General features: G+C 41.7%; 5 protein-coding genes and 2 pseudogenes across 10 annotated transcripts; 2 read left to right on the forward strand and 5 right to left on the reverse strand.

Moving 5' to 3' along the window:
- Nucleotides 1–95,783: 95,783 nt before the first annotated feature.
- On the reverse strand, nucleotides 95,784–596,209 carry FGF13 (fibroblast growth factor 13; the record flags this gene model as incomplete). 3 transcript variants are annotated; one of them, XM_082865071.1, is made up of 6 exons in its annotated part: nucleotides 95,784–95,920; nucleotides 97,124–97,322; nucleotides 153,914–154,017; nucleotides 159,640–159,750; nucleotides 295,090–295,257; nucleotides 596,161–596,209. In XM_082865071.1, 6 exons carry the CDS (start codon nucleotides 596,207–596,209, stop codon nucleotides 95,784–95,786), a joined length of 768 nt encoding a protein of 255 aa, XP_082721197.1. The 3 variants fall into 3 exon arrangements, with proteins under 3 accessions (XP_082721197.1, XP_082721199.1, XP_082721198.1); XM_082865073.1 differs by lacking the exon at nucleotides 295,090–295,257; XM_082865072.1 differs by lacking the exons at nucleotides 295,090–295,257; nucleotides 596,161–596,209 and adding an exon at nucleotides 161,658–161,844.
- Nucleotides 233,961–234,944, forward strand: LOC309978138 (large ribosomal subunit protein uL22-like; annotated as a pseudogene). The gene has a single exon. The product of its transcript is annotated as a large ribosomal subunit protein uL22-like (transcript).
- A 102,020-nt stretch (nucleotides 596,210–698,229) lies between the features above and the next one.
- LOC309978324 (heat shock cognate 71 kDa protein-like) lies at nucleotides 698,230–700,162 on the reverse strand (annotated as a pseudogene). The gene has a single exon. The product of its transcript is annotated as a heat shock cognate 71 kDa protein-like (transcript).
- A 47,064-nt stretch (nucleotides 700,163–747,226) lies between these two features.
- Nucleotides 747,227–747,481, reverse strand: LOC309978189 (small ribosomal subunit protein eS27-like; the record flags this gene model as incomplete). Its single annotated transcript, XM_082864549.1, has 1 exon — nucleotides 747,227–747,481. The coding sequence occupies one exon, from the start codon at nucleotides 747,479–747,481 to the stop codon at nucleotides 747,227–747,229; it is 255 nt and encodes an 84-aa protein (XP_082720675.1).
- A 77,588-nt stretch (nucleotides 747,482–825,069) lies between these two features.
- LOC309978745 (small ribosomal subunit protein uS12-like) lies at nucleotides 825,070–825,609 on the reverse strand. Its single transcript, XM_082865321.1, has one exon. The coding sequence runs from the start codon at nucleotides 825,555–825,557 to the stop codon at nucleotides 825,126–825,128; it is 432 nt and encodes a 143-aa protein (XP_082721447.1). The 5' UTR covers nucleotides 825,558–825,609; the 3' UTR covers nucleotides 825,070–825,125.
- Nucleotides 825,610–888,855: 63,246 nt separating this feature from the next.
- F9 (coagulation factor IX) lies at nucleotides 888,856–918,612 on the forward strand. Its single transcript, XM_082865066.1, has 8 exons — nucleotides 888,856–888,986; nucleotides 893,951–894,114; nucleotides 894,316–894,340; nucleotides 898,979–899,092; nucleotides 905,423–905,551; nucleotides 908,020–908,225; nucleotides 915,779–915,893; nucleotides 916,560–918,612. The coding sequence occupies exons 1-8, from the start codon at nucleotides 888,899–888,901 to the stop codon at nucleotides 917,105–917,107; spliced, it is 1,389 nt and encodes a 462-aa protein (XP_082721192.1). The 5' UTR covers nucleotides 888,856–888,898; the 3' UTR covers nucleotides 917,108–918,612.
- An 11,230-nt stretch (nucleotides 918,613–929,842) lies between these two features.
- MCF2 (MCF.2 cell line derived transforming sequence) lies at nucleotides 929,843–1,034,485 on the reverse strand (the record flags this gene model as incomplete). 2 transcript variants are annotated; one of them, XM_082865070.1, is made up of 32 exons in its annotated part: nucleotides 931,031–931,074; nucleotides 934,695–934,744; nucleotides 935,086–935,145; nucleotides 936,050–936,162; nucleotides 939,039–939,148; nucleotides 940,728–940,837; nucleotides 943,748–943,808; nucleotides 944,369–944,447; nucleotides 945,935–946,027; nucleotides 952,714–952,935; nucleotides 953,589–953,714; nucleotides 954,475–954,567; nucleotides 958,839–958,931; nucleotides 960,745–960,814; nucleotides 960,930–961,045; nucleotides 961,689–961,755; nucleotides 962,982–963,070; nucleotides 964,335–964,372; nucleotides 967,195–967,242; nucleotides 968,737–968,908; nucleotides 970,204–970,395; nucleotides 971,994–972,185; nucleotides 973,938–974,057; nucleotides 977,019–977,133; nucleotides 977,440–977,573; nucleotides 980,253–980,402; nucleotides 981,872–981,988; nucleotides 982,789–982,908; nucleotides 995,261–995,351; nucleotides 996,682–996,796; nucleotides 1,001,077–1,001,145; nucleotides 1,034,368–1,034,485. In XM_082865070.1, the coding sequence occupies 32 exons, from the start codon at nucleotides 1,034,450–1,034,452 to the stop codon at nucleotides 931,031–931,033; spliced, it is 3,354 nt and encodes a 1,117-aa protein (XP_082721196.1). The 2 variants fall into 2 exon arrangements, with proteins under 2 accessions (XP_082721195.1, XP_082721196.1); XM_082865069.1 differs by lacking the exons at nucleotides 931,031–931,074; nucleotides 967,195–967,242; nucleotides 995,261–995,351; ... (1 more) ...; nucleotides 1,001,077–1,001,145; nucleotides 1,034,368–1,034,485 and adding exons at nucleotides 929,843–929,883; nucleotides 991,906–991,956 and having other exon boundaries at nucleotides 934,695–934,737; nucleotides 935,088–935,145.
- Between the last annotated feature and the right edge of the window lie 19,044 nt (nucleotides 1,034,486–1,053,529).

Here is a 1,053,529-nt window from a genome sequence, read left to right on the forward strand (position 1 = left end):
ATGACTGTCATTTTCATCCACCTTATTTCCCTTCTCTATGCCCATTTCCAAATATTTATCCCCTCACCCTTGGATTATTGCAACAGCCTCCTAGCCTAGCCCTCAGGTTCCAAGTTCTCCCTCACCCCAAATTATCTCCATTGTCCTCCCTCTCTGCTATACCTCCTTACAGCATTTCTAATTTGCATCTCTCAGTTTAGCACTGAATTCCATAATTTTGCACTGGTGTTTGTTGCTGTGTGGAAAGCTCGTTTCCCCAATGTATTATAAACCCCTTAAAGGCAGGCATAGTATCTTAAACTGCTCTGTATTTCCTACAGCCCTGAGCACAGAGTGGCCACTCAAAAAAATAAGAAAAACATATGAGTAAAAAATAAACAGAAGGCAGAATAATAGGAAGCAGACAAGAAGAGGAGAAAATAATCAAAGAGGAAATGAAAGGGGGTTTTCTATGCAAAAATGCCTTTATGGAGTGAGATCTCCCAATCCTGTCCCAGTCTGCCTCTGTTCCACTCGCCCTGTGGAGCAGCTACCAGGCTTCTATTCCATTTGTTACTTAGCATGAAAATAGGACCCACTACAGAGCTGATACCTTGGCTGGAGTACTGAATTTTGAGATGGTTTGGAAAGACAATGGGAAATGAAGAGTCTTTGCTAGGACTTCCCTGGTGACCAGTGGTTAAGAATCCACCTGCCAATGCAGGGGACGTGGGTTCGAGCCCTGGTCCGGGAAGATGCCACATGCCGCGGAGCAACTAAGCCCGTGCACCACAACTACTGTGCCTGTGCTCTAGAGCCCGCGCGCCACAACTACTGAAGCCCGTGCGCCTAGAGCCCGTGCTCTGCAACAAGAGAAGCCACCACAATGACAAGCCCACGCACCACAACGAAGAGTAGCCCCCGCTCGCCACAACTAGAGAAAGCCTGCGCGCAGCAGCAAAGACCCAACGCAGCCAAAAAATAAATAAATAAATTTATTTTTTAAAAAAGAGTCTTTGCTAAAGAAACAATAAACAGAAAATCTCGAGTAACCATGCCTTATGCTTGTGACACTGTTCACCAGAAGAGGCTTAGATATGTTTCAGTAACACATAACCCCCAAATCTCAGAGACTAAAGACACAAAAATTTATTTCTCACTCACACAAAGTCACTTGGGGGTCATTTAGGAGGCGGAGTTTTCAGCCATTTAGTGACTCAGAGATTGATGCTCCTTCTGTCCTTACAATGTATCCTCTTCCTGGTTACTAAAGAAGGGGAAGAGACAGCTTGGAGATGGCCTAGGAACTCTTAATGCTTTGAATTAGCAGTTACTTGTGTCACACCCACTCACAGCCCATTAGCCAGAGTTTTCACATGGTTCCAACATAAGTAAAAAGATACTAGGCTATATATGGGAACACGTGGAAAACTGGGAGAGCACTAGTGTCTTCCACAAGCACCTTTATGTTATCCAAGGATTTTACATCTATTGATCACTTGGTTCCCACAATTCTGTGAGGTGTCTGGGACAGACAGCAGCTCCTTTGTAAAGAAGTAGCAACCAAGGCCCGGAGGGCAAAAGTGACTTTTCTCGGTTACAGGTTTAACTAGTGGCAGAGGTAGAATTAGAAACACGACGCCTCTTTTCACTCCTGAGTTCTTTATGCTTTAAAATATTTCCTGCTGAAAAGAAAAAACTCGACAGCCAAGAGCAAGCCAAGAAGATGAAGATGGTTGACTCACTTCATACTCAGCCACTTTCAGGCACTTCCAGATTAAATGAAAATATCTCTCTTCAGATTGTAATAATAATAAATAAATAAAATTATCCAGAAACTTTTCGAAGATATTATCAGATGTTTGACGACTTTTAACTAGACCCATGGATTTCTTTCACTGGCAAAAAAGAAAAAAAAAATCTCTGTTGACCTGAAAGTGGTTACCACCGCAAAGCAGTTTAAAAGAATTAGTAAAGAACATCTTGCTTAACAGTCAAAAGAGATGCTGAAAGGAAATCCAATCAGAGGAAGCTTAATATTAAATAGGTAGTCTTATGTTGGTCATGTGACATTACACACATACCCATGAATATACTATGCCATACAGATAATTGGTCAACTAGACTTCAAAATAACGGATGTGTCCCATGCATTACTATGCTTCTCCTTATACTCATCTCTCCTGCATGAATATACCCCTGATGTAATACTTGTCACATTGTGTTGCAATCATTGATGTGCTTGTCCCTCCCCTTTCTCCAACCTTTGAAGACAAAGATCGTGTGTTATTGGTTGTTATAGTCACAACACATAGTGAAATGGTCCTACCTCTCTTGTTCCCCCTTTGAAGGTTCCTCAGCTTTAGTTGATCACTTCCATGTTCCTCAGTGCTCTGCCCCAGGTCCTATACTCTTCTCAACGTATACTAACCTCTTGGGTGGTTTCATCTACTCCCATGGATTTAAGTACCATTAATATTGTGGTTATGCCTAATCTCTGACTCTGATTGAACTTTAGACCCACCAGTCATTGTCTACAGGACCTGTCCATTGGTCCTGAAAGTCAATACAATGCTGGCTGACCCAATTCTCTCCCTCACCACCCCCAAACTGCTACTGTTCCTTTGCTCCCTGACTCTTTCAGTGGCACCACTATCCAACCAGTGACTCAAGCCAGATATTTGGGAGTCATTCTCCTACTCCCTATTCATTTTCCACCATGATCAATCAGTCACCAAATCCTGACCTTTCTATTTCCTAAAACATCTCTCAAATCTGTAAAATTTCTCCCCATCTCCACTTTCACTGCATTAATCATGACACTATCACCTCCCAACTGGAATACTCCAATCTTTCCTCTTCTACCCCATTTTCTTTACATCAGAGAGAGTGATCTTTCTAAAATGCCAGTATGATCTTGTCACTGCCATATGTAAAAGTAATCAATTATCTGTTATTACTAGGTGCTTTGAGTACACAAAGATAAAAATCTAGATGAGGGTGGTGTTATGGACTGAATGTTTGTGCCCCCCTCCAAATTCATATGTAGAAACCCCAATCCCAATGTGATGGTATTAATTAGGTGGGGTCTTTGGGAGGTAATTAGGTTTAGATGAAGTCCTGCGGGTGGAATTCTCATGAATGGGATTAGTGCCCATATAAAAAGAGGCCAGAGATCTGGTTAACTCTCTTTCCAACCTGTGAGGATACAAGGAGATGTCAGCAATCTATAGGCTGGAAGAGCATTCTCATCAGAACCTGACCATGCTGGCACCCTGACATTGAACTTCCAGTCTCCAGAAATGTGAGAAATAAATTTCTGTTGTGTTTATAAGCTACCCATTCTATGGTACTTTGTTATAGGAGCCTGAATTGACTAAGACAGGTGAAGGTGGAAGGAAAAGATAGTCTATAATCAGTTAAGGTTTTTGGATACAAATAATAGAAACTAACTCTGGCTAACTGAAGGGGAAAAGTTTATTGAAAAGATATTGGATAGTTCACAGAATCAACAGGAAATCTGTCAAAGTAGGTTCAAAATAGTCAAGAACCAAAGGTAACTAGGCAGCAAGAAATACAGCCAGTCACTCCACAGGAACAGCTGGTGTTGGCAACACTGCCACAGGTCACTTGACTACTGCCTCAGTGAATAATCTCTAACTTTCCCTATTCCTTTTCATCTCTCTCAGAATTCCAAGTCCCAAGATGGAGCATTCAATTGGTGAAACCTAGGTTATACATCCATGACCAAATACCAGGGAAGAAGAGGTTGAAATACCAGGTAACTTCAAAGTCCATGATGGAGATGGAGCCCTAATTCCCACCAAGACTTACACAATGGCAGATTCTCTCGGAATAGAATGGTGGTCTAGGTATTAGGTAGCCAAAAAAAAAAAAAAAAAGACAACTGTATATAATCAAGTTTAAAATCCCTATCCAAGAACCTTGGAAACAGATATATTTCAAGATTCATACATTTTCAGAGTTAGAACAGTAATAAGACCCACATACTGCATATGAAATAACACAATGAGAGTAGCCCATTATCAAACACATTTATATTTCTGAACTGAAATAAATGCTTATTAACACTAAACTGAGATAAATAAAGATTAGAGAGAGTCTCACATCACTTCAGATTAAATTTTACTACCAAATAAGTTCAGATCAGATCTGATTTTTTTAATGATTTTGAAAACTTTTCTATTTTCATAGCTTTGGGGGTTTGAGAATTGCAAGAAAGAGATGGTCAACCTATCTGTGTTAGCACCATAAAGACTCATCAGAGATTCTGGAGAAAGGAGAATGTGATTATTCTGAAAGAATCAAGGATGACTTACTGAAGAAAGTAACATTTGAACCCAGTCTAACATAAAGAATGGATAAAATCTGAATGGACCTGAATGTGAGGGAGGACATACACATTAGAAGGCATAGCAGGAGGGAAAATCCCTGGATGGAAAGACAAGGAAACATGTGAAGAATAGCTGCGGTCAAGTTTCAGCGTCTGTGAAGGAGAACAGGATATAACCTTGAAACGTAGACTAAATCATAGAGCGCCAGATTAAAGGATTCATTTCATTCTCCAGCCAATGGGGAGCCGTCGAAGTTTTTTGAGTATGGAATTATAAAATCAGAGCTATGCTTTTGGAAGTTTAATCTGGCTATATTGTGTCAGTTTCAAATAATCCATATAGATAAATTTTATCTGATATCACAGGAGATGTTTAATTTATACAATTGAAATCCATTTTCTCTTGCCCTTGTCTCAGTAAAGATAGCTGCTTGACACCGCCCAGTCACTATTCCTATCCTTTCAGAACACTCCTACTCAATTGCCTACTAAGAAGTGTTGAAGAATTGTCGGAAGACTTGTGAGGAACTAAGTTATTGGTGTAAGATAAACCACAAATACACAATGTAATGCAGAATAATGGACTTAAAGGTTAATATTTAACAACTTCTTCAGTTGCTTCAGTTGTTTCATTTAATGGTCTGGTATCAGTACGCCAGATACTGATCAGAATAATGAGTTAATTATAATTATTCCAAGTGAGGGAAAGAGTTAAAGAGAAGATCAACCCCAACCAACATTTACTGAACATTCAGTGAGAACCAGACATTATCCTAGACAATTTCTGTACATGATACTCATGTCAGGAATGAACTATTTCTTGGCCATGCACCAGGAAAACAATTTCTCTCCCTTCCATTCTCACCCCAAATTCACCCTCCTTTCTTGGATACAAAACAAAACTTCCATCTTCGGCATACTTTGTCCTTAGGAACAGGAACTGGTAATTTTCTTCATTACAAAGTATCTGTAGTCACAGCTACCACAGAGACCTATGTATTAAAGACCATTGGCTGCCCCAGCTGATTAGCAGCCAAAGGCACAAACGAAGTGCATTCTCAGCACTTTTTTCTGACATTAGCCCATTACTTCCCACTAAGTGTGAGTTATAAAAGCATCTTCCCTGCCCCCACCCTAACTACTGCATTTGACTCAGTGTCCTCCCTACGAGCTGTTATCTGCAGACTCTGCCATGACACATATTGGCCAGTTATGGATGAGATCAAACTGCAGAATATTTTTGTTCTATGGGCTAGAATATTTCCAGTAATTAAAGGGACTTAAGAATAAGTTGGTTTTTAAAATTATATTATTTAATATAATTAATTCAAAATATTAACCAATCAATACAGAATCAGTTTAAAATATTAATGACATAGCTTACAAGGAAAAAGTTGTTTTAAAACCATTTATTTTTCATGTGTTTCACCAATGTCATTAAAATACTATATACTCCATCCCTTTAAATCCCATAATCCCTCCCACCAACAACTCATCCTCCAAAGTTACTCCTCCTTAGCTTGGAGAAAACATTTTTACCTCAATAGTCAGTAGTCTTGAAATTTCCTGGCTATAGTTAAAGAGATTTTTTTTAAAAAACTTCATATGTATCTGGCTACTGAAAGATAGTATGACTCAATGCAACAATTCTTGACTTGCTTCTCCCATGGCACGTGGAATGGAAAGCCTGAATATGCTTACCCCATTCCTCTGAGCAAGTCCCAGTACGCTCGTCATAACTGCATCCCTTTTCTTCTCATTCAAGAAAGCAAATCAGAATATAAGGGACTGAGAGTGACCCCACGTTGTTCTGTTTTTTCCCTACTCAGTGTTCTTTCTTGGCCCTTCCTCCACAACCTGATTTCAAGCTAATGGTTCAGTCATAGGGACATCTCTTTTTATACTATATTCTTTTTTAGGGACTTCCCTTGATATCTAAAGATCTATTTGATGTCTATATATTGACAACTCCAAAAATTTATATTTCCAAGGCAAATCTCTCTTCTGAACCCCGGAAACCCATCTGTTCCTCTGTCTACTTGATATTCAATTTTTCAGAGGCATTTCAAACTCAATTTTTCCTTGTAATCTTCCCCCACCAGCTAGATCCTCTCTCACTACGCCATGCCTCAGTGAAGCGTTTCCATTCAGTTCAGTAAGTCAGAATCCTAGGTGTCAGCTATAATACCTCCTTCTCCCTCAACATCTGTATCTAATCTAAGTCCAAGTCCTGTCAATATCCCCAGCTAAAGATTTCTTGAATCTGTCCATATTTCTCCTTTCCTACAGCTTTTCCCCTAGTCTAAGCCATCACCCAATTTCACCTGGACCACTGTAGTTTACTTTCTACACAGCATATATGGAATATAATGTTAATGGTGCCCTAAGGAGTTGCTCAACTCAGCAGTTCTCAAGCCACTGGAGAGGAGTAAAATCAGGGGATCATGGCCAGAAGTCAGTTTCTGGAATTGTGGAAGAAGAGATGCTCATCTTTAAGCAGATTATTGTGAAAGACACCCATCTCTCTGTGGAACAGTCTAAGATCACAGTTGATAGGAAAAGATTAGTAGAGTCTACAGGAGGTAAGATTCAGGAGCTGAGAAGCCTGGATCCATTTTCTGGGGAGAAATTAGCACGCACCCATAACTCTTATGACAATCCTAAACCTGCCTTTGAGGATGCAACGTGGCCACCTTAAAAGCTCAGTACTCTGAACTGGCATTTATTTTCCACAAATGTCTGCTTTAGCTTCTGGATTTATTCAGCTATATCTGATAAATTCAATTTTCTGGAAGAGGAGAGAGAATGAACAGAGAGATGTGGATGAAGACAGGGATAAAAGGAACAGAGGGTCAATACTGGAAAAGAAAGGGACACATAAGATGATCTAAAACCATGAGAAAATGTTTCACCCATAGCCTCCTCTGTCCTCTTGCAAAATCACACAATCAATCTCACCATACATTTCTAATTAGACAGGAGCCATGGTAATGGTAGTGTTCCTCATCTCTTACCACTCCCACTGCATTATTCCCCTCCAGCCACATTGTTTCTTTCCTATTCCTGGAGTATACTAGGCTTGCCCCAGCCTTAGGGATTTATACTTACTGTTGCCTCTGCCTGGACCCATCTTCTCCCAGGTATTCTCATCACCTTCTCCCTCACGTCCTTCATGCCTCTGCTCAGACAATTTTCTATCAGAGAGGATTCCCTAGCCTCCCTCACCTGCACTTACTATCCCTCTTGTCTTTATACCCCCAGTAAAGGGCTTACCCTCAGAGGAGTAAGATCTTCTCTCTCTTTTTCTTTTTCTTTTCCTTTTCTTCCCTGTGGTATCTACAGCATTTTTTCTAATTGATATAATTGACATACAACATTGCATTAGCTTCAGGTTTACAACATAATGATTCAATACTTGTATACATTGCAAAATGATCACCACGATAAACATTTAGTTAACATCCATCACCCATACATGGTTACATTTTTTTTCTTGCAGTGAGAACTTTTAAAATCTACTCTCTTAACAACTTTCAAATATGCAATACAGTATTTTTAATTAGAGTCATTATGCTGTACATTACATCTGCATGACAGTTATTTTATAACTGGAAGATCGTACCTTTTGACCCCATCACCCATTTCACTCCCCCTCCCACCCCCTGCCTCTGGCAGCCATCAATCTGTTCTCTGTATCTATGAGCTTGGTTTTTTTTTAGATTCCACATATAAGTGTGATCATATGGTGTTTGTCATTCTCACTACAACATTTTAGAACAATACCAGACTTATAGTAGGTATTCAATAAATATTTGTTATATGGAAAAAAGAATAAATAATCCAATGCAACCTAGTGATGAAATACCCTAGTGAAAATTTTTCCTATTAATTACTAACAAGTGCTAACAAAGAAAGTCTTACATATTTAAGCAGCATCAATTTGGTTGGATAGAATCCAGGAACTATGACAATCCTTGCCGACACCCACTCAAAACCCCTTTTGCCCCATCCATCTGCTAAATGTTTCTATTCATATATTTGCCTTGTGGCTTTGTTTTCAGTCCCATCCAAACTTTTTCTTGTCCAAAGGAAGAAACACAATCTCAGTGTCTGGTACATATTTAGCCTTTTCCCATTCGAGATTTGGTGTTCTATCTTTTCCCAGGCATTCTGAACCACAGCCTCATCTTCTCAATCGTTATTATACAGCCACGCCACCTGCTTTGCTCACCACATTGCGGATCTGAAACAGGTTCAGATCCTGTACAGACTGAGTTAAGTACCTACCTCCTATTGGGAATGTATAGGCAAGCTGAGCTGTGTGTAGGCGCTACAACCGTGGGAACGGGTTTTCAAGCAGCTTTTAGGAGCTGTTTGAGTTGTTATGCTTATGACAGTATGCAGCAGAAGATTGTATTAATGCTCACTAAACTCTAGAAAAAAATACTAAGAACTGAGTTTTTCAGAATTTAAAAATAGAAATGTATACATATTTATACAGAACCAAAATAAAACACTAATTATTCTACTGAAATTATATTGGGCCTTTTGCCTGTGAAGGTTTTACATGGAGCATTTTATAAATGTGGCTAAATCAGTCTAGCAGAGAGAATAAGAGGAAATGCAACTCTTATGCAATGGTTAAATGGCTATGGAAAGTCCATGAAATTTATACTAGAGTCATACCCAGAATCCCAACTCTTAATTTCTTCAGGGTGATTTTTCCAACAGATGATACTAATTTAGGACACAAGGAATAAAAATATTTCCTGGTTTATTTTACATTTTAGTTATAGTTAAGATATTTTTCATGCCCAATCTCAGAGCATGGTACAGCTAAAAGAGAATGGAAATGAGAACCAGGGTTTAGTCATAGTTCTGTTAAAAAAAAATTGGTGTTCAACTTTAAGCCAGTTACCTATCCTCTCTGAATCTCAGTTTCTCCATCTGGACAATGCAGTCATGTAGTAATAATGGTTCTTTTAAAAACAATTTTATTGGAGTGTAGTTGACTTACAACGTTGTGTTAGTTTCAGGTGTACAGCAAAGTGAATCAGTTACACATGTACATATATCCACTCTTTTTTGGATTCTTTTCCCATATAGGTCATTACAGAGCAATGGTTCTTAACTGAGGGTTGTATAATACTCCCAGTTGGGACTTTGGAAATGTATGGTGGCATTTTTTGGCAGTTAGCAGGCAAGTGTATGAGCAAGAATTGTCTCCCTCAAAATACCAGTAGTGTTCCTCTGAGGAAACACTGGACTGGATTTTTAATATTCCTTCCAGCTCTGACATTCTATGATCCTGTGATACTGCCTCTCTTAGATTCACTATGTTAAAATGTAAAATACTAACAATTGGAACCTATAAAATCCCTTTTCAAATGATTTTGAAATGGTTTTTCTTTAGGATGTGATATAAATTTTCAACTTTTCTTACAGATGATAAGTTGTCTTGGGTAGAAATACACACTGAATATGACAAAAATAGCATAAAGGATGAGAAAAGGAGAAAATGGACCTATACAGCTCAAGGTTTCTACATATTCTATGAAGCAATAAAATATCAACTCTAAGTAGACTGTTAAAATTTAAGGACGTATACTGTAATCTCTAGAGGAAACACTAAAATAAAAATATAAAAGAGATATAGCTACAAAGCCAAAAGATAAAATAAAAATAGATTTTTAGAAATAAATATTCAATTAATCCAATAGGGGAAAGGGAAGGAGGATTAGTAGAATAAACGACAATGGAGACCTCAGAAAATAAATAGTAAAATGGTAGACCTAACTCTATCAAATTTTACAGTAAATGCTGATGGCACAAAAACACTCCAATTAAAATGCAGGAGTTGTTAGAATGGATAAAAACCGAGACCAAGTATGTGCTATCAACTAGAGATACGCTTTAAATTTACAGACACAAATCGATGGAAATAATATGGATGGGAAAAAGATACATGCTATATAGAAGTATGCATAGGTTAATTGCAGTAAAAAAAGTATGCATAGGAAATTAGGGGTCACAATATTAATATCAGATAAGATAGACTTCAATAAAAGTATTACAAAAAATAAAACAGAAAATCTAAATTACACAATAAATTTTAAGGAATTTGAATTTGTTATATTTTTAAAATTACCCCAAAAGAAAACTTCAGGCAATTATAGATTCAATGATAAGTCTTATCAAGCATTTAAGGAGGAAATAGCATGAATCTTAAAGTCTTTCAGAAATAGAGGAAGAGGAATTGATTCACAACTTATTTCATAAGGCAAAGCACAAACCTCATTTTAAAATCTGAGACAGTCATTACAAAAGAAGAAACTAATAGACCAGTATCCCTCATGAATATAGGCACAAAACACTTAGCACAATTTGAGCAAATAAAATTCAAAAACATAGAAAGATATAATATATCATAATCATGGAACATTTATCCCAGGAATATAGGATTGATTTATTTCAAAAATCAATCGATGTAATTTGCCATATTTATTGAATAAAGGAAAACACCACATATGGCAAAATTCAACACCCACCCAGTGTAAGAACCTGCAGTAAACTAGATATAGAAGGGAAATTCTTATTCCAATAAAAGACATTTACGAAATACCTAGAGTCAGCATCACATTTAATAGTGAAATATTGAATGCTTTTCCCCTTAGAACAAGGGATGAATAGCCACTTTCACCACCTATTCAGCACTTTCCTGGAGGTACTATCCACTGCAATAAAGCAAGAAAAAAAAAGAAAGAAAGAAAGGTATAAAGATCAGCAAGGAGGAAACAAAAATCTTCTTAGGTTTAGATCTCATGAAGGTATATATAAAATATCACAAAGAATGTATAATTAAAATTACCAGAACTAATTTATATCATTTAGCAAGGTTGTAGGATACAAGGTTAACATATAAAATCAATTATATTTTCATATGAAACAGTTCCAATTGCAAATTAAAATTAAAGCAATGCAGTTTACAACAGCAACAAAAAGCATTATATTCCTAAGAGTAAATCTAACAACAGATGTACAAGACCTCTATACTGAAAACTACAAACCATTGCTGAGAGAAATTAAGAACTAAATGGAGACATTTGTTATGTTCATGAATTGGAAGATGTAATATTTTAAAGATATCAGTAATCTCCAAATGGATCTACAGATTCAGTGCAATCTCAAACATAATTCCACCATGCTTTTTGTTGTAGAAACTGATAACCTAATTCCCTAAATGTATAAGGCATTAAAAGGATCTAGAACAGTGAAAGCAGTTAGAAAAAGAACAACAAATTTGGAGACGTACACTACCTTATTTCAAAGATTATTGAAAAGTTACATTACTCAAGGCAGTATAGTACTGTCATAAAGACTAATGAAACGGAGTCCAGAAAAAGACCCACACTTATAACAGTTATTTAATTTTTGAAAAAGTCACTAAAGCAATCCAATGTTGAAAGGAACATCTTTTCAACAAACGGTAGTGGGAAAATTAGGTATCTGTATGGAAAAACAATGAAACTCAATCCCTGCCTCACATTGTAAACAAAAGTTTGTTTGAGATAGGTCATTGACATAAATGTAAAATAATGTATATTGCATATTTATACAATGGAATACAACTTAGCAAGAAAAGGGAACATACTACTGATACACACAATGTGAGTGAAACTCAAAAATATTATGCTGAATAAAGAGAAGCCTTACACAAGAGAGTACATTACACACCATATGATTCCACTTACATGAAGTTCTAGAACAGGCCAAACTAATCTACTGTGAAAAAAATCAGAATATTGCCTCTGGGGGGGGTGTGGGTGGGATGTGACAGGAAATGAAGCATTAGGGAAATTTTTGGAGTGATGGTAATATTTCTATATTTTGATAGAATTTTGGATTACATGGTGTATTCCTTTATCAACACTCATTGAATTTCTGCATTTCATTTTATGTAAATTTCACCTTAAGAAAAGAGCTATAAACAAACATTTAACTGTGGTTGATGATATGCATTCTGTAGTGTTTCCTGATGAAGTGAACTGATGTCTGTGACTTATTTTGAAGTGCATTAAAGAAAATAAGACGAATTGATTGGTGTATATGTGATACGTGATGAAACAGGTATTGTAAACTGTTAATTCTAATATCTACATAATGTGTATATTCATACTCACTGTATAATTCTTTCAGTTTTCTGTGTTGTGCTTCAAAGATTTAATTGTAAAATGTTGGTAAAAATCAAACAAACAGATGGGGTAAATATGTATATTTATAATGATAAGGAATTGTCTCCAGGATAAATCATTGAGTGAAAAAACATCAAAGTACAGATACTTCCATTTGTGGAACACATATGTAATACGTGTGTGTGTGTGTAGTTTCTTGTGTTCTATGCATAAACTGTTTTGGAAAGATAGACAAGAAAGCATTAATGGTGGTTGTGTTGTGGCTACCTCAAGGGGTAGGGACTGGATTAGAGGAAGACTTACATTTCATTGTATAACACTCTACACTGTAGGAAATTTTATCCTTATGATAATGTATTACTTTTTCAAAAAGACCTACATAAAAACCTAAAAATAAGGAAAATAATAAAATTAAAATCTCCTTATCATCTCTATTTAATGAGCTAGCAATGAGCAAAGCTTAGGAGACTAGGACTTGGAATCCAACAAGGTCATGCCTGTGCTACTCATCTGAGCAGGCAAGTAATCGATTTCAGGAAGATCAGTCAGTATACACATACTCACACACCTATGTGGACTTTAGGCAAGTTAAATTTCCTGAGCCTTTGCTCATCTGTCAAAATAGAGATAATCATATAAGGCTGCAACTTTTAATTACATGGCATATTCAGATGCATGGGTGGAGCAAGGTCTACTTTTAAGGTCTTAGCCCACACGATAATAGACCAAAATAGAGTGTAAAAAAAAAAATTGATTGACGATCATTTGAATTGCTGGATTTCAATGAAGCAAGGTACATTTCTTCAGAAGAACCACCATAAGAGCCCAAATGCTCAGGAAATCATTGATAAACTGCCAGGATAAATTTATTAACTCGAGGGACTGTAGCATTCTACACGTGCAGATAAAGGGGCTTCAGTTCATCCTTAATGAATCCCTGATGTCTGAATGCCTGGGAATCTTTACTCAGGTGAACCAAAGTCATATGGCTGGTTCCCTGCCCTTAATACATTTATTAAGGCCAAGAAGTACTCTTCTGGTGTTCTAAGACTCAATTTCCAATGTGGGGGGGGGGCGGGGCAGGTGGAGGGAGTTTCCCCCCACACCAACGAAGGGACACCACCACGGTGCCTGAGAATTTAACTTCTGACACAGTTTCTACCAGAGATGGCATTAGATGCCACAGGTTAAGGGCTCAGTCCTGCAAGACTGCCCTCCACCCCCTCCCTGCCCCAACTTCAGACACCAGTCACAAGTCCAGGTTATCACCTGCATTTCTGACCAACTGACTACAAACTGGGGGTTCCAACAACCCCCCAACCTGGGTTTCAGACACCAGCCTCAAGGCCAGGTTGTTACCTGTACTTCTGACTGACTGGCTTTAAATCAGAGGTTCCCACAACCTCCTCCTTGGGGTTGATTATTTGCTAGAGCAGCTCACAGAACTCACAGAAACATTTTACAATACTTACTAGATCACCAGTTTATTATAAAACGATATACCTCAGGAACAACCAAACAGAGGAGATGTATAGGGCAAAGTATGAGGAAAGAGCGCAGAGCTTCCATGCCCTTTCCATGTAAACCCCCGCCCCCAAATCTCCAAGTGTTCACCAACCTGGAAGCTCTCCAAACCCTTTCCTCTGGGGTTTTATGGAGGCTTCATTACATAGGCATGATTGACTAACCCATTGGCCATTGGTGATTGAACTCAACCTCCAGCCCCTCTTCCCTCCTTGGAGGTCTTGGGGGTGGGACTGAAATTTCCAACCTTCTAATCACGTGATTGGCTGCTCTGGCAACCAGCCCCCATCCTTAGGTGCTTTACAAAAGTCATCTCATTAATATAACAAAAGACCTTTAAACTCTTATCACTTAGGAAATTTCTAGGGTTTTGGGAGCTGTGAGCCAGGAAGTATGGGCAATGACCAAATATATATGATAAGTATATTTTGGTCATCTGAATGACCAAATATAGATTTCTTATAAATTATAATATCACAAATACATTAAAAATTATAAAAAAATTCCAGTAAACTATTAATACTTTTCTGGCACTGAAGGGTTAATCTTCACCTATCTAGAAAAAGTGTTCATTCAAACAACTACTTCTTTAAAGATTTCAATTTTATAAGGCTTATTCAACTGCTGGAAGGTTGTAGGAATATGACACAACCATTGTGGCATATTCAAAATGCACATACCTATCTGCTTCAGATTTAATTTTATATATTCCCACATCTGGCTTTATACAAAGGAGAAAGGAAGGTGTTGAGTAGGCAGGAGAAGGCAAACAGCTCCTCTGTTCTCACTGATCTAATATACCGTGGCATTCCGGTATCTGAGTGTTTCCACTAGATCAGTGTTTAATTCAGCAAATATTTATTGAGTATCTACCTATTCTGTGTCAGGCACTATCATAGGCACAGGAAGAAAGATCAGAGTGTTGCTTTTGTGGAGTTTGCATTCTCACTGGGGAAGATAGACAATACACAAGTAAAGATATATACAGGAAGATAATTTTACATAGTGTTAACTGCTGTGAAGAAAATAAAAGAGGATGATATGAGAATGATTTAAAGGGGAGGCAGGGCATCTTTCTCTAGAGTGGCCTGGGAAACCCTCTATGAAATGGTGACGTATCATCTGAGACCTGAATGATGAGAAAAAGTAAGCTATACATGAACTTGGGGGAAGGAATAGCAAGGAATAGCAAGCAACAAGGACTGGTTCTTAAATATTCAGGCAGGTGAAAATCTCCCAGAGGACTGATTTAAATGACGATTTCTGGGCTCCAACTTCCCTATTCTGGTTCGGTAGATCTGAGCTGAGCCCCCAGATCTGCATTTTAGCAAGCTTCATGCCCACCCCAAGGCATTTCTGATTCTCATGATCTGTGAACCACATTTGGAGAAACACAAGTCTCGGGCCTGCTTATTGGTTTGTGGGATGAATTTTCATACTGAAGCCCAAGAAATGTTGGGGAATCCAGAGCTTTGGGCCTAGAGAAAGGATCCCTAGAATCTTGTGACCCTAGAGGCACAGACAGTGGAATAGACAAGCCAGGTGGAACCTCGAAGGCTTGTTATTCAAGGCTGGAAAGGGGATGAAGGTATGGAGATCAACTAAGGTAGGGAGATCAACATTGACGGGTTTAGTCAATGTTCCAACTAGCAGAAATCAGGAAATCGGTGAGATCCGCAAGAGTTGAAGGCTTTTCCTAAGGCAGGCTGGCTCTCTGCCGTGCTTCACACTTCCTGCCGTGTGGAGGTAGCCCTGAGCTCATAGGTGTTGATTGAAGACAGAAGGACCTCAGGAGCCTGCAGGTGTCTCTAAGGGAGAAAAGGGTCCATTTTACCTCTTGCATTGTTTTATCTCACCAGTAGAAATATCTCAATGTTGACTGAGAGCAAATTGAGTAAGGAGGAGATGCAATCTTCTTATTTCCAACCCAGATGATGATAACGAGCTTCACCACATTCTAATTACTGATTTCTGCCTCGAGGAACATCTTGGCTTTTCCAATTAACAATAATTTAATATGTTATTTCTTATCCTTTGTTCTTTTTCTTTGAGCTCATCCAATTACTGCATACTGCTTTTGTTTTCGTAGTCCTAAACACTAACTTTATTATTTTTTCTTATGAGATTTTTTTCTTAGATCTTGTCCTAATTATAAAGTATTTCCAGTTGTATTTAAAATCATGGTTAAATGCTTCATTTGGGGGGTATATAACAAAAGAGTGGATGAAGTATCAGCTTTTTGTTACTGGGGAAATAATGCAAGTAACAAAAAAAAGTTTTGAAATTTTTAAACAGCCCATTTTTATCTATTTAAACTATTATCAGCTCAAGGTATATGCAATTTAAACTAAATTGCATCTTCTTTGCAAATCAATGTCTTCGGAAGCAACCCCCTTGTTTGATTGTATAATCAGTCCAGGAGTCATTCTGCACTTTCCAGCCTTTCACACAGTGTGGGGCTCAAACCATCCTAGGAACACAGTGGTTTTACGGTATTCCTAAAATATTTTAGAAAGAAACCAACCACGGGCACAAGATTTCCCCAGATGCTACTCTACCAATTTTTATTGAGTAGTAACTATCTGCTAGGCATTGTAATTAGTGTCTTCCAAACAGTGCTTGCAGGCTATACCTCATAATTAACTGTGTCACAGTGTTTTACAGTTCAACTGTAAAACATTGAACTGCTTTACAGTTCAATGCAACTATAAACTTCCTGAAGACAGAAAACATATCATGCCTTTGTTTGCCCCCATAATAACACGCAAAAAAAAAAAATAGGGTCAGTGTGGGTTTCCAAAAGTAAACGGATTGATATGTTTCAGTGACATTTCTCATTCAATGCACTGGCTGCATTTGTGCTATATGAATCTGTCCAAGTACAAAATCCAATAAAATTAATCTTTTTAACCCAGTCGATCATCTACAACTGCACTGAGACCATGCTTTGTCCCTTCTGTGGGCTCTTAGATAGGCTTACTGATCTGTTGATGGGAGAAAAAAAGAAGTGTAAATTAGACACATTTCTAACAGTTTTTCCAGCCTCTATTAAAACATTCCATAGCCTTGTGGCCAAAGGACAATTTTCATGACCACTCTATTAAGAGAACTCATCAGCTTTATTTCACTGACTTCATTTATAGCATTTCTAGTCTAATAGAAGAAATGCTGTGACTTCTGAACCATTTATTAGTAGAAGAATACACTTTTAATCAGATTGTATACTTTGAAAAATGTTAAACATATTGGAATATCCCAATTACGCTTCCCAAGGGATTGGGCAGTTTGCCCCACTGCAATAAATCATTGCCTTGTACAAATAAATTATTAGCAGTGTGGCTGTGAGCACTGTCATCCCATTCAAATATGCTAAAAAGCTCTTCGGTTGATTTGTGCTTCTGTAAGAGAATGTGTTGTAAATGTTGATCTAACTTCAGCTGTGAGAATGTGGAATAGACAGAGGGTAGTAGAATAAATTTTGAACTTAAAATAGGAAGAACCGGTTCTAGGCCTAACCCCATCATTACTGGGTAACATTGGGCAAGTCATTGTACCTCTCTCAGGCTTTGACTTGTCCCCTGTAAAATGAGGATAATGCTGCCTGCCCTCCCACCTCTCAAGGCTGTGAGGATTTACAAGCTGTGTAAGCAGCGGAGCACAGTACAAATTTAAGGGTGATAGCCGTGGCACCACAAACAAATTCCTTTACCTTGAGCTTTTCTTTATGAACAGAGCATAAATTTTCCTGGGAGAAATTCTAGTTTCTAAATGAATAAAACTTACAGCTCTACTGACCAAAATGTGTTCTTCTTTTCTTTTTTCTTTTTATTGAAGAAGTGTTGATTTACAATGTTGTGTTGTTAGTTTCAGGTGTACAGAAAGTGATTCCGTTATATATATGTATTATTTTTCAGATTCTTTTCCATTATAGGTTATTACAGAATACTGAGTATAGTTCCCTGTGCTATACAGTAGGTCCTTGTTGGTTATCTATTTTATATACAGTAGTGTATATATGTTAATCCCAAACTCCTAATTTATCTCTCCCCTGCCCTTTCCCCTTTGGTAACCATAAGTTTGTTTTCTATGTCAGTGGGTCTTTTTCTGAAAAATGTGTTCTTTGCATGGAAACATTGTCCAGCTGTCTCTAGAAATGTGTCTCTACCCCCTTTCTCTGACTTAGCTACCTTATTTCCAACTACTGCTCTCACCATGCAAATCCTCTCCATTCTTTCAGGCCCATTTAAAGCCTAGGTCTTCAGTATTGATTCCATGCCACATTGATTTCTTCCTACAGTGAGCTCCCAGAGACCTTATTATGGTCTAAACCATGTGATTAATGCCAGGTCCTCTAGCAATCCTTCCCTGACCACCTCTACCAGGTCTAGGTTATGGGCCCTTTCTCTGTGTTCCCAGAGGCCCCTGGGCAAACCTCTTTTCTAGCACCTGTCACACTTCACGTTTTAAAGAGCATTATGCAATATATCTGACATGAAATTGAACAAAATGATATTTTGATTATTTATTTACTCATCATGCAGCTTAAGAAATAATGACATCATCAATATACTGAAGCCTCCTAGGCACCCCTCCCAAACTGCGTCACCCCCCCTAACTCTCAGAGGTGGCTACTTCTTTGAACTGATGTCCATTATTCCATGCAATTCTATATCACTTAACGACAGCTAGATGTAAAACTATACACCATATAGTATTATTTGGCATATTTTAAAAACCTTATATGGAATTATACTGGAATGATCTTTCTGTGATGTTTGCTTCTGCTCAATATTGTTTTGAGATTGCTCCATGTTGTATCCTTGAGTAGACAACAACATAGTCATCAGTTCTTCTAATTGGTAGACTATTTTTTCAAAAAATATTTTAAGATAATTATGCTATGAACTTTCTTGTACTTGTTTTTTGCTGCATGTGTATATATTTTTCTGTAGAGCATATACATAGAAGTGAAACTGTTGAGTCATAAGGTATATATGAGGTAAGCTTTAATAAATATTGCCAAATCACCCTCGAAAGTGGTTGTGTGAATTCACACTCCCATCGGAATTGTATGGGATTTGCCCTTGGTCTACATACTCTCAAACACTTCGTACGGTTAGACTTGTAAAATCTGATGGATCTCGTGCCCCTCCAGATCCACACTTCATTCTTTTCTGTCCTGCGACGTGATCCAGGGGGTTGAACTCTATGCGTGACCGCAAAGGGTTCCCTTGTCTTTGACTTCTATTTGGTTTCACATGGGGAACATCAGAAGGAAATTGAATGGAAGGTAGAATTTTAATTCCTTCAGTCCTCTCTCTGGGAGTCATCACATCATGACCTAGAATTATACCTTCATAGCTTCTATTGAAGTGACATTTTCCTTACTGATTTGTAGGATTTCTTTACATATTCTGGATACTAATCCTGCTTTCAGTTATGTACACTGCAAATATTTTCTCCCAATGTGTGGTATGTCTTTTTACTTAAAAAATATTTTTGTGCTAATTTTTTTTACAGTGGTTCTATTTATCAAGTTGTTCCCTTTATAGTGTATGTTTTCCTTGTCTTCTTAAAAAATGATTTCTCTACTCTAAAGTCATTAAGATATTGTCCTAAATTTTCTTCTAGAAGATTAATAAAAGTTTTACTTTTCACATTAGACTTTTAAGCCACCTAGAACTGAGTTTTGTATATACTATGGAACAGAAATCCACATTTACTTAATTTTCATGTGGGTAGCCTATTTTTCTAGAACAAAGTATTGAACTGCTATTCTTTCCCTACTATGAAACATTTCATGTTTCTGTTTCATGCTACCTTTCTCTTTATCACTCCAGGTTTAGTATATGTGCTGACAAAGTGAGCACTCCCATTTCACTTTATTATCTGGTTCTGTGACTATCTCCCTGTAATAATTTGCTGCTATAACAAATTACCACAAACTTGCAGCTTTAAAACAACACAGATGTATTCTCTGAACTGTATGTTCTGGAAGCCAGAAGAAGTCTAAAATCAATTTCACTAGGCTGAAACCAAGGTGTCAGCAGGGCCAAGCTCCCTCTGGAGGCTCTAGGGGACAATCCATTTCCTTTCCTTTTCCAGCCTTTAGAGGCCTTCTGAATTCCATAAATTCATTGGCTCATGACCCCTTCCTTCATGTTTCAAAGCCCAATAACTTCAAATATCTCTCTCTCTGCTGAGCTTGTCACATCGTCTTCTCTGTTCTGTAGTAGAATCTGCCTCTGCCTCCCTCTTGTAAGGACGTTTGTAGTTATATTCAGGGTCCATCTGGACAAACCAGGATAGTCTCCCCATCTCAAGATTCTTAATCACATCTGCAAAGCCCCTGTTACTATATAAGGTAACATTCACAGGTTCCAGGGATTAGGACCTGGATATCTTTGGGGGCCATTATTCAGCCAATCACACTTTCCATGAATCTTATGAGCTCCTTGAAGGCCTATACCCTTATTGGTCTTTAAACTCCTAGTGCATCAAAAGTAGCAAACGTTCAGCACACATTTTCTGAATAAAATTTTGTTTCATCTCCGTACTATTATTGTAAACTCCTTCAAGGAAGCCTTTGTATCTTTAGCTTCTTTCATACCTTCCAATGTGTCTACAATAGCACAGATCCCTAATAAATTCAATACTCTTTTGAGGCAATATGGTAGAGTAGAAACAGATCTAGAATCCGGTCCTGGTTGTATCACTTATAAACAAGGAATTTTAAGGCAAATTCATTTTTCCTTCTCTGGAATTCTCTTTCTTCATTGATAAAATAAGAGGAGGAAAGAGTAAGCCTAGATGGTGAGGGCCCAAGCCCCCTACTTCTAATTCATTCAGAGCATTTCTGCTTTTATCTGTTTTATATAACTACTGAACATTTTTATACAAAATTTTGTTTGAAAAAATAAAAGGTTCTCTTCCTTTAAACCCTTTTGAAAATTACTGTCCTCATCACAGTCTACCATGGGAATACTGAAACTCAGGTGTACTCTTTGCCTTCTGAATTTATTTTCTGAAACCACTGCCTTGAAATTATTCTGTTGAAACCACTGCCTTGAAACCATTGTGTTGAAAAGACCACTAGGACAACTTGTGCCCTCGTCCTGGTGGTTGCTACTGTCGTCTCTTGTCTTAACATACAAATCCAACTGTGTAAGCTCTAAGATACCAAATGAATATGTGATCAGACACATATTTCCTACAGGAAAATCAAGATCTAAATCTGCTACACAGACTGATCAAATTGCAAACCACAGTGATCGCTTGGGGAGAAGGGATAGAGGAACACCGAGTCAATCAATAAGCCAGGGAATTTACTGTATTCAGTGTAGAGGGGTATACAAAATGCTCCTTGAAAGTGAGAATGGTGTCTTATTCATATTCATCTGCACACATTTATACCGAACAGATGACACAGTATCTGCCCCCAAGGGGCTTATATCTTAGTATTTTGCATCGTATGCACAACTTTAATCTACCTCCATCAGTAAGACTGCTAAGCTGATTAGATTGACTGTAGGCCAATATTTGCAGTTACTCAGATATGACTTACATTGTTTCTCTCTAAACTTCATCACGGAGCCCCTAGAACACACTGCCATATATCCCAGAGATGGTCAATAAAATTACTGATAAGGAAGATCTTAGTTTTGTTGTTTTGGGTTTTTTTTTTTTTTTGCGGTACACGGGCCTCTCATTGTTGTGGCCTCTCCCTTTGCGGAGCACAGGCTCCGGACGCGCAGGCTCAGCGGCCATGGCTCACGGGCCCAGCTGCTCCGCGGCATGTGGGATCTTCCCGGACCGGGGCACGAACCCGTATCCCCTGCATCGGCAGGTGGACTCTCAACCACTGTGCCACCAGGGAAGCCCGATCTTAGTTTTTTTTTCATGTATTTCCATAGCTTTTCTGAAAAATAAAATAAAATCCCAGCCTCATTTTGTTATATGAGAAAGGATCATGTTTATGTATTCTGATAACTTACTATCTGTGTGACATTAATCAGTCCCTTTCTACCCCTGTGCATCATTTTTTCCCATCTGAAAAAATGAAATGAGAATATTCAGACTAAATGATCTCTGAATTCCTCTTCAGACTCAAGGCTTTACTATCTATTATTACAGGAGTAAATGTATCATTTTAACCCACTGAATTGGTTTTCTTAGCTGTCTGCGCCATTCAATAACTATTTATTTAATGTTTACTAGGTGCAAGAATTTCACTCAGAAAGAAAAAAAGAGCAGCAGGAAAGTGTTGATTCTGTTAGTGATTGATAATATTATTCATTGGCACAAATTGCAGTTTCTGAATTTTGTTTTCAAGTCAACCAAGAGTAACCATGGCGAAATAGGTTAAGTTGACTATTGCCCTATGTTGAAGTGTCAAGGTCTTAAATTCCTCCTCTGCAGCAAAGGTAGGGAAATAAGAAACATGCCACTCTTTTCTGAAGCTCAATTAGTTAAAATTAATGCAGGAAGCTGGGTTATTTCAATCGACGTTTCAGAAATTCTGTGACAGATCATTTAAGGGTGAAAGTGCGATCCAACTACTACTGACAAAATTAGATTACTATTTTTTAATGCCCCGTTACAGCCATACAACTTAAAATCAATAGTCTGGGTTCTCGAGGAATGTGGTAATCAAGAAGAGATTAATATTGTAAGTTTTGTTATAAAAGTGAAGTCTGGTCAATTTTTTAAATGATTAAAATCAGGAAAGAATTTATATTTTAATTGCATCATAAATAGTATAAGAAAAGATGGATGGAAAAATCACATGATGTGTGAAAAAAAATGAAAAATAAACCAGGCATCATAAAAAAGAATTTTTTTAAAGGTAGAAAAATTGAGAAACACCACTCAAAAAAATCACTTGACATGTAAGTGAAATTAGTTACATTTGAACTGGTTATTTTTTTTTTCTCTTGATTCTATCATTGTGTTATAGTGACTTTTTTCATTAGAAGATATATATTGGCAGTGTTTGTTAACAAGTTGCTTCCTAGATAAAGCTATTTGAATATTTCTTATCAGTTTCTTAGTATGACATGTTAGGAGTGATGACACTGCATGCTTTTCATGCAAAGAATTTTCTGAACATTTCCTACACAGGTCAAGTCCCTAATCCTTCTTTAGCTCTTCTTACTCTCAATTCAAACTTTACAGAGAAGACTCAAGAAGATCAAAGTCATCTTTTGTGAGTTTCCTCGAGGTCCTTCCCTTCTACCTCTGAAGTCCTCTCTCTGTTCACTTACTCCCTCATTTTCTTTTTGTATTTTAGAGAAAGAAACATCTCCCCACTATTTTAAGTCAAATTCATCCCTACAGTGACTTTGATTCCATTACTCTCCGCTGGTTCTTTCCTCCAAACATACTCATCTCTGCTCTTCTGTATTCACTTCCTGTACTTTCATCTCTAGCACTCATCTTTCATCTAGGCTCCAGATCTAACCTTACCAGCTGCTGGGTGGATATTTTCAGGTAAATGTTCCTTAGACTCTGTAAACTCAATGTTATTTTATTTTATTTTATTTTCTGCTAATACTGGCTTAGAATTTGTGCTTTTTTTAAAAAATTGGAGTGTAGTTGCTTTACACTGCTGTGTACAGTTTCAGGTGTACAGCAAAGTGAATCAGTTATACATATACATATATCCCCTCTTTTTTGGATTTCCTTCCTGTTTAGGTCACCACAGAGCACTGAGTAGAGTTCCCTGTGCTATACAGTAGGTTCTTATTAGTTATCTACTTTATACATAATATGAATAGTTACTATAATTGCTCTCATTTTGCAAATTGGTTAAAAATACCTGAGGTCACACCACCTAGAGGGGTGGGATAGGGAGGGTGGGAGGGAGACACAAGAGGGAGGGGATATGGGGATATATGTATACATATAGTTGATTCACTTTGTTATACAGCAGAAACTAACACAACATTGTAAAGCAATTATACTCCAATAAAGATGTTAAAAAAAAAAAAACTCAAGGCCAGTTCAACTCCTCCATGAAGACTTTTTCATCCTTCTGTTTGAAATCACTCCTTCTTGCTTTGCGTTCCCTTCAAGTTCCACTTGTTCTTACGAGGTTTTCCTTCTAGTTGCTATGTTCCTACAGATCCTGGCATAGCATAGGCGCTTGTTTGAAGTGAATTGAATCAATACATAATTGATACAATACACTGAGCTATGATTATGGTAATATGTTATACCATGAGAAATCAGTTTCTCTTAGTAAAAAATGATTACCAGTTGGTTATTCCATATGGTTTAACCTAATACTCAGCTCTCTAATTGAATTTTCTACTATTAGTTCTTTTTTCTGGAAATGAATTTTTACAGTATAGATGGGTCGTGATTCAGTCTGAGTCCATGGTTCTCATAGTTAGAACAGAAAATGTCAGTTAGATCTTCTTATTTGTATTCCTGCCTTTTCAGCAGTCTCATTTTATTCCCTAGATCATGTCACCTAAATCACAGCACTAAGGTCATGTACACTCAAGCCTAACAGCTAAACACAGTGTATGGCTGGAAAAAGGTCAGCACAGGCACTTAATGGAAAGCAGTCATTCTGGCCAAAAATAGTATTGGCCAAACACCCTGAGTCATTGGAAAAGTTTAATTTTGCTTCAGCTGATCTTGTTCCACCAAGGAGATCCTACCACATTTTTGCTGCACTTTACAAATGAACTGAATTCAAATTCCCTTCTTTAAATTCATGATGATCTGTTCATAGGAATTACTAAACCCTTTTCACACATGCAAATTGAATACACTAGTAACCTCTCTATAATTCCCTCTACTCTGCGGAGCCCACCGAGGTAAATGATTTCCCGGAAATAGGTGGCTTCTCAGGATGCCAGGCCGTACATCTGAGTTACACTTTGCATTTCCCCAACTATCAAATATGTTCTTTGGAAGTCAACAATCAGTGGAAAGGATATAGTTTTATTCTCCTATATTTAAAGTATTCTATTTTTATTATTCTGGTCAATTAATCTCTTTGATGGTTATAATCCATTTTTAACTATATCTCAGATGTTACATTGTTCTGGTCATTTTACATAGTAGCAAATTATGGGGGTTTTTTGTTTTGTTTTGTTTTGTTTTTTTTGCGGTACGCGGGCCTCTCACTGTTGTGGCCTCTCCCGTTGCGGAGCACAGGCTCCGGACGCGCAGGCTCAGCGGCCATGGCTCACGGGCCCAGCCGCTCCGCGGCATGTGGGATATTCCCAGACCGGGGCACGAACCCGTGTCCCCTGCATCAGCAGGCGGACTCTCAACCACTGCGCCACCAGGGAAGCCCGGTAGCAAATTATGGAAAGGATAGAATGATTCTTTAAACTTGACTGGTTAATGTCCAATTAATTCTATACAAATGTTCAATACATTATAATTTGGAAATATATCGAGTTTTATGTCATATATCCTTAAATACAATCAGGCATCTAATCATTGCCCCTTTGGAATCAATAAGGAAAGAAGTAGGTGCCTTGCCAGCTCGAATTCTGAAATAATTTCTAGGTTTACCCTATGTATCTGAGCCATCATGACACCCTTAAAAACTCTCTTCTCATTCATTGCCAAAGCTACCCGTGCACTGAAAAGAGGCTTAGTAAATTTCCCTAAGTTCTTCCTTCTACTCTCCATCCTCCATTTTGCTCTGGTGCTACATTGCAGGTCCCTATCCCACTTCTTCACTCCTGGATTCTACCCATCTGCCTTACTCTCTTGTTTAGAATCCTTGTTTGAATTGTATGTTTTCCTGGCTTCAATTTGGATACTGTCATGCAGCACCCTATACACCACCGGCCAGATCCCTATGCCCTTGGGATTACAGCCCAGGTACAACACCCCAGGCTTCAGCTTGTCCAAGAACAAAGTTCAGACACTCTGCCTGATCTAATATTGACCATTCTGCTGCCACAAAACCAAACCCACATACCAAATGCTTTTGAAAGTTTTCAAAATCCAGGAGTCAAGGCCAATGAATTTTGATAACTATATTAAAGATGTTTAAAAAAAAAAGAACAAGGGAGAAAGGAGCCAATTAACAAACTGATGTGGAGTCAGTGGATGTAAGTTTGAGTCCCTGCTCAGCCATATACTATAGCTGATGACACTGGACAAGTTCGTAGTTTCTAGGGGCTTCCCTTCCTCATCTGTAAAATAGGGTAACAGCTTTCTTGCCAATTTCTTAGGGCTGTCATAAGGACTAAACAAGGTAACAGAAGCAGAAATGCTTTTCAAGCAAAGGAAAATTATCCTTATTGAAATAATAAGGACAAATAAGTAACATTTTGAAAGGCATAAAGCCTTTGACACTTTACAAAGTGGCTAAGAAAATAATTATCTAAAACATAAAGGTATCCCAGCAAATTCTAGTTTCCTGTGGCTCCTGGAGCGTCCTAGAAAAGTTAATTATTCATGCTAACTGGCTCTTGCCATTTTTTTACTTACAATTTCTCCCATTACTCCATCACTCTTGTTTATTACACGCAGAAATGGCTGCCTTTATATTTCATGTATTCTTTTCAATATCAAGACGAATACAGCACGGTGACATGAATAATAGCCAATCTGCCACAGCATACGCTACAGCTCATAACATGATTCATCGTTGCAGTTTTGGTCGTGCAATGTTCCTTGATTTGAAGTTCTGGAGGTCTATGGTTTCCCTCTATATTAACTTTGAGCATGTCCTGTCGGTATTCTAAAGCACAGTGGCTTTGGACTGAAGGGATGCTCTATTTTAAGGGACAAGGGCTCTTAACACGTAGTACAGAACGTTTAGTCCGTAGACTAATTCAATCCTTTTCTTAGTTTTCATGCCCTTGTTTATATCAGAAATAGCTGCCACACCACAGTTTACATAAATATTGGCTTCACAGAATCTTCCATTGCTTTTCCTTAATTTTCTTTTCCTAAAGAGTAAGGCTCAGTTAATAGAGCTGCCACCAAAAGCGTTTTAATTGAATGAGCAGTCTATAAAGTAATCAGTGGTCATGCTGAGGGCAGTCCCATTTATGGCTGGTCTGCTTGCTTGTAATTTAAAAAAAAAAAACAGCACTTTCTGGGAGATTCTTTCTTCAAGTCTCTGAGATATTCTCTTTGTTCTAGGACATCAACCATTTTCACATCCCCATACCTGTAAAGTCACGTATCTATAGAAGAGTCAATTCTCTATTTTTAGCGGTGCTAATGGTCAATTTTCACACAATAGAGCAACCTGACCAAACAGTGACCTGAAACAGCATGTTGAGACAGATGACATGCAGACTTTCTGTTACAATCCAAAATACTGGCTGTTAAAAGCTATATGTGGTAACAGTCAAATCCGGGCTGTTTAAAGATGGCAACCACAGCACAACTTTGCGAGAGTTATTTTCAGCTCAGCTTCAGAGAGACATTGAATTCTTGCTCTGGGACAATGGAGCGAGCTCTTTTATGAGCCAAGGTTGACATTTCAACTGATTGATACATATTTCTTGAGCCCTTGCCATGGCTGTCAAAGTGACTGAATTGTTTGATTGAGTCAGAAGGCAAAAGCCAGGTTTTAAAGCACAAATTAAATTTATGAAGTGAAAAACTAAAATGAAAATGCCTGGGCGAACAAAGCTGAGATACCTTAAAAATTCCCCCAAACAGTGTGTCCAAAGAGCAGGCTGAAGGACAGCCAGCCACAGCAAGGGGCAGCGAGAGTCGTGGTGCATATGGTCTCCAAAAGGGATGGGGAGATGTGGGCAGATCGCCAGGCATTCTGTCTGTTTTCTCCCGTAGCCACTGGCTCTCTTAGAGGGGAAAAATGGATACCTCTATTCTCTTTGGCAGGCAGGCATTAATCAACTGGTAAATATGAAATGCCTACCGTGTATAGTATTCTCTAGGTGCTGTAAGAAGGGGATACAAAGAAATATGTACTACGAGCTCCAGGCTCTAGCTGCTTAGTTAGGGAGTGAAGATACCTCTGCATAACAATCCTACACTAAAAGTTTGTGCCATGTGCCAACTGAGAGGTATACCTTATGAAGGTTATGGAAGTTTGTAGTTCTCCATCTGTTTGGACCATTTCCACCTTCCTTCCCTGACTTCACAAGCTAAGGCAAGTCCTTTCAGTGTAGGCTCTCCCAGAACCTCCACTTTCCTTCCTAGTCCTTTTTTGGAGTAACTCTGTGATTATTTTGTTTCTTGCCACCTCCTTCTATAACTGTAATTAACATGAAAGACCAGGGCATTTTGCTGCTCAACATTTTCCTGTATCTTCAGTATTTAGCACATTGCTTAGTTTCCCTCTCATGTAACGTAGCATGTTTTTTGATATTTATTTTTAGTTAATTTTAATTGAATATGATTTACATACAATAAGCTAAATTCATTCAACGTACAGGTTTTGATAGATGCATACAGGCACAACCAAGACACAGGCCATTTGCATCACCTCCAAAAGTTCTCTTGAGCCTCTTTGCAATCCACCACTACCTCTGATCCTGGCTGCAGGCAACCACTAATGCTTTTGTCCACACTTTTTAGAATTTCTACAAAATTTCATTTTCTAGAATTTCGAGAGTTTCATATACATGGAATTATACAGCATGTACCCTTGTATCAAGCTTCTTTCATTCAGCATAATGATTTTTAAAATAAATTTATTTATTTATTTCTGGCTGCGTTGGGTGTTTGTTGCTGCGTGAGGGCTTTCTCTAGTTGCGGCGAGCGGGGGCTACTCTTCGTTGCGGTGCGCGGGCTTCTCATTGCGGTGGCTTCTCTTGTTGTGGAGCACAGGCTCTAGGTGCGTGGGCCTCAGTAGTTGCAGCACACAGGCTCAGTAGTTGCAGCTCACGGGCTCTAGAACGCAGGCTCAGTAGTTGTGGCACACGGGCTTAGTTGCTCCGCAGCATGTGGGATCTTCCCGGACCAGGGATTGAACCTGTGTTCCCTGCATTGGCAGGCGGATTCTTAACCACTGTGCCAACAGGGAAGTCCCCAGCATAATGATTTTGAGAATCCTTCATGTTATTGTGTTGCCACAATAATTTTTATGCATCTTACAACAGTATTTTCTGACAAAGAATGCATTTCTGTTTTATTATCATGTTTCCCTCATATATTATTTCAGTCATTTTATCATGGCAAATGAACAAGTGTGTTCCAAGTAGTGTGTGAAATTTTGTAGTTTGTTAATAAGTGAGAATCCTCAACAAAGGCTGCACATTTTCATCATTGTTAAATGAACTTGGGTAAAGTATTGGAACGAGGATCACATGATTTTATACATTTGAAACTCTGGAGTTAACTATTTTTTTTGGCTCTTTGTCATGTCTATGAGATGGTCATTGTTTTCACCTTGTAATATAGCTAAGCGCTTGTACCAGGACTAGGAAATGTGTCAGATCTGCCAATTATTTGTCATTCATTTCTGCTTATGTTATTTATATAAGCCCCAAAGCTGAGTTTCCTTGAAGGAATATTTTTAAGTGACTTATCAATTTTTCAAAAAGTTTCTTTATTTCCAGCTAGATTTTTGAAAATCCACAAGTTGGCTTTTCCAGGCTCACAGAAACTGTAATTAGTTGGAATCAGGAGAAAGTGAAAGGATGAGCAAGGGCATCACCTTAAGGCCCTTTGTGGGGTGGAACGCCCCGCTTTCCTTGGGACACCTTGCCTCCCTTATGCAATAGATGGTCATGTAAACACCAAGGGAGGGTGCCAGTATATATGCATGTATTCAATGTCAATAGTTTTTTCTTTCTTACTATTTGAGCTAAATATATATAAATAGAACATCCCTCATTTTGAAGACCATTGCTAGGCAGTGGAGAGTTATTGAGACTTGGTGAGCAGAGGAGTGACATAATAAAAACGGGTATTATCATTATATTAACTCAGTGCTACTATACAGAATGTGTTGCAAAGAGTAGTGACTGGTGGCAAGAGGAATAGTTAGAGGTTGTGTTTGTTTTTACTTCCATTTATTTATTTATTTTGGCTGCATAGGGTCTTTGTTGCTGTGCAGTCTTTCTCTAATTGCAGCGAGCAGGGGCTACTCTTCGTTGCGGTGCACGGGCTTCTCATTGCGGTGGCTTCTCTTGTTGCCGAGCACGGGCTCTAGGGCGCATAGGCTTCAGTCGTTGTGGCATGCAGGCTCAGTAGTTGTGGCTCCTAGGCTCTAGAATGCAGGCTCAGTAGTTGTGGCTCGCAGGCTCAGTAGTTGTGGCGCACAGGCTTAGTTGCTCCACGGCATGTGGGATCTTCCCGGACCAGGGCTCAAACCCATGTCCCCTGTAATAGCAGGCAGATTCTTAACCACTGCACTACCAGGGAAGTCCCTTCCATTTATTTTTTAGTTAATATATTTAAGTAATATACACTCAAAGGACAATATATAAAGGAATAAAGAGGATAAAGTCCTCTTCCTCTCAACTTTCAGACCAACTCCTTAGCTAACTGTTAATAGTTTCTTGTGCATCCTGCTGGATGGCTTCTATGTGGATGCAACATATGCACGCGTGCCTAGACTTGTCTATTTGCGTAAATGTGATTAACTGTTCACGCTATTGTGAACATTGTTTTTTCATTTAACAATATACCTTAGACATCTTCCCACACGTGTAAATAGAGAACCACCTGATTCCTTTTCAGGGCTACTGAGTATTCCACCACATGGATATGCCATGATTTGTAAACCAGCTCTCTTGTTTTCCCCTATTTTTATCCTTATTAGAAAAAACTCCGGTGGCCATATGTGTACATATGTCTTGCATAGGGTTATTTTTAGAAGCAAAATTTGCTGAGTAGAAGCACATATCGGTTCCTATTGTTGCATAACACACTGCTCAGTCAAACACTAGCTGTTTGTTCGTTCATGATTTCCTGGGTTGGCAACTTGGACAGGGCTCAGGGGGCGTGGCTCATCTCTGCTCCCCACGATGCCAGATGGACCCACTCCCGCATTTTCAGTCTGTTTGTGGGTTGTCTGCTCCTAGATGTCCCCCTCCCCTGTCAGGGGCCCCAGCATTAAGGACTGGGATGCCTGGACCCCTCTTTCTCACCTCATGATCTCCCTCTCCGTGTGGTGTCTCATCGTCAGAATTCGCCCGGGATGATTCACAAGGTTGTAGTGATACAAGCGAGTGAGAACAGAAGCTGAAAAGCTTCTTAAGGCCTAGAGTTGGAAGTCACACAATAGTTTTTTTATACATTTATTTATTTATTTATTTGTTTGTTTGTTTTTGGCTGCATTGGGTCTTCGTTGCTGTGCGCGGGCATTCTCTAGTTGCAGCGAGCAGGGGCTACTCTTCGTTGCGGTGCACGGGCTTCTCATTGCGGTGGCTTCTCTTATTGTGGAGCACGGGTTCTAGGTGCGTGGGCTTCAGTAGTTGTGGCACGCGGGCTCTAGAGCACAGGCTCAGTAGTTGCGGTGCACGGGCTTAGTTGCTCCGCGGCATGTGGGATCTTCCTGGACCAGGGCTCAAACCCATGTCCCCTGCTTTGGCAGGCAGATTCTTAACCACTGCACCACTAGGGAAGTCCGGAAGTCACACAATATTAATTCTACCACATTCTATTGGTCAGAGAAAACTCATAGCATCCCAGACTAAAGGAGTGGGAAGATAAGTCACCTTTTGGTGGAAGTTGCAACAATGTTACACGACAAAGACACCTGTGTACAGAGATGGAAGAAGATGTTTAACCATCATTGTAAACAATTTTTGTAAACAATGCTCCCCAAAGAATGTGAACATTTTAATTTTGATATATCTTTGCAATTAGGAGAATATTGTAATATTCAGATCACTGTAGAATAATAATGCAAGAATGATACAAGACACATTGTAAAGGAACTCATTAACTGATTAGATATGAGGTGCTAGGCAAGAAAAGAAGATTCTTTTAATGTTGTTCAGAACTAGGTCTCTAACGTCATTGACCAAGTTTAGAATATTAGGACTGGGGGAGACCATAGGACTAATTTGTTCCAACCCCATCTAATGTTGAGATCCCCTCTTCAAACACATTCCTAACGTACTTGAGCACCTCCATTTGTAGGCACATCTCTGTCTCCTAGGATAGCCCATTCCTTTTTTGAAGAGTCCTGCTAAATGGGTCTCTCCTGATTTGAGCCAAATATTGCTTCCCTCCTCAGTCCTGCTGTTAATCTGTAGAGGCCAGAGAATGATTGCCTTCATCCTTTGCCATAAGGGCTTCAACAACTGAAGTTCACTACTGTGTCCTCCTTTAGTCTTTTCTTCTCTTGATTAAACTTGCCCAGGTCCTTCTCCCATTCCCCATATCACGTAACTTTTAGAATTGTCATCCTCTCTAAGGATAGCAGAATTTGGATATGTTCCTCATCGTCAATCTCTCTCAAACTACAGTGTCCAGAACAGAACACAGTTCACAAGGATGGCCTGACTAGCACATAACAAAGCAGAGCCATTAACTCTTTTTCTTGGACGTGTCATTTTGGTTAATAAAACCAAGGCTGCACTAGCTTTTTGGGAAGCTACATTTTATTCTTTACTCATTTCTACTTTCAGTACTTTCAGTTTCTTTTTTTCCAAGTATACTCCTTTCAGTACTGTGCCAGGAGTCACTTGAAAAATCCTATCCTTCCAAGCCAGGAGCTTTTTGCTAATTTTCCATGCGACAATCCTTTATTTTTTAAAAAATAGGTTTAATAAACTCTCATTCGTATTCCTACAGAGTGGTATTACCAGTACTTGGCCATTCTTTCCCAAATGATAATTTATGCATTGCACGCTTTACAAGGGAAGGGAACAAAACATGAGGTGCTCTGCAAAAAATGCTATATCTTGCTTTCTGTCCTGAGGCAATACGTATGTTGGCTATTTTGTAATTTTTAAGTATAGAGGAAGCCCACTTCTCGCTGTCCCAAATGAGAAAGGAAAACTCCGATTAGACGTTAAGACTAAGATGAAATAAACAGGTGATGCCAACGGAGCTTGGTTCTCCTGAGAGAGTGAAGAAGGGTGGGGTTTATACTTTTCAGCAAGAAACATTATAAATAGGATTGAAAAACCATTACAGGTAAAAACTAATTGCTCTTTAATATTATCTCTATTATCTTTTGTTGAAAAATTCTTTTTTTTTTTTTAGTTCAAAATCGTTCACTTGCTCCCTTATGAAAATAATCAGTTGATCAATTTAGAGCCTGGAAAGGAGACGTATTCCCTCATCTTTGACTAAGAATTCCCCTAAAATAAGAACAGGCTTTTTCTCAACATAAATATAAAGTTTTATATTTATTTATATATCTGTATACATATAGCTGACTCACTTTGTTACACAGCAGAAACTAACACGCCATTGTAAAGCAATTATACTCCAGTAAAGATGTTAAAAAATATATATTTATTTATATCAGTCAAGGTTCAGCTTTTAGATTCAGAGGAAGTGTCTAGCTTGGAAAGATCTTTAAGGCTCCTGATTATGTCACAAAAATACATTCACTGTCCTTACCAAGTTCTTGTGATGAGCAGATTTTATACATATGCTATGGATGTCCTCCTCCAAGTCATTAAAAAATTGTTGAACAGGTCAAGACCAAATTTCCAGCTCTGATGTATGACACTAGAAAGTTCCCTCCAGGATTGCAATGAGCCATAATCAGCATCTTTTGGCTACAGTAGATCGACCACGGCTGAATCCACCAAGCTCTACTGGGCATCCAGCCCATGCTTCTGTAACTCATCCAAAAGGACAACATGAAACACACTGATATCTGCTTTCCCAGTGCGATGCCATCTTTTTTCTTTCTCCCTGAATTCCTAGTTTTGAACTCAGCAAGTTTAAAGTTGTTCCACAGATTGGTGTTTATTTAACCTTCATAAGGAGAGGCATACCTAATGCAGAGATGTGTTTTTAAATGTCTGTAAAGTTCTCTAATTTAAAAATGCCAAATTCATCTATGCACCAAATAAAGTGAAGTAGCCCAATGCACACTATTCTTAGCTCAATCTGCCAGAGGACATTTGCATAATATCACAATGTACTGATTTCAGCTGTTTGTAATATCAGGCCCAGACGGAGTAAGGCTAAGAAACAGAGTGGAAGTGGTGATAGATGCTACAATACTGCTTTTCATTAATGAGAAGTTTAAAGAATGGCCTCTAAAAAAATAACACTTGTCAGAGCCTTAAATGGGTACTGTCTAAGGAGTATTGATTGATCTCGACTAGCCAGGAAATTAGAAAGAGGAGAGTCATAGTGGAACAATTCATCTTTGTCAATAAAAGGAATTTCTGTTTCTATTGGAAACCATCTCTCTCCTGGTTCATAGCATGCAGTCTTTAAGAACGGTATATTCTGTAGCAATTTTCATGTGTTACCTTGGAAAGTCCTCCAATTGCCATAATTATGTGTGCTTATACTTGTCCCCTTAAACCACTCTTAATCACATTCACCGACCAACGTGAAGTGCTATAGAAGTGAAATGTTGACCCAATGCACCCAAGAGTTGTTTAGTATGGTAACATTGAAAATGGGGAAAAGTTGTCATTTATGTCAATGAAAAGTAAAAATTACATTCTGTTATGTTGTCTAGATGGTATTGTTTTCATTAGAATGTAAGTCCCATGAGAGCAGGGATGTTACTTTGCTCAATGACATGTCCTCAGCACCTGGCAGAGTGCCTGGCACATAGCAGACACTCAATAATATTCGTGAGATGAATAAATGGATTAATGGATAACTTCTTCAATACACATATCTACTGAATGTCTACTATGGGCAAGGCACCAGAAAACATGCTGTTGGAAGTAGTCGTTCATTTATTCAGCAAATATTGAATGCCGACTATGTCTCAGGTACTGAACTAGGTTCTAAGGGTATAACTGTGGAGAAGATGGAGTGTGCCTTCTTCGGAGCTTATAGCCCAATGACAAGTAGCCAGGAGTAAAAGATAGATTCTCTGCTCTTGGGAGCTAGCTATTTAAAAAATCAAGTTGGGGAGGCAAGACATAAACATAAGAAAGTTAAATAATGAAGAATTTAACCTATATAACACAAAGACTATCATCCTTCTTTAATGTATGGTCCCAAGGCTTAAAGACTCCACCTGCAACTAAGTTCATGTCCAGTTTTTTTCTTTTCCTTTACGAGGGCTTCACACTACTTTATTTTCATTTATCATTTTTTCTTTCCTGCATACTATAAACCCCCGACCAAACAGGAAGCAAAATAAAGTGTGATACATCTTGTTTACTTTAAAACATCACAACCTTTCTGCCTACACCACCAAAAGCAATCATACTTCAAAGTCCGTTGGCTGTATCATCTCAGCACTTTTAATTTAGATGTAGTTACATTTGCATAACAGTTTAGCTGTGAATTTGGCAGGAAATCTCTGAAGAGTTATTTTGGTTCTACAGAGAGCGTGCCCAATGTCTAATAAGCAGATCTCCTGTGCAGTATTGCATTTTTATCTTCACAAAAAAAGTACCCTGGAGGCTCATACCTTGGCAAAAGCTTTTTTTGCTAACCAATAATATGATTAGCAGCATTGTTTTCCCTGGGAGTGATAATGTGGTAAAGCCTGTTGAATTTTTGAAACCATAGTAACTATACAGGAGAAACTCAATGAAAGTGATATTTTAAAATTTTTGTACGGTTTACTTTTCTGATTATAAAAGAAATGCATATTCATAGTTATATATTTGGAAGATACAGAAAAATAGAGAGAGGATAAAAATCACTCATAATCCTACCACCTGAAGCTAAACAGTTTAATATATTGGAGTAAGTTGTTCTAGTTATTTTTTTTCGCTCTGTGTGTGTGTGTCTGTGTGTGTGTGTGTGTGACAAACTCAGAAGTGTATGCTACAGGCCAAGGGCAAAAAAACACGTTATGTCACATGTGCTTCTGACTGATTATTAGAGACTACTCATGGACTAAAACGGATTCTAAGGCAAGGACACCGTGAGGATTAATAATGGCTGCCTTCTTTCCTTCATTCTTTCATCCTTTGTTTCTTTTTAAAAAAATTTTTTTTAATTACAGAAAATTTCAAACATAAAACAGAATAAGCAAAATAATGGGAAACTCCATGTACCCATTACCTAGCTTCCACAACTATCAACATTCTGCCATTTTTGTTTCATCTATATCTCCCGCCCAATTCCCAAGCTACTTGATTATTACATTTGTACACTTCTTTTATTGGTAAGAATGGCATATGTTAAAATGTACGTATTTCAACTGCACAATTTTGAAAAATTGATACATCCATGTAATCTACACCCACGTCCAGAGTTCCCTTTGCAATCAATCCTGCCCCTCCTCCATGGGCAACCAGAATTCTGACTCATCTAGAACTTCATATACATATCCAAATACATATACATAAACTTATACACAGACATAAACATATACATGTACATAAACATATACATATACAGTATGTTCTCTTTTGTGTCTGGGTTCTTCATTCAGCATAGTACCTGTGAGATCCATCCGTGTGATTGTGTGTTTCAGAAGTTCGTTTTGGGTTTTGCTGAATGTATGAAGATACAATGGTTTGTTTATCCATTTTTCTGAGCTATTTCCAGTTTGGGCTCTTATGAATAAAAGTGATGTAAACATTCTGCTGCACATTGTGTGTGTGCTTGTGTGTGTGTGGGGGGTAGATATAATTTTATTTTTCTTGAATAAATACCCAGAAGAAGAATGGCTGGGTCACAAAGCAGGAGTATGTTAGTTTTATAAGAAACGGTCAGACTTTTTTCCAAAGTGGTTGTAACCTTTTCCCACATCACCAACAATGTAGGAAAGTTCTAGTTGTTCTACATTCTCACACACATTACGTATTATCAACCATTCCAGAGAGTATGTTAGTGTTACATGCTGGTCCAGTCATTAGGATGACCTGACACCCACACTTCTAGGTTAAGGTCGCAATGTCTATGGTGTCGCGAGGGCTGCTTCCTGACCAGCTAGCGGCTGCGTTATGGAGACAAAGTTGGCGGGAATAAGCACCGGTGACGGTGTCTTGAAAGTCTCAGGCCAGCTGAACGATCAAGCTAGGTGTACAGAGCAAACCATCATGCTGGAAATAGAAGCTGTCAGAACTCTTGTGGGCTTAGGAAGCATACACCCTCCTGCCGCACGGAAACCAAGCCACACTTCCCTGAGAGCCACGTGGACCACCGCGCGCACGAAAAGCGCTCTGCCCAGTGCCTGAGCTTGTCCACGCAGGTTCTCCTCTCTGCCATTCTCTAATACATGAGCTCCAGCCACCAGCAACGGCAGGATTTGGAGGGCAGTGGCCGACAACTCGCAGCTCAGTCACCTCTTTGAAGATGACACCAATTCTCAGGTTCGTGAAATGTTGTATCGCAGGAAGGACAGCTGGTGCCTGGGCCCCAGCGCCCGGAAGGAGCCCCACATGGCCTCATCCAGCGCCAAAACCTCTCACGGCAGAAGAAGCCCTGTGCTGCTAACACCTGTCCAGGTTATTCAAGAATTTAAATCCGTGGGCGTGCTTGTGGCTCCTGTCACCTGTAATCCTACTAACTTGAAGGTGTTTGTGAGGCATCCAAGAGAAGATGATTCCACAGAGAGTTGGAAGGATAGAGGATGTGGTCAGTGGGGTGGGGGGGCTTGAATCAGGGGTTCCAGAGGAGCGGTTTCCAATGGTAACGATGAGGGGAGTGACCCCGGCGGGGGGACTACCGGGTTGAGGTGGTGGGCAAAGAGAACTCCCTCACTGGCTCTGAGGAAGTAAGGGCTTGACACCAGGAAGTCGGCTGCGTGCGTTGCAGGCACAGTTGACTTCCCAGAGTGATGGTGGTAGCTGAGGCGGAGCTGAACATGATGACTAGGCTACAGAAGGCTCCATTCATAGTGGGCAAATGTCTACAGGTCAGAAGGGGACAGCAATGGGGACGGGGAGCAGAGGGCTGCACAGCAATTGGCATGAACTTGGGGCAGAGACTTTCACAGGAAGATTGAGGAGTGATGGAAGAAATATTGGTTTGGCCAAAAAGTTTGTTTGGGTTTTTCTGTAACATCTTATGGTCATGCTGATTTCATTGATTATTTATACCCTGCCTCATTCCCAAAAAAGGACTCGAAGCAGGGATTATTGGTTAGATAGTGCCATGATTCTTTCTGTGGACTATATCCTTCTGTCCTCTCTTGTGAAAACATAAATAGGAATATTACATATAAGCCACTCTCTGGCCTTAAGGCATGCAATTCAAGCAGTTCTTAATGATTATTACCTATTAATGAATGGATTTATTTCTTTTTCAAACTTTTTGCGTGCTGTCTGTCTTGCGGGATCTTGGTTCCCTGACCAGGGATTGAACCTGGGTCATGGTGGTGAAAGAGCCGAGTACTAACCACTGGACCGCCAGGGAACTCCCCATGAATAGATTTATTTGTTAATGTATTCCATTGTAAATACAATGATTAATCTCATTCTCAGATGAAACACCAATAAGTCTAATGATCTCATATTTGATAGAGCACCATAGAATTATCAGTAGTTGAATAACTGTTTTAAAAAGTATAAGTATATTCTACGTAAATTCTGTTCCAAGTGGTGAACTCAAAAGAAAATGCATAGGAGGGGTGGGGGAAGGAAGGATTGGGAGTTTGGGGTTAGCAGATGCCAACTATTATATAGAGACTGCATAAACAACGAGGTCCTACTGTATAGCCCAGGGAACTATATACAATATCTTGTGATAAACCGTAATGGAAAAGAATATAAAAAAGAATGCATGTATATGTATAACTGAATCACTTTGCTGTACAGCAGAAATTAACACAACATTGTAAATCAACTATACTTCAATTAAAAAAAAAGAAAATACAATTCTTAGAAACACTTTCATGCACTGTATTAAGTTAAAAATAGCTGTCACATTACATGGTGTGGAAATCTGAGATTCATTTTTATGAACAGTAACTATTCACCCTCCCCTGTGAGTGTCAACATTTGAGGTTTTCACTTGACCATCGGATGCTCAAAGACAACCCTCTGCTGCTTCTGGGCCTTTTCATACAGGGCTGGTAAGAGGCTGTCCAGATAACCTGAATAACAGAATTAGATGGGCTGGGTTCAAGACAGCAGTTCACCACTTACTGGCCATGTGATCTTGGACATCCATTTATTCCCTCTAAACATGTTTCCTCATCTGTAAAATGGGAATAATAAGAGTTCCTTCATCTTTGGGTTTTCACAAGGATTAAGACAATGTTTGCCTGTAAACTGCAGTTTAGCACAGTGCCTAGCACAGAGCACTCTTAACGAGTAGCTACATGCAGCTTCTTCCATAAATACTAGATGTTTAGGCATGCTTCCCTAAGGTGCAGCTGGGTCCAGTTCTCACATGATGACTGGATGCTTGGGCCACTGGCTCTGAAAACCATACCCTGCTAAACGTCGTGGAGAGACAAAGGAGTGCAATGAAGGTAAGTCAGAGTTAGAACAGAGAACTAGACGGTCCAGACACAGGTTTCCTCTTGTCTCCCCACTGCCTGGTGATCTACTCTCTCTCTCTGCTTTCCACCACGTGTCCAAGCAGAAGGACCCATCTTGGCCTTTGCCTGCTACACAGCAGTCTCCTGAGAATAAAAGAAATAGTATTAGGATTGGCTTTACAGCTCTTTGCAATATGTGCTTGTTATAGAGCCAAGAAACCTTTCTTGCCACATAATTTCATTAAACACCATACTCATAGATCACTCATTGTCCAAATGTTCACACCACAGACTTGTGATTCGTTATAGGCACACATGAAGCCCTCCTAGCGTTAGCCAAGCCCAACCCTTACTCTGCTCTTCGTTGCAGTTGACAAGCAGGCCTGTGCCCAATAACTGCCTGTGGAGATTCACCTTCAAGACTGCTACCACCACCCCATCCCAAAATGAAGTATCTGTTTGTCCAGGGCATTGGTTTCTCATATTATGGTGCCCTTCAGCCTACAGTGAATGCCTCTATGGTGGGTAATGCCAGGAAATTAATCATTATACTAAGAACATAGCATGTTGGCTAAATAGCTAATTTTTTAAAACTGCTTCTTTGACCTATAGTTGTTGCTTGTAGCACAAAACATAATCTCCTGGATATGTCACTGAGCAACACAACAAAGGATATTAATGGTGTCAAGAAGCCATAGCTGGTGGGTAAACCACGTCAAGGTTAGCAATTCTCTGTGGCCAGGTCATCAGTCCTTACAGTCCATGAAGCGGCCAAGAAGTACTCCTGTAAGGAAGCAGGCTTCTGAGGTCTTTCAGACACCCTTTGATTTCTGTGGTGAAGCTTGGAAGCTGAGCATTTAGGAGCTCATGTTGGAAAGCCCTCTGGGGAGTCACATAGGTGTGGGAGAACCAGCAATACTACGATGCCTTTAAAGAATTATGTTTCAGCTATGCTTGTGATTTTTACAGGAAACCTGGGGACCATGACAAACATAGCATCTGGCCTAGAGCCTGCTTATTCATTTCCTAAATGGTATCTTGTGAGGAGGAGAAATTTTTAATTTTTATGAAATATAATTTTTCAATATTTAATCTTACTTTCTGTTAATATGGTGAGTTATGTAGAATATTTTTACCTTATATTGCTAGGATAATTCCACTCAGTCATGAAGTATTTTATATTTTACATATTGCTAGATACAATTGCTAATACTTGATACAATATTTTTGGATTTGTGCTTCCCTTATTGGAATGCCTTTGACAAGTTTTAGTATCAGGGTTATTCTATTTTCTGAAAGACCTTGTGTAAAATTGTTATTATTTCTTTTTGAGATGTTCAATAGAATTTACCAGTGAAATAATTTGAGCCTGGGGTTTTGTTTGCATAGATGTTTCTAATAATAATTTCAATTACTTTGACACATATAAGGCTATTCAGATTTTCTATTTCATCTTGTATCAGTTTGGACTGTTTTGTTTTTCAAGTGCATTTTATCTCGTTTGTCTAACGTATTGGCATAATATTTCCCTTTTGACATCTGTAGAATCTATAGGGATATCTGCTCCTTCATTCCTAATACTGGTTGTTTGGTTTTATTCTCTCTCTTTTTTTTTTTTTTTTTTGGTCTGTCTTGCTAGGGTTTCATCAATTTTATTAACCTCTTAAAAAAAACAACGTTTGACTTAGTACAATTTTTATGTTGTTTTTATATTTTTCATTTCATTGATGTCTGCTCTTATATTTATAATTTCCTTTCTACTAACTTTGGATTCAGTTTGGTATTATTTTTTCTAGGATCATAAGATAGAAATGTAACAATTATTTTTACCCATTCTTTTTCTGTAATATAAGCATTTATTATGAATTAATTCCAAGCATGCTTTAGCTGCCAATAACAAAGTTTGCTATTTTGTATTTCCATTTTCTTTCCATTTGAAATATTATCTACCTTCCCTTTTGATTTATTTGTGCCATGAGTTATTTAGAAATATGTTGTTTTATTTCCAAATACTTAGGGCTTTTCTAGCTTCATTATTGTAATTGATATCAAATGTAATTTCATTGCAATCAGAAAAGTAAACTCTCAAAACAAACTTCTGAAATGTATTAAAACTTGATTTATGTCCTTGTATATGGTCTATGTTGGTGTACATTCCATACGTATGTAAAAAGAAAGGAGGATGTATATTCTGCAGTTGTTTGGTGTTGTATTTTATAAATGCCAATTTGGTTAAAGTGGTTGATAGTGTTCTACAAATCTTCTGTATGTTTACTTATTTTCTGTCTAGCTCTATCAGTTATTGAGATGGGGTGTTTATTTCTGATTACGTTTGTGTGTTTATCTTTTTCTCTCTTTAATATAGACAAATTTGTTTCACTGACATTTTTGGCTGTTTTAGGCACACGTAGAGTTAGAATTTTTATGTCCTCCTAATGTATTGTTTATTATCATTAAGAAATGCCCCTCTTTCTCTCTAATAAAACTATTTATTTTGAACTGTATTTAGTATAGTCACTCTGGATTTCTTATAGTATTATTTATATATTATTTTCCATCTTTTAGCTTTCAACCTATTTGTGAATGTTCATTTAAAGTTCATTTTTTGTAGATATAGGTAGGTCCACCTGTTGTTTTGTCTGTTTAAACTATATTTTTTACATTTCGCCCCAGCTTTATTGATATATTATTGTCATATTATGTACATAAGTTCAAGATTTACAACATGATTTGATACACATATATATTACAAAATTATTACCACCATAAGGTAACACCTCCATCCCCTCATATAACTACCACTTCTTTTCTGTGGGGAGAATATTTAAGATCTACTCTCTTAACAATTTTCAAATATATAATACAGTATTGTTAATTATAGTCACCATGCTGTATATCAGATCTCCAGAACTTAGTCATATTTTATTTAGTTGGGAGTTTGTACATTTGACCAACATCTCTCCATTTTCCCTACCCCCCAGCCCCTGCAAACACCACTCTACTCTCTATGAGTTCAGCTTTTTCAGATTCTGCATATAAGTAAGAATATACAGTATTTGTCTTTCTCTGTCTGACTTATTTAATGTAGCATAATGCCCTCAAGGTTCATCCATGTTGTCGCAAAGAGCAGGATTTCCTTCTTTTTCGTGGCCGGATAATATTCTAGTGTGTGTGTGTGTGTGTGTTATATATATCTCACATTTTCCTTATCAATTCATCCATCAGTGGACATTTAGGTTGTTTCCATGTCTTAGCTATTGTGAATAATGCTGCAATGAATGTGGTATGGATATTTCTTTGAGACAGTGTTTTCATTTCCTTCAGATGTACACCCAGAAGTGTGATTGCTGAATCACATCGTATTTCTATTTTTAGTTTTCTGAGGAACCTCCATACCATACCAATTTCCATTCCCACCAACAGTGCAAGAGGGTTCCCTTTCCTCCACACCCTCATCAGCACTTATCTCTTGTCTTTTTGACAACAGCCATTCTGACTGGTGTGAGGTGACATCTCACTGTGGTTTTGATTTGCATTTCCCTGATGATTAGTGATGTTGAGAAACTTTTCTTGTACCAGTTGGCCATTCATATATCTTCTTTAGAAAAACATCTATTCAAGTCCTTTGCCCGTTTTTGAATCAGATTGGTTAGGTTTTTGGTTTTTGGTTTTTGCTTTTTTGTTGCTATTGAATTGTATGAGTCTGTTGCATATTTTAGATATTAACCCCCTATCAGAGAGATGGCTTGCAAATATTTTCTCCCATTCTATAGGTTGCCTTTTTATTTTTCTGATTTCTTTTGTTGTACAGAGCTCTTTAGTTTGATGTTATCCCACTTGTTCATTTTTGCATTTGTTGCTTGCACTTTTGGTGTCATATCTAAAAAATCTTTGCCAAGACCAATGTTAAGGAGGCTTTAAGCCTTATTAGAGTGTCCTTTACTCAAGATTTAATATATCTCCTCTGCTATGGTGCTATCTTCCTGACAACTCTACCGTATGCCCTTTGTGAGATGAAGTTTTTCACTCTGGCTGGTGAGAACACAGAATATTCCCATCCCTATGGGAGCTTTGGAAATTGTTCAGCCTAATGGTTTACAGTGATTCTATTTCCTGTGCCTGGTAGTTTCCTCTCATGCATGCACAGGAGTAATAAGCCTAAGACTCAAGGGAACACTTCTGCAGACCTCTGGAGTTTTCTCTCTGCAGCTTTCTCCTCTCTGGTACTCTGTCCCATGACTACCAGCTGCTTAGGCCTCCCTGAATCTTGTTCTTTGACTTTTCAAATTCAGGTTGTGTTTGGGTCCCCCCTCACTCTGCGCTGTAGCTTGAAAACACCTCCCAGCAATAAGTTGGGGCAATTGGGGGGAGCACCTCATTTATTTCTTTTCTCTTTATGATAATAGTCCTGTGCTTCCTGTTGTCCAGCCTGAAAACAATTGATTCATTTATTTATCCAGTTTTATAGTTGCCTAAGCCAGGAGAGTAAATCTGACCCTGATCACTCTACTGTGGATGACTAGAACTCTGTGACAAATTTCATGGCTTCTTATTTCGTGTTGATCTTTTTTTTTAAATTTTTGTTGTTGTTGTTGTTGTTGTTTTTTGCGGTACACAGACCTCTCACTGTTGTGGCCTCTCCCGCTGCGGAGCACAGGCTCCGGACGCACAGGCTCAGCGGCCATGGCTCACGGGCCCAGCCGCTCCGCGGCACGTGGGATCCTCCCGGACTGGGGCACGAACCTGTGTCCCCTGCATCGGCAGGCGGACTCTCAACCACTGCACCACCAGGGTAGCCCTCGTGTTGATCTTTTAAAGCTTTTCTTTTCTTTCTTTAAGTACAGCAAGCGTAGCTCTTTTATAGTTGATTACACATTGTTCCAATTTCCCAGGTCTTTGTGGATTATGATTTTTCTATTGTTGTATAACAAGTTAACTACAAATTTAGTCACTTAAATCAACAACCACTTACCAGCTCACAGCTCTGCCTGTCAGAAATTCAGGCAGAATTCTTTGCTTGGGGTTTCACAAACCTAAAATCCAGGATTTGGGCTGGTGCATGTTCATGTGTAGCTGAGAGTCTTCTTCCAAGCTGACATTGTTGTGACAGAGTTAAATTTCTTGCAGTTGTAGGACTGAGCTCACAGTTTCCGTGTTGACTGTCAGCTGGGGGGCGCTCTTGTTCCCAGATACTGTCTGCATCCCTTGCCGCGTGGCCTTCTCCATCTTCAGAGCCAGCAGCAGAGATTCTCCCTTGTGCCAAATTCCTCTCATGCTTCAAATCTCTTCATCAGAAAGAGTCCAGTAAATTATCCTCTGTAGGCCTGATTAAGTCAGGCCCACTGAGAATAATCTCCTTATCTTAAAGTCAGCTGATTTGAGACCTTAATTATGTCTGCAAAATCCCACTACAGCAGCACCTAGATTAACGTTTGATTGAATAACTAGGGCAGGAATCTTGGGGACTTAGAATTTTGCCTACCGCGTTTGGTATGTTTCTATTGCCTATAGTTTCGCGTGGTTCTTGCTCATGGTGTCCTGTTTCCTAGTGTATCTAGTTCTAGTTGCCTGTTTTCTTGATATTTTATTAGAAGCTTTATTAACAGGAATTATATGAGGCCTAGGATGATAGCTTCCTCCTCCAGAGGACTTTTTGTTTGCTTACAGGAGGGGCCTGTGGGCATTCCTTTTCCAGGAACACCTTAATACAAATTTAAGGTGTCTGTTTGTCCAGACCTCCCAAGACCATTCGTGGTCTGGTTTACTTCTGGTTCACCTCTACCCTGAGGATATAACCCTTTGGTGTGGCAACTTAAGAGTGGCTGGTAATTTATTCAGTCTTTTCCCCGCTACGAGGACCCTGGGATTTTATCACTGTCCTCCTCATGCCAGGATGTTGCCCAAAATGCAGGGCTGTTTTTTCAGGTCAGTTTCACAGTTGTTTCTCTCACAGTGGAAAATACGCTCAGAGCCAAAGTGGCTCTGAGTGTTGGGATTCCCTCTTCGTTCTCCTCTTCTCCTAGATTTTGGTCATTTCTCTAGTTCTTTTGTGCTTTAATAATATGTTTTATATTGCATCTAACTTGTTTTAGATGTGCTCTATAGAAGATTATTCTGATTGTCTAGCTGCCAGTTTTAGAAGTGGATGCTATCTCCATTGTTTTCTAGTTTTAATGTTATTTTTAAGGAACTTGATGCCATTTTGATTCCTGTTCCCTTGTATGTGACCAGTTATTTTTTTCTCCATGCAACATTTTAGGACCCAGCTCTGGTTTTGTATAATTTCATGATGATGTGCCGAGTATGGGTAATTTTTCCCATTGTGCTGAGCACTTAGTGGGTTCTTTTGATCTGGAAACTCATATCCTTCAGTTCCAGGAAGTTGTCTAATATACTTTGTAATTTCCTTGTCTATGATTTTACTATTCTCCCTTTCTAAAACTTTAAGTAATGGGATGTTTGGCTTCTTGTAATGATCCTCTAATTTTCTTGTCTTTATTCCCTTGTATTCCCTTTATTCCCCTTTTCTCTTTTTCTTCTATTTCACTGAGATTTGCTCAAATTTATCTTCCAATCTTTCATTAAAATTTCACATCAGCAATTACATATTTAATTTCTGAGAGCTCTACCTTGTTTTCAGAATATTCCTTTAAAATACCATCCTGTTTGGGACTTCCCTGTTGGCGCAGTGGTTGAGAGTCCGCCTGCCTATGCAGAGCCCCGGTCTGCGAAGATCCCACGTGCCGTGGAGCGGCTGGGCCCGTGAGCCATGGCTGCTGAGCCTGCGCGTCCGGAGCCTGTGCTCCGCAACGAGAGAGGCCACTACAGTGAGAGGCCGCAAAAACAAACAAACAAACAAACAAACAAAACCATCCTGTTCATGTTCAGTGATGGGATTTTCTCTGATTATCAGGGGATTTAAATTACAATGTCATTTAAAGTTTTCTTTTATTCACTGCATTATCTCTATTTCTTCCAAGTTCTTTACTTTTGTTCATTCTGAACTCTGTTGTTAATATTAGAGTCTTTGCTTGAATGTGTAGTGATTATTTGCTATCCATTCATATTTATTAGTGAGTTACTAAAAATCTCACTGGAATTTCTACATTTGGGGAACAGGACTTTCTGTATGTGAAATGACCATGAATCAGGAACCTGACTCTTGGTGGGAGACAGCTAAGTGTGTGTGTGTGTGTGTGTGTGTGTGTGTGTGTGTGTGTGTGTGTAGCATTTTGTTTAGGGCCAGTTTTCACAAAGAGGATTTCTCTGATCTCTAATCTTTGGGGCCCCTGTTTTGGGAGCCAACAGAGAAAACGGGGCTATGGACTCTCAATGTTCAATATGAAAACTTGTAACTAATTCCCTTATTTTCAGTATAGAACCTTATTTCAGGCCTCATCAGTTCAATCTGGTATCCTCCAGTCCAAAATCCCTCCTGTCATTTCACTCTTTTGTCTTTTCTTTATATATTTGCTTCATTCTTGTAGTGACAAAGTGACTTTCTCTGAAATCTCTTAGATTTCCCTCTTCCATATCATTTACTTGCATGAGGCTGTGGTATATCATGGCAGCAACTCCCAGCCAGCATTCTATTATATTTTTTTCAATCATATAAGTGTTCCAGTGTATCGATGTTTCAAATTCAAGTTCTTAGGAAAAAGAATCAAATTAACCCAACTTAGACCAGGGGTTCCATTTTGGTCATATCAGCTGCAAGGGGGGAAAGCAGGTCATCTACAGTTTATAGAAACCTTTTAAAACTTCTATATAGCAGAAAAACGTCATAAACAAAATTAAAAGGCAAAGTACAAACTAGGGAAAAAATTTGCAATCCATATAAGAGACAAAGGGTTAATAGATGCATAGATGAGGAGACAATACATACAAATAGAACTAAAATAAACACCTGATAGCAGAAAAATGGGTAAAGGGCTTGAAAATGCCATTCACACTAGTGACAAGTAAATATATGGGAAAACATTCAACACCAAACAGTAATAAAAGCAATAAAATTTAAACAGAAAAGTTTTTACCTATGACATAAAAAGGAATAATGATATTCAGGATTAATGGTAGCCCATGTAAGTAGTTACCCTCAGACACTGCTGATAAATTTGTAAATTGAAATTGGTATAATCTTTCTTGCGGCTTTTTGGTATCATATCTAAAAGGAATTAAAAGGAAGCATTCCTGGAGCGCTTGGTGTGCTGGGCACTTGGGCAGAGGCTGGGGGTTGGCTTCAGGGAGCTGGGGGCGTGGGATGCTGACAGTATGCAGCTCTGAGGCCCGGTATGGGGCCCCAGGGACCTGAGGTGAGGTACCCAACCAACCACGATGGGGCACCAGTGCCGAGGCTCTCAGTGGGCTTTAGACCACCCTTCCCTTTGCTGAGAGTGCTCCTGGGGAGTCTGAGGACCTCACAGTCAAGGCCTTGCCCTTAGGATCTGCAAAGCCAAAGGTCCCATTGACTGCATCAATCGTCATGGCGGCCACTTCACCTGGATTCTCACATTTAACCCTCACACATCCATGGAGTGAGTGCTACTACTATCCTGGGCCTTGCAAAAGATGTCAAGATTACTTTTGAAGATCAACAAGAGATAATTTTGCACGGACTGACTAGAAGAACAGAGCTAAAGGAAGAAATAGAAGTGATAAAGCAACAATTCCAAAAGCTAGAAGATGCTTGTGATGACATCACGCTGCCAGATGACTACTTAATGACACCTTATCCAACTGGTGATGCTTCCACTAGCCATTTTCAAGAAGAAACACCATAAATGGTAGAAGAAAAATTTGCAAGAGGAAAATGACATCTTAGAATTCATAGTGGAATCAAATCAGCAAGTGTGAGCAGATTGGAAAGTTCAATTACATGCCAAAATTAGGATCAACATAAACCTCAAAACTGATGAGCATTAAAAGTTCTATACCTTTTTTTTTGGCCATGCCACGTGGCATGCAGGATCTTACTTCCCCAACCAGGGCCCGAATCCGGGCCCCTTGCAGTGGAAGCATAGAGTCCTAACCACTGGACCACCAGGGAATTCCCAATATACTTTAAAATTTTTATTTAATACATCCAAATATTGTTTAAAATGAAAAAATAAGCATTTCTTTTGACCCAGCAATTTCACTTCTAAAAACTGCATCCTAAGAAAAATAAACATAGATGTATATTAAAAGCGACACGTGTTCAACAGAATATTACTGACAATAGAGAAAAACAGTAAACAACCTTAATGTCCAACAATAGGAGACTGGTTAAAGATATGTATGACACAAGCGTGCAATGGAATAATGGAATATAATATGTATACTGTATATAATAATGGAATATATTTATTCACTATGTACATACATATTTATTAACATTCATGTTCTGAACATATTTAATGACATGAATTATGTCATTTTAAATCTAAAAGCAAGTTACAAAATTTTATATATCTAACATGCTCTTATTTTTGTAAAAAATAGAATAATGCATAAAAACGAAAGGCTATACATTCTCAAGCTAATAATAGTTATCTCTGGGTAGTGACGTTAGGAGTCATTTTATTTTTTTCTTTGTAGTTTTTTTAATTTTCAGAAATTCCACAGTGAACACATATCCCTTCTGTAAATATGAAAAACAAGTAAATGTTATTTTATGTATTAAATAAAGAGATCTTGTATTGTGGAACAATTTATTGGTTACTTCAAAGCACAGGGGTCTTATAATAGGCAAACGCTTGTCCAATTTTCAGGTCTGTACAGACCTGGAATTTCTGTGCTAAAGGGCAAGTAGAAAATAAGAGATAATATGCCTTCCTGTCTTCTTGCGGGAAGGCCAGGCTACCCTGTTACATGGGGAAATGGGGAGGCGGCTGCTGATGGGGAACTGATCATTTTTTCAGTGCTCAATCGGTCTCTCTCTCTCTTTTTTTTTTTTTTTTTTTTTTTGGCCACGCCACATGGCATGCAGGATCTTAGTTCCCCCACCAGGGACTGAACCCGTGCCCCCTACATTGGGAGAGTGGAGTCTTAACCACTGGACCAACAGGGAAGTCACTCAATCAGTCTTATAATTGGTAGAAATTCTTTCCAGAGTCTGTCAGTAGGTTGTCTCTCAATCTTACTTTTCACTGCTGCTGAGTTTTCATCTTTTTATGTGCATTTTAGAGGGAAATTGTATGAGACTGCAATAGATATGCTAGCCTGAAATCCTTTTAAAACTGAATGTATAGGAAGAATTCTCTCTCTTGATCTACAACTTTCTTGTCATATATGTGATGGTACCTTAAGTGGGCCTTTTTTCTTTTATAATATTGCTTCACAGAGACCAGTAACTCCTCCCACTTCATCATCACTCTAGGAAGCTGGGCATGGATTCCTGACATACTGGGGGGAATTGTCTTGTTTTTTGTATTTATCCCAGATCTCTGAAACAGAGGACCTGTAACCCACTCCCAGATGCAGAAGAAAGGAATGCGACAGGCAGGGACTGGGTTCTGGGAACAACGAGCTTTGTCATTTCCAAAGATCACCTCTGGGGGCCGAGGCTGCTTTGGCTCTGGTTTTCTGAATCGTGACTCTGAGATCTTTTCTGAAACGGGAACATTATTAGGAGCCCAAGTTGAAGGCCCTGGAATCAGTTCTGCTCTCTTGGTCTGCAGGAAATCCAGACACCTTGTAGTTGTTAATGTGTTTGGGGTAAAATCACCCTGAAAGTTTGGTCACACCTATATAGAAATTAAAGTGGCTGCAAGAAAAAAAATAACTGTACATAGATCCCACTTCTGGCATATCATGTGTTGATAAAACCACTCTTCGAAATTTTTTGCTAAAGTGGTAATAAAATGGATGGACAAAATGGCTAGTTACATGTGGCTTTTATAGAGATTGGGAAGCGAGGCTTTCTTAGAAGGTCACTGCAATTTTCTCCTAATATAATTTGCTTTGACCTGTCAAAATAAAACTTCTTTTGAATTACATATTTGCTTTTAATCCTAATACCTTATGTGTGCTCTCCTGCAAATGTATCATTAAGTTATACAGTTTTAAGCTTGAAATGGAGCGAATTGAAAAAGTGTAAAAAATATCTTTCGAAAATAATGATGTAGCTCTAGAGAGGAGTTGTGATTCAGTTTTGTGTGTGTCTTTGATTTATTCTCACCCAAATTCACAAACCTGAAAAATCCTGAAAGCCAGTCTCAGATTTTTTTTTTTTAGCTTGAAGAAAGTTTGGATATCATCTAAACCTAATTCCTAATTTTATAGAAGAGAAAACTAGGATTCTCTAAGATTAAATATGTAAACCTAGGATCATACAGCAGAGTCTTAAAATCACTCTTTCCAGCATATTTATGAGATGATGAAATGAACGATATGCAGCCTGCAGAGGACGCCACTGCAAAATCCCATGATAACGAAGTCCTGTACTCATTTGTGGAGCAAATATTTTCTTTCTGCGAAGAAAGAAGAATCAGAGCATCTACTGCTTCTGCTATCCCTTAGCTATAAATTGAGCTCAGAATTTTTTTTCAAAAGCCTATTTGGTAATTGCATAAAATCACAATTAGGGATGAGTCACTCTATACTCAAGCAAATTTTTATTGAGATTAATTTATGCTAATCAAGGTGAATGGGCTGACCATAAGCAATGGTATTAGCTAATGTAAATGCATGGTCAAATTATCAGAGTGGTGGTGCTTTTATTAATAAGACAGTTTTTAATGAAACAGGCTCCCTCAACCCCTGCGCTACCGCTATAGACCTGTCAGTCCTTTACACCCCCTAAGGCCTATTCTTCCTAAGCTTTGACGTTAGCTAGCAGAAACTAAAAACGATTTCATAATTCTTTCACAAAAATCTTTCTGGCATTTAGTGTCTCTTTAGGCACCTAAGCAGTAGATAAATCTCAGCTTCATGGAATCCAACTGCCTCTGTCTCTAATGGAGATAAAACTAAAGAAAAAGACCATCGATTTCTGACACCATCATGATTTCCTGCAAAATTATGTGAATATATTATTGTCCTGATACGGACCCCTCTAGTGGTTTCCTTGTGGACTTTTAGAGAATAGTTACTAATAGACTTCCCTGGGAATGCACTGGTTGTCTAATGATGCTTCATTTTTCCATATAGTCCCTCCTTTTCAGAATGTGTTTATTGCCCCCAATTCTACAAGCACTGCCACCCCCATCTCCTTCCCCATCTCTCAGCCTAAAAATGCTGCAGTGACTTCAAACCAGTACACAGTTTCATTCGATTTCATCTTGAATACATGTATGCATACCTGAAATATTTAAGAGGCCAGTTTGGATTAATGAAAATTTGATATTTCTGAATGTTTTAGATGACTAGCAATAAAAAAATTGTGTATGTAGAATGCTTTTATGCTTCCAGAAGAATTTCAAACCCATTGTTTCATGTGATCTCAGAACCTCACTGAGAAGTTCACAGCACAGTTATTAGCACCCTCATTTTCCTTGTGAGGATCCAGAGGCTGAGAGGCTGAATGATTTTTACCAGCTTATTCACCGAGTAAGTCTTGTAGTAGAAACTGACACCTACGTACCTGAACTCCTACCTAAATGACTTTTTTTCTACATGCAGCTAAAATGTTTCACTTTTTAGGCAATCTCATTGGTCTTGGTGTTAGGCAATTTGCACCAAAGAATTGAACGATATTATTTAAATGAACTTTACCATAACTAATAACTGAGTATTTCTAAAGTGTTTGAAAAGAGTTCATGAAAATTGTTATTACAAAACTATTCCTGCGCTATTTGGAATTCTAAATAGAAAAGGCAAGAAGTCAGAGGATTCTAGGTAGAAGGGGAGAAAACAGTCCATCATTTTCTGATCCAAAGTTGGCTTTTTAAAAATGACAGCATGAGGTTAACCGGATTGCCATTCCCATTTAGCACAAGGAAACGATTGTTTCTAGTGGTGAGTGCAAATCCATGAACGTTGAAGAATAAGACATTTTCACTCTTTCGTAAGACATTGTGTGTCCTCTTTACTTCTCTCTCACTTAACTGTAAGTCTTGGACCTAGCAAGTTGGCTCTATTTGGAAGCTTTTCTTTTCTGATTCTTTGAACTCCAGGGAAACACATGCTGTGCACTGCAGCTGGTACTACTGGGCTTAGAACCTCCTCCTCGTCTCATATTTATTAGTCATATCTCTCACTCCTTACCTTTATCATGCTACCTTTCAAGGGGGTGGCAGTATAGTGAACTTATTAAAAACATAGATTTAGGGGTTAGATCGCATGAGGTTTGATCTTGTTACTTACTGCCCTCATCAGTTTCTAGCCATATGACCTTGGATTTCTTACTCAGGGTCACTGATTCCTTTTCTGTAAAATGGTGTTCACATATTAATCTGCAGGTGTCTGGATGAAGCTCTCACATAGCAGGTGTATGGCTGAGATAATGTAGGGATGAGCCCTAAAAGTAGCTCAAATTGATCATTAAGCCAGACTGTTTAGACTGAGGAAGGCTGTGTCACTTGGTTGCTATAGCAACCGAATTATAGATAGGTAGATAGATAGATAGATGGAAAATAGACAAATAGACATAGATATTGATAGACAAAATCTACATTCCACCATGGCTAATTAATTATGCTACCATCCAAGTATAGAAGTTTCTCCCATATATATGTGTTTTTCAAAGAGTTTCTGCAGTTCATTCAACTTGAATTCTTCTGGGACGCTAGTTAGGATATTTAGGTTGCAAGTAACAGAATACCTGACTTAAAAAATAACTTAAAATATAGGGATTTATTATCTCACTTAATAAAACTCCATAGTTAGACTTTCCCTGGGGTCTGTAATGGCAGGACTCCCACTTGATTTCTATGTGATTATTTTGGCTTCCCCCTCATGGTTGCAAGATAGCTGCCACAGCTCAATATATCACATTGTCAGAGGACTCATCAAAAAGTGAGAAGAGGACACTTTCTCCTACTGCATCCTCTGCTCTTCTTCAGGAAGGAAACCTTTCACAGAAGTACAAAATTCTCACCCTGAAAGAGTTCCCCTTACATTTTTTTAGACAAAACTGGATCACATGCTCAACTCTAAATCAATCACTGGCAAGAGAGCAATGGGGTTACCATGCTTGGTTTAGATTGGAGAGGTACCCGCCTTCTCTGGGCACTTTGCTACCTATCCTGAACAAAATCAGAGTCTGTTAGCAAGGTGGCAGTGGAGCATGGCTGTTAGGTAATAACCAGCAGTATCTGCCATGGGGATGCAGAGACTGGTATCTGGCAATAGATTTCTGTCTGATGTAACCTTACACAAAGATCAACCTTCCCTGTGTCATAATACTGAAAAGGAAAGCCCATGAGATTTACTAAAAAGTGATGCTAATTATGGACCACCGCTTTGCGTTTTTTCTTTCTTTTTTGATATAGAAGTGAAATTTGATATACAAAACCACATAGGCTAAAGCTGAAGTTGGGAAGGAGGGTAATTTGGAATATTAACAATTCATAGACCTTTTCAAGATCGGAAGGAACATTAGAAAATATCTATATTTATAACTCAGAATCCTTTGTCCAGTGTTTGTTTTCAATAGAGCATCCATGTCAAATAATTGTTCCCCTCTTCTTGAACACTTTCAATGATGGGCATCTCACTACCTCATGATGCAGTCCAGTGCTCCTTTAAACAAGTCTATTAAATACTTCAAGTTTATGCTGACCCCCAAATCTATCATCTTCAGCCATTCATCCCAGTACTTGAATCCAGAGCCATACAGAACTGATCTAATCTCTCTTCTAAGTTCTAGACATCCAGAAATTGCTTGGTCCTTCTTCCATGCAACAATGCTGCAAATATTTGAAGAAAGCTATTGTGTGCTTTTATGTCTCCTCTTCATGAAGTTATTTGTCCCCAGATCCTGCATGGATTCATAGCCCATCACCATCCTGGTCCCTTGCTTGTAGCCTTTGCTCATCTTAAAGGAGGCAGCCAGAGAAGGATAACAAGTGCAGAGGGGGACTTATCTCCTTCATTCAAAATACTAAATATCTATTAAGGCAGTCCAAGTGGGCACTACATTTATATTTAAACTGTGGCCTTATACTAAAATAGATACTTAGCATACCTAAGTCTTTTTTTTTAATGTGCAAATTTTCAGCCTATCACCTGTATCCTGTAAAGGTACTATATTTATTATTTGTGGCATTTTAAAGGTGGGGGTGTAATTTGAGTAAAGGATGTTAAATTGATTTGCTTAAATTCATCTCATCAGATTAAGATTTCTCTTCTTAAAAATCTTATGACTTTTTTTTAACATCTTTATTGGAGTATAATTGCTTTACAATGTTGTGTTAGTTTCTGCTGTAAAACAAAGTGAATCAGCTATATGCATATGTATATCCCCATATCTCTTCCCTCTTGCGACTCCCTTCCACTCTCCTATCGCACCCCTCTAGGTGGTCACAAGGCCCCGAGCTGATCTCCCTGTGCTATGCTGCTGCTTCCCACCAGCTATCTATTTTACATTTTGCAGTGTATATATGTCAATGTTACTCTCTCACTTCATCCCAGCTTACCCTTCCCCCTCCCCGTGTCCTCAAGTCCATTCTCTACATCTGTGTCTTTATTCCTGTCCTGCCCCTAGGCTCATCAGAACCTTTTTTTTTTTTTAGATTCCATATATATGTGTTAGCATACGGCATTTGTTTTTCTCTCTCTGTCTTGCTTCACTCTGTATGACAGACTCTAGGTCCAGCCACCTCACTACAAATAACTCAATTTCATTTCTTTTTTATGGCTGAGTAATATTCCACTGTATATATGTGCCACATCTTCTTTATCCATTCATCTGTCGATGGACACTTAGGTTGCTTCCATGTCCTGGCTATTGTAAATAGAGCTGCAATGAACATTTTGGTACATGACTCTTTTTGAATTATGGTTTTCTCAGGGTATATGCCCAGTAATGGGATTGCTGGATCATATGGTAGTTCTATTTTTAGTTTGTTAAGGAACTTCCATACTGTTCTCCATAGTGGCTGTATCAATTCACATTCCCACCAACAGCGTAAGAGGGTTTCCTTTTCTCCACACCCCCTCCAGCATTTATTGTTTCTAGATTTTTTGATGATGGCCATTCTGACTGGTGTGAGATGATATCTCATTGTAGTTTTGATTTGCATTTCTCTAATGATTAATAATGTTGAGCATTCTTTCATGTGTTTGTTGGCAGTCTGTGTATCTTCTTTGGAGAAATGTCTATTTAGGTCTTCTGCCCATTTTTGGACTGGGTTGTTTGTTTTTTTGTTATTGAGCTGCTTGTAAATTTTGGAGATTAATCCTTTGTCAGTTGCTTCATTTGCAAATATTTTCTCCTATTCTGAGGGTTGTCTTTTGGTCTTGTTTATGGTTTCCTTTGCTGTGCAAAAGCTTTGAAGTTTCATTAGGTCCCATTTGTTTATTTTTGTTTTTATTTCCATTTCTCTAAGAGGTGGGTCAGAAAGGATCTCGCTGTAATTTATGTCATAGAGTGTTCTGTGTGTGTTTTCCTCTAAAAGTTTTATAGTGTCTGGCCTTACATTTAGGTCTTTAATCCATTTGGAGTTTATTTTTTGTGTATGGTGTTAGGAAGTGTTCTAATTTCATTCTTTTACATGTAGCTGTCCAGTTTTCCCAGCACCATTTATTGAAGAGGCTGTCTTTTCTCCATTGTATATCCTTGCCTCCTTTGTCATAGATTAGTTAACCATAGGTGCATGGGTTTATCTCTAGGCTTTCTGTCCTGTTCCGTTGATCTATATTTTTGTTTTTGTGTCAGTACCACAACTGTCTTGATTACTGTCACTTTGTAGTATAGTCTGAAGTCAGGGAGCCTGGTTCCTCCAGCTCCGTTTTTCTTTCTCAAGATTGCTTTGGCTCTTCAGGGTCTTTTGTGTTTCCATACAAACTGTGAAAGTTTTTGTTCTAGTTCTGTGAAAAATGCCCGTGGTAGTTTGATAGGGATTGCATTGAATCTGTAGATTGCTTAGGGTAGTATAGTCATTTTCACAATGTTGATTCTTCCAATCCAAGAACACGGTATATCTCTCCATCTGTTTGTGTCATCTTTAATTTCTTTCATCAGTGTCTTATAGTTTTCTGAGTACAGGTCTTTTACCTCCTTACGTGGGTTTATTCCTAGGTACTTTATTCTTTTTGTTACAATGGTAAATGGGAGTGTTTCCTTAATTTCTCTTTCAGATTTTTCATCATTAGTGTATAGGAATGCCAGAGATTTCTGTGCATTAATTTTGCATCCTGCTACTCTACCAAATTCATTGATTAGCTCTAGTAGTTTTCTGGTAGCATCTTTAGGATTCTCCATGTACAGTATCATGTCATCTGCAAACAGTGAGAGTTTTACTTCTTTTCCGATTTGGATTCCTTTTTTTTCCTTTTCTTCTCTGATTGCTGTGGCTAAAACTTCCAAAACTATGTTGAATAAGAGTGGTGAGAGTGGGCATCCTTGTCTTGTTCCTGATCTTAGTGGAAATGGTTTCAGTTTTTCACCATTGAGAATGATGTTGGCTGTGGGTTTGTCATATATGGCCTTTATTATGTTGAGGTAAGTTCCCTCTATGCCCACTTTCTGAAGAGTTTTTATGAAAAATGAGTTTTGAATTTTCTCAAAAGCTTTTTCTGCATCTATTGAGATTATCATATAGATTTTATCCTTCAATTTGTTAATATGGTGTATCACATTGATTGATTTGCACATAATGAAGAATCCTTGCAGTCCTGGGATAAAACCTACTTGATCATGGTGTATGATCCTTTTTTTTTTTTGTATGATCCTTTTAATGTGCTGTTGGATTCTGTTTGCTAGTATTTTGTTGAGGCTTTTTGCATCTATGTTCATCAGAGATATTGGCCTGTAGTTTTCTTTTTTTTTGTGACACCTTTGTCTGGTTTTGGTGTCAGGATGATGGTGGCCTCGCAGAATGAGTTTGGGAGTTTTCCTCCCTCTGCTATATTTTGGAAGAGTTTGAGAAGGATAGATGTTAGCTCTTCTCTAAATGTTTGATAGAATTCGCCTGTGAAGCCAGCTGGTCCTGGGCTTTTGTTTGCTGGAAGATTTTTAATCACAGTTTCAATTTCAATGCTTGTGATTGGTCTGTTTATATTTTCTATTTCTTCATGGTTCAGTCTCAGAAAGTTGTGCTTTTCTGAGAATTTGTCCATTTCTTCCAGATTGTCCATTTTATTGGCATATAGTTGCTTGTAGTAATCTCTCATGATCCTTTGTATTTCTGCAGTGTCAGTGTTTACTTCTTTTTCATTTCTAATTCTGTTGATTTGAGTCTTTTCCCTTTTTTTCTTGATTAGTCTGGTTAATGGTTTATCAATTTTGTTTGCCTTCTCAAAGACAGCTTTTAGTTTTATTGATCTTTGCTATTGTTTCCTTCATTTCTTTTTCATTTATTTCTGATCTGGTCTTTATTGTTTCTTTCTTTCTGCTAACTTTGGGGTTTTTTTGTTCTTTCTCTAGTTGCTTTAGTTGTAAGGTTAGGTTGATTATTTGAGATTTTTCTTATTTCTTGAGGTAGGATTGTATTGCTATAAACTTCCCTCTTAGAACTGTTTTTGCTGCATCCCATAGGTTTTGGGTCATCGTGTTTTCATTGTCATTTGTTTCTAGGTAATTTTTGATTTCTTCAGTGATCTCTTGGTTATTTAGTAGCATATTGGTTAGCCTCCCTGTGTCTGTATTTTTTACAGTTTTCTTTCTGTAATTGATATCTAGTCTCATAGCGTTGTGGTCAGAAAAGATACTTGATACTATTTCAATTTTCTTAAACTTACCAAGGCTTGATTTGTGACCCAAGATATGGTCTATCCTGGAGAATGTTCCTTGAGCACTTGAAAAGAAAGTGTCTTCTGTTTTTTCTGGATGGAATGTCCTATAAATATCAATTAAGTCCATCTTGTTTAACGTGTCATTTAAAGCTTGTATTTCCTTATGTATTTTCATTTTGGATGATCTCTCCATTGGTGAAAGTGAGGAGTTAAAGTCCCCTACTATTATTGTGTTACTGTCAATTTCCCCTTTTATGGCTGTTAGCACTTGCCTTATGCATTGAGGTGCTCCAATGTTGGGTGCATAAATATTTACATTTGTTGTATCTCCTTCTTGGATTGATCCCTTGATCATTATGTAGTGTCCTTCTTTGTCTCTTGTAATAGTCTTTATTTTGAACTCTATTTTTTCTGATATGAGAATTGCTACTCCAAGTTTCTTTTGATTTCCATTTGCATGGAATATCTTCTTCCATTCCCTTACTTTCACCCTGTATATGTCCCTAGGTCTGAAGTGGGTCTCTTGTAGACACCATATTGTGGGTCTTGTTTTTGTATCCATTCAGTGAGTCTATGTCTTTTGGTTGGAGCATTTAATCCATTTACATTTAAGATAATTAATGATATGTATGTTCCTCTTACATTTTCTTAGTTGTTTTGGGTTTGTGTTTGTAAGTCTTTTCCTTCTCTCATGTTTTCTGCCTAGAGAAGTTCCTTTAGCATTTGTTGTAAAGATGGTTTGGTGGTGCTGAATTCTCTTAACTTTTGCTTATCTGTAAAGGTTTTAATTTCTCCATCGAATCCGAATGAGATCCTTGCTGGGTAGAGTAATCTTGATTGTCGGTTTTTCCCTTTCATCACCTTAAATATGTCCTGCCACTCCCTTCTGGCTTGCAGAGTTTCTGCTGAGAAATCAGCTGTTAACATTATGGGGATTCCCTTGTATGTTATTTGTTGCTTTTCCCTTGCTGCTTTTAATATTTTTTCTTTGTATTTAATTTTTGATAGTTTGATTAATATGTGTCTCAGCATGTTTCTCTTTGGGATTATCTTGTATGGTACTCTCTGTGCTTCCTGGACTTGATTGACTATTTCCCTTCCCATTTTAGGGAAGTTTTCGACTATAATCTCTTCAAATATTTTCTCAGACCCTTTCTTTTTCTCTTCTTCTTCTATAATTCGAATGTTGGTGTGTTTAATGTTGTCCCAGCAGTTTCTGACACTGTCCTCAATTCTTTTCATTCCTTTTCCTTTATTCTGCTCCCTGGCAGTTATTTCCACTATTTTATCTTCCAGGTCACTTATCTGTCCTACTGCCTCAGCCATTCTGCTATTGATCCCTTCTACAGTATTTTTAATTTTATTTATTGTGTTGTTCATCACTGTTTGTTTGCTCTTTAGTTCTTCTAGATCCTTGTTAAATGTTTCTTGTTTTTTCTCCATCTGTTTCCGATATTTTGGATCATCTCTACTATCATTACTCAGAATTCTTTTTCAGTAGGTTGCCTATTTTGTCCTGATTTATTTGGTCTTGTAGGTTTTTACCTTGCTCCTTCGTCTGTAACATATTTATTTGGTGGTGGTGCTGTATTCCTGTCTTACTGGTTGTTTGGCCTGAGACGTCCAGCACTGGAGTTTGCAGGCAGTTGGATAGAGCTGGTCTTGGTGCTGAGATGAGGACCTCAGGGAAGCCTCACTCTGATTAATGTTCCCTGGGGTCTGAGGTTCTCTGTTAGTCCAGCCGTTTGGACTTGGAGCTCCCACCACAGGAGCTCAGGCCCGACCTCTGGCCTGGGACCCAAGATCCTGCAAGCTTCGTGGTGTGGTGAAAAAAGAAAGAAAGAAAGAAAAAAGGAGCAGTACAATATCAAAGAATAAAAAACAAAATAAAATTAGAAAGATAAAAAATATATTAGGAAAAATAAAACTGTAATTGAAACAACTGGTTGCTGGGGGTTCCTCCCATCTCCTTAGGTGTCCGTGGTCTCCCAGCAGTGCTTGGTAAGTGCCCTAGTTGTGCGGAGATGCGAATTCCATGTCCTCCTAGTACACCATCTTGACTCTGCCCCGCCTCGTGTGTTTCTCAGTTCTTTCATGTATTCACTTTTTTATTCCTTTATTTATTTTTATTTAGGGGGCTCAATTTTCTTTTCCTATGGTGAAGAAATCATTTCTTGTGTTCATTGTGGTTGTCAAGGCCAACGAGTGCCAGATCAAACAGGCTGTGAAGATGCTCTACAACCTTGATGTGGCCAAGGTCAACACCGGATCAGGCTGTGTCCTAATGCTGGGCAGCAAGCCACAGCTCCCCGTTGAGACAGGAAGTAAGGGGCATGGCACAACGATTAAAAGAATGACACAGCCCAGCCATTGAAGATATGACAAAACTCCTTATGCCTTTTAAAATGCAGCTGAGTTGTGGTAACTGTTGAAGTTCTGTAAGAAAAGGGGCTTTCAAATTTGTTTAGGTTGGGGATCTCAGTCCTGGCTACATGATATCATCTGGAAAATGGAAAACAAAACAAATCAAAACAAATATCACAAATAAAACCCTTGATGTTCAGGCCCAACCCTACACCAATTTAATCAGAACCTCTGGAGATGGACCTGGGCATCACCAGTTTTTGGAAAACTTTCCAGATAATTCTTATGAATAGCCAGGATTGAAAATAATTGCTTTATAGTGACACAAGTCCAGAAGTTCTGGATACATTAGGAAATGGGTCTCTAATTTTAATATTATAGCCTAGTATCTTAGAAACAAGATAGTCTTCTCAGGTTCAGATGTTTTTCCAAATTTTTTAAATATTTTGGACAAAAGTTAGAAACCCCTTACATTTATTCATGTACAGTAGTTCCCCCTTGTCCATGAGATGTACGTTCCAAGACCCCCAGTGGATGCCTGAAACCACGCATAGTACTGAACCCTATATAGACTATGCTTTTTCCTATACTAACAGGCGGGTAGCATATACTGGGTGGATAAGCCACGCAAAGGGATGAATTCCTGGCCCAGAGCAAGCAGGAGCACGGGAAATTTTATCACACTGTTCAGATGGCACTCAATTTAAAATTTATGAATTGCTTATTTCTGGAATTTTCCATTTAATATTTTTGGACCATAGTTGACCTGGGTAACTGAAACCATGAAAAAGGAAGCCACAGATAAGGAGGGGGGTAATCCTTTGTAAATATATAATCCCTTTTCCTCTCTAATATAACTACTAGCATTTTTGTATGTTTTCTTACAGTTTCCCATGAATCTCTTTTTTATAGTTTGAATCATAATGATATTAAGCCAAAATATTTTCAAGTATTATTCTTTATACTTATCTTTTTAATGAATGTATAATATCCTAATGAAAGGATGTATCATACTTTCTTTACCCATTTCCCTGCTGTCAGACATTTAAGATGGCTGTTTTAGGTAATGCTATATGGAGTACTTTCATCCACATAATGTTTACTATATTTTGAAAATTTTCCCAAGCATAAGTCCCAGAAGTGGCAGTTATTAGTCAAAAGGCATAAATATTTTACTGCATATTTTATAATTGCTTTCCAAGAGATCTCTAAAATTTGCAATAAAAGTTTTTACATATGATAATACTGGTTCTGCCACACTGTAGTCAACATTAGGACTAACTTAATTTTTTACAACTTAATAAGCAAAAATGACTTTATATTGTTTTTTTCAAATTGCCTTTCCTTGATCATCCACATAATTAAATGTGTGCCTTCTTGTAAATATTTTCCCACTCTACTATTTTCTTTGTTATATTGGAGTAAAGGGGTAAGATTGAGGGGGAAATAATAATAATAATATTTTTAAAGTGACCATGGGGCTTCCCTGGTGGCGCGGTGGTTGAGAGTCCACCTGCCGATGCAGGGGACACAGGTTCGTGCCCCGGTCCGGGAAGATCCCACATGCCGCAGAGCGGCTGGGCCCGTGGGCCATGGCCGTGGAGCCTGCGTGTCCGGAGCCTGTGCTCCGCAACGGGAGAGGCCATAGCAGTGAGAGGCCCGCGTACCGCAAAATAAATAAATAAATAAATAAAGTGACCATGAATAGCTCAACAATAATGTGATATGATCTGAAGATTTTTACCACTACAGTTTGGTGCCCCTAAAGATTTATATTTGTATACACAAACCAAAATAAATAAATGCTTACCCAGGCCAAGGGAAACCAGACTTGCAGGAAAAAAGCCCTGGCTACCCTGGGGTAGGGGTAAAGAAGGGGAGAGAAGGGGAGCAGAGAATTGCCTTTCATTCTCTTATTTTGCAAATGTCAGCAAAATAAAAAAATATGACATGACAAATTTTGCAATCCGATTATATATACTATACCACACAGAAAAAAAAATACCTGGAAATAATATAAATTATAAGAACACACTATTATCTATTTTATGTGTATCTTTTCAATCTGCCTTCCAGACCTTTATGTACATATTATAAGTATCCACAGTATTTTCTTTTCACTCGACATCATGTTGTTGAGATTGACCCCAATTTCATTGGTTTTTATTACTGTAGAATATTCCATCCTTTGCATATATCTCACTTTATTTATGCATTCCTCTACTTGCAAACATTTAGGTTGCTTCCAATGCTTAGTTATTTCTTATTACATCACTGCTACTTTGAGCACACCCCTACATATGTTTGTGGACCTGTGCAGTAATTTCTCTGGGCTCTATACTTAGGGGTGAAATTGCTGGGCCCTGGGAAATTCACATATCTCTTTTCAGTAACAACTTCCAAATGACTTTTCATAATAGCTGCATGAGTTTACACCTCTATCAAGCATATCTGATGATTCCCGATTATGCATATCCTTTCTAGCACTGGATATTATTCATGTTTTAAAGTTTGGGCTATCTGTAAGTATAAAGTAATATTATGCAGCTGCTTCATCTTGCATACTTCTAATTACTAATGAAGTTGACCATCTCATACGTTCATTCATGTTGCCCTTCTGTGAACTATCTTTTCATAATCTTTACCCATTTTTCTATTCTGCAGAGTCTGTTGTCTGTTTGTCTTGCAGATGTGCATGAGTTTCTTCCAATTGTTCTCCATGGAGATAGCATTCCTCCCAAGAGAACATTTTAGAAATTTGTGAGGACATGTTTAGTTGTCCCTATGCCTTGTGGGTGTTATTGAGCCTCAGTCAGTGAGGGCCAGGAATGTTAGATATCCTACACACACACACACACACACACACACACACACAATGTTCCCTTATTCCTCCTAACTTTCAGATGTCTTGTCATATATTCATGCAGATGACAAATCTGTTTGTATATAAAACATATTAGGTTCTTATTAGTTATCCATTTTATTTTATTTTATTTTATTTGCGGTACGCGGGCCTCTCACTGTTGTGGCCTCTCCCGTTGTGGAGCACAGGCTCCGGATGCGCATGTGGGATCCTCCCGGACCGGGGCACGAACCCGCATCCCCTGCATCCGCAAGAGGACTCTCAACCACTGCGCCACCAGGGAAGCCCTGCTTCTATTTTTTAATTGTGGAAAATTTTAATTTTTAATCAGAGTTGGAGAAAAACACATATATATTGTTTTCCTATTCTACCTTAATACAGTGATTTCCACGATTTTTGCTCATACACCTCTATCAGTTAGAGACTGATTATTCACCATTTAAAATATATATGTGACAAATCAAATAACTATAGTACGCCATTTTGTGTTCTACAAAAATACATGTAAAATGAGACAAAGGTGAAGTTAATTAAAATAATTTGACTTGATTTAATTTGATTTATTAGTAGTATTATTAAAAGTACTATATGGGACTTCTGGTCCAGAAAAGATGGCACAGATCTGTTTCTCCCTGCCCTTCTGCACTAGGATCAGCCATAAATAAGCCCTGGGAATAATGCAAAAGGCAATAATGCAAAGGAGAACTCAACAGTGGCTCAGTTCATTTCTATGTGATCAGCTTAATCAAGTTTTCTAATTTTTGTGCCAATTTTGGCATGTTATATTTTTCCAGAAATTAAGTCAACTTGTGTAAGTTTTAAAATGCTATTTCTTAGTGAATGTTTCTCCTAGTACGTATCCAATGGCTAGATCCAATTTTCCTCATGCATTTTTTTCACTGGTGGTTTCAAGATTTTACATTTTATTCTTATTGCTGTCAGATGTCTCTAGATTCACATAGATATAAGCCTAGACTGTTTGATAAGAAGTGTTTAAGAGCTGGGTTTCCCAATGCTGAAGGGATGCATGGTTCCTGGACTCTGAATGTTGAGACTATGTAGCATTCTTGCATACAAAGTTAGGAGTTGTCAGGCTTTTTCACAGGAGTACTTGTGTAGTAGTTGCAAGGGACTGATCTCTAGGCATCACAGCTTTCCAAGGGACAGTGGATATCCTGGTGGCTGAATTTCTCTCAGAAGAATTGTAGGCTGTGAGCAGGAGAACTGACAGTATCTGAATGTATCATATAGCTGCATAGGTTTCACTTGATTTTTTAAAAAATAAAGAAATGCACTGTTACTTTCACGCAAGTGCCATGGAGCAAATTCATATGTTATTGATGTGTGTGTATGTGTATATTTATATTTATATATATTTATGTATGTAATAGATAGACCTATTTCTTCCATCTATAGGCTCCCATTGTATTAATAGCCTGTATCAGTTTATTCATTACTTACATTTTTATATTCTCCTCTTACCTGCCCAGCTGGGTTGTAAGTACCTCAGTCACTAACATTTACTCCTTTTTCTGCCACTGATTACAGCCTTAAGCCTTTCCTTCTCTGATTGTGAGTCATCTGTATATTGGGCATTCTCATGGTCATCTGTATAATGAAGAAGGAGTGTAGAAGCTCCGTGTAGTGTCTTCCAAATCTAACGTCCTAGAATTACAAAGCTATCTTTGATGAAGAGCAGGTGTTCAAAAACTCATGTTGATTTCATTATCACTTTGTGGCAGGGGAAGCTGATGTGAAAGATCGTTAGCATCCTTTTCATGCAAACGTCATGTTTCTCACTGTAAGCTGGGAATCATAGAAATATATAGGCTTCCACACTGATAGCAATCCATGCCACTGAGCTGAGGGACTCAGAGAATGAAACTAATCCTCAGATCTGAAAGTCCATTGGTCATTGAACATTCTCTACAAAGCACTGTGTTCAGTGCTATGGGTTGTACAATATATTAGTCAGAATAGGCTTGTTATGCTGCAGAAACAAACAACCCCAAAATGTGAGAGCGTCAAAATGACAAAAATATGGTTTTTCATTCATGCTACGTGTCCATCACATGTTGGCTGGGGAAAATCTTCTGCATCTCATCCTCACTCACAGGCTAAGGGAAGCTCTACCTCTGTGCTTCCATAATTTCTGAGCCAAAAAATGAGAATGTGGTGGATCATATCTTAGTTCTAAAGCCTTCACTTGGAAGTGACAAGCGCACTTTCCACTCACATTTAATTGACCAAGAAATGATGAGGCTGGGCTTAACTTCAAGGGCACAGGGAAGTGTCACCTACCTCCTACCATTTCTGGAAGGAGAATCAGAAATATCTGGTGAACAGCTATAATGACTACCATGTTTGATGATTAATATGAGATAATATATACCTTTGAGGAACTCTAAGTTTATGACTCATACCCACAAAATCTACAAAACAAGGCAGATTGTAATAAATGCCAAAAGAGAAATGAAATCAAGTATTGTGGGGCTTTAGTGGAGAAAAAGATCTATTTGGCCATGGTGGTCTAAGAGCACACCATTCCTTTCTGTAAAGGTACCTCTTTTACTTCAAGTTTGTGGGACCAAACTCATCTTTATGGGAATCATGTCCACTATCTAGATGTGGTCTTCAGATACCTCACACTATATATAAGCACAAGATTTCCAGTAGTACTGCAGAGGAAAGGTAAAAATAAATGTGAGATGGAGTCAGGAGCTCCATCAGCCATTGGGCTTGATCTATGATTTAGCTTAGGAGAGAGAATAAATTTTTGGTTCATGTATGCAAGTCAGTTCAACTGCTGTTACTGTGATTATCTATTTCAAACTTTCTTCCAAATGTGCAGACTCATATCTGAAATGTTTCCCACCAACACCAGCAAAGTGAAAGTGAATCTCATAGTAAACTTTTCAGGATGGTAGTGAGACCTGGGGCATTGAAACTGATTACACTTGGACGCTTTCTATTTGCAGTACAAGTTCACTGAATTACTGCTCAATTCCTTTTAATCATGCTCTGAGCACTTCTCAGTGGATTTGAATTGAGGCATGTTTTATTTATTCATTTATCATTGATGGAGCTATTAGAATGCCAATTCCAAGCCTCATTATATATGTAGCTTCTTAGATGGTTTTGCTTTTGTATCTGTGGATTTCTAATTCTTTCATTATTTTGTAACCCTTGATAATTCTTAGCTGACCACCCAGCCAATTCCTGTTCTCCAGTTCTGACTGAGGCCAGGTTACTTAGTTCACATTACACTGACTGGACATTAGTGGACCCAGATATCACAGCTCACAAATCCTAATCCCAGTTCCAGTGTTTGTCTCTATAGTGTGAGCTCTAAATGCCAAAGTTCCTCTATGACACCCTCAAATGCATATTCTTCTCCGTATTATTTGTCTGTGTATATGGTCCTCACAGATAGATCCTGCAAAGAAAACTTCCTGGGAATTTCTGTGGCAATTCTATTTAGCTGTGGTAAAGTTTATATTTATTAGATCTTTATGTAATTTAGGGAGAAGGATGCACAGTCTAAAAGCTTAAAGGAGCATTTTGACGACAGCTGAAAGAAATCAGAGTTACTTTGTACTGGCAATGGTTTTATTGTTCACCAATGTATGAACTGTCTTTCTACCATAGGTTAATTGTTATAAAAGATTGCATATCACTAATTTAGTTTCATTGTCTCTCTTCATTCTTAGGTGGTGACCTTCCTTCTTTTACCGAGAAAACAGAAGCAATCAGAAAAGAATTTACACATCCTCCCACCGCCAAATCCACTAACCCCACTACATTGCACACAAACACAGTGCCTCATCCTTCTTTCCTATATAACAGCAACCCTTCCGCCTCAGTCCAGGATCCCTACACAAGGATTATAATTAGTGTCCCTCTCCACTGCATCATTGTATGCTGATGAGCATGATCTATGACAAACAGAAAAAAAAAACATGCTGTAAAATCTCTCCATTAAAAAGGAAACCCTTCTGAGACATCCTCCCCACTCCTCTGCCCCCGAACTTCTTATCTTTTGCCATGTAACAAAGTCTCCCAACCTTGGTAGCTGAAAACAATACGGATTATCTCACAGTTCATGTGGATCAGGAAGTTGGGAGCAAATGAGTTGGTGGCTTGAGCTCAGGTTCTCTCCGGAGGCTGTCATCAAGCTGTTGGCCAGGGCTGCAGTCCCAACTCTACTGGAGCTGAAGGGTTCACGCCCATGCTCAACTCCCAGGTTGTTGGTGGGCCTCGATTTCCCGTGGGCTATTGGACGGAGGTCCCTAGTTCCTGGCCACACCACCTGGTCTTCTCCATAGAGAAAGAATTGCTTGCTTCCCCCGTGCCAGTGTTCAGAGAGATAGAGAAAGAGAGAAGCTTCAGTCTTTATGTAAATTAATCTCCCAGAAGTGACACCCTATAACTTCTGACGCATTCTATTCTTAGGAGTGAGTCACTAAATTCAGCAAGAACTCCAGGGGAGAGGATTACACAGGGGCGTGAATACCAGGAGCCGGGGAATCATGGGAGAGCAGTTTAGAGACCGGCTACCATACTCCCCTAGGTATTGCCATAGTCCTCTGCTTCCCTTTCTAGCTCAACTCAAAGGAGTATCCAATACTTACTGTCTTTATTTTCTCACCTCCCACACCTGTATGGTTTTTACCCCCTCCACCCCATTGAAACAACTTTCACCTTGTCAAATCTAATGAGCCATTTTCATTCCTTGTATTAAGGATTTATCAACAATATTTGGCCCAATTAATTAGTGTCTCCTTCTTGAAACAGTCTCTTCACTTGGTTTTTAGAATTCCTTAGTCCCTTGGTTCTCCTGACACCCCACTGGCTTTTCCATGTCAACCTCCTTTGTTAGTTTTCCCTCCTCTTTTATCTAATCTCTAAATCCTATCTCATCTTATCACCTAGATTACTTCATCCAGATTTACATCTCATAAGCATCTAAATCTTAAAATGTCCCAAACAAGACCCTTGATTTCAACCCACAAAATTAATTTCCCCAGTGTTCCCCATCTCGCTGAAGAGCACCACCACAAGCCAGATTGCATAAGTAGAGATCTTAAGTGCCTTCACGGCTTATCTCCTCTTCGGACACGGATTCAGTGTTTCAGCAAATTCAGTGTACTCTACCTTCAAATACATCCCAAACTAAACCCCTGCTCTCACCACTAGCATTTTGGTGTGACATACCAAAACTTAAGAGATGGACTTAAGCAGTGCTTAAAGGGAAATTTATAGCTGTAAATGCCGAGTGCTTATCTCTTTATTGATATTCTCTATTTGGTGATACATGGGTCTCCTGGTGTCCTTTTGTTCTTCATCCACACTTTGCTTTAGCTCTTGAGCATATTGAAGATAGTTGATTTAAACTGTGCTAAAGTGCAACATCTGTGCTCTTCAGGGCCAGTTTCTCTCGACTACTTCTCTTGCTGTTTGTGGGCCATACTTCTTGTTTCTTTGCATGTCTCACATTTCTTTGGTTGAAAATTGGGCATTTTACATAATATAATGTGTCAATGCTGGAAATCAAATTCCTCCTCTTCCTTAGGATTTGCTATTTCTGCTGTTGTTGTTTGCTGGTTTAGTCACCTTCCTGAACTAATTCTCTAAAGTCTGTGGGGTTGTTTGTTTGTTTTTGTTTGGTTTTGGCCATGCACTTTGTGGCATGCTGGATCATGCGGGATCTTAGTTCCCTGACCAGGGATCGAACCTGTGCCCCTTCAGTGGAAGCACGGAGTCCTAACCACTGGACCACCAGGGAATTCCCAGTCTGTTTATTATAAGGAAATCATTTGTTGTGTGTGACCACTGAAGTCTCTGCTCAGTTGATAGTCTAATGGTTGGACTAATGATTAGACAGAGATTTCTTAAACGCTTGCATTGTGAGCCCAGGGGCGCTGTTCTCATGCGCCGCAAGCTGTCCACACTTAAGCAGATAGTTTCCAATTCTAGTCTTTACTTCCTGCTTGTGAAGAGCCTTAAGTTCAGCTCAAGGTGAGAGCTTAGGACCTTCTCATGTCTTCCCTGAGCGTTCGCACAGCCCTGGGGGTGCACGCAGCCCTACACATGTGCTTAGCCTTCTAGATTTCCAGGAATATATTGGAGCTTTCCAAAGCCCTCTATGGACATCTTGTTCCCAAGCTTTCCTTTTAAGCTTTTTGGTTAGCCTCTTGTTTGCCCCAGCTGTTAACCACATCTTCAAATAGCTATGATTTTAAACAACTGCTGTAATTGTTTTCAACAAAGACCTTCAAGAAAAGGTAGTTAGCATTGGGTGAGTTCTGAGTCAGCTCAGATAAAGATAAGCTTTGGGGGTTTGTATCTGCCAGGGAGCCACCAGGTAAAATAATGATGAGAATGGGGCTTTCACAGAGCTCCAATGCCACTCTGTCCCCTCCAGTGGCTGCCAGAATGTTTTGGCTACTGTGGAGAAGAGGGGCTGAGGAACAGGGCTAATTGAAATGCCACAAAGCTCGCTGCCCTTACCAAGATTCAACTACTTTTCTTGAACAGATGCTCCCAGATTGTTCTCAGCCTTTGGTTAATTTTCAGAGTTCTGAGAAAGTTGATTCTGATAATGACAATCTTTTCATCGCTTTTATGGAGGAGAGCGTTTTCAAAGTTTTCTTACTCCATCATTCCCACTGATGGCACCTAACTGCTGTTATTTTGACTAGAACGTTCCTTCTCTCAATTTTTGCATAGTTGGCTACCTCACTTTGGTCAGGTCTTTGATAATATTGTAACTCCTCAGAGTTACATCCACTCTTCCTGAAATACCCACCATCACCTTACCCTGATATATTGTCCTGCTAGTATCTGGTATTGTACTATATAGTGATCGTTCGCCCTGTAGAATGTCACTCTATAAGGATGAGAACTTTGTAAATTTTGTTTACAGCTTTAACTCCCTCATGTAGCACCATCTTTGGTACATAGTATAAGCTCCATAATTATTTGTTGAATCAATCAATAAATTGGACTATTTAATTTATTATTCCCCATAATAAAATATCTGGCTTATGACATCTGTTTTTAATAAAATAATATTCATGGTTTTGTATGAATATTAATGTAGTATATACTAAAGTATGGAAAATGTAGAAACATAACCATAGATGCTCTTGTGAACATTTTGGTATATATCAAATCAATTTGTTTTGTAGAACCGGATTGTTTTTACCTGAACACATTTCTGTATGTGGATGAACCATAATTTATTTAACCTTGATGGACATTTAAGTTGTCTCTAATATTTTTTTGTTAAACTGTGGTGAACAGCTTTGTAAATTTTTTTTCATTTTTATGGCTATTTCCTAAGATTAAAGGCCTACAATTAAATTTTCTGATCATGGAATATATAGAATGTTAAGTCATTTTATACGTATTACTAAATTTCTCTCAAGAAATGATTTTATGAACTTTTACTAACATACCCTCATTAACAGTGTCGTAGTTTTCCTATTCCCTCAAAGCATTAACTTTACTTTTATATTTTCTTTATCAATTCTTAGGCCAATAAAAATGATGTCTTATCTCAATGTTCATTAAGATAAATACTAATGAGGCTGTGCAGTTTTATATGTTTATTGAAAATGTTTAATTTTACAATTATTCACACTTTGACTTAAAATTTTTTTATTATTCAATTTTTCCTTATTGATAAGGGAGCACTCTATTAAGCAAATAATTCTTTATTGAACATATAAGCTCTTTGTTAGTTTCTCCTTTCTGTTTTTATGTAAATTTTAATGCTTTTATTTCTAATGCAGCCAAATGTCACAATTTTATTTATGTAAACACTAAACATTATTTGTTGTGTTTAATAATTGATATTTTCTATTTCCTTGCTATGGTGAATAGGACTTTTGTCCTTTATATTTTTAAGTGATTATACTGGTATGTAAAAAGGGTATTGATATTTATTTAATTTTAATAAACCCTCTTTTATATTCTAGATAGTGTTATTTGTGATGTCTGTTTAAGGAAAGCTAAGAAAATATAGAAGTACTTACTCATATGGAAAATAAGCAGCAAAGCCTACCCCATTATTTATGGCTTGACTTCCTAGGCAGATTCTTAAGCTGTAATACTCAAAGTGAAACCGAACATGTGGTTAAAATGTAATACAGAGGGTATTTACCTAACTGTCCACGTGCTTTTCTGAAGATTGCAAGTTCCTCTTGCTCCAAAATTTATAGAACCAACTGCAGTAGCTCTGGGTTGAAAATTCTCACCCCCCAAATCTGCAGCTACTCCATCCCTGGCCAAAAAAATAAAGCTCACATTCTTATCTTGCAAAAATACGATCACTATATCCTCTCACTAATGATTTGTCCATTGCAGTTCCTTTCCTTTCTAATATTTTACCCCATCCCTGTTCTATTTTTTCTGCCTCATTTCTCTCTATTTTTCATTAACTTTCACTTCTTTCAAGCTCTTACTCATTTCTCCTCTGTTGCTCTTAAAACAGATCCTCTTTTATTTTTCTTAACAATTTATCAGGTTTTTTCTCTTTTTTATTTCCATTTTAATTATAATGTCACTTGAAAATAATGATTTACTCATCCCTTCTTTCAACACATATTTATTCAGTACCTACTCTAGGCCAGACATTGTTCCTCACACTGGGGATATGTCCCCAGCTACAAAACAAGACAGACAATAACTCTACACTCACAGCAGAAACAAGATAATGATCAAACCAAACCTTCTACAGTATATCAGTTGGTGATGTGTTATGAAGAAAAATCAGCAGAGAAAGAGGATATTGAGTGATGATGGCAAAGAGAGGTTACAATTTTAGGTAGGGTGGTTCAGGAAGGATGCTCTGATAAAGTGACATTTGAGAAGAGACTTGAAAGAAGGTAGAGAGGGGCTTCCCTGGTGGCGCAGTGGTTAAGAATCTGCCTGCCGTTACAGGGGACACGGGTCCGAGCCCTGGTCTGGGAAGATCCCACATGCCGCAGAGCAACTAAGCCTGTGCACCACAACTACTGAGCCTGCGCTCTAGAGTCCGGAAGCCACAGCTACTGAGCCCGCGTGCCACAACTACTGAAGCCCACGCACCTAGAACCCATGCTCTGCAACAAGAGAAGCCCCTGCAACGAGAAGCCTGCGCACCCCAATGAAGAGTAGCCCCCGCTCGCCGCAATTAGAGAAAGCTTGTGTGCAGCAACGAAGACCCAACGCAGCCAAAAAAAATTGTTTTAATAAATAAATAAATTTATTTAAAAAAAAAAGAAAGAAAGAAGTTAGGGAGTCAGCCATGCAAAGATCTTGATCTAGGTAAGCAGTGTTCCAGATAGAACAGCTTGTGAAAAGTGCCGCTCTAAATCAGAAATGAGTCTGAAAAGTAAGGAGGCCAGTGTACCTTGTGCAGAGTGAACAAGAGGGAGAGAGTTAAGAGATGAGGTCAGAGAAGTAGTAAGGATGGTAATGTGTATAACCTTGTAATGTGGTTATAATGTGTATAACCTTGTAGACTTTTACCAAAGTGTTTAACAGGTTTCAGAAGTCACATGTTCCATTTTGGGGGCTATTCATTTTGATGTATATCACTTTGGCTGATGAACAGAAAGGATATTTTGGTCATTTTTTTCAGTTATGCCAAGGCTCAGAAATTACATCTATAATAATAAATTACTTGAGTTGATAATATTTGACTTAAAACATTTCTCTCAAAACTATGTCTGGGCTTCCCTGGTGGCGCAGTTGTTGAGAGTCCACCTGCCGATGCTGGGGACGCGAGTTCGTGCCCCGGTCCGGGAGGATCCCACATGCCGCAGAGCGGCTGGGCCCATGAGCAATGGCCGCTGAGCCTGCGCGTCCGGAGCCTGTGCTCCGCAACGGGAGAGGCCACAACAGTAAAAGGCCTGTGTACCGCAAAAAAATAAATTAATTAATTAAAAAACTATGTCTGACATTTCCCCAAATCCATTCTATGAATGTGGAATACCAATCACTATTACACGAAAAAAGGGAATTCTAAGGTCAAATGAATTTGGGGAACTATGGACTTAAAAATTAAATTTGTGTGGTTTCTTTGCCATACAAAGTCTCAGAATTTTAAAATACATTGAATCTGCTTTACTGAACCACCAAAACAGACACATACCTGCAGCATTTCATAAACTTCTTTGATCAAACAAACAAAAACCCAAAACATTTTTCTGATGGAGAATGGCTTGGAACTTGCTGAAGCAAAAAATATTTTGGAAAGTTGTCTTCCAAACAAGCTCCATTATCTTCCATAAGCCTCAATAATCTGAGGCCAATCTGATTTTTCCTCCTCTGCAAATTCACTATATTTTCCTGCATGCTTGCTTTCCTGACTATAAAAATTAAAAGTTTTTGCCTGATTTTTTCCCCATATCTTCAAAGAAAAGTCTTTCAGTTTGCAGATCCAGATCTTTACTTCTTCAGAAACGTTTTCCTTCTTGAATCTTGCTTATTTTGGTTTCTCATCTTGTTCTGGTTCCTTGTACAAGAGCATGAATTGTCTGCATTTGCCTGATCCCTCATACCCACCCTTCCTTCCCTTTTCATAATCATCTTTTTAACTGGCAGAACCTCGATACCGTTGGAGTGTTGTTCTGATTGTTGTCACTTCTTCTAAAGATTCTAATTCTCTTGGTGAATTATGATTTTCCTTATATGTTTTCATTATTTCATCCAATTCCTTTTGATTTTTTCATTCTCTTAGCCAAAGACTTTCCATAAGTTTCTTTTCTTATACTCTCATATTTAATTTCTTATTTTATACTGTCCATTTTAATAATACCCATTAAAAATGTTTCCTTAAATATACTTTTCTTTTCTTCTATAAATTCTTTTTTTTCTATTTAAAAAAAAATTTTTGCCCACGTCATACAGCATCTTAGTTCCTGACCAGGGATTGAACCCATGCCCCAGACCACTAGGGAAGTCCCCATAAATTATCTTTTAAAATATGCTCTTTCTCTTGAAAGAGGAGAGGTCGTCCATGATCATTATTTCCCCATTTGCAATGTGTGACTGACACAGGGGATGTGACATCCCAAAGACATTCATAATACCCTTTACCTTGTCTTTCTTCCTAGACTTCCTTGCAGCTGAGTGTGGCCACGTGACACAGTTTCCAGACAATGAAATTCAAGCAAATGTGTGTCTAGGGGAGTAGGGCTTGCTGAAAATTTTTATATGGCGCATACTAAGTTGGCATGTCCCGTTGACACTTTGTGTCTTCCTGCCTGAAATTCAGATGTGAGGCTTGGAGATCAAATAGCCACCTTGCAACCAGAAGGCGAAAAGCCACACACTAAGTCCCACACTAAGAAGACAGAAAAAGCTTAGATTTCTTATGACATCCCTGAGTATATCACTGAAATAAATAGACTCATCTTTTTAGACACTGCTAGTCTGTTTCCTGACACACACAGACAAATGTGAGTGGATTTTCCTTTTATACATTTACTTTTTACCAGTTTACTATGCAAGGGGACAGTCTGTTATATATTCAAAAACACTGTGTGATGGAGGAGAGTATGGAGAAGGAGTTGGTGCTTTGGGAAGTCCCAGAAAGAGATTTCCATCTCACTGTGATATCTTCTTTCTGTTTCGTAAAGACATTGAGCAATGGCACAGCTTTATATATTCAGATGTCTTTTAGCTTAGCCTCCATTCCAGTTCTTTGATGGCTCTGTTTGGCCTTCTTCCCAGGGCTGTTGTCAGAAATGCAGCCATCTGTACAGCTGACTATCTGCTCCTGGTAGCTCTGTGCCTCCTGGAGCTTTCCAGGGTAGTTGTCGATATTATGGCTCTTTATTGGCAAAGGGGTCTCAAGGAGGCTTGTTTCACATCTGCCCTAAGTTTCTTCCTTGCCTGCAGCCCTTGCCCTTCCAAATGAGGTGGTCACTGTGATACCGAGCAGGACCCTGTGGGGCTCCTGGGCACAACAGCCTTTCTGTGTCCCACGTTTCTTGATAACAGGAAATAGGCTTCATTCAGCCTCCATGACCTTCCCTGAGTTCCAAAGGGCAGGTTCAAGCAGTTGCTAATTAAGGAAGGGAGGGGATGCGGAGACAAGAGAGGAGCAGTTCAGAAACAATAGTGCATTTCTGTAGTGTCAGTTGTTACTTCTCCTTTTTCATTTCTAATTCTGTTGACTTGAGTCTCCTCCCTTTTTTTTTGATGAGTCTGGCTAGTGGTTTATCAATTTTGTTTATCTTCTCAAAGAACCAGCTTTTAAGTTTATTGATTTTTGCTTTCGTATCCTTCATTTCTTTTTCATTTATTTCTGATCTGATATTTATTATTTCTTTCCTTCTGTTAACTTTGGGGTTTTTGTTCTTCTTTCTCTAATTGCTTTAGGTGTGAGGTTAGGTTGTTTATTTGAGATTTTTCTTGTTTCCTGAGGTAGGATTGTATTGCTATAAACTTCCCTCTTAAAATTGTTTTTGCTGCATCTCATAGGTTTTGGGTCATCATATTTTCATTGTCATTTGTTTCTAGGTATTTTTGGACAACTACATGTAAAAGAAAGAAATTAGAACATTTCCTAACACCATAGACAAAGATAAACTCAAAATGGAATAAAGACCTAAATGTAAGGCCAGACACAGTAAAACTCTTAGAGGAAAACATAGGAAGGACACTCTTTGACATAAATCACAGCAAGATCCTTTTTGGCCCACCTCCTAGAGAAATGGAAATAAAGACAAAAATAAACAAATGGGACCTAATTAAACTTAAAAGCTTTTGAACATCAAAGGAAACCATAAATAAGACAAAAAGACAACCCTCAGAATGGGAGAAAATATTTGCAAACGAAGCAACTGACAAAGGATTAATCTCCAAAATATACAAGCAGCTCATGCAGCTCAATATCAAAACAACAAACAACTCAATCCAAAAATGGGCAGAAGATCTAAATAGACATTTCTCCAAAGAAGATATACAGATTGCCAACAAACACATGAAAGGATGCTCAACATCACTAATCATTAGAGAAATGCAAATCAAAACTACAATGAGGTATCACCTCACACCGGTCAGAATGGCCATCATCAAAAAATCTACAAACAATAAATACTGGAGAGGGTGTGGAGAAAAGGGAACCCTCTTGCCCTGTTGGTGGGAATGTAAATTGATACAGCCACTATGGAGAACAGTATGGAGGTTCCTTAAAAAACTAAAATAGAACTACCATATGACCCAGCAATCTCACTACTGGGCATATACCCAGAGAAAACCATAATTCAAAAAGACACATGCACCCCAATGTTCATTGCAGCACTATTTACAATAGCCAGAACATGGAAGCAACCTAAGTGTTCATTGACAGATGAATGGATAAAGAAGATTTGGCACATATATACAGTGGAATATTACTCCACCATAAAAAGAAAGGAAATTGAGTTATTTGTAGTTAGGTGGATGGACGTAGAGTCTGTCATACAGAGTGAAGTAAGTCAAAAAGAGAAAAATAAATACCGTATGCTAACACATATTACATGGAATCTAAAAAAAAATTTTATGAAGAACCTAGGGGCAGGACAGGTATAAAGATGCAGACATAGGAATATACTTGAGGACATGGGGAGGGGGAAGGGTAAGCTGGGATGAAGTGAGAGAATGGCATGGACATATATACACTATCAAATATAAAATAGCTAGTGGGAAGCAGCCACATAGCACAGGGAGATCAGCTCGGTGCTTTGTGACCACCTAGAGGTGTGGGATAGGGAGGGTGGGAGGGAGATGCAAGAGGGAGGGGATATGGGGATATATGTATACCTATAGCTGATTCACTTTGTTATACAGCAGAAACTAACGCAACATTGTAAAGCAATTATACTCCAATAAAGATGTTAAAAAAAAAAAGAAACAATAGTGCAATCTTGGGGCAGGGTCCTGGTTCCCCCCAAGTGATATACATAGCAATATCTTTGAACTGTTTTGCAGATACTGAAATCTCCACCAGGTGGGAGAAATTAACTGTATGCTCCCCACAAGCACGTCGACCCCAGACCAGTTGGAACCAGAAAGTTGATGATGCTGACGCCTACTTACCTCACCACCAACCGGTCAGAAGAAAGTCCATGAGCTGATCACAACCTCTTTGAACCATTTCTATAAAACTCCTCACTCTACCCTCCATGTTGGGACACACAGTTTTGAGGGCATTAGCCCACTGTGGCTCCCTTTGCCTGACAAAGCAATAAAACTATTCTTTTCTACTTCACCCAAAACTCTGTCTCCAAGATTTAATTCAGTGTTGGGGTACAGAGGCTGGATTCAGCTTCCACTGTTGCCTTTTTCCATGATGGCCTCTCCATATGACCTTCATTCTCTGATGCCTTTTCAGAAGAGAGTTAAGACCAGGATTAGCACTTTTCTTCAATATGCTGACATGTTCATAATATTTAGAAGAAATTTCTTAAAATTTCAAGTAGGTGAATAGCACCCTTACCTGGTTTCCAGAGATGAAATAGATCCCCTGCCACCCTTTTAACTCCTTTGTTTATTCCATAGGTGGATACTTGGGAAGAAGTAGACACTTTTATTCAAGTCCCATCTTAGGCAGAGTTCCCAAAGTTTAGTTTAAACTTATGAACACACATAAACATTCAGAAAGGAAATTAAATTTCTCAGTTCCAAATATAAATGTCCTGCTACATGACATTTGCCATTTAATCTAATGCACCTCAGTCCAATCAGTGAGGTACAGTCTGAAGTGCACTGGTCTGGGACCGGGAGGGTCACGTAACGAAGTTTGTGACCAAGGTAAAGGGATTTAATTTTCAATTTCTCCTTTTTCTCATCTGTAAAAAAAAAATGTTTGGATTAGAGTGAAGTTCTCAACCAAACTATACAGAAGAATAGCAAACTATCCAATATCTGTACTGTGAACCTCAGGAATGAACAAATAGGATACAAGGCAGAAGAGCGGAAGAGGGTATGTTTTCAAGGCATGAAATAGAAGGTACTAAATTAACATTCCTTCTAGCTCTGATATTCTGCTACAGCATGTGTTTTAGTATGTGACAAGACATTTCTTGAAATTACCACACTCTCATCAAAAATGGGTTCCACATTCCCAAGTGGGAAAAGTGTATATATGTATTTACACACACATACCATAGTGGTTATTTTTATATTTTTAGAAAGTTTATGCCTTTGTACAGTTCTCAAATTTTCTACCCAGCCATATATTACATATTTTATAATTAATAAAAGAAAATGATCATTCTCTCCCCATAATGACATACTCATTTGGTAGGGGGTTGTCCAACAAAAACCAATAGACTACATAATATGTCCCTGTCAGTTTCCAAAAGGGATCATACAGCAGCAGCAGCAATAATGATGATAGAAAACATTAAACTCTTATTCGAGCCCCACTTTTTGTTTTATACCTCTATGTTTGTGTTATATAATACAGTGAAACTTTCTTATTTACCATCTGCTAGGCCCTGTTCTAAGCTCTTTAATTTAATCTTCATAAGAAACCTATAAAAAAGACACTATTATGATCCCTATTTAATAGATAAAGAAACCTAGGGATATGGAGTTCTACAATAACAGAATGACACAGCAGCACATGAAATAGCAATGGGGGATCACATCAACACAAAGAACTCTGCCAAGGTGAAGTCCACTTCTCTGTCAGCAGAGCATTAAGGAAGTGCTTTCTCTCTTTGCTCCCTAGAGCTGTGGGTCTCAATTGTATTGACCTGACACATAAGTTTTGAGAGATGTGAGACATATTTTGTTACTAATACTAGTTCAAAAACCAAAGTTTGCTAATTATGTACTTTTTATTTTATTTTATTTTTACTTTTGCTGTGCCATTCACCTTGTGGGATCTTAGTTCCCCAACCAGGGACTGAACCTGGGCCCAGGCAGTGAAAGCACAGTCTTAACCACTGGACCTCCAGGAAATTCCCAATTATGTACTTTCTAAAGTTAAAAAAATTGTGTACAATTTAGTGGGTTTTATTATATTCACAAAGTTGTACAAACAACACCACTAATTCCAGAATATTTCAACACCTCAGAAGGAAATCCCATACCAATTAAAAGTCACTCCTCAATCTTCCTTTCCCCCAGCTCATGGTAACTGCTAATCTACTTTCTGGCTCTATCAATTTGCCTACTCTGGACATTCCATATAAATGGACTTGTACAAATATGTGTCTTTTTTTTTTTTTTTGTGGTACGCGGGCCTCTCACTGTCGTGGCCTCTCCCGTTGCGGAGCACAGGCTCCGGACGCACAGGTTCAGCGGCCATGGCTCACGGGCCCAGCCGCTCCGCGGCATGTGGGATCTTCCCGGACCGGGGCACGAACCCGTGTCCCCTGCATCAGCAGGCGGACTCTCAACCACTGCGATACCAGGGAAGCCCCTATGTGTCCTTTTTTGTCTGCCTTCTTTCTCTTAGCATCTTTTCAAGGTTCATTCATGTTGTAGATATGTCTGTACTTTGTTCCTGTATGGCTAATAATACTCCATTGTATAGATACACCACATTTTGTTTATCCAGTCATCAGTTGGTGGACATTTGTGTTGTTTCCACTGTTTAGTTATAGTGAATAATGCTGCTGTGAATATTCATGTACAAGTTTTTGTAAGCTACTATATGTAAAATAGATAACCAACAAGGACCTACTGTATAGCGCAGGGAACTATATTCAATATAGTTGAATATAGTTGTAATAACTTATAATGGAAAAGAATCTGAAAAGGTTTTATATATATATAACTGAAAAAGTTATATATATAAAACTAAATCACTCTACTGTACACCTGAAACATTATAAATCAACTATACTTTAAAAAAAAGTTTTGGTGTATATACCTAGGAATGGAATTGCTGTGTCATATGGTAACTTTATGTTTAGGTTTCTGAGGAATTGCCAGACTTTTTTCCAAAGTGGCTGCACCAGTTTACATTCCCACCATTGGTGTATGAAGATTCCAGTTTCATCACATCCTCACTAATATGTGTTACTGTCTTTTAAAAAAATGTAGCCATTTTACAGGGTGTGTTTACTGCAATTTCATTGTGGTTGTGATTTGAATTATATAAATGACTAGCAATGCTGAGCATCATTTCATGTACTTATTGGCCATTTTTATGTAGTTTTCAGAGAAATAACTATTCAAATCACTTAACCATTTTTAAGTGGGTTATTGTCTTTTTATCGTCAAGTTGTAAGAGTTATTTATGTGTTTTGGTTAATTTCCAGAGTTCTCAAAGAGTTGATTTAGAATTTTTGCCAGTGCTCTCATGGCTTTTATGAAGGAAAATATTTTCATAGGCCCTAACTCCAACATTCCCAAAGGCCTTCCCTAATTAGATACATTTTTAAAAATAAATTTATTTATTTATTATTTTTGGCTGTGTTGGGTCTTTGTTGCTGCATGTGGCTTTTCTCTAGCTGCGGCGAGCAGGGGCTACTCTTCATTGTGGTGTGCGGGCTTCTCATTGCAGTGGCTTCTCTTGTGGCAGAGCATGGGCTCTAGGCATGCAGGCTTCAGTAGTTGTGGCAGGCGGGCTCAGTAGTTGTGGCTTGCGGGCTCTAGAGTGCAGGCTCAGTAGTTGTGGCTCATGGGCTTAGTTGCTCCGTGGCATGTGGGATCTTCCTGGACCAGGGCTCGAACCCATGTCCCCTGCATTGGCAGGCAGATTCTTAACCACTGTGCCACTAGGGAAGTCCCACTAATTATATACTTTTAATAACCAATCACTGGAAGATAATTTGCAAGCTCTATAACTGCCAAAGGATTCATACCTAGAATACATAACAAACTCATAAAACTGTATGGTAAATTTTTAAAAATCCAATAGAAAATAGATAAAAGTCATGAACAGACATTTCAAAAAATAGGATATAATAATGGAAAATTAAACCATGAAAAAAATGTTCAATATCATTAGCCACTAAGGAAAATGCAATTAAAATCATAATGTTATATGTTATGCACCTATCAGAATGGTTAAAATAAAATAGAATATTGACAACGGCAAATGCTGGTGAAGATGCAGAGAGTTTGGATCACTGTATGTTTATGGTGGAACCTATAATAATACAGCCATGTGGAATGTAGTGTGTCAGTTTCTTTTAAAACTAATTATCATGTGACCCAGCAATTACACTCATGCATTTAGCCCAGAGAAACAAAAACTAACGTCCACACAAAATCCTGTATGTGAATGTTCATAGCAACTTTATTTGTAATAGCTGAAAACTGGAAGCAACACAAATGTAGTTCAGCAGGTTGATAATTAAACCAACTGTGGCACATCCATACCCAGAAATACTATGCAACAATAAAAATGCACTACTGATACATGTAACAACGCGAACGAACCTCAAGGGAATTTGGCTCAGTGGGAAAAACCAATCTCAAAGTGTTACATTATGTATGATGGCATTTATGTAACATTCTTTTTTTTATGTAACATTCTTGAAATAACAAAATTATAGAAGTGGGGAACAGATTAGTGGTTGCCAGCTTTTACGGATGGGAAGGATGAGAGGGAAATGGATGTGACTATAAAAGAACAATACATGGGATCTTAGTGGTAGTTACACGAATCCATACATGTGATAAAATTACATGGATCTTCACACACACGAGTGCATTGTAAAACTGATGAAGTCTGAATAAGCTCTGTAGATTGTACCCATGTCAATTTCCTTGTTTTGATATTGTAGGATAGCTCCCATTGGGGGAAGGAGGTAAAGAGCACACAAAGTTCTCTGTACTCTCTGCATCTTCCATGAATCTATAATTATTTCAAGACGAAAATATAAAGAAATCAACCAGAGAAGACTTGTGCTTAGTCCTACAGTTGTAATGCTGCCCTCTACATTCTGATAGCTTCCCTAAAGTGCAGAGAAGAGGTGAGAAGGAGTCAGAGCTAGTAATCAGGAAATTGAAAGGAACCACAATAGATCCATGTGAGTGAATATCATGGCAGAAAGAAATGTTCAGAAACTCCACCTTCTGTTATCAGAGAGTAAAGTACAGGGATAATGTAATAATGGGGGAGAGTTGTGAGAGTATAAGTTTGCTTATTTATGTGTCTTTGTTAAAATTTTACCCTGTAAATGTTTTAATAGTGGATTTCAAAATGACAGTCTCTCAACCTCACTAAGGGTAGTTTTAGATCTAGGGCATTTTCCCACTATATTTCTATTTTATACTGTGGGAACAATTCTGGTTCTGAGAAAATGTAAAATCTTTGATGTGTTCTCACACTAGCAATGCCAGGGAAGAAGAGGCAGATGAGTTTTCCTTAAAAAACCCAAGGGACTGAACTGACTCTAGTTCCATAATTGGTGGCAGAAACTCTATTATTTGCTATGATATTGCTAACATCAGAACGTGGTCCTCGAACACTTTCTAAAGATTATACCTAGCATTCTAGTCAATAGGGTAATTTAATTGTAGACATCCGATCTTCCTCATTAGATTATATTCTTTTCCAGGACAAGGATCATATTTATTTCATCCCCATATTCTGAGTGCCTACGTAAGGCCTGGACCTTAGTAAGAACCCAATACGTTTTTGATAAATAAATGATTGAGTGTAGCAGATGAGGTCATCATTCTTGGAAAATGGTTCTTTTGGGGTCCCCAGTCTTGATAGTAAGGGCAGCATATTTCATTCTCTTTACCATTTCTGTGAGTTTTACTTTCAGCGTTTGAGGTCCAAATATGGTCCAGTGATAGAATAGTTCTAGATCCAGGGCCAAGGTAATGTATGAATAGACTGGAAATTGCCTACGTACTATGTTTTGAGGGAAGGACTTCACATCCAGTTACCCAGAAAGCCTTTATCTTGGTCCATTCTGGTTGCTATAACAAAATACCACAGACTGGTATTTTCCTGGTAAAAAACAGGAATTTATTTCCCACAGTTCTGGAGGCTGCAAGTCTGAGATCAGGGTGCCAGCACTGTCGGGTGAGGGCCCCTCTTCTAGGGTGCAGATTTCTCGTTGTGTCCTCCTGTGGAGGAAGGGGTGATGGATCTCTGTGTGGTGGCTTCTAAAAAACACTGATCTCATTCAATAGGCGTCCACCCTCATGACCTAAGCCCCTCCCAAAGGCCCCACCTCCTAATACCATTACACTGAGAATTGAGTTCAACATATGAAATTTAGGAGGGACGTGTTCAGACCATAGCAGCCCTCAGTAGAATCCTAGACTGGGTTAACTGGAGTATCCTTAAACATTGACTCCAAAACCCTCATCTTCCAAATAAAAAACCTGAGAGGGGCGAAGTGACTCATTGTAGATCAAGCAGGTGAGGGAGACGGCTAGAACTGGAGTGTCTATCTCCAAAATTCTAATAAAATGAAAACCACACTCAGCGTCTTTCTCCAATGATAGGCATTTCTTTAAGAAACAATGAGCTGGAATGGTCTGGAGCATGGACTGAGGGATGCAGTGTGGGATTAGACATGTATAAAATACAAACAGGAAACTTGTCAGTATTTCCTAATGCACATTTTGAAAATAACTTCCTTGTTGTCATTAGAGCAAGAGAACAAAAGAATGAATGCCTAAAGTGTGCTCCCTACAGAAGTGTCTAGGAACGCAACCAAGAGAAAATTCCCGTTCAGCATCCTTGGTCATGTCGCAGAGGACTTCAAGTTCTGATGGTCAGACTGGTCAATGACATGGTCAATGCCGAGTAGAAAGTGACAGCACAATGAAGGGATCTAAGGTGGCTCTGGGAGCTTTAACCATCAACAGATGCAAGAATACTTTGAAAAGGTGGGACTTATTGGTTAAATAATCGAAGTTTATGCTGAAATGATTATTGAAAGGTGAGAACATTTAATGTAGTGTGGTTACTAAATAATAGGAATGGTTTTTTCCTCTGACCTGAGAAAATTTTTTGTAGCTACACCTTGTAATATCTGGAAAGGCTGAATTTTATGGAGTTAGAAAAACATTGTTGAAAGGCTCAAATAACTACCAGATAGCACCTTTATTTATAAAGGCTACCAGGAGAGGAGGTGAGAGAGTTGGAGGAAGACCGCACGTGGAAGAGCCTCCAAGGGCCAAATCCAGAGGTTTAGAATTGATCAGACATTGTCTAATAAGGAAATAATATGGCCTAAAGGATTTTTAGGACGTTTATCTAGCTGGGATAGGAAGGGGAGATAGTGGGAGACAATAGCATTAATTCAGGTGGAATCTTCCAGAGAAGGTGGCTGTAAGAATGGTTAAAAAAGAGAAAACAAAAAGCAAATAAATATTTGGCAACCCTCAATGATTAGCCATGGGAGATGAAGAGGCAACGCAAAGAACTTGTTTTTCTGAGCTTGAAGCTGGTAAGAATGGTCTTACTCCTGATTTGGGCCAGCTTGTGGGAAAGCCTAGTGAGTTCAATTCGTTATTGATGTGGAGAAATAGCTAAGCTTTAGGGGAATGTCTACATGGGCTTGGGGCATGAATTAGACTTAGCCAGATATTACGATTTGGAGATTCATTAGTCAGCAATGATTTGTGAAAACAGGAGATCAGGTGAGCACTTGGAGTGGATGGAAAGGTAGAAGATTAAAGTGCAAGCATGTGGGACATCTTCAGCTACCCAGGTAAGGACCTAGAATGTTTAAAAGCTACCTGGGAAAGAAGAACAAAGTGGAAGGAATTATTACCAGACTTCAAGACCTACTACAGAGTTACAGTAATTTAGACAGTGTAGTACTGGCATAAGAATCAATAAATATACCAGTAGGACTGAATAGAGAGTCTGGAAATAGACTCACACATATGTGGTTATTCGATTTCTGTCAAAGACACCACAGCAGCCTAATGTGGAAAGAAAAGTCTTTTCAGCCAGTGGGGCTGGATATCCATATTTAAAAATTAACCTCAACTAGGACCTTACACCATACACAAAAATTAATTTGAGCTGGATCATAGTTGTAAATTTAGAAGCTAAGGATAAGACACAAAAATCAATAATAAAAAAAGGAAATTTATAAATTAGATTTTATCAAAATTAAAATTTCTGCTCACTAAAAGACACCATTAAGACAATCAATACAAAGGCCATAAACTGGAAAAGAATATTCACAAATCATATATCTGACAAAGAACTGGTATCTGGGTTATATGAAGAATTCCTACAGCTCAATAATAAAAAGACAATGAGATATACATGGGCAAATCAGGGGAGCACACACGTCACACAGGAGGATACATGAATGGCCAATAAGCACATGAAGACGCGCTTGACGTCACTAATCATCAGGGAAATGCAGATTAAAGCCAAATGTGATACCTCTACACACATGCCAGAATGGCTAAAATTAACAAGACTGGATACACCAAATGTTGACAAGGATTTGGAGCAACTGGAACTTTTATACACTGCTGGCAGGAGTGTAAAAGAAAGTACTACTTTGGCAAAAGTTCTGACAGGCTCATAAAATGAACCATACACCTACTCTAGGACACAGAAAATCCACTCCTTGGCATTTACCTAAGAGAAATGAGAGTCTATGTCCACAAAAACCTGTGTAAAACTGTTTATAGCAGCTCTCTTCCAAGCAGCCCAAATTTGGAAAGAGCCCAGGTGTTGTCAACTGGAAATGGGTAAGCAAACTGTGGATATAGTCATATTTCGTAATACTACTTATCAGTAAAAAGGGATGAAAGACTGATAACACACGACAACACGGATGGATCTCAGAAACATTTTCCTGAGCAAACGAAGTCTTACAGGGCTTCCCTGGTGGCACAGTGGTTGAGAGTCCGCCTGCCGATGCAGGGGACACGGGTTCGTGCCCCGGTCCGGGAAGATCCCACATGCCGCAGAGCGGCTGGGCCCGTGAGCCATGGCCGCTGAGCCTGCGCGTCCGGAACCTGTGCTCTGCAACGGGAGAGGCCACAACAGTGAGAGGCCTGCGTACCGCAAAAAAAAAAAAAAAAAAAAAAAAAAGTCTTACACAAAGAGCACATATGTATGACAATATTTATAATAAGTTCTAAAACAAAAAGTCATCTAAGGTGAAAAAAAATCAGACCACTGGTTGCCTGTGGGTGGTGGGTGCATAGTGACTGGGAAGTGGCACAAGAAAACTTGCTGTGGTGCTGGAAACACTCTATATTACAGGGGTTTGCTTTCCATGGTGTATGCGTTTGTCAAACCAAACTAATTGGTACACTTAAGAAGTTTGTACATTACATTATATGAAAATTTTAGCTCTCCTTCCCAAAGAAGTATACAAATAGTGTGTGTGTGTGTGTGTGTGTGTGTATGTGGGCATGCGTAGGTGCATGTATGTGGTGGTGTATGGAGAGGGAGGGAGAGAGGTTATTTTAAATAAATGTGTAAATCTGAAAATTCCAAATAAATTGTATTCAAAGGAAAAATCATTAAAATGTACATTTTAGATGGAAGGAATTTGCTTGAAGAAAGTTTTCCTTTCATTATCTTGCTGCTGCTTTTCTTTCTCTATATGATTGTACTGGTCAAACAACCCATATTGCTTGACAAATTCTTTTTAGAGCAGGCAAAGAACAGATTGTTCAATAGAGAAGGGGGAATTAGTAAGACCCATCCACTCCAGTCTAATAAGCAAGGCTGTGAATCATACTTTGCTCAGACAATTATCTTTGATTTTTGTCTACTGAAGAGAGTAATTTACTCCTCAGGTTTTTACAAAACATATAGAGCAACTAGGTTTCAAAGACAGGCCAATAATCCAGACTTAGGTGGCTCACAGCCTCTTTCTGGCAGTGAGACGTAGTGGAATGAAGCATTGCGGGGAGGTTACTCTTCTCCGGAGCATAGCTTGCATAGCAGGGGCTCTGCCTCCTATCGTCCAGCTACACTAGGCTAACTAATGTTTTCTGGACACTCAATGCTATTTAATGACTCTATGCTTTGCTTATATTGTTTTTTGTCCTAGAGCCACCTACACTACCTTTCTAGCTCATCTTTTAAGACTCAACTCAAAGATCAACTCCTCTTTGAAACGTTTTCAGTTTCCCTGATCAATTTCTTCCTCCACTGTGTTCTCCCGACACCTTGATTATACATTTTACAGTGTTTATACTAACTGACTAAATTTGATAGTTGCATGTCTACTATTCTAGACTGAGCGTCTCTGGAAAGTAGAACCTGTGTATTTGGTTCCTAGCACAGTTTAGTCACATGATATTCTACTTGATGCAGGTGACTCCAAGGAGATTTGAAGACCTCCTGACTGAAACCTCCGAGAGCAGGTAGCAGGACTCTTTATTCACTGCCCTGGCCGCTACACACACACATGCACACACACCATAGGGCAGTGTTTTGTGTGGATTTGGCATACAGTATGTTGGTGAACGTAATGATGATGTACTTTGAAATGTCCCTAAGACCCAGGAAACTCAAATGTTGTGCAAGCTGTTTTGTTCAGCTGTTTTATATTCAAGGGAAAAACTGTAGTACAGCCAGCCTTTGAGAACTAATTGAACCTAGTTTTGCAACTTTTAAAGAAGAAAAGAACACTTGGGTTGTGACCATCCAGTTTGTACCAGGGAATTAGTGATGGAGAGGTTAACATATATGAAGAATGTAAAGCTGAACAATTATTTCCAGTTGGAATTCCACTTTATTAATTCCAGTAAGGAAGGGAAATTTCCACGTTGCTAAAACCCCAGAATCTCTCTTTTTCTGCAAGACTGACTCAGTCTCAATCCATTTGTCCTTGCGTGAATGCTTTCTCCACGGCTCAGCTGCGTGCCGCGCTGCACTGACAGCTTATAAGGTGATAGATATCCACTGAGCCAACGACCTGAGCAATTGACTCCAGGAAGCCAAGCGTTTACTCACTCATCGCCCTTGCACATTTCTCTTACTTTAAGCATTAACTTTACAGAATCAAAACCAAATTATTTTAAGAGTGCACACAATTATGTTGCAGGCATGCTCATCTGTTGTGAGGACACACCTGGGCAATCCTCCTTAGTGAACAGAAGTGTCATAGCTTCAGAAGCCATCTTACTTTATTCTTCCTGGTATTTTTTGAAGTATAGCTGACATATAATATTCTGTTAGTTTCAGGTGTACAACATAGTGATTGATATTTTTATACATTATAAAATGATCACTATAAGTCTAGTTACTATCTGGCCCCGCACACAATTATTAAAGTATTACTGGCTATATTCTTTGTGCTGTACATTATATCCCCGTGACTTGTTTATTTTATAAGTGGAAGTTTGTACCTCTTAATCCCCTCACCCCCCTCACCCCTCTGGTAACCACCAGTTTGCTCTTGGTAACTATGAGTCCATTTCTGTTTTGTCTTGCTTTTTTTGTTTTGTTTTTTCCGTGTTGTCACAAATGGCAAGATTTCATTCTTTTTCCTGGCTAGTATTCCACTGTATATCTCTATCCATTCCACTCTCTATCCATTCATCTATCAGTGGGCACTTAGGTGGCTTCCATATCTTGGCTATTGTCAATAATGCTGCAATAAACTTAGGGGAGCACATATCTTTTTTAGGTTATCTTATTCACATTCTTTTTTTTTTTCAGTTGAAGTATAGTTGATTTACAATGTGTTAGTTTCAAGTGTACAGCATAGTGATTCAGTTATACATACATATATATATTCTTTTTCAGATTCTTTAAAATTAGTGTTTTTGTTTTCTTTGAGTAAATATCGAGAGGTGGAATTGCTGGATCATATGGTAGCTCTATTTTTGACTTTTTGAGGAATCTCTATACTGTTTTCCATAGTGGCCGCACCAATTTACATTCCTACCAACAGTGTAGGAGGATTCCCTTTTCTCCACGGCCTCACAACTCTTATTATTTCTTGTCTTTTTTTTTTTTGCTGTACGCGGGCCTCTCACTGCTGTGGCCTCTCCCGTTGCGGAGCACAGGCTCCGGACGCGCAGGCTCAGCGGCCATGGCTCACAGGCCCAGCCGCTCCGCGGCATGTGGGATCTTCCCAGACCAGGGCACGAACCCGTGTCCCCTGCATCGGCAGGTGGACTCTCAACCACTGTGCCACCAGGGAAGCCCTTTTGTCTTTTTGATAATAGCCATTCTGACAGGTGTGAGGTTAGGTATCTATCTCACTGTGGTTTTAATTTGCATTTCCCTGATGACTAGTGATGTTGAGCATCTTTTCATGTACCTGTTGGCCATCTCTATGTCTTGAGTCCTGGCTTTTGAAACTTAGCTGTCCCAGCCTCCCTACTGAATAGACATACGTCATCTTCCCAGAGGAACAGAGCGTCTCTGAGAACTTTTGGGGGCACATCTATGTGTGTGTGTATGTGTGAAGCGACTGATGAGAGACAGAGAGGCAGAGTGTATGAAACAAAAATTAACAGAAAAGGAAATATTGGGTTGACATTTGGTAAATTAGTTTAGAATCCTAATACTGAAAACCATCCATTGGGTGTTCTAGAAAGACTTCCTGCATAATGACAGAATTGCAGCTGTTACAAACCTCTTCGAGAATGCCCACATAGAAAATGAAACATTCCCCTAATGATGCCATGTACTTTTCTGTATTTATTATTAGAGTAACTGTGATGAAGAAAATACCATGTACTCATGTGATATTAGCAAAATCATGTGATTTGTACTCATGTGGTATTAGCAAAAGGGCTGACTGATTTGGCATAGATTATTGTTCTCTGTGCAACAAATTCAAACTAACCCTTAAAGAGCAGTACAATGTTTAGCGATTAAAGAGGTCCAGGATGTGATGATCCATGAAAGAATAGCACTCAAATGCTAGTTCTCTGTCTGGATTTTTCTCCTTTTTTTCCCCCCATTTAGAGCTAAAGAGCAGCCCAGAATTTGAGGCACATTCTGTTGTGTGTACATGCTTGTAGCATTCCCATTCACTAGGGGGGAAAGAGTGTACCCAAGGTGACAGAACAAGCTAGCACGGCGGCCGGATGTCTTCATTCCAGGATAGCTAAACACATGAAGTCAAACCATGGGACCACATATTGGCATATAGAGTAATGGAAAGTATGCAAAGTTGTCATTGTCAATAAGGTTAATAATTTGGGGCACAAGTGGCCTACCCTAGCTACAGTTCTCCACTTGTTTTTTGTTTTTGTTTTTAACATCTTTATTGGAGTATAATTGCTTTACAATGGTGTGTTAGTTTCTGATTTATAACAAAGTGAATCAGTTATACATATGTCCCCATATCTCTTCCCTCTTGCATCTCCCTCCCTCCCACCCTCCCTATTCCACCCCTCTAGGTGGTCACAAAGCACCGAGCTCATCTCCCTGTGCTATGTGGCTGCTTCCCACTAGCTATCTATTTTATATTTGGTAGTGTATTTATGTCCATGCCACTGTCTCACTTCGTCCCAGCTTCCCCTTCCCCTTCCCCGTATCCTCAAGTCCATTCTCTATGTCTGTGCCCCTATTCCTGTCCTGCCCCTAGGTTCTTCAGCACCTTTTTTTTTTTAGATTCCATATATATGTGTTAGCATATGGTATTTATTTTTGTCTTTCTGACTTACTTCACTCTATATGACAGACTCTAGGTCCATCCACCTCACTTCAAATAACTCAATTTCGTTTCTTCTTATGGCTGAGTAGTATTCCACTGTATACATGTGCCACATCTTCTTTATCCATTCATCTGTTGATGGACACTTAGGTTGCTTCCATGTCCTGGCTATTGTAAATAGAGCTGCAATGAACATTATGGTACATGACTCTTTTTGAATTATGGTTTTCTCAGGGTATATGCCCAGTAGTGGGATTGCTGGGTCGTATGGTAGTTCTATTTGGAGTTTTTTAAGGAACCTCCATTCCACTTGGTTTTCCCATTGGAAATGGTCATCCATCATGCCTCTGTCATATCCCTGTGGAGATTCTGGTACTGTAGTGCGATGCTGCTATAACCAAGACCTAAAATGTGGAAATGGCTTTGACCAGAGGTTGGAAGAAGTTTGAGAAGCATGATAGGAAAAGCCTAGATTGCCTTGAAAAGACTGTTCGTAGGAATACAGTCGTGCCAGTGAAGGCACATTTCAGTTTAACCCGTGAATGACACACCTCAGCTAAACGAGGCTTCTACGGCACATGTGGACGACATTTATTCAAAACGGTTCTCAGCCCTGATTCCACCACCCCTTCTCTGCAGATTGGTTATAATCAGACGGTGCAGATGAAAAGGTGGTCCTACTGGATATTCATTTTCCCCCATGTGTTCACTTGGACAATGGGTGCTTGGAAAATTCGGAAACATGTAGCTGGCTCCTTTGAAAAGTTCTTCGGTGAAATTGACTGGCTTAGGACTGGGACGGTGTGCTGCGGAGGGAGGTGAGGGCAAGGGCTACAGGTCACTTCTCCCCTCAGTCCTTTAAGGAGTCCATGGCAATGAGTACGTGTTCTCTCCAGGTACAAGCACAGGTCCTGGAGGAAAATGCTGGCATTTGTTTTTCTTTTAAACAACTGCAAGTAGCTTGAAGAAAGTCGCTGCAGTGGTTGTTGTTTTCCTTATTGGTCTCCTAGGCTCAATACAACGCAAGGATTGGATATACACTCACAGAGTGTGACGATGTGAGATTGACTGGGCGCCACAGAGCAGTGGGCTCAGACTGTGGTGGGAGCCCAATCCAGCATGTTCCCAGGCCTGGCCTAAAACCACAGATGGTTCTGGCACTGCCAAAGGCCTGATGACCACCGTTCTCTGGCAGGGTTAGTATGTGCTCTGTGAAACTATGGCTTCATGGCCAAATAAGTTTGTTCATCCCAGCAGCTCCCAAAGTTAAGCAGGCTTCCTTAACAGAAGACTTTCTAGAATTCAATGTGCTAATGCTCATTTTCAATCCTGAAAGAGAGTGTGCGGGCCAGTGGTTCTCAAAGTGTGGTTCACCAGGACCAGAGGCCTCAGCATCACCTGGAAACGTAAACATCCAAACACTTGAGCCCACCCCAGACCTACTGAATCAGAAACGCTGGAGGTGGAGTCCACCAATCTGTGTCTTACGAGCCCTCCAGGTGTTTCTGATATGGACAAAGTTCTGAGAGCCAATAGTCCTTGTGGTGTTTTTCCAAAAATATTTCATCAAACATGTGGCAGGGCTAATATTTTCAACCACGAGAAATGATACTGAAGTGTGTGTGTGTGTGTGTGTGTGTGTGTGTGTGTGTGTGTGTGTGTGTGTGTGTGTAATGAAGATGTGTGAAAGTATCACTGTTTGTAGGGAGGTATTTTGGAGGACGATTTAATCATTGATTTAAACACCACCTTCTGTTAAAAACAACTTGGGGCAGCTCGTTGAGAATGTTGTGGCTAAAGGATTATTCCTGGGCATTTTATGCCAGGCCTCCCCAAGACACCAAGGTTCTGACTTGTTTATGACTAGCAGACCTATGCTATTCCTGAACAATGAAAAAGCAAGAGCCACAAGCAAACTAATCAATAACCAAACCTTAAAGCCCTTGGAGCAAGAGTGAGACAATAGGGCTTCCCTGGTGGCGCAGTGGTTGAGAGTCCGCCTGCCGATGCAGGGGACACGGGTTCGTGCCCCGGTCCGGGAAGATCCCACATGCCGCGGAGCGGCTGGGCCCGTGAGCCATGGCCGCTGAGCCTGCGCGTCCGGAGCCTGTGCTCCGCAACCGGAGAGGCCACAACAGGGAGAGGCCCGCGTACCGCAAAAAAAAAAAAAAAAAAAGTGAGACAATGCACTACTTTTCTCTACGGACTGAAAATGAGTGAGACTGAATAGGGGGCAGGGTTGAGCAAGTCTACTTGTGGTATATGGTACCCAGGCTCCTGTCCAAGCTGGGCAGGCAGGCTCTTTCATGCAAGCTGGACCTTAGAGCTCTGGCAGGATGAAGGCTTAAGACGGGATCACAAGGTGACTGAGCTGAGCTGGGCTGGACTAGGAGATCCTGCTGAACCTGGCCCAGACATCTTAGCAATGGGCAGCCTCCCCTCTGTGCAAAAGCATGCTGCTTGGATGCCCTGAAAAGTGCCAGTCCATTATGTTTCACCTGTTCCTCCACTCTTACTTACCTACATCGACTACTCTGAGAGCATCATAACCAGGCAATGGCAGCTTTGGGGAGCTAGTGAAAAGTCATCAACATTGAAAATGTTTATGGTTACACAAATGTATGCCTTTGTCAACTCAACAAACATACACTAAAGATACGCGCACTTCATTGTAAGTTTTATATTAAGAGAAAAAACTGCAGGCACTTCCCTGGTGGTCTAGTGGTTAAGACTCTGCACTTCCAATGCAGGGGGCGCGGGTTCGATCCCTGGTCAGGGAGTAAGATTCCCCATGCTGCGCGGTGCAGCCAAAAGATTAAAAATAAACATAAGAGAAAAAACTGCAACGAACATTGAACTCTAGTTACAGATATACATAAGGAATTAGGAGGAAGTGTACATGTCTGCAATTTATTTTGAAATATGTCAAACATAAGATGGACTGATAAATTGATGGACGGATAGATGTATAGTATAGTAATATGTTAATGGTGGAACACAGGTGTAGGTTTACCGACGTTCACTATAAAAATCTTTCAATTTTAATATATGTTCTGAAATTTTAGTGAAAAAAGAAAATGTTTATGTTTTCCTTCAGTTCTCGGAGGTGGAAAGGACTTGAGATATTTAGTCCCGTTCCTTCCCTCTACTGAGAGAAATGAGAAACAGAGAGGGGAAATGACAGAGTGAATGGCAGGGAGGGTACTAGAACATAGGTGTCTTTTGTACAATGCATCACTGAATGGGAATGAGAATTCTTCTGTTCCAATCTGAAGTTCAAGTACAACAACTAGTACAATAACTACACTTTCAAGAGTGTTCGTGTTAATATAAATCTCTAGACTGTAGATTATCTGAGGGCAGTGACCTGATGTACATAATTCAGTGTGTAACTCCAGTTTCTACCACAGTTCACGGCACATAATGGACGCTCAATAAATACACGTTGGAGGATTTTTCTTTGAATGAATAGAAAGAGTTTATTCGGTGCGTATCTGGGTATACAACAACAAATATTAAACAACTTTTTTTAAACTTTTTTGTGCACAGGACAGAAAACTGCCTGTACATGCTATGTCCACTTTTGGAACACAGATTTTAACAATTATTAATGCACAAAATCTTACATATCATGCAACTCTATGCCAAGATTCCAACTTTCTTCCATGCAACAGATATGAAGATCTAAATGGAAACCTAGCTAAGTCTTAAACACTTTTCCAGAAGCAGGTATAAGTATATGTTGTTTAGGGGTAACCAGTCTTTTAACATTTCCTTGTACACAATATTCACGCGCCAAATACAATGACAGGAGGACTTATACATACACAGATAAGACATTTCTTATTTTAACAACACGAAAGACAACATCACAGTTCCACAGTTCCTGTCTTTACACAAGAAGCCACAATAGTAGTTTAACATGATAACACAAATGGAATTAAGAGAAATCTATACTTGAGGATAATCTTTTCTTTTTAAGTAATCTTTACTGACTGGGGTTGACAACACAACACAATTTCTACGCACAAAGTACAGCACAAGAACTCGATCAGAATACTACGAATGTAAAGGAAAAAAAAATTTGGTAAAATCACAAGAACACTGTTACCTTGAGCCTGAGATGCCAATTCAGCTTCAACCCTGAATTTGGTTGAGTTGGATTAAGTGACACAGAGTCAATAGAACCATTGAATTCCAGAAATCATAAAGTTGCGCTATGCCAAAGGAAAGAATACATACGAATCAAGCATAGATAGAAAACAACACGGTTCACAGAATTTTGTTTGCCCCTACAAAACATTGAAGCAGTTAATTTTGTTCTGTTTTGTTTTGTTGTTTGCGTTTGAAGAACAATGGTGGTCTTTTCAAATTTTCTTGGTTGGAGAGCAATTTTTTTAATCAGCATTAGTGCTGTGAAATGTTTTTGGTTTGTCTTCCCCAAAGCATAGGTGAGATCATGAGAAAATTGGGCAGTCCTTCTCCCGGATTTAATTCACTGATCATGCTTGGCACTCTTTTTTCGCACAAGCTCGTTCTAAATTATGGGGCGTTTGTATGGATGAGAAGAAGGTTTGACGGCAGATTAGAGTAGTGAACTCTGCCTTGTTTGTTTGGTAAACATCATGGACAAATCTGAACTTTTGGGTGAAGGACTGCTAGAATTAACAGCACCTGGAGGTAAGGTTCTGTTACAGAGCCCTTGTTTTGCCCTCACTGGCTACGTTGATTCATTGTGGCTCATGGATTTGCCTCCATTCAGCACGCCGGAGACACTTCTGCTCTTGGTTGGGGTCCCGCTTCCAGATCGGGAGAACTCCGTGAGGTCATGCAGAGACGGCTCCTTGTACATGGCCACTGCAAAGCACAGAGACACGGCATCAAAGGCCACCACACTGGCCCTCAACTTCCCTTCTGCCCACTAGGCTTCCAGGCTGGAGGCCAAACCTGAAAAATGCCGCTTTCAAGGACTCAGTAGAGAGCGGACTGGACCAGATGAAGCAAAATCCAGTCTTGGTACAGAAGCGTGTAGAGAATTCTAATGCCTAATCTCTATCACTGATGGTTTTAGATATATGAGAGGATTAATGAAAAATGCATTTAATAAAGCTCTTAGAAGTTTAAACATTTTCAAACACTGATTTCTCTCAGACTTTAAAATGAAACTCTCCCAGACTCTAAGTATTAGCACAGTTCTTAATGCAATAAATGGTAAGTATTATTGTTGTGCTGTAAATAACAGCCCTGGCTTATGCTTATGGAGCACTTAGAACGTGCCAGATACTGTTGTAAGTGCTTCACGTGTGTCATCTCATTTAATCCACATGCAAATCCCACGAGGCAGGTGTTTTTATCCATATTTTACAGAAGGAACTTGAGCTCAATAATCTGCCCAAGACTACCTGCTTACTAAAGGCGGAAGCTGGGCTTCGGACCCAAGTAATCTGGCTGCAGAAAATGTGCTGTCAAAGGGCGCTGTGTTGATCTGACTGCATGTCTGTCCCTCCCGTAAACCGCTCTTCTCTGCCTGGATTTTCTACCGCTTCTCCACCACATCTCACTCCTTCTAACATCCCTACTTCCTGCAGCCCATTCCTATCCCTCACCCTTTCTCATTTGCTACTAAGCTGCTATTAATGACCAAAAAACAAAACTATGAATGAATGAAAATTGTTGGGACAATACTGTTGGGCCCTTAGAGAGATAGGCCCAAGGAGCTTTCTGATAAGTGTTAAGTATGCACACATTTTAGCACCTGTGTTCCTGTCCAGGGATCATTTGGGCATAATTTGGGGTTCTTGGCTGTCCTGAGTTAGCAATTAAGCTATTTCCACATAAGAAAGGTGTTACCACGTGCAGATATACTATGGAAAAGTTAAAATCAGGAGATTAGATGCTATTGTCAATGCTTTAGTGTTTTTTTAAGTGTAAAATGTTACTGAATTTTTGTATAAATGCCTTAGTATGGAAGAATTACATTCCACGTTCGAAAGCGTGAAAAAGGATTGATTTCAATACCGATACTCATTGAATCCATAGCTGGTATAATATCAAGTTTACCTTTCAGTGGTTTGGGCAGAAAGTGAGCTGCAGGCTTGTTCTTCTTCACATGGTTTCCTTTCATGATCTCTCCTTCTTTGTTCAGACCCAGATACCACCCTCGGCCTGACTGCTGCTGACGGTATATCATTGATGAATATGTCACATAATAATTTTCAAACACCGATTCTTTGAATTTGCACTCAGGTGTGAAATGTTCCTACAAGAGAAGTAAATAAACAAAAGCTCAATATTTATAGCTATGAATTTCATGGAGAACCATATGGTATTATCCTTCAGGAGTTCAGGACATACTTTGTTAGAGCTTGTTATGACTGGTGTTCTATTTTAATAGCAGAAACTATTAGCATTGGAAACTAAAACTATATATAACATTTCACGTGATGTTTTAGAAAAGGCCCTAAGTGCAAGTGCTACTGATCAATGATTAGCTCTCTTTGTAATAAGGTAATGGAAAAATTAGAACCAGCCACCTAAGTGTAATGTATTGGAAAAATACAGGAGCCAAAGATTGAAAAGACAAGCATAAAACTGTCACATGGAGCTTTGTTCCCTTCCGGATTAAATGAGAAAATAAACATCCGATCCCTGTACTTAATTTTCATAGATTATCCAGTTACTATGTACTATAATTTTTAGTTGCCCCAGGCTGAAATCTGTGTTATACTGTTACAATGCTGGCCGCCTAGATTTCTAAAGAGATGCTACAAAGAAAGACTACCTTTTACTTTTAGATAAACCAAATTGATTTTTTTTTTCAGATCATTGGACCTTGACTTAAAAAGAAAAAAAATTCCCTCATCACCCCATCCTTGCCTTACAGTAACATTTCACACAAATCAATATAGAAACAAGGAATTTACAGTAATTCTACAAGCAGACATGAGAGAGCAGGCCAGGAGACTTTGAACCCGGCAACGTGGTTTCCTGCCATGTACGTGGCCATGTTTTCTTTGGACTTGCCCGTACAAAAGAAGGGTTCCTGACACAATAGACTGTTTTTGAAAACAAACAAAAAACCCCATAAAACCTTCTTTTAAGTTTTGTAATATGTGTATGTATGCAATAAACAGCTATTTAAAATATCCATTTATAAGCAAAGTGAAATGAACAGCAGATTTTAATCTCTAAGTAATCTATAGAGCAGCAGTGGGTCCACTTGGAGTAAAAGATGGTGAGGAAAATGCGAAGTGAGCTACATGTGAAAGTGGCACTAAGGAAGCCATTCAATTTGTACTATTTTGCTGAGATATTATCAGGAATACGGTTTTTTTTTTTTTTTTTTTTTTTTTTTTGCGGTATGCGGGCCCCTCACTGCTGTGGCCTCTCCCGTTGCGGAGCACAGGCTCCGGACACGCAGGCTCAGCGGCCATGGCTCACCGCTCAGCGGCATGTGGGATCTCCCCGGACCAGGGCACGAACCCGTGTCCCCTGCATCGGCAGGCGGACTCTCAATCACTGTGCCACCAGGGAAGCCCAGGAATCAGTTTTGATAAAACCCTGAAAAAAACCCACCTTGCAATAAAAATATTGCAAGCTTTCTGGACACCTGTCTTTTCTGAATGATGTCTCCATGGTCCTACCTTCCTTCATGTTAGATAGCATTCCAAGCAAGCACACTATCTGAGCGACAGACAGTGATTTACTATCAGAGAATCACTTCAGCAAAGAGGGACAGAATCCTCAAATGAGGCAGCCTTTTTCTGAAAGTTAAATAATTGAACATTTTTTTCTGGAAATCCACAAAATCTGTTTCACTCAGTAATCTCACTGGTTCCCCCATCTGGCTTCCAGGGTGCACAGATCAGAGTCATCTTTGGCATAATTTCAGCCTAGGGGCATACTTGATAGATCCTCAGAAGATTCACACAAATTCAACCTACTCAAGAAGCAATGTACTTCGAAGGCAACTATCATGTGGTAGGAATGAAAGTGTTCTATTTATGGGCTGTGAACGCTCCTCTTTGTAGAATTCTCAACGTAAGGAAAGCCAAGGTATGTCTACAAAGCAATCTGACTGAAATAGTCTCCATGTGTCCTCTAGGGATGAGGACAGTTGTATAGAATGTTGGTTTCGACTTGCCTAGCGTAAAATGACAACCTAATGTGATATTTAAAATTCTCCACAATTCAGGGACATCCCTGGCGGTCCAGCGGTTAAGACTCCACGCTTCCAATGCAGGGGGGCGCGGGTTCGATACCTGGTCGGGGAACTAAGATCCCACATGCCGCGCGGTGTGGCCATAAATAAATGAATAAACAAATAAATAAATCTTCACAACTCAGTCGCTACCTTGCCTTGTCTCCACCATAGAACCATGTGTGCCTTTGTGCCTTTACAGACGCCATTCATGTCATTTCTGTACCTCTCTACCTACTGGCTTTCCTCTCATTCCTCAAGGTCTAGCTCAAATATGACGCCCCTGGAATCATATATGATCTCTCCCAATCAGAACCGATGACACTCATATTTGTGCTCCCGGAAACTCTATCTACATCTGCAGCATGGCCCCGTGACCCAGGCGTGTGCATTCCTTGCTCCAGAAGACAAGGAATTTGTCTTACTTCTGAATTCACCTTCCAGTCATAAAGGACTGGTCGTACTGTCTAGCACATAGCAGACCACTTGGTTACTGCTTACAGGATCTGCATTGCAGAGATTCAGACTGAATTCGGAAATTCCAGGATTCAGAAGTATCAACCAGTAAAAAGTCTGCAGGGAATTTCCTGAATACCATAGAACGAAATCAGCTGTATATAGAAGGAGGTTGTCATTGCAGGGGCAGATCCTGCATGTGTGACTTCGTAACTGTTCAGAATAACAGATACTACACAGATACCGGCACCTACAACATGAGGAAAAACACTCGGCGATTGTTACAACTATTGGAAAATGGCAAGGAAGGACTCAATGAACTGAATGCTCTGTCACATCCTGGCAATTTCTTAGTCATCACCACTAAATTTGGACTCAAGAACTCAGTAGAGAGGGAGGAAAATGAGGCCAAAAAAAGAATGTTGAAGCAACCAAAGGAGTGCTCTGTGTGACGCTGTCATTTTATCCAGCGCTGGAAGGAACGGCAGAAGAGGCTTGATTTTTATCAAATGTGGAAAGACGTGAACATCCCACCCGATACAGGAAGGGCCACCAAAGGGAAGAGGGGTGCAGCTGCCTCTCTGTCTCAGCAGTGGTTCACAGAAATAACAGAAATTGGATTGGACCCTAACCAGAGAAGCCCTGTTCAGAGAATACCAGGTAGACATCTGGCAAGGAATCAATCTCCTTTGACTGACCTGATTATTAGCGCTCTCGAAAAAGGTACCGTAGTGGCCTTGATACACAGTAGGCACTAAACAGAGGCAGCAGTCATTGTGCTCTGCATTTAATATGCATTAGATAAATACCTGTTATCATAATAAATGCATTAAAAAGATGTCAAGCATCCCTTGCACAGCCACTAAGAAATTATTTGGCATGAATACAAAAGAAAAGGCGCTTTGTATCTTCTAACCTTTTATGCATCGATTTCTCTTAAAAGTTGTTTACCTCTCTTGCATATCTATACTAATTTCAGAGGAATAATGTTAGTAATGTTCAGAGGAATAACTCTGAAAAAAATATAGATATTCAACCTCTCTAAAATCTCTTCTCTGTAATCATCATCTCTATTCCCCTTGAAGTTCAAGGTTAGTTTTTTTCTCAGTGAACATTGAACTTCTTATCCAAGGAATCCATACTAGTTAGCTACAGTGATCGTATTTTGGGTGACGAATGAAGAATCTACATTTGCAGAATGAGCAGATCCAGGAGCAAAACCTAATACCTCTCTTTTTTTTTTTTTTTTTTTTTTTTTTACCAATTTACTCACTATTAAGGGCAAAATAGTTCTTTGGAGGTTGAAATATCACTGACAAGAAGAAGACATTTGAAACCCTCAACATCAGGTCAGTAGAGCATATAGGAGAATACTTACAGCTACAAATGGTGATGGTCAGCTGCCCTTATCAGGACATACCTCCACACAGACTCCGAGAGGCATTAACGCAATCAGTAACATTGGATATATGCAAAGAACCCCCAGATACAATGGTGTGCTACAAAGCATTTTGGTCCAGAACAAAGGCTCTGGACCTGGGTAAACTGCTATCCTCTTTAGGGTCAGAAGAAGCAACAGTGCCTTGAGTTGCCCCTGGCACCAAGGGCAAAGTATGGAGGAGATGCGTAACTCTCTGGCCTCCTGGAGCTGGAGCCAGTTCAGAAGAAGCATGGGCTGTGATGGTGGCTTCCTTGAAGGGAGCCAAGTAAGGGGCTCGTCACTCAGCAGGTGATGTGCAACTGTATCCTCGATAGCCATATCCCAAAAGGTGAGAGCTCGAAAACACCTGTATATCATGTACGTCATTCCCGTGCCCTAAGCACATCTACGACGCCACAATACACACACCACGACTAAGTGCCTTCCTGATTAAAAGAAGTCATTCGGCGAACATAGGCCTTAATATCAGGTTTTTCATACTTTTGCCCCCTGCTTTTGTATTTTCAGCTATGCTACCGACAGATAGGGTGGCAGTGTTTCACTTGAGTCGGTACCTCAGTAGGCTTTGAGGAGTGCCATGACTATTCTGGCCGTGCCACGCGGCATGCGGGATCTTAGTTCCCCAACCAAGGATTGAACCTGTGACCCCTGCAATGGAAGCGTGGGGTCTCAACCACTGGACAGCCAGGGAGGTCCTGCCATGACTATTGTAAACGTTTCCTTTAAACACATTTCTCTCAAAAGAAATCTTTTTTAAATGGGTTGCGCTGATTTCCTTGGATCTCAAGAGAGCAGCAGAGTCTCCTCAGGTTGTCCATACATAAAATGGCAACACTAAGGTCCTAGACTGTTGAACAAAGCCTGAACATTGAATATAAGCTTTCGCATATGTATACGCTATGTCAAGCGCACAAATCCTAGTAGGGGTGAATGTTTCTCAATACATTTTGTTCTATTCACATGTAATATTTTCATTGGCATCACAGAACACAGAAAAACAGTTTAGACATTGATGAGTGAGCATTTAAAGAAACTTTAAAAAATGAACCTAGTGAAACATGATTTCCTCTTTTCAGCAGGTGCTATAAACATATTATAACTGATCTATCTCTCCCTTTAATCCTCTCACTTCCTTCTCTTTTCCTCCTCTCTTCTGGCCACATTGTCAGTAGCCTGAAGATCCAATTAATTTAACAATTACTGCCAATAGCAAGGGTCACTCTTCTCATTCTCAGCCACGTTCTGATGACAATTTATTTTCTAGGTTTAAAGTTAGCAGGTTATTGAAGCAGGTCTGACTTGTGTGCGTCAATTATTCCCCAGCCTAAAGAAAATAATATGTAAATTAAAATTAGATTTTCAACTCTGTTAAAAAAGAAAACAAAATAGAGTCTTTAAAATATGGGGGGTGACGCTGTAACTACCTATATTCTCTATATAAGCTTCCCCTCTATCGGTGATTTCAAAATCCAGGATTAATTATTATATTCAGGATTTTGATGTTCTCTCCCAGGGTATATTTGATGTGAATGAACTTCATTATTACTAAGATCAAGGCGCGAGAAAGGAGAGGATGGGGAAGAGGGAATCAGTACTTAGCCAGTGCACTGTAGCTAAGCAAAATTATTAATTCAGGATAAACAGAGTTTGGTTTGTTCACTCAGATATCCTCTGGACTGTGGGATACTTGAGGGCAGCTCCTAGCATGGGGCCTGGCTTAGAGTCAATGATCAATATAACTCTGGTGAAATAAATAACAGAAAGAATGAAATATCATAGGAAGAGGACTTGGGAGCTAGCTTATACAGATCTAAAAAAGGGTTAAACGTGGCGGGGTATGAATAGAGGGCTGTTTTAGAGGAGAGACTGACAAGTCAGAACTTGCCTGCTGGGGCAGAAAGAGTAGGTGACAAAAGGAGGAAAGCAGTCTACAGGTAAATTCAATTTAAAAAACTGGAGAGGGAGGGAGAGAGGGAGGGGTGGAAGGGAAGGATGGAGGGAGGGAGGTGGAGAGGGAGGAAGAGAAGGGGGACCAATAAAGACAAAACTGATGCTGAAGCTGCAAGAATAAAGAGATTTCCTGGTAACCAAGACATAAGCATTAGACTGGTATTCTTGGTCTTTGGGTCCGCAAATAGCAGACACTGCAACTAAATTCTATTAACTTGATTTTTGTAAAATGGCGCGGGGCGGGGTGGGGGGGAACACCTGACCTTACAGGATGGACGAGGAGCCAATGAGATGATGTATGTGAAAGAAGCTCTGAAAATTGTAAAGCTCCACACACGTGAAACGTGGGATTACTCTGATAATACATGCCCAGAAAACCAAGGCAAAATAAGTCAATTCTCTCTTCTTTTCCAAGTTCTTTTCACCCTGGAATCCATTTCTAAAGAAAGCATCTGCCTATTTGTGTTGTATTAACATGGAAGGAGATAAATTCTGCCAAAAATTAGGACTGCACATGAATGGCACTCAGTGTTCTCCTCCAGGCCTGGTTCCCCGAAAACTGTTTCGCTTCCTTCCATTTGTCATTTTGGTCTGCAGTCGGCTGAAAAGGCTGCAGTGCTTCGAGCCACAGCACTAAACAAATGAAGTGCTGAAAAATGGGCTTCGTGAAATACCATGCCACAAAATGACTTCAAAGTACCCATGCTAACTGGCAACCATTTGTAAAGAAACACAGATTATGATTAAGAATACGCACATGGGACTATTTCTCCTCGTACGGTTATAGTGAAACTTCTTGGTAGCAGTTTTGTATTCCAAGATATCTGATAGACATTTTCATTTACCTTATGTTGAGTCCACAAAATAGGGCAGCGGAGTATTGCTTTTTCTCAACTCTTCACAAACAAAAAATGAAAAAAACCCCACAAAGTTAATGAGTTTGTCAACCGATGCCCTGTTTAAAACAGAATTAGGATGCAGATATGACCACATTTTAGCCCTGGGTTTCATTGAGTCCTTTGTATTGTCCTGTTCTGGACTGTCATACATTTCTGTAGAGCAGTCTCATGCAATGTCAGATTTTACAATTTGTTTTATAAAATACACTGAAATAAGCTACAATAAAGCAGGAGACAAAACAAAAACACCATATCCCTTACAGAGCCTAAGAGGGGTGATTTTTGTTGTGATAAAAAATTACATGATCCTAAGGCCTCACTCAGCCCCAAACCTGGTCAGCAGACACACTCTGAAATGGAAGTAACTTGCTGAGACTTGTGACGAAGCAGAGGGACAGGCCATACGTCTCCAGGGCTGTATAACTGGCCCAAGGCAGTGTCAGTCTGACCCAAGCCTTGTAGAAGAATACAGATTGGTTAAGAACCCAATTAGCAGAAGATGGATTTCATTTTACATAAGATATGCTACAGAGACTGTGGCCATAATATTATTTTTTTAATCTTACTAGATTAAATCTTGCTGTTGAACAAAAATCTGTGGAAAAGCATTTTTTTCAACCAAAGAACAATTCTCTAAAGTGAGTAATTCTCTCCAACTTTGTCTATTATGTGTATTAACTCGTGGTGTTGGCTTTTCTTATAAGCAGGGCTGACCTATGTGTTTTGAAAGGGGAACCAAATATCAGATATGATTTCTAAAAATAAACTTTCCTGCCTTTTGGCTGGTTACTGGAATTAATCTGTGACCATTAGCTAACTATTCTCCATTACTGTGAAGCTTTCTAATTTGTGGCAAGATTCTTCTGTATAATAACTTCACAGGGGGATCTAAGCCCATCGGCAAGAGAATGACTTTGGGAATATTTATAGTCAGTGAGAGAATAAACTTAGTAGGCTGTATCCTTTTAAATAGCTCTTCCAAGCTCCTGTCCAAAAATTCAAAGCCTGGGAACTCTGAAAACTTTTCCTAGACATCCAACAAACTGTCATGTAAAGGAGAAAGGTTCTTTCTGCGTAGATCAATTGAAAAAACTCTGGCAGGGTTAGGTGGCCTATTAGAAATAACACCATACCCACGTGGGTGCATGGCTTGTTCTAGTACTGCAGGCAATTGTGAAGGAGGTAATTCTGATTTGTACTGCATAGCGGTTTTGTTAGATTTGATAGGGTCTGTCTCTGTAGAAGACAGTCATTTACAATTGCCAGGAGTCTACTTCGTCAAAGACTTTCAAAGAAGACTTCTTATTTTTTCTCTTGCACAGGTAGGAAAGCAATGCCACTGCTCAGAAGGAAATCACTAATGCCTGCTTTCTACTGCAAACCCGAAAACCTGGAACCACAGGGCAGGGTGCAAAGGCCTCATCTAGAAACCAAGGATGAGAGAGATGTCGTAGAGGGCTATTGGACTGCCACATCACATAACACCTGCAAATGACTTCTGGGGATAGGAAATCTTACAGAGTCCTATTTCTACGTAGAGAGCACATTTCCACTAACGTTTGCCCCTTGAAATGAGCTAATGAAAGGATGCTTGCGATAGTCACTTACCATGAGTCTGAGTAGTACTCAGGGGTAGTCAGTAGTACTCAGGGGTAGTCAATTCATTAAGTTAAGACTCAAATGGAAGAATTCATTCTCAACTACTCCTTACCCCGGGAGCCTAGGCCCCTTTGCGTATCTAACGATCTGACTTAATCTCGACAGCAGGCCTCTGTACCAGCTTCAGAATGGCCTGAGAGAGGAGTTCTACCACTTCACAAGTGAGAAAGCCACAGGAAAGAAGCCCTTAACAAGCCATTCCCTTATGAACTCAACTGCAAGTGCGCCTTTTCACCCAAACAGTCACTGTGTAGACAAGAGCTGTGATGTCAATTCTCTTCTCAATGGACACTTCCAACATTGGCTGAAGGTTCAGCCGCCCTTCCTCCTATTCGTGTGCCCTGGCTCTCTGAACACCAAAGAGCTCTGTTCAAACCTGCCTCTTCCACCTTCCAGATTTCTGACTTTGGGCAATTTACCTGGGCTCTGATCTTGCATCTCTAAGAGGAGAATAGCATCACGTGCCTCCCAGGGAGGACTGCAGGGGGCATGGAAAGCAGCTAGTGTACGTGTAGGTGCTCACAGACTGCGGGATCCCTTGCCTTCACTTAATTTTCTGTTCATGTGACAGCAAGGAGAATGCAGCCTCCTCCCAACTTGAAACTGGTATGAAAACTAGTGGTTGTCAGTGAGAACAAACGGAGTAGAGAAGCACCTTTCCAGTTCACAGAGAGGCTCATGTTACACATTAACCGTATGGGTGAGGATTGCTTTCGTTAGTGATTCCTATGCAAGGGTAACAATACATGAGCTCTTAATATGGGGCTTAAGATATCCTAGGATTCTAAAATAGGAATTACTGCAATGTGTATCAGTGAACCCACATGATATTAAAGAGATTTGTGAACTAATCCAGTATTAATGGCCCAAATGACATCTACATGTCTCATTTTAATGCCACAAAAGTACAACATTATCTCATTTCTTTTGTTCTAAACCAGTGTTTTGCTAGTTCTACTTTCATAATGCAGGTTACTAATAACAACAATACTGAAAAATCTAATAGTACCTTATGTTTAAGCAGTGCCTACTTTTAAAGTTTTCTACAACTGCTTAAACAGTTTTGGCATTCGAATGAGATAAGGGACAGTTTAATAATGATGATGATAAGAAAGGTAATGATTACAATGGATTTGGTGGACCTTTTTTTTTTAACAGTTGAAGAAATGAAACCAGAGATATTAATATACTGGAATCTGGCTTTCACACTTTCTTTTAGAGAATGAATCCAGAGCAGGGAAGCAGCTCCTTCCAGAGGAAGCTGAAATCTGTTTAAGGTAGCTGCTGTTGACACGTGAGAGACCCTTATTTTAAGGCAACCTGATCTCTAAGGGCTGAAAAACACCGAGGACCCAGCAGTGCTAACTGGCCCTGGGCTGCAGAAGGAAGGAAGAGCTTTAACTCAAAGCACAAGCCAAGCCCGCCAGCCTGTCTGCCACTGGCTTCTCCACCAGGCCAGGCAGCTTCCCATGGATCTTAAGTAAATGTGTCCATGGAACATTCTCCTAGCTCATGCCATGAAAACTTCATCCTTCTACTGCAAAATACTCATCTCTGAATCTCAGCACACTTGGGTTTTGTTTTGTTTTTTTTTCTTTTCAGGGACCTCTCTACACTCAGAGTTTTTAGGGGATGATCCCAGAGCAATTTTACTGAAACTAGGCACAGAGATGGGTAACCGGTCAGAGTCCTGCATATGTGCATATGCTCGCAATAGAGACAGACAGACTGACAGACAAAAAGAGAACAAGAAGTGAACACAGAGAAAGTCCATGCGATGATTTCTTCTTTTTCCCAATTCTGTAATCCTGTGGCCTTTGAGAAATGCCTGCTATTCCCCACCCCGTACAAGGGGGAAGGTGGGAAAGTGAGCCATCTCATTTGTTGGAGAAAATCTATTTCCTGTCCCGATTCCCAGCTGTGCTCAGACCTCAGGGTGAAATCTGAGAAGCCACCTAGGGCAGGTTGTTCTTCTGTCAGCATCTATAGAGGAGCCTGATAAACGAATAAACCCATTTCTTCCTAGAGATTTTCCTATATGTAATGTACATCCACCTCTGAAAGAAAAGAAAAAGGGAATCCAGGATGAGTGCAAAGTTCATTAAAATAAGATACTTTGAAAGATGAACGTTGCCATCATAAAGTGAATTATATTTTCATAATGCTCAGATGTGTAGCTATGGTGCAGTAAACAAGACAACGGTTCCCTATTTATGACCAAACTGTGGTCACCTGTGATGCCGTTTATCATAAGCATCACCTGATATTATGGTTAGGGAGAAACCACTGCAGGGAAGCCTGAATTCTAAGAACGCAATGCTTTACAGGAGTGTTTAGGCCGAGTATCCAGCTACAATTCATAAATGAGCTTTTGATAGCTTAGTTTAAATGAAATTGGGTCTGTTCTAGATTTCCTGAAATACCGCAACAGTTTTAGATTAATTTTTTAAAGGGTTTTGATGACATTCAATTTTGAGATAGGCAAATTACAGTTCTTTATCAAAATATGCAATTTCAATTTTCAAATATTTGTTACCTTAAGTATTACCGGAGTTTGAAAACACAATGCAAGGATATAATATAAACTCCGAGGATATATCAAAATGATGAATACTTCATCAGCTTTGCACAACCATGACCTGTTTGCAATAATTTTCAGCTTCCATTTTCAACAGTGTAGACTGTTAAAGCATTTGCACGAGAATGCAAAATACATAAGTTATCCCTGCAGGGAACACTTAAAACTTAAGGTAATTATATAGCATAGAAGTGACTTCAAAGGACTCCAACAAAATAACAAATAATTCTACAGTCACCCTTTCAAATGCTTATTATTCTGTGTTACCAGTGATCTTGACCACTAAAATCCCTCTCTTTACAATTATATTCACATTATCAATTCTTACTTTGTTCTCTTACCATCAAGCTCTTACAGCTGGCCCTGAAAATCTGCATGCTCTAAAAGCTGAACTAGAAAGCTAGTAGAGATGAATTCCCCAGTTATATCCATGCTGTGAACAGAACCATAACACCCCCTTAATATATCTTATCATTGCACTTTTATACTAAACACGCATCCAAATCAGGTCCTATTTTTTACATTCCTCCTGTTCAAAATCTTTTAAGGGCTCCCTGCTGCCTACAGGATAAAAATCCAAACTCCCTGGCCTGGTGTTCAAGCCCTCCACAATCGCGCACATGTGTTCCTACAACTTTAGCATAAGATTCCTCCAATCCAGCCAGACTGGAGAAATAAGGCCAGGACCAAAAGGAGCAGAGATTGTTTCTTATGAATGGCAAAATATCTCCTCCAAACCAATTAGTGTGCTTCGGAAGCTGGGATAGTCACTGTGATTAGAGATAATATATATATTTTTTTATATTATATATTTTATATATTTTAATTCAAACAAACGCCTTGCGCTTCTGGAACAACCGAGCAACCTCATGTCATGGTTCCACGCGCTGTGACTTAGCGGGGGCTGCCCCCGGGTATGCAATTCTCTGGGGGCCACTTGCTAATAATCGGCACCTCTTCCTTTCACAGCACACGGAGGAAAAAGAGTCAAACGTCAGCGTGCTAGGAACCTCCAGGCTCAGCTTCGGCTGGGATGCAAAAGCACTTTACAATTGATTATTTCTGAAGACTTTTCACAGTATCGAGGAAGAGGGTAATGAAATTGTATCTGAACAGAAGGAAGCTAAATTATTTATCTCATACTAATTTATACCAGACGGCTGGTGATGAAAAATCTATACTGGCGAACCTGCTGTATATATTACTTTAAAGATAATCAAGGGGGCTAACACTTTAAATGGTCACAATATATTTGGATTTAGTTTTATGGCTCCTATCGATTCCATACATAGGTTCTTCTACGTGCACGTGACTGGGACATGATAAATCCTATCACCACGTCATTAGAAGCTGCATCATCTCTTCATGAATTACATCAGCAGTTGGATTGCTTCTCTTTCTTTAACCCGCAGAGAGAACACATTTGGGATGTTGCCACACGAGGGTGCCTACTATATCCCTCTGCATCAGGAGCGTGCAAACGACACTCCTTCCCCAAGAGAGAGAGAAGGAGATGGCCCTTCAGCGAGATCACAATCTTCAGGATGAAACTCCCTCACTGAGCTTCAGGCAGAACGGGTTAAATGCTGACTTCCGACTACAATAAACAGTTGATGACTGGAAGGGAGATAGGGTGTACCAGACGTACATCCTTTTCCTTTTCTGCCCAAGTTATGTCCCCTGGGAGAGGGCTGTATGGGTTCAGCATCCAATTTGGGCCTGTCCTGGATCCACTTCCTCTCTGCTCTGAAGCTCACCCCTGGAGAAAGCCCAGCCTTGTTCTTTGGTTGACTCTCAAATGCCAATTGTTCAGGGAAGGATAGAAGACATTCAATTACATGTGCTGGTTCATATCAAACGACGTTCACGTGAGCCTAGCTACTCGATACTGTTCTCCAGGTAAAGCAGGTAAAACTTCTGGCCCTGGAAAGGAATTGGTTTGTGTACAGAATCCCAAAGTATGATTCGCCTAGTGAATCAGAGCTTCTCTGAACAACACCTTTATATAATGTTTATTATTTTGCAGAATGTGCAGTATCATCTCTGGTTGACTTATGAAGACCAATTATCTTACATAATTATGGGGGTTATATGCCTTCAAGTCAACAAAGATTTTTTGAGTGCCTATCACATGCACCATTTTTCCTAAACTAGATGCCGACACTCATGGTGCTTTGGCACTCTGGGGAGAGCAGTTGCTGTCCCCCAACAGCTGTCCAAAGAGCACTTCCCAAGCTGCAGCCAGAACTCATGCAATGCCCCCAAGTGTGTTCTTACGGTGAGAGACAACAGACCCAAATTGAGTTCCACAGTCTATTGTGGCCAAGCAAGATACAGACCTACTGTGGGTGAATATCTTCCCACTACGATAACCTGATTGAGCATTTATTCCATTTGCAAAGGATTCATTTAGTAATCTCATCTGTTACAGTTAAGTGTTCTACTGTCAGCAGCAGCAGCAGCTAAGCATTTACCAATCTCTGAAAAAGTATGACCATCCCAGGTCAAGGTATAGATTAGAATGGTAATAGCTTATGTTGAAACCTAAAAACAAATCCTTCAGAATCACATGAGAATGATCGAAGTTGCCACTGTGATATTACCTAAAGGAACATAGAACCCGTACATTCTATGACTAGCCAAACTCGAGTTAATTTAATCATAGTAACTAACTGCAAGTGATACTGTACACCATCTGCCAATATAAGACAATAAGGCTCCATTGTTAAATCACTGTCCTGCACGGCGAGGTTACTAGTACTCCAATCACCAGCAACAATATGCCGTAAACACACTTTGGTGTCGCTGAACTTATACTTTCTGCAATTCTGATTTATTGAAAGAATGTTTTCAGAAGCCAGACATTTGCAGAAAATCATAGGGAAAAGGCATGAACAGGGGGGCTGTGAGTTAAGCGACCAGAATAAAAGACAGTACGAATACTCCTTTGAGTGAACGCTAACAGAGTTTCAAATCTCAGAGCTTTGGGGGTGACTCCATAGGCCATGCCCAGTTGTCAGGGACTTTGCTAATTTTCTAGCGTTACAAAGCACCAGGAGGGGACAAATCAAACGGATGTGACGCCATCAGAACTTCGGTGTTTAACTTTGCGCCAACACATCAAATTACCGGTGCGGTTCCAGTGAAAAAGCAGAGATGGGTGTATACACAGCAACCCGTCACTAAAGGACAGACGTAAACAGAGTCGGTGTGAGAACTGCTGCAGATTACATTTTATCTTCTTAGCAACATTAACTCTCTGTTCTTTTAAATAGTCTTAATGTTTATCCAAAGTTGCTTACTGTATTTTGAGTGAGCAATAATAGCTTCGATTTTCCCTGAGCCTGAGTCACAGCCTGGTAGTAAATTAGCTGCTTCCTTGAGGCCACTGAGCCATCATTTAAGGCATTAAAGCTTGCTTTCATTTATGAAGATGCTACTGACTCACTTCAGTAGGAGTTGTTTTTCCTGCGCTGCTGATGCCTGAGTGAAAGGAATGTACTCGGTTTTTTTCCTCCTTGCAGTATGGATGGACTGGGCTAATGACACATTCTTGTCAACTGCATTGTGACCCATGGAGCAAACGCCCATGATGTTTATTCTGCAGCTGCAGAACAAAGCAAAGTCCCTGAGGGCTGGGGGAGACCGTAGACTCCTCGATAGCATCCTCTAATTGACACTGACTGCGTAAGTGGCCACTAGTGCCGTAAAAGCCACCCTTGTAGTGAAACAGTAACTTACCACATGAGGCAAATCCTGCCGCTCCTCTACTCAACACCCTCCAATGGCTTCCCTTCTCAAGAATCAAAAGCAAAGTCCTCACCTTGGACAATAAGATCATATGTTATCTGATCCCAGTTATTGATACTTCTCTATTCTAGTCTCTCACTTGCCCTTTTTTTTTTTTTCACTTTATGTCAGTTACACTGGCTTCCTAGCTTGTCCCTTGAACATGCCAACCATATTCTCACTTAAGGGTTTTGAATTTGCTGATACCTCTGTCTGGAATTTTTTTCCTTTAGATGTCCACCTGAACCCTTCCTTCCCGTCCATCAAATGCCACCTTAACAGAGAGGCTTTCCCTGACCACCCTATATGAAAGCTGCCCCTATCTCTCAGCATGCCCTGTCCCCCAACCCTGCTTGTTTCTTCTCCAAAGCAAATTATGTATGAATTTGTTTATATCTACTTCTGTCTACCCGCTCTAGAACATAAGCTCCACGAGGACAGGGACTATATTCTGTCCATTGTTGTATTCTAGTACTTGGAACAGTGCCTCAAGCTCTGTATTCACGCCGTAAAAATTTGCTGAATGAATAGATGGATGAATTCTGGTGGCGTGATAAATTGAAGGGACAAGTCAGTCCAGATTATTAAGGTCTCTGCATAAGTATTAAAGAATTAATTTGTCATAAAATGATATTTTGGCTCCTTTGAGGTACAGTTATTGGGGCGTTCATTTTCACTGTGGTTATGAACCTGCATTATAATTATAAACCAGCAACTCTACCCGGAGAAACAAAATAAACCTTTACTAACATTCTTTTGAACTATACATGAAAGGCTATTCATAAAAAATGGTAGGTCAAGATGAAAGGAAATAGCTAAAGAGAATAATACCTTTGAAAAGTATGCCAACAGGTAATTAATCATTGAAAGCAGCAAATCCTGATGGCTAGTAAATTTCAAGGGCTTATCTTGTAACATATGAAAGTGCAATCTTCTCCTCAACATATTAGAAATGTCAGTTCATTGTACTGAACAAAAGAATAAAGGAAGAATACGTCTTTCCCAAGAAGATGCTATTATTTTTGATGATTTCATTAAAATACATTAAATAAAGATTAAAACACTAAAACATCAAGAAGAGCTTAGCTAGGGCCCTAGTGCTTCACTCTGATGTGTTTTTCATGGGGGTTTAATGCCTGATATGACTTGTGCTTACATTGCCCCGTGTAGAGCACAGGCATCTCAGGCTGAACAGATGCAGTGTAGAAGGGTTCACATCTCATTTCCTTGCCGTGGACCACATTTCGTCTTCCACTTACCGAAAGAAAGATAACGATTTTTAAAGAAAGAGGGATGTTAAAGAAGAAATAAATGCCACAACTTGCTAATTAAGTACAATGGGATACAAAAACCACTTCAGTGCCACACTTTAGATGTTGTTTAGAGAAAGGAATAATTTGGAAGGAAGCACAGTGAAGGAGAAAGAAAAAAGAATGGTTTAATTGTGAATACACTTTGCATAAATAAACATTTACATTTGTCAACAGCAATAAATGCAAACCTTACCACTACTGCACTCACTGGATGATTATAGGAGACAAGTGCCTTGCTTAATATGGACCCAGAAGGAACTTTATCTAACCAAATGCCTGGGATGGTTTTGCCAGTAGTAGAGGTTCAGGGCCCTGATCCAGGTGTAATGAAGAGGTTTGGCTGTATTCCCTGTGAGATAGTCTCTTTTGGATATAAACTAATGGACTAGATACTGGAACCTTATAAAATAAAGCAACATGCATGTTAGGCCTCTAGTTGTTCTTTTCATGGAAACTGGTTTGTAAGATATGCTCACTTCAATCAAACGTCTTGGCCTGTTGATTTTGACACACAGGGAAAAGGAAAAGTGGATAAACAATCCTAACTAATGGCAAATAGCAGCCCAGAACTGCCGTACTTTCCACTCTCTTCTTCATTTTATGTTCTATATTAAGGCAACTTTGCGCACTGGTTGAGAAAATAGGTTTTCAAGTCAGACAGTGGCCGAGCACAAATTAGAACGCAGGTCTGTCTAACCGGGTAACTTTGGGCAAGTACTGTAACCTCCGGCCTTAGTTTCCTCACCCTTAAAATGGGAAAAATAATTTTCTTCATAGGGTTGTTGGGAGGATTAAATAGGTTAAGATTTGTACTAGGCTGCCTAGCCCATACTAAGGAAGAGAATTTTCTAAAGCAAATGTTTTAAATTCAGGAACGAAGGGCACTATTGTAGGACACTGGCATTCACGTAAAGCACAATTACTCTGTGCCTGAATGAAACATCGGGGCAGTGTTGGCTGCTAACAAAGTCATGTCACTCCCCTGTGCGAACCAGAGCGGGGCTGACCATCAACTCACGCCTGCGGTCAGCGTCACATCTGCTTCGGGATGGTTTAGGCGTTTGGTTCTGCAAATGGGGTGGTGGCAGGTACTGAAATTCTGTGAACTCATTTTTGGGGTAAAGTCGGTTTTTCTTTCTGTCCTTAACCAGTCGTCCTTCGAGCAGAGGTTAGGATCCTCTCCCTTCAAGAATTGAAACAACAGCTGGTAAACATCTGGCTAAGAAATCCCTGGGGGGTTTCTCTGGATATGCTCTTCCACTCCTCTGCTCTTTCTCAGCTTTTGAGGAGTGAAGCCGCTTCTCCTGTTGCCAGGCAATGAATTCCAAGAGCTTAATTTGGTTAGTGACTACTAAAAATGCATCTCCTTCTAGTGCACCTTCTTGCCTACATCCTAGTTCCTAGGGCTTTTTTGTTGTTTTGTTAATGCTGACGTCTAAAATTACTGTTCAATGCTGCGCTGCAACGGTGATCTGTTCATGGTACTCTTCATCTGCGAGTGGTCGGGTATTAGTGAAAAGGGGACCTTGAGTGGGCACTTGATTGTAATTAACAGTTCAAAGTCTGTTTCTTCCATTTGACTCTAAGCTCAGAGAAGGCAGGGGCTGTGTTTGCCAAGTGTCAGGCAATCAGTGGATTATTGCTTGAATGGACGGATGGAAATATATATACTACAGGAATCTATTATGAAAGGAGTAGAAGGACTAAAGATTCAAAAAAGAGCAAGAAACATATTTATTCAGGATCTTACTAACCGGCTAAAGCAAAACAAGAGGAGCTGAGATTGGGTGTATAATTTGGTGAGACAGTCAACAGTGGGTGGAAAAAGTGAAGAGAGAAAGGGTTAAGATGTGCTAAGGAGGGGCTACCAGGGTTGATCTATGCGTGTGATAGTTACTTGAGAGGGAAACTGCCTTTTAGGGGCTGCTATCCTAAACAGATTTTAGCCAATCAGTATCGATATTACATAATGACGGGGTGAAAGGATAATTATTTAGTATCCAAGCAAAGGATGTGTAATTAATATGAAAGTGTAATGATTATGTTGCATCCAACCTGAGGTTAACATCTGGAGCTCAATTGCTAATATTAATGCTTTGCATCTGTTCACAGCACATACGTTGTTATGCTAACCCTATTTTGGGGGGGTGTAACTGGAGAATGCACACCTTCTTTGGGGCCACTCTCGCACGTGGGGGTCATACCTGTGATCCTAGGATACTTTATTCATTCACTCAGCAAACATTTATTGAACACCTACTACATGCATGAAAAGTTGAGACACTAAGCTAAGCACTAGGGCTACAGAAGTGGACGAGACATAGCTGTTTTCTTCTCTTTCGGAATTTATGGTCTGGTTAAAGAAACGAGAGGCAAATGTGCAAGTACTGTTGGCAAGGTGAGTATTGAAGTAGGAGTTATCACAGTACACTATGGGATCTTGGAGGACACACAGTTAAGCTATCTAGTCAGGGAAAGAGTTGCAGTTTGGTAGACCCAGGTTTAACAGCCATTTTATCCTGAGGGCCACTAGATGGGCTCAGTCACAACACTGGATATTTGATAATAGAAATGGCCGACATTGATTGAATGCTCACAGGATGTCAGTAACATGCACAGGGCTTCCTATTCCTATGGAATAGGAGGAAATACCATATGGAAATCCCATAGGTGCTGGGAGGAAAAAGAACAGAGTTACCTTGGGAAGTTTTCTAAGAAGGCTTTCTCTAGGCTGCAGTGGCTTCTCACAGCTGATAGCAACAGAGAACAAGAGCCATCCTGTGGCACTCTCTCTTGGTTGGCAAGGAGTTCACCTGAGCTTGTTGGAGGGTGGAGCATAGCACCTTGGGGTTCTCGTGACAGCCAGTGATTCCACAGTGCCCGTCACCACAAAGAAGTGTATGGGTCTAATGTGAGTAAGTTTTCTGGCAGATGCCAGCAGGTCACTAGCTTAATGCTGGAGGGTAAAAATGGTTTTAAAAATGGTGGGAGGAAAGGAAACAGCCTTCTCTTCAATCTTCCATGTAGCTATTACTAAAGTATTAAACAAATGACAGGTGGAGAGAAGACAGACACAATGTCCAGGGAAACAGAGATGGCTGGGGAATCCTCATTTGGGAACATGGTGAGGCATCCTAACCATGGACACGCCATATACAGAAAGGAAGAAACAGGCACTGTTAAGGCCTAACTTCCTCAGCCTGACTGATAGTGTTGTATTTAATGACCCCTATTGAAGCTTTCCAGAAATGATGGTATTTCATAGATCACCCCTGTACACTCTGAGCTCAATTCCCAATTATTGGTAAAATGACTTCTTTATAGCGTCCTCCTTGAAGGAAGCCTTGTCTTTAGGAGTTATAGAAAATCAGTCTCAGCAGAAACAAAGCTAATTAATTGACATAGGTTCATGGATGGCCTATGGGCAGGGTACTATACTAGATTCTTGGAAAGGAATGAAAAGATTTCATTGAACCTCTGGTTTTAATTTTGACCCCCTAGGGTCGCATTTATTACGAATAAACACAACCCATTAAAATCACTAACTGACAGATTAGGTGTCTATGTGACTCCATCAGCTATTAAAATAACATTAACCACTCCATATTCTTCAATGATCTTACTAGAACCAAACACAGATTCATCTCTAGCAGGCACTGACTTCATACCAGAGTGAGCATGTAAAAGATGGACATTTGCCTTTACCCCTAAAAAGCCAGTAACAGGGGCCTTCACTCAAGTCACATGGGTATGCACAATCTATTCGAAAATATTTTAAAACTTTGACCCAATGTTATACAATGATATCGCGTGTGATGCTGGAGTAACATGGCTTACTTTTTATTATCTCAACTTTCCACTTTATGGGTACGGCTATATGCTTAAAGAAATCAAATCTTTTACTGATGACTGGGCTTTATGAAGGCTTACTCTGGGAATTCACAACAGAAATCCAGTTTATTTTCCAGTATTTCACCTGCTGAAAGAAATCACCAGCCCCCACTATGATTACTGCTCTGATGCCACCAATCACAACCTGAAATATCTGATGACTCTAGGTTTTAGATGATTCTGTTTCCTCCTCAATTACTAGAGAAGACAGCAGAAGAGTCTAGTGAAGATCTCACCTTATTGATTTGCTTCATATTTTTAAAGTGAGCTGAGAGTAAGATATTTATTATGCTTAACTGGTTGGTTTATTTTCTTGAGTATCAGCATGAAAGTACAGACTGTGAAATAAGTTCCATTTGAACTCAAGTAATTTTCCCAAGTCATTTTCAGAATGAGCAAAAAACGGGAGCCTGTCGAAAGAAAGGTGTGACCAAATACAACCAGCAATTAGGAGCAGAAATTGCCTTCACTACAACAGCTATCAGCTAAGGTGCACAGCACATGTGGGAAACTAATCCTTGAAAATCTTGTTTCCTTTTGTACGGCTACTTAAATGAAAGCACCTAGCTAATCCAATTATTCTAACTGTCCCTTTAAAATTAAATTTTTGATTTATTTTGGCTAGGTAGATAATTCAAAAGTTATAATTATGACAAATTTGAATTCAATTGACCGGTATAGAAGAATTATCATTCTTCGGAAGTATTACAGAAAAGAACTTTCCAGTTTGTCTGAAAAATGTTTGTGCATTCAATGGTCTGGAGTAGCTTCTGTAAGTCCAGTTACATTCTTTTAGATCAAGGAGTTCTAATGCGGAGGGATCCTGGGCTCTGTCACCCCATTTCACTAAGACTCTTACTATAACGTCTGGCAAATGCTTTGAACCTTGGGTTTCACAATTTATATAATGGAAAGAATGATACTGACCTTTCTCATTCATACGTTAAGGGGTGATGAATACTATTTCTACAAAGCCATATAATTACAGCTTGATGTTTTTCACATAACCGTCTTTAAAGAGGAAGTTATGTTTTAAAGTGGAAGCCCTCATCTCCTGCATATTCTGACAAATACCTCAAATTGAAAGAAACTGCCCCACATCACACTTCAATGATATAAGGCGAAATACAGGATCTTAACTCAAACTGATGGTGAAATACCAGCTTGCTTTTTCTATCAATCTTATATAATCCTGAAAGTTGGTCTTCTTATCTCTCTAATCCTTCCGAAATGTGAAGGACATGAGTAATGGCTTGAAAAAAAAAAAAGAATGACAGATCTTCACCATCACATTAATACCTTCTAAATCAATGACCTAAAAACGTTCCATAGAGTGATTTTTAAAAAATTAAATGTAAAACAAACATTGGAAACATAACCATTTTTCTTGTTTCCATTAGCCATGTACTTTTGTTAATTTAATATATACTTGGAGTATTCATGTCTAAACAAAGGTATCACATAGATTATTAACTCATCATTGGTCAGGGGAAATAAAATTAACTGGATTTCCAATTTAATTTGTCAAAGGAAATCATTGTTAGAACCCACTCCTTTAAAAGTGAAATGGTATAGCCTTCCCTGAAAATCCTTTGGGTTGCAAATAAGTGATGGCAGCCTTATAATCTTTTGTTAATCCATCTGTATATTTTGTTTAAATAATTTACACCTTGTCTAGCAAGGCAAGCCAATGATTTGGAGTGCCCTTCCTAGAAGTACTCTATGGAATACATTCTATTTGAATGCCGCTCTATCTATGTAAGATATTTTTCATTTTTAGAATACGTGATTTGCAATTTATTATATTTGCAGGAGTTACATAGGGAATACATGCTCACTTTAGTATTCACCCAACAAAAATATAACTGACAAGAATAATTTCTGCACCAAAGACCATCTTGTACAGTCCAAGGATCCAACAGAAAGACATCTGAGGAGTTCTGCTCCTTTAGACAATATACACTGTGTTCTTTCCAGAAGTCTATTACCACTACTACTGATTTTCTGGAGGAATTAGAGCTGGTAAATGGATAACAAGAGACCCAAACTGCGTGATTGCTTGGCTAGTATATGTCATTTTCCCTTCTTGCCCCAATCCCTATCAGAGCTGTCTTACTCAGCCTTCTCTTTCTGTTGCACACTGAATAAATAAGAGCTTGGGAAAGTTTATTAGAAGCAGTATAACCCTCAAGTCTCACCCTGTCAGATGCTTGGTGTTCCTCTATAATTGGCATTTGTGGACGCAGAATAATGATTTGCTTTGTACCTATTCCATAAATCTGAAGTGTGATTCTCTTCTTTACTGAGAGACCTACAACGAAGTAAGGCTCTAGCTTTCCAAGCTCTGATGCTGAGTCCACTCAGCACTCTGGAGCTCCAGTGGGGATGAATGAAAATATTTCACTGTGAACTCTGGTGATGTTACTGCTGCCGCATTACTTAACTGTATTAGATGCTGTCCATACCCAGGAGTCCAGGAGGCAGCATGATTCTGTCGGGAAGTCTTCCTTGTTCCTCATATAGCCTTCTGTTTCAGCAATAATATTAGATAGTAATTTAATTTATCTGCCTATGATTACTTTAGTTAAAAAAATGAGAGAGGGAAAGAATTGCTAGATTCGGTGAGATAAAGATATAGGAATAAACATGGATACTTCTTTATTCATGTTCACGGGTAGTTTGCCATTTTCATGTGTTTCATTCTATAGGAATGGTTTCATTTTATTTGATTCGATGATTGGGATATAATGAGAAATAGAATCAAGCTGTGAAAATGTTCATGACAAAATCTCTCTCACTAAACACTATTTCTTTAAATGTGATGCAAATTTCATCAGGTGGTTTGAACCACCTTTATCACCTTAGTCTTTGGGAAGAAGAAAACACAATCTTCAATAAAAATTCTAACTTGCATATTAACCAAGTTTTGCTTCTCTCTGGAGGAAGTAGGATAAGATGCAAATAAACAAAGCTTCAATATAAGAAATGAGGGAATTTGCACTTACATAAAGCCTCATCCAAGTCTATGTGAGAAATACAAAAAATTCCACATTAGTCAAGTTGAAATTCATGAGGTCCTAATGATGTTCCCTGATTTCTATAGGCCTGGCACTGAATGACTGACTTCCTGAGCACTGACAAAATCAGATCTATTGTCCTTTTAATTTTATTATTTTTTCCTATGAAACAGTTCCTTTTTACACAAGAGTACAGTGATAGGCAATGACAAGTACAATAAAACGGAAAACGTTCCCAGTTAACAATGAATGATTAAACTGTCTCAGTAGCTGTCAATACGGTTCCATATTCTTGCTGAATGAAAAGATGCCTTTGGAATATGCTTTAACCATGATTTTAATTTATATATTGTTCAGCACGAAAAAATTAGCTTACTAAATAATGCTTTCTAAAAAGCATTATCCAAAAATATATCGCAGCAATCAGCAATACACATACTGAAATCTTCCTGTCCAGGAAATTCCCACTTTTAGGTAGAATAAAGCATGTCTCCATGACAGAGGAATAAAATGTAATTCAGGTGAAATGGCACGTCTGACTCTGAAAAGAACATTTGGATTCCGTTCAAAAGTTGCTTCTGAACACTAAAAGCAGCAAGGGCCTCTTCAGTTTTCCATTTGCTGATTGTTTCTAATCTACTCTGCAATAAAAAAACACGCCCACGCCGTACTAGTGGATAATCATTAAGAAGGAGAGAATGGCTTTTAGCGAGCTTCCATCCACAGTCCAGAGGAATGCACGGGCTATGGGGCAGAGACTCTGATGGCCACTGAGTAGTTGCTGGGTGCTGTCACCAGGCAGCTGACAGACATGATAGTTGGAGGGTCCCTTTGCTCCAGAAGGCTCTCGGCTTTCACATTTCCTTTTTCATCGTCTGCTCCAAAGCCGTATTTAGGGTTTCTAAACTACCTGTGCTTTTCTAAGGAGCGTCAGCTTGGACAGGACCAGCTCCTCCCCCACTCCCAAAAGCCAGATTCTGGACTAATGGAAAGAAAAAAAAAATCAGCATAAGTTATTCAAGAGAACAGATTGACCTCAAATGTGTTCTTGGAATTCCGTATTGGGCAACATGGTGTTCAGGGCAGAAGTCTGTCGTCCTCATTATATTTTGCTTAGGTGACTATTAAAATGATTGTGTATTTTCTGAGCCTCCTTAGATACGGAGGAAGAACACAGATAGTTGAAGGTTGACTAATGAACCTTAAGGAACAAAATCCACACAGCAGCTGATGCCCTTCATGAACGAGCACACAGTAAATCCACACTAGAAACCAGGAAAGCTGTTTCCAAGCTCAGGCCTTGGGCAGAGACATCCATTAAAATCTTGAGAATGGCAATATTTGAGTTACATTCGCATTCTGTATCTAGTCCCAAATGAGTCATCCTTAACTACTCTCCCTCACTCTCCAATATGTAAGCATATAGTAAATGAATGGACATATGGTTGCGGATAACCTTAGCCACAGACATGCAAATAAACCAGCACATGTTTCACTTATTAAAAAGCAAACTGGCAAACTATCTAAAATCCAAATTTATATGAGAAATAAGAGCTGGAGTGGGGGGGGAGGGGGAGGCGTGCACACACTCTGTTCTATATTTTCAGTGCTTTGTACTTCACCAAATCGTTGCAGCTGAAACTAGTTATTTCAGAGTCACGGTGGGGAAGCCCTACAGAAAGTCCCACAGCATCTTCTGTGAGTCACCTGTCTCTTTGGTAGTCTTTGTTATTTGACAGTCTACTAGTCCCATTTAGGCCTCTTAAATTTAGCACCTCTGCCCCCTCCCCCTCCCCTCCCCCACCCCCCACCACAAACAGGCAGCTGCTTCGAGAGTGTCTTCTTAAATGGCTCCATAAAATAAGTAAAGACTATGGCTGTTCCAGTGGCCTGTTTTGGCTCAATGGTACAAACTCCCAGCTGGTGAATTCCCCAGGAAGTACCGCTACAAGAACAATCTGTTTGATTGATGCAGTGAAGTCTGAAAATTGTTATGACATGAAGTTCCCTATCCAGGTTGGAAGGAAACTTTGGCTAATACAATCTTTTGAAGACAATAATGTGAAAGTCCACCTTACATACTTTAATTTTTGGCCAGGGCCATCATGAAGCTCAGTGATTCCAAATTACTTGTTGGTTTTGAAATATTATATTTGATACTTGAACAGGCTCTGAAAAGACACATCATTCCTTTGTTCCAGTGAAATGACCTCATTTATAAGGTATTTTAGGAGAAAATATTCAGAAAAGCAAGCAATAAAGTTCAGCTGAAGAAGGGAAGTTGTTCCAAGAGAGATTAGTTGCTTATTAATCCTCAACACTAGTCTGAGGGTGTGTGTGTGTGTGTGTGTGTGTGTGTGTGTGTGTGTGTGTGTGTGTGTGTGTGTGTGTGTGTGTGTGTAAGAGTGAGAGAAAAAAAGGAAAATTAATTAAAAAATTAACTTAAGAAAAAAAATTTTCCACAGATGGCTGGTTCTGGAACACTAGGCAGTTTAGAAAATGCCAGAGGGTTTCCCACATAGGGCCAAGAAAAACTATTATACCTCTTTTTAAAAGAAACAGGGGCAGGAGGACCAAGAAACAGAGAAAGAGAGAAAGAGATGAAAAATCTGAACCTCTGTGTACAAATATCCAACAATGGTCTGGCTGCAAGAAGTCAGGCAACATATAGTAACTAGTTTGGTGCTGAGAAGTGCAAAGAAAAGAAAGTGTATGAGAGAAGTTCCCTTCTCACCCTTTCTACCTTCCTCACCACTGCCCCACTCAGTTTGCTTCCTCTGTTGTTTTTAAATTCAGCTGTTCATCGACCTCAACACTCAAGGACATGCTGGGTCCACTGAGCTCCCTGGAAATGAGGGGGCACAGCCGGGATCTCTGTCTGTACAAAAGGGGTTCTCAGTGCCCTAGAGTGTGCTCTTTTAGTCCCTTCCCTCCTTTAGCCTGCTAGCCCTGGAAAATATTCTCTAGGTCAGAGTGGGCAGAGGTCACCCCAAGTCAAGATCCAGGCCTGACTTAAGCCTAAAATTCCTTCATTCGTAACTAATTCCTTCTTTCAAAGCCAGGCTGTCTGCTTCTCCCTGGTCTTGTGAGGCCTGGGAACCCACGTCAATTCTCCTTCAAGTATCATGTTGATTCTGGGGTTCAGTTCAGGCCAAAGCTCCTGTGGTTTCAAGTTATTTTTGATCTGACTGTGCAATTAAGATAGTTTCATCCCTGTGTGCTGAACAGCTATTATACTTACTGCAACTGTTCCTGCTTGGTCTGAGGGAACAGTGAGTGAGCAATACCTGTGCATTTTAAGAAGACACAGGGAACTTAATTTTGGAAGATTTCATAAACTCTTAGAATCTATGTATCTACAATGTGCCCTTCTGGCTGGGCCTTTGGGAAATGTATCTTAAGCACCTAGCATACTATAGTTAATCAGACATTAATTCTGAGCAAAGGGGCACTATGAAAAGCATTTCATTCCTGTTCATGAAGAATATGCAGATTACTCTGCAGTAGATTGTTTCAGTATTCCGTAAGTGCTCATTACATGCAGGCAGTTTGGCTGAGATGTAATGGCACTTAATTCTTGAAAGAAAAGCAGAGTCTTTACCTTCATATAAAACAGATGGCAAAAGTGTGTGCCCGACCACTTTCTTAACAGGCACCAGGATAAAACAGAGCGTCAAAAGGTGCTATTTTAAAAGAAAAAAAAGCAACTTGCTGAGAAGGAAAAAAAAAGCAAGGAGCAATAATGTCATCAACTAAATTAAGGCTGATACAGGACTGGAGGCACTTTGTCATCAGTTTCCCAGGTAATCAGGTGAGGAGGGACCCCATCCTGGGTATAAGCACATGAAGCCTCTCTCTCCTTCTCTCTGTATCTCTGTCCCCGAGACACACACACACACACACACACACACACACACACACACACACACGTGCATTTCTCACTCCTGTTCCACTACCTCCTGGGAGCCTAACTGAGAAGAGGACTAGATGACACACATCAACTTCAAGTCTGGCTACAGGGTAGGCTATTCTCACTCGTTAGCCAGTGTCATTTTACTTTAACACGTACTCTATCTCTAAAAAGTTGTAATAGGGACTTTCTGTCCTATGCTTTAATTCCCTGGCGTTTACACTGTATTTCTTAACCTGACCATCCACACTTTCAAATCAAGATGTTCCAACTGTGAATGACTGCAGTCCAGCCTCCCTTAACTGTTAGGGCAAAAGAATGGATTTCCCTCTTTCTGAGAAGAGCCCAAGTTGCTATATAAGGTACCTCATAAACATCATCAATGCAAATCCAACATCTAAGAGTTTTTCCCCAAGTATAATACACAGCATATTTGCATTTCTGAAAGGAAAAAAATGTTTTTATTGTTAGAATCTAGCCGTATTCTCTTACTGCTAATGAGAAAATTGGTGAGAAAGCTACATTCTCCTAAGTCATGATCAAACATGTGGAAGAAGAGAATATTTGAATAAGAAATGTTAGTAAGAAGCATTTAGCTAAAGTGGAGAAGTTGGGACATGGCAAAATGGACTGGAAAGAGGACTGGTTTGGAATCAGAAGACTTGAGTTCAACTTCCAATTCTGCCACTTATTTTTGAACTGTGTGTCCTTTGGCAAATCACTTCATCTCTCTGAACATGAGTCCTCATCTATGAAGACATAATAATAACCTGTGCCCTGTCTATCTCACAAGGTGGTTGCAGGGATCAAACAAAGAAATGAACACAAAACACTATACACTTTAAAGTGTTAGACTAGGTCAATTACCATTATTATACATGAGCAGGATACACAACAATATATAATTTGTAAGTCAAAGACCATTATTAAGTATTCTGTTTCCTCCCACTTTTTCAAGGATTCAAGTGCCCTGATCTAGACATAGAGGTTGCACACATTTAGGCATTTGGGTGTTTCACAAAAACAAAACTGAAGAAACAGAAAACATTGTAAATAGACTATTATTCTTTAGCCATTCAAATAATGATGTGGAAGAATATATGAGGGAATATTCATGACAAAAAGAAAAGGCTTCAAACATGATACGTGTAACACTACTACATATAAAATAGATAACTAATAAGGACCTACTGTATAGCACAGGGAACTGTACTCAATACTCTGTAATGGCCTATATGGGAAAATAATCTAAAAAAGAGTGGATATATGTATATGTATAACTGCTTCACTTTGCTTTACACCTGAAACTAACACAACGTTGTAAATCAACTATACTCCAGTAAAAATTTTAAAAAATATATGTATAGAGAATTCTAAATATGTATATTTATATATAGAGAAAGAGAGAGGTAGAGAGGGAGAGGTAGAGAGAGAAAGAAACAGACAGCCACTCAAAGGAACTATAATAGAATATTAACATTGGTTGTCTCTGTCTAGGAGGATTTTTTTAATGGATACTTTTTCGTATTTTCCAATTTTTCTACAAACACACATGACACTGATAAACAGAAAATTAAAATGCACAAAATCAGGTATTCTTTTAGAGATAGGGACGGGACAGAGGGAGAAAAGGAGAGAGAGGGATGGACAAAGAGAGAGGGAGGGGCTCAAAATTCTTGTCCCACCTCTGACGATAAGAAAGTTGTTACGAGGATATTTCAATAATTACTGAAGAGACTTATGAGGGTAGAGCTTCTTATGAGCAGACCAGCTGAATTTTCATGAAGCACCGGACTGGTAGGGTAGATTCTGGTGAACTGGCTTTGAAATCGAGTTCCGATACACCTTGGCCATGCAGTGGTTGCCCGTGCCCTCTGTATGGGAAACCCTGCCCTGCGCTCCCTTCAGTAAGCATACAGATAGAGTGCAGACCAGGGTCTCCCAACAGCAGCTGAGTAAACGTTCCACTTCAGATTTTGTCTTCAGTTGTGATTTTAGGTGGAAATGGATGGCTCGTTGAGTTACCTTTTCCTTTGGAATTGTCCTGCTGCAGTGAAGAGTACTGGCTGATGAGGGGAGACTGTGACCATGTGGATCAGTTTGTCCCCTGCGAATAACTGTACTTTTGGACTTTCTATAAATCTTTTTAATTCGGCCTTAGAAAAAAAGGCAAAATCTGACAATATAACACATGATAAGATCCTCAGTCTTCCAAGAATTATAGGCTGAAGTCAGCATGTCACTATATGGACTGTAACAGCAAATAATAAGTTGAACATTTATTAACTCTCTGTGCTTTTCACACTGTAAAATGCTGTGCCTGTGTTATCTCATTTAATCAATCCTCTTAAGGACTCCATGAGGTCTATACCACTATTACCCCCATTTCAGAAGTAGGGAAACTAAAGGACAGAAAGATTAATTTCTTTATCCAAAATCAGAAACCTTATAAGCAGCTGAGCTGGGTCTCCAATCCATGTCACCTGACAGAGCCCTCCCTCTTAACTCTGCAAGCATCTTGAAGGCAAATATTAAGTGTCGTTTATTAATGATACTGGAGCCTGCTTAAACCCAGGACATCAAAAGGCTGTTGCCACAGGGTGAGAAGTAGGGTTATTCTGTTCTATTTTGGAGATAGAGACCACGGCGCCATTGTTGGCTATCTTGAGTCTGAAAAGCCATTAGCAATAGACAAATGTAGAGATGCAGTAGCCAGTTGGATATACAGGTCTGGTTCTCAAGAGGGAAGCTGTTTGCATATGGATAGGAACTGGAGCCTGTGAATAGATTTAATAATCTGAGAATATGTGCAGAAAAGAAGACAGCCATTGAGGCTGAAACCTGGGGGTTAGCGACGGCACCAACATTTAAGAAGAGACGAAGGAAAGGGAGGAATCAAAAGAAAAATAGAGAGAAAGGAGAGTTGGGAAAGCCAAAGAGAAGAGTTCGTTTCCATGAGGAGGAGGTGATGAACCTAGTCCAATGCTGCATGAAGAAGAAATAAGGTGAGGACTGAAGGGAACAGTGGATTTTGTTTGGTGGTCACTGGTGACCTTAGCAAGAGGAGTTTAAGGATAGTAATAAGGGCAGAAGATAAAGTAAAAAGCATTGAGGAATTAAGAAGTAGATGAGAAAACAGACCCAGCAAAGATAAAGTTGGCCCTTGGCTATCAAGGGAAAGAGACAGTTTGAGAGGGAAAGAGTCCCAGGAGAGACTTTTTAGGGCTGGACTCCTGAAATGATCTGTATGCCAATGGGAAAAAGCTAGTGGTCAAGGAGAGAGTTAAAGTATGGGAAAGAGAATAATTGATGGATCTAGGTCTACATGGCTTTGGGAAATGACACAATCAAGGGAAAGATAGAGGGCTTGGTCCTGAAAAGGATTTCTTTTGGGAGAGGGAGGCTGAACTGAATGACCTGTAAGATCATTCACAGTGTTAATACTCTTTGATGAAGGATGAAAAAAATCTTAACGCTATTACAGTGAGCTTTGGATGGCGAGGAAGGAAAAGTACTCCTATGGACTTAGGCTTGTTCTATATGGCACAGAACAAAGTAATGTTAAAAGGATCCAGTCTACTTCAGACAACTACCAGTAACCCCCTCACCTGATGCTAAACTTAGACTTTTTTCAGCAAAGAGGTCTCTCTCTCTTTTTCTGTCTTACTGGATTTCTTCTAAAAGCTCAGAACGAAATGTGATACCTTTGCATGAAAATGACATGCAACATACAATCTACATGTACACTGACAAGAATATATTGGAAATATGTCACTTTAATAATGTGGACTGGGGCTCCCTCCCCCACTCCTGGCCCCATGCTGTCCTTACTATCTCTAGATTCCCCTTCCTGCTTCTCCCAAAAATACCTTTAGGATTTCTCCTGTGTGCATAACAAATAACAGCATGATGTACATTTCAGCACTCCTTCAAAGAGGTTCCCAGGTGCGGATACAAGCAGTAGAAGATCTTGTGTTTTTTCCTTTAGATCTAAATAGTCTGAATCTCAGTATTGCTCATGGGAACTGTTTCAAAGGCTGAAGTGTCAGAATCAGAAAGGAAAGAAATGTGTGGGTGGCAAGTTGCTACATGCAAACCTGTCATATTCTTCTTTCATTTTCAGACCTGAATATTCATGGATGCAGAAATTATAGCTTATTCCCGAGTTTTTATTGTCAGCATCAAATATAGCAAAAAATGTCAAGAAGATAAGATTGGTATATTTAAGTGTAAATGTTCAACAAATTTGATCTTTAACTCAAATATCTCTATCTGTTAATGAGCCCTTTCATTCCCTTTGAATATACTTTAAGAGAGGGTTCTGGGGCAAAGTACAGAGTAAAATCTCATTTATTCAAATTTCACTACTTTGAAATTTACAGTAACTTAAAAACAGAATGGGGAGAAACTTATCCTTGTTTCGTGATCAATTTAGACATGAGTACAAAATAATGACACTGAAGAAGAAACTTTAAAAATATTTGTTCATCAAATTTTTAAAATGTATGCATAAAGGCTGTTTTATGACAACAATAAAAAAGAAAACATTCTAAACATTCATCAACAGAGGACTGGATAAGCAAATTATGGCGCATACATACAACAGAATATTACCCGCTTTTAAAAATGATACGGATGTACATTTACTGACAAAATATGTGCACAAGATGTAAGTGAAAAAAGCAAGTTACAGAACAGCACATACAGAATTATCACATTTATGTACAACAAAGTACATATACGTGTGTGTGTGTGTGTGTGTGTGTGTATATATATATATATATATATATACACACACACACATAAAGAGGCATATGGGTGACAGACACTGAAATCTCTGGGTGGTGAATTTGTGGTGATGTTTAACTTCTTTTCATTTTTATATAAAATAGAAAATAGAAGTAACAAAGTACCTCTGAACAAACTTTTCTGGAATTCACATGTAAACAACTGAGACATTAATTATACATCATTTCATTAAATCAGGTCATCTCAGGACCCTTACCAAAAAAGGAATAAGCATAGTTTGAGTTAATCTAGGGAACAGGTGTTATTGCATCTCTTTAAAAAAATACTTTATAAGACTGACCCACTTCGTAATTCTTTTTTAGTAGTGAGTGGGTTTTGCGTGTGTGTGTGTGTCTGTGTGTGTGAATTGAACAGCAAGTCTCAAAGTTGTTCTTTAGCTGTGGCACACACACACACACACACACACACACACACACACACACACACATCACCACCATCACCACCACCAACCACCACCATCATTTCCATTATTAATCTACATCATCATAAAGGACATTAAAAGATATTAAAATTGATTATATAACTCTTAGTGGGAATAAATGTATACTTAAAATACTCATAGTGTTTCCTAGCAACAAATCTAAACAAATGAGAAAGGAATCAATGGTTGGACTATAGGAGTTCAACATAAATTAGGCTGAATGACATCTCCACTTCATACAGTGGGATACTCTTAGCCAGAAAAACCTCTGGTTTTCATATTTATATTTACCAGTTTTTTAAATAAATCACCATTTCCATATAATGGAGTAGGATAAAATTATGAATCTTACAAACATAGTCAACACTTATCAATATGTCTTCCTCATACAGAACTTGGATATTTATCCATCATACTCATTTGAGTTTAAGCATTACCCTTGGAAGTTGAAGCATGCACTGTATGTCAGGCACTGTTCCAGGCACTGAAAATAGGTCACTGAACAAAATAAAGACCCTGCCCTCAAGGAGCTGACATTCTAGTAGAGAGAGACAATAAATAAACACGTACATATTCATTCAACAGAAACAATGAACAAAACAAAATTCTTGCCTGCATATAATTTATGTTCTAGTATATGGATACAAAAAACATACAAATAAACAGTTTATTCAACAAATATACATTGAACATATTTATCATGATTTGACCTATTTATACATACTACATAAATTATGGACAGTGGGAGATGGAGAATAAGGGGGACAATGTGCTATTTTAAATTAGGGAAGCTTTACAGATGAACTTATTTGCAAAGCAGAAATAGAGACACAGATGTAGAGAACAAACGTATGGATACCAAAGAGGGAAGGGAGGGTGGGATGAACTGGGAGATAGGGATTGACATATATATACTAACTAATATGTATAAAATAGATAACTAACAAGAACCGACTGTATAGCACAAGGGACTCTACTCAATGCTCTGTGGTGACCTAAATGAGAAGGAAATCTAAAAACGAGGGGATAGGGCTTCCCTGGTGGTGCAGTGGTTGGGAGTCCGCCTGCCGATGCAAGGGACGCGGGTTCGTGCCCCGGTCCGGGAAGATCCCGCATGCCGCGGAGCGGCTGGGCCCGTGAGCCATGGCCGCTGAGCCTGCGCGTCCGGAGCCTGTGCTCCGCAACGGGAGAGGCCACAACAGTGAGAGGCCCGCGTACCGCAAAAAAATAAAAAAATAAAAAAGAGGGGATATATGTATACGTATAGCTGATTCACTTTGCTGTACAGCAGAAACTAATACAACACTGTAAAGCAACTATACTCCAATAGAAATGAATTTAAAATAAATAAATAAATAAATTAGAGAAGTTTATTTGATAAGGTGATATTTGAATCGGGACCTGAGGGTAGTGAGAGAGGGAGCAGTGGGTCTAGCTAGGGAAGAGGAGTCCAGTCCGAAGGAACAGCCAGTGTGAAGGTTCTACAGCAGGGGAGGCTTGTCACGATGTGAGGAAGGAACAGGATAAAAAGCACTGTCACTTGAGCACAGTGAGTGGTGAGTGAGAAGCTAGTGAGTATGGGGAGGGTGCAGTCAGACAGAGAGCTGGGGGACCATGTCACAGAGGGTCTTACAGTCCATACTAAAGACTTTGAAGTTTGCTCTGAAGAAGGCATTAGAGGAATCTGAACAGAGGAGTTATTACACGATCTGACTTACATTTAAAAAGGATGAGTGGAGAATCGAGTGGGGAAGCATGGGATGTAAGAAGGAAGACTAATTAGGAGGCTGTTGCCATAATCCAGGTATGAGAGGGGCAACCTAAAAGGTAGAAATGGAGGCGATGAGAACTGGCTTGGTTCTCAAGCTGCATATATCCTGAAGCAAAAGCCAAGATCTGCTGATGCACTGGGTGTGTAATGTTAGAGAAAGAAAAGACAAAGACAACTCCAAGGATGTCGACCTGAGCAACTGGAAGGATGGGGTTGCCATTTATTGAGATGGAGAAGCTTGTGGGGTAGAGCAAATCTGGGGAAGGGATATGAATATTTCTATTTGGACAAGCTAAATGAAGGATGCTAATTACGCACCGAAATGGAGACGTTAAGGAAACAATTGGAAATAAGATTCTAGATTCTAGATAAGAGATCCAGGCTGGAGGATTTGGGGAGTCACCCATATGTGGATAGTATTTACAAGTCATGAGAGCAGTACCTCAAGAGAGTAAATATAAATAAAGAACAGATCCAAGAACTGAGTCCTGGGGCCCACCAAAGTCTAAATGTGAAGAAGATAAGAAAGAATCAACAAAGGAAACTTGGAAGGATTGGCCAGTGAAGGAGGAGAAAAACCAAGAGAGTGTGGTACCCTGGAGGCCAAGTGAAGAAAGTGTTCTTAGGAGGAAGGGGTGGCGAATTGCAGTCACCGCCAGGGTTAGGTCAAATAAGAGGAAGAGTGAGGACTGGACACTAGATTTGGAAATGTGGAGGTAACTGGGGATTTCGAGAAGAGTAATTGGGTGGAATAATGGGGGGGCCTGGCAAAAGCCAGACTGGAATAGGTTTAACGGAGAATGAGAGAAGATGAGGGGAGATGCACACACAATTCTTTGAGGGGTTGTGCTGTAACAGGAAACTAATAAATGGATTGGTAGCTGGTGAGGGATGTATAATCAAGGGAGATTTTCCTTATTTAAATGGGAAAAATGAGAGCATGTTTGTATGCTGATGGGGATTATATGTTAGGAAAATATGATGACATAGGAGGGATCATTTCTGGAGTGATCATCTTGAGTAAGAGATGTGGGATTGAATCCAGTGGAAAATTGTAAGGGCCGGCTTTATATAGGAGCAAGGAAAAAGTGACATAATAACAGGGGGGGGAAAGGCAGAGTATGTAGGCACAGATATACGTGGGTAAGAGATAAGCTGGTGGAAGTACAAGGGAAATTTTATTTTCTATTTTCTCTGTGAAACAAGAATCTTAGCCTGAAGAGCGGGAGGAGACATTCAGGATTTCAGGAGAAAGAAGTATGAAACAATTAAGTAGGTAGGTATACAAGTAATTCAACTAGGGAAATTCTAAAATACTAATACTAATATGGAAAAGGAGGTAGAAGAAGAAGGCTAATTTATATATGCTAACATATTTAAATCCCTCAACCTTATGACTTAGTTTTCTATTACTATCCCCATATTACAGATGAGAAAACAGAGTCAAGTCAGCAATTCATCTGTGTAGTAGGCTTATTGGGCAGCATGGATGGTCCACCAATGATCAAGAATTTAAAGTGAAATCAGATGGTGGCATTGTGTTCACTTCCAGCAGCACTTGTACAGATGTTGAATTGGCAAAGATGTGAATTTAACGAGGGCGGGGGTGTTGCCAGTGATTAACAACGGGGGGGAGAGAGGGGAAGTTGAATTAAATTGATAGTGTATGAAAGAGTGATTATCATGATGAATTGTGTCACCTAAGCAGGGGAAGGAGATAAGTGAGGAAGTGGAATTGCTAGAGTCTGGGGAATAGAAAGAATGAACTGTATAGGCAGAAGGTGGTAGTCAAAGAATGGGATGCTTGAAATTGCGATGGGGGTAAAGGCTACTTTGAATGATAGTCTAACGTTTTCCTTAAGAGTGGATGGCTGAGGTAGGGTGGACAAGATCATTGGAGAAGCAAAGTTCAAGGAACTGAGAGGTCAAAGCACTTGAGAGTCATCTACACGGACACCGAAATCACCAAGATTTACAGCAAGAGTAATGTGGGGGGTGTTTGTCAAGGGGCAATGGATATTAGTGTTGGAGAGAATGATAATCAAACACAAGAAACACTCCCTTTATCTCCTATTCATAGAAGGTACAATCAAAGCAGGACTAAAAAGTGGTGTATGGCCCAAGGGTAAACTAAGAATGGAGAAAAAACACTTGGGAGTTCTCACGGTTATGGTTCCGAAGACCACCCAAAACCCTTGCCATTTTCCCAAATAATCAGTTCACTGTTCCTATCAATTTGCTACTTGCGAACTTCTGCTGCTATGAGCCCGTTAATTCTATGGCTACTCTCTCGTGCCCTTTTTTCCCAATGAAGCAAACTAGACTCTGTATGATGCAAAAGCAGAGCTCAAGCATTGTGATAGCTCCAAACAGAAAGTTTGCTAGATATACACATTTTTTAAAAAGTCCTAGTTGCCTAGTCCAAGAAATAGGATTTACTCTACACAAAGGCAAAAGATAAATGCAATCTAAATCTCTCTTAAATTTGAACTACTCATGATTTCGTCACGAAAATCTTGAGAAATCGTAATAGTCATCTGCTACATTTGAGACTACGCTCTATACTACACGCAACCGTAATTCTGTGAAAGGAAAATTCTTATGATTTTTCTATCTTATTATTTAATTAATATATTTTCACATCGGGGCGATTCTGATCATCTAATATGCATCTTAGTGACAATGTCACATATTAATTAAATCGACACACAAACAAAAGGGAGTGAAAAGCTGAAGTAACTTAGACACTGTCTAAAGGACACCCTGTTTTGCTTTTTTATCTTTTATAAGGGTAATATAATAAAATTAAGTTTGGAAACTTTGATAAAGGTGGAAACATAAGAATCGCATATGATTCTACCATGCAGTCATAGCCGTTCTTGACTCTTTTGGGGTGTGTGCCCCTTTTCTAGGAAATGAGAGCCAAGCGATGGGGCCTGAATCCTCTAAGAGGTTTTCTTCTTGTTCTTGTATCTTCTCAATCTTTGCATTTTGTAATAATTCAGGCTCCTGTTAAATTATGGAGAAAATACGCGCTAGTTGTTAAGGCATCATGACTATTAAGGAAAGGTTTTGCTCTAGATGAGAATGAATGAATGAATGCTCTAGATGAGAATGAATGAATTTGAATGAATGTTTTGAATGAATAAAGGCATCTTCAATCTGCAGCAGAATGGCTTAGTATAGAGGTACTGGGGGGTGACCAAAGATTAGAGACAGCAGAACAAAACATAGAGAGGAAAAAGCTAAAAAGCCCATACTTCAGTGAACCTGCAGCTGTTTGGTCCTTACAAGATCTGACAGCCCGGCAGCCTAAGAAAACAGGGTGAGCTGAAACTGGCACAGGCGAGGTTTATGGGGCCATTCGAGGTTCGAAAGCATGTCAAAAAGTGGATGGGATTAATGCACTTGGGAAACCCAGTTAAATGTCTAGCAATGATTTATTTCCATGAATATATGTTTTCTTCCCCTGTATGCATCACTGAATTCAGAAAGCCTTAACTGGTCCCTCAGTCTCCCTATCTATAAAAAAGGTAGGCTGTAAAGGGAAAATGGTACATTATCTGAATTTGAGTAGATCACTTTTCTGGAGACGGTAGTGATTTCCTTATAAGGAATTCACAAAATTATGAACTCCTACCCATAAATCAGCCAATCAGAAATTTAAAAGGTTGGGGAATATGATTAACATTGCAAATGGCTCTTTCAAATTTAGTTGATTCCTTCCCAGAGAGCTTTTCATACTTCACTACATCATGCACGGCCTGTTAGAGTCATGCACTGATAGAACATCTCTGCAAAACAGAAGAGTGGAGCTGGTGATGAACTACGGGTTGATATCTTAGGAAATAAAGCTGTGTTCCAAATAAATTATCCTGTAAAATGGATAACTAAGCAGTTAGATTCAGTCATGTCAGTTTTTCTTTTAGTATCTTTCATGTGTTCTGTGTTCCTCTTGATAGATGGCTATACCACTCACACCTATATTGGGTCCAAATCAAACCTAGAAAGAGGAAAGCGCTGACTGTGAAACTATCGCGATGCCCTACTTGTGCACATTTATGACTGGACCATATGGTTTTCATGATAGATAGGTGAGCCATGGAAATTTTGAGCTCTGAAATGGTCCCAGACTTATATAACATGAACTTGCATGAGTGTAGTGGTTTTTTGGGTTTTTCCACTGCTATTCTTCAGTTCATTTCACTTAGAAGAGCTTTCAGCTCATAATGAGCAAAGAAGTACACTCAACCGAGTAAAACAGGATCACAAAGCACCCACAAGAGATGGTTTTCCTTATAAAAAAGTTTCATAAAACACTCAAAAAAAACCCGATTGCCTTTTCATAAGCTGCACTTATATGCTAAAATTGAATCTTAGAATCTACAATTGCACGAGCCTCATGAAAAGTTTCTGAAACTTTTGTTACATAGAAGGATGCCTTAAGTCCAATGTTCGTTCAGCCACAGTGATGCGGAGGCAAACATCTGTTGAGCACCTATGTATGTCAGACAATTCACAGAAGTAATCTGCGTGAACCTCAGACATAGGTGTTGGGTTGGCCAAAAGGTTCGTTCGGGTTTTTATAAGATGGTACAAAAACCCGAACGAACCTTTTGGCCAACCCAATAATACCCCATGTTTTAGATGAGGAATCTGAAGGTCAGAAATGAAAGGAAACTTGCCCAAGGTCACACAGCGGGCAAGTGACAGTGAAGGATGGACACGCTTAAGATGTTTGTACTGTGTCTCAGGTGTGGGTTCTCCTAAGTCCTCTATTTTCCGTGACCCTATGAACATGGAAAATAAGGATGTTATAATTCTTTCCCTTACATTCCTATAAATGTATTATGAGATAGAAAACTTGAAGCATTGCCATGTCTAAGGAATATTTACACTGCCCCTAAAGACTGTACCACTGAGGTGCGCTGTGTCCCTAAGACAGAAAGAAAACTACTGAGAGTAGAAAGTTCCATCGTGAACTCTTCAGCATAGTCCTACAAGTTAAATGTGCTCAAAATCCTCATAGCTCCTAACAGAATTATATACATCTCCATCTTCAAGCATATTTTCAAAGAAGGGACCTGGGAACATTGATCTCACTGTGTTTCTCTACAATGAAATAATTTGTGCAGAAATCGGAATTTTATGACAGATTCTATGTCCTCTAAAAGTTATCTTTAATTTTACTGCCACGTAGAGATCGATGAAAGCAAGGAGACTATAAACTATGAAACAGCTTTTCCTGGCTCATTTATGAAGGAATAGGACAGAACTCCTCGGGTTTAACTTTCAGAAATCCCAAAGGCCAGCATTTTTGGTTCTCGAGGAAATTCAATATAAAGGAATAGATAAGCAAAACTAAGTCAAATCTGGTACATTAGACCTTCCTCTCCCTTCAGACCACCAATGTTTGGATGTTTTGTCTGCTACCAATTCCTCCAAAGAAATCTCAAGCATGTTTTCTTGCCAGAAAAAGTGATATAAATTCTAGGGAATCATGACTTGATAAATTTGTAGAAGAGAGAAAATGCCCATGAATATATCAGAAGCTTGCTGATACTTTGTAGTAACACTAACAAAACCTGTTAACATAGTATATAACTAGGGTAACTTTGGGTGTAAATCTGTTTTAATTTGACCTCTGATTATATATTTGTTAAATCGTACATATTCAGTTATGCTCAGAGATCCCTTTTGATAAATATCAAGTTTTCAAATACTGTTTTACTGGGTTTGGAATGAAACTATAGAATGGCTAATTACTATCCGAGAGAGGAAAGCCTCTAACTACCACAATTACCCACATTAATTCAAATTGCATGAAAAGAGAAATAACAAATGTTTAGAAGACTGCACTATGGGGGAAACTAAACAAACCAGCACAAAGAAAAACCTGATATTAAGAGAGGGAGGAAATCATGTATTTTCTCCTGTTGTATGGGGTAATGAGATGCAAGCTTTGAGTCCACTAGACTTGTTTCCCGGGTCATTACCAGTGGGCAGGAATACAGGCTAGGCAAGTGAGCCCTTCATTAGGTGATGTAATAACTGAGTGCACCACAAAAGCCTATTTCTAAGCCCAAATGAGAAATTTTCGCAGTTGAGAAATACCTAGTTATGTACCTTACCATTTTCAAAAGCTGTCTACCTCCCTTTATATAAAGCAAATTGCCATATTTTGACACCACTCACACATTCATTTATTATATGAGTCACAGACCATGGAAATGTGACATTTCCCACAGTTCAGCGGGATGAATAGCAGGACCATTAAGCGGAGGCGATTAGAAGACACAGACAGTCATCCTTTATTGCTCAAGCCCAATTACGTCCCCAGTGGAATCCTAATGGTACTTTTATATAAATAAACCAGATAATCAAAGGCAGAGAAAAAGAAAATAATGTTATCATGAAAGATTCATTAGAAACCGATGACAATTGTTTTGATCACAAGTAGAAAATGACTGTTCCTTTCCCTAGGTACAACCCATCTATTTCAAAGATGATCCCCCGCCAACCAGCACTGAGGAGCGTTCATTAGATCTGCACTCTACTCAACACCATTGCTGAGGATTTTGTGAAAAAGCTTAATGATGGATGCAAACTTGAGGCATTTATGGCTTGCAAAATAGATTCCAGGAGCCATAGGGATCAAATGTAATTTTCTCATTTCATATAAGGAAGGGAGCTGCCTGAGTTCGTACGTTCATTTGAACAGGGCTTAGAAGATGCATCCTCAGCCTTCTAGCTCGGCGTGCTCACCTTGTAACTCCCCGTGCAACTGTGACATTACTACTTGTTCAACCAGCGTTTCTCACATATAATAACAAGGACATGATTAACCAAGTGGCATTTTATTCATCACTATTTTGGAATGGTGACAGAGACTTGGTAAACACGCAAGCCTCCATGAGGAAGGGGGAAACCCACGTGTAGTCTGGCTCTCCACATGGTTCCTTACTAAACTGTGCCATTCTTGATTCAGTCATCTCTTACTACGTAAATGAAAGAAATCATATCTTTTCTCTCAATCTTTGGCCTCTAACATAGCGAAATGTTCTTCTATCATTTACTAAGTGTTAGTAAAGCGTCTACCAGGTATTTAGTAATGAATTTGGTATGGGGGGAAATATAAAAAGAGAAGGCACCATTCTCATCCACAAATAGGTTAAAATATGGTTTGGGGGTGCCCGATTTACACAAAAGAAACATCTGGGCAATAAAAGAGGTACATGAAAATATGACACACATTCTGCTCTGAGAACACAAAGTGAGGCCCTGTGATGCTCCTACAGGCTTTTATAAGGTTGTAACATTACAAGGAAATTGTCTGATATTATCAGATACTTCTTTAATCTCTGTATTTAAAATTGGCTTAATGAAGCCAAACAGAGTAGGGCCTTAAGGATGTGTAATCCAGCTTCTATCAAGGGACCTCTGCTAAATAAAAATTTGAAGACTGTAAGTTCTCCCGCGAGCAATTCAGGAGAGAAGGGAACGACTGAAGACAAAACAAACAATGAAGCAAAGACAAACAAGATAGTCTATCTCATTTGAATTCAGAATGTCACACTTGAAGGGAAAATGAACTACCAGGTATTCTTATAAAAGAAAATTTCAATTAAAAGCAGGAATAAAAATTGAGTTGGTAAGGAAGCTTCTTTGAGCAACCACAAAGACATACAATAAAACTGTCTGGAGGAACAATTTTCCCTTGAATTTAGTGGGATGGCCACATAATTGTTTGGGGGACTACAGTCGGTATCACAACGGCAAGAAAAACTTTCTATATTTCTGGAAAATATATGAATCTGCCACAAGGTTGTATCAGAGATGGTGATGCTGAAATTCCACAGAAGATTGAGATGCATGAAACAACTAAAGAAAAGTTCATGTATGTTGCAAGAAAGCCACTTAATATTTCTTGGCCACACTGCCTCACATATAAACATTGCGTACATACCTACGACTTCTGGAACCATGAAGAATTCTTTCAGCGTGACTCTAGGCCACAATAATCAAAAAACTTTTAACGGACAAAAGGACGAATTTCACGTTACTCTTTTTTGGTTTATTTGTTGTCACAAAATATACCTATTTATTTTGACTTTGCCTTTAATCCAGCAGTATAACACCGTAACCCAAATATAGCAGTTTTTCCTGATCGTTTGTTACATACACATACCGTGATGTAAGCAATAGGGCCCGGAAAGAAGAAATCACCATATTTGATATTATGTATTTTGATATTATTATTACACTGGGTTGTCTCTATAATTCTACCGGTAGGGTCCTAGAAACAGGAAAAACTTAGAATCAAACTCCTTTTATGACAAAGTTTCTTTCTCATGACACAAACTAAATTCTCTCAAATGGGATGCTCCTTTACGGAAAGAGTACATTTATATCAAGGGTCCCCCATGAACTTTTGACTCATCATGGATTCTGGTAAAGCAGCTCTGTACATGGCTTCCTGAAAGATTAATTTCCTCAATATATTGAATGAAACACTGGTTCATGACGAAATGGTAATGGGTTTGGTGGCAACAATAATGACAAATAAAGGTTTAATAAAATCTCATAAAAAAGACAAATTTTCTCTATTACTGCGGTACTTAGATAAACTCTCCATGAAAAATGTTATTGTTTTTTAATGTCTTGCTGCTAACTTTTAAGAACAAAGTTTTATCTTAAATTCTAAGAGAAAATACATTATTTACGCAAAAGTGATCCTGGTTGGCTTCAATTTTCCCGTAATGTTACAACAAATGTTTGAAAATGCAGTGTAGCCACTTGATTGGGTGAAGCCATATGCTAATTTATAACCTATGAAATAGTCATTCATTCATTAAGGAATTAAATGTTGGTAACATTCAGAAAAAGAAAGTGTTATTATAAAAGTGAAATGGGAACACGACGAACAATTTGTGAAGTAATTAACTAATGCGCCAGAAATGAGCAACTTGCTGATGAGACTTCCCAGGTTTTTTCACAGTGGGTCCTACTTTCATTTCCTCTAACTTGAAAACACCAGATGAAGTTTGAGATCCGTCAGGCTGAGGACTGCTGAGCCATTTAAAAATCAGGATTTAATTACTAATAGATGCTATTTACTCAGGAAATCAGTGGGTTGGTATCTCAAACTATTATGACACATTTCATATAGAGAGATCTCTATACAAATGATAGTGAGGTCTCGGTAGAATTTCTTGGATTACTGAAATCTGGGTTTGATGAAATCTATATACTGCTAGCTAGAAAAATTATATCATATTAAAGGAATGACTCAGAAACTGTACGAATGACACGTATACTTCAGGATTAAGCAGTTACACATAGAAAAATGTTAGAATGTATGTTTGTAAAGCCTCTCAAAGGATGACTTAAGTCACCATTCAACGATGCATAACAACACTCCAGGAAATAACAATAATAATAAATACTCAATTAGGCATGGATGGTTAAAGCAAAGTAAAAATCCAAACCCACTAACTGTCCATCTTCTTTCAGCATGCTTTTGTTTTCTTCATAACAAGGAATAAATTTTATTTGGCAATTTATTATTTTAATATCGTTCAAATTTAAGTATTTTTTATGTTTTAAAACGCAACAACATGTCTACAATTACCTTCTACTATGGAGAGTAAAGTTGGGTTTTGGTGAATGGCAATTTTTTTTTAATCTTTATTTTATATTGGAGCATAGTTGATTAACAATGTTGCGTTAGCTTCAGGTGTACAGCAAAGTGATTCACTTATACATATATATGTATCTATTCTTTTTCAAATTCTTTTCCCATTTAGGTTATTACCGAGTGTTGAGCAGAGTCCCCTGTGCTATACAGTAGGTCTTTGTTGGTTATCTATTTTATTTATTTATTTATTGTTTTAACATCTTTACTGGAGTATAATTGCTTTACAATGGTGTGTTAGTTTCTGCTGTATAACAAAGTGAATCAGCTATATGTATACATATATCCCCATATCCCCTCCCTCTTGCGTCTCCCTCCCACCCTCCCTATCCTACCCCGCTAGGTGGTCACAAAGCACCAAGCTGATCTCCCTGTGCTATGTGGCTGCTTCCCACTAGCTATCTATTTTACATTTGGTAGTGTATATATGTCCATGCCACTCTCTCACTTCATTCCAGCTTCCCCTTCCCCTTCCCCGTGTCCTCAAGTCCATTCTCTACGTCTGCGTCTTTATTCCTGTCCTGCCCCTAGGTTCTTCAGAACCACTTTTTTTTTAGATTCCATATGTATATGTTAGTGTACAGTATTTATTTTTCTCTTTCTGACCTATTTCACACTGTATGACAGTCTCTAGGTCCATCCACCTCACTACAAATAACTCAATTTCGTTTCTTTTTACGGCTGAGTAATATTCCACTGTACATATGTGCCACATCTTCTTTATCCATCCATCTGTTGATGGACACTTAGGTCAGCATGCTTTCTTACATCAGCATTTAGTCAGTACAGTAACCACCCTATCACAGCACCGATCAAATCTCATTATGGTTCCAATTTTTAAACTCAGGCAGCTCACAATTATCCTGACAAAAATGCCAAGTACTTCCCTCTCCCAAAAGGAAGATCGACCATATAAAAAGACTATTGTATAAATGCTTCTATATTTGCCATTTAAAAAAAACCCACTTTGTCAAATATTCTGACAGAAAATTCTAAGTAAATTAACAGGAGAGCCTGAGCTTTAGGTATGTGATCGAACAATCTAAAACCTGTTTGCAGAGCTACCTGTATGAATATTCGCACAAATGGGCAAAAAAAAAAAAAGCAATGATGGTAAACTTATTTGAAAAGATCTGCCATCGCACAATCTCCTCTACTGACTCATTGAATTTCTGCCATATTATGGTAGATCTTTACCACTACGGTGGGAACAGGGATTACGGTGCCTGGGCCAGGTGCTCCCACACTGTTGACCCCTGAGGTTGGAGCACCGCCCTTACAGCCTACTCAGAATTTCAGAGAGTACTAATAACCTTGTGGAAGAAAGAGTGTTTCCTTTTCCATTTTGGGTCCCTGAAACTAACAAGACTGAGGTGTCCCCGGCTGTCAGAAGGAAAGTTCTGAAACAAACCTAGACCAGAATTGTTTCAAAAACATCTGGAATGCTTCTATTTCTTTACTGTTATTACTCCTCACCAGTTTGCTTGCATCCTTTGGATGTTTGGGCGGTACACAGTTACAAGAACGACACTACCATCCAGCCAGCTGGTTGCCAAACTGCCTCTCTGTGTCCACACAAAGGAGCAAGCTAGGAGACCAGAGCCCTTACCTCTCCGACAGCAGGAACCATGGAAATAGAATGGACTTGAGGACACGGAGAGGGGGCAGGGAATGTGTTATAGATGTTGAAAGACAAACAAACAAAACAAAACACCCCCCACCCTCACCTTGATGCTGAAATCCACCAGTCTTGCCAAGGCTTGAGAGGTTCAAGGCAGCTGCCGTTGAGGATTGGCAAATAAAAGGATGAATTACGGAGTGGAAAAAGGCCCCCGTCAGAATCTGGAGAGAAGGCACACCGAAAAAGCTTCCAAATCATGTAAAATAAAACGCTGCTCTGCGTGCCCTCAGTGTGGACAGAAATCAGGCCAAGGTCCAGAGCAAAGAAAAGTACTGAGCAAAACCACCCATTGCGGTTCTGTCGATCTCTTTTCTCCAGGTTAGTTATTGGTTTGAATAAAGTCTCCTGCCTAGATCAGAGACACTGGCACTTAATGTGTTTCCTGAGCCTATTATCTTACGTGAAGTTCAAGAATTGTGAGATTCAAATACCCTTGTGACATAAATAATGCTTTGATTTATGGGCAGCCCTACTGGAAGCAGAACTTTTTTTGTCTGAGCAAATAATTCTCTTTGGGAATAGAGAAGTACAAAGAAACAAAGTCAGCTGGCTAGGTGGCTTCCCTTGCTGGTAAGGATATTAAGAATGAAAATATAATAAACAGCTTTAATAAATGTGCTTTTTATCCACTTGCTGTCTCTAGTGTTAAACGCCTCTCTAACCAGCCATCTAATCAGAGAGAAATGGTCCCTGAGTAACAGGGATCTCAGAGCAAGAGGAGATGGGAGCGTCAAAACCTCGCTCCATTTCCTCAACAGTGATGAAAATCACTGGTAGGAAATGAATTCCATTCTGGATAAATGAGCACTTGGTATTCCCCAAAAGATCAGATGTTAATATATCTTGCATATTGTAACTCCAAGAAGGCGCATCTCTATCTATGGGTCAGTATTGTTTCTCTTCGCTATGCCTACCTACTACTGCAGCATGACATTCCAGAAAAATGGAGGGGAAGACGTCCCCATGTCATTGTCCAAACACGTGAGTTTGACTCTGATATACCTTGAAGCTTTGGTTGGTTGAATCCACTGTAATCCATCTGTTACCCAGGTGGGAGATTTTTTTTAAAGAGTTGCACATTTATAAAACTTCTAAAGCACTTCAACTTATATCTTTTCTTGATATAACTGAAAACCATTTTCCCACTGCATTCAAGTTTACCTTGCTAGGACATATAAACGTGGTCTTAATGTGATCTGCTGAACACTATGGTGTCAATCACCCAATATATATTCAATACAACTGGTAAATTTCCATAATGATGCCCCTCTACTCACCCCCATCCCCAAGGACATTCGAATTGTTTCCCTATACGGATTTTCTTACAGTGAGTTCTAGACTAAAAATAGCATTGCCAGGCTGTGGAAGTTGGGGAGAAACAGTTTATGCTGATCCGTCCAGTAGATCAACTGTTAACAGTTAGGGCTCTGAACTTAGGACGAATCCCATGTGCAATGTAAACTCCAGCCATTGTCAGTAGAGATCAATGTGATCATTGGGCTGCCTAGTACCTTGTGGATGTTCCACAGATATCTGGTCACTGATTGGTTGATGAAGCTCCTGGACCATTTCAGGCCCAGATGTGTGACTGGGCTTTCTGAGACTGGAAGAATGGAGGGAGTTTTCAGGAAATCTTTACTTGAAAGGTTATGATAACACAACATTGTAAATCAACTATACTCTAATATAAAATAAAATTTAAAAATAAAAATAAATAAATAAAGGTTATGATACAGTATAGAAACACTCAGCTTCAGATCTCCCTGAGGCTCTGCCTCTAACTTCTTCAGCGCAAAGGGTCTGCAAAGTGTTAACACTTGTATTACAGGAAATCATTGTTATGATGTGGGCAGGAACCAGGGAATACCGTATACAATATTTTGGAGATTCTTTAATCAGACCAACAACCAAACATTTTTGTTGTTGTAGCCTTGCTGATTTTGTGACCAGATTATAGCAATGGATTTGTTAGGCACAGGATTTTTTGTTATACTATTTGCTATATACAATGGAGTTTTACCTGTTGGCATCTCACTTCTGAAAGCTATCACTGTCGTTTTCTAGTGTCTCTTTGTCAATTATGAGACTATTATGGGATGATTCACACCCTCCCTCTGTTCAGCATTTTTCATTCTCTGTATTATTACAGTCTACATTCTAACACCTTGGGGCAGTTACTTACATTTGACTTTTCCAAATCTCTAAAATAATTTTTTTCTCAGGTAAAAATGGACATCATCTCTCATTTTGGCTACTCCTGTTTTATGCTGAGCCAGAATTCCTAGAGAGCCTACATCTGAGGCTCTTATGGAAGGGGATGTTATATATCATGGCTACTGGCTATATGCAAAATCTTTCCAAGAAATGAATTGAGGCTTTTCCAGTACTTTCACTTCCAGGAATGTCAAAAGCAGTTAGTATCAGAGTATCTGATGAACAACTTAAGCAGAATTTTAGCACAGACGTGTTATCTATTCACACATTCAGCCTGGGCAAAACATATTAAATATATTAGTCAGGGGCTTGCCAGTTATTAACCTTGGTTACAGCTATTACAATGATCAGAGAAATGCTTTCATTTAAAGTTTCCCTGTTCAGAAGTCACAATTCCCTTTAAGCGGTGTAACCATTGAAACCAGTGCTATTGCCTTCATTTTTTTTCTCGTGTCTCAGTAATTCACTTTCTTATGTAATCTTGAAACGTTAACACTTGAGAGAATGCATGAAAAGTTATAATTGGGCCCTTTCACGTATTTTAAATATTCAAAAGCCTTGACAGAAATAATGTGATTTTTCTTTACTTTTTGTTATACGCATCTTTATTAATTATTTTAATGAATATTTATTTAAAAGATAATTTTTGCTGGGTATTGCTCTATGTCTAAGAAGGGGGTGGAGAAAAATAAAACCAGTTATTACTTAGTGAGCATAGGATTTGGTAGGTAAACTATTTTAAAATATTTGAATTTCACGGAAGAAAAAGGATAGCAAGAAAAAGGGTCTTGATGGGTTCTGTGTTTTTCTATCACATGGTGGATTAAAATTATACAAACAAGAAGGCAGGGACTAAAAACAATGTCTGCACCAACACATGAGATTCACTGAATGATTAAATGAAATACAGCTAAAAAGTCTTATTTGCTCTGTTTTATAAAGCTATCAAGCCTTACAGAATATGTTGCCAGAGCAATCTCTAAAGGTATTACACGTTCAGTGCAGGGTATGTATTTAAAACAGAATTATTTTAGGAATTCCAAAATAACTCATCCCGTAATAGCAACAGAGCAATGAGCATAAGATTGGTTTCTTCCATTTGTCTTTCGTGTATGTGTGTTGTATGCGTGTGCATATACGTGTACGTGTGTGCATTATCTCCTTATATCTGGTTTTATTGGCTAAAATTCTTCTTTGTTATTCTTGCCAATTATTTTATTCTTTAGCTCCAACAGACTGGCTTTTTTCCTACAACTATGAATTTAGCTTCTGAGTTAAAGCCATGAGACACTCTTTTAAGTATGTACCCCATGACCTTTCATTTGGATTATTTTTTCAACTTGGCCTCAAAAACGCAATACAGAGCCAATCTTACTCTATTTAGCCATGACTACTATTGTCTCCTTGATTTCTGAGGAAGTATCATCATCGGTCATTTTTTCCATCTAAGAAACTAAGACCTTCACCCGGAATAATTTCTCAGTTTGGTCATTATTTTTTTTTTTTTACAGAGACCATAAAGAGAAGGCCCTTGACTTTGAAGGCACAACCAACCAGAGTCATCTAATTTCACATCCAAATAATGTCAAGCTAGATTTTCTTTCACATTTGAATGAAACTTCCATTAACTGCAAAGAGAACTAAACATGTGAAATAATCTGTGACTTGGGAAATCTATTTTGGGTTTGAAAATTATGCTGATTCACTGGTATTCTGAAGGAATATCTAAGACGAATACAGAAAGTTTGGTATATTTTTCAATACAATAATTGTAATGACCTCTAATTCAATAGCACCAACACAATAACTACAAAAGCCTCTTTAAAACATAAAGCTTGTCTCCTTGAGCTTAGCAGAGCCATTCATTAGCAAATAAAATCTGCTTGTTTTCTCTGTTTTTCTTCCTGTAAAATAATTCCGTGTCTACATTTTCCATTTTTAGTGATACCACTCAGAAATAGGGGTGTATGTGTACAATTACCCTTACAATCCATTAGTCTGAACTGAAAATGCCCATCAAAATTGTTTAACCCCATAGCCACTGAAAATGAAAAAGTTTTCTAGATGTAGGTACCAAAATTGGGAATCTAAGTTTTCAGAGTCAACATTTTTTAATTTTTTTTTTTTTTTTTTTTTTTTTTGCGGTACGCGGGCCTCTCACTGTTGTGGCCTCTCCCGTTGCGGAGCACAGGCTCCGGACGCGCAGGCTCAGCGGCCATGGCTCACGGGCCCAGCCGCTCCGCGGCATGTGGGATCCTCCCGGACCGGGGCACGAACCCGTGTCCCCTGCATCGGCAGGCGGACTCGCAACCTCTGTGCCACCAGGGAAGCCCAGAGTCAACATTTTTTAAATTTTATATTAAACAAATCAAATTCAACAATTTGTGAATTAACTGAAATATACAAATAAGCTAATGCTGTAGTTAGAAGTTAGAATTTATTTGTGTCTACTCGTTTTGCAGGGGGGTGATATATATGATGGCTACTGGCTATATGCAAAACCCATAACGGTCATTTTCTTCTATATTGGATATGATAGCGCTCATGTTCATTTTAAATATATTTCCTTTTATAATTGAGTCAATCCCACCTCCTTAAAGAGCTGTAATGTTTAAACCAGTGCCCTTGCATTTAATTCTACTGAATTTATAAGTCTCTGTGATAATAACCCCAGAAGTTAAATTATACGAACTTGCTGATACACAGATTTGACATAACTCAAACATTTTACATGCTACAAATGTTTGCTGGGAGAACATTCATCACTCTGAAATGATCGATGAATTCATCTAAATTTTAACATCCTTTCTGTACTACAATATGGTCTTGAGCTGTGAAGCTGTATCACTGAAAATTAGATCTTAAACTGTCATACACTAAAATCAGAGGAACTAAAGAAACCTGCAAATGAGTAAGGTCGCAGTTGACAGCGACATGTCCTGAACATCTGAGGCATGTTAACATAAACCAAGACCCCACACATAGTATGAAATCAAAACATGTATCAGAACCGATTTTAATTCACCTGGACGATTTAAACTAACTTTCCATTAAATAATGGTATGGAAGCCCAGTGACTAGAATGGTGAACCCAGGAAATCCTTGCTGTTGGATCCTATTTTCTATGACACTTGTTCATTTGGGGAAAAATGTGCTAAATTTTCTCTACTTCAATTTAGCTATCAGTAAACTTATAGGGCCTATCTAAAAAAACAATGGTCATTTCTCAATTTATTGACTAATTATCTTATTTTTCTAAAGAGATTTGGGATACCTGAAAATATAATGTTAAAAGCTGGGTTCTTCAGAGCAGGTATTTACTCAAAGTGTCTCTCAATGGATTGTTTACTAGGTACAATAAAATAAAATAAATTTTAAAAAGCAAGAACTACACAGTGGAAAATCAGTCAACATCTTGAATGGATCATCAAAATTAACATCTGTGAGGGGAGAAGAAACTTGCTAAGTTTAAGCTAAGTAAAAATAATTCAATAGAGAAGGAAAATATGCCTCCTTAGTTCAGATTCAAAGTCTGCCTGGGGCCCTGGGATCAGTAACACACACTGCCTCATTCCCATGGCATCAGGCGGACTCTCAGAGAGACCTGCTTCCTGGTCTTGCATCTAGTTTGCTGTGATAGTCCCAGGACCATAAAACACAGCAGTGAAATCACTCCTAAAAGCCCTCTCTAGAAATATCTGAATGGAGAAGGTTTACTTGTCAAAGGATTTCTACTTGTCTACACACGTTAGCTATCCCAACAACAACACAAGCAGCACAGTGTACTCTGGAAATGGAAAACTAGTGTTGAAGAACAGGAAATAATTAGGCAGGGAACAATGCTGCTGCCAAGTTCTGGAATATTCCAAAAGCAGAAGAAAATGCTTTGGGCTCAGCTTTGAATCTTTGTTATCTTGTTTCTAATATCTCTTATTACTCCTCTATTAAGATAGTTACTAGGACATTAATAACATTTTTACATTTAAGACTCTTGTTTTCCTATAGCGAATGTTCCTTTATTTCAAGCAGTTTTGAAATACGTATTACAAATGGCTTTATACTATTAAGTTTTCAGGAACCCTCAAAAGCTTGTGTCCAACTCATTATTCTTAGTAAAGGAAAACCAAAGGTATGAACAAAGTTCTCTATACACAATGAGTAATAATTTCCTTACAGTTCTAGAAAGACTTAGTTATATCATGGACAAAAGTAAATATGTTATGAAATAATGGCTAATTATGAGTCTCTGTGCCACAGATGGTTTCTCACTGCCACTTGAGCCTACATCAAGTCTGTCCCCCATGGCAACAAGGAAAAAAGGGAGGGGGAAGGGTGCAAGAATCCTGAGATTAATCATGGAAAGCAAATTGCTATCTCTGCAGCAATAACAATGTGGAGGTATTGTTTCTTTATTTAATGACCAAAGGGGGTAAGAAATGGTAAAAGTGTAAAACTGAATTTAAAAGAAATCGAGGAGAAAAAAATAAAAGAAATCGAGGGATGTAGAAGCAGAAATGCAAAAGAAGATAGAAAAAAAGAAAAGGAAATAGAATAAGGAATCTCTCCGAAGGATCAGCATTTTCTTTCATCTCAAGAAACAAGCCTTTAGAAATGTAAAGGCAATTTGTTTACAAGAACAGAAAAAGAAGGTCAGCTTCAGAAATTTCAGATATAGGACAAAAGTGCCTATAAATTCACGGTTTCTGACTTCATTGCGGGGGGCAGTTCTCAGTGCTATTCAGCAATCATTTTTCTTAGTTGTCTATCAGTGGTTTTCAACCCAGGCTACACATTAGAATCATCTGGGGAGCTTTGGAAAATACTACTGCACAGACTCCACCCTCAGATATTTTGATATTATTGGTTCGTGTTTAGCACAGAGAATGGAATTTTCTTAAAGGTCCTCAGGTGATTCTAATAGGTAACTAAGCTTTGTGAACTATCATCTGACTAGGGGGTCAAGAAACTTTTTTTGGTAAAGGACAAAATAGTAAATAATTTATGCTTTGTGGGCCACAAGGGCTCTTGTTGCAACTATTCAACTCTGCTGTTGTATCGCAATGGCAGCCATAGACTTTTGAATGGGTGTTACTGTGTCCCAATAAAACCGTATTTACAAAAAGAGGTGGTAGGCTGGATTTGGCCCATGGGTCACAGTCTATCCAGCCCTGGTCATTAGACTGTTTCCCCTCCCCTTTCCTAAAACAGCTGTTCCAAACCTTCACCTATGTCCTCCCTATGCCTGATTTTTGGCAGATGACTGACTCTCTTTCCTGTTTCAGTGGGAAAATACAGGTCATCTGGCTAAAAATTCTTCAACTTCCTTGTCCATCACCTGCAGACTTAGTACACCTACGTCCGCATCTGTCCTCATCTCTTTGCCTCCTGTTGTAGAAACAGCATCTCTTCAAGGTGAATCTAATCCTCTCACTTCTACTCAGTTCCATCACTCTCTCTGACTCCTTTGGGACCCTAATCCACAAAGGGTCCCATCTCCTATGTCTTTAGCACCTCCCTCGGTACTAGCTCTTGCCCTTCAGCTAACAAATATATTCAAGAGTTTAAACCAAAGAACCCTCAAAGCCTTCTTCAATCCCATGTCCTCCTCTAAATACTCACCCATGTCTCCCTTTCCCTTAGAAAGTCTACACCTACTGCCTCTGCCTCCTCTCTTCCCATTCATTCCTCAAGTCACTGCAGTCTGGCTTCTGTCCCCACTACTCCACAGACAGTGCTCTTGCCAAGACTGCTGAAGACCTTCATACGGTGTATTCCTAGTTCTTGTTTTACTTGTTTTCTCCGAAGCTTCTGACATTGTTGACTCTTCTGAAAACTCTCTCCCCACTTGGTTTTTGCAATGCTATGATATCTGCCACAATTCGTTCTTTTGCTGCTGGCCGCTTCCATGCTGGTACTGCCTAATATTATTCGACAAACTCTCTTTTCTCCTTACGCTATGTATTCCTCAACTCTTCTCGTGGCATCAACCACCACCTACATGTGGTAACTCCCGCATTTTATCTCTAGCTCACATCTCTTCCTCAAGCTCTAGGTTCCTATTTTCAAACATCTATGTCAAGCTGTACTCAGGTATCTTTTTTTTCCCCCCAATCTGTAGTTTTTCCTTTATTCTCCATCTTGGTTAATAGCTCACCATCAACTCAACTGCCAAAGGTAAAATTCTCACTCTCCCTCAGGGACCCTAATAACCACTGCTGTGCAGATTTTCAAAAATGTCTACCTGAGGATACTTTATTTCCATCTGTGCAGTAAATGGCAACTATACATGTTCAACCATACATGGTGCTCCTACTCTCCCTCCAAATCCAGTCAGCCACCAAATCCTCACGATTCTACCTCTGAAATGCCTCGCAAATCCCTCTCCATTGAGCCATTGCCACTGAAAATGTTCTAAGGCAGCCCTTAGTCAGCCCTCACCGAGATAATTGTCAATAACCTCCTAACAGATTTTTCTACTTGCCCATATCAGTAGCCTCTACTTCCTTTTCTTATTTTTGCTTCCTCCCTAAGGTCTTTGTCCAACCTTATTTTCTCTTTGTTAACAAAACTGCATACAGTATTTCAGTGGCAGAAGCGCCACGGTTTTATGTAAGGGAAGCTTTCCCTTTGGTGACCCTCTCTTCCTGATGAAGCAAGATATTTCATTTAGCTTTTTGGTCTTGTGTTGTTGAAGTCACTAAGACAGACAATATCCTGAGAGAGTCTGAGTACTATATATATATATATATATTTTTTTACTTTTATTTATTTATTTATTTTTGCGGTACGCGGGCCTCTCACTGCTGTGGCCTCTCCCACTGCGGAGCACAGGCTCCGGACGTGCGGGCTCAGCGGCCATGGCTCACGGGCCCAGCCGCTCCGGGGCACGAACCCGCGTCCCCTGCATCGGCAGGCGGACTCTCAACCACTGCGCCACCAGGGAAGCCCAATATTTTTAAAAAGATGATAATAAATGGAGTACCCACTGAGGATAGTGATCAACGTGGTGATGGGACCCCAAACCACAATCAGTAAGAAGTAATGAGAAGAACTGGGTAATTTATCCTGGAGAAGATTCTGATTCTTTCCTGGAGCAGACTAATTTGGGTATTTCTTCCTCTACGAACTCTAGGATTATCAATCGGACATCTCTCCTCCTTAAAGAAAACCTCGTTTCTTTTCCTTAATAGGAAACACTTACTGAAGGTTTCCCTTCCTTAATAGGAAATGCATACAAAGTGGTCCACATTTTGCTGTATATTGGCCTGCCCACCAAAGAAAGGAAGCCCATCCATCTACAATGCTGATTCCCCTGGAAAGCCTTCCTTAGAAATGAGCTCACGTTGACATTTACCGTCTGCTAGAATAACGGTCAACTTGAATGGTAGGCTATGAGTTTTTGACATCAATTCCCTACATGTAATACTGCATGCCCTAATTTTCTTGAGTGGGAGCACGTGACATACTGCCTAACTTACATGCCATTTTCTCATTTTAACTTACATATTATTTGCAAACTGTTTTAAAAAATTTACTGTTGCCAGATTTTTAAAAAATCAACCTTTCTCATCAGGGCACCGCAATGGTGACCACACAGCTCAGTGAAATTCTGGATGCTTTACCGGTAATGATTTCCTACGCCATCCGGTATTTACCTTCTCAAAAAGTATGCCCTGTATATTCCATTTCCTTCCCATACCTGCATAGTAGTTGCAGAAAGCAGTCATTTATTTTATGAAAAACCTACCTTTGCATCTGGTCCTGATGAGGTAGTCTGTTGATCTAAATGAGGTTAATTAAAATCCTTTGTTACTAAATTACCTTAATGCACAAATCTGAAAGACAAATCCCCTTTCCTATCATTTATAATAATGGCCACGTATTAATAAAGTGACAGATGTCATGAAGTTTGCAATAAACTCAAATCTTGCATTTGTAAAAAAGAATAAAACCCCTGCATTTATTAAACAACACGACAGTTGAAATGGCCTGATAGGAATGCTGATCGTGATCAGGATTTGAAGATTACACTTCCAATCTTTTATTGTGGAATCTGAAATGCACTACCCAGGTTTACCAAATGAACAGGCCCTTTGGTCTCACTCTTCTCCCGCCCCTCTTTCCCATCTTGGTCTCTGAAAAACAGAGTTATGACATGGTTTCACCAGGTCTGAGAGTCTTTCTACATACCTGGCTTTGAAATAAATTTAAGGAACAGGCCAGGGCAAGAGTGATTAAAGGTAACCACTTTTGCAGTTTGAGGAATAGATTTCTCTAGTCATGGAAATAGCCTACTTCAAGGCTATCTAGAAGGAAGTTTGAGAAGCAATTTTCTCCATTTTTAACATCTTATCCTTTTCTTAGAATATATGAAGTTCAAAACAAAGATTAAAAAATATTCATATATTAAGTGGTCTCCTGTACTCTGTATCTAGATCTACTGCTAAGAATAAAATCCTAACCCTGGTACTGTACCGTTTCTGCCTATGTTTAAGTGTAAAAATTTTAAAAGTTTAATGTGGCCCCAGGTTCCTAGCTGAACTGTTGCCTACATTGTTTATAAATTTCTTGGAAAAAGTTTCATTTTGTACTCTGTACATTATAAACTTTTAAGAAAAGGCAAGCAGGAATTTGCAAGGAGAGATTGAACTGTGCTTGATGGAAAAACAGAATTTAAAGTAGAGACAGCAAATGTGACCTAACTGAACTGAATATAAGATACAGAAACACTTCTAAAACTGTTCTTTATGTCCTAGAGTTGATTTGAGGATGAGGTTTCATTAATTTCTTTAGGAGTAAACATGGATAAATATATGTTGAACTGAGTTATAGAAATGGCTTTGCTTCCCACAGCTGCAAAGCACTACAGCAAGACAGACCATTATATCATATGCTACACAAAATAACAACCCATATGCCAATGTATGCAAAAATGTGTAGTGAATCTTTGAATTTTATACCCAAAATGCTAGCTTCAAATGATTAATTAGTAATAGATATAATTTTCACTGGAAATTAATGTCTTTTCAAAGATATTTCCATCCAGACCACTCTTCCTCAAATCACACAAATCTGCAATGATAACACATATGCAGCCTAGTTCACTTCGTATCAGGTGAAAACTAGAATCAAAACATGAACACAGTGAAAGGCTTACCGAGGTGTACAGGTATCCCTCGCTGTTCATTGCCAAATACAGCTTGGTCTGAACTCCTTGAATAGCCACCACTCGAAGACCCACAGGGATGAGGTTAAACAGAGCTGCAACCAAAAAGAATGTGAAAACAAGGTTAGGATTTCGAATTCCATAGCTTTTCAATGTTTCCAGCAGGACTGTCTGATCTTCCAAAAGTAATGTGTGCTTGGTAGGAATATATATATATATATATATATATATATATATATATATATATAAAACTCCAGATAGATAGGGCCTCTTCTACCTTTCAGTATTTTTTTTTTTTTTTTTTTTTTTTTTTGCAGTACGCAGGCCTCTCACTGTTGTGGCCTCTCCCGTTGCGGAGCACAGGCTCTGGACGCGCAGGCTCAGCGGCCATGGCTCACGGGCCCAGCCGCTCCGCGGCATGTGGGATCTTCCCGGACCGGGGCACGAACCCGTGTCCCCCGCATCAGCAGGCGGACTCTCAACCACTGCGCCACCAGGGAAGCCCCCTTTCAGTATTCTTGATTCATGGTTGCAGTCATACAACGGGGACTATAGCTACATATTTTTAAACACCCCGGAGAAAATGGAAGACAATTCCATGGTTTGTATAGTGTTGGAGGTGGGAAATCTTGATGCTTCTGTAAAGATCCAGTTCCAGGAATTGGTCTACATATTAAATAGCTTTATTTTCAACCAGCCAAGGTTTTAAACTGCTCCCTTAGACAACTGCTGAAATTCAGACACAGATATGATCTATCAGCTGGGGAGAGATTCCTAGAATCTTAGAAAAGACACTAGTCCAACTCCTTCACCTAAATTATCTGTATTATTTCCGACGCAAGCACAAAAAAAGAGTTCCAGGCCTTGAAAAAAAAAGGAGTCTTACGTTCCCACAGTAGTATTTCTTAAAGAACATTTTCTAAGATTGGGTTGAGATAGGTTGTCTTTTAGTCTCTGGGAGCAAAGGTTATAGGAATAAAAACAATGAACTTGAGAGGTTTATTTATTTCATTTTTTTTTTTCCTAAATAGTTGTAAGTGGGCAGCTGGCTGGTGCCCAGGAGGCCTTCATTTCTCCATTTGAAGGTTTGATTGCGTGAAACTTACACCCCGGCTCTCCTCACAATCACACACCACTCACTGGATGAAACCAGTGGGCGTCTTCCCCCTACCAGCTGTCTACTCCCTCCTACACCAGGAATAAAAATAAAACAGTACATTTTTAAAACGTAGTGCTTGCCACACACATCTTTTGAAAATAGCCTGTGCACCTTTCTCTCAAGAGTCCTAGACCAATGTTGACGATTTTTGCCTTGGTGTGTAAGTTTATGGAGGATGATAAATTGGTCTGCTATCATTCCTGTGAACGAGAAATGTAAAGCAGTCACCCCGTGGGTAAGAATAGTTTCTCTCAGATCTCTTATCTTGGTGTATGTATATTCTACTACAGTAGGTGGGGTTACAGAGTTGAGAAATATTAATGAAGAACTCAATATTCCTTGGCGAGCCTACAATGTACCTTTCCCTTAAAGTCAGCGTGTCACCAGAGAGGAGCTAGGACATTGTACGGTTCAAAATACAAGTGTTCCTACCACATGCCACTGATGGCATTTCATTCAATACTCATCATATTTGAAGCTGTGCCCTTCTGTTATGTGAGGTGAAGGAGAGTAATTGCACAGATTGCGAGCCAGGATCTAATGCTATATTTGACCATGCAGTGCCCAGGAATGAAGTCTGATCTCATTGAGCATGTCACGTATACGTTCTATCTCTTTCTGTTGATGGTACCTTGCTCACGGCAGGTGCTCAACACACATTTGTGGACTGCTAGCAATCTGTATGGTGAAACCATGATAATATTACATTTTTGGAATGTAATAGATCACAATCCCATTATATAAAAGCTCATAGTTTTAAATTCTGATATCTAAAAAACCAAATGAAACCAAACAAAAACCTCCATATGGGTTTGGCTTAAAAGCCTACCACTAGACAACTAGAACACCAGTCTATGTCTGAATCCTAGTTTAGTCAAACTAATAGATGATAATAGATGATAGATGACAGGTAATAAAGGGCGCTCAGAATTGTTTCTAGAATTTCAATTTTTACAATATTCTGAACCTTCTTAGTTCTCTGAATGCAGGTGGTAACGAGCAAAAAACAGAGAAAGAGAGAGAGAGAAATATTTGATTTTCACCGTGTGCCCCAACTCCTCTCTGATGTGGGTTTTAATGGGCAATAAAATGCTTAAGTCCCAAACATCAGATAGTAGTAGGAGGAAGAGAAGCAAAGAACATCCGTAACCCATGCCCGACATTATGTATTCCTGAATAATGGTATGAACTCTATAGTGGCCATGGATTTTTTCACTACGTACCATAAATTTCTGTGGAGCCTGATTCAGAAACAAAAAATACCACTCTAAAATAAAAAATTGAAGACAGCAGCAAAAGTGGAGAGTGACGGGTGATACCAGTCCAATCTTTTTTCTTTCGACATTCCAGATAGATCATAAAACAGGTTTGTTTCAAGTCTGTCTAAAGGGACAGTATTTCCAGATAAAAATGCAAAGAAATTACATCAAGGGTGAGCTTGCACAGGTTCAATATTCTCCAATATGCCTTTGCTTCTCTAAATCTGGAGTACTTCATGGACTTAAGATATTATTTTGATTAGGATGAAAATATGCTGAACATGAAAACAATTGATTTTATTTGTGTATCTAAAACACATTCATTAAACACCTAATATCTTTTTCCATTTCTGCCAAAATTTTGATGATTTTAATAAATAAAAGGGCCTTCGTTTCTTGTTTTCTGTTGTGTCTACGTAAAAACAAACTCCTTCTACCTCGAAGGGACCATTTTTCTCAGAGATGTGCACACAGTGGGCACTCAGTGTTTGCCGAATACGAAAGCGAGGCCATCCTTTTTTATCAGTTGGGTTAAGATCAATTTCTCAAAGGGAGTAATTTAAAAAGTATATATTAATGTAGATTGGAAAGAGCTGACCCATTGAACTGGTAACACTACTGGAGTTTTGAAAGGAAAGCTGCCTATTCTAACATCGCCCTCATTGAACCCATGGCAGATATAATAAAACCACTCCCTCGAAATGTCTATCATCTTTTCCTTTTCAGGGGGCAATAGATAATTTACAATGGTTGACTTGCTCATGATGAGAGTTTATCGAACTAACATTTATCATTGTACTAAAGCTACCTAAGGTCAGCTTGAATGCATAACATCAAACATATGTTTTTAGAAACAGATGTATCTGGGTAAACGTGAACTGATTTGTTTTACCAAGATCTGGCTTACCGTGTCAGAATTAAAGTATCATAAAATCAACCACGTTGAATTAAGCGAGAAAAAAATGAAAAATCCTAAAAATTAAGAAAAATATAAACATAATACCAGGAATGCATATTAAGGAAACAGTATTAAAATGAAAAAGTGATAGTTGGGAAAAAAACTTGTATTTTTGTTCCACTCATTTAAAATAATTAAGTAAATAATGAATGCCAAGAAAATTGCTTGGCTTGGGGAAAAAAAGAAGCCATCCGCATGGCTAAACTTCCATTTTAATGATGATCATTTTAATGATCACTTTAACCATTAAACATTCTTGTTTCGTGATGACTTACACCCTACAATGTACTTAAGTGGGAAGAAAAGCTAGCTCTCTGGCCCCTGGTTATACTTGGCAGCAAGGGTAGAGTGAAGCCCCACAGACCTGCTATTTATTTTGAGATACTTTTCATCCGTATGCTTCATGTGATGGTAATACCATCAGCTGACTCACCTCTCATTATTTCATTGTGCCTAAACACAGATTCTGTCTCTTTAAAGGCCTGACAATATCATTAGTATACAGAAATGCCATGCCTATCAGTCAGTTATAAGACAACCAAAAGGCACAAGCTATGCATATGCAAGAATTGAAAAGTAAAACCCACTACCTGATTCTATAGTTAAGAAATGGAGCCTTGACTTACATACATATATGTGTGTGTGTCTGTGTGTATATATCTATGTGTGTGTAACATCCTAAAATGACTACATACACAGTGTGATCTTGATGCGTGTGCCATATTGCTGTTTATAAACAAATGAAGTGTCTGGGTTTTTTTTTTTTCCCCTTTTCAGGAAACGCATGTGAACACTGGACCAAAAATAAGTTTTTCACTGATTTCCATCTGCAAAAAAAGTTAAAAGTAGATGGGGGAAAACCTGACCGGGTGGGGTTCATTCGCAGCTGATCGTGAACTTCCTTCCAATAATGCCCAACGAATCTGTTTTGCTGAGGCACTTTGGAAAACGGAGCAGCTTACATCCCCTAATTTCTTTCCCGAACACTGATTTAAACATACAATTTATGGGAATGTTTTATTACTGGTCATAATGGACTCATGTCTGTTATGGGAGTGCAGTAAAACCCTCTAGTTACCCTTGACTCATTTTTTTCAAATAGAAGAAAGAGTATGCATGAGAGAACATCTAGCATACTCATTGTAGAACTTCAGTATCACAACAGTAACACTGCATTTTGCAAAACAGTGCCAAAAAACTAGTAAACCATTTAAGTATAGAACTTTTTCACCCTAGGTACCAACAGAGCTTTCTTTAAGGGTAATTAAAGGTGACTTCCTCTTGAGGTCTTGCATTGGCCATCAATCAGCCCAGGAAGCTTTCTTAAAGGATGTGAAACTCTTTTAACACTCAACATTGGAACCCTTGTCTATAGCTTTGTTGTCTCTAGCCCCACATCTCTGAAAATGCTGCAGAGGACTTGTTAGCATTAAGATGGGCTTTCCTTGGCAATGGGACTATTTCTGGGAAAATAACAAAGCCTGAGGGAAATGCAATATAAATTAGGGAAAATCGGGAAGGAGTGGTGAGAGCTAGGTGGCTTAGCCTCATGGAACATTGAATAGGTCTGCAGCAACCTGCTAATTGCAAAACCCCACCAACTACTACCATTGAAGAGGGCGTTACTATTTGTGAGTTTATGTTTTGATGACTCCAAATAGATAAAGCATATGTAACATAAGGTTATATAATATCTTGGAATCACTATCCTTCAGTAATTGGAAATAAAATTGACTTTCTTTTTGATGTGTTTCTCTTTTAGGTTCACCATGATGGTCTCCAATTCGGTCCTAAGACCACGGATAAAAATAAAGCACTCAAAGAAATGTCTTTACCCACCTGTGGAGGTATCTCAGTGTTAAAATCCCAATTAGTCTGAGAGTTATCAGTGTCTGTGGAGGTGGGGGGAGCAGAAGTGAAAGCTTGTAATGATGAATTCTCCTGACATGAAACCTCTCCTCTCTCTTGGGATGAGACCGGTTCTTAAGAGTAGAGATAACCGTGCTATTTCAGGATCAGTGTGTGGGTGAGTAAATTTTCTGTGGGAAAAAAGTAATAAAATCCAAAGGACAGCCATAAATCTATCCAGATTACCATGGAGATGACATTTGGATTGTTCTTTAGAATGGTGTCAACATTATTTGCTACAGTTCACTATTCTAGATATTTTCATGTTCCCCTTCCTTTAGGTTAACCTGCTGAAACAGGATTATATAGTGCTGACTCTATTTTGGATTTGCTTTGGGATTTAGCAAGGGTTGTTAATTTAAAAAAAAAAGAAAGAAAACACAATGTCAACAACATGCTGGGATATACTATTATTTATTTTGCAGTCACTTACTGTAAGTGCTGTCCTCATCTTTCGTGCCATCAATGGTTCCATCTGCCTGCAGCTGCAAGTGGTAACCTTGTCGGCTGTATAGTTTGGTAACTATACCCTTAAGCTGAGGCTCTGCAAGGAGAAGGATGGTTTGGATCAATTGATAAGTTGTACATATATAGTTGAAAAGACTCAGATTTCAGAACTCTAATTTTATTTAAAAATTTTAGTGGAAAAGGTCAGATGACACTTTTAAAGAGTCCCCTGAAAGAAAGAAAACAAACCAACAAACTCCAAGCTTCAGAACCAATCTCTGAACTGAAGAAACATTTGATTTCTACCTGGTAACACTGGTAAAGCCCTAAAGCTACTGACAGCAGAGACAGTTTCTGATAGCGTGTCCTTTGGCTTACAGAGTGGCACTCCATCTCATTGAGCATTCGAAATGGGTTGGCAAATGGCATATTCTGCCTTTTAACAACGTGCTACTTCTTATGTGGAAGGAAAAGGAGAAATACTAAGATGATTTAGAGTGGGTTTACCAAGCAGGGACCAAAAACACACTAGCAAAGATTTCCCTCAGAAATACCACAATTAGAATAAAGAACTCCCTCCATTCTAAGAAGGTTGAAAACGCATAAATAACCCGGAACCCCATCAAAGGACTTCTATTTAGAAAATTGAGCCGCGATACAAAAAAAGGGGGAGGGGAGAATAAAACAACCATTATCATACCCTATCGTATTAATTATCCTTAGGGAAAATGGGTGCAAAGGGCAGGGGTTTTGTTGGTGGGGAGGAAAGAAAATTAGTTCATATTTATTTTCAAATTTCGTATCAAATATAATTATCCAAAATATTCTCAAAATGATTTTCAATTATGAATCACCATAGATTAATGAAGTGCCTCATTTATCAATAACAGCCATGTTATCCAGAATTTGCTTTTATTGAATACAGACACCTGCACTGAAATGATATTTACGTGATTATTCAGGCCACATAATCATGCTTTGCCACCGCTTAAACCTGTTTAAAAACAAGCCTAATTTACAGCTAATGCCTTAAAAACTTCGAGCGAGCAGAAAATGTGTGTCTGCATTTCTAGTCCAGGATGTGTAGAACACACAAATAGCGAAATAACAGATTGTTGAATAAGTCTGAAATTCTGTGATATTTATCTAGTAAAAGGAAGGAAACAGCTTAAAGGATACATTTGGTTGAGAATAGCCAAATAAGCCGCCTCTACGCCTGAAGGTCTACCTTGACGCAACCCGACACCTCTAGCTGTGTGAATTTCCCCTGGCACCGGAATACCGCGCTACTCTTCTCACTGAACAGGCTCAAAAGGACCCACGATCTGGCTCTGAGTTTAAACTCTCTTGAATCCTGCATTTTAGTAGCAAGTAACCACAGTTTGACTAGTCTCAACCAGATCACTAAGCTCTTTGCCACAGGTTCTAGGAATCCACCCCCTTCTCTCCAGCAAATATTTCAAAGCTGCACCACAAGTCTGTCCCGATAAGCTTAAAAGTGATCAAAGAAACAGAATGCCTAGAGAGCGGAAGCCCACGGCCCTTGGGGTGGAAGCTGGAGGGGAAGGGTCAGAGCTTCGCGGGTGAAGGCAAGGGAGGGATTCCCCGGGTTTCCTGGGGTGGGGGGTGGGCAGGGGTCTGCCCAGCTCCGCGCCTGCAATTAACACGCCACTCACGCGATAGCCACGTCTGGGTCACGCCTGCCCAGAGCCCACGGGCTTGCACACATGTGGCCTGTCTGAAGCTGAATGCGCGCCCGCTGGGCAGGGCATGCCCCCAGGCTCTGCGCCTGTCCCACGGCAGTTGCAATGCAGCAAGCCTGTTACTGTTACGAAGGAGGCGAGAAAGCGATCGCTTCCCACGCACGCACACCGGCTAGGTGGCCACATCCGCACTAGATGGGCCGCCGACAAACTCACCTCCGCTTCCATCCACGCCCCCCAGCCCCCTCCACACCCGTAAAGTACGGGGGGGCAAAAAAGCCAGCCAAGAGCCCCTTCCAACCTGGTCTCCTTCTGCGCCTCTTCTTGGAGCCGAAGAGTTTGACCCGGGAAAAGACGTTTAACTTGTTCTTGTCGCAGCTGGTCTTGCCTTTGCTGGGGCTGCTGACACACTTGCAGGCGTTCGATTTCTCACGCTCCCGGGCTTGTCGCTTCTGCCGGATGAGCGAGCTGGCGATAGCCGCCGCCATGGCCACGACGCCCACCACCACCACTTCTTTCCGGGCCCCTCTCCGGGTTCGCCTCCTCCCCCCGCTCCTCCGCCGCTCGTCCGCTCGGTCTCGCGCCTCCGCCGCCTTCGTCTCCGGAGCCGGCGCTCGCCCGGGCTGCTCCGCGCTCGGGCTTCAGCCGAGGAGGGGGCTCAGCATGCCGGCCGAGCTCCTCCGGCGGTGGTCCGGATCCCGCGCGGGCTGCCGGCTGCCTGGGTCCGAGCCGACGCCACAGCCCCGGGCCGGGATCGCGGGCGAGACTGCCAGGCGGAGGCAGAGCTGCGCGAGTGCGTGCGCTCGGCCCCTGCGCCCCGAGGACACTGTGCGAGTCCAAGTGGCTCGGGTCGGAGTTTGGCGGCACCCACCGCCCGGTGCCGCGCGGCGGGGGCCGGAGGAGGGAGGCAGGCGGAGGGAGGGAGCGCGGGCGGGAGAGAGGCCGGGAGCGCGGGCGGCAGCAGGGAGGGGGGGGATGGAGGAAGCGCGCGGGGGAGCGCGCCCTCGCCCTGGCCCCTCCGAGCCTCCGACTAGTCCTTGCAACTTCTTGGCCTGCCGATCGGGAAAAGTTGGCCTGTGCCAGCTTTCCGACGGGGCTCAAACAGGTAATGGCCTTGCATCTTCGCTGCCGCCGCTGCCGCCGCTACCGCCGCTGCTGCTCTGGGCGCGGCACAGACTCAGTATAGGAATTCCGTCGCCGCAGGCACCCTCCGGAAGAGCGCGACGGCCTCCCGCGGCCCCCTCCCCCGGCGGCCCCTCCCTCCCGGAGCCCAGCCCGCTGGCTCCCGGCCGCGGGCCGCCCCCACCCGCCCCACCCCCCCAAGTCCCCGGCGGGCCGCTCGGGCTAACACCTGTAGGGGCTCAATCTCCCAAACCCTTCTCCCCTCCTCTTCCCCGAAGGAGCTTAGGGAGGAAACAGTGATGGAGGAGGCACTGGGATGAGGCGGTTGGGTTGGAGGAGCCGGGGGTTGCTTGGCGATGGGGGCGGCGGAGCGGGATGTTCCGTTAGTGTGTGACTCTTAGCTGGCCAGGTTACGCCCGGGCTGGAGCCCCCGCCCCAGGCTCGGACTCACAACACCCACTCCCCTCCAAACACACACTCGCTGAGGTTTTTCGCATGGCGACACTTGTAGCCATTGAGGAAGGAGGCCGGGGCTCGCAGACTGCTTTAGCCCCCGCGGCCGCGGCAGCAGCAGTAGCAGCGGCAGCAGCAGCAGAAGGCACTGCAGAGCTGCGCCCGCACGCCACGCTGCCACCCGGTGCTTTTTGCTGACTTTTCATTTCAGGCCAATCTGTGCGGCCCGAACCCCGTTTTTCCTCTCCACAAAACAGAATGCGCCCCCTCGTCATTCTGTTCGGCTTTGGGATCCAAACAAAGAGCTCGGGTGGTGTGCCACAAGCAGTATCTGGGAAATGCAGGGCTGAGCCTCTTTAAGCTCTGGCGCGTCTCCAACACCCTAACTTTCCCCACCCCCTCAAGCGCAGGCAGCCTGCCTCCCTTCACTTCAGGAATCCAGTCTGGCTTGTTGCTCAGTTCGCAAGTTCTGTCCCTTCCCTGTTCTATATTTTAATCTGGAGAAGAAAGAAGGAATTTTGAGGTCAAATGTAACAAACAGAATAGTCCGTCCACATCTCTCCCTTCACACAGACATGATGGTTTTACTACGTTAACTTGATTTCTGATGCCAGAAAGGAAGCCCCCCAATAGTAAGTCTGCTCCAACGTGGAGCTACCACTATGCTGTTTACTGGACCTCCACCCCTTTGCAGATCTTTTCAGAATTGATACAGATGCAAAACCAAATGCCTAGACTCTGGTCCTTTCCTGAGCTCTTTAGCCTGAACCTCAACTAAGAAACTGAAATCTTTCAGGCTTCTTAGCCCATCAGAGTTGAATCACTTGAACCTTCTGTAAATTTCATTGCTCCACCGGGGAGGCTGCTGCCACCTCCCTTCCACCTTTCTCCAACCTTGAAGTGTCTCTTGCCCTGTCAGAAGCACGATTATGTGTCTGCTAAAGTGGGCGGGGGTGAAAGTGCAGGGACTGAAATGGATAGATGCAGGAGAATGATGCCGAATGGTCTGAAATCCCCTGCAGGTTAGTCTAGTGCTCCTTCGTGCTTTGCACTTTCCCAAAAGAAAAGGAAGGACAAGGTAGGAGAGTTTTAGCACCTCAAGCCCATCGAAGTATCTTCAGACCTGAATTCACAGGGGAAAAACCCTGGTCTGCTCCCACAGAACTCTGAACACCTTAAAAATGGGGACTGGGGCTTGGTCACCACTATATTCCCATCTCCTGGCACCGTTCCTGTCACATGATTTATGCTCAATAAAAGTTTATTGAAAATAATTGACAAATGACTGATCGATACTGATTCTGAAGGGTAGGAAGATGTTCCCTGGCTCAGAGTGTATGTGATTTGAATTCCAAGTACCACGAAGGGAAATAATCTCACCAAAAGAGGGGTCAAAAGGAGCTCTGACCAGGACCAAATATTTGGGGTGTGGGACGGACAGTTATGAGATTCCTACTCACTGGCCATGTTTTTACCTTCTGCTGAGTACCAACTCCAAGGGCCTTTTTTTTTTTTTCTTTCTTTCCTCTTGCTTCTCTCTTGGGACCTTGAACCAAAGCAGGCATGACAAAGCTAAAGAAAGACAGAGTTCTGATTCAGGCAAGGGAGAGAACTTGGGAAGAATGAGGGAATGGTACTGAGAAAATGAGGAGGGCTTTCCCGGGCTCTTTCCTCCGCTTCTCCACCGGGAGAGCACTCATTGTTTGCTTGTCCAAATGCCATTCACAAGGTATTTTCAGGTGGGTATTTGAGGTAGACAGGCACGAAGAAGACTTCAGGAACATATAATGAAGAGGAGGGGCACGTCACTACAAAGTCACAAACACAAACATGTAAATACGCCAGCTCTGTCACTAACCCCTACCCACCACCTCAGGCTTTTTTTTAAAAAATACATTAGAGAATTAAACTCTATGCCATGAGCATGGAACCACTGGGTCAAAGCTGATAACCAAATGATTCTATGGGTGTTTATAGATATCTTCCTTGCTCTAACGTCTCTTGAAAAGTGAGAGGTATGGGGGAACCAGACTCTGTGTCCCATGTCCCTGTCAGCCCATAAAATGTACTTCTGCCTATTTATATCCCCCCTTTAGTCTTTCAACTCCATGGACAGGAAAACGAATGACGTGTGATGGGTGAGACTGGAGATAGGGGCAGCTAACTCTCTGTGGTGTGTCTGCCTACAGACCACATGTGTTCTCCTGTCTCCTTCAGTGAGAGAACTCACAGAGGTCTATCACTGGAGAGGGATCACGGTGGGCAGGGGGTGGCGGGGAGGGACTGAATGAAAGCCATTTTGACTTTGGGTCCAAACTATATTGTACAATCACGTTAACCACTAATGAAGCAGATATTTTCATCCTTTCCTAACTCTCGTGTGTATTTCTCAGGTGCTCTCAGAGAAGAGTGTGAATATAACTCTGAAACCCTCAAAGCAGATCTGTGCTAAAACCCCATTCATCTTTTTTATTTCTAAAAGATTTTTTTGATGTGGACAATTTTTTAAAGTCTTTATTGAATTTGTTACAATACTGCTTCTGTTTTATGGCCGCGAGGCATGTGGGATCCTAGCTCCCTGATCAGGGATTGAACCTGCACCCCCTGCATTGGAAGGCAAAGTCTTAACCACTGGACCACTGGATTTGGGAAGTCCCAAATCCCCATTCATCTTGGGAAGGCAATAATGAAAGAAAGACTCGCAGGCCACCCTAGAGAAGCATATTTTGCCTTTCCTTGCTGTCTTACTGCCACCCCAGGCCAGCAGCATGACATTTCAGTGGGAGGATGAATAAAGAACATTCCTTTGACACTTCCAAAGTGTCTTTTGCTCCTGTCTTGCTCTGCTCCTACCAGTTCCCCCTGCGCCCTTGTTAGGGAACTTCCTGGATCTCCTGCAGATCCAGAGTTTCAATTCTCCCTGCTTAACTCCAAGGCTCCCAACTCCTCTATGCTAGGTGGGCCTACTCGCTGCAGCTCCTCCCAGACCTTTGCTCCCCACTGCCCTAACCACCAAGCTCTCTCCTCCATCGGATTCAGGAAGAAAGCATCCTTGGCTCCTTTCTCCAAGTCAACTCACAGAGAGTTCTAGCCTGGGAGACAGGAGGCATACCTTTGAATCCTGTCTCTACCACTAACTGGCTGTGTGACCTTGGACATGTCGTATCTCCTGTTGGCGCTTCATCTTTCCCACCTTTATTTATTTTTTAAAAATATTTATTTATTGATTTGGCTGGGTCAGATCTTAGTTGCGGCATGTGGGATCTCTTAGTTGCAGCACGCAGGCTCTTAGTTGTGGCATGTGGGATCTTGTCCCCAACCAGGGATCGAACGCCCCCTGCATTGGGAGCATGGGGTTTTAACCACTGGCCCACCAGGGAGGTCCAAGTTTTCCCATCTTTAAAATCATCCTTGAGACTTGATGAATGGCTTTCAAATCGTATCCTGCAGAGCCCTAAGAGTACACAGATGTAAGTTCCCTCACCCGTGTTTCAACCATAGCACTTCTTTCCTCTCTTTTATATATTGGGACTCATCGTGTGATTTCTTATGAAAAAGATAAAAATAAAAAGATTCCACTACTAAAAACAAAACATTTGAAGACCTCTGGATGAGATGTTCTGGAAAGTCTTTTGGGCCCTGGGAGCCTATGATTTTTCTGCCTGTTCCTCCTACCTCTTCACCTTGCCCTCCTCACACTTGCCCTCTGCCCTTTCTCTTCCCACCGCATCAGAATATAAACTCCACATGGGATCCCCAAGAAAAATACGAGTCTCCTCGGCTCCATTCTTCACGGGTTCACTTGAGAAGCAGGCTTTGGCATTCTTTTCAGGGAGAGTTATGTGAGCTATCAGAGCAGAGAATGCGATTGTTGTCTGCCAATCTCTCTTGGCAGGCCTTGGCGGAGCTGGAAAGAAGCTGGGGGGACCTGCTCTCAAGAGGCATCTCCAGGAGAGAGGCAGAAACCCAAACAGATGTGACTGTGATGAGTAAAAACGAGAGAATTCAGACAGCCTCATCAGGAGCAGCCTCAGTACTTTCTGAGCAGGAAGGAACTGGCTGTCTTTCTGAAAAGATTTCAAACACCCTTCCTCCATGAAGTGAAGATAAACATACTCAGAGCCACTTGCCAGTTGGCTCTCCAACTTCACTGACAGTCCATCAAAACATCTCAGTGACCAGCTAGTTACCAGGTCAAGGACTGATGATGAGCTCAAAGGGAGGGAAGGGGGGCAGGTTCAAGTGCACCACGGTCAAGCAGCACTGGGATCCAGCTGGTAACTGAGTAGGGCAGCAGAGGGGGTATTGAAGAGGCTGGGCAGCAAGTACCACCTTTTGTCGTCTATTTAATTATGTCCAAAAGCTGAGAGAAACGACTGGATAGAAATACAAATGAGGAGATTAGAGAAACGCCATTAGCAAAGGCTCCGGCCACTTAACTCCAACCAGGAAGAAAAATGAAATTTAAGGAAATCTCGTCAATGTCACACTGGAATTCTGGAGACAGAAAGAATGACTACTGTATTCTGTAACATAACCTGACAAATGTATTAGCTGGCAAAGAGTCTCTCCTAGTCAGATCATTTAGGGGAATTATGCTTCAGAAACAAAGATCCCCAGAATCAATTTTTTTAGCAATTGATTGGCTCTCTCCTGATTCGCATTCGGAATGAAAAGCCAGGGAACCCTAGGCTTGCACTGCTCTAGAATAGTGGGGTTGGTCTTCATTATGTCCCCTTTCTGAGATCATTCTCTAAATACTTAAGCTGTAGAATGTACTGAAGCCACCTCTGGTTTATATTTAAATCAAATAAATAAATAAATAGATAGATAAATAAATAAAATCAATTGGGAACACACTAATTAATTCTGATCCTTAAGAGGAAAAATCCTATAACCCATATAAAAATTTCATTGTGCAGTCATAATTTATGAACATTAAAACCATAAAGCACCCTGATGCTATTAATCATATCTATGAATTCAGCTCCTTGCCATTTTAATTAGCCATAGCAGCTGCAACATCAAGAGTTCAAGGTCCCTGATTACCTGCTTGGTCACTTTAATCAAGAAAACCTGGAGAGGACATGGAAGCAACCTAAGTGTCCATCACTGGATGAATGGATAAAGAAGAAGTGGCACATATATACAATGGAATATTACTCAGCCATAAAAAGAAACGAAATTGAGTTATTTGTAGTGAGCTGGATGGACCTAGAGTCTGTCATACAGAGTGAGGTAAGTCAGAAAGAGAGAGACAAATACCGTATGCTAACACATATATGTGGAATCTAAGAAAAAAAAGTGTTCTGAAGAACCTAGGGGCAGGACAGGAATAAAGACGCAGACGTAGAGAATGGACTTTAGGATATGGGAAGGGGGAAGGGTAAGCTGGGACGAAGTGAGAGAGTGGCATGGATATATATACACTACCAAATGTAAAATAGATAGCTAGTGGGAAGCAGCCGCATAGCACAGGGAGATCAGCTGGGTGCTTTGTGACCACCTAGAGGGGTGGGATAGGGAGGGTGGGAGGGCGATGCAAGAGTGAGGAGATATGGGGATATATGTATACATATAGCTGATTCACTGTGTTATAAAGCAGAGACTAACACACCATTGTAAAGCAATTATACTGCAATAAAGATGTTTAAAAAAAAGAAAGAAAGCAAAAGAAAACCTGGAGAAAAATATCCGATTGCTGGGGTGGAAGTTTCTCCCTTGGTCATTCGGAGAGAGGAAGGATCACAAGAAAATGAGCTTAAGCTTCAAGATGTGGGGATTGAAGTTTTGTACAAGGAAAACATCTTTTCAGCAGGGGTTGTCAACTACCGTAGCTGATTGCTGATTTTCCTATAGAAGCTTTCGTGACTACAACAGAAACCTTATCTACCTTGGTGGATATGTGGACTCAAGGCTCTCATTCTGTCATTAAAACGACACTACTATTCACATACCCATGACCTGCAACCAAGGAGGGGTCACGAGGAAAAGGGTAGCAACACCATTACTGAGAAAGCGTAAGGTCCTGTCTGATGGGGCATGGAGATAACTAGTGCCTTTGCCTTTGGAAGATCATATTGGGTGAACTTGGAACATGTGGGTCAAGGCAGTCGCACCCATTTTCTAAAGTTTCTCTCGTTTAACGTGTGGGTAATACTTTGTACATACAACACATTTATTCTCTACTACATGGTTTGCCCCAGTGGTGACGGAGCATGCAGAGCCAGCAAAAGCACCAGCTTCTCTGAGATCGATTTAGTTTTATTCAATAATACCTGAAGACCTTGAAGGAACAGTTGTTATTTTATGAGGTGACTGGTGGCTAACAAACATAAATGAGGTGTTTCTATGATGAAACACTTATGGCAGATGAGAAATGCGCAAAACTCAGAGGCAAAACATCTGTAACACTGGGTTCATTTCTTGCCCAGTGAACTAAGTGATCTAAATGAAAAGCTAGGGGCAGAAAAGAATGGAGGATTTGAGGCAGAAGCAGACAGTCATTTTTCTGGATCTAAGCTGTTTCAGGAAATAGGATTTCTGGAGGAAGGTGACCTAAACTCAAGATGTGTGGAAGGGAATGCAGTGTTTACAAATGATCTAATGTTCACGGTTACTCAGCAGAGGGGGGCGGGATTCACAAGCAGTATAAGGAACTCTGGATTGATTTCCTATTTGCCAATGGTACTGTTTCCATCAACTTCCTGTCAAGGGTTGCCATCTTTGAAAGGAGCAGAGAGGTATGGGAAACTACTTCAGTGCTCTCTCAGGATTAAGTCTTAACACATCTCTTTTCAGACAGCAGTCAGAATTTGGGCAGCAGAACCTGCCGAATTTGGAGAAGATGGTATCCTCCAGATTCTAAGGAGGGGTCAAAGGCCAGGTCGATGATCCCCCTGAGAACTGTGCAGATGCCCTAGAGGATTTTTAAACTCTCCACTCTGCTTTAGTTGTTGTTCATTTGTTTTTCGGTTTGGGTTTTTGTTGTTGTTGTTGTTGTTGTTTTTTGCCCAAACTGGGGCTTCAAATGGTGATAACACTCGATAAATACTGTGGTTATAATTGGATAAGCAACTTAAACCTTACAACACCTGTAAGGTAGGTGTTGTCATTATTGCCATTTTATAGAAGAGGAGAGGGCAGTCTAGAGAGACTAAGCGATATATCTATGGTTTCCTGGCCTGTACGTAGGTGGCAGTGCCCATATTTAAACTAAAGCTCCCTAGCCCTTTTTCTTCTTGGCACCGGGTTCGGAATTTGGGTCGCTAAACAGTGGTGCTCGGATATGGCTATCTCTTGGCTTGGTTAACAGAAGAAGATGGAATATGGCATGCTTTTCAACTCAGTTATGTTTTTTCTTTTTAAAAAAAAAACAAAAGTGAATTGTGAAACAAACAAGAATAGATATGACCTCTGCATATTTATTAGCACAGTTCATAACTTCTTAGAGTGATATTTAAAGGAAACTTCACTACCTTTCTCACTAAAATTCAACGATTATAAATCACTGCTTAATGCTACTCTGGGTTTCTCAGCCCAGGGAGTACTTTGACACCAGGGCCTGGTCTGACTCAGGTAATCTGGGGTTTGGGGATGCTATGAGACCCAAAAGACATTCCCCGGACTTTTTCTTCACCCCTACTTAGTGGAGACAAGAAGTGAAAGCTACTCCCAATTCTCTCAGTTCTTTTCATACAGGGAAAACTGGCTTTCCACACTGTAAGCACTTTTGTGCCATCTGCTTCCAGCTACAGGAAGCTCGAGTTCAGCCCAAAGAGAGAAAAATATTACACACAATGTATTCACTTCCACGCTCTGACGCCCATGACTATTCTTTTGCAATCGGGTTTCTCCAGCATCCATTCTAACTAATTTGCTCTAACTTTTCCCTTCTGACAAACAGTTAAAAGTATAATCAACAGATTGAAACTATTTACTAACTTCTCCTGTAACCACTGAAGACCTCAAGCAATTTGAGAAGCTGATTTCATAACAGGGGCCTTGATGCTCAATTAACAACCTCATTTTAGAGAAGAGATCTGAGGCAAGAGAAGTTAAATGAATTTGTCCTGGGCCAAACTGTTCATTCATTCATTTAAAATCGACTGAGAACCATTTGCCATGTACCAAGCTACACCCCGAAGGGGTGCAAAGGTACCTTGAAAGACGCAAAGGTACGAATAGCTACAATGGGTTTATCGAGCACTAACTATATCCCTGGCACTCTTCTAAGTACCTTACCCTTATTGACTCACTTAATACTTAACAACCACCTTATGGGCTTATCCCCATTCTACAGATGAAGAAGCTGAGGCAAAAAGAGGTTAATGAGTTCATTCAGGTAAGAAGTGGAGGATTCAAATCCATGCATTCTGACTTACATCCCATGTTCTTAAAACTGCTCTACTGCCTCTCCAGTGACTGTCCCTGGCCTCAAGTGGAGGAGAAAGAGAAGTAAATAAAATGACTAAAACCAAATGTGATGAAGCACAGTAAGAGTGGTACCAATGTCCAAAGTGCTGGGAGCATGCAAAAGGAGGCACAGCTAACTGTGGGCAGAAGTCGTCAGCTTCAGAAAACACACACACACACACACACACACACACACACACACACACACACACACACACACAAAACCATCCCACTAAAGATGGATTTTGGAGGATGAGAAAGAGCTAGGAAGTCGGGGAATGAAACCGGGTAAAGCCAGACTTCAAACCTGGGTTAAACTGACTTCTGGTGCTGAGTTCTTACCAGGCTATGTTACTTCACCTCAGGTGAGAGGATTTACACAATCTTGGATTATGATGCCCCTACACTTCGAATCACTTGGCAACAAGTTGATCCCCTATTGTAACCATTCTCCAGGAGTGTACTTTTCTGTGAAATATTGATTACAGGTATGGTCGTGAAGCATTCTGGGGACTGGGAGAAATAAAATGTGCTAGGTGGAGGCTCTGATGCACGTTTGTGAGTTGTTTATTTCTTGCTTGTAAACCAACTGTCTTCCCTTCCCCACTCACTGATCGCGTTCCGCACAATATTGTCAATGGTGATGTTCAAGTGTACAGTAGTTTATCGATTTACAACTGCCATCAGCTGAGGGTTTAGTAGAAGTAATCCTTTTGGAAAGATGCCAATCAAAATGAAAATTAAATTGGCATGTATGCCACAGTGAGTCATGCATTCTCCTCCTGCAATAACTGGGGTGAGCTTAGCAACCAGAGATTTGCGTGTGGGCAGTTATTAAATAATTTTATGATGATGATGATAAAACTTTAAGCTAAAAAATGAATTAAAGATTATGGGGAGGGCTTCCTTGGTGGCGCAGTGGTTGAGAGTCCGCCTGCCGATGCAGGGGACATGGGTTCGTACCCCGGTCCGGGAAGATCCCACATGCCGCGGAGCAACTAAGCCCGTGCGCCACAACTACTGAGCCTGCCTGCACTCTGGAGCCCGCGTGCTGCAACTACTGAAGCCTGCGCGCCTAGAGCCTGTGCTCCGCAACAAGAGAAGCCCGCGCACCACAACGAAGAGTAGCCCCTGCTCGCCGCAACTAGAGAGAGCCTGCGCGCAGCAACAAATACCCCACTTCCCTTCTTCATATTCACCATTCACTCTAATTTTATCATATATTATGTGTGTGTCTGTGTGTATATATTCCTGGCGATTCCTCCCTATAGGTTTCAATATCCCTTTTAGAGAGGGACAACTAGTATTTGGTTGACCTTTGAATATATTTAAAACATCAAAAATATTCCTACTCACTGCATTCCTCTTCTTATGCTCCTTCAATTGTTCAATTGTTTTGCTTCAATTCTGGAAATTTAGCCATCAACTCTTCATCTACTGCTTCCCCTTAAGTCTCTATTCTTCTTCTGAAGCTTCTATTAGGTGTAAGTGAGACGTCATTCTCTCCTCCATTCTTTCTTACTTCTCTTTCCTAGTCCCATCTCTTTAACTTTGTAGAATCGGGGTGCTTCACCGATTCCCTCTCTAGTTGGATTTAGTCTATTGCTTGATTTTGTTTTTATTCCACTGATGCACCCACAAATACTGTATTATACATTACATAATATAAATTACATATAGCATATTAAAAATTATATATGTATATACATACATGCATGTGTATACATATATACACACACATATATACTTTTTATAATGTCTGTTTCATCTTTTCTAATATGTCTGCTATTTTTTTCACAGCATGCTGTTTATACCTTATGGATTCTATTCCTTCCTTTATCCTATGGAACATTTTGGAGATGCTTATGTTAAAGTCTCTTTCATATTGCCTTATTACACAGCTTTTCTGGAATATAGATCACCCTGTTTATTGTCACTTCTGACTACCCCTGCAGTGTCTTATTTCCCTTCTTGCTCTGGAAATTTGACTGTGGGCTCACCTTCAGCAGGAGAGTTCTTTTCTGTAGAAGTCCTATGTGAACCCTGCATAGCAGACTTATCCATCTCTACAATTCTGTGTTCTTTCTCTGCCAGTACTCTCTGAGTTTCACTGGATCAAAGTCCATTTTTAAATTTTAATTTCCCAGCTTTTTAGTATCAGTTAAGACGTGGGGCTTTGATTTCTTACACTCTAGGCCCAGAATGGACACTCCACCTATATGCTGCATCCCCAGGCCTTGAGTCCTGATTTATCACGAGCTGGACAGGACTTCTGGCTCCTAGCTTTATGCAGGAAGTTCGAGGCTCTGCATCAGGGCTGTGGCTTCACCTTAAGCCCCAAGATATATATCCAAGTCTAGTACTCTTGATGGCCATGTAGCTTTAACGGTTGCACTTTGCTTTGGCTTTGAATTGCTGCCTTGTTTCTGTCACCTGGAAAGTTTTCTTTTTAGATTTTGAATTTTCTTTCATATTGTCAAAGACATGCTTCTGTTTTATCCACTCTTTCTATGTTTTTATGGAAGGATAGGGGCTTCTGCAAGACCTTAGTTCAACATATTGACTAGAAGTCCTGATTCAAACTTTATTTCCACCATTAACACTAAAATTGCTTATACTAAGATCATCAATAACCTTCTTATTGTTACTTGCAATGACTGCTTCTCAGTCATTACTTTACACAACCCTTCAGCAGCATTGGATGCCACTGACCATTCTCTTCTTGACATTCTTCCATAGGCTTCTCGAGGTTCTGTTCTCCTGGTTTTCCTCCTACCTATATTTCACTACTCCTTCTCAGTCTCCTTTTCCTGTTACTGACCATTTGAGTTCCTTAGGATTCTGTCTTAAGCTGTGTAATTTCTCCCTCATTCTTCTCTTTGTAGGTATTTACTCTTCATTCATCCACTCAACGAGTGTTCTTGGAGTACTTACTATGTGCCGGGCTGAGCTGTAGGTACACAGCAGTGAACAAGGCAGATGGGATCGGGCTCACATGGACATGAGAGTCCCATGAAGAGCCAAAGAGTGAACTCTTAAACATAAATAAGTAGTTATAAATTGTGATTGCTGCTATAAAACAAAAGAACAGAATGCTAGTTGAGAGCAGTACCAAAGAAACTAATTGAGATTGGAAAGTCAGGGAAGGACTCTAAAAGGAGATGACACCTAGCTGACTCTTAATATATGATAGGGACCCAGCCTCATGAATAGTGTAGGAAATAACTACCTTTTCTACTGTAACAACTCCAGAAATATCCATCATTTTTGATGGAGTTCAGGACATCATGCCCCTAAATATGGCACATTGAAAATGTTAAGCTGAAGGAGTTTGAGAAAACAGCAAAAGCAGGAAAGTCACTCTCACCTTCCATCCTCCCTTCTCCCCAGACACACGTCATAAAAACCCTCATGTGTGGGCTTCCCTGGTGGCGCAGTGGTTGAGAGTCCGCCTGCCGATGCAGGGGACACGGGTTCGTGCCCCTGTCCGGGGAGATCCCACGTGCCGCGGAGCGGCTGGGCCCGTGAGCCGTGGCCGCTGAGCCTGCGCGTCCGGAGCCTGTGCTCCGCAGCGGGAGAGGCCACAGCAGTGAGAGGTCCGCGTACCGCAAAAAAAAAAAAAACAAAACCCTCATGTGAGAAGTGCCCTTCTCGTACCCAGGGGAAAGGAGCATCATTATCTCCAAAGGCCTTGCTGAGTTTCCCCCAGTTTACTACACTTACCTCATACTCCTTGGCCTATTATATTTCTACATGACTGCCCGTTCTTCATCAAAACTAGCATAAAAATACTCAGGTCTAATTGTTCCTTCTGGTCTGCATTTCCTTATGAAGACTCTTATGTCACGTAAACCTGACGCTAAGTAATTTTGTATGTTTTTCTCTGGTTAATTTGTCTTTGTGTGCTGTTCAGACCCAGCCAGGGTTGAGGCTGGGTCTGAAACCCAAAAGGGTTGAGGCAAACTTTGTCCTCCCCTACACTTTCATCAGCTCAGACAGCTCCTCTGAGCTCTACACATGGATAGTTCTACCCAAATGCCATCCAGGACCTCGAACTAAACAAATCTGAAATTGAACTCATCTCCCCAAACTGTTTCCTCCTCTCTTATTCCATGTGGCTATTACACGTGTTTCTCGTAGCCTACGCCTTTCTGGATTCATCCACCATCTCAGTCAAGCCAGGAACTTAGGTATGATCCTGTGTCCTTTGCTTTCCCACCTCACTTCCAAGGAGTAACCAAGTACTGCAGGTTCTGTATTCTTACTGTCTTCTGTAAATCCCTATCGTTAAGACTTTCGCCTATTCCAGTTTTATTTCTCGCCTGAATTTCCCCATGGCCTCCTCTCTGCTCACTGCTCCAATGTTAGCAGACAAATCCGATCAGGCACGCCCTGTTAACAACTCTCGGCGGCTCTCCACTGCCAAGCCTTCCATTATGAGGCCCCAGACTTCCTTGTCACGCCTCCTTCCTTTCTCAGCCACATTGTATTTCAGCCGTACCAAAGGACTTCCCTTCCTCAAGACACCCCTTCCAGCCCTTCAGCCACTCCAACTGCTACAGCTTTGAAAATTCTCTTCCCTCTCACTAGCAAATGCTTTAAGATTTATTTCAGGCGTGATCTCCCCTGGGAAACCTTCCTCAACAATCCCCCTGTAAAGACAGTTTCTTCTTCTCTGCTCCATAGCTATGATGGCATTTACAGTGTTCATTTTCCGTCGACCTGTCTGTCACGCCCACCAAACAGTGAGCTCCCACGGCAGGGACAGAGCCCTCATTTCTGGATGCCCACAGCTACAAAGAGTAGGGACTCAATAACATGACTGTTTCTTGGCTAAATGAATTAGCTAACTGTCCCTTTCTCTGTTTATAAAGGAGGCATCTGGAAAACTGAAATGCAGGACGGGTCTATTTTGATAAGAGTAGGTTCACCTACAAATGCATGTTAGAAGGTAGCCATGTTTTCACATAGACAGAAGAACTATATAGTTCAGGCATCCAACTATAAGCCAGGAATGACTGGATCCTTGTGAAAGGGAAAGAAGTTAAATCACGTTGGTAACTAGGTTGGCCCATATTTCATATTAAAATAATTCTTCAGAAGTATACAACACGTTAAGGTCTGACAGAGCCCTTTTACAACCATTGTCTGATTTGCTATGCTTGAGAACTGGTGACGAAGCCAGAGGAGATTTCAGTTGGCTCCATTTTACAGACCAGAAAACTGTTTCTCACCAAGAGGTCATGGTTTGCCTACCATCACACACCTAATTTATTGATTGATCAGTTGAGGCCCTGCCTCATTCCAAGGAGGCAGTGTAGTTGCTTACAAAAAGGTATGCAGGGAAACAGAGGGCAGCGGAGTGAAGAAAGAAGTCAAAGGGTAGCAGAGGCCAGCAGGCTTTCAAACCTCAGGTTTCTGAGTCCTAGGCTCCTTCCCTTTCAGCTCCATTAGGTTGTGACTCCTAAAGCCACTGGGTTTAGGAAACCCAGTGGGTTTCAACCACTGGGCAGTGAGCGGCAGGAGTTCTGTTTGCATTTAAAAAAAAAAAAGAAAAGAAAAAAGGAGCAACAATTTTGACCTCACAAAGCAATAATATCCCCTCAAATGCAAGCACTGACAGTTAAATCCAAACTTGAATTACTGTAGCTATCCTGCTTGGACTAGAAACCTCATCAACCAACAGACAGAGGCATGGTGAAATGAGCTGAGACCACAAAGAAAACTGGCCCACGAGGGTACAGGGGCTTGGGTTTGTTTTTCAGAGAGAAAGAGAGAGAGAGAGAGAGAGGGAGAGAGAGAGAGAGAGGGAGAGATTAATATATAATTAATAAATATATTTAATACATATACATATTAAATATATATATTAAAATTAATTAGATCAAGAGGTGACTCGGTTTCTGAGGTAAATGAATTCAATTCTGATCACATCCCACCTTACAGTCATCCGCCTGCTCCTAGATTTTGATGAGAGTTTAAACAATGATGTGGCTTTACTTGGATCCCATGCCTCAACCAGAATCACAGTTACCATTTTCCTAAGTGTTTTATTGAAATTGAAAATGATAATACCTATAAAACCTCTCCAGGGCTGACATTTCCAAGTCTTTTTCAGCACAAACAAAATTAGAAAATGGAAAATATAACCTTTCCCGCCCTGTGTTTTCTTCACAGTGTATACAATTGAAAGGTAGTCTCTATTCCAGAACCACGACCAACCAGCAGGAATAATAATGATGAGGAGGAGTGACAATAGAAGCTAGCATGTTTTGGAGCTTTTACTCTGGACCAGGCTCTGTTCTGAACCCTTTACGCGTGTTGACTTACTCAACGATCACAGCAACCCTATGAGGTGGGAACGATTATTATCCCCATGTTACAAAAGAGAACAATGAGGTACAATGAGGTTAAAGTTTTGGCTAAGCTAGTGACTGCTGGAACTGGGTTCCTAACCCAGACAAATCCTGCTACACTCAGATGTGCAAATCATCTTTTTTTCTTTAATTTTTCTTTTCTTTTCTTTTGATTCTTTTCTCTTTTTTAAAAAAATTTATTTATTTATTTTTGTCTGCGTTGGGTCTTCGTTGCGGTGCGCGGGCTTCTCATTGTGGTGGCTTCTCTTGTTGCAGAGCACGGGCTCTAGGCGCACAGGCTTCAGTAGTTGTGGCACGCGGGCTCAGTAGTTGTGGCTCGCCGGCTAGTTGCTCTGAGGCATGTGGGATCTTCCCGGACCAGGGCTCGAACCCGTGTCCCCTGCATCGGCAGGCGGATTCTTAACCACTGCGCCACCAGGGAAGCCCCAAATAATCTTAATTTATAGTTGTTTGGTCAAACAGATGGATTACAGATTTCATGGATCACTTCTGACTTTTTCTACTCCTTGTTGCTGTTTTCTGTTTATATCATTGTCAATTAACATTCCAGTAGTAGAGGCTCAGGGAAGTAAAAACCTATAGGAAGTTGTATGAATTTCTTCAAGAAGTGGAAATATGTTTCAGGGTTTCTTGTGGGTTTTTTTTCCGCCTTGATGCCCATTGCAGTGATTTCTATCATACTTCGCAGCTTTGAAATCACTTTTTCCCCTGTACACAGCTAACCCTGGTGTTGCCATGGAGACTGAGATCAATGCCACAAGAGGGGCCCTCATTTGCATATTTTGTTGATTAGCAGGGGTATTTGCTAATCCCTTCCAAATTCTCCCATCCACTACCATGACTAATCTCACACGTTGGCAATATATGGGATTCAAGAATGGTAGGAACTGATCCTCTCAGGTTATTTAACACTTGAGTTCTGTTCAGTAACAGCTTAATTAAACCTCGAGGAAAAAAAAGTCAACAGAAAAATAAAAGTAAGTCTTTAAGGAAGTTTGTTAATACGAAGGGAAAGTTAGAATTCACCGCTGTGAGGAAGAGCAAAGAATACAGTAATATAATACAACATAAATGGTACTTTTCATTCTGAGTATTCAGGAGTTGCTCATCCTGACCAAGTCTCATGTATTAAGAGTCTTCTCTGTGCCTGGCAATGCGCCAGGTGCTGTCATATCTGTTACTTCATTTCATTTTCACAATAATCCAATGAGGCCCAGAGCAGCTGAGTCACATGCCCCAATTCAGACACCCACCAAGTGATACTATCTTAACAAAGCTGGACCACCCAAGTGTCTGACTCCCTCCACGCCCCTGGAGTGAGTGGGACTGGAGATGGAGCTTACTTGCCATCCAATAACTTGATTCTCTACAAGATAGCAATAGGGTCAATGAAAAGAAACTGCAAGGAAATAGATCAGGGCTCACTTTGACAATGCCATTTCTAACAATAGGGGCTGTCCAAAAACGGATAGAATGGATTCTCTCGGGAGGTAATCAGCGTCCTGTCATTGGAACTGTTCATATAGGGGCTGCGGGGTTCACACAGGCCTGGTAAACTCTTATCAGATGTTGTAGAGAGGATTCTAGCATTTAGTGAACGACTGAATCAAATCATTGTGGATCCCACTGTCAAAGCCCAACACAAAAAGACCACCAGAGAAGCCCGCTGGTCATAAAAACATGCTGGGCGTGAGAAAGGCACCCCCTGAGTAGTGGCTCAAAAGGGAGAGTTAGTGGAGAATACTTCGAGCATTCTAGAGGCTGGGATTGGTCATAAGGTGGTTTTAAAGCAGAATTTTGTTAAGCTCAGTCCTTTCAAATCCAGATCAGAATTTGTAAATTAGGTGAGTTGCTGGAATAGTCAGTGGTCTTATCTTTGAATCACAGGAGTAAATGTGGATTTACTGTTAGAACAGTCCAAGCTAAAAAACAATAATACACAAAGAAGCTGTCACAGACCAGAAGAGATGAAGATGTGACGATTAAATGAGATATGGTACCCTGGATGGGACTCTGGAAGGGAACAAGGGTATTAGTGGAGAAACTGGTGAAATCTGAATAAAATCTGGGGTTTATTTGATAGTAATGTACCAGTGTTGGTTTCTTAGTTTTCATAGATGTACCATAGTAATTTAAGATGTTAACATTAGGGAAAATTGGATGAAGGGTAAGTGGGAACTCTCTGTATCATCTTTGCAACTTTTCTGTAAATCTAAAATTATTCAAAAAATTTTAAGTTTATGAAGAAACAGTTTGAGTTTCATTTGTCTTGTTCATCATGGCTTGCTTCAATTGATCTAGTTTTTGAGTCATAGATCAATATGTTTTACAAGTTGTGGTCTGTTTTGTTTCTCACCTTGATTTGGAAAACATTTCACGGGCCTTCTAGTCTGAATAGAGTTTCTATGTAACCTGAACTATGGGGAAATAAGTAATCGGATTTGATGGGGATGGAAAAGGTGTGTCTAAAATGAGACCTATTTTTTCACTTTTTTTTCCCAATTTTATAATTTCCTGAGTTAAGGGGACCATCTTGAGTACACAAATGATGCTGTACCAACAGGGCAGCGAGAAGAAAGCCGCTGAGTTTGTAGGGAAAGGCACGCACGCCCTCTGTCACTGCTAACAGAAAAGCACCAAGTAAAGACTAGTGAAGCCCATGGTATGGTTATTTACCAGGGGATACAGCTCGCCGAATCTAACACCCAGAGCACGAGGAGTTGACACAGGCCTAGGACAGCTCCTTTCTGTCTCATTGAATCAGAAACTGCACTCTTGTTCTTCCTAAGCTGTACTGGGAGATTTCTCAGCTAGCAAGCACCAGACATTACGCATTTCAAGTTTTTCCCTCTTCAGAGGAGCCGGCTGCAGATGGTGTTTGTGACTGCAGCAGAGGAAATGCCACTGAAGGCAAAGAGTATTGATAATATAATAGCTTCTTTCCTAACTAAGGATATTTGTTTTGGCATGCATTTCCACTGACATTTCCTTTTACGTGCCCGGGAAGCTTGAAGTTCCTTTTCTCCTCCCTGCAAAAATACTGACATTATTGGTAATGGACAAAGCATGACTTAGCATTTGCAAAAGCAAGGACTAGGCGTTGTATTGAGGCAACTTTTGTTACGGGTTTGCACATGATAATTAGAAATAGTATTCAGTTGTGTCCAAGGTCAACTGTCATTTCCACTTTTCGAACTACAGGCTTGATGGAATGATGGAAAGAAGAATCCTGGGCCTGAGTCTCAGTTCTCTTCATAACTTGTCTTGAGACTTTTGGAAAACTGTCTGCACTCTGTCTAGATGTTTCCTCATCTAGAAAATAAGAGGCCTATGTACACAAAACCTCTTTGAATTTAATTAACCCACCACTAATCAGAAGAACAATGGTCATGGGAGTTTATCACATAGCCATAGAATTATTTGTCCATCATATTCACTTGCTTCATCAAATTGAAAAAGACATGAAGCACAGGAAGCCTGAAGCCCCAGGGCAGGTTCTCCACTTAATACAGAAGATAGTGGGCCATATGGCAGAGTGGTTAAGAGCACAAACTCTGCCACTAGAAAACTTAGGTGTGATTTTTGAGTCCATACCACGGGAGCTGTGTGACCTTAGAACACCAATTAATCTCTCTGTTCCTCAGTTTCTTCAGCTGTAAGATGAAAATAACTACAGTACCTATCTCCTAGGGTAATTGTGAGAGCTCAATGGATTAATATTGGTAAAGAGCTTAGCGTGTATTTGGCATATAGTATATACACAATAAATTGTACTTGCTGCTTCTGTTATTCTTCTTGTTGACACATCTTATTAAAGCCAACTTTATCTGCACAGATATCTTGACAAAAACAGCCAGAACCTTCCATCTAGTACAGACCAACAGAAGTGACTAATATTCAGTTGAGACCTCCAATGGGATCCCATCTCCTGAGCCCGCCCTGGTCTGAACTGTCTGGAATGGAAGAGAATAATAGCAAATACTTACATCGTACCTACTGTATGGGCCAGACACCGGTCCATTATATGTATTAGTTAATTTTATCCTACTGAAGAGGTGGGTACTATTATTCTCCATAATTTGGGGGATGATAAAACTGAGGTATGAGGAGGTAAAGCAACTTGCCTAAGTGGCAGCTAGTATATATCAGAGGCAGGATTTGGACCTTAACAGTCTGGTTCCAGAGTCCCTGCTTTTAACCCTATGCTTTGCTGCCATAATAATAGCTCATATCTATTAAGTGCCCACTGAGTGCTACACTCATTACAAACCTTATCTCTAACCCTTATGGTAACCCTGCAAGGAAGGTATTACGCTTACCTCAGTTTTTAACAGACATGGACAGTGATGCTGAGAAAGCCTAAGTAACTTGCCCAACATCACAGAGCGACGGAGGGCTAGAGGCTGTCTCTTTAACCCGTGTTCTGCCCACTCTACTGCACTGTCTCTTAGCAAGAATGAAATTCCTGTTTTTTAGCTTAGTTTTTTTTTCTTTTCTTAAACTCAGAGTCTTTCTAGTGGGAGATGAAGGTACATTTTGCTCAGTGACAAATTTCTGGAGGGGCTGGATAACTGCAACACCAGCGTTCTCTCTGGGAAATCTGCAGAGCGGGCCCATTATTGAGGGTCAGGAAGCAGTAGCCTTGGGTGAAGGGCCCCTGCTGCTGGCCCAGGTCCCACAGGCACTGAGGAGATCTGTAGATCTCTCCAACAAGAAGATTTTCTCTTCTATAAAGGGAAAGCGTTGCTGAAGCACATAAAGAAAGCTTTCATATGAAATTCAAATTTGCTCAACCTTCCTGAGAATGAATCTTAAGGGAACAAAATAACATTCTGACTAAAGCCCATAATCACATCACTTTTTACATGATGAAATACAATGAGATGCCTGGAAGAAATCACCGTGGAACAAATTCACCCGATTTAATTCTATGGCAGAACCGTTCTTCTAGATGTACTCTGGAAGCACACAGGCTATCAAAGAAGCCAACACATTTTCGTGATCTACTAGGAAAACATATCTAGTAAAATGTGAGACAGAGCCAATGATTAATATTCCTTGTCCTTAGATGCTTGGAACCATGGCCTACAAAGAATGCTCCAAAAGGCATCACAGTGAACAACAAAGGGCTGGAAAAATGTATCAGCTCTGCAGTGTTCATGCTTCTCCCACTGGACATTACTTTTATGTAACTCCTTATTTCAATTTTGTGTAAAAAAAGCCTCCCAAGTTCAAGAAGGTCATAACACTCAATATGAAAAAGAAGACAGACTGAAAAACTTATATTTTAAATAGAACAGTGAGTGACTTTCACTCGCCCAGTATTTTAATATTATATTATCTTTCCCAAAGCTGCAGTTAGCAAAAACTGAAGAAAAATGTGTGAATTCATACTGTTGAGGAACCTTATAAGCAGTAAAAGATGAACACATTTATATTAAATAAAAGCCTTTTATGAATCATAATTCATCATGCAATAGCTTATTTGCTTATACTCTAAGCTGATACATTTTGTGTAGCTTTCCTGTTTTGGCTCTGTGGATTATAACTCCAGGATATGCAAAGTTTCAGAGGGAAGTCACTCTCTTATCTAGCATTTAAATATGGGTAGACAAGAGATAACATTTTTCCCTTCTCTCGTTGCCAATGAGCCATAGCCCCTTGACCCTACAGAGAGCACTCGTGGAAAATTTACCATGAACAAACTCTGACCTCCAAATTGGAGAATGGGTTTAACCAGGCCATATGCATAATTATCGCATAGTCAAGCATGCACAGAATTTTGGAATATTATGTGGTTGGTGGATTTTTACGAACATTATGTTGGGTGCTATTACTTCTGCAACAATGGTACTCAAGCACAGATCTAAGATATCATGGTAAACAAAACTCAGAAAGTAGGAATTAGAACTCTTCTCATACTCTAGGCTTTACAATGAGTAGGAGACAGTGGTCATCTGCCACTGGAGGCGGGGCAGGAAAGCCGAGGGAGGCATCGCCCGCTCCTCGATCCTAGGTGCATAGCGTGGGGAGGGCGGGCATAATAACCCGGAGAAACCCCACAGGCGCTAAGGACCTGGAGTACACTGAGTACCAGCCAGTGGCCCTCTACTGCTGTGATGGGCAAGAGAATAAAGAGAGAACACCCCCATCTGTCAGGGTTCCAGTTTAGAGCCTGCTAAAGCCCGGGGTTAAGGAAGGAGAACAGAAACAAAGGATCCAGGTACACAGATTGAAAGCCCTGCTAAAGAGAAAGCTGTAATACTGCTCTTAAGTACGGTGAAGCCTATTGTGAACTGAATAGAACTAAAGCAACAACAAAATTCAGCTCCAGATCAATCTCACAGTGGACTGACCCCAAACCAAATACTAATGGCCTAATAGAATGTCCCAGTTTTGGACATTGATATAATTTACCTCAGTTTCTGTTCTTTCACATATAGTAACTTGTATTCAAACGGAAATTACATAAACAAACAAAACAAAAGACTTCCAAAAAAGGAAGAAAATAGGAAACTTTCTCAAGAAATAAAGACTATAGAACCAATCCCAGAGATGGCCTAGATGAAGGAATTATCAAACAGGGACTTTAAAGTAACTATGATAAATATTTTAAAAGATCTAGTGGAAAAGGTGAGTAACATGCACGAATGGAGATAGAATTTCAGCATTGAGATGGAAACTATGAATAGAGAAAGATGCAAAAGCTCGAAATAAAATGTAGACTCTCAGAGATGATGAATTTGTTTTAAGGCATTATCAGTTGACTGGCTATAGCACAGAATGAAATTTGTGACTTGGATGCATGTGAATATGAAGTATCTAAAAAGAAACAGAAACAAAGAAAACAGTAAAAAAAAAAAAAAAAAAAAGGAACAGAGCATCTGATATCTGTGGCACAATAGCAAACCATCTGACATACGAGTAATGAGAGTCCCTGGAGGAGAAGAAAGAGAGAAATGAGCAGAAGGAATATATGAGGGGATAACTGCCAACAATTTTTCAAAATTTATGGAAAGACAACATCTTGACTATCCAAGAAGCTCAGAGAATACTAATCAGGATTAATACAACAAACAAAACCAGCTAGGCACATCAGAGTCAAACTACTAAAGACACTAAGATAAAGAGACAATCTTGAAAGCATCCAGAAAAAACAGAAATACTACATACAGGGCAACAATGATAAGAATAACATATAACATCTCATCAGAAATGAGGAGACAGAATACAGTGGAATACCATCTCAGCCCCTCGTTGAAAGAAAAATAAAGCCTGTCAAACCTGAATTACATATCCAGCAAAAAATATTTTTCAAAGATGAAGGTGAAAGAAAGAAATTTGCAGGAAAGAAGAAGCTGAAAGAATTTTTATGCAGCAGAAATACACTATAAGGAATACTCAAAATAAGCTCTTTATACTGAAGCAAAATTATACCACCTAGAAATCTAATTCTGTAGGAAGAAATGAAAAATGCCAGGAGTAAACATATTGGTAAATATAAAGAATCATTATTTAAAAAAATAGTATGTACATGTTTACGTGTGTGTGTGTAGAAATCACATCAAAGACTATTGACTGTTTACAGTAAAATAATAATAACATAACAAGGAGGAGGGGTTATAGCACATATAGAATAAAAGATATGACAAAATGATCATAAAGGCAATGAGTGGGATAATTGGAAGAATAATTCTGCAAATTTCTTACGTTCTATGTGACGTAATAGAATATACATTGAAAGTAGCAGAGATAAAGATGCATACCATAATCTTGTGAAACTGCTAAAAATAATACAAAGAATGTACTATAAAAATATCTGATTCGCTTCAAAAAGGCTGGAGAAAAGGAACAGGGGGATGCAGAGAGATTGGACAAACAGAAATCAAGCACCCAAATGGAAGATTTAAATCCAAACATATTAATAATTATGATATGAATGGTCTAAGAACCCTAAATAAAAGGCAGAATTTGGGGACTGGAAGAAAAGAAATGACTCAGTTATATGCTACTTACAAAACACACTTTAAACATAAAGACACAAAGAGGATGAACGTCAAAGGATGGAAAATACGTATTTTGCAAACACTGAGCCTAACGTTGATGGTGTGGTAGGTAGGCTTCGTGGAAATGAACACCACCAGAGATAAAGAAGGAAATTTAATAATTATACAATGGTCAATTTATCAAGAATATAAATTACTATATGTGCTTGCACCTAACAAAGGTATTACATATATGAAGCAAAATTTGATAGCAATGAAAGAAAATACAGATAAGTTCACGATCATGGTTTGAGGTTTCAATACTCATCTCCAAGGCATTGACTGATAGAATATGTAGACCAAAAATTCAGAGTATAGAATTGAACAACACTATCGGTCAATTGGACCTGATATAAATTTGTAGAACACTGCACTAACCAGTAGCAGGAAGCACATTCTTCTCAAGGCCACCAAGTAGACTATGAGCTCGGCCCTCTAAATACTTTAAAGAAATGTCTAAAGATTAAAAGCGAACAGAATATGTTGTCTGATTGCAACAATATTAAGTTTAAAATCAACGTCAAGAAAGTATACTAGTCCCTCCGCCCCAATTTGGAAATCAAATATCACATATTTAAATAAGCCATGGGGAAAAGAAAAATTTAAAAAGGACGTTAGAAAATACTTTGAACTGAATGATAATTAAACACAATATATCAAAAAATGAAAGGAGTCTAAAGCAGCCCTTGTAGGGAAACGTATAGCTGCTTTAAATGCCTTTACTCAGAAAGAAGAAAGTTGTAAAATAAATGAGTTACATTTCCACCTTAAGAAGCCAGAAAAAGAAGAACTAAATCCTAAATGAATAAGGAGGAAGGACATAATAAAAATGAGCCTATCGTCAGTGACACAGAAAACAGATAATCACCAAAGCCAAAAGTTGATTCTTTGAAAACATTAATAAAAATTTAAGCCACTAGCAATACAGATGAAGAAAAAGAAAAAAAAACCAAACTATGAATATAATAAATGGAAATGAGGACATCGCTAGAGATGCTACAGACATTAAAAGGATAATGAGAGGCTGTTGTGGACAACTCAATAATATGACAGAAAACACACTGAAAAATAGGCCAAACCCTTGAACAGATACTTCAGTGAAGAAGATATACAAAGAGCCACCAAGCATATGAAACAGTATTCAGCATCCTTTGTCATCAGGCAGATGAAAATTAAAACAAATGTAATACCGCAATATGCACACAACAATAGGAAGAATGGAAGTAACTGTCAACCCCAAATGTTGGTGATTATGTGGAACAATCAGAATTCTCATTCTTGGGAGTATAAAATGATGGGAAACTGTTTAGCAGTAGCTTAAAAGTTAGGGAATTCCCTGGCTGCCTAGTGGTTAGGACCCTGCGCTTTCACTGATGAGGGCTCGGGTTCAACCCCTGGTCAGGGAACTATGATCCCGCACGCCGGCTGCGCGGGCAAAAAAAAAAAACAACCCCAAAGTTAAGTTTACATCAACCTTAATACCCAACAGTTTCACTGCTAGGTGTTTGTCCAAAAGAAATTAAAACATGTTCACGAGAAGATTTTTAAAAATTGTTTATAGAAGCTTTACTCATCGTAGTCAAAATCTGGCAGCGGTCTAGACGTCCCTCAGTGACAGAGTAGGTAAACAAACTGGCATATTCATTCAATGGAATACTTCTCGGCAAGAAAGTGTCATGACTTACTGATACACACAGACACCTGGGTGAATTTCAAAAACCTTATTCTGGGTGAAAGGAGCCAGACACAAAAAAACCCCACCTACTACCATGTTTCCATTTATATGAAGTTCTAAAGTAGCAAAAACAACCTACGATGATAGAAATAAGTTCAGCGATTGCTTCTGGCAGCAGAGGGGTGTTGACTAGGAAGGGGCATAAGGGAACTTTCTGGGGTGATGGAAATGTTCTCTACCTTGAATATAGATTACATGAGTGAATGTAGTTTTCAAAACTGATCAAACTGTCTACTTAACATCTGAGCACTTAACGGGATGTAAATTATATCTAAATAGCGAAAAACAAAACAAAACAAAAAACTTTAAAAAGTAATACACACTCAACTTCTTATGTGTGGATGTGGGAGGCTGGTGAGGGAAGGAGACTGAAGACTGGGAAAAGAGTAATGAGTGGAGAATAGTTCCAGGAGGATTTCTCTAAGCGAGATAGGATATGGAGTCCTTGTTAGAATGTATCAATAGATTCTTGGGTTCCAACCAAATCAGCCGGGAATCGCCAATTTTAACCAGTTTCACAGAGGATATTGATGGCACACACTGAAGTTGGGGAACGGCGGGGTTACAGAATTTTCAGCCCAGAATACAGAATTTTACCATAGGGAAATAGTGTAGTTAGACAACACTGAAGCTAAGGCTTGAAATGTGATTTTGGATATCTTCACGAGTGACGACTGTTGAGTCAGCTTTCATACGTCTATAAAATCAGATTCTTTTATTTTATTGAGAAGAGTTGACATTGTAATTTTTGGTTGGATGCTTGAAACTTTGAGCATCTGACAGAAACTATAACATTAACCGAGAATCTAAATTTTCCTGTTATTGAGATGAATTGTCAATATGTATTCATGTAAAAAAATGTTTGAGGAAACGGAGTTAGATTGTATCAAAACAATAATTTTGCTTCTATTACGCATAAAGCAGTCATAGAATTGCTATTGGAACAAAAAGACATGAGCTTGGGATTGATAGCAACCCGACTATCAACTTTTTTTTTTTTTTGCGATACGTGGGCCTCTCACCGTTGTGGCCTCTCTCGTTGCAGAGCACAGGCTCCAGACGCGCAGGCTCAGCGGCCATGGCTCACGGGCCCAGCCGCTCTGCGGCATGTGGGATCTTCCCGGACCGGGGTACGAACCCGTGTCCCCTGCATTGGCAGACGGACTCTCAACCACTGTGCCACCAGGGAAGCCCCGGACTATCAACTTCTGACATTGGCATTTTAAATATATAAAGAGCTTGCAATCAGAATAGTAACAATCAGCCAATCAACAAACCCGTATTTGTTCAAAATCGATTATACCTGGGATAGTATGGCATTACATGGACCTATTTTAAAGACTGGCTCCAATGTTCATGAACTGGAGAGCTCGGTCTCATTATTTAATCTCTCTGAGCCTCAGTTCCCCCAGCAGTAAAATGAAGAAATTATTCACCTCCCTTGCAGGATGGTTGTAAGAATTAGAGTTATCAGTGTACAGTATTTAAGCTGGGGACTGGCCCATAGTTGATACTTAACAAATGGTAGCTGTTTTCTCTTGGTCACACAGTCTAACCACTAGGGTTACTTTAGCTTCTTTTTCTTAATGAGGAAGAAAGAAACTGCTGACCAAGAACAAGGATCAAATGGATCACATATTTAGAGAATGAAATAATATGGACAGGAAAAAATAAGAGTCTGATTGGTTGTTTTCGGAGTGTTAAGGTCTATAGAGCAGGATCATGATGTGATTTCGGGGAAAGGGACCAAAAAGGCTTCTTCTAGAGCCTTTTTGAGCTGCTTCTAGACTATATATTCCATGGTTTGTACTGTACGTCCAGAAGCCGGCAGAGCACCTGTAACATAGTAGGTTCTCAGTGTATATCTGTTGAGCGAATGAAAGGGGCCAAAAGGAATCGTCACAGCTGTGTGCAGTCCAGGCTGGTTCGGCAGTAGTGAACTTGACTAGTTGTGCTCTATCTTGGTATTCTACTACGTAGCAGTGGTTAACTAAGAAGTCAAGGAATTCTCAGGACCCAAACAAGAGTTTGTGGGTTTGTTTTTTCACATAAATGGCATTTTATGCTACTATCGTGATTCGTCCTGTGCTATTGATTAGGGTGATAAAAAAAAGAAGGGTTCAATGTGAGCCTTGCCTCCAAGGAATTTATAATCCAGTGGGGAAATGAATACAAGGTTCAAAACAGATGAAGGAGTTTAGAATGAGTGTCACATGACTGGTTTAGCCAGTAAGTCCTATGAGAGCTCTAGGGGTGAAAAAATCTTATTTGTCTAGGGGAGGGCTTTGGAAGGGCATCTCAGAGGACATGAACCAAAGTCTAACATACATTTAAGTCCCTGGTTAAATTACACCTTCTGAATGAGGCCGTCCCAAATCCAGCCAGCAGAAGGCTGCTATCCTGGTCTTGATCCCCTGTGGCTTTTTGTATTTCCGTTACAGCACTTGTCACAGTGCTGGGCAACCAGACTATGCCTTCCGGGAAGCCAGGCCCTATGGCTCTTTCATCTTGGCACCTTCCTCGGTGTGTAGCACATCACAGAGAGGACGCTGCATAGAGAACACGTTAATGAATTGGACAAATTCCTCTCGATGTAATGGAGGCGATGGGATTGGTTGAAGCAGTTCTTTTTAGGGAAGGATGGAGATAGGACTGGAAAGCTATGTTAAGCCAGCCTGTTGTGAGCTTTGCTTACAGAATAAAGTCCACCACCCCCTGCCCCCAACTTGTTGGCGGACAGAATGAAGCCAGTGAAGGTTCTTCCAGAGAGAAGGAACATGATGAATGTGGCATTTGAAGACCTCGTCATGTTCCCTTACACTAGCTAGTGTTAGAGCTGGAAAAGTATCTTCTTATTCAAGTATGCAGTTAAGCCCTAGGAGAACAATGAATAGTACAAAGGATGCCGGAGATGCATGCAGATAACCAACCAAAGAAACAGTCCCGGTAAATATCCCCAACTCCGACTCCTCTGGAGGCCTCGTATATGCCCAAATAACACCCATCATGTCATGCAAGGAAAGGCTCCTGAATCAGCAGTCAGTCCTCTAAGAACAGAGTAAAGCATGGAGTATGTTGGGAAAGGGTTACTATTTGGACATTGCAGCTACATGTTGAACCAGACATGGGAAATTGGCATAGGTAACAGAGTAGAGTTTTGGGTCCAGGAGACATGTGCATACCCTCTTTAAATAATGTAAATGACCATACCTGTTATTTACAACTCCCTTTGAGGAAAGTTTTTTAAAAATTCTATTTTAGAAGGCAGTAGTAGCATGTCATATCAGATAGCTGCTAAATCCTAAGAAATGCTAATAAATTACTCAGAAAATTGCAAAACAGAGTAAGCAGATTCAAATGCAACCATTTTTAACATTCTCACAAATGAGGCACTATTAAAACATACTTTAGCAAGTCCTAGTCAAAGAACTCCTTCTCAACAGAATGTAGATATGTTTTCATTCTGGTATACAATACTCAGACTTCCCAATGGATAGATTAAAAAGTAATCCTTTAAATTACATGTATTATAAAAGAAGTCTTCACTTTACAAAAACATTCACAAGGATCCTTTCTTACTACACACCCCGTGTGGATTTCAAATGGTACTTGATTTACATATAATTTTCTGGAAACAATTTGATTGTATAAAGCAAGACACACTTGTTCTGTAGACTGAGATATGCTTAAACTTATAGGCCATGCCCAGTGGCACTGCTGGAATTAAAAGAAATGTTATGGCATATTCATCTTTCTCCCACAGTACTGGTATTCCCAGGGGAACTTACAGAACTTTTTCTACCCAAAAGGCACTTGCTTCCTGTAGATACTCTCCTTCCTCCTCAAGAAGGATGAATTGTCCCACCACCCAAGATCTCTTCACTTCCAATAGTATTCCCAACTCCAAGCCTCCAGTTTCTAAAGCCAACGGCAAGGGCAAATACACACTTCCACTATAATTCTAAAGACACGATTTGAAGATAGTCTTTCTAGTCCATTTTATAAGATCAGCTTAGATTGTTTAATCATTTGTCCAAAGCAAATAGACTGAAATATTTTTGAGTGTTCTCTATGCAGCCATTGTCGAGATATGCATTCACTCAACAAACACTGAGTATCTACTAAGCCCCAGGTCCGGGGCCAGGCAGTCAGAGCTATGTATTATAAGAAAGTGCACTTTGAAGCACTGCCCAGGTTAACAGTGGCCTCAATGTTTGAAATGAATGATCTATGGAACAGCTGAAAATACACATCTGCATCCCCTGAAAAATAGACTAAGCGATCACTGATAAAAAAAACAATTAATACATACATCATTTCCTAAGTGCGTATCGATAAGAAAATGAAACAAATGTACTGTTTCCTGTAGTTCCCAAAGAAGGGGAAATCTGTCTTCATATGTTCTAAATTTTGGAAATTCTCAGCCAACATGATAAGTGGACTATTAGGCAGAGGTAGGCATAGCCATGAAGAGAAGGCCCACAACCAGCTAGAAAGAGAAAAGAACACGAAGGGACCTTGAAAAGCTGAAAAAGTAGTCACGGGGACAAGCAGAAAGCAGCACAGCGAGGATATAAACACTTAGAGAAGTAAATGGGTGAGCTACAATGGGACTGGTTAGACACAAGGCTTTTAATAGGCTAAAGAGCCTTAGAATCCTTCAGCAAGCGTGATCACGAGGAAGGGTTACACAGAGCACAGCTACTGTCTGTCCTCTGGTTTCCCTGCGGACCAAATGAGAGCCACCAGACTTAAGTAGAGGAGGGGGGATTTAGGGTGGATGTTCTTGCCCTGAGAGCCGTTGAAATGAATTCTTTAAAGAGCTTGTGTGTGTGGTGGCTGAGACAGTCTCACCTGTATAAGAGAGGTGAAGTGTTTTCCAGTCTAAAGGCAAAGAGATCAACTACCTGACCTTTCTTGGGACTCATCATTCTTTGGTTGCATAATCCTTTCTCCTGGTCTCATATGCACTGTGTTACCATGGACCCACAGCTTACCCTATATCGCATCAGGTACTTTTAACTTTCCTTTCAAAGAGACACTGCGGCATCCTCGGTTGCTGCCAACCTGTCCCTGAGTTTGCACTCATTTCTGCAAAGGGCCTTGGTTTGCCATGAACATACATCTATTTAAAACAGACACGTCTATTTGTAACACTTCATCAATCAATCTAGAAGTCTTTTGTAAGCATAAAGTTGGTTTGTACTTGAATCTAACCGAACAGCTTAGATGGGAATCTGATCGCTTCCAACGAATCTATGCACTTGCCAGTGCAGTAATTGTTGGTGAGAATTACTTATGGCACAGACCTTACTCAGCAAAGAATTAATGTATGCATTCCACTCAAATACTTTACAAGCAAAGGGACGAGTTTAAATGTTTCTGCCACGTGTACTATAAGGGACGTGGAGTCCGTAGTCCCCTTAAGGATGATTAGAAGCCGTTTCCCATCTGAGTGGTGGAAACTTTGGTGGGTTTATTACAGGCATGAGTTGTGAAAATAATCAGAAAATGAAATGCTGAACCGAACTCAGAAAGTCTCTAATGACTTCCATCACTAATATTGCCCGTGATGCCCTAACCGTTCAAAGAAGCTTTTTTCTCCTTTTCATGAGGAGATCAGTTGAAAATAACCAACTCAGCAATGCCCATGCAACATGACAGATCAATCGTAACCTTCATCTGGGGATGCTCTGGGACCACTTCGAGTAGTTCAGGAGATCTTGTGAAGTTCTCAGAAGGGAAAATCTATCAATCCCAGTTAATTCCATGAATAAACGCACGCTACTCAGCAGTTTTTGAACAGGGGGGAAGGATTTTGAAGAAACAAAAATTGCAAAGAGTAATCATGCATCTGGATGAAGTGTCCTAGCAAAATAAAAAACATTTAGAGGGGTGAGCATTCTCCAGGGTCCTCTCGAGTTCAATGATCAAGGAAGTGCAAAGGGTTGCAGTGGAAGCGTTTGCTTGACGATGCTACTTCATTCAAATAATAGGAAGCCTGGCATAAAGTTTCCAAAGAAAAGATGTCATTTTCCATTTAGTTACGCGTTAACATTCCTCATCAAAAAGTAGCCAGCGGAGTGAGTGACGCCCTCCCCAAGAATCCCTGTCCTGCTATTTTCAGAGGCTGGAAAGTGGCTGCTTGGGCAACCTTGTCTCATTTTGTTTTCCTCCGTGAGCTGGAGGCTCTTGGGCGTTGGTTCCATTAGCTATCTGCCGCATCTCCCTGGCCGCCATGGAGGAACAGATCGTCTCCTAGTTTCGCTTAGATATGGAGTGCCTATCTTCTGTGATTTCCCTGAAGATACGCCTAATAAGATTCTCAGAATTAATATGTGATTGTGTCCACCTCCCCTTAGCTCTATGTTGACTTCTCTTTCCTTCCTTTCCTAAGCTAAAAGCAACATACATTCCAAGCCGATTATAATTATTTATTCCCTTTTCTTCCTTTAGAAATTCAAATGAATGTTTTGTGCTGTCTGCCCAGAGTAAAGGCAAATCTGGAGGTAGGAAATCTCTCTTGAAGCAGCTTGTGTCAGTTTCCTAAATACAAACAGGGCTTTAAATAGACAAACATTCACTCTTCTATAACAATTAATATCCAAAATTCCTTAGGCAAAAACCAAAACAAAACAAAGGAAGCATTTTTCAAAGAGTCTATGTTCAACAGCCACACATCATGGAGTACGGGGAAACTCAAGAGCCCCTGTCCATCCGGAAAGAAAAGATCTCAACAGAAAGATCGCCAGCATAATTTTGTTAATTTCCACAAAGGCGTAATGTCCAGGATAAGCTCTCAAATCTCTGCCCTTCAAAAACATTGCTTAAATAAATCTTACCTGAATACGACTTCCTTAACAAAGCCATGCTTCTTTATAAGCTGGTCCTACCCAGACAGTTGCTGTCTACGTTTGGAGCAGATACAGAGAAAGGAGATCAGAGAAAGTTTAAGGCATATCTAACGTATTCTCCAAGGTACTGGCCAGAAACATCAAGCCCATACTCGCGGTATAGAGAGATCATTAATGGGCATTAGTGACAGACCATTATGACTCTCACAGATCATTAATGATTCATCATGCAGCAGTATTGTTCTGGCAATAATCAGACCATTGCTTGGTCTCAGATATAAGCTTTGCCCATACTATTTGCTTAAACTTATTATTTCCAAGCAAAAATTGTATTTTGCCTTCTAGAATTACGAAAATTGGTCTGTAACAGGATCCCTCCACATTAGAGGAGTTTTTGGAACTAGCTGCCTTCTTTGGTAGATGCCTCTCCCACGGTCAGAAATCTTGTTGTCTGAAAGGCTCCCCAATAGCTTTTGGGACGTAGAGAATGTGTCTTTTATTTTGAAATTGAGTTACCGATGAATTGAACATGCTACAAGCAAAACCAACATTTATAAGAATTACAGTTGTTCAATCTTCTGTAACAATTACTTGTCAAACGTTGAAATTTTACCTGAATTTTGAGTTTCTTGCCAAGAAATGCATTTTCATATCGAAGTCCTTTGTTAAAAATTCAGAGAATCTACTAGCAGCTTATGATGAGGCTTTCAGCTAATTATAACAAAAAGCAAGAAACATTTCAGCATTATGCCATACACGTTACTGAAGCACTCAACAGTGTTAATATAGGAATCAAAATTTTAAGGAAAAGTGAAACCCCAAACCAAATTGTCATTCTTTTTATTTCTGCCTTATGGAAGAGCCACTATTTTGGTTAAAAATTCAAATGGAAATGGAAATAGAAATTTAGTTATTCCGGGAGCAAATGAGTCTTTCCTATTGAACAGATTGGATTCTCCTTCTGTGTGGCTCTGGGAAAATTTCCCTTGAGTCAGAAAGAAAGGAAATCTGTCTCAAGGTCTGAATATCGTCACTATCAATGAATATTGAAGGATTACTGACACCCACAAGGAGCTATATTTATTGAGCCCATCACCCATACTCAGTGCTATATGGAAAGGAAGATTATGCATACCCAAAGGCATTCCATAAACTTACATAATTTTTTTTCCCTTAAACGTCTCTGCATAATCAAAATTGCCTTGCGCTCTCTCCCTCCACTTTTCCATCCAACACAAGAGTATATGAGACAACAGCTGCAGACGGGAGCCCCTCCCAAAGGGATCCAGCCTCAAGCGAAATTGGTTTAGCTGTAAGGACGGGATTTCAGCAGTAGGCAGAGGATGGAGAAAATTTGTTCTGCCCTGAAATCAAGCATCCTCCCCCGCCCCCTTCCGCCGCCCACAGCCCAGGGGCCAGAGCAGCAGGAGCCCTCAGAACCCACAGGGGCCAAGGAGTTATTCCTCAGCAGGGAAGTGTGTCCCGGTTTTGTAAGCTTTGCTGTCACCGTTATTTTTTGTTTGTTTGTTTGTTTGTTTTTAATTCTTAACAATTTTGGAACAGAGAGCAAACATTTTTAACATTTTCATTTTGCACTGGGCCCTGCAAATTAAGTAGCCAGTCCTGACCCCTGCCAGCCATTAGTCAGTCATGCTAAGAGGGGCAGAGTGTGGCCATGGGGTCTCCCCCATGGCCCTGGGGCTGGCAGGCCACCAGACACACAGTTGCATATGCTCGGATCCCTGTTTGCAGCCCAAAATGGCTAATGGGAGAATTTAGGCTTCAGTGAACTCCTTACACAGGAGAGATGCCAGCTTCCTTCAAACAAAAATAGAAAACCCTAATACGAAGGCAGTCTCTCTTGGCCAATGGAAGCACTCTTTTTAAAAGGCATTTCTCAAGGGGTGAAATTAAGTCATCTCAACCTGGGTGGTCTCATCGGGTCGAATCAAGAGACTCGGTCTTTCTTGTAGCTGTGCCATAGCTTCTTCTGGCCGGGCAGGGGCTGCACTGGTCAGTGCACCGGAGAAGGAGGTTCCCCTGGGATGAGAGCAACGCAATCTTTGCCTGTCTAGACAGCACAGAAATAAACAAAGTGAGGCTGACACGGAGCCAAATTGCAAGGCAGGTGAAATTTATCTCTGCTCTCCTTTCTCTCCTTTCCCCCAACTAGTTGCCAGGCGCTCGGGGCCTAGGTGCTGCTGTCCAGCTGCTGGAACTCCACTGCAGGAGGAGCCCCCTACTAGGTGTGGCAACTCCCTCCGTACCCCAGGCCCTACCTTCTCTTGCCTTCCATGTCTCCCCAGGTCAGGCATCATGGAGGAAAGCAACCTGATTAAACTAATTCACACGAATTTGTGAATAAATGACAGCTCTCACAAAGGTGTTTTCATTTTGAAAGAAAGTGTCTTGTTCTTCGACTGGCATACCCTTGGGGAGTGGGACCAATGGAAGGACGTCAAGCAACAGAAAGGTACAGGGGATGTTAGTGCTCACCTGTTCTATTTAGCCTTAGGCGGGGATGGACTTCAACGTTTTCATCACTTCTTGCTTGATTTCAGTTTCTAAACCTTAGGGCTAAGGTCCTCCCACCCTTTCAAAAGTAGCAAGGGGGGGATGGGTTTGGGCTGAGCCAGCCCATTGGTTCACGGTACCGCTCCCAACCTCACAAGCCAGACTGATTGAGTTCTCGGGATGTACCAGGCTCTTTCATACCTCGGCGGGTCTGTTCAAGATCTTCCCCCAGCGTGGGGTGCCCTTCGCCCTTTGTCTGCCTACTAATCTTTCAAGTAGGACATCTCCTGGGAAGACATGTCTTCCAGCCTCTCCACACTTCTCAGTTGACCATGGCCTCCTTGGTCCCTTCACTGTACCCAACACAAACGTCTATCACTGAACTATTCAACTTGACTGCATTCAGCTGTTTATATTTACCAGCCTGTAAGTGGCTCGAGGGCAAGGGCCCCATGTGACCTGACAAGCACCTGTGAACAGATGAAATCAACAGAGAACGGGGTAACCTAAATGGTGAATGCACTAGGGAGTCTGAGCCTACGCGGCTGTCATAATTGTGATAAACAGATTCGCAGGCTGTAGGGCGCAGTTTTGCGCTAGTTGACTTAGACAGGGGTTGCATGGGTGCCTTCACTTCCTTTACAAGGATTTCATCCAGGTAGAATTGATACTGGGGTCAGCGCTCAGTGCTGTGTCACTCACCCTCTTCTAAGAGATGCCATCAGCAACTAACTCTCTCTTTCTGCCTATGACCAACAGCACCCCTCCAAAGTCACAACCTATCGTCTGCCCCTACTGGCAGAGTCCAAACTAAACAGAAGTTGACAAATCTAGTTAACTCTCTGGTGAGTGGCCTTTCATCCCAGCCCAAGAAGTTACAGATCTCCAAGCTTTCATTGCACTGTGGTCCAGCAGCCCGAGTTAGCATCCTGCCTTCCTGGAGGCCCCAATCAATACTCTGCCCACCTCTTACAGCCCAGACACATCAAAAGCAATAATGCCTGATATTTAATCATTGCCCATTAAAATGCAAGGCTCTGTCTCCAGGCCCCCTTGACAGTTTAATTGTTTTAAAATGTCTGCAGAAGCCGATGTAAACAGATTTGTAGTATGTTGTTTACATGCTGCGCCATCACAGCCTCTTGGCTAATTAATAAGAGCATTTTGCTGCAAACTCGGCATCTTGGCTGCACTGATCCCTCATGTTGGGAAGAAGTTATCGGAGAGGGGAGTTTATGGGAGTAAGGACAGATACATTTTCCATTAAAAAGTACCAATGCCTTGAAATTTTATGCATACAAAAAAAACCTGCACGCAGATGTTTATAGTGGCTTTATTCATCATCGCCCAAAAGCTGGAAGCAACCAGGATGTCCTTCAGTAGCTGAGTGGATAAATAAACCGGTACACCCAGACAATGAAATATTATTCAACACTAAAAAGAAATGAGCTTTGCAGCCACAAAGAGACATGGAAGAACCTTCAATGCATATGACTAAGTGAAAGCAGCCAATCAGAAAAGGCCACATACTGTGTGATTCCAACTCTATGACATTGTGAGAAAGGCAAAATATGATGACAGTAAAGTGTTTGCCAGGGATTGGGGGGAGGAAAGGATGAATGGGCGGAGCACAGAGGATTTTTAGGGCAGTGAAAACACTCTGTACGATACCATGATGGGTACATGGCATTATACATTTGTCCAGACCCACTGAATGTGTAACACCAAGAGTGAACCCTAAGGTAAATTATGGACTTTGGGTGATTACGACATCACTCTAGGTTCATCAACTGTAACAAATGTACCACTGTGGTAAGGGATGTGGATAATGGGGGAGGGGACAGGGGTATATGGGATGTCTCTGTAGCTTCCCCTCAATTTTGCTGTGAATCTAAAACTGCTCTAAAAAATAAAATTGAAAAGTACTGAGTACCTAGTATGTTCCAGGAGTCCATGTTTTCTCACTGGATTCTCAAGACAACCCCGTAAGGTTTTCTTTGTTGTGCTTTTTGTTTTTGTAAATGAGGAAACTCAGGCCAAGAGAGGGGAAGTTCCTTGCCCAAGGTCACGTAGCGGGCAATTGGCTGGAGTTTTGTCAAGGGTTTCAAAAGCTTGCTTGGTGGTTAAACTGGATGCCCTTTATGGTTTCTCCCGAGCCAGAGTTTTCACAGTCACGAGTCCCTCCTCCTCTACAAAGCGTTCTCCAGTGAGCCCAGCTGCTGGAAGTCCGTCACCAACTGCCCATGTCTCTCATTTCCCACAACACCCAAGAGTCCCAGGGAGGAAAGGAAATCTCCCACAGGCAGCCCCACCCCAGTCAGAAGATAGGAACGGCTTCACCTCTGTCAACTGCCAAGGGCTGCATCTCCCTGTCAATTTCTCTGAGTGCAGCAGGGGCAGAGAGGCAGCCAGGGAGATCCACTTCTCCCTTACCCCCATGAACACAGGAGTCAGCTTCAATAACAGTTCATTGTTTACCCTGCCCACAGCTCAAACCCCAATCAGCACCTGCACTGCCCTTAGGTACAAGAGGCACAGATGAAGCCTTGGCCACTCCCAGGAATACTCATTAAAATTGAGTATTTTAATGCAACAGTCACAACTGTGCAAAAAGTTAGGCGGTGGGATCGGGGTGATAATCATTTCTTCATTGGGCTACTGTAAGAATTAGGTAAGAAATTCACGTAAAGTGCTTAGGGCGGTGCCCGGCACACTGTGATCGGTCAGTGAAATGAGTCCTCTTCTCTTCCCCTCAGTCCCTACTGGCCCATTTACTTGTATCCCCTGTAATCTCATCATTATCCTTCCCGACGTTTTTTGGCAGCATTTTTATGGAAACTGATCAATAAGCAAGCAATCCATGAACACTAACTGAGTCCTTACAATGTACCTTGGTACAATGTACCTTTGCCATGTGCAGGAGACACAGATGGAAAGAACACACATACACACAGAGCTCAGACTCTAAAAGGATGATAAACATGAATACAATTTAAAAATGTCACTCAGCAGCCAAGGCCATCAGGGATATGCTAAAGGCAGAAACTGGAGCCACGATGTTGAACACAAGATTTGATTTGTCTAAGTCACTGGTTATACAAACTACGGCTTCCCAAATATTGATCGTGCTGTCTGTGTTCTCCCATTACGGTCTTGTAAGAACTAGTGCACACAAGCTGGATACTGCTCTGTCTATGTGCTCTTAGTAACAAGAGCCGGCTGATGGCCCATCTGGATACTTGGGCGGGTCTTCTTCTAGAATAGTCTATCCTATGTCAGGGTTAAAAAGCGACGCAGCACACGCTTTGGTCTGCTCGATTCTGCTTCTGACATCGTAGTAAATAACACCTGAATTTGTCAATGAACAAATTCAAGATATACCAAAAATCATACATTTTTAAACTTGATGCCTGATCTTTTAAAGGTGCTGAGGGTGTGTGTGTCTGTGTGTGCGTGCGCACACGTGCACACATGAGCAGGCAGGCACACATGCGCACCTTATTAGCAGGAAGACTTGTTCCAGGCAGACGTGATTTTCAAGCATGATGGAAGGCTTATTCATCTCTTGCAAAACTGTATGCGATGCAGGGACAATAGAGAAGTTGTTTGGTTTCTGCAGTTTCTCTGAGGGAGAACAAATTAATGAAGAACCGTTTCTCTTTGTGTTCATAGCATCCCCTGGTGGAGAGCGAGCATATTTCAGTTGCATGCTAATCCTCCCTGCTTGAACACTTTTTATTTTCCTCTCAATCTACGGAGGGAGGGAGAAAGAAATTAAATATTTTGACTTTTCTAGATTTATATTTCATGACCACAGGAATAAATTACTGTCCACTTTGTTCACTTACTCTGAAGATTCTCTTGACTGAATTTAAAATTAATGTCAAATCCTTATTCGAGGGAAATTTCTTTTTATTCACCAAACATTTCCTGAGTGCCTATTATTATGTGCTAGGCCTGTTCTGGGTGCTTGAGACACAGGAATAAAGAAGCCCGGGTCCCCGCTGGGGAGGAGCTTGTCCAGAGCTGAGAGGTATCTTGGAAGGCCATCTTCAAAAGTGCAAGGCTGGGAGGCTCAACCGGGCCTGGTAAGACTCACAGACAGTGACCAGGAACCAAAAAGGTTTCATAGACAAGGTGACAGTTGACCTGAGCATTGAAATTGAATAGTTGTTCACAAGGCAGATGTGGTTGGTGAGGGAGATAAGGTATTCCAGGCCGAAAAAGTAGAGAGAGCAACCTGAACCCACATGGCACGCACCAGAAGGTGAAGTCGTTTAGCATGGCCACAGGGTAAGGGATGAGCGAGCGACGAGCAGAGGATTTTGGGGGCGTAAACTGAAGAGGCAGGCAGGCGATCGTTTAGAAAGCCAGTTTAAGGAGTTTGGACGTTACCCCAAGCGCAACTGGGTTTTACACTAGAAATGATTAAAAGTGCTCTCATAAAGGTAATATGGGCTGCAGCGCGTAGAATGCAGGGGAGGGGGGAGACGAGACAGGGAGCTCTGGTAAGTGATACAGTGAGAGATGATGAGGGTAGAAAGTGAAGTTGTAGGTCCCTTCTGAAGACCCCACCAAAGCCTGGATCATTGTCTATATCAAAAGAAAACACAAAACAAAACAAAACAACCCCACAAAAGACAAAACAAAACCAAAAAGACCCTAGTTCTCTTCACTATAAAACAATTGATTCTTGGGTTGGGGGAGGGGTCAGGCAGTGATTACGTCAAATAGTCGGCTAAGCTGCTCTTTGATTTGGCCAACAGCAGGCAGATGGGCTCCATCCCACCTGCAGATTCACAACGAAGTGAAACCAAGTCCCCCTAAGACCAAGTGCTTTTGCCAAGTTTATGATCAACCTCTCTACCCAAAACGTTGTTCCCTTTCTTGTCCCACCCCTGCGCCCCCTCAAGATTGAGGAGAATCAAAGAAAAGGAGGGACTGCAACTGAGCAGCACCCTCTGGGATCCTCCCAGGTACAAAAGCTTTTCCGTGTCCCCCATTTCCTCTTTGTAGGAAAAAGGCTTCAGCTTCCTAGACCTTCCCTAGGTTCCAAAGGGCAGATTCAAGCAGTTATAATTAGAGGAGTGAGGGAATGCAGGAAGAAGCAACAGTGCAGCCATGGGGCAGGGTCCTGGTTCCTCCTGGGGGATGGTGCATAACAATGTGACGCATATCTCTGAGTTCTTCTATGGAACTAAGATCCCCACCCAGGTGGAGGATGGTAACTTCAGGCTGAGCACAAGCACGTGGGCCCCAGACGGGTTGGAACCAGAAGGCTGATGACTGAGATTCCTAAAACACCACCCCATTACCTCACCACCAACCACTGGGGAGTTTGGGCTTTTTGAGCACTACCCACCCGTTCTCCTTGCTGGGCCCTGCAATAAACCTTTCTCTGCTCCAAACTCTAATGTTTCAGTTTGTTTGGCCTCACCGAGCATCAGGGTGAAGTGGTGAAAAGCATGGGCTCTGGGGCCAACAGACAGAGCCTCGAGTCCTGGCTCTGCTACTCGTCGGAAGCCATGCTTCCTTGGGCCTGTTTCCTCACCTCTCTGAGTTTCAGTTTCCTCCTCTGTAAAATGAATGTAATCATTGTACCTATCTCTCAGGGTGCTTGTAAGAACTCAATTAGGTAATGCACGTAAAGCACGTATTACAGTGTCTGGCACATAATAAGCAGTTGATAAAAGCTAATGTATCTCCCCTTCCCCTTTCTTGTTCAGCGCACCCAGGAAGGTGAGCGTTTTGTGAGATGCCTGTACGCGAGTCTCATAGTGCCTGCCTCGGGTACTCTACCTTGGGCTGTCAGGAAAGCCTCTATTTGAAAGGTATCTGATGATTTCAGCAGTCTGTTCCCTTCCTAACCAGGACAGAGTCTAAGTTCCACAGGGAGAGCTGAGAACAAGCCAGGCTCTCTCGGTCCAGACGGCCTGCTCTGCGTACCTGCCAATTCTTACTGGAAAGCACGGAGCCTGGAAACAAGGCTGGCAGCAGAATCCTATGGGATTTCTAAGTCAGCCAAGAAAGAGACAGGTGAAGAGGAAAAGGCCCAGGCAAGATAGTTGGACAAGTGGATTTGGCATTACTGGGTACCGATGCAGAGAGGCAGAGAGCAGAGCTAGGCCTGAAGGAAGTCCTTGGGTCAAGGTGCATCTCCCACAATGGCTTTTTACAGGAGCCTCCCAGAGGTAGCATTCCTAAGAGTGAGTCCTCGGGAACACTAAACCGACCAAGACGCTCTGACTGAAATGGTTCTGTGACCAGTAAGTTTGGAAAAGGCCGTTCACCATGCCCTACTCGTGGAGATTCGTGTTATATATTTGGATGGCTGAAGGTTCTCATAAAGCCTACAGTGAAGAAACCTGTTATCTGTGAGAAACTCTGGGTTAAACATACTCATGTGCCCCGGAATCGTTATTTCCCACATTAACTGCTAGTGTTACTTAATACCAGTATTTAGTGAAAAACACTGGGGACATGCCGGGCTAACGTCCCCTTGGGCATGAGCCTCTTTAGCCAGGGCGGAATCACTCAGGGGGCCCTGTTCTAATCAGGGGGCTCCAAGGGTTCTAATCCTAGGTTGGCACTGTATTTTCCACATACGTATCAGATGACCCCAGAGGGATGGGGTCGGAAAGATGCCCCGGATAGGGCTGCCTCCGCGACTTCTGGTATTTCTGGTTTCCAGGTGAGGGCTCCCTTAAGGAGGTTTTGAAAACCTGGTACCCAGAAAAAGGTAAAACTGAAGCCCTTGAAGAAGGCAGTCCACTTGACCTAGAAGGAGTGGAGCTTCTGGGTCGGCCACAGTGCTTCTAGGCTTCTGAGGTAATGAAGGGCTGGAAAAGGGAAAGAACTCAAGTATCATTTCTCCAGCTCGAGGGTGCCCCGCAGGCCCACCTGCCCCAAACCGCTCCTGCGGCAGAAACTCCCTCCTTTGACACACGAGGTAACAGAGACTCAGGAAGTTTGATCATAGGTTGGTGTTACAACCAATCCTGCTGCTTTTGTTCCAAGACAATTTAAATATCGTGTTTCATGGAACTACACAAAATGCTGATAACCTTGTGATGCGATACTTGTACTGGACTGAATTGTGTGTCCCCCCCACAATCCATGTGTTGAAGCCCTAGCCCTCAGTTTGGAGATAGGGCCTTTAGGGAGGTAATTAAGGTTAAATGACATCACAAGGGTGGGGTCCTCATCTGACAGGACTGGTGTCCTTATAAGAAGAGGAAGAGACACCAGAGAGCTCAGGAAATCTCTCTCTAGCTCTTGCCTACCACCCCTCCCCCAAGACTATGTGAGGACACGGCGAGAAGGTAGCCACCTACAAGCCGGGGAAAGAGGCTTTACCAAAAACGGACTTGTTACAGCACCTTGATCTTGCACTTCTAGCCTCTAGAACTTTGAGAAAATAAATTCCTGTTTAAGCCACACTGTTTCTGGGATCTTGCTATGTCAGCCCTAGCAGACTAATGCGGTACCTCTTTCTTCTAAAGCGTATGTAACTTTGCATTTCTTTTCCAAACAACTCCACCTAGAGGACAAAATAGTCCAAATTTGTAAAACTATATAACGCTTGGAAAAGATGCAACCAGGAGCAGTTTAAAAACAGGAATGCAACTGTAATGAAATAGAAATGAAGCAAAATCACAATGTCCAAATGCAAGGTGAAATCAGTAAACATTTAATGAATGACTAATCCGTACCTGGCTCTGTGCTTGACAACAATAGGCAGCTGGGGTGGGAAACACGAAGTTGAATAAAATCTAGTCCCTTCCTTCAAGGGATTCTGCATTTAGTGGAGGAGACAGAGAAGTAAACTTTTAAAAAGCAAAGGAGAAGTTCTGTGTTAGAGAGGAGGGACTTCTAACACATTGGGTTGGGGTTTGGAGGGACTTCTAACACATTGGTCGGGCTGAACTCAGGAAAGGCATCCAGAAGAGGTGATATGAAGCTGAAACTAGAAGCAGAAACAGGATGCAATCAGGTGAAAGCAGTTAACTGCTCTAGGAACAGGCACAACCCAGAGGAATCATACAAAGTCTCTACGCTAAATGAGCTCTTAGCTCCCAGGAGAGAGCAACCAACACACATATAATTAATTACCTTACAAGGTAGTAAGTGTAAGGACACAGATGTGGCACAAGTCATTATGAAAGCACAGAGGGGGGCACCTACCAAACCTAGCCTTGGCGGCAGTCAGGGAAGCCCTTCTCAGAGCATGTGGTAGGAGCTGACTTTTGATGGCCAGTGGTCAGTAGTCAAGTGAATTGGAGGGGGTGGGAAAACGTCTGGGATTCCAGGCAGAGGGAACAAGTACAAAGACATACAGGCCTGAGTCGATCGGACCCAGTTGAGAAATGCAGCAGTTCGGAATGCTTGGCACACAGATTCGCAGGAGTGGGACGAGACGTGGAGTTGTGAACGTTGCTAGTAGGCTGGATCACGTGGCACCTCATGGGCCACAGAAGGGGATCTGCTACAATCCTGTATGCCCCTGGGGGAATATGCAAGCGTTTTAAGTGAGGGAGAGACCCGACCCAGTTGGCATTTTAGAAAGAGCTCAGTGGCTGCAGTGTGAAGATTAGTGTGGTGGTTGCCAGTACGAAACTAGAGGCAGAGGATGACATCTCGAGAGGATGTTTATCCAGGGAGCAATGTCGAGAGCCCAAATTGAGGAACTGATGCTGTGAACAGAGAAAAAGAGGACTTCAGAGCCGCTGTAGATGCAGAGTTGATAGAATTTGGTTATGGACTGGAGATGGAAGGTAAGGAAGAGGCAGGTGTCAGGGAGTACTCTAGGGTTTCTGACTTGGGCAACTGGATGGTTGGGGTGTTGTCATTCATCGAGATAGGGAACCTTGGAGTTCATTTTCCCAATTTTCTATTTTTACAGGTGAGGAAACTAAACTTGCCCCACATCATTCAAAAAGTGAGTGACAGCTGGCACTAGAAGCCAGTATTTTCTGATTCTTTGCCAACTGTTTTGTGTGGACGTGCACGTATGCACACACACGCACAAATTCAGTTTTGGATATGCCTGCGGGGCCGTGGAGATGATCTAGAATGAGTAGGCCTGGGATATGGAAGAGGGACCTGGATTGGAGATAGAGATTGTGGAGTAAAGAGCAAAGAGACGGTAATTGCAGTCCTGAGGGGTAGGGTAGAGGAGATGAGATGTCCTAGGAAGGATGCACGGAGGGAGATGCGAAGGAGGCTGAGGATGAAACCTTGAGAAATACTAACATTTATAATAGAGGAAGAGGAGGGAGTGAAGGAGGGGAAATAGCATCTTTCTACTAGCACCTTTTCTTCACTTTTTGTAACCTATGTTGTTGAAAGGTACCACTTTTGGAGATGTGCTTAAAGGGAGTAACCACCTCTTCCCTTTTTGCTTTTTTCCGTGTCCATTAGCAGGAAATTATGTCCACAAGCTGCAACAGAATTTCCCAGTTGGAACAGATCTTACATCAGACCCTATTACAGAACGTATCCTATCAAGTGGAATGTATGAGGGGTATCCACAATCAAAAGTAATGGGGTCCTGAGGGTGAAGCCTAGTTAATTTCATCTAAGAAGTGGGGAATTAACCATGTTTGCCACTGTTATTATCATCATCATCATCAACATAGCAATTATTATTTACATTATTCACTTATCCTATTTTATGGATGACAAAACAAAGGCCCAGATTACGGATAGTAGAACCTGCTCAGGTTCACACAGTCAGTAGAAGAACTTAGACTTGAACACATTTAAGTCTAACTGTGGCTATGACAGTCCTGAACAAGAAGGGTTTCCTAATAATATTCAAAAAATATTATTATGAATTGAGCACCTTTGACGGACCATACTCTAGAAAAGTGGTCTCCCAAGTGGGATACATGAGTCTCAGGAATGGGCAAAGGAATCAGATGTGGGGAGAACATATTGGAACTTCAATTATATGTATTTTACTCATCCTTTTTTATTTGTATGCTTGTGTTTATTTTAGAATATATTTAGAATATAATTAAAATATATTAGTAGACATGTACATATACATAATTTGTACATAAATAAGTATGTACACTCAGGTAGAGGTGTGTGATCAAAAGGTTTGTAGATGACCGGTGTAGAGACAGTGATAAACAAAACCTCACTAGCCCTGACCTCTTAGAATTTACACATAACGCTGTCTCCTGAGTCCCCGTTCCTGAGTCTCTTTATTTTATACACCTTTGAAGTACACAAATCCTTTGTATTGCTTGGACCAAAGCACAGACCACAGATGTAATTTAAAATATAGTTTTGTGAACAATTTATTTTCCAGACATTTATCCCCAGAGGCTATTTCTCACTGTCAGAAAAAAATCAGAGGTATCTATGTTTGAATCAGCACCTTCCATTACTCATTTTTATCGATGATGATTTTCTTTATAGTTGAAACATGAAAAGAATTTTAAAATTTGAAATACACACCCAGATAACTGACCATATTACAGGTTAGCTTCAATTTTCAAACATTCCCTAAGCACTATTTTTCTTTTATATGTTGAATCCACCAATTCTCTCAGACATTCACCAGATATTTGAGAGCATCCTGGATTCCAAGCACTGTTCTACGCACTAAGGAATTCAACTTGTATGTTAGCATATCTCCAATTTTTGTCTTTTCCAAAAGCTAACTGCTAAGGAGAGCTTTACTTATCTGGAGTGTTATTTTTTTTCCCTTGCTCTCAGTTACCCAGCCACCTACAGCAAAAAGGAAGGCCCTGTCGGGTATTCAGTGTTAATTGTCAGATAAGAATAGAGCAAATATGTAGGAATTTATTTCATTGGTAGAAATGAAGTCACAGTTCCAGAAGTGGTTTCCCTTTTGATGGCTATGAGCTACGCTTTGAATTTTTAGAGTGCAAAGATCAGGATGTATCTGAATTATTAAGCATCTGTCCTGTCAGTATGTTAGTTTCAAGAGAGCCTAATTCAGCCAAGAATCAACAATGCCAAACTATAAGATTCCTGGAAACTCTGAGATGAGAATATGAATCCTATAACCATCCTGACCGTTCTAGTTGTGTGGTCAAATCTGGGCACTGTTTGAGTCTGAGACTTAACTCTGTGAAAGTAAACTTGGCTTTCATGAAATGTCTCAAGGTGAGCTGAGAGTTAAGCTCAGTGATACAATATGGTGACAGGATGGAGATGGCTGGCTGGACTAGACAATTAACAAGCATACTTCAGTCTGTTAAGTAGCAGCATTCTTGTTGGCTTAATCAAAATTGATCAGAGGGCTTCCCTGGTGGCGCAGTGGTTGAGAGTCCGCCTGCCGATGCAGGGGACACGGGTTCGTGCCCCGGTCCGGGAGGATCCCACATGCCGCGGAGCGGCTGGGCCCGTGAGCCATGGCCGCTGAGCCTGCGCGTCCGGAGCCTGTGCTCCGCAACGGGAGAGGCCACAACAGTGAGAGGCCCACGTACCGCAAAAATAAATAAATAAATAAATAATAAAAATAAAATTGATCAGATCCTAGGCTTCTAACTGTGCTCTTTTGTTTGACTAAAGCTGGTGAATGTTTTCTGGACTGGCTGTGTCTTGCTGCTCTCTGAAGAGCTAACAGATTATTCCTCACTCTTGTTATCACCACCATTACCATCACCACCAACAAAATCATGCTGCCAACATATAAACAGATTCAGATTAGGAGACTCACAACTGAAATAATGCCAGTCTTTGATCATAGCAGTGACAGGTGGCTCCCACTTTAAAAACCTACCTTATCAGCATTTACTATGTACATGTAATAGGTTACTTACACACAAGCCTAGCTGGAATTTTGGATAGAAAATACCTTCTTGTTTTTATTCTAATGAAGGAGCATGCCAAATAGATTTAAATGTTCATGGTCTGCTTAAAACTAGAGAGAGAATTTCCAGTAAAATGGATGTGGTGTGATTCAGCCCATGTAGATAATAGGCACTAAAATGTAGGCTCTGTGAGGACAGGAACATTTGTTTGGATCCCTATCGTGTCCTCAGTGCCTCACATGACACCTGGCACATGGTGGGCAGTCAATAAATTTTTTTTTGAATGAATGAATGAATACAAGTATCGCAACGAATGTCCACTTGATTAACCTGACTCCTTCCCCTCTCCCCTCAGGCAGATGGGGGAGTTTCTTTTAGTTTCATGCATCAGCCACGCTCCCTCTCCCACCGGGACTCTGCATCTTTTGTTCCTGCTCTCTGGAATGTTCATTTCCAGAAAAATTAACCCCTTGGTTCCCCCTCCTCCCCACATTACTTCAGCAACTTAGCTGCCCTGATGCTGCTGTCTTTAGAAAGGCCCCTTGGCTGGTGTCCGGAACCTGGCTGGCAAAGAGTTCCCTACACTCATATGAAGCTTGCACAAAATGATAAATGATTCACTGCATTTAAACAATTTCGTACAAACAAGGTGGTTGATGCTGAATACTGTTTTCCTTCTGGGTATCTGGAATTCTGCCATGTACCAGGCAGGTGGTGCCTACGTGACCAGCCCTGAACAGAAACCCTGGGCACTGGGTCCCTAATGAGCTTCCCCGAGAGACAACCTTTCACATGTGTTGCCGCGCTTGTTGCTGGGGGGGAAATAAGGGTGTCCTGGGTGACTCCACTGGGAAAAGAATGTTGGAGGTTTGAGGCTGGTTTCCTCCAGATTTCTCCCCATGCATCTTGTCCCCAAGCTGACTTCGCTCTGTATCCTTTTGCTGTAATAAATCATAGCCATGAGCACGACTATATGCTAAACCTTCTAGTGAATCACTGATCCTGGGGGCGGTCTGCGCAACTCCCGACATATCTCCTACTATAAACTCATCACATTTCATGAAACAAACAATGGCCCCTGATCCACCCGAGACTGCAAGCTCTATGGGGGCAATAACCTTGCTGGTTTTATTCACCACAGTATCATCAGCACCCAGCAGAGTACCCGGCACACTGTGGGTATTTAAAATATTCGCGGAACGCACGAATCAATGAAAGAATACATAAACTAGAGAACTACATATGGGAAATTAAAACCTTAAGACTACACGTACAAACTCATTGTTAAAGGCAGAAGGATGGTTAAACCCAATATTGCTTCTGATTTTTACACCTCAGGGTCCAACAATTTCTTGCAGAATACATATTTAAAATTATAACAAGAGCTAATTCGAAAATATGATCTAATAGATTCAGCTTTTTTCTCTTGCCTTTAACATAGCACGTGGCATATATAAGACACTAAAATATAGTTATTTAATAAAGAAATTTATTTATATATATATATATATATATATATATATATATATATATATCAAGTTCAAACTCTATAATGAAATTGCTACATTAGTTTGCTCTCAGAATAAGAAATCAGCCTGGACTGTGAAAATCCATTCGTTAGCGAGTCATCACAAATTTGCATTTTTTTTCTGGAAAACTTACCCATACTTCATAGAATCATTTATTTTTGGAAAATATTTCTAAGCTTCTAGCTCTAACCCATTTATCATAAAGGTCCAGACAGGGAAAGAGCCTACCCAAAGTCTTCACTGTACGAGCAGTGTAGGGGGGATTGAATTTTTACCCCAAATTCATATGCTGAAGTCCTAATTCCCCCAACACCTCAAAATGTGACTCTATTTGGAGATAGGGCCTTTAAAGAGATAATTACATTAAAAGGAAGCCGTTAGGGTGGGCCATAATCCAACAGAAAGGTGTCCACACAAGAGCAGGAGATTTGAACACAAAAAGAACCAGAGATATACGCACACAGAAGAAAGTCCATATGCGGACGCAGCGAGAAGGTGGTCATCTGCAAGCCAAGGAGAGAGGTCTTTGAAGAAACCACCCCTGCTGACAACTCGATCTTGGACTTCTAGACTCCAGAACTGTGACAAAATAGATTTCTATGGTTTGAGTCATGCAGTCTGTGGTGTTTTGTTATGGCAGCCTGAGCAAACAAATACAAATGTCATCCTTCAGATGACAACCTTTTGCTATGCATCCCCATCAGACCAGAGAAAAGAGAAGGCAGCTGGCAGACACAGATTCTAGGAGCCCTGGGCAGCTTAACCCCCCCTCCCGCTGCCCAGTCAAATTTCCGGCTGGAGAAGCCAAGGCAGCGGGACGGGGCTGCAGTGAGGCATGGGGAGGAGCCCGCCCTGGCAGACGGTTTGAAGCAGGCTGCTGGGTGCTGGTTCATTAGCAAGCAGGTTCCTGGAGATGGCAGCATTAGCTAACGATGACTCCTTCAGGCAGGCCAGCTGCCTTTTTGCATTTTCCCTAACAATTTACAGAAACGGTAGGATAAGGAATGGATCCAAATAAAGCAAGGACTCTTGCCAGGGCCATATGTTTCTAACTGGGGTGGGAAGCCCTAGCAGAGCTTATAGAATGTCTTTCTCTTGACTAATTTCAACACCCCCCCCCCCCCCCACAACCTCCCATCCCTTTAGCAGAGCACAGTCTCCATGAATGCCAGGCTGCCTGGGGGACAATTATACCATTGCATCACTCAGTGTGGGTTGCAAATTTCCCATTCCAGTCATCCTGGTGAATTTACAGTCCTGCCCATTCCCCTTCTCTCCGCCCATCCTTCCTCCCCGCTACCTCGGGGCAATGTACCGTGCATATTTCTGGCTTCAGGCTTGTGTTCCCACTGTATCCTCCATCTGGAATGCCCTCCTTCCCTTTGTCTAATTCCAATCCTTTATCTACTTCTAGGCTGAACGAAGCCCCTGTCATCCATGAAGGCTTCCTTGGGCACCACAACCTGCAATCAGGTCTCTTTCCCTGAATCACAATAATGCGGTGTGATGAGCGTCCTATAACAGAGCTGTATGTGAGAAGCTGTGAGATGGGAGCAGGGGGTGGATGGGGGCAGGGCATAGAAGCTAGGAGAAACAAGCCTGTGTGTATACCTGGTGTGGCACTTAATCACATGCTGCCCTAGGAACACGTATGACATTGTGGTTTGACTCCCAGGTCACATTACATTTTCTGTATGTTGATCACGGCTACGTCAGGGGTCCCCCTGCCAACATTACCTCCCTCCTCACACCCCACCCCGCCATCATCTCTGCTTCACCTACCGTGTGCGTCACTGGCTATTTTCCCAAGCTGCTTGCCACTCTATTAACTTAGTAGGTGTTGAATATTACTGTAGAGGTGAGTTTCAATCCAGCGGGGCACCTCACTGAGTTTCTAAGAAAATCTAAAAATAACTGTCTTGTGATTGTTTTCAGTCATCATTAAAATGTCAGGAAGCGCTTGAAAGAAGAGCTAGCTGCTCTCTGCGAACTCTTCTGTGCCTAGAAATGAGTGTGAGCCCAGAGGGAGCTAGCAAAGGAACAGAGGCTGGAGGCCACCAAAAAGCGCCTAACTCAGGATCCCTGACGTTGAAACGCTCAGATGACTGAGGAAGCCCATGTACTGAGTGCTGCAGTGAGGGGTGGGCGAGGAGACCTGGAAGCCGGAGAAGACAGAAAGGGAGCGGGAAGAGAAGAAAGCTGATTGAGGACCAGCTCTACACCAGTTTCTGTGAAGGCTGCTTTACCCGGATTATCTCATTCAACTCCTTTGGCAGCGCTGTGAAGTTGGTACCATTACCCCACCCATTTCTGACATGACAAAAAGCAAGATTCGTTGATTAGTCCAGAACTGCACATCTAAAAAGTAGCAGGGGTGGGACTTCCCTGGTGGCGCAGTGGTTAAGAATCTGCCTGCCAACGCAGGGGACACGGGTCCGAGCCCTGGTCTGGGAAATCCCACAGGCCGCGGAGCAACTAAGCCCGTGCGCCACAACTACTGAGCCCGCGTGCCACAACTACTGAAGCCCGCACACCTAGAGCCCGTGCTCCACAACAAGAGAAGCCACCGCAATGAGAAGCCCCTGCTCGCTGCAGCTAGCGAAAGCCCGCGTACAGCAACGAAGACCCAACGCAGACAAAAATAAATAAATTTATTAAAAAAAAAAAAAGTAGTAGGGGCGAGATATGAACCCACGTCAGTTTGACTCCAGCTGGCTGTACTATCGACCCCTGGGCTGACCCGGCAAAAGTAGCACTGAACACCAATGCCACATAATGCTTCAGCTCTGATGTCTTGGGAGGAATGAGGAAGCTGTGTCTACCCCTCCAAGTCAAGGTGTAAGGGGAGGAGAAAACGCAGGAGCAGACAAAGCCAGGCCTGACAGTCACCATCACGGTACTTCCTCCTCCCATCAGACCCTGGAGGGCCTTTGCAGCTGCTCCTCCCTGCTCAGTGTACACAATGAGGGGACGCACCCTGGCTAGTGGAAGGGGCCTGCTCTGGGTTCACAAGGCCTTCTCCAAACGAGGGTTAGGGTTAGGTTAGACCTTTCCATGCAGTCTTTCCCAGACACAGTCAAGGGAATCAACAGCCCAGAGGCCATCAACTGGGCCGCTGAACTGATGGGGGAAACAGAGCAAGTTCCTGGGTCCTAGTGCCCGGCACCCAAGCTCTCAACTCAGCTCTCTTCTGGCTCTCAGACCCTCCCTTCTCAGTTACCACCATCTGAAGGTTGAGATGATGGGGCCTTACCCTCCCCTCACACAGGAAATGCAAAGCCCTTGGCATATCACATGCTCCCTCCTTAAACTGCTGGCCCCCTTGGCCTGCCCTGAAGCATTCTGGTCCTGCAGCTCTTTTTGCTTTGTAGCAAGTTTTGATTACAAAATCTGCCCGAAGTAAAATCATTTATCCTTGTTAAAGGATGCAGCCAAAATCGATATATGCATTCTATCGTCTATAACAGTCATTTTATTTATGCTAATTATAGCCCCACAATCAATTATTTGCCTATTTACTAATGGAAAATAAGGAAAGCGGCTCATGTGAACAAATTCATGCCCCTCCCTCCATTTTTAACCATCTTGGGATGGTCTGCACTGCGCCTACTTCACTTTAATACAAATGTGCTCGCGTGCCACGTCTGGGGGAACGGCAGGCCGGTCTCCTGGCTGGTCTCTTTAAGGCCAGCCAGTAGCCAAGAGCAAAGTGCAGCCCTTCCGTACTGTGTGGGAATCGAGAGGGTAAAAAGGTGTACTGCACACAGCCTGCACTCAGTTCTCATTGCAGGTTGGTCAAAGTCATGGCTGGCTTTTGATTCATAAGTAAAGAAGCAAATTTCTGGTTAACTGTAGACGCCCAGACCAAGGACTGAGGATGACATCATGAAACTGATGAAATCACTTTTGCTTCAAGATCTAACGCTCCTCAATTTCTGCAATAGATCGGGAACACTGCAAACACCAAGTGAACATTGGTGCCCTGACATCTCCTTGGAGCTTATTTCAAACTGGTCACCTTCCCTGTAAGTGCCGTTTCTGGCAACTGGCTGAGAGGGAGCTATTTATACTAAGCGAAGCAGGGCATTCCTCCCGCAGACACCTCAAGTGTGCTTTTCTCATCACCTGGTTCTCTGGGCTAGCAAACATGGGAAGAATAAAGTTCTAATATGGGTTGAGGAGAAAGATAATGTGTGGAGCAGTTACAAAGGCCCAGCTTGTTGATCCCAAGCCCTGGGTCACAAGGGGAATGGGATGACCTTTAACCCTGTTTTCTGCAGCCCTGCCGGCCTCACTCTGGGGCCGGATCCTGGCCTCCTCATTGTCTCCTTTGTCTTACTTCTTAAGCGCAGTGTGTACAAGTGGAAAGGGTACAGCCTCCAGAGTCACAGAGACCTGGACGGACTCCACCACTTAGGGGCTGTGTGACTTGGAGCAATTAGGTCACCTCTCTGAACTTCAGTTCCTCCTCTGTAAACTGGGGCTATGCAGGGTTGTTGGGAGGCTAATTGTTCCTGCCAGTACTGAAGGCCTGGATCCTGTATTTCCCTTCCCTATTCCTAACAATTAGCACAGTTACTTCGTGAATAAACATAGCCTTTGGTGAGTCCCTGCTATGTGCCAGGAACCGTGCTAGCTGCTCTTCATGCCTTGTTGGGTGGGGGAATGTGGGGAGATGATGGTTATAATTAAAGGAACAGTTTGGTTCCTGAACTTCTGCCAACCTCAGCAACCATTATTCACCTTAGAGATGCTCGTGTCACAGACCCGAAACAATGCACAGTTAATCCAGATCAAAGTTATTTACACGTGTTCCCCTAGCACATCTGACCTCCTCGAGCCATTCCTTGCATCCATCCTAAGCTGAACAGGCAGAAAGGTGCTGCTGTATGATCTGAATGTCTGTGTGCGTGTGCATGTGTGTGCCACAGAGAAAGGCAAGGGCTAGAAAACCTCTGCAAGGGTTTGCAAGTGTTTACTTTACATGAACCATCCCCTTCCAGTGCTGACGCTTGCAAAGAGGAACCAGGAAGCCATCTCAAGCCTACCTGGGTGTTAGTCCCACTTTGCAAGGTTGCAGCCCCCTTAGAGAACTGAGATTCCAGAACCCAATGCGGGCAGGGTAGGGTCTTGGGGAGTGCGGCCAAAACAAAGGGAGAAATTAACAGACAACGCATTGCAGATTAGAAGACTGAGGGCTACAAGGCTTGCCTTGGTCTACACCACCTCACCTCATCCCGGCCTCCACTTCAACTACTGTCAAGGCCTCCAGTTTGCCTCCGGTAAACTAACGTACCAGAGGGACTTCAGCAAGAGGTCACTGAGTCAACAGCAGAGCTGGATTAGAACCCACATCTAAACCTGGCCCTCTAACACTCCACCGAAAGTGATACCTTGAAAGCTACAAGGAAAAGAAATCCTGGCACAATTGAACAAGGACAGGTCAACCTGAGACCTCAACTTTCTTCCAGCTTCTAGGAACACGTGCCTGGACATACATCGCGCTATCAGAGACACTGGTCAAAATCCTGAACGTGCCGATTTATGTTCCTCTCTGGCTCTGATCTCAGCAGAATCATCATGTTAAGTGGGCTGGAAAGAACCCCAGGGGGTTCATTTAAGTCAACTCAAAGGGCCCCTGCCCGTGCTTTTTATGGTCCTTGAGATTTAATATTCTCTACCATGCTGCCTGGTCCTCCCTCACCTGCCATTCATTTCTTATTAACGATTACTTATGAATTTGACAAAGGTCACAGACACGATTTTTTACTCTCATTACCAAACTCAGTCATAACTTTTGAATTAAATAGGACTGCTCCCCCAGAGCTCTGAGCACTTCATCACTCCTGGAACGGCTTTGGAAATGTTCAAGGCCAAAGGCTTTGAAAGGGCCACGGAGGCAGCAGGCTGGTCAGGAGTCACGCTGCCGTCCACACTGTTAAAGCTGGTGGCAAGTTGCGCTCTCAAAAAGCAAATGAAGGGACTTCCCTGGGGGCTCAGTGGTTAAGAATCCGCCTGCCAATGCAGGGGACACAGGTTCGAGCCCTGGTCCGGGAAGATCCCACATGCCGCGGAGCAACTAAGCCCATGAGCCACAACTACTGAGCCTGCGCTCTAGAGCCCGCGAGCCACAGCTACTGAAGCCCGCACACCTAGAGCCCTTGCTCCACAACCAGAGAAGCCACTGCAATGAGAAGCCCGCGCACTGCAACGAAGAGTAGCCTCCGCTCGCCGCAACTAGAGAAAGCCCGTGTGCGGCAATGAAGACCCAACACAGCGAAAAATAAATAAATAAATTTATTAAAAAAAAAAAAAAAGAAGCAAATGAATAGTGTGATGTGTGCCCCACTGGACTTGGGAACAGGAGCCAGGGCTGGGCCCTCCACTGTCCAGCACAGTGTCTGCCATAAAGCAGCTCCACCGTCAATGCCCACCAAGGTGGCACCAAGCGCCCTCCTATTTATCAAACCCAGAGGGTATTTTTCAACTAGACTTCAAAAGATCTGTTTGCCAGCACTTGACATTGAGAAGCACACTTTGCTCTTGGATATTCCCCCACTCTGGGCTTTCCTGACCCCACGTTATCCTGCTTAACTTTCCAGCTTCTCCATCCCCTCTTCTGTCTCCCTGACGGCCTCATTTTCTACTTCAAACTTCTAATCATGGCTAGTACCCAAGATTCTGTCAACACCTGTCTTCTCTTCTTCTTCCTTCGCTTCTCTCTAGATCTGACCTCTCCAGTGGAACTTTCTGCAATGATGGAAATATTCTATACCATTGCTGTCCAATATGGTAGCCACAAGTTAGATGCAGCTATTGAACAAGTAAGCATGGCTAGTGGGATTGAAGAACTGAATTTTTAACTTCATTTAATTACAAATAACTGAAACTTAACTAGCCACACGTGCCTAAGTGCGATCTTATTGGCTAGCACAGCCCTAGACACTTGTGTGTGGCAGTCTCATACCTTCACCTGCCTCCAGGGAGCACTTCCGTGTTTATCACTCCTCCATGTCCTTTGACTTGATAAAACCAAGTATATGTGGAAGAATTTCACAGATGCCACTTCCAATGAAATCTCCACTTACAGGCCCAGCACATAGGAGAAATACTCGTGAAATGAGAGTGTGAACAAAGGGCAGTGAGTTCATTTTAATTTCATCCATTGTTGTGAGAACTAGATTTTTGGAATGAGATCAAGACTGTTCAGATGAAGAACAAATGACTTAAGCTGGCTGTTGAAAGACAGAACCTACGTTCTTCTCCAAATGTACTGCATTCCTTTACCACCTGTAGGACAGGAAGAGCTCAGATTCTGTCCTCCGAAGAGGCAGCGTGGGGTTGGGTTTAACATCTTGGCACCTGCAGTTGGACTGTCTGGGTAGGAATCCTGGCTCCACCACTTGCAAGATAGAAATGTGGGCAAGTTACTTAACCTCTCACTGCCTCAGCTTCCTCACTGTAAAATGGGGACGATAATCACAGCACTTACTGCATGGACTTATAGTGAGGATTAAGTGCAATAACACATAAAAGTGTACCTAATGCAATATCTGGCATAGAATAATGGTTATAATAGTAGCGAATCTTGACCTAGATTACAAGCTTCCTGAGTTCACTAAATCTCCCTTAGACATGCCATCCGTTAGGAAGTCCAGGTCTAAAATGAGGACCCAGGAGTTCCTGGTGGTGCAGTGGTTAAGAATCTGCCTGCCAATGCAGAGGACACGGGTTCGAGCCCTTCTCTGGGAAGATCCCACATGCCGTGGAGCAACAAAGCCTGTGCGCCACAACTACTGAGCCTGCGCTCTAGAGCCCGTGAGCCACAACTACTGAGCCTGCGTGCTGCAACTACTGAAGCCCGCGGGCCTAGAGCCCATGCTCTGCAACAAGAGAAGCCACCGCAATGAGAAGGCCGCGCACCGCAACGAAGAGTAGCCCCCACTCAGCGCAACTAGAGAAAGCCTGCACGCAGCAGTGAAACCCAACGCAGCCAAAAATTAATTAATTATTTTAAAAAGTATATAATTCGATGGTTTAAAATGAGGACACCTTTAGGGGCAGAACTGCCTAGTAGGCCTAGTCCTGTACACTCACTTCTGGAGTACTCTCAGCCCCTGGGTTTCCAAGCCTCGTAGGGCTGCTCACAAGTTAACATAATTGTTTTCATAGCCGACTACAGAATTCTGGAAGATATTCTGGATTTATAAAGGGATAGTTCCCAAACTGGCTGAGTTTTTCATCATAGCTCATTATAACTAGAGACAATGGAGCCCCCCCCACTTGGCTCACAACCAGCTTGGGAAAACTACGTACATGTATACATAATACACAATACAAAAATATATGTATATATAATACATTGCATATATATTTTATATAATATATACACATCAACATGTATGTATATATACATAATATGCATATGGACGTATAAACATATACATAAACCTATTCTTTCCCAAACTTGCTTTGAGCCAAGCAGAGGGCTCCACTTTCTCTAGTTATAGTCTATCTACCTAGATATATAATATAAATATACAATATTACACACATGATATAATATATGTAGTATATATTATATCGCGTACATACATACATAACATATCCTATATAACGGAGGGGTTTCCCCTATTTGAGGTGGTCTTAATACCTGGAACTCCCCTGGCTGGGAACCTGTGTGTCCGTGCTGGTTGGGGTAGATTCATGGCTCACTCCACGAATATCTGCAGTCCTTCCACGCCACATCCGCTACATTTGCCTGTGCACAAAAGCATGGCTCTTGTATCTGTAAAGACTGTGTCTCCTGTACAGCAAGCAAGACAACTGGATGCTAAGACCTTAAAGTCAACATTTGTTTGGGGATTGAATGTTCTGCTAACAGTTAATTAGCACCCTCATTCATAGTATTATCCTCAATCCTAAACCATGAACCTTAACACAAGGGGCTGCTTCGGCGGATACTGAAGAGTTGGCATCCTTCCCTTGACGCACCACCCGCTCCCTGCCTTGAATTCACCAGCTGTCCAGCAAGGCCTTGCATGCTTTGGCCACATGGTAAGTTGCAGTTCTGTGCTCCATCTGGTGCTAAGAATACATCCTCAGCCACGGGACAGCATGCCACTCTTGCATTTATGTACTGGGCAGAGAGAAAACAGAGCTGGAGAAGTGGCTGAATCGGGGCAGCAGAAGTACAGCAAGTGCTCACACCGTCAGCTGGTTGCTCTGTAGAAAGAAGCAAGTGGTTACCAGCCAGATACCCTGCTTCCCACCCTGCGCTCGAGGCACAGAGGAAAGGAAGCCACTGTCACTTCTTCGGATCCAGTGGTCCCAAACGAGCGTCTTTCCCCCCTGCATGAGTAGCATTTGCTGACTGTGTTTCTAGCTTGTACCCTGAGCTGAGAAGCCCCTTCCTTTGCCTCGGGAGCCTCAGATCCAGGCCCCACCAGGACAGCCCAGCAGCGCAGGAACCAACTATGATTGGGAAGCATGTCAACCTTGAACCCGGGCCAGTGGCCTCTTGGCGGCTTTTCAAGATGAAAGCATGTGTAATTAACTCTCTGATACGCTAGTGGAATCAAATCAAATTCTATTGTTCCACCTGAAATAAAATTCGGGTATAGGGCAAAGCTCTAACCCTTGCTGATGGAAACACAAACCTTTTAAAAAATCGTACAGCAGTCCCTAAGTGGGTGCCCTTAGGCCTGCTGGTGGTCCTTTTAGTGCTGGGGTCGGCAAACTATGGTATGCCCCCAAGGTCAAATGCAGCCCACTGCCATCTGCTTTTGCCCAGCCACAAGTTAAGAAGGTTTTTTCCATTTTTAAATGGTTGAGAAAAATCAAAAGAAGAATAATGTTGCACGATACATGAAAATTATATGAAATACAAATTTCAGGGTCCTTAAGCAAATTTTTAATGGAACACAGCCATGCCCATTTGTTTCTGCCTTGTCTGTGGCCATTTTCTAACTACAGTGGCGAAGTTGAAACGTTACGGCGGAGGCTGCAAAGCCTAAAATATCTGTCTAGCCCTTTATGGAAAGAGTTTTCCAACCTCTTTCTTAGTGTTCCAAGAGTCTCTTTTATAAACTGCTATTAACTGTACCTTTATCAAATTAGATGATGGGTTTAAATGCACCTTCTTGGGGATTCAAAAGGCAACACAGAGGCCAGGAGGAAATCTGGGGTCCTATGAGAGATGGCTGTTACTCCTCTTCTCAATCAGTTCCTTCACATTTATAGCAAGGATCTACTCAACACAATAAACATGTACGGGCTTCCCTGGTGGCGCAGTGGTTGAGAATCTGCCTGCTGATGCAGGGGACATGGGTTCGAGCCCTGGTCTGGGAAGATCCCACATGCCGCGGAGCAACTGGGCCCGTGAGCCACAATTACTGAGCCTGCGCATCTGGAGCCTGTGCTCTGCAACAAGAGAGGCCGCAACAGTGAGAGGCCCGCGCACCGCAATGAAGAGCGGCCCCCACTAGCCGCAGCTAGAGAAGGCCCTCGCACAGAAACGAAGACCCAACACTTCCAAAATTAAATAAATAAATAAATTTAAAAAAAAAAAAAAAACATGTACTAAGCCTCCGATTGGCAAAAAAACGAAAAAAGAAAAAAAAAAGTGGTCAAGAACTCAAGAGTTGGAGGGACCTTGCTTTGGATATCGCTTCCATCACTTGCTTAACAGGTAAGCCGGAGAAGTCCTGTGACCTTGCCGAGCCTCTTTCCTTATCTGCAAAATGAGTTAATAATATATTAACCTGGGACTTGCCTGGTGGCACAGCAGTTAAGAATCCGCCTGCCGATGCAGGGGACACGGGTTCGAGCCCTGGTCCGGGAAGATCCCACATGCCGCAGAGCACCTAAGCCCATGCGCCACAACTACTGAGGCTGCGCTCCAGAGCCTGCAAGCCACAACTACTGAGCCCACGTGTCACAACTACTGAAGCCCACGTGCCTAGAGCCCCATGCTCCGCAACAAGAGAAGCCACCGCAATGAGAAGCCCGCGCACCGCAATGAAGAGTAGCCCCCGCTCGCCGCAGCTAGAGAAAGCCCACGCGCAGCAACAAAGACCCAACGCAGCCAAAAATAAATAAATTTATATATAAAAAATAACATATTATCCCATTTAGTGCTCACAGCAGTCCAGTGTAATAGGGAAGAACAAATCTGACTCCATATCCCATCTGTTTCTTTAACTTTGACCTTTATATTCTATTGCTTTTGCTACAAGTTAATCGCTATAGTGATGTTGCCTATAGCTTAAAGTATACTTAATGGCCCATCTCCCAGGACCCTGCCTCCTGAGCAATGAAGTTAAGCTAAAATACCTTCATTTACCCTCATAGGAAACATCCTGCCCAGGCTCACCTGTGAATGGCAGCAGGAAAGAAGACATTAACACAAGTCCTCCGGAAGCTGGCAGGAACCAGGAAATATCTGCAATAACGTATTGCCTTTTTAATTTTACCTCCTCACCACCCCCCCCCCCCATCTTTGCTCTGTAAAAGAAACTAGCATCCTGACGGGGGCAAGGTGGGACACTTTGGGACACTAGTCCACCGTCTTCTCAGTCTTCTGGCTTTCCAAATAAAGTCACCATTCCTTGCCTGAACACCTTGTCTCTCAATTGATTGGCCTATCGTGCAGCGAGCTGTATGGACTCCGTAACAATTTGCTAGGTCAAAGTGCTTTTCAAAGGCAAGAATAAAAATGCCTTGCGTGCCTGCCGGTGCGATGATTATTACATGTACTGTCTCTCCCCTATTTGCTCCCTTAGTCATCCCTTCAAGACTGTCAGACCTATTAAGCATGGCTTCCCCTTACAGAAACTCATTACATGTGTTGCCTTTGACCAGGTAGGACTCTGTGATCCTGTCCTCCAGTATACACTCCACCAACTTATTTGACATGGAAAGTCAGACTCCCTCATCTCACTCATACCGTGCCAGGCACTCTGACCCCAGGCCCAATTGTCATATAGCAGAAAGAAGCCAAGACATATTTCAAAACAAATCAAGGTATATACAATGTGAGTTAGAGATGGCCTGAAGGGAATTCCAGAAAAAATGTCGCCACATGAAAACAGAGAAGCGCTATGTTGTCATGGTTAAGAGAGCTGGTTCAGCAGTCAGATGGGCTTGGATTTGAATCCTCCCTCTGCCCCTAAGAGCTGTGAGGCCTGGAACAACTCATAATCTCTTTGAGCCTACTGAAAACCCTTCCATGTCTCCCCATTGCCCCAGAGATAGCGTCACCATCCCCAGAACGACTGTCAAGACCCTGCACGATCTGGCTTATATGCAACTCTCTTTTCTCTCCGCTCTCAAGCCTTCCTGGACTTGTTTCACATCCTTTGAATGTTCCATGTTCTTTCCTACCAAAGGGACTCTGCATGTGCTATTTCCCCAGCTGGGAATGAAATGCCCACCCCTACTCTACTCTTGCCTAATTCACCTAGTTAACACCCATTCATCCTTCATCTTTCTTGTCCTTTTAGGTGTTCAAGGTCTTCTGCTGGTGTTCGGTAGGCATTCTGTGAGAACTGTTCCTTGAGGCCTGTAGATGTATTTTTGATGTATTAGTGGGAGGAGGTGAGTTCCATGTCCTACTACTCTTTCATCTTGATTCTCCCTCTCCCATTCATGCTTCAGACCTTAGTTTGAATGTCATACCTCCAGAAAGTTCTTCCTAACCCCACCGCCATGTCCACACAACTGGTTTCTGGACAGCCCCTACGCCCACTGCATCCTATGCCTCTGTGGGCTAGCATCTGACACCAATACTTACATTTTTAAAAATGCAAAGTGGGGATTAATTGTTAAATGTCTGTCTCGCCCATGAGAACAAGGATCTGGTCACCATTTGGTCTAGCACCTAGATTTGTGCCTGCTACATAGTAGGTGATCAATAAATACTTATTGGATACATGAATGAATGACTCTGGGATGTGCTGTTTCTTAGAGGATATCGTTATCATGTCACAGAGCGAGAGGTTCCAGAAAGCTAACATCTGCACAGTCGTCAGTTCACTGATGACAAAAGGACTCAGAAAGCAGGAAGAAAACCCTCTCAGAGTAGCAGTTCCCACCTCCCCGCTGACATAATTTCAGGGCAAACCTCCTTCTCTGTTGCTAGCCAGAATGCTACTCTAAGTCAAATAATGCGGCCCACGTTAAGGGAATTTAAATATCTTTTCGACATTGCACATGATTTATAATGTCTGCAAAGGCAGGGCTGAGATGGTTGATGTTTCCTTACACTGCAAGAAATTAAGGTGTCTATTTTCCCCAGCAGGTGTGCGAATACCGTAAATGCAATTAATGCTAATGACAGCACGTGCCCGCCAAGAGAGCAAAGTGAACCAGGGAGGTTGTTCCTGTTATAATCTTCTCGCAACTTCCCATTGCCTCAGCAAGGAGGATGCGGCTTCCTTTTCTGCCTCTTAAAATACAAGCAATAATCTCACTCTTAGTTTCCATGTCTTTTACCCAAGACAGATATAAGTTCCCTATAAACCCATTTTGAGCAGAGTAACACTGAACGTGGTGTTCTGGCATTCAACTCTGCTTCTCATACTTTCATGTGTGTACAGATCCCCTGGGTATCTCGGTAAAATGTAAATTCTCACAGGCCTGGGATCCTTCATTTCATGCCGTGGGTTCACAGACCAGACTTTGAGAAGGGAGGTCCTAATGGATACTTTAGCCTTTTTTGGTATCATCAGTAGTAAATGATGTGCTCAATGATCATTCTGACGCCCTGAAAATTCCTTCTGAACCATCCCCCAAAGAGCAGAAATTCAAGACATCAACTTGAAATCTTGGGGGCCACAGTTAAGGATTCCCCAGTAAAGCAACTCTCTGGAAAGCTAAGGGGTGTTTCAAGCTTGGAGTAGGATGGCTACAAGCAGACGCTGTAGTCAAAACAGACATGGACATCCTGGTCCAGCCATTTACAAGCTGTGTGACCTTGGCCAGGGCATTTATCCTTACTGAGCATCAATTTTCTCACCTGTGAAAAGGGATGATAATTGCTGAGGGAATTTGGAGGATTCGAGACTAGAGATATAGGGCAGAGCCTGGCAGTGATCGTATTAGCACAGCCAAGGGTCATCTTGGCCCCATAAAACCTGGTTGCATTTAAGACCCACGCTCGCTGGCCTCCGGAGGGACTGCAAAGTTACAGACGTTTGGGACTTGGTCCTTAGCCCTTTGAGATCACGCTGTCATCGGCCCCATCAGGAACAGCGTCTTGGAAACCCAGCATCACCCACCGGCCCCTTTCTACTCACAGCCACCCTTTCAGGCCCGGCTATTTAGGTACCTATCATTTTACCTTCAGACACCATCAAACACTTTCTTAAAACTAGAAACATTCTTCTCTCTATGGAATTTGGAAAGTTTTATAGTTTTTTAGGCATGCATTTCATTACCTGATGTATAAGCTCTGGAGTCAGATGGTCCAAATTTCATGTCTGACATGTAGTTTCTTTTTTTTTTTTGGTACGTGGGCCTCTCCCTGTTGTGTCCTCTCCCGTTGCGGAGCACAGGCTCCGGACGCGCAGGCTCAGCGGCCATGGCTCACGGGCCCAGCCGCTCCGCGGCATGTGGGATCTTCCCGGACCAGGGCACGAACCCGTGTCCCCTGCATCGGCAGGCGGACTCCCAACCACTGCGCCACCAGGGAAGCCCTGTAGTTTGTTTTAACTTCTATGCTGTTCAGAGTCAGGATAGACGTTACCCTTAGAAGTTAGTGACCAGAGTGGCTCTTTTTGGGGTGCTGTTAATGTTCTGCTTCTTCACCTAGGTGGTCATTATTTAGGTGTGTAAATATTAATCACTAATTACATATGCAATCTTCTGTATATGTATTATACTTTACTATAAATTTTAAAACATGCCATTCATATGAACTCATCTACAAAGACTAGGCAATGATGGGAATAAATGCTTTTATGTTCAAAAAGCGAGAGTAAGTAGGATAGTTTAAAAAACAAATCTCGCAAGCAGCCAGTCTCCGTGCCAGCAGCCTAGGAGGTGACATCTCATTAATCCTCCCCGTCAGCCCACTTCCTTTTATTTTGGTCTATGTGAAAAAAAGGCACGAAGCAGATTCATGGAAGCCTGGAACTCCTGTGAGAAGAGTAGGAAGGACTGTACAGTTTGGGGTCCGGCACAGCAGCGCCCGGACTTGCTTGGTTTGGTTCTGTCCCAGGTGGTGTCTAATTGTGTGACACCGCGGGAGCCAACATCCTGCGTCAGCTGCAGGTATGAATCAGCGTGGAGCACCACTCAGCTGACTGTTCTCATCCAATAACGCTGTCACCGAGCTTATCTCTCACGTAGAGAACAATGATACACACTTGATCCATGGCTACTTGGCAAGCAGTCATAAACGGATCCTATTTCGTGGTAGCTACTGAGGTTAGGATTTTTTCTTCAAGATATGTTTGTGTGGACACAGGAGCTGCATTGCAAAGGAATCACTGGGTTGGCCAAGGTTTTTCCGGAAAGACCCGCTATCTATAGTAGCCCTGACAGCAGCGTGGTGGGGTAGTTAAGCATGTGGCTTTTAGTGTAAGAAAGACCCAGGTTCAAGTCCTTGCTCTGCCACTGACTACCGGTGTGACCTTGCACTAGTTCCCTAACCTCTCTGTGCCTCAGTTTTATTAGAAATGGGTCAGGTTGCTTCGAGGCATGAACAAGATAATGTCTGTAAAGTGTGCCTAGCCCAGGACCTGGCACAGATTTAAACACTCAATAAGTAATTGTTACTGTGGCATCATTATGCCCGTGACTGCCATGGAAAATCAATGAGATAAAATGTAGAAAATGCCTGATGCGAAGTTAGTGCTTGATAAATGTTAACTGTGATCATCTCGAGACCACTGTTTCAGAGATTAGCATTGGCGTGGGAACATCTGGCCCATAGGGAAGCTGGGTATTTTCCTGATTAGCTGGAGTATAATCTGACTTGTAAATGAAGGAAAGGAGTTACTGTCCCTGAAAAGGTCTTGCAAAACCCACAGGGACTGGGGCTGGCTCACCTTGTGCCTGGTTGCCCATGCTGCCCACCTGCAATGAGCCATCCGGTTACAAAGTTGAACATGATCTTTCCCAAATGTAATCCCCGAAACATTATCCTGGATTTCTCTCACTTTATATTCATTCATATAGCTATCCATTTGCAGGTCTCCTTTAGCACATGATTTCCCCAAACGTGTTCCAAAAATCAATAGTCTTTGAAAATGTATTATTCAGTGAAACAGAAAAGTTATGTGGTCAAATAAGGCAGAAACTCTGCATACTATACCCCTCTTTTGAGATCTGTAACATACACTGGCCTATTGAAGGTTCTGACAAGTCCTACCATTCATGCAATCACTCGTTCATTCATTCATTTAATACAACATGTATTGAGTGCTTACTATTTGCCAGTTACTATTCTAGGCACTGGGAAGAATATAGCAAAGAACAAAACCACCCTACAGGGCACTGTTTAATCCAGTGTTTCCCAATGCCCCACCCTCACTACAGCTAAAATGAGTATCTAGAATCTCCAAAGCCTGGCATTTGATCTCACACCTCTGTGCATCCACTTTGCCCTCCTCCCCACTGGAATGCTTTTTCTCCCCTCAACCCACTCCCACCTCACTAACCCCATTCTTCCATCTGGATTCTGCTCAAGCTGAAAATTCTCTGAGCAGGTCTCTTAGTTCACGCCACCAGGCTGAAAGAGCACGCCCCTCCTCTGCACTCTCGTCGTGCACAGGGCACACCCTGTACCGTGGCACATTCGTAATGATCTTTTTACTTGTCCATCCTCAACCAGACTCTGCATTCCTAGAAAGAAGTGACCGTGCGCCATCCATCTCTGTATTCCCAGAACTTAACTTGTGTTTGGCTCTCAGTACTGACTCTGCAAACAAGTGTTAAATGTCTGTGCGAATCGGGGCCAACAGTCTAGTGTTATGCAAATGATTTTCCAAAGGCACCAGCTCTTAGCAGGCTCAGCCTGGGAGGGTGTGATTTGGCAAGCGTTGGACTTCAGCCCCAACGGACCCCATCCCCCATCGGCCTGCCACCTTTTCGCCAGCAACCCTGAAATGGAAGAATGGGGTTCCAGGCCGGGGTAGGGGATCTTAGGGGGAACATTAGACTGATTGTCCTGCACAGCCCTTTCAGACCTGAAACACTATATAAATAAACTAAATAAAATAAGTAAACTAAAGAGAACTTTGATGCAATCCTACATATAATTAGCATGTTTCCTTTCTCTTAAGTGATTATTAATTATTATTTAAGCGAGATAATTAATTAATTATTATTATTATATATTATTAATATAATTACATTATTATTAATTATTATTAACTTGGTTGTACTCCGCTGATGGCCCATTAACCAAATCGGACATTCTGCTGCTCATTTGACTCTAAGGAAGTGCAGCTCATTCTGTAGGAGTCCCACTATAATGAAACAAGTTAAAATTGGCCTTACTGCTGTATTTCATTTATATAACTTGGAAATTATAAATAACATTGAGGACTGCCAGATAAAATATAGGATGCCCAGTGAAATTTGAAATTCAGATAACAATGAATTTTTTTTAGTATAAGTATGGCCCATGCAATATTTGAGACATACTTATACTAAAAAATTTTGTTGTTCTTTACCTGAAATTCATATTTCACTAGGCATCCTCTATTTTTACTTGCTAAAACTGGCAACCCTATATGTGATGTTTTTGTGTATCAACAGCTATAGGATAGTCAAATTTTCCTGGTACTGTACCTCCAGAAATAATTATAGGGCATTTAAGGGCAGTAATCAGTGGATAAACATGGGAACACCCTCTCTTCTTTCCCTGACATTCAGGATGGAGTAGACAAGGAGAAAGGAGACTGTCATGATTCTGGAAGAGTCTCTGAAAGGAAGGGAGCAAACTCAGTTTGGAAGGATTTAGAACATCAAGGTTGGGTTGCTAAATTCCGCAGAGGCTGTGATAACAGATCCATTTAAAGTGAAAAGTAGAAAGAGCCTTCATTTTTGCTATTGATCGGTTAGGTTCTGTTCTCTGTGCTTTCAGAGAAAACATAAATTGATGACTTCTTTAAAAGCAAGTTTTTCGAATATTACAATGAGGAGAATAAAAGTACCTATGTCTCAGGGCTTTAGCAAGAACTAAACCTGGTAACACATTTTAAGCACCCAACCAGAGAAAAGGTTCCAGAAATTGGAGCTGCTAATATTATTATCATCTCTATTGTTGGTATTATTTCTAAATCTGGAGCAATCTTCTATGAGCTTCCCTTCTTCCAGAATACAACAGGAAGGACTACAACACAGGAATAACTGGTTAGGTGAAGGGCGGGCATAGGGAGCTCGATACCTTACATCTCGTCACTGCTGAATTTGTACTCTCAAATTACAGCACCCCCCAACGACAGCAAAGGTTTTACCCAGACAGAATTTTTTTTTTTTTTTCGAGATCTTAGTTCCCCGACCAGGCATCGAACCTGTGACCCCTGCAGTGGAAGTGTGGAGTCTTAACCACTGGACTGCCAGAGAAGTCCCCCCAGATAGAATTTTGATACTGTTTATTTTCAATTATTATGTATTTTGTGTGTCCGTCCTTTAACTCCGTGCTGTTTTCAACCATGTTTAGCACTGGCATTGAGCAAATTTTGCTAGTTTTGTGAGTAAGTTGCAAAGATGTAAAGATGGCCAGAGGTTGGGTCTCATTTTCTATTCAAAAGCATGTTCTGTTAGCCGGATGGTAAATTAGAATCTCAAGTTCTAACACAAATTGATCGACTATGGTTGTGGTCACTTTTTCTTTTACCTCTGTGATTTATTTAACAGGTCATTAGCTTTGGTAACTTTTAAAATCCATGAAGTACTCTAACTACACATATTATAGATCTTGTGTTAGACTGGTGTTACGTCTCATACTATTGGTTCCTAACAGGAATCTAGACAAAGTGTCATTCATTGAGTCTTGCTGGCAAAGCTAGTTATGAACGTATATAGAGTGGGCTCAAACCACAGAAGCAGAGAAGACTATTTCCCCACTGAGCTAACTGCTGCGTCATTGTGAATTCAAGGTGATGGCTGGTCTATATTTAGTCCAGAAAAAGGGCCTCACTGAAAAGCGAAAGAGGTGATCATTTGATACTCAGTAAAGGCAAATGATAGTAGCTGCGTAAAATTTAAAGAGGGATCAGGATTCCAGGAAGCAAGTTAATACAAATAGAACCATGAAATTAGTTAGTCCACCCTTATGGCCTGTGCCCCCCACAGTCTGTACTGTGCCCGAGAACTGGTCCTGATGCACAGTGCTATTCCTTCCAGTGAGGTCACATGCGGGCCTTCCAGAGAAATCCTGATCTCACTGGGCCCCTAGATGACAGGAGCAAAGTTGGACTTACTGATGAGCAAGGCAGATGGGCTTCCCAAGTCTCCGGGACCAAGTGGGCGGTGATGGGGGAGAGGAGCAAACATGTCACTGTTCCCACTTGTACATTTTAAGAAACATTAAACATCAATAACAATTGCCCATTAGCCTAAGAACTTTGAAATACTGAACAATCAAATGATGAACATTATCCACTTTTCATAAAGCCATGCTACAATATATTGTTAAGTGGCTAAGGCATTACAACCAAAGTAAAATTTGGACTGTCCATATTCCATAACAGTTTATGTTTATAATCTTCCTTCTTAGCCGTCAATACTTTTGCTAAGGCACAAAAAATAATTTAGGATTAAGCAATTTAATACAAACTGTATTTCATGGAGGAGTTATTTCACAACTTGAGAACACAGACCATTCAGCGTCCATCAAGCGTCTACAGAACACACTTAAGGTACCATATGCCGGCAGTAGGACACACCCATGCCTTTATTTTGTTAAGATTCTTTCTAGTTTTTTCGGTTGATTTTGTTAAAGCCAACCCAGAAGGGGTTTTACCTTTACAAGTGTGTACATGGATAGATTCAAATAATCTTCCATACTCTTAACACAAGCCCAATGTACCATACAGTCCAGTGACACCAGTAGTACTGTCCTCTGTCCTGTCATTGTGCCACTCCTTTGCTCTAGGCCCTGTCTCAGGACCAGACTTGAAGGAGATGATGATCTACTAGAAGGGAGGAGATAATGGTTTCTACCCATTCCTCATAGGAACTAGTAAAAGTAGGACCGCAATAAGTAACTTATTTATTTATTTATTTATTCTTTGGCTGTGTTGGGTCTTCGTTGCTGCATGCGGGCTTTCTCTAGCTGCAGCGAGCGGGGGCTACTCTTCCTTGCGGTGCATGGGCTTCTCATTGCGGTGGCTTCTGTTGTTGTGGAGCACGGGCTCTAGGTGCGCGGGCTTCAGTAGTTGTGGTTCATGGGCTCAGTAGTTGTGGCTCGTGGGCTCTAGAGCGCAGGTTCCATAGTTGTGGCGCACGGGCTTAGTTGCTCCGTGGCATGTGGGATCTTCCTGGACCAGGGCTCGAACCCGTGTCGTCTGCATTGGCAGGTGGATTCTTAACCACTGCACCACCAGGGAAGTCCCAGTAACTTATTTTTTTTTTTTTCAGTAACTTATTTTTAAACTTAAAAAGTGAAAGAACTAATAGTGAAGTTTAGCTCACCCTACAAAACACACCTCAAATGCTTCCTCTGTAGCAACAGAGATGCTGATGATGATCCTGATGACGACGATGATGCCGAGAGCTAAAACGTACACAGCACTCACCAGAAGCTAGGCAAGGGCTTTGTACGTATTAACTCATTTCATCCTGACTTCATTCGTGTGAAGGGGGCACCGTATTCTCCCAATTTATAGACGAGGAGACTGAGGTATAGAGAAGTTTAGTACTTTGCCCAAAGTCTTCCAACTGGTAAGTAGCAAAATTAAGATTCAAACACAGACAGTTTGGAGCCAGAGGCCATGCTCTTATCTGCCACGCCAAACTGTTATGCCTTCCTAGAGCTTCCATAGCACCTCCACAGAGTCTGGCTTAACCTTACACAGTTGGCAGTTAACAGAAACGACTAGAACACAAGGCATGTTATCTAAGTGTCCACTTCCCCCACTTAATGGTGAGGTACTTGAAGCCAAGACCCATGTCTTATTTGTCTCTGTATGCTCCAGGGCCTCGCACAGCATCTAGACCTATTGTATGTCCAGAATAAATCTGTTACATGAACTAGTTTGAAATATTAGGCCGAGCCCTATGAAATTGACATTGTTACAAGTCAAAATAGTTCTTTTTCAATTTCATTTAGTTCAACCTTCTAGAACACAGACAGCACCTACCAGCTCGGAAGCAAACCTACTCTTCATGTTCTTTCAATGCTTTATTAATTCGTAGCACACTGATACTTACAGGAAGAGACTAACACCATCAGGTAGTTTACTCATCTACCACTGCCAAGACCAGAACATGGAAAAGTTGGTAGCCTGTGATTTACTTATGCAAACATTTCATGCCTCATTTTCCTCTACTGCAGGCACATAATAATGCCTCAGGGTACCCTACAACACCATTTTTAAAGGTCTCCAAACCAACAATGGCCCGGGCATTAGACGTTTTATCAAGGTGACATCCATCTTACCAATAACTTTCCAAAGCAAGTTTCCACTTCATCCCTATCCCCTTCTCTCATTCATTCATTTATTCATCAAGTAATTTTCAAGCATTTCTTCCAGGCTGGGCCTTGAGGATATAAAAAAAAAACCCACACACTCAGCTCCCACTGGTGGCTTTTTGTAACTCCTAAGTGGTAATAGCAGCTCGCTCCACGAGATGGCACTCTTAATTCTTCTTTGTATTCCTTTACTACCATGAAAGGTCGTATGATTTTTCCACTGTTGCAAAACAAATAGAACTAAGAGGGTTTTTTTCACGATTGATGTAGCTGACTGCTCATATGAACATATTTCAGACACTTCAAAACAATGGTTTTCTCAGGGACATTCAAATGTTACTTTGGGAGAGGGTGTATGTTGGGCATGTTGTGATGTGAAGAGGTTGGAACCTTCTCTTATTGCTGGTCCTGACCAAGAGAGCTCGCAGGCTTATGGAAAAGAAAGGCAGCAAGTTGCATAGAACACTGCAGGCAAAGAGCACTGCAGCAGAAAGTGCACTGAGGTAGGCGTTCTGAAATTCCTCATACTCAGTTGGCTCCATCCCCACTATTCCTACCCACACTGGTTCCAGATGCCCATGCCCACTCTCGCCTCGACCCTCTCTACCAAAGGCACAGGATTCAGCTGAGTTTGGCAAATTTTGACCAATGATTTTAATTCAAGAGAACAACCTAAGGCTGAAAAGAATAAGTAGGAAAATGACTATTTTTTGAATGCTGAATACTGAGCAGTTTGATAAGCAAAGTGCTTAGCAAACTTATTTCATTTAATACAAGAACCCTATGAGAAAGTTTTATGTACAAACACTTATGTAATACCTGATTCTAAGCACTTCACAAATATGATTTCATTTCAATTAATCATCATAACATTCCTATGAGGATATACGCTATTGTTATTTCCCTTCTATGGGAAACTGAGGCATAAAGGGATTACTTGACTTGCCAAAGGTCTAACAGCTGGGGTTCATAGCCAGGAATGTCAAACTCAGTGTCTGGGCTTTTATGCTGCATCTCTGTTTCAGAGAAAAAATATTAGGTCCGTTGGATAAGAATGCCCTCAAATTTCTGTTATGAAACTTATAAACTTACCTGACTCTGCACCTTCTCTGTTTGGCTAACATATTTACCAAAACATCCATGACACAATAAAAAAATCACCTGGCATGCCAAGGACCAGGAAAATCACAATGTGAATTTTAATAAAAGATAATCAACTAATGTCAACATTGAGATGACTTTGATGTTGGAATTATCTGACAAGGATTTTAAAGCAGCCATCATACAAATGCTTAAAGAACAATTAGAAATTCTCATGAAACAAATGAAAAAATATAGAATCTCAGAAAAGAAATACAAATTATAAAAAAGAACAAAAGGGAAATTATAAAAATGAAAAATACAATAATATAAATTTAAAAATCACTGGATGAAATCAATAGTAGATTGATGACAGAGGATAGAATCAGTGAACTTGAGAATGGATCAACAGAATTCACAAAATATGAATAACAGCAATTAAACAGACTGTAAAAAAAAAAATGAACAGAACCTCAGAGATCTGTGGAACAACAACAGAAGATCCAGTATTCATATCATAGGACTCCAAGAAGGAGAGGAAGAAAATGGAACTGAAAAAATGTAAAAACATAAGGGCTAAAAACTTCCCAAGTTTGGTGAAAGATGTAGACCTATAGATTCAAGATGCTGAGCAAACTCCAAATAGTATAAACACAAAGAAACGCATGCCAAGACACATTATAATTAAACTTCTGATGAATAAAGACAAAAAAGAAATCTTGAAAGCAGCCAAACAGAAAGAACACATTACCCAGAGAGAATACCAATTCGACTGACTGCATATTTCTCATCTGAAACCATGAAGAACAGGAGGGAGTTTCACAATCTTTCAAGTGAAATTCAAGAAAAGTTTTTCAAGAAAATTCTTTTCTCTGAGGAAGGCCATGCAAAGAGAATGAAAACACTAGCTACAGTCTGGGAGAAAATATTTGCAAACCACGTATCTGACTAAAACTATCTAGAGTATCTAGAATATACAGAGAACTGTCAAAGCTCAAGAGTAGCTTTTCCAGTAAACGGCCTGAGGTGACCTCTAAAAATGGTTCGCTATTCACTTGACCCAGAAAACCCCACAAAATCATGCAAGTCAAGAGGTTCAAATCTTTGTGTTCACTTTAAGAACGCTTGTGAAACTGCCCAGGCCATTAAGGGTCTGCATATCTGAAAAGCCACGAAGTATCTGAAGGATGTCACTTTGAAGAAGCAATGTGTGCCATTCCGTCGTTACAGTGGTGGAGTTGGCAGGTGTGCCCAGGCCAGACAGTGGGGCTGGAAGCAGGGTCGGTGGCCCAAAAAGAGTGCTGAATTATTACTGCACATGCTCAAAAATGCAGAGTAATGCTGAACTTAAGGGCTTAGATGTAGATTCTCTGGTCACTGAGCACATCCAGGTGAACAAAGCCCCCAAGATGCGGCACAGGACTTATAGAGCTCATGGTCGGATCAACCCATACATGAGGTCTCCCTGCCACACTGAGATGATCCTTACTGAAAAAGAACAGATTGTTCCTAAACCACAAGAGGAGGTTGCCCAGAAGAAAAAGACATCCCAGAAGAAACTGAAGAAACAAAAACTTATGGCCCGGGAATAAATGCCGCAAAAAATAAATGCAAATAAAAGTAAAAAAACAAAAAAACCAAAAAGCTCAAGAGTAAGAGTCAAAAAATCCAACTGAAAAAAAAATCGACAAAAGTCAAACAGATATTTCACCAAAGTGGATATATAGAGGGCCAATAAGCACATAAAAAACCATTCAAAATCATTAGCTATCAGGGAAACACAAATTAAAAGCACAATAAGATACCACCGTACACTTACTAAAATGGCTAAAATAAAAAGTAACAGGAGAAAATTCTGGTGATGATGCCAATAACTGGATCACTCATCTATTGCTCTTAAGAATGTAAAATGGTGCAGCCACTCTGGAAAATGGTTTAGCAGTCCCTTAAAAAATTAAACATGCAACTAACTATCAAATGACCCAGTAATTGCACTCCTAAGTATTTATCGCAGAGAAATGAAAACCCATCTTCACACAAAAATCTGTACAAATATGTTTATAGCAGCTTTATGTGTAAGATCGGAAAAAACCAGTAGGTAACAGCTCAGATGTTCTTTAATGGGTGAATGGTTATGCTAAGTGTGGTATGTCTATATCATGGAACTCAGGAATAAAAAGGAAAAAAGTTATTGATATGCACAATACCTGGGTGAATCTCAGGGAATTATGCTGAATGAGAAAAGCCAATTCCCAAAGTTTACATACTGTGTGATTTCACATATATAGCATTCAAGAAATGACAAAATTATAGAAATGGAAAAGAGATTAGTGGTCGCAAGCAGTTAGGGATGGCGGAGGGATGGTGAGAGGGATGCAGGAGGGTGACGTATGTGGTTATAAAAGAGCAACATGAGGGATCCATCTGGTGTTGGAACCGTGTGTAGTCCTAAGAGTGTCGATGCACACACAACTCACACAAGTGATAAAACTGTATAGAATTTAATATGTATACGCACACGCAAGTGCAGGTGGTGCTGGGGAAATCTGGGTAGAATCGGCATTTCATAGCAGTGTCAATGTCCTGGGTGGTATAGTGTACTGTGTTAATGCAGGATGTGATTGTTAGGGGAAGCTGGGCAGGTCATGCAAAAAAAATCTCTGTTTATTTCTTGCAACTAACTGCATGTGAATCTACAATTATACCAATAATAATTTCCATTAAAAAAATCAAGAGTTGCTCAGTCACTTAAGGCTCCATATTCCTGTCTAGCAACCACCTATTTTTTTAGTTTCCCTGCACAACCAGCTTCTGATTTCTCTGTCTCAACTTCCTCATCCCCAATCAATTCTCAGGCCACCACAATGGATACAATCACTCCACTGAAATGGCTCTTGTCAAGGTCAACAACGATCTTCTTGTCATTCTATCCCTATCTTTTTTTTGTTTTTTTTGGCGGTACGCGGGCCTCTCACTGTTGTGGCCTCTCCCGTCGCGGAGCACAGGCTCCGAACGCGCAGGCTCAGCGGCCATGGCTCACGGGCCCAGCCGCTCCGCGGCATATGGGCTCTTCCTGAACCGGGGCACGAACCCGTGTCCCCTGCATCGGCAGGTGGACTCTCAACCACTGCGCCACCAGGGAAGCCCTCTATCCCTACCTTACTTGATGTCTCACCCTGCTGACTGCTCCTTCCTCCTAGAAACATTCTTTCCCTCTCCGTCTTCACAGGTCACTCCTCAATCTCCCTTTTGGGCTCCTCTTTCTCTATCTGCCTGTTTCTCTTCCTTCCAGATCATTCAGTAATTAACTTCATCAAGACCTGCAAGGTACTCACCACCTTCTCACAGTTAATCATCTACCCTATGTCTTCAATTCACTCTATCCAAACCTTTGACTCAACAATCCATCACTGTATTCACTCTCTTGCAAACAAGCTTAGCTCACTAATTTCTCTCTCCCTCTATCACATCTGCCTTGCAAAGTCCCAACTTCAGTCAACTCTCCTCTCTGCCTACTACATCCCTCTATTTTAGCAGCTGAATATTGTCTGCAAAAACACACAGTAGTGTTGGCAGGTTTCGTTTTAAAATTTAAAACCCTGACTTTAAATTTCAAATGAGCCCTCTATGTTGCCTGAACATCACACCACTTGCTTTCATGTTCACATTCCTACTGCCAAAACAACGATTTCACAGCTTTCTCTCCCTTCTCAAACCTACAAACAAATCCAACATCTAACCTTTCGCTCACAGATGATGTTTTAGGCCCACTCAATTGACAAAGGAGCAGCCGTATAGTAAAATGTCCCTGCTTCTCTCTGTGGCTATCTCCTCCACTTGTGCGCAGTGTTCATCGCATCCCCTCTAGCCTTCTAAGGGGTCCCCTTCCTCTCATTATTCCCTCTCTTTCTTGCATCTCAAATTTCTCCCTCTCCCTCTGATCATCTTCAGCAGCAAATGGGCTTGCCTTAGGTATTCGCCATTTTTACAAAAAATTCCTTTTACCCTAAATCTCCATTCCACCTGCCACCTCATTTCTCATCCACTTCACAACAAAATCTCTTGTGTAAGTAGTCTGTAGTCACCATTTTGACTTTACATCTCTCATTTTTTAAAAATTTATTTATTTATTTTTGGCTGTGTTGGGTCTTCATTGCTGCATGCGGGCTTTCTCTAGTTGCGGCGAGCGGGGGCCACTCTACTGCGGTGCGTGGGCTTCTCATTGCGGTGGCTTCTCTTGTTGCGGAGCGCGGGCTCTAGGCGCACGGGCTTCAGTAGTTGTGGCACGCGGGCTCAGCAGTTGCGACTCGCGGGTTCTAGAGTGCAGACTCAGTAGTTGTGGCACATGGGCCCAGTTGCTCCGTGGCATGTGGGATCTCCCGGGACCAGGGCTCGAACCCCTGTCCCCTGCATTGGCAGGCAGACTCCCAAGCACTGCACCACCAGGGAAGCCCCTACATCTCTCATTTTTTCCTCAACTCTAATTCCAGTTTCTCTCCTCACCACTCACTCTACAGACACTGTTTTTGCAAAAGTTATCAATGACCTTCATGTCATCGAAGTCAGTGGTCTCTTCTCTGCTCTTAATTTACTTGATTCCCAGCAGGACTTGACATATCTGACTATTCCATCCATTTTAAAACCTGTTCTTCCCTTGGCTTCCAGAACGCTGCACTCTCCTGGTTCTATTTCTATCACACTGGCCTCTCTCCCAAACTGTTTTGCAGCCTCCTTTTCTTCTCATCCTAAGTGGCCTCATTCAGTCCTATAGCTTTAAATACTGTCTATGTACTGATGACTCCCAGGTTTACATTTCCGCTCATATCCAACTGCCTACTTGACATCGCCATTTGGATGTCTCATAGGCACCTTAAAACTACCACAGTCAAGTGAGGGGCGCCGGCTTGGGGTGTGTGTGCCTGGAGCACTCCAGACTCTGGTCACTTTCAGGAATATCTCCGTGGATTCCCAGCCGGGGGTTGGGCCAAAGCTCCTACATTGGGAGCTCCAAGTCTGAAACACTGAATTAACAGAGAATCTCCGACCCCAGGGAATATTCATCGGAGTGAGGTCTCATGGAGGTCCTCATTTCAGCACCAAGACCCAGCTCTACCCAACAGCCTACAAACTCCAGTGTTGGAAGCCTCAGGCCAAATAACCAGTAAGACAGGAACACAATCCCACTCATAAAAAATAAATAAATAAATAAGACGGCAAAAAAAAAAAAAAAAGGTCACAGATGAAGGAGCAGGTAAAAACCTATAAGACCAAATAAATGAAGAAGAAATAGGCAATCTATCTGAAAAAGAATTCAGAGTAATGATAGTAAAGATGATCCCGAGTCTTGGAAATAGAATGGAGGCATGGATTGAGAAAATGTTAAACAAGAAATGTTTAACAAGGATCTAGAAGATCTAAAGAACAAACAAACAGAGATGAACAACACAATAACTGAAATGAAAAATACACTAGAAGGAATCAATAACAGAATGACTGAGGCAGAAGAACGAATAAGTGAGCTGGAAGACAAAATGGTGGAAATAACTGCCAAGGAGCAGAATAAAGAAAAAAAAGAATGAAAAGAATTGAAGACAATCGCAGAGACCTCTGGAACAACACTAAAGGCACCAACATTCGAATTATAGGGGTCCCAGAAGAAGAAGAGAAACAGAAAGCATCTGAGAAAGTATTTGAAGAGATTATAGTTGAAAACTTCCCTAACATGGGAAAAGAAATAGTCACCCATGTCCAGGAAGCATAGAGGGTCCCATACAGGATAAACCCTAGGAAAAACACAGCAAGACACATATTAATCAAAGTAACAAAAATTAAATTCAAAGAAAAAAATATTAAAAGCAGCAAGGGAAAAACAAAAAATAACATAGAAAGAAATCCCCCTAAGGTTATCAGCTGACTTTTCAGCAGAAACTCTGCAGGCCAGAAGGGAGTGGCAGGATATAGTTAAAGTGATGAAAGAGAAAAACCTACAACCAAGATTACTCTACCCGGCAAGGATCTCATTCAGATTTGATGGAGAAATCAAAAACTTAACAGACAAGCAAAAGCTAAGAGAATTCAGCACCACCAAACCAGCTTTACAACAAATGCTAAAGGAACGTCTCTGGGCAGGAGCCAGAAGAGAAGGAAAAGACTTACAATAACAAGCCCAAAACAATTAAGAAAATGGTAATAGGAACATACATAGTGATAATTACCTTAAATGTAAATGGATTAAATACTCCAACCAAAAGACACAGACTGGCTGAATGGATACAAAAACAAGACCCATATACATGCTGTCTACAAGAGACCCACTTCAGACCTAGGGACACATACAGACTGAAAGTGAGGGGATGGAAAAAGGTACTCCACGCATATGGAAATCAGAAGAAAGCCGGAGTAGCAATACTTATATCAGACAAAATAGACTTTAAAATGAAGACTGTCACAAGAGACAAAGAAGGACACTGCATAATGATCAAAGGATCAATTCAAGAAGAAGATTTAACAGTTGGAAATATACATGCACCCAACGTACAATCACCTCAAAGCAAATGCTAATAGCCATAAAAGGAGAAATAGACTTAACACAATAATAGTGTGGGACTTTATCATCCCACTTACATCAATAGTCAGGTCATCCAGACAGAAAATCAATAAGGAAACACAGGTGCTAAATGACACATTTGACCAGATGGACTTAGTTGATACTTATAGAGCATTCCATCGGAAAGCAGCAAAATACACATTCTTTTCATGTGCACATGGAACATTCTCCAGGATACATCACATGCTGGGTCACAAAGTGAGCCTTGGCAAATTTAAGAAAACTGAAATCATACCAAGCATCTTTTGCAACCACAACGCTATGAGGCTAGAAATCAACTACAAGAAAAAACTGCAAAAAAATAAACACGTGGAGGCTAAACAACATGCTAATAAACAACCAATGGATCACTCAAGAAATCAAAGAAATTAAAAAATACCTAGAGACAAATGAAAACAAAAACATGATGATCCAAAACCTATGGGATGCACCAAAAGCAGTTCTAAGAGAGAAGTTTATAGCGATACAAACTTACCTCAGGAAACAAGAAAAACCTCAAATAAACAACCTAACCTTACACTTAAAGCAACTAGAGAAAGAAGAACAAACAAAATCCTAAGTTAGTAGAAGGAAAGAAATCTTAAAGATCGGAGCAAAAATAAAGGAAATAGAGACGAGGAAAACAATAGGAAACTTCAATTAAACTAAAAGCTGGTTCTTTGAAAAGATAAACAACATTGATAAACGTTTAGCCAGACTCATCTATAAAAAAAAATGGAGAGGGCCCAAAGCAATAAAATCAAAAATGAAAAAGGAGAAGTTACAAGCAACCCCACGGAAATACAAAGAATCATGAGACTACTCTGAGCAACTATATGCCAATAAAATGGACAACCTATAAGAAATGGATACAGTCTTAGAAAGGTACAATCCCTCAAGACTGAACCAGGAAGAAACAGAAAATATGAACAGATCAAATTGCCAGCACTGAAATTTAAACAGTAATTTAAAAACTCCTAATAAACAAAAGTCCAGGACCAGATGGTTACATGGGTAAATTCTACCAAACATTTAGAGAAGAGTTAACAGCTATCCTTCTGAAACTATTCCAAAAAATTGCAACATGTGTTCCTTTTGGAAGGAACACTTCCAAATTCATTCTATGAGGCCACAATCACCCTGATACCAAAAAGAGGCAAAAATATCACAAAAAAAGAAAATTACAGGCCAATATCACTGATGAACATACATGCAAAAATCTTCAACAAAATACTAGCAAACCGAACACAATGATACATTAATAGAATCATACATCATGATCAAGTGGGATTTATCCCAGGGATGCAAGGATTTTTCAATATCCACAAATCAATCAATGTGATACACATTAACAAATTGAAGAATAAAAACCATATGATCATCTCAATAGATGCAGAAAAAATTTTTTGATAAAATTCAACATCCATTTATAATAAAAACTCTCCAGAAAGTGGGCACAGAGAGAATATACCTCAACCTAATAAAGGTATGATACACCCATAGCTAACTTCATACTCAAAGGTGAAAAGCTGAAAGCATTCCCTCTCGAATAGGAGCAAGACAAGGATGCCAACTCTCACCACTTTTATTCAACATAGTTTTGGAAGTCCTAGCCACAGCAATCAGAGAAGAGAAAGAAATAAAAGAATATAAATTCGAAAATAAGTAGAACTTTCACTGTTTGGAGGTGACATGATCCTGTGCATAGAAAATCCTAAAGACACTACCAGAAAACTACTAGAGCTCACCAGTGAATCTGGTAAAGTTGCTGGTACAAAATAAATATACAGAAATCTGTTGCATTTCTATACACTGCCAATGAAATATCAGAAAGAGAAACTAAGGAAACACTCCTATTTACTATCACATTAAAAAAAATACCTAGGAATAAGCCTATCAAAAGAGGCAAAAGACCTGTACTCTGAAAACTATAAGACATTGATGAAAGAATTGAAAACCATACAAACAGATGGAAAGATATATTGTGTCCTTGCATTGGAAGAGTCAATATTGTTAAAATGACTGTAGTACCCAAGGCAATCTACAGATCCAATGCAATCCCTATCAAATTACCAATGGCATTTTTCACAGAAATGAAACAAAAAATTAAAATATTTGTATGGAAACACAAAAGACCCCAAATAACCGAAACAATCTTGAGAAAGAATAACAGAAACATAACTGGAAGAATCATGCTCTCTGACTTCAGACTATACTACAAAGATACAGTCATCAAAACAGTATGGTACGGACACAAAAACAGACATGTAGATCAATGGAACAGGATAAAAAGCCCAGAGATTAAATCCACATAGTTATGGTCAATTAAACTATGACAAAGGGGGCAAGAATATATAATGGAGAAAAGACAGTCTCTTCAATAAGTGGTGCTGGGAAAAGTGGACAGCTACATGTAGAAGAATGAAATCAAACATTCTCTAACACCATATACAAAAATAAACTCAAAATGGATCAAAGACCTAACTGTAAGACCAGGTACTACAAAACTCCTAGAGGAAAACATAGGCAGAACACTCTTTGACATAAATTGCAGCAATATTTTATTGGATCCATCTCCTAGAGTAATGGAAATAAAAATAAAAGTAAACAAATGGGGCATAATCAAACTTAAAAGCTTTTGCACAACAAAGGAAACCATAAACAAAACAAAAAGACAATCTGCGGTCTAGGAGAAAATATGCAAATGATGCAACCAACAAGGGATTAATTTCTAAAATATAAAAACAGCTCATACAAATTAATATTGTTAAAAAACAAACAACTTAATCAAAAAATGGGCAGAAGACCTAAATAGACATTTCTCCAAAGAAGACATACACCCAGTCAACAAGTGCATGAAAAGATGCTCAATATCGCTAATTATTAGAGAAATGTAAATCAAAACTACAATGAGGTATCACCTCACACCGGTCAGAATGGCCATCATTAAAAAGTCTACAAACAATAAATGCTGGAGAGGGTGTGGGGAAATGGGAACCTTCCTACACTGTTGATGGGAATGTAAATTGGGCAGCCACTATGGAAAATAGTATGAAGGTTCCTTAAAAAACTAAAACTAGAACTACCATATGATCCAGCAATCCCACTCCTGGGCATATATCTGGAGAAAACTCTAATTCAAAAAGATACATGCACCCCAATGTTCATAGCAGCACTATTTATAATAGCCAATACATGGAAACAACCTAAGTGTCCATTGACAGATGAATGGATAGAGAAGATGTGGTATATATATATATATATATATATATATATATATATATATATATATAGACAATGGAATATTACTCAGCCATAAAAAAGAATGAAATAATGCCATTTGAAGCAACATGGATAGACCTAGAGATTATCATACAAAGTGAAGTAAGTCAGAAAGAAAAAGACAAATATATGATATCGCTTATATGTGGAATCTAAAAAAGTGATATAAATCAACTTTTTTACAAAACAGGAACAGACTCACAGACATAGAAAACAAACTTATGGTTACCAAAGGGGACAGTGGGGTGGGGACGGAGAGAGAAATTAGGAGTTTGGGATTAACATATACACACTACTATTTATAAAATAGATAACCAACAAGGACCTACTGTATAGCACAGGGAACTATGTTCAATATCTTGTAATAACCTATAATGGAAAGGAATCTGAAAAAGAATATACATATGCGTGTGTGTGTGTGTGTGTGTGTGTGTGTGTATAACTGAATCACTTGGCTGTACACCTAAACTAACACAACATTGTAAATTAACTATATTTCAATTTTAAAACATGGTTAAAAAAATCATATCATTCATTTCCTTACTTAAAATCTTCCAGGGACTACCCAAGAGACTTAGAATAAAATCTAAACTCCTTTTCCTCCCTATTTTCCCAACCAGTCCTGTGGGAAAAGCCAGGGAGGGATTTCACCCTCCACTTTCCAGAAAACAAACTGGGGAAGAGGGCAAGGGAACGAACATATAAACACCCACTCCATATCTGCACTGGAGGAGGAGAAGGTTGTTTTATTTATAGGAAATTAAAAGCCCTTGGCAGTTCTTTACCAAGCCTGGGTCAAATAGTCTGGCACCTCCAGGGTCTTCCCGGGGGACTAATTTCCATGTTTCTCTAATCTGAAGCCCCTGCTTCAAGTGGGCTGGTTTCTCCAAGGTGTTACAGTGAACCAGAGAACTTCCTGCCTCCAAGAGTTTGTTAGAATTCCCCCAACCATCTCTTTACCTCACTTCCTACTGTCCTTTCTCACCACCCAGCAAAATGCAACCATCATTCACTACCGTGGCCAGAGGGCAGCACTGACAAAAGGAAAGGTAATGAAAACCTTGGCCTTCTGTCTTCTGGTCCAGCTAGATCTGCAACTAAGTAGCTGTGTGACTCTGGGCAAGCCACATAACCACTCTGAGGCTTAATGTTATTGAAATGGTCCCTGTTAACACTAAGATTCCAAAATCAACTGCTAGTTTTCCAGTTGCAATACATTACCAATTCTACTAGCATCAGGTCAAAGAGAGGAAATGTAATCGTTTTATAAGAAGTAAACAAAGGGCTTCCCTGGTGGTGCAGTGGTTGACAGTCCACCTGCCGATGCAGGGGACACGGGTTCGTGCCCCAGTCCGGGAAGATCCCACATGCCGCGGAGCGGTTGGGCCCAGGAGCCATGGCCGCTGAGCCTGCACGTCCGGAGCCTGTGCTCCGCAACGGGAGAAGCCACAACAGTGAGAGGCCCGTGTACCACAAAAAAAATAAAAAATAAAAAAGAAATAAAGAAATAAACCAAAAAAAATCATTGGGACTTTCCGCTTTTTCCTTGGAAAACCTTCATGGTTAACCAATGATTCAATCTTTCTTTAGTGGGACAGGGAAATCTTTAAGCTCCTGAACCAAACTGCCAATATCTGCTCACTTACTAGCTTCCATTTGCAAGAGTTTGAGACTAATTTCTTTAAAGTGGTGGATCCTGCTTGACTTTTCAAAGCAGAAGATTTTTCCTCATTATCTGCACTGTGAAAATGTTTTAAAAGAAATTAAATGAGGAACGATTACTTGCTATTTGAATTAGCCCTTAATCACCCAGAGCTCCAGGGATGCGCTGTCTCTGGTGGCCCAGATTTTGCTGCACAGAGAAAGTACGCTGGGCAAACCCAAACTGCCTGCCCAGTGCCCAAGCCTAAGTGAGGCTTCACAGCCTTTCAGCCTCTTTCCTCTCCTATATCCTATCCGTCATCTGGTCCTGGATCTACCCAGAAACACTTTCTAGATATGTTCAGACCCAAAGAGCCAGCCCTTCCCCCTTCACCTATCTTAATGCTTTTTTTTTTGTTTTCACATCTCTGTGCCTTTGTCCTTTGCATTTAATAAAATCTCTGCCTCTGATATCCAGGCTTAGTTCCCATTCCACCCTCTCATATGTAGCTGAAATTGCCCCTCCTCTGTGAAGTCTCCGCCCCTGCCCTTCCTAAAATGAGCAGGAGCGTCTCACAGTAACTTTCAGAAGTTCCCCGTCAGGGCTGTCTTCTTTATCTCTGTATCGCCAGCATCTGGCACAAGGCTGGTGAATTTGCAAAGTAGAGTTGACCCTTGAACAACACGAGTGTGAATTGCGCAGGTCCACTTACACGCGAATATTTTTTTCACTAGATACATAGTACAGAACATGCTAGATGATCCACGATTGGTTGAACCTGCAGATGCAGAACCTCGGATACAGCCAGCCAACTATCAGGTTCTAGGCAGATTTCTGACTCTGTGGAGGGTCGGTGCCCCTAATCCCCCCATTGTTCAAGGGTCAGCAGCACTTACTCACTGTCTATTGAGCACGAGAATGGATCCTCAGAACCTGGATTTGCACATGCAGGAAACAAAAGTTCTACTTCCTTGGCCTGATGCTTACTATGATGTCAAAGCCCGCCTTCTGTATGTCACAGTTCGCTGGCCGCTTTCTTTAGGGAAGTCCTTTTCCTCTACTATTGATTGTGGTAATGCATGTGAACTGAGGTCCAAAGACTTAACAGCTGTTTTGTACTTGACTGCAATCAAAGGAGGCAGGAACCAGGCTAATGTGGACTGTTGACCTGGAAGGCTCCCTCGGTGGTCTGAATTGTAATATCTTGATGTCTGCAGCAACACTGTTAACTTCTGTACAAAGCAAGATATTTAAGAACAGTCAGGCTGGTTTTGTCACTCTAATGACCCTAATTGGAATTTGCCAGTAAAACAAGAAGAAAATCTCCATGAGCATTCGGCTAGGAAAGTAAAAAGCAATTCAAAAGGGTTCACTTGTTAGTTGTCTACATTTCTCAACTTTTCCCCAGGACATATTTAAAATCTACGAATTTTGACAGGAAAGACATTAGCTTTGATCTGTGGTCTGGATATCAAAGTGTTTACCATAGTTAAAATGTTGGCTCCTTAAAACATAATTAACCCCTAGCCCCTTCACCCCTTTTTAAACTCTTCAAATTTACGCAATTTCACCCAAGAGTGCCTGTAACTTAACTGTACCCCAAGGAATTAATTTTCAGGGGCATACGTTGAGTGGTGTTTCTAGTTTCTCACAATCATACCATCTTTCTCCTTCTAAAAGCTCAGTCTTCTCTACAGGAGGACCAAGATGCATCTCTGCATTGCTCCACAGTGCATGGTAGGACGTCTAGCATAGATTCTGCCCTCTCGGAGTTGTAGCTGATGACAACACAATAACAATAATGAATATAAACATGCATTGACACCAACTATAGCTTCTGCAACTTTTACTATTAAATCTTAGCATCTCTGTAAGATGAGGGTTATTATCCCTATTGTGTGTGCATGAGGAAACTGAGCTTTAAGAGATTTTCAGTGTCTTGCCCCAAATTGTGGTTAGTGGGTGGCAGAGCCAGGAAACAAAGCCATGTCTCTCTGTCCCCAAAGCCAAGACACTTTTTTCTCTTACAGGAGCCTCTGACCAAAATGGATTGCTTCATCTCATTTCTGTTCTGCAGGTGAACAAACTGAGTCCTAGAGAAGGTCAGTGAACATGTCCAAGGTCACATCAAAAGGAAGTGTTTTGAGTAACTTCAAACCCAGTTCTGTGAGATTCCTAAGTTCTTGCGATCTCTCTTATACTACCCTGTTTACACGAATGGATGGACCTCAGTTGACCTGAGACTGATCTCATGGGGTGTCAGGGTAGCTTGGGGACTGGAGGGCGCAATGGGTGAGTGGCCATATTTTAAAAGGTAGGAGGGGAGGGTAGCCACCATCTTATCCTCCTATTCCTTAGTGACTCAGTTTGGCCCTGGGCAGCCTGATTCCCTGTGGTTCAGAGCACTGGTGGGGGACGCTGATTCTCACACAAGATATGTACACATCCTAATCCCTGAACCTGTGAATATTGCCATATTTGAAAAAAGAGGCAGATGTCATTAAATTAAGGATCTTGAGATGAGATCATCCTCAATTATCTGGGTGGGCCCTAAATCCAATTACAAATGTCCTTATAAAGGAAAGGCAAGGGATATTGGAGAAAGAGGAGAAAAAGACACAGTAGAAGAGGAGGTGATATGAAGACAGGCGTAGATTAAAGTGATGAAGTTACAAACCAAGGAACACCAAGGAATGCCTGAAGCCACCCCAAACTAGAAGAGGCAAGGAACAGATGCTCTCCTAGAGCCTCTGGACGGAGTGCACCACTGCCAAAACTCGATCTTGGGTTTCTGGCCTCCAGAAATGCGAAAGAATAAAATTCTGTTGTTTTAGGCCACCAAGTCTGTGGCCATTTGTTATGGCTGCCACAGGAAACTAATCCACGCCGAGTGTGGCTTGAGGTGCTTCCATCTGCAGACACACAAAAAGAGAGCTCTGTCTACCTCTAGGACTGAGAAGTTTGATCATGAGAAACCCCCAACCAGGAAATCCAGGGTGCTCAGAATGCAGAGTGCAGGGCAATCTTAGACTGTAACGTACAAGGAGTAAGCGGATGGCGGTCAGGGCCTAGCAAAAGCCCTGTGATTAGAAACATCTGGGCTAATACAGGTGCCATGAAAATCTTGATAGGCATGAAAGTAAGGATTCTAACAAACTAGGCATCAATACCACACAAGATGTACTAACCTATAAACATGAAGGATTCAGCAAGGCTTCAATGAGGACAATTTGTCCTGCCTTTACACTTCACCTGAAGCTGCATGATGTGGAGAAATGAGCATAGACTGTGCTCTAAAAACCTTGGGTTTCATTTCTGGCCCTGTCCTAGGTCCCAGAGTCATTGAGCTGACAATGAGTAGACACTTTCTCAGTTTCCTTAACTGCAAAATTGAGACACTGCCAGGAACAATCTCATTGAGATGTCAGGACTGAGTTAAATATTACAAGTTTACATGAAGAATCACTGACACAAAACAAGTGCTCACTAAATACTAGCTGGTGTTCTCTTCAGTCATGAGACCTCAGCCTGCAGCTCTGTCACTGCCATCCTTTCCTTGCGCTGGTTCAAGAGTAAGAGGCAAGATCTATTCTCACAGCCAATGTTCTAACCTAAGTGTAAGATGGCTCAGAGCAGGAGCCTCCTCTCCATCCTGGACCGAAGTCTCAAAATGGTGAAATCCAATGGACTTCATAGCTCTGAAAAAGAGTGGATGGCTTCCCACTTTATCTGCCCATTGTTTCTCAGATCTTATAGCAGAATTCCCTGAGTGAGGTATGTGACTTTTCTTAACCATTATTTATTTGTAACTTACGATAAAATTTTAGTCACATTCATGAAATGAATGATTCATTGAGATTACATTTTAAAAACTGAAATCAACAGTACAATGCAAGCTACCATCCCAGTTACTGGGCTAGACTCTGGCATGACATTTTGTGATGGCAGTCACTTCAGTGGCTGGGAAGACTGGATGACGCAAGGGACATGGCATCAGGAATGAGTACTTTCTATGAAGTCACATTTCATTTACATCGTGACATCAAACGACTGAATTCATTTTCATCTGTTACGCTCGGTTCTTGGGCCTTACCTGGAGTCTAATCTGTCAGATCCTTTCAGAGGTGTTACCAGTGAAATCTGTCAGCATGACAAGTGGTCTCTTTTATTCTTACTGTTAAGTGTTCCTGCATTCTGGGATTCTGACAACTGAGAAAACTCCTGTAACTTCTTATTTAATCATGGGACGCCTCAGAGGTGAAGAAACAGACCTATTGTCTGAAAGGCAATAATTTTGTTTTAAAATATTCGCCAGTGAAAGGAAAGGTCAGGCTAGAGTAAGGAAAATTCAGTGCTACCAAGTCACAAGTTCATTCTGCTGTAGCGCATCAGTCATTTAAAGGAGAAAAAACCAGAATGGTAAGTAACTCCAGCCAGGAATAATACCATGTATGTGTTTGTCCTTAATGGAAGAGGTATTCTGACATTCTGTGCTGTGTCTGACATCTTAGAGCTTCTCCACAGAAGTGTGGTTTTCTTCGTTTTGTTGGGAGTTCTCTTTATAACTATAAACACAGGGTATAAGAAGGGTCAAGTTATTCCCTCAAGAAGGTAAACTGTAGGTGGAATGGAGCCAAATTAATTAACTCCTACATAGGTTTAAGTTATTTATAAACCTGAGAAATAAGCATAGCCTGGATTTACAAGTGTCTGTAGCTAACACACTTAACTCTTGATGAACCAGCTAAAAATACTCCAATCCTCATTTCTACACTGGGGGAATTTTGGTTTAGCCAAGTCAGTTCTGCCATAATGAACCCAGGCTAGTTTGCACCGTGGGTTATTTCTGTGAGTTACTGACACACCCACTGTGAATCATCAAGACCCATCCAGATGGAATGGCTGTCATGGATTCTTGGCAGATAACACGTGAATGGCAGGTCTTGAGCAGGTGAGCCTCAGGAACACACACAGTCTACGTTGTGAGACACGTTACACAAGTTGTAAGGCGTATGTTTGGGAATACACAACGAGTTGTGAAGATCATCGGGGAGTGATTCTTTTCATAGACAACATGGCTCACATAAGGGTCCCATTGCAGTCGAGTTCAGAAAGACTTTGTAGAAGCAGAAAGAGTTATAGAACCGGACTAGACCAGACAAGTCTGAAGATGGGGACCATAAGCAATAAATATAATGTATTGTCCAAATCGGGGCATTTTTGAAGATGAAATGAGGAGTTATTAATAATTGCCTCAAGACCTAGTTCTAAGGCATGGGGAGGGCACTGCTAATATTATAACTGATATTGGCAACAGACAGAGAACATCTTGCATGATGCCTGGCATGTAGAAAAGTTTGATAAAGTTTTGTTGGATGAATAAATAAAGTAAAATTGGATCCCTTTATTTCTCCAAAGCCTTTCCGTCAAACATCCATTGCGGTTGTTATACCATTATTAAGAACTTCATGGTAGCCATGGTTTTGATTCAATTTTGTTATAATAAAGGGAGAAACTGGAGTTATAACCACCAAATCCAATGGTTTTGTCTCAGCTTACACTCTCCTTGATCTTCTGAAGAATCTAACAGTATTGGCCACCGCTCTCTTACCTTGGTTTCCATGACATTGTGCTGTCCTGGTTCGCTACTTACTTTTCTGACCACTGCTCCCTGTTCCCTTCTCCTAGTTTCTCTTTGTCTTTTTCTTCCTCGGCCCTAAAACCAGGTATTCAAGGGGGCCATCCTCGACTACTTGCCCTCTCTTTCTACCCATGTTCCCTAGTGGTCTCATCTACTCTGTGTACTCCTCACACAATTCTTAAATTTGGGACTCCCTCCAAAGCATCAATTCTACAATACGATGTTGCGCCTGCACCTCGGACTCATCTTTTTGAAACAGAACTCAACATGTTAAATCAACTCTTCCTTCTGCTGTCTTTCTTTGAAAGGCACCTCCATTTGTCAAGGGACCAAGTCTTGAAGCCTCAAGCTCATCATTTTTTTCTTCCCTCTGAGCCATACATCCAAGACAACACCAAGTTCTCCTGGACCTTTTTAGCGAATTACTCCTCCATTTGCCCAACTCTAAATGCAACTGCCTTGGTTGAGGCCTACCATCTCTTTCTTGCTATGGTGTTATCAACCTCCTAATTAGCCTTTCTGCTTTCATTTCTAGCTTCCCAATCCAAATCACTGGGGTTTGAAGTTTCCTCTATTTGGATGTCAAGGCATGACCTATCTTAGCTGCATAATTGCTACTGCTGAAAAACAAGAGAGGTGATTCAGAGGTGATGCAAGCGCTAGAGAAAGTGAGTAGAAATCGCTACAATCCCTTCTAATAGCTGAAAGGGCAGGTAGGAGATAGGGGACTGGAAACTGAGTCAGGAGGGTAGGAGCTGCTTCCTATTTATCGGGGTCCATTCGGTGTCCTTCATCTCTACTGGGGTTGCCCAGGAAGCAAACGTAAATGCAATGTTGCTTTCTGGGCGGCAGAGTGAGTCTCGATTTGATGCCAGGTGGTGGGGTAGCACCCAGTCTGATTTAGGACTAAGAAGCAAATGACGGCAAGAATCCACCCTTTGAAAAACAGTGCCTACTTTGGAGCAGTCAGTGCCATCCTTTCTGACTGAGTTCCAGAAAGGAGTCAGTTTCGCTGGGTGACCCTTTCAAAGAGAGGCCTACGTCACCACATTTAGACCTAATGTACTTTATAAAGCCTGACACACTTTGCTCCCACAAAACTTAAAAATTTCTTCTTCATTTACTTGAAATATCCTCAGTTCCCTAACAAGGAAAAACTGTTGAAGCTAAATGGCAAGCACCCTGCTTCTCATCTATCCTCTCAAACCCCTTTTCTTAGCTTTTTGGTACCACTCACTTCACGCTCATGGACAGATTCTTCAAAGGTGACATTGCATTTTCTCGTAAAATGCCCTCTATCTCATTGTCACAGCTCCTCCTCCCACCATCATTCCCTGTCACATGTCACCTGCACCTGACTGGTGCAATGCACTGTGGGCCTGAAAGCATCACTCAGAAACCCAGACTCTTATTTTCAATATGCACCTATATGCACCCAGGGTGGGCAGACTCAATCATTAGTTGGAGCCAATAGTGCTTGACCAGTGATGCTGGTGACGAGAATTCTTCATTGCTAATTAGCCCAGCATTATATATGTGTCTGTGGGATGCACACACACACACACATATATACACACACACTTGAAACCACACACATTATCAAGCTCTTCCTGGTTCCTAAAAGGAGAATCAGTAACACGATACACCACCCTGCCTATGCGCTTCACGTGGCTTTTCTGCTTTGTCAATTTCACTTAGGTTCTTTTTGTATGCACACATCTTATTTTTAAAAGGCTTCTTTGCAATTCAAATCTCTGTTGTGTAAGATTATCAGAAGAAACTGTTCAATTCAGTCCTGCTTTGTGCTATACTGTGGTTAAGTTTTGAAGGAGACAAATTTCAAATTTTGAGACTGTCCTTCCCACCAAACTACATTCAAATAATTTTAACTCTGAAAATTATTATCTACAGTCTTAAAAGTCTTAACAAATGTCTTTTTTTTAATTCTTAAATTTTTGGCCGCACCGAGTGGCACGCGGAATCTTAGTTCCCCAACCAGGGATTGAACCCGCACCCCCTGCAATGGAGGCGCGGAGTCTTAAACACTGGACCACCAGGGAAGTCCCTTGTACGTCTTATAAGTTCGCTTCAGACTATGGGATACAAAAGAGCCCCACATTACTTTTAAAGAAATATTGAAATTGCAACTTAATAGTAGGGCAAAGGTTAACAATCTTATTTCATACTACCTAATGTTATCATGACTCATTTGAGATTAAAAAGGAAGACTCATAATAATTACTTGTTGATACCAATTAAATGGAAAGGCAGATGTTTCAAGTAGGTGCAAAATTAATGTCAGATGTCAAGTTGACGTGGGTTTCTCTATGTTATATAAATACAAATCAGTATGTGTATAACCTCCTATACATTCAACTTTAAATAAGCACACTTGGATGTGGATAACAAAAGCCATCTACGGTGACTCTAGGGGAATAAATATACAAGGTAACAGCAGATGCCAAGTTATTTTCAGATACTGGTGTCTCAGGAAACCTCTCTTTTTCCTGTCCTGAAAGTCTTTCAAAATTCCTTGCTATATTTTCAGATAACTGGATACATTCCATGTGAAATAAAGTGAATTGATATAATGGCATAAAATATGTGATAAACGTAAGCACCCACATACACTGAGGAAGAAATCTAAATATTCAAATGTCTGAAGCTCTTGTTAAATTGAATGGCTGGCTTGTATTTTGACTGGATTTGTGACCCAGCAATCTAGAGGAGGAGGGTAGGGGTGGAGGAGTCTGTTAGGGCCTACAATTTAATTAGTCCTGTGCTAAGTGGCTGGAATGGAAAAACAAATTAAAATTTCATGATTCCAAAATGTGTAGGGCCAGTTGAATTCTGCGAGTGTTAGGACCTAAGCACTGTTAATTCTACAGGGCAAGGGGGAGGTAGGGGCACTATTAAACATCTGGTGTGGCTGACGACCAGAATGAAAACGTCTATGAACTCTGTCCATCTTTGTGGCTCCAAGATGAAGCACGGTGCTTGGCATATAGTGGGTACTCAATAAACAGATATTAATGAATGAATAGATTAACAAAAAATGATACTTAAATAACAACACTTTTCCAAAATACTCTTAATTATTTCAGTCCATGGCGAATACTGGATCTATACTTCTCCATGCCCATCTTACTGTAGTCACCGTTGTTCTTGTTGAAGACTTATTCTCCCCTTACCACTCATACTTTTCTTGCTATATCACCCACCTAATCACTGAAATTAACATGTCCTTAGGTTGACCAGAAGTAAGGAAACAATTCTGAAAATGATCTCCCAATTTAATGAAGGAATCTAGTCAAATTAGGAGTTTGAATCTATTATTTATACTTTTAGAACAGCAAATTTCAAACTTATGTAAATGAAACCACTGGTGGAACTCAGAATAAGAAACAATTAACAGCAGAGCTGGTATGTATGGGGAGGTGGCCTTTAGTCCCACCCTGAATATGTCTGACCTCTAACTTCATCCTCTCTCTCCTAGCATTCCGCAGTTCAGAAGCCCTATGGTTTTGAAACGCAGAGTTTGAAAACTAGTGCCCTAGGACATGCCTTCAGCAAGGGTAGAGAAGGGAAGTCGAGTTCTAACCCAGGGTGAGGATGGGAGGCATGGATTTGGAGCTGGACAACAATAGATTGACTTGAAAGAATACATCACAAGGTGAAATAAGCATGAGCTACGATCAGATTACGGCAGCCTCCTGGAATAGCACAGCCATTGGTGGCAGCTGCCTTAGCAGAAACACTCAGAGTGCACTGGTGCAGCTCCTGTCAACACTTCCAAGTGTAGAAAGTGCTTTTCTCCCCATATGCTTTCCCACTGGCACATCTGTATTTCTTTCCAAAGCTCCACCACCTGAGAAACTGAGTTGATACTACACCAAAGAAACTACTCTGCATCCTGGTCCAAGCAGAGGGTGTAACCTCAGGAGGAAATGGTTATCTCTGGTGCTAGAGACACACCACACAGGGGACAGACAGCTGAGAGTCTCTGAAAGTCATGTGCCCTGCTGCACTCCACTGTCCACATCCTGTAACCAGGAGCAAACACTTTGGCAAAATTGGGGCATTTCCACCCCAAAGCCAAATGGAACGCAGCACCCAGGGCACTCTGAGGAAATGTTAAAGTCATCAAATAAGCCATATCAAAGCACACCCTCACAAAGAACTAAGGCCACACTACATTTTAGCAGAGCTTTGAATGCTTACACCATTCCTCTCTCCCTGGGCATAGCCTTTAGGGCCCAGAACACATGCCACCTCCTGCAGGAAGCCTTCTTCTACTGCAGTCTTCAACGATCGGATCTCTCGCTTCTCAGGCGTTCATTTGCACTGACCATTTCTACCACATCTCTCAGGCTAGACACCATATAATAGTACACAGTAATGAACCACTTAGCTCTAGGCCCAACTTCTAGAAATCGGCCACCTAGGTGAGAGCTGTGAACACTCAATCAATAGCTTCAGTATTGATTTCTCTCTTTATTGCCACATTCATAAATAAAGCCAACGGCATACCTTTACTTCGATGTTTAGTGGACATCTCAAAACCGACATGATCATAGGAGGACACGAGATTTCCAATCCCATGACTACTCAATCCTGATTTGCCCCCAATATTCCCAACCTCCGTAAATGGCACCTCCATCCACCCAACTGTTCAGCCCCCAAGCCTAAAATTCATCCTTCATTCTTATCACTCCATCAACTCCTACATCCAATCCATCAATAAATCTCACTAATTCCACCTATAAAATCTATTCCAAATCCAACTACTTTCATCATCTCCACGATTACTCTCGAGTCTAGACCAAACCACCATCATCTCCTGCCTGCACTGTGCCCACATCCTCCTAACTGAGCTCCCTGCTTCTGCTGTTTGTTGAGCCATCGTGGTCCATTCTTTCATTCTCATTCTCTCTCTCCCTACCCCCTTTCTCTTCCCTTTCCCTCTCCCCGACAAACGCTTTGGTCAACTGAAACTTTATTAGGAAATCCAATGGAACCAATAGCTGCCCCTTTGTTTCACTTTCCTTTTGTTTCTTGTTCTGGTCTCTAGAGCAGGTCTGAGCTCCTGACATCCATTTATCAAAAGACATGTAAGAGCTCCGAGTTTTCTCTTCTTTCTCTCCAGTATCCCCAGTTCTTTCAACTATTTCTAACAGGAGATGCTTTCTTGGCATCTCAGGGTGCTCTCCTCTGGATTCTCTCCAGTTTGTCCACATTTCCCTTAATTTAAGATTCTTCTTCATAAATAGAGGGCTACCTACAGATTGGTCCAACCAAGAAGTGCACAGCTTGCCTTGGTCTGGTCACCACATTTGTTCTAATGAAGCTTGGATGACTATGTTATTTTAACAGCTGCTGAACAGAAACTACTGGATCCAGTTAAGTTATGGGTCAATCTAGATACCTCCTCCAGATATCAAAAGCACTGCACCCAAAGCAGTTTTTCTACTTTTGAACCTCAGTGTAGAATTTTCTCTACTTGTTAAGTTTGGGCTGATCATTCCAGACTGTCAAGATATTTTTGAATCTTCATTATTATCACAGTCATGATCATCATCCCTTACAACTCTTCTCTTTGGTTTTGATAAGTTGCTCTCTGGCTTCGGTGAAATCACTGATGAGAATGAATGAATGAGTAAGTGATGAACTAGGACATTTCCAGCTCAGAATACAATTGGAGTAGGTGTGGAACAGATTTGTTCTTCCCTTTTCAACTTATATATGTAAATGGAATGTTCATTAAACATATTTTCCGTATTCTGAAAAGCTTCAATAGTCCAAATAAAAATCTAATTTTCTTAAACTTTTTCCATTCATAAAAGACACAAAAATAGACTTGAAGAAATGGAAAGTCATTCCTTGTTTTTTGATAGGATGACTCGACAGTATAAAGATGTCACTTAATTTATAAGTTTAATATATAGAGTTAAATTATAAATTTGACATAATCCCAATTAAAACATCAAGTTTCTAAAGAACCTTCAAGTTAGACAAGCTGTCACTGAACCTCACATGGAAAAATTAACAGGGGTCATAGAAACACAAAAATGAAAAACTATGAGCAGGTACTAGCCTTACCAGAAAATAAAACATACTATAAAGTCTCTATAATTGAACAGGTGTGGTACTAGCACATATTTACAGACCATTGAAAAAGAATAGGAAGTTCAGAAATAGACCCAAGTAAATATGGAACTTTAGAATATAAGGAAGATCATATATTGAATAAATGGAGCAAAGATAAACTTTTTTGATAGATGGCACAGGGACAAAGGTTAACCATTTGGAAAAAGAAAATTAGATCCACACGTCACACCATACATTAGAATAAGTTCCAAATGGATCAGGGATCTAATGCAAAGTGAAACCATACAAGCACTAGAAGAACATATGGGTGAATCCCTCTTTAATCTGGAGGTAGTAAGAGGTCTTCTAACTAGAACTCCAAATCCAGATACGATAAAACAAATGATTTTTAAATCTCATTGTATAACAATAATTTTTTAAATGAATGCATGTCAATAAATACCATAAACAAAATGAAAAGGTAACTGACAAACCAGTAGAAATATTTGCAACATGTATGACAGGTTAACAGCTAATATCTCTAATATGTAAGTAATGCTGAAAATCTGAAGGAAGAAAAACAAATCCCAGATAGAAAAATGGCCCAAAATATGAATAACTCACACCAAAAGATGATATAAAAATAATCTTTAAGCTTATGAAAAAAATTCACCCTCACTCACACTAAATGATATGCAAGATAAAATTACATTAAGAATCCATTTCTCACCTATCAGATTTGCAAAAATTAAAAACTATAACATTCTCTATAGGAGAGGTTGTGGAGAAACAGGCACTCTCATATATAGCTGGTGGGAATGCAAACTGGTACAACTCTTGGGAAGGGAATTTGGCAATATTCAACTGCATTATATATGTACTTACTTATTGACTCAGCAATCCCACTTATCAGGATTTACCCTGAACATCTAGCTTCAACAATATGAAAATACATAAGCATAACATTATTTATTGCAGCATTATAACAGCGAAAATGTAGGAAAACATGGTATACCATAGAATACTGTTATTGTGATTTTTCTGGAAGTCAAAAATCATGTCAAAATAAAAGGGGAAAAAAAAAGGATTTTTTCAGCCCTCCCTTCTCATAGTATCCATCTCACATTGCATTTTAAAAATAGAGAATCAAGGCTCTAAATGTATAAGTGAACAGAATATTTAACAAATCAGTAATCACACTGTTGTAGTCCTCCCCAGACCGACAATAAATTCTGTAAGAAGTCAGTCAATCGGTCAACACCATTTATCTTGAGAATTCCTACTGTGCAGACAGCACTCCAGGAGGTCCCATCTCATATCACGGTAAAAGTGATGGAGGTCGTTCTGCTTATTCTTCAATGTCTCCCTAAAGCTACTTATCGAGGACCTTTGAGTCCTGCTTACCAGGACTTAAGCATACTGCCAGGGCGGTTAAAGAATGCCTGCAGGGCTTCCTTGGTGGCGCAGTGGTTGACAGTCCGCCTGCCGATGCAGGGGACGCGGGTTCGTGCCCCGGTCCGGGAAGATCCCACATGCCGCGGCGCAACTAAGCCCGTGAGCCATGGCCGCTGAGCCTGCGCGTCTGGAGCCTGTGCTCCGCAACGGGAGAAGCCACAACAGTGAGAGGTCCGCATACCGCAAAAAAAAAAAAAAAAAAAAAAAAAAAAAAGAAAAAAGAAAGAAATAAAAAAAAAAAGGAATGACTGCAAATGCTGGGTTTTCATCCTTCTGTATGGGAAGGAGGACAGTCTGCAAGCCCTTACTCCCTCGAGTTTCCTACAGCTCAGTGTCATCAGCAAGGGCCCATAAAGAGCCTGAATTTGCTTCATTTGAAAATCAAACAGCAACCTGAAGAGAAGTGGTTCATAAACCCTTTAGAATGCATAGGCCACCTATGGATTTCTCTCGCTCCTTCTGCATACACTGGCAGGCTAAATTTTATAAAATTTTGCTACTTCTCTGTAGGGAGCATGTATGCTTTCCTTCTTAAAGAAATGTCAGTGTATCAGGGATGCTCTAGAGGAAATACATAAGAGAATGGATGGGAAATGCAAACAGTTAGAAGCGCTAAGGTCTCTTCCCACTCAAAGACGGCATGATTATATGGTTTAATTCCTCTGAAAATTTTCTGATCGATCCTTCTTCAAGAAGATGTAATTATATGTGCTGCCTTTGTGCCTCCTCCAGATTTGTACCTAGACCACTGGATTGAAATTAAAGATGTACATGTTTGTCTACAAGAAGCATTGGCAAACTTTTGCTATAAAGAATCAAATAGTAAATATCTTAGGTTTTGTGGGCTCTATGGCCTCTGTTGCAACTACTCAATTCGGCTGTAGTAGTGCAAAAGTAGCCATAGACAACATGAAACTGAAGTGAAGGGGAGTGGTTGTGTTCCAAGAAAATTTTACTTATGAAAAGAGATGATGGGTGGGAATCCATCTGAGGGCCATAATTTGCTGACCGCGGTCTACGACATCTAAGACAGAGGCCATGTCCTAAATTGTGACATCCCCAGTTCTAGTACAGTACATGGAAACCCCAAAGGTAACCAGTAACCAGTTATTGAATGAGTACATGATTGACCACAGGGTCACACTGTCTGGTTATGCCTGGAAATTTCAGTATACCTCATTTCTCCCAGAGTGTGAAGCACAGAAATAACCTCAATCATAACTGTAATCCAATTATTCATATAATGTCTGAATAACGTCTACAACATTTCTACCAAGTCACTGTCCATTTCTACTTAAAAATGGAAATTCCCCATGTCTTAGGGTATCCCAATTCATTTTAGGAAGGCCATGCCCAGCTGAAACAATTTCTTCTATTGAACCAAAATCTGTCTCCTTCAATTGGTCCTGGAACCTCCTAATCATACTCGTAAAATCATAAACTATGGGCCAGAAAAGACCTTAGATTTCACCTATCCCAGGTTCCTCATTTTACAGATAAGAAATTCAGGCTCAGGGGGATCTAGAGAGTTGCTCACAGGAGCCCAGGCTACCACCAGCAGAACTCTTAAAGAGGCAATTTCGTGTGTGCTGGCATCACTGGCTGGATTCCCCGCAGATTTGGTAAAAATCAATCATCTTTGGTGTACTTTCGGAGTACTGGTTTTTTTTCTTCTTTCAGCAGAAATACTTTTCTTAAAATGAACCTTAAAATAAAATAAAGTGGGTGTATGCTTGTTTACATCCAACCAGGAATGTCAATTGAGATGCAGGACGGGCAGCCCTGGACTAGCAGTCAGGAGACTCGAGTAGTGCATTTACCACGAACTCAGATGAGGTCACGTGGGCAAGTTGTTGAACCTCTTTGGGTTAAATTAGGTGACTTCTCGAGCCCCTTCGAGTTCTAGGATTCATCCTCTAGATGAAAAAGGCAGAATAATTCAAAGCATAGTTTAGGCACCTTTTTTTTCAAAAACCTAATATCTTTCACCTCAGAAAATATTACAGCCTCTACAGTGGTTAAGACCAGGGGCTCCTGAGATTGGGTTCAAATCCCAGATCTGCCACTTACTTGTTATGTGACCTGGGCGCAGGGCATTTCATCTTTTACAGGTTCAGTACCCTTATCTGTAAACTGAAGATAAAAGTACCTACCTCACAGGGTTATTGTGAGGATAAGAAATGAGTTATAGAAACAAGATATATAGATGGTACTGTGAAATCAGATTCATATTTTATGGCAAGACAAGAAAAATGTAAACATAAAAATTCTGCTCTGCCCTTTGGCCTCCTCTCTCCGCCTGCTGTGCATCGTGTATCTGCATTATGCATCGACCAAACCTCCCCCATCGAGAGGAAGACCTGCTCAACCATAAAGAGCAACATTCTCTCAGCATCAACAAGACAACTCCTTAAAGAACATTCCTTCTTGATCTCCTAAGGGATCACGTGACCCACCACTACGTTGCTTAGATCTGGATTATGTGAACTGTCAATAATACGTCATTTGATGCACAGCCCCCTTCTCTAAAAAACTTATATGACTGTTCCTTGATTTCTAACCTGTGGAACAGTCCTTAGAGCTTTCTGAGATACTCTTCCCGGGTTATAATCCTCAAATTTGGCTCGAATAAAATTTTCCAATTCTTTCTCAGATCAAGTGACTAATTTTTCGTCAACAGTACACAGTTGTGCTCAGTAAGTGAAATCCCTCATCACCCTAAGAACGCTGAGAAAAAAGCAAGCTAGAAATTGCAACTATAAGACTGGGTGTGGGTGTGGATCATGAATGCTTCTAGCCACTGTCAGGTGGAAAGCCCTCCTAGAAATGGAACTTCCCAAAGACAGCCCCTCCATCTTTTGCTCATATCCTAAAGCCTCCAGACCTTTCTACAAGATGCCTTGTCTCTCACCTTCAAGTTCTTCATTCATAGAGGTGTGGCTCAAATGTGGAAACCATCTTCAATGTTTGCTTTCAGAATTCTAGTTTTATAATGCAACATGAGAAATGACAGATAAGTGGTCTTTTCGTATTAGTACAGAATCATGATGGTATTATTGATGGCCAACAATTTCTTCCCCCAAACAGGAAACTTTTAATAATGGAGTTTAAAAAAAAACAAACTAACTAATATGTAAAGTGGGTGCATATACTGCTTAGTTCTTGATTCTCTGTGGAGGAAAAATAGCTTTTATTTTAGGAAAATCTATGTTATGTTAAGAATACTCATTACAAAATGCATATTGTATTCACACACACTTCAAGTAAAAACTTGAAGGTGGGATAATGTTATTTACAGTAAAGACTCAGAAAAGAACACTAACAAGTCAGGTCAAGTGTCTTATCAAAAGTAGCCAACTAAGCCAAAGATCAAGCCAAGACTTGAATTCATACCTTCTGCCACTTCCCTGTGCTGGAGTCACTCACCTTCTAAGGATTTAATCAATTTGTGTCCCTGTGAAGCAGGTCAAATCAAACAGAAATTAAAGTACAAATGGTAGGTGGTACATCGTATTTTGCAAAAAAAGAATGAAGGAGGTAAAACAAAAATTGCTTCATTCAAGCAAACAGTTATAAAGTGGCAATATGGTAGATATCATGAAGAATTCTAAAGAGGTAGCAAAAAGCATTTTCTATCCTCAAAAATCTTCTCAATTACAGACAAAAACATCAACTTTCATTCAACTCATCAATCCAATTTCATTCAATTCAGCTACTGTTCAATCCCACAAACATTTACTGAGAAGTAAATTCCACAAACATTTATTGCCATGTGCCTGGCGCTGTCTTAGGGCACTGAAGATGGGTAAGACAGAACCCCCAGCCTCTAGGACAGAGAGGTAGGTAAACTTTTCCTGTAAAAGGCCAGATAATAAATATTTTAGCCTTTGTGGGTCATTCAGTCTCTATTGCAACAAACAGCTGCAATAAACTACAAAAAAAAATGAAGAGCTGAATAAACACTACCGCTGGAGCATGAACACAGCGATAGACAAACATGTAATGTTGAATGAGCATAGCTGTGTTCAAAATGGAAAAATGTTTTCAATCAGTGCTTTTAACTGGGAGTGTTTTTGCCCCCACTGCCACTCCCCACATCAGGGGCACATTTGGCAGTTCTACAGAAGTTTTGGCTGTCACACCTTGGGGAAAGGGGTGGTCTGCTACTTGTACGTCAAGGGTAAGCGACCAGGGACGCTGCTAAACATCCTATAATGCAAAGGACAATTCCCCACACGAAGTTATCTGGCTCAAAATGTCAATAACAATTGAGAGACCTTGTTTTAAAAGCAAGCATTCTAGTTGAATTAAGAAAGTGAGAATGTGGAACCTAGAAAAATGGTACAGATGAACCAGTTTGCAAGGCAGAAATAGAGACACAGATGTAGAGAACAAACGTATGGACACCAAGGGGGGAAGGTGGGGGTGGGATGAATTGGGAAACTGGGATTGACATATATACACTACTATGTATAAAATAGATAACTAATGAGAACCTGCTGTATAGCACAGGGAACTCTACTCCGCTTCGCTTTACAGTAGAAACTAACACAACATTGTAAAATAGCTATACCCCAACTTAAAAAAAAGAAAAAGAAAGTGAGAATGTGAAAAGAAGAGGATAAAAAATCAGAGATTTGGTACACCAAACGAAAGAATTTTTTAACAAATGCTATTTTAGCCCTCTAACAGAAAGTATATTTTCTCTGAGATAATTTTTCTTCTGCAACATGAAATCAAAGCAGGCTCTGAAATTAAAGTGAGTTGCTTAAAATGTTCAGATGACTGTTTTCAAACCAGGCTTTAGTCTGTCAGATTGCTCACTAGGTAAATTTACTTATACATGAGAATTTTCAGACAACTAATAACAATGTATAATATCTTTCACCCTGTTTGCTCCTGGTTGAATCCAGGCATTCAAATTCTTAAAAGAGAGTGACCAAAGGAAAGTAATGGTCACAAGATGAAACTTCTTCATTGAGACTCTTGAGGACACTAATAAATGTTTTTACATATCTGAAGGCAACTGAGCTTGTTCTGCAGCGTTCCATGGCAGGGGTGGGGATGGGACGGAAAAGGAAAATCAATTCATAACGATAAAAGCCAACTTTCCCTTTGTCCTCTTCTGTTGAAGACTCACAATGATCCCAGTAGGTAGGTACTAATATTACGATCATTTTATATATGTGAAAACTAAGGCTCAGAAAGGATAAATACTATGCCCAAGGTAAAGAGACAAAAACAAACAAATAAAAAACAACAACAAAACTGGTCAATGGCTAAGCTGGAGATCCAAACCACTGTGCTCAAGATAGACGTACAGACAGTACAGAAATGATTCAAGCAAAGATCAAAGAGGACAGATGTATTTGGATACATTGACCTTTTAGGTCACTTCTAAACCTGAGGTTGCCAATAAGTAAAGAACTAAGTAGAAAATCCACTTTTGGAAGAAAGGGTCTGATCCTCTTATAGGAAAAGCAAAGGTCTTTAGGATATCCGTAGGCAATGCCTCAGAGGCAAACAAACTGTCACAAGATTGCCAACCTCAGAAGATATGCAGCAACAATCCAGTCCCTTGGCTATGGGAGCCCTGCCTGCTTCCTCCCTCCTCAATCAATTTCTTGCCTACCAGCATCAAACCCCTGACCCTGCCAAGGGGACTGACACTCAGCCAATCGGATTCTCTTCTTGTCTGAAACTCTTGCAGAATGCTGAAGGCTTGCTCGCATCTTAAAAGGAGTAAGCTGATGCTAATTACTGACTTTGCTAAGTGGCAGCTTTGTCTTTCAAACTGATGAGAAATCACTAAAATCATTCATGCCCTCAGGGAGGTGAGAGAAGAGTGGCTGAGAAGGGATTCTGCTTACAGGAGCCAATTATTTTTAAGAGGCTACCTCCCCCTTAAAATCAAGAAGCTAAAAGTTTCCATTGTTTAGCATCAATGGGAACAGAAAGCATGGAACCAAATATTGCACTAATTTCCCATCTTTAGAATGCCTAACAAAGGAGCACTGCTATTTAATAGCTTTAAAAGTACAAAAAGAATCTCCAATAACATGATAAAAATAATTTTGTTAAAGTGGCCAAGCAGTTCCTCAACTGGTGGGCAGTGTCATGAGGCCATAGTAGTTGTCCATTACCACAATCATCAGGCTTGTACTGAGTACTCAGCCACTGGAGATACCAAGCTTAACTCGCTCTAGTCCCCCAGGAGTTCCAGGTGGAGCAGGATGGAAAAGCAGGTCAACAATGAACATACCACGTGCGACAATACATGTAAAGGGTATGGGATCACCAACTCTGCCCGCGGTGCGAGGATGACGAAAACAACACTGATCAAGGCGCACCATTCTAGGACTCACTCGGGGAAAAGGGGAAAAGGCAGGGAAAGCAGAAGGAACATCATGAACAGAATCATGAGGATGAAAGTCCACAGCATGACTGGGGAATGACGAGTGGGCCAGTAAGCCTGGAACAAGGGGGGCTTTGAGAGGAAATGAAATTGGGAGAGTTTGGATACAGTTGAAATATATTAAACACTGTGACAAAGGATGGGACAGGAGATTACAGAATCTAAACTTGTACTTGGACAAGTAAAGGGCACCTTGAAGGTATTTTGGTTCAATTCCCTGTATAATTATTCCCACTATGACTGTAAGTACTATAAAAAATACCATGACCACAAATGTCACCATTTTTGAGCACTCGGTTCTAGGTTTGGTGATACACATTGTTCAGTGATACTCATTGTTTCAAGAGAACCATATCATGTTCATAGAGATCAGATAATGTCACTGATGAATTTATTTTTATGCAGGGGATTGAAGCATGGGAGTGAACTGGTAACTCATTTTCCTGTGGTCTCTACCCATGCCAATTGGCAACAAAAGGCACCAGTCTCAGGAGCTCCTCTACCTGAGAATATTTACATTCCAAAGGCCAGCCTAGCCAGTGGGAAGCAAGAAATATAAGGGAAACAGAAATACTAATTGATATCAAGGTCATGGAAGGGACAGGAAGAATGTGATCCAAAGCACATGTAGAAAGGACAAACTTTGGGCAAGAAAAGAGAAATTTTCTGTGAGGAGAAGAATGGGACAGAGGGTGACTGCAAATGCCTACAAGTTTGAAGGTGCAGAGGAGGGAAGCTAAGGGGGTTCACCTGGACTTTTTTCTGCAGTGTTGGGAGTTCCTCTGCTAAGTAGGTGAGATGGTTAATTTTATGTGTTAACTTGACTGGGCTAAGGCACTCTCAGATTGCTGGTAAAACCTTATTTCTAAGTGTGTCTGTGAGAGTATTTCTGGAAGAGATTAGCATTTGAATCCATAGACTGAGTAAGGAAGATTGCTCTCCCCAATGTCCTTGGGCATCATCCAATCCATCCAGGGCCTGAATAGAGCAAACAGGCCAAGGAACGGTGAATTTGCTCTCAGCGAGGGCTGGGACATCGGTCTTCTCCGGCCCTCCTACACTGGCGCGTGATCCTCGGGCCTTCCAGCTCTGACGGGGACTTATAGCATTGACCCTTCCCCCTTGCACACTGATTTTGGGGCCTTTGGACTCAGGTTGTGACTTCTACCATTGTTCCCCTGGTTCTTAGGCCTTCAAACTTGGACTGAATTACACCATCAGCTTGCCTGCTTCTCCAGCTTCTAGATGGCAGATTGTGGACCTTCTTGGCTTTCATATCACATGAGCCAATTCCTATAATCTCGGGGGGGGGGGGGTGTTTCTCTGGAGAATGATACAGTACGCTTCAGATGGTACAGAGGCTTGAGGCACGTGGCATGGGTTTAGGACATCTGCTGTGGGAGAAAAAAGCAGGAGACAATAGGCTACATAATGGACCTGATGACTTCAGTGTCAAGGCTGTGTATCCCGGATGCACTTTACTCATTTTTCAATGTAAAGAATCAAAAGGTGAAATTCTTCTCTTATTATATCCCAGAGTATAAATAATCAGAAAAATTAGGACATGACCCATGATGATACTTTTTGTAAAAACTGACCTTATGAAGGTCAAAAGTTAAGAGATAACTGAGGATGCATCACAGAAACAACTTCTTATTCTTAGTGATAAAAAGTACATCTTAAAAGTAGATCTGTGTCAAAGATCTTGGCCATAAATACAGACTAAGTTTCATGGAATTCTGCCTATATTCTGCCTAAGCATAATCAAAGAGCCCGTAATATGATAACATGTGGCCTTCAAAGAGAAAGAATCAGAAGTGGTTAGGATTGTCCACGTTAAAAAAACGTCTAACTCATCCCTTCCTCCACTTATCCTGTGGCTGCACAACCCCGAAGGAAAAGGAATGTTGTCGTTCTGCTTCGGTAAGCAGACTATTACAACTTATTGCAAGGGAATTATACACCCTACTCGATTTGTGCTTAAGAATGATATTTGTGCTCATTTTCTACTTTTTTTTATAATGAGTTTTTGTGAATAACCCTTGTTATCATAGAACTTTTATTTAAAATTTTTTAAATTAATTAATTATTTGTTTGTCTATTTTTTTATTTTTGGCTGTGTTGCATCTTCGTTTCTGTGTGAGGGCTTTCTCCAGTTGTGGCAAGCGGGGGCCACTCTTCATCACGGTGCGTGGGCCTCTCACTGTTGCGGCCTCTCTTGTTGCAGAGCACAAGCTCCAGACGCGCAGGCTCAGTAGTTGTGGCTCACGGGCCTAGTTGCTCCGTGGCATGTGGGATCCTCCCAGACCAGGGCTCGAACCCGTGTCCCCTGCATTGGCAGGCAGATTCTCAACCACTGCGCCACCAGGGAAGCCCTCATTTTCTCCTTTTGTGCATTTCCTCCACCACACAGGCAGCTGCCAATCCACTTCTTATGCAGAGAGGACACCAGCCCAATGAGTTGAGCAAAGCCTTCCTTTGAAGAGGATGATTCTTGGCCCATTGAAAAAGACCATGGGAAGGCTGGCCTGTCATTTAACTCATTTCCCCTTCTCCTACCCATCACTGCAGGATCTCGGTTGTGAGTGATAAATGTGGTGGTCAAAATGACTGTTTCAATGGTCTTAGGAGTTGCTCATTGGGGCAATATATACAGGGTAATTATGGAACATGTTCTATGGAGTCAGATATGGGTTCAAATCCCAGCTCCACAATTTACTAGCTAGTTGACCCTGGGCACGTAAATTCAAATTCATGCTCCAAGCCTCCATTTTCTCATCTCAAAATTAGGGGCAAATAATAAGATCAAACTTACAATATTGTTGGGAGGATTATAAAGATAATGCATGTAAAGCTTTAGCATGGCACCTGGCACAGAGAGGTGCTCCATAATGTGCAGCTACATAAAAATAATTCAGTGCTTCCTCTTGCTTTTGTTCCAGAGGGAAAAGGAACTTGTCCTTTGTCTTTCCAGGCCCCATCATAGGCATGAAAACCCTTTCAAAAATGGACTGCTATGGTTAAGAACTTGACCTCTGGACTCTGCCCAAGTTCAAGTCCCTGTTCTGCTACTTTCCTGTGACCTCAGGAAAGTTACCTTTCTAAGCACCAGTTTTCTCATCTGCAAAATGAGAATTAAATGAAATCATGGCTGTAAAGCACAGTGATTGGCATATGGTATACACTAAAAATGTAGGCAATTGATATTATTGTTGGGTAGGCTCACTCTGACATTTTTCAGAGGCAGTCTGCCAAAAATTGAACTCAAGGTTTCCTACCAGTAGTGTCCAAAGCTCTGCAGTATACTTGGTTCCATGATGGCAGCCAAACTCACATCAGGCTTATTAATTGCTTGGCTTCTTAAACAGGGAGTTTCTAACTCCTCAGGAAATGAAGAAAGAGTTTGGCTACACTGGGCCGACCTGGGAGGGCTTCTAGAAAATCTGACCCACAATGGTGGTTCTCATACTGTGGGTAAGGGCAGTTATGGAAGTAGCATCTAACGAAAAACTTTTGCTGGTGGAACAGCAATACATCCTTTCAGTCCCCATCAGTTCAGCTATCTGATTTATAACGATCCTTTCTAGCTACCTGTCCTTTCTTAAATATTTGGCTGTGCCTTTTCCAACAGGACCTTTGTATTAACAAGTCTTCAGAATTTCAGGATGATTTGCCCAAAGCGTTAGGTGCTCTCGGGAATGAGTTTGCTATTTCTGAAAACCTCTTATCTCTTTTAGGCTAAATGAATACCATTAGACAAAGGATGTCTACAATGTACTACTGGTACCCGAGTGGTCAAAAAGTTGGAATATCCCTTAAATGACTATTTCCCAGCAAGTCATTTATACCGTTCAAACAAAATCCATTCAAAATAAAACGAAAGAATGGTGCCTTTCCACAGAATATAGAACATAAAAACACAGGTCTAAAGTACAAATTTCTCAAGTGGTAAAAAAGTGTGAAATAGTAATATTTCACAGAATATTCTAGTCATGAAAGCCTCTTCATGATCTGCCCGACTCTGCAGAAACAAAAAAAGAATCAGATCCAAAGGATGCTATTACGGGTAGGAACCAAACAACACAGCCCAAGGCAGCTGTCCCTCACTTTATCTAATAAAATGCTTTGATGTTAGAAAGTTGTGTATAAATCAATGCTTATTTAAAAATACTTTCAAAAGGCCTTACAAAGCAATCTTGCAGTGGATCCATTAATAAAATGAATGATTACTCCCATTTTACATCTTTTACACATTCAAATGCTCAAATAATAATACTTGAAGTGGGATTTACTTATGACCCAAGAGACCCTAGCTCCACAGCTATATACCTTAAGCAACTTTTATCCCAAGATGGGCATTACGGCCCTACGCTGGTACACTGGTATATTAATACATAGTAAACTGAATTGCAGCCACAAAGCTTGTGACACACGGAACTGTAGCATGGGTGGTGTATACATGGCACCACAGCCTACTCTATACAAGATTACACTCCTGATCGTTGGCTCCATTTTAATATTCAGCTGGTATCAAAGGAAAAGTCTAACCCTAACTCCCAGAGCATGTCGTGATTCTGTAAGAACTTGTATACAAACTAGAAAATGGCACTGAATACCAACCACCTGGAAACTTCTAAGGAACAGATCGGCATGTCGTATGGTCCTGGTGGCCTGATCGCAGTGACTGCAACTTCATAGCCCCTGTCTACTGAAGGTCTTTCCTGAAGTGGAAAGAGAGTAGGAGAGTGAAACAAGTCGCTGATATAAACATGAAGACAGCAAGAATAAAAGAGCTTGTACTATGGGGAGGTTCTTTGTAAGTGCAAGAACAATTTCATATGCATAAAAGAAGAATGATATAGGACTCTCCAGAGTCTTTAATATTATATAATGTGCAGTGCAAATCTCCAGGGCAGGAAGATGGCAAACAGCTGTTTCTCAAACAGTTTTACTCTTGCGACCTTTCCTAGGGGAGCATTTCACTCGGGTAACATATTTGGAAATGCTGCCTTAAAGTCAATTTTAACAACAATAAGAACAACTAACATTTATTAAGTGCCAGGCACAGAATATGTGATACTCGGGTACCAGTCTGGAAGGATGATGTAAAATGGGTCCCAATATGTAGCTTGGGACAGCGGCTAAAACCTGACGAGGACTCTGAAGGCCCATTTATATATGGCAATGGCTGGATTGGCTTAAGGGTGGCCTGATGAGTTAAAAGACTCACCCAGAGCTGCATCTTCATCACCGTTAACAGTGATTAAAAAAACTTCATTATTCTAAAGGGCAGACAGCAGAAGCAAGAAGAACTACAATCCTGTAGCCTGTGAAACTAAAACCACATTCACAGAAAGACAGAAAAGATGAAAAGGCAGAGGGCAATGTACCAGATGAATGAACAAGATAAAACCGCAGAAAAACAACTAAATGAAGTGGAGATAGGCAACCTTACGGAAAAAGAATTCAGAATAATGACAGTGAAGATGATCCAGGACCTCGGAAAAAGAATGGAGGCAAAGATCGAGAAGATGTAAGAAATGTTTAACAAAGACCCAGAAGAATTAAAGAACAAACACCTAGAAGAATTAAAGAACAAACAAACAGTGATGAACAATACAATAAATGAAATGAAAAATACACTAGAAGGAATCAATAGCAGAATAACTGAGGCAGAAGAACACATAAGTGACCCGGAAAACAGAATGGTAGAATTCACTGCTGTGGAACAGAATAAAGAAAAAAGAATGAAAAGAAATGAAGACAGCCTAAGAGACCGCTGGAAAAACATTAAACACAACAACATTCACATTATAGGGGTCCCAGAAGGAGAAGAGACAGAGAAAGGACCCGAGAAAATATCTGAAGAGATTATAGTTGAAAACTTCCCTAACATGGGAAAGGAAATAGCCACCCAAGTCCAGGAAGCGCAGAGAGTCCCAGGCAGGATAAACCCAAGGAGAAACACACTGAGACACATAGTAATGAAATTGACAAAAATTAAAGACAAAGAAAAACTACTGAAAGCAACAAGGGAAAAACGACAAATAACATACAAGGGAACTCCCATAAGGTTAACAGCTGATTTCTCAGCAGAAACTCTAGAAGGCAGAAGGGAGTGGCACGATATATTTAAAGTGATGAAAGGGAAGAACCTACAGACAAAATTACTCTACCTGGCAGGATCTCATTGAGATTCAACGGAGAAACCAAAAGCTTTACAGACAAGCAAAAGCTAAGAGAATTCAGCACCACCAAACCGGCTCTACAACAAATGCTAAAGGAACTTCTCTAGGCAGGAAACACAAGAGAAGGAAAAGACGTACAATAACAAACACAAAACAATTAAGAACATAGGAACATACATATCGATAATTACCTTAAATGTGAATGGATTAAATGCTCCAATCAAAAGACACAGACTGGCTGAATGGATACAAAAACAAGACCTGTATATATGTTGTCTACAAGAGACCCACTTCAGACCTAGGGACACATACAGAATGAAAGTGAGGGGATGGAAAAAGATATTCCATGCAAATGGAAATCAAAAGAAAGCTGGAGTAGCAATTCTCATATCAGACTAGACTTTAAAATAAAGACTATTACAAGAGACACAGAAGGACACTACATAATGATCAAGGGATCAATCCAAGAAGAAGATATAACAATTGTAAATATTTATGCACCCAACATAAGAGCACCTCAATACATAAGGCAATGCTAAAAGCCATAAAAGGGGAAATCAACAGTAACACAATCATAGTAGGGGAATTTAACACCACACTTTCACCAACAGACAGATCATCCAAAATGAAAATAAATAAGGAAACAGAAGCTTTAAATGATACATTAAACAAGATGGACTTAATTGATATTTATAGGACATTCCATCCAAAAACAACAGAATACACTTTCTTCTCAAGTGCTCATGGAACATTCTCCAGGATGGATCATATCTTGGGTCACAGATCAAGCATTGGTAAATTTAAGAAAATTGAAATTGTATCAAGTATCTTTTCCAACCACAATGCTATGAGACTAAATATCAATTACAGGAAAAAAATCTGTAAAAAACTACACATACATGGAGGCTAAACAATACACTACTTAATAACCAAGAGATCACTGAAGAAGTCAAAGAGGAAATCAAAAAATACTTAGAAACATATGATAATGAAAACACGATGGCCCAAAATCTATGGGATGCAGCAAAAGCAGTTCTAAGAGGGAAGTTTATAGGAATACAAGCCTACCTCCAGAAAGAAGAAAAATCTCAAATAAACAATGTAACTTTACACCTAAAGGAACTAGAGAAAGAAGAACAAAAAAACCCCCAAAGTTAGTAGAAGGAAAGAAATCATACAGATCAGAGCAGAAATAAATGAAATAGAAACGAAAACAATAGCAAAGATCAATAATACTGAAAGCTGGTTGTTTGAGAAGATAAACAAAACTGATAAACCATTAGCCAGACTCGTCAAGAAAAAGAGGGTGAGGACTCAAATCAATAAAATTATAAATGAAAAAGGAGAAGTTACAAGAGACATGGCAGAAACACAAAGCATCCTAAGAGACTACTACAAGCAACTCTATGCCAATAAAATGGACAACCTGGAAGAAATGGACAAATTCTTAGAACGGTATAACCTTCCAAGACTGAACCAGGAAGAAATAGAAAATATGAACAGACCAATCACAAGTAATGAAATTGAAACTGTGATTAAACATCTTCCAACAAACAAAAGTGCAGGACCAGATGGCTTCACAGTTGAATTCTATCAAACATTTAGAGAAGAGCTAACACCCATCCTTCTCAAACTCTTCCAAAAAATTGCAGAGGAAGGAACACTCCCAAACTCATTCTACGACGCCACCATCACCCTGATAACAAAACCAGACAAAGATACTACAAAAAAAGGATATTACAGACCAATATCACTGATGAATATAGATGCAAAACTCCTCAACAAAATACTAGCAAACAGAATCCAACAGCACATTAAAAGGATCATACACCATGATCAAGTGGGATTTATCCCAGGGATGCAAGGATTCTTCAATATACACAAGTCAATCAATGTGATACACCATATTAACAAATTGAAGAATAAAAACCATATGATCACCTAAATAGATGCAGAAAAAGCTTTTGACAAAATTCCACACCCCTTTATGATAAAAACTCTCCAGAAAGTGGGCATAGAGGGAACCTACCTCAACATAATAAAAGCCATATATGACAAACCCACAGCAAATATCATTCTGAATGGTGAAAAACTGAAACCATTTCCTCTAAGATCAGGAACAAGACAAGAATGTCCACTCTCGTCACTCTTATTCAACATAGTTTCGGAAGTCCTAGCCACGGCAATCAAAGAAGAAAAAGAAATAAAAGGAATCCAAATTGGAAAAGAAGAAGTAAAATTGTCACTGTTTGCAGATGACATACTATACATAGAGAATCCTAAAGATGACACCAGAAAACTACTAGAACTAATCAATGAATTTGGTAAAGTAGCAGGATACAAAACTAATGCACAGAAATCTCTTGCATTCCTATACACCAATGATGAAAAATCTGAAAGAGAAATTAAGGAAACACTCCCATTTACCACTGCAACAGAAAGAATAAAATACCCAGGAATAAACCTACCTAAGGAGACAAAAGATCTGTACGCAGAAAACTATAAGACACTGATGAAAGAAATTAAAGATGATACAAACAGATGGAGAGATATACCATGTTCTTGGATTGGAAGAATCAATATCGTGAAAATGACTATACTATCCAAAGCAATCTACAGGTTCAATGCAATCCCTATCAGATTACCAATGGCACTCTTTACAAAACCAGAACAAAAAATCTTAAAATTTGTATGGAGACACAAAAGACCCCGAATAGCCAAAGCAGTCTTGAAGTTAAAAAACAGAGCTGGAGGAATCAGGCTCCCTGACTTCAGACTACACTACAAAGCTACAGTCATCAAGACAATGGTACTGGCACAAAAACAGAAATATAGATCAATGGAAGAGAATAGAAAGCCCAGAGAGAAGCCCATGCACCTATGGTCAACTAATCTATGTCAAAGGAGGTAAGGATATACAATGGAGAAAAGACAGTCTCTTCAATAAGTGGTGCAGGGGAAACTGGACAGCTACGTGTAAAAGAATGAAATTAGAACACTCCCTAACACCATACACAAAAATAAACTCAAAATGGATTAGAGACCTAACTGTAAGCCTGGACACTATAAAACTCTTAGAGGAAAACATAGGAAGAACACTCTTTGACATAAATCACAGCAAGATCTTTTTTGATCCACCTCCTAGAGAAATGGAAATAAAAACAAAAATAAACAAATGGGACCTAATAATAAAAAGAAATACTTCACCATTATAAATCACTTGCTATGTTTCAGGCACTGTGGTGAATCAGTCCTCAAGCGAGTCCTGTAAATTTCGATCCTACTATTGTCTCTATTTTACCCTCACTTGCCCCAATCATCCAGTGAGTGTCAGAGGTAGGACTGAAACCCAGGTTTGTTGAACATGAGTTCGGTGTTCTTTCCATTCCACTAGCTGTCTCTCATTAACGCACTGGCGAAGGCAGATTCGGAAGGACCTGCAGGATACCACGTAGAGCAGTATGTGCTGCAGGTAACTGCACCCAGCAGAAGGCACTAGGAGAAAATGATATGTATGAATGGATTCTCACAGCTCAGGATTAAAAATACTGAAAAATACAATCAGCAAACCAAACCTTTTTAACCTGAAATAACCTGCAAGCAAACTCTATGTGGAGGCTAATTGCCTTGATGAAGTAATGAATCTATTGTTCACTCCGCATTTGAAAATTTCCATTAAGGTAAAACAACACTCGAGAGACAGACCTAATTGTGCAACATGATCTGTGAAAGCCTCTTACTAGTAAGACAAACATGCCCTTAACAGTGATGTGTAACACCCAGTATTTTCCAATTCTGAGAAGTATACTTTTGTGCATTAAGAGGTAACAGAGGTTCCTATTTCCCTGATATGACATCCGGCCTCATTTCTAAAACATCAGCGTTGCATCTTGAATTGAGACACCTGTATTGGGTACGTATGGTGTTCAAGGAAGAAGATGTGGGTCCTGCCCTCTACGGAAAGATGAAACCCTTTAATCTTAGGCAGGCAGTGATAAGATCTATAATGGAAGGCCTCAACAAAGTGCTTTGAAACCAATGGGGAGGGATTGATAGCAAAAGTGCCTGGAGCAGGGGGAGCACTGGCAATAGATCCAGGAAGGCAAAGGCCGAGGTTGGAGTTGAGGAAGGCTTTGAAGGCTTTTGAACCTGGCCAGTTTCAAATTTACAGGGATGGGCAGTGTTGCCCACATTAAAAGAAAAGTGAAAGACCCCAAGTTAAAGAGGAAAGTTCAGGGCTTTTCTGGTGGCGCAGTGGTTGAGAGTCTGCCTGCCGGTGCAGGGGACACAGGCTCGTGCCCCGGTCCAGGAGGATCCCACACGCCGCGGAGCGGCTGGGCCCGTGAGCCATGGCTGCTGGGCCTGCGTGTCCGGAGCCTGTGCTCCGCAACGGGAGAGGCCATAGCAGTGAGAGGCCCGCGTACCGCCAAAAAAAAATAAATACATAAGAAGTTCAGAAATGAAGATACTCAATAAACCAGGTTTTCTATTTATGGACAAACACATTTGAATGCACATTTATGCGGCTCCCATTTTATAGCTAACAAGAGATTTACTGAAGCAGTGTTTTCTGTGACTAGTATAGCTATTACTCTAGAATAAATTATTTTGTAAACAGAGAAGATAAATTGAAACTTAGTCACATCTTGAGCAACAGATGGAGGAGCGAATCTATCCAAAGGCTGGTTTAGATCACTTAAAGAATTCAAACTTCAAATCAAACTGTGTTTTGAACACCTCCTAGATTCCTAGTCCTGGCTCAACTAAACTCTGTGAGCCTCAGTTACCTCACGTATGAAATTGGGATAAAATAGCTACAATACAGGATTTAAACAGAGATTAGAGAAACTTGACGTGTACTTGGCTTAGACTGGGCCTTCAAAGAAATGGCGGCCGTGGTAATTGCTGCTCGTCGTCCGAAGCCAGGTGCGGTGCACAGGGGTGAGGAGAGATGCGCTGGAGGCCCCGCTTGAGGCAATATTCCACAAGGTTCCCCCACTTCTTTTCACACAGGCGTATCACTCCGCTTTTCTAACCATTCATTAAACTCCTCTATCATCCAGAACATCAGCTTCCAAACTAGGTGGAGGAGTCTTAGAGCAGCTGTAGTGCTCACAGGAGAGGGGAGCTGATTCTATGAACAATAGGCTATCACCTAAAAGACAACTGGGCAATTTGGAAAACTCTACCCTTTTAGTTAGATGAACAAATATCCCACCCTTGTACCTAACACTCACCCAGCAATAGTGTCTATTCCAAGAGAATGCGGGTTGTTAATTCAACTTCCCACAGAACTAGGTAAACATGGGAGTAGATGGGAAAGCCCCAAGATGAGGGACAGTAGGCTGAGGAGGGATGTGAAGCTTGATACCTAGGATCCTGCGTCAGGAAATAGAGGTGTGAAGTGCAGTGGCTTGGGGGCTCGTCTACCAGACAGCTGATCCCTCCCACCCCCAGCTCTGACTTTCTGTGCTGAGGGGATCCGCCTTGCTCCAAAGCACTTCTCCACCAAAGGGTACCAAATGGGCGGTTCTACACATCAGGATCGTGACAGCATCAGGTCTCTGAAGTCAAGTTTAGAGGCACTAAAAGGAAGAGCTAAGGTCACCAAGGAAAAGCATGGTTAAGTCCTCATCCTCCTTGAGGCAGTCCTGAGAGCCTCCCTTGCAGAGAAGGTAGAGTGCAGCTCAGGCAAGACAATCTGGGTTTGAACCTCAATTCCTCCATTTTCTAATGGTGTGATATTGGGCAAGTTACTTAATTTGATCATACTAACAGATGTTTGAAATAAAGACAGCCCGGGCCATGCCTCTTCTTAAAGCTGCCCAGAATCAAGATTACCAGTTTCAGCAAGAATCTGGAAAAGGAGAAGCCCATGGCCATCACCATTTGGCCACGAAGTCCTCGAACTTTTTGAACATTGAACCACCCAGCTGAAGGCAGCAAACATTTGGAACTTTTATGAAATCAGACTTCAACCATATCCATTAGTCCAATTTCCATCCATTCTGACTGTGCATAAAGTTGTTAGGAACCTAGCAACAAACTGAGTCTTATTTTGAACCACTGAGATACATACAAGAAGTCGTCAATTCAGCCCCCATTCAACCCATTTTTCCCCCCATTTAAACACATAAGGATATGGAGACCCAACGAAGGAATGGACCTTGTTCAAGTTACATAACTCACTGAGAGCGTTTTACTATGATAAGGGAATAAAAGCAAAGCTAAAAGCAGGAACCAGATAAGTTGAAGCTGCTTTTGAAAAGTATAAATCAAAATCTATTAAATTAGCTGAGAGGTAAATTTAATTCTGTTCTTTGATTATCCTTCAGAGGACTGATTTCTCTGAACTTGGATGAGTTGAATTCCTGTTTGTCCTTTAAAATATTATGCAAGGCTTCACAAAATTCCTTTTTCCTGATCTCATGGAACCAAGAGGACGTAGGGAAAAGTGATAGATAATTTTTAGGGATGTCTTAAGAACTAAATACTCTGAAGGAAGCAGCTAGCCCAGTGCCTGGCATAGTGATAGGTACCTAGCCTGTGTGAGTTCACTCTCAATGGTTAGGTTTAATATTCTAAGCTTTTGAATTTTGAACTAGATATGAAAACAGGCAAAAGAAAACACTGAAGAATACTTTCATCTCTGCTCATCATCAGCTCTGCTGAAGAAAGAGAGTGAACAGAGGGAAGCTTTCTCAAAGGATTTCAATGAAAAGAGTGAACGAGATTATGCTTGAGCCTGGGCCCTGGACACAAACTGACTGACATTACTTTTCCCATGTGGGAGTTTTGACACTAAGCTCCTGGAAGGAAGGAACTCTGTCATACTTCTCCAGATCTCCTATAATAGACACAAGGGGGAAACAATGACTGGGCAAGGACTCATTGAACCAGAGCTCTCAGCTCTCTTCTGCGAAATCGCTGCATTGAGCTCCACTGGAAACTCTTATAAATAGTTTAGATAACTTAAGAAGCTTTTGGTAGGGAGGGATAAATTAGGAGTTTGGAATTAACATATACACATTACTATATATGAAATAGACAACCAACAAGGGCCTAATATATAGAACAGGGAACTACATTCAATATCTTCTATAATGGAAAAGAATCTAAAAAATAGATTTATAAAAAAAAGACAGATTTACATATATATGTATATACATATGTATAACTGAATCACTTTGCTGTACACCTAAAACTAACACAACATTTTAAGTCAATTATACTTCTGTTAAAAAATAAAGGAAAAAGAACTTGCGCTTATAAGCTGGTAAGCCAACCATGGGAAAAACCCAAATATAAAATTAATGGAAAAAGAAAAGCTTTTGGAGGGAGGAGGGAAGGATTGGGAGGCGGAATTTGGATTAAATTGAAATTATGACCTTAGTAATCCAAGGAAGCAGGGCATTGGTGGTGATTAAACAGAAGCATTATGAATGTCTCCTAAAGAGTAATTCTCAGACCATAGCTTTCTGATTGGCATAGTTAGTATACAGCCAAGGGGTGCTTAACAGGGTGATGTGTCTTCTCATGAGACATGTGGCAATGTCTGGAGATATTTTTCGTTGTCACAACTCAGGGGGACGGGGGGCCAGCTGAGACGCTGCTACTACTATCTACTGCATAGAGTCCAGGTATCTGCTCAACACCCCACCACTTTCAGGATAGCCCCTGACAACAAAGAATGATCTGGCTTGAGGGCACGGGGAGGGGGAAGGGTAAGCTGGGATGAAGTGAGAGAGTGGCATGGACATATCTACACTACCAAATGTAAAATAGACAGCTAGTGGGAAGCAGCCGCATAGCACAGGGAGATCAGCTCGGTGCTTTGTGACCACCTAGAGGGGTGGGAGGGAGACACAAAAGGGAGGATATATGGGGATATATGTATATGTATTTATGATTCACTTTGTTACACAGCAGAAACTAACACACCATTGTAAAGCAATTATACTACAATAAAGATGTTAAAAAAAAAAAAAAGAATGATCTGGCCCCAAAGGTCAATAGTGCTGAGGTTGAGAAACCTTATTCTAGCCCAACATGGGGCCTGGAACTGACTGACTGAAGGAAAAAAAGGTATGTCAACTGACGTTTACAGCAGGAAAGAAGCATGAACAATTACGCTCCCTGGGTTTTAGTTCTCACTTGTGTTTCCCATGTTAATTTGGTGTCATTTATAACCCAATGTTATTCATTAACAAGAATATGAATGTGTTGGTTGATTTGACGAACTCCTCTATGTACAAACGAATTAGGCACCATTGCATAAAGATGATACACACTACCCCTTGGAGCATTCTAGGGAAACAGGTCCATTTCCAATTTTCCGTCCCCACTCCTCTACCCCACACAGGAATAGAACTAAGCAGGAGAGAAGACAAAGTTCAGGTTGTGTGTTAAGTCTAACCTCTTCCCCCTACTTGCAGAGGTATTATTCCTTTCTTTGCAAAGCCCTTTCTTGAGGCCAGGAGACAGGTGAAAAAAGGATGACAGGACGTCAAAAAGTTTCACAAGTCAAAGGAATATACAGACTCCTTGGTTAGCTTTCAGGTTCCACCATGGAGACCCCAACCTACATTTTAAGGTACAGGATACTGTCTCAGCACAGATTTAATTGAGACACAGGAGAGTAGTACTGGATAGGCATAGGGGGAAAATATGTTGTTAGAGGTTGGCGCATGAATGCATCCTTTTCTACCATGACGTTTTGCTGTCTTGGTAAAAAGGGTCCTGGGCCAAGAGTCTAGCAGCTGTAGCCTCTGGTCTTAGTTTAGAAATGGGTAGTAGCCTAATGTAGTTTTAATTAAGGGGTAATCCAACTACAAGACTTCCTTTAAAAAGAATTTTCCCCCCAATCCTCCGGACCACCTTACACTATGAGAAGTTAACTAATTTTTGATTTTCTCATCCTGAAAAAACAAAGCTTCTTTCATTTTTTGAGGCTACTAAGAAGAGTCACTTGACCTTGGACAAGGGGACACCCTGTACAGAAAACTTTCATCCAGTTTTGCATGGTTAAGTTCACATATCCTTGAGATGTAAATTCATAAATCCTAGATGAAAACTATTGTCATCTCAACAGTTCTTCACCACAAAACTGTGTGTCTGTGCTTTTTATATACTAGCTCTTTGATTCTGCAAGAGACCCTCTCTGTTAGACAAGGAATCAATTTCCATCGTCTAGCAAGAATGCACATGTTTGTAAAGTTGGCAGAAAACTTGCTTTATTGGAAACTCACGTAATGTCATCCTTGACTGCAGCATATTAATACAACTTCAAAGAATGTCAGTTTGAAAATACCGAACTCAAGAGGCAATTTACTTTTAATTTGAATGCCCAGTGGTCCAATATTTTTAGGCTATTAAAAAATATCGAGCAAGCTTAACTATATTAAAAAGGACAAACAACAAAAGAATAAATCAGTCCTGGCAAAGGCTTAAACTTTACATGCACTGTGGAGAAGAAAAATCGATGACATCTTTACAAAGACCTACTCTTTCTTTAGCAGTTTGGCAGTGTGTGATTAGTCATCACTCCCTCTATCAAGGGTCATTCTAACCAAACTCATTTCAATGATTTATGCTAGTTACTTACAAGAAGTCTAATAAGGTGTGAGAAGTGGGGAGACATTTGTTCTGTATTGAAATGAACTGGGCTACGAAGTCCAGATGTTAAGAGGGACATATGAGAAGCTTGCATTCAATTACCTCCTTCCTGCATTCTGCTCTACTGATTATTTCCTGAAGCTCCGACCCCCTTGCCTTCCTTAGTACCTTCTTCTCCTGCTTTTCCTTCTCTCGCCCCTGAGGGGTCCCTTCGCTTCCAGATCGCGTTCTCTGCCCCCCCTTCCTCCCTGGACGATCGCCTCTGCTCTGATGCGTTTACCACCACCCACGGGCTGCTAAGTCCTAAATGTCCGCCACCAGCCTAGAACTCATTCCTGAGCAATTCAAAGGCAGGTCCACAGAGTGTCTGAGACACAGAAACATTGCTCAGTAAGGGTTAAATGAATAAATGAATGAAATATAAAACCGGATTCATGGGATTTCAGTGAAAGACACATGGAGGAAAGTGAAGTTGTCCTAGACGAGCCCGTTCTAGAGCGATTGAGCTGTCCCTGACAAGCCCGTCCAAGAACCCAGCTCACAAGCTGACCACAAATGTATGAGTGAGCTCAGGAAAGATAAACAGAACCTATAGGCTATCTATAACAGACCTAGCCACCCTATTGACTACGAGAAAGAATAAATTTTTTCCTCTTTCAAACCACCATGTTTTAGGGTGACTTAAAATACAAGAGCTAACTGATAGTTCAAAGTCGGCCGTTCATGCTAGTCTTTGTTCCTCAAGGGCAGAGATAGTACCTCTTGTCCGTGGTGTGCCGAATAACCAGCACCGTCCCTGGTCTGCACAAGACAATAAATACCTATTGACAAATACATCAATTCTGTTAATGGTGACTGCAAGCGTCATCAGTCATTTGCTGCCTAGAATTACGGCAAATGGCAGGTTTAAACCAGAGTATCAAATTTGTTATTGGAATAGGTTAGTTGTAATGATAAATATTTACTGAGTATTTCTTGACGGACACAGTGCTAGGCCTGTGGTCTCTATATAATAAAGCTCTATTTAGTAGGGATGAAATAAAGGGTGTATGTTTAAATGGAGTCCTAATTGGGAAGGGAGGCAGATCTCTTTTAAGACACCAGTAACTGCTCCCAGAGAAAATGCTGCACTAGAATAAAAGGCTCCCAAACTATTCTGATGTGCTTTGGGGATTTTTTCCTCCTTCAGTAAATATTCTGGGTATATTTTTTTTTTTTTTTTTGCGGTACGCGGGCCTCTCACCGCTGTGGCCTCTCCCGTTGCGGAGCACAGGCTCCGGACGCACAGGCCCAGCGGCCATGGCTCACGGGCCCAGCCGCTCCGCGGCATGTGGGATCCTCCCGGACCGGGGCACGAACCCATGTCCCCCGCATCCGCAGGCAGACTCCCAACCACTGCGCCACCAGGGAAGCCCTATTCTGGGTATATTTAACCAATTATCCACTAAGTGAACAGCTAACCATGCATGCCAATCAGAAATTTACTGACCCAGTTCACAAATCTAACACGAATCCAAAATTGCTACCTTCTCAGAGAAAGATCAAGAGATTACAGAAGGAAAATGGCTGAGGAGGGAACAAAACAGAAAAGTTACTGGCTGGCAGCGCCTAGAACTCCTACTTTTTGAAATGCCCTTTGTTCCTTATTGCATGAAAAGAAGTAGATTTTGTTCACAGCCTGAGGCAGCCTGCTAGACAAAGGTGCTCCCTGTATGAATGACCTCGTTGAGCCCACATTATCCCATAGAAGGCTGTGATTAGGCTGGGCTTTGTGGGCTGGATGTATTCTAGAAAGGGCTCCAGTAGAGGGGCCGTGGGAGCTCTACTACTTCTTTGCTTGTAAGTGTTTTTCCGCAATAAAGTATTTTAACTAGTGGTGTGCGTGCATGCGTACGTGCGTGTGTTCACACCTTCTTTGAATGCCAACTAGTGACCACAAGGGGCATGTTTCACTTGTCTTGGGGCTTTGTGTTTTGGGGAAGGGCTGTGTCCACAGTGCTGTGTGGGCAATGGCAGGTCTCTGGGAGAATTAAACTGAGACAGGTCCTGCTCCATTGAGCTTCCAAGTAGAGGACCTGCACATAACCTGGGGGAATGTGCTCACACCAAGAGAGAAGAAAAGAAGTAGCAAATAACCCCAATATGAACATGTGTGTCCCTATAACCTCCTTGCAATTCAGACAGACTACCTAAAAAGGGGTCCACCTTTAGTGCACAAGGTCACTGCATTCCAAAGTGGGCACAAAAATTCAGTGCATGGGTGGAACCCCTGAGCTCTCACTGGGAGTGCCCAAAGCTGGATAACCTAAAATGGGGGTTTTCTATCTGTACAGACCCCACCTCAGAATCACAGAAGTTCCAGAACTCTGCATCACCGCTTTCCTTTTCTTAGCGGGCAGCACATGGCACAACCAGTTAAGCCTGCTTCAAGGTCTAGTGGTTCCATGAGGAAAAGTATGGGTTAGAAGCATTCTTCCGCTTAAGGAAACACTGCAGGAAACATGACCTGCACTTAGTAGATGTTCATATAGGGAACAAAGGAGAAGAGCATGTGACAAATCTCAGGGATGACCGTTTGTTCAACCCCTTGCCTACTGCTGATACCAACGTTTCAACCAGGATGTGGGGAAACCCACAAGGGAAGTCTCCCAATGGATGCACTGGGTACGTGCACTCTGCTGAGAGGTGAGAGAGATTTCTGTAGTCCTTCTCTAACAGCAACTCTTACCAGCAGTGGACAAGATACTGCTGAGCTCTTCAACATGGATGGACCTGGAGAAAATCATACTAAGTGAAGTAAGCCAGACAGAGAAAGACAAATACCATATGATATTACTTATATGTGGAACCTAAAGTATGACACAAATGAACTTATCTACGAAACAGAAAGACTCACAGACATAGAAAACACACTTACGGCTACCAAAGGGGAAGGGAGGGAGGGATAAATTAGGAGTCTGGGATTAACAGATACACATAACTATATATAGAACACATAAACAACATGGACCTACTGTATAGCACAGGGAACGGTATTCAATGTCCTGACATAAACCATAATGAAAAACAATCTGAAAAAAATATATAACTGGGACTTCCCAGTGCCAAACCACTGGTGGCACAGTGGTTTGGAATCCGCCTGCCAATGCAGGGGACATGGGTTTGAGCCCTGGTCTGGGAAGATCCCACATGCCATAGAGCTACTAAGCCCGTGCGCCACAACTACTGAGCCTGTGTGTCACAACTACTGAAGCCCGAGCGCCTAGAGGCTGTGCTCCACAACAAGAGAAGCCACCGCAACGAGAAGCCCGCACACCGCAACGAAGAGCAGCCCCCGCTTGCCGCAACTAGAGAAAGCCCACGCACAGCAACAAAGACCCAACGCAGCCAAAAATAAAAATTACTTAAAAAATATATATATAACTGAATCATTTTGCTGTACACCTGAAACTAACAAATATTATAAATCAACTATACATCAATTTGGAGAAAAAACAAAAGCAAAGCAAAACCAGAAAAATATGGTGCTGAGCTTTTTCTCAGGTCTTTTACACCTGAAAGAGGGAGTCAGGGGTCAGGGTATAGGATGAGCTAAGGCAACACAGTGCAGTAGAGGATATCAGGCTTGGGAGATAAAAAGACTAGGCTACAGATACCAATTAAGACACGTATTAGCTATATGACTCTGAAGAAGTTATTTCCCATCGCTACACACCAGTATCCCCACCATGTCCTGCAAGATTGATGACACCTACCTCATGGGTTGGGAAGAATAGCAGTAATAAATCTGAAGTGCCTGGCACAGAAAAGATGCTTTAAAAATTTGATAGCTAAGCACCTAACCAAAGCACAGTATGGAACTTCCTACACAGAACAGACCACACAAATTCCCGAGACCTCCTTCTTCATGCTTCTGGAGGGAAGTGGACCACTTCCTGCAATCTCATTCCTTGTGAAAGTCACATAGAACAATCTCTTGAGAGCGACCCAACCCAGTTGGGTAAGACTTTCTCTTCCTGTGCCTTTAAGTCAGTTCTCACTATGTAATGAAGGTTTTGTCATTCAGGGGTTTAGGTCAGCAGGTATTTTGTGAGCCAAGGTTTTAAGGCAGAAGGTCAACTGGCCTGAGGTGATTAAGAACTGGCCCGCAGCTGAATACTGCACACCAGCACGGTGAGTAAATCCCAATTCTGACACTGCAGATTGTACAGCATTTCGACAGAGCCATATTTGATGAGAATTTGCCCTGTACACATGTTGAAGCTCAACCTCGCCGTTTCTCTTTTCCCTGAAGAACAAGCCACCTTTTTAATCCATCGTTTTTCTGACAGCAGGCCCGTGGCCCCTCCATGTCTTAGCTGCATTGGAGTATTGGCTCTACCATGTCCCAGTCAGGTGATCTTGGACAAGTTATTTCACTTCTCTTAGTCTCCATTTCCTCTTGCATAAAATGGAGAGGAAAAAAAGTCACCTACTTACTTCTAAGGATTCTTGTAAGACTTAAGATAATATTAGGTAGAGCACTTGGCACATAGTAAATTCTGGATAATTGTCCGTTCTTGTTTTCATTACTATTTACCATAGACTAGAGAGTAAGGTTCCAACAAGTAATGAGAGAGAACTCATGGCTAATATCTAAACCTCTAGGTAAAAACTAATCAAACAGAAAAGGGGAAATGCTGAGAGCAGGTCTTAATAACATTCCTATTCATGGTGGTAATTTTTTTTTTTTAATAAGAAACACTTTTAATTTTATTTATTTATTTTATTTTTTGGCTATGTTGGGTCTTCGTTTCTGTGCGCAGGCTTTCTCTAGTTGCGGCGAGCAGGGGCTACTCTTCATTGCAGTGCGCGGGCCTCTCACTGTCGCGGCCTCTCTTGTTGTGGAGCACAGGCTCCAGACGCGCAGGCTCAGTAGTTGTGGCTCACGGGCCCAGCTGCTCCGCGGCATGTGGGACCTTCCCAGACCAGGGCTCGAACCCGTGTCCCCTGCATTGGCAGGCAGATTCTCAACCACTGCACCATCAGGGAAGCCCCATGGTGGTGAAAACAAATTTAACCAACAGAATCAGCTTTTTAATAATGAGAAATGATCTTTCCTCATTTCTGCTATTATAGGTGAAGAGCATCCTCTGGCTTAAAGAAAGATGAGGCAAGTGACCAGTTATGTTATTTATCTAGGGAACGTTCTATTGCACTCAAATGGAATTTAGCTTTTCATAATCATTCTATGCTTTCTCTGTGTGTCCTTGACAAGGTCATCGCCTCCTTGAGGGTGAGGGTCATTTCACTTCCTTCTTGTGAGTGCTACACTCCACCTAACTCTAGGCCTGCAGAATTAGCAGGTACTTCCCGAGTCCCTTCTGCTTGTGACAACGTATTATCACAGCAAAGCTGAGAATGGCGTGCAGACAGCATTTTTCCCTTTAAAACTAAGATGTTTCAGCAAAAAAATTGCTTTTAGACAACAAATGCACGTACAGGGCAAGAGGGGCAAAACTGAGCATATGGAGAAGCCATGGAGGGGAAAAGGAGGCCAGAAAAACCACGTTTCAATCAAGTCCTGTCATTCGCTGGGGAAGTGACTTAACCTTCCCATATCTTAGTTTACTCATCTGTGAAAGGTTGGTAGCAGCCCCTACCTTACGGGGGTTTTGTGATCTTGCCTCTAAGGGGCTTTGCACAGCGCTCTCACTGCATGTAGAAGTGGCCCAGTGGAACTGTGCTCCCTTTTCCTTCCTCCTTGGAGATCCGATATTCCAGACAATGTATACTGGTTGCTTCCAAAGCTGGACATGCTTGAAGGTTGACCTGGAGCTGTTCTGAAAATATATATCTTAAAATAGCTGGGGCTCCTAAGTAGAAATAGGCTAGCACATGGGTGGAAGTGAACATGTGATTTTGATGTGTCGGAGTGAGTGTGGATAATGGCTGTGAAGCAAGACAAGGGTAAGTGTTTGATAAAATGCAGGATGTAATATGTCTTGTTCCACATTTTCCCACGGGCATTATTCAAGCGGCATATTCTCAAGCACGCTGACAAATGCTGTAGCGTATAACAAATAAATACCCGAATCAATGTAATTTAGAATGCTAGGAATGATTTAGAAACACAGATAACACTGAAAGTCTCCCAATCATGGCAAAGTCAGTTTTCACACATTACACTGCGGGAGCTGGTGATGTCTGGATGATAAGAGGGCAAATGCCCCAGTGACGACAGCCTCGGGGACAGATACCCAGATCAGGGGCAGCTGGCGGCAACTTCTGCAATCTCACCCTAGAGCAGCAGCAATGAAGTCAAGAAGCACGTAGAAGTCCTCCTCTGGCATGTGGATACGCTCTCCTCCTTCCCCTCCTCCCCCATCTTCTTCTTTAAGTATGATCACAGTGCTCCCGAGAATCATAGAGAGCAGAGCAAGGTTTCAACCACTGCTTGCAAGAAAGAAGGCTGATCACAAGGTGGCAGATTGCCACGCTCCTATGGAAAAGCCAGATTATATTTCTAAAAGCACAGAGAGGCAATGAGGCAAGGGAACTTCAAAAAGGTGAGAGAGAGAGAGAGAGAGAGAGAGAGAGAGAGAGAATGTGTGTGTGTGTTGGGAAGGATGGATACCTTACATGGACACAAGTTCTAAAGGTCATATAAGTGCTGCCTGTCCAGCAGTGACCTCTAATCACAGGGCACCTCCTGAAGAGGCTCATGCAACCAGCATGATAAGAATTGTAAATGGACAGCTGACATCATACAACGAACCTTATGCCAAGGTAATTTTGTTCTAAGGCAGCGATTCCAACCCTGTTAGTACATTAGAATCACCTGGGGAGCTTTTTTTTTTTTTAAAAAAAAAATACCCATGTCAAGACTCAGCCACAAGAGATTTTGCAGGGTTTCCACTTGGACAAGTTATTGGCTATTGCTTGATTTTGGTCTGATGTTGGGTTCAGGCATCACTGCTATTTAACAGGTCCTCAGATAATTCAAGTGTGGAGCCGAGGCTGAGAATCATTGAAGTAATCTAAGCAAGTTTGCTGAATGTTGGGTCCAGAGACTTAGTGCTGATCCCTGAACTTGTAACTAAGCACATTTTTTATTTAGTTCAGCTGACACTATTTTTCACAGCAAGACAGCAATACTTTCTTTTTTTCAGTTGAAGTATAGTTGATTTACAATGTTGTGTTAGTTTCTGGTGTACAGGAAAGTGAGATACACAGACACACATACACATATTCCATTTCATATTCTTTTCTGTTATGCTTTATTACAGGATATTTTTAAAATTTTATTTATTTTATTTATTTTTGGCTGCATTGGGTCTTCGTCGCTGTGTGAGGGCTTTCTCTAGTTGCGGAGAGCAGGGGCTACTCTTCTTTGCAGTGCACGGGCTTCTCATTGCAGTGGCTTCTCTTGTGGAGCATGGGCTCTAGAGGGCAGGCTCAGTAGTTGTGGCTCACAGGTTCAGTAGTTGTGGCTCACGGGCTCTAGAGCACAGGCTCAGTAGTTGTGGCACACGGGCTTAGTTGCTCCACAGCATGTGGGATCTTCCCGGACCAGGGCTCGAACCTGTGTCCCCTGCATTGGCAGGTGGATTCTTAACCACTGCGCCATCAGGGAAACCCTATTATGGGATATTGAATAGAGTTCCCTGTGCTATGCAGTAGGTCCTTGTTGTTTACCTATTTTATATATAGTGGTGTATATCTGCTAATTCCAAACTCCTTATTCCTCACTCACCCCTTTTTTCCTTTGGTAACCATAAATTTGTTTTCTATGTCTGTGAGTCTGTTTCTATTTTGTAAATAAGTTCATTTGTAGCATATTTTAGATTCCACATATAAGTGATATCATATGCTATTTGTCTTTCTCGTTCTGACTTACTTCGCTTAGTATGATAACCTCTAGGTCCATCCATGCTGCTACAAATGGCATTATTTCATTCTTTTTATGGCTGAGTAGTATTTCATTGTATATATATACCACATCTTCTTCATCCATTCATCTGTCAATGGACATTTAAGTTGCTTCCATGTCTTGTCTATTGTAAATGGTGCTGCTATGAACATTGGTATGCGTGTATCTTTTGAAATTAGAGTTTTTGTCTTTTCTGGATGTAATCCCAGGAATGGGATTGCTGAATCATATGGTAGCTCTATTTTTAGTTTTTTAGGGAACCTCCGTACTGTTGTCCATAGTGACTTCACCAATTTACATTCCCGCCAACAATGTAGGAGGGTTCCCTTTTCCACACCCTCTCCAGCATTTATTATTCGTAGACTTTTTAATGATGGCCATTCTGACTGGTGTGAGGTGATACCTCATTGTGGTTTCGATTTGCATTTCTCAGATAATCAGCAATGTTGAGTGTCTTTTCATGTACCTGTTGGCCATCTGTATGTCTTTGGAGAAATGTCTATTTAGGTCTTCTGCCCATTTTTTGACTGGGTGGTTTGTTTTTGTTATTGAGTCGTATGAGCTGCTTGTATATTTTGGAAATTAAGCCCTTGTAGGCCACATCATTTGTAAATATTTTGTCCCAGTCTGCAGGTTGTCTTTTTGTTTTTCTTATGGTTTCCTTTGCTGTGCAAAAGCTTGTAAGTTTGATTAGGTCCCATTTGTTTATTTTTGCCTTTATTCCTATTGCCTTGGGAGACTGACCTAAGAAAACATTGCTATGATTTATGTCAGAGAATGTTTTGCCTATGTTCTCTTCTAGGAATTTTTTATGGTGTCATGTCTTATAGTTAAGTCTTCAAGCCATTTTGAGTTTATTTTTGTTTAGGGTGTGAGGGAGTGTTCTAACCTCATTGATTTACGTGCAGAAAGACAGCAATACTTTCTTGAGGAAAGAAACAGTGCATTGATTTGCATTCTGGCACAAGCTCCTCATCTCATCACGGACTGGTAACAAACAATTTCAGACCCAGCCCTGAACCACAGACCACATTTGGAGTAGGACTTCCCTAAAGATAGCAGGCGGGGGTCAGAGAACAAGGGAACGGCATTCATCTTCAAGTGTGTTACTTGTCAGAGCCCAGCTTTGATGGGAACACGCTGCTCAGTGGAGCCAGCATGGCACTTCCCAAAGCGTATTTGTGGGATGTTACTACGTATTACAAATAAAAAGGTTCTGATAGCTGGAGTATGTTGTTTACCACTGAATTGCCCAAAGAGAGACAAATTCCTAACCTGTAAGACTCCTTAAAACCTTTAATACTCTCTAAGAATGGTGTGGAATTCAGGAAACATGTATGTGATCTCTCTTTTCACAAAGACATATGATCAGCGTTTCATGAAACATAATTTGGAAAATACTGATCCAATAATTATTGAAGAACACGTGCAAGCAAGTAGAGTTAATTCTGCATTCTCTTCAACCAGGCAAACAAGTTATCATTTAAAACAAAGGAGTCAAAATTAGAGCTGAAGCAGCAGCACATCTGGTGCATCTCCTTCACAGAGGCAGACCTCCAGGCCTTAGGGTTGGGCTTGACTGGGGAAACAGCTCAAAGTCATCCAGGCTATGCCTTTTCGGATGTGGACCACAGTCTACCTGGGTCATACCGTGCTGGGTCAGAAAGGCAGATTTTCTTAAGTGGTTTATTAACTGGCTGTGAAAAGGAAAAAACCAGTAGGTGTTGCTGAGACATCAGAGCCCCGGAAGCATGTTGGCAATGCGATCCCTGATGTAGCAGCTTTGAAGGGGGCAGCGCTATATGGATAGATAACTTCCAGATTGTTTTCAAGGATCAGCACTTAGATTTTGACTTTGTTTTAAAATCAGAAGCACCACCATCGTTCATCCAGTAAGACCTTTCCGGGAACTTTCCCAGGGCACTGTTCATTTAAACATAAATACTTGAAATGGAGGCAGATAACCGAGGGAAACCTCAGTCAAGAGAGTTGTAAAGGAGAGACTACTTCTCAGGAAACATCCCCACTGTCAGGACGGGAACACCAAGGCTCAAGGGGGAAGGGAGGCCTGTTGCTTTAAAAAGTGAATCATCAAAGAATAAAAGGTTGTTAGTTCCTACCAGAAAAGCCAGCCTGGAGACTGAGTTGAGATGCATGTATCTAATAAGAGAATAATAAATGCGCATCCTGGCCTGAAATTGAATTAGTGGCTGTTATGTATACTTCCTTGATCAAATTATGAGTTTTCCAGAGAGTAGAAACTATCCCCCAAATACAACTTAATGTTGTATTTGCTGCCATAACGTAGGGAAATAGGAGAGAAGAGAGACTGTGTTTCAGTGCCATTACTAGTTCCCTAACGTTGTTAGGAGATAACAAGTTGTCTTCTAAGAAGTAGCTGACAAGTAACCAAGAGAAATACATTTGATCACTTTACGGGGAGAGGACAGTGTTCATTCATTGCTAATCACCAAGGCCTTCAGATTTCTGGCTTTTTAATTCGATTTCCATATGGACCAATATTTTACTCCTTCTTGTGACTCTGCAGTTAAGCTGCCAATGGCTTCAATGAGCAAAGAAACCTCTCTGCTGTTGTTTTGTCATCCTTCATGTCATAAAACAAAGGCAGGGTGACCCTAAGTCATAGTTATTTTGAAATTAAAAGATTCAGAATAAGGTCTCTTATCTCTACAGGGCCACCCAAACATATGACCCCATGTTCTTCTAATCAAATAGGAATATCCCCTCAATTCTCATCTTCAAGGGGACAGATATGGAAGCAGTTATACCCTTCCTGCAAGTCAAGACATTTTCAGATATCAAGCATCAGAGGTGGCTTCGTTTTATTGAACTATTAATTCAAACAGCATTACACCCATTTTTCTCAAAAGGCAAATTAGTATGAAAATGAGGAAGACACAAAACAGGAGACAACAAAGTTAAAGAAAAGGTGAGGATGAAAATAAAAACATTTCCCTCGGCATGTTCCTAAATACTCTCCTACCGTCTTTCTCTCCTACCATTTAGGCAAGACTGATATTCATGGTGACATATTCTCTTTCTGGGATAAAGAAACCAAGGCAGTATCAGAGTAACAGACATTGTGCTTGTTACAAATATGCGCCCTTAACATTTGGCACATAATTTTGCTCTCTTTTGGTTGGTGAAAGCTGGCATACTTCATCACCGGGCTGGAGCACAGATTCTCTTCTCCTCCAACCAAAGTCACTGTGGTTGGATGCCTCTCTGAATAAAAAGGTTATGGATGTCCTGAGGGGGGAGATAGAATATATACATAACGTTTTTTTTTAAATCACATGAAAACAGGACTGTAGGAAGGAGGCCAGATGCTTGATTAAAAGATGGTGACAAAACCCTGAGCTTTGTAATACTTTCCTGTATTGCATGAACTCCTTCAAATTTACTATTGTGATCAGGATTTTCAATCCTACAAGCAAATGCTGGGAATCCATGATTTCTTTTTCTCTGTAGATTTTCAACATTATCTACTTGTAAGCATGTATATCTTGGTGTAATTCTTCTGAACAGCCTTCAAACATCAGTAAAAGCCCAATGACTGGCATTTCGGAAGCAACAAACTATACTGATAATAGATTGGCTTTCAGAAGTTACTCTAAATCAGTGATTTCATTTCGGCACACATGACAATGAAAGGAAAAAAATGAACAAAAGAATAAAGCTTTGATGATTATACTTTCTCTTGCCAAGAGCCTCCTGGAACAGGAAGAAAAAGATTTTGGTAACGATCTCCACTCTCCATGTGGCTTTCTTATAACAAAGAGCGTTGCTGGTACTGGGCCAAATTAGACTCTCAGATATTTGTATGTGCTTCTTCACCCAAATTCCAGTACTCACATAAGATTCCATCGTAAGTGGTTTTTATGGAAATAATCACATCACCGAAAATCACAAGTATCTGGAACAAACTAAAGAACTTATTTTGGAATTGGCTGCTCAGAAATAGAGAGCTGTTTTTGGCAAAGTGTAATCTGTCCTTAGTATATCCTGAAAAGCCAGGGAGGTATATCAGGCCTTCCATGTACTATTTTACATGAATTCTGAGGGCCCTGGACACAATACAAAAATGTCTTTTCAAAGATAGATGATTGTGAACAATTGTAAATAACTTATCTGTACCAAATCTCAGATCATCATAAATTATAGAAATAACCTGGCCCTTATAAAAACATCACCAACCAAAAGTAACACGAAGACTTTATAATAATGCAAAAACAGTTGGTAGATTTTATCAATTCAGTAAGGAAGAAGAAAATTAATCCCAGCTGTATCATAATACACATAAACCTCTTTGATCTAATTTAATCATTTGTAAGACTTATCCAACTCTAACTTACATTTCACCCCCAAATTTCAATGAGTGTTTCATTTTTCAAATGAGTGCCGCACACACACAATCGCATTAGAAGAGGTCACACTGGCAGCTTGGCATTGCACAGATCAAACCATGGATGGCTTAGCCACCCTGTCCATTGCCTTCACCTGCAGTGGAATTGGTGGGCAGCCACAGTCAAGGTCAATTTCATGCTTTGGCAGAAAGACCATGAGAGGAACTCTCTCTTCAAAATGCTTCACGTGAGAATAAAATGTTTCAAGGTATGGATATAGTTTAGAATTGAGACTCTATCCATTTGTAGTAAAGCGATCTCTTATTTCTACTAATCATAATAAAATGTTACAACAACTGAAAGAGAGAACTGAAGACTGTACCTTACAGAATTTAAAAACCAGTCTTGCAAAAATCTTCCAGGTCGCCAGAACGGCCACTGAACCCTTTTAAACCCACAGTTACTTCACCTCCTGGCAATGATGAGTTTCTGGCCTTCTGTATCCTACGTGAAGTAAGCATGTTAATTTCTTAGCATAGTTTCCTTATTTATCCGAGGTCTCTTCCACAGCATGCTTCCTTTCGCCCCCATCTAAGGTCTTCGGGATCCTGTTAATTTGTACAGAGATCAAGTGTATTCATTTTAAGGTCTGGGCTCACCATCAGCTTCTGGCTCCTTGTTTAAAGGGGGTACAGTAAAATTGTAAATAGTGTCAAAATATCATCCCAGAAAACCTCTAATGCATCTAATACTATTTATAAATAATTCATACCAATCAAGAGGGAAGTATTAGCTTTCACTATTCCAGGAGAGCAAGACTAAGGGAAACCTTCAGTCTGAAAGCAGACAATGACCACCATCAAAGTATACAAAAGTGAAAGGCTGGAAGCCACATTTAACACAAGGACAGCCAGCTTAAAAAGTATCCAAACCTTGTACAAGAGAGCTTCACTGCAACCCATTCTCTAAAGAATTTTTCATATCTGAAAACATTCATAACATTATTCACGATACACTCCAGATATTTTGAAAACTAATAGGTGGGATAGGGAGGGTGGGAGGGAGGGAGACGCAAGAGGGAAGAGATACGGGAACATATGTATATGTATAACTGATTCACTTTGTTATAAAGCAGAAACTAACACACCATTGTAAAGCAATTATACTCCAATAAAGATGTAAAAAAAAACTATATGTAATAAGAACACACCCATTAAAATTAGTTATTCAAATGTTGTTTTTTTTTAATCTGAGAATTGTTAAAACAATTTGAAGTAAGTTTCTAACCAATTGCTTGACTGAATTTAACCAACTTTTGTTTTTCAGGACGATGTGCAAGTACAAAAACAGTACAGTATCTGTAATACAGATACACACATCCATAAGAATATAATTACATAATAAATAGTATATTTCTCTCATACAGACACTGTTTTTGTGCTTGCAAATATATATATATAGAGAGAGAGATAGATATATATCGCATACAGATATCATTTTATAGAAAAGAAAGAAAATATTGCAATGCATTATATAAAGTCATTGTCACTGGCTGAATTTTTTTGTTTCGGTGAAGCATAAAATCAAGTTAGTATCTTCTCTATGAAACCACCAAAAATTTGTCTTACTCACTGTAAAGGGCCACCATTTATATCTCCAGATGACATCAGCACTCATATGCAAAGTGGATAGCTTGCATACGGGAGTATGAGTGGAAAGTAAAGGCAAATGCTCTATTCTATTGCTGAAATAGAATTAAGCATAGAAAAGTGTACACTTCTCATTTTCTGCCAAAGAACATTTAAAGCTGTTTGGAAGGGAGGAAAAAGGGGAGACTTTGAGATGTAAAAATTTGCTTCCAAAACTATAGACGAGACTCAATTTGGATTAATTTCCTCAAACACCAAACTTTGAACAGAACCACACAGCAGAAAGGCAGCTGTACTGAAGATCTCATAATGTTGCAAAAAGGGCAACTTGAAATCGGAACAAAGGCACTTCTAGAAATTGTACCAGAACCATTTATGCGAACGTGTACACCGAATGCCGAAGGACTAGTGAATATTGTCACCCCCAACATCATTCACTGGTAAATTGCATGGATAGTATTTGATCTTGGGTTGGGGGGGAGGGGCGTGGGAGAACATGAGCTGTTTTACGGTAAGTATACTTCTCAAATGTCATTTTGGAAATCAAAACGTACACAGATGGCAAAAAGTTGACCACACTTGGTAATGTGAAAAATGTCCCTGTTTGATATATGCAAAACAGTTGGAAAAATGAATGAATACTCTTTCTAGAGACGAGGCACTTCACAGATAGATTTGTAGCACGGATTGCGATGAATACCTTATTGACCTCAGTTTAAGTAACAGCAAGTAGAGTTTTCCAAACCTGTACTTGAGCTGCAAAGAAAAACAAACTACTCATCGTTTCCTTGAGGCATGCATTTCACTATGGCAAAGCGCACCGGGCGTGCATGACAGGGGAAGTCTGGGCCTGCTTCAGCCAACTGAGTAGATCATGAGCATTCTTCGAACACAAGGCAGAAGGCTTTATGGAGTGGAGAAGAGTGAGAAAATTTGGAACAATCTTCTCATTATTTCATTTTGGAAGGGCCATTCCTCAGCCGACTGCTGCTTCAGGAAGGCGATGTGATGGGACCAGACTCGGCCAGATGTTGGCTACGGGAGCAAGCAACTTTAGCAGCCAAAACGGGGCAGTGTCATGACACCAGCTGAACACGTGTCAGCTGTGAGAAGCAGGAAGATGCTGCGCGCCCGGCCAGATCTGACTGTATTATACAGTGTCCCATCTGAGACTGCATAACACACTCACTGGCGAGCCACGGGGCCTCGGAACGATGTCAGGGGCCGAACAACACACAGCACAGCAGAGGGCAATGCACAGTCAGAAAGAAAGAGAAAGAGAGAAGAATGAGAGGAAACAAGCAAGACACACGTCCGTCGTGCACAAACCTTCGGGCTCTGTGTGTTCTTTGTGATGGACTTGCTTCAGCGGGCAGCAGAAGATTTCGTGACACTTAGCACGAAAGGGGGACTCTTTTTTCTTTAATTCCGCAGATTGGATGGAATCTTGCCGTAACATAATGTATTCCTGTGTGCCAGGGGGGGCGTCATCCAGAACTGTGGTCACCACATAACAAAATGAACTCAAGTTAGAGCTTCAGGAAAGCAGCGAACGTCTTACATCAACTCTACTCCCAGGAAGACTACAGAAACAACATTCCCAAGAAAAGTTTCAAAGAAAAGCATTGCATAGCTTGGGGGTTTTCTTTTTAAGGGCTTAGTTTTATAATACGAAAGCCCTGGGAATAGTTTACTCAGCTATACACACCTCGATTGCTTGTATAATGAAAATTTAACAGTGTTAAACTGTCCCGGATGAACAATAAAACATATTAATACCAATAACCATACTGTATCTAAATAAACACCATGGAGAGCTCACATGTTTCAGCTTGAAATCTAATATAAATATTTACAGGTGAAAATGGCAAATGTCCACCAACTTCTCAGTGTATTACTTTAGGTTTTCTTCCTCAGTCTGCTCCTGGAGAGGGCCCGGCTTCCATGCACTATGTACCGAGTCTGACAAAAGAATTCATTTTTTCCCCAAAGAGAACTGGGGCTGTCACAAACATTCTTCACATATTCGAAACCCCCTAATGCAGAGAACAAATTCCAGTTGAGAGCCTAATAATCAACATTGGCTCAAAGACCTACCTTGAATTGCGGAACAGCAGGGCCTGGTTCACTAATTCTGGCCTCAGATATACACCAAGCCCCTCTCAGCTTGCTAGGCCCTTTGTGCATTTTCCTAAGCAAGACTGTGAATTTCTAGTGTTTTCTCCCTGCAAAAACAAGGTGTCTGCTTTTACAGGGTCTGCTGCAACATTCTTTAGCCTGGTAACTACCCACCAAAGTGGGTGCAAATTTGATCTGCATCTGCAGAAACAGAGAACTGACCCCAGCATGGATTTTTTTCTCTTTCATGCCCTTCCCAATGAGGCCATCCCATTTTACCGGGAGTGAGTCAGTGCCCCTAAAGCTATGATTCACGGCGAGTGACTCATTCTACTCCCCCAAATGCATACACTTAACATGCATTGAGAAAGACTGACACCAGCGGCACACTTCCTATGGGGAGAATAATGCTGCAGTGTTTGTAAAATACCAACAGCTTATGGCTGAAATTAGATGGGATCTCAAGCTTCCATGTTTGGCAAAACATTCCCAGCTCACTGGCTGGGATCCTAACGGACATTAAGAACTTTCTTTCATGTAGGAGTAAAAAAGGTATAAAAACCAACATAACTTTGAAATTCGTATTATGAGTTTAGAACAAGTTCTTGATAGATTGCTTGTATGTGGAATTGTTGTCTTCCTTTATAAGTCATTAAATTATGCAAGAAGGTGATGAATATTTTAGTTACTTCTCTTTCTATCTTCCTCTAGCTCCCAGCAGCACTAATCAAAAATACTATATAGACAAACCACCACTGCTTTTCCTGGCAGAGTTCCCTTCATCTACTAGGAATGTGACTACAACTTCTTAGAATCTGGTCGTTGAATGCACATCTTCGGTAGCAACAGCTGCTATTCAAACCATTTGCAACCATTACCTGCCATGAGCAGTTAGTTATGACAATATAGACACTTATCAAATTCCAGCATCATAGGTAAAGATAAATTCTGATTTTACCATACAAAATATTTTAGGGGGCTTCCCTAGTGGCGCAGTGGTTGAGAGTCCGCCTGCCGATGCAGGGGACACGGGTTCGTGCCCCGGTCCGGGAAGATCCCACGTGCCGCGGAGCGGCTGGGCCCGTGAGCCATGGCCGCTGAGGCTGTGCGTCCGGAGCCTGTGCTCCGCGATGGGAGGGGCCGCAGCAGTGAGAGGCCCGTGTACCGCAAAAAAAAAAAAAAAAAAATTTAGGGAAACCTCCCAAACTTGGAACTCAAAAAAAAAAAAAAAGCAAAACCCCGCCCATGATTATACAGAAGCTGAGAAATCCCATTTTCATGCACTGTATATAAGAAACAAATTTTAAGATTAAAGGACAATTGGAGGATTAAAAAAAAAGAACAACTTTTGGATAATATGTAGAGAACTCGCTATTCAGAAGTACATGATAATCACCAGTAAATTGTCTTCCATTTTCATTTTTCAATACCAAAAATGACGTCACAAATGGGCATTTCTGGAGATTAATGACAGGCTGAAGGTAATAGCCTTTGGCTGACTCTCCAGCCATCAGCTTTTCCCCGCTGGTCATTAATTCCCAGAAAATGCCTTGCACTGACATCATTATTGTTTAATTAGATACAACTGGTTATCCGTAACATACAACAAAATTCTAGTGAAAGCAACCCAGTGACTGATACAAGAACCAGCCCCCAAATTCATCATGATGGGGAAAGCATGAAAGTCACAAAAGTGCAAGATAATTGCTTTCCACAAAATTCTCTCTCTCCTGTTCTTTTTTCAAGCTGAATTTAGCAAGTGCAAAAGGTGCCAAGATGCGAGCATTTAAGGTGCCATCTGAGTAATGACCACAGGCACAGAACATTTCCTTGGAAATCGTGAACACCTGGGAGTTAATGGCTTAGCTTTGGGTCCAGGCCGTCTCCACTCAATGCCCCAAACATCAGTCAATTCAGGCAAAACAGAAAGAAAAAAAAGAATATTCAATCTATCAGTACACCTGGGTGTCATGTTGACACGAGAGCTAAAAATATTTTGGACTTTGTAAACAGAAGTGGCATCATCCACGCAACACCTCACACAGGTGTATAAAATCTCTGAATGTAAATTTATTTTGGATGAAAGATTAAAACTATTATGTTAAATGCATTTATTCTTAGGGCTCCTTCAAGTAGGACAGTGGATGCATGTGCAATTGACAGCAGTGGGAATGACAGGGGACTTCCCACAAGACCCCAGCATCAAGGCAGGTGGGTACCTTAATTCTACTTCCTTACAAAAAGGATGAGGAGACAATGCTTCCAAGGGCGACTAGCTCTAGAAAAGAGGGACACTTGTAAAGAAGTCAGCTCATCAAAACGGGAAGAAAGAATGGGATTTGCCTTTCCCTGGCTAGGTACTATGACTTCTGCTGTTTTCCCCCTTCTAGTGCATTTCTTCTTGCACATCACTTCTAGCCTCTGAAAACCACTCTCGCCTTTGTTCATTGGAACCATTTGTCCACATTTACTCAATGACTCCTGCTGTTCTTCTAAATAATATTTATCTAATCTTGAAGGTGCATGAAAGACTCCAGTGATTAGGTAGATGATAGATTTACACCAAACCTCTTCCAGTTTCAGAGGTTCAGCTTGACTCTTCAAGACAGATAAGATGGTAAGAGTGGCTTAGCCCTCATGGTTGATTTCTGGACCGTGGGGCCCGTGCTTTGAGAAAGCCCGCGAGCCCCAAACAACAGCAGTCAAGGAGTAGGCCTCTGCTGGGAAATGACACCCACTCTGCCAGTGCCCTTGGCCCTGATCACCTACTCAGAATTCCAAAGTCCCACAAGAGTGGTTGAGATTTGGAGGAGACAAGTGCACACATGCAAATTCACACACCCGCAGACACGCAGACACTGACAGGTGGCATACGCAGAGATGAGGGTGGCAAAAATAAGTGACTTTACTGGTAGCATGACAGTTAAGAGCACAATTTATGAAAGACCTAGTTCCCATTATAAAAGGTGTTTACTGACTAACCATTAGGTGGGCAAGCCTGCATCCAGGATTGGTTTCCCAGCATCAGCACTGGATTGGCATTAAACCACCCCCACTCTCCCCCAGGCTTCTCAGCAATCACCTAGATCAAGGTCATGGTCAGGGGTTGGGGGTCATTCATGGTAAGGGAAGAGAGTTTATGTCTAAACCTGATGACCTGGTCTGAGGTACTCATGATCACAGAAATAGTGTTCCCATTTCAAACTGGATATAAAGAAAGCATCAATCTGTAGCAAAACAATCTTTGATAAAATTAAAGATAATTCCAAGTAATATACTTCTTAAATGTATTTTTTTAGTTAAAGAAGTTAACAATCATTTACCCTTTCTATGTTTAGAAAATCCACTTCCGGAACTTCCCTGGTGGTGCAGTGGTTAAGAATCCACCTGCCTGGATCCCTGGTCCGGGAAGATCCCACATGCTGTGGTGCAACTAAGCCCGTATGCCACAACTACTGAGCGTGCGAGCCACAACTACTGAGCCTGCGAGCCACAACTACTGAAGCCCACGTGCCCTAGAGCCTGCGCCGCAACTACTGAGCCCGCATGCTGCAACTACTGAAGCCCATGTGCCTAGGGCCTGTGCTCTGCAACAAGAGAAGGCACCGCAATAAGAAGCCCGCGCACCTCAACGAAGAGTAGCCCCTGCTCACTGCAACTAGAGAAAGCCCGTGTGCAGCCACCCCCCAAAAATTATCCACTTCCTGTTTTACTCTATAACTTTTATCAATAAATATAACATAGGTGGGGCTTCCCTGGTGGCACAGTGGTTGAGAATCCGCCTGCCGATGCAGGGGACATGGGTTCGTGACCCGGTCCAGGAAGATCCCACATGCCGCAAAGCGGCTAGGCCCGTGAGCCATGGCTGCTGAGCCTGCGTGTCCGGAGCCTGTGCTCCGCAACGGGAGAGGCCACAACAGTGAGAGGCCCGCATACTGCAAAAAAAAATAATAATTTTATATATATATATATACATATATATATATATATATATATGTATATATCATAGGTTACATAAAATACCTACTCAAATATTTAGTAGTATCACGAACACTACAATCTTCCACAACATTCCAAACACAATTCCTTTAGCGATAACTTAATACAACCCCTCTGTCTTAAAACATAAGGTAAATAAAGCTCAAGAAGGGGAAGTGACTTGACAGGCCACACAGCTATTGGAAAAGCACAGCCTAGAAGCCAGGATTCCAGTGTGTTTACCAAAAAGTCTAAGGTAAGACTGCTTTGTACAAACACTGATATATTTAACAGGGATGGGGATCACCGGTGTTTCTTAGCCTCAAAGGTTATCTCTGTCTCCAACGAAGTTTTCTGTCTTTTTTTTTTTGCGGTATGCGGGCCTCTCACTGTTGTGGCCTCTCCCGTTGCGGAGCACAGGCTACGGACGCGCAGGCTCAGCGGCCATGGGCTCACGGGCCCAGCCGCTCCGCAGCATGTGGGATCTTCCTGGACCGGGGCACGAACCCGTGTCCCCTGCATCGGCAGGCGGACTCTCAACCACTGCGCCACCAGGGAAGCCCTGTTGTTTTCTCTTTTTAAATGAACTCTTCAGAAAGATGACTCAACATAATTAATGACGTGATTTTAAATCAAAGCAAATCTGAGATCACCAGGGCAACAGAAATGAACACAGCCATGGGACTACCAAAGTTATCAGACATATATTAGTGACTTCAACAAGCAAACACTTGAAAATATCTATGAAACAGAAAATATGGCAAAATGTACAGATTATCAAATGTCCTCACATAATGAGAAAGAAAGTGAGACGAAAACAAGAGTAATTAGAGCGATTACTTTTCCCTGTCACTGAGCACCTGTCAAGCTGAAAGGTACATCAACCACAGGATGAGTTAAGACCTCCATTTTGCCTCCCAACTTACACTCTATCTGCTTATGTGTATCTATTGTTCAAGCTTTACTGCCACACTGGATACTATCAAGATGGCAGGTTTAAATGTAAATGAGTAATTTAAATAAATAATCCACTGAACTGAATTGATCAATACTAATGATCATTTGATTTGGCTAAGACAGAAATAACTGTAAAATATTTCTAGAAATTTCAGTTACCTTCGCCTTTGCGATCTCCCCCATCTCCATGCAACCCCCAAGCACTATCCAGCCTTCCTCCAATTCTGTTTGTTCAGGCTGTTTTGCTATTTTCATGGTAGAATACAATGCAAACTCCCTACCACGGTGGCCACCCACCTCCTCAATTCCATCACATGCCTATCTTCTTCCACACACTAGCTTTACATTAGTATCTAGAATATGCTAGGCTTTTTCCTGCCTAAAGACCGTGTACTTGCTGTTCACTCTGATGCCCCCTTTATGTCCTTCAGGCTCTACTCAAATGCCACCTCTTCTGAGATGTCTTTTTAGCCATGTTAGGTAGGTTTGCACTCGTCACAATCTGTAATTATTTTATGTATGTATGTAGGTATGTATGTATCTCTCATCTGACTCTTCCCACAAGAATACAAGCTCTCTGAGGCAGCAACATTCTTTGTCTCATTCGCCATTCTATATGTGGGGTCCATCATACAACACACTCAAAGAATTCTTATGAATCAAATGAAGGATGCCCTTCTTCACCCAGCCTTCCCACAAAACTCACTCTAACTCTTCACGTCCATATGACACTTTTTAAAATTAATTTTATTTATTTATTTATTTTTGGCTTTGTTGAGCCTTCGTTGCTGCACGCCGGCTCTCTGTAGTTGTGGCGAGTGGGGGCTACTCTTCATTGTGGCTCGTGGGCTTCTCATTGCAGTGGCCTCTCCCGTTGTGGAGCACGGGCTCCAGGCGCATGGGCTTCAGTAGTTGCAGCACGTGGGCTCAGTAGTTGTGGCGTGCAGGCTCTAGAGCTCAGGCTCAGCAGTTGTGGCCCATGGGCCCAGTCACTCTGCGGCATGTGGGATCCTCCCGGGCCAGGGCCCGAACCCGTGTCCCCTGCACTGGCAGGCGGACTCCCAACCACTGCACCACCAGGGAAGCCCCATATGACATTTTAAGAAATTTATCCTGTCATGCCTTGAGACAGCTTTCTGGTCATAATCCTAGGTTTGTACTGACAAGTTACATTGATAATTATTTTCTTATATATGGTCTCTCCTCCACAACTTGAATGTCAGCTCCCAGAAGACCAGAACAATGTCTCTTTTGGTATCATCCTTGCTTTCCTAGTGGCCTGCAATGCTTTGCACATGGTAATTTTGCATGCATAAAATTAGTGCCTTCTAGGGAGAGCCCTGCCTACCTTGAAGGCGAGTGCTAAGAAGAAAGGGTCAAAAATGGAAAGAGTCCAGCACATTGCCCGGTACCTGGCAGGCACATAGTAGTGGCTGCAATGGAGGAAACGCTGCCCATGACAGAGATGGAGCCGGTAAGCAGTGTACCAGGATCCCCACCCTGAGTCACAGCTGACTTCCCGGGTGACCTCTGGAATGCCATGTCAGATCTCTGAGCCTCAGTTTCCTCATTTCAAAAATAAGTCATGTGGACTAGGCCAGGGTAGCGCAACGTTAGCACTTTGACACCTGGGGCTGGATAATTCCTTGTTCCGAGAGGCTGTTCTGTGCACTGTAGGATGTTTAATAGGATGCCTGACCTCTACCCAGTAGATGCCAGTAGCATCCCTGTTCAACTTGTGACAACCAAAGAGGTCTCCAGATATTGTCAAATCCCCCTTTACCAGTGGGATGAGAGCAAAATCATCTGAGTTGAGAATCACTAGACTTGATGACAGGTAAGCCCCCTGTGTTCTATAAACCTCTCTGTAACGCAGTCGTACCAATCCTGGAAGCCCCTTTGTGACCTTCGGAGATGCTCAGCATCTTGCAGGGACTCAGCTCTTCTATTCAGGGGAGTTTGGCCCACACAGTCCAGACCAAAGAGCGAGGAAAATGTGCTAGTGAGCATGCCAATGATCCGGGTAACAGAAAGCCCCTAACAAGATGGAAAGCACTACGGCTACACACCAGTGGGGTCCTTACTCAGCCCAGGGCAAAGGCTTTCTCTAGTGAGTGACGACACAGAGCAGCACCAATGGCGTTGCTCAACTCTAGGGGAGTAACTTCAGGCACGTGCTGTGAATAACAGACAGCGCACAGGCTACCAAAGACCCTGCTCAAATGGGGATGAGAAGCAAGGAGACAGAGCAACTCTCCGTGGCCTTATCTAAGGAGCTTCCTTGAAGCCTGGCATTCTCATCATCAAAGGGCCCATGTCACCTGGAAGGATGCATATCCCTACTGAAGACAGAAATGACTCCCTTAAGAAGAAAAGTGGCAGCTTCCTCTAGCAGAGCAGAGTGTGCTTTCAGAAGTCCCCTGCCCCAGCAGGAATGACATAGGTTTTGTCCCTACTGCCATTTCAAGCACGTGAGAAAGAAATGCCAAGAAATGCATTCCACCTTAGAACACTGGGTGATGCTAACACATCTCAGTATACTGTTCAGAGAGCTGATACCAGCCCATTACTTTCAAGTTTTCTAGCCGGATGACATTGCATTCCTCTCCCATGCACCCTGCTCAAGTCCAAGTGAAACTGAAGTATCCATCAGAGTGCACTGCAAGGCTTGTTAAGACACAGACTGCTGGGCCCCCTCCACTAGAGTTGCTTGTTTTTAATTAATTTATTGTATTTTATTTATTTTTGGCTGCATTGGGTCTTCGTTGCTGCACGCGGGCTTTCTCTAGTTGCGGCGAGCAGGGGCTATTCTTTGTTGTGGTGCGCGGGCTTCCCATTGCAGTGGTTTCTCTTGTTGCAGAGCACAAGCTCGAGGCGCGTGGGCTTCAGAAGTTGTGGCTCAGTAGTTGTGGCACACGGGCTTAGTTGCCCCACGGCATGTGGGATCTTCCTGGACCAGAGATCAAACCCGTGTCCCCTGCATTGGCAGGCGGATTTTTAACCACTGTGCCACCAGGGAAGTCCTCCACTAGAGTTTCTGATGGAGGTGTTCTGGGGTGGGTGTGAGTATTGTCATTTCTAACAAGTTCCCAAGTGCTGCCGCTGCTGGTCAGGGATCACACTGGGGGTGTGATTGCCCCAGCTGTTCGTTTTACCTGCTCCAGCTACCTCTGCCGTCTGCATTCTCCGCCAGGAACAAACAAAATCCATACCAGTGGTTCTCAGCTGGGGTTGAGCCTTAGCGTCACCTGGGGAACTCTAAAAACTAAAGTACCCATGGTGCCACCCCAGATCAATTACACTAGAATCTCCAGCCTGGGGCCAGAGCACTGGCGGGTTTCCAAGCTCCTCGGGTGATTCGACCGCACAGCTAGAGTTAAGAATGACTGTTTTAAGCCATTCCTTGCTTTCTCCAGTGAAAATTCCTCTCTCATCTTTGGAGGGTGGGCTTGGCGCCTGATTATCTTGCTACAGTTGACCCTTGAAAAAGATGCAGGGTTAGGGGTGCCAAACCTCCATGCAGCTGAAAATCCACGTATAACTTGTAGTCAGCCCTCCCTCTCCACGGTTCCTCCATACCCGTGGTTCCGCATCTGCGGATACAGCCAACCACAGACCATGTAGTCCTGTAGTATTTATTAGTGAACAAAAATCCCACATGTAAGTGGACCCTGGCAGTTCAAATCCTTGCTGTTCAAAGATCAACTGTATTTCCATTTCTTTGTACACCCCAGCCAACGGCGGCCACGTCCCCTCGGGCAGTGGTGCTATTCACTGCGTAAAACTCTACAGCAGCTCATATCTCCCCACAGCCGGTCCGTTCCAGCCTGAGCACTCAGCCCCGGTGGTTTGTCCATAGTTCTACCACAGCATTAACCCACCCCTGCCCTGTGTTTTTGTTGTGTTTCAATATGACTATCTCCTCACTAGCCAGTTTTGTTGCAGTGAGTCAAAGCAAGCTCTCTTCTTATTAATACCCCTCAAGGTCAACGTCTTGGGTTGGTGAGAACAGGTGTCTTGGCCCTGAAGCCAGTCTGTGATGCTGCATCTCACCCTGAAGGTCCACCCAGAGCCACTGCAAACTTCACATGTGCCCCAACTTGAACCACAGTGCAGTCCAAGCTCATGGTCACAAAACAAAATGGTACCAAGAATTCATCGGGAACCTTGTTGGTGACTGGCTCAATAAATACACTAGTCCTTCTTTTATGACATCACAAAAAAAGGAGGTTTGCATTACATTTTCCAGAAATTGCTCCCTTGAACCCTGTAATTCAGGGGCTCTCCACCCTAGCTACAAAATCAGGATCACGCAGGGAGCTTTTATAACATGCCCATGCCCAGGCCCCACCTCCAGAAATTCTCCTTTAATTGGTCTTGCAGCGGGGTATGGACCTTGGTAGTCAAGCTCCCCAGGTGGTTCTAAGGTGCAGCTAGGGTGGAACCAGTGTGTCTAATCAAAGGAGCAAGAGAAAAATTAAGGCCGCAAATGTAAGCACAATTAACTGCAAAGATGTCTTCCTGAACAAAGAAGGAAGCGCTCTAGGAGATACTACAACTTCAGAGTTCTAAGCCCCTTAATTAAATATGGAATACAAATGGCTCTCTCAAGGAGGAAGGTTTAAAAGCCTAAGGGAATGAAAACCGAGGTACTGGCAAAGGCGTCATAATCCACCAGTCCTGGTTCAAATCCCACTTCTAATCCCAAACTCCCAGTTCTCCCCTCCCCCACCTCCCTCTCTCTTGGCAACCACAAATCTGCTTGGGATTAGCAGATGTAAACTATTATACATAGTATGGAGAAACAACAAGGTCCTACTGCATAACGCAGGGAGACATTCAATATCCGGTGATAAACCATAATGGAAAAGAATATGAAAACACAGTGTCTATATGTGAATAACTCAGTCACTTGGCTGTACAGCAGAGATTGCCAGAGCATTGTAAATCAACTCTACTTCGATTAAAAAAACAATTTTTTAAAAAAAATCCCAGTTCTGAGACCGAAGTGTGGCCTCGGGCAAGTCCTGTCTCCTCTTTGAACCCATAAAATAGTCTGATAGCTATTTTGAAGTCAGGACCCTGGACCAGCAGCATGGGTATCGCCTGGGAGCTTGTTAGACATGCAGCCCCGCATCCCTGCCAAGTCTAGACCCACAGAGTCAGAATCTGTATTTTCACAAGGTTCTGAGGGGACTGCTCGTCATATTAAAGACTGAAATATGCCTAGAACAGTGGCTGGCAGATGGTCATGCAGTCGGCCCTCAGTATGGGTTCATTCCCCTTTCCCTTGAGGCCAAACAACTATTTGGGTGGCAATTAAATGTATATTCCTGGAAACCCAGCCACAGGGTAGAAAAAAGAGCACTGAACTTGGGAGACCTCTGCCACCTACTGCATAACCTTGGGCCCGTCAATTTCCTACCTTTTACAGACGATCCAACTGAATCAGAGTTTAACTCCTAACAAGGTTGTTTTTAAAATTAAAAGAGATACTTGGATGGAACCATCCAGCACAATGGCTAGCCTTTGATAGTTACTCCACATGTACTAAGTACTTCCTCAGCATGAATGGAGGCTGAATCCTATTTAACATGAAAGTGACTTTCTCAAGAAAACGAATGCCAACCACCTACTTTCTAGCTGGTCCAGACAAGGCTTCACACGGCCCTCATGTTAGTTTTCTAACCAACGCATGGAGAATGACCCACAGGAGAAAAAGACGGCTGTACTGCTCAAAGAGTAATAAACTGACTGACAAATGGTATTTCTTCGAGAATGCCATCTGGAATTTCTTGAAAATGTTTCATTATGACTGGTTTCACTGAAAAGTTTTATTTGGTCTCACTTATTTTGTTTTTTTAATAGAGTGCTTCTGGCCACGATGTCCTAGGGGCTGAAATATCTAGGCAGCCTTTAAAGATTACTTATAGATTGATTCTAGGTATGGCTTTTCCACCAAATTTTGCCTCTTCCTCCGTGCATAATGATGGAAGCCACTGGCACCATTTTGTAAGCGGCCTTTGTCTTCAGACACAGTAAACTAAGGGGACTGCCCGCAGCATGCTGTTCCAGCCAGCTCTGCCGCGCGCGCGCGTGCGTGTGTGTGTGTGTGTCTGAGGCTAGAGACATGCCTTTGTCTTTAATAACTATTAGTACAGGAGCTCCGGTTAGGCTCACAAAATGATGTCATAGCTACTCACAGAAACGTTCTCGCCTGAAATCTTTGATCTTAAGACCTTTCTTGGGCAACATCACAGGCTAAACTGCTATAGAAAGCCTATTTTCTCCTATCAATCTTTTCCATTTTTAGAGCATTAAATCTCAGAGGAATGAGGTTTCGTCACCTACATACTAGAGAGTGCACTCTCAAGCATTACACCCGTCTTTCTAGAAAATGTGTTCATTGTCACCATACTTCTTCACATGGACGGCATGCTAGAAGAGGCCTGCAATACGCATGATCACTATTTCCTTCACATTGTTATTTCATGTTTTGAAAGCTAAGCTCTAATACAAATCTCATGGTTGCTCCAAATCTCCTGAGATGTCTCGAGGGCCCAGGAAACCCCACCTCATAGGCTCTGCTGACAGCCAGAAATTTCTCAGTCCTGGTGACAGTGACTGGAAAATTATATTGTAATGTTGCTTAAAAATTATGTGACTGGGGCTTCCCTGGTAGCGCAGTGGTTGAGAGTCCGCCTGCCGATGCAGGGGACACGGGTTCGTGCCCCGGTCCGGGAGGATCCCACATGCCGTGTAGCGGCTGGGCCCGTGAGCCACGGCCGCTGAGCCTGCGCGTCCGGAGCCTGTGCTCCGCAACGGGAGAGGCCACAACAGTGAGAGGCCCGCGTACCACACACACACACACAAAATCATATGATTGGGAGAGTGATCAATACCATCAAAGTCACCTCTACATCTCCATGTCCCCCCAAAAAGGTATCCAAGCAGCAAACTCATTTTACTTTATCAGTTATGAAATACTACCCTCACTTTCAAGCAAGCAGAGTTCTCTTACTTCCTCTTCCTGCCACTGTTCCATGAGCATATGTGCTTCTATCACTTAACTGATGTGTCCTTCCAGCCCCAGCGACATTGAAGAAAGTTCACTCAAGTACATTAGCAGCCCGTCTTGACTAAACCTTTGGCAGGAACCATGAAGTAAATACCAATATATGGGCTGATCTATAAAAACCCTTTCTCAAAAACTATAAAGTATGCATATGTCATTGTGGCTTTGTGCTACCTGGCATTCAACACAGTATGGCTGTGTGAGTGGATTGAGAAGTAGTAAAGGGGGAAAGAAGGCCCCAGAAAAGAGAGGGGAGAAGGCTCTTTCAACTGATCAGGACGTGAGCCCTGGCATGTCTTATTTCATTTAAACGATGCTCTGGTTAAATCTTTCCCTCCCTAGTTAATCGCAAGCTGCACTCAAGCTCATCAGAAGACATTCAGTTCAAAAAATGGTACAAATGAACTTATTCACAAAACAGAAACAGACTCACAGACTTAGAGACCCAACTTACGGTTACCAGGCAGGAACTGGGGGGGACAGACTGGGAGGTTGGGATTGACATGTACACACTGCTATACTTAAAACAGATAACCAACGAGGACCTACTGTATAGCATAGGGAACTCTGCTCAATATTCCATAATAACCTAAAAGGGAAAAGAACTTGAAAAAGAAGAGATACACGTATGTGTATAACTTTGCTGTACACCTGAAACTAACACAACATTGTTAATCAACTACACTCCAATATAAAACAAAAATGTTTTAAGAAAGGCAGTTTGGGGGCTTCCCTGGTGGCGCAGTGGTTGAGAATCTGCCTGCCAATGCAGGGGACACGGGTTCGAGCCCTGGTCTGGGAGGATCCCACATCCCGCGGAGCAACTAGGCCCATGAGCCACAACTACTGAGCCTGCGTGTCTGGAGCCTGTGCTCCGCGACAAGAGAGGCCGCGACAGTGAGAGGCCCACGCACCGCGATGAAGAGTGGCCCCCGCTCGCCACAACTAGAGAAAGCCCTCGCACAGAAACGAAGACCCAACACAGCCCAAAATAAATAAATAAATTAGGGGGAAAAAAAAAGGCAGTTAGTTCAATTTGGCCACAACATCAAATTCATTTATTTGCAAGCTCAAATGGTCTTCAAAACCTCCAGGAAATGCAGTTCTCACCTATATTCTGTGAAAGAATTCTTCCCCCTTAAGAGTTAAAAGAGTTGAACGTTTTAGCTAATGAAAAGCTTTAGAACAAAATTCCCAATTACAACAGCTGAAATCCAGAAAAGAATTCTCAAACAGAAATATTCCAGTAAAATGAGTGCTGTTCTCTGCACTCAGGCCTGAAACAGTTTCTAACTCCTCATTCAATAAACAGAGCTGGTGTTTCTGCTGAGCAGGCCTGTCCCTGCAGGGATCACAGATGGAAGAATATAGTGCGCCAGGTTAGAACCTACTCTAAATTGTTTTTGAAAAATTTCAAAGCTAATGGTATTTGCGTTTGTTTACTCTTGGCAGCATTTCTGTTCAAGAAAAGAGGCATTATGAATGTTTGAAAAGCCTCGAGCCATTAAGTGTCCTTAAAATAGCATTTAATGATTTAGGCGTAAATGAATCATGAACACTTAAATAAAACTTCCCCCTCATTCCCTACAAACCCAGCTGGTTAAGTGAGGTTTTAGCTAAAGAGCACTCCTTAATCCTATCAAAGGTAAGGTCTTCTGAGGTGGGTTCAAAGCTGGATTTGGTGCTCCCGTTTAGGACACTAGGAATAGTCACATATTTTTTTAAAGTTATTACAAAATTGCAAAGTTGCATTTTTCTTCTTTTTTTATTGAAGTATAGTTGATTTACAATATTGTGTTAATTTCTGCTGTAGAGCAAAGAGATTCAGTTATATTTATATATTCCTTTTCATATTCTTTTCCATTACGGTTTATCACAGGATATTGAATATAGTTCCCTGGGCTATACAGTAGGACCCTGCTGTTTATCCATTCGATACTCACATTATATTTTTGAAAGGAGTAAAGTAGAGTGCCTGGTGTGTATACCCACTTTCACATATTTCCAATATCCACGACAATCCCATAAGGCAGGTGTCATTATTGTCCCCTGTTGGCACAGAGGAACCTGAATGTCAGAGAGGTTAAGAAACATATCCAGAGGAACCCAGCATCAAGATGAAAGTTGGGATTCAAGCCCAGGTCTTCATGTCTCCAGAGCCTTTACTCTTACTCACTATGCCGTATCTTACACTTGATTTTATATCCATGGTAGGCAGAACAACAGCCCCTCAAAGATGCCCACACCCTAGTCCCTGGAACCTGTGCATATGTTACCTGAAGGTTACAGATGTCATGAGGGTTACTAATAAGCTGACCGTTACAAGGATTATCCAGGTGGGTGCAATGTAATCATATGAGCTCTTAAAATCAAAAGAGAGAAGTCTCGGTCACAGAGATGAGAAGGAAGCAGAGACAGGCCAGAGTAAAAGTGTGAAAGGACTCAACAGGATGTTGCTGGCTTTAAACACTGGCCTGAAGGAGGCCAGGACCAAGGAATACACGGAGCTTCTAGCAGCTGGGAACAGTCCTCAGTTGACAGCTAGCAAGGGGACAGGGATCTCTGTCCTACCAGGAACTGAATAGCGCTAACAACCAAAATGAGAAGGGAATAGATCCTCCTTTAGAGCCTCCAGAAAGAAATACAGCCCAGCCAAGCCAAGACTAAGGTCTTAGCTTGGTGAGATGCGTGTCTGACTTCTGACCTCCAGGACTGTAAGATAATGCATTTGCATTGCTTAAGCCACCTAGATTGTGGTATTTTGTTAGGGCAGCAGAAAACTAATACAATATACAATGCTTAATGCTGAAAACCTAACTAGGTTCTACAGCTCATAAGCCTTCAACAGGTAATTTAATAACAATAATCGAATATCATTATGTAGAACTGACATATCTTCATCATCTTCAGCCTCAGAAGAAAACATATGCACAAAGATGCTTCCTTTGGCCTTTTTATTTTCCACTGCCTCTCGTAATACTACCTTTCAATATTCTTTCAACAAGTATTTATTGGGAATCTACCATATACCAGGCACTATTCAATGTATACAGTATACAGGGAAAAAAATGGAGAGAAAAACCCTCGCCCTCATGGAGTTTATACATTTGGAGTGGAGCTGAGGGGTAAAGAGAGAGTAAATAAATCAGGAAGATGAGACTTCCAAGGGTCTCTGAGTCACTCAAGGGAAGGCAGGGGCTCGGAATTGCCGCTAGACCCATGTACGTAAGAAATAAACTTTTACAAGTTAAGCTCCTGCCACGTCAGTTAGCTTCCGTTTAGGGCAAGGCAAGGAGACGTCAGAGCAGAGGCCTGAGTGAAGCGCCATGGAGATATCCAGGAGACAAGTGTTCCCAGCAGAGGGATCAAAAATGCTCAGATCCTGAGGGAAGAGTAGGACTCGCTGTTTTGTGTATTTTTTTTTTTAAGAAAATGAAGAAAGCCAATGTGGCTGGAAGTCAAAGACTGAAGGGGAGAGTGGGAGGAGGTGAGGTCAGAAAAGCAACAGGAAGCCTGCTCACTAGGCCGTGTTAATACCTCTGGCTTCAATTCTGAGTGGTGGGGAACCATTGGATGGATTCAGGCAGGAGAGTGATGGGATCTGGCTCATGTGATCCACAGCTCATTCTTGCCACTATATAAAGAACAGACTTCAGAGGAGAAGGACAGAAGTAGAGAAACTGGTTCGGAGGCCACTGCTACGATGCAGGCAAGGGTTGACAGCAGTTAGGACTTGGTGGTATAGGCAGGAAGAAGTGGTTTTATTCTGGGTACATACTCTAGGAATATAAACTTTTATGAACAGAAGTATAATGGCTAACATTATGCAGCATCTAACAATGCTGCTTAATATAGATACCCTTTGAAAATGGTAATTCCATGGAACATACACTTCCCAGAGGGGAAAGTCTCTCCTTTCAGCCTAGGAGAGAAATCTCCTCACACTTAGCTCTCTCCTGCACCATGCCATTGTACTAAACGTGCCTATACAGCCTGGGACCCAGCAAACGTTCACACAGCAGGAAAGTATTAATGGCAGCGATGGAGATGAGGATGGGCAGTTTGCAAAACAACATCCTTGAGAAATCGATTATTTTGACCCTTTACACCGTTCTTGTTGCTCTTCCATCAATCTATTTTCTTCTGTCATTATGTCAAAGATTCCACCAAACCAATCTAACACCTCAAGTGCTAGTGGGAGAGGGGAAGGGTGGGAAACAACCTTAGAACCGAAGCGCCTGGACACCTAGCCCAGCCTAGGAGCCAGTTAGTCCCTTTGACATGCCTCCAATATTTGCATTAATTAGACTCATACAGAGAAACCCAGTCATTTGAAGAGGGTCTGTTGGCACCATCAAGAAACTGAAACACGCCACACTTCACAAGCTTGAAAAATGTCAGCTGGGGCATGGAAACATTTCCCAGTTCTCATACCAGAGAGGGCCTTCTGCTTCCTTCCTAATGGAGAGTTAAGTGGAGTTCAAGATTGCACCGAAGAAAGCCAGGGCAAAATGTTCCACATAAATCCTCTCCCAGCCAATTAGGCATTTAGTTGCCGAGTGGTGGAAGAGATAGAGGTCCTATGAAATGCAGAACTGCAATCGGTAACCTTCCACAGATATCTAGAGAGCAATTCTTTCTTCTTTCCTCTCCCAATGTCTCTATCTAACACTTTAACTGACAACTTCTCAAAGACAAGCTCAGGGCATGTGAGATAGTCTCAGAAGCTTGAGACATCACCTCTGAGGCAGTCAGTCCCTAGTTGGCAAAGAGATCCTCAGGTCAAGCTATGGCAACCTGGAAAAAACATTTTGGGCTGAGAGCAGGGTGGGTCACAGTCGGATGTAGGAAGCAGCAATGATGGACTGAACCACAGGGTACTTTGGATTGCCAGCCTTTTCCTGCAGCCTATTTTAGACTTTCCTCTGTTCTACATGGAACTTTGGGAGCCCCTTCTGATGAGCACAAGAGGAACATGGCTTTTATGCTGACATCCATATTTAGGGTGATTGGAAATAACGGAGGAAGTGGCAAAGTGAAGCAGAAGAGGCAGTAAGAATGCCGAGCTGGGAATCTCCAGCCAGGGGAGGCCTCCTGCCTCTGCCCCTGGCTTCATCTTTGCCTCTTTGCCCCTGAGCAAGTCCAGTTTACTTTTCTTCCCCCAGAAGCTCGCCAGAAGCATACTGCTGTGAGCAGACTTGTAACACGCCCCAGCAATGGCTGCAGGAAACAGGCTGAGGAAGGCCCCTCAGCTCACGGGGTAAAGCAGGAGCTGTTTGAGTCCTGTTGCTATGATAATTGGATTAGCCCCGCTTGTCAGGGAGAAGGGCCTGTGATTATTGAAGAGTACTGTAATGGTTAATTTTATGTGTCTCCTTGACTGGGCCATAGGGTGCCCAGATATTTGGTCAGACATTATTGTGATGACAGCAGCTACTGCTTCCTGAATGCTTATTAGGTCCCAGGTACTCTTCTTATGTGATCATTTTTATCAATGTGTCTTGCCAGATTGCTAGATTTGGGAAAGCCCATACATACATTAACCAAAAAAAAAAAAAAAAAGAAAAAAAAAAGAAAAAAAAGAGAAAAAAATCAAAAGGCAGACCCATTCCGGGATCGCAGGACATGAGCAGCCCACCTTCATGTCCCAGTCTGTCTCCTTCCTCCCAACTGATGACCCACTATTTTACTTCCTCTTTTTCCATATTTGAAACTGATCTAGCCCAACCATAACATAACATAACATAACATAACAATTGTGGGTTTCAGTATTTTCTCCATCATTCTGCTCTGCATGTGTCCGCAGTGCCCTGGGCAAGTACATTGGGTCTGTGGAGTTGGAATCTTTCTTCCAACTCTTTCAGTGCTATGACAGAGTGAATTTTTACTTGATGGGAAGATATTTTGTATTTCATTCCATATTTTATAACCATGTGTTTATACACACTGGAAAAGGTTAAATTCAACACTTCAACATAATTCTGTGCTCTCCTTGCTCAGAGGTGATTATCCTAAATGAAATTTGTCAATAATCAGCATCATTTCTCTTGCGTGCCATCAAAATGTTTTAATGCAGTGAGTGAAAAACAGAGTGTTGTTATCATGATTATACAGACGAGACGCAAACTCAATACCATGTGTGACCAGGAGACTAGTAACCAGCTCGATGTGTTTAGCATTTCAGTTCCAAAAGTACATTTTCATATAGTCCTTCATTTTTATTTAATTTTGATCTACCTAACAACTCTGTGAAATAAACAAGGCCAGCATTGATATTATCCTGATTGCTATAAGGAGGGAAGCTGAGGCTCTAGGAGTTATTTGCTTAAGGTTACCCAGAAAATATATGCCAGAATTAGGAACACAACCAGGTCCCTGATCCTAAAGCCGGCATCTAATACACAGATAAATTTCTTAGGTTCAATAAGCTCATTAGCATGCCCATTTATTCAGCATCTACTGCATACCAGATCTGTGCTAGACTCTGAGACATACAGAGACGAGCAAGCCAATGAATGCTTACATGAGGTTAACAGGCGCATGAATCGACCTCAGCTTCTTTTCGTCTCGTCTTACGCAGCTCTTCAGAAGGAGAAGGTGTATGTGCGCGGGGTATGTTGATGTGATAACAGAGACATTTCTTTCCTTGAGGTACCACGCTAGACACCATGCATGCACGTGTACAAGCAGAAAACCTTGTGACCTAGGCCCACTGTGGGCCGGTGGCAGACACAGACGCAACCCTGCAAGGAAACACCCCTAGACAGGGATTATTCAATTAAGGTTTGCCAGCATTGGCCCTTGAGAGCAAGTTCCTCCAGACAACTTTTTAAATTTTCCTTCTTGAACTGGAATTCAGAAATAACGACAGCAAAAAGAGTAGAAGGGGTCCCCCCAAACAGGCTGAACTATACTTCCGGGGGAAACACAAAGATGTCACCAGTACTTGCTCATACTCAGCTGCTGGAGGAGATGGTAGTACTTTTCCTCATTGAATTGAAAGGAAACAAACCCCTAATTTTTTCCATGTTTTGGCAAGAAAATTATAAGTAGCTGTGCCCCCTGGGTTTGGCATGAATCTAAACACAGGCGGGCGTCTGTAACCCCAACGTGGGAATGCTGTCACGTGGTGGCACACGCGTCACTCAGCATTTGGGGTGGGAGGGGCGGTGGGAGGCCTCCTGAGCTCGATGCCCTACAGGACCGCCCAAGCCCAGGCGGGTGGTTTACAAAGGCTGTTTTGCCCAGGCCAGGCTTCCTTTCTCCTGCTGGATGGGGCCTAGTGCCAACCTGCAGGTGCCCTGGAAACAACATAGAGGAGGGTTGGGCTTCTCTCACATACCCCGTTTCACCTCAGGGCTTGTAGTGACTCAGCTCGGCCACTTCATACACAACACGGGTAAACGTGAGGTGAGGGTTTCAGGCCCTGCCTGGCCAAGCATGTTACCCAGGCACAACCCCAGGCATAAGGAGAATGGAGTGAGGGAGGGCAGATGACTCCACGGGAGCCAGCCCCACCACTGGAAACAGAGGCCGTACAGTGTCTGCGAAAGCCTGTCAGTTTCCCTCCTCTGCACTTCCGGCGAGTCCCCCTATCTTGGGCGTGATCAGCCACAGAGACAGCCCATTGACGTCATACGGAACAAGGTCCCTAGAAACTTTCCTACCGGACCCAGAATAGGGGCTCGGTCAACGCCGGTAACTGAATTGCTTCCCTTCGGCCGTCTTTAAAATAATGGCAAGAGAGGACCCTGCCCCCTTGGATGCTCTGAATCATTGAGAAGGTTCTATTTTCTTCTACAGAAGAAAAAGTAAAAGCCACAGCCAACCAGCTTCTCCATAGGACAGAGGTTTACCCTACCCCCCACCCCATTTCAGCACTTGCCCCCCGCTGTCTAAAACTTTTACCTTGCGGTTGAACTGAAAGCGAGCTGATCCAAACATACTGAGGAGGGTTGGGAGGTCTCTGTTTATCTGTTTGTTTTCTTACGCCAAATCCTGGGGGAGTAGTAGTCGGAGCAGAGGCAGCCCTGAGACCAGTTCTCTGGAGTCTGGATCAGCATCCTACACAGCAAGGCATGGCGCTCACTGATGACGTGTCTCAGTACTAACCAATCAGGAGCCAAGGCAATAAACCAGAGCGACAAATATGCTGCCAGATAATGGAGCTGGACAAGGGCATGAGTGGCTGTGCAAGTGATGAAAAGCGATGTAAAATGAGGCCCAGGAACAACCCAGAATTCAGAAGCTCAAGGCTTACAGAAGCACTCCGCGGGAAGCACAGGCAGCCACTAGGAGGCTTTAACGAGGAGAGCACGTTACTTGGAGAAAACAAAGATCTGGCTTGACTAAAACGGAGAGAGGCACTGGCATCCCCATGTCACCAGGAAGTAGAATGACCATTTAAGAGAATGCCAAAAATAAGTCATTGCCTTTTCATAACACTGGAAAGGCACAGCAGTTAGAAGACCTGCGGTCTATCTCTGACTCTGTGGCTTTGTGATCTTGGTGAGTCACTTAAGTCTCCGAATCTTTACTGCTTCATTTGCAAAGTGGGAACAACTGTACCTCCTCTGCCTACTCCACAGGGTAGTACTAACTAAGGTGTCAGAGAGGGCAGCTGACACCAGCTGAACGACTCTAGGTGAATATGTTGGGGGAAGACTGAGCTGGGCAAAGGGGCCTGAATACATGGGGATCCGGTTAGAGCTAGTGTCTGGCTGAGACCACAGCCTTGCTTGGTTCGCGCCCTCCCCTGACCTCTCCTGCCTACTCCCTTCTCCCCCAAAGAATCCCTGTCCCAGGATTTGCTTCTAGGGAAGCAAACTTAAGACAACCAACTTTCAACAACACAATTAAAAAAAACTAATATACGCTATTTTTCTCCTCAAAGGTCGACTTTGGGCTATATTTGATTGAACTAGGCACCCCAGATGGTGAGGCAGGTCATTCAAGCCAGTCTCCACTGCCTTCCGTTGTCTTCAGGAGTCAGGAGAGAGATCTGTGAGCTAGATGGCACTACAGGTGACATTACTGACACCTGGGCCTGTCTCTCTAATTCTGTTCCTCAGCAGAGGAGAGCATTTTCACTAGGGTCTGGATGGATCTGTGCTACAGTGATCCCAAAGATTCCCAAAGTATCTTACACAATGTGACTTGCACTGGTCTCAGACCTTAGGAGTGGCTCTGTGAAAGGGGGACCAAATGTGCTCAGGACCACGGGCAAATCCTATGTTGAGAGCAGGGAGTGGGGAACCTCAGAGTCGGAGAGGCCCTTCAAGAACTTGGCTTTGTTCATTCACAGCCCAAGCAAGAGACAGCCTTCAGTTAGAGTTCTCTCACACTCATTGCTAAAAGTCATACTTATAACCAGACACTTGTTACCCAAAACAGTCGTTCTCTAAACCTTGGCCCTGATAACCAAGTCAGTTTTGCCCACACGAGTGAGAAATGGGGGAAAGGCAAATTTATCGCCTGCTAGTTTTGAGATGGGTGCAGATTTTCCAGCCACAGCTTCTTTCCCGTTCCTAAAGTAGATGACAGGAAGAAGAGGCTGCAGTTAGACAAAAGATGTGGTGCAAAACACTGCCGTTTCTCACGAAAGGACTATATTCTATACTATACTATAGCCACTCACACATAGTTGCCAGACTGCAGGAAGTCAATATGTACTGACTAGGATTCCAAGTAACTAGAGTGAGGCATCGAAAGGGACCCTCCTGTGGATTCACTCACCCATGTAAAAGCAAGTCAGTCATTGTAACACAATCCCATCAAGACCCTAGTGAAAACGCCCTCCTCCGCTGAGGAGCAGAATTAGAGAGACAGGCCCAGATGTCAATAATGTCACCTCTAGTGCCATCTAGCTCACAGATCTCTCTCCTGACTCCTAAAGAAAATGGAAGGCAGTGGAGACTGGCTTGAAAGATCTGCCTCACCATCCGGGGTGCCCACTTCAATAAAATACAACACAAAGTCGAACTCTGAGGAGAAGAATAGAGCATAGTAACTTTCTGAAATTATGTTGCTGAAAGTTGGTTGTTTTCGGTTCGGTTCCCTGGAAGCAGAGCCTGAGACAGGGATTCTCTGGGGGGAGAAGGGAGTAGGCAAGAGAGGGCAGGGAAGGGCCCTAAGCAAGGCTGTGGTCTCAGCCAGAGACTGGCTCTAACTTGATCCCGCAAGGTGTCCTGGACCACAAATGGCACCATGGGGTTGGTCCCACCTTCAGGCGAAGGGGTTGAAAGTGTCATTGGCTGTTGGCTGCCCCCAGGGACGAGGACGCAACACCCCTTAGGCGAGAGGCCTCCTGCTACGGAGAAGGGGGCAACTATGAGCCTCAGCAACCAACACTCCCAGCAGCGTAGGGAGAGGTACACACGACTGGTAAAGGGAATGTGGGCAGGGCACCAACAGTGTCCACTACACCTGCCAAACATCAACCAGATACCTGGTCAACAAAGCTTCTTACCGTGGGCCAGCCAGCTCCCTGGCGACCTGTCTATCCTCACCTCACATTCCTCTCCCCCTCGCTCACTCCATGCCCACCACATTGGTCCTTGCCCGTGCTCTCATCTTAGGGTCTCTGCGCTCACTCTTCCCTCTGCCCGGAGCGCTCTGTGTGCACATATCATCTTCCCACTCGAGCCTTCTCTAGCCGTCCCCCTCTGCACACACCCACACACCTGAGCACCCCTATCCCTCTTCCTTGCTTTATTTTTCTCCACAGCACTTATCACCATCTGACATAACGTGTTTTATTTATATTTATTGTCTCTTCTTCCCCCCTTGAATGTCAGCTCCAACAAGGCAGGAATTTTTGTCTTTTTTTGTTTTTACTCACTGCTGTATCTCCAGTGCTAGAACAATGCCTGGCTCATTAAATATTTGTTGAATAAGTAAATGAACGGCTCCTTAATTTTAATGCCTTCTCCCCTAAGCTCGAGCTAACTGGAATCTATTTCCAATGTTCACATTTTCCCCCTCCAGTTCATTTATACCATCTCCAGTGCATTAGGTTCGCTTTTAAAAGAACCTTTACAGCAATGGTTATGTTTCTTCCCACCTCATATTTTCAAATGTTCACCAAATCAACAAGTCATCATATCCACATTGGTTATGAGTCATATTTGTTTTGAGAGTGAAAAGACTTAAAGCCCCCAATCCTGCCAATCATGAGGGACAAGACACCGCAAGAAAGAATCCATTGACACTAACCCAGTAGACAAATGAGATTCTAATGGAGTAAAGGTATGTCGTATATCCTAAAAGGTTCCCAAGCCCCCAGCCTCAACCCAGTAAGCTGTATCTGAACAGAAATCTATGTTGCTTTGGTCAACTAAAGCTATCCATATAAGCTACTTATTTTAGGAAACCTACAAAATAATATGTGCTCCTTTTTGTACCCCTTCTGTAGTATATAATACAGTGTTGTGAACACAATCAACTTATTAAGAGTCTTTTGGATCTGGAATGAGAAAGAAATCTTGGTATATCCTAGTACACTTGCATACACAGTACCTATTTTGAAACGGCAAATGCTTTACTAACTGCTTCAGTTCATCGGGGGCACAAAAACAGAAGTGAAAATTGGGTTGAGCTTCCTGAAGAAGGGGTATGCCTTCTCCTACTTCCAACAGCAAAGGTGCCCAGCAGTGGCTCCAAAACCCTTCGGGCTACATGACCTTGGGCTGTCTCAGCCTTACCCTTCCTCGATTATAAAATGGGAAGAACCTCACTGGGGTTGTTGTGAGGACCCACGAGATCATAAATGTGAAACGACTTCCTAAACAAGATACACGCATAAGGTTTGAGGTAAATCTGTTCTCTAAATTCAGCTTGGACAAGGGTAGTGTTTTGTAGCTTTAATTATCTAGAGAAAAAAAAAACAGTAGTAAGGTAGAAAGGCCTTATCAATTATGACCACATGGACGAGAAGGTAGGAAATCGGGATTCAAGTCACTTGACATCTGAAATTAGCAGATGTGGCCAATCTACTCTTCCACGTCTAATCTTGTGCTTTTTCACCTGTTAAAGAACTCTGTCCTGCCAGAAGGAGCAATCTCTGGTGGCCTTTTTCCCAGGCTGTCCCTTTGTTTCTGGGCTAGTGTCAGACTCCATTCTAGCCTGATAGATAGCTGCAGTGTAGCATGGTGGTTAAGAGCACGGCCTATGGAATCGGAGCACATGAGTTTGCATACTATAGCCCTGAATTACTAATCGAACATGCTCAGCAGTGCTGCATGCCCTCGAGGAGCCTCGGCATCCTCACGTGTACAACTGGCAAGTGAGTGTGATTGTGAACCTCATTCACAGGGTTGTTGTTAGGATGAGATACATGACATGTATAAAATGTCCAGTCCAAAGAATTAACTCCAAAACGGGCAGCTGTGTTTGTTCACACAGATGAGCTGTGTTTTTCTGTTTCGGTTTCAACTTTACCTTTTACAGTTCCAGGCCCCAATGTCCTCGAGAACATTAAAAGGGAGCCTTCCCCAGCCGCTAGAACAAAAGCTAAGCTGCCTCATCGAGCCAAGGCATCATGGATGTGACTGACGAGGCCTCTTCCTTGTTTGAGCCACAAAGTGACAACGTGGAAAGAGCATTGGGCTTGGAGTCAGAAGACTTCAAGTTTCAGCCCTACATCTTACCAGCAACTGTGATCTAAAAATTCCTTTTACTTCCGCCCTAGAAAGTAAGCTCCTGGAGGGCAGGGACCATATCTAAACGTTCATCCAGCACAAGCACGGTGACTAGAACCTAATAGGGCTTCGATAATGACTCGTTAACTCAGTTAAAGACATGAACATGTCCGAGTCTCAATTTCCTTATGCATTCAAGAGTAATAACTGTGGAGCTGCCTATCGCTCAAGGTTGTTTGGAAACTAGGCAGTGGCCCTTGCAGTATAGTATCCTCTCCCTCCTCTTTCCTTCCATTTCTCCCATTCAACTATGACTGCCTTTCGAAGTTGGCTCCCTCTGCCTAGTCTCTCATGATTTCCCTCCTTCTATTCCCTACTTGTTAATACCTATTCATCCATAAATTCTCAGCTCAAAAGGCCCTTTCTCTGATTCTTCATACCTCCTCACGCTATTAGAACTCTTCCATATGTCTGTCCTCCACGGAACTCAGATTAGATTATATTTGCCTGATGGTTTCATTCTTCCCGTTAAGACTGTAAATACCACCAGGTCAGGGCCCCATGTCTTCCCTGCTCACCACTACCTTTCTTGTTCCTCGGCCAATTGTTAACCTACATGAACAGCTTATTAAATGGTTGTTGGATGGATGAGTGAAGGGGCGATTAAATGAGTGAATGAGAAGCAGTTAAAATAATCATTGTTTCTGCCTCACCCTTTTCCAGAACCTTCCCATTGTTAGTTTAAGACCATTGCCATTGTGTGGATCATTTCATTCCAATGCACTTAGGAATATCACTTTGCAAGCCCTACTACTCAACAGGAAAAATATACTATAACAAACTCTCAGACACTGAAACTGAGAAAGCCAGCACACAACCTTTGTGGGCACCCATCTACCTCATCATGATCACAATAAGCTTTCCTTTCCTTGGACCCGCACCATCTCTTCCGCTCTAGCATTCGAGCCCCCTGGCTCTCATTCCTCCAGCTTGCCTGGAACCTGATTGAGTCCTCTACTGTTCTGATCCTCTAAGACCTGTGTTCAGCAGGTCCTCATCTCAGGTGGTGCTTCCCAGACTCTATAAGGTTGATGGCTGGCACTTAGCACTTCTTTTGGCTTAGCAAAAATGGTGGGGAAGGGAAAGAGGAAGGGAAAAGGGAAGAGGAGTCATCTCTGCTTGCTTCCCAAGGCATGACCATTTTTCCTTCCTCCCCATCCTTCTGCCGGCTCATAGTACTGGGGGTGAGGGGGAAAGCAAAATTCCTCCTGCTACAATAGAAGTCATGAGCTAGCTCCCTTTAGAGAATCTTCCCACTGAATCTCTACAACCTTCCCGGGATTTCACTATTATTACTGTTCCTATGTTCCAAATGAAGAAAGTCTATGACCAATCATTCCCCTGGCAGCAGTCCCATTAATGCCACCATTCTTCTGATATCTTCGTCCACAAGCAGTCCTTTGTGTGATATAAATGTGATGCCTGGCACTGTAATTGTTTTTGCTGTCCACCATAAGCATTAGAACCATTCATCCGACTAATATTTTCTGAGCGTCAAGCATCAGCTCAGCACTGTTCTCAGCACTGGGAAATACAGCAGTGGACAAGACAGACACAGAACTGCAGGAATGAGAGTGGGGGCAGAAAGACAGAGACACATTACAGTACAGCACAGAAAGAAAACACTTTCTTTGCTGCAGTACAGATGAAAATGGACAAATCAAAATAGGCCAACGTAAAGTTTTTACAGTCTTCCACTTGCAAAATATTCATTTAATCAGCAGACGTCTATCACATATCCACTCTATGCCAAGCATACTGCTATGCACTGGGGATGCAAAGTGAAACAAGGTAAACATGGTCCCTGCCTTTAGATGGAAATTTCGACCAGATGGTCTCAAAGGTGCCTCCCAGCAAGAATGTTTGATTGTTTTTCCACCCAACAGTACAAAAGTCCTTTGATTTGATGCCACCATAACAAATCCCAAGGGTAACAACAGGCAATCTGTCCAAGATTAGAAGGGCATCTCCTTAGAATCCTACAAAAAGAAAACCCATAAAATCTCCCTGGTGACTTAGACAAGACCAATACACATGGCTTTCACAACACATCCCATAGCCAAGCTCTCTTGAACAGGCCCGTTAAGGAAATGACAAACAACTCAAAGCAGCAGGCATGGAGAGCTCCAAGAAAAATCGTTCTCATTCATATGCCAGAGAACAGAGTTAATACTGTGGCACCCTTGCTTATAACTGTATTTCAAGGCTAGAACAGAGAAAAACCTGCCATGCTGCTAAGCCAAAACGTGGGCTTCGGGGGCTCAGAGTGGAGGAAGAGACCGAATGTTAGTGTATATTGGAAACCCACTCGTTTTGTAACATGAGGGAAAGAGGATATCCAACCTCTACCTTTGGAACTTATTCTACATAGATATTTCAGCACAGTGAGGGTTTGAAATCAGTCCACCACTTACTCAATCTACACATTTTTGTAGTGCCTGTTATGTGTCAAGCACTGTACCAACTTGCACACGAGACAGTGATAGGGCTTCTCTTTCGCTAAGTCACACAGATCACCGGTGTCATTATCAAAACATCTCTCTCCAATTTGTATCAAGTTATACACATTAACAACAACAACAATACCAATAGTAGAAAGCTACAGGATTTTCCATTTGCCGGGTACAGTTCTAAGTACTATACATATATTAGTTCATTTATTTTTCAAAATAACCCCATGAAAGAGGTACTATTATTATTCCCATTTAATAGATGAGTAAATTTTAAGGCACAGACAGGTTAAGTACCTTGACCAAATTGTAGCTTTTTTTTCTTGCTCAATTAAACAATCTGGTGTTGAAATATATCATCCCAGGAGTGTTTTCAGTACACTTACCATGTTCCAAACTAAGATATGCCATGCTGGCTTTTACTGAAGTTCAGCAGCCTCTCAATTGTTAAGCAATCAAGAAACAAACAACTACTGAGGACCAAAGAGGTGCCTGGCTCTGGGCTAATGGAAGCGATGTAGTCTGCTTGGGCTACTATAACCAAATACCACAGACTGGGCAGCTTAAAAATAAAAATTTATTTCTCAAAGTTCTGGAAGCTGGAGGTCCAAGATAAAGGTAACTTTTTGAGGAAAAGTTTTCCATAATAGCTACACCAATGTACATTCCCATCATAACCATACTGTTTTGATTACTATAGCTTTGTAATACACTTAGAAATCAGAAAATGTGATGCCCCCAGCTTTGTTCTTCTTGCTTGAGATCAATATTGCTAGTAGGGGTCTTTTTGGTTCTGTATGAGTTTTAGGATTGTTTTTCCTTTTTCTGTGAAAAATGTCATTGGAATTTTGATAGGGATTGCATTGAATCTAGAGATCACTTTGGGTAGTATGGACATTTTAACAATATTAATCCTTCCAATCCATGAACACAGGATATCTTTCCATTTATTTGTGTCTTCTTCAATTTCTTATATCAATCAGTGTTTCCAGTGTACAAATCTTTAACCTCCTTTGTTATATTTATTCCTAAGTATTTTATTCTAAGTATTTTTATTTCTTTTTCAGATAGTTTGTTGTTAGTATATATAGAAACAATAGATTTTTGTATGTTGATTTTGCATCCTGAAAATTTACTGAATTCATTTATTCTGATTTTTTCATGGAGTCTTTAGGATTTTCTTTTCTTTTTTTTTTAATTCAATTTTTTTGTCCTTAAAATACCATCTAAGAAACCTAGAAACTAGCAAAAGTCATGGCTAGGCACTTGAGGAGACATAGAAAAATACAGACCTGAGAACATAACACGGTAAACCAAAGCAGTGTGCAAAGTTAAGTTATTGGCAAAGATGACCATACATGAATTAAAGAAAGAGACTGGTTAAGAAAGAACAGAATGATGCAGATAGGACAAACATATAGACCCAGAGGAGGAATGATCAAGAGAGTAGCCACTCTCACTCTTGATAAATTTCTACTTACCCTCTTAGAACTACAGGAGGCCCAGCTATAGTCCTTTTTTTTTAATTTTTGAATTTTATTTATTTTTCTTATACAGCAGGTTCTTATTAGTCATCAATTTTATACACATCAGTGTATACATGTCAATCCCAATTGCCCACTTCAGGATCTTCTATAGATAAGATCATGTCATCTGCAAATAAAGACAATTCTGCATCTTCTTTTCTGATTTGGATGCCTTTTATTTCTTTTTCTTGCCTGATTGCTCTGCCTAGAACCACAAATGTGATGTTTAATAGCAATGGTAAGACTAAGCATCCTTGTCTTCTACCTGATCTTAAAGGAGAAGCTTTCAGCTTTTCACCATTGAGTATGATGTTAGCTGTGACCCTATCATATATGGCCTTTATTAGGTTGAGTTACTTTCCTTCTATACCTAAATTGTTGACGGTTTTAATCATGAAAAGATGTTCAGTTTTGTCAAATGCTTTTTCTGCATCTACTGAGATGATCTGTGATTTTTCTTCTTCACTTTGTTAATGTGGTATATCACATTGATTGATTTGCATATGGTAACCTATTCTTGCCTCTTAGGGATAAATCCCACTTGATCATGATTCTTTTAAGGTGCTGTTAAATTTGTTTTGCTAATTTTTTTTTGATGATTTTTGCATCTAAGTCCAAAAGAGATATTGGCTTGTAACTTGCTTTTCATATTGTGTCCTGTCTGGCTTTAGCATTAGAGTAATGGTGGCCTTCCAACTTGAGTTTGGAAGTGTTCCCTCAGTTTCAATTATCTGCAGGAGTTTGAGGAAGACCTGTATTCACTCTTCCTTAAACATTTGTTAGAATTCACCCGTGATGCCATCTGATACTGGACATTTTGTTGAGACATTTTTGATTACTGATTTTATCCCCTTACTCATGAATGGTCTGTTCAGATTTTCTCTTTTTCATGATTCAGTCTTGGTAAATTGTGTGTTTCTTGGAATTTATCCATTTCATCTGGGTTACCCAACTTGTTGACATATAAGTGTTCACAGTAGTCTCTTATGATCCTTTGTATTTCTGTGGCATCTGTTGTAATGTCTCCTCTTTCACTGCTGATTTTGAGCCTTCTCTCTTTTTTTCTCTCTCCGGCTAAAGGTTTGGTAATTTTGTTTATCTCAACAAAAAACAAACTCTTAGTTTTGCTGATCTATTCAATTGCCTTTCTGGTCTCCATTTCATTATTTTTGCTCTGATCTTTGTTATTTTCCTTCCTTCTAGTAACTTTAGGCTTAGTTTGTTCTTCTTTTCCTAGTTCCTATACATGTAAAAGTAAAATCTTCCTATTTTCTTAACATAGGCATATTGCTATAAACAATCCTCTTAGAACTGCTTTTGCTGCACTCCATAAGTTTTGATATGCTGTACTTCCATTTTTGTTTGTCTCAAGATTTTTTTTTTTATTTCTCTTTTGATTTCTTCTTTAACCCATTGGTTGTTCAGCAGCATGTTCTTTAATCTTTACCTATTTGTGACTTTTCCAGCTTTCCTCCTGTGATTGACTTCTTGTTTCATTGCATTGTGCTTGGAAAAGATGCTTGGTATGATTTTAATCTTGTTAAATTTGTTAAGACTTATCTCGTAGTCTAACATATGATCTACCCTGGAGAATTTTGAATGTGCACTTGAGAAGAATGTGCATTCTGCTGCTGTTGGATGGAATGATCTATATACGTATCTTAGTTCCATTTGGTCTAAAGTATAGTCCAAGTCCAATGTTTCCTTATTGATTTTCTGTCTGGATGAACTATCGTTTGTTGAAATTGGGTTATTAAAATCCCCTACTATTACTGTACTGCTGTCTGTTTCTCCCTTCAGGTATGTTAATATTTGCTTTACATATTTTGGTGCTTTGATGTCAGATGCATAGATATATAAAATTATTATATCCTCTTCATGAGTTTACTCATCATTATATAATGACTTGCTTTGTCTCTTATTACAGTTTTTGACTTAAAGTCTTTTTTATCTGATATAAGTATAGTTTCCCTGCTCAATTTTGGTTTTCTTTTGCATAGAATATCTTTTTCCAGCCCGGCATTTTCAATCTATATATAGTGTCTTTAAAGCTGAAGTGAGTCTCTTGCAGGCAGCACATAATGGGGTTATATTTTTATCAATTCAATCACTCTATGTCTTTTGATAGGAGAAATTAGTCCATTTACATTTAATGTGATTACCAATAGATAAGGGCTTGATGTTGTCCTTTGTTCAGTTGTTTTCTAGGTGTTATGTTGATCTCTGTTCCTTTCTTGCTGTCTTCCTTGTTGCTTTGATGATTCTCTCTGGTGGTACGTTTTGATTCCTTTCTCTTTAGTGTATCTACCATATGTTTTTGTTCTGTAGTTGCCATGAGACTTACATAAAACATCTTACAGTTATAACAGGCTATTGTAAGCTGAACAACTTAACTTTAATCACAGAGAAAAACCCTGCATTTTTAATTCCCCTCCCACATTTTATGTTTTTGATGCCACAATTTACATCTTTTTATACTATGTGTCCATTATCAGATTATTGTAGCGATAGTTATTTTTAATAATTTTGTCTTTTGCCTTTCTCTTCTTATAAGGGGTGCTAGTTCCATCATGGGGGCTCCATCATCATGACACAATTACCTCTCAAATGCCTTACCTCCTGATACCATCACAGTGGGACTCAAGGCTTAAACACATGAATTTTGAGGGGCCACAAACATTCAGTCCATAAAAAAGGGGATAGATGATGTCGAACTCTTATTGTCCCATTTAGAGTGTGAGCTCTTTTAGGGAATAGATTAATACCTGATAATGCAGTAGTTAAGAATATAGGCTGTGGGCTTCCCTGGTGGCGCAGTGGTTGGGGGTCCGCCTGCCGATGCAGGGGACACAGGTTCGTGCCCCGGTCCAGGAAGATCCCACATGCCGCGGAGGGGCTGGGCCCGTGGGCCATGGCCGCTGAGCCTGCGTGTCCGGAGCCTGTGCTCCACAACAGGAGAGGCCACAACAGTGAGAGGCCCGTGACCCCCCCCCCCCCCAGAAAAAAAGAATATAGGCTGTGAATTCATATTAGAACTGCATTTAAATCTCAGTCACACCATTGATGAAGTACGTAGCCTTGGGCAAGTTACTTAACCTCTCTGAACCTTATAAAATGGGCATAACGAAAATTCTGAGTGGTACAGATTAAGTGATATTATCAATATAAAATAATAAGTACACTGCCTATCCAAAAGCAAATAATGTATACTAGTGAAATATCAATACATATGTATATCACATGTAGCAGAGAATAAGTAGGAATCAATGGTACTGAGGACAAGAGCTGAAGGAGGTCAGCAGAGCAAGGATCAGTATAAATAGCAGGTGTAAGAGAAGGCTTCATGGAGGATGTAGAGTTGAAGGATGCTTCAGAATGAGCAAAGTAGAGGAGGGAGGGCGTTTTGGACCAGGGAACAACCTGAGCTAATAAAGAGGCCTAGGCATAGGAAGCACACAAGAAGTGATCGGGTGGGGGTGTGTGTCAGGATACCAGGAATAGCTTCTGTTTCATAATATTCGCTATTATCTTTCTCATTCCAAAATAGTTCTGTATTCTGAAATGCACTGGCTCCCAAGGGGTATGGAGAGAAGACTGAGGTCCTGTACTACATTCCCTGCTTACCTTAGATAATTATTCTAAGGAGAAATCTTCAAATGGTGTGAATATTCCAGGAATATTTCATAAGAGAAAAGGTTCTCTGAAAATCAAAGTGATTATCGTATAATGTGAAATTGCAGCTACGGCCGAACTTGTATTATAGCAGTGACAATCTAAGTGGTGGCAATGACTGTCAAATCATTGCAAGATAAAAGACTATCAATCAGTTCAATCCACCAGGAAGGCTGGTGAGCCACTGACTGTGACAATGATCTAGTTAGTTTAGCCTGAATTGCGTATTTCACTTTCCCGTGCAAAGGCTCCAGTGGCTGTTGTATAGGCTCCACCACAATCGGGCGATGAATATGTGGTCTGAGGTTGGCTCCCTTGAGGTCCCATTAGCCTCTAAATTCTACTTCCTGTGGCACAGAAGCATCTTAGTAGTTTTACGTATTTGATTTGGAAGAATCTTTTCCCAGGTCCTTCTGACATCCTCAGACTCAATATTTCACTAAAAAAGGGACAAGAAGAAAAACAGCATCTGGGCTACTGCACCCTACTTATGAGCCCCACGTTCACAGCACAAAGAGGTATCTGATTATGAAGACCATGTTATTATTATTAAGGATGTAGTGATGGTTTCACAAATAATTAGAATCTAACTCCCTTCAGCCAAAGAAATGAGTAAAGCACATGTTGTGACACACTACCTACAGCCTCTTTACTTTGCTAACTCTCCAGTGTACCAATTCCTGTTATTTCCAGCAACTCATTCCAATTTTCCTGGGACTCTGTAAAGCCATACTATATACACGTGCCATCAATGTCTTTTAAATTTACTCTTTAATGATGGTTCACATTTTAAAGCTCAGTCTCCAAATGGAATTACTTGGTGGTTTTGAATTTACTGAATACTTTTAGTTGCATCTTATTTATTGGAAAACCAAGCTCCTCCTGCCAACGTGACCCCATAAGTATATTACTGCATCTGTACTGTATTCACAAATAGCACTAGAGAGATTTAGTCCAGCAGCTCTGTGAGTGTTATAAACGATAAATAACTCAAGGGAAGAGAAAGCAAATGGCATATTCAGAAAAACAAAACAAAACAAAAGAATGATATTCATTTTCAAAGCTTCCTGATGCCTTACTGAAACTTTCTGGTCAATCCAATGTATTTGATATTCATGAAATGTAAGTTAAAATAAATAAAGCCCATATTACCACTACCACCCAAGTATACTCCATTCCAACCGCCCTTCCATCAGGAATGACATGTGTTAAATCAATATGAGACCCAAGAAGGGAGAGCGAGCACTAACAAATTTCCTTTTTAGATGATGCTGTATTGATATAAGCTAGTGCTCACAGAGCTGATCATATTACGTTAAATAAAATCTACGACCCCCATCCCACCTCACGTCACTGAAGTGTAATTGGAAAGGACGTTTCATCCTTCCCTGCCTGAAGTCTCTGCCACAGATATATTTAAATTAACTTATTTCTGCTCATTAAAGCTTCGCATGCCCGTTGTGGAAAACTTGGAACTAGAAAAAGCATAAAGAAGCGAACAACTACACACAAGCCCACCAGTTAGAGATTGTTGACATCTTGGCATATTTTTTCTTCCGGTTCTTTTTTCTACATATTGTTAATTTTTGCCCATACGATTAGAGTCAAAACTTTTATATCTCAATCTTTTCACATAACAGTATACAATATAATAAGCATTATCCGTGTTATTAAAATTCATCATACAATTAAATTTTAAATGACCATATAATATGTTATCAAACTATCTTCTCGTGTCAAACATTTAGGTTCTTTCCATTTTTGTTATAATAAATAAAGCAGCTATGAACATCTAAATCAGATTTGTAGACAAAATGCCGATAAATAACAATAAAATGTCTTAGCTTTTGCTTCAGATATAGAATCACAACTTCAAAGGATATATACATATTAAGTCTTTAGATACATCTGGTCAACATGATTTCTAGAAAGATTGGCTGGATGTACATTTCCAACAGCAATGTACTTGAATACCAGTCTCGACTTAATTCTCTTCAACAATGTATATTATCAGTAAAACAGAGATAAATCAAATCACTTTTTGCCAATATGGTAAATGTAAAATGGATATTTTATTAATTTGAGTTTCCTCGATTACTAGAAAAGGAAGTTCTCATAGGTTATTGGCTCTTTGTAGATTATATTTTGTAAATTGACTCTTTAAGCACATTGAGACTGCAGTCATGTTTAAAAACAATGAGATTCTAAAAGTAGAAGAAATCAGGATTCGTTCCATCTCCCTAAATCTATCCTAAATACCTCTTTTTTTGTCCAAACTTACTTCCAATTGTGCTTTCCTCAGTGGGGATAGCTGACTTTCTCGACGACTTTATATATCAATGAGTTTATCCTCAGACTCCTCCTCTTGCTTTAAAATAAAGATCCCTTAGTCTAATGGTTCTCAAGCTTCAGTGCACATAACAATGAGTTAGAGTGCTCGTTATAATGCAGATTCCTTGGCCCCTCTCCCAAAGATTCTGATGCAGCAGGTCTTGGGTGGGATCCAGAAAGTGTTTTTAACAAGCACTCCTGGCTATTCTGATACCGGTGACGTAGAGACTATGCTTTGATAAGCACCACTTTAAGCCACTCATCCTAGATCTTTGATAACGTTAGAAATCCCACAGAACTCTCCTGTGCCCTTTCATTAGTTTCCTCTCCAGGGTCTCCCTGTAGGGGCATCACTATGGCATTAGGGCCTGGATACTTCCTGGTGGAGTAGGACATCCCACTCAATGCAGAGCATTTCACAACACTGGTGCCTGCCCACAAAATGCCAATAGTTCCCTTCAGTCAGTGCGACAATGCAAAATTACTCCCACCACTTTTCCAAATGCAATACTGCTCCTGGGCATGAAACACTGCCAGAGCCACTTTGGCTCAGATTTTTAGGGGACGTCTGACCACTGCTGATAGACACTCACTGCGTGCTGTGTGTGTGTGTGTGTGTGTGTGTGTGTGTGTTTAGTCCAATATCATGTTTGTTTCTTTTTAACAACCTGGATCTACTTGTTACCCCTCAGAGAAGATGAAGACACTTGACACATACACAAGATGGCAGAAATAGAGCAGAAAGGGATCTAGGGAACAAAGAGAACAGGACTATCTCTCTTGGACTGCATGGATCAGTATCTGAATGGAAGAACAACAAGGTGCTGTAAAGCTAAACCATGATGGCTCATATGTCTCTCAGGTCATAAAGCCCTCGCTATACTCTTTGCCAAAGCTGTCATCCCATGTCCAGGCTGACTCTGATTTTAGGCAACCAGGTGCCTGCTGGCATTGGAGGCTAAGGTGTGTGTGGAGTATGCTGCCTTGGAATGCCCACCACTCAAGAGCAGAGATGGGCTGTACGAGACGGTGGGTATACATTGGGCTGTTCTTGGTAGCCAGAGGGCCATTTGTGTAGAAATGCACTACTATTTTGGTCGCTGCAAGTTTTGATGACCCCTGGGCCTTCCTTTTCTTCCTTCCTGGCAGTGAAGCCACAGTGAGGAGGGCTAACCATGAAAACAGCTACATTAGTAGTTGGTAAGCTGTTAGTAAGTTGAAAGAATCTATTTCTGTCTCAGTCTATGGAATGTTAATGGTCCAGCTAGCATGCTTCTTGGGTCCACTTTATTTTTTGTCCTAAGTGGTTTGGAGGAAACAGACCAAAGTGATTCTTCTAGGGACACCTTCTAGTTAATTTCATCATGAAGATCCAAGCCCAGGAACCAGTCAAAACCTAAAGCAGGAAACTTGCAGTGGAACCAAGGGTGAGCAGGCAGGGCCATATTGTACAGGTGGCTGGGTGGGGGCAGGCGCCAATGCTGCCCCTGCTCCTGCAGCTACCACTATGGGGATGAGCAATTGTGTCCTCTGGTGGACAGACACAGCATCCAGGAAGCAACTGCAAGATCATTTTTGCAAGTTCCAAAGACAAGACCCCAGAGCAATCGTGACTCAGTAATTCTCTGGGCAGCAGTACCATCAGGATGTTCATAGATGCCCAATGGTAGCAAGGACAATGAATGCATCCCTCTCAGGACTTCTGCCAGGACACTCACTGGCCATGTGACCTTTTTAAAATTTTATTTAATTTATTTATTTTTGGCCGCATTGGGTCTTCATTGCTGCAAGCAGGCTTTCTCTAGTTGCGGCGAGCAGGGGCTACTCTTCATTGCGGTGGCTTCCCTTGTTCGGAGCACAGGCTCCAGGCGCGCGGGCCTCAGTAGTTGCAGCATGCAGGCTCAGTAGTTGCGGCTCGCAGGCTCTAGAGCGCAGGCTCAGTAGTTGTGGTGCACGGGCTTAGTTGCTCCGCGGCATGTGGGATCTTCCCGGAACAGGGCTCGAACCCGTGTCCCCTACATTGGCAGGTGGATTCTTAACCACTGCGCCATCAGGGAAGCCCTGGCCATGTGACCTTCTGGCAGCATAAAACACTAACAATAATCGTTCCCTCTTCCAATTCCCCATCACTCAGCTCTCACATCTGTACTTTGCCTTGCCCCTTCAAGGACCCCAATAGGTCCACACTTATACTTTCTAATGGGAATACAGAACTCCCCATCTGGCTCTGTATGGGTGCTCCAGACTTCTCTGGGGTCCCCCTTACTCGAAAACCTATTTTGGAAGTGTGTTAGTGCTCTGTTACAGAAGTCTCCCTCAGAACAAATCTTTGGTGCTCCTATTCCTGCCTAGAACTGTTAGAGGAAGAAGCTCCTGGGGTCCCTACTTCCACCCAGGCAATCAGTCTGTGGGGCCTGTGTCTTACCCGAACGCTCAGCCGGGGAAAGGACAAGCGTCTACTCTGCAGGCACTCCTCCCACTGCTCCCGGGTCTCTGTCTACACTACTCTAGTCATCTGACCTTGGGGAAGACACATCCTTTGTCAGCTCCTCTGCCTCGTTTAGTCTGCTGAGTACAATTAACAACCCGGGTGGCGGCTTTGTGCCTGTGTCCTCCACGCTCTACATCCTTTGTCTTGAAAAGACTCTCTGAGTATTACCACCTGTTGCCCCCATCCTGATTGCTGCTGAATTTCTACCCCCAGCCTGACTTCTCATCTAAACCCCATTTCTGTATCATCCACTGGGTGTCTCATCTGTACTGGGCTGGCCTGATGGTACTTCAAGAGGTCTAAAACCAAAATCTTCAAAACCACAGACCAGAAAGCCAAAAGGGAGAGAAGAAAGTCTCTCTTTTCTGACTTCCCATCTTCAGTCTTCAACCCCAAGTTCTCCCAGTTCCTCAACAGAGTGCTTATAAGTACAAGCTTTGGAATCAATCAGACTGGGGTTCGATACACATGCTGACTCAGCGTGTTCTGGCCATTTGGCCAACGATTCTAAGGCTTCTTTTCTGCTTCACTGAGATATCATTGGTAAATAACATGGTGTAAGTTTAAGAATGTACAACATGATGATTTGAAACACATACATATTGTGAAATGACTACCACAATAAGATTAGTTAACACATCCATCACCTCCACTGTTAGCTTTTCCTACATGGGTGGCGAGAACATTTGAGATCTATCCTCTTACCAACATTCAAGTAAACCATGTGGTATTGTTGATTACAGTCGCCATGCTCCATTCTACTCCTTCTTAAGGGGAACTTCCTTAGCTTTAAACTAGTTTTAAACAGGACCTATTTTCCATGGTGGCTGTGAAGATGAATTGAGAAAATATAGTTAAAATACTTGCTGAGCTCAAAACAGCTCTTCCTGAAATGGTAGCTGTTACCGTCTTTCCGCTCATGTTTTAAAGGTTTATCTACTTTACCTTAGGCGAATCATTTCAAACCTTCTCTCACTGTCCCTCATTCACGTTCATTCATGTAACCGACAGGTATTTATTGTGTATTAACTACATGCCTGGAACTGAGTGGGCAGTGAAGACAAAGCAGTGAATAAGAGGGACACAGTCTCCATCCTCACCAAGCTTACAGACTAGTGGGCAGAGACCAACTTTAAAAAATACAACTCTGATCAATATTATGAATGGGGAAGTAAATATCAATAGCTCAGCACACAGAAATGCGTCCGAAATCATTTATGACTAGGCTTTTACAATGTCCTCCAACTGGTCTCCTATTTCTAGCCTCTCACTTTGCCAATCCAGTATACACACGGCCACCAAGGTAATCTTCCTGAAAAACTGCTTTCTTCGTGTAAGTCTCCTCCGTAACCTTTCCACTTCAGGAGGCAGCTTACGTGCAAATGCACAGGCTTTGGAGTTAGACACGGGTTTAAACCTGGTCTCTGCTACTCACTAGACGTGTCAACAAAGACGCCTAGCTCTGTAATGCTCAGTGACGTTAGCTGTGCAATGGGAAAAGAACTGCTCTCCACGTGTGGACTTTCACACATTGCTCGCCCTGCCTAGAAGGCCCTCCCCAACCTTTTCTCTGCCATCTCGGTCTGAATGACTCCTACGTATCCTTCCATCAGTGCTTCAGTAGCAGCAACAGATGGGACGGAAGAGCAGTGAGATAAGGTCAATGATGGTAGATGACAGTGGGCGTCTAAATCCCTGATCCAGTCAGAAGTTCCAGGGAGGGCGGGGCTCATATAAGCCTTGCTTGGCTAAGTGAACATGGATCCCAGGCTTGGAATGGTTCACATTCCACTGAGCACTAACTACTATGAACAGTTATGTGAGGAGACGCTAAGGCCACATGACATTACACACAGCGGTTAAGTAATCTAAAAGGGCAACTTAGGAGCGAAGCAGCAGAACAAGCCACAGCAGATGTCACGCCTCTGTCTGCTGGGCCGGCACTGTCCTGGTTCCAGAAGACTTTTAGGAGGCTGGGCACACTTGCTGATTAACCTGGGCACAGCAAAGGCCTGGACACGCCCCCAGAGCTCACCCCACCAAACCACTCCGAGGACGATGGGTCTCAGCCCTCACACCACATCTGGGGCCCGCGCGGTCAGCCAGAGAAGCTGTCACGTGAAAACATTTCAGGGCCAGGGCACTGGTCCAAATTCAGATCTGAACCAGGATCCTTCCCTCCAGGACAGAGAAATCCCTGGCTTCTGTTTTTCCTTGGTGAGGACTCTTGCAAACAGCCGCTGGATCAGGGAACACGCTCTCAGGCTCTCCACAGCCCAGCTGACAAATTTTTCCACCCATCCGAAGCTTAGCCACACCATCATCTGCCTCTGAAGTGAAATCCCACTTGCCTGAATAAATGCCATGGGATCTTTCTCCAGCTGCAAGACGCATATTTGCTCTGGTGTTTAAAAAGGCTTCTTCTGACATTAACAATAACACCACAAACTAAGATTTCCTAGTGGAGCTGGGGACAAAAGGAGGCAAAAGGGAAGGAGTCAGAACACTGGGTTACTCCACTGCACACCTTTTAATTACCTAAGCTGTGTAAGTTGTCCGGGGGCGAGTACGACCTGCGTTGTTCACCTCTCCGACATCAGCAATTCGCACGGGTCAAACCTAAGAGCACTTGGTCCATAAATATTTCTTGAACATCCACTAGGGGCCTGAACGGGCACTTTACTAGACACTAAGTAGGTGATCAGTATACATGTGGCGAATTCCATTCCTGGTTTCCTCATGCTTCCTGACCCTGAAGGGCCCAGCACCCACTTCAGACCTCACTTCTTTACGGGAGAAACACAGGACATAGGTCGCCTTCAGTCAACATGTCCAGACCACTCCCTTTCCCTGTGTCCTCTTCCTGTTTCAAAGCATTCATAGCTTTTTTCAATAGAAGGTTCAAAAAATACTGAGAGATGATGATATGCCCAAAGCTTGTCGGGGAGGAGGAGATTCATGAGAGGGAGAGAACCAAACTCCCTGCCCCGACACAACTCCCGAAGTCAGGACTCAGATGCAAAGCTCTCTCTCGTTCTCTCTCACATCCTCCAGCCTTCAGTCCGTTCTTTATTCAGGACTAAGGAGGTTGTTGCTGTGACTTGCATATTGGAAAAGTTTAGATGAGGGAAAAAAAAAAAAAGAAGCAGCAGCTTGTGGGTGGGGAGAAGTGCGGGAGGGATATCAGAACTCGAAGAAACTGAACACGTACAGGCCGTGGGTTGAGGTTGATATGTTCATCCGATTGCGATCCCCCTACCATGTGCAGCAATGGAGTCCACAGCCCAGGCTGGGGAATGCCATCTTTTCGGCCTGTTCCTTAGTGCAAAAAGCCAGTCACACGGGCATAATTCTCTCCATTTCCAGAACAATGGTTGCCAATTGGAAAGGCTGATGAGGTTTCACGAGGAACTGATGCTTTTGACCCACGCAACACTTGCCCAGAGAAGGTCTTCTATATCTCCAACCGGAAGGCAGCCAGAGTTAGACAGAAGGGTCACTGCTGCATACGTGGTGGACTGAGACGAGCATGAACCGGCTGCCCTTCCCCTTGGATTTCGCCAAAGCAAAAACTTCCATGCAGTGTATCAATATTTACCCCCCAAAGCCTATTTTTCACCTTTCCTAAGGTAGCTAATGAACGAGGAACTAGCTGTCAGAGCCCTAGGGAATTGCCTGCAATTAGAAGCATGAAATGGAGAGCGAGGCCAGCTCCCTAAGTGAGGTCACTCACTCTCTGTCAGCAAACGGGAAATAACACAATTATGTGTGTGTATGAATGTGTCAGCGTCCTCGTGTGTGGGTCTATGTGCATGTGTCCTGGGTTTACAATCGTGGCAGGAGCTAAGTTTTAGAGAAAGAAAATGGGAGAAGAGAAAAAGAATAAGAACAGGCTGTATGTCACAGGTCCTATCAGGCCTGGGAAGTCAGCAAGGTTCTTTCTGCTCATAGGAGCCCAAACCATTTTGACTATACATATGTCAACATTTCACGGCTCCCACTGGATGCCCAGCTCCAATCAAAATCCCACAAGCAGATCGTCTTATTTACTAGTGTCCAAAGCTCCACTCTCTCAGATTTCCACAGAGGGTCATGTCCTAACTCCTTCCCAACACATCCTTATGCAATATCACCACTCTTAGACTTTACCCTTGGCCATGTCTGAACTTGAACTCTGGACACTCATGCCCTCACCGCTCTTCCTCCTGCCAGTCTTCACCATCTGATAACTCAGTACAGAGCCTGGGGCTCCTCCCTTTCCCACACCCTGAATTCCAATCCATCACCAAGCCCTACGGATTCTACCTCAGAAATGGGTCCCCAGTCTGAATCCTCTCACCATCTGCGCCCCACCACCCTACGCCAAGCTACCATCACACGCCTCCACTGGACTCCTACAGTGGGGTCCTAATTTATCTTCAGACTTGCCCTTTTCCACTTAATTATTCATATAATCTCCAGAGAAATCCCTTAAAAACCAAAATCTGATCGTGCTGCTTCTCTGCTTAAAGCATTCCATTGCCTGCACATGTTGCTTAGAAGAAAATCCAAACCCCTTAGGATACCTTGCAAGGCCCTTAGGTGATGGGCCTCCAGCCCACCTTCCTGGCTTCATCTTCTCTGACTCTGCCCCAGGTTCAAGGCTCTTTTCTGCCCTTTGGACATAATCCACTAGTTCCTGCCGTGGCAGCTTTGCACCTCCTCTGCCCTCTGCCTGGAACACTCTTTGTTCATCCTTTTGCTTGGCAGCCCCTGCTCGTCATTCAGGTCTCTCTTAATACCCCCTCAGGCCCCCGTGGCTAAAGAAGCTTTCCCCCCACTTCGTCTCCCCCATCCACTCTGCCGTGTTTTCCCAGTGCGTTTATGACTATATGATAGTAGCTCTGTATCAGGTTACATGTCGATGCCGTTAACGCCTCGCTTTGGCTTGTGTGCTGCTACATCCTCAGAGCATCGTCTGGCGCATAATCAGGGCCACTGTGTGGAGAGGCAGGCCAGATTTGCTTCTCATTTTTCTTTTGAAGTTGGTAATTCCTCTTGGCTCCCGAGTTTCAGGATTTAGCATCTGGACTGAAATACTTGATTCAATTATGACACAGAAGGTGGGACTGTTGGCTGGAATCTTACCCGGGCCTGGTCATTCCGCCACAGGCCCAAAGGCTGGTGGCTATCCCACCGTTCCCTCTGTTGTACATCTCCAGGAAAGCTACGCAGGAGAGCGAGCGAGCAGCTCGGCATGCTGGGGGCAGAGCTGCCTGTGTAAGGGGCCAGGGCAGAGGGTACGTGCTCTTACTTTTCTTTTAGACATATTTTTTATTTTTTAAATATATCCCCTTTATGTCCCTCGTTAGGAGCCAACAACACACCCATCTCCAGGAGTCCTAGGCTCTTGGGAATCTCCGAGCCTTTGACTACACAGTGCTTCCCCTCTCCCGTCCGTCCCTCATCCACGGGGCAAACTCCTAGTGATTCTGCAAAATCCACTACGAGCAGAGCCGTCTCTGAAATACTTCCCTGGCTCCCATTCCTTAATCTGGCTCCCACCATATCTGGAACAGGTAAATTAACAATGACAAAGCAATGTGATGGCTTCTCTCCTAAAGCGTAAACTCCATGAGGTCAGGGGCTGGCTTTTTTGCCTTTACATAGGGGAATGGGTTCATTGATTTATTTGTTCATTGATTGGTCCTTCACGAGACATTTATTGAGCATTTACCATCAAGAAAAAAAGTTCAAGGTCAGTGCTTGTCGTCCATTCCACGGCACACACCACACCCCACGGCACACACCACATCCCACGACACACACCACAACTACTGAGAGTGACCTCCTGGCTGCATTCCCCACTCCAGATGAATTTCCTATTAGTTTGAAGGTGTCAGGAATCATGAAAATGAAATGATTAATCCCTTGAAGATCCACACAGATATGAAAAATTGGTAAACGGGAAGCTTTCTGAGAAAAGAAACCCAGACTGTAGTACAGAGAGAGAAACAGATGGAAATGATGAAGACAAGGTTAACAGACAGAGAAGGCGAAATGAGGAATGCCAACCGAAGTCTACTAGGATTTTCAGTAGGAGATAATAACGAGAAGGGGGAGAGGAAATATTCTAAGATGTAACGGCAATCATTTCCAAGAATTGCAGAAAAAGACATGAATCCTCAGGCTTAAACATGCTAAGTTCCAGGAAGGCTAAATAAAAACAAATCTATACTCTAGGGGCTGGAAGAAAAATCAAAAACATTTAAAGTGACTGAAGAAAAACAAAAGATTGCCTGCAAAAGAAAGATAATTAGATTGACAACAGCCTTCTCCACAGCAAGACATAGAGCAGTGTCTTGAAACTGCTACACTTGGCGGGGGGGATAAAGCCATCTCTACCCGCTAACCCATCGTTAAAAGAATGAAAATGAAATTTCAACATCTTCAAAGAAAAACTGAGTTTCTTGCTTAGAGAACTTCAGTACAAGAATATTCTGTAGTTTGAAAAGAAGGCAACTGAATCTAAATGAAAGGAGTAGAGTATAAGAGACAAATGGCAAAGAAGTTGCTAATGAATCTAAATAAACACTAACTGGAAATAATAAAGGAAAATAATAGGTAACGGAGGGAGTGCGAAAACAAGGTGGTTCTAAATACTAGTAGACGATAATTTGGTACATGGTAATTGGGAGATCAAAGATAAAATGTTCCAGGTTCTTTACAATTCTTGGGAGGAAAGTAGAGAAACTGAATAGTCTTAGATTCGTAAAGCTAACCATGAATTTCTTAACATTTAATGAAACCCAGTAAAATAACAGAAACAAAGACTAAAGGAGGTCTGATCTTGGTTCTGAGTGTTCATTCTACTGCAGACTCAGAAACCTACTTTCCTTGATGTCTCGACACCATCCAACTATCTCAGCCTGCTGAGCTGCACATGTAACGATGTCAGGTATTTCTGTTAGGCTGCTAGAGCAGGGCACTAGACAGTCGTTATTTTGATGGTTATACTGAGGGGGAAATGCGGCACCTGTTTCGTTATACACACAAACGTTCTTAATGTGGCCAATCAGCTGAAAAACCAACACAGGGACCATTTCCCTTATTTTAGGAACGCCATCTCATGCTCACCGGGTCCCTCCTCGTCCTCTGAAGGAAACCATCCTTCCTTTTCCATCAGAATTCCATCACCCCAGCAATTTCTCTTCCTTTCCACAGATGCTCTCACAATTTCATTGTAACTAATCATTTCAACCTTCTATTCATCGACTTTACCTCGTTTTAGGGAAGGAAAAAAGTCTCAATGGGAGCTGTGCCTCTCCCCCATCTTCCAGTCAGTGCAAAAACAAGCAGGAAGGATAGAGGAGGAAGACTAGAAAATCAGAGTGATGAAAACCCTGCCTAAGAAACAGCTTGGTAGAAATATTTAAATACCATCAGTACATTGATTCAGGCAATGGCTTTTTGAAATGTATTAAGGAATTCTGGGTGTATTTGATAATGGCCTCTGTATTTAAAGCAAAACACAGATTGTATGCAGCATAACACATAAATGCTTAAATAAAACCATAAAATCATTAACAGGTGTCTCTGAGGGACCCATCACCACATTTGACTAAAAATTCTTGGTTTCAAGAAACACACTGAGTTAAATATCGAAAGAATCAATGGACAAAGAAATGTCAAGTCTTATAATACGGAAAGGAGCAGCGTGTGATGATGAATACTCGAATCTAGAGAACTGGGCTAGATAGAGTCAACTTTTCATGATCTGTTATAGTAAGGAAAGGGCTTAAATGAAGATTAATCTCATAGAAGCTGAGATCTGCTATGGTTTCTGGGAATGGTGAAAAGAAAAAGGAGAAAACAAGATCTAGATCCCAGTGAAGGAGTTTCCAGTCCTTACCAGTTTAAAAGCAGCTTAACAATTAAAACCAAGGGAATAAAAATACTAGTTACCAAGCACTGATGACTGTCCCTTGCATACAAGCTTCTAGGACATCGATAAAAGTGACTCTTCAGATTTCATGACTGAATATGCCAACAGTCAAATTTGAAGGTTGATATACTGCTGCAAAATGTTATTGCAGAACAGAAGACAAGAAAACTGACAAGTCCATAAAAAATTAAAATGGCGAAAAGAGTAGGGACCAATAAAAGTCGACTCCTTCAGCTGAAAAGCAATCAACCTAGTCTAGGGAAGCCATTTCTCCTGGTGCGCCTGTTTCGTGGGGTAGAACCCAGCCCCCGGGAGGCTTAGAGGAGCCGTGTCCAGGTCAGGCTGAGAATTTTTCTCAAGTAGTTAAAGTACCTATTTTCAAAGTCTGTAGCTTTGTTTCATAAAATGGAAAAGCGTGGTCCAAGAGGCTGCATCATGATTACTGCTCCTTCCAAACAAGAAGTCCCCAAACCCACAGCTAGTCGATTAAAAGGACACCACCTTGTGTCAGGACACTTGAAGTGTGGTCACATAGAAGTAGCCCGAATAAGGTTTCAAAGAAGCACTGTCATTTCCAGGAGGACCTGACTTAGTATTTATATGTATGGGGCAGGGGTGAGCGGTTGAAAATGAAACATGGTCAGAATTGCATCGATATTTCTGGCAATGATGCCAAGTGACCCTTACAAATTGAATTCTTTGGAACATCTATTATCTCCACACACGTGTCTAGAACCTGACAGGTTCCCAACCCCGTGCTAGGCACTGGGAAAATAGCGCCATTCAAATACAGGCCCTGTAATTCAGTGGTTCTTGATCTTAGGTACATATGAAATCCCCTCAGCCTTATGTCCAGACATTCTGATTTACGTGGCCTGCCGTAGAGCCTGAACGTTGGTAATTTTTGGAAGCCCTTCCAGGTGATTCTAACATACAGCCAGGGTGAGAACTACCAAGCTAGTTGTGAGCAGTGACACGTGCACCCCAAGAGAACAAATCACATGGACTACTTTTCTTCCTTGACAACTTATGACTTGAACTGATATATACTGAAAAGAAAAACTTGGGTAAAAACTAGACTGTTCTCTAATGTGACAGAAATGCAAGTGTCAGGAGTCTGTACTCCTATTAGGGACTTACTCGTCCTCTACAAATCAATATGAAATATTGAAGAATACTTCGAAATCTCAGTGAATTCCTAATAGACCTAAGTATAATTGTGACTCACCTAGAAGAAAAGAAAGAAGAATGGCTCAGGAAATCTGTTGGTGGTTTGAACACTAAAAAGGAACCTAGGCCCAGATGGGGTTGGGTGGCCCAGAATGTCCCTAAAACCTGGGATTCTTGGGATGGGGAGGTGACTGAACACAGAATCCTCGAAGTCAATGGTGCTGGAGCCTGCTTTGGAAACAAGGCAGTGATTCCTTGACTCCTCCATGGGAAAAGAGTCTCTCACTCACTTATACGTAGGTCTCCTTGAAGAGGAATAATAGGACTCTTTAACTGGCTAATTATAATACAAACATGATAGAGACCTTAATTTTCATAAACACAAGATAATGATGTGACTACCCTGACAATGGACTGCGCCAGGTGCTACGATGTGGATACGCCACGCTTAGGAGGAAAATGAGACTCCATGCATGCCCCGAGCCAGCGTGCTGAGGGCACCTGGGAGCCCCCAGAAGGAAAAGAGCCTCTGCAGGGGCCTTGGGGACTTTGGGGTGCACGTATAAATATACCCTGCCCTTGGGGAGCTCCGTGGACCGCTTGTCCTTGGTGGGGTGTTTTGGTCTGACGTATTTTTGTTGCATTTTCTTTGGGAAGAGGGGTCATGCAAATTGCAATTTCGTGAAAAACAGTGATGAAAAAATTAACTAAGAGGCCCTAAAATGCTCTGGCTTTGAAAACACTTCGGCAATAAGTAGTGTTGTCTAGGCCATGTCTTCAGCAAGCGAAAGTCAACAGTGGAGCATGTCAGAATGGCCGTTAATCTTTATTCCCAAATCTTCAAGGAAAGGAACTCTCATTACCTATGTGGTAACGGCTTCACTACTGAGCCACTACTGTGACAAAGAATGGGGCTCCTTCTGCCACAGAGCAGTGCTCTGCTAGTTTGAGTTTATGATGACAAGTTCAAGGGTGTCACAGGTTTAGTAGATGCAAATGAAACATTCACCTCATGTGGTCATTTTAGTGAGAGTTTTATACAGTTGGATAAGAATCATGGAAAGAAATTCCAAAGAACTCAATTCAAAATATTATCAAGTGAATCCTGAGTCTGGTATGTCTGAAAAGATGGCCCCCAGGCCCGAGATCAAATCCTGGCTCTTCCATTTACTCACGTTGTGACCCCAGGGTCACAGAAGCAAGTCACGTAACCCCCAAGTCTATTTTCCTTCACAGCAAAACGGGGACAGGCACAGCACGCAGGATGCAGAGTTGCTGTGAAGATTCAGGGAGTTGATCACGGCCTTCAAGACATCATCTGCTGTTGTTGTTGTCCTTGTGGGGATTGGTCTACTCCTTGTCTTGTTCGTACTAGGTTCATTCATTCCCACAATCCATTGATTTATTTCACTTATATTACCTGAGCTTCTGCCGTGTGCCAGGCCCTGTTCTAGGCCCTGGGGACACAGCAGTGAATAAACCCAACTCCATGTTTTCTTGGACCTTACATTCTAGCGGGTAAGACAGACAATGGAAAAATGAATAAACAGATAAAAAGCATAATGTCGGGTAGTGACGTGTGCAGGGAAGAACAATAATGCAGGATAAAGGGAGAGTCAGTGACAGGGCCTGCTTTAAATAGAGTGCCAAGGAGACCTCAATGAGGGTGACACTGGAGCACAGACTTGAGGTTTCAATCCTCCCAGCGACTAGGCCACCTTCTTTTTTGATTCAATCACTCAGGCACTTGGTCTAGCAGGCTCCCTCGGCCCTCCATTCCCGTCTCCTTTTCCCAGCAACATGTTTTGCTTGCTCGGGGATGTGTGATGACAGCATCTCACAGAGGCAGGGAAAAATGTGTCGTTTGCAGCCCAGCTAAAATGAATGTTCAAGTTCGGCAGATTGTTATTCCACCTGCTGATCCCTAGAGAGTAAGCTGCTACCTTTTTTTCCCTCCTTCTAAAAATAGCTGGCTGCTTCAGGAACGCGCTGTGTAACAAACATGCTGCGTCGGGGCTTCCCTGGTGGCGCAGTGGTTGAGAGTCCGCCTGCCGATGCAGGGGACACGTATTCATGCCCCGGTCCGGGAGGTTCCCACATGCCGCGGAGCGGCTGGGCCCGTGAGCCATGGCTGCTGAGCCTGTGCGTCCGGAGCCTGTGCTCCGCAGCGGGAGAGGCCACAACAGTGAGAGGCCCCCGTACCGCAAAAAAAAAACACAAAGATGCTGCGTGGCTCCCCAACATTTCTTTCCTATGATTCAAGTCTGCCAGGACAGTAGAGTTAGCTCCTGCCTCCTCAAGGAATTGTGGCCAGACAGCCAGGCGCACGGGACGCGGAGGCCTCTGTTAGGAAAAGCCCTGGAGGAGGTTTCTTAGCTCAGCTGAACTCAGGGAGCAGGGGAGGAGCAGGTCGGGACGGAGGTGGCGGGGGGTGGACTCTCCCAGCACACAGGATGCTACAGCATCACATCCATGAGAGCAGAATCGACTGGAAGGACGTTCTGACCTGTCTCAGGCCCCCTTAGTCACGTCTCCACGAGCTTCTCCTCCCCCTTCTCTGACAGACCCGAAGTCGAATGATAACAAGATTGTGGGCTGGGAAGAGAACGGAGAGTTAAAGTGCAGGCTGCAGCTGGAGTGCTAGTCATTCAGCCTTCGCACAGAGAACAGAAGCTGAGTCAAAATGCTCTGGGGCCCAGGCATCGCATTCCTGACGGTAACAGGGCTGTGGGAAGCGTCGCGTGCGGCCTCTTCATTTTCTGCCCTGATTCCAGCTGGGATGAACACAGGCGGAGATCAGGTCCAGTTTCTAATAGCAGCTATGCCACTGAGGGTGCTTTCGATGGGGTGTGGGGTGGGAGCTTTGGGGGAGTCCCCTGAGAGTCTAGCACCAACTTGGCTTCCTGCTCTGAGCCATCCTGGTGATCTGATTGGTTCCTGATCTCATTATTACACCTGTTTTCTTAATGAGCCACATACATCTGGGGGCTCGTGGGCAGCTTTCCTTAGCTTTGAGAATTAAAAACCTATTATTGATCCAATATCAAATAAGGACGCTGATTAGAAAGGTGGCCTGATATGCCAGCGAAAGCATTGAGTGTGAGCTCAGAAGCCCTGGGTCTTACCGTGTCTCTAGGTAAGTGGAAGAAAATGCATTGAGAGAAGATGGAAAGGAAGGAAATACACCAAAATGGTCAGAGTGGAATTGTCTGTGCAGAGGGATTACAGGCGTTCGGTTCCTGTTTTATCATTTTCCACATTTTTCAAATTTTATCTAATAAGCATGACAAATCAGAACACCAACGTCATGTAAGATAAAAGATCAGGGTTAGAATCTCATTTTTATCATTTATGATTTGTGTCACTTTGGAGCCAGCTACAGTCCCTTCTTTGGGTCCTTTGTTTTCCCATCTGTGAGGAGAGGCAGAGGCTGGAGGAGGAGACGGTAGTTCTAGCATGCTGTGTTGCTAACACATTTTTTTTAATACTAGTAGATTTAGGCAATTTAAAGAGCTGGGACATTACCTCTATTTCAAGTCACCCTGACCAAAGTTGCCTTGTGCCGCGGAGCTAATCCTTTTCGCGGGGCCACGACACTCAGCCCAAGAGCGGGCAGGTGTGAGTATTTTTCTGCTTTTGCTTGTGAGTCACAGTCATCCTGATCTTGAAGTGTGCGATTAATAAGTATTCATGACATCTGCCTTCGGCTGAAGCCAATTCTTTATTTTGAATTCTGCTTTGGAGTGTTCCTCAGAAACATAGATAACAAAGCACATCGATTATTTTCATTTAAGCCCTACGACCATACTGTTAAACAGCAACAGTATTATTATTATCCCCTTCTTATGAATGATGGAACAGGCTCTGAGAAGCCACAGAAAGGTTCCAACGTCTGAACCCCCGTCTGCTCAGCCATGCTAAATACCATTCCTGGAATTTTACGAAAGGAAAAAAAAATGTGGGCAAGGCTTTGCTGGGGGCGGGGGGATGGTCACTGAGCTTCTAGTCATTGGTTTTTCTCTGTGACTCAGGACGATCGAATCTTCTAGCAAGGATTCTGTTCTTGTTGTTGTTGTGCTGTTTCCCTGGTCCCTGGGCCATGAAAAGAACAATCCGCACAGCAAAAGCCTCTACCACCACTCCTACCAGGAACTCGAGGCTTGGGAGGCTTGGGGGTGGGTGTGGAAGATGCTGACAGAGCCCCCAAATAGAGCAGGTGGTAATTCTGCTGAGATCTGTGCACCTCCCATCTGAGAATTCCTCCAAGCCCGGGGAGAGGTGAGGATGACAGCAGTCCCCGTGGCAAGCCCCTGGGTGTACCAATGAATGACATACAGGTGACAGGCTTCCCGACTTTGTTTTATGGTCCCAGTTCAATTCAGTCCCCAAGTAGAGCCCATCCAATTTCTAAGATTCAGGACGTTAACATGTTGGTTTCCCAACGTTGTGCTAACATGACGTTTCTATCCCAAGAGCCGACGGCAGGGCTGTGCGTGCAAACACAATGGGTGTGAGCACCTCTACAACTTGCTCACTAGGTGACGTGGGACAAGTCTTGGAATCTCTTTGCACTTCCTTTTTTGCATCAATAAAGTGGAGATAATAAGTCTATCGTACAGCATGTCTATGAAGATGAAATTAGGACATTTCCCCTAAGTATGGACAAACTATTTTCCAGGTATGTTCATAGGTGTTTGGTGGATATGTACGTGAGTCAGGGTGTACATGAGCGGAGTCCACGACCCCATGATCTGGGCAAACACTGGGTTGAACAAAGCTAAGGTATTGTACTTATACTCCCACACCAACAACTTCTCAGCCTATCAGGGCGTCTAGAAGCTGCTCAGAAGCCCCATGGACAGCTCGAGGTAGGCCAAGAGTGTTAGGTTAGCCCAACGGAGCCATTCTGGACCACCAGCTTACCCAGAGGATGTAGAGACAAGATCAAGCTATGACCCCCAAGTCCTCCTCCCTTTGCCTAAAGAGCATCATCTGTCCAGCTCAAGCACTCAGGCTGGCACCAAGCTAGTGCCCAAGGCCACCAGTGACGACCAGGTTGGTAACCTTTGACCACCGACAGCAACCCATAAGACTGGCTGGCAATATATGTCGCACACAAAGACTGGAGTCCATGTAAGAAGACATTAAGGAAACGCAGACTAGAGGCGGCATCGCTACCTTGGTAGGGTTGGGTTCAGGTTCCCATGCAGATAGGACAAAGCCAGCAAGATTAGAAAGTTCAGGTAGAGGCCAGAGTGTCAGAGCAAAGCCAGATGGGAGCATCTGCTGAAAGAATCCCAAAATGAGGAAGCCACTGCCAGTGCTAAAGGAATGGTCTTTCTTTCTGCCAAATCACGAACACTTAACTGAGCGACCTAACCGTGGCTAAAGCCAAGCAAATAGCTGAGATGTGAAGGAGACATAATAGATTATAAAACAGTGAGAGAAATAGACTGTGACACTATGGAAATGCAGATGAACATCTATCATCCCTCTTTGAAACTTGGCCTCTACACACGGGACTCAGCAGTTTATTTACTGACCATTTACAGTGTACCAGCTGTCCCAGCGACACTACACCAGTTATATTTACTGATTGCCTAGGATAACACTGGTAAGTAAGTAGCAGGACCAGGATTGAAATCTGGGTCGATCTGATTCCAAGCCCAGGCTTTTTCATTAACCCGTGAGAGAGGCGGGTTGCTTGGCTTTCCTAACCCTCTTGGCCTCTTTCAGTAACGTGTCCCAGTGCTGGAGCCTTACCAGGATTCCACAGCTGGCCCCCAGGCCTGAGCACTGGTATTTGGTCCCGCGTTCCCACAGCTCACAAACCCTGGCATCTCAGGCCTTTTCCTTTATGTAAGAGGGGTGTTGCAATGTCTGCATGCCTAACAAATCCTTGACTGACTAAATAGTAAAAAGAACTCCAACTTATGCCAAGAAAGGGGAAATTACCCCTTTCCCAAGGCAATCTGAAAATCTTTCAGTGAATTTTGGAATACTTTCAAACATGCTTTGCCTGTGCCTACCGTCAGGCCATTGTTCTAGCTGTTTTCTTTAGTGGGAATGTCTCTGTGTGGTCGAATCCTGCATGTTTTTCAAAGTCCCTCATAAATCATGGCTCCCACTATGAAGCATTTGCTCATTTTCCCAACGTGCTGGGACTTTTCGCTGCTCTCAATCTCCATGGCAAATATTTTATCTTGTATCACGGTCAGCTAATAATTTACCTCTACCCCAAACTTCCCAATCATCACCATGAACCGGTCAAAGCAGGGGCTACGTATTCCTTACGTCCACAGGCCCTAAAACAGTCAGAATAATAAACATCCAGAAAAAGACTCCTGTCCCCAGAAGGTACCCAGGAGCGATTCCACGACTTGAATGGATACACAGATGCCCAACACAGATCCTGACAGCTCCTTCCCCCTTCCTGGGAAAAGGAAGAAAAAGGAGTGACCCTTCCAGGTCCCCGAGCAAACAGCTTCTTACTGGCTTGGAGGCTGGTCTTTGTGTATACTCCCAAAGTGACAGGGCAACATTTTAAAACAATGTTTAGAGTTGACATAAAAAATAGTAAGCCAGGCAAATTCCGTCCAGAAATCTATAATTCCTTTGAAATCACTCTATTTAAAATGACAAGCAGGGATTGATTAATCCAAGGCTGATGAATGGATAGTCTCATCCCCCGATCTGTCTTCCCCTTCATCTGCTGAGTATACATGTTTTACTGACGCAATAATGTTTCCATGGCAGTTTACAGCTTGAACTTTTCACAGTCCTTTTCCTTTTGCATTCGGCATGCTAAACAGGAGTCGTTACGTCCACATAGAAGACAAGGAAAGACTGAAGCACGGTGATGTTAAAGGTCATCCTCCAAATCAGAGGCAGATCTGAGAACAGAACACTGACTTCGGAGACTTGCGCTCTGAAGACATATTAATCAACTAGCCTGCTGTCCATACGGAGGAAAGGAAGAAAAATGTCACTGAATTAGAGTTAGAAAACTCTTCTATCAACATAGCATTATTTAATCAATTTAGAGTAAGGGATTGACACAAACTGACGAAAATTAGGCAACCCAAGGAGCAGATTAAAGATCACAGATACCCAGACCCCACCCCACGCCCACTGGCAAAATCTTGGCAATAGTGCCCAGGAATCTACATTTTAACAGGCTTCCATGTGATTCTGTTGTGCAGCTATGGTTATGTCCCATGGGTTTATGCCACTGCAAAGGTGCCACATTTGAAGTCTCGCACCAGGGTTCTGGTCTGCCTTGCCCTGAAGACCTATTCAAAATGGCAGTGGGGGGAGGGGGAGGGGGAGGCGAGGGAGAGTCGTCAGGCTGCATTCAGGGAAAATGAACTCTGTAAATAGGCCTGAAAAAGTCCCTGGAAGAGAGCATCCAGACCCTCTGGTTGCACCCCACATTCGGCTCTGACATTTCCTCAGAATGTGCTTTTCACTCCTCTATCATCCTGGTATGGAGAAAGCAGGCCCCTGGCAAAGAGAACCCATTCAAACCCAGGCTATGATTCCACAGTAATAAACAGCAAACACTATTTCATTACATCTCAAAACCCATTTGTAAGCAGACGACATCATTCCCCTTTCAGGGACAGGTCCTCGTCGTGATTTCCTTCTCTTGCACCTGGGCAGAAAAAGCCTCTACTAGCTAGAAACCCCCAATATAAGTCGGGTTACTATTAGACGTGCGAAAATAGGATGAATTAAATTACCCCAAATTACAACAATAAACAGGGCCGGAAGGAAAAACAAACAAACAAAGAGCCATCACATTGAATAAGTAGCATTTCAAAATCATCCTTAAAAAAGTAATCTGATTCGACCAGTTTTGTCAATCCTTAATGACTGGAAGAATTCGATAGCTTGTTTGGGGGTTTTGGTGCAAAGATAAAACAGGAAGAAAGAACTTAACGGAAACAACCTGCCTCCCCCCCAGGATTAAATCCAGACCAGCCCTGAGGGAAGGTTCTCCCTGTTTCCCTGTTAGCATTATTTGTACTGTGCTTGAACCAGGTGAGCTAATGCCTCATTAATGAGAGCAAGGCTACCACTGAGATAATTCCTCCCCTTCCGGGCCTTAAAAATAAAGAAAATACAAAAAGCCATGGAGAATTTACATGTGCCTTTCACAAACTTCATTCACTAATTACAAATCAATCATCAGTGCTCTCAGAGACCCTCCTCTTAGGACTCCTCCAGAGAGAGCTGCCCACCCTCACCTCCTATGGCTCCCCTGGGCAGCAAGCGGCTAATGACCAAGAAAGAATTGAGATCCAGGCAAGGCGGCCCTAAAGCAGAGGTTTCGCCCCACGCCTGCCCCCTGAGCAGCTACTGCCTTTCACACAAATACCCTTCCAGTCCTTTCAGCCCCACCCCATTTCCTTGAACGCTCCCTCCCACCATGATTTTGCAGCTACACGACTCTGTCATCTAGTCTGAGTTCCTGGCCTCTGCCTCTTCCTTTTCCCATTCCCAAAGAATAGAGCCTAGCCCCTCAAGCTGCATTCCTTCTCTGTTCCCGAGACGGCAGGGCTGGGGCATCCATGGCTCAGAATACAATTTATAATTTACCTCTGCCCTTTTTCTGGAAAACCAATCTGCCTGACACGTTGACAGCTTCCAAACCCACTAATGGTTTCCAAAGCTTCTGGAAAGCCAAGACCTTGCTACTGTTTCTGTGCCTCTCGTGGACCTTTCTCGCCTTACGAAAAAGAAAAAGAAAAGAAAGAAGGAAAACATAAGTTTTCTTCTTTGGACCCACACACACAAAAAACCCTCATGGTCAGGCTGGGAGAATCCTGGTGCAAACTCCTTGGGGAGGAAAGGAAGTAGTGGGCAAACAAAGGCTTAGTTCATCTTCTTAGAAAATCCTTTCGGGCGTCATAGCAAATGCTGTGCTGTACTATACCCCACCCATATCCCCTTGGCACTCCCAGCTCCTATACACACGGACAACTTTCTACTGCGATGACCTGCAATGTCTGCCTGCCAGGAGCTTCCTCTGGGGCCGCAGGAACTTGTTCAGTCTGGGAGCTGGCACTTAACAGACACGAGTTGATGAAAACATGCTCCAGTTTCTTCAACTCTGAGGCATGTTCTGCACAACTCCCATGATCCCCACGACGACTGTACTGCCTGAAGCCCAGGTGCCCACAGTGGAAACTTACTAAATAATGTACTGTGTATACACTTCCTACTTCCCCCCCCATAATAGTGCTTCCTGGAAGTACCTCCCAAATAAACCACTTGAACTCAAATCTTGTCTCGAGGTCAACTTCAGGAAGAAGCTGACGTAAGACCCCTATCATTATCATCCCCAGTTCCATGACTGCCTTTCCCCAAGCCTGCAGCCATCACTACGTGGTAGACTCTGTGGGAAAGCCAACAGGTACGGGAACAGCGCACAGCAGCCTTCCTGCCTGTAAGTGAATGCTAGCGCTCTTTGCAAGGACTGTTCATATGTGCAGTTTACATCCAGAGCGCATGAGTCAGGACACTTGCCAGGCCTGGCTCAGCCCTGCAGGAGGGGCCTAGGGCATTTCTGAGGCATCTCGAGGATTTTACTGTTTACGATGAGGAGGGACGCTTAGTGAGCTGGCCAGGATGTTCACTGAAGGGTGTCACCTTAAAACCGCTACTAGAGGACTTCCCTGGTGGCGCAGTGGTTAAGAATCTGCCTGCCAATGCAGGGGACACGGGTTCGAGCCCTGGTCCAGGAAGGTCCCACATGCCGCGGAGCAACTAAGCCCGTGCGCCACAACTACTGAGCCCGTGTGCCACAACTACGGAAGCCCACGCGCCTAGAGCCCGTGCTCCGCAACAAGAGAAGCCACCGCCATGAGAAGCCCACACACCGTAACGAAGAGTAGCCCCCGCTCGCCGCAACTAGAGAAAGCCCGCGCGCAGCAACGGAGACCCAACGCAGCCAAAAATAAATGAATTAATTAAAAAAAAACCCTGCTACTAGCATCACTCATCAGGAGATATACGCTAAGACTTCTTGCTGAATCCACCCGACTGGCACTCTAGAAGATTCCCAAATTAGGGACTATACTTCTTGGCTCTGGTCTGGAGAACTAGGCTTCCCTGGAACTGACCTAGCTCATTCAACAGTACACTCTGTATCTATGAGGACAACTTTCTTCTGGCATCTTGATGATTCCACGTGGAGGGCCTGCCTATACTATAAGAGAGTTATAACCCGGCCTCTGCCACCAACTCACTCACCCCTCCCCTCGAAGGAGTGACCAGTCTGTTTTATGAGTTTGGAGGAAGGAACCAGCATATCTGGCTCAGTTCCCTCCCTTCCCTTGGAGTCTGCTTGCTTGAAGGAACATGTGTTCTGGTCTGCTTGGCCACAGACCTAAGCCAAAATCTCTAAATAGCTTTATCACAAATCAAGGTGATCTGTTCCTCTCCATCTATCTCACTACTGTGCCTCATTTGGTTCAGGACCCAGATGGAGAATGAAGGGCTGTATTCACTGATCCACTAAAGCCTCAAGAGGACTCTGTGACTTGTCGTCTTCTACTGTCAGAAAGGCTCTACAGGGGAGGAATCCCAGATCCTCAAGGGTTCGAGTCGATGAGTTCACGGCCTTCTCTTCATCGCTCTCATCAATTTCCACACACTCTTCAGAGAGGTAAAGGTACTCATTACTTGTCATGTGAACTTTGGAAAACTACTTAAACCTTTAGTACCTCCATCATAGGACTGCTGTGAGGATTAGCTAGCAAGTCAAGTGTCTTTAAAAATACCTGGCATATAGTATGCATAGAACACGAGGCAGGGACGTTTACATGGTGGCTGTCCTGGTTTCTCCGATTCCCTCTGGGTTCTGGCACCATCACTGACCACACTTCGCCCATTCCACAGCAAGTACTTCTATAGATACATTTTTGTCCTGGATCCTAAGAAACTGCAAAGTGAACAGCAAGCAGCTCTGTGATGTTTGGATAACTTTTCCTCAATTGGTCCTGCTCCTGTTGCACAAAGGGCGCCTCCAGGGCTTTGGGAGGCCTACTGATCCTAGAGCAACATCTACTCCATAGTCCCCAGTGAGTTGACTGGGAAACAGCAGAAGATGACTTGAAAATCTCATGCCAGGTCTGGGATGGCACATCCCTAACATACTGACTACCCTGACGATCCTAAGTCCACAGTGGCCAAACGGTCCGCACGACGCTTCTGAACAGACTCCTGACATCTTCCACCAGCTCACTGAAGTTGGCAAGTGAAATGAACACATTTGAAATCTCTGATCTGGGTAAACCAGGCTTTATGATGAAGGTGGGGAAGCTTGTGGGGGCCTCTAGACTGCAATGCAAAGAGAGCGTCCACATTCTGAGAGGCCACCATCAGAAGGGGGCAGCAATGAGTCAGAAAAGGGCTGCTTGAAGCTTATCGCATTGATTATAAAGTCCCACTTCTGATGTGATCAAAGTTATCATTAATAAAAATATTAAAATGAAGCAAGCAGGACAAACTGCTTTCAGAAAGCTGCTTCCGTTAGGAGAACGATCACATGACTGTCGGCGGTGCAGGCATCACATCGATATCCAGCTGAGTAGTGATCATATTTCAACGGGACCAATATGAGTAGAAGCAGAAGAAACCTGAAAGCTCAAGTCTCTAAAGCCTCTTTTTTTTTGTTTGTTTTTTTTGCGGTGCGCGGGCCTCTCACTGCTGTGGCCTCTCCTGTTGCGGAGCACAGGCTCCGGACGCGCAGGCTCAGCGGCCATGGCTCACGGGCCTAGCCGCTCCGCAGCATGTGGGATCTTCCCGGACCGGGGCACGAACCCGTGTCCCCTGCATCGGCAGGCGGACTCTCAACCACTGCGCCACCAGGGAAACCCTAAAGCCTCTCTTTGTACAGATGGGCTCACTGAATGCTCCAAAGGAGAAGGAATGTGCCCACGTTCACTTGGTGAGAGTTCAGTAGCAGCGCTACTGCCACAGCCAACACATCCTGGCTTTTGGACCAAAAGCTCTTTTTACTAAACCAGACTGTCCCTAAATTACACACACACACACACACACACACCACAAAAAAAAAAAAAAAAAAAAGGTGGCAGCAAGAGTGAAAGAGTGGAAATGGAAATGTGAAAGATGTTTCTTTGAAGCTGATCCTAAATATAGTGATGTAGTGGCCTCAAAGAGTGCTATGAATTATGCCAGAATAAGGAGACATTTTAAAGGAGCGGCATCATCCTAAATAGCGAAGCAGTCGAGGACTTAAGTAAATGCACGCTGAGCCGTGTGCCTTCCCCACCCTTCACTTTACCTGGTGAGCAGCAAGTCTCGCCTAAGCGAATTTCCTTTCCTCTAACCTACCACAAATTTGAAATGATAGCTCTCTTTTGGACAACCGCTTCCAGTTCAGTAACATGATGGAAGTGTTCACCACGTCTCCTGCTTTCTCGAAGTTTGCTCTTCATTTTCCTCTTTTTACTCTTCCGTTGCCTGGGTGTGGCACATTTTGTTCCAGGCAGCATCCGGAGAGTCTATTTTGGCTGCAACAGGTGGCCGTGACATTAAATTAGGCTTTCAGCTCCAATTAAAAAGAACCTTCTCGCTTCCCGGTGGCAGTCGCAGCCCGGGAGCAGCAGGGGCTGCCGGAAAAGAGGCCCTATTTTCTCCTCAGTTGCCGGTGGAACGATTTTCAGGAGCTACACTGAGTCCAAAAGGAAAGGACATGATCGCTTCATCTGAAAAAAGGAGCAGCCGGGAATTTTTTAAGGTCTGGCCCATCTCGCTTGGAAAGAATACATGTCTGTGTCTATGTGCCCATATCTGATGGGGGAAGGGAGCCATACCACCAGAGAGTTTAACCATCTTGGAGCAAAAGCTTTGCTGAACAGCTGACACACTTCTCTGCTCCCTTAAATAGAGGAGAAAAAACAGTGTAAGTCTCCCTGCCTACCCGTGCTTCAATGTTACTTTCATGGAGTTCTTGCTTCTTGACACTGAGGCTTGTAGTTCACACATGCTCTCTCGGGAACTGGTCCTTGGCTTTCCTTTACTGTTTAGTTTATCAGGCCCCTTTCACTACCAAGACCCCCGCCCCCCCGCCATGACTGCCTTGCGCTTAAAAGCCCACACTGTAGCCTGTGACCCCCAGACACTATTCTGCTCTAAGCCTCTCAGCCCACAGAGCCCTGGCCAGCCGGATTCTCCCATGAGTAAGGGAGTCCTGGATCACAAGAGAGTTTGCCTCTGCACCAAGCACACTGAGCAACTGTGCTTTGGGAGGTCTAAGGTCTGCTTATTTTCCATGGATCTCCCTCATCCCACATTCAATCAAGGTCGCTGGTCACCTACCAGGGGATCAGGCACTTTGCTGAAGGTACAACTGTGAAACCGACTGACACGGTCTCTTCTCTCATGGAGCCAAAGCCACGTGGGGGACACGGGGAGTAAACATGCAGTTACACTGCAGTGTGAGACGCACTATAACGAGGGGAGCACAGGGTGATGTGGGATCGTAGAGTAGGAACTCGGAAGAAGACCTGAAAAGTGTCAAGGAAATCTACTCCCAGAGGAGTAGATATTAAGTTGAGCCTTGAAGGACGAATAGAATGAATGGTGGGCAGAAAGTACAATGAACTGAGATGCAGTGAAAATCATCATTATTTGCTGTTATCAGTGTAACTGTCTCCAGAATTTCCCTGACCCCTTCCAACGTACTGGTGTGTGAAGTACTTCAACATCAGATCAGCAGGAATGGTAGTACTGGGTATAATTAAGAGCAAAGAGACTGTTTGAGGCTCTCTGAAGTCTCATCTATGAATTAACTGCAAAAGGATTTCTTATTCAAGACCACAAAACCCACAAACCATAAAGGGAAAGAATGATGAATGTGACTACATGAAAAATTTAAATGTGAACATAAAAAAGATACCACGAAGAAATTAACCCAACAGGTCACAGGTTGGAAAACATGTAATATATTTAACCAACAAAAGGATTACCATCAACAATAAATAAAGAACTGCAACAAAATCAGTAAGAAAAGGGCCAAAAAGCTCATTAGAAAAAAATAGGCAAATGATAGGAATAGGAATTTCAAGGAAAAGAAAGGCCTAAAGGCCAAGGAGCATATAAAAAGATGTTCTACACCAAACATCATCTTGAAGATGTAAATTAACAAGGGGGAGAAGGGACAGCCTCTGGGGAAAATAGTTTGGCAGTGCCTTTCCAAACTAAAGATGCATAGGGCCACGAGGCCCAGCAATTGCACTTTCAGGCATTTATCCCAGAGAAAGGAAGACGTATTTTCAAAAACTATAAATTATACAAATGCCCTTCAATGGACAACTGGTTAAACCATGGTCCACCCATACCATACAGCAAGCTACATGCAACAATTTGGATGAACCTTGGGACTGCCCTGGTGGCGCAGTGGTTAAGAATCTGCCTGCCAATGCAGAGGACACGGGTTTGAGCCCGGGTCCGGGAAGATCCCACATGCCGCGGGGCAACTAAGCCCGTGCGCCACAACTACTGAGCCTGTGCTCTAGAGCCCGCAAGCCACAACTACTGAGCCCGTGTGCCACAGCTACTGAAGCCCACGCGCCTAGAGCCCGTGCTCCACAACAAAAGAGGCCACCGCAATGAGAAGCCCGCGCACCGCAACGAACAGTAGCCCCGCTCGCCACAACTAGAGAAAGCCCACGCGCAGCAACGATGGCCCAACGCAGCCAAAAATAAAAATGAATTAATTTTTTAAAACGCTTATTAAAAAAAAACAATTTGGATGAACCTCAAGGAATTTATGCTGAGTGAGAAGAGTCCATCACCAAAGTTTACATACTGTATAATCCCTTTCATGTAACATTTATGAAATAACATAATTAGAGCTGTGGAGAAGAGGTAGTAGCCAGAGATTAGGGAGGGTGAGAGGAGATGGGTTTGGCTATAAAGGAGTAACACAGGGACGTCTTGTGTACAGTGCGTATGTTAACTGTGGTGGTGGTTACATAAGGCTACACACATGATGAAATTACCTAGAACTGCCCCCCCCCCCCCCCGCACACACACGAGTGCACTTAAAACTGGAGAAGTCTGAATAAGCTCTAAGGACTGTCAGTGGTTTTGACATTGTACTACAGTTGGATAATATGTTAACGCTGGAAGAAGCTGGGGCGGGGGCTCAGGACTGTATCTTTCTTTACAACCTCTTGTGAATCTATAATTATTTCAAAATAAAATGTTTTAAAAAATTAAAAGCGGGCATAGACCTGAGGCAAAATTTTAACTTCTGTTTGATCTTTTTGGCAGGCATGTAAGAGGAGTTAATATTATTTTGTGTACCAACAGTCTACGTTGGAATTCTTTTGTGATCATAATAAAGAATAACAGTAACAGAAAAAACGCAGGTTAAAGAGCAAACAGGGTAGTTATCAGAGATTAGGGAAAGGGGATGGATGTGGCCATAAAGGAGTGACACAGGGAGGTCTTGTGGAAAGTGACTGAAGCATAACTCGTTTCAAATCACAGATCTATCACTTACTAGCTGTGTGATCCTGAGAAAATTACTTAGCTCTCAGAATATCAGTTTCCTCTCTTATAAAGTCAGCACAATACTCCCTGCCTTACAGAGATTTCTTTTTGTAAAATTAATTAAAATAATGGCTATAACGTGCCTGGCATAGTACGGATGTGATGAATGGCTGGTATGAAATGATGATAATGACGATGATAAGGTTGCCCCTTTTTTCTATAGCCTCAGCTGAAATTAATTTGACATGTTGCCACAAAGTAAGCCAAAGATGATTCGATCTAACCTATGGAGGCTTCCTTCCATGGACAAGTTTACCTTTCGTGGTCTTCTTGACTTAAGTAACATCAAATCATATAGACAATTCCATAAACTGTTAGAGAAGGTAAATGAGGATAACCGATGTGCTATCAAGTCTGCCAGAGTTGTATGACTATTGGTCAATGTTTTAACCACAAAGAAAGGTAGAACTTGAGGAGGTATTGAGAACAGCTGCTGGGGAAGATGCTCCAAGTCCTCTTGGTCTTCCATAGTCTCTATCTCATAGCCATCGACAAATGTTTCAACAGTCCTTGGCAAGGCTCCACGAACTCAGCCCAACTCTACCCAACTATGTGCAAAAGAACTGACACTGATTTAAGTGATCAAATGATAAAACCTACTTCATAGGGTTATTTTAAGGATTAAATGAAATAATCTCTGTAAAACACTTAGTACAGTGCCAGGTCGATATTCAACACTAATATTAATTTACCCAACTCCCATTAAGTATTAGTTATATCAGAAACAAACTCTACTGACCATGACGTTGTGTCTGAGAAGTTCCTGATGAAATTCAGTGGTCATCAAAAGTGAATTGGGTTAGAACATGCATCCACTCATCATTCGTACCAGGCAGAATTTGTGCAATGTGAACTCCTAAGGTCTTGTTTTGCTGTGAACCCAGGTGTTGATGCTACGGACATTTATCAAGTTCTTTGCAAATTTATCATTTCATATGGTATTCATTCTAACTCCAAAGTGGCCCTGCCTTTTTAGTGACAATGTTCATGGGATATGTATTCTTAGAAATGCTATTACCAAGTTCCCTATGGTGTCTTACAATGATTCTTTCTCATCTCTATTACTGCTGATTCCCTTGACATTTCTAACTTCCAGCCATAAAGAGCCCTTGAAGCTATGGTTTCTCCATATGACTTTTTGCCTCAGCCTAAGAAAGATAGCTTGGAATTTATATGAAGAAAGTCAATGTTTATGGGACAGCTTAATTGCAGCAGTGCACACAGGCATGTGAACAGACTTGACCGTGTTTCAAGGATTTTTCTATCTAGGATGAGGATTCTACTTGTAATTTAATTTTTTTCCACAAGAGATATCTGAATGCATGTTGCCCTAGGCCTAGACTGTTCTAGGAACTGTAGGGAGATCCAGAAATCATGAGGTCGAACCTATGCTTCAAAAGAACTGAAAATTCATTGGGGAGATAAAATTTCCATACATGAAACAATCAGAGAAATCGGCCAACCAGGTCCGTCTCATGGAATTAAAAGAAGATACAAAACCTCTGCATTACTGTTCCTCGTCCTGGTCTTCAGGTCAGGGTGTCAATAGCCGATTTTGCTGCTGGCTATGCCCCCAGATAAACCTCTCCAAGAAATCACTTCCCATTTCTGAAAATGTTTATATGTTAAACTAGGGATTCCTAACTGTATCCTGAGTGGATGTAACGTTTATTCTCAATGTCTGAGGTCCATCGTCCAACCATCAAACAGGCTTCCAGTGGCAGAATTGGAATGTTCCTATAAATTCCCCTCTTCCATAGTATAAGGCTTGAATCCCAAATCAAGATGGACCCAATGGTTCTAATCACCTAATGGGGAAAGGCATGGTGGGTGACTGCAAGGTGGTCTGCATAGGACTCTGCGGGCCTCCATCTGTGGGAGTTCTCTTCTCTTGCTACATTTCCTTACTGGAGGAGCTCATCCGTTGCCATGGCTTTAACAATCATCGTCAGGGGGGTAATCTCCAAAAGTAAATCTTCAGAACTTCACCCTCAACTCTAGACCTGCCTTCCAGATGGCTGCATCATCCCAAACTAGATTTCCTTAAGGATTCCCAGTTCCATCAAAGCACCATCACTGTCCCAGTCAGTTGGCCCCTGTCTGTTGATTCCACAGACATAACATTTGGTTCTCGCATCTCCCTATTTCCCCACATCGAATCTGTCCCCAAGTCCTGATAGTGTAGCCCCCAGATATCTGCATCTGCGCACTTACCATCTCCACTGTCACTTTCATAGCTCATGCCAATATCTTCTCTTCCCCAGAATGTCCTTAATAGGACCCCTTGTTTCATCTCTTGCCCCTTCGTCCAATCATTCTTTCTAGACTGCGAATCCATATCAAACGCTCCATCTATGTTTGCTGAACTGAGATGAATTAAATTGCATTATCCAATTTCCTTAAATGGCAGCTTCCGTATTCAGAATGTGTGCACACTAATGACTTAAGGATGCTCTCAGTGCCAGAGAATAAACATGATTTCAAGGTATTTTGTAAGCATACCGTCCCAGGACTTAGAAAGAAAGATACACTTTTATTATATTCACATGCTATTAAATCACCAGCATGTTTGAAGTATGATGAGCTTCATAATATCCAATTCATTAATGTTACAAGTTCATATTTTATGGTGCTACCCTGTGGAAACCGAGCAAAATTCTGAGAGTGAGGGGCTCACGCTCAGATAGGGTGTACTGCTGGCCCATCTACAGCAATGGGGAAGCCATCACTAAATTAAGCCCTGGTGAATGTGAGAGGTTAATTTATGTGTCAAACCCGAGCCATTTATTCCCCGCTCTGCTATCTTTCTAAAGGATCAACCTTACAGGCATCATCTTGTACAGCTACGCTGAACCACACAGTGCCCGCCAGGCAAGCCGCCCTGGGATGTTACTGAATGAATGCAGGCCTTACTGCCTTTGTCGTTGCCCATTTTCCCTCCTGTCTCATGTCAGACAGAGGGAGATTCCCAGACTGCTCTCAAGTCATGCCTTCTCCGGAAAGATACAGGTCACCCTTGGCTACCTCTCCACTCCCATCCAGATCCTGTTTCACAAAGCTCTAGCCACGTGGACCTTCTGGAGGGTTCTCAAACCAATAGCGAGCCCTTTCCTGTCTCTGGGCCTATGTACTTGCCGTCTCCTCTACCTGGAATGCTCTTCCTCTGCGTAAGCACGTATCTAGCTGCTTTTCGTCATTCATTCAGATGTCAACTCAGGTGCCACTTCCTTTATTGAAAGTAGCCACCACCTCAGGTGCTCCTTAGGCCATTACCAAGGCCTTCGGTCTCCAGTGGCATCATTATCTCTGCATTCCTGAATTGATCAAGGCAGAAAAAGAAACTTTAATAGCAGAATTTATAACCTTTTGCTGAAGAAAAGTTCCTTTTGATTTCCCTGAAGCTTTAGGAGGTAGAGGAGAGATGGTGTGTTAGTCAGTCCTCTTTGGATCGCCCATGGCAGAAACCTCAGTCAAATGAGCTTTAGTAACAATGGGAATTTATCGGCTCACAAATGGGATGTTGAAGGGCACACGTTGGCTTCAGGTGTGACAAGATCTGAGGGTTTGAACAATGTCAGCAGTGTGCGGCCTCTGTTGTCCAACTCCTAACTTTGCTTTTCTGTGTGTCGACTTCATTTTCAGGCAGGATTTGCTCATATTTGGAAAAGATGGTCACAGAGCACTAGGCTCTGTGCTGAGGACACAGCCATGAATAAGAATGGCAAGGGCCCTGCTGTCTTGCAGGCATGACTTGGCGCACGGTGAACTGTCTGGGCATCTAACCCCTTCTGACATGACACGGGGGTAAGATGGGCAACCCTGCAGGCAGCAAGGACATATATGTGTGCGAATAAAGAAATAAGCCGAGTCATTTTAGACAGTGACGATGATATTTAATCCACCCTCAGGACACCTTGTCACAACTTCCCATAAATTTTAATTCTAGACAGTCTTTACTGAGCACCTACTCTGGGCCAGCCTACGCCAAAAGGCTGGGAAGCAGACCCAGGGCTATGTTCCACCCCAGTAGGTGAACTTCCAGGTGGTTGAGATGGGGGGAGGGGGGGTGGTTCAAGAAAAAGGTACTGGTAAAAGAGTCCCTGTACAAAGTGATGAAGGGCAGAACCGGAGTATCGGAAGTGGTAATGGACAGGAAGAGATTAGCCATCAAGGATTCTGAACGAACGCTGCTCCCTGAGAGCTACAGGGAAGTCAAGAAAGCAGCAGTTCTCAACGAGAACAGAAGGGGAGGGAGTGATGAGCTTGGTCTGGGACATAGTTATTTGAAGGATATATGGAAAGCAGTTACCATTATCATTCTGTTCCTATTTGTTCAGGGCCTATATATACCTAAAAGTATGTTTCATAGGGGCTTCTCTGGTGGCGCAGTGGTTGAGGGTCCGCCTGCCGATGCAGGGGACGCGGGTTCGTGCCCCGGTCCGGGAAGATCCCACATGCCGCGGAGCAACTAAGCCCGTGAGCCATGGCCGCTGAGCTTGCGCGTCCGGAGCCTGTGCTCTGCAACGGGAGAGGCCACAACACTGAGAGGCCCGCGTACCGCAAAAAAAAAAACAAAACAAACAAACAAAAAGTATGCTTCATATACATTATTTCACTTAATTACACATCTAGTGACTCGTGGCGAAGGAGGTGCTGTTAGCCCCACCTTTTACATATGAGACACATGAAAATCAGAGAGGTTATGGAACCCATAGAAGGTCACACAGCAAGTTAGTGACACAGCTGGCCTTTGACCCTCTACCCCTATCTGACCCTTTCTACCTTATCCCCCTACCTTATCATAACCAGTATCTTCAAATATGGCAACCACAAAGATCTTACTGGCTCATCTTCCCATTAAAACCATTTCCAGTTGAAGAAAGAAGCAAAGGGGATGACTAAACCCCATGTTGATTTATTTTGGAAGACTTTTCACAAGACTCTTTAAGGAGCTCTCTGACAGTGCTAATTTTAACCAAGTCACTGTAGAACAACCTTGGATTCCTCCATGGAAGGCAAAGTACAAATACAAGTGGATGACTCAGCACAAACCAGCTGTGGTTCTCTCTGCAGCCCATTCCCCACACCCTAAAGGGGATGGGTAACAGCCCCTAGATTCAATAAAAAAATCCCAAACTTGTGGACTTCCCTGTGGCACAGTGGTTAAGAATACGCCTGCCAATGCAAGGGACACGGGTTCGAGTCCTGGTCCGGGAAGATCCCACATGCCGTGGAGCAACTAAGCCCACGGGCCACAACTACTGAGCCCACGTGCCACAACTACTGAAGCCTGCGCTCCGCAACAAGAGAAGCCAGCACAATGAGAAGCCTGCACACCGCATTGAAGAGTAGCCCCCGCTCGTCGCAACTAGAGAAAGCCCGCACGCAGCAACGAAGACCCAACACAGCCAAAGATAAATAAATAAAAATTAATTAATTAATTTAAAAAAATCCCAAACTTGCTTAGAAATTCCCCCACCTTCCCTATCCCCTCAGCTGCCCATACTGAGGCTGTGGCACTACTTCCCAAAGAGTCTACCCGCAGTGAATCGTCTTCTTATAATCCTCTTTTGTCCTGGTGTTGAAGGCAGGGCTGAGTTGGGCTATGGGACATGTCCTGCAGATTGTATGCGGCAGTAAGCATCTGTTTGCTGAGACCACAGATCAGAGGGGGAGGTGGTCAAGGAGGGGCTGAGACTGTAGTCACAGCAGTAGCAGCAGCCGTGGAAATCTGGTCTCAACATTTGGATGAGGTCCTTCACTTTAAGAGCTCTGAGATGCTGGCCTGCATTACTGTTACCATGACAAAGAGGCCCAGGACACTCTAAACCCAAATTCTCCCCATGATGCTGTCCTATCCCTCCGGCTGATCTCACCACCATCCCCAAGGAATGGAGTAAGGTGTTTCTTCAGACTTCAACCTGGCGCCCACAACCCAGGGGATGGGGGATTTTCTGCCTTGCTCTTCTGAACATGCTCTTCAACGTCAGGCTGCCAATCACATGATCAGTTTTTCATTCCACAAACATATAATGCTCCCCTACTGTATGTGCAAGACACTGTTTTAGGCTCCAGCAATATAGCATGACCAAAACAGACGAAGATCCTTGCTTTCATGAAAAAGTGGGGAGGGGCAGACAATAAAGAATCAGCATGATAAATCAGTATATTATAAAATTTAATAAAAAGTATAGTATAATTTGATGAAAAGGGGGAAATGTGGGCAGAATAAGGGGGAGCAGGAGTGTCAGAGTTGGGGATTTTAAATAAATAATAAATTTAATAAATTAAATGGGGTGGTCAATGTAGGCCTCATTGATGTTGTAAGAGATGAGCAAAGACCCGAATGAGGTGAACGATCTGGTCCAGTGGGTATCTGAGAAAGGCCCATTCGACACTGAAGGAACAGCCAGTGCAAAGGCCCTGAGATGGGAGCCTAGCCTATTTGAAGAGCAGCAAGAAGGCCTTTGTGGCCAGAGAAGAGTGAGTCTTGCCCAGTCAGCCTCTTAGAAAGCCAAGATGATTCCTTTAGGCCCAGAGTGCAAAACCCTGTAGCAACTTCCACACCTAATGCATTTGAACGAAGTACCAGAACAGGAGCTGCAACACTATGTTCATAGCTGCATCCCCACTAGGAAAATAGTGCCGATTCAAAAACTATTCGTTAATGCATGACTGAATAAAGGAAGGAAGGAATATAAAAAGATGGCTTTTATTATTGCAAGCTGACCTCCCTGTCACCTATCCAGTTCTTACTTAATCCCAGGCCCAGGGGATCCTCATTTACAAATGTGCAAAGTGCTGTAAATCAGTTGAGAATCCATTTGAACTGCCTAAAATAAAAGGGGCAACTAGATTGGAGGAATCTGTGAGTACAACCTGCCCTGGGTCGTGTGGCGGGATCCAGGAACGGGTAGGTCAAGAGCTAAAATTACTTGTTCCATCATCCTGGGTCACATAAGCACTCAATGCACAGTGTATTCTGCAGTTCCCTGCGCTTTGCTGCATGGAGTAGACTACACTGTATCTTTAACATCTTCCTCTCCCTGACCCGATTTGCTGATATTAAGTTCCAAAGCATTTAACAGCATCCTCGTTCCCTAGCCCTTCACTTCTCAATCCCATCTCTCCACTACTTCCTCCTACACAGGCTTGAATTAATTTTGTCGTGACGTCCCCACAGACCTGGAGCAAAGCACGTGCCACCCTAATGGATCTTACCACCTTCCCTGTTGGCGGTGGCTTATTCAACAAACATGCGTATTGTGCCTGATAGGTGTTGAGCGCCATAAAAGAAGTTAATGTCATGGGCCCTGACCTAGAGGAGCCTTCCAGCTCTCCAGCCGATACGGATTACAAGCCATGCTATTACTTAGCACCGGAGAGGACGGACTAGTCAACCTCCCTCATGTACTGCCTGTGGATGTGTATATATTGGTACACTCTTTGTAGCAAGCCATTTGGAACTCTGTAACAAGAGCCTAAAATTTCATACCCTTTCCCCTAGTAATTTAAATTCTGGAAAGCTGGAGTGAGGAAACAGAGAAGGGGTCAAATGTTTACACACAAAGATATTTATTTGCATTGTTATTTGGGAAGGGGGGAAGCTGACAATTAAATTTGCCCAACTAAGTGAATACTTAAAATATATTTCTGTATAACTATATAACCACTAGGAATATTTACTAATACGGGGAAATGCTCATTATATAATGCTAAGGGGAAAAAATGGATACAAAACTGTATGTACCACATTGTTTTAATTTTCTTTTAAATATATACAACATGTATCAAACATTGGGAAGAATGACAACAAAAGGCCAACTTGATCTTCTTTGGGTGTTTAGTGTGACGGGCACTTTGTGTACTTTATGGACTCTCCCATGATAAGCAAATATTCTGACTTCTATATTAAATGTTTATAAATGGATATTTTATAACTTTCTAAAAAATAAATAATTTAAATATTCTGAGATGGGCGATAGGCATTATTAAAACATTGACCTTATCTGGGGGGTTGGGGGTTCCTCCAAGAAAAGGGGCTTGTGTATTACACATGTATATTGCATTCCATCTAGAGAGGGGGGAGTTGGAGGAGATTTTTGAATCTCTTCCATTTCTGCCTTTGAAGGACACAGTCGTCTTGTGGGAAGGCGTTTAACATGGAGCTCTCAGGAAGCCAGGCCAGGCCCGGGGTGCCCTCACCTCCCAGGAGTCTCCTGATCCCCAGAGGGCAGCACAATCTCCAGAGGAGAGGGAAATAAATCACCAAAGCTCCTCTCACAGAGGAATCCGCAGGAGCTTCAAATCAAAAACCCAGTCTCAGAAAACGCTTATTCCACTCCCACGAGCCCCCATCCAGGGCAGGAATTTTCTCTACTGTTTCTCTACGAGTTGGGCAGTCAGAATGTACCTCAATACCAATGAGACCCGAAGACTTCCTCTTCCATACCTGAAACGATCTCCTAAAACACAGGCCCACACTACTGACCTTTCCAGTCTACATTCTCACCACAGTGAGCCTGGTTTTCAGTGATACCAGGCTCCCCACTGTTTGTGTTTAAGCCTCTGCTTGGGCTTTTCCCCTTTCTCTCAACAATGGCTGTCTGTACCTGAAATGACAATCATTTATTTGTCTTTCTCTCTTCTCAAAGCCATGATGACTTAACCCATGAGGCATAGCTGATTGGATCAGAATGGCCAATGTGGCAATGGAACACAGGAATTCTGGTCCATCTCCGTTGGATCCTTGAACTAGGAAGTGGATTTAAAGCTGAGGCTGATGTGGCCATTAAGTGTGTGAAAGTAGAAAAAAGAAAACAAACAAACAAAAAACTCGTGTGTGTGTGTGTGTGTGTGTTTGTGTTTCGTGTGGGGAAAAGGAGAGAAGAGATAAACTTGAATCAGTCTTAGAAGCCGGGATGAGTGCCTATATGACCCAAGATGATGGAACAAGTAATCTTAGCTCTTGACCTACCCGTTCCTGGATCCCGCCACACGACTCAGGGCAGGTTGTACTCACAGACTCCTCCAATCTGATTGCCTCTTATTTAGGCAGTTCAAATGGATTCTCAACTTATTTACAGCACTTTGCACTTCTGTAATAACTCAGCTAGTAAAATATAATTAAAAGAATTGTCTTCAGCCTAAAGGATAACCTCCATGATAGCCTAGATGATGCTTGACTTATTCTTCTCTTTGCCCCTGACACTGACCAAGTAAGAGGCCCTCAACAAGTAGTTGCCTTAGTTGGGCAACATCATGACTCCCTCCTCTTTGTGCTTACAATGTTCTCCCCGTTCTCCTTAGTCAAGTTCAAGCTCCAATTTCCCTGGCTCCTTGAGTTCACAGCGATGACCTCCTTTCCTTAAACTCCTCTACAGCAACCGTGGTCCACACGATTCACCGTCGTCCTCGGTCATACACTGTCATGAACTCTTATTTCCCTGTGTTAGCTGTGTGCGTGCACATATGCGCGCGCGAGCGCGCGTCTGTGTATCTGTGTGTTCAATCTTCTCAACAGCTTGTAAGCTCTTTGAAGGCAGGGGCTACCTGCCTTCCACTTCTCACTGTACTTCCAGTCCCTACCACTGTTTTTGCTCACAGCAGACGCTAAATAAATATTTGCCTAACAAATGCAGCATGTGTTCTAAATTTGCCTTTTTCTGTCTCTCAGCCAGTCTTTGGCAGGAAACTAATAGTCTTCAAAGCCACGGCTTCAAGCCAGCAGGGTACTGGGTGCCTAGCAGCAAGTGGCCTGAAAGAGTTAATGAGCTTCATCGAGTCTGAGAGAATATAGCTTGTTTACTTTGAGGCCAACATATCTGTCAAGTACCCAGTGAAACATGTGTTGTGCTAGGGTGTTTAGATTTTTTTTTTCTACTGCATTTGTGCCATAATACAATAATGTTTCTATCTGAAAGCTGCCTGAATTCAACTAAAAACTACTGTGTTCAGTTATATCGAAAAAGCAAAATTTAGGTTGTAGGGTTTTGTTTATTTTAATGTTAACAGAAACAAGGTAATGGATAGTAAAATGCATATAGAATGGAAAACATACTGCTCTCCGGATGGGGCAAATTTCCCCCTCAAAAGACTTCACCAAGGGAGGGATAAATTGCAGATCTGCAACTGTACTCCAATAAAATAATTTAAAAATTAAAAAAAAAAGACGGCTTCCCTGGTGGCACAGTGGTTGAGAGTCCGCCTGCCGATGAGGGGGACACGGGCTCGTGCCCCGGTCTGGGAAGATCCCACATGCGGTGGAGCGGCTGGGCCCGTGAGCCATGGCCGCTGAGCCTGCGCGTCCGGAGCCTGTGCTCTGCAACAGGAGAGGTCACAACAGTGAGAGGCCCGCGTACCAAAAAAAAAAAAAATAAAATAAAATAAAACAAAAGAAGATACGGTTAAGAGGACTTTTAAGCTATAGCTCTCTCCCACATACTAACTTAATAGAGCGGTCTCTTGAAGCTTTGGTTTTAAAAAAGCTATCATGCTTAACAAAATGAGAATGCTATATTAAAACTATTAGGAAGAGGGCTTCCCTGGTGGTGCAGTGGTTGAGAGTCCGCCTGCCGATGCAGGGGACACGGGTTCGTGCCCCGGTCCGGTAAGATCCCACATGCGGTGGAGCGGCTGGGCCCGTGAGCCATGGCCGCTGAGCCTGCACATGCGGAACCTGTGCTCCGCAACAGGAGAGCCACAACAGTGAGAGGCCCGCGTACCACCAAAAAAAAAAAAAAAAAATCAATAAAATTAAAAAAAAAAGAATTCTCTGCATCCAGAGAAAAGGCAGGAATGAAGATATATGAACAAAACATTCCGCTGCTACTTAGGAGGACAGATCTGAAAGTCTTTTTATCTTTGTTTCATCTTTAAAGTCAAAAATAGTCATTTGCCAAGCATCATTTTTCTTCATGAACCTAAGAACCTACACTAAAACACGACACGCTTCCACTTGCTAAATCAGCCTCCCCAGGCACTTATCTCAGCAGCTTAGTAGAGACGATAACAAATAAGCCCGGGCTGCTCGTGTACCACAACTGGACCAAACAGATTTATTATTGAACTTGAAAAGTCAAGGGCTGCGGAGATACCCCCAAACCTCCCTCAACTGCTCTGGGATGAAGCACTTGATGTATCTCTAGCAACTTGGGTCACCGAGGTACATACATATCCTCCACGTAATAACTGGTTGTCTGCAGGAGATGAAAAATGAAAAGAAAGGACAGTTGAAATGAAGGGGAAAACCCCCTCTAAGATCGCTTCTCTTAAATTTCTTATGAACTGTAAGTCAAAAAGGATGTTCTACCATAATCAGAATTCCAGTCATGTTTTCTTTTCCCTCAAGGCCAATCTTTGGGGCTATTTGCTCCCTAATTACCCACAATGCTTAGCAATAGTGAGTACGTGCTGTGGAAGATACTAGAAGAAATACCTGAGCACTGGATACAGTCCATTTGCTATAGTACACTTGGTTCCTTACTGATAGAAAAGGACTCTTTTTTAATAACTGTTAATTTTTCCCCAGCCAGCAGTGAGGGCTACAGGCCTGTCTACAACTGAGAGCAGAGACTGACAGGCATGCTGCTGGTTACAGCTGTTTATGGAGCAACCTTCTAGCGAACACTGTCTAGGACAGCATGAATCCCTTTGCTTTAGTGCAGATGTTTTTGTGAAACTCTAACCCACCAGGGAGTTGAAAGTCGCAGCAGAATCCTTTGTCAAGAATCAAAATGATGAACCAACACCTCTAAGCTGAAACAGGAAAATACACTCATTACAAATAGAACATGTAAAGTAGATAGCTAGTGGGAAGCAGCCCCATAGCACAGGGAGATCAGCTCGGTGCTTTGTGACCACCTAGAGGGGTGGGATAGGGAGGGAGACGCAGAGGGAGGGGATATGGGGATATATGTATACATATAGCTGATTCTCTTTTGTTATACTGCAGAAACTAACACACCATTGTAAAACAATTATACTCCAATAAAGATGTTAAATAAACAAGAACGTGTCACATTGTCTCGTTTTGGGGCTGAGTTTTCTTCCAAACGTGAAAACAATTCTCTATCGCCAAACGGCTCCAGGCCTCCAACAGACCTAAGGTAGCTACATCTGAATAGAGTCATCAGCTCTGTAAATCGATACACAAAAGCCTTCGTGTTTCCAGTTTTACCCAAGGATACAGAGACAGGAGAATTCACTGTTTCCAAAAACTCAGGGTGTACTTCTCCTCAAGCGGACCCTAAATGTATTTGTCTAGTAAGAGCCTGACAAAGGGTGATTTGCAGCATTCAGAAATAAGTTTGTGGGCTCAAATAAAAACAAACAAGCATATGAATAGGAAAGAATGACCAGAGCTCAGTTTCTAAGAAATGTAGCTCCTGTTATCCCAAGTCCATTTCCTAAGAGCTTAGGTACACATGGATTGAAAAACCAGCAGCAAACTACCCCCCTCATCAAAAAGGTCACTCCTCTATGGAATTTAGGGTAGCTCACACCCCTCCTGAAGGCAGGCTTTAGCCATTTACTGTTCCTGAGATTGGTTCCAATGGTATACTTGTCACTCCCAACAGTGGCCCTTTAAGCCTAGATATGGTCTCGAAGATAAGCGGTACGAGCTATAAAGCCAGAAGAGGTTAGTACCTTTTACAGCAAAACAAGCCCACTAATCCCAGCCTTCCATCCCAGATCCCAGTTTACGGTGCCATTAAAACCAAACCCCTTTCCTGAAATAAACTGAAAAATAACTCCAGCACAAGATAGAAGGGGGGAAAAATGTCTAAAAGGAGTGTAATGTGTTTGCTTGTGTTAAGTTTTGAGTTTGTTTGCTTCCTGGTTGTTTTGAAATCGCAGCACTGTGTGGGTGACCATCAACCAGAGTCCCTCGAGTCTGGGCTTTGTTGCTGGTCCCCCAGCTCTAAAGGCCTTGGTTTGCAGAGGCTCCGCCATCTTCTCCAGCCTGGAAGCAACTTGCATTTAGTGGCCGGGTCGTGGTAGAAGGAGTCGGGAGTAAAATTTGAGGCCCACCTTTGCCACCTACTCACGATACCAAGACCTTGGGCAAGTATGACGTTTCCGGGTCTCCTTAACTCGTCTATAGAATGACAGGTCTCCACGGCTCTTCTAGCTTGAAATGTCTTTGGGTCTATACCATCCTGACCAGCAGCATCCTGATTTTTAAGAAAATCTAAATTTCTTTTTTTTTTTTTTTCCTCTGGTCGCACCACACGGCCCGCAGGATCCTAGTTCCCTGACCGGGGACCAAACCCACGCCCTCGGCAGTGAAAATACAGAGTCCAAACCACTGGACAGCCAGGGAATTCTAAATTTAAAATCTAGAAAATCTCCATTTCTTGGAGAGTCACAGGGGTAGACTTGGGGAAGATTCTCCAAGACATTTCTTAACATGGATCCCCAGTGGCTGCCTTGCGGGTGAAAGAAAAGTCCCCCCCAGGACTCAGGTTCTGCGGTGTGGCCTGGGAGCTCAGCCAGTCAGAGAGAGAGAGAGAGAAAGCGTTGCCTGCCGCCCTTACAATGCGGGGCTCCTTCAGGCTCTTGGTGCTCAGTCAATGTGAATGGGGCAAGGCTACCCTCTAAGTCTCACTCTTGGAAGCCCCCAGGGTGAGTAAATCGGGAAGGAGGTCACTCTGGTTGAGTGACATCATCTTAATCTTCAGGCCAAACAGCACATGTGTGGCCTCTTAGCGATGGCTTCCTCGCTGGCCTCTATGCTTTAGGCCTCGCTTTCTTCACACCATCCTGCGTACTGCTGTCGGATAAATATCCCTTAAATATTTTCGTCTCATCAGTGTCCTGCTCAAAACTTGTACTGGCTCCCAAATGCCTGCAGGATGAGGCTCGTGTATCTGTCTTCCCCACCAGTCTGTGAGGTGGTTGAGGGCACAGGCCACGCCATATCACCTTGAGATTCACAGCGTCAACCATAGTAACTGTACACACACAGGAAGCTGGATTAAGTGATGAACCTGTTGACCTAAGTGGTGGATCATAGCTGATGTTCATTTTCTCTGTTTTGCTAATCAATATTTCAAAATTTTCTGTAATCAACACATGTAGTTTTGCTTTCCTAAATGAAAAAAAAGCCACTGTTTTCTTAGAATTCAATGTAACCCCTTTTAACTTTCAACTCAAGAGCTAAATCCCAGATACCAGCCACGCACAAGGCACTACACACTCATAGTGCTCACCCTGGAAGGGCTTCTAGACCAATCAGGGATGCGGCAAATAGAGGAGCAATGATGCCATAAGAAAAATACAGCAACAGCTGTAAGGGTGGTCCCAGCAAAATGTCATGGGAGTTCGGAGGAGAGGAGAGAGTGGGCCCATAGTCACAGGAGGGGATGCCTTCTCCTCAAAAAGTTGATAGGGATGAAGAAGCCTGGTTGTTCTGCCCCCAAATGACCACACCTCAGGAAATGCTTGGCGTGACTGCAGGTAAGCACAAATGAATTGCTGTCGTGATAGAAACTACTTTTCAATGCTGCCTAATTATTCCGTAGCACAGTAACAATTCGGCATCCTGTCTAACATGTCAGAACACCTTGATGGGAATTTGTATTTTCTTTCAAAAGTGCTTTGCTCACGGAGCGTGGCTCTCTGCTCACGGCTTTGAAAATCAACTGGATGAAATGTGCTCTAGGTTTCAAAACTGTGTCCACCACTGGGTGGCTTAGTAGGTTGGAAATCACAACACGCAATCCCAAGGGAAGAAATGGTAGGTGTCCAAGCTAGTCCAGCATAACTCCTACTAAACTCATCCTTATCATCATACGAATGTGCCCAGCACTTTGACATTTGACCCAAACGGTCTGTCTGGAAGTTATGCAAGGAAGATATTGTTATCCACATGTCCCAGATGAGGAAAGAATCAAAGAAGGTTAAGTGCCTTGCCAAAAGTGCAACAACCAGTAAGGGGAGGAGCTTGGAAAAAATACTATGCATATTACCGAAGCTAGTCCAGTTACAGTATAATTGGTGACAAATCATTCCCTCTCTTTCCTCCTGCTCTGGACTAAGGACTTCAGGACAAGAAACAAGAGAGGGAGAGGGGAAAAGGACAGCTCCCCAGTCTGGTAGAAACGAGTGCTCCTTCTGCCCTAGAGCACCTGAACTGAAGGTTCCAGAGTCATTAATCTTTGCAGAAAGCTTGGTGGGTGACCCCTCCCGAGGGGTCAGGGCCTATGGAAGTCAAGGTCTGCCTGCTCTGGGCTGCAAGTACTAACAGGAACTGAAGTCACATCTGACACTGAGAAAAAGCTGCAAAGGGGAGCATTTGAGGATCGTGGGCTCCAACTTGGGCAACGATGCTCTTTTCACACTACTTCCCTGGAGCGTGCCCCAGCATCACGCGTCATCCCACGTTGCCTATGTGGCATCTTCCAAATAAGGGCATTCGGTAGCTTAACAACAGAGATGGTACATGGGAGGATAAATTAGCTTCTCATGACTGAAAAAGAATCAAGGGCCAAGTTCAAGCAGTCTTCCTTATTAGCCTTCTTCCAGCCCTGCCAAGTCATCAAAGGCTATAAGTGCCCGTGTTTCTGTGCAGGAACTAAGAGATGAGAAATAAAAACTATGTAGGTGGCCTTGGCTCTTTCTGAAATTTTGCTTTTAAAAATTAACATACAGTAAACCTGACTTTTCTTGGTGTACGGTTCTATGAGTTTTAACACATGTATAGATTCAGGGAAATACCACCACGATCTACACGATCTGTCACTCCAAAACACTCCCTGCTCGTGCTACTGGCCTGCCTAACTCCTAATTCCTGACAACTGCTTTGATCTACGTCACCATAGCTTTGTCCTTTTTTAACAGTGTCACATCACTGAGACAAATGGAACCTATGTGGTGTGTGTTTCACCTGAATCTGCCTCAGCCACACTTGCAGGCCCTGCTGCTTCCATCTGCAAGTGTACAGCCCGGCTGGGCAGAGGGTTCAAGAAATACTTGTGAAGACTGAATCTCTCCACTGCTTCTCCTGGGTCCCTTATGGATCCTTAGGGCCACAGACAGGGCCACATACTGGGTGATGCCAAGGTCCCACTGTGGCATCTGAGCAGAGATGAATCATCTCAAAATTCTTACTCAGGCTCAATCATCTTTTGGACATAAGGCCCCACAGTCTGCACAGGGTGTGCTACGTGGACCATTAAGCCTACTACATTCTACTACTTCTCCCTACAACTCCATCCCTGGGCTCCCTCTCTTTGCACAAAAAGAGCTCTCCCACAGTGATCTTACTGATGCTTGCCAAAATTCCCTCAAGCTTCAGCCCAGACCCAAAGACAATGTCAACAGCACTTAAGAGCCCAAGTTTTAGAGCCCATTGGCCTGTTCTGGATCTTGCCTTTGTCCCTTTTTTAAAAAATTTAACCTCACTGTGATGGTTTCTTCATCTGAAAAGTGGGGACTAATCAAAGATCTCACATAGAGTTATTGTAAAGATTAAAGGGGATAATTCCCATGAAGTATTACCTGGACATAATACTTGAATACTTAATTCCCATGAAGTATTACCTGGACATAAGGGCTCAAGAAGCATTAGCTGTTATTATAACAGTGACACCACCAGTGGCATTGACTTGTTAACATTTCAATCTCTTGCATTAGACTGTGACCTGAGCTCCTTGACGGCAGGGACCTGGTATCATTCATCTCTCCAGCCCTAGTGGCTTGCCTAATGGCTAGCCAGCACAGATTCTGGCTAACTCCTGCTTACACTATAATACATTCATTCATTCATTCAACCAATATTAATTAAGCACTTCCTATGGGGTGGAGGTGAGAATGAGGGTGACTTTGGCTTTTTTTTTTCTCTGCCTAAGAGAACACCTCCCTGTAAAGCCAGGCCATCTCTCTCGATTGGTCCTCTTACATAACTGGTGTGACAGGCTTACACAGCATAGCACCTGGTGCACTGAAAGATCCCAGTTAATATTTGCCAAATGAATATCTGCAAGGAAGATGTACATACTAATGACTGCATGGATGAACACACACTTCTCTACCATCCATGCATACACATAGCCCAGTGCACTGCAACTGGCTCTCCCCCAACCCCCAATTTCTACAGCAGCTAGCACTGTGTCTGACACAGTGTAGATAATCTGTTAATGTTTGTTGAAAGAGTCCCTCTAGGTGAATGATCTAGAAATGGGAACTCAAAGGCCAAGGAGAAAAAGAAAAGGCCATTAAACCATCAGTGTGCCTCACAGGCAGCCCTACTTCAGTCTTCTGCTTTAGACAGAATATTTAGCACAACACATCTGGGAGAAGAGATGAGGACTGGAGGAAGAAATATGGCCGTCAACTGCACAAAACGTCAAAGCACCAATAGATGAGATCACCAGGGCAGGGTATACAGGGATGGAGAAGAGGAGAAAGGCCAGAAGCAAGCGCCAAGGGTCCTACCATTTAGCGATTGCTCAGAGGAGGATAAGCCAGTAAAGGAGGCCGAGAAGGAGTAGCCGGTGAGGAAGGAGAAGCAGGAGAACGCGAAATCAACTAAGCCAAAACAAGAGAGCAGTCAATCATGGATGCGATTAAGAGATCCAATGAGATGAGGAAAGAGAAGACCATTTTACTGGGCCACACAGGAGGTCACTGGCGACCTTGACAAGAGTAGTCTCAATGGAGGGATGACTGGAATGGGATGAGGAGAGAATGGGGAAAGTGTTGGCTGTCAGTACAGACACTTCTTCCAACCTTCGGGGGAAACAATCTGCTTGCCAAATACCTTTTCAGTAGTTCATTTCCTGCCCACTACTTAAAAAGGCCTTTCTCCTGGCCAAATCACAGCAGTTCTAGGATGCAAATAACAGGCATCCAGAAAAGGGAGGTAAGCTCTTAGCCTGAGAGTCGCTGGCTTCGGCAGTCCCAGGGAGCCAGGACTTGTCTGCCTGTGCCGCCCTCTGTCCGCCGCTGAGGCCCTGGCACAATCTTGTCCTCTCCACTCCATCCACTATTAATGACATCACTGTAATCAAAAACGAGTTAGGGAGAATTTGGAACGTATCAAGTAGGAGCTGCAACAAAATACTCTGTTATTCGATGATGAATTTTTAAATGAAACATCTAAATACAGATTTCTCCCCAAGAGATGTTCTGATTTGAGGCTGACCTTGATGTACTTCCAAGAAACTGTCTATTTACAAATTAGGCCCTAAACCTAGATGCTTAGGGAAGATTGCAATGCAGTCTTTTCTACCCCGCTCCTCCTGTGGGCTGGACTTCAGAGCAAGGGAAATGCCAGAGAGGCTCTGATGAGAAGCTTGTCCACCAGGCCTTGAGAGGCATAGGCAGAGGTTTCCCCGTCCTCAGGGGGATTGGGTTTAAGTGTAATTTTAATTCTACTTTGCTTTTAAAGGGCTCGAAGAAAAGCTGGTATTTAAAGCCATTTCCCCAAACAAAGCCCAAAAATCTGATGAAGATTTTCATGCTTGGTTGAGACAGTGCCAGGAAATAACGAATCTGGAACTAGCCTGGCCTCCTGTTGGCATTGCCGAAGCTGCTAGTGAAAATGTATTTATGGAAACCAAGCCATAGGTCAACTGGCCCAGAGCAGCACTTCAGTGAAAAGACCTCCCCCTTTATTCATCTGCTAAAAGCAAGAAACCACAGATGCTGCTTCATGTTTCACAAATTGCAAATCCTCAGCATGGTCCAGAAAGAAAGTTCTCGAACCTCACAGGATGGCATTCAGCTGACAAGTCCCTGCTCCCCAAACTCATGGCCAGATTGGGTTCTACCTATGACCTCTCATTCCTCTGAAAAAGTGGCACTTTTGCTGCTCTGCACGTGTCTGAGGGCCCTCTCCACTCTGTATCTATACTCAGGCCTCTTTCACAGGGAGTCCCTTGATACCAATGCCCCAAACTAAGGAGCACCAGACAGCACTTCAACCTGCATCCGGTAGCCGTGTGTCAGGATTCTTCCCCGAGTAACTCACTGGCCCAGAAGATGAGGTCTCCTCACTAGTGCGGCATTCAAAGAAATAGTCTCCAAGCCCAGGCAATCCTTATCCTGCAAAACCCTGCGGATTCTCATCTATCTTTCACTGAGCAGCTACTTCCTTATATCCCTGGCATGGCGAGAAGGGTCTTTACGTGGAATATCTCATTTGAGCCATGAAACAACCCTTGGAAGTTGGTATTATTATTCTCTGCATTTCTTAGACAAGCCAGCTGAGGCTAAGCCATTGGCCCCAAGGCATATATGTAATAAATGTCCGAGCTAAGACCCCAGAGCCCAGGCCCCCTCTCCTGCACTCTCTCCTTGGGAGCAAAACGCCTGCCCGAGTTAATAAGTAGCGTGCTAACTCCACTGGGAAGGGTGCCTCCCAAAAGGCCAAGGCAGGAGTATGATCACACACACACACACACACACACACCCGTACATAACAATCTGACAAAGAAAGGGACAGTTTGGAGGCAGCCTGGAAGCCTTGACCTGAGGTCAGCTATGACTCAGCTGGGTCCAAAACACCCGGTCATTTGAGCAGTGAGATAATGTCCTCTTTGGTGCCCTCTCCTCCCCTGGCTTCCTCAGAAAAGCCAGTAAGAAGAAATATAACCTTTTGTTTGCTTGTTACAGAGCTAATTCTTCCTATCCACAGAAAGAACCGACTCAGAATTTGACCTCACAAGACAAATCTCTGGACAGTTAATTAAGAATCCATTCTTAACTGGACTCAAAGGTACTTTCCATCTCCTTAGTTCACAAGGGAAAAAAAGCCCCAAGATACTGCAAGGAAAACAAAACCGGGGAAATTCTCATTATACTGGTTCCTTGGACATGGTGCTCTTCAAGTATTTGGTTTGTTTGTTCTGCCTTGCAACATACAACTTTTCATCTTCGAGATTGCTCTAGGCCATTTACAAGATGAAAAATTTTCATTTGAGCCTGACAAGCAGTTTCTGCAAACATTAGACCAGCCAAGATTCTACTCTGCTCATGAAATTTCTATCAACTCTACACCTAAAATTCCGGGGGGGGGGGGGGCGCAGTAAATCTCACCTGCTCTCTCCTACTGACTCTAAACCCTCCATAATAATCACACTACGCGTTTTTTTGGGGGGGCTGGTTTGTGGGTTTTGGTGGGGTGTTTTTGTTGCGCTATCCGGGGCAGGAGAGGGGAGTGGTGATCAAAGACTAGGCCACCTGGTCCTCTCCGGGGCATCAAAGTGGGCTCCGGAGCTGTGCATGAGGATGTTACTGCCTCACCCTCACAGCCCACGGCCAGTGATGAGGGGCTACAGAGGCCTTCTGCGACCCGAAATGTGGGATGTGTAGCAGGGTCTGGCCATCTCATCTTCTAGGCTGTGCACAACTCATTCTTGTCAACGTGAGTGGCACCCTACACATAGGGCCATATGTGGCAACCAAAGCCCTACCGTTAAGGCTCCGTCTCAACATTTCACTGAGCTAAGAGAGTATGAGCTTGCCAAGTTTCCTAAACATGGATTCCAATGAAAATCACATAAAGAACACACCGCTAAAGCTTTATTATCTGACCTACTGGGAAGTAGGTATATCTGTCAAAAATGGCCTGGTTAACTACAAAGTATCCAACAGTCACAGAGCCATGGGACTAAAAGAAGGAAAGAAACAAAAGCTTAAGTGGATCTTCCCTCCCTCTAGAAGGACTGGGAATGAGCCATCCTTGGGTATTTTTATTCAAATTCTAATCATTTTAGCAAAGACCATCACTGGAAAAGGGACGAAGGCAAAAGAGGAGAATGAACCTCACTGCTGAGAATAACAGCCTGCCTTCTCAGCCCTCAGGGCCAGTGTGTACAGGATGACACGGATACTCTTTGACTGTCTAAATGAACCTTTTCAGGAGCAACAGTGCCTGAGATAGTCTATAGCGAGATGCCTGAAATTATTCCCGGAAAGGAGGCTGGGCACAAATTCAAAATTAAGAATTGGTTATTAGTATAACTTTACAGGTTATTTAATGAATGCATGGTGGATTTTTATTTTTTCCATCTCTTATGTGTTAGGCACATTATAGGAAATCCATTTACATCATTTCATGCAATCCACACACAGCCCCATGAGGTAAGCACCACTGTCCTGATTCTACTGATTCAGCAAACAAATACTTAGGGAATGCTTACGTGGGCCAGACACCTAAGTTCAGGGTAGTAAGGAACTGACCTAGGGTCACACAGCCACTAAGTGCAGAGGAAGACACGGAACCCATGTATTCTTGACTCCTAAGCCTGGGCCCTTTCCACAAAACTATACTCTCATTCCAGCTTCCGTGATGCCTTCTGTTATCCAAAAGGTCTGTACCCAACACTGCCATCCTCAAAGTTACCCAAATATAATTTGCCGTTTTCTCCTTCCCATCTCCTCATCGAAAAGTCCTTGTCACCAAAGAATACAAGACAATATTAATTAAGCTCTTAGACTCAAAGCACATGAAAATTGAGGATGTGAAGAAAGAGGAGGGAGACACAGGAGACGTGAGTTCTGGTCCTCCTTGCCATTAAGGCGTGTGTGACCTTGGGCCAGTCACTTGGGCTCCCAAATCCGAGTCTCCTCACCTGTCCTCATAGGAGAAAAAGGTGACTGGCTCTCCACAAGGATTACAAGAAGGTCATGACGGGAGTCTATGAGCTACTTTTAACACTTCAATAAGCCTAAGGGAGCTGGACTGTAAAGATCCCTGAGATCTAGCAGACCCCAGGGAAACTCAACGAGTGCCTGTGCTTTGGGAAGGAATTCTATAAGCTTACGGGGGTCACACTGATTATTTCATGCTGACCAGATGCTCTAATTGGCGGTTTTCAATGGCCCTGGGCAACAGGCAATGGGAAAAGAAATTATGATGTGATAAATGTATTTTGCGTAGTGGGCCAGACATTTTAAAACGCAGGATGCAGGGGAAAATTAATTAAGGGTGCCCTTGGTGATGAAAACTTTCGGACCCACTAGACTAGATCATATCCAAGGGCCTTTCCAGCTCAAAAATCCTCTAAAACACTCCTGAGTAGCCGATAGATCATAGGCTGCATCTTAGAGCCAGGCATGCTAATTACAGGATGAAAGATTAAAAAGCAGCTTCTGTGTTGCTGCTTCTCAAATATGCTTAGATATTACATTTTTCAGTGGCTAAAAAGCAGTGGCAATTTTCTCACTGGTATTATTCTATTCAGGAAAGGGGTAATCTAGAATTTTAAGAATAAACGTTTCCCAACACCCTACCACCACCATGGGATTAATAAAGCATTTTAATTTTGAAAACCATCTGTCCCTTCCTTCCTTCCTTCCGGTCCCATGTATTGAAAGTGTTCACTACTTATCCCATATGCACAGTTCTCCTTTGCCCAGTGTGACCTCCCACATAAGCTACTGGTCACCATTGCTCTAAGGATGCGGCTCCTGTAAGTGGCGGGAGGGCTGAGATGAGGCAGTAAGTGTACAGAGGCAGCCCACACTGAGCAGTCAGAGTGCACCCGCAAGGAACAGCCCAGGGAAAGGTAGCCAACTGTATTCCGAAACAGAGTCTCAGGATGGACCTGCAGCGTCACAGAAGGCTTGGACTTTCACCCCCTCCATCTTTACATCCAAAATGGCGTTCTTCACTGCTGCACAAGGAGATGTCCACGGGACACGCACTGAGCCTTCCCAACCAAAGTCCTAAGTCCTAAAAGCATGTGGAGTCATGAAGATGATTTGTCTAAGCGCTGCTGCTCTGCTCCCCCAGCACAGATGCTGACCTCTGCCAGCTCCTGTGAAGAGGGTAAACTACAGCTTGCAACAGAAGTGATAGATGTCTACAGATCATTCGGGCAGTGGAGTCTGAAGGAAGCCAGTTCAGTTCGGGGCTCCTGCTGGCTCCATGCACAGAGGGGACTATTCCTAGAAGAAAGGATCTACCTACCCAGGGCTCTTCATTCTGACGCTTATCAACACCACTTGCCAACAGAAGTGATGAACCCTTCATCTGGAAAGCATCCAGGAACTGAGACTTCTATTGGTGAGCATGTTTTCAATTAAGTGATTACATAGGAACCAAAACTAATACGTGGAATGGAGAAAACAGATTCGGTGCGGTAGAGAGATAGGAGGTCAGAAATCGTTTCGTATCAAGAAGCAGCAAAGAAAGCATCCTCTGTGCGCACACAGTGATTGTGGGTTACCCCCAGAGAGGCTTGGCTCACATCATAAGCTTTCCCATACAATTCTAGAAGACTATTACCTAATTAGATGATGCAGATAAGTTGACAATTTCACCTTCCAGGTACATATTCCATTGCATTTTTCTGAGATTAGTATTTATTTTCGTCAACCGATTTCCTTAGGAACGGACTTCTCCCAATTAAAGAGACAGAGTGAGTAAAAGCAATGGTCAGAAGCTACATTCAATGACTTCAAATGCTCGCTTTGCGGCTCACTCTCTGTGTAACCTTGGGAAAGTTACTTCACAGTTCCAAGCCTCAGTTTCCCCATTTGTAATGTGGGTGTAATACGTCTCTTGCAGAGTTCTTGCGAAGATCAGATACCAGGCAAAGGCAGCACCTGACAAATGGCTAATATTCCATATATGGTGGCTATTTGTTGAGTTATTAGCAGCAAGAGCACTAGATGGAAGACTGAAATATGGCCGGAATTTAGTAAATGTTTGGCTGCACACGGCCTGGAGAGAAAAGAACCCCTGTATCTTGATTGGCATCCACTGGGCAGTTGAAACTAGTAAGCAATTATTCATGGCCCCAATTCTACTTATAAATTGTTCCAGGAGGACAAAATGTTCAACAGTTGAAAGGGAATGAACTCAGTGTGCTGGACTTATAAAAAGTAATTTAGCAAGAAAGTCAGGGGTGATCAAAAGACCTGGGAGTTTGCTCTGCCTACATTTAACCTCTTTGAACCTCATTTTCCACATCTGGATAGTAGATATAACAGTCTCTGACTGATCACTTCAATATATTTTTGTGAAAATCAAATGAGATATAGAAGGTCCGTGTAAACCAGAAAGAATTCAACAGTAGGAAGCATGGCTGTTATCGCTGCCATCGTCATTTTTAACTGGCCCTGCAATCCTTTGAAATGTATTTTATCTTTCACTTGAACTGCCAACAGCCCCTTCCTCTGCAAAGAATTCATCCTTAGGAACGGAACCATTCACTGGGTAGAAATAGCATCACAAAATATGTCACAATCACAGGAAATTTCCGGAGAACAGGGACGCTCCTGACTTTTCCTGTATAATCTCTGACCATTTTCAGACTTTGGGAACAAAACTGCATAGGGAACACCACGCATAAACAGGCCGTTTTTGGTACTGCAAGCCAATGCGCTGTGAAGTGGAGCTCGATCGCAGAGGCCACAGGATAAATCTGAATCACTTCGTCACACCAGCATGGCGGAAAGGGCTCTCCGCACCATCACCCCCACCCCAGTTCCTTTTTCAATTTATAATTAACCACTTTGCTGTCCCCATTTCCTAATTCTTCAGTTGTGCAATGTGCATGGCAAGCTTTAAAAAAAAAAATCAGCTAGTGAGGCAACACTAAAAAGAAAGCACAGTCAAGTATGCGTATATGATAAATAGAAGGATGAATAAATGAAGACTGTAAACTTCTAGAAACTCTGTCCAAAAGTTGTGTTTTTTTTTAATTTTAGTGCAACATGCTTGAAATGGGAAAGAGGAAACTTGTTTTTCAAAGCCAGATAAGGGATGCATGTGGAAAGGGCATGGCTCTGAAATCAGACGGGCTTATGGTTAAATCTCAACTCTAGGATACTTACTAGCTGTGTGCCTTTGACCAAATCACTTTAGCCCCTCTGAATCTTAATTTCCACATCAGAGTGATTGTGAGGAGTAAATTAAACATCCCATTACAGTGGTGATGCAATGGTAGGTGTTCACGAGCGCTAACTTCTGTCAATTGTTTGCCTCTCCTGACGAGGAAGACCTGTAAATTGTGCTGGAGTAATTTCTATGTATATACCATGACCCTGAAGTCTCAGCGTGTAGAAGATGTGATGTTTGGAGAAACAAGGCTAAATAATAAGCTCATCACAAAGTGATTTCAAAGCATTTTGATCATAAGACAACTACAGGTCTGCTTACGGTTTCTGTCCATCCAAAATTCATATGTTCAAGTCCTAACCCCCTGTTAAGAATGTGACTGTATTTGGATATAAAGCCTTTAAAGAGGTAACTGAGGTAAAATGAGGCTATTAGGGTGAGGCCCTAATCCAGTATGGCTGGTGTCCTTATGAGAAGAGAAAATTTGAACACAAATATGCACTCACACAGAGGAAAGACGACGTGAGGACAGAGAGAGAAGACGGCCGTCTACAAACCAAGGACAGAGGCCTCAGGATGAAATCAACCCTGCTAATGCATTGACCTTAGCCTTCTAGCCCCCAGAACTGTGAGGAAATAAAGGAATGTTGTTCAAGCCACCGTGGTATTTTTTTAATGACAGACTAGCAAACTAATACAAGGGCTAACCAGACAGAGGGGGCAGGCGTTTGTGTTTATTAACTCTGCCACGCTAACCGGGATACCAGCCAATGCCTAAAACACTTCCGTGTGATTTCACAAAAAGGCTCTCAACTGATATATCTGGAAAAGGAGATGATGGACTAAAAGTAAGGGGATGATATTACTCTTGACCTTTTTTAAAAGCTTGGTGAGGGTGGGGACCGAGGGTGCAGACAGTCAAAGAGAACTCAGGACGAGGAACACACGCTGAGCTCCCGACTTGGGCCTGGCAGTCCAGACTCCAGGAGTGAAAAAACAGAGAAACTCTCCAGGGATGAGGCCTTTTCGGACGGTGTCCTGGAGGAAGAGAGACCAGCTTTCCAGGTGAAAGACTTTTGGATTTATCAAGTGTAAGGATGTCCTAGTGCCATCTACAGGAGCTGTGCAATCAGCAGAGGGCTCTTACTTTTCCAAAATTCTTGCTCCACATTTAGCCACTGAAACAACAGCCACCCTGGATCTTACAACCAGGAGCGTTCAGGAGCTAAAAGCAGACTTCCCTGTTTATCTTTTACAACTCGATCGACAGACTTATGGCTGGAACTCCCAGTGTAGAACACTGGACTCCTAACACCCACCACTTGGAACGGTAGACTCCTGGAAATCTGCTTGTCTCTACCATTGGTGGGGACTGCGTTCTGTCCTGTGTGATACACAGTTAACTACACGCCTACCCATGCTCCCTACAGCACTGGAACCAGTAATAACAGAACTATGCCCTTACTACAAAATTATCGCGATATGAGGCAGAATGGGTGAATCAATTAAGAAAGGGAGGGAGAATCATATTTATGATACAACAATCCTATTAGGTAAGCATCATTAACTCTGTTGAACAGACGAAGAAATCCTGTCAGTAGCTGGCCAGGGTTAGAGCCAAGATTTTCCTGGCAACGAAGTTTGTGATCTTTGTAGTACCGCCTTGCTACAGAGGTCAGGAAGAGTGAGAAATTACATCTAATTGAGGAGACCTGGGAAGATGTCATACTTCAGCCTGACCTTGAAAAAGGGTGTCACGGTTGCCTAGGGCTACCATGGAAAATTACCACAAACTGGGTGGCTTAAAACAACAGAAATTTATTTTCTCACAGCTCTGGAGGATGAAGTTCGAAATCAAGGTGTTGGCAGGGCCACTCTCCTCCTGAAGGCTCTAGGCATCTTTCCTGGCTGCTTCCTAGCCCCTGGTGGTGGCCAGCAGTCCTTGGCTTGTGGCCGCATCACTCCAGTCTCTGCCTCCAGCTTCACATGGCCCTCTTCCCTGCGTGTGTCTGTGTCTTCACACGACCTTCTTATAAGGACACGGGTCTTCAGATTTAGGGCCCACCCTAATCCAGTATGACCTCATCTTAGCTAATTCCATCTGCAGAGCACCTATTTCCAAACGAGATCACATTCTGAGGTTCCAGGTGGACGTGAAATTTAGGGGAACACTATATAAACTCAGAACAGATGATATACTTTCAGCAGAGAGATATGAGGGGAAAAGCTTCTCAAGTCTGGGTAAAGAAACAGCACGAGCGAAGATGCAGAAACAGTACAACATGGGAGTTGTTTGGAGAACGGTAATTGGTTTGCTCTGGCAAGAAGAGAGGCAGGGCTATAGTGGTAGGTTGAGACCAGTGTATGATGGGCCTAGAGTGATTCCCGTGGGGAGGACATCAGCAGATGTCGCTCCAAAGGCTTGAGGAAAGTCTTTGAGGCCTTCAAAAGGCAGAAAGAATGCTCAGCCAATAGGCTTCTGAGTTTGGGTGTGTGTATTCATTCTGAAAGCAGCAGTAGTAGCAATAGCAGAGAGCAATTTCCATGCACCATCTTCTCCTTCCTCTCCCCGCGACGACAGGAAGATGTTGAAAGGGAAGGTATTAAAGGCAGAAATGTATAGAGCAAAAGCCACATTCTTCTCCTTTACCCAGGATCACTGGAACGTGTATATCCATCATTCCGACATGACAAATGGCCAGGGATGCTCCGCTATGATTCAGAAATGCATTGAATCAGTGAGTGTTCTGAAAATGGCCTCACTTATCAAACAGATGTATTTTGTGAATACAATTCCAAAACACAGAGGAGAAATCCATAAAAAATATTGCTTTCCTCTTTTAGGATGTAACTCATTTGAAATTCGATATCTCACCTTTGTTTGATATTATCAGTACATATAAAAGTAATAATACAATCACTAAAAATATGAGGTTAACCAATAAGTACCATTTTCAAGGGCCTACTATGTGCCAGATTATGTACTCATATTCTATGTAACACTCACAAAATATTCACCAGTACTTAGTTAAACTACGTTTTACAGATGATAGAAGTGAGATTCACAACAATCAAGTGATATGGCCAAGAATTCAAGTTCCATGTTTGTTTCATCTCAAAGTCCCTGCTCTTTTCACTGTACAACGTTGACTTAAAAACCTTCTACACATCTGCCTTTAACCACATTTAACCAGCACGTCGCATTTCTGGAAAAACACTGCATCTGCTCTGTCATACAATTTCAGTTTTCAATAAAATTGTCCTCTCTGCCAGGGAGTTGTATAATCATATCTGTCATATCTGTGCCGGGGGATTCTGTTATTCTCATTAATCAAAAGTATAAAAATGTGATTTTAGACTCATATATAAATAACTCTGTCCATAACTATAGCCGGTTTCTTCTCAGGTGGGTCAACTCTACGTTCAATGATTCTTCTTCTTCTTTTTTTTTTTTTACGTTCAAAGATTCTGTTTGAAGTCGGGTAAGGGGAAAAAAGGCAACGCTCCCTGTTTTTGCCTCTAGCATTAAGAGCTCTTGGTGAGACTGATATAATATGAATGGAAATTATTCTATCTACAGCAGATACCATTGGTTGAGAGCTTACTATGTGTTATGTCCTGTTTTAATAAGTTATCATACAATTATTCATTTGATAATCATAACTTCCTTGTAGGATAAGCAGGAGGTATTATCCCCTCTATACAAATGAAAAAACTTACACATAGAAAGATGAATTAACTTGGCCAAGGTCACACTGCTGGTAAGTATTAGAGCCGGGATTTGAACTCACATCTGTCAGACTTCAAAGCTGTCAGTACACTGCCTCCCATCAGCTCGTTCTAATAAAAAATTATCTGATGAACTAATGCATCCACTATAAAAAATAAGGTCAAAGAGAGGGTGCACGTTATAGTGATTAAAATGGAGGCTTTAGGAGACACTACGGAAGAATGTCTTCACAGCCTTGGGGTTGACAAATATTTCTTAGGACACAGACAATATGAACCATAAAAGAAAAAAACTGATAAATTAGACTTCATTCAATTAAAAGATCCTATATATCAAAAGAGCAGAAAAGAATAATCAAGTCACAATCTGGGAAAAAATATTCGCAAAACATTTATCTGATAAAGAACTTGTATCGGAATATATAAAGAAGAACTCCCACAGTTCAATAGTAGAAATATGAACAAGCCAATAAAAAATAGGCCAAAGACTTAAACACGCTTCACAAGGAAGATACGTGAATGGCCCAAAAGACGTGCAACCATGCTCACCAGGCACACGTCAGGGAAACACACATTAAAACCATAATGATACCACAACACACCCACTAGAGTAGCTACAATTAAAAAGACTTCAAATATCGAAGTGCTGTCAAGGACGTAAAGCAACCACAACTCTCATACGTCGCTGGTGGCAATCCATTTGGAAATATGCTTGGAGGTTTCTTGAAATATTAAACAAACTCTTTCCGTATCACCCGGGAAATCCATATCTAGATAAATACTGAAGAGAAATGAAAACATATATCTACAAAAGACCTGAACACAAATGTTCGTGGCCACTTGATCTGTAGTACCAAAAACTGAAAACAACCCAAATGTCCATCAACAGGAGGAAAATAAACACACTGTGGTATATTCGTACACTGGCATGCTACTTAATAATAAAAAGGAACTACTGACAATCTTAACAACACGGACAGGTCTTAAAATCATCATGCTGAATGGAAAAAAAACAGACTCAAGGGACTTCATAATGTATGATTCCGTTCATCTAAAATTCTAGAAAAGACATAACTGACCTATGATGAAAGTAAAAACAGAACAGCCTTTGTCTGCAAAGTGGGTGGAGAAGTTCTGCGAAGGGACAAAAGGGAAACTTGGAGTGTGATGGAAATGTTCTATATCTTAAGGGTTGCGGGTTGCACAGTTGCAAGCATTTGTCAAAGCTTATAAAATTGTACACTAAATGTTGGTACATTTACTGGTATGTAAGTTTAACCTAAGTCAAAGATGTGTGTGTATAAGAATTTCTGCAACAGAGACTACTATATATAAAATAGATAAACAACAAGGACCTACTGTATAGCACAGGGAACTATACTCAATATCTTGTAATCACCTATAATGGAAACAAATATGAACAAAATATATATACATATATATATACATATCTGAATCACTTTGCTGTATACCTGAAACACTGTAAATTAATGATACTTCAAATAAAAATAACTAAATAAATATTTAATTAAAAACAATAAGTACTGAAAAGTGAGCTTTGAAATCAGACAGACTTGGGTTGAATCCAGGTCCCATCATGTAACTTATTCCACTAGTATTTATTTACTGAGCCTCTGTGATACGCCAGGCACTGTTCTCATTACTGGAGATACAGCAGTGACCAAAACAGACAAAAATCACTACCCTCACAAAGCTGTCTGGATACTGTGCTAAGACTAAGGGATAAATCACTGAAGGATTTTAAGAGAGGGAGTAAGGTGATCCAGTTTGTACTTTGAAAAGCTCATGCTCATCCCTATTCAGTAAATGAAGATCTCTTATCAGTTGTGTGCCCTTAGGTAAGTCACTTTACCTCTCTGAGCTTTATCTTTGTTTTAAAATTGGGAAAAATATTAACGCCTATCTCAAGGATTATCAGAAAGATTAAGGAAATACACGTAGCAACTGCCATTTAAAAGGTGCTCAGTAGCTATTACTATGATCAACCCTGAGATACTTCTACTCCATTACATGAATTGTTAAACGTCATTACTGCAGCTGGAGTCATAAAATAAAGAAAAATGCATTTTCTAAATGATGCGAGTGATCATCTGGGGAAGCCAAAAGAAATTAGATCCCTCGAAGTTCACTCTGTCCTAACATTACATCCCTGAGAATCTGACCTCAAGCCACTAAGGCAGGAAAGAAAAGAATTCTCCATGGGGGAAAAAATCTCATCTTTGAGGCCCTCTAGAGGAAGTGTAAATACTCTCTGATTTTCTGTGTGAAAATCAGCATGTGTCAGTGGTGGGCCTAATTAATGGGGAGACAGTTTTGTGAAGGTAAAAAGTTCTGAGACTGATGGAAGTCAGGGAAGGGAAGACCTGTAGAACTCTCCTGAATCAGGGGTTCTCACACCTGACTACTCATCAGAATCCCCTGGGGGACTTGAAATGTCCTCTAGATTTGTGACCATGCTCTAGATCTCCTCACTCAGACTGTCTGCGGGTGGCGCCTGAGCATCTGTACTTTAAAAAACAAACAAACAAACAAAACTCAAGATAATTTTGATAGACTCGAGTCCTGGATCAACAAACAGAACCAGTGTTTAAGGGCAAACTCCTCCTTCCCTAAAGGGGACACTGAAGCCAAAGAGAGGAGTCGGAAACTTAAATCATGGTTCCCCCAATAGTCAGTGGCCGAACAATCGGGATACAGAGGGTTGGTGGAGAATACAATTGCATGCAGGGGACACGGGAAATGTGGTAGGACACAGGGAGGAGAGCACGGGTTCGGCCCCTGATTATTGGGGGAACCATGATTTAAGTTTCCGCTCCTCTCTTTGGCTTCAGTGTCCCCTTTAGGGAAGGAGGGGTTTGCCCTTAAACACTGGTTCTGTTTGTTGATCCAAGACTCGAGTCTATCGAAATTATCTTCTAATGTAGACATTACACTCTCCATCTTGATAGATGAGGGAATGGAGGCCCAAGAAACTGAACTCGGCCAAGACCCCACAGACAGTAAGCGGCAGTGCCCTGATTCAAGGTCATATCTGAGCCATCCAAAGCGTGTGTTCGTAACCACTCCACTGTGCCGCTGTCCTGGCTGGGAACACTGGCCTGGCCACCTGTCACTAGTTCTCGGGTCCCGTGGACAGGCTGAAGCCTTGTGTAAGCGGATCTCTGGCCTAGCAGATGAACTATCTTTGCTTCCCGTGCAGCACAGAGAAATTCCACCCAAAGAAATACAGATCTTCAACTCAGGAAGTCTAGAGACCAGCTCGCCCCTCACCCCAACAACGGTGTCTGTCTATGAACTGCCTTTTTGCCTTCTTGAGTTTGTTTGTTTCTCTCTCTCCACTGTGGTGCCCAGAAGCAGAGCAGTTATCTTCATCCTGGACCAATGCACAGCAAAGGGAGACCCAGACAGACTCAGCATGGCTCGCCCATTGTCGGGTCCACAACAAGTCTACAGACTGCAGCTGGGGCTCAGTCGGGTTTCTTGACGGTGACAAAGTAGGTTAGAAGACTGGGGAGGAGACCAGCCCAAGAATAGCCTGGATTGTCCAGCTGGTGGCCTGAAGCCAAGCAGGAACCGTGCCAGGGCCACAGCCGGCTGCCGCTTCTTTACGAATTATGGCAGAGTGTTTGTGCAAAGCCAACGGGACGTTACTTTGTGGAGGGCACACAGGATACTTCTGACTGTGATGTGTATTCTAATAGAGTGCGTGCTGTAAAATGGATGCAGGTCACAAAGACGAGAGAACCAGCAGAAATGAGACAGAATGAAGACGGCCTGGATGGACCGAGGACACGCAAGTCAGTTGTGTATTTCCATTTCCTCCTACTTCAATAGCAATGATTATATATAATTGTGGGTTTAAGCCATGTTGCGCCCAGGTTCTTTGTGACGCTAATGTGGTACGGATGATAGGAGGTTTGTAATTAGAAGAGAAATAAGGGAAGGTTGAGGCTCTGCCCTGGAGGTCTCCACTCTGCCGCTGAGTGAACGCGTGACCTTCGGTTAAGTCATTTCTCCTCTATTTGAATCAGTATTCCCAGGTGAAGGAAGGAAGGGATTGGACTAGATCACTGGGTTTCAAACTGTGTTCCTCAGAACCTCCTTAGGAAGCACTCTGGGGGGGAGATAGGTGTGGGCAGTATGCAGCATCTCCCCCTTCCCTTTACTCCCTTCAACCAGAGGGCTCCGTGGTTAAAATAATTTTGAAAACCAGTGAACTCAATGATCTGTGGGGTTGACCCTGTAGAAATTCTATGGTCTTCATGTGCTGTGAGGAAACATCCACGGACAGGCTAAATCCTTGAGACCCCTGTAACTGGACGTTGAGTTATACGTATTTATGCAAAAGTACACTTCTCTGGGGAAAGGGTTAATATTGAATAGTTTGCATCAGATTCTCAACAGTATCCATGAGCCCTGCTAGCAGGAATGTGGAGTGTTCAGAAGGCCCTGCACCACAGAAATCCATAACACTGTAAATCTAGATAGGGTATAAATGAGGATATTAGGATACATCTACAAAGAAAGAAGAAATCAAAAGGAAAGGAAAGGAAAGCAAGAGATCGGTTCCCATCTAATCTAGCCCATCAGAATTAGAGAAATCATTACAAGCCACACAGAGTCTGTTCAAAGAGAAGACCGAGAGCATTGTCCAAGCTAATTAGAACCCATTATAGTGACGAGAAACAATTAATACTTCCATAAGACACTCTCAAAATGCGCAACTGATTTCCTGGCGTTCAGAAAGGCTTGGCACAGCTGCTGGGAACTATTTAGCAGAAAGGTGTCTGAAGAATGAGCAGGCACAGAAATAGCTTTACTTTGCACTTCCACATCAGACTGATGTTCACCTCAAGACAAAGGAAACAGATGGGAGTAAAAGTTCAGCTGCCAGAAACAGAAGCCCCATTTGACTTTCCCGGCACATAGTAGGCACTCAATAAACACTTGCGGGCGGGTTAAGAGACTGTCCCCCATCAATCACTGGTAGGAACAGCAAACTCTTTCAGGCCCCGAGAGTGCTTTTTCATGAGGCATGAGATCCCTACTCGAACTTTCTGGGCAGCTGCTAAGACTCCGATCATGGCCAGGCCCTCTGCAGAGGCAGACTGGTATGTGGCAGTCTGGAGAACAAATTACCTGGGAAAGAGTTCGTGAGGGTCCCTACACACCTGCCTTAGAGGTCACTGTTCCCTTGGCACCGGCTAGCCAACCCGCATGGGACTAGCTCCCTGGGGTGATGTAGCCTGGGGGATTACCATGGCTTGGCCCAGTGCATGCCTCTGCCTTTCTCTGCGTTCCCACGTCACCGCAGCAGCCCACACCTACACAAGCTCTCTTGGTACTTGCCTCACACTACCTTGGGTTGTTGGACTTATCTGCTCTGCAGTTATCTGACCTCCCTCATTGCACTGCATACCCCATGAGAACAAAGAGAAAACAAACCAAAACGAATCCTCAGACTTGGTGTTTTGCTTCTGGAAAGTCCTTATTTAGCTGATCTTATTAGTCTCATTTCTAAACGTGTCTTTTAAATGTTTAGAAAAGCAACGTGAATAACCGGAAGGTTGTTTCTGTTTTACCACCTGACAGCTCTTTGACTTTGGTCAGGATCAACTAGCTCTGCTTTCGTTTCATCATCTGTAAAACGGGGATAGTAACACACCACACACTCATATATACATTTGTCAAATACTTGTTGAGAAGCTACTCTTGGCCTTTATGCTTGGCACAAAGGGTAGACTCAGAAAAGTCTGCTAAATTAATGAAGGAACACGGGACTTCCCCGGCAGTCCAGTAGTTAAGACTCCGAGCTCCCAGTGCAGGGGGGCACGGGTTCGATCCCTGGTCGGGAAACTAAGATCCTGCAAGCCGCACGGCACAGCCAAAACATAAGTAAATAAAAATAAATGAAGGAAGGAACAGATGACTGAATGCCAGGATATACGGAACACTACCAAGGTATCAACGTTTAGGTGTCCCTCTACATGCCCCTTGAAGCCCAATTGTACTGAGCAGGTAGTTTCCTATGTTCTTTTGCCAAGCATAATACAAGTGGGCCTGATGTAAAAGTTATCACTGGCAGCAGGAAGGTTCTAGAATGATTTAAGAGACTCAGGGCTAGGTACATGATTTGGGGGGCCCAGTACAAGATGACAGCGGAGGGTGTCCCTTGTTCAAAAATTAAGAATTTCAAGATGGCAACCGCAGAGCATTAGACCAAGCACAGAACACACACCCATGAAACCAGCCCTGAAGAGACCACAGAAGTCTCTTTAATGGCTATAGCCGATAAAAGGGAGTGTTAAAGAACAGCTTTTTTTATTTTTGGTATTTTGATGAGTGGAAGTTTTCTTCCTTTTTTTTTTTTAAATTTTGATCTGCCAACTCTTTCAATCATTTTCTTTGTGATTTCTGCTTTTCTCCTTCTTGTAAACTCTGACCATTATTACACAGCAATAGGATATGAGGCAAAGACGAACTTACCTGCGTGTGAGGGAGATTTCATTTAATTTCTTAGTTTAATATAAAGTTGCTGAGACAATGACTTATAAACCAGATCAGGGAGGGAATACTCATTCCTTCCATACATTTTAGGAAATATCATCCGTTGTAAAATTCAGTGGCATTTTCTTGACTATGCAATCCTACTGGGGCATCATTTAAAACTAGTTAAAACTTTTCCAAGCTATGAAGAAATGGAAATAAATGGCTTTCCTTCCTTCCTTTAATTCTTTCATGGACTTAAACGCGTTTTTGGAGTCCCGATTAAGTGCTGGGTACTCTGAAGACAAAGAGAAAAAGATACTGTCCCCTTAAACAGAGAACATCATGAGGGATGGATATGACATGAAAACAATGAGAACAACAACAGAAAAACAAATGCTATACTCAAAATATGCCAACGCACAGAGAAAAAGAGGAAAGCAGGCTGAAATTTACCTTAGCTGTAATGCTTAAAAGCTAACTCCTGAAAGGGCAGCGGGCTAGATGTAGACAGACAGAGGGCAAGGAAGTTTCTTCAGGGAGAGCAAAGGGCATATGGAAAGATAAAGAAGTTGTACAAATAATGTGTGTGTTTTTGTTTTCCCCAATTTTGTTCACAGCGGTATACCCAGTGTCTAGACATAAACAGCCGCTGAATGAACAAATGAACGCTCTATTCTGGAACTCTTAAGTATTTTGGTATGACTGGGAAGTTAACAGGGATGATGAGAGCTGAGACTGGATAGAGAGGAGACAAACTGGGCAGAGTTTTGTGTAGCACGCCAAGGAGTTCAGGCTTTATTCTGCATAAGCAATATGGAGCCACTGAAAGACACTGAACGGGAAAGTGACACGGTCACCGTGAGCGAGTAAATGGCTTCTGAAGGAGGGGGGTTGGGGAACGTGGAGGAGGGCTGACTGGAGGTGAAGAGGCGTCTACATTATTGGTGTCATTGACGATTGAGATCATGAGAGCACGGACTAAGGTAGTGAGTGGCCGCGGGGCTGGAGAGGACATCTATTTAAGGAACAAACTCAAGAGAACTTTGCGACGGAACAGATTTGGGGGAGGGTGGGTGACGGAGAAGGAAACATCTAGGCTGGCTTTCAGCTTCCTGACTTACTTGGTGGAATCACTCACAAAGACCTGACCTACCTGGTGCATGCAGGGCAGAGTGTGGAGGTGGATGAGCAATTAGGACATACAATTGCAATAGAGCAAGAGAACTCGTGCAATGCCTGGAAAATGAGTTTGCGGGATGTCATACTCACGAAACTTGTCATAAGATTGCGCAGCACAGTTTTCATTACTACTGTCATTTTCTTGTAAGAGCACAGGCTTCTGAACCCCAAATGCAATGTATTAGGGATGTCTTTTAAGCAGCACATCATTACAACAAATTGGAGAGCTGATAGCCTGTCACTGACTCCCATGTATAACCAACCACAGCAGCAGGAAACTAAATTTGAAATTCTAACGCCAATGGGAACGCTGAAAGCCACCTCACTCAGTGACTATATCCGTTCAGCCATCCTGCTTTGATGGCAGTCGAGTCACTCAAGCAAGTCCATCGAGTCCATTTTTGACTGGCTGATTCACCTGCTCTAAGGGCTGTGCAAGAAAACGGCAACAATCTTGGACTAAAATAAATGAAAGTCACAGAGATCTGAGGGCATGTATGCGGGTACACGTGCGTGTGTGCACGCCTGGGTCAAGTACACCGAGTGGTGTAACGCCAAGATGCAAGACAAAGAAAGGATGGCCACACTTTGTGAGCCCTGACTATGTTTTGGCCACTTTTACATCCACCACTCTCATTCAATCCTCACACCAGGCTGAACTGACAGGAAGGTAGGTACAATCGGTTAAATTCTAAGTTTCCTGACGGCAGGGTGAGTGTTTTGTTCACTCTGATATCCATACACCCCAGCGGAGTGCCTGACACATGGTCCACTAAGTCTTTTTGTAAATAACTGAATGGAGAGAGGGAAGGAGAGCAGGCATCAGCCTCATTTTACAGTGAGCCTAAGAGGTCCAGCTGGGATGTATATGCTCTTTGACCCCATGGTGCCATTTGTTTCATTTTCTAATCCAGCCTGCTTCGGATCCCCCGCCCCCGAGAACAAGGGCTCAGGCAAGACTGCCACCATATAGAGGCACCATCTCTATAGCTCTGCCAAGTCACCACTCTGAGACCTCATTCTCACCTCTCAACACCCTTTTCACTGAGTCACTCTCTCCTCTGTCTACTTCTAACTCTTCAACTCTTGAACACTTAATGAAGGTTAGGAGAACCCCTCAACATTGTAGGAAAAGGAGTGAAGGAGGAAAGTCTAACAGTGTATCAGATCAGCAGAGTATGGGTTTGGGAAACTAACAGCTAGGATTTCAGGTACATGTATTAGTTTTTAGCATTCATCACTAAAGGAGACTGAGGATGCGTCACTGTGGACCTCACCCGTGCGAGCAAGTGCTGTAAATCCGAACACGTAGTGTGACTAAAGGTTTCCACGCGTCTTCTAGTGCCAGAGGCCATCTGGAAAGTCGAGTTTAGAGACTGAAAGACTACAGCTTCTGGGACAGTTTGCTGGTCATGCCCAGGGATTGGGTGACAAACATCTTCCCTCGGCACCTTTCAGAATGAGTTTCAAAGCAGCCTTGCTTGATTTTTCATTGAAGAACAATAATAAAAGGACCAGTACTGCCCATGTTCGTGGCATTTCATTGTCTACTTAAGAGCTTGGTGTGCGTCACCTCCTTCAAGGGTCACAGCAAGCCTCTGACATGTGCAGGGGAGGCGTTATTTTCTCCATGTTCCAGATGAAGGCAGAGGCTCAGAAAGTGAGGTTCAATGTCTTGTCCAAGATCACAAATGGCAAATGGCAGAGCTGGGATTCAAACCCAGCGTTTCTGAACGCAAGCTCTTCTATGACACCGTAGTTTCAAAGTGCCAGACGACTACAGAGAAAAGGGCCTTGAGTACGTTTGGGGGCTCTGGGAAGGTTCCTTGGAGAAGGGAGGATTTGAACTGGGATTAGAAGAATGGAAAACTCTTTGGTCGACAGATCCAGAGGAGAAAAAGGACGCTGGAGGAAGAGTGGTGACAAGAGAGCTGAAAACAGTTGACTGGGGCTTCAGGAGAGCAGTCCCATGAGAGAAAGGCTGGGGACGAGAGTAAGAGCAAAGTCATGCAGGACTTTGACTTTGGGACAGAAACGACTGCATCTGGCCGACATTAAGGTGGTACAGAGGTCTGAGAACAGCACAGGGCAAGATCACTAGGCTATACTCGAGAAAGCTTACGCTTGCACCAGTGTGGAGAATATACTGGCCAGGCAGCTCTTTGCCCCGTACAGGAAAACGGGATTGGAGGCAGCTGTCTGGGACCTGCTGTATTCGATTTTGTGTCACTGTTCATTGGATACTTCTCATTCTCTCTCAGTAGAAAAAAATACTTTTGTTTGAAGCCTGGACTTGTATTCATGGCCATTCACTGGCAATCGCTGTTTGCAGTCTGACCTGCAAACACCGTATTACCTGGGTTAGACACAGGACTCCGAAAAGCTCCTGGGCCCCGGCGGGGGCCACCCAGAACAAGGCCTACTTTCCCACTTTCTGGGTGAATTACAGCTATAATATATAAATTTCCTCTACAAAGATGTGTAAGAACTTACAACGGTTACCTCCATTGTAAAGAAAATGAAAAGTATTTGTGAGACTTTCCTGTGGAAAAAAAAAGGTCATTGAAAATGGATTAAGGTACGTTACGAGCAGACAGACAGAATAACATTTTGTAGAAAGAAAATGCGCACGAGAACACTCTGGGGATTTGATTGTTGAAATTATGGTCCTCTTCTCCACGGTCAAATGGAATAAAAAGGTCAGAGCCACCATTTTCTCCACAGAAAGCTGCTGAAGTTATAATTTTAATATGGATGGGCTCCACAAATAAAAAGAGGTTTGCTGGTGCCCTGCAAAACAGCTGCTTTGACAACAGCAAATGTTGGAGCCACTTAAGATCCTAACTATAACTCAGTGCACATTTAAAATAGTGAAAATACTAACAATGAGCTGTTTTAACCTGGATGTGAGAAATGCAGAAAGGAGTTGTGCTACAAGGTATGTAACTTTGCTCCCATGGTGAACGCTGGCCCCAGACACTGCCTGGATGACACTGTGTGCAATTCTCGGTTCACGTGATCTGGCTAGGACCTCGTCACTTTCCAAATATCATAATCGCAATTCATTTTCTTGATTTATATTAAGTGTTTCTCTTTCCCTTGTAGGACTAGTTACGCCTTCAAAATAGAATGTGTTCCGAGATGAGGAAGGTATTTTTTTTTTTTGTAATTTTTACTGAAGTAGAGTTGATTTACAATGTTGTGTTAATTTCTGCTGTACAGCAAAGTGACTCAGTTATACATATATTCTTTTTCATATGCTTTTCCATTATAGTTTATCATAGGATATTGAATATAGTTCCCTGTGCTATACAGTAGGACCTTGTTGTTTATCCATTCTATATACAATAGTCTGCATCTGCTAACCCCAAACTCCCAATCCATCCCTCCGCCGCCCCCCTTGGCAACCATCAGTCTGTTCTCTATCTCCATGATTCTGTTTCTGTTTCATAGATAAGTTCCTTTGTGTCATATTTTTATTTACTTATTTATTTATTTATCTATATTTTGGCTGGGCTGGGTCTTTGCTGCTGTGCACGGGCTCTTCTCTAGCTGCGGCGAGCGGGGGCCACTCTTCGTCGCGGTGCGCGGGCTTCTCGTTGTGGTGGCTTCTCCCATTGTGGAGCACGGGCTCCAGGCACGCGGGCTTCAGTAGTTGTGGTGCGAGGGCTCAGCAGTCGTGGCTCTCGGGCTCCAGAGTGCAGGCTCAGTAGTTGTGGCGCACAAGGGCCTAGTTGCTCTGTGGCATGTGGGATCCTCCCGGACCAGGGCTCGAACCCGTGTCCCCTGCATTGGCAGGTGGATTCCCAATCACTGTGCCACCAGGGAAGTCCCTGTGTCATATTTTAGATTCCACATATAAGTGATATCCTATGGTATTTGTCTTTGTAAGATGAAGAAGGTATTGAAATATCATCTGTATCTAGCTCGGGTAAACAGTGGGAGCCTCCACTGACAGTCAACAAAATCTTAAGTGATCTTGCCCATGATCTACTACTTAAAAGATGAATGCAATCAATACTAAACTGATGGAGGGTCACTCTTCGTATGACCATAGTGTGAGAAAATGTCTCTTTTTGCCACAGCTTGTGACTTCCCCCAGTCAGCTTCTGTTCCTAAGGAATTAGCCGTTGCCCCACACGTCTTAATAGACTTTCTCATGGATATGTTATTGACCTTAATGGGTAGGAACTTAGCTACATCTGCACAGGTCTCAAAATATATTTGGCTAAGGAGCCTGGCCACAGGGAAAGAAGGAGGAATGATGGAGGGGATACAGAAGAAAGGGGAGGAAGGAGGGCAGAGCTAGAGGGAGAGGTAGCAACAAAGGAGGGGCAGAACCAGAAGAGGGACATAGGAGAGCCCACTTGGAACCAGCCCCTAATTCCAAGTCACCGCTCCCAACTGCATGGCATTCACTCTCCTCGAGTCAGTTTTACCTCCACCGTCTCACCTGAAGCTGGCTTCCTACTCAAAGATTTAAGGTAACTGACAAAAACAAGGCTGAAGTCTTGAACCTGTACTGGCCAAAAGGATGATAGCCACCAGCTACACGTGGCCACTGAAATTTAACTGTAAGTTAATTACTATTAAATAAAATGAAAAATTCAATTTCTCACAAGGATTATAATAAACCCCAAGTGCTCAAAAGCCACACGTGACTAGTGGCGACCGTATCAGACAGTGTCGATACAGGACATTTCTGTCACCATTGAAAGTTCTATTAGATAGCACTGTCCTAAACTATTCTATGTGGGACTTGATGAAACCTCCATAACACTGTCTAGACCTTCCCTTTCTGCAGACCTGCGCCCTCTCCCTGGGAGCTTGCCTCTGGGTGAATTTAATGTACTTTCCAACCTGTTTAATCTCCATGGGCTAACTCCCCTAATTGTCTTAAGGAAAGATTACTTACCGGTTTCAATCAACAGTAATGATAACGATAGCTAACATTTACTGAATAGTATTATAATTATACCAGGTATACTTCCAAGCACTTGACATATCGTGTACTCAATCCTTACAACCTATTTTACAGAAGGGGAAACTGAGGGATTGAGCGGTTAATTCTTTGTCCCAAGTCATACCGCCGGCAGGCAGCAGAACCAATATTTGAACCAAGGCAGTTTGACTCCAGAGACATTTCAGTTACTGAGTGTTTTAAGGGACCCTGAGATAAAGAAATAAAAGACAGAGTTTATGTACTTTGAGACCTTGCAATTTAACCCAGGAGACTAACAAAATGAGGTGAATAGTAAACTATTCAAAAAGCTGACAGCTACCATGAGGCTTTGGCCCCATAGTAAAGTGCCTTTTCCACTCATATAGAACAGCCTTGTTAAATTACAGGCTTTCGCATGAAGGCTTGTTAAGTGGTAACCCTACCTGCTTAACCTGCAATGAATGTCAGAGCAGATACGAATAACTACCATCCTTGAGTTTTCTATGTAAACACACCTCCCTGCGAAGAAACGTCAAGGTCAGAGCTCATCTTCTACGAGAAAACTCCACTGTGACTGCCATAAGAGACTACAGTCGCTTCACCGTAGGACAGGTTGAGACATCATGGGGCAGGAAGCACACTAGCTGGGAAATCAAAACACCTATATTCCCATACTGGCTCTGCCACTGGTTAACAAGCAGCACCAACTGGGGTGGGCCCATGCTTCTTTCCAGATCTTAGTTAGCCTATCAGTGAAATGAGAGAGAAGTAGACTTCTCTCGGAAGTAGAGAGGAGGAGGTCAGAGATTTCCAAGTTTGGGTATCTGACTTCCCAGGCGGTCAGTACGGCAGGATATCTGCCCATCATTTGTAGGTTTTCCTTTCCCACCTCCATTTTCACACTGTCCTTTTTCCCACTTGACAAAAGAGAGACAGACCTCTTGGCCACCCTTAATTTTCCTGTGGAACATTATCTCAGGGAGTAACATCCTCTGGAGTACAAAACAACAAAGGGAAGATTCAAGAACATGGAACTCCTGAAGGAGAGTCCTTGTAGAACAAACCCAAGAGTGCTGGGGTAAGAAATATTGATGAGGCAGGGCCTTTATTTCATCCAGGTGACAAACCATGGCAAGACTGTGCCTTATCGACCTCTCTTCACGTTAGAATTTCAGTTCAGTGATACCTGTCACAGGAGAATATAATCAAATCAAACTCTTTTAACCCGAAAGTCAACCTTAGCTGGCTGATTGGTTTGACGATGAGGGCTGGTTTCACTGCTGAGGCTATATGGTGGACATTTTCCATAAACTGAATGAGCTAACTGATCATTTCCAAGGTTGTGATGAAAATATACATAAAGTATGTAATAAATATACAAAACAGTGAAAACTACATCCTTTAAAACCATTTAAAGTCATGAGTTATATATGTAAAAATAATGACATGTGAACGGTTATATGGTTTTTCAAAATACTTTTATCATTTTAGGGGGAATACAAGCACAAGAAATTGAGGATCACTGAACTAGATGTTAAAAGCCTTTTTCCAGCTCTATTAGTCTGGGTTTCTCTAATATTCTAAAAGCACTTCTTACTCATTCCTTTTAATCCCTGAGCCAAACCTCGCCTCATTTTAAGTCTCCAACATTTGCATCACCGGATTCTGCAAATTTCCTTGAAACGTGTAACATCCTACCTTTCAACTTCTTAACTAGGAATCAAGAAGAATCTACTACTTCACCTCTCTCCTGGCTCATGAATGCTGATCGGTAATAATCTGATGTTGTCTTTCCCATGTGGACTTGATTAGGGAGAGAATGTTTTCTTTTAAAAATCAAATTTTGCACTGGTAGCCACTTTGTTCCTGAAATTAGCTACAAAATGCAAAACAACTGCTAAAGCTCTTCCCGTGAAACAACTGGTTGATAAATGTTAATAATCTCTAGAGAACAGTAGTGATAGTCAGCACCAGGTATGCTTCCAGAAGTATTTTTTGTGTCTTTAGTGGAGGGAAAGCATGGGAGAAATTCCTGGTTAGGAGAGATACCGGTATCTTTTGTCTCCTAGATGATAAGTATGAATAGGGTTTGCTTGTCAATGCCTTTTAAGTTTGGTGACTTCATGATCTGTGTATTCAGTTTATAGACAAAAACAATGGAAGAGGTGAACAAAAGGATCGAATGGAGCAGACATGATAAGTAGGAAGACGCTTTCCAGTCATATATTCAGGAAACATATATTGAAAGCCTAATACGTGCCAGGCCATGCGTTAAGCACCAGAGATAGAAAGAGCTGAATGAGATGCAGCCTCGGCCCTCTGCAAGCTCACAGCTCAATACGAGATGAGGTCGGAAACAAAACTGTCAACTTTTGTTTGTCTCACTTTTATGATGATGATGCCGTAAGAGTGGAATGCTATCAGAACACAGAGAGAGGACATCTGGGGGGGATTCTTGGGTCAGCAGGAAAAACTTTTTGGACAAAATAAGGCCTGTGCTACGACTGGAAGACTGAACAAGAGGTAGAGGGAAAGGACACGGTACACAGAGAAATAGCAGGTGCAAAGGCAAGACTGTCAAAGCATATGGCCCATTCACAGTTAGAATGGAGGTGTGCGTGCACGTGTGTGTGTGTGCGCGCGCACACACGCGCCCGCACACAAGAACAGCCGAGCAGGGGCTTACGGTGGTGAGAAATGAGGCAGGTAAGAATTAAGAATTTGAGAATTATCCTGAACAAATGAGTCTACACTGAGCAAAAGCTATATGCTAGGTATGCGCCTGGATGCTAGGAGGGAAGGGGTGGATGTGAGGATGGGCAGGACGTATTCTTTGAAGGGATCACAGACCAGTTCTTCACACTACCAATATTCACCCACATAGGGTTCCAGAGAATTTTCAATCAGCCCTTCCCTTCAGATTCAGGCGACACAGTCCAATAATCCACTTGTTCCTCAGCCCACCGGGTGATGGGAATCGGGAACTGCCTATGTAATTTATTCAACTCATCCCCAGAGTCTTCATTCAAAAGCACAGGGCATTCATTTTACGCTCAGGAGCCACATCACGAGGCCCCTCTCGTCATCAGCGCACTCCATCTTCTCACCCCTTACTTCTCTCTCCCTCCCATATGACCTCTCGATTCATTTAATTCCTTTGCTCCCACCCCCTGCCTTAGATCTGGCTTCTGGAATCAGTCACCAGTAGGTACTCAGGATCAAGGATCATTGATCAGGGCTGAGCAATTTGGCAAGGCTTGGAAGAACACCCAGGAATGTTCAGTACTATCGGGGAGCGTGAGGGTAAGAGTGTAGCCAGCAGTGGAGGACTTGACTTATGGGGTAGGAAGGTCTCAGCTGAAGTGAGTCTTTCAGGTTGAAGGATGTAATCAGGGTTGGGGGAAGGTTCCCTAAGGTCAAGAATGCAGGTGGGACTGGAGATGGGGTATGGGCAGGTCTGGGGGAAATCATCCGAGTTGTTGGGTGTTGTCAGAATCCATGAATCCAATTTGAGCTAAGCAGAGTAGTTGTGCTTGGAATAATTACACTTTTCTTATGTCAAGCCCATTTTCTCTGCTTTAACGACACCATCAACCTTTCCCCTATGTAATGTCACAATCCTTGTCCAACCCATCCGTATAGTCAGGACACACATACAGCAGGGGAAAACAAAAGAAGATAAAACCCAAACTCACAATGTATTTTTCAATGTATATGTATTTTTCAATGAAAAACAAATTATGATAGCGGGAGGAAATGGATTCTGCATTTCAGTAACAGACTTCTGCATGGAACTAAGGAGACACTGAAAAGCAGCCACTGAGGAAGTTGAACAAAAAAAAAGGTTGAGGAAATCATTTCGGCCAAATAGAATCAAATACATGCCTTCACAGACGGGTACAGGAGAAACCTCCAACTATATGATCCAGGGGCCTAGCAGCAATCAGCCAGGGTCCTCGTCCCAGCTCTGCCACCAGCTAGCTGAGAGTCTTCGGGAAAATTCTACTTCTCTCAGACCCTCAGTTTCACTGTCTATAAAATGAGCACGTTTGACTATGAAGACCAGAGTCAGAAGGGACTTCAGCATTTCTTTGTGGTATTTTGTTTTGTTTCAGAAGCAAGCTAAAATTGTCATGTCCTAAGATCCTGTGTCAGTTCACTGTGGGTTGTTTTTTTGACTTTTTTTTTTTTTTTTTTTTTTTTTTGCGGTACGCGTGCCTCTCACTGTTGTGGCCTCTCCCGTTGCGGAGCACAGGCTCCGGACGCGCAGGCTCAGCGGCCATGGCTCACGGGCCCAGCCGCTCCGCGGCATGTGGGATCTTCCCGGACCGGGGCACGAACCCATGTCCCCTGCATCGGCAGGCGGACTCTCAACCACTGCGCCACCAGGGAAGCCCCACTATGGGTTGTTTTAATGGAGCAATACCATCATCACTTCTCATTAAAATGAAAGCACGAATGGAGATATACCCCAGCCACAAAAATTACCTACAGGCACTAATAGGATAAAGGCAGTTTGGGGAAATATTAATGGCACTGCACCTAATGATATGAATGCCTTTTAGTTAGACAGTAGCTTCCTCCCAAAGAGCTCAAATGGTGTCACCTGACTTTAGCACGCTCGTCCTCACCATACTGCTGGGAAGTGAGGACGAAAATGATTCGCATCGTCCACTAGGACTGTGTGGAAGAGAAAGTTGAGGCCGTGTCTAGCTGACAGCAAACTTGGGAAGGAACGCATGTTTCACGGGTTTACAGACAAGAACTGATGTCCCTGCTTTGGGGGGTAATTGTGGGAGGTTGTGTGTGTGTGTGTGTGTGTGTGTGTGTGTGTGTGCGCGCGCGCGCGCGTTCTACGGAGACACCAAGAGGGGAGGGGACAGTGAATAGTGGCAGGGATGCAGCAGACCTCAGGTCACCTGTCTCTCACGCATGTCCTTCCCACCTGATACTTCCGGTAAACTGTAGGAAGTTTCCGGCAACAACACATCCTCAGCCATGCTTATAGAGTGTAAACATAAAAGTGACTCAGTCAAGAGCCCTTGCTCTCCTCTTCCCTGAGTACAATTTAGAAGATGGGAAACATTGGTAGCTAGTAAGTGCTTCTAGGCTTTGGCCAAGGTTACTCTGGACAAGTGGGGACCCTCAGAAGAGCCTGCAGGGCTCTTCCCAGGGACCCAAGTGTGCCTGCTTCCAGCTGAGAGGAAGCAAAACAAAACTGCCTGGGGACAAAAGCAGTCAAAAGGATCCTGCCCCTTCCCAAGCCCTAGGAAAATAGTTATCTACAACTATAGTTATCTATAGTGATTGCCAAGTGTGGTTGCCAATTTACCAAACACTAATCTTAAAGAAATGGAATAATTATTACCCAAACTCTTGTTTTTTAAAAAATAAGTAGTAAATTAGAACATCATTTCCTCAATAAAATGATTAGCATTAGAATAATCTTACAAGGTGAGACTCTTATCCTTCTGATAAGTAAAAGCCCTCTGGTCATAAACTTAGACAGGGCATTTTTTTTCTACAGGGTGCCTTGAGAGAGAAAAAGAGGCTGCATTATGTGTCCTATGTAGATACCATATAGCTTAACTAACTAAAAAATTTTTAGCACCTTGTTTATAATGGACTCTTGAGTCTGCAGGCTTTACAGACCTTAACTTATTTTACCCTTAAGACAACCAGGTAGGGCTTCCCTGGTGGCGCAGTGGTTGAGAGTCCGCCTGCCGAGGCAGGGGACACGGGTTCGTGCCCCGGTCCGGGAAGATCCCTCATGCCGCGGAGCGGCTGGGCCCGTGAGCCATGGCCGCTGAGCCTGTGTGTCCGGAGCCTGTGCTCCGCAACGGGAGAGGCCACCAACAGTGAGAGGCCCGCGTACCGCAAAAAAAAAAAAAAAAAAAACCAACCAGGTAACTAGGAACTATTTTTATGCCCATTTGACAGATGAAAAAACTGAGGCATAAAGCCATGGAGGAACTCACCTAAGGTCATATAGCTTGTAAGTGATAGAGGTAAGATTCAAACCCAAACAGGCTAGCTCCGGAGCCCAGGCCCTTAACCACTCTGTTTTTCTGACTATGGGTAAGGAAACTTACCAGGGGTGGGATTGTTTGTTTCTATTTTTTTGCTCTATCAGAGCACAGAGCCCAGCTCCATGGGTGAACATGGTAATTATGACCAATGTAGCACTTTGAGCTCATCTAGCATAATTTCTCTCACCTTACTCATAAGGAAACTGAGACCCAAGACAAGTCCAAGATCAAACAATAAGGGGATGGCAGAGCCAGAAAGTGAAAGTATGTGCCATGACCCCTCATCGCCCCAGCCTGAATTTCTTCCTCTCCACCATGTCCTTAAAGCCGAACTTGTCCTCTATTGGGTTAACAGATCTAGATAATCACTACATCATCAAGGGTCTGCGCTGCCCACAGAGGGAGGGAGAAAGGCACATTTTCCCACATAATGGAAATATTTTTAAAGAGAAGGCTGACATACCAAGTAAACAGGCTCTAGAACTAATTTCCGTAATGCAGTCCTATTTTCCCACTGAATACATTTTTAAAATAGGAATATGTAACATTTGATTTTCTTGACACATGATATTATGAAAAGTGTATCAAAATAAAGAGTCACAGGAAGGAAGCAAGGAAAATTAACAGAACTAGAAAGAACATTTTAAAAAGTCACCCATGATCTTCCATCTCTTCAAGTCAAATATTGAGTACTGTTACAATGTTGCTGTGCGACAAATATTTTAAATGTACAAAACTTCCCAAACCTCCCAAGAAAAAAAAAGCAAGCAGCAGAGCTTTTGCAATGTATGTGTCCCTCTGGAGGCATGTACTAAATTAAATGGCCCAGCCCCGCTCCAGGAGAGATGACCCCTATATACCAAGGAAGTGGAGGTACCAACAGGAGGCTGAAAAGACTTCCCAAGAAGATGTCTCTGGGGTATAATGAATGTTGTGACACAGCCACAAAGGCAGCAACAGGCTCAGTAGGAGTGACAGTACGTATCCTCTGTTTTTTTAGGGTTCAAGTTATTTTCAATATTCAGATCTCGGGCTTCCCTGGTGGCGCAGTGGTTGTGAGTCCGCCTGCCGATGCAGGGGACACAGGTTTGTGCCCCCGTCCGGGAGGATCCCACATGCCGCGGAGCGGCTGGGCCCGCGGACCGTGGCCGCTGAGCCTGTGCGTCCAGAGCCTGTGCTCCGCAACGGGAGAGGCCACAACAGCGAGAGGCCCGCATACAGCAAAAAAAGGGAAAAAAATTCAGATCTCCCCAGCACCACTGACCGCTCTGCCCCATCCTTCCTCTCCCCCTAGAGGGTTAGCTCCTAGACTCTGCTCCTAATCTACTGATAACCCCCATGGGTTCTTCTACATTTTTTTTTCATGTCCACTTTTTTCTTTTCTTTTTTTAATTGAAGTATAGTTGATTTACAATGTTGTTTTAGTTTCAGGTGTACAGCAAAGTGATTCAGATAGATATAGATGATATAGATGATGTATTCTTTTTAAAAAATATTCACTTCCATTATGATTTATCATAGGATAGAGGATATCGAATATAGTTCTCTGTGCTATACAGTAGGACCTTGTTGTTTATCCTGTGGGTTCTTCTGAATACCCTGCCAGGACTGGGGGAACCAGCCTTAGTAACAAACTTTAAGATGCAAACCTTGCACGTAGCTCCAGATGTGAAACTCCACAGATGGAACTCAGGGATTTAATTCATTTAATCAAATTTTGAAATTCAAAATTGGATCATTTTCAGTTAAGGCAAAGATTTGGCTGGCGTTCACTTAGTTGAATAATCTCAGCAATGACCAAAATGACTTCTTATTGGCTTGGATGGCAGAGAGACTGGTGGTCCAAATGATGTATGAAAAATGTTAACATTAGCAAATTAGCTTACGGTAATAGTAGTAGTAGTCAGGTACGTTGGGGGTGGGGGGTGAATTCTTGAACTCATATTGGAAATTTCTCAAGGAGGGTGAGGTTAATATCTGTTTTCTTAACAGCTATTATTCAGATTTTGGCTATAAAACACATGTACCACATTTTGGTGATAAATTAAGTATATATACAACATGTGCTATTCATTTGTGACTTCACTTTTGAAATCGAGCAGGACGCTGTGGGGCTCCTAGACGCAGAAGTCTTTCTGTGCCCCCTGTTTCTTGTTTGTAGGGAACAGATCTTCAGCCTCCATGACCTTCCCTGAGTTCCAAAGGCCAGATTCAAGGAACCAGAGAAGCGCATCAGGAGACCACCTGAGGCCAGATTAAAGGAATGCAGACCCTGCGCACACCCAACCCGGCCCCTGAACCACTGCTATACAACTCCTCACCAATTCCCCCCGGAGGTGGGACACACAGTTTTTGAGGCACGAGCCCACTGTATCCCTCTTTGCCTAGCAAAGTAATAAAGCTATTCTTTTCTACTTCACCCAAAACTCTGTCTCTGTGATTCGATCTGGCACCAGTGCACAGAGGCTGAGTTTTTGGCATCTCTTTCAAGTGTTGATGAGGGGAAACAAACATAATCGATATGATTTTATTAGTAACCTATAAGACCTTTGAAGATAGGAAAAAATCTTATCATCATAATAATGAAAATAAAGCAATTTTACTGTTACAGATAAAATTAATAATTTTATTTCTAAGACTCAATCTCTCTCTCTCTCTGTCTCTGGTTTTCACCTGTTCCCTAGTTAGGAACAAGAAGCAGAAACATTTCCACCTAGCTCACTGTGTGTCTTTGTGGTGGACTCTTTTACTCACACACCCCAAGCGTCCTTCATTAACCCCTTTCCCTTCTGCCCCTATACTCTCCCCTGCTGTGAGTGTCTTCTGCTCTTGGCTTCAACTATCGCTATGCTAATGACCCTCAACTGGTCTTACTTTCTGTAGCAGACTAACTTGTCAACTAAGTCAGCAAATCAAATTTCTCATTCTCATTACAGGTGAATAGGCACAGAGCAGATGCTCCGTAAATATGTGCTGAATGAATAATTGAATGGGTCTATGCTATATAACAATGAGCTATCATCATAGGCTCCTCAGCTGGGGTCTCCAAATCATGTTGCATAAATGTGCAGGGAAGCACACGGTTTGGAAATATGCCGAAATTTATTACTGTTTTTCTAAAAGGCTCCGGGGAAATACTGTCATTCAAAAGAGCTCTGCTCTGTTACCAACATGCAGAAGGGTTAGGCTTGAAGGAGTATGCAAACACTAATATATATGATTGCAACGTGTCCATCACACAAGGGGCCCAAACTTCTAGTCTGGAACCAAGAACTTCGTTTTATTTGAGATGAATAAGTTCTAGCGATCTGCTTACAACATAGCGCCTGTCGTTCACAACACCGTACTGTACACTTCAAAATTTGTTAAGAAGGTAGATGTCATGTTAAGTGTTCCTGCCACAATTAATAAAAAAACTTAGGTGAATGAGACGGCCAATCCATCTAGCTGCACAGAAAGCAGGAGCTAGAATGAGCGTAAACGGAGCTTTGAGGTTTAAGTAAGGGCTGAAAGAAGAAATGGTACATGGATGCCTCATCCTGAGCGTGCCTGCTGGCATCTTCCCTATGGGAGCTGTTCTCTCAGTGGATGCCTGTCTTTCATTTTCTGGCCACTAAGAAGTATATACAATTATCCTGGAGATGGCTGAAAAGAAGACAAAGTAATAACGATCAACTAATTGTTTTAGAAGCAAGATGAGAATGAGGGTTTTTACATGCTTCCCTTTAAGTTGTATCCCTGGCTGTCTGTTGCCACTTACAGATTAATCAAACCTATACTGTCCTTCCACAGCAAGTTGGGAAATAAGTTTCTTCTTTTATGCTAATGATATGTTTTAAATATTTCCAACCAGGAACGATGCCAAGAGGAACTAAGAGAGAAATGGCACTTGTATTTAACGGTGAAGGATCATTGGGAATCATATCAAAATGAAAATTGTACTCTCGAGAAGCCAGTGTGTCAATATTGAAGAAATCCATTTAGCAAGTCAGTCGATTTGGTGTCCCGGGATTTTATTTTACTGCCGAGTTGTCCTATCCAGAACACCAAGAGGCTATGCTGATCACAACCACACTTTTCACAAGCGCCTCATTGGGTCTTTCTCGAGCTGGGGTGGACAGCAGCTGATACCTACCTTGAAAATTTCCTAACCCAAAGTATCTCCTTAGAAAGGACCTGGCACGTGGTAACTCTTCTTACCGATTTTTCGTTAGAAACTTCTAAGCTAAAGAAACTTCCTGGTATTGTCATAGATATCGGGAGTGGGAAGATGCCATCTGAAAATAACATTCAAACTTAGGGGGTCGAGCAGAGATAGAGCTACAAGGGAAATCATCACCATTATGGGAAACAGCAGAGACATCTAACCATAATAGGAGACTGATTAAATGTGACAGTTGAGTCACACAATGAATATTATGCAGACATAAAAATAATGATGTAAAAGAATAATGACACGGGAAAATATTCATGATTTACTATTAAGTGGGGAAAAAGCAGGATATCCATCTCAGTGGGGATAAATATCCTGCCTAGAGTAATATAACTACCGTGGAAAATACCAGGAAAAGAACCAAGACTCGCCCAACCCTAAACCATGTTCATGCCCCTATGTTACATTAAACCCCAAAATTCAAGGTGGGAATCCCCAAATAAATTACAACCTCCACCAGTCTTGACTTAAATGAAGCCTAGGCACAGATTTCTAAGCAGAGCTTGTAAAAAACTTCGTAAAACTTGTTTTTGGCATCTTAAAAGAATCTATCTAGACAGTATGTGTCAAGCCTGGAGACTTCCTAATTTGAGAAATTACAGGCTTCCCTTTATCTCTCCAGAAATGCGCTGTATGGTGCCTTTAGAGTGAGCCGTTTTGATATTACAAAGAGCCCTGGATTGAGTCTTGCTCCTGGATTCTAGGCTGGGATCTGTATGTACGGCGTGACCACGTGCAGGTCTCTTAAGCACTGGGAGCCTTAATTCTTTATCTCTAAGGGTAAGGTTTGGATTGGATATTCTCTCAACTCTTTCAGCTTTCTGAGTAAAGACGGAAAAACGCAGGATTTAGACTCAGGCGGACTTGGCTTTGAATCCTCACCAGCACCTCCACTAGGCTACATGGCACCTCTGTGATTGAGAAAAGCTCAAGGCGGACGGAGCTCTGGGAGGAACAGTGTCTCTGCACGGACTGGACTCTAGTCCCATTAGCTCCCTCCTGCAAGCCTTTGAAATGGAGACTCCAGGCCCATAGGTACTGAAGCTGGGAGTCAAAGCATCTGTAGGAAAGGATAATGGGGCTGGCTCGTAATTTAATAGTCAACACACACTCACCTGTTGGTGCCTCTTCACAGTCTTATGGCTGTCATTGCTAATGAACTGCCACTACCTAAGGTTCCTGGAAGGATCAAAAATAGAGTATTCACTTTCCCTCAACTTTGGTATACTTAGAAGACAAGTTCCGCTCAAGGAATGAAACTGAATCGGTTACTATTGCTCTCATAGCCTACGTGGCTACTGTGTGTCTGGTACTATACATGTATCTTACAAGAGACAGAGAAGCATTCTGGCCAGGAGTCTTTTCTTCCAGGCTTGGCTCACTGTGTGACCCTGGGCAAGCCACTGACCCTCTCTGGACCTCACTCCCTCCTGTAAATCATTCAGGGATGGGCTCGAACATCTCTAAGGGTCCTACTAGTTCTGGTCTTTATGACTCCATAGCTCCCAGAGATATACAGATATACAGATCTATGCATAGATATAGACATAGAGATCCCAGAGTCCAGTGGAGAGTAGAAGCAAAAGTAGCAAAATCAACAAGCATGGAGACGGCTTCTCAATCACAACTTGCTTCTTTAATGATAAATGATTAAAAACAGGTGTGTGGGGGGGAGTATTTGGGAAAGTATTTCAAGTACCTATAAATGCCTGTTGAACAGTCTTAACACAACTTGTATTACCAGCGACCTTCAAGAACATTGTAAAGCAGCCTTCTCCTAAATGTCACTAGAAAATAAACACATTTCTGCTTTCAACCTCTCTCTAACCTCTGGACTAGGTAGTTCTAAAAGTCCCTTTTTGTACCAGCTTGCAATTCCCATCCACAATGTATGAGAGTACCTGTTGCCCCACGTTGTCATACTTTTAAATTTTCACCATTCTGATAGGTGGGAAATGGCATCTTGGTGCTGCTTTGATTTGCATTTCTCTCATTATGAGTGAGCCAGAACATTTTTCCTATGGTTAAGGGCCATCTTTAGATGAGATTTTGGTAAGCTGTCTGTTCACGTCTTCCCATTTTTCTGTAAGGTTTTTAGTCATTTAATTCTCAAGTTAACAGTTCTTTATATATTAAGTATATTAGACCTTTGTGGTAGAGTGCAAATATTTTCTCAATATTTTGTCAGTTGTCTTTTGACTTTGTTCATGGTGTTTTATAGTACAATTGCTTTTAGTTTCATACAGTCATACTTATCAGTCTTTCATGTATTTACTTTTGCATCTGGACTTTGAGTGATGGTTAGAAAGCGTTTCGCTACAACAAGGTTTAAGGGGTAGGCACCACATTTTTTCTAGCATTTATATGCTTTCATTTTTTATATTTCTTTGCCTGTACCACTTGGGGTTTATTCTTTTATACAGTGTGAGATAGAAGCTTAATTAAATGATTACAGTAATGGCGTACAATGCATACAATAAAATAAATATCCTTGAGTACATACTGATATAAATAAATAAGTAAATAAAGAAATGATGGAAGAGGGCAGGTCCTCTTTACAGTAGAATTAATAAACAGAGAAGGAATGATATAAGTAGAACATGATCACTGGGAAAACGCCACAAAAATAATTGTTGCAGTCAAGAAATATTGATGGGCGGTAAAATTAGTGAACAAACACATGGTGAAAAACCACATATTTCCCCACAAGATACTCATTAATATCAAGAGAAAATTAGTTTCTTTACAGTGGAATGACCTCGTGTCCCTGTATCAGCCAGGCGATCAAAGTTAACATGACCAGTAAGGAGACAGACTGACATCATGTACCTCTTGATAAGATGCATTGGAAAGGTCACGATATTGCTTCTGTGTTATTCCTGCCAAAAATTCATACTCTGAGTTTAATTATGAGGAAGCTTAAGACAAAACTATATTGAGGAACATTCTGCAAAAAAACTAACCAGCGGGCTTCCCCGGTGGCACAGTGGTTGAGAGTCCGCCTGCCGATGCAGGGGACACGGGTTCGTGCCCCGGTCCGGGAAGATCCCACATGCCGCGGCGCAACTAAGCCCGTGAGCCATGGCCGCTGAGCCTGCGCGTCCGGAGCCTGTGCTCCGCAACGGGAGAGGCCACAACAGTGAGAGGCCCGCGTACCGCAAAAAAAAACAAAAAAACAAAAAGAACTAACCAGCACTCATCAAAAGTGTCAAGGTCATGAAAGACAAGAAAAGACTGAGGACTGTCACAGACTAGAAGAGACTAAGGTAACAGGGCCACTAAATGCTATGTGACATCCTGGGTGGGATCCTTGACCAGCAAAGGGACAACCGTAGAATAACTGGTGAAATCCGAATAAAATCTATAGTTTAGCTACTAGTATGATATCAATGTTTGTCTCCTCACTTCAATAATTATGCTATGGTAACACAAGAAGTTAAAATTAGGGGAACCTCAGTGAAAGGTATATGGGAACTCTTTACTAATTTTGCCACTTTTCAGTAAGCCTAACATTTCAAAATAAAAAGTTTTATAAAGTCCCTCCTTGCCTTCTGATCAATTTCATCCAAAGTGAACAACTGAAGGAGTAAAGCAGCTTTCCTCATCTCTGCTTAATGAAAATGGGCCTCTAGGACAATAGAAAACTCAGGCTTAAAACTCCAGTTACTGGTTAACGACCATAGCTGAATACCGCCCCTTCTAGAAACTCTTTCCTGGCATGGCAACAAGCAAACAAGGAGGCATGGGAACCAGACAAACCAAATTCTCCCTCTGTTGCACATAGCTATATCATCTTGATTAAGTGTCAATCTCTCAGAGCCTTACTTTCTACAACTGTCAAATTAAGATAACTCCCACCTTGTCGTACGGTGGAATAAAGATTAAATGGGATACTGCGTTGTCAAAAGGATTAAATGAGTTAAGGTTGTAAAAGAGTCTCTCACGGTGTTGGACACTGAGGAGATGCTTAGTAGGTAATAACTACTGCTTTCATTATTTTTATTATCATGCCAGTTGACCCAATCTTTCCTCTCAGGATCAATACATTTAAAATTATTGAAACTATTTCTAGTGATCAGAGACATCATGATTTTCCTCCTCCATCATACTGGAGACGACTGGCTCCCTGAAGTAGGAAGCAGCCGCTCCAGTTTTGTTATTGTCTGTCTTAGTCTGCTTGGGCTGCTATAACAAAATATCATACATGGTGGCTTAAGCAGTAGACACCCCTTGTCCCAGAGGCTTGGAAGCCTGGGATGGAGGTGGTAGCATGATCAGATCCTCGTGAGAGCTCTCTTCCTAGCTTGCAGACAGCTGCCTTCTCACTCTCTGTCCTCACCTGGCAGAGAGAAAGAGAAAGCTCTGGTCTCTTCCTCTTCTTTTAAGGACACTAATCCCATCAAGGGGGCTCCACCCTCATGACCTCATCTAATCATAATTACCTCCTAAAGTCTCTGCCTCCAAATACCATCGTTTCAGGGATTAAGGCTTCAACAAATAAATTTTGGGGGAACATAAACATTCAATATATAGCACTGCTGTACCTTTTTACATTTCAAATACCATTTTCCTTGGTAGATTTGAGAAAGTGAAAACATTTTAAACACATAATTCTTTTACTAGAAAAGCTGACATTATTTTCTCTTGTGTTTTCCTAATTCATAATTATAATATAATGAATCATAATATAATGTGTATATACAGATATTATGAATTATACTGAATATAGTGTCTTTTTTCACTCAGCATTTGCATCAATATACTTACTGACTTATTTAGGAAACAGAGGAAATTTAGGGGTTTTAACCATGCTTAATATTTCATCAGTGCTCACTACCCCTCTATTGCTGGGTATTCTACGGTTTGCTCTGCCATCATTCCTCTAAACAATGTTATAATGGGCTGAAAGATGCATCAGTAAGGATCCCCACGTTTGAGAACATTTCCCTGTATCAGTAAATATTCTTTCGCAGTACACTTTTTAACAATTGCATTATATTTCATTATGTGTTCCATTTCCTCAACTAACTTCCTGTTACTGGACTAGAGGTTGTACTGACCATTTTGCTCTGAGAAATGACCCTGCAACAAAATTCCTTGAAAAAGTGGCCTTATGCACATCTTTGATCCTTTATTTCAAATGAACTAGAAGTGGAATTGAGGGATCAAAGGTTTCACGACTTTTTAAGGTTTTGATACATACTGCCAAGTTGTCCTCAGAAAAGCATATTATCTCAACCCCGAGAAGGCTATGCAAGTACCCACTTCCCTCTACCCTTACCAATGTCATCATGCTTTGAAAAATCTCTTATTTTAATACGTACAAAATATTTCACTTTTGTTAACTTTTTTCTTTTACGACAGCTAAACATTTTAGTCTCATTTTAAATGTGAATTACTTAAATTCGTGAAGGGGTTTAAAAAATACCGTTTAAGTGATGATGAGGAAGTTTGGTGTTTCATACTTTGATAACAGGCAATATGTGGAAAGGGTAGGAAAGGTACTATTATCCCTATCTCTATTTTGGTAAATGAGGAAGTTGTTCAGAAATTCAAAGTGATTTTGCCAAGGTCGGTGAAAGATCACGACTCCCAGCGTTTTTCGCAGTCCCTTTCCAGCCTGAAGTTGCTAAGTAAACACGGAGTGGGTAAGGAATCTAAGCTTTTCCAAATGCAAATAGAAAGATGACACATAAAATACAGTGACGGGAGCCAGATCAGCCCTCTCCTCTCCCCTTTCCCCTCTGAGCGTTATCTTGGCAAAAGAAAGCAAAGGCAGGAGGCAAGTGAGGCAGCTGGGCTCGCGAGGCCTCCCAAGCATAACCAGAACATATTTTATTCGCTTCAGCATTTGGCTCCAAAACAGTACTTGGGATGACAGTCTGCGAGGTGCCTCGGGGCCAATCACATGGCTTCCCTACCGATGTCCTATCTAGGTTGCTGGAGCCTCCCTGGTCCCAGCATGTCTCCGGTCGGCCTTCTGCATGGAGATCCAGAAAGAAATGGGCCACTCAAGGGACCGTTACTCTCTCCCACGCCACACAAATATGCTCCTTTCTTAATTTTCGTTTCTGTGTTTTTAAGAAAGATGCAAATGCACCAATTCTTTTCAAGCAGTCATATTTTATTTGATGTCCTTTCCAAAATATTCATTTCCTTCCCTCACAACAAAAATTCAAAGCTGACCTCTGTGGTGAATAATCAGCATTCTTTTCAGTGACTTAAGTAACTACTCATTTTACTCTAGAAGATAGATGATAGATTTTTACATATGCAGAATCTATATTATATGTACTGTATATGTGTTTATATATAATATATATGTCATACACACACATATTTATGTCCTATATATACATACATACATATACACACACACACAACAAATGACCTTTTGGATGTATGAATGAAGGCACTAATGTGGGTCGAGAAGTAGGGAGGAAGGAACAAGCATTCATTCAGAGACTACTATATGTTAGGTATTATAATTGTATTATCTCATTTAACCTTCCAAGTAACCCTGTAAATGGGACAAGATGATGCTGGGCTGGTCTCTCAGACCAACTGGACATTTTCATACCTCAGGTTCCCCCCAAACATATGAAAGGTTTTCAGTATATCTGCATCAAGTGATTTCACTTTGGGCTGTGTTAATTCAGCATGGTTTGAAGTAGAGACAACTAGACAGAACTCCTTACAAAAATCAAGGCCCAAGATCACGTTTTGTTGTGCAGATCAGTGAATGAAGCCCTTTACAAAATGGAGACCCCCAAGGTATGCCCCCAACTCTTAAATCTTCCAGATGGTATCAAATGTCTCTCGTAAAGCTGTATCACAGTAAATCCACTTTGGAGTATCTTTTTTAGTGGAGATGAATAAATCAAACTCATTAAAAGGCATGCCCTCAACTCTATCAAATGTCTCAAGTAATTCAGCATTGGAATTACCAGCACGGCCAGGCCAGGGAAGTTTGCAGTGAAGACAAGTAGATCAAATCCCTTAGAAAATTGAGGCCTGAGGTGTTATCTCGACTTTTCAGCTGGGGGCCTTGGAAGGCCACTTGCTCTCATCTGCCATGAAGCCCTAGATGACAAATGAGTTTTGCACTTGCTTACCTTAGGAAGCTGCCAAAAGTAACTCCCCAAATCTGTTCAGGACTAAAAATTTTCCCAGCTGTGATTCCTAAAGGGAAGCAATCCTTCCACAGTGGCCACTACGATGCAGCTGAGGAGACTTTGTCCAGGCCCCAGACCACGTACCTGTGGTGGCCAAGCTCGAGTAGGGAGAAGGTTGGCCTGGGCCTCCAAAGCCCAAGGGACTCCATTTCCGTCATCTCAGGAAATCTCTCTCTTTATTCACTAATTATTTTTAAGTTTTTAAACAGCTTTGTTGAGCTATAATCTACATAAAACTCACCCTTTAAAGTGAACAATTCAATGGTTTTTAATACATTCACAGAATTGTCCAACCATTAGTACAATTAGTTGGAGAACATTTTTCATCACCCCAAAATGAAATCCCATATCCTTTAGCAGTTAATCCCACTCATTTCCTCCCCAAATATATTTTCTATCTCTATAGATTTGCCTATTCTGCACATTTCATATAAATGGAATCATACAATTTTTTTTAATATAACTGTGAAATGTAGCAATTTTAGCTTCTTATAAAGAAGGAAATGGGGGCTCAGAGAAATTAAATAATTTGCCCATGGTCACACAAGTAGAAAGTGTCAAGCCAGGAAACAAACCAAGGTGTGCCTGGATCTAAAGGCAATGCTGTTTTTATCTTTCCATTTTATACCTTCGCGAAGACCTGATTCTAGCCCTGCCTTAGCCATTATTTTGCTTCGTGAAATGGAATGATTCAACACATACTTTGGAATTTGACAGGAAAGGCTTGCTGATGATTTGTCTGTAGGAATTCAGAGACAGAGAGCTCCTAGCTTGAGGAACAGGGACGAAGAAGGTTCCATTTGCTGACATGGGTAAAAAGTGGAGAGAAAGGTATGTCAAGAGAGACACATTAAGTAAAGAGCCAAACTAATAAAACCAAATATTCACATTCTGAAGATCTCCAGAGTGTAACAGACATAGACTAAAACATGGTGAAGAAGAGAGAAAGGATGATAGAGATGAAGAACAGAACGAGCTTATGCATCACAGGCATTTCCAAGGAAAAACCAGAAGGACCGGAAGACAACAATGGTTAAAAACATAACTGAAGATAACCCTCCTAAGCTGAAGAAAAAGCTGAGTCTACTGATAAAATGGGTTCCTCAAATTCCAGGCAAAACCAGTGAAAAGAGATCCACACTTGGATAAATATGGTGTATGTCTTATGTAAGTAAACTCCCACAAGAACCCAGTCTAGAAGAAAAGAGGTCAATTACAAAACAACTATCAGTCTGGCCTTCTCTGGGGATGTATGGGTTTCTTCCTTCCGATATTTAGTACTGCAGAATCTTTCTAGGAAAAACTAACACCTTAAGGGTCCAAAAGCTGTGGAATAAAAGGACAAGCAACCATTGTTACCATCCTTGAAAACTACAATATGATGTTTAACCCGTAGAGGCACTACAAGAGTAATGGAAAAACCATCAAACTAGATGCCCTAAGATCTGCTGGTGGTGTGGACATATGAAATCACTTAACTTCTTTAAGCCTTGGTTCCTTCCTATTTAATATCAGGATAATTTTCATACCTTCTCATAGCTTTGTAAGAAGGATAAAACATGATGGTTTTTACTTAGAATTACCAGTTCATCAGTAGAATCAGCCTAATGGTTCTCACTTTCCTTTCTTAAAGCGGGTCTGCTCTGTCCTCCCCTTCTCAGGAGAGATTTGTCGTTGAGACAGCATGACCCACGGAGACATAAACATTCCCTTTTTCCTTTCCTCAGTGTGGCAACAACACAGCTACAAGCATCTCTCTTTTGCCCAGGGAGTAGCAACTCTCTTGACAATCTAGGTGCTCCAAACTTTGGTCCCATCTTCTTTAGTGAATCGTATCACCGCCCTCTCTAGAGTGAAGCGGATGCGTCTTCCTTTACATTACTGATGGCTGCTCTATCTTCCTTCACCTCTTCTGTATTACGGGGCCTGGTTCATGCCTGCCTTACTACCTTCATTAGATGGAGCTGACTTAGCATTGAGGAAGAGAGCAATGTTAAGCTTAAATTCCACCTTTTGTATTTTTTCCCCAAGGACTGCAACCACCATTGAAATTCTACAATTCAAATTTTCTAAACTATGGTATAAATAATGTGATTGATATTCAAGTCATATTCCTTAATTTCTGTACTTCACGATTTGGTCCTGTTCTATTTGCTATTTTAGGCATATTGGAGTGTATCCCAAAATCCATTTTAATTCCCTTGGTGGTTAGGAGTATGGCAATATGATGTCCATAAAGAGCTTATAATAACATGAGAAAATGTTTATGGTAAAGTGAAATTAAAACAAATCAAGATATAATATTGCATTTTATATATGATCTCAACTAGAAAAAATATATAGAGGGATGAGGGGAAAACTATGTTAAAAGGTTGGTAGTGATTATGAGTGGGTGATGGGATTGTGGTTAAAATGCATACATAGGTAAAAGAAATCAACAGTAATTGTAATTCCCATAATGACCAGGTATTGCTTTTATAAGTTAAAAACAATTAAGATATACTTCAGGAGGTAAATATTTAGGCATCCATCTCCTAAATATTAGAATACTTCTAAAAGGTAAGTACTTATTTAAGGTTTTATTAATTTTATTAGAATTAAAGAGGTTTATTATATAATGATTACATATAAAATATATCAAATACACATCAAATATATCAATATAACCTAAAAAATAAGTGACACGGATTTCCCTGGCAGTCCAGTGGTTAAGACTTCGCCTTCCAGTGAAGGGGGTATGGGTTTGATCCCTGGTCAGGGAGCTAAGATCCCGCATGCCTCACGGCCAAATAACCAAAACATAAAACAGAAGCAATAGTGTAACAAATTCAATAAAGATTTTAAAAATGGTCCACATCAAAAAAAGAAAAATCTTAAAAAAAAACAGTGACACAAAATTGGCATACTTACAAGGAAAAGTCAATAAATCCACAATGACAGCAGAAGAGTTTTAACTAACATCTCTCAGAAAGTGACAAATCAATCAGGCAAAAAATTAATACAGTCATAGGAGATTCGAACTACATAATTAACAAGCTTGCTCTAATTGAACCGTATAGAGCCCTGCACTCAATGATTAGAGAATACACATTCCCTTCAAGCACACGCAGGACATTAAGGAAATCTGATCACATATTAGCCATAAAGTAACTCTCAAAAATTCCAAAGAAATGCTTTTAAAAAAGAACACAAGCTCCTTCCAAAAGCCCAAGATCCAAAAACAAATGGTAACAAAGGAGGAGGGAGGGAGAGAGCCCTACTAGGCTGTGTGTTTGGAAACTGAAATAGCAATCTAAATAATTCATAGGTCAAAGAAAATATTGTAATGAGATTTAAAATATGTTGAACAGAGTAAGCATGGTATATACTTAAAAGGTGAATACTTAAAAAAAAAAAAAAAGAGCCGCCATATTAACTTTGCGTTCCATCGATCTGGATGATTGAGAACTGACTGTGTCAGGAGACACCAGTGACTGGTCTCTCTCATCTATGTTACCTTTCCTGCTTGTATTCCTCCAAATACCAAAGAGGACCCTGTGATAAAGTTTCTGTAGAAAATATCACTTGGAATGTTTGAAGATTAATTGAGACATAGTGGAGATAATTGATGAAGAAGACGGGAGATTTCCAAGGCAGGGATGAGACAGGAGCAAGAGGAGGAATAGGAAGAAGAACAATGAATTAGTCTTGGTACGAAAGGAAAGACCTTTTTCTCTAAGATTGGACAGAGGGAAAAAAAAATGATGGATGTGAAAAAAAGACAGAAAAAACCTAACAAGTTATATAAAAAGGATAATGACCCAACTTTGGTTACATGGCAACCCTGGGTTCTGAAGTCATTCCCTAAAACAGTGTACTGAAAGTCTACTTTCCATACATTTTTTGCTGCATTCTTTTTTGGAGCACACAATACACAACCATTTTAAAACTGATTGTCCTAAATCTAGCTAAAGTTTAAACTCATCACATTCCAAAATTTCCCCTTCTGTCTGCCTCTACTCTGTCAAGTACCTCTTCTCTTTCTTTATATACTCTTTACCCAAACCAGTTCTTATGATTTCCTTCCCTGTCGTCGTTTTCTATAAATCGTTGATTGTATGAGCATTTGTAATTCATGCACTGCTGATGGTGACTTTCTAGCGGAAGTGAAACATGTCCGACCACATTCAACCACCCAAGGTTATCTCTACCAAGGCCGGCAACCCAAAGATGCTACTTGACCAGGGAGAACAATTCCCATGCCAGCCACATGAGGGAGCATCTGCAATGGTCTTAGAAGGCACATACATGTGGAACATATATGAAAATCACCAAAACAAGCAAGCTTGGACTTCCTTCCTTCGAAATAAATGGTACAGCTTCCAATGGAACACCTGCCAAGCTCGCCAGTGACAGTGTCTATCAGTTCTAAGTCAGGCATTATTCCAAGCACTTCAAATGTATCAAATCATTCTCTCTTCACAAAACCAACAAGGGACTGCCATTATAATTACCCTCACTCTACAGATGAAGAAACAGGGGCAGCATCGATTTACAATATACATAGAATACAGCATAAAAGCAAATTATTCTGGAATCAAAATAAAGGATTGGTGTATTACCTATAATAACTTTCTAAAGCCCTCTGGCCTAAATCAGGAATCATCAATCTTTCTCTACAAAAGGCCAGACAGTAAATATTTTAGGCATGGTGGGGGCCATATAGTCTTTGTTGCAACCACCCAACTCACCCATAGTATGAGCACGAAAAGAGCCATGGGCAATACAGAAACAAGTAAGTGTGGCCGTACTCCAAATTTTACGAATGGACAATGAAATTTAAATTTCATATAATTTTCACATATCACAGAACATCATTCTTCTTTATACGTTTTTCAATCATTTAAAAATGTAAAAAGCGGGACTTCCCTGGTGGCACAGTGGTTAAGAATCCGCCTGCCAACGCAGGGGACATGGGTTCGAGCCCTGGTCTGGGAAGATCCCATGCGTGGGATCTCCCATGCGTGGAGCAACTAAGCCCGTGCGCCACAACTACTGAGCCTGCGCTCTAGAGACTACGAGCCACAACTACTGAAGCCCGCACACCTAGAGCCTGTGCTCCACAACAAGAGAAGCCACTGCGATGAGAAGCCCGCGTACCACAATGAAGGGTAGCCCCCGCTCGCTGCAACTAGAGAAAGCCCGCGCACAGCAACAAAGACCCAACACAGCCAAAAATAAATAAATAAATAAATTTATTAAAAAATAATGTAAAAAGCATTCTTAGCTTATGGGAATTGTTCTCCCTGATCAAGTAGCATGTTTGAGCCGTATAAAAACAGGAGGCAGGCTGGATTTGGCCCGTTGGCTGGAATTTGTTAACCCTTGGTCTAAATCAGTAACACATCTGATAACGAATCCACTGCACCATAATCACAAGGATAAATTAGATTTCAAGTGTAAATTGTAAGAAAAAAAGGCATAAAAGAACGTCAAGAGGAAGACAGGGGGAAAGGCAAAGAAAGAAGAAGATGGGGGAGGCAGAGGGAAGAAGGAAGGAGGGAGGAGAGAAACCACTTTCACAGTTATATTTCTAAGCCATTATATTTCTAAGACTGTATTTAAGTAACCATGAATGCGTGCAAGATTAATTTCTTCTCAAGGATGTTCATACCTACATGATTTATAATTACAAAAAAACGAACAAAACCCAGATAAATAGCCCGAGGAGAGGAGTTAAATAAATACAGTAAATCAATGGAATAATACTACGTTGAACGCCATTTTGTCAGAGTATCGATGGCATCTGATCATAAGGAACTCTGAAGAGTTTCTAAATGTTTACACTGATTTTAAACATTTGGGGCTTAGGAACATGAAGAAAAAAATATTTTGTTTTCCCTGATGGGCTCATTCTCCTGTCCCTGGTGATATCAGTGAACCCACAGAAGACCGTCATACAGCCATGCCACTAGGAAAGCAGTACTCAGTGAAATCCAAACATAGTGCCCCAAACATCATTTTGGTGAGAAGTTTCTCTAGAAGCCACTTTTTTTCTTTCTTTTTTTCTTACTTTTTCTTTTGGCAGCTCTGTGCGGCTTGCAGGATCTTAGTTCCTGGACCAGGGATTGAACCCGGCCCGCCCCGCCGTGCCCCACCCCCACCCCGCAGTGAAGGCCTGGAGTCCTAACCACTGGACTGCCAGGGGATTCCCTGGAGGCCATTGTTTAAAGACTGTTGCAAAGTAAATAATTTGAATATTTCATCCACGTTATAATCTTATGGGGATATTTTCAGGTCACAGAACATCCAAAAACTGGGCGGGAAAAAGGTCAGATCAATCCCGTCAAAAGCTTTCCCAAATTATTAATGACACATTCCCAGTCAACGCCATTGACGCTTCACACCAGGAAACTCACAGCACTGAATACCTGCCTTACAGACTCCTTGAAATAAGGCAGAGCCACAAATAAATGAATAACAGGTATTAAAAGCAACCAGGAGATAGAGTATTAAGGAATGAATAGTGTCCTCAAGATACCACTGGTCAAAGATAAAGCTGTATTGAAGCAAATTGTCAGCCTGATATGAAATATTGACAAAGTACTAAGCCCTGAAGTTTGGGATCCTTATCTAACATCAAGCTTTGGACTCCAAGACCTCTCACCCGTGACTCACTTCTGTACAACTCACAGGGCTGCAAAGAAGGGCCATAAACCTTCTCATTGGCCTCATGCACCAACCCGAGGCTAGAAAATGTCAATGACTTCCATCCCATACCCGTCATCCTTGGTCATTAACCAAAATGTAAGCCCCTTCCTCATCTACAGTCTCATTCTCGCCCCCCTGTGCTGCCCTTGCCCATAAACCTTCCCATGTGTGCTCTGATTCCTCAAGACCACGGAAGAAGAAGCTTGACAGAATGCTTCTCCAACTCCTACCTTTACTGGAACCTAAGTATCTTCTGTCGACACTGCCTTCCCAGCAGGCTTTCAAGTGAAGACTGGTTACTCTTCCACCTACTCTTCATATCTCACAAAATAGGAATATTGGAGATCTGGCCCTGTTATTTACTAACCTGCCACCATGTTCATCATTCCTGAATGCTCATGTAAAAACCTCTGGTCTCTTGAAATGCTTGCCTCTTAGCCATCTACCTCTCTGTGCCGCCTAATAACTCTTCACATTCATGATCTACTCAGAGCGATTTTAGTTCATGGATCATCACCTCCTTCTCTACCCCAAGTCCTGACATCATCCTCGAGCGACCTGCATTTCCCTCGCGTCTACCAGACTTCTGTCTTCACTTCCATCCCTACCCTGCCTGGATCTGACGGTTACAAATCCAAGCTACTTGCCCTCCAGCCCCTTAGATTCTTTCCACCACTGTCCTTCTGCCACCACCCCAAATTCCAATATTACAATCTACCCTTTCAGATTCACCCAGCAAGAGAAAGAAATGCAAACCGGGCAGTTAAGCAACATTACAAACCCACGATCTCCAACCTTTGCTAGAGTCTCAGCAACAACACTTTATACTTTGATTCAGTCCATAATCTACTCTCCTCAATGACCATGTTAATTAAGCCTTCACTACCCTGCTCAAAAGCCCCCGCCCCTTCCAATTTCAATCTTTGGCTTGCCCCCATTTCACTAACACAATTGAGGCTTTCAGCTATATTCTGCTTAACTTTCTCCATCTCCACCAAAAATATTTACAAGTCACATCCTTCCTGATTTTCTTTCCTGAAGAATGACGACTGTGGCTTGGTCCACGTCCCCTCCTGTCATCTCTTGGACACTGGCCCTCAGGTCACCTCCTAAATCTCAAACCATTCTCTCCATGCAGGCCCTTTCCTTTCAAACTATAGTTATGCTAGAGTCTTTTCATGGCTTAAAATTTTTAAAAGATACCCTCCTGTAAGGATGTGTCCCCAAGAAGCCACTCCCTCCTCCCCTCCCTGCCGCATCAAAACCATTAGAAGTACCAAACTACTCACTAACGGGTCTTCTTTTCCTTCACTTCCTACTGACGCCTCGTTCATCTGCGTCTTGCCCTTCCCACTTCATAGAAGGGGCTCTTGGGAAGGTCAGCATTGACCTCCCAAATGCAAAAGCCTGGGGTTCTTTGTAGGCTTTATCTTTCTGGAAGTCTCTTGTACATCACACAGTGTTGAAACACTTGCTCCATCTTGAAATTTCCTCCTTTTTTGGCGTCCATGACAACGCATTCTGGTTCTGCTTGCACCTATCTGACTCATGGCCTCCTTGTAACGTCTGCCACAGGATTCAGGACTGGCCCCGACATGTGTAGACTCGATGGTACTCACTGGATTCCAATTCCTATTGCCCCAACTTCCCGGCCTTCACATCACTTCACCAGTGACATGTCCTTGTTATAACTGTCAGTGCGAGGTTAGATTTTTAGCAATGATATATATATTTTAAAAGATGATGACCTTATCATCATGTCACATTACATGATATAATTTTATTTATAAAAACATTAATATATTTACCCCTAAAGCAAGGAGAGCCATAGCGCGGGTTAGCAGAAAGGGTCTTGGTTTAATCATTTAAAAATGAGAATAGTAACATTACCCTCAAAATCTTATGACGATTAAATGAGATAAAGGGGCTGGAGACACCAGAACCATGCCCGGTACACAGCAAGTCACATGCTACACGTTTGCTGAATCCAAATCTAAAGTCATTGAGTGTCCTTGGCCATTAAACAATTGGTCAGTTGCAAAAACTCAACCTTTGTCAAGACAAGTAAAGCATCAGCCCAACAAATTGTCTGATATACTCAGATCAAGGCCAGAGGTTAGTATCCCCTGGCGTATGTACCCAAGCACGCACGTGATGACATGGCAGTCCACCGTCTCTGGTGGGAGGCCCAGTGGTGGCCTCCATTCCTCTCTGCATGATTCCTGCCAGCAGCATGATGAGTACCAGTAGCTGCAAAGAGTTGGGAGAGCTGGAGCCTGAGCTCCCGTGGCTGGCAGGCAAGGCAGGCACGGCAGGCACGGAACACATTTGCTGCTGTTCCAACCAGCGTGCTGGCAACATTCTCCTCCCCCAGCTGTGATCCGGCGCAGCGTAGCTCACCCCTTTATAAAGGTATCAAACACCAACATCAAGAAAACCAGTGGCAGATGGACTGGAATTTGATTTCTGTAAGCAGTCATGTTGGCAGGACGCAGCCAGTCTTTGAGTGCCTCACGCACCACCCCCGACCCCCTCAAGATTAATGAGGTCACCATGGGACTTTGTGAATAGATGCAGGAGGTGAAACTGCCACATTTCTTTAGCTCCTCTATTTTGGCTGTCAAGTGAAATTACCTAGTGTGGCTTTGGTAGGGCCCAAGGCAGTCACAAATTTAGCACACATTACACATATCCATTGCATCTCTTCTACCATGCCCCTTATTCAAAGTGGCATTTGATTGTATTGGGAAAATATTTGTTCTTATGTAAGCTTCCTTAGACCTTATAAAATGTACTGTCACTACAATCTAACTGATACAGAGATGTTCACAGAATGTGATACTGATCTGTTTTATTTCAGGAGTGGCATTAATATATAACATTCTCCCATAATAGCATACAGCTTTTTTTTACATTTTCCTAAAAACATGTTTAAAAACTTCCCTACATAGTCAATACACAATATGATGTACGATACTTTTAGTCCAAAGAAACACAGTATGTCACATATTATCTTTCATGAGTCCTAAAGACAAGACTTTAAGTGTCTCAAGCCATTCATCTGTCTAAATATAATCTCATTCACACTTTGTGGATTGCTGCATGGATTCAGTTTACATCCAGAGGAAGACACTGATGATGACATTTAAATCACAGGATACCAATTAACATCTGTGCTTCTTTTGTACAAACTACACAGATTTATTTCAAGTCAAGTTTTCACGCAATACTGACAAGCCAGAAACAGAGATACATCTTTAAACATGCTAAACAAAAGGCCAAGGGCGTTTTGTGCCCTTTCTTTAATGTCACTGTAAATAAAGAGGCTGAGAAAAGCAGGCAGACAAGGAGTGAAAGGACAATGCAGGACTCAGAGAGGAAGAACTAAGGAACCAACATGCCTCTATTCTTCCAGGCCAGTCATTTCATCTCCAATTTTTGGAACAACATCAGGAAGTGTCACAACACAATACATGCAGATACATTTTCTCTGCAAATTGACTTGTTTCTGCATGCTTTCAAAAGAATGGACAAAAGGCAGACAATAACCATCACACAGAACCCCTCCGCCCAGAGGTCATGGGTCTCTCCAATTTTATTTGACTAGGGGTGAGTGATTTAAGACACATACTGCCACCCAAATACATGATGCAAAGCTGAGACCACAGTGTATACAGAGCTATTTTTATCTGCATTATGCTATAGTTTCCACATCACTAAATAGCTTTATAAACATAAATTTAATATGTATATATAAAACACCATTATATGGATATACAAAGTTAAAAATAGGGTTTTAAAAAAACAATTGTATTCAATTTACTTTTTTAAAATTTAATTTATTTTTCTATACAGCAGGTTCTTATTAGTCATCCATTTTATACACATCACTGTATGCATGTCAATCCCAACCTCCCAATTCATCACATAACCACGACCACCCCCCCCCCGCCACTTTCCCCCTTGGTGTCCATACGTTTGTTCTCTACATCTGTGTCTCAATTTCTGCCGTGCAAACCAGTTCATCTGTACCATTTTTCTAGGTTCCACATATATGTGTTAATATGCGATATTTGTTTTTCTCTTTCTGACTTACTTCACTCTGTATGACAGTCTCTAGATCCATCCATGTCTTTACAAATGACCCAATTTCGTTCCTTTTTATGGCTGAGTAATAATCCATTGTATATATGTACCACATCTTCTTTATCCATTCATCTGTCGATGGGCATTTAGGTTGCTTCCATGACCTGGCTACTGTAAATAGTGCTGCAATGAACACTGGGGTGCATGTGTCTTTTGAATCATGCTTTTCTCTGGGTATATGCCCAGTAGTGGGGTTGCTGGGTCATATGGTAATTCACTTTTTAGTTTTTTAAGGAACCTCCATACTTTTCTCCATAGTGGCTGTATCAATTTACATTCCCACCAACAGGGCAAGACGGTTCCCTTTTCTCCACACCCTCTGCAGCATTTGTTGTTTGTAGATTTTCTGATGAAGCCCATTCTAACTGGTGTGAGTGATACCTCACTGTAGTTTTGATTTGCATTTCTCTAATAATTAGTGATGTTGAGCAGCTTTCCATGTGCTTCTTGGCCATCTGTATGTCTTCTTTGGAGAAATGTCTATTTAGGTCTTCTACACATTTTTGGATTAGGTTGTTTGTTTTTTTGATATTGAGCTGCATGAGCTATTTATATATTTTAGAGATTAATCCTTTGTCCATTGATTTGTTTGCAAATACTTTCTCCCATTTTGAGGGTTGTTTATGGTTTCCTTTGCTGTGCAAAAGGTTTTTAAGATTCACTAGGCTCCACTTGTTTATTTTTGTTTGTATTTCCATTACTCTAGGAGATGGATCAAAAAAGATCTTGCTGTGATTTATGTCAGAGTGTTCTTCCTATGTTTTCCTCTAAGACTTTTATAATGTCTGGTCTTACATTTAGGTCTCTAATCCAGTTTGAGTTTATTTTTCTGTATGGTGTTAGGGAGTGTTCTAATTTCATTCTTTTACATGTAGCTGTCCAGCTTTCCCAGCACCACTTATTGAAGAGACTTTCTTTTCTCCACTGTATATCCTTGTGTCCTTTGTCATAGATTAGTTGACCATAGGTGCGTGGGTTTATCTCTGAGCTTCCTATCCTGTTCCATTGATCTGTATTTCTGTTTTTGTGCCAGTACCATATTGTCTTGATGACTGTAGCTTTGTAGTATAGTCTGAAGTCAGGGAGTCTGATTCCTACAGCTCCGTTTTTTCCCCTCAAGACTGCTTTGGCTATTCAGGATCTTTTGTGTCTCCATACAAATTTTAAGATTTTTTGTTCTAGTTCTATAAAAAATGCCACTGTTAATTTGATAGGGATTGCATTGAATCTGTAGATTGCTATGGGGAGTGTAGTCATTTTCACAATGTTGATTCCTCCAATCCAAGAACAGGGTATATCTCTCCATCTGTTGGTATCATCTTTAATTTCTTTCATCAGTGTCTTATTATTTTCTGCATACAGGACATATGTCTCCCTAGGTAGATTTAGCCCTAGGTATTTTATTCTTTTTGTTGCAACAGTAAATGGGAGTGTTTCCTTAATTTCTCTTTTACATTTTTCCTCATGAGTGTATTGGAATGCAAGAGATTTCTGTGCATTAATTTTGTACCCTGAAACTTTACCAAATTCATTGATGAGCTCTAGTAGTTTTCTGGTGGCATCTTTAGGATTCTCTATCTATAGTATCATATCATCTGCAAAGAGTGACCGTTTTACTTCCTCTTTTCCAATTTGTGTTCCTTTTATTTCTTTTTCTTCTCTGATTGCTGTGGTTAGGACTTCCAAAACTATGTTGAATAATAGTGGTGAAAGTGGACACAGTTGTCTTGTTCCTGGTCTTAGAGGAAATGCTTTCACTGTTTCACCATTGAGAATGACGTTCGCTGTGGGTTTGTCGAATATGGCCTTTATTATGTTGAGGTAGGTTCCCTCTATGCCCACTTTCTGGAGAGTTTTTATCATAAATGGGTGTTGAATTTTGTCAAAAGCTTTTTCTGCATCTATTGAGATGATCACATGGTTTTTATTCTTCAATTTGTTAATATGGTGTATCACATTGATTGATTTGCATATATTGAAGAATCCTTGCATCTCTGGGATAAATCCCACTTGATCGTGGTGCATGATCCTTTTAAGGTGTTGTTGGATTCTGTTTGCTAGTATTTTGTTGAGGATTTCTGCATCTATATTCATCAGTGATTTTGGTCTGTAATTTCCTTTTTTTTGTAGTATCTTTGTCTGGTTTGGTATCAGTGTGATGGTGGCCTCACAGAATGAGTTTGGGAGTGTTCCTTCCTCTGCAGTTTTTTGGAAGAGTTTGAGAAGGATGGGTGTTAGCTCTTCTCTAAATGTTTGATAGAATTCATTTGTGAAGCCATCTGCTCCTGGACTTTTGTTTGTTGGAAGATTTTTAATCACAGTTTCAATTTCATTACTTGTGATTTGCCTGTACATAGTTTCTATTTGTTCCTGGTTCAGCCTTGGCAGGGTATACCGTTCTAAGAATTTGTCCATTTCTTCCAGGTTGTCCATTTTATTGGCATAGAGTTGCTTGTAGTAGTCTCTTAGGATGCTTTGTGTTTCGGCGGTGTCCGTTGTAACTTCTCCTTTTTCATTTCTAATTTTATTGATTTGAGTTCTCTCCCTCTTTTTCTTGATGAGTCTGGCTAATGGTTTATCAATTTTGTTTACCTTCTCAAAGAACCAGCTTTTAGTTCTATTGCTCTTTGCTATCGTTTTCTTCATTTCTTTTTCATTTAATTCTGCTCTGATCTTTATGATTTCTTTCCTTCTGTTAACTGTGGGTTTTGTTTGTTCTTCTTTCTCTAGTTCCTTTAGGTGTAAGGTTAGATGGTTTATTTGAGATTTTTCTTGTTTCTTGACGTAGGCTTGTATTGCTATAAACTTCCTTCTTAGAACTGCTTTTGCTGCATCCCATAGGTTTTGGATCATCGTGTTTTCATTGTCATTTGTCTCTCGGTATTTTTTGATTTCCTCTTTGATTTCTTCAGTGATCTCTTGGTTATTTAGTAACGTATTGTTTAGCCTCCATGTGTTCGTGTTTTTTACGGTTTTTTCCCTGTAATTTATTTCTAATCTCATAGCGTTGTGGTCAGAAAACATGCTTGACATGATTTCAATTTTCTTAAATTTACTGAGGCTTGATTTGTGACCCAAGATGTGATCTATTCTGGAGAATGTTCCTTGCACACTTGAGAAGAAAGTGTAATCTGCTGTTCCTGGATGGAATGTCCTATTAATATCAATTAAATCTATCTTGTCTATTGTGTCATTTAAAGCTTATGTTTCCTTATTAATTTTCTGTCTGGATGATCTGTCCATTAGTGTAAGTGAGGTATTAAAGTCCCCCACTGTTACTGTGTTACTGTCGATTTCCTCTTTTATAGCTGTTAGCAGTTGCCTTATGTATTGAGGTGCTCCTATGCTGGGTGCATATATATTTATAATTGTTATATCTTCTTCTTGGATTGATCCCATGATCATTATGTAGTGTCCTTCCTTGTCTCTTGTAACATTCTTTAAAGTCTATTTTATCTGATATGAGTATTGCTACTCCAGCTTTCTTCTGATTTCCATTTGCATCGAATATCTTTTTCCATCCCCTCACTTTCAGTCTGTAAGTGTCCCTAGGGCTAAGCTGGGTCTCTTGTAGACAGCATATATATGGATCTTGTTTTTGTATCCATTCAGCGAGCCTGTGCCTTTTGGTTGGAGCATTTAATCCTCACATTTAAGGTAATTATAGATATGTATGTTCCTATGACCATTTTCTTAATTGTTTTGGGTTTGTTTTTGTAGGTTGTTTCCTTCTCTTGTGTTTCCCACTTAGAGAAGTTACTTTAGCATTTGTTGTAGAGCTGGTTTGGTGGTGCTGAATTCTCTTAGCTTTTGCTTGTCTGTAAAGCTTTTGATTTCTCCATCAAATCTGAATGAGATCCTTGCTGGGTAGAGTAATCTTGGTTGTAGGTTCTTCCCTTTCATCACTTTAAGTATATCATGCCATTCCCTTCTGGCTTGTAGAGTTTCTGCTGAGAAATCAGCTGTTAACCTTATGGGAGTTCCCTCGAATGTTATTTGTTGTTGTTCCCTTGCTGCTTTCACTAATTTTTCTTTGTTTGTAATTTTTGCCAATTTGATTACCATGTGTCTCGGAGTGTTTCTCCTTGGGTTTATCCTGCCTGAGACCCTCTGTGCTTCCTGGACTTGGGTAGCTATTTCCTTTCCCATGTTAGGGAAGTTTTCGACTATAATCTCTTCAAATATTTTCTCTGGTCCTTCCTCTCTCTCTTCTCCTTCTGGGACCACTTACAATGTGAATGTTGTTGCGTTTAATGTTGTCCCAGAGGTCCCTTAAGGTATCTTCATTTCTTTTCATTCTTTTTTCTTTATTCTGTTCCACAGCAGTGAATTCCACCGTTCTGTCTTCCAGGTCACTTATCCGTTCTTCTGCCTCAGTTATTCTGCTATTGATTCCTTCTAGTGTATTTTTCATTTCAGTTACTGTATTGTTCATCTCTGTTAAAGATTTCTTGCATCTTCTTGATCTTTGCCTCCAATCTTTTCCCAAGGTCTTGGATCATCTTCACTATTATTATTCTGAATTCTTTATCCGGAAGGTTGCCTATCTCCACTTCATTTAGTTGTTTTTCTGGGGTTTTATCTTGTTATTTCATGTGGTACATATCCCTCTGCCTTTTCATCTTTTCTGTCTTTCTGTGAATGTGGTGTTTGTGCCATAGGCTGCAGGATTGTAGTTCGTCTTGCTTCTGCGTCTCTCCTCTGGTGGATGAGGCTATCTAAGAGGCTTGTGCAATTTTCCTGATGGGAGGGACTGGTGGTGAGTAGAGGTCTACTTTTTTCTTTTTTTAAAGGAACTTTTTTTTTTTTTTTGGCTGCGTTGGGTCTTCGTTGCTGTGCGCCAGCTTTCTCTAGTTGTGGCGAGCGGGGGCTACACTTTGTTGTGGTGTGCAGGCTTCTCATTGCACTGGCTTCTCTTGTTGCGGAGCACGGTCTCTAGGCGTGCGGGATCAGTAGTTGTGGCGCATGGGCTCAGTAGTTGTGGCTTGCATGCTCTAGAGCACAGGCTCAGTAGTTGTGGCTCTCGGGCTTAGCTGTCCGCGGCATGTGGGATCTTCCCAGACCAGGGATCGAACCCATGTGCCCTGCATTGGCAGGTGGATTCTTAACCACTGCACCACCAGGGAAGTCCCTTCAATTTACTTCTTTTTTTTTTTTTTTTTGCGGTACGCGGGCCTCTCACTGTTGTGGCCTCTCCCGTTGCGGGGCACAGGCTCAGGACGCGCAGGCTTAGCGGCCATGGCTCACGGGCCCAGTCACTCTGCAGCATGTGGGATCTTCCCGGACCGGGGCATGAACCCGCATCCCCTGCATCGGCAGGCAGACTCTCAACCACTGCACCACCAGGGAAGCCCCCTTCAATTTACTTTTGATTTGGCTAGGGAGATTGGAAGCTTGGCAGTGGTGAACGCAGTCACATAAACAAATATAGTGATCCTTGACTTTTATTTTTCTTTTGCAACTGTACGGAATGCCTTGGGAATCACTGGCATTGTGGCAAAAGAGCAATCAGACACCTGTGCTATGAGAAAGATGAAGACCGAATGATGATGGCCCAAATCTCTTGTCATTCCGTCTCTCGTTATAGGTCCCGAGAAGGTCCATGCTATGTTTAGGTGAAAGCTGAAGTAAAAGTGTTTGTGAGTGTGTGTGTGTGCGTGCGCGCACGCGTGTGCATGAGTGTGTGTGTGTTGCCCAGAGGAAGGGTGTGATCATGGAGTGTGATCAAAGAAGTTCTGCTTTAATCTGTTTTATATACATCAGGCTCATGCATAGCATTTTTTGAGTAAAAGAAGGTTCTGCTGCCAAACACATAAGTGCAAACATACACACACACGCACACATATACACACACACACATACATACACACATATCCAGATACATAAAATATCAATAAAATAAAAATGTGAGAAGCACTGGTGTAGGAGAAAGAACACAGTATTGGAGCCTGTGGACTGGGTTCACATCCTAGGTCAATCATGTTAGCAGCTATATGACCTTAATGAAATCATTTTTTCTTTCCAAGTCTGAAATTTCCTGATCTGTAAAGTGGAGACAAAGTATCCACCTCACAGGATTATTATATGCGTTAATGAATAATACGCAAGCACTAGGTACCTAGTGCATAGTTGGTACTCAATATACACTAGCTGAGCCTGAATTTACCCGCTTAGTGGTCCCAGAAAAGATGAAATTAGAAGGACATCATCATGAAGTCCACTTGTCAGATTCGGTCTACATATAATACTGCACGTAATCTTAAATACTATCAAGCAATTAGCTCAATGGTTTAGACAAGGGCTGGGCAAACTTTTTCTGCAAAGGTCAGATAGTAAATATTTCTGGCTTTGCACGCCATACCATCTGTCACAACTATTCAACTGTGCCATCGTAGTGAAAAAGCAGCAATAGACTATATGTAAACAAATGGGCAAGGTCCAATAAAACTTTACTTAAAAAAAAATAGTGGTCTGCCTGCAGGCTCTACTTTGCCAACCCTGGTTTTGACAAGCACATAAGGTAAGCCTGGCAAGGAATTTGGGGAAACAGGAGTACAAAATCCTCAATGGAACTTGTCTTACAAATAAGAAAGAAGGGATGAACTTGGATACCAAGGAGTCCGGTGGGAGAGATAGAAGTTGTATTCTTAGCAAGAATTGTATTCTTAACCCAATAATAAGTGATATTCTAGATGAGGGTTAAGGCTCATCAACTTGTGTCAATGGCAACCAACGTGGACCCTCTTACTAGGAAGCCACAGGTCCTCCAACAATCCTACCAGATACTCTGCTGGCAGCGACATGGAATTCACCAGTGTTTTTGTCTGTATGTGCCTGCCCACCCCCGTGTGTGACTTAGGCATCCTTTTTGGTTATGCATCGCTATTAAAAAAAAAAAAAACACCCAAACTAGTGGCTCCAAACAACAATTTAGTACATTATCTCACAGTTCTGCGGATTAACTGGGCTAACTTAAGAGTACTTACTTGGGGTCTCTCTGGCAGCTACAGTCAGATGGGGGCTGATGTCCTCCAAAGTTTCACCTGGGCTGGATGTCCAAGATGGCTTTTTTACTCACGTGTCTGGCACCTCAGCCGGGATGGCTGGAGCAGCTGGGCGCTGGTCAGACATCGCTCTCTCTCTCTCTCTCTCTCTCTCTCTCTCTCTCTCTCTCCACGGGGACTCACTATCTGAGCTCCCTGCAGCATAAGGAACTAGAGCAGTTGGATTTCTTCCCTGGTACCTAGCTTCTCCCAGAATGAGCACTGCAAGAGACTCAGACCAGCGTGGCTCCAAGGCTTCTTATGATCTAGTCTAGAGAGTCATCAGTGTCACTTCCACCGAATTCTAACGGGCAAAGGCCAGCCCAGGTTCAGAGGGAGGGCCTCCATGCAAGGAAGCGTTGTTCATCTGGATGCCATCTTTGGAAACTGGGTGCCACAGGCCTGTCAAAAGTTAACCATTTTGAAGATCAAGTTTCTGGACCTGTTCTTGGCTGACTTATTTAAACGTCTAAAGTCAAATCAGATCACAAACTCTAAGCTTCCTCGATCTCCTCCTAAATGTGTGTTTCCCTAGACAATTTGGTTATGGAGTACAACGTGTCAGAAGGTTTGGTCAAAGTCTCCTCACCTTCCTAAGGAACACGCAGAGCCCCTTTACAATAAAGATGTAAAATGTCTTCAAAGAAGCTGAAGATAGCTTAAAGAGATTTTTAAAAACTGACCTTTGAGGTGAAAAGCAATCACTGCTCAAGATTCTAGTCACAAAGCCTGTTTGAGGGTAAATCCAAAGCAAGAGGATAACAGTTCCTAGATTATTCAACAAAAATAGCGGAAAATATAAACCAGAATCACAAGGGATCTTACAGAACACCTAATTCACTTTCCCACACAAGGAAGGTGCCGTTTCCGCAATAAGTTCTAGGGAACTGATCTTCAACCAACTACTCTATTCCATGAAAAAATGATTTGCATGCATTATTTCATTAACTCATCACAACACCCCTATAAGGTCATTATAAAGAAGGCAGTAGCACTATTCCCATTTTACAGGTAAGGAAATTGAGGCTCAGATAAGTTAAGTGATTTGCCCAAGGAAACATGTAGGAATTGGCAACAATAGGATCTAAAGCCCATTCCGGCTGATGTCAAGTCCAGCGCTTTCTTCCACTATGCCACCCTGCTCGTCTGGCCAGCCAGCATCTGTACCCATGAAGCAACCAACCATTCTCTCATGAAATGGCCTGTTCCAATACTGGGCAGTTCTAATGATCAGGGGGAAATGCTTCCTTGGTGAACATTTACCCCAACAGTTTTTGTGTTCCATCAAGAGAAGCCTTTCCTGCAGGGATTCTTAGTCTCAGAGGGCATAGCTGGGTTTCAGTGGGACCATAATTCCTTGAAAGAATATGTAAATTGTACTGTTTACAAGCATTTTTCATGGCAGTGGGTCTTTCATGGCAGTGGGTTTACAAGCATTTTTCATGGCAGTGTGTCCGATGGGAGCTGATGAGTTGTCTAGTCATAAAGACCCTGGTCTTCACAAGTTCACATTCCACTTGGAGAGATAGAAAACGCAGCTGTGCAACCACCACAGGTATAAAAAATACAGTTCACAATCAATAGGTCCCTACCCTTGCATGGCTATGTAACAGAGCTGAGCGAATGTTTCCCCCACAAATTATTTTGGCCATAAAATCATTTCTTTAAATGAAATCTCATGCTGATGTCAAATACAGGTTGCAGATAAAAAGAGAACTTCTCTGGTCAGAGGAACGAAAGGTTGCCCACAGCCTTGTCCGTTCACAGTCTTTCTTTAGCACCCATCTCCCACCAACTTCCTCCCTATGAAGCCCTGGATACCCCTCCGGAGTATACCTATAGGGTCTTTGGAGAAGAGTTGGAAAACCAAGTACAGCTCTGAGAGCCCATTTCCTTCTATACTTTCCTGTAGCCTTAGGTCTCTGTATTGTACCTAATTACCAATGAGCTTGCCATGTGTTCCTAGCTAGGTTACACCAGAATTGAGAGTGAATGGCATAAAAGACATGCCAAGAAGGAAAGAGAAGAAGAACCCTCAGAGCCACAGACAAAGGAGGACTTGGCTTAGACATCGGGAGACATAGGTAGGAAGGAAGGCGTCAGCCAAGCTGCCGAGGAGCCTAAGGAGTTTTGATACATTGGCAGCAGCAAGTGGGAGCTCATATGTGCACTTTGCCGCTCACCGCTTCCTGCTCTCCCGGGGTCTGAGTGACAGAGGAGCCATGACAACAGGGATGGATGGGTGTTTCTTTACTCGTTGCTCTACCACCTTCCTGGCTTCACTCAATAACCCTGCAGTCTCAGGAGGGAGATCACACACATTTCAAAAGAACAGCGGAGGACTTCAATGGACTTTCTGTTCTTTTTTGAAATTTTGTGGAGGCAAGGAAGAATCGGGCTTATTTGTCAGCTCTCCTTCCCCGGCCTGGTGAAATAATTAGAAGACCAGAGTCAGAGTATCTGATTATACTCGGAAAGAAATGTGGTTGGTATTCAGGGGCTAATGTGGAGAGATCTGTGGGCCTTCGTTTTCCCCTCAGCTCCGCAGGGAAACTTTCAGTCTGCGTATGGATTACATCAAAGCAGAGCAAAACCGGAGTTTCTGGGAGCTATGCTTTATTAAACAAATCAGTTTTATTTGGAAAGGTAAGTTACATGACATTCTTTTTCCTGTATCTTTTTTGAAGAAAGGTACTGTGTAAAGAAGTAATGTTAATAACAACAATAAAAGTGTTCAAATTCATGCACAAACTTTGAGAAAGAAAGGGGAACGAAAGCCAGAACATTTAGACTTATTCATCCCAGTGGGGGTATATCTTTCTTGGACATTTGAATTTAAGAAATCTTTATCAATCACGTACTAGGTATGAGATAACTTTCACCAGGGGTCATGAGGCTTACATAACTATCCCATTTTAGAGACGAGGAAATCAAGGCTAAGAGTGATCAACCAACTTGCCCGAAGGAACACTGTTGGGTAACAGAAAGGTAAGAAATTTCACTTCCAAAGAACCCTCCGATACACCATCTGCTTTCTCACAGGAAAATACACGAAAACTTATTGGCAAAAAAAGTCACATAAATGCACATTTCATGACACCCACTCCTGTGCTTCTACCCACAACTGTCGTATTTCAGGCACCATCTACTTCCTGACCAAATGACTGCAGCACAGGGTAAAGCCCCCCGAAGCCCCTTCGAGTTGTGGAAATAGTCATCTTGGAAACAGTCAAGCTCCCAACTGATGTGACCTTTTCTTGCATAGAGCAAGTGTTAACTAAAAGTGAAAGTTAGTTTTGGAAGAGCTGACTTCTCTCCGTTGCTGCATGTCTTATTATCCCTCACATAAAGTCTCAAGAGCAGGGGAGAGGAATGTTCAGCTTACAGAGTCCACATGCTGTCTGAACATTGCCTTCTCTCCCTGAACGATTATGACTGTCCTGCTCCAAAAATCACTCCACTCAGCATTATCAACATTTACCAAGTGCCTTCCAAACAAGGAAATACACACATTATAATCACAATAGCAAATTCCACGTACTGAGTACTTACTCTGTGCTAGCCACTGTGGTAAGTGCTAGAAATTCAGTGACAAAGACAATATCCTGGAGCCTACGTTCTAGGAGGGGACACAGAGGTTAATCGGGTGATCACCATTCAGTAGGAGAAGTAGCCCAACAGGAAAAGAAGCTCCAGCAGGGAAACAAGTCTGGACACTCAGGGAGAATTGCCAGCAGGAAGAAACATGTAAGTTGAAACATGGCAAGAATGAGGGAAGTTAGCTAGGTGAATGGGGAAAGGAGGAGGAGAATATGATCCTGACAGAGGGAACAGTACGTGTGAAGGACCAGAAGCAAGAGAATGTTCTAGAAACTGAAAGAAGTACATTATGACTAAAGTTGGCAGTGCAGGGGGAAGTGGGGGGAGGGAGATGGTCTGAGAGCTGAAGAGGTAAACAGGGGCCCATTCTCAGAAGGTCTTGTAGGCCATGGTGTCTGGAGTACACTGAGAAGGCACTAAAGCCAATGGCTTATTCTTCGGTCGCCATGATTCACAGGTGGTAAATGTGGAATTTCAAGTGCCTTGAATACTGGGCTGATTTTTCATAAATACTTGCTTTGTTGATTTCTCTACTCCTTCTATTTATTCTGCTTAAAGAAAAGCCCTCTGAAGACAGATTGGTTTTCTGAAAAAAAAATCAATGTTTTTCTCATGTTGCGAAGGGGTGGAATTAAACATTATTTCTGGGACTTCCCTGGGGGCGCAGTGGTTAAAAATCCACCTGCCAAAAAAAAAAAAAAAAAATCCACCTGCCAATGCAGGGGACATGGGTTCAAGCCCTGGTCCGGGAAGATCCCACATGCCGCGGAGCAACTACGCCCGAGTGCCACAACTACTGAGCCTGCGCTCTAGAGCCTGCGAGCCACACCTACTGAGCCCACGCGCCTAGAGCCCGTGCTCTGCAACAAGAGAAGCCACCGCAATGAGAAGCCCGCGCACCGCAATGAAGAGTTGCCCCCGCTCGCCATAACTAGAGAAAGCCCGCGCAACAACAAAGACCCAACGCAGCCAAAAATAAATAAAATTTTAAAAAAATTATTTCTTAAATTTACCTGTTTTAAAAGATTGCTAACATTCCCCTTCAGTTAAAAAGTAAAAGATGTATGGGCATGTTTTTATAATACCATCACCAAGGACAACGTATGCTATTATCTCTGCATCAGGAATGGCCAGTGCAGTGCCATTTGTGGTATCTATTGCGTGAAAATATCCCATGGCAGTGAAGAGACCCATTATAAACACTGTATGGCACTGGTCTGTCTTTCCATCATCTCGCCACCTACCAATCCATCTTTTGCCTCATTTTGAAGATCATTCAAAACAGCCCCAATAAATACACAATGGCGATGTGATTTTTTTAAATTAATTAATTAATTTGGTTGTGCCAGGTCTTAGTTGCGGCAGGCGGGCTCTTAGTTGTGGCGTGCATGTGGGATCTAGTTCCTTGACCAGGGATCAAACCCAGGCCCCCTGCATTGGGAGCATGGAGTCTTATCCACTGCACCACCAGGGAAGTCCCGGCAATGTGATTTTTTTTAAATAGGTAAGGAAATTGAGGAAGTGTAAATCAAAATGTGTCACTAAGATCAAGTGTAGATCAGAACTGCACTCAGAACTACACACCATGAAGTCCTATTTAGATGTCGGAAAACGACCCAAACTAGGGACTTCCCTGGAGGTCTAGTGGTTAACATTCCATGCTTCCATTGCAGAGAGTGTGGGTTCAATTCCTGGTCGGGGAACTAAGATCCCACATGCCACGCAGTGTGGCTAAAAAAGAAAAAAAAAATTTTTTTTAAAGAGACGACCCAAACTAGATTCTGACCTTTCCAGTGGCCAAAGCAATTAGACCCAATCAGTTTTAACAGTGATCCGCTCAGAATCACTAGAGGGAGGGAGCAGGGTTTTGGGAAAATTATCCTCACCCTAGAAAAATTAACTTCCTGAGAGTGGGGATATTTCTAATACGTAGCTATGGTTGTGTACTTCAGTGGATGTGACCATTGAATAGCAAAATTCCAAATCTCCATAAATTAGAAAACACATTAGTTGCTCATAAGAAACACAGCTTTTCCTGGCAATGAGGATGGAGAGAACAGCCTCCCTCCCGTGGGTTCTTCTAAAGGGTATAGAATGGGATATGGTGGACAGTTCTTTCAAAACCATCCCTCCCATCAACACGATGCCAGGCTTCTGACGAAGAGCTCCAGTAGAGCCCTCCATGGGCGATCCAGAGCCTCGTGCTGAGGTACAATTGAAAGAAGGTGAGCTTAGGGGGTTTGAGGTGCATTTCAGGGACACAGTTCTCGGATATACTCACTTCATTCAGAAAGAGCATTTCTAGAGAAGCAGACAGAAAAAATATAGTTTCTTCACCCACTACCCCCAAAAGAGAAGCCCTTTTGAAACTCGGGCACATTTCTCAGCCCCCAGGCAAAGCAACAGCTCAATGTGCAATAATTCCGGATGATATATTTAAGGTACTGGAGATATAAAATGTCCTTTGTTTGCCAAGGGACCAGTAAGTAAACCTTCAAAGGCATTTTTATGTCAAGCAAATACTTAAGGATCACAGAGAAATTCACTAGTGATCTGTGGAATAATAGCACACCTGACCTACGAAATAGGGGAAGATTGGAGAATTCTACTGATTCTGACCTTTACTAATGCAACAGAAACACCCTGGCTTCACAAATATGTTTAAGCCGCCTGGGTGATGGAGCTCCAATTCTTATAATCCACTTTAAAAATCAAATAACAGCCCAGATGCTGTCATATTCATGACATTCTGCTGCTTCTCACAGCCACCCTCTGCTTGGAAGCTGGAAGGCCAGGCCTCCGGGGGTCTCTCCCAAATCTGGTCTTCCTCCCTTTCTCTGAGTTCCATGGGGTTTGATCGCCACAGGGTCTCTGCTTCTTCTTATCTTCTACAGTGGCAACTTGCAGAATGTTCCACCAGTATTTTCAAACATCTTTTTGAGCCCCAGGATCGTGTATGCATGTGTATGTGTGAAATCTAACCTGGAAGTCAAATATTTAAAAAATAAATACATGTAGAACTTCTCTGGCTGAAGGCATCCCACCATCCCATCATCTCCTGTAAAACACCGTAGGTCTCTGCGGGCTCAGCTTGAAACCACGGCCTTGCAACAAGCATGGGTTCAGGTGAGGGTTGATGCCCTGAAATTGAAGGCAGACTCAGATCCCGTGGCAGGATACATTAGCTCTAATAAAGGCAGCTTTTTTTTACCATCTTTGGATGGGTTGGCCACTTTACTCTTCCCCACCTATTTGTCCCCTAACTCCTTGTGACATGGCTTCCTTTGGCCACCTCTCTACAGTAGAAAGTGTGCTGTTGAGTGAAAACGACACTGGCCCTGGGTTCCATCTCCAGCTGCCTCCTTTCCTAGCTCTGCACAAGTCTCTTCAAATCTCCGACCCTCACTTTCCCTCTCTATGTGCTGAAGGAAAGAACTCCTTCCTCAAGAGTTGCTGTGAGTATTAAAGGAGGTGATGTTTGTGAACCTGCCTGTAGATCTGAAAAATACTATAGAAATAGAAGGTTATGTTATTCATTTCCTATCACTGCTGTAAAAAAAAAAAAAAAAAAAAAAAAAGACCATAAACTTAGTGTCTGAAAAGACATAAAATTCTTCTCCAAAATAGGTCTCGTTGGGCTAAACTCCAGGCATCAGCAGGGCTGTGCTCCTTCTGGAAGTTCTAGGGGAGAATTCACTTCCTTGACTTTCCCAGCTTCTAAAGGCGGCCCGCATTCCTTGGCTCGTGACTGCACATCACTCTGACCTCCACTTCAGTTTCCACATCGCCCTCTCTGAATTTCCCGCCCCCCCTCCTTTTCCTTATAAAAATCCTTCTGATTACATTGGGCCCAGCCAGACAACCTAGGATAATCTTACCATCTCAAAATCTTTAATTTAATCACACCAGCAAAGTCCCTTTACCATGTAAGTTAATACATGCATATGTTCCTGGGTTACGTGGGAGACATGGGAGGGGGCACTATTTAGCCTAGCACAGATATACGTCAGATACTTATCTTTCCAGATCTATGCTCCATCCCTCTCCACCGTGCTCCAGAAGGCTGACCTCCAATGGACTATAATCCATTCGGTTCCCTTCCCCTCTGGATTCCAGCTGGGTTTGGCCAATAGGAGGCACTGGCAAGAGAGTGAATGAAGGGTGAGGGGTATGTGTCCCCACTGCCAGATTCCTTGGTGCTAGGCTACAGGCTGGTGGTCCCTGTGTTCCTCCACCAAAGACCACAGCTCTGTCCAAACAGCTGGTGCCCTCTCCAGGCTCTGCGACCACCCCCTGCCCCAGCTTCATCAGGACAGGGGATGATAATAACTCCCAGCTGCTGTTTGCCCTGGACGGTGCCCCCTCCCTTGTTGGTTTCCTTCAGTTGTTAACCCTAAACTCTGACCACAGCTTTGTAAATAGTCCCTTCATTAAATTATCCTCTAATTATTCCCTTGGGTGCACGGCTTGTCTCCTGCTGGGACCCTAACTGATAAAAATACCAAAAGTACTTTTAGAAAGCTTACCAGGATCACCGTCTATAAGCCTTCTTGCCTGCCCTCACCCCCTTGACCTCTCTAGAATATTTGATGCTGTCAACAGCTCTTCCTTACTTTTCTAAATACAGTACAGGTATATTCTTTCAAAATAATCAGGACATTGGGCTTCTTTTAGCTCTTTGAACAGGCCAACCTCTTCCCACACTATTCTACATGCTGTTCCCTCTGGCAGTAATGCTTTTCCATTGCTAGTTCCTTCTCAGCATTGAGATCTCAGTTTAGATGTCATCTCTTAATAGAAGTCCTCCCTGTTCCTTCGCTTTAAAAGTAAGCAACTATTGGTCACTACAATAGCACTGTTTGTTTCCTTCATAACATTTTCACCATCTGGGCTTAATTAATTAATTAACTAGTTTGTCTCCAGGAGAGTAAGGGATGTCTATCTTGTTCTCCACTTGTGCCCAGGGCTGAGCACAAGACCTTACAACACATGTTAGTGAACGAAGTCAGAAGAGCAGAAGAATATGTTGCACACAGTGTCATTAAAATTTTTTATCTCACTTAATCCGTAGAACAGTCATGTGGATAAGTAGATATTAAATTCCATTTGCAGAAAGGAAGCCAATCCTCCGTGAAAGTAAGTAATTTGCTGAATGTTAATCAGCTAGTAAGCTTGGAACAGAGATTTGAAACCAGGCATCCTTTACTCCGTGGCTCTTTCTAGTAATAGCTAACGTTTCTTGAGCACTTACTTTGTGCCAGGCCTGTACGAAGTGCTTTACAGACATCCTCTCATTTTAATGCTCGCAACAACCCAAGAAAGAGGTAATCATTATCCTTAATTAACAATGAGGAAACTGAGGCTCAGAGAGGTGAAATGACTAGCGGGAGGTCACACAGCTAGGAAGCAGTGGAGCTGAGGTGAGTCTAGTTGGGTCTGACATCCTTTCCTTTGCACCAAGAAGTGCTAGTCCCCTTAGAACAGAGTTAGAAAACCTAACGCCTAGAATAAGGTAAGGCTTAACCTAGAAACGACTTATTCCATTATTTCCCAGACAGGATGAAAGAGGAAGGCTTATTCCTGGAAACAACAGCCTGCTGTAACCAGAGGAGGGGAAGGCAGAGAATTTCAGCTCCTATTTCACTTCTATATTCTCCATCAAAGGTAATGAGCCGACCATTGGAAAAGGCAACACAAAGGTAGTTTATTGGAGAAAGGGAGGGGCAGGGCCAAGTCGGGCAAGGAGGCTGGAAAAGCAGCCCTGGCTATCCTAAGGCATTTCAACTGAACTGGGATAGAAGCTTCATGAAAGCAGGGATGTTGTTTTGTTCACCCTGTTATCCCTAGAACAGCAACCGGCACATCGCACGCACTACATCCATGTTTTAGGAATGAATTAAGCGAGTCTCCTGACCCACTTAGATGACACCACAGGCACAGAGAGCACGTGTAGATTCGATTTCCGAGTGACCCTTTGTAAATTGAGGGAAGGAGGAGAATGTGAGCCATGTCCGAAGACTAGGGATGGGCCATCAATTTTCCAAAAGGTTGACTATTTACATTTTCAAGCAAATTAAACTAGGTCAATGGGATACTTTCCCAGAGCAGTTTGTTTAACAGGGTGGCTTGGGAGAACTTTTCTGTGAGGAACCCCAGTGTTCACTATCATCTTTTGTTGTATTAATTAAGCATTTACTCTGTGTAGGGGCTGTACTAAGTGTTTCTAGTGCTGCATCTCGTTTCATCCTCATAAAAGCCCTATAAGGCAAGTACTCTCATTATTCTCTTTTCACCGGTGAGGAAAGTGAGGCACAGGGAAGTTGAGTACCTTGTCCTGGTCTGACTCCAAAGGCCAGCCACAAAATAGACCCATCTCATCACTGTAGTAAAGAAACCTGCCAAGATAGTTAGAGACACTCTCCAGTCATTCGGGTTAACTACGAGACTCAGAAAATAAGGAACTCAGTTCACTGAAGCATTACTTATGTGAGGGGCTGGGAATTTAGAAATGGAGGGCAAGAGAGGTGTTCAGCAGCTAGGAAGAGAATGCAGATTAGATTGGCAACACCAAAGGACACTTAAGAACCAAAATCCTTGGAGGGGGTTAGGGGATGAGGAGGGGAGATCAAGACTTGACTAAGAAAACAGAAGTTCAGACAACCTTCAGTAGACTAATACAATGTGTATGCTGACAGAGCAAGGGTTTCTTTTAAATCTCCTATTATGTGAAATAGAATGGGCAGATCTATTTTCTATCGTAACACATTTAAATGAATAGAATAGCACTCTTGAGAGGATTAGCTAGGATTAGAACGTGCATACAAAAGCACTGATACTCATATACGGTGAGCTGATTGGAACAAGAATTTCAATCTGAGTTTCTTCTGCAGGATGGACTTCTCCCACTGACACCTAAAATTATATTCTGCATGACTTTTTCTTTTTTTAATTAATTACATGTATTCATCCATTTAACTCGCATATACTAAGCACCTAGTGTATTTCCAGCATTGTGTTTGGCCACCTCTTAGCTTTGCTCTTCCAACTAAACCCCAATACTTCAACAGAGCTCAGTTGCTTGGATAACTTTGATTCTGTGTTCTAGTTCCAGTCATGGCTCCTAACTTTTTCAGGTGACTCTAATGGGTATTTTTGAATTATACCAATCACACCAACTTGGATTTTTAATTTAATGTGAAAGCAGGCATTTGAACCAAGTGTTACTAATTGAACTTGGGTTCACTCGCCTGACGTGCAGCAAAGCCAATCTACTAACACTGAGTTTTGGTGAAGGAAAGTACAGTGTTTATTTGCAGGGCACCAAGGAAGGAGAACGGGCAGCTAAAGCTCAAAAGACCCAAACTCTCTGATGGCTTTCAGGGAAGGGTTTTTAAAGGCAACATTACGGGGAAGGGTCAGAGGGTGTGTGATCAGCTTGTGGACACTCTTCTGACTGGTTGGTGGTGAGGTAACAGGGTAATGTTTCAAGAATCTTAATCATCAACTTTCCAGTTCTAACCAGTCTGGGGTCTATGAGTTTGTGGTTAGCATATAGTCATGTCCTCCACCTGGATGGGGGTTTTAGTTAATGCAGAAAGACTCAAAGATATTCATCAGATTGTTACCTACACCCCTTCAGGAGGAACTAGGAGTCCTGTGACTCTTTTGTTCTAATCATTACTGCTTGAGTCCGCTATCTGGAATGCTGGTAAGGCCAAACAAGAAGCAGGAAGCATGCAGGGGCTTGTACCTGAGAAGGTCATGCAGGGTCCTACTCCGTTTCAGTCCCCCTTTTCTTTGATATTTCTAAATCCTAAGAGTAACAGGGGCAGGACAAGAAAAGGGATAAAGTTTTGGATAGAGAAGTTAATCATAAGCTCACCCAGGAACTCGATTTTAGGGGGATTCGGTTTCAAAAACATCACAATACTCAATGATTGTGGGTGAAAGAACAACCTGGAAAATTCACTAGTATGATTTATGAAAATCTTATGATAGCCAACCACAAAAGCAGTTATTCTCTAGAAAGAAACTGATGCCCATTCTGTCAAAAACACTCAAAAATTGTTTACATGTTTAGTAGCCTGTCATGGAGAGGAAATGGCTTGAACATTCAAGCACATGAGTAAAACTGCTGACCTGTCAGAATATTCCATCATGGTATTTGACAATACTGGGCATTTAGCCATTAAGTAGAAGAATGGGCACGTCTACATTACCTAAGAGTTTAAATGAAATTTACACAGAGTGATAAAGTAGGCATTCTTACCTGTGTCTATTTCCATTTCAAAAGCCTGAGCTACGCTCTATCTGTATAATAGTGCTGTTATTCTTAGCAAGAGATGGATATTCTCTGTGGCCCACGCTAATGTGGTAACCGATCACACAGAACATAGGTTTGGGTATGTGAGTCATTTGGACCATGAGTCATTCCAAGAATGGAGAACTGTGGTAGTATAATATCCCATGCAGTGGTTTAGTGCAGTAGGTAAAGATATAATCAGCTCATTGTTGGTAAATGAACTTAGCAGTTTAGGGACAGATTCACATTTTACATGATGATGGTCAATTCTCAACGGTAAACTGAAAGTGACAAATATAAAGTAATTACTGCAGTGTAGCTTGCCTACTTATTAACATCCATTTAAGTAAAAATATTTGACTTTAATAATAAAGTACAGCTAATGATTCCTTTGGGTCTCTTAATTTAAATATTATTTTTAAAAGACAGATGATCCACTGTAATTTATTCAATTTTGTACAGTGCTCATCTCAACTGAACTATATGTAATTTTTTAGACATGGCCCTTTTAATATTTTATGAACTGACATAATGTGAGAGTGAGCTCACTTATCATTGAAAGGCATCACCGTTATAATGTTAAATCTGTATTTCAGAGAATTAGATTTTTAAATGTAGCATGGATTCTGATTAGCACCTTATTATTTCATTTTTAATAGTCTACGTGCAGCTTTTAAAATCTGAGCCTATGGAGGACCAAAAATTTTCCTTGTTTCTGTATCCACAATGTTTGTCACATTCCCTGGCACATTACTCCCTGCTCCTCAATCAGCTTGTGTTTAATACGTAGACGTCAGTTATTCCTCCCAGCTGTGTGTCATCTTTGGGTGTGTGTGCTACATTTCCGCATGGGACGTGTGTACAGGAGAATGGACTTCAGCTGGAGTAATAGCCCTGGCTTGTACCCACCTGTGACTTACCCTACTACAAGGAAGAGGAGTAAGTTCCCAAACTGGTAGTGCACATTCATTGGGCTACACTGCTCAGTCAGGGAGAGCTCATTTATATTAAAAGGAGACAGGTGCAGAAAACAGTTTGGTGTTTTCTCAATAATTTAAACATAAAATCCCCATATTATCAGAGAAGAATTGAGAGCAGGTATTCAAATAAATACTTGAAAATGAAAATTCATAGCAGCACTATTCACAATAGCCAAAAGGTGGAAATAACCCAAATCTCCATTAATGGATGAATGGATAACCAAATATGGTATATCCATACAATGGAATATTATTCACGCATAGAAAAGAATGAAGTACTGATACATGGTACGACACAAGTGAACCCCTGAAAACATGCTCAGTGAAAGAAGCCATACACCAAGAGCCCCATAAGGTATGATTCCTGAAATTTCCAAAACAGGCAAATTCATATAAAACAAAATAGATCAGTGGTTACCAGGGGTTTGAAGGAGGAGGGAATGAAGGGGTACAGCCTAGTGGGTATGAGGTTTCCTTTTGGGGTGATAAAAATACTTTGGAACTAATGGAGGTGGTAATTGCATGACACTGTGAATTGTACACTATAAAGTGCTTTCAATGGCAAATTTTATGTCATGTATACTTTACCACAATTTTTTTAAACTCCACAAGTACTGGGGATTCAGCCTTATCTGTCCCTTTCTGACCAGAATCAGCAGCCTGGGTAAATGTAGCTGCACCTGTGGACCTAACCCTTCCCTCAGGTTCGCTGTCCCAACTTTGAACGTGAAGGCAGTTGGGGGTTAGGGGGGTAGGTACAACTGTCAGCAAACACTTCTCAATATAGATCTAACGCCAAATTCTCCCATCAGCTAGCTTTATTGGTAAAAATGTTGGCATTCTGTCTCCATCTGTCTGCCTTTTGAATTTTCTCTCTCCACTGACTCTTAACTTGAAAAGAATGGAATGTTTTTTTACTGGCATCCCCCACCTCTATCAGCAGAATTGAAAAACCAGACAAGTGTGGTTCCTGTGGCCTCGTCTGATTCAAGATTGAACAGTAGAGGATTAAAGATAGAGACAGGCCTATAAGCCCCCTCCACTACTGCTCATCCTCCCAGGTGTATAAAGGAAGTCTGAGTATCTGTTCAGAGAATACAGCAATGAAGGAAACTTGTCTGCCCACAAGATACCAGGACAATGTAGATACAAGCCCTCATTCAGCATTCTCCTACTTCGGTCATTCAGGCCGCTCACGTAACCACTTCAAGAGATCTGGGAGGCGTGCCCATGATTGCCCAGTTGAGTCAGTGGTCAACATGGAATCAAGAGACTGGATTCCCTGGCTACTCAAAGTCCTCTTTGGACTATAACGCACATCGTCGCTATGCCAACAATGTCTGGGTATATCTTCTTAGTGATCTAAGAACCCATCTATGTCACCACCTATAACACATCTTCCCAGGTTCTGGATAGTGCTGGGTTTCACGCCGATTCCAGAGCCCATCAGAACTGGGTTTCAAATGTCGGTTCTGCCACTGATGGGCTGCATGACATCAAGCAAGTTAGTCAAACTCACAGAGCCTCAATTTCCTCACCTGTAAAATGGAGACACAGCATCCCCTTCCTCTAAGATTAGCTGGAGGTTTCAATGAGAAAATGTATTCAAAGAGCTTTGCACACTGCATGCTTTGTGCGTATTAGTTTATATCCTCTGTAATGGGGGTCCTTTCCAATGTCCTTAAATAGGCGGTATTTACATTTCCAGGGCTGTTTAGTTTTAACGAAATAATTCATCTTTTTGGCTCGTTGTAACTTTTCTGAAAAAACAGAAGTAACTTAAGCAAACATGATAGCATTCCCCTCCCTCAGCCAATACCAGCCCCTGATGTGACCACCATGAAAGAGTTTTGTGTTTAGCTTTCCACATAAACAAACAAAACTATATATGCCCATATTTAGGCTTGCTTTTTAACCAAATAGGATCATACTATACATGCAGCTGTAAAACTAGCTCGTTTTATTTAATTATATACAGTGACAGTCTTTCAAGTTTATAAATAACTAGATAGGTCTATAGAATTCTTCTTCTAGCTGCATATTACTCCAAAGTAGAGAACTGTAACAATTTATTCAACTATTCCCCTACGGAAGGCCATTCAGGTTCCTTCTAGTTTTTTAATATTCCAAGTAAATGTTTCAATAAATTTTCCTGTAAATATATCTTTATCGAACGATCTTTCATCTATCATATAAATTCTAGAAATGGGATTGCTGGATCAAAGAGTATATGCATTTAAATGCTAATAAATACTGCCACATTCATCTCTCAACAAGTTATAGTCATTTGCACCCCAACCAGGACATCAGGAGAGCACTCCTACCCCACACACTTGGCAAATGTCAATGTTATTGATCTGTTTTATTTGAACCAGTGTCAAATAAAATGACATCTCATTTTAATGTGCTGTTATCTGATGATTAGCAGAATTGAGAACCTGTGCAACTTTGCATTTTCCCGATGGATGTTCATTCAGGTTCCTTACAAGGGCTTTTTAATACTCCAAATAAATGCTTCAACAAAACTGTACTCTCTCCTTTAAACTGCCTGTTTAAATCCTTTGTTTACGTATCCATTGGGTAGTTCCTTTTTGTTATGAATGTAGGTGTATTTTGCGTATTAGCAATATCAAATATTTTCTGTCAGACACATGCAAATATTTTCTCCCAACTGATCATTTTTACGGAAGAAAATCTGTAGTTTTTTTTTTCTTTAAAGAGTCTAGATCTGTTTCCTGCTTAAGGAGCATCACCCGAAAGCCATATATATATTCTCTTGCACTGCTTTTTAATACTTTAGTAGTTTTCTCTTTACACTTCACCTTTAATACATCTACAATTTATCTTTGTATGTTGTGAAGAAGAGGTTCTATTTTTATTTTCTTCACCATATATTTAAAAACTTGTATGTAAGTCAAGTCATGCTGTACACCTTAAACTCATGTAGTGCTGTATGTCAATTAGATCTCAATAAAGCTGGGATAAATACATAAATAAATAAATTTAAAAAGAAAAGGCTACAAATAGGAAGGAAATAAAATATTCTGAGATTCATAAAAGAAAAAAAGAAGCTAATGTCATTAAACATATATGATTACCAATATAATCACAAAAATTAAAAGGCTATTGCAAGACAGTCCTTCAAAAGGTTAGTCAGAGTTGCCATGTGATCTCTCAATTTCTCTCCAAGTATCTACCCAAGCGGGATGAGAACGTATGTCCACACAAAAACTTGTACACAGCAGCATTATTCATAGTCACGCCAAACTGGAAACAACCCAAATGTCCATCAACTACTGAACAGATAATGTGATATATCCATAAAATGGAATATTATTTAGTCATAAAAAGGACTGAAGTACTGATACATGCTACAATGTGGATAAACCTTGAAAACATTATGCTAAGTGAAAGAAATCAGTCACAAAAAATTATACAATTCCATTTATAAGAAATGTCCAGAATATACAAATCGGTTAAGAGATACAAAGTAAAGTAGTGGTTATCTAAGTCTGGAGGGGTGCAGGTTGGGAAGAAATGAGGACTAACTGCTAATGGGTATGGGGCTTTTTTATGGGATGATGAAAATGTTCTAAACTTGACGGTGGTGATGATAGCACAACTATCTAAATATACTTAAAACCACTGAACTGGGACTTGAGGACATGGGGAAGGGGAAGGGTAAGCTGGGACGAAGTGAAAGAGTGGCATGGACATATATACACTACCAAACGTAAAATAGATAGCTAGTGGGAAGCAGCCACATAGCACAGGGAGATCAGCTCGGTGCTTTGTGACCACCTAGAGGGGTGGGATAGGGAGGGTGGGAGGGAGACACAAGAGGGAGGGGCTATGGGGATAAATGTATACATATAGCTGATTCACTTTGTTATACAGCAGAAACTAACACACCATTGTAAAGCAAATATAGTCCAACAAAGATGTTAAAAATAAATAAATAAATTTTAAAAAGAGGAAAAAAGCAAACCACTGATCTGTATACATTTTTTTTGCATTTTTGAAAACATTTTATATTGGAGCATATTTGATTAACAATGCTGTTAGTTTCAGGTGTACAGCAAAGGAACTGTATATTTTAAATGGGTGAATAGTATGGTATGTAAATTTTATCCCCCTAATAATAAAAATTAAAGAGATTTTTTTAATAAAAATTTAAAAAGCCGGTCTTTCCCTACTGACTTCAGTAACTCCTTTAGCATTAGCAGGTTCCCATATATACTTACATCTATATTTTCTACTCTGTTCTGTTCATTTGTTTGTCCAATTTGGATCAATATCATACTGATTTGTTTATAATCAAATTCACATCTCACAGGAGAACTTTCCCCTCACACTTCTTTTCCTCCAAGACGTCCTTATCAATGCTAGCATGTTTATTCTTCCACATGGATTTCAGAATCATGATCTCAAGTTTAAAAAAATATCCTAGGGCTTCCCTGGTGGCGCAGTAGTTGAGAGTCAGCCTGCCCATGCAGGGGACACGGGTTCGTGCCCCGGTCCGGGAGGATCCCACATGCCGCGGAGCGGCTGGGCCCGTGAGCCATGGCCGCTGAACCTGCGCGTCCGGAGACTGTGCTCCGCAACGGGAGAGGCCACAACAGTGAGAGGCCCGCGTACCGGAAAAAAAAAAAAAAAATCCTAAGTATTTAAGATAACAATTCTTGCCATGCAGGGGCATGGTATGTCTCTCACTTTGAACAGGTCTTGTATTCTGCCATTATATAAAACGTTATTGCTTTTCACATAGGTTGTATCTTTATAATTAATTTTATTCCTGGGTGATTGTTTTAGTTACATATTATTATGAATGGAATTTTGTCTTATTGCTGGCTAGCTAGTGCTATTATAAATAAAATCAATTGATTTTTTATATTTATTTTGCATCAAGCCACTTAATCAAATTCTTATTCATTCTCAAGATTTTACAGTTGAATCTTCTGGTTTTCATAGATATATACTGATATTGTATTCAATAATGACAATTCTGTCACTTTTCCTTTTTATAAAACTAATTTCTTTTCCATGACATCTAATATTATGATTACCTTTAAAACAACGTTAAATAGTATTGATGATGTGGGAATCCCTGTCTTGTTCCTAAGTTTTTGGAAATGCCATTTGTATTTCTCCATTTATTATGTGTACTATTGGTTTGTAGTAAATATACTACATCATGTTAAACAAGTAGCTTTCTATTCCTATTATACTTAAAACTGAACATTCATTCCTGATTTTTAAATCTCTAAAAGTACCTTCTTTGTTTCGTTTCTACTGATGATATGGCTTTTTTGCTTCAAATCTGTCACACTGATAAGATTTCCAATTGTTGAACCAGCCTTGCATTCCTGGAATAAACCCAACTTAATAAAGTGTTTCTGTCACTCATCCCTTCCGTCTCTCCCCCTTCTCTACCCACCTGTCAACCTGAGTCCCTGGAGAGAATGAGTTCATGGGAACCTATTTGTTCAGGAGTGTCAAAACCCCTGCCCTTTCTAGTCTCTACCCTGGTAGGGTGCCTCTGATCTGCAGTCCTTGGCTTTTTTGGGCTGGAAGCGCGCCATGAGTCACAATGGCAGCTGGGTCTCAGAGGGAAGCTTGTCTGAGTTTGTTGTCTGCGTAGGCAGATGTTACTTCTTTCTTGCTGACTAAATGACTTCTCAATTCAGCCATAAGTGGCACAGATGGCAGTTAAGTTTTGGAATCCCATGGCATTCCTTCTGATTTTGGGGCTTGTGTAATGGGTAGTCAGGAGAACAATCTGATCTACCTTTGGTATAAGATTGGCATGAACATTTGGGAGGGATCTAAATCTTTACCTGTCACGTTCAAAGCCCAATCAATTAAAATTTTCCTCACTCTTGACATAAATGAAAATGTTGAACAATGCATAGCGGTATATCTTCACCACATTTTGCTTTTCTAGAGAAGCCCCTCCCAATTTATAGCTCAGACCCCCTTCTCTCATGTATTGAATATGATGTGCATAGCCAATCCTATGGGCAGTGTGCTAGGCCCCAGGAATCCCACATGAGTCAAAACCCTGCTCTCAAAGCAGTCATTTTCGTAAGGAATGAATGAATCAACATGATATAGTAAGATAAGATGTGACAAAAGAAGGACATACAGGACCCGTGTCCTTCAAGTCTTCCCCCCAACCTCCATTTGGATTCAATAATTGATTTTCTTTCATGTCTTAAGCAAGAGCCTCACCTAGAGTGATAATCCCGCAAAACATTACTTTACAAAATGCAATAACATACTAACAAGAGCAGCTCATCCTCCCTGCATCCCAGCAGTGCCTACCACAGAACCTGGCTCTGTAGCAGCAAGCGGCCTTTCCGTGTTTTGGATTGCATGAACGCATGGATGCGGTCAAATATCAAAAGCACTAGAGCCTACAGAGGAACAGGGTGAAGCAAAAATGAAGGAAGGAAGAGGTAAATAGATCAACAGGCTGAAACTAAATGAAGAGGTGCACATAAAAGCGTCACTAGTGCCACAGAGTTCTCTCCCCCATGTAAAATGACATTAATAGTACCACTGGCACTCAGAGGGCGGCCACTACGCTTTAAACTGGAATGTGCAATACGCCTCCAGTTTATTTTCTTGGAGATGCTGGGTGTATCCTGACAAAATCTAGATTTCTGCTTTCATGCATGTGGTTTGTAGTCACTCGGAAATAGAAACACTCCAAAGAACCATTTTCAGTTACAGTGAATTCAGACTGCCTGAAATAATTCTATGCCTAAAATAAATCAGCCTTTACTATATGTCTATAAAAAATTGACCAACACGCATACACACGCCTCGTCTCTGGCTCTTCCCCATGACATCTTCTATGTAAGTGTGAGAAGCACTGCCCCAAATTCAAATTGTTCACTGTCTGCTTCAATAAACTTTCTGCTGCTTAGTATAGCTGGGGAATGGCACATACGGATTAATCCAACATCCTAGTTATTGGAGACCCACCAAATATACTTAGAGCCCTATTAAATATACTAGGCGTAGATAGAGATGTGCAAGAGTAAGATGACATTAAGTCAAATTCGACCTTTCTGTGATGATCCTGAATCGTCGCAGAATCCAGTAATCCAGGTGTAAGATGCACCTGGGTAGTACACAGAGCAAATCTATTACCACCGTCATTCCAGGCCAAGGGCTGGCTAACATATCAGTAATTTTTTATTTTTTTTGTGGGGCGGGGGGAGGTCTGCGCGGTTTGTGGGATCTTAGTTCCCTGACCAGGGGTTGAGCCACGCCCCCTGCAGTGGAAGCGCGGAGTCTTAACTGCTGGACCGCCAGGGAAGTCCCCACATATCAGTAATTTTAAAATGTCACAGATATCCACTTTGACTACTCAGATACGACAGAACCTTAGAACCGAAAACCCCTGAGGATCGCTTAGCCTAGCGGATGACAGTTTTACTCAGGGCTTGGAATGGAGCCCTTTACTCAGATGCAACCCTGAGAAGAGCCCCTTTGTATACATGGAACTTGGGATTCCGGATTGAGGTCTCAGAACGCCTCCTTCAGTGATCTGAGGCACCTCTGTGGAACCCTACGAATCTGCAGAATGCAGTTGACAAATTTTCCCTGGATAGGGCATTTTCAGATGAGAGAACTGAAGCTCACAACATCAAGGTGACTTGTTCAGGTCCCACTCTAAAACAGTGACTGATCGGGAGTGAGAAGCCAGGTCTCTCGACTCCCGGTCAGGGGCATTTTCCAGCCCTATCAGTCTTCCTGAGAGTTTCTCCTGCTCTGTATTTGCTCTAGGAAATAGATGTTAGCCCTGGTTTCTGAGAGTTCCAGGTTAAGCACATGACTCATTTCAGCGCCATTCTGAAAGTCTTCCTAGCTAAAACAAAACTACATTTTTCGCTTGTTTTAGGCCATTAATCCAACAATGAGGTATCCCATATCCAGGAGCTGGTATAAATTACAAGTCCCTGAAGCTTTATTTCTAACATTTACTTAGACAGGAGGAGCTGCTTTAGCTCATCCATCTGTTCATACCTTTTTTAAAAATAAATTTATTTAATTTATTTATTTTTGGCTGCATAAATATAAATAAATAAAATAATTGATTTATTCTATTTATTTATATTTGTCTGTTGCGCACAGGCTTTCTCTAGTTGTGGAGGGCGGGGGCTACTCTTCGGTGCGATGCGCAGGCTTCTCATTGCGGTGGCTTCTCTTGTTGCGGAGCACGGGCTCTAGGCATGCAGGCTTCAGTAGTTGTGGCTCACGGGCTCAGCAGTTGTGGCTCGAGGGCTCTAGAGCGCAGGCTCAGGAGTTGTGGCCCACGGGCTTAGTTGCTCCGCGGCATGTGGGATCTTCGCGGACCAGGGCTCGAACCCGTGTCCCCTGCATTGGCAGGCAGATCCTTAACCAGTGCGTCATCAGGGAAGTCCTCATATCTTTTTATGATATGTGATATACTGGGGTATTTTTGATTGAAATATTCTTTCCAACATTGTTGGCCTTGTTTTAGTCTGCTAGACTTTAGCATTGGTAATAATGGTTACTTATAGAAATCTATAAGCTAAAACTAATATAGAGTGTGACATGCTTGAATGTTGAAATTTTGTTTGCATATCACACCCACCCCCACTACAGGATTAGGAAGCAGTCAGTCTAGTCACAATAAATGAATAAGTGAATGAATGAGTTTGGGATATTTGGGGGATTTGGGGAATCAGCAAAGCCCTCTTTTCCTAGTCCACAGCCTTCTCCAGCAGAGAATCTAACAGTAGCTACCATACAACGAATATCTACTAAGCACGAGGTGCTTCACATACATTATTTCTCTGAAATGGGTACAAGATCATCCCATTTTACAGCCTAGGAACTGAGGGTCAGATAATTACTGAAGAACTAAGGTTATGTAAATTTGCAGTGAACCAAGGGGTCAAACCTTGAAACCTGGAAAGCCAGGCAGTGTGTTAGCATCTCCATCTGAGGAGCAGGTGTTAACAAGATTGGCGCAGATCAGTCACTGTATGATGGGGGATTAGGAAGTTCATGTTTACAGCATCTTCCCCTAATCTTGTTTGAAAGAATACAAACTCCATGAAATTCCAGAGCACTGTTGTTATTAAAAGGGATTTTGAAAACTGCTGAATGTACTTTCAGCTCGAAAGATTGTGCTGGGAATCCTTTTAATTCAGATTCTCATTTGGTATGAAAGCAATAAACATCTTTTAAAAAGATTTCTTTCTTTGCTCTAAGTGCTTATGCGTAAAACTGTGGGTGTAAATCTTCTTAATTCTTCCTGAGCTATTTGAAAATCTTAATCATGGTCAGAGTATAAAACAGAACAAGATATTATATATGTATCATTAAAAACCGTATTTGCTGAAACGTCACTTTATGTTTCTTTTCTCTGGCTTAACTGATGGTAGTGCTCAGTGCTGGATAATGCAAACTCTCCATGATAAGAGAGTTGCTTCTTTGACTTTCAATTTAAGCCCTGGAAATGTACAGGGTTTTTTCCTGCCAAGATTAATTTCAGTCTCTGCAAATTAACAGAAGAGGGGAAGCAAAGATGCATCGAGGAGCTCGTCTGGGTAGGTAGAAAGAACCCCGGAATAGGAGTCAGGAGACCTAGCCACTAGGCCCAGGCTGTCTGGCTATGCCCATTCCTCTTTCTGAGTTTCAACTTTCTTACCAATAAAGTGATGGGACTGGGCAGGTGACCTCAAAGGCCCTTGTAGAACTTGGGTGCAAAGATTCTTTGAGATAATAGGGTGTAGAATAGGAGTCTACTAGTAAAATAGGGTCACTCAACAAAGGTGCATTTGGGCACCTACTTTGTGTCAGGGCAATGCTGAAAGACACAAAAAAGGAAACAAGCCTTCAGAGAGAAGCCGCCACATGCAGACCCAGCAAAGAAGAGTCAGAGAAGGCTTTCTAGCAGAAGAAGCATCTGAGCTAAATCTTGAAGGCTCTTTCCACATATTTCAGAAAAGACAGGGAAATATTACTTGTTCCAATTAGTGCCCTGGATAGGAAATGACCTAAGATTAGTTAATTAAGAAAAGTTAGCTTTGGAGGTATTTTCTGAGTATAACAACAAGACATAAAAACCTATAGAGAAGAAAACATACCGTCAGAATGGCTAAAATTTTAAAGTCTGACTATACCAAGTGTTGACAAGGATATGGAGCAGGTAGAATTCTTACAGGCTACTGAAAGGAATGTAAAATCGTGCAGCCACTTTGGAAAAGTTTGGCAGTTGATCAAAAAGTTAAACCTAGAGTTACCATGTGGCCCAGCAATTCCAGTACTAGGCATCTACCCAAGACAACTGAAAACATATGCCCACACAAAAAATTGTACATAAATGTTCATAGCAACATTATTCACAATAGCCAAGAAGTAGAAACCTACAACTCCACTGGCATATCCATACAATGGAATATTACTCAGCAATAAGAATAAATGAGAAATGACATATGCTACAATATGAATGAACCTTGGAAACATTATGCTAAGTGAAAGAAGCCATTCACAAAAGATACATATAATTCCATTTATATGAAACATCCAGAAAAGGAAAATCCAATCTATGGTGCTCGAAATTATAGTGGTTACCTTCGTGGTGAAGAATAAACTCTGGAAAACGGCAGAAGAAGGGCTTTTAAAGTGCTGGTAATGTTACCTTTCTTAATCTGGGTGCTAGTTAGAATGCTTTGTTCAATTTGTAAACATTTAATGAGCTGTACACTTAGGATTTGTGCACTTTTCTGTGTGAATGCCATTCTCCTAAATTAGTTTACTAAAAAAGTCTAAAGAGGTTATTTACACTTCAGCTGTATCTATCTTCTGGGAGAATATTAACTCTATACAATCAAATACCTGCATCATCTTGAATGCTATGTTTGAACTTAAAACCAAAAGAGAAGCGGTGCCTCTTTGATGTGATCTTCTTCACTTACTCCCTGGAATGGGCTTCAAACATTTCTAAGATCATAAATAGCAAGTATCCTGTGGCTGGCACTCTGGGTATCCAAAGTAAGAGGGCATACATTTGAAATATAAAGGGCAATTTTCCAGCAAAATGAACACCTTCATCATGGAAGCCCTTTTCAAAGCAGATTTATCCCACCGTCTCTCCTTCCTCCCTTCCTTTCTTCCTTCTTACCATCCATCCATTCCTCTAACCATCCATCTATCCATCCACCCATTCATTTAACAAATACTGAGGTCCTACCACGTGCCTGACACCACGCTAGGCCCTTCCACAATGAACAAGACAGATAAAGCCCATGCCCTCGTGGGGTTTCCCAAAGAACATCACCAAGGTGATTGAGAATTCTAATATTGCATCTAAGATCAAAACTCTTTTTGAGGCTTATACAGACTTTTAAACCTCCACAGCCATGGATCTAGTCATATAAATGACTAAAATGTCTTTTCTTAGACAGTGGACTGGGTCCAGTTTCCTATATCACTTGCTGATTTGACCATTCATCTAGTGATATTAAGAGTGTCCGTACATACTGATTCTCAACATAATGTTGTAAGAAGTGTACCAAAATAAGTTGAAAAAAAGTCTATTCGTCAATAATGATATCACAATAGTTTCTATAATTAGCACAAAGCTAATTATTATTAAAAGTATTATTAAAAGCTCTTATTATTAAAAGTACATCAACAAATGTATATAGTTGCAGGCTCCCAGAATGGACAAAAAGATCCAAATGAATACATAATTCAGTCACGTTCTATCATATATGCAGAGAGGATGTGAGATCAAACACCAGGACCCATTCATCCTACCACCTAAAATATGGTAACAGGAGCCTGGATAGCCACATGAGATGAGGCCCTGATTTGATCTATGCTGGTGGCCCCTTTTCTCTTTGAAAGTTACACTGAATTCAAGAGGATTAATGAACCCAAAAGTTAATCTTCAGAACTGCCTTCATCTTTTATGTTCTAAGATTGAAAAGGGTGGGCGGGGGGCAGGGGTGGGGGGAGAGATGGAGAGAAGGAAAAAATTTTAAGCATCTAAGCATCACTTTCATTATTAATACAGTCAAAGGCCTGAAAACTGCTGAATATTTAAGAAAAGACTTTCTAATCTTACACAAAAACCAACCCAAAGTTAGGTGATTTAGAAAATAACCACTGGGCCCTTTTCTTTCAAAAAGTTTTCAGTGATGCATAAAAAGATTTTAAAAACCCACAATTTAAGTTCCTTTGTTTCAGCTATAAACTCTGCCTTTTCATCTAAAATCCTGAGTCACCTGACCCCTCAACTCTCCCCTGCAGAAAGCCACCGCACAGTGTACCTGAGTCACTGCCACAATAATAGTTGGTGTGACACCAGGCTTTTCTTCAAGGGTAAGAAAAGATTTCTTCAAGCGTAAGAACATTGACTGAGAAAATATTCTAACGGAAAATGTCCAGGAGGGTCTTCCTGCTTCACTGCCTCAGGTCTGTCAGGCTCCAGGAGATAGGACTAAACTTTTCCCACTGTCTCCTCGGGGGAACCTTCTGGGCTATGTGTGGGCCACTACGCAGAGGCCCCAAGAGACCCTCTTGGCATGGCTGACTATTTTCCTGTCCTTTTCCACAAATGTACTATAAACATACTTTTCCAAACTGCTTTGTACACGCAACATTATTGTTCAGATTCGTGTGTGTGTGTGTGTGTGTGTGTGTGTGTGTGTTGGCATATCTCCATTCTTTTTATTTATTTTTTTATTGAAGCATAGTCGATTTACAATATTGTGTTAGTTTTAGGTGTACAGCACAGTGATTCAGTTATACATATACATGTGTATATGTGTATATATATATATATTCTTTTTCAGATTCTTTTCTATTATAGGTTATTACAAAATACTGAGTATCGTGCCCTGTGCTATATAGTAGGACCCTGTTGTTTACCTATTTTACATAAAGTAGTGTGTCTCTGTTGATACCAAGCTCCTAATTTACCCCTCCCCTCCCCCACGTTTCCCCTTTGGTCACCGTAAGTTTGTTTTCTATGTCTGAGTCTATTTCTATTTTGTAAATAAGTTCATTTATATCATTTTTTCAGTTTCCACATATAAGCGATATCATATGATATTTGTCTGTCTCGCTTACTTCACTTAGTATGATAATCTCAAGGTCCATCCTTGTTGCTGCAAATGGCATTATTTCATTCTTTTTAATGGCTGAGTAATATTCCATTATATATATATCCATTCATCTGTCGATGGACACTTAGGTTGCTTCCATGTCTTGGTTACTGTAAATAGTGCTGCAGTGAACATTGGGGTGCATGTGTCTTTTTGAATTATGGTTTTCTCTGGGTATATGCCCAGTAGTGGGATTGCTGGGTGGTATGGTAGCTCTATTTTTAGTTTTTTAAGGAACCTCCATACTGTTCTCCATAGTGGCTGTATCAATGTACACTCCCACCAACAGTGCAAGAGGGTTCCCTTTTCTCCGCACCCTCTCCAGCATTTATTGTTTGTAGATTTTTTTGGATGATGGCCATTCTGACTGGTGTGAGGTGATACCTCAGAGTAGTTTTGATTTGCATTTCTCTAATGATTAGCGATGTTGAGCAACCTTTCACGTGCCTTTTGGCAATCTGTATGTTTTCATCAGATTCATCTTTATTGATGCATGTGGATACAGTTCATTCATTCAAACTGCCATAGAGCCTTCCATTCTTTCAATATGTTGCCATTTATAATATTAATCCACTCTCATATTCTTGGACATTAATTTTTGATATAGCAATAAACATTCTTGTTTATGTCTTCGTACACGTGCAAGGAATTCTCCCTAGTAAACATCTAGAAGAGGGACTATGGGATCATAATAAGGTATGCACATCCCCAAGTTTGCTAGATATTGCATTGCTGAAGTGCTCTTCAAAGCAAGTATATAAATTTATACTCCCATCAGAACTCCTAGTTCCCCGCATCTTGCTTTGGTATGACCACTTGGCATGCTCATGTTTTTTAATGTTTGCCCATTTGATGGTTGTGAAGGACTGTCTTATTTTGAATTTAATTTACATTTCCCTCATGACTAGTGAGGTTGAGAACCTTTTCTAATGTGTTTACAGGTCAACTGGGTTTTCCCTTATGTAAAATGCCTGGTCATATCCTTTGTATATTTTTCTAATGATTGCTTGTCTTTTTCGTAATGATTTTTAGACTACAGCTTCTGGATATTAATCCTTCCTTATTTATAAGAGCTAAAAATAGCTTCTACCAGCCGGTGGCTCATTATTTTAAATTTTCTTTGTGTTATACTTCATCAATTAGAGTTTCTATTTTTAATGAAGTCAAATTTATCAATCTTTCCTTTTCTGGTTTTCATTTTGTGGTTTTAAGAAATCTTTCCCTAGTTTGAGATCATTAAGATATTCTTCAAATTTTTCAAAAGCAAATAATTCTTGCTTTTAACATTTAGGTCTTTAATCCATTTGGAGGTTACATTTCTGTACGGTATGGGGTAGGGAATTTTACTTTTTTCCATCTAAATAACCAATTGTCCCAGGACTATTCTATTGGAATGTCCCCTCTGTCATATACCAAGTTCTCATATATGTATGAGATTGTTTCTGGAATTTCAATTTTGTTCTATTGGCACTTTTGTCTATCCCTGTACTAATATCATATTTTTTATTAATATGGGTTAATAACAATGCTTCCTACCTGACAGAGCTCATCGCATCTTATTTTTCTTCTCTAAGACGATCTTCACTAATCTTTACCCTTTCTCTTTCCATACAAATTTTAGGGTAAGTTTGCCAAGTTCCACGAAAAAAATTTGTGGGGGAGTTTGATTAGAACTGCACTGAACTGCAAGTTAATTTGTGGAGAATTGATTTATGTATGATATTGAGTCTTCCAAACCATTTAAATGGTATATATCTTCTATTATTTATACTTAGGTCTTTGTTCATTATCTTCAATAACATTTCATAATATTTCTTTAAAAGACACATATTTTGTTAGGTACATATCCAGATTTATTATGCGTTTTGCTATTATGTAAATGGTTTTTTTTCCTTTCCAATTTAGCAAGTTATCTTGCAAATAAACTCTAATTCTAGTATTTATTCATAAATGACATGAATAGCTACGGAAATACAGCTTGTGTGCTTGAACGTAGCTGACATTCTGAGCTCACCAAATTAGAGTCAATTTTACCCTTTCATTAAACAAAGTAGGATAATTCCTATTATGTTCAGAGACCGCTTTTTGGTTAGTGTGACAGTGTTTCTATATTTCAGAAATGTTATTTTTTCCTAAGAAGGCTTCTACTTTTCCTGCCTGGGGCTCACACCACTGTCGTAGTTCTAAATGCAAAGGTTTTTCTTCTTATTCTTTAGAATACATTTTTATCGTTTATTTTCATTTAATGTATACACTTGTTCAAAGGCATGTTTTTTCTCCTAAGAAGATTATTGCTTTAGAGGACACACAAGCACGCGTGCACACACACACACGCAAACATACTTTATCTGGGTTCTTTAAATATATGAGGTGTTTCCTCTTCCTTGTTCTGCACTTACATTTCTTTCTAACTACTCTCAAGTCTTTCTATCCTGATTTTAACCATTATTTTTTTCTTCTTTAAAGATCTCTTCTTCAAAGACAAAGCAGCTTCTTTACCATTTTCCTCTTGTTTTAGACAGAGATTCATACTCTTCAGTAAATCAGTACTTATCATCAAAGAACTATCTTCTACCAACTTTACATCACACACATCTGCATATTAACAATAACACGTATCCTCTGTAACAGACTCTCCAACAGACGAAATGACTCCAAAGCCATCTAAATATTCATATCTATAATCATCAACGTCCTCTTTTACTAAATTTTCACCAACATTCGTAAGTTTCAAGGTCTCCTTCAGGTAATCCCGTACTTCAGTTTTTCAACACAGTTTTAAAATCCTCTTACAATGATTTGATCAAAGGTTAAAATTGTTTTTCAGAGGAATGGTTTATTTCCATTCTATGAATATACTCACAGGAACCCTGGGCTTTTGTATTTAGTTTCTTATTTATTTCTGAAAGCCCTGAAGTATTTGTATTTACCTTTGGTCTTCCTTTTCTTTTTTTTTTTAATAATTCTTTTCTTCAACTTTTCCAAAATAGCTTTTAAAAGTCAAAGGGGACAGGAGGAATCGCATGACTGGGTAGGACGTGGGGGAGAAGGGGGAGGAGGAAAAGTGGAGGCAGGATGGGACCAGCTTCCCTGAGGGGTGCCTGGGGGAGGAGAGGGGTTCCCACGATGGGAAGGGCCCACCCACGGTACAGCGATCAGCAGGGATGGGAAGAGACCTTCAGAGAATGGGGGATCAGAGGGTAACACGGCGACCATCTCACCCGACTGCTCGGGCCATGGAGAGCCTGCTGTGATACTGGGCCTGAACCTCAGCCCGCTGGGGTCTCCCTCCATCCCAGCTGAGTCTCAAGCCCGCCCCGCAAGGCGTTTTCCAGCCACTCAGGTTCTGAGCCTAAGCACCACCACACCCGGGCCTTTTCCAGCACACAGGTTCTGAGCCTAGGCCCTCACCCCACCTAAGCCCTGTCCACATGGCCTTTTCCAGACTTTTTCTTTTTTCTTTTTCTGTTGTGATTCTGTTTTGCCTTGTTATTTCATTTATATTTTTATCTTTTCTAATATATTTTTTATTTTTCTAATTTTATTTTATTTTTTATTCTTTGATATTTTTCTCTCTTTTTCTTTTTTTTGCTGTACCACATGCCTTGCAGGATCTTGGTTCCCAGGCTGGGGGTCAGACCTGAGCTCCGGTGGTGGGAGGGCCAAGTCCAAACCGCTGGACTAACAGAGAACCTCAGAGCCCAGGGAATATTGAACGGTGTGAGGTCTCCCAGTGGTCTTTATCTCAACACCAAGACCAGGCTCCACCCAACTGCCTGCAAACTCCAGTGCTGGACGCCTCAGGCCCAACAACCAGCAAGACAGGAACACAATCCCACCCGTCCAAAAAAATGAGATGACAAAAAAATATGTTACACATGAAGGTGCAATGTAGAACACTCTAAGAGAAAATAGGCAATCTACCTGAAAAAGAATTCAGGGTAATGACAGTAAACATGATACAAAATCTCAGAAAAAGAATGAAGGCATGGATCGATAAAATGCAAGAAATGTTTAAAAAAGACCTAGAAGAACTAAAGAACAAACAAACAGTGATGAACAACACAATAACTGAAATGAAAAATACACTAGAAGGACCCAAGAGCAGATTACCTGAAGCAGAAGAACGAATAAGTGAGCTGGAAGATAGAATGGTGGAAATAACTGACGAGGAGCAGAATAAAGAAAAAAGAGTGAAAAGAACTGAGGACAGTCTCAGACACCTCTGGGATATTAAATGCACCAACATTCAAATTATAGGGGTCCCAGATGAAGAAGAGAAAGAGAAAGGGTCTGAGAAAATATTTGAAGAGATTATAGTCAAAAAAATCCCTAACATGGAAAAGGAAAGAGCCACCCAAGTCCAGGAAGGGGAAAGAGTCCAATACAGGATAAGCCCAAAGAGAAACACACCAACACATATCACTCAAACTAACAAAAATTAAATACAAAGAAAAATATTCAAAGCAGCAAGGGATAACATGCAAGGGAACCCCCATAAGTTTAACAGCTGCACTTTCAGCAGAAACTCTGCAGGCCAAAAGGGAATGGCAGTATATATTTAGTGTGATGAAAGGGAAAAACCTACAACCAAGATTACTCTACCCAGCAAGGATCTCATTCAGATGCGACAGAGAAACCAAAAGCTTTTCAGACAAGCAAAAGCTAAGAAAATTCAGCAGCACCAAACCAAATTTACAGCAAATGCTAAAGGAACTTCCCTAGGCGGGAAACACATGAGAAGAAAAAGACACACAAAAACAAACCCAAAACAATTGAGAATATGGTAATAGGAGCATACATATCGATACCTACCTTGAATGTAAATGGTTTCAATGCTCCAACGAAAAGACACAGACTGGCTGAATGGATACAAAAACAAGACCCGTATATAATGCTGTCTACGAGAGACACACTTCAGACTGAAAGTGAGGGGATGGAAGAATGATATACCATGCAAATGGAAATCAAAAGAAAGCTGGAGTAGCAATACTCATATCAGATAAAAGAGACTTTAAAATAAAGACTGTTAAAAGAGATAAGGCAGGGCACTACATAATGATCAATCCAAGAAGAAGATATAACAATTATAAATATTTATGCACCCAGCACAGGAGCACCTCAGTACATAAGGCAAATGCTAACAGCCATAAAAGGGGAAATCGACAGTAACACAATAATAGTGGAGGGATGTTAACACCCCAGTTACACCAATGTACAGATCATCCAGACAGAAAATAAGTAAGGAAACACAAGCTTCAAATGACACAATACACCAGATAGATTTAATTGATATTTGTAGGACATGCCACCCGAAAGCAGCAGAATACACTTTCTCCTCAAGTGCACACAGAACATTCTCCAGAATAGAACACATCTTGGGTCACAAATCAAGCTTCAGAAAATTTAAGAAAATTGAAATAATATCAAGCATCTTTTCCGACCACAATGCTATGAGATTAGAAATCAATTACATGAAAAAAAGTGTAAAAAACACACACTTAGGCTAACCAATACTCTACTAAATACTCAAGCGATCACTAACGAAATCAAAGAGGAAATTAAAAAATACATAGAAACAAATGACGATGAAAACATGACCACCCAAAAGCTATGGGACGTAGCAAAAGCAGTTCTAAGAGGGAAGTTTACAGCACTTCAACCTCACCTCAAGAAACAAGAAAAATCTCAAATAAACAATCTAACCTTACACCTAAAGGAACTAGAGAAAGAAGAACAAACAAAATCCAAAGTTAGCAGAAGGAAAGAAATCATAAAGATCAGAGCAGAAATAAATGAAATAGAAACAAAGAAAACAATAGCAAAGATCAATAAAACTAAAAGTTGGTTCTTTCAGAAGGTAAACAAAATTGATACACCTTTAGACAGACTCACAAAGAAAAGCAGGGAGAGAATTCAAATCAATAAAATTAGAAGTGAAAAAGGAGAAATTACAACTGACACCGCAGAAATACAAAGGATCATAAGAAACTACTACAAGAAACGGTATGCCAATAAAATGGACAACCTGGAAGAAATGGACAAATTCTTAGAAAGGTACAACTTTCTAAGACTGAACCAGGAAGAACTGGAAAATATAAACAGACGAATCACAGGTAATGAAATTGAAACTGTAATTAAAAATCTTCCAGCAAGAAGAAGTCCAGAACCACAGGGCTTCAAAGGCGAATACTATCAAACACTGAGAGACAAGCTAACACCTACCCTTCCCAAACTCTTCCAAAAAATTGCAGAGGGAGGAACACTCCCAAATGCATTCTACAAGGCCACCAGCACCCTGATACCAAAAAATGACAAATGTATCACAAATAAAGAAAATTAAAGACCAGTATCACTGATGAACATAGACACAAAAATCCTCAACAAAATTCTAGCAAACAATCCAACAACACAGAAAAAGGATCATACACCATGATCAAGTGGGATTTATCCCAGGGATGCAAGGATTCTTCGGTATACACAAATCAATCAATGTGATACACCATATTAACAAATTAAATAAAAACCATATGATAATCACAACAGATGCAGAAAAAGTTTTTGACGAAATTCAACACCCACCTATGATAAAAACTCTCCTGGGCTTCCCTAGTGGCACAGTGGTTAAGAATACAGCTACCAATGCATGGGACACGGGTTTGATCCCTGGTCCAGAAAGATCCCACATGCCGCGGAGCAACAAAGCCCATGCGCCACAACTACTGAGCCTGCACTCTTGGGCCCGCGAGCCACAACTACTGAGCCCATGTGCCACAACTACTGAAGCCCACATGCCTAGACCCTGTGCTCCGCAACAAGAGAAGCCACCCAATGAGAAGCCCGCGCAACAAAACAAAGAGTAGCCCCCGCTCGCCACAACAAGAGAAAGCCCGCCTGCAGCAACGAAGGCCCAATGCAGCCAAAAATAATAAGTAAATAAATAAATTTATTTAAAAGAAAAACTATCGAGAAAGTGGGCATAAAGGGAACCTACCTCAACATAATAAAGGCCATATATGACAAACCCACAGCAAACATCATTCTCAATGGTGAAAAACTAAAATCATTTCCTCTAAGATCAGGAACAAGACAAGGATGTCCACTCTCGCCACTATTATTCAACATAGTTCTGGGAGCCCTAGCCATTGCAATCAGAGAAGAAAAGGAAATAAAAGGAATATAAATTGGAAAAGAAGAAGTAAAACTGTCACTGTTTGCAAATGACATGATACTATACACAGAAAATCTTAAAGATGCCACAAGAAAACTACTAGAGCTAATCAATGAATTTGGTAAAGTTGCAGGATACAAAATTAATGCACAGAAATCTCTTGCATATTTATGTACTAACAACGAAAGATCAGATAGAGAAATTAAGGAGACACTCCCATTTATCATTGCAACAAAAAGAATAAAATACCTTGGAATAAACCTACCTAAGGAGGCAAAAGACCTGTGCTCAGAAAAGTTTAAGACACTGATGAAAGAAATCAAAGATGACACAAACAGATGGAGAGATATACCATGTTCTTGGATTGGAAGAATCAATGTTGTGAAAATGACTCTACTACCCAAAGTAATCTACAGATTCAATGCAATCCCTATCAATTACCAATGGCATTTTTCACAGAATTAGAACAAAAAATTTTACAGTTTGTATGGAAACAAACAAAAGACCTCAAATAGCCAAAGCAATCTTGAGAAAGAAAAACAGAGCTGGAGAAATCAGGTTCCCCGACTTCAGACTATACTACAAAGCTACAGTAATCAACACAGTATGGTACTCGCACAAAAACAGAAATATAGATCACTGGAATAGGATAGAAAGCCCAGAGATAAACCCACACACCTATCGTCACCTAACTTACAACAAAGGAGGCAAGAATATACAATGGAGAAAAGACAGTCTCTTCAGTAAGTGGTGCTGGGAAAACTGCACAGCTACATGTAAAAGAATGAAATTAGAACACTCCCTAACACCATACACAAAAATAAACTGAAAATGGATTAGAGACCTAAATGTAAGACCGGACACTATAAACCTCTTACAGGAAAACATAGGAAGAACACTCTGTGACATAAATGACAGCAACATCTTTTTTGACCCACCTCCTAGAGTAATGAAAATGAAAACAAAAATAAACAAATGGGACCTAATTAATCTTAAAAGCTTTTGAACAGCAAAGGAAACCATAAACAAGACGAAAAGACAACTCTCAGAACGCTAGGAAATATTTGCAAACGAAGCGACTGACAAAGGATTAATCTCCAAAATATACCAACAGCTCATGCAGCTCAATATCAAAACAACAAACAACCCAATCAAAAAATGGATGGAAGACCTAAATAGACATTTCTCCAAAAAAGACATACAGATGGCCAAGAGGCACATGAAAAGATGCTCAACATCACTAATTATTAAATCAATGCAAACGAAAGCTACAATAAGGTATCACCTCACACCAGTCAGAATGGCCAACATCAAATAAATCTACAAACAATGAATGCTGGAGTAGGTGTGGAGAAAAGGGAACCCTCTTGCACTGTTGGTGGGAATGTACATTGATACAGCCACTATGGAGAACAGTGTGGAGCTTCCTTAAAGAACTAAAAATACAATTACCATATGACCCAGCAATGCCACTACTGGGCACATACCCAGAGAAAACCATAATTCCAAAAGACACATGCACCCCAATGTTCAGTGCAGCACTATTTACAATAGCCAGGCCATGCAAGCAACCTAAATGCCCATCGACAGACGAATGGATAAAGAAGGTGTGGTACATATATACAATGGAATATTACTCAGCCATAAAAAGGGATGAACTTGGGTCATTTGTAGAGATGCAGATGGACCTAGAGTCTGTCACACAGAGTGAAGTAAGTCAGAAAGAGAAAAACAAACACTGTATATTAACGCATATATGTGGAATCTAGAAAAATGGTACAGATGAACCTATTTTCAGGGCAGGAATAGAGATGCAGACATAGAGAACGGACATGTGGACCCCGGGGTTGGGGGAAAGGGAGGGTGGGATGAACTGGAAGATTAGGATTGACATATATACACTACCGTGTGTAAAACAGATAGCTAGTGGGAACCTGCTGTATAGCACAGGGAGCTCAGCTCAGCGTTGTGTTGACCCAGATGGGTGGGATGGGGGTGTAGGAGGGATGTCCAAGAGGGAGCGTTTTTATGTATACATATAGCTGATTCACTTTGTTGTACAGCAGAAACTAACACAACATTGTAAAGCAACTATACTCCAATTAAAAAAAAAAGTCAATGGGTTTAAAAAGAAAAGAACTTGATAAATTTCTTCTTGAATACACTCAAGTGAGGGAACATATACTCTAATGGGGTGTCAGCTCCTTTACTTAGAAATAGGAACAAACTGAACTTTGAATAAGCGGGTACAGAAGAATCAGTGCTATACTCTGGTTTTCAATTTCCATAGCAGTGGCTACAGCAAAGTCTCTATGGACTTGTAAGAAGAATCACTGGAAAGGAATATTCTCTAAGTTCTTCCCAACGATCCTGTCTCGTCTTCATTTGTTCTTTAAGTTAGTTAATTTCTCTTTAGAGGGCCCAGAAGAAAGGAAGAACAAACCTCTTCACCCAAGCATACTGAGGGGAGATGGGCAAACCTCACAAAAACAACGTAGGACCTGAAAGAAAGTGAAACATGGGAAAAGAGATACCAATGTTGCATGCCATGTTGGTTGTCAGAATATATCTTTATAACATTTTCTCCTTGATTCTTACTGTTGAAGAGGAGCACTATTGATTTTTACATATTAAGCCTATACCCAGAAAACCTGTGGAACCCTATATTAGTTCTATTCATTTGTCTACATATTCTAGTACGTTATCTGTATGGACAATCATGCCATCTGTGAAAATAAAAATGTGTTTTCAACCCTTATATTTTTCTTTTCCCAATGAGCTGGTTAGGATCTCATTTATAAAACTGAATAAAAACTGTGACTAGAGGTTTTCTTGTCAGTTTTGCTCCTGACTTGAAAGAGACATATGGACTTCTAATACTTTACCATTAAGCATAGTGTGTGCCATAGGGTTTTGGGAGATAGCCTTCAACAGGTGAAGAATCTACTTCTAGTTTGTTAGGTAGGTTTTTTTTTCTTATTCATGTTGACGTTTATTGAGTGACTTCTTTACGTCTTGAGATGACAATAGGTTTTTTTCCTCCTTTAATCTATTTTATAGCTGTGAATATCACACAGTATTGCATTTTTGTCAGATAACCTGGTCTGTATGACACTGGCTTTCTGGTATTAGAGATTTCCTTTACGGCTTACTACAAGGTCGATTTTTATACATGTGCCCTATTCGTTAGAAAATCATTTTTATTCTCTAATCATTGGGTGTAGGGTTCTATACAGGTCCTCTGCATCAGGTTTTACCATTTTGTTATTCAAATCTTCTATATTCTGAACAATATTTGTTCGCTTGCTAGATCCCCATCATTGCCTTCCCCAAAGATGTCTAGCACCAGGCACCGTCCACAGATCCTGAGCTACAACAAGGATCAATCAAATGGAAGCGAACCATTTGAAAGGCTTAGTTAGGCAACTGGTTTCACTGTTTTCCTACCCTCACCAGCAATGCTGTTTGGATAACCTAGAATCAAACACTTTACTCGCAGAGCCATTTGTTCCCTACTGAACATTGTGCAAAGTTATAACACAGCTTACTGTGATGAGCTGGCAAGAAATGTTTGCCAAGTTTCAAAGGTTTGGGGGAAAGATATCATAACCCTGAAAGGCATTTTCTTTTTATTTGTGTTTGGAAGTGTTTGTAACTCTAAGAACAAAAGGTAGTCCTTTTACTGTCTCTTCTTGGATAGCTGACACTAAACTTCTCTACTATTATCAGTTCCCTAAATAAGTTTAGTTGTATTTAATTACTGCTGAATACAGGGGAGATGTGTGTTGGTCCTTTTGTTTAGTACTTTAGAATGAGAGGAATAACAGGTGTGGTGTTGTGTCAGTGTTCCTTTATTCATTTCAAAGCCACTCTTTATCACAAAAATGTACAACTCATCCAGGCCACCAGCCTCAAGGAACTGCAATAAATACAGTTCTAAAGAATTCCAAGCTAGCTCTGTCTTTCCCTCATATATCAAGTGTGGACAGAATGTTTTGTTGAATAGTTGCCATCTCAAGGGAGGTTATAGCTGGCAGATGATCTGAGCAGCAAAGGCTGCTCTTAAATCACTACATATGACAGACCAAACCTAGAAGAAAATAAGCCTATCTAGGCTCAGAGAGGTGAAGCAACCTGCCCAAGGTCACACAGTCCACCCATGTTTCTCTTCCACTGTTTCCATCCCAGTCTAAGCCACCACCGTGCCTGGTCCAGCCCACTGCAACAGTCTCCTAAAGAGTCCCCCTACCTCCAGCGTGGCTCCTGCTTTGATCCATTCTCTACCTTCTTACAGCCAGGGTCAACTATCTTACTGAAAACCCGCAAATGGCTTCCCGTTGTTCTTCCAAAAGTGTTTAAACACTTTACCACAGATGGGTATGGCCTGGAAGGTGCTGTCCCCTTCCCATCTCTTCAGCCTCAGCTTTTCCCACTTCCCCTCTCATGTGCTCTGCTCCGGCCATGCTGGCCTTCAGGTCATGCACTAGAACATGCTGCATTCTCTCCTTACGCCTGCTCTTCCCTCCTTCGGGAAAGTTCCCTTTACACACCCTTGCCTAAACAGCTCTTCGTTCTTCATATTCCTTCCTCATCTCCAACCTCAGGTCTTACTTCTGGCCATGAAGTTCCATCAGTGAAGTTCACTGATGCCCCAGACGAGGTCAGGTCTCTCATAACAGGTACTTTTTCCTCATAGCACCCACCATGTTTGTTACATAGTAAGTTCAACACCTATTTGGTAAATGCGTGAATCATCTGTTTAAGGTCTCTCTTCTTGACTAGACGGGAAGCTCCAAGAGGATCACTAGTGCCATTTGTTAGATGGATGAAGCAGTAGTAGATCCAGGATCCGAACCAGGATCTACTCCCTAGTTCCTCCTGTTCCCCAGACTCTACGTTCCCACTCTGCCTTACTCCTCTGTTCCTCTGTCCCCCACCTGTCAGACCAGGAGCCTCCTGCAACAGGCACTGCCTAATTCCACTGGTGGCTGGCGGCGGCGCTGGGGAGGCTATGCCCTGTGCCACCTAGACACTCGTCGGCAATTACTCCTTGTCTGGGGAGAGTCTTCATCACCGGCAGAAGCAGCGGCTACCTGCTAATGCCTCACATCAGGATACTGTTCCTTCCCATTAAGGACGGCTGTCTCCATGCAGCCCGTTACGGGGAAGGTAACACTTGCTCATCCATCCCTCGGTCAACGGGTTTGACTTCACGCTCTTCACCTGGCTCAGCGTTGGCTCAGGTGCTCACACAATTAAATGGAAGAAAGAACTGAAATCAGAAAGAATGGAGGGGAAAGAAAGAAAGAAAAGGCTCTCAATTTGGCCACAGGCTGAATCTGTCTTTCTAATCTGGCCGATTTTCCCATGAGTTTGGAATGGATAATTTAATTTTAAATTAAATTACCCCAATATTAAGGTACCCATCTAACAGCAAATGGTATGTGTGTGTGTATTTCTCCAATTACCTTCATTTACGTAGCTTGAATCTATAACGACCAGCCAACATTCCCCATAAGAAAAAGTGCTCTCTGATGATTATACCGGTGCCCTATTCTGACCATGACAGTCTGTGTGTGTGGAGCTAGCCTTCCCTACATGTAAACCTCCCCAGTAGCAAGAACATCATACGGATGGCTTTTCTGGTCACCTAACACCAAAGCACTCGGTAGGCCATTAGTGCATCCTGGATTAGAAAACCCAAAAGGTGTAAAATGGGAATTTGTGATCTGAATGTGGCCTAATTATCACACGGCCAAATGCAATCAGTGCATTCACTGGAATAAATGCACTGGAATGGAAGCATAATTTGCAGCTCACCTGGATACCTAACTATTTACCTGAAGCAGCGTCTGTTTTTCACATTCACCAGAATCTAAAATGAAACGTAAAGGGAAGAGAGGGGCCACAGCATCTTCTGCATGTACAGGGATTAATCTGCTTGAAAGTAACCAACGTTAGTGGGTGGTATATTTTTATTTTAATGACCTGATGTGTTCTCCCCTGTCATCTCTTTGACCAGTGGCTGAGAGTCCGCCTGTCGACGAAGGGGACACGGGTTCGTGCCCCGGTCCGGGAAGATCCCGCATGCCGCGGAGCGGCTGGGCCCATGAGCCATGGCCGCTGAGCCTGCGCGTCCGGAGCCTGTTGCTCCGCAACGGGAGAGGCCGCAACGGTGAGAGGCCCGCGTACCGGGGAAAAAAAAAAAAACAACAGTAAGTAGAAATACGAATAAAATGCTACCATAATGTTTCTAATGAGTTATGATTCCACACCAATCTGAATACTTCAGAGGTGAAAAAGAATCCATTAACTGAGGCTGGAATCTGATTCTCACCTGGGAGCCCGGGAGGAGAAAAATTCCCATTTTTTTCTCAGTGCCCTCCCCAGATATTTTGGCAACTCTGAGAACTCAGTACCTTGAAGGTGGCGAGGTCACTTGGCCCAGGTAACAAACTGTGCCTCAGGTCTGCCCAGAAGTATCAGAGGAGGTATTTCAGCCCATGGAGCAAACAGCGCCTGGCACAGGTGTGCCGATTTGATGACACAGAAGAAGAGAAAGAATGTTCTCCCTGAAATGTGCAGATTTGAAGAGGTGGGGTTTTGTGCGGGATTGTTTTTCCTGTACCGCTGCACGTGAGCTGCTTTGCGGATCGATTCATCATGCTGCAAAAGGACTGGAGAATGTGATGTTGACTGACCCTGAGGGCACAGCTTCAATTCAAGTGCATTGATTCAACAAGGATGGCCCTGTTTTCTAGTAGGCTCCAGCTGCCCACTCACCAGACCCCTTGGTGCTCCTTATTTAAAGAGCAGGAGGCATCTCTGAAACTTTAATCTGCACCTTAATAGAACAATTCAGAACCAAAATGTAAAATAAAACGTCGTTTTGCTGCTGTTGTCGTGTTTTTACATGCATCCAAGTGCATGTAAACTGTGAACAATCTCAAACCTACGGTTCAAGCAGAGGTCACGGGAGATGACTTAGTTGAGCGGAAGGACGTTTAAATGAATGGTATTGAGGACTACACAGTAGATAACCACAAATGATTCACTCAATTCATCTTCCCAATAATCAAGACCAACTGTGAAAAACATTGGATCCACTCAGTGGAAAAAGAACCTGAAAGAACACACGGCCCATTCCTGACATTATAAGTGATCTCTAAGCCCTAAGCAGCTAATATTTCTTGAGCACTTATGTGCATTTACCACAATTAGCTATTTAGCCTTCTTTACAAACATCAGCCAACGTGGCCCTTCCAACTTTGCTCAGTAATTAGCTCCCATCTTTAACTCCTACGTGCACGAAGGAAGGGTGGACAGAAAATGTGACTTGGAGTCAGACAGGTCTGGATTCAAATCCTGACTTTGCTGCTTACTAGCTATATGACCGTGACCAAGTTACTAAACTTCTCAGAGCCTTTAGTTCCTCATAAATTGTCATGAGGACAATTTCATAGATTGTCACGAGAATGGAAAGAAAGCATCAGTAAAAATGCCTAGCACATGGTACTACTCCACAAATGCCAATGGTGCCTCCACTTAAAAAGCCACTGGAAGAGAATTAAAATAAAGATTACCGGGCTTCCTTCGTGGCACAGTGGTTAAGAATCCGCCTGCCAATGCAGGGGACACGGGTTCGAGCCCTGGTCCGGGAAGATCCCACATGCCGTGGAGCAACTAAGCCTGTGAGCCACAACTCTACTGAGCAAGTGAGCCACAACTACTGAAGCCAACGCGCCTAGAGCCCGTGCTCCGCAACAAAAGAAGCCACCACAATGAGAAGCCCGAGCACCGCAACGAAGAGCAGCCCCCGCTCGCCACAATTAGAGAAAGCCCGCGCGCAGCAACAAAAGACCCAACATAGCCAAAAATAAATAAGTTTTTTAAAAATGTTAAAAGAAAAAAAAGATTACCAACAGAACGTTTGTTACTGATTAGTTTAAAACAACTATGTTTGGAGAAGTTTAGGTTTCTTTAGAAATCAAACCCACCTTTGAATGCCCCAGGGAATTTTTGCTATCCTGTATTTAGAAATACTGTGTCACCTCATCACAGAACAGAATGCAGTATTAGGCAACTCAGTTCTTAGGAGTAGGGACCATGTTTCATGGTCTCTGTGTCCCCAGTACCCAGCACAGCGCCAGGAACAACATCAACACTCAAACAGTACATACGTACATATATACATACATACATACATAGTTTTATGGAGTGGCATCATAGCATGGAATCTGAACCAGCCCCTGAGGCCAGATTTGAGGCAGATGCTTCCGTTTTCATATTAACAGCCAGCTTTTAAGAATCTTTTAGGAGCATCAGTTCTCAGTGGGGATAGAACTCCAGATATCCTGTAAACTTCTTAAAATACAGAAGCCTGACTGCCACCTAAGAGTCAATAATAGTAAGCACTCAAATAGGAAGCGTATTTTTTACTTATGTACAGTCCCCTATACATCAACGCATTCACCCCTCTCGACAACCATATGAAAGCAGTGGCAGCATTTTACCCATTTGACAAATGAAGAAAGCGAGGGGACTTGGAAAGGGTAAGTGATGTGCCCAAGGGCACACGACTAGCAAATGACAGAATCAGGATTCAACCAAAGTCCATGTGTCTGCATCTTTCCTACCATTTTCCATCTACCTGAGCTACCTGAACAACACCTACAGGGCTTAAGCTTGTGCCTTTCTCTTTTTTTTTTCCTTAAAGATTCCACAGTGGTTCTGATTCATATGCCTAGTTAAGAGTCAGTCAATTAGGAAATGATTAAAAACACGCGAGAGACAGAGAAAGAAAGCAACGGCCAAGGCCATTAGCCCAGTTCTCCAAATCTCAATAACAGTATGTGAAATAACCCATCCCTGTGAGTCAAGCAGAAGAAATTAAACCTTCACATGGCTGCGAATCAGCTTTACAAGCTTTCTAACACTTCTGCCGCTACTAGCTCACCCTAAACAATCTGTCACCACATAGCGAGGCTGGCCCGGCTGTTTCCAGAAAGGACACGAGTGCATGATACCCACCAGGCCTGATAGATGGAATTGTAAGGGCAATGACATGATCTATGAGGTATCCTAACTTACTACCAAAGAGTAGATGTTATTAGCAGTTAATATTGCCTATCCTTTTCCCAACTGAATTTTTAAAGACTTTGGAAAAGAATCTAAACCTCAATGTTATTGCAGAATCAAGAAGCAACTACTGCCCTAGTTCCATAACGAATGCTGATCAAATACACTTGAATTGGAAAAGTATATTTAATTTGCAGGCTTCTGTCTACATGTTCTGCTTCTATTTTCTTTGATAAGATCAGTGAACAAAGTTGAGAGGACTTTTTTTAGTTCAAACGTTTTCCTATAATGGCAAATCAATCTTCTCGGGCAAACAGAACATCAAAACGCTAACCATCGGAAGCTATCATTGGAAGTTGATCCGATTTACACATAAGAACATCCACTAAAACTTAAATGAAACTTTATAGAGGAACAAAACTGACTAAAGGATTTTTTTGAGTCTTTTAAAGCAGCTACTACAATAACTGCAGAAGTATGCACAAATCGTGCCAAATCTAATCAATCTTGTGTACTTCTTCCGCACCGTTGCAGAATACGTTTCATAGAAGGGTAGCACAAGCTCACAGCAGGCAAAATGTGGTAGCTGAAGTCAAGCACAGCTAATTTACTGTTAGGACAGATGAGATCTACAGAATTCCCCAATCCATGCTAATCAGCTCTGATATGGAGGACTGATTCCCAGCATGCATTGCTTCTATGGGTTTTAATGTCGATGATATAGACTTCTTGGATCTGGATGGATAGAGGAAGATGGCAGCAGTGTGTGAGCAGAAGGCCTATTCTATTTTACATGGCAGCATTAAGTATGATAGGAAGGCCGAGCCTAGTAGGTGGGAGCCAGGAGCAGGTCTCAGACTCTCCCACCAGAGTTAAGAGCTCAGAGAAAGGGGCAGGGGCAGGGGCAGGTCTCATAGGTCTAGACATCAGTATATATACTACAAGCCTAGAACATAAGTCTCCAGAACAGTTTCCCAGGACAAAGGCCATTCCCCCTCTAGCTTCTTTTTTGGGAAGAAGAATTTGGGGCTGAACCGCCACCCACACACCCTCTCCCCACCCAACAGCTACCACAGTTACATGCTTGGAATAGAATGGGCTATGGGAGAGTTCTGTTGAATGGAGAGATGGATGAGTATACCAACTCTAACATGCAAAGTCATGGGCACTGAAGAATAGTGCAGAAGGGGTTAAGAGGGTGGACAATATGATCACAAAGTTCTGAGTTCAAAATCTAGCTCTGAAGCTTGCTAGCTGTGTCCTAGTGGGTAAATTACCTAAACTTACCTAAAAATGGGGGTAGTAGTACTTCACCCCTACGACTGTTGTGAGGATTAAATGACTCAGTGCATCTAAAGCACTTAGTGAAGTGCCTTCGTCACGGCAAGCGCTCAATAAATGTCAGCAGTTGCTATTATCATTATTAACAAATGACCGGAAGGCTTTTACGTTGACCAAAATGAAGAGGCTGCTACCTCAAAAGATCATAAGAAGCAGAATCATAGCCAGTTTTTCCCCCAACACACCTGTTATGTAGTTTCTTAAAATTAAATATTCTACAGCCCCAGTGCCAATCTCTTCTGGAGCTCTGCCATTCTCTCACTCTCTGCCCCGTATCTATTTGTAGCCAGGGAGGACAGATTTCATACCTGTGCAGAAGTGTTACCTGCCAAGTGATGAGATGAGAGAGGACATGAAAAGGCAACGAGGAAACATTAAGGAGGCGGGTGGAGGGAGACAAGTCCAAGAAGAGGTTGGTACCTGGCCTCATTTCCCCCTCTCCCCCGGACTCCTCTCTCCCTCTCTCATGCACCCTTGACAACATCCCAACTCAGGTTACACCTAATTCTTGAACGACTCCACACTGCTCGCAAGCAGCTTAACATGACTGGACCACCATGCCACCATGCTGTCTGTTCCCCTCTAAACTGATGCCCTCAAACCTCAAGTGTGCGCCTTCAGTGCTGCCTGCCACCCCGCTCTACCCCCTACCCCAGACGCTATTTCATGTCTCCTCTCTGCTCACACCTCTTAACTCTTTCTTCCTCCTCGCTCTCAGCTGATGACCTAGCTTCTAATTTCAGAAAGAAAAAAGAAACAATTAGGAGAAATTCCACATCCTCCCACCACGCTATCTGCCCACCTACCAGCATCTGTACCCACCGGCTCTGGCTCCTCTCTGTTAACTGTGGATGAAGGGTCTCTGCTCCGAAGGACAACCCTCCACCAACACTAGGAAGCTAATACACCTGCTTTACTTTTCTTCATAGTATTATGACATTACGGTAATTTCCAGATAATATAATATAGGTCCATTTGTTTACTGTCTGACCCCCCCCCCCCATGAGAATATAAGCTCCTTAAGGAAAATGTTAAGGGGTACCAGGCACTTACTAGGCACTCAATGAATATGTATCTCTGGAATGAACAGAACAGCGAATGAAGGAAAGAAAAACACGAATTTCTCACTGTGTGAAATTCCCTCTTGAATGCTTATAGCTCTCTCCCTCTCTCTCCCCCATGTCACTCCCACCCCATCTTTGGGATAGAAATCTAATGTCCCAGGAGGCTAGGTTATTAAAAACCAAAGCTCTTCAGGGAGGTATGCCCTGGACAGCCACGTGAGTGACGATGCCTGCATAGAAGCTGGTCTTGGCTGAAGAGTGCCAGTGAGCGAGGCCCCACCCACAGAGCAGGGCCAGCCAGACAATATGGGAAGTAGGCTTGCCAAGCCAAGGTCTGAGTAGGATCCAGATCCAATGAGAGGAGAGCTTCTTAACTCCCTTCCTTCCTTGCCACTGAGCCTGAGGCTCTGCCAGGGAAAGTCCAACACTCAAAGGTCTACGGAAAGTATCCCAGGGAGAAAGGCTATGGCTTGTATACACCATCTGTACAACGCTCAGGAAGCCAGCCAGCCTGAACGTGGGAGGGGGCCTCTAGCTTGTACTTTCTGTCCATGCATACGATATTCAGTTTCTGAGCGCTGTGGCCAACGTGGATGAAGGATCATAGGAGATAATGGATGTAAAAGTGGCTTGTTAGTTAGATCACATGCTTGACACACATCAGGAGGTTGTAGAGAAGATGGAGATGAAGGAGGAGGTGGAGGAAGGGAAAGGGACCTTGGGGGAACGGAAGAAGGGGTGGAGAAGGGAGAGAAGGAGAAGGTAGAGAAATAATTTAGTTCTACACATCACTGGTGAAATGTAAGTTAACCTGAAGATTGCAAATGTGACTAGTGGACTCTGGCAGGCACCGGTTTAGGCACCTTGGCCAAGTCCCTTTCCTTGTCTGAGCCTTGGTTTTCAATCAGCAGTCAATGCAGAAAGTTGTCATCTCCAAGGACCCTCGCAGCTCTGACCTCTGTAAATCCATAATGTTGACAGGCACCAGCCTGGCTCTGTGATCTGGGTCAGTGGAGCCACCAAGCGCCGAGGCCAACCAGGACAGAGTCTGGAGCTTCAGCAGACGTCCTTAAAAACAAGCAGAGACTCCCGGTGCCAGAAGTACCTTGGTCCCGAATGGAGCCTTAGCTGCCTTCCCATAGACCCCAGCTTTCTTCCCAGGAAGACATCCTCCCGGGGTACCCATTGATGGTACATCTCATTTCACAGCTTCTTTTTCCTGAGAAATAAACAGCACAAAGTATCATTTGTTCCTCAGCACAGAATGAGCCAGTCCAATGAAGTTCAGCCAATTTGTCCTTTAATACCGTTTACTGGCTCTTTAATGATGAATTCATTTGTGCACTTGGCCCCAGATTCTAATTCACAATGACTCAATGTAAATGAGACCTCTCCCAAGCTCTGCTCCTGGCCCCTTTTGAACTTCCATAAATCACACCTGGCTGCCTCAGGAAAGGATCCAGCCTGGCAGGCAGTACACTTACAGATTTTATGGACCACATGGTAAAATCAACCAGAGACAGGCACCCCCAGAGGCAGCCAGCCCGAGGGAAGGGAAGAGACACAGTCTGTGAACACCATGTTGTTTCCTCATTCTTGAATCTTTCCAAGTTAACTGGTGTGGAATCTAAATTGCTCGTCCATATACAGCCTTGGACTATCTTATACAGAGACGTCATGGTGTACTGAAGGGAACACCGCAGCTGGAATCCAAAAGACCCAAGTAAAATGTTGGCTCCAACCACTGATCACACTTTGGGCAATTTACGTAACTTCTCTGGGCCTCCTATTCTCCCCATCTCTAAACTGGAGATAACAATAGTACCTAAGAAATAAGGCCAACTAAGATATCTTTGTCTCAAGCATATGCACAGTGTCCAGTACAAATGTATACAATAAATATTAGCTACTAGCCACTGATGGTATTAAATGAAATCAGCATATGTATAGGCACGCTGTGGGAAATAAAAAGAGCCCCCCAGAGTGTGTTTCCAAAAGAGAGGACCGCAAAGTGAGCAGCTAATTGTTAGCCTTCGTTCCCGGACATGGCATCCTTGTCATCATGAGCAAACAGCATGGATTCACATTTGTCCAAAGGGACTAAGCATTGATAAGGGCACAAATTCATGGGCACAAATTTTGTGTATCCAACACGTAAATACTCTGCACAGGCTGCAGCATCGTTCTGATAGCTGACAACTGGAAATGTCCCAAATGTCCAAAATGACAAAGGTCCAAAACAGAAGCCTAGCTGAGGAAACTAAAAATACGCATATAATCGACTAGCAGGCCACACTTAAAATGATGCTCGGAAAGTATATTTATTGCCAGAAAAACATGCCCCAAATATGCTGTTGAATGGGGAAAAAAGGCAAGTTAAGAAACAGATGTTCTGAGTTACACTTTATACACCTCTCTTGTATGAATTTTAACAAATATATATTACCTTGGAAATACAGTAATAAAAAGCATTCCACCTGATCTCACTTTTGCAAATATGTGGTACACGTGTTAAAATGCATAGAAAAACTCTCAAAGACTTTATTTACACTTCAACATGATTCTTTCTGCATAATAGGAATTGAGGTGATTTTCACCTTCTCTTTGGACTTTACTTGAACTTTCTGGGGTTTTTTTTAATGATTTTTTTAAAAACAAGGAACATGTATTTATTCAACACCATGACAGACAGCATCCCTAACCATAAGGCTCTAAGTCTCCTCAACTAGCCATCACTTGGTTTGAGAGGCTGATATGCCGGTTTCTGGAAGGCCCGGACCTCCATTTACTCTGTCAGAGAGATGAAGGGAGGGCTATTTCTTGCTTTCCCTGGTGCATCTGCCCGAACACTCAAGCCACCCTTGAAATTGCTTTGAAGGTACATTTTAAAATTAAAATGCCACTCTGGGAAGAGAGGGGAAGAGAAAATGATTGCTTAATGGGCATAGGGCTTCCTTTTGGCACGATGAACGTGTTTTGGAACTAAACAGAGTTAATGGTTGTACAACATTGTGTCTGTACTAAATGCTATTGAATTGTACATTTTAAAATGGCTAATTGTATGTTGTGTGATTTCACCTCAATAAAATATAAACAAAAATTAAGCCATGACAGTGAGTGCTGGTAATTTCAACATGGATGTGGAAAATTTGCCTCTTAGAATTTTTGTGTATCCAACACGTAAATACTCTGCACACCTAGATCAAAATTTTCATAGATGCCTCTTTACTTTGTTTCCAGGAGATGCATATTATGAACCAATATGCAGTTTTCATCATGTCATTACCATAGCCATAGGATATTAGAACTGAAAGGCAGTTCAGCCATTTTGTTTTACAGAATAGGTAACTGAGGCTAGAAAAGAGAGAACTGAACACACAGTAATTTACAAAATCAGATTTAGAATTCAAGTGTCCTTGTCCAATGTTCTGTCCAGAATAATCCACTCCTAGTCTTTTCTTCATTCAGTTTTCTGGGCTTCTTTATAACTATTTTTAAATACGTATTTACTCTTTGATCAAAGTCTCAGCCTCATGCCATTTTCCAGATTTTGCTTTCTGCACCCAAAGTCCTTTCATATACATACTGGTCATATGTTTTGATAGTTGTATTGAGCAAACTCATCCTTGTTTAACACAGTTATACGAGTTGTGAGAAGCAGGTGATGGGTTGCGGATTAACTCAGTAATGCTCCACACCTTCTCGGCCCTACCACTTTATCCCTGGGAAAACTGAAGATCTGGCTTTCATCTGGGTCTCAAGAACACTGTCATTAACACAGCGGTTTCTATGTCTGCACCTCTCACACTGCCCTGACTCCAAATCGCAGCTAGATTATTTACTTGAAGGACAAAGAAATCTTTCCATCCACAGCCAAGAAAATCATACCTTACTTGTATTTTGCACGGATTAATTTCTGAGAAGGCTTACGATCAAATGTTTCTCAAATGTGTCTCTTCGTAGTAGGACTGCATGCTTGCCCGTGATCTGTTATTTGGAATCAAAGAAGCACTGGCATGATGGAGGCAGCAAAGATCTGGGCATTTTGTTAAGTTACACGTCACCAATTTGCAGTTTTGCGACACCTGCATTCAGCACTTTGGAGTCTGGGCTGAAGCATGACCATTCCTGCAAAATGGTAGGTTTTAAAAACATTCTGGGCACCTCTGGCATTCTGAGGAGTTTAGATACATTGGGAGACAGTGACCTGAATTGAATCTGGATCCCAGCCTCCAGCAGTTTACCCACTGCACACCCCACTGGTGAAGCCCTGTATGTTTATTTAACATCACTCCTTAGACTTGCAAACAAGCAAGACAAAAGATCTCAACTTGTTTCCTGGTTATCAGAGAGCCAATGATGATGTGTTAAGAAGTAACTTGAGCAGGAAGGAAAGGAGAAGAAATCCTATTTGGTTACCACCCCAATCTGTGCACATAATTTAGAATCAGAGCCTTTTTTTTTTTTTTTTTTTTTTGCAGTACGCGGGCCTCTCCTGTGGCGGAGCACAGGCTCCGGACGCGCAGGCTCAGCGGCCATGGCTCACGGGCCCAGCCGCTCCGCGACATGTGGGATCTTCCCGGACCAGGGCACGAACCCGCGTCCCCTGCATCAGCAGGCGGACTCTCAACCACTGGGCCACCAGGGAAGCCCCAGAACCAATTTTATGGTGGGGTTTTTGAGGCAAGGGAACAACCTATAAGAGTTTTCCCAAATGGATTCAACAAAGCCAGCCACAGTGGGATTCACTCAGCATTACTTGAAAGAAAAACTCCCCAAACAAATAACTCCCAGAATTAAATTTGAATTCTATACATAAGACAACGTAGAGCAAACTTCAAAAGGAATGTCCATGATATGTCCCCTCCCAGAGCCTCCAATCCAGGGATAAAATGGGAAGGTTGTGATTTTCTCAGTGATTTTCCCACAGTGTGACACACATGTGAGGAACACACTCCACTGGAGGGGGGGGGGGGGGGTTGGTACCCAGATTATGATACAACCTCAATAATAAGTTCACTGTGTTCGTGCGTGCGTGCATGTGTGCGTGTGTGTGTGCGTGTCATAGAAGAAGCCAGGCAGCAGGGCAGCTGAGGACTGGTAGCTGAACTTCCTTGTGGCCACATCTAGGTGGTACCTAATTAGACTCTTATGAAAGGATGGAAGCAATGCTTTCGACGCCCTGTTCGTGTCCATGTAGACCTCCACGTAGTTACTGCCCTTCGGTGGTTATGACCTGATGGAAGTAATGGGTTTTGGAGATAAAACCTGTGGACTCAAATTCGAGCTTTGCCATTAACTAGTTTTATATACCACAGTTTCTTCATCTGGATTCAAATCCTAGGATGACATTCTGCAAATCCCCCAACTCTTCTATGGTTTACTCTCCTCATCTATGAAATGAGGATAATGATAGTGTTTATCTCCTAGGCTTATAGTTAAGGATTTAATGAAATGACACATGTAGAGCCCTTCAAGCTGCCCACAGCAGAGACTGTGCTCAATAGATGTTGTGACAGGTCATAGTAACATCGTCTTTGTCCCCTTATCATTTAGGTGTTTTCATAGCTCCCTGAATATAGTAGGAACGGGAAATTGGCTTTTGGATGAATTCATTAAGCTTTTATACTATAATGTACATCATCAACATCACAATAACTACATTTTTGAGCTATATATAATGTCTCATGCACATGACTACGCTAGGCAGTTTACCATGAAGTAACTTACTTAATACTAACAATGCATCTGCAAGAGAAGTCCCCAGTAGAGGTTCCTATAGGTTAAGAAAGCGACACTGCTAGTCACATCACCAGTAAGTGACAAAACCAGGATTTGAACTCAAGTCTCTCTTATTGGAAAGTGACTATTGATAATGGTAATAACAACAGCAAAGCTTCAGTGCATTCTTACTATGTACCAAGCATTGTACCCAATGTTAAAGCTGCATTACACCTGCATTAGACAGATTCTGCGTGACTGTAAAATGCTGGGAGAATCGGGGTCTCAGAAGGCAGGAAAAACAGAGGCTATCCCTTGGTCTCTGGCCTTATCCAATGATAGCAAAATGTAGCAAAAGCCCATGCTGTAGAGGGAACCATTTGGGCCCTAAGTAGAAAACCTACTTACACAAACCCTTCTTGGGAAGTTGGGCCATAGACTACTAGAGCTAGCGAGGACCTAAAGAAATCAAACTTACAGCCGCCCTGACTCGTAGACCAGAAACTTGAAGACATGATAAGTGGAGCAATGCGTTTTCATCGCCTCCCACAGAACCTCAGGGGTGTTGCAAGCTTTTTCTTTTTGGGCAGGGGTGGGGGCCAACTCCAACAGTTACCAAGGGCTTTGTAAGGGCCCCAAGGCCCACAGAGGGAGACGGATGAGTCACAAGCGACGTGAATTCAAGCCAATTGCCAGTTTTCAGAGGAGGAAAACTCCTTTCCAACGGGGCCCAGGGTGTCAAGGAAAGCTTAGTAAAGTAGATGACGTTGACAAACGACAGGTAAAATTACGAGGAGAAATACCTTTAAGTAAACAGCTGTAGCAGAGGCAGAAAATGTCAAGGTGTGTTCAGGAAGCACTGAGGGCTCCAGTCTGGCTGGAAATGAGTCAGGTGAAGGAGAAGAGAAGGGCAAACGGCTGTTCAGTTGCTTGGGAAGCCCAGACACACGGAGCTGAGAAGGGTAGACTATTTCTTAGCAGCCCAAGTCCGCATGTGGGACGAAGGTGATTCGAACTGGGCCTTAGAAGCATGTACCTGGCACTGCTTTAGGGTACATGTCGGAGGCGGAAGAGGCCAGTGAGGAGAGACACGTGACACTGGAGAACAATTAGAAGGATGTTTGTCGCAACAGCAAAGACAAGGGGTAATGAGAGTCTGCCTGCAATGGAGGAATGGCCTGGGAAGTGCAGAGAGGTGGCCGCCGGAGATGCTTTTCCTTCCCTTCCTCTAGGTCTGCGCTTAATGGCTGAGTGGCACTGAAGTGATCTGAAGCAGTAAGTAGTCCTCATACCCTACTCCTTAGAGGCTCTTGTCCCCTGAAGGGACATGACTAGCTAAGTAGCTTCCGAACACTCACTCGTGTCCTCTGGGCTGTATCTGGCCAAACTCCGGCACAGCTGAGCACCTTCCTACATCCTCAAATTCTAAACTTCATCACCTCATCAACCTATTTCTCCTGATTGCCTTTTTTTCAGGGAGGGGTTTGGGGGTAGGATGTGTAGACAGAAGCCAGCCGGTTCCAGACAACAGCCCTTACTGTGACCACATCAACAGCTGCATCTCATTGTCGGTGGCCACTGCTTTCCTGGGTCTTGGCCCCTCGCTAGGGCTTTTCACTGCACCAATCCTCAAACAACACAGGTATCAGCTCCCCCCGACCTCCCCCCACCCCCGAGATCAGAGCTAACAGAACAGCTACCTGGCAGTTAGGTATGTCCATTCAGAAGTCAGTATTTACCAACTAAAAACTCTGTGAAAGTAGCTGGGAGGCAAACAGTAGTTATCTAGACATTCCAAGAACTCCCAAAGCCCCACCAGAGCAACCAGTCCTCAGTACTGCATGTTTCTGTTTGATCTACTCAAAGCAATTTACATGATCTTCCCACCGTTTCCGTTAAAAATTAACTAGGTGGATTCAGTTTTCTTCCTTAAGCTGAGTTACCTACCGATCGTAGGATCAGGCAATATAACACTCGATAAAGCCTTGTCTCTATCTACAGAACACATCTCAAGTCTTCCTCTAACAAAACCTATTTCACAGCTCTCCCCAAGACTAAAAACGGGATAACGTCAGGCAGAGCTTGCAGTCATCAGCAGGGACATGGACGATCAAGTCTTCTGAGGCTGAGTGCTGGGGCGGGACTAGTCAACTGTGCAGTACCAGCACCTGAGCAGGACTAGTACCAGAACCGACTACAAGCAAAGTCACCGCTATGAAATAAGATGTAAAATTAATGGGCCTGTCAGCCTTTTGCAACACACTAGGTAGAAAACGTGGCTTGAGTGGACTGGGGAGAGTTGTTCTCCCAATCACACCCCAGCTGACACATCCATGTGCTTTCTTGCCTTCAAAATTGTCCCGTGCTAATTCCACATGTGCTTACAACTGTCAGACAGCACCTCCTTGACAGAAAGATGAGATAACTTGACCAAGATCTTTCTGTAGAGGATGCCAGGTAGTTACGTGAATGAAGAAGAACGGAGCAAGCCCGATACATCCTTCAGAAATAAGGTTGTCCCACCTAAATGTCCATCGACAGATGAGTGGATAAAGATGTGGTACATATATGCAATGGAATAGTATTCAGCCATAAGAAGGAATGAAATGATGCCATCTGCAGCAACGTGGATGGACCTAGAGAATATTATACTAAGTGAAGTAGGTCAGACAGAGAAAGATAAATATCATATGATATCACTTATATGTGGAATCTAAAACAAAACATAGATACAAATGAACTTATTTCCAAAACAGAAAGAGATTCATGGACATAGAAAACAAACTTATGGATACCAAAACAGAAAGGGGGGTGGGGGAGGGACAATTAGGAATTTGGGATTAATAGATACACACTACTATATATAAAATAGATAAACAACAAGGACCTACTGTATAGCACAGGGAACTATACTCAATATTTTGTAATAACCTATAAGGGAAGAGAATCTGAATAAGAATATGTATGTGTAACTGATTCGCTGTGCTGTACACCTGAAACTAACACAATATTGTAAATCAACTACATTTCAAGTTTTTAAAAAGTTAAAAAAAAAATAAAGAAATAAGGTTGTCTTTCATACAGGCCCTCTAAAGTGCCTGTTGGTTTGTAGTTAGATCGATATCCCAAGGGAAACTTGCTAAAGTGGCAGGACCCAGAAAACCAAGATTCTTAGGGACACGGTAGACAGCATTATACACCTTTCTTAACAGCGCTGCGTGAAGAATTACCATGTATCTCTAAAGTTAAGTGAAAAAAAAGCACTCTACAAACTTTATGTATACAGTGCAAGACGATTTTAACAAATCTGCATGAGTTAGAAGCAAAATTTGGAATGGACTTCAAGAAACTGGAGCTAATGGACGGGCTGGATGTGAAGTACCGAGGCTCCGCGCAGAAGGGGCCTCCTCTGGGCGACAGGAGTTGCAGGTGATGGACGACCACACCTTTTTGAGGGCAATGCCATACGGAGAGACTAGGAGTCCTGTTGAAGAAGAGTCAGAAAAGGAGAAGGCGACCCTACTGAACCACCAATCCCCCACTGAGGGCCAACTATGTGCGAGTCATGGTACCGAGTCCAGGATCGAGTAAAAAATGTGCTCTCTGGCTTCAAGGCACTTAAAGCCTAACTGAAAACAAAAAGCATGTTCCCTTGCAAAGATCACTGCTTTCAAAAAAAAAAAGGGCAGTGTACACTGAGGGCCAAATAAAGTTTCCCAATCCGGAACATTGTATCAAAAACCCTGAGTTTTAATGCAGGCTTGACTCCCACTCTATGTGAGCCTGGGTGAGACAATGCCCCCTCGCTGGGCTCCCAGTTCCTCATCTACACAATGCTGGGTTTGGACCAGATGACCTGTAGACTATTGACCTGGCACCCCTAAACTGGCTCTGTGGATTGGTGGGGTGAGGGGAGGGCAGAAAGTGCTCTCCCAGTAGCTTACTGTTTCCCAGCCTGGAAAGAGTAAACTACAAGATTGCCCCCAAGTATACACAGTCATGGTCTCTGGTCGGCCCTCTGAGCTATTTCCCAGCTTCTCTGGAAACAGTTGTTTCCCTCCCCTTTAATCAAGGAAGCTGTTGTTTCCAAAGGCCAGATGTTTCAGGAACAGCCTGTGGACAAGGTGGGAATGACATGACCTAAAGCAGAGACTTCTCTTTACAAAGAAGTTCCAGACCCTTGTGAAACCCAGAAGCCCCCACTAAGGGAGCAGAGAGAGATGCTATCGGGACAGGAAGCAACCCAAGCAGTTGCACACATTCTTAGCTCATTCCAGCAGCTTCCAAGATCGGCCAGCAAGCAGGAGGTGACTTTTGACCACTAAAATACCTGAAAAACTGACTGTGGGATAGTGGTGAGCCAGACAGAGGCAACTCCCATAACAGGGACTCAATAAGAAGCTGAGGTTTTGAGACGAGGTCATAAAGAAGAGAGTGATTGGGTAGTAGAAGAACACAGTCCGTCAGACCAAATATGAACAGACCATGATACCTGCTATGGAGAAGTTGGGGGAATATATCATGGGAACACAGGAGAAGAAGAGATCTAGTCTGTTTGGGGGAAAATAGGGGAAAGCTCATGGAACAGGTAGAATTTGAGATGAGCCTTGAGAAACAATGAGTATTTCAAAGGATGAAGATGGAGAAAAGGGAGGTCAAAATGGTGGGAAGGTCCCGGCTCATGGAAGATAAGAATACACCAGGATAAATACAGAAATCCAATGTGGCTGGGAATCAAAGTAATGAGTAAGAAAATCGTTTTTTAAAACTGGAAAGCTAGGCTGTGACTAGATCAGAAAGGGCCTTGAAAGTCCCCCTGTAGTTTGTAACTGTGGAAGAGAACTAACTATATGACTGGTACCATGTTTTAATAACACTGTTTTGGTGATTATGTGGACTTAGAAATAAAAGGGAGTCATCGTACTGGAAAAACAGGTACAAATAAACAATATTAAGAATTAAAAGGGGCATAACTGCAGATGCAGCAAAGAAAAAAATGATTAGATAATGTTATGAGCAACTTTACAGCCATAAATTTGAAAATTTCAATGAAATAACCCAAATTATTAGAAAAATGTAAATTTTAAAATTGACTCCAGAATGGTCCTATAACCATTAAAATTTTGAAAGCATCCCATTAAACAAATGTCAGACCAATGGGGGATTTTATAGGCTAGTTCTACTAAATATTCAAGAAACACATAATTCCAATCTTAAACACTTCAGAGAGAAGATAGGAACATTTCCCAACCCATTTTATAAGCTAACTCTCATCTGGGCACAAAAACTAGACATGAATAATAGAGAAAGGAAAAATACATACTAGCCTAACTTGTGAACATAAAAGTAAAAATGCTCAACAAAATATTAGCAAGTGAAATCTAGCAATGTATAAAAAAGAAAATAAATCGTGACCAAGTTGGGTTAATTCCAAGAATTTAAGTTTCTTTTAGCATTAAAAATTTTATGAGTGTAAAGGAATGCACTGCTTTAAAGGATTAAAGGAGAAAGAAAAAAAACTATGCTATATGATCACCTCAAAAGACACAGGAAATATGTTTGGTAAAAATCAATATCCATTCGCAATAAAATCTATTAGCTAACTACAGGTGGAAATTTCTCCAACCTGATAAAATCTATCTGTACAAAATATTTTGGAAGTATCATAAGTCAACGATGCAATATTGTAAGTATTCCATTTAAAATCAGGAACAAAAGAAGAACGTCCACTCATATCACTTTGGTTCAACATTGCACTACAGGTCTTAACCAGCACAGTACGGCAAAACAATGGAAAAGTCGGCCAAAGGACTAGAAAGGAAGGAATAAAACTGCCATTATTTGCAGATGATATGATTGACTACACAGAATTAAAGAATCTTAGGAATTGCTAGAATTTTATTAAGAGAATTTAGCGAGGCTGTTAGAGGCAGGCTTCGAAAGTACAGGTAGTACTATTCTATTTCCCAGGCTATAGGATGAACACACAGGGGTTCTTTTTATTTTTTCATTATAATCATTTTTATTTTCAGGCACCTGTTATATGTACTCTTCAGTATGTGTATTTCACCATAAACTTTAAAAAGAAAACGAAAAGCTTGGAGGCAGAAGATCAGTGCTGTGCTCTCGCGATAGTCCAGGTGAGAGAGGGGAGGGCTTTAAACAGGGCAGTGGCAGTGATCGGGAGGACAGGCCAGCTGAGGGCTTAGAAGAAGCCCCCTACGTGGCCTCAGGGCTCAGCGGAGGATGGCGAGAGAAAGAGGGGTATGAATAAGGCACAGAGGCCCCCTCACCTCCCGGTCAACGAGGCCTCCGCTCTGCAAGCGACCTTTGCGCCAGAGCCCCTTTCCTGACAGCCCCACTCTGTACCCCCTAATAGCAGACAGTGGAGCTGCTGTCTCTGTGCCCCCAGGGCTACGACTGGTCAGGAGCCCATCTTGGCTCCCTGCCTGGCTTCCTCTGGCAGCTCCAGGCCTGGGAGCACAGCCCATCTTAGCCCTGGCCTTCGAATGACATGTCCAAATGGGTGGAGTCAATGCGCATTTACTGGGTCTGACTGACCCAGCCTCTCTTCTTAGTGTAAAAGTTGGAAAAAACAACCTCATAATAAGATAAGAACAAATCTTACTCACTGAATTAATCTCTGTCAAAGGCATGGTAACCTGGCAAACTGCTGTGTCTGGCTCTGTTTCGGGCTTTTGGCTGCGGGGAATGTTGGTGGAGAGGATCTTTTCTGTCTCAGAGAGAAGCATGATTGTACATCCTAAGCCCCAAGACCAGCCGGACGGCTGCGAGAATGCTGATACAAATGTAGAGACTCGAGGGTTGCCCTTCGGCTTCCTTCAGGACCAAGGACTGGGCTCCTAATCGCACAATGCTTCAACTTGCCGTCCTTGAGCCTCTCTGTACCATGTCCTCTCCCCTGTCCCTAGCTCTGGATCTCACCTGTGAATTGAAAGGGAAGGGGACCAGGCCAGGAGTATATCAAACTCTTCTCCAAAGACCCACAGCCCTCTTCTGTGGAATCCCCTGGTGGGTCCCTGAGGTGGGGAAGGATGAGTTTCCCACCTGCATTTCAGGCACAGCAGCTCCCATTTGACCTGTTGGAAATATAGGACTTTGCATAAGATTTCAGAGACGATTTTTTTAAATCCCTGTTAAAAAAATATAAAGCAGAAAAAAACCATATGTGTGAAAATCGCTATATTAGAAGAACTCTAGGTCATGCAAATGACAACATCTTAGATCAGTAAGTCCAAGAAAGCCAGAAGCGTAACAGAAGTACTGGTGGCAACTGAGTGGCAGATTTAAGTATGAGGACGGCCCATCCGTACTCCCGAAATAATGAAAGAGCCATGTGGGTCCTCCTGCCAGTTTCTGGGCAAACACACACGCGTGCACATGTGCGTGCGCACACACACACACGCGCAGCCACCACCGGGGAGGCAAAACAACTTCTTTGGGTCATCATAATGCTGCATCCAAAGACTGGGTTTGAGCTGGGTTTGCAGAGCAGATGGCCTCAGTTCGGAACACAGCTTCACCACGTCCAACAGACCACATCCTAAGAACAAACAAGCAGAAGATTTAAGGACGTGAGGAAAAGCAAATAGGTACCTCAGTGGGGACACGCTCGCACCTAGAAGTGAGAGGAGTGGAGAGATGGAGGGAGTGAGAGGGAGCGACAGAAGAAAGGAGGGAAGAGGGAGGGAGGGCGGAAGGAGGCGAAGATGCAGAGAAAAGCAACAGCAGGGCGCCCTGAACAGCACTGACAGCAAACACCACCAGGAATTTGCTCAGAAGACCGAACCCCAAAAGGTGGCCAATGCAGGGAAGGCAGACACTACCTAGAAACTTGGCACTCAAGGGACCAAGTTGAGGTGACTTCAGGGGAGCTGGAACACAAGGAAGAGGAGGGGAAGTTTTTTTCCTCCCTTTAAAAAGTACCAACACCTGCGAACAATAGGCTTCCTCTACTAGCCAGGAAAGGTGAAAAGCTTCATAGTAATTCCCACTTCCTTGAAAAATAGAAGCTCAGAGGCCAAGCCTCGATGCAGGGATGTAATCTCCCGTACGCCAAAGGGAAGCAGGCATGGCTAACTTCATATGTGCGCCATCTTCCTCGGTCCAAGTGGAAGAAACGGCTATATTACCATCCATCCTCAGCTCTCTTCCCACAATACCAGGAGCCAAGAAAGGCAGCTGCTAAGGCAAAGCATCTCGGGAAGACACAAAAAGATGAAGCAAGAGGAGAAATCTTTTGTAAGGATGAGATGCTCCGAGTTTGTCCAGTCGCCAAACATGCCGCATGCCCCTGCAAACTGAACAAGTCCATCAAGACTGGGGAAACTTTGCTGCTAAACCGTAAATGCAATGGACTCAGAGACCCAACTCTGGCCTCTGCTGAGAAGCTGGCGTTAGAGCCGAAGGCCATCTTCTCCTCAAAGCCATTCTGACAAGAAGCCAATAGTCCACTATGCCTCCAGAGATTACTGATATTGTGGTTCGGTTAGAAATCAATAAATGTACTGTTTAATCATCCTGAAGCTAAAAGCTATCGAACAGTCTGCTGCAAATACCTAAAAACTAGCGCGATTTGTACGTGACATGGTAACATATTTTTAAGTAAGAAACAGGTTTGCAATTTTGAAAAAAAGAATATTCAATGGATTGCATATAACTTTGCCTTTCAAGAGAGCTGGAAAAGCTATTATACTTGAGGAATAAAAAACAGATTTTGAGGAAGGATAAAATCTTCAGAATAAAGATAAAATACTTCTGTGATGAAAAAGAAATACTGTTAAGGCCCCCATCTATTCCCTTTAAAATTGCAGCAAATGAAACGATGCAGATTTTTAAAATTGGTTTAATATCTAAGGAGACTATCAGATGGAACAACCCAGTAAACACTTTAACCACAGAACAGTTTCAGAAGATGAGGAGGGCAACAGTGCTCTGGAAACACAAGTGAAGTACATAGAAAGGGATCGATTCTTCAGGCTTTCAAGTCAAGTTTACAACTGGAGTGTCCTGAGGTCAGAGAAAAGCTTTTGAGAGAAACGCAAAGCAGAGCCCAAAGTAATAGTAGGCTCCCAGCCAGCCCAGGCTCCCCCCATTAGAGACCCAGGCATCTAACACAGGCTGTCTTCCTTCCTTGTGGTCTCCTGGCGGACCTCCTGGGAGAATGCGGCCGAGGCATCCCATAGGACGATGCTTTCTTATCGCACTGGGCTGTTCAGAACTTGGATCAATTCAATAGTTCAGGCCTGGGGAATTTCCTGGCGGTCCAGCAGTTAGGGCTCCACGCTTCCACTGCAGGGGGCACAGGTTCGATCCCTGGTCAGGGAACTAAGATCCCGCAAGCTGCGCGGCATGCCCCCAAATAAACAAATAAATAAAATAAAACATTGTATCCATTAAAAAAAAATTAGCTCAGGCTTGTGCTGTCTGCTTCCATATTTCACAACACAGAACTAAAACAAGGGAAGGGGAGAACCTCTGCTTAGGGTGATGCCCTAGTGAGAAGGGCCGACTTGTGATGGCCACGAGCAGGCTGACCTCTGTCTCTGCATGACTCATACTTTGAGGTATAGATGGGTGCATCTGTGATCCCTCCCACAAATTACAGTCATTGAAAATGGGGCTGATATTTTCACCATAACAAATGTATTTAAACTACAGAATTTCAAGTAATTCTGAGAGACATCGTCCAAATGTGTAACGCCCTTACCTGTCCCTTTGAGACATATAAGTATATGACAAAGCCACATGCCCACTTCCATATTATGCAACTGTTTCTTTCTTTCTCACAGCTGTCCCAATGGTGGTAAGACCAGTGTCCAGACTATTAGAGAATTTGGGTCAATGTGGAGAATGGCCCCACGGGAAGATTTTCACCTCTCGCCCTCCTCCCCCTCTCTCTGCCTCTCACCTCTCTGCCTTGCTAAACTCACCCTTCCTTCGAGGTCTAGCATCAGAATTCCATCGTCTAGGAAGCTGTCATAACGTTTCTATTCTCAAATTTCTATGGCATTTATAATCCTCACCACGATAGAGTATCTTACACTCCTCTAGTTATGTACGTGCATCTTCCCCTCCCCACTGTTTTATAACATGATAATTATCATCATCAAACAGCTCGCTGAGGCCATGGTACAGTTGGGGAAAATAAAAATGGGCTTAGAGACAAAAGTGCTAATTTTTTTTTCCCCCGGCACGCGGGCCTCCCACTGCCGTGGCCTCTCCCGTCGCGGAGCACAGGCTCCGGACGCGCAGGCTCAGCGGCCGTGGCTCACGGGCCCAGCCGCCCCGCGGCACGTGGGACCCTCCTGGACCGGGGCACGAACTTGTGTCCCCTGTACCGGCAGGCGGACCCCCAACCACTGCGCCACCAGGGAAGCCCCAAAAGTGCTAATTTTACAGTCCCTGCTTCATCATTTACTAAGAATGTGTCCCAGGAGAGGCCACCTCTCTGTCTGAGCCTTAACACCTACCTTCATCTGCAAAATGGGAGTGATGATTCGTGATGATGAAGGAGGAGGAACGGCAGGAAGAGAAAATGAAGTCCTTGTCAGCAGGGCATTGTGAGATGTCAAACTCTGGAGTCAGATGGACCTGAGCTCTGTCGTCAGATGGACCTGAGCTCTGTCATTTACCCACTGAGTCACCCAATTCAAGCTCTTGAGACTCTCGCAGTCTGTTTCCTCATCTGCGAAACTGGTGCAATAGTACCTACCCTGATGACTTGCCTTGTTAGTTAACAGAAGAAAGGACCGAGTAGAGGGCCTGGCACACACAATGCCTCAGACAAATGACAGCTATGATTATTCCACTCATGACCCTGAATATGACTCACACTTGCTCCCTGACCTCAAGGGGTTCCCAGTCCAGCAAAGGAAAAATGAGAAACACAGAGAAGCATCTCCCTCCCAGTGTGCAGAGGCACACACTGACGGCCAAATGGGCGGTCCAGACATGAGAGCTCTGGCTGGTGGAAAGGAAGGGAGAGCTCGAGAAGGCTCCATCCATGTGGGAGGGCTCCGCGCTCGATTAAAGCACAGTTCCTCGCCAGTCCTTCCCAGCGTAAGTGCCCACTCCATGCCAGGCACTTTCCCACAAGAAAACCCAAACTCAGGAGTTTAAACAATGTCCTAGAGGCAAAGTGAAATCTGTGATGACTTTCCATCAGAGGGGGTGACATGACTGAGAGCTACGCTTCAGGAAAATTAATCTGAAAGTGCTGTGCAGAATAAGACATTTAAGAGGCCAAAGAGTTCATAATGTCCAAAAGATGGAAACAACCCAAATGTCCATCTAATCAACTGATGAAGGGATAAACAAATATGGTCTGTCCATACAACAGGATATAATCTGTCCAGAAAAAAGAATGAAGATCTCACATATGCAACAACATCGATGTACCTTGAAAACATTACGCTAAGTGAAAGGAGTCAATCACAAAAGTCCACATACTATACGATTCCATTTATATGAAAGTCCAGAATAGGGAAATCTGTAGACAGAAGGTAGATTCGTGGATGCTTAGGGCTGAAGCGAGGGGGTGCAGGAGGATTGTGGCGTGACAGCTAAACGATTGGGGCTTCTTCTGGAGGTGATAAACAATGTTCTAAAATTGATGTAGGCAACTTGTATGGTATGTGATTTATATCTCAGTAGAGCTGTTTTAAACAGACGCCAGTCAGGAGCATGAGACTGAGACTCAAAGACAGGTAGGAATAACGTGGGAGAGGAAGGAGTGAGGAAACATTCTCAGATTCGGACTCAGAGAAAGATGGAGATTACAGAGGCGGTGTGGAGAGTCCAGCGCTACTTCCCACTACACCTTCAGTGCCAATTCGTTCAATTCTCATGCCAGAAACTTCTAAAGGAAAGGTTGGGCTTTGCTTGTAGGAGCCCAGAGTTTCCTAATTTCCTGCTAACTGTGGTCTTACAGCCCTTGTACTTGCAAACTTTCAGGGCTGGATGGCGAACCAGCCTTGTTGGGAGGACGGCTTGGGATATGGGCCTCTGAGATGTTTATCCTCATTGTTTCTGGGAACTAATTTAAATATTTTAATGAATCATTTTATTGGGCTCGGCCTCAAAGAATACATGAGCAAAGAGAACAAACTTCTAAGATGGAGTTAGCACTCCAGATTTACTAAGGAAAATATGTGACACAGAGTTAAAATGGGGCCTTGACATTCTTGATAAAAAGATTTTAAACTCTTCGTTGTCAAGTGCGAAGGAGCCTGGATCTGCTGACGCAAGTACTGCCCTAAAGGGCAGGGAGGATACCAAGAAGATGGCAAATAAGCTGCCGGGGAGGGCAGCAAGAGTCCCCCCCACCCCCAGCAGCAACTCTGTCAAATCACTCTCACGCCTGCTGAACAGATGAGGAACTCAGGCCTCAGGGTATTTCCAGAAAGCTTCAAAGCCTGTAAACGATCCTTTGTGCAGAGGCCATGTTATTTTCTCATTGTGATTCTACTTTTAACATGTATCAGGCCCTGGGGATATAAAAGTGGTTAAGCCGCAGTCCTACCCTTAAAGAGAGTGAGGGGACAGGTGTGGACAAGGGAATTGACAAGTATAACAAAGGATGATAAACAGAGGCACGTGCTAGCCACTGTCATAAGGGGCACCTGGCCCCTTACAAGAACGCTGCTAGATGTTATTTTATAACATGTAAAATTACGGTTGTAGGGGAAAAGAAGATTGTAACTTGCTCCTCTAAGATGACTTTCCTTGAAACAAAAGCAACTAGTTATTTGTCACAAATACATTACATACTAGAAATCTCTTAAAAAGCCAAGGCGACAAAATGAACTAGGCCCCGCAGATGGAGAGTAATCAGAAAGGCTTAGGTCATCGATAAAATATGCTGATGGTGAAATACTTATCCTTCACCGCTGAAAAAAGAAGGATCAGGCTATGAAAGCCAGCCTCTCAGGCCATCTGCTAGGGCTATGGCTGGATCTCCAGTGAATCTTGGGAAGGAGAGTTTAAAATAAATATTCATATAATGAACTAAAGAATGAGAGAAAGATGGAGGGAGGAAAGGACGGAGGGAGGAGAGAGAAGAAAGGAGATGCAATAGGGATGCTTTTGTGCCTTTGGTGTCACCCCTCCTCTTCCGGGGGTTCTAGCACATAGGAATTATGAGGGTTCATTCATGAACAGATATTCGTTATCTCAAAATATACACTTATCAACTGCTATAAGGATACTGAATCTAAGAAGAAGGGGAGGGGAGGAAGAGGGGGAGGGGGAAAGGAGGAAGAGAAAGGGCCATCATTTTATTGAAGACCTAGTATTATCTCAGTTAATTACCGAATACACTGTGGTGAACTGGCAACAGTCAAGGAATGTGGACTCTGGTCTTAGCTCTGCCACATCCAAGCTGGCCACTCTGCACCTCAGTTTTCTCATCTTTAAAATTAAACAACCATCCCTGTCATAACCATCTAGAAGACTGTGAAGACCAAAGGAGAAGATGGAAGAGAACAGGCCGTGGAAACTCTAAGTCCTATACACACATGATAGTCACTCTTAATAATTTTATTTTCCATTATGGAACACTGGCGCACAGTTGGAGAACTATAGTGGCAGCTCTTCTTGCAGCCGCCCTGGCAACTCAACCCAAGGAGCCCTCCTAAGCTGGAAGAAGCCTAGGGGTCACAGGGTCCTAGCCCTTCACTTCTCAAAGGAGAACACTAAGGCCCAAAGAGGGGAAGATGGTTTACCGATGACACACATCGATGTTCAATTAATTCAATAAGTATTTATTGAGCATTTGGGCAAAACACTGCTCTAGGAGTGGGGTTGGGGGAATGGGAATAAAATGTGTCTCGTAGGTGAAGATGCTTACAATCCATCCAAGTTACTTCATCTCTTTGTGCCTCAGCTTTCTCACCTAAAAGACGGGGGCAATAATTGTATCAATGCCCACCTCACAGAGTGAACTGAGTGAATACATGTAAAGAATACATGTGAATACATGCCTGGAACATAATAAACTATATGCATTTTTACATAAATATATGAAATATATTTTAACATGCTTTTTTTTTTTTTTTTTTTTTTTTTTGCTGTACGCGGGCCTCTCACTGTTGTGGCCTCGCCCGTTGCGGAGCACAGGCTCCGGACGCGCAGGCTCAGCGGCCATGGCTCACGGGCCCAGCCACTCTGCGGCATGTGGGATCTTCCCGGACCGGGGCACAAAGCCGTGTCCCCTGCATCGGCAGGCAGACTCTCAACCACTGCGCCACCAGGGAAGCCCCACATGCATGTTTTATATTTGGAATATATGTGTGCATGTATTTGTGTGTGTACATAAACACATATATTCATTTATGTATTTAGTTTTATATACTCATATATTTCGAAGACTAGAGTGAGGCAAGGGCCACCCTCCTACATCTCCAGCTGTTGTTTTTTTTTTTTTTAATCCTGGCAAGCAAAGTCATGGAGACGTGGATCACGCCACAGCAATGGTCCAGCGGCCCGTCATTCGCTGGGAGGGGGTTGAGACACAGTTGCAGTGGCTGTGTGGTGGCCTCCTCACCCTGGGCTGCACCATTAGGCATGTATGTGTCCTGAAGCCCAGCGCTCCAGCCTCCCGGTTGCCCGCCTCCCTTGGGTGGGCCATTTCAGTGGTGGTGCTCTAAGTGTCACCCCTGGAGACCCAGCCTAGAGGCCTCACGACCACGCATCCCAGTGATTTTGTCAGTGCCTGACTGACAGCACTAAAATACCTGTCTGCTTAAGACAACAAGAGTAGCTTTGGCTGCCTTCAGAGTAACGCGGACTGCTACAGATGGGGACGATCTCAAAAGGCAGAGCTGGAGTGTAGAGAGAGAGTAAACACGCCCCAGCTCGCGGGAAGAGCCTGGGCACAGGTGCAGAGCGGGGACGTGCAGGATGCAGTCAGGGGAGCTTGCTCTGGGGACTGATGCCCGTCCGTGATGATGGTATCAGACATCAGAGAGGCCTGGGAATAACTGTGCACCACCCCAGGGAGGCGAGGCTGGCAGATGCTCAGTGCCATTACAACCTGTGAGAGCCCTCTTTTTTTTTTTTTAAAAAAAAAAGCCAATTTCATAGAGACAGAGAACAGAATGCTGGTTGCCAGGGGCTGGGAGGAGGGGGAAAGGGATGATGAAGGTGAAGAATACAAACTTCCAGGTATAAGAAGAATAAGCTCTGAGGACCTAACGCACATGGTAAGTATAATTATAATACGGAATTGTATACTTAAAAGTTGCTGAGAGTAGGCTGCAAGCATTCTCAACACACACACACACGCACACGCACACACACACAGGAGTTACCTATGTTAACTATGTAGGGTGATAGATGCATTAATTATGTTTATCTTGGTAATCATTCTACAATATATATAAAATCATTACACTGTACATTTTAAATATTCACAATTATATCTGTCAATTATTCCTCAATAAAGCTTATTTAAAAAAAGAGTTCTCTTTTGGTACCAAAGAAAGAAAATTTGAAGATATATAGTTATGGCATCATCCTCCAAAGATGAAAGGTGTTTTGAGCAGGAAGGCTAAGGATAGAACCAAGGCTGCTTAACAATGAGTGGCTTTATTGCCTCTAAACAGAAATTTTTGATCAAAGTATATCAATATTAACTCTATTTTATAGGATTCCAGTATTTCTGCCAAGAGTGTTCTGTCGCAGTGCCACAGAAAATTTCCCCAATGAAAGTGTTTCAGTTTATGAATGCTATCTATTTGTAGAAAAAACACACACACGCACACACACACGCTGCTACGTGTCATAAATGGGGAAAGTTTACATAAGAGAAACAAAACAGAACACCCAAAATGAACAGTACATTTAAAATAAAAGGCTTCAGGACTGCCAAGAGTGAGCACAACGAACAGAGAACACATTTTCCCCGCTCTAAATTCCTTAGACGCGAAGCATTTTTCAATCTCCAGTTTATACCTGACACATTAAACTGCCATCACTAAACTGTTGGATGAACAACATCCCTGCCACCCCTGCCCATCTTCTGCTACGTGGACAAATGATACACGTGATGTCGCAGAAACGCTGCCAAGGTTTCTTCTGAGGGCATCTCGTAGTAGAAATGATTATAAATTCTAAGACCAATAAAAACTGGGGCCAGATTTCTTTGATACCAGAAAGAAAACCAATCTCTATCTTGTTTCAGGGAGACAGAAAAAGCACAAGCTTTAGAATCAAATATCCATGGGTCTGAGTCCTAGCGCCAATGCTTCTTAGGTGCATGATCTCAGTCAAGCGTCTTAGTGTCTTTGAGCCTTGACTTCCTCATCTGTAAAATGGGCATTATGGCACACCTACTTCACAGAGCTGTTATGACATTAAATAATAGCTGTAAAACTCTTCACCATTGCCCAACATATAGAAAACATTCAATTAGCATTAGTCACCGAGTTACCCTGCCTTTTTATGATAACTGCTTTGAGATATGATATACATACTATACAATTCACCCATTTAAAGTGTGCGATTCAATTATTTTTTGTATTGATTCACAGCGTTGGGCAACTCTCACCACAGTCTGTTTTTAAAATATTCTTGTCACCCCAACAAGCTTTTAGCCATTAGCAGTCACTATCCTGCCATTTTAATCCCCACAAAAGACCGCTAAGAACTCGGGCCCTGGAGCCAGACACAACTGAGTTCAAGTCCAGGTTCCACTACTTGCTAGTTGTGTGATCCTCAGCAAGCTACTCAACCTTCCTGGGCCTCAGTTTCTTCACTGTAAGAGGGAGATGATAATACCACCTACTCTGTGTAGGCCTGCCGTGAGGATCTGGTGAGACATGCATTTATATCACTCGCCAATGGCTGGCCCAGAGCGAGCACCAGATACGTGGCAACCATCGTCCCCACAATCCTTCTTTTCATTCATTCTGCTCGTTTTCCTCTTCCCCTTCTTCACCTGTCTTTCATTATCATTCCATTAAAACGCATCCCCAGGGCCCAGAATAGTACCTTGCACACAGTGAGCATAATGTGTATTTCATGAACTAATTACTTAATTATGTAGTGGTTGTGTGTGTGCATGTGTATAGATTTCATTTAGACCAGATCTTCTTCCAGAAAAAAGAAAATTAAAGTGGCTTCTTGAACAGCAGTAAAACATCGTGAAAGCAAAAGGAAATGTCCACATCTAATAATGCCAACTAGAGGCAAGTTTATCTGAGGGCTGTGTCTATCAACACTGCTCCAAATTATCATGATCACTGTCTAAATTCAGCCCCAGGGACCCAGTGGCTTTCAGTCACATTCTAGAACTCCAGACCAAGGTGTCACCTCCCTCCCCACCGGCTTTTCTCACATCCGTTAAGTGTATGAACCTACAACTGCGAGATACACTATCAGCTCCAAGAAGGTTCTTACCAAAGGCTCGCAAAGCTAGTAGGTTGTTAAGCCATGATTCAAAGCCAGGCCACCTGACTCCAAAGTCTACGTTTTCTTGGCTGCATCACACAGCTGCCTTATTAGAATCATTAACGTTTTTTTCAGAAATCAAAAAAGAAAAGTATATTTGCCTCTACGTGCATTCTGCAATGGTGGCAGGTAACACGGAAGTGGAAACACACTACTAAAAGATACAACCACTTAGGGACTTCCCTGGCGGTCCACTGGTTAAGACTCTGCGCTTCCACTGCAGGGGGCATGGGTTCGAGCCCTTGTTGGGGAACTAGGATCTTGCATGCTGCACTGCGTGGCCAAAAAAAAAGATACAACCACTCAATAGCAGTAGATGTTGCTATTTCAAACCAGGCTGGGGTTGACTATACTTGGCTTATCGTTTGAAATACATGGTTAAATTTTAATGAATCACTTCTTCACTCTTAAGAGTCCATTCACAAATGCCTTATTTTTGGTGAGAAATCCTTCTGACCTGCTGCATAAGTGGCAGCATGATAGAGTAGAAAGAGCACTGGAGCGGGAGTCAGATGGCGGGGCCACTAACCGCTAGCCTTGGCCAAGTGCCTTTGTTCCTCTGAATCTCCATTTCCTCTTCCCGGGAAATGAGGGGGACTGAACCAGGGATGACTAAGGGCCCTCTGGCTCTAATATTCTGGATTCTCTGATGTCTCTGGGCAAAGCAGAACTGACTGGATTCTCTTAACACCCACTTAATTTAAATAATTAATGTCTTTACAGCCTTGGATGGCAAGTCATCAAGTGACTTAATCATGAACTCCTCAGAGAAGAGCAGAAAACTCAGGTCTCCATCCAAGGCCTCAGGGCCCAGATGACTGGCAGCTGACTTAGTAAAGGGAATGAGAGGAAATTCACAGCCACAGAAAGGATGTCCCCTGCGTAGAATGATTTGCCTTGGAGAGCCTGAATTGTTTTACCTTGAAGTAAACCAACTCCATAAAGCAAACAAGAGAACTGAGTTTGCTTTAGAAAAGACAATTATCTAAAATCTGGGTGTATGGTGATATTGTATTAACACTCCAAGGCGGTGTGGGAAAATAAACAAAATCTAGACGTATAAAATAGATGTATCGGGGGCAACTGTTCACAGTACAAAAGAACATGGGCTTGGTATAAGAGCTCCAGCCAGTTCTGTTCAACAACTGGACATGTACTAGGTCCTGATTAAATGCCAGGTCCTGGGTCAGGGGGTAGGGCTACCAAACTCAGTACAACCAGCCCCTGCCCATGAAGATCCATTATCTCCCGGAAGAGACTGACACTTAAACAGGAAGCATTCCTGGATGAGGTGACATGTAAGCCAGGGTTTGAACTTGCTTTTACCCAAACTCTGGGCCTCTGTCTCCTCATCTGTTCGATGGGGAAATGAAGCCTACCTTACATGACTGAGGCAAGAGTTCAATGAGGCAATCGGTGGAGAAACTGAACACAGTAAAAATCCGTAACAATAGTGGATGCGTGACGTCATAGCCCACGATGTTTTCCCAATCTTCTGTAAAGCGTGACCTATATGATCGACTTATTTTTCTGTTATTTCTTTTCTGCCTCACTAGAATGCCCTATATGAGGACAGGGATCTTTGTTTCGTTCTTAATATATATCACCAGTATCTAGAGAGGTGCTTTTACTTATGTAAGTGCTCACTGGATAGTTCTGGAAGGAAGGAAGAAAGGGACAGTCTTTAGAAAACTTTGCTATTTTTAGCAAATTCCATAAAATACAACCTAAGTTAAAAGTGTGTGTGTATTGGGCTTCCCTGGTGGCGCAGTGGTTGAGAGTCCGCCTGCCGATGCAGGGGACACGGGTTCGTGCCCCGGTCCGGGAGGATCCCACATGCTGTGGAGCGGCTGGGCCCGTGAGCCATGGCCGCTGAGCCTGCGCGTCCGGAGCCTGTGCTCCGCAGCGGGAGAGGCCACAACAGTGAGACGCCCGCGTACCACAAAAAAAAGAAAAAAAAAGTCATGAGGGGCCCTTTAACTCAATGAGGAAATGCAGAGATCCCCAGAATCACTTCTGTTAGTACAATTCAACGAAAGTTTATGGCGCGCCTACTGCGTGCCAGGCCCTAGGCAGGGGACTAAAGAGAAGTGTTTATACAAAAACTCTCAATTTCAACAGCAAATTAACAAAAGCAGCCAGACTCTGGTCGTGGGCTACTTTGAAATCTTAACAAGGAATATATGATGAGTGATCATTGCTGATTTTCATGAAAAACGTACCAGCTCCAAAATAGTGGGATGTTCATATTATGGCATTAAGATGAATAACCTTTATTTATTTTGCTGGTTTCTAACATACTTTTTTTCCATTGGTGTTTTTCCTCCTGGATCAAGAAAATACAGAAACAAATACTTGTCATTTAGCCCAAAAGACCAACTTGTTTGGGGTGATTAATATACAACAGACTACAATAATTCTATTGTAGATTTGTCTATTCTGGTAGTTGAATTCTTACCACGAATATTATTTTGGCATTCTCTTGCATCTGAAAAAAGAATATGAACACTAACATAAAAATGGCAAACGCCCCTTCTCGCTGCAAACCTAAAAGCTGATTTTAATGGTCTTTCAGTGGAAGTGACCTAAAGCGACCTAAAGTAAAGGAAGTCGTTCTGGAGGTTGGATCGTGTTGCTTCTAATGGGTAAAGAAAGAAAAAAGGGGAGTGGAAAAAAGTTCCATTTGGCACTGTGTCTAGTTAACGGAGAAGAGAAAAGAACACCAGGGGGAATGTTAGTGAGGACAGGAAAGGCCAAATTGAAGAACATCCAGCAGGAAGGAGAATGGTACAGAGTGACCATATTCCTGCCTCTTCCATGGCAACCACCTGATTACTGATGGCTAGACCTCCCTGGGGACTGCTAATGAGAAAGCAAAGCCAACCATTTTGCTATGAGATATGCTACCAAATTGGACATTAAAAATCTCAGCCACAGTATTAGACGAGGAATAACCAAACTATAAGGACTACTAAAGGGAAGCACATAACAGTAATAACAGCCACCATTAACAGAGAGTTTAAAAGATGCTCCCGACACTGTGCTAAGGACCTAGTAGGAGTAACCATTAAAAATGTTTCAAAAAAAAAACAACAAGGCACCAGAGACCATACAGCCCAGTGGTTCTCAACTGAGGATGGTTTTAGCCCCCTGGGGACATTTGGCAGTGTCTGAAGACATTTTTGGTTGTTACAACTTGGCGGAGGGGGAGATGCTACTGGCATCCAGTGAGGAGAGGCCAGCGATGCTGCTGAACGCAATGCACAGGATGGTCCCAGACGGCAAAGAACTATCCAGTCCAAGATGTCAGTGGCTGAGAAATCCGGCTTAAATTCCACCCCTCACAGTACAGAGATCACGGTCCAGAAGGAGTGTGTCTTGTCTAAGGTCATTCTTATCTATCATCTGTACATCTATCTTTCTACCCATCCATCTATCGGCCACAGTTTAAAATTTCATTTGAATAAAGGGTCCTGTTACTTTGAAAAATGTGAAAACCACTGAAAAACTGAAGCAGGTGCTTATTCCCTTTTCCAAGAGGCCCATAACTATCCAGAAAGGTATACAACCCTCGGAATTAAGTTCTCTTACTATCGTCCTTCAGATGAGAAGCACAGCCATAAGCAGAGGGCTCCATTCCATTCCTCCCCTCCACACGCATACCCTACCTCCCACGGGTGCCCGGGGTGCTGCTTCCCTGCTGCTCAGGACCCAGACAAAGCACTCCCTGCCCTCCTCCCTCAATTACTGCCCACTCATTTGCTCAACGAAGCATCCCCTCTCCTGCTTCCTCTTCATATCATCTCCTTGGTAAAAGGCACTAAGCTGGGGCTGGGAGGAAGCAACCAAGGTAGTCTAGAGAAAAACAAAGCACAGTCCAGGTCCCCTAGAGGCGCTCCAGGCTGGTAGGAGATGCGGAGGGGGCAATGAATGACTTCCACCAGGTAAGCTGGGCTAAGAGTCTCTGGAGGCCACACAGTGCTGTGGGAGGCCTGAGCAGGAAAGGACACATATGGCAGCTGGGAGAATCAGAGAAGGCTTCCTGGAGGAGGCAGCTGTTGTCCCTTTACAGAAGTGTGTACACTGTGAAACGAGGAGAATCCACAAATAAGGAGACAAACACAAAAGGAGCCTCAGACCCCCTGGTTTTAGAACTTCTGATAGACAAGAGAATATTCCTGAAGCCCTCCCCCACCTACTCCCCGTCTCAATGATTTTTACAGCCTCTGCTGCCAGTGAAATAAAAACCAAACTCCTTACCTTGGCATCCAATGCCTTTCACTCTCTAGTTTAAACCACATCTCGCACTACAGGGAGCTGCCAAGGGATCCGAATTGGTCTGCTCATCACCACCAGCACTCCCCGGGAGCTTCTTGCCTCCCAGCCTTTGCCCATATGTAAACCTCTCCCTCTGAGAGCATCCAAGTCCTTGCTCACCTCGCACACTGGCAGCTTGCACTCTGCCTGATAATAATAAGTGTAACTCCTTGAATTCACTGTAAATATAAGGATGAGTAGTAATTAGTAAACAACATCTTCACTTATTGAGTACTAACCACACGCCAGGCACTTTACGTTTATTGCTTTACTTAATCCTCCCTGTTATCATCCCCATTTTGCAGTCGGAGAAACTGAGGCAAAGAGAGGCACGTAAATTGCCCAACGTCCCTCCGCTAACAAGTGGCCGAGCAGGGATCCCCGCCTAGTTCTGGCAGGCCCCACGGTCGAGCTGCATCCCCCAGCCTCTGCAGTGTCTGCCTGCTCTGTGATGCCTTCCTGGAGCCCCCAGCTCTCCGAGCTCCCTTGTTCGTCTGAACTCTGAAGCACACGGGGTCTGCCCTCTTGGAGTCCATGCTGCCTCTGGCTACTGATAGAAATGATCAATGGTAATAATAGCAGACGTTTAAATAGTCCTTCCATGTGGCAGGAACCCTTTAAATTCCTTGACTCAGGTTAGCTCATGTAATCCTGCCAACAACCCTTTTATCGTCATCTCTGATTTACCGATGAGACAGGTGAAGCACAAAGAGGTTAAGACATTTGCCAAAGGTCTCACAACTAATTAGTGGCCGAGCTAGGATCTGAATGTAGGCAGTCTGGCTCCCATGTAGTCTTCCTAATTGCTGTATTACACAGACCACCTCTTGGGCACTAACTCATTTAATCTGCACAGCAGCCCTCTGAGGCAGGTACCAGCATCCCTCATTTTATAGATAAGGAAATTGAGGTTCAGAGATGTTAAGTAACTTGCCTGAGGTCACACAGCCAATAAGAAGAGGATCTGGACTGGAACCCAAAGTCTGTGCTCTTAACCACCACAGGTCAGCCCCTCTGAACAATGACTTCTCTTGGGTCTCCCCAGCTATATCCTCTACAGAACACCACCAACCGAACACACCAAAAACAGCAGGTTCTAGCCATAGAAAATTCAATATCCTGTGATAAACCATAATGGAAAAGAACATTTAAAAAAAGAACTGTATGTGTATAACTGAGTCACTTTGCTGTACAGCAGAGATTGGCACATTATAAATCAACTATACTTCAATAAAAAAATTAATTTTTTAAAAAAATCAATGGAAGCATCCTTTGTTATTAAAAAAAAAAAAGCATTTCTGATTTTCAAGCTACATTGCTACAGGCCCCCAGGAGGTCTACTTGGACCCTGACCTCAGTTAATTGGGAACATGCCCTAAGGGTGGCTGCGGAGCCTGGGCCTCCCAGCCCTCCAGGCCCTGTGGGCTGTGGACCAGCAGGAGGACTAAGCCCCTGGCTCCCTGGCCCCAGACTGAAGTCAGGCCCAAACTGACAACCAAGTTCACTATTGAAATACAGATGACTAATGAAGCAGAGGAGGCAGGAAAAAAATGACAAGTGGATTACTCATTTTTAAGCTACAAACGTACAATTATAACCTTACTCACTAATAATTTCAGGTGGCACTCTCCTGACAAGTAAGGATGACTCTCCGCATGCAGTAGCACCATTTTATAGTAGTGAGTGGTATGGGGAAAAGCATATAATCATTTATTGTTGTTGTTATATCCCCTAAGGGCCGCCAATGTTACCATTCTGACATCACCATAATTTACTACATTTCCTTCCATTCCTCATCCATAGAGCCTGTCACAGAATGAGTTACCAGTTTTCATCCTCCACAAAAAACAGATCGGACAGGATTTTAAATGTTTAGGGTGTTTTCTTGAGACCAACATCTCCGCATCATTTGTAAACTAAGCAACTATATGAGGTAAAAGAAAGCATATGTCTGTATTTGGGGGGGATCTGGATTCCAGAAGTGCTCCATCACGACCTGTATGATCACAAGCAAGGCAGTCACCACTCTATGCCTGTTTAATGGTACCCAGGATTTGTTTTAATCAAGTGTAATCAGACATGCAGACGCAAGTTCTGGGGTCCAATCAGAGCTCTGCAGCTTCCGCTCTGAGTCACCCTGGCCAGTTCCCCCTCAACTTTGGAGTCTCAGTTTCCTCATCTGGAAGATGGGAATAACAGCAAGACCCTCACAAGGTTTCCTTGAGGCTCAACTGAGAGCATGTCTGTGTGGCTCCCGAGCCACAGTTGGTGCTCATGAAGCACTTGCTATTATTACCACAATCAAGTCAGAAAAGACAAGTGGTACCCAGGAGTGAACTTGGGCTGGGGGTGGAGGGTGCGCTGGGAGTGGGCTGGCGATGGACACAGCCAGCCTGAGTTCCAGATGGAACTTCTCACACGGATCCTCTGGGGAGGGGGTGGTACTACTGAGGTAGGAGGAGAGAGAGAGGTCCAGGGTTAACCTGCATGCTGACACTTTGGTACCTTTCCAGGCTCCAAAACAGAGTCCAATGACCAAAATCACATAATACAGGTTTTATGCTTCTGTCTACGTGAAAGAAAAAGAAAAAAAAAGAAACGCTTTGAATCTTTTTCTCAAGATTATGAGGCCAAAATGGTCATGACATGGAACAAGGACCCCACTAACTGAAATCCATTACAGAAGGGAGGGGAGAAGTCACAGAAATAGAAATTGTTACACATATGATTTCAGGGGTATTTTTAACTCTCCTTAGAAACAGCCTCCCTATGGGAATATTCATAGTTAGGACTGATTATTTCATAAACGTCCTCAGTCTGATCCAGAAAAAAAACAAAACAAAACTGTTGTCACTAACACCAGTGAAATAAAAAAAATTTTTTGGCAAGAAAAAGATGTTCAGTTCTTTTTTCAGCTTGCAAAATTACGGATTTTGTAGTGTCCCACCTGCCATTCATTTAAAAAAATAATTAGTTAAGAATGAAAAGTATTTTTTCCCTTCGAAGAAGCTCCAACATAATCTGGAAGAGTTCCTATGTTTATGATGTGGTTCCACAGAGCTGAATGTCTTCGTTTGTATGAGCAGGAAGTTGTAGCAATTAAAACAACAGAACAAGCAAAAGAATTTGATGCCAGTTATATCAGAAACAGCATTTTAAACAACCCAGAGCCCTTAACTGAATCCTAGGTAGATCAATTAAGCAAGCGTGGGCCGGGCACCTGCTCACTGCCCAGTCCTGTGTGAGGGGACATGGTTTGAATGAAGATGTGTGGCTGATAGGCTCACAGCTGCTGCAGAGCCAAGGTCTTGCAAAGAGGTAGTACAGTAGCTGGAACGGCCAAGGGCAGAAGGTAACAATAGGTTCGACTGCTAAGACCAGCGTCCTCCGGCTCTCCCATCTGCCACATTCCGCCTGCATCTCTGGCCCCTGCGAGTAGTGCCGGGATCCCCTTGTGCCTGGTTGCACTGACGGGCCTTGAGCGAGTCACTTCACCCCTATGAGCGTCCAAACATCAAATGGGGACAGTAGGTGTACCTACACCTCGTATGGCTGGGCACACTCTGGCAGTCAGCCTTGGCTGGAACACAGCGAAGTTCACACCTGTTTACATCCTGTCTGTGGCAGCTTTTGCACTACAAGGCAGAGTTGAGTAGCTGGGATAGAGTCTAAAATATTTACTACCGGCATTGTACAGGAAACCTTTGCAGACCCCTGCCTTAGAATGCCCTCCCCTTTCTCTCCTACTTCGATAAATCCTCTTCATCTTTTAAAATTTAGCTCTAGTCCTCTCCACCACGAAGCCTTCCCAGACCTTTCCACCCTGCCAGTGTCCAATGGAATTTGAACCTCTCTCTTCTATGCACCCCACACCCACTTTGCACTCAGTTCATTGCCCCTATGAAGCGCTGATCACATGGGGATGGAATTATCTGCCCAAAACCCAAGACACTGACCTCCCTGGGGGAGTGAACACCCAGCACCAGGGCGTGACCCGGAAACGGTACTAAGTAGTTCAGCAGTGAACACCCAGCACCCAGGGCGTGACCCGGAAACGGTACTAAATAAGTCCTGCTGGAGTGAACGGGCTGGGCACTCCTGTATTCGTAACGTCACACAAAGCTACCCCAACCACCACTCAACAATTACCTTGGCACTTGCGGAAGTCACCGTACAGCCTGCCCTGCTGCCGGCAGGGAAGGGTCACCCACCAGGCAGAGCAGAGCTGGGTCCTCTTGCCTCTCCCAAGGGCTGACCTCCTTCACTCCAGCTGCGCACCCAGCTTTGGCCAATCCCCCACCTGTGGCAACACACCCACCACGTCAAGTGCCACCTACTACAGGTGTCCCAGCATGCCCACGGGCCTGAGTTTTCTGAGCCTGCCATTTTCCTCTTAGGTCCTAATCCTGGTATCAGGGATGGAGCCTAGTGCACAAAAGCACTGGACTTGGAGTCAGAAGACCCAGCTGTTACTACCGGCTCCTCTACTTTCTAACTGTGAGAACCTCGGGCAGCTCAGGCCCCAGCTTCCTCATCGATGATTTGGTCATGATAATGCCGCCAGATGAGAAGAAGCCAGGAGATCATAGGGGTGAAAAGAGCTCTTCTCGCTGCAAAGTAGTGATGCTCAAGGGATCGGAACATGGCCTCCTGCCCCAGGAAGACAGCTCAGCATCATCTGGGGGACGTTCTCAAACCCTACCCAGCTCTGGGAGATGCGGAACGCGGCCTTCCCCACTTGAGAATCAGAGCCGGGGTGAGGCACTTTTACCCATTGGAGGAGTACCGTCTCTCAAGGGTCCAGGTGCTGTTGGACTGGGTTGCCAGGGTGGCATCGTTAGAAAGCTGTGCTTGGGCAGGGGTTGGTAACTTCGAGATAAATGACCACCTCTCAGGAGCAAGTAAGCCAGCTGTATCTAGCTCCCCCAGCATAATGAAAGTTAGGAGCCAGCCTGTAATAATCAATGTCCCACCAACCCTCGGCACGTCAGAAGGAGTCAAAACACCGCTTTACAAAGTTTGCCAGTCCTGCAATCCCTTTTCACTTTGGTCTGGGGCTTGATCTCACCTTAGGACCGCTCTCTGCCTTGGAGGTGCTTCTTGGCTCTCTGACCTGAGTCTACTCTCTCTCCACCTCTGAAGTTCATCCTCCTGGACCCGCAGCCATTGCCCTACCTTAATCCGGGTCCTAGCTTATTCTCAGTTGGGAAACACAATCGGCCCAGGGCAGGAGCTGAAGAAGCTAGCCACGAGCACCAGGCTCACCCTCAGGACCAGGGCTGCTGGCGCTGCCTGGCCCTCAGCTCTTGTTGCCGGAGTCATGCCTCCTTCCTTATCAAGTGAGACCCCACCTTGTCGCCCCAAACCCAGTAACATGCTTCTTGCTTTGCTCCTCTGTATCCAAGGCTGTGTTCCCCAGTTCCTCCAGATCTGGGCTCCTGCCTTACTCTTTCCCGATCTCTGTTGGCCTGGAATGCATGCTCTCAGTCCTGACTAGGCCCGCCATCACTGTGTGTTGCCAATCCCCCAGGCCCACGTGACTCTCCGGACCATACTCTAAATTTGATCCAAGGCCTTGCTGCTAACTGTTCTCCCCAGCACTCGTGCAGTCCCGCCTGGGGTGTCTGCTGTCTGCATCTGTGCCCTTCCTGGCCTGGCCCCCGCCTAGTCCATGGGGTGGAAAGGCTCTTTCTGCCTTATGGCACAACTGCTCAAGGCCTGGCCTTTGGAATGGCCAAGACACGAAGGAAAATTGCAGCTCTACTGCTCACTGGCTATAGGTCCTCAAGTATGTCAGTCTGCTTTAACTTCCTCATTTATGAAATGATAAAAAGAGTAGCCATCTTAGGAGAGTCATTGTGAGAAGTAATTTTTAAACATGTTGCATTCATTCATTAAAGAGTTGAGGGCCTACTCTGTGTGAGACACTGAGCTGAGCTAGTCCGTCACTGGGGGATAAGTGGTGCCCCCTGATGCGAACATTCTAGTGGCAATTAGCAAATGTTCTTTAACTATTAGTTAAAATCATGAAAATGCTGGTTAGAGATCATCTCGTTTTAAGTGTTTACTAGACCCTCTGCAGTATACTCCAGCACCTGCAACACCCATGTGGGCATAGCAGCAACTATATAATCATTCTGAACACTGTGCCTACTTTAATCCCTTTGTTTAATAAATGGGGGGGGGGGGGGCGCTCCTCTGCAGAGATGGTCCGTCTGATGCTGTGGAACCAGTGTTTCCAAACCTGGTTCTTCAGCTAAATAGTCTGGAAAATCCATATATATATATATATATATATATATATATATATATATATATATATATATAATGCATAATTATAATGTAATATTTAATATAATATATAATACTATGTGATATATAATACAATGTAATATATTTTTCATATATTATACCCCCAGATCTGTTGAATCTGAATCACCAAGGTCAGGGATATCTGTCTCTTAAGGGTTCCTCAAGTGACTCTGATAACCAGCCCAGTCCAGCTTGGGAACTGATGCTGTGGAGAAAAGAGAGATGGAGGCCTAAATCCCGCCCTCAAGGAATTTGGTGGGGGAGCCATGCTGGTACCAGAGTTCACGTGGCCTGCTTTAGACCCTTCACGAAACAGGTCAACTACTGCACACGTGCGGAGCGGGAAGAGGCATTTTTGTTAGGGGCATTTGAGAAAGATTTCACACCAGCGATGGGCCTCAAAAAATGAAGGAGGATTTCTTGCATCTGCAAAGTAGAGGGGTCAGACCCCAAAGCTGCAGCAGAGAGCAATGAGATCCAGGCTGGTACTCCTGTTCCAACTTCTGAGGTTTTCTCATGAAGATGGTGGCTGATGAGCGAGAGCGCCCAAGTGTCAAGGTGACAAGAAGCCCGGGCAGAGAGCTAGCAGGCAGGTCTGACTTTGCTAGAAAAATGTCAGCAGGATGACTACAAGATCCTGAAATTCTGACTACGGCCACTGCTGCCTTCCTTTTGCTTTAAGATGAGGCCACGTCCCCAGTGTTCCATCTCATCAGTTCTCTGACACCTTGGGGAAAGCCAGCAGTCAATCCCTAGCTTATGTTCAAAGCCCTACAATGAGGATCCCTCCCTTTCTTCTTTCCACTAGTATTAATGGAGAACCTTTTATGAGTTAGGCACAGGGCTATAACTGGATGGATATGGAAAAAGAGATGCTCTTAAGATTGAATAAATATACGACAGAAAGTATAAGTTCAAATGATTAATTTTAAAACTCTTTAGTATTTCTGCCTGCTTATTTTTCTAGATGAATTTCGCTAGCAATTTGTCACATCTCATAAAGTATCCCACCAGGTCTTTAACTGGCATGCACTGACAACTCAGGGGATACTGTAATCTTTCCCATATGTTGTCTTTTCAACTGGAGCGAGGTATCTCTCCCTTCATTTATTTAATGCCTTTGATTCCTCCCTTTAGGATTGTATAATTTTATTTAAATAAATCTCATGTCCCCAATTAAATTAATGCCCTAGTATTTAATGTATTTTGTCTCCAATGCAAATGATTCTCTTCCTCATTATATTCTTCAGTTGTTGGCAACTGGAAACATGACTATTTGTGTTCCTCTGCCTTGAATTTCAAGATGTTGTTAACCTCATTTACACCAACTAGTATATGATGACCCTGTATGTTCTAGGTACGCAGTCTTTCCAGGGTATATCCGCAGTAACTATCACAATGCCTTGCATATAGTAAGTGCTAGGCCTATTGAAGAAAGGTACTCATCTAATTTCTTTTTCCTTCTAATGACTATGGCTCACATTTCTAGTACAGTGTTAAAATATGGTAGAACTTTAGTCCTACCGTCATCTGTAATTTTTTCTATTTTTATGGGAACTCTCTTCTCTATGAAAGATAGTGTTATATCTTTTATTTACATATATAAAAATCATATTATTTTTCAGGTCTCCAAATACATTGTCCAAGAACAGCTGATGCCGTTTCAACATCTATGGAGGTATTATTTTAGAGATCAATTTTTAAGTAAAATTACTTCTGTTTATAATTATTTAATAAATAATGACTATCCATAACTGAAGTTGGCCTATAATTTTCTTTCTTTGTACTTTTTCCCAATTTGAAGATTGAAATCATATTTCTTCAAAAAGTAAACTGGGAATTGAGTTAAAGCAGCATCAACTCAACATTTAAAAACAATTTAGGGGAGACAAATCTTTTATACTTGTGGAAAGTATAATGTAGGGAAAGATTATAAACTTTGTAGCCAGATGGATCTGAGTTCAAATCCTAGCTCTACCACACTTACTTGCTGTGTGATTCAGGCAAGTCACCTAACTTTTCAGAGCCTATAATTATTATAAGATCTGTAAATTAGTATTACTAATAGCTCTCATATATAATCATTATATAAATTGGACCTTATAGATACATGTGTATATATGTATGTATGTATGTAAATGATCTAGTCAATAGTAGGCAGTCAAAAAATATCATGGCTTTCAAAGTTTGGGTCTTTTTATTAATGTATTAAGTCCAAATACCCACAGTTTGTGTGGGTTTCACGGTAAGACTTTAATGACTTCTTCTTTCTTCCTCTGTAATAGGTGTAGTCGTGTTTTCTATTTAATCATGCATGACTTTTTATATTTTGTAATTTTTCAAGGAGTAATTCATTCCCACTCTGATTCATCTGACTTATTAGCATACAGTGGAGGGTACTGTTTTCTCTGCAAATTTCTAAACCTTCTACATTTGTTGTCAGATCTTCTGTCTCATTTCTAATTTAACGAATTTGTGTTTTCTCTTTTTTAGTTAGACAAGCCATTGTTCATTTTTTCCCCCAAAATCAGCTTAGGGTATATATCAGCTTTTTCTCCAGTTTATTTATTTCTGCTTTTAAGTTTATTACTTCCTCTTCCCACTCTCTCTGGCTTCTGACACTGCTCCTGTTGGAAAACATCTAGGTGCAAGCTTAATTCATTATGTCTTGCCTTTCCTTTCTTAGCAACGTAAACACCTAGAATAATGCAGCTTCCTCTAAGCGCCACTTCGGCAACATCCCACATTATTTTGATATGTTCATATTTATGTTTCTTTTGCTCATTAAAATGTCTGGGTTATTGGGTTCTGCACTTCTCTCAGAATCATGGTACTATTTAAGAGAGTATGTTGTTAATTTCCCTTGTTTGTTTTTCATTTCATTACAGCTTCATAAAGTGTTTTTTTGGGTACTTTTGTCTTTTTATATTTACAAAGCATGTATCTAAGTCCAGGCATATCATTAAATTTTATAAATGATCTCCATGCATTTGCAAAGAAATTTTATCACGTTAAAGTAGTAAATAATGTGATTAGTTTGAAATTTATGCTGTCATTTCTAATTAAAATAAGAGCAAGGGGACTCTGAAAAATGTGCATTTTCTTTGTTAGATTCTAACCTTAGTTATGGGAATTCTTCCAAAGGAAAATGAAATGCTGTTAATTTCCTAACATTACCACTTAACATAAGAATGACAGTTAGTCTAAACAAAATATTATAACATGTTAGTTCTAACCAAATGTAGTAATTCGTGATATTTAAACTTGGGAACACAGTGAAATCTCATTTTAGTAGAATTGAAATATACCAGTGTTGCAAAATGCACCTCTTCTAGATAGATGGCCATTGATCGGAAGAAAAAATCTACATACTTCTTTTCTGACAATTGATCAGAACTTTCCAAGTATATACATTTCCCATTGACGGGGATTAAATGGGAAAAGGGCTTCAGTGGTCAAATACACTGGGAAATGCTACCTTACACAAAGGTTTCCTTTCTTCAAAATTTCTTAAGGGGGCTTCCCTGGTGGCACAGTGGTTGAGAGTCCACCTGCCGATGCAGGGGACGCGGGTTCGTGCCCCGGTCCGGGAGGATCCCACATGCTGCGGAGCGGCTGCGCCCGTGAGCCATGGCCGCTGAGCCTGCGCGTCCAGAGCCTGTGCTCCGCAGCGGGAGAGGCCACAGCAGTGAGAGGCCCGCGTACCGCAAAAAAAAAAAAAAAAAAAAAAAAAAAAAATTTCTTAGGGTCTTCATAGACTAACGTAGATTATGAATCTCTAAAAAAGGGATATAGGTTCCCCAATATTTGACCATGGAATGCATCATTGCTAAGCATGTTGAAGCACTAGTATTTTCACGGAATATACCTTGGGAAACACTATTAGTAAAAGACAATAGCAGCTTTCCAAAGGCAGGACTGTCTGGCCTTTGCAAGCAGGTTTCCCAGGCAAGCACACAAATACACCCCAGCAGGAGGCTCTGTGAAGTCAAGCTGGCGATAGTTCTTGCAGGACCATGAGAAAAAGTCTTCTCACCAGGAGGCTGGGGCAAAGCAAATGTTGGGGCAGGCAGTGAGAAGAATGCACTGTTGACTGTTCTACAAACTTCAAAGGATGCCTATCCCTTAGGATCAAAGCAAAAACCGTCCCAAGTCAGAGTGAGCTTTAGATGGCAGAGGAAGAAGAGCAAGCTTATATTACAGTATAAGAAATATGTCCCGGGCTTCCCTGGTGGTGCAGTGGTTGAGAGTCCGCCTGCCGATGCAGGGGACACGGGTTCGTGCCCCTGTCCGGGAAGATCCCACATGCCGCGGAGCGGCTGGGCCCGTGAGCCATGGCCGCTGAGCCTGCACTCCGCAACGGGAGAGGCCACAACAGTGAGAGGCCCGCGTACTGCCAAAAAAAAAAAGTCCTAGAAATACGTCCCTTCTCCTTTGATGTTCACAACCAAATAATGATAGTGCCCTCTCCCCTTCACCGTCACCTCAGGCCTCCTGAGCAGTTTCTCACATTCACTGGGGGCCTTGGCAACTGGCTCCCAGCCTTCCTCTCCACTGCAAGTCCCACCTTCACCCTATATGACCTCGATGTACACAAGGATGACATATCCAACCACTGGCTTCTCAGTTTCTTCTCTCCCCTCTCCAAAGATCACCTCCGCATACCCACGCTGATCCCTAGAATTTACAGTCACCTGGAACAGTTCAACTCTGATATCTTAAGTTCAAACAGCCTATTTTCTGGTCACTAGTCTTCTCCACCTGTTACTCTCACTCTTTCTGCACTTACATAGATGGCAGCGGAGTCAGAAGATTCCGAAGGCCCCAGGAAGTCTATTAGGCCACTCTTGCCATCCATCTTAGATATCGTGTTACCTGACTTCAATCACCCTTTTGCCAATATCCTTAACTTCTGTGCCTCCTTTTCCATCCATTTCTCCCACCTGACAACCCCTAATCCCAGATCAACATGGTGGAACATATGTCATGGATCCATACAGACTGGTGCCACTACGTATTCATGGGTCTTCACCCTGCCCAGCAAGTATTCTACATGACCTACTCCATTTTCTCTCCCATTCCTCACTGAATCTCTTCTCCTGTTTCCTCAAGCCTGACCTCACTACCTGTCAAAATATAGCTCCTGCCTACCGCCCCTTCATCTGCTACTCTCCAGATACACTGAACGACTGATTGTTTTTAGAAGACATCGTGGTCTCTCTTGCCACAGGATGCTGTTTCTTCTTCCTGGAGTGCCTTTCTCCTGTTCCAGGTGAAACTTACCTGTCCTTCCACCTAGACACTGCCCCCCTCAGGGAGCCTTCACCTGACTCCCTGCCCTTGGGCTAGCTTAGGGGCTTTCATGGTCATGCACATTGCCTCCTGAAAGCCCAACCTCTCAACCCAAAACTTGCCAGACTCTCCTTGAAAGCAGGCACCATTCCTGTTCACTCTTGGGGCCCCAATATACATCACAGAGTAGGTTAGGATAGCCGGCCCTCAAACCATGTTTAGTGAATGAGCACAGAGCCAATAAACACGTTTTGAAAAGGAGTGATTCAAATGTAAAATGATTTTAGAAGAGCATGTTAGACTTTACAGGGGTCTTTTCCTCCTGCTTCACATAGCTAACTTCTAATTACCCTTCAAGATTCAACTCAAGGACTTCCCTGGTGGCGCAGTGGATAAGCATCCGCCTGCCAATGCAGGGGACACAGGTTCGATTCCTGGTCCAGGAAGATCCCACATGCCGCGGAGCAACTAAGCCCGTGCACCACAACTACTGAGCCCGCGCTCTAAAGCCTGCGCTCCGCAACTGCTGAAGTCCGCGCGTCCAGAACCTGTGCTCCGCAACAAAGAGAAGCCACCACAACGAGAAGCCCGCGCACCGCAACAAAGAGTAGCCCCCGCTTGCCACAACCAGAGAAAGCCCACGTGCAGCAACGAAGACCCAACGTAGCCAAAAATAAATTTTTTAAAAAAATTTAATATAAAAAATAATTTTAAAAAATTACAAAAATAAAAAGATTCAACTCAAAAAGTTCCCCCCAACACCCTAGTGCTAGGGTCAATGTCCCTCCTCAGGGCTGACCCAGCCCCCTGCACTAACCTCACTCACTGTATAGTAATTACTTACATGTTGGGCTTTCTAGCTAAAGTGTGAGCTTTCTAAGGGCAAAGAACATGTATTACATTTATATCTATATCTATGCACTGAGGTCCTCAAGACCATGCCCAGGTTGAATGATTTGCTAGGACTCATGGGACTCAAGAAATTACTGCTCTCACAGCTATGATTTACTACCATGAAACGATACAAAGCAAAATCAGGAACAGGAAAAAGCACATGGGGCCAAGTCCAAGGGAAACCAGGTGCAAGCTTCCAAGAGTCCTCTTCCAGCAAAGTCACACAAAATATGCTTAATTCCCACAATGACGAGTTTCGGCAACATGTGTGAAATGTTGTCTCCCAGGGATGCTCATCAGATCAAGTGTCCAAGGCTCTTCTCTCTGCCAAGCACGTGTCAACATCCCAGATGCCCCAGAGGAGAGCAGGTGTTCGGCAGAAACCACCTTGTTTGCACAGTGGCAATGGATGGAACCCTTCTGAATCCAAATTCCCAGACACCAGCCACAGACCAACCTTGTAAGCAGGCCTTTCAAAGGAGAGCAGCCAGGCCTGCTGTGGTTACTCTTTTCTGCATAATCAAGAACACCTCGTACTTGAGCTTGGCGCCGAGTAAATGCATGAAGAATGAATGAATGCCAGACATTTTATTTATTTATTTTTATAAATTTATTTTATTTATTTATTTTTGGCTACGTTGGGTCTTTGTTGCTGCACACGGGCTTTCTCTAGTTGCAGTGAGCGGGGGCTGCTCTTCGTTGCGGCACGCGGGCTTCTCATTGCGGTGGCTTCTCTTGTTGCAAAGCACGGGCTCTAGGAGTGCAGGCTTCAGTAGCTGTGGCACATGGGCTCAATAGTTGTGGCTCGCGGGCTCTAGAGTGCAGGCTCAGTAGTTGTGGTGCACGGGCTTAGCTGCTCTGCAGCATGTGGGATCTTCCCGAACCAGGGCTCAAACCCGTGTCCCCTGCATTGGCAAGCGGATTCTTAACCACTGTGACGACCCGGAAGCCCAATGCCAGACATTTAGATGGGCAATTTACCTATGTGATCCCATGACTTTTCACAATCACCCTATATTGTATGCGTTATCATTCTAATTGTCGACAGGGCGAAACTGGCTCCGCGAGGTTAAACAACATGCCCAGAGTCATAGCCAGTAAGATGGCAAGGCTAGGATTTGATCTTATGGCTGCCCGATCCAGACCTCACGCCTTTCGCACTTTACCCCAACTGCCCACTCAGTGGGGATTATATTGTATAAGCAGCAAACGAGTAGAGTAGGGTAGGTAGACAACAAACACACAGATAAGCTACTGAACTCACAAGACACATACACAACCAAACGAGTTTGCAAAAGTTCTCGGAGAGGCAGTCACGTGGCGCCTGACGCGGAGTTGCTGAGGCCTCTTCTGGTTTCCATCCACTCTCCAGAGGCAGCTATGCGGCAGGGCGATTGCTAAGGCACGGGGCTACGCCACCATTCAGAACTCAGGCGCTTGCCAGATGTTCAGCTCCGCTCATTAGGGCTAAGCGGACAGAAGCCCACCAAGGATGCCATCTGTGCCCTGGCCCAGGGATGGGGAGCTGGAAATAGCCAAAGCACAAGAGTGCTGAGGCCCTAACTGAGGTACATTCACCTTTCTGTGCCAATCTTTTCTCCCCCAAACATTCTGATTGTGCCAATCCTAGTAGTACCCACTCATCTCAGGAGCTGGTGTTATGTGTGTGTTTAGGAAAAATCTTTCAAATCACTGTGAAGCAACCTTTACATATCCAGTTCAAGTTCTTTGCCTCATATCCAATGCCTGCTCTGGCCAATACCCTAGCCTGGGTCCTGGGAATACAGAGATCAACAGGGTCCAGTCACCGTTCTTGAAGCCTGTGTCACAGAGTAAGGCTTCAAAAGTGGGTGTTCCCTTGCCCCCCTCTCCTAAGATTGACTAGGGACTGTCCTCTATCAATGCAAAGTTGAAAGGACCTACTGGAATCAATATCAACAATAATAACAATAGCAGCCAACATTTATTAAGCACTTACTGGGTGCACCAGGCACTGTGCTAAGCATATTACATGCATCATTTTAGTTACACCTCTTATTAGCCCCACATTGCTAAAAAGTCATTTCAGGGGGTCTGGGCATGGAGTAAGCATTCTTTCAAACAGTGTGGAATACTAATCAGCCATAAAAAAGAATGAAATAATGCCATTTGCAACAACATGGATGGACATAGAGATTATCATACTAAGTGAAACAAGTCAAACAGAGAAAGACAAATATCATAGGATATCACTTACATGTGCAATCTAAAATACGACAAAAAGGAACATATCTATGAAACAGAAACAGACTCGTGGACATAGAGAACAGACTTGTGGTTGCCAAGGGGGAGGGGGGCTGGGGGAGAGATGGATTGGGAGTTTGGGATTAGCAGACGCAAACTATTATACATAGGACGGATAAACAACAAGGTCCTAGTGTACAGCACAGGAACTATATTCAATGTCCTATGATAAGCCATAATGGAAAAGAATATTTAAAAAAAGAACGTATATACGTGTATAACTGAATCACTTTGCTGTAAAGCAGAAATTAATACAACATTGTAAACCAACTATACTTTAATTAAAAATAAATTAAAAGTTTGTTAACATTTTCTTGTATTTTGAGTGATCTGACCATTTTCAAGCAAGTGTTTCTGTATGCAAATGAGGACACATAACTCATGCCTATTTTTGTAGACTCCTGGGTGTTTTCTATCATTCTTTGTACACAGTCAGATAGTCAATAAATCTGTACCTAACTAGCTCAGTAGTATGCTGACAGGTTGATATTAGTTAGTAACAAATGCGATTTGGTATGGACAAGCTCAGGCTCTGGAATCAGACGACCCAGGTTAGAGTCCACACTCTGTCACATACAACACACGTTGTGACACTGGCAAGTCACTTGACATCCTTGAACCTCAGTCCCGTCTAATCAGAAGCAAGAGAATCACACCTCTCTCAAAAGGATGCCGGGAGGATCAGATGAGGTTATGCATGTGAAAGTGCTTTGTAAGCTGGAAATCGTTCCGTGGAAGGGATGCTAGTTATTAAAAGCCCAGTCAGAACATCCTGAAGCCTGGGGAGACATGATCCGTCCCCAGTCTGCGCTGTTGTTCCCCTGCAGTGTATTAAGTGAGCTTGGGTAGCCTCGCACTTGGGCCTCTGTGGAGGGAGCTGCTGACGGCTGACGGCTGACGGGCTGCGGTCACAGACCTCTCTTGGAGCCCACGTGGGTCTGCTGTGGCCAGACTATTCCATCCTTAGTTCAGAAAGAGCCCTTGCGTCGGGAGGGCAGGACAGACTGGCTCAATCCTGCTGCCTCGCTTCTTCAGCCGGCCTTCTCTAAGTCCACACCAGCTTCTCAAAGGCAGTGAGTGCTGTGGTTAAGAACTTGGGTTTTGCAGTCAAGTAGAAGTGAGTCTGAATCCCAGCTTTACCACTGACTGGGTGTTTGGGCTTGAGAAAGTTATTTAACCCACCTAAGCCTCAGTTTCCCCATCTGCATTCCTAGCTTCCTCATGGTCAACTTCCCAATCTACATCTCCATCCTGGGTCACATTTCTTTTCTTTTCTTTTTTTTTTTTTTTTTTTTTGCCGCACCTCACAGCCTGTGGGATGCTAGTTCCCCGACCAGGGGTCAAACCCGGATCCCTGGCAGTGAGAGCACGGAGTCCCAGCCAACCACTAGACTGCCAGGGAAGTCCCCAGGTCAGACTTCTGAAAAACACACTTATATTTCCAATGATCTACTCTTTTGCTTCCCTTTCGGGCTCCACAGCTCAACCCCGGTTCAATCAAACAGGACTCATTCACCCACCTCACTCACTGCTCTGTGGCTAGTGCGCCCAGTAAATGACAACACTCGGTGACTCCAATCAGAAACCGAGGAGTCATCCTGGACTCGTCCTTTACCCTTATTCCCCACATCCCACCCATCAGCAAGTCCTGTGGGTGGGCATAGACGCTCTAGCTATCTCTCAGATCTGCCCACACCTCTCCCTCCCCAGGGCCCCCACTCAGCTTCCTCCCAGTCTCCCAGCAAGTCTACTGCACAGCCTGCTAATGGGTCTCCCTGCTCCTACTCCTGCCCTTCTTCAGATCTGCACTCAGTCAATTCTGATCTTCCCTCCTGTGCACAAACCCCCGGGTCCCAGTCATCATCTCCTTGTTTCCACCTTTGTCCCTTACAGTCTACAAAGTGAAAGATGACCCCCAGAATGGGACAAAAATATCTGCAAATCACACATCTGGTAAAAGACCTGTATCCAGAATATATAAAGAGCTCTTATAACTCAACAATAAAAAGACCAATGACCTGATTTTCTAGATGGGAAAAGGAACCGTATAGACATTTCTTCAAAAAAATATGCACTAACAGCCAGTAAGCACATGAGTACATAAGTAGTCATTCAGGAAATGCAAATCAAAACCAATGAGCTACCACTTCACATCCACTAGGATGGCGTGAATCAAAGAGTCCACTCCTAGGTATATATCTGAAAAAAATGAAATCACTAATTTGAAAAGACACATGCACCCCAATGTTCACTGCAGTACTATTTACAATGGCCAGGACATGGAAGCAACCTAAATGTCCATCAACAGAGGAATGGATAAGGATGTGGTACATATATATACAATGGAATATTACTCAGCCATAAAAAACAACGAAATAATGCCATTTGCAGCAACATGGATGGACCAAGAGAGTGTCATACTGAGTGAAGTCAGACAAAGACAAATATATGATCTCGCTTATATGTGGAATCTAATAAAAGGCTACAAATGAACTTATCTACAAAACAGAAATAGAGTCACAGATGTAGAAAATAAACTTATGGTTACCACAGGGGAAGGGGTGAGGGATAAACTGAGAGATTGGGATTGACATATACAACCTACTATATATAAAATAGATAACTAATAAGGACTTACTGTATAGCACAGGGAAGTCTACTCAGTACTCTGCAAGGGCCTATATGGGAAAAGAATCTAAAAAAGAGTGAATATATGTATATGTGTAACTGATTCACTTTGCTTTACACCTGAAACTAACACAACGCTGTAAATCAAATCTACTCCAGTTTAAAAAAAAAATTATGAACATTGTATCATCTGTCCAATGGCTCCCCATCCCACTCAGCATGAAAGCAAACATCCTTACGTTGGCCAAGACTGTCCACCATCTGAGTCCCGGCTTTCTCAGGAATTTCAGCGCCCACCACTCTCCACTGCCCACCCCGCTCCAGCCACCAACCTCCTTCCTCCTTAGGGCCTGTGCACCTTGCTCTTCTATGCCTGGAACACTCTTCTTCCTCATGCATCTCTCACCTCCTTCTGGCCGTTACTGAAACGCCACCTTCAGCATGAGGTCTTCCCTCCCCACTCTATATGTATAAATTGGCATCCTTCCCCCCGACCATTGCTACTCTTCACAGCACCCATCACCACCTGATATGCTCCATGTTTACATTTACTAGTTCCCCCCACCCCACTATAATGTAAATTCGACAAACGCAGGGATTTTTTTTTTTTTTTTTTTTGGTCGGTTTTATTCCCTGAGTTATCCCCAGAACCAAGGACAAGGCCTGGAATGTAGTAAACGATCAATAATTATTTGTGGGATTAAGAGCAACTGCACTGACCTTTTCAAAATGGAAGTACAAATTGAATCATGCTACTCCAGGCTTCAAAGCCTTTAATGACTTCCCATTGTGGTAGAAAAGGTTTCAATCCAGCATCGTCTCCTGCCATCGCTCACTCACTCTCTCTGCTCCAGCCCTGCTGGACTTCTCTGGTTTTTTACCACGCTCTTCTTTTTCCCACTCAGGGGCCCTCACATCTACTGGTCACTCCTTCTGCAATTCTCTCCTCCCTTCTCATCCTATACTAACCCCTCCGCACCCTTCCCTTTCTACCTGGAATGTCACCTAACTTGGGGAAGCCTTCTTAGAATCCCTAGACTAGTACAAGTCTCTCAATTTTGTGAATCTCCTTCACAGCCCTATCCCATTTCTCTTATTAACTTATTTGTATTTACCTCTTCGATGTTCTGTTTTCTTTTCTTTAATGTTTATTTTTTATTTCTTTTTTTTTCTTATTAGTCATCCATTTTATACAAATCAGTGTATACATGTCAATCCCAATCTCCCAATTCATCACACCACCACCGCCACCCCCACCACTTCCCCGCTTGGTGTCCACACATTTTTTTCTCTACTTCTGTGTCTCAATTTCTGCTCTACAAACCGGTTCATCTGTACCATTTTCTAGGTTCCACATATATGCGTTACTATACGATATTTCTTTTTCTCTTTCTGACTTACTCCAGTCTGTATGACAGTCTCTAGGTCCATCTGCATCTCTAAAAAAGACCCAAATTCGTTCCTTTTTATGGCTGAGTAATATTCCATTGTATATATGTACCACATCTTCTTTATCCATTCGTCTGTCGATGGGCATTTAGGTTGCTTCCATGGCCTGGCTATTGTAAATAGTGCTGCACTGAACACTGGGGTGCATGTGTCTTTTGGAATTATGGTTCTCTCTGGGTATATGGCCAGTAGTAGTATTGCTGGGTCATTTGGAAATTTTATTTTTAGTTCTTTAAGGAACCTCCATACTGTTCTCCATAGTGGCTGTATCAATGTACACTCCCACCAACAGTGCAAGAGGGTTCCCTTTTCTCCACACCTACTCCAGCATTTATTGTTTGCAGATTTTTTTGATGTTGGTCATTCTGACTGGTGTGAGGTGATACCTTATTGTAGTTTTCGTTTGCATTGATCTAATAATTAGTGATGTTGAGCATCTTTTCATGTGCCTCTTGGCCATCTGTATGTGTTTTTTGGAGAAATGTCTATTGAGGTCTTCCATCCATTTTTTGATTGGGTTGTTTGTTTTTTGATATTGAGCTGCATGAGCTGTTTGTATATTTTGGAGATTAATCCTTTGTCAGTTGCTTCGTTTGCAAATATTTCCTCCCATTCTGAGGGTTGTCCTTTCGTCTTGTTTATGGCGTCCTTTGCTGTTCAAAAGCTTGTAAGATTAATTAGGTCCAATTTGTTTATTCTTCTTTTCATTTTCATTACTCTAGGAGGTGGATCAAAAGAGATGTTGCTGTGATTTATGTCAAAGTGTGTTCTTCCTATGTTTTCCTGTAAGAGGTTTATAGTGTCCGGTCTTACATTTAGGTCTCTAATCCATTTTCAGTTTATTTTTGTGTATGGTGTTAGGGAGTGTTCTAATTTCATTCTTTTACATGTAGCTGTCCAGTTTTCCCAGCACCACTTATTGAAGAGGCTGTCTTTTCTCCATTGTATATCCGTGCCTCCTTTGTCATAAGTTAGGTGACCATAGGTGTGTGGGTTTATCTCTGGGCTTCCTATCCTTTTCCACTGATATATATTTCTGTTTTTGTGCCAGTACCACATTGTCTTCATGACTGTAGCTTCATAGTATAGTCTGAAGTCAGGGAGTCTGATTCCACCAGCTCCGTTTTTTTCCCTCAAGACTGCTTAGGCTATTCAGGGTCTTTTGTGTCTCCATACAAACGTTAAGAGTTTTTGTTCTAGTTCCATAAAAAATGCCATTGGTTATTTGATAGGGATTGAATTGAATCTGCAGATTTCGTTAGTTAGTATAGTCATTTTCACAATATTGATTCTTCCAATTCAAGAACATTGTATATCTCTCCATCTGTTGGTATCATCTTCAATTTCTTTCATCAGTGTCTTATAGTTTTCTGCATACAGGTCTTTTGTCTCCCTAGGTAGGTTTATTCCTAGGTATTTTATTCTTTTTTGTTGCAATGGTAAATGGGAGTGTTTCCTTAATTTCTCTTTCAGATTTTTCATCATTAGTGTATAGGAATGCAAGAGATTTCTGTGCGTTAATTTTGTATCCTGCAACTTTACCAAATTCATTGATTAGCTCTAGTAGTTTTCTGGTGGCATCTTTAGGACTCTCTATGTATAGTATCATGGCATCTGCAAACAGCGACAGTTTCACTTCTTCGTTTCCAATTTGTATTCCTTTTATTTCTTTTTCTTCTCTGATTGCCGTGGCTAGGACTTCCAAAACTGTGTTGAATAATAGTGGCGAGAGTGGACATCCTTGTCTTGTTCTTGATCTTAGAGGAAATGCTTTCAGTTTTTCACCACTGAGAATGACGTTCGCTGTGGGTTTGTCGAATATGGCCTTTATTATGTTGAGGTAGGTTCCCTCTATGCCCACTTTCTGGAGAGTTTTTATCATAAATGGGTGTTGAATTTTGTCAAAAGCTTTTTCTGCATCTATTGAGATGATCACATGGTTTTTATTCTTCAATTTGTTAATATGGTGTATCACATTGATTGATTTGCATATATTGAAGAATCCTTGCATCTCTGGGATAAATCCCACTTGATCGTGGTGCATGATCCTTTTAAGGTGTTGTTGGATTCTGTTTGCTAGTATTTTGTTGAGGATTTCTGCATCTATATTCATCAGTGATATTGGTCTGTAATTTCCTTTTCTTGTAGTATCTTTGTCTGGTTTGGTATCAGTGTGATGGTGGCCTCACAGAATGAGTTTGGGAGTGTTCCTTCCTCTGCAGTTTTTTGGAAGAGTTTGAGAAGGATGGGTGTTAGCTCTTCTCTAAATGTTTGATAGAATTCATTTGTGAAGCCATCTGCTCCTGGACTTTTGTTTGTTGGAAGATTTTTAATCACAGTTTCAATTTCATTACTTGTGATTTTTCTGTTCATAGTTTCTATTTCTTCCTGGTTCAGTCTTGGAAGGCTATACCGTTCTAAGAATTTGTCCATTTCTTCCAGGTCGTCCAATTTATTGGCACAGAGTTGCTTGTAGTAGTCTCTTAGGATGCTTTGTGTTTCTGCAGTGTCCTTTGTAACTTCTCCTTTTTCATTTCTAATTTTATTGATTTGAGTCATCTCCTTCTTTTTCTTGATGAGTCTGGCTAATGGTTTATCAATTTTGTTCATCTTGTCAAAGAACCAGCTTTTAGTTCTATTGCTCTTTGCTATCGTTTTCTTCATTTCTTTTTCATTTATTTCTGCTCCAATCTTTATGATTTCTTTCCTTCTGCTAACTGTGGGTTTTGTTTGTTCTTCTTTCTCTAGTTCCTTTAGGTGTAAGGTTAGATCATTTATTTGAGATTTTTCTTGTTTCTTGAGGTAGGCTTGTATAGCTATAAACTTCCCTCTTAGAACTGCTTTTGCTGCATTCCATAGGTTTTGGATCATCGTGTTTTCATTGTCATTTGTCTCTTGGTATTTTTTGATTTCCTCTTTGATTTCTTCAGTGATCTCTTGGTTATTTAGTAACGTATTGTTTAGCCTCCACGTGTTCGTGTTTTTTACGGTTTTTTCCCTGTAATTTATTTCTAATCTCATAGCGTTGTGGTCAGAAAAGACGCTTGATATGATTTCAATTTTCTTAAATTTACTGAGGCTTGATTTGTGACCCAAGATGTGATCTATTCTGGAGAATGTTCCGTGCGCACTTGAGAAGAAAGTGTAATGTGCTGTTTTTGCATGGAATGTCCTATTAATATCAATTAAATCTATCTTGTCTATTGTGTCATTTAAAGCTTGTGTTTCCTTATTAATTTTCTGTCTGGATGATCTGTCCATTGGTGTAAGTGAGGTGTTAAAGTCCCCCACTATTATTGTGTTACTGTCGATTTCCTCTTTTATAGCTGTTAGCAGTTGCCTTAGGTATTGAGGTGCTCCTATGTTGGGTGCATATATATTTATAATTGTTATATCTTCCTCTTGGATTGATCCCATGATCATTATGTAGTGTCCTTCCTTGTCTCTTGTAACATTCTTTATTTTAAAGTCTATTTTATCTGATATTAGTATTGCTACTCCAGCTTTCTTTTGATTTCCATTTGCATGGAATATCTTTTTCCATCCCCTCACTTTCAGTCTGTATGTGTCCCTAGGTCTGAAGTGGGTCTCTTGTAGACACCATACATATGGGTGTTGTTTTTGTATCCATTCAGCCAGCCTGTGTCTTTTGGTTGGAGCATTTAATCCTTCACGTTTAAGGTAATTATCGATATGTATGTTCCTATGACCATTTTCTTAATTGTTATGGGTTTGTTTTTGTAGGTCCTTTTCTTCTCTTGTGTTTCCTGCCTAGAGAAGTTCCTTTAGCATTTGTTGTAGAGCTGGTTTGGTGGTGCTGAATTCTCCTAGCTTCTGCTTGTCTGTAAAGCTTTTGATTTCTCCATCGAATCTGAATGAGATCCTTGCCGGGTAGAGTAATCTTGGTTGTAGGTTCTTCCCTTTCATCACTTTAAGTATATCATGCTACTCCCTTCTGGCTTGTAGAGTTTCTGCTGAGAAATCAGCTGTTAACCTTATGGGAGTTCCCTTGTATGTTATTTGTCATTTTTCCCTTGCTGCTTTCAATAATTTTTCTGTCTTTAATTTTGCCTATGTGATTACTATGTGTTTTGGCGTGTTTCTCCTTGGGTTTAGCCTGTATGGGACTCTCTGCGCTTCCTGGACTTGTGTGGCTATCTCCTTTCCCATGTTAGGGAAGTTTTCGACTATAATCTCTTCAAATATTTTCTCTGGTCCTTTCTCTCTCTCTTCTCCTTCTGAGACCCCTATAATGTGAATGTTTTTGTGTTTAATGTTGTCCCAGAGGTCCCTTAGGGTGTCTTAATTTCTTTTCATTCTTTTTTCTTTATTCTGTTCTGCAGCAGTGAATTCCACAATTCTGTCTTCCAGGTCACTTATCCGTTCTTCTGCCTCAGTTATTCTGCTATTGATTCCTTCTAGTGTATTTTTCATTTCAGTTATTGTATTGTTCATCTCTATTTGTTTGTTCTTTAATTCTTCTAGGTCGTTGTTAAACATTTCTTGCATCTTCTCGATCTTTGCCTCCATTCTTTTTCCGAGGTCCTGGATCATCTTCACTATCATTGTTCTGAATTCTTTTTCTGGAAGATTGCCTATCTCCATTTCATTTAGCTGTTTTTATGGGGTTTTATCTTGTTCCTTCATCTGGTACATATCCCTCTGCCTTTTCTTCTTGTCTATCTTTCTGTGAATGTAGTTTTTGCTCCACAGGCTGCAGGATTGTAGTTCTTCTTGCTTCTGCTGTCTGCCCTCTCCTGTTTTCTTTAATAAAGCATGAAGATGGAGACCATTTCTATGGTATTCAGTACCCTGGTGCCTAATGAGCACATAGTAGGTGCACATAACTATTTAACGAGCTGCTAAAAGTACCTGCTAATGCAGCTCAAATCACGTTAACTTCTGAAATGTAAGGCCATGGGTTTGGTGTGCCCTGGGACTGACACACTGATTAGTCTGGGGACCAGAAAAAGAGGTCCCTGGAGCTCAGGCCGAATTAACACTTTGCAGGGCTCAAGCACTTAAGGTACAGGCTCTACCAGAGAAGCCCACAGGCTGAGCGAGAGCACCTCTTCTACAAGATCTAAATTGCTGCTACAAACAACAGTTATTTACAAGTGCATATGTCACCTGAATACAAAGACAGATAGTTTCCACAACTGAGTTCCAAAAAATGTGTTTCACCGCATTTTTTTCTAAGCTGCAAGCAATGTTTATTGTCAATATTTTTGTTGTCAAGTGAGAAAATAGCACAGATAATCAGCTATAGTTTCTGTAGATAAAAATGACAGCCAACAGAAAGAGAAAGATAAAAATACCAACACATAAAAACATCATCAATGGCATTACAGACAATAAAAATAGACAAGTTGTAAACTACCGGAGAATAACAAAGTACTCTCTCCAAGAAACCTTTAATTAAATACATGATTCTTCAAAATCTGCCACTAAATAGTCCATCCCTCTAATTCTTAACACTTTGGGGGAAGAAGTGGCTTTTGGTTTTTAGGTATAGTATAAGGGTTAAGAGAGAGGACTTGGGGGAGGTTTCCTGGCAGTCCAGTGGTTAGGACTCAGCCCGCTCACTGCCGTGAGCCCGGGTTCAATCCCTGTTCAGGGAACTAAGATCCCGCAAGCCACATGGTACGGCCAAAAACAACACCACCAAAAAGGAAGACTTGGGCACCAGTCTGCCCGGATTCAACCCCTGGCTTGGTCACTTCCAAGCCGTGTGACATTGGGCAAGTTGTGTTACCTCTCTGAACCTTGGTTTCCTCCTCATCTGTAGAATAGAACAAAAATAATACTTCCCTTATAGGTTTTATGAGAATGAACTGCACTAATACATGAAAAGAACAGAATAATTCATCCAATGTTATTTTCTTTGGGGTGGTGGCTGTTATCATCATCCACATGCAACATGAGCTAAAGGCTAAGGAGATATTGGCAAGTAGAGGTCCCGGTAGACAGCCTTTAATAAAAAGAAGAATGTCTGCGCATTTGGAGAATCATCTAACACCATTCAAAATAACAGTGTTGTAACAACACACTGTCAAAAATAGGGCGTAGTGATGCAAACACTGCATTCCCTCTAAATTTGATAAGCAGGATAAAAAATACAAGGAACCCATGAGATTAAAAGGCCAACGGGAGGGACTTCCCTGGCGGTCCAGTGGTTAAGACTCCAAGCTTCCACTGCAGGGGTCACGGATTCAATCCCTCGTTGGGGAACTAAGATCCCACATCCCACATGCCCCCCACCCAAAAAAAGGCCAATGCGAACGTTCTTTCCTCTGAGAACCGTGCTATGAAGATTTTGAAAAGGGAGCCAGGAGTCTCTAAGGACATTTATGTTTGGATATTTATTTGGTAACATGGGTTACTGATTCCCCATTACTCGCGCCCAAGATAACAGGCCCAGTAGTTTGGAAGAGGTACCAGAGTCCAGATAAAAACGTTGGAGACAAGAAGTTGCATCCCTCTTACCCACTGCCTGAGACACTCCCCTTTCTGGGAGGCCAGTTCACCTCCGCATCCTATGAGAACAATGGCCTGGGATTGTCCCAACTCCTGTCCTGATGATCCCTCACGACAGATCCTTTCTCTCCCGTCTCTGTGGCCCTGCCCCTCGGGCACATGCTCCCCCCATGCTTGGACCCCTCCTATCCTCCCCCATCCTTATGCTTCCAGAGGCCTCCTTCTAAAGCCAAGCTAGATGCTGTCACCGCCTGTTGAAAAGGTCTTCAACAGGCCCCCACTCCATCGGGAAAGAAAGTCCAGAAACCTTAGCAGAGCATTCAAAGCCCTCTATGGCAACAGTCCTCTAACTTTTTCATCTCAGGATCTTAAAACTAATTGAGACGGGAATTCCCTGGCGGTCCAGTGGTTAGGACTCTGCGCTTTCACTGCCAAGGGCCTAGGTTGGATCCCTGGTGGGGGAACTAAGATCCCACATAGCGGCTTGGCCAAAACAATTAAAAAAAAAAAACAAAACCGAGAGGTGGCAGAAAAAAGGGGGGTAGGCAATTTCTTGAAAAATAGTAATTACTGGGCTTCCCTGGTGGCGCAGTGGTTGAGAGTTCGCCTGCCGATGCAGGGGACACGGGTTCGTGCCCCGGTCCGGGAGGATCCCACATGCCGCGGAGCGGCTGGGCCCGTGAGCCGTGGCCGCTGAGCCTGCGCGTCCGGAGCCTGTGCTCCGCAACGGGAGCGGCCACAACAGTGAGAGGCCCGTGTACCGGAAAAAAAAAAAATAGTAATTACTGAGGAGCCCAAAGAGCTTCTGTTTATATGGGCTATATTTGTCAATATTTATCCTATTAGAAATTAAAGCTGAAAAAAGTTCTTAAATATTCATGTAGTAATAAAAGTTAGCGATAATAAACCTACTACATGTTAATATAAGTAATAGAATTACATGGTAACATAAATACCATATTTTTATGAAAATAACCACACTTTACAAAAAGCAGCACTATTCTGTATTTTTCGATTTTCATGTCTGCTTGTCCATTTGACTTGTTGTGATAGGCTGTTTTAGCTGAGATACACGAAAAATCTTCAGTCTTACACAGATATGTAATAATAAAAGGTAAGATTTCACAGACCCCCTCAAAGGGACTCGGGGACACCCCGGGGGTCCTCGGACCACACTTTAAGAAATCCTCAATCGGAGGCTTCCTGGGGACGGATGTATAAGCATCAGAGTCAGGGAGGGATTATAAAAAGTCACAGGAAAACTTTGGGGAATGATGGATATGTTCATTATCTTGATGGTGGTGATCCTTCCACGGTGTATACATACATCAAAACTTATCAAATTGTACATTTGAAATATATGCTGTTTGTTGTATGTATGTCAATTATACTGCAATAAAGCTGTTAAAAATAGGAAAAAAGGAGAAAGAGAAAGAAACACTGCTCTTAACGGCCTCAGCCTTCCTCTCCTCTTCTCCCTCCACTCTCCGCAAAGCCACACACAACCTACCCTCCCACTGCGTTACTAACAGCGGTCCCCAGCCCTGGCCCGACCCACCCTGGTACCTCTCTGCCTCCCTCCCTCCTCCCACTAGAGAACTTCCTCAAAATCCACATCAAATGTCACCAGCCCAAGAAGGCTTCCTAGATCCTAACACCGTCCTGAGGGAAAATTAAGCTATTGTCTCCTCAACTTCTGTGGCTCAGGAAAGAATCAGGTGAGAGCAGCTGGGGGCACATCTCCATCTGGATTTCCTCAGATTGACTTATCTCCTCTTAATCTTTATCGAATCAAGAAGAGACACCCAGGGACTTCCCTGGTAGTCCAGCGGTTAAGACCCTGTGCTTCCACTGCAGGGGTAACTAAGATCCCTGGTTGGGGAACTAAGATCCTGCATGCCGCGTAGAGCAGCCAAAAAAGAAAAGAAGAAACACCCAAAAAGGAGATCAAAGAAGGCTATAAGCAGAAGAAAGCGGCCTAGTGTTACAGGGCCTGGGAGGAAGATCCATCTCCATTTCTAGGGGTTCTCCCACAATACAGAGGAAGTGGTCACAGCTCCATATCCACACTCAGGGACCTCTGTGGGGACAAGGGCCACATTTGGCCAATCCTTCAAGTGCCTGGCCCCCATCACAGGTACTCACAAAGTACCTGTGCTGCAAGTGACATAGGACCTCCTCAGTAAGACTCAGCTTCTCAGTCTACAAAAGGCATCTAAGAGCATCTACCTGTCCAGGTTGCCCTAAGTCCTTATTTACAGTGCCTTAGTTTCCTAGGGCTACCTTAACAAAATACGACAAAGCAGGTGGCTTAAAACAACCGAAATCTATTGTCTCACAGTTCTGGAGGCTAGAAGTCCGAAATCAAGGCACCAGTAGGGCTCTTCTAGCTTCTGGTGTTTGCCAGGGATCCTTGGCTTGTAGCCGCATCATTCCACTCTCTACCACCGCCTTCACATGGCCCTGAATATCTCTATGTGTCTCCAAATCTCTTTCTCCTTATAAGGACATCCGTCATTGAATTTAGGGCTCACCCGAATTCTGTAGAAGCTCATCTTAACTTGATTACATCCGCAAAGATTCTATTTCCAAATAAGGTCACATTCTGGGGTTCAGTGTAGATGTGAGTTTTAGGAGGGATCCAAGTCCACCCAGTACACAGAGCATGTGTGGAAGTGCTGGGCAGGTACCCAGCTCATGGGAACATCCTCCTTCCCTTCTGCAAAGGCAGAAGAGAAGCACAGGGCGCCCTTCTCAGAGGGAGGCCCCGGCTTGCAGGAGGTTTTCTCCTTCCATACTTAGCAGATGTGAGGGATCAACAGGGAAATGACAGACAGCCGCGGGTAATGACTGTTTTCCCCCTCAGCTCCTGCTTTCCTCACAGGCTCCTGAGCCACCCACGTGGTCAGTGGCGCACAGAACACACACCTGCCAATTCAGAGAGAAACTTCAAGTGCTATCCAGGAATCACCTCCGTACATTTAGGGACTATAATTTCATGCTAACATTTCTCAGTGAGGGGGATAGAATTTCCCAGGGAGAGTATATGCTTGGTGGATGCAGCCTACACAATAAATCCAAAAGGCCAGCTTTTTTCGAAGGAACAAAAGGGAAAGAATGACTCTGAGTCTAATTACCCTAAAAATGCCTTCCCAAATCAGCTCTGGTCCAGAATGTTGCAATGTAACTGGGCTTTCTAATGTCAGTGGCCACTGGTTACAAGAAAGCATAAAACACATTGGGAAAGGATCACAAAGTCTCTGTTGAAAAACAGAAACCAAAGAACTATGGTATGTCCATCTTTAACACGGCGAGGCCAGGAATGTTCAACAAAACCGACAGGAGGCGTGAGCTGGAAGGAGTGTGCCCCTAATGTCAGTTTTCTTTGTCAGCGCGTAGCAGGCCACCAGGGGCTTGGATGCTCGGGGAGTGTTTCGACATTCATGGGGGCGCATCCAGTAGGGTCCTGACCCCCACCACCCACCCAGAACACAGGGATCTGTCTGACAAAGAGGTGGCGGGCCTCGAGTCCTGCTGTGATTCCCTTTTGTCCCCAATATCAAGCCTTAAGTACAATTTTGGGTTACTCAAAATATCATTACTTCTCAGAGGCAACCTGGACTTAGTCTCCTGCAAAGTTAAAATGGCTTTGACCTTTTCCGGTGTCAGTCTTGGTGATTTGGCCATGTATTTACAAAACCCTAGATGATTTCCCTTAAGGATTCTTTTTCTCTCTCTGCCTTTCTTCTGTCCATCGCTCTTCCTCTGTTCGTTCAGGATGTTTGCCTTGTCTTCTTCAAATTGTGATACCTAATGCATCGTTACTTTGCAACATTTCAAAGATTTTCCATGTCTAGAACTACCTACATAACGTGTACTATTGTAATACATAAAATTAAAGATTTAAAACTTAAATTGGAAACATGGAATTGACATCAAAAGGGGGACCACATGGTGTGTTACATCGAGAATGCTTTGTTAAATGGACACAGGGTCAATATATAAGGACTCTTTACAAACACTGGAAACTTTAAGTGCTCATACTTCTAAGAGCTACTAATATTATATCTGGTTAGTACACTTGGTGAAAGAAAAGTGTGTTTAAGTTTAAAATGTCCTAAGAAGAGCAGCTAAGTATCTGGGTCAAAATTCCCATTCAAGTAATTACATTTTCCCAACCAAATGTTAATTAGCACTTCTTAAAAACACCGTTGAATACTACTACTTGATAAGATTACTTCAGCAGGTACAGGTCACCATGTACTAAACAACCTGGATCTCCCATGGCTTACTTTTTCTATGAATTGGAAATCTGTTGCCCCTGATTCAGGGATGAGTCCCCACAAAAGGAACCTGGGACAACCCACTGAGACACAGAGAAACTTCTTCGTATGTACACTTTCCACAAACTCTTCTGAGAACACTTTACACCAATCCTTTGCTTATCCAGCACAAAAGTGATCTGTGCATTTTGCCCAACCAGAACTCAGCTGATAACAGGAAGAGGGGACAAAAGAGGTCTCTTAGAGGTGCTCAAGGGTGCTCACACACACACATAATATACAAAGTTCTAGAAATTTATTCACAGAACAGCTCCTCAACTCCGCACTGGGACCTTCTTTTCGCCCACCTTCCAGAAAGTTTTTAAAGGTTGGATGAGCAACCTCCGGACATCCAAGAACTATCAAGTGGGAGGGAGGCGATCGAGCACCACCAGTGCGCCATTAACAGCAACTCAAAGTGACAGGGAGCAACTGCCCTGCCAGGGAAGGGGGCCAGCAAAGAGAAGAGAGAAAAAGAAAAGAACTCAGAACTCAGAGAGTAGTCTCAGATCATTTGGTGCAGGAAAAATGCTCCTCATGCCTCAAGAATTCATTCTTATTAGGAAGGTTTCGAGTCTCCAATAAAAGGTAGATTACATTCAGCAGTATTTGCTTCAAAAAAGCAAAGTAGTGGGCTTCCCCAGTGGCGCAGTGGTTGAGAGTCCGCCTGCCGATGCAGGGGACACGGGTTCGTGCCCCGGTCCGGGAGGATCCCACATGCCGCGGAGCGGCTAGGCCCGTGAGCCATGGCCGCTGAGCCTGCGCGTCCGGAGCCTGCGCTCCACAACGGGAGAGGCCACGACAGTGGGAGGCCCACGTACCGCAAAAAAGAAAAAACTGTTCTAGACTTCCTGAGATTGACATTAATTTTTATCCATGTCTCACATCAAATACATTCACTCGGGCTTCCCTGGTGGCGCAGTGGTTGAGAGTCCGCCTGCCGATGCAGGGGACACGGGTTCGTGCCCCGGTCCGGGAAGATCCCACATGCCGCGGAGCGGCTAGGCCCGTGAGCCATGGCCGCTGAGCCTGCGCGTCCGGAGCCTGTGTTCCGCAACGGGAGAGGCCACAACAGTGAGAGGCCCACGTACGGCAAAAAAAAAAAAAAAAAGCAAAGTAGTGACTAGGACATTTTAGAAAGATACTCACTCATACTTTTCACATGAAAACTATTTTGCTACCACACTATTCACAATAGCCCAAGACATGAAAACAACCTAAATGTCCATCAACAGATGAATGGATAAAGAAGGTGTGGTACACATATGCAATGGAATACTACTGGGCCATAAAACAAACAAAATAATGCCATATGCGGCAACATGGATGCAACTAGAGATTATCATGCTAAGTGAAGCAAGTCAGGCAGAGAAAGACAAATATTGGGTTGGCCAAAAAGTTCATTCGCGTTTTTCTGTAAGATCTTACGGAAAAACCCAAACGAACTTTTTGGCCAACCCAATATCAGGATACCGCTTATATGTGGAATCTAAAATATGACACAGATGAACTTATCTATGAAACAGAAACAGACTCACAGACATAGAGAACAGACTTGTGGTTGCCAAGGGTGAGGGGGGTGGGGGAGGGATGGAGTGGGAGTTTGGGATTAGCAAATGCAAACCGTTATATATAGAATGGATAAACAACAAGGTCTTACTGTATAGCACAGGGAACTATATTCAGTATCCTGTGATAAACCATAATGGAAAAGAATACGAAAAAAAAGTGTATATATGTATAAGTGAATCACTTTGCTGTACAGCAGTAATTAACACAACACTGTAAATCAACCATACTTCGGTTTTTAAAAAAATTTTTAAAAAAACTATTTCGCTACCTAAATGGCAAACAGTCAAAGCCAGGTAGCCACAATGACATCCTCCCTAGGGTGCCCGAAAATGAGAAGACCCTGAAGAGGTTTATTTTGGAGGCGGTGATTTGAGATTCTTATTCAATAGTGCACCTTCTTTCTTCCCACTGGATCCAGCCCTCATCTAGCCCACGATGTAGGCCGAATCCATGTGCAGTGCCTTCCCTTTATTCCAGAAACATTTACTGAGCACTTTCTGTGTGCCAGGCACTATGGTAGATTCCAGCAACAGAACAAGGTACAATGGCCAACGCCTGCACAGACTAGACAGCATATAATAGCACACCAATTACTCACTGGGTGGTAAGTGGCGGGATGCAGTAAGCCACAGAGATTAAATAACTCCAAGGAGGGCCCCCCCCCCAACACTGCTTTGACCCCAGTGCTGTAGTATCCTCAATCTAGGGGCCCAGCCTCTGCGTTCAGTGCCCCACTTGGACTGCTCTCCCATGGCAATGGTTCATGCCCTGAATCTATTCTGATCCTCTGCCTGAAATGGAGCAAGGACCCTGTGGGGCTCCTGGGCACAAAAGCCTTTGTGTGCCCCGCTGCCCTGCTTTCCTGTTTGCAGGAAATAGGATTCATTCAGCCTCAGTTCCAAAGGGCAGGTTCAAACAGTTGCTAATCTGGCAAGAGAGGGGATGTAGAGACTAGGGAGGAGCAGTCAAGAAACAGCAGTGCAGCCTTGGGGCAACGTCTGGGTTCCCCCTCAAGGGATACACATAACAATATCTTTGAGCTGTTTTGCAGATACTGAAACCCCCAACAGGTGGGAGAAATTAACATTATGCACCAGCACGCAGACCCCAGACCGGTTGCAGACAGAAGGTTGATGATGTTGACGCCCACTTACCTCACCCCCAACCAATCAGAAGAACGTCCAAGAGCTGATCACACCCCCCTCTTTGACTTCTCACTACCCCCTCCAGGTTGGGACACACAGTTTTGAGGGCGTTAGCCCACTGTGATCCCCTTTGCCTGGCAAAGCAATAAAGCTATTCCTTTTCTACTTCACCCAAAACTCTGTCTCCGAGATTCAATTCAGTACCGGGATACAGAGGCCAAATTTTGGCTATATGCCCTATATCCTTCTTTTTTAAAAAAAAAAAAAAAAAGCTTTATTCTTTTGGGGTTTTCTTTCTTTTTTTTTTTTTTTGGTGGTGCCTCACAGCATGTGGGATCTTCACCAATCCCTCGTGCCCTCAGGAATGCCAGGGAAGTCCCCCTCTATATCCTTTTAATATTCAGCTTTCCTGGGCCCTGTATTTTAAGGAGTCAGACTCCTAAGAGGACACCATCAGATAAACCATGCATTCTCTCGGAGTCAATACAGCCTTCAAGGGGGTAAAATTCGGTTCTTAGGGAAGGAGGCAAGAAAAAAATCTTACCTATTACAATGGTGTGTGGCCCTCCAAAAGCTCAGCCCTACCGAACAAAATCTTACTGCTCTGTATTCAATTTCTCCTGTTGGGTTTTCTTGGCTATCACACGAGCGACAATGACAATGAATTCACAGATGATAAACAAAACACATGTAGGATCAGCGCTACAAAATTATGGTCAATACATGGTTGTGGTTGGAAGACTGTCTCTGGATTGACTGCTTATTCTAGAAGTTATATAGCAAGAGGTGGCCTGTGTGTGTGCCTATTAACTGCCACTGGCTACCCTGTTAATGTTTATATTTGATCTTCAGATTATATTTTAGTATTTAATTCTAAAAATGCCATTCAACCCATCACTGATTATGTCAAATGCAAAGAAAAACTGTCGGCAAGATCTGAATGAGTATCTAGCAGCTAGTTAAATTAGAAGTTATTTTCCTAGGGGAATTTCCTTGCAGTCCAGTGGTTAGGACTTGGTGCTTTCACTACCGTGGCCCAGGTTCAATCCCTGGTCAGGGAACTAAGATACTGCAAGCCATGCATTGCAGCCAAAAAAAAAAAAAACAAGTTATTTTCCTATATGAAGCAATAGTTAAAAGTTAAGCTCACTAAAAATATTTTTAGGAAGTTAATTTATTCAATTTTTTCTTACTTTTGTTAGAAAAACAACAGTTTTAAATGATTTTTTTAATTTGATCACATTGCTATTATTACATATTTCTATAAGTTGGAAATTTGCATATGTAATTTGATACATTGTAATTTTTAAGTAAAAATTACTCAGCAAATACAAATAAATCAATAAATTTACTGTTAGTACCTTTTTAATATTTAGTTTAACTTTTACCTTTAAAATGTTTGTCATTCTTAATCCTGCATGTTATAAAGAGTAAATAAACCATACACTTACTCATTTTATGTATAAAGTACAGATATACATAAATACATAAACAGATATACAAGCGTATCTCTGGTATTAAAATATCATAGGGAGGTAATAAGGAAAAAATATCTAGAAAGGATCTTTAGGGGAGCAACAATTTTAAAAAAGGCTTGAGAAACACTGAGATAAACTAATCTCCACTGCCTTGACAGGAATTAATCGCAATACTATGAACAGAGTTGGGAAATGAGAAGATGCTCCATGTACCAAAATTTGACGAATTCCCCAAGGATGGAAAGCACATGGGATCAGATCGACAAGAAACGAGGAAACCATCGCTCAAATCATATGTAGGAAGATAAAAGGAGATAAAGTGCCAGTTAGAGGAACACACACACACACACACACACACACACACACACACACACACACTCCCTCCCTCTCTCTCTCTCACACACACACACACACACACACAACAGAAGACAGAGGCCTTTAACCACAGACTAAAACCTGCAAATTATACTCTAAGGAACTCTGGCTTCTGGGCCCAAGACAGAGGCTGGAGTTAATTCCGAACTAACATAGATCGAGGGGAAACGACTGGAAAGGTAGCTCAACATAGACAGAGATACCCTGAAGCCTTCTTTATCCAGAATAAAGGTCTGCTCGTTCTCATCAGGGGGTCAAGAGTCCCCAGCCCAAGTGCTTACTCCATGCCCAGACCCCCTGAAATGACTTCTCACTGCATCGGGGAAAACAATTCAGCTCCCTGAAAGAAAGCTGACAAAGCTATTCACAATGCCATACCTGTGCCTCAGCCAGGATCTCTCCGTTCTTCCCACATGTGCTGTCCTTGCTCACGCACCCCCCGGCACCCCCAACCCTGCTCCACTCTTCCTTTTCTGGATGACTCTGCCCAGCTTTTGGGTCTCAGCTCCTCGACCTTTGCCCACTGTTGCATACTTTGCTCACAGCCCTCAGGTAAACGGACAGACAGCTGCATTTCGCCTGCTTTAGCCCCCACGTGACCATGAGCTCTGTAGGCAGAGTACCTACTCTTCTGGTCAACAACTCCCCAGGGCCTAGTTCAAGTTAATAGCTCAGGAAAATATTGATTAGATTCCCCTACCATGGGTGGAAGAGCGATCTGGAGCCGGTCAGGGCTTTTGACAGTAAATTCACAAACTCCCTCCCTGCCCCGTTCAGCCACGAACCCCAACTACTGGCAGGACCAAACCCAGCTTCCACTTTCCCAACTACCTCTGGTTTCATAGGAATTTGCCTCAATGTATTATTGCCACATGAGGATTTCCAACCACAGCTGCCAACCTTTATCAACAGGTAATAACAACAACAACAAATTCCTGACCTGGAAGTTAAGAAATCTGAAGAGTTTGATGACTGGTTCTACACCTCACAGTACCCTCCCCCCTCTAGGCCTCAGTTGGTAAAATAAAAGAAATGGGCCTTATCTTCCAGTTTCCTCCTCCTGCTCTAACAGTCTGTGACTTTTAATCCTAATTTATAAATCGACTTATTCCTGTATGACTGGGTTGACTGGGGGGGGGGGGGGGGGAGGCTCATCTTGTTAAATATAAGAGGGAAAATAAGAAAGGGAAATATCTACTGTTGTGGGTTGAATTGCGACCCAAGAAAGATGTTTTCAAGTCCTAACCCCCATGCTATGAACTGCATGAATCTTTGTGTCCCCCCACCCAAATTCATATATTGAAGCCTTAATCCCCAAAGTGATGGTACTGGAGGTGGGGTCTTTGGAAGGTAATCAGGTTTCGATGAGGTCACAGGAGTGGAGTCCCCATGATAGCAGTGATGTCCCTGTAAGGGAATGAGGAGACATGGGCTCACTCTCTCTCCACCATGTGAGGACACAGCAAGAAGATGGCCACCTATAAACCAGGAAGAGGTCCCTTATCAAGGACCTGACCATGATGACACCCTGACTGCAGACTCCTAGCCTCCAAAACTATGAGAAATAAATGTTCACTGTTTAAGCCACCCAGTCTACGGTATTCTGTTACAGCAGCCCGAACTGATTAAGGTCCCTCAGTACCAGTGAACATGACTTTATATGGAAAAAGAGTCCTTGCAGGTGTAATCAAAGTAAGATGAGGTCACAGTGGATTAAGGTGAGCCCTAATCTAATGACTGGTGTCTTTCAAAGAAGAGGGGGGACAAGCTTCAAGACGGTGGAGAAGAAAGACGTGGACATCACCTTCCACCCCACAAATACATCAGAAATACATCTACACGTGGAACAACTCCTACAGAACACCTACTGAACGCTGGCAGAAGACCAAAAGGCAAGAAACCCCCCACGTACCTGGGTAGGGCAAAAGAAAAAGAATAAACACAGACAAAAGAATAGGGACGGGACCTGCACCAGTGGGAGGGAGCTGTGAAGGAGGAAAGGTTTCCACACACTAGGAAGCCCCTTCGCGGGCGGAGACTGCGGGTGGCGGAGGGGGAAAGCTTAGGAGGCTCGGAGGAGAGCGCAGCCACAGGGGTGCGGAGGGCAAAGCGGAGAGATTCCCGCACAGAGGATCGGTGCCAACCGGCAACTCACCAGCCCAAGAGGCTTGTCTGCTCACCCGCCAGGGCGGGCAGGGCTGGGAGCTGAGGCTCGGGCTTCGGTCGGAGCGCAGGGAGAGGACTGGGGTTGGCGGCGTGAACACAGCCTGCAGGGGTTAGTGCGCCACGGCTAGCCGGGAAGGAGTCCGGGAAAAAGTCTGGACCTGCCTAAGAGGCAAGAGACTTTTTCTTACCTCTTTGTTTCCTGGTGCGCGAGGAGAGGGGATTAAGAGCACTGCTTAAAGGAGCTCCAGAGAGGGGCGCGAGCCGCGGCTAAAAGCGCGGACCCCAGAGACGGGCATGAGACGCTAAGGCTGCTGCTGCCGCCACCAAGAAGCCTGTGTGCGAGCACAGGTCACTCTCCACACCCCCCTTCCGGGGAGCCTGTGCAGCCCGCCACTGCCAGGGTCCCGGGATCCAGGGACAACTTCCCCGGGAGAACGCACGGCGCGCCTCGGGCTGGTACAACGTCATGCTGGTCTCTGCCGCCGCAGGCTCGCCCCTCAATCCGTACCCCTCCCTCCCCCTGGCCTGAGTGAGCCAGAGCCCCCAAAGCAGCCGCTCCTTTAACCCCGTCCTGTCTGAGCGAAGAACAGACGCCCTCCGGCGACCTACACGCAGAGGCGGGGCCAAATCCAAAGCTGAACCCCAGGAGCTGTGAGAACAAAGAAGAGAAAGGGAGATCTCTCCCAGCAGCCTCAGGAGCAGCGGATTAAAGCTCCACAGTCAACTTGATGTACCCCGCATCTGTGGAATATATGAATAGACAACGAATCATCCCAAACTGAGGAGGTGGACTTTTGGAGTAACGATATATATTTTTTTCCCTTTTTCTCTTTTTGTGTGTATGTGTGTGCTTCTGTGTGTGACTTTGTCTGTATAGCTTTGCTTTTACCATCTGTCCTACTGTTCTGTCTCCCAATTTTGTTTGTTTCTTTTTAGTATAGTTTTTAGCATTTGTTATCATTGGTGGGTTTGTTTCTTGGTTTGGGTGCTCTCGTCTTTCTTTCTTTCTTTTTTTTTCTTATTACTTAAAAAAAAGTTTTTTAATAATTATTTTTATTTTAATAACTTTATTTTACTTTATTTTATGCTTTTCTTTCTTTCTTTTTTTTCCTCCCTCTTATTCTGAGCCATGTAGATGACAGTCTCTTGGTGCTCCAGCCATGCGTCAGGGCTGTGCCTCTGAGGTGGGAGAGCCAAGTTAAGGACATTGGTCCACAGACACCTCCCAGCTCCACGTAATATCAAACGGCGAAAATCTCCCAGAAATCTCCATCTCAACGCCAAGACCCAGCTCCACTCAACGACCAGCAAGCTACAGTGCTGGACACCCTACGCCAAACAGCTAGCAAGACAGGAACACAACCCCACCCATTAGCAGAGAGGCTGCCTAAAATCATAATAAGGCCACAGACACCCCAAAACACACCACCAGACGTGGACCTGCCTACTAGAGAGACAAGATCTAGTCTCATCCACCAGAACACAGGCACTAGTCCGCTCCATCACAAAGCCTACACTACCCACTGAACCAACTTTAGCCACTGTAGACAGACACCAAAAACAACGGAAACTACGAACCTGCAGTCTGCAAAAAGGAGACCCCAAACACAGTAAGATAAGCAAAATGAGAAGACAGAAAAACACACAGCAGATGAAGGAGCAAGATAAAAACCCACCAGACCTAACAAATGATGAGGAAATAGGCAGTCTACCTGAAAAAGAATTCAGAATAATGATAGTAAAGATGATCCAAAATCTTGGAAATAGAATAGAGAAAATTCAAGAAACATTTATCAAGGACCTAGAAGAACTAAAGATGAAACAAGCAACGATGAACAACACAATAAATGAAATGAAAAATACTCTAGAAGGGATCAATAGCAGAATGACTGAGGGCGAAGAACGGATAAGTGACCTGGGAGATAAAATAGTGGAAATAACTACTGCAGAGCAGAATAGAGAAAAAAGAATGAAAAGAACTGAGGACACTCTCAGAGACCTCTGGGACAACATTAAACGCACCAACATTCGAATTATAGGGGTCCCAGAAGAAGAAGAGAAAAAGAAAGGGACTGAGAAAATATTTGAAGAGATTATAGTTGAAAACTTCCCTAATATGGGAAAGAAAATAGTTAATCAAGTCCAGGAAGCACAGAGAGTCCCATACAGGATAAACCCAAGGAGAAACATGCCAAGACACATATTAATCAAACTATGAAAAATTAAATACAAAGAAAAAATATTAAAAGCAGCAAGGGAAAAACAACAAATATCACATAAGGGAATCCCCATAAGGTTAACAGTTGACCTTTCAGCAGAAATTCTGCAAGCCAGAAGGGACTGGCAGGACATATTTAAAGTGATGAAGGGGAAAAAGGTACAACCAAGATTACTCTACCCACCAAGGATCTCATTCAGATTCGACGGAGAAATTAAAACCTCAGAGACAAGCAAAAGCTAAGAGAATTCAGCACCACCAAACCAGCTTTACAACAAATGCTAAAGGAACTTCTCTAGGCAGGAAACACAAGAGAAGTAAAAGACCTACAATAACAAACCCAAAACAATTAAGAAAATGGTAATAGGAACATACATATCGATAATTACCTTAAATGTAAATGGATTAAATGCTCCAAACAAAGGACACGGACCAGCTGAATGGATAGAAAAACAAGACCCATATATATGTTGTCTACAAGAGACCCACTTCAGACCTAGGGACACATACAGACTGAAAGTGAGGGGATGGAAAAAGATATTCCATGCAAATGGAAATCAAAAGAAAGCTGGAGTAGCAATTCTCGTATCAGACAACATAGACTTTAAAATAAAGACTATTAGAAGAGACAAAGAAGGACACTACATAATGATCAAGGGATCGATCCAAGAAGAAGATATAACAATTGTAAATATTTATGCAACCCAACATAGGAGCACCTCAATACATATGGCAAATACTAACAGCCATAAAAGGGGAAATCGACAGTAACACAATCATAGTAGGGGACTTCAACACCCCACCTTCACCAATGGACAGATCATCCAAAATGAAAATAAATAAGGAAACACAAGCTTTAAATGATACATTATCAAGATGGACTTAATTGATATTTATAGGACAATTCCATCCAAAAACAACAGAATACACTTTCTTCTCAAGTGCTCATGGAACATTCTCCAGGACAGATCATATCCTGGGCCATAAATCAAGCCTTGGTAAGTTTAAGAAAACTGAAATCGTATCAAGTACCTTTTCTGACCACAACGCTATGAGACTACATATCAATTACAGGAAAAAGTCTGTAAAAAATACAAACACATGGAGGCTAAACAATACACTACTTAATAACCAAGAGATCACTGAAGAAATCAAAGAAGAAATAAGAAACTACCTAGAAACAAATGACAATGAAAACTAGAAGACTCAAAACCTATGGGATGCAGCAAAAGCAGTTCTAAGAGGGAACTTGATAGCAATACAATCCTACCTTAAGAAACAAACATCTCAAATAAACAACCTAACCTTACACCTCAAGCAATTAGAGAAAGAAGAACAAAAAAACCCCAAAGTTAGCAGAAAGAAAGAAATCATAAAGATCAGATCAGAAATAAATGAAAAAGAAATGAAGGAAACGATAGCAAAGATCAATAACACTAAAAGCTGGTTCTTTGAGAAGATAAACAAAATTGATAAACCATTAGGCAGACTCATCAAGAAAAAGGAGAGGACTCAAATCAATAAAGTTAGAAATGACAAAGGAGAAGTTACAACAGACACAGCAGAAATACAAAGGATCATGAGAGATTACTACAAGCAACTATATGCCAATAAAACGGACAACCTGGAAGAAATGGACAAATTCTTAGAAATGCACAACCTTCCGAGACTGAACCAGGAAGAAATAGAAACCATGAACAGACCAATCACAAGCTGAAATTGAAACTATGATTAAAAATCTTCCAACAAACAGAAGCCCAGGACCAGATGGCTTCACAGGCGAATTCTATCAAACATTTAGAGAAGAGCTAACACCTATCCTTCTCAAACTCTTCCAAACATAGCAGAGGGGGGAACACTCCCAAACTCATTCTACGAGGCCACCATCACCCTGATACCAAAAGCAGACAAAGATGTCACAAAGAAAGAAAACTACAGGCCACTATCACTGATGAACATAGATGCAAAAGTCGTCAACAATATACTAGCAAACAGAATCCAACAGCACATTAAAAGGATCATTCACCATGATCAAGTGGGGTTTATCCCAGGGATGCAAGGATTCTTCAATAAACACAAATCAATCAATGTGATAAACCAAATTAACAAACTGAAGAATGAAAACCATATGATCATCTCAATAGATGCAGGGAAAGCTTTCAACAAAACTCAACACCCATTTATGATAAAAACCCTCCAGAAAGTGGGCATAGAGAGAACATGCCTCAACATAATAAAGGCCATACATGACAAACCCACAGCCGACATCGTCCTCAATGGTGAAAAACTGAAAGCATTTCCACTAAGATCAGGAACAAGACAAGGTTGCCCACTCTGACCACTATTATTCAACATAGTTCTGGAAGTCTTAACCACAGCAATCAGAAGAAAAAGAAACAAAAGGAATCCAAATCGGAAAAGAAGAAGTAAAGCTGTCACTGTTTGCAGATGACATGATACTATACCTAGAGAATCCTAAAGATGCTACCAGAAAACTACTAGAGCTAATCAATGAATTTGGTAAAGTTGCAGGATACAAAATTAATGCACAGAAATCTCTTGCATTCCTATACACTAATGATGAAAAATCTGAAAGTGAAATCAAGAAAACACTCCCATTTACCATTGCAACAAAAAAAATAAAATATCTAGGAATAAACCTACCTAAGCAGACAAAAGACCTGTATGCAGAAAATAAGACACTGATGAAAGAAATTAAAGATGACACTAACAGATGAAGAGATATACCATGTTCTTGGATTGGAAGAATCAACACTGTGAAAATGACTCTACTACCCAAAGCAATCTACAGATTCAATGCAACCCCTATCAAACTACCACTGGCATTTTTCACAGAACTAGAACAAAAAATTTCACAATTTGTATGGAAACACAAAACACCCCGAATAGCCAAAGCAATCTTGAGAAAGAAAAACGGAGCTGGAGAAATCAGGCTCCCGGACTTCAGACTACACTACAAAGCTACAGTAATTAAGACAGTGTGGTACTGGCACAAAAACAGAAATATAGAGCAATGGAACAGGATAGAAAGCCCAGAGATAAACCCACCCACATATGGTCACCTTATCTTTGATAAAGAAGGCAGGAATGTACAGTGGAGAAAGGACAGCCTCTTCAATAACTGGTCCTGGGAAAACTGAACAGCTACATGTAAAAGAATGAAATTAGAACACTCTCTAACACCACACACAAAAGTAAACTCAAAATGGATTAAAGACCTAAATGTAAGGCTAGACACTATCAAACTCTTAGAGGAAAACATAGGCAGAACACTCTTTGACATAAATCACAGCAAGATCCTTTCTGACCCACCTCCTAGAGAAATGGAAATAAAAACAAAAATAAACAAATGGGACCTAATGAAACTTCAAAGCTTTTGCAGAGCAAAGGAAAGCATAAACAAGACAAAAAGACAACCCTCAGAATGGGAGAAAATATTTGCAAATGAAGCAACTGACAAAGGATTAATCTCCAAAATTTACAAGCAGCTCAATATCAAAAAAATCAAAGAACCCAATCAAAAAATGGGCCAAAGACCTAAATAGACATTTCTCCAAAGATATACAGATTGCCAACAAACACATGAAAGAATGCTCAACATCACTAATCATTAGAGAAATGCAAATCAAAACTACAGTGTGGTATCACCTCACACCAGTCAGAATGGCCATCATCAAAAAATCTACAAACAATAAATGCTGGAGAGGGTGTGGAGAAAAGGGAACCCTCTTGCACTGTTGGTGGGAATGTAAATTGATACAGCCACTATGGAGAACAGTATGGATGTTCCTTAACAAACTAAAATTAGAACTACCATTTGACCCAGCAATCCCACTACTGGGCATATAACCTGAGAAAACCATAATTCAAAAAGAGTCCTGTACCACAGTGTTCACTGCAGCTCTATTTACAATAGCCAGGACATGGAAGCAACCTAAGTGTCCATCAACAGATGAATGGATAAAGAAGATGTGGCACATATATACAATGGAATATTACTCAGCCATAAAAAGAAACGAAACTGAGTTATTTGTAGTGAGGTGGACGGACCTAGAGCCTGTCATACAGAGTGAAGTAAGTCAGAAAGAGAAAAAGAAATACCGTATGCTGACACATATATATGGAATCTAAAACAAAAAACAAAATGGTCATGAAGAACCTAGGGGCAAGACGGGAATAAAGACACAGACCTACTAGAGAATGGACTTGAGTATACGGGGAGGGGGAAGGGTAAGCTGTGACAAAGTGAGAGAGTGGCATGGACATATACACACTACCAAATGTAAAATAGATAGCTAGTGGGAAGCAGCCGCATAGCACAGGGAGATCAGCTCGGTGCTTGGTGACCACCTGGAGGGGTGGGATAGGGAGTGTTGGAGGGAGGGAGACGCAAGAGGGAAGAGATATGGGGATATATTTATGTATAACTGATTCACTTTGTTATAAAGCAGAAACTAACAAAACCAAAAAAAAAGAATGCATGCCTCTAGTCACAGAAAAAAAAAAGAAGAGGGACCCTTGGACACAGAGAAAGAGGAGACTCACACAGCCACACTGAGGAGGAAGCATTGGGAAGACAGGAGCCATGATTGGAATGCCAAGGATTGCAGGCAACACCAGAGGCTAGTAGGCGCAAGCAAGGATTCTCCCCTAGAGTCTATAGAGGGAGCATGGCCCTACCGACACCTTGATTTTAGACTTTTAGCCTCCAGAACCATGAGACAATGAGTTTCTGTTGTTTCAAGCCACCGAATTTATAGTAATCTGTTACTACATTCCTAGGAAATGAGCACAGGAACCACCTTAAGGAAAGACCAAACACAGAAAAAGTATTCTCGTTTTACCTAGGATCTGCTGCCGCTTGACTATCCCTGGTGGGCATGTCCTTGGATCCTGGTAATAAGAGAGCTTCCAAGGACAACTGCTAGTGAAATGGGGTTCTGGCTATACAGGAAGGAAGCACGTGTGCAGGAATAGACAAGGGGACCGAAAATAGCCCTGCTTAGAGTCGCCATGAGATTTTTTTCTATTCAGAACATTTTGTGCTGCTCACAAACCCTGCAATAACTCAACCACTCTAAGAGCATCAATGAAGGGATGTGTTTACCAAAACCCCATATCAGCAACAGAGAGGTATCCAGGACAACATATCCACTGTCTCAAGAAAGGGTTGGATGAATATACAACATGACCATGGAAGCAAGCAATCATGAACAAGGGCTCTTCTGGACATATGAACTGAGGGGAGAGTGCCCAGACAATCACTGCTTGCTAATTAGAGAGCACCCCAATATCAAACTATGGCTACTAAATGACAACAGGCCCTGAACAGAACAGCAAAATTTCCAATTTATTCTCATTAAACAAAGACTTTAAGAGACAAAGGAGTAGGATCTGCAACAGCAAAAATGATGAGTCAACTGTAGTCAGGGGCCCTGGGCTCCATCCATTCCCAGCTCGGTACTCATTCAAGGAGCATGACAGCAGCTGTACTTTCAGTATCTTCTGATTATGAAAACACTGAACCAGAAACAGCTAGAATGCATTCAGTAGTTCTTTAAATTTGTATGCTATTAATAATAAAAGTTAACACATACGACACTTACTTTGTACCAGGCACTGTTCTAAGCCCTTTTGGGGAACATCTAACTTAAGCCTGACAACAACCTTCAGAGGTACACAAACTGTTACTATGTCCCTTTTCCAGATAACAAAACTGAGGCTTGGAGAAATTAAGCAATATGTCCTTCATCATCACACATCACATAGTTTGTGTGTTCTAGATGGAGAATCTCAAACCAATCAGATTTCAGAGCCTGTGTTCTTAACTTGCCATCACAACAGTAAGCACAGACGTTGATAAGCAGCAGCACAGATACGGACCATGTTAATCATTGAGTCAAGGGCTAATACTAGCTGTGCATATTTCATACCTGAAGCATTCATGTCACCCCCACTTTCTTAGGGTCCAGGACTCACAGGTTGGGACCCAGTGCTGGAGACACTTTAGAGCCTAGTCCAGCTCTGTGTCTCTATGGAGGACCCTGGCAGGTCAGTGATGGCCAAGACGAACCTACTAGACAGAAAGCTCCTCAACTCCCCATCTTAGGCAAAGAATCCCCCAGCATTCAGATGGCAGGAAGTGTAGGGATACAACTTCTTTGACTTGTTAGGTTGTCCTCCATGAGTCATCTTCAGGAGACTGCAGCTAACGGTGGACTCCCTGACTCACTATTCTGGGGTAGAAACTTGGAAAGCCCTGGATACCGAAAGAAAAGCAGAAACGTTCAATGGCTCTTACTGGCCACCACACAGGAGCCTGGACCCAGCCGTCTTCAGAGGCATGTTTGCTCTGCAGATGCAGACGCCTAGTGGATTACAGATGGGTAGCAGAGGGCATGGCTAATGCCTGCCTGAGAGTTCTATTTTCTCCTCCTTGCTTAGCATGAGCTCCCAAAGAACGCTGGACCAGATACAAAAGCAGTCTTCTGGAACTGGTCCTCTCCACTCTTCAGAAAGTGCTTGGGATAATGATTCAGGGATTCCCCCTGCGAATGACCGTCTCCTGCTAACAGCTGCTAGGCCAAGGTTATGCAATCCCCAGCTAGGGGCTGTCTGTCAGGGTGAGCCCTGGGCAGCAGAGCCTTCTCCAATGAGAGCAAAGGAAGCACCTGAAACGGGGCTCCAGGGACCTGCTGTGCTGGGTGGTAATGGAGAGCTTTGCCATTACTGCCCTAGGTTACCCATGCTCGCTGACTGAACCTTCTGCTGAGCTACAGACCCAAGCAGCTAACTTCCTACCTGACCTCTGCCACCGGCAGGGGCAGATCTGCGTTTTGTGAGGCCTGAAGTTTATGTAATTCAGAAGATTCTTTTTAGAAACAGAAAATGAAATTATGGATACAAAATGAGCCAATGAGCCATGCGCCCTTGTAAGGGGCCACAGAAGTACAGGGCCCCGAAGCTGATACTTCTTTAGATTCATGATGAATCCACCTCCGCCCACAACTACCTTAAAGGTCACACGTGGAAAACTGAAGTCACCATCTCTCCACTCCTCTCACATGCTGCGAGGGGCAGACTCTAAGGTGGCCCCCATCAGCCCATGCTCCGGGGGTCATGCCCTCATACCAACCCCACCCCTTGAGGGTAGGTTCCATTCCAGTGCAATGTAATCACGGACACATACTCACATACATCCCATCACCTTTGCAAGGAGACTCCCTTGCTGGCTTTGAGGATGCAGCCATGTTGAGAAGGCCCAGCCAGCAACAAACTGAGGCCCCCCACCCTACAGCCCACAGACCTAAGTAAGTGGTCCTCAAGCTTTAGTGCACACAAGAATACACACGGGAGCTTATCAGAAATCAGGGCCCACCCCCAGAGGGTCTCAGCACCCGGCCACGGGGCGGGGCTGAATCATTCTTCACAAAATGGTGATTCTGATGCTACACTTTGCTAAACCACGATCCTAATTCCTGTTCATTTGCCTGCCTGGAGTCCTTGTCATTTGTCACCTCCTCTCCATTCTCACTGACACCTGCTTAGTGTGTCTCTTGTCTTGTCTTACCTGCACTAATGGAATATTCTCCTATCTCCCCGTTCTCCCTGCTTCAAATTTCTCACATCTCTTTAATCTATTTTTCATAGTACCCCCAGAATGATCCTCCTAAAACTGAAATGGGATAGCGTCACTCCCTTTCCTCAAAAACCTTCAGTGGCAATAGAAAGATTAACAAGGTCATTCCTCACAGCCCTCATATACGGAATTATAAACTTCTTAAACAGCGAACTACAGAAAAATGATCAGATAAAATATAATGCATCCATATGATGGAACAGTATGCAGTCATGACAAACGATGTCTTAAGGACGTTTTAATCACATCAAAAAATGTTCACAATGTGATAGGTGAAAAAATATAAATAGTAGAGTTCTAAACATGCATGATCCCCTTGCACAGATAAACACTGAAAAGAATTCACAAAAAAACTTGAGTGGTTTTTCCCTTGGGTGAGTTATGTGGTCTCCTTTGTATGTTTCTATATTTTCAGGTTGCCTACAACAAGCACGTGATGAAAAAAAAACAATAAAATAACCTGTAAATAATGACGAGGACTCCTCAGTGTCAGGTATGTGTTGCCATCCAGGACCCTGGCCACTTTATTCGGCCTCAGCTCCAAATACATCTACCCTCCAGCCACAATGACCAACGTGCTCTTCCCTTAGCTACACACCACGTCTTTGCTCACATGGTTCTTTCCACCTGGAATGAGGCCTCTTCCCTTGCCATCTCCACCTTTAGATCCCTTACTCAACTCCCCAGGTTCAGGTCAAAAGCTACCTCCTGCGGGAAGCCCTTCTCTGATCCCTTCCTGATGCATGTCCCCCCTCCTGTGCCTTCCTACAGCAATCACTTGCTAGCTCATTTGCTCCTTCATTGATCACTCAATCAATTTCACTTTCAAGCATGTAGTTTACAGGCCTCTCTACCCCACAGAAGGCAAGTGGTGGGAAGGCACAGGCCAGGTCACAATCAACTCCCAACTCCTCACTTGGCCCAAAGGCTTGGACATCACAGACGCTCAGTAAGAGGAGTGCTGAAACGCAATTAAACACACAGAGGATTTATAGCAAGTAAATCACTGCATCTTTAGGAAAGTGGCTGAGTGTGGTTTGGATCCAATGGGACATCATCTCCTGATTAAATTCAGCATTTTACACGATAAATAGAGCCATCAAACAATGTCCTGGCTGCAGATTACTGTACATCTTCATGAGGAACAAACTTAAAATCTAAGGCAAGACAAGGTACACCGCAGTCCATGAGCCGACGCCTCTGAACTTTATGGGTCACAATCAATGAAGGTGAGGAGAAAGAACCGGGTCCTTAAGCTGCTGCTTTAGGTCAAATTCAAGTGGGGAGTCAAAAGCTAAGTGAACTAAACACCACAAAGCCACTGGAGGAAAACAAGACCCAAGACAGACACTGTTGGGAAAATCTCAGAACAAAATAGACTCTTCCAAGGCATCGTTTGAAGGGGCAGGAGCACAAATGGAAGAAGAGAATAGGAAGGGAAGTGGCATCTCCTGAGAATCTACCACTTGCCGGGCGTGTGATACAGGTGGTACATGCCTGGTATTATTCAGTGCTCACAGCAGCCCTGCAAGGTAGGAACCGTCATCCCTGTTTCACTGATGAGCACCTGAAGCCTAGAGAAGTTACATCATTTGATCAACATCACGCAGCTAGGAAGTAGTAAAACAAGGACTCAAACGCAGGTCTTTCTGATGTAGCGCCAAGCTCTGTGCATTAGACCAGATCATAATGGGGCTCCCCATCCAACATGAACTCGGCTAGAGTTCCTCCAAGCTGCCAGCAGAGAGCTCTTCCTAAAGCCCAATCCGAACATTCCACTTCCCCGTAGAAAACTCTCTACCAATCCGCCGGTGCCTAAGAGAAAATGGCCAGGCTCCCTGTGTGGCACATGCGATTCTTTAGAATCTGACCCAGGCCTACATTTTCAGCCTCCCTCTTATCTCAGCCACATGCTTCCCAAACTCACCATCCTCTTTTGTGATTCTGCATCTTGGCAAGTGATGTGCCCTCTGCATTCCAATTTGGAAAACTTCTACTCGTCCACCAAGACTCATATCAAATATCAGCTCCTCGGAAAAGGCTCCCTTGAGCCATTATCCTTTATACATTAACACTTCCTTCCTCTGGTGTTCCTCTAATACACTGCACATAACTCAATTAAAGAACCTGCCAAAGTATACGGTCTATCTGCCTTCCTGGACCGTCAGCTCTTCAAGGGTAAAATAATCTCTAAACAGTCTGTACTTGGCAGACTAGCTGGCATATAATAAAATGCTGATGGGAAAATGGCAGGTTTAATCTAAACATTAAGAGAAAATATATTCTAATTGTAGATATGAAGATAAGCAAATGTCAAGTCAGCAATTACATTCACATACGAACGTGCGCGCACACGCGTCAAGCCGATATGTCAACACGACATTAATTAGAGCAGAGTAGAAACTCAGTCAATGTCAATCATCTCAACTCGCTCTGGGCATCTTTCTGTTAACCAATGTCTGAGATATGAATGATGGTGACACCGGAAGAATGAGGACATCTCACTCAGGGATGTGGTAATATCAGTGTCCCAGATAAGTTACAACCAACAAAGGGATTACACCAAATACACGACCAGGTGTCAAAACCCCAACTGGCCATGACCTCTCACGAGTGATACATAATGATAAACATTCTGACCACCAATGTCTCTGGCATCTCAGCTGGTGATCTCAGAGCCCATAAGTGGTATCTGCTCTGATCAGCCACACGTTTGATCCAGAAGATAAATAGGGCATCATTCATCAGCCCACAGAGTCAGACAGATTCCACTTAGCAAGAATGAAGGGGACTTCCCTGGTGGTCCAGTGGTTGGGACGTCATGCTTTCATTTCAAGGAGCAAGGGTTCGATCCCTGGTCGGGGAACTAAAATCCCGCATGCCGCGTGTCTCGGCCAAAAAAAAAAAAGAAAAAAAAATGAGGGAAAAGGTTATAACGTACATGCCATAAACTGCTTTTTTTTTTTAAAAAAATAGGTGTCCTCTCAAACAATAAAATGTACATGCTGTGGAGTAATGATTTGCAAAGAATAACAACACAACTTTACCAGAATATAAACTACAAATATCTACCCTTTCAAAAACCAAACAATTACACTTAAAGAGAAGACATCATACTTCACAAATACAAGACTCTAGAGTTCAAAATGAAAACCAGGATACTATTTCACGCTCAAATGAATAAATGTGAGCGCACAGTCTAAAGATGCATGGTGTTCCATTTAAGACCACGAGTAAACTGAACTATTTTTCATGAAAGTTTCATACTTAATAGTCAAAATCCCAAGTCTCTAAATCCAGACGAGTGTTGTGTAGACAAAATTCTGGAAGTTTCATCCATCTAGCCACCCAATCAAGGTTCAGTAACATGCACGTATTGGCACCCTATACTTATGATTGGCCTGGAGGTATATCAGCTCAAATTCCCAAAACTCAGTCACTTGCTGCCTAAAGCCTATAGAAAGTCAACTTCCAATATCCTTACTATTTAAAAAATATTAACTCTGTATTTTACAATAAAAAGGTAATGGTCTTCTCCATAATAAATAATAACATTTTTACTTCCCTACCTCATGTACTACAACAAATGTATATTAATATAAATGTTGAGGGGGAGAAAGTGAGCTGCAGAAGAAAAAATATAGTAAGAAGATGTCTACATAAAGTAAAAATGTAACAAAAAAGAAATGATAACAGGGACTTCCCTCGTGGTGCAGTGGTTAAGACTCTGTGCTCCCAGCACAGGCGGCCCGGGTTCGATCGCTGGTCGGGGAACTAGATCCCACACGCATGCCGCAACTAAGAGTTTGCATGCCACAACTAAGGAGCCCGCCTCCGCAACAAAGACCCAGAACAACCAAATAAAAAAGAAATGATATCTTCTTTCCAGCTAGTCCCAAATGTAATAGCAATATAAAAACATGAGTGGAAGTATTCATGCCTAAGTCAGGATCCTAATAACTTCCACGCATGGGGGAGGGGAATATGATCAGTGAGGGATACACAAGGGGCTTCGAGTGTATCAGTCATATTTTGTTGAGTGGTAGGTCCATCAGTGTTCACTCGATTATTCTTCATATCATTTTTATATCTGAAATACTGATATTTCCTTGTCATCTTTTCTAAAACAGGGCTGGTGTTAATTCCTTGAATTCCCCTTATATGACGTAACTAAAAATAAATGATGCTCATGTTGTTGAACTGAGAGGCGTTCTCTCTCAGTAAAGAGAAATTTATCAAGATATGAAGTCTGAAGCCACCGCTGTCATTGAGTAGACAGTCTTCTGATTCCAAATAAGAACATTAATAGGCAAAATGTTTCCGTCACTTAATACGTGGCAGGTACTTTACACAAATTCTCTGCTTTCATCTTCATAAAATACCTCTGAAGGGGATACTAGTATTATTTTGTGTTCGGTTGATAATGAACTTGATGCTCCAGGAGGTTAGGGAAGTTATGTAAGGTCACACATCTAGTAAGGGTGGGGCAGGGACTTGAATCCAACTCCAACTCCTAAATTCTCTCCTGCTTCTCACCCCCTCTTCACACTGTTTTCCCAAATATCCAGTGCATCCCGGTGTGAATCAGAAAAAGGTCCCCATCTGGAAGAGCACTGTCTGGACTTCAGTTCCACTCAGCCCCAGGCCTAGGCGCCCTCGTGCAGAGGCCCTACCCCCGGCTCACCTTGCTTCTCTCTGGCCTACATACCTCTTTTACCCAAGGCTTTCTTCCTAGATCTCCGAGACCCCTTTCACAAATTCAGCCTGACTGGAGCCCGAACAATTGTTCAGAATGATTTGGGATCTATGATGACCCTGGGTATCAAAGAATATCCCGGACACCTCACCAGAGAGCCCCCGGGAGCGGTGAGGGCCTCTGAAACAGACCAGGCTGCCTGCCCCCAGACCCACCTGCCTGCTCGCGCCCAACCGGCCCAGCAGGAGGCCAGTTTCCCTTACTGGGCGGCAGGGAGGAGCTCCTATAAGATTTCCTTTGAAACCAGAGTTCTGTTGCTAAAACTACAGTGTTAGTTAAAAGTACAAAAACCGTTCCCCTAAATCCTTTCAGTCAACTCTTCAAGTCTATCCTGGACTCTAGGCCCCAAACACTGCTTACGCGTTTCAGGCCCACGGCTTCCCCTCCCAGAAAGCCAAGCTTTTCTCATCTGTGCCAATGCACCATCCTTACCACTGTGAGGGTGATGTCTCTAAACCACAAGTCTGATCAGGCCTCCTTTCTGCACTTGGCCTTTAAGTCCAAGCTGCTCAGCCAGACCTACCGGCTCTGTTGCCATCTGGTCTCTACCCTCTTCCCATATGGCTGCCTGCTCTACGCCGAAGTCATCTCCAGTCCCCAGCATGGCATGTTCTCACAGACCTCTGGGACTTTGCAGTTGCTGTTCCTTCCGCCTGGAATGCCATTCCCCAAATCCTTCCCTGGAGAACTCACATCCACCCAAGACTCAGCTAAATGTCATCCCCTGGGTGACGCCTGGGTGACCGTGCCTCAGCTTCCCCACCTCAGCAGCTTAGTGGCTCCCTCCTCCATGCTTCCAACCACTTCTCACTCGTTTCTGTCATGTTTCTTGCCATGATATGCTGTAAACAGCTGTTTGCGAGGCTGCCTAGCTAATCCTCTGCATGTGTCTCAGCACTGCCTATAAAGTCCGAAACACTGGCCTGACATCCAAGGCTGTCCTTACCAATCTAGCTTCAACTTACATCACTAACCGGACCTCCCATCACTTCCCTTCCTATACTCTTGCCTTTCCCTATCGCCCAAGACAAACCTACTTCTCACTGTCAGCCACCATGTCACATGCCTTCTCAACCCTTTGACTGCCCCCTCTGCCCTCCCCCAGATCCCACCTAGCTGTCAAGGACCAGCTCCCAGTGCCCTCTTCCAGGAGCCTCCCAGCAGGAATCAATTTCCTCCTGCCCTGAATCCCCATGGGCCCTTGATGGTGTCTTTACGTGTGCCTCATCGCATGGGGCCTACTAGATTGTGAGCTCCTGGCAAGCAGGGTGCGTCCCATTCATCTTTGTGTCCCCATAGCTGACAGTGGGTGCCCAATGCAAGCTTGAGGAAGGAGTAAGGATCCACTCTCAGGGCTATTTTTAAAAGAAGAATCCTTATTAGGAATGTGTGAAAATGCAAATTCCAGACTGTGCTCCATTCTCCTCCTTAAGAAGACTATTATTAGATGCCTAATTTCTCTTAGCTTGTACAACAGAGTCCCCAAAGGATATGGAAAAAGCTTGTGAAAGAAATAAGTGCAAAAGAGTGGGGGGAGGAGACAGCCTATGAAGAGCTTCTGTCTGAGGTTCTAACGCAGCCCTGAGATAGACGACGACCTGCCTTCAGCAGAAACGGGGTGTCTATAGACCCCATGCCCCAATCCAAGCTCTGCCTTGTTGCCTTGTTTGTCTACCTGCTGGTCTCCTTATGCCCTTTCATAGTGACTTTTATTTTGTAAAAAGAAAACATTCAATTTCATATCTAAATCTAATGCTTTTTTTTTTTTTTTTTTTTTTGGTTGCGCCGTGTGGGAGCGCAGAGAATACCCCCAATGCTTTTTCTAAAATATATAAGGCATTACTAACAACTCAGGCTGCCCATGAGTCAACAGCTTCCTGAGGCCCTGTCCCATCCCAGTCCTGCGAAAGAGTGCGCTAATTGTTTCCTTGTCAATGTGTGATTTCCAAATGAATGAATAAGTTAGGATGCTAATGACTTTATACAAGGAAACAATGAATTATCTTCCCTACATTGTGATTATGATATTGCTTTGACATATGCAGCTGATTCATAAACTTTTCAAGGGTGAAATGCATTGTTCTATTATTTTCCTTTCTAAACATTCACGTCACCTCAATGTGACTGGTACTCTCTTTCCTGCCATCAAAAAACAGAACAAAAAAAAAAACCCGAAAAGCATACCTAGGATGTGTTTTGCCCCCAGTGGGTCCTCAACAAATACAGTTGTTTAAAACTAACTTCAATCAACAAGATATGATTCCAACATAAGAACTCAGATATGACTCTGTATTTCTATTTTATTGGTATAAAATTCCCTACTGGTCTATAAAAATCCCATACACCTTCATAAACAGTGGAAACGGTTTTGAAATGGTTATTTTTCTTTTACTCTTTAATATCAGGACCCAAATCCAATCTGAGTAGAAAGTTCTCTGCGATTAATCTGATGGTTCTTGGGCTAGTTCTGCACCAGGGCTGAAGGCCAGCCCTAGCAAAGGGACTCCTTAACTCTTTCTGGCCAGCAGGCCATGTGAGGAAAGGACAATGAACCAGGCCCGCAGGAGCCTTGTCCCGATTCCACACGGGGCTTGTGCCAGACTCCTGCTCGCGCAGCCTACACTTGCCATTTCTTCCTTCCTCTCCGCCCTCTCTCCATTTTCCACCCTTGCTTAATCGGACTTCCGCTTTCTTGGCTCGTAGCACAAACCAGGTACTTGATCCCTCCTTGGTTTTCAAGGTCCTCGTTTTCGGAGTAGACCATTACTCAGTGAACCTCTGCACAAAGTCCTAAAGACAGCAATCTTTAAAGGAGAAACAAGATCAACTTGTTCACTATTGGCAGACGCCGTAAAGCTCTGGGGATAATTTAGACGGTTTTCCACCAGCCCTATGCCAGAACGCTGCAACCACAAATTAATCTGTATATTCATGTTCCAACAGTCAGAATCTGCCGGCAGTCACAGATTTTCTCAAATCAAGATACAAATTTTATATAACACCTGATTAGGCTAGGAGACTTGGAAATTTTATTACCCGTGATTTTTTTTTACCCTGCTCCAAGAACCAAAAGACACATTAATTTCCAGATTTATATTAGATATATGCCAACACCCCCCGCCCCGTTGATTTCTACTATCAAGTCAATCAACAAACATTCATCAAGTGTGTATTATGTGCTAGGTATTAAGGGGGATTCAAGAGGTATAAAACCTGTCTATCCCCAGTCCTCAGATTATAGTATAGTTAGTGCTGTGGTCTGAATATGTTCACAACTTAAAGCTGGGGACAAAAATTGCAGCCTGCCGTTCCAGTTAGCAAGGAATGCTGCCAGCCATCAAGCCACCAGCCACTGCAGCCTCTTACCCCAACGCATGGTGCGCCTGAGAAGAATTCAGGATGGAGGAAAAGCAGGATACTGGCCCTGGAGGGTTAAGATGCGTATCTAAGGAATAATTTCAGTGAGCCCAGACTCGGGCAACTTCCCCTACCTAAGACAGACACTAAAATCATTCACTTGAAATGTCTGTTTTTAGCGATTAGCAGTAATCTTTTGATGCCCCTATAAGTTTTTTTTCCAGCAAAAACTCCTATATATCCTGGCTCGTCCTTTACCTCCTCAGAGCATTTCCTCAAGCTGTCTGAGAGGCTGTCTCCCAGGGTCAGTCCTCGGTAAGGTCCCCAAATAAAACATAACTCACAACTTTTAGGTTGTGCGTTTTTCTGCTGCCATCAAATGCCCGCCAAGGTGAGAGTTTTAGGTGAAGCCTTTGTAAAGTGATTAGGTCACGAGGGCAGAGTCCTCATGAATGGCGTCAGTGCCCTTATTTATAAAAGAGACACTAGAAAGCTCCCGCACTCCTTCTGCCATGAGTACAAAGCAAGGCATCGGCAGCGCGGAACAGGACCCTCACCCAAACATGCTGGCACCCCGATCTTGGGCTTCTGGGCTCCAGAACTGTGAGACGCAAATGTCTGTTGTTTATAGGCTACCCAGTTTGTGGCACTGTGTTATAGCAGCTCGAATGGACTAAGAGAGAGAAACAAAATACATACCAATTTAAATAGTTAATTACCAATCTAAGACAATTTGCAAGAGCCAATGAATAGTAGTGTCAAAAAATGATGTAGGAAGTACTTTGCCAAACTCCACACAACGGAAATGTCTGTTCTGAAAGAAAAGGATTCAGAGGCATTATGCAGGGATTAAACTGCACATTGGTTTAATCAGAAGATCTGGGCTTTAGTCCCAGCTATGCCGCTATCTCTTGGACCCTGAACAAGCAGTGCAACCTCTGTGGCTCTCCACTGTCTCCTCTATACAATGGAACAAAACAAACTGCCCCACTTGCCTCATCCAATTGTTTTAAAGAGCAAATGATACACAAGCAATGGAAAGCAACTCCAGAAGCTCATTTTGCCACACCAAAAAACCTGGGAAAAGTCCTTCACCTTCTCCAGGCCTCAGTCCCTTCCAACTGTAGAATGCTGGGTTGATCTCTGAGGTCACCGAGTTTAGGGCGATGACATGGAAAATGGAAAGAAAGGATGTGAGGGCCATCACTGACACCAGACTGCCAGGGGAGACTTCCACACCCATCAATGTTTCTATACCTTCGGATCTAACGGCCCCAGAGAACGTTGCTGAGTACTGTACAGGTGTTGATATTTTCACGCTAACACGCCAACAATCCCATCACAAATGCAGAGCCACAGGCTCACACTCCACACCACCTGGTCACACCAGGAATTCGTGCACTCTTGCAAAGTTTGACACTCTCCATGAAAACCTCGAGGTGGGCAGGTCCAGAATGTCATTACCAGAGACATAACTTCTCCAGTCAGCTTCAGATCTAAGTGCTTTAAAGAAAGATCAAGTGAACCATGCCTAGAAAAACATTATACCATGTGTTTCGTGTGGTCTCAATCTGCATAATTTGGGTGTGAGGTCTGTAATCACAGTTAATTTCTTTCTTTCATTCTTGGCCACAAACCCATTCCAGTTATCTCCCTACTCTGTCCTCTGTTTTCAGGAAAGAATGAGGGATTAAACTGCACATTAGTGTTCCAAATCCTTTATATATCTCTTTCCTTATCTTAAAATTACTGACTCAGCGGAAGGAAGGAAGGAAGGAAAGAAGGAAGGGAGGCAGGGAGGGAAGGGAGGAAGGAAAGAGAGAGAGAAATCTACCACCCAAACCACCTAACAGTCTTTCTTTTTAAAAATACATTTATAGGGCTTCCCTGGTGGCGCAGTGGTTGAGAGTCCGCCTGCCGATGCAGGGGACGCGGGTTCGTGCCCCGGTCCGGGAGGATCCCACGTGCCGCGGAGCGGCTGGGCCTGTGAGCCGTGGCCGCTGAGCCTGCGCGTCTGGAGCCTGTGCTCCGCAATGGGAGAGGCCACAACAGTGAGAGGCCCGCGTACCGCAAAAAAAAATACATTTATAAATTGCAAGCCAGCAAGATCAAGAATTGACACATGCAAGTGACAAGATACCATAAGTGACTTTTTTCACAATAGTTTTACTTTATAGAGCATTGAACTCTATGGTCAATATTCCATGATGCTAATCGGCTTGTCTGTCGGCAGCCTAGCACGGGTTATTTGGGAAAGAAACAGAGCACAACAATCCTGAGAGTGGTGTGAATGGGGAGAGTTTTGAATGGAAGGGTTAGGGTTAAGGTCTGATAAGCTCTCATTTTTAAGCAAAGTCCTCTCCAAATATTAAGACTGTCTTAGTCCTCAGGAGTCAGTCTGGAAGGATTCCATAACTGAATCTGCACTCCTAGGCAAGAAAGAATAGCAGGGAATGATGGCCAACCCAAGTGGGGCATCTCACAGTGGACTAGTGAAGCAACACACCCAGACGTGGTCCCCTCTTATTTTTATTACCCTCCCATTACACGTCTTCAAACTTTTCATAACTTTACCTGAGTTGACAGCAGTTTTCCCATTCAGAGAAATCATTCTTTCATTTCTTTAGGAAAAGGTGCGCACACCTCTTTCTACAATCAGATTTCAAACTTTATTTCTGCTCATACAGTTCTGAGTCGGGCAGTCTTGTGATTCCAGGACATAAATAAAAACGTACAGAAGTTGGATCATGTCCCAGCTCAGCTGCTTCCTAGCAGTGTGAACATAGGCAAATCGCTTAACTCCTCTGCGCCTTAGTTTTCTAATCTGTGAGATGGGGATAACGCAAACAACTTCTCAGGATTGCTGAGGATTCAACCTGCCTTGTGTGTGAAAGAGCACTTGGCAAATGGCAAATGGCAGATTGTATGTTTTAATATGTGTCTACCTAGAAGATGCAAGTGTCCTGGACTAGTCATATTTATTTTTGTATGCCCAGCATCCAGCACTGAGTGAGACCCAAATGAGACCTTTATGAGATGCTTGATGAAACCATGAATGGCTGATGAGTAAAGGAACGCACTCCCTGGGTGTCCCCATAGTACCAAGAGCAGGGACCACGTCCTGTGTGTCTCTGTTCCCGAGTATCCAGCACAGGGCCGGGCTCAAAGCAGCTGATCGAATAAGTTTCACCTGACGAATGAATGAAGCTCCTGTCAGGCTGGACCCATCACCAACACCTCACAATCATTTTTACTTCCATCCCTGTCTCCCCTTGCCCCCACCTGGACTGCACTTCCGACTCCCCTGGCTGCTCTCATCCCAGACCTTCCCCCTCACAGAGCCTCCCCCGATGTAGCCCACCTAGTGCACAGAACGGACAGCTCAGCTTTAGCGTTTCTATCCTTCCAAGCTGCTCACTGCCGTTTCAGATATAACCTCCTGAGATCAATGAGAATGCAACCTCTTTGGGGACCGAGACCAGGCCTTATCGATGTATGAAATTCCTTGCAAAGACTGGCACCAATGCTGGGCACTCAGCTAAATGATGACCTTCTAGAACTGATGTTCCCTAAGGGTACTCCATGCACAAATTGCTCCAAGCTTGGGTGGCCACTGCAAAACTTCTATTATCCAGAATCCTCAGAAATTGAGTCTTCTGGGACTTCCCCAGTGGTCCAGTGGTAAAGAATCCGCCTTACAATGCAGGGGACGTGGGTTCGATCCCTGGTCAGGGAACTAAGATCCCACGTGCCATGGGGCAACTAAGCCCGCGCGCCACAACTACTGAGCTCACGCACCTCAGCTAGAGGGCCTGCGTGCTGCAAACAACAGAGCCCACGCACCCCGGAGCCTGGGCACCACAACTAGAGAAGAGAAAACCCGCACGCCACAACTAGAGAGAAGCCCGTGAGCCGCAACGAAAGATCCCGCACGCCTCAACAAAGATCCTGTGTGCTGCACCTACGACCCGACAAAGCCAAAACTTAAAATTAAATAAATAACTAACTAATAAGTAACTAACAAAAAAAAAAGAAATTGAGTTTTCTGAAATACTGGGGGTTAAATGTTTTGTTTCTTAGTTCTGTTTCTCTCCGGATGAAGAATCTCATTCTAACAGATATCATATACTTCCTTAACTTCTCAAGTAGAGGATCTCCAACACGATTTGGCCACCATATGTGCATCAGCCTTACAACGGGCTGGACATCCAACTCCAGATGCAGTTGAAGATGGTGCACGACGGGGCAGCCTGATTTAGCTGGTGACTGTGTGACCGGGTGTGGTCACCGCTGCGACCACTTCTAAACTGCACAGGCTGGCACACTGACCCCTCCTCCAGGGAGTACTGTATAAAAGGTTGCTGATCTGTATTCCTGCCCCCAGGTACACCCAGAAAGTAGGAGTACCCTCAGGCCGTGCTGCTTTCAAGCGCCATTCAATTCACCAAGCGTTCACTGAACCCCTCCTATGGACCAGGTGCCCAGCGGGAGAGAAGGGTTCCACGGTTCGCTGCAAGTTGAAACAAACAGAAAACAAGGAGCGGGATACGCTTTTCCACAGCGTTGGGGCAGACTACTGACGCAGCAGCAGGAAGATAAAGCGCCTCCGTTACTGACTCATCCACCAACCACTGACCCCAGGCTGCTCCGCAGAACCAACAGAGTCCCTGCCCTCCTGTGGCTCACAGTCTAGGGAGGAACAGACAAGGCAAATACAGCATGACTGATGTAGTATTATCAGTTATTTATTATGCAATAAAATCCCTTCTTTCAACAGAGATGTCACATGTTAGCAGTGAGCACACAGGAGGAGCAACAGCTAGGTGTGCCTAGGGGCCCCTGGGAAGGCCACAGAGACACCAGCTCTGCCCTCCACGAGCTCAGTCCAGCTGGAGGGGCGGCAGCGAGCAGCACCCACACCCCCGCTGCAGGAAGGGAAGATGGACTGTCATTCTAAGTGCCTCTTCTCCTCCTTTCTGCCGCAGCAACGCCCCGGCCCACTGTGGTTGGGACGATCACTTCATTCAGCGGCCAAGCAGCAGATCACGGCCACTCGGGGCTGGCTCTCGTCTAATCGTCTGGGGAAGGCAGTGACCACAAGGAAGGACAGCCCTGAAAGAGAAATGGCCTGCCCGGCTACCGTCAGCCACTGCACAGGCACAAATTGAGCGCCTACTGTGTACCAAGACACTGTACTCAGATTACACCAGTCCCTCACCTCCAGGAGGCCATGGTCCGTGAGGGAGACAGACCCATAAACACATAATATGACGCGTGTGATAAATGCCATAATCCAGGAACTTACTGGATAAAGCGCTGAGATCGTAGCGGGAATTATCTGCTGGGTTTACGGAGAAGGGTGGGGAAGGCAGGGAGGGTGGACGTTTGAACTGGGTCTTGAAGGGACTTGAAGGGCTTTGCCAGGCGGCAGATATTGTCGGTTACTTACTGAGCGGAACTCCTTTACCACCTTCTCCTCCCTCTAACAGAATCCAGACTGTCTTCAGACTTTTGCTTTAGACAGAGACCCTCTAGGCCAATCTAATCTCAGTGATGAGGGCTTAAGTAATAACAATAGTAGCAAACATTCACATGGTGCTTACTACGCGTCGGTCACTGTTCTTAGTGTTATATACATTAAATGATTTAATCCACGCAACAACCCAAGGAGGTAGGCACTATTGTTATTCCCATTTTACAGATGGGAAAACAAAGGCACACACTCTGTATGCTTCACCACTATACCCTATTGTCTCTTTATTACGAGATGTTGATGGTCCACATGGCAGAAGTGACTCTGGTGAGCAGCCTTGGGGGGACCTTCACCTAAACGTCAAAGGGTCAAGCCTGAAAGGGAACACTGGAAGGGAAATCCTAAATATGCTAAATTGTCCTTAGTGAAAAACATCCAATCTCTGAACTTCAACAGGACCATCAGTCTTTTCTGTAAAATAAATTGAAATGTCATGAGGTTGCTTCTTCAAAATTGCATGTTGTTCTAGTACATATAGTATTAAACGTTCTATAATATTTCCATCACTGAATGACAGCCAGGAAGCAGAAATGTAAGCTCTCCTGCTGATTCGGGCCTGTCGCTTTCACAGTACACTATCTTTTATTTGTCAACAGTAAATTGTTCACTGGTTCCCTTGGGGTGCAGTGGGGAAGGTATTAAAATGAAATTATCTGGGCGATGAAATTTAGGAAGCATGTGACTTCAAATGTGAATAATGCTAATTTGGGGGAACTTCCTGACAAAAGGCCGCGTGTCATTTGTATGGCTGAACAACCTTCCACCAATAAAGACCTTCTAAGGAAAAACCATTTATAAAGGCACACTTACAGCTACAGTGCTACACCAGGTGCGCTCACGCACCGTTATCTCGTTTTATTCCCCAACAGAGCTTGGTAGCTGCATAATATCATTATTCTCATTGTACAGGCTCACGAAACTGAGAACCAGGGAGTCAAAGAAGCTCACCCCAGGGCACCCAGTTCCTGTCCTCTTTCCACAAACATGCTCCGTTCCCTCCTTCCCACCCCCACCCCATTCGAATCTTTATACAACAAATGAGCACTTTGCTGAAGAGGCGAAGGTCAATCTGCAGCCCCATCCCAACTACAGCAGCCGCTGTGCAGCACACACTCACTCCCACACTCCAGCTCTTCGCACACAAACGGCAGGCAGGTCACACCCAACAAGTACAGCACGCCCGGATCTTGTCCAAGGGAGGCTGGAGCAAGCATTTTTCACTTTGGGTTGGCGGTCTCCCCACCGTAGGATCAGCTCTCCCTTCCAGACCTGCTAGGTCCTCCCTCCTAATCTACCTGGCCAGTGGCAAGGGTTAAGCACAGCACTGTTGAGAGAGAGAGAGAGAATATGCACCGACTGGTCCTAACATTAATCCACAACGAATACTGACCAAGAAGCTCTCCTCCCCGTGACTCTGACTCACTCACTACTCCTTGCAAGTGGCCCAACACTGCTCTCACCCGCCCCTTTCAGGTCCTCAAGAGAGCTAATCTAGCTAGCTGCCGCTCCCTCCTAATTTCAGAAGTCAAAGAATCCAAAGGAGCTCCAGGTGAATCCCCGGACCAGGGAGATGCTCATTCTTCCAAGATATCAGAATGGTTCAGGCTTTCTTCTGCAGAAACGAAAATCTGGCCTGCTTGCATCCACAAATCAGCAAGTGGTTTTCCACACCAAAGCAGGTATAGACACGGGTAGAGACCAATTTAGTCCGTGCAAGTGTTATATGTATGCATCTACACACATTTTAGAGACTGCAATTAAAAAAGCTCTTTGTGGGGCTTCCCTGGTGGCGCAGTGGTTGAGAGTCCGCCTGCCAATGCAGGGGACACGGGTTTGTGCCCCGGTCCGGGAAGATCCCACGTGCCGTGGAGCGGCTGGGCCCGTGAGCCACGGCCGCTGAGCCTGTGCGTCCGGAGCCTGTGCTCCGCAACGGGAGAGGCCACAGCAGTGAGAGGCCCACGTACCGCAAAAAAAAAAAAAGCTCTTTGTGCACTTTACAGAGTCAAATAGCTGTAGACTACATTTGAAATTCTGCCTCGCAGAATTTATACAGGAATGCAGGAAGGACCTCACTCCCATTCAGTACAAAACAACTCTGACTGCCTGACTGCTGGGCAATTCTTTTTTTTTTTCCCCAAGCAACACGCAAAAGTGTGCAATCCTCTTCCCCCAGATTATCTGTGTGACTGTCGCTCAGGTTTTTACTCAAATGCCACCTTAGTTGAGTCTAGCCCTGAACACCACACACAAGACCGCAGCCACGGACTACCATTTTTTGTGTTGTATGCCCCCCAAAATACACACGTACATACACACATGCACAGAGGAATGTAAGCCCAGGAGGGCAGAGATCTCAGTTCTAGTCACTGCTGTGTCACCTCTACCTGGAACAGTGCCTAGCACATAGCAGATAGTCAATACATATTTGTTGAATGAATGTTATATGAAAAATCCTTGCTTTCCAAGATGAAATAAAATTTTCCCATACCAACTTGAAGTCTCATTTCAGAATGTAACCTTCTTTATTTCTTCAGGTTTGCTAATGCATTTCTGACCTAGCAGGACCATCTTCTTCAGAGGAAGCACTCAGATGCATGTTCCAGGACACTTTACTGGGACAACTCTCACCATTATAGCCTCAAATGTAGACCATTTAGGTCTGGTTCATGCACAGATGAAACCAGCCCTGGGCAGTACCTGTATTAACTTTGTTTTGCACCGGAGCAAAACTCATTAAATCAGACTCAGTGATGCAGGATTCATAAATCCCACATGGGCCAAGCCTGAACTATCTACGGGGACAGGGTATGCTGAGCACATTCTGACACTTGCCCGACCGCTCGGGCAATAACTACTTTTTAAAAACAATAAGAAAATTGTAAAAAAAAAAGTATTTATTCATTACGGCAAAATCACAAAATCCATGAACTCTGTAAAGTTTTGCTTTGCTAGAAGTTCATCTCACTTTTGCTTTGCTAGCAGTTCATCTCACAAGTATACCTGGATACTTGTGCATAATGAAGTGTTTCCTTCAATCCACCATCTGATACCAGCTTTCCTTTCTACTGTTCAGGACACACCAATCCCCTGATTCCACAGCAGTGTGACTTCACAGTGTCGACCCTAAAATGTAGCCTTTGTCAACAGCATTACCAATATCCATACATTTCCCTTGAACTGGGATGGGCTTCTTACCAGTTGTAGCTTTGGTTTTACATCCGGCATTTCTGAAACAAGAGAAGACCATGTTGCAGGAGACTGCAGAGCAGGGTCTCTCCCCCGGAATGAGCTGAGGGATTCCCAGGACAGCCGTAGCCCACCCCACGGGTCCAGCCCACATCCCCACGGCAGTAAGACCACAGTCAGGACACAGACGCTCTGAAAAAGCTCTTCAGGGGCTTCTATTCTCTGCCTTAGCCCACCCCCAATGACAACCACCCTTAAGCCCTTAGGGGAATGATCTATTATAAACACTAGATGCTTAAAAGCTATTATCTTGTTAATAACAGCAACCTTAAAACTTAAGTCAGGATCTGGCATTAGCCTCTATATTTTACAGGCATGAATATTGATATAAAGCTCTGTAGTGATTTTCTCTTGCATAAAATAAAGCAAGATAACAGCGAAACAGGAAATAAAACCTGAGTTCTCGGGTCCCAGTGCAATATGGGGACCATTATGACACACACACTCTAAGGTTTGATTTCCACTTTTAACTGGTCTAGTCATCTGAAGATAATATTCCCATCAGTCAGCTGCAGATAAGAGAGACCGAATATGCTAACGTGCACCTAACCGGGAATTGGACCTGCATAAGAAATGAGAGGTGGCTGACCAATGTCCCTTCATTTATTTGCCCAATATTTATTGAGGATCTGCTATATACCTTAGAAGTAAATGATATGAAGGTCATTATCAATCACTGTTGAAAATGGTTCTGCAGTCACATTGGGGAAACTTAAGAGATGACGGGAAGGAGATGCAGAGAGGAGAAGTGACACTGCCCAATCACACCCTTTCTAGGTGCTAGAGATGGAAGTGGACTCCAGAAAATGAGAGTCATCATTCTGGACTCCTCTCGCCCCCCTAATTAAATGAGATATAAATGGACCACTCATGTTACTGTTAGCCTTAAACCCAATCTCCTCTACCCCTTGAAGAGTGCCCTCAGATCTTTAGACATCATCCATCTTCGTTCCTACTTTACCGAGTCTAAGCTTGGACCACCTGCATCAGCTTTCCCACTGCTTTCCCAGGCAGCCAGAGCTTTTCAAAATGCACATCAGGGCTTCCCTGGTGGCGCAGTGGTTGGGGGTCCGCCTGCCGATGCAGGGGACATGGGTTCGTGCCCCGCTCCGGGAAGATCCCACATGCCGCGGAGCGGCTGGGCCCGTGAGCCATGGCCGCTGAGCCTGCGCGCCCGGAGCCTGTGCTCCACAACAGGAGAGGCCACAACGGTGAGAGGCCCGCGTACCGCAAAAAAAAAAAAAAAAAAAAAAAGCACATCAGGTCACAGGGCTCTCCACCATACAACCCTCCACAGGTGTCCCAATGAATTTAAAAATGACAGTCAAACTCCTCATCCTGATAGATCAAGCCCTCAACGCCTTTTGCACTGGCCCCTGCCTACGTCTTGAGGTGCACCTCATGCCTCTCTAGTCATAATGAATGTTATTCAACTATTCACATTTATACTTCCATTTGCAAACCCTCTCCCTTCTCCTTCCCTCTCTCTTACTTCCCTCCGTTCCCCTCCCCTTTCTTTGTCTTCAGATGCGCTGTTCTCGCTGCTTGAAATTCTCCTCGCCCTCCTCTCTGCGCAGCCAACTCCTAACTCACTTTTCTGATCCCAGTTAAACGTCTCTTTCCCCAGGAAGCCTTCCCTGCACCCCTTCCAGGCTGGGTTAGCTGCCCTCCTCTGGGCTCGCACTGCTCCCTGGGCTTCTCCTATTACACACTGCTCACACTGTGTTTATCCCAATCGACAATATCCTTGTGCCTATTCCCCACTAGACTGTGAGCCCCATGAGGGCAGGGACCATCTATAGCTTGTTCACCTTTGTATCACCAGCACCTAGAATCAAGCCTGACACAGAGCTGGCACCCAACACATGTTCAATGAATGGATTAAGTGAAATACATGGAACTGTACTGAAATTTCTTTGTGGCAACTTCTGGGTAATATTTGGGAGAGCACATTTACTTTTCTGCAACTGCTGAAGTCAAAGCTGAGAGCCACCAGGAGTGATATAAGTTGGAGCCGTTAATGAGTTGCACCCTGCCTGGCTATACCCCCAGCTCTCAAGAATGACGCTATCTGTTAAATACCAATGGTCTTTTTGACTTAATAAAAATTCATGACCTACTAATAACTAGCCATATTACTTTGTACTTTTGTATGAATAAAGTTGATTAAGTTGCTTTCTGGGCTAGTAGTATCTGACTGCTAAACAATCCATATTCTGAATAGCTAAAAGGTTATCTCGCACTCCTGTTACCAGTTTTAAAAAGAAACAAAGCACTGCAAACGCATATATGGATTTCTAAGCACAGAGCCTACAATTCACAGAACTCCAAGGCCTTTGATCTTAGTAGCACAAAATAAACAACGTTAAACCACGAGACATCACTTCACATCTCTCGGAATGGCTGTTATGAAAAAGACAAGAAATAACAAGTGTTGGTGAGGATGTGGCCAAAAGGGAACCCTCATAAGCTGTTGCTGGGAATGTAAATTGGTGCAGCCACTATGGAAGACAATACAGAGATTCCTCAAAAAATTAAAAATAGAACTACCATAGGATCCAGCAATTCCACTTCTGGGAATTTACCCAAAGAATACAAAAACACTAATCTGAAAAGATATGTGCACCCCTATGTTCACAGCAGCATTATTTACAATAGCCAAGACATGAAAACAACCTAAATGCCCATCAATGGATGAAGAAGATGTGGTATATACATACAAGAGAATACTACCAGCCATAAAAAAGATAAAATCTTGCCATTTGGGACAACATGGATGGACCTTGAGGGTATCGTGCTAAGGGAAATAAGTCACACGGAGAAACACCGTATGACTTCATTCATATGTGGAATCTAAAAAACTAATCAACAAATAAAAATAAATAAATGAATGAACAAACCAAACCAAACCACGTAGATACAGAGAACAGAGTAGTGGTTACCAGAAAGGGGAGGGGGAGGGTGAAATGGGCAAAAGGATCAACTGTACGGTGACCCATGGAAACTAAATTTTTGGTGGTAAAAAAAAACAACTTTAACAACAAAGGCTTCTACTTAAAAACCTAATGAGTTTTATTCATTTAAAAAGATCATATCCCACGGTTTTGTTCACAGTCGGCATTTAAACTCGTCCATTGTTATCACTGAGCCTGCTTGAATTCTGTATAGTTTTGTCTTTTCATATATTTCTTCCAATCAGGGAACCTGCTTGTTCATGCAGAGAGAAATGGTGTTTTGGAAATTCTTCTTAAAAACTGGAAATCACTGAGAACATCCACTGCCACATGAGTGGCATAACTCAGGGCATGCAAGGCCTGGCCTGTCACTAGGCTGACTCGCTGCTCAAGGAACCCTGAACTTCCTTCCGTTCTCTAAGTAAGCCTGGTTCTCACTGTCTGCCAGCCTTTGCATGTGCCGTTCCCACTTGCCATGAAACTTGTTCCCTCTCATCAACTGACGAACCCTTGCTCATCCTGCAGGTGTCAGGTCAATGTTCCCGCTACTAACTGCCCCCCAGCGAGGGCAGTGCCCTTCTCGCGAGCTTCCCCAGCTCTCCATCCTTCCCACTGTCAGCCCTGAGGGAGCAAGGACAGAGACTCTCTGCCCCTCAGTGCCTGGCACTGAGCCTGCAAGGTGGCTGGTGCTCTTTGAATGAATGGTGTCCAGATTCTCAGGCATGTGTTTCTAAAGTACTGTCTATCACCTAATAAGTGTATCTGCACGCTCTCTGCTCACCAATGGGAAACAGAATATATTAAACATTGCTAGGGCTTTTATTAGAAACCAGAGTCCACTTGGGGAGATTTCTATTTCGGGAAACATATAAAAGATGTTCTGGAGGGTTTTGAAGATGGCAAGGGGCGTGAAAAACAAGGCTTAGGAGCCAGTACACAGAGTGGGAAATATGTGCCCCGATACAATTACAGCACTCACGGCACTGGCTGTACAAGCCAAAGCCACACACAAGACCTGCGCAAACCATCGTATGAGGGGGCTGGGAGGAGAGAGGATGCACAGTGAAGATGTTCAGAGGGGCTACACAGATCAACACTAAAGTCCAGGCCTGGATATTTCCTCTATTTCATGCCGAGTATTCAGCAAAGGATTGAGAGAAAGAAACTTAATTGTCACATATTTAAACCTAATTTGTGCGCCTGAACATAAGCCATGTCTCACACATAAAAGAAGCAGAGGAAAACAAAAATGTCAAGTTGTTCCAAGACTAACTAGGAAGTTACAATTTTCCAAATGACAGAATGAGTCAAATTTCTGTTCAAACAAGCATTTAATGTACTTGCTTTATGGGCCAGTCTCTGCCCTAGGTTACTGGACATCCACAGATGAATGACAGCGGCCCTGAGCTCAAGAAGTTTACAGTACAGGACAAAGCAAAAGGGAAATGGAGATAAACTGCAAAGGCCACTGGAAGGCACAGTCCACTCCAAATGCAGGGATGAAGGATCATGAAGGCTATCTCAGAGAAACCACATTATTTCTACCAAAACATCACTGTACCAAAAAAACCCACCATAAAAAAAATACATAGACAGAAGAGGACCAACAAAAGCCCTATTCTCTCTTCTCATGGTTCTCAAACTTGCAAGCCATTTGGATTAACACCTCCATCCTCAGGGCCCAGCCTGATGGTTTGGGCCCTTCCTTCACTTCATTCACCATATTATTTTGATGACCTAGGACTAAGACTGAGGAAACAAATCGAGTACGTTAAAACAACTTCTCCCGGGAACTCCCTGGAGGTCCAGTGGTTAGGACTCAGTGCTTTTACTGCCGGGGTCCAGGTTCAATCTCTGGTCAGGGAACTAAGATCTCACAAGCTGCCCAACACAGCCAAAAAAAAAAAAAAAAAAAAAAAAAAACAGGGCTTCCCTGGTGGCGCAGTGGTTGAGAGTCTGCCTGCCGATGCAGGGGACACAGGTTCGTGCCCCAGTCCGGGAAGATCCCACATGCCGCGAAGCGGCTGGGCCTGTGAGCCATGGCTGCTGAGCCTGCGCGTCCGGAGCCTGTCCGCAACAGGAGAGGCCACAACAATGAGAGGCCCGCGTACCACAAAAAACAAACAAAAACAAACAAAAAGACCCAACTTCTCCCATCACTTAAACAACAACAAAAAAATAATCAACACCCATGCTCACAGCAGCATTAGCCAAAAGGTAGAAGCAAAACCCAAATGTCCATCAGCAGAGGAAATGGATAAAGAAAATGTGGTACATACACATGTGATGGTTGACTTTATGTGTCAATTTGGCTGGGCTATGAGATGTTTTACCAGATAGCTGGTAAAACATTATCTTGGGGTGTGTCTGTGAGGGTGTCTCTGGAAAGGATTAGCATTTGAGTCAGTAGACTGAGTACATAAGATCCCCCTCACTAATGTGGGCAGGCACCATCCAATCCCTTGAGGTCCCCAACAGAACAAAAGGCTGGGGGAAGGGCAAATTCTCTTTCTCCTTGAGCTGGGATGTCCATCCCCTCCTGCCCGTGGACATCGGAAGTCCTGGTTCTCAGGCCTTCAAAGTCCAGGACTTACACCACCCGACCCCCCACCCCACCCCCCAGGCCTTCGATCTTGGAGTAAGAGTTACATCATCAGCTCCCCTGGTTCTCAAACCTATGTACTCAGACTGAATAACACCATCGGCTTTCCTGGTTCTCCATCCTGCAGACGGCAGACTGTGGGACTTCTCGGCCTCTATAACCACATGAGGCAATTTCTATAATAAATGTCCTCTATCTCCATCTCTATCTATATAGAGATATCTTATTGATTCTGTTTCTCTGGAGAACCCTGACTAATACAATATACACGGGAATATCATTCAGCCTTTTAAGAGGACATTCTGACACATGCCACAACATGGATGGACCATGAGGACATTATCTTAAGTGAAATAAACCAGTCACAAGGAGATAAATACCATAAGATTCCACTTATATATAAGTTCTCTAAAACAGTCAAACTCATAGAAACAGAAAGGAGAGTGGTGGTTTCCAGGGGCTGGGGGCAAGAGGGATGGGGAGGTGTTGCTTAATGGGTAGAGTTTCAGTTACACAGGATAAAAAAGTTCTGGAGACTGGTTGCACAACAATGTGAAGATACTTAACACTACTGAACTGTGCACTTAAAAATGGTTAAAGATGATAAATTTTCTATCACGTTTATTGTATCACAATTAGAAATAAAATTTTTATGAAGGATCATGCTGTAAAGCTACATGGTACATTGTCTTGAACCTCTACTCCAAGAACAAGTGGTTATGGTACACAAAGGCCCCAAACAGTTTAACTTGTGTAGAAATACCCTACTCCATCTACTGAAAGTTTCCTTACCTAATGTAATAAACAGGACAAAAAAAACCCCAATGTTCAGCTCTTTTAGTCACAGGTAAGTACACTGGTATGAGAGACGAACACACTTTTAAAAACTGTTCTTGCCTTTGTGGGGAAAAAACAATACAGGCAAATTTTATTTAGGTCACAGCAGTTACTGTAAACATCTCAGGGAAAGCTTATTAATAACAGCCACCCACAAAGAACCTGGTTTCAACATGGAATGTCAAGGAGTCACTGGAAGGAAGACTGGGGGAGAATTGGACTGAATTTTGGAAATCAGAACGTTAGCATCTTTTTGTAGCTGAATTCGGATTTAGAAATAGCAAATGGAACCAATATTTTAAATTTGGAATTGGAACTAGATGACGTGTGAAGGGCTTCTGGATCTAAATCATAAAGACTGATGGCTTACTTGATTTAAAAAAAAATCAGGGAAACATCCTAAATATTTAGGCCAATCCTTGATTCTGCTACCAGTAGAGTCAAAGATGACACCTTTACTATCAATGTGGTCACACAGAAATGCACTGGGCTAGGCTCCTGTTAATAAGTTGCTTTCTGGCCTTGGGCAGACCACTACATCGCTGTGGGCCTGATTTCCCTCTTCTCTCTAATGGGAAGGTTGGGCAAAATGGTTATTATGGTCCCTTCCAGCCATTATAATCTCGCATTAAGAACCTTGGAAGTATGAGAGGGCAGACAGCAGAAGCAAGAAGAACTACAATCCTGCAGCCTGTGGACCAAAAACAACATTCACAGAAAGACAGAAATGATGAAAAGGCACAGGGCTATGTACCAGATGAAGGAACAAGATAAAACCCCAGAAACACAACTAAATGAAGTGGATATAGGAAACCTTCCAGAAAAAGAATTCAGAATAATGATAGTGAAGATGATCCAGGACCTCGGAAAAAGAATGGAGGCAAAGATCGAGAAGTTGCAAGAAATGTCTAACGAATACCTAGAAGAATTAAAGAACAAACTCCTAGAAGAATTAAAGAACAAACAAACGGAAATGAACAATACAATAACTGAAATGAAAAACAAACTAGAAGGAATCAATAGCAGAATAACTGAGGCAGAAGAATGGATAAGTGACCTGGAAGACAGAATGGTGGAATTCACTGCCACAGAACAGAATAAAGAAAAAACAATGAAAAGAAATGAAGACAGCCGAAGGGACTTCCAGGACAACATTAAACACAACAACATTCACATTACAAGCGTCCCAGGAGAAGAGACAGACAGAGGACCAGAGAAAATATTTGAAGAGATTATAGTCGAAAACTTCCCTAACATGGGAAAGGAAACAGCCACCCAACTCCAGGAAGTGCAGAGAGTCCGAGGCCGGATAAACCCAAGGAGAAACACGACGAGACACGTAGTAATCAAACTGACAAAAATTACACACAAAGAAAAATTATTGAAAGCAACAAGGGAAAAACAACAAATAACATACAAGGGAACTCCCATAACGTTAACAGTTGATTTCTCAGCAAAAACTCTGCAAGCCAGAAGGGAGTGGCATGATATATTTAAAGTGATGAAAGGGAAGAACCTACAACCAAGAATACTCTACCCGGCAAGGATCTCATTCAGATTCGATGGAGAAATCAAAAGCTTTACAGACAAGCAAAAGCTGAGAGAATTCAGCACGACCAAACCAGCTCTACAACAAATGCTAAAGAAACTTCTCTAAGCAGGAAACACAAGAGAAGAAAAGGACCTACAAAAACAAACCCAAAACAATTAAGAAAATGGGCATAGGAACACACATATCGATAATTACCTTAAACGTGAATAGATTAAATGCTCTAACCAAAAGGCTGGCTCAATGGATACAAAACAAAACCCATATATATGGTGTCTACAAGAGACCCACTTCAGACCTAGGGACACATACAGACTGAAAGTGAGGGGATGGAAAAAGATATTCCATGCAAATGGAAATCAAAACAAAGCTGGAGTAGCAATACTCATATCAGATAAAATAGACTTTAAAATAAAGAATGTTACAAGAGACAAGGAAGGACACTACATAATGATCAAGGGATCAATCTAAGAAGAAGATATAACAATTGTAAATATATATGCACCCAACATAGGAGCACCTCAATACATAAGGCAACTGCTAACAGCTATAAAAGAGGAAATCGACAGTAACACAGTAATAGTGGGGGAGTTTAACACCTCACTTACAATAGTGGACAGATCATCCAAAGAGAAAATGAATAAGGAAACACAAGCTTTAAATGACACAACAGACCAGATAGATTTAATTGATATTTATGACATTCCACCCAAAAACAGCAGATTACACTTTCTTCTCAAGTGCACATGGAACATTCTCCAGAATAGATAAGATCTTGGGTCACAAATCAAGCCTCGGTAAATTTAAGAAAACTGAAATCATATCAAACACCTTTTCTGACCACAACACTATGAGATTAGAAATCAATTACAGGGAAAAAAAATGTAGAAAACACAAACACATGGAGGCTAAACAATACGTTACTAAATAACCAAGAGATCACTGAAGAAATCAAAGAGGAAATCAAAAAATACCTAGAGACAAATGACAATGAAAACATGATGATCCAAAACCTATGGGATGCAGCAAAAGCAGTTCTAAGAGGGAAGTTTATAGCAATACAAGCCTACCTCAAGAAACAAGAAAAATCTCAAATAAACAATCTAACCTTACACCTAAAGGAACTAGAGGAAGAAGAACAAACAAAACCCAAAGTTAGTAGAAGGAAAGAAATCATGAAGATCAGAGCAGAAATAAATGAAATAGAAACAAAGAAAACAATAGCAAAGATCAATAAAACTAAAAGCTGGTTCTTTGACAAGATGAACAAAATTGATAAACCATTAGCCAGACTCATCAAGAAAAAGGAGAGGACTCAAATCAATAAAATTAGAAATGCCAAAGGAGACGTTACAACAGACACGACAGAAATACAAAGCATCCTAGGAGACTACTACAAGCAACTCTGTGCCAATAAAATGGACAACCTGGAAGAAATGGACAAATTCTTAGAAAGGTATAACCTTTCAAGACTGAACCAGGAAGAAAGAGAAAATATTAACAGACCAATCACAAGAAATGAAATTGAAACTGTGATTAAAAATCTTCCAACAAACAAAAGTCAAGGACCAGATGGCTTCACAGGTGACTTCTATCAAACACTTAGAGAAGAGCTAACACCCATCCTTCTCAAACTCTTCCAAAAAACTGCAGAGGAAGGAACACCCCCAAACGCATTCTATGAGGCCACCATCACACTGATACCAAAACCAGACAAAGATACTACAAAAAAAGGAAATTACAGACCAATATCACTGATGAATATAGATGCAGAACTCCTCAACAAAATACTAGCAAACAGAATCCAACAGCACATTAAAAGGATCATACACCATGATCAAGTGGGATTTATCCCAGGGATGCAAGGATTCTTCAATATATGCAAATCAATCAATGTGATACACCATATTAAGAAACTTCAGGAGAAAAACCATATGATCATCTCAATAGATGCAGAAAAAGCTTTTGACAAAATTCAACACCCATTTATGATAAAAACTCTCCAGAAAGTGGGCATAGAGGAAACCTACCTCAACATAATAAAGGCCATATATGACAAGCCCACAGCAAACATCATTCTCAGTGGTGAAAAACTGAAAGCATTTCCTCTAAGATCAGGAACAAAAAAAGGATGTCCACTCTTGCCACTATTATTCAACACAGTTTTGGAAGTCCTAGCCACGGCAATCAGAGAAGAAAAAGAAATAAAAGGAATACAAATTGGAAACGCAGAAGTAAAACTGTCGCTGTTTGCAAATGCCATGATACTATACACAGAGAATCCTCAAGATGCCACCAGAAAACTACTAGAGCTAATCAATGAATTTGGTAAAGTTGCAGGATACAAAATTAACGCACAGAAATCTCTTGCATTCCTATACACTAATGATGAAAAATCTGAAAGAGAAATTAAGGAAACACTCCCATTTACCATTGCAACAAAAAGAATAAAATGCCTAGGAATAAATCTACCTAGGGAGACAAAAGACCTGTATGCAGAAAACTATAAGACACTGATGAAAGAAATTAAAGATGATACAAACAGATGGATAGATATACCATGTTCTTGGATTGGAAGAATCAATATTGTGAAAATGACTATACTACCCAAAGCAATCTACAGATTCAGTGCAATCCCTATCAAATTACCAATGGCATTTTTTATGGAACTAGAACAAAAGCTCTTAAAATTTGTATGGAGACACAAAAGACCCCGGAGAGCCAAAGCAGTCTTGAGGGAAAAAAACGGAGCTGGAGGAATCAGGCTCCTGGACTTCAGACTATACTACAAAGCTACAGTCATCAAGACAATGGTACTGGCACAAAAACAGAAATATAGATCACTGGAACAGGATAGAAAGCCCAGAGATAAACCCACACACCTAATCTATGACAAAGGAGGCAAGGATATACTATGGAGAAAAGCCAGTCTCTTCAATAAGTGGTGCTGAGAAAACTGGACAGCTACATGTAAAAGAATGAAATTAGAACACTCCCTGACACCATACACAAAAATAAACTCAAAATGGATTAGAGAGCTAAATGTAAGACCAGACACTATAAAACTCCTAGAGGACAACATAGGCAGAACACTCTTTGACATAAATCACAGCAAGATCTTTTTTGATCCATCTCCTAGAGTCATGGAGAGAAAAACAAAAATAAACAAATGGGACCTAATGAAACTTCTGCACAGCAACGCTAACCATAAACAAGACGAAAGGACAGCCCTCAGAATGGGAGAAAATATTTGCAAATGAATCAACGGACAAAGGATTAATCTCCAAAATATATAAATAGCTCATGCAGCTCAATATTAAAAAAACAAACAACCCAATCCAAAAATGGGCAGAAGACCTAAATAGACGTTTCTCCAAAGAAGACATACAGATGGCCAAGAAGCACATGAAAAGATGCTCAACATCACGAATTATTAGAGAAATGCAAATCAGAACTACAGTGAGATATCACCTCACACCAGTTAGAATGGGCATCATCAGAAAATCTACAAACAACAAATGCTGGAGAGGGTATGGAGAAAAGGGAACCCTCTTGCACTGATGGTGGCAATGTACATTGATACAGGCACTATGGAGAACAGTACGGAGGTTCCTTAAAAAAATAAAAATAGAATTAACATATGACCCAGCAATGCCACTACTGGGCATATACCCAGAGAAAACCATAATTCAAAAGGACACATGCATCCCAATGCTCACTGCAGCACTGTTTACAATAGCCGGATCATGGAAGCAACCTAAATGCCCATCGGCAGACCAATGGATAAAGAAGAAGTGGTACATATATACAATGGAATATTACTCAGCCATAAAAAGGAACGAAATTGGGTCATTTGTAGAGACGTGGATGGGATCTAGAGACTGTTATACATAGTGAAGTAAGTCTGAAAGAGAAAAACAGATATGGTATATTAATGCATATATGCGGAACCTAGAAAAATGGTACAGATGAACCAGTTTGCAGGGCAGAAATTGAGACACAGATGTAGAGAACGAACGTATGGGGACCAAGGCGGGAAAGTGGCGGGGGCAGGGGGGTTGTGTGATGAATTGGGAGATTGGGATTGACATGTATACACTAATATGTATAAAATGGATAACTAATAAGAACCTGCCTTATAAAAAAATATATACAATTCTAAAAAAACGAATCTTGGAAGTATGGTGGTGATGGTCGCAGAACAACGTGAGTGCACATAATGCCACAGAACTGTACACTTTAAAAAAAATCACTGTATATTTTCCCACAATGAAAAGTAAAAATGAAGATTTTTTAAAAGAACCTGGGAAGTGAAAACAGCCACTGCGAGCAATAGCTTATAATGAGAACTGCAGGAAGCCCAAATGCTTCAACAAGAGACCTCTAGCCTTGGCCTTTATTTCTTTATTTTTAATGAAGTAATCCTTGATCCGTAAAGAAACATTCAGATACACCAGAGATGATGCTATGAAAAGAAAACCTTTTCATAAAACAGTAAGTCCTTCAATATCGCAATGACCTCCCCATCCACCATTTAAATCCAATCTGTATATATCAGGCTTTCAGAAAGCGAGCCTCTTCTCTATCAATATGGTCAAGCGAGAGGCACCCTGGTCAAAATCTCACTCTCAGTAAACCAAGCAACTCAACTCCTGGCTCAGAGGCAGGAGAACAAGTTTATTATCTTCTACCAGGTTTTCAGATCCTAGGGAGATGCCTGTGCACTGAAAAATCAATACAAGATTTTTCAGCGTATTCAGTTTTGTCACTTGCCTGGAGACAATGACCTCAGAAAAGAGGACGAACTGTCTTACTTCCCTTTCCTCCCTTTCTGTGTGCACTGCCGTTTAAAGACATGCTCTTTGTTCCATAAATTCAAAGATTGCTTTTATGTCCAGTGGGGTAGAGACAAAAAGCTGTGTTTCTTAAGTGGTGAAATCTGTCAAAGTCCCAAAGGCTCTTGTGATACAAATCGGGTCGTTCTATATAGCCTGAATCCCCAATTCCACAGGGGAAATAAAAACCATTTATAACTCAAAGTAACTAGCAGTAATAGGTCAATGCACCTGACTGCTCATGAACCAGTGACAGCGACACTGCTGGCTGCCTGGGGGAGACCAAGTAGGGAAGTGTCTGAGCCTGGCCCAACCCTTGCAATCCCACCCCGCCCCACCTCCTGCCTCGTACAGGCAGGAAAGTGGTACCAAGAAGGCGGAATGCCCTTGCCCACCCGCTCTGGACTGGCAAAGGATTATCTTAGAAGTCGCACTTTCCAGACCCTTATCCCCCCACAGGAAGATCCATTGAGGTCCAGCCCCCAGAAGGGTCAAAATAACTGCTCACTGACCTCCACCATTCTCACAGCTATGCTGGGATGGCCAGATCTGGATGGCATCCCCAGAGCGCCCTCCCAGCCCCGCCCTCTCTGGAAGGGCCCAAGGCTTTGAAATTCTCTTCCTGGAAGCAACAGAAAGAACGGAGGCCAGCCTGACAAGAGAGAAAGGAGCAAGAATGGAGAAAGGAGGCTTCCAAACAGAACGTCTGCCTGGGGAGGATGAGCAGGGCTGAGAAAACTGAGGACCCGATGCACACAGTTCATGGACCACAATGCTGGGCACAGAGCTCAGGGCTGTTTCTGGAGATACTGAACCCTCTGAGAATCTGCTGAAAGCTATGGATGCCACCACCGGAAAAATGCACATGTACACATAATAGCCAGGGGTCCTTTGATGTCTCTAGGACAATGTTTCCCCAACTTGCTCAATGATAAGAATCACCCAGATGCTGATTTACAATTCACAGTACCAAACTCTCCTCCTAAAGTTCTTTGTCAGCACGTCAGGGGGAGGGGTAGTTGTTTTGTTTTTGTTTTTTAACAAACCCTACAGGTGACTGTTAACTTCCTGCAAGCTAGAGAAACACTGCTCAGGAGCAGTAAGCCCCGTAATTGGCTGTGCGTTCGAATCACTTAAGGAGATTTATAAACCATATGGGTTCATAAGCCCCATACTCAGATCTACTGAGTCAACTTCTCATGGTGGAGATGTATGTGGTGGAAGGTGGTGCTGATGCCCAAGCAGGTTTAGGAACCTCAGCTCTAGTGGTCCCTGGACCAAAGATGAATAACCCATGTCCAACTTCACCCAGGTTCCGTCCCTGGTAGTTTGGGCTGGCCAGGGCCCGGGGGCCCGGATGGCTATTATGGGCACCAGGTCACTCACTGCTTGAAATATCACCAACATGGGACAGAGTGCTTTGTGCACTGAAAGTCCGGTTCCTCCAAGTAAACCTCTAAAATATCGGCTCCGCGAAAGCCGGGATGATTATGTGTTCTGCTCACTGCTGTCACATAAGAGGTTCAACAAATATTTATTGATAAAGTAATGGATGAATTACTTAATACATGAATTAGTAGAGTTGGCACTCTGTATCCACAAATTCCACGTCTGTGGATTCAACCAACTATGGATCTAAAAAACGTTTTTTTTAATTCCAGAAAGTTTCAAAAAGCAAAACTTGAATTTGCCCCAGGCCATCAACTATTTACATTGTATTTACATTTGGTATTAGAAGTAATCTAGAGATGATCTAAAGTCTACAGGAGGATGTGCATAGGTTATATGCAGATACTACACCATTTTATATAAGGGACTTGATCATCCACGGATTTTATTTTGGTATCTGGGGGTGGGGGGTCCTGGAACCCATCCCCAGTGACTGTATAACTAAAATCCATTAAATTGGAGTATGACTGTCAGATGTGTCAATCTGTAGATTTATTTCTATGGCCAACAAGCCCTTTAACAAGAACCCTCTAACTTGAATAATCAATACGAAAATCACTATTTTAACAATATTATCAATATGACCATTGACCAAATTCTATGTTTGTTTTTCACACATTATTTCATTCTATCTTTAAAATAGGCATGTAAGATAAATATAACTATCTCCATTGCGAAGAGGCTTAGGAAGATTATTTGCCCAAGATCATACAGCGACTAAGCAGAGGAACTTATATGTGAACCCAAGTTTCTAAAATCCATGCTTTTAACCATGCAGCCACTTTCACCTGGAAGATGGTCCACTGTAAAGTGAAAATTATACCCCAAATCAAATTAGCAATATTAAATCCAGATGGATTGCTGCTGTCATTCTAAGGGCTTCTGATATGGCCTGGAGTTTCAAAAGGTACAGGAGCATTTAAAGAAACCTAGGAAGGATGCTGAGCGTGATGGTTAAGTAACACATTTACTGAGTACTGTACCTCTTTTGTGAAAAGGGCCCTTGAGGAGGTTTAAAATCTAGTCGGGGAGATAAAACATGAGCAGATGAAAACTGCATCATCAGATTTATCCAAAGTAGTCCACGGACATTGCCAGATGGGTAACCGAGAAGCCCAGTGCAAGGGGTAAACAGATCCTGTAGGGAGGGTGGGAGAGAGGCTTCCTGGAGGATGTGGGTTAAGCTTGGACATGAAGGATCACAAAATGTAGAAATAATAGGTAGTAGAGCATTCCAGATCAAGAAATGGTAAGAGCTGGAGCAGAAGAGTCAGCTTGAAGACAATCCATAAGCAATATATTGTTTATGTTAATTTTCATTATATCATTATGATCATTATATACATCCACTGTAGAGAAAATAGAAGATACGAATAAACATACATATACGTATACATCCTCTATACATCTTCTATAAGCCAACCACCCAGACACTCCTTTTGATATATATTCTTTCAGGGTTTATTCTAAGCATACTTGTGTGTGTATTTATTTAGACATATGCATATTTGTCTACATGCATTTAATTTTATATGTATAAATTTATACATGCATATATGTATCTTTATATATGCACAGATTCGTATATATACGTTTATAAAATACGAATAATGTTTGTGGTGCCCAGTGAGAAAGATCAAGGCAGCAGAGAAAAACTTTTCACAACCACAGGCTCCAAATGACCATCTCTCCTTTGTCACCCCCAAATCCACACCCAGTGCATGCACTAAAAATGACAGTGTGGAAGATTATTTAATGACATAGAAAAACATTCTAACAGGGTGTTGAGGGAAAAAAAGCAGGTGATAGTATCTACTGTGTAATCCCACACACGTACTTAAAGATGTATACGTGTGTATTATAAAATTCAGAGAAAAAAGACTGGAAGGAAAATCTCAAAAAGAACCTGGGAGTACGACCCTTGGGGGATATTTTCTTCTTCATGCTTTTATGATTTTCCGAATTGCATGCATTATTTTGTAATCTGAAAAAAATCGACACCACGAAACATAAGCAATATTAAAAGCAGACCAACTCAAAACGGTCACGGGCGTTCTGGTCAAGATGCATCCTAGGTTTTTTACACAGCTGAAACCGAATTAACATTGACCAGAAGACAGAGAAAGCAAAGCACTTCTGTTTGGCCAAGACCTGACTTCCAGGCTTTGAAGGGTATCCGCCTTTGAGGGGCCCAGCGAGAGGGTCAGGCGAAGGCAGGGCAAGGACGCCCTGATCGCTAGAGGGGGGTGGGGGTCAGGACACTCTTTCTCCGGCCCCGCCCGCCGCCACCATCTTAACGCTGCCTCCCACTGGCTGCAAAGCGCCCGCGGTCTAGACCTCCAGGCCGTGGGCTGCCCCCGGCGCCCCGCCCCCTCGGCGGCATCCCCACGCGAGCGAGCCGGGCCGCCGGCACCCGAGGCCGGTGGGCAAAGCCCTCGGCTGCACGCCGCCGCCGCCGCCACCGCCGCGAGCAGCTTTGTCATGCCCGGCGCCGAGCACTTCTTCGCCAAGTTTCACCTTCCGTGACACAACTTTTCTGTGTTTCTTTTTTCGGCAGCCGCCGCATCACGAGGCTCATGGGCACACAGGTTTGTAAACAACCCGCCGGCCGGATCCGCGGCGACTGAGGGACGCCGGTTAACCGGGCCGTTCGGCGTTCCCGCCCGGGTCCGAGCTTGTCGGGTCCCAGTTAGTCGGAAAACAAACGCTCCCGGGAGCTGAGAGCCACGAGGAGCGCCGGCCCCGTTTCCAGGAGAACCGCTCACATTGTTCCCAGGGCTCCGAAAACCACGCGCAAATCCAAGAGCTCTTGGAAGTCTTTTCAGTAAGCCCCCCAAGGGAAGAGGCGAGCACACACACGGAGAATCAAAGGCAAGAGAAGCAGGTCAATTCACAATACTTTCAAAGTCGTGGTTGAAAGAAGATTCTTAAAATAGCTGTAGGCATATATTCAAGAACTGCACTCAGCCTGCCTTCTTTAGCTTGTTTACTTCTACTTTTAACAGCAAGATAAATATTTGAAGAACTCGATCTGTTTACTGACCCCCAGTGCAAGAGCAGGAGACATGCTACCTACATAATTTGGAGGGATTTTTTTTGCGAACTGGGTTTCACATTTGTTATTAAACTTACCTATAACCACGCGATAGACCCGTCACTGTTCATTACGGCTGTTAAACCTAGGTTCTGCAGCACCAGAGAAACACTGCATGAGTCTTAACTTTGAGAACTATAATTAATAATGCTCGTTCAAGGCGTATGTCTCTGTTCACAAGATATATTTTTGGAAATATCGAACTGAAGGCAGCATAAACAGTATAAGAAATAAAGCTCGCACTTTATTTTTCCATTTAAAATGAGTTATATAATAAGTAGTGGAATGCTTCTTCCACGGAGCTACATGTTAAGGGGGGGGATTTCTTTTACTGAAGTTATAGCTATCAAGGGAGAAAATCCAGACATGAGAATCCTCCAATGAGCCCAGCATACCCTAAGGAACCCCATTCACTTAATGAAAACCACTGACATCTGTAGACAAGAAAAGAAAGGGGGCAGAACAGGAGAGAAAAGGAGGGAGGGAGGGAAGGAGGAGAGGGTGGGGTTGAGAGAAAGAGAAGGGAAATGAGACAGATGATTCTGCTGAAAGGCAGACTGAAAGCATATGCCATGTAATGGAAAAAATAAATAAACAACTGGGAGTTTTACCCAGTTGTGAATTAAGAGGAAGTGTAATCGATAGAACACAGGTGAAACAAGCTCCCAGACTCAGTTCTGGGGAAGAAATACCATTATTTTCAAACTGACAGATGCTTACATCTTGAAAGTCAGAATCATGGCCAACTGAGGGGAGATGCACTTTGGAAAGTACAAGTGAGAATGTCCAAGGCCAAAGAGGAAGGAAAGGGCACCCCTAAGGCTTAAGGTAGGACTGGGTTTCTCTCATCTCTGCGGGGGCGCAGCACAGTGCCCGAGATAGATAAGTCACTCAAGAAATCTGTTCGGAGATCTCTTTGGCTGCACAAAGATCACAGCCATGGAGCAGTCATGCCTGTATAGGCAAACTCTTCCTAGTCATGTCCACGTTGGCAAACGGCAAGTAATTTGGTCCTTGTGCAAACCTGGATTAGAAAAGAATGAATCAACTGGGCTTCAAGCCTGGTGGTGCAGTGGTTAAGAATCCGCCTGCCAATGCAGGGGACACGGGTTCGAGCCCTGGTCCGGGAAGATCCCACATGCCGTGGAGCAGCTAAGCCCGTGTGCCACAGCTACTGGTCTCAACCCGGGACTGTTTTCTCATCTGTCAAATGGGAATAATAGTAGTATGTATATCTATCTTGGATAGCTTGAGATATTTCATGTCAATCCCTGGCATATGGTCAGTGCTCAAAAAAACTACTGCTGTTACCAAATGCAAGTTCGTGTGCCTACGTCAGAGTTTGGAGCGCAGAACCCCAAACTCCACAAAGGGCTTCAGCAAAGCATTTTTAAAGGCCAGGTGAGGGGGCTGATCACAGGGTGTGTGATCAGCTCGTACACAATTCTCTTGATGGTGAAGTAACAGGGCAATTAACTTTAATCAGTCCTTAGGCGCCAGAAGGGCTGGGGGCTCCTGATCATCAAGTAGTTAACTTCTTCCATTGCTGGTGGGTTTTAGCATCTGAAAAACTCAGGAAATATGCATGAGATACTATTGTCTGGGTACGTCAGAGAGGAACTACAGCAGAGGATATGGGGGAGGGGTCTGTCCCCAGCAGGACCCGTAGGGTCCCGCTCGGGTTACATTATTTTTAAGACTCCAACCAAAATTACTTCCCCATCCTATCTAGATGTCAGAAACTCAATCACTGACATTAATTCCCCGGAGTTAAAGCGCTGCCTCTGGCAATCCTTAGTTCAATGCCAGGTGCTGTGCCAGTAATTTGGGACCCACTAGCTGTGTGACCTCGTACAAACTACATAATCTCCCTGAACTTCAATTTTCTCATCTCTGAAGTCCATAAACACTATTCACTATTTCATTTGGCTGTCATGAGGATTAAATGAGATATATATAAAAATCATGCATGCCTAGTAAATAGTGAGTGCTCCGTAATTTAGAAGCTACTATAATAATGATAATAATAACTATGATCATTATTAAGGATGAAAAAGACGTACCCTGGCTTAAAGGAATTCCCTACCTTGCCTAGATCATTCAACAAATGCTCCTTATGGGCTGCCAAGTACAAGACCCTGTTGAGTGCCCTAGCGTGGGGGTCTTCCAAGAAACCAGATGCCAAGACAAGAAGGGCTGTCAACTGGGAAAGGAAGCGTGCTGACCAGAGAGGTGGCTAGGTCTCAGGGACCAAGAGTGCATCCTGCGAGATTCCATTTCCATTCAGTTCAATAAAGGGAGAACTAAAATATGATGACAGAAATCAAAATAGTAGTTGCCTTTGAAGGGGGAATGATTAGAAAGGGACACAAGAAAACTTTCTGGGGTGATGAAAATATTCTATCATGTGGGTGTAAACATTTGTCAAAATTCGTGGAGATGTACACCTAGGATTTGTTCATGTTGTATATAATCTTCAATTACACAAAAGGAAATTGGGTTCGTACCATTTTTTTTAATAACTTTATATATAATTTGGCCTCTGACCAGGCCTGCCTTTCACCAGAAGATTTTTTTCTTTCTTCCCAGGCCCTACTGACAGGCTCCATAAAGGACAGACATGTATACCTGAGAATTCCTTTGGGCAACAGTGATTGTCCAAACCAAATCTGAAGTCTCTGCACAAGGCTGAGAGCAGGCAGGCCAAGCAAACGCCTCAGCTCAGCCCAGCCCCAATGCACCCCCTGGAACGTCAACCTAAACCTTACACCGACATAAGCCAAGGGTGCTGCCAGTTTAAAAGACTCAGCAAGGACACCTACTACCCTCTGCCCACTGCCTGTGGGGAGGGTCTTAGCCAGTGACACTAATACCATTTCCATTTGAAAATCAATGCTACATGTAATTTACAAGGGCAGAGGCATGAGTAGGGCATGGGAACTGCTTAACAGTAATCTCAACGTACAGTAATTGTAATTTAGGCTTAATGTTTATTACAAACCCAGATCCCTAATAAAACAGTCCTTCACATTTCCGTTGTGCCCCAAGAATCAAGAACTTATCTCTTTTCTAATATAAAACTCCCATTTTCAGGATTAATACCCTGGAAAACAAGGCTTTAGAGAAAAACAAGTGGCCATCCAATTCAAGGAGAAATTAGACCTGCAGGCTGGAGTGGGGGGCATAATGATTACTATTTCACTTTCCTTAGGAAATTAGTGCCATTTACCCAGAAATTCACACCCCTAAGAAATGTTTCATCAAGATATGGCTTTCACCAAAGTGATAAAATGTCACGTCTTAAAATGTCAGAAATCTCATTCAAGTGAGTTCATAGAACTGGTATATCACAAATAGATAAGCTACATCTAGAGTTGGTGAGGACTGACGAGGATGAACCATGCTACACAGGACGAGAAATCCTGCTGCTAACGTTGTCTTCTGGATCCTCTGGATAGGGAAACGTAAATGGGTGGCTGCACACAATGATTTCTGCAGACATTTGTCTTCTCTGCTAATTGCTAAAGCTATATTTATGTGCCCAATCTTCGCATTCCAAAGACCACGTTAAGCTTAGCACGGTAATAGACATGGAGGATCCCCTCCACCTGCCACACTTTAATTCATGGGAGGTTTTTTACCCTCTTTGAATTGTTTAATCTTGGCAATTATCTTGTATTCCTTTCAAATTTCTCAACTCCAAAAATACAAGCCATAATGAAGCAGACACTAGAAAGCCCTTTTATTGGATATATTTGAAGAGCTGCAACACATTCCGGTTGTTCTGTGTTGATTGTAATTCCCAGAATGAGGAGTTGATTTGAACATAAAACAGCACAGCTGCAAAGAGACCTGGAATGTTAAGTTTCCTCTCCCTAGTGACTGCCTCACAAATCAGCCCTCCAGCTTACCACCCAGACCCTGACTCCAGTTCTCTCCCAGTTCCGGCCCTGTGCTCAGAGCCACCATACATGTCCCTGCGCACGAGGCATGGACCTCAACCCCACAGCTCACTTTCTGCTCCTCGCTCATCCTGCAACATCCTTTCGGACTCCAACCTCCCTCACACCTCCAGCCCGAGGATGCATCCTAACGCCTTTTAACAATTTGAACTGTACTGTCAAGAGACTTAGAGGAAGCAGAGCTAAGAAAATACAGTGCCCCTAACCCACATCCCACTCCTGCTCCGGCCTGTCAGTAAAGAAGCTGCACACCACTGGAAATAATGATGACGAGGATTTGGGGACACTGTGCACTCATCTTCTGCACCTATCCCCAAGAAAAGACCAACGCTTCTGATTAGAGATCTCCCTGGCCACACCCCCTCACTGAGGCTGTGATCACCATCTCGGCCACGGAAGCAAATCTGGGGCTTATGACACTCCATAATACCGTACTGGTCCATGGTGACACGCACCAGGTGAAAAAACAAGCCCCTATATGAGTAATAGGGAGATTATGATTGCTAGTTTTTTTCTCTCTCTCATTTTTTCCCCCAATTTATTTATTTATTTTGGCTGCGTTGGGTCTTCGTTGCTGCGCGCGGGCTTTCTCTAGTTGCGGCGAGCGGGGGCTACTCTTCGTTGCGGTGCGCAGGCTTCTCACTGCGGTGGCTTCTCTGGTTGCGGAGCACGGGCTCTAGGCGCGCGGGCTTCAGTAGTTGCAGCACACGGGGTCTCGGAAGTTGTGGCTCGCGGGCTCCAGAGCGCAGGCTCAGTAGTTGTGGCGCACGGGCTTAGTTGTTCCGCGGCATGTGGGATCTTCCCGGACCAGGGACCGAACCCGTGTCCCCTTCACTGGCAGGCAGATTCTTAACCACTGCACCACCAGGGAAGTCCCTGACTGCTAGTTTTTAATAAGAGGTCGCCAACATCATGACTTCCTGTGGGTGAAATACCTCTAAACACGTGCTTCACCTGGCCCCAGTCTGAGAAAGACACTTGACGGAGGCGACTGCAGTAATCCACCGAGACCAAGATGAGCTTTTGGAATGGCCTTCCAGGTTCAAGACTTGATACGCTGGCTGCCTGACCACAATGCCCTGTCCTTCTTAGGTATGGTTAGAGAGCCTACTGGAAAAGGCCAGGAAGGGAACTGCAAGAGGCCAGGAAGGGAACTGAAAATGAGCTGCACCCATAAATGCACGTGTGCAACGTAATCTGTTACAGCAACAGCTGTGCAAGCGGCTGGCGTCTCGGACTATGCGTGGAACTGTCCTCCACTGCCCAGCAGCCAGCAGAAACCGAGCCTGACGTTAGTGCTGGCCGTCTCAGAGAGAACCCACAGCCCACATGGCCTTTAAACCTGCCCAGATGTGATGGCTCTCAGGCTAAGCACAAGGGAAGGGGTTGCTGAAAAAACACACCCAAACCCAAACCCAAACTCCAACTACAAACCAAATAACAGTTGTGGGATTTTTTTGGCCATGTCACGCGGCATGTGGGATCAGTGTGGGATCTTATCAAACCCGTGCCCCCTGCAGTGGAATCGCAGAGTCCTAACCGCCGGACCACCAGGGAATTCCCAAACCAAATGACAGTTTTGAAATCAAGAATTGGCTAGGACTTTCACTCAATCTACAAACGATTTGGTTTTATCTGTAACAGGCTACAGAGTCTCCGAATGCCACAGGAACACGGTTGCAGTAAACCAGACAAAGCCTTAACTGAGTGCTTTTACAACAGAGAACTGCTGCAAAGATCTTATGTGACAAGGTAGAGAAGAGAGTCAAAGCTAAGTGAATATCTGCTTGAACAACCAAATGTTATTCTTCCCTGAAATGGAAATAGGTCCTCCTGGTCAGGAGCTGAGTGCCCTAAACTATATATTCATCTGCCAATTTAAAAGTTTATGCATGGGACTTCCCTGGAGGCGCAGTGGTTAAGAATCCGCCTGCCAATGCAGGGGACATGGGTTCGAGCCCTGGTCCGGGAAGATCCCACATGCCGTGGAGCAACTAAGCCCGTGCGCCACAACTACTGAGCCTGCGCTCTAGAGCCCGCGAGCCACAACTGCTGAGCCCGTGTGCCACAGCTACTGAAGCCCACACACCTAGAGCCCGTGCTCCGCAACAAGAGAAGCCACCGCAGTTAAGAAGCCCGCGCACCGCAATGAAGAGTAGCCCCCGTCGCCGCCTAGAGAAAGCCCACAGGTAGCAACAAAGACCCAATGCAGCCAAAAATAAATAAATAAATTTTTTTAAAAAAGAGTAGATGTTAAAGAACTTAATCTAAAAAAAAAAGTTTATGCAAAGCCTAAATACACAAAAGATGATTTGCTGCTCAAGAGGCCATTTTAATACTTTCAAACACAATCAAGATTCCCCTCCCGCCTCCCAAAGAGGACAGTCCATCTTGTCTGGCTATGTTACTGAAAAAGGTTAGAGAAAACATCATCGTCCATCATTGGTCTTAACCTCAATGAGTTGAAGAACATCATTTAAAAAGACAAAGAGCAATTTATATGCTCTGAAAGCCATATTTCATTAAGCAGCACAAAATAATTACCTGCTACCTATGCTTTAGAAAGTCTTCTAGAAACACTGTACTCTGTGATAATCTTCCATGCAGTTACGATAGGCTGTGCGCATCAACCCCAGGTGATGGGGTGGGAGGCCGAATTTAAACGAGCAGTAGGCTCTGAAAACATTATGAAATTCATTCAAACTGTTGCTAAATTTTGACTTGATTCAATCATTTGTCACACCATCATTCAAAATTAAGTGTGTATATTCAAAGTACCCAATAAACGTTCAATCCTGTATCTGTTGCAGAGTGCGTTCCTGAGTCACTTAGCTTAAAAATATCCCAAACATGACTTCTATACATAGGAAATCTGTAAATAACCCAACCTCTCCATGAATATGGTCAATAAACTTTATTAGCTAAAAATATAAATAGACTCGGTGTCTTTCATCTCTAACATAAAAAGTAGTCTTTAAAATTTAGTCACACAAGACTTTTAACATATTTACCTGAAAGGGTAAAATACCAAGGGCTACTAGGCATTCACTATTTTGAAAATACTCTATATTCAACAGCCAACAGAAAGACAGAAATGGGATTCGGGCTCTTAGCAGCCATAAGATTCCCATCTTCTCGGGAACGTAAACTCCCTTCTTAAAAGTTGTCTTGTAAAATTACTTTAATTTATTCTAATTACAACCATAATTCCAAATGCTAATTACACAATTCATACAGAGAGGTATTCGGTTTCAAATGTCGTGAGTCAACAACGTAAGAAAATGTTATGACATACGCCTAGTAAAAATTTTCATTATCAAGTGACAGAAACTTGTCCTAATGTTTCCAGACTTCTTACTCCGTTCTGGACAATTACAAATTATATTCCTAGAACAGCATCTCATTTTCTGTGAATGAATTTGGTTTCAGGGTCCTCCCAAAGGTAGCCGGAAATAAGCCTTAGGTAACCACCTGATGGAAATCAGGGACCAAAGTTCCAGAAACAAACTTGAAATACTCCCAGATGCAGAAGGGGAATCACTTGCCTAGGTCAATTTGGTGCTACCATCTTCAATTGCATTCACCTGTCTGGGCCCTCAACGGAAAACAAAACCTTCTAACGACCCGGAAGTCACTTTCTCTTATCATACGAATGCCTGTTTAAAACGCACAACAATTAGGAAAGCTCCGGAAATGTGTAGCAGGAGTTCTACTTTCCGGGTGACCGTTTCAATTAATCTGTGCGCCTCAAACAGCCTGCGGGTATCAGTGGGTCCGAAGGGAGTGACCTCTAGCCTTGAGCCGATGGCAACACTGACCCTTAGTACAGCAGATCTAAACGCCCCACAAACTTCTGGAGCCTCTCGTCGGCGCTTCGCCTAGTTGGAAGAGAACCGGCTCCATTTAGAAACAAGGATAAAGGCCCTGAGCTGAAGACTTTGACAACTTTCCGCGGGGGAGGGCTGACGCTGCCCTAGAATCTCCCGGGAAAGAAAGCTCTTGAGAGATGGGGAGAGGCGAGAAGGAGGAGATGAGAAAAAGGAAGAGGGAAAGGAGTGGGAGGGAAGGGAGCCCCAGGGCTCAAGGAGGAATCGGGGCCCCGTGAACGAAGGCTGGGGCTCCCCCCACTGCAGCCCCACTTCTGCAGCAGCGTGGACCCGTCGTGGGTCGCTGCAGCTCAGCATGCCTGGGGCCCTCCGGGCCGGTCCAGCCCACTCCGGCGTCCGCTCTGTGGCCATTCCGGACACTTGCACCTAAGGCACTTGCCGTTTCCCCACGGCTCTACCACACCCCCTCTTCTGTGCCTCTCTGCACCCGGGTCTCCAAGGATGCTGTCTCCAGCTTACATTCCGGAGCTAAGCCGGGTCCTCAGCAAGGCCACGGCTAGGACTGGTGGGGGTCGGGGGGACGCCCCTTCCTTCTCCCGAGTTCTCCCGGGCCTGAGCCCTGCTCCGCTGCGCCTCCCCAGCCCGCCGGTGGGAGGCCCGAGGCCAAGAAGCGCTCTTCGGGGGACCGGCGGCCGGGCGCCGCGGGCCAGGTGGCTAAACCCCCCAGAGTGGAGGGAGGGGACTCTCCCCTCCCGCGGGGACCCGCTTCTGCTGGGCAATGGTACCGAGGGGACAAGAGCCTTTGTTCTCCCGGGGCTCGACGAGGCTGCGCTGCCGACGCGCAGCGCGGGCGGCGCCGGGGCACCGGGATCGCTCACTTTTGCACGCGGCGTGTGGAAGGTTGCAAGCTCCTGCCTTCTGGGGAGGGGACGTAGAGAGTTGGGGAGCGGAGGGCGTGAGAGGGAAAGGAGCGTGGGGGGAGGGGTTGTGCGTGTCGGCCAGGCTCTTTGTTTGCATTGGGGGCGGGGAGAGGGGGGGTTGAAGGTGGATTCGAGCTTGGGTTCTAAGAGTGGGGCAGATTCCTGAGTATGTCACCATGTTGCACCCGCGCAGCACACATATGCACACTCGCGCACACGCACACACAGGCACTCGCACGGAGAGGGGGCCGGCCGGTGAGAGGCAGCGCTGTTCCCGGCGCTCGCGGCTGCAGCAGCTTCGTCTGCCCGCAGCGCCACCCCGCTGCGTCCAGAGGGGGAGCGAAGAGGCTGGAGGCACTCGCGGGGCGACAATTCCACGAGGAAGGAGGGAAAGTGGTGCAAACCCAGGGCCCCCAGCGGCCCGGCCCCCGCCTTTCTCGCCGGGGTCGCAGAGGTCACGGGCAGCTTAGGCTCCGGGAGGGAGGCCGGGAGCCGCCGGAGGGCGGCGCGCACGCGAGTGGGCGAGGGAAACCAAGGGAAGGGAAGCTGGCGGACTCGGCGGGCGGGCTTACCCTTAGAAGCATCTTTCTCCTCTTTGGGTTTGGTCACCTTTCCACTCATAGATCCCAGCTTGCTTGACAAGGTTCGGCCAGGAGACGGAAGTCCTCGCCGAGCGGGCCGGACTTGGGAGAGTGCTTAGGGTGGCAAGTCACGACCGCGAGCTCCCCTCGGTGTGGCTCCGGGCAGAAGCCGCTTTCCCCCAGCGCTGCCGCCGCCGCCGCTGCCTACGAGAGAGTGGGGAGGAAAGGAGAGGGGTGAAGGAGGAGCCGCTGCCGCCGTCGCCGCCGCCGCCGCGAGCCCGAGCGGCCGGCCGCGGGAGGAGCCGCTCGCCTGGCTCCAGAAGTGCAGAGACAAAGCGGCACGGCGCTCCCTCCGCGCCCCGCGCCCGCCGCTCCTGCCCACCCCCGCCCGCCCGCCCGCGGAAAGCCGCGCTCGCCACCCCCGGGGCCGCCGAGAGGTGCGGCTGGGACTCCCTGGCTCGGCCGCCGGCCTCCCGGGGCTCCGCGCCGGCCGCTCGCCGGGCCGGCGCGGGCCGCGAGGGGAGTTGCCTGGGTGGGCTGCCCGCGCGCCGGCGGGCCGCTTCCCCCGCCTCTCCCCATCCGCTGCGGGCCGCCAACTCCATCAAAATAAAACGCCGAGGAAGGTTAAAAAAAATGAAAACAAAGACGAAAATATTCACTTAAAAATGACGAGCCTCCCCGAAAGGGAAATGTTTGAACATGTGATGAGCAACGTGTGAGCCTGTTACACCGCAGAGCCGCGCAGCTCCTCGCCCGCGGAGAATCGAGAGGGGAGGGTCGCCTCTTTCTTTCTATTGAACCAATTTTCAGGTTCCTATAATTTTGCCAAAGGGGGGTCCCGAGCTGCTGGCGGGCGGAGGAGCGGGACGCGACGGCCCTTACCTGCTCTCTCCGTCTCCCTACACCCACACCCCCTAGGAGCTCGCCCGCTCCCTCGCTTACGCTCTCCTTCCAAAGAACTCTCGGGTCCCGGAGAGCCGCGATTCGGCACGGCGGCGCATTCTATATAAACGACAAGGTGTGGGCACGCGGGGGGCGGGGGCCGGCGGGGGGCGGGGCCGGCACAAAGCCGCCGGCGGGCTGTAGTAAAAGGAGAGCTCGGCAGGGGCGCGCCGACGTCAGCCGCCGGGTGGCAAAACCCAGGCGAGCGCAGAGGAGTGCGGGCAAGCGTGTCAGCCTGGCGTCCCCCGGCCCCTCCGGGGCAGGCAGGGCCCGCGGACGCCGCCGGAGCGGACTCGCACTGTCGGCCGCCGAGATCGAAGCCCGGCGCCCCCCGTCCCCCCGCCCCCGTTACCCCCTCTGATCCCGGCGCCCGCCTTCCCCGCAGCGCTGCCTGGGCCCGCGCTGGTCGCCACCTACACTTTGGGGACTCCGCTGTTGGCAAGTGCCTGCACCGAGCGGTGGAATCTCAGTCCGGGAGTCGGCGACTCCTCGCCTCCGGCCAGCTGCCCAAGTTGAGACAGCCGGACTCTCCGCGAGAAGGGCGCGCTGGGATCTGGGTGTCAGTAGGGCAGAGAGTGAAACTGACCGCGGCGGCTGCCACCTCCCACCCCACCCCCACCCCCCGCACGCAGGCCCCTCCTCCTAGGGCTGGTCGCTCTGGCTGGCAAACTAGGCGCAGAGTGCCCACCACCCGGGATGGCCAACCCCAGACAAACGGAGTAAGGTGGGACTGGGGGCGAGTGCTGGAGAGGGATTAAGGGATCGACACGTCGCCTGGGGCACGCTAGTGACAAAACAGGGAACGTCCCTGAAGATTTGAACTAAAAGGAAAACTGCTCAGAAATTGTACAAGAGAGGGGCGGATGGGGAAGAAGAGAGAGCCTGGGAAAGGGAAGGGGGGACAGGGTGGCCCTGAGACATCCTGGGAAACCCTTTCCGCGATGGCCCTTTCTCGGCGCGCGGATACCCGGAAGCCCGGCGCTCTGTTGAGGGACTGGGGTCGCTGCTGTCAGGACTTGGTCCTCAGGGCGGTCCATTAATCAGACCATAGGCTCCAGCCTGGCGGTGGAGACGCAGCAGCGACTCCCATGAAGAAAATCCGTTTCCCCTTGTCCCACCCAACTCCACCCGCCCCTTAATTCGGTTTCGTTAATGGCATTAAACCAGGCGAAGAAATTATATAGATGGATTAGTCCTACTGAATCCCAGGCGGTGACTCAATTACCAGAGCCTGCTGTGGCTTTCAAGACCAGGAGAGTGGGCTGCCCCTGCCTCCAGCCCGGGTCTAAAGGTTGGCAACCCTCTAAATTCAATTTGCAGCCTCTGTCCTTGGTCTGGGAGGAACTCCAGGCCTATTTTTCTTGTAAATAATATCTAATAATCTGGAGGTTGATGACACAATGTGATTATCCAACCCAAGTTTAGATCATTAGTATCAGTACTCTGGGAAAGAAAGAATTTCTCTTCAAATGACCGGAATTCAAAAGGGGTGGAAATTTGGGTGGGTTTAGAGGAAAGATGAAGGGGAAAAGGGGAAAGAGTCCTCAGTTTACACCCAATAATAATCAGTTACTATGGATTTAGCACCTACCCTGTGCCAAACAGTGTGCTAAATGCTTTACATCATTATCTTATTTCATCTTCACAGCAGTCCTAGGAAGTGTTATTTCCATTTTACAAATGAGGAAACTGAGGCTCAGAGAGGTTAAGTAACTTGCCCAGAGGTCACACAGCTCGTAGTGGTGGAGCCTGGATAAAAAACTAGGAGAGCCAGGATAGGAAACCAGGTGGGTCTGTCTTTTCCGTGCTCTTCTATTAGACCACATGGTCTCTCAACACTCCTATCAGCCTGTTAAAAAGAGCGGGGAAGCACATTTTCACTGAACCTATCTGCCAATCTTGAACCCCTCAGTCTTTTTAAACTCCCTTAACTCAGCACATTCAAACACACACACACACACACACACACACACACACACACTCCTCTCTTCTGTACACATAACATTTGCTTTGTCTACATAACTCCAGTAAGCAACAAGACCCTCTTTTGGGAAAAGGGTCAGTCTCTGTCTTGGGGGTTATTAAGCATGGTGTCCATCCTGAGTATCTCAGCTTTCCTGACACACTAAGATTTCCAGGGAAGTTTTCTGCACAGAGAAGACTCCCTCATCCCGCAAGCCCTATCACCTCTGGCACCTCCGGCACAGTTAACTTCCAGCTGGAAGCCAGATATCAACCCTGTTCCTTGAAGGACAATAATAGTCAACATACGACTAAACCTCGGTTAGTTAATATGATTGAGGTGAGTTGAAGAGATGTCTGCTTGAGAGTATTAGTGGAGTCTGCCTGTCCATGAACGCAAAAAGATAAAGTGTGTTTCTTCACCATAAACCACTCTGCCAAAGAAATAATCAGAAGATAAAGAAACTAGACATTTCATGCAAGAACAATATAGTGATGTGTGTTCATATGGGGGCAAATCAATGACGTCATAAAGGCATTCATGCCAGAGACCAAGAATCATGAATATTCAAGGACCAGGACAAGCAATCTCCTCTAAACAAAGCTTCTGAAGACCCTGCTGGGGGGTCACGGGCAGCCTCTTTCATGAAAGGCATGGAGGCCTTCCCTTTTTCCAAGCCCTGTGAGAATATGAACAAAATGTCGTTGGTACTGGCTCAAAAAAGGCACGCTCCAGTGCGTTCAGCCCCTGAGCGCCTTGTAATTTCGGATGATCGGCCACAGGAAGATCTGACCTCTGAGTGAGGGTATTCAGAGGGGGGTCATTTCCCCACCACCAAATGGACTCAGTGCGGAAGCATCTCAGTGAAGCCCGGGCTTAGACTGTAGCACTTCTCTGCCCCTCCCAGATCCTTCTGCCCCATCCCACTGGGGTGGAAGCTCCTTCACTTTCACTCTAGCAATTGGTGCTATCTGATCCCTTCACTCCTCCCTGCCTTGTCACTATGGTAAAATGGTCCCTTCTGTCCTGTCTCTGCCCCTCCTATGAGAGAGAACTCCATTCATCTGACACAACATGGGGCACAGGGATTACCCTGTATAGTCAGGTAACTCAGTCCTGGAATTAAGGCAATATTCTAAAACAAAAGGCTGCAGGGCCACGCCCCTAAAGAGGGCCTGGTTGTTTTCCGGAGGGAGGAGCTGAGCTTGAGTCTTTGGTAGGAAAGTGGGAAAGCTACTGAGAGTCTCATCCTCTTGGCCCTATCATCTCCCTGGTGTCTGTTTCATGCCAGTCCCCAAATGTCCCAAGACACCAGCCTCTGGATTCCAGGTTTGCTCATCCTCCAGCAGCTCTGAGCAATGCTTCTGGGCAAGATGCCACTCGGTTCCATTGTCTGCGTGGGAGGGTAAGGGTAGGGTGAGTGGGGTCGTGGAGGACAGATACACTTAGGGCTTTTTCCTGTCAGGTTTGAACTGTCTGAGTGTAGAGCCATTGTCATCAGAAACCACCAAATTAGACGCTTCAGTGACAAGACTGCTTCTCACTGGACCGAATGTGGTTTTCATGTGTGAAAGCACTTCACAGCAGAAAGCTGGTTCAGAAGGAGGCAGCCTGGCAAAAGCTACACTTCCAGCCAGGGTGCCTGAGATAAAGCAAGGCCCAAGGGACCAAGATCTGGGAGTTGGAAGTCCCTTTGCTTTTTAAGCTCACATCTCAGGACTTTGAATTTTGAGATCCAAATGCTAGAGCTCTGAAAGGACTCATTTCTGATGCAAACTCTACAGTGTTTATCTATGTCATGACTTAAGATCGCTTTCTAGCAGCAGCATAGGCGAGTTGGTGGATTTCTGTGACGTAAGAGTTGGGTAAATTATAATAAGACCCTACTGTAGAGCACAGGGAACTCTACTCAGTACTCTGTAATGGCCTATATGGGAAAAGAATCTAAAAAACAAGAGTGGAAATATGTATGTGTATAACTGATTCACTTTATGGTACACCTGAAACTAACACAACACTGTAAATCAACGACACTCCAATGAAATTTTTTTTTAAAAAGAGTTGGGTCAAGTAATCTCCACAGATGGTGGCTGTGGCCATTGCGAGGTGGGCACTGACCCCCCCTTGATTCTGGGTGGCCTGTAACCGCGTCACTGGTGGAAGTGATGCTCTATTCGTTTTAGGCTAGGTTAGCAAAGGCCATGCAGCTTCTGCCTGGCCCTCAGGACGTTTGCTCTGCGGAAAGCCAGCCGGCATGATGTCAGCTTACCCGCAGACCACCATGGTGGAGACGTGACATCTAGGCTCTTCAGCTGACAGTGCGAGCTGAGCTCCCAGACGACAGCCAAACCATCAAATGACTGCAGCTCCAGGTGACATCTGACCTCAACCTTGTGAAAGACCCCTCAGTGGAGAACTACTCAGTGGCACCCTTCTCTAACTCCTGACCCATAATATTAGGAGCAGAATTAAATGGATGCTTTTAGGTGCTACATTTTAGGGTAATAAGTTATGCAGAAATCGTAACTGGAATAGTGACCAACAATTTCTCCTAATCCTGTATGCATATGCCACTCCACCCTCTAGAGGTAATGTCCTCTTAAATCCAGGCTGGCCTTGTGGCTTGTTCTTACCAAAAGAATGTGGCCGAAGTGATGCTGTGCCAGTTCCCGGCCAAACTTTAGGAGACTTGGCAGCTCCACTTTCTTTCTGGGGGAAGCCAACCACCACATAAGAAGGCAGACACCTTGACACCCATGTTGTGAGGAAGCCCAGGCAGGCTATGCAGAGAGACCACGTGAAGAGCCGAGAAACCCAGCTCACGGCAGGAACGAGGGTCCAGAACATGACCACGGTCAAGCCATCCAGCCAGTGCCCATCCATTCAGCTGCAAGGCTCCAGAATTCATGGAGTAGAAAAGAGCCAACTTTGCTGCGCCCTGTCCAAATTCCTGACCCACAGAACTGTGAGTAGAACTGAGAGTAGGGAAAAGTTGTAAGACAGAGAGATGTCCACGATTTATCTGAAAACAGCTTCACACTAAGATCTTTCCAATCTATACCAAACATATAAGTGATTCTTCTGCCTCCCTTGAACTTGAACATTTAGACCATTGTAATGCAATGTTGGCATGCCTGTCAGGAGTGAACATCTTTAAATGTTCTGTCACTTTCTTCTCTAGTGAAGGAGGAAACAATGAGCTAGAACTTGTTCAAGGATTCTCCCAAACAAGGAACATCACTAGGCAGCATCAGCTCCCCACCCAGAGTCCCTATCAGTCCACAGCCTTCAGAATCTCCCGTGTCAAGAGGAAGGGGTCATCAAAGGTGGCCTTTTCCTAACGGCATGTTCCTGATGTTCTCTACACCTGAAACAGAGGACCTAGCCATCGTCTCTCCCAGTAAATAACATCCAAAAGACTCTGGCCAAGGTGGGCCAGAGAAGATTTTCAGATGCCGCTCTTCCCTCCATGTTACTGGATACACTGCAATGCTAACAGAAAACATGTCAGGCGGAAAAAGATTATGTCTTACAAAATTCTTGGCTATAAATTGTTAGCACACTCCCATTTGCCCTTATCTTGAATCCTCAATGAGACTGTAAACTCCAAGGTGACAAGGACTGGGTTAAACTCTCCTAAGACGAACTGCCCCCATGCCCACTCCACGGTTTACACAGCGCCTGGCACATCAAAGGCGCAGGACCTAGTCTCATCCTTGTAACAGCATTTATTTAATCTACTGGCTTTCCTGCTCCGCACTAAATCGTTATCCAGATTATGCCATTTTATACTCACAGCAACCCTCTGAATTAGTGACTATTATTAGTTCCATTTTCCAGAGGAGAAAAGAAGCTCAGAGAGGTGAAACAACTTCCCCAAGATTGTAGTAAACGGATACACCCAGGAATGAGACTCGGGTAGGATCTCCTCTTTCCAAAGACCCTGCTCTTTCTACTCTGCGACACTGCATATTTTGTAAATGTTAGAAAATAATTAGTGGCTCTAAAACTTCTCCTTATTTAAAAATAAAGCCAAGGAAGATGGCGGAAGAGTAAGACGCGGAGATCACCTTCCTCTCCACAGATACACCAGAAATACATCTACGCGTGGAACAACTCCTACGGAGCACCTACTGAACGCTGGCAGAAGACCTCAGACCTCCCAAAAGGCAAGGAACCCCCCACGTACCTGGTTAGAGCAAAAGAAAAAACTAAACAGAGACAAAAGAATAGGGACGGGTCCTGCACCAGCGGGAGAGAGCTGTGAAGGAGGAGGGGTGTCCGCACACTGGGAGCCCCTTCGCGGGTGGAGACTTCGGGAGGCGGAGTGGAGGAGCTTGGGAGCCGCGGAGGAGAGCACAGCAACAGGGGTGCGGAGGGCAAAGCGGAGAGATTCCGGCGCAGAGGATCGGGCCGACCGGCACTCACCAGCCGAGAGGCTTGTCTGCTCGCCCGCCGGGGCGGGCGGGACTGGGAGCTGAGGCTCCGGCTTTTGTCGGAGCGCCGGGAGAGGACTGAGGTTGGCGGCGTGAACACAGCCTGCAGGGCGTTGGTGCGCCGCGGCTGGCCGGGAGAGAGTCTGGGGAGGGGTCTGGATCTGCCGAAGAGGCAAGAGACTTTTACGTCCCTCTTTGTTTCCTGGTGCACGAGGAGGGGGGATTGGGAACGCTGCTTGGGAGAGCTCCGGAGACGGGCGCGAGCCGCGGCTAGGAGTGCGGAGCCCAGAGACGGACATGGGACGCTAAGGCCGCTGCTGCCGCCGCCAGGAGGCCTGTGTGCGAGCGCAGGTCACTAGCCACACGCCCTTCCGGGGAGCCTGTGCAGCCCGCCGCTGCCGGGGTCCCGGGATCCGGGGACGGCTCCCCCGGGAGAGCGCACGGCGCGCCTCAGGCTGCAGCGTCACGCCGGCCTCTGCCGCTGCAGGCCCGCCCTGCACTCTGTGACCCTCCCTACCCCCCGGCCTGGGTGAGCCAGAGCCTCCGAATCAGCGGCTCCTTTAACCCCGTCCTGTCTGAGCAAAGAACAGACGCCCTCCCGCGACCTACACGCACAGGCGGGGCCAAATCCAAAGCTGAGCCCCTGGGAGCTGTGAGAACAAAGAAGAGAAAGGGAAATCTCTTCCAGCAGCCTCAGGAGCAGCGGATTAAAGCTCCACAATCAACTTGATATACCCTGCATCTGTGGAATACCTGAATAGACAACGAATCATCCCAAATTAAGGAGCCCTGTGGATGAAAGGCTCTTGGTGCTGCAGCCAGGACTCAGTGCTGTGCCTCTGAGGTGGGAGAGCCAACTTCAGGACACTGGTCCACAAGAGGCCTCCCAGCTCCACATAATATCAAACAGCAAAAATCTCCGAGAGATCTCCATCTCAACGCCAGCACCCAGCTTCACTCAACGACCAGCAAGCTACAGTGCTGGACATCCTATGCCAAACAACTAGCAAGACAGGAACACAACCCCACCCATTAGCAGAGAGGCTGCCCAAAATCATAATAAGTCTACAGACAGCCCAAAACACACCACCAGACGTGGACCTGCCCACCAGAAAGACAAGATCCAGCCTCATACACCATAACACAGGCACTAGTACCCTCCACCAGGAAGCCTACACAACCCACTGAACCAACCTTAGCCACTGGGGACAGACTCAAAAAACAACAGGAACTACGAACCTTCAGCCTGCAAAAAAAAAAAAAAGGAGACCCCAAACACAGTAAGATAAGCAAAATGAAAAGACAGAAAAACACACAGCAGATGAAGGAGCAAGATAAAAACCCACCAGGCCTAACAAATGAAGAGGAAATAGGCAGTCTACCTGAAAAAGAATTCAGAATAATGATAGTAAGGTTGATCCGAAATCTTGGAGATAGAATGGACAATAGAATGGACAAATTGCAAGAATCAGTTAACAAGGACCTAGAAGAACTAAAGATGAAACAAGCAACGATGAACAACACAATAAATGAAATTAAAAGTACTCTAGATGGGATCAATAGCAGAATAACTGAGGCAGAAGAACGGATAAGTGACCTGGAAGATAAAATAGTGGAAATAACTACTGCAGAGCAGAATAAAGAAAAAAGAATGAAAAGAACTGAGGACAGTCTCAGAGACCTCTGGGACAACATTAAACGCACCAACATTCGAATTATAGGGGTTCCCGAAGAAGAAGAGAAAAAGAAAGGGACTGAGAAAATATTTGAAGAGATTATAGTTGAAAACTTCCCTAATATGGGAAAGGAAATAGTTAATCAAGTCCAGGAAGCACAGAGAGTCCCATACAGGATAAATGCAAGGAGAAATACGCCAAGACACATATTAATCAAACTGTCAAAAATTAACTACAAAGAAAGCATATTAAAAGCAGCAAGGGAAAAACAACAAATAACACACAAGGGAATCCCCATAAGGTTAACAGCTGATCTTTCAGCAGAAACTCTGCAAGCCAGAAGGGAGTGGCAGGACATATTGAAAGTGTTGAAGGAGAAAAACCTGCAACCAAGATTACTCTACCCAGCAAGGATCTCATTCAGATTTGATGGAGAAATTAAAACCTTTACAGACAAGCAAAAGCTGAGAGAGTTCAGCACCACCAAACCAGCTCTACAACAACTGCTAAAGGAACTTCTCTAGGCAAGAAACACAAAAGAAGGAAAGGACCTACAATAACAAACCCAAAACAATGAAGAAAATGGGAATAGGAACACACATATCGATAATTACCTTAAATGTAAATGGACTAAATGCTCCCACCAAAAGACACAGATTGGCTGAATGGATACAAAAACAAGACCCATATATTTGCTGTCTACAAGAGACCCACTTCAGACCTAGAGACACGTACAGACTGAAAGTAAGGGGATGGAAAAAGGTATTTCATGCAAGTGGAAACCAAAAGAAAGCTGGAGTAGCAATTCTCATATCAGACAAAATAGACTTTAAAACAAAGACTATTAGAAGAGACAAAGAAGGACACTACATAATGATCAAGGGATCAATCCAAGAGGAAGATATAACAATTGTAAATATTTATGCACCCAACATAGGTGCACCTCAATACATAAGGCAAATACTGACAACCATAAAAGGGGAAATCGACAGTAACACATTCATAGTAGGGGACTTTAACACCCCACTTTCACCAATGGACAGATCATCCAAAATGAAAATAAATAAGGAAACACAAGCTTTAAATGATACATTAAACGAGATGGAGTTAATTGATATTTATAGGACATTCCATCCAAAAACAACAGAATACACATTTTTCTCAAGTGCTCATGGAACATTCTCCAGGATAGATCATATCTTGGGTCACAAATCAAGCCTTGGTAAATTTAAGAAAATTGAAATTGTATCAAGTATCTTTTCTGACCACAATGCCATGAGACTAGATATCAATTACAGGAAAAGATCTGTAAAAAATACAAACACATGGAGGCTAAACAATACACTACTTAATAATGAAGATATCACTGAAGAAATCAAAGAGGAAATCAAAAAATACCTAGAAACAAATGACAATGGAGACACAACGACCCAAAACCTGTGGGATGCAGCAAAAGCAGTTCTAAGGGGGAAGTTTATAGCAATACAAGCCCACCTTAAGAAGCAGGAAGCATCTCGAATAAACAACCTAACCTTGCACCTCAAGCAATTAGAGAAAGAAGAACAAAAAAACCCGAAAGCTAGCAGAAGGAAAGAAATCATAAAAATCAGATCAGAAATAAATGAAAAAGAAATGAAGGAAACAATAGCAAAGATCAATAAAACTAAAAGCTGGTTCTTTGAGAAGATAAACAAAATAGATAAACCACTAGCCAGACTCATCAAGAAAAAAAGGGAGAAGACCCAAATCAATAGAATTAGAAATGAAAAAGGAGAGGTAACAACTGACACTGCAGAAATAAAAGAGATCATGAGAGATTACTACAAGCAACTCTATGCCAATAAAATGGACAATCTGGAAGAAATGGACAAATTCTTAGAAAGGCACAACCTGCCAAGACTGAATCAGGAAGAAATAGAAAATATGAACAGACCAATCACAAGCACTGAAATTGAAACTGTGATTAAAAATCTTCCAACAAAGAAAAGCCCAGGACCAGATGGCTTCACAGGTGAATTCTATCAAACATTTAGAGAAGAGCTAACACCTATCCTTCTCAAACTCTTCCAAAATATAGCAGAGGGAGGAACACTCCCAAACTCCTTCTACGAGGCCACCATCACCTTGATACCAAAACCAGACAAGGATGTCACAAAGAAAGAAAACTACAGGCCAATATCACTGATGAACATAGATGCAAAAATCCTCAACAAAATACTAGCAAACAGAATCCAACAGCACATTAAAAAGATCATACACCATGATCAAGTGGGGTTTATTCCAGGAATGCAAGGATTCTTCAATATACGCAAATCTATCAATGTGATAAACCATATTAACAAACTGAAGGAGAAAAACCATATGATCATCTCAATAGATGCAGAGAAAGCTTTTGACAAAATTCAACACCCATTTATGATAAAAACCCTGCAGAAAGTAGGCATAGAGGGAACTTTCCTCAACATAATAAAGGCCATATATGACAAGCCCACAGCAAACATCATCCTCAATGGTGAAAAACTGAAAGCATTTCCACTAAGATCAGGAACAAGACAAGGTTGCCCACTCTCACCACTCTTATTCAACATAGTTTTGGAAGTTTTAGCCACAGCAATCAGAGAAGAAAAGGAAATAAAAGGAATCCAAATCGGAAAAGAAGAAGTAAAGCTGTCACTGTTTGCAGATGACATGATCCTATACATAGAGAACCCTAAAGATGCTACCAGAAAACTACTAGAGCTAATCAATGAATTTGGTAAAGTGGCAGGATACAAAATTAATGCACAGAAATCTCTGGCATTCCTATATACTAATGATGAAAAATCTGAAAGTGAAATCAAGAAAACACTCCCATTTACCATTGCAACAAAAAGAATAAAATATCTAGGAATAAACCTACCTAAGGAGACAAAAGATCTGTATGCAGAAAATTATAAGACACTGATGAAAGAAATTAAAGATGATACAAATAGATGGAGAGATATACCATGTTCTTGGATCGGAAGAATCAACATTGTGAAAATGACTCTACTACCGAAAGCAATCTATAGATTCAATGCAATCCCTATCAAACTACCACTGGCATTTTTCACAGAACTAGAACAAAAAATTTTGCAATTTGTATGGAAACACAAAAGACCCCGAATAGCCAAAGCAATCTTGAGAACGAAAGAAGGAACTGGAGGAATCAGGCTCCCAGACTTCAGACTATACTACAAAGCTACAGTTATCAAGACGGTATGGTACTGGCACAAAAACAGAAAGATAGATCAATGGAACAGGATAGAAAGCCCAGAGATAAACCCACGCACATATGGTCACCTTATCTTTGACAAAGGAGGCAGAAATGTACAGTGGAGAAAGGACAGCCTATTCAATAAGTGGTGCTGGGAAAACTGGACAGCTACATGTAAAAGTATGAAATTAGATCACTCCCTAACACCGTACACAAAAATAAGCTCAAAATGGATTAAAGACCTAAATGTAAGGCCAGAAACTATCAAACTCTTAGAGGAAAACATAGGCAGAACACTCTATGACATAAATCACAGCAAGGTCCTTTTTGACCCACCTCCTAGAGAAATGGAAATAAAAACAAGAGTAAACAAATGGGACCTAATGAAACTTAAAAGCTTTTGCGCAGCAAAGGAAACCATAAAGAAGACCAAAAGACAACCCTCAGAATGGGAGAAAATATTTGCAAATGAAGCAACTGACAAAGGATTGATCTCCAAAATTTATAAGCAGCTCATGCAGCTTAATAACAAAAAAACAAACAACCCAATCCAAAAATGGGCAGAAAACCTAAATAGACATTTCTCCAAAGAAGATATACAGAGTGCCAACAAACACATGAAAAGATGCTCAACATCATTAATCATTAGAGAAATGCAAATCAAAACTACAATGAGATATCATCTCACACCAGTCAGAATGGCCATCATCAAAAAATCTAGAAACAATAAATGCTGGAGAGGGTGTGGAGAAAAGGGAACCCTCTTACACTGTTGGTGGGAATGTAAATTGATACAGCCACTGTGGAGAACAGTATGGAGGTTCCTTAAAAAGCTACAAATAGAACTACCATATGACCCAGCAATCCCACTACTGGGCATATACCCTGAGAAAACCATAATTCAAAAAGAGTCATGTACCAAAATGTTCATTGCAGCTCTATTTACAATAGCCCAGAGATGGAAACAACCTAAGTGTCCATCATCGGATGAATGGATAAAGAAGATGTGGCACATATATACAATGGAATATTACTCAGCCATAAAAAGAGACGAAATTGAGCTATTTGTAATGAGGTGGATAGACCTAGAGTCTGTCATACAGAGTGAAGTAAGTCAGAAAGAGAGAGACAAATACCGTATGCTAACACATATATATGGAATTTTAAAAAAAAAAATGTCATGAAAAACCTAGGGGTGAAACAGGAATAAAGACACAGACTTACTAGAGAATGGACTTGAGGCTATGGGGAGGGGGAAGGGTAAATGGTGACAAAGCGATAAAGAGGCATGGACATATATACACTACCAAACGTAAGGTAGATAGCTAGTGGGAAGCAGCCGCATAGCACAGGGAGATCAGCTCGGTGCTTTGTGACCGCCTGGAGGGGTGGGATAGGGAGGGTGGGAGGGAGGGAGACGCAAGCGGGAAGAGATATGGGAATATATGTATATATATAACTGATTCATTTTGTTGTGAAGCTGAAACTAACATACCATTGTAAAGCAATTATACTCCAATAAAGATGTTAAAAAAAAAAAAAAAATAAAGCCAAGCAGGGACTTCCCTGGCGGCCCAGTGGTTAAGACTCCACACTTCCAATGCAGGGGGCACAGGTTCAATCCCTGGTCGGGGAACTAAGATCCCACATGCCGCAGGGCACGGGCAAAAAAAAATTTTTAAATAAATAAAGCCAAGCATTAGAGCAAGAACAGAGATCTCAGGGCTGACTTGGCTTTCATTCGTTTTCTGTCCATACCCGCCCCCCACATGGTAGACAGGGAGGTGTGCCAGTGGGATTCCCCTTCCAGGAAGGTCTTCCTATCCAGCTGTCAGGGGCCTGTCAGGGGGCAGCCTCTAGAGGTCAGCTCCTTCAGGGTCTGCCTCAGCTGCAGAACCCTGACCTCACCGGAAGTCATGTCCTTCCTGGGGCGGCCCACATCCCAGTGAACGAGGCCTGGCCATCTGTGCTTAATGCAGGCTCTCTGGCAGAGGGCACTCACGCCACAGCTCCCCACCTGATGGGCCGAGGCCGTGATGCGCCTGCATCGCAGTTCAACTTCTGCCTCTGCCCGATCCCACCTCCTCCCTCTTCCTTTTACAGGTGTTGATCCCTAATGAGCATCTTCCAGCACAAACTCCATCTGCTTTCAGAGATCCCAGCCTGTGACTCCTCTCTCTTTCTCTCCAACACTGTCTGACGGCCCAGGCTTTTGGTAAAGAGAGATTCTGAGAAACTTCCTCTTCTTCTGGTGATTTAAGTGACCATCACTGTGTTGCTAGTGCCTTTTGCCTCCAAGTTGCTTGGAACCCTCTTTGGAGCGTCAGGGTTTGGCGCTTGGATTTATACCTGCCCACAGAGCCCGGATACCCAGCTGCTACTGTCTATAACAGTTACATTTTAGGAAAAGAGGAATAACTTGCAGATGGTCAAGAAATTCCGAGCTGGGTTTCTAATGATGTGATGAGACACTTGTACCTGCACTCTCCTTACCTAGAAACTGTAACCCGGTTGGTGTGATTTTACTGGGCACAGAATGGATTTGCACCCGGCACATAGCTGGGGTGACGGTAACCATCACACTGTTGTTGGTAGAGCTGTAGCTGCCAGTCTGCGGCTGTGTTCTTCTCTAAGGGACTTGCCATTCTCGGTTTCCCACTTCTGCGATTCTTTATTCTCCTCTGTTCCACTTCTGCCAGCGCAGCCTCCAGTGGTATTTTCCTTTCCATGTTCTCATCCCCTCCCCCACTAGCGGGGTCTAGCATGACTGTTCCCTATTACTTTTTTCTCCATATTTATTCACTCTGTTACATAAAGCCTCCCTTTTCCCTATATCACCCAGCCTGAAAGGTCAGGATTTACTGTGGTCTGCTTCTGGAGAGAGTATCTCAGATCAGTGATAGGAGATCTGCCTCCCTGCCACTCAGCCAGCAAAAGAGGAGCCCCTCTGAGGGTCCCCACTTACTACGGAATGAATGAAGCAACAGCATCATTTTTCTTCCCCATAGGCAAACACTAGAAGCATTGTCAAGGCAGCAAGACTAATGACCCGAAACAGGAGAGGCAATTAATAGATGGTGCTTTATATAAATTGTCATTTCATACTTCTAACTGTCCTAAAAGTTAGATATTGTCACCCTTCATTTACAAATAATGAAAAGGGCTGAGAAAGAGCAATTTACCTGCCCGGGTAGCGGACAGCAGTAGAGGGATTTGAACGTAGGTCTTTCCGTTGCAAAAACCTAAGCAGTTTGCACTGCCAGATGCTGACATAGTCAAGAAGGCTCACCTACCAGTCTTGGCACTGGGCCACAGGATTCTGGAAGAATCCATGACCAGTGAGTGAGTGATGCTGTGGCTTTGGTGTTAGTGTAGAGGACGTCTCTGAGAGCCACGTCAAAGCATGCGCTCAAGAGAGCTACACACTGGGGACAAAGGCAGAAGTCTCTCCAGAGGCCACTCCGCCACAGCCACAGTCCTACCCTGCGCCTCTTTGGCCTTCCTGCTGGGGTACTGAGCTCGACTGTCTGTGGTCAGCTCAGGTACCACTGCCACTCCTGACCAAAGCCAGGAACCAGGTTAGCCAGAAGGCCCTTCGTTGTGTGGTTCCAGCTTAGACTTTGCCACTGAGAGAAACAGACCTGGAAGGTGGGAATGAAGCAGAAGTCACTGTTCTCGGGACGCTGCGACATTCAGACGGTGTGACGTCACACATCTCTCTATGAGCTTCCCCTTCCGGGTCACCTTTTTCAGCGAGACCTGGTGACTTCTCAGAATTCCAGTGAGTTCTGACTTCCTCACCCCCTCCAATGCTGCAAGCTGGAGTCATTATGTAACAGGGAAGAGCAAAATCTGGCTCCATGTTGGATCTGCTTCGTTGACTTTAACCTTTGCTTTTCGTTGCTCTTGTTATTATAATCACACATAACGGCCTGCCTCAGGGAACCCTGCCCCTCTGCCTGAATGTCCAACTAAAGTGCCTCTGTCCAGCTCACAGGGAGACATTCTGACCCCGCCCACCTGTGGATGGCTGAAATTAACACGCCCCCTCACAGAGGCTGGTCATTCCAGGAAATGTTTTGCAAGACTGATGGCCCTTTTTACTTCACTTCCTCACCACCTCTCCCTCTCTATTTTGCCTTTTTACTTACTTTACTTCCCTCTCTGAATCTATAAAAGAAACTGGCATCCAGACCCTGATAAGATGGTTATTTTGAGACATTAGTCTGCCATCTCCTCCGTCTGCCGGCTTTCCGAATAAAGTCGTCTTCCTTGCCTCAACACCTCGTCTCCGATTTATTGGCCTGTCGTGCGGTGAGCAGAGCGAGCTTGGACTCAGTAACAATTAGAGACATTTGATCCTCTGGCATAAACCTTGTGGACCTTCACTCTCCTAGCTACTCCCACTTTTTATAAATATATACATAGATATGGTTAGACAGATAGACAGATCTCTTCTTACTGCAATATTTCAGTAGTTCTATTTTCACGACTGCGCCCAAACTGATATAGGTTCCACCCTGAGCCTCATCACCAGCCCTGTGTTATTAAAGAGCGACTCCCTGGAAGTGATGTAACTAAGGTCCAGTCATCTAAAAGCCTTTCTTCTTTCTCTTTAGAAGCCACAGAAGATTCTGGGAAGATGGTGACCCAAGCATGGGTTGTTTCCATTCTCAACTCCAGGCTGCCTGCCTCTCCTCAGCCAAAAAGCTACTGAGGTCTGTGGAGAAAACTCCGATGTGAGCGAAGCCCTCGGCATTGTGGGAGTCTCAGCAGAAAGAAGTGTTGTCGCACCTTCTCCCTCGAGAGCTGAGCAAAGGTGGGGATGCAGCACCAGAAAGGCCCGGCCCAAGGAGACCAGGAGATCGGGAAACAGTATCACATCTGTATTGCCCGTCTCCTAGGCCTCCTACGGGCCAAGAAAGAATGAAGTAAAGGAGAAGAGAGGCACTCTGCGAGGAGACCTAGGAAGAGGGCGGCTTCCTTCAGGTACTTAGTTTCCCACCACTTGAGGGCCTCCTAGCCTCTGCGGAGCTCTCAGAGACCCCTTCCACCGTGAGCTGACTGCTATGGGCCAACAACAAAATCCTTTATAACCACCTCTGTGCATCCAGCACCCAGTGGAAGGTTGATGAAGCAATGTATGTCTAAAGAAATAAACTGACTGGGGGATAACAGATGCCAACTTGAACAACCACAACAGCTATAACAACAAAATAGGAAATAGAGTCACAGATGTAGAGAACAAACTTACGGTTACCAAGGGGGGAAGAGGGGGTGGGGTGAGTTGGGAGATTGGGATTGACATATATACACTACTATGTATAATATAAATAACTAATGAGAACCTACTGTAGAGCACAGGGAGCTCTACTCAATGCTCTGTGGTGACCTAAATGGGAAGAAAATCTTAAAAAGAGTGGATATATGTATAACTGACTCACTTTGCTGCACAGCAGAAACTAACACAGCACTGTAAAGCAACTATACTCCAATAAAAATTAATACAAAAAAAAGGCGCTTACACAGAGATTCAAGTGCAGCCTAAAAAGAGGCTTTCTGGAACTACAAAATGTGATTCCCCAACTATACAGTTCAGTAGATGAACTGAAGGAAAGGATGATCACTGCTGAGACCCAAAATAGTGACCTGGAAGAGAAAGTAAAAGAAGAATCGCAGAGCACAAAGTCGAAAATACCTAGACAGGGAATCATGAAGGAAAATGTAAGAGACTTGTAGACCCTGAAGAATAAGAAGTCTTCTAGAAGAAGAGGGAAGAGAAAGAGGAAAGGCAGTAATATTTTTAAAAGATAATAGAAAAGAGATTTGCTGAGCATAACAGCTATAAGATTTAAATAATTTAAAAGATGCAAAGAATAACTGTTTGGAAATTAAGAAATATACCCCTAGAACACCACTGGATCAAAAGTGAGATTACAAACTATCTAGAAAGCAATTTAAAAGAACACTTTATTCTAAAACCTACTTGGGGCTTCCCTGGTGGCACAGTGGTTGCGAGTCCGCCGGCCGATGCAGGGGACGTGGGTTCAATCCCTGGTCCGGGAAGATCCCACATGCCGCGGAGCAACTAAGCCCATGCTCCACAACTACAGAGCCTGTGCTCTAGAGCCCGTGCACCACAACTACTGAGCCCGCGTGCGTAGAGCCCATGCTCTGCAACAAGAGAAGCCACCGCGATGAGAAGCCCACGCACCGCAACGAAGAGTAGCCCCCACTCGCCACAACTAGAGAAAGCCCGCGCGCAGCAACGAAGACCCAATGCAGCCAAAAATAAATAACAATAAAAATAAAACCTACTTGGCAGAGTAAACGGCCTTTCTCAGAAAAAAATTATATTCTTAAATGTCTTCAGTATTAATGAACAAAGATAAAAGAACTTAGTATTCGTCTTAAGATATGTGGGAAAGAACCAGAAATTAAACTAAAAAGAACTAGGAAAAGGCTTTAACAACAAAAAAGATGGAATTAATGAGATAGTCAAAACTTGTTCTTTGAAAAGACATATAAAACAGATAACCTTCTTGCAAGTCTCATCAAGGAAAAAGGGAGAATAAACATTGACAACACTGGAAATGGAAAAGTATACATAAAAGATTTAAATAATTATAAAATGACACTACATTAAACTCTACCGCAGCAAATTTGAAAATTTAGACAAAAGGGATGGTTTTTCAGAAACCAAAATTAACCCAACAAGAAGTGTTGAATAGGTCAATTATCAAAAAAGAGATTGAAAAAGTGAATAAATATCTACCACTGAAAAAGTCATCATAACAGAGTGGTTCAGCTGTTTTAATTCAACTTTTTTTAAAAACAAGTAATTTTAATATTATTTACACTACTTCAGGCCATAAAATAGAAGGAAAGCTCTTTAATTATTTTTCATCCCCAGCTTTATTGAGATATAATTGACACATAACATTGTGTAAGTTTTTTTGTTTGTTTTTTGGGTGTTTTTCTTTTTTTTTTTTTTTTTTGGCCGTTGGCTTGTGGGATCTTAGTTCCCTGACCAGGGATTGAACCTGGGCCCTCAGCAGTGAAAGCACTGAGTCCTAACCACTGGACTGCCAGGGAACTCCCCAACAATATGTAAGTTTAAGATGTACAATGTTATGATTTGATACACATATATTCTGAAATGTTTACCCAAATAAGGTTAGTCAACCCAGCTTTCACCTCACATAATTACTATTTTATTGTTGTTGCTGTTGTTATAGTAAGAACATTAAAGCTCTAGTCTCATAGAAACTTTAAAATATTCAGTACCTTATTGTTAACTGTAGTCTCCACATGCTATATATTAGATCCCTGGAACTTCTTCATCTTATAACTGAAAGTTTGTACTCTTTGACCAACATCTAACCATTTCCATCAACGCTCAGCCCCTGGCAACCACCATTCTTCTGTTTCTATGAGTTCAATGTTTTTAGATTCCATATACAAGTGAGATCACATAGTATTTGTCTTTCTCTACCTTACTTATTTCACTTAGCATAATGCCATCAAGGTTCTTCCATGTTGTCACAAATGGCAGGATATCCTTCTTTTTCGTGGCCGAATAATATTCCATTATGTATATATACCACATCTTCTTTATCCATTCCTCCATCAATGAACACCTGGGTTGTTTCCATGTCTTGCCTATTGTGAATAATGCTGCAATGAATATGGGGATGCAGATATCACTTCAAGACAGTAATTTCTTCTCCTTCAGATATATACCCAGAAGTCAAATTGCTGGATCATATGGTAGTTCTATTTTTAATTTTTTGAGGAGCTTCCATACTGTTTTCTACAGTGGCTATACCAATTTACATTTCTGTTAACAGTGCACCAGAGTTCCCTTTTCTCTACATCCTCACCAGCATTGGTTATCTCTTGTCTTTTTGATGATAGCCATTCACACAAATGTGAAGTGATATCTCATTTTGGTTTTGATTTGCATTTCCCTGATGATTAGTGACACTGAGTACCTTCTCATGTACCTGTCGGCCATTTGTATGTCTTCTTTGAAAAAATGTCCATTCAGGTGCTTTGCCTATTTTTTAACTGAATTGTTTGGGTGTTTTTGCTATTGAGTTGTGAGTTTTTTATAGATTTTGTATATTAATCGCTTATCAGATATATGGTTTGGAAATACTTTCTTCCATCCTGTAGGTTGCATTTTCATTTTCTTGATTGCTTCTTTTTCTGTGCAGAAGCTTCTTGGTTTAATGTGGTTCCACTTGTTAATTTTTGCTTTTGTTGCCTATGTTTTCGGTGTCATATCCAAACAATCATTGTCATGACCAAGGTCTAGGAGCTTTTTTGAATTCTACAGTTTCAGGTCTTACAATTAAGTCCTTAATCCATTGCAAGTTAATATTTGTGAGTGGTGTAGGATAGAAGTCCAATTTCATTCTTTTGTATATGGGCATCCAGTTTTCCCAACAGCATTTATTGAAGAGACTATCCATTCTCCATTGAGTATTCTTGTCTCTCTAGTGGACTCTTGATTCTGTTTCGTTGATCTATGTGTCTGGTTTTATCTCAATACCTCAACGTTTTGATTACTATAGCTTTGTAATATAGTTTGAAATCAGGACGAGTGAGGCCTCCATCTTTCTTCTTTCTCAAGATTGCTTTGCCTATTCAGGGTCTTTTGTGGTTCTACATGAATTTCAGGACTGTTTTTTCTATTTCTGTGAAAAGTGCCATTGGAATTTTGATAGGGATAGCAATGAATCTATAGAGGGCTTTGGGTAGTATGGACGTTTTAGTAATATTAACTCCTCTGATCCATGAACATAGGATATCTTTCTATTTGTGTCTTTTTCAGTTTCTTTCATCAATGTCTTTTAGCTTTGGGTATATAGATTTTTTGGTTAAATTTATTACTAAGTATCTTATTGTTTTTGATGCACGGTAGTGGAGACCAGTGTTGGGAGAAAGGCTGGAGGTGTACAAGTGCACAGATGCTGGGTCTAGCTGCAGGTGAGCCTAGTGGTGCCAGTGACAGGAGACAGGGCCAGATCCAGGCCCACAAGCAACTGCAGAGGCCCTGGCTATCAGTGTGCACTTCCACAGCTATAGGATGTTGCCACAGATGCACACATGCCAATGAAGGCTGGTGATGGGTGTCAGGCCCGCAGTGTGCAGGTGCACAGCTGGAGGGTCTAGCCCTGAGAGCACACACAGTGGTGTGGGTCAGCTGTGGGGGGTCTAGGTTTGCGCCTTGCACTCTTGCAGCCACAGAGGCCTGGGCTGGCTGCCTATGCAAATTCAGGGCTTGGGTGGGAGCAGGGTGAAGGGAGTGGGGAGGGACTCAGATGGCTAATGTCAGTAGAGGCAAATAGCTGTGGGGCAAAAGCCTAGTGAAATCTGTAGGGGGTTTATGGCGGGTGTGTTGGCCACTGGTTTCTTCGGTGGAGAAAGCTGGGGTCATCTACAGAGCAAGTCAATGGGAACCCCCTTAATTCTTTTTTAGGAAGCCAATCTAAATTTAATATTCAAATCTACAAAGGAGGCAACCAAAAAGAAATCCATAAACACTCACTTTTAAAATGTAGATGCTGGGGACTTCCCTGGTGGTCCAGTGGTAGAGAATCTGCCTTCCAGTGCAGGAGATGCGGGTTCGATCCCTGGTTGGGGAAGATCCCACATGCTGCGAGGCAACTAAGCCTGCGAGCCACAGTTATTGAGCTCGCATGCCACAAACTACAGAGCCCACGTGCTCTGGAGCCTGCGCGCCACACTAGAGAGAAACCTAAGCAGACCACACACCGTAACAAAAAGATCCTGCATGCCTCAACAAAGATCCTGCGCGCCGCAACTAAGACCTGACGCAGCCAAAAAAAAAAGAAAGAAAGGAAAATAAATAAATGCTTTAAAAAATGTAGACGCTGAAATTTTGAATACAACATTAGCAAATACAATCCAACAATCTTTCAACAAAGTAAAATTATAGCTACATAGGACCATAATTCTTCACCCTTCCTTGTGTCCAAGAGTTTTTACATGTGATTTTGGAGTTCCTGCCATCAACGTGGTATACATTTCCCTGCCCCTTAACTTTGGGATCAGCCAAATGCCTTTGGGTGAATAAAATGAAGTAGACGGGTACCACTCCCCAGGCTAGGCCTCAAGAGGTCTTGTGCATTGCCGCCTCCCTTCTTGTGCTTCTGCCTGCTTGCCCCACAAGGAGGATAAGAGTCACCGGGGGCAAAGCTGCTCCCACCACCACAACCTGAAGCAAAGCAGCCCCATCGGACCAACAGACTTACAGCAACAAGCAGAGCCACTCAGCTGAGCCCAGACTAGACCAACCAGGCCCCAACTAACCTGAAGAAAACATGAGCAGGAAGAAATGATTGTTGGTTTTGAAGCCACTGCAGTTTTGGCTGGTTTGTTTCACAGGAATTACTGACATATAGGATTATATTTGGAAATGCAAAGGAGGTTCAGTATCAGCAAATCTATCAACATAACTCATTACATCAGCAAATTAAAGAGGAAAACTATGAATAATGATATCAAGAAAGGCTTAAAAGTCAACTGATAAAATTCAGCTGCTCTCCTAACACATTTCTAAGTTAAATAGGATTAGAAGGAAATTTCTTAAAATAATACAGATTGTTTACCAAAAATGGATGCCAAATATTATCCCAAATGGCAAAACACTGACCTACTTGAATAAAATTCAGAAGTAGACAAGAATGCCTCTTACCCCCATTATTATTCAACATTGCCTTGGAGATTCTAGCTTATAAAAAGGCAGAATAAAAAGAGAGAAAGAACTAACAAATATCAGAAAAGGCGTCTATTTCTTCGTCTGCTAGTGGTATATTTGTACAGCTACTCAAACAAAACACTCTAATAAAATCTGTGAGACTTATTGAGAGAATTTGGTATGGTAGAGCATACAAGGTTACTATACAAAACAAATAGTGTTTCTTTATTCAAGCAATCAACACCAAGAAATGAAAATGGGAAAAATCATGTTCATAATAATGAAAAAAACCTATATAACAAAAAAAGTGTCAGGCCAGTATGAAGAATTACAATAGCTTACTGAAGGACATAAAATCTGGAAAAAGGGAATGAATTAAAGAATCATAAGACTTTATATCATAAAATGTCAATTCTCCCAAAACCAGTACGCTTTTTAAAATCCCAAGTTAAATTCCCAACATAATTTTTCAAGGAAAAAAGAGGGAATTTATTTTTACAGATGGTCCCCCATTTATGATGCCTCAACTTATGAGTTTTCGATTTTACAATGGTGCAAAACCAATATATACTCGGTAGACAGAGAAAGACAAATATCATATGATATCGCATATAGGCGGAATCTAAAAAAATTATGAACTTATTTACATAACAGAAAGAGACTCACAGACTTAGAGAACAAACTTATAGTTACCAGAGGGGAGGGGTGGGGTGGAGGGATAGATTGGGAGTTTGGAATTGACATGTACACACTGCTTATTTAAAATAAAATGTCTTTCCATGAAAAAAAATAGTGATTTTGCTTATGAATTTTGATAATATGAATATGTTGTATATCTGTGAACCTTTATATTAAATAAGTGTTTGCCTTTATATAGAGATATAGATACAGATATAGATACAGATATAACGAAACCATACTTCGAATTTTGAATTTTGATCTTTTCCTGGGCTAGTGATATGCAGTCAGATACTCTCTCGTGATGCTGGCCAGTGGCAGCCATGGCAGCTCCCCGTCAGCCAGGCGATCACCCGATACCCTTACAATCATTCTGTACCCAGACAACCATTCTGTTTTCCATTTTCAGGACAGTATTCAATAAATTACATGAGATATTCAACACTTTATTTTAAAATATGCTTTGTGTTAGAGGATTATGCCCAACTGCAGGCTAATGTAATTGCTCTGAGCACGTTTAAGGTAGGCTAGGCTATGTTGCTCTGTAGGTTAAGTGTATTGAATGCATTTTTGACTTAGGATATTTTCAACTTATGATGGATTTTTGAAGATGTAACCTCATCATAAGATCAGGAAGATCTGTATAATCTTAATACTTAGATGGAAGAATAAAAACCTTAGGATAGCCATGAAAAATAAGAAAAATGAGAGAGAAATATCTTAACCAGATATCAGATATACCCTAACGTCACCATAATCAAGTCAAAACATGGTAGTGGCATGGGAATAATAGGCAATTAGATCAGAGGAATGAAATAGAGAATGCAGAATTAAGTCCCATATATAAGCAGTTAATACATGGCAAAAGTATTATTTCACTTTAGTGGGAAAAAGATGGATTGTTAGTGAACAATAAGGATGTAACTGGCTATTAATTCGGAAGAGTAAAAAATTGGACCTCTATTTTATGCCCCAAGTCAGCAGTTTCCGGGTAAAGACATATTTTAATATAAAAGCAGTAAAAGTCCTGCAAGAAAATCTAGTAAAATACACGCGCAACCTAGGAGTGGGAAAACCCTCTTAACCAATCTTTAGAACCAAGAAGTTATAAAAGAAATTTAACTATATATATTTTTTCAAAATTTTGCCACAAGGCCCAATAATTAAAATCAATAAAACAAGAAATTGGAAACAGCTGCACACAGGGAGTAGCTGTGGGGCTTATAGCAATAATATACGAGGAGGTCTTAGAAATTGACAAGGAAAAACAACCCATTCAAAAAATAGGGAAAGGATATGAAGAGCCACTAAGAAGCAAATCCAAATGGCCAAAAAGTTTTTCAAAAGATACTCAGACTCATGAATAGCCAGAGAAACTCAAGTTAAAATAACAATGAGACGACCTTTTTCATAGGACTGTTAAAACTTAAAAAGAGCAGAAAGATCAACTGTTGGTGGGATTGCAGGAAAAGGTGTACACCCGTACATTACTGATGGAACTGTGCCTTTGTTACATGCTTTTTAGAAAGCAATATGGCAACATTTAATGAAATTTAAAACAACATGTATACACTCTTCAACAACTTAGCTATTTCATTCCTGGGAATCTGTCCCAGAGTAAGAGAAAAAGTGCAGGTAAGGGTATATATACAAAGGTGTTTATTGCAATGCTGCTTTTTTTTTTTTTTTTTTTGCAGTACGCGGGCCTCTCACTGTTGTGGCCTCTCCCGTTGCGGAGCACAGGCTCCGGACGCGCAGGCTCAGCGGCCATGGCTCACGAGCCTAGCCGCTCCGCGGCATGTGGGATCTTCCCGGACCCGGGCACAAACCTGTGTCCCCTGCATCGGCAGGCGGACTCTCAACCATTGCGCCACCAGGGAAGCCCTGCAATGTTGCTTTTTAGTGACCAAAAAAAAAAAAAAAAAAAATGGAAGCAAAGTGAATGTCCACTAAAAGTCGAATGGATAGAGAAATTGTTCTCCATCACAAAATTCTGTGCAACCATTGAAAAGAATGAAACCAATCAACTGCAGTTGACTTGTAGGTTTTGTTGAATGAGAATAATAGTAATGATGCTAATAGCAAACACTCACATATAGCGCTATTTTAAGTGCTTTATGTATTTTAACTCAATGAATCCTCATAAACCTATAAGATAAGTACTATCATCATCCTCATTTTCCAGATGAGGAAACTGAAGCCCAGAGAACCTAAAGTCACACAGCTAGTAGATGGTAAGAAGAATAAGATCCAGAAATGTTTAAGTAACATGACATAATTTTTGTAAAATAATCTATAACAAAAAGATATATTCATGTGTCTATGTGTACATATGCATGTTTTATATAATTATATGAGAACAGAAATATGGAAAGACACATATGAGGCTAGCAATGCGAGTTGTACATTTTTACATAATTATATATTATATATGTGTTTAAGTAAATTACAAATAATTAAAGAGCCACAGCATTTCAGTAATGGACGATTCTAGAGGAACTGCAGTTGCTACACCAGGTGAGGCACAGAAGGGAAGTCTGCCCCAAGTGAAGCCCCTGCAGATCTCCATCACCCAAGGTCTCCTGCCCCGCCTCTGCATCCCTTGGCACTATGTTCATCCCTCCCTTATGGCAGAACTACTGCATTTAGAAATGCCAGGTGCTTTCCCATCCTACCTAAGGCAAGAGACTTCCTGGAATCCAGTCATCATTGTGCTCTGAGATTTCCCAACCACAGAAGGCTTCTCAGATCCCTTTCTGGTGCATAAATCTCAGATTTGGGGCATAGAGACAGAGAGGATCTGCCTCACATTCACCTTGCTTAGGGAAAATAAAGCTTTATCTTGGGACAGCTTCCATCCTCGCTTCATCTACCGCAAGGTGATTTAAACTTTACGATTCCACTGACACTGCACACTCAGGCCTAAGGTGTTTACACAGATAAATGGACAGAGATCCCTCCTCCCAAGGAGCGTGCGTTCTTGAGGAAGGATATATCTTTTATATTAGGCACTCAGTGGATGTTTGTTGAGTGAGAGAAATGATAATGTACAGGAATAATTCAAATAAAAGATAAAGAGTGAAGTATTAAATTACGATCTATAAACAAAATGCTTTGGGAGTGGAGAACACGAACACCTTGAGAAATGGTTTCATAAAGAGATGACATTTGAGCTAGATGTAGTGTTTCTGAAAGCGTGGCAGCATCAGACCCTCTGAGGCACAGGAGAACTCCAGACCTGCTGAATCAGAATCTCCAGAAGTGAGTCTCAGGAGCTGGTATTTTTAAAGAGGCCCTCGGAGTCCTTCTTATGCACGCTGAAGTCTAGATGTTAAGTTGTGTGTTACGGTCCAAACTGCAGTCTATCTTGGCAACTGTTCCATGGTAGCTTGAGAAGAAGGTGTATTCTGCTGTTGTCAGATGAAGTAGACTATAGATATCACTTATATCCAGTTGACTGATGGGTATTGTTCAGTTCAACTCTGTTCTTACTGACTGTCTGCCTGTTGGATCTATCTTTTTCTGAAAAAGGGCTGTTGAAGTTTTCAACTATGATAGTAGATTTATCTATTTCTCTTGGCAGTTCTATTAGTTTTTGCCTCACATAGTTTGATGCTCTGTTGTTCTCCTTCTAGTAGCTGCTAGGCTACCGGTTTTCAAGGCCGCCACTGATTTGGGGAGAGGAGGATGTACATAGGGAAAGTTAAAACACTACAAAGTCCTCTATTCTTATCAAGGTCCAGCTATTTTTCTTAAATAAAATGCTTCATGGATTTTTGAAGCCTTTGGTTAATTTCCAGAAAAAGTTATAAAAAAGCTTATTTTGACAAATTTCCCAGTGCTTTCCCTGCTTTCATGGAGGAATGTATTTTTGGACACCCTTACTCCTCCATTCTGTTAAGTGCTTCTCTCTTTCTATTGCTTTTTGGTTCTAGACCCATACTGTTTCTGTGATAGACCACGAGAAATGGGGCAGACTTGGGTGTGCAGAAAGGTAAGGAAGGACACAGCAGTCAAAGGCATTAGTAAAGTGCCCAGGCATGGAAGCAAAATGGAAAGATGAGGAATGAGATTGGGAAGGTGGGTTAGGGCTAGAACATGGAGGGCCTGGGGAATGCCAAACGAAGTATGAACTTTTCCTGAAGGCAACAGAGAATCATTAAGAGATGTGGGACAAAGAAACAAACGAACAAAAACAGGAGGACCTTGACTTTCAGAATGCTTCCCAAATCTGCCCATGCATCAGAATTAGCAGGATGGCTTGCTAAAAGTCCAGGTTCTGGGGCTCTATTCCCAGACCTTTGAATCTGAAGTTCCAGGGATGTGGCCCAGAAACTATATTGTTAAACAATCTTTCCAGGTGATTCCTGGGCAGCCAGCCCGGCATTGGTTCATGAAATGGAGTATGGGAAGCATTGCTTTACTGAAAAATGCATTCCTGAAAAGTTGTTTGTTCATGGAGTTTTTCTCAGCGGAGTCATTTGTTCAAAGTACTAGACAAGTGTGCTATTTAGAGGCAACATCCAGCAAATCGCCTTCTCTAGAGTGTTTCAATAAAACGAATACCCAGTTTGAGTGCAAAACCCCTGACAACTTTCAACATGGGGAAAATAATTCAAAGCATTCTAGCTTCATCTAGCTTTGCAACAACATGAATGAACCTTAAAGTATTATCGGAAAGGAGAAAGCACTAGTAGGATGTGGTGTCAATAGAACCACGGCTTCAAAATGGAAATAGCAACACTCTAGGTACAGACCAGGTCGCCACTCAACCCAACTCATGCTCCTATAAGGAGGATTAGACAAGATGACTTCCAACATTTTTCCTCTAGGTTTAAGTTTTTTTGTTTTGTTGTTTGGGCCTATGTGGCTTGTGGGATTCTAGTTCCCCGACCAGGGACTGACCCCGGGCCCTCGGCAGTGAGAGCACGGAGTCCTAACCACTGGGCAGCCAGGGAATTCCCTAGGTTTAAGAGTTTAAGTTTATGGTATTTAGACACTCATCTACCCCAAAGATGGGTGAAAGGAAAAAAAAAAGTAGGGATATAATGTTCAAGTATCAGTCAGTGATCCATTCTTCTACAAAATGCACACAGATGATTCTGAGTCTAGAGATTTGTTTCCTCCAGCCATGTAATATTTTAAGATTGTAGTTTTCATTTAAAGTAAGCATATCTGTTACTAAAGTGTCTCTTCGTTTTCATGAAAACACCTTGATTTGGCAAGCTGGAATGCTGGCATAGTACTTTGCATAGCGAATGCTCAAAAGTTAACCTTAAAAGCAAGAAATTGTTAGCGTTTAACCTTCCCACAGCCAAGGCAGCTTCTTTTTCTCTAAGAGGGCTCCTAACCTCTCCCCCAGAACTTTCCAGCTCCCCTTCAATTCCAACTCCTTCCCCAAGGCCCATTGCTATAAACGGACTAGAAATCAGAGATGAGTCCCGACAGGGGTATTGCAGGGAGGAAAGGGAATCCAAGCAAGTCTTTTGTGCACCTGGGGTGGACTCCCTCTGTCACAGGGCCTGCCTGAACTACAGAAATCTCTGCTCTAGGCAGCTCTGTATCACTCTGTCACTGTACAGCAGAAAAGGCAAACACAGATAACCAGTGCCCTGAGCCAAGTTCAAATTCTCAGCGTTAGTAACAGGAGAGGAAGGACAAGGCACCTAAAAAAAAAGGCAACTCTAAGTAGAGATGTTAAGAAAGGGTTAAATTTAACATCTGAGGTGCTTTCCTGCTGGCTAATATCTTCGCTTTGGGGCAGGAGGGTGCAAGGAAAGGACTCAGACTTTTATCCCTAAGCTACGTCCTGCCCTGACATTTGCCTCCCTGACCCAGGCTGAGGAAACCTGGGCTGGAGTTACCCAAGAGGATCACGGTTCCAGTAGCATTTCCCCCAAGGAGTTTGGTTTCACCTACCTTAGAAGTGGAGATGCAGTGGGCCCGGTGGTGAGGAACAAGCGATATTCCACCATGGACCAAACTCTTAAAGGGACCTCTTGTTATTAGTGCCGACGGTCACGCGCTCCGGGGGGGAGGAAGCTTCTCGGTCATATCACCACCATGCGTGTCTGAGATTTGCAAGAGTCTGCATCTGAGCCAAAGCGCCCCCAGCTCCCTAAGCCCCTCGTGGTTTCAAGGGCTCCAGGCAGGACAAGCAAATAGTCCAAAGTGATGGCAGGGGTCAGTGGACCCCGTGCGGTGCATATCAGACTGTTCTGAGGAGTGGTAAGTCACAGGGTCTATACTGCAGCTATTTTTAGTGAAACCAAATTCCTTCCCCAAGTTCTCTTGCCTCCAACTTGTTCTAAGTGTAGGAGACCAGCTGTGGTCAGATCATCTTACCGGACCAAGGCTCTGTCAAGGCGAAGGAAACAAACCAGGGAGGTGGAGCTAAGAGCTGGCGACTGCTGGTGCTTTGGTTCCTCACCATCTCAGGCATCTCCAGAGGAGGAGCCTCTGGAGAGGAAAGTGTTACCACCCAGGGGAGTGGGCATTCCCCTCCAACCTGGCAGAAACCTGAGAGGTAGATGACATCAGAGGGAAAAACTGAGAAGTTGGCAGTCCTTCCCCTCTCCTCCCCAATTCCTACGAACTCTCTCTCCCTCTCTCCCATGCGCGCACACACATGCACTCGCACTCCCAAGTGCGTGCCAGGTCCTACAGGCCAAACCCCGATCTTGGCCTGGAGTTGCTAGAAGGGTCTAGAAAAGAATATCATCATCCAGAAGGCAGGCCAGGGGTGAAAGTATGAGGACTGGTGTCTAGTCACTTTGCAGCTGTCATTCATTGTTCTCACAGGTAGTTTTAATGGGGAAGATAATTCATGGCGAACACTTATTTTGGATCCAAATCTTGGCCAGAGATGTTAATTCAGAAGAAGACAGCTCTCTGGGACTTCCCTGGTGGCGCAGTGGTTAAGAATCCGCCTGCCAATGCAGGGGACACGGGTTCGAGCCCTGGTCCGGGAAGATCCCACATGCCACGTAGCAACTAAGCCCGTGCGCCACAACTACTGAGCCTGTGCGCTCTAGAGCCCGTGCTCCACAAGAGAAGCCACCGCAATGAGAAGCCCACGTACTGCAACGAAGAGTAGCCCCTGCTCGCTGCAACTAGAGAAAAGCCCATGCGCAGCGACGAAGACCCAACACAGCCAAAAATAAATAAATAATAAATAAATAAATTTCTAAAGAATTAAAGAAAAAAGAAGACTGCTCTCTGGGATCCTGAGAGCGCTAACTGCCTTTCCCAGGTTCATCTAGGTGAGTGCTTTACAAACTGTGGGCCACGACCCACTTATACAGTAGTGAAAGCTACTTAGCGGGCTGTGATCAGCGTTTAAGAATGAAAAGAAATAAAATAAATAGAGTAGAAAAGAATAGAATTTAATAGAATAGAATAGATTGCACACAGTAATGGGGAATATTGTTCTGTGAAACTTTTGTCTCTCCTATGGACATGTGTACTCAATCACTTCATAAAATGTGTCTCACTGCTGGTCATCATAAAATTTGTTTGAAAAACACTGAGCTACATGATTTGGTAGAAAAGAGCATGAAGATAAGCCCTCGGGCAACCCCAATTTCATAAATATTACTACTAATACTACTATAACCACTATTCTGGGGGTGTTTATTATGTGTCAGGCACTATTCTATTTCATGTTCATCATCTTATCTAATCTTTATCACAACCTTCTGAGGTAAATTTATCCAGTTCTCCAGAAGCAGCAGCAAGGCTCAGTATCAATTTCAAGCAGCAAGTCAGGGGAAGCACCAGGGTATAACCCAGGTCTGTCTGTCTCCAAAGTTTGTGTTCTTAACCACTCTAGACCCCTCCCCTCTTTAATTGGTCAATGTATAGTTAAATCCACTAGTTAAACACATATGAAAAGCCTGGCTGTGCTGGTGGCTTTATATAAAATAAGATGAGATATTTAGAAAAATAATTTCAGATTCCCAAAAGCTTCTAGTCAACTCTTATTAGAAAAGAGGGCTTCATTTTGAATTAGAATTAGTTGCCTATTAGAACCCCACACCTCACCCCCAGCCTCAAGACCCTCTAAGGGGCATCTGAAAAATCAGCTGGAAGAATATGATTTCCTGGTACTAGATTTTCACGGCCTTACCCCTCTAGTTGCTTCCACTCTCTTCCACACAGAAATCTTGTACCGGGCCACATTTGGTGATCATCTTTTTATAGTTCGAGCTAAATCAGTTCAACCACTTTTGAGTTGATGAGGGAAAAAAAAAATCATACTTCTTCCACTTCCAAAATAAGCTTCTCTTCTGGGCACACAGAAAGCTCAGAAAAGGCTGAAACTTAAAACTTCCCACTTCACATATGGGTACTTTTAGGCCCTCATTACTTTTAAATTTACTTTTAAAAGTCCTAGTGATTTGCTCATTTTGCAGGCTCCTATGTTCTGTTGTCATTTTTGTAATTCCCACAGCACACACCCTACGCGCAGACTCAGTGTGTTATCGACCAGAGGTATTGGCCTCAATAAGTGCCAATAAAAGGTGGGGTGGGGGGGGCCGGGGCGGGCTGAGAAGGGACATAAGTACCGAACACAGTCTCCTGCAGGTTAAGTAAAAAATGCCCCAAAGGGCAAGCCCCGCTTTTGTTTCCTGGCTGCTTGCCTGGGCCAGAGCAATACCACCTGGCTGCTGGCTTCAGAAGGGACTTTTCTCCCAAGCACGGCAGGCTGAAACTTGACCTCACTGGCTTTTCACTTCTCTGTAGTAATTCTTGGCCACTCATCAGAGCTTCTGTGATCTCTTTGTTTGAAATGAAAACGAATTGACTCATAACCACGTGCAGAATTTCCAGGCAAGAAGCTCTCCATTGTCACCAGCGACCTGACCAGACCCTGGGGCCACAGGTGCTGTCAGGAGTACAGCCCAAATCTCAGCTGGGCACCACGGGGGCCCAGCCCCTTCCTGGCTGGACTTCACCCTCAGGGCTGACATTTATCCCCACCTGTAGCTACATCCTTCCGAAGCTTTTCAAAACAGGACCAGTTGTCTCAGTCCTCGCATTCTCCTGGCTATTCTGTTTTTGCTGGGATGGCATCGGATATTGCAGGCCTGCCCCAGCCAGAGCAGGGCTGACTTGTTGAAAGGGAGCCCTGGGGCTCCCCACCCCAGGACGTGGCCCAAGCCCTGCCCGCTCTAGTGGCCACAATCGCGGAAGCAGGGCGCGAAGGACACAGTCAAGGGGTTCTACTTCTCAACCTTACCGCTCTGCCTGAAGCTCCTATGAACAAAGGACATTTAATAATAGAATTCCTCCTCTGGTATTTATAGCACCAATTGCTCAAAGCTGTGTTAGGCTTTAGGTTTTAAATCCCAGCCTTTGTCATAACCTCCCCAGGAATTGGAGTAGAAGGCAGGTATTAGCAGCCCCACTTTGCAGACCAGGAGACTGAGGGATGGATGAAAAGGGTATTATTCCAAGGACGGACAATGAGGAAAGGCAGCCCCGAGAAGAGGAAAGGCCGCCCAAGTCCAGCACCAGGCTGAGGAAGTTTGGTCCTTCACTCCTTCTTTCATTCATTCGCCCGACGTTGATTAAGTTCTGATTCTTTTCTAGCTACTACGCTAGACACCAGGGAAACAGAGAGGAGCAAGTTTCTGTTCTCCTGTTTCCTTAACAAATAAATTTCCAGGCAACAAGAAAGGAAGGGGGAACTTATGATTAAAAGAGATTTGAGAGACCAAATGCAATGTACGGACCTTGTTTAGATCCTGAATCAAATATAACAACTCTAGGAACACATTTGTGAGGGACTTCCCTGGTGGTGCAGTGGTTTATAGACTCACGCTTCCACTGCAGGGCGTGCGGTTCGATCCCTGGTTGGGGAACTAAGATCCCACGTGCCCCGAGGCCAAAAAGACACCACATTTGTGAAACGAGAGGGGGAATTTTAATATGGACTGGACGTTTGATACTTAAGAAATTGTTAATTTTCTGGTGTGATAGAATTACATTGATAAAATTACCTTACCATTTAGAGACACACTGTGAAGCATCTGTAGATGAAATGATATGATATTTGAGATTAGCTTTAAACAATACATGGTTAATAGGAGGAAATGGGAAGGGATATAGATGAAACAAGAATGCCCTTGAGTTGATGGTTGTTATAGCTGGGTAATGAGTACAGGGTAGTTCACTGGACTTTTCAGTTTTGTGTGTGCTTGAAAATTTCTACAACGGATGAATAAAAATCATTTTTCAAAAGAAAAGTCATGGTACCTGCTCTCAAGGAACTCCCAGAGTCAGAATCACCTGGAAACCTCTACTGACAGTCATTTATGGTGAGCCCCACCTCTCCTAAGCTACAGTGGCCAAGACCAAGGAACATAAGGACCCAGCATGGGGCCCCTGGTCCAGAACAAGTGGCGGTGGAAGGGGGAGATTGGGAGGGAAGCTTCTCAAGTAAAAGGAAGGCTCTGAAATGGGAAAGACCTTGAAAGAAGGTCACTGAGGTTGGTGCCTATAAAGCAAGGGAGAGTATGACCCGAGATGAAGTTAGAAAGTAGGAGGGGAAACAGATTACACACAGGGCCTCATGGGCCACGGTAAGGAGTGGAGACTTTTCCCTGAAAGCAAAGGGAAGTCAATAAAGCACTCCAAGCAAGGGGCTGACATGCTTTTATTTGCATTTTTAAAATATCCTACTGGCAGCACGGTGGCAAATGTGATGGTGGAGATAGGAGGAGAAGCAGGGGACCGACTGGCCGACTGTTAGAGAGGACCAAGTGAGAGACAATGGCGGCCTCTTCTGGAATAGGGGGATGGAAGAGAATCGAACAGATTTTATAAGAATTAGGAAACAGAATTAACAGAATGAGGCGCCTATGTGGAAGTGAGCGTGAAGGAGTGGGAGAAGTCAGGGATGTCTCCTAAGTTTGTGTCCAGAGTGGGTAGATGGTGGAGGTGGGGCTGAGGGCGGGGTGGGCACCTGCAGGAGAAAGTGGCGATCATGAGATTTGTTTTGGATCTGGTGCCCAGCGTTTGCTGGGCAGTTCAGCCAGGGTGGTGTGGCTTCACCAGGCGGAGGGCTGAGTTCAACTAACGTCCTCCCACTTGGGCAATCCGCAGGCTAATTGAGCTACTTGGGGTGTCACGGTGCCCCACTCATTACTGCCCCGGGACCATTTCCAAAGTGTCCATGCTGGGTCTGTGCTCTCTGTGCTCTCTGTTTTCTAGGAGCTTCTTTTCGGGGACCTGCCATGGACGAGTCCAACTGCTCGGTGGGATGGCACAGGCAGAGTAAAAGACGAGGAGATCCTGGATCAGCCTGGAAGGGCTAAGAGAGACCGCAGGACCACTACCACACCCACCTCCCACCTGGAGAGACCCTCGAAGTGCCTCCCCAGCCACGAGCTCACCTGTTCTTCACAACAGCGCTGTGACAAAGGCAGGAAATGACATATTTGACAGATGCGGCAGTGAGTGAGCCCTGATGACAGGGACGGCGGCGTCTTTTTCCATCTATCTCTTTTTCTCCCCCTCGGTACCCCAGCACCCAGCACATGGCTTGGCACAGAGAAGGGACACAGCAAGCACGTGGTGAAAGACAGAAAATGATTTCATTCAATCTTAATGAAACCCAGGAAACAGCAGCACCTTCCCCGAACCGTCCAGACACTATCTAAGGTTCCTATCTAAGGCTATCTGGACACCGTTTCCAGAAACACAAAACTTACCCTACAAAACAGGTAGTTCGGCGGGGGGACTGTTTTTATTCATTGTCATTTGTTTTATATATAATTTCAAAATGCCAAATATAGTAAATGCTGGGGCCTAGCGTTCCAGAAGCCATTCGATCCATAGTGAAGAAGAATGTAGTCAAGGAATTTGCTTCAATAGGCACAGAGATTGTCATCTGGGAAAATGAGATTTGCAAGGAAAGCAGCGGGCCTTCATCCCAGGAGCCTGGGGTCATAAACATCCTATGAGGATGGCAACAGGACGGGCAGGGCTGGAGACAGGGAGGCCAGGTTAGGGGGCTGTGGGAAAAGAGGAAAACAGCTCCCTGTAGGGGATCCAGAGAGGCAGAGAGAGAGGGAGAAGGCCCAGATCTGAGGAGAAGGCCAGCTCTGGAGCTGTTCAGGTCCCTCAGGCTGGGGTCTGCATGTGGTCACGGCTACGTTACCCAGGGGCCAATGGATTTCTGGTTTGGAAGGTAAGGGGAAAGACAGAGGGGGCTGCCCTGAACATATCAGTTAGGACTTTACATCAAAAGTGATAGAAACCCAACTTGAACAGGCTTCCCCTATCAGGTGGGTCCCTCTCTGATAACCTCAGAGATACAAGTCTAGTGGAAAGAGACCTACCTCTTTTCCAATAACACCAACCAAAATTCCAGAATTGAGTCTCATTGAACTGGATTAGCACTGTGTCCTAGACCCTGGAATTCATCAGTAGGCCAGGCCCAGGTCACACGCGTAGGCATGTGAGGTGTAGGTGGGGGTCAAGCCCACGCAAACCAACTGTACTGAGAATAGGAGCCAAACGGTTCCGCAGTGAAAAATTAGTGTCATCAGAAGATGGGGAAATGAAAGCTGGGTGGGCAGGAACAGCAGAAGTCCAGTGCACTGGAGGACAAGACTGTGGAAAATAATACACACAAAACCCCTTGAGGGGAATGAGCCCAGGCAGGAGACGAGGAAACAGCACTGGATGAGGACGGGGGAGGAGTGTCAGTGGAGAGATGGAAGTGTGATGGGCTTCAGAGACTTTTGCCCTGTGCTTGGGGAAGCAACAGAATTCTTCACAGGATTGAGGAAAAATGCTCTTCTGCCGGGCTAGTCCCCAAAAGAGGGCCTCAGCCTGGTCACGTGTTGGCGAGCAGCTAAACACCTGTACTTTGGGCCAAGCACGTACTGTTTGTTGTTTGTATCCTTATTTCTCCTGTCAGATCACTCTGGTCCAGCCTCCTTCATGAATCTCAGCTATTGTAAAGGCTGACATGATTGATACTGTACAACAGAGATCCTGGAGCCGTCATACAGGAAAGGGCTCCTGGACCACCAAGCCAGAGTCTGGCTCTCCCGATTCCAAGGTGAGTAAGCGAGTAGGAACGAGAAACTGAAAAGCTGTCTATCAGCCTGTTGGGGTCACTCCATCTCTTTGAGTTTTAGTTTTATGATCTGTAAAACGCAGATAATGTCTTTGGAAATAGCTAGCATCCTACCTGGTTCATAGTAGACTCAAAAATTACCATTTCTTCTTCTGTTCTACCCCCCATCCTCCAAGGTGACATGGAAAGCCGAAGTACTTCCTGAAAGCATCTGTTAACTCATCAGCTGAACCGTAGTCTGAAATCCTGAAACCAGAGCTAAACCACCTTATGCCTCTGGCCCTCCTGACCCCTTGGTGTCACTGGGAATTGCCTGATGGGCTGTTCCCTCTTCTTTTGTGGAAGAGTGGAAATAGTCATACCCTATCCTTCCCAGGAATCTGGGGGTGTTACTCATCTGCTCACTCAAGTGAGCCTCAGAAGTCATCTGGTCTAATTCTCTCCCACATATTACTTACAAGGAGACGGAGGCCCAGAGGGGGGAAGAAGTTGGCTCAAGGTCACACAGCATCTTAGGGACAGAGTCAGGAGTAGGCATTAGGGCTGAAAGACCAGTGCTCTTTCTATTGCTACACAGCTGCTTATAAACCTTTTTTATTTTCACAAAATGTAGTATATTTATTAGCTAAACCAACTTCTTTTCAACATACATCTACAGTAAAGGCTTTTCAGAGATGTGACAAAAAGATGAAATGAAGACTGTTCCTGAAAGAAAAGAGTCACCCTACTACTACTCATCCAACCGGGGCTGATTATGTGGAATGGGGGGTGTGAGGAAAGGAAGCCACTAGGCCACTAAGCCACTAGGCCACTAAGCCACTAGGCCACCAAGCCACTAGGGCCTAAGCCACATATTCACAGTCTCAAAGTTCTACTTTTTACACCACCTAACAACAACGACAACAGCAAACATATAGTATTTGGTATGTACCAGGCTCTGCTCCAAGACCTTTACTGATAATAACTCATATAATCCAAATAAAGTTATACTACAGTGATGCTTTAAGTGCGTGTTAAAAATGTTAATATATTAACAGTATTTTAAACATAGCACAAGTGTTGTAACACTATTTTGGCATTTCTTCTTTTCTTAATCTATCACAAGCTTCAAACAATGAAAGAGGCCTGGGTATTGACCTTGGAAAGGCCCTGCTACAATCCACTCATCCATCCATCTATCTATCCACTCATCCACTCATCCATCCATCTACCCACCCACTCATCCACTCATCAGTCCATCCATCCATCCAATCACCATCCATCCATCCATCCATCCATCCATCCATCCATCCATCCAGTTATCCATCTATCCATCCATCCACCCACCCACCCACCTACCCATCCATCTGACAGTTGCCGCGTTCCTCCCGTACACCAAGCCTTGTGTTTGGTGCTAGTGATGCAGAGATGAAGAGAAGACACTACCCGTGCTTTAGTAGTGGGGAGAGGAGGGATAAGTATGAACTTACATGGAAACCACTGTGGAACAGTGGCATAAAGGCATGGAGGAGGGGCACCTTGCCAAGTCTGTTGGCTTAGTTATTTTTAGTGGGAAGTGTCAAGGAAGACTTCCTTAAGGAGGTGACATCTCAAAGGAGACCAGGAAAATAACAGTAGGAGACTTCAGCTTCTGGAGTAATAATACCCTTGGAAAATCTGATGAAAATTGTATCTCTCTAGATAAGTGCATATGTACACTTACACACACATTTTACCTTTTCACAGGTGAGTTTAAAATCCAGCTCCATCACGTAGAGCCTTAGAGCCTCTGCTCTCTAATTGGTAAAATGAGAGTAACAACAGAACTTGTCTTCCTCTCAGGGTAGCTGTGACGATCAAATGCAAATTTGTGTGTAAAGCACCTGCAGAGACTTGGCAATCAATAAGTTGGCAATCAATCGGTCTCTATCCTTCTCCTAAGTGGAATTTAATTTTCAAAAGCAATGAGATGACAGTGTAGCCAGGAGGGTAAAATGATCTTTTTTTGTCTCCTACAGAGTCTACTGTATTTTTTTTTCCTTCTTCCATGATGCAGATTAGTTTGTGTGGCTTCATTTTCCCAAGTAGCTTTTTATGGCCAGCCCCTTAGATTAATTGGAGTCCCTTAGGGTACCTGTAGAGATGTGATCCCTGCTTAGATCAGGAGGCCATTCTTTCCCTTTGGGAATCTTCTTTTCTACCCGAAAGGACTTTAATGTGTATCTTCTTCTAGGGCTTCTAGAAGTCCCTGGCTATATACAGATCAGCGATTCTAACAGGGTAATGACTGGCATGGCCTGGAGGTGCTGTGTCAGGCCTGCAGAACAATACACCACCTCAACTCATCTCTTAGCTTAACTTCTAGGGTCTGTATTAGTTTCCTAGGGCTCCTGTAACAAAGAACCACAAACTGGGTGGCATTAAACAACAGAAATGCATTCTCTCACAGTTCTGGAGGCCAGACGTCTGAAATCAAAGTGTGGGCAGGGGTGATTATTCTGGAGGTTCTGAGGGAGAATCCATTCATTGCCTGTCTCCTAGCTTCTGGGGGTTGCTTGGCATCCCTTGGCATTCTTGGGCTCCTATGTGTATCACTCCAATCCCTGCCGCCATCTTCACATCCCGCTTCTGTGTGGTTCTGTGTCAAATCTTTCTCTCCTTTCTCTTAGGAGGACACTTATTGCATTTAGGGCCCATCCAGATAATGCAGGATGATCTCATCTTGAGATCCTTAACTTCATTGCATCTGCAAAGACCCTTTTTCCAAATAAGATCCCCTTCCCAGGTTTTAGGAATTAGGACCTGGACATTCTCTTGGGGAACCACCATTCAATCCACTGCAGGTCTTAATTCCATAATCAAAGTCTAGCTTTTTCAAGCCTGGCGATTTGGCTTTTTCATGATGTCACTACCTTTGAGTAAAAGGGAAAAATATATCAGTTACAGATTGGTGCCAGGCCCAGGGCTGGGGGCTGCCTCTACATCCCCTCACTTAATCTTCACAGCCCTGTAGAAGGCAGATGCTCAGATCATCTTTATTTTGCAGATGAGGCTGAGAGTACTTCAGTCATTAGCCCCAGGTCATACAACTAGTACATAATGAAGTTGCATTCCAGCTCATCTCTGCCAGATTCTGAAACTTCATTTATTGAGGCCTGAGCCTGGGCAAGGCACTCTCCTATGTGCTTTACAAATCAAAACACATCTAACATTCATGACGACCACACAAGTTAAATACATTATTAATAGTTCTCCCCTCCCTGGAGATGAGGAACCTGAGACACAGAGAAATTTAGTAACTTGTCCAAGGGAACATGGCTAAAAGACCATGACCCTGGATGTCCTTCATTTGTAAGATTAAGAATGAAGATTTAATAAATGTGCACTACATCAGTCACTTTGTGTTTTTCACGTGGAGTCTTCCCTGGAAACTTGCAAAACAGATTATTATTATTATGTTTTACAGAAGGGAAACCAAGGCTCAAAGGAGAGAAATGACTTGTCCATGCACGATGAAGTGGGATACCAACCTAGGTCTTTGCAACCCATCAGGGAGGCTCTAGGGAGATGACGTATGTGACTGGGCCTCACTTTGAAAACAAGATGCGGGTTTTAGGGAAAAGTAAGTACTTAGCCCTGTCCTTACAGTCTTCATCCTCTTCATCATCATCATAATCGCCATTGCTGTCAGCAGCATCAAAGTACCACTGCCGCTGCCCAACCTGAAAAGTCCAAGGCCGGGGTCAGTGATGCCCAGGGGGTGCTACTGGCTCACACAGCTCTGATCTCATCCTGACACTTCTGAGAAAAATATTACATAACCCGAGGGAAGAAGGATGAGTTGGCATGAGGCACACAGTTCGGTCACTTTGCAGTCACGCTTGGAGTGTCTAATTAAGCATCAAGTGTGTGCCTCCTGGCAATGGCTGCAAAGAGGTTCAGGACAGAAACCCTCACCCCCGACATGCATGAGGAACTGAGAAAGAAGAATATGGAGAGCCACATGTCACCAAGGGCTTCTCAAGGGGGGCCCAGCTATCAACAACGCTGGGGCAGGGCCGGGGACTGAGGGGAGGCTGGAGTTGATGCCACCAGAAATGCTGGAGCTCAAGGGCAGCAGGGATCCCCCCCTCCCAGGGCACGCGCCCCAACACACCAGCTCCAGCTCCTGCTTTCCCAAGGCTTCATTTTGAATGATACCATTCAGCCTGAACCTTCAGCCTGTCTGACTCTTTCCTCCCCCTCAACTCCCGTGGAACCGGCACTGTGGTTGTTGCCCAGGTCCTAGAAGTCTCCTCACATGCTACGCTTACGGCCCCACCTCTCTTCTAAGAAGCTCTTCCTCTTGCACTGTGACTGTGTGATCTAGGAAGCACCCCACCTCCCATACCCACTGTGACCGTGGAGGTAGGGTCCAAACAGCACTCCTAAGTCTGGCCAAGCTGCACCTTCTACTGGGCATTTTCAAATTGGAGCTGGAGGGGAGGACCCTCTTTGTTCTTCGGTCAATGGCAGGATGTGAGCTTGAGGTAGCCCTGCGGTCAGCTTTCTCAGCTCATGGAGAACGCCAGCCTCCAGCAGGAAAGGATGAAGATGCCCCATGAAGAAAAGAGAGATGAAAGAAAGAACCAATGCCTACAAGCATTCTTCTTCCCGTTTGCCGGCTGTCCCCAAGGCTAGCTCCATTCTTGTCCTTCCCCGGCTTGATCACAGGAGCCCACACATTCCTCCCTTCTTTGGTTTAAGCTGAATTGAATTGTGTGTCTGTCACTTTCAATGAACAGTTCTTATACCCTCCACTTGCCAAGGAGAGTCGTAATTATCCTATCTAGTCCATGGCACTGGGGGCCTCATAACATTTCTCTGAGGCAGCTGGTCCCATTCTACAGATGAGGAAGATGAGCCATGGAGAACTGAAGTGAATTATCCTAAGGCGCCCAGCGAGTCAGTGGCAAAGCCCGGAATCTGTGTTCTTTCCCTACTCCTGCCCCTCAAAGTTATTAACCTAATCCCTGCGACATGTGTCAGAGCCCTCCCTCCATCCTCTCTGTCCTCCCTGCCCATCTGCCTAGGCTAGGGCCTCTTCACTCCTTCCCTAGTGGAGTGTACTAGCATCCTAACTAGCTCCCCTGCCTCTCCCCATCTCCAACCCACTGTTTCCGGCCAGGATTCCTAAAGCATACTTACTGGTTATATAATTTGCTCAGTTAAAAAATCGCTGTGGCCTTCCCATTGCCTACTCAATTAACTTCGGAGCTTGGCATTCAAGGCTCTTCCCAACCTGGACCTAATCAACCCTTGTATGTTTCTCTTCCTTTCTCTTGCCACCCACTGTTAAGGTTCCAGCTGTACCAGCTGCATTCCTGTGCCCACCCCTTGGCTCAAGTAGATCCCCTGCCCAAACTGCCCCTGTGCCCACTGTGGAAATCCACCCAGTTCATTAAGGCCCAACTCAGACACCGGTGCTTGCATAAAGCCTTCCCAAGGTCACTAACTGCACGGCATGGTCGCCTCTCGGAATCCTCATGGACCCTTCATTCTGTCCTTTTAGGGCACTTTTCATACTGTTCTGGATATTATAGCTACCCTGAGATTTTTCTCAAAATCTTTACCAGGTCAAGAGGGCCAGGAAGACAAGGTCTGTGCCTTCCTTCCTGATTTCATTCAACATACATCATTCAGCACCTTCTGCATGATTGGCACTCTTCTTTGTGCTAGAGGTAGTAAATTATAGTAGATAACAAGCCAGGCACTATTCGAGAATTTCATGCACGATAGCTCTTATCATTCTCACAATAATTCTACAAAGTAGGTATTGTCATGCTCATTTTATAGTTGAAGAAACAGAGGCCCAGAGAAGTTAAGTAACTTGCCTGAGGTCACACAGCTAGTAAATGGCAGAGCTGGGATACAAACCCAGGCAGTCTTGCCCTGGGGGCAGCGCTCTTAAGCACTCTGCCAGGCTGCCTTTAAGCCCTCTTCTCTTTCAGCATTCTCTTCAGAGGTGATCCTACCTGCATCTTCATATCTTTTTTCTTTCATCCACTCATATCACACAGTTTTATTGATGCCTGCTGTGAGCCAGGCACTGATGGTGATTCAGCAGTGTGGTGGGCTGAATGATTGCCCCAAAGATATATCCACATCCTAATCCTTAGAACCTACGAATATCCACTTACGTCACAAAAGATATGAGGAAATTAAGGATCCTGAGAGGAGGCGCTTTTGCTGAACTATCCAGGTGAGTCCACTGTAATCACAAGGGTCCTCATAACAAGAAGGCAGGGTGATCAGAGTCAGAGAAAGAGATGTGACGACAGAAGCAGAGACTGGAGTGATGTAGCCACAAGCCAAGCAACTCTGGAAGCCACCGGATTCTCTCCTACAGCCTCTAGAGGGAGTCTGGCCCTGCCGGCACCTTGACTTTGGCCCAATGATACTGATTTCAGGCTTCTGGCCTCTAGAACTATGAGAGAATACATTCCTGTTGTTTTAAGCCACCCAGTATGGGATCATTTGTTACGGCAGCGCTAGGAAATTAATACAGACAGGGAGCAAGATAAACGTGATTTCTGCTCTCATGGAATGGACAAGACAGATACTGATTTTTTAAAAATTAGAAGGTCACTCTATTAAGTATGTGAAATAAGGCTAGTCCTAATTGAGATATGCTGTGTCAATTACACATGAGATTTTGAGGACTTACTAGGAAAAAAAGTATAAAGTAGCTCACTAATTTTCTACTGATTACATGTTGAAATGATAATATTTTAGATACATTGAGTTAAAGAAAATATATTATTAAAATTAAAAAAAAAAAAGAAGGTCACTGAGTGCTCCAGATGGGAACTACAGGGTACAATGAGAGCTTCTCTATCAGCAGCCCACGGCCACAGCTTTCCTGTCCCTTAACACATGTGAAGGGGACAAAGGGATGAGATTGATGGCTGAGGGCTGGAAGAGAGACTTAGTACGCTGAACAAGCATGACGGGAGCATTTTGAACACTGCTACTGAAAACATGAAACTCACCATGAGATCACCTTAGGAGGCTACGAGTGAAGGGATCTAATCCTCATCCTTGCTGCTGTCAGCATTTTCATAAAGGCTACCCAGAGGCTCTTGCGGCCCTTGGCCCAGAAGCATGCCTCTCTCCTTTGTTAAGAACCGCACACAGGTTACCGTGCAGGCAGCCCTGTAGCCACCTGTGCTGGGCTGACAAGTAGGTCACCTCCATTCAATTGCTAGTGACGGACTAGAATGCTGTTTGGAGAAAGACTCTGAGGCCATGTCCGGGCTCGGTCATCATGACTGATTAGCAAGACCTGCCATGAGCTGCATCTAGTGGAAGGGGAACACGGGCACCGTGTATTTCTGACCATCCTCTAGAACCCTGTTCTCAACCTTTAGCTCACATAAGAATCCCCTGGGCAGGGGGGCTTATTAAAACCCACACTGTCGGGCCCCACCTCGAGAATCTCTGAAACATTCGATTTGGGGTGAAGCCTGAGAACGTACATGACTCGCAGGTGCTCAGATGATGCTGGTACTGCTGGCCCACGTAGTGCACTTAGCAAACTGCTAGTCCAGAGCGCATCTCAAACTTCTCCACGAGCAGCAATCACACGGAGCCCTTGGGAAAAGGCCGCTCTGAGTCAGCAGGCGCGAGGTAAAGCCCAAGATTCTGTATTTCTCGTAAGCTCCCAGGCAGCGCCCATGCTGCACTATGGATTACACACACCTTGGGTGGAAGGAGCTAGAAAGACAGTCCTCCATTATGGTGGCATGGCACACGAGGGTGCCAAGGACAATTGTAAGGTGTCACAAATAATTTAGAACGAATCGCTTTCCCTAAAAGTAACCTCGGGAAGATTCGTTCTTTTCTCTATTTAGAAAGCCTGTCTTTTACTTGCATACTTGTATATGATGAAAGATGCGGGATTTCCCTGGCCGTCTAATGGTTGGGACTCCGCACTCTCACTGTTGCCGGCTCGGGTTCATTCCCTGGTCAGGGAGTTAAAATCCCACAAGCCGTGTGCCTCGGCCAAAGAATGAAAAAACAATTTTTTAAAAGAAAGATGCAATTACAGCAAATCTCCCAGGAACTGTATACAGACTCAGACTCAAAGACCATATCCCATCTCTCTCCCTCCATTACAATCCCATTTATTTATACAGATACACAGGGAGTTGTGGAGGGACCCAGAGGATCCTAGTCCACCCTTCCTGGCCCAGGGAAGTTCAAAAGAAGGGGTTACTGGCCCTGGAGGTGTTGGGAAGGATCTGGAAAGCTGTGTTGAGGGAACTGGAGGGGAAGGTGGTGGGCCAGGCCGGGCACTCCCCCTGAGGACAGCCCAGGGTCCGGCTGGCTCCACGGCTCACTGGGAGGACGCAGAGGAGGGGGTGGGGAATCTGGCACCTTCTGGCATCTTGGAGAAGCTGGTCCCCAAGGACACCCAGTCCAGGTCGTGCTGCGCCCGAGCACCGTGTAACTGTCCAGAGCGCACGGCAGCCCTCTGAAGGTCACCTCCCACAGGCGGCAGCAGACGAAGGCCAAGACCACTGGGCTGGAGTGTTAGGATGCAGCTCCTTGGAGAGGACATCCCACTTCTTGCCCCTAAGCTGAATTACAAGGACAACATGAAGGCTGAGGAAAGAGAGACAGTCAGCTCTGGAAATAGAAGGGCGAGAGGGAATACAGCAGGGTGACCGGTCACTCATCCTGCTTTGCCTAGACCGAGGGGTTGCTCAGGATGCAGGAATTTCAGCGCAAAAGTCCGGACAGTCCCAGGCAAACAGGGATGGTCAGTCACCCAAGCACCCAGCCTTTCTTTGGGCCTCCTCGCATCTCATGTTCGGGCACTACATAATTCCCTGCCCCTCCTCAAACACACCATAGTCTCTGGAAAGTTCATGGTGCAGTTCTGGAGCATCATTGCTTACAGAAAGTTAGCCATTATTATTGCAACTGTGGGCACGTTTAGAGACACACAGCACAACCTACAGCTCACTCAGTCTTCTATATCTCTGAAAAGGAAGAGAAAAAGAATGGAAGAGGAGGGGAGAGGAGAAAGAGAAGGGTGGGGAGAGGAAGAGGAACTCTGACGTGGGAAGAGGACATGCAAGTTAATAGGAAGCTGTGTTTTCAGAGGGGAGGGAAGATCCCACACCGTTTCCTTTTCCTTCCCGTGGGTTCCCTTCTGGCTAGTTTTGCAGGCTTTTTTTTTTTTTTTTTTTCGGTACGCGGGCCTCTCACTGTTGTGGTCTCTCCCGTTGTGGAGCACAGGCTCAGCGGCCATGGCTCACGGGCCCAGCCGCTCCGCGGCATGTGGGATCTTCCCGGACCGGGGCACGAACCCATGTCCCCTGCGTCGGCAGGCGGACTCTCAACCACTGCGCCACCAGGGAAGCCCTGCAGGCTTTTTTTTTTCTCTGCTCCCTACCTTGCTTGGTATAATGGGCCTATAAAGTGATCCTGAAGCTGCCTTCTTCTAGGTTCTGGTTCATCATATAAAAAAGCCGTGATCTTTGTGGATGAGGATGGTTGGACCAACAAGGGAAAAGCCCTCACCCTATATCTGCTGGCCTGGGCTCACCTACGGGAGTGCAAAGCCCACGTATCCTCTAAAGATAATTGACAAGCCCTGATCATACTTGTATGTTTCAGGAGTCCCGGGCTTGGGTTTTTCCACACCAATTTATCAGCAAATGGAAACAGCAGAATTGGGGTCCCTCTTTTTTGGGGGGAGTTATCTCCTTCTTGGGCTGCAGGGGAGAAGATATAAAACTAAATTCAAACCAAAGACTCATGTATAGAATCCTGATGCTTTAAAAACCCAAGGTAAATATATATATATATATATATATATCTGAATGTATTGAATTTGACTCTATCATTTCTGGATTTTTGGTCTTTTTCTTAAGGCCTCTTTCAAGTAAGTACTTAACAACCCAGGATGCTTTCTCTCCCCTTTCTGATTTCTTTCCTCATGTCAGGTGGGCAGGGGGTGGTTTCATAGGGTCCAGATATCTATGATTTGCTTCTTGTCTTTGACCAGTTGCAGTCCAAAATTGACATTTACTGGCCATGTAACTTATCCTGTCTGTTCTTTGCAGTCCTTAGGCAAAGGACATCCCACTTCTTCCCCCTAAGCTGAATTACAGGATAACACGAAGGGTGAGGAAAGAGACAGCTCCGTGAATAGAAGGGCGAGAGGAAACACAGCGGGGCGACTGATCAACCTGATTGGCCCAGACTTGAGTGCATGTTGCTGCATCCACCGCTGAAATGCCCAAGTCCTCCTCTAATCTTTATTCCCATGGACCCTGCAGGTTGTTCTGTATCATCCATCCTTTCTCTGACTGTGCAGCCTCCTCAAGTCCACTAGCCTACATTAGAGCCCCATCCCAGAGTAACAGGAGCCAGGAGAGTATGTCAGGCAGTATCAGGGTGTGGGGGAGGTATATTTCTCTACTGGCCCCAGAATATCTCCTGATCAGAGGATGCCTCTGTCTTCAGATGGCAGAGAAAGAACCAGAGTGGCTCCAAAGGAAAAGAGGAAAAGCAGCAGGTTGCTTAACCTGCAACTGGTCTGGGCCAAAAAAGTCTGCATCATCCAGAGCATCTCACCAGGGGAGGACTGATGACACAGGGATCTGTGGCCAGAGGCCCAGTTAGCAATGTGTTCTTGGAGATGATTTCAACTTCAAGAATCTATAGCAGTAGGAAGAAATGGCTTGAAACTTAGTAGATTTGGGGCTCTGGCCAAACCGTTTGTAACATCCAGGGACCAACTGAGCTTTCTTCTTCCCTTGCTATCAATTAGTTATTTCTATTATTTCTCCCTATCTTTCCAGTCGTGTTTTGCCATTAGCTCATCTCAATTATGTTGGCATTTCAAGGAAACACTTTTTCCCATAAGGCAAGTTGATGTAAGTTGATCTTTACACATTCTCAGGAGACTTGATTATTGAAGCCCCCAAAGAATCTCATTATCAAATGTTTTAATGACGACAATCCTAGCATGTGGTCCTTCCCATTAGTTTAGAACTATGAAACATTTTTTTAAGACATCTTTTCTTTGTTCAACAGACAAAACTTTTAAATCAAATACATACACGCCTTAGTAAATGGATAGCTTTTTTGTGATATGGGAATTATAATGCTGAACGACTACAGCAGTAGCTGAAGGAAGCACGTGTTCAAAATTCTCCCAACAGCATTTTAGCCATAGGTACAAAGAAGTCTTAAAAATGTGTTTATTCATATCCTTTGTTTCAACTGCATTTCTAGGAATTTATAGTAAGAAATAATTAAAGATGTATGCACAGAGACTGAACTTCCACTTAGAATGTAGAAAGGCGCATGAGAACATTGCTTCCACCATAACAATGAAAAAAAAACTGGGTAATTTATAAAAACATAACATTTCTTGAGCCCAACAGAAATCTGAAGTCACAGGGAAAGCAAGCAAAATGAGTTCCAGGAACATGAAATCTTCTGAGAAGAGATGAGACCCATGATCTATTTCATCTTTGGCAGAGCAGAGGGAAAAAGGAGTCTGCCACACAAGTGGTATCAGCTAACATTTTAATGAATTCTTAAAGGCCAAGTATGGGTTAGCACATCAGTTTGGAATAGCTAAGGACCACAGACAAACAAATCTCACACTCACTTCCACAAACCTTCACTGGGTGTTTACTCGAAAGATTGAAGGGAAGGCAGGAGACTGGAAAGAACTCTCCTCAGTGACAGAGGCCTGCAGGAGGTGATCGCTGATGCTGGTATCTGGACCAGCAGCCTCGGCATCATCTGAGCACTTGCGAAGCAAAAGCTTTAAGTGACTGGGGGAATGGCAGCAAATCCTTTTGCCCCCAGGTTCCAAGCAGAAATCTATTGCCTCAGGAGGACGCGTAGAAGCAAAAACCTTCTGACCCTGAAGGAGGGGCAGGAATCCATCTTCAGCTCAGGAGCCTTCAAAGATCCCGAGCAAAGATCCACATCATCTGGGAGAGGGGAAGGGAACTTTCATACTAGATCAACCATGAAAACAAGGCAGAATTTGGGTGTCATAGGAAAGAAGGGCAAGAACATTGAGAAAACCCTACCCTTGAGGTCCAAGTATACAGGGCTTGCCTAAGAAGGCGGCTGGACCAGGACAACAGAAAACGTTTGCATCCCCTACCATGAGCCTAGCATTGAGTAACAAGGAATAGTTTAGCAAGTGTGGAGAGGCAGTCAACCTCTGTAGGGCAGGTGGATAAGAACTAGCAATTTCCCCAAGGGTGGGTAATAGAAACACTGAGAAAAACCCATGAGCACCCCAGTTCCATTCTAAGAACAAGGTAACAGCAGCCAAGATCTGGAGAAATTTGAAGCCTGTAGCACACTTAGGTAAAGATAGCAATAACAGAACAACCCAAACCCTGCTACACTCCTGACTAGACTGACTCAAGTCCCAGTGGCCTAACAGAAGAAGAGGTGTACTCATTGCTAGGCTAAATACCATTTACCTCTGTTTCTTGTTCTTCTAACCATGATGGCCAGATTTCAATAAAAAATTATAAGAAACACAAAAAAGCAAGTTTAAAAATAACATTGTCAAGTGATGACATAGTCAACAGAACCAGACTCAGAGATCACCCATTTGTTGGAATTCTTAAAGAGACTTGAAAATAAATATTAATAATATGTTAAAGGTAGAGGAGTATGATATTAGTTGGAAATTTGGATATATGCATATAAATTGAGTAGAAAGTGGTAAAAATTAAGGTAAACATAAAATATATTATTTTCACATTTAATTGCCTAATTAAAAAAATTTTTATTAGAGTACAGTTGATTTACAATGTTGTGCTAGTTTCAGGTGTACAGCAAAGGGTATTTTTAAAAATTTCCTTGAGATGTCTTTTTTGACCTATGGGTTATTTAGGAGTGTGTTGTTTAGCTTTCAAATGTTGGGAGATTTTTCTATTATCTTTCTGTTATTGATTTCTAATTTGATTCCATTGTGATTGGAGAACACACTCTGCATTATTTCAATTCTTTCAGATTTGTTGAGGTTTGTTTTATGGCCCAAGATATGGACTATCTCAAATGTTTTGTGGGCCTTTGAAAATAATAGGTATTATACTGTTTTGGAGTGGAGTGTTTTATAAATGTCGATTAAATCCTGTCGGTTGATGATATTCTTGATTTCTCCTATACTCTTGCTGATTTTCTGTCTAGTTGTTCCATCAGTTGTTGAGAGAGGGGTGTTGAAGTCACCAAATATATCTCTGGATTTGGCTGTTTCTCCCTTTTTTTTTTGCTTCACATATTTTACAGCTCTGTTTTTTTCATGCACTTACAGTTTTGGATTCCTATGTCTTCTTGGTGGATTGATCTTTTTGTCATTATATAATGTCTCTGTCATTCGCTGGTAATTTTCTCTGCTCTGAAGTCTACTTTATCTGATATTAATATAGCTACTCCTGACTTCTTTTTTTCCTCCTTTGACTTTCAACCTACCTCTATCATTATAAAGTGAGTTTCTTATAGACACTATATAATTGGGTCATATTTTTAAATCCACAATGAAAATCTATGTTTTTAATTGGTGGATTTAGACCATTTACATTTAACTTAAATGTTGCTATGTTAGTGCCTAAGTCAGCCATTTTATTTTTTGTTTTCTACTTCTCCTCTGTATTGTCCTTTTCTCTGTTTTCTTTTTCTTGTTTTCCATGGGAATTCCATTTTGATTTATCTATAGTGTTTTTGACTGTATCTCTTTGTATAAGCATTTTTGAGATATTTCTAGATATATCATTATATATATCTTACTTATTACAGTCTACTGGTGTCATCATTAAACCAGTTTGAGTGAAGTGTAGAAACCGTACCTCCACTGATATCCCTTTACTCTCCCCATTTTTGATATAATTGTCTTAAATAGTTCCTCTACATACAATTAGAAATACATGAGACAGTGTTCTAATTTTTGCTCCAACTGTCAAACATAATTTGGAAAACTCAAGAAAAGAAAAAAAGCCTATTTTATTTACTCATATTTTTACTAAATGTCTTCTTTCTTCCTTCCTGATATTCCAAGGGTTTTTTTTTAAATCATTTCCTTTTAGTTGAAAGAACTTCCTTTGGCCTTTCTTTTAGGGTAGGTCTGCTGGTGAAAAATTCTTAGTTTTCCTTTATCTGAGAATATTTTGATTTCCCTTTTATTCCTGAGGTATATTTTCATTGGGTAGAGGATTCTGAATTGACAGTTCTTTTGTTTCAGCACTTGAGAAACACTGTGCCAGTTCCTTCCAGCTCCATGGGCTCTGATGAGAAATCCCTCATTCCAACTGCTTTCTCCCTATAAACAAAGTGTCATTTTTCTCTTATGGCTTTGAAGATTTTTTCATTGGTTTTATTTTGCAGAAGTTTAATTGTAATGTGTCTTGGCATAGATTTTCTTTGGGTTTATCCTTTTGTAGTTTGTCCAGCTTCTTGAATCTGTGTATGTCTTTGCCAAATTTGGAGAGTTTTCAGCCATTATTCTTTAAGTACTTTTACAGCTCTGTTCTCTTTTTTTCTTTCCTCCAAGACTCTTGTTTCATTAATGTTAGATGTTTTGTTACAGTTTCACAGGTTTCTGAGGCTCTATTTGTTTTTGTACTATATTTTCTTTTTTGTTGTACAGATTGAGTAATGTCTATTATTCTGTCTTCCAGTTCACTGATTCTTTCCTCTGTCTCCTTTTGTTGTTGAAGCCATGCACTAAGCTTTCCATTTCGGTTATTGTGTTTTGCAGTTGTAAAGTTTATGTTTTGTTCTTCTTTACATCTTCTATACCTTTGTTGAGACTTCCTATTTCTTTGCTGAGAGTTTAAGTCTTTTCATTCTTTTCAAGTATAATTGCTCCTTGAAATATTTTTATTATGGCCACCTTTAAATCTTTGTCAGATAATTCTCACACCTGTGTCATCTTGGAATTGGCACCTCTTTTTCTTAATTTTAATTTTTTGTTTTTTGGCTGTGCCACTCGGCATGCAGGATCCTCATTCCCTGACCAGGAATTGAACCCACGTCCCCTGCACTGGAAGCATGGAGTTTTAACCGCTGGACCACCAGGGAAGTCCCGGAATTGGCACCTCTTGATTATCTTTTTTTATTCAGGTTGAAATCTTCCTGGTTTTTTTGTATATGTAATTTTCTATTGAAACTTGGAGAATTTCGTATTGTATTCTAATTCTTTGGATCTAATTTGTTTAAACCTTAGCTGGCTTTCTCTGACACCACTCTGGAAGAGAGAGGATGACAGAGCCTCATTGCTGATAAGTGGGGTTAGAAATCCAGCTTTCCCACTTGACCTCTGTTGACAATCAAGAGGAGGCACCCCATTACTGTTGAGTGGTGAGTAGGATTTCTGGCTTCCCATTAGGCCTCCATTGATACCTTCCTGCCTTGGAGGGGTAGGAGTTCTTTGTCGCTGCTCCCCCAAAAACTTTGACTGACACCATGAGGTGGGGGGCTCACCACTAGCCATCAGGGATGAACACTGCTCCCTACTGGGTCTTCCCTGACATCATCTTGGTGTGAGTTTGGGTCACCTTGTAACAATCTGCAAGGATAGAAGTCTAGGCTCCCCATTCTGTCGTTGTTGGTATGAGTGGGGGTGGGGGCCATAGTTTTTCTGTGGTGTTTGGCTGGAGTAGAGCAGTATTGTCTAAAAGTTTCTGGCTTGCTAGGCTGCCCCTTTCCTAGTCCTTTGGCTAGAGAGAGCAGCCTTTTATTGGGGCTTTTTTATTTTCTTGGTATGTGCCTATTACTGTTTCTCTGTTACTGACTTCATCAGCGCCAAGTCTGGGACATATGAGGAAAAGCAAAACCCAGAGAACTCAGTAGCATGTTGTACCTCAGGTCCTGAGGTCCATACATAGTTTGCATTCTTCTCCACATTTCACAGTCTTCTTACATTTCTTTTATATATAATTTCTAGGGCTTCTCATTGTACTTAGTAGAAGAAAGAGATAAAGTATGTCCATCTTCTCAGAAGCGGAAGTCCTCCAAAAGTATTTAAAGAATTGAAATTATACAAAGTATGTTCTCTGGTTACAAAAGAATTAAACTAGAAATGAGTAACAGAAAGATATCTAGAATATCTCCAAATATTTGAAAACTAGGAAATACATGTCCAAATAACTTATGAAACAATAAAGAAGTCACAAGGAGAATTAGAAAAAAAATTGAGTTGAATAAAAAATAAAACATAATATAGACAGAATGTGTTGGGTATAGCTAATGCAGTGCTGAGAGGGAAATTTATAGTACTAAATGCATAAATTAGAAAAGAGGAAATGTCTCAAGTCAATCGCCTAAGTTCTACTTCAAGAAAACTAGAAAGAGTAGAGGAAATTAAACATAAGACAAGCAAAATGAAGGAAATAATAAAGATAACAGAAATAAATGAAATAGAAAACAAACAATACAGAAGATCCATGAAACTAAATTGTTTCTTTGAAAATATCAATAAAACTGATAAATCTCTATCAAGACTGTTCAAGAAAGAAGAGATAAAACACAAATTTTCAACATCAGAAAATAGACTAGTGTTATAACTACAGCCTCTAAAGATACTTAAAACATACTAAGGTTATATTATGAACAACTTTGTGCCAATAAATTTAGTAACTTAGATGAAATTTAGTAACTTAGATATTCTTTGAAAATCACAAACCACCAAAATTATTCAAGAAGAAATAGATCACCTGAATGTCCTTATGGTTACTAAAGAAATAAAATTTGTAGTCAAAACATTACTGCAAACAAAACCACAGCCCCAGGTTAAAAACCTCCCCAAAGAACTATTGACTCAAGAGGAAGGAATAATTAACTCAGTTTATAAGGCCAGCTTTACCCGGATATCAAACCAAAGACATTACAAGAAAAGAAAACTACAAAACAATATCCCTCTTGAATATAGATGTAAAAATCCTTAACAAGATATTAGCATATTTAACAATACATAAAAGAATAATATATCATACCTGAGTAGAATTTAATCCAGGAACATAAGTTTGGTTCAAAATTCAAAGACCAGTGGATAAAGAAGATGTGGTACATATATACAATGAAATACTACTCAGCCAGAAAAAAGAACAAAATAATGCCATCTGCAGCAACATGGATGCAACTAGAGATTATCATACTAAGTGAAGTAAGTCAGAAAGAGAAAGACAGATACCACATGATATCACTTATATGTGGAATCTAAAATATGACACAAATGAACGTATCTATGAAACAGAAACAGACTCACAGACATAGAGAACAGACTCGTGGTTGCCGAGGGGGAGGGATTTGGCAGAGCGATGGAGTGGGAGGTTGGGGTTAGCAGATGTAAGCTTTTACATGTAGAATGGATAAACTACAAGGTCCTACTGTATAGCACAGAGAACTATATTCAATATCCTATGATAAACCATAATGGAAAAGAATATTTTTTTAAAAACAAGAATATATATATATATATGTGTAACTGAATCACTTTGCTGTACAGCAGAAATTAACACAACATTGTAAATCAACTATACTTCAATAAAAAATTCAAAGACCAATAAGGCAATTCACTATAAAAATAGATGATTTTAAAAAAAATTTTAAAAATTTATTTATTTTATTTTATTTAGTTTATTTTTGGCTGCATTGGGTCTCTGTTGCTGCATATGGGCTTTCTCTAGTTGCAGCGAGCAGGGGCTACTCTTCGTTGTGGTGCGCGGGCTTCTCATTGCAGTGGCTTCTCTTGTTGTGGAGCACGGGCTCTAGGCGTGCTGGCTTCAGTAGCTGTGCTTGCAGGCTCTAGAGCACAGGCTCAGTAGTTGTGGTGCACGGGCTTAGTTGTTCCACGGCATGTGGGATCTTCCTGGACGAGGGCTCGAACCCATGTCCCCTGCATTGGCAGGCGGATTCTTAACCACTGTGCCACCAGGGAAGACCTGAATTTTTTTAAAGGTTTTTATTATCTCACTCCATGCAGCAAAAATATTTGACAAGATTCAGCATTCATTCATGTTAAAAACCCTCAGGAAACAAGGATGGAAGAGAAATTCCTAAAACTGATAAAGGGTATCTATAAAAAACCTCAGCCTGTAGACCTTCTCTAAAAAAAAAAAATTGCTCTATCATACTCAAATGATGAAAGAGTTTACGTTTTTTCCCCTATGATCAGGAATAAGACAGGAATGTCCACTCTCACCTCTCTTATTCAACATTGCACTGGAGGTCCTAGCTACAAATATAGTAGAAATAAGAGGATATTTATTCTCAAATCAAAAGAGATTTGAAAGGAAGAAATAAGTCTTCATTCATAGAAGACATGATTGAATCTGTAAAAAATTTCAAACAATCTACTACAAAGCTTCTAGAACTAATAAGTGAATTTATCAAAGTCATAAGATATAGGGTCCATTTACAAAAATCTATTTCTATATGTTTACAATGAACAGTTGGAATTGAAATTTTAAAAGAAGCATTTCATTACCTCTTACAATGCCACCAAAATACATACAAGATCTGTATCCCGAAAATAAATCTTCCCTGTAGTACTTTTTAAAATTAATTAATTAATTTTGGCTGCGTTGGGTCTTTGTTGCTGCACGCGGGTTTTCTCTAGTTGCGGCGAGCGGGGACTACTCTTTGTTGTGGTGCGCGGGCTTCTCCTTGTGGTGGCTTCTCTTGTTGGAAGCATGGGCTCTAGGCGCTTGGGCTTCAGCAGTTGTGGCACACGGGCTCAGTAGTTGTGGCTCGCAGGCTCTAGAGCGCAGGCTCAGTAATTGTGGAGCACGGGCTTAGTTGCTCCGTGACACGTGGGATTTTCCTGGACCAGGGCTTGAACCCGTGTCCCCTGCATTGGCAGGCGGATTCTTAACCACTGTGCCACCAGGGAAGTCCTCTTCCTTGTAGTTATTGTTTTTAGTAGAGATGAACCTCAAACTAGATAAATGCCAATAATAGAGTTCTGGGTAAATTATATATGGGTCTTTCAAATAAAGGAATGTTATTCAATCACTAAAAAAGACATTGTAGATTATTATTTATCAAATGTGTTTTAAATATCTTATGTTTTTTAAAAGTTTAAAAATAATATATGCAGTAAAATGTTGTTTAAAACTATCTTATACATAGTGCATAACAATGAGCTGCAATAGGTAAACAAAGATTTACATGACAACTTCCTCTGGATGATAGGATTATGAGTGTTTTAAACTTTTTTATTTATTTGCTTATGTGCTTTTCTTCATTTTTATACATGAGCATGTATAGCTAACATCATAAAAAAATAAATAATGCATTTATACATTAAATTTGGTCTCAGGACTTCCCTGGTGGTCCAGTGGGTAAGACTCCACGTTCCCAAAGCAAGGGGCCCGGGTTCAGTCCCTGATCGGGGAACTAGATCCCACATGCCGCAACTAAGAGTTCACATGCTGCAACTAAGAAATCCGCATGCCAGAACTAAAGGTCCCGCGTGCCACAACAAAGATCCTGCAGGCCGCAACTAAGACCCAGTGCAGCCAAAATAAATAAATAAATAGATAGATAAATATTTTTTTTAAATCTATAAAAATATAAATAAATTTGGTCTCTATCAGCTCTCTTGTATGGTTGAGATGGAATATTACAGAATGACATACATGTATCAACTTTCTAAATTTCTCTTCATCTTTTCCACCTTCATCTGAGTAGCTCTCTAAATTTGGTCCCAACCTTCTCATATAAGTATAGTGAGATTTGGGTGGTTCAGTTTGACCTTCATATATTCAACATTCTAGAATCTCAATTACATTTCCTATTTCCCCCAAATACTTTGAGATACACTGATATTTTACCATTCATATACGATTCTGCCTTTTCTTTTTTTAAACATCTTTATTGGAGTATAATTGCTTTACAGTGGTGTGTTATTTTCTGCTGTATAACAAAGTCAATCAGCTATACATATAAATATATCGATTCTGCCGTTTTGAATTTCCTTTATTTTACCCCAGTGCAGTTGGTATGACAATATAAAACATCATTAATTCCAAGATTAGTTTTAATGAAACAATAGCTTAAATGATCACATTTCTATTTGCATTTAAAATATCATTTAAGTATTCACATCATGTATATATTTAATTCAGATACTGCTGAGAAACATAATTTCTGTTTTACTTGTACTGTCTGCGTTGGGAAAAAAATCACTCATTTACATCTTGAAATTATTATGTTAAAATGTTCCTGAGCAGAAATCAGATCCTGTATTGTCAACAAAGTCTTTTGCCTGATATTATTTCTAAAAGTCACCTATTCTACCCTGTCTATCAAAAGAGTACTGAAATCAATACACACTGGTCAGTCACTGGATTTGAAACAGAAAACTGGTCCAGGGCTCTAGCATATGATTATGGAATTGAGTGAAAAACACTGGTAACTGAGTTAATTATGACACATCTGCAGCATATAGCACGGCATTTAAGAGAACAGGTTCTGGAGTGAGACTGCTTGGGTTCCAAATCCTCGCTCACTAGACAGAGGACTTGGGGAACTTAACCTCTCTCAGCCTCCATTTCCTTCTTTGTAAAATAGGGGTAATGCCAGTACCTTCCTTAGAGGGATGATACGAACATTAAGTCACTACATGCAATGCACTTCGAATAGTGCCTGGCACGTTGTAAGGACTCAATAAATATTATCTATTATTATTTGATAAACTGGTGGTTTGGAGTGAAGTCAGTTCAGGATACAGATGGAACGAACACTGGATTAAGGGGCCCTAATTAATCTAATGACAGCTATGTGACTGGCAAAATATACCACCATTTACCAACTGAGTACTGAAGTACATATACCTGTGCTAATTGCTATCTCATAGCATTATCTGGTTTAATGTAATCCTACCAGACAAGTATTAGCATCTCCATTTCATTTCATAACACAGTGGTAAGACTTCAGACAGAGAATCAGATTTCCAGGGTTTTAATCATGGCTCTATTATTCACTAGCTACGTGATCTGGGGCAGATCACCTAAACGTTCAAAACTTCAGCGTCCCCATATCTAAAGCGGGGAACAGTTGAAGCAAAAGGCCTGCATCATAGACTTACTGTGAGGATTAAATGAGTTACTACATATTAAGGTCTTTTAGCACAATGTCTGGCCCATAAGTGATCAAGACGGCTTAGCTGTTATTATTGCTACTAGAACAGATGATCATAAATATCTAGTCGCAGGTCACGAAGCTGTCTAATTCTCCATTTCATATTCTTTGCATGGTTCTGTGCTGATTGTGATGGCAAGTCAATTCTTTCTTGGTTTCAGTGAAGATCCTCATCTTTAAAGTAAGCATTGTGACCTCTTGTTATACTATAAAGCTGTCTTGCTTCTCTAAAAAGCAATGACTTCTGGATGGATTTATATAGTCAAAAGTTGGACAAATAGTAGCAGTGCATTCTTTCCTGGATAGCACTTAGCGTGACAGCACAGATACAAGGCTGAAGAGGGGTACCAGTAAAGATGGCACTGTGACCTAAAGCACAGGTATCTGCATGATTTGTGAATTATTTTTAGTTTTTCTAGTGGTTATAAGAGTATACAGCATATATGCAGCATATATGATCCGATACGCTCGCAAACCTTACTGAGAAGCATTGGGAATGTGCTTCTGTCCAAGCCAAAGGTAACATAAATTTGGTTCTTGGTCTTCCTCTGTACTAAGGATGGGAAAGGTTGTGTCTAAAGAGAAAAAGGCAGGGCTTCCCTGGTGGCACAGTGGTTAAAGAATCCGCCTTCCAGTGCAGGGGACACGGGTTCGATCCCTGGGCTGGGAAGATCCCACATGCCATGGAGCAACTGGGTCTGTGCGCCACAACTACTGAGCCTGCGTTCTAGAGCCCAAGAGCCACAACTACCGAGCCTATGTGTCACAACTATTGAAGCCCACATGCCTAGAGCCCATGCTCCGCAACAAGAGAAGCCACCGCAATGAGACGCCCATGCACCGCAACGAAGAGTAGCTCCCACTCGCTGCAACTAGAGAAAGCCCGCGCACAGCAACGAAGACCCAATGCAGCCAAAGATAAATACATAAATTTATTTAAAAATAAATAAATAAAGAGAAAAAGGTAAACATCAAGATTCACATTCAAGGAACTCCCTGGTGGTCCAGTGGTTGGGACTCTGCACTCCCAATGCAGGAGGCCCGGGTTCAATCCCTGGTCGGGGAACTAGATCCTGCATGCTGCAACTAATAGCCTGCATGACACAACGAAAAAGATCCTGCATGCCACAACCAAGACCAGACGCAGCCAAATAAATAATTTTTTTTAAAAATCCACATTCATGAGGAAATCTTTCTATGAAGATGATTGAGGAGCCTGTCTAAGTCCATTAGGTCTGTTATAACAAAAATACCTTAGACTGGGTGGCTTAACAACAAACATTTATTTCTCACAGTTATAGAGTGTGGGAAGTCCAAGATTAAGGCACTGATAGATCAGTGTCTGGTAAGCACTCACTTCTTGGTTCATAGAAGGCCATTATCTCCATGTGTCCTCACATGGTGGAAAGGGAGAACTCTGGTCTCTTCAGCCCCTTGTAAGGGCACTAATCCCATTTATGAGTGCTCCACCTTCATGACTTAATCACCTTCTAAAGGCTGTACTTCCAAACACCATCACATTGGGTGGTGTTTATTTCAACATATGTATTTTAGGGGGACACTGTCTTTAGCAGAGCTCCAAACAACGATCTCCTCTGGACAGCCTCAAATACCCTTGTAAGATATAGCCTCTGAGTTTGACAGCCAAGGCATTTTTGTTTCCTTTGACAACAAAAAGAGTTCATTTGAATCCTTAGATTTCAGCTACAGCATTAAATTGGTACCAAACCAACTTGAGTTTTTGTTATATTTGAACAATGTGATTAAAAGATCTTTTTGAAAACTGTGAAGAACAAAATTTAGAAGTCAAAAAGGTCATAAGAGACATCTTAGCAAGAATACCGAATTTGGTGAAACAACCCAGGAAAAAAATGAGAGGAGGTGGCTAAGTGTAATGCCTCTTTACTTCATTCTTTTTCTTCAGTTTTAATGAGAAATGATCGACATGTATCACTGTATAAGTTTAAGGTGTACAGAATGATGGTTTAATTTACATATATTGTGAAATGATTATCACAGTAGGTTTAGTTAATATCTATCATCTCATATATCAATAAATACCAAAAAAAAATCTCCTTGTAATGAGAACTCTTAGGATCTACTCTCTTAACAACTTCCTATACATCACACAGCAGTGTTAACTATAGTCATCATGTTGTACACTACATCCCTAGTACTTATTTATTTTATAACTGAAAGTTTGTACCGTTTGACCACCTTCCCCTAATCCACTCCCCAGCTTGCCTCTGGTAATTACACACCTGATCTCTTTTTCTACGAGTTTGGCGTTTTTGGCTTTTTGAATTAGATTCCACAAATAAGTGAGATCATACACTATTTGTCTTTCTCCGTTTGACTTATTTCACTTAGCGTGATGGCTTCAAGGTCCATCCATGTTGTCGCAAATGGCAGGGTTTCCTTTTTTTATGACTGAATAATATTCAATTGTGTGTATATGTGTGTGTGTGTGTGTGTGTGTATCACAGAGTCTTTATCCATTCATCCATCAATGGGTACTTAGGTTGTTTCCATGTCTTGGCTATTATAAATAATGCTGCTATGAACATGGAGGTGAAGACAGCTTTTCAAGTTAGTGTTTTTGTTTCCTTTGGATATATTCCCAAAAATGGAATTGCTGGACCATTCGGTAGTTCTACTTTTAATTTCTTGAGGAACTTCCATGTGTTTCTCCATAGTGACTGGATCAACTTACAATCCCATGAATAGTGTGCAAGGGTTCCCTTTTCTCCACACTCATGCCAGCATTTGTCATCTCTGGACTTTTCAATGATAGACATTCTAACAGGTGTGAGTTGATAGCTCACTGTGGTTTTAATTTGCATTTCTCTATTGACTAGTGATATTGAGTATGTTTTCATGTACCTGTTGGCCATTCATATATCAAAGAAATCCTGAGAAAAAAGAACAAAGCAGGATGCTTCACACTTCCTGATTTCAAGCTATACTATAACATTATAGTAACTAAAGCAGTATGGTACTGGCATAAAAATAGACAAATAGACCAATGGAATGGAACTGAGATCCCAGAAATAAACCCAAGCAAATACAGTCAACTAATATTTAACAAGGGAGCCAAGAACACTCAATGGAAAAAAGAGATTCATTTCAATAAATGATGCTGGGGAAACTGGATATTTACATGTAAAAGAATGAAAGTTGATCTCTATCTTACACTACTCACAAAAATTAACTCGAAATGGATTAAAGACTTAACTATGAGACCTGAAACCATGAAACTCCTAAAAGAAAACAGGAAAAAGCTCTCTGGCATGGGACATAGTAATGATTTATTTGGAAATCACACCTAAAGCACTAGCAACAAAATCAAGAATAAACAAGTGGGACTATATCAAACTAAAAAGCTTCCATACAGCAAAAGAAACCATCAACAAAGTGAAAAGACAATCTATAGAATGGGGAAAAGTATTTGCAAATCATATATCTGATAAGGGGTTAATATACAAAGTATATAAAAAGTACATACAACTCAACAGCCAAAAAAAAAAAAAAAAGCCAAATAATTTTTACTTCATTCTGAACCGTGTACCATTTATATTGCATCCGAATTGTCCTCTAAGGAAGCTATATGAAATGTTCAAAAACAAGTAAGAATGCAACGTAATTAGTCTATATTTATGTTTGGGGAAAGTTCTTTGAAGCAAATTATACACCAAGAGTATAGCTTCAAATAAGTAGGACTAAGTACTGTAAAGCAAAAAGCATGTTAACAGGACTTTTATCATTGCAGCATTGATCTGCGATCAACTGCACCATTAAGCCCCCTTACCAACTGTTGGCACCTAACGCATATCAAGCCAAAGGTACTCCTTGTCAAGACGGTGTACTGAGATAATAGTAACAAAAACAAAAACAACCTTCTCCTTCAAACACAAAATAGACGCTAGATAAAATATGACAAAATCATTTAAAAATGCATGGTCAAGATTAAAAATAGGAAGAGGAAATACCTTTGTGCCAAAAACCAAGAAGGAACTCAAAAGTTAGAATGGCAAGCAGATATTTACATAGAACAGCTCTTGGAGATCACAAGGACAGGTCTTAGAGTTTGTATTTTAACATCTATTCAAGGATAGCAAATAAGGACTCAGGCCCATGTAGAAAGCTAGAATTGAGCTCCCTGCATAAAGCTGCATGCCCCCTCCCTGCCCCCACAATAAACATGTCCTTTATGTGAAACAGAGAATCGCAAAACTTTGCCTACCAGCCAAGGGAAGCAGCAAAGTAGCTTGTCATATTCTCATCAGTATGGGTAAAAAAAGAGTCAACTGCAAGAATGGGTCCCCAAATCTGCCTGATCCATGGAAATAAGACTTAAATTCACAATACCTGCATGGTTCAGGAAACTGAAGCCAAGAAATAAATATAAAAATAAATTTGAAGCAAGAAAATTCTATAGGGATCTGAAAAAAAGGGCCAAATTGACCTATAGGATTGCATCTGCAACCAAAGGGTCTGGGATACCTACTGAAAATAACTTCCTCTGAAGACTAGTTCATATTCAAGAATTACAAGAAAACAAAAGACCATGAGTGAGATTTTGGACCCGCTCAAAACTAGAAATAATTCAGCATTTAAAATGTACTTAGTTTAGGGCTTCCCTGGTGGCACAGTGGTTGAGAGTCCGCCTGCCGATGCAGGGGACACGGGTTCGTGCCCCAGTCTGGGAAGATCCCACATGCTACGGAGCAGCTAGGCCCGTGAGCCATGGCCACTGAGCCTGCGCGTCCGGAGCCTGTGCTCCACAATGGAAAGGGCCATAACAGTGAGAGGCCCGTGTACTGCAAAAAAAAAAAAAAAGTACTTAGTTTAAAATCTCTTTGAAATTGTTTTTTAAAAAATAAAGAAAAAGGGCTTCCCTGGTGGTGCAGTGGTTAAGATTTCACCTGCCAATGCAGGGGACACAGGTTCGATCCCTGGTCCGGGAAGATCCCACATGCCGCGGAGCAACTAAGCCCATGCGCCACAACTACTGAGCCTGTGCTCTAGAGCCTGTGAGCCACAACTACTGAGCCCAAGTGCCACAACTACCAAAGCCCGTGTGCCTAGAGCCCATGCTCCGTAACAAGAGAAGCCACCGCAATGAGAAGCCCATGCACTGCAACGAATAGTAGCTCTCGCTCGCTGCAACTAGAGAAAGCCCGCACACAGCAACAAAGACCCAATGCAGCCAAAAATAAAATAAATAAATTTATTAAAGGGAGAAAGAAAGAAAGAAAGAAAGAAAGAAAGAAAAAGAAAAGGAAACAATATAGTAAGAATAGGTGGATTTAACAGATGATCCAAGTAAAAACTTCCAAATTTGAAAAATGTAACCATCGAAATGTTTAAAACTCAGTGTATTAGACAATATATTAGACATCATTGGAAAGAGTTAAATGAACTGGAAGATAAAGCTGAGGACATCACCGAAAACACAGCACAGAGAGATAAAAAGAAAATATCAAAGTGAGGTGAAGAGACATGAAGGATAGAATGAGAATAGCCAACACATAGTCATCAGGAGTTCTAGAAACTTACAATGTAGAAGCAATCTTCAAGACAATACTTGCTAAAAATTTTAGAACTGAGAAAAGCTAGTGTCTCCAAATTCAAGTATCAGCCTACTGAATCCCTAGCAGGTTAAGTTACAACAAATCACAGGTAGGCACACTGTAGTGAAATTGCAGAACAATTAGCAGCCAGAGAGAAAAGACAGATTAATTGCAAAGAAAATAATGCCACAGTGTATGTCAAATATATCTCAATAAAAGTGGAAGGAAGAAACAAAGAATGCCACAGTGGCTGTAGATACTGAATCACCAGTAAGAGATGTCAGAAAAAATAATATATTCACAGTGCTGAAGGAAAATGACAATCTAATAAGCTATACACAGCTAAGCTCTCACCTTAGGGGAGCATAAAATACTTTTATAGGCATATAAATCCTGAGTTTATTATTCACAGACCATCACTAACAGAAACACTAAATGACACGTTATCTCAAGAAGGAAATAAAACTAGAAGAAAAGTTTGAGATACAAAAAGCATTGTAAACATATAAAGCGTTATAAACAATTTGATATACCTAAATAATGTTACATCCACTACTACAATATAATACTTATATAGCACTTGCTATGAGCCAGATACTATATTTAGCACTTTACAACAATCTTTTGAGATAGGTACTGATATAATCCTATTTTATAAAGGAGAAAACTGAAGACTCAGAGAGGTTAAGGGACTTGCTCACTGTCTCACAGCTAGTAAGTGGTGGAGTCTGGCTACAGAATCTGTGTCCATAACCTGTTTGCTGTATTGCCTCTCCAATAAATATCAATTCCAATATAAATCACTAATAAAAATGGTAATGCTTGAAGCAAGCACATATGTTAATAAATGGTAAATATAAGGTGAAACTAAAAATCTAAACAATAGTAGCACAGAAGATGGAACGTGTGAGCTCAGAATTAAGGCATCCTAAACTCATTTTATTTTTTAGGAGGAGAGAAATATTGATTAAATTTAATCTGTATTGAGTATAAAGTGTAAAACTTTAAGGATAATCACCAAAAGAATAGAAATAAAATGTATATCAAACCAAGAGAGGGGAGAAAAGGAATAAGGAATCCTTGACTACTCCAATGAGTAAGTAATGAGAAAAAAAATACATGTAATTCACCAGAAAGGAGAATTCAATAAGTTCCTAGAATACAATGCCATACAGACTTCTTTCTTTAACCACATTTAATACAATTAGAAGTCAATAATTATAGCAAAAATGTGGACTTTAAGGAAGTTATAAATGAAGTATGGGTTAAAGAAGAGGTCATAATGGATATAGTGTTTGCAATAAACAACCCTGAAAGGAATACACATCAAAATTTGTGGGATTCGGTTTAAAGGGAATATTTAGGGGAAATTTTATAGTTTTAAGTACATATTTAGAAAACAGAAAAAAAATGAAATTAATGAGATAAAAGTTCAAATCAAGAGGCAAGAAAAATAACAATGGAGTAAACACTACTAAAGCAGAAAGAAGGGAAAGAACAATAAAAGTCAAAATGAAATATTAATAAAAACAATAGAAATGATCAACAATATCAGAAGTTGGTTCTCTGCACACACAAAAAAATATTGGAGGATATTACTACAGATTTTGTAGAAATTTAAAGATAATACAATAATATTGTGAATAGTGTATGCCAATAAATTAGAAAATGTAGACAAAATGAATAATTTCCTTTTAAAATGTGCTTAAACTGATCAAGAAGAATATCAGACTAAAGGTACTAGAGAAACTGAATAGTAGCAAAAAAAAAAATCTAACCACTAGACCAAGGAATTTTCCAGACTATTTTGCAAAGGAAACCTTAAAGGAAAAAGCAAAAGAATATTCATTTATTTAAACAGCTTTACTGAGGTATAATTGAAGTTCAAAAAACTGCATTTAGGTTCTGGGTTTCTTGAGTCATGCCTTAAAGATGAAAAAGCATCGGGCCAGTGAGTTAACGGCTCACTTTTCAAATGTGGCTTTTTTTTTTTTTGCGGTACGCGGGCCTCTCACAGTTGTGGCCTCTCCCGTTGCGGAGCACAGGCTCCGGACGCGCAGGCTCAGCGGCCATGGCTCACGGGCCCAGCCGCTCCACGGTATGTAGGATCTTCCCGGACCAGGGCACGAACCCGTGTCCCCTGCATCGGCAGGAGGACTCTCAACCACTGAGCCACCAGGGAAGCCCATAGCTATCTATTTTACATTTGGTAGTGTATATATGTCCATGAGCATCTTTTTATACACTCATATTGGCCATCTGTGTGTCTTCTTTGGAAAAATGTCCTTTTCCCATTTTTTAATCAGGTTATTTGATTTTTTTGATGTACTCCCACTTGTCAATTTCTGCTTTTTTTGCCTGTGCTATATTATATTAGTGTCATATCCAAGAAATCATTCCAAGACGATGTCAAGAGGCTTTCCCCCAATATTTTCTTCTAGAAGTTTCATGGTTTCTGGTCTCCTGTTTAAGTCTTTAATCCATTTTTAGTTGATTTTTGTGTATGGAATAAGAAAAGGGTACAATTTCATTCTTTTGCATGAAGTGCAGATATCATTTTCCCAACTTCTCCATTTGTTGAAGAGACTATCTTTTATCTATTGTGTATTCTTGAAGATCAGTTGGCCACGCCCTTATGAGGTCAATTGAGGGCTCCCTATTCTGTTCCACTGGTCTATATGTCTGTCTTTATGCCAGTACCATACTGTTTTAATTACTGTAACTTTGTAATAAATTTTGAAGCCAAGAAGGTATAATGTCTCCAGCTTTGTTCTTTCTCAAGATTGCTTTGTTATTTGGCATCTTCTGTGGTTCCATATGAATTCTGCGATTGTTTTCCTCTTTCTGTAAAAAATGCCATTGGGATTTTGATGGGAATGACATTTAATTTGTAGATCACTTTGAGTACTATGGACATTTTAACAATATTAAGTCTTCCAACTCATGAACATGGATGCCTTTCCATTTATTTGAGTTTTCATTAATTTCTTTCATCAATGTTTTATAGATTTCAGTGTACTATTCTTTCACCTCCTTGGTGAAGGTTATTCCTAAATATTTTATTCTTTCTGATGCTATTGTAAGTTATTTCCTTTCCAAATAATTCATTGTTAGTGTATAGAAATGCAACTGACTTTTTATGCTGAATCTGTATTTTGCAGATTTACTGAATACACTTATTAGTTCTAACAGCTTCTTTGTGAATCTTTACAATTGTCTACATATAAAATCATGCCAGCTGCAAACAGACTATTTAACTTCTTTTCTGATTGGGATGCCTTTTATATGTTTTTCTTCCCTAATTGCTCTGGCTAGGACCCCAGTACTATGTACAATATAAGTGGTGAGAGTGGGCATCCTTATCTTAGTCTTAGTGGCACCCCTTATGCATACATTTTGGTTTTAGGTTACAGATTGTATATTGATTATTTTTTTCTACTGGTTAATTTGAGATGATTTCTGAAAGAAGGAGGCAGTAAAGTCTTTACTTAGCGGTCTTCAAGTGTTTCTTTGCACATTTTAAAGTTGACACTTTTTTTGTCATATGTGTAAGTAGGCACAAGGAATACAATTTTCCACAGATTGTGAATAAAATAAAAACTGCTAAATCATTATTTACTACTCACCATTATCTACTTTATTCTATTTTACTTTTTAGCTGTGAACTACTATGATTCTTTTTTATTTTGGCCGTGACTCAGGGCTTGTGAGATCATCTTAGTTCCCTGACCAGGAATTGAACCGGGATCTTCATCAGTGAAAGCACCAAGTCCTAACCACTGGACCACCAGGGAATTCTCTAATATGATTCTTTTTTTATTCTTTTTTTTCTAAATTGAAGTATAGTTAATTTACAATGTTGTGTTAATTTCTGCTGTATGGCAAAGTGATTCAGCTATACACATATATATACATTTTTAAAATATTCTTTTCCATTATGGTTTATCATAGGATATCGAGTATAGATTCTCTGTGCTATACAGTAGGACCTTGTTGTTTATCCATTCTATATATAAAAGCTTACATTTGCTAACCCCAACCTCCCACCCCATCCCTCCCCCCACCCTCTCCCCCTTGGCAACCACAAGTCTGTTCTCTATGTCCATGGGTCTGTTTCTGTTTTGCAGATAGATTCATTTGTGTCATATTTTAGATTACACATATAAGTGATATCATATGGTATTTGTCTTTCTCTTTCTGACTTACTTCATTTAGTATGATAATCTCTAGTTGCATCCATGTTGCCGCAAATGGCATTATTTCGTTCTTTTTTCTGGCTGACTAGTATTCCATTGTATATATGTATCACATCTTCTTTATCCATTCCTCTGTTGGTGGGCATTTAGGTTGCTTCCCTGTCTTGGCTATTGTGAATAATGCTGCTATGAACATAGGGGTGCATATATCTTTTTGAATTAGAGTTTTATCTGGATATATGCCCAGGAGTGGGATTGCTGGATCATATGGTAATTCTATTTTTAGTTTTCTGAGGAACCTCCATACTGTTTTCCATAGTGGCTGTACCAACTTACATTCCCACCAACACTGTAGGAGGGTTCCCTTTTCTCCCCACCCTCTCTAGCATTTGCTGCTTGTAGAGTTTTTAATGATGTAGAGTTTTTAATGATGGCCATTCATCATTATATGCAGATGACATGATACTATATATAGAAAACACTAAAGACTCCACACAAAAACCACTAGAACTGATAAAGAAATTCAGCAAGGTAGCAGGATACAAGATTAACATACAGAAATTGGTTGCATTTCTTTACACTAACAGTAAAATATCAGAAAGGGAATGCAAAAAAATACCTTCTCAAATTGTATTATACGATTGTATATTTAAATACATAAAATTGTATTATTATGTATTTAAATATACATAGTTCCTGTTTTTCCTTGACCTCATACATCCATTCCATCCCTCCCAATATTTTTAACATAATATATTTTTATACTTGAATGCCTATAATTAAGCCACATCAAAATATACACATAAATTGAAATTAATTAAAAAAAATTTTCTATGAACACAAGGCTCTATATGTCTTTTTTCTGGATTACATTATAATTACAATATCACTATTACACAATTTTCAAAAATAACATAAATATATTTAGTATTTTGATAAAATTATTAACCTAAAAATAAAATTTTACTGCAAATTCATTTCTGAGTGCATTGGATAAGGATAGGTTCGGAATTAACTTATGCACCTCTGAATTAATACTACTTTTTGATGGAATGAGAAAGGGTTCAGCATTAATTCTATCCCTCTTTTACATTTTTGTATGTGTGAGGGCTAAGAAACTTTGTTCACATAAACAAGTATTAAAAGAAGTTTGGGGCTTCCCTGGTGGCGCAGTGGTTGAGAGTCCGCCTGCCGATGCAGGGGACGCGGGTTCGTGCCCCAGTCCAGGAAGATCCCACATGCCGCGGAGCGGCTGGGCCCGTGAGCCATGGCCGCTGAGACTGCACGTCCGGAGCCTGTGCTCCACAACGGGAGAGGCCGCGGCAGTGAGAGGCCCGCGTACCGCAAAGGAAAAAAACAAAAAAAACAAAAAAAAAAACCTGACAATATGTTAACATTTATTAATATTGGATGTGATATATCGGTGTGTCTCTTCTAGTACTCACTATACTGTTCTATGAATTTAAAATATCTCATTTGACATAACTCATTTCAAGTTGACAATGGTTAAAAGGACCTAATGAGAACATTCTGCTCAAGTCTGAGGACAAGTCCACCCACTGTCTAGCACTACTGATTCCATTATGGCATTTAGTTGCTTTGACTTCTCAGACTTCACTGTGAAGTTCAAGATGTACTTTTTTTTTTTTTTTTTTTTGTGGTACGCGGGCCTCTCACTGTTGTGGCCTCTCCCGTTGCGGAGCACAGGCTCCGGACGCGCAGGCTCAGCGGCCATGGCTCACGGGCCCAGCTGCTCCGCGGCATGTGGGATCTTCCCGGACCGGGGCACATACCCGTGTCCCCTGCATCGGCAGGCGGACTCTCAACCACTGTGCCACCAGGGAAGCCCAAGATGTACTTTTTAAAATAACCATTCAAATCCACTGAGAAAGTGCGTAGCAAATGTGGAGGCTTGTCAAATTTGAAAGTCCCAAATATGGCGGATGGGCTTGTATATTTAACCAGCCTCCACCACCACTCCATCACCACTCACCGTAACCACATCCACACACACTGAAAATGCACTGTGTAGCAGGATCCTTGAGAACAGGATGATAGCCAAAGCTTGATAACCAGGATATTTGACCTAGGGAACTGATGGGGTTGGGATAGGGTAAAGAATGACTCTGAAACTACCTAACCTGAAAGAGGTAGCATAAACGGTAAATACTAAGCTTGACTACATAGCTTAGATGGCCAAAACGAAGAAGTGTTCGTTGAGTACTACCACACCAAGGCTCTGTGAAGATCATTGCAAAAGCAGCCTGTTAGGTGAGAAGTACAGACTGACTGACCTGGTGACCTGGGTTCCAATGCTGGCTCTCCTACCATGTGCTAGCTTAGTGATCTTGAACATGTTCCTTAATCTATGCAAGGATTAGTGTCATTGCATGTAAACTGGGGGTTATAACTATCTGATTGTTGTGAGAATTAAATTAAATGTTTTGTTTGTTTGTTTGTTTGTTTTGGCCAAGCCATGCGGCATGTGGGATCTTAGCTCCCCAATCAGGGATTGAACCCGCGCCCCCTGCGGTGGAAGCATGGAGTCTTGACCACTGGACCATCAGGGAAGCCCCTAAATGAGATGATTTTATGTAATAGGTCCTGGTTAAACCTAGCACAGAGTAAGCATTCACTCAAAGCATGTTCCTTTCATTTTATCATTTTCTAAAAGACATTTTCACACAATTTTAGGTATTGGAGGTTGAGAAGAATAAACAGATAAATACATGAATGATAGTTTGACATTAGGGAGCGTATGAGTTCTGAGTAGACACTGATACTCAAGTTTGGGATAATGCCCTGGTTAAAGAGCTCTGGTGTCCAACTGTCTGGGTACAATTCCTGGCTCTGCCATGTTCTAGAGATATAAACATAGACAAATCATCTGTCTGTGCTCAGTCCCTCAGCTAAAATAGTGCTGCTATAGACTGAACGTGTGCCCCTAAAATTCATACACTGAAACCTAATCCCCAGCGTGATGGTATTAGGAGGTGGGGCCTTTGGGAGGTGATTAGGTCATAAAGGTGGAGCCTTCTTGATTGGGACCAGTGCCCTTACAAAAGATACCCCAGAGAGTTCCCTAGCCCCTTCCACCAAGTGAGGACACAGCAAGAAGCTGGCCATTTATGAACCAGAAAGTACGCCCTCACCAGACACCGAATCTGCCAGCAACTCGATCTCGGATTTCCCAGACTCTAGAACTGTGAGAGACAGATTTCTATTGCTTATAAGCCACCCAGTCTAAAAGGCCAGTGCCTTCCTCATGAGATTGTTACAGGGACTGAAAAGGGATAATCAATGTGATGCTTCAGCATTGTGATTGGCACATTGTAAGTACTCAGTGTTTGTTATTTTGCACACATACACACCCAGCTTCACTCAAGGCCCTATTCCCAACCATGCCTCTATGACTTTCTATTACAGTTGTTTCTTCAAAAAACTGCTGAATGAATGCTTTAATTAACAGCCAAGGTGAACAATCATTCCTTTATAACCTTGCTTCTCAAAGTATGTTCTGCAGAGATCAGCAACATCAGTGTTACCTGGGAGCTTGTTAAAAATGCAGAAACTCAAGCCCCGCCCCAGACCTACTGCATCAGAATCTGCATTTTAACAGGATGCCCAGGTGTTTCCAATGCACGACATAGACGGAGAAGTGCTCATTTATACCTCGAGACTGAGAAGTGCTCATTTATACCTCGACCTATTCTCTTGTCCCCACTGTGAAAAGCCTTACAGTCTGGTAGCAGGCAGAACTCTCTCTAATGCTTTCAAGAAAGCCTCCACTGTGACTCTGATCTCTTTTGCAAGTTCTCGGTGTCCTCTGGGCTGGCCAGCCCTTCCAGGACAAAGACAGACAAATCTACTTCTGCTTCACTTCCACCACTGAGCACAGCACTTGTTAGCCTGGTCTCTCCAACTCAGTTGTAAACTCCTTGAAGGCAAAGACCAGGCTTTATGTTTCTCCTGTATCCTACCCTTTCTCTCAGCTGCTCAGTGTAAAGGAAGTATAGCTGTTAACCTCAGTGTCTTGATTATGATCATTTCGGCAGAACTTCTTGGAGGGAGAGATTCTCTAACTGCCATGGCTCAAGGTAGCAGTTCAAAGGGAGTGTCAGAAAGAGTAGCCAAACACCGTCCCTAGCACTCCCGATTCTATTCCAGAAAGCTGCTTTCCCAAGTGAGCGATGATGCTGACAGGGTCAAGTGCATCCTGGGATGGCTTGCCTGTTAGCCATACTGTTGGCCTGCCCATCAAGTCACCTGTCCTGAAGATTCAGAAACCCTCAGAATAACAACCCTGGAGGCAGCCATGGCACCAGCCATGGAGTAAGAAGAAAGACTAGATAATTTGGGGGGAAATTTTTCTCTTTTTTTTTTCTTTTCAGGCACTGAAAAGGCAAGTAAGAGAAGGGGGAATAAGGTTGAGCTTGGATGAGCACCATGCTAACTAAGCACTTTATACAGATTCTTATTTATTTTATCCAACCTAAGTTGTTTCTTTTTATTTTTATATGATTTCTAACTCACAAAAAGATTTGCAAGGGCTTCCCTGGTGGCGCAGTGGTTGAGAGTCTGCCTGCCGATGCAGGGGACACGGGTTCGTGCCCCAGTCCAGGAAGATCTCACATGCCGTGGAGCGGCTGGGCCCGTGAGCCATGGCCGCTGAGCCTGAGCGTCCGGAGCCTGTGCTCCGCAATGGGAGAGGCCACAACAGTGAGAGGCCCGCATACGGCAAAAAAAAAAAGATTTGCAAGAACAGTACAGGAACTTCTGTATACCCCTACATGGACTCACCAACTGTTTACATTTGTCCCATTTGTTTTATCATTTTATCATTCATTTTCATTCCCTCTCTCTCTCTCTCTCTCTCTCTCTCTATATATATATATATATATATATATATATACACACACACACATATACGTGTGTGTGTATGATATGTATTTATTTGTATACACACAAACATGAACATAATTTCTTTTTCTGAACCACTATGATGGAGACATGTGCCACTCAGCCCTTAAATACTTCAACGTGTATTTCCTAAAAACAATGCCATTCTCTTTTTTTATTGGGTAAAATATACATCACAAAGTTTACCATTTTAACTATTTTTAAGTGTACAATGCAGTACAATTAAGTACGTTCACATTGTTGTGCAATCATCACCACTATCCATCTCCAGAACGTTTCCATCATCCCAAACTGAAACTCTGTACTCATTAAACAATAACTCCCCATTTCCCACTCCCCCCAACCTCTGATACCCAAAATTTCATTTCTGTCTCTATGAATTGGCCTACTCTAGGTACCTTATATAAGACGAATCATGCAGTATTTGTCTTTTTGGAACGGACTTATTTCACTTAGCATAATGTCTTCAAGATTCATCCGTGTTGTAGCATCTGTCAGAATTTCTGTCCTTTTTAAGTCTGAATAACATTCCACTGTATAGATGGACCACATTTGTTTATCCCTTCATCTGGTGATCGATACTTGGATTAAGTCCATCTTTTGGCTACTGTGAAAACTACTGCTGTGAACATGGATGTACAAATCTGTTAGAGTCTCTGCTTTCAGGGGGGTTTTGGCATAAACCCATAAGTGGAATTGCTGCATCATATGGTAATTGTATTTTTAATTCTTTGGGAAACCACCATACTGCTTTCCACAGGGGCTGCACCATTTTACATTCCCACCAGGAGTTGCACGAGGGCTCCAATTTCTCCACATCCTCACCAACACTTCTTATTTTCTATTATTTTGATAACAGCTAACCTAGTAGGCATGAAGTAGTATCTCATTATGGTTTTGATTTGCATTTCCCTAACAGTAGTGACAAGGAGCATCTTTTATATGTTTGTCACCCATTTTTATATCTTCTTTGGAGAAATGTATATTCAAGTTTAATTTAGTTCTTTTGTTGTTGTTATTGAGTTGTATGAGTTTTTTATATATTTGGATATTAATCCCTTATTAAATATATGATTTGCAAACATTTTCTCCCACATCATGGGTTGCCTGTTTACTCTGTTCATAGTATTTCTTTGATGCACAAAAGTTTTTAATTTTGATGAAGTCCAATTTATCTATTTTTTTCTTTTGTTGACTGTGCTTTTGGTGTCATATATAAGAGATCACTGCCAAATCCATTTTTATGAAGTCTTCCCCTATGTTTCACTCTAAGAGTCTTACAATTTTAGCCTGTATATTTAGGTCTTTGATCCTCTTTGTGCTAATCTTTGTATATGATATAAGGTAACGGTCCAACTTCATTCTTTTACATATACATATCCAGTTTCCCCAGGACCACTTGTTGAAAGACTGTCCTTTTCCCATTAAATGACTTTGGCATCCTTGTCAAAAATCAATTGACCTTATATATATGGGTTTATTTCCAGACTCTCAATTCTATTCCATTAATCTATGTATCTACCCTTATGCCTTTACCACACTTTTAAAAATTACTATAACTTTTCAGTAAGTTTTGAAATGGGGAAGTGTGACTCCTTGCAATGGATTGAATGTTTGTGCTCTTCCAAAATTCACATGATGAAATCCTAACCCTTAGCGTGATGGTATTTGGACGTGAGGTCTTTAGAAGGTGATCAGCTCATGAGAGCAGAGACCTCATAAGTGGGATTAGTACCCATATAAAAGAAACCCCAAAGAGCTCCTTTGCCCCTTCTGCTATAGGAGGACACAGTGAGAAGATAGCCATCTATGAACCAGAAGGCAGGTCCTCACCAGATGTTGAGTCTGTTGTGCCATGTTCTTGGACTTCCTAGCCTTCAAAACTGTGAGAAATAAATTTCTGATGTTTATAAGCCACTCGGTCCATGGTATTTTGTTATAGCGGCCTGGATGGATGAAGACACTCCTCCAAATTTGTTTTGGTTTTTTAAAAATTGTTTTGGCTATTCAGGGTCCCTTGAAATTTCATATGAATTTTAGGAGCGACTTTTCCATTTATGCAAAAAAGGGGCTATTGTGTTATTGATAGGAATTGCACTGAATCTTTAGATCAATTTAGGGAGTATTACCATAGTAATAATATTAAATCATCAAGTTCATGTACACTGGGTATCGTTCCATTTATTTAACTCTTCTTTAATTTCTTTCAGCAATGTTTGTAGTTTGCAGTGTATAAGGCTTGCACTGCCTTGGTTTAATTTCTTAGTATTGTGAATGAAATTGTTTACTTAAATTCCTTTATGGATCGTTCATTGCTGGCATATATAGGATTACAACTGATCTTTTTACATTGAGCTTATATCCTGAAAATTTTCTGAATTTGTTTATTAGCACTAATAGTTTTTGTGGATGCTTTAGGAATTTCTATATATAAGATCATGTCATCTGAGAACAGAGATAGTTTTACTTCATTTCAGTTTGGATATCTTTTATTTATTTTTCTTGTCTAATTGCTCTGGCTAGAACTTCCTGTACAATGTTGAATAGAAGTGGGGAAAGCAAGTTTGCTTGTCTTGTTCCTGACCTTACAAAGAGAGTTTTCAGTCTTTTACCATTAAATATGATGTCCACTGTGAGTTTTTCATAAATGCCCTATATCATGTTGAGGAAGTTCCCATCTATTTCTAATTTGCTGAATGTATTTATCATGAATAGGGGAGTTGAGTTTTATCAAATGCTTTTTCTGCCTCAGTTGAGATAATCATGTGGGTTTTTTTTTTTTCGTTCATTCTGTTAGTATGGTATATTAAATTATGTTATGGACTGAATTGTGTCCCCCCACAAAAGGCATACGTTGAAGCCCAAACCCCCAATGTGGCTGTATTTGAAGATAGGGCCTTTAAGGAGGTAATTAGATTAAAGGAAGTAATAAGGGTAGGGTGTTAATCCAATAGGACTGGTGTACTTATAAGAAGAGGAAGAGACACTAGGAGTGCATGAGCACAGAGGAAAGGCCATGTGAAGACACAGCAAGAAGGAAGTAAGCCAAGGGAGCAGTCTCACCAGAAACCAACCAGCACCTTGATCTTGGACTTTCAGCCTCCGTATCTCTGAGAAAATAAATTTCTGTTATTGAAGCCACCCAGTCTGTGGTATTCTATTATGGTAGTCCTAGTAGACTAATATACATTGATAGTTGTTTGTTTTTTCTTAATGTTGAACCCTTGCATTCCTTAGACAAATCTCAATTGCTCATGGTTTATAGTCCTATTAATATACTGCTGGATTTGGTTGCTAGTAATTTGTTGATGATTTTTACATCTATATTCATAATGGATATTCTATAGTTTTCTTTGCTTGTGATGTCTTTGTCTGGCTTTGATAGGGGAATGCTGGTTTCAAAGAATAAATTAGGGAGTATTCCCTCCACTTACATATTTTGGAAGAGTTTGAGAAGAACTGGTATTAATGCTTCTTTAAATGTTTGGTAGAATTCATCAGTGAAGCCATCTGGTCCTAGGCTTTTTTTGTCGGGAGGTGTTTGATTACTGACTCAATCTCAATTTGTTATGGGTCTACTTAGATTTTCTATTTCTTCTTGAGTCAGGTTTGGTAGTTTGTTTCTAGGACTTTATCCATGTCATCTAGGATATCTAATTTTTTGGCATGCAATTATTCACAGTATTGTCTTATAATACTTTTTATTTCTGTAGGTCTGTAGTAATGTCCTCAACTTCATTTCTGATTTTAGATTTGAGTCTTCTTTTTGTGTTTCTTGGCCAGTCTAGCTAGAGGTTTGCAAATTTTGTTGATCTTTCTGAAGAACCACCTTTTGGTTTGGTTGATTATATTGTTTTTCTATTGTGTACTTAAAATTTTTTCCACTCAACTCATTCCTTCCTTCTGCTACTGTAGGGTTTAGTTTGCTCTTTTTTTCTTTATGGTGCAAAGATAGGTTATTGATTTGAGATCTTTCTTCTTTTTTAATGTAGGTGTTTATAGCCATAAATTTCCCTCTGAGCGCTGCTTTCACTGCATCCATTACGTTTTGGTATAATGTCTTTTCACTTTCATTCACCTCAAAATGTTTTATAATTTCTCTTGTGATTTCATTTTGATCCATTGGTTGTTTAAGAGTGTGTTGTTTAATTTCCACATATTTGTGAATTTTTCAGATTTACTATTTTATTGATTTCCAGTTTCATTTCTTTTGAGTTGGAGAAATTATAGGATTTCAATATTTTTAAATTTATTGAGACTTGTTTTGTGGCCTAATTTATGGCATATATCTCCTAGATAATGTTCCAAGTGCACTTCAGAAAAATGTATATTCTGTTGTTGTTTACAGAGTACATTAGGTCTAGTTGGTGTATAATATTGTTCAGCTCCACTATTTCTTTATTGATCTTCTTGCTATTCTATTCATTTTTGAAAGTGAACTATTTAAATCTCCAAATATTATGTAGAACTGTCTATTCAGTTCTCTCAGTTTTTGGTTCATATATTTTCGGGCTCTATTATTAGCTATGTATATACTTATAATTGTTGGATCTTCTTGATGGACTACCCCTTTTATCAATAAACAGTGTCATTCTTTGTCTCTTATAATGATTCTTTAATTAAAGTGACTCTCTTGTAGAGAGAGTATAGCTGGATCATTTTTATTAAAAGTTTTTAATAAAATTTCAGAAAAATCGAGGGGGAAGTACAGAGATTTCTTATATATTCCTTGCCCCACACATGCATAGCTTCCCTCATTATCAACATTCCCCACCAGAGTGGTACAGTTGTTACAATTAATGAATCTCCATTCACACATCATAATCACCTAAAGTCCATAGTTTATATTAGGGTTCACTCTTGGTGTTGTACATTCTATGGGCTTGGACAATTGCATAATGATTTTTACCCATCATTATGGAATCATACAGAGTATTTTCACCGTCCTAAAAATCCTCTGTACTCCACCTATTCATCCATCCCCACACAGCCCCTGGCAAACACTGATTTTTTGCTGTCTCCATAGTTTTGCCTTTTTCAGAATGTCACATAGTATGAAGCCTTTTCAGATCGGCTTCTTTCACTTAGTAATATGCATTTAAGTTTTCACTATGTCTTTTCATGATTTGATAGCTCACTTCTTTTTACTACTTTTTACTGTATAATATTCCACTGAATAGATATACCACAGTTTATTAACCATTCATCTACTGAAGAACATTTTGATTGCTTCCAAGTTTTAGCAGTTATGAATAAACCTGCTATAAACATCAGTGGACAAGTTTTTGTGTGGACATGAATTTTCATCTCCTTTGGTAAATACCAAGGAGTGCAAATCTTGGATTCTATGTTAAGAAAGTGTTTACTCTTGTAAGAAACCACCAAACTGTCTTCCAAAGTGGCTATACTATTTTGCCTTCTTACTGGCAACAAATGAGAGTTCCTGTTGCTCCACATCCTGGCCAGCATTCGGTGTTCTCAGTATCCCAGATTTTGACCATTCTAGTAGGTGTCTCATAGTATCTCATTGTTGTTTTAATTTGTATTTCCCAGATCACATACGATGTGAAGTCTCTTTTCATATGCTTATTCAAAATATGTATATTTTATTTGGTGAGGTGTCTGTTAAGGACTTTGGCCCATTTTTTAATCAGGTTGTTTCTTTTCTAATTGTTGAGTTTTAAGATTTCTTTATATATGTTGGATAACATGCCTTTATCAGGTGTGTCTTTTGCAAATATTTTCTTCTAGTCTGTGGCTTGTCTTCTCATTCTCTTGACATTGTCTTTTGCACAACAGAAGTTTTTAATTTTCATGAAATCCAACTTATCTATTATTTCTTTCATATATTGTGACATCGGTGTTTTACCTGAAAAGTCATCACAATACTCAAGGTCATGTAGATTTTCTTCTATTTTAGCCCCTAGGAGTTTTATAGTCTTGCATTTTACATTTAGATCTGTGCTCTATTTGGAGTTAATTTTTGTGAAGAGTAAAGGTCTGTGTCTAGATTCATTTTTTGCATGTGGATGTCTAGTTGGTCCAGCACCATTTGTTAAGGAGACTATCTTTGCTCCTTTGTCAAAGATCAATTGACTATATTATGTGTGTTTATTTCTGAGTTCTCTATTCTGTTTCACTGATCTATTTGTCTATTCTTTCACCAATATCACACTGCCTTGATTACTGTACCTTTATAGTAAGTCTTGAACTCAGGTAGTGTCAGTCCTCCAAATTTATTATTCCCCTTCAATAATGTGTTGGCTATTCTGAGTCTTTTGCCTCAGCATATAAACTTTAGGATCAGTTTGCCAGAATCCATAAAACAACTTGTTGAGATTTTTATTGGGATTGCGTTGACTTTATAGGTTAAGATGGGATGAACTGACATCTTGACCATACTGAGCCTTCCTATTCATGAACTGGAATACCTCTCCATTTATTTGGTTCTTCCTTGATCTAGTTCATCAGAGTTTTGTAGTTTTCGTCACATAGATCGTATACTTATTTTGTTAGATTTATAACAAAGCATTTCAGTTTTGGAGGTGCTAATGTAAATGGTATTGTGTTTTTAATTTCAAATCCCACTTGTTCACTGCTGGTATACATGAAAGTGACAGACTTTTGAGTATTAACTTTATATCCTGCAACCTTGCATTCATAATCACTTATTAGTTCCAGCAGTTTTTTGTTGCTGTTGTTGATTCTTTCAGATTTTTTACATAAACAATGTCATCTCCAAAAAAGTTTTATTTCTTCCTTCCCAGTCTGTACACCTTTTATTTCCTTTTCTTGTCTTATTGCATTAGCTAGAACTACCAGGATCATGTTGAGAAGGAGTGGTGAGAGGGGACATTCTTGCCTTTAGACTGATCTTAATGGGAAAGCTTCAAGTTTCTCATCATAGAGTATAAGGTGAGCTATAGGATTTTTGTAAATGTTCTTTATCAAGTTAAAGAAGTTTCACCCCAGCTTACTAAGAGAATTTTTATCATGAATCAGTGTTGGATTTTGTCAAATGCTTTTTCTGCATCTACTGACATGATCATGTGATTTTTTTCTTTTTTGTCTGTTGGTATGATGGATTACACTGATTTTCAAATGTTGAATCAGCCTTGCATACCTGGGATAAATCCCACTAGTCATGGTATATAATCTTTTTTATACATTGTTGGATTCAACTTGCTAATATTTTGCTGAGGATTTTTACATCTATGTTCATGAGCGATATTGGTCTATAGTTTTCTTGTAATGTCTTGGTCTGGTTTTGATATTAAGGTAATGCTGGCCTCAGAATGAGTTAGGATGTATTCCCTTTGCTTCTATCCTCTGAGATTGTAAAGAATTACTATAATTTCTTTTTTAAATGGTTAGTAGAATTCACCAGTGAACCCAATCTAGGTCCACTGCTCTCTGTTTTGGAAGGATATTATTGATTTGATATCTTTAATAGATATAGGCCTATTTAGATTGTTTCTTCTTGTCTGTGTGAGTTTTGGCAAAATGTGTCTTTCAAGGAATTGGTCTATTTCGTCTAGGTTGTCAAACCTGTGGGCATAGAGTTGTTCATAGTCCTCCTTCATTATCATTTTCCATTTTTGTCTGAGAGGAGACATTGTATGATTTCGTCTTTTAAATTTGTTAAGTTGTGTGTTACGGTCCAAACTGCAGTCTATCTTGGCAACTGTTCCATGGTAGCTTGAGAAGAAGGTGTATTCTGCTGTTGTCAGATGAAGTAGACTATAGATATCACTTATATCCAGTTGACTGATGGGTATTGTTCAGTTCAACTCTGTTCTTACTGACTGTCTGCCTGTTGGATCTATCTTTTTCTGAAAGAGGGATGTTGAAGTTTTCAACTATGATAGTAGATTTATCTATTTCTCTTGGCAGTTCTATTAGTTTTTGCCTCACATAGTTTGATGCTCTGTTGTTCTCCTTCTAGTAGCTGCTAGGCTACTGGTTTTCAAGGCCGCCACTGATTTGGGGAGAGGAGGATGTACATAGGGAAAGTTAAAACACTACAAAGTCCTTTATTCTTATCAAGGTCCAGCTATTTTTCTTAAATAAAATGCTTCATGGATTTTTGAAGCCTTTGGTTAATTTCCAGAAAAAGTTATAAAAAAGCTTATTTTGACAAATTTCCCAGTGTTTTCCCTGCTTTCATGGAGGAATGTATTTTTGGACACCCTTACTCCTCCATTCTGTTAAGTGCTTCTTTCTTTCTATTCCTTTTTGGTTCTCGACCCATACTGTTTCTGTGACCTTAGGCTACTCATGTTATTTCTCTGGGCCCTCTTCCTCTGTACAACATAGAGGGGTCTGTGGGTGTGAAGGCCAGATAATCTTAAGATCCAAGATTAGAATGTAAGTTACAATTGATGCATAAAACAGCATTGTCTCATAGTTTAATTTTAAGCATTAAAAAAATTTCTTAATGGTATGTAAGAGAGCATCTTACCGGAGTGGCATCTTAGATTGCATAAGGTACATTAAGTTAGTCATACTCAGGAGGCTTTAAAGCACATTAAATTCATGGCCAGCTGATTCAAGCTTCATCATAAGGGTGATCAGATCCTATTGCTTCTCCTCAAGCCCTGAGCCCAGGGTCTATTATTAGACTTCTCAAACACCCCCTTCTCTATAAACCTGGAAAAAGGGGTAAACTTCAACCTACTGATTTTTAATCCTAGATCATTAAAACTGGCAGGAAGCCTAGAGATCAATGTCCAACCTCCTCTGCAAAAGCACTTCTCAAGGACACACAGAGAGTTAGTGGCAGAGTGAAAGTTAGAACCATGGTCTCCTGTTCTTCTCTACTAGACCAGGCTGCTTCTCTTTTATCCCCTCCCTCTCAGCTTCACATTTACCTGCATATCATTTTTTTCATTTCATTCCAAAGGCATTCTCACCTTAATGGGCAATTAGAATGGAGACAACTACACATTTTAAAAATCCTTAAATCATGTTTGTACTTTAAGTAATGTGATTTCCATTTGGACATGAGTAAAAATGCCAAGACAAGCCATAGCCCTGTTGCAGACCAGGTCTTCCTCCTTCCAGGCGGCAGCCAGATCACTACTGGTGAGGAAGAGTGGGCTGGCGGCGGCCTTTGTTAACCCTTAGTGGCAACCCAAATGTCTATAAGTCAATTGGGTCAGGAAATGCAGGTTTTAGCTTCAGCTCTGACAATAGCTAGCTGGCTGTACGACCTGAGGTCTTGGTTGGTGGGGCAACACTTGGTCTGAGGTTTCTGCAGCCAAGATGGAGCAATCTGGAAGGCAATATTTTTATGAGAAGCTGGATCAGAAGCTAAACAGATGAGATCAGGCATATTCAGGGTGGTATGCCCGTAGACTCAAAGGCTAAACAGATAGGGATTAAGAACCTCGAAAAAGCAGATACCCCTTGATGTAGAAATTCAGTTTCTAGGAATTTATTCTTTGGAAATAATAAGATAAGCATACAAATATGTGTACGTATAAGGATGAATACAGAAATACCACTCACTACAGTGAAAAACTGGAAAGAATTGAATAGTCAACAACATGTGATTAAGTACATGATAGTTCCTCTTTACAGTAAAATGTTATGCAGCCACTAAAAATAAAAATGAAGTATGTATTTGTGGTCATGGAAAACTTTTCCCAATTGATCAAAAGGTAGGTTATAAAATAATGTCTGAAATATAAGTCCATGTATATAATTTTAAAGTATATGTAGCTTTGTATGCATAGGAAAAAAGACTGAAAGCATATCATTAAAGAAAATAAAGCAGAAGAGACCACGGAACAGGGAAGACTATGAGAACGAATCCATGAAAAGAGGGATCTTGGACAAAGCAGTACTAACAGAGGGAAGACAGAACTTTGCTTTGTGGTCAGAGCTGCTCTGACTTTGTGGAAGGCTCTTGTGGGGAAATATAGGGGAGGGGTCCCAAGAACTTAAGGGTCTGTGCCCCAGAGCAAGGCATGTCTTTGACCCACATATCCGCATACCCCTCCAAGCAACACCTAGCCCAGCTCCCCAGTAAGTGCTCTGTCAATGTTTAGCGAATGAATAATGAGAAACAGATACACAGCTATTGCTCACTCATCAAGAAACAATTTTTTTACATAACACAGCAGAGGCAAGAACTGCATGATTTCAGGCAAATCTCCAAGTTAACATTTCAGAAAAAACACTTCATTTACAATATTCTGATATTTTCAAATACATATATAGACAAAGAGATTACTCACTAAGTTATATTTCCATAACTTACCCTGAGTTGGGGGAGAGATAGGCCTGCAAGCCTGCCATATTGTAGAAGATTTATTACATTAAAATGACTTCTCATTTCTATAAAATGATTAAGCCCAAGTTGGCTTTGAAAGGATATGGAGCAATCAGCCTTAGTCTAGTACTCACGCCGGCACTGACCAGCTGTGAGGTGATGAACAGGTCATGTCCAGCCCGCTCTGAGGCCTCCATGTCTCCATCCATACAACCTATTAAAAACCTCCTCCAAATCTAAGAGTAAGGTCTCCACAGTGGATAAAAGCTACAATAAGCCTCCGAGTCACCTGTTAAAAATATAGAAGACTATTCGCATTCCTGCCCAAAGTCTTGTCTCCATTGGGGCTTCTGGTATTGAACGTGCCTAACTCCCTTCCCCCAATGGGATGATTCTGCTTGCGTTGACTCTCATGGGTCAGAGTCACTGCTGAAAGGACTGGGAGGACAAGTTGATCTCCAGAGAGAACCATGAGGACTGGTGGCGGGAAAAGAAGACCCCTCTCTGGTCAGTAGTAACCTCCACACATTAGATTCCTCCTCAAAAATATCTCCTGCATATTCCACCAATTGGAGAGATGGTGGTGTTGACCAATGGGTTTGCACATACATAGAAGCCATTCACCCATTGGTGTCTACTGCTTTTAACCAGCTCTATGTGGGGAGGAAATGATCTTGCTCAAAGTTGTGCTGATTCCTTTGCAGGAGGGAGAAGAGAGAAATAAAACTAAAAATAGAACTGCCATACGACCCACCAATCCCAATCCTGGGCATATACCCTGAGAAAACCATAATTCAAAAAGAGTCATGTACCAAAATGTTCATTGTAGCACTATTTAGAATAGCCAGGACGTGGAAGCAACCTAAGTGCCCATCGACAGATGAATGGATAAAGAAGATGTGGCACATATATACAATGGAATATTACTCAGCCATAAAAAGAAACGAAATTGAGTTATTTGTAGTGAGCTGGATGGACCTAGAGTCTGTCATACAGAGTGAGGTAAGTCAGAAAGAGAAAAACAAATACCGTATGCTACACGTATATATGGAATCTAAAAAAAAAAATGGTTCTGAAAAACCTAGAGGGAGGACAGGAATAAAGACATAGACGTAGAGAATGGACTTGAGGACACGAGAAGGGGAACGGTAAGCTGGGACGAAGTGACAGAGTGGCATGGATATGTATACACTACCAAATGTAAAATAGATAGCTAGTGGGAAGCAGCCGCATAGCACAGGGAGATCAGCTCGGTGCTTTGTGACCACCTAGAGGGGTGGGATAGGGAGGGTGGGAGGGAGACACAAGAGGGAGGAGATATGGGGATATATGTATATGTACAGCTGATTCACTTTGTTATACAGCAGAAACTAACACACCATTGTAAAGCAATTATACTCCAATGAAGGTGTTAAAAAAAATGGAAGGAAAAAAAAAAGGATACACGAAAATGGAGAAAGGAGGTAATTCATTCACCATATATCAGATTCGTCCTCATCAGTGATTCTGCTTTTCTTGGCCTGTTATACCTCCTTCCTTTCCATCTAGGTTTTGGATATCCGGAAATTATTGTTTTCCTCTGTATTAGTTAAGGTAAGTAAAGCTGGGCTCTGTAACTCAAACTTTAGTAGCGAAACAGAAAAAGAGTTGTTTACCACTCGTGTCATAATCCAGTGCAAATATTCCTGGCTGGATAGCTCTCTCATTGTCATCCTGGATCCAGTCTCCTCTAATCCTCAGAGTTCTTTCCATCAACCTGATTGATATACAGGAAAGGGATTGAGGATTACATGGAGTTATTCTGGGCTAAGTCTGGACAAAGTTCACATCGTTTACACTCATGTTTTATGTGGAATAGTCACATGTCCACACCTTACTGCAGGGGAGCCTGGGAAGTATAGTTGGGCTATAGGCCTAAGAAGAGTAGAACACGAATGTTGGTGAGTGCTAGAAGTCTCTGCAACATCCTCCAAGGTCAAGTCCTCCATTCTTTGCTATTCAATCAGGAATGCAAACCCCTAAGTCATTGCAATAAATCTGGAGATAAGAAAACAAGTGGGGATCCTGAAACTGACCACAGCATGACTAATACCTCTTCCAAATAACCCAAAGGGAATAGTCAGCCCACAAATTAGAGGTTACTTGAATGAAGACAGAACATCTACTGACAGGATCTGCTTTCTGACAATAAAGCACTCATGGCTGAGTCACATAATTAGAGGTGAATGACAGGTGATACAAGCCATGCACACTCTCTCTCAGCCTATAAATCATGCTGCTAATTAGGGGAAGTTACAACAAATGTGGCCAATGGGAGACATGCAGTGGGAGAGGATGCAGAAGTCCACATATGTCTGCAGACATATTTCTAGACTTTGGGAGGCAGTGGGTTGAATGGAAATAGAGCAGCCTCTGGATGTAGACAGTCTGGTTTGAGGCCCAGGCCCTGCCATTTACCAAGTCTGTGGTCTTGGGAAAAGATCTCAGCCTCTGCTAAGTCTTGGTTTTCTCATCACTAAGATGAGTATAATAATGATACCTTTCTCACAGAGCTACTGGGAAGGGTAAATCGTTGCTGTAAAATTGATTGGCATGAAATTTGGCATAGAGAAGATGCCCAAGAGAGGGTCTCTTTTTCAAAATACTGTCAAGCTAATTTCTAAATGTGGGACCTGGGCTTCCCTGGTGGCGCAGTGGTTAAGAATCTGCCTGCCAATGCAGGGGACACGGGTTTGAGCCCCGGTCCAGGAAGATCCCACACACCACGGAGCACCTAAGCCCATGCACCACAACTACTGAGCCTGAGCTCTAGGGCCCGCGAGCCACAACTACTGAGCCCATGTGCCACAACTACGGAAGCCCACGTGCCACAACTACTGAGCCTGTGCTCTAGAGCCCGCGAGCCACAACTACTGAGCCCGTGAGCCACAACTACTGAAGCCCACGCGCCTGGAGCCCGTGCTCCACAACAAGAGAAGCCACCGCAATGAGAAGCCCACGCACCGCAACGAAGAGTAGCCCCCGCTCGCCGCAACTAGAGAAAGCCTGCGCGCAGCAACGAGGACCCAACACAGCCAAAAATAAATAAAATAATTAATTGATTTTAAAAAGAAGAGATGCAAAGAAAATAGTCTTTAAAAAAAAATGTGCAGCCTGCTGTGCTAGCCTGTCCTCGACTCTCGGATAGCCAAGCAGACAAAGGCGAGAGAGGAGGAAATGAGATCAGAGAGCTAAGAGCAACTTGCACAGGAGACTTGCAGACCACTGCGAAGGCTTTTGGCTGTTATTCTGAGCGCAGTGGAGGAACCTTTGCGGATAATGTTAGTACCTACCTCACAGGGTTGTTCTGAGGGTTAAATGAAATAATACGTCCATGCTTAGCCCAATGCCTGGCACATAAACGTCGGCATGAGTACTCATATTATTTATTATTCTTCTGAACAAAAGGAGAGTGGTACCGGCTGGGTGAGGAGAAAGGGAAAAGAAATTGTGGCGTCCCTCTGGCGGGCCTCTGTCTTCTTAGTAATGTAGAGGGTGGAGTGGCCGTGCAGTGGAGGTCTTGCGGGGGAGTCGCAAAGGCCTGGCAATGCTGCAATGACGAGCACTGTCTTCCTCAGTCCAGCCTCAGAGGGGAATGTCTGAAGACAGGATGAGATCATGCCTGGAAAGTTCTCTGTGCTCCAGAGGAGAAAGACGGCCCGCACATTTAAGTCACCATTATTTGGAAAGCCAAGTGCCAGGCTTTGAAATGCAGCCAGTCTCTCTTCAATATCTAGTTATGTTTCCACAGCACAGGAAGAAAAAAACCCAACTGTTTACATGCAGTAGTATTTTTGGTAACTGAACTTATTAGTTTAAAAGGCAATATTTACTGAGCTCACAAAATAGCATGCTTTCTGCCCACAGAGACCTGTTTTAATTAAAGCTCTACCTTTAAAATTCATTAAAGTAATCAGTTCTAAGAGATTAGGAGCCCGCATATTAGATTTCAACCTGGGACTGCCACGTATTCCCTTCTGCAGGTGCAGGAGGCAATGATTTAAACAACTGTGAACATCTCTCCTTTCAGTGGATTTCAGTTTTATTTAAAGGCACTGGCCGGCTAGCCTCAGGAATTTCTCTTTTTTATTAGGCATGAGCGGCTCAGTCGCCTTACTACGTGGATCACCTCATTATTCTCGTCACCTGGGCAGAGCCGTCACTCAGAAGCCGTCTCTCCCAGGGCAGAGGGGATGGGAAGGGGAAGGTGACTACGGAGAGATGAAATGCCACCATGTTCCCCGGCCCCAAAGAGGCTCTGCTCTTACACCCTGGCCCCCTGGCTGTGGGGTAACAGGGATGGCTGGAAGAGCTCAGTGGGGACAGCTTAGAGGGGTAAGGATATAGTAACAACAGCAATGACAACCACAACTATAATTGCTACAACGTATGCAGCACTTACTATGCGCTAGGTCTACACACTGTGTGTTTTGAGCCTCTTAGCAACCCTACGAGGTGGGCGCTCTGATCAGCTTCATTTCACACATGAGGAAACAGAAGCTCAGGGAGGCCAGGTGCCTCGCCAAAGCCCACATGGAGAGGAAGTGACAGGAAAGCAGCGTAGGCAGAAGACGACTGGCCTTGGAACTCCACTGTGGCCACTTTCTAGATGTGAGCTCTGCGACGTCATTTTCCTGACCTTTGGTTTGCTCGCGTATAAAGGGTTGCGTCTACCTGACAGGGTAACGGCAAGGATCCCATGCGGTGACGTGAGGACAGCATTCAGCACAGAGCCCGGCACGGAGGACGCACCCAACGCAGGGTAGCAATTCGTATCCGGCGACGGTAAAACGTGAAGTCGGGCATCCAAGCATCAGAGAGCCAGCTCCCCTGCACCTGGACGACCTCCCTGCAACCCCGACTGGGAGACGGGGGACGGGAGCTCAGTCCGCTCGTGTGGGGATGAGGCAGAGCTCCGAGTGCGGGGCCGTGGCAGCAGACGACGGGCAGCCCCGCTCCGAGGGTCGTGGAAGGCATGCGGCGGGGATGCCAGGGACAGGCTGACGGCACAGAATGAGGCCCGGAAGGCGATAGCTGGGCTTGGAAAGGGGCCTCAGTCCTTTCTCCCTGGAAAACAAGCCGTCGCTGCCAGATGGAAACACTAAGAAAGGCCCTTGACGGCAATCTTGTCCAACCTCTTCACTGTTCACGCGGGGCTACCGAGGCCCCATGAGTGCAAGTCTATTCTATTTTACGTCCAGAGAGCAAGTGTCTACACTGGAGTTCAAGACGACTCCGCCACCTGACTGGCTATAGGACCCTGACAAAATTATGTCATCTCTTCATGCCTCAATCTCCTTACCTATAAAAAAGCACCTATTTCACAGAGGTTTTCAAGGATGGAATGAGAGAATGACTCTAAAACCCACAGCACAGGGCTTGGCACCTGCGAAGCATTCAGTACAAACTCTCTGGCACTTTGCCCCCGTCACAGTCACCTTCTCTGCCGGCCCAGAAGCATCCTCGAAGCTGACTCACACTGGCCCCTGTGACAGTTGGGCCCGGTGAGGGGTCTATTCTGTGGGGCTCTGGAGCACGGAGGCCCTGTTTCAGTACTCCCACGCTGGAAGCCCCTTTGGGATAACTGAGCCCCAGAAGGATGGGCTCCAGGAGTCCCCTCTGGGGGGGTCTTCCTCACCAGCTATGGCTTCTCCTGCTGAGAATACTGAGCCGTGTCTGCCACAGGCTGGCGTTTGGCAACAGGCTCCGGGAGTCCCTGAAGTGAGGCCGCGCCCACCCCTGAGCCAGGCTCGCCCCCTCGCCAGGCACTGAGCGGGGCACGGAGACTCCAGTGGCATGCAAGGTGGACGCTGGCTCAGCCCTCAGTGACCACAAACAATACTCAGCTGGGCAAGAAGTAACAGTACAAGGTGATTCGAGCTATTCACATATTTATTTAACCACTATGGACTGAGTTCAATTTGTGCCAAGTCATATGCTCAGTGTCAGAGAGATGCTGGTGATTTAAAAGCAGACACCATCCCTGACCATAAGGTACTTACAATCCAGCGAAGGGGACCACATTATTGCAACGAATACTTCTTGTTTGAATTACTTGCTCGGTGTGTAGGTGATGGAAAGAAAAGAACCAGATTGCTAAGAGAGCAGATATTGGAGGCTTGACCCAGCTTGGAGGATCACAGAGGCAGTAACATTTGGTCTGAGCTCTAAAGGATGCAGAGTTTTCTAGGCAGAGGCAGTAGGAGGCGGGGTGGCGGGTGGGAGCAACCATTAGAGGCAGAGGAAACTTTGAGGAAGGCCCCAAGAAAGGAAAGCCCGTGACAAGTTGAAGGAGTTGAGAGACTGCTAGTGAGTCTGGGGGTATCAGCAAAAGGAAGAATGGTACAGGATGAGGTGACGAGGCCAGTAGGCCCACATCACCCAAGGCCTTTGGTCCAGAATAAGGAGACTTGCTTTCAGGGCCAATGGGGAGCTGTCAATGGATTTCAAGCCAATGAGCAACATGACCTGACTTAGGTTTGTGAAAGATCTGGATGCCGTGGGGAGAATGGATTGCGGGAAGGCAGACCAGAGCGGAGGGCAGAGACCTGTTCGGATGCTACTGCCCAGTGAGAGGTGATGGGAGCTCGGAGGTGGAGAATGGCAAGAGGGTTGATCTGAGAGAGGCGTCAGAGTTCTTTTTTTTCTCACGTTTTTGTTTGTTTGTTTTTGTCCTCACCGCAAGGCATGCCGGATCTTAGTTCCCCGACCAGGGAACAAACCTGATTCCCCTGCAGTGGAAGCGTGGAGCCCTAACGTGGACCTCCAGGCAAGTCCCTGTCAGAGTTCTAACTGAAAATCCTTGCTGATGAGTTGGACGTGGAGTGTGAGTGAGCAGGAGTGGTCAGGAGTGACTCCTTCTCAGGCTTGTGCCCTGGGTAGATGCTGGGACCTGGTCACGCGGATGGGAAACCCGCAGGAAGAGCCGCTGCGGAGTGGTTTGGAAGGATGGGGAGCTCCTTTTGAGATGAGTTGAACTGAGATGCCTGGGAGGCAGGGCAGTGGGCAGTTGCATATACAGATCAGGAGCTCAGAGGACAGGAGAGAGAAATCTGAATTCCGTCAGCTCAGTATAGAGGCGGGAACTGCAGCCAAGGAGTGAATGAGTTCATCCGCGGGGGCATGGAACGTGAGCACAGAGGAGGACGGAAGACAGAACCGTGATCGACTCCAGCAGGCCAACGTCAGGAAGAGGACAGACCAAGGAGGCTGAGAGGAACCAGGAGGGATGGTAGGTGGGAGAGTGAGGGCTTCAAGCACAGAGTGACCAACAGTAGCTCTGGGACAGATGTCCAGTAAGATGAGCATGGGAAAATGTCCATTAGATTTAGCAACCTAGAGGTAATTTGGGACGATGAAGAATCAGCCCTGCTCCCCGCTTTAGCTGACAGGTATTTTTTAACGTGACTGTAGTTAAGTTGCAGAATCTAACCTCAAATTCTTCACATGTCCCTTTGCCCCTTTCCCAGGCCCAACCCACATGTTGAGAACTCCAGTGGCTGGCAGGACTCCCCCAGAGTACTGCCCATCTGGTCCTTCAGGTCTCTGGGTAACTCCCAACTGCTAGCTGTTCCAGGCATCATTTCTCTAACTACCACTTACCACTAATTTGGTCCTCACGTTGGCTTCATGTTGTTTGCCTTTTACTGAAGGCTAATAGTTAGGCATTAGCTACAATTTATTCCTACAATTACTTTTGAAGGGCTCAGCAATGATAGCAGTTTCCAATCCTCGTCTATCAAATGTGTTTCCGATGCCATTATAATCATAGAATTATATAAATAAATGAACAAGCAAATTACCCAAAGCAAAATGTGATTAGACTCCAGGCAGCCCATCTTATTCTTTGGTACTCCAGATACCCTCCTTTTTAGGTACCTCCCAATCACTTCCCTCACCCCTTCATGAATACACAAAAATGAAAGCATAAGACTGGATTACTGTAGTGGCAGACACAAATTTTCAGTTCCATCTTAGAAAGTTTGATGATGTGGATGTCCTTGAGAAATTAGCAGTTATTGCAAACCACAGAAACTCATAATTAAGTAAACCAAATGCAGGATCACAATTTGTTTCCAAATTAGTTGTTATTTTCTTATACAGGAAAGCAGAGCATAAGTGAGGATGGATTTATTTCATATTATACAAATTCATCTATTAACATCTCCTTTGAGGATTCTCATCAAGTTTAGTTTCAAAGATGTCACTAGTGGGCTTCCCTGGTGGCAAAGTGGTTAAGAATCCGCCTGCCAATGCAGGGGACATGGGTTCGAGCCTTGGTTCGGGAAGATCCCACATGCCACGGAGCAACTAAGTCCGTGCACCACAACTACTGAGCCTGTGCTCTAGAGCCTGCGAGCCACAACTCCTGAAGCCCATGCACCTAGCTCCGCAACAAGAGAAGCCACCGCAATGAGAAGTCCGCACACCGCAATGAAGAATAGCCCCTGCTCACTGCAACTAGAGAAAGCCCATGTGCAGCAATGAAGACCCAACACAGCCAAAAATAAATAAATGGAATAAATAAATTTATTTAAAAAAAAAAAAGATGTCACTAGTGACTACTTAACATCTGGACAAAATGGTTCCCTCTTACTCTATACTTGTTTTTGAATTTATTAGGAATGTAACCGAGTGTTACCTACCCAGTTTGGCATCTCAAAAATACCATATAGTTACGGGTAACAACGATAAGACCAAACGTGAGGAGTCTAGAGGCTTCTTCAAGGGATTGTGCCCATTGTTCTGGGCTCCAGGCCCTACTCAGGAACTTGCGGAATATACCCTCTCAGCCAGTTCCTCGCAACAACTCTTTAGCTCGATTCACAAATAACTTTAAAGACCAATTACAATTTGACACCATGCCCTCACAACAATCTACTTGGTCTCCATTCCCTTTTCTGGGCCCCCCCCCCCACCGTCTTTGAACTCAGATAAGGATCTACTTCTAGAAGTCTTGCTTCTCACAGGCTGGTCTCCCTGCTTCCCCTGAGGTTTGCTGGTCTGTGTCCTTGTTACTTCTGGAAAGCCCTCTCCTTTAAGAAAGAGGCCAACGCTACTGGGATCACCACCCCACTTGTAACGTCTGCTCAGGAAAAGACACATCTCCTTCTTTTATAAAGTCCCTCTTATTCTGCTATTGCTGGGGATCAATGAAACAGATCTCTACGCAGCTAGAGTGACCAATGCCATAGCCCAAGCTAATTGTCCTTCCAGTCTCACTTCAGAATTGGACCTTTCCTTTGCAGAGGCCTTCACCCTCAATCTCAGCTGGCTGCCCCAGCCTCTGCTTTCTGCCTCAGCTATCCTGAGGGAACCACAGAATAAATTAGTTGGCAAGTTAGCCAACTGAGAAACAAAGAGGCCCCAATACCCATCAGAGGTTAGAAGTTTAAAAAAAAAAAAGGCAAAATTTTCAGGTTTCGAATGATTTCTTTTTTAAAAGATTTCAGTGCCCTAACTCCAGTTTGAGAACTGAAAAAAGGTCTTTCTGCCACGGTTTGGAATGCACAGACCACTTACTTCCTTTTTCAAAGGGAAAACAAAAACGAAAGCAAAACCAAAGGTCTCAGTGTCATTATCCATTGATGTCTGCCTTCTCTTTTATTTCATGATCCGCTTGATTTTTGTCCTTGTTAGTTTTGAAAATCTCCGGCGAGTTTCCAAAGCTTGATGTGACAAGGTGAAGTGGCTCAAAAAAAAGTCAGCATTCGGCAAGACTCATTAACGATAAAGAGAAACAATGGGATATGAATTTCTAGGTGGGCTGTGTTCTAAAATGAGTAGCTTATAAATAAACACTATAATTGTGATTTGGGGCACTACTAATATATCCTCTTTAAGAAAATCCTAACCACAAAACTCAGAGACAATGCGGATAGATTAGCTTATTTGCATTACAAAAGATCTCTTTCTGTTTACCAAAGGATTCACCACAAGACTTCTTTAATGAGAGCGCATTTGTACAAGGTTTCTGCTTACAAAAATAAAAACATCAATTTGTACTAGAGTTACAGGAACTCTCCAATGGGTAATATGAGAGCCACCCTCTATTAGATGATTTATCTCGGGTCAGCTGGGATGGAAGGCCACGCTGGGGAATGTGCTGGCTCACTCTGCCAGGACCCTGGAATCCACTGAGTAATTCTAATCTCATTTTCCCCAGATGCCCCACTCTCCTGTTTTCTGAGTGCACATGTTGTGGAAGAGTGTCCTCAGAAAACAATCTTTGGGGACATTTCGACTCAGATATCGAGGAATCACAACACTCCTGCATTCTCCTGCCTTCTGACCTCCAAGGTGGGGATGGGCGAGGTGGGCGGTCAGGACTCCCAGAGCCACTGGACTTGACCTGAACTCCGACCTGTGGATATCCCTGTGGATCTGAGGCCTGGATGAAACTGCCTGAAGTCTCCATTTAAAAACTTTGTTGATGATTAGATTAAAACAGCTCCAAAGTTCTGTCATGGTCCAAGCCTCTGTTTGTGTCTGGAACCTCTGCCAAACAAGGCTGTTTGTTAGTCTCAGCAGTTACGGAAGGAAGCTTTAAAATGTAGTGTAATGATCTTCCATTTCTTCACACTTGGCAGTTTCCAGAGAAAGAAGCAGATAACATAAAAAGTCGACCGTTCTGTTCTCCCCCGAAGAAGAAATCAGTGAGCAACCTTTACCATTCAGGGGCCCATCCTACCCTGATGGGGCAGCTTCTCCTCCTATTTCGGCTGGGGGAAGAAACAAAGTAAACATCGCATAAACCAGCACTGATTCCCCCTGATCTGCAGCTGAGCTAGAAAGGCAGCTGGAAGCAGATGAGCATATTATTAGAAAGTGCCTGTGGAGCTCAGCAGACCTGGGTGTGAATCCCACCTCCGCCATCTATTCTCTGTGGAACTTGGACAAGTGATTTCATCTCTTTAATGAGATGATTCTTCATCTGGGAAACTGGGAGGATACCATCAACCTTGCAGGGCTGCTGTAAGTGTAAAGGGCTGAGAGAGTATGGAGGCTGACACAAAGTAGGCCCTTAATAAATGTGGAATTAATGACCACTTATAAATATCAAAACTAACACTGTCCCTTTAATTCTATCTAAAGCTTAATCAGGGTCAAAAGAATACTGATGGATTGTGACAGAAAGAAAACTACACAGGTCATTAGGCTTTTGATGCAAATCCTAGACCCAGGAAGGATTCGATTCTCAGATTTCATTTCGAGTTAAGTTAACGAGGGTGGTCTCATCAGGGTCTGTGAGTGAAAACAGAATTCGATTAAATGTGAGTGATGACCATTAACAGATGGTAAGATTGTCAGCTCTGCATTGCCACAGTTAAGCCTAGCACCTTGGGTCATATACCAGGGCACACGGTGATAGTGTGACTTCTTTGCACACAGCTCACCTGAAAGGAAAAACAGTGCCAGTGCAGAACCTGCTGGTCTTATTACCTCAAAAGTGTGGACCCATGATGACAATCCTTCCCAATCACTTGCAGTGACTGAACTCAGTACTTTAGAAAAGGGGAGAAGAGTCAAATGTGTTTCCTTTCAAGCCTGTGGCCCCCAAGCATAGACGCCTTCAGGAACAAGGTAGCCCCTCTCTGAGGATCTCCTTCTGAGAGCGAGAGGACCCTCGGCGCTTCTTTTCATTGCCTTGGATTAGTTCAATGAGAAACATGGCTAAATAGAGAGTAACATTAGCAGGTGTCCTACAGAGCAAAACAAAGCGAAACAAAGCATGAAACTTGCTTTGGCTTTAATGAACCTCTTCTTCTTCATCCAATTTAGGATGGGAGAAAATATTAGCTGACTCCTCTCACTCAAGCTGTATCAGTAACCCTTTGCCCTGACCCCCAGTTGAATTTGCCTTATCTCAGGGTGGAAGATGTTTTCCTATGACACCCTCTCCAGAAGTGCAGGTAGCCTTTATCTCCCCTTATTTGCTGTGAGAGGATCTGAAGCCTGGTGCTACAGAAGCTTACTGAGGGCTCCAAAGCGCTCTTTGCAGCGAGACCCCATTCTGGCTACCCCAGGTCTCTTCAGGCAAACACGAAGATCAGTCTTTAGGCTACACTAATTATCTCAGGTGGTGTTTCTGATCTTTTGCAGTTCAAGTTCACGTTCCACCTTCCCCAGGGACCATTCATGTATGCCTTCATAAAGTATTTCTTGAGCACCACAAGTGATGAACACTAATTTGATGGGTAAATTTGGGTAGATCACTGGACAAGCTCAACTCAATGCAGTCCCCCTTTCTCTTGGGAGCAACTGTACTCCAGGGAGTGGGTTTCTCCTCTGCTCCTCTGGGTGGGCAGCCTGCCCTGGTTCTGTGCCGCTTATATTGAAGTTGGGTAAGTCTGCCTAATTTTTACAATTCATTTAACAGACACATTTCACTTGCTCATTAAGCTAGGTTTCCTAGCCTGGCCTCCATCAGCACTGAAGTGATATTTTAAAGTCCACATTTACTGTTTTGTATATTTCTCAACTTGTTCAGAATCTAGATGATGAAATGGAAATCGGGACCACCCCCCGCCCCGCCATAAGCACCAACCGTGTGCCAGGGGGACGGTCTAAGTCACAGGGATAGAATAGTGAGTGTCATAAACAGAGTTCTTGTCTTCATGGAGCTTACATGTCTGAGTCTCCCAGGAAACATTTCTGGTGTGAACTGTCTTTTTCTCACCATCACTCGTGTAGCATGCTATCTTCATGGAGCAGGTGATCAGGATAGCCCCCCAGCCAGAGGACGTCAGTGGCAGAGCCAGGAAGATGCTCTGCCCTGCTTTCCTGCTCATGCCTTTTCCTAAGATATCTTTGCTCAGAGTTGTGTTCCTAAAGGATAGGACTGTTGCTGAAATAGAGAAAGAATCCTACCTATTATAATGTCAAAACTTGGCATTTTTTTTCTTTTTCAAATACTGTTCTCTTCTTGTTTATAGATCACATCAATGCCCTGTGGCAGAGTCAAAGCTTTTGAAGGTTCACTGTTTAGGACTCAGCATTACTTCAAAGCCCAGGAAACTTTAAACCTGACCAAACATCAGATATAATTTTCCAAATAAAACCGGAGAGTTTCCAAAAATATTCTATGTGGTGCACTGTGCTTAAAGTTTCGAGGTTGTTTCAATGTTTTTAGGTGTGCAAGTCCACAACTTGGAAGCAATTCTATTTCTACTGGGTAGATTGGCATTACCTCCAATAAGTCGTTTCAATCAACATGCTTTGACTGGGTGCCAATGATGCACCCAGAAGGGCGATAACTGTCATCTCCTATTTGCCCGAGCTCTGCCCAGCTTTACGTAAGAAAAGCCTATAAAATCTATGCAAAGTAAGACACCAGAAGCCCAGTCTCCAACACGGGTAGGGTTAGTCTCAGTCTTGCTATCTGGACCCTGCTCTCTGGTATATCTGAATGGAGACTTCGGCTCTCTATGCCCACCCAAATACAGCCTCCAAGCCAAATCTCACTGCATGTGCCCAACGACAGCTTCTAATTACCATTCCAGCTCCTCACGGGTACTGGAGCTCTGCTCTGCCCCCACTACGAACATTTATCTCATGCTCAAGAGTTCATGTGATAATTGGCTTTACAATCATCTCTTTCACATGCTATAAGGTTCGACTGCCAAAGTCACAGTCACATGTCAGCTAAGGCTAATCTCAGTGAGAGTCAGACCTAAAGATTCCAAAGGGATAGGTGGAGAGAGAGTCAGGTGAGAAGTTAGGGATGATTGGCTTGGAGGAAGCGAAGGAGACACAGTCTGCTTTATCACCTCTCCCTTCTCATGCACTGACTGAAACACGGGTTAACTATGATTATTTTCTAAACCATCGGTCTTCAGGACACATGGTCTGTCAAATTTTATATGACTTACGGTGTTAAAGACACTTAGAAGTTCTGACCCCAGACATTAACAGTTCTTGTACATTTTGATTGTTTATATCAAGGGTTAAAAACTCAAACATCAATCAATCAATCAATCAATTTGTAAATCCAAATTTGCAGATTGAAAAAGAAACTCAGATGTATGCAAGGGTCTCATATATAACATAAATGAGTGAATGGGCTAAATGTAAGACAACAGGAGTGCTGGGGACATGGGGGAGCTGGAGTGTGCCGACTCTATTTAAAGACATACCAATTCAATTAAAAAAAAACAAACGATGGGACAAATTAAGCAGGTCTGTGGGTTAGATTTGTCTTGGGATCCACCAGTTTGCCAAACTTAGTTTTACAGAGATAAGAGATAATTGTACCATCCTTGGAAGTTCAGGTTTTATCATCTCTATAGTTAACTTCTTCTAGATAGAACTGTTGAACTTTGCACAACTGTGGAACAATGGAAGGAACGCTGCATCCAGGAGCAGAAGGCCCGGGCTCTAGTTTAGATCTTATAAAATGTGCTTATAAATAAAGTGATATTGGATAAATCCCTTGTCTTCTTTAGGCCTTAGTTTCTTCATCTGTAAAGCTGCCTGTCCTAGACAGCCTTTAAGGCATCAAAGCACCTTCATCTCTAAGATTCTTTTTTCCATTTCTAATGGTTTTGGGAGACAGGAAGAGAAAGATATTAGACTACCACTGTTTACTTCCATGATGTGCAACTAAGATGTCCATGATCAAGATGTGAAACAATACATTCCATTAAGACTCATGACAAGCACTTAAATTCAGTGTGTATACACGTGCACAAGTGGTTTGGGACAGGATATAGTGAGGGCCAGCAAGGTGGCACCGTTCCATTTTGATCTTTTTCCAATAATGCTGATGCACAAGCCTGCCTCATGAATAGCTGTGAGCAGGGAAACAGGAAACGGATGCTGCCTAAGCATTTTTCATTCACCATTAACTGATTATTCACTCATTCACTCAACAAACATTGGGCACCTCAGATTCTGGTGATGCTGAGCTAAATGAGCAAGGTCTCTTGTCCCACAGAGCTCGGTGACAAGCATTAAGAGGCACCTGGTTTCACTGAAGAATATAATGAACAACGAGAATGGTGGCTGAAGTGTTTTCCAAATGGTGTTCTCCCTTCAGGTATAAATCGGTTGTATTCAAACTGGTCCTAGAGCCGCAAGGTTCCCCCTGGGTGCTTCTGGGACCATCACGGTTAGGAACTAGTAGAGGCTAAATGAGTAAGACTTTAACTATAGCTGCTGTGCTTTGATGTAATTTATGTACTGGGGTTCCTCACACGACTTCACTTGAAAACATGATTTTATTAGTTGTGGTAAGCTAAATCATGCTCCCCCCATGAGGTCCACATCTCAATCCCTGGAAGCTGTGAATGTTATCTCGTATGGCCAAAGGGATTGGTAGATGTGTTTTAAATTAAGTATCTTGAGATGAGCAAATAATCCTGGATTATCCTGAAAGGACCAATGTAATCACAGGATCCTCAAAAAAAGGAAGCAGGAGGGTCAGACTGAGAAGGAGAGAAGGCAATGTGACAATGGAAGCAGAAGTTTAAGTGTTGCCGCCATGGGACAAGGAATGCGGGCAGCCTCTAGAAGCTGAATAGGCAAGAATGGATTCTCCCCTAGAGCCTCCAGAAGCCCTGCTGACACCTGGATTTTAGTCTAGTGAGACTCATTTTACTTTCGACATCCAGAATTGTAAGGTAGTAAGTTTGGGTTGTTTTAAACCACTAAGTTTGTGGTGATTTTTTACAGCAACTATAAGAAATGAATACACTAGGATAAAACATGATGTGTGGAGGCCTTTCTAGTTAAAGCCAGGTCTCCTTTAACCTAGACGTAGAGAGACATTTTCCCAGGGCAGTGCCTCTCCGTGACTCTTTCTAGGGTCCCTCTAATCCTGGCATTGCTGTTAGAATTCTAGGTATGAGCTACCCAAGTGCCCTAATTTTGAACTAGTTCCACCCCCACCAGCTTCCCCAGGCCAGAAGCTGATTGTCTCTTGCTTTAGGGAGAGGAGAAACCTCCAGTTTCCCCTCTGTAACAGCACTGACCCACTTCTGCAAGCCACTGCTAGTTAACGATCTGAAAAGGATACGGGAAGGCTCATTGTTCTCCATCTTATTTTCTAACCTGGCTGGATTAACAGCTAATCAGAAATTAATGCTCTGAGTAGGCACTTCTTCTGACTACTCAACAGTGAACAAGTCAGCAAAAACTTTAAGTAACCACTTTATTGCCTGCCTCCACTGCAACAGGGTTAACGATTATGAGGCAGGGAACTTAGCCGTCATCGTTTCCCATTGGGATTTTGGCTGTTCTTTCAGTTCCTGAATTTAAAATGAAACAGGAAATAAACAGTGCATGGTAAAAACTTGTTACGTAGTGAGGTCGACAGAGGTTTTCTTCAATGCCTCTTTCCATTTGGAACATCAGGGCAGGGGAGAGGAAGGGTCCGTACGCTGGATATTAGGTGATGGGATTCTAATCCTGGTTTTGCTACCAACTTGCTATGAGTTTAAGTCCCTCAGTTGGCTTATCTGTAAAATTGGGATAGGGAGCTTAATATCAAAGAATCTTGTCATCTTTGGTAGTCCAAATCAATGGATCCCAGATTTTTGAATTTCATGGACCAATAACACTTCCCATGAACATTTTGGAGACATACGTAGGATTTACAAAGTTTGACTGCCAAGTGAAGGCATTGTAAAAAGCTACCACAATAATTTCAAAAAAGAAAAGACAGGGGCTTCCCTGGTGGCGCAGTGGTTGAGAGTCCGCCTGCCGATGCAAGGGACACGGGTTCGTGCCCCGGTCCGGGAAGATCCCACATGCTGCAGAGCGGCTGGGCCCGTGAACCATGGCCGCTGAGCCTGCGCATCCGGAGCCTGTGTTCCGCGATGAGAGAGGCCACAACAGTGAGAGGCCCGCGTACTGCAAAAAAAAAAAAAAAAAAAAAAAAAAAAAAAAATAGAGAACTGGTCATTATGTTGAATCCTTTTGGCTTTATGAAAAACTCACTCCCTTGTCTATTTTTTTTCTCATTTAGATACAGATATAAGAAACATTGTCGGGAATTCCCCGGCGGTCCAGTGGTTAGGACTCTGTGCTTCCACTGCAGGGGCACAGGTTTCATCCCTGTTCAGGGAACTAGGATCCCACAAGCTGCATGGCCAAAAAAAGAAAGAAAGAAAGGAAAAAAAGAAACATTTTCAAAGATTGGCAAAGTTCCTCAGATCCACTTTTGGGATCCAATGTTCTGTGGCACCAAACTTTCTTATTTCTCCCTTAAGGTCACCCTGGGTGGACGATCTCTTCCGCCAGGCCTGCTACTCCAGTCAGAACCTTGTCAAGGGGAATGCCACTGGGCCTCCTCCTCCCCAGGAGGGAAAGGACATCTATGTGTAAAAGCCTCAGCAGAGAACAAGACAGAGAATAAAGTGGCAAAGGAAGCTGGGTTTGATGAGTCGGAAAAAATCAAACAAACAAATCAAAAGGACATGCATGGCACATCACGCATGCGTGCGCATGCATTCTGAAAGAAGACATCTAGGAAATTTGAAGTTTGGACTCAGGCATCTGAAGCTGGGTATCATTCATGTGACTCTGGTTAACAGAGAAAAATGCCATACTCCAGATCTCTCTGCCCCTTAGGGAGAGTAGGCGTCTCTAAGCATCTCAGCAACTGCTACAGAGATAATCCCAGCTCAGAAACCTTGCGGCTGCATACCGCTTCTCAGGATGGATCAGTGGCCAGTGTCGCCACACCGTGCTGACTTTTTTTAAAAAATAAATGTATTTGTTTGTTTATTTATTTATTTCTTTTTGGCTGCACTGGGTCTTCGTTGCTGCACGCGGTTTTTCTCTAGTTGCGGCAAGCGGGGGCGACTCTTCGTTGCAGTGCGTGGGCTTCTCACGGCAGAGGCTTCTCTTGTTGCAGAGTATGCGCTCTAGGCACACGGGCTTCAGTAGTTGTGGCACGTGGTCTCAGTAGTTGTGGCTCGTGGGCTCTAGAGCGCAGGCTCAGTAGTTGTGGCACACGGGCTTAGTTGCTCCGAGGCACGGGGGATCTTCCCGCACCAGGGCTCGAACCCGTGTCTCCTGCATTGGCAGGCAGATTCTTAACCACTGCACCACCAGGGAGGCCCATGCTGACTTTTTCTCTCACGGGCTCAGAGAAGTTGGGCAACTTACCCAAAGTCACAGGCTGGTCAGTGGGAAAGCTGAGATCCCATTAAGGACTGCTGAAATACAATGCCTGCACTCTCTTTTTTAAAAAATTAAGGTAACATTGGTTTAGAACATTATATAAGTTTCATGTGTACAACATTGTATTTCTACTCCTGTGTACACTACAGTGTGCTCACCACCACAAATTTAGTTTCCATCCATCACCATACAATTGATGCCTTTAACTCATTTGGCCCACTCCTCACTACCCCTTCCCCTCTCGTTACCACTACAGTAAGTCCCCTCCATACGAACCTTCAAGTTGCGAACTTTCAAAGATGTGAATGCACGGTCACATGTCCAATCACTTAAGTTAGTTCACGTGTCTGGCGTACACTGTCACGTGTGCGCATCCTCTACAAGTGGTTGTGCTTTTGTGTACTTTACTGTACAGTATTGTATAGAGTACAGTAATACGGTATCTTTATTTCTTGCCTGTTCACGCTATGCTACCCCCTGTATGCCAGCTGTTGTACTGTACTGTAAGATTAAAAATGTTTTATTTTTTGTGTTTGTTTTTTATGTATTATTTGGGTGAAAAGTATTATAAACCTATTACGGTACAGTTCTATATAGCTGATTGTGTTAGTTGGGAACCTAGGCTAATGTGTTTGGTTTACTTTGGCTTGGTTTGTTAATTTATTTTTGTTTGTTGGTTTTTATATTCCATATATGAATGAAATCATATGGTATTTGTCTTTCTCTGACTTATTTTACTTAGCATAATACCCTCAAGGTCCATGCACATTGTCACAAATAATGCCTACATTTTTTTGCCAATTTTAAATACAGTTTTATTTAAGACATTGCATTTTCCATTTACAATACAGTGCTTGTAAAGTGCAGTGTTATTTCCTTTCCCTGTGCACACATTCCATGTTCAAGTATCAAGAATGCCCAGTTTACTACAGCAGCTCAACTTTAAAACTGTCATGGAATTTGCTACAGATTTGGGTCCTTCAATGTTGTGTGGAACAATGCTAACCCTATGCTAGGCTGGCTTAATCAGCCTCTTCAATGGTGGGCCCAGAGGAGGCACCAGCAGATGGAGGGAAGCCCCCGGGCACTCCTCCTGGCACTCCTCCTGGCATGCCTCCTGCGCTCTGGTACAGCTTGGTAATGATGGCGTTGCAGACTTTTTCCAGCTCCTTCTGCTGATGTTCAGATTCTTCCTTCTCTGCAGTCTGGTTCTTATCAAGCCGGTTGATTATTTCATTACACTTATCAAGAATCTTCTGTTTGTCCTCATCATTAATTTTGCCTTGAAGTTTCTCATCCTCAACAGTAGCTTTCATGTTGAAAGCATAGGATTCAAGGGAATTCTTCAAAGACACCTTATCCCGCTGCTTCTCATCTTCAGCTTTGTACTTCTCTGCTTCCTGAACCATGCGTTCAATGTCTTCCTTGCTCAAACGGCCCTTATCACTAGTGATGGTAATCTTGTTCTCCTTTCCTGTGCTCTTATGCACAGAAGAGACATTGAGGATGCCATTGGCATCAATATCAAAAGTGAGTTCAATCTGAGGAACACCACGGGGCAGGAGGTATGCCTGTGAGTTCAAACGTGCCAAGCAGGTTGTTATCCTTGGTCATGGCATGCTCACCATAAACCTGAATGAGTACACCGGGCTGGTTGTCCAAGTAGGTTGTGACAGTCTGTGTCTGCTTGGTGGGAATGGTGGTGCTGCACTTGATGAGGACAGTCATGACTCCACCAGTAGTTTGAATTCCAAGGGAAAGAGGAGTGACATCCAACAGCAGCAAGTCTTGAACATTTTCAGATTTGTCTCCAGATAGAATGGCTGCCTGGACAGCTGCACCATAAGCAACAGCCTCATCAGGGTTGATGCTCTTATTCAGTTCTTTCCCGTTGAAGAAGTCCTGGAGAAGTTTCTGAATCTTGGGGATGCAGGTTTAACCACCCACCAGGACAATATCATGGATCTGAGACTTGTCTAGCTTGGCAGCCCGAAGGGCTTTCTCCACAGGGTCCAGTGTGCCAAGGAACAGGTCAGCATTCAGTTCTTCAAATCGGCCACAGGTAATTGAGGTATAGAAGTTGATTCCTTCATAGAGGGAATCAATCTCAATAATGGCCTGGGTGCTGGAAGAGAGAGTGCGCTTAGCACGCTCACAAGCAGTACGAAGGCGACGGACAGCCCTCTTGTTCTCACTGATGTCCTTCTTGTGCTTGCGCTTGAATTCTGCAATAAAATGGTTGACCATCCAGTTGCCAAAGTCTTCTCCACCTAAGTGGATATCTCCAGCTGTAGATTTGACCTCAGAAATTCCATCCTCAATAGTGAGGACTGACACATCAAAAGTGCCACCACCTAAATCAAAGATCAGCACATTTCTTTCTGCTCCAACCTTTCTGTCTAAGCAGTAGGCAATAGCTGCAGCAGTTGCTCATTGATGATTCTAAGTACACTGAGCCCAGAATAGTTCCGGCACCTTTGGTAGCCTGACGCTGAGGATCATTAAAGTAAACGGGTACTGTGACAACAGCATTGGTAACAGTCTTCCCAAGGTAGGCTTCTGCTATTTCCTTCATCTTTGTCAAAACCATGGATGACACCTCCTCTGGATAAAACCTTTTTGTCTCTCCCGTGTATTCTACTTGAACCTCAGGCCTGCCTGCATCATTCACCACCATGAAGGGCCAATGCTTTTTTTATCAGACTGGACAAAAGCATCATCAAATCTTCATCCAATGAGGTGTTCGGCATCAAAAACCGTGTTGGTGGGATTCATTACAACTTGGTTCTTTGCAGCATCACCGATCAATCGTTCGGTATCAGTAAAGGCGACATAGCTTGGGGTAGTTCGGTTCCCCTGATCATTGACAATTATTTCCACCTTTCTGTGCGGGAAAACACCCACACGAGAATAGGTGGTGCCAAGATCAATGCCAACGGCAGGTCCCTTAGACATGGTTGCTGGAGTGCAGGCCCAGGTCCGCTGGAGGAGAAAACAGCAATCTGTAAAGCTGCCGCCACGTTCAATGAGACCCAATGCCTACATTCTTAACCACGGTTATTTACTGCCTCCCAAATAGTCCAGTTTTACCACAGCAGAGGATATATGACGGTTTGGTTTCCCATTCATCGAGAAGGTTTTTTTGATCCAGATAATAGAATGATTATGGTAAAATCTAGATGAAGGGTAAATGGGAGTCTTTGTAACTATTTCTGTAAGTGTGAAATTATTTCAAAATGAAAAATTAACAAAAAAAAGATTGCCCCAAACTATCACTATTTGTAGATAACATGATTTTGTATAGAGAAAACCCTAAAGACTCCACAAAAAAAACTGTTAGAATAAGCAAATTTAGTAAACTTGCAGGATACAAAAATCTATATACAAAATCTGTTGTGTATCTATACACTGATAACAAATTAGCAGAAAGAGAAATTAAGAAAACAATCCCATTTATAATTGCATCAAAAAGAATAAAATACCTAGGAATAAATTTAACCAAGGAGGTAAAAGACCTGTACACTGAAAAATATAAGACAGTAATGAAAGAAATTGAAGAAGACACATATAAATGTAAAGATATTCCATGCTCATGGATTGATAGAATTAATACTGTCAAAATGCCCATACAACCCAACAGACATAGAGAACAAATGTATGGATACCAAGGGGAAAGGGGGGGCGGTGGGAGGAATTGGGAGATTGGGATTGACATATATACACTATTGATACTATGTATAAAGTAGATAACTAATGAGAACCTCCTGTATATGGCACAGGGAGCTCTACTCGATGCTCTGTGGTGACCTAAATGGGAAGGAAACCCAAAAAAGAGGAGATATATGTATACATACACCTGATTCACTTTGCTGTACAGTAGAAACTAACACAACATTGTAAAGCAACTATACTCCAATAAAAATTAATTTTAAAAAATGTCCATACAACCCATACTACAGATGCAATGTAATCCCTGTCAAAATTCCAATGGTATTTTTCACAGAAATAGAACAAACAATCCCAAAGTTTCTATGAAACCATAAAAGACCCTGAATAGCCAAAGCAATCTTAAGAAAGAAGAACAAAGCTGGAGGCATCAAGCTACCTGATTTCAAACTATTTTACAAAGCTATAGTAATCAAAACAGTACAGTATTGGCATAAAAACAGCACAAAGATCAATGGAACAAAATAGAGAGCCTAAAAGCAAACCCATGCTTATATGGTTGATTAATCTGTGACAAAGGAGGCAAGAAGATACAATGGGGAAGGGACAGTCTCTTCAATAAAAGGTGCTGGGAAAACTGCACAAACACATGTAAAAGAATGATATTGGACCACTATCTTACACCATACACAAAAATTAACTGAAAATAGATTAAAGACCTGAATGTGAGACCTGAAACCATAAAACTCCTAGAAGAAAACATAAGCAGTAAGCTTCTTAACACAGGTCGTAGCAATGATTTTTTTTTATTTGACACCAAAAGCCAAGGCAATCAAAGTAAAAATAAATAAATGAGACCACATGAAACTAAAACCTTCTGCTCAGCAAAGGGAACCATCAACAAAATGAAAAGGCAACCTACTGAACGGAAGAAAATATTTGCAAATCATAAAGCTGATAAGGGGTAAATATCCAAAATATACAAAGAACTCATACAACTCAACATCAAAACAAACAACCCAATTAAAAAATGGGCGGAGGACCTTAACAGACATTTTTCCAAAAACTACATACAAATGGCCAACAGACAAATGCAAAGATGCTCAACATCACTAATTATCAGGGAAATGCAAATTAAAACCACAATGAGATACCACCTCACACCTGTCAGAATGGCTACTATCAAAAGAACAAGAAATAAACAAGCATTGATGAGGATGTGGAGAAAAGGGAACCCCAGTGCACTGTTCATGGGAATGTAAACTGGTGCAGCCACTATGGAAAAAAGAATGGAGGTTCCTCAAAAAACTAACAGTAGAACTACCATATGACCCAGCAATTCTACTCCTGGGTATTTATCCAAAAAAAGCCAAAACCAAAAACACTAAATTGAAAAGATATATGCACCCCCATGTTCACTGCAGCATTGTTTACAATAGCCAAGACACAGAAATAACCTAAATGTTCATCAATGGATGAATGGATAAAGACAAACATGGTGTGCGTGTATGTGTGTGTGTCTCTGTGTGTATTGATATAGGTATAAAATATTGGAATATATAATGGAATATTATTCAGCCGTTAAAGAAATGAAATCTTCGGAATTCCCTGGTGGTCCAGTGATTAGGACTCTGAGCTCTCACTGCCGAGGGCCCTGGGTTCGATCCTTGGTCAGGGAACTGAAATCTCACAAGCCACACAGCGCAGCCAAAAGAAAAGAAAAACAAATGAAACCTTGCCATTTGTGACAACATACATAGACCTTGAGGGTATTCTGCTAAGTGAAATAAGTCAGACAGAGAAAGGCAAATACCGTATGATCTCACTTATATATGGAATCTTAAAAAAAAAAAGAGAGAGAACTCATAGATATAGGGAACAGGATGGTGGTTGCCAGAGGTGGGGCATGGGTGAAATGGCTGAATGAGGGTCAAAAGATACAAATTTCTATTTATAAAATAAGTCATGGGGATGTAATGTACAGCATGGTGACTATAGTTAATAATACTGTATTGCATATTTGGAAGCTGCTAAGAGAGTAGATCTTAAAATTTCTCATCACAAGAAATTTTTGTAACTATGTATGGTGACATGTTAACTAGACTGAATGTGATGATCACTTCTGATATATACACATATCAAATCATTATGTTGTACAACTATAACTAATATAATGTTATATGTCAATTACACCTCACTAAAACAAAAAAAAAAACACCAAAAATTAAAATTTGGCAAATTTGTTGAAAATGATCACAAAGGCCAGAGTGCTGAGTATTTATGTATCAGGCATGGGGCAAAACACTTTACGTGCATTGGTTCATGTAATTCTCACAGCGATGCTTTAAGTACTACAACTATCCCCAATTTACAAATGAAGAAACTGATGTTCTAAGAAATTAAGTAATCTGGCAGGGGTCACACAGCTAACAAGCAGTAGGTCCTGCAATTCAACCATGATCTAGGCTGATGCTTCTCTACTATAGCACCCTGCTTGGATATGGGGTATTGGTATTTTAAGCATATAGATGTGAATACATGATATTAACAAGTATCCATTTACCCACATTCTGTGTTATCAAATCTTAATTTTAGCCCATTTTTGTTTCAGACCTCATTTATTTTTAAGAAAAAAACCCATTTCAGATAGAGTTGAGAACCCCATTGTACTCTTTCCAATCCATTCCCCATTTTTCTCTTCTTCTTGTTAGTTAGGAATACAGTATTAAAGTTCCCATGCATATTTTTAATAATTTTACACCATACATATACATCCATAAACAATGTACAATATTAGTGTATGTATTTTTCAACATTTAACAAATGAGGTCATACCGTATCATGAGGCAACTTGTTTTTTTCACTCAACATTATGTTTTCAAGATACTAAATGGTGTCTCTGTGCAGATTTTTTAAATTACAGAATCAAATTTATCAGTTGTTTCCTTTATGATTTGTGCTTTTCTGTTTTGTTTTGTCTCGTTTTGTTTAAGAAAACTTTTCCTGTCCTGTGATCATGAAGATTTTCTCCTGGGTTTGGTTTTACATTATATGTAATAAAGGTTTAATTTTATTTTCCCTCAAATTATCCCCAATTCTACCAGAAGCATATACCGAATGATGCTTCCATCTCCCTGCTGATTTGATATCCCACACCTGACATATATCCAGGGTCCGTGCTCATCTGAGTATATTTCTGGGCTCTCTATTCTGTTCCAGTGTTTTTGCCCCTCCCTGCACCAAGCACAGTGTCTTAATTACTGTAGCTTCATAGGAAGTTTTGTTTTGTTTTGTTTGTTTGTTTTGCCTGCACTGAGCGGCTTGTGGGATCTTAGTTCCCTGACCAGGGACTGAACCCAGGCCTCAGCAATGAAAGCATCAAGTCCTAAACACTAGACTGCCAGGGAATTCCCATGTACCTTTATAGGAAGTTTTGATATCAGGTAGAGCAAGATACTCTGCTCAGTTCTTCCAAAATCTCGTAGATATTTCTCCCCTATTTTTCTACTCTCTGCAACAGTTTGTAAAAGAGGGACTATCTGATCCTGGAAGATTTGGTAAATTTCTTCTGTAAAACTGCCTGAGCCTAGTGTTTTTTAAGGTAGAACATTTTTGAATATTAACTCACTTCCACTAATGTTTATTGGTTTATGGAGGTATCTGTTTTCTTCTTGAGTCACTTTTGATAGACTTTCTAGGAAAATATTCATTTCTTTCAAGCTTTCAAGTTTACGGGCATAAAGTTGATTGTAGTTTTCTCTTACGATCACTGAAATCTCTAATTTACCAGCAGGACTGTCATATTCCCTTTTTTGTTCCTAAAATTATTTGTCTTTTCTTTGACTATTGTTGTTATTTTCTCACTGTACTCATTCCTTTTTTCCCCAAAGAACCAATATTTAAATTTTGTGGATCCTCTCTCTGATTTGTTTTCTACCAAACTCATTAATTTATTTCTGCTCTTTACAATTTCCTTCTTTCTAATTTACTTTGTTTTTCTTTTTTCTGCTTTCTTGAGTTGAACATTTAATTCGTTTATTTTCAATTTGCCTTAGTTTTTAAATTAAATGTAGTTAAGATTGTAAAATTACCTTTAATTATCACTTCAGCAAGATAACACTAGATCTTTTATTTTTAAATAATTTAAGGCTGACAGAAAAGCTGCAAAAATAATAAAAGAATTCTTATGTACCACAACTCAAATTCCACAAATGTTACCATATATATACACACACTTAATGGTATATATTACATATTTTTCTAAACTGCTTTGTTTGAAAGAAAGTTGCTGACATAAAGTCTCTTTTTCCCTCATATTTTAGTGTGTATTTTCTAAAAACAAGGTCATTCTTTTACACAATTACGATACAATAATCAGATATCAGGAAATTCACAATACAGTATTATAATCTATAGATCTTATTTATATGTCACCAGTTATCTCACTAATGTCCTTTATAGCAAAAGGATCCAATTTAGGATTATGTATTGCATTTAGTTGTCACGTTTCTTTGGTATCCTTTAATCTAGAACAGTTCTGCATTTCTTTGTCTTTCATGATCTTGACAATTTTGAATAGTACAGGCCATGTATTTTGGAGAATGTCTACCAATTTGGATTTGTTTGATTTTTCCTCATGATTAAATTCAGGTTATTTCTATAACTTTGGCAGAGATGTCATACAAATGATGTGTCCTTCTCAGTGCATCTTACCAGGAGACGCATGATATCTATGTCCCATTACTGGTGATATAAATTTTGATCACTTGGTTGCAGTGGTATCTCCAGGTTTCTCCTCTGTAAAATTACTGTTTCCTTCTTTGTTATTACTAAGTGTCCTATAAAGGAAATTCTTTGAAAATATGTAAATATGCCATCTTTCAACAAAATGTAACCCACTAGTTATAGCATCTATTAACGATTATTGCCGAATGGTGATTTTCTATGATTCCGCCTACATTTATTAACATTTTCTGTGAGGAAGAGCTTTCACAAGTTCTCCATTTATTTATTTATATTGATATTTGTATGGACTCGTGGATTCATAGCAGGGCCTGGGGGGAGAGTAAGGCAGCTGGGGCACAAAATTTAAGGAGGTACTTACTCTCAGCATTGTGCAAGCGCCTTCTGAAAAGCAACATGTCTAGGGCCTTTTTTTCCTGTCTCTGCTTCTGTTCTCATCCCTTCCCATCTAGCAGTTTTACAGTCATCTCCACCCAGCCCTACAGGTCCCTATTCCAGAGCCAGGTCTTACAGACTCAGTCTGGAGTTTCCACCCAGTGGTCATATTGTGGACTCGGCAGATCTTTTCACTGAACAAATGGGCCACTTGGCTCATACCTAGGTCATGAGGCTGTATCTGTGTCCTCCTATTTCTTAAGGCCTATATCTTGTAAGGGATGTGGTCTCAGGTAACATTTTGCAGCTTCCTTTCATGAAACAAGGTAAAATGTTCTGTCCCCCACTCCCAGTTCTTGCTTTTAAACACTGAGCTGGTCCTGATCCCCCTTTATATGTGGAGCACATTAGCTGCCTCAGCAAGGACCTAACCACTTGGCCATCATTGCCTATTACTAGATCAGGAGCCTAGCAACATTCAGCCCTGCTCACACTTGTGCTTTGCTTTTCTGTATCTGATCCATGGAGATAACTTGTGTTCTATCCAAGACCAGCTGTGTCTTTTTGTTTATCTTTTCTGTATATTATCCATCAATACTATTGTCTACAGCAGAGGAATTACCAAAGTATGTGACATCTCAAAGTATGTGTCACCTCTTATTCTTCATTCAGAGATACTTAACCTATGACTGTATAGACACATTATAAATGACCTATTACATTAGTTATGTTTTTCAAACTTCCTAATGAAATTTATATGCTCTCTCTTTATTTTATCTAGGTATTTGAAATCTAGCTAATAATATATTCCAGTGTTAAACACAAGCTTTAGATTTCAAATAAGGGAAGCTGGAGAATTAAATGCAAACAAGATAGGACAGCTTCGTAAGAAAATTTGATTACCACTGTAAGATAAAGAAAAAGAATAAAATGAAGGAATTAGTCCTACTAGATATTACAGATTGAACTTTTTGCTTCTGTGTCAAATACATAAGAGAGAGGGGTTATTTTTATCTACGTATGCATGTGAATTTTGTTTCATTAGCAATTATGATAATGGATCTGCTCACACAGGAGAGGGTAATTGTCCATTTACTCAGGCTCTAACCAACTTTAAAATTAATTATGTGGCATATAACATATGTTTAATGATCAACTAATAAACTCATTTTAAGAAAGGGCTGGAGGCTGGCATTCTAGGATTTTTTACTGTGGGCTGAATATTAAAATCAAAGGCAGGTTCCATGTTTTGAATTCCTAAGTTCATTCTCTCCAGGGTCTGATTTATGTACCAAATAACTGACATGGGTTTGTGGTGGCAACATTCAGTTCTAGCTACCTAAGACAAATGACTAATTACCCTGGACAGCAACTACATGAACAGACAACCTCCTTTTAATTAAATATCAGACTTAGTATCTATAACATTCATGCCACTTCAGAAAACATAATGGAAATGATGAAACTGCAAGTCTTTTGGAAACATAGACTAAAAGGTTGTCAATATGAAACTCAATCTTCCATTTTAGAACTCATTTTCATATATACTCAAATCCCTTGCTTTATCTCAAAACTTTTCATTTCAATAGTTACAAAATGGAAAGGCTTTGGGAGATATGAAATCAACATGCTGAATGCTTAAAGAATGATAGATACAGACATTACAAAATTGGAGTCAATGTCTTACAGTCTAACAAAAGCCTGACAAAAACTACACTGCACATGATAGATAATTTTCATCTTCAAATCTGTTTTACATTTGACAACAGAATATTCTGGCTAAGGAAAGATGTTTTTTCCCTCAACAACCTAGTTACTGTCTTACACTTAACATCATTATTTCCCCCTTTCCCAATCTCTCTTGTCACCATCTCAGGCTGGGTCCTTATCACCTCGTGCATGGATTACAACAGCCTCCAAGCTGGTCTCGCTCTTTTTCATGAAAAAAATAGGGGCTCCCATTTACGGCATGATTACTATGGGTCAGGCACTGGGCAGAGCATTTCATATATTTTGTCTTGTTGACTCCTTACAGCACCCCTATGAGACACATACATTCTATTATCAGCTTCATCTATAGCTGAGACAGTTGAGGGTCAGGAGAGAGAGAATGCCTTGCCTGAAATCACACAGCTAATCAATGACAGCGCTCAGCTTCAGACTCAGGCCTCTGGGGCCCATGCCTATTGCCCTGTGCTTGGAGTAGAGAAATAGTTGTCTTTACTCACTCTAGGTCCTGCCACTCAATTCATCCTTGCAGACCAATGCCCGAGAATCTTCCTGAAACACAACTCTCGTTATCTCCTTTCTGCATTCTCAGGAAATCTGACTAACTCTCCATTGTCAATTTAACAGAGTCCCAGAATTTCTGTAATCTGGGCCCAGTGGACCCCTCTGATATTACTGTGTATTCTCTGTAAAAACAATGTCTCTCTTTATGGTCCATGGGCCAGGCGTTTGTTGATGCCATTCACCCACATCTGGCTACATCATCTCTTGATAGCCTTTGTTTCAACGTCTACAAACTGGGGATCATGATATTGTTCTTGTGAGAGTCAGATTTTTAAATAAATTTATTTTATTTTATTTATTTTTGGCTGCCTTGGGTCTTTGTTGCTTCACGCCAGCTTTCTCTAGTTATGGCGAGCGGGGGCTACTCTTCATTGTGGTGCATGGGCCTTTCATTGAGGTGGCTTCTCTTGTTGTGGAGCATGGGCTCTAGGCACGCAGGCTTCACTAGTTGTGGCACGTGGGCTCAGTAGTTGTGGCACGTGGGCTCAGTAGTTGTGGCGGATTCTCAACCACTGCACCAACAGGGAAGCCCCAAGACCGAGTTTTAATGGATGAAAGTCCCTAGTGCAAGGCCTGGCATACATATAGCAGGCTCTAAAGAAAAGGAGGCACTGTCTATTCACGTCTCATCTCTCCTTCAAAAATGCACTTCCTGCCTCCTCTTCCATGGGTATGATGGGGGAGACCTTCAAGATGGCAGAGGAGTAACACGTGGAGATCACCTTCCTCCCCATAAATACATCAAAAATACATCTACATGTGGAACAACTCCTACAGAACACGTACTGAACACTGGCAGAAGACCTCAGACTTCCCAAAAGGCAAGAAACTCCCCATTTACTTGAGTAGGGCAAAAGAAAAAAGAAAAAACAGACAAAAGAATAGGGATAGGACCTCCCCTCTGGGAGGGAGCTGTGAAGGAGGAAAGGTTTCCACACACTAGGAAGCCCCTTCACTGGTGGAGACTGCAGGTGGCGGAAGGGGGAAGCTTCAGAGCCACAGAGGAGAGCACAGCAACAGGGGTGCAGGGGGCAAAGCGGAGAGATTCCCACACAGAGGATTGGTGCTGACCAGCACTCACCAGCCCGAGAGGCTTGTCTGCTCACCCGCCGGGGTGGGCGGGGGCTGGGAGTTCAGGCTCGGGCTTCGGAGGTCAGATTCCAGGGAGAGGACTGGAGTTGGCGGCGTGAACACAGCCTGAAGTGGTCAGTGCGCCACAGCTAGCCGGGAGGGAGTCCAGGAAAATGTCTGGACCTGCCTAAGAGGCAAGAGACCATTGTTTCCAGGTGCGTGAGGAGAGGGGATGCAGAGCACCACCTAAACAAGCTTCAGAGACGGGCGCGAGCCGCGGCTATCAGTGTGGACCCCAGAGAGGGGCATGAGATGCTAAGGCTGCTGCTGCCGCCACCAAGAAGCCTGTGTGCGAGCACAGGTCACTCTCCACACCTCCCCTCCCGGGAGCCTGTGAAGCCTGCCACTGCCAGGGTCCCGTGATCCGGGGACAACCTCCCCAGGAGAACGCACGCTGCGCCTAAGGCTGCTGCAACGTCCCGCCAGCCTCTGCCGCCAGTCTCACCCCACATCCGTACCTCTCCCTCCCCCCGGCCTGAGTGAGCCAGAGCCCCCGAATCAGCTGCTCCTTTAACCCCATCCTGACTGAGTGAAGAACAGACGCCCTCAGGCGACATACACGCAGAGGCGGGTCCAAATCCAAAGCTGAACCCCAGGACCTGTGCGAACAAAGAAGAGAAAGGGAAATCTCTCCCAGCAGCCTCAGGAGCAGTGGATTAAATTTCCACAGTCAACTTGATGTACCCTGCATCTGTGGAATACCTGAATAGACAACGAATCATCCCAAATTGAGGAGGTGGGCTTTGGGAGCAACTGTAGACTTGGGGTTTGCTTTCTGCATCTAATTTGTTTCTGGTTTTATGTTTGTCTTAGTTTAGTGTGTAGAGTTTATTATCATTGGTAGATTTGTTTAATGATTTGGTTGCTCTCTTCCTTTTCTTTTAATATATATATATATTTTCCTTTTTCTCTTTTTATGAGTGTGTATGTGTATGCTTCTCTGTGTGATTTTGTCTGTATAGCTTTGCTTTTACCATTTGTCCTAGGGTTCTGTCTGTCTGTTTTGTTTTGTTTTGTTTTGTTTTTGTATAGTTTTTAGCATTGTTATCATTGGTGGATTTGTTTTTTGGTTTGGTTGCTCTCTTCTTTTTTTTTACTTTTTAATATTTTTTATTTTTAATAATTTTTTAAATTTTAATAACTTTATTTTATTTTATTTTTCTTTCTTTTTTTCTCCCTTTTCTTCTGAGCCGTGTGGCTGACAGGGTATTGATGCTCCAGCTGGGTGTCAACCCTGTGCCGCTGAGGTGGAAGAGCCGAGTTCAGGACATTGGTCCAGCAGAGACCTCCCAGCTCCATGAAATATTAAAAGGTAAAAGCTCTCCCAGAGATCTCCATCTCAACACTAAGACCCAGCTCCACTCAACAACCAGCAAGTTACAGTGCTGGATACCCTATGCCAAACAACTAGCAAGACAGGAACACAACCCCACCCATTAGCAGAGAGGCTGCCTAAAATCATAATAAGGTCACAGACGCCCCAAAACACACCACTGGATGTGCTCCTGCCCACCAGAAAGACAAGATCCAGCCTCATCCACCAGAACACAGGCACCAGTGCCCTCCACCAGGAAGCTTCCACAACCCACGGAACCAACCTTAGCCACGGGGGGCAGGCACCAAAAACAATGGGAATTACGAACCTTCAGCCTGCGAAAAGGAGACCCCCAACACAGTAAGTTAAGCAAAATGAAAAGACAGAAAAACACACAGCAGATGAAGGAGCAAGGTAAAAACTCACCAGACCAGACAAATGAAGACGAAATAGGTAGTCTACCTGAAAAAGAATTCAGAATAATGATAGTAAAGATGATCTAAAATCTTGGAAATAGAATGGAGGAAATACAAGAAACGTTTAATAAGGACCTAGAAGAACTAAAGAGCAAACAAACAATGATGAACAACACAATAAATGAAATTAAGAATTCTCTAGAAAGAATCAATAGCAGAATAACTGAGTCAGAAGAACGGATAAGTGACCTGGAAGATAAAATAGTGGAAATAACTACTTCAGAGAAGAATAAAGAAAAAGGAAAGAAAAGAATTGAGGACAGTTACATGGACCTCTGGGACAACATTAAACACACCAACATTCGAATTATAGGGGTCCCAGAAAAAGAAGAGAAAAAGAAAGGGACTGAGAAAATATTTGAAGAGATTATAGTTGAAAACTTCCCTAATATGGGAAAGGAAATTGTTAATCAAGTGCAGGAAGCACAGAGAATCCCATACAGGATAAATCCAAGGAGAAACACGCCAAGACACATATTAATCAAACTGTCAAAAATTAAATACAAAGAAAACATATTAAAAGCACCAAGGGAAAAACAACAAATAACATACAAAGGAATCCCCATAAGGTTAACAGCTGATCTTTCAGCAGAAACTCTGCAAGCCAGAAGGGACTGGCAGGACATATTTAAAGTGATGAAAGGGAAAAACCTACAACCAAGACTACTCTACCCAACAAGGATCTCACTGAGATTTGACGGACAAATTAAAACCCTTACAGACAAGCAAAAGCTAAGGGAATTCAGCACCACCAAACCAGCTTTACAACAAATGCTAAAGGAACTTCTCTAGGCAGGAAACACAAGAGCAGGAAAAGACCTACAATAACAAACCCAAAACAATTAGGAAAATAGTAATAGGAAGATACATATTGATAACTACCTTAAATGTAAATGGACTAAATGCTCCCACCAAAAGACATAGACTGGCTGAATGGATACAAAAACAAGACCCGTATACATGCTGTCTACAAGAGACCCACTTCAGACCTAGGGACACATACAGACTGAAAGTGAGGGGATGGAAAAAGATATTTCATGCAAATGGAAACCAAAAGAAAGTTGGAGTAGCAATTCTCATATCAGACAAAATAGACTTTAAAATAAAGTCTATTACAAGAGACAAAGAAGGATACTACATAATGATCAAGGGATCAATCTAAGAAGAAGATATAACAATTGTAAATATTTATGCACCCAACATAGGAGCACCTCAATATATAAGGCAAATGCTAACAGCCATAAAAGGGGAAACTGACAGTAACACAATCATAGTAGGGGACTTTAACACTCCTGTTTCACCAATGGACAGATCATCCAAAATGAAAATAAATAAGGAAACACAAGCTTTAAATGACACATTAAACAAGATGGACTTAATTGATATTTATAGGACATTCCACCCAAAAACAATAGAATACACTTTCTTCTCAAGTGCTCAAGGAACATTCTCCAGGATGGATCATATCTTCGGTCACAAATCAAGCCTTGGTATAAATTGTATCAGGTATCGTTTCCGACCATAACGCTATGAGACTAGATATCAATTACAGGAAAAAAAATCTGTAAAAAATACAAACACATGGAGGTTAAACAATACACTACTAACTAACCAAGAGATCACTGAAGAAATCAAAGAGGAAATCAAAAAATACCTAGAAACAAATGACAATGAAAACATGACGACCCAGAACCTATGGGATGCAGCAAAACCAGTTCTAAGAGGGACGTTTATAGCAATACAATCCTACCTCAAGAAACAAGAAATATTTCAAATAAAAAACCTAACCTTACCCCTAAAGCAATTAGAGAAAGGAGAAGAAAAACACGTTAAAGTTAGCAGAAGGAAAGAAATCATAAAGATCATATCAGAAATAAATGAAAAAGAAATGAAGGAAACGAAAGCAAAAATCAGTAAAACTAAAAGCTGGCTCTTTGAGAATATAAACAAAATTGATAAACCATTAGCCAGACTCATCAAGAAAAAAAAGGGAGAAGACTCAAATCAACAGAATTAGAAATGAAAAAGGAGAAGTAACAACTGACACTGCAGAACTACAAAGGATCATGAGAGTTTACTACAAGCAAATGTATGCCAATAAATTGGACAACCTGGAAGAAATGGATAAATTCCTACAAAAGCACAACCTCCTGAGACTGAACCAGGAAGAAATAGAAAATATAAAAAGACCTATCACAAACCCTGAAATTGAGACTGTGGTTAAAAATCTTCCAACACTTTCAGATTTTTCATCATTAGTGTACAGGAATGCAAGAGATTTCTGTGCATTAATTTTGTATCCTGCTACTTTACCAAATTCACCGATTAGCTCTAGTAGTTTTCTGGTAGCATCTTTAGGATTCTCTCTATATAGTATCATGTCATCTGCAAACAGGGACAGCTTTACTTCTTCTTTTCCGATTTGGATTCCTTTTATTTCTTTTCCTTCTCTGATTGCTGTGGCTAAAACTTCCAAAACTACGTTGAATAACAGTGGTGAGAGTGGGCAACCTTGTCTTGTTCCTGATCTTAGTGGAAATGGTTTCAGTTTTTCACCATTGAGGATGATGTTGGCTGTGGGTTTGTCATATATAGCCTTTATTATGTTGAGGAAAGTTCCCTCTATGCCTACTTTCTGCAGGGTTTTTATCATAAATGGGTGTTGAATTTTGTCAAAAGCTTTCTCTGCATCTATTGAGATGATCACATGGTTTTTCTCCTTCAATTTGTTAATATGGTGTATCACGTTGATTGATTTGCGTATATTGAATAATCCTTGCATTCCTGGGATAAATCCCACTTGATCATGGTGTATGATCCTTTTAATGTGCTGTTGGATCCTGTTTCCTAGTATTTTGTTGAGGATTTTTGCATCTATGTTCATCAGTGATATTGGCCTGTAGTTTTCTTACTTTGTGACATCCTTGTCTGGTTTTGGTATCAGGGTGATGGTGGCCTCATAGAATGAGTTTGGGAGTGTTCTGCCCTCTGCTATATTTTGGCAGAGTTTGAGAAGGATAGGTGTTAGCTCTTCTCTAAAGGTTTGGTAGAGTTCTCTGTGAAGCCATCTGGTCCTTGGCTTTTGTTTGTTCCAAGATTTTTAATCACAGTTTCAATTTCAGTGCTTGTGATTGGTCTGTTTATATTTTCTATTTTTTCCTGGTTCAGTCTCAGAAGGTTGTGCATTTCTTGTATAGCACAGGGAACTCTGCTCAGGACTCTGTAATAACCTAAATGGGAAAATAATTTGAAAAAGAATAGATACACGTATAACTGAATCACTTTACTGTGCACCTGAAACTAACACAACATTGTTAATCAACTATACTGCATTATATAAAATAAAAAATTTTTTATATTAAAAGAAAAACCTTCCAACAAACAAAAGCCCAGGACCAGACGGGTTCACAGGCGAATTCTACCAAACACTTAGAGAAGAGCTAACACCTATCCTTCTCATACTCTTCCAAAATTTAGCAGAGGGAGGAACACTCCCAAACTCATTCTATGAGGCCACCATCACCCTGATACCAAAACCAAAAATGTCACAAAGAAAGAAAACTACAGGCCATTATCACTGATGAACACAGATGCAAAAATCCTCAACAAAATACTAGGAAACAGGATCCAACAGCACATTAAAAGGATCATACACCATGTGCAAGTGGGGTTTATCCCAGGAATGCAAGGATTTTTCAATATACGCAAAACACTCAGTGTGATAAACCATATTAACAAACTGAAGGATTAAAACCACATGATCATCTCAATAGATGCAGAAAAAGCTTTCAACAAAATTCAACACCCATTTATGATAAAAACCCTCCAGAAAGTAGGCATAGAGGGAACTCACCTCAACATAATAAAGGCCGTATATGACAAACCCACAGCCAACATACTTCTCAATGGTGAAAAACTGAAAACATTTCCTCTAAGATCAGGAACAAGACAAGGTTGTCCACTCTCACCACTATTATTCAACATTGTTTTGGAAGTTTTAGCCACAGCAATTAGAGACGAGAGAGAAATAAACGGAACCCAAATCGGAAAAGAAGAAGTAAAGCTGTCCCTGTTTGCAGATGACATGATACTATACATAGAGAATCCTAAAGATGCTACCAGAAAACTACTAGAGCTATCGGTGAATTTGGTAAAGTAGCAGGATACAAAATTAATACACAGAAGTCTCCTGAATTCCTATACACTAATGAAGAAAAATCGGAAAGAGAAATTAAGGAAACACTCCCACTTACTACTGCAACAAAAAGAATAAAAAACCTAGGAATAAACCTACCTAAGGAGACAAAAGACCTCTATGCAAAAAAACTATAAGACACTGATGAAAGAAATTAAAGATGATACAAATAGATGGAGAGATATACCATGTTCTTGGATTGGAAGAATCAACATTGTGAAAATGACTCTACTACCCAAAGCAATCTACAGATTCAGTGCAATCCCTATCAAACTACCAATGACATTTTTCACAGAACTAAAACAAAAAAATTCACAATTTGTATGGAAACACAAAAGACCCCGAATAGCCAAAGCAATCTTAGAAAGAAAAATGGAGCTAGATGAATCAGACTCCTGGACTTCAGACTATACTACAAAGCTACAGTAATCAAGACAGTATGGTACTGGCACAAAAACAGAAATATAGATCAATGGAACAGGATAGAAAGCCCGGAGATAAACCCATGCACATACGGTCATCTTATCTTTGATAAAGGAGGGAAGAATATACAATGGAGAAAAGACAGCCTCTTCAATAAGTGGTGCTGGGAAAACCGGCCAGCTACATGTAAAAGAATGAAATTAGAACACGCTCTAACTCCACACACAAAAATAAACTCAAAATGGTTTAAAGACCTAAATGTAAGGCCAGACACTATCAAACTCTTAGAGGAAAACATAGGCAGAACACTCTATGACATCCATCACAGCAAGATCCTTCTTGACCCACCTCCTAGAGAAACGGAAATAAAAACAAAAATAAACAAATGGGACCTAACGAAACTTCAAAGCTTTTGCACAGCAAAGGAAACGATAAATAAGATGAAAAGACATCCCTCAAAATGGGAGAAAATATTTGCAAACGAAGCAACGGACAAAGGATTAATCTTCAAAATTTACAAGCAGCTAATGCAGCTCAATATCCAAAAAACAAACAACCCAATCCAAGAATGGGCAGAAGACCTAAATAGACATTTCTCCAAAGAAGATAATCAGATTGCCAACAAACACATGAAAGGATGCTAAACATCACTAATCATTAGAGAAATGCAAATCAAAACTACAATGAGGTATCACCTCACACCAGTCAGAATAGCCGTCATCAAAAAATCTACAAATAATAAATGCTGGAGAGGGTGTGGAGAAAAGGGAACCCTCTTGCACTGTTGGTGGGAATGTACATTGATATAGCCACTATGGAGAACAGTATGGAGTTTCCTTAAAAAACAAAAAATAGAACTACCATACGATCCAGCAATCCCACTCCTGGGCATATACCCTGAGAAAACCATAATTCAAAAAGAGTCATGTACCACAATGTTCACTGCAGCTCTATTTACAATAGCCAGGACATGGAAGCAACCTAAGTGTCCATCGACAGATGAATGGATAAAGAAGATGTGGCACATATATACAATGGAATATTACTCAGCCATAAAGAGAAACGAAATTGAGTTATTTGTAGTGAGGGGGATGGACCAAGAGTTTGTCACACAGAGTGAAGTAAGTCAGAAAGAGAAAAACAAATACCATATGCTAACACATATATATGGAATCTAAAAAAAAAAAATAAAAAAGGTTCTGAGGAACCTAGGGGCAGGAGAGGAATAAAGATGCAGACATAGAGAATGGACTTGAGGACACGGGGAGGGGGAAGGGTAAGCTGGGACGAAGTGAGAGAGTGACATAGACATGTATACACTACCAAATGTGAAATAGGTAGCTACTGGGAAGCAGCCACATAGCACAGGGAGATCAGCTCGTGCTTTGTGACCACCCAGTGGGGTGGGATAGGGAAGGTGGGAGGGAGACGCAAGAGGGAGAAGATATGGGGATATATGTATATGTATAGCTGATTCACTTTGCTATAAAGCAGAAACTAACACACCATTGTTAAGCAATTATACTCCAATAAAGATGTTAAAAAAATTGGTATGATAATAATAGTACCTAGCCCACATGATTGTTTTCAGCTTTGGTGATACTATTAGTAAAGCATCCACTAGAATATTCCAGCACACCTGAGGTGCTTGATTCTTTCACACAATTGATGCTCAGCAAAAATCAAATCTTCATGAATTAATCTATTTTATATTTTATTTTCATAGCAGGAATGGGTTTATCGTATCTGCCATACTCTGCCCGCTCTCATGGTGATGGCTGGCCCTGGCACGGCAATACACCGCACTCAGTGGTCTGGGGCTAATGACACAAGCCTACTTTCTTCACTAGGTCTCTTGGAGGGATATGGCTTGCTTTGCTTTCCCATTTCCCGGCTAGAAGACTAATGTACACGGTAGTGATGTGTTCCCCAGTAAAATTATAGTCACAACTCCAACAGAGAGTTGTGTCTGGGTCTAGCCTTGCTAGAACATATGGCTTTGATAACAGAGGACTAGAGAGTCTCAGTCTTCACATTCACTGTTCATAGGAAAAATCCAGCTGGAATCGCCACACCATGCCTTTCAGTGGTAAAGGGAATACCACACCAGGAAACTAATAATTTCTCCCAGCCAAAATGACCTCTTCCTTCAAAACAGGGGTGCAGTTTCTCCTCGGAAAATTATAGTTCTCTTACTAGAGTGTCTCTTCATCAAATTTCCCATTCATACAGCCAGGCAAGGATGAATAAAACATGCTGGTGGTGAAATATACTAGGTACAAGGTCCCATTTAATTCCATTCTACTGTTTCAGCACATTCGGCAGAGGTAAGTTTCCTAGACTGCCACAGGATTTTGCTGTTTAATACTTAAAATAGCAAGTAGAGGGTACCAAGTTGCTTCCTATCACGTGGAAGCAGACTTGTATCCAAGTATAGTGTGTAAAAGTAGAAGTGTCCCTGCTTATCAGAGATATGTGAGAGGTTGACACATTGAAAATAATGCCTCTACTTAGAAGCCTCTGTAGCTTCAGTACCAATCTGAGGGTCTCGGGGTTAGCCAGCTTCTTCTAGCTAATCAGCAACTTCCCAAGGAGGCATTCTTCATGCAAAGTGGAATCAATATTTGCAAATCTCGCAGGTAGTGTTTGGTCTAGTAAGACAATGAATGACCACAATGGTCCTTAGTTGAGGACACAAGGATTAACAAAGCAGAAGAACTCGTTACCCTATCCTACTAAGGTATTACCATACTAAGGACAATTATCAGCAGCATTATTAATATTTACTCTTATCTATTGAATGCTTACCTTGGGACAGGCACTTTCCAACATGCATATAATACTCTGAACAATTCTAGGAGACGGGTATTGTGATTTCTACTTACATTATCAGCTATGTGACCTTGACTGCATTATTTTACCTCTCAGTTCCTCTACCGGCTCGGTAAAATGGCGCCTATGGGAACTGTCAGGTCATCACAGGTGCAAACACACGCAAGGGGCATACACCAATGTCAGGTGAAAAAAACCCAATGATTTGTCACTATGTGTTTGTGAGCAAACTTGGTCTGTGCTTGAGAGACTCTTAACAGTGTTGGGCATTTCAAATGAGGGCTGATATTGCCAACGGCACCCAAATGGCTACAGTGGAGCTTCGGTGTAGAGGAAAGATCGCTGAACACTGAGGCCTGGATGTGGGCTCCAGTTCAACTACTTAGTCGCTGGGAGACGTTTTTTTCCCAGGACTTTATTTTTTAAGTTTTTTTCCCTTTCTAAAAAATTTTACTATAGTTGATTTACAATATTGTATTAGTTTCAGGTGTACATCTTCAGATTCTTCTCCATTATAGGTTATTACAAGAATATAGAAGAATATAGTTCCCTGTGCTATACAGTAAATCCTTGTTGTTTATCTATTTTATTTATAGTGATGTGTATCTGTTAATCCCATACTCCTAATTTATCCCTCCCCCTCCCCTTTCCCCTTTGATAACCATAAGTTCCTTTTCTATGTCTGTGAGTCTGCTCCTGTTTTGTAAATAAGTTGATTTGCATTATTTTTAAAAAATTTTTATTGGAGTATAGTTGATTTACAATGTTGTATTAGTTTCAGTTGTACAGTGTATTTTTTTTTAGATTCTACATATAAGCAATATCATATGATATTTGTCTTTCTCTGCCTGACTTACTTCATTTAGTATGATAATCTCTAGTTGCATCCATGTTGCTGCAAATGGCATTATTTTGTTCTTTTTTATGGCTGTGTAGTATTCCATTTTGTGTATATATATTTCACATCTTTATCCTTTCATCTGTTGATGGACATTTAAGTTGTGTCCATGTCTTGGCTACTGTAAATAGCACTGCTATGAACATTGGTGTGTATGTATCTTTTCAAATTAGTTTTCTCAGGATATATGCCCAGGAGTGGGATTGCTGGATCATATGGTAGCTCTATTTTTAGTTTTTTAAGGAACCTCCATACTGTTCTCCATAGTGGCTGCACCAATTTACATTCCCACCAACAGTATAGGAGGGTTCCCTTTTCCCCACACCCTCTCTAGCATTTATTAATTGTAAACTTTTTGATAATGGCCATTCTGACCAGTGTGAAGTGATACTCTGGGAGACTTTAAAGAAGGCAACAAGGCACTTAACCTCTCTGAGATTTCTCTGGAGACAGACTAAGTGGGTTTGAATCTCAGTTCTGCCACTTGCTAAATTTGTGACTTTAAATAAATTTTTGAGTCTTAATGTCCTTATCCATGAAAGATAGTACCTAGTTCATAGATTTCATAAGATCTAACATAGATCCTTAGATAAGGAAGAAGACTTGGCACTTAGAAATTATCTAAATCTATTTTGTATTCAATGACCAAATAAAAAAGATGCCTCTAGAAATGGTTAGAATCAATTATGAAGTATATTAAAGTCAATTATGGCTGAGTGATAGAGATACTATCAATAATCCATTATATTTGACAATGTGTGTCAAGGACCTTAAACATATGCATAGATTTAAAACAGTCATTCTACTAGGAATTTATAACAAGAAAATAATCAGTCAAATTGATTCATGGTAGAACTATGTATAATTGGTTTTGAAATAGCAAAAACTGAAAGCAGAAAAATGTCCAGTAATCAAAGATCGGTTAAATGAATTATGGTAGAGTTGTGTGGTAAGTAACCATGAAAATGCTTTCAACAAAATTTAGTGACTTGAAAATATGCTCACAATAGAGGTTAATATTAAAAGCAGAGTACAAAGCCATGAATACAGCCTGTTCATTAAAATATTTTATCTATCTACCCATCCAGGGTAAAGACTTGGAGAAAATGTACCAGATATAATAGGTATCTCTAGGTTAAGGTATTATGGATAATTTTTATTCTTATTGTTGTTTTCTTCATTATATTTTATCTTCTTTAAATGTGCCATAATAGTTAAGTATAGAGGCAGGATTTGGTGGCAGTAAAGTGTGAAGTTTCCAGTGTCAGAAGACCCAGGTTCTAATTCTAGCATTACCACTTCCCAGCTCTGTGAATCTGAACAAGACACTGGATTTCTTTGGACCTCACTTCCTTTCTAAGTTAAATGGAAATCATAATATTTACCACAGAAAGTTGTTGGGAAGATTAGTCAATGCATGCAAAACACTGAGCCCAGTCCTGAGCTCTTAGCATGTACTCAAAAGCATAAGTCATTGTTATGTATTCCTTTTAAAATCAGAAAGAAAATGTTACTTTAAAAATAGCTCTGGACTTCAATCAATACCTACGGTCGGTCATAGGCCCCAGGTATTTTGTTTGCCTAGCAGCTTGTTGGATAGCAAAAGATGAGCAGAACACAGAAACTACTTAAATAAAGGCCCCATTTAAAACACAACACAGAAAACTTGTCCCTTTGAAAGGAATTATACTCCAAAGGCCCTATGAGAAAGACACAAAGCGTGTGAGCACAGAGCCAGCAAAATCAGACCCCGGCCTCCTGGGCTATTTATCGAGGGTTTGTCCTTTATGACCACACTGAATGTTTTCACCATATCCTGCATTTTGATATTCTGTGGGAAGGTGATGGTGCCAGGTGTCCATCAGTCATCCTTTCCAAATGACATGTCAGGCTGTACCACATACATCCATCAGCTTCCTTACACAAACTCAGGGTACCAAAGGACACTGGGCAAGGAGCTACATGCACTGAACTGTAAGTAGTTCATCAATCACTCTCCAGAAACCAGGGCAGGGAAAATGATTCCCTCCTTCTCCAGGAAGTAATCAGCCCTAAGTAAGACGATACAGAGTCCTTTAGAGATGCCATCCTCACAACCCAGTGTCAGGTCAGGAAGCAGGAGATGGATTGAGTTCAGACACAGAAAGAAATGTAGACAGTTCACCAAAGCACTGTACATAGAGAAAGCAGCGTCCAACATAGATGATGGTCAGATACTGAGTCAATTGACTGAAGATGCCAAACCAGAGCAGATGTAAGGTGGGGAATCAGAGTCTGAGGATTCAATTTCAGATTGGCAATGGCTCAATGCACAAGAAGGCTGAACACAGGTAATAAGATACCAAGAGATTTGCATGGGAGGGAGGCGCACCTCTCCTTGTTCGGTTATTCAGGTACAATCTGGGTACTCTCGACAACTTCAAGAAAGCTCCCTGGGAAGAACACTCCCAAACCCAAATAACTGCCCCGGGAAATGATGCAAAACCGCTACTGCAAAACTGTAAATGCTCACCAGATTCACTAGAGTCTGGGGGTTCTCCCAGACTCCATGCTCTCTTCTTCCTGAGCACACAGCTAGGTGACATTGCCCAGTCACCCTTGCAGCTGAATATGGTCATGTGACTGAGTACAGGCCAATAGAATGTGAGATGAAGTGACTCTAAAACCTACTATATGCAACAGCTCCCCTCTCCCTGCCCCAGTTCCTGTTGACCTGCATTAGACTGTACGAAAGAAACAAACTTTTACTGTTTCCAGCCACTGCGTCTTTGGGGTAGTTTATTACAGCACTCAATCTACCCTGACTATGCAGTTAGTTAATCATGCTGTTCCCTTCCTCCCTATATGAGCATCACAAGCATACTCCAAAGTTATATCTCTTAATTATATTGTCAACTTTCTTTTAAAAATATTTTTTTCTTCTTGATATAGTAGTAATGCATGCTTACTGTAAGAAATATGGGAGACACTGAACAACACAAAGAAGACAACAAAGGGGAATTCCCTGGTGGTGCAGTGGTGAGGACTCCACGCTTTCACTGCTGAGGGCACGGGTTCAATCCCTGGGACATTCAGAAGCATCATCCATTCAGAGATAATCAAGGTTGATATTTTGGTTCATGTCTTGTCAATATATTTCCTAGGAGTCTTTATATTTGTGTATATTTCAAAACTGGAACCAGGGTGCTCATCATGTAGACTCAATACACATGCTTCCCCATCACAATTTTTATAGCTGCAGCAGAGATTCTTTAATAAAAATAACATTAACTTTCCTATATATAACAAATAACTAGTTAGAAAACAGAATCAAAGAAAATAACCCATTTAAAGTAGCAACAGAAATGATTCTTACTAAAACAATTCTCTCAAGAATATTTATAAATTTCAACAATCCAGATAACATACAAATAGGATTCTATTTTGAAGCAGGCCAACTTATTCTTAAAGTTCAAGTGGAAACACAACTTGTAAGAAACCCGAGGAAAATTCTGAAAAGAAAGAGTTGTGTGAGGATGCTAGCAATAATACCTATTAAGATATCATAAAACGTGTGTAATTAACACAGTTTGATGCCATTAAATGAATGGACAAAATTAATGGAACAGAACACAGAATCTAGAAACTGCCCAAAATATATCTCTTAAAAATCTGTTTTATTATTAAGGAGGCATTTAAATTCAACAGGGGAAATGAATTATTCAATAAATAGTATTGGGCCAACTGGCTAAGCATTTGAAAAAGAATTAGGTTGGATACCTGCCCCATTTCTTATACTAAAATAAATACCACGTGGATAAAAATGTTAAACGTTTTCTTAAAAACTGATACCATTAAAGTAACAAATGTAAACAGGGAAAATTTGTTACATTCTCAGAAATATTTTGTAAGTATGACACATACACCAAGAACCATTAAACAAGAGACAAAGACATTAAAATTTAAAACATTCCATGTATCAAAATACCATGGATACTATGAATAAAATCAAAAGATAAGTGGCAGACAAAATACTTTCAACATATCTGGGAAAGAATCTAAAACTTTAAAGAGGTTTTATATACCAGTAAAATGAATTTAATAATCCATAAGAAAATGGGTAAGGAACATGTATATAGAAAAAGAAACGACTCAAATATATGAAAAGATGATCAATTCCCTCATAGCAACAGAGATACAAAATTAAACTAAAACAAATTATCATCTTCCAACTAGAATTGAAAAGGATAACCTATACTGTATTCCAGGATGTCAAGAAACACCCTCATTCATTGTTAGTGGTAATTAAACTGGGACACCCTCTTTGAAGGACAATTTGGCAGTATTTATCAACATGGCAAATGTACGTACACTTTGATCCAGTGATTCCAGTAATAGCCATTTATCTTATGATTCTACGTGCCCGTGTGCAATGATGTGTGCATGAAGATAATGCCTTCAAAATTATTTGTAATAGCGAAAGACCGTAAACAACTTTGGGACTGTTTACATAAATTATAGGATATCCATATGTTTGAATACCACACAGCCATTAAAAATAATGAAGAAGATCTATTCATACTGAAATGGAAAGATTGCCAAGATACATTGTTAAATAACAAAAACAAGGTTCAAACAGTGTGTAGAATATGCTATCATGGTTGTGAAAAAAGGCAGGGAGATAAAAATATGCAGATATGCCTGTACGTGAACAGAGTATCTCTCTTGAAAGACACACAACATAAGCGCAGTGGTTACTTCTAAGAAGGGTAAGTGGGGAATTGAGGGTGGTGGGAAAGAAGAATTTATTCTTCAGTGTAAAGCTTCAGCAGCTTTTGCCTTTTCCCACATGTGCATGTATTATTAAAATTATAAAGTAAGAAAAAAAGTCAAATTTTGGAATCCTCTGTCATGTACATTCTTTGGGAAGTTAGTATTTCTATGTAAGCACAGAATGCTTGGATTTTTCAGGGTAGGGAAAAATCAGACACAAAATTGTTCCAGCTTAATTTCCCCAATGTATCCAAGTTCTAATGTAGAAAAATCACACATTCCTAATGTGAAAAACAGTTGAGCTAAATTTCAGCCATGACTACTGTAAAAGTGAAACAGATACCTGTCAACTGTCCACAGAAGGGCAAGATCAATAATTATTGGAAAGGGAAGGGTCATGAACAGATAGATGCTGGGCTAGATAGTCTGCACGCACCTTCTCATTTAATCTTGCTGGCAAGGTTGTGACGTAGGAGTTATCGCCACTGTACAGATGAAGAAACTAGCTCCTAGAGAGGAATGAAATTGCCCAGGGTGACAAGGCTAGTGACTCCGAGGAAGCAAAGAGGTAACATTCTGTGTCATTTCTGAGAGGTCCACTGATTAAAAAGAACAGATTTTGCCTTTCCTACCAGCTCAGTTGGTATCTAATACAGCAGTGTACAGCCCTCGTGCCACCCAAAGGCATTCTTATGCTTACCATTCCTCCTCATCATGAAGGACGTGAAGTATTCCTCATCCATAAAATGAGAAGTATCTGTTTAGCAGGGCGGTTACAATGATCCAAAATAAATTATGTGCAGTGCCTGGTACATCATAGATGCTCAACACATGGTGGTCCCTAGCACTGTTCTCATGATCCACTGACACTGACAGCCGCGTGGGCAACAGGGGAATCCTGATTCCAGATTATGGAAATATCTGGAAGCAGGATAGTAAAGGTTTTAAGAATGCGAGCTCTGTCTGACTTATCTCATTTAGCACTATGCCTTCAAGGTCCATCCCTGCTGTCCCAAATAGCAGGATTTCGTTCTTTCTCATGGCTGAGTAATATCCAAAGATAGAATATCTATATCTGTACCTATATCTATATATAGATATAGATATATAGCCACACATACACACACACACACCACATCTTCTTTATCCATTCATCTGCTCAGGGACACTTAGGCTGTTTCCATATCTTGGCTATTGAGAATAATTCTGCAATAAACTCGGCAGTGTTATATGGTATCATTTATATGTGGAATCTAAAAAAGCCAAAATCATAGAAACAGAGGGTAGAATAGTAGTTACCAGGGGCTGGGGGGTAGGGGAGTTGAGGAGATGTTGGTCAAAGGGTACAAACTTGCAGTGAGAAGATGACTAAGTTCTGGAGATCTAATGCACAGCACTGTGATGGTAGTCGACAATACTACAATATATACTTCAAAGTTGCTAAGAGAGTAGATCAAAATTGTTCTCACCACAAAAATGAAATGATGATAATGTGACCTGACAGAGGTGTTAGCTAATTCTATGGTGGTAATCATATTATGGTGCAATACATAAATGTATCAAATCAACACGTACACCATAAACTTACACAATGTTTCATGTCAATTATATCTCAATTAAAAAATAATAATGCGAGCTCTGGAGTGAGAAAGACCTCTGTCTGTATTTTGATTCCACACTTCCTAGCTGTGTGACCCTGAACAAGTCATTTAACCGCTCTTTAGAAAGGGGATGAGCGTTCACAGGCACCATCTCACAGGTTTGTAAGGATTCAGTGAGATGCTGTGCATGACTGACTTAGCACAGTGTCTGGTGCCTAATAAGTGATAGATAAATGTTATGTCCTATTTTTTTATTAATTAATTAATTTATTTATTTTGGCTGCACCGGGTCTTAGTTGCAGCATACGGGATCTTCGTTGCGGCACACGGGATCTTTAGTTGCGGCATGCATGCGGGACCTAGTTCCCCCACGAGGGATGGAACCCAGGCCCCCTGCTTTGGGAACGAGGAGTCTTACCCACTGGACCACTAGGGAAGTCCCCTATTTTTTACTCATATGCTTTTCTGTGCTTAGATGGAGACCCCTATGTTTTATACCAGAACTCATTGATCCTGGCTTTGAACATCCAAGTACAGAGATACTCATAACAAAGGAAAAGGAGAAACATATCAAAATTTGTCACCTCTGCTGTCAAAAATACTACTTAGTCATCCTCAAATTCCACCCTCTCCATGACCCTCTTCCCCGATCCCACCCGAGGGAGATCTAATTGCTCCTTATTCAGGAGTCCCACGGTACTCTGGTTAGACTTCTGAGTCAGCATACGTGAGGACCCGTGTGGCTTAGTGAGGCTGACCATATAATTTATTGTTCAGATCAAGACACTTTTGAGAGTGAAAAGGGTGCCATTAATCATTTCACTGGAACAACAAGAATAAACCAGGACTGTCCCAACAAAATCATGACAAAAGTAGCTCTATGCTTAATGAAATGAAAAGGAGCTTTGGTTCAGATGAAGCCCTTGTGCATAGTAGGTATTCAGCAAATGATAACTATAATTTTGTCTACATGTAAATCATGAACCTCTTGGGGTGGAGAGGCTAGGTTTTAATTACTTTTCCACGTCCCCAGAACCTCACTTACAGGATGCCCGGAAACCATGAGGGGCTTGTTGAACTGGCCAGCAAGTGACACCTGTCACCACCTCCAGGGCAGGCATCCCACTGCATGCAGGACAGCGGAGAGCATAATGACGCCTGCGCCCAGGAACCACAGTCCCAGGAGATCAATCACGGTTCGAGGTTGCCAAGATATGACTCACGCAGGTACCAGATGGAGCAACAGTTCACCCCCATGGAGAAGAGACAGAGCAACATCAGCTTCCATGGTGGGCGTCAGCCCCTCCTGGTCAGCAGGTCCTGGCCCATAGGGAGATGGCCTGCACCCACCACTCTCCTGCTGCAAGCGAAGGACCCGTTCCGCCCCACCAGGAACAGATAGAGCAGTGGAGTTGACCAGGCACCATATGACACACGTGCTAACCAGAGCAAAGGAGCACGCGTTAAGTCTGAAATGCGGAAAGATTCCCACACAAGGTGTGAGGACTGTATCTGTGGTAAGGGAGTGTTCCAGGCCCAAGGCCCATTCTTATGTGGCCAAACTGGAGGGAAGGAGTGTCCATAAGACTGCATGCACACATGAGACTGCTTTTCCCAATGATGCTTAATGAATACGTATTGGCTGAGTGAACTGGAATCAATATCACATTCTCTTGTCTGAAGCCTACATCCCTAACTAGGGCTAGCAGGGCTGTCTGAGAGGGAGAAGCAAATGTCAGCAAGTAGGTGCTGGGAATGGGAATGTCAGGTGGCCCTAAGGGGCTCATAGTTATCTATCGATTGATATTTCAATTTAATGTTCAAACATTCATCAAGTGCTAACTACACGCCTGGCACCAGACACATGGTGACTGAGATTCAGTTCTTGTCCTCACAGAGCTCATGCACGGGGACGGTACAGGCAAGGTAACTGGTGATCATGGCAGTGCCCTGATACCCTCTCCACTGACTCTTCAGGACAAGCCTCAACTGAGTCCCTAAGGATGGGGTCTGCCTTCACTAGGCTTCCTTCCTCCAGCCAGAAAATCCAGAGTCATAGATAATCCAGATGCCCTGAAGTCCAGCAGAGGACAGAGAGAGCCCACTCAGAAGCACAGGCTGACCATCCTTTCATCTCTGAAGGCTCTCCTGCCCAGGCCGGGAGTCAGAGGCTTGGAAATATTTCTGCAAGTTGGAGTGGGTGTAGGAAGAACTCAGGGATCACCCTGTATGGCTCCCTGAGAAATCAGTAGGATCTGAGGCAATTCTCATAGAAAATCCGTACCTTCAATAATGGTTCCTGAAATGTACTTGCCTGAGCCCTGGGCCGCAGAAGAGCCAGCTTGCATGTCCCTTGCACCCCTCTTGTTATCTTAGTCTCTAACTATCTTCATCTCATCCTGTCACATCTTTTAGTTAATGTTGTTGTATCCATATTGGGAAGAAAAAAACAAGGCAAACTTCTGGAGTGACACACAGATGAATTAGAATCCGACTCTTCCACCCATTGGCAATGTGGCATCATTGGATCCCCCCTGGACCTCCATTTCCTCATCTGTTAAATAAGGGCTAATGATGTTTGCTTTGATGGGCAGCTATGGGCACTGCATGAGGAAATGTATTTAAAACGGTTTGGGAAATGTAAAAATGGAGTAGGTAGCCTAGTACCTGACATACAGAAAGTGTTCAAAAAATGTAGAGTTGTGATGAAATGTGCGTTAGGGAGCTCTCCAGAGATGGGTAACTGGGCTGTTGAAAAGTCATACAAGAGCCCAGATGAATCCTCTCCTCAAAGGCAGCCAGTGGCTTTCTCTCAACACCCCCCAGCATGCTATTTATTATCCCTTCTAACTTTGTTGAACCCATGGTTGAGGCTGGCTAATCTGTAACAACTGTCTCTAATGGTAATCTACAGTTTGGCTAATCTAATGTTTTAATATTAAGTATATAATGGACTGAAATAGAATTTCTCAAATTTATTCAGAGTAAACACAGCTTTGCAAATTAGCCACTTTTGCCCCTTCCAGATGGTGGTTAGAAATGCTGGCCAAATGCAAGCATTTATCAGGGGCATTTATTTAGGGGCCAATTTGAGTTCAAAACCCTGCTCTCTTTACTTGTGTGCAAATAAACAGAAATAGACTTTGAGAATTTGAAAGCAAAATTTTTACACTGGCTGGTATATAAACAATCAATACCCAAATTGTTCTCAGTGTTCACCATCTTTGCTAGCATTTTAGGATGTAAAATGAGGTTGATAAATCCTACCCATAATAAGCACCAAAGTCAAGGCTTCCTGCACCAAGATGATGTGCAGTTCACTTAAGTGCTTCCATCTGGAGCTTGAAATACCTTGATATCCTCATCAATATGTGAAAGCAACTTTAAAGCCATGATAGAGTATGAGGCTTTGCCATACTCTAATCCAAAAGATTTACCATGAAATTTAGGACCATTCCAACTGAGTTGCTAGCTAAGCATAGCTGAAGAACTCGAGGAACAATACAAGCCTAAAAGATTGGCTCCGTTTCCTGATGACTAACAAACATCACATTTTACTTTCCAAGGTAGAGGCATGGAATAAACATATCTCAAGTTGCCAACAACTGGAAATACCAAAGCAGATCCAGCCTGAGCTGCGAACATTTAGTCTCCCACACACAGCCAAGTTGGCTCTTTGGATGATGCTAAAGAGTGAATAAACCCAGTGAATAAACATACATTCCCAGCCCCTCCTATATCAAAGATAAATACTATTTATTTATTCAATAAATATTTCTTGAGCACCTGTTGTGTTCACTGAGATAGAAGCTGGTAGAAGACACTTCTCTCAGAGGGATTACATTTTTGTGGGTGAGATACCAAACAAACAAGCAAATGGATGATCAGAAAAACTGGGGAGCTATCATAGAGAATAATAGATTGGGGGGAAGACAGCCCTTTCTACCTTTTTATTATGCTTAATATGGTTTGTGAATATTTTCTCCAAGCATTTGGCTTGCCTATTCATTTTCTTAATGGTATCTTTTGATGAACAGAAGTTCTTTATTCTCAGCAACTCTAGTTGACCAAGGTATTTGCTTATATATTTATTTCTTTCTGTGTCCTGCCTACAAAAAACACTGGTGACCCCCCGACTGCAAAGATATTCACTTATGTTTCCTTCTAGAAGCTTTGTAATTTAAGCATAATATTTATATTTATGAGCCCTCTTGAATTATGTTCTGTGCATAGTGTGAGGTAGGGGTTAACAGTATATTTTTAATATGGTTATTCAGTTGTTCTAGTACCATTCCTTGAAAAGACTTCATTTTTGCAAGTGAACTACTTTGGCAGACTGTCAAAAATCAACTGAATTTAGAAATTTAGGTTTAATTCTAGAATCCCTACTCTGTTGCATCGATCTACTTTTCTATCTGTATGCTAGTACCACGCTGTCTTAATTACTGAAAATTTATAGTAATATTTGAATTCATATATATAAGTTTATTAACTTTGTCCTTTGTTTTCAAGATTTGGCTATTTTATACCTCAACACAATAAAGGTCATATATGAAAAGCCCACAGCTAACATCATAATCAATTGGGAAAATGTGAAAGCCTTCCCTCTAAGATCCAGTACAAGGCAAGGGTGCCCACACTTGTCACTTCTATTCAAAATAGTACTGGAAGTCCTAGCCAGAGCAATTAGACAAGAAAAAGAAATAAAGGCATCCAAATAGGAAAAGAGAGGTAAAATTATCTCTGTTTGAAGAAAACCCTAAACACTCAACAAAAATTCTACTAGAACTAAAATGAATTCAGTAAAGTTGTACGATACAAAATCAACATACAAAAAACAGTGGCATTTTTACACAGAAACAATTAACTATCTAAAAAGAAATTTAAGAAAAGAATCTCATTCACAATAGCAACAAAAAGAATAAAATACTTAGGTATAAACTTAAAGAGTTGAAAGACTTGTACACCAAAAATTATAAAACATCAATGAAGGAAATTAAAGGAGACACAGATAAATGGGAAGACAGCTTGTGTCCATACTACCCAAAGAGATCTATGAATTCAGTACAAACCCTATCAAAATTCCAATGGCGGGCTTCCCTGGTGGTGCAGTGGTTTAGAATCCACCTGCCAACACAGGGGACATGGGTTCGTGCCCCGGTCCGGGAAGATCCCACATGCCGTGGAGCAGCTAGGCCCGCAAGCCATGGCCACTGAGCCTGCGCGTCCAAAGCCTGTGTTCCGCAACGGGAGAGGCCACAACAGTGAGAGGTCCACGTACCGCAAAAAAAAAAAAAAAAAAAAAAAATCCAATGGCATTTTTCAGAGAAAAACAGTCCTAAAATTTATATGGAACTGCAAAAGACTCCAAATAGCCAAAGCAATCTTGAGCAAGAAGAACGAAGCTGGAGGCATCACAATTCCTGATTTCAAAATATATTACAAAGTGACAGTAATCAAAATAGTATGATACTGGCACACTAAAGAGACACATAGACCAATGGAACAGAATAGAGAGCCCAGAAATAAATCCACACATTTACACTCAACTGATTTCAACAAGGGTGTCAAGAACACATAGTGGGAAGAGTCTCTTCAATACATGATTTTGGGAAAACTGGAAATTCACCTGCAGAATAAATTGGAACCATATCTCACACCATATACAAAAGTCAATTCATAAATAATTAAAGACTTAAACATAACACCTGAAACTGTAAAACTACAAGAAGAAAACATAAGGAAAAAGCTTCCTCACATTGAACTAGGCAATGATTTTTTTTGGATATCACCTCAAAATACCAGGCAACAAAAGCGTAAATAGACAAGTGGGATTGCATCAAACTAAAAAGCTTTACCTCAGCAAAGGAAACATTCAACAGAGTGAAGAGACAACCTACATAATGAGAGAAAATGTTCGAAAACCATTATCAAGCAAAAAAGGGGCGAATATCCAAAATATGTAAGTAACTCATAAAACTCAAGAGCAGAAAAATCAAATAACCTCATTAAAAAATGGGCAAGGGACCTGAACAGACATTTTTCAAAAGAAGACACTGAAATGGCCAACAGGTACATGAAAAGTTGCTCAACATCACTAATCCTCAGGGAAATGCAAATCAAAACCACAATGAGATATCACCTCACACTTGCTAGAGTGGCTATTATCAAAAAGACAACAAGTGTTGGTGAGGATGTGCAGAAAACGGAACACTTGTACACTGTTTGTGAGAATGTAAATTGGTACAGCTATTATGAAAATAGAATGGAGATTCCTCAAAAAATTAAAAATAAAAGTACCACATGATCCAGTAATCCCACTTCTGGGTATATATCCAAAGGAATTAAAATCTATATCTCTAAAACAACTATAGTTCAATAAAAGTAAGCAAAAATAAAATAAAATCTATATTTCAAAGAGATATCTGCACTTCTTGTTCATTATAGCATTATTCACAATAGCCAAGATATGGAAACAACCGAACTATCCACTGACAGATGAATGGAGAATGAAAATGTGGTATGCATATACCACAGAATATCATGTAGCCTAAAAAAAGAAGGAAAACCTGCCATTTAAAACAACATGGATGAACCTGGAGGATATTATGCTAAGTGAAACAAGCCAGATACATAAAGACAAATATTGCATGGTCTCACTTATATGTGGAATCTAAAATAGTCAAATTGATGGAAGCAGAGAGTAAAATGATAGTTGCCAGGAGTGTGTCTGTGTGTGTGTGGGAGGAGTGGGGAAATGTTGGTCAACGAGTTCAAACTTTCAGTTATGCAAGAATAAATTATAGGGATCTAATGTACAGCAATATGAATATAGTCAACAATGTTGTATTATATACTTGAAATTTGCTAAGAAGGAAGATCTTAAGTGTTCTTACCACTAAAGAGAGGAAAGAGAAAGAAAGAAAGGAAGGAAGAAAGGGAGGGAGGGAAGGAGGGAGGGAGGAAGGAAGAAGTAACTATGTGAGGTAATATGTTAATTAGCTTGAGTTTGGCTATTATTTCAAAATGTATTATGTATATCAAAATATCATCATACACCTTAAATATATATAGTTTTTGTCAACTATACATCAGTAAAAATGGGGAAATCTGTAGAAACAGCTTGTCAATTTTTTCAAAAGAACCTTCCAGGATTTTATTTTATTATATGATCTAGCAATTAATTTGGAGAGAATGAACATCTTAATAATATTTAGTCTTTATCCAGCAATTTTTACACTCTTCAAAGTAGAGCTCACATACATCTGTTATATTTTTCCTAAATTATGTTATAGTTTTGATGCTATTGTAAATAGAATTGTTTGCTTAAATTTTTTCCCAAATGTTTTGGGTCACTATAAATATATACTACTCTTTTTGTAAATTGAGTCATGTCAACTTGGTAGACTCACTTATTTGTTTGAAGAATGATTTTGCAGATTCCTTAGAATTTTCTACATAAACAATCATGTTGTATGCAAATACAGGTGCTTTTAAACTTTCCTTTCTAATATTTATGCCTTTATTTTACCTTATTGCACTTGTTAGGATTTCCAGAACAATGTTCAGTGGAAGCGGTGAGCCTGGGCATCTGTGCCTAATTCTAAATTTAGGGGAAAGTATTTGTATTTCATCAATAAATATCATGAGACCTGTAGCTTTTTCTGTTTCCAGTCTGCTGAGGTTTTGTTGTTGTTTATCATGAACAGGTGTTGGATTTTGTCAAAATCTTCTTACTCTATTGACGTGATCATACTTTTCCCCCCTTTCCCTTTATTCTTTTAATATATTGCTGGTTTCGACTATATATTTTGTTAAGGATTTTTGCATCTATGTACACAAAGTATATTGATTTGCAGTTCTCTTCAAACCAATTACTTTGCAACGTTTTGGCATCAAGGTTTTGCTGCTTTATAGAAAAATGTATGAAGTGTACCTCCTCCTCCATTTTATAAACAGGTTTGTGTATGACTAGTGGCATTTCTTCTTTAAATATTCACCAGTGAAAATTCACCAGCATCATCGTCCAACTTGCTGCTCAAACTCAAAAGTTATTTGAGATACTTCACTGTCAGTGCAAAGTGATGCCTTCCAGCCCTTGAGGTCTGTGAAGGGGGAGCCAGAGGCCCAGAGTATGTGTTTTAATAGCTGTTCCTTCTGTTTTAAACAGCTGCTTGTCAACGCCTTCCTAAGATATAGAGCAGGATGTAAAAATAAAAATAAGGGCATAAACAGATCGGTTTTATGATGAAAATGTTGCTGTGGAGTAGTGATTTAACAGAGATCTCTCATCAGTGTCAAAAAAACCCAAACATTTTCAAAATTACATTAGCCCAAGGTAACCTAAGTGTGACCCACTACCTTTGCTGTTTACAGATTCCCCTGTTTGCGCAGTCTTGCCTCTGTATGTGGCTGAGGCTTACATTTAGCTCAAAAGGTCTCAGAGCATTTATACATCAATTAATTGTACCACAGACTTGTTCCCTAGCTGTTCCTCATTTAGTCAGAATGGATCAGGCTTTTCAGGAGTCCTGACACACCCATACTTAGGCGCAGCTGACTTATTACAATCTGCCCATCAGTTCCTCTCTTCCCTGCTGGTGGGCTGTAGGAAATATTAGACACCAACTATTGCCAACATTCTTGATATTTACAAGCGAGCATTTAGGAGGATATAAACTTCTAAATTATATATGCCAGTTTTCATGAACAGATTTAAATTGTGATCAGTGATCAGAGTGATCAGGATTAAATGGCAAAATGCTAGCACAAAGAATTATTTCTTCCATACAGTTCGACATCAAAATACAGTGCCGTCAGGAACCTTTTTTTTTTTTTAACTACCATCAAGCTGATACCAGAACTCATCCCACTCCCCTGTGATAGCTTCCTCTGCAGTTGGCTCTGGCCCGGAGTCTAGGGGTTCAGGAATATCAGAGCAATGGCAATCATTTTTTGATGAAAGCTTCCTCCTCCAACAAAACTAGCAAATGTGTTTTCCCCCTGTGAGATTTTCCCCACAGATTCTCTGTAATAATTATGACAGCACTGAATATATAAATTCATATTTAAAAACACTGAAGTTTATATTTCATGTAAGATATTCTCATTTCTCTGTATTTTTTAGTATAAATTAACACAAGCAATATAGGCACAGGGTTAAAAGAAAAATAAAGGACCTTGTTGTTGATCCACTTGGCTGTACAGCAAAGACTGGCACAACATTGTAAATCAACTATACTTCAATTAAAAACAAATAAATAAAGTACCACAAAAGGGTCTATTTTCAAAAGTGGGTCTCCTCCCATGCTAGACTTTCCAGTGGCCACTATTTCAACAATTTCCTATGTCCCCTTCCAGTACTTTTCAATGTTGATATACAAATATGTATAGATGCATCCTTTTAAATCATAAGTGGGAACACACCACACAAGCTATCCTGGACCTTGTTTCTTTTCACTGAATAACACCCTGGCAAGAGCTCCATCATCACCTAAGTCCAATTTCCTCATCTCTTCTCTAGATTTCTGCTGTAGCACGTTTAATTGAAATTCTTATCGAGATAACTGAAGATTCCAGGCAGTTGTAAGAAATACAGAGACACTGCTTGCTCACCTTGCTCAGTTTACCCAAATGGCAACATGTTACAAAACTATAAACCAGGCTATTGACATGAATATAATCCACCAATCTTATTCCGATTTCCCGGTTTTAATGGTTCCCATTTGTGTGTATGTGTGTGTACGTGTTGCATTTAGTGCTACACTTCTTTTTTCTTTCTGTGTAAGTTTGTGCATCCATCACAAAAGTCAAAATACTGGATAGTTCCAAGGACACAAAGGTCCCTCCTGTTGCCATTTTATAACCACACCCACTTCCCTCCTGCTGCCCGCTCTCCTGTCTCTAATTCCTGGTAACCATTAATCTATCCTTCATTTCTAAAATTTTGTCCTTTCAAAAATGCTATAGAGGGACTTCCCTGGTGGCACAGTGGTTAAGAATCCGCCTGCCAATGCAGAGGACATGGGTTCGATCCCTGGTCTGGGAAGATCCCACATGCTGTGGAGCAACTAAGCCCATGCGCCACAACTACTGAGCCTGCACTCTAGAGCCCGTGAGCCACAACTACTGAGCCTGCGTGCCACAACTACTGAAGCCCAGGTGCCTAGAGCCCGTGTTCCACAACAAGAGAAGCCACCACAGTGAGAAGCCCATGCGTCACAACAAAGAGTAGCCCCCGCTCACCGCAACTAGAGAAAGCCCGCACATAGCAACAAAGACCCAATGCAGCCAAAAATAAATAAACAAATTTTAAAAAATGCTATAGAAATGGAATCGTGCTTTTTTAACTTTTGGGGATTGGCTTTTTTTCCACTCAGTGTAATTTCCTAGGGGTTTATCCACGTTGTGTGTTTCAATAGTTTATTCCTTTTAACTGTTGAGTAGTAGCCCATGGTATGGATATGCCACAGTTTCTTTAACCATCACTTGTTGAAGGACATCTGAGCTGTTCCCAGTTTTTGCCTATTAAGAATAAAGATGCTATGAACATGTGTGTACAGGTTTTTGTGTGAACATAAATTTCCAGTTCTCTGGGATAAATGACCAAGGGTGCCCTTGGTGGGTTATATGATAATTGCATGTTTACTTTTTTTTTTTTTTTTTTTTTTTTTGCAGTACATGGGCCTCTCACTGCTGTGGCCTCTCCCGTTGCGGAGCACAGGCTCCGGACGCGCAGGCTCAGCAGCCATGGCTCACGGGCCTAGCTGCTCCGCACCATGTGGGATCCTCCCGGACGGGGGCACAAACCCATGTCCCCTGCATCGGCAGGCGGACTCTCAACCACTGTGCCACCAGGGTAGTCCTGCATGTTTACTTATGAAAGACTCTGCGAAACTAGTTTCCAAAGTGGTTGTACCATTTTGCGTTCGCACACCAATGTAGGAGTGAGCCAGTTTCTCTGAATCCTCACCATCATTTGCTGTTATCGCTGTTTTTGATTTTAGCCATTCTGATAGATGTGTAGTGATGTTTCATTTTGGTTTTAATCTGTATTTCCCTGATGGCTAATGATGTTGGACATCTTTTCATGTGCTTATTTGCTATCTGTATATCCACTTTGATGAAATGTCTCTCCATGATGTCTCTCGGTCATTTTATAATTGGATTTTTTGTTTTTTTGTTTTAGTGCTGAGTCTTGAGAGCTCTTTATATGTTCCTGATACTAGTCCTTTGTCAGATATGTTGTTTGCAAATATTCTCTCCCAATCCATAGTTTATCCTCTTCACACAGACTTTCACAGAACAAAAGTTTTTAATTTTGATGAGGTTACATTTTTATATTTTTCCTTTTATGGATCATGCTTTTGGTGTCAAGTCTAAGAACTCTTTGCCTAGCCCAAGTTCCTAAATATTGTCTCCTATGTTCTTTCTAGAGTTTTTATAGTTCTATGTTTTACATTTAGGTCTGTGATCCGTTTTGTGGTAATTTTTGTATAACGTATGACGTTTAGTTGAAAGGTTTTTGTTGTTGTTGTGTTTTGCCTGTGGATGTCCAATTGCTCCAGCGCTGCTTGTTGAGAAGGCTATCCCTCCACTGAATTACTCTTGTACGTTTGTTAAAAGCAACTGAGCACATTTGTGAGGGTCTATTTCTGGATTCTTGATTCTATCCCATTGACCAATGTGTTTAGCCCTCCACCCAGCAATATAACACTGTCTTCTTGATTACTGTAGCTTTAGAGTAAGCCTTATTACCAGGTAGAGCAATTCCTCCCACTTTATTCTTTGTCAATATTGTTTTATCTATCATAGGGCCTTTCCCTTTCCATATGCTTGAAAAAAATGTGCATTCTGTTGTTGTTGGACAGAATCTTCTGTATATGTCAATTTGATCCTGATTGGTTTATAGCATTGCTCAAATCTTTTATATCTTTGTTGATTTTCTGTGAGGAAGTTCTATCTGTTGCTGAGAGTGGAGGTTTTAGAGTTCCCAACTATAATTGTGGATTTGCCTATTTCTATTTTCAACTCCATCAGTTTTTGCTTCATATATTTTGAGACTCTGATTTTGGGTATGCACACCTTTAGGATTGTAATATCTTCCTCAGTGATTGATCCTATTATATAATGTCCCTCTTTGTAGCAATTATTTATTTATTTATTTAACTTCTTTATTTTTGGCCATGCCACGCAGCTTGCACGATCTTAGTTCCCTGACCAGGGATCGAACCTGTGCTCCCTGCAGTGGAAAAGTGTAGTCCTAACCATTGGACTCCCACAGAATTCTCTGTAGTGATTTTTTAAATTGGAAGACTATTTTATTAGATATTACTATAGCCACACCTGCTTTTTAAAGTTAATATCTGCAATTTACATCTTTTTCCATCCTTTTACTTTCAACTTATTTATGCCATTGAATTGACTCATGACATTCAAAAATAGTGTTGAGAAGGAATTTAAGCCACTAAATGCTTACATTAGAAATAAGCATAGGTCTCAAATCAAAAAAACCTAAGTTCCTACATCAAGAAACTAGAAAAGCATTAAAGTTTTGTAAGGAGTATATATTTGTATCATGTTTTTTTACTTGTGTAATCTTTGTCTTTTAATTGTTGTATTCACACCCTTTATATTTCATGTAATTATGGATATGTTAGCACTTGAATTTGTTGTTTTATTATTTGCTTTCTTTTTTTAATCCTTTTGGTTCCCATTCCTCTGTTCCTCTTTCCTTGCCTTCCTGTGGGCCAGTTAGACATTTTTTTAATCCCATCTTGATTCATTAAGTGTTCTTGAGTCTCTCTTTGTGTAGTTTTCACTACACAAGTGTAGTAGTTGCTTGGTGTATTACATTATAAATATGTGCCTTACAAAAGTTTTCTGGTATCAACTTTTTACCATTTCAAATGTGGAAACCTCACTCTCGGTTAGGTCTCTCTACCCTCCCCACTTTTAAATATCATTATTTTGAGTATTAGATGGTGTTATTATATTGTATTTAATCACTAATAATGCTTTATAAAACTCCTGAGGAAAACAGTTTACTATATGTACGCATATTTCTGCTCTTTCCATTGTTAATCCTTCTTCCTTCCTGATGCTTCAAATTTCATTCTTTTATCATTATCTTCCTGTTTGAAGAATTTCCTTTAGCCAATATTTAATGGCATGTCTGCTAGTGAAAAATTCTTTTAGTTTTCCCTTGCCTGAAAATGTTTTTGTTTTCTCTTCATTCCTGAACGATACCTGAAACAGAACTTGCGGCTGACAATTCTTTTCTCTCTGCATTTGAAAAATGTTGTGTCACTTCCGGCCTCTATGTTTTCAGACGAGAAATACATTTTTGAATTGGTGTGCCCCCCTAGGTAATATGTCATTGCTCTCAGGCTGCTTTTGAGATTTTTTTCTTTGTCTTTATTTTTCCAAAGTTTAACTATGAAGTGTCTTAGCATCTTTCTTTGATTTTCCTATTTATAGTTCACTCAGCTTCTTGGGCCTGTAGCCTTGTGTCTTTTGCCAAATTAGAACTTTGCAGCCATTGTTTCTTCAAATACTCTTTCAGCCTCCCTATCGCCTATCCTTTTGAGGCACCGATTATACAAACATTGGGATATTTTATTATCCCACAGGTCCCTCGGGCTCTGCTGCTTTTCAGTCTATTTTCTCTCTGTTGTTCGAAATGGGTGGCTGCTATGGTTCTGTCCTCAAGTGTATGTCCTCTGTCATTAAACCCATTTAGCAAGTTATTTATTTCAGTTATTGGAATTTTCAGTTCTATAATTTCCATTTGGTTCTTTTTTATGACTTCTACTTTTTGCTGAGATCTTCTATTTTTTCATTTGTTTCAAAAGAATTAGTAATTGATTGCAGAAGCATTTTTATGATAGCTGCTTTGAAATCCTCATCAGATAATTCCAACATCTGATTCATCTCAGTGTTGGCATCAGTTAATTGCTTTTCCTCATTCACGTTGTGATTTTCTGGTTCTTGTTATGATGGGTGGTTTTCAAGTGTATCCTGGACATTTTGTTCATTAATTTAGGACTCTGAGAACTATATAATTCTTTTATTTCGGCAGGCGTTCACCCTGTTTTAGTTTAGCATAAGGTCCTGACCTAATTTTGTGGGCTGTGGTTCAAATGGCAGTTTGTTTTCAGAGACTCTGTGGTATTACGTTGGTCAGCTTCATTTATCTGGTGCCCCCGGGGGCTTCCTATGTTTCCTGCTGCTGATGACTGAGGGTTTCATAAGGTCAGGCTACAAGGTGTTCCCAGTGGGGGAAGGGAAGGGTATGTTGAGATTCCCTTGCTGACGCCCTAAACTGCTCTGGTGTCTCTGGGTAGGGGGTAAAGACATTTTTAACTATGATGATAAAGAGGTTTCCAAGATCTGGCCGTTTGCCGTTGACTGGGTGCCTCTCGCCTGCCCTGGTGTCTCCGGTGCATTAGGACAAACGTGCTTCCCAGACTGGGCCTCCGTCAGCCTTTATAAAAATGTTTATTTAAGTTTTAACACTTCTATGGCAGGATAATTTACATAATACAAAATTCATCTATTGTAAGCATTAAAAATGACTTTTTTGTAAAGTTATAGACTTTTTTTTTACATCTTTATGGGAGTATAATTGCTTTACAATGGTGTGTTAGTTTCTGCTTTATAACAAAGTGAATCAGTTATACATATACATATGTTCCCATATCTCTTCCCTCTTGTGTCTCCCTCCCTCCTACCCTCCCTATCCCACCCATCTAGGTGGTCACAAAGCACCGAGCTGATCTCCCTGGGCTATGCGGCTGCTTCCCACTAGCTATCCGTTTTACGTTTGGTAGTGTATGTATGTCCATGCCACTCTCTCACTTCGTCCCAGCTTACCCTTCCCCCTCCCCATATCCTCAAGTCCATTCTCTAGTAGGTCTGTGTCTTTATTCCTGTCTTACCCCTAGGTTCTTCATGACATTTTTTTCCCTTAAATTCCATATATATGTGTTAGCATACGGTATTTGTCTTTCTCTTTCTGACATACTTCACTCCGTATGACAGACTCTAGGTCCATCCACCTCATTACAAATAGCTCAATTTCGTTTCATTTTATGGCTGAGTAATATTCCATTGTATATATGTGCCACATCTTCTTTATCCATTCCTCCAATGATGGACACTTAGGTTGTTTCTGTCTCCTGGCTATTGTAAATAGAGCTGCAATGAACATTTTGGTACATGACTCTTTTTGAATTATGGTTTCCTCAGGGTATATGCCCAGTACTGGGATTGCTGGGTTATGACAGCAATGGTAGTTCTATTAGTAGTTTTTTAAGGAACCTCCATACTGTTCTCCATAGTGGCTGTACCAATTCACATTCCCACCAGCACTGCAAGAGTGTTCCCTTTTCTCCACACCCTCTCCAGCATTTATTGTTTCTAGATTTTTTGATCATGGCCATTCTGATTGGTGTGAGATGATATCTCATTGTAGTTTTGATTTGCATTTCTCTAATGATTAATGATGTTGAGCATTCTTCCATGTGTTTGTTGGCAGTCTGTATAACTTCTTTGGAGAAATGTCTATTTAGGTCTTCTGCGCATTTTTGGATTGGGTTGTTTGGTTTTTTGTTATTGAGCTGCATGAGCTGCTTATAAATTTTGGAGATTAATCCTTTGTCAGTTGCTTCATTTGCAAATATTTTCTCCCATTCTGAGGGTTGTCTTTTGGTCTTGTTTATGGTTTCCTTTGCTGTGTAAAAGCTTTGAAGTTTGGTTACATCCCATTTGTTTATTTTTCTTTTTACTTCCATTTCTCTAGAAGGTGGGTCAAAAAGGATCTTGCTGTGATTTATGTCATAGAGTGTTCTGCCTATGTTTTCCTCTAAGAGTATGATAGTTTCTGGCCTTACATTTAGGTCTTTAATCCATTTTGAGCTTATTTTTGGGTATGGTGTTAGGGAGTGATCTAATCTCAAACTTTTACATGTACCTGTCCACTTTTCCCAGCACCATTTATTGAAGAGGCTGTCCTTTCCCCACTGTACCTTCCTGCCTCCTTTATCAAAGATAAGGTGACTATATGTGCGTGGGTTTATCTCTGGCTTTCTAACCTGTTCCATTGCTCTATATTTCTGTTTTTGTGCCAGTACCATACTGTCTTGATTACTGTAGCTTTGTAGTATAGTCTGAAGTCAGGGAGCCTGATTCCTCCAGCTCCATTTTTCATTCTCAAGATTGCTTTGGCTATTCGGGATCTTTTGTGTTTCCATAAAAATTGTGAAATTTTTTTGTTCTAGTTCTGTGAAAAATGCCAGTGGTAGTTTGATAGGGATTGCATTGAATCTGTAGATTGCTTTGGGTAGTAGATTCATTTTCACAATGTTGATTCTTCCAATCCAAGAACATGGTATATCTCTCCATCTATTTGTATCATCTTTAATTTCTTTCATCAGTGTCTTATAATTTTCTGCATACAGGTCTTTTGTCTCCTTAGGTAGGTTTATTCCTAGATATTTTATTCTTTTTGTTGCAAGGGTAAATGGGAGTGTTTTCTTGATTTCACTTTCAGATTTTTCATCATTAGTGTATAGAAATACCAGAGATTTCTGTGCATTAATTTTGTATCCTGCTACTTTACCAAATTCATTGATTAGCTCTAGTAGTTTTCTGGTAGCATCTTTAGGATTCTCTATGTATAGTATCATGTCATCTGCAAACAGTGACAGCTTTACTTCTTCTTTTCCGATTTGGATTCCTTTTATTTCCTTTTCTTCTCTGATTGTTGTGGCTAAAACTTCCAAAACTATGTTGAATAAGAGTGATGACAGTGGGCAACCTTATCTTGTTCCTGATCTTAGTGGAAATGCTTTCAGTTTTTCACCATTGAGGACAATGTTGGCTGTGGGTTTGTCATATATGGCCTTAAGTATGTTGAGGAAAGTTCCCTCTATGCCTACTTTCTGGAGGGTTTTTATCATAAATGGGTGTTGAATTTCATCAAAAGCTTTCCCTGCATCTATTGAGATGACCACATGGTTTTTCTCCTTCAAATTGTTAATAATGGTGTATCACACTGATTGATTTGCGTATACTGAAGAATCCTTGCATTCCTGGAATAAACCCCACTTGATCATGGTGTATGATCCTTTTAATGTGTTATTGGATTCTGTTTGCTAGTATTTTGTTGAGGATTTTTGCATCTGTGTTCACCAGTGATATTGGCCTGTAGTTTTCTTTCTTTGTGACATCCTTGTCTGGTTTTGGTATTAGGGTGATGGTGGCCTCATAGAATGAGTTTGGGAGTGTTCCTCCCTCTGCTAAATTTTGGAAGAGTTTGAGAAGGATAGGTGTTAACTCTTCTCTAAATGTTTGATAGAATTTGCCTGTGAAGCCATCTGGTCCTGGGCTTTTGTTTGTTGGAAGAATTTTAATCACAATTTCAATTTCAGTGCTTGTGATTGGTCTGTTCATATTTTGTATTTCTTCCTGATTCAGTCTTGGCAGGTTGTGCGTTTCTAAGAATTTGTCCATTTCTTCCAGGTTGTCCATTTTATTGGCATAGAGTTGCTTGTAGTAATCTCTCATGACCTTTTGTATTTCTGCAGTGTCAGTTGTTACTTCTCCTTTTTCATTTCTAATTCTATTGATTCGAGTCTTCTCCCTTTTTTTCTTGATGAGTCTGGCTAATGGTTTATCAATTTTGTTTATCTTTTCAAAGATCAGTTTTATTGATCTTTGCTATTGTTTCCTTCTTTTCTTTTTCATTTATTTCTGATCTGATCTTTACGATTTCTTTCCTTCTGCTAACTGTGGGGTTTTTTGTTCTTTTTTCTCTAATTGCTTTAGGTGCAAGGTTAGCTTGTTTATTCGAGATGTTTCCTGTTTCTTAAGGTAAGACTGTATTGCTATAAACGTCCCTCTTAGAACTGCTTTTGCTGCATCCTGTAGGTTTTGGATCGTCGTGTCTCCATTGTCATTTGTTTCTAGGTATTTTTTGATTTCCTCTTTGATTTCTCCAGTGATCACTTCGTTATTAAGTAGTGTATTGTTTAGCCTCCATGTGTTTATATTTTTTACAGATCTTTTCCTGTAATTGATATCTAGTCTCATAGCGTTGTGGCTGGAAAAGATACTTGATATAATTTCAATTTTCTTAAATTTACCAAGGCTTGATTTGTGACCCAAGATATGGTCTATCCTGGAGAATATTCCTTGAGCACTTGAGAAAAATGTGTATTCTGCTGTTTTTGGATGGAATTTCCTATAAATATCAATTAAGTCCATCTTGTTTAATGTATCATTTAAAGCTTTTGTTTCCTTATTTATTTTCATTTTGGATGATCTGTCCATTGGTGAAAGTGGGGTGTTAAAGTCCCCTACTATGAAGTGTTACTGTCAATTTCCTCCTTTATGGCTGTTAACATTTGCCTTATGTATTGAGGTGCTCCTATGTTGGGTGCATAAATATTTACAATTGTTATATCTTCTTCTTGGATCGATCCCTTGATCATTATGTAGTGTGCTTCTTTGTCTCTTCTAATACTCTTTATTTTAAAGTCTATTTTGTCTGATATGAGAATTGCTACTCCAGCTTTCTTTTGGTTTCCATTTGCATGGAGTATCTTTTTCCATCCCCTTACTTTCAGTCTGTATGTGTCTCTAGGTCTGAAGTGGGTCTCTTGTAGACAGCATATATAAGGGTCTTGTTTTTGTATCCATTCAGCCAGTCTGTGTCTTTTGGTGGGAGCATTTAATCCATTTACATTTAAGGTAATTATCGATATGTATGTTCCTATTCCCATTTTCTTAATTGTTTTGGGTTCATTATTGTAGGTCTTTTCCTTCTCTTGTGTTTCTTGCCTAGAGAAGTTCCTTTAGCATTTGTTGTAAAGCTGGTTTGGTGGTGCTGAACTCTGTCAGCTTTTGCTTGTCTGTAAAGGTTTTAATTTTTCCATCAAATTTGAATGAGGTCCTTGCTGGGTAGAGTAATCTTGGTTGTAGGTTTCTCTCCTTCATCACTTTAAATATGTCCTGCCAGTTCCTTCTGGCTTGCGGAGTTTCTGCTGAAAGATCAGCTGTTAACCTTATGGGGATTCCCTTGTGTGTTATTTGTTGTTTTTCCCTTGCTGCTTTTAACATGTTTTCTTTGTATTTAATTTTTGACAGTTTGATTAATATGTGTCTTGGCATGTTTCTCCTTGGATTTATCCTGTATGGGACTCTCTGTGCTTCCTGGACTTGATTAACTAATTCCTTTCCCATATTAGGGAAGTTTTCAACTATAATCTCTTCAAATATTTTCTCAGTCCTTTTCTTTTTCTCTTCTTCTTTTGGAACCCCTATATTTCGAATGTTGGTGTGTTTAATGTTGTCCCAGAGGTCTCTGAGACTGTCCTCAGTTCTTTTCATTCTTTTTTCTTTATTCTGCTCTGCAGTAGTTATTTCCACTATTTTATCTTCCAGGTCACTTATCCATTCTTCTGCCTCAGTTATTCTGCTATTGATCCCATCTAGAGAATTTTCAATTTCATTTATTGTGTTGTTAATCATTGCTTGTTTCATCTTTAGTTCTTCTAGGTCCTTGTTAAATGTTTCTTGCATTTTCTCTATTCTATTTCCAAGATTTTGGATCATCTTTACTATCATTATTCTGAATTCTTTTTCAGGTAGACTGCTTATGTCCTCTTCATTTGTTGCCCTTCTTGCGCTGCCGCATTTCAATCCTTACGAAGCAGCCAGATCATATTCCTTCCCTACTTACAACACAGCACTGGTTTTCCACAGTGCTAAAAATAAAATCCAAACTCCTTAATGTGGCCTGCTGGGTCCTGTATGATCTGGCCCCTGCTAGCCCCTAAAATCTCCTACCACTCCCCCACTGCTGCCCCCAGTCTGCCCACAACTCCTGAGCCCCAGTTCCCTTCTTTCTGTCCCAGCAATATATGTGCTCTCCCCTTCTCGGTGCGCTTGTACTTGCCGTCCCCCATCCCCTGAAATGCACAATGCCTGCCTCCTTCTCGTCACTTAGATCTCACCTCCTTGGAGAGGCCTTCCCGCTCTACCCAAGCTGAAAGACCCCCTCCAATCCCAGAGCTCCATTTCATTTTGTTCACTGCAGTTACTGCAAGCAGTAATGACAGTGTTGGTGCTAGTTTATTGCCCGAGCCGAACCTTCCAGTGACAAGCTCCGTGAGGGCAGGGTATTTGTATTCCCTGGCACCTAGAACTGTGGCTGACATGTAGTAGGTGATTGTTGGGCATTTTTAATATAAAAATTTTAAAAATATATATTGGATACCTTTCCATGTTTTTATCATTTTTGTAACGGCTGCATATTTTCACTGTGAAATGTACTACCGTTTGCTCCCTTGAACATCAAATTACTGTAACAACTCAGCATCACATGAGTTATGCGAATGGACCTTGGAATCAGACAGACTTGGGTTCAAACCCTGGATTTACTACTTGCTAACTATGCAATTTCATACCAGTTCTTAATTTTTCTGTGTGTAACCCGGTTTCTTATCTGAAATAATACTATCTGCCTCACAGAGTTGTAGTGAGGATTAAATGACAGGATGTAAGGGGCTCGGGATCGTGCCATGCTCCCAGGAAATGGAAGTGAAATTGCTCTATTTTGCTTTCGCCTGAAGTGGCAAAGGGCCTCCCTAGTGCTTTCCCCTCCCTGGCAATCCTTCGCAAGAAAGACATAACCCAGCCCAAAGAGACTAAGTGAAGCTCTCCCTTCTTTTTCATGTGACCCTCCCTTTGTACAGACTCTGATGGAATCTGGGAGCCCTGCACTCTGTCTGTGAGCAGCAGCACATGCCCAGTGAAGAGGATGGGGCTAAGGATGCACCCAAGCGCATTAGGTGAATAAACGGCAAAATGGAGACTGAAAAATACCTTCTGCTCCTCCCGCCAGAATTAGAGGACTGGGGAATTCCTGGGACCCCGGGAAATTGTGAAATAAAATGAGAGGAACTGGTTTGATTGAAATTTTCCCATGATAAAATCAGCCACACTCCAGCCACCACTGTGACTTGTGCCCCTGGTGTTTGGAACCTTGTTCTTAAATCAGGAGAAAGGTGACGCAGCAGCGGACTAGCTTACTTATCAGGAAGAAAAGCAGCAAGTTCTCTGGACTCTGAAAATTTATGTTCTTGGCTTTTGCCCATAATCAAAAAGTACTGACAAGCTGACACCAAAATAGGAGATCACTGTTGTAGACCTTACAGAATTAAACATCATTACCTTATCTTGACAGATTAACTAGAATTACACAACCAATAAGGCTTTCTGCGATACCACCCAAATTCAGGAAGTTGTGGGGATCATTAGTGTTGCTTTCTTCTACATGAACACCCTTCTGTGAGCCTGGCCTTTCCTCCCATCAGCTGGCACAACTCTGTTGAACAACCTACACAAAGCATCACCACGTGGGAATGGCTACAAACCCTGGCAATCCTGCAGCAACCTGGACATTTTCCATCCATAAAATAAGAATTTGGACTTTGAACGAGCCATTTCTTTTTCTGTTTTTTCTCTTCCTCTTCCAACGATGAATGTAGTAAGTCTCTAGCTAAAGGCATGTTGATTCTTTTGCAAGCCCCGCCCACCCATCTCTCTCGCTGATATGCTAAATATATGTCTTGTGTCCAGATGGGAGGAGGGATGACAGGGATAGGGACAAAGAAATATTTATTTGATTTACATCTTATCTTGCAGTAAACTGACACTGCTGGAAAATGAAATTTGACACCTCAGACTTTTCTTAAGCAGAATCTTATAAAAACAGAAAAAATAAGTCTATTTTATATGTGGTAATACTTTTGACAGAAGATTAGCTCCAGATAACAAAAGCTGAATAAATTAGGCTTCCTGTCATGTAACCCAGATGTGGTAGGCTCTCCCCTTTTTGACATAAAAGGCATCCTTGCCAACCTAGCACAGCACCAGGGGATTCGGTTTGATTGTCTCTTGCACCTGAGCGCTTGTTTGTGATGTCTTCTCCTGCAGGTAACCAGTAGAGGCACCCCCTAATAATCCAACTGTCAGGGGGATACCTTTCCGGCACCATCTTCTTCTGAGCAATATCAACCAAACTATACCATTTGCAGACCCATGACATCCCTTCCCTCCAACCTCAGCACAGCGCACACCAGATTACAAGGCGAGAATACAAAATTCTTTACTGAAGAGGGAGAGAAAGAGAGAGTAAATGGAAGTCGTGGTCTTTTGTAACCTAATCACAGAGACTCCAGTCACTTTTGCCATATACTGTTCATGAGAAGTGAGTCACTGGGAATTCCCTGGCAGTCCAGTAGGATGCCGGGCTTTCACTGCTGAGGGCACAGGTTCGATCCTTGGTCAGGGAACTAAGATCCTGCATGCCACGTGGTGCAGCCAAAAAAAGAAAAAAGAAAAAAAAGAATGTGGGGATCCATGGAGCCATTTTAGAGACTGTCTGCTACATGTGATACTCAGTGAAGGCGCTACTGAAACCCAGGGAGAGAGGGATGATCTTTTCAATATATGGTGCTGGGTTAATTGCATATCCATATGGAAAGTTAACCATGACCCTCGAATTGTATACAAAAATTAACTTGAGATAGGTGGTAGACCTAAATGTAAGAGGCAAAACAATAAAACTTCTGAAATAAAGTATCAGAAAATACCTCCATGACCTTGGGGTAGGCAAAAATTTCTTAGAGCATAAAGAGTACTAACTACAGATGAAAAGATTGATAAAGTGGACTTCATTACAATTACAAACTTATTAATGAGTTTAACTAAAATATAAAAAAATAATATATTAGCTTAATTAGCACTAGCTACTAAAACAAACAATGCAACAATGGTTTATTTCTCACTCACATTACAGTCGGATGTGGATTAATTCTCTTCCAGGCAGTGACTCAAGGACTCAGAGTGCTTCCATCTGGTGGCTTCAAGGTCACACTAGTGTTATCCAGACAGCAAACAGGGGCAAGAGTTTGGAAAAGGCAAACTGGATACTCACCCATCTAGGTGCACAAGTGACACATGTCATTTCCACTCAAACTCCATAGACTAGAACTAGTCCATGGCCAATCCAGCTGCAAAGGGATGCTGAGAAGTGTAGGGTAGCTCGGGGCTGTCCATGAGTACTGACAGGCTCTGGCAAGAAGATGAAACGGAAAACAAACTACAGATCGCTTTGGATACTGTTACTACTTTAAGTTGAAAGAATTTTGAAATGGACACAGAAAAATAAATGTGAAGGAAAAAAATGAACTACTACCTAAATGAAAACATTTAGACATTCAGGTCATCTCCTGCTCATCCCGATTTGTAAAGATCCTTTTTCTGCCATCCTGACCACTGAGACCACTCGAAGGATTTACATTGGACAGAGCAGAAAGGTACTGGCAAGAAAGAGAGGAATAAATCCTGAAGATGAGAGGAAAGAACAAGACCAGAGTAGGCAGCACAGGCTAGGTTTGGGGAAGGTTTTGGAGAGGTTGAGAAAGAAAAATGAGAGAGTTTGGGGCACCTGTACTGGGGGTAAGCAATTGAGAGAGAAAGACAGGGAGGAAGAAGTTTTAGAAAGAACTTCATGAAGGTGTGGCGTACACTGAGATTGGAATGGGGACCTTTGGATACTTCTGAGACAACATCTATAATGCTAATTACATTGTTTTTTACATCTTTTTCTTGATGTTCAGAATCTTCTTTCTTTGACTGTGACTTTGTGCCCAGACTGGTCAATAGGTAGATGAACTTCATAAAGGTTATGTAAATTTCTTTAGAAAATTCTGACAAACACTTGCATTAAGTGCCTACTTTCAAGAGGTGATAGCAAAGTAGATGTTGTGTGGAATGACGGCATCTGCTTCCTTGTGGCTATAAGAGCATTACGAACCACGAATGGGGCTCTTATGCCCAGGAACTTAGACCCGCACTGGATGTCCTCCCACTGATACCAGCAACTGATGTTTCAAATGGTAATTTTAACGTCAAAATGAGAACAGCCAGGGCACTTCTACTGGGAGGTTAATGAACAATGAGAAGGGCGATAGAAGCAACTTGATGTGTAAGAAAGAGCAGTATCTTTGGAGTCAGGCAAGCCTGAATTTTCATCTGGGTTTATTAGTTAAGCTATATGACATTGGACCAAGTATTCAAGATTTCTGAGTGCCAATTTCCTCCTCGGTAAGATGGTAGGAAGGGCATTACCTCACAGTGTTAGGGCAGGGGTGTTAAAGATCATACGTATGAAGGACTCAGCACGATGCTCGGTGAAGAGCAAGTGTGTAATATACATGAGAGCCCTTTGCCTTCCACCTCCACTTTCTGGATGCCAAAGTTCAGGGAACGAGATGAGTAAGGCTTTGCGTAAGAGAAGGATGATAGGGAGAATGTTCCCGGGACAAGAACAGTACAAGGAAAGAACTGAAGGTGAGGAATGATCATGGCATTTGCTGAAAAGAGCAGAGACTTTGTGAGGGAAACTACAGAAGACAAGAGTTGCACAGGGCTTTCCAGACTGCCAGGCCCTTCACGGACTGGCCCTATGACCTCTCCATCTTCACCTTATACCATACCCTAGTCTCTGAATTTCACCAAGAGCAGCCCTCTCTCAGTTCCTTGAATATTCTGTGCTTTCTCTTACACCTCTCTCCCACGGGCCGTCTGCCGATGCTGTTGCCTCTGTCTGGAATGCTTCCCCCATCTCTGCATCCTTTACTGTTTATTCCTATTCATCCTTTATATGTTAACTCAAATGTCAGGCAAGCCTTCCTTGAAAACCTCAACTAAGTCAGACCTGCTCTGAAAATAATCTGTAACTTTCCCTTCTATCACTAATCACGGTTTAGAATCATCTATTACTTTGGGTAATTCTTTATTTGATGTATATACCCCCCCTCAGTGGGCCATCATCGTATCCCTAACATCTAGGGCATAGAAAGCCCTCCATAAATGCCTTTTCAATGGATGAATGAATGAGTACATGTCTTCTGATGGGATTAAAAGTCAATCTTGTCATTCAAAGGTCTCTCCAATAGGCTCTCTGGCGAAGCAATGACAGATGGGTCTGGACTACCCATAAATGTCCCAAATCTCCAGCCCAGAGGCAGTGCCCCATTGCAATCTTCTTTGCAGGCTGAGAGTTGGTGGATAGCTCTCTAGTAATCCCTATTGTATCACCTAGCTGTGTGTGCTATCTGTGAAACTGGTCTCAAAAACTGAAAGTTAATTTAGACTCACTCCCTAAATGCTATACCAAATGCTTTATATAAAGGAATCAAAACCTCTGCTTAAATGCTTGCTTTCTGAGCAAGGGCTCTCTCTGCTGACTAAGCCAATAAGAATGGCAATGTGGAGGTAAAGCCAGAAGCACCAACTTCAACTCCTTTGCTACTTTTCAACTTGTAAATGATTGGGTTGGAGTCTTATTCTGTGGATCCCACAGGGAAGGCCTAGAATCAGTTTACAGAATGACAGAAGGTTGTAATTCACATAAGAAACAATTTATCAGAACTGCTTCAAGATGAAATGGTTGGCTACTGTATAGCACAGGGAACTATATTCAATATCCTGTGATAAACCATAATGGAAATGAATATGAAAGAGATTATATATAACTAATTTCTGCCGTAGAGCAGAAATTAACACATTGTAAATCAATTATACTTCAATAAAATAAAATTTTTGTAAAAAAAGATTGAATGGTTGGGACTGGAAAGCAATGAGTTCTCTGTCACTGGAGCCATTCAAGAAAAGACTGAATAACCCCTTTACAAAATTACTGCATATCAGATGGGGAGGAAAAAGAGAAGAGCCCTGAGATTCTTCCCAACACTGACACTGGGAGATTCTGCAATGGGTGTTCTTTGAGCTGTCTCTCTAGTCATGCGGAATGGGTTTACACTGAATCATCTCCTCTCTTCCCTGGATTCCCTTGACCCCAAGAGTCCTCTGGCCAGGATTGGGGTAGAGTTCACAGCCAGGAAACATAACGAAGTTAATACTCTTACAGAGACTGAAACCATGACTTTGGTTCTCATTAGCTCCGTCCTCTAACCCCCCCAACTTCACAGGCACATTTCTGATAGGCAGCAGCAAAATTAATTAGAGAGACAGAGAGAGACAGAGAGAATCAGAGAGAGAGAGAGAGAGAGAGAGAGAGAGAGAGAGAGAGAGGGAGGGAGGGAGGGAGGGAGGGAGGGAGAGGGAGAGGGAGACGGAGGGAGGGGGAGAGCACTCCACACCAGGCAAAGTGATGGAATCCAATGACATCTATTTCATCATGATAACTTTGTACTCCTGTTTAAGAATGAAATTTTCAGGGGTGATAAAAATTAAAATGCTGGTTTTGAAGTATTCTGAGTGAGAAATTTTCTATCAAAGCCAGAGGAAATGTTATGCAAAAGGATTTGCAGCTTCCACCACGAGAGACATAAATCTCACATATTAATAGATTTGACCTAGTTGCAATCATAGTCAGCTTCATTCTCATCTCGTCTCCCTCCCATGTTTATTCTGTATTTGGCTATAGCTCACTCTGAAAGTCCACAGGATATCCGTGGATATGCAAAAAGAATGAAAAGTAGGCAGTTAGCATGATAATAAACAGAAATGAAAATAAACTGGGCTCGAAGATCTTTCAGTGTTGCTAACAACTTTAAATTATTAGGGCTTGCAAATTATTAGTCTTTACTACTCTTGCTGTCTCCAATTTAAGATCATACATTAGATTATCTCATTACATAGTTAGACCTTCAATTATGCTTGATGATGGCAAATATGAAAAGGCGTTCACTGGGCTACCTGTTGAATTTCCTATCACTCTCCCCTCAACTAAGGAAGAGCTGTAATGAATCTGCTTAGCAAATCTCTTTGAACTTTAAAGTCACACAGGAACTCGGAAAGCATCTAACTCAGAAATTCTCAATTTTCCCATGAACATCGTAGAATCTGAGAAAAGCCATAGACACTTTCTTCAGAACACTGCACGTATGTATTTACACACACACACACACACACACATACACACACAATTTGCATACAGTTGCCTGGAGCTTAGAGACTGCCATGAAGCCCATCCATGGAGCCCAGATTAAGAAGTGTTCCCATGCAGACTTTTCCTGTGAAAGACAAGGAAGTTAAGTGTAAAGACCTATCTAGATTGATCTTCCCAGAGATGCTGTTCCAATTGCAATCTGATTAAAAATGACAATTTTAAAAAGAAACTGAAGACATGAGGTTTAAGAGACGTCACCTGATTTAAAAAACACTATGAATAAACTTTGAGAGTCAGGAGTCATTATAAAATGTGGGACTTGCATATATATTTTCTAAGTGGAATATCATTTTTACGTGACATGTCCAAAGAAGAACAATGGCCCTTCCACCTGCTAAACTTGCTACACATTCTTTTATTTCACACTGTCATGTATATTTTAACATATAAGTCTACACTTTCCTTCCTGCTAGTTTCTTTTGAAATTGCACATATCAGTTTCACTATATTTTCCTCCCATTCTAAGGAAGGCCTACAAAGGTACTGTTTGTATGGTTACCTGTTTGTCTATTTGCTTGAGGAAATAAATTTAGTGTGGACCCACTGATACATGAAAAGGTTTTCACCTTGCAGTTAAGCTTCTTGAAGGGTAAAGTGAAGATTTACACATTGTCCAAACCCTGGTTGCTTCCATACTCTCGGCATTGCAATTATTTCCCTGGGGTACCTTTTTATTAGGGTCAACCACAGAACGTTACCTGCAGAGGCTGCTATAGACCAATGTAGCTAGAGACCGAGCACTTACCAAAAATTCATCATCTGTGATTCTATCAAATCCCAGTTACCCACAGAGTCATGTGAAGGCTAGGACCAAACACTGACGCCAGGAATCAAAGACAGCATCACCTATGGGCTTCCACAAATCCTCTCTTTCCTTGAGTATAATGGAATTCATTGAGCTATGATATGTCCTATAAACCTGAAAGCAAACATTGCCATCCCAAAGGCTAAGCACAGATCCAGGCGAGAATGTTGACGCTAACAGATTGGATGCCATGGAAACTGAGATAGACCTAATTTAAGCAGAAGCCATTGCTATTTATTTATTTATTTAGATCAGCCTTCTAAACCTAGAGTGAGTAAGAGGTTAGGGGCCTCTAAAAATAACATGTTTGTAATATTTAAAACCACTGGTGTTCTTCTGAATGTAGGGCAACAAATATCAAATTCTATCAATATTTGCCACTTCTTTGTAGTGAAACACTGGGGTCTGGGACTATGAAATTCTTGAGGTTGGGCTTGAAAATTTTTTTGGCAGTTGGTGGAAATTGCAAAAACGCTGAGTATTCCCAATCTTCACCCGCAGAATTGTGTACTTTTATAGCTGAAAGTTATCTTGGAACCGGTCCAATTCAGAGATGATTTGACTACATACACGACTGATGAACGTGTCTGCTCACTCTTCTCCAGAGAGAAGACATAACCAGGTGAGCGTTGGTTTTACCTGCACTCATGTGAACAACAGTTTGATTTGGTTCACAAAAGAATTAGCAAGCGTAGATCCAACTGACTAGGAAAAAGGGAACAATTTTCAGTTTTGCAGAGTTCTGATTTCCTGGATGTTGACCGTTCTTGCTCTTGGTAGCCTTGACGTGAGCCTCATAGGACAGGGAGGGCAGACAAGCAAACCACCATACACGGAGCATCAAGGTCAGCACACCACACTCCAGTCTCTGTCAGTGGCCTGGCAAGTGCCAAGGCCAAGTCAGAGTCAGAGCACAGGCAGCCTGTCCTCAAAAGTGACTAGCCTGTCCTCAGACTAGTGAAGGGGGGACATACAGGCATACTTCTGGGCACATCTGACAGTCTCATACTGTGGCCAAGCAGTGCCCACATGGCTCAGTGTTTAACGTGGACTGTGACGTCAGCTCGGTGTGAATCCTGGGTCTGCAACTACTTGGTCTGTGAGCCTTGGCAAGTTATTTAATATATTTGTGCCTCAGTTTATCATCTGTAAAACAAAGACAATGGAACCAACCTTGGAAGATTACAGTGAGGCTCAGAATGAGATAATACAGCTGTGATAGTTAACCCTTAGTTGCCTCACAAATTGAGCACGTAAGCACACAGCACAACAGCTGACCTAGAGGAGGGGCTTGATGTTTGGCAACTATCATTATTTCTCCTCTTTAGCATGGGGTGCAACCTTTTCTCACCAGCCCAGAACACTCACTAAATCACGTGGCCCTCTGAACACTAGTCTGGACCCTGCCAAGTGCACTGCTTAGGAGGCCAACGCCATAGTATACCAGTATTTTATCCATGTGAGTGTGGCTCATCAGTGTCACAGCCCTGACTTAGGGACACAGGTCAACCCTCAGCAGCAGTTTTGACTTTTTTTAAATTTTATTTATTTTTGGCTGCGTTGGGTCTTTGTTGCTGTGTGCGGGCTTTGTCTAGTTGTGGCGAGCGGGGGCTACTCTTCGTTGCGGTGCGCGGGCTTCTCACTGCGATGGCTTCTCTTGTTGAGGAGAACGGGCTCTAGGTACGTGGGCTTCAGTAGTTGCAGCACACAGGCTCAGTAGTTGCGGCACGCGGGCCCTAGAGCACATGGGCTTCAGTAGTTGTGGCTCATGGGCTCAGTAGTTGTGGTGCGTGGGCTCTAGGCACACGGGCTTCAGTAGTTGCAGCACGCGGGCTTCAGTAGTTGTGGTGCACAGGCTCAGTATTTGTGGCTCGTGGGCTCTAGAGCACAGGCTCGGTAGTTGTGGCTCACGGGCTCTAGAGCACAGACTCAGTAGTTGTGGCGCATGGGCTTAGCTGCTCTGCAGCATGTGGGATCTCCCCGGACCAGGGCTCAAACCCGTGTCGCCTGCACTGGCAGGCAGATTCTTAACCACTGTGCCACCAGGGAAGTCCCCAGCAGCAGTTTTAGTCACTTCCACTTCCAGGTCCACACCCTCCCCTGGGCCTCAGCCTCCTCATTTATAAAATGAAGGGGTTAGGGGAGAAGATCATCTCTAAGGGCCCTTCTAGCTCTGACACTCTAAGTCTTTATGGTTTTATACCTAGAGATATAGATGTGTAGAAACATCATGTTCTTGAGATTTTTAAAGAAGTGATAGAGACACAGACAGGGTTGAGGTTAGTAGAGGTAGTGATGAGTTCAACCCTTAGGAATAAGTGATAGAGAAAAGAGTTACAAAACTGCCATAGGAACATCTAAGTAGGGAGCAAGGAAAGGGGTATATGAGAATTAACAACCCAAACTCAATCAGTTTCAGTGAAGACAGGAGATGCCTGCTGCTGGTGGGATACTGACCTGTCTCCACTCGTCTCACCCAAAGACATGGCAGACCCCTGACAACTCAGAGCCATGGGCCACGTCTGCCCTACTGAACACTCCCTGACTGGGATCTCAGACGGGGGGAGATCTGACCAAGGCCAAGGGTTTGTTATAGAAGAAACAATGCTCCATGCACCAAGGCCAATTTGAATGTAAGTTTACACACTGTAGTTCTTGGCATGAAGCAAGAAAGAGATTTGTTTGAACAGAGCAGTATTTCTATTTGCAATCATACCCCCGTGTGCTGCGATCCTATTAATTCTCACAAGCCAAGGGACTCTGGAAGGCCATCTTCTCCCCAAAGCAAAAGCATGGTCCCGAACACTCCTCGAAAAGCCACTACCTATTTTAAGGTGGAGGGAAGGAAATCAGATCTGCTCCCCACCAAGAGGAGGGCAGAAAAAAACAGTGCATCCATTAATAGGAGGCAATCTGGTATGGTGGATAAAAGCATGAGCTCTGGAGCCAGATGGCCTGGGTTTTCCTCCAGAGTCTGCTGCTTCTTAGCATGTGACCTTGGGCAAACTATTTAACCTCTCTGTGCCTCAGTTCTTCATATGTAGAGTGGAAGAAATAATTGAGCCTAGTTCATAGAATTGTTGGGAAAATTGAATGAGTTAATATTTATAAAGCAGTTATAACAGTGCCTAGTGCCTTTTAATTGTTTCCTAAACAAAATAATCTTTATATGCCTGGCACCAACTAAAGTATCTGAAGGTCAGTATCAATTTAATTGCTTTTCTCCTGTATTAAAAATCTTCCTCTGGGCTTCCCTGGTGGCGCAGTGGTTGAGAGTCCGCCTGCCGATGCAGGGGACATGGGTTCGTGCCCCGCTCCGGGAAGATCCCACATGCCGCGGAGCGGCTGGGCCCGTGAGCCATGGCCGCTGAGCCTGCGCGTCCGGAGCCTGTGCTCCGCAACGGGAGAGGCCACAACAGTGAGAGGCCGGCGTACCGCAAAAAAAAAAAAAAAAAAAAAAATCTTCCTCTACCTGCAGAGCATAAGTACTAATGGCCAAAATCAGTAGAGAGAGTTTTAGATAGTCTCACATTACTTTAAATCCAAGACTGCCAGATAGAATGTTTTTGTCTTCAAAATTCATATGTTGAAATCCTAACCCCCTCAAAGTGATGGAATTAGGAGGTGGGGTCTTTGGGAAGCAATTAGGTCATGAGGATGGAGCCCCCCGGAATGGGATTAGTGCCCTTATAAGAGAGATTCCCAGAGAGCTCTCTCTCTCTCTCCCCTTCCAATACTTGAGGACACAGTGAGAAGAAGGCCATCTATGAACCAGGGAGGTGGCCCTCATCAGACATCAAATCTGGCAGCACCTTAATCTTGGACTTCTCGGCCTCCAGAACTGTGACAAATAAATTTCTGTTTTTATAAGCCACCCAGCCTATGGTATCTTTGTTATAGCAGCCTGGATGGACCAAGAATGACCAAACTTAGGGAATGTTCTGATCTAAATGATAAATCAAGAAAGATGCATCTCACATAAGGCACTTGTATTAGTCAGAATAAGGTAACTGCTAGAAAAAAACAGACTCAAATACGTCTGATAGGCTGAAACACAATAGAACTTTACTTCTCACGCATTTAAAACTACCAAGAGGTGTTCCTGTTAAGCAGCTTTCTTTTAAGCAGTGACTCAGGGACCCAGTCTCCTCCTACACTGTGGCTCCTTTATCTTCCACACATGGCTTCCTAGATCACTATACTCCTCTGTATCAGGCTAGTGAAAAGAGAAAATGTGGTGGAGAAAATGCACATGATGGCCTAGAAGTGATATACATCTCTTCACTCACATGCTATTGGTGAGAACTAGCCACAGGATCCCATCAAACTCTAATGAAGACTGGGAATGTAGTCCCCAACTGGACAGCCACTTTCCTGTGACCATTCCACACAGTGGAAGGGGAACATGAATTTGGTTGGACAGTTAGCCATCTCTACCATAGGCTCTAGGGTAACAATTGTGGAACTAGCAGAGTAAGGGTGGGGTAAGACTCTCAGCTCCTAGAGGTCAGAGGCTGTCTTTTATTCTTCTCTGTGTCCTCAGAACCCAACACAGGGATGATATCGTTGTAGGGAACAAAAAAGTCAAGTTGGCAATATGCCAGTAGAGTGCCCAATTCTTCTTTCTTGTGAGCTGTCTCTTCTGGGTCTCTCTACCTGGTACTCTCCATTCTCAACTTTCATATGTGGGCTGAAACCTAAAGTTTCCCACACCTTTTCCATCACCACATAAGAGAGATCCAGGATTCTTGGCTTTCAAATACCTCTAGTACCTCCCCCTCCTCCCACCTAATGAAGACAGTGGGCCTCTCATTTGTACATTTTTTGAGACAGGTTGAAAGTACAATTTATCTTCTCTAGTCACTCATTTAAAAACTCCTTTATGTTGCAGAAATATTAAAGATCTCCTCTCTAATTTGGGGTTTCTCTCTTTGTCTATTTTTGTGATAGCTTTCACTCATACAAGTTCCCTTTCTCTCTGAATTCTAGTTAGGGATCAACTCTTTCCAAATTAGACAGTGGAAACAATTCCCAGCAGCACTGGTCTCTCCCATGCAGTCAGGCTTTGGCGATATAACCCAAGTCCAAATATCTCCCAGAAGTTAAGGATTTAAACATGAATGGTTGATGTCACCAGTCTTTTCTGAGTAGGTAATATGGATAAATGGTTTAAAAGCAGTATTGCAATCTGCCAATAATGATTATAAAATGCTTCTGGTGTGATAAGATGTTTCTCTCTAGTGACACCATGTGTGCTAGGGTCTGAGGACTGATCTAGTCTGAACATGGATCAGAGGCAAAGGCACACCTGAAATCTGGAACCTGATTCTCATGACAACAGAATAGTGCTGTATGTATTATATAGATATATGTGGGTGTGTGTTTGTGTTTGTGCAGGTGGTATATGTCTAGGTGTGTGTGAATGTATATTTATACATACATGTGTGAATCATGTTTGTGAACATGTATCTCTGTGTGTATGTGTATCTATTGTATGTGTGTATGTTACTGCATGTCTCCGTATGTGTGTATGTTCATTTGTATTTGTGTGTATATACATTAATTTGTGTATGTGTGTTGTGTATATGGCTTTATATATGTTATGAGTGTTTACATGTATCAGTGCATTACATGTCTGTATATGTATGTGTATATGCATGAATATATATCTGTATATATGTAGGTGTGCATGTGTGTGCATGTCTGCACATGTATATGTGTGTTTGTATATCTGTGGATGGGGATGCCATTGTTTATGTGCATATGTGCATGCATGTGAATATGTGTGTTTTTAAGGGTTTGTGTTTGTATAAGTAAATGTATATATTTACACATATAAGTATGTACATGTTTTCATGTATACCCATGTATATGTGTGTGTTGGTGTTTATGGTATGTTCATACATGTGTGTTACACATGTGCACACATAAACACCTGAAGCAAGTTTCATGAAACATTTACAACATTCAAGGCACTCATAGTTTTCATCCAATGCTATTTTATTAATGAAATACCCAAGTCACGACTACCTAAATGATTTTTCTCATCTATTAATGGGTTGAAACCACAGTGTGAAAAATATGGTAGGAAATAATAATAATAGCAAATATTTGTTAAGCGCTAGCTAAATGCCAAACACTTTACATACACTATTTCATTTAACACTCATGACAATCCAATGAGGTAGGCACTATTAACAGTTCCATTTTATGGATGAGAGAACAGTCATACAGAGGTTAATCAACGTGCCACACTCCAGTGCCAGAATGAATAAGTTACTTGCGGTCACTAAGCAGGCCAGAATCTGGAGCCAGACAGTATGGCTCCAATGCCCTAGCTCATAACCAACAGCCTGTACAACCCTGCCACTTATTTATAAAGGGGCCTCTCTAATCCCCTTGCCCAAGGTCTCTGTTGAAAGTACATCCCTCTCCACCTCCTTACTCCATTTTTCCAGCTCCAGTGCCTGCTGCCAGGGCCATAGCTGGCAGCCTCCCTAACTCTGGCTACAATTACTCAAGTGACTCTGGCACTGCTGACTGAGTCGATGGGCACAGATGTAGTGGAATCAGATGCAGCTGTAAGATGTAGTCATTATTCTCCAGCAAGTTTCATTATCATGATTTTTCCTATAATAATGCTCCCATGTCTTTGAGCCCCATTCAATCACAAGAATTGGGAGACGGGCCCCAGCAAATCGAAGTGACTGAATCTTCCTGGCGTGTCGGATTGCACTATGAGTGTAAATCCATGCCCTTCATCATCTTTCTGCATCTTGTTTTGACATCTACTAAATGAAGATAATAATAACTGCAACCTTTATTAAGCCCTCCTTGCTGGTTGCCTTTAGTTTTCATACTTAGCAACTGGACTTTTCTCTGTGTCTTTTTGTGCTCGTCTTTTTTTTTGTTTTCCTTTTCCAAATTGCTCTATGCTTTCCATCTCCCTTTCTAGATCATAAGCAGCTCAAGGCCCAACCCATCCATCTCATTTCCTGGGTGGTCCCCAGCCAGTGGAGGGAAGTGCTCTGCATACAAAGGCTCCCGTGCAACTGGGACTCCCTCACTGGGGTACAGAGCTCCCACCCTGTGCCTGGCACAGCTCTAGAAACTGCGGACACAGAGACCCCAAAAGACACAGCCCCTGCCAGTAAAGAGCTCTGTATAACTGGTCCTCTAGGACATATCCACAGTCCCGTCTCATTTGGCTTGAAGGAGTCCTTTGCCCCCCATGAGGAGGGAAGGAAAATGCCCCCAACGTGGTCTGATAACTCTCTACTAATACAAAATTCCCTCTCCCAAGACAGCCCTCCCTTCAAAAAGCCCCCTTCTTCTGCTTTACTAGGTTGGATGGGGTGGGGATGAGGGTCTAAAGGAGCAGTTTAGCCACCTCTCAGCAAGTGTCGGCAAGGTGTGTTTGGTAGCTCCTTGGCTGATCCCTTGAGACTGTGAAGAGCAGCTGAAAGGTGGCTGTGAAGGGCACGGACTCCAGGGTCACACCACCCAGACCAACTCTTGGCCCCAGCACTCACCGTGCGTGTGTGAATTCTGCCAAGTTACCTGTCATCTCTGTACTTCGGCTTCCTTTTCTGTACAACGAGAATGATAATAGTAACCGCTTCATGGGGGTGTGTTTAAAGGAGTCCATCCACGTGAAAGCACTTAGACGCGTGCCTGGCACATAGTGAGGAATAACTGTAAGCCTCCATTATTATCAATTTACTTAACACCCATTGCCCCCAGTTTTGAGCTTCAGCCAAATTTCCAGGACTCCAGGGAAGGCCCCCTCATGCATCCCATAACATTCACTTTATCTCATTTCATCCAGTGTGGATGGAGCAGAGTGAGAAAGGAGGAGAGAGGAGATGAGGCTTAAGAGGTCAGTAGAGCCCAGACCACGCAGGGCCTCGGGGGTGTGTGGCAGGAAGTATGAATGCAACCAGAAGTGGTTAGAAGCTTCTGAGCAGGAGAGCGACATGATCTGATTTGTATTAATAAAGGATTATTCAGGCTGCTATGAGAGAAGGAACGGATTGTACAGGACAAGAGTGATCACTTAGTGTGACCAGAGACTAGTTAGGAGGCTATGGCTGTGGTCCAGGCTAGAGGTTACACACACACACACACACACACACACACACACTGGATAAATATAATCACATTGTGGATTTGTTTTTGAAGGTGAAGGCAACTGGATTTGCTGATAAATGTAATATATATATATGTATATTTACTATATATACATGTATATTTCTTTTTTGTGAGAGTCAAAATAGAAGACAAGAGGCATACACTAGACCAAAAGAACATAATATCACTCAATTTTGAGTGAATGATGGCAGTAAACTGTCAGACTGAAGAATTCTGAAGTGGTTTAGGCAAGGGGTCCTGAAGAAAACAGATTTAGGGGAGACCATTCAGGCACAGGTACGACCATGTTCTATGATGATGGTGACTATGACGATGATGATGATGGTGATGGATACAGTCTGTAGACAGGCAGGTAACCATCTGACAGTGGCTGCCTGGAAAAAGTTAGCACTCACGGGAGAAAATGAAGAATATGATGTATACCCGCACCCCTGCCCGACCTTCAGTCGCCAGGAGTAAGAGCAGAGCTGGTATTATTTCTGAAGTACATGGAGCCACAGAGCTGGTGAGTCTTCTTACGGTGTAGGAAAGCTAAAATTAGCAGAAAATGCTTGTTTTCAAAGCTCCTTACACTTTCCTAGCATGTGCACTATCGTATTGCTGACAGTTCAAGGATTCTAATACTCAGCTATGGCCTTTAGATGTGAAAGGTTCATTCATCAGTCAAGGTTTAATCTCAGCTGTGAGTCAAGCCTAAAGCGAGCATTATATAACATGCTTTACACACTTTCCAAAGCACATGAGATCCTGGTCCTGAGATTAAAGATGAAGATCCACAGCTAGCTGTGCATTTGAGAGCCCGGGGCAGGGGCAATTATGGCCTGGTTTCACCTGGCCAGAAAGAGAGCCATTTTGCTGGATTCAGGATTCAAAGGCCATAGGAGAGGAAGGGAAACAAAGAGCTCCAAACTGGCTCTTTGGGTGTCTTGAAATCAGTGTTTCATCAGAAGGTACTTAGTGACTTGAGCTTGGTGAATGGAGCATGCTGGTGGGATTGGGGCCATGCCCTTTGGAGGGGCCATTTTGCCTAGACTTCCCCCAGCACTCTCCATTCCCCAAGCTACCAGCATGCATCAGTAGAGAGCTAAGGAAGAGTGTAAGAAAAAGTTGGGGCAGTAGAAAGATGTGCTTTTTAAAGTGTGTAAAGCATGGTATATAATACGCCCTCATTTTAGTGTTGGTTCACAGCTACAATTGACTGATGAATGAACCTTCTTCCTTCACCTTCGACTAATTTCTTGCTCTATTATCAAAAGTCTATATTTTGGGAGCCTGCTCTTTTAAAAGACAGAAGAGTGGATAGATCCTTCAGGGTAAGGCATCTATTTTCAAGAGAGTCTAAAGAACTATCAAATTTCCAGCAGCTTCAGCCTCTGAAAATGAGACTGCCCTGCTCTGAAAAGGTGGACCATCCCTTTTCTTCTGTCAGAAAATCCACTCCCTGGTCAGTACTTCAGTGTGCTGATACAGATGGCCAAAAACTGTAAGTTGCATGTGGGAAAGAGCACAGGTATTTGAAGCACAAAGATCTGGGCTCCCATTCTGGTTCACCAACTTACTGGCAACATGACCTTCCCCTTTCTGAGCCTCAGTTGCCTCATCTGTAAAATGGTGAAGATACTCATAGGAGTTAATGCATGTAAAGTGTTTAGTGCATAATAATCATAAAAGTCAGCATTTATTGTGCACCAAAGTTTTTGATTCATTCATCACACACACATTCACATATTTGAGCGCTACCTCAGGGCCAGATACTGTTCTTGATGCTGGTGATATAGCAGTGAACAACTTTTCATAATTGCCTTCTTTGCTTTAATTCTCAGAACGAGCGTGTGGTAGGTGCTTATTACTCCCATCTTCTAGAGCACGAAGGAGGCTTAGAGAACGTAAATCACTCTAAATCACTTCAAAACTCCTCTCACCAATATTTATGGACAACTGAATAAGTGCTGGTCACGTAGCAAGTAAGTAGCAGGGCAGGGATTTCCACTCATCTCATGCTGACTCGACACCATGCTCTCCCCACTCTACACTGCTTTCCTGTGATTTTAACTCCTCTGCTCTACTGAAGCTTTGTATTCTTGGATAATGTGAGATGATTTTTTTAAAAACGGAAAGAAAATGCCACCTTGGGGCCATGGACCAGTGTGCTGGATCTTTTGCTCAAATGAGGCGCTGGTCTCAGACTCGCTGCACCGTGCTCTGAAGCTTTTGATTCATGAGACAGTTCCCACACTGTAACCAGCACTGACACGGGTGACCAGAATGGTGGCGGAGGTGGGAAACAGGGACACACACTGGCCAGATCCTGCTTCAAGGAAGGCCCTGCCGCCCCCCTGCAGGGCGTATGGTCACACCCAGCCACCAGCTGCCAGCTCCCTTAGGGTCTGCCGCGGACGCAGAGAGCCGCCTCGCCCGAGGTCAGGACTACAGAGAGCAGAGGGACACGAGGTACTGCCATCGTCTGGTGGCTGAGCAGAGTGGGTGAGGGGGGATGGGTAAAAAGGCCTGGCCATTTCCACCCGCCCCAGGGCAACTGTGAAGGGCAATACTTGCTCCAGAGCTCCTCGCTGGGTGGGCCAAGGCACTATCAGCTCTGCGCTGCACTTGGACTCCTTCCTCTCCTCCGTCAGGCTTCCTTTCACAGGTGTTGGTCCCTAAAACATATCCTGTCCTCTAAATTCCATCTCAGCATCTGCTTCCAGAAAACCCAGCATGAGGAAGTTGGTGTGAGGAGTGGTCCAAGAAAGCAGGTGACAAGACAGGCCTCCGGAGCTGGATCCCTCGCTGCCATGCTGGTGATGAGAATCCTCTCACTAGTGATAGGGGGGCACACAGCTCCTACCCAAAGTGGTGGTCCAATTGTTACAATATTCACCAGAATCAGAAGAGTGGTCCCGTGGAAAGGAAGTCACTAGTGGGCAGGAGGTATCAGGCTTTTATGGAGGACACAGCAGACACTTCTGAGCCTTGTGAGCCTACAGAAGTGCTTTGCATCAAGTTCAGGCTTTACTGCAAGCACTCCTGCCTCTTGGACGTTGTGGTCCAGCAGACACTATGATGCTGGAGGTATCAATGGTGAGAAACAATGCCATGGAGAGGTTGTGGCAAGCCCCAGGGGAAGAGCCACAAAACACGGTGCTAGGATTCTAGTGCAAGACCATGGTGACAGCAGTGGAGACCTGGAACACTTAAAACAAAAACTCCTCATGGTAGACTACTGGTAGAGACAGAATGCCTGACCCTTAGACACCAAGAGTCCACGAGTCCAGAATCTCCCCTGTGGTCTGGGTCAGGTGCACCAAGTCACGAGATGAGGTGAGCTGATCAATAATCCATCATAAGATAGAAGGAGTACATCCTGAATTAAGCATGAGCAGAGCCACTGTTGCCCCGGAGTCCTACGTGAGCTGACATTCGAGGCCACGTGGGGGATCCCATACCACCAGCTGATAGAGGAGGGAAAAGCCTGAGCCTGGTGTATAGCTGCACAGCCATCCATATGTGGGTGTACTTGGGTGCTAGCCACACATACAACCTCACTCAGTGACGGCCTTGAAAGGAAGTGGGCAGGAAAGAAACTTGCAATGGGCAGAGCTTGGGACAATGTACCTGGGCAACCAATATCTTTGGGAAAAGAAGTTGTGAATGGTCTGGCCAGCTGGTTAGGAGCCTGGAAGGAGGGAGACGGGAGTACCGAGGGCAAGGAACTCAGCAGTAGAGGCATGTGGATGGACAAATGGGAGTGAGGACAAAGCGTGAAGACCTTTGTATCCCATTTCAATATCACTAGAAAGCATCTACCATGGACGAGGCACTGAATAAGCAAACTGACGCAATGACTTGGCCAGGTGACCTTAGTCAGCCTTTATCATCGAGCATCCCCAAACTGGCATGATGGGTGCATGAACGGAGTAGCTATGGTGGCAGAGATGAAGGCTGCACGTGGGCCCAACAGCATGAACTCCCACTTCAGAAGATGGATCTAATTACTGCGGCCTCTCAATACCCAACCTTTCAACAGCGAGACCAACACCGAGCCCCGACCATGGCGCTATTCCTTAAGGAGTCCTCCTGGCCACTTGGTGGCATGCTGACCATATTGAGCCTCCCTTACTTGGAAAGACCAGTGTTTATTCTCACAGCAATAGTATGAGTTCACCTTTTCTATCTACAGGGCCACAGCCAGCACTACTCCCTGAGGGCTCACAGAATATTCGACTTATCAGCACAGGAACCCACATTACAGTGCATCTGACCAGGGGACCTGCTTTACAGAACACAACGTGTGGGAGTGGGACCACGACCATGAGAATCTACGGATCTGACAGAGCACTGGGATGGCCTGCTGAAGGCACAGCTAAAAGTACCAGCTCATAGGCAACATTTGGTGAGAACAGGGAACCACCCTTCAAGATGCCGTATGTGTACTGAATCAAACACTTCCATTTGGTGGTGTGACCCCAGCAGGAAGAATACATAGGTCTGGGAACAAAGGAGTGGAAGCAAAAGTGACCACACTTGTTATGGGCTGAATTCTGTCCCCCTCGAAAAATGTATATGTTGATATCCTCACCCCCTGTACCTCAGAATGTGATATTTGGAAATAGGGTTTTTATACAGGTAACTAAGTTAAAACGGAGTCATTAGGCTGGACCTTAATCTGACTGGTATCTTTATAAGAAGAGGAAATTTGGACTCAGACATGTACAGAGGGAAGACACAGTAGAAACACAAGGAGAAGAGAACTTTCTACAAGCCAAGGAGAGAGGCCTGGAACAGATCCTTCCCTCATGGCCCTCAGAAGGAACCAACGCTGCTGACACCTTGATCTCATACTTCTAGCCTCCAAAACTGTGAAAAAATAAATTTCTGCTAAGCCACCCAGGCTGTGGTGCTTTCTTACAGCAGCCCTAGCCAACCAATACACCACTTACTTATCATCACTCACAAAACCCATTGGGAGAATCTGTGCTTTCCATCCATGAAACTCAGGGCTCTGTTAAGTTCAAGACTGTGATTCCCAAAAGGGGAACATCTCCTCCAGGGGACACAACAAGAGTTGCATTGAATTACATTAGCTACGGCTGCCACCTGGGCACTCTGGACATCTCATCAGGGACACACAGGCAAGAATGAGCCACTGTCCTGACAGGGACAATTGACCATGGTCATCAGGAAGAGGTCGGGATGCTGTCACACAATGGTGTAGAACCCAGTACCAATCGTGGTCCTGAGACCAACTGTAGTAGCAGGGACTGTAGTTCATCCAGTTAACCTCCCTCACCTGCTTCTTCTCAGTTTCTCCTCAGGAAGAGCGGCCTACTGACTCCAGTGGTTCCCGGAAGACCTGTCCCTTGAAGCTGTGTGGAGAAGTGAATCCAGATGGCGTAACAGATAGACTGTGATAGACGTGGGAACACGCTAATCCAGATCCCACTCCAAGGAAGGACTTGTGGCCCAGTTGTGAGGCGTGCAGTCAGCAGACAGACTCAGCTGCAGAGAGCTGTCACCCGAGGTGACACTTCCCACAGTGGGGACTCAGGGGACTAGGGCATAATGCCTGCTGCTGGGCAACTCTGACAGGTAATCCAGAGCTCCCTGCCTGGTTAGCTGAGACTTTGTTGAGCCTGCATTGTAGTTCAAGTTCTTCCCCTCCCCAGTCTGACTCTTCCCCAATTCTTTGGTAAGCATTGACCCATAATAAACACCTTGAACCCTCCAGTCTGTTCTATGTCTCCTTCCACAGAACCCAATCTGTGACAGTGCAGGGAAGCTATGTCCTCTGAGGAACAGCTGAAATATTTGGGGATTTTCTGAAAAGAGCAAATTTCAAAATGACAGGAGAACTCTTTTTAAATATATCAAGGCTTATCATAATGTACAGTAGAATCCATTAAGTTTACTCTGGATGGCTTCATGAGGTGAAACTAGGTAGGCCTAACGGGAGGGCATCACAGGCAGATAGATTTGGGCTCAATACAGAAAGATAACTTTCTAGCATTTCGAATTGTATGAAAAATGAAATGGCCTGGACATCAAATTCTGCCCTAGAGAACGTGCAGTGGAAACTGAATGAGTCCTCATAGGGCGATAGTAGCAGAGTTTCTTTCACTTGTTAGGGGCACAGGCTGGGTGACCTCTGAGCCTACCTGCAGACTCTCTGGGCTCATGACATGGGAGTCAGCTTCTTTTGTCTTTTCTTGGCACTTTCAAAACTTACAAAGGTAGGGGCTTCCCTGGTGGCGCAGTGGTTGAGAGTCTGCCTGCCGATGCAGGGGACACGGGTTCGAGCCCTGGTCTGGGAGGATCCCATGTGCCGCGGAGCAACTGGGCCCGTGAGCCACAACTACTGAGCCTGCGCGTCTGGAGCCTGTGCTCCGTAACAAGAGAGGCCGCGACAGTGAGAGGCCTGCGCACCGCGATGAAGAGTGGCCCCCGCTCACCGCAACTAGAGAAAGCCCTCGCACAGAAACAAAGACACAACATAGCCAAAAATAAATAAATTTTTAAAAAAATTACAAAGGTAAATTACGCCATCTATAAATTTAAAGCAATACAGGGGCTTCCCTGGTGGCGCAGTGGTTAAGAATCTGCCTGCTAATGCAGGGGACACGGGTTCGAGCCCTGGTCTGGGAGGATCCCACATGCCGCGGAGCAACTGGGTCCGTGAGCCACAACTACTGAGCCTGCGCATCTGGAGCCCATGCTCCACAACAAGAGAGGCCGCGATAGTGAGAGGCCCGCACACCGCGATGAAGAGTGGCCCCCGCCTGCCACAACTAGAGAAAGCCCTCGCACAGAAACAAAGACCCAACACAGTGTAAATAAATTAATAAAACTCCTATCCCAACATCTTCTAAAAATAAAAATAAAAAATAAATAAAGCAATACAAAAGGGTATAAAGTAAAATGTGAAAGTCTTCCATTTCCTCCACCCTCCCAACCCCACGGCCCCGAGGTGACCCCTGAGGGTATTTGACGTGTGACATCCCCTCCCCAGACATTTACCTGATCCAGGCAGTGTGTTATACTTTACATATATTTTCTGATTTAACCCTTACCCTCAACAATAAACCTGTGTGGTAGGTACTAGCATCCCTGTTTTACAGATGAGGAAACTGATGCTCAGAGAATGTCACAAGGTTAGGATACATCATAGCGATCGAGCCAGGGGTCAAAACCAGCTCTTCCCTAACCATGGGCTCTTAAACATGACATTATACTGCCAGAGATGAAATGGAGAGAGGGGGGCAGAGATAAGCAAATATAACCATGACAATTATTTCTTAGTGAAGGACCAATGTTTCTGAAACTTTTCAAGCTGTCAATGGCCATATACAACACACTGTGAATCAAAAGATTTATCACCTTCCAGTGGCTCATCAAGTTCTAGGAAGTCATCTGGCATTTCTGCCATCCTGACCCTTGGGGATTCATTTCCAGCAACAGAAGCCTCTGGGGATCTATGCTTGTCACAAGTGCTTACGTTCAGCTCTTGAGGATTCAGATTATTCAATAGCTGAGGATCTCAACCCTGGCTACACATTAGAATCATCTAGGGAACTTTTACAAAATACTTAGGCTGGGCCTCACCCCAGAAATTCTGAATTAATTGGTCTAGGAGAGGCCTTGGACACTGATTTTTAAAAAGGCTCCTCCAAGGCCCTCAAACAGGGAAGCCACGCCGAGGATAAACCAATAACATTTGCACCTGGACAATCCTGGGAAAACAGGATTCATATAAAAAGTAGTACAGTGGCTGCCTTCCTCTGCTAGGGTTCCAGAATAGTCTGTGGTACATAAGGTTGTATTAAGACTCCTTGCTGTATTTCCCAAGAGATGAATGCCTTGTAACCCTGACCAGGAGGTTCACAATTTGAGATTAAGCCTGACCTGAGGGAGGCAGCATTTTAAAGGACCAAGGTCTGCCCTTTTGGTGACTCAGGGATAAATCAAATTTGCATAGGAACTCACCCTGAGCCCGATCTTAACAATTCTTTGTTTACTGCTGTATCTCCAGCATCAAAACAATGCCAAGTACATAGTTGGTGCTTATTAAATACTGAATGAATGAATGAATGAATGAATGGACGTCCATGACCAGTCCCCACTTCACAGCACTTTTTTTCAGGTCTGAGCTACTCCTGACCACTCTCCTTACAGCCCCAAGCCCACAGCTTAGATCAGGGTTCTGAGATTTTCATCCCAGGCCAACAGTAACAGCATCACTTGGGAACCTGTTAGAAATGCAAATTTGAGAGCTCCAACTCAGACTAGAAAGTTAGGAAATGAGGCCCACTCATCTGTGCTTTATGAAGCCCTTAGATAATTAGAATGCACCCTGAGGTTTGAGAACCACTGCTAGAGAAGAGGTTCCAACTCTTTAGGATGTGACACAAGGCCCTTCATCCTCTGATCCCAACTTCCCTTTCAGCCTCTGCTCCCTTGACTTTCCTCCAGGCACTCAGGGCACCAGATACACTAAACATCTCCCTCTCGCTAAAACACAGCATGTTATTCCTATCAAACATTGACTCATTCTTCTAGAACCCACCCCTATCTCTTCCTTGGCATTTTCCTCCCTGTTTCTTCATTCTTCTATTCATTCGATCACTCATTCAGTCAGCCAAGAAGCGTGCATTAAGCCTATAGTTGCTGGGTGCTAGTGATCTAAACATAAAGAAGTTTGCTGTCTAGTGGGTGTCAACTCAAAGCAAAACATACAACATAAGAGTTGTGAGTTTAGGTTTTATTCAGGGTCTTGCTGAGGACTATAGCCTGGTAGACTGCCTCTCAGTAGCTCTGAGGGAACTGCTCCGAAGAGGTAAGGGAGAAGCCAGTTTATATATGATTTTTGGCTAGGGAATACGTGCAGTCGAGCATACGTTCTTGGTAAAAGATAACTGCAGGTCACAAAGAACAGATATCTCAAGTTAAGATTTTAGTGCTTTTCTATGTATGGGAAGATGCAAGAATCTGGGGTCATGACAATTCTTCTTGAGATAAATACATCTATCTCTGGGGCCTGTTTATCCAAACCACAAAGTACCTCATCCTGTTTTTCATCCTGAATTCGTCTCTCTCAGGGTGAACTGTTTGTCAGTGACTGCAGTGGCTAGAACTAATCCTTGTAGAACTGGGTGATGAGCAACACTTTGTTTTTCTTTGTTTACATGGAAGAGACTGAAATACAAATGAAAGGTTAAAACACAGTGTGGTAAGTGATATAACAGAGATAATCACAGGGTCCCACGTGAGTTGAAGTTGAATTGAAACATCCCAGAGTCTGCCTGGATGTGAGGAGAGTGGTGGTCTGGAAGTCTCACAAATGAGGTGACATCAACAGAGTCCTGAAGTACCATAATAAATATTCCAGGATCCAACATACAGTATGGTGACTATAGTTAACAATACTGTATTAAATACTTGAAAGGTGCTAGGAGAGTAGATCTTAAAAGTTCTCAACGCCCCCATCCTGAAAAAAATGGTAACTTATGTGAGAGATGGATGTGTTAACTGACCCTACTGTGGTAATCATTTTTCAATATGCATATGTCTACCAAATCATCCCATTATATGATGTTATATGTTAATTCTATCTCAATAAAACTGGAAAATAAAGGATAAAGAAATATTCCAAAGGCACAGCAAGTTTTTCCAGACTTTCCTTACACAACTTCAGTAGTTCCCTCACATAAGCTCACCATTCCTTGACCTGCTGCTTTCTAGGTACCATACCTGGTGGGCCAGCTCCTGCCTCAGGCCCTGGGTCTACCCTTCCAAACTGCTCTGGGGTTCACCTCTGGGCTCTCACTCCACTGTCTTCCTAATACGGCCCTTCTTCTGTGGCCTAGAGCTCTAAATACTCATGCCCCTGTTTTCCTGCTGGAAAAAGCTCTAACAGACCCTCAGACAGGCCGGACACCAAGCTACAGTCTTATTTATTAGCACACTGCATTGCAACCCGGAAGGCAATGAGAGAGCTGCAACCTGGAAACACACAAAAAAATAACTCATTCATCTTCTGTTTAAAGCTAAATGGCCCATTTGGGATTGAATCTATGACCTTGGCCTCATCACTGCTGGGCTCTAGCCAACTGAGAGCTGACTGGCCCAGTGTGGGTTTGCTACAACTAATATCCTCAAGGCACTTCTGTATTAGAGATAAGACAGCCCTTTATAAAATGGATGGTGTCAAGAACTCATTGGTAGCCATGTTGTGCATAATAAACAAGGAATATGTGCATTCGCTTCTCTCAAGCCACTTGAAATCTGCCAGAAGGAAGTATTTTAGAAACTGTTCCATAGGCACTTGTTCAAGAGCAATACGATCAAGCTGAGTAAAGGCAATGAACACCTCAGGGCACCAGAAGGTCTATTTCCTGCTCGCTTCATCTCTGGCTGTTTAATAGAAAGAATGTCTTATAATCACCAATGCAATGATTTGCAACTTGAAAGCATCTTACTTTTCTAATTTCGGAGAACTAAAGCTATTTCAGGAAGGAGTGATTTTTAAGTATTCCTAGACTTGAACCAACTAAAAATAACCAGTGAAAATAAACACAAAATTGAAAGTCGAAATGTGGTTTACCTTCTATTGCTACACAACTAGGACCGAAATATAGCAGCTCACCTCCCCTCTGCCTCACTGAAGTAGACATTAGTCCCTAGAAAGTCAATCAGCAAGCAAGTGACGTGGGAAATATCTGCTCGTGTGATGGGTGGAAAGCCCCGGAAGGACCCCATTTGCCCCCTGCCCCTAAGTACTCCCCAGTTATCATACCACTTCCAGTTTCTAGCTTCATCCTTTTGAGTCCCATAAAGCTTTTCAGCCTTCTAGAGCCCTCTCTGAAATAAACATGAGAACCCTGGAAGGCATCCAAGCATGAACCCTTACATTTATCATGTACCAGGGAGGGTAAATGAGGCTCACAAGAGATGTGCTGGCACAGTATTCTGGGGAGGAGCTACTGAGAAGAGAGGCAGGATACTGCCAAAAGTGTGACCATAGGGCTGGCTTGGGTGTGGCTGAGTCAGAAATAAGTCAGAAATAAGACTGCATAAAAGAATTCATTGGTCCTATTGGTGTTTGCTGTTTCCAGAGGGGACCCCTTTCCTTAAGCAGCCTTGGAGTCCAAATTTGTAGGCTAGGTCATGACAACTCTAAATATTAAACTGAAAGTTTTGGCCCCATGCATGCCGACCCTGTGGGCAGCCAGGATCTGTTGGCTTTTTTCAGGTCCTCTGGGTGGTTCCTCTGTGCGACCTCTAACAACCCCCTCTTCTGGGCTGGGTTGAAAGGTCACAATTACGAGTTCCTATTGATTCTGCTAAATTCTGCCCAGATTCCACGAAGGAAATGCATATCTGGAAAGCACTAAAAGAGAGCAGCAAGATTTTGCTCACAAAATCAGGATCTATTTCTTCATGCTTGAAATCCCAAGCTTTTCTCTCTTTACTGGACAAAAATAGTAACTGGGTCAAATATAGAAAATTCACCACCTCTCCCTTTTATTTACTTCTCCATCTGTGCACAGGCTTCATCAATGTTGACAGCGGGAACTGGCTTGGCTTTGGAGCTCTGGTTGGTTAGCTATTTGATGTGAGGAAGCAGCTGGGAGAACAGACACACACACACACACACACACACACACACACCCCGTTCCTGGGCCCTGCTCCGGGGGGGCCCCCATTCACCAAGCGAGAGGCTGCTCTGGGAGCTGCTTACAGGACCCTTAGAAGAGATGCCTTCCCTAATTTGTTTTAAAACAAAAACATACAGGAAAGGTATTTTAATAATATTTGTTGTATATTTTTCTAAATAACACAAGTAATAAATGCGCACTCTACATCACTTGGGAAACAAAATAAAAAGAAACTAAAGTCCACCTAGAGGGGTGGGATAGGGAGGATAGGAGGGAGACGCAAGAGGGAGGGGCTATGGGGATATATGTATATGTATAGCTGATTTCACTTTGTTATACAGCAGAAACTAACACACCATTGTAAAGCAATTATACTCCAATAAAGATGTTTAAAAAAAGAAACTAAAAAGAAGCCACCAAGCCAACTATTACAAATTAACCCAAATAATTAATTTTATGTATGTTTTTCCAGGGTTTTCTGTGCATACCTATGAAAATAAAGAAACTTACTAGTTATGTTCCATCTCCCCACCCTTTCCAGGTTTTTCTAAGCAAGGTAGATGCTGAGGAAAAGTCACTGAATCACCCCTCACATCTCCTGTACCCAGCAAAGCAAAGTTGAAGATCCAGACGTGACCTAGCTTGTTCTGCCTAAGAAGGAACTGGAGCTTTGCTGCCCAATATGGTGGCCCTTGGCCACATATGGGTAATTTAAATTCCTTACAGTCAAATAAAATGTAAACTATATTTCCTCAGTTACACTAGCCATATTTCAGATGCTTAATAGCCACATGTGGTTAATTTAAATCAATTACAATTAAATAAAAATAAAAACGTATTTTCTCAGTTGCACCAGTCACACTGCAAGTGCTCACTAGCCACGTGTGGCTAGTGACCGCCATATTGAACAGAGAAGTTTATAGAACATTTCAGTCATTGCAGGAAATTCTGTTGGATAATGCTTGACTAGGGAATCATGGAAGGCTGCATGGTGGTGGCAGTGGTCATGGTGATGGTAGAGGAGTAAGAAGAGGAGGAGGAAATGTTGGCAACAGAAAGGGGGAGAGTCCCTGAAGGGGTCTGAGAGAAAGGGAAGGGAGAAAAGTAGCTACAGAAGGACATCAAACTTTGGCAAGAGAGAAATGTTTGAAGGGAAAGTGATTTAGAAGGTTTTGCTGTTTGATATGTGAAATAACTCTATCCCTACTCCATCTTCTCACGAAATTGTCAATAAAACTCACATCATTTGTCTATTTTTAGACTTGGATTTGTAGGTGTTTGTATTTTAATGTGTATTTTAATGTGTTATATGTCACTGACCTCAAAGTAGACACCTGGTAGAAACAAGACAGGCCTACATTTGCGTTATGTTCTATACACGTGAGTATATAAAATACACAATATGAGATTTTAAAAGAAGATATATTGTCTTGCCCCTTGACATTTTTTCCCTTGCACTATAACAAACATTTCTTGTGTTCATTCTTTTCACAGACCCAAAATATATATGTAATTAAATGCACACAAACACACATACATTCCTTCAGGCTGTATTTCTACAAGTCAAATATACTGGATTAGAAGACATGCACGTTTTTAAGGCGCCCAACACATACTAATATATTTATCATAATTGTCAGCAGTAATGTTTGCCCATTCCCATTTCTTCACACCCTCCTCAAACCTACAGATTTTTATTCTTTTTATTTTTGATGTTTTCAGAAGCAAAAACATAGTATTTATTTTAATTAGAAGCACTTCTGAAGTTTCTCCAAACAAGTGCAGAAAGAACAATGCCAATGCTGAGTGTTTAATATAATCTTTAGCTTCTCAAAGCACAGCAGAAACCCTCTCCATGAAACTCAGAAGGGGCACCGCAAACCAATGATTCAATTTGAACAAGTCTCTTCTCTCATCTCCGATTACTTGATGCCTTTATGAGAACACTCAGCAATCTGCTCGCACTCGACGTATTTACGTACATCTCCATTGACCCTCACTGGACCCGGATAATATTTCATTTCCCTATAAAACACCTCTGGGATTTAGCACAATGTTTCATATACAAAGACAGCGAATGATGGATATACTGAGTTGAATCAAGGAGCTTTTGCACTTCCTTGAAACCTCAAGCTCCCGGTGCGGAAACATGGTGCCAAGGGTATTAGAAGAACTGGCTTTGAGTCCTGGCTCTGCTCTGTACCACCTGTCTTTGAGCCTCAGCTTCCCCATTTTTATAAATTGAGGAAGTTGGCCCAGATGATATTTCTGGTCCGTTCCAGATCTAACACAATTCTATTCCTGAGCGGCCCTGAGTGTTTGCAGGGATTGGGGTGGGATGGGACGAGGGGTGTTGTGTCTTCATGTGAGCACATGCATGTGAGAGTGTGTGCAGGGAGAGGGAAGGTGTGATTAATGGATGCTTTCTCCTCTCTGCTGGGAGTCCTTAGAGATAAAAGGAGAAGACGCAGCAACAGGTTTGGACACCAATTAGATAAGGCTTCAAGATACACAAGCCCATCCTAATAAATTATTTGGGGATGCCAGCTCTGGGCCATTGGGGAAAAAGTTCCCATGATGCTTTGTAAAGCTGAAGGTCATCTTAAAGTGCCAACGTTTGTACTGTTCTTTCCCTTCTGAAGTAGCAACTGCAAAAATGTCTGGGTAGCTTAGTTCTTGAATAAAAGCAGCAAGAGACTTTCCAGCATGAGTTAGTAGTCCCCTGAGGCTGACCTTGAATGGGTCTATTATTGAGAGCTTCTATTCTAATTACCACTTCAGAAAAAGCTTTATGCCACCGACAGAATACTACACTGGTGGAATGTCTTGACGCCATGGCCTCAAGAATAAATGACTGCCTGGCTTGTAGTTGGAGATTTTGTGTGGTACTAAGGATTTGCAGAAGGGCATGTCTCTATCCTGATAAGGAGACAGTCATTTAATATGGTACCACAAGCATCCAACATGCCGGTCACAGAGAAGCCAGCTTTTTTAGGTGCAAACATGAAGCCAGAATCGCACTATGTTACTGTCAGCCTGAGGGAGTCTGCTCCTCTGCCTTGTTTGTCACATTTGAGGTCATTTGAATCAGGGAGGCTTTCTGTAGATTTACTGTGAAGAATCCCAAGCTGCAGAATTTGAGAACACAAAGAACACTGGAAAGCAAGTTCACATTCATGGGTTAACTGATGTCCCGAGAACAAAAAAGATTTTCCCAAGGTCACAGAAGTGGGAAAGTGGCAGAACCAGGATAAAAAGCCAAGTATCCTACTCTCAGTTCAGTAGTACATACTGAGCTCCTGTCTCATTCATGCAAGCAATATTGATTATCTACTGTGTACCAGGCACAGTGCTAGGTATTGGGGATACATATGTGAACAAGGCAGATCTGTCTTCCTGGAAGCTTCCTAGGATGGCTGCTTCCTGACTGACTATAAGCCACTTGCCAGAGCTCCAAACCACATCTGAGGTCCATCTGTACTAGCACCAAAAACATCAGTGTTCTCTTACTGTCAGGAGTCCAAAGGACCTCATTTCGGTCACTGAGCGACGTCCAGATTTCCGCTTATTTGTACACCATCCAATGTATAAAGGACTAGGAGCCATTGTATTCCTCTTTGCTGATAAATTTCAAAAAAAAAAATGCTCTCTCTTCTCTATCAACTGTATTATGGAAACACTAAAATAGAAGTAGCATTCTGTCAAGGGCATCAGTGCCAGTCATGGATTTTACCAAATTCACAGTGCCTTTGAGGCCACATTTTCACTAGTTTAGAAATGTTTAATATTTGTATCAGGAGGAAAAAGATAAATCAAAAACATATTCCATCAAGTCAGGCAGCTGTAAGTGACTGAGCCAGGACCAGGAACCCAGGCCTGTTTGACTCCACGAGACCAGATGAGAAGTAATTTTCATTATTTCTGGAACTTGGGCAATGGCTGTGGGAAGAAGATGAACAGACATTTCCAAGATAGAATCATCAGGACTAATGGGTCTACATTAACTCAATAGTCATGCATCCCACAGATATTTATTGAGCCCTTGCTATGTGCCAAGCTTGTGCAAGGGGATGCATGTGGAATGATGCACCAGATAGACACAGTCTGGACTCTCAGATTTTAAAACCAGCAACAGCCAATCTTAGGAACGTGACAAGGCTGACGTTCTATACCTTTGCCTTCCTGCTTTATATCATCTAGTTCACTATTTGTCTTAAGTGTGGTGACTGCAATTAGAGTAATCAGGGTCCAGGGGAAATAAATCACTATTTTGTTTTGTCCTCTGAGCTGATTCTGAAAGTAACCCATATGCCCTCAATTACAGATTTTTTTATTTCTGCCTACATTACTGAATATTCTCTGAAAGCTAAGGAGAAAAGGAAGACCTCAGCTTCCTGCCACCTTGAGAGTAAACCCCTACTCTGTATATAACCCCCCAAACGTATTCCTAGCCCCAACCATCTTCCTGACTTCTAGTTCTAAATGTCCAGTTTTCTGCTTGCCATCTTCACCTGTTTCTCATGTTGTGCTCCTTGGTTCTGTGACAAATCGCCATCCTCCCAGGCATCCAGGCCCAAAGACTCGTCTTTGATTCCTCTGTTCTCCTTGCTCCCAACCTCTAATGAACTGTCACGTCTTCTCTATTATGCCTTCAGAGTATCTCTCCCATCTGTTCCCTCTTCTCCATCTCCAACATCTGAAGGGCCTGTGATGGCTAATTTTGTATGTCAATTGACCGGGTTAAGGGATGCCTAGACAGCTGTTAAAACATTATTTCTGGGCATGTCTGTGTTTCTGGAAGAGACTAGCATTTTAATCAGTAGACTAAAGAAGACGGTTCTCATTAATATGGGTGGGCATCATCCAATCTGTTGAGGGCCTGAATAGAACAAAAAGGCAGAGGAAGGGGGAATGTGCTCTCTCTGATCTGGGGCATCTATCTTCTCCTGCCTTTGAACATCTGCGCTCCTGATTCTCGGACCTTTGGACTTGGACTTCAACTTAAATCATCAGCTCTCCTGGCTCTCAGGCCTTCAGACCAGGGCTGAATCACACCACTGGCTTTCCTGGTTCTCCAGCTTGCAGACAGCAGTTTGTGGGACTTCTTGGCCTCTAAAGTCACATGAGCCAATTCTTATAATCTATCTATCTATCTATCTGTCATCATCTATTTATCCATCTATCTATTAATACAGGGACTGAGATTCAAGACAGGACAAGTGACCGGCCCAAGATCACACTCTTCATGAACAGGAGAGTTGGTGTTATATAGAGTCCGTATATGTCTGACATCAAAGTACATATACAGGCACTATGGCAGATAAGACCTTTATTAACTCTCACGTGTCCAACTTCAATGCCTCACTGAAGTTTTTCTTCAGCCTTTACTACAGACGGTTTTCAGGTTACTCTTGCTAAAGCACAGTTTTTACTAAAAGCTTTTAAATTGCTCTCTAAACCTTACAAGTCTTTCACTGCTTGGCATATCCCAGGAATGAAAATAAATGGCTTAGCCGTAGTAAGTGCAAGAATATGTTTTCATCATCTTGGTATCTTTGTTCTTGGGCCTGGAATAGTGTTCAACTCATAAAAGCCACACCTCTAATTGTACTTGTGTGCCACCCCTTAATTCATGATTTGTCTCTAGTGACAAAGATGTGCCTTATCTTCTCAAGGGCATGTAAACTCTTTGAGGTCAGGTGCCGTGGTTTACATGTCTTTGTATCTACCACCCACAGCACCTGTGGAGAAAAAGAAATACTTAAATACTGAGGAAAGAGGGGTTAAGTAATGCACAGAAGGGCTACTTTTTTCTTCCAGCTGTCCTGAAGACTTCTTGTGTACAGAACAGACCACTGCTGCCCAAAACTTTCCAGTTGGAAAACTTGCAAGTGCTTATTTTCCCACACTCAGCATTCTGTTTGTTCCCACTTACCCCCAACAGTCATCCCATCCTTACCTGTATCCACTGCCTTGTACATTACTTATATTAAACTAAGTTCAACGTTATTTTCTTGAAGGCAAGCACTACATCGCACTCGTCTCAGTGTTCGCTCTCCCCCACATACCCAGCGTGTTACTTTTAGCACATACTAGGTGAACGATCAATATTTTTAAAATAAAAAATAACAACTGTGACAGGTTAATAGCAGGTACTACACCATAGGCCATGGACCTTCAGTTTGTGCTGGTTTGCCATTCTACCAAATGGATCATATCCTGAATGTAATTCTTCATTTCCCCAAACCAGTCCCTCTACCATTCCTCATCTCTGTCTTTGGCATCAAAGAATCTTCCGGTCTCCCAGGCTGAATACTTTAGAAGTGTCTTGGATGAAAGTAAGATGTACATGGCAGTACATCAAGGCTAAACCATTCAACAGCCATTTGGAAACTAAGGCAGAGGTGGAAGGGATATTTTTAGAGAGAAGGAAGGGACCTGCTCTTCCTTTGAGGCTGGAGAGAATAAAAAATATGTATACAGACAGCAATGAGTTGAGGCAGGGATAAGAGCACATACGAGGGACTCAGTCTTAGCAAAGTAGGAGAGGTCATTTGCTAAGGCAGTGGGTGCGTGGAGCTTGAGGAGAAAAGAGGAGATCTAGAATAACTGGTGTCAGGAACTCCCTTGGGTACTGACAAGATTAAACTTCTGCATCAAGGATCCTGAATCAACATGACATCCTTAAATAAAAGTCCCATTGTTTGTAGTTTTTGAAAAATGACTGTAGAGGCTGACTAAATTAAAAACTCATCCCGCACGATTCATGGTTGTAAGATGGATGTTCTTTGAGTAGAGTGGCCCATTTATACAGATGCCATTTATAGTACAGTTAGCACACATTTCCTCTTTAAAAAATAAAAACAGCATTCTAGATACAGTGTGAGATGATTCTCCTTTGCAGTTCTTCCCCTGCAATATCCCATAGGATGGGACAGAGAGTCAATTTCTAATCATTAGTCTTTTTTATCATTATTATAATATTAACTTTACTTGAAGAAGTATGCCCACAACCCACATTTTTGTTCTTCTAATCTCTTTCAACCTATAGGTTTATGTAGATCATTTTTTTAAACTTATTTTAAAATTAAGACATAGAAAACCACACAAAACAAATGTAGAGCTTAGAGAATTATTATACAAATAATACCCTTGTAACCACCATCCCGGCTAAAAAACTAGCCATGCCAGAAGCTCCTCCAAATGCCCAACCCCAAATACAGCCCCCTCTCCCTCCAAATATAACCACTATCCTTAATTTTATAGTAATCATTTCCTTGGATTCGTATGGTTTCATTACCCAAGGGTGAACCACTAGAGTATACAGAACAGTCTTGCCCAATTTCTTAAAAACTTGATATGTCTTTTAAACCTATTTTAACCTATAGGTTTTCCCTCCATCCACTTCCTTTTCCTACATTTACATGCCAAGGAACTCATGCTGTTTCACCTGCAGAGTTCCTCATAATCTGCATGGTGCTGATTACACATTCATTGTGACGGTCAACACGTTCTTCTGTATATACTGGCGGATTCAGGCCTTGGTCAGTTTCGGGTTTTCACTATTTTGTTAGCAGCCACTGATGTTCAATTTCAAAAGGACCATGTTCTATCATTTTAAGTTATTGGCTGGAATGATGTTTTTTGAGATATAATTCACATATCAAAAAATCAACCATTTTAAAGTGTGCAATTCAGGGATTGTTAGTATATTCACCAAGCTTTGCAATCATCACCATGGTGTATTGTGGTTATTGCTCTTTGTTTAGTGAATTTTCTGAACTAATTCTGTAACGTCTGCATTCTTTGTTGTGTGTGGTCACTGAAGTCTTTGCTTGGCTAGCTAAGTGATCAGTCAATGAGATTTCCTTAAATGCCTGGAACCAATGAGTCTCCCAGTCTTTACCTACGGGTTCTGTGTGCGTGTCAGGGAATGTTTTCAAAACTCAGCTGGGCAGTTTCCAACTATGCCTTAGGCTTCACGTCCTCCTTGTGCCAGTCTGCAGCAAGAGTTCAGGGAACTCTCATGTCTTTACTGAGCATGTGCACAGCCCTACAAATGAGTGTGCCCTTCTAGATTCCCAGAAATATGATGGAGTTTTTCAAAGTCCCCAATAACATCTCATTCCCCAGATTTTCCTTTCTGGCTGTTTGATTAGCCAATTGTTGCCTCACTTGACTGCCTCAGGCAGAACAGAAATTAAATAATTGACCGCAAATATTTTCAACAAACACTCCCAGGGAAAAGGCTTTTTTGCCCTAGGGGAACGCTGCGTCAGATTTTTTTTTCACTGTCCAAGAATAATTTTATGCCCTCTTGGGGGCTATATTAGCCCCAGTGAGAATACATGACAGAATATGCCACTGGCTTTTTCCATATAACATACATAGTAATATCTGCATAACAATACTACTGCCTCCACCAATATAATTAATGAATAGTTTAAACATTTTGCATGGTCTAACCCCTTTCTTCTCCCACTTGTTTTATGGTTGTACTATATCTACAATGCTTCATCATATAGCCACAGCTGACTCTTTCCTTTTTAACTCATTTAGACTTAATTCTAGGAGTAACTATATATTTAATGCTCACCACTAACCCTTACGTTGATATTTCCCTAGAGAGATATAGAGATCTTTCGGTTATCTAAAGTTCATTCTCTATTACTTTCCTCAAGAAGGGCTTATATCAATATCCTTCTCCATGCTGTTAACAATTTGTCTGTTCCCTCTCTACTGGAAGGTCAGTATTCCTGGATATAAAATTACTGGCGAATATTTTCTTTTCTTGAATATTTTAAAAATGCTATTCAATTCCCTTATAGCATAAAGCTTTATTGTTTAAAAAATCTGATAACCTGCGGCTTCCCTGGTGGCACGGTGGTTGAGAATCTGCCTGCCAATGCAGAGGACACGGGTTCGAGCCCTGGTTTGGGAAGATCCCACATCCCGCGGAGCAACTAGGCCCGTGAGCCACAACTACTGAGCCTGCGCGTCTGGAGCCTGTGCTCCGTAACAAGAGAGGCCGCGATAGTGAGAGGCACGTGCACCACGATGAAGAGTGGCCCCCGCTTGCCACAACTAGAGAAAGCCCTCACACAGAAACAAAGACTCAACACAGCCCAAAATAAGTAAATAAATTAATTAATTAATTTAAAAAAATCTGATAACCTGATTTTATTTTTCCTTATAAGCCTTGTTCTCTCTCTCTTTTTTTAAATAAACTTACTTATTTTGGGCTGTGCTGGATCTTCATTGCTGCGTGTGGGCTTTCTCTAGTTGTGGTGAGCAGGGGCTACTCTTCGTTGTGGTGCGCAGGCTTCTCATTGAGGTGGCTTCTCTTGTTGCGGAGCACAGGCTCTAGGTGCGCGGGCTTCAGTATTTGTGGCACACGGGCTTAGTTGCTCCGTGGCATGTGGGATCTTCCTGGACCAGGGCTCGAACCCGTGATGCAGGCAGATTCTTAACCACTGTGCCACCAGGGAAGTCCCAGCCTTGTTCTCTTTATCCAAGGTGCCTAAATAATGTTTTTCCTTCTCTAAAAACCCAGTAATTTTACTAGGATGCAGTCCTGCTATTTGTCATTCTGGATCAGTATTCTCGGGTAAACAGTGTTTTTTTGTTATTTTTTTTTAATGTATAGTTCAATTATATGTGTGTGTGTGTGTGTGTGTGTGTGTGTGTGTGTGTGTACATTTGTATTTTGTTTGTATTTCTTCTGTCCCCTTGCTTGGTTTCCTTCTTCAGGGACTCCTGCTACCTGTATGTTGGATCTTCTTTGCTTACCTTCCATATGTGTCATTTTCACTCAAGTTATTTCATCTCTTCATTTATTTTTTTTAATTTTCCTTAAAATTTTGTTAAGAGGATAGATCTTATATTACATGTTCTTATCACAAAATAATAATAATAAATAAAGAGGGTAGGAGAAAACCTTTGAAGGTAAAAATAAAAACAAAATTTTCCTCCCTTTAATCTTCTTTTTCTCCTAAAGCATTATTTGTTGTGCCTTTTCACTCTTCTATCTCTTTTAATTTATTCTACATTTCTAAAATGAATTCCCTGCTATTTGTAATTATTTTTGAGTTTGGTATCCTTATTTATGAGTTTTTCTAATTTATATTATTTTGTCATATCTTGTATCATTCTAATACATTTTTATTAAGTAACCTGTCACAATTTTTATCTGTTTTAAAGCATGCCTTGCTGCTCAGTTTTCATGAAATGAGTTTATTTTACTCCCTATTCTCTCTTCTTATAGTAACTGTCTATGAAATTTTATCCTGATAAATTTCTGTTAGTCATTTTAATGTGAACTTAGTTTGACTCAACTTTTAGAAAGAGGCAGGATTCAGATAGATTTTCTAACTTCACAGGGCCTCTTCTGTAGTTCTGTGTAGTGTTAAACAATATGGCCTCTCACTTTCTGAGATTCCTTGTAGTATCTGTTTCCCTCCCCAACTTTTATTTGAACCTCATCTTTCCCTCATCTCTGTTATTCTTACATGTTCATATTTTATCCAGCTACCTGGAGTTTCTCTTCAATATGACGCTCTATCATGGAAGGAGACTCCTAGTGGATCAATTTTAATGGGGCAGGGCTTCCCGGGTGGCGCAGTGGTTAAGGATCCACCTGCTGGGCTTCCCTGGTGGCACAGTGGTTGGGAGTCCACCTGCCGATGCAGGGGACACAGGTTCGTGCCCCGGTCCGGGAGGATCCCACGTGCTGCAGAGCGGCTGGGCCTGTGGGCCATGGCCGCTGGGCCTGCATGTCTGGAGCCTGTGCTCTGCGGTGGGGGGGGGGGGGCACAGCGGTGAGAGGCCTGCATACCGCAAAAAAAAAAAAAAAAGAATCCACCTGCCAATACAGAGGACACGGGTTTGAGCCCTGGTCTGGGAAGATTCCACATGCCACAGAGCAGCTAAGCCTGTGCGCCACAACTACTGAGCCTGCGCTCTAGAGCCCACGAGCCACAACTACTGAAGCCCGCGTGCCTAGAGCCTGTTCTCCGCAAGAGAAGACACCGCAATGACAAGCCCGCGCACCACAACAAAGAGTAGCCCCCGCTCACCGCAACTAGAGAAAGCCCACACGCAGCAACAAAGACACAACACAGCCAAAAATAAAATAAATAAAATAAATAAATTTATAAAAAAAAAATTTTAATGGGGCATAGGGAATACACAGCTCTAGCCCCTTCAGAACTTCTTAACACAGGCTCTTATAACTTGTTTATTTCATTTAAAATTTTTTATATATACTTTTCCATGTATCTCAATAATCTTCATATTTATCATTTTCATTGGTTGCAAACAATTCCACTAGGTTAAAATATCATGATTTTATAACCATCTCTCTATTAATGGCTATTTGGGATGTATCCAGTTTTCCATGATAATAAATAACACATAATGCATTTCTTCTTCTGAATTATATCCTTAAAACAAATACCCTGGAGTGAGATTATTTAGTAAAAAGGTATGAACATTTTATGACTCTTGATAAAAACTGCCAGATGATTCATCAAATCGACTGAGATAATTTACAGTGTCACTAGAAATGTATAAATGTTTCAATTTCCCCAATAGTTCCATCACTAGTTTTACTAATGTTCCTTTATTGCTGCTAATTTTAGAGTTATAAAGTGACATTTCATTGTTGTTTTAAATCGCACGTCTTTTATTGCTGGCAAGACTGCACCCTGCTTCCTATGTTAATTTACTAACAGTGTTTCATCTTATGTAATGATTCTTCTTTGACCACTGTCCACAGTGAACTTAATGTAAATTTATAAAAACTCAATATATTTTGGAAATGTCATCATATGTATTAAAAATAATTTTCTATATTGTGACTTGACTTTTATCTTGGTTTCGTTGTGTTTTAGTTTTGTTAATTTTTGTTGTACAATCATTCTGCTTATCTTTTCCTTTGTAATTTATTTTTCTCCTTTAATCAAACATTATCTATCTCCCTCCAAAGACTAAGTGCTCTATTTTCTCTTTATCCCCTATAATTAAATTTTTATAAATAGTTGACATTGAATTTTTATGTTGTTGACTGTGATATATTGCATGAGGTATAGGTTTAAGTTCATTTTTCCCCATGGTAATGTCAAGTTATTTTAACAGCATTTATGAAAATGAACCCTTCCCTGTTGCTTGGTTAAATTTAGGTGGACATGTACTGAACTCTTATGTATGTTGATTTAAGTCTATATTCTTGTTTTCCAGAAGGCACCTAACTGGATTTAAACAGGCCATATTAATGATACTGCTGTTTTAGAAACAAAGGCCATGTTGCAGTGTCATATGATCAAACCTTATAGTGGAGAGTGCTCAAAAGTAACTCTTTATCTAAGCTTTCTTTTACTCCCTTCCCTTCCTTCTTTCTATAGTCTGTCTGTCTGTCTGTCTGTCTGTCTGTCTCTCTCTCTCTCTCTATATATATATGGTTTACAGATGTGTAGATATCTATAGCTATATAGATATATATATCCTATTGGTTCTATTTCTCTAGAGCAGCAGTCCCCAACCTTTTTGGCACCAGGGACCAGTTTCGGGGAAGACAATTTTTCCATGGATGGGGTGGGGGGGATGGTTCAGGCAATAATGCGAGTGATGGGGAGCGATGGGGAGCAGCAGATGAAGCTTCACTCACTCACCCGCTGCTCACCTCCTGCTGTGCGGCCCGGTTCCTAACAGGCCGTGGACCGGTACTGGTCCGTGGCCTGGGTGTGGGGGGACCCCTTCTCTAGAGAACAGCTGACAATGCGGTAATGTGGTCCTGATGGAGCTACCAGTCCCGCTCTCTGCTGGTTCTTGTCCTTTGTCCCCAGCCTGCTCTTCCTTTGAGTCTTAGTCAAAATATTACCTCCTCAGGGAAGCATCCCCTCCTTCTATGCCTTATGGATGGAAAATGGGTGGAGGATGGGGAGAACCAATATATGTACCCAAAAGCCTTTTCCAGAAACCTCCTTTCCTCATGCCTGCCTTGTTCTCCAGCATCCAACTCTTCTCTGACAGGAGTAAGGAAATGGTGCTCAAAGACAGAATACTTTAGAGAGCTTGGCATGACAACACACTTCCACACATCCCTTACATTAGGCAGTAGATCTGTTTCCAGAGTATGAATTGAGTCATTATAAATTTAGCTGTGTTTTCCCAGTGAGTGGAGTCATAATATATACCTTCCCTGTGGCATCGTTGACAAGTAATTTTGTAAACCAAAACGTTGATAAAGCAAATACATTACACAGGTTTCAGAATCACCTGTGATTTTTTGGAATTTTTAAGCCACTCATGCTTCTCCCTGAGGATCTAGATGCCTTATTGCCAGGATATTTAACGAGATTGTAAAAGGGGAAAGGAGGAATGTAGGAATGTGTGTAGTTTCACAAAGCCGCACAGGATAATCTTATACCTGCCCCTTACACACGCAAACACTCACTGAAAACCCCTGAAGCAAGGTACAATGATTATGTTCTATAAATTCAGGGGTTTTTTTCTTTATTAGGTTTTCTTAACGTAGAGCCCATCTGTGGAAGATACAGCCAGCCAACCCCTCTGATATGCCAAAGAATGTAGACAGATATAAAGAGGATCATCAATAATTTTTAAATTAAATTGAGTCTTCAGAAACTATATTTCCAAAAGGGAGGTTTTGTGCATTTGGCAGTCTTTGCTCTGTAGTTTAACTAAGCTGGCACACTTCTGAGTTTAGGTGGCAATAAAATAAATGATAGAAAAACTGCTTCAGAGGCACCTTTTAAGATTCAGATATTCAGGCTAGGACTTGTGAGACATAATCTCCAACCAGGCATTAGGCCTGCAATTAAGGCAAATAGCACCTGTGTGAACACAGTATCATCTCTTAAGGACCAAGTATCCAGAGATACCTCAGGCAGGGGAATCTATATTTACTGAGCTCCTAGTATGACTCCGACACTTTCTAGAGGTTTTTAAACATTCTAGTTTTCACAGAAACCTTGGGAAGTAGGGAATATGTTGACAGATTAGGAAACTAAGGCATGGAGTTCAGAAACTGTCCAAGTTAATATAAATAGTAGGTGGTAAAGACCTGGGGTCCAGGTCTTTCTGGCTCAAGCCTCCTGCTTTTAACCACTAAATTTCGATGTAACAGAAGCAATTTAGCCCCACTGTCAGCTCGAGAGAGAGCAGAGGGTTGGCAGCAAATGGAGCCAGGGTTGGTTGGTGGGGGGGTGACGATCAAGCTTCTTACTGCCTTCTTACCAGTGGCAGTGGCATGGTGGTGTTGGTGACAGGCCAAGAATGCAGGCAGTACAGCAGAGAGCAATCACAACCCATGGTGTGGTTGTTCTCATGTCTATGAAGACCTGAAGGAACAAGGGGGCCACCATCAAGCAGTGTTCAATTTGTTGAAGGTCATTTCTCCTGAGAGAAAGGAGAGGAGTAACATACCAAGTAAGTACATCAGCCCTCTCAGCACCATCTCTTATCATCTGCCATTTGCCTTAAGAATTAAATCCAGGGCCTTCCCTGGCAGTCCAGTGGTTAGGACTCTGTGCTTTCACTGCTGTGGGCCTGGGTTCAATCCCTGGTCAGGGAACTAAGATCCCACAAGCTGTGCGGTGTGGCCAAAAAAAAAAAAAAGGAATTAAATCCATCCCTTACATTCTCCCTTTCAGCACTTCAGTCATCCTGTCTTTTTTTTTACATTCTCAACTAAATCTGAGCTTTAATCTTCCTGATTTTATCTTCCTTTCTAGAATGTTGAGCCATGGATTCATACTTGACTTTTTATTGAACTTTTTGGAATTATAGCCTATGATAGGCTTTTGTGCACAGCTTCCCCTCTCTTTGCTTTTATTAACACTATGGTAGTCTATCACGGTTATCATTGCTTCTCTTAATTCTAGTACAGTGTATCCAAGCTGAGGATCTTTGAATCTCTGAATCAGTCCTATTGCCTGTTGCTACCATAAAAGGACAGAACATTAAAGGCAAATGCCCAATGTTATACATAGCTGGAACACTGGTCCCAAACCTATGTGTGGGCTCTCTTACCTGATTAGCAGGGCTAGGCTTTAAGGAATCCTTTCGCTCAGATATGGGAAAGGCCAGGCAGCCTCTGCCTTGCTGCCTTTGTCTTGACCAAACCACCTTTCTTACCCACCAAATCCTGGACCTCTGACTTAATCTTCCAGGAGTTGTACAGAAAAACCAATGCTGCGAACTAGAGCACTCCTCCCTAGCCCCATCCCATCCTGGTCTTGCTAGACCATTCTAAAGTGGCTGGTGTGGGGGACTGAGTTCAAGCATGCTCAGGGAAGGAATTCCAATAAAGGAGCCCTTCTCTAAGAAGGAATGTGGCCTAAGCCCATTTTACTGATTGAAAATTATGAGGAAAAAAAAGAACCCAAAGTGGGCACGCCATCACAAAGAAAGGCCTCCACCCGCTACAAAAAATGTTACTGGAAGTCATGAGGTAAATTCTAGAAATAAATTCATATCGCTATTTTGTCCAATACTTGCCTATTTTAGAGGCACAAGTTTTAGGTCTTATGGCCATGCCTTTCTCATCCTAAAGCAAATAAAGTCCTCTATTTGAGAGCTGATACTGCCTGCAAGTTGAGTGAAGAACCTTCTGGATGCTCTACAATGGAAGGAGAACTCTAGCCATCTTAGGTATAGTTGAAATGTGCCATCACTGCTCTATCTTGCTTTTCTTATTTTTTATTGATATTATGAAAGCATCATCCAAAGCAGCCATCTATCAATTCAATAAGTCCATAGTATTCTCCCAAAAATATCACCACCCAGTTGTATTTCATCACATTTCTCCTTAGGTCTATGGATTCAGATTGTAAGGAACAGCATCTTGCAACTCTTAACCCTTACCAGATGAGTTTTTTAGATAAAGTGTATGCATCTATTACAGCATTCTAATCATGAATTCAACTCTACATACCTCAGCAGAACCTATGAGATAATATTAACTTCATACATGAAATCTTTAAGGTCACTTTGGTTATGACTCCAGATATTGGAAATTAACACCTGAAGTAATGAGGAACTGCTTCATACTTTTATCTTGTGGGTTACTGGGAAACTTCTTCCATTTTTTTTTTCTTCTACAGTGCATAAGCCCAAACAACAAATGGATAAAAATCACATTTGGTCCAGTTAAGTAAGGGTAGGCGATCTGAAGCCTCACCTATACCATTCCCCTCCTACTCCTTCTCCACCATCTGTGTTAGTCCCAAAGGTATTTCCTCAAACTCAGAAAGCTCCACATGGCACAATTTGACATTTATCTTTTTTCCTCCCGAGAACCTAGTTCATGACGTTTTTCTCCCATGTCATCAACTTCAGTTCAAAACCTTCCCAGTCTAATCAGTGGGACTGACTGTCTCCAGCATCTTGGTGACTTAAGTATCCATATGACTTGGCAGGTGTAAATATCTCTACATGTAAAAGATGTACCAGGTCGCAACAGCTGGTGGAATATGCACTTTAGGATTATTCAAAGCCATTTGCCATGACTCTGTTTTAATCACGCATCCTTCTGCTCTTACAGAATTTCCTAAGTTAAATACAATCTCCCTTAAAACAATCTCCATTTAAATTACTTGAAAAATTAATCAAATACTTCATTCCATCTATAAAATGTCCAATGGCCATGGTACACTGAATCCTCAGGGATAATAAGCTATATTCTAGTACATCCACTCATTCTGCTTCCACCATTAGGCTGTGTGCATACTAAGTACAAGTTCCATTTATTCCCAAACCTGTTTATTCAAATTTTACTTGTTATAATTAACAGATTTAATTAAAATATTAATTAAATCAAATGGAAGCGTGAGTTGTTCTTTGTGTAAAGTTAAGCTGAATAGCTCTGCAAAAGACAATGTCAAGAAAATGAGAAGATGAGCCATACATTGGGAGAAAATATTTCTAAAACACACATCTGATAAAGGACTGTTATCCAAAATATAAAAGAAATCTTAAAACTCAATAATTAGAAAAGAAACAACCTGATTAAAAAATGGGCCAAAGACCTTAACAGACACCTCACCAAAGAAGATATACAGATGGCAAATAAGCTTATGAAAAGACGCTCCACACCACATGTCATCCAAAAAATGCAAATTAAAACAGCAATGAGATACCATTACACACCTATTAGAATGGCCAAAATCCAGAACACTGACAACACTGAATGCTGGCCAGGACAGAGAGCAACAGGAACTCTTATTCATTGTTGGTGGGAATGCAAAATACTACAGCCATTTTGTAAGACTGTTGGGCACCTTCTTATAAAACTAAACATACTCTTATCACATGATCCAGGAATTGTGCTCCTTGGTATTTACCCAAAAGAGTTGAAAATTTATGTCCACACAAAAACCTGCACATGGATGTTTATAGCATCTTTATTCATAATTGCCAAAATTTGGAAGCAACCAAGATGTCCTTCAGTAAGCAAACAGATAAACTGTTACATCCAGACAATGGAATATTATTCAGCACTAAAAAGAAATGAGCTATCAAGACATGAAAAGGCATGGAGGAACTTTAAATGCATATTGCTAAGTGAAAGAAGATGACCTGAAAAGTCTATATACTATATGATTCCAACTATATGACATTTTGGAAAAGGCAAAACTATGGAGACTATAAAAATATCAGTGGTTGCCAGGGGTTGGAGGAGGGAGGGATAGATGAACAGGCAAAACACAGAGAATTTTTAGGGCAGTGAAAATTCTCTGTAAGATACTATAATGATGGATATAGCTCATTATACATTTGTCTAAATTTATAGAATGTACAACACCAAGAGTGAACCATAATGTAAACTATGGCCTTTGGGTAATTATGATGTTCCAATGGAGGTTAATCAATTTAACAAATGTATCACTCTAGTGGGGGATTGTGATAATGAGGATGGCTATGCATGTGCGGGGGCAGGAGTATATGGGAAATCTCTGTACCTTTCCCTTAATTTTGCTCTGAATCTAAAATGGCTGTAAAAATAAAGTCTTAATTTTTAAAAAAGTTAAGCTGAATACTTCAGGGATACTTTATAAATGCTGTGAAATTATATATGGGCAAGACATCTGTGAAATAGTGGAGAGAATAATAAAAGCCTAGAAGGATTCTGCACTCAGTTGCATTATAGTGTCATAATCAAATTCATTACCCAGTTTAAAAAAATACAAACTGTAAATGTTAGAGGGATATGATTAATACAAGGGAAAAAACTCAGCCTGATGTTAAATATTGATCAATAATGTACATTTTTTTGTTTTAAATTAAACTGTTAGAATTTGTATGTAAACATTTAAATTAATCCCTGTAACTGTCGTTGAAAAATTAACTAGTCGAACCACACTTGAGCACATCATAGTCAAACTGATGAAAACCGAAGATGAAGAGAATCTTGAAAGCAGAAAGAGGAAGAGACACATGATATATAGGAGAACAATAATGCAAATGACACCTGGATTCTCAAAAGAAATAATTAAGGCCAGGAGACAAAGGAATAAAATGTTCAAGGTGCTGAAAAAAAAAAAAACAACTTTTCACTCAAAATTCTATATCCAGAAAAGTATCCTTCAAAAGTGAAGGCAACGGAGATGGAAACAACCTAAGTGTCCATCATCGGATGAATGGATAAAGAAGATGTGGCACATATATACAATGGAATATTACTCAGCCATAAAAAGAAATGAAATTGAGCTATTTTTAATGAGGTGGATAGACCTAGAGTCTGTCATACAGAGTGAAGTAAGTCAGAAAGAGAAAGACAAATACCGTATGCTAACACATATATATGAAATTCAAGAAAAGAAAATGTCATGAACCTAGGGGTAAGACAGGAATAAAGACACAGACCTACTAGAGAATGGACTTGAGGATATGGGGAGGGGGAAGGGTAAGCTGTAACAAAGCAAGAGAGAGGCATGGACATATATACACTACCAAATACAAAATAGATAGCTAGTGGGAAGCAGCCGCATAGCACAGGGAGATCAGCTCAGTGCTTTGTGATCGCCTAGAGGGGTGGGATAGGGAGGGTGGGAGGGAGGGAGACGCAAGAGGGAAGAGATATGGGAACATATGTATCTGTATAACTGATTCACTTTGTTATAAAGCAGAAACTAACACACCATTGTAAAGCAATTATACTCCAATAAAGATGTTAAAAAAAAAAAAGTGAAGGCAAAACAAAGACATGTTCATATTAAAAGGAAAAAAAAAGCTGAGACTATGTCACCATCACACCTATGAAAGTTCTTCAGGCTGAAGGGAAAGGACACCAGATGGTAATGCACATCTCCAGAATGTAATTAAGAGCACTTGAATTAGTAAATATGTTGGTAAATATAAAGACCATATAATTTTTTTCTCTTAGATTTTTAATTATTTTGTGGTGTTTGTAACCTACATGAATGTAACATACATTAAAGCTATAAGACAAAAGACATGAAGTTAAATGGAACTGTGCAGTTAAAAGTTTCTTATATTTTACGTGAAATAATGCAGTCTTAATTCTATGTAGCCCACCATAAGTTAAAGATGCATGTTGTAATCCGTAGAGAAATCATTGAAAAGTAATGAAAAGGTAAAATTTTAAAGTCAATAGAGAAATTAAAATGGAATACTGAAAATATTCAATTAACCTCCCACAAAAGGAAAGGAGGTAAAAAAGAAATGAGACAAAGAAAAACAAAGAAGCAAAATGATAGACCTAAGTCAAAATAGATAAATAATTACACTAAACCAACCATCTTAATAAACACATTAAATGCAAATGGTCTAAACTACCAAATAATAATCAGCGGTGGATATATTGTATAAAAAAGCAAGACTCAACTATATCCTCTCTATAAGAAACTCACTTTGAATGTAAAGATACAGGGGGGTAAAAGTAAAATGATGGAACACGATATACCATGCAAACACCAATCCAAAGAAAGATGGAATATCCATATTAATATCAGGCAAAACAGGCTTCAGAATAAGAAGTATTATCATCAAGAGTGAAAACAGGAGATAACATCAAATAAAGGGGCTAAATCATTGAAAATAAAGAACAATCCTAAATATGTATGCCACCAATAATGGAGTATTAAAATACATGAGAAAAAACTAATAAAACTGAAAGAAAAAACAGATACGACTACCATTATTTTAGACACTTCAACACCAGACTCTCAATCATTATAAAACTAATTAGACAGAAAATCAATAAAAATATGAAATATTTGAACAATACCATCAATCAACTTGACCTAATTAACACTCTAATAGAATACTCCATCCAAAAATAACAAAATAAAGATTCTTTTCAATAGCATATGGAATATTTACCAATATATACTATGTTATGGGCCATAAAGTAAGTCTAAATAATTTTAAATGATTGAATTGATATGACAAATGTTCTCTGACCACAATAACTTTTAATTAGAAATAAGTAACAGAAAGATATCTGAAAAGTCTCTAAATACTTGGAAATTAAACAACACTTCTAAATGTGGATCCATATGATTCCTGTTGATCAAGGATCAAGGGAAAGTTTTAAATATTTTGTACTAAATTAAAATGATACACAAAAGATCAAATTTTGTGGGACACAGCTAAAGCAGTGCTTAGAGGGAAATTTGGTGCATTGAATGCTTATATTAAAAGAAAAAGAATGATTTCATACCAATGTTCTAAACTTCCACCTTAAGAAACTAAAAAAAGAAGAGCAAATTTAACCCAAAGTAAAAATATAACAAAGATAAGCAGAAATCAGTCAATTACATGGAAAAAAAAGAAAAATATCAATAATAGAGAAAAATCAATAAAACTAAAAGCTGATTTTTTGAAAATATCAATAAGGGAAAAAGTCAAAAAAGACACAAAATACTAATATCAGGAATAAGAAAGGGGACATCAATATAGATCCTACAGTCATTAAAAGGATAAAAAGAGCTTTTCATGAACAGTTTTATATGCCAAAATTCAACATCTCAGAATTAACAGATTCCTTGAAATACGAAGCTCACCTAAGAAGAAATATAGCATCTGAATATCCCTGTACCTATTAACAAACTGAACTTTCCTACAAAGAAAATTCTAGGCCCTGATGGCTTCACTTCCCTTTACGAGAGGGAATCCACCTCCTCACTCCATTTGTTTGGCAAATAATAATTAAGGAAGAAAAAAATTCCATTTCTAATCAAACTCTTCTCAAAAATAGGAGAGACAGTGACCTGCTTAATTAATTCTATGAGGTCAGCCTTACCCTGATATGAAAGCCAGCTAAAACATTACAAGAAGAGAAAGCTATGTTTCAATATCCCTCGTAAAGGCAGAAACAAAAATTTTGTAACAAAATATTATCAAAGATAATTCAGTCAAAACATAAAAGGGATAATACATCAGGACCACGAGGGGTTTATCCCATGAATGCAGAGTTGGATTAACATTTCAAAATCAATCAATGTTAAGCAACATATTAATTGACTAAAATAAGAAATATGTTTATCTCAATAGATGCAGAAAGTATCTTGACAAAATTAAATACCTTTTCATAATATCAACTCCCAGAAAACCAGGAATAAAAGGATGCTTCCTTAATCTTATAAAGTACAGTTGACCTTTGAACAACACGGGTTTGAACTGCACAGGTCCACTTATACCTGGATTTCTTCCAGTAGTAAATACTACAGTACTACACCATCCGCGGTTGGTTGAATCTGCAAATGCAAAACCATGGATACAGAGGAGCCGTGAACACAGAGCACCGACTACCTGTTATACTCAGATTTTCAGCTGTGCAGAGGGTCAGTGCCTCTAAGCCCCAAACTGTTCAAGCGTCAATTATATATCTTTTTTTAAAAAAACCTCCAGCTAATATTGCACCCTGTTTTCAGTAATAAGGCAAGTATGTCCATTCTTGTCATTTTTACTCAACATTGTACTAGATGATCTAATACAGTAAGAAAAAACAAAGATTGGAAAAGACGAAATTAATCTTTATTTGCAGTTGCCATCATTGTTTATATAGAAAATTATAAAGAATTTCCAAAACAATTACTAGAAATAATAAGTGAATTGAGTAAAGTGTCAGGATATGATATCAATATACAAAAATCAATTGTATTTTTATATACTAAAAGGAAAAACTTGTAAAATGAAATTTTAAAAGAAATAATTCCATTTACATTAGCATCAAAATGATATGATGCACTGAGAAAGCCATAATATCACTCATGTGGTATTTCTGCCAAAAATACATAACCTTGAATCTACATCATGAAGAAACATCAGACAAACTCATACTGAGGGACAATCTACAAAATAACTGGCATATACTCTTCAATAATGTCAAGATCAAAGAAGCAAAGAAAGGCTGAGGAACTAGGCCAGATTAAAGGAGATTAAATACCATCAGGGAAATGTAAATCAAACCACCATGAGATGTAACCTTCTACCTGTTAGAATGGCTATTATCAAAAAGACTAGATAACAAGTAAGTGCTGTGGAAAAAAGGGAACCCTTGTACACTGTTGGTGGGAACATGCATTGGTGCAACCACTGTGGAAAACAGTATGGAGGTTCCTCAAAAAACTAAGACTAGAACCACCACAGAATCCAGCAATCCCACTCCTAGGCATATATCCAGAGAAATTAAAACACTAATTCAAAAAGATAGGTACACCTCCATGTTCAACACAATGTTATTTATAATAGCCAAGACATGGAAATAACCTGTTCAACGCAATGTTATTTATAACAGCCAAGACATGGAAATAACCTAAGTGTCCATCGAGTGATAAAATAAAAATAAAGAAGGTGTGGTGTATATCTACAATAGAATATTACTCAGCTGTAAAAAAGAAGGAAATAATGCCATTTGCAGCAACATGGATGGACCGTGAGGGCATTATGCTAAGTGAAATAAGTCAGTGAAAGACAAATACCCCATGATCTCACTTATATGTGGAATCTTAAAAAAACAAAAACAAACAAAAAACCAAGCTCGTAGATACAGAGAAGAGATTGGTGGTTGCCAGAGGCAGAGGGTGGAGGGTGGGTGAAATGGGTGATGGGCTCAAAAGGTACAAACTTCTGTTGTAAAGTAAATAAGTCATAGGGATGTGCAGGATGTACAGCATGGTGACTGTAGTTAATAAGACTGTATCGTATATTTGAAGTTTGCTAAGGGATTAGATCTCAAAAGTTCCCATCACAAGAAATAAAATTCCATAACTCTGTGTGGTGACAGCTGTTAACTAGACTTGTTGATCATTTTGCAATATATACAAATATCGAATCATTATGTTGTACGCCTAAAACTAATATAATGTCATATCTCCATTATACCTCAATAGAAAATAATAAAAGAGATTAAATTCACAACAACAAGTGTAATGCATAACACTGAATTATATCTTAGATCAGGCAAAACATTAGCTATACAGGACATTATTAGGATAATTGGCTAAATGTGAAAATGGACTATGCATAACATAACAGAAGTGGACTGTACCAATCTTAAATTTTCTGATTTTGATAATGGTGCTGTATTTATCCTTGTTTTTAGGAAATACACACTGAAGTATTTGCGGGGAACCATGTCTCTAACTTTCTGCCAAATGATTCATGAAAAAAATATGTGCATGTGTCTTGTGTACAGATAGGGAGATAGAAAGAGAGAGATTTTCACTTGATTTTCTAATTCACAGTCTGAGCTTTGGTGGCATAAGCCAGCTTTCCCAGAGCTAAATCGTTAAAGAATGAGCTGCTTGAGGAGGTTCTAGACCTCATTCCTTACTCAAACATTCCCCAAGCACATCCCCTGTGCAACGCTCCATACTACTTTGCCTCTGAGGCCAAGTAATCCACCCAGGACGCAGCGCCTATGTGGCCTGGTATATACAATGCATCCTACCACTCCCAACCGTCTTTACTAGAGGGAATCCACCTCCTCACTCCATTTGTTTGGCAAAAGACAAAGTGATATCTTGTCATTTAAGTTTCTCACTTCTTCAACTAGTTGCAGAAACGGGCTCTCCCAATTGGCAATTCTACAGTGTCAATTGCCAAAATATTTTTTTGCCACATGCTCTGTGTTGCAATATGCTGCTACAACTTTGCTTAGTCACTGAGTGATTTCCTCCCACTACCACTTAGAAGCTCCAGCATTCTTCTTTTATTTTTTTAATAAATTTATTTATTTTATTTTATTTTGGGCTGCGTTGGGTCTTCGTTTCTGCACGTGGGCTTTTCTCTGGTTGCGGTGAGCGGAGTCTACTCTTCATTGTGGTGCGCGGGCTTCTCCTTGTGGTGGCTTCTCTTGTTGGAAGCATGGGCTCTAGGCGCTTGGGCTTCAGTAGTTGTGGCACACGGGCTCAGTAGTTGTGGCTCGCAGGTTCTAGAGCGCAGGCTTAGTAGTTGTGACGCACGGGCTTAACTGCTCCACGGCATGTGGGATCTTCCCAGACCAAGGCTCGAACTTGTGTCCCCTGCATTAGCGGGCGGATTCTTAACCACCGCACCACCAGGGAAGCCCCCAGCATTCTTCTTGAGATGGCAAAACCCTCCGAGGAATATCACTCTATAAACTCTGAATCTCCTCCTTGTGTGCTTATTAACCCTGAAGTCAGTCCTTGTGTTTGGGAAGGCAGGCAGCAAATTACCAAATACACTGAACTTGTTTTTTGTTTGTTTGTTTTTATACTAAACTTATTTTGAGGAGAGAGGTGTGTGTGTGTGTGTATGTGTGTATGTGTGTGTGTGTGTGTGTGTGTGTGTGTGTGTGTGTGTGTGTGTGTATGTACAGACATACAACGACCTTTCCTCACCTGGCACTAAAATATGATTGTGCTGTGGGTGGTAATTTGTGACAGACTATGCTATTCCCTTCTTCCTTGGGAGAGATCAGGAGCTTAGTTTTTTATTATCAAGTTTGGGTGCACCTACCATCTCAGAGCAAATTTAATATGCCAACATAAGTGATTCCTAGGGGAATAGGTGTGTATGTGATAACAGACTCTTCTTTTGTCGTCAACATAAAAAAATGAAAACTTTAGAATATTTCATAACTGTTCATGGTAACATCTCAATTATCCAACACTATTTAGAAATGACATATTCAAGACGGTTAAGTTTCCGCATAAGCAAGTGTGAAACCCTTTCAAGTCCCACCTTAACTATTTAACTGCAGTTTGACAGAAATCATTCCAACATCCACTGTATATTTTCAGGTGCTCTTAAATTAACAATAACAAATGATTTAATAAAGAGCTACGGTCATTATCATGTACAGCATATTTTGATATCACTGTAATAGATCCATATACCACTACTACTACTACTAACAACAACAATAGTGGCGGCAACAACAATATTTGTTGAATGTCACATGATATGCCAGATGCTATCCTAAGCACTTTACATTTATTCATTAATTTAGCTTTCACAGCAACCATATGTAGAATAACCCCCACTTTACAGATGAGGAAACTGAAGCACAGAGAGGTTAAGCAACTTGCCCAAGATTACAATGGGAGAGCTCCCGATTTAAACCCAGGTATGAGGACAAAAGGCAAATACATGGCCATAAAGTATAATTTCACGACAAAGTCCAGAAATCTCTATTTAAAAAGGATGCTGGCTACTGTCAATAACACGCACACACTATTCTCCCTCTTTTTTCTATTCTCACCTTTTTTTCTTATCTCTTTTATAGACTGTTTTCCCCACATTTCTTAGGTTTTTCACTACGTAGCTTTGGGTCAATATTGCTAACAAGCAGGGCCACTACCAGGTCGATATTGCCAACCCCGGGCCACTTACTTGAGGTGCACAAATTCTAGACACCTTGCTTGCCTCACCCTAGTCCTGGCTTGGCCACCCAATAAGAATGTGTCTTTCGTTGCTATTATGAAAAGGCATGATCTCTGATTCTAATTTCTGGTATTTATTTCACAATGAATCATCTCCATTTCCTCTCATTCGGGTTCAAGCCCATGCAATTTTTGACCTGATCATGTTGTAGTCCCCTCCAGAAGGCTATAAATCTGTAACAGTTATAAGAGGATGGTTCAAATGATTAATCTGATTGTTAAATTCTGGGAACTCCTTCATTGGCTTGCATTAAAGGGGCTGAAACAGAACAGACACTACCACGGGGTTGGGTAGAGAATTATACCTGGGATCACTGGGATGAGCCCTGGGTACCCCCATTTCTAGCGAGATGCCTATTCTCTGCACTCCCACGGTATATATCCAGTGCATCTTTTTTTTTTTTTTTTACATCTTTACTGGAGTATAATTGCTTTACAATGTTGTATTAGTTTCTGTTGTACAACAAAGTGAATCCGCTATATGTATACATATATCCCCATATCCCTTCCCTCTTGAGCCTCCCTCCCACCCTCCCTATCCCAACCCATCTAGGTCCTCACGAAGCATCGAGCTGATCTCCTTGTGCTACGCAGTAGCTTCCCACTAGTCATCCATTTTACATTTGGTAGTGTATATATGTCAAAGCTACTCTCTCACTTCGTCCCAGCTTCTCCTTCCCCTACTGTGTCCTCTAGTCCATTCTCTACGTCTGAGTCTTTATTCCTGCCCTGCCACTAGGTTCATCAGTACCTTTTTTTAGATTCCATATATATGCGTTAGCATACGGTATTTGTTTTTCTCTTTCTGACTGACTTCACTCTGTATGACAGACTCTAGTCCAGCGCATCTTTGATGGCTCCTACTTAACCCTTCACTTCCTCTGCTGGGACCAGAACCTTGTCCAAAGAGTCAGCCCACTTGATTGAGATTTGCCAAGTTCTTGACCACCCCTCCTTCCTTGTGCCCCCTATATCCAGCTCATGGCTCTCTGGGAGTCTATTACAAATAGACGGATCATCTAGAATTGTCACACCGATTGTGGCCTCATATTGACTATTCCACTTCTTGAGACACCAGAAGTCATGATCACTGCCATTCCACAGAATCCTGACCTCACAGAAGACCCTAGACCAGTGCACACTGCACCTTTGGCTATTCCCTTCCTCTCTGCCCCTGCCCCAAGTTCCCCCAGCCCCAGCTTCCTATCATTCACTGAATGCCCAAGATGCCTTCTAGCTGAGCTCATCCAAGTTAAAGCTCTAAGCATCCTAGGAACACATTTGAGCACAGTTTGGAGCCACAAAAGGGCAATGCTGTGAAAGGAGAAAGCTTTGTCCAAGCACAAAATCATTAACTGAATAAGCAATGTAAGCTAAGTACTGCAAGGTTTCTTAGACTTTTTAGCAAGTTACTACTTGTATTAGTCAGGGTCCTTCAGAGAAACAGAACTAATATATTGATACAGTAGATGAAAAGATTTATATGAATGATTAACTCACATGATTATGGAGGCTTAGAAGTCCCAAGAGCTGTAGTTGGCAAGCTGGGGACCCAGGAGAGCCCATGGTTTAGTTCCAGTCCAAGTCTGAAGACCTGAGAACCAGCAGACTCGATGGAATAAGTTCCAGTCCAAGTGCAAGTCCATAGGCAGGAGAAGACCAATGTCCAAGCTGGAAGACAGTTGGGAAGAGAGAGTGAATTCTCCCTTACTCAGCCTTTTAGTTCTATTCAGGCCTTCAACTGGTTGAATGAGGTCCACTCACATTATGGAGGGCAATCTGCTTTACTCTGTTTACCAACTCAAACATTAATATCATCCAGAAACACCCTCACGGACATACCCAGAATAATGTTTAACCAAATATCTGGACAACGTGTGGCCTAGTCAGGTTGACACATAAAATTAACCATCACAAGGGTATACCTTCCACAACTTGTCACCATATGCCTCTCCTTAAACCATACTTAATCTCCAAATAAAGACAATAACAAGGTCATAACTCCACCTAACTGATACAACTATTTGCATACAACTGAAAATGCACTAATCCCCTCCCCAGAATAGGAGATAAGTCCTTGAGTGATGTTTACTCTTATCTTTGATATCGTAAAACTTAAATACTATGATGTAAAATTAACAATAATAAATACTATGACATAAAGTCAGTATATGCTACATGATAAAGGAATAAGAAAAGTAAGAAAGCAAAGATTATTTGCTTAGTGTATAGATGTCTGTGTATATACATATCTAAATACATATACATACAATATATATGTATACACACACAAATATATTCGTAACAAAATAAGAAGGAAATATTCATATAATTATAGTCCTCATTTCTGTAACTGGTCACATGGTCATAACTGGTATTTATAACTACCTTCTTCAACTACTCAATAACAGTATTCAATATTGTCAGTGTACTCAGGCCTTTCCTCAAGGGGAACTGGCCTCCCCTTCATTGAAAATGCTTTGAGTCTATAAACTGGCTCAAGTCTGGGAATTGATTGATGGGCCATGACTCTCTGTTTTTATGATTCTGGTTAAGATTTTTCTTCACTTGACCTAGAACTTTTCTGCTTATGCAGATCAAGTAAGAACTTAGTAGGCTTCTACAAAATCTCAATGGCATGTAACAAAAAGGCTTTATTTCTTCCTTATAAGTGTTTTCAGTCAGATGGGGTGATTCTGTCTCAAACTACAGGCAAAGAACCAGCTTGCTGCATGCGTTTCATGTAGAGAGCCCAGGTTAGAGGGGCAGCAACCACCTGCATCATGTTCTTCTCACAGCAGAAGCTAAAAACTATCAAAGAGGCAAGGAGAAATATGCCCTGCCTCTAAGATCTAGGCTTGGAGCTTCCACATTGTCAATTTCACCCATATTCCACTGGCCAAAGCAACAGGTATGGAGGATATTTGCAAACATTAGTCTAACTACTTCACACTGCTTGGATTTCCACATCCATCCAAGATGGAGTAACAGGGATGGGATTTACCCTCCTACTTGAAACAACTAAAGAAATGTCCAAAATATATAAAAAGCTATTTCTAAGACGTTGAAAATTGATGCAGTAAAAGACAGTGATCCCTGAAATATGGAAAACAAATGAAATGAGACCTATGATTTCCCATGCTTACTCCCTGGAGGGAGTTTCCAGGCTGCTGAGCAGAGAAGGGAAACCCAAGCAGAGCCCTATGGTGCCCCCGAGTTGAAGAGACAGGGATAAAAGTCTGGAGAAGCCAAAAGGGCAAGAGTTCATAGGAGAGAATAACAGAGAGAAGAGAGCTGCATAGAGAGAACTCTGGAGATCTGCTGAATCTGCAGCTGAGTACTGAGCAGCACATGTGTGTGAGGAAACTACCCAAGACCAGGTAAAGAACCACCCAAAATGTTTAGGGAAACAATCCTCAGTTCTCACACAAAGAAGGGAAAAGCTCCTGTTTCCACAAGTCAAAGTGAAATACTCATAATTCATGAGGCACTGAGGAAAGCACTCAGGAGGTTTTCTTCAGTAGTAAGGCAAAATAAGCCTTAGACTAAATGCTGCTCTGATCCTGCCTACCAAAGCTTAAAAGCAAGACCGAAAGGATCAAACTGTTTCTTATTAACATAACTGTGTTCCAGTATGAAACTCAAAAATATTTATAGTGATATTAAAAAATCTAGCACTGAAAAAGTAAAATTCAAAATGTCTGTCATGCTATCAAAAGTGACTAGGCATGTAAGAAAGCAGGAAACTAACACCCAAAATTACAAGAAAAATCAATTGAAAACAAATGACACAGATGATAGAATTAGTAGACAAGTACATCAAAACAGGTGTTAGTTATAACTGTGTTTCATATATTTAAGAAGCTAGAGAAAATATTGAACGTGATAGTAGAGACACAGAAGATATTTTAAAAGACCCAAATGAAACTTCTAGAAATGAAAACAATGTTTAAGATGAAAAATAAACTGGAGTTGATTAACACCAGGTTAGCCATCACAGAAGAAAAGATCAGAGTATTTGGAGAAAGAGCAATAAAAACCATCAAAAATGAAACATGGACAGCAAAAAGATCGAAAAAACAAATTGAACAGAGGATCAGTAAGCTTTGTGACAACTTCCAGCAACCAAATATTTGTGTAATTGTAATCTTTGAAGCAGGGAAAAGAGATGGGGATGGGGGCAGAAGATATATTTGGAGAAATAATGACTGCATATCTTCCAAATTTGACAGAAACTATAAACCAACAGATCCAAGAAGGTCGACAAATCCCAAATTCCAGAAACATGACAAAAGCAACACCAGTGCATGTCACAGTCAAATTCTTTAAAAGCCAAAAAGCTCTTAAAAGCAGCCGGAGGGAAAAAAAGTACATTGTTTACATAAGAGAAAATATATAGATTACTGCAAATTTATCATTGGAAACAATGTAAGGTAAAGTACAGTGAAGTAACATCTTTAAAGTAATGAAAGTATAAACTTGTACCCTAGATTTCTATACCCAGCAAAATTACCTTTCATAAATGAAGGTCATATATAGACTTTGCCAGATGTACAAAAGATTAAAGAATTCATCACCAACAGGCCCACGCTATAAGAAATATTAAAGAAAGTCCTTCACACAGAAGGAAAATGATACCAGATGAAAATCTGAACTTATACAAATAAATGAAGAGCATTGGGAATGGTAACTACATGGATAAATAGAAAATTATTTTTCTTATTATTTAAATCTCTTTAAAAGATAACTGACTATCTAAAGAAAAATAATAATATGTATTTTAGGGTATATAACATATGTAGAAGTAAAAATTATGGCAACATACTGGCAACAAAGGGCAGAAAGTGAAAAATTGAAGTATACTATTGTCAGGATTTTTTGTTGTCACTATGTATGAAGTGATTTACTATCACTTAAAGGTAGAATGTGACAAGTTACAGATGTATACTACAAACTAATTCAACCACTTAAATAACAAAACCAAAAATCATAGCTAATAAATTGACAAAGGAGATAAAATGGAATCATAAAAAAATACTCAGTTAATCCAAAAAAATGCAGACAAAAAGGATAAGAGGAGCAAAGAATGGATGAGACAAAGAGAAATCAAATAGCAAGATAGTAGATTTAAATCCTATTGTATCACTAATCACATTAAATGTAAATGGTCTAAACTCCTCCCCTCAATTAGGAAACAGAACTTGTGAGATTAGAAAATAAAGCAAGACTCAATTATACCCTGCCTACAATAAGACATGTTAAATATAAAGACACACATCAATTAAAATTAAAATAATGGAAACTAATATCTCATCTTAATAATTATCAAATGAAGTGTGGGATGGCTATATTATTATCTGACAAAGTAGACTTCAGAGCAAATAATATTACCAAAGATAAAGAAGATCACTTCCTAATGAAAAAGGGGAACATTCATCAAAGACATAACAATCCTATCTGTTTATGTACCTAATAATAGAGTTTCAAAATACACGAAGTAAAAATTGATAGAACTGCCAGGAGAAATAGATGAATCCACAATTTTAGTCAGAGATTTCAACATACTTCTCCCTAGAACTTACAGAACAAGTAGAGAGAAAAATCATAAGGTTATGGAAGACTTCAACAACACTATTAACCAACTTGACCCAATCAACATTTATAGAACTCCACACAACAACTGCAGACTACACATTCTCTTCAAGTGTACATGGAACATTCATCACATAACAGCCTCCCACCTGGTCTTCCTAATCCCAGGCTCTCATTCCCTTCAATTCCATTTTGCATATTACCAACAAAATTATGTTTCTAAAGCACTCGCCTATTTTATGTTTCAGGCTACTTCTCTGCTTTGAAATCTTTGGTGGCTCCCTAGTGCTTAAGGATTCAGTATAAGCATTTTTAAACAAATAATATAACATAGTGGAGTGAAGAGAGGCTTTGGAGTCAGATCTTGTTTTAACTCTCAGTTCACCACTTACTATCTGTGTAACCCTTGGACAAGAAGTCTAATCTCTCTAATACCTCAATTTCATCACTTGTAAAATGAGTATAATACCTGATTTACAAGGCTGAGTATGGCTTATTGACAATGTGTTTAAAATACTTAGCAAGGCATGTAGCATATAGTAGGAGCCCCATAAACAGCAAATTTTCTTATCATTATAATATTTTGATGTTATTAACATAGCTTAAAAGGGTGTTGATAATCTTGCCCTGTGTTTCTACCAATCACCTTCCCCACATACATACCTACACTCCAGCCACACCAAGTTACTAACTATCCCCTAAACATATCATGCAACTTCATAGTTTTATGCCTTTCCCAGAATTATTAACCTGTGTGCCTATACTACAGCCCTGCCTCCTTGTGAGAAGGTAACATCCTTCTGTGAAGGTTTCCCACTACGTTCCTAAAAATGTTGTGACCCCCTTCCTGAGACTCCTGTAGCACTTTTTACTTGGATTTATGATAAGGCTTCTTAACCTGGGGTGCATGGATGGGCACATCTGTGTGCTTGATTGCGTGTGTGTATTTGTTTGGAATGAGAGCCATAGCTTTCCTTGGATTCTCAAGGGGATCGATCACCCTAGAAAGATAGGAACCAAGGTTTTGTGGCAGCAGACAGTAATTAATGGAAAGTTGGTGTGTGTGCTTCTCGGTGCTAAGAACCATTCCTTACCCATCCTTTATGTCTTCAATACCTAACATGCTGCTTGGCACATTATCAGAGCTTAATAATTGTTGGCTATAAATGAATAAGAACATTCTTAACCAGGTATAAGAAGTAACTTAAAATCTAAGGAATCTTTTTTTTTTTTTTTTTTTTTTGCCACATGGTGTGGCTTGTGGGATCTTAGTTCCCCGACCAGGGATCGAACCCATACCCCCTGCAGTGGAAGCACAGAGCCCTAACCACTGGACTGCCAGGGAAGTCCATCTGAGGAATCTTTGATAACTTCCTTCCTGTGTTCCTTCTTCCCATTCCCAAATCCAATAAGTCACCTCTCCAAAACCTGCCCTAATGATAGCAGTTGTATCAACCAATTCCTTTTTGTTCCAAATACTGTAGTCTAGATCTTCAAAGTGTCATGTAACTTTTCTACTTCGTTACCGTTAGCCACATCTCTGAAAATCCTGCTTTGCAAATGTCATTCTCATGCTTAGTAGTTTCCTACAGTAAGGTCCAAAGACCCAAGTCAGACATTCAAGATCTTTCACAATCCAGCCTCCATTTACTCCCTTTGAGGAACTTTCCAATCCAATCAAATGGATCTAGTTGTGGTCTCCTAAACATGCTGCATGCATTCCCTGGTCCAGGCTTTTTGTTCACTACATTCCTTGCACCTGGAAGGAGAGGTACTCTCCCATCATCTCGCCTTAAATAAGCTCTATCGATCTACCGTGATTCGGCTCAAGTCCCACCTCCCACAGGAAGTCTTTGCTCACTCTACAACTCATCTCAAACCTCTGTCTCCCACCAACTCCTGGTATACTTATTGAGGGTCCCATTCATTTGAATATTAACATGCCAGACTATAATGTATTAGTTACTTCATTCCTATATGTTCTACCTTTCCAACTAGACTGTCAGCTCTTGAGAGTCAGGATACCATGCCTTATCCCAAGATGTTAGTTATTGCCCATTACACAGTAGATCCTAAATAAATGATTATTGATGATGACTGTGAACATGATGATGCTGATGATGTTTAGGATCCTTTCTTCCTTACACCTGCCAACCTTGAAAATAAAGCAGTTGCTTTTTTACTTGAATGTAACTTAGGAAAACCATTCATATAATTCCTCCTGCAAAGAAGACCTGATGTTAAACAGAAAGGGGACATCAATACCAGAGAGATCAGCTATATTCTGTAGAATGAATGAATGGACAGTGTGGATGAATATGCTACATACAGGCTGAGAGGGACCTAGGAACATGGCTTTATTTCTTCTTGTTTAATCTTGTTTAGACAGGGAGTTAGACACAGGCCCTGATGTCTGCTTCATTGTAAAGAGCCCTCATAAGACTGGCACAGCCTTTCTGCCCACTCCCCTTGAGTGAGCAACCCTGCAGTAAAAGAGACCGAGGACTGACTAAACTGATTTTCCTGCACCCGTGAGTAAAGGTTATATTTTTCACTGTATAGGAAATCCTGGAACTTTGGTATCTCTAAGTTTAATTATGTTGCTTTTGCTGCAAGGCAGTGATTTCAGCATCGATTGCATTGCATTGTCTCATTCAGTCAGATGCTGTCATCATTGCTGTGGTACCAATTTGGTTAGGGGACTTAGGGACTAAAAGCAAGATGCCCAATATTATTATAAGATGACACAGTGAACTTTAAGAGCCCACCATACTCCCACATGACTTCATCCTAACTTGATTACATCTGAAAACACCCTATTTCCAAATAAGCTCACACTCACAGATACTGGGGGTTAGGACTCAAACATATTTTTGGGGGGGACACAATTTAACCCATAACAGTAACTAAGATATATATGTCCACCATATATCTTTGCTGATATATAGTGCAACACAATTCTTTAACCTGAATCCTATTTGTTATGACCACGGCATTTCCTTGAAACCTCCAAGAGGAATATTTTTGTGTAGGTGAAATACTTGCACTCTCTAACAGTGCTTTACAACTGTAATGAAGCGCCACATAACCATGTAGAAATAGGGTCCCAGGACCTTTTCAGCTTACTAAGAAAATATTTCTGAGATAGAGGTTAGGACATAGCAAGAGAGAAAACAAATTAACTGAGAAAGTAACAACATTTCATCAGTTCTTCAGTTTTAAAAGTCCCAGTGCTTGTTGCCAAATAAACCCTCTAATGAGTTCTTTCTTCAGAATAAATGGATTTCCCCTAGCTGAACACTTTTTACAGGTTAGTCAAATAAGAAAAAAAATCAAAAGGCAAAAAAAATGTGATGATTGCACCAATAAAAGTGTTTGCAGGATGAATTTTTTGTATAAGTCTTAATGGCCACAGCTGTATCTTTGGTTCCCAAGTAATACCAATAGCTATTTGACATGAAGTTACTTTCTCTTAGACCTAATGAATATGAGCAGTGTCCTTAAAAATCCATTTTTAGGGGTTTCCCTGGTGGCGCAGTGGTTGACAGGGGACACGGGTTCGTGCCCCGGTCCGGGAAGATCCCACATGCCGCGGAGCGGCTGGGCCCGTGAGCCATGGCCGCTGAGCCTGCGCGTCCAGAGCCTGTGCTCTGCAACGGGAGAGGCCACAACAGTGAGAGGCCCACGTACTGCAAAACAAAAACAAAAACAAACAAAAATCCATTTTTATAAGCCCAAGCAACAAGAAATCCTAGCAAATTTACTCTCCTCATTTATCACTTGTCTCTCCACTTATACCCACAATATATACCTGGAAAAGATTCTGAACAGTGCAGCTACATTGCAATCATGCCAACTGCCATTCCAAATCTTCCTTACCAATGAACACTATTTCTCCACCACGTTAATGCCATTTTAGGCTTAAAACTAAATACCCACTGCATTTCATTGCAATGTTAAAAGGTAACCAACAGTCAGAAAGGTAAGTGGTCTTTGGAAGTCAGACCTGGCATCGGAAATTTACAGATGATTTTTAGGAGAGTATCCCCACAGGAACAAACATGTTAAATGAGGAAAAGTCAATTGAGGAAAAAAGTTAAGAATGAGTTTAATTAGTTGGAAGCAATGCTGTTAACTGTAAACACCCAAGTATGTCTCCCCAGGAATTAAATCAGGATTTGTTAAATGAAACATAGTGCAAATACATGTGTGCCAGACCAAAGGCAACAGCTTAACCCAGTAGGATGAGGGAGACTGCAATCTGAACATTGTTTCTCCAAACTAAAGCAATGTTTTCTGTTGAGTAATGTTCTAAATGGCTGATTATGAGTTCCACAAAGAATGTCCAGACAGAAGACTGACTGAATGTGCCCGCTGAGCAGTCATCTGTTGCTCTAACTGGGAAGCAAGAAGATACATATATTTCCCAGATGCTCAAGAATGCTCAAGTCAGCAAGAGAAAACCCTTGGTTTTTGTGCAGAACAGGCTGAGAGGGTCACAGCTCACACAGGAGGAAAGGAGTTATGATCTGAATCTCAAAGAGCTAGCATCTTACCTCCTCTCCTTGCTGAACACATGAAAGAAGAGTCACAGGAAAGAAAGAAGCCAAAATAAAATACAATGAATAAAGAGATCATTCAGATCCATTGAGTGCTCTTATAACTTCAACATTCAGAAAATCTATTGCTTAAGTTGTGAACTCAGTGAATTCAATTCAACACATTTGAGTCCCTACTAGTGCTAGGTACTGCTAACCTATATCAGGATAGTCCAAGTAGAGGGCAACTCCAAGTGCAAAGGCCATGGGGAAGAGTGTGTCTGGCATGTTTGAGAAACAGCGAGGAGGCTAAGGAGGCTGGCATGGAGTGATGGAGGGAAAGAAAAGCAAATGATCAGTTAAGAGAGGCAACAAGGGACCAGGTCATGTAGGGCCTTGCAGACCATTATAAGGAGGGGCCATTGCAGAGTTCTGAGTAAAGGAGTGTACCAGTAAAGCAATCGCTCTGAAAATAGACTATTAGGGGCAGGATGGAAGAAGGGAGAACAGTGAGGAACTTAATGTAATAATATAGATAAAAATGATGGTGGCTTGAACTAGGATGATAGTGATGGGAGTGAGAAAAAGTTGTCAGATTCTAGAATGAAAGAAAAAAGAAAGGAAGGGAGGAAAGAAGAGTCAATCTGGGTAGAGTGAACATCATCTTCTGATGGACTGGATGTGGGGTATAAGAGACTATGAGGCAGAGAATAATCAAGGTGAATTCCAAGGGTTTGGGCCTGATCTAATAAAAAAAGAAAGATGGAATTGGTGTTAAACTATATATGGAAGACTGTTAGTAGGGGAGGTATGAGGGTTGGGTGAAGATTAGGAGTCCTGTTTTCAACATGTTAGTTTTGAGATGGTTATTAGATATCCAAGTGTGTATGCCAAGTAGGAAGTTGGATATACAAGGATGCCGTTTAATGGAGGGATTCAGGCAAGAGATATACATGTGTTGAAAGCACATGTAAGTTATTTAAATTCGTGACACTGGATAAATTACCAAGGGAGTGAGTATAAATAAAGAAAAAAAGGTCCACGGCCTAAGCCTGTGTCATGCCAAAGTCAAGAAGTCAGTAGATGATGTGGAACAAGCAAAAGAGACTGAGAAAGAGTGACCAGTAAAGTAGGAGGAAAACTGAGAAAGTAGACTGTATTGTTCTAGAAGCTAAGCGAAGAAAGTGTTTCCAAAAGGAGGAGGTGATCAACTGTGGCAAAAGCAACTAATAGATCAAGTAAAATGAGGACTGAGAATTGATCACTGAATTTGAAACAAGGATGTCATAATGACCTTGAAAAGGGCAGTTTAGTGGAGCAGTGGGGGCGAAAGTCTGTCTGGAGTGGGTTCAAGACAGAATGGGAAGAGATGAAGTGAAGACAGCTAGTGTAGACAACTCTATGAATTCTTATATAAATGGGAGATAGGAAATGGGATGGTAAGTGGGGTCAACAGAAGACTATTATAAACTGAGAGGAGTAATAGCATGTCTTTATGCTGATGAAACTGATCAAGAAGAAAAGGAAAAATACATGAGGGAAAGGGTAGAAGTGCTGGAGAAGGTAAGGGGGGAGATAAGATCTAATGCGGAGTTGGAAGAGGTGTCTTTTGAAGCAATGGAAGTTCATCTCTAGTCATTGGATAGAAGGCAGAGAATATGAGTAGACATGAATGTGTGTGGCTAGATGTTTTGGTAGGAGTCTGCAGTTTTCTTCAGCCCACTTCAATTTTCTCAATAGAGTAGGAAACAAGAACACTATCTGAGAGAGAAATTGAGGGAGGAGGTGTTGGGTGTTTGAAAGAGGAGAATGTGTAAAATGGTCATCTGGAAGAGTGGGCACACAAACGGACTTGGGAAGAGCAGTGGGATTGTTACGTGGCATGAAGGACCAGTCAGCAAGGCTGTGTGTTTTTCCAGCCATGTTCAGTTGCTCAGTTGAATGCTCAGAGAAGGCAGAGCTGGATTTAGCCAGGATTGTGGTTTTGCCATGAGAGATGGAGGCAAGTGATCAGAGGGTATCAACACGGATCAATAGAATGATTGCATAATTTAAGCTGGGAAAGGAAGGAAAAGATATGAGATAGGTGAGGGGTAGTGAACCACAGTAGAGCAGACCATGGCTGGCCTCCTAACTCCAACCCCACCTCTCAGAAGCAGAACTGAGAAAAGGGAAGAGGAGTCCAACAAATCATGGGAGTTTTATTAATACCCTTCAACTTGTAGGGAAATGGAGTGAGGCATAGGTCCCTGTGGGATCTCAGCAATGGCAGGAAGATCCATCAGGATTCATCACCTTTTCCAAAGCAATGTGTTGAGATAAGGAAATGAAGCAAAGCCGGCACAAGTGAAATACACCCCTGACTGGAGAGAGGGGCCCTGACATGTTTCACAAGATCTTAGTAGAAAAAAATCCTCAACACGGGTTTCTCTACAAATACCCATGCTGCACCAGCCAAGCTCTCCACCAACAACACCAAGTCACCTAAGAGAACTATCCTCCAGCGCTGAACTATAGAAACCAATACCCAGAGCTCATACTGTCCCTCAGCATGGGACTGGGGTTTGAAAGATGGACCTAGATAAAGACCACCATCACTTACTACTGAAGGTTTGGACAGAGCCACCAATTACAAATAGGAGTGAGATGTAAAATTACAAAGCAACTGTGTAAACATACTACTGCAGAAAAAGAGGAAAGGAGGGGAAAGAAGGGGAGTGGAATGGAGGGAAGACTCAGCAAGTCTGAAGGAAAACAAAACAAGAAAACAAAGCAGCTTTAAAATTTTTTCTGGAAGGACTTCATGCTAAAAAAAAATAAAAGGAAATAAAACAGGAGTTAAATATAAGATAAAATCAGAGAACAGAGATGGAGGGGCTAAGAAAATAAAATGAAAACTAAAATGTTAATACACATTATAATATATAAATTAGAAATAACAAGAAAATAGAATGGACTGAATGGAGAAAAGATTTGAGAGAACGAAGGTCGATAAAAGTGTCCAGATCCCAATTCCAATTCGGCGGGGAGGGGTTTCCCCACCACCATCAAGCAATTCTCCAGACACCAACCAGGTGTCCTACAGTTCAAGTTAATTCTGACACCATCTAGCTGGAGACGGCATCAGATTCCACAGGTTGAGGGCTCAGTCCTACAAGATTGCCAGGCCCTTCTACTTCAGAGGCCAGTTGCAAGTTCAGGTTATCACCTGTACTACTGACTGCCTGGCTATAAATTGGAGGTTTGCATGACCCCTCCATTGGGTTACATTAATTTGCTAGGGTGCCTCACAAAACTCAGAGAAACATTTTACTTACTAGATTATGGGTTTATCATAAAAGGGTATAACTCAGAAACAGCCAGATAAGAGGTACATAGGGCAAGGTATGGGAAAGAGCTCGGCGCTTCCATGCCCTCTTGGAGTGCCATTCTCCCCAAATCTCCACGTGTTCACCAACTCGAAAGCTCTCTGAACCTGATCCTTTTGGGTTTTCAGGAGGCTTCATTATATGGGTATGTTTAGTTAAATCTTTGGCCACTGGCAATTGATTCAACCTCCAGCCCTTCTCTCTTCCCAAGAGGTGGGGGGTTGGGGTGGGGGACTGAAAATTCCAACCCTCTAATCACATGGTCAGTTCCTCCGGTAACCAGCCCTTATCCTTAGGTAATCTAGGGGCATTCCAAAAGTCACAATTAACATACAAAAGACACCTTAATCTTTCTCTTAAGAAATTCCAAAGGTTTTAAGAGCTCTTTGCCAGAAACAGAGAAGATGATCAAATATATATTTCTAATTATAAATCACAATATCATACATAGTGTATGTCCAGGAAAAGGACATTAAATAACTAGAGAAACGATAACAGATACGAAGAACAGATAAAGATGACCCAACAATTGGGTCTCTGAAATAAGGAACATTTCCAAGAAGGAAGAACTGGATCTTCTAGTCAAAAGGGCACGCTACATACCAAGAAATAGTGACACAATGAAACCACCATCAAAACATATTCTGGTCAAGTTATTAAACCTGAAGTATGAGGAAAACCTATTTAGGTATCCAGGCAGAAAAAGCAAGTCATCCACAAGGGGGGAAATTCCAACCTCAGACTCTTCCCTGGAAACTTTCGGTGCTGGAAGATAGACCAAAATCCTAAAGGAAAGTACATGTGACTCCAAAATGCTTTACCCAGACAAGTTGTTCAAGTATAAAAATAATAGGCAGATATTCTCAAACATGAATAAATTAAACACTCAGGAGCTGTAGCCCTAATGAGCTCCTCTTAAAAGAAATACTAGGGACTTCCCTGGTGGCACAGTGGTTAAGAATCTGCCTGCCAATGCAGGGGACACGGGTTCGAGCCCTGGTCCGGGGAAGATCCCCCATGCCGCAGAGCAACTAAGCCCGTGCGCCACAACTACTGAGCCCACGTGCCACAACTACTGAGCCCACGTGCCACAACTACTGAATCCCGAGCACCTAGAGCCCGTGCTCCTCAACAAGAGAAGCCACCGCAATGAGAAGCCTGCGCACCACAAGGAAGAGTAGCCCCTGCTTGCCTCAACTAGAGAAAGCCAGCGTGCAGCAACGAAGACCCAACACAGCCAAAAATAAATAATAAACAAATTTATTTTAAAAAAAATAAAAGAAATACTACTTGATAATGAAGTTCAGCCAACCAAGAGGGGAGTCTAATGAAGAACTGAGGACAAGATAAGGTAATGGGACAGTAAGCACTGAATCCAATTAAACTAGAATTTAACTGAGAGAATTGTGATTGCAGAATAGCAATGTAAATATTATAAGCTCTGATGACATAAAACCCAGACAAGTAACAAAAACTGAGAGGTGGAGGGGAAGGAAGTGAGAAAAGTGGTAAGAGAACTAAGTAGCTGGTCTTTTAAGGTCATTTATACTGTTAAAAAATTATCGAGTCCTACAACAAATACTACTTTAGTCTCGTAATGATTTTTAGAATCTGTTTTCCTAATCTTAAAGAGATCTTTTAGGAACCAACATCTCTCATGGCAAAGAAACTTTTACCTATGGCAAAGAAACTTTTACCTAACATTCAGTGATTTCTTCAGCTCTATTTTATTTTTCTTTTATTAAATTCAAGAAAAACAAAATCGAATACTTTTATTATTAAAACAATAACATGCTTCTATATTATCCAATTCTTTTAGATTTGTTTCTATCTGCACAGCTACACATCCATTCATCCATCTTTATAGAGAGAGCTATCTATAATAATAGCCACAAAGTATGATATCAGTCATTTCTGAGCACTGATATTTGAGATTTTTAAAAACAGATATTCTTCGTACTTTTTTATATTGCTTGAATTTTTATAGCTAGCCTGTGCCATTTTTATAAAAATATTCATTCTTATTAAAGGATCACTATGATAAAGAGGAAAGGGAGAAAGTTGGCCAAATATTTATTTTTGACCCTAAAATGAGGCTTTCACTGTAAGTCTCCCATGTCAGAACTACTTTACAGGGTCATCACTTAGGGCAATTTCAAATCGATTTAAGTTATTGAACATGCGCTGTCTGTACTGTTCCAACATGTAATTCTTTCTCCTCTTGCTTGTGATGAAACAAATCCTAGCCAAGAGAAGACATAAATTATCCAGTGAGTTAAAAGGGCAACCGAGGCTTTCACTGTCTGCAGCAGTGGTTTAGGAACCGTGCAGAGAAAAGGATCCTGGTAGCAGTAGCTCTGCGATACTCTACCACAGGCTGCTGTAGACCATGGCAACTGTCTAGGCCTTCTATCAATACAAGACCATATCACATGTCATACATAATCCAGAGCAGAGCCTGAGAGAGACACCACCAATTTAGAAGCATGCAGAAACAGCATAATTCTGAGGTTCTAGGTCAAGTGATACAGGATCAGTTTTATTTATAGACTTACAAATCTGTAGATTAACTACTAGCCCACTGAACATATAACTAATAAAGGTATGTGTCCTATAGAAATATTCATTAGACTGGGAATCAAGTCCCTCCTCTTGAAAACCAGGCAAGTCTGGCCCTCAGGGATGGGACCAGAGATCTTCAGAAAGGAATTTTCCTAACAGAAAAGTTGCAAAAATAATAGAGTTCACATCTACCCTTTATCCAGCTTCCCCTTATTAACATCTTACACAACCACAGTAGATCATCAAAACCAGGAAATTAACATTAACGAAATAGTATTAACTACATGCCTTATTCAAGTTCCACCAGCTTTCCTACTAATGTCCTTTATCTGTTCCAGGTTCCACCTTGCATTCAATTGTTATTTCTCTTTAGTCCTCTCCAATCTGCAACAACTCCTCAGAATTCATTTGTCTGGCATAACCTGGACACTTGAAGAGTACTGAGCAGTTACAGCATGGGCCTCAATTTGGGTTTGGTTGGTATTTCCTCGTGGCTAGATTGAGGTCATGTAGTGTTGGCATGAATGCCACAGAAGTCATGTTGTGCCCCCTCAGTGCATCATATCAGGAGGTCCATCAGGCCCATGTGTCTTATTACCCTTGAGGTTAATCCTGATTATATGGTTTAGGTGGTATTGATTGGTTTCTCCACTGTAAAGTTAACATTTTTTTTCTCTTTGCAATTGGTAAACATCTTTGAGATATTTTGAGACTGTGCCAATACCTTGTTTCTCCTCAAACTCTCACCTACTGATTTTCTTTTATCCATTGGTAGACCTTACTGTAAATAATTATCACTGTGGCGTTTGCCCAATGGTGATTCTGAATTTTGCTCATTCCCCTACACGTATTAATTGGAATTCTTCTGTAAGGAAGAGCTGCCCATTCTCTTCTAGTATAGACTGAATGGTTGTGTTCCTCTAAAATTCGTATGCTGTAACCCTACCCTCCAATACAATGATATTAGAAGACGGGGCCTTCGGGAGGTAATTAGGGCTAGATGAGGTCATGAGGTATTAGTGTCCTTACAAGAATCAGGAGATAGCTTGCTACTCTCTTTCTGCCATGTGAGGAAACAAGAAGTCAGCAGTCTGCAACCCGGAAGAGGGGGGTCCTCACCAGAACTTGACCATGCTGGCACCCTGACCTTTGATTTCCAGCCTCCAGTATTAAGAAATAAATTTCCGTGGTTTATAAGCCACCCAATTTATGGTACTTTGTTATAGCAGTCCAAATGGACTAAGATATCTTCCATGTATTTATTCATCTATATCAGCATGGACAAATGGATATTTATTGAATTCTACAGGTTATAATACAATACTATCATCATTTATTTTGTTGTTCAACTTGTCCGAGATTTGGCCATTGGGAGCCCTGTCAGATTGGATCCTGTATTCTTTTGACATGCTTTTTTTGTGTGAATATTTTCTAACTGTCTGGTACCACAAAATGTTCCAGGTTCATCATATATTTTCTATGCTCCAACTAGAATCAGTCACTTCTCTGAGAAACCTTGGTTCCTTTTATTGGAAAACTATGTTTCAAAATCAAGGTCTGGGCACTAAGTGTGCTTATTGCTAATGGGTTGTCCTGAGTCCTAGGTCCTCTCAGAGAAAAAAGCTAGAAATATAGGCGTGTATATTAACTCAATATATGAAACGTCAATATCTATTTCTATATCTATCTCTCTGTATCTATACTAAAAGCCATGAATTCATACTGATACCTCTGAATCCAATCCAACACCTCAATCATTCTAGCCTTCCCTCTTTCCTTATTTGTAACTTCTTTCTCTACCTATGAGAAAACTGGTTCTCATTATCTATCTCATTATAGATTCATTTTATTTTGTTCAATCTTGACCACAGAAAGTTGTTAAAGAATTGCTAAACAATACCCTGTGAATAACAGGGCTACCAAAAGGAATGCACTATTTGTGTACAGTTTTTTTATCTTTAACCTTACCCTAACCAGTCAGAATGCTGTTTTCCACAGTTGCTATATTAGTTAACTATTGCTAGATAAGAAATTTCCCCCAAAATTTAGCAACTGAAAACCACATTTTTCTCACTAGTTCTGTGGAATCAGGAATCTGGGCATAGCTTAGGTAGATGCCTTTGGCTTCTGGTCTCTCACAAAGCTGTAATAAATGTGTCACCCAGGGCTGCACGCATCTCAAACTCACTCATGTGGCCGCTGGCGGGCCTCAGTTCTTCAATGGCTGTCAACTGGAAACGTCAATTCTTTGCCACAGGGCGAGGGCAGCTCTATAGGGCAGCTCACAACATGGCAGCCAGCTTCTGTCAGAGTCAGAAAGGAAAAAGGGTGCCCAAGGCAGAAGACCCTGTCCTTCTGTACTCAAATTTCACAAGGGACATCCCATCATCTCCGCCACATTCTTTTCACTAGAAGCAATCATTCAATCCAGGCCAACTCAAGGATTGCACAAGAGCATGAAAGCCAGGATGCAGGGATCACTGGGGGCCATCTCAGAGGCTACCCACCACAGTTACTTAGGTCAGCTCCTCTCTCACCATCCCCTTCAGTGTGGTTATGTTATTCATTTGAAATACAGTTAGGAATACTCTCTGCAAATACAGTTGAAATACTACTTGCATTCCAATTGAGTTCCCCCTCCCCCCACCTTGGTTGATTTAAATTATCGATTCATTTTTGGCAGGGTGTATAAGGAACATTAGCACAGTTCTGAGAATCCGAGCTATACGAAAAGATCAACCCTGAGAAAGGTCGCTGCCTCTCATCCCTACGACCTCATGGACATTCTTCCCTTCATTCCATCCCAGACCCGGCAGGTAATCAGTCTCTTCAGTTTCTGGTTTATCCTTCCTGTTTATATTGTACAGACGAGCAGATATGTCTATATTTTCTTAAATCCCTTTCTTCCTTACATGAAGGGTAGCATAGTATAGTCTTTTGCACTTTGTTTTTTTCACTTGAGTATATGCTTGAAATTATTCCAAATCAGTTTATTAGAATCTCCCTCATTTTTTTTTAAACCGCTGCATAGTACAACATTGTGTGGATGTGCCATGCTTTATTCAACCACTCAGGGAGAGGAATTTTTGTCTGTCCTTTTTTGACCAAGAAACATTCCCCAAATTTTTAAGGATAATTTAAAAGTAATAACTAGGAAAGAAGATTGTGTGCTTCCTCTAGGCTACTCTGCAGATTACAAGAGCAATGTTTCAATTCTCATTGCCTGATAAGACTCAAATGGAACTAGAATCTCTACACTCTGCTGATGGCCTTGTGAACAGAAACATCATTTTGAAAGTAGCATAGCAATGTGTAACAGCCACTTCCCTTCACTCAGTAATTCAACTCATGGGAATTTACTCTAAGAAAGTCATTTAACAGAGGGATAAATCTTAAAGCAGAAGGATGTCCATAGAAAGAAAATGTATAATCCTCAAAAACAGAAAAATAATCTAAACGTCCAATAAGGGATGGCCTAATAAATTATGATTCATCAATAGAATACTATATTGCAACTAAAAATAATTACTCAAACTCTGCAGATTATTAAGTGAAAAAGCAGGATACAAACTGATTACGGTTACAACGCTGCCAAATTGAAAAATGTGTGTAGCTGCACTAAAGTGGGTTGATGCTGAGAAGTGGCTGCTCTGTCAGTTAGTACATTTCCCGGTTCCTCTGGCATCCTCGTAGAGCCATGTGCCTGAGTTCTGGCTAACAGAATTCCGTAGAATTTATGTGAGCAACCTCCCTGCTTGGGTCACACACATCTCCCATGAGGTTTCTTTCCTTGTCTGCCAGCTGGATGTCAATACAAAGAAACCATGTGTTGAAGAGAACAGAATCTCTGTCAGTCTGAGTCCCTGAGTGTGGGATAGAGCCTCACCCCTACCATTGCCAACTGGGCTTTAATAAGCAAGGAACAAATATCTAATATGATAAGCCACTGAGATATCAGGGTCTATCTGATTCGAAAATTTCTCCAATGCTAATATTTTACTAACTGTTACACTCCAATCTGTAGGAAAAACTTAAAAGCAAGTGAGTTATTAGTATTCCTTCCTATGGTACTTTATCAGAAAGACAGCCAACGAAAGCCAAACACCCATTGTACTGCTGACTATTCTAAGCAGAGTCTCAGAACACTCCTGGATATGGGCTGGAAAGTGTATTTACGTGCTTTTGACTCTCAACATGCTGTACTCACAAGGCTGCCACAGCCGGCAGGAACACAATCATCTAGGAAGCCAAGAGTGTCAGGGATTTGGGGCTATAAAAGATGACTAGCAATATATCAAAACATCACCTTAATCCAATTTTTCAAGTAAAGATGTATTAGAGAGAACAGCTGCCTTGGGCCTGTCGGAGATCGGCTGACCCAGCCCTCTAGACCCTGACAGAAGCAGGCCATGGGCCTGTATATCATCAGCCTTAATATTTGCGACTATATCCAAATACAGCATTGCTTCTCTTGTTAGAACTCCTGTTACCAGTAGGCCTCCTGCGCCTTCGCGCTGAGAGTGCTAGTGGCTTCAACCCATTCCAAGTCAAAACCTGGACAAGACAAAGGAACAGCTAAAGAAGTCTGTTATAAATATTTAAAGTTTCCTACGTATTATGATGTTTTAACATCATAAAAAAAAAATCCTTCTGGCTGGAAAAAGCCTGCCCCTCCAGGGACTAGTCAATTCTTAGAGATAACAAAGCGTCCAGGCAGAAGCATGCCTTTGATATGCAAACCAACTAATCGGGAGCCGTGTCTCCTCTGTCTGGCGCCTATACCCCAGGAGACATATTCCTCTGCCTTAATCACCCAGCACCAGGTGTCAGACAAGTAGGGACTACCCCTATAGCCCAAAGCCCAAGGAAATTATTCAAACTAGCCCATCCAAAACTGTTCACCTTGCCCTGCCTTCCCTAAAACTTCCCCTCCCTCCTGTCTTCTGCCTCCTGACCTCCTCAGTGTCTTCCCCATTGGCCCTGCGTGCCGGGTCTCCTGTCTCTAGCACCCGTTAGCATCATAATCTATGCTTCCCTGAGCCTATCCTCTGTCTCCTCTTATGGCTGCACCTGACTAACCATCTCATAAAAGAATACAAACAAGGAGCTTATATCCTTTAAAAACCCAGATGGGGGACTTTCCTGGTGGTCCAGTGGGTAAGACTCTGTGCTCCCAACGCAGGGGGCCAGGGTTCCACCCCTGGTCAGAGAACTAGATCCCGCATGCTGCAACTAAGACACTGCACAGTCTAATTTAATTAATTAATTTAAAAAAATAGATGAAAGCCCACTCCTTCCAGAATGCCACCCCTCTTCCTCAACTACACAGAAGAAAAAAAAAACAAATCCTGACTCCTATGAACTCTCAGAATTTAATCAGTGTGTATTATGTCTATTGTAATGACTTAAGTATCTATCTCATCTCCCTTCTGGCAAGTTCCTGCAGAGCCGGATCATGTATTTTTTATTCACCACATACCCCCTCCACCTTCTCATTTCAGGGCCTAGAGAAGGACCACACAAGTCCTCTATACTCACTGAATTTGAAATAGATTTGCAAACACCCAAATAGTCAATACATTTCAACTAGAGAGTGCTTTCACTTTAGTAAGCCACTAATCTAAAGATGCTGATGTGTTGGTAAACCCAATAAATTATTCTTTTAATTTAGGGAAATTTTCCACACAAATGTCTCTCCTGATTAAACTGACTATATTGGTCAATTCAGCCTTTCTAGTAAGACAGATACTTTTTTCTTTATTATTTAGTATCAACTAGCTGATTCAACTGGTTTTCTTTCCTGTTGAGGTAACCAACTGTTACCAACCAACTGCAAGTCATCAGTTGTTTGGCCTCACCCCCTGCCGGAGATCAATCTAAGAACTCTCCTTCTTTGAATCTACTTAAGGGTTAGGTAACCTGTCAAATGTTGCTAAAATTTCATATAGTCTTCAGAAAACTCTGAGATACAGATATTATGCCCATTTTACAGATAAACTCAGGCTCAGAGAACTTAATTGATTTTCCCTATGCCATGTGGTAAGTAAATGACAGTACCGTGATCTGCACTCAATTCTGTCTGACTGAAAAAGCCATTAGGCCAAGACTTGTCCAAGGAGGGGGAAAAAAAAACCCAGACCTGTGTCTGAGTGGTTTCTCTGTGTGGAGCAGGTCCTCTCCTTCAACTGCAGCAGCTGCAGCATCAGGGAACACAGGCCAGCAGGCTGGAATCAGCATAGGCAGGAAGTCTGAGGGAGGAGTAAGTTGAGTAGATGGAGAAGGGGCTAGATCAGTCCCTAGGAGCAGTTGAAAATGGGGTATGCTGGAAGACTTCCAGTTGTAACAAACTGAATCACACATGGTTATATCCATTTCCTTCCCAAACACCATAAAGTGAGTGTAAAGGAATAAAAATAGGACACGTGTACAAGAACACAATGCTATTAAAAAAAAAAAAGGAATATTCAGAAAACAAGATACATTCTTGTGGATTAAGAATTTATAGCAGAATTTCTTTTAAAGACCACAGAAGGGTTGGAAACTAAAGTTGAGACACTCTGAACTCCTTAACTGCAGATTGGCTGGCTGGGTAGGCTGAGGAGGCTTGAAATGGTTCACCTTTAAAAACAGCAGAAGCACCTAAGTAGCTGTCAAAATGAACAGCTACTGCAATGGGCCTCTCCTGGCTGCTAGCACTCTAGAGTCCACAGTGCCTAACGCTGTTCTGTGACACATACACAGATGCTCAAAAAGATGGTCTCTCTTCTCCCAGCTCTAGTACCTGGTTTGACCTTGACCTCAGTCTAACCATTGTCCAAATGCCCTGATCTTACTGAAGAACTTCTCAGAGCACAGAGCAACCATGTTTGGCATCACTAACTGTCTAGCAAGGTAAAATACAAATCCATTCTCCTACAAGAAACATATCCCTCCAAAACAGACACCTAAAATCCCGATATAATGCCAGTCTTGAAGGAGAGTACTGCTATCAGTGTCAATATAGAGTTGTTATATCCAGGTGCATACTTTGGCCTGCAATATAACTGAATCTATGTTACAGAAAGGTTGGGTGTTGTGGAGTTTGTCTTAGTGTGCTCAGGCTGCTATAACAGAATACCACTGACTGGGTGGCTTAAACAACAGACATTATTTCTCAGTTCTGGAGGCTAGGAAGTCCAAGATCAAGGTGCTGGGAGATGTGGTCCTTGATGAGGGCTCCCTTCCTAACTTGTAGACAGTCACCTTCTCTCCATGTCTTCACATGGCAGAGAGAGGACGCTCTATTGTCTCTTCTTCTTCTTCTAAGGGCACTAATCCTATCATGGGGGCTCTACCCTCACAACCTCATCTAATCCTAATTACTTCCCAAAGGCCTCACCTCCTAATATCATCACAATGGGGGTTAGGGCTTCAACATATGAATTCTGAGAAGATGCAAACATTCAGTCCATAAGAGAGTTCTACTTCATTTAGTCTTTGAAGAGACAAGGCAATCTCATCCTTTACTGTCTTTTTGGGTTGAGAACAGAAGACAAATTTATATAATCAAGATATTTTAACTCTAAGGGTTTGAGTTAGGCTAAAATTATTTTTGGCCAATATTCCACAGTATATCTCACACAGATCATCTAATTCAAGGAAGATTTATATCTGTCCCGTCTTGATGCAATTATAACCAAGCAACCCAAGCTCTCAAATTAAAATGCATAGAAATATGAGTGACAGTCCAAGAACTAAATTCTTGAGTTAGATTGTCTTCATTGATCTTGCTTTGCAATGTAATAATGGGGCCAGACCACGTACACAGAATAGGTAGTTAAGAAGGCTGTGGAAGTTCTGTTTGTTTTTTAGGGTTTTGTTTTTGTTTGTTTTTGGTGAGGTGCATTTTACATCTCTTGGAAAATGAAATTGGGAAGGAAAGATTCCCCTGTTAGTGTCAATCATGTCCTCCTTCTTCGTAAAGATGCTTCCCAAGGACCACGGCAGCTGTACTCACCAATACTGTCTTGAGCACAGAGCCATCTGAGGGAGGGAATGCCAAAGTGAAAAGAGGAAAAATAAAGATTTTATCATCAACTTACATTTACTGGCAATTTCCTCCCACTTTTCAAGACTTCAGTATTCAAGCACAGTTGGCCATTATGGTATTCTATTCTTCAGAAACGCAGGAAATAGATGACTCCCCTTAGTCTTTATTTGACTAGAGCCAGGTGTAATATTCAAAATATTTAACAATCAGTACCCCACACTGAACAATCTGAAAAGATGCACTGAACCATCTGAAAAGATGCAGACCTCAGGACTCAGCTAGTTACTGGATGTCCCCTGCTTCACTAGAACTTAACCCCTTAGTTGCTGGACTGGTCGGGTGGAGGGGGGGCAGCACAGGTAGGTTGAGAAGGCTTGTCCTGCCTTTGCAGGACTGGAAGTTAGGCGACAGCAGTCAAACTGACCTGGCCAACAACTTGAACACAGCTAGATGGTACAGTCTTACAAATATCATCTCTAGTCATCAAAAGAAACTTGCCAGACAGGTATTATCTATAGTCTGTAGATATGGACACAACATTTCAGGAACTTTAAATAACTGGCTACAAGTCACACAGCTAGTACATAACAGAACCAAAGCTCAGGACACCCAAGCTGATGCTTTGTCTCTCTTGCAATACCGGAACCTCCTATGAAAAAAGGAAATCAAAGGCTGATGCTTTCCACTCCGAGGTTCACGTTTCATGACTTAATTTTGACACGTGCTTAGACAACTTATTCTATCATAAGCTTCCGCAATGAAAAGGAAAAACTGTAGTTCACGTGGAAAGGTTTATTTGTGAGGACCAGTAACTTTCCCCAGTAAAATTTTGGAACGGGAAAAAGCAATACAACCATTGTTTTGGTTGCTAGGTCACTCTACGTTTTTTTTTCATTTAAAGATAGAGGATTTGGGAATTCCCTCATGGTCCAGTGGTTAGGACTCCACGCTTTCAGTGCTGAGGGCCCAGGGTCAATCCCTGGCTGGGGACCTAAGATTCCACAACCCGCATGGTGCAGCCAAAAAAAAAATTTTTTTTTAAAGAGAGGATTCACCTACTTCAAGGCAGCCAAAGTTCCCCTTTCTGCTAGCCTCCAGTAATTTTCACAAGAATGGTTAATGCTGGAATTGACTGACAGGTGTAGTGTCTAACATTCTTCTCATAAGTAATTCATGCTCATTTTTTTAAAATAAATTTATTTATTTTTGGCTGAGTTGGGTCTTCACTGCTGCGCCTGGGCTTTCTCTATTTGCAGTGAGTGGGGGCTACTCTTCGTTGCAGTGCACAGGCTTCTCATTGTGGTGGCTTCTCTTGTTGCAGAGCACGGGCTCTAGGCGCACGGGCTTCAGTTGTGGCACCCAGGCTCAGTAGTTGTGGCTCACAGGCTCTAGCGCACAGGCTCAGTAGTTGTGGCGCACGGGCTTAGTTGCTCCGCGGCATGTGGGATCTTCCCAGAGCAGAGCTCGAACCCGTGCCCCCTGAATTAGCAGGCGGATTCTGTACCACCAGGGAAGCCCCATGCTCATTTTTTTTTTTTTGGCATATGGAAATTTATTACTATTCCGCTTTCATCATCAAAACTTATGATCTTGGTCTTTCCTTCTTGCCTTTATATAAGGCCAAAAGAGAGACATTGGCTACTTTGACAACCTTAAAGCAGACTCCAGGAATGTCACCAACAGCATGACCTTTGCGAGCAAATCCAGCAACCAGAACTTCATCATTTTCCTCAATAAAATTCAAACAACCATCATTGGGTACAAAGGCGGTGATTTTTTTGCCATTCTTGATTAGTTGAATGCTGACACACTTCCTGATGGCAGAATTTAGCTCTTTGGCTTCAACCCCTACTTTTTCAAGCACAATTCCCTTGGCATGAGAAGCACCTCCAAAAGGGTTGGCCTTCAGGGCTGTGCCCAAATGGGCTTTCTTGTACTGTTTATCATGCCACTTCTGGTCTCGTCGGTGGCTACGGAGCTTCCTGGCAGTACGAAGACCGCAACACTTGCCCATGCTGCCGGCGCCACGGGCCTGAGCGGAAGAGAGAAGCAGTGCAGGAAGGAGCCACAAGCCATTGCCCCATGCTCATTTTTAAACTTTGGAAAACACAGAGAAATACAAAGATTATGAGAATCACCCACAATCCCATTGCCCAGAGACAATCACAGTTAAAATCGTGACATATTTTCTTCCAATCTTTTTGCTATACATATATTCACACAAAAATTGAGATCACTTATATATATATTTAAAAAGTAAATATTGTGAACATTTCCAATGGTCATTAAAAATTCTGAGAAACAAAATTTAAAGCTTTCTTAATGCTCCAACATACAGATAAAGAATAATTTATTTAACCATTCCCCTATCTTTGGAGAACAGCAGGGCTTGGTCAGGAAATAAATAGTTATGTAAATAACAGGACCGGAATTAGCACAGAAGATTAAGAACCCTAGGTTATTCCTTGGTCTCTGCAACTTAATAGAATCAAGGGAGGCAAGACAATCAAATACAATATTTTTAGCCTTTAGAAGGATCCATCCATATACGTATATATTTAGCCTTTTTGCTGATGTGTTATACTGAAAGGGGCCCCCAGATTAAAGCACTTAAGACAGGGGCTCCTTACCAGAATGGTAAGAGTAGCTCTCATATCTGTATGGGTCAGAAAACAGTACCAGAGAATGCAACTCAGGGAACTCAACTGGGCCAATCAAAACCCAGCTCCTGTCTAAGAAAATTAAATCAAGATTTTTTACTCCCCAAACTCATGATATTTAACAAACACGAAAAGTTGGGCTTAAATTATTATCAATTATTGCATTTTTTTAATCTTCTAAGTGAGAGTCCAATTTTAATGGGGGGATTTCTGGCTTTAGAAAGCACAGATGGTAAGATGTCATAGCTCTGCACATAAAAAGGTACCCACTCTTCTACAGATATATTAATTTTTTTAAAAAAACTGAATTTCTAATTGGTGACCCTGACTTGAGGATTTTGTGATTATACAGAGTTCAGCTGGAATGGGGAACAGAGCAGGTTACTTAGGAGTCAGAAGAGCGCTCAGGCACTCTCACGGAGCAATGTTCTCAAAGCACGGGGAGACAAAAACAGGCAGCTGGACACCAAAGTGTACTGTTGTCACTGGGAAGTGACTGCCCAGCCTGGGGCTACATTTCCCAGTCCCTCCTGCATCTGTGTGGGGCCATGTGACTAGTTCTGGCCAATGGAATGAAACAATTAGAGAATGTACCACTTCTGGACCAAGTAACACTTGGTCCCTTGCACTTTCTTTCCCGCCTACAGTGACTGTGGAGGCTCATACTGAAAGATGACAGCATCACAAGAAGGAAGGGGGCTGCATGCTTGAGTCACCATTTAGAGTAGAGGTGCCCAGGACAACTGACTAACCAGAACATCAACACTGGATCTTGTGTGACCAAGAAATAAATATCTATTGTGTTAAGCCACTGACATTTGAAGGTTGTTTGTTAAAGTCAGCCTATCTCAACAGGGGCTCACTAAAAAGGCCTCTCTGCTATCTGACAACCTGATTTAGCAGAGACAGAGCATGGGGAAAAAGATGAGTGTGGAGTACTTCTTCAAGATGGAGAACAGTATTTTTTTCAATAAAACAAGGGGGATAAAAGATGGAGGATAACACAAATGGGGAAAGACAGGGCAAGAAGAGGACAAAGCACCAAGGTTTATAGTCACAGAGAATCTGAATTAAAGCTCCAGAAAATCAAGGTGGTAGAGGGAAGTCTAAAATCAAATTCTTTTTTGATGTGACTTGGGCTTCTGATGTGTTCCATGGCCTACATGACCAATGAAACATTAGTTATAAATGTATATTTCTGTCAACAAGCAGTGTTTCTTTGGTATTCAAATCATTTCTCTTCCCCAAATAATCTCCCTTTTTGATTGATGACTCTTCACTCTTGATTTTTTAGGTCACATTCTAATTCATTGAGTTCTCTTGAGATTTTGGTTACTGATTGAAGCGACAATATAGGCATGAAAAATAGTTCAAGATTTCATTACACAGATTAAAAATGTTAATGAAAGCTTTTTGATCCGCAGCAAGATCACTCAGGGTTTTTCCGTCAGCTATAGATTTTTCAGAGCTCTGGAAACATTCACAGTGACATGAAGCTGCACCCATCTGTTTACTGATATCTTGAGTGTTAAATGCTCCTTGTGTTATTCTCCAAGGATAGAGCGCTGAGTTGTTATAAAGTGTTAGCCCTCACCTTCTGAAGCCCCGCTCTGCTGGAATTGCTGAGCTTCACTCCCATTCATCTCTCCATGGGTACATGTATGTATGAACGTACGTATGTATTGGGTTGGGCAAAAAGCTCATTCGGGTTTTTCTGTAAAACCCGAACGAACGTTTTGCCCAACCCAGTAAGTATGCATGTATGTATGTATGTATCTATAAATTTTAAGCCCTAATAAGGAGCTAGGCAAGGAATATACCAAACGCTAAAACCAGTCCTGACTAGGGCAGAGAGTCTTATGAGAGGCCCAGCCACGCCAAAAGATGCGATCTAGGCTGTGTCTTGCTGCCCTAGTATGATCCTAGGTCAGCCTGTTGGTACTATATCCACTGGCCTCTCAGTTCCTCAGTCTATTGGTATTATATCCTCAATGTCTGGCTCAGAATCTGGCACAGAGTAAATACCTGACAAATGTACACTGAGTAGAACTAACTTCTGGAATTCTCAGAGTCACGATTTTCTTGGAATACTTTCTGAATTGGTAAAGTCTGTCTGTGTGGGCTTCTGCCTCAATTTCTTACTGGGGCTGAATACCAGGCTTGCAAACCAGCCACACCCCACCCAGCACTGATCAGCTCCTCCTACAGGATTTTAAACCCTGTTCTCAGTGGATCCATCTCTTGCTTGTGGACCTTCTCCAAGAGAACCGAGACAGTCTTCAGTTGATTTACGAGCATCACCCACTCCTGACACATGCCCCCTCCCACCCCTACAATCATACAAACTGGAATTTTGAACATTCCCATATAAGCTTTGGTCAAGAAAGAGTTCACTCACTCCACTGGATGCTGCATTTTCCACTGCTGGATAGCCACGCCTTAGGAACAGAGCCTGTAACTCGGCCTTGTCTCTTAACCTGTCCCACTATTTTTACTGCTTTTCCCTCAGTATCTGCTCACTGCAGAGGCTCTAGTAAGTCCCTCCACAGAGTTCTCTCACTCCTGTAACCCCAAGGTATGACCTAATGCCAGTTACAAGGACCTTTCAAATGCTTTCTGCTACTTATCAGACCTGAGGTTTGCTACATGCAATTAACTACACACATAATTAGAAACTCACAGAATATGGTTGGCTTCTACCAATAACTCATTTGATCCAGGATTTATGGAAGGTGGAAGAACTCGACCTACTTACAAAAGGAATTGATGTAATATATGCCTGTGAATAATTATAGATAAAATGAACGGAGGAGGGAGGGAGGCATGCTTATAAAACAGTAACAAGCGGGATCCTTGTAGGGATATAACTCTTCTGTATGTTGACCCTATCAATGTCAATATCCTGGATGTGATGCTGTATGATAGTTTTTGCAAGATGTCACCTTTGGGGAAAGTGGGTAGCTTGTATTATTTCTTGCAACTAAATGTGAATCTGCAATTACGTCAAAGTAAAAAGCTTAATTAAAATAAATGAATGGGAGTAAAAGAAGTTAGGCACTTTTGGAATTTGTTCTTAAAAATCTTGTGTACATAGGCAGAAAGGCAAATAAACTTTAGCTAAAAATGACTGATCTACTGATAATGAAAATTCAAATAAGACACAGGTTAGTCAGGCAATTCTCAGTAAGAAAAATGAAGAGCAAATAGAAGGAACATAGTATCAGAGCCTTCTAGAACTCACTAGGATATGAACCATTGAACTTCTGACAATAATACAAAGAAAACTCCCCAGAGCAAAACATTTAATTATTTTAGTTTCCAAACTGTGCATGCCATAGTAATAACTATAGGTATAAAAACATAATCTTCTCTTTCTACCACATTCCATTTAGAAGTCTAGCATATGAAATAGCAAAATGAATCTCTCATTCACAGTTATAAGTCATATGAGATAAACCATGATTTAAAAATGAGATGCCTTAGAGGGAACTTTCCTCAACATAATAAAGGCCATATATGACAAGCCCACAGCAAACATCATCCTCAATGGTGAAAAACTGAAAGCATTTCCACTAAGATCAGGAACAAGACAAGGTTGCCCACTCTCACCACTATTATTCAACATTGTTTTGGAAGTTTTCGCCACAGCAATCAGAGAAGAAAAGGAAATAAAAGGAATCCAAATCGGAAAAGAAGAAGTAAAGCTGTCACTGTTTGCAGATGACATGATCCTATACATAGAGAACCCTACAGATGCTACCAGAAAACTACTAGAGCTAATCAATGAATTTGGTAAAGTGGCAGGATACAAAATTAATGCACAGAAATCTCTGGCATTCCTATATACTAATGATGAAAAATCTGAAAGTGAAATCAAGAAAACACTCCCATTTACCATTGCAACAAAAAGAATAAAATATCTAGGAATAAACCTACCTAAGGAGACAAAAGACCTGTATGCAGAAAATTATAAGACACTGATGAAAGAAATTAAAGATGATACAAATAGATGGAGAGATATACCATGTTCTTGGATTGGAAGAATCAACATTGTGAAAATGACTCTACTACCCAAAGCAATCTATAGATTCAATGCAATCCCTATCAAACTACCACTGGCATTTTTCACAGAACTAGAACAAAAAACTTCACAATTTGTATGGAAACACAAAAGACCCCGAATAGCCAAAGCAATCTTGAGAACGAAAGAAGGAACTGGAGGAATCAGGCTCCCTGACTTCAGACTATACTACAAAGCTACAGTTATCAAGACGGTATGGTACTGGCACAAAAACAGAAAGATAGATCAATGGAACAGGATAGAAAGCCCAGAGATAAACCCATGCACATATGGACACCTTATCTTTGATAAAGGTGGCAGTAATGTACAATGGAGAAAGGACAGCCTCTTCAATAAGTGGTGCTGGGAAAACTGGACAGGTACATGTAAAAGTATGAGATTAGATCACTCCCTAACACCATACACAAAAATAAGCTCAAAATGGATTAAAGACCTAAATGTAAGGCCAGAAACTATCAAACTCTTAGAGGAAAACATAGGCAGAACACTCTATGACATAAATCACAGCAAGATCCTTTCTGACCCACCTCCTAGAGTAATGGAAATAAAAACAAAAATAAACAAATGGGACCTAATGAAACTTCAAAGCTTTTGCACAGCAAAGGAAACCATAAACAGGACCAAAAGACAACCCTCAGAATGGGAGAAAATATTTGCAAATGAAGCAACTGACAAAGGATTAATCTCCAAAATTTACAAGCAGCTCATGCAGCTCAATAACAAGAAAACAAACAACCCAATCCAAAAATGGGCAGAAGACCTAAATAGACATTTCTCCAAAGAAGATATACAGACTGCCAACAAACACATGAAAGAATGCTCAACATCATTAATCATTAGAGAAATGCAAATCAAAACTACAATGAGATATCATCTCACACCAGTCAGAATGGCCATCATCAAAAAATCTAGAAACAATAAATGCTGGAGAGGGTGTGGAGAAAAGGGAACACTCTTGCACTGCTGGTGGGAATGTGAATTGGTTCAGCCACTATGGAGAACAGTATGGAGGTTCCTTAAAAAACTACAAATAGAACTACCATATGACCCAGCAATCCCACTACTGGGCATATACCCTGAGAAAACCAAAATTCAAAAAGAGTCATGTACCAAAATGTTCATTGCAGCTCTATTTACAATAGCCCGGAGATGGAAACAACCTAAGTGCCCGTCATCGGATGAATGGATAAAGAAGATGTGGCACATATATACAATGGAATATTACTCCGCCATAAAAAGAAACGAAATTGAGCTATTTGTAATGAGGTGGATAGACCTAGAGTCTGTCATACAGAGTGAAGTAAGTCAGAAAGAAAAAGACAAATACCGTATGCTAACACATATATATGGAATTTAAGAAAAAAATGTCATGAAGAACCTAGGGGTAAAGCAGGAATAAAGACGCAGACCTCCTAGAGAACGGACTTGAGGTTATGGGGAGGGGGAAGGGTGAGCTGTGACAGGGCGAGAGAGAGTCATGGGCATATACACACTAACAAACGTAGTAAGGTAGATAGCTAGTGGGAAGCAGCCGCATGGCACAGGGATATTGGCTCGGTGCTTTGTGACAGCCTGGAGGGGTAGGATAGGGAGGGTGGGAGGGAGGGAGACGCAACAGGGAAGACATATGGGAACATATGTTTATGTATGACTGATTCACTTTGTTATAAAGCAGAAACTAACACACCATTGTAAAGCAATTATACCCCAATAAAGATGTTAAAAAAAAATTAAAAAAATAAAAAATAAAAAAAAATAAAAAAAATAAAAATGAGATGCCTGATGACCAGAGAAAGAAGTATGAGATTGCGACCTAAAAGTCAACTATATAAATCCATAGCATTAACTTGGAACTCTTCTTGACAACTGCAACATAAACCAAATTATTACTGACATGACTGCATATGCTGCAGTCCTCCGGGTAGTCATGCTCAGTTATACTCCTCACATGTACCTTCGCCAGGAAATAATCACAATTACTTTTAGTTCAGCCCTGAGCTACCATTAGTAATAAATTATGATGAGGATTGCATTCAACATTATTGACTACATGAATGACAATACCATTAACAAATTAGATTGAAGGTCTTATCTAAAACAAATGTCCTAATGGGGAGAAGTAAAATCCTTTCATAGAGAGGCCCAGAGGTACTTCCAGATAGCCAGTACTACTTCCTATGAATTCTGATGGTGTAAGATGGATAACATAAGAGGTGATAAGTCTCCTCCAATTCAACACTCTCAGGCCCATGGTTTTTTTCTAACCAATTCAACAGACACTCAGGCCCATGTTTTTTTTCTAATTTATTTATTTAGTTATTTATTTTTGGGTTGCATTGAGTCTTCGTTGCTGTGCACAGGCTTTTCTCTAGTTGTGGCGAGCCGGGGCTACTCTTCGTTGTGGTGCGTGGGCTTCCTGTTGTGGTGGCTTCTCTTGTTGAAGAGCACGGGCTCTAGGTGCGTGGGCTTCAGTCGCTGTGGCACGTAGGCTCAGTAGTTGTGGCTCGTGGGCTCAGTAGTTGTGGCTCACAGGCTCAGTAGTTGTGGCACACGGGCTTAGTTGCTCTGTGGCATGTTGGATCTTCCCAGACTAGGGCTTGAACCTGTGTCTCCTGCAATGGCAGGTGGATTCTTAACCCCTGTGCCACCAGGGAAGCCCCCAGGCCCATGCTCTGGGTGAGTATGAAGCATATCCTTGTACTTCCCACTTGCATTAATTAGCCAAGGCTTCCAGCTTCCTGGAGAGAGACCCAGAGAGCTTGGCACTGGAGGCACCCAATAACCTGGGAAAGATCCAGGTCTTCAGGTCAGTGTTACTAGAGTAGAGATCTCGCCAGAAATGCCAAGTCACAGGGTAAGTCAGAAAAGGAAGAGCTTGTGCCCACCCAACTGAAATCAGCCATCAGAGCCCAGGAGTGGCCAGGTTGAGAATGTACACTCCGGCTCACGGGACCCAGCGAAGGACGGGCATGTGCCCATTTTCTTTTCTCCATGTCTAGCCCCAAAGCCTTCACTTATTTTTTATCTTGTACTGTCTGTTTCATAGCAAGTCATCTCAAATCCTTTTTTGGATAAAGTACAAATGAAAGGACAAAAATAATGGTTGATAATACACTGGCCTTGCTTGCTGGCCTTCCTTGCTGCTCTTAAAGGCCCTTATCACCCTTCCTTCGTGGTGGCGCCTTGGCTGTCTAAAAGCAGCTTAAGTTGTGAGTCACCGCTAATCATGCATTGACTTTGACCTGAGCATTTCTGGAGAACTGTCCTGATCGGAACATAAGCCATCTGGTCGCAGCTAGCAGTGGTCTCTGAAGAAAGAGATGTCCTGCTTTGAGAACTACCCCTGTGCCCCTGATTCCCAGAGACAGTCTCAGATTATAAGAGCTGATCTGGACCAAGCAGCACCCCTATCTCCAAATGCCTATTGGGCACTTTTCTTCTATCTTTTCTTTTTTAGGTTTTTTTTTTTTTTTTTTTTGCGGTACGCGGGCCTCTCACTGTTGTGGCCTCTCCCATTGCGGAGCCCAGGCTCCAGACGCACAGGCTCAGCGGCCATGGCTCACGGACCCAGCCGCTCCGCGGCATGTGGGATCTTCCCGGACTGGGGCACGAACTTGCATCCCCTGCATCGGCAGGCGGACTCTCAACCACTGTGCCACCAGGGAAGCCCTCTTCTATCTTTTCAAGTAATTTGAACTAGAATCACTGCATATTTAAACTCTACCTATTTCCACAAGGACTAAACATGTTCAACACCTGTGACTAATTGTGGAAAAAAATGGATTGGGGGGTGGTTAGTTGTTTTGGGAATTTTCTCTTAAAGCCCTGTCAACACATGCAGAAATGTAAAGAAACTTCAGCCAAAAATGACTGAACTGATTGAATGAGAAGGGAAAATCATCCCCAGCACAGGCTACTGGGACAATTCTCTGCGGAGTTAATGGGAACTGGAGAGCAAGGAGAAGAAACCCTAAGCCCAGTGTGAAAGCACAGCTCACAGCTACCTCTTCAGGGGCTCCGCATGTCATTCCTCCCCCAGAAAGCCCTCCCTTCAATTTTCACACCCACCATGGGTGTGTCTCTACTGCTCATTAATTCTCCCCTATTTCCATTCCTCACTCTCCTAGTGGCGATCCAGTTCTTAAAGGCAGCTCTTTTGCCCCTTTCCTGTTTGCCCATTTCTCTTCCCCTCTAACCTGAAAAGAACCTAATCATAAGAATGAGATCACTAGGCAGTTTAACCTAACTCCTGACTTATGCTCTCCTGAATGGACACCATGCCTTGCCTAACCTGTTGATTCTTTTCCTAGATAAAAAGAATGAGGAATGAAGCAGTTAAAAAATGACTAGCTCTCCACCCTGAACAGTCCCTTTAGCAATCCTGCAGGCAGATCACAGGGATCAAGATGACATCTGAAGAGAGTCAGCCAGTCTACACTCAATGTAGATGAGAATGATGCAGAATCCAACCTTCTGCTTTGACAGTTCACTGAGATTCTTTCCCCTTTTTCTCCTTAAAAACTGTCATGGCTGATCAGAATCTCCGGAGTTGGTCTCTGGACATGAGTCCACCATCTCCCCAGATTGCTGGCTTTTCTCATTAAAGCACGTTTCCTTTCTACTGACACTTGCCTCTCGAATTATTGGCTTTTGAGCGGCAAGCAGCCAAACCTGGGTTCAGTAACATCCTTCACTGATTAAAAGGAAAACAAGGCAAAGAAGACAAAATGTTGGGAATAAGGGAACAGAAGTTAAGCCTTAACATGGTTTTCCCCGGCTGATGGCTATGTTGAGATGTGTAAGAGGGTCTGCAGTCCAGTCTGGTCCCTACAGTGGAGGACAGAAGTAAATAAGGCGGAACTTTCTTGCCTGGCTCCAAAAACATCTGGTGTGACCCAAGGGCCCAAGCACCATGTCATCACGGGAGAAGAGAGCCAGCGAATAAAGAGTAGAGACCAAAAGAGATTTAACTGTGTGTGAGAGAGAGGAAAGAGAAAGGGATGGCACCCAGGGGTTAACTCTTTTCATTATGCCCCCAGAAACAGGATTGCCAGATTTAGCAAATGAAAATATAGGACCCCCTCCAATTAAATTTGACTTTTAGATAAACAATAATTTTCAGCGTAAGTGTATCCCAAGTGGGACACACTTATATTAAAAAATAGTTGCTGTTTATCTGAAATTCCAATTTAACTGGGCAACCCTACCCAAGAGTGTTTAAGAACTTAAGCACTGGAGTCAGACAAAACTGGATTTAAATACAGCTCCACTGGGCAAGTCACTTAATTTTGTGTTTACCTCAGTTTCCTAAACTGTAGAAGAGGAATAATAATAGTGCCTACTGCACAGGCCTATTGTGAGGATTAAATGAGATAATTCATATAAAGTGCTTAGAATAATGCTTGGCACATTGCTCACAGAATGTTTATTATCTGGAAGCATATCAAGGGCCACAACAACTGGATCAGAAAGGTGGCGGTAAACCACTCACTCAGCTTTGTCACCTTTATACAAACAAGCCCCCAAAGCATTATGTCTAGCAAACTCCTCCTCCTCCACTGGCTACTGATACACCAACTTCTGCGGCATCTCACACCTTTTAACGCAAATACAGTATCTTCTCCAGAAGTTACAACTCCTCAAGACAACCTTGTTTCTGTTCATAGCACCATCCTTGTCTCCAGTTCAAAATCTAGGAGTCATCTCTGCCACTCCCTCTCTCCTGAACCCACATCTGATATCCTTGGTTGAGTTAACTATTTGCAGGCTGCATGTTAATTTCTTTTCAATACCTTAAGACTATCTGACTTGGCATTATAACCACGCTTTTCTTGGTACACACACACACTGTTTATCTGATCAATGCTCCTTTCAGAAGCAGGAAATATTTTTATTGATTTTGCTGTAAATCACATAGTCAGTGCTTCCTTCATATAAGAAAACAATAATGTGAACCTTGGCTGTTCGCAAGGTCACAGATCTTGGATCTAAGCCAAAGGCCTGAGTTTTATTTGGTTGTTCCTCTTTAAGAAAAATCAATATTAATAACAGAGACTTAAAGATTCTTCCACACTTTTAACCACATCATGCATGTTTCTGTGTAGTCTGATTCCAACTTGTTTTGCAACTATACCCCATGTCAACACAGAATATCCACCAGTTCATAGACATACCCTTCATTTTCTACCTCCATGCTTCTTTGACTTTTGTTACTTCTTCAGAGTCACATTTTTTGAGCACTGTGTCGATGAAGAAACACACCTTGTACCATTTCATCTAATCCTCATAACAAATCTGTCACGTGATGGGTACCATCATCCCCATTTTACATATGAGGAAACTGAGGCTTTGAGAAGTTTCGTGACTTGCCCAAGGACACGTGCTAGTGAGTAGCAGAGCTTGAACTGGAATTCAAATCTTCAGGCTCAAAGGCCCATGTTCTTCCCAATACACCACACAACTTCCCTTGGATACAAAGTGCCTTCAACTGCACCCCATTCCAAATTTTAACCTATGAAAATGCCTGTTTTAAAAGTCTGTTTCAAATACTATCTCCTCCATAAAGTGCTTGATCACCCAGTCCAAAAATGAGCTCTCCCTACTTGGATTTCTTCAGCATGCTGTCTATTCAGTCATTCAAGAAACAACTGAGCACCTACTGTGTGCTAGCTTCTATAGTAGGTGCTACAAAAACAGCAGTGAATGACACAGGAAGGACACTGATCCCATGGATCATATATTTTTGCAGTATATATCATAAAATCATAGAATGATAGTTTTCAATTTAAAAAAAAATTTTTTTTGACTGCGTTGGGTCTTCATTGCTGCACACAGGCTTTCTCTAGTTGCGGCGAGTGGAGGCTACTCTTCATTGCAGTGTGTGGGCTTCTCATTGCGGTGGCTTCTCTTGTTGTGGAGCATGGGCTCTAGGCATGCGGGCTTCAGTAGTTGTGGCGTGCAGGCTCAGGAGTTGTGGCTTGCAGGCTCAGGAGTTGTGGTGCACGGGCTTAGTTGCTCCATGGCATGTGGGATCTTCCCGGACCAGGGCTCGAACCTGTGTCTCCTGCAATGGCAGGCGGATTCTTAACCACTGTGCTACCAGGGAAGTCCGATAGTTTTAAATTTCATGTCATCTAAAGCCCTTATTTTACAGATGAGTAAACTCACACATATGAAGTTCAGTATCATGCCTTCATAAACAGAGATCAGACTGGAGGCCTCCATCCCCACTGCTCATCAACATTGTGCCCATGGCTTCTTTTCCTTCACAGGTTGTCAGCAACTTGAGGGCAGGAACTGTGTCTTAATCATCTCTGTACATCCTTCAGCATTAGCACAGGCGTTCCAAAAAAGGGTAGAATGTGTGATAATGGTGGCGAACAGGAAAGATATATTATCTACACCCTTAGATCCCAAATGGACAAGATAGCAAGATCTTTAACATTTATAAAGCATGTTACAATTCAAAGTATTCCCTCACACCATTCATTTCTCGGCAAAGGAGCTTTCATAAATTATGGATGTACACTGCAGAGTCAAGCTTGTGAAAAGATCACATATTTTCAAAATAGAAAATGTTGTTTTCTCCGATAATCTATCATTTTTCATTGTTTTCCCCCTTAATTCAATCCCCAGAATTACAAATAGCATATTAATACCTAACTTATCAGAAGGCTACCTACCTATCAACTTCAACCATGAAGAAGACACCTGAAATTAAAAAGGAAGCAGAAAATTCCTCTGCGCACTAAAATATAGCTTACGAAGTATGGGCACTAAAGAAATAGCACTGCTTTTTTCATGTCTGCTCATTCCACAGTACTTGAATGCTCATGCTTTCTCTGTGCAAGCAACTCACTCTGGGACTCTTAACGCTTAGTTTGGACACATTTTTAACAGGCACAGCCATCGAATTTTCATACCTTACAGCCAATGAAAAGCAGGAAACAGAAAGTGGAAAAGGTTGGCCAGAAGCAAGTTATTCTCCCCCATTCTCAGAGTTCATTGTAATTCCGGCAGCCACAGGTGTACCTCATAAATGCCCAAGACTGAAGACAATGCAGCGTCAGTCTACGGATTATGGTACTTCATAATATTTGTGAAATGTGTTACATATAAATACACTGTGAAAGAGAGCTAGGGTTCCTTCCTAGCAGCAGCCAGGTAAGGATCAGACTGCCATGGCTCCTGGAAAAAATATTCATTTATCTTTCTGTATTTAAAAGACGAAATCATTAACTTTGTGGGAGTGAAGGTATTTTGTTAGAGTGAGACTGAAATTCCCTCCCCTCAAATTCTTCAGCTCCTGAACAGAATAGACGTGGATTATCTTTCACCAGCAGGGGGAGGTTAAAACAAGGAAGTTCTAAAAATGTCCAAGTCTTCACCAGAGGGGCTGAGCCTTTTTCAGTGTGACTGATTGGCTCCTGTAAGCAGCATGGTCTAATTTAGAAAGGTCAGGAAGTAGTGTTTAACATTTACTGAGGCAACAAACTTAGGAAAAACGAATGTGGCAAAAAGGAAACACGCTCAGCAGGACTGGCCCTTGCACAATGGCTTCGAGAAGAGCTGGGGGGGAAACTTCGCAATGTCTGCACCACTGCACACTGACAAGAAATCTTTTTTGCCATGAAATCACACTTGGCATGTTTTTACAGTGAGAAGACATCTACACATCAGCTCAGAGAGAGCTGAGCGCTTACTCTTCATTGCGATGAAAGCGATGATGCGGAGGCATTTGCTGTTGTTTTTAAGTGGAAATCACCATGGGTAAATCCGACTCCTTGGCAGGACCAGGGGGAGGGGCAGAGGGCAGCCAACTCCCCGCTGGGGTCCAGCAAAGATGGACATGGTGGCCTGGGAAGAAGCATACCACTTGAGATTCTCCAGGGAGGCCGAATAAGTAACCAACCGTGAAGTTACCTTCACCTTAGCACTGTACAGAAGGACCACCACAGCCATGGGGAGAGGGGGTAGTGTTTGAAAAACCGCACAGTCTGCCAAATTGTTTGCATTTCCTGAGAGACAAAGACAGGACAGCAAATCCAACGGGAGTCCAGGCTCTGACGTTTGCTGTGCGAACAAGTCAGAGCCCCTCTCTTGGCTTCAGTTTCTCTATCTGCAAAATGAGGAGGTAGTACAGACTAGAAAATCTCTAAAATAATCTCAGTCCTAACATCCTGCGCTCTGTGATTCAACTGCCAGATTGAAACTGTGGGAATGGGATTATCTTCCCAAACTAAGGTTATCACATTTATTTGTTTATTCCTCATAAGAAAGATGGGCCAATTATTGTAAGGGATCAACCCTCCCTCACGAACTCTAGCTATAAAACTGGGGCAACATCTAACTATATAAAGAACAGGAACCCATGCTGGCTGGCCACAATTCCTCTCTGAGAGAAAACTGTTTTGATTTAGGACAAAGGCCATGTTTGGTTATGAAGATGAGCCCCCAGGGCAGAGTCTGAATGGGTTGAGCTGAGACCAGCCTAACTGCTAAACTGCTCTTTGTAAGAAAAGGAAAAGAGTGGGGGTGGTCAGAAATAAATGAGCTGGAGAGGGAAAGAAAAGAGGTGGAAGGCAGGAGCCAGGGGCCACGCAGCACAATGGAGGTCTGAGTCACAAATATTGGGTTGGCCAAAAAGTTCGTTCGAGTTTTTCACGTTACAGAAAACCCGAACGAACTTTTTGGCCAACCCAATATAAGGGCGCAGGGGTGGAGGGCGGGGTCTGGAGAATAGCTCCCAGAGGCTAGGGTTGCAGATCAAATTTAACTGGATACCTTGTATTTTAATTTCAGGTGAACAAGGAAAAATTTTTAGTCTAAGTATGTCCCCAATATTGCTTGGGACATAGTTACACTAAAAAAAAAAAATTCATTGTTTATCTGAAATTCAAATTTCACTGGGTATCCTGTATTTTTATTTGCTAAATCTGGCAATCCTACCAGGGGCAGAAATGACGAATATTCTAGGAATTTCAATCTGAGGTTGTTTAGCTGTACTAGGGTGTAATCCTCCTCAGAGATGCCACCTAACCCATAAGACGGGTTTGGGTTAATTAGAAAAAACTACTGTTAGACCTGCGCGGTCTCCTAGGAGTTTCGACTCGCCCAGGAAACAACAAGAGTCGGAAGTCGATGCAAAACGCAAGAGGTTTATTGAAGGCCGGTGCACCGGGGTTCCTTGGTCCTCACGCAGGAGGTCGAAGAAGGAACCCTTTTGGGCGTGAATATGTCAGTTTTATAGGTTCCCACTTCCCCGTATGTAAATTATAGATTTGGTTGTGTTCTCCTGCTGATTGGTCCCGGCTTAGGCTCGGACCAGAGAGGGAACTTGTCCCCAGCTGCCTGATTGGTCTTTGACAGACACCTTTTTTACATTGTGTTATCTCCCTCCTTCTCGGAAGGGGGCCGGACATCCTGGAAATTCACCCATTGTCTAAGAAGCCCCTATTGTCTGGAGAGTTCTTAATCATTAGCTGGAACAATGTCCCCCGAGTCCCACACTACCCCTCCCTCCCAGAACCCAGCTAGGGCACAGGCTTGGTGAGCGGCTCAGGGGCCAAATTTCAGCCCATATTCCCCTCAATCCTGCCCCCCTTCCCTGTCTTCAAACCTTTAGCAAAGTCTGCCACACACATCCCTAGGCCAAAGGTGTAGCCCAGGACAGGATCTGCATGGAGAGATGCAGGAAAAGAGAACCAGGTTTATTTCATGAGCTAAGCCACAGAGCAAAGATCAAGGATTCAGTGGCCACAGAGAAGAGGATTCACAGGTGATGAGTATAACAATCCTTGGCCCGCACCCAGAATCCCCAGAGATGTTGGAGGGATTCTAGGCCACGCACTTTGCATTGGGTGGCATTAGAGTTGATTATAAAGGTCAGGGTACAACCTAAAGATGGGAGAATTGGGCATATAAACGTGGTTACATAGGAAGAGGAACCCCGACTCAGACTTTGAGGTCAGCGGTTACCTGCTCTATGAAGCTTTTCCTGATGGCTCCAGGCCAAATGCATTCCTTCTTTGTGTTCCCTTGTTCGTGGCACCTACCTCTGTTAAGCCACTGGGAAAGAAACTATCAGAATACAAAGAGTGAGTGAGTGAGTGAGTGAGTGAGTGAGTGTGTGTGTGTGTATCTCCGCCCCCAAAACTAGATTAGGAGTTTGAAGACATATAACTCTTTGGCAGAAGAATTATCCAGCTGGTTATTTTTAAGTAAAAGCTCTGAAAACCTAGTAGAAGTTACCTTTTTGTAAGAGACATTTACATTTACAAGGGAAATCTCCATTTGAAAGGGTGTCTCCCTCTCCAAACAGGAAGAGGAGGAAAACTCTAAATCTCTAGGCACTTTTATCGAGAGAGAAGGCAGACTTAAATCTGCATCACAACCTTACCCTCTTTAACTGGGCTCTTCCTGGTCACCTCCCTCCCTGACTTCTCATCCCCAACATCATCTTCTGTCTGCAGCTGGAGATGGTAGGTGGTATTTAAGGTGATAACTTGGGCCTTTGGGGGAGTTACTCAGTTTTCCCGGGGCTCTTTTATCACTGGAGGGGGGATGGGGGGGCGGAGGCTCCACCGAGAACCTAGAAGGCTGTTTTTCCTCCCCTACAAGTTCTTTGAAAGCAAGGGCTGATTTAGTAACTTATTGATTTTATAGCCACAGTGACCGGCACGTATTAGCCACTTGATACATTTATGGGAAAGAGAAAAGATATTTTGAGTTTAACATGAAGGCTATGGGGCAATATAAGAATGTCTTTGTGTATATAAGGGATTGTACAGTTGTTTTCATGTCCACAGAGGGCACAACAAGAGGAGAGGCATCTGAAATGCAAGGTGAGGGAACTAGGCTAGCCAGAAGCAAGAACAGAAGTCACTGGGTAATCAGCCTCTGATGTGGGCTTTCAAACATAGAAAAAGAGCATTTTTTATTTACTTTAGTCAGTTTAGTATGGTCCTATCTCTCAAGGTCCCTTGCAGATGGAGAATCCTGTTTCCCATGACTTTGAATCCTAAGTACAGCGGAAGTGGTAGCATGACCATTTCCCTAACTGGTAGGGGAACACACTATTCACACTGTAATGCTATGCTAAAGGCCAGGAGAGCTGACACTTTGGGAACCTGCACCAGAAAATGCAGCCCCAAAGCCCCAAACTGCCAATTCATAGGGGACCCTGATATCTGCTTTGATTCAACGCTGAACTTTACCTTTAAGATGGGAGAGATGCAATTGACTCTTCAATGCCCTGCTAATTCAGTCCTGTTGACTAATCACCTTGGGTTAACTTTGCAAGTGCTGGAACTGTCTGAACTCTCATAGGAAAGAATTGTAAATAGAAACCTGGAAGGGAGAAAGGAAGGACAGGTCAAGTCTCATAATAATATTGCTAACAGTGATGATGAGAATTTCTGTGTCCTACAAAATCGCACAGAGCTGTCATTCTCCGTCTTTTGTTCACATTTGACTCTAAGGAAGACAGGCATCCCTCCTTTCCAAGGTGAGGCCCGCCCTAATTGGTGCTCATGTGCCCATCCCCCTTGTAGGACTTTACCTTGTTGATTCTTGCTTTTTCTCATCCTCCTCCTTTCCACTTTACAATTCCCCTTCCTCCGGCACCCTTCTCTTGACCTACACACATGCTCCATTCTCTCCCAAATGGAACACACTTTCCTGATTCTCTGCTCCCTTCCAAGCAAACCTGACTCGTCCTCATCCAGTTCATCCTCATCCAGTTCTCTCCTCAGAGGCACATAAAAGTCTGCACTGCCCACTCGTTGCAGTTAGGAAAGCTCACATGACTCGTTCTGGCCAATGACTTGAGTGGAGGTAACGCATCATTTGCTTAGAAGAGCAGACGTAAAATGTACGTACACTTTTTGCTTGAAGTAACAACTAAGGAGACCTCAAGTTCTAGAAGGTACAGCAGCAAGATGATTGAAGGCTTTGTCAGCCTGACTTAAACAGAGGTCTCTCCCCTAGCTCATGATGATCAGACAGCAGGAGTGAGAAATCAGCATTTCTCACTGAGAAAGAGTTAAAAACACTGAGGTTTGGGGGCTGTTGGTTTGATGTTTTCTAACCAATCCTAAACAGTAGTCTTTTCTCTCTCACTTCTACTTTACTATGAATTTCCTTCAAATAAAAGTCTAGCACGTGGTTCTCAAATCTACCTGTGCATAAGAAACACTCAGAGAGCTTTTAAGAAACCAGATTTCTACACCTACCCCACACCTGATGAATCCAAATACAGTTTGGGTGCTGAGGCGTAGAAATCCAGTTTTTATATAGTCTCCCCAACTGACTGAGGCAGCCGACCTGTGCCACCCCTCAGACGTCTGAGTACCCCAGCCTCCGCCCCTCCCGTCCCGTTCACACATCAACATTCCATCACCTGCCTTCTCCATCCCCCGCCCCTTACCACGGATGAACGTGCTTCCTCACAGGCCATGTCAGACCTCCAGGACCTCCTCAGTGCAAAACCACTCAGTCTCTGTCCTACTCACATTCCCTGTAACACCTGGCACTGTTATCTGCCACTTCCTTTTTTGAAACACTCTCCTCCGTCAGTTTTCATGACGTGACACTACTGTTGCTCTCCTTCCACTTCTATAACCAATATATTTTTGCATTTTCTTATTTCCTGTCTTCTTTCATCCTGGATAGAAGTGATCCTACGCTTTTAACTTGAGTCCTCTGCTCTTTTCTCCAGTACATACTCTCTCCCTCTATTAGCGCGTTGGAGCTGCCACAACAAATCACCACTAATTAGGTGGCTTACACAACAGAAATCTGCCTAACAGTTCTGGAGGCTAGAAGTCTGAGGTCAAGGTGTTGGCAGGGCTGGTTCCTTCTGAGGCTGTGAGGGAAGGATTTGTTTCAGGCCTCTCTCATTAGTTTGTAGATGGCCATCTTTTCCCTACATCTCTTCATATTGTAGGGGAAGAAAAGTTTTTCCTCTACCCTTCTGGGTTCTTTGGTTGGTCTAATAAATAAACTGATGTAAGACAAATTAACCAGACAAAAACAAATTTAATGACGTACATAAGGGACCCCCAAAGATACAAGATCCCAGGGCAAGTCAGGCAGTTGAGGCTTATATGCCATCCTGAGCTAAGGGGTGGGATAGGGGCCTGGGCCTTCAGAAGGGAGGAGGGTAATTCACTGGACAATAATAAGAAGAGATGTTTGAAAAGAGAAATAGACCCACAGACATAGAAAACAAACTTATGGTGACCAAAGGGGAAAAGTGTTGGGGAGGGATAAATTAGGAGGTTGGGATTAACATATACACACTACTATATGTAAAACAGATAACCAGCAAGGACCTACTGTATAGCACAGGGAACTCTACTCAAGATTTTATAATAACCTATAAGGGAAAGGAATCTGAAAAAGAATATATATATGTACGTATGTATAACTGAATCACTGTGCTGTACACCTGAAACTAACACAACATTGTAAATCAACTATACTCCAATAAAAAAAAAAGAACAGATGTTTGGTAATTAGATATGTGTCCACCCATACAGATAGATCATTCAGATAAAAGTTAACTCTAGTAATAGTTCTCTCTGATCCAGGCCCCCTATCTAAATTCTTTTAGGTAGTCAAGAGGGAGGTAAAAAGCTCCTCCTGAGTCTTTTGGACCCCGACTGCCTTCAGGTCAAAACAATCCACATGCCAAAGTGGCACATTTTGGGGAAACATGTTCTGAACCCCTTTGATATCATCTTCCTTCTATGTGAAGGGGAGCAAAATATGTCACCTCAAAATATGCCTCTTTGACATAATATCTTGAACTGGTTATTTTTAAGAAATAGCAGAGAGGAGAAGCTCTGAAAACCAAGCAGAGGTTACCCTTTTGTAAGAGAGATTTACATTTATAAGGGAGGCCTCCATTTGTAAGGGTGTCTCCCCCTCTGTAGCAAGAAGAGAATGACTAAATTTCTAGAAACATCAATGGAGAAGGCATGGACTTAAACCTGCATAATAACCATACCCTTGTTTACTGTGCTCTTCCTGGTCACCTCTCATGACTGATTCCCCCACCACCCCCAACATCTTCTTTTCTCTTTAGCTGGAGATGGTATTTAAGGTGATGGCTTGGGCCATTTGGGAGAGTTGCTTAGTTTTCCTGGGTATCTCTCATGCATACAGGAGGTATACATGTTATTAAACTTCTGTTTCTTTTTCTCCTGTTACACAGGGTCTCAGCCAAGAACCTAAAAGGATAAAGGGAAAATTATTTTTCCTCCCCTACGTATGCATGTCTGTATCTGTCCAAATTTCCCCTTTTTATAAGGGCACTAGTCACATTGGATTAGGACCCACCCTCATTACCTCATTTTAGCTTGATTACCTTTGTAAAGACCCTATCTCCAAATAAGGTCACATATTCCAAGGTACTGGAAGTTAGAACTTCAACACATGAATCTGGGGAGGACACAATTCAACCCAAAACACCCCTTCAGTGATTTCACCTACTCAGTGCTTTGAATATCACTTTGGTCATTGTGACCCATCACTCTTGGCCTTGACCTCTCTCCTAACCACTAGTTCACTAATTAAAAAAAAAATAAAACAAAACAGTATTGTGAACCTATGACTTCTCATTGAACAAAGAACATTGAACAAAGTCCTTCTCCATACAGAGCTAACAGAAACTCATTACACACATAGCTGCAGAGGAAGGTGATGTACAGGTAGGGAGCACATAGGGAACCTATGGCGGGAGGTCTACCCTAGTCTCATTCCACATTTCCAACAGCCTTTTGGGTATCTCTATTCAGATGTTCAACCAGCACCACAGACCCAACATGTTCAAAACCACCAAACAAATGTCCCTTTTCAAATCAATGACCCCAGCTGATTTCTCAATATCTATGAGTGATCCTATTCACCTAGTCACCCAGGCTTGAAAGCTTGCTGTCATCTTTGTTTCCTCTCCACCTTACTCCCAGCAGTCCATCAGAAACCAAGTCAGAGCCAATTCGGCTCTCCAGTATGTCTGTCAGTCCTGTCTCTATTCTCATCCCACTGCCACCAGGGTAAGTCAGACCTGCATCATCTCTACCTAGACCACTGCAGTAGCTTCACTGCCTTCCACACATCTCAGGTATTCTACACAGTACTATCCAGCTAGCATTCTAAGTAATAGCTGCTCTTGGCTGGCACTGGAGTCTACCTAACATATCTTTCCTGCCACCGCCCCTCCCCCAACTTTACCTGGCATTGTACCCAGAACACGACCCATGTTGTACCATCTCTCTCCGTGCCTTTATTATCTAAGATGAGACACTTTATATTTACTGAGCACATGGAATGTAATACCCATCTCTATACCCTCCTTACACTAATGAGTGTCCTACACTCAATAAATACAGCTCAGTAAATATTTGTTGACTTCCAGTGTGTAGTGTTCTTTGTTTCCCAAAGGATATCATATCATTAATCCTCACTTTAACCCTTCAACATGGTACTGCCTTCAACAGGGGTCTACTAATCCCACTGCCACCCCAAAACATACAATTCTTCATGGTTGTCAGCCCTGGGCCAGGAAATGGGGAAATACAGTCATTCTAGAGCTTCGAGAGCCTGCCCCTTGCCCCGTGAAACATACCAGGCCATGCAAAGGAAGGCTGTGTTCATGAAATTACTTTGGGCACCGGTTTCAACCCCCTGCATCATGTTCTCCTCTCTGCTTGCTCCCTTATTCTTATCTGGCTTCCAGCTAGTACAGCCCCTTCCAGTGTGGTGACCTATTCGACCAACATGGTGGCTCACGACCCTCCTACTTTCCTTCCCAGCTATAAATTGCTTTCTTCTTCCAGACTCAGAACTTTCTGAAACTTAGTTACAAGACACCATTTGGCTCAGCCCCAGGACCTTATGACTGGGAAGAGCATAATTCTATCCCATTCTAGGAGGGATCCTACCACTCTGGAGCTGCTTTCAAATCCTGTTCTAGAGTCTGACAGCAGTAACTGAAAACCAACTCCTGTCTTGTTTCAGCACAAGCAGTACAGCTTGCATCAATTATTCCTGAAATCCTGGGTCCTGTGGTGGAGGGATGTCAGGGCCAAAGTTGATTAATCTCTCAGCAAAATCTCCTCTGTCACCACCGTGTTTACTGACCACAGAGGGACTGTGCATTGATTCCTCCATTGTGTGCAGCGTCCCTTATCACTTCCCAGCATAAAGCTCCTAGCTGGTACTTTTTCTAGACTGAAAAGAGCAAGCATTATCTGCTTTCCCCATTCTCACCTACTGAAAATCCTGTCACGTGTTTATGCTTCTGAGATGGGTGATAGGAAGGTCTTGTCTAAAGGGCTTCAGGACACTAATCCAGACAAATGGCAGATCTGGTATCAATGTGTTTGCTCTGCTTCTCTCTTGACAGTTCCTGAACAAAAAGCACAGGGCCATGAGGAAAATATTTGCTCATTCATTCCACGAATATCTAAGGAGCACCAACTCTGAGCTAAGTGCAGGGAATCCAGAAGTTGCTTCCCTGGAGTAGTTCCCAGTTCAGTAGGGAAGAGAGAGCCAACTAGATCGTTTCCTTTTTTTTATTATGATCATTCAAAGCAAGCATTTTCTCACATTTGGGAGGCCCCGTTCAACCTTTTCTCATCAGCTTCTTTTTTTTCCCTTGCAACAGAAAATGAGAGTTTTGCTTAGGGAATTATGCGTATGCAACCAGTGGGCAGAAAAGATCTTCATGGCAGTGGTTTATTATAGCCTCTTCTTTACAGATTATTCAGCCACAGACAACATTCCATTCACAGGACAGTTTGCTTCATTTCCTCTTTCCTTTGTCCTGTGGGATATTCTATCAACAGGTAACATGAATCTGAAAATGTCCCACCTCCACAAAGAGACATTTCCACACATTGTGACCAGAGCAGAGGCAGAGGTGAGGCAATGCTGAGAGACACAAGAGGCCAGGCCTGGTACCTGGGGAGTGGGGCTCGGGAAAGCCAAGTCTGAAGGACTGCGGGAGTAAGCGGGGAGTGAGTCAGGCTAAGAGGACCATGGTGGACCAGGGCCTCAGCCCAGGCAGAGCCAAGAGTGGGAGCAATGGCAGGAGTGGGGAGCATGGCACCTAGAGATGACTGGACCATCAGCAAGAGACGGGAGGTGAAGCTGGCATGACAGACGGAGTCAAGTTACCAGTGAGCTATCTTCACTTCCTCAGCAAACAGAAACAACAAAAGATCTGCAAACTATCTACCTCTGGTATTTGGGAAATCTCTTCGGTGACTTGGGAATGATTTCTCCTTACGTTGTTATAAAGAATTTCCCTTTCTCCTCTAACTGGATAATGATATACCCCAAGTATCCTGAGTGCGCACGTCATCTGGGAGCCTCTTTAAGCCACTGCAGATATTTTAAAGGGTGGTGAAGGTCACTGGATCTCCTCTGAAAATACAGAGGCCCTAGACAGCCATCAGGGCCCTTTTGTGAACGTGCAGTAACAAATGTCCAACTGTCAGAGACAACCGGACAACAAGCTCTCAGCCTGGACCAGACGACACAGGCAGTGCGTAGTGATCAAAAGGAAGGTCTCACAAATGAGAGTGAAGAGTGACATGAGGGAGGAGACACGCCATTTGAATGGACAGCGAGCTGGCGACAGAGCTCAGCGTGGCTCCTTGAAGATGGTGAACACAGTGATCCAGGGCTAAGGAGAGCCAGAGAGAGGTCCCGGTCAGATGTCCGCGTAGAAGGAATACTCAATGGACTGCACTGGTCCACTGTAGTGTATATTCATTTCCCATGGCTACTGTAACAGATCACCACAAACTTAAAACAACAGAAATTTTCTCACAATTTTAGAGGCCATAAGTTCAAAATCCAGGTGTCAGCAGGGGTATGCTCCCCTAGGAGGCTCTAGGGTTAAATCCTTCTTTGCCTCTTCTGGCTCCTCGTGGCTGGCAGTATTCCTTAGCTTATGGCCAAACTCTGCCTCCATCTTCACGGCTTTCTCCTCTGTAGCTGTGCCTTCTCCACTTCCGTCTTTCAATAAAGATGCTTGTTATTGGATTTAGGACCCACCTGGACAGTCCACACGATCTCATCTCGAGGTCCTTAACTTAATTACATCTGCAAAGACTCTCTTTCCAAATAAGGTCACATTCACAGGCTCCAAAGATTAGGACACAGGCATATATTTTGTTTGCGGGGGCCGGGGGAGGGCACCATTCAAGCCACTACAACAGCGTTTACAAGGGGGAGAGGTATCCTCTCTTTTCCTGATTGTAAAGTTAATATATGTTCATTATCATTATAGAGAACATTTTAAAAGCACAGAGAAAAATAAAACCCATCTTTAATTCCACAACCCAGAGACAGCCACTGTTAACAACCGGAGAAATTATATTTCAGGCTTCTATGAATATGTGTACACATTTTATTAAGCTCCTACTGGACTTACTAGTATATAATCTGCCCTATTCTCTAGTTATTGATATATTGTGAACATCATCCCATGCCATTAAATCCCTTTTGTACAACACAGCCATCACATGGCGGCATCACAGTTTAATTAACCAGTTCTGTGCTGTTAGATGCTTGGGCTGTTCCTGAGTTTTCAGTGTTATAAGTAACACTGAGAGGAGAACATGCATGCCAGGGTGTTCATAAGAAGATTTGGGCTGTATGATACAAAATGATATTGACTGTGTATACCCCACATTCTCTGAGCTTTATAGTAGAGTGTGCACTGGACTGCACTGAATCAGGCCAGAGTTAGGCCAAGGATTTGGCCCAGAGCTGAGAATCACTTTAACCACTCTTTCTCTTTCTCAGGAAAACACCTCATTATTCAGCTTCATCTCCTGTCACTCTCTGCCTCATGCTTTTTATTTTCAAGGGGGCGGGAGTGGTAACACAACCACTGCCTCTTTTTAAATCTTATATTTTATTAATGCTTACCATCTTATTTAGCCAAGCCAACCTTCTTATTCAATGAAGTATAAATACAGCTTTTTATTTCAAGCTCCATGAATAGCACTGGAAAAATCAACCACGATTTTTTTTTCTTTCTATACCTGCACTGAGAAATATTTGTATATGGACTAGAATAAATGGAGGGTAGGAGAGGGGCCGTGGGTAAACTGAGTAAATATAGAGTTGCTTGAAAAAGCTATTCAGACTCCTGAGCAGCTAGAAAAGATAGCCCTCAGATTGATGTGAAGGGGAAGCCAATGTTTGAATTACAACAAAATCAATGCAAAGCCACCACAGAGTCTCATATAATAAGGAATACAAAGAGCCTGCAGGCTGTTCATTAAAGAAAATTAGTGTTTGCTGAGGAAGCCCATTCTTCGACACAGCCAGCTGACTTTGTGAAATGACATAGGAACCAGCAAGTTCCAATCTACCTACATTTGTGATTTCTAGGATTACTGCCATAGAATTTTGGCCCATAACGTGAATGTTCTTTCTGATTTGGCCTTCTGCATTCTTAAAGTGACAAACCGCCTTTTTAAAATGTCACTCTTGATGTTATCTCTGCATCTGAGTAGCACAAGTGAACAATTCTGATAATGAAATCACAGAAATGACAGCAATACACAACCCTAGTGCACACAGTTCAAAAAGTATGTTGAAAGTGCATTTTCATCACTCACTCAGGTTGACTCCAGTAGTGACCACAAGTAATTCTTTTATACAGTCCTGGCAGAGGGGGCTGTTGAGAACTTGAGAAAAACACATTTCAGTGCAAACAATCAACTCATTAATAGCAGCTTCTGCCATCCTGCAGACTCATGTAGCTCACCGCTTTCCACACGGAGCCTTAACACAATAGTACAAACACTTACCCTTGGATCGGCCAAGAACGCTTGTTTAGATTTGTCCCATTCAGTCATCTCTTCATTCCTGAAATATTTACTATGCCCACTATCAATGATCTCAAAATCTAATGAGAGAAGCAACACACCCATGAAAGTGCCCAACACCTACCCTGCTAAACCATCATCAGGGTCTTGCTTCCAGGGTCCTATCATTTGGCTTGGTACCTTGGCTGCCCACTCAACCTCTAAGTTCTTCCCAGCCTGACTACAGAGCTAACATTTAGTTTTTATTTATATTGTGCTTAGTTGTATGACACATATTTTACATGCATCATCTCATGTAATCTTCACAACCACCATATGAGGTAAATACAAATTCTATTTCATGGGTGTAGAGAAGGTGAATAAAATTACCCAAGCATTTGAGCCCAGCTTGGCCTAACTCCAGAGCTCTGGTTTATTCCATCTTACCATCTTGACACTCAAATTTTAAAAAGGAAGGTGGCTAATGGGGCTAAAAAGTGCAGACGGGTTGACCACAGTAAGAAGGGGCCTTTGGCTTTGAGCCTTAGGAAATCATATTTGTGGCCATTGTGCTGGGGCTGCCATTAACAAAGTGCCACAAATTGGGTAGCTTAAACAACAGAAATTTATTGTCTCACAGTTCTGCAGTCTAGAAGTCAGAGATCAAGGTGTGGGAAGGGTTGGTTCTTTCTGAGGGCTGTGAGGGAAAATTTATTCCATGTCCCTTTCCAAGTTTCTGGTAGCCTCCAGTGTTTCTTGGCTTGTGGATGGTATTCTCCTGTATCTTCACATGGTCTTTCCTCTGTACATATCTGTCTCTGTGGTCTGTCTTTGGGTCCCCTGTTTATAAGGATACCAGTCATATTGGATTAGGACCCACCTTAATGATGTCATTTTAACTTGATTACCTCTATACTCTATTTCTCATGTTGAAATGTAGAGAAATAGCAAATTACTATGTTGTGTAACAGGAACTAACATAGTGTTGTAGATCAATTATACTTCAAAAACAAACAAACTCATAGAAAAAGAGATCAGATTTGTGGTGACCAGAGGCAGGGGGTAGGAGGAGGGGGAATTGGATGAAGGCAGTGAAAAGGTACAAACTTGCAGTTATCAGATAAATAAGTACTAGGGATGTAATGTATAACATGATAAATAGAATTAGCACTGCTGTATGTTATATATGAAAGCTGTTAAGAGCAAATCCTAAGGGTTCTCATCACAAGGAAAAATATTTGTTTTTCTATTTCTTTAATTTTGTATCTATATGAGATGACAGATGTTCTCTAAACTTATTGTCATATCATTTCATGACATGAGTGAATCAAATCATTATGCTGTATACCTTAAAGTTATACAGTGCTGTGTGTCTATTATAGCTCAGTAAAACTGGAAGAAAAAAAGACTTTCTAAAAACAAGTCACCTTCTGAGGTGCTGGGGTTAGGATTTCAACATACCTATTTTGGGGGAACACACTTCAACCCACAGCACCCACGAAGGCGCACTTACAGCTCAGCAGTAACTAAAGAAGGCAGACAGAAAGGGGATAAGGGCTGGGGCTTGGTGAGGTCACGGGAACTGGCTGGGAGCTGGAGGAGGCCTGAGAGTGTCCTCCAGGTGAGAGAAAAGCCCCAGGAGAAAGGGGAACTTCCAGGACCATGGAGAGAGGATAACTGATGGGCAGAGTCAGGCAGGGAATGGGAAGGGGTGTGAGTCGTCAGAAAGAAGGTAGCCTGCCACTTCGAAACAAAGGGGAAAGGGAGAGATTTAAACAACTGATTTTTTTTGAATTAATTTACAATGTTAAACAACTGATATTGATGTGCATTTCTGGAGACACCTTTATCACCTCAGCCCAAATCTCATCCCAGATTCTCCAGAAGCCTGCCTCATATTTCTTCAGTAACTTGCAGATATAGCTTTGTAACTTAGACCAGCTTTATTCGCAGCTCTGTAATTCTCCGCTACTGCTTCCTACTTGATACAAAGTATCACAGGATCTTTCCCACAGTTATTTCTAGAAAGTGTTTGAATGATTACGGGAATAAATGGACGCATAAATATGAGGAGGAGACAGATGGTCTCGACTCTACTTACACCTGAACTCCGCCAGCGTTCGGCATGGCTGAGTTTAGCAGCGAGGCCTAGGCCTGCGGGCCCAGGCAGGGAGGAAGCGCCCAGCCAGGGTGCGGACAAGGCCCACGTGCCAAGACACTGGGTTGGGGAACCTCCACGTGCAGCTGGCCACGCCGCACTGATGGGCACTCAGAGAACACAGCCCTGACACTCTCCTCTTCAGGTCCTGCCAGGAGGAGCAGCAGTGAAGTGTGGCCCCAAAGACCTTATCATATAACAGGCAGCTTGAACAAAAAGGAGGCCTTATTGCCTAGAACTCCAGTATTTCAACCTAGTTATCAGAATCTGAAGCTACCCGATAAAGGGCTAGTCCTACAAGTCGGTGCACGAAGGGCGTTTTTGAAAATGGTGACCGACCAGCCCCCAAAGCTCCAGTGGTTCCAGCAGTGCTTCGTGGACTCGGCCCTGCTGCTCCTGACCTGGGATTTGGTAAAGCATGGCTCTCACCATCTCGCCATGTTTCTGTCAGCAGATGAAGAAATCCCACTAGAGAACGCTGAAATGCACTCCCCAGAATCTTCCAGCAAATCAGTGCAAAGGGTGCAGGGTGTGACCCGAGAGCCCCCTGGGTGCCCGGCTGGTCTCCTAACCATGAACAGCAGTGGCCCTCATTAAGTGGCCCTAACATTAAGAATAGAGTGGCCCTAACATTAAGAATAGAGTACAAGGCAAGTATGGCAGCATTATCAGTATCTCTCTCCTTTCACAATTTCTCTTGGACTCATATATCTAGTATATATTTACGGAAAGAGTTTATATATAGCCTACCTGCCTAAAAGCATGATTCCTTCCATATAAAAATGTGACATCTTATAATTGAGCACATACTGTACACTCTTCATTATTTCACTGATTTGACAGTTCTCTTCTGAAATAAAAAGCTCTCATAAACCAGCACGTTTTGTGTGTGTGTGTGTGTGTGTGTGTGTGTGTGTAATAACCAAGAGAATTTTTTGGTATTTAAAGCTACAGGAGCCTAAATTTGATAAGCCCATCCCAAAAAGAAAATTAAGGTTTCAGAAAGCCTGACAGGTCCAAACATTAAGCCCACTCCCTTCGAGGTTTGATTCACAGAAGCAGGTTTTTGAAATTTTATATCAAATTATAAAAATGATGATGTGGTCCAGCTACTACAGTACCTGCTTATAATTCAAATGTTTTATTTTCAAGGTAGGGCTCACATGCAGAAACAAACTGCAGGAACAATGCCCACGGACTAATTCAGTCAGGCCATTCACTGCTCTGCTTTCTTTTTTTCCTTTCCATCTCCTCCTCTGGGGAGCTAAGAGGCAATGAGAGCTGTCTCTATGTGCTCTGGTTAACCGAGGAAGAGCTCAATTCACAAAGTCCAAGTGTTGCTCACTCATGCCAATTAAAGGGCTCTGTGCTTAAATCTGCTCCAGGCCATCTTTTAGAAATGAGTCTTTCTGACCAAAATTCTCCGATAGGGAAAGGTACTGAAAATTAATTAGTACTATTCCTAGGTACCAGCAAGGATGCTACAGCGCCACTGTGCTTTAGGAAGGCTCACCTGGGACTTGAAGGGATGCTCAGAATTCACACCTGCTCACCAATTTTCTAAATTGATGCTTACAAATGACAGATGCTAGCAGGCAAGTTCAGGGAAAGTAAAATTCAGAGAGCAAAGAACCAAAAGTTGAGCTGAGCATTCAATCCACAATACACATGGCTTTGACCTTCTGCCTCAGAAGAGATCTGTATCTCAAGGATGGCTGTTCAAACAAAGAGGAATATGGAATCAGGCTCCAAGCTGTCACTGGTGACATGATATTTAATGGTTGCAGAGGGGAAAAAGAGCTCCTGGGTCCTCTTTTGTGTGACCTGCTGTTGAATGTCATAATAAACAACGTCAAATGTTCAAATCGTTAGTCTCTCTTGCCTCATGCTGACCTTTCCATCTCTATCTTAGCACACCCTACTCCCCAAATGAAAAATAAAGAAATTGACAAAGCACTAAATTGACCTGTCATGATGACAGAGTGCAACAGTGTCTTCATTATCACACATTGCATTCACTGGAACAAAGAGTGTTTCCATTACAATATTTGCTTTGACACATCTGTCACTGCCCAGTATCTTTGCCATCCTGTACCAAAATTATGAGGGGATTATATCCCACCAAACTTTAAAAATAAGTGAGGGGCTTCCCTCATGGCACAGTGGTTAACAATCCACCTGCCAATGCAGGGGACACGGGTTCAAGCCCTGGTCCAGGAAGATCCCACATGCCGCGGAGCAACTAAGCCCGTGCGCCACAACTACTGAGCCTGTGCTCTAGAGCCCGTGAGCCACAACTACTGAGCCCGTGAGCCGCAACTACTGAAGCCTGTGCGCCTAGAGCCCATGCTCCTCAATAAGAGGAGCCACCGCAATGAGAAGCCCACACACTGCAACGAAGAGTAGCCCCCGCTCACTGCAACCCCGCGCACAGCAATGAAGACCCAACGCAGCCAAAAATAAATTAATTCATTCTTTTTTTTTTTTTTTTTTTTTTGCAGTATGCGGGCCTCTCACTGTTGTGGCCTCTCCCGCTGCGGAGCACAGGCTCCGGACACGCAGGCTCAGTGGCCACGGCTCACGGGCCCAGCCGTTCCACAGCATGTGGGATCCTCCCGGACCGGGGCACGAACCCGTGTCCCCTGCATCAGCAGGTGGACCCTCAACCACTGCACCACCTGGGAAGCCCAATTCATTCTTTTAAAAAATAAAAAAAATAAGTGAGGAGTCCCCTTACATACAGTTGACTCTGTCAAGTCCCTCCAGCTGAGGGAGGGTGCAAGGCCTAATAGGATGATGGGACTCTTGGAAATACGTTTTTTTTTCTGCATTTGCTCGTACTGTCAGGCACACACTTGAGGTCTCTCAGATCACCTACCTGCATCTCTATTTTAGTCACCTTTACTAGCTCTTCCACATCTCTCTGAGCTTTAGATGTTAGAGGGCCCCAGGGCCCAGTCTTTGTACATTTTTCTCTACACTTACTCCCTTGGTGATCTCCTCATGTCCTATGTGTTTTTTTGTTTTTTGTTTTTTGCAGTACGCGGGCCTCTCACTGTTGCGGCCTCTCCCGTTGCGGAGCACAGGCTCCGGACGCGCAGGCTCAGCGGCCATGGCTCACGGGCCCAGCCGCTCCGCGGCACGTGGGATCCTCCCGGACCGGGGCACAAACCCGTGTCCCCTGCATCGGCAGGCGGACTCTCAACCACTGCGCCACCAGGGAAGCCCATGTCCTATGCCTTTAAATTCCATCTGTACGCAGACAACTCCCCAATGCACATAAATGTACCTTCTGAAGCCCAGATGTATGTATCCAGCTGCCTCCTCAATAGCTCCCCCTGAATATCTAACAGGCATCTCAAACTTAACATGTCAAAAACCAAAGCCCAGACTTTCCCCTAAAGCCTGCTCCTCCTCAATTTTCCCCAACTAAGTTAATAACAACCCCATCCTTCCTGCTGCTCAGGCCAAATCCTTCAAGTCATCCTGACTCCTCTTGTTCTCTCACACCCACACCCCATCTGTAAGAAAATCCTACTGGCAATACCTTCCAACTACGTCTAGAACCCCATCGTCTCTCACCGTACCCCTGTTACCACCTGGTCCAGCCACCAGCATCTGTGCCCTAGGTCGCTGCAACAGCCTTGTCACTGGTCCGCTTCCGCCCTTGGTGCTTTACATTGCTTTTCAACACAGCAGGCAGAGAGATCAGTGAATGCATGTCAGATCACCTCACTTCTCCGCTGGCTCCCAACAGCCCTCCATGGGATCTCCTACCAGGCTCTGCCTCCCGTACTCAGTTCCAGTCACCTGGCTTTTCACAGACCTGGCTATGCACAGGTCCATCTCAGGGTCTTTGCACTTGGAGGTTCTCCCGCTGCCTAGAATGTTCTTTCCCCAGATATCTGCAGGCATCATTCCCTCAACTGCTTCAAGTCTTCATTCAAATGGCACCTTGTCAGTGAGGCCTTCCCTTGCCACCCGATTCCAAATGGCATCCTCTCCCGTACACCACAGGACCCCTGTGCTCCCTGATTTTACTCCACAGCACTTATCACCAAGTTACTCTACATTTTATTTATTGTTTAATTCTGTCTCCCCTGACACGTGAGTGCATGCCCTATGAGGTCAGAGATTTTTTTCCTATCTTGTTCTCTGCTTCATCCATAGGACACAGAACAGTACCTAGCACACAGTGGGTGCTCAATAAATATTCTCTGAATAAAGAATTAAAATCCCAAGGCAACCCGTCAATTCAGAATAAAAATAAGGCAAATGTATTGAAGTAGCTATACACTGAATAAAATGTTCACTCCAGCCAATTATTTGGGGACTGTGCGCGTGTGTGTATAGACAGAGACAGAGAACCTACACCAGTTACCAATGAAGCAACAGACACAGGAATTGGGGTGGGGTGGCGGAGCAGAGGTGCTCCCAGCCCCTAGGGCACGGCCAAGGCCAAGGCCAATTTTGTAGTCCTAATGCTTTATAAAAATAACTTGCAAAGCTTATGATGAAGTACTACTGACAATTCAATTAGCCACACAAAAATGGCGGATTCATCTAACCCCTGGCAGAAAACTTTTCATTTTGCTACATAAAATGGCCATACTCGGTTATAGATGTAAACAGAATTACCGAGTCTGATTATTTTTTTATCTGATAGTTCATCATCAATAGAAAAACAGACTAGACTCAATAGAAGGGAAAGGACAGATGCTACAGGAGGAAAACGCGGTTTACGAATGAATTAATAATCATGTTTACGAATGAATTAATAATCATGTTTGTCCTCTCTACTATAAAGTCTTCCCTGTCTCACCACTCATTTCTGTCGTTTGAACGGAAAGCTATCTTTGCAAGAATTTTTTTTTCAAGTCAGGCACTTCATCTCAACCTGCATTTTTTTTTTAACTTTTGATATTTTTCTTCCCAGATATATTTTACTGTGACAGGATCTCTCAGATGAAAGCAGAGTTCAAGGTAGGTTACTATATACAAGTCTAATAAAATATTTGAGAAAATAGGTCTTTTGATCCAGTCAGAATTCAAAAATTTATTCATTTCCCTTCTAGTATACTAAAAACTGAAATATGGGGGGGTTAAGATGGCTGAACAAATAATAACTAAGCTAGTCCCAACATAAACTTAGCTTCTGGGGTGGCAGAGTGAAATAAAGGCAAGAACAGTGGCCAGGAACAGAGTCTTGGTTTCCTACCTATAAGACAGATATTAACTCTTTTCCCTGCCTAGTTCAAAGGATTATTGTGAGACCCAAATACGAAAATGAGTGGGAGTGGGCTCTGTCAATTTTAAAATGCTGTCCCTGTGGAAGTCAAATGACTGGGAGAACTAGGAGGAAGCTGCTTCTACCTTATGCCCAAGATGGGAGAGCAAATGGAATTGTTAACATGTAGAAACTTTTGGCTCCTAAAGAAAATGAAGTGCTTTAAAAAGCAAAAGAACACTGTTGTGTTGAACCACTCAAAAATTCCTTTTATGTTTCATCTGCTATGATGTATTATCTTTGGAGGAAATATGATGCTCCTCTTCTAAAAATGTCACAGCTTTGAGGATAATAATTTAAGAATTTCAGACAAGCCAATGAATTTCTCTTAGAACATCCTTTTTGAAAAATGACCAAGTATAAATCCTCTACTCTCAATCTGTGTCATGACAATCGATAACCAAAGTGGCTGTCTGATGTATAATTGGCTATATCCTACCAATATGGCTCTTGATTCCAGAATGCAGGGGAGCAGCAACTACTTTTACAAGAACCTGAGATACATACTGAAAGCCAGATCCTTATATAACACTATTTTCTTTTTTTGTTCTCCCTCCCCACCCTCCCACCACCCCCCAGCCCTCACCCCGGCCAGGACCTGTGCCATGTGGGATCTTAATTCCCTGACCAGGGACCAAACCCGTGCTGCCCCCTGCAGTGGAAGTGCGGAGTCTTAACCACTGGATCGCCAGGAAAATCCCTAACACTATTTTCTTATATGTCAAAAACCTTATTAATCTAACTTGGGTAGAATGGTGTCCTCCCTGCTGCCTTGTATCCATGTGGTCACATTATGTTGTACGATTGCACCTCATTTTCCCTGGGCTCCTTTGCTCATTTGCAGATTCTTACACAGAGAGGATGCTAAGAATTATAATGGCATTCTCCAGTTGAATTCATAAATAGATTAAGTACAGCTTAACACACTTCTGCCACTGAAATATGACAGTGGTTACTTTACAAATCATTCACTGGTGTAACCCAAATCTCAAAACCATAGAATGAAAAAAGTCAAATCTTCATGCTGTCAACTACAAGCCTGAGCTCTAGTAAACCTGTATAAGTAGGTCAGCCAGTTGTGCCTCAACATCTCAGCTCTGTAGCCTTCCCTGATGCTTTCTCCTACTCCCTCTATTAAAAAGGCAGGCAAAAATGTCTGATAATAGGTACAGATTTTAGCCTCCACCCTAGAATGATACAGAGTTGACAGGAATCAAAGAGTCAAGAGATAAAAGTACCATTAATTTTATCAAGGACCTACAATGTGACCAGCTATTTAGAGATATTACCTCCCTTAATCATTCATTCATTTATTCACAAATAACCTATAAATGTCAGACAACCCAAAATCAGCAAAGCAGATAATGTTCCTACTTTCATGTAGCTTACAAATGAGCTCAAGAAAGAGATGTTTAAAAATAATCACACAGGGGCTTCCCTGGTGGCACAGTGGTTAAGAATCTGCCTGCCAATGCAGGGGACACGGGTTCAAGCCCTGGTCCGGGAAGATCCCACATGCCACGGAGCAACTAAGCCTGTGTGCCACAACTACGGAGCCTGCGCTCTAGAGCCCGTGAGCCACAACTACTGAAGCCCGCGAGCCTAGAGCCCGTGCTTCGCAACAAGAGAAGCCACCACAGTGAGAAGCCCGTGCACTGGAATGAAGAGCAGCCCCCACTTGACACAACTAGAGAAAGCCCTAGCACAGCAACGAAGACCCAACACAGCCAAAAATAAATAAATAAATAAAATAAATTTAAAACAATAATAATAATAATCACACAACTTCTACTTCCAGGTAAAATGTAACAGACTGCAGCAAATAAATACTCCTGCTGTAATAACTAATTAAATATGGATACATTATTAAAAATCATATTTTAAATGTCTGAGAGAGCTTCGGTAACAATTAGGACTAGATGACCTAATATTCTAGAGAGTATACAAACATTCCAAGACCTGCACTACAAGAAGAATGGGGGGGTCCCTGCGACAGAAGAAAAGGATCCCAGACAGAAGCATGCAAATGCAGGAAGGAATGAAGAATCCAAGAATGAACTAATATGTGGGTAAATGTAAATAAATATTGACTGCACAAAGTAATAATAAAGCACTGTCTTGTAGAATTCACATTAAATGACAACAATAACAAAATATTAATAACAGAGAGGTGAATGAAGTTTACAGGTTCTAAGGGTCTATTGGTTATGAGGCCACAGCAGAACAATAATTTGTATTATAATAAAATAATTCATGAATGCATGTTATAATCTCTACAGTAACAACTAAAAGAGCGAAAAGTGTATGTAACTAACAAATTATCAGAAGAAAAAACCCAGCACAATATATTTTTATATTAATCTAAAAGAAAGTATCGATAAGAAAAGGTGATAAAAGGAATATAAAACGGATGGACCGGGAAAGAAATAAATAACATGATATATCAGTAATTACAATAAATGTAAAGGAACTAACTACTCCAAGTAAAAGACCAAGATTATAAAGCCAGACAAAAACAAAACATGACTATATACATTATAAAACCAGACAAAGACTTCACAAGAAAATAAACCAACAGACCAATATATCTTATGAATGAAAATAGGTGCCAAAATTCTCAATGATATACTAGTAAAGTAAATTCAGCAACATATAAAAAGGACTATACACCATAAGAGATTTATCTCAGGAGTTCTGGCTGATTTAACATATGCAAGCCAATGTAATGTACCATATTAATATAATAAAGGAAAAAAAATTACATGATCATCTCAACAGATGCAAAAACAAAAAGCACCCGACAAAATTCAATACTCTTTTCTGATTAAAAACACTCAATATACTAGGAATAGAAAAGAGCTTTATCAACCTGAAAAAGGACATCTATGAATAACCTACTCATCATGTTACTGAAAAAATGTATGTTTTCTCCCTAACATCAGGAACAAGACAAGGATGTATATATACTCTCATTGCTTCTATTCAGCATTTTACTATCAATTCTAGCCATAGCAATTAGGCAAGAAAATGAAATGAAAGTCATCAAGTTGAAAAGGAAGAAATAAAACTATATCTATTCACCGATGACACAATCATATATAGGAAATCCTATGGGATCCCCACCAAAAAACTATTAGAACTAATAAGAGGGTTCAGCAAAGTTGCAGGTTAAAGATCAATTTACAGAAATCAATTGTAATTCTATATTAATGCACATCCTAAAATTATGAGCATAATTCCATTTATAATAGTATGAGAAAGAATGCTTATGAAAGAATTTTTCAAGAAGAGTACAAATGATACATTAAACAAGATGGACTTAATTGATATTTATAGGACATTCCATCCAAAAACAACAGAATACACTTTCTTCTCAAGTGCTCATGGAACATTCTCTAGGATAGATCATATCTTCGTTCACAAATCAAGCCTTGGTAAATTTAACAAAACTGAAATCATATCAAGTATCTTTTCCGACCACAACACTATGAGACTAGATATCAATTACAGGAAAAGATCTGTAAAAATTACTAATACATGGAGGCTAAACAATACACTACAAATTAACCAAGAGACCCCTGAGGAAATCAAAGAGGAAATCAAAAAATACTTAGAAACAAATGACAATAAAAACATGACGACCCAAAACCTATGGGATGCAGCAAAAGCAGTTCTAAGAGGGAAGTTTATAGCAATACAATCCTACTTCAAGAAACAAGAAACACCACAAATAAACAACTGAAGCTTACACCTAAAGCAATTCGAGAAAGAACAAAAAAACCCCAAAGTTAGCAGAAGGAAAGAAATCATAAAGATCAGATCAGAAATAAATGAAAAAGAAATGATGGAAATAACAGCAAAGATCAATAAAACTATAAGCTGCTTCTTTGAGAAGATAAATAAAATTGATAAACCATTAGCCAGACTCATCAAGAAAAAAAGGGAGAAGACTCAAATCAATAGAATTAGAAATGAAACAGGAGAAGTAACAACTGACACTGCAGAAATAAAAAAGATCATGAGAGATTACTACAAGCAACTTGATGCCAATAAAATGGACAACCTGGAAGATATGGACAAATTCTTAGAAAAGCACACCTTCTGAGAATGAACTACGAAGAAATAGAAAATATAAACAGACCAATCACATGCACTGAAATTGAGACTGTGATTAAAAATCTTCCAACAAACAAAAGCCCAGGACCAGATGGCTTCACAGGTAAATTCTATCAAACATTTAGAGAAGAGAGCTAACATCTATCCTTCTCAAACTCGTCCAAAATATAGCAGAGGGAGGAACACTCCCAAATTCATTCTACGAGGACACCATCACCCTGATACCAAAACCAGACAAAGATGTCACAAAGAAAGAAAACTACAGGCCAATATCACTGATGAACATAGATGCAAAAATCCTCAACAAAATACTAGCAAACAGAATCCAACAGCACATTAAAAGGTTCACACACCATGATCAAGTGGTGTTTACCCCAGGAATGCAAGGATTCTTCAATATATGCAAATCAACCAATGTGATACACCATATTCACAAACTGAAGAATAAAAAGCATATGATCATCTCAATAGATGTAGAAAAAGCTTTCGACAAAATTCAACACCCATTTATGATAAGAACCCTCCAGAAAGTAGGCAAAGAGGGAACTTACCTCAACATAATAAAGGCCATATATGACAAACCCACAGCCAACATCATTCTCAATGGTGAAAAACTGAAACCATTTCCTCTAAGATCAAAACAAGACAAGGTTATCCACTCTCACCACTATGACTCAACATAGTTTTGGAAGTTTTAGCCACAGCAATCAAAGAAACAGAAATAAAAGGGATCCATATCAGAAAAGAAGAAGTAAAACTGTCACTGTTTGCAGATGACATGATACTATACACAGAGAATCCTAAAGATGATACCAAAAAACATCTAGAGCTAACCAATGAATCTGGTAAAGTAGCAGGGTACAAAATTAATGCACAGAAATCTCTTGCATTCTTACACACTAACGATGAAAAATCTGAAAGAGAACTTAAGGAAACACTCCCATTTACCACTGCAACAAAAAGAATAAAATACCTAGGAATATACCTACCTAAGGAGACAAAACACCTGTATGCAGAAAACTATAAGACACTGATGAAAGAAATTAAAGATGATACCAACAGATGGAGAGATATACCATGTTCTTGGATTGGAAGAATCAACATTGTGAAAATGAATCTACTACCCAAAGCAATCTACAGATTCAGTGCAATCCCTATCAAACTACCAATGGCATTTTTCACAGAACTAGAACAAAAATTTTCACAATTTGTATGGAAACATAAAAGACCCCAAATCGCCAAAGCAATCTTGAGAAAGAAAAACGGAGCTGGAGGAATCAGGCTCCCTGACCTCAGACTATACTACAAAGCTACAGTAATCAAGACAGTATGGTACTGGCACAAAAACAGAAATATAGATCAATGGAACAGGGTAGAAAGCCCAGAGGTAAACCCACACACGTATGGTCCCCTTATTTTTGATAAAGGAGGCCAGAATATACAGTGGAGAAAAGACAGCCTCTTCAATAAGTGGTGCTGGGTAAACTGGACAGCTACATGTAAAAGAATGAAACTAGAACACTCCCTAACGCCATACACAAAAATAAACCCAAAATGAATTAAAGACCTAAATGTGAGGCCAGATACTATAAAACTCTTAGAGGAAAACATAGGCAGAACACTCTATGAGATAAATCACAGCAAGATCCTTTTTGACCCACCTCCTAGAGAAATGGAAATAAAAACAAAAACAAACAAATGGGACCTAATGAAGCGTCAAAGCTTTTGCACAGCAAAAGAAACCATAAACAAGACGAAAAGACAACCCTCAGAATGGGAGAAAATATTTGCAAACAAATCAACGGACAAAGGATTAATCTCCAAAATATATAAACAGCTCATGCAGCTCAATATTAAAAAAACAAACAACCTAATCCAAAAATGGGCAGAAGACCTAAACAGACATTTGTCCAAAGAAGATATACAGATGGCCAACAAACACATGAAAGAACGCTCAACATCACTAATCATTAGAGAAATGCAAATCAAAACTACAATGAGGTATCACTTCACACTGGTCAGAATGGCCAGCATCAAAAAATCTACAAACAATAAATGCTGGAGAGGGTGTGGAGAAGAGGGAACCCTCTTGCACTGTTGGTGGGAATGAAACTTTATACAGCCACTATGGAGAACAGTATGGAGGTTCCTTACAAAACTAAAAGTAGAACTACCATACAAGCCAGCAATCCCACTACTGGGCATACACCCTGAGAAAACCATAATTCAAAAAGAGCCATGTATCACAATGTTCATTGCAGCTCTATTTACAATAGCCAGGACATGGAAGCAACCTACGTGTCCATCGACAGATGAATGGATAAAGAATATGGGGCACATATATACAATGGAATATTACTCAGTCATAAAAAGAAACAAAATTGAGTTATTTGTAGTGAGGTGGATGGACCTAGAGACTGTCATACAGAGTGAAGTAAGTCAGAAGGAGAAAAACAAATACCGTATGCTAACACATATATATGGAATCTAAAAAAAAAACAAAAAATAGTTCTGAAGAACCTAGGGGCAGGACTGGAAGAAAGACGCAGACGTAGAGAATGGACTTGAGGACACGGGGAGGGGGAAGGGTAAGCTGGGACGAAGTGAGAGAGTGGCATGGACATATATACACTACCGAATGTAAAATGGATGGCTAGTGGGAAGCAGCCGCATAGCACAGGGAGATCAGCTCGGTGCTTTGTGACACCTAGAGGGGTGGGATAGGGAGGATGGGAGGGAGACGCAAGAGGGAGGAGATATGGGGATATATGTATATGTGTAGCTGTTTCACTTTGTTATAAAGCAGAAACTAACACACCATTGTAAAGCAATCATACTCCAATAAAGATGTTAAAAAAAAAAGAGTGCAAAAGCTGTATACTGAAAACTATAAGACATTTTGAAAGAAATTTTAAAAGACCTAAATAAATGGGAAGACATCCCATGTTCTTGGATTGGACAATTAATATTGTTGAAATGGCAATATTTCCCAAATTTATCTATAGATTCAATGCAATTCCTGTCAATCACAGCCAGTTTTTGTGCAACAATTGACAAGTTCATCCCAAAATTCGTATGGAAATGCAAGGGACCTAGAATAACCACAACACTCACAAAAAAGAACAAAGATGGATGACTCATTCTTCTTGATTTCAAATTTTACTACAAAGCTACAAGAATTAAGACACTGTGATACTGACATATGGATAGACATATAGATCAATGGAACAGAATTGCGAGCTCAACAGTTTTGACAGTTTCTGAAAGTATTAAACATAGAATTACCATATAACCCACCAATCCCACTCCTAAGTGTATACCAAAAGAACTGAATACATATGCCCATATAAAGCCCTTACATGAATGTCCACAGCAGCATCACTCACGATAACCAAAAAGTGGAAACAACCCAAATGTCCATCACCTAATAAGTGGGTAAACAAAATACTGTATATACATACATTGGGATATTTTTCAGCCATAAAAAGGAATAAAGGATTGATAAATGCTACAACATGGATGATCTTATAAACATTATGCTAAGTGAAAGAGGCCAAACATGAAACACCATATTTTATATGATTATGTTTATATAAAATGTTCCCATTAGGCAAACCCATAGATACAGAAAGAGGATTATATTTTCTAGGGTCTTGGGGTGAAAAAGAATTGGAAGAGACTAATGGATGCAAAGTTTCTTTTGGGGGTGATGAAAATGTTTTAAAATTAGTGGTAATGGTTTCACAACTCTGTGGATATGCTAAAAACCACTGAGTTGTACACTTATACACAAGAATATTATAGTATGTAAATTATATCTTAGTAAAGCTGTTATAATTTTTTAAAGATAACTATAATACACTTATAGAAACACTTTTAAAAAATATAAAGACACAGAAAGGTCTAAATTAAAAGGATAGATAAAATACATCATTCAAACATTAACCAAAAGAAGTCTGGCATAACTACAGTAATATCAGGCAAAGTAAATTTTAAGGTAGTAAGCATTATTAGAGATAAAGAGCAACATTTTGTAGTGATAAAGAGGTCAATAACCAGGAGTGGAACTGCTGGGTCACATGGTAGTTCTTTTTTTTTTTGGCGGTACACGGGCCTCTCACTGCTGTGGCCTCTTCCGTTGCGGAGCACAGGCTCCAGACGCACAGGATGAGCAGCCATGGCTCATGGGCCTAGCCGCTCTGCGGCACGTGGGATCCTCCCGGACCGGGGCACGAACCCGCGTCCCCTGCATCGGCAGGCGGACTCCCAACCACTGCGCCACCAGGGAAGCCCGGTAGTTCTATTTTTAGTTTTTTTGAGAAACCTCCATACTGTCTTCCACAGTGGCTGCGCCAATTCACATTCCCACCAACAGTGCACAAGGGTTCCCTTTTCTCCACACCCTCGCCAACACTTGTTATTTGTGGTCTTTTTGATGACAGCAATTCTGACAGGTGTGAGGTGATATCGCACTGTGGTTTTGATTTGCATTTCCTGATGATTAGATGTTCAGCATCTTTTCATGTGCCTGTTGGCCATCTGCATTTCTTCTTTGGAAAAATGTCTATTCAGGTGTTCTGCCCATTTTTCAATCAAGTCATTTTTTTTCTGATGTTGAGTAGTATGAACTGTTTATATACGTTGGATATTAATCCCTTATTGGTCATATAATTTACAAATATTGTCTCCAATTCAATAGGTTGTCTTTTTGTTTTGTCAATCGTTTCTTTTGCTGTGCAAAAGCTTTTAAGTTTAATTAGGTCCTATTTGTTTACCCAGCAATTCCACTCCTGGATATATATCTGAAAAAAACTAAAACACAAATTTGAAAAGATAAATACACTCCAATGTTCACAGCAGCATTATTTACCATTGCCAAAATTTGGGAGCAACCTAAGTGTCCATCAACAGATGAATGGATAAAGAAGATGTGGTGTGTGTGTGTGTGTGTGTGTGCACGCGCACACACACACACACACACACACACACACACACACACACAATGGAATATTACCCAGCCATAAAAAAGAACAAAATAATGCTATTTGCAGCAACATGGATAGACTTGGAGGGCATTATGTTAAGTGAAATAATTCAGAGAAAGACAAATACTGTATGATATCACTTATATGTGGAATCTAAAAACTACAACAAATGAGTGAATATAACAAAAAAGAAGCAGACTCACAGATGCACAGAACGAACTAGTGGTTACCAGTGGGGAGAGGGGGGAGGGGCAATGTAGGAGTGGGGGAGTGGAAACCACAAACTATTGGGTGTAAGACAGGCTCAAGAATGTATTGTGCAACATGGGGAATATAGCCAATGTTTTGTAGTAACTGTAAATGGAAGGTAACCTTTAAAATTGTATAAAAATTTTAAAAATTAAAAAATAAATAAAATTTAAAAAAAATTTTAAAAGAGGTCAATACCTCTTCAATATCTTTATAATGATAAAGAGCTCAATACCATCAGTAAAAAGATATCACTATCCTAAAACTGTATACACATAATATAGCTTCTAAGTATATTATATATATCAAAAATCCTGAGAAAACTAAAGAGAAATAGACAGCACAATCATAAAGGAATACTTAGCCATCAATATTTTTTAATTGAGGTATAGTTGATTTACATGTTAATTTCTGCTGTACAGCAAAGTGACTCAGTTATACATATATAAACATTCTTTTTTATATTATTTTCCCTTATGGTTTATCCCAGGATATTGAATATAGTTCCCTGTGCTATACAGTAGAACCTTACTGTCCATCTCCATCAATCTTCATAGCTAATAAAACAGGCAGACAAAACTATCAGTATATACATAAAAGTTCTGAAGAGCACAATTAAAAAACTCGATGTAATATTCATTTACAGAGCTCTGCATCCAAAAAAGCCAGAATTCACATTTTTTTCAAGGGCACATGGAGCAGTTATTAAAATCCACTATATGCTGAGCCATGAAAAGAACCTCAACACATTATAAAATATTAAAACCATTCAGAATATGTTTTCTAACCAAAATAGAAATTAATAACAAAAATATAAATAGAAATTAATAACAGAAATAAAATAATAATAGAAATTTAAAATAGGCAAAAACCCCAACTGAGCAGAAATTATATAATACAAACAAAATAAACATGGCCCATGCATGACTGTGGTTTAACCATCAATCAGTTCAAGTCTTTAAGCCTTTGCTCTGCTCCTTTGAGTCTGCTCTGTAACTATATGGTTCAAGGGTCAGCTTGAGACTTTCCTGGTGTTCATACACAGAATTAGGGATCCCTTTCTCCAACTCTCCCCTCTGGGAATTATACCTCACTCTCTAGTCATGGATGCCTGGATTTCTTTCCCTGGTTCTCCTAGCCAGAAAGCACCATTTCTTTTTTTTTTTTTTTTTTTTTTGCGGTACGCGGGCCTCTCACTGCTGTGGCCTCTCCCGCTGTGGAGCACAGGCTCCGGACGCGCAGGCTCAGCGGCCATGTCTCACGGGCCCAGCCGCTCCACGGCACGTGGGATCTTCCCGGACTGGGGCACGAACCCGTGTCCCCTGCATCGGCAGGCGGGCTCTTAACCACTGCGCCACCAGGGAAGCCCATCATGTCTTTTTTTATTTATTTTTATTTTGGGCTGCGTTGGATCTTCATTGCTGCGCACGGGCTCTCTCCAGCTGTGGCGAGCGAAGGCCACTCCTCGCTGCAGTGCACAGGCCTCTCACCGCGGCGGCCTCTCCCGCTGCGGAGCACGGGCTCCAGGCATGCGGGCTCAGCAGTTGTGGCGCACGGGCCCAGCCGCTCCGTGGCCCGTGGGACCCTCCTGGACCAGGGCCTGAACCCGTGTCCCCTGTATCGGCAGGTGGACTCCCAACCACTGTGCTACCAGGGAAGCCCCCAGAAAGCACCATTTCTATCAGAATTGAAGCCACTTTTGCTGCCCTGTCTCACTGAACAACTGATGCCTGCCCTTGGGGCAAAGCCACAAAGACAAAAACAAATAGCACAAAACTGATGCCCATGCACATTGCTTCTGCGAATTTCAGCTCTTCTCCGCAGTTTGTCTGCCTATATTTTAAAATCAGAATCCTCAGGTCTGTATTTTGTATTTTGTCTTCTGCGAATTTCAGCTCTTCTCCGCAGTTTGTCTGCCTATATTTTAAAATCAGAATCCTCAGGTAGCTGTTTTTTGTATTTTGTCAAGTAAATATTTACCTCTATAACTCCTCTATAGAGGGGTTATACCACTACTTCAGAAGTTACAGGTCCCACTCTGGGATTTTAATTTGCATTTATCTGATGACAGTGAAGCAGGATGACCATAGATTTCTCATCAGAAAATATGAAGACTATAAGACAGTGGAATAGCATACTGAAAGTGATAAAAGAAAAAAAGACAGGTCACCCACAATTCTATATCCAGTGAAAATATCCCTTAGGAATGAAGGTAAAATAAACAAATTTTTAGAAAAAGGAGAACTAAGAAGACACATTGCAGTGTTCTTTAGACTGAAGGGAAATAGTACTGGAAGGAAGCTTGGATCTTCAAGAACAAATGAGAAGCATTAGAAATGGTTTACTTCTTGGGGCTTCCCTGGTGGCACAGTGGTTAAGAATCTGCCTGCCAATGCAGGAGACACGGGTTCGAGCCCTGGTCCGGGAAGATCCCACATGCCGCGGAGCAACTAAGCCCACACGCCACAACTACTAAGCCTGCACTCCAGAGCCCCTGAGCCACAACTACTGAAGGCCACTGCAATGAGACGCCCGCACTCCTTAACGAAGAGTAGCCCCCACTCACCGCAACTAGAGAAAGCCCGCGCCCAGCAACGAAGACCCAATGCAGCCAAATATTAAGTAAAGAAATAAATTTATTTAAAAAAAAAGAAATGGTTTACTTCTTAAATTCTTTAAAACATATATGATTGTTTAAAGAAAAAGTATAACATTTTCTTGTCTGATTTTGAAAGTAGGTAGATGCAATACATAGGTAATTATAACATAAAGGATGAGAATGGGGATTAAGGGGACCTATATGGTTAAAAAGTTTCTACATTTTACATGAAATGGTATGATATTAATTCTAAATAGATTGGTAAAGTTTAGGAATTTATATTTTAATTGCTAGTACAACCACTAAAAACTAACACATTACTATAGCTAAAAAGCCAATAGATAAAATAGAATACTAAAATACATTCAAATAATCAAAATGAAAGCAGAAAACAGGATAGGAACAACAACAAAAAAGAAACAAGAGACAAACAGGAAACAAAAAATAAAATGGCAAACCTAAATCCAACCATGTCAATAATTACATTAAACCGTAATGGTATAAGCATTTCAATTAAAGGAACAGATTCTCAGAATGGATAAAAAAGCAAAACTGAACCATATGCTGTCAATAAGAGACAACCTAAAAATAAAAACACTGACAGGTCAAAAGTAAATGACTGGGAAAAAAATATACCGTGTAAACAGTAAGCATAAGATGGCTGGAGGGACAGAGATATAGTGACCATATATATCCTGTTTGCTTGGGAGGCGCCGGGTCCTAACCACTGGACCACCAGGGAATTCCCCCAAGTAACTATTAACCTAGAATTCTATAGCCTACAGAAATACTTTTTCTGAATCAATGCAAAACAGAGACAACTACAGGCAATTATAATAATAATATTAATAATAATTGCCATTATTAGCCTATACTTTTACTAAAAAGTATTTACTAATAAAGACTTATTTAAAGCCAAAACTATATACACCAGTTGGAATATCTGAGGTGTAAAAAAGAATGAAGAATAAAGTAATAAAAATGTGGGCAAATATAAATGAACACTGACTAAAAAGCAATAATAATAATGTCTAGTGGTATTAAAAAGAGAAATGAAACATGATAGATTTTAATACCAGGCAATAAAATATATAAGCTTGAGGTGGGGAGAGGACAAAATATGAGTTCCAAAATTCCTGCAGTATCTGGGAGTAGGATAAAGGTTTTGACTCACTTTAGACTTTCATGTTATTTATCCATGTTATAATTTACAGGCTAACAGCTAAATAAATAGAAAGAGTATATAACTTTCTACGTGGTAAAGAGAAAATAATAGAATGATTAAAAATAATTAACTGAAAGAAAGGCAAGGAAGAAAACAAAGAACACAATAAAAATAAATTTAATCCCAAATATATCTGTAAATACATTAAATATAAGTGGGCCAAATGTTCCAATAATAGACAAAGACAGTCAGATTGGGGTTTTAAAAAATCAGTAGTTTGGGGGTGGTGTTATTGCGATGAAGCTGAGATTCAAAAAGGTTAATTAATTTGCCCAAGTTCACCTAGCCATTAAGTGGCTAAACTGAGATCTGAATCCAGGTTGTCTAACTAAAGCCCATGCTCTTTTCACTACTATACGCTGCCTCCTCATGCATGGATTTGGCTGTAATCACATGTGTAATGTTTGATTTTCTATACACTAAGTCACAGAGCCACAGCTTAACCTAGCATATGAAACTCCACTATTTGTCTTAAAAGCAACGATCAGTTGGTGGTCAGACTTTTTGGCCACCAGATGTCCTGATGCCCTGATGCATTTCTTCACACATGAGAAACAGAACATAAAATTCTATTCATAAAATTTCATAACTCACAAGGTTCTCCCCTACAGGATAAAGAGCAGTTCACAAAACATTTTCACATCCATTCTTTCATTTAATCTTCTCACCACTATCATGAGGTATATAGCCATTATCACCCCCATTTTTATAGATGAGGAAACTAGGATCCAGCAAGGTGAGGCATCTTACCCAAGGCCCCACACAATTAATAACAGATCTGCAACTTGAACCCATGTCTTCTGTCCCAACAGTCTGCCCTGAGTTCACTACTACACCGAAAGTTATGAGACCTGTCACTACATGGCATGTAAAAGAGAAGCTGTTCCAACTCACACAAAGGGTGTGAAGAAAAAGACAGTTGCTAGCTGTGATTAGACAAATCCATTTCTTCCTGTTGTCTCCATGATACCACAACACCTCCATCACAGCACAGAGATGGCTGAATACCTGTCTATGCAACATGACCTATAAGCAGTGCAAGTTCAGACAGGAGACATACAGGACCTCTACAGTGAGCTAGTCGAGGGGAGAAGAAAGCTGTGAACAGGCAAAAGTCTGGTCTCTGAACAGAGTGGTGGACAGTCCACCACACATAGCCCAAAGGCTCATGGGGAGTTATGATTCTCAAGTACAGCCAGCCTCCATAGGCCAATGCAGCTGCAGCACACATCAGCACCTCAGAAGTAGAAACTGTGAGCACCTGAGATTATAAGGGCCAGGGCCAGGCTCCGGGGAAAGAGTGGGTAAAGGACTACAGACTGGTAGAAGATGGTTTAGAGGAGCATGGAGAACTGGTGGGCCAGGTGGAGGGAAATGAGGCAACAGCCCAGTCACATGGCCTGGTTGGATGGGTTCACCTCAGGCATAGTGGATATAAGCCTGGTAACAAAAGTAGGTCCAGACCTCACCTGATGGTAGGGATGGGACGACTTCATATCCTTTCTGCCTCATGGTGGACTGAGGCTGAGTCCATGGGCTGGAGGCTGGAGAAGGCAGAGGCTGACAATCAGAGCTGTCTTTGGGCAGAAAGAATGCTCAGCGGTTTACTGAACAGAAGGAAATAATATGGTTTCCCTGCAGAGTTTGATATATGGGGTTGGAACAATTCTGTGACCTACTGTTTTGCCCCTGTAACATAAACTCACCTCTAAAAACCAGTGCAATGACTTCTAAGACATTCCTCCATCGTTTCTTATGGCTGCTTCTCTTGGAGAAACGCAGGAGAGTATTCTAGGGGACACCAACAGAGACAGAATGCTGGAGGCTTTGTCTCCCTGAGCGAGGCAAGACCCAGAGAGAAGTAAAAAGGATGAGATTAAATTCTGCCAGCGAAGCCTCTGGAGAGCATCCTTGGCATGAGATTCCCTTGCCCAGCTGTGCAGGCCCACTCTTTGGGCTTTCACCTTCCAAGTACACTGGTTTATCTTGCTAACCAGGAGGCCATTTAACAGCAATAATTATTTCCCAGGTATATTGCAGCATGCGGCTTATTTTGTGGATGGCTAAGCGAATTTGGGAGGATAAACCCAGCACCATTTTTTCTTTTTAGTAACTCAGTTGTTCCAATATCATTTTCAGTAATTGTTTTTTCAACCTCCAAATACAGGGTACTTTCATTGATTTTAGTATTCTTTGTATATTTAACCATCATTCCCATTCCATACACTTTGGTGAAGAAAAGTAACTATAGTTATCAACTGTTCCTATTCAAAAACTCTTCTTTATGAGTTGATTATAACTGCTTCCCTTTTACAGGCCTCACTGTTCAGGACTCTGAGTTATCTAGATCATGAAAGTGTAATGTGGGAATTTCTCAGGATCACACTTTGATGTATCCCCCTTTGAACTCTGAGCATGCTCTTGAGAGCTGTGTCTACATTAAATTCGGAAGCAACTTCTGATCCCATTTTGCAGCCAGAGATCAGAACTGGTGGTTGACAAAGACTTAGAGCATTTAATAACCCGATTTCCTCCAATTGATTATGCCACTCTATGGAAAAACTGAACAAATCAGTTTCAATAAAAGTTACTACGGTCCTTGGAGATTTGTGGTCACAGCCAAAACTCTTTAGCAGGAACTCTGGATGGATCCATTTAAATTATGGCCTAGTGCATGGAGAGTATTATTTCTACAGTACAGCATGTGGGTGAGGTACAGAAATAACCGCAGGAATTTGGTCTTACAGGGAGGCAAAAAGGTGGAGTGCCAAAAGCTTAGGTTTTGGAAATCATCCAAAACTAGATGCAAGTTTCTACTTCTGCTATGTCCTAACTGTGACTTTAAACAAGTTACCTCATCTCTCTGAGGCTCAGTCTCATCTGTAAATTGGGGAGAGCAAAAATACCAACTTTATACAGCCACCATGGAGAACAGTATGGAGGTTCCTTAAGAAAACTAAAAATAGAGCTACCATATGATCCTACAATCCCACTCCTGGGCATATATCCAGGGAAAACCATAATTTGAAAAAATACATGCACCCCAATGTTCATAGCAGCACTATTTATAATAGCCAAGACATGGAAGCAACCTAAGTGTCCATCAACAGATGAATGGATAAAGAAGATGTGGTATATATACACAATGGAATATTACTCAGTCATAAAAAGGAATGAAATAATGCCATTTGCAGCAACATGGATGGACCTAGAGATTATCATACTAAGTGAAGTAAGGCAGACAAAGACAACTATCATGTGATATCACTTACGCATGGGATCTAAAAAAACGATACAAATGAACTTATTTACAAAACAGAAATGGACTCATAGACATAGAAAACAAACTTGTGGTTACCAAAGGGGAAAGAGGGGGAGGGATAAATTAGGAGTTTGGGATTAACAGATACTACTATATATGAAATAGATCCTACAGTATAGCACAGGGAGCTATATTCAATATACTGTAATAACATAATGGAAGAGAATGTAAAAAAGAATATATTTATATATACATATAATTAAATCACTTTGCTGTATATCTGAAACTAACACAATATTGTAAATATTGTAAATATTTCAATAAAAAATTTTTAAAATACCAACTTTACAATGTTCTCAGATAAAAAGAGAATAAATCAGAACACTTGAGAAAAGACTCTGACGTATGGTTCACATTCAATAAATGAGCATCACTAATACAGTTAAAACTATCTTACTTATTCATAGGTCCTGCAGGGAGTTGTTCACACATCCTGTATTCCAGTCAACCTCAACTACTTGGAAAGCAGAACAGTAGTGGTGGTGGTGATGCTGGTTATAGCAGTTGCCCTTTATTGAGCTATTTATGTTTACCACTCTGCTAAGTACCTTACATGTATTATCTTATTTAATCTTGACAACAACTCTAAGAGGTAGGTATCAACATAGAGGTTAACCCAAAGGGTTCTGAAATCAGAAAGTGCTGGATTTGAATTGTGGGATCCCCACTTAATATCTGTGTGGCCTTGGGCAAGCTATAGAGCCTGTCTAACTATGGAGTGTCAATTTCCACATCTGTAAAACATATCATTCCTACTTCACGGGTTGCCAAGGTTTAAGGAGATAGCATATATAAAGTTCCTGGCACATAACAGGTGTTTAATGTTACACTTCCTTCTTCCTTTAAATTTAATAAGAAAAGGACAAATGAGTGAGTTTGTATATTATCTCATCACTCCTTAAATCTGAAAATTAAACCAAGATTTGTAGGAAGCAATATAGTAGAGAAAAAAATAATAAAAAACCAAGCCATCTTGGAAGAAGTGTTGGGGGCGGGGATGGAAAGAAAGCTGAAAGGAGGTTTTTATTTTAGCTTTTTCCAGTACTAGTCCTGAAAATAGTGCTATTTGTATTTGAATTATGTGTTATTTCTCAATTTTACTCACTTGACAACTGCTTCAATAGTTCTTCATTGGGGTCATGGTTACTGGAAGAAAGCATATTGTGACATTTGAATAAAGCATTTTTAGCGGCTCCATTTTGGCCAAATGGAGACAATGTAGATGTCAGGCAGAGTCAGAAACCAATCCAGTGGCTAACTCCATCTTAATGGTAACAAGCCACGACTGCCAATTCCCAGAGATTCTCTACCTGGCCTTTTCCCAGGAAGATGCAGGGTGCAGCCCTGTACAGAACTTTAACAAGCTGCCCCTGCCCCAATCTGCCACATGTCCAGTGTGCACAAACTCATTTCCTCAGCACTCCATCCTCCCTCACTCCATTCCTTGTTCCTCACTCTGACTTCTTTCATCCACTGGCCCCTGACCATTCCAATTTCAAATCACCCCCTCAGCTGGACAGATAATCTAGTCCATCCAAACTTTCAGCCTTGGCTTCCCTCCTGGCCAAATGTTTCTATCATCTCTCCCTCTGGCACATGCTGATAACTCGTAGGGTAGTGCCCTTGTGGACCAATCTGGTTCCACAGAAAAATTCTATCCACACACTGACCTTGCACACAGCTTTGCAAACCTCTCTGCCACAGCTTGTGCACAGCCCTGGCTTGACAGGGATGATTAAGGGAGGGAACCCAAGGGACTTCCCTGGTGGTCCAGTGGGTAAGACTCTGTGCTCCCAATGCAGGGGGCCCAGGTTCGATCCCTTGTCAGGGAACTAGATCCCACATGCATGCTGCAACTAAGAAGTCCGCGTGCCACAACAAAGAAGTCCGCACGCCACAACTAAAGATCCCATGTGCTGCAACGAAGATCCCGTGTGCCACAACGAAGACCTGGCACAGCATAAACAAACAAACAAATAAATAAAACTTAAAATAAAAAAGAGAGAGGAAACCCAAGAATGATTCTCAGCAACCCAAGAATGATCCCCGCAAAAAGGCTGAACTTGAGGACAAACAGGATTCTCATGAAATAACCCTTCCTCCCAGGGCCCCTCCATCTCTGTTTTCCCTCCTCCTCCTGTGTTGTACCAGTTCTAGTTCCTTTTAAGAGCAATCCCCACCACCACCCAAACTTCATGCCTCCTCTCTAACTCTTACTGTCAGCACCTAGCCATGTGGTTTGCTATTCCCATGAGCCAAGGCAAGTGACAGCCACAAAAGAACTACCTTTGAGTCACTACTGAACACACCATCTCTTCAGTAGGTTCAAATGGTTCAGCACAACACCTGCCTTTCCATCCAAGAAAAATGCTTTCACTTCTACGGGCACAGCTACAAGGCTCACTTTGAGACTCCCGTAGCATTCAAACAAGTTATTTATACTCCACCTTGCTACCAAAAGGATCTCAGGTAGCTTATTATATGATACGACATATTTTTATTTATTTTATTTCATGATAAAATTAAAAGTGTAAATAAGAAGGTAAAAGGTCAGGAAATCAAGGCAAGGTGAAAAAAATGGTAGAGGGCTTCCCTGGTGGCGCAGTGGTTAAGAATCACCTACCAATGCAGGAGACACGGGTTCGAGCCCTGGTCCGGGAAGATCCCACATGTGGCAGAGCAACTAAGCCCATGCACCACAACTACTGAGCCCTCACACCACAACTACTGAAGCCCGCATGCCTAAAGCCCATGCTCCGCAACAAGAGAAGCCACCACAATGAGAAGCCGGAGCACCACAACGAAGAGTAGCCCCCGCTCGCCACAACTAGAGAAAGCCCGCCCGCAGCAACGAAGACCCAATGCAGCCAAAAATAAATAAATTAAATAAATAAATTTATATTAAAAAAATGGTATAAAGGTAAAAACAGGGTTAGGAGTAAAGTTAATACACAAAACATCTACTGAAAGTACGGAACACTTGCATAAAATCAGCCCGTGTGAAGGAAGAAAAGCAGCGACATGGTGCCTCCAGGAAATAAGCCAAACAAGAGAAGCACAGGTATTCCTGGTACTGAGACCAGACATTACATTACATGATCCACAAGCAACACGCTTCATAGCGCTGTTTCCTATAGGATCACTCGCTGTACGCTGATGACTTCAGGTCAAAGCACTTCTACAGGGAGCCAGAGAGATGGGAGCCGGGTAACCAGCTCTACCAAGGTCTGGCTTACAGAGAGGTTTTAGCATTTCTTTAGGAATGGATAGATGACATAACTTATAGGCCATTCTCCATAAATATGTTACCAACAACTGAGTTTTGGGTTTTGGCACCAGCAATTCCTAGGAAATGTTCCCTGACAAGTCACTGAAATGGAGCTCTTTTAGACAACCAGCTAAGCATGTGCTTTAGCAGTGAGTTCAGCTACAGTAAGTCAAATACTCATGTTAGTTATTTTAAAAACATAAAATAATCATGAAATTCTGTCTAATCTAGGACAGTATAAATTTCTGGTATATAATTTAAAATAAATCACAAGTGTGGCTGATAAATAAATCATAAAGTTCCCCATGATGCCCTCCTCCGAGTAGCCACCTTCTTATATAATCCCTTCACCCTGAGTGTGGGTGGAGCCTGTGACTTGTTTCTGAATAATACAAGGGGCCAAAGTGATGGGAGGTTGCGCCTGTGATTAGGTTTCATTGTAGAAGACTTCATTCTGTCAGCAGTTGGGCTTTAGATACTCCTTACTAGCTTGAAGAAGTAAGTAGCCATTTTGGGCTACTTACAGAGCAAGAAACTATGAGCAGCCCCTAGGAGCTGAGAGTAGCCGACATAAAGCCAGGGGACCTTCTGTCCTCACATCCCAAAGGGAATGAACTTTGACAACCACCTGCATGAGCTGCTTGGAAGCAGATTCTTCCCCAGTTAAGTCTCCACATGCCTACACGGTCTGGCTGGGACCTGTTCCTGACTGTAACCTGGTAAGACCCTAAGCAGAGGATTCAGCTTAGGTATGCCTAGACTTCTGACCCACAAAAACGGTGAGATAGTAAATGTGTGTTGTTTTAAGCCATTAAGTTTGTGGTAATTTGTGGTGCAGAAAAAGGCACTCAATATAAAAAGTAGACTTGTTTTAAAATATGTGGCAAAATAGCAGTTCATTTCTTAATTATAAAACAGTTAAATGGTGGGGGCCGCCTGCCAAAGATAAAACCTTTGGTTTTAGAATAAAATACGGAATATCTTTCTGGCTACCAATAGATAGCAGGGCTAGCTGATGATTCAAGTCTCTCCTGGATTCTGCCAATTCAACCATTTCATCCACACTGGCTGTGTCCTTGCTGTGTGCAAAGCACTGTTACTGGGCTCTGGAAGAGCAAGAACAGGAAGAAAAGCCAAGATCCCATACCCGGGGTGGGGGGGGGCGGGGGGGGCGGCTCACAATGGGCTCCAGGAGAGCAAACATATACAAATGAAACAACTTGTGAACAAATGCAAAACAACAGGTCACTTGTACTAATGCAAATTAACAAGGATGTAGGGAATTCAATCAGACAAATCATAGGCATTGTTAAGTGCATTTTCATTCAGCTTTAGGTGTTTGGGATGCTTTTACATTTGATCGTGGATATGCCTGCTGTTCTGAGAGTTCACCTAAAAACAAAAAGAAGCGCCACCACACTGTGCCTGTTACCCGTCCCCCACCCGCTTTCCCCCCCTCCAACTCCGGACAAAGAGTAGGCTCATTCTTTCCTATCAATGATGCAAGCTCTGCCTACCCTCACACTGGTCCTGGAACAGAGGACACAGATATTCAGGGGAAAAGCTGAAGTTTGATGGACTTTTTCTCCTTCCTCAGTGCCACTGTATTTGAGTACAGAAGTGTTAGCAATTTTCTTAATTTAAGAAAATTATATGCTCATTACAAAAAGAAAAGAAAAGAAAAGAATTATAAACGAGGAAAAAAGGAAAATAACCTGTAATCGAGCCCCAGGAAAAAAACACTGAAAATTCTGGAGTAATCTACTGTGACTATAAGTGTGCATGCATGTGTTAACATCGTTTACACACACAGGAACACATACATGAGAATACAATCACACTACCATGCTGCTGTTTTCTCCTCACGTAAGAATTGACAACATCTGTCCATGTCAAACACACTTCCCCATCATTGTTTTTTAAACCCTAACCCTAAGCTTTGTTTATTTTAAGCTTTGGTGAAAATAAAACAAATATTCCAGTTTAAAAATCACTGTAAACCGTATTATTTTTTAGATCTAGTTCACTTGTTTTCATAAGCTGACTGAGATATAATTCACATGCCATACTATTCACCAGTTTAAAGTGTACAATTTAAGTTTTTAGTATATTCACAGAGTTGTGGAACCATCACTACAATCAATTTTTTGGAACATTTTTTATCACTACAATCAGTTTTAAAACATTTTGATCACCCTAAAAAGAAACCCTGTACCTATTAGTAGTAACTTCCCATTTTCCCTTTACCAAAGCCCTCAGCAACCTGGATTTACCTATTCTCATTTCACATAAATAGCATCATATAATACGTGGCCTTTTTTTTTTTTCTTTTTGGCCACACCACATGGCATGTGGAACTTCCCTGACCAGGGATCGAACCCATGCCCCCTGTGGTGGAAGTGCAGTCTTAACCACTGGACCACCAGGGAAGTCCTAATACGTGGCCTTTTATGATTGGCTTCTGTCAGTTAGCTTAATGTTTTCAAGGTTTATCTATATTGTAGCATGTATGGATGCTATATTCATTCCTTTTCATGGCTGGATAATATCCCAGTGTGTGGATATACCACATTTTGCTCAGGCATTCATATGCCAATAGCATTTTTTGGCTATCATGAATAATGCTATTAACATTCAGGTACAAATTTTTGTGTGGACATATATTTTCATTTCTCCTGAGTATATACCTAGGAGTAGAATTCTTGGGTCACATGGTAACTCTGTGTTTAACTTTTTAAGGAACAAAAAAATTGTTTTCCATAGAGGCTGTACCAAGAGCAATGTACGAGGGTCCCAATTTCTCCACATCCTCACCAAACTTATCTTCTGTTTTGTTGATTATAGCCATCCTATTGGGTTTGAAGTTGTCCCTAATTGTTAATTTGATTTGTATTTCCCTAATGACTAATGAAGCTGAGCATCTTTTCATGTCCTTATTGGTCATTTGTATACATTCTTCAGAGAAATCTCTACTCAGATCTTCTACCAATTTTTAATTGGGCTATTTGTGTTTTTTATGCTGAGCTGTAAGAGTTCTTTATATATCTTATTAAAAATCCCTTATCAGATATGATTGGCAATTTTTTTCTCCTATTCTGTGGGTTAGACTTTCACTATTTTAATAGCACCTTTTGATGCAGAAGAGTTTTTAATTTTGATGAGATTCAATTTGTTGCTTTTTTTCCTTTGGTTGTTTGAGCTTTAGGTGTCATATTTAAGAAACCATTGCCTAATCCAAGATCATGAAGATTTATACCTATGTTTTCTTCTAAGAGTTTTATAGTTTTAGTTCTGTGGTTGATTTCTGAGTTAATTTTTGTGTATGATGTGAGGTAGGGATTCAACTTCATTCTTTTTCACATGGGTATCCAATTGTCCCAAAACCAGTTCTTGAAAAGACTGTTCTTTGCCCCATCAAATTTTCGCAATACCCTTGTCAAAATCAATGACCATAAAATTGAGGATTTATCTATGGACACTCAATTCTAATCCATTGATATATATGGTAGGCTTAATACTGGCCCCCAAATATGCCCACATCCAGAAATGATGAATATGTTACCTTACATTTGGCAAAAAAGATTGCAGATGTGATTAAGGATCTTAAGATGTGGAGATTTTCCAGGATTAGTCAGTGCGCCCAATGTAATTACAAGAACCCTTATAAGAGAGAGGCAGTAGGATCACAGTCAGTAGGAGATACAATGATGGAAGCAAGAGCTTGGAGTAATATAAGGAAGGGGCTATGAGCCAGAAATTCAGGTGGCACCTAGAAGCTGAAAAAGACAGGGAAATGGACTGTTCTCTCTGAACTTCCATAAATAACCAGATCTGACAACACCCTGACTTTGACCCAGTGAGATCGATTTTGAACTTCTGACCCCTTCAGAAGCATAAGATAATAAATTTTTTATTTTAAGCCACTGAATTTGCAGCAACTTGTTACAGCAGTAACAGGAAACTAATTCAATCTGTCTATCCACGTGCCAGTACTACACTTTCTTGATTACTATGGCTTTGTAGCAATTTTATTTATTATTTATTATTATAGGCATAATGATGTACGGCTGAACTCTAGAACTTATTTTTCAGGCATAACTGAAACTTTATACCCATTGAACAACAATTCCCCACTGTTTTGGCTATTCTGGCAAGCTGTATCATGTTATAGTTCAACATACCATTATTTAATTGTTACCATAATTCTTACTGTTGGATATTTGGGTTATTTTCAGTATTTCACTATTATAATAAGTGCAAAAACTATAGTTTGAGGTAAATTCTTTGTTCATTTATAATTATCAGCTTAATTTCTATGTCAAAAGAATAAATTTTTGAGGCTTTTGATAAGACCTAAATGACCTCCAGAACTCTGTACACACACCAATAGTAAATGTGAGTACTCTTTCCCCACACTCTCATCAACCTTGTTATCAAATTTTAGACACAGATTAGACTATAAATTTAGATGTGAAAGATAAAGCTATAAAGTTAGTATAAAAAATATAAGAGAGGGGCTTCCCTGGTGGCGCAGTGGTTGAGGGTCCGCCTGCCGATGCAGGGGACATGGGTTCGTGCCCCGGTCTGGGAGGATCCCACATGCCGCGGAGTGGCTGGGCCCGTGAGCCATGGCCGCTGGGCCTGCGCGTCCAGAGCCTATGCTCCACAATGGGAGAGGCGACAGCAGTGAGAGGCCCACATACCGCAAAAATAAATAAATAAATAAATATATATATATATATATATATATATATATATATGAGAATATTTTTTTGACCTAGGGGCAGGGAAATATTTCTCAAACAAAACTTTAAAACACAAATTATAAAAGAAAAAACTGATGAATTTAATAAATTCAAATTGAGGATGTCTATTCAACAAAGTATAAGAAAATCACAAAGTTAGTTGACATATGACAGAATGGGAAACATTAATTATTTACAATGTCTAAAACTGATAATGGATTAATATCTAGAATATTCAGGGAAAGCCTTCAAATTAACAACCCCAGAAGAAAAACGGGCAATGGTCATAAGCAGGCAATTTATAAAAGGGGAAATTCAGAAGTCTGAAAAGTATACAGAGACATGTTCTAACTCATAACAATAAGACAAGCATCAATTAAAATAAGATAGCACTTTAACTCTTTTAAATTATTAAAAATTATAAAGGGATAATTCCAAGAATTGGCATGAATGTGCAGATATAGAAATCTATACGCACTGCTGGTGGGAGTGTAGATTGGTGCAGCCGACCTGGAGAACAATCTGTCGGTGCTTAGACAAATCAGGAATAGGAATACCCTAAGACCCAGACATTCTGCTCCTGAATATATATCCTAAGTAAATTACCACATTATTCCATAAGGGTACTCAAAAGAAGGTGTCCACTGTGGCAATATCTGTGGAATCAGAGTGTTTTAAGCAATCTAGATGTCAATCACTGGGAGAAAAGCTAGGAAAAAATGTGGTACATATACACCAGGCAGCAGTTAGAAAAGCATTAGACTAGATGTGTGCATAGCAATAAAAATGGATCTTAAAATGATGGGTTTGAATTTAAAAATTAAAGAAACACAAAATATATAATATACTCCCATTCATATAAATTAAAACGTATGCAAATTGAACAGAATAGAGAGTTCAGCAATAAACTCACATGTACAGAGCCAACTGATTTCTGACAAAGGTAGCAAGGTAATATGATGGGGAAAGAATAGTCTTATCAATCAATAGTGCTGGAGAAATCCATATTCATAAAGAACAAAAAATTAACCTCAAATATTAACCTCACTTCATATACAAGATTTATCCAAGATATATCACAGACTAAAACATAAAAGCTAAAACTATAAAGCTTTTATAATCTCAAATTAGTGTTCTCAAGACGGTATTTGTTTACCCTCCCAGAGGTACCAACAGTTCAAACAGAACTTCAAGAAGAAAGCAATGCTTAGCACAAACGAAAACACTAATGATGGAGTGTTAGTTTTCTACTGTCACATAACAAATTTCCACAACCACAGTGGCTTAAAACAATACCCATTTATTATGTCTCAGTTTGGTAAACAGAAGAGCAAGTGATCTCAAGTGAGATCTCAGCTTAGTGTCTCCCAAGGCTGCAGTCAAGATGTCAGCCAGCTAGGCTCCTATCTGGGGGCTCTGGGGGATAACCCATTTTCAGACTCATTAAGGTTGTTGATAGGATTAAATCCCATTTGGCTATAGGTCTGAAATCTTTGATTTCTTGCTGGCTCTCAGCCAGGAATGGCTCTCAGCCTCTAGAGACCACTCTTTCCACATGCCCCACCACCTCCCATGCAACTTCAAAGCCACCAATGCTTCATCAAATCTGTCATGTACTTTGAACATCTCTGACTTCTCCTTTTGCTATCAGTTGGAGAAAACTCTCTGTTTTTAAAGGATATGCCTGACAGGCCCACCCAGATAGTCTCCATATCATAATATCAACTGACTTGGAACTTTAATTACCAAAAATAATCCCACAAAGGATCTAAAAGTTAAATTGGAATTGGAATCACAGCCCAGAAAACTAGGCCAGGACCTGTGTGATAGGTCTAACAGAGTGACTGCCTGCTAAATAGGACCCAGAGTCTACTAACATAATAGACAAAATGTCCAGAATACAACTGAAAACCACTCATCATGCTAAGAACCAAAAAAATCACAATTTGAATGAGAAAAGACGATCAAGTGACACTAATACTGAAATGAATCAGATGTTGGAACTATCTGAGAGGGATATTAAAGCTGGCATCATAAAAAATGTTTCAATAATCAATTACAGATTATCTCAGAAAAAAATTTAAGAAGTAGAAAACCTCAGCAAAAACGTAGAAGCTATTTTTTAAAAAAGAAGAAAATGGAAAATATAAAGCTGAAAAGAATAACTTTAAAAAAAAAATACCTCTCTGGAGAGGCTCAATAGCAGAGTAGAGATGACAGAAGATCAACTCAGTAAACTTAAAAGAGAACTCAACAGAAATCACCAAACAATAGTGAATTCACAGAATTTACTTAATAAGAGAGAAAATAGACTAATATAAATGAAAAGAGACTCAGAGACCTGTGGGACAGTAAAATACATGCAACACTGGTGTCATTAGAATCCCAGATGGAGAGGAAAAAGAAAGTGGGGCCAAAGATATAATAGCTGAAAATTTCCCAATTTTGGCAAAACACACAAATTTACAGATTCAAGAAGCTGAGTGAACCCCAAACAGTATAATGCCAAAGGAATCCATGCCAAAGCACATCATAACTAAACTTGTGAAAACTAAAGACAAAGAAAAAAAACTTGATAGCTGCCAGAGAAATCTGACACAATACCTGTAGAGGAGGACCAATTTGAATGACAGATTTCTCATCTGAAAACATGGAGGCCAGAAGGAACTGGTACATTTTTCAAGTACTGGGGGGAAAAAACCAGTCCAATACAAACTCTATATCCAGCAAAACTATCCTTCAAGCATGAATGGGAAACAGAGGCATTTTCAGACCTATCTTAAAAGAATGGCTAAGGGACGTTCTTCAATGAGAAGCAAATGATAGAAGAATTGGATAGGAAGATCTAGCAATGCAAAGAGAAGAATATGGATATATTCATTAGACTATCCTTCTCCTCATGAGTTTTATAAATGATATTTGATAATTAAAACAAAAAATAGCACTATCTGGTTATCACAACAATGATATTTAAAAGTGGAGAAGGTTAATGGACCAAAATCAAAGTAAGGCTTCATATTTCACTTGAAGTGTTAAAATACGGATACCAGTAGACTGTGACAAGTCACATGTGTATATTGTAAAACCCAGAGCAAAAGCTACAATAATTATACAATAAGATACACTTTTTAAAAAACCCTATAAATAAATCAAGATGGAATTCTAAAAATTTTTTCAAGTAACCCACCAACAGGCATGTAAAGAGAACAGAGAAATGAGAACAAGAGGAGGGAAAAAGAAACAAATAATAAAATGGCAGACTCTTATAAGGCAGAAACTAACACACCATTGTAAAGCAATTATACTCCAATAAGGATGTAAAAAAAATGGCAGACTAAACCACTAACATATTAATAGTTATCTTCAATATAAATGGTCTAAATACATATCTATCAAAATGTCTAAAATAAAAAACAGTGATAACACCAAACGCTTGCAAGGATGCAGAGAAACTAGACCACTCATCCATCGCAGTCAGAATGTAAAGTACAGCCGTCTTGGAATATAGTTTGGCAGTTTATTTAAAAACCAAATATTCAACTCTCACATGACCCAGAAAATGCATTCCTGTGCATTTATCCCAGAGAAATTAAAAAGTTACATCCACATAGAAACCTGTACATGAATGTTGAAAGCACATTATTGCAATAGCAAAAAATTGGAAACAATCAAAATGTCCCTCAGTAAGTGAATAGTTAAACAAACTGGCATATCCATATTCCTCAGCGATAAAAAGCAACTACTAAAACATGTGGCAATCTAGATGGATCTCAAAGGCATTGTGCTGAATGAAGAGAGCCAATCTCAAAAGGTCACATACTCTATGATTCCATTTATACCACATTCTCACTATAGAGACCAAAAACTGATCAGTAGTGCCAGGGGTTAGGAATAATTGGAAGGAGGGGGAGGGGTGTGATTATAAAATAGCAGCACAAGGGAGACCTTTGTGGTGACATAATTGTTAATTATAATTGTTCTGTATATTAATTATAGTGGTGGTCACATAAATCTATGCATGTGATAAAATCACTCAGAATTATACACATACAATAGACCAATGTCCACTACCTGGTTTTGATATTATATTACTATATTTATGTAAGATATAAACATTGTGAAAGGTATATGGGACTTCTCTGTATTGTTTTTGCAATTTCCCATAACTGTAATTATTTTAAAACAAAATTTTGAAAAATAAGATCCAAGAATTTTCCTAATTTTAATGCCACAGATCCAAGAATCTCAATGAACCCCAAGAATACCTTGGCTCATTGTAGTCCAACTGCTGAAAAGAAATGATAATAATATTCACTGCCTTCTCATCAGAAACAATGCATGCCAAAAGGCAACAGGATGACTTCTTTAATGTGCTGAAAGAAAAAAAAATGTCAACCTAGAATTGTATATACAGCCAAATTACTTTTTTTAAATGAAGGTAAAATGGAGACATTTTCAAATAAACGAAAGTTGAGAAAATTCATCAAAAGATGACCTACGCTATCAAAATTATTAAAGAAAATTCTTCACAATAATGAAAAACTGTAACAGATTGAAATTTGGGTCCTCACAAAGAAATGAAGAAAATGTGACTAAATATAAAATCTTTCCCCATTTTTAAATTTCTTTGAAAGACTGTTGACTGCCTGAGGCAAAATAAGGTAATATAGGGTTTACTGGGAGATCAGGATGGACATATATACACTACCATGCATAAAATAGATGGCTAGGGGCTTCCCTGGTGGCGCAGTGGTTGAGAGTCCGCCTGCCAATGCAGGGGACACGGGTTCGTGCCCCGGTCCGGAAAGATCCCACATGCCGTGGAGCGGCTGGGCCCGTGAGCCATGGCCACTGAGCCTGCGCGTCCGGAGCCTGTGCTCCGCAACAGGAGAGCCGTGGGAGTGAGAGGCCCACGTACCGGAAAAAAAAAAAAAAAAGATAGCTAGTGGGAACATGCTATAAAGCACAGGAAGCTCAGCTCGGTGCTCTGTGACAACCTAGATGGGTGGGATGGGAGGGGGAGGTCCAAGAGGGAGGGGATATAGGTATACATATAGCTGATTCACTTCATTGTACAGCAGAAACTAACACAACATTGTAAAGCAATCATACTCCAATAAAAAAATTTTTTTAAATTTAGAAATAAAATGTATCACAACAGCACAAAGAATGGTAGGTAAATGTTGGTATACTATTATGAGTTTTTTATATTACATGTGAAGTGGTATATCAATATGAACTACTATATAATAATATTTATAACATTTATTTTCTATACATAAGTATATATGCATATACATACATGTGTTCTGAGACAGGGCCCATATGTTTCACCATATGGGTACACAGCACAACAAAGTTTATAAGCTCCTTGTTACGAGGAGGAACATAAAGGATCCACCAGGTGACTCGAGATTATCAGCAGTGGTGACATTTTAAGGTGGGTGACAAAATGACTTCATTCTTTCCATCCCTTTACCTTTCAACTATAAGACATTAATGCTCCCTGACAAGGATAAGATGGATCCTATGATGAATTTTGCTGCCACAGCAACTGCAGCCACATTATACCTCCCCCTATTCTAATGATGGGTCACTTCCTGTTTCAGCCTCAGATCAGCCACAGTGACAGAAGCCCATGGAATCAGAGGTGAAGTTTAACAATGGCCACTGCCTCCTCTCTTCATTTAACCCAAGAGGACATCGGAAACAGCCCAAAGACCCACTGAGGGAGATGGACATTGTTTCCCAGAAGTAAATACAGCTCAGCTTGTACTTTGGAACAATTGTCAACCTTGCTACTTGCACAATCTACTAGCAAAGGTTATGCGGTGCCTGAACATGATCATGGCAGAATCACCGGGCCTCGTCACCATCTGCCTTTTAGGATATCTACTCAGTGCTGAATGTACAGGTTTGTTTCCTTTATAAAGATACATTCAATGTGCTTGGCTTTTAGATATAGAAACGTCTGGGGCTGTCTTCTTCATTAAATAATGATTACAGGATTTGACCACAATGTTTAAGATTCTACTAGTTAGCATGTGGGTTGGTGAGTACTAGTTCTCTGGTGCTGGTTCTTCCTCATTTTTAAAACTAAATAGATTTACAATGTTTATAGTACATTTTTTTAATGGACACTGTTGGGCTTATAATTTGACAATGTAATTCCTTGGAAAAGTCATCTCCTTGGTTAAAAAAATAAATAAAAGGGGGAAATGTTTTAACAAGGAAACAGCCGAATGTGGAGAAAAAATTAACTGTCATTTTGTGGGGTTTTAACTCATTATTTTGAAATCAAAATGGGAAACATTAAAGCAAAAACAATGGTTTTATTTACACACAAAGTTTGATTTTAAGACATGATGTGATTCAAAACTTTGTAACTATTTAATGAGTCATGCCTCTAATTTTTAGTCTATAAAATTATATACCTTCAATTGAAAGTTTTAGTTAAAATACAAACCTTTCATTAGTAAGTTGTTATTTATCACTGAAGTTTTCCATGGGTGAGGAAGAAATTATTTTGTCTGATTCTAAACATCTCGGAGTTAATACAGGGGGAAACTCAGTACTCACTTGAGCTCTTAGGACAGCAAAGCAAGTACAAGAATTGATGTCGAGTAGGAACTTAGTTAAAGCAATTTACATCACTTGGTTTTTTTTCACAACTTTACTGACTTTATGCATTCCCCAAAGGCAGGCACATAGGGAAGAAATTACCCCATTTAGACAAACAGCATGTTCTCACAGGAAGCATTTATCACACTTACTTGTCAACCTATTATGATCAAATCTAGTAGCTGACAGTGGAGGATCAGGGGTGCCAACCCTAAGCATCCCCAGAAAGCAGACTGGCCCGAGGTTCCCACTCCAGACATGATGTCACACTGAAATGCAGAAATAATGGTGCGAGAATGCAGAGGTTAAGTCAAGCCAGCAAACTGGCTAGAGTCAAACAATGAAGAAATTCAGCGTGAACACTCACAAAGTAGGACAGAATGCTACGTCTTTACACACATCTCATCAGTGTGAAATCTAGGAGGACAAAGGATCCAAACCCTTCCTTCAGGATAAGTGCTGAGATGATGGAGTAAATTTTAAGAGGACTGCTGCCCCCTTGAAGACCTCAGATGTAGGAAAAAGGATAGATTCAGAGAAAAAAAGAAGGACTAGGATTTCACAGCTTGGGAAATAATGACTAGAAGAGATAAGCCCGAAGGGAGGTTAAATATATGACCCTCAGACAATGGTGAGGAGAAAGGCAGTGTGATTCCGGAGTCACCTTAGTCAGAGATAATAGGTCCTTGAGCAGAGCACCAAGGCGCCTTCCCTAAGGACGGACAGTGTTGATGCAGTGCTCTCCTCTACTGTTGAACCACCACTGGCTTCTAAAAGCAGTTTCTATGAATGATTTTCTGAGATGTTGCATTTTCATGGCTGCTGCCCTTAGATATTATTGTATCAATTTAGAATTTTGAAATCAAATGTGTTCCATAAAACCAATTCAGTTTTGTAAAGCATATGGACCCAACCTGTCTTTCATTTAGAATGAATGAATGAAATAAATGAAAGACAGCTTCAGTCCACACACTTTACAAAACTTTACAAAACTAGGTGACTACTACGGTGCCAGGTACTGTGGCAAGGTACTAGGGGCTTGGGGATAAACCAGATTCCCTCTTTGACCTAAAGTACCATGAGGTCAGCTGAGAGATTTCAATATAACATGAGGAGATGTATACCAGCTGCTAAAGGGGCACAGAGAAAGGAACACATTAACTGGGGAGACACTGACAGAGAGACCATATTTTGAGCTGGGTCTTAAAGAATAAGTAGGTACTCTCTCCTTAAATGACTGATCTAGGTCATCCTGTGAAGAGAGGATCACTCACGTGCAGAGATCCAGATCCACAAAGAATGTGAGGTCTTTCAGGAACTAAGTATGTTTTCAATATTGAATATGACAGGTGAGGCAGGGTCAGGTCATCAGATAAGGAAGGCCCTAAATGAAGGAGTTTGGACAACGGAATGCAATGTGGAGTCATCAGAAGTGTAAACATGAATACCACTGATGGCTGACTCAGGCTGCTCAGCCTGGCAACATTCTCATGACCTGTGTGAGGAAGGGACGGCCAGACAAGGGGAGACCAGTCTTGAGGCTACTGTAATCATCCAGGGAAGGCATGAGGGCCTGAACCTGGACATTAGCTGTACAGACAGAGAAGAGGGAATGGAATGCAAGTGACACTGAGGAAGTAGAAATGATATGACTTAACTACCTGGGTATGGAAGGGGAACGGGTTTAGAGGAAGTGGAAAGACCATGTCTTGAGCATTTGGGATACAGCACAGTGCCTAAGAGCATGGACTGTGTGGTCTGACTGCCAATGTCTAAATTCTGGCTCTGACACTTTAATATATCACTTGGGGCAAATCACTTAACCTCTCTGAACCTCCGAGTTTTTGATTTACGAAAATGAGACGACAGCACCTCTCTCATGGGACTGCCGTGAGAAGGGAATGAAATAATGGATGCAAAGCACCAAGCACATTGTCCAGCACATCAGAAGCATTAAATAAACATCAGCTCTTATCAGCCACATGACAATGGACAGTTACAAAGAAAGACAATCTGGAATTCCGAAGATATATCTGACTGGAGATGGATATTCGGAACTCACTGTCCTATAGACAGTAGTTACAACCACGTGTGTGAGGATCCAGGGAGTGAGCATGGATCTTGTGGCACCTAGTACAGTGCCTGGCAGTAGTGAGTGCTCAGAAAATTGTGTTGAGTCGGGGCTGGACTAGGGTGAGGCAAGCAGGGCATAAACATACTTGCACACGCTGAGAGAGAGTGACTCCGTAGATTCTGTGCCCTAGGGGCCTTGTTTACCTCACCCCAGCCCTGGCCCTAGCAAGGATGTATGGAGTGAAGAGGGACAAGGCTGAAGCTGGAGGCTGGAGCCTGGGAGAACTCTGAACATATAAGGGGCAAGCAGAAGAAGGGGAATGAATGGATGCAAGTGGTGGATGAATAACAAGAATCAGAGCGAAGAGGAGAACCAGGAGAGAGTGATTTCATGAAAAGAGCACCCTGAAGAGGGAAAGATCAACAATTAGAAATGTTTCAGAGCAGGCAGGAAATACAGAAGCTCAAAATTACCCTTTAGGAGGTCATTGCTGATCCTGACAGTAGTCGTTTCATTACATGGATGGTGGTAAAGAAGAGAAAGAGCCACAGAAAAGTGCATTAAATAAAAAGGGAATTGAGAAAGTTAGGGAGGCAGACCAGACAGAGGAGTAGAAAGGAAGAGAGAAAACCAACATACACCAGCCTGTACACATTATCTCACTGATCCTGTCAGCAACGCTGGGAGGTAGACAGTCTGATGATACTACCGTTATACCCATTTACACTTGACAAAGTTAAGCTGCAGAGTTTATGTGACCTGCCTGAGATCTCACTGCCAATAGCTGGTAGACATGTGATTCAAATCCAGGTGTGTCTGCTCTGACTCCAAACCCCTATTTTTCCACTAGACCACACTGTAAATGGATACAGACACAGATGCTACTGTAGGAGCGCCCAGGGCCAAGCACATGAACTGGCAAGCAGAGAGGAGGGCCTGGTGGAGGCTGGGAGGTGTCGATATGCCGTGGCACCCAATTGCAGCTTGTGGCTTTCTCCCAGGGCGCCTGGCTGCCTGGGAAGGGAAGGAAGAGGCAGCTGGCGGCACTGACCTAGTGGTTGGGATTGCGGGGTATTGCAGCACTGAAGAAGGGGTGAAGGGAACTGAGAAGGTTGGCAAGGGAAGAGTTGAAGAGAAAAAGTCTAAGCTAAATTCAGGGAAAAAGTAAAGCCCAAGGGGACTTGAAGAGCAAGAGAAAAGTGAGAGGCTGTTAAGGGACTAGAAGGCTCCATAAAGCGAACAGCTGCAATGGAAATAAGGAACTTCGGTTTGTTTCTTTCCTTTTTTTTTGGCGCTAATGAGAAAACAGTCCCAAAATGCCCTGGAGAGTTCACGTTATAAACACCTCGTCCTGTTGAGATGGTATCAGACACTCTCTAGAAGAAAGGAATAACTCCAGGCAGCTTCTTGAGTTCCTGTTATTAGTTATAGATACAGATACTACATCTATATCTGTCTATCTAGAGAGAAACACGCACAGAGACAGAGAGTGAAACAGAAAGAAGAGACTGAGGTATGGAGAGTGGTGGGGAGGGACTGGGGTGGAGAATTAGGTTAGGGACCTCAATCCCAGAGTTCAGGAGTGCATTCCTAACAGGCTAGACAGTCAGAGCTAAAATAAACCACATCCTGAATCCCAGAGAAAGACTTATGTCACTGGTATTCCTAGAACACGTGCCAACTTAAGGTGCTGTGAGTCTGAAGGTTAAAAAAACATGAATGCAGTGGTTTTTCTTTAATATCTAGTGAGAGACAGCAGGGTTGCATTTAGGCTTCTGCTCTTCCAAGGGAAATGTGCTCCAAAGTCATTTGGGCAACTGCGTCCTGTAAGCACAGCCCGGCCAGCGTGATGGATCACCTTGCAAGGATCTGCAATTAGTTATTTTCAAATGATGACAAAGTGTGAAGTTAACTGCTTATCTCAGAACTTTCCTTTTCATCCAGAGTAAATTCAAATATGATTGAAAATCTGACCTTTCATTACCAGAGTTCTCTTGACTAAGAGTAAAATTGAATTTTAATTCCTAAATCTCCATGTGTATACAGTGCCATGAGAACATCATAGATTTTGGCTCCATGCCCCAAAGATAAATTGGCTTTGGGATTACTTGGATTAAAAAGAAAGCCTTTCTTAAGAGATGTATTTAATTTTCATGATGTTTTCTTTTTCTTTTAAATTTCAGTTTTTCTTGATCGTGAAAATGCCACCAAAATTCTGAATCGGCCAAAGAGGTATAATTCAGGTAAATTGGAAGAGTTTGTTCGAGGGAACCTTGAGAGAGAATGTATAGAAGAAAAGTGTAGTTTTGAAGAAGCACGAGAAGTTTTTGAAAACACTGAGAAAACTGTGAGTATTTCCACATAACATCCTTCAGATGCAGAGCAAAGAATAGAAAACCTTTAAAAAGAAAAGGTGGGGGACCATACTTCTCTTTGGAATTTTAAAATATCTATACATACACGTGTTTTACAAATGTTATAATAGAGAAGGAATCAAATCGAAAACATTTTAAATAGTACCATTAACTTGTCTTCTTTTTCGTTATAGACTGAATTTTGGAAGCAATATGTTGGTAAGCAATTCATTTTATCCTCTAGTATACGAAACATTTGAGAATTATGTATTTTTTTCTTCTGTGTAAACAGATAATATATTAAACTGTCTCAAAAGGGCTCAGAAAAATAAGTCCAACTCTTTTTACCCAAAATTGAATGGTGAGAGACTCCAGGTTTATGCCAGCGTGGGAGGTATCCTCTGGCAGATACGCTTACTTCTTCCTAGGGCTTCAAAAGGAACATCGTTCCACCCCAGGAATCTGGAAGGGAGAGACCAAAGAGAATTGCATCTGGGACTGAATGAGAGTTTGCCATCCTCAGCAGAGAATCAGAGAATGCTGACTGACTTACATGTCTACTGCTTAAAAGTGCTCCTCCTTCTGGCGGCCTGCAAGGCCCTCCTGATTGCCCAGCCCCTCCCTCCCCGCTGCCCCTCTGACCTCCTCTCCTCCTCACACATCCTGGGCTGCTGCGGCTCCTTGCATGCTCTAGGAATGCTTCCATTTCAAAGTCTTAGACCTGATTGTTCCTTTACTGTGGAAGGTTCCTCTGCCAGGTTCCCCTAGGCTCACTCACTCACCTCCTTCAGGTCTTTACCCAAATGTCACCCTCTCAATGAAGCCTGCCTTGATCATCTATTAATACTTCAACCTGCCCCCCCATAACCCCATCACTTTAGACACCGTATCCTGCTCTATTATTTTTCATAGCACTTTTCACCACTGAGGTATCATATAATGGTCTTATGTATACTATTTATGTCTCCCACCTCACTAGAATGTAAGCTTCATGTTGGCAGGGGTATTCAACTGTTTTGTTTATTGATGTAGTCCTAGTACCTCGAACAGTATCTGGTACAGAAGCACTGAGTAAATATTTGTTGAATGAATTGACCAAAAGGAGGAAAAGTCAAAACTTTAATGACAACTAAGTTTTAAAACTAATTTAAAATCCAGCAGCAGGATTTTGAGGCAGTGTAACTTTCCCAGCTTGATTTACCTAAGACCATTTGCATGGACAGAAACTAACCTGGACAGCCAATTCACTGAATTCCATCAGTTCTATTTTCCCAGATTCTATTCTGTAGACACTAATGGACTTATTCATACTCTTGTAACTCATAATTTCTCCACTTTGTTTTTAAATCATGAGGGAGGAAGAGGTCCATTCTGTTACATTTGCTTTATCTGCCTTTCCTCGTTCTTAGTAATGAATGCTACCACGCCAACTCTCTACTAAGGTATTGCCCTACAGTTAGTCCAAACAAGTCTTTTTATTCTCTATTTCTAATCCATTTAAAATGTTGAATCTTGTATTTTAAAGCAAATCAATTTCTACCTTTCCTCCCCAAACATTCCTGGCTGCATTTAAACTCTCATGGTCCCTTCATTGCCCACCCCCCCACCCAGTTGGCCCCCCACCTGTGAGTAGAGGTTCATCAGTACCTCTTAAACACCATATTTTGAAGTTGGCTCCCTAACTTCTAGGTCACAGGCTGTGTTGTTTACTGTAACTCAGGTAAAGATACCTGGAAAACATCAAGGGCATGATTCTGTTGTTGACCTGAAACAAACAGACTCCAGCAAAGATGGGTTTATTCAGGATCAGCAGAGAATTGCAATTCAGGGTCTACAACCACCATGAGCCACGTGCAAGTCCCTGCATGGTAGGGGACAGACAACTCCTTCAGAGAGGGGAAAAGGAAGTAAGGAGGGCTACAGTAAACAAAGAGTCCCTGGCTTTTCATTGGCTTAGTCCTTGCCAAGAAAGGAGTCTGTCTTCTTCCCGTTGGGCTCTGCTATTGTCATAGGGCATGAGAGCTCTGCCCTCCAGTCTCTTGACTTTTTTTTTTAATAAATTTATTCATTTATTTTTCGCTGCGTTGGGTCTTCGTTGCTGCAGGCGGGCTTTCTCCAGTTGCGGCGAGCGGGGGCTACTCTTCCTTGTGGTGCGCGGGCTTCTCACTGCGGTGGCTTCTCTTGTTGAGGAGCATGGGATCGAGGCGCGAGGGCTTCAGTAGTTGTGGCACATGGGCTCAGTAGTTGTGGCTCGCGGGCTCTAGAGCGCAGGCTCAGTAGTTGTGGCGCACGGGCTTAGTTGCTCCGCGGCATGTGGGATCTTCCCGGACCAGGGCTCGAACCCGTGTCCCTTGCACTGGCAGGCGGATTCTTAACCACTGCGCCACCAGGGAAGTCCCTCTTGACTCTACTTAACTGAGGTTTCCGTTTATTAATTTTTTACACTGTCACTACTGCTTTGTCTGCTAAAAATAAAAAAACAAGAAAAGAGAAAAAGAAAACCCAACTCCACGGCTTCTTTTCACTTTGCAGTCGAGATTCCCAACCCCCCCAAAATAGTCTATGCTGTTTCTCCCTGTATGGGCTTTCTCACATGGTAGGGTCGCAGGCCCCTCACTCCTGCCCTACTCTCTTCCATCATCTCACCAAGTAAGGAGCCTGGTGAAGAGGAAACATCACCCAACCACATTAACCAGCATCTGCCCAGCCCTTTACAGAGTGCCTGTCACCTTTAATCCTCACACCAACCCTGTGAGCAAAGCACTATGAACCTCATTTTATAGAAGAAGAAACTGAGATTTAGGGAGGTTAAATGACTTGTCAAAGGTCACCCAGCTAGGGAGTCATGGAGCCCAGAAGAGCAGCCAAATTCTCCACTGCCCAATCCCCACTTTCTCTATTACCCCTCCCGGCCTTCAAATCTAAATGCAGTTATTCATTAAACCACCACCTGGTAGGCTTAAACAGGAAGCTCTCACTTGGCAAGGTCTTGTCCCTTGTTGTCTTTGACCCCTACAGTCTGTGGCTTTGCTTCAGCCCGAAGTACACACAGACAAGCACCCAAAGGAGGACTAAATGCGGGATGAAATGACACTCATTTTAAAGATATGTCTCAGCAAATGAGTTGCTGTGTAGCTGGCTGCAAGCCCAGAGCCTTTCAGTGAAACATCCTAAATAATTCAGCTCCGTTGGTCTGTAATATAAAGTGCAAATGTGGCTCGTTTTTTTGGACCAGTTCTGAACATCAATAATAATAAACCAGAGATAACGTATTTTGTTTTTATAGAATTGGAACAAACTGAAGTATCTGTGCAAAAGCACACTGGATCAAGGGGCAGAGGGGGCAAGGTCTAATTTTTACAACAAGCAGTTTTCCAGAGAGGGACTATTCCTAAGAAAGGGGTGCTAACCCCCAGCCAGTGGGACCTAGACACATGCTCCTGACAGCGAGCACGACAGACACTCTCCTGCTGTCCCTAGAGCAGGCAGGGGGCCACACACTAGATGTCACGGAGCTTGGCTCTAAAATATGAACGACCATTAGAAATTTCTCTTAAATTGCCCCCTTTCGTTCACTGCTTTATTCTTACACCATCTTTATCACTTACTCTTTTGTTACTCATACATTAAGCCTTGCTGATCTTGCTCCCAGTTTTCTTCAGGGCTCTCTCTCAGCTCACAGTGCACACCAGCCTCCCTTCTGGCTCTATGCATCCCTTTCTCCTGAAGCTTCCTTAGAAGTACGGATGGAGGCAGAGCTCTCAGAAACCAGACTTAAAGGCTCCCTCCACATCCTGACCCTTCCCCTCTTACCTATTCCTTCCTGCTGTTTTCTGATGACCAGTATTCTCAAAGGCTCTCCAGAACTCTGCAAATGTAGAAACTTCAGGAAAGGTGGGAAGGAAACATAGCCAATCTATATATAAATAAAGCACATTTTCAGAACTTTTTCTTTTTTAATTCTTTGTATTGAAAGTTGTTTCTCACTTTACCAAACCATCTGGGACCTAATCACAGACAGTAGAATATCTTTCAGGAGTAAAGCATCTTTTGTACTGTTTGGAATGATCACTGCATACTCTGCTTAAAAGTGAAGTGATAGGGGCTTCCCTGGTGGCACAGTGGTTGAGAGTCCGCCTGCCGATGCAGGGGACACGGGTTCGTGCCCTGGTCCGGGAGGATCCCACATGCCGCGGAGCGGCTGGGCCCGTGAGCCATGGCCGCTGGACCTGCGCGTCCAGAGCCTGTGCTCCGCAACGGGAGAGGCCACAACAGTGAGAAGCCTGCATACCGCAAAAAAAAAAAAAAAGTGAAGTGATAAGATGAGGAAGTGGATGCATGTGCGCCATGCCTAGGCTGCCAGGTCCCTGAGTGGAGTTGCTATCTGTTACCAAGCTCATGAGTGGAGTTGCTGTTACCTAGCTCAGCTTGCTCTACAAGACCTGTGACAGAGCAAGCCTTGTACAACACATAGATGATTGTTGAAGCAATGTGATTTCATTGAGAATTAACTATATCATCGTTCGATAAGGAAGGATTGAAAATTCTTCTTACACTCTGCTGATAGAGTACATCTCTATATTCAGACGTTCTTTTCCCTCTTCCTCCTCCCTTCAGTTACATAAACAATGTACATGCCTTCCTCGGGGCCATTTCCTAGGACAATGTTAGCCTAAGAACCTTTACTTGTTTTTAGAAACTTAGGAAGACAGGGACATCCCATAAGCAGCTGGTTTCCAGGTCAGCAGTCTTGCTCTGACCCTAAAATCAGGCTCCCCTCTCCATGAGTCTGTGCAGGGAAGACTAAGCATTCTAAGCAATGGATCTGCTAATTCAACTTCTTAATCTATCTCGAAGATGGAGATCAGTGTGAGTCCAATCCATGTTTAAATGGTGGCCTGTGCAAGGATGACATTAATTCCTATGAATGTTGGTGTCAAGTTGGATTTGAAGGAAAAAACTGTGAATTAGGTAAGTAACTATCTTTGGATTACTCGTGGTTCAAAATTTCCCTTTGAAACCAGATGCAACTGGAAAATGCAATGTGTATGTATCATAATTTTCTCTTAAATTATGGTAAAGAACCATTTACATGAGATCTACACTCAACAAATTTTGAAGTGTATGATACAGTACTGCTAACTCTAGGCTCTATGCGGTACAGCAGACATCTAGACCTTATTCCTCTTGCATAACTGAAACTTGATACCTGCTAAACAACAACTCCCCATTTTCCCCTCCCCCCGGCCCCTGGCAAGCACCATTGTATTCTCTGCTTCTATGTGTTGGACTATTTTTAGACATCTCATATAAGTGGAATCATGCAGCATTTGTCCTTCTACGACTGGCTTGTTTCATTTACCATAATGTCCTTCAGGTTCATCCATGTTGTTGATTATGACAGAATTTCCTTCTTTTTGAAGACTGAATAATATTCCATTGTATAAAACATACTTTCAAAGCTTATAAACATTCATTTTATCTGCAGTCATAGTTTCCAGGATGTGCTCAAGAAACTAGATGAAGAACAATAGTAAGATTTGGTAGCTAGTAGGAAGTGGTAATGATGTTCCATTAGCATATTCATCCTCAATACAACCACATGTAGTCAGCACCATTATCCTCTCCATTCTACGCAAATGAGAAAAGTGCAGCTCAAACAGCTCAAAAATCACAGAAGCAGTAAACAGTTGAGCCAGGACTTGAACTTCAGTTGGTTTGGCCAAAACCCATTCTTCTAACTGCTACCCACAAAACACAAAGAAAACTGACCCATAAAATTGTTAGAACTCGTGACTAAATTGCTATCAACAAAAGCAGTGGAAGTCAACTAAGTAAAGAATTGGGGTATGGGAAGGCCAATTCTCCCATATACTAGGCACTTCTCCACGCATACGAACCACTTCACATATGAAATTTGTTGACAAAAATCAAAACTCATTCCTGAATTTGACTATACTGATTACGCTGAAAGAATTACATAGAAAATCTAGGATCATTGTGCATCTTTTCTCTGCATATCCTAGAATCTTTTTGTTCTGAGATTTTGGCAACTGGAACAGTAAACCCCAAAGTCCTTTACCTACTTGTTTATTACCTCTGGATGCAGGATTACTGGTATCTGATTGTGAAAAGCATACAGTGCTAATGACGGGTTCTCTTTCTCCTCTGAAACTCCAGAAGAATAGAGATGCAGTCCTAGGGAAAGAATTTAACACCACAGGCTACATGACTAACACCACAGGCTACATGACTAAGGGCAAAGAGTAGAAAATTAGCAAGACTCTATTAAGGCGTTATGGCAACCCACCTGACACACAGATGAAAAGGGCATAAAACAAAATGAAACGCAGCAGCTGCACTTGTCCTATTGAGAAGGGAAAAAGTCATCTCTAATGCTGTTCAGAGATCCAAAAGATCTCTTCCTTTGAGATCCAAAAGATAAAAAGGAATAGAAGATAGGAAAAAGAAAAGGTGGCAGGGCAAAAACATTTAAAAAAAAAAGAAAAAGAAAAAAGGAGATGCAGGTGGATGAACTGTACCCCAGGCTTGGACTCCCACTCCTGCAGGCTTCCCAGCATGGGGACAAACCGATGTCTGGGTTCCCTTTCCTATGGGTGTGTTCATTGGCTCAACACCTCTGAAGTGCTACTTTCATCTGAAAGGTTATAATTTCAAGTTCAGATTGACCTAGATAAATCCGATCCTGCTATCATGGAAACCTACAGAAACTGATGGAGTATCAGCTTAAATAATATAACTATTGGAGCTGAGGGAATGAAGGACTCAACTGGTCTCTGTTAAGAATGAAGGGCATGTGGTAGCAAAGTATAACTGAAAACAGTGTTTGGTATTAAATATTCCTAAATGTCTTTAGTTTAAAAATAAAGACACTTTAAAAGAGGCAAAGAGCCCTGAGGAATGTAGCTATAAGCACAAAACTGCTATAACAGGTTTTGCTACGTGTGTGAGGCTACAGTCTACACAGCAAGAGTGCTAGGTCTACAACGGGCACCATCTCAGGCCTTTCGGGTTCCCCACGTTTTGGTTTGGTCAGGGCTCTGCAGTGACACTGCAGCCACCACTACACCTGGCCTCTAGGGTGTCTTGAGCTCCCCCAGCCCATCTGATCAAGGTTTAGAAAAATCCTCCCAGCTTGCTTAGTTCAGGAACAAAGTGGGAATTCTCTCAAAAAGCTCTTTATCTCAGACACTAGAGGAAAGCAAAAGCATATACAAACTCCCCTTTAAGCTGTTGCTTCAAACTGAACTAAGAACTAATCTCAAAAGCCGCTAGAAAAACAACACAGTTTATGGAGTATCTGGGCCCCAAGTCCCTTGCTTCACCCTGTCTCGGAAAGGGAAGGAGATTTCCACTGTTAAATCCTTGCTGTTTTCCTCTTCTCTTGTTCATCAGGCTCCTCTCCAGGGGAGAGAGGTGCAAATATTCAGGGCACGCTTTCTAGTTAGAACAATTAATTGGCTATTGTGTCCCTTTGGCTGGAATAAAGACCACTGTATGTGCCCAGCTACACATCACATCTGAGTCCTTTTCAGATAAATCAAAGTCTATAAGAACTTGGTCATTCCTGTCCCTTCTAAAGAGTACAAGAGGCATTTCCCCACAGTAACAGAGGATGGAAAGAAAATCAAGCATATAAACACTTTTTTATATTTTTCGTTTTGCTAACACGTCACAGACACTACTAATTTACTGCGTATTTCTATGCAGTAGAAAAAAGAAAATATCTTGAGTTTAGCCGAACAACAACATATTCTGTGATACACTGGTTAAACAGAACATCTTTTGTCCAAGCTTTGGTTTTCCCATCCCTGAATATACCAGGGAAGATGAAGGCAGAGTAAAATGAAGCAGAACACGATAACTTTGTAGTAGGCATGAGGGGAATTAGAAAGAGGTATCTGTGCTAGCTGACACGGAGGGAGAAGAACAGATGCTCTGACATGTCCTTCCACAGATATTCTAGGCACTGAGATCAGCCCCAGGACCAGGGAGAACCCACACCCAACACAGTGCCTGACGTCCGAGTGCTCAAGAAGCAATTGATGAATGAGGCCCGCAGTGACTGTCCCTGAGGTCCAGGACTACAGACCTCTCAACTGGAACTCCTCGTGCTGTTATTCTCTTTCCAGACTCGAGTTCTTTACCTGAGGTCAAAAGGCTGCTGGTCGGACAGCAATATTTCCCACTGCGTGTGCAAACCAAGCCAGAGGACAGCAACAGCGGCAACACACTGGGCTGCAAAGAGCAATGACGAATGAGGAAAATGACAGAGAGGTCTAGTTACCTAGCCAAGGACGCCGCATCAGAATCGGGAAAAGCACCCTGACTTTACCCATTCCCGTTGTGCATGGCCTGGACCAAAGTAGTCAGCACCTGCCACCCACCTCTGTGAACTCAGCACAATCTCATATTGACTGAACACTCCCTGCAGGTGGTATTTGATTTGGCTGAACACTCTAGTGTTGCTTTATAGCAACGAAATGATTGCTAGTAACATGAGAAGAGCTCAGGGATGTAATCACCAATAGTGAGGAGAAAGGTCTTTAAAAAATAAATACAAAAATAAAAAGGATCAAGTGCCACCTTTTTGGATCATGCACTTAGTGGATTATTGGTAGCGAAGGTTAAAGCTCAGGCTGGTTTGTCCACCTAGTAACAGTTGATTTGCCTCCCCTTATTTCTTGAAGTATCAGTAAGGAACATGAGCGAATCATTACATTAGCCTATGCTACCTATGTAAAATGTAATTAGAAAATTTAGATCTGTCACTCAAAAATCCATAATATACTCCAAAACCATATAGTCACTCGGTTAGCCTGGAATCCCCCAGGAAAAAAGAGTCTCTGACACAAGCTTATCTATTAGGGTGTGCAATTCTAGGGGGGCAAAAGTAAGGGATGGGGGAGTAAGGCAGTAAGGAAAGGAGAACCAAGAGTAAAAGGAGTCATCCATCCTCATCTGCAACTGACTGTTTGATCTCCGGGGACTGTTTTCCAAGAAGCCACGTGAGCTGGCCTCAGGAGAGTCAGCCTCGGAGGGAGAAGAGGTGAAAGAATCTGTCCATCAGCACCCTTCTCCAGATGGTCAATACTTCAGCCTGTGGGGCTTTAACTCCCCTGCATCACCAGGCTGTACACGCTGGGGCCCCCTAGAGGTCACGTGGCATCCCAGGCCTCAGCATCAACCCGGGAACGCCAAGCTAAGAGGCGAGAGGCACACAGTGCAGATCTGAGCCCAGGCCATTCAAGGCTGCACCTGGACGAGGCCAGCGGAAGTCCATGCAGAGCTGATCACCAGGGTGCTGGGGACGGACGTGGGTGAGGCTGGTGGGGACTAAGGTGGTGCACAAAGAGGTGGCTAACACAGTCGCTCATGTTCAAACTCTCCAAGTTCTAACTGCACTGACAAGTGAGCATTTCTCTTGAAGGCTGTACTGCTGTTGAGCCTGTAGGTAAGGGGGAAGGTGCCTTCCATTCACTGTGTTCCTATGCTGCTCTAGAGACAGAAATAGGCCCAAGGGCAGAGCCTGTTTCTCTTAACTCAGCAGGTCTCAGCCAGCAAGCCCTAAACCTGCTACTTCCTGTTATTGAGATCGCATCAGAGAAACAAAGGGAAAGCACGCAAATTAGAAAATGGAAAATGAGATGGCAGGAACAAGCCAAATATATCAGGAATCACAGTTAATGTGAATTGGGGTTAATGACAATTTTCAGCCTGGAGTTAAAAATCTAATTGCATGCTGTTGATAAAAGAGATACTAAAATAAAACTCTACCAGGAGGCTAAAATAAAAGGATGGGAAAACATTTGCCAGGTAAATGCTAACAAAAAGAAACTGGCAAAGCTATCTTAATGTCAGATAAAACAGAATCCCGACAAAAGGCATTGTATGAGACAAAGAAAGATATTTTATATTAATAAGGGAGATTGTATAGGAGAGTAAAGAAAATATGAGCCAGTAGAATGCTTATCATTGTCAACACATAGCGTTTCAGGCATTTAGCTCCCTTAAAGGACCCTATTTCATTCTCTTGTGTTGACACATACGTCAGCCAGCTTCAAGTTTGCTTTGAAAAACTGGATTATATTAAAACCAGGCACTTCTATTCAGCAAAATATACTATTTAGGGTGAAAAGGTAAGTCAAGAGTGGGAGAAGATATCCGCAATACATATATCCAGTAACTGGAACTCTCATACGCTGATGGTGGGAATCCAAATTTGTACAATTATCTTAGAAGACTACTTGGTAGTATCTACTAAACCTGAACACATGGTCCAATCATTGCACTCATGAGTATATATCCAGTAAATATGCAAGCATATGTTACCAAAAGATATGTACAAGAATGTTCTTACAGCATTATACATAAGAGCCAAAAACTGGAAACTCAACTCAAATATTCACCCACAGTAAAATGGATGAATGAAGGTAGTAATATTCATACAATGGAATATACTACACAGCATGCAGATGAACTATAGCTATACAAAACAACATGGATGAAGCTCACAGACAAAATGTTAACTGAAAGACACAGAGGAGTACATATTGGGAACGTCTCCTTATATAAACTTCGTGAACAGGCAAAACTAATGCCCTGTTAGAAGTCAGGGTAATGGTAACTTTGGGAAGGAGGAAATAGTGACCAGAAGGGGGAATCAGGAGAGCTTCTGGGGTGTTGATAACGTCCTATGTACTGATCTGTTTACTGTTTAAATAAGTGCAGTCACCTTGTGAAAACTTATTCCAAAATTCTGGGTACTTTTTAGAATATGTTATACTCTAATAAACGGCTTTTTTCATTGCACTCTATGACTTTGTGAAAGTAGTATATCTACAACTTCAGTTTTATGCCAAATCACATATATTGCTGCCACCATTTTTATGCCTTATTAAGAATTTTATCTTTTTTTTCCTACTCTTAGCTCAAGTTCAGCTTCACACACTTCTCTCTATGAATGCCCCCAGCTTATATCTGACCTGTACAGGAGTCAGTAGTTTCATGTACTTTTTAGAAATGCATGTTAAATGATGCTATTGCTGGGACTTCCCTGGCCGTCCAGTGGTTAAGACTTCTCCTTCCAATGCAGGGGGTGTGGGTTCGATCCCTGGTCAGGGAGCTAAGATGCCACATGTCTCGTGGCCGAAAAACCAAAACATAAAGCAGAAGCAATACTGTAACAAATTCAATAAAGACTTTAAAAATGGTCCACATCAAAGAAATCTTTAAAAAAAAATACATGATGCTATTGCTGTTGATTCTGCTTTCTTTCAGATGCGACATGCAGCATTAAGAATGGCAGATGCAAGCAGTTTTGTAAAAAGGGCGCTGATAACAAGGTGGTTTGTTCCTGTACTGCCGGATACCGACTTGCAGAAGACCAAAAGTCCTGCGAACCAGCAGGTCAAAATCTAAATAAGTTTTTTTTTAAGCTCGGCAGATACATTCTCCAAATCCATATTTGAACTTTTTGCATTATAACTAACCTACATAATTTTATGCCCTACTTGTTTCTACTTCCTTTTGAAATCATAGAAAAGACTAGTAGCTTGGACAAATTAATTTTTCAAAATGCATCATCATTTTAAATAGAAATTCTGCAACTGTCTTCAGTTTGAATTCTTTTCTGTCTGATTTTTTTCTTTGACCTTTATATCATGAAGCAATCGATTTGTGTGATTTCTGTATGCCTATTTGTAATTCCCCAAGTCAAATTAATGTAGTAATCCCATAACATAAAAGATACGTACGTGATTGACTGATAGGCTTCTAGTACAAGGATAGTGATTTTTTTTTTTTTTTTTTTTTTTTGCGGTACGCGGGTCTCTCACTGCTGTGGCCTCTCCCGCTGCGGAGCACAGGCTCCAGACGCGCAGGCCCAGCGGCCATGGCTCACGGGCCCAGCCGCTCCGCGGCATGTGGGATCCTCCCGGACCGGAGCACGAACCTGCGTCCCCTGCATCGGCAGGTGGACTCCCAACCACTGTGCCACCAGGGAAGCCCAAGGATAGTGAATTTTAAGCATGATCTGTCCGGTTGTGTCTGGCTTACTCCAAGAAAGTTATTTCCTATCCTTGGGTCTCAGCTGAGTTTATACGCTTGGCATCACAACAGTTCCGACAACCATCTGTTTTAAGTTGTGTCAGGCTGATCAGCACAGTCAGTCTATACAGCAGTGGACAAAGCAATGTTTCCCACTCATGCCAACCATGCCACCATGTTGACAGCTGACTGGTGTGTTCAGAGCATCTCCACTCCAAACTCATACTGCTCTTCTCTGAAAAAGAAGGCAGTAGAAACTTGGATTTTGAAAAAAGCAGGTTCTGCGGGACCAATTACATTTGATAAATGAGGGGTCTTTTTGAAGCAAACTAGATATAATTTCTTTTGCATTTCTAAAGCCTGATATCTTATTAAATTGGTACATTAAATCACGCACCATTCCTCTGTAACTGGGTTCGATACCTATCTCAGCAATGCAGCCGGCAGAGGAAATTAAAGGCAGCATCAGAAGCCAAGAGTGTACATGCTGCACTAAAATGAAGAGTCTCTAATGCTTCAGGGACCTGCCTGCCTCCTGTCCTTCTACCTGGTTCTTGACATACACTGCTTCAAATTAGCCTACCGAGGGAGGAGTGTGTGCGTATATCTGTTTTAACCTTCGAAACCTAACTTCCAGTGTAGACAGATAGCATACATAGTAGCTAAACCCTTATAAGCCCTTCTCTGTTATAAGCGAGGAAAAAAAATGGAGAACCACCTCCAACTATTAAGTGTTATATTTGAATATAGCCTTAGCTTTAGCAGAATAAATAGGCCAAACCTAAAATAAGCTTTTCTGCCTTTCAATAGTAATGGTCCCTTTTCTCTAGCTATTGTTGATGATTTATATTTATACATAAGTATTTTGAACTAATTTCTTGTTTTCCCAACCACATGCTGTCTTCATGATACTCTGCCGCAGCTGGTTGCTATAGAAATGTCTGTTATAAGGAATGTGGATAGAAGGAAAGTGAGAAATGAAATGTGAGGTGACTTTGCTGGACTACAAATTTCCATTCTGGTTGTCCCCAGTGTTTCAGTAGATGATTTCTTTTCCTTAGGAAATAAACCAACCCAAGGTAAAAGGTGGCCAGTGCCCAGGTAGATGTGGCTGTAATAATCATATCAATAACTTATTTGGTTAATACTCAACAGCCAGGTAATTAAATCATGATAATCCCTCCCCAATGGATACCTAAAGTCCACCTTGGAATCTAGAAGGCATTCTGGTCTACAAAAGAAACCCTGGGAATTCCCTGGTGGTCCAGTGGTTAGGACTCTGCACTCTTACTGCTGAGGGCCCGGGTTCGATCCCTGGTCAGGGAACTAAAATCCCATGAGCCACGTGGTGCGGCCAAAAAAAAAAAGAAAGAAAGAAAGAAAGAAAGAAAGAAAGAAATCCTGTAAACAATAAGCAGCAGACATCCCATTTACCTAATTCTAAAATCAAAGTTACATGGCACCAGATTTCCATTCAGGGACAGTACTTGAGAGTAAGACTTTTTAGCAAAGAAACTAAACAGAACGTCATTAGACTTTATAAAAGTCTTACAAAATTCAATTCTGGAACACCTCTTTTATTTCCATAAAGATGATGGATTCCTGAGCCAAATGTCCTTTTCATGAAGGGTTTGAAAACTTTCCATGAAAATAATTCAATTAACCTTTTAGTTTTAGACTATATTCATTGATTTGATTTTTTTAAAAATATCGACGGGCCTACTTCTCAGAAGTGACAAGGATGGGCCTCATTTTCAATTTTTGTAATACAAGTTCTGCTTGCCAATGAGAAATACCAGAACACTAATTTTTTTTTTCCATTTGTCTAGTGCCATTTCCCTGTGGAAGAGTTTCTGTCTCAAACACTCGTATGAAGTTCACCCGTGCTGAGACTATTTTTTCCAATATGGACTATGAAAATTCTACTGAAGCCGAAATAATTTTCGATAACATCATTCAAAGCAACCAATCATCCAATGATGTCACTCGCATTGTTGGTGGAGAAGACGCCATACGAGGTCAATTCCCTTGGCAGGTACTCTATATTTATGGTGTGTCAAAACCGGAGCCCAGTGGGCAAGGGCCAGGCCAGGTGGGAGGCTGAGGCTAGGACATCAGACAGACTTATTGGGATGAGGGAAGTATTTAGGCAAGTTTCAACACTAAGCCGGATGAGGAAGCCCCGACAGGTGAGTAGCCGGTGAGAGAGAAGTCCAGGGACAGCTACCATACAAGGTCAAGGAGAGTTTGGCGTCAAGGAAATAGCACAGCAGGATTTCAGACAAGCAACAGGGAGGTCTGGAAGCGAGGTCACTGGTGCTGGGGTTCTGGGTATTACTTCAGCTTCAGCCCCTGGGAGAACTGGTGAGAGTCAGAAAGTCTCTAGGTCCAGAGAAACTGAATTATTTCGAAGGCATTTTTAAAAGGACTCAGGAAGGATTAAGACAAGAACTGGGTTACTGGAACCAGGGCATATGAGACAGGGGCTTGGTCAAAGGCTGTAGTTCTCAAAGTGTGGTAGCATCAGATTCACCTGGGAACTTGTGAGGAATGTAAATTTTCATGCTACGCCTCAGACCTACTGAATCAGCATCTCTGAGGGTGAGGCCAGCAGTCTGTGCACTAACAAGCCCTTCAGGTGATTCTGACGCACTCTACAATTTGAAACGCACCGGTCCAAAGGAAACAAACTTGTTATAGAAGCTAGGCTCCAAAACACCAAACAGTAGACTCGTGGTACCTAGTCCCACATTTCTCCAGGTGTGATCTGCAGACAACCCACATGAAAATCACCTGTGCACATTTTTGAGGTAACAGCCAAGGGCTAGATTTGATACCCATCATTTCAAATCGTTTCACGTCCTCCGTGCTGCACACTTAGTGTACCTGTTGTCCCCTTCCTATGGAGCCCAGCTAAGATCATTAGGAATGTTCAAGATCACTCATCCACACCTGTGCACATACAGGTTCACTCGCTATTTCATCCATATGAAGTAAGATTACTGACTGTAGAGGTACCAAGCGCTAGGTTTTAGTTTTTTCCAAAAGTGAAGAGCTGTGCTACTTGCTAGGATACTTGAGAAAGACCCTGCCATACTTTCACACTGATGCCTTCCTCACCAGAGAACCGTCTCTCCACACCCACCTCCACCCAGTTTCTCACAAAAGGTTACTGGGTTTCAAAAATAGGAGACAGGGCTTCCCTGGTGGCGCAGTGGTTGAGAGTCCGCCTGCCGATGCAGGGGACGCGGGTTCATGCCCCGGCCAGGGAGGATCCCACATGCCGCGGAGCGGCTGGGCCCGTGAGCCATGGCCGCTGAGCCTGTGCGTCTGGAGCCTGTGCTCCGCAGTGGGAGAGGCCACAACAGTGAGAGGCCCGCGTAATGCAAAAAAAAAAAAAAAAAAAAAAAATAGGAGACAAACTGAGTGTGCAAAAGTCACTTTTAGACAAAATAAGAAAGAAAACCAACCAGAATCTCTCCCCATTTGTGGATGAGTCAGCTCGACCATGGCACCATCAATCTGCAAAGTGGAAATGCTTGATCTGATTGCAGACAAGACTGCAACACACCTGCTGCAGCCCAGGCATCAAGAGAAAGCTAGCAACAGCTGGGGTTTCAATGGCCAAACTAGATCTGTGGCTCTGACATAGGAAATACTGTTTAGCAATATCACCTAGCAAAAAAGTGATTCAAAATGCTGATGCGTCAATAAAAGGGGATGGGAAATAACGCGACCACGTGGGTGAAGCAATTCCACAAAGCAGCACAGACAGAGTTCACTTTCTTCTGGAGTAACAAACAGTTTGAACGAACTGGAAATGTCTAGTCTGTTAAAGAAAATGTTTAGGTGAGCTGTTTGCGAGAGCTAAAGGGCCACAAGAGAAAGGGGATGACAACTTTTTCTTTGTAGACTTACGGGTGAAAGTTCCAGGCAGGCAGGTCGATACTGGCCCCAGTTAAGAAAGCCCTTTCCAACCACTTGGGTCGGCCGCGTGGGCTGGGCAGCTCGGGCAGGAGATTTGGTTTAACATATGTTCGTGGAATTGTTGACTCGAGCTGCTCTGTCACTGGGACGACAGCAGCGGGACAACCTCATCCCAGAGAGCATCGACGGCTCGGGCTCCCCTGGTGGGAGATGAGACAGGACAGGCTAGGGACCGCAGCCACCCCGTGCAGCTCTGAGACCCTAAGGAGTGAGCTTCACCTTCCGCGCAGCTTGTCCGCGGCCGCGTGCATTTCTTACCTTATTCTAGGGCTTTCGTCTCCGCTTCCCGGCTAGAGGAGAAGCCGCCGCCGCCGCACCCACAGCCGCGCCGCGTCAGCCACAGACGCTTCCCAGAAGCCCCTGCGCTTCCGGCCGCCTTAACCCCCGACCCCAAGGCCAAAGGTGAAGGCGGACTTGCCTGACCTCTGACCTCTGACCCCACATCACAGTGACAGAACACCCAAGAAAGGAGCGGAGGGAGGTGTGAGGCCAGTTTCCTTCATTTTCCCTCCAGATGCCCAGCGCTGGGCTCAGAGCCCCTGGAGAACTCTGGGGACGGGAAGCAGGGACTCTGCAGGGCCACTTAGGAGCAGAGAGAGGAAGCTAGAGGGTTAACTCTTATATAGGAAGAGAAAGGCTATTTCCTAGAGTCGGTATATCCTTAGCGGAGTGGGAAACTAAAACAGAACTCGGGGCTTCCCTGGTGGCGCAGTGGTTGAGAGTCTGCCTGCCGATGCAGGGGATGCAGGTTCGTGCCCCGGTCCGGCACGATCCCACATGCCGCGGAGCGGCTGGGCCCGTGAGCCATGGCCACTGAGCCTGCGCGTCCGGAGCCTGTGCTCTGCAGCGGGAGAGGCCACAACAGTGAGAGGCCCCGCGTACCGCAAAAAAAAAAAAAAAAACAGAACTCGAATTTCATACAGCTACAAAGGGAAACAATGAAAAATGTGAACATTAGAGTTGGGAAATCGCAACACCTGTACCATGAGACCACCTTCATCAACAGCTTAATAGTGAGAGATTTGAGGAAGTAGCACTGTGTTTCGGCTTTCTAAAGCTTTTATTGGGCTTTGGTCCCATGCACTTGACCCTGCCAGCCCACAATTCTGAGCATGCGCAAGCCTGCCCCCAAGAGCTCTGTCCTCCTCTTCTGCTTTGAGTTAGGATCCGACTGGCCCTGTGTGTGAAGTACCAGATCTTTCTCTTTTGTTTTATCATGGGCCTCAGGTTCTGTATTAGCCATAATTATTGTACATTTAATAATTTGAAGATCATTCTATGAGATTGATAAAAACGGAATACAATGGAAACCAAGTAGTTAAGCTTTCCTTAATCCTTTATATTAGGCTGTATCTATGCAATTGCCTGTATTTAACCATTTTACCCAGCAAAATATGTCTTGAGAGGCAGTCTGTCTATTCCTTATTCTATTCTTGGCCTAAACAATCTTTAAAATGTCTTAGCATTTTCCCCAGTCTTGGCTTTCCTCAGCTTTGGCCTGAAGCTATCCTTAAAGGTACCCGAGCACTTGACCTATACAGCTACCTACACAGACCCAAACCTTTCATTTGATTAGGATACACCCCCATAGCAGACAACATGCAGTTACCATCTGTACGAACCAGAACTTCCTCCTTTTTTGCGGGGGGGGGTGGGGGGTGGGGGGTGGGGAGGGGCGGGGGGGTTGGGAGGAAGATGCTACAGGAAGGTCCTAAGGCTATAGATATATCTTCACTTGGAAAGGTAATCCTCTATTTTTCCTAGCTCAGATGATACAGCTCCAATTAGCAGAAATGAAAACATAACATATGTAATCTCATCTGGCCTCACAAAACTATTTTGAACAGAACGTTTAGACAATTATTCTCTAGGATGGTTTGATGAAGTCTCTTTCAATGACGAGTCTAGTTAACCATTAAAAGCCAAAAGTGAGCATCCCCTCTGTGCCCAGAAAAATGAAGTAGGGCCAAGGGCTGGGCGAATCACACCTGTGGGTATAATAAGCTGTGCATCATGTAGAAATGGTTTTGCTCTTCATATGAAAGAGAACAAGTGTGCAAAGAAAAAATGTTACTGTAAAGCTGGAGGTGGCTAGGTAGGGAGAGTGAGGGTTTACTGAAATCACAGGGAAAGGCCAAGTTTGAGTTAAAAGGTTAGGAAGGGAACAACAGGGCAGCAGCTATCACTCTAGGCTGGCATTGTCAGTGAAGAACGTCAGAACAGATATGTGAATATGTGTTTTGCAGATGTGTGTGGGTGTGTGGGTGTCTGAAAGAGAAAACAGGCTCCTGTTAGGATGTGACAAACATGAAAATGTTTGACAGATCAGAACTCCGACATCCTTGCTCAGAACATATGCTTTTCCATTTCTTCCAACATTCTCCAAAGTGATGCCATACAAGAACCTGTCCTTCGCCAAGCAGACAGCTCATACCCAAACAGCTAATATTTAGATAGCTGTGATCCTGAGGTAGCCAAGCAAACATTCCCAAACCAAGTTGCTTGTAATATCTTTAAATGCAAATGTATTTTAGGGCTTTTTCTTGGCAAAGATGTTTGCTAAAATTTCTAATACCAATCAGGAATGGGCAAAAAAACACACTTCGGGCTTAGAAGAACACAACTGTATTTCTCAGTCATGCACCAGAACAGCGTAGATGCTCCGGGCAGCAAATCTTTGGCAGGAGTCAGACTAGCTACATCAGATTAGTCTCTGTGCCCAGGGGCTGTGGCTATCATTCACTCTGGCCTAACTAGCCCATTAAGCTGAGAGATGTCCAATTCACCTCTCATACAGAGGAGAAGCACCATTATATCATTGCATGTGAATGCTTAACTCCAGTTACTTGAGCAAATGTATTCAGTTGTAATCATTAGGCCCAGTAAAGAACAGTGTTACGCAAATTTGCTTGGTGACGAAACTCACCTGAGGTCTGGGCCAGCTCCATGAGCTGGTGACCAAGTGCACTTGCACAGGGCCCTGTCTTCAAAAGTTTCCCGCATTTGTAGTTCAATGCTTTGCATTTGTGTTTTGTAACTCAAGTTCAATGAGACAATGGAGCATGCGTGTGCTGGGGACCTGGAACCTCGAGTCACCACACTCTTACCTCTCAGCACCACCCAGGGATGGATTCTTGACCTCCCTCTCCCCTGTCCTGTGGTGCCTTGGCTAGCTCTGTCTCCCCTTTCCACAGCTGCCCAGTGACCACTACCACCCCCAACCCCTGGCTCACTGGCAGATGCCACCTCCTCACCCTCAACAGCTACCATTGTCATCCTCCTTCGGCACAGGCACAGGGAGGGTTGAGGCTGGGTGCACAGACTCTATGCCATTTGGGGACAGGGCGTGGCCACATGGCATCTCAGGACCAGAAATGCATCATAGCACATTTGGAGGGTGAATGGCAGGGGCAAACCTCTTGTCCACCTTCATTCCAGGACCTGAACATATCCTGGCAGGGAAGTTGAAATCCCTTGGGAGTCACTGCTTGCTGTTGATTGCTACAGTGGACCAGTGGGAAAGACTGACTTACCCTTCCCCCTGCTGGGGCACAGGGCATCAGCACAGGGCTGGCGGAAGAGGGGACCTGGCAGCTGAGGGCTGCGTTTGTGCTTGTGTGCTTGATTTCAGGCTGTAGTCCCTGGGCACCTGTGAGGATCTGTGCTCGCCCAGCGAATATCCCCCATACCCGAGGAAGCACAACTTTGAATAGTAAATTCAAAACACCATGATAGGTTGTGAGAGACCACAGAAGAAAAGAAAAAGTTTTGTATTTTAGTATCTTCCGTGACACTTTTTCCTCGCTTTTGAACAAGGGACCCTGCATTTTCATTTTGCAACAAGCCCTACAAATTATGTAGCCAGCCCTGCCTGGAGTGAGCACTTTTAAAACAGAAGGGTCACCAAGCCTTGGGAATTCTGGAACCGAATTTCTCAAATTTAATTATGCATAAGGATATTCTGGAGGTCTTCATTTTCTCCCATCCCAGCCACCAACTATTCTGATTAAGTCTGGGTGGGCTTCCAAAGCTGCATTTTACAAGCATCCCAGATGATTCTACAGCAGTCGGCCCACCAAGCACACTTGGAGAAATACTGGGTGCCTAGAAGCCTAGACTCTGAAGCCAGGCTGACTAGGGTTTGCATCACAGCCTCACCACGAACTAACCTTAACTAACTAACTGCATATCTAAACCTCAGTTTGCTCATCTGTATATGGATATGTTACTGTCACTCCACAAAGTACATAAAACACTTAGCACAGTGATTATCCATAGTAATCAATCGATACAGGTTCAAAAAAAAATTAAGATTGTTAAATCTGGGCGATGGGTACACTGGTGTTTATTATATTGTGTGAGTTTTCCTATATTTTTACTTTTCAACATAAGAAGCAACAGCTAGAATGAGAGGGAAACCTGAGTATGGAAAAGAGGGTCAGAGCCTTGCAGTGAGTCAGGCCCATAGTTCTCCAGGTAGGAGGCTAGTGCTTTGGTGTCTAGGATTTAGCAAGTGTTCCATAAACTGGATTCAGGACAAAAAGAATCTTCACTAGAATATGCCCCCAAGGACCTTCTCAGACTCACCCTTGAAAGGAGTGACCACACCCCTTCCCTAGTTTATTATGAATGGGTTTATGCCTGGGGCTAAGGTCAGCAGTTCACAAGGGCTAGTCAGGGCCCACAAAGGGTTTACCAAATGTTAGTGTGCCCTCTAGTGTTCACACTTCTCAGACGGATTGAGGCCCTTGCATACACAAGAAGTGAAATTCTCCAACTTGATCTAGACATTGAGGTGGTAAAAATATTCATGAACCACTCTGGATATACAATGAACGTACAGATGAAAGAATGGATCGGCCTCTTATCTAATAATGTCCAGGCTCAAAGCAGCACCCAAACACTTTTGTCTGCTTTGTCCCCAAATCAAACATAGCTTAATAGACCTTTTAGGACAGAGGCAGCTTACAGATCCAGTTGGGGGAGGAGAATAGAGTTGGGGGAGACCGGAAGGAGTAGGCGAGTTCTTCTGTTGCTCACTGCCTGGATGGCCATAGCACAGCCCTTAGGGATGCCATAGGTCTCATCTCATATCATTCTGGTTTAGAAAAGGCTTGAAAAGACGTCCTGGAAAAATCAATAGTTTTTCTCTTTCAAATGATCTGTAGCAAGGAGATTTCCTCATGCAGGGACAGAAGACTCGGTAATAACTATTGATCCCCAGGAGTCAAATAAGTGCGTTTCTGAATGTACCTGCCATATCCCCGTGAAGCAATTCGTGCTATCAGAGAACCTGACTCACCTGGAAAAGGAATCCAAGGGCCCTGAATCATCAAAAGAAGCCATTTCCTCACAGTTGCCTCATCTAGTGCTCCCCCTGCCTATCACTGTTCATTCTGTTCAAGAGTTTCAGAAATGGCTTTTTTGATTGTGCTCCAGAAACACTAATTCATCTTCAAAGCTGACACTTTCCAGAAACACTCCACTTCTGCCAGCACCTAGAAGCCAACATTTTGCCCACTCCTCTAAACAGCACACATGGTTTTTTTTGTTCTGGATCAAATATATTATGTAGTAAGATTCATAATTTTGTTTCCACAGGTGCTTTTGAGTGATGAAATTGATGGGTTCTGTGGAGGTTCCATCATTAATGAAAAATGGGTTGTAACTGCAGCCCACTGTCTCAAACCTGGTGTTAAAATTACTGTTGTCGCAGGTAAATAAAGAATGATAGACGTCTGCAACATCCCTAGATCTTCTGCATGACTGCTAGATCATACTTTACTAAGGTCTAATAAGCTCATTGCTAAATAAGTTGAACTAGTGGTAGGGGGGCCATCTTTTCAAAATCCAATGTGTTCCATCCTCCAAGCCCCCCATCGTTCTTTTGGCGGACCTTTCATGTCAGTGCAGTACAATTAATCTATTGATGTGTGCGTTTCCCCACCAGACTGCGCCTTCCCAAAAGCCGTGTCATATCACTGATTCTTGTATCCTTGCACCTGGCACAAGCTGCAAGCTGCCCTCAGTTAACATTGAATGAATGACCAAATGAATGTATTATCTGTGCTCAAAAAAGCGGCCAAAATCTTTGAAATTGGGAACATCTAGGATAATTCATAACAAGTCGATTCATTATCACCTGTGAACCATGTAAGACTTGTAACAGCATGGGTGAACAGCTCCATCTATCCGATGGTCCTGAATGGCTTTTTGGTCTGAAAAGTATGCATCAGCCCTCATTATATTTTACCAAAATCGTAACAATATAAGATCTTTGACACTTGACTGCCAGGTACTTCAATGGTGCTAGATGGACACTTGGAAAACGTGTTTCTTTGTGGGAAAGACTGTGATTGAAAAAGAAATTTCTTTTCAATAGGTGAGCATAACACCGAGGAGACAGAACCTACAGAGCAAAAGCGAAACGTGATCCGTGCTATTCCTCACCACAGCTACAACGCATCTGTTAATAAGTACAGCCATGACATTGCCCTTCTGGAACTGGATGAACCCTTAATGCTAAATAGCTACGTAACCCCTATTTGCATTGCTGACAGGGAATACACGAACATCTTCCTCAAATTTGGATATGGTTATGTGAGTGGCTGGGGGAGAGTCTTCAACAGAGGGAGATCGGCTTCAATTCTTCAGTACCTGAAAGTTCCACTTGTTGACCGAGCTACATGCCTTCGATCCACAAAGTTCACCATCTATAATCACATGTTCTGTGCCGGCTTCCATGAGGGAGGTAAAGATTCATGCCAAGGAGACAGTGGGGGACCCCATGTTACCGAAGTGGAAGGTACCAGTTTCTTAACTGGAATTATTAGCTGGGGCGAAGAGTGTGCAGTGAAAGGAAAATATGGAATATATACCAAGGTATCCCGGTATGTCAACTGGATTAAGGAAAAAACAAAGCTCACTTAAAGAAAAATGTATTTCCAAGGCTGATATATTTGGGATTGAACATGGACAAGGTCCTTTACTCACTAATCACTTTCCCATCTCTTTAGATTTGAATATATACATTCTATGAATACTGCTTTTTCTCTTTACCGGAAGAAGTCTAACTAGAATTCATATTTTACTAGAATAAGTAGATTAGAAAATGTAATCACTAGAGAAATATACTGTGGTGGGAAATTGTGCCCATTCCTCCAGGTCCAGCCCTTGACAGAACTGTGAAGTTAAGTTCTTCATCCTGTGCATCAGGCATTATGTTTCTCCACTGAGGCGACTCCCTGCTTCTCCGTCCTTAGCAGCATTCCATGTGCCAGATCCTTCTCACCTCTCCCATCAAAACGTTAAAATTTATTAGATCCGTATCCAGGATATTTGGTCTAGTCCATCACAAGGCCAGTACCACACTCATACAGGAAGAACACAGGAGCAGCTGACAGGTTAAAACTCATGGAAAACCCTACTTTTTTTTCGGTACCCTTATTCCTGCATCCTTTGTCCTTGCCAACTCCTAATCCCCAAAGCAGTTCTGCTCTTTCTCTCTCCCTCTCTCCCCTTTTCCTTACATAGGCATTAAAGGAGGAAAGGGGAACATCATACTGTTTTACTGCTGTGCACAATTATATATACCCATCAAACCCAGACTTGCTTTCAGTTTGGTCTTGGACTTGCTTTTCATCACATAGGGATGAAGTAAGGTGCCTGAACTTGGAGGAAAAGTTCCTCTCAGACAGTCACATTATTGAAATACATACATAATGGAAGGAACGACCCATCAGAATAGTTTCCTAAGGACTTTAATTGTGTTGTTATGGAGGTTTGACTAGACATGCTTCCATGAAGGCAAACCGGCATGCCATTGTACCCAAGAAAGCTGACATCAACCCAGTGCTTTGTCCCCTGTCAGAACAGTCAGTTTGCAACTAGAGCTAATAGAGTCTTCAAGAAAGAATTTGTTGGTGTGTCTCCAGTGTTGTCCAGGGCTAAGGAAGAAGTTGCCCAGACCAGAGAAGATAGGCATCACGCCTCCTCAACTGGTGTATCACCACAGTGAAGAGGGATGCACTCATTCCAATGAGCCAACCAACTCCCTTTTTTGGTTCATGCTCCCCAAGCCACTTTTTGATAATAATTAGGCCTTCTATATTGTATTTTCTAGAGGGTTACTGACCAACCAACACATCAATCACATCAATACTTCCATCTGTTAGACTATTTCCCTTCGTGAGTTAAACTGGTGTTCTGATTCAGACCTTTGCTTTTCACGAATTTGGGTGATGTGAATCATTTACCCTGCATGTGATTACATGTGGAACTACTGACATCATGTTTCGGACCACTTTGACCCCACCAAGCTGCTGCTGCTCCTGCCCTCATCTCACCCTCCGCCAGGCCTTACACTTGCTGATTTCTTTCAAGTTACTCTCATTAATCCCTTTTTCCTTTAGTCTTTCAAACATAAGTATCAATAAATGTAGTTTTCAATTTCTCAAAGTGTTTCTTGTTGAATCATTCCCAGAGAGAGCTCCCAAACCCTACATTCAGCAGGACACTCAGAAGAATGTGTCCAAGTGCCATATGACACAGCAGAGATTTGATGGTCTGCTGTCACCCAGCTTTCATGGAAGGCAGCATGTGTGTGTCCTGGTGAGGACAGTGGTCTGGCTCCACACGGGAGGATTGAGTCTAAACAGCTGTGAATATGCCCTTGGATAAGTCACTCCACATTTTATGCTTTGATTTCTCCATTGTGCAATGAGGGAGTTTGACAGGATGCTCTCCAAAGGCCCTTGTTGACCCTGTGATAGTCGGTGGGTTCGTGTTCTTCCATTCCTTTATTCAACAAATATTCAAGGAGTGATTACTGTTTGGCATTGGTTGTATGCCAAACACCAAGAGTGTTCATTACAATTTAAGTTCACATTTATGTATTTTGTGAGTTAACTAAAATAATGTATGTGAATTGCCTTGTCAGTGCCTACTACACAGTATTTGCTCAGTAAATGTTAGCTGAATCTGAACCCATGTTTATCCCACAATAGGAATTAGTCTTGTATTGAGTATCAGGGGAAGAGGACATACTTAAATAAAAATAATGCCTGGGATTGAGGTTTCATGAACAAACAAAAGAAATCAGTTCAGCTATTGCTGGCTAAAGGAGAGAGAGGAGACACTGCAATGGTCCCCCTTAGGGTAAGGAGGGTACTGATTCATGCATGGAAACACATTACTTCAAATTTGAATGAGGAAAGTTCTGTAGGCCCAGGGCTCTGCGATTGATAAAAGGGAGCCACTCTGGCCTTGTTGCCATGGAGACCACCCCTTACAAAGGCAGCCATGGGGGCATGGCCTTATACCTCCTGTGATTGGTCTTCCCTGTGGCAGAGGGAGGAGCTCCTGGGCCCATCAGTCTGAAATCCACAGCCTTTTTCCCCATAAGCTCAAAAATGACTGGATTCATTAGGACCCACGTGTGGCATGTTGCCACCACTAAACATACGGGGCCTTTAAGCCCACCTAAGAGCCAGCGGCTTTGGATCCAGGCCCTCGCTAGATTCTACCTAGAGCATTTGCAGTCGCCATATAAGAATCATTAACGCTTTCAAAAATCGCTGTAGCTACTTAACCTAAATTGGCTGAGATATGCTGCTGCAACAATATTGAGAGTGACAGATTAAAACAGAACTCTTGCTGAGTGAAGAAAAGTGTGTTAATGTAGTGCGGTCATTTCAACTTGCTGTTTAAGTATGACTGTTTTGGGTTCTTATGAATATTAGTTGCTAAATGCTGACAGGAACAAAGTGTCCAATTTTCTCTGCCAAAGGAGAAAGAAAGGTTTTCTCCCCAACTTTCCTGTACCATGACAGACCAGTTCGCAAAATTGCTTAATTATAATTTCTAAACCACTTCTGAAGGCTTACAGTCCAATCTAAGAATGTCTGAGCTGCAAAGGCCCTTAGACACCATCCAAACTCCTCTACCCATTTAACAGATGAGGAAATTGAGGCCAAGATAATGCCAGGCCCAAAGTAACACAATGTCAAGAGCCAGGACTAGAACTCAGGTGTCCCACTCCACACTGTGAAAGTACAGTGCTTTCAATTAGAGCCCTGTCTATATTTTTAGGGCCGCTGGGGCATTCTGCATTGGTGGCGATCCTTTCAGCAAACCTGGGGGTGAAAACTGCCTGAAATTCTTACTAGTGATGCTCTAATTGACAAACCGGTGACCAAATCAAGAAGACCAACAGGTATCGGGGAAGGCAGAGTGGCGGTCGAATAGCAAACTGGAACCGCAGTCCTGGACTCAGGGCAGCACATGTGGAATGAACCTGTGGTGCTGGTGCCTGGCTTTTAGCCCAGCTGTGAGCACTGGGCCTTCCAGATGTGACATTTGACTTCTAGAGCAAGTTCGTCAGTGTCATCTGGCACACAGTCATCCCGGCAACATTTCAACTCGATTCATTGCAGCTGTGCAGGGTAAAACAGGCAGCACGCCGAGACAGCAGCTACCCCAGAAACTCCTGTTTGAGAGTTGAAGGAATGCTTCAAAGGCCCGCTGAATCTGGGATGCTAACAGTGCCACCCAGCCCTGGGTGTCGGGAAAACAGACTTCAGCAGCTGACAGGCCTGTCTGAGCAAAGCACTCAGGAATCAGGGCTCTTTTTGAATCTGAGGCTGATGCCATTTAGAAACCTCAGGGTTTAAAAAAAAATGCTAGGATCAGTGGATTAATACAAAATTAAAACTTGGGGGAAAATATCTCATGGCTAAAGCCACAAAAATCATGTTCTGGAAACTAGGGAGTCACAGCAGGCAAAAGACTATGGGACCCCTGCCCTTTCCAACCAATCCAGGTACACAGATCACTCATTTTCTCCAAGAGTACTTTGAAGGCAGACCTCTTCCACCGTGTCCGTGGGGTTGTAGCTTGCCTTGAGATTTCCAGAGTTAATCTCAACCTCTTGTATGGAGAAAGGTATCAGAAGGGAAGAACAGCAAGCAGACACTTTCTTATAGATAAAGAGGCAACGGCTTCTGGAAGACAGCCAAGACCCCCTCACAGAATGAGAGTACTATTTCGAACTCCTGGCCAGATCATTTCACCTTGGAAGGAGACTGACCTCTTTTTTGCCCCCCGAACCCCACCCCCACCCTACCCCCAAGAGTTACCTCTTGATTGGAGAAGGATGGAAATAGGAATATTTCCTATATTTTGAACCCGTGTCCCCTGCATTGGCAGGCGGATTCTTAACCACTGCGCCACCAGGGAAGCTCTACTGCAAGCATTTCTAGAAGTATAAGAGTGACAGCATGCAGGGCTTCCCTGGTGGCGCAGTGGTTAAGAATCCGCCTGCCAATGCAGGGGACACGGGTTCGAGCCCTGGTCCGGGAAGATCCCACATGCCGCGGAGCAACTAACCCGTGCGCCACAACTACTGAGCCTGCGCTCTAGAGCCCACGAGCCACAACTACTGAAGCCTGCGTACTCTAGGGCCCGCGTGCCACAACTACTGAGCCAGTGTGCTGCAACTACTGAAGCCCGCGTGCCTAGAGCCGGTGCTCCACAACAAGAGAAGCCACCACAATGAGAAGCCCGCACACTGCAACGAAGACCCAATGCAGCCAAAAATAACTAAATTAATTAATAACTCTATTTTTTTAAAAGTTAAAAAAAAAAGAAATGCTGCAGTAGATAGCTTCTCCAGATCAATAACCGTGTAGTGGCTTAGGTGCTGACCTCATAAAGTTAAGGGGTCTCACGATTTACACATGACATGCTTTAGTGAAGATCTATATATAAAAATCTATTTTCCTCTTGGAATATATTACAAAAATAAACATGCATTTTCATGATATTAAAACTCAGCTCTGAAAGTAAGTAGCCAGGTCTCTGAGAAACTCAGTGCATTTTTGTTGAATGAACCAATGGGTGAATGAAATGGAAGAAAAACAAGCCATTACTGACTACCTCAGAGCAAAACACAGTTATCTAGGGTAGGAATGAGATACTCAACCTGAACACATAGGGAATATGCCATAGAAAGGAAGAGAGACAAATACAAATACATTCATGTCCTTCCAAGGATTATGAGAGGAGTTATTACTAATTTCTAGGAAATGTAAACGGGAATCGCCCATAAGACCATTGTTTTAGCCTTTTCCTCTCCTGTTAACATTTTTTGCTTTTGTGTTTGTGTTCTCCAGAAGCCGTATTTACCTCTCTCTCTCTTTTTTTTTTTTTTTTTTTTTTTTGTGGTACACGGGCCTCTCACTGCTGTGGCCTCTCCCGTTGCGGAGCACAGGTTGCGGATGCGCAGGCTCAGCGGCCATGGCTCACGGGCCCAGCTGCTCCACAGCACGTGGGATCTTCCTGGTCCAGGGCACGAACCCGTGTCCCCTGCATCGGCAGGCGGACTCTCAACCACTGCGCCACCAGGGAAGCCCCTACCTCTCTTATCTGTGCTTTGTATCCTTATTTAGGGAGGTATTTTATTGTTGTACCTTGGTTTTATAGTCAGCTCTTGGCTTTCATTTGGATTTCAAAGTTTTATATCTGAATCAAACTGCTGTTCTTCGCCACAGGGATTTAATTTCTCTCAATATGCCTCCCATAATTTTCATTGTCCACACTCTCTTCCATATGTTGTTTTAGATGATTGTGCTTGAGATCACAATCTACTTTTTTACTTTAGAAAATGTAAATTTGGGTAATTGATACGGCTAAAAGCATAGCTACACATTACCTAATGGTGGGTTATAATTCGGAAATCTTAGCGCATAAGGAATAAGGAATTTTACTGAACACTTACTATGGGCCTAGCACTGTGTCTGTTTCATAAGATAAAATCAGCCATGTGCTGGAACTGGCTTATACCAACTCACAAATGTGAATTTTGCACATCTCTTTCCAACGTCCAGTTCAGTGACTTCATGTCAGTAGCCTGAAATCCACCATGATAGGGGTATTTACACAACAGATATTGACAAATACTACAAATACTTTTGTTTAAGAGAGCCAGTTGTTCAACATACCGATCGACACAATCTAATTATTTGATTTAAAAAATTCATCATTTTTACAGTCCTGCTACTCAATTATTGCTGAGTGAGCACTAAATACACTGTGAATTAAAATATAAAAGTTGTTAAAGAAGCAGAATATTTATGACCTAGAAATATTTAAAAATCAGACCTTTAAAGTTGTTCTCAGGTGGCAACAAGTAGTTATTTTGTTGCAAAATAAAACAATTTTTTTTTCAACTTTTCTTTTTTTTTTTGGCTGTGTCACGCAGCATACCAGATCTTAGTTCCCCAACCAGGGATCGAACCTGTGCCCCTTGCAGTGGAAGCACAGAGTCTTAACCACTGGACTGCCAGGGAAGTCCCATAACGTTTCTTAAGTGCAAATATTTCTCCTATACAACACATTTACAATCACACATTGTGAAGTCAATGAAGGATTATTCTATGGTAGTTTTCTGCTGGTATGTTAGTTCACAGTAATTTCTTAAGATATTTATGAAGACTGCATAAAAGAGTTCGTGACTGTTATTTTCAGCTAGCAAGTAAGATTTTAAAAAAAAGTCCCACAAGGATGTATAGAAGGTAAGTTTGGTGTAGATTTTCACTATACTTCAATCATCGGGGGACAAGACGTTATAATCCACTTTTCCAGTACTGAATTAAAGTAAGCAGAATTTTTTACAGCATGAAATGTTTCAGACATAAAAATAGAGAGAGGATAATATTCAATATCATAAACTCCCTCTGTCTCTGTCTCTGTCTCTCCCCGCCCCCCACCCCATCGTCAGAGGTAGGTAGCTACCATCCTTAATTTGGTGTTCATCATTAGCCAGCATGTGTATATTTTACTCTAAATTATCCATTAAAAGTATAGAGTTTTGCACATTTTAAAACTCTACAAATGCTATCATCTTGCATCTATCTTGCAAGATTCATTGACGTTGACAGGTGAAGCCTGAGATCATTCATTTTAACTTCTAAATAGTATTTTATTGTATGATATTTCATCATCTAGTTATCTATTCTTCTGTTCATGGTCATTAATGTTGTCTCCGAATTTTTTACTCTTCCAAACAATGCTGTTATAAACATTCTGGCACATATGTCTCCTTGAGCACATGTGTGAGTGTTTCTCTGGGGGAGACACTTAGAAGTGGAATTGCTAAGCCATACAGTATTCACTTCAACTTTATTTGGTATTAGCAAATTGTTCATCAAAGGGTTGTACCAATTTATGCACCAGTAGCACCATGTAAGAGTTCTTGCTTCATATTTTTTTCTAACACTTGGTATTTTTAGAAATACAGGCAGATTTTAAAGCTACTAATACTCATGTAAAATGGCTGTTTTGCATTGAATTCAGGTATTTTGAAACTAGTTCCAAATGTATAGGTATAGCTCTGTGTCTTCTCTAAGGTCAGTAAAGAGACCACTTTAGCTTCTAACATTAGATTCCAAAACATCCACTAGGATTTTTCCCTTTTAAGTCATTTTTGTCATGGTTGAAAAGTTACAGTTCACTTAGTTACTAAAATTTTATTTGTTCTCATAGCTTGCCATGTAAAAGAGCACATTCACTATCAAACTGAGATAAAAAGGAAATATTGACTTAGATAACTCTCAGCATGTCGAGCTCTCTTCATGCTTCAGATCTTTCTGACTTTCACTCCAGCCTGGTTTTATTTGTTTGGTTATTTTTGGAGTAATTGAGTTAGTGAGTCTATCTCAGAAATACTTAGATGAAACGTGTCTTTGAAACAGTTTACATTTTATTTGGGTTTGGGCTTAAGGAAAGTTTCATTTACCTTAAGGAATTCATCTTCACAAAGTCCAGCTTCATTGGCTGTTCTCAATGCACATTATTAGTCCTATTTGGTGTACATTTGCTGAAATTATCTCTTCAGAATTTAAAGTGCAAATTCATATATGTGAAAATGAGGTGATCAACATATATTAGGTAGTCCCTCACCAAGTACAAGGGAAAACTTTAGACTTGAGTGTGTCATGAGCTTTAATATAGAAAATACATTTTGAACTAAAAAGGAATTACTTTTTTTTAAAAAGACTATTGTCACTTCTATTCATTTCCTCTTGAACAATATAAAGGGTTTACGTTTTGTCTGTGACACTGGTTGGTTGGTTTGTTTGCTGTCCTTGGGCAGGCCCCATAAGACCAACTGCAAACTGATCATTCCAAATCAACGCAGGGAAGTGTACTGAAAGGTAATAAAAATGACTTGTTTTGACAATTAATTGCTTGACACTTGATTCACTGAGCACTCTGGAGTCTACTGCTCCTAAGGGAAGCACGTTCCTGTGTTCTAATACCTACTAATAATATGCATTTTTTTCAGAGAAAGTCTGTTAAGTGAAACTGGATTGATTTCTGACTAAACCTCAGACAAAATCACTGACCTAATTTCTTTTCAGGTGGAGCATTTCTCATACTCCCTTACACCTTCAAATATATACTCTGAAACTTTCTCTCTTCTTAAGAGAATACTGTAGCCTGGAAGTTGGGGAGGCTTTTAAAACAACTACATAATCTATATTGTGAGATTCATGTGTAATTTTGGAAATGTCAACAATAATACTTACTCTTCAGCCAACACAGGAATAAAGACTTGAATACACATTTTAATTTTCAAGGAGTTCTTTTTTTTATTTTTTGGCTGCCACGTGGCATGCGGAACTTCCCCAACCAGGGATTGAGCCTATGTCCCCTGCAGTGGAAGCGTGGAGTCTTAATCACTGGACCACCAGGGAAGTCCTCAAGGAGTTCTTGAAGATGGATTAAATGCTTGAGTAAGTAGTTCACCAACGGTGCTTCCTCAAAAAAGCTCAAAATAGGTCTTCCCCGGTGGCGCAGTGGTTGAGAGTCCGCCTGCAGATGCAGGGGACACGGGTTCGTGCCCCGGTCCGGGAGGATCCCACATGCCGCGGAGCGGCCGGGCCCGTGAGCCATGGCCGCTGAGCCTGCGCGTCCGGAGCCTGTGCTCCGCAACGGGAGAGGCCACAGCAGGGAGAGGCCCGCGTACCGCAAAAAAAAAAAAAAAAAAAAAAAAAAAAAAAAGCTCAAAATAAAATTAAAGGCAAAAAGGAATAGTTGATCCTGTCATGGGATGTTCATTAAGACATCCGAAACAATCTGAGTTTTTGAGAAATGGAAGATTCAACCAAACCAGTTTGATAGGTTTTGATTCCCCCTCTATATTAAGGCATACTTCTAGCTCCCTAATGGGCTGTGGAAGAGATTAAGTCTGGCAAACCCAACTAAGAACCCTTTGCAAAAGCAAGCAACGGTTCAGAAAACAACTGTGGGTATCTAAATGCTTTCCAGCTTTCCTTGGGCTCCATCACATGGAAGCAGATTTTTTCAGTGTGTGGAAATATCCACTCATAAACATGGCTATCTAACCCCTGAAACTGCTATCCTACAAATTTGGGTAAAGAAATTTTTTAAGCAAAATATTTTATCCTAGTTCTGGTCAGATCTCTGTGTCTCTGTGTCTCTCTGTCTCTGTCTCTCTCAGAGAAGCAAGGCTGAAAGTAAACATTTCCTTCTACATTTCCTAGCATCATTTATTAAACAGTCCCTTATTTCCCCACATGCAATGCTACATCCATCAATACAGCAAATTAAATATATGTAAGACTGTTTCTGGGTTTTCTTTGTTCTATTGTATTTTGTCTATCATTGAGCTCATTCTCTTTCTTTATTACAATTTTATGACAAATCTGAAGGTAAGCATTTAACTCAAAATACTTACTGTGTCTTTACTGTATCACTAATAAATGAAAGGACAGGAGTTTTCCATTCTTTGACATAAATCGTACCAATGTTTTCTTAGGTCAGTCTCCCAAGGCAATAGAAATAAAAACAAAAATAAACAAATGGGACCTAATCAAACTTACAAACTTTTGCACAGCAAAGGAAACCATAAACAAAACGAAAAGACAACCTACAAACTGGGAGAACATACGTGCAAATGATGCAACAGACAAGGGCCTAATTTCCAATATATACAAACAGCTCATACAACTCAACAACAATCAAAAAAAAAAGAAAACAACCCATTCAAAAATGGGCAGAAGACCTAAATAGACATTCCCCCAAAGAAGAAGTACAGATGGCCAATAGGCACATGAAAAGATGTTCAACATCACTAATTATCAGAGAAATGCAAATCAAAACTACAATGAGATATCACCTCACACCCATCATCAGAATGGCCATCATCAAAAAGTCTACAAATAACAAATGCTGGAGAAGGTGTGGAGAAAAAGGAACCCTCCTACACTGTTGGTGGGAATATAAATTGGTGCAGCCACTATGGAAAACAGTGTGGAGGTTCCTCAGAAAACTAAAAATAGAATTACCATATGATCTAGCAATCCCACTCCTGAGCATATATCCAAAAAGATCCATGCACCCCTATGTTCATAGCGGCACTATTCACAACAGCCAAGACATGGAAACAACCTAAATGTCCATGGACAGATGAATGGATAAAGAAGATGTGGTACATATATATAATGGAATACTACTCAACCATAAAAGAGAATGAAATAATGCCATTTGCAGCAACATGAATGGACACAGAGATTATCATACTAAGTGAAGTAAGTCAGAAAGAGCAAGACAAATATCATACATCACTTATATGTGGAATCTAAAATAAGACACAAATGAACGTATCTATGAAACAGAATCAAGGACATAGAGAACAGACTTGTGGTTGCCAAGGGTGAGGGGGTGGGAGAGGGATGGATTGGGAGGTTGGGGTTAGCAGATGCAAACTATTATACATAGGATGGATAAACAACGAGGTCCTACTCTACTGTATAGCACAGAGAACTGTATTCAGTATCCTGTGATAAACCATAATGGAAAAGAATATATATTATATATAAAAAAGAATATATATATGTATAACTGAATCACTTTGTTGTACAGCAGTAATTAACACAGCATTGTAAATCAACTATACTTCAACAAAAAAAAAAAAGGAAAGGAGTTTTCAATGATACTATACTAAACCGAAAAAAATATATGAGTGAGTTTAAGGTTGGATATTTTTAATGTGGAATTAATGCAAGTACATTTACTTTTTAAGTACATTTATAACGTAATTAAAATTTGAAGACTTAAAAGGAAATTGCTGCTATGTTTCATAGTAATACACATTTATAAACCTGAAAAAATTAATACAGTGCAGTTACAAATACATGTACAAATATAGCATTCATTGTACAGTGATTAAAACATTAAAAGACCACACTGTATGTTTGAATATATAGAACTCAGTACTGTCTTAAATGATTAAAATCCCTAGTTTAATACCATGAAAATAAGATGCCTTGTGCAGAGGGGCATCATTATTCAAAGATTTTATCTCCTAGTTCTGTCTTCTAACCACAGGGTCAGCACACAAAAGAAATGTATTTTAATATCATTTTGTTGTTGTTGTTATTGTTGCAGAAGCATTCATTGAAATATCAAACATATGGACATTTTCATGAGTCAGTTATAAATCAACCATCACAAATTCCAGCAATTTGACATTAGAAGATTTATAATTTACAGGTAACTTTGAATAAAATACAATTGGTTTGTCATATAAATGGTTACATCTAATGATACCACTGAAATAAACTATGATTTGACATGATACACAAACCTACTTAAAAGATAATTTATGTATTATATAGTTATTGTGTTGTTTTCTGTAAAACCAATCATCAAAAACCATGCACCTAATATGCCAACTTGATAGTAAAACTCACGATCCATGATTCAAAAGGCAGCAGTTTCAAACCATCGTCTTCAGTGGCCCATAATATAAAATACGCCAAGCCTAAGTTCAACACTGCATGCAACAACTGGGCCTGTGCTTTAAAACAAGTGATCTCACTGTTTACATATTTAAAAGAAGGGCATCTATACATGTATTATCAAAGAAAAACCACAGGAAGAAACACAATATAACTTAAGAAAACCTGCACTAGAATAGATTTTTCTAGAAAATTCAAAAGCAAGTAAAGACACTGGAAAGCAGAGCTTTGTTACAGGAACACCTCTTGTGCAAATATGAATATTTAACTTAAAGCTATGATGTATCTAAATTTCAATGCATAAAGTGTAAACTTCAACACATCCTAACCGCAGGATTTTTAGCTTTGGGTCTTTTTAGAACCATTAAGACAGCTCTGACAACCCTAAATACCAGTCCAAGTGCAAAAGAGGTCCTTCAGAACGTATCCCTTTGGTACATTATAGTCACATAGTTAACAAAATTAAATAATAACATATCCTAACAATTACCAAAGGGGTTTAAAATCTCTGATTATCTCGCTTCTCTCTTTGGATTTTTGTTTTGTTTTGTTTAGATAGAATCTGAATGCATGCCATGAAAAACCCTACTTGGAAACAAAATAACACTGCACTTTTCACCTGGGGGGATTGGAAGGTGTGAAGATGGCTTCTTGCAAGAATGAGACAAACTGTGAATGACGAAGTCCACCTCAGTCCTGAGGAAGTTCTGTGAATGTCATGGGTAGCATAGGATCATCCTGACTCTTGTGCTGTTTATCTGTAACACTTTTAAGAACTGTAATCTAGTTCATACCTTCAAAGGAAATCTTATTTTTTAAAGTCTATTCATTCTCCTTTAATTCAAGGGGAACTTAGTTTCCTTGTGTTACTCAGAGCAGCATCTACAAAATAATGAAGAATGATGTTAATACTCGTGACTTTTAAGGCCAAAAATGTTGTCTGTGCTATGACTTCTAACACTAACTGTGAGGATTCAAAAGGTCCATCATAAATTCAAAGGTGATGTCTTCTGGTTGTTTATTTTAATTTGAAAGTCGTTATTCTGTTACATAGTGATTTATTAAAGGCATCTATTTCATGAACGGCATAACTTCACTAGAAGCAAAATAAACAGAATTCACATCTCCTAAAACCAGATTTCCCGAATATTGTATGAATTATGCTGTGTGCATATAGATGAAACATGTTAAGCACATAATTAACGGAGAGACCTTTACATTCCATTTGCCAGATTTCAAATAAGATACTCTAATACATATTTTGAAACCTAAGTGCTGTTGACAGTTACATATGCGATCAACTTTCATTTCCTAATCCATTAACTGACACACAGTACAATATATTTTTGTAGGCCACATTATACTATTTTGCTCTATGCAATGTAATGAGGAACAGATCTCAGTCAAGACCACTTGATATAGCATTCAACCAAAATCTACCAAGTACTGATTTGTCAATTCGATCTGTCATAAATCCATGTTATTTGAAAGTAATGTATATTTTTAAAACTTCCGAAGTCAGAACTTTCTAGAGAACAGGGAACTATGGGACCTTGTCACCTTATCTAGTAGCATGTCATACCAAGAGAGTAATACATGCTTTAAATGCTGATGGTATATCAATCCATTACACTTAACTCTCCTGATGACACTGCAAAAAAGAAAAGGATATTGAAAAAGTGTACTGATGGTAGAAAATAAAACTGAAAAGAATAATGTTATTTTTTCCAAATAAAGTGTATGTATGTTAACAAATGTATAGTAAGCCCTTCACTGACTGAAAAATAAGCACAAGCCCTAAACCTACTGTGATTAGTTACAGTAATGGAATCATTTCAAATTAAAACTAATCATATATGTAATTTTACATGTCCTGCATTACTGTTAGCTAAAACTGAACGTAATTAACTTTGTCCTGAATTAACTATGAGGACACCTGGCTCTATATTTAAAATGATGATGATAAAATTTATGGAAAATCTACTGAGTGTTCCTAATGTTGAATACAAATGCTAATATTATATGGAAGTTAGATGAATGCACTTGGTGTTTTCAATTTTGAATTTTGGAGACCTGAGTACAAGAAAGGCCATTATTTTCTAGTATATACACTGCACTCTTATTTCATGGCTTTATTGGCTTATAAAATATGCTTCATTAAAAAATGATTTATATATTTAATTTACACAGCTCTTCGAGTATGTATTTTAAGTGGCTCATGTGTTTCTTTGTCTCTCTCTCTCATTAACCACTTAAATAAGCATAAAGCAGTTGGCAGAAAGCTGGCCATATTTATTTTCAAACTTAACTCTTTAATGTGTAAGATGGAATCAGTTAATTTGAGGGGAATATATGATTCATTACAACTATCTGGCTTTTGAAAGTGTTCAAAATGTCACTATCTTAGGTTTTACCTTATTCGAACACATATACATTTTTAAAGTGGAAAGTGCTCAATTCAGCACGTGCAATGTTTCTTTGTGTTTGTCTGATACTCTTCTTTTATGGTTAGTACTTTTTCTGCCCTGTATAATTTACAAGAAAGAAATGGTTAACTGCTCAAAGGCATGAAGATGTTGTCCTGTGCTTTTAGAAGCTTTATGATTCTAGCTTTTATGTTTAGGTCTATGATGCAACTGAAATTAATTTTTGTGTATGGAGTGAGGTGTAGGGATGGTGGCTCATTTTTTTTTAATGTGGATACCCAGTTGCTCCTGCACAATTTGCTAAAACAACCTTCCTTTCCCCATTCAGTTGACTTGACACCTTGATTAAACATTAATCAGTTATATATATGTGGGTCTATTTTTTAAAATTCTTTTAAAATTTTATTTTATTTATTTATCTTTGGCTGTGTTGGGTCTTCATTGCTGCGCGCTGGCTTTCTCTAGTTGCCGCCAGCGGGGGCTACTCTTCGTTACGGTGCGTGGGCTTCTCATTGCGGGGGGCTTCTCTTGTTGTGGAGCATGGGCTCTAGGTGCGTGGGCTTCAGTAGTTGTGGCGTGCGGACTCAGTAGTTGTGGCTCACGGGCTCTAGAGCGCAGGCTCAGTAGCTGTGGCGCACGGGCTTCGTTGCTCCACGGCACATAGGATCTTCCCGGACCAGGGCTCAAACCCGTGTCCCCTGCATTGGCAGGCGGATTCTTTACCACTGCGCCACCAGGGAAGTCCCCGTGGGTCTATTTTTCTTTTCTTTTTTTTTTTTTGCGGTACGCGGGCCTCTCACTGCTGTGGCCTCTCCCGTTTTGGAGCACAGGCTCCGGACGCGCAGGCTCAGCGGCCATGGCTCACGGGCCCAGCCGCTCCGCGGCCTGTGGGATCTTCCCGGACCGGGGCACGAACCCGTGTCCCCTGCATCGGCAGGTGGACTCTCAATCACTGCGCCACCAGGGAAGCCCCCTGTGGGTCTATTTTTGAACTCTATTTTTCTGTACTTAAACCAATACCACACTGTATTCATTACTGTAGCCTTTTAGTAGGTTTTGAAATCAGGTATGTAAATCCTCAAGATTTCTGAGATTCCTCTGTTCTGGGTTGTTTTTTGCCTTCCATATACATTTTAGAATATACTTGTCTTTATTTTTTCTTCCAAAAGGGCTTGCTGAGATTTTGACTTCATTAACTGTCTATTTGGGGACAATGGATTTCTTAACAATGAGATTTCCAATCCTCGAATATGGTATATCTCTCCTTTTAGTAGGTCATCTTAAATATACCCCAGCAATTATTCGTGGTTGTCAGTATAGAAGCCTTAGACATCTGTTGTTAGATTTATTCATATTTATTTTATATTTTATATTACTAATGTAAATGGTATTTTTTATTTCTTTTTTTCTAATTCTTTGTTGCTAGGATATAGAATTACAGTTTATTTTTTATAATTATTTTATATACCATGGCCTTATAAAATTCACTTATTACTTCTAATAGGGTCTTTTTGTGTAGAGATTCCCAATGGTTTCATACATACACATGATCTGCTAAGCATGATAGCGTTGTCTCTTTTCTAATATTTTGGTTCCTTTATCTCTTTATCTTGAGTTATGGCACTGGCTAGGACTTCCAATATAATGTTAAATAGAAATGGTGAGAATGAATATCCTTGGCTTATTCCCAATCTTAGGGGCAAAAGCTTCCAATATTTCATCATTAAGAATGAGGTTAACTGTGATTTTTCACAAGCACACATTATTCCCTTTATTCCTAGTGTGGTGAGAGTTGTTATCATGAATGAGTATGGAGTTTTGTCAAGTGCTTTTCTGTATCTACTGAAATGATTATATAATTTTCCAATTCATTATATTAATATGGCAAATTATACTGACTTTTGAAGCATGTAATACAAGTACTTAATTTAAAGCTATACAATTCCCTACATTTCCTTCCCTCTTGAGCTGCATCCCCAAATTTTGATATGTCACATTTCATTTTCATACAACTTTAAATCATTATAATTACTCTTGTGATTTCCTCTTTGTCCCATGTGTTGTTTAGATGTGTATTATTTAATATCCAAATATTTAGGGATAATCTATTTCTAATATAATATCTTTTGAGACTTTATATGATTCCTATCTTCTGAAATTTATTATTTCTTTTGTGATCCAACGTATAATCTATCTTGGTGAATGTTCCATGTATACTTAAAAATAATGGTGTATTCTGCAGTTGTTGGGTGTCAATTTTGAATAAATGCCAACTGGTTCAGGTTGTTGGCCTATCAGACTTTTCTGATTACTAATTGTCTAAATAATTCAGTAATTCAATAATTATCAAAAAAAAAAAAACCTTTGAAAGGTGGCCCAGATTTAGAGAAACAAACAAACAAACAAACAAAAACACAAACAAGAAGTGACTCTATTTTGGGGATTCCCGTGTGACCCAATATTTATATTGAGCCCTATCACCCTTAGATTTTGTTTCATGTCATAAATGAAATTTAGAACCAAGTAAGTTACTCCTGGCCTATTAGATTCATTTAAACACAAGGTAACATCACCTAGAATTCAAATACAAGTCCAAAACTAGGAATTCAAAGGAAATATGTACATATAATAATAATAATCTTGTTCACAGACAAATTTGTTGTTGTTGTTGTTTTTGTGCTGCCTTTTTATAGATAGCTCAGTATCAGGTGAAAAATTGATAAGAATACTGGTTTGTGTACAGAAATTTCATGTACTAATGCATGGGTTAATAGAAAGGAACATTCTCATTGCTTCGTAATATCTTCACACATTAAGTCTTGGGAACAGACACAGGGTATGTTTGTGCGTGTGTGCGTGCGCACATGCATGCACAAACGTGTAGCAGAAACCTACCATAAGGAAATAGCATGCTCTTAGAACTGAGTAAAAACACACTGGTGAAGCATCCTTGGACAGTAAGGCTGGTTCCTTAAAATCATATCATCAGTATTTAGTTCTGAAGGATCTCTTATAAGACAGCACTGTACATGAAACTTTCTTTCAAACCTATCAACCTTGTAGAGAAAAGTTTAACATGTTTAAAACATCTCTATTCATTAATTTAAAACTATTAAGGGAAAAAATTAAATCCTAGCTAACATAATATGCTTGCAGCTCTATTTCTAAGTGCACAGAGGTTCTTACCCTATGCCAATTACATATTTGGTGGAGCTTTAAAATTTTTAGCCTTTAAACAAATAGCATACAGTCAAATTCATATTATACCTGTAACTTTGGCATTCTGAAACCTATAGTCACCGATTAAAACCTGCAAACTGGGGCTTCCCTGGTGGCACAGTGGTTAAGAATCCACCTGCCAATGCAGGGGACACGGGTTCGATCCCTGGTCTGGGAAGATCCCACATGCCACGGAGCAACTAAGCCCTGTGCCACAACTACTGAGCCTGCGCTCCAGAGCCCGTGAGCCACAACTCCTGAAGCCCAGGCACCTAGAGCCCATGCTCCACAACAAGAGAAGCCACCGCAATGAGAAGCCCGCACACCGCAACAGAGTAGCCCCCGCTCGCCGCAACCAGAGAAAGCCTGCACGCACCGACAAAGACCCAACGCAGCCAAAAATAAATAAATTAAAAGAAACAAACAAACAAAAAAAAACCCCTGCAAACTGTTCCCTGGAATCAGATCTTCTTTTCTTCTGTTTAGATTTTTCATCAACCTAAATAATAAACTAATTAGTAGCCAATAATGGTAATATAAGGTAATAAAATTAACATATACGTTGCATTAAAGCTCAGATTTTCACAAACTATTGCACGTATTCAAAGACCTTCATGACACTGTGCTTGAGTCCTCTGACTACAAAAGACTTAGCTCACTAGCAAAAATGGTTATTATGTTAATGATCCATCATTAATTTCACCGTCAGGTGTACACTCTTCCCCCTTTAGGGTCAGAGTACACAGTCAATGTAGCACTTCAGTTAAAGTTATTGACACAATGAAGGCAGAATTATTTCATATAAAATTTCCAAAAGCTTTATGGAAGTTTCATTCAGTCCTCTTCCAAATAATATTTCCTTCTTGCTTTGGGTTCTCTATAATTAAACAGCATATCTGGCAGAAGCATCTTTGCAATCAGTGCTGTATAAAGTCAAACGCATGAGGATAGAATGATAAGACTAAAAAGTCAGTATTCGAACTGATAAAGCAAAGTGTGGCTATGTTGTAAAGTAGCGAACATGGTCCCTGGCACATAGTGGGCATTCATTAAACATGTGATGAATTAATGCATGACTTAAACGACCTAATGTAATGTGATCTGTAGCCATTACAAAGCCTGACGTATCAGCTGAAACATCTGAGCCAAAGGTAAACCACAAAAGAGCATGCAGACTCATAGCATTTCATTCTTTCAAAGCATTTTTCACTCACCAAAGGTTAACATTCCTTTCAGTGAGCTATATAGACATGGCTGAAGCAATGAAAATGAAACACTGATAAGAAATGTGTTATTTCTGCTTCTTGAGACTGTATAACAAAGATACAAGTAAAGCAGAACAATTGATTAGATATCCGTGTGCCCCAGGCGGAGGTCAACATAGTCATGGAGAATTCACCTACCATTGACCCTCAGCATCCTCACGGAGAAGCTGAATGACATCTCCATTTCTAATCAGGAGGTCTTCTGAGCCTCTCTTCCTGCAATCTGCTAGGGCTTTATATTTGCCTGGAGACTGTAAGGTTGTTTTGAAAAGTGACATTACAAATTTGAATGCAAAACTACTTGCGTAAGTGCCTGTTCTGTGACGTACAGACTTCATTCTTTACGTCAATGGTAAATGTGGTTAGCTGCAGCGGCTTTGAAGTAACAAACAAACACAGAGCAGTTTGTGATGGCAAAAAAAAAAAAAGCAGGACATGTGTTTATTTAACCTGAAGAATTAATTTTTATTTGCAAAAAGAGCATTACAGCATGAACTACACAGAAAATAACAGAGCACAGCTGATTTAAGTTACATGAATAATAAACATAAATCCAGAAAAAAACAAGCATGAAGATAATTTTTAAATACTGTTATTTGTAAACTACTCTCATTAAAAATAATTATCTTGGCACATAAAAAAGGCAATGGCCCTGAACAAAGATTTACTAACGCCCCCAAAAGGACTCCTTGCTTTGTTATCGTTTTGCACAGGTAAAAATAATGCGCACAAAAGCTTAGTCCAATAAAAGCATATTAAACCATAATGTTGTGCTTTACTTGGCCTTAATCTTTTTGCAGCTATAATTTTAACTTGATTCATTAATAAGCTAAATAATCCAAGGCACACTGATTGCATCTGGTTACAAGGTAGACAGAGAAGAAATAGTAATCTTCAAGTCCAAACGTATTCTGAGATGAGAATTTTTCCAGCACAGTATCTTATACATTGAATATATGATTTTAAAGAGTAAGAGTACCATAATTAAAACTTTTTTAAAATAAAAGGAAAGAAATAATTAAGTGGTGTTGATTCTTTGCACGTCCAAAGGAATTAACCTGAAAACATTATCCGCATCACTCGGGCTGAACGTCTTTTGAGCAGTATTTTTATCAAATGGGCCGAGGAGCAGGCAGGAAAGAGCTACTTGCCATTTAACAGAGTAGCTTCATTAAAATAGGACAGCCATCTCCGACACCGGCCTCTACAAGGGAAGCAGCACCCATTATTTCTTGTTTTTGACTTGATAAAGCGAGGCTAAAAGATCAGCTCATTCCAACCTGTTTTGCTTTCTAGGTTGGGTGTTATTTAATTGAGGGGGTATGGAATGCACTATATTGTCCCTTGTATGTTTTCCTTAGTAGCACAACTCAGGGAATTCTTGGGAGAAGAGAGGAGAGCTAGTAGGTTTTTCTACATTCCCATCCCCTATGATGAAAGTATTAATCAATTTGGCATATTTGCTTTATTTTCTGACACCATAGCTGGAAAAATGCTTACTGAAGGCTTTCTCGGTTCTTGACAATCCCTTCATAGAGCATCATTTACAGCAAACATTGAAATCCCAACTGGCTTCCCTTGACTTACTGCTCACATCTGAACAATGACCCCTCCTGTCCTCAGATAATGTTACTTCAGGAAATGAAGTTCTTTTTATTTATTCGTCTAAATCAGCAATTCTCAAAGTTTGGGAGGCTGACCGTTGGGAGTTCCAAGGGTCTGCAAGGGTTAAAGCTAAATATATTATTTGCCTTTTTCACTCTCATCCTCTCACAAGTCTACAGGGGAGTTTTCAAGAGGCCACCGAATGTGTGATAGCACAACAGACTGAATGCAAACGCAAATATGAGAATCCAGCTGTCTTTTCTGAAGCCAGATGTTAAAGAAATTTGCAAAAATATTTCATTTATTATTATTTTTTTTATTGGTTGCACTGTGCAGCTTGCGGGATACCACTTCCCTGACCAGGGGTCGAACCCATGCCCCCTGCACTGGAAGCGCAGAGTCCTAACCACCGGACCGCCAGGGAAGTCCCTTATTTACTTTTTATTTTTTAGGCTGCAAAAATATTTCAAATGCCACTCTTCTCACTAGATTTTTTTGGTTTCAAAAATGTAAATTCATTAAAACGTTTGAGCACTGCCAGTCTAGACAACGAACGCTGGACAAACCTCTTACCAGCTCTGAGCTTCGGCCTCCTCCTCCTCCAGTGGGAGGGAATAAAGCCTCACTAAGACTATGAATATTCAGTGTGAAATCACTTTGAAAACTGTAAACGACCATACAAATACAAATTATGCTCACTGTCTTATTAGTGGAAAGAATATTCTGTTGCTTTTTAAAAGAAAGCATTCCAGCGTCGATGCACCTTTGGGATTCTCCATGCCATTACTCCCTTACCCCAACACCAGAACTGCCAAACTGGATTTACTCCTCTGAAAAGCACCAAGGAACAGGCCACTACAAAGCACCGTTCCCACCCTCCACCCTGGTGACTTCAGAAAATTGGAGATTTATCCTAAACAGTCCTAACTCCCCTCTAATAATCCACCAGGATCCTAACAACACTGCAAACTAGTTCTTCTATAAAACACTTCCTTTTACCCTAAAGCAACCTTTACTTTCATGGGGTGCCCTCTTGCTGTGATATGCTGAGATCTGTAGCCTTAGCATGTTTTTTGACAGCCCACTAAAATATATTCCCCAGATGGTATTAAATAGTTTTTAATGTGTAATGTTTATTTCCTATACTTTCTAATCTGGAATCTAAACTGATTTCTAAGTATATCTGAACCTCCTTTGTGCTCTGATTTTATCTCACATGCCCAGATTGAAAACAGAGTGGTGAAGCTCAATTAAAGATAAAATTGGTCACGATATGGGACTTGGAATGATTGACTATCTCATCAACTTCAGTAGGAGCTCCATGTATAGCTCAAACAAGTTCTCACAGAGATAAAAGTGCTTACTGAATGTTCACAGTAAGACTTGATTCAAATCTTTTGGCTGTGGAAATGACCTCATGACCTCAAGGATACTGACAAAGGATTGCCCCTATGTGCCTCACCTATTTCATCAATAAAATTGCTTGAAGGGTTTTTATTTATCTTAATATGTCATTACTAACCATTAGAGGCCTTTCTTCTTCATTGTCATCATAAGAAGAGTAGAAATAGTTACTGGGCCATTCCTCAGGCTCAACAGAGATTTCTGAAGGTGACGACATCTCAGTCCAAACTGTAAGAAAAACATGGAGGGTGGCAGTTACTGGTCCACCACAAGGAGAGAAGTAAAATGAAGTGTAATAATCAAGGCCATACCCTTCAATGGTCCAAGAATAATATCTTTTGTAATAAAACCTCCAATGAGGTTGTACTAGTTTAGAATTTCTGATATTTCAGAAAGGGCCTAGAATATCTACACTTCTTTTACTTTTTAGGATAGTTTCCTGTTGGGGGTGGTGGGAGTTATTACAGATAATAATAAGTTAAATAACATTCCAGAGAACATTTATCCCTTCTTATAGAAAATCACCTCTTCCAAAAATTCTTTCTATAGCATTCTTCTTGGTCCCACTTAAATAGCACTTATAACATTCTACCTGGTAATATTGTTATATCGGACTTGCCGTATCTCTTTTATTAGGCAGGAACCACGTGTTACACATTGTGTGTCTCATAAGAACCTGCCTGCAAGAGATGCTTAATTAATAAAATGCATTGAACTGGTATGGATGAAGCAATCTGATATAGGCAGAGAAATGACAGCATTTCATCTTGGCCACACTAAACTATTCATGTAACCTTGGAAGAGTCATGTTAACTTTCTCTGACTTGGTTTCCTCATCTGTCAAGTGAAGGCAGTGGTACTAGGCTCCCTCCTGATGGCTCAGGGGGCCACAGTATAGATGACCTGAGGGAAGTGGAGAACTGAACGTAAATGGAGAACTGAAGCTGAGCAAGGTTGTTGTTCCTTGTTTCTCCTCAGCCAGTAGAGAAGTCTTCCAGATTAAGGAACATCATATTTAAGCACTGAGTATCAGGCACCCCGTTAGGCATTTCTTCAGGGAAGTCTATGCTGTTGATCCCAGAGTTGTTGAGGTGACCCTTGCAGGTGCTTCGGAAGCGCCTTCCCTGTTATCACACTATCAAATTGAATTTTCATTGCTTTTTGCATTATCTTTCTACTCTCCTAGCTTCGTGGGGATGGCAGCTGAGTGTATCTCAGTTAGCCTGTATGCCCAGAGTACTGCACAGTTTCTGGCACACAGGCTGTTATGTTTGTTAAATTAAACAAATTGTTTTAAATCCCTTTAAATGACCCAATTTGCAAAATAAAAAGAAATATTCCTGAGCTGTAAATGACTCTTCTCTATTCATTAAACTTACAGTGAGTCAAGCAAGTGTGCATCCCTTGAAGCAGGATGTGTTTTATTCACCTCTGTATCCTGTGTAGGAGGGGCTCCCAAACTTGAGAAGGTTCCAGAAAGAATCACATGAAGAACTTGTTACATTACAGCTGGCTGGGTCTCACTCCCAGAGTTTTTGATTCAGAAGGTCTGGGATGGAGCCAGAGCATTTGCCTTCTTAACAAGTTTCCAGGTGATGCTGATGCTACTGGTCCACGGACCACACTCTGACAACCTCTGCTCAGCCGAGTATCTTGCATATACACAAGACAGAAGAGTCTTCTAAAAATGGGTTAACTTTGTTTTCTCCATATAAAGTGAATAGATGGGTAGATTTCTCAAGTTAACAACGGGAGGAAACAATTTGCACAGCCATGAATTCTGCCTTCGGATGAGCATTACACATACCTGTATTTGCTTCTGCCCGAACTGACGCGATGGCCTCACCGACTTCCACCATAGCGCTGGTGTGCTCCAAGTCAGTTTCCTCAGCACCTATAAAAGCTCCCTGTTGCCTTCTGAAACAGTAAATATGTAAAAACTGGTAAGCTTTTTTTCAGTTTAAGAGTAATAAGAAATTTTAAATGGTATTTCTTCTACTAATACCATGTGTTAAGAACATAGTCTAAGAATCCATTCAAACAGAGCTGATTTTCCCCCTTATTTAAGTCTGTGTGATAACAGCTCATAATATACAAAAGCTTTAATCCTGGGATCCAAGCCAGCATGGAAAGAAAAGGCTCCTTTCTGGACCCAAGGCAGGTATATTGTTTAAAATCCCTGTTTCATATTATATTGTATACCCAAAATTTGCTAAGAGGTAAATGCTAAATGTTCTCACCACAGACACAAAAAAGGATAACTATGTGAGGTGATGGATATGTCAATTAGCTTGATTGTGTTGATTATTTCACAGTGTATATGTATGTCAAATCATCAAATTTTACTCTTTTTTTAAAATATCTTTATTGGAGTATAATTGCTTTACAATGGTGTGTTAGTTTCTGCTTTATAACAAAGTGAAATCAGCGATACATATACATATATCCCCATATCTCCTCCCTCTTGCATCTCCCTCCCACCCTCCCTATCCCACCCCTCTAGGTGGTCACAAAGCACCTCGCTGATCTCCCTGTGCTATGTGGCTGCTTCCCACTAGCTATCTATTTTACATTTGGTAGTGTATATAGGTCCATGCCACTCTCTCACTTCGTCCCAGCTTACCCTTCCCCCTCCCCATGTCCTCAGGTCCACTCTCTACGTCTGCATCTTTATTCCTGTCCTGCCCCTAGGTTCTTCAGAACCTTTTTTTTTTTATATTCCATATATATGTGTTAGCATATGGTATCAAATTATACTCTTTAAACGTATATAATTTTAATTGTCAACTATAACTCAATAAGTTGGAAAAATATAAACAACAAAAAAACCCTACTGTTCTATGAACTTTTAACTTCAATGAATTAGGCAAAGTGTATGTGAATGACAATGAAACCTCAATCTGATTAATACTGCTGAGTTGTATCAGCTACTATAGAGTCAATTGCTCCATGAAATCTAAAGACTTTACTTCCAGAATACATGATAAAACACTGAGTATTGTGAACCGTGGAAAATAAAGACTTCCACCATGATTTTAAAATGGTTCTCCTGCGGCTTCCCTGGTGGCGCAGTGGTTAAGAATCCACCTGCCAATGCAGGGGACACAGGTTCGAGGCCTGGTCCAGGAAGATCTCACATGCCGTGGAGCAACTAAGCCCGTGTGCCACAACTACCGAAGCCTGTGCTCCTAGAGCCCGTGCTCTGCAACAAGAGAAGCCACCGCAATGAGAAGCCCGCGCACTGCAACGAACAGTAGCCCCCGCTCGCCACAACTACAGAAAGCCTGTCCGCAGCAACAAAGACCCAATGCAGCCAAAAATAAATAAATAAAAAATAAACTAAAATGGTTCTCCTAAAGCCTCAGATGAATCAACATACTTTGCACCTGATCTTAGCTACCTGTGAAAGATGATGTGCAACAGAGAAAAAGAGTATTTTTATTTTTATTGGAGTACAGTTGATTCACAATGTTGTATTAGTTTCTGCTGTACAGCACAGTGAATCAGTCATACATATACATATATCCACTCTTTTTTAGACTCTTTTCCCAGATAGGTCATTAGATAGTATTGAGTAGAGCTCCCTGTGCAGTAGGTCCTTATTAGTTATCTATTTTATCTATAGTCGTATATATATGTCAGTCCCAATCCCCCAATTTATCCCTCTCTCACCTCCCCGCGACCCCGTAACAGTAAGTTTATTTTTTACATCTGTGACTCTATTTCTGTTTTGTAAATAAGTTCATTTGTACCATTGAAAAAGAGTACTTTAAATAAGTCCTTCAATGATCCTTACATCATGCAGATGCTGCGTGGTGAATTTCTGTGCCAAGGCTTTGGAATCACCGTGAGGATTCTTTCTGCATATATGTAAATGTTGTATGGAAACTCCACCTTTTAAGATTCCTAGAGGCGGAATACAATGGCCACATCTCTAAACCAGCAGCAAAGCTATCATTGAGGACCGCTGCCTTCCTCAAAGACGTTGTGGTTGTGTCTAGGCACAGCCCCCGCCCCACAGCCTCCGCCCCGGGGATCCAGACCTCCTCTCTAGCTACACAGAGAGGCCAAGTCACCAGCAAGTGGTCTCCATCAAGAGACCACAAAGCTGCAGGCCAGTATTAGCTGCCAGTACTTCATCATTCTTATACCTCTCCTTCTCCAATCAGATTGAAGGTGCCCAGAAATACTTTGAAGAGAAAGCTATGAGTGTAGCCGCTTTTGCTAGCAGCCTACATGCAACTCCCCCCAGGGTATACTGAGAACAAAGCACTTATAATCGTGTTTAAAAATTAGCCCAGACTATTTTTTTTTTTTTTGAGGCAAGGAATACGACTTTATTTGGAAAGCTGGCAGACCGAGAAGATGGCAGACTAATGTCTCAAAATAACCATCTTATCAGGGTCTGGATGCCAGTTTCTTTTATAGAATCCGAGAGGGAAATAAAGTAAAAAGGCATAATAGTGAGAGGCGGGGAGGAAGTAAAGTAAAAAGGGCCATCAGTCTTGCAAAACATCTCCTGGGGGAGGGGATGTGTTAATTTCTTCTTTCTTGCCGCCATCCACACCTGGACCCGGTCAAGATGTTTCCCTGAACAAAGGCACTTCCTTATATTCTTTTCAACATCAGGGGAACAGTGGGATAACTACTAAGGACTATCAGGCTGCAAGTCCAAGGACAGAACTGAGAAAATGTGTTTATAGAATTTGATGAGTTATTGCTAAAAGGCCAGGTAATTTTTGTCTGATAGTTTAATTACATTGTTTCATGTTATATACGGAAAACAGAAGATTGGAGAGTGGTATTTCTTAAAGTATAATCACTTACTCATTCCGCTGAGAAGAAAGATTCTGTTCTGTTAACTGATTATGTTGTTCTTGTTTTTTAACTGTGAAATAAAACAAAGATTATATAAGCATTGTGCGGAAGCCACACTTCTTACTTCCTTGAGGACCAATGACCTTCACATATGCACACCCCCCCCCCCTCCAATCCCATTTGAGTTCACCTTCACAGACTTGAAACAGCCAGAGGGAAGGCCAGTCTGAATTTGGAATATAGAAAAGGGTCGAACCATGTAATATTTTATTCAAGAAATTCAAGTTTATAACTAGCACCACCCCCAGGCCCACATTACCAAGCACTGATTACTGAGGTCCTAAGCAGAGTTGCCTCGTGGGAAGCATTTAGAATTAACACATTCAGATTGCTCTATCACTGCACCACTGCTTCTCAGGCACTAGAGCTCATCTTCCATTGTAAAATTCATTCTCCAAAATAGTTTAAACAGCCTCCTGCATCTTGATCTCCTACTAATGAGTTGAGCAAACCATTTCATTATAAATAGTAGAAAGTAAATATCAGCCCCATTCCCTGTAAAAATTATCACAGAATCTGAGTCACTGAGCCGTTCTTGTACTTCTTGTTCTGGAGAATGCGTGAACTTACCTGTCATAAGTTCCTGTTGCTTCAACAAAATACTTCTGATTTCTTTTAACCACATCATCTTCACATCTACATTTGAAGCCTAAAGATTTAAAAAGCAGGGGAGGAGAGGACATGTTTCCTTTTTAGAACGATGCTTTAATAATAAAACAAATGTCACTAAGTATATCAAACACGATTTACATCCTGAACCACCATAATCCAACTCTAACATTTTGATTCTTAAAACTTCTGAGAAGCAAATAAGTAGCCATCGGATTAGATGAAATAACAGCCCAAAGCATTTCGAAATTGGCCTTCAATAATAATGCTCAGAGAAGCGTGAAATATAAATCTCACTTATTTTTTCTGTGTAGGAGGGTTCTTTTAAATATATAAATGTTTTGATGTTTAATTTTGGTAAAACAAAACAAGTTCTACTGTTTCTGAAAAGACAATCTATTGTAGGGACTTCCCTGGCAGTCCAGTGGTTAGGACTCGGTGCTTTCACAGCCGAGGGCCGGGGTTCGATCCCTGGTCAGGGAACTAAGATCCTGAAAGCCATGTGGTGCGGCCAAAAAAAAAAGACTCTTTGAAATGACAATAATCTCTTGAAATGTTCTAATTCCTCTCTTCTTCCGCGAGACGGGTTGAAGCTTACAGCGCGTCTGGCCAGGACTTTAACCACATTCTTTAGAAAAAACAATCTGATCTGAATCATCACATCGCCCTGTCTCGTAATCAGGTCCTCTCTGAATGCTGAGCACAAGAGGAACTCAGAACTGTTATAAATCTGTAACTCAAGAGACTTGATGGGGACAGAGAAGCACCAGCCAAGCTCTTGGCTATCAGCTCTTGTTGATAAGTCTCCTGGTGTCGTGGTGAAAACTTAAAGCCATAGAAAGCATCACAGACATATCTCAAGTTGAAGAAAACTTCTGCCAAGACATGGAAGTAACCTAAGTGTCCATCGACAGATGAACGGATTTGGAAGATATGGTACATATATACAACGGAATACTACTCAGCCATAAAAAAAGTATGAAATAATGCCATTTGCAGCAACACGGATGGACCTAGAGATTATATATGGAATCTAAAAAATAAACAAACTAGTGAATACAACAAAAAAGAAGCAGACTCACAGATACAGAGAACAAACTGGTGGTTACCAGTGGGGAGAGGGAAGGGGGAAGGGGCAATATGGCAGTAGGGGATTAATAGGTACAAACTATTAGGTACAAAATGAGCTACAAGGATATATTGTGCAGCACAGGGAATATAGCCAATATTTTATAATAACTATAAATGGAGTATAACCTGTAAAACTTGTGAATCACTGTATTGTACACCTGTAAAATATAATTTTATACAGCAACTATACTTCAATAAAAGAAAAAGAAGAAAACTTGGTAACTGAGAAAATGTTTAATTGCATCACAAAGAATAATAATCAAATAATATTTAGGTAACCTACAGGAAAGGACTGAGAACTTTTGTAATGTAACCAAAATTATTTTTGTTTGTAAATTCAGACTTTTGTATCTTAAGGCAGGTTATGGTTTCTAGAATAATTCTTAAGTGACCAACCTGGACAATATAAACTTCTTCCTTCCCAGCATACCAGATTTCAAACTTGCGGTCGTCTCCTTTTACATATTCAGTGATTCCAACTTCATCCATCTACAATAAATGAGTCACCATTTTCATGAGCAGTTTATTAGGAAAATGAAATCACATTAAATCTACCCCCATCATATTCTAAATGAAACAGAATTTCTCACTTCTGCAAAATATATGTTTTATAATCAAAGAATATGAAATGATAAATACAATCAGAGACCTGAGTGTTTATACACTTTCATTAAACTATGCACTTATATAGTACAGACTACATGCTCCATTCCAGTGAGTGAAACAAATGTTTCAAATCTGAGCATCCAAGTAGTCCATGTAAGATTGAATTCCATTATAAATTAACTGTACAGTATAAAAACAAATTATTGTGTCAAACACAGAAGTAAAACTAATTGAACATTGTGGAAAAGGTCATCCAAAATTAATTTAAATGGTTCTTTTTAATAACTTTATGCCAGATAAGTTAATCTCACAAATTACTACGTATGTCTATAGAAGCCCTACAAGTTATAGACATCCAATTTATGGGTCAGGGGAGAACCAACCAGGTACACAGAAATCCCCTCTATTTCCACCAATCTCTTGGCCTCTCTAGGAAACAACCTGTCATGGGACAGTGATGTCTTCTTGTAGCCAGTGAAAATTAGGTATGCAATATCCCTTCCCTACCATAGTTTTTATTCTCTTTCATATGTTGTGCAAAGCACAAACTCTTCCATTTTCTTTCATCCTGTGCTGCTAGTAGCTTGGTTAATTTCATTTTGAGCAACTTCACTCCCTTGTACACACATTCTCTTTTAGTTTCCTTCTGCCTTCTCTTTCCTTTCAATCATTTCCTAATTAACTAAAGGAATATCTCACTCTCTGTTCCATTTACAGGCCTCCCAAATGACCCTAATTAGAGCTGATAAGCATTTAAAGTAGTGCTAGTGAGATCCCCATATCAAGGAAAAGAAAAAGGATTATACTTAGAAATGAAAGAGCCTGTGACATCTACCCTGAATGTACTCAGAAGTTACTTTCAGAATATCCAAAAATATCTTTACATTCCTACTCAACCACTCTAACTAACCTACTTTTGCTCAAACATCAGGTTTTAAGATAAACAATAATCTCATATTCAATCTCTATTTAAATTGATTTTGTTTCAATACATGGTTTTGTTTTAACAGCATGATAAGATGGAAAGCCCATGCGCTAGCTATGTGTGCTGGTACAAGTTGCTTAACCTTTCTGAATTTCAGTTTCCTCAACTATGAAGTGGGAAGAGTACCTATTTCATAGAGTTGATATAAGGATTAAACAGCATGCACTAAAGGCTTAGATAACATGATGAGTTTTTAAAAGTATGAGCTTGCTTTCTCAACTTTCCCTTATTTGAATAGCAATGGTTTTGCTACTTTTCATTGTATACATAGAGCACAGCATTATAGATTAAATGAGCTTTTTTGAGTTACTCTGGAAACCTAACCATGATCTCTATCAGACAACACTGTTCTTAGTTCTAAACAATTCACTACAAATGATCCACTGTAATACAATCCATTTGTAATTCATGGATTGTAGATATTTACTCAAATAACACAATATAAAGGTTTTATCAAAAGGTTTTTATTCTACTTATTAAATATTTACTATACCATGAAAACTTACCTTTAGAACCTACAGGCAGAGTTAAAGCTCTAACTATATGAATATAGTTATATGATATATTATATAATAAATAATATATATAAAAGAACGAGGCTGATTCTACAGTTATACCCTAACTGTGGTCTCCGCCTCACCCTTCACATTTTCACTGATGATTTCTGGTAGCTATGAATATATTTTCTTTATTTTAAAGCATTTTATCTGAAGACATCTTGCTGTATCAAGTGCTCAGGGCCCCAACTTTTAACCTAATTTTCTGTCTTCAGGGTAGTGAGAAGATGTCAACTACCTTGTTAAAAGTCACCCAGTGGGTCAGAACTCTGGGATTATAACCAATAACTACCTATCTTAAGACTTTTATTAGGCAGATCAGCTCGGTGCTTTGCGATGACCTAGAGAGGTGGGATAGGGAGGGTGGGAGGGAGGCTCAAGAGGGAGGGGATATGGGGACATATGTATGTATACGGCTGATTCACTTTGCTGTACAACAGAAACTAACACAGTATTGTGAAGCAATTATACTCCAATAAAGATCTATTAAAAAAAAAACTACTTGAATATTGGGAGGGAAAGCACTTGATATATTAAATGAAAAGTCCATGTTATAAAACTGAAGAAAAAAGACTTTTATTTCTGTATCTGGGATATATAATAGTTACTTCTTGGGTCAGTATTATGAAAAAATTGATCTTGGACTTCCCTGGCAGTCCAGTGGGTAACACTCTGCACTTCCAGTGCAGGGGGCATGGGTTTGATCCCTGGTCAGGGAACTAGGATCCCACATGCCACGTGGTACAGCCAAAAAAAAAAAAAACTGATCTTGATTCACAATAACAACACCAACAAAAAAATGTAGCTAGGTTGAACTGCTGTGAAGCAGTTAGAAACAAGATATTGGGTATAAAACAGTAACATAACTGTATCTTGAAAATAGTTTCTGGGATCAAAAAAAGAAAGAAAATGAGAATTATAACAGAATACTATTTATATAAATTAAAACTAAATGGGGGGGCTTCCCTGGTGGCGCAGTGGTTGAGAGTCCACCTGCCGATGCAGGGGACATGGGTTTGAGCCTTGGTCCGGGAAGATCCCACATGCCGCAGAGCAACTAAGCCTGTGTGCCACAACTACTGAGCCTGCGCTCTAGAGCCCGTGAGCCACAACTACTGAAGCCCACGTGCCACAACTACTGAAGCCCGTGTGCCTAGAGCCTGTGCTCCATAACAAGAGAAGCCACTGCAATGAGAAGCCCGTGCACCGCAACGAAGAGCAGCCCCCGCTCGCCGCAACTAGAGAGAGCCCGTGTGCAGCAATGAAGACCCAATGGCAGCCAAAAATAAATAAATAAAATAAAATAATTAATTAATTTTTTAAAAACTAAATGGGCACAGAACATTAGTGTATACTTAAAAAGAACACACAAACTGAAGGATGTACATCAAATAATGCAGGGGTAGAGAGGAGAGGAAGTGTGGGGAATGATAAAAAGGAATGAATGAAGGAATGAAAGAATAAACAAGCAAGAACAAGGCCTGCCAGCACGGCGCAGCGGTTACAATCATGGAGACCGAAGCCATCTGCCCGGGTTTGAATCTGTGCTGCACCACTTACTAGCCATGCTCTTGGATGAATCATTCACCTCTCTGGAACTTGGCTTTCTCATCCTCAAAATGGGGTTAATAATAGTTCCTACTTCATATAAAGTTGCTATGTGGATTAAATGAATTAACACTGATATTCATAAACACTTAGAACAGCTCCTAGCAAACAGTGAGTACTACATGTATGTTTGTTAAACTTAAAAACATAGATGATAATAATAAACACATGAACTGAGGAATCTGTAGAACTCAAATGTCTCCATTTGACTAACTGTGACTTTAGGGCCTTTCCTTTGCACAGGAGCAGGCGACTTAAAATATAGCACACAATCAACGTACAGCTGTGGGGCTACGAGATTCCAGCTTGGTACGATGAACTCACGGCAACAGTCCCCTGAAAGTGCATCTGCATTGATCGTATCTACCAAGGGGAAGATTCTGAAACCAGGAACCCAAACTGTTAGGTAACACACTGACTAGTCCTACTAGTAATTATTTAATCCTGGAATCTCATATAAGCAAGAGGAAGAAAGCATGGTGAGGCTTATAAGAGATAGCCTAATTTCCATCTTTCTCTGTCAGTGACATCACCATTTTCCTAGTAATCCTGGTCTAAATCCTTGCAGGCATCACTGACTAATCTCTTTTATTAAGGACACTAGGCATTATTGGGGAATCAAAGAAAAATCAGGCTGATTTTTTTCCTTCAAATGTCAGGTATTATTTATTTTCAGTATCTAGTAAGTCAATAAGCCTGCCTGTTTACCTGCCATGGAAGTGTTTCTTGCATCTATCCCACCCTCTGTTTCCACAGTAGCCACTGTAGTTCGAAATCTCACAAATTGGTTACCTCATACCAGTCTGTCCTTACTGTGGTGTACTTTAGAAACACTCTGTTGGTGTGCCCATCATTGTGACAAATTAAAGGTAAAAAAAGAAAAATAGATACAAGCCAGAAATAGTATATTAGGTAGTAACTAGGTCACACCTAAATGGCCGTCGACAGACGAATGGATAAAGAAGATGTGGTACATATATACAATGGAATATTACTCAGCCATAAAAAGGAACGAAATTGGGTCATTTGTTGAGACGTGGGTGGATCTAGAGACTGCCATACAGAGTGAAGTAAGACAGAAAGAGAAAAACAAATATCGTATATTAACGCATATATGTGGAACCTAGAAAAATGGTACAGATGAACCAGTTTGCAGGGCAGAAATTGGGACACATGTAGAGAACAAACGTATGGGGACCAAGGGGGGAAAGTGGCGGGGGCAGGGGGGTGGTGTGATGAATTGGGAGATTGGGATTGACATGTATACACTAATATGTATAAAATGGATAACTATAAGAACCTGCTGTATAAAAGAATAAGTTAAATTAAACTTAAAAATTAAAAAAAAAAGTGAACCAAATGGATTTGGGTTCAACGTGGCTATGAAGATAAAGTACCCTCCTCTGGAATAAATATACAGACAGCAAGACATCTGAACCCTGTCTGAGGTCAATTACAAATTCTTGCTTCTCGACAGATGTTTATTAGAGACATAAAAGACCCTTGGAAATTTTGGGGGCTTAGAGGTGGGCGAATATCAAAGGAGCAACTGGGAGACTTCCTTGGTGGCACAGTGGTCAAGAATCTGCCTGCCAATGCAGGGGACACGGGTTCGCACCCTGGTCCCAGAAGATCCCACATGCCGCGGAGCAACTAAGCCCGTGCGCCACAACAACTGAGCCTGCGCTCTAGAGCCCACGAGCCACAACTACTGAGCCCGCATGCCACAACTACTGAAGCCCACACGCCTAAAGCCCGTGCTCCGCGACAGGAGAAGCCACCGCAATGAGAAGCCCACGCACTGCAATGAAAAGTAGCCGCCGCTCGCCGCAACTAGAGAAAGCCCGCGCACAGCAATGAAGACCCAACACAGCCAAAAATTAATTAATTAATTAATTTTTTAAAAGGAGCAACTGGGCATTTGTTATGAAAACAGTGAGGTTTTTGAACAGTCACTGCTGTGGGTTCAGAAGTGAAGCAGGGAAAGTAGACAGTAGGAAGAAGTCAGAGACCTAACCCTGGGCAGGAACCCCATTAGGAACAGCATGGAGTCGTTGGCCTCTGGGAAGAATCAAAAGCAGGGCCTGCTTCTCCGGTGGCCTCCTGACACAAAGCCCTCGGGCCTGGCTCAGGACACATGGCACGTCCTCTCCATTACCACTGCTGGACATCACATCAATTCTCAACATGCTAACAACCAAGAAACAGTGGTTGGAGAGTCGAGGGTCATAATTTTCTCCATTTTCCAAATTTTCTTCAGCAAATGCCATACCGCTTTTACAATGTAGAACTTGAAAGATAAAATTAATTAGGTGTGAAAAAAATCAAATTTGCCAATTACAGACTCATGTGGATTGGAGGCTCCTCTTGTCAAATGTCAAAACCAGCTGGGAGTGTCACTGGATTGCCAGTAACTTCCTCAAACAATACTGCTCTCATTTTAATACCAAACTAACATTAGGACACAATGGCAGTTTGGGTTATAGGAGAGAAGAAAGTAATTTCTAAGGATCGGACAGGACAGGTGTGGGCAGGATTCAGCGGTAGGTGGCTTTGCACACCCAGGAAGGGAGGGGATGGAGGAGGGATACAATGGGAATGTGCTAACCATAAAAGTGATCCATTTTTAAATCACACGGAAAAAAAGGAAGAAACTCTTTCCTCCTTGACTCTCCCGTATGAGAAAAGCTCCTTGCTACCAAGACCAAGAACTCCACCTGGTGCCATTGGTAAGAGAGTGCTAATGGGGGAGCCTGTGTCACTGCCCACAATTTCAAACTGTGCCATGCAGGAGTCTAGGGCGCCCCCTTGGGGACTGCCTGGGACTGAAGTGAGAGAGGAAAGGAAGGAGGCCACGGTCTGCCCTCCGTGGCTCTCATTTCAGGCAGAAAAGTTCAGCTTCACCTGACTTCTCTCTAAGATTTCTACTTAAGGTTCCATGGGTGGGAGCGTGCGAAATGGGTGGTGAAGGGGGAGTCAAAGGGTACAAACTTCCCGTTATAAAATAAATAAGTCCTAGGGCTGTAATGCACAGCATGGTGACTATGGGTACCACGGTTAATAATACTGTACTTCATATTTGAAACTTGCTAACAGATTAGATCTTAAAAGTTCCCATCACAAGAAAAAAAGGTTTGTAACTATGTGTGGTGATGGATGTTACTTGTGGTGATCACTTCACAACATACACAAATATTGAATCATTACACTGTACACCTGAAACTAATGTAATGTTATATGTCAGTTATACCTCAATTTAAAAAAAAAAAGATTTTCTTTTAAAAAAAGATGTGCAACTAAAGTATAAGAGTATATATACTTTTTCAGCCCAGTCATCTGAGCTGAAAAAGTATACAAACTGGAATACAGTATATGTATATATGAAAGACTATTACATTACACAATTCAAACAGTCTTACTTTCAAACAGTGCTTAAAACTGTATGACGGGTATCGATCAGAGCCTTCTCTGCTTTCAACACGCCTTTTGCAAAAAACAATGGCTTTTTCGTACAAGAACAGGTGCCGCTGCATTGGCTTGAATCTAGCAAAATCCTTCATCTTTGTAGCACCTTTCTTGTGCCCAGTCCAAACGCTGAATGCACCCTGCGTTATCATCTTGCCCAGCTCATTTAAGTTTCCCTGGAATGGAAAACCCAAACTCATTAGTACAAGGCAGAGCAACATTCAGATCTCTGACATCAATATTACAGTGTTTAGATTGAGTTACTAAAACCCTGAAGCGTATATTTATAGTTTTTAAAGTTTCATTCATCATAACTTTTCACAGGAAAACATGCCATGTGTCACCCAGTTACAAAATGACTGTGGGACCAGGAGATAGAAGAAGCCTCCTTTTCCCTGGCTTCATGTTTCCATTACTTCCTCAATCCTAATCGGTAAATGACCTCTCCCAGTCCAAGTTTTCCCACGGGGGGCAGTTAACTCTAAAGATTTGATCTCTTTCTTCCATCTCTATCCTGGACTGAGGCAAAGAGCAATTCTGGGACCATATGCCTCCTTAGAATAGACCCAAACATTCCAGCAAGCGGGATCTCCCAAGGTCTGCACTTGGGGGTAGGCCTTGTTAGGGACGAGGGGAATGTCGTAAATCCATCTGGCTGCTGATCTGAAGCCAATTTTCCACTTAGCATCGTTAAGTAATAATGCTGACATTCGGATCCTTCATTTGTCTGCCTCTTACGTCTTATTTCTCAGTTGATTCCAGGAGAGGAAGAAAGAGATGTTAACATGCTTACCCTGTAAAACTGCAACAATCATTATGATCTACTTACGATATAGCCATTTATTGCAATCTGATGCATTGAGTCATTAACTGACTTCAGTAAATCCAGTATCATGTCAAGTGCCTCCTTTAATTGTACAGATCCTTCGCAGTCTTTGCTATATTTTAATAGCTCCTGTAATTAGAAGTCAAGAATTAATATTAGGCTGATATTAATAACTGGAGAAAATGAATACATTTTTGGCTAACACGCTTTCGAGGAGGAATCCAAAGATAATGGCAGTTTTTCGAGTAATTTCTTTCATATGCTATTTGTCACATTAATACTATATTTAATAACAATGTCAAAATTGGGGAAGAAATGGAATAGTGACTAGACAGTAGAAAGCAAAAGGCATTCAATGCTTCTGGAGCTGGAGAACTATAGGTATTAGGACACGCTAGAGATCTGTTTTTAAAGCAATTACACATTTTTTGGTCCTCCACTTACAGCAATTCATTTTATTCATTATGCATATACCATAGAACGTTGTAAAAAGACATTTTAAAACAGGCTGTGTTGTATTTATACTTAACGTGACATTTTTGGAATCCTTTCACATTACTCAGAGGTGTGCCGTCTTCATTTTTCATTGAGAAGGCCCATAGGAAATACAGTCTCAAAACTATAGGAAATACAGCCTCAAAACTATATTTGTTTAGTGCTGCTTAACAACAGTGAAAGTTCTGCAGTCAGGGTAATCCATATATCAGTGTACCTTGTATGGACGATTAAATAGCTAGAAGCATTGATTCAACTGCTAAATCCAGCTGTCCCAGTCAGGAAGCCTACCTATTTCTAGTGCTTACTAGTCAGCTGCTTCCGTTTTAATGGCTTTGCCACATTTGACCCAAAGAAGTAAGTAAAGAAAGAAACAAATGTTTCACGCAATTACCTTCAACAGTAACTGATATTTAGTAATCCGTTGCACTGGTTTCAGTAAGTAGGAATCTAGACCAAGTCTGTGCTTTAATTTTCTTTGACATTCCTGTCATTAAAATACAATGATCAATAAATTTAAATTGGCATTTACCTATGAAAATGTCAAATGTTCATTGATTAGACCCAATGCACGCATGTTTCTTACATCTCAAGGAAAAGTTACCAGAAAAATTGCTGTTATATATGGTATGGAAATTGTAAGAGGCAGTATGTCTAAAACACTACAGTAAACTTTATTTCAAGGATCGGAGAGGTAGAAAATCCCCAAATTTCAAAGACTAAACAGTTTTTATATAGAAATTCACAATGATGTAGAATGCTTAAAAAGTAAGAAAGCAGGGCTTCCCTGGTGGCGCAGTGGTTGAGAGTCCGCCTGCCGATGCAGGGGACGCGGGTTCGCGCCCCGGTCTGGGAAGATCCCACATGCCGCAGAGCGGCTGGGCCCGTGAGCCATGGCCGCTGAGCCTGCGTGTCCGGAGCCTGTGCTCCGCAACGGGAGAGGCCATAGCAGTGAGAGGCCCGCGTACCGCAAAAAAAAAAAGAAAAAAAAAAGTAAGAAAGCAATGAATGACCATAGGTTAACACGACCACAAAGTTCTTCAAAGTACCCAAGAAAATTAACAAAAGGCTCAGCTCTGCAAGCCAAGACCCAGAAAAGAAATAGGTTGTACTGAATATAAATCAGACTGGGTATGAGAAGAGTTTTTTAAATGTCACAAGAAAAATACAGCCCTTATCAACTGGTGCTACATTTCATCTGATTATTGGCTTGCTGCCACTATAAATATAAGAGCCATGACTTTGGGTCCTGGGAACATTGTAGGGTCCATAATTAGGGCAAGATGGAGCTGTTTAGGATGAAATCTGCGTATAGGAAGTGCAGAACACAAAGGGAATGGGAGAGGAGATATCTATGGAAGATCCAGGACCCTCCTCTGTATGTGATAAAATCCAATACATAATCTAATTCGATTATCAACTTTTATGGTTAAAAATGGTGGACTGATACATGTATTTAGCTCTCCACTCATGAAACCCAATTAAAGTGATGGAAAAGTTATTTTTACAACGAAAAACCCAAAGTTACAAAGATGAAAGAGGGAAAGACATTGACAAAATTTGGAAACTGGCAGAGGGAAAAGCCAAGGAACAACTCAATTTATGTTAAAGAACACACTTCCCCCTCCTCCACAAAGACTCCAGAATCAAGTACCTCTGGAAGTTGGAGATGAAGGTGGGGTTTGAAAAAAGATAGCTGTTTAAGAAGTAATTTTAAAAGTTTGTTTAAGAAGTAATTAGATACTAACCAGTGTTGGTAGAGGTGTGGAGCAATCAGGCCCCTCATACACCGTTGTCAGGAATGTAAAAAGGTGCAGCAACTTTGGAAAACAACCCAACAGTTCTTCAAAAAGTTAACAGAATTACTATATGACCTAGCAATTTCACACCCAGGTCTATGGCAAAGAGAAATGAAAATAATGCCCACACAAAAACTTGTACACAAAAGGTGGAGACAACCCAAATGTCCATCAACTGATGAATGGGTAAATAAAATGTGGAATGTCCATCCATACAATGGAATATTATTAGGTCATAACATGGAATGAAGTTCTGACACTTGTTACAACACGGATGAACCATGAAAACATGATGCTGAGTGGAAGGAGCCAGACACAGAAGGTCACATAGTTTAAGATTCCATTTATATGAAATGTTCAGAACAGGCAAATCTATAGTGACAGAAAGTAGCTTCGTAATTGCAGAGAGCTGTGGGGCTTGGGGGAAAATGGGAGGTGACTGTTAAAAGGTAATTTTTTTTGGAGTGATGAAAATGTTCTTAAGTTGACAGTGGTGATGGTTGCACAACATTGTGAATATAGTGGAACTACTGAATTGTACATTTTAAAAGGGTGAATTTTGTGTTGTTTTAATTATATCTCAACAAAGCTGTTACCAAAAAAAAAAAAAAAAAGAATTAAATGAGCATTAAATCTGAACAAAGCAGCACCGGCAGCAGCAGCAACAGTAAGCATCTTAGACAGCATGCCACTGTGCAAAACTGGGTGGCTGCTGCCCTTGTCCCCATAGCAGAAGAAAGGATGTTTATCTGAAAAGAGTAAAACAGAGGGCCTTTGGACTAGGGAATACCAGGTCCAGCTGACTGCATCATACCATATTGAAAGCAAAGAGATTACTTGAATATTTATGTACCAACTAAGAGACTCTCAACCTTTCCCCCCACTTGGCTACCAGAACACTGGCAGTCAGATCCTTATTCTCCAGGTAGCAGAATGGAGAATCTGACCAGCCTGAGCAAAAGGACCTAAACATACAGGTCCTGGGGATCTTCCAAGGACCCAACAGTGAGGACCATGGTCAATAAACCCACATAAGCACAGGAAACTTCCAGTGAGCTTTTTAGTGCTTATTCCTAATGCAAGTGGACAACCAAATATCACCAGACATTTGAGGAAAGTGACAGAAACAAAAAAAAAAAAAAGAAAAGAAAAGAAAGAAGAAAAGCAATATGAAGACAACAGAAACTCTGCAAGGAGGAGAAAGCTATTTTTAAAAGGAAAATCTATTATAATTCTCCTCATAGAGATAAGTAAAGATATTGAATTCATGAAACATAAACAGGGTTGTACTGAAAGGAACATTCAGAGAACAAAAAGGGGTAGAGGCTCTTCAAAATCAATAACATGATGGCAGAAACAAAACCCTCAACAGAAGGACTGGAAGATAAGTCCCAGAAGATACAGCAACAAGACAAAGACCCAGAACATAGAAAGAAAAGATAATTAGAGGACTGGTCCAGAATCTCCAACATCTGTACAATAGAAATTCCAGAAAGAGAAAATGGAGAAAATTGTGTGGAGAAAATCAAAGGAAAAAAAAAATCCAAGTAAATGTGGACAAGGGGTTCCAAATTCAAAGGGATCACCATAAGATTGGATAATGGCACAGCACTGTGATATTTTAGAACCCTGAGGATAAAGGAAGCTCCCATAAGCTTTCAAAGAGAGGACAAAACTAGGTCACATGCAAAGGAACAAAAATCAAACTGGCATAAGATTTCTTAACAGCAACACTGGAAACTAGAAAACAATGGAGCAAATGCCTTCAAAATTCTGAGGAAAATTATTTCTTACATAGAACTCTGTACCCAGTCAAGCTAGCAATCAAGTGTTAGGGTAGAATAAAGACATTCGCAGACATGCGCGCTCTCAGAAACATTTACCTATCATGCACACTTTCTCAGTAAAGCTACTGGAGGATGTATTCCGCTGAACAAGTTAATAAAACAAGGAAGAGACAGATATGGCACCTAGGAAACGGGAGAGCCTGGGCAAGAGACACGTGAACAGACTCCCCGAAATTGATATTCACCAACATTCCAAGACGGCAGCTGCACAACGGGCTTAGTGAGTCTAGATGAGCAGGTCAGAAGACTCCAGGGGAGATGTTTTCAAGAAGAAATTCAGAGAAAATATAATGTCTTTTTGTTTTGTTTTGTTTTGTTTTGCGGTACTCGGGCCTCTCACTGTTGTGGCCTCTCCCGATGCGGAGCACAGGCTCCGGACACGCAGGCTCAGCGGCCGTGGCTCACGGGCCCAGCCGCTCCACGGCATGTGGGATCTTCCCGGACCGGGGCACGAACCCAAGTCCCCTGCATCGCAGGCGGACTCTCAACCACTGCGCCACCAGGGAAGCCCCGAGAAAATATAATGTTTAAATGTACTAAGAAGAGATTGATGTAACTCTCACAACTGGGAGAGTTTGGGGTAGAATAGGGATAAGTACCTAGAAAATTAAGTGAGTAAAAAAGACACTTGTAAGAAAAATAATAAGGAAGGAAAAGCAACCGTCTTATTCCACATTATTCACCTGAGCACAGAAATTACATAGTCTTAATAATTTAACACTGTATATCAATCTAACCAGAGTTACACAATATAACTAGATTGGACTATTTGGAGGAAAAGGTGTGTGTGTGTGGCGGGGGGAGCCAAGAACAATGAAAGAAAGCTAAATCCTCATCTTCCGTCATGGGAAGCAGCAACATGGTATGATATTTGGAGGTATGGAGGTAAATACCGAAAGAAGTAGCTAAAAGAGCAGAAAATAGTTGCCTCTGGGGAGCAGCATATATGTTTGTGTGCATGTATGCATATTTGGGGGTGGGTCAAACCGCTCTTATTTATATATATATATATATATATATAACTTACTTAAAGCAGAAAATGAATTTATAAATAAGAAATATCCCAGTATCTTCCACAGAGAGTACATCCAATACCTGAACAATTACTATACCTGGAAAAAGGCGCATTCTGAATACTTCTTCCAAATTGCCTCTGACTTGGGCTTATTCTGACAATATTTTGCATACATTTGAAAATCATCTTTCTGTGATAAAAAGAAAATTCAAGGGTATTAGCAATTTGTGAGCATGTACTTTTCTTATCAAGGAAGCCTGAGCAAGGGTTAGTATGGCCAAGCATCACAGGGAATGTGGCCTAAAGGGCCTGTCACACTGGCAGCTGGTCAGAAGCCCTTTTTATATTCCAAGAACAGCATGCCCATCAGACCAGGTACAGGGACACATAATTATCCAAGGAATTTCATAACTTCCATTTACCAAGTTTAAGAGTTAGAGGGAGAAAAGAAAAGTCAGAGGCAGAAAAGTCTTCTTTGAATGAACTATGAAAACAGACTACTTTTTTCATTACTATGAGGTAACAGGATACCAAGAAATATGCTCTTTCTATGCTTTCAGTCTCTCGACTCCCTAGTGAATGAACTTATAGTAACTCCCGAGGCCTTTGGTCCCTCGGAGCATCATCATTGTACCATAACACTGCGAGGCATCTGCCCATGCTATTCTCTCTCCCTGGAATCATCTTTATTTGACCCTCATGTAATGGGCTACCTCCTACTCACTCATTAGCATTCATCTCATGAGTCATCTCTTCTACACAACCATCATTTATACCTCCAGTCAATATCAGATGCACCTCTTCTTGGCTCCTATAGGACCCTTTGTATATCTCTAATATACCACATCTCACACTGTACACAATGGATTCCCTGTCTTTCTATGCGGATGGTCTTGGTATTCCGCATTGCCTAGTAAAGTGCTTGGCACAGAGTAGGTATTCAGTAGATGGCTGCTGAATGAATGAACAGACCAACAGGCACTTATTAAACCCCTACTGATTGCCAAGAACCATGCTGACCTTATTAGAGATACAAAAATACACGGGATATGGACCCTGCCTCAATGAGCTTTCCATCTAGTTGGAGCAGATTTCATGAATATGTGTAAAGATGCGTAGTAATGTAAAATTCCCAATGAGTAGCACAGACATTAAGTACTACAGTTCAAAGGAAAGAGAGGTTGCTGTTGCTTAGGGAAGCTGAGGAGGAACTTGGCCATGGTTTAAACGCGTTTGAAGTTTGGATATGTTGAGAAAGGTTCTGCCTTATCCTTATTATTTTCTCACGCCATAAACGCTTTCTGAGACAAGATATCTCCTTGGAAGCTTTCAGTGATCACCTCTATCAAACTGACTCTCAAATCAAGACAAAACGGATCTTTCAAGAAGAGGAGGAACTAGATAAGCAGAGAACATTGTGAGAGAAAACTCTAATGGAAGAGAGTATGATTACAAAGCCTGGGAAGTCAATTGTACTAAGTACACTCTTAGGACGTAGAGAAATGAGCCTCCCTGAATGATCTTGTAGAATAAAAGGAACACACAGCTCCCCATTTTGCAAAGTTCCTGTGACAGATGCCTTGGTGTCTGAAAGCCAGACTCCATTTGATTCAAAGACTTCACATGTATTAGAGGGGAATATCAAGGCATCTCTTAGGCTAAAAATTAACCAAGCCAAGAATGGTTGTGCTGAGATGATCCCAAATCTCCCATCTTCACAGCCAGGATGGTCCTTGGACTCCTGGGATCACCCAGGGGTCAGTGGACACAAGCTGAGCCATTGTAGCATTTGATACCACAGAATACAATGGCCATTTGCACGTTCGAATACCCCATTCCTGTAACAAAACTTGGTTTAGCCTCAAATACTTGCTGGAGTGATGTGTTTCCTCCAAAAACATAGAGACATAAAAAATAATGCCTACCTTGCCTCTAAATCTGTAAAATGACCTGCTCTTTTGGTGGCCTATATTTATCTATTTTGAAATAATCATTGAACTAACCCTTTCCAGGAAACAAGGTCCCACTCTTTCTGGAGCAACAACGCAATCTTCCAGACTGCTCATGAAAATGCTGTAAAAATTTCAAAGAAAAAAATGGTATGATTTTGTGTGAAATACGCTAAATTGATCAATAACCTTTTAAATAAAAATCACGAAAAAGAAAATTCAATTCAGCAATTACATACTTGCTATGGAATTCATATATTTCTGCCATATTTCCAAAGAGAACATCCTTTTTATTTCTCAGGAGAGGTGGCATAAGGTCAAACATCTCTGGATTATCCATCTCCTCTCTGTAGCCCTACCCAAAATAAACACATTTATTCATTTAAAAAATATTTACATCAACATTTGATTGGGCCACCAAAGATATAGGTATAGCAGAACATATATGGGATTAATGGGTAAAGTTGTTTAAATTTTAACATTCAAATTTTCTAGTTCCCAAAGTTATCCACTATTATTATTATTATTATTTTAGATAGTAGAACAAGGAAGTCAAGGTTTTCTACTCAATGGGTAGAATAAAGTGACAGCTCTTTGGCCTTCAGGGTAGCTTATAGGAAAACAAAATAGAGACAAAATAGAAACCAGGTATGAAAAATGATATTACAGGTCATTAACTTCTCCTTAAACAGGCAATAATTGTTTAGCTTTTTTCAGACCAAATTAATATTATGACATTTGTATCAAGAGAATGTTTTTCTCCCATACTTAATGCTTTACATCACAATCTCTAAAGAGCACCCTGGGAATAATGGTAACAATCTGCTGTATTCCTAAGGGAACAGCTTATCTGTTCTGTAACAAATTCTGAACCCACAATTCTCACTGCTGAGGGAGAACCTGAATATGCACATTTAACAATCAAGGAAGGAGACAAAAAGAGAAGTCTGCCCGAAGCACTTCCTAAAAGACAGGAAAATACGATCTGAGTCACTTACCAACAAAACAGCAAATAGTTCCCGAACATACACCTTCTCTGTCTGTACCAGCTCATTTAGGACGTGGCTAAAATGAAAGGACCACATTTGTCAGTTATTGTATGGCTTTAGAATTGTATTGCAACATTTCACTTATTATCATTATAAATTGTCAAAGATGAAAATTAATAATGCAGGGGAACTACCAATGGTTTGGTTTTATCATCAAAATATAAAATTAATTCTATGGTTTCTAGAGTAAGTACTACGCACAAGACTCTTAAAAATTTTTTTTAAAAAAGAGGAGTGGGGCTCAGGAGTTATTTTTAAAGAGAAAAAAAACCCATCTTATTTCTAACTCACTAAGCTTAAGAATCATTTGCTAAAATTCACAAAATCTATTCCTAAAAATCTGGGGAATACTTTTTTCAATTAGCAATAATCGCGCCTCGAATAAACCTCATTGGCTACGATACTGCCACTGCGCAAAAGCTGGGAATACTTTTCTGAACAGCACAGTTTCTGCGCTATAGTTCCCTCTCTCGTGCTCAGAAAAAAATAATATTAGCATTTTAGGCACAATTTTTCCTTTTTTTCCCAGTAATGTTCTGAAATTCTCCAAGACATGATTATACTGGTTTTCTCAAATATAGATCATACTTAAGTTTCTGTAGTAATTTTTTTACTGTCTTTTTAAAATAAAATACATTTTCCTTCCAATGTGATTTCTAATTGACATCATATTTAAAATTTATTTCCTCACTCCCCAATATAAGTTACCCATTTAATTTAACTTCTATCCTTGGCTTCTTTTAAATTTTTACACTTCTAAGAATTAACATTTAACAATCTTTGACTATATACATAACTTGCTCCAAAATACTGGTTACTTACTCAAAAGTCTGTGATATAAAGTTTAAAATGTGAATATTCATATGTGTGGAATATTAACATAATAATATAAAAGTGAACAAAACAATGATTTTTATTAGCACCTATAAAATCACATTGTATATCTACATAATCCTTTGTAGTTTTTGAAACACTGACCCATTCACTCTCACCTCTTTCATAAAAGAGGAGACTAAGATTCTGAAAAGATCTGGTTAATTTTCAAGTCACATAAACAGAATATAAGTTGGCCAGGCCTAAATCCAGGACTTCTGGCACCTTCTCTAGTGTACTTCTCATCACATCCAGTAGAACCCCATTCTGTGAACTCAAAATTCTAAGCACATTTGCCTTGAACACTGAATCAGAGCCTCCTACTGGTAGATGTATATATATGGGTGTATGTTAATAAATAAAAGATACTTCTTTAAAATATCCAGGCTATTGTCATTGTCCAAACTGGAGGACTGAGCAGAACTTCTCTTCTCCTGACAATCATGCACCACTTCAATCTGAAATGAAAATAAAAGTGAAATTAGCATCTACGTAGGTATAGTTCTTTTTCATGGAACTCTAGCTCAAATTAAGTTTTCTACGTTCTAACTGTATAGATAAACTGAAAAGTAACACTATGAGTATGATTTTTTCAGAAATAACTTTGATATGTACTAGTTAAAAAAATTATTTTAGTTGCCTAAGAGGACAGATTTAAGATATTCATTACCATTTACTTTATATGTTAAGTAATGTTTCATTTCTTTGGCACTTCGGGAAAATGAGGTTAATTCATAAAAAGTTGATTGTACTGGGACATCCCTGGCAGTCCAGTGGCTAAGACTCCGTGTTTCCACTGCAGGGGGCACAGGTTCGATCCCTGGTTGAGGAACTAAGATCCCACATGCCGGGATTTCCCTGGTGGCGCAGTGGTTAAGAATCCGCCTGCCAATGCAGGGGACACGGGTTTGAGCCCTGGTCCGGGAAGATCCCACATGCTGCAGAGCAACTAAGCCTGTGCACCACAACTACTGAGTCTGCACTCTAGAGCCCGTGGGCCACAACTCCTGAGCCCGCACGCCACAACTACTGAAGCCCACGCGCCTAGAGCCCGTGCTCCGCAACAAGAGAAGCCACTACAATGAGAAGCCTTCACACCGCAACAACGAGTAGCCCCCGCTCGCCGCAACTAGAGAAAGTCCGCGCACAGCAACAAAGACCCAATGCAGCCCAAAATTAATTAATTAATTATTTTTAAAAAAGAACACACAAAGAAAACGTAGGGCGCTGCAGTTTTGAGGAGGCTACTCTCTGCAGATACCAGAATATCATGGCTAACTGAGAAGGAATCTTAAATCTATCAAGAAATGGATAGATGTCTGTTTTGAGCCAAGGGGATGGTCCACTAGAATCTGTCCTTTGTCCATGTTTCGTACTTGCAGGACTGGAATCACTTAGGAAAGAAATCTCCTTTTGTAAGAAGATGCAACAATTGTTTAGGTGAATTGAGGTGGGGGCAGGAATGAGAAGCTGGAACTTATGTGAGATGTTCTACAGCAATTATTCTGAACTTGAGCCAAGACCTGAGAAACTGCTCATATATCTGGGGCTACGCCAGTACTGCAATTAGACACAATGCAACAGCAGCTTTTTCTTTTCGATGAAGTTGGCTTTCAAATGCACAATATTGGTTTAGTGAATGAAAAAATATGGTTTTAGTCCCTATCCCAATTCTGCAACTACAGCAATAAGGCCAACTTTGAATTAATGAATGATATTTACTTTTACGTTGCTCTGATTTTGTCTCCAAGTCTTCCTCCCTGGTAGAGAAATATGAAAGAAGAATTTCAAACGAGAATTAAAATCAACCCTTTTCATAAAAATACGTGCATGTGTGTTACAGAGACATTAATGTTCCATCATGTTTATATTAGTACTTTTAAATCACACTATACATAGCAGATGATCAGTCAGACTTATCTATATGATTTCAACTTCCTACAGAGCATGACTTGCTATGTATTCACCCATTCTCTCATTCATCAAACATTTGCTGGATTGCCGAGCAAGCACGAAGCTAGGTGTTAGTACCCACGATTATTCGCAGGTTTAGTGTTCATTCCGATAACATAAGCATTTAATCAGATGGTAGCTCACTGATTAACTGAATCAAAAAGAATTTCGGAAAAAAAAATCTCAATTTAACTAACAATTATAGCCTCTGACATTTATTTGGCACTTACTACATGCCAGGCACTATTCTAAGCCCTACACGTGCATTTTCTTTTTTAACCCTCAAATCGACCCTGAGCAATAAGTACTACTTCTATCCCCATTTTATAGGTGACTAAGCTTAATATCTTGTCCAAGAAGCAAAAGTGGTACCCAAATCCATAAAGCCTACTATCAGAATCCGTGTTTCTAACCACTATATAAAACAACATTTCTGGGCTTCCCTGGTGGCGCAGTGGTTGAGAGTCCGCCTGCCGATGCAGGGGACATGGGTTCGTGCCCCGGTCCGGGAAGATCCCACGTGCCGCGGAGCGGCTGGGCCCGTGAGCCATGGCCGCTGAGCCTGCTTGTCCGGAGCCTGTGCTCCGCAACGGGAGAGGCCACAACAGTGAGAGGCCCGCGTACCGCAAAAAAAAAAAAAAAAAAAAAAAGACAAGGCCGTTTAGGCTCCTAATTCTCAGGGCTGCTGGAAGGAATAGACTTTTTGTCCTTTCCTCCTCGGTGGGAGCCATGACAAGGCCCGCTCAGGGAAAGACTCTGTTGTTAAGTTCTCTAAATCTTATCCTTCACTTTCATTTACTTAAAAATATATTCTATATGGGAATATTTACCTTTACACGATATATATGTAAATAGATAAATATAAATTAGACTTAGTGGCAATTACCATATAAAATCAATTTCTCAATAAATACTGATACCCATCACTTTAAAGAAACTTGATATACAGACATCCAAAGATACTTATAAAGGAAACTTAGGGAGCTTTACTTATTAGCTTTACTAATTAATTCTTTGCAAATACATTAAGAGATGAAAAAGGAATATATACACAACTTATGAAGAATGCACCTTTTTCTGAAAAGCAAGGTAGATGTATTCATTCTTTTAACAATATGACTATATATATATACATATATATATACATATATATATATGTGTGTGTGTGTGTATATATATATATATATATATATATAATTCTTAAGCACCTATACTCTCTGCTAAGCTTTGTGTCTGGTGCTGGGCATACAAACGTGAACTGCACACAGTCCCTGCTCTGACAGAGCTTACGGTCTAGCAAGAGAGACAGGAAACAGGCAATGACGCTAAAGCTGAGAAGAAATGAAGAGGGGCTTTTTATGCCATGGCATGAACACCTGACCGAACTGGGGTGCAGGGGAGGAGGAGAGGCAGGAAGGAAAAGCTTACCTGAAGGAAGAGGCCTAGAGATAGGAAATCTGATGGCAGAGTAGGAGAGAACAGTAGGTGTAAAGTCCAAAAGGCAAGACAACTAGGGGCATTTAAGAAAAGAAAGTGGGAAACAGGGAGACTGTTGTAGTTGCCAAGGCAACAGATGGTTGTTAGGCTGGATTCCGGAAGTGGCAGTGAGGGCTAGCAGGGCGGTTGGAAACAAGTGGGTCTTTTGGACTGATTAGAGGTCAGGAATGAGTGAGAAAGGGGAGCAGGAGAAATGGCATCAGTTTTGGGGTTCGCTGAGACTGAGCTGCCGGTAGGAAATTCAAGGAGGCAAATTGGAAACGGAGACTCTGAAGTTTAGGAGAAAGATCTAGACTAGAGCTACAGATTTGGGAGCTCAAACCACATCTTACCCCTCGCACACAATGTTCTTCCATAACTTCCCTCTGTATGAAATGTTAATTCAGCAAATAGTTACTACATCTTGCTAGGTGCCAGGCACTGTGTTAGATACAAGATTCTATTTGATGCAAATTAATGAAAATAAACAAACAAAAACAACAAAAAAACAGTTTGACTTATTTTATAAAAAATTAACACTTATGCCTTGATTTGACCAAATCTTTTTTTTTTTTTTTACCAAATCTTATATATTTGGCTTAGCAATTAAAAGTCTTGAAGAGTTATTTGGAACTGATTGTTAGAATCCCCACTACTCACAGACCAATTAGGTAAAATGAACAGTGTTTGTAGCATCAATAATGCTCTGATTTAATTTAGAAACCATGATGGATAACAGATAAAATCATTTATCCATCCATGTCATTTATTCAGTAAGCTGCCTTCTTCCTTATAAATACATTAGGCAGTTCTAAACCGAGGCAAATTCAAGCTACTCCCAACAAATAGTTTTATTCTGGGTGACAGAGAGTCTCTACAATGAAAGCAAGCTTGATTTATTTTAACATGGCCAATTGTTTTCGTCTTATGAGTGGTCATTTGATGAAAGGGAATAATCTACTTTTTATATAGTTTTTTTCCAAGGTAATTTTAGTGCTGAGAGAATAATGGATGCTTATTATGAAAAAAAGGAGAAAGTTAATCCTAGGCAGAATGCAAGAATGAACTGCTGCTGGTCTTAGATGCCAAACTGGTTTTTCACACGTACACAAACTCAGAAAATGTACTGATGAAAAGTAATAAAGATGGGTACCTTTTGAAAAAAGTTTACATGCTTGAAAGAAAGAGTATCCAACTCCCACTGCAGAAAGAAAGTGTAACGCCATTAAATAAGAATATCAGAAAGAAAAAAAATGAAACAACACAAAACAAAATGTACTTTTAGTGACTAAGGCCGTGAGTGGGTCTTAGGCAGTCTTTTCAGAGCTCTATTCCTCAACCTGCGGAACGCCTTCAGAGGAGTTGAGCTTTTAGAAGACCACAAAGCAAGAGGCCTTAGTCATGAGGGAAAGAATAGTCTAGTTTATTGAGTATTTTTTTATATTCTACAATTTTTTTCCACTTTGTCTTCACAACAACACTTTGAAATCGGTAGGTATTATTGTTCCTATTTTACAGACAAGGAAACCAAGGCAAAACCAACAAAGGAGGTTAAGTGAACTGCCCAAGGTCACATAACCCATGAATGGAGCCAGAAATCTGAGCTCTGTCTTCTGTTCAGGAATACCAACCTATTCTGTTTTTATTCTCATAGCTGTTGGTTTTTATGCCCTATTGGTTGTTTGTTCTTTTCATTCTTTTTCCCAGTATCTTCTTAGTATAATTTATTTATGGCATTGTTCATGGTTTGACTTGTGAGTATATTTTTATATTTAATAACTATTAACTATATAACTTTCATCATCTTAGCCTAGTTATCTGCTTTCATCACCTCGTTTTAATCTGATCCATGCTGGGGCTGAGCTGGATTTTTATATTCATTATGCCTGGCTCAGGCTTTCTCTGATTTTCAAAGCAGTTCCCATCATTAATGAAGTCTCTGATTCTCTCAGATCAAAGAGACCGAATTTAGTCCCATGTTCACCCACTCAACTAACTTAGGGCCCCAAAGGCCAAATTTCTTTCCCCTAAGAGGCCCCAGAGGCAGCTCAAGAAAAACCTTGGGGCAATAGTCATCTTATTTCCACAGTAGCTCAACATCACAGTGAGGATAATTTTTTTTATCCCATAGAACGTAGAAAACAGAAATGGATATTACATGTTTAACACTAGTCTACAAAGATTAAAACGAGTAAACGAACTTTGTAAGTTAATTACCAGTGAAACTACTCAATTTACCTGTGCCCATTTAGAAAAGGCAATTCATTCGATTATCTATCTATCTATCTTATCATTCACTTACTAGAAGCTTATAAGAACCAAGTGATAGTTTATCCCAAGAAGTGGTAAATACATGCGTGTATATACCAGTTTCATATGCTTTCCTCTACCTGCTGAAGAAAAGGGTGAGTTTGATGCTAGTATAATGTTCATATTCATTGCAACACTGGGCAATTCAGTCCAGATGTGCATCATCCTGTACTATACTATACTACTACTATGTTTAATTATTGTACGATAATCTCTATCACAACTCCTGCCTTGTGCAATGTAATCTGTACATGACCAAGGACGCTAAAAATAAAATTTCAGTTTCTCGGGACTGAAGAATGAGTTCAGTATTTACATCAAGAGTAACAAAGTAAACAATAGCAGGGAAAGAAGAGATAGAAAAGGGGAATGTAAGATACTCTACCTTGTTTAGGTGAAAAAAATGGTTCTCTAGATCTGATCAAACTGTCAGAAGCAGGTACTACAGATGGAATTGGCCTCACGTGCTTATCAGTCAGGTTTCTGAAACCGGCTTGTTGGTTCTCAAATATACTTCGGAGGTTTTCAAGCTTGAGTTGTATGGTCTGCATTTGAACCTGCAGGTTGCATAAGAATTCTATGAAATAGTTTCTGAAATGGGGGTCATTACAAATCCTATTACATTTCTCAGACTCAGACAGATAAAAAATTAATATAGAGTTTAATATATAACTAGAAGAAATTTAGGAAAGTAATGGGAAACAGATTAATGCATTATTTCACATGGTTATAAAACCAGAAGGTCTCAGCCAAAACAACTTGAAGAAGAAATTTATCAAGCAGTCATGAAATAGGTCACTGCATAAAGTGATTTACCCTTCATTGGGTGAAAGGGGATCAAGGCCTGAAAAGAAGGCGTGTTTGGTACGAGAAAGCCACCAGGTTAAGCATTATCACGGTAGTTTGTTATATTTTAGCCTGCAGGACATTCTATAGTTCACCATGTCGTAAAAGGTTCCTCAGAGCCACTGATGATTTGAGGCAGCTAGAGAATCACTTGGTCATCGCCATGTTTCTGATCTTCTGGAGTATTCCCCTCAGATCTGCAGCTAAGAATGGATTTAGATACTGCTCCAAACTTAAGGGTCAATGAGACATTTTAGCAGCAAATAGCATCACAAATGCTCTTATCCACAATGTGGAGACAGGGCTTCATGGCAGCTGCAACAGGGTGGTGCTGAACTAACCTATAGCTCTCTACCCTGCCAACACCAGCCTCTGCTGCTCCCCCTTCCCCAAGAAGACACAGATCCTTCCCTCATCTCTTCATCCTCAAACTGAGTAGGAAAGCCAGATCTGTGTCCCCAGAGCATCTGCTGGTAGTCACTGCAGCACAAAGGAAAGATGTTTTGGGTAGAGTGTTCTTGATATGGGTCCAATATTCTAGGACAGTTTTGGGCCTTAGTCCAAGGATGCACAAGAAAATGTATGTGAGAGCTCCTAGTATGTGAAAAGAGTTGAAAAATAAGGCAGTCATGGGACTTCCCTGGCGGTCCAGTGGTTAGGACTCTGCGCTTGCACTGCAGGGGGCACGGGTTCGATCCCTGGTCGGGGAACTAAGATCCTGCGTGCCGCGTGGTGTGGCCAAAAAAATAAAAATAAACAATAAATTAAAAAATTAAAAATACTGCAGTCAGAATTCACAAAGGAAATTACTCTTCATTATAAGGCAAACATAAGCCTTTGGATTCTTTGCCGCCTAACAGTGGCCCTGATACAACCCCTAATCCTTAAGAGAACTGTGTCATTGCAACGTGATATAAAGTTACCTGTGAAGCAGTAAAACTCTTATCAACACTAATGCAATTATAGTTTTTTAAAGTTTGTTTACTTGCCCCCAAAAGCCTCTTACCTTGAGTTCAGGGGATAAAATCATATCAAATTCATACTGCAGGGCTTCAGGATCATAATTTATAAAGGGTGCAGCCATTTCAAGAAAATTTTCCATGTCTTGGAGGGCTTTCTGAGCATCTTTCTTAGACTGAAACTTATTTATTTCTTGATTAGCCAGAAGGCACTCTCCTTCATCACAGCACTGGTGAGCCTGGTGAGCAAATCACACACATGCACAAACCATGAATGAATAAAGAAGAAATATGTTTGTCCCTTAGGAGAGTGTTTATCAGCTCTGGCTTCTGTGAATCAGAGTTGTTTTCAGAGCTGTTAAAAAAAAAAAAAGATATCCGGTTTCTACCCCCAGAAATTCTGATTCAGTAGCTCTGGGCTGTAAGCCAGGCATTTATATTTTTACAGCATTCCACAGGTACTTCTTTTTTTAAATTTTATTTATTAATTTGTTTATTTTTGGCTGTGTTGTCTCCATTGCTGTGCACGGGCTTTCTCTGGGTGCAGCGAGTGGGGGCTGCTCTTTTTCGTTACGGTGCGTGGGTTTCTCATTGCAGTGGCTTCTCTTGTTGCACAGCACGGCCTCTAGGCGCGTGGGCTTCAGTAGTTGTGGCACGCGGGCTCAGAAGTTGTGGTGCACAGGCTTAGTTGCTCCGCGGCATGTGGGATCTTCCCGGACCAGGGCATGAACCCGCGTCCCCTGCATCGGCAGGCGGACTCTCAACCACTGCGCCACCCGGGAAGCCCCCCTCTTCTTTCTTTTTAATTGAAGTATAGTTGATTTACAATGTTGTGTTAATTTCTGCTGTACAGCAATGTGATTCAGTTATACATATACATACATTCTTTTTCATATTCTTTTCCATTATGGTTTATTATAGGATATTGAATATAGTTCCCTGTGCTATACAGTAGGGGCTTGTTGTTTATCCATCCTATATGTAATAGTTTGCATCTGCTAATCTGAAACTTCCACTCCATCCCTCCCTCACCGCCCCTCCGCCTTGGCAACCACAAGTCTCTGTGTCTCCACAGGTATTTCTGACACCCAGCCAAGTGTGGGAAGTGCTGTACTCATTTCATAATGAGGAATTCATTCTGCAGCAGGTGTCTGACCATTCTCTCAACACCAGCACTTCAGCTGCACGTTATTTTCCCAAAATCAATAATTGAAATATGAAACTCCTCGCAAAATATCAAGTGTAATATAAATGCATAATGATTGCCAAGGACAAGGATAAAAGTTTCCTTGCCAGAGAAGGAGATGTACAGATTAGAATGCTCACATTCAGATCCGATGCCTATAAGTGACACCCCTACTTTACATTCCACTGCCATGATCACAACTTCTCTTCACCGCCTAATCATCAAAGGGGTCAGACCCACAAGCCATGGAGGAATAGTTTCCAATCACTGTTTAATTTGTTATTGCTGTAACTATGAAATGTGGAATGAGTGTCAGGCTTTAGCAAAATGCCCCCGGGGCTTTTTTAAGTGTTCTGATTGCAAACTATCGCCAGGGCAGAGGCTACAGAGATGGACCCAAAATAGAGGAAGCCACTGCCACCACCACGTCAATATTCAGAACAGAGGCCAAAATTCGTACAATACTGGACCTGCTCTGAATACTGCAAAGTAGACGGAGTAAACAAGCATAATGAAACTCAGTCCTTCAGACTTCTTACAAATTTAATTCCAAAGCTATACCAGACCTTAGCCCCATAGCCTCTGAGAAGGACCCAGGGGAAAAAAAAAGTATCTTCTCTTTCAGAAATGCACCATGTCCTATGACACTACCTGCTGTAGGATTTTATGCATTTTAAAGGTCCTGCTGAGCTGTATCCGTTTGGTTTTGATCTCATTCACCAAAATATCAGAAAGGTAACGTAGCTCATTGCACCTCTGGCAGATCAAATCCAGGGCGTAATGGTGACTTGCTGCGAGCCTGTGTCCATGTAGTATCACGAACTGGGCCTTTGCTAACAGGTCCTGATTTTAAGAAAGAAGGGAAACAAAAACTGCATGATCTCTTTCTGAATAGAGGGGGAGAAAAGAATGCAATTAAACAAGCATAAATGGTCGAACCAGAGACATATATTGCCAAATATACAGTTTGTTGTCATACTTCTGCTGGCTGCAAAAAAAGCCTCCAGTTACAGTCACTAGTTATGGCAGTGATGTCATCAGAAGCTCATGCACTTCTGGTCACAGAAACAGAAAATTAACCAGCCTGCCCAGAATGTGGATTGGATTTGTTCCTCTTGGTATGTACAGATTTAGAACAGAACCGCATATATCAAATGAGGTACACAAAAGCCAAGTGAAAGCTAAGGGATTTCTTATCACTTCAGTCTTGGAAATCCCATTAGGTCTAGTCAGCATCTACCTGAGTACTTTACACACATGAAGTGACCGTCACAGGGTTTCCCTGTCAAAAGGGATCTCAGCAGCCTAGTCTCTACTCTATCAACTACTGACCGTCCCCCAGCCCCACCCAGTATAGCGCAAGATGAAAAAGTTCTGGAGATCTGTGATACAACAACGTGAATACACTCAATGAACTGTACACTTCAAAATGGTGGAGATGGTAAATTTTATGTTGTGTGTCTTTTACCACAATTAAAACTAAAACTTATTCAAAACACAACAAAACAAAATGAAAACAAACAAAACAAAACCAAACAAAAAATTCAAAGCTCCCTAGTCTGCAAGCCAGTTTGCCTTCTCTTTCTCCTATACCATAAAGATGCGTAAGTTGCCCCATGATCACAAAGATCTACAAGCACAATTTCAGAACTAGGCACCACAACTGCTGCCTCTCAATTTTGGTTTTCAGATGCTTGTGGTACACCCATAAATCTATTTGTTTGCTGAGAACACACCTTAAAAACAATGGCCTTACTCTCACATACGAGACAGGAGAGCAAGGCTAGAATGTGCTGAGTATTAAAGCCATGAGTCCAAGCTTTAAGACCAGCAGAACAATGATAGCTGGCTCTTGTGGGTACTTACTATATATCCATATATCCCAGGTACTGTGCTAAGTGTTTTATCTACAGCATCTAAATAAATCCTCACAATCACTCTGAAAAGTAGGTCATTACATCCCCAATGTATAGATGAGGACAACTGGTAAGGCTAAGTAGATCTATCTGTATGAATCTATGTTTGGTTCAATTGCATATATCAAATGATGGTTATTTAAGGAATTATGTTGTTATGTTTCCATCATTTTCAAATACCAAATAGCATTCTTTTTTTTTTTTTTTTTTTTTTTTTTTTTGCGGTACGCGGGCCTCTCACTGCTGTGGCCTCTCCCGTTGCAGAGCACAGGCTCCGTGGCCATGACTCACGGGCCCAAGCGCTCCGTGGCATGTGGGATCTTCCCGGACCGGGGCACGAACCCATGTCCCCTGCATCGGCAGGCAGACTCTCAACCACTGCACCACCAGGGAAGCCCGCGTTTAGCATTCTTGATAGACAATTTTCTAGCTTCTTCAAAATGATTTATGCTCTTGTTCCTATTGGTGGGCCTGCAACAGTTACAACTACATAACATAACTGCAGAGTCAACTCAGGCCCACATTGAACAAAACAGAATATAGACCAATATTACTGAACCAATTATACAGATTGTTGCTATGAGAGATTAATTATAATAAGGGTTTATATTACTAAAAAACATCAAAATGTGACTATTATACCCCATAAATATAGAGAACATCTAAAATGTAATCTTACCTGAGAATTTTCATCTAAGTTTTCCAACTTTTTAATTTTTTGTTTTACTTGAGCTATATTCCCTGTTACATCTGCCAACTCTGCTTGTTGGTTTAAAAGAAGTTCAGCTTCACTCACGAGCTAAAAATAAGGGGGAGAAAAAGTCTTAAAAGCATATAAATTATTAAGCATTTTCCCTTAATAATCAAGTTTTGTAGTAAATGCTAGTCATTAAGAACATCAATATGGAAAAATCGCACATATGGAAAATGTCTTCAGTTATTTTATTCACAGAAATCAACTTAATCTGTTAAAATTTAACCTGCTAGACATCAGTGTGTACTGATGATTTATAAAAGATCACTATGTACATGTAAGGGCATGTGTATATGGACAGGTATGGAAGTATATATACGTGTATATACATGCATATATATTCCCTAGCTCTATGGTGAATGGTTCTAGAAACAGAGACCCTTCAGTAGCAATGAGCACACCTAGCACCCAGATCTTGGTCTTTAATATCATTTCCCAGAAAAAGAAAGTGGGACTTTGCAGGAAATTGGCTGGTTCCAGGGCTGAAGCAGAGTAGGAATAAGATTAGGTTAGAACATCTCTTTATGCCAGGAAGTAAAGAAGTGATCAAAATGTTTGGACATGTCACAAGGACACAGCAGCCAGGTGGAAACACCAAAACAGTTAAGAACAGTAATGAATTAAAAACTAGGAAGCCATGAGCCCAATAAATAGATAAACACCAAACAGCATTCTTTTTTTTTTTTTTAAACCCCCCTTTATTTATTTATTTATTTGGCCACACTGCACAGCTTGTGGGACCTTTGTTCCCCAACCAGGGATTGAACCCGGGCCCTCAGCTGTGAGAGCGCAGAGTCCTAACCACTGGAATGCTAGGGAACTCCCCCAGACAGTATTCTTGATAGACAATTTTCTAGCTTCTTCAAAATGATTTGTACTCTTGTTCCTATTGGTGGGCCTGAAACAGTCACAACTCCATGACATATCTACACTGAGATATGAAGATCAGCATTTCACAACCATCATACTTTGAAGCAAGAATCATCAATTGATGCTAAACTGGATGGGGAATTTTTGATGAGGAACAAGATATTTGCATGGCTTTAAATTTTCTCCCCACATATTGTCTACTAGTTGCAAGAGGGAAAAAAGTAACTATACTCTGGAGAAATTCAACAACACTCTGACAGGGTGATCAAAACCCCCACCAACAATGAGGGGCAGATGGACCTCATCTACCTGCAGATGTGATACCCTCCAAAGGAAACATCACTTATGCAGTATTCTTGCTGGTCATGCGGAGATTAATCTAATCATGAGACAATGTCAGACAAACTCAAAATGGTGAATATTTTATTTTAAAAATGACTGTATTTTTCCAAAATGTCAGTGTCATAAAAGACAAAGAAAGGCTATGGAAATGTTATAGATTAAAGGAGACTAAAGACACATGACAACTTAATGCAATACCTGACTCTCTAGACTGGATCCTGTGCTGAGGGGGGAAAATGATATAAATGGCATGATTGAGTCAATTGACAAAATCGGAATACTGATGGCAGATAATTAGAAAACTATTGCATTATTCGTAAATGTACAAAATTTGATTGCTGTACTGTGATTATGCAAGAAAATATTCCTATTTTGTACCTTCAAGAGGATCTCAAGTTTGAGAATATTCAATTTTTTCTTGTAAGTTTGAATTGCCAATTAAGCCTTTATTTAGTTAATTCCTAAAAAGCCAGAACCCATCTGCATGTCACTACGAGAGACAGATCGTGTCAGTGAGATTACAATCCAAGACAAACAACAGCAATACTGATCGGAGGCTACAATGACTACATGAAACAGACTATAACCACAGGGCAAGAATTTAACCTGGAGGCAACTCAGGCCCACATTGAACAAAACAGAATATAGACCTCTACTTAACATATAAGTAGAGGCGCAATGGGTCTATTCAGGAAGAGTGTTGTTTTTGCATGTGTTTGGTTGGGGAGGAGGGACCGACACAAATAATCTGGAAGGCCCAAGAGCAATTTGACCTATTCTCTCTTTAAGAAAGGTTTCATGGAGAGCACCCACTTCAAAATCTGAATCACTGGAGGGAAAAGGCTGGTAGTAACTGAGCCCTGGGTTCAGAACGCAGTGCCCCTCCCCCAACTGATTCTGCCAGACGAGTCAGCCACTCATGGGTAGGAACAAGCTGACCACGTGCAAGAGAAAGAAGTGAGTTTTCCTCGGATCCGTGGGAAAATACTATGACAGAGACTGGGAGAAGCTTGGATGCTGACCATTAAAGAAAAGAAGAAAATAAATCCATATGGGATGGATTTTTCAGAAGGATGGAACTAGAATATACTTATAACCTTTTAAATAATGTATAATTAAACATGATTTAATTTCATCCATCAGGCTTTTCATAGAAAATAAATTGCTGGATCAGAAAAAAAAGTTTCGTTGGATTATATTAAATATGGTCAGCATAGATATATGGTATTTAAAAGATCATGAAGGGGCCTCCCTAGTGGCGCAGTGGTTGACAGTACGCCTGCCGATGCAGGGGACACGGGTTCGTGCCCCGGTCCGGGAAGATCCCACATGCCACGGAGCGGCTAGGCCTGTGAGCCACGGCCGCTGAGCCTGCACGTCCGGAGCCTGTGCTCCGCAACGGGAGAGGCCACAACAGTGAGAGGCCCGCGTACCGGGGGAAAAAAAAAAATCATGAAGGAAGTTGGTATTATTTCCTTGGAAAGTTATCCCATAGTCCAAAAGCATTTTGTATCTAAAATAAATTTGAATATCAAACATCAGTGTAGATAGCAACTTTATCCCTGTCATCTATGTTAGGACTTTCTCATAAGAAATGAGGTTAAGCCAGAGAAGTAGAAGTCTTGGCATTTTCGAAGCTGTTTTCTTCATTCTAAGTCAAGGTTCACTCACACTTGCCTCTTTTCACCTCTCTGGGGGTATAAATGGGCACCTTGCAAGACTGTTTCTGATGATCAAGGAGTAAGAACCTCCAGCATAATGAAAAACACTGTATCAAGGAAAGTTTTAACTGACCTCTTGAAAATCCTGCTCAAACTTCCAGAGTTGCAGATATTGCTCCATTTTTAGCTGGTGTTTTTCCCAAAATCCATCAAAAGCTATTTCCATATCATGTACTTGAGTGAGCAATCTTAACAAAGCAAAGTCATAATTAAAACAACGATTTGTGTTGCAGGTATGCAGATAAACCTGGTCTGGATGTCAAGAATTATAGGCAAAGTCACAGCCCATGACATTTGGTCCAGGTAGAGACTATCAGTGTCCACAGAACCTCCTCTCTGAGCAAACTAAGCTCTGTGAGACATCTCAGGAAGGAGTTCTCAGATTCCCAGAGGTCCAGGAATACTTTCACACTTAACAGGTAGCAGCAAAAATGTATAATTCCCTTTCAAAGGTATAAAATAAGTAACTCTAAACCCAAAAGAGTACTACTCACTTATTAATAGTTTGCCAGTCACCACAAATTTGCTGATGATTTTCAAGTCTTGAACTCACAGCATCTTCGGCATCAGGCACTTCCAGATTTGTTAGCAGGATTTTTCCTTCTTTGGTTACAGTTGTAATATCCTTCTGTACAAAGGCAAAATAGGATGAATCAGCCTGCTGGGAACCTATTCTGAATGACCTGGGGAAAAGGAAGCATACAGCAACAGCATGCAGAATAGAAACAGCAGTTCTAGAACGGCCTTTGCTTTCATAAGTGGAAAATCAAGGAATACCTCATTATCACAGAATCCAAAAGCCGTGAGGATCTCCAAGAAGCCCTGCCTATTGAGATGGATTTGCAATCACTAATTTTATAAGATCTTTACAGACAGAAGTACCCCATGCTCGGTTTGTAGCCTCCTTCTGTCACAGGTAGAAAGTTCTAATTTAGGGACTTCCCTGGTGGCACAGTGGTTAAGAATCCGCCTGCCAATGCAGGGCACATGGGTTCGAGCCCTGGTCCCAGAAGATCCCACATGCCGCGGAGCAACTAAGCCCGTGCACCACAATTACTGAACCTGCACTCTCAAGCCACAACTCCTGAACCCGTGTGCCACAACTACTGAAGCCTGAGCACCTACAGCCCATGCACTGCAACAAAGACAAGCCACTGCAATGAGAAGCCCGCGCACCAAAACGAGGAGTAGCCCCCGCTCCCTGTAGCTAGAGAAAGCCCACACGCAGCAACGAAGACCCAACACAGCCATAAATAAATTAATTAATTAATAAAAAAAGAAAGTTCTAATTTAATGTGGAAACAACCTAAGTATCCATCAACAGGTGAATGGATAAAGAAGATGTGGTGTATATATACAATGGAATATTACTCAGCCATTAAAAAGAATGAAATTTGCCATTTGCAACAACATGGATGGACCTGGAGGGTATTATGCTAAGTGAGGTAAGTCTGACAAAGAAAGACAAATACTGTATGATATCACTTATACGTGGAATCTAAAAAGTATAACAAACTAGTGAACATAGCAAAAAAGAAACAGCCTCACACATACAGACAACAAACTAGTGGTTACCAGTGGGGAGAGGGCAGGGGGGAGGGGCAAAATAGGGGTAGGTAATTAAGAGGTACAAACTACTATGAATAAAATGAGCAAAAAATAAATAAATAAAATGAGCGACAAGGATACAGCATGGGGAATATAGCCAATATTTTACAATAACTATAAATGGAGCATAACCTTTAAAAATTGTGAATCACTATGCTGTACACCTGAAACGAATATAGTATTGTAAATCAACTATACCTCAATAAAAAAAGAAAGTTCTAATTTATTCTATTCTATTTTGCTAATATTTTTAATGTGCTCCAATAAAGCAGTAGTACTGTAATAAAGACTACCACACTAGAAAGCATACAGTTACAAATAATATTTAATGCATATTCAGATATAGTTAGATACCTTTCCTACAAATCCTTAATTGTTACCAATCACTGCCGGCCATAAGTACTCTGTTACTTCACGTTTGGATTAATGAATTCACCATGAAGCATGTACTTCTATTCAGAAGGTCTGAACCTTAGAAGGATCTTGATCCTTTAGGGATCTAAGAGTGATCTAGCACTCCCTTCAGGAGATGCAAAGGCCCTCTGAAACTTTAAGGAAAAATTTGGGTGCCCATGTATTTTCTGGGAACAGGTTCCAAGATACCAACATGAAATAAGAACATAAACATTAAGAGCTACTGTTTACGAAGTGCCAACTACGTGTCAAACACTGTTTGATACACATCAGATACTTACTTCATTTCATCCTCACGACAGCCCTACAAGGTATGCATGTATCATCATCATCATCATCAACCCCATCGCACATATAAGGAAACTGAGACTCAGAGAGGGTAAGCAAATGACCAAGTCACTCAACTTGTGAGGGACAGAGCTTTTTTTCCTTGAATAGAGTTTTGCTTTTAGATTATGATTCAAAATTTCCATTTCTCTCCTCTTCTTAACATAAAAATGTCACCTCCACATAGAGCTTGTATCTGTCAGTGCCCCCAGCATGCCTGTTATCATACAAAGGACATGAGTTTTACAGGGATGCCTGGTGCTTGTTCAGATCATGCTCAAACTTTGGGGGGAAAGTGAATCTAAAAGTATTTGGTGACTGTCTGAAACGTGACTCGGAATCCTTCACAACACAACATTCCAGACAACTGGGGAGGAGAGTAAGATCAACTTGCTAGCTATGGTCTATTGTAGAAGACATCAGGAACTAGTACTCTGTGGAAAAGAAAGCTTGTAATCAATTTAGCAATGTTTGGCTCGGTCACAATGCTAGTATATGGCAGAGTTGGGACAAGAAACCAGGCATCCTAACTCCTCATCAAGTTCTCCTTCTCCACTTCACAGTGTACCTCTGCTGGATGTTGAAACAGAACACCTGTCTGCCTCTTGACCCTCACTCTAGCTTTCCAAATGAGAGGGCCTTTCTATAAGATACAGAATGCATGGCAACAAAAATGACTGTGGATCTCTTATTCTGAAGCATTGCTAAACTATTCTATTTACAAATAAACAGCTGCTTAAGAGAATGCACCATTTAAACAAGGGACACTTCGATTCAACATATCCAGGACATCTTCCTCTTGTAAAGTATTCTTTTTTTTTTAAATAGTGTGCTTTATAATATATAAATATCTCCTTCGTCTCCCTACCCAGCAATCTGTGTGAAATGGACACTCAACATCTCTCTATCAAAATAAAGACCATGGGAAATTTCGGTTTGTCCCCTCTATCAGACATACCTTTAACAGGTGGTACCTTTCAGCACGAATTGCAAGGATTTCTTCTATTGCGGGAATATCATCTGGTAGTTCTGTCTCAGCCAGTTCGGTTCCAAAGGACTGTAACATCTGAGCCATGTCTTTCACTGTGAGGGCAAAATTTTCTATAGCCTGCAAAGGAGCCCGTGATGCTTTTAATTGTATGGAAGTTCTGCCAGCATATCAAAACCTAGACCAGCAATCGTATTAACTTTCATTTAGGTATGACAGCAAACACATATACTACGAACTCTGCTGAGGAAAGCTGGCAATGCCCTTGACAATCAACTCTAACTTTGCATCTAAGCCCCTAAGAAACTGAAGTGAGGTAGAAAGTCTTCTCAAATGTCCTTTACCTGAACTTCTGTACTTATTTCTCGAACACCGATGAAAACGCTTTCTTAAAGATGCCATGTAAAGAGTAATTTGTTTTATTCTCTTGCAAAACACAGTGTTTCCTTATTCTATTAAATTCTGAAACTGCAAAATTATTTTATAATAACTTTACTTCTGAAGAGAAATGAGAACATCAAAGCCACTTTATATTTATTAGCATTTATGAGCATTTCAAACAAGGCAATGGACTAAGGTGACAGAGGAATATTAGTCGCAACAGTTCATTTCAGGTACTGGGGAAGATTGGAAATTGTGACCCCCAAAGGCTCTGCTGCCCTAAAATGTCAAGTAAGGTTGGGTTGTTTATTTTGTTTCCAAAATCAATGACTCAGAGAAAGAAGGACAACATGTAGAGACCATATTAACCCTTTGTTTACCATGCAACTCAAGGTGTCTGCTCTTTTATTTATAGCTTTATAGGTTATTAAAGGCAAGACACTGCTTATTTTGACAATACACTTTCATACGAGTGAACAGGACTGCTGAATGAAAATAAGGATGAGGAAAATAGAATCCTGATTGAATTAAATATCATTATTTCCTTCAGAAGGGTTCCCATATCTCTGGGATTTGGAGTAAAGATTTTTATAGGACAGATTCACACCTGTGAGGCACCGGGCCCTTGCCTATTCGTACATTTCTGGAACAGAAGGCATCTTTGCTACAAATCTAACTGCCCCAGGAGAATCACTAAGCTGATGAGATTAATAAGATTACTTGCATTTTTTGAGGGTGGACCATAGGCCAGGCACAATGCCAAACATTTTACATCTGTAATCTCATTTAATCTTCCTGATATTCCTATGAGGTAAAGTCTTATTCTTCCCATTTTATACTTGGAAAAACTGAGGCTGAGAGAGCTTTTACAACTTGCACAAAGTTATATCCCTAAAAATCAGCACTGCTAGGATTTGAACCCAAACGCTTGGTTTCTTCAAGTTACTACACAGCCACAGGAGGGGGTGGGTACAGTAGGATCTCCTTACTCCCTACAGGCCTCTCACTCAAATGCCATCCTCAGTGACTCTGCATCATTTCTAGATACTTCCTAGGGAAGAAAATCAAGATGTTGAATTATACATGTTTTTGTAAAATAGGAGCCCCAGAAACCTGTTTTCCCCAAGGAGGAAAACAAACAACTCTAGAACTAGATTTCAAAGCTAACACAAACTACAGGCTCTACAGTAAGGGCAAAAGAAACATACATTTCTGAAGATGATCCATTCACTGTGGCAGTACTGCAAGGTGCCGCCTAACTCAGGGGTTAACTGCTCGTCATCAATGTATGTCAGCAAATCACTAACTGAGCTCAGCATAACAACCTACATAAATAAGCAAGAAAGATACTGTTAACTGCCCTCCGTGGCATCCCTCCACACAGCCATACAATGAACTTTAGCATTCATTTAGCAGAACGTTATCTTTTATAAACGGTTCTAACAATTCTCTCCTGTACATCCCCTCCCACATGGATACACTACCTTCCCTCGGGGAATAACAGTTGTCATTTACAAAACATTTCTCTGTAAAGCGAAGGTAATCGCCATAGAAACCCAAACACCTGATTCCCCCTGATCTAAAATGTTGCACTGTCAGTGGTCAACCTTCTGAAAGAATGTTAAGCCCATAACAAAGTAAAAGGGCTTTGTGCAGTAAATTATAATTTATCAGGAGGGACTGATCTTTGCCAAAGTACCCAAATTTATGAGCACTCTATTCCTAACTCTAAAAACGTATAAAAATATCTTTTGAAAAAAAAAAGTTACTCTGAACTAGCTCAGGATGTAAGTTCATGGGAGTTCAAATACATAAAACACACACTCATTTTTTTCCTCTAAAAATAAAATGTCCTGATTTTATACACATGCACACATACATATATACACATATACAACATATGTGACATACATCTTTTTCAAAAGGAACTGCTTTGTTACAAGTTGCTTAATCTTTTCCTCTGTTTTAACAGTAGGAGCAGAAGACTTTTAGGCGTTTTGATTTTACATTTTGGGAAGATAAATTCTATTTTTTTCTTTTACACGCTCTGTGACCACATGTAAAACATCAATAGCATGGTGCAAAGTCTTCATGAGAAAGGGACAAAACATTTAAATACTCTTACTGGTAATTTGAGTATGAAATCTTCCTGACTAAATCGAAATCCAATGTCTGTGAAAGTTCGTTGGAGAAAACTGGTAGGACGAAGGACCAAAACCAAGTGCAAGTTCCCAGGGAAGGAAGCCTATAGAAAGACCACAGGAAAGCAAGAAAAAATTGTCAAAACATGCATTCAAGTGAGCACATGGCAGAAAATATATAGATAAAGAAAACAAATTCTAAAGTCATAAAAGCCACTAAAAGGATAAAACTTTAAAAAATGGATATTGATAAAATCTAAAAACACAAAAATAGAAATAAAAGTAATGTAAGGTCATCAGGTCAGATCCTTGCAGTTCTCGTGGCCTGGAATTTTCTCACACTAAAGTCAATCCCAAGTTATGAAAAATTATGCTCTTAAACTTCATTTTAAACTTAGTTGTTTGCACTCAAATTGCATTTAATCCCTGTAAAACAGAATTAGGAGGCAGGTTTCTAGGATAACCCTAAATGCCAAAGGGAGCTGAAATACTGAATACCTGCAGTAAACAATGGAAGAAAACTATTTTATGGACTCATATTTTTAGTTCAGCCAAGCAACATTCACAGAATATCTTCTACGTGTCTACTCCATGTATTTAAGTGAATGATTATCAGGCACTGTTAACACTTGGTGTACACAAGTTAATAAAATATAGTCCCTACCCAGCTTGCAAGAAAATGACAATCTAATAGTAGAGTCCATTAGTATCATTTACTCTATAGGACGATAAGTTGATAAATGAAACAAGGGAATTAGAATAATATACAACAGGAAGTGGTAGCACAGAGCATCCTAGACCTAGGAATGTCAAAAAGGTCTCCCATAAAGAGGAATAAATTGGATTAGAATCTTGTTCTGGTGCACCCATGTTTCCCAGCTTCTTAGAATACTGGCGCATAGTAGGTGGTCAAGAAATAATCATTAAATGAAAGAATGCAAAAGACAAGGAGGGCACTATGCAGAATTTGCAAGGGGTGGAATAGTATAGCCTGATATAAATGATAAAACACCACATATCAAATGCTTACTGTATACGAAGTATTTTGCCAACATTATCACGGTTCCTCTTCATAATAATCCTGTGAATTAGTTAGGCTATCCTCTTTTACCAACAAAAAATAGTGAGGCTCATAGAGTTTAAGTATAACTTGACCCAGCTGGTAAAGTCTGAGTCGGCACCTGAGTCTGCCCCACATCAAGAGGTCCCAGTCCAGAAAACTAGAGGAAAATGCTGATGGGAGTGGAGGGGTGCAGCAATGGGAGATGGTGCTAGAAAGATGAGCAGGAGCCAGATCAGGAAAGACCTCGGGTTTTTTCCTGGCGGCAAAGGGAGACTCAAGAGTTTTTAAGCAGCAGAGCAACACGATCAGATCTGCATTTTAGAAGGATCACTTTGGCTTTGGAAAAGGACAGGATTTGGACAAGAGTGGAAGCAAACAGATGAGCCTGAAGGCTGGAACAGTCCTCCAAGCCAGGGATGGTGAGTTTCTGAACTGGAGCAACAATAGCAGGGATGAGGGTAGAATTTAGGAGGTACTCTCTGCAAGGCATGATGACTGGCTGTGTCTGATGAGAAAGGAAAGACTAGGACAATCAATTTCCAGATTTTTGGCTTGAGTAACTGGGTGAATGGTACGACCCTCACTGACACGGGAACACAAGAGAAGCAGGTTTTCAGGAGGGGGATATGATACTGATTCCCATTCCTTGACCTGTTGGAAGGGTCATTAGGACAATCTGATGATGTCCATCAGACAAATGGATGTACAAGTAAGGAGGGAAAGAAGCCTACACTGGGAATGTAGAGTTCGGAGTCATCAGTCTCAGAACAGTGGGTTAAAGCGTAATAAAGCAAAATATGTCCAAAATGTTTAAAATACAGTCATCTTTTAGGAATGCTGGAATATTAATAATTGAAGAAAACTACAAAACAAAAGTTAATAAGATACTGTGGAGGCAGGGGTATATGGGAACTCTGTACTTTCTGCTCAATTTGCTGTGAACCTAATCCTGCTCTAAAAAATAAAGTCTATTAAAAAAAAAGAATAACTTTCATAGAGGGATAAGACCTAGACTCTGAAATGACATTCAAAACTGGAGATTTTTAAAATTCAACTTGAGATGATGATAAAAACATAAACAAGTGGCGATGAGAACTAGAGTCAGGGAAAGAGAACTGAGTGTGATACAAATAGGTAAAAGAAAGGAGTGCAAAATTAAATCAATAAACTAAACAATGATTACAAATAGACACAAATCGGGATGGCTATCTACCTGAAAACTCCTCTAGCTGGCCATATCTGTACTACCCTCTCCCTTCATGAGAAACTACTTCCCCTCCCCTCAAAATTCATATGTTGAAACTTAACCCACAAAGTGAAGGTATCTGGTGGTGGGGGCTTCAGGAGATGACTAGGGCATGAAGGTGGAGCCCTCATGAATGGGATTAGTGCCTTTACAAAAGAGACCCCAGAGAGCTCCCTCACACCTTATGCCATGTGAGGACACAGAGAAAAGATGGCCATCTATGAACCAACCAGCAAGTAGGCTCTCACCAGACACCGAATCTGCTGGCACCTTGATCTTGGACTCCAGACTCTAGAACTGTGAGAAATAAATTTCTGGTGTTTATAAGCCACACAGTCTATGGTATTCTGTTATAGCAGCCCATAAGGACTAAGACAACCTCCTATTACTCTTTTTTTTAAAATAAATTTATTTGTTTTATTTATTTATTACTTTTGGCTGCGTTGGGTCTTCGTTGCTGCACGTGGGCTTTCTCTAGTTGTGGCAAGCGGGGGCTACTCTTCGTTGTGGCGCGCAGGCTTCTCATTGTGGTGGCTTCTCTTGTGGAGCACAGGCTCTAGGTGCGTGGCCTTCAGTAGTTGTGGCATGCAGGCTTCAGTAGTTGTGGCTCGTGGGCTCTAGAGTGCAGGCTCAGTAGTTGTGGCGCACGGGCTTAGTTACTCCGCGGCATGTGGGATCTTCCCGGACCAGGGCTCAAACCCGTGTCCCCTGCATTGGCAGGCAGATTCTTAAGCACTGCGCCACCAGGGAAGCCCAACCTCTTATTATTCTTAATATTGGTTTCTAATGAGAACTGTTCTCTTTCTTCATGACCTTGCCCTTCTAACACACAATGATTTGAAGTGGGATGAAAATTTAATGTAAAAAGTCCCACACTAGGGTTTTTCAAACTATTGCTGAGGGAAGGAAACTTTGAGGGTGCAGTTCCGGAGCTACTGATAGCCATGACCCCTGCTGCTAGAGGAAGCTTATTCCAAAGAACAAAGCCAACAATGTATATAGAGAACTGGAAGTAGAGACAGAGAGTCCCAATGATAATGTGTATCCTACCATCTATTATGCACATAATGTCTTATTATATTTTATGCTAAGAATGGTACATACTTGCCATAGTTATTATAAGAATTAAAAGAAATAATGACTATCAAGCTACTCTGTCAACTCTAAAAAAATTAATAAGATAGTTGTTTTAATTTACCTTGGGTTCTTGGACCTAAAGAAGAACAAGCAGACTTAGGTAGAAAACTTTTTCGGGATATGGATAAAGGCTTGCTTAAGGGGAAACTCTGACAGGGACTTGTGAGAACTCTGGACCTACTTCTAGACTGACAGCACTAAGTGTATTTCTATCCTATTCACTTTAGGAGTTAAGCCTTTCCTTCTCCTTCACATGGGCATATTACCAGCATAATTATTATACTTAACCTGCCTTGCCCCAGCTTATTTTTTCACTTTTAAATGAAATCGAAAGCATCCTACTTTTGCCAACACTTAAAGCACTATTACTTTTATTGTTTCATGGATTCTAGGTTGATCTGCTCTCATTTGTCTTTTTGTCTCTGACTTTCCTTAATGTCATGTTCTCTGGTATTGCATTGGAAATCTCTAGATGCAACACCCTAGCGATGACTAACTTAAAGCCTGGAATACTGACCCACCTCCAAAATTGGTGCGGGCAGGGTGGGGGTGGTGATACTATGGGAGCAGAGAAGATCATGTGGCAACTCTCTGCCCTGAGGTCAGGCCCTGGTCTCTAACCTGCCACTCCCAGGAGAACAAGCAGCCAGGCCCTGGGACAGCTGATCACACAGCAGGGAACAAAGTAGAGAGGAGAGAGAAGCAGAATCACTGTTCACAGCATCCATGGGGAAGAGAGTTCAGGCAGGGTTTGCGGGTATTCAGCTGCTCCTAAGTCAGGGGTTTCATGTTGGCTGTTTTACTAAATCAGTTACTCCATCTATTTGATAAAGTGGCTTATCCCAAACATTGAAAGCGGAATAAAATGCTTCTAAAGATATTTCTACATTCTAAGGAGATCATTCTTAAGTAAAACTTCCTGATTATTTTATCATACCTTCTCCTCCCTTAATTCCTTCAAAATGTTTAGTGATTTGCTTATCACAGAAAACCTATAGGACTTCCCTGGTGGTCCAGTGGTTAAGACTCCGAGCTCACAATGCAGGGGGTCTCGGTTCAATCCCTGGTCAGGGAACTAGATCCCACATGCTGCAACGAAGATCCTGCGTGCTGCAACTAAGACCCAATGCGGCCAAATAAATAAATAAATACATATTTTTAAAAGCCCACAAATATTTGCATTTCTAAAGAAAATGCCCTATGAAGGATGAACACTTCATTTACTGCCTGTATAATTACATTTGCAATGTTGTTCCTTATAGGATAATTTTAGAATCTTTATTGAGCTGCCACGCAAATCTTCCTAGAATACATGGATTCTGTTAACCCAACAGCTACTCTGAAATCTAAGCCATCTGAAGGAATAAATAACTTGTAGGCAACAGTTATTATTTAGTAGGCAAAACTACTAAACACTTGGGTGGCACTCAAACAATCCATGTGACTTGTCAGTTATTTTTTTAGAAAACTAAATCATACAGTTCAGACCAGGCATATCGTTTCTATGCCTCACACGCATTAGATCCCATGTATGAATCCCAGTCCCACTCACTTCCCCAAATGTACATAGGTGCCAAACTAGTTATAGTAAAACCACAACCTCATGTGAATGACTTTTAATAGCTTCTCTTTTAATAGCTTCTCTTTTAATAGCATAATATATATATATATACACACACACATGTACATATATTTACATGTATTCAGGACCCCTCAAAGCCTTAAGGTAGGGACAGGAGATTGTCTAGCTGGCCATGGGTGGGAGTGTTGCTTTTTATTGAATGACTATTATGAGAATTCTCCTCATTATGATATTATGACATCATACTAAGTATTTTACATGCAATAGGTTCTTTTATCCTCATTTCACAACTAGTCAGTTCCAGCTAAACGCTGTCATGGGGGAAGGTGGGCCCAGCTCTGCCTAATCTGTGATTTCTCAAAAGCCAGAAATCCAGACTTCTGTGGGAAACACGATTTTCAAAGATGGGAAACAAATGGAAAGTTTGTTAAAGCACTGGATGGTCTCAACAAAACACATGTATGGACTACCAGTTTGCAACCTTGGAACTAAAGCTTCATACATCTGAACCTGGGCCAGTATCAACGCTCTGTCCACTTCTCTGGCTGTGATCGCTGGCTATGAGAATCTGGAGGGGACAGGGCACTCTTGAGAAATTTCAACCTGAAAGGCCATTTTGGCTTTAGGGTCAGTCTGCATGTGTTTGCATGTGAGCATACAAATAGGTATAGAGACAGATTCTATTCTTTATATACAGATGTCTGCATAACTAAAAGATTCAAGATAATCTATTTTAAAGCCGCTATTGAAATGAACATTCAAACAGCATATCACATATCATAAACAGGATCAGATGCACATATCTTATAGCAAATATAGCGCAAGCCCCCTGAGGTTTCCCATTCGGTTTGGGGAAACTACGTTTCTACATTCTCTGGTATGCTGCCTTAAAGATCTCTAATCTGGATGGTTATATAAACATGAAAAGGCACAGTTCCTATTTTCTCCAAAATCAACCCTAGATTTTCAAACTATAAATCGTTTTTGAGAGCCTGTCAAAAAAGCAAAAAGATGTGAGCAAGGGTCAGCCTTGTTTTCTTTTATTGCATGCAGCATGAGAGAGGAAACAGCACTGGTTTTAGGCACTGGTTTCAGGCTTTTTTTTTTTTTTTTTTGGAGTTCCAACATGTGACTGCTTAAAGGCGCCTCAGTAAAAATGAACATGCCGCCTGTCTTCATAGGGCGCAGAGCCATTTCTCCCGTTTCTGAGCACGGCCCCACCCCAGCCCTCGGCAGCAGCTCCGACCGGTTCTTCAAGTTAAGGTGCACAGAATTCGTTTTCTCTCCCCTTCCCCTCCTGGAGAAGACATTTACTCCCTCCCTTCTCCTCATGCCTGTCTTCAGATCACCCAGTTATATGGCCTCACGGCAGTTTGGACAGCAATAACAATGACAAAAGGCATCGCTTTTTCACTACTGAAGTCTGGAAATTAACCTTGTTTAATATTCTTTTGTGCGGCATCTCAGACAGGCAATTCATACACCCCCTGCTCGCTTTTCAGTTATTCTAGTTATTTCTTTAAAAACGCTTACAGTGGCTGATGCCACATAAAAATTTGATTATTTTACTATGAAAACAATTTATATTCCTAGAGCTTTTTCTTTGCATCTTTAGGGCAGAGAAATGCAGTCACAATAAGAGGGAAACCAGGCCAGTCTGAATGCTAAGGACAAGCTCTTTCCAGGACCCTTAACCCTTCCCAGGACACGTACTTAACGCACAGGCTGAATGCAAACTCAGACTTGCTGCCTGGCATTTAGGAATAACTTGACCTTGACATCTAGAAAATAGGACAAATACTAACAGAAAAACAAATGTTTGAAACAATTTAGCATCGTGGAGCCTACTGAACAAAACTATTATAATTTCATATTGTTATTGTTACAGAATATAAAATACTGAATTGTTGGCAATGTGACTGACCTCGATAAGGTCCACACCATCACGTTAGAATAAGTTGGGAAACATCTCGTGACCTCAAACTACAGAGAAGAGTTTCCAAGGCCGTGAGCTACTCCCGCACTCTTCCCACATACCACACCCTTAAAGGGTACAGAAAGGAAGAGTTACTCCACAGATAGCCAAATAACTTGCCAAGGGATCTCAGGAGTGGGACAGTCCCAGGCAATACTCTTTTCCTTGTGATTCGCCCTTCTTGTCCCATATCCATTCTCAACCCCCTCACTTGTTCACACTCATTGCAATTTCCACCAAGTAGCCAGTTTAAGCCTCTCTTTGGACTTTAAATCCACTGCTACCATCCTTCCAGGTGCTACCTATCATAGCCTCTAGAATCAGTCCAACTCCAGAGATCCTTCCAAGTCAAACCATGGTGTCACCAACTGAGTTGCAAATTTTTCACTCTGGTCAGCCCCTATGCATGCAAGCAGAACAAATTTGTCTTCCACCATAGTTCTGGGCTTCAGGCTTAATCCAATCAATTTCATTTCAAGCTAGCTGTTCATAGGGACCACTTAAAGTAATTCATTTGAGAGAAAAAGAGAAGAAAGAAACCAAGAAAGGTAATAGACACATATGCTCTTCCTTAAGGTCCAAACAAACGTCATCTCCTTTGTGAGCCCTTCCCTACCAACTAGAAGTTCTTTCATAATAGTTATTTCATAGTTATTTATGAACATGTCCTACCTTCTCTACTAGATTGAAAGCTCCTTCAGCTCTGTAGCCATTCCATGTTTACCTTTGTAACCCATGTTGTGTGTGGCACAGTACTAGATATATCTATTCACTGAGTACTTGTGTGCTGTAGTAATTTGTGTGTATATTAAGGGATGTGCATCTACACGAAACAAAGTTCAGAACTGAGAAAACATCTATGCATATAAAGGAATTAGGAATTTTCTGAAAGCTTAAGTAAATTACTTTTGATAACATAAGTACTAATGTCAGTTGCACCCAGTATTGCAAAGCATATACACAGGCATCTCTTGTGCACCATGAATTGTCTGTTAAAAGTCTGAAGCTATTATTCCCATAATACAAAATCATGTGTAGAGCTGGAGATAAAAGATTCATATCCTAAACTGTAATTTTTAATATACCATTTTGTGCCAAGAGCTTTATTAGAAAATAAACCGTTTACTCACCCATTGATGTTACTGTCATTCAACAACAATAAAATTCTTACTGGTTTATTTCCCTGATCTTACTTTTGATTCCAAGTGTCATTTTTTTCTATGACTGATTTTCACTTTCTTATTTTTTGTGTGTTGTCTTGATTATTTAAATAAGCAAGTATTATATTTTAAATCATAACATCAAGAATATTACCTTAAGTTTTGAAAGAAAAAGAGTAGCCCTGAAAACCTTGCTGATGACCAGTTAGTTATCAAATTAGCTAGTGTTACTTTGTATCTCTCCAAAATACATCTAAATATCCCTTCAGAAATTTGCTGGGAATTTAGTATACAAGTGAACCAACGATGGGAAAATTTGAAAATGTATCTGAAAGGAGAGTCTAGCTTATCAAGAACAGTGAGTCACTTTTTTTCCTTTAAGAAACAGTTGTCAACAGGCTAGAAATCTGCGTCTTTCAAGTTTGAATATGGGGAAGAAATGAAATCAGAAAGATTTCAGATCATCAGACTTCAACATTTTTTCACTTGTCCGGTAACACCCAGGAAGGGCTGCCTTTTTAAATGCTGATGAAGTCGTCTCCAGGTCTGTCCATGATATCATACTCTACTTGACCATGGTGAAAGGAAGGACGAATCCTTTTGTTAGATATTATTTTAACTGGTCACTTAAAGCTACTCTGCCCAACGATTCAAAATTGCTCATACAGTCTTGAACAAGTACCATGACGGATGGTGCTTCCTCATAAACTCGATCACGTTTAGATTTTGAAATTACATTCTACCTCCTTGGCCTTAACATTCCCCTATGTCCGTATCACAGGAATCACATCAATGCAGTCCATGCAAACACAAGACTCCATTCTCGCCCTCTGTCCTTAAAAGCCCCATTCAGCAGTTTGTGCTATAGCACCATGCTGCCGCATCCCTGCACTTGAACTTGGGAATAGGCTTTCCAGGACTGCAGGCAGAGCCCTTACCGCATTCCTTCTGAACCTCATCTTGCCTCTCGGGGGAGTTGCTTCTGCCATCTCGCCTATACACAATAACACTCTTCTTTTCCAATTGTCAATGCCACATTGATGAAATATGAGCCGCTTCTTAGGTAGTATTTAAAAGCGGCAGCCAAAAATCTCTATCAAACAAAGCTACCGTAGCTGCTTCCATTACCACCGTGGCAGCGCTGCAAAAAAACCACTATCCCTGATTCGTCAGCTGACAGAGCCTTCCCTGCTGCTCATTGTAATTCAGAGTCGACACATTCCCCCAATTACTTAGCCTGATTGAACCTCATGGATTAGCTGGTGCTGGACTGCTCAAGAAGATCAGCCTCGTCCAGGGAGTGGAGGAAGGAAAAAAAAATGACTCTCCTCCTAGGGGCTAGATGGGACTGGCTTTCTCCTCTGCGCAATTTGATTTTTAAGGTGGAATGCTAAGAATCTTTGTGAAGGTAGTATTAACTGATATCTTTAATCTTGTCCTACCCTGGTCTGTAACTTGAAATTCAATTCTGTTTGTTTTTTTTTTAAATTAAATTCTATTCTGGGTTTAAGCCTTGTGAAAGGTTAATAGCTTGTGAAATTTTGTCCTGATGATAATCTAGAAAGAGCAGAACGTGCAAACTTTCTAAGATGGATAGGATTCTCTCCCAAATGAACATTTCCCCAAAATGTATAACTAAAAAATAAAAAATCTTGTCTCTTATCATTAGGAAGTATAGCCTAACTGCGTAGTTTCTTTAGGAATCTAGAAATTAAGATCTTCAAATTGAATTATATTATTACTTCATAGACACTAGTTTAAAATAATATACTAAAGACAGTTAGACCTATCTATACAATGGCCATTTTCACCAGAAATTCTTTCTGAATGTCAACTTTTGTTCTTGAAATTGGCTTGCATTCAATATTTACCTCTATTGCAAACAGTGTCCAATGGCTATTAATGGTTGAGATATAATTAATGTGCTTTTGAGTATGGGTATAGAAGCTCTACCATAAGCAGAAACATTTAAAATGCTAAAAAGAAACAACGCTTAAACTAATCTATAGCCAGTTACATGTCATCGTCACCTGCCGTCCCCCCACCTCCCACTCTTGCCCGACTGTTATGCAAGTAAAGCGACCTTGGGCTCAAAGCTCTTTGTTGGGCATACTTCACACTTCCCCCCTGAGAGAGCATTCCCTAGGGAAACAGAAAGGGGAGCATCACCCCCCCCTTTCTGTTGGGGTCAACAAAGTCATTATTCCTTTGTTGACCCCAAATCAATAGTATCAAGACCCAATTTTGTATTTCTCTTTTGGGAAAAACAAGACCTCTGTTCTAAGCAATCTATTTGATAAATAAAAATAAAACTTTACCAAAAAACTGATGCCATGTGCCAACCAGTCACTCAATGAAAATTAATCTCATCGAGCAGGTAGTTTTGGCCAAAAGAAAAAACACTGGGCTGGGTGATAAAAAAATGTTTTATTGTAACAAGTGCTATATTTAGTATTAAATAATCGATTATTGTCATAAACTAAAGTCTGCTCAATAAGCCCAAGGACCGATCCTAAAGGCCAGGGCACAATAAATGCCTTTTATATGATTCAGCCCACTGATAGGGCTCAATAGTACCCGGACGCCAGATGTACGTTCTCCAAAGGAATTTTTACCTTTTTCTAAAAAAAAATTTAATGTATTTGTCTATCCACATGTCATTTGGAAAATGATAGGAAGCAGCAGGTGGAAAGGTCACCAACTGCAGTTCATGAAAATTCAATTCTTGCTCCTGACCTTGGATTCAACATGTAATCTTTCCAAAATGCGTATATCAATGTAATTCCCTCATCTATGGGACAATTATAATGATACCTGCCCACAGGACTTAATCAGGAAACGAAGAGAATCAACATTACTTAATAAATGTGAATGCCTTTGAAAAAGCAAAAATGTATTATACAAAATCGAGGTTTTACTATTTTATTTTGGTAACTTGTATGAATGTGGTATTAACTCTTCTCTTCATTGCTTAGGATTAAACACTTCTGTTATAAAAAATAAACAAAAAACTACCTTGCTGACTTACCCAAGATGAGGAATAATTCATACTGGGTATGAGAAGAAGAATGATCTCATTCATTTTACCATGTGAGTGCCAGTGTATTTCTTACACTCGTCAGCAAGTTAGTAGAGCAAAATGAACACTGGCTCAGAAGTCCAACAACCTAGATTTTTGTCTTGTCTTCACAACTAAACCAACTGCCTCTGCTGGCTGTGGCCTCCCGCGTGAGTCCGGAGACGAAGGAAGAATTTCAGATGGCTGATGACATTGGACTCTCAAAGAAAAACATATATTGATTCCCAGCTATTCTGGTCTGATAGAGGAAGTTGACTGCACGGCACTTTTGCAGACAGCCCCACTCTTACCAGCTCGGGAGGAGTCTATGGGTTCCTCACCTGCCTCTTCTTCTATGAAAGAGAAGTGTCAGACAATATGCAGATGAGCATGATAATGTAAGAGATCATCTTGGCTGTGGGCAGGATTGCATCTCTCATATTGTCTCCTTTAGGGAAACTGTTTTTTCTCTCTGGGTCTTGGAGAGCTGGGGACTAGCTTCCAATAGGGACAATATGTCATTTTGCAGGTGACTCCCTTCCCTCTCTACCCCAGGGGAAAGAAAAGTCTAGAAAGATACACACCAAAATGTTAAAAAGTGCTTATTTCTGGACGGTTCGATTATTGACTATTGTTTTAAACCTTCTTCTTTATACTTTTCCATATATAATGAGTATACAGCAACACAGCTGTTTCTATTTTTAAAACAGTTCTCATAAAAAAACTGCCTTGCTTTGAAAGGCATAGGGGACCATGAATCACTTCTCACTCAACCTGAACCATTAACTACCCATTCTTTCCTATTAGGTTTTATTTTGGGTAGAGTTGGTTAGCTCAATCTCCTCTACCAATTCGCCTCTCTAGTTTTCCACCTCCCCATTTCATCTATTTTTATTGTCTCCATCAGTATCAAAATAAGCTGTAACCCACAAACAGAAAGTATAATGCAAAACAAAGTCAAGAAGTTACTGTAGAATACAAATGTAAAACAGTTAGCTAGTGGGAAGCGGCCGCATAGCACAGGGAGATCAGCTCGGTGCTTTGTGACCACCTAGAGGGGTGGCATAGGGAGGGTGGGAGGGAGGCTCAAGAGGGAGGGGATATGGGGATATATGTATGCATATGGCTGATTCACTTTGTTGTACAACAGAAACTAACACAGCACTGTGAAGCAATTATACTCCAATAAAGATCTATTTAAAAAAGAAGTTACTGTAGAATAAATTGGTACTCACTGAGATTTTTTGGAGAGAGATTTTGAGAGAAGACCAGGTATCCAGTCTTCGATCAAGAATAATGGTAAATCGGGAGTCAGATTCATTTTGCCTACAAGATGAGAGGAAATACTCTGTTTTTCTTAGTAATAACCCAACTTTGCTAGATATGTCCTTACTTCTGATTATTTCATTTACATGTGATGTCTTGCCTGAAGACAGATTTGGAAAGTTATCACAAAGTGCTACAATGGAAAGCCAATTTAATTCCATATTCCACTACTCACTATTTAAAATTTCTTTTTTGTCACTAATGTCAATCTTTTAAATAGGCAAGTAATAGTGTCATGCAGGTAGGCCACTAAAATGGATTCGGAATACTATGATTTGGGGCATGGGAAAACCTTATAGACAGTTGTCCTTCATGACGTCAGATGTAACTTCGCGGCAATCCATCAGGAGTCAATGATCCATTCATTCATTCAGAAAAACACTGTTAAATACATATTCCTACCTCTTGCTTTGCTCCTTGAGGGAAGGCAGTATAATGGATAATAAAACTTTTATTTGCCCTAAAAAGACCACTTTCAAGCTTTAAGGGGTGCCGTGTAAATTTAGTTTTCTGGGATTTGATTTTTGTTCATGAGCTTCTTCACAATATTATGATTTTAGATTCCTGCCTTCTTAGTCTTCAGGATTAATAACCAGAAAATGTTTCCTTTAAAAAATTTGTTTTCAACCTAAATAAAATCTTTAAGGAAGCATTTGAAACTTTCCCCTTAAAGAATTCTCATCTCAAATGATTTCTAATATCAAGTAACTCCTAATCCATTCCAATATCACTTTTGAGTCTATTTAACTTTCAGTCTTCTTATTTTATCCTTGGAAGAAGTGAAAAATAGCTGTCTAGCTACTGGCTAGTGAGAGTTCCTTTTAGGCGAATTAAAGGCTTTATGTATGACCATCATTTTTAACCTATGTTCTTCTGCATGGGGACAAATACTTCTAGGCCCCCAATTTGGTTTTCATAGAGCCTCAGTAAAATTTTTTTTTTTTACTGTGAGCGGGCCTCTCACTGTTGTGGCCTCTCCCGTTGCGGAGCACAGGCTCCGGATGCGCAGGCTCAGCGGCCATGGCTCACGGGCCCAGCCGCTCTGTGGCATGTGGGATCTTCCCGGACCGGGGCACGAACCCGTGTCCCCTGCATCGGCAGGCGGACTCTCAACCACTGCGCCACCAGGGAAGCCCTCAGTATAATTTTTATAGCAATTTAGGTAGCTGTCAGCTTCCCCTTCTAAGTTATTTCTTATCTACTCTGAAGGTGAGTCTTATGATCATTTAAAATAACAAAAGCCACACTAAAACACCATTTTCCTGTTACTACATTCAAATGGGTAGCCAATAGAAAGCAAACTGAAAAAAAATGTAATGAAATGCTATACCTTGCAACAGACGTCAAGTAAGTCAGCACTTTTGCTATCACCTCTTCCGGTATGCATCTGAAATTACAATTTTCCGGAAACGTAATGATCCAAGCATTGTCCTTTCCCCGGCCACCTAAAATAGTATAAAAAAACAAATTAGCATTTATGTGACAGCAATGCAAGAAAGAGGATTTTAGATTTGAGAGGGCTGGTTAGAAGACAGTCTGGGGCCAATGCAACTTTTATAAGGATGATGATCTCCACAGAAACCAAAACGGCACCATGCTGCTGCTGAAGTCTAAAAAGTGGCAGGGTGGTTTTGAAATAAAAAAGGAGAAAGAAAGAAAGGGGGGGGAGACAGAGAGAGAGAAAGAAAGAAAGAAGAAAAGAAAGGAAGAAAGAGAAGGGGGAGGGAGGGAGGAAGGAAGGAAGAAAGAAAAAGAAAGAGGGGAGGGAGGGAGTAGAGAAGGCAAAATGAGAAAAAATTTCACAGAATGTGTATAATAAATGCAGTTGAAAATAGAGCTGATCACTCATATTGGACAACCATGGCTATTGGGAAATAACTGTTTCTATACCAATGCTATGAGCCTAAATTCAAAGTGAGTCACTGACAGCTTGATAACAAGTGGAAACCTTGATAAAATTGACCACTTAGAGTCATGGTGAGCATGAAGAGTATAGGATACAAACTATAGGAAATAAGTGATGTTCTAACGGATTGGTGGAAGAAACAATATAAGCAATGGAAAAGGAATCTTACTAATGCAAAGAAAGAAAGACCACAAATTCTCCATGGGTTAAAATTCAGTGTGCATCCCACTCCACAGCCCTCTACGCAGCCTGGAGGATTGAGAATGAAAGCCACCTAGTGCAGGGATGAGCCTTACATGTGCCTAAGGTCCCACTCTGTAGTCAGCCTAACACCTGGGCACAGAGTGGGTGCTCAATGCATATTATTGCTAAATGGAAGTTGAAAGATTATTTTAGGGGAAAAGTTGTACTGTGGCCTTTGAATTTAGCTTGCTAAAAGAATTCTTTTGAGAGGTTTAGTTGTAATTCTCGTTTGGCTAAATTTAAGTGAATAAAGGTACAGGATATAAAAATATTCAATATGCAATAAAACTATGACAAAGGCAAAGGAGAGAAAGTAGAATGATAAAGCAACTAATTCCAAAAGAAAGCAAAAATGGAGGGAAAAAAACAAAGACTAGGACAAATAGAAAACAAATAGTAAATGATAGGTTTAAACTGAGCCATGAATAATCACATTAAATGTAAATGATTTTGACACCCCAATTAAAAGTTAGAGATTGTCAAATTGGATCAAACAATCAAGACACAACTATATATTGCCTACAAGAAACACACTTTAAATATAAAGGCACAAAAAATATATATATATATAAAGGCACAATGCATTAAAAGCAAAAAGATGGAAAAAGATATATCATGCTAAGTAGTCAAAAGGAAGGTGTCTAATTTTAGACAAAGAAGATTTCAGAATCAAGATTAAGAAGATCATTTGATAATCAAACAGCAGTAAATTCATCAAGAGGACATAACAATCCTAAGCGCTTATGTATCTGATAACAGAGCTTCAAGATACATGAAACAAAAATGGATAGAGCTGCAAGGAGAAACAAACAAATCCAGAATTTTAGTCAGAAATTTCAATAAGTGATAGAACAAGTGGACAGGAAGTTCACCAGGAAACAGCACACCCGAATAACCATCTCAGCACTGTGACTTCATTTACGTTTCTAGAACACTCCATCCAACCAAAGCAGAACACATACTCTACACGAGCGTACTTGGGAAAGATCAAATTCATTCCTTGCCTTAATCTTTACCAACGGAAACTGAAGGGAGGTCCCCATTCCCATAGTATCTGTTGAATCAAACTAGACCAAAGTAATAAATCAAAGGACGATAAATCTTTATAACATTCTAGACTTAAAGAGCAGGATGAAGAAAGATAATCATGGAAAATGAGGGCACCCACCCAAGAATTTTAAAGGAACTCAAAGGAGAAACTGTACAACTCTGAACCAAGAGATTAGCCAATCATGAAACAAAGGGCCTCTATAGGTACTGTATGGTGTAGAACTAGGAATATAAATAATATGTAACATATAATGCTCTCTCTCTCTCTCTCTCTCTCTCTCTCTCTCTCTATATATATATATATATATATATATATATATATATAATATATAATATAACTTAGACTTGCCAAGCAACACTTAGGCAAACTATACCTGTCAAAGGAAAGAATGTTGGTTCTTGTTAAGGACAGATTGTCATTGACTAATCTATAAACCATTATTACTGCTGAGTACCTACAAGTGCTATACTAGGTAATAAACATGCGAGAAAAGAACAAGGGAGATATTTATATTCTGAATTGGGGGTTTTCAGTATTTTTCCCATTGGGAGCCCTTTCTTCAAAAGAAACGACAGGCATAAGCATTTTTTAAAACAACTAGAAAAATCAGATGAGGAAAGAAGTCGTGGAGCGGGATCTAGGTCTGGGAACAGGTCCTGAGGGTGGTTCTATTTGGAACACAGTTGGAAAAACACTAAGAAGCTTCAGTAAAATCCCTGAATCTCAACAGTGAAAGCATACCACACATTTATACCACTTATAAAATAAAACATAAAACCACATTAATTAAGTCACCACAATTACCGCTAATTATAATCATTAAAGCAGAGGCCAGATTGAAGTGTCCAATTAGGATCATCTGTAAAGTAAATGTGTGTTTAGTAAACCGAGCATGTAGGTATCATTTCAGAAGAAATAATTAAACTACTTAAAAGGAATAAGATGGTCTCTTGTACTCTCAACACCTAAGAAGGATTTTCATGCAAACAATGCATATACTCGTAAATTCTTATCTGTGTAATACAATAAATATAAAGTTTAATGGCATAGTTCAAGTTACTCGAACACCTGAAAGGAATCTGCTTGTCTTTAGGCAAAGCTTTCCCTAGATATCTGACCAAATTAAAAAGACAAGGGTGGTTTCCCATTGCTATATCTCTAAACATATGTAATGCTTTTGAGCAGCATTATTCACAATAGCCAAAAGGTGCAAGCAACCCAAGTGTCCATCAATGGATAAATGGATAAACAAATGTGGTCCATCCATACAACGGAATGTTATTCAGCCTTAAAAAGGAAGGAAATTCTGAAAAACGCTACAACATAGAAAGACCTTGAGGACATTAAGCTAAGTGAAATAAGCAAGTCACAAAAAGACAAATACAGCAATGATTCCACTCATATGAGGCACCTAGAATAGTCAAATACCTAGAGACAGAAAGTAGAATGGTAGTTGCCAGGGGCTAGATGGAGGAAGGAATGAGGGGTAATTTTTTTAACAGGTACAGAGTTTCAGTTTTATAAGACAAAAAGAGTTCTGGAGATGGATGGTGGTGATGGTTGCACAACAATGTGAATGTATTTAATGCCACTGAAATGTACACTTAAAAATGGGCTTCCATGGGCTTCCCTGGTGGCGCAGTGGTTGAGAGTCCCTGCCGATGCAGGGGACACGGGTTCGAGCTCTGGTCCGGGAAGATCCCACACGCCCGTGGAGCAACTAAGCCCATGTGCCACAACTACTGAGCCTGCATGCCACAACTACTGAAGCCTGCACGCCTAGAGCCTGTGCTCCACAACAAGAGAAGCCGCTGTAATGAGAAGGCCACGCACTGCAACGAAGACTAGCTCCGGCTCACCGCAACTAGAGAAAGCCCGCGTGCAGCAATGAAGACCCAATGCAGCCAAAAATAAAAATAATAAATAAATAAATAAAATTTCATTAAAAAAGAAGAAAAAAGAAGAGTTAAGACGGTAAATTTTATGTTATGTGTATTTCATCACAATTTTTAGAAATTATATACGAATACATATACATATACAAATACCTATACATATTTTAGAAAAGTAAACTTTTTTATCATGTGTAAATGAAATCCTTTTAAAAAAAACTTAATACATGATGCTTAATTAGGGTGACCTGCAGCATTTGTAATGAACATTTAAGTCATCAGAGCTATGGTGGAGGGGGAAACCTCAAAGAAGCCACCTGAGTGGTTACCCTCTCACTCAGCCTGCACCCACCTAGGAGATGTATTCCACTTTCACCCATCACAGATTGCTGAAGACTTGCCCAAACGTCCAATATACAAGACTGGTAAGACTGGTTTTAATCACATATCTAAACACATTTCAAACCTCTAGTTATTCTCTAAATGTCCATTTTTTAGCAACTACATGCACAATGTATGAATGTTTATTAAAATATAAAAATTATACAGCCACTTATATAAGAGGGACCAAACTAACTTTGCTAATAGATTCAAACATTTATCTGGTCTAAATATATGAAAAAGTCTACTTACCAGACAGGAAGGCAATGTCTTGCATTAAGAAATGGCTGATGTCCTTCACACGGAGGAGCACCTCGGTTTCTATGTGACAAATGAGAAAGGGAGAGAAACAGCGGGCACGTTAGAGGACAGCCAGCAACGCACACGTGATTTCTTATCGTGCCGAAAAGAACTCTGGGGGTCCCGCAGATCTGCATCCCCAGAAGCACTGCTGACCTTCTCCTCTCAGCCACATAAGAAAGAAATCACACTCTGGACAATATCACTGGGTAAGGAGGACCAGTGTCCTCGTTCTCACAATCTACGCCTGGGACATAAACTACTTTCACTCACCAGAAAGCCAGGGGCAAAGGTCCAAACTCCAGGACATCCAGATTTATTTATCTAAAGGGTAGATAGTCACATAGAGACACTGGCATAGTGTCTTTTACTTCTAACAATGCCTTTCACTCTGCAAAGCTTTATTAGCGACTACAAAGCACTTTTCGGATCGTTTATTGCATTGGATACTCAAAATAACCCAGAGAAAGGTATTATTATCCCATCTTACAGGTCAGGAAAATGTCAGAGAGCAAGTGCAAAGTATTGGTTAAGCATGTGAGAAACCTAGATTCCAATCCCAGCCTGTTGCATTTACTGGCTGTATAAACATGTACAAGCTACTTAGCCTCTCAGAGCCTCAAGTTTCCTCACCTGTAAAATGGGCATAATATCTACCCCACAGGGTGCCTTGCCGACCAAATGCAAAATAACTGGCATAAGAGTCAGTGTTCCATGAACGGCAGCCTATTAACTCATCTTTGACCATTAGAGGTGGGACACATCCATGTGATGTTCAATATGTTTTAGTTGTCCCAGATCTTAAGTGCTAATTTGTAATGTTCGATTCTAGTGAACTCTACAGGGGCCCCAGGTCAAAGTTCACTACCTGCCTCTGGTCCATGAGCAAGGATAACTTTTTAAAAGAAAATGGGTCATCAAACTCAGCTATTCTGGATTGCTGGTTTTAACGCCTGTGACATCTCTCAGAGAAACCATGTTTTCCCCTTGCCCTCTGACACATAGGGCCTTCAAACACCTGGTCTCTGGTGGTGTCAGACTGATGACACATTACCCTTCTTAGTGCTCCTCAGATCATACCATATGGAGGTGGTGGATCAGGGCCCATCCTGCTCAAGGGCCCTGCACAGACAAGCTCTCAATGACCCACACCAGACAGTGGAATAGGGCCTCTGTTACAGAGCCACACACACACAAGCACACACACACACACACGATTTGAAACATAAATTCACCGACAAATTTATTTTTCATAAGAAACATGCCATTAAAAATCCACCATTTGTCAGGACATAAAAATCAATTCCTAAAAATGTCTTGCAATTTAAAAAAATTAGGCTCCTGGTACGTCCCAGTCTTCACACCCAAACTGCCAAAAGCAGTTATTTTTACAATGGTACATGTTTCCTCTGATAAAAGCACGTGTTTATGAGAGTCACAAACATGCGTCATATATTCACATTTTTTATGCCTGGAGACCTGAAGGAAGGATGAGATGGGGATAGTGCAAAGAGGACTAGAACTTTCTCTGCTCTCAGAGGCCTGCACAAGTGGCAATGCCCCAAATGTGTTCTACCGTTTAGATGAGAGCATTAGGCATTAAAATATTCCTACATAATAAGACCCAATTTTCTCCCCTGCTTTGATCAGTAGAAATAGCTATCAACATAAATGGATACATTTTATGTCATGTGGCAGATCTGGAAGCACTAATATCTGCAACCTGATTCCTCCCATACCATTCAGCACAGCACATTCTTGCACAGTTACAATGTCTACTTACTCTACAATTTTTGTATCCATTCACATCATCAGAGAGGCATCAGGGCATAAAATAAAAGGCTGAGGGCTGGGAATGGGAGGACCTGGGCTCAGTGCTGGCTCGGCCACTGAGCAGTTCTGGGATCTAGGGCAAGTCACTCCCTACCCTTCAGCTCACTACCTTCTGCAGGTAATACAACAAATGCTTTCCAAGCCCCCTTACATTCTCTGAGATCCGACAACAGGTAAAATCCATAGATATAAGGAAAACACACTGTCATAAAATGTCTCCCACAATTATGCCAACAAAATGACATTTCCACACTAACAAAAAAGGATAAAATAATGGTTAAAAGAAACAGACTCACAGGTATAGGGAACAATCTAGTTGTAACCAGTGGGGAGAGGGATGGTGGGAGGGGCAAGATAGGGGTAGGGGATTAAGAGGTACAAACTAGTATGTATAAAATAAATAAGCTGCAAGGATATATTGTACAGCACAGGGAATACAGCCAATATTTTAGAATAACTATAAATGGAGTATAACTTCTGAAACTTGTGAATCACTATGCTGCACACCTGAAACTTACATAGTATTGTAAATCAACTACACCTCAATTAAAAGAAATGGTTAAAAAAGATGTTACTACTTTAAGAAATGATCAGAGACTTCCCTGGTGGCTCAGTGGTTAAGCCTCCACGCTCCCAATGCAGGGGGCCCGGGTTCGATCCCTGCTCAGGGAACTACATCCTACATGCATGCCACAACTAAGGAGCCCAACTGCCACAACTAAGGAGCTGGTGAGCCACAACTAAGACCCAGAGCAACCTAATTAATTAATTAATTTAAAAAATGATCAAGTTCTGGGTTGGAAACAGACTGAAGGGAGAGAAGATAGCAGGAAAGGGAAACAGAAGCCACGGGGTTATCACTGAGCAGCCACAAAAGACAAGGTGGGCTTTTTGCTGAGAAGAGAGAAACAGAGTACAGACTTTGGAGAAAGCTGACACTGAGTTAAACCCAGCTTTGTATCTAACCTTCTTGAACTTCCACACAGATTTCCTCCAGAAATGTAAAAGTGAGAACAAATATGGTTTAGAATGTTCTTCTTGATGACCCTTTAAACTCTATTACTCCAGAGCATGAGAAATAAAAAGCCTGGGTCACCGAAGCCAGATCAGGTCCATATTACAGTATATTCCTGTTGACCAGATTCACATTTGATAGGAGGTTTGCGGAGCTGTCCCACGTGGTAAGGTCAATCACTCAAAAATGAAAGGCGTACATTCTCCTTACTTTGGACTAGTTGTGCAAAAGGGCTGGTTGGGAAGGCAAAAAAGTACTAACCCAATAAGTAATCTGACAAATAGCCTCAAAAACACCCCGATGGAGCAGCTCTTCATTGAAAAGCTCTGAAGACCCAACCATGTGACTGTACAGTCAAACACAATCAGGCACAAACTGAAAACAAAAGACGAGGAGAGTGCTTGTCAACTCATTCATTCCATACATTTGATCAGGAAGCAAGAGAGGCAAGCTTTTATTGCCTTGGCCATAAATTGCAAACTCAATCACTAATATTTCCTTTATAACATAACAGGTAGTTGTGCAAATGAGGATACAAGCTCAGAATGCAAATACAAAGAATTTTTAAAGTCCTAAAAGGCATGGAAATAAATAACATATTTAGGATGGTTCGCAGAGGAGGAAGGTAAACCCATCCAATTAGTTGATCCATTTGGGTTGTGTCACTTGCAGAAATAAAAGACACTTGTCAGGGCCTTCCCTGGTGGTCCAGTAGCTAAGACTCCGTGCTCCCAACGCAGGGGGCCCGGGTTTGATCCCTGGTCAGGGAACTAGATTCTGCACGCCACAACTAAGACCCGGTGCAGCCAAATAAATATTAAAAAAAAAAAACCACTTGTCACCTTGATACAGGGTGCCCTTTATAGCTTTTAAAGATTTATCTTGCAACCATTCACTTTTTTTTTTTTTTTTTGGCTGTGTTGGGTCTTCATTGCTGCTCACGGGCTTCCTCTAGCTGCCTCGAGCAGGGGCTACTCTTCGTTGTGGTGCACGGGCACCACATCATGGTGGCTTCTCTTGTTGCAGAGCACAGGCTCTAAGCGCGTGGGCTTCAGTAGTTGTGGCACGTGAGCTCAGTAGCTGTGGCTCGTGGGCTCTAGAGCGCAGCCTCAGTAGTTGTGGCACACAGGCTTAGCTGCTCCGCGGCCTGTGGGATCTTCCCGGACCAGGGCTCGAACCCGTGTTCCCTGCATTGGCAGGCGGATTCTTAACCCCTGTGCCGCCAGGGAAGCCCCATCCATTCACTTTTTAAAAACAAATATTTATTGAGCACCTACTATGTGCCAGATACTAAGCTGTGGATAGATGTTCTGGGTAAAAGTAAAGATTCGCAACCAAAAAGTTTTGTGATATTGGGGGTAAAGCATACTGCAACATTCCCCAGCAAATACACACACACACATTGCAACTCCCTGGGTATGGGCTATGTATGCAGCGTTTCCCAAACCTATTTGATCAGGTACTTCTTTGTTTGTGTGGTTGGTTGGCTGGTTGTTTGGTTGGTTGGAAGTTGGTTGGTTGGTTTTTTCCCTTCAGAGAGAGAGAGAAGACAAACAGAAAGCCACAGAGACAGCTACACAGACTCCATGTAAAGAAGCACTTGTTTTAGAAGTCAAAACTCTCTGGAGATGAAATGACCGCCGTGGTGGGTAGAGAAGCCTTTCCCTACCACTAATAGGGTTGGAACGAAGGTCAAGCAGCTCTGTAGCAAGGAGGCTAGAGAGGACAATGGAGCGTGTAGGTGGATTGGAGTAAATGATCCTTCTTGTCCTACTTCTCCAAGAGTCTATTTCTCCATGAACTGAGTATGTATTACCATTCCAAGATATTTAAATTCTACTGAGTTTATTAATGATTCCTACAAGGAAAATGATGGTTTATAAAGTTAAGTAAATTGGTATCTACAAGCATTTCCATTTTCTAGAAAGCGTTTTTACTCCAGATTCTGGTGTATAACAGCTATAATTCCAACCCTTGAGCTTTATGTCACAGTGACACGCTCTTGTGTACAATACATTTATCCCTTCTCCGGGGTTTCTGTTCATACCCCATAGAAGAATACGAGCTCTGAACCATGCTGCACACACGTGCCATTCTGTTCAAGCGCCAGAGAGCCAGGGCAAATACTAACTGCTTAAAAGAGCAAATACTTCTATTCTCACATTTTCCTAAAAATAAGAGGCAAAAATGGAGCACAAATTAAAATAGACAGGGAAATAAAGGAAATGTCAACCAGAAAGATACAATCTCTTTCAAGGCAACTGACCCACTGCCACAGCCAATATGAAAACAGAGGGGGAAAGTGTAGGGAATGATTAAAAGTAGATATTTGCTGAGCACCTAGTACTCCAAGATGGATATTAAAACCCTCACCTTACTCAGTGCTCTGTGGTGACCTAAATGGGAAGGAAATCTAAAAAAGAGGGGATATATGTATATGTATAATGGATTCACTGCTATACAGCAGAAACTAACAACACTGTAAAGCAACCATACTCCAATAAAAATTAATAAAAAATAAATAAAACCCTCACCTTACAGATGAGGAAACAGACTCAGAGAGGCTCCCATTCATGTACTTATTCATTTAAGAAATTCACACTGAACAACTGCTAGGCACAGGCACTGCTGTGTAGAACCTAGTAGAAGATTTAGAAGAAGCTTTCACGGTGTCATCCATTTGGTTCCCTAACCTTCAGACAGGCAGAAGAATACACTCAATCAGCTCTAATGCAAATTACTAACTATATATAGTTTATTAACCTCCAATTTTCTTCCAGGAAGAATTTTTTTAATTAATTTATTTTATTTTTTTGGCTGCGTTGGGTCTTTGTTGCTGCACGCAGGCTTTCTCTAGTTGTGGCGAGCGGGGGCTACTCTCCGTTGTGGTGCACGGGCCTCTCATTGTGGTGGCTTCTCTTGCTGTGGAGCACAGGCTCTAGGCGCACAGGCTTCAGTAGTTGCTGCACGCGGGCTCAGTAGTTTTGGCACACGGGCTCAGTAGTTGTGGCTCACGGGCTCTAGGGCGCAGGCTCAGTAGTTGTGGCGCACAGGCTTATTTGCTCCGCGGCATGTGGGATCTTCCCGGGCCGGGGCTCAAACCCATGTCCTCTGCATTGGCTGGCAGATTCTTAGTCACTGCGCCACCAGAGAAGCCCTTCCAGGAAGAATTTTATCCCAAACCACATCAAGAATGTTTATAAACAATCTTTTGCCAGAAACTCCATTATTTTTACACCCTGGAATTCTTAACAATGGTGCTTACTCTTAGCAATCATCTCTTTGAACGTTCACTATTGCTGATGTGCAGGATGCAAATAAAATTAGGTTTCGTTTTGAGTCCTAAATCCTGTTGCGAGTCAGATGGGATTCTATGAGTGTAATTTTTCCCTTTCAATATGAACATCAGATACACTGTACCATCTGTAAACATTAATGAGTTAGCACATGCAACAGATTCAAGTGCTGTCTTGACAAGTGTTATGCTTTAAAAGGTGGAACAGGGACTTCCTTGGCGGTCCAGTGGTTAAGACTCTGCACTTCCACTGCAGGGGGCACAGATTGGATCCCTGGTCGGGGAACTAAGATCCTGCATGCTGCACGGCGTGGCCAAAAAAAAAAAAAAAAAAAAAAAATAGGTGGAACAAATAAAAGGGCAATTCTGAAACCATCACAAAATGAATTCCCATTAGACTACAGGAGAACAAACTATGCAGTACTTTGTTCTACCATAAAGGTACAGTATAGGGACTTCCCTGGTGGTCCAGTGCTTAAGACTCCACGCTCCCAGTGCAGGGGGCCTGGGATCGATCCCTGTCAGGGAACTAGATCCCACATGCCGCAACTAAGAGCCCGCATGCCGCAACTAAAGATCCCACGTGCCATGACGAAGATCCCGCTTGTGGCAACCAAGATCCCGTGTGCCGCAACTAAGATCCGGCACGGCCAAATAAATAAATAAATATATTTTTTTAAAAGGTACAGTATAAAAGACTCGCAAAATTCTGTACTAACAAAAGAAAACAAAGATTCTTGCTAAACCCTTCTGCTAACAACCTCCTTCCAATCTACTGTAATCCAACTCACCAAACATCTAGTGGGTTTCTATCTGCTCCTCTCTGCTAGGTGCTGTGGCCCATTGGAATATGAAAGAGTTTCTCACCTTAAGCTCAAAAATTAACAGAAGATATGACATATAAACAACTGGCCATAATATATGGTACAGTATGTGCTATAATAGAAATATACAATATAGGGTATAGGGAGGAAGAAATTATTGCATCGAAATTGAAAGATTAAGAAAAAAGAAGCTTTCACAGATGATGTGACATCTGAGCTGAGCCTTGAAAAGTGAGTGGGATTCAAATACGTAGACAGGGGAATAAAGAAGGACATTCCAGGTAACAGAAACAAGGCACAAACACAGGAGTAGGTGAAGGCATCAGGGACTGTACATGCCTGATATGGTTTGAGTTCAGAGCATGGGATAGTCTAGCTAAAGCCTGACAGCAAGACTGGAAGCAAAAAGTGGAGAACTTTGCATGTCTCCAGAGGAGAGCAGGCTTCTGGAAAGCCTCTGATCCAGGATCACTGCCTTAGCACAAAGGTATTTTCCAAGCAGGCAACTCCTGCAACACAATGGCAGGGATGGAGAAACTGGTGGAGTCTCAAGTCAACTACCAACTTTTGGTATAACCTCAGGCAATTCACTGAAGATGCCCCAGGACTCAGGTTGTTTATAAGCACCTATACAACAAAATGTGTGGGAAGGAAAAGGGAAATGGAAGTGAAAGTCCTTCTTTCATGTGTTATAAACTCCAAATAAAACTTGGCCTGAGTACTAGATGCCCATTTTTTTCCAAAAGTTAACAGTTCTGAAGTCTAGAGGTATAGTAGACTCACCATCACATTTGATTCTGTTTTTCGTTTTTCCATCCAAAACCCTATATTAAGTAACTTAGAACAAATCAATTACAGTCAAAAAAAGGAAAAACAGGAAATTTAAAAAATTAATTCTCAACCTCTTTGTAGTTGATATATATATATATACACACATATATATGTGCATATATATATCAATATATATCTTTAGATTTCACAATTGTCATTTTAGATGTCATATAGTACAAGATAATGCGGCATGAAAAAGCAGAATACAAAACTGTCTGTTCAGAGACAAGACATGGAAACAACCTAAATGTCCATCGACAGATGAATGGGTAAAGAAGATGGGGTACATATACACAATGGAATATTACTCAGCCATTAAAAAGAATGAAATAATGCCATTTGCAACAACATGGATGGACCTAGAGATTATCATACTAAGTGAAGTAAGTCAGACAGAGAAAGACAAATATCATATGATATCACTTGTATGTGGAATCTAAAAAAAAAATTATACAAATGAACTTATTTACCAAACAGAAACAGACTCACAGACATAGAGAACAGACTTGTGGTTCCCGGGGGTTGGGGGAGGGATGGATTGGGAGTTCGGAGTTAGCAGATGCAAACTATTACATATAGAATGGATAAACAACAAGGTCTTACTGTATAGCACAGGGAACTATATTCAATATCCTGTAATAAACCATAGTGGAAAAGAATATGAAAAAGAATATATATCTACATGTATAACTGAATCACTTTGCTGTACACCAGAAACTAACGCAATATCGTAGTAAATCAACTATACTTCAATTTTTAAAAAACCCACCTATTCAGTATGATGTCAACTATATAATATACTGGGCTGGCCAAAAAGTGCATTCAGGTTTTTCTGTAAGCTAGTATGGAAAAACCCAAACGAACTTTTTGGCCGACCCAATATCTATTTTTAACCAAAAATCTGTAAAAAATATATATATATACTTCAGTGTTAGCAGGGCTTTTCCTCTGGACCATAAAATTCTTTTTTTTGGTATATTTTCCACTTTTTTTTTGTAGTGATCATGTTCACTTTTTTTAAGTATACATTTTTAAGAGCAGTTTTAGGTTTCCAGCAAAATTGAGGGGAAAGTACAGAGATCTCCCATATACTGCCCACGCCTACATATGCGCAGCCTCCATTTTCAACATCACTCACCAGAGAGGTACATTGTTACAACTGATGAACCTACAATGACACGTCATTATTACCCAAAGTCCATGGTTTACATGAGGGTTCATTCTTGGTGTTGTACATTCTATGGGTCTGGACAAAAGTGTAATGACATGTATCCATTATTATGGTATCATGCAGCATATTTTCACTGCCCTAAAATTCCTCTGTGCTCCACCCATTCATCCCCCCCACACACACACACAACCCATGGCAACCATTGTTGTTTTTCATTGTCTACATAGTTATGCCTTTTCCAGAATGCCCCATAGTTGGAATCATACAGTATGTAGCCTTTTCAGACTGGCTTCTTTCACTTAGCAACATGCATTTAAGGTTCCTCCATGTCTTTTTATGGCTTGATAGCTCATATCTTTTTAGTGCTGAACAATATTCCATTCTCTGGATGTACCACTGTTTATTTATCCATTCTTTCTTTCTTTTGATAAGTTATGTTTTCATTTTCATTTAATTCAAAACATTTTTTAAATTTCTTTTCAGACTTCTTTTTGACCCAAGCGTTATTTAGAAGTATGCTGCTTAATCTCCATGTATTTTAGGATTTTCCAGTTATTTTTCTGATATTGATTTCTAGTTTAATTCCATTGTGGGCTGAGAACAGACACTGTATGATTATTTTTAATTAATTTTTTAAAAAATTTTATTTTTGGCTGCATTGGGTCTTCGTTGCTCCGCGCAGGCTTTCTCTAGTTGCAGCGAGCGGGGCCTACTCTTCGTTGCGGTGTGCGGGCTTCTCATTGTGGTGGCTTCTCTTGTTGTGGAGCACAGGCTTTAGGCGCGTGGGCTTCATTAGTTGTGGCTTGTGGGCTCAGTAGTTGTGGCGCACAGGCTTAGTTGCTCCACGGCATGTGGGATATTCCCAGACCAGGGCTCGAACCCTGGCAGGGGGATTCTTAACCACTGCGCCACCAGGGAAGCCCCTAGACATTTTATGATTTATACTCTTTTAAATTTGTTAAGGTGGTCCATCTTGGTCAATGTCCCCTGTGAGCCTGAGAAGAAACACTTTTTATTATATATTTATTTATATATATTGAGATATAATTCACATACCAAAAATTCGCCCTTTTAAGTATACAATTCAGTAGATTTCTGTATATTCAAAGTTGTGCAACTGTCGCCACTATCTAACTCCAGAACATTTTCATCATTTCAAAATGAAATCCTGTAAAATGTAAATCAAAACCACAATGAGATATTACCTCACACCTGTCAGAATGGCCATCATCAAAAAGAACACAAGTAACAAATGTTGGCGAGGATGTGGAAAAAGGGGAACCCTTGTGCACTGTTGGTGGGAATGTACATTGGTGCAGCCACTGTGGAAAAGAGTATGGAGGTTTCTCAAAAAACTGAAACTTAAAAAAGAAAAAAGAACTACCAAGTGATCAAGCAACTCCACTCCTGGGTTTATATCCAAAAGAAACCAAAACACTAATTCGAAAAGACACATGCACCCCAATGTTCACAGCAGCATTGTTTACAATTGCCAAGGTATGGAAGTAATCTAAGTGTCCACCAACAGATAAACAGATAAAGAAGACGTGGTAAATATATACAATGAAATATTACTCAGCCATAAAAAAAATGAGATTTTTGCCATTTGCAGCAACATGGATGGACTTAGAGAGCATTATGCTAAGTGAAATAAGTCAGACAGAGAAAGACAAATACTGTATGATATCACTTATATGTGGAATCTAAAAAATACAACAAACTAGCGAATAAAACAAAAAAGAAGCAGACTCTCAGAACAAACTAGTGGCTACGGGGGAGAGAGGGAATAGGGGTGGGGAAGTGGGAGGTACAGGCTATGCGGTGTAAGGTAGGCTCAAGGATGTATTGTAAAACACAGAGAATATAGCCAATATTTTGTAATAACTGTAAATGGAAAGTAACCTTTAAAATTGTATTAAATTTTTTTAAAATAATTTTTTAAAACTTTCTGGGGAAAAAAAAAAAAGAATTCCTGTAGCATTAGAAGTCAGTACAGAAAGAGTTAACATAGCAGGCCTAGACTGCTTTTCCTAAGAAAGGCTGAATTGCAAAGTAAGCCTTTGGCTGGCATCTGGGAACTTGGATTCAGGAAGTAAACAATGCAGATTATGCTAAATACCTGCTTTCCTTCCGGGAGCAAGGAAAAATTTTGGTACCTGCTAGGCATTGGGTGCCTATGTAACTACCCAACAATATCAATCCTGCACTGAGCCTCTAAAGAGGGTCCCTGATTGGCAACATTTCACATGTGTTACAACTTGTTGCTGGGGTAAATGATTAAGCACATTCTTTGTGACTCCACTGGGAGAGAGACCTTGAAAGCTTGTGCCTGGTTTTCTCCAGACTTCATCTCATGTGCCTTTCCTCTTTGCTGATTTCGCTTTGTATCTGTTTGTTGTAACAAACACTATCTATGAGTAGAACAATATGCCAAGTCCTGTGAGTCTGTCTAGCAAGGCATCAAACTTGGGGTGGTCTTGAGAACCCCCAACACACAGTCACCTCCCCAAAGGAAGAAGTAAAACTATCTCTACTTGCAAATGACTTGATCTTGCTTGTAGAAAATAATAAGGAATTCACACACAGAGACACAAAAATGACAAAAGCTTTTAGTACTAATAAACAAGTTTAGCAAGGGTGTAGTGTATTAGATCAAAAATCAATTGTATTTCTATTGTGCAAAGTATAACTGCAAAACTTATACTCTGAAAACGACAAAACATTATTGAAAGAAATTAAAGATGATCTAAATAAATGGAAAGCCATCCCATATTCCTGAAATGGAAGACAATATTTTTATGGTGGCATTACTCCCCTAATTGATATACAGATTCAAAACAACCCCTATAAAAATCCTAGCTGGCAGGACTTCCCTGGTGGCACAGTGGTTAAGAATCCACCTGTCAATGCAGGGGACACGGGTTCGACCCCTGGTCTGGGAAGACTCCACATGCCACGGAGCAACTAAGCCTGTGCGCCACAACTACTGAGGCTGCGCTCTAGAGCCCGTGAGCCACAACTACTGAAGTCCGCATGCCTAGAGCCCATGCTCCGCAACAAGAGAAGCCACCGCAATGAGGAGCCCGCGCACCACAACGAAGAGTAGTCCCCACTCACCACAACTAGAGAAAGCCCGCGCACAGCCATGAAGACCCAACGCAGCGAAAAAAAAAAAATCCTAGCTGGCTTTTTTTTTTTTTGGCAGAAATTGACAAGTTGATTCTAAAATTCATATGGAAATGCATGGGAGGCAGGTAAACCGAAACAATCTTGGAAAAAAAAGGAACAAAACTGGAGGACTTACACTTCCCAATTTCAAATCTTACTACACAAAGTTGCAATAAAAACAAGACAGTGTGGGGCTTCCCTGGTGGTGCAGTGGTTGAGAATCTGCCTGCCAATGCAGGCGACACGGGTTCGAGCCCTGGTCTGGGAAGGTCCCACATGCCGCAGAGCAGCTAGGCCCGTGAGCCACAACTACTGAGCCTGCGCGTCTGGAGCCTGTGCTCCGCAACAAGAGAGGCCGCGATAGTGAGAGGCCGCGCACTGCGATGAAGAGTGGCCCCTGCTTGCCACAACTAGAGAAAGCCCTCTCACAGAAACGAAGACCCAACACAGCCAAACATTAATTAATTAATTAATTAATTAATTTAAAAAACCCCTAAAAACTAGACATGTGGTACTGGCATAATGACAGACATAAAGATCAGTGGAATAGAACTGAGCATTCAAAAATTAGGCCATACATCTAGTGTCAATTGATTTTTGACAAGGACAAGATAATTCAATGAGGAAAGAATAGTCTTTTCAACAAATGGTGATGGGACAACAGGATATCCACATTCAAAAGAATGAAGTTGGACCCTTACCTTAACACCATATACAAAAATTAACTCAAAATGAACCAAACGTGGAAATATAAGAGCTAAAGCAATAAAACTCTTAAAATAAAATACAGTAATAAATCTTTGTGACCTTGCATTAAGCAGACTTCATACACATGATATCAAAAGTAGAAGCAACAAAAGAAAAAAAATTATAGCTTTGCACTTCAAAGGACACTAACAAGAAAAGGAAAAGACAATCTACCAGAAAGGGAGAATATATTTGCAAATCATTATCTGTTAAGGAATATGTATCTAGAATACATAAAGAACACTTAGTAATCAATAATGAAAAGGCAAATAGCACAATTAAAAATGGGCACAGGGGGGCTCCCCTGGTGGCGCAGTGGTTGAGGGTCTGCCTGCCGATGCAGGGGACACGGGTTCGTGCCCCGGTCCGGGAGGGTCCCACATGCTGCGGAGCGGCTGGGCCCGTGAGCCATGGCCGCTGGGCCTGCGCGCCTGGAGCCTGTGCTCCGCAACGGGAGAGGCCACAGCAGTGAGAGGCCCGTGTACCGCAAAAAAGAAAAAAAATGGGCAAAGGATTTGAATACACACATCTCCAAAGAAGGTATAAAACTGACCAATAAGCACATGCAAAGATGCTCAACATCATTTAGTCATTTTGGAAATATCAAGACCACAATTAGTTACCACTTCATACCCATGGGGATGGCTATAAGGAAAAAGATGGACAATAACAAGTGTCAACAAGTAGGTGGACAAATTAGAAAACTCATCTACTGTTCAAGGGAATGTAAAGTGGTTCAGCCCCTGTGCAAAACAGTTGTGTAATTTCTCAAAAAGTTAAACAGAGAGTTACCATACGACCCAGCAATTCTACTTCTAGGTATATAGCCGAAAGAAATGAAAACATACATCTACACAAAAACACATACAGGAATGTCAATAGCATTATTCATAATAACCAAAAGGTGGAAACAACACAAATGTCTATCAACTGAAGAATGGATAAACAAAATGTGCTATATCCACATGATGGAATATTATTCATCCATAAAAAGTAATGAAGGACTGACACATGCTACAACATGGATGGATCTTCACAACATTTTGCTAACTGAAAGAAGCCACAAATTATGTGATTCCATTTATATGAAATATCCTGAACAGGCATAGAGAGAGATACAGAAAGTAGATTAGTGGTTGCTTAGGGCTGGGGAATGGGGAAACTGGGAGGATGATAGCTGAAAGGTATAGGGTTTCTTTTAGGAATGATGAAATGCCCCCAAATTGGTTTCAGTAATGCTTACACAGCACTGAATGTGCTAAAAACACTGAACTATACACTTTAAATGGGTAAATGATATGGTATGCGAAGTATATCACAATAAGGCTGTTACAAAATAACAAATCAAGGAAAGAATCGGTGTTTATAAGAAAAAATTTCATTTGAGCAAAAGTTGCACTTTTTCTACTTCTCCTTCCGAAGGAATTTAAACATGAAAAACAAACAGAAGTGGGCTCGACTTTTGGAAATGTATGTTCAGGAAAAAAGATGAAGGTTGTGCATAAAGGTAAACCACAAGGACATCACACGATCAGTAAGTTCACACAGTGGTTATATTTCGGTGCTATCTTAGGTGATGTATAAATATAGAATTCTGATTTTTTTCACACAAATATTTCTTGTAGAGGTAATATAGCACAGTACTTTTTTTTTTTTTTTTTTTTTGTGGTATGCGGGCCTCTCACTGTTGTGGCCTCTGCCGTTGCGGAGCACAGGCTCCGGACGCGCAGGCCCAGCAGCCATGGCTCACGGGCCCAGCCGCTCCGCGGCAGGTGGGATCCTCCCGGACCGGGGCACGAACCCATGTCCCCTGCATCAGCAGGCGGACCCTCAACCACTGCACCACCAGGGAAGCCCAGCACAGTACTTTTGAGTGCGTGCTTCAAAGACAGATTGCCTATATTCCAATTCCAGCTCTACCACTTACAAGTTGTATGACCTTGGACGAGCTGCTTAAACTCTCTGTATCTCAATTTCCTTTATTGGTAACGTGGAGAAAATGACAGTACCTATTTCATAGGGTTATTGTAATGAGTAAAGTCATTAATACATGCAAAGACTTGGAACAGTGTCTAGTATATGGTAAGTGCTCAATAAACATTGGCCATTGTTATAGAAGAAAGAAAATATAACATTACAATTTAAAAGGTTTAATGTACAAGTGAGCATTCAGGCAGTGGCAGATAACGACTGGGTTAGCATTTTGCTTCCTACCGTCCCCAAACAGCCACGGGCTGCTTCTAGGCCAGAATACCACTCCCATCTTTCAGTTCATCTGCAAATAGGAGACTAGGTCATGGTTCCTTATCCATATCTCAAGTCTGGTATACAAGGAAAACTCTGAGATGATACCATCTTTGAATATAAAAATTGAACTCTCAGGTTTGACAAACATGAAGGCACTTTCCCTTATTGGTCTCACAGGGGACTAAACATCCTGAAAAATCTTCCTGCTACAAAACATAAAAACATGGTGGGGAAAATAAAATTAAATTCTTTCTAATGAATGGCTGAGTTGGCAGGAAAGACAAGGAAATCCTCAGAGGCCAAAACCACTACCAGGGCAAATATTCTGAGAGAAGCCAACTGAGAATAGAAGTTGCCCCAAGGCAGCTGCTAAATCCCAGGTGACTTAGAACTTGGTTTTAATGGTCATGCTTTGGTGGAGATTCAAAGCCTACAGCGCTAGGCATCAGATCAGAGAAAATACAGGAGAATATGTGTATATCCTGTGGGTAGGATAGAATTTTTTAAACAAAATGCAAGAAGCAGAAAGCTTAAAGGAAAAGATCGATAATTTAGGCTACACTAAATTTAAAGTTTTCTTTCATCAGGATGATGAAAGAAAAGGATGATGTCTATCATAAAGAAAATGATGACAAGCCACAAATTAGAAGCAGACACTGCAATACATATAAGTGACAAACAAATAGTATCAAGGATATATAAAAGATTGTAAGTCAATTAAAAAAAAAAGACAAACCACATGACAGAAAAATGGGGGAAAAAAGAACACAGACAGGCATTTCACGGAAAAGGAAATAGGAATGGTCAATAAACATTTGAAAAGATCCTCAACGGCATTTGTAAAGTTTGAAATGCAAATTTCAAGGACAGTAAGATAATATTTTCTACCCACCACTTAAACAATAATTTTAAAACATCGACGTTAGCATGCACCTGTATGTGCGTAATCATTATAGATGTTTTGGTTTTGGCCGTGGCTCTTATCACAGATTTCTTTTCTTATGAAGCATCCGTTTTGAAAGACCACATTAAAAATTGTTTTAGTGCTCACTGAAAGAAAACATATCAGGGAGAGTTTTACCGTGATAGAGCTGAAGGGCAAATGCAGTGACTAGACACAGGCTAAAATGGAAACAGAAAAATCAGTTAGATGTGACAACAAAGATCAAAGGAACTCTGCGGTGGCGTTAAAGGCATGTATAATGTCAACTCAAACATTCGCAAGTGTGGCCTGAGTACCTACTGTGCATTCAGTGGTGTTTTAGAACCCACTTACACGGCACTTAAGAATGAACAGTTTCCAATTCAGGGAAGAACATCCACAGATCTGGCTGTCCTCGGATGCTCAACCTTTGAAATTGTGCTTTGAAGGGGAAAACCGTGGGATGATTTTACCCACAGTAGCACGAAGTGGAATTCTAAAGGATGATGGGAAAGGGAAGGAAGGAATGAGAGGCTGGAAGGAGAGAATAGGAATACAAATCAGGAATCCACATTTCAAAACAACTTTAAGTGTCCTTTTCGTTTACCTATCAGCCACTCTCATCATTTGTGTATTTCTTCTTTCAACAAACCTTTGTTAGACTCCCATCTGTTGCCATGCCCCAAGCAGCGCTGGGGACACAGAAACCAGTGAAAACACTGGCCCAGCCTCACGGGCTCTTCATCTGGGAGCTAAGTGTTACAATAGTGTTGAGCCTAGGATACTGTGAGCACACAGAGAAAGAACATCGAGCACTAAACTGATAAAATAGATAACGTATGAAAAAAGGAAAGAAAATGGTTTTGTGGCCTAATCTGTGCTGAATACCTCCCGGCATTCATTTGCAGCATTTTCAGTGTGCAGCAATGACTCAACATTATACCAAGGTCGACGGCCTCTGACCTGCTTCCAAGGAGGGGAGTAAGTGGTAGTGAGCTCCCTCAGCCTGTCATGCATGAGACAAATGAAACGGAACTGTTCATTTCTGTAACTTTGCCAACTCCGATGTGTATGTGTTTCTGTGCATGCGTATAGTCCAGATAATTGGAAATAATAAGTATGTAATTAAAACGGCTGGTTCTGAAAATTCATTCTGCCGTCTTTCATACCACTTGTAAAGTCAAGAGGCAATATGAAGAAGCTCACACTGATAAGAAGTGGTTAAAAACTGCAGCGTGGAGCCTTTATTTACTCTTCTCCACTGTGAAAGCGCTTTTGTGACTTGATCGTGTGTCTTTGAAAATTCATACTCCATAAAAATTGACAGGATCTTTGCTAAATGCCGGAACTCTGGTAAAGGGCTTTTTAATATGTATATGAGGATATATATTATATACATATTTCATATATGTTATATACAATTATGCATCATCTTCAAAACCATACATTACCTGTTATGAAAATAAATGTCTTTCAGAATTTGCTTCCGTGGGTACTTCTGAGAGCACAGTTTAAACAAAACACGTCTTCATCACACAATTTTGAATGTTCCAAATTATTTCTTAACAATAGAAATTTGAGAAAAAAAGCATGTAAATCAAAGGGACATCACTTTATTCATCCAAATCATACTCATTCAAGCACCCACGGTGCAAATGAGCAGGGAAATGAACATGAGCTTAAAATCACTACCGCCACCACCAGATGATTCTAAACACACTAACTTAGTAACAGGTAAATATTAACATTAGGCTCTTTTTAAAATTTTTATTATAACATCAAGCCTTTGGAGAGCAGCTATTTAAAGCACAAGCTATAAAAGAAGACGAGATGACCCACTAATATTAGAACTCACAATATCCATGTAGACATATGACCAAATGCCAGGTCTATTCCGTGGCTATTCATCTCTTCTTGGGTTCAGACAATCTAATTTTGAAATACACAGCATCTGCAATGGTAAATCCGATTAAAATGACTTACTTTAGCTTATAAGGCATGCAAAAGAACACACAACATCTGTCAATGGTCCTTGGAATGTGTTAAGGAAGGAAGCAAAACTGACCCTCTGTTGGAAACTGACAAGTGCAAAATGGCAAAGAAAAACAGGGCCGCTGCTTTTTGCTCTGTGACTAATCACGTGATCCGGCTGGCACGTGCAAGCACAAAGATGTCCTGCAAATACACATATTACTTTTCAGTGTCATCAAAGAGTCTAAGAATATATAATCACACCATTTCAGTTTAAATACGGGAAATATTATTTAAAATAACTCCCTATGGCTTTTCTTGTCATCAGACTGATACTGAGTAGCTAATTCTTCAGCTTAACTATCAGGAGGGCAAGTGAGCATCTGATGAACAGAGAACCCAGTGTCCCTGAATGTGTATCTTTGTCTTCCATGAAAGGAAAAAATTTTAATAGCATAACAAAATGATTTTATATTATATATTTTATGTTTCCTGTACTCTTGTGTGTATCACACATTTCAATATGAAATCATTTTTAAGTAAACACATTCAAATGCAAGTCACAGTTTAAGGTAAGGAGGAAGATCCCAGCTTGGTAAAATGCTTAGATACACATGGATTCTTTTTTTTTTTTTTTTTGCGGTACGCGGGCCTCTCACTGCTGTGGCCTCTCCCGTTGCGGAGCACAGGCTCCGGACGCGCAGGCTCAGCGGCCATGGCTCACGGGCCCAGCCGCTCCGCGGCATGTGGGATCCTCCCGGACCGGGGCACGAACCCGTGTCCCCTGCATCGGCTGGCGGACTCTCAACCACTGCGCCGCCAGGGAAGCCCGACATGGATTCATTACTGTTGTTCTCACCAGTTAGAAATAAGCTCCTTGTAGGCAGGGATTTTTGTGGGTTTTGTTCACTGAAATATCCCAACAGTGGAGGTGATCAATACATGTTGAACTGAATTAATGTATCTATATCCACAGAAAAGTTCCACAATCCCAAACTGATTGCATATAAATAATTTAATTTAAAAACAAAAGAAAATGTCTTTCTCTTATTTCACTTAGCATAATACCCTCCAGGTCCATCCATGTTGCTGCAAATAGCAAAATTTCATTCTTTTTTATGGCTGAGTAGTATTTCAGTATGTGTGTGTGCATGTGTGTGTGCGTGCGTGTGTGTGTGTGCGTGCGTGCAAGTATCACATCTTCTTTATCCATTCATCTGTTAATGCACATTTATGTTGTTTCCATGTCTTGGCTATTGTAAATAATGCTATAAGGGCTTCCCTGGTGGTGCAGTGGTTAAGAATCCACCTGCCAATGTAGGGGACATGGGCTCAAGCCCTGGTCCAGGAAGATCTCACATGCCACGGAGCGGCTAAGCCCGTGTGTCACAACTACTGAGCCTGCACTCTAGAGCCTGCAAGTCAAAACTACTGAGCCCTCATGCCACAACTACTGAAGCCCATGCACCTAGAGCCCATGCTCTGCAACAAGAGAAGCCACCACAATGAGAAGGCCATGTACCGCAACGAAGAGTAGCCCCCACTCACTGCAACTAGAGAAAGCCCGTAAGCAGCAACGAAGACCCAATGCAGCCATAAATAAATAAACAAATAAAGGTCTGAACATAGGGGTGCATGTATCTTTTCGAATTAGTGTTTTTGTTTCTTTGGGATATACACCCAGGAGTGGAATTGCTGGGTCACATGGTAATTCTTTTTTTTTAATTTTTAGTTTTTTGAGAAACCTCCATACTGTTTTCCACAGTGGCTGCACCAATTTACATAGTGTTCGATGGTTCCCTTTACTCCGTATCCTCGCCAACATTTGTTATTTGTGGTCTTTTTGATGACAGCCATTCTGACAGGTGTGAGGCGATACCTCATTATGGTTTTGATTTGCATTTCCCTGATGATTAGCAATGTTGAGCATCTTTTTATGTGCCTGTTGGCCATCGGCATGTCCTTTTTTAAAAAATGTCTATTCAGGTCTTTTGCCCATTTTTAAATCAGGTTGTTCATTTTTTTGATGTTGAGTTGTATGAGCTGTTTATATATTTTGGATATAAACCTCTTATTGGTCATATCATTTGCAAATATTTTCTCCCATTCTGTAGGTTGTCCTTTTGTTTTGTCAGTGGTCTCCTTTGCTGTGCAAAAGCTTTCAAGTTTAATTAGGTCCCATTTGTTTATTTTTGCTTTTATTTCCTTTATTTTAGGAGACAGATCCAAAAAAATATTGTTATGATTTATGTCAAAGAGTGTTCTGCTTATGTTTTCCTCTAGGAGTTTTATGGTTTCTACTCTTACATTTAGGTCTTTAATCCATTTTAAGTTTACTTTTGTAGATAGCGTTAGAGAATGTTCTAATTTCATACTTCTATAGGTAGCTGTCCAGTTTTCCCAGAACCACTTATCAAAGAGACTCTGTTTTCGCCATTGTATGTTCTTGCCTGCTTTATCGTAGATTAATTGCCCATGTAAGTGTGGATTCATTTCTGGGCTCTCTATTCTGTTCCATTAATCTATGTGTCTGCTTTTATGCCAGTACCATACTGTATGGTATCACTTATATGTGGAATCTAAAAAATACAACAAACTAGTAAATATAATAAAAGAAACAGACTCACAGATATAGAGAACAAACTAGTGGTTACCAGTGGGGAGAGGGAAGGGGGAGGGGCAAAATAGGGTTAGGGGATTAAGAAGAACTATTATGTATAAAATAAGCTACAAGGATATATTGTACAACACAGGGAATATAGTCAGTATTCTGTAATAACTATAAATGGAGTATAACCTTTAAAAACTGTAAATTTTATACAACTATAACATATAATGTATATCAACTATACTTCATTTAAAAAATAATAATAATATAAATCAGAATAATCTGCCAAAGCAAATTGAAACCAAATAGTAAAGTCCTTTTGACTCAACCTTGATCAGATACGTATTGGAAAAGTCATTATTAATCAGTTAAAACTGGAAATAAACGTTTGTGGTTTTCTAATATTACAAAGCAAGAATAACTATACCCTAGATCAGTGTTTCCCCAACTTGTCCCTTGAGAAAAAAATCACCTGATACGTCTGAAAAGAATGCATATTCCTGGGCTTCATCCTAAATCTGAATCAGAAAAAAGACAATGGAATCTGTAGCTCACCCCAAAGGCCAGGTGATTCTTTTAACAAGGCAGGTGTATGACAGAGTTCACTAGAGCAGCAGTTGGCCAACTATGGCTTGGGGACCAAATCCGCCCTACTCCTTGCTTTTGTAAATAAAGTTTTATTGGAACAGAGAAAAAATAAAGTCACAAGAAAATGGAAAAATAAAAGATAATCCCTTACCAAAAGCAAAACACACACACACACACACACACACACACACACACACACACAGAAAGAAGCAGCACCTAAGGCACTAGGCAAGGAAGAGAGAAATGTTTAAAAGGAGTAATAAAAAAGAGGAGAAAAACAAGAAGAGAGAGGGATGAAAGGGAGAGAGCCAAAAAGCACATGATTTCGAAAAATGAGGCGCAGCGGGTAGGCAGTGACAAGGTGGAACCTCCACCCAGGAGCTGGGGGTCCCAGGTTGCTGGGCCTCGCCTGTGTCTCTTGCAGGTGTTTAAGAGTGTGACTATGGAAAGCTCTTCCTTCCTCCCTCCTTCAGATTAAAAGCCACCCAACAGAGACAGCATGTTTTCCTTGTACAGGGGCGGGAGCTGCCATTGTCTTGGGAACCTGACTAACAATTACAGCCTAGTGAATTCATTACTCGGGAACCCAATACATATAGGTAAATTTTGAGAGGGACTGAATCGTGCCATAAAGAGAACTACATATGTGGTGATTTACTGTATGTAAAAATCGGGATTAGAAAATGTTTTTCCTCCTTAAAGCATCAGCAAATCCACGGCAGAGTTGGCCCAAGCTTAACTGTGTAGTCACTGAAATCTATTTTCCTGAAAGACATCTCCTGCCACAGGGAGGGGGATTATACATTTGATTGACACATGGTCTCGTCCAGCCTGGAAAGGTCTTTTGCGGATTCCTGGTCAATGTGGTATAAAAACACATGCTTCTCATTTTCTGGATGTTAACCCGCTCTAGTCCCACACGGACTCACATGCCAAATGTTGACTCACAAGCACTAAGGCAATTGAGTTTGTGATTATATTTTGCTGTTTTTGTCTTCACTGTGAATTTGTCTTCCCTTGGGAGAACTCTTGTGGATATTTACTGTTTTATGCCTCTTAAAAGCTTCTAGCAGGGTCTCTAGAATAATTCCCATAATAAGAATGAAGTAATGTATCATAATCATAACTGAACTCTTCAAAATCTACAGGCGAGTAATCATTCAATGTGAGCACTGATGGGCCAGAAAAGCATTAGAGTAAATAATTCCCAAATACTTTAAGAGGAATGCCCTGTATTTGGGGGAACCTCAATTTGTACAACTAAAAAAATGAGATTCAGACATTACCTAAATTGATCTACAGTATGATACAGATATAATGACAGACTTACAGATAGATCAGTGGAATAGAATTGTCCAGAAATAAACCCTTACATCTATGATCAACTGATTTTAAACCAGGGTACCAAGACATTTTAGTGGGAAAAGAATATTCTTTTCCACAGATGGTGCTGGGAACACCTGTATATATGCACATGGTTAAAAGAATGTAGTTGGACCCCTAGCTCACACCATGTACAAAAATCAACTCAAAATGGATCAAAGACTGAAATGTAAGACCTAAACCTATAAAACTCAGATGTAAATATAGATGGAATTCTTCGTGACCTTGGGTTAGGCAATATTATCTTATATATGACACTGAAAGCAAAGAAGAGAAAAAAACAGGTCAACAGGTACAAGAAAAGATGCTCAGCATCACTACTCATCAGGGAAATGCAAATAAAAACCACAATGAGGTACCACCTCACGCCTGTTAGAATAGCTATTATCGAAAAGACAAGAAATGAGTGTTGGAGAGGATGTGGATAAAAGGGAACTCTTGTGCACTGCTGGTGTTAATGTAAATTGGTATGGAAAACAGTATGGAGGTGCCTCAAAAAATTAAACATAGAAGTACCACATGATCCAGTAATTCCACTTCTGGGTATTTATCTAAAGAAAACGAAAACAATAACTCAAAAAGATATATGCACCCCCATGTTCATTGCAGCATTATTTACAATAGACAAGACATAGAAACAACCTAAGTGTCCATCAATGGATAAATAGATAAAGAAGCTGTGGTGTATATATATATATATATAATGGAATATTATTCAGCCATAGAAAAGAAGGAAATCTTGCCATTTGTGACAACATGGATGGACCCTGAGGGCATTAGGCTAAGTGAAGTCAGTCAGACAGAGAAAGACAAATATCATATGATGATCTCACTTATATGTGGAATCTTATAAAACAAACAAACAAAGAGAACAGATTGGTGGTTGCCAGAGGTGGGAGATGAGATGGGGTGGGAGACATGGGTGAAGGGGGTCAAAAGGTACAAACTTCCAGTTATGAAATAAATAAGTCATGGGGATATAATGTACAGCAGAGTGACTATAGTTTAAATTACTTGGGGAACTTCCCTGGTGGTGCAGTGGTTAAGAATCCACCTGCCAACGCAGGGTACACAGGTTCGAGCCCTGGTCTGGGAAGATCCCACATGCCGCGGACCAACTAAGCCCGTGCACCACAACTACTGAGTCTGTGCTCTAGAGCCCGCAAGCCACAACTACTGAGCCCGTGTGCTGCAACTACTGAAGCTGGCGTGCCTAGAGCCCGTGCTCCGCAACAGGAGAAGCCACTGCAATGAGAAGCCCGAGCACTGCAACGAAGGGTAGCCCCTGCTTGCTGCAACTAGGGAAAGTCCACGTGCAGCAACAAAGACACAACACAGCCAATAAATTAATTAATTAATTAATTTAAAAAAATACTTGGGGGCTTCCCTGGTAGCACAGTGGTTGAGAGTCCACCTGCTGATGCAGGGGACACGGGTCGTGCCCCGGTCTGGGAAGATCCCACATGCCGCGGAGTGGCTGGGCCCATGAGCCATGGCCGCTGAGCCTGCGCATCCGGAGCCTGTGCTCCGCAACGGGAGAGGCCACAACAGTGGGAGTCCCGTGTACTGCAAAAGAAAAAAAAAAAAAAAACTTGGGACTTCCCTGGTGGTCCAGTGGTTGAGAATCTGCCTTCCAATGAAGGGAACATGGGTTTGATTCCTGGTCGGGGAACTAAGATCCCACATGCCGCGGGGCAACTAAGCCCGCGCGCCACAACTACTGAGCTCGCGTGCCTCAATGAAAGAGACCACGTGCCACAACGAAGAGCCCACATGCCGCAATTAGGACCCAATGCAGCCAAAAATAAATAATAAATAAATGAATTAATAAATAAATACATAAATATTTTTTAAATACTTTACTGCATATTTGAAAGTTGCTAACAGAGCAAATCTTAAAAGTTCTCATCACAAGAAAAAAATTTTTGTAACTATGTGTGGTGACAGATGTTAATTAGACTTATTGCGGTAATCATTTCCAATACACACAACTGTTGAATCATGTCGTACACCTGAAACTAATATAATGTTATATGTCAATTATACCTCAATTAAAAGAACTGAAAACAGAGACTCAAAAAAAAGAGAGAAAAATAGGTAAATTTGACTTCAAAATTAAAAACGCTTGTGCTTCAGATGAAACCGTCAAGAAAATGAAAGATAATCCACAGAATGGGAGAAAATATTTGCAAATTAATATCTAATAAGGATTCTTGAATCCAGACTATATAAATAACTCTTACAACTAACTAAATAGTAAACACAGAAACAGACCAATTTTAAAATGGGCAAAGAATCTTCATAGACATTTCTCCAAAGAAGATATACAAATGGCCAATAAGCACATGAAAAGGTGCTCAACATCACTAGCCCTTCGGGAAATGCAAATCAAAACCACAATGTGAAACCACTTTGCACTTCACACCCAGTAGGCTGGCTGGAATCAGACAGAGATTAACAAGTTCTCAGAAGAATGTGGAGAAAATGGAACCCTCACACAGTGATGGTGGGAATGTGAAATGGTACAGTTGCTTTGGAAGTCTGGGAGTTCCTCAAAAGATTAAACATACAGTGACTCTATGACCTAGCAAATCCACTCCTAGATATATACTCAAGAGAAGTGAAAACATGTCCACACAAAAACTTATATAAGAATATTCATAGCAACATTATTCATAATAGACAAAAGGTGGAAATAATTCAAGCGTCCATCAACTGAAGAATGGATAATTAAAATATTTAGCCAGATAAAAAGAATGAAATACTGACACATGGTACAACATGGATGAAACTTGAAAACATTATGCTAAGTGAAAGAAGCTAGTCACAAAAGATCATCTATTATGATTCTATCTGTCTGAAATTTGTGGAATAGACACATCTTTAAAGACAGAAAGTGTGTTAGTGGCTGCCAGGGGCTGGTGGGAAGGGCTGTTGGAAATGTGAGGAAATGGGGAGCAATGGCTAATGGGTATGAGGGTTTCTTTTTGGGGTGATGGGAATGTTCTAAACTTGTGGTAATTAATGCACAACTCTGTGATTATACTAAAATCTATTGAAATGTACACTTTAAATGGGTTAATTGTATGGTATGTGAATTATATCTCAATAGAGCTGTTAAAAAAAACTTGAATGGGATCCTGTTTTCCCCGTTTGCCTTCTCGTTAAGAAAACTCTTTTCTGTTCCTCCTTGCTGGGAATGGCTCTCCTTCCCTTTTCAGATTAGTGCAAAAAATTATCTGAAAACGGAGCAGACATATCTCTATCAAGTTGCTGGCTCACAATTTTCCAGAGACAAATACACAAATGTAAATTATAAGTGCTGCTAAAACGTCTGGTTTCCCAGCATCTTCAGGGTTAACGAGCCAACTTAATTTATTCCTGGCAGAGGTAACAGTATCATTGATAAATATTTGAAAGAAAGTCAGAAAAGAGATAATTACTTTTCACAGTAAATTTCAATATATTAAAGTGTCATTATATTTGCTAATCCAACTATTTTATAAAGCCCCAAACTTTATTATGAGTATAAACTGATCCTTCTTTCCAATTTCACATCAGCCTTTGATTTTTCCATTAAAATATAATTGTTTTAAAGAAAATTATATCATGTATTGAAAATGAAAGGAGGTAACGGATAAAGGTCTTCTCAACTGGGAAGCAACAGTGGCTGCTTAATATTCCTACTGAAGAAAAGAATAAGATGGGAAGGAATTCATCTGCATCATGAAACTTAAGGCATAAATGACTACTGCAGATTTCTTGACGCATAAAGAAGGCTCGTTTAGCACTGAAGTTGTAGTTTCTCTCTTTGGAGAGCTTTCCTCGTAGACCTCTTCTTTACCCCCGGGCACAGATTATGTTGGTTCCATACTTTGAGCAAAGGAATATGAGCCAAAGTGACCTGTGAGCAAATCGGACAGTGCAAACATTTCAACAACAAACCACAGAAATGATCTGTCTTTTTGGAGCACTGATTCCACTAGTGCTCTCTTATGTTTTTTTTAATAAATTTATTTATTTATTTTTAATTTTGGCTGTGTTGGGTGTTCGTTGCTGCGTGCAGCCTTTCTCTAGTTGTAGCGAGTGGGAGCTGCTCTTTGATGCGGTGCTCAGGCTTCTCATTGCGGTGGCTTCTCTTGTTGCGGAGCACAGGCTCTAGGCATGCGGGCTTCAGTAGTTGTGGCTCGAGGTCTCTAGATCGCAGGCTCAGTAGTTGCGGTGCACGGGCTTAGTTGCTCTGTAGCATGTGGGATCTTCCTGGACCAGGGATCGAACCCGTGTTCCCCCCTGCATTGGCAGGCAGATTCTTAACCACTGCGCCACCAGGGGAGTCCCTTGTGCTCTCTTGAATGTTGCTCTGGGGAAGAGGTCATCCCCAAGTCTTCACTGGGGGAAACAAACAACTGTCTCTTCTGACTGATCGCTTCTCTATACTCACTCATCCAGGCTTTAAATACCACCTCCGATGACTCCCAAATTGATATCTCCATCTCAGATCCGTTCCTGGAAGACCAGATTCCTATATCCATTTGCCAACCCAAGATCTCTGCATGGACATCGAATAGGCACCTCAAAGTTAGCAGGTCCCAAACCAAACTTCTTTTTTTTTTTGCAGGGGACCCGCCCAGCTCGGCTCGTGGGATCTCAGTTCCCTGACCAGCAACTGAACCCCAGCCACAGCAGTGAAAGCACCGAGTCCTAACCACTGGACCGCCAGGGAACTCCTCCCCCCAAACCAAACTTCTGAGCCTCATGATTTCCCCACACCCAGCTCTCCCTGCCGGCATCTCCATCTCCATCCGTGACAATTCCTGCCATCCTTGACACCCCTCTTCTCTCATAGCCCACATTGAAACCATTTGCAAATCGTTTTGGCTCTACCTTCAAAAATATACCCCGGCTCTCACCACTGTTCACCACCTCCATTATCAACTCTCTGGTTTAAGCCACCATCATCGATTGTCACAGTCTCCTAATTGGTCTCCCTGCTTTCACCTTTCTCCTGCCTTTACCTCATTCTCCACATAGCATGCAGAGCAAGGTACATCACTCCTTTGCTCAAAACCAGATCAACTCGGTGCTGTGCTCTGTGACCACCTAGAGGGGTGGGATAGGGAGGGTGGGAGGGAGACGCAAGAGGGAGGAGATGTGGGGATATATCTATATGGATAGCTGATTCACTTTGTTATACAGCAGAAACTAACACACCATTGTAAAGCAATTATACTCCAATAAAGATGTTAAAAAAAACAAAAAAACAAAAAAAACCTTCCAGTGGCTCCTCATGTGACTCAGGGTAAAAGCCAAAGTCCTTACCAAGCCCTATACGACCCAGACCCGTTACCTCTCTGGCTTCATCACACACACACACACACACACACACACACACACACACACACACACACACTGCTTCAGCCACACTGGTTTTCCTCCCATTCCTTGAACTTGTCAATACTTTGTCATCTCAACGCCTTTACATCAATTATCCCCTCTGCCCAGAACACTCCCTCAGACCCCCCTCTTGGTGACATCCTACAATCCCTTAGGTCTTTGCTCAGTGTCACCTTCCCAGTCCTGAAAGGAACAAGAAGCCAGTCGGATCCTACATTCATCATGCATATACAACGAGGGGAGGGCTTGGGTGAAAAATAAATGAAAGGAAGGGCTGTGACATTGGCCCCTTGCCGGGTTCCGGATAAGATCTTGGCAGCGATCAGATAAGAGGCATCTCTCTTAGGGGGCTGACCTCTGCCTCTGCGCTGGGGCAGGTGGGGAGCAGGTTTTTTATTGAGCCTTCAGAGGGTGCTTGCTTGAGAAGATGCTGTAGAGGGACATTTGCTTTCAATCTCTGGGGGCAACTCCTAAAGACTGAAGTACCTCCTAGTGCCAAGCACTTGCAGGCATGCCTGAGAAATGCAATGGATAAAATGCATCTCGATTTTCTGATGGATTTTGAACACACTTGCTTATTTGTTTGTTTTACAAGACAGTAAACTATTACAATTTCACATACTGTAATAGCTTAATTTATGAGAGAACATGTTTCACTGATAACATTTTTAACAGCATCAAGGGAATTCCCTAGCTGTGCAGTGGTTAGGACTCTGCGCTTTCACTGCTGAGGGCCCGGGTTCAATCTCTGGTTGGGGAACTAAGATCCCACAAGCCGTGCAGCCAAAAAACAAAACAAAACAAAAACATCATCAACCCTCCAGGACACAACTAAGTACTAGGAAAAAACTTTGTTAAGCTTTTAGGAACAGAAACAGACACAGATACAGAGAACGAACTAGTAGTTACCAGAGGGGAGTGGGAAGGAGGGAGGAGCAAGATAGGGGAAGGGGATTAAGAGGTACAAACTACTAGGTGTAAAATAAGATACAAGGATGTGATGTACAGCACAGGGAACACAGCCAATATTTTGTAATAACTTTGTATGGAGGATAATTTATAAAAAGTGGAATCACTATGTTGTATACCTGAAACTAACATTATACAGTAAGTCAACTATACTTCAATTTTTTTTTCTTTTTTTTTTTGCGGTACGCGGGCCTCTCACTGCTGTGGCCTCCCCCGTCGCGGAGCACAGGCTCCGGATGCACAGGCTCAGCGGCCATGGCTCACGGGCCCAGCTGCTCCGCGGCATGTGGGATCCTCCCGGACCGGGGCACGAACCCGTGTCCCCTGCATCGGCAGGTGGACTCTCAACCACTGCGCCACCAGGGAAGCCCTATACTTCAATTAAAAAAAAAAAAAAAAAACTTTTAATGCAACCGGAAGAGATATCACAGAGTCCATGTGTTAAAGGTCCTATACGTTGGTAGAAGCAGGCTCCCCAAATACTCATAAGTCTATTTACTCGTATTCTGCAAACAACTCTAACAAGTTTGGTTATCTCATTTCCTAGTTCATAACAACACATCAGAAGGGGCAACAAAGGAGGGAGCTTAGAGGCTTAGGCAGTAACTGCTGGCTGGTAGAAAGAGTTAAAATAACAGCAGCAAGAAATGGCAACTAACAGAGAGGGGACATATGGAACGATTAGAAAACCAGGCATTACCAATTAAGAAGCAGGACATCTGTGCCCAATTTAATGCAGGGACAAACAGACCCGCCACACTTTAGGAGCCCTTGAGGCAACACTATATACAGCAAATTAAAATAACTAATGCTCTTATAAGGATAATCTTGAATCATCAAGAAAAGATACAATTATTTCCAGGCTCAGGAGTCAGGAAGGTAAATAATCTTTTTGAAAAGCTTTCCATCCAAAATGCTTAGAGACTGGGGCAAGGGAAAAGCAGTGCAAGTGCTGAACCTCAGTTACCCAGAAAATCAGTTATGCGGAACAACTCAGAAATTAGTGTTGCTCAGTAAGTGACCCATCATCATTGGAAAACAGTTTTATACTATGTTGCAATGTATATTGAATAATTAACTTTTGTTGTGATTTACACAGCTAAACTCTGACAAAAACAAATTTTCAGTGAACAGGTTTTCACAACTACTTCTCTGAGTTATGTGAGGTTACCTTAGATCAGTATAGTTCGAGTCCTTTTGTCCTGCAAGGAACGCAAAACATTTCTTTCTTTTTTTTTTCTTTTTTCACCCATCATCAGGTGAGGAAAGTTTGAGGGGGGAAAAAGAATCTATTTAAAGGTAAGTTCAAAAGGTAATTTTATAATAAATGTGGGCTCCGTCTAGGCTAGACTGAGTTATCAACCCACAGAAGTAATTTAAGGAAAGAACTTCTGTGCCAGGAGTTGTTTAATGAGCGCCACGGATGACTGTAAGAAATAATATTCACTTCTTCCCAGCTCTAGTAAGCTCTCAACTCTGAACCCCAAATTTCCTCTCCATCCTCCATTCCCTATCTTAATGATATCTCTCCCCACTCCTTCACCCTAACTACAAACCTGGAATTAACCTAGTCTCCTTCCCTGTCCCTCAAACCTCGCAAGGAGTCACCAAGTCAAATCAGTTCTACCATCTCAGCTTCTCCCCTTCTCCCCATTCCCAGAACTGACTCAGTCCATGCCTTCATCCACTCTTGCCCAGCATGCTACAACTGCTCTCTAACTGGCCCCCCTACTTCCGGTCTTCTGGCTCTCTTCTGCACACTCCACACACACTGTGTCCTCCCCACAACCGCCAGAGTGGTATCTGCAAAAGCAACAAGCCCCGCCATGCACTGGCACTGCCAGCCACTGTGCACACCGTGCCCTGTACCACCCCAGTAAGGGCATCATTCACAGTTTTGCAGTGCACAACCTGTACAACCATATGCAGCAGCCTTGCTCTATTCCCCTATTTACAACACCCCAATGGCTCCCCATTGCACTCCAAATAAAGCCCTTTAATATGCCTGATCCAGCCTCTGCCTACTTCTCCAAATTAATCTCTCTCCTGTATTTTCCACACTTTCCACTCCAATCATTAAAAAAAAAAAGAAAAAGAAACAAAGAAACGACTCCCCAAACCTACTATGCTGTCACCTTTCTGCTTGTTTCGGCACATCTTATTTCCTTTGCCTAGATAACCTCTCCCTACCTTTCCCCACCACACTCCATCCCCATCCCCAGTCCACCTGGACATTTGTATGCATCCTTGAAGATTCAAATCATGCATCACCCTCTCCCCAAAGTCTTCCCTTAACTCCCTAAGTAGAGTCAACCATCCTATTTCTGGCTGCCCCGCAGCAGATCCTGCACAAACAGGTGTAATTAGCTTATTGCACCGTGGCATGTCCTGGTAGCGAGCAGTCTCTAAATGGTCATTACTGAAATGATCTCTCAGAAAGTCCTGTACCACAGTAAAAAACCTTGTAAACATATTCTTAAGTAGAGGAATATTTTTTTAAATAGATGAAATCTTTTCACACGTAAAACTCTCATCCTAGGGTGCATGTCCTAACAGCATAGCTACAGACCACTTCCAAGACATTCTGTTGGTCCATCCAGCGGTAGATGTTACTGCTAAAAATGCTGAAAGGCAGAACAGCACCACAAGCTCGTGTAAAAACACAGCACAGCAACCAGTGTCATTTGGGTGCTGTGACACATCATAATGCCGAGGCAACTGCCACCATGCAGGAGCCTTCAAAGGTATGGAAGATAACACACCGCACCACTATAGAAGTAGAGAAATCACTGGAGGTAGAAATGTCAACTGGCAGTTCACAGCATAGCTAATTGAACTTTGGTGAGAAAGCATACATTTCTCCTATGGAGATTTTTTCCACTCTCAGGAAGATGGAGGAGGCAAACACAAGACACAAAGCACTTTCCACACTCCCCTGAGCTGCCCAGCTGCCAGTGAGGGTCTGTTGTAGCATCCCAACCCATTCCAGACGCTGAATACCTGAAGGAGCGTGTGCCCCATCACCGCACTCCCCTTAATGGTTGATTACACATGGAAACCAATAGTGCCCACCCCAAATACCAAACAGGGAGGGCCTGAAAACGCACAGGCCGAAGCCTTGACTTACTGCGGTCTAACGACAGGGGTTGCCGTGGCCTCCTTTGGATTCGAGACTAGCCCCGAATAAGGAAGGAAAGCATTTGGAACGTGTGTGAGGGCTACCTGATTTTCAGAAAATTGTCACCAAGTCTATTTTTGGGGTGCCAAAACTCCCACTGCAAGGCTGAACACCTGCTAAAGCAAAACCACCACGGGAGCAGAGGAAGAAGACACGTCCATGAATTGCAGTACCTTGAGAACTTGTCTGAAAAGCCCTGGCGGAACTTAAGGTACCAGAGCTGCACCCTGTTCTCGGGTTGCTCCCGAGTCCCAGTCCGCATGGTCCCGTAGGAACCTAGCTCCTCAGAGCCCAGAGCCTGCTGCACCTTCCCCGCTGCACCAACCCCAAAGCTTGGCACCTCCGGCGAAGTAGACGCGTGTGCATCACGGCTGGCAAGTGACCACGTCCACCGTCCCCCGCTCACTGCTCACATCCCTCACCCAAATCGCGGCAGTGGCAGTAAAGGATGCGTGGGTTTGTTGGCTCTTTTTTGTCTGTCCTATAGTGAGCACCCCAGGGGACAGGAAACTCATGGACCCAGCTGGAAAGATGCACCAGCCTGAGTGTAAGAAAGCCCGAGTTGGCGGCGACGGCGGCGGCACGGTTTCTCTACAACTCCTCCCCCTCCAAGTGCGGCGCCGAGGGTCTGCGAATCCCAGCACCTTTTTGGATTTGGTTTCCCCAAAAGTATTATTCAACCCCCGCCGCCGCTTTTGCAGCATTCAGGGGATATTACAAGCGAGGTGCACCCCCGGGAGGGGGGCTTCTGGTCGGCGGGATGCGGAGTTGGAAGATACCGTCTGGCCCCATCTCTCCAGCGACACACAGGAGCGGGTGAGGAGCGGAGAGGAGACCTGAACTAGCCACGGCGGAGACGTCCTCACACCACCTCCCGGACTTTCTCACGGTCCCGCTGCAGCGCGGCCCGGGGCCGGAGGAAAAACGGCTGGCCGGCCAAGGGCGCTGGCAGCGGGGGAGGGCGAGCGTGTGTGGGCGAAGGGAAGACAAAGTGTGCTCGGCAGCCGGGCGGCCGGGGATGGAGCGCGGGAGGAGAGGGGCGCGCCAGCGCTGCGGGAGGCGGAGGCCGCCGGGCGGCGTGCGCGAGGAGGGAACTTACCTGCGAGGAAGACCGCTTGCAGCAGGCAGAGGTAGCTCTTGCCGTACTTATCGGAAATCCGTACGCGCTGCAGGGCCATGGCCATGTCCACCTGCAGAGAGATGGCCTGGGTGGCCGGCACGAACGCGCAGCCGTCCGGGTCCCAGGGCAGGCCCGGCGTCCTGCCGCCCGGCGCGGGGCTCTGCGGCGCCGGGGTCCGGGGCGCGTGCCCGGAGGCCGAGCCCAGGTGGGGCCGGGAGTCCGCTGCCGCCGCCGCCGCCATACTCACGCGGGAGCCCGGGCCGGGACCGCCGGCCCGGCCGGCCCCTGCCGAACTCCACCCCGCCTCCGGCCCCGCGCGACCGGACACGGGCGGGGAGTTCTGACGCCCGCCCGCCCGGCCCCGCCGTGCCGCCACCGCGGCCCGCCCTCCCGAGCCCGCTCGTGGGGACAGGAGCGCCGGAGGCCGAGAGCGCGGCGCGCCCGGAGCCCGGGAACTTGCTCGAAGTTTGGGGCTCCGGTGGGCCGCTTCTGGCCGCGGCCGCCGCGAGGGCCACTCCTCCAGGGAGCGCACACACGCCCCCCTTAGCTCCCGGGAGGATGGGAGGCGGGGATGTGGGGAGGGACTCCGGTAGCCTAAAGGGAGAACCCCTGCAGAGACGCCCATTGTCAGGGGAGGGAAGGCCGACCGAGGCGAGCACACGTGGTGGGAGGAGACGGCCGGGCCTCGCACTCCCATGGCATCTCTTGCAACTGTTGGCGATTCCTTAGCATCTGGCTAGCACTGGCCGAGGCAAAGATTCGCCACGCGCGGGAGTGGCTCCGTGAGGACGCTTGCAGGTGGCCCTGCCGGGACTGCTGTCCTTGCTGACGCCGAGAGGACACTAGCCCTGGAGAGTCTGAAAGGGTATGTGCTGAAGCCAGAATATGCCCTCCCCACCCCCAGCTCAAACAGACACACACACATTCCTACCCCTTGGGGATGCTAAGTCCTGTGCCCTCCAGATCCCTGATTCTCGAACGCTGGGGTCTCAGGAAGCGCCCTGTATAGACACCTGAGCTGCCATCCCTCAGGGGCTTTGGAATCTTGACCTGTCCTCGAGCGGGAGGTCTCAAGAACACAGAGAGCACAAGAAAACAGAAAGGCAAGAGGAGGTGACCCCTTAAAGAAGCCAAGTGGGAAAGGAAGGAGCCGGAGCTCTTTCCTTGCCCCAAAGCCCCCAGGGATGGGGTTGATGAAAGATGGGACTCCGCAGTGCCTGGAAGGAAAGGAGCGCTGGCCAGGAAGCCGCGGCTGCTGGAGGAGAGGCCAGGGGATGTCAGCATAAAAAAAACGCAAGTCTGAAACTGAGTCAGTGCTGTTGGAATTCGCCACGATTTTGCTCCAATGCTAGAAATCTTTATGGGAATTGCAAGTGCCATTTCTCTCTTTAATCCTTATCCTTTTCAAAATTTTCTGGCAAGAGAGTGGTCTGATGGCCAATCTTTCCAGGTCTATCTTTTAAACACTCTCTGGGGAATCACTGATTTATACCTCCAGAGAATGAGTGCAGGCAAGTACAAAAGGCAAGAGTAAGTAGGGGAGGAAAACAACACACGCACACACACATACACACACACACACACACACACACACACACACACACCTCTTCCTCTAACCAGTTTAAGCTCTGTCTGAATGCGTCAGTCCACAGGCAGAATGTTTTCCAGCCCCTCTCTTGAATATGTGCAGAGGGAAGAGGAGCAACGACTTATAGTTGTCCCCTCTATTGTGGACAAGATGACATTAAGAATTCCACTGATGCTACAGTTGTTGTTCTTTTACAACTTTAAAGTTAAAAATAAATAGCAGTCTATTTAAATAACATTTATTATTTTATTTAATAAAAATAGCAGTCTATAAAAGTACTAGGTGACTATATAGGAGGATATTTTTTATAATCTGGGGTGGAGAAGGCTTTACTTAGCATAACAAAAAAAAATGTGATTGATCCACATATGGAAAGATGTCCTGCTATACTGTCAAGTGAAAAAAGTAAGATGCAAAACAATATTTATAGTTTGATCCCACTTTTTAAACACTATACATATGTATATGCATAGAAAATGGTTGGGAAGGATACAAATTGCTAACAGTGGTGATCTCTGAAGAGTGAAACTGGGAGTCACTTGGTTATGGGGGAGCTCTCACTTTTTGCTTTATAAGTAATTATGTTAAATGTTTCACAGTGGGCAATTGTTTTTTAGTAACACATTTTCTAAATAAAGAAGGAAACAAATAGAAAAATAAATTTAGGTTCAGAAAGGTATTAGAAAATTAACAATGAAAAAGAATTTTCTAAATATAAAAGCAGTAGATGCCCTGATTTCAAAGTATACTGCAAAGCTACATTAATCAAAACAGTATGGTACTAGTACGAAAACAGACACATAGATCAGTGGAACAAAACAGAGAGCCCAGAAGTGAATCCACACCTATATGGGCAATTAATCGATGACAAAGGAGGCAACAATATATAACAGGCAAAAGAGAACCTCTTCAATAAATGGTGTTAGGAAAACTGGACAGCTACATGCAAAGAATCAAACTGGACTACTTTCTCACACCATATACAAAAATAACCTCAAAATGGATTAAAGACTTAAATGTTAAGACCTGACATCCTAAAAGAAAACATAGGCAGTATACTCTTTGATACTGGTCTTAGCAATATATATATTTTTTGGATATATCTCCTCAGGCAATGGAAACAAAAGCAAAAATAAACAAATGGGACCTAATCAAACTAATAGGCTCTTGCAAAGCAAAGGAAGCTATCAACAAAACAAAAAGGTTCCCTACTGAATGGGAGAAGATATTTGCATATGATATATCTGGTAAGGAGTTAATATCCAAAGTATACAAAGAACTCATACAACTCAACATCAAAAAACAAACAACCCAAACAAACAAACAAACAACCCGATTAAAAAGTGAGCAGAGGAACTGAATAGATATTTTCCCAAAGAAGACATACAGTTGGCCAACAGACACATGAAAAGGTGCTCAACTTCTCTAATCATCAGGGAAATGCAAATCAAAACCACAATGAGATATCACCTCACACCTGTCAGAATGGCTATCATCACAAAGACAAGAAATCACAAATGTTGGCAAGGATGTAGAGCAAAGGGAACCCTTGTACACTGCTGGTGGGAATGTAAATTGGTACAGCCACTATGGCCAACAGTATGGAGATTCCTCAAAATATTAAAAATAGAAGTGCTATATGATCCAGCAAAACCACTTTTGGGTATTTTTCCAAAGAAAACAAAGACACAATTCAAAAAGATATGTGTGCTTCTATGTTCATTGCAGCATTATTTACAGTAGCCAAGATGTGGAAGCAACCTAAGTGTACATCGACAGATGAATGGATAAGGAAGATGAGGTATATATACACACAATGGAATATTACTCAGCCATAAATCAAAAATGAAATCTTGCCACTCATGACAACCTCGATGGACCTAGAGGGTATTATGCTAAGTGAAATAAGTCAGACAAAGGAAGGACAAATACCATATGATTTCACTTACATGTGTAATCTAAAAATAAATAAATAAACATAATAAAATAGAAACAGAGTCACAGATACAGAGAACAAACAGGTGGTTGCCAGAGGGAAAAGGGATGGGGGATGAGTGAAATAGGTGAGGGAGATTTAGATTAACAAACTTGCAGTTACAAAATAAATATCACAGGGATGAAATGTATAGTGTGGGGAATATAGTCAATAATAATGTAATATCTTTGTATGATGACAGATGGTAACTAGACTTATAATGGTGATCATTTTGTAATGTATAGAAATATTGAATCACTATGCTATGTACCAGGAAATAACATAGTGTTGTAGATCAATTATACTTAAAAACAAACAAACAAACTCATAGAAAAAGAGAACAGATTTGTGGTGGCCAGAGGCAGGGGTTGGGGGGAGGGAGAATTGGATGAAGGGATGAAGGTGGTCAAAAGGTACTTCCAGTACTTCCAGTTGTAAGATAAATAAGTACTAGGGATGTAATGTACAACATGATAAATAAAATTAGCACTGCTGTATGTTATATATGAAAGTTGTTAAGACAGTAAATCCTGAGAGTTCTCATCTTAAGTGAAATCTTGAGTTCCCTTCTTAAGTGAAAGAAGCCAGTCGCAAAGACCACATGTTTTACAATCCCATTTATATGAAATGTCAAGAATAGGCAAATATATAGAGACAGAAAGTAGAATAATGATTGTCAGAGAATGGGGAGGATGGAGGGAGTATGGGTAAAAACTAAGGGGATTAAAGTTCCTTTTTAGGGTAACGAAATATTTTAAAATTCATTGTGCTGATGGATGCTCAAGTCTGTGAATATACTAAAAACCACTGAATTATTTTTTTATTGAGGTATAGTTGACTTACAATATTATATTAGTTTTAGGTGTACAGCATAGTGATTCAAAATTTTTATAGAGGGCTTCCCTGGTGGCGCAGTGGTTGAGAGTCTGCCTGCCGATGCAGGGGACATGGGTTTGAGCCCTGGCCCGGGAAGATCCCACATGCCCCGGAGCAACTAAGCCCCTGCGCCACAACTACTGAGTCCGTGCTCTAGAGCCCACGTGCCACAACTACTGAAGCCCGTGTGCCACAACTACTGAAGACCGTGCAACTAGGGCCCGTGCTCCACAACAAGAGAAGCCACCGCAATGAGAAGCCCACACACTGCAACGAAGAGTAGCCCCCGCTCGCCGCAACTAGAGAAAGCCTGCGCGCAGCAGTGAAACCCAATGCAGTCTAAATAAATAAATTTTTTCTTTTTTTTTGCGGTACTCGGGCCTCTCACTGTTGTGGCCTCTCCCGCTGCGGAGCACAGGCTCCGGACGCGCTGACTCAGCGGCCATGGCTCACGGGCCCAGCCGCTCCGCGGCATGTGGGATCTTCCCGGACCGGGGCACGAACCCGTGTCCCCTGCATTGGCAGGCGGACTCTCAACCACTGTGCCATCAGGGAAGCCCTAGAAATTTTTTTTAAAAGGGGGGATAAAGGATAAAGGATGATTAGGTGTGAGAGAGCCGTAGCTTGAATGGGGGGAGGGTGGGACTCACAGAAACCGGATATGGATCAAAGGGAGCCAGTTTGCCTGGCAGAACCCTGAAAAGTCTTGGAATTTGGAGATAGCAGGTACTGCGAAAGATGGAAGTGAATAAATATTTTTTAAAATGCTCATTTTGGGCTTCCCTGGTGGCGCAGTGGTTGAGAGTCCGCCTGCCAATGCAGGGAATACGGGTTCATGCCCAGGTTGGGGAGGATCCCATATGCCGCGGAGCGGCTGGACCAGTGAGCCATGGACGCTGAGCCTGCGCGCCCGGAGCCTGTGCTCCACAACGGGAGAGGCCACAACAGTGAGAGGCCCGCGTACCGAAAAAAAGAAAAAAAAAAGAAAAAAAAGCTAATTGTTTATACGCTGTAAGATTCAAGTCATTTTTATAATCTATAAACAAAAACAGTATACTATGAAAAACGAATAATTAGAGTAGAAAAAAGAGAGCTCTCAGAGCGGAAAATGACTGGCAACATTTTGAAAATTCCATAAAAGGGCCAATTTCAGACTTCTAACTCGATGTCACTGAGTGCCAAGTTGGGAAGAGAGGTGCAGAGTCGGTTTTCACAGGCTGGTCTGAGCCGGTTCCTGGGCACCAGACGGGTGCAGGGGGGCTGCTGCGTTAGCAGCTGTGATGTGCCACTCAGATCCTCCTTCAGGAGGGAAGGATTTATTCTCCCATCTGTTGAAACTGGTGCCAGCTAAATGTCTTCTGCTGTCAGCACCCCGCAGCAATTGCCTCAGCTGAAAAGAGCCACCTAAGCCAAGGTCACGGCCCCTGACAATGGCAACCCCCATCCAATGACTGAACAGCACGGGGTATCAAGATCCAGCTCTCTTGCTCCAAATAGGAACCACTCTGACAAATGATCCCATCTCCAAAACTCACCAGGAGTGTTGGATGAGGATTCTGTTCAGGATACTTTACCAGTTGACTTCTGCCCAATCCATCTTCCTTCTCTTCCCTACTCTTCCACAGGCGTTAGTCTCAGTAACACATCTTAACGAGCCTCCTGTATCTATTTTCTTTCTGAAGTCATCAGATGACAGTAAAGAGGAGAAGTGGAGGTAGGAATTCCTCCTCTTCCTCACTATTTTTAGAGTGGAAAACTGGGTTTCTAGGAAAGTACAGTGTGGGATTGCCTGGAAGTGTTGAGTGAAAGAAGAGACATAGAGAATGAATTCAGGAGGCCCAACATCCCACAGAAGCCCAAGAAAGGAAGAAGAGAGAAAATGCGGAGGGGCTATTTCAAAGAAATCATAAAAGAAATAGAAGAAAAATTTCCTAGAACTGAAAAACACAAGTATTTATATTAAAAGGGCCCATCGAATGCAAACCAAGATGATTTTTTAAAAAAGAAGTACACTGACACACACCCTTATGAATTTTTAAGGACACCAGGGATATGAAAAAGAACCTAAATATTTCCAGAGTGGAAAAACATAAATCCCTTACAAAGGAATAAAAGTCAAAATGGCATAGAACTTCTCAGTAGCAATACTGGACTCTAGAATCTACTGGAAAAAAACATTCAAAATTATGAGGGAAGTGACTTCCCTTGTGGTCCAGTGGGTAAGAATCTGTGCTCGCAATGCAGGGGGCCCAGGTTCGATACCTGGTCGGGGAACTAGATCCCGTATGCATGCAGCAACTAAGACCTGGCACAGCCTAAATAAATAAATATTTAAACCAAAAAACTTTTTTAATTATGAGGGAAAATATTTTTCAACTCAGAATTCTTTACTGAGCCAAAATCTCAGACAAATACGAAGATAGACTAAAGATATTTTTCAGACATGCAAAGAATAATATTTTAAAAGCTTGTTACCCATAAACCTTTCTTAGGAAGTTACTAGAGAATGTATTCCCCCCAAATGAAGAAGTAAATCAATAAAGAGGAAGACAAGGAATCTAGGAGATATTGATCCAGTCCAGGAGCACAAACAAAAAAAATTCTAGAAAGAGAGATGTGCAGGGAGCCTGGAGAACAACCAGCTCCGGTGGGATAAGAACGGAGGGCTCTGAGAGGGCGCTGCTCCATCTCTTTCTACCTCTGTCTAACTGACTTCAGTAAGCCTTCATCAGGGCCTTTTTGATCCACCCAAAGAGGCTTTAAGAACTCTGTACCTCAAAGAAAGAATTCTCGTCTCCAATGCTTCACTCTTAGAAGGCTCCCAGGCTCCTTACACAAATAGATCCACTCCTTCTCCAGAAACTTCCTCCCTCCACAAATCAATACTATAGAGCAAGAATGAAAAGGTCAAGTTTTGCCTCAATAGATACCACTCCAAAAAAATGTGAGAAATGTCGCCATATTCTTTTAGAAAATTGTTCTTAAGACCTTCTGTTTTCCTTTACTCCCCAAGTTTGTGCTTGCCAGCCACCTTCTGGGGACCAAAGTGGGTTCCAGGCATTTTGGTCCTGGGAAAACGTTGTGCTTAAAATGAACTAGACACAAATAGTGGAAAGGTCTTTTCCCCACTGAAAATGAATAATTTAGTGTTCAAATTTACAAGCCAATCTTGCATAAGTTCAGGTAGCATGAGGCACTTTCTCATGTCCTAATCACTATAGGGCTCAGAGTCTGAGACCCTTGGATTCCACAGGGACCCCCCCACCAACATACAGCTATCCCGAGAAGGCCAACAGCAAAGAACCAGCGGACAAGATCTGGTGCAGTAGTAATCTCAGCTTTACTACTGGTGAAGTCCCAATCCAGAACTGGGAAATTCTTGCCTGCCTTTCCTTGAGGTCCCAAATTATTTTAGGAGACCCCTGAAGGGTAGACAAAGAACTGGCAGAGAACTCTGAAGCAGGTTATCTCAGTCTGCATGTATGAATACACCTTAACAAGAGCTGCAGTCACTCAACAGCTGTGTCCTGCAATCACTGGCTCTAGAACTGTGGGATTCTGGGGAAAGGAGTGGGAATGACTGGCTACGGTGGATACTCTCTTAATAGGAATATTCCAGGATGGACCCATCATGCCAAAACCCATTTCTTGTATTTGTCTAAGGCAAAGAAATCCTTACCACAAATGTTGGTCCTTAAGACGGTCGCTACTCATTCTCTGCTTCCTCAGCCAAAATGAACCACAGGACACCACAGCCTGTCTCTCCGCCTGGATCTTAACTTCAGATTAAACATGAATATTTGGAAAAATGTTTCAAAACCAACCTGCTGTCAGCAACTATAAATGTAGAATAGCCTTGACTTGCAGAAAACTATTTTATAACCTATACACTGTATCAGTAAAGGAAGGGGACCTACTTTATTTACAAGGACAATGCTGGGGAAATGAAGCTTCTACTAGAAAGAATTAGCCTGCCAGGTTCAAAGCCAAATATTTGTGTGTGTGTGTGTGTGTTGATTAGATTTTTTTCTTTTTCTTTTTTAAAAATTGAAGTATAAGGGCTTCCCTGGTGGCACAGTGGTTGGGAGTCCACCTGCCGGTGCAGGGGACGTGGGTTTGTGCCAGTGTTGATTAGATTTTTTTCTTTTTCTTTTTTTAAAATTGAAGTATAGTGGATTTACAATGTGTTAGTTTCTGGTGTACAGCAAAGTGATTCAGTTTTATTTGTATATATATATATACACACACACACATATATATTCTTTTCATATTCTTTTTGCATTATAGTTTATTACAACATATGGAATATAGTTCCCTGTGTTATACAGTAAGTCTTTGCTGCTTACCTATATTATATACAGTAATGTGTATCTGCTAATCCCAAACTCCTAATTTATCCCTCCCTGCCCTTCCCCTTTGTTAACCATAAGTTCGTTTTCTATGTCTGTGGATCTATTTCTGTTTTGTAAATAAGTTCATTTGTACCATTTTTTTAAGATTCCACATATAAGTGATATCATATTATATCTCTTTCTCTTTCTGACTTACTTCACTTAGTGTGATAATCTCTAGGTCCATCCATGTTGCTGCAGATGGCATTATTTCCTTCTTTTCTATGGCTGAGTAATATTCCATTGTGTATATGTACCACGTATTCTTTATACATTCATCTGTCTATTGGACATTTAGGTTGTTTCCATGTCTTGGCTATTGTAAAGCGCTGCTGTGAACACTGGGGTGCATGTATCTTTTCGAATTAGAGTTTTCATCTTTTTCAGATATATGCCCAGGAGTGCGATCACTGGATCATATGGCAACTCTATTTTCAGTTTTTAAGGAATATCCATACTGTTCTCCATAGTGCCTGCACCAATTTACATTCCTACCAACAATGCAGGAGGGTTCCCTTTCTCCACACCCTCTCCAGCATTTATGATTTGTGGACTTTTTGATGATGGCCATTCTGACTGGTGTGAGGTGATACCTCATTGTAGTTTTTGTTTGCATTTCTCTAATAATTAGCAACGTCGAGCATCTTCTCATGTGCCTATTGGCCATCTGTATATCTTCTTTGAACAAATGTCTATTTAGGTCTTCCGCCCATTTTATTTATTTATTTATTTTTTGCGGTACGTGGGCCTCTCACTGCTGCGGCCTCTCCCGCTGCGGAGCACAGGCTCCGAACACCCAGCAGCCATGGCCCATGGGCCCGCCACAGCTGCTCCGCGGCACATGGGATCCTCCTGGACCGGGGCACGAACCAGCGTCCCCTGCATCAGCAGGCGGACTCTCAACCACTGCGCCACCAGGGAAGCCCTCTGCCCATTTTTTGATTGGGTTGTTTGTTTGTTATTCAGCTGTATGAGTTGTTTGTCTAATTTGGAAATTAAGCTCTTGTCAGTTGCGTCATTTGCAAATATTTTCTCCCAGTCCTTATGTGGTCTTTTCGTTTTGTTTATGGTTTCCTTTGCTGTGCAAAAGCTTGTAAGTTTGATTAGGTCTCATTTGTTTATTTTTGCTTTTATTTCCATTGCCTTGGGAGACTGACCTAAGAAAACATTGGTACAATTTATGTCAGAGAATGTTTTGCCTATGTTCTCTTCTAGGATTTTTATGGTGTCATGTCTTATATTTAAGCCATTTTGAGTTTATTTTTGTGTAGGGTGTGAAGGTGTGTTCTACCTTAATTGATTTACATGCGGCTGTCGAGCGTTCCCAACACCACTTGCTGAAGAGACTGTCTTTTCTCCATTGTATATTCTTGCCTCCTTTGTCGAAGATTAATTGACCATAGGTGTGTGAGTTTATTTCTGGGCCCTCTATTCTGTTCCATTGATCATATGTCTGTTTTTGTGCCAGTAACACACTGTTTTGATTACTGTAGCTTTGTAGTATTGTCTGAAGTCTGGGACAGTTATGCCTCCAACTTTGTTCTTTTTCTTCAGGATTGCTTTGGCAATTCTAGGTCTTTTGTGATTCCATATAAATTTTAGGATTATTTGTTCTAGTTCTGTGAAAAATGTCATGGGTAATTTGATAGGGATTGCATTAAATCTGTAGATTGCTTTGGGTAGGATGGCCATTTTAACAATTTAATTCTTCCAATCCAGGAGCATGGGATATCTTTCCATTTCTTTAAATCATCTTCAGTTTCCTTTATCAATGTTTTATAGTTCTCAGTGTTTAAGTCTTTCACCTCCTTGCTTGGGTTTATTCCTAAGTATTTTATTTCTTGCTGTGATTTTAAAAGGGTTTTTTTTTTTTTTTTTACTTTCCCTTTCTGATATTTCATTGTTAGTGTAAAGAAATCAAAGCAAAATATTTTTGTTCAAAATATACAGGGGGCTGGAGCAGCAGATCTTTAAGGTACTTCCCAATCTTAAGATTATATATATCCCTAAAGGCTTATTAAAATACTACTACCCTTACACTTGGTTCTTTATTCTTTTCTATATTATCTATATATTTGAAGATGGACATATATTTAATTTATAATAAGAAATATAAAAAATATTTTTAAATAGACAACAAAATTAGACTCAAGGGATCCTTTTAAAACTTAAGTCAGATCATGTCACTCTGGTAATAATGCTCCAAACTTCCATCGCAATTACAATAAAATCCAATGTCCTTGCCATGGCTACAAGGTTCTATATCATCTTCTCCCTCCCTACATCTGTAATTTCAAGTCTTACCACTCTCCCTCCATTTTGGTCACACCAATCTCCTGGCAGTACCTCCAATATGCCATGTAAGCTGCTATCTCAGCATCTGTGCATTTGCTGTTCCCAGTGCCAGGATAACCCTCATAAGTTCATCCATATATCTCTCTCTTGCTTATTTCAATTCTCCGCTCAAATGTCACCATGTCAGAGAGAACCTCTTTCACTACCATATCTAAAGTAGCACGCTGTCATTCTCTGAACACTTGCATTGATTACATGCTCATTAAAACTTCCTTTGTAATGTCAAAAAATGCCTGACGTAATGGTAATTGGACACAGAGAAAAAAATACTCGCAAAATATGTGACAAAATGTACGTTTTCCTAATATACAAAGAGTTCTTACAAGTAAGGAAAAAAAAGATGAGCAACTGAATAGGAAAATGGGCAAAGGAAATGTAATTGCCAAAAGAAGAAATACAAACACCTACGTGTTTAAAATACTTAAACTCACACAAAAGCAAAGCAAATACTACCAAGAATAAAGCACTATTTTTCCTCTAAACCAATGGTTGACAAACTTCTTCTGTAAAGATCTAGATAGAAGTTTCCATGTTGTGGGCCACATACAGCATACATTTCTGTCACATAGTCTTCAACATCTTTTTTTTTTTTTGGCCGTGCCACGGGGCATGCAGGATCTTAGTTCCCAGACCAGGGATCAAACCTGTGCCCCTGAAGTGGGAGCAAGGAGTCCTAAGCACTGAACCACCAGGGAATTCCCCACATCAGGATTTTAAATGTGCACATCCTTTGCCCCAGGAATTCCTCATCTTTGATTTTATACCAGAAGTTAATGCGGTAAGTGTGCAAATATTTTGGTTGAGGGTGCATTGACACGTCATTCACAGTAGCAGGCAGGAGGAGGAAAAGGAGAAAGCTAAATTGCCATTAAGCAGGCAATGGTAAAATAATGCATGTACATGAAATCAATAAAATAATGTGAAAAGGTCTTCATGGCTTTTTTTGGTTAAAAAACAAAATATATATATACATACACACACACATAAAACAGTGTGTATATCATGGTTCAATTTATACAAAATTATACATACATATGTGTGTGTGTGTGTGTGTTTGTGTATATCCATGCTATGTGTGTACGTTTGCATAGAGAGAGTCTGAAGAACATGGTTAACAGGAGTGTGGTGGGATATTACATGACATCCTATTAGGTATTGCTTAATTTTGACAATGCATCATCATATATAATCAGAAAAAATAATACTCTTATTAAATTAGGAAAACATCAGGTCGACCCAAATGGATTTTTGCCTGAAATGCGATAATCTTCTAAAATTATCTTTCCAAAATTATTCTTACAATACAATCATGGTAGATATTTTTCTCCATTTGAACAAATAGTTTTATGGGTTTTATTGGCTTCTTGGTTTGTTTCTTGTGCTGAAAGTACAAAGTTACTCATTAATTTGTCATCTTATAAATATTCTTTTAGGATATCTAGGATCATGCATTTAAATTTTTGTCACCTCTTTTTCTCAAACTCACAGTGAACATTCACTGGCATTGTAGTATCATCGCATTCTCAAACCAGGGCACAGAGAATGGAACTAAAACAGCACCACACTGCCTGCTGCCGTATGGAAGCTGGAGAAGGGTAGAGAGAAGATGGACGGTGAGAGACACTCCAAGTGCATCACTCACATCACTGTAATTTGCAGGCAAGCTGTCCTCAGTTGCTGTATCATGTAAGCTTGCTGTGTTTGAAAATAAATGTGCAAGTGAACAGAAATATCACAGCCCTGGTGTTCTGCATAGCACTTCAGTTGCACCATGTTTTGCACAAATGAGCAGCTTTTATGGATCCACAATGTGTATTTCAGTATTCAAACAGAAAGGCTTCACTGACAGAGTTAAAATAGGACTTCAGATTAAAGCTCTTACCTCAGAAATGGGACACTTTTATTCTTGGAGAATAACTTTGATTTATTTGTTATTTTTTGTGTTTGCTTTTTTTTTTTATTATGAGAGTATACATGCTCATTGTGGAAGATTTGCAAACTATGGAAAAGCATAAAAAAACAGAAAAGCAAAACCCAGCATTAATGACATCATCCGGTGGCCACCATGGTTAATTTTATGACATTCCCCCAGTCATTTTGAGATCATACTGTTCTTATTTATTTATTAACATCTTTATTGGAGTATAATTGCTTTACAATGGTGTGTTAGTTTCTGCTTTATAACAAAGTGAATCAGTTACACATATACATATGTTCCCATACCTCTTCCCTCTTGTGTCTCCCTCCCACCCTCCTTATCCCACCCTTCTAGGTGGTCACAAAGCACCGAGCTGATCTCCCTGTGCTATGCGGCTGCTTCCCACTATCTATTTTACGTTTGGTAGTGTATATATGTCCATGCCAATCTCTCACTTTGTCCCAGCTTACCCTTCCCCCTCCCCATGTCCTCAAGTCCATTCTCTAGTAGGTCTGCGTCTTTATTCCTGTCTTGCCCCTAGGTTCTTCAGAACCATGATCCTACTGTTTATAATTTTGAATATTTTTTTTACTAAGCCTTAAAGTATACTCGTTTCCCACTGGCAACAGTTTTTTAATAAGTGTGAAAAAATATGTCTTGGCTTTCAATATCAAACTAGTCATGAAATAAGGTTAACAGGTTACATTTGCACGATGTGTTCTTTCATACCTCTATCATGAAAAATTCCAAATAGACAAAATTGCATTTTAAATACCACAAGGATAATCAAAGTGAAAAAAAAAACCCACTGAAATCTAAACATTGGATTAGACACTGTTTTCAATCAAATGGTCAGAAGATTTCTTATAACCAAAAGGAGGGTCATTGTTACTCACAGCCCTTGATGACACTTCAGTGATTGACAACAAAGTTAAAATTGCTATTTAAATTTTATATACAGGCCAACTTTAAGGCATGAAAAGAAAACAAGATAAAAATCTGTCATCCCTTTCTGGTTCCAAAATTATTCAATAGAACAGATAATTTAAATGTCAGAAAAAGGCTTTTCAAAGGCTTCCAGGAATATTGACAAATTACATAAAGAATTTTTGCCTAATATTTTTGTCATTTAAGAGGTATTCTTACTTTATTAAAAAAACACTTTCTGGGGCTTCCCTGGTGGCGTAATGGTTGAGAATCTGCCTGCCAATGCAGGGGACACGGGTTCGAGCCCTGGTCTGGGAAGATTCCACATGCTGCGGAGCAACTAGACCCGTGAGCCACAACTACTGAGCCTGCGTGTCTGGAGCCTGTGCTCCGCAACGAGAGGCCACAACAGTGAGAGGCCTGCGCACCGCGATGAAGAGTAGCCCCCGCTCACCGCAACTAGAGAAAGCCCTCGCACAGAAACGAAGACCCAACACAGCCAAAAATAATAAATAAATAAATAAAAATAAAAAAAAAAAACACTTTCTGAAGTCTTCACATCAATTTTACCTGTTAAACAATAGTACTACTCAATTAAAATTCAAAGCAAATTTATATTTAGATTTCAATAGTACATGTTCATCCTTAAAGGTTATAATTTGTTTTAAATAGCACAACCATCTGTCCTGTGATGGCTCACATGAGTTTAATTATTGGAGAAGTCTGAGTGGAAGTTCTCCCACGAATACACATCCTGCTGAACTGTACTAAAAACATGAGATCTGACTCTGACATTTTTTAAAAAAATAAATTTATTTATTTTACTTATTTTTTATTTTTGGTTGCGTTGGGTCTTCATTGCTGCACGTGGACATTCTCTAGTTGCGGTGAGCAGGGGCTACTCTTCGTTGCGGTGCGCGGGCTTCTCATTGCGGTGCCTTCTCTTGTTGTGGAGCATGGGCTCTAGGCACGTGGGCTTCAGTAGTTGTGGAACGTGGGATCCGTAGTTGTGGCTCGCGGGCTCTAGACAGCAGGCTCGGTAGTTGTGGTGCACTGCCTTAGTTGCTCCGCGGCATGTGGGACCTTCCAGGACCAGGGCTTGAACCCGTGTCCCCTGCATTAGCAGGCGGATTCTTAACCACTGCACCACCAGGGAAGCCCTCTAGTCGGTTACATGTTATAATTTAAAAAGAAACCGGTGGGGGAAGTTAAGAGGTAGAGAGTAGATGTGGACCTATACACACAGCAAAACTAATAGCTGGGCTTCCCTGGTGGCGCAGTGGTTGAGAGTCCGCCTGCCAATGCAGGGGACATGGGTTCGTGCCCCAGTCCGGGAAGATCCCACATACCGCTGGGCCCGTGAGCCGTGGCCACTGAGGCTGCGTGTCCGGAGCCTGTGCTCCTCAACAGGAGAGGCCACAGCAGTGAGAGGCCCACGTACCGCAAAAACAAAACAAAACATAAAAAACTAATAGCTGATGGTGAGAGCTTCAAGGGAGGTGCCAGGACTATAGAAAGAAATCCGATATCCTCTTAAAGCCATGCAATGCGGAGGCGCACAAACGTGGGAACCACAGCACTTCCTGCCCAGCACTGTGCTGGAACTCCAGAAATGACCCAGTGTCATCAGGAGAAGGTGACGTGGTAGCCGGTGCCTCTGCATATGGAAGAGAAGAGTGCAGCACATTGTAAAAAGATTTCCACTAAGGAAAAAGTTTTGATGCTTAAATGAGGGACTTGCTGTTATCTGGAAAATCTAATTATGTAGAAACTGACAGTGCAGGATGAAAGACATAATGCTTAAAAACAATGTGAAAGGCAGCTGTTAAGGAAATGTAGCAAATGCAGGAGGAGGCGTTCAACAAATATATTTGAAAAGTAAATTCAATTTCTAACCCTGTCTAGTCCCCCTCCTGCCAGGATGCCTAAATAAATGAATGAGTGAGCAAATGAATGAATGAATGCAAATTGTCCTTCCATGGGTCCCCCTCCTCAGGGCTGTTCTATGATTGTTGGAGCTAATGCTGTGTCAAGGTGTTGGAGACGGACAAGGGCACCTGTCTGGTCCTCAGTCCTCATCCACACTTATACCCGAGAGGTCCATCATCCCAATCTACATAGTGTCTCCCACAGCCAGCAGCTCTCCTGGCTCTTGCCATGTGGAGGCTTGGAAGTCTCTGCCAAGGCTGGCTGGCTAGGATCCTGTTTCCCTAGAGGCACCCAGCTGTTGTCCTCTCTGTTCCTGCTGTTACCCTGTAGGTGCTGTTCTGCAGAAGAACATAGGTTCTGCCTGCTCTTTGCACTCAAAGGCCCCCTCCTCATTTCTCCTCCCCAAGACACTCTCTGCCCATGACTCCCCTTTGCCTTCTTCTCTGCAAACCTTCTACAGTCTTCTTAATGATCTGCCTTTGCAACACAGCCAAAAGCTGTGCAGGCTGTTTCACGTTTTCCTGGTACTATATACTTCTTAAGGTAATGAGCTGGCTATCTGTTTGAATATGGAGAACGTAAAGGGGAAAATGCAAACAACACTCCTCCCCCATCTTGGCATCTCTCTCTCCCTTGGGAGTTCAAGCCAGTTGAGAAATAGGCTCAGGCATCAATCAGATAAAATGCACTTGCTCATCTATGGTCCCAGAATTGCTCTAGGCACTAAGAACACAGAAGTGCCTGAAGCAGACAAGATAGCCGTCTATTATTTGCAAAGTTGCATTTTAAAACTTGGCTTAGCTTGCAGTGGAAATGACATACCTGAATTGAATTTATCCATTGTAGTCAAAGACTTCAGTGGCTGGAAAACTGAAACCACCCCTTCACCCTTCCAGTATGGTTCCCTGTCCCCAGTGAGCTCACTGCACAGAAGATCCAGGGATGGAGAAAAGAACACCAGCAGACTCGAAGCTGGCAGCTCTAAAAGAGAAGGGGCAGAGCAGGCTGAAACACACACACGTGTGTGCACGCGCACACATGGAATAAACCCTTCTCCAGGCTCACCCATTAGTACTTGAGTGGGTGGAGAGAGGGGCAGAAACCTCGCTCCACATGCTTCAGGGAGGATGAGAGTTCCTATTTTATGGGTGGAGGCAGGAACATGAAGAGGGAAAATTATTCCCTTTGCAATTAATATTGCAATTTTATCCAGACCCTTGTGAATTTTAAATTTTGAATATGATGTAGGTGAATTTACCTAGATATGCTTACTCCTTCATTTTGCTCTAGTGTTTAATCTTAAGTGTCTATTATTACTAATTGAGAAGACTATTATACAAGGGCCTTCTACTTCCATTAAGCTATGCATCCATAAAAGTTATCATCTGTATGTATCACACTAAATATATTACAGAAGTGAGTTCAGATTAGATGCATTGCTTGCACTTCCCAGCTCTGCTCTATTCTGTGATGATGGGGGGTGACTCCCTTCAAGCTGTTTCCCAAGATGGCTGGCTTCCACCTGGGTCCAGCCAGTGCCTGTCACTGTCACAGGCTTGGGGGCAGGCGGGAGAAGCCAGGGTGTCTGTACCTCAGGTTGCATCTTTAACAGTGGCTGAGTCTGCTGTTGTTCCACCGCTCCAGGTAGGTCCACCATGATTCCTGTTTCTGCCAAGTGACCAGGCCACAGCATCCAGGATCGCCACCTTCTTTTTGTCCCCTCAGCCTGAGTGGTTCTGGCCTCCTACTCTTTCTAATCTCTGGGCTGCTTTACAAAGAGCCCCAGTTGGTTGTGCCCCTCTGCCATCCCATGTGTAATCAATTCCCCGTTTTAAGTTCCCTCCACTTAAAATACATGGAATGGTCTCTGTTTTCTACTTTGGAGTTTGAGGCTTTTGCCTTGAAAACTGTCTTCATTTACATCTTTCTCAGATCACGAAAATGAACTCCATCACCTGAGTGGGGAAGAAAGAGTGTTCCATGGAAAACTGGTGTCCGACGATTTGTTATTAGGTGATCTATGCAAAAAGGTTTCCTTGGTCCAGTGTTTGGAACATAGTGGGTTAAAAGAAGTCAAATGGGTTTAATATTAGATCTCTCATAGAGTTTAGTGTTCTAGTATGCATTGTAACTTAGGGCAATCATACACAGAACTTCCCAAAGTTAGTTAACCAGGGAACCCCCTTTTTCAAGGACTTTCTAATAACATTTCCCAGGACTCTTAATGCTTCATACAACCCAGTTTGGGAAATACTAAACAACAATCATCTCAGCATACTTTTGCTAGGAGGGGGGTAGAATAATTTGAGATGGAGATTGCCGGCAACATTCCCACATTCTTACTTTAGGCGATGTACATATTTTAGACACCAGGTGGCTAGCCTGACGCCTCGTTATTCAATTGAAGGAGCTTATTTGTGTTCTCACTCAGATGGGGGGAAGCTGGTTTAGGAGGATAAAACTTGCCTCGGGAACCACCTGAAAAACATGAGGGAAACCTAGTTCAACATCCAATTAGATGGAAGGGAAAACCTGGGCCTAGGGCATTCTGAGGGCGCCCACCTCAACCTTAAGGGCATTGGCATGAGTCTCATTCATGGTTTGACCTGGGGTAGACCAACGTATCCAGATGAACCTACAGGAAAAATGACTGCAGAAAGATTTTCTTTTAAATGATTGTAGACTCCAGCAGGACATGCTTTAGGAATCCTAGACAAACTGCAGTGCAGTGTAGGGGGAAACACGTGGATCAGACCTAGGTTCAGTCCTGAGGGACCAGGGACAAGATAATTAACTTATCTAAGCCCCAGTTTCTTTTTCTCTTTTTTTGTTCCTTTAGTTTTTTTGGCTGCGTGGCATGTGGGATCTTAGTTCTCTGACCAGGGATGGAACCCATGCCCCCTGCAGTGAAAGCGCAGAGTCTTAACCACTGGACTGCCAGGGAAGTCCTGAGCCCCAGTTTCTTTATCTTTAAGAATCTGGAGGGCTTCCCTGGCGGCGCAGTGGTTGAGAGTCCGCCTGCCGATGCAGGGGACGCGGGTTTGCGCCCCGGTCCGGGAGGATCCCACATGCCGTGGAGCGGCTCGGCCCGTGAGCCATGGCCGCTGAGCCTGCGCGTCCTGAGCCTGTGCCCCGCAACGGGAGAGGCCACAGCAGTGAGAGGCCCGCGTACCGCAAAAAAA

This window comes from Leucopleurus acutus (assembly GCF_964270905.1).
Source record: "Leucopleurus acutus genome assembly, chromosome: X".
NCBI lineage: Eukaryota > Metazoa > Chordata > Mammalia > Artiodactyla > Delphinidae > Leucopleurus > Leucopleurus acutus.

What these genes read in the sequence shown, in the direction of transcription:
- LOC309978745 (XM_082865321.1), bottom strand. Translation starts at nt 825,557, where the DNA reads ATGGGCAAGTGTTGCGGTCTTCGTACTGCCAGGAAGCTCCGTAGCCAC.
- F9 (XM_082865066.1), top strand. Translation starts at nt 888,899, where the DNA reads ATGCGGTGCCTGAACATGATCATGGCAGAATCACCGGGCCTCGTCACC. An exon ending in AGGAAAAAACTGTGAATTAG is followed by an intron (nt 899,093 to 905,422) that starts GTAAGTAACTAT and finishes GCTTTCTTTCAG; the next exon opens with ATGCGACATGCAGCATTAAG. An exon ending in AAAGTCCTGCGAACCAGCAG is followed by an intron (nt 905,552 to 908,019) that starts GTCAAAATCTAA and finishes CCATTTGTCTAG; the next exon opens with TGCCATTTCCCTGTGGAAGA.